This window comes from Plecotus auritus, assembly GCF_963455305.1.
Source record: "Plecotus auritus genome assembly, chromosome: 3".
NCBI classification, from domain to species: Eukaryota; Metazoa; Chordata; class Mammalia; order Chiroptera; family Vespertilionidae; genus Plecotus; species Plecotus auritus.
Genome location: NC_137772.1, coordinates 41,198,787 through 42,350,182, shown reverse-complemented (window position 1 = coordinate 42,350,182; position 1,151,396 = coordinate 41,198,787). Strand labels below are relative to the sequence as shown.

At 41.4% G+C, this 1,151,396-nt stretch overlaps 6 protein-coding genes and 6 pseudogenes across 33 annotated transcripts; 4 read left to right on the top strand and 8 right to left on the bottom strand.

Moving 5' to 3' along the window:
- Nucleotides 1-20,142: 20,142 nt before the first annotated feature.
- Nucleotides 20,143-251,388, top strand: CLYBL (citramalyl-CoA lyase). 9 transcript variants are annotated; one of them, XM_080658598.1, is made up of 9 exons: nt 20,143-20,239; nt 144,914-145,100; nt 205,496-205,684; nt 209,566-209,667; nt 211,385-211,478; nt 212,788-212,955; nt 217,418-217,542; nt 233,556-233,675; nt 237,588-237,913. In XM_080658598.1, the coding sequence occupies exons 1-8, from the start codon at nt 20,178-20,180 to the stop codon at nt 233,649-233,651; spliced, it is 1,023 nt and encodes a 340-aa protein (XP_080514724.1). In that variant the 5' UTR covers nt 20,143-20,177; the 3' UTR covers nt 233,652-233,675; nt 237,588-237,913. The 9 variants fall into 9 exon arrangements, with proteins under 9 accessions (XP_080514724.1, XP_080514727.1, XP_080514729.1 ...); XM_080658596.1 differs by lacking the exon at nt 237,588-237,913 and adding an exon at nt 250,286-251,388 and having other exon boundaries at nt 20,148-20,239; XM_080658599.1 differs by lacking the exon at nt 237,588-237,913 and adding an exon at nt 235,064-235,193 and having other exon boundaries at nt 20,148-20,239.
- Nucleotides 251,389-289,602: 38,214 nt separating this feature from the next.
- ZIC5 (Zic family member 5) lies at nt 289,603-297,862 on the bottom strand. Its single transcript, XM_080659006.1, has 2 exons — nt 296,386-297,862; nt 289,603-292,328 (listed from the first exon to the last, which is right to left on the bottom strand). Exons 1-2 carry the CDS (start codon nt 297,845-297,847, stop codon nt 291,886-291,888), a joined length of 1,905 nt encoding a protein of 634 aa, XP_080515132.1. The 5' UTR covers nt 297,848-297,862; the 3' UTR covers nt 289,603-291,885.
- Nucleotides 297,863-308,038: 10,176 nt separating this feature from the next.
- On the top strand, nt 308,039-312,956 carry ZIC2 (Zic family member 2). Its single transcript, XM_080660645.1, has 3 exons — nt 308,039-309,391; nt 311,144-311,307; nt 311,525-312,956. The coding sequence occupies exons 1-3, from the start codon at nt 308,320-308,322 to the stop codon at nt 311,876-311,878; spliced, it is 1,590 nt and encodes a 529-aa protein (XP_080516771.1). The 5' UTR covers nt 308,039-308,319; the 3' UTR covers nt 311,879-312,956.
- A 57,654-nt stretch (nt 312,957-370,610) lies between these two features.
- On the top strand, nt 370,611-772,628 carry PCCA (propionyl-CoA carboxylase subunit alpha). 2 transcript variants are annotated; one of them, XM_080662438.1, is made up of 24 exons: nt 370,611-370,759; nt 389,984-390,061; nt 396,487-396,534; nt 396,647-396,715; nt 440,350-440,463; nt 442,293-442,346; nt 496,047-496,178; nt 519,284-519,320; nt 538,438-538,516; nt 546,303-546,405; nt 549,533-549,627; nt 555,833-555,983; nt 584,781-584,924; nt 586,280-586,354; nt 590,493-590,561; nt 591,965-592,040; nt 606,578-606,688; nt 611,360-611,468; nt 633,871-633,973; nt 687,106-687,204; nt 711,835-711,888; nt 758,336-758,476; nt 769,234-769,311; nt 772,261-772,628. In XM_080662438.1, exons 1-24 carry the CDS (start codon nt 370,655-370,657, stop codon nt 772,327-772,329), a joined length of 2,193 nt encoding a protein of 730 aa, XP_080518564.1. In that variant the 5' UTR covers nt 370,611-370,654; the 3' UTR covers nt 772,330-772,628. The 2 variants fall into 2 exon arrangements, with proteins under 2 accessions (XP_080518564.1, XP_080518563.1); XM_080662437.1 differs by having other exon boundaries at nt 549,515-549,627; nt 772,261-772,604.
- LOC308243265 (ras-related C3 botulinum toxin substrate 1-like) lies at nt 431,260-432,192 on the bottom strand (annotated as a pseudogene). The gene has a single exon. The product of its transcript is annotated as a ras-related C3 botulinum toxin substrate 1-like (transcript).
- Nucleotides 668,857-669,701, bottom strand: LOC308244790 (coiled-coil domain-containing protein 137-like; annotated as a pseudogene). The gene has a single exon. The product of its transcript is annotated as a coiled-coil domain-containing protein 137-like (transcript).
- Nucleotides 710,764-711,600, bottom strand: LOC308243264 (large ribosomal subunit protein uL29m-like; annotated as a pseudogene). The gene has a single exon. The product of its transcript is annotated as a large ribosomal subunit protein uL29m-like (transcript).
- Nucleotides 772,629-772,676: 48 nt separating the features above from the next.
- Nucleotides 772,677-823,328, bottom strand: GGACT (gamma-glutamylamine cyclotransferase). 8 transcript variants are annotated; one of them, XM_080662436.1, is made up of 5 exons: nt 823,144-823,231; nt 819,117-819,282; nt 795,365-795,494; nt 795,109-795,233; nt 773,857-774,844 (listed from the first exon to the last, which is right to left on the bottom strand). In XM_080662436.1, exons 4-5 carry the CDS (start codon nt 795,128-795,130, stop codon nt 774,372-774,374), a joined length of 495 nt encoding a protein of 164 aa, XP_080518562.1. In that variant the 5' UTR covers nt 795,131-795,233; nt 795,365-795,494; nt 819,117-819,282; nt 823,144-823,231; the 3' UTR covers nt 773,857-774,371. The 8 variants fall into 8 exon arrangements, with proteins under 8 accessions (XP_080518558.1, XP_080518556.1, XP_080518562.1 ...); XM_080662435.1 differs by having other exon boundaries at nt 773,863-774,844; nt 819,117-819,279; nt 823,144-823,243; XM_080662434.1 differs by having other exon boundaries at nt 773,863-774,844; nt 819,117-819,279; nt 822,875-823,166.
- A 16,024-nt stretch (nt 823,329-839,352) lies between these two features.
- On the bottom strand, nt 839,353-900,235 carry TMTC4 (transmembrane O-mannosyltransferase targeting cadherins 4). 6 transcript variants are annotated; one of them, XM_080659335.1, is made up of 19 exons: nt 900,209-900,235; nt 896,621-896,833; nt 892,777-892,892; nt 891,428-891,644; nt 884,780-884,867; nt 873,242-873,339; nt 868,286-868,378; nt 867,915-868,079; nt 866,664-866,866; nt 865,188-865,359; nt 864,964-865,095; nt 856,997-857,076; nt 855,925-856,032; nt 855,677-855,818; nt 848,940-849,054; nt 847,788-847,900; nt 842,391-842,460; nt 840,428-840,594; nt 839,354-840,315 (listed from the first exon to the last, which is right to left on the bottom strand). In XM_080659335.1, exons 2-18 carry the CDS (start codon nt 896,777-896,779, stop codon nt 840,446-840,448), a joined length of 2,220 nt encoding a protein of 739 aa, XP_080515461.1. In that variant the 5' UTR covers nt 896,780-896,833; nt 900,209-900,235; the 3' UTR covers nt 839,354-840,315; nt 840,428-840,445. The 6 variants fall into 6 exon arrangements, with proteins under 6 accessions (XP_080515457.1, XP_080515458.1, XP_080515456.1 ...); XM_080659334.1 differs by lacking the exon at nt 900,209-900,235 and adding an exon at nt 900,016-900,157; XM_080659331.1 differs by having other exon boundaries at nt 839,353-840,594.
- A 5,706-nt stretch (nt 900,236-905,941) lies between these two features.
- Nucleotides 905,942-1,041,853, top strand: LOC308244027 (large ribosomal subunit protein uL6-like; annotated as a pseudogene). Its single transcript has 3 exons — nt 905,942-905,968; nt 1,034,841-1,034,979; nt 1,041,169-1,041,853. The product of its transcript is annotated as a large ribosomal subunit protein uL6-like (transcript).
- A 63,960-nt stretch (nt 1,041,854-1,105,813) lies between these two features.
- On the bottom strand, nt 1,105,814-1,106,370 carry LOC308243834 (high mobility group protein B1-like; annotated as a pseudogene). Its single transcript has one exon. The product of its transcript is annotated as a high mobility group protein B1-like (transcript).
- A 12,705-nt stretch (nt 1,106,371-1,119,075) lies between these two features.
- Nucleotides 1,119,076-1,123,683, bottom strand: LOC308244026 (lupus La protein homolog; annotated as a pseudogene). The gene is made up of 4 exons: nt 1,123,357-1,123,683; nt 1,123,155-1,123,211; nt 1,122,100-1,122,889; nt 1,119,076-1,119,081 (listed from the first exon to the last, which is right to left on the bottom strand). The product of its transcript is annotated as a lupus La protein homolog (transcript).
- Between the last annotated feature and the right edge of the window lie 27,713 nt (nt 1,123,684-1,151,396).

Here is a 1,151,396-nt window from a genome sequence, read left to right as displayed (position 1 = left end):
CTGAGAGAACAAATTTCTATTGTTTTAAGCCACCTGACTTGTGGTAATTTGTTACGGCAGCCCTAGGAAACGCACAGCAGGCAACCAATAATGGCCCATATTCAGTAAATGATGGGTACAGAATTGAAATAAAAATATCCACCTGAGGGAGCTCTGGAGCCTTCACTTCCTCAGCCTTAATAGCCTCTACACTAGATGATGGACAAATATAGCTGTTTTAAGGAGGTGACTCTCTTAACCACCTTTCAGTGACTTTGATTATGTTTAGTTTCCGTTCTACTGAAATGTGGATTCAGGCCACGAATGCCCTTATTGTACTGAATGCCTTTAACCTGGGGTGGGTTTTGGCTGAAAGTGCAGGATTCTGAGGTGACAATGGGGTATTCCCAGGGGACAGGAATAATTTTCTTTTTTTTTTTTTTTTGGTAATTTTTCAAGGCATAGGAAGCAGCAAAATCTGCTATTCTCTGGAAATTGCTCTCTTGAGTTGACAACATAGACAATTTCTCAATCTGTTCACTACTTTGTGCCAAGCCTCTGAGGTATTTGATTTTCTTAGCCACTCACTCCTTTTTAAAAATCTGGTGGCACTCAGTGTGGTTCCCAGACCAGCAGTGCCATCATCACCGGAAACGTATTTAAAATGCAGATCCTTAGGTTCCCCCCCTCCCCCGCCCCAGACCTACTGGGTCAGAAACTCCTCCGTGGGCCCAGCTATCTGAGTTCTAACAAGCCAGCTGAGGTGATTCTGATGGCCACTGATGTTTGAGAAGCAAAGTTTGAAGGTATTGCCATCTGTGGCCATGCACTGTCTTACAGCACTTATCTGCCTTTCCAGCTGCTGCTTCTCTGTGTCCCATCCTGGCTCATTCCTCCTCATTTCCCTGCTCTATGTGTGTGTGTGTATGCATTCAGCAGACATCCAGGAAAGGGTAGCCTACAGTCAGTTTGGTAGATGGATCTAGATGGGTCTGCAGCTCTGATGAGATGTTGGTTACACTCCTTCAGTTGTAGGAGCAAAGGCCCTTTCAGATTTCTTCAGGTAACGGCAGTTATTGTAAAGAAACAATGAGGACAAGCATCTCTTACTGCAATTGGGAAGAAACAGTATAAAGGAGTATGTGGCAGAGAAGGTGGTCTGTGTGTGTGTGTGTGTGTGTGTGTGTGTGTGTGTGTGTGTGTGTGTGAGAGAGAGAGAGAGGGGGGGGGAGGGGAGGGGAGGGGAGGAGAGGGGGAAGAGAAGGGGAGAGGAGAGGAGAGGAGAGGAGAGGAGAGGAGAGGAGAGGAGAGGAGAGGAGAGGAGAGGAGAGGAGAGGAGAGGAGAGGAGAGGAGAGGAGAGGAGCAAAAAGAAGGAGGAGAGAAGACAAGAGTGAAAGAAAGAATGAGAATGAGAGAAGAGAGGTAATGAGAAGTAAGAAGGAAAGGAAGTCATCTCAACATCTAGGCTCCATGGAGTCTTGGACATCCTTCACTATAAGCAGGAACCCCAGCCACTCCAGCAGCCCAACCTTAGTGTCCTTCCCTACTGGCTCTAGGAACTCCTCTCACCTGTGACAGAGCTTTGCTGCATCTCTGCCTCTTCTATCACTATTTCTGCTTCTCCTCAATGCCACTGCTTACCCCTGGGTCTGATTGCCTTGATGGATCTGCATATTGGCTTCCCTTGTCATTTTATTTCAGTAATGGCTGCCAATATCAAGTTCCTCTTTGTCTCACATTGAAAAGAGCCCACAGAGGTCCGATTGGGTCTCTATTGGACTGTGTCAGTATGGAGCTCCCCCTATGGGTGGAGCCTTGCCATGGCCAGTCCCTGGTTGGTCAGCTGTGTGGTGAATTCCTGCAGAATTAGTACTCTTAGATTCCTGAGCCAAAAACTCAACTCAAGCTACATATATACGCACACATATTGACTCCTATTGCTGAAAAGTCCAATGGATGGCTCTGTTTGCTCTAGGGGTTAAAACAACATTATTAGGATTCTCTCTCTCCCTTTCTCTTTCTACATCTCTCATCTCTGCTTTTCTCTGTTACCTGTATCCTCAGGCTCTCTCTCTCCCCAAAGCTGCCTGGATGGTAATACTATCAGGTTTACAGTGTGCTTACTGCTTTTGACATCAGAAGAGACCCTTTTCTCACCAGTCACATTCATCCCCCCAAAATGGACTCTTATTGTTCGATTGGCTCACAGGCCTTGCCTGGATCAATCATGTGGCAGAGAAGGTGGTCATGTGACTGACAGCTCCACCAACGCCCAAAAGGGCATTTCCCACGGGAAAATTGCTGGGCAGACCAAACACCCATGTGTCCCCCACACCTGCCATATGTTACCACAATCCTCACAACCCTGAGAGTTGTTGCAGGAGAGGACACTAAGGCTCAGAGAGTTTAAATAACTTGGAAAAGCCCTACAACCTGCAGTAGACCAAGCCAGGATTAGCAACCTGATCTGTCTGTTAAAGCGGAGCTCTTTCTGCTCCACCACAATACTGCCATTTGATTATTACTGCTGCATCTTCAAACCCACCACAGTGCAACGGAAAATCATAATTTTTCCTAAAATCATGTCTAAGGTTTGAAGTCCCTGAAAGTTATTGCCTTTTCTTGGGTTTCCCTGATGTGAAAGCTTGCATCCTCTTCCATTGTTTCAGCATTTTCTTTCATCCTCATGGCCAATTCTTTGTCAATCTCTTCCCTCTTCTTCCTGTTCCTTTTGTTCCTACTATCTGCTCATCTGTTGAACACCTGACATCTGGACTACTATACTATCTGTTCCCACCTTAATCCACCCTGTACACATCCACACATTAAACTCCCTAAAGTACAGGATTCCTTTTTTAAAATATTAAATTTATGGTTAATAACATTATATAAAATACTAAATTTATAGTTAATAACATTATATAAATTTCAGGTGTACAACTTATAATACAACATCTGTATATTCCATTGTGTGCTCACCACCCAAAGTCCAGTCTCCTTTTGTCACCATATATTGGACACCCTTTATCCTCTTCATACTCCCACCTTTTCCCCTCTGATAGCCATTCTGTTGTCTATCTATGAGTTTGTTTGTTACATTTTTTTAAATACAAGATTTCTTTTTTTTTTTTAATATGTATATCAATTTGTATTACCACAATAATGCAGCATAGCATAGCAAAGCACCCCAAAATTCAGGAGCTTAAAACCTGGCTATTTATTATTGGCCAGTGTGTGTGGGCCTGCTGAGGTTCAGCTGATCTGGGCTGGCTGGAGGCTCTGCTTCCAGCTAGGGAAGCTTCGATTTTCACTGCAGGTCTGCAGGGCAGCTCTGCTCCACAGGTCTCTCCTCTTCCTCACTGAGGTGGGCTTTGCTTGTCTCATGGTGATGACAGAAACATGTGAGGCCTCTTAAGGCCTAGAGCTGGAACTGACACATAGTCATTGGCCAAGCTCCAAGTCTAGGGGCAAGGAAATGTATTCTACAACACTTAGCCTATGGAAGGGTGAGGCTAAAGAGAGAGGGAAAGAACTGGAGTCATCAACATAATCTTCCACAAATTGTCAAGTCTAGTCTCCACTGCCTGTATTTCAAAGTCTTCCATGATCTGGTCTCACTCCATTCATCCAACCCAAGCCCCTCACTTTGGGCTATTCATCTGGGATATAGTTCATGAACCTTGGGGACCTTATAGAAACTGGACAAGACTGGGTAATTTTAGACAATTCACTATAGTCTAACTGCAGACCACACTCAGCCTGTCTCCTGCTTTCCCACCACATAAAAAAAGAGAAAAAAATTTTATGGCCCCACTTGTTATTGGTAGTTTTTACAAAATAAACAAATGTTAAACAAAATTTCCTCTAGGAAATATACTAACCCAGAGACGTCCTTATGATTTTTTTAAACAGTTTCTTGGCGGGGGGCGGGTGGGGGGGCGGAAATCTCAAGGAATTATTTTCTCAGTAAACAATGGCAACAGTTTATTTTTGTTGGATAGACTTGAATCCTCTTCCACTTTCTTTTTGTGGATTGAGAGGTTGACTACAGAAATAAGAAGAGATAGTTCTTTTATTCTTTCTGTGTGTGTGTGGCTGGAAAATAAAAGCTCTGCATTTTTTCTGTATTCAGCGTACTTCAAAGTTATAAAAATTTAGATAAAGTACATCAGGTTGTTCTAGATTTCAGTCTATTTATAACTTCCTCATATTTCACATTTGTTTGACCTCAGGTTAAAGGAATGCTTTTGAAAAATATAATGATTTGATCCTAGCAGTGGATGTAGCAAAAATACTTGGGTCAATAAGTTAAATTAAAAGACTTCAAAAAAGAAGAAGAAAAAGAAGCAGCAAAAACTAAATTTTGCAAACTTTAAGCTTAGGACTGCATGACAATGGGAAAATTTTCCAGCTGTATTCCTATAAAAAGTTTGTGTGAAAAAGACTTTTTGAAGTTTACCAGAGTGAAAATGTCTAAATTAGAAGTAACTAATTTCCTAATACTCTGAACTCATTTTCATAGCTTACATAGGAACCCTCCTTGGATTTGTCTTTACTATTTTTACATATGTATTTTGTTTCTTTCCCTGTCCACCAAAGTCTGAATATATCCATGTGTATTGTAGTTTTATAATACAGTATTATGTAAAATAAATGTTTCAATGATTTACTTAAGAAAAAGCAAGTTGCAAAACTGAATGTATATGTGATATTATTTTTGTTGATATATATATCAACATATATATGACTGTGTGATATATATATGAGTATGTGTATATATATATATATATATATATATATATAGAGAGAGAGAGAGAGAGAGAGAGAGAGAGAAATACATACACATGCCAGAAAAATAGATACCTATACACCAGAAAAAAGCATAAGAACATATCTATAAGGAAGATATTATCAGAATATTAACAATTACCTTTGAGTGTTAACTCTTCCCCATTCTCCTACTGATTTTTCATATACTTCAATTTGTCCATAATGAACACATATTACTACCTATATAATACTAAATGGGATTTTAAAAAAGAGGGAGAGAGATTTAACAGTTTGGCCTTTGCATATGAGGAATTCTAAAACTCCTCTAATTTTTAGGAAACTAATGACAAAACCTTCAGTAGGGGCCTTTTTAAATACTCAGAATTACATGGCCAGTTGCACTGTTTCATTAGGCAGAAAATTTGAAAGACGAGAATTCGAGTTGGGAAGGGATGAGTTTGGACTACAGAGATTGCCTTCTTCCCCTGGCTGGTCCTAAGGGATCCCTCCAGTAGCACCAAGTGCAGAGGTGCCCAGAGTTCCCTCTGAGTCTGGGCTTGTGTATCAGAATTTCATCTGCAACTTACAGAGGGAAATAGAAGACCAAGGTCTTGCTAAGTAAGATACTAGCTTACACTTAGAAATTTTTTTCTTGTGCAGTGATACTTAAAAAATAATCATATTCCTTACAATATTATGGATAAGATTCAATACTAACAATGTGCATAGTTTTGGAATTTGGCAGATAGCATTTTAATTCTTATAAATAAAAAGGAATGATAGGACTAATATAAATTAATCTTTGGGTTTCCAAATGTAGTCTACTATAATTTAGATATCTGAGAACATTTTAACAGAGAAATTATGATAGTTTATGAACAAGGCAATCCTACAACTGGTTTAAGAATTTACTGTGTAGGAGAAACCAAGATGGCGGCATAGGTAAACACCTAAACTGCTGCCTCGCACAATAATTTCAAAACTACAACTAAAAGACAAAATGGACATCATCCAGAACCACACGAAGGCTGGCTGAGTGGAAATTCTACAACTAGAAGGAAAGAGAAAAGCACACTGAGACTCAGAGGAGCTGCAGGAGGCAGAGGTACTGAGACGCGCGCGTGGAGAGGACTGGCAACTGAGTGCATGGTTGGCTTTCTCAAGCAGGAGAGAGACAAAAGCTCCTGACTGCGCTGAACTCCAGTTCCTGGCGAGACTCTGGGGACCCAGACTCATTCAAGGAGAAACTGGACTGTCTGGCAGTGGGCAGAACTCGAGGGCGGCTTTCTCTCAGAGGTGCTTGCAGCGATTACCACAGGACACTGAGACACAGGGGCCTATTAGGGCAGGGCTGATGGGAAACCAAGGCTGTCTGCTCCGCCCTGAGACTCCGCCCCATTCAAGCTGAGCACAGAGGCTTTTGCAAGTCTTCTCCCATAAGGCTGTCTCCAGCACAGAAGTTCTCCCAGCGTAGACACAGCTGATCCTCACAGCCAATTGGCCTGGAGGTCAGTTCCTCCCAGTGACACCAACAACAATCAAGGCTTAACTACAACAAGACTGTGCAAACAGCCCACAAAGGGGTGCACCAAGAGTGTCCACCTCAGGTAACTGGGGAGGCTGAGCCACTGGGCCCTATAGGACACCTAGCACACAAAGTCACTCTATCAACTCAGGGAAGCAACCAAAATGCGGAGACAAAGAAACAGGTCACAAATGAAAGAAATGGAGGAAAGTAAATGACTGGATATTGAGTTCAAAACCACTGTTATAAAGTTTTTCAAGAATTTTCTAGAAAAGGCTGATAAATTTAGCGAGACCCTGGAGGATATGAAAAAGGACCAACTAGAAATTAAGCATACACTGACTGAAATAAAAAATAATATACAGAGATCCAACAGCAGACTAGAGGATCACAAGAATCAAGTCAAAGATTTAAAATACAAAGAAGCAAAAAACACCCAACCGGAAAAGCAAAAAGAAAAAAGAATCCAAAAATATGAAGATAGTGTAAGGAGCCTCTGGGACAACTTCAAGCGTACCAACATCTGAATTATGGGGGTGCCAGAAGAAGAGAGAGCGCAAGATACTGAAAACCTATTTGAAGAAATAATGACTGAAAACTTCCCCCACCTGGTGAAAGAAATAGACTTAAAAGTCCAGGAAGCACAGAGAACCCCAAACAAAAGGAATCCAAAGAGGACCACACCAAGACACATCATAATTAAAATGCCAAGAGCAAAAGACAAAGAGAGAATATTAAAAGCAGCAAGAGAAAAGCAGTTGATTACCTACAAGGGAGCACCCATACGACTGTCAGCGGATTTCTCAACAGAAACTATGCAGGCCAGATGGGAGTGGCAAGAAATATTCAAAGTGATGAATAGCAAGAACCTACAACCAAGATTACTCTACCCAGCAAAGCTATCATTCAGAATTGAAGGTCAGATAAAGAGCTTCACAGATACGAAAAAGCTAAAGGAATTCATTAATACCAAACCAGTATTATATGAAATGCTGAAAGGTATTCTTTAAGAAGAGGAAGAAAAAGGTAAAGATAAAAATTATGAACAACAAATACGTATCTATCAACAAGTGAATCTAAAAATCAAGTGAATAAAAAAATCTGATGAACAGAATAAACTGGTGAATATAATAGAATCAGGGGCATAGAAAGGGAATGGACTGACAATTCTCAGAGGGAAAGGAGTGTGGGGGGTTCAGGAAGAGACTGGACAAAAGTCGTACACCTATGGATGAGGACAGTCGGGGGGGCGTGTAAGGGCAGAGGGTGGGGTGGGAACTGGGTGGAGGGGAGCTATGGGGGGAAAAAGAGGAACAATTGTAATAATCTGAACAATAAATATTTATTAAATAAAAAAAAATTACTGTGTATTAGCTACTATACCTGTGGCTGGGAATACAAAGATGAATGAAAAAATGGAGTTTGCATTCACGGAGTTTGGCTTACCACAGTAACAAGTTTAAGATTTGCTCTGTCCTTTTATTTCAATAATTCTTAGAGCAACAAATAAAAAGGAGGAAAAGTAACTAGAGAATCTCAGGCAGATAAACAATTATGAGGTTTTTTTGTAGATGGACCATTTGGCATCCTGGATCAAGGCTGTTATGCCATTATGGGCAGGGGTGCAAAGGTTTAACAAACAAGGATTAAGTAACAGTTCAGAGCAATCAGATCACCTAGTCTCAAAGGCCTAGTTTATCAGGATGAATCCACGTTTGGCTCCTGTTGCTAAAAGAAAAAATAAAAAGCGATGCACATGTTACGTACAAGCAAACCTGAGGGCATGCCATCTATTATCAGTAATAAACAGATTTGATTCTTTTGTAAATGAGATTGTCAGGGCCCAGGGGATTTGTCAGTGTCTGGATAATCCTCAAATCATGTCTGCCCTACCGTGGTAATAGGAAATTATCAGCAATAAGGCTGGTTAACAATTTTCTTGTCTGGTGCATTAGAGATTATTCCACAAAACCCAGAGGGTCTTAACCAACTAGCCTCATTATATGGTTCAACATTACATATCTTATCAAGTCTCATGTCCATAGAGGCTGTGAAGACTGTCAACTGTGCAAGTCACTGGGACTTTAGGAGTTTTTAATCCAATATGAGATATGGCACAGGTACAGAACTCAGCAGCCACAAAGATGCCAAAATGCAGATGGTATCTCACTCCCCACACATAAAGATGGTGCAAGGGGTGTTCTGGGTCACACGGAGTTCGGGACCCACAGCTTTATGGAGGTGAAATGTGGTTTCTCTTCGCCTTACTGTTCATATGATGTTCCTTTCTTTCTTTCTTTCTTTCTTTCTTTCTTTCTTTCTTTCTTTCTTTCTTTCTTTCTTTCTTTCTTTCTTTATGTTTTGTTCCTTCTGTTTATTTTCTTGTTCATATAATTTAAATTTAGTTTTGAATAAGTAATACATATATGTAGTTCAAAAAAAATTTTTTTTAATATTTTATTGATTTTTAACAGAGAAGAAGGGAGAGGGATAGAGAGTTAGAAACATCGATGAGAGAGAAACATCGATCAGCTGCCTCCTGCACACCTCCCACTGGGGATGTGCTCGCAACCAAGGTACATGCCCTTGACCGGAATCGAACCCAGGACCTTTCAGTCCGCAGGCTGACGCCCTATCCACTGAGCCAAACCGGTTTCGGCAGTTCAAAAAATTTTAAGTTGCAAAAAGGATACAGTAAACGTTTTTCCCATCCCTTTCTCCACTTGCTGGGTTCCTACCTCCCCAACAGGTAACCCCTGTCATCAGCAGTATTATTTTATCCTTTCAGAGTTTTTAAATAATTGATTACTAGGATATATAAAACACATATTTTTATTTTACTCTTTTTTACACAAAATATAGAATATAATACGATTTTTGTGCCTTGCTTTTTCCCTGCCAAAGTGTCTTCTATTATACATAACAATTAACTTCTACAGGTTGCCCCCCAAAAAATGCATACACTTTGATAGCTGACAGCTCAATTTTGAAAATGAAATATATTTTAATAAACTGCCTTTATAATTATTCAAAGTGTATGTTTACATTCTGGGGAGGCACCTATATATTTGTCCATGGAATTTGTCTTTATTCTTTTTACAGTTGTATACTTTTCTGTTGTTTCTTGTTTTATACTTTAAAAATTGCTCCTCTGTTGATGGACATTTATATTTATTTTCCAATATTTTGCAATAGCAAACACTGATGCAGTGCATAACCTTGCACATTTGTTCTTTCATGTGTCATGACTATTGGCTTTTCATAGACTCCCTGGTAGTGGCCAGGACAGGGCCTCTCACCTGCCTCTGTAAGTTAATAACCAAAATTCCCAATAGGTTACTACAGTAGGCAAACATCCTTTTATTTTCCCAGTACGTGAGTAGCCAAGGGATCATCTCTGAAGCCCAGCTATACCTTCTGTGCCTCCTCCACACTCACCCTTATCCTTATATGTCACCTTAATTTCCTACTATCACAACTAACATCCTGGGGCTGCTTGCCTTTTTTTTTTTTTTTTTTAATATCATCATTTAAAACTGCAGTTGGATTGCTATAATTTATTTCTTCTGAGATACCTCAAATATTTATTAGCATCTACTCTGTCTCCAGCATCATTTTAGGCATTGATAATATAGTAGCAAACAGTCAGTTTAGTTCCCACCCTCATGGGGCTTACATTCTAATGGAAAGTAACACATCATCCCTCTAATAAAACAGTAATATGCAAATTGACTGTCACTCCAACACACAAGATGGCTGCCCCCATGTGGACACAAGATGGCCACCACAAGATGGCCAGCAGGGGAGGGCAGTTGGGAGGGACCAGGCTTGCAAGGGAGGGCAGTTGGGGGTGATCAAGCCTGCAGGGGAGGGCAGTTAGAGGTGATCAGGCTGGCAGAGGAGGGAAGTTGGGGGCAATCGGGCCTGCAGGGAAGGGCAGTTGGGGGGGACTCAGGCCTGCAGGGGAGGGCAGTTAGGGGTGACCAGGCCTTCAGGGGAGGGCAGTTAGGGGCAATCAGGCTGGCAGAGGAGCAGTTAGGCATCAATCAGGCTGGCAGGGGAGTGGTTAGGGGGTGATCAGGCTGGCAGGCAGAAGCGGTTAGGGGCAATCAGGAAGGCAGGCAGCCGAGCAGTTGGGAGCCAGCAGTCCTGGATTCTGAGAGGGAGGTCCAACTGCCCATTTAGGCCCGATCCTACTGGGATCGGGCCTAAACGGGCAATCGGACATCCCTCGAGGGGTCCCAGATTGGAGAGGGTGCAGGCTGGGCTGAGGGACACACACCCCCGTGCACAAATTTCGTGCACTGGGCCTCTAGTAGATGAATAAAATGACCCTAATGGCACACAATAAACAAATCAATGTTTAATATAATGTCAGGTATGGTTAGTGCTCTATGTCTGTATTCAATTGGTTCAGAGGTGAAGAGTCGTTTTCAAATGACATCAAGAGAAAGGGTTCCAATTCTCTCTTGAAAAATTATTGAAGCTGCTCTCTTTGGAACGTTCATATTGAAGGGAGGCTCTGACCAAAGCAAAAGCTTGTCAGTTCTCTCTGACACTGAGAGAGACGTCTATGGTCATTTGAACCAGGCAGTGTCACTTTGGACTTACCAATGGCTTTAAAAGAACTCTTAAGAAGTAGTTTGTACATGGAGGTGCTCTTGGGAAAGTTTCTTATCGCCACTATAATAATTTACTACAACCTTTGTGGCTTAAAACGACACAGCTTTATTATCTTACAGTTCTGGAGGCCAGAAATTTGAAATCGCTCTCATAAGGATAAAATCAAAGTGTCTGCAGGGCTGCATTCATTCTGGAGGTCGGAGGGGAGAAGCCATTTCTTCTCCTTTTCCAGCTTCTAGAGGCTGCCCGTATTCCTTGGCTCTTGGCCCCTCCTCCCTCTAGCCTAGATTCCATCACTCTAGCCTCCATTCGAAGTCTTCTGACTCTCACCCTCCTGTTTCCCTCACCTAAGAACCCCGAGACTGCATTGGGCCCACCCCAATAATCCAGGATAATCTCCTATCTCAAGATTTAATCAGACCTGCAAGTACTATATTCACAAATTCCGGGATTAGCATGTGGACAGCTTGGGGGACTGTTACATAAGTGATTAAGAAGAAGCAGCCAGGGAGCAAGATAATTATTAACACATAAAGTGGATTAAAACAACAGGGGAAATTATGTAAAGAATAATCTTGGCAGAGAACCCCTCAAGATTCAACACTTTTGAATTTAACAAATATGTTTTGAGCATCTGTGCTGTGCCAGGCGTTCTTCCAGGTGTTTGGGATACATCAGTGAGCAAAACAGGCAAAAATCCCTACTCTCATGGGCCTTATATTCAACAAAGACATCACAAATAACAGCATTATCTAGTAATTTAGAAGGGAATACCTGCTATGGAAAAAAGGAAGAGTGGGCCTGGCTGCGGTGGCTCAGTGGTTGAGCATCTACCTATGAACCAGGAGGTCCCTGATCGATTCCCAGTCAGGGCATATGCCTGGGTTGCAGGCTTGGTCCCCAGTGGGGGGTCATGAAGGAGGCAGACAATAAATGATTCTCTCTCATCACTAATGTTTCTATTTCTCCCTCTCTCTTCCTCTCTCTGAAATCAATAAAAGTATATTTTTTTTAAAAGAGAAGCATGTGCATTCTGAATTCTGATCATTAAAAACAACATCCACTTTTATAAAAAAAAATAGGAAGAGTGGGTCAGGGGAAGGGTTGGAAGAGCAGTGAAGGGGCATGAGGGAACCCTCCGCCTGCTGACACTAGGGGGAGCTGCAGCACAGTTATGGCAGTGAAGGTTAAAGAAATATCCTATCTAATAAAAGAGTGATATGCAAATTGACCATCACTCCAAGACACAAGATGGCCGCCCCTATGTGGTCAAAGATGGCTGCCCCCATGTGGACACAAGATGGCCAGCAGGGGAGGACAGTTGGGGGGGACCAGGCCAGCAGGGAAGGGCAGTTGGTGGGGCCAGGCCTGCAGGGGAGAACAGTTGGGGGGGGGGGGGCAGGCCTGCAGGGGAGAGCAGTCGTGGGGGGACCAGGCCTGTAGGGGAGGGCAGTTGTGGGGGAACCAGACCTGCAATGGGGGTTGTTGGGGGGGGGGGACCAGACCGGCAATGGGGGACAGTGGGAGAGGACCAGGCCTGCAGGGGAGGACAGTTGTGGGGGACCAGGCCAGCAGGGAAGGGCAGTTGGTGGGGCCAGGCCTGCAGGGGAGAACAGTTGGGGGGGGGCAGGCCTGCAGAGGAGGGCTTTTGGGGGGGGGACAGGCCTGCAAGGGAGGGCAGTTGGGGAGGGGACCAGGCCTGCAGGGGATGACAGTTTTGGGGGACCCAGGCCTTCAGGGGAGGACAGTTGGGGGGACCAGGAGGGCAGTAGGGGGGGACCAGGCCTGCAATGGGGGTAGTAGGGGGGGGGGACCAAACCTGCAGTGGGGTACAGTTGAGGGGGACCAAACCTGCAGAGGAGGACAGTTGGGGGGACCCAGGCCTGCAGGGGAGGGTAGTTGAGGGGGACCAGGCTTGCAGGGGAGGGCAGTTTGGGGGGACCAGGCCTGCAGGGGAGGGCAGTTGGGGAGGACCAGGCCTGCAATGGAGGGCAGTTGGGGGGCAGGACCAGGCCTGTAGGGGAGGACGGTTGTGGGGGGACCAGGCCGGCAGTGGGGGACAGTGGGAGAAGACCAGGCCTGCAGGTGAGGACAGTTGGAGGGGACCAGGCCAGCAGGGAAGGGCAGTTGAGGGGGGGCCAGGCCTGCAAGGGAGGGCAATTGAGGGGGGACCCAGGCCTGCAGGGGAGGACAGTTGTGGGGGACCCAGGCCTGCAGGGGAGGACAGTTGGGGGACCCAGGCCTGCAGGGGAGGGCAGTTGGGGGGGACCAGGCCTGCAGGGGAGAACAGTTGGGGGGGACCAGGCCAGCAGGGGAGAGCAGTTGGGAGGGGGCAGACCTGCAGAGGAGGGCATTTGGGAGGGCAGGCCTGCATGGAAGGGCAGTTGGGGAGCGGACCAGGCCTGCAGGGAGGACAGTTGGGGGGGCACCCAGGCCTGCAGGGGAGGACAGTTGCTGGGGACCCAGGCCTGTAGGAGAGGGCAGTTGGTGGGGACCAGGAGGGCAGTTGGGGGGACCAGGCCTGCAATGGGGGGGAGTGGGGGGGACCAAACCTGCAGTGGGGTACAGTTGGGCGGGACCAAACCTACAGAGGAGGACAGTTGTGGGGGACCCAGGCCTGCAGGGGAGGGCAGTTGAGGGGGACCAGGCTTGCAGGGGAGGGGAGTTGGGGGGGGGGCCAGTCCGGCAGGGGAGGGCAGTTGTGGGTGATCAGGCCAGCAGGGAGGGCAGTTAGGGGTGACCAGGCCAGCAGAGGAGGGCAGTTGGGGGGGACCAGGCCTGTAGGGGAGGATAGTTGGGGGGGGAACAGGCCAGCAGGGGAGGGCAGTTGTGTGGGGCCAGGCCTGCAGGGGAGGGCAGTTGGGGGGGGGGGGACAAGGCCTGCGGTGGGGGGCAGTTTGTGGGGCCAGGCCTGCAGGGGAGGGCAGTTTGGGGGAACCAGGCCTGCAGGGGAGGGCAGTTAGGGGTGACCAGGACTGCAGGGGAGAGCATTTCGGGGGACCAGGCCTACAGGGGAGGGCAGTTGTGGGTGGCCCAGGCCAGCAGGGGAGGGAAGTTGTGGGGGGACCAGGTCTGCAGGGCAGAGCAGTTGGGGGGATCAGGCCTGTAGGGGAGGGCAGTTGTGGGGAGACCAGGCCTACAGTGGTGGGCTGTTGGGGGGGACCAGGCCAGCAGGGAAGGGCAGTTGGGGGGGGACCAGGCCAGCAGGGGAGGGTAGTTGGGAGGGACCAGGCCTGCAGTGAAGGACAGTTGCGGGGAACCCAGGCCTTCAGGGGAGGGCAGTTCGGGGGGGGGGGGGGACCAGGCCTGCAGGGGAGGGCAGTTGTGGGTGATCAAGCCAGCAGGGAGGGCAGTTAGGGGTGACCGGGCCAGCAGAAGAGGGCAGTTGGAGGAGACCAGGCTAGCAGGGGAGGGCAGTTGGGGGGGACCAGGCCTGCAGGGGAGGTCAGTTTGGGGGGACCAGGCCTGCAAGGGATGGAATTGTGGGTGATCAGGCCAATAGGGAGGGCAGTTAGCAGTGACCGGTCCAGCAGAGGAGGGCAGTTTGGGGAGACCAGGCCAGCAGGGGAGGGCAGTTGGGGGGGACCAAGTCAGCAGGGGAGGGCAGTTGGGGGTTACCGGGCCAGCAGGGGAGGGCAGTTGGGGGCAACCAGGCCTTCAGGGGAGGACAGTTAGGGGCGACCAGACTGTCAGGGAAGGGCAGTTAGGGGTGACCAGGACAGCAGGGGAGGGCTGTTAGGGGTAATCGGGCCGGCCGGGGAGCAGTTAGGCATCGATCCGGCTGGCAGTCGAGTGGTTAGGGGGTGATCAGGCTGGCAGGTGAGCAGTTGGGAACCAGCACTCTTGGATTGTTAGAGGGATGTCCGACCGCCCGTTTAGGCCCAATCCCACTGGGATCGGCCTAAACGGGCGGTCGGACATCCCTCAAGGGGTCCCAGATTGGAGAGGGTGCAGGCTGGGCTGAAGGACACACCCCCCATGCACGAATTTTGTGCACTGGGCCTCTAGTCCTATATAATAAAAGCCTAATATGCAAATTGTTTGACCAGGAGTTCAACCACTCGCTATGACGAGCGCTGACCACCAGGAGGTGGCACGGATCATGGCAGGCATCGGCAATGCAGCGCTGGCAGCGGGTGGCAGTGGAGGCACTGCCAGCCCCGATGGGTCCCAATGAGAGTGGGACCATGGCGGGTTGGTGGAGCAGGTGAGCAGGTGGTGCCAGACCACAGTAGGGTGCCAGGCGGGGCTGCAGGGCTGCGAGGCTGTGGGGAGGTGAGCTGGGGCTGCAAGCCTGGGGGTGCAAGCTGGGGCCTGATCCCCACAGGCCACGCCGAGAACACCACTTGTGCACGAATTCGTGCACCAGGCCTCTTGTCTTAGTTATAAAATCAGTATTTGGAAGCCTGAAGGAATTTTCACATTAGCTGGTCTAACTTTCTCAGAGAAATGCTAAGGCTCAGGTCCATAACGTGGCTGCTAGTTATTCTGCATTTGGCCTAAATTTGAGAGACAGTCTCCTCCTTTCTCCCCAAGAAGGCCAGACATAGTCCTCACATTATCAAAGCCAGCTCCTGCCAGGAGGCAAGGCTGGGAGGGTTTTGTATGGGAGCAGCAGGAGGGATGGATGATTTCAGAGTGTAGTTCTATCTGTGCCACTGTTGAAAAATCATTCCACAGAACTTCTAATATACCTCTTTCTAAGTGGAGCATTCTGAAGTCTTAAATCAGTGACTCTGGCCCGTCAGCCTTTGAGACTCAACTTTGGTGAAAATAACCTACATTGGCCAGACACCAAAAAGAAGGAAAAAATAGATTATGATAAAGAGCCTTTGGTGTTTATAACAAAAGAATAATGCAGCTTTGTTTTCCTAATCATTACTGCTTTAAATGGTTATTTAAGTTATTTAAGCTTTAAATTATCTAAGTTACTTAAGCTTTAAAAGGTTATAGTAAACCATGGGCCCTGGCTACCCCCCCTCAGGCCCTGGCTACCCCCATTCTCCTCCTGTCTCTATGAATTTGACTACTACAGGAAACTCACATAAGTGGAATCATATAATATTTGTGTGTGTGTGTGTGTGTGTGTGTGTGTGTGTGTGTGTGCGTGCGCGCGCGTGCCTGGCTTATTTACCTTAGCATAATGTCTTCAAGGTTGTTCATCCATGTTGTAGCATGTGTCAGACTTCCATTTAGATCACTTCTTGAGGTCAGGAATCATGTCAATAATTGTGTAAGTCTGTTTGAATTTTTTTTTAAAAGAGTAGATATGAATGTAAAGTAACAAGATCTGCAAAACAATCTCAAAAGAAAGCTAACACTGACTGCCCCTTGCCAATAGGGTGAGCCCACAGATCAAGAGGCATACATGTGCAACAGGCTGCAGTGCCTGGCTCCCATGCTGACCTGCTGCTTCACTTACACCTTGCAGATCGTATGCAAATGTCTCTTGTGAACAACTCCAATTTGGACCCCACACAGGCAAGGAGATTCTGGAAGAAGTGGTTCTCCAATGTGAAAGCCACCACAATGCTATTAGAGTATATTCCAGATAGGGGAGAGCTTCTATGTTGATCAGACAAAGACAAGAATGAAACTGTGTTTGCAACTTTACATAGCTGGTGACCAGAAGAATCTCCCACAGATGGTCTCAGTCTCCATACGTTTCAAACTTTGTTTCTCTTCTGCTCCCCACATACTTCTGGTGCTAGGGGCTCGAAGGGCACTTTGTTACTGGACTGTGACCTCTGACCTTTAATACCTTTACACAGGTGAGTCAGCACAGTGGGTAGCAGTATTCCTGGAAGCCATTTCTAAACCAGGACTGCTAATAATATCTAAACATGGAAGTGACTGCAAATCACATAAACATATTCTACTAAACCGAAACCAACTCCATCCCAGTTTAATGTCTTCTTAGCTGGACTCCCAAAATACTGCAGCCACCCCAGTGCCATCCAACACAAAAGAAATCTGAGAGGGAAAGTCGGAGTAGGCAGAGGAAGTATCTTAACCATCGGTAGTTAAAATATATTACTTTGTACAGTTTACAAAAACAAATGACCTTGTGAACACATTGGTGGGCACTTGGAAGGGGCCAGTGCAAGTCAGGGGCCCTAGGCTCAACCGCCATTAGCTCTGGGAAAATTTGCCTCTGGCTCTTTCTATACAGAGCATTAGTTGAATCAATTTTTGTTTTCAACTTTTTTATTAAGAATATTTTCCAACATTCACAAAGTTGAGGAACTGCCCCTCATAATAAACCCCACTCCACCTCATGCACTCATCTCCCAGCTTAAACAATTATCAGTGTTGGTTGATTTTTCTAGTGCCCACCATCATCACCCCAAATCCATTATGCAATAGAGGTGTGATATTTCTGGCTCCTATACTTCTTTCTCAGATCTCTGCCAGGTTCTTACCCCACCAGATTGCTTAACTCAGCAGGGTAATGGGTCTCATCGGATTATTCACCCTGATAAATTTCATATGTTTTCTTTTAATGCCCTTGGGGCAAACATACTTTATTTTCCTTTCAGTTTTGGGGACTGTGAGTAAAGACAGCTTTGACTAGCCTCAAAGGAGAAACTCTGAATCCTTTTCTCTATTAGATCTGGAAATACATCCTCCAGAATTCCACACTCATGTAGATAAAGTTTTATAAAGCATTATTTAAAATATACCAACATTAGAAGACAGTTCTTAAAACCTACCAGTTTGTAATTTCATGAAGAAACTCAATAAAACCACAACGTCCCTGATGAGAATAGGCATAGCTATACTTTTTTTCAAGCAGAATTGGAAAGAAATTGAATCAGCAAATTAGCCTTAAGGTTCAGGACATTCTTTTTATTTTTTATTGATTTTAGAGAGAGAGGAAGGGAGGGGGAGAGAGAGAAACATCGATTTGTTGTTCCACTTACTTGTGCATTGACTGGTTGATTCTTGTATGTATTCTGACAGGGGATCAAACCCGAAACCTTGGCATATCAGGATGATGCTCTAACCAACTGAGCTATCCAGCCAGGGCTGGGCCAGGGCATTCTTAATAAGGATAACTAATATGGCAGTTGTCAGAATTATAATGAGGCTAGTGGAACATTTTCATTTTATATTTATTAAATGCCTATCACTGAGCCAGGAGCATATAGCAATAACATGATATGCCAGGTCCCTGTTTCTCAAAGAGCTAACCGTCTATTCCTGTAGATGGAGCACTAGCAGCCTTTTTAAGTGGGACTGCCCACACAGCCCTAGCCCTGCCTCCTAAATGATAATAACGCACCCAAAAAGCCCACCTGATTACAGTTCCCTCCCATGTTGAAAACTGCTATTTCTCCCACTGTGGGGAAAGCAGCAATAAAGTAAATTCACGGCATGGCGCAGTGGTTGAGCGTCAACCCAGGAACCTAGAGGTTGTGCGTTCGATTCCCGATCAGGGCATCCCAGGTTGTGAGCTCAATCCCCAGTGTGGAGTGTGCAGGAGGCAGCTGATTAATGATGTTTCTTTTTCTTTTCTTTTTTTTTTTTTTAAATATATTTCTTCATTGATTTCAGAGAGGAAGGGAGAGAGAGATAGAAACATCAATGATGAGAGAGAATCATTGATCGGCTGCCTCCTGCACATCCCCTACTGGGGACTGAGCCTGCAACCCAGGCATGTGCCCTTGGCTGGAATCGAACCCGGGATCCTTCAATCTGCAGGCTGATGCTCTATCCACTGAGCCAAACCAGCCAGGGCGATGATGTTTCTCTTTCATCGATGTTTCTATCTCTCTATCCCTCTCCCTTCCTCTTTTTTTTTTTTTAAATATATTTTATTGATATTTTACAGAGAGGAAGGGAGAGGGATAGAGAGCCAGAAACATCGATGAGAGAGAAACATCGATCAGCTGCCTCCTGCACACCTCCCACTGGAGATGTGCCCGCAACCAAGGCACATGCCCTTGACCGGAATCGAACCCGGGACCCTTCAGTCCGCAGGCCGACGCTCTCTCCACTGAGCCAAACCGGTTTCGGCCCCTCTCCCTTCCTCTTGCTCTAAAAGTCAATTTTTAAAAAAAAGAAAAACAAAGTAAATAAAAATCAACAAAAACATATTTAAAAAAATAAAAAAAGAAAAGTAAATTCATAAATGCTCAGACATTGTGATGAGGTTTGTGATGGAAATGATCAGGTTACTGTGAAAATGAAATCAATTTATTTCTCTAGTTTGGGTCATTTGTACAGGTCCCTTTGCACAGGTGGCAGGTAGGGTAAGTGTCCTGGAAGATGATAATTTGTAGCCATGAGCTTTCTGGAGATAGGGATCCACATGTTCCAAGGCCCTGAAGTGGGAGGGGGGTTAGTGCACTTAATGAAGATGGGGAAAGTGAGACAAGACTGGAAAGAAAGGCAGGTGTCAGATCAGGGTTGTAGTGAAGAATTTAGGTTTTACTCTAAATGCTTACCATTGGAAGCCACTAAATGCTTTAAGAAGGGAATTTATGTGATGATAATAATGAGAAGTAATTAACACTATTGATCACTTCTCTGGGCCAAGCAAGGTTTTAAGCTTATTAATTAACTCAATATATACTTTTAACAACCCTAAGAGGTGAGTGCTATTTATAGTCCCATCTTTTAGACGAGGAAACTAAAGCACTGAGAGCTTAAGTAACTTTCCCAGTCACATAACTAGTAAACTCTGTTTTAATACCTTAGCAGTTTCCCGACTATGAAGCCGGAGGAGTTGTATTTGCTGAAAGACTGGCCAGAGTTGCAGGGGAAGGTTATGTTTCTGGCTCAGACAGCTGCCTATTACAGGCATATACTTCCCATAACGGATTGTTAACCAAGGCATGCACATGGTGACGCTCACAAACTTTTTAAGGCAGTATTTTTAACAACAACAGCAACACATTCTTAGAAAATGTGTCCTGTTCAGGCTAGAAAATGCAAGGTGTGTCAATAGCCGCCTTGAAAACCCCACAAGCACGGGGAGAGTTGGATTCAGTCAGCAGAAAACCTGCTCAAGAAGGAGCCACCCGCAGCTCTGCCCAGGAAGTTCTGATCAGGGCAGGTGCGGAGAGCAGGTGCGCAGCTGGGGGACGTGGCTTGCAGGGGCTGGGCGGGGCGTGCAGAAAAGCCGGAGTGGCGGGAAGGTCGGAAGCAGGGCCTGAGACCCGCGAGGGAAGTAGGGTTGAGGGGCGTGGCCACGCCGCGGGAAGTAAGGGGCGGGGCGCAGGGGGCGGGGCGCAGGGGGACGGGCAGGCGGGGCGCGGCGCATGCGTGGAGAAGATGGCGCTACATCTGCTGCGGAGGGCGGCGCGCGGAGCGGCGGCGGCGGCGCTGCCGAGGCTGTGAGTGCAGTTCCCTTTATCCGCCGCTCGTGCCGGGCTCCGCCCGCGGCACAATGGGTTTGCGCGAGTCCCGGTAGGAGCCCCGGCGGGGCTGGAGTGCTGTGCGCCCCCGTGTGCCGGCCGACCTCTGTCTGCCAAGGTCGCTCCCTGCTCGCGCCTCCCTGTGGGACGTGGGTGCAGACCCGGAATGTGGGTGCAGACATTCGGTCTGTCAGCCCCGGAAAACAAACCAGCCTCCCCACTAATGGGAGCGGTGAACGCGCAGAGGTTCCATAAAGAGGCCTGGCGTCACCTCAGCTGCTCACCTAAGGAACTGGAGTACCTTCCCTAGTGTGTGCCGAAGGCGGTTCCCAAACTGCTCGGTCTAAGGACCCCTCTACACGTGAAAAATTATTGAGGACCCTTAAGAGCTTTTGCTAGAATCTTGATTTTTACTGTATGAGGAATTAAAACACTTTAAAGATATTTATTTAAAAATAACAAACCCCTTACATTTTAACACAAATGACATCTTTAATGTATAAATAACTATATATATGTGTGTGTGTGAAGTAAGAAGAGTGACATGGTTTTATATTTTTGAAAACCTCTGGTTTAATAAAGGACAATTCTCATATCAGCTGTTCTGGGGGAAATTTACAAGGAAATTTCGATCTCACATAGATGCAGATACTTGTTGGAAAAGGGAAGCCCTCCTAGACCCTTTCAGAGAGTAGGGTCTCGGGGACCCCTCAGGTGTCCTCGGACCACACTTTGGGAACCGTTGGTCTACCACTTGCCTGAATACAACTTATCTCATTTGCTTCCTTGACCACCATGTGAAGTCCAGTGACTTGTTTATAAAGATGGGGAAACTGAGGCTCGGAGTTTGGTTCAGAAACCAAGTCTATGGTTCCAGAACTTCTTACGTTTGCTTGCTCCCTGCTTCCTGACTCACCAGTGTCCCATGCCAAGACCGAACAGGTGAATGCATCCCACCTTCCCATTTCCTACACCCAGGCCAGGGACATGGCCCCCAGCTCAGGGGATCGGCCCTGGAACCAGAGGAGTCATTGAGGTGTATATGCAGACCCTTCCAGAAAGTCTCTTTTCAGGCCTATGAAGGGGCCTGTTCAACAGTGGGTCCAGTGACCACACACAGTCACCTGCTTCTAAGGTGCTCGGTGCTCAGCGTACACTGCTCTCACCTCCATTAGCACTGGCTCATTCTCAACACACCTACACACCCGACCACGGCCTGGGCTGCAGGCTTCCATGCGGCTGCTTTCCAGAGGCTACACCCTGAGTTAAATCCTCCCATCCAGGTGTCTTCAGAACACACGGGGATGGGAGAAGCAAAGGCGCCAAATGTGAACTTAGGAAAGCCTGCTTAGAGAAGTCTTCATTTCTACCCAAGTTCATTTGCCTGTGGGGATTGGGTCGACACTGGCTCTCTGACATCCCCCGAGGGGTCCCAGAGTGCAAGAGGGCACTCTGCAAAGTTGCTGTGGTACAGGGTGTGGAACGCAAACACAGGTGTGCAGTAAACCAGATTCGGGGCCGACAGTGCCCCAGCAACAACATAACCCACGGCCGAAGGTGGAATCACACGGCCCTGCGAAGAATCTGGGTCCCTCCTCTCTGCTTCCGGGTGCATCACCCGAGAACCGCCACTACCAAGTCACTGCAGCTGGGCAGCTCCTGCGTTGAGCATCTGCCCCCTGGTGGTCAGTGCACGTTATACCTCCTGGACGGTCGGATGGTTGCTTAGCCTTTTATATATATAGATGGTGGTTTCAGTATGATGCTAAATAGAAGTGATAAGAGGGGACATTACTCCGTCGTTCCCAAACTTAGGGAAAGCATCCTGTTTCCCACCAGTAAGTCTGACATAGCTGTGATGTAGATTTTTTTAATCTACAGTTTGCTGACAGTTGTTTGTTTTGTGTGTGTGTGTGTGTGTGTGTGTGTTTTGTCATGAATGGGTGTTGGATTTTAAGTTTTTTTTCTGCATCAATTGATATGATCATATAATTTTTGTTTTGTAGCTTGTTGATGTGGCAGATTACACTAATGACTTTTGAATGTTGAACCAGCCTTGTATACCTGGAGTAAATCCCCTTGTTCATGTGTATAACTCTTTTTATTTTTAAAAATTTTTTTATTGATTTCAGAGAGGAAGGGAGAGAGAGAGAGATGGAAACATCAATGATGAGAGAGAATCATTGATCGGCTGCCTCCTGCACACTCCACACTGGGGATTGAGTCCACAACCCAGGCATATGCCCTTTACCAGAATCGAACCTGGGACCCTTCAGTCCGCAGGCTGACGCTCTATCCACCAAGCCAAGCCATCTGGGCTATAACTCTTTTTATACATTGTTGGATTTTATTTGCTAATATTTTTGTTGAGAGTTTTATATCTATGTTCATGACAGATATTGGTCTGTAGTTTTCCTTTTTGTAATGTGTTTATTTGGTATTGGTTTCTCATATGTGTATAAAGGGTGGGGCAAAAGTAGGTTTACAGTTGTGAGTATGCAAAACACAGTTTATTCTTATATTGTTATTTATTAATTATTGTATCTTTTTCCATATAAACAACCGTACACCTACTCTTTGCTGCTTTATTTTGTTTTAAGTTAATATTTTCTAATGTAATATTTTCAATTTCTTTAATGATATTTTAATTATTTTTAAAGTTTGGTGTTTTTTTTTTTAGTGACCATATACATTTTGGGGGGCTTACCATATACTTTTTTTTTAAATTGTGGTAAAATAGACATAGCCTTGCCATTTTAACCATTTTCAGCGTACAACTTAGTGGCATTATTAAATTCACACTCTTGTGTAACCATCACCACTCTCTATTTCCAATTTTTTTTTTGTCACTTCAAACAGAAACTCTGTACCCGTGAAGCAATAACTCCTCCTTCCTCGGTGCCTGGTAATCTCTAATCTATTCCCATCTCTCTGACTTTGTCTTTTCTAGATATTTCATATAAGTGGAATTACATAATATTTGTCCTTTCGTTTCTGGCTTAGTTTACTTAGCATAATGTTTTTAAGATTCATCCATGTTGTAGCATGTATTAGAACTTCAGTACTTTTTATGACTGGATAATATTTCATTGTTTGTACATTACCATATATATCTTAATAAATTGGAACCTACTTTTGATTTACACTTAATTCTAGAAGATAGAGAAATGTTACTTCTATATAATTTTATCCCCCTTTCTTTTTTTGTGGCATTATTGCTATACACATATTTATATATATTTGTAAACTTGGTAATACATTGTTATAGTTATTACTTACATAATTTTATCGCTTTTAAAGAAACTTAGAAAAGGAGATGGAAGTATACATACACACATACTATATATATATATATATATATATACACACACACACACACACACACACACACACATACACACACACACACTTTATAGTATATTTGTTATAATAGACTTCTCACTATTTCTGGTTCTGTTCATTTGTTCTTGTGGATTTGAGTTGCCATCTGGTGCCATTTCTGTAGCCCAGTACATCTTTGCTCCCACCCACCTCCTTTGTGTTATTATTGGCAAATATATTACATTTCTGTATGTTAAAGGCCTAACAATACAGTTTATACAGTATTCTTTTATACCTTTGTTTTTTAAATTAGGTAAGAGAAGAAAGGAGCAAAAATATGCATTTATACTGTGTTTTATAATTACATATCGCCTGTACCATTGCTGTGTGTGTGAATTTGAATTATGGGATCACTTATTTTCAGCCTGAAGAACTTCCCTTAGTATTTCTTTTAAAGTGAGTCTGCTAGCAGCAGCCCTATAATTGTGCATGTCCTTTTAGATTTACTATGCATATCTCATTCTCCAGCTTTTCCTACTAAGCTTTTTGGTTAGTTTGTTTTTGCACCAATTGTTAACCACCATCTCAGGTAGCTGTGATGTTAGATAATTGCTTCTGATTGTTTTCAACAAACGCCCTCAGAGAAAATGCTGTTTTCACTTTTTGAGCTCCAAGTCAGGTCAATTTTGCAAGTGGGGTCTTCCAGGGACCCACCAGGCAGGTCAAATAGTGACAGTTCTCTGGGAATGGGGCTTTGAAAGAGCTCTAATCCTGCCCTGCCTCCTCTAGTGGCTGCCAGGCTGCTGGTTTTCAGGTGATTGTGGCTGTTGATTTTCAAGGCTACCACCAAATTGGGGAGAGGAGGCATAGGGTAAGTTAAAAAAACTTACATAGTTTGCTGTTCGTCCATGTTCAGTAAATGCTTCCAGATTGCTGTAAGACTGGTTAATTTCTAGAGTTCTGAAAAAAGTTGATTCTGACAATGTTGGTAAATATTTTTATTATTTTTATGGAGGGTAGGATTTTTTGAAGGTCCTTTCTCTGCAATTTTGCTGAAGTCATCCCTGCTTAGAGTTTTGATCAAGAATGGGTTTGAAGGTGAAGGGATTAAGCAAAACACATACACACACACACACACACAACACATAAAAATGGACAACAGTGTGGTGATAGCCAGAGGAAAAGGGGGTGGGGAGTAGGTGGAGGTGGGCAAAGCGGGGAGGGGGCAGGTAACGGGGAAGGAAAGAGACTTTGCTTTGGGCGCATGTTGTAGTGTGCAGATGATGTTTTATTGAGTTGTACACTTGAACACTGTATGGTTTTGCAAACCAATGTCACCCCAGTAAATTTAATTTAAAAACAAAGAATGGGTTTGAGTTTATAAAATGTTATTTTCGGTATCGTGATTTTTTAATATATATTTTTACTGATTTCAGAGAGGAAGGGGGAAAGAGAGAGAGAGAGATAGAAACATCAATGATGAATGAGAATCATTGATCGACTGCCTCCTGCATGCCCCACATTGGGGATCGAGCCCAAAACTTGGGCATGTGCCCTGACAGGGAATTGAACTGTGACCTCCTGGTTCATAGATAGACTGACACTCAACCACTGAGCCATGCTGGCTGGGCAGTTGCTTTGCTTTTATGTTTTGATTAAAGTTTAGAATGTTAACCTGACCTTGGAGCACTGATGTTCACTATTGTTCCACAACTCTCATACATACTTGTATTTGCATGTATACAACCACAGTTGTTCATGTGGTCTATTTCCAAGTTTTCTTTCTCAGAAGTACAGAGATAAGTGTCCCTATACCCAAATTTGGCTACCCTTACTTGTATCCTTGGAGGTAAATTTCTACATGTCAACTTGCTGGATCAAAGAGTATGGACATTTTAAGCCTTTTGGTGCTTGTCAAATCACCCTCCAGAAATTCAGGAGCTAGATACCTGGATTCCAATATGTTGTGTGGAGGCTTATTTGCCCATTTTCCTTGGCATCAGCAGACCTACGCACAGTACAGGAAGCAGACTATCTTGGTTACACAGCAGGCAGCTCCAGGCCTGGAAAGAACCCCTCCCCCGGCTGCCAGCCACTGGTAGTTTTACCCTCTGTGGTAAAACTCTGACCTAGCTACAAGGTGTTTCTGTAAACAGCCATGAAGTTTTTCCTCTCCTGCGAGTTCTCTTCAGAACTACACCACATGTAGCATCTTCCTCTTAGCTAGGCTTTTGTATTAACAAAGATGCCAGATTTCATAAAAAAGGAACAAAGCCAATTGCCATGAGAAGCAAGGATTCTATTTCACTAGGACGCTTGGTATGGGCAAGACTGTCTTAACGGTTTCTCTGCATTATATTCTGGTTGAGAAGGTAGTCACTCCAGTGCGGGGTATTTGCAGGATATTGAAAATTGTAAGACAACATTTAAAAAAACAAACTTTATTATTCTACTTGCCACCCCCAGTAAAATTAGGGTTACAGTTTAGTGGTAGATGGTGTTTGGTTAATTGAAAGTTCTACAATGCTGAAAAATTGTATATTATCAAAATAAGGGCCTCTCTTTGAACCTTTTTTAAAGTTTATATGGTCATTTAAAAACATCATTGCACATATATACATTGTACCATTTTACAGGCTGTGCAGGCTTATTTTAAAGCACTTGCACTTGAATTGTCTTCTTAATTAGTCTCAGTATTTTTTGTGAGAGGGATGATATGCCCACTTTATTTTTTGGCCAAATACAAAAAAAAAAAAAAAAAAAAAGGGGGAAAAAAATCCAAGCCAAGTGCTATTTTCATACAGAGACACTGGAGGGCGCTCTAGCAATGGAAGATGTAAATTAGTAGCCATGGGAGATGTAAATTGTCTCCTTACAAACATGCCTATTAGAATAAGGTAGGGGAGTTGGTTTTCCTGATTATTTTTTAGGACAAATGAAAGACACATAGATAGTAGAGGAAATACTTCTGTACTAACCGACTGTCCTTTGAAAAGTTTATAAGAAACAAGAAGTGGCTCTGTGTTCTGTGCCTCCTATTACCTCCTCCACCCCATTACCCCTTCCTTTACAGAGCTGTGTCCCCTGCCTGCAGCACTCTGCCACTTCAAGTCTTTGCTCAGATGTTACTCATGGGGGGATTCTTTCCCAATCACCCTGTAATCATAGCACCCCTCCCCCCATCAGCCTCTGCACTCTCTTCTACCTCACTCTGCCTAATGATTTTTCCATTGCACTCACTTCCACCTGACATTGTACATTTATCTGTTTATTGTCTGTCTGCACCCTACCCCCACCCCCCAAATGTTCATGAGAGCAGGGACTTGGCCAGTTTATCCCAACCTTTATTCCTTTATACCATACTATCTGGTACATAGTAAGTCTCAAGTATAGATTTGCTGAAAGAAAAAAACACACACACACACACAACAAATTTAGGAAATGAAGTATTTAAGATAGTTTTTGGGGGGATTAGTACCCTTTTTATTGTAATAAAATATACATAACATACTTTCATCAGTTTAACCATTTTTAAGTCTACAGTTCAGTGGCATTAAGTTGTTTTAATTGTTGTACAACCATCACCACCATCCACCTCCAGAACTTTTTCATCATTGAAAACTGAAATTCTGTACCCATTGAACAATAGCTCCCCATTGTCTCCTCCCCTCAGCCCCAGTAACTACTGTTCTCCTTTCTGTCTCTTATGAATTCGACTATTCTATATTCTCATATAACTGGAATCATGCAATATTTGTCTTTTGTGTCTGGCTTTTTTCCTTAGCATAATGTCCTCAAGGTTTACTCATGTTGTTGTATGTGTCCGAATTTCCGTACTCTCAAAGGCTGACTAATATTCTATTCTGTGTATGTATGTCATCCCCCACCACCACCACCACACTCATCCATCAGTGGACATTTGGATTGTTTCCACCCTATGGCTCAGAAACATGATGCTAAGGTTTAGAATCGAAAATGGATGTCTTTGAAATGGTGATAACATCTTTAAATTATACCAGTGAGTATGATTTCTGCCTTCAGGAAAATGCTTTTAGTACAGATTAAAATAGAAACTTATTCAAGATCCTAAAAATCAGAATTGGTTTAATATCCCTATTGGTGCTATTCAGGTTTTTCTTACAAATTGCAAAAAAAGAAACCATTCACAAAATCAAGTTACTAATTCTCTGGTATAAGCAGGAAGATCCTGGATAAATACTGTGGAGTGCTAGTCCAGCGCTGACCTTGACCTTGTTCAAGGGCCTTGTCTAAATTGAGCTTTATTTTTCTCACAGTTAAAACAAGGAGGGTGGACTAGATGCCTCCTTCCAGTTGACATTCCATAATCTGAAAGGAATTTGGAGAATTCAGAAATACCAAACATGGCTTTTTGAGCTTTGAATTATTTTGGTCCATTTCAGCTCAATTTGACCAGAGAGTGAAGATAATAGCTCTGCCTCCCCCAAACTTATGGGTGCAGTTTGCACTCAGTTAATTTGAACTCCTCCTGCCACCGTGGGAGGTGTTTTTGTCTGTGTGTTATGCTTCCTCATCCTTTAGGTCCTCCAGGTCAGAGGTGCCTCCGTCATTGCTCTCTCTGCAGCAGGGGCTGCTGCCAGGTGCTCTGTTCAAACACCCAATTCAGGTGGCAGCCTATGTTTCTCCTGCCCTCCTAGTGCTCTCATGTTGACCCACAGATGCCCCAGTGCTTGAGGACAGTGCTCTGAGGGCCCGTGGTCAGCAGTCTGCCTAGTGAGCCAGTGAATGTGAGGAAAGCAGCATGTGGTAATGTCATGTGTATCCCCACTTGAATATAGTACGTTTTAACGAATGCTTTCTGTACATGCCTTACCTGTAGAGGAGTCGGGCCAGTAAAGAGAATTTCTCTCTACCAGGCAAGCAAATGTGGACATAGAGAGGCTCGTGATGTTCCTCTACCCCCAGCCTCTGGACAAGGGCCCAGGCTGTGAATTTGGATCATCAGTGTCTTCCTGGTGCTGTAGAGCAGTCAGGGTTTACCAGGTGACCTGGTGACATGCCTGAGACTGGAGAGAGTCTTACCCTTAGAATCTACTCCCACCCCCACTGCTACCCACACACTCATCACTTATTACTGACTCTAAGCTTGCTAAAATGGACTCCAATCTTGTTATCCAGACCCTTACCCAGTGCAAATTCCCTGCTGTCCTCCAACTGTCTGCTGCATGAAGTCTTGATCCCTCAGGGTATTATGCACAGGCCTTCTCATCCATCGCCCATCTTTTCAACATCTCTCCCAGTGCTGTTCACCTTGAGCCATTCAACCAGAATGCTCACTGTTCCTTGTACCCACTCAGCCCTCTCCCCCTCTAATTTGCTCACATTCTTTCTCCCACCTTATCCTTCAGGTTCTGCCAATTCATCAGGGCTCCTTGCAAATGCTACTTACTCCTGGAAGCCATCCTTCCCCGGTCCTCTCAAACAGCAGCCCTCTCTCCCTTTTCCTCTGAAGCCCCAAGCCTCCTAATGGCTCTTGCCACCTTTCCTTCATTAAGGTGATCTAGGATCAGAAGTCTGAGTTGACTTTGATGCCTTTATCTCTTTCCCACCCACACCCCATCTGTTGCCAGGTCTGTTGAGTTTCCCCTTTAGTTGTCAACGCTTCCCTATGGTATTAGTTTTCTCTTGCTGCTGTAACAGATTGCCACAAACAAGAGGTTTAAAACAACACCAATTTATTATCTGACACTTCTGGAAGTCAGGAGTCTGAAGCAGGTCTCAATGGGCTGAAACTAGGTGTTGGCCGGGCTGTGTTCCTTTTTGGAGGCTCCACAGGAGAATCCATTTCCTTGCCTTTTCCAGCTTCTGGAGGCTGTCCACATTCTTTGGCTCATGGCTCTTTTCTCCACCTCCAAAGCCAGCAAAGCCAGTCAAATTCTTTTCCTGCTGCCATCTTTTTGGTTCTCTGTCTTCTGCCTCCATCTCCCACTTATAAGAACATTTGTGATTACATTGAGCCTATCCAAATAATCCAGGCTAATCTCCCTATCCCAAGGACAGCTGATTAGCAACCCTAATTTGATCTGCAAGTTTAATTCCACTTTGCCATTTAACCTAACGTATTCATGGGTTTTGGGAGTTAGGGCATGGACATCTTTGGGGAACCATTATTCTGTTTACCACACCCACTCTCCTAGATTTAGGTTTGAGCTTTTGGAGTACCCATCCAATTGGCTGCCTGCTGCCTGCCTCACCTCCCTCATTGCCTCCCCTGTTACATGCTGCCTGCATAAATATCCTATTTAATAAAACCCTAATATGCAAATCGACCGAACAGTGGAACGACCGGTCACTATGACATGCACCGACCACCAGGGGCCAGACACTCAATGCAGGAGTGGTCAGGTCGCTCCAACAGGGGGAATGCCACTCAGCCAGAAGCCAGGCTCATGGCAGTGCTATGGACCTCTCGGGGGATGTCCGCCTGCCGGCTTAGGCCTGCTCCTCGGCAGGCAGACATCCCCTGAGGGATCCCGCACTATGAGAGATCTCAGGCCGGGATGAGGAACCCCCCAGTGTGTGAATGTCGTGCACCGGGCCTCTAGTTACCATATATATTCTGTTTTCAAGATTTGTTGAGTCTGCCTCCCAAAATACTCTTGAATCTGCCCCTTTCACTTCATCTCCACTGCCACCACCCAAATGGTCATCTCTCGTCTAGACCATTGTGAAAAAGGTTCCTTCATATCTACTGTACCCCTCTAAGCCATTTTTTAAAAATTGAGGTAAAATTCACATAACTTAAAATTAACCATTTTAAAGTGTACAGTTTAGTACATTTACAGTGTTGTAGAACTATAATCCTTATCTAGTTCCAAGACATTTTCATCACTCCGAAGGAAAATCCTGTACCTGTTAGCAGTCACTCCCCATTCCTTCCTCCCCCAACTCCTGGCAACCACTAGTCTGCTTTGTGTCTCAATGCAGGTACCTATTCTGGATATTTCATCTAATTGAATCATACAATAAGTGGCCTTTTGTGACTGGCTTCTTTTACTTAGCATAATGTTTTCAAGGCTCATCCATGTTGTAGAATCTATAAGTATTTCATTCCCTTTTATGGCTGAATAGTATTCCATTGTAGATATAGAATATATTCTGTTTATTCATCATTTGATGAACATTTGGGTTGTTTCCACCTTGTGACAATTGTGAATGGTCCCATTATGAACATTCAAGTGTTTGAGTACCTGTTTCCAGTTTTTTTGGGTGTATACCTAGGAATGGAATTGTTGGGCCATATGGCAATTTTATGTTTAACTTTTTGAGCAACCACCAAACTGTTTTCCACAGTGGCTTCACCAATTTACATTCTGTTGACAATCCACAAGCGTTCCAATTTCTCTGCTCCTTGCCAAAATTAGTTATTTTCCATTAGTTTTGACTATAGACATTCTAGAGGCGTGAGTGGTATCTCATTGTGTTTTCCTCCAAATTATTTTTAAATATACAAATTGGTTAATTTCCCTCCTCTGCGTAGCATCTTTAAAGTACCTTCCCGGGAATGTCTGGTCTTGCCCCTTCTACTCAGCATCTTGTTTCCTCAAGCAAAGAAAGCAATGTTGAGGCTCAGCGATGTTTAGGCACTTCTCCAGGGTCACACAGACTTGAGCCAGAGCCCCGGCCATGCCATTTACTAGCCAGCTCCCTTTACTTTCCTATCTGTAAAAGGGGCTCATGATACTTACCACAGAGAGTGGTTAGAATTACGATGATGCACTGAATGCTGGACATGGTGCTTGGATCATAAGAACATCAATAAACAGTGCATGTCAAAAGGGAAATATAGTAGTTCCCCATTATCCATGGGGGATATGTTCCAAGGCACCCCCATAGATGCCTGAAACCACAGATAGTACAAACCCTATATATACTATGTTTTTTTTCTACACATATATACTTGTGATAAAGTTTAATTTATAAATTAGGCACAGTAAGAGATTAACAACAGTAGCTAATCAGAACGATTATAGCAATATACTATAATAAAAACTATGTGAATGTGGTCTTTCTTTCTCAAAATATCTTATTGTACCACACTCACCCTTCTTGTGATGATGTGAGAGGATGCAGTACTTATGTAATGGGATGATGGAGGTGAATGGTGTAGACATTGGGAGGTAGCATTAGGTTACTATAAGGGTGACTTGAACACAAGCACCAGAGTACCACAGTAGTCGATCCTATAACCAAGATGGCTATTAAGTGGCTAATGGGTGGGCAGCCAGCCTATACAGCCTGGATACCTTGGACGAAGGGGTGATTTCTGTCCTGGGTGGGATGGAGTGGGACGATGGCAAATTTCATCATGCTGCTCAGAACAGCACACAATTTAAAACTTATGAATTATTTATTTCTGGAATTTTCTTTCCATTTTATATTTTTGGACCACAGTTGACCATGGGTAATTGAAACCATGGAAACAAAATAAAGATAAGGGGGGACTACTGTAAAATACATACATAAAAGCCACCTCCTCAGGGAGGGGAATGACCATCTAGAGCAGCCTTGGGCAAACTACGGCCCGCGGGCCAGATCCGGCTGTTCTATCCGGTTCTCTTGCTCTCCCCTCCCCTCCTTTGCTTTGAATTTATATTAGTTCACACAAACACTCCATCCATGCTTTTGTTCCGGCCCTCCGGTCCAGTTTAAGAACCCATTGTGGCCCTCGAGTCAAAAAGTTTGCCCACCCCTGATCTAGAGCATGTCCTCCCTCCCAGTCCCATTGTCCTCCCTCAGCGCAGCCTGTTCTTCACCACACTTAGTTTCACGATGTAACATGAATGGGTGCATTGCCCTCTTTTGTTTGATCCCACCCACCAGCCTGGGAACTCCATGCTCACCATGCTTGCTTAGCATGGTGTCTGACACATAGTAGGCACTTATTAAAAATTCTTGAATGAAAATATCATCATATGGGCACACTACACAGAATTCATTTCCAGTTATTCACTTGACATGAGAGGATGGAAAGGCAAACTTTTCATGTGTGAGTGTGGGCGTATGTATGTTTTCTTAGATTATAGATTTGTCTAAACATTCCTGCTAATTTACGAGGTCAAATCTGAAGGTTCTTTTTTGGCTTGAGTTTTTGAACACAGTCTAGGGCTGTTTTCAGATTCTTTATTATTCTCCTTTTTGTGAGAATTTTCAAAAGCACAAAGCAATGCCTTCTGTACATGTTTGTCTGTAATCATTTATGTAAACAAGTCCTGGGCAGAGGGGATATCTGAATGGCCAAACATGGCTTTACCCCAGCACCCAGGTGTCACCAGAGAGCCTGACCAGTCTGAGTCCATGGGGCTTACAGTTCCCCACCAGCCAGTGTTTCTGTCCCAGGGACATTCTGTTTCCTTTGGAATTTCTCACCTGTGGAACACACTTCCTTCCCTCAACTCAGGACTGACTTAGAATCTGGAAGGTGTGCTCAAAAAAAAGGTAACCGTGTTTCAATTCCGTGGAGGAATCTTAGCAGGATCTGAGACAATAATTCGCTTTCATTCTAAAATTTTCTGTTTTTGTTTTCTCTCCACCCTTCCTTACCCAAGACGGGCGTTATTACTAGAATGAGGTGTCATGGAAGGCGAGGACTCTGCCTTTGATTGTGAACTCCTATGGCCAACATGGGATACTGAGCTGCTGCTGGAAAAGATCCAGTGCCCTCTACTGCCTGTCTTCTCCCTCGGGCATTAGTCATGAACCCTCACACCAGTTTGGGGCAGAGTTCTGCTGTCGGTCTCATGCCTGTTGGGTGCTCCTCTCCTGGAGGACAAGGCCCATTGTTTCTGCCTTCCTGACTGTGCAGGGCCTGGGTGGAGCTGCTAACCAGGTGCTTCTGAGACCAGCTGGAAGGCTCCACACATTCTGTTACATGTGGGAACCTCAGAGCATTAGCAACTAGCCAGTGACCAGCAGCCACGAGCAGTTTTTAGGCTCCACAAACACTTAATGTGCTGAGATCCCCAGGCATCAGCTGAAGAAACGACTTTTAAAGATAGAAACAGGACTGTTGACACAGGTGCATTTTACTAATTAGTATAAGGTTTTTGAGGAATTAGTAAAAGTTGTAATATTTCCAGGATTATTGTTAAAGAGGGATAAGAAACTTATCTTCATAACCATATGGTTTACTGCTTGATATAGTTTCTCTCTTTAAATGCTTTTTAAATTTGTGGGTTTTTTTTTATTTTATTAAGAAGAAAACCTTTTTCTTGCAGGACTCATTATTGAATTTATTATGAAGTAAATGGGAAAAGTATTTCATATAACATTTTTTTACAACAAAAAATTCTAGACTATATCTATGGTATTCTTTTTAAGAGTACCTACAACACAACACATTTCTTTTTATTATTCAGTCATTCATTTATACATTCTCCTGAAAAGAATGAGAATTATGCCCCTACTAAGTCCTTGGCAGCTCCTAAGAAGTGGGAAGGTGAAAAAATTTCCCGAGGGCCTTTTCTGTGTGTCTCGTGTGAGATTAGTGTGCAGTTTGAGGTAGGTGGAGAAGAGAGCCTGAAAGGAATAATCCTACCTCTGTTGTATCTTATTCTTGAGTGATCACCATAGTGCCTTGGCCCATGGTAGGTTCTTAGTAAATGCTGATTAAATGGAATTACCATGGAAAGCAGTAAAGTAGAGGCCAGAGTGCCTTTCTGAGGACATGGGACTACTCATAGGGAAGTGGATCTCTGAGCAGATTTAAAAAGAGGATCGGAGAGGGAAGGGCATTCCTGGCCAAGGGAACTGCAGGTGCAAAGGATGGCAAGGGAGTTATGAGTGGGCCATTGTAGAGTATGGGCAGTGGGGATGGACATGAAGCTGAACTGGTGTGTTGGCATCAGGCTGTGAAGGGCCTTCAAGGCCAGGCCACATTCCAAGTTTATATTCTACTAGTGACCTGGTGCACGAAATTCATGCACATTAAAAGGGGATTAATTAGAGGAAATAATTTAATATTGCTATTTGCCCTTTCTCTATAATAGAAGTGTCAGACATGAAAGAAAATTAGTAAAATGTATATGAAAACCTTCCTCCTGTCAGAGTCTGGGGCTCACCATGGGACCCAGAGTCAAGTTCCCACCCAACCACATGCACCTCAAAATCGCATGAGACCCAGACCCAGCCGCACCACCCCCCCAATTGGGCTAGATCCAGACCTGGCCAGTCCCACCCTTGTCAAGCCCTGCTGGGCAGGGGGCATAGCCTCAGGTCCCCTGGCCTGGCGCCAGGACGGGGGGCATGGCTTGAGGTCCCCCAGCCCAGACTGGAGCGGAGGCGTGCCTTGAGGTCCTCCGTCAAGCCCTGCCAGGTGGGGGACCCGGCCTGAGATCCCCTGTCAAGCCCTGCCAGGCGTGGGGGCGTAGCCTCAGGTGCCCCGTCAAGCCCTGCTGGGCAGGGGTGGGGCCTGAGTTCCCCTGACCCATGAGGTCCCCCGTCAAGCCCCGCTGGGTGGGGGGAACAGCCTGAGGTCCCCTGTCAAGCCCAGCCAGGCAGGGGGGTGCAGCCTCAGGTCCCCTGGCCCGGTGATGAGGCGGGCGGCGTGGCCTGAGGTCCCCTGTCAAGCCCTACCTGGTGGAGGGCACGGCCTGAGGTCCCCTGGCCTGGCAGGGGGAGCAGCCTGAGGTCCCCTCACCCAGCACCAGGATGGGAAGCGCACCTTGAGGTCCCCCGTCAAACCTGCTTGGTGGGGTGGTGTGGCCTGAGGTCCCCTGTCAAGCCCTGCAGGGTGGGGGGAGCAGCCTGAGGTCCCCTATCCCAGCACCAGGACGGGAAGCTCACCTTGAGGTTCCCTGTCAAACCCTGCAGGGTGGGGGACACAGCCTGAGGTCCTCTGTCAAGCCCCACGGGGATGGGGGAGGGCGGGAAGCTCACCTTGAGGTTCCCTGTCAAGCCCTGCAGGGTGGGGGACACAGCCCGAGGTCCTCTGTCAAGCCCCACAGGGATGGGGGAGTGTGTAGCCTCAGGTCCCTGCTGATTGCTTGTTAAGGCTTCTCATGGGAACTTGGCCTCAGCTGTGGGTGCAGCCATCTTTGTGACGGAATGATGGTCAATTAGCATATTCCCTCTTTATTAGATAGGATTATTAGATAGGATTGGCAACAGGGAAGCAGTGGAGATGTTTAATCTCTCTCAGCCTCCATCAGGTTAGTTCTCCACTCTATACTCTGGTCTAAGTGGTAGGCCCATGTCATTTCAACCTCTTGCCTTTCTCTTTTCTTTTAATTACATTCAGAATGTGCTGGGAAACCTAATTGGGATAGAGAAAAAGTGATGAAATTGCAGCCTCTGGGGCAGGCTAGTTCATCCCTTCCTTTTAATGCACTCACTACATTTAAATACTTCTAGTTATTTGGAGCCTTCAGGTGACTTCATTTCTCTGAGTACTATACACTTAGTTTCCTACATCTGTAGTTAATTTCTTAAGAGACCTTAATGAGAAACTTCAAACAGTTTAAATGTCAATTACCAAAAAAGTGAGGTTTTCAAGTTCCAGTAATCTGCCCATATTGGTCATTGGAACATAATCCCAGGTGGATGTAATTTAAGACAGATGACATTCCAGAGCTTCAGTTACAAAGAATTTATACTGTATTTTTTCAGGACTAACAAGCCAGGCCCTGTTGTTGCTATACTTGCAGGACTGTCCACATTTTTGGCTTATCTGACAGGGCTCAAAGCTTCAGTTTACTACAGTCACTCGGGCTCTGTGTTTTGGCTGGCACTTTTGAATCTGAAAAGATCCAAAAGATACTATGTACATAAAAATATGTTGAACGTATAGTAAATATAGTAATTCCAATTTTAATCCTACACTTTTGAGAGGAAAAAAGTATTTGTGATGTATTTTGTCATAGATTTATTCTTAATGAATGGGTTTTTAAATTTGTAACCATGAAATCCTGACTTGTTTGTTTCTTGTCACTCCCACTGTTTTTTACCCCTGTGTTCCTTCCTTTGCCTCTATTTTTTATTAAGATAAAATGCATGAAGAGTTGAATATGGTGATGAGTATTATTTTAACAGAGAGCAAAACCAAAAACATGCAGAATAAATTAACCTTGCATTTTCTCTGCAGGTCACTTAGTGGGTGTTACATCCTTAGTCGTTTGTGCTACAAAGTAAATAATTTTTGGCAGCTGGTTTAGTTTTCACCACTTCTAAGCCTATGACAAATGATCTTAGGATATCCTTGGTCTTAAAAGGAAAACTTTTATGTGTGAGTTTTAAGTTCAGTTTTGTTGTTTTTGAAGGCTTTTTTTATGTAAGCCATTTATGTGGAATTTTGTTTTATTTGAATTTGAAATTTAAAAAAATCTTTTTAAAGTAGAGTCTGCCATATTGAACTGTTTTTATGTTTGACATTTAGAAGTTAATTTGCCTGTTTTAAAAGACACTGAGAAACATCCCCCCCTCCCGCTAAGCATTCATTATTTAGTAGTCAAATGCTTTTAAAAATTGAGAAATTACTTTTAGTTTGTATGGTTTTAGGTTATCCCCCCAACCCCCAGGAGAAAGAATGTTACTAAATATACTTAGACTCACCGTCTCTCCATTTATCTCTTTGGTCTGCCAGAAGTCACTTTCAAGGTAAGAAAGTAGTCATATCAAGTTAGATATACCTATAGAATGTGTGGATTTTATGTATTTTCTGGTAATCAGCCCTGCTTTAAAGGTTTCTAGGAGTTCTTGCAAGAGCATTTCATTGGTGCTGTATTTGGCGTGTTGTGTTATTAAAACTTCATATAAATGTTACTAAAACTTCATATAAGCCCTAGCTGGTTTGGCTCAGTGGATAGAGTGTTGGCCTGCAGACTGAAGGATTCCCGGTTTGATTCCAGTCAAGGGCACATGCTTGGGGTTGTGGGCTCGATCCCCAGTGGGGGGCGTGCAGGAGGCAGCCAATCAATGATCCGATGTCATCATTGATGTTTCTATCTCTCTCCCTCTCACTTCCTCTCTCAAATCAATAAAAATATATATATATTTAAAAACCTTCATATAAATTCATTCAGAGGTACTGAATGAATCGTGCAGTTTTCAGAGCCCATCAGGACACTTAGTTGCATGCGATCATGATCACCTTTCCAAGTTTGGTAATCTTTGTGTTGTGAGATACATGTGTCATATCTCACACATACAAAAATCATGTCTGGCTTATCTGATTGGAATGTGAAATTGAACATTTTCCTGTAGTTACTTCTCAACATGCAAATCAACTGATAACCACTAAATGTATACTAGTACATCAGTCAAACTATAAAGGATCAGTTGCTTAATCAGCTTCATAGGTGTAAAGTTAGGATGCAATTTCATGTTCCTTCTCTCTCCAGAGAGAAAACTTGATGGCTTACTCCTGCTTTCCCAGAGTACCAGGGTAGAGCCCATTTGGCTTAATCAGCAGCCTTGGGAGTTGGAGCAATCATTTGAAATATTGAGTGGAAAAGTCCCTTGTACTTGGAAAAGTCAGGAGGCCAGGAGTGAGAAACATATCCTCACCCTTTCCCTGGTGGCCCCTCACCTGCAAATTCGCACCAGGGTGGTAATAAAATTGTAGGAGTTCATTTTATGTGAACCATTAGCAGCCCGAGAATTTGGGGCTAGCTACCTCTCATACTTTAAGACACTGGAAGGCGTCATTTATAAGCATGGAGAGCCTGAAGGAAGGCAGAACAGGCTTGTAAACAGAGCTTTAGGCTCTGGACGGTAATCAGTTTGTAATATAGTTTAAAGTCTTCAGTTATCAGCATCACAAATGTGCTGTTATGTGTTGCGGGCAAATCCCATGAAACATCTGACTGTAAAAGGCGGAAACAATGGCCACTCATTTCCTCCTCTTTATTGTGATATTATTTTTTATTCTGCCTTCGTAAATGAGGGTGGAGGGGAAGGGGACCATGCTGCAGGCGGAATAAGTCAACGGAATATTTTTGATAGTTAAAAAAAAAAATGTGGCCATGATGATGGCTGAAAGTGTCACAGCCATCCCTCTTCTTTGTGCTTATATGTGCCACTGAGTCTGTTCCACCTCCAGGCAGCCCTGTGAATGCGTGATGTCCACAGTGTCCTGTCCTCAGCAGCCATGCTCAGCTCCTGGAGACTAACACCTACGGCTTCTTTCATGGAGTCAATCCTTGTCATATTTGGTCTTCCTCTTTTCCTGCTGCCTTTGATTTTTCCCCAGCATTATAGTCTTTTCTAAAGAACATTGCCTTCTGCCCAGCTGGCTCAGTGGTTGAGCATCAACTTATGAACCAGGAGGTCACGTTTGATTCCTGGTCAGGTCACATGCTGGGGTTGTGGGCTCGATCTCCAGTTGGGGGCATGCAGGAGGCAGTCAATCAATGATTCTCTCTCATCAATGTTTCTAGCTCTCTCTCCCTCTCCCTTCCTCTCTGAAATAAATAAAAATATATAAAAAATAAATAAATAGAAGAACCCTGCCTTCTTATGATGTGCCTGAAGTAGGGCAGCTTCCAGCGATGGGTTCAGGCTGCATTTGCTCTAGGACCCACATGTCCACCTTTCTGGTGGTCCAGGGTGTCCCCAGAGCTTTTCTCCAGCACCATCTTTCCAATGAGTCAGTTTTTTTTCCTGTCAGCCTTCTTCACTGTCCAACTGTACTTAGTAATTGGGAATACAAGGGTGTGGGTGATCTTAACCTTGGTCTCTAATGACTCATCCTTGCTCTGGGGGATCTTTCCCAACTCTTCCATTGCTGCCCTTCTGAGTCTCAGCCTTCTCTTGATTTCTTGGCTGTAGACTCCATTTGAATCGATGACTGAACCAAAGTAAGCACAATCTTTAACAATTTCAGTCTCGTCATTGTCTATATTAAAGTTCATATTTCTTCTGTAGTCATGATTTTTGTCCTCTTTATATTGAAATGCTGTCCTGCTTTGGCACTTTCTTTTACTTTCATCAGAAGTCGTTTCAGATCATTGCTAGTTTCTGCCAGTAAGATGATGCCATCTGCATATGTTATTATTGATATTTCTTCCACCAACTTTCACTCCTCCTTCCTCTGAGTCTAGCCCATTTTTTCATATGATATGTGCTATGTATAGATTAAACAATAGGGAGTGTGCGGCTGACTGAATTCCCAGGCTGGGGCAGGTGACAGGCTCTGCCTGTGTGATAGAGCCCTTGGGCAGGGGGAATGGGGACCCATTTCCAGCTTCCATTTGGCTGATAAGGTGGAGGGTTCCCCGATGTGGAGATAGGATTCAGGTTCTTAGCCACCTGTGGGAATGACAAATGGCCCTCACAGTGAGCTAGCCCAGTTTCAGTGTCTCTGCTGATGATCCCGAGAGTGGTGTGTGTTTTTTTTAACTGAAACCATGAAGAAAACCAGATTAGGTGAGAATTCAAGAATCCATTCTCTAGATCACCAAGAGTCTATAGAATCTCTCTGAGTGTTAACGATGTGTGTACCAGGGTGCTCCAGGCTTTGCCTCCTGACCAGTACAGATGTGACTGTTTAGATCTCAGTGCTCCAAGAACCATTGAGTCCAAGTCCCAGAAATTAATGTGTTACCTGAACTGCCCCTCATTGGCCCCCGTCTGGTCAGAGCTGTCCTTGTTGCTCAGTGGTCCTCCTGCTGCAGTAGCGAGGGTTCTGTAGTAGCGAGGGACACGTGTTTGCACCCCCCTCACTTGTCTCTCTGGCCAATAGGAAACATCCTTTTTTATTTCATAGGCTAACTCAGAGAGGCTCCAGGCTATTGTAGACATTCGGTGATATTTCCATCCTTCATATCAATCCATTTCTTTCCAGAGGATACAGATGGATTGGAGAGAGGAGGCTTCACACCAAGAAATCAATATTATCTGGGAGAAACCATTGCTCCCTCTGGGCCCCAGGTTCCTGTCTTAAGCCCAGTTACTTTTAAAGATTTCTTCCTGCCCTAACCGGTTTGGCTCAGTGGTTAGAGCATCGGCCTGCGGATTGAAGGGTCCCAGGTTCGATTCCGGTCAAGGGCATGTACCTGGGTTGCGGGCACATCCCCAGTGGGGGGCGTGCAGGAGGCAGCTGATCGATGTCTCTCTCTCATCGATGTTTCTAACTCTGTATCACTCTCTCTTCCTCTCTGTAAAAAATCAATAAAAATATATTTTTAAAAATAAATAAATAAATAAAGATTTCTTCCTTTTCCAAGGATAATCCATGCTGATCCTCTCTTTAAAAAAATTTTTTTTATTGATTTCAGAGAGGAAGGAAGAGGGAGAGAAAGAGCTAGAAACATCAATGATAATAGAGAATCATTGACCGGCTGCCTCCTGCATGCCCCACACTGGGGATCGAGCTCACAATCTGGGCATGTGCCCTGACTGGGAATCGAACCGTGACCTCCTGGTTCATAAGTCTATGCTCAACCACTGAGCCACGCAAACCATCCTGTTATTTTATGCCTCTTCCCTTCTTTATTCTGGAGTCCCTTGTAGTACAAGCATTAATGTATTGGTGAGGATGGTCTTCCTGGGGTTGAGGGAAGCTTTAGGAGGACTGCTGGTTAGTACATCCCTAAAAAAGTTCTGGTTATAACTCAGGCACCAGGCTGGTAGGAGCTCAGAAGGCTCAGAGAAGTGCTGAAACTGAAGGGCTATGCGCAGGGGCTTTGCCTATTTCATGTGTTGACCAAAGTAGTTCTGAACAAGAAGAGCGTTTGATGGAATCTTGCCTCATACAAAGACAATATTTTTGGCTTCTCTTTTTTCTTCTTTCCTCTTTTCTTTCACCTTTTCCTTGTGACCTTCCATTTCAGCCCAGCTCTCTTGTCCCCAGTTGCCCGACACTATTCATCTTAACCCAGCTCTGCCTTCTCGTGGGTCCTGTTCTTTATTCTTGGGGAGGAGTACACTCTATTGAGCCCTTTCTGTGTATCAAGAACTGTGCTTTATATACATTATATATATTATCACGAGGAAAGTGTTCTTTTGCCTATATTACAGATGAAATAAGTGAGATTCAGGGAAGTTAGGTGAGTTACCCAAATTTTCATACCCACAAAGGACTGGAGCAGGAGCTAAATCCCATTTCTGGAGCCTATTTGCTGAAAACATCATTTTAGCCAACCAGTCTGGACACCTTTGGAAATGAAGATTCTTTTACTGTTACCAGATGAGATACTAATATAAAGTGTCCATTAATTGAGGATTTAAAAAATAAGTTATGGCCCTTTGGCTCAGTGGATAGAGTGTTGGCCTGCATACTGAAGGGTCCCAGTTTGATTCCTGTCAAGGGCACATGCTCGGGTTGCAGGCTCGATCCCCAGTGGGGGACATGCAGGAGGTTGCCAATCAATGATTCTCATCATTGACATTTCTATTTCTCTCTCCTTCTCCCTTCCTCTCTGAAATCAATAAAAATATATTTAAAAATACTATAGTCATACCATAGTAATGATGTAGCTATTAAAAAGTATAAGGTAGTTTCCTTATGAATGGTGAAGTAGTGTGATTGCACCGATCCCCCTGTAGATAATATTTGTAAAATCTTTTTAGCCCTGGCTGGTGTGGCTCAGTTGGTTGGAGTGTCATCCTGTACACGAAAAGGTCACAGGTTCGATTACTGGTCAGGGCACATACCCAGGTTGCTGGTTTGCATATATGAGGCAACTTGTTGATATTTCTCTCTCTCTCTCTCTCTCTCTCTCTCTCTCTCTCTCTCTCTCTCTCTCTCCCTCTCTCCCTCCCTCCCTCCCTCCCTCCCTCCCTCCCTCCCTCCCTCCCTCCCTCCCTCCCTCCTTCCCTCCCTCCTTCTCTCTCTCTCTGTCTCTCTCTCTCGTCCATAAAATAAAATAACCAAAAACCCATATTCTCAGGTGAGGATTTTAAAAAATCTTTTTTCAAAACCAACTATTTTAAGACACTGGAGAGCAAGCAAAATCAGGCAGAATCTGGAGCAGACTGTACCTTTGAAAGACAAGCTAAAATGGGTAAATTTGCAAGTTTGTGCCTTTTTACCTACAGACACTCTCAAATCCACCTAACCTAAGTGGCAAGCCATAGCCCTACTGTATTGAGGTGTTAGAAGACATAGATGGTGACTGGCAGAGTAGCAAGGAAGTTAGGAGGGAAATCCCAGAGGAGAGAGGGAGCTACAGAGGGGATAAACCAGGGGTGGGCAAACTTTTTGACTCGAGGGCCACAATGGGTTCTTAAACTGGACCGCAGGCCGGAACAAAAGCATGGATGGAGTGTTTGTGTGAACTAATATAAATTCAAAGTAAAGGAGCGGAGGGGAGAGCAAGAGAACCCTCTGCTCTTTCGGCTCCGCGGGCCGGATAGAACAGCCGAACGGGCTGGATCCGGCCTGCGGGCCGTAGTTTGTCCACGGCTGGAATAAACCCTGCAGTCTATATACAAAATGGCAAAAGTCCTTGGCTAGCCACTAAATAAACTACTAGTATATGCATGTAGGGAAGATCCTAAGAGGACTGGCGAAAAAGCATCTTCTGGAAGCTGAAAGAACTGAGCAGAGATCTTAGCTGTTGCCCACCACAGGGGAGACAGAGTTTAGTGTTCTGCTCAGCTGAATTAACTGTCTACTAGAACAAAAATCACTATACACAATTCAGAGTCTCTGTAACATGTTAATCATAATGCTCAATATCCTATCAAAAATCACTATGTAACATATATCAAATCATTGTGTGCATACCTTTAATACAATGTTATACATCAATTATATCAATAAAACAGAAAAAAATAACTATACAGATGAAGAAACAGGGGCAAAAAAGCAGTTAATTGAAACCAAACTCAAGATGATCCAGATGTTGCAATTAACAAAGACTTGAAAGTATCTATCATATGTTCCAGAACTTAATGGAAAATATATGCACAATGAATGAAAGAGAGATTGAGGGCTTAGAGCAGGGGTGGGCAAACTTTTTGACTCGAGGGCCACAATGGGTTCTTAAACTGGACCGGAGGGCCGGAACAAAAGCATGGATGGAGTGTTTGTGTGAACTAATATAAATTCAAAGTAAAGGAGCAGAGGGGAGAGCAAGAGAACCCTCTGCTCTTTCGACTCCGCGGGCCGGATAGAACAGCCGAACGGGCCGGATCCGGCCCGCGGGCCGTAGTTTGCCCACGGCTGGCTTAGAGTATGGAAAGGGAGATAGAGTTTTGTTTTGAATACGTTTTCATGTGTGCATATACCTTATATATATTTTTTAAATAAAAATTTAAATGTCATGAAATAGCTGTGAAAAATAGAGGTACTTGGTATGAAGTGGGAACATATTCTGTCTCTACCTTATAAGGAATTTGACAGAAAGGAAGAAAATGTGAACTGGGAGTCGGGGTTCTGGGTTTCTTTTCTGTTCCATCAACAAGACACTGTATCATTTTAAAAGAAAATTTTAAATATGTTTTTATTGATTTTTTTGCGAGAGAGGAAGGGAGAGGGAGAGAGAGACAGTGAAATATCATGTGAGAGAGGAACATCAATTTGTTGACTCCCGTATGCACCCTAATAGGGGACCAAACCTGCAACCTGGGCATGTGCCCTGACTGGGAATCAAACCAGCAACCTTTTGGTGCATGGGACAATGCTCCACCGACTGAGCCACACTGGCCAGGGCAAGACAGTGTATCATTAGCCCGGCCAGCGTGGCTCAGTGGTTGAGCATCAATCTATGAACCAGGACGTCATGGTTGGATTCCCAGATGCTGGGACATTAGGAATCAGCCAGGACTGTCCAGGCAAGCGAGGGCTTGTGGTTACTCTATACACAGCATGTTACTTACTGCCTACACATGTTTGTATAGTTATATAAATTCTACTAAATGCACAAAAATAATTCTATGATTTGATCTTACATTGTTTCATTAATATTGGTACCCATAACAATTCTTGGCCAAATCTAGTTCTCGAACATAAGCATTTGTAGTCATTCTTAAAGGAGTGCTTCAGTGGTTTAGTAGTCATTTAAATGTGTTTATATATAACAAAATGAAAGCCAAAAAAAAAAATTTAAATTTAAAAAATATGTAAAACCCATCCTATTTGCCTATATAAGGTGATGCCACAAATTGGTATACACAGTCTGAGCACATGATTTGAGTTCACTTATAGAAGTGGATAATGGGGAAAATATTTGAAAATGAAATTATCTTGGAAAATTCCAGGCATGTGATTACTACATGTGGAGCTGAAAATTTATATTCTCCATGTAATGTTGAGTTTACTTCTAATTAAACAGAATGATCTGATTTTAGTCTGACTTTTGATATTATAAAAGTAAGCTTTGAATTTACTTTTTCTTTATTTTGGGTGTTTTTTAAAATCATAAAAACATATGCTCAAAGCACCTATTAACTTAAAGCAATTATTTTATTTATCTTTCACGCACGGCAATTTAATAGACTGGACAATTGCATACTTACCTTTTTGATATTTTTGCTCATCTTATTATGGATTTTAAAAGTCATTTAGTTTGGATCCAAATATATTTCCCTTTGATTTTTGTATGTTAATAGACATGAAATGTCATCTTTAATATTTCACTAGCTTTACTGTGTTAGACTTAAGGTATTTTTTGTTGTATCAAATACCCTTTTGTATTTTATTTAAATCCATATCTACTTGCTTTAAATAGTTTGAATTATTGCTAATGCTAGTGAAAAATATTTTAAGTGTGGAAATGTGTTTTTTTATAGTATTCTTTTGCACAGTTGTTAGATGAACATTTAGCAGGCTTCCTCCCTTTCTACCATCTATTAAGCTGTGCTTCTGAAGACATCTTCGTAGCAGAACATGCTGCAATATGTCAGAAACACTGCTGTATTACTAGTACACATGCAGCATTGTCTAAAAGGAAAAAGTGAGTGTGGGTTTGAAGTTGACAGGTGCTGAAAGTATCCCTGAAGTCGTCAATTAGAAAGTGAGGGCCTGGAACTGATAACTTAGTGGGCATTGCCCCCTACTATTTTGTCTGAAGGACCGTAGTGTTTTTACTGCTCTGGAAATATGTCTGCATGTTCCCTGATATAGACATATGTGCACATATACACACACGTGTGTACATGAGTATATGGTGAGAGGGGAAAATCCAAAGATTCATGCTGATATGTTTCCTAAAAATGTTCCCTTTATGGAGGGACTGAACAACAACAAGGAAACAATAGTGCCTGCTTTTACTTTGTTTCACATTCATTGTTTTTCTAACGTGGGATTTTCATCGGTTGGTTTTATGGCCTGTATTGTCAGATAGCAAATGTGAAAAATATGTAATTTTTGTCTGTGGGTTTTCTCTGAAAGTTCTTGCTTTCGGTCCTGCTGGGAGTCTTTTCTCAGATCACCGATGCAGGCCTGAAATTGTGCTGATGCAATCCCAATTGACATAGCATCCATTTTGCTGATTTTAAAGGATCAGTAATTAATCATTTGTAATCTGTAGATTAAAGTGAAATTATAAGTGGATAAAGGTAGGAACCCTTTATGCATCTTTCCATTCTTTATTATACAAAATAGTATTTCTTAAAAATGGTTCTATAACAGAAGAAGGAAAGAGGAAGTACAGAAATAAATAGTTCAAGACGAACTCAATGGAGTGAGATATTTCTGAGATTGGTGCATTAATTTTTTGGAAATGTCAAGTCAGATTAAACCTTTTAAAATTAAAATGGAAAATACTGCTCCCCAGTCTTTTGAATGGAATTTTAAAATAAAACGTGACAGAATGCAAAACATGTATACCTATGATAATGAAAACCCATAGGACACATCTCAAGGCGGAACCCCGCCCCTGGAAGGAAAGCCTATAAATAAGGGTTCCAAGTTCTCAGACAAATGCAAGAGGATTCTGAGAGATTGAAAGGAAGATTCTCATTTTATGATCTCCAACTGTGGGTAGGTTTGGCTGGGAGGAGCAAACTGCTGGGAATATTCAGTCACTGTCAGCCAAAGCCAGGTGTGGGAGGGCGGGAGGCAGTAGTGGCAGGTTGCTTGAATCCACCACAGGGTGAAATACAGAATGTTGTTCCTTTCTAATTTACTGAACTCAGCTGCTCGCTGGGCATGGCCTTCATGAAGACTTTGCCCTGGGCTCATGGGTTGTTCCTTAGGAACTTACTTGTCCCTGGAGTCACCAGAGTCATCTCTTTACCCAGAATCTTTAACTTTACTCTGGAGAGAAAACTCAGTGAGTCTGGATGAGGGGCTAGAAGGCTTGGGATACTGTGCTTCTGCTTGCTTCCCGGGGCCACCCCTAGTGGATAGGAATGACTGGTTCCCACTCCTAGCCACACTTTGCATGTTGCTCTGGTGATAAAAGCCCAAACATTGATTGCATTATATCCATGTATTCTGAGTAACTAAAAAGACTTAAGTTTACAGATCTTGAGGCTTTTCATCAGCATGATTTGTAGTCTCTGTCTTTGTTATCTAGAATCTATAATTATCTGAAACCTCAGGTTTTCTGCCAACACTTGCATCTTTAAAAAGAGAAAAGGAGGAGAAAGGAATTGCTTAAACAGGTGGGAGCCTGAACCAAGAGACAGGTGGATTTCTGACACATTTGCAAAAAATTATCTCATTTTATCTTTTTTTCTCCATAATGACATTAAAATTTAGGAAGTTGAGGGAATGCACATCAACAGCCACCATTCTCTACCCTTTGCTCTTCAATTTGGGTCATTCAGGACAATGGTGTTTTACACTGGGGCTCTAAACCCATTAGAGAGCTGGAAATTAATTTATTGGGTCAGTTTGAGTGCTTACAAATCCTATATAATAAAAGGATAATATGCAAATTGACCCTAATGACAGAATGACCACTGGACCAGTCACTATGAGGTGCACTGACCACTTCTTGGTCCCTTTCCCCGGCCGGCAGGCCCCGATTGCCTGATGGCCACCCGTGGCGGGGGCAGGGCCAGCAAGTGGGCGGGAACAGCCGACCTCTCGGTCCCTTCCCCCCCCCCACCCCACCCCCCCCGGCCACCGTCGGTGGATGGTGGCAGGGGGCAGGGCCAGCTGTGGGCAGCTGGGGAAGATGGCCCTGATTGCAGGCCAGGGCTAGGGACCGTACCTGCACACGAATTTCGTGTGTTGGGCCTCTAGTGAACTGTAACAGCCCTGGCTGGTGTGACTCAGCAGATAGAGCGTCGGCTCAGACCAAAGAGTTGGGAGTTCGATTCCTGATCAAGGGCAAGTACCTGGGTTGCAGGTTCGATCCCTGGCCCCATCCAGGATGCAGGAGGTAACCAATTGATCTCTCTCTAACATTGATGTTTCTCTCTTTCTCTCTCTCTCCGTCCCTTCTTTCCAGTCTCTCTGAAAATGAATGGAAAATATCCTTGGGTGAGGATTAATAAAACAAACAAAAAAGAACTATGATAGAATAGAAACTATTCAGAGAACTATTCTATTCAAAGCACATCACATATAATTCGTTTTATGAAACGTTTCTTTTAATTTATGGGGTATCTGTATATGTGTATGTTTATGGAATATAAATTATGTGTCTTCCTGTGGATTGCAGTAAAAAAAAAATTAGAAAAATGCTGCCTTGGAGGAATTTCTGGTCTCAATAGATTTAGGAAGGTTTGGGGCATTTATAAGCTCTGGGGCTGTGAGCTCCCTAGTTAAAATCAGGATTCTCTTCCCGAGAATATGCTGTTATAGAGCGGTTGGGTGTAGTCCAACTAGTAATCTGGGACATTATGGGGTTAAATGGCCTTTCGTGAGCGCTCCTGAGGCCCTAACCATCATTTGTAACATCCTTTCCACTGGGGAAAATTCATTTGCAAAGAAGCAACTTCTTGGTGAATTTTTTTGAGCAGAACCCTTTTATACATTAAGCACTTCTTTTATGCATTTTCGGTATTATCTAATAGTAACATCTATTTGTGCCTTTAGTTGTCTGTCACGCTCTGTTACCCTTTTCCCATTTTTGATGAAGAGTGATGTGTCCTAGGAGCTCAGGGTGGCCTGGGTTAAGGGGTGGTGCTGACAGACAGTGCTTCTAACGAGGGAGCCTGGCAAGTGCAAAGGTCAGAACATGTGTGTCTGCGCCCCTAACAAATCTCAGGAGGGTGTCTTCTTGCACTTGCAGTGATTTATAATTATAACTATTTTATCTCTTTTCCACGTCCAGCGCAGCTAGAGAGCGGGTCCAATTCCTGAGTAGAGGCGGCTGGGGATTGAGAAATAAAAGAAAGAGAGAAGACACAGAGATAGAAAGAAAAGCTGGGGCCAGGTGCCCTCTTCTGATGGAGAGACAGTGACCCAGAGCCGATACCGCGTGTTTATTTTATACCCCAAATACCAGGAAGTTTCACCAAAAGGTCAAGACAAAGGAGATTATTTGCATTCTTGAGAAGGCCCTGAGCATTCCTGGTGCTAGGCTGGATTTAGATATCAAAACCCAACTTCCCCACACCACGGGCTGAAATGAAGGTCAAGCTGACAACACCCTTGCGCTTTTGGCAAGGCGTGTTCCCAGGGCGTGGCTTTGCCGAAGCCACTGGGTTCAGCTGACAATAATTAAAGAATGCCCATGTGCCTTCCCAGGGGGCCCTCTACATATAATTACCTAATCAGGTTCCTTTTACCATTGAAACCAAGGGGTCTTACAATGTGAAGCGCTCTGTTTAACTGCCATGCACACAGAATCTGCTCACTGTTCTTCAGGAGGCGTTTACCAGCACCCTTTCTGTGCAGGGCCCTGAGTGTGGTGGTGAGCAAGCTGGGCAGGGGCCTCCCCAGGAGCTTCTGTGCCAGTTAGCCTGCTCTTGGGTCATCTCATACTCTGGCCTTTTGGTCCATCGGTCTTGTTGGGACTGATCTGTGCAATACATTTACCTTCCAAAGGGATGGCTGGGCCCAAGCAAGGACCACTCTCTCCCTACCTTTGTGGAGCCAGGTGTCGAGCACGTGAAAGGCTTGTAAGAGAAAAGTTATTTTCTTCTTGGGAAATGGTACAAATTCTTTTTTTAAAAATATGTTTGTATTGATATTAGAGAGAGAGGAAGGGAGAGGAAGAGCGATAGAAACATCAATGAGAGAGAAACATCATTGATTGGCTGCCTCCTGCATGCCCCCACTGGGGATGGAGCCTGCAACCCGGCATGTGCCCTGACCAGGAATCAAACAGGCAACCTCTTGGTGCTCGCTTCGGCAGCACATATACAAACTGGCAACCTCTTGGTCCCTGGGTCAATGCGCAGCCACTGAGCAACACTGGCCAGGCTACAGATTCTTTTAATAATTAAAACCTTAGTAAGACTTTGAGAGCCCCAGCTCAACAAAACCATAGTTGAGGCACAAACTTGTTCATAGATAGCAGTCAGAGAGGACAACATGCATCAGACTAAGATTTATTGCTCCAGTCTCTGAAACACAATCTTAGGGAAGCACCCCATTCTCACCTATCACTCCCCAATTCCATAGTCTCTAAACCCTTGTGGATCTGTCCAAGCTCAACACCATATTAGGAAGAACTTATTTCACCGCCTATTCCCACCCCCCCCCACCCCGAGGCTAAAACGAAATGTGTGTGGGGAATATATGCTGATTCTCTTGGGACTAATTAAACAAACCCATCCAGGGAAAGAAAGAGAAGATTTAGGATAGTTAAGATGTAAAAAACGTAATTTGGGAGATAACAGCCGTCAATTTTTCCACTCCAGTGTTTTTCCGAAGGGCAGAGGGCAAGAAGCATCTTACATCCTCTCAAAGCTGAGACACATTTCAACATGGAGATATTAGAAGCAAATTTGGTGCCCAAGACAGGTGCCAGATTTTAATTGCAGTTGGCATTTCTGAGTATGCTTTTGGCAGAGGTGGCTATCTTGTTGGAAAAGCCATAGATTTTGACACTAGCAGTATGGGCGCCCCGTCGAAAATGATTGAAGATAATTTCCCTCCTATTTTCATCATGTTGGTTATGAGAGAAAACTTCAGTGGTTAATATTTAAACAAGATAATCCCTGTTCAGAGAAACCAGTGGGTCATTGGTGGTTTGGTGTGTTAGCTCTGGGGGTAATAATATCTATGTTAGAGCCTTTGAAAATGCCCAGTTAAAACAATAAAATAGGATGTTTCATTACCAGAAATGAAGTTGGCATCCACCAGGTTTTCCATTAAGTTCCAGGTCACCGACAAATAAAGAAAGTATGTTAGGGGGAAAAAAATCCTTTTTAAAAATAATTAGGGAGCTGTCTGTTTTGTTCACCAGATGGAAAATCCGTAGTTGTGGGTGGTCTGTGTTGGAGAGGGCATCTTACAATTGGCAGGACCACGTCTTTAACTTTTCAAGTCCTAGGACAAAAATCTGAAGGCCGTCGACTGTTCAGAAGTCTCCCAATATATTCAGCCCTTCTCACTCTGCTTCCTGAATTTTGAGTTTTCTAAAAGAGTGTGTAGGTAAAATGATCATGCCACGCCAAAATAAGTCTGTTGTTCTTTGAATTCTGAAACAGTGTTCCCGTCAGTCCTTGTTTTCTGTGACTTCTCTCGCAGTCCATGCATTATGATGATAATCTGATTAGAGGAACTGCCTGGGTTACTATTTGGAAGCCCCTTTTTATTACGCTAATGTATTCCAGAGCAAACAGGGTGCCCAGTGTGACTGGCTTCAGAAATCGTCCCAAGATGGTTATTTGTTGAAGAAGGATATTGTACTGTCATCGGTGTTTAGGGTCTTTTATAGACTTGCTTTGTTATGCTGATAAAATTAATTTGGTTAAAAGATAAGCTTTTCTTACCAGTACTGCTTTCTTCCATGGATAACAAAGAGTTAGCTATCTAGCTTCACTAGTAGTGTTTTAAAACCATTAGTTGTTTTTACATGCATCAAAGTATCATTTATCTCCAGCCCAGTCTTATGTGTTACACGGTTTTACACTTTGAGATGTGTGTGTTTTATATTTGAACCTAAGGATGTATATATGTTTATATTAATATTCTTTTCATAACTTTAACCCCCAAATGAAAAAAAAAACACTGTTAATGATTTCAGGAGAGTTAAATTAATAAAATCATTTCAGATGCCTAAATGCATAAAATTTCAAATGGAGTGGGGAATAAAAAGCCCTGGAACGTAAATCATTTTTCTCGGACAGCAAATGTTTGGCTTTGGATGTACGATGATATTCTGCCTGTGCATAGTAAAAATGGCAATGATTTACTAGTTCTGTATCCCCCCAGCACAGATGCTGCACAGTCTGTCCCTTTTTGGGCACTAAACAGTGGGTTTTAAAAAACATAATTTCACTCAAGTTTCCCGCTTGCATTATGTGTTGTACTATTAATAGCAACCCTTTGTTATTCATGCCAGCTCACTTCTAGCATAGACAATGATATGTGGGAACCGATTTTAACTGAAGTACTTCTAATAGGCACCCATTTTTCAGAGGATAGTCCAGGTGCAATTCTGTGAAGAATATGAACACCCTTAAACATTGTGTCATGAAGGTAAAGAAGCTAAACCAGTGTAGCAGTTAATAGCCATTAGTGAGAGGTGTCTTTGCAACATCCTGATGCCCTTGGCAAACCTTACTTATTTGCTATTAAAGGTTGAGGAGGGCTGGGGGAATTTGAAATAGTGATGAAGGACTTAATGTGTTAAGTATTCTATGATTCTTCATGAAGAAAATTCTTTTCCAAGAGGGGAAGGAGAAACCTCAGGTGTGTGTCCAATTTTGCCCTCACTGCCCCAGAGACAGAAGCTATATCTCTGAATTCTCATTCACAGTGGGGTTGACTCTTGACGTGGCTGAAGGTAAGTGTGCTCTCATAAGGAGCAAGCTAAGCCAAGCGGCCTCTGAGTTAGGTGTGTTGTTCTGGTCAGCACACCACTCAAGGCCATAGCTCTGAAGCTTCATGTCTTGTGGCTGAAATCTTGGCTCCATCCAGTTCCTCTGCCTCTGCACATCAGCATCATGGCTCCTACCTCCCTGCCACACTGCTGTCCTGGCCCATCACTGTCTCCTCTTGCTGGCCTCTCATTGCCGAGCTCTCTAAAAGTTTCCATAGCTTCCAACCCTGAAGAATGAAGACCTTGCATGGCATTCCATGTCCTTCCTAACTGGGCCCCAGGTCACCTTCCCATATCATCTCCTTCCCACTCCTTGCACCTGACCTCCAGTCTCATGGAAATTCTTAATGTGATGAGACATGCCCCCACCCATTCCCTGGCCCCCACTCTTCCCATCTCTTCACTGTTGCTCATGCTGTTCCTTCTGCCTGGAGTGCCCTCCTCCCCATTTTCCACCAGGTGAAACCCTGCTAATCAGATATCACCTTCCTCTTATGACCTCTTACCAATCACCCCACTCCCCCTGGCTAGCAGACCCTCCCTGTGCACCCCTATAGCTCTGCTTTTGTGTGACTGCTGTTCTTTGCATCCTGTTCTTTCTCGTATGTCAGACTAAACCTCCTGGAGGATAGCGCCAGCCCTGTGCCTGTTTGCAGGCCAAGCACCTGTCTTGGTGCTGAGTGCATGACAAAAATTTAATACATTGTCTTAGAATGAAATGGAATTCTGGGCTGTGGCCTTCAATCAGTTAAGATTCTTGATTATCAGCAACTGAGACCGAATCTGGCTTTTTTTAGGCAAAAGGGGGATTTATTGGAAAGATACAAACACACTCACAAAATCGCTGAGAAGGCAGCTCTAGGCGTCTTGGCATCAGCCCTGCTCCTCCATCTAGTCCCAGCTCAGTTGCCAGCATGTTCAGCCTCTAACTCCAGTTCAGGATGCCAACTCCAGGAATGGTCAAAATGGGCCTGCCCTTTGGCTCTGGGAGAGCTGGGCACCTTGATGATAATTCCAGCAGCAGACTGAGCTGTGGGTCGGATGAGGCCATTCCTCAAGAGGTGGAGTGGCTCTTGTGGCATGAATAACCAAGAAGAGTGCATAAGGGACTGAGCCTTCCGTGTTTAGTACGCAGGCATCCGACTGGCCTGTCTAGGGATTCTGAGCGAGCCTTTCTACCCCAAAGGGAAGGAAGTTCTCCATGAAAACGCAGTTATCTCTGGAAGAGGTGATAGCAGCCCCTGCCAGGCAGCATCAATTTGCCAAAAGTAGAACCTGTGGGTGCAGGGGGCAGAGTAGGCATGAGAACAGCAGTGAGTGTGCCCTCAGTACCACGCACACCACTCAGTGGTGCCTCAGCCTCCTTCACCTCCACACTTGTGGGCAGAGCCGCTCGGAGCCAGCCGCAGTTGGAGAACAGTCAGGTTCTGGGCTGGGTCCTGGAGGCGAGGATGCCCCCTGAAGCTTGTTTCTCCTTAGACATCCATCAAATCACAACCATGGATCCCGCTGTAGCAAGTGGAAAGTGCTTTGCCAGCCACCTGGAGTGGCTGATACAGAGGTGGGAGGAGTTGCAGTCACGAGCTGGAGGAGACACAGTCAAGATGACGATGAATAACAGGTGGCAATAAATAACATGCCCATGATGAGTAAGCTTTGATCACGATGATAGAAGGGGGTTGACGCTGGGAGGTAGAATTATGTGAGCAAAATCGCTGGGGGCAGGAAGGGCTGTAGAGTGCTGGGATAAGACAAGACAATGAAGGCAAAGGTTTATGTGGGGAGTGGTGGGAAATGAGGCTGGAAGGTCACGCTTGGGTCAGGTGGGGGAGAGCCTGGACCTCTAGGCTAAGGATTTTAGACGTCATTTTGTAGGCAACTAGGAGCCTGTGGATTTCAGAAAGGTAGTATCGTGATGCATGTGCTGTTTTTAAAAGAGCAGGATTAAGTAGAGGGCCACTGAGGAGTCTCTGCCAGGAGGCCGATGACCTGGGAACAAAGATGGCTAAGACAATGAAATCCTCTATGGGAGGGAGCAGCTGGACTTAAAGCTGCCACCAACTCCTGGTCAGTGTCTGTGCCTGAATTCACACACCGGAAAGGTCATGGTGCTTCTGGTATTGTTATGATCAAATGAAGTAATGGCGTTTCATTTAAAAATGTCTACTTGGTCACCTATGTCTATTGGAAAAATTTAAAATACCACACGAGAAGCTGCTATGATTATTTTCTTTTTTCCTTGGCTTTCTATTTGTTCTCCAGTTTTTTCTTTTTTCTTTTCCCCCTCCTTGGTAGTTTTTAGTAAACTTCCTTTATACCTTGGAACCCCCTAAAGGTCCAGATATTCTAGCAGACCAACAGTACAGCTTTGGTTTACTTGTTTCTCTCCTGCTCAAAATTAGATGGATTCGGGTGATCATACAGTAGGCAAAGGGCAAAGGCCCATTTCATTTAAACACAGCCAGTAACTAGTATGTAAGTCAGGATACAGGTGTAGGTGTTGCGATCAGTAAGACCCCCAAATACAGTGCCTTTATCAGAGACTAGCGGCCCAGTGCATGGGATTTGTGCACTGGTGGGGTGTGTGGCCTGTGGGGATCGGCCACTGCGGGAGCAGCTGCTCATCCCGGTTAGCTGAGCAGTGCTCCCACTGTGGGAGCGCACTGACCACCAGGGGAAGCTCTTGCATTGAGTGTCTGTCCCCTGGTGGTCAGTGTGCATCATAGCAACTGGTCGACTGGTTGTTCTGCCGTTTGGTCGCTGGGCTTTTATTATATAGAATTATTTCTCTCTCACTTTAACTAAAGGTATATGATGGAGGGCTGATATCATGGCTCAGTGAGGACCCAGGTTCCTTTTACCTTATGGCTCTTTCATCCTCAGCATCTTACCTAAGAATGCTGCTCAGACCTGGGCCAGAACACAGGGAATGGAGTGACATGCCCCTTCCTTTCATGAGACTTCCTTATCTGTGCTCACCCTGACCACATCCCACCAACCAGAACTTTGTCCCATGAATGCACCCAAATGCAGAAAAGGCTGAGAAATGTCCTCGTTAGCTGGGCATCCATGAGCCTCTCCCTGTGTCCATCCTAGTGGGCAGACAGTGCCAGTGGCAGCATTTGCACCCCAGAACAGGGGTATCTGAGAGTGGGTGAGCTGGGGAGTGAGGCCCAGAGCTTGGATGAGCAGGCTGGCCTATCCATTCATGTGCAGGACTGAGTCAGGGGAGGGGCTGGCTAGGACTCCAAGGATACTCTGTACCTGAGCCTGCAGCCCCCTTGTGGCTGGTGCTCCCTGTGGCAAGGTGGGTCTGTCCCACCCAAATATTCTGGTCTCTAGTCTTCTCTTTCCCATCATATTATGCTGCTTTCATGTCACTATAGTCTTGCTCACCATCAGGATGTCCAAAGCAGTCCCATCAGAGCAATGGGTGAAAGTAGAAGTGGGCAGAGCACGGAGCCTCCAGCCTCAAAGCCACCTGGAGACAAGTTACAATTTTAAAATTCAGTGGTATTTTTAAAATATATTTTTATTGATTTCAGAGAGGGAGAGAGAGACAGAGACATTAATGATGGGAGAGAATCATTGATCGGCTGCCTCCTGCACGCCCCCTACTGGGGACTGAGCCTGCAACCTGGGCATGTGTCCTTGATGGAAATTGAACCCGGGACCCTTCAGTCCACAGGCAGACACTCTGCCCACTGAAAATTTAGTAGTATTTTAACAAATGAAAAGGTCCAAGAGTCCTTACTTGCCAGCACACAAAGGCAAAAATGGAATGCAGGAAGCTTGTCTTATTAATGATAAGGAGAAATAACAGTGCTGATATTAATCTTACAGCGTCCAACCCAGTGGTTCATATCTCAAATCTTATGCTTCCACGTGTGTTCTAGACTGTATTCAGCATGTCCTACTTCTGTGCCTCAGACAGTCCTGTAGGCTTGGTCCTCTCATCTCCCCCTTGTATTCATTAGCTAACACATTCACTGCAGTTAAAAAACTTGGCCAAGGTTACTGAGAGGACAGGTAGAGAAGCTGGACCTGTGTACCTAGGTCTGCCTGACTTTAGAACCTGTGTTCTCAAGCATTAAGCTATGCTCACCTGGCCCGTTTAGCATGGGCAATGAGATGTGGGCAATGCTATAATGCTATAGTACTCATGGTGTCGTTCCCATGGCGATGCATACCACCATCATCCCTTGGTAATCTCCTCCCTCCTCCTGTCAGTCAATGAATATGCATTTAGCTCATTCCTCTGTTGGTTCTGAGCTTCCTGAGTACATCATCTCATTTACCTCTGGTGCCAACCCTGTAGGACAGGGGTTGTGATCTTGTTTCATATTGGATGAGCATGAGACTTAGACAATTAAGGGTCTTGCTAGGATCACATGCTGATGTGGCAGAACCAGAATTCTGGCCAAACCCATGCCAAAGCCCATTCTTTCCGTACAACCACCAATCTGTCTCAAGAACCACCCTCTCTCCCAAGCCCAAGTAGGTAGATCATAAATGTTCTCACTATACACACACAAATGGTAATTATGTGAGGTGATGGATGTGTTAACTAACACTGTTGTGGTCATCATTTTTCAATATATGTGTATAGGTACACCCCCGAGATATTGAGGGTTTGGTTCCAGACCACCACAGCAAAGCAAATACCACAATAATTTGAGTCGCACTGATTCTTTTGTTTTCTAGTGCATATAAAAGTTATGTTTACACTGTATTGTAGTCTATTAAGTATGCAATAGCATCATATATAAAATAGGCAGTGTACATTCCTTAATTAAGAATATTTTATTGCTGAAAAATATTTTATTGATGAAAACCATCATCTGAACCTTCAGCAAGTTATAATCTTTTTGCTGGTGGAAAGTCTTACTTTCAATTTGTAAACAACAAAAAAATCTGCAATGACTGTGAAGCGCACTAAGACGAAGTATGCTTGTGTATCGTATCATTACGTTGTACACTTTAAACTTACACAACATTATATGTAAGTTATATCTCAAAAAACCAGTGGGGGAAAGAACCCATAGGAGTATGGTGAGTGCTACAATATTGCATTTTTGTTACTGTCAGTGTGTCTGCCCACAGAGTGTGACTCACAGAATGAAGCCAGGACAGCGGCCTCTAGTGGCCAGGAGAGGTGTTGGAGCCAGTCAGCTCTGAGCCTCTCTCCACCCTCCCCAGGCCTCAGTGCATATAGGGGAAGGTTCCCAAGGGACCCACTGAACGCTGCCACCTTAGGTGGCCCAAGGGGTGCTGTGAGGAGTCGTGCTTGAGATGTTAACCACTGTGTTTGTCCCAGTAGGATTAATATCACCACAATTATTTCTCATTATTATTCATTAAACAAGCTTCCTAATTCCAGTTTTGCCTGTTGGGCCCTGGCACGATTGGGGTGGCATCTTCTCTCATCCCAGAAAACAGCTCATTGCAGGTTGATCCTCCATGTAACTTACAATCTAAGTAAGTATCTGAAGTATGGAGACTGCTGGCCCTGCTTACTCTGCTGGATGTCACAGATGATGGCCTCACACAATAGTGAAAACGAATACCACTTCCCATCCCAGTGGGCTTGACTCTAGGGAGCATATTTAGCAACCCTCTCTGAGCTGTTCGGGCAGAGATCACATCCCCATTCTATAGATGAACAAGCTGATGCTCTGACATTGCATGGCTTGGCCAAAGCCACATGGCCGGGGACCACTCACTACATGGCATGTCTGAGGGCCGGCCTGTTAGTCCCTCAGCTCCTCTGTAACTGTCAGATGCTGTAGGTGTCCACGTTTGCGCACAGAGGGGAAGATGCACCTGCGTAGGCAGCACCGGCTGCAGCTAGACCCAGCGCTCACTCCCAGCACTGCCACAGGCAGGTTCCAGCTGGCCCCACGGCACCTCTAGTGCAGTCTCAGCTGTAACCCGGGAAGGATAGTAATAGTGCCTACTCCAGAGAGTTTTTGTGAGGATTCGGTGAGATAAGATTGGAAGAGCTTAGAAGGTGTGTAATGTCATCGTTTACTATTATTATTAAAGTGGAAAAGGATGGGAGAAGGGGTGAGCTGGTAACTAAGGAAAGTCAGTTTAAGTTTACCTCCTCCAAAGGCCCTGGTGTGCCCGAGCTGCTTGTGACTAAGCCCTGGGAAGGGCTCATGCCAGCATTGCCTGCACAAGTGCCCGCTGTTTCTTACCTGAGCCACTGTCCACCCTTCTCTTGGCCACCCCTTCTCGGAGCAGGAGGGGATGCTGAGAAGAGGCCTTGTTCCCCTGAGTCACCTGGGGAGGCCTTCACCTTTCTGAGTCACTGGGGCTGAAAATAAAGAGTTGGGATAGGTACTGTCCAGCTGTAGCAGACTGCCACTCTTTCTCCACCCTCAGGACCTATGGAGCAATGTTGATGCCCAGTCACAGAGCTAATTATTTCCCCCCAGATAGACTGACAACAGAGTAGGCAGGTACAGACAGCGGGGTTCCCCATTTATGTAGTTTGGTACTTCAGGTGTGGTCACAATGATTCCTTATGTAGAACTACCAGGGGCAGGAGGGTTGGGAGGACTGGAATGAACTAAAATGAAGTGGGGGATATGGGGGTAGAGAGCTGCAGATCCGAGAGTTTCTGGTTTCACATAGAGTGCAGTTCTAGGAAGACCACTAGATGGCAATCACACACTAGTGTTAGGACTGGCCCATGGTTACTTTCCACTTTGGGCTTTGGTAAAATCTCTCTAGGGACTACAAAGCATCCTATCTGCCACCCCCATCCATCAATCCATCCATCCATCCATCCATCCATCCATCCATCCATCCATCCATCCATCCCTCATCCCTCTAACCTCTCTTGATCTTCTACAGATAGGTAGATGTGCTTCTCCCTCCCCTCTCCACCCCTCTTTCTCTCTCTCTTCTTCTCTTTAGTGACTTAAAAACCTGCCAAAAATACCCTCAACACCTCCCACCTTTTTAACTGCAGTGCTGTATTTTTACTATCCTCCTAAGCAAATGTTTATGTGGGAGCACATCCATTTTTAGAGTACGTAACAGGGAACCTTGTTTCTCCCTCCAGTCATTCTGAGAATATGTTCAATAAAAGGGATGGGAAAGGAGTTATTTATAAAGGTAATAGATAACAGCAATGTTTAAAAATTGTTTCATTCAAAATGATGGGTTAGTAACTTGTAATGAAGTAAAAAAAAACCACTTAAGATGAGTGAGTTATTTTATCAAACAATTGTCCATTGTTAGAGAATTTTCCATAAGCCGAGATTCAAATGCAGAATGTCTTGTTGCAAACTGCTGGGGGTGGGAGGGAGAAGGGGTAGCAGGCAATCACAGTTGACATCATCATCTTTATTAGAGTGCAGGTTGTGGAAAAGCAAAACTCCTCTGATATTTTAATGATCTGTTCTGATATTTCCAAGAAATTAAAAAAAAAAAGAATTTCTATGTACCATCTAAAATGGTCTTTGCTTTTGCCTGGTTCATTTTCTCGGCCGCGTGGACATCTTAGGGAGCTGTTCGAGCGTCCACGCAGACCTGCTTCATCTGTGTGCGTTCTTAGCTGCGCCACGGTGCTCTGAGCCCCACTGCTAAGGTTAACCTGTGCGCTCAGAAGGACAACAGATGGAAATTAGGGTTTGCAGCCACTGCAGAAAAATAAAAACATGTTCCAAAGGGAAAAGGATCTTGTATTTCTGCGTTTGAACCTTTGATCTGCGTTCACATCTGAAGGGAAGGCTAGACCTTTTGGTGGAGACACATGGCTTTGCATCTGTGAAAACACAGCTGTATAGAGCAAAACAAAACCAGTGGAAAATACAATGGTTTTGCTGTGTCAGGCTAGCTGCTAATGCTCAACTTCTACACAAATATTGTCTTTCGATAGCTCTCACAAAATCCTTCTTGACTTTCCACGTAATTGTTTAGGGATGTTTTCTTCTCTTAAATTCAGATTTTAAGCTTTTTAGTGGTGAAGGCACATGGATCTCTTTCGTGTCTTTTCTTTTTAAAAGGCAGTCAAATAAATGGCTTGTAGTTACATCGTAATGACATCTAAATTCCAACCTAATTGGGAGTGATGGGGGGGCGGGCAATCAAACCTTTTTAAAAAAAGGTACAGTTCTATCTTGATCCCTGATCCTGAAAATCTTCTATTTTTAAAGATGATATTGCCTGGGCTTTGTGCTGTGAGTTACTCTCTGAAAGGCCTCTCCAGCATTCTGGAAACTTAGCGGCTCTGTTTTGAGCAATTAGGATGCATTATGGAGTGAATTAGCAGCTCGGCTTTCCTTCATCTTTAAATAGTCGTCCTCCGCTACTTTCTTTATCAGCGTTTCACTGGAACGTAAGCCAAGTCTGTTTCATTAGGAGGCCTTTGCCTTGAACCTCCATGTTTCCTCTCAGTCCCAGACACAGAGCTCAGGCCTGTGCGCCTGCCTCATCCTGCCTGGTGCCGTGGGTTTCCTACTATTGAATTGGCCACCTTTTCCGTCACTCCCCTTTCCGTTGGAGCGCTGGCCCCTCCCCACTCCCTGCCACAGGAGTGGGGTGCCCAGAGGTGATGGACAAAAGATGAGGCTGAGTTTGATGTGTGAGCAGGAAGCTGCCTGGTGCCCCTCTCTGTAGAGGTGTCCCTGGCATTTTTCTGGAAGGGGCCAAGTGAAGGGGAAGCTATTGTGCTCCCCCCTCCCCACCCTCTCTGGCACCAACAGCTTCATCAGCAATTTGGAAGAGGGACCATGATTTTCTTTAAGAGGGATCATTTTAGTTGTATCGATAATAATAACAACCTTTGTATTAATCACGCGGCTGGGGAGGGCCTGAGCTTGATAACAAGTCCTTCCCTGCACCGAGAAAGTTTCCCCTTTGAAGTGCCGGGTCCCTCCTCACCCTTCCAGGAGGGGAGAGGGGAAAGAAAACAAGTGTGAAGATCTGAAGCTACTGAGGAATGCTGAATTGATGTCTTTCCTCGGCATCCCTGCCCCTCTCACGGCCCTCCCCTCCTTTCAACTCCCTGCCCTTTGAAACTGCAGGGCTGGGGTGGCCTGCCTTCCAGCCAGGCCCGCTGTAGCCACAGGCCATCTCCAGCAGGCCAGGCCGAGGGGCGGTGTAGACAAGGAAGGAGAGGGAGAAGGAGCAGGAGGATGGTGGCCGAGCATCGTGCAGGTCCTCGGCAGGCTTATGGCTGAAGGCTTTATCCATCGTGATGACAGAAAAACCAGCAGACAAAACCTCCCAAAACAAACAAAAAGCCCTCCCCCAACCCCAAACCCTCCTTCCCAGCTGCATTTTGTCCCCTCGACTGATGGTGTCACTAGAGCCTCTGTTTTTGCACTTCTAGAAGCTACTTGTCGAGCCTATTAATTTTTCAGGCCGAGCAGCTCATGCCTGCCTTTCACGAGGCTGCTTCCCTATTTAGTATTCAAAGGTAAAGAATCCCACCTTCTCCTCACGCTTTGCATAATTAAAGAAGGTTGTCCCTTCTCCCCCAGTGGCAAAGAACTAGTCACGTATTTTTTGAAGTAAAAGGTCTAATTTTTTATATAACATCTGTTCTCATGCTCTTTTCTAAATATACCAATATTTACTTTTTGCTGGTACTTAGTTGTATGCCATTCACCCTGCATTTTAATTTCCAACAGATGGGCTTAAAAACAGTGTTTCTCCCCTCCCCCCCCACACCCATACACACCCCTGCAGCTCATTCCCTTAAGTTTCAATATGCATATGTAACAAACCTCTCCAATCCTTGACTAGTTTTATTTGACTAGAGCATTCTCAAGTTCACTCATGTGGACTTTCACTCTTTCCCTCTGCTAAGTTTCATAACAAATTGTGACCCTCACAACCACTTCAGGGCCTTTTGTGTTCTTATCTGTGCATTTCAATACTTTCTGGGGAAGTGCCTTTGGTTTCACTACGTATGCAAAGAGCCCGGCTGGAATTTTAACACCCCCTCTCCATTTGTTGGTGGAGTCCTGTTTTCTATTGTCTTTCTGGTTGTTGATGTTGGCAAAAGTCATTTGTTTAAGGATGCCTGCCTGGGATACTGTGCCTCATTCTTTATTGGAACGAAATCCAAAAATATCCTGAAGTGTTTTAAAAATTAATGCATGCTGTTGAAACTGTTACATATGTGCATAGTTTTATTTTCCCATCATAAGGTGGATAATATTTTAAAGGTATTAGGTAATAATGGTCACCAGAAGCCAATTAAAACCGCCAGGAATACACACACACACACACACACACACACACACACACACACACACACACACACAGTTTGATGGTGTAAATAATTGATATCTGGAAATGAAGCCGCCGCTCTATGCAGGGCCCTGCTGTACGTGGCTGGCAGCGTCAGCCATCCCTGTACTTCCACAAACCAGGGACGATTCCCGGGCATTATGTCGCCTGGTTTTCAAACTTGATAATAAGGCCACATGCAAACAGATGCACACACACACACACACATCTCCTTTGTCTGTAGATAAGAGGAATAGTTGACATTATTTTCAGGTGTTTGAATTCTTAGAGAAAAGGAACAAATACCCAACCTCCTCATGAGGTAGGTGTGAGCAGAATAAATTGAGGCACTGTCCTGACCCATCCAGCTTTTTAAAAATGATGTGATTAAAAGAGGACATCTGAGAACAAATTTATGAAGTTGTTATGGCAACTGAAACACTTGGATTGAAATGTGTGTATCTGAAACATGAAAGGTTGTAGGAAGCCGAGAAATAAGCGCGGCATTGTATTTGGGAGAGGCGATTGAACAGTGGTTGCCAAATATTATTCCTCTGCCGGTCATCATTCAGGGTTACTACCTTGATTTCCACTTTTTAAAACGTGTGGTGATTGATGCTTCCCCAGACTGCGTCGCCCGAAGTCGCCAGGCCTTGTACCAGTGTTTGCTCATTGGTCGTTTGACCTGTTGAGAATACACTCCCTGTCATATTGTGTTCAAACGTGGAGATTGCATTTAGAGTTGTCTCAGCATTTGCCCATAACTTTACACTTCTGTGTTCTCATAATTATGTCCTTGTTTGTGAATAATCTCTGTGGTTTTTTCATTCACTATCAACCCCAACCCAAGCCCACCAACACACAGCTGCACTCAAACCAGTCAAAATATTTAAATATTCCCTAGACTTCTCCACTCTCTTTTAAAAGCTGTTTAGCCCGTCTACGTAACTTGTTCTTCTCTTAATTTCTCATGCTTTTTTATTTTCTTCTCCAGAACTGGCAAGGATTTTAAAAATTAACACCTACAAATTTGTATTACAGTGTTTTGGGAAATCAGAACTTTAAGCCACATCTAGAATGCTTCAGATTTTTCAGGCATTAGATTTCAGATCTATACAATGTCCAGAAAATTGTTTTTAAACAGATTCCTTGCAATATATTTGGATTTTTTTCTTTAAATAAAAAGATAGTTAAATGTCAATTATAATAATTTTAGCAGACTTTCCTCACAAGAAATATGTTATTTTAATTGAAAAAAAGTTTGGCACTGAAAAATACATTTACATTGAAAAACACAAATGAAATTTCTTCTTTATAAACATTGATGGTTAAGCATTGATTACTAGTTATTTGGGCTCCTTGATTTTTGACATAATACTTTTTACTTTGGTTAATCTTAATTCCTAAAATTAAGCTAATTGAAGCAAAAGAGAAAAAAGTAAAATAATTTTTAGCAAAGTTATTTCCCTTAAGTCATGAAGTGGAACTTTTTACTCTTACTGAAATTACTCAACAATTTTCAGTTGGATAAAAACTGCCCTTATATAATTGGAGTGTTTTCCTAATCTTTAAAGGCTGAGATCAAAACATTTTTCTATTCTATTGCAAAATTAACTGCTGTTAATCTGTCAGACTAATTGTTCATTTTAAATATTTGATTAAACCTGTGCATTTGTGTATTAAAATCCTTTTTTGCATATGCACATGAAAGTGATTCTGTTTTGACATACTTCCTTGTTTGAAAATCCATGGATCAAAAATGGTATCAAAATAAAAAGGAATGTTTCAAGAGAATTAAACAAGAATTTGGAGTCTGCACATATTTTACAGTAATAAATTTTCTTTTTTTTCTTTAGTCTCTATTTTAAGTTTTTTTTTTTTTTTAAGTATGATTTTGATGCTTCCAAAGTGGATACTATTTTATTTCAGGTGGGTCGTTTAATAGTTTGTTGATGTTTTCAAGGTCTCTAAACAAAGTCTGATGTGTTAACAGTCTTATTAACGATGTTAAAATAGAATTAACAGCTTGTGGATGCCTCCAGAGCACAATAGCCTGTCAACCTCTCCTGCCCCCTTATAAATTGTACCCCTGCTGTCTTCCCTTTGTTTCATGCCCAATCAGCAAACTAAACTTTTGTGGAGGGAGAAGGCAGTTCAAGTGTTTCTGCGGCAGCTGAAGGGAGGAGCTAATGTGGAATTTACTGGGAGACCAATCAGTGCTGGAGGGAAGAATAGCCCCAAATTGGGAAGAAGGACTGTGTTGACCTGCATGGCTTGCTGACCTTTCCTTGCTATTCTGTCGCTATAAAGAGGTTTACTCTGGTTGCCCCGCATTTTATGATGCTTTTATTAAAGCCAAAGAAGTTTTAGAAGTTTGGGATTATTTAAGATCCATCTCAGCACAGATTTAATTGTGCTTGGTGATCTTTAGTCATTTGACTAGATGTTAGCAACTCACAATCATTTTTTAAAAATTTGACACAGCAAGTAATAGTGGTGTGTTTTTTTAAAAGTGGAATACAATTTCATCAATTATCTTGAGCCAAAATTGATTCTAAATCTTTTGTAGTGTCTCTTCCCTGTAGCTACTGTCATGGAGAGAGAATAAGATAACCTACTGATGTTAGATGACTGGTCTTATTTTGTTGAATTTATGCTTTGAAAAAATAGATTTATATCTTCTAAGTCTTTAAAACATTGCCTTTGTCAGGCAATGGTTATAATGAGTTGAAAATAAAGATTATTAGGAAGTCTATTTTTCATTGGTTTTGCTAATTTGATAAATTGTCTTATTTAAAACTACAGATTTATGGACTAACCTGACAAATCAGTTAAACTGTCTTATTCTTTGCCACCATCTGATTTAATAACTTATAAAGTATATCACATTTATAAAGTATTTCCCAATTCTTACTGTTACTCCAGTTTGGGTAAGAGATGAGACATTATTGAGACTTAAGTAGTTTTAGATTGCACAAGCACTTTCCTTGTCATTTATCAGCATTGTTTTCTCTTGTAATGTGTTTTTTTGGTTTATATTTACTTTTCAACAGGCCACTGTTCAGTGGCTCAAAATAGAGCGCTGAGATGCGAGATGGTCACAGTCAATATATAGAAAAACATCTCACCTGGGACGCAGGATACTGAACATTTTCTTTAAACTGAGTACAAGTGAAATTACTCAAATGCATCCAGACACAGGGAATGAGATACAGTTAAATGAACTAGGGTTATAAAATAGTACTATTTTGTCAAGGAATATGCTAGAACGAAGACAGGGCAGTGCCAGCTTATCACTTGTCGTAGTACGTGTTGTGCTAGCCCCAAAGGGGATAGTTTCTTATACTTGATAAACCCTACAGATGTGCACCTATTGATTGAGCAGTGTATGAAACTGGAGCACACAGGGCCTGGTCTGATGTTAGCCACATGCACCAGCGTAAACAATAACATGTTCAGGCTGGATTTTTGAATGTGTGCTGCTTAATTTGGGTCATTTTACCTGGCCGAGGAAGACTATCTCTGCAGTTTTCCCAGGACTGTAACTGCTGGTCATTTTTATCCAAAGCCATTGTTGCTGCCCACCCTTGTCCCATGGGCAGCAAAATCACCTCGCTACCCAGTGTAGCTGACATCATTTTTGCATGCTTGCTCAATGAGCACTCCAGGCCTTGGTGTTGGGGATATGAATGGGGGTTTGGGCACTACCCTATCATGGGGACCAAACATCAGTACGGTGGCCGCCTGATAGAAGTGTCCAGTGTATGGCTACGTAACTAGGGTATGCCAAGAAAGCCAAAGGGATTAACAACAAACAAAGAAAGCTTGTCACCTTTGTGCAGAAGCCAGCTGGCATCTCCCAGGGACAACCTGAGCTGCTCCATTGTCACCCAAGCTGGGTTCCTATGGATCCTGTTTGCTTCTGTTATTCCAGGAGCATCTGCAGGCTTGGCCATCGTAGGGGAGGGGGAAGAATAACCTGGGGGCCCAAAGCTGTGACCCACTTCTTTGTTGATGATGCAGGGAGGGATAAGACTGCAAAATTAATGAAATTTTAATAATCTGTACAATTTTTCTCCTTAAAGACTTTGTGAATACCATTTATTCTCTAAAAGTTCTCTCTTTCTCACTCTATGATTGATTTTATACACTTGAAAGAGAAAGAGAAAGAGTCAGTGGTCCCAGCATTTGCCTTAGTCGGTGACTTAAGTGGATTATGACACTTGACCACTGACATTTACCAACATAATCAGGGTCAGAGACACAGAGCTGATCCGGCTCTGTGGCCAGTCCCCTCCGACAAGTATTCCTATGCTCTCAGAATTCCGAATTGGTCACAGCAACATTTAGGAAAGTAAAGGATTAAAATAAAGTTTCTGACAATGTAACTGTTTACTTCTGCATTTCAAGATTTGTGAAGTATAGAAATAATCTTTCTTTGAAACTTTTTAATATCCTGAAGTGGATACTTTAAAGCCAATTGTGAAATGCTGCCTTAGAAAGGATCCATATAAATGTGCTTCTTTATTTAATCATAGGGGAGATTTGGAGAAAAGTTGTTTTATTTTCATTAGTTTTTTTTCCATAAGAATATGAAATTATTGTTACAATAATTACTAATGAGACCTTATATTTGCACAGCACTTCATAATTTTAATGTACTTGTACAAACATTATTCAATATAATCCTTAAAAGAGTTCTATAGGACAATATTATTATCCTGGTTTTATGGACGAAAAAACAATAAATGCCACATAGTGCCAGCTTGTATTTCCAGAGAATCCTTTATTTTAGGAAATATATTTGATGTGAAAATGTCTGGAAAACACAAATCTAAGACTGAAGTTATTTTGATTCTTCATATAGCTATAAAAGATGACCAAAAACATAAATGAAACTGTAATAATACTCCCCCTTATAATGCACAATTGCATGAATTTTGGCTTTTTGATTGCTACGTTTTCCTGTGTTTCATGTGTAAAATACCATAGTATGCTACATAATTACAGCATAGTAAAATAAAAAATTTCCCTCGTATTTTTAAACACATAAATTATAATCATAAGATCATAGCACAAGAATGTTTTCCAATGAAAGGATAGTCTGGTTTGTAGTTTAAAATATGATTATTTTTCTTATGAAATGGCAGAATGGACAAAATATATTACTCTTAAAAATGATATTTTTTCTTCTGCTTGTTAAAGGCTAGGTAGCCAGAGTATTTGTTTTGGAGCAACTTACTGTTACGGTTCAGAAACAGAACTATATTGAGTGCAGAGAAATGTGATTAGTGTTTCTAAGAATTATTATAGCACAGCAAGACAGGGAAGCAGTCCAAGTGCTAAAGGTTAGAAACAATTTATAAAAACTAGGAAAAAGCTTTACTTGTTAAAAAAAAAATACATGTTTCTTAAGGATAATTAAAATTGTCTAAGAAATATTTTAGACTACATTTAATTATAATACTTCCATATTATTTTCATAAAAAATCTAGGTTTTGGTTGAGGGGAGAAGAGGAGGAAGAACTGAAATGAGAAAAAGGACAAAAAATGTTTACTATTTTACAAGTTCAAAATCTTACCAATATAGTTTTCAGTGAAAAAATAATTATTAAAGTAAACTTTCATATGATAACCCTAAGAAAAGTCTCCACATATGATCCCAAAGATTTTTTTAAAAAAATAAATAAAACTCTGGGGCAGTAATCATTTTATGAAAAAAAGTCTATTTAGAATTTCACCAGGGCTGCTCTTAGAATCAAATCAAGCTTCATTTTCATCCTTAATTGTGATGATCAAGCATTTTACATTCTAGAAGTTTAGAGGAGGAAAAAACTATTATTATTATATGTCCGGGGTTTTCTTTAAACAACTCTAACATCAAAATGGCCAAACTGTTAGACTGCTTCGTGTTAGATAAAACAGATGGGATTCCCAGATCGTGCACCGTTCAGCCGTTTGATGGAATTCGTGCCACCCTGACCAGCGAGCCCAGATGGTGCTTAAATCTGTCACTCTTTAACGACCCTACTGTTTTTTTAAAAATATTTTTATATTTGAGCCCATTCAGTTAATCTGAGAGCTTAATCATTTCCAAGGTATGTCTGGGGAGGGATTTACTGTGGGTTTCCTTTGGAGGAGCTGAGGATGAGAAGAATGAAGAGCCCCTCCTAAATACAGGTCTACCTGCTAGGGAACGTGGGGCTTTGGAACATTTTCTAGGCAGCAAGGCCGAGAGGCCGCATGGAGAGTAGTAGCGATGGGGGTTAAGGGAAGAGAGGATGGACATTTGGGATGGGTCGTGGGTGGGTGGAGGTGACTAGATTTCTCCCAGAGAAATTATGGCATTGCCAGCCTTAGCCCCCAGCACAGGGGCTGAGTGCTGATCGACCACACCAGGCAGCTTTGAGCAGTCTGACCCTCCCCACATCGGGATGACTCCGGTGGGTGTGCCAACTGGAGCAGACCCCAGAGATCGAGTCCAACATGATAAGACTCTGAGATGGTTCTAGAAAGAATCTGTCCTGCATCAGAACTTTCACACATCTCACAGGGTTTTTCCCTGAAGGTGTTTTTTTTTTTTTTTTTCTTCTTCTTTCTTAAATTATTAGTTTGAGTCAGTCTACTGAAATGCTTCAGTGATTTGGGGCATGAGATGCTGGCCAGCTCCTCCTTCCAAAATCTCTAACCTTGGATATGTTTTCAGAATGTCTGTTTTGGAATTGCTTTCTATTCCTGCTGGGACAGGAAAGGAAAAAATGAATGGTTTTTCATTATGCAGATTTTATTTTATTTTTTTGCCTTTGAATCAGATGAAGCAGATGTCAAAATATGGTGCAAAATTTATACCACTAATTTGAAAATTTCCACTGACCCAAAAAGCCACCAGGGACAGGCAAATCCACCTACATTAACAAAATTTAAAATGCCTTGCTGACTTTAAGGATGTTCTTTGGTATTTGGACTGCTCAGGGGTAGTTTTCCTATTTTTTAGTGATGCTGCCTATACTTGAGGGTCCATGGAAGGCTCGCTGATGCGTCTCACCCTTATGTGTGGCTGAGCACATGGGGATGTTGTCCCAAGGCCCCACCTCAGTGCCTGCACACCAAACCCCTTCAGAGGGTTTCCAACCTAAATTAAAAGACCTTCATGTAGACTCAAAAGTGAGGAGAGAAGCAAGTTGTGTTGGGAGGTTCTTTTGGAGGCTTGAGAGTTATGGGACCCGGGTCTGTCAGAAGTCACTGTTCTACCAGAATGTGGTGGGAGCTGACACTTGTAAATAACGCCCCCATGTGTAACCATCCCTAGGGATAAAGCTAGGCAAATTCTGAACAGAGTGGAATAATGGTGAAAACATAATATATTTTCATTGTAACTCTACTGTAAACATGTAACTCTCACTGTTTCTCTCCCCCCCCCCAGCCCCCCGTTCTCTCTTTTACACATAGAGCCAGATTATGGAAAGGATCGCAGTGTAATCCTGATTAAAGGACATTGCTTTTTATAGACATTGAACTGCCACTGGAAGAGTGGAGGAGCCATCTTGCATCTAATTCTGTAACAGGTTCAGGGTTTGATAGTAATCAGTAAGACACAATTTTCTGTGTGTGCATGTTGTGTCTTGGCCTAAATTTCCTAAGTAGTCTTGGGTGTTTACATAGTAAAACTGAACATTTTAGTGGAAGCAACGAACGTTCACATTAAAAATTATTTTTATGAAGTCACATAATATAATTGGTATTATCTAAGAAACTAATTTCTTCCCTTTCTGATGAGAGTAGTTATTTCTAATAGTAAAATTAAACATTCTCTCTTAAATTTTACCAATTAACTCACTCCATGCTCACCTGATTGTCTCTCAAGACTAAAATCTTCCTGATATTCCAGTTGGCAAAAACAGTCTGTTTCTGAATAAAAGGTACATGTATGGCACCAGAGAAACAAGGCCTGCCCACCATTTCCCATTAATGCTTGGCAAATAAGTATGAAAAGATGAAAAGCAAAAAATAAAACTTCACTGTTCATGAACTATTGGTTGTTTGGACTAGATAAATGTGTTTTGGTAGATAGATGAAAGAGGAACACTAACACTGTCTATTGCCTGTGTCTGAACTGCCTTGCTGAGCATGTTGCTGTCCCCGCAACCCTAGCAGGGCCTTGGGCTTCTAGCTTCCGGAGCTGAGGGTTTTCCTGGCCAGGTTCAAGGTGCTGGGCCCAATCCAGGAGATAGGATTAAGGGATAAAGCCAGAGCCAAACCCAAAGGCCATGGTACAGTCGGTGGAATCAAGATACTAATCTAGATGAAGAATTGAAGAGACCAGCGCCAAGTTCAAAGCAACCAAGGAGCTGGACAAGCTGTTTCATGGCAGAAGGCAGGAGATAGAGCCCCAAGACCAGTCCTCAGCTGTCAGGCAGAACCCCCAAAGCTTTTATAGGATCTGAGCTTTGAACGGGGAGTGAGGCATTAAGGATCCTAAGATACTTGATGAACATGTGGGTTGTCCTCTTTTCTTCTGAGAGCCGTCTCTAGCCATTTGCAAAAATTCCACAGGATCCTTTTAGAGTCACGGTGAAAGTCAGAAACCTTAAAAATGTTGGATATCTCCAGGAACCCCAGTTTTCCAAATAAGAAATGTAAAGTTGGGTGGGGATTTCAAGTTATTGTTTCATTTTCTTCACCTCCAAAGGATTTACCAGTTCACTGAGAACCTGCCTTCAATTGCATGGATATTATAAAGTTGCTTTTCATTCCCCATAAAGATCCTTATTTTTAGCTTTTAAGAGCTGTTATAATTGCGATAGGAATGAAATTCTACACACCACACAGTGCACATCTCAGGATTAGAGATAGAGTTCCTGGAACTACAAGACAAATTTGGTGTTAGTCAATCTGTTAGGTTTCTTTATAGGCATATTTTCTCATTCTGTTATTTAATTTTCGTGAAAGGTCTGTTAGAAATTTCCATGTCTATAAATGATGCTTAAAAAGATCTCACTATCCTTGCCCTAGCTGGTTTGGCTCAGTGAATAGAGCGTCAGCCTGCGGACTGAAGGGTCCGGGTTTGATTCCGGCCAAGGGCACATGCCCGGGTTTCGGGCTTGATCCCCAGTATGGGGCGTGCAGGAAGCAGCCGTTCATTGATTCTCTTTTACCATTGATGTTTCCATCTCTCTCTTCCTCTCCCTTCCTCTTTGAAATCAATAAAAATATATATTTTTTAAAAAGATCTCACTATCCAAATTATTTTATGTGGGATTTACCAAGGTAGTCTATCATTTCCTGAATCATAACTTGTTTGCAATTTCTAGACACATGCTCTATAAACAGGCACCCATGAACCCCATCCTTAGTAGGACGCTACCTGTACCTTCTTTCAACTGTTCAAATTAAACACAAGGGTGTTTGAACATTTCACGTATGTGAAAATATCCTCTATTACTGACTTTCTGGAATTGTATGATTTATTTATGTTTTGTTTTGTTTTTGGCCAAAACAATAGCAACAACAAAAAATAATTTTTTTTCATTGTAAAATTAACACACTCTCATCTAGACTTGATCCCTGTCTAGCATGCAGCCCTACAGTCCACCTATTCCCTCACTGGGGAAGTCTCAATACTCCTGGTGCTTTTCACCTTGTTCTTGTTTCAGCATTCTTGGAAGAATGGATTGAGAGGTCTGTTCTTTAAACAGCAAGCCAGAGAATCAGATCATGTCAGTTCTCTGCTTATGATCTTTCCTGTTGAACTTAGAATGAAATGCATAATCTTCACCATGGCCTGCAAGGCCCTGCATTTCCGGCCCGGGCCGGCCTCTCCAACTTCATCTTATACCACCTCTCCCTTGATGACTCTTTTTAAGCCACACTGTTCTCCTTTTGCCACCTCTAATATTCGGCAAGCTATTTCCTACCTCAGGATCTTTGCACCAGCTGGTTCCTCCCCCTGCTTCTGGCTCCTTTTCATTCTGAGGTCCTGAAAGCCCTCCCTACCATCCTATTTTTAACATCCTTCCTCCCTCCACCCTATGTATGAGTCTCTATCACAGCATCCTGCTTTTTTCCTTCTTAGCATTTATTGCGAACTGTAAAAGTGGTGTGTTGTTTTTTTTAAGTCCTCACCGGAGGATATGTTTTTCATTGATTCTAGAGAGAAAGAGGGAGAGTGAGAAACATCAATTGGTTGCCTTCCGTGCGCGCCTTAACTAGGGATCGAATCCGCAACCTGGATATGTGCCCTGACCAGGAATCAAATCCAAGATGCTCCAGCCAACTGAGCCACATGGGCCAGGGTAAAATGTTTTTATTGATTCATTTGTTTTCTCGTATAATGTTTGTCTTCCCCACTGGAACATAAACTCCTGGAGGCCAAGGATTATGTCTGTTTTGTTCTTTCTGAGTATCCCTAGAGTAAATAGCTCAGTAAATAGTTAGAACTGAATGAATAAATGAAATGGCTCACAGTGTTCCTTGCTGCCTTACGTATTAATCCCTGTGCTCTATAGTGCCCACCTTGACCTGGGCAACTGGGAACCCTATGGGACAGTGATTCTCAGAGCTCATCTTGTTCCACTGTTGCTGGAACTCAAGATGGCACTAGGTGGTCCAAGAACAAACATCTTTTTACATATATGTTTAATGTTCATTAAAGAAAACTGTAATTAGTGCTTCAAATCCAGAATTTCTTGCAGAATATTGCTAAAGCAAGGCTAAAAAATACATGCATGTCTATTTTTAAAAGTGAGTTGATTGAGCTCTGACCGGGTAGTTCAGTTGGTTATAGCATCATCCTGATATGCCACGGTTGTGGGTTCAATCACAGGTCAGGACACATACAAGAATCAACCATTGAGTGAATAAATAAGTGGAACAATAAATCGATGTTTCTCTCTCTCTCTCTCTCAAATCAATAAATGAAAAAAAATTTTAAAGTGAGTTGCTTGAAAAAAATGAAACAATAGCACAAGTGGTATATGGATATGGTAGATGTTGCTAAGTGTTCCAAATCCTGATGAATAGGAGAAGTGTGGAAGACAGGTAGGAGCCAGGTTCGAAAGACTTTGGCCTTCCAGGCTGAGGAATTGGATCTGAGTCTCAGGGAGCCTCTGAAAGTTTTCAGTTGAGAAGGGACATGATTGCATTTAAGGAAGATAAATCCATAGTAGTGGGCAAGATAAATTTAAGGCCTTGGTGGAGGCCAGGGGGAGACTAGAAGTAGAAAAGCTAAAATTAGGAAATTATGGTGAAAGTCCTATTAGGAGGTGACAGGGACCCAAACTTATAGGAGGAAGCAATGTGTGAGAGACTCCCTTCTTGCCTGGATTCATTTTCTCTACCTCCCTCCCCCCACTGTGGGCCCCACCACCAAGCACACACTCCTAACCTCCCCTTCTCTCCACCTTTAGCTCATTCGCTCCCTTTGGGAGACCCCCCCCCCAACCCCCCGCACAGAGCTGCAGCATCAAAGCCAAGGACTGTGCCTTATTGTATTCTTATTTTTAGTCTCTAGTAGACTAGATGGCACATAGTAGGTGCTCAACAAATACTTCTGAATAAGTAAATCAAACCTGAAAACAATTTACTATGCAAACTTTTAGTAATTTATATTATAATTTTGGAGCAGTTAGTGCACATTCCTTCACTTTCTGGTTTTAATTTGGTGGCAGGAGAGCATAATGGTTAAGAGTTTAGGCTCCCAAGTTTAGAATCCTGTCTCTTCATATTTGTTGTCCTGTGACCCAAGCCAGTTATTTGGTTTCTCTAAGTCTCAGTTCTCTCATTTGAGAAATGAGGATACCATTACACTGATCAAATGACATGAGACCAAGTATCTAAACTTCTAAGATCAGCCCTGACCAGTTTGGCTCAGTGAATAGAGCGTCAGCCTGTGGACTGAAGGGTCCCAGGTTCGATTCTGGTCAAGGGCATGTACCTTGGTTGCGGGCACAACCCCAGTAGGAGGTGTGCAAGAGGCAGCCGATCGATGTTTCTAACTCTCTATCCCTCTCCCTTCCTCTCTGTAAAAAATCAATAAAAAATATATATTTTTTTTAAAAAAATAGGTCCCAGCAGCAGTTCTGTTAGCTGGCGTTTCCTCTAAAAATAAAATAAAATAAAATAAAAAATAAACTTCTAGGATCATTCCTTAGCACAATGCTAGAGCTTTGGATAAAAAGTTTGCTGATAGTAAAAGATACATTGGGACTTGAGATGATGAGCATTATTGTTTTATTCAATCCTTCACAATCTGTGGGGCTAATCATCTTTTAAAATATTTGAGTATAAAATGAAACCTCTGGATAACCATTAAAGTTTGCCCAAGAGTATATTATGAAGATCGTATTGGATATATTTAGAGCTTTGTAATGAGGTAGTGCACAACTCAGAAATGTCCGTGTGTGGGCTGGTTTTACCCAGCACAAACTACAGTGGTTCCTGCGTAGTGTGGGCCAGCTCCAGCTCTCCTGACCTAGTACTGGGACATGACATGGACTTTTTATAATTAAAAAAGATGCTTAGATGCAAGCCAGGCTGAAGGTCCAGGGGTATAAATTGTAATCAGTCTCTAACATTTTTATCTTTTTTTTTTTATTAACTCCCAAGCACCACCTGTGCAAGCTACAGTTGTGAATACAGGGATGCTTCTTGTTGAAACTGTCACCTCTGAAGCAGATGTTCATGGCTTCCTGGGTGCTGCTTGAGCATCGCATCTGTCTCATGTCTTTTAGGAGACAATATAACCCCTTCTCAAGTAAAACCAAATACACTGTAAGTGACTACTTTAGATCTTTTTCACTGGGAACTTCTTTAGTCTTAATCAGAAAACACCATGCAGTAAAGTTTTTTAATAATAAAATTTTGACTTAGGATATGGCAGTGCTTCCACCGACTCATAGGAAAATTTCATATACCGTTCCTAAGGTGGCATGGTGAATAGGACCCACGTCTTCTTGTTTCTAAACCCAGCAATGCACTTTGCTCACAAGAAGACCAATGTTATTCACAACTCACTAACTTTTCTCCTTTTGTAGCACGGACTATTTCTAGACTCTCTCCTGTTTAAAGATGATTTGCACATGTCATTGCAGAGAGGAGCAGCACTATAGAGCCCTGAACATCTCAAAGTTCCCTTGAGTCTGACAGACCCCTCTATACTCTTCTATTTCCTTTCTGATCCAAATGTTGGGACTTAAACTCTTGGTAAATCTAGAGCACATTCTCCCCCTTTCCCTGCAAATGTTCATTTGCTAGAAGAGTGTAAATATCTCAATACCCACAATTTTATTGTAAGACTTATGGAGTTGAGAGAATCTCCTCTGTGTCACCTAGCATGTTTCAGGACTATCATAAATATTAAACAGCAGCAATAACTCTTTACCTCAAGTTTCCCCACTGTTCATTTTGTTTAAAAATCTGTGTAGCAAAATTTTATGCCCTTACCTCATAAAGTCGCCATTAAACAAATGTTGGCAGGTAATGGGTCCGGTGGGATTTCAGCAGTCATTCATTCATCCAACAACTCTGTATTCAGGAACTACCATGTTCTGAGATTCTTCTGTGAAGAGAACAAAGATCCACCTGCCTGGACCTTACCTTTTAGCAGCCTGACAGTAAACTGCAGAGAGAATAAATAAGTAGGGCATGCATAATTTTAGAACGTGGTGAAAGAAAAGGTACAGCAAGGCAAAGGAAATGGGTGGGGGCCGGGTGTCAGGTTACAATTTGAAATAGGGTGCTAAGGATTAAGTCCTATTGAGAAGGTAACGTTTGAGCAAAGGCTTAAAGGAGGGGAGGGACTTATATATGTTATATATATGCACATATCTTATACATGCCTGTGTCTCGGAGAAGAGCACTGTAGACGGAGGGCCCAGCCCTGATGTCCAAGGACATCAAGAAGGCCTGTGGGCTGGTGTGGAGGGAGAGAGCGTACAAAACAGTAGGAGATGCAGTGACATTAGAGGTAACTGGAGAGGGGGGCCAAATTGCTGTAAGAATTTTGATCTTTACTCCAAGTGAAGTAGAGAAGCATTGTGGGGTTTTGAGTAAAGGAGAGAGACTGATCTCTCTGGAACCTGTGTTAAGAATAGATTGCAGGGGGCAAGGATAGAAGCAGGGAAACCTGTCAGGAGAGGGTTGCCTTAAGCCAGGTGAGAGCAGACAGCGGCTCAAACCAGAGTAGGAATTGGTGAGATGTATTTTAGATATATTCTGAAGCAGAGGCAACACACTTTCCTGGTGGATTGAATGTTTTGCAGTTGGAAATGGGAGAGGAGTGAAGGGTGACTGTCAAAGAATTTGGCTTGAATCACTGGGAGGAAAGAGGTGGCCTCACATGATACATGAGAGGCTATAGATGGAACATGGTTTTCTTGGATAGTGGGGGAGGGGAGGGGCAGGGAGAGGGGGAGGAGAAAGGATCTGGAGTTACACTTGGACATGCTGAAGTTGCGACTGTCAACTAGAAACCTAAGTGGAGATGCCAAGTCAGCAGTTGGACATTGAAGGCTGGCATTTGAGAGGTCTGGACTGGAGAGCCACCTGTGGAAGTCGCCAGCATCAAGATGATGTTTAAAGCAGTTAGGCTGGTGTTTAAAGCAGTAAGAAAGTGTGTGTAAGGTTACAGACATGGTCTGGCTGTGGTCTACCCCAACATTAAGGGGCAGGGTGGTGGTGGGGTGGGGAGAACTAGCCAAGGAGATGGAGAAATAGGGAATAGAAAGATAGGACGATAACCAAGGAGTATGTGTCCTGGAAGTGATAACAATGTATCGAGATGGGGTGGTGATGGTGCCAGATGCTGCTGATGGATCAAGTAATTTGGGAACTGAGAATTGGCTACTGGATTTGGCATTGGGGAGGGAATGGGTCACTGGTTGGCTCAACAAGAGCAGATTTAGAGGCAGTATGGATTTTTCCTAATTTTCTTCCTTTTCAGGGGAGGACAAAATTTAAATAAAACTATATTTGGAGCACTCATTAATCTTTATGATTGTCCCAGCAGCTTACACTGGAATACACATTAAAGGAACCAAATATATATATATATATATATATATATATATATATATATATATATATATTTATATTTATATATATATATTTATATTTATATTTATATATTTTTTATGAAAATTCATGCACTGGAGGGGGTGTCCCTCAGCCCAGCTTACCCCCCCTCACAGTCCAGGAGCCCTCAGGGGTGGGAGGTGACCTGGTGATCAAGGGAAGGCGACGCCCCCATCACACCTCTGCTGCTGCCACTGCCGGCAGCGCAAGCCTCGGCTGGCCCTGGTTACCTGAGCCTCAGGCAGCTCTGGGCAGCTGGGCAGCTGACATCTGAGGCTTGCCTGTGTCTCAGGCCGGCCCTGGGTGGCTGGGGGCTGAGGGGATAGCACCGCCATCTTGTGGCTGTGGGTGCCACCATCTTTGTGGGCGTGGCAGTCAACTATCATATTTCCTCCTTATTGGCTGTGGGTGCCGCCATCTTTGTGAAGGCATGACGGTCAATTAGCATATTCCCTCTTTATTAGATAGGATATATATATATATATGTGTGTTTGTGTGTGTGTGTGTGTGTGTGTGTGTATATATATATATATATATATATATATAAAACAGTTTTATTAAAATATAATTTATATATCATATAATTTACCCACTTAAAGTGTATGCAATTCAGTGATTTTTAGTCTATTCATAAATTATATAACCAACAATCAATTTTAAAACATGTCATCACCCAGAAGAAACCTCATTCCCATTAGCAGTCATTGCCCGCCAAACTCTCTAGCCCTAGGCATCTGTTAATCTACTTTTTGTTTCTATAGATTTTGCCTATTCTGGGTATTTCATATAAATGGAATCATATAATATGCTCTTTTGTGACTGGCTTCTTTCTCTTAATGCAGTGTTTCATCCATGTTCTAGAATATATCAGTACTTTATTTTATTTTTTATAGCTGAATAATGTTCCACTGTATGGGAATACCACATTTTATTTGTCTGTTGGTCAGGTGTTGGGTTGATGGATATTTGGATTGTTTCTGTTTTTTAGCTATTATGAGTAATACTGCTATGAACATTTGTACATAAGTTGTGTGGACATACACTGAGTGGCCAGATTATTATGATCTCTGAACGCATAATAATCTGGCCACTCAGTGTATATCCTATACAATAAAAGGCTAATATGCAAATTGTCCCCTCGACCAGGAGTTCAACCAGCAGGCAGGCCGGCCAACCGCCCATGTCCCCTCCCCCTGGCCAGGCTGGCCAGACCCCACACATGCATGAATTCATGCACTGGGCCTCTAATGTGTGTGTGTGTGTGTGTGTGTGTGTGTGTGTGTGTGTGTGTGTATACACACACACACACACACACACATACACACTGAGTGGCCAGATTATTATGTGTTCAGAGATCATAATAATCTGGCCACTCTGTGTATATCTTCTGGGATATATGCTTACTTAGGAGTGGAATTGGATATCTACTTTTTTGCTTATCTCATCAAATAGCCTATATCAGTATTGCCAAAATTTCAGGGTGAGAAATAAAAAATGAGACAAAGTTGAAGAATAGAACCTAGAGCACAGTATCTTCTGTTTTGTCCCAGCTCCCTAGGTTCCTAGAGCTATTTCAACCGTAGTTACTGTTGCGTTCCTGCGGTGCTAAATGAAGGGGTATTTTTCTTTGTTCAGTTTTGAAGCACAGTACCAGAGCAAGCTGCATCAAAGAGGCCAGGGAGTGCGGGAGAGAATCCACCCTCATTGGCGTATGGAAAAATAAGGTTATTTCAGAATGCAAGTCATTGTTTACTTTTAGCTGCATAAAAATTAAATAGATTTTCTTACAGCATCTCCAAAATAAAGATGCCAGGAAAGGCAGTCAAATACATTGCCTTCAAAAGAAAAAAGACTGGTAATTGCTTATCAGTCCTTGGATTCACTTCTGGGGAGCACCAATTTAAAATCTCAAATGTGGCTTCCCCCTCCCCCAGTGGAATTATATTAATACAAAAGAGATTTATCAAATATCACATGTGTGCATGTACATGTGTGCGTGTGTGTCTGTGTGTGTGGTTTTAAACATTTCCATAATGAGTTCCCAAGTGCTTTTTTGGCCGCGGTTATTAAAGCTTGTGTGTTTGCGATTTATTTGGCAAAATGCCTTTGGTGAAGAAAGAATATAGTGTTCTCTTGGTCTTTTGCCCAAAGTAATTTTGGGGAAGTCTGTGACTGTGTTTAGTTCATGTCATTCATTGGAGACAAGTCATTGTAATTACATTTGATCTCAATCAGTTTACAGTTGTTTTATCATGTTTTCATGCTGAATATCTACTCAGACATCATAGCAAAACTTAATGGCTACTGTTTTATTTGTATATAAAATGTTTTATAGCCTTTTTTTGCAGTACACATCAGGTTTCAATCATCACTGCTACATAGTGAGAGGAAAGTGATGGATAAAAAACTATCAAAAATCCTTAACTACATAAAATTTTATTTCAGGTCACCTTGCCATAAAAGATATTGAATATATTTTGTGGCTTTCCCTCCTGACATGTTAACCATTGTGTAAGGGTTACAATATATGGAGGAAACCAAATGAAATGTGGAACTTATTCACCTAAGATGGTTTACATTTGCGTTCATTTTCCATTGGAAATGGGTCTACCAGTATTTTGAGTGGCTCCTAGGTAATAGAGTCAAAGGCAACCTATTGTTATTTTGGGGATTTAAAAGCGCATTATCTTCTTAACTGTAAAGCTAAACACTTTGTCATTGTTTCCAAAGGTCTGTGGCTAACATCTGCACTGTGAGGCAGAGCTACATTTCAGGGTGTTATTCACAGCTACCAAATGCTGGGGCTCTCAAGGGTCAGACAGCCGTGCTTCACCAGTGAATTTGGGTAAATTCACTAGTTATCTTCCAAGTGTCAATTCTCACCATTCCTTATTTTCCCCAAAAGGTCCAGCCCTTCTGAAAACTGCTGTTGGTCTATATGTCTGAGTCTGTGTGGTTGGAGAAGCTCCTGTTAGAAAAGTGTAATTAATGGGAAACTTTGACATCCAGCTGAGAAAATTAGTTTGCATCAAAAAAGGCAAGATAGAGGATTAAAGAAATTTTAGTCCTAATCTAATTAACACCAATTAAAAGATGCAGATGAATTTGCACCAACAAATTGTTAATTATGCACCAATTTGCCTTTTCTGTAACCAAACTAAAATTAGGGAAGTATTATTATCTTTTTTTGTTTTAGGGGGCTTTGGAGTGGATTTGTTACAATCATCTTTTGTATAATTAAAGAAAAGGTAGGAGGTAAGAGTTAGTGTGAAGTATTTCATTCTCCCAATGCTTTCATGTAGGGCTAGCTCTTTAAAAAAAGGAAAGTACAGGATAATTCTTCTAGCATTCACTCACTTACCAGACATTTAATGAGGACCTACTGTGTGCTGCATTGTTGCTCCACGCAGTGAAAAAACTGAGCATGGATGCAGCGATTGGTTTTTCTCATTCAGAATATTTTAACTTTAAAGAAAAATTAAAATTTTTTTTTAAAATTACATTTGACATTCAATATTATATTAGTTTCAGGTGTATAGAGTAGTGGTTAGATATTTATATAACTTACAAAGTGGTCCCCCAATAAATCTTGTACCTACCTGACACCATTATAGTTATTACAGTATTATTGACTAGCTGCATTCCCTATGCTGCACTTTACATCCCTATGACTATTTTATAACTACCAATTTGTAAAAAAAATTTTTAACAGTTTGTATTGTTGATATACTGTTCCTTATGAACTTGTGAACTAAATTGTACAGCTAATTAAACTCTGCCCTGGATACATATTATAAAGGGAGACTTGAACTTCTTTTAGGCCTCAAGAAATGCTCTTTAAAGTCCCAGAACTCCTATTAAACCACCCGGCCTTTTGGGGTATTATGCTTGTCTTCCTCACTTGGCAGATCTGTGTTTCTGTTTACCAGAGTGTTACTCAGATGTCCACTGTGCTGGGACTGTCTTCTTACCTTTTGAATCACTCTTATAGCTCCTCAGATGGTGATCTGAGTAATTGTGTAGGGGGTGGTAAAGCACAGACCTGTTATATCTGCAAATGACACATCTGTCCAAGTGTCATGTAATGAGTAACCACAACCCACTTTATAGAAACCATATTTCTTCTGTTTCTAAAACGGAGAGGGAAGGGAGAATGTCTGCTGGAAATGGGAAGAAAAGTATATCTATGGATTCCTCTAGCCCCAGTGGTCGGCAAACTGCGGCTCGCGAGCCACATGCGGCTCGTGAGATGCGGTTTGCTGCTCTGTTGACTAATGAGTTTGCTGACCACTGCTCTAGCCATTAATTATATACAAAATTCAACAGTTGCCCTCAGATTTCCAGGTACCTGTTGTTAAATTTCATTTAAAGAAAATGTTGGCCAACTATGTCCTAGTGTCAGAAACAGCATTTTAAATGGCTGTGTACTATATTACTGTCTAGTGCATATACTTAGAATTTAGATAACAGTATATAAATGCCCATGTTTTATTTGGGGGGCAATAGTTAATATAAAAATTTAGGATGCTTGGTTTGCATTTTTTTATCCTCACCTGAGGATATGTTTATTGATTTTTGAGATTTTCCTTCTTTACATGCCCCGACTAGGGGTTGGACCAGCAACCAAGGTATGTGCCCTGAATGGGAATCGAACCTGCAACCTTTTGGTGTACAGGATGATGCTCCAACCAACTAGACCACCCGGCCAGGGCTTGGCTTGCTTTTTTTTAATATTTGTGTTGGAAACTTTTACATTCATGACCTTGGCTGAAAGCAAACTGCCATAAAGTAGCTTTTACTGGCTGGTGTTTTCATGGGTAATGGTACGAGAAAGTTGGCCTAGTAATGGGAGAATTTCAAAATGGCAATGCTTGGGACTACAAGTGCAAGGCATTCTTTAAAAACAATGTTTCCCTCCACACATTCACAAGAAAATATCTGATACCATCTTTGACTTCTAGAGCACTTACTGTCCTTCTCTGCGCTCAAGCCTACAGGTCTCTAGGAGCAGAGTGCACCCTTCCATAGAAAACATAGTCCCATGTCATAGGTTCTACATGAAACGTTTTGTGAATCAAGTTAGGAGGTGAGTAACATAGCCTGATGAAATGGCATTAGTAGGGTTAGGACAGTGGTCGGCAAACTGCGGCTCTGTTGACTAATGAGCTTGCCGACCACTGGGTTAGGGTAACAGTTGCCTGACTCATGTTCCTGTTGTATTACAATGAAAGGATGATACATAAATTGGCCAAGACTTAAAAAAGACAATTATGTATGAGGCCTCCAGAAATAATTGGCAAGGGCTGGTCAGCTGTAGATCAAAACTCTCACCCCCAATCCAACACCTAGAGTTTGCCACTATTAGTAAGAAAGCTTGTTTGTTTTATACCTAAGAAGATCTTGAGTTTCCCTGTGTGCTTGTATCATTGAATGGTGATGGTTCTCGGAATTCTCCATGGCTGCAACTGCATGCATATGCAATACCTGTGCTCCACATGCAGCACCACTCAGGCCAGCAGCACTGATGTGGGAGCCACTGGGATTAAGGGTCCAGTCTCTGACCACTTTGTTGGTCTCACTAGTCATTGCATCAGGCTTGAACCAAATAGAAAGCCTAGTTATGAAACTACATCACATTTTTCATGATGTTTTACTACATGCTCTTTCTTATCCCATTAAAGGAAGAAAAAATAATTACATTTTTCCTATACACTTTAATTTTCCCCATGTGATTATTTTAAACCAGAGCCATAACATCAGAAGATTATGAGGGATCATTTGTGAACAGTCTTTAAGAAGGATGTTTGCTATTTAGAGTCTAAAGAGGCATGCAAACTAAATGCAATGAGTGATTCAGGATTGGATCATGGACCAGAAAAAAACACACAACATAAATCACATTATTTGGGACAGTTGATGAAATTTGAATAAGGTCGGTAGAATCGATAACGGCGTTGTATCCATGTTATAGTTCCCGAATTTGATCTTGTAGTACCGTTGTGGAGGACAGTGTCCTTCGTCTAGGGAAGCATTTTTAGGAGTTAAGGGGTGCAACTCTCGAATGGTTCAGGAGAAAAAAATAAACATGTACATAATATAGGAACATCAATCAATCAATCAATAGAGAGAGAGAGGGCAGCAATGATAGAGCAAATGTGATAAAATGTTAACAGTTGGTGAATTTGCAAAAGGGTATTTAGGAGTTTTTTTGTGCTTTCCTTGCAGATGTTCTGTTAATTTCAAATTATTTTTTTTTAATTTAAAAATTCAAGTAGAAATGCTGGGTTCTTCCCCCACATTAATAAACTATCTTGTGTGTGATTCTGGAAAGTCAGAGGCTCTACTGCAACAGGGATTCTCAGACAAATGCTGCCACTGCGTCCCACACAGAGGATCAGTCGTACTGACTCAGCCAGTCAAAACGGATTCTTAGGATGAACATTTACCAGGGCGATTGATTATCTTCAACAGTTTAATGTATTTCTTCAAAATCTACCAGCCTGATGGAACAGCGAACTAAACGATCCCCTCTGAGTGTACAAATAAGAGGAAATGTTCCCAAGTCCATTTATTCCTCACTCTCACCTCCCCTGTAAGATGGAGCCATGGGTTAAGTGAACATGAGGACTGAAAGTTCACTGTACTGTATGTTTCCTTTCAGACAGGACTTCACAAAGACCCCCTTTAATAAAGAGAACAACCAACCAATAAAATGGTATTAGAGTACATTATATATGTGACCAATCATTTTTTATAAAATCTGATGTAAGCCTTCAGGCATAATTGAAGTTCTTAGCAAAATACTTTGGTTTTTAGTATTTCTATGACCCTCTAAGGGGGACTTAGCAATTACTCTTAAATTTTCAAAGTGGTACATGGAGTTTTAGCTGTGTGACTTCCATTAAAGCCCATAGGAGTCTTGTTGCTAAAACATCACACAACTCATGAAAATGTGCTCCTTCTTATGAAATTGTTAGAAGTAATGGGTATGGAGGTGTAGCCCGGTATTCCTGGTACATTTACAAGCTCTCTGCACTTGTTTCACATTTTATACTTTTATATAAACTCAACAGTTCTATAGGAATTGAAAAAAAAGCCTATTATGTGTATTCTAAAAGTGAAGGGTAGAAAAATATAGTAGAAATGATAAAAAAAAAAAGGAGAAAAAAACCAGGTTCTAAAATAATTCAAGAAAATCTAAATGTTTAAAAATATTTATCTTTTTATTTCAAAATTAATATATCAAATTCCAGATTTTTAAAGTATGCCTTAAAGTAACAACAATTTAAAAATGACACTTAATGACAAACTTTCAGTAAAATCACGTACTAGGTTTTGGGTTTTCAGCCGCCTCTTCTATGAAAGCCTTCATAGCTTAAGCATCAGCTGAGCAAAACCTCACTCCTTCAGATGGGAGGTCTTCCCAGGGGATAAGCCTTAGGTTTGGTGAGTCTCTTCTGACAGGAACCTCACACACATCTCTGCTCAGCAGCCTGGCCCAGCATCAGCCTGGCTGGTGGCTCAGCTGAGGACTCTAAGGGGGTGGGGAGTTGCACCCTATTCCCTCTGGAGTTCCTTTCCTCGGCCCTTTGGGGGACAGGGGAGATCAGGAACTGGCCTCAGACATAGATGTATTTGTTTCAATACATTCAGAGAGAAAGAGAAGAGGGGAAGAGGAAGAGAGGGAACTCAATGACTCTACTTGAGTTAATTACTGTTGGCTCAGTTTTTCAGTGGTTCTATTTTGCTGTAGATTTTTTTTTTTTACTAAGCAATATTGAATTATCATTTTTATTCCTTATTGAATCTCAGGAAGATCATATAGGCATTGTTTTCTCCTGAAATCTCTAGTAATGTCTGGATAGTCCATTTTAGGATAGGTTTAAAAAATAGAGGACCAATTTTTTTTAACGTAGCATTGAATGAATATAGCACCAGGAGTGAACTGCAACTGCGGATTTGAAGTGTCCCAGCTGGGGTCAGAATTAGAGACCACCTCAATAAGGGAATTTCAGAAAGGCAGAGGAGAATATCAAGGTACAGATGGGAGGAAATAAGCCATTGTTCCTTTAAAAAGCATGGTAACCTCGATAATGAGAGGCTATGAAATCGTTCTTTTTATAACGGTGACTTCTTAACTTCACAGCCCTAGGAGCTCCTAGGGTCACTAGTGGAGAGCCCCAGGGCTACACCTGCCTTGCCTAGATTAGGCCTGCTGCAGCTGTCTTCATTTGCAAGACTAAGGTGTAGCCCGATGGGGTGGTGGGTCTCAGCAGGGTGCACTCCTTTTCGATCTCAATAGGGCTGGCATTTCAGATTAAGATGGCCATTGCAAGCCAGGCTCAGAAATTGCAAGATGAGGCAGGTAGCCGTTTCCTGAGTTTTATGTATTAGACCTTATGAGGTAGGAAGCGGGAACCCATACAGTCCGCTGCCCGAATTCACCAAGCCTTTCCCAATCAGCTCTGCCTAAGGTATCTGGCATAGCCATGGGCCGAGCTTGCCTTTGACACACAAACATGTTTGTAAAGAGCGTGTGAATGTATAGAATGATCTACTGATGAGGACCGGAAGGAATGTTCCTTGAAACCTCTACCGGTTAGCACCGGTCTGTGGATTGGATCCGCTTTCTCTGTAATGTGCATTCGTTTCACAGAAAATACAATTAGGATAATTCTTGTGTGTTCTCTACAGGAAGGAAGTAGTATACTGCTTGTGAATGGTAAGCTAAATGAGGGAATCATTAAAGGGTTTTTAATAGACTTTTGAACCAAAACACATAAGGGACTAGAGTTATGTTGCCTTAATTGAGAAATATTTTGCAGTATAAGACTTAATCAGATTGCTATTACATACCTGGTCAGGGACTAAGCTGCGTGTTTCTTTAAGCGACTTGATAAAATGCACAGGGAAGACTTATTAGTTATGTGAGAATCTGTATGAAGTGCTTATCATCTCTCCTGTGGGTGCCTGAGTAGCACATACTTGGTTTACTGTGCTGGGTTGAATGCTTCTGTTCTAATTTCTAATGAACTTTACCACCAGACTACTTGATCATGACTAAACCCAGGAACAATGCAAATGGAATTGCCCCCTGATGGGGAGGAATGGGCCCAGATGGCCCTTAAAAGGTGATAATTAGGAAATATAGCATATCTGAGTAGCTAGAAAGAGAGAAACTTGTTAAAGACAGTCAATCTGTTTGAAGCAATGGTCTTTCCCTTAATTATATGCATTTTACTTAGAGTTGCTTTAATGTAAAAATTTCCCAGGGAAAAAAATATATTAGTACCTAAAACCTAGAAACTACAACCTTTTTTCTCACTACTTTGAGGTTATTTTGAAAATTCCTTTTTTCATACATTTTTTTGTGTGTTTTGTTTTGTAGATCCGTGTGACAGACTTGCTGTGTGTGTTTTAGGGGGGTGGTTCAGGTTATTTTAGCTCTTATGCTAAAACAGTGGGGGAGTGATTAAAAGTGAGAAAAATATTGGTATATATTTGTAAACTGAGCTTTTAAAATTAAAATAGTTGCAGGATCTTACAGTCTGTGATTTCATATACTTTGTAAGATTGCCTTAAATGTATTTGCCTTCTTGGCAGCATAATCTCCAGATTCTTCTTGAATATGTCATTAAACTAATTTTACATATGACAAGTTGGACGTTAAGCATTACATTTTTATCTTAATTAGCATATTTGCATTTGCTAATGATATCATTCCTTTGGCTTTCTTTAGTCAGAGTATTTTTTAGTGTACAAACTTGGCATTACAAGAAGAATAACAAGTGAACTGAGAATGAGAAAGTGGTGACATAGAGAGAATATGCTCAGTTTATCTCTTCCAGCTTCTACATGGATGGAGGGTGGAGAAATGAGCTGCTCCTGGGAATTAAAGCACAGAGCAAAAGCTGTACTGGCCAGAAGGCAACTTTTTCCTTATTTGTAAAATCAGAAAGTAAAATTACATTGAAATGCTAAATTACATTATTCCAAATATCTTGGCAGTCATATTCTGGCAGATGAGTTGCTTTCCTGAAATTACTCAACACCATCCTTCATTCTGACAAAAGCCAGTGGTACAGATGCCCCTTTGGGACTGTGGCCAAGGTAAGACCAGCATTTTCCAGGTCTGCACACTCAGATTTCAAAGCACTCTACATAAAATAAGCCTCACCCTCCAAGGGTTGCCCTTCCCATCCTGAGCTAGTACACTGGCTGAAGTGGAGGGGTTTCAAGAGCTAGTCCTTGGGGCTTCATACAAATTCAGAAAGTATCTTCTTCCAGTCAAAAACCTCTTGTAGAGTCTTTGACATTTTAAGCCTAGTTATTGAAAAAGGGATACAGTTCATTCTCAAGTTCAAGGTTCCAAAAACACTTGTACCAAGACGGGATGAAGGAGCATCACGCTTTCCTTCACCAAGCTTCAGGGTTAGGGATGAGTCATAAGTACGTTTTGAAATTTATTCTTACAGTCATTGACAGGTTGTCCCAAAAGAAATAATCTATCTGGAACTTCTTGTTATCAATGAAAACCAAAAATTATTTCGTGCAGGGATGCTTAAGGGAAAAGTCAAGAGGAAAATTGGAGATGAAAAGCAATGCTATCTTCCCCCTGGCTGGGTAGCTCAGTAGGTGTACATCCCATGTCTCCAACTATATCTGTAAATGAGATTATGCTTTTTGAAGCATACTGAAGTTACATTTACTTACTGTTACTTTCTAGCTACTGTCTAAATTGAAGCCTTTATAGTTGTTGCAATGTTTACCATTACAGAACAGGCTCTGAGGAGAAAAGCAGCTTCAATTTTTCAAATGTTTTTTGAAAGGGACTTAAATTTGATGAAAACCCAATTTGCCTTTTCTTAACTAAAACATGATTGCTATAACAATATTTGGAATTTTGTTTAACAGCAAGTATAAAGAACCAAGTTGAAATAGCCCAGAAGATGGGTTGCAATTAACTCTGCATTCTTTTTCAGACTGTTTTATTAATTAGCTCTTTAGACTGAAATCAGTTATATCCTCTAAGTAGTAAATTACATTCCCTTTGTAAACTCTGTGGATGAGATTTGCATGTAGCCTAAATGCCATCCACATTGTTGTGTTAAGTAGCATTTTCTCTCTCTGGACCCTCTCCCCACCCCAATGGAAAGTTTTATCCATTTTTCCTGCAGGAAGAGAAGGTCCCAGGTAGCTTGGCGCCATCTTCTTTTTTTATTGTTAAATCCACTAAAGCCGGTCATGCCTGGCGGTACCAACCACGCAAGCTCTTTCCGGTGTTCTGGTCTGCTAAGCATTCGGAGCTCTTTGCTGTTTATTTACGTGGAATGTTTTCAGCTTCTGTCTTTGCTTTAAGAGCTGATTAAAAGGAACCTTTAAAAAAATGAGAAGAAAGTAGTTGTTGATGTAGGCTTTTTCTTTCTGGAATCTTCCCTTGTCTTCCTGGCCGCCCCTCCATCACCTCCTTCGCCCTAACCCCCCCAAAGCATGTAATTTTTTAAATGTTAAAAGTAGTTTTAGGAAGCTCATTACTACTGCACAGCATGGAGGGTAGGAGACCTGGATTACTCCCCCAGCCCGAGTTTTGTTCCCATCATCAGTGCTCCAGTCCTACTTGCGATGATGTGAGAATGTTCCTGAACAGCCAGCCCCTTCAGAGGATGTTGGTACTAAGACAAACCCTTCCTGTCATTGATCTGACTCCCAAGCACGACTCTTTTAAGAGAATTAATATCAAACTTACTTATGTAGGAGAATCTACCATTTAATGGGCGGATTCCTTTTCGATACCTACTTTTCAGTTCACCGGAGGGGGGTACCCCATCTAATTTAAAAAAATAATTAATCACATACTTCTGACATTTTCCCTTTGTATTTCCTTAGGGGCAAAGCTATTTGAATAACAAACAAATAAACAAAAACCCCCTCATCACAAATAGCTGTCAACCTCCTACTTTCAACAAAAGCTTTCTGTCTTCCTGAGACCTCCAAGTGTCCTGTTTGGTTAGAGGCGGAAGGGTGATGTAGACACTGTGCAGAAAGGCATGGGTTAATAGCACTTTCTGGATTTGGTGTCTCTGCGAATTAACTCTTGAATTGCTGATTTGACTTTCTAGCCCACTATCACTGCCCCATGCAGAACGTCCAACAAGGTAACCTCTTATGTAGATGCCTCTCCCTAGTTGCCCTGAGGGTAAACAGCATGAAAATTTGTAAGCACTCTGGTTTTCAAATGAACTGAAAGCAAAAAACTTAAGCAGTACTTCTTGTTTCCTTGACTTAAGGACCATTTTCTTAATGAATGTATAAGTGGAGCTACAACTGTAAATTAGCTGTACCTGAATTTTAAGACACACATCTTTAGGTCTTTAGTTTGAGCCAACTCTTATGTAAAAACTCTGATTCCTGTTTTGCAGGAGGTAGTCATGGATCAGAGGCCGCTCCTTGCCTCTCAGTTCCCTGAGAGGAAGCTTTCAAAGCCCCAAGTTTAAGACACATTTTGTGTAATGAAATAGGACTGTTTCTATCAAAGTAATAATAGTTTCAGAAAGTGAAAACATAGTGTCTATTCCTCATGCCAGGCGTTACCAAAGTGAGCAATGAATCCAGTGACTTATCTGGTTTTTTCATTCATTCATTCATTCATTCATTCATTCATTCATTATTTGAGGAAAGTACTTAGGATCCTTACTATGTTCTTTTTTTAAAAAATATATTTTTATTGATTTTAGAGAGGAAGGGAGAGGGAGAGAGAGAGAGAGAGAAACATCATTGATGAGAGAGAATCATCGATCAGCTGCCTCCTGCACTCCCCCCACTAGGGATCAAGCACATAACCCAGGCATGTTCACTTGACCAAAATTGAACCTGGGACCCTTCAGTTTGCAGGCTGATGCTCTATCCACTGAGCCAAACCAGCTAGGGCCTTACTATGTTCTTAATACAAACAGCCCTATTCCTTTAGTCACAATTACTCCCAACTCTAAGTTTCCATAGCATTTAAAAATAATAGTTTTATTGAGATATCATTAAATACTATGAAATTCACCCTCTTAAAGTATACAATTCAATGTTTTTTGCCTCTTCACCCAGTTGTGCCATAATCTCTACTATCTAATATCAGAACATTTTCTTCACCCCTAAATGCAACCCTGCAGCCACTGACAGTCACTCTCACATTCCACTCTTCCCTTCCCCTAGTAACGCTTTCTAATTTATAGATTTACCCATTTGGGCATTTCGTATACATGTAATTGTATAATTGTGCCCTTTTGTGTCTGGTTTCTTTCACTTAGCATAATGTTTTCAAGGTTCATTCCTGTTTTAGCAGGGACCAGTATTTCATTCCTTTTTGTGACCAAAATGATGTCCCATTGTAAAAATACACCACATTTTATTTATCTATTCATCCATCACAGACATTTGGGTTGTTTCCAGTTTGGGGCTATTATGAATAATTAGAGGCCCGATTCATGAATTCGTGCACAGGTGGGGTCCCTAGGCCTGGCTGGCAATCAGGGCTGGGCCTATCGGGGCCTGCCGGCCAGGGGGAGGGACGGGGCACGGGAGGTTGGTTGCCAGCCCCAAGGAGGGAGCTGGCCTTCAGCCCCCCTGGGAAAGGGATCCACCACTACCCACCCCCAGTTCCCCATCCCAGCCCTGGGGCCGAAGATGACGGTCGCCAGCCAGGCATGGAAGGAACAGATGCCGGCTGCCTACGCCACAAGCCAGCTGCGGGAGGTTGGCTGTGGGAGCACACTGACCACCAAGGGGCAGCTTCTGGTGTTGATTGTCTGCCCCCTGATGGTCAGTGAGCATCATAGCAACTGGTTGACCGGTTGTTCTGGTCATTCGGTCCTAACGGTCACTTAGGCTTTTATATATATAGATGTTGCTATGAACATTAGTGTACATTGTGGACATATGTTTTCAGTTCTCTTGGGTATACCTAGGAGTAGAATTGCTGCATTATGTTAACTCTATGTTTCAATTTTTGTTGTTGTTCGTTAATCTTCACCCAAGGATATTTTTCCATTGAATTTTTAGAGAGAGTGGAAGGGAGGAGGAGACATAGAGAGAGAAACATTGATGTGAGAGAGACACATTGATTGGTCATCTCCTGCATGCACCCGACCTGGGCCAGGATGGAGCCTGCAGCCCAGGTACATGCCCTTGACTGGAATTGAACCTGGGACCCTTCAGTCTGCCGGCTGGCACTTTATCTGTTGCAAAAGACCAAAGAAAACCAAGGATACTTCAAAGAAGAGGAGGGACACTGTTTAATACACTGGCGGACTCAGGGAAGAGCCTTCCAAATCTGAGTGAAGGAACATGCATGGGGCTTTCCTTTATATGTCCCTGTGGTCTTTGTCCCGCAAATATGGATTATGCTTCCAGTCCTTTTCCCGGGCCTTACAAGAAGGCCCCCAGGTGTTAGGGGTCTCCAGGCCATATCTGATGGTCTGGCCTGGCGCCAGCGTTAATAACCCTCCCTCTGGGGCAGTGCACTGTTCACAGTAACAGGTACTGCAAGACCGGTATCTGGGAAGGAGGTAGTGACTTAATTATAGGTTATCAGGAATGTACACTGAGCTTGCTGGCTTGGATTCAGGTCACTAGCCCCCAGTATCAGGGTTACATTGGAATTAGCCCTCTTTAGCCTCATATCCACCAAGCCAGATCGGCCGGTGCTCTGTGTTTCACATTTTGAGGAACTGAGATGCATAATGATTTGTGCCTATGTTATGAAACTAATCGTGAAGCAACTTTAATCCGCTATCATTAGGCTTGTCTCTTCCACTAGGTTTTAAGTTCATCTTTGAGCCCCTCTCCCCAGTCCAGCACCTGCCAGGTGACTAGTAGGTTCTCAGAAAGTTGTTGAGAATGGAGCTGAGCAATGCAGTGCCCATTGCCTATGACATCACCAACACTCCTGATTCTCAGACCTGAGTTCCCCTTCCCTGTAACAAGTGACAGCTTGTCAGGAATACAAGCTCTGTGTTGCCCAGGGAGCTTTCCAACTGGTCGCTGACCCTCCTCATCTGCTGTGGGGCCTTCATCTGAATCTCGGGATTTCTCCAGGCTGCTCATGCTCACAGCAGCATCAGGACCCACTCCGGTTTGTGCAGATGCTTTAAGAGAGATTATTTTAAGCATCATGGAAACCCCGCAGAGGCAGGACTGGTGGAAACCCTGGCATTTGGGTGCATGGCCCCTGTTTGACATGGTTCACACATGTGCTTTGGGGGGATTTGGACAAGGAGGCCCTAAAATGCCTCTCCAGGCTTTGACTTGGAGTGTTATGTAGGAGGTTTAAGAAAGCTTATTTTAAGACTTTCTCAGAAGACTAGAGCACTATCTTTATGATTTATTCTCTACCTTTTACTTAGAGCCTGTGATTTGTAATAACATCTATTTCAGGTTGGATTTAAGAGACAGAGCCAGCCTCTACTGAATCGGCCACCTTTGATGTTACAGTTCCAAGGAGGGGAGGGGCAGATGGAACAAAAGTTGTAATTGCCCAAATTTACAATAGCTTTCCAGCAGCAGCCGGCACAAAAGAAATGTTAATGCAATAAACTGTAAATGAAAGGAAGCTAAGCGGGATTTATGGCTGGTGCAAACCTGCACCCAATCACTGGACCTTCCTCCATCGGGCAGGCATTTCAATAGTCATCAGAGAACTGAGTTCATTTGAAAGTCAGGGACCACTCTGCATCCCTCCTTCCATATATGTCTATGTCTCTCGCCCCTTCAACAAACAGATTCCTGCAGAAACTTGGGAAATCTGATAGAACAGTTTGGGGCGAAAGATCAGTCACCGAGGGCTGAAACCTGAAATCCTGGCTGTGCCACGGAGCACACATCAGCTGTGAGCATAGGCATTGCAGCTGCAACCAAAGGCGTAGTTCTCCTCCCTCTCCCCCCCCTCCCCCTCCACTCCTTCTCCTCCTCCCCCTTCCCCTCCCCTCCTCTTCCTCCTCCTCCTCTTCCTCCTAGGTGGGGGTTTCTGCAGATACAACAGATGGCCAGAGTGTTTCCGTGTTCCAGCCACAAAGTGAGAGGGCAGCCTCTCAGGCACTTACCCACCCGTCAGGGCCACTGCTGTAAGTGGCTGTTTTTCACCTTTGGGTTCCTGCAGTTTTTGTTCCCATTTAGGCTCACACATACCTTTACCTGGATTGTAATGTGTGGCTTTTCGTTGTCTCCTTGTCCAGACTGCTGTCCTGTTTTGTTTTGTTTTTGTTTGTTTGTTGTCTTTTAATTAACCGAGAAGCACAGTCTAGCTAGCTAGATGGAAAATTGCTTTCTGAGATTACTGTTCTCTGATTCCATGCTGGGAGGGGCTCCCTGTAATTAAACACGTTTTAAGAGTCACTCTCTTGCGAATGTGCTGTGGATGTCAGCGCTTTCCCACTAGCTGCAGAGTTCTGTTTTGGGCCTGAGACTTAAATATTAATATTGATACTAGGTGTAATTAGAAAGAAAACCTGTATATCAATTAAATATGGGGGATTTCACCCCTTTTGGGATTTGGTGGAAAGCAATGTTTATCCCTCTTAGGGCTAGGAAGATGACAAAGGTACTGAGAGGAAGCTGGATAGGAGGTCACCAGTTAAGGAGCACAGATGTCAGCAAATTTGAAAAGTCTTCAGTCTTGGGTTGCTGGTCCCCACAGTGAGGAGAACAAAGTCTCCATGCAGATCTAGAATTCTGACTTTCAAAAGAAAGCATCCATATTTCAAATTCCTGCTACAGTTTTGAACGCTGCACAAGCAGCTCCATAAGCTTGCACACAGAGTGTGACATATCAACAGGGCCCCTTCCTTGTGGAGGATCAGTTCATGAGTAAGTAATGAAGGAAGAACTTTATGAAGTTTCGGTTTAGAGGTTCAAAATATAAATTTAGAGCCATAGTCTGTAAGGCAGCTGTTTGAAAAAGCCTGACATTCTATGTTGAACGGCAAGCTCTCCTCTGCAAATCTCTTCTGAAAAAGACTGCAGTCATTTCTAATAAACACATGGACAAAGTTATAGGGCATATGGAAGTCTATCACCAAAACCAGAGTGCCACACTCACAACTCAGGGGTTCTTCAAATCCTTATCAGAATCCCATGTCTTTTCTACTGTCACGTTCCTTAAACATCAACTAAGTCTCAAAAATAAGAAAGCAGCTTTTAATTTCAAATTATTGGAATTAAAATCCACTATTCAGGTCCCAACATATGACACAAGGCACATGGTAAAAATCAATTTGATCACTTCCTAGAAGGCCCAGATTTGGGCAAGAAAGAAAAAGAAAAGGTTGAAAAGAAAGAAGAGAGTATACACATACTCAGCCTTTATTTTTCCCACAAATGTGCACATCTATATTTCATGACCCATGTCGTCTTCTGATCCTATCTTCTCTGTGAGTTATAGCAGAGCTCATGTTTTTCTGTGGATTTCTGCTGCTGGTGTTTTCCTAAACCAGGCCCGGTATACTCTAATGCTGTCTAACCCATTGAGTCAAGCTCTTTGAGCTGCTTTCTTATTTTTGAGTCTTAGTTGATGTTTAAGGAACATGACAGTAGAAAACATGGGGTTCTGATAAGGATTTGGAGAACCCCTGAGTTGTGAGTGTGGCACTCTGGTTTCCTCATCCGTAAAAGGAGTCCAGAGTCCTGGAAGGCTGGTTGCACAGAGGTGTGCCGACAGTGGTGGTGTTACCTTCCTATTTCATTTCATTTGCAAATGTCACAAATTTGTGATTTTTAGTCTCACTTGGATCCTCTTTTGTGCCACTGGTGCCTCTGCTTTACTGCTTTACCCCACAGCTTTTTTTTTTTTTTTTAAGAGGAACTTGCCCAAACCTCTTTTTAATATATGTTTTTATTGATTTTAGAGAGAGAGAGAGGAAGAGAGAGGGAACGAGAGAGAGAAACATCCCTGAGAGAGAAAACCATCAATTGGCTGCCTCCTGCACAGCCGCTCCTGGGGATCAAGCCTGCAACCAGGCATGTGCCCTGACCGGGAATCAAACTGTTAGGATGCTCAACCAACTGAGCCACACGGGCCAGGGCTACCCCACAGCTTTTTAAATCTCAGGGTTAGCAGACCACTGGGTCAGCAGGTGTATTTGGCAAGAAGCAATTGGTTTAATATTAACAGGAAAGAGATTAATTAAGGATATTAATGTGGTTTAACATGAAATCTTATGAACCCTCACAGGACACATGAAACACCAATCCATACAACATTTACATATCCATATGCTTCTAAACATTTTGAAGACTATTTGCCTGGCTATATTTTTTTCAGTTGTTGGTATCAGATGGGCTCGGGATGGTCACGCTTTGATGGAATTTCCAGTAAAGGGATTAGTGTCATTTCTGGGCCCCCACCAGAATTCTGTTCAGGCTGTACGTCGTCATGCGAAGTCGTCGGTTAAATGGTTAGGGAATAAAATGTCATTTGACGTGACAGAAATGAACCCTCAGAGGGTCACAGCTCCTCTGGGACTTGCTCTCACTTACAGTTCTTGTGTTAAGTAATTTTATTAACCGAGGCAAGGAGGGGCACGCGGTGACAAGAGAAATACTTTTTTGCTAACATTTTAATCCTTATCACAAAATTTATTGTGTGTGGCTTTCTATGCATTTGTAGCTATAGAGGCCTGGAAGACGATGAAAGTAGAAATTAGAATGCGTTGTTTTTCGTCCCAGGTGTTATTTCCAGCATTGTATGAATTGTCAAAAAGATTAATTGTTGTTGCTTGCAGCTAAACAGATGATAAATTTTAAAATTATATTATTACTGTGTGTCAGCATAAAAGCTCCGTGTCCCCAGTGCGTCACCTTCCTCTGTTGCTGTTGACAAGGTTCACATTTTATAGCACACCGCCAGAAGGTGTTGACATTTATTCAGATCACTGATTAAATGTTTTAAAAACGTGCCACTCACAAACTAACCCCGATGTTCTATGAAAGAGTCATTTTTTAGGAGTAAGATTTTTTTCCTTCGTCACTGACACAGTTGAGATTTTAAACATTGCCATTTATTTATTTATTTATTTTTTTGAGAAACCTAAAGTGGTTGCATTTTCTTATTTTAAATTGTGTCACAGAAGAGAGAATGTTTTTCAGCCTTCTTGTTTCTTCTCCTTCCCAGGAAAGGCAACAACACAGTGTAAAAAATATCTCAAGGAAGGTGCTAAATGGCTACTTGTAAACCCCCCTTGTTGGGCATAGGACCCAGGATGTGGGAGCACAAGGACAGTTCTGAGGTTGTGTCGGTGTGGGACAGTCTGGTGTTGCGACTCCTTCACAGTTCAATGCTCTGACAGCCCTTGTGCTACAAAGTCTAGCAACAGACAACTCCCACACACAGCTGGGCGTGTGGAGCCTCCGTAGTCCTTCCCACACTGCGAGGCTTGAAGATGTCGCTGCACATAGGTTTCTGCATTTTGTGGATGAAATAACCCACTTACACCTCCTCCTTTGATTGTAATTTATAAAACAAGGTAAAAAAAACCTGCCATTATCCAGAGCATTATCTCAATACGTTGAGATTCTGCTTTCTGGCAATTGTCGACAGTTTGGCTCAAATAAACTCACAAAAATTGTTAAAAAAGAAAGAAAGAAATAGCCTGGCCTTTACCCCAAGGCTTCACTGAAGCCAGGTGTGTATTTGCTACAGTGATAAACATAAAGCCTCAAAGAATCAACATTTGAATGCTTTTCTTTTCGATGTATTTGTGGGACACAGTCAATATATCCTCTTGTTCCTCTGAGCACAGCATGAAAGAACTTTAAAGCAAATAATTTCTTATTCATGATGGAAAAGTTGGATTTTCTCCTCCCTGATTGTCAGGATTGCTTTGTTGGTGTCAGTCTGGGCTGTGGATTCTCCCTCTCTGTGCAGAGGAAGTTGACATGACCTCAGTGATGTTGCCGAGGATGATGTCAAACAGCCGTGAGCCCATGTCGATTGTCACTTCACCCCAGCATGGGGCAAATGTAGAGATGTTTCAGTGACAGCCTGTGTGCCCTCGGGGACCAAGTCTCCAAATGATCTCTGTGACCAAAAGTCTGTGGGAGGTTACGGATCGCTCATGGCAGCAGTAATGATAGCTGTCAGTTACACAGCACTTAACGCGTGTCAGGATCTCTGCTCACGTCACACACATTGTCTCACTGAGTTCCAGCAACATAGCAGCAGCAATGTGCTGGTGTGTGTGTCCCCATTTTTACCCCATGAGGGAAATAGGACTCAGGCGCCCCCATAAGTGGCAGCCAACATTTGAACCCAGGTATGTCAGATTTTAGAGCCACATCCCATTTGCTCAACAACTACTTATTATGTGTTAGGCACTGCTTTTCATCACGTGTCTTTTAACCTGTTTTTTTTAAAAATTTAGTTTACTTATTATTTATTGTTATTTTTAAATATATTTTTATTAAATTCAGAGAGGAATGGAGAGGGGGAGAGAGATAGAAACATCAATGATGAGAGAGGGTCATCGATCGGCTGCCTTTTCCACCCCCCACACTGGGGATCAAGCCTGCAGCCCTGGCATGTGCCCCCACCCAGAATTGAACCATGACTTCCTGGTTCATAGGTCGATGCTCAACCGCCAAGCCAGGCTGGCTGGGCTATTTGGGGCTTTTAAAGAATTGGCTCAGGGGGGTAGGGGTGGGCTAGAAGGGGTCAATGTGGTGGGAAGGGGACATATGTGATACTTTCAGCAATAAAGATTTAATTTAAAAAAAAAAAGAATTGGCTCAGCGCTGAAAAAGGAAGCCACATGTAGAATTCCCTGCAAGTTCAGGATTAAACACTGGAAGCCTTGAGGTTTCCGGCCTTAGAGCAGGTGTGCAGGGAAAGGTTAAGATGCTCCCTGGAAAATGCCCCCTCATGGCTCCAGCTCATTTACTTGGGCATCGGGAGGTGCCTTTAGAGCTTCTGAACTTCTGTCTTAAGTACTTTGCTCAGTTACACAAGGAGCTGATACCATCAGTGGGCTTCATGGAGGTGAACTGGGGACAGGGGTGAGGTGAGTGAGAGGAATTCTTTTCACTAGGAACTCTTTGGTAGCTTTCTGGAACCATGTGCATATACCTTTTCAAAAGAAAATGATACTTTCTCATAAAAGTGTAATCTAGTGGAAATGGGAATTCCCTGGACCCAGACCATCATACCAACAGCAGTAGTTCTAAGCTTATCTTTATTTTGTAGGTTGCACTGCCACCCAGTTTGTGTTTCCATTCGCCCCTTCACCCTTTATTTCCCCAGGCCACCAACTCCACAGTGCTTCCTCTATTTGATTAACCATAACCTCTTACATGAAGTCAGGTGATTTTTTATTTCTTCCTTTTTTTTTTTATATGTAGATCTTTTTGAATGGCATTTGTTTCATAAATATATTCTTTTCTCTATAGGAGATTTATTCAGAAAAATCTTCATGTAAATTTTTGTTGTTGTTAATCCTCACCTGAGGATACTTTTTCCATTGATTTTTAGAGAGAGTAGAAGGAAACGGGTGGGGGAGAGGGGAGAGAGAAAGAAACATTGATGTGAAAGAGACACATCAATTGGTTGCCTCCCATATGTGCCCCAACAGGGGCCAGGTGTAGAACTGCAACCCAGGTATGTGCCTTTGACCTGGATTCGAACCCAAGACCCTTTGGTGCAGGGGCTGACAGTCTACCACTGAGCAACACTGGCCAGGGCTAAAAATTTGCTTTCATACAAAGCATTTGTTTTTTCCCCTCAAAAACTCATCTTCTGTGTTTAGAGTAGAATAGAGAATTTGACCTTAGTCTTCTCCTGTCCACTAATTGGGAACTTTTTTTTAATATGTCAATAGGCAATGAAAAAACTTGTACATCTATAATAATAAAAGCGTAATATGCTAATTAGACCAGACAGCCAAACTACCTTCCGAATGTCATTCCGGACATCCTTCCAGATGAAGCCGCAGTGGTAGGGGCCAAAGCAGAGGTGGTTAGGGGCCATCAGGCAGGCAGGTGAGTGGTTAGGGGCCATCAGGCAGGAGGCGAGTGGTTAGGGGCGATGAGGCAGGCAGGCAGGCCAGCGGTTAGGAGCCAGCGGTCCCGGATTGTGAGAGGGATGTCTGACTGCCGGTTTAGGCCCGATCCCATCTCTGTGGGATGGGGCCTAAACCGGCAGTCAGACATCCCCTGAGGGGTCCCGGTTGCGAGAGGGTGCAGGCTGGGCTGAAGGACTCCCTCCACCCCCATACACAAATTTCGTGCACTGGGCCTCTAGTGTACCAGGTGTACCGGTTAATAATGTGGATTTTTTTCAATAGGTGGATTTACATACATATTGATATATATGCGATTTGATATGTATGCTATTTTGTTGTATTGACAACAAGCTTCAAAACTTCATATGTCAAATTTTCTGAAGGTGCTAACATCATAGATATTTTTACGCTTAAAAATGTCGAATTTCGTGCCAAAAAAGCATTTGCGGGAAGTTTTAATTCATTATTTTGAAGAAAAAGTTACCGTATACTCCAGGAAGCTTATGGTGAACATGCTCCATCTCAAGATACTTGTGAACGCTGGTTAAAATGCTTTAAAAGTGATGATTTCGATATGAAAGACAAAGAACGCCCAGGTCAACCGAAAAAGTTTGAAGACCAACAATTACAAGCATTATTGGATGAAGATGCATGTCAAATTCAAAAACAACTTGCAGAAAGATTAAACGTTGCTCAGCAAACAATTTCCTATCATTTACAAGCAATGGGAAAGATTTTAAAGGAAGGAAAATGAGTGCCACATCAACTGAATGAAAGACAAATGGAAAACCAAAAAGTCATCAGTAAAATGTTGCTTCAACGGCACAAAAGAAAGTCTTTTTTGCATCAAATTGTGACTGGCAATGAAAAGTGGATTTATTTTGAGAATCCCGAATGCACAAAATCCTGGGTTGATCATGTCAACCATCAACATTGACTGCAAGGCCAAATCGCTTCGGAAAGAAGACAATTCTCTGCGTTTGGTGGGATCAGGAAGGTGTGGTGTATTATGAGCTTCTAAAACCAGGTGAAACTGTTAATACTGATCGCTACCGACAACAGATAATCAATTTGACCCATGCTGAAATGACCAGAATGTGCCAGAAGACATGGCAAGGTAATTTTGCTTCATGATGACGCACCATCACACACTTCAAAACCAGTTAAAGACACGTTAAAAGATCTTGCCTGGGAAGTATTAACCCACCTGCTGTATTCACCAGACCTTGCTCCTTCAGATTACCACTTGTTCCAATCGATGGCACACTCACTTTCTGAGTAGCACTTCAAAACGTATGAAGAAGTAGAAAATTGGGTCTCTGAATGGTTTGCCTCAAAACAAGAAAAGTTCTATTGGGACGGTATTCACAAATTACCTGAAAGATGGGAGAAATGTGTAGCTAGTGATGGACATTACTCTGAATAAAGCACTTTTGATGTTTCTCTTAAAATTACTGTGTTTTCTTTGATTATAAAATTCGCATTATTAACTGATGCACCTAGTATAATAATGTGTAGTGTTCATAAAAACATGTAGAACGCCTATATGTTCCATAAATTTTATATTTATAAAACAAAACCACAGCTTATGTGCAGAGAAATACTTCTGTGTCTGTAGTGGTCACTGACTTCTGGAGGAAGCCAGTGCTGTGCAGGAGGGGAGCTCTGATGGCCGTACCCAGCCCTCAGGAAGCGCTAAGCCGTCTTCACGCACTAATGATGTGCAGATCTTCCCTCTCCTCTGTGAGTGTGCCATTCATTTCCTCCAGACCTTCAGATGTCTTTTTTCTTTATCTGACACATTATAGTGAAGAGTAATGGAGAGATTTATTCAGATTACTTTGATGGTGTCATTCTCTTTTGGGGAGTTCAATGGTTTAGTTATAGGGATGTTACTGAAACATTTAAAGCCCAGGTTTGAATTTTAAAATAGCCCAGTGGGAATAGGTTGATTTCCTCTAAATCTAAATTATGATTATAAACTAATTTGGATGCTAATTAGGACTTAAATACTGATCATATCATTAACTTGTTTGTCTAATGCATGGGTGGGAAACATCCGGCCCGCGGGCCATATAAGGCCTGAGAAATAATTTGGTCTAGCCCTGCCAAGGCATTAGGGGGAGTTAATTAAATGTTTGACCAAATATAGCAGGCTAATTTTTAAGTTGCTAATTTCGTATGGCCCATGAATGATGTTATAAATATCCAAATGGCCCTTGGCAGAAAAAAGGTTCCCCAGCCCTGGTCTAATGCAATGCATTTCTTTCTTTGATAGGTTATATATTCACATTGTGACCTGTGAACAGGGAAACCAACCAATGTGTTGAATACTTTCTGTGCACCAGGGACCCAGCAGTGTACAGACAATCCCAAAAGAGAGAGATCCACAGCCCAAGACTGGAGGCTGTTGGACAATCAGCACTCAATAAATACCTGTTGTTTACATTAATGAAATTAATCTAGTAGACCATTTGATTGTCCCAGATTTTTGTTTTTGTTTTTGAAGGAGGAGTTAGGGATGGGGCTTGAGGATGGAGGGCCCTTGACTGAGTAAGGTACTTCCTTATCCAGCCTCAGTTTCCCCACCCATGGATATTAGAAAAGCAAAATGTGGAATGCTTCATGAATTTGCGTGTCATCCTTGGGTAGGGGCCATGCTAACCTTCTCTGTATCATTCCAATTTTAGTACATGTGCTGCCTAAGCGAGCACTGTTCCATATCATTAAGAACTTGGTTAACAGACTGACTTCCTTCATCTGCACAGGTCATCCCTAGCTCTTAGCCTTTTATCTCCCTTAGCATCGTGCACACAACCAAATTTTAAAAGCATTGAGGTGACTCTCAGTTATATAAAGCAGCGGTCGCCAACCTTCGGACCTCATGGACTACCAGTGGTCCATGGACCACCGGTTGGTGACAGCTGATCTAAAGCATTTAGAAAACCTCCGCTGCCTTCACCTGACCCGCCACATTGCAAGGATGCATCTGTTTACAACATTTACAATGTTTGCAATATTACGTGTAAGCAAAATACAATGAAGGCATTAAACATGGAATTACCATATGATCAGCTATTCCACTTCTGGGTATATATTCCCAAAAGAATGGAAGGAAGGACTCTTAACAGACATCTACACACCCATATTCAAAGCAGCATTATTCACAGTAGCCAAAAGGTAGAAGCAACTCAAGTGTCAATTGATGGGTGAATGGATAAACAAAATGTGGTATATCCATACAATGGACTATTATTCAGCCTTAAAAAGGAAGGAAATTCTGGCACAAGTTACAACACTGGTGAATATGGACAGTGTTATGCTAAATGAAATAAATCAGATGGAAAAGGACAAATATAGTATGATTTTACTTACATGAGGTACCACGAGTAGTTCCTAGAAATAGAACATATAATAATGGTTACCAGGGGCTGGAGGTTGGGAAGTTAGTTTATAACAGAGTTTCAGTTTGGGATGGCGATGAAAGTTCTGGAGATGGATAATAGTGATGGTTGCACAATAATGTGAATGTATGCCACGCCACAGAACTGTATCCTTAGAAATGGTTAAAATGGTAAATTTTGTATTATATATATCTTACCACAATTGGACAAACACATAAGATGGCAAAGCTACTGGAAAAGGTACAATGTAAACCTGAACGAAATATACCCAGAAGAGCAAAAATATAAAAAATGTTTCAAAACTTTGTGTAAATTGTCTACCACCTTCTAGGTCTCTTGCCTGGTCTGCAGCTTGAGAGGCCCCGTGTTGAATGGTTGTGGTTATGGTGTCCTTGTCAGGGAAGTACAGGGGCTGGCTTTTGGATTCTTGGTAATTTTGGATTATCTGTGCCATATATTTCTGAGACAAAAACTTATCAATAGAATATCATGTGTGGAAGGTGATATGGAGTAATTGCATCTTTCTTGGGCATTGGGCATAAAGACAGTTGGTAAAGAGAAAGTCGCGTCTAGTCAAGCTCAAATCTGTCCTGATGTTCCGTTAGACCAGCATGTCACTGTTGGGTCACAGAGTTGTCTTCCCTCCAGCCCTGGAGCAGATCTCCATTTCTTCTGCTAAGTGTCAGAAGGAGAAGTCTGAAATTAAGGCAGGGCTGGTTAATATGCAGAGTAATATGCATTTAGAGTCAGAGATGCATATTTTAATATTTTATTTTAAACTCAGGCATCACATTTAGTCCCCAAGACAGGATGGGAGACTCAGAGGATCTGGGAGACTTTCACAGACTGACTTACGTCTTTTCTTTCTTCTTAGTGAATTAAGTGGCAGAGCCAGGCATACTGTTCAAAGTATTTTCTGTTTCTCTTTCCACTTTCCCCCTCCCAAAGCACATTTAGTTGAATTTGAGTACTTTGACATGATTTTTTTAAGGATGAGGGTTGGCCTTGACTTTCGGATTAGTGATTTTGAATGATCATTTACAATGGTATGTTTTATAACAAAAACACATTTTAAAGTTTAAAACACTAGTTACTGAAAATAGTTCTCTCTGCAATGGCAGTTAATCATATTGCTGCTGAAATGACAGCTGACCTTGTATTAAGCAGTTGATAAAGCCTGGTGGTTTGCATAGTTGCCCAAATTGTGTGTATTTCCAGGCTAGCTTCCCAAATATCATCATTTCAGAATTGTTTCATTAGAGTTGGGGCACACACAAATCATTCTCCTGCCACCAAACATATTCTGTTGGACTTCAGAGCCTCTGCTAGATACCCTTAGCATTCACCCTGGACTTAAGGATGCTACTGGTAACCTGCTGGGTGCTTTGGACAATGGCCCTACCTCACTGTACAGAAATTTTGAACCACCCATCAAGTTTGCTCATTCTGACTTCAGGTACTTCATTTATTCATTCACTTGAGCACTCATTTATTGATTCTATTACAAAGATATCTGAATGGGTGGAATACTGTCTTATTATATACAGAGTAGAGGGTAGTGGTTAGCACTTTAGACACATAGGGACCAGGTTCTGAAATCCTAGCTCCATTAATTACCAGCTGTTTGATCTTGGGCAAATGACTTCTCTGTGCCTCATCTTTCTCATTTACAGAGTAGGGATAATTGGTTAAGAGGATTATATGGAACGTGCATTGCACAGTGTCTGGCACCCAGTAAGAGCCAATGAATATTAGCTGTTGTTACAGGATGAATTGTGTCTCTCCCCAAAACTCATATGTTGAAATCCTAACTCTCAGAATGCAGAATGTGCTTATTTGGAAATAGAGTTGTTGCAGGTGTAAGTAATAAGGCAATGTCATTAGGGTGGAACCTCATCCAATATGGCTGGTGTCCTTAAACAAAAGTTCAATTTGGCCACCGAGATAGACCTGCTTAGAGGGAAGACTGTGTGAAGAAACACGGGGAGAAGAGGGCCATCTACAAGCCAAGGAGAGAGGCCTGGAACAGGTCCTGCCCCCGCCCTCAGAAGGAACCAGCCCTGCCTTGATTTCAGACTTCTAGCCCCAGAACTGCAAGATAACGCATTGCTTAAACCACTCGATTTGTAGTACTTGTTACAGCTGACATTGTCATCCTCAGTATTCTGTGTTTCTCGTTGACTTGAGAACCTAACTCTGCCTATTTCCTGGCCAATGGGAAGTATATCTGCTTCTTTTCAGCTTGTACTTCTCTCTCTCATGAAATAGCATGCAAAAAAATGTTCCTAGCGAGAACAGGTGTTTAAAAAAATTCCCATGCACTTCCCTTCCTGTCTCTTCCTATAAAGCTGTAGTTGAAAGTTTGTTTTCTCTCTTACCACATTTCTTCTCGCCTTCTCAGTTTGATTTCTCTTTCTTTGAAAGATCATAACCTTTTATAAATATTTAACTCCCAGAGATTGCCCACCCTCTCCCAAGTTCTTGAGGAGAGGTGGGAGTTTATTTTATAGACTTTGATGTGTGAATTCTTTCAGTAAAAAGAAATGCAGATGAGCAGCTGTATGAAATGAAGTGATAGGAAAGATGTGGTCCAAAGGAGAGGAGAGCCCTCCTCCTGCATTTCAGTGGCTGGTGTCGCTCCTACCTATCTTTAAATTGGTGGCTTGGGTTTTTCTTTGTTTGCTTTGAAAGAATCTTGAGATTGGACAGTGTTTCTCCTTCCCCTCCAGAGGCCCAGAGCAATGTGCTGGTTGCATTCTGGACTGAATAGCACTAACATTTGTTCTTTCTGAGGACCGTCTGCTACTTTTCTCCGCCCCAGTGAAGCTGGGGGAATAATAAAGCTGTTATTATTTATACTGCACAGCATTTTTGTCAGTGGTCTTTGTCATTGAGACTTCTGAGGTCAATGTAGGACCTAGGGAATTTGTGAGTTTTATCCAGCAGGGAGAGAGGCAAAGATGGGTTATTTTTCCAGGGATGTTGCTTTTCCAAACCCCATCAGTTTTCTCAGTCTTTTTCTTTGCCCTTTCCCTTTGCTGTTCTTTCACCAGCTTTATAGTGACCACTGACCTCACCACCCTTGTCCAGCCTTTGTCTCCTTGCTGTTACCATCACCCTACTGATCTGCCTCTTCTCATCTGTACTATTCCTGTAGCTCCCAACCAGTTTCCTGCCACTGGGGAATATATAAAATCAGTCTCCTTAATCCTCAAGTTTCTCTATGGTTGTCTCTAAGTTCCCTCTCATTTATTTTTTTTATTTTTTTTATTTTTTTTAGTTCCCTCTCATTTAAATATCCTTTTCTTCAAGGCAAAAGGAGTAATCCTTGGTCTCCGCAAGGGCAGGCCTAGGCTCACTCTCCTACCCCTCCACTCCGAAAGGAACCTGCTTCCTGCCTCCCTAGTTTCCTCAGGGAGATGAGCCATTCTTCCTCTTCAGTGTTACCCCCTCCTCATTTCCTTCTTCTCCTTGGGGAATCTTGATGTGTCAATTTAGCCTCTCTCTCTAAATAAATATATATATTTTTTTATTGATTTCAGAGATGAAGAGATAGAAACATCAATGATGAGAGAGAATCATTGATCAGCTGCCTTCTGCATGCCCCCTACTGGGGATCAAGCCCACAACCCATGCATATGCCCGGACCTGGAATCGAACCCTGACCTACTGGTTCATAGGTTGACACTCAACCACTGAGCCACACTGGCTGGGCTCTCTTCTGGGTTTTTACTCATTGCCCATTTGTGGAAATCTTCTCCACAGCCTACAAGATATTCTACACACATGTCTGTCAAAAATGAAATAAACCATAAACTTTCCTAAGCTGTTCCAACTTCTCTTGATGCCTAACTTCTTGTACAGTAGTCTGCATCCACATTCCCTATCTTCCATTAAAGTCCCATTGAATTCTTAGCCCCTTAGGGCCTTGTTCATCCCTCTAACTCTGAAACTGACGCCTAAGGCCTCAGATGCCTTCAGTATTGCCAAATCCAAGCCCCTGGTTTTTTTGTTTATTTGTTTTTTAAATATGTTTTTATTGATTTTTAGAGAGAGAGGAAGGGAGAAGGATAGAGAGATAGAAACATCCAATGAGAGACCAACATCATCAATTGGCTGCCTCCTGCATGCACCCCCACTGGGGATCGAGTCTGCAATCCAGGCATGTGCCTTGACTAGGAATCGAACCAGTAACCTCTTGGTTCCTGGGTCAAGGCTCAACCACTGAGCCACACCGGCTGGGCTCTAAGCCCCTGTTTTTCATCCTCATGCTAGTTGACTCTTTTCAGCTCTGTGGTGCTGTCGATCATGTTCTATTTCTCAAAACTCTCTTCCCTCTCCCCCAGTATCAATGACCCTAATCCCCCTGGATTTCATCCTTCTGTAGGAACAACCTTTTCTGCCTCCCTAAAAGGGGTTTTCATCCTCCAGTGGAGCCTAAAATCCTGATGCTGCCCAGGGTGTCTTTTCCTCCAAGTCTTTTCCCTCGATGATAATATCTTTTTTATTTATGATGGTCTCAGAATCTTATTTTATCATGGATATTTGTATGGCTGCTCAAACTTTGTGTATACCAAACTGAGCTTATTAGATTTCTGAAAAAACGTTTTCCTAAATAATGACTCAGTATTAGCACTTACAGTGTTGTGTTGCGATTTATCTCTTTGTCTATCTCTCAGTGCAACTAAAATTTTAAAGCCACAAGGGCAAGACTTGTGTCCTTCTTACAAAATCTGTGCTTGATTGTTGCTGGTATATGGAAAGGCTGCTTGATTAAAAAAAAAAAAAAAAAAAAAAAAAAAAGGATATTTAAATCTTTATGAAGTAATACAAGATACAGAGTTTTAAAAGTCAAATAATTCTGGCCCTAGCCAGTGTTGCTCAGTGGATAGAGTGTCAGCCTGCAGACGGAAGGGTCCCAGGTTCGATTCTGGTCAAGGGCATATGCCCGGGTTGCGGGCTCAATCCCCAGTAGAGGGCATGCAGGAGGCAGTCGATCAATAATTCTCTCTCATGATCGATGTTTCTCTCTCCCTCTTCCATCCTCTCTGAAATCAATATAAACAAACAAACAAACAAACAAACAAACAAACAAATAAATAATAATAAAAATAATTCCCTTCTGTTCCCCCCTCCCCCCGCCCCAGACCCCATGTCTGACCCTAGCTTCCCAAGCGACTACTTTGAACTCTTTTGGTGTTTCACCTCCATGCTTTTAAATAATATACTGTTACTCTTGATTTTTACTTCAATTTTAGACATTATCCCTTGACTTCTTCCTATAAAAATAAGATAGTACATCTGAAAAGCAAGATGTACTATCATTCTCCTTTGTCATACCGTACCCCTGTATACACACTACACACTTCTGTGTTTATCCTATGCCAATGAAAATACTGTTCCCAGCTGAGCCACATACTATACTATCCTTGTTTCTATTCTTATACAACTTCTTCCTTTCTCATACAGCTTTTGTTCCCCTAGAGTTCATCACTGATTCTATTTTTTATTGACTTTATTTTCTACTTAGGTAAAACTAATTTTTTCTCCAAACTCTTTGATAAAGTCATCCATATTAAGCAATGTATCCTTTCCTTTTAAAAAAAAAACTGTTTAAGAATCCCTTCTGTAGCTCTCTATCCTGAACTTGTTACTTTCTAGGCCAGCTGCATTTTTATGTTTCTAGGACTTCTCTTATCTATAATCCTGATTTTTGTGACTGACTCTCCAAACCAACTCTTCTTTCTTGACTTACTTCTTCATTTGGGGTTGCATATCCTCTAGTAGTTATGTGAAAAAGGGTATTTGACAGGAAGAACTTTTTGTGTGACTTTATACATCTGAAAATACCTTCAATGTTCTTTAGACTTCATTGAAAATGTTTTCTTTGGAAAAAATTTTCTCAGAGAATGTTTAAAGGCATTGATCCTGTGTCTTCTCGATCCCTTTTTATATGAAAATTTTCTCCCCTCTTGAATATTCTAAGATTTCTTTATCTCTGGTCTTCTCAAACTTTGCAATGATATACTTTAGTGGGAGTCATCTATACTAATAAAAGGGCAATATGCTAATTAGACCTGATCAACCGGATGTCTTCCAGACATCCAATGTTCTTCCGGACAAAGCCACGGTGGCGGGGGCGGAGGCAAAGGTGGTTAGGGGCGATCAGGCTGGCAGGGGAGCAAGCAGTTAGAGGCGAGATCAGGCTTGTGCGGGGGAGCAAGCAGTTAGGGGTGTGATCAGGCTGGCAGGCAGAGGCAGTTAGGGGCAATTAGGCTGGCAGGGATACAGTTAGGGGCAATCAGATCAGCAGGGGAGCAATTAGGGGCAGCAGGCCGGCAGGCAGAGGTGGTTAGGGGCAATCAGGCAGGCAGGCAGGCAGGCAGATTGGTTAGGGGCAATCAGGCAGACAGGCAAGCAGTTAGGAGCCAGCTGTCCCAGACTGTGAGAGGGATGTCCGACTGCCAGTTTAGGGATTGGGCCTAAACTGGCAGTTGGACATTCCCCGAGGGGTCCTGGATTGGAGAGGATGCATGCCGGGCTGAGGGACCCTCCCCACCCTCTACCCCTCATGCATGAATTTCATGCACCAGGCCTCTAGTTTTTAATAATTATGTAGGTTTCAATAGGCCTATCAGCCTGGAAACTTGACTTTCAGTTCTGGGAGCTTTCCTTGTATTTCTCTTATAAATTTATTTTCCCCACTTTTTTCTAGTTCCTCTTTCTCAAACTCTCATTGCTTGAATGTTGAACCTGTTTTATTCTCTCATTTTTTATCTTTTCTATTTTCCATTTTTAGTTCAACTTTTTGGAAGCTTTCAACTTTATCTTCCACTACTTTCAAAGAAAAAGTATTTTGCTTTCATATTTTTATTTCTGATAGCTTTTCCACGTTCTCTAATATGTTTTTAAGTGATATTTTTGTTTTTCAGATGTACTATCTTATTTCTTTTAAAATATTAATAGTAAGTGTTTTTTTAAATTTTAATATATTTTATTGATTTTAGAGAGGAAGGGAGAGTGAGAGAGAGATAGAAACATCAATGAGAGAGAATCATTGATTGGTTGCCTCCTGCACGCCCCCTATTGGGGACCGAGCCCACAACCCAGGCATGTGCCCTTGGCTGGAATCGAACCTGGGACTCTTCTATGTATTGAGACAAACCAGCTAGGGCAATAGTAAGTGTTTTGTTTGTTTTCTTCTGCTCTCTGAACTGTCTGTTTCTCTTGAATGCTCTGTCTGGTTGTTGTGGTCTATCTTTCCCATTAGTACCTCCCATTGAATATCTGATTTGTAGCTGTCAGTCCATATTTGAGAATGAGGAACTTAAAAACCAATAGAGAGTTCTTTGTGTGTGCTCATTGATGGGCCTCACTGTAGGCTTATCAGATGGCGACCTGATACCTTCACCAGGGGATCACCACGTATCAGTGTGTCTGTTGGGCTGTTCTCTTGGGCCCTTTGTTGTTACTCAGAGAGGAATCTTCCACCCTTCTGGCTTCTGGGGATAAAACCAGGCTGGCAGCATTCTGGAAGCCAAGGGGAAGGGGCCTGGGAAATCCCCAGCTTTCCAAATGCAAACTTTCACTTCCTCCTAATTTTCACCTCCTTGACTAACTCCTCCCCATTGTTTGGCATCCACAAATTGGAAGCTGTTTCTTCTGTTACTTCCTTTGCTCTATTGGAATTGGGAAGTTAATAGGGGAAGGGGTCTGCGTACTCTCTATACAGATTTTCAAACAATCCTTTTGTTTAAACCCACAACCTTGCCTTCAGAGGTATCTGGGCCCTCAGTTCTTAAGCTTCCCCAGAATTCTCTTGTGGAAACAAGCTTGATTCCTTTTGGCCTGTCACACACACCACTTTGTCCCCAATACTGCTGGCAGTTAGTACTTAGCTTTTCCTCTGTTGATTCACTTTCCTTTTTCCAAATTTGTGGACATCTGTTATAAGAGGTTTCTTCCTCCATTATATCTGTTCCTATGGGTTTATACTCCTCCCCACTTTAATGTGGGTTTTTGAAAGGAAGTGGAGAGAAACACTTATTTGATCAGCCATGTTTCTGCTTTTGATTTTAGTATTTTGATCTAATATTCAGCCAACCTTATGAACTTTTATAAGCATTTTATATTATGATTATTGACTTTATTTTTTAAATTTTGTTTTATTGAGGTAAAATACAAATAACAAAATGTATCACTTTAACAACTTTTAAGTGTACAATTTGTTGTCATGTAGCCCTAACCGGTTTGGCTCAGTGGCCAGAGCATTGGCCTGTGGACTCAACGGTCCCAGGTTCGATTCCGGTCAAGGGCATGTACCTTGGTTGCGGGCACATACCCAGTAGGGAGTGAGCAGGAGGCAGCTGATGGATGTTTCTCTCTCATCCATGTTTCTAACTCTCTATCCCTCTCCCTTCCTCTCTGTAAAAAATCAATAAAATATATATTAAAAAAATAATAAAATACATTTACATTGTTACAACCATAATTATCATCCATCTCCAGAACTTTATTTTATCAAACTCCATACCCATTAAATAACAACTCCCCATTCCATCCTCCTCTCAGCCCTGGGGACAACCACTCTACGTTCTGTCTCCATGATTAACTACTCTAAGTACCTTACGTATGTAAGTGGAACCATACAGTGTTTTTTTGTGACTGGCTTATTTCACTTAGCCTAATGTCCTGAAGCTCATCCATGTTGTGTGTGTCAGAGTTTCCTTCCTCTTTAAATCTGAACAACATTCCATTGTATGTACACACTACATTTTGTTTATCCCTTCATCTGTGATGAACACTTGGGTTGCTTCCACATTTTAGCTATTGTGGAATGCTGCTTACACACACATGTACTGATCTCTCTTGACGACCCCACTTTCAGTGCTTTCCATTATATCCAGAAGTGGTTTGGCTAACTCATACAAAGGGCTTTATTTATTTTCTCAGAGCCCAAGCCAGACCCCAAGCTGCCTTGCTGTTTCATTGGTGAACATCATTCTTCTCGTTCCCTATTCGTGGACTAGATAACTCTTTAAGGGGTCCTGTGGTCCAGTTCCCTCACCTTGCACCGGTGTGGACACTCCATCTCCAGCCTTGGTCCAGGGCTGATACCCCTCTGCACACAGCATCGCAGCCTTGGAGTCCCTGCTTTGTTTCAGCACTTGAAGAGTTCATTTCCTTTTTGTTTCAAACTCAGCGATACATTAAACCCTTTTTAAAAGAATTTTTTTTTGCTTTAGATTATCCAATATTTCTATGTATTTTAAGCAGGATTGGGGTCTGTATTAACTCAGTCTGCCATAAACCTTATTCGTCTTGGTACTGCTCAGCCCAGACACTGATGACTGACTGACTGCAGGAACGAATGGATGAATGTTTCACCTGCAGAAGCAGATGGAAGCCGTGTTCCAGTGAGTGACGCCTGTTATCTGTTCAGGGGCACTGGGGCAAGCAGGATTTGCTTTCCCAGGAGGACATAAGTGAAGAAAGTTTCCAGTAAACAAAATGAAGAGAGACTAGGACTTCTTACATGCTTTTTCTTTAAGTCCCGGAACAATGGGAACGTTTACTGGCTCATACTGCTTGCTGTCCAAAGGTGGACTGACAGTGGACCAAGGAGTGAGTTCCTACCTAGACCGTTTGCTGGTAGCTCCACACAGGATCCTGACCAGGAGGAAAGATTAAAGCATCGCAGAGAACAGGGCGTTAGACCTGTTTATTTCCCTCCTCTCCCCTGTTTTAAGAAAAGTGTGCCTTTGATGAGATATAGCCGCAAGCACTTGTTTTACATTTTCCGTCAACCACCTTTGTTAGAAGCTGGTTATTGATGCCGTGCCCTGTTTTAATTCACACTTCTCGGCTAATCAATTACAGCGTTTATCCATTAATCAGGCGTTCTGACAGGGTCAGTCACTGCTTTTGGGGGTTTTTGTGAGGGGCTGCACGTTATCAAGCAAGGAAGAATGCCCAGGAGCTCACTTTAAAACAGTGTGACTTTCCCAGGCTGGTGGACTTCCGGAGCAATAAACATCTAGTGGGGATTTCATATGGTGACTTTTTTTTAAATATATTCAGTTGATGGGATTTTCTCACTGAACACTTAATTAGCAGGGCTCAACATTAGTAAAGTGTGGACAGGTGTGCCTCTGTTTAAGAAAAACAGAAACATCAAAAGGTAATTATTCCCATCACATACAAATGACTGCATTTACCTAACAAAGTAGCATTGAAACATGAGCTTCCTTCCTTCATATTAAGTGTTTACAAACAATCTCTTCTTGGCAGTGGAGTTCCAGAGCAAGGAAACTTAAAGCCAAAATGTTTCTAGCTGCTACTCAATGAAAACCAATCCAAAATGTCGGGCAACTATCTCTATAATTATAATGTGAGTAAAGCAGAAAATATTTTATAAACAAAAGCCGAGTTTATACACAAATTTGTAAAGCCCATCTTTTACACAGAGTGTTTTAAACCTTTGTATTCATATCCCCACACATATACACACACATTTTTCAGGACCCCTCAGGCCTTTACCATTTTTTACAACATAAGCAGATATAAAGTGTCAGAAATAAAATCGTGTCATTTCAGCAAGGGTAAGAAACAGAGGTGGCAGCATTTAATTGCAGAGTTACAGTTTGGGCATATAAGTTTACCATAGATAATGATGCTAACAGGTTTCAGCCCTCTTTTTTTTTTTTATGACAGATGTACCAACATTTAATTGTTTTTTTATCAAGGGTGGAAAGAAAAGACACTTCTGTAGATTTTTCAATTCTCCTACGTGTCACTTAGCTGTCCTCACCATTGTCTGAGCTCCTTTCTCTCATCCTTTCTGCTGCAATGAGTTGTGTCATTCCCTCATGATCAGCACTTTTGTTGTCTTTGTTTTTTGCTGTACCTCAGAAGTCCATCTTTTCTTTCATCTCCTTCCCATTCATGCATGAGGGAACAGTTGTGCCCTGTTGTGGGGATGTTCCGCTGGGTTTCAAACAGTAGGGTTTCTTTTTATTCTCTTCTAAATAGTACAATGGGGCTGAATGTCTGTTGCAGAATGCACACACTAATATGCTAGGTTATTTGGTTTCTAAGAAGTCAATAAAAATACTACATTTAGGCTTAGTCCTTGGCTTGCTTTTTCCCCTGTTTGCCTTTCAAGTCTTCTGTTATAAATCTGTCTGTTTGTTTCTGATCGTAAAATACAATCTTCCATATTAAATCAAAGCGTGGAATCAACAAACACTTAGAGAAAAATGTTCCTGGCGGCGGAGTACTTTCACACTAGCAGGTTTGGCAGTCTGCACCCTCCCTCGACAAGAGCCTAGAAACACCCGCCAGAGCTAATTAATGGCAGCTACAGCTTGGAGAGGATGCGAGAAAGAATGGATCCCAAGTTGGTCTTGGCAAAACTTAGCGGTGTAGGAAACTGCATTGAGAGGTGTGCAGCTCTGACCTTGCCTGGTTCTCGTTTTGGGGGCAGGTGAGTGTGAGCATGAATGTACCTAGTCACAAGCACAGACCCTAAAGGCCATCGCAGCAGTAAAAGGCTAAGACATAAGAAGGTAGAGATGTCTTAAGACACTTTGTTCTCATATTCAGGGACAATCTTCAAAATCCTCCTTAATGAGGTCATAAGAGAAAAAAATGGAACAAGTGTGCCTTGTGTATCTCACCGGGGCACGCCATCAGGGTCACTCACCACCGGGATCCTATTTAAAAAGGGATTGGGGTGGTTCAATCAAGCATTGCATTAAGAGAGAGACTTTGATTAATTCCTTCTCTTCTCTTTTGTGCCACAGATAATTCCAGTAAATTTGTGATACTTTCTGCTTAGCCAGGGCTGAGGCTTAAAGTTCTTGATGCGTCATGCTGAGTATTAGCATTTATTGGGCCTACTTGGCTATGAGGAAGGAGAGCGTAGGCTGCAGACAGCTCTCTAATCTTTGACGAGCAGGGCCAGTCTCAAACCTGACCGTTATCTGAGAGCTTGGCTCAGGGAAGACCCACTTTCAGGTTGGTGGCAGAAGGGAATCTGGTGTAAAAGAAGGAAAGACCTAACAGTAAGTAAGATGGTGATTTATGATTTTATTAGCCAGTGACACCCCAATAAATTCAATTTTTTTAAAAAGGCGGTGATTTACCATGATTAACTTTTTTAAAGGTACTGGATCTGCCTCTTATTCAGAAACTCGAAGCTTGGGGAAGTTTCAGGAATGGCTCTCAAAGGAAACAAAAGCGAGAAAGGGACAAGTGAGGGCTACCAATTTGTGCTATCACTGAGGTTGCGGGGGAGAGTTGAGGATTGATTGGCCCCGGGATGGTCAGGAACAGGTTGGAAACTGGATTCTGTTGTCTTTTTTTTTTTTTTTTTTTTTTTTTTAGCCAACTTCGTTGAGAAACCATCAAGACATGGAAGAATATTTTAGTATTATGCTATAGAAACTCAGTGGCAAATGTTAATTCTTTTGGTTGTTTTGATCTCTAAACAATTTAGGATGTGTTTAAAACAGTTTAAAAAACACACCACAAATTCAGTCACATACCTATTGTATTTTATAAGCTGATTTTGCAAAGGTACATAATGTTTACTTTATTGCAAATGCAAGGTCTATTAGGTATCCATACATTTAGGTGTTATTGAAAAGTTGGATTTGGGTTCTGATGGACCAGGACAGTTTGAAAAGGCTGTTGTGGTGGTGTGTAACTACCCTCTTGTTTGTGGTTTAGTCACTATGTACATGGGATAAATTTTTAGGGCTGCTGTTTTCTGCCCTGTTAACTCAGCCCCTGCACATGGGTATGAAGGCAACAGGCTAGTAGTCCTGACTTGAGGAAGATAGTTTTAGGTATGAATAGATAGAATCCCATCTTTTCAGTGGAAGGACTTGTTTTTCTGTTGAAAGAGGGGTATTGGGTTTATTTTAATGAAATTATGCATCAGATATATTTATGTAAACAAGTTAAGGCAAAATGTCAGAATTAATTTTAGGGTGTTTCATGATAATTACTACTATATTGCTAAAGGCTTAATAGCCAATCATAAGAGTTTATAAAATTATTTTAAAATGAATAAGATGTGAGACTTCTTATTAATTTTTTTTTTTTTGGTACTGTTCCCAGGTTAAGGAAACAGCCACTTTCTGCCAGGCTCCTGGTATTATAACACCATTGTTATAATTCTCAATGTAACTGGTTTTTAATTTATATTTGCAGTGATTATTGTAAGTTGTGGAAACCCCTAAGTATCCTAGTTTTTTTAAACATAGTTTTATTGATTTCAGAGAGGAAAGGAGGATAGAGAGGCAGAAACATCAACCTCCTACCAGGGATGGAGCCCGCAACCCGAGCATGTGCCCTGACTGGGAAATGAACTGTGACCTCCTGGTTCATAGGTTGACGCTCAACCACTGAGCCACGCCAGCCGGGCAGTATCCTAGTTTTAATCATCAGCTTTGACTGTGGCGTGATGATATTGTCTCTGAAGCACATCTGTGAATAGATTACTCAGGCCTGGCCCTAGTTCTGGGAGTGCTAACTGAAGTGGCGTGAGTGATAGATTTTTCAGACTTGAAACTGGAGAGAGTCATGGTGGCAGAGTGGTGTCATGGGAAGGACACAGGCTGTCACTTACTTTTCCTCACCTGAAAGGGAAGAGCTACTGCTCAGGTCTTGGTGTGAGAATCAGCATGGGGCTTGGTCCACGTGATGCCTCCTCCCCTACCCTGTTATTCCTAAGACATAGGTATCTACAGGACATCATCGAGCACTTACATTCTGATTCCCATCATGCACACGAGCACACCAGGAAAGTTACCTGGTCATTACTTCGTGCCACCAAAAAGGGTGCAAGAATGTATATTCAGAATTTGAAGCATAATTACAGATATTTAAAGTATTTCCTACAGTGGAAATCTTCCAAATTTTGCTTTTTCACAATCAGCATAGTGATTGCTGAGAAGAAAGAGGCCACAACCTAAACTTGCTCAATAAAATCAAGACTGTCTTCATTTCTTCCATAGTTGCCGGTCCTTTTTCAGATCCAGCTTTCAGAGGGAGGCAGGGCAGAAGGTCCTCTCATAAAACAGAGGAGTGTGGTCCTCATCTTCTGAAACCAGGTGGAAAAGGGGGATGAACAGAAGCACATCACCCTCCCCCAAACCTCCTCAGGTCAGATCTAGGATCCAGAAAGTAGCAAAAGTAGGCCACCTAACAAATGAGCCAGTTCCTTTGAAGCAGGCAGGTAAGAGATCTGGACTTAAAAATACATCTAGTACTCTCTCCCACAGCCAACATGTAATAAATGCAAGCTGAAGAAATTGTCCTTTTAAATCTTACAATAGACCTCACAGAACCTTTGGCCTTCCTTTACAGAGAGGATTAGTATTAATATTGACAGATCTCACAATGCTGCTTTTAATGTGTTTTGTGGTGACTATTTCCCAAAACCCATTCGGTATAAACTGGGTCCATCTCAATACTTAAAACACAGCATTTTTTTTTTAAACCTCCAGATAGCTGTTCTGCTTTGGAATGCTGAAAACTTCTTTCTGCACAGTTATGTTCTAGAAGTTCTACAGGGCCTTGCTCTTTGCACCAGAGAAAGCAGAACGCAAGGGCCATCCAGTTGTCTTCGTCCTGTAGACCAGGATGAAGAGCCGCATTAAAAGTTCTTATCACCTGACCGGTGTGGCTCAGTGGTTGAGCACCAACCTATGAACCAGGAGGTCACGGTTTGATTCCCAGTCGGGGCACATGCCTGGGTTACAGACTCCATCCCCAGTAGGGGTTGCAGAAGGCAGCCGATCAGTGATTTTTTTCTCATCATTGATGTTTCTATTTCTCCCGCTCCCTTCCTCTCTGAAATCAATTTAAAAAAATTATTGAAGAAAGGTAATTTCTCATTTTAAGCTAGAAACAACCACCACTGAAAAGAATGATCTGGACTGACTTCTTTCATCTTTAAAAAACGTGAGCCCTAAAGCTGGAGAGAGTGTCTTCTCAGGCTGTGGTGTGCCTTACACATTATTGGTGACCAACTAAGGTACTCAGCCATTTATATAGAGACGATGCACATGCGGTCTTAGTTCTGAGACCCTCCACCTAGAGGTCATTTACTCAGCCTTTCTTCCTGTCCTGTTAGGTGGGACTCCTTTGTCAGTCATCTGCTTGAGTATCAGTTGTGTTTAAGGAAAGGACACAGGCAGTGGTGGTCAGTGGCACATGCCCTAAATGTTTCTCTGAGGCGTAGTATCCTCTGTGTTCTTTAGACACATGGGTCTGCTTGGGGCTGAATATCTTCCAAATTTGATGGGTTTTGGAAATGTACATAAATGGGAGGAGGGGAAAGATAAGCCGTAAGATACATCCTCACTCTTCTCCTCCCCTCCAGCGGGGGGCCAAAGAAAGTGCAGATGGGCATTGGCCCACTGGTGAATCTTTTTCTTTCTCTGTCAATAAGCACAGCATGATTTTCGTCTGTTGATAAATGTTAGGGAGAAGGGAGAAAGAGGGGCACTGCATCCTGGACCACTTTCAGCCTGTACTTGAGTGTCTTGTAGGTATGACTGCCCTGACTCCAAGTGACACCATCACTCCAAACCCACCCCCCATTAGTGCTCTGTTAATATTGCTAGTGTTGTTGCCAGACCAGCCGCTGGCTAGAGGGTGGCAGGGGATGGATATGGTCTTTCCAAGGCCTTATCACCATAGCTGTGGATCTCAAGATGTACCTGTGGGCACTCAGGAAACTGGTTCCTTGGTTGGTAGTTAAGGCCTCAGGTTCCTAGGTTGACATCCATTCAATAAATGGGCTAGCAGGTGTGTAGAACCAGCACCACCACAGTTTGCAAGTGTGTAGACAGTGTGGTGGCCTGGTGGCAGGTGGGAGTGAATGGCCTTCCTGGGGAGCCTTGGCACTGGCCATTCTGGGCAGAAAACATTTGGCTGCACTGCTGACCTCTTTGTTAGTGAGAACCTGGGACTTGACGCACTTTCCCTTCATTTTTCTTAGGATGGGCCATACTAGGCCCAAGAGGAGGGGCAAGATGGCTCCTTCCTGCGTGGGGTAGGACTGGGGGACAGGGTGCCTCTGAGCAGGAGCCCCAGAGGTCTGGGGGCAACAATGCAGCCCATGCAGCCCGATATGCTTCTTCAGGGAAGCCAGGGGGCAGGTGCCACCGCCTGGAGCCTCAGTGGGAGGACCACGAAACCACAACCGGGAGGATGGTAGTGCAGCACCCGCCTGCGAGAGACCCGGAACCCCAGAGTGAGCGTCCCCCAGGGGGGTTTGGGGATGAGGGTGTTATTACAGCCAAACATTGGCAGGTTGTATTATATATAGAAAAATAAACATGGACTGTAAAGTTATATGGATTGGTATAGTCAAAATAGGCTAGCAAATCCTTGCTCAAAAGCTGAAGATGACTTTAGTTTCTTCACTTAAATAAAGAGCCTAGCCACAGAATAAATGACTCTCTAGCTTGCTTTGAAAAAGAAAAGAACACCTCAAAACATTGAACTAAATCTTACTCTGGTTCCATGGAAAGAACAGACACATTTGCAATTGGTTAGGCTGCAATAGGAGATGAGGCCCATTAACTTGCTCTTCTAATTTTAAAAATGCTTTATAATAATCATTATCAATATCATGTAAGGAAGGGAAATTTATTTAGAGCTAATTTAATGTATTTGGCTTCTGCATTCATTTATTTATTCATGTCTATATTTAATTAGCACCTGTTATATGCCAGGTATAATGCCGGGGTCAGCAAAAAGAACATGAAAATCGCCCAGCTAGTGTGGCTCAATGGTTGAGCATCAACCCGTGAACCAGGAGGTTGCTGGTTCAATTCCTGGTCAGGGCACATGCGCTGGTTGCAGGCTCAATCCCCAGTAGGGGACTTGCAGGAGGCAGCCAATCGATGATATTTCTCTCATTGATGTTTCTATCTCTCTAGCATTCTTCCTTCCTCTCTCTAAAATCAATAAAAACATATTTAATTTTTAAAAAGTACACAAAAATTATGACACCCTGAAATCATGCCTCTTAAAACCCTTAGTCTCTGTCTCCGCCCCAACTATTACTTCATGTTCTGCCTTATCGTAATTAGAGAGTTAGATTAATTTTTAAAATCTTGTAATCACAATAATGTAATATGCAATAGGGATGGTTAGAGAAGATAAAATCTTTAAGAAATTTTAATTACTGAGCAGTTGGCTCTATCGGGGAAATGAACAGACTTGTCCGTGTAGACATGGAGGGCTGCTCAGGCTGAACTGAACCCCTGTTGTAATTTGAATGCTTGAAAATGCTTTCCATTTTATTGTCAAAATTACTGCCTTGACTTCCTCCCTCTCTTCATTTGCCTGTTTCCCTTGCTTTTTATCCTGTGCACCGCCAGTGTACAACATAGTGGTGTTTAACTACTTCCTGGAGGCATTGTTAGTCATCAGGAGCACTAGTTTGTTATGGATGCAGATAAATGGGGGTTCAGCCCATCAACTACAAGTTGGGCTAATTTGGAAAATCTGGTTCCTCTCATAAGAAACGGCTCATGCGCCTCCTATAAAATAGCTGTGTGTGTGCATTTCGTACTCCTTCAGAACAGCTAGAATTGGGGGTCCTGCTTGATGCTAGAACTGGAATTTACTTGGCAGTGGCAAGGCAGCTTTGCCTAGCAGGTCTTTCCCGGGAAAGGCGGGGACACGCTGGACAAGTTCCGTCTCCCTTGCCGCCTGTGGCGTGTGTGCCTTTGACTTTGCTTCTCCATAATTATTATCGAGTGGAATGTAACCCCAAATCTTTCACCAGATGTTGTCTCGCCATCTTAAAGGGAAGAAGAAAATTAAAATGGATGTTTTGAATGTGCTCCACTTTTATTTTGTTCAGGCCCCAAACTGAATGAGGCAAAGAGGTTAAAATCTTTTCTTGTTCCACCTGAGTAAGCATGAAAACCTACAATCCTTAATCTTTTAAAAGAAAAACAACCGTCCTCTGTTTGTGGGATTTCTGATTCATTTCTTCCACCCTGCTCCCCTGCTCGGCATTTTTTTAGTCAAATACTGTCTGGACTTTTGTGAGCCAATAACCTCCCTCCTCACCTCTCCCCCTTTACCTCCCCCACCCCTTCCCTGTGGTCACACAAAGCAAGGAGCCCACAAAAGACAAGAGTTTCTGAGTTTGTATTTAAAAGGAGGATGAAATGTTGGATATATTTAGGAGTACAGAATGGATCTGTTAAAACTTTATCAAAAAATCAATTATAGGTGTCAGGATAGGGGGACTAAGGAACATGAGAGAAATTGAGATTAAAAATAAATAAATAAATAAATAAATAAATAAATAAATAAATAAGAATATAGCATTGCTTTTTGTGATTCACACCAAACCGACTTTTCTTTAGTGCAGCACAACCCAGTAGGTGTGGCAGTTATTTCAAACCTTCTAAGTCCGTGGTCGGCAAACTGCAGCTCGCGAGCCACATGCGGCTCTTTGGCCCCTTGAGTGTGGCTCTTCCACAAAATACCACGGCCTGGGCGAGTCTATTTTGAAGAAGTGGCGTTAGAAGAAGTTTAAGTTTAAAAAATTTGGCTCTCAAAAGAAATTTCAATCGTTGTACTGTTGATATTTGGCTCTGTTGACTAATGAGTTTGCCGACCACTGTCCTAAGTTAACAAGCGATATTTTAAAAAATGAGAATCCCACAGGAGGTAGGGGAGTGGGAGCGGGAGGGGAAGCTTTCTGCTTATTGATGTCCCTGAATAATAAGCAGGGCTGGTACACCACCTGCGATTAAAAGCCGAGGGCCTGAGTCCTGGCCATTTCCCGTTGCCACAGTCATGGTGAGGGCACTTCTCCTGTGTCTGCGAAGCACTGTGTCTCCAGGGCATATGAGTGTGTCTGCAGCTAAAACCTTAGAGAAAGGTTCTCAACCAGGGTCCCCGGGCCAGATCCTGCCCTCCACCTGTTTTTGTTCGGCCATGAAGCTAAGAATGTTTTCTTCAGATGAATGATTTGATGATAGAGAACATTACCTTTGAATTCCAATGAAGCAAAATATTATCCCTTCCCAAAAGAATGCCTTTTTTTCCCTCAGGAGTAATACTGTATTACCAAAAAATTGTACTCAATTTAATTTTTAATTTTGTCAATAAAAAGCTGTGCGGGAATTTGCGTTCTGACTTGCTATACAAGTCCTTATATAATATGTCTGCATTTGTCTCTCAGCTTACAGGGTTTGAAATATTTCCTATCTGGCCCTTTCAGACAAAGCTTGCCGAGCCATGTTCTAAAGTTCTAAACTGTAGCACAAAGCGACAGATTCTTTGCCTGAATCTCTGGATTTTCTTTTTTAAGAGTAAAGCTTTTCTGGCCAATGTGGATGTGAGTTAATATGCTTCTGCTTGTGCCATACCCTGAGAAAACAAGTATCAGTTGTGAAATGGGGCAAAATGTGGTCAGTAGCTATGTTTTTAGACATTTAAAGTTACAGAATAAAATAAACTGTGTTTCCCTGTATAAAATAGCAAACAATAATATGGTAGTAGGTATTCCATAGGATTGTTGAAAGGGTTTGGTGACATAGTGCAAATAAAGGACTCAATGGATGTTAGAAAAAGAGAACAAAGTCTACCACTGAGACTTAAGTTTATTCACCTTCGTGTGGCTCCTGGTACCTTTTATTTTAACATTTTGTGTCTGTGTATAGACACACTGTTCCTTGTACACTGGTGGTACCTACGTAATGCTCTCATAAGTTTCAGGTAATGGAAAATATACTCTGGTTGTGTCTCTCTATTCAATATGATTCTGATTTTAAAGGAAGACCCTATCTGTTTAAAATAGAGTTATTAAGTCCTATCCATTTCTAAGGTGATTTTGAAAGCATAAATAAATCTTGTCAGAGAGCGAAAAGGGGAGGCTTTGGTTCAGAAAATTTTAGGATGTTGGGTGTCACTGTTTTAGACTTACATGATCAGAAAAAGGACACTGTCTTGGTATTTCAAATAGCTAGATAACTGCGAATTCTCTCCATCCACTCCCCATGGGCAAGGAAAGCAAAATTGCTAATGCTAACTGAGGAGAGGAAATTGGTGAGTTGCCTGTGTTCTACCTCATTCTGCTCTCTCAGAATGTACTTTCTGCCTCTGGAGTTTGTCTTCCCCCCTCCAAGGTCCTATTGGTGTCACCACTTCCGAGAAGCCTTCTTTGAATTCCCCCTCACCCCTGAGTTCTGGGCCACTGTTTTCCAACCAGTGTTAGCATTTGCTCTCTTGCCCTAGAGACTAGAGCTCAAACCCGCGCCCCCCCTCCCCCCCGCTGATTCTCTCCTCCTCATTTGCAAATCCTCCCCCACCCTCATACTCCCACCCCTGCCCACTTTAGGTGTCTTAATATCTATTTGTTGAATCAATGAAATACTGAATAAAAATTTGTCTGACATTAAAATAAAATGAATGGCAAAATCCTTTTGATTTTTCTCTTTTCAGATGTAGATTAATGTACATAGATAATCATGAAACATTATTGTACATCTGATTACAATTTCACTGATAAGGCAGAACTTTTATATAGAGAGCTTACCAAACTATTAAGTTCTGAAAACCTGGGACCATCAGAGAGAAGATATAAATCTGACTTCTTTATTTTCTGCAGTGCTGACCATAGTATGGAGACAGGCTCCCTGGTCCCCTTGGTAGGTTTGCTCCCTAGATGTGGCAGTGCCTGCCACTCTATGTGTGTGTGTGTGTGTGTGTGTGTGTGTGTGTGTGTGTGTGTGTGTGAGAGAGAGAGAGAGAGAGAGAGAGAGAGAGAGAGAGAGAGAGAGAGATTGCGACAGAGAGAACAGCATGCCTGAGTAGAGTCCTGGGTGACGCACTGCTCCAGACCCAGACCCAGGTGTCTAGTTCACGGAGGTCGGGAAAGTGTCTCCTTCATAGCAGCTGTTATTAATAGGACTTGTGGTGTCTGAGGCACTTTATTGGGTGTATGTGCACCACTTCATTCACTCTCACAACAATCCAACTCATAATCTGAGATCTAGAGAGGTTGAATAACACACCCATGGGGTCACCAGATTCAGGTCTGCTGGATTCCAGAGCTCATGCCTGAAACTGCTGCTCTTTCCTCACCGGTCACCTCCTTTCCAGGGAAGTGGAAGGGTCTTCTGAGCTAGCTAGTTTGGGACTTCAACATTGTTTTCTCCTCAAAACATGATCTAGAGCAAGTATATTATTAATCACTGTCTTTCCTCTTTTCTGAGCTCAAGAACAACTGATCTCAGAGACAGGAATTGTGTCCTGGTCACCAGGTCCCCTTGTTCCCCTCCTGACTCGGGAGTCATCACACATCTGCGGACACGGCTAGGCTGCAAGTCAAAGGTGACATGTGAGGCAAACTGCAATACATGTAAGAGCTCCAACCCTTAGGGAGGGCTAGCTTCTGAATACTTCAGTTTCTTCTAACCTTTTTTCGTGGATTATATGGATTCACATGCAAGTTAAATCCTTGAGTACCGCGTGTTGGAAATTCCAGGCAATGAGAAATGAGCTTCCTGGTAATTGAGAATGAAGCTAAGGAAGAAAATTTTATTGTTAATCACAGGCTTAATTGCCTCTGGGACATTTTAAATAAATGCCACGCCGTACTTAAGGAGCAATGTTCTGTAAGTGAGATGCAAAAATTCTTTAATTAAACCATCTTGGGTATTCCCTGATTGAAATATCAGCTTTTATTTTCATAGTTAAACCTTCATGACTCATGTAACAACTCAATCAGGGATTGAGTAAATTAAAGGCTCCTTGAAAGAACAAATCAATTGTATAAAATTGATTGAAATTATTTCTGGGACAGTCTTCATTATACTTATTTGTATTGATCAGAGCATATTTTTGGTGCATTTTCTCATTAGTGGTCTTGTAGACTAAGCTATTTTTCAGCCTGCAGGGGCCAGATTGTGACTCTGGTATAGAGCTGACAGTTCTTAGAAGAATTTGTCTTAGAAATGGAACAAAAGTATGTGTTTCTTGCCATTGAGAAATGCAATGATGATGACTTGGATGGTTCCTACATTTAAGCAGGAAAGAAGTGGGTAAGCAAATTGGTCAACAAGCATGCGGGTGACCACATACCAGGCCTGTGCTAGATGCTGATAAACTCGTATCAGTGTCCATGAGCCAAAAGGCCGACTAAACAGACCCAGAGGCTCAGATTCAGAAGTAGACTAGGAGACTTGCTGGCTCTCTCATCAGACTTGGAAAAAAAAAAATGAAAACTTAGGTACTCAAAAGTTTTGACTTAATAGATTGTTCACTTTTAGTGGCAAAGGAGCCTGACATGGGAATCAGTTAATTTTTTTAAAAGCAGGAATGGCTTATTTTGCCAGGCTAATGCTGTGATTTCATTTAATTCTTCAAAAAAGAAAAAATACCATCTGAAGTCACCAAACCTTAAAACATACAATGACAAATTTTCAAAAATTTATTTAGAGTGATTTATCAGTAAATAAAGAAGTCATCAAATAATGGTGTTTTATAGAACGAGTTTATACTGAAACTTTTACCTTCTATCTTCAGGGTACTTGACTTAAAACAACTGAGCCCTGTAAAAGTGGTTGCATATTCAAATAAACACACTTACAGACACACCTTTGAATTGAGTACTTGGAAAAAGGAAATGAAGGGAGGAAAGAAAAATATTTGAAGTCATATTATCATAAAGGCTCTGTGGTCTTCAGCACATGTTGACCGATTCAGGCCAGGCTCAGAATGACAGGTCAGGTTTTGCCTACTGTCTCGGGACCACACTGACACGTGTTTCCTCTGAAAAGTCTCCCATCCTCCAAAGCCCGTGTTATGGGTGCAGAGAAAGCCCGGGTGGTGCCCAACAGCTGCAGAAGGATCCCTGTGATGGGTGAGCTGTGAAATCACACTCAATTCTAGGGCAGTGTCTGGAAACCTGGCATTCTGATGTCACAGTGAGAATAGAAATTCCTTTAGAATTCTGCATGATGATTCAGAGCAATTACTTCTGTTCTAATTCCCTGGCCCCGGGACTTGGACAGGGACAAGCACATCTTCACAGTCTGTGAAAAAAGGAAAATGTACCGTGCACTCCAGAGCAAAACTAGCTGCCTTGCTCCTCAACTGGTTTCCAGACTTATTGAAAGAGATGTTTATGAGCCCATGGAAATGAAACATCTTAGCGTTCTCTCATATCAATATTTTTCTAATTCTTTGTTGTCATGTGAGGTATTTATGACATCACTTTCTCTGACTCCAGTGCATCTGCCTTTCCGGAGCTCCGTAGTCAGTACACAACTCACATGGATACTGGGAGGGTCGAGGTTCTCAGAACAATTCTTCCCTGCTCTTTGCAGAGCAGTAATGCCTCCGAGTATGTCTCACGCGCCCCCTTGCTCCCTGGTTTGGGTTCCCAGGCTCTCAGGTCACCTCGTGAGAATCGCCCTCTGGGCATCATGTTGCAGGGCTCTGGTGAGTGCAGTTGTTGTGGCTATTTGGGTTCTGTTTGAACCTTTCCCTCTGTCTCACTGGTACATCCTGTGTGCTGGGCTCATGCTAGCTACTTCTGTGCTTCGGGAGAAGGTATCAAATTGACGCCCATATTATGACTTAACGAGTTGGAAAGTCTGCGTGTATAGATTCTGCATCTCTCAAACTGCGATTTTTGATTCAGAGACAGGTTGCCTGGAGACACTTTTCGGAGGCCTTGGCTGCTTGAGACACAGATTGTAATCACAGTAATTAGGCTGCATTTTCAAGTCCTGCTCTCAGCTTATCGGGCAGCATTTAGCCAGCGTGCACACCGCTGGATCAAGCGCAGGAATCGAAGGGCCAGTCGTGGGGCTGCTCCTGGCAGCCAGCAGTGGGCTCCATCCCTGGGGAGTTCCAGGGGAGCTGCAGGGACAAGGGAGCAGTGTGGAGGCCTGGGGCAAGAGAGGAAAGAAATCTGATATTGATAAAACACCTGTTTGTAGGAATTGTTACAGAAGACAGATTGTAGTCCAGACTTTTGCCAGAAATTCATTATCAATTAATTCATTTTTCTCTTATTTAGTTCATTTTTGAATATTCCTAAAATGTCCCCTGTTAAGAGAAAGTACCTGCCTATCTTGATCCAAGCTAGTGAAAAATATTGTAAGAGATGAAACAGGTATTTTGATGGACCAAAAATATTGTAAGAGATGAAACAGATATTTTGATGGACCAAAAATATTGTAAGAGATGAAACAGATATTTTGATGGATCAAAAATGTGGTTTTTTTAGTGCCCTGCTTTCAACCAGCTTAACTTGAGCAGCACAGTTGTGGCAAAAAAGCATTGATGCCTGATCATGAAATCAATTGTTTGGGAATTTGGTGGTGATGGTGCAGAGACAGGGAATCAAGCTCAGGGGTGCTTTTGTCATCCACTTGCCCTTCTCAGTTCCACCAGGGCAGCTGGAAGGCAAGGGTGACAAGAATATGGTGATGGGGGTGTCAGCTCCACACCCCCACCAATTGAGGGCTATTGATTTTGAATGACTACTTGAAAACAAACTGAACACTGAATAATAATAAATAGGGTGGTTTTTTTGTTGTTAATCCTCACTGGAGGATTTTTCCCCCATTGATTTTAGAGAGAGTGGGAAGGAGGGAGGAAGGGAAGAGAGGAGAAAGAGAGAACATCAATGTGAGAGAGCCACATCAATTGGTTGTCTCCCCCATGCGCCCCAATCAGGGTGGGGAACCTGCAACCCAGGTACATGTCCTTTACTGGAATCGAACCTGTGACCCTTCAGTTCGAGGGCCGATGCTCTAACCACTGAGTCATGCTGGCCAGGGCAATAGGTTTGAACTTACAGAAAATAACTTAATTTCACAACACAAAACCATTTGAGCATCTATAGTATTTCTAACACTAGGATCAATATAGTTGAAAAGCATGGACAGCAGATTTTTTAAAAAATTATAGATTTTTTTAAAGTTTGATTTTACTGAAGACAGAAACACAATTTGTGCCATTTTGAATCAGTAGTTCATATAAGGTTATACTTTTTTTTTTTTAATTGATTTGATAGAAGAAGGGGGGTGGGGAGAGAGAAATACTGCTTTGTTGCTTTGTTGTTCCACTTATTTATGCATTCATTGTTGCTTCACCCACAACCTTGGTGTATCGGGATGACACTCTAACCAACTGAGCTACCCATCCAGGACTAAGGTTAAACTTTTACATTTTCAGGTGTAGGTTTTTGCACTCACTTAAATTGCTAGAATATTTGTGTGGAAAATGAACTGTTCTGTGTTTAAATGAACTGTTGTTGGCTATCTCACTTGACAATTATTTTATGATTTGAATGACAAGTCATATGACCCTCGCATACTCACACATAGTAGTTTTCAGGCCACAATTACATTTGCCACTGATTTTCATCTTAGAAAGTATTTATAGGTGCAGCTGTGAAGTGCTGTGTTCTAGTGTCAAGGAGTGGGCTGCTTCCAGAATGCACCTTATCCTGGGAGTAACCTGGCATCTTCCTGAAAAGCTCCTTAACATCCAGTAGGCCATTCAGGCATGTGCTTAGCATTTTTTCCTGAAATTCTTTCGTAAATCAACAGGAAGCCTTCCTTCCCGTTTTTATTATAAAGGGGGAAATGATGGTAAAACTTAAACACACATTGTTATTTTAACATTTAGTTTTACATCTGTTGGGGAGTTGTGTTTTTACTTAAAAATACTTTAGCCAAGAAACAAAACCAGAGAATTACCCCTGTTCCCACCTTCTGTCATTGATGGCTCTTTGTTAAATGCAAACAGCAGAAAACACAGTGTTAAACTCATGTTGGCTCAGAAAGCCAAGTATGAATGAAGCCTAACCGGCTCAGCACCCAGTTTCTTTTTAGTGATTTAAGTAAGTGGCTTTAGAAATCTTGTCCAAGCTTTTAAGAAGTACTTCTCACACCTTGCCTTTATAAGTAACTGTGGAATTCGACACACCACACATTTATTTTGTATTTTTCTTAATGAGTTTAAATGTTCAGATAGCCTCTACTTTTATGTTATAGATCGTACAAGGCTGTTTCATTTCATGTTGAAGAGACCCAGCCAGTATTACTACACTTTTCCCCCCGCCCCCTTAAGTGCAAATGTTGCATTAGGACAGGTTCTGGTGAATTTGGAAAGCATCAGTTTTCTTTTTCCTCCTTCCTTTCCTTCTATGTTTATTTCATTTTGTAGCAGAGAATTGTGGGTTGTTGGTTTTTTTTTTTTCACTTCAGACTTTCCTTCTTCTTTCTTTTGCTTGACAGTTCACACTAGGAGAGGGTGGTAAGCTTTTTGTTGTTGTTTGGTGATGGTTTTTCATATGTCTCCTTTTCCTCCAGCTAGTGTTGCTGACCAAATTTAAAACAGTACAGTGTTAGGATCCCTGCAGGGCAATTTTAAGTATGTGGACCTGTAAAGGGCCCCAAGCAGTAACTACCTGAATTGTGTTTAATTACACTATGTAGCTGCATCATTTTACTTTAGGTTCTTTCTGATAGATGCTGCAAGGCAATTGGAACCGAGGATGATGGGATTAAGTGCCTCTTGAAGTGACTTTAGCTTCTTGTGGGAACAAAGGGAAAGAGGAGAACACTTAGTCCCTTTTTGCCTGAGCTGCCTTTTTCATCACTTGCGTATAAGGAAATACAATTAACAAACATTATCCCCAGAGGTAAATTGAAATGTACATGCGGGCAAGAACTGCTCTTGACTGCAATTAGACATATATGATCCGAGGTATTCTGACCATTCATTAGTGCTAATTGTTTGAGAAACAAGCCCAGAACAAATGATTAAAATGTAGGCGACATAACTGGGATTATTAGCATGTGTGATAAAATGTGCGCTCTGCAGCTGCACCAATAAAACGCTTTGGAAAGTGGCTCTGATTAGACAAATGCTTGGTTTGGCTCTGTGGTGTTTGCTCAAGACCTGGTGGTGTTTATAACAAACAACTTATATCTTCCTTTCTTAATTAGTGGGAATTACTATGCAAATGTTGCTGTTTTGTAATTTAATATCCTGTCAGTTTCCCTGCCTTTGGATTGTTATTGCAGTCTACTGGTCTTGCTGGGATGGGATAAACTGAGTTCTTGGGTTTTGTTTCTTTGCTCTGCTTTCTTTAAAATGCCATGGAGGGTCTAGCTGGTTTGGCTCAGTGGATAGAGCGTCAGCCTATGGACTAAAGGTTCCCGGGTTTGATTCTGGTCAAGGGCACATGCCCATGTTGTGGGCTCAATCCCCAGTAGTGGGCATGCAGGAGGCAGCCGATCAATGATTATCTCTCATCATTGATGTTTCTATCTCTCTCGCCCTCTCCCTTCCTCCTGAAATCAATACAAATATATTTAAAAATAAATAAATAAAATGCCATGGAGAATTATGTGAAGTTTGTTTTTTTGTTTTTGAATAGATGTGATGAGTTCTGCTAGATCCTCTTGTATTTGTGACTGGTGTTAGACCACAGAGATCCAGCAAGAGTAACCTAGTGAAACATTTACTGGGAACTAGTTGGCCCATATGAACAGTCAACATTCTGCTAAGTCCTCCAGCCCAACCCAAGCAAGTGAGTGGACCCAGGGAGAAGGCAGAATGAACCAGAGGAATAAGGACCAATGCAGAGAGTTGGAGGGCAATTGGATTCCACTTGGAAATGTATCTAAGAGTTTGGGGTTAGCAAAGAAATGTGAGCTCAGCTAAATGTGGAATCTGCAAGAGATTTTGGAGGCACAGTTGGGAATGGGAAGTATGAGATGGAAGAATGGAACCAGGTGCCAAAGAGGACCTGGGAAATGTGCCAGGCAGACAGAAGCTGAAATCCGAGGTCAGTCTGTCTAATAACAAATGTTTGGGGCCTCCTACCTTATAGCTCAGTGTTCCTTTGTCCCCTGCTTGCATTTCCGAAACCAGAGTCAGAGGAAGAACCATTCGGAGATTGTCTGTTGGATGCTATGAAAACCTGCATCAACTTTTCAATCTCAAGTGGTCTGTCTTTTGTCACCCAACAGATTTCTGAGCCACCTACCTCTTAGCATATCATTAGCACTTTCCAAAGGAAGACAAATATCAGTGTTAGTCTACATAAAATATAAGATTAGTTTTAAAATTAGTTAATGCATTCCACAGACAAATACAAAAAAATGTCTGATTATCTTGGTCTCTGGATAACCTATTTCCTCTCTCTTACCATCATCATAGAAAATTATGACTCAAATCATAAATAAACCATAACATAGGTTATTGTGGACATATTGCTTAGGGAAGGTTTCATCTCTCAATTTTTAATTTTATTCTCTTTGAATTTATAATAAAAGTATTACTCTCTGAGTTTTACCAGTTCATTCCACACTACATATTCAGTAAGAGTGAATTTTGAGGGGAACTGAAAGTAAAGGGGAAAGGTGCTGTTTTGCAGTTTTGCATTTTGAGCTAGTGCATTGCTAAGTGTGGCACCCAATTAAGAAAAAAACACATTAAGCTCCCCTAAAATTAGAGCAAGTTCTAAGAAGTCCTGCCTTAAATAGATATTTAAAGGAATTAGTGCCTGTAGCACATTAACCATACTTTAAAAAAAAACTATTAGAAGAACCCTTCCTGATCATATCCATATGTTTAGTTTTAATTTTCATCACACTTAGCGCTGAATAATTAAGGAAGAAAAAAACAATCTTAATCTTATTGTGGGCCCCACACAATCAAAGGCACAGGCACGTGATTCGTGATCGCAGCTTGTATTCACAGCTTTCATGTATGTAGAATGGGTCTGGCAATTAGGCTCAGACTGGGTGTTTTTTCTAAAAATTATTCAGCGCTAGAGAGCAATCAATATTAAATCCTCCCCAAATCTGCAAATCAGGATAATCAAGGAACTGTCCCTAATAAAACATCAGAATTCTAAGCTATGTAACATTTTGGTCTCATTTGATTGAGATTGACACTTGAAAGGTATTTTTGAGAGAATCTAGGAAGAAGAAGAAAATGGAGATGCCATTAATCAGATTATTTTTATGACAGTTACAAAGAATAGTGAAGATGCAGAGAGACCTATTTTCTCAAGATTGCAGAACCACTTTCTGGAAGGAAAACAATTTCCCCCTCCATGATTAGTTTCATATCAAAGAACCTGGTCATGGGCAGATGCATTAATTTGACACTTTAGCAGCCTTTGTGCTTTTGGAGAACTCTGTGAAAGAATCCATGGTTACCTCTGTCAGGTGGACAGTCTTCTGTCATGACCTTTAAAAAAAAGTTACGGAAGAATTTGATCTTTCTAGTTCACATTTACTCAGTTACCTCCTGTGCCTGAGCCAGGAAATAATAATCTCGGCTTTAAATTTATTATTTTTTTGAGATAGAATAACCCAGCACTCACAGAATCTGTAAAAGGAGAAACTGTGTGAATGGCCTTCTATGTGAAACTTTCTGGCAGTGCTATGGTAATCATGTTTCCTATACCCTCCACTGGCTATTTCAATACATCAACTACTAAATACTATCTTTTCTGCAACTGGTTTTAGAATCAACCTTCTCAGGCAGGAATGCCAACAATGAGCAATCTAAACAGAAGGCTGTGCTCTAATGTTAACCTTTGGCCAGGACTGGAACAAGTATGCTCTATTCCTGACACTAGGCATTTCATGATCAAAAATACCAAATCAGCCCTAGCCGGTTTGGCTCAATAGATAGAGCATCTGTCTGCGAAACCAAGTGTCATGGGTTTGATTCCAGTCAAGGGCACATACCTTGGGTACAGGCTCCTCCCAGCTCGGGCCCTGGTTGGGTCTTGTGCAGGAGGCAACCAATCTATGTGTTTCTCTGTCTTTCCCTCTCTCTTCCATTCTCCCTAAAAAATCAATGGAAAAATATCCTTGGATGAGGATTAACAAAAAAACAAACAAAACAACAACAACAAAAACACCCAAATCCTCTCTACAGAGGCAAAGGGAAGTAAGAGGGCATGTTCTTTAGGTTTTAGGTACAATGTATGAAAGCGCCATGCTCTGTGCTTGACAGGTGCTATCTCTCAAAGTCCCGGACACTGGGATTGCAGTTGGAAATCCATCTATCAAATCTCTCTGAGTAGAGGGTCTTGAGCATCATTCCTGGACCAAGTTCTCAGCGGCTTCAACAGTTAACTATTAATGAACAACATCTCCGGACTCCTTTGTGTTTCCAGAGGTCCCGGGTTGAAGCAGCCCCGAAACAGAAGAGATGCTAATCGCATTGTGTGCTTCACCGTGTTCAGTGAAGGAGGGCCGCTTTCCCTCTTGACCTCAGTGTCACTCCAAGGAAAAACCCCTCCAGTGTTCCATTTAGATAAACCCTCTGCTCCTCCTTCTCTCACCAAAAGTAGAGTGAGAAAGTGGGATTACGGCGAATACCCACCAACAGGCACATGCTCCATTGTTATCCTCTCTTCAACACTAAACAGGGGGCTTTGTTTTTAGCTCTTCGGAAAAACAAAGCTCCTCTCCCCTCCCAGCGCCCCCTGCCTTTTCTCCCTTATTTGCCTTCACCTCCACCTTCCTCTCTTCCTCCCACTTTCTTATCCACCCCAACTTTACCTCCAGGACCCATCCCTTTCCCCTCCCTCTTTTCCTTTTCCTCATTCTCTCTCTCTCTCCCTCCCCTCCTCTCCCCGCCCTCCCCTCCTTATTGTCTTCTGGGCTGATGTAGTCTTAGCTTGTGTAGAATTCTTCCCTTCCCTTCATCTTCCTTTCAGAGACGGAAGTGTTTGCTGTCAGAGAAGCTACCAGGCACCCAGGTGCCAAAGGGTGGAGTGACCCTGAATGGTGACACCGCCGCATTTATTAATAAAGTCTAGTTCTGGCCGGTGTGGCTCAGTTGGCTGGGCGACATCCTGTGCGCCACAAAGTTGCCAGTTCGATTCATGATTGGGGCACTTGCCCAGGATGTGGGCTCAGTCCCCCGTGGGGGCATGCAGGAGGTGGCCAATCACATTGATGTTTCTCTCTCCCTCTCCTTTTCTCTTTAAAAATCAATAAACTATTCTTTTAAAAAGTCTAAGCCATATGGGATATAAATGTGGATCTCTATTTTCATGGAAAACTTGCCTTCTTTTCTGGGATCCATTAATGGTCACACAGTTGTATGAGGGTTTCCCTGTTCCTGGGATTTACCGAACTTACACGCTGTGTGCCTACCTGGAGAACTAGACTTATGTGGCCATACCAAGCGGACTGAATCCTGGGCGGCAGTGAGGGTCTGCTGGTCACACAGCTTTATGTCCATGTTTACACACCCATGGCCCTTACTGAGCAAGGGCCAGCTCCTGGTAAACTCAGTATTAATTGGCTGCTGATTGATACTGAATTTGATCAATCCCCAGCATGGATATAACAAGGGAAAGTGATTTCATAATTTTAATTTTTTTCATTGTAGTAAAATATATATGATACACAATTTACCATTGTAACTGTGGTGTTCTGTTGTTGTTAATCCTCACCCCAGGATATTTTTCCATTGATTTTTAGAGAGAGTGGAAGGGAGGGGGAGAGACAGAAAGAAAAGAACATTGGTGTGAGAGACACATCGATTGGGTGCCTCCCGCCTACAACCGAGGTATGTGCCCTTGACCAGAATCGAACCCAAGACCATAGGCCAGTGCTCCACCCATTGAGCCAAACAGCTGAGGGCCCATTTTAACTGTTTTAAAGTGTACGGTTCAGTGGCAGTAAGTACATTCTCATTGTTGTGCAACTTTTACCACCATCTCCAGAATTTTCATATTCCCAAACCTCCCTATTCTCCCACTCTGTTCTCTTGAAATTCTGGTCTCTTGAAATTGACTGCTCTAGGTACCTCCTATAGGTGGAATCATACAGTATTTGTCCTTTGTGTCTGGCTTATTTCACTGAGCATAATGAGTGACTTTAAATTTTGACAAGATGTGTGTTTGCTTTCTTTCACATCCTGTGTGAAGGAAGACCTCTCACTGGGGTCACTGGCTTTGTTCCTGGTGTTCTGAATGTCTGAGGAGGCAGAGATCTGCACTGAAACAGTGAGAAACAAACTTTACCAAACTGGGAAGAAATAGGATTCTGCTTTTTTCTCTACTCCTGCCAAATCTGACACCTACCCCTTTTCCTGGAATTCCCTCACCAACGCCCCTCCTTGTACCTGGCACCCCACAGTGGCCTGGGTCCTTCCATAGCAGCAAACCCACAGTGGACCACAACTGCTATTCTGTGTGTGTCCACTCTAGACACTAAAGACGATTTCTTCATTTCAGTACAAAAGAGAGCACTTGGTTAAGGTGTGATATAATTGCTTCATGAGAGAGTTTGCCCTGAGAAGATCTTTTTGGCTTTTCTGAAGTGGGATGCGTGCTTATTTGCATTTGTGCCACATGTTAATCTCCCGAGGGCCCTGTTCTGCCAATGAGAAGACAAGTCGCTGTTGTTTTTCCCTCATGCCTGAGGAAAGCTCCTCATTTCTCTGTGCACTGTTGTCATAGTAACAGAAACAGTTTTTTTGAAATAGGGAAAGAATCTCTCTGGGCACTTGGGAACTTAGTAAAGTGAGAACATAAGTAAGCCTCATATTATAGATGCTGGCATAAATACCGAGTTATTAATTGTCATAGCATGGTTGAAATTTGTAGGTGAAGTTTACTGTCTCTGGGCGGGGACAGTGGGGGCGGGGGGAGAGGGGAGAGGGCAGGACCAGTGAATGGGCTCTAATCTTCACTCTAGTTGCACAGAGTCTTCCATAAACATCAGATTGTCCTGCAAGCTCAGAACTCAGTTTTCCCCACTATATAACCTTAGAAGAGGCTACACTCCTCCAACCCCCTCCAAGGATTGAAAAGACAGACCCAGTAGAGGAGTCTGCCAGGAATCTGCCACATAGCTGTGGATCTGTGCAAAATTTTTTGTAAAAAAGTTTTACTTTCAACCTTTATCCCATCTTAGAGTCAATCTTCTTAAAATAATTTAAAGGGCCATATCATTTCTGTATGGTATCTTAAATGGAAATGTATTGATGTATTATTTTAAAATGATGCTCTATATGTTTTCTTATTATTATTTCTTATGTTTATAGACAAATGAGAATTTATCAAAATTTATTAGAATTTGTGGGGGCAATTTCTAAAGATTAAGGATACATAAGAGATTATTCTTTTTTCTGGTCCCAGAACACCAATTTCTGAACTTGAATGCAGCATAATGTGTTTTATAATAATATACTTTGGGAGGAAATGTAAAATGATACAACCACTGTGGAAAGCAGTATGATGGTTCTTCAAAAATTTAATATAGAATTACCATATAATCAATCAAATAGAATTATCAATTCCACTTCTGGGGATATATCCAAGGCATTGAAAGCAGAGACTCAAACAGATATTTGTACATCAGTGTTCATGACAGCATTATTCCTATAAGTTTGACTATTCAAATGACTGTTTCTTCTGGTTTAGAGTTTCTTTCTTTAAAAGAAAATTTTTGTATTGGTTTTGGAGAGGAAGGGAAAGGGAGAGAGAGAGATAGAAACATAAATGATGAGAGGGAATCATTGATTGGTTGTCTCCTGCACACCCCACACTGGGAACTGAACCCGAAACCCGAGCATCTGCCCTGACTGGGATTCGAACGCTGAACTCCTGGTTAATAGGTCGACGCTCAACCACTGAACCCTGACAGCCGGGCTAGAGTTTCTTTCTCATAAACACGGTCAATATTCAGTTTCAGGACTTCTTTCTGGGTGGCAGGGGGTCCAGGGGAACCTATGTAATGCCTTCTGGCAGCCTTCTCTCCCTACTCCGATGAAGAGTAAGTCACCTCTCATGCCCCTTGGCTTCTGTTCTCTGGTGCAATTCTTTTTTTTTAATATATTTTATTGATTTCTTACAGAGAGGAAAGGGAGAGGATAGATAGTTAGAAACATCGATGAGAGAGAAACATCGATCAGCTGCCTCCTGCACACCTCCCACTGGGGATGTGCCTGCAACCCAGGTACATGCCCTTGACCAGAATTGAACCCGGGACCCTTCAGTCTGCAGGCCGGCGCTCTATCCACTGAGCCAAACCGGTCAGGCATCTCTGATGCAATTCTAATGGTTGTTGGCCTCATGTGGTCTGTGATGGGTGTCCCCTGGATGTAGGTGATGCACAGGGTTTGTCTGCAGGCTTGGCTGGAGGCCCTACTCTCACAGTCTCACAGGTGCTGCTTAGGATGGAGACTCTCAGTGCCCCCGTCCTGGCTGTCCACCTGCATCCTCTGATATGGCATGGCGTCTCACTCCTGCAGCACAGGCAAAGGGTCAGTAGAAACTTCCGGATTTCTCACACATCTGGGGGAGTAGGAACCTCCTGCTCTAGCCCTTTGTGTTGCTGTGTCTACTCACTCCACTGCCGCATGACATTTGAAATGGGAAGTTGGCACAGTCGGTTTTTTGCTTTCAGCTGTGCCCTCAGCTTACCTTGAGTTTAGTCACCTCTCTACCCACCTTTGCTACCTGCAGGTTCCTGGGATGGGAATGGGCCTGACAGAACCCTCCCCCAGTCTCATCACACCCACTGTCCCCCTGGAGCTTCTCTCAACTTCCGAAGGGCCTGGGCCCTGACAATGGCAGAGACTTCCTTTACTTCTAGTCCTCCACCCTTGCTCACTTTGCTCCTGGGAGCTCTAGGTTAAGGCCATCAAACTTTGGAAATTAGACTTCCTACTCGTTAAAAAGGCACGTTTATGATATCACTGAGGAACTGATATAAAACTCTAATTTGAGATTCTAAGCGCAGCATGGATTTCTTGGTGTTTACTACCCCACATCTTTGCAGTGATGGCTACTGATTCAATGGGTGGGGAAACAGAGCACCATGATTTCCGAGTGAGGAAACTACCTCTCCTCTGAAAATATCTTTCCCCAGTCGCTGATTAGCACCCAACTCCCCTGCCTAAATCTGGTAGGATTATGTTCAGCAACTGTTAATGACCCACCACCCAAGCCCTGTCTAGGATTAATAAAACACTTGCTGTACTTGCAGACCCTGGTCGGAGGTTCCCATCCTTGGCTGCATTTCAGGGTCTCCTGGAGCTTTAGAGAAATACCAAGGCCTGGGATCACCGCAAGGCTCAGGTTTAATTGGTTTGGGTGTGGTCTGGGTTGTTTTTCTTTTCTGAGTGCCCCAAGTGATTGTAATGTGCAGCCAAAATAGAGACCCCTGTACTATCTCTCAGCTTAGTAAATAAACCGCTAACTTGAGTGTAGAAGTCACATCTAAGTTGTAGATGCTCAAATGGACACTAGCATAGGTGGTTATTACTGCTATTTCTAATATTGTTAGCAGTTGGAGTATTAATGTTTTTCATCAGAAAGACTTTTCTTTAAACATGGATATTTTTCATGTTTGCTGCATTTTTCAGTTATGATCTTACTACTGTCACAGCCTTCTATGTGTATTTATATGGGTAGCACATGACTCACTTCAGAGTCTTTTTTGTGGGAGCAGACTTTCCTGCATTAGGGTAGTGGCTCCACGCTGGAATCATCTAGCATGGTCCTCCAACTTGGCTACGCATCATAACCAGCAGGGAGATTTTAGAAGTCCAGAGCCTAGGCCTTGCCCCTGACTAATGCCATCACACTTCCTTAGGTGAAAACTCCCCAAGTGATTGCAATTTGCCCTCAAGTTTGAGTTTCTCAAACTTTCATGTGATAAGCATCCCCTCGGGAGTTGTTAATGTGCAGGTTCTGATTCAGTGGGGCTGGGCGGGGCCTCAGATTCTGCATCTCTGACAAGCTCCCGCGGGAGAGGAGCTGCTCCTGTGAGAGATGGGAGATGCTTATAGGAGAACAGATAAGAGACCAGTGATGCTGCTGGTCTGCAGCAGCACCTCTCTTGAGTGGCAAGGATCTAGAGCTTCAAAACAAAACAAAAGCACAGAGCCTGGGCCCTGTTACCAGTGGATGGAATTTGATTGCAGTGGGTGGGGTCCAGAATTGAACCCCAGTTTTTAAAAGCTCCCCAGGTGATGGTTATGTAGATTCCCAGGTTGGGAGCCCCTGCAGCACTGGGGACTAGCTCTGCCTCTATTTATGTAAATGGTTTATAAGTGGCATCAGAGAGAGGAAGAAGGGGCCCCCTCCAGCCAGAAGAACCTCCTGGGCCTGCTGAGGAATGTCTTGTATAAAAAAGGTCCCCTCTGTGGAGAGAACTCACCATAAGGTGACCAGATTTTTTTCAACTCATCTTAAGCCCCTGTTTTGCATATTGTTTGAATATATTTACATGTTGACTCAAAATATGTAAGATAACATAAAATAAGTTAGATCTTGTCGCCTACTGCTGTTGTGTTCATACACAGTAGTCAGTGCTGAACACACTCAAGTAGGGAACAGATTTCAATGCAGCTGGGCATGAGGGAAGGAGAAGGTTCACCAGCAGCACGTGGAGGAGGGGTTGCCCAGTGACAGCCCCTTCTGGACCTTGAGAGTCTGCAACAGAACCTGAAGCCTGACCCTCTCTACACCTTTCTTATTATTATTCCAGTTTTACCACCTTTGATCTCTTTTCCCCTCATGCTTCGTCATGTATGGTCTTTAGCCTTCCTGACCTGGCTTGCAGGCCATCCTTTGCATGTTCCTCCCTGGACCTTCTGGGCATGTCCTGTTTCTTTTATGCTGCTTCCCCACAGTGCTCAGCACAGTGTGGGTCAGGGCCACTGTGTACAATTGTGTGGGGTATGCCCTGTTTGGGGCACCTACAAAGGGACATGAGTAGGGGCTGAGTTTCAGCTCATCTCCGCTCACCAAAGCATGCTGCCTCGAGCAGTCCATTACCTGCTGGAAGGCACAAGGGGCACCTTTTTCTAATTTGTACAAAGGTATCTGCCACGTGTGCTAGTGCAGGTCATTCAGTGGATGCTTACTGAGTAAGTGCTCACTGAATGAATGGATGACTGACTGACTGACTGACTGAATGAATGAACATATGTAATAACAAAGTGGAGGCAGTGAGGATAAAAAAGAGGCTTCTGTAGTCATCTAGGTAAAGGTTAGTGAGATCCTAAATGGGATGTAAACTGTAGGGAAGAAGGGGATAAATATAGGAGAAGAAGCAACAGGCCATGGGTTGGATTAAAGGTTCCATGATGGCAAAGGAGAGAGGGAATGAAAATTGCCTTCTACCTGTAATCACCATTAAAACTTGACTGTTGCACAAGAAGAATAAGATAGAGTGGTTGCAGATCAGTCCTATGCACCCACTTCTGGGGAGAGCTGGTTTTGGTTAGGTGGCAAGGTGACAGGAATTGTATGCCTCTCATATGCAGAACCCTGTGCAGAACAGTGTTGGGGAGATGTAAGACCACCCTTCCCTCTGAGAGTTTATGATCTTGTTAAAGTGCTAGAGACAGGATTCCTGATGCAGGGCTATACTGACTAGTGTTGGGCATGGGTGACAGGTGTCAGATAATCATAGCAGCTACGTGTGCATGCTGCTTTACTGCTGTGCTGAGCTCTCCCCTGTACAAGGCAGCTATTTTGTTGCTTCTCACTGAAGAGGACATTGACACTGAGAGTGGCTTGCTTTTCATCCCATTTCTGACTGCCAATCACAATATTGGGTTGAACTATATAAAGTTACTATTTTTTGCAGCTCAAAAATTGTTAGACATCAGCAATGTCATATAATTTATCCAAACACTTTCCACTACATTATGCTGCCATTTGAGACCTTTTTGCTATGTCCTCACATGGTGTAAGGGGCGAGGAAATAATCTGTGGACTCCTCTATAAGGGCACTAATCCCATTTATGAGGGCTTTACACTCATGACTTAATCATCTCCCAAAGGCCCCCTATCCTGATACCATCCCATGGGGATTAGGTTTCAACATATGAATTTGGGGGGAGGGGCACAAACATCAGTCTATAGCAATTCACAAAAGAAATTAGGTCAAATTATTTGAAGTTACTGTGTCAAGGAGCGGAACCTTTTAAAATCTCTTTCCCTTTTTTAAAGTCTCTTCATTGGTGTCATCAGTTGGCTCTCCAGAAAGCTTGTGCTGCCTTGATTAACTTCAGTCTTGATAGCAGAACCAATCCTTTGCTGGTTCTGCTTTGGTTATGACAAGTGAGTTTGGAGATAAGAGAGATTAAAGATGAATAGTCAGGAAAGGCTTAGGGATCATGGGGACCTTGAACTGAGCTTGAAGGATCCATAAGGTTCAAATATACTGAGAGGGAAAACTTTTCCATCAGAAGCAAATGTACAGTGGAAACAATGAACATGTCATATTGTGGAGACATCACAATCTTATTTTCCTTGGGTAGATAGTTACTTCATGGGAATAGTGGGATATAAACTGAGGAAAGGAATATCAACTGAGACTGAACTTCATCGGGTAGGTAATGGGAAGTTGTTGACAGGTTTTGAGCAGGGGAAGAGATGAGCAAAACATTATTTTCATGATTTCAGAAGACTTTGGGAAACCAGAAACATTTTGTTGTTGTGGTTGTATTTTTTAAAATATATTTTTATTGATTTTAGAGAGGAAGGGAGAGGGAGAGAGATACAGAAACATCGATGATAAGAGAATCACTGATCGGCTGCCTCCTGCATGCCCCCCACCGGGGACTGAGTCCACAACCCAGGCATATGCCCTTGACGGGAATCAAACTTGGGACCCTTCAGTCCACAGGCCAACGCTCCATCCACTGAGCCAAACTAGCTAGGGCTGTTCTTAAACCAGAAACATTTTTAACAGTGGCAGAATATTTGTATTAATGGTCATCTGTCTTAAAAATTATACATCAGATAAATGTCCTAGGAATGATTTGCCCTAGTGCTTAGCATGTGACAGTGGTCTGACTTATTATACCAGAGATGACATGTCAGCTGTGTCTGGGTGGCTCAGGATCTGAGATTCAACGAGTTTGGAGATCATAGTGGCTGTACCCAAAATGATGCTGAGCAGCTATTTCACACGGAGGAAATCTCAGTGTTCTTGAAGTGAACGTCAGTTGCGGCTGGGACAGAGATGTCCGGGCATTCAAGCTGTCAGACATGTGGAAAGGAAAGGTGAGGAAGGACCCTCTTTACACTACAGCTGCTCTGATCCTCACATTGGTTGTTTGCTGGGGCTGACCAGCAGCCCCTGAACAACAACCAATGAACAGATTACTCCAACACAGTTTCACTGTGAAAGAGAGAGCTAAGGGGTTGCCTGGCTCAAGGGACCAAGCACCCTCAATTGCCTGCCTCGTTAGCCTTTTATTGTAATAGCAGTTTGAGATAAAGTTTATCTTTTAGATACAATCAGTAAGGTAAGTAATATTGGGAGGACACATGTGTTTGTAATGTCCTTTAAGCCAGGACACCCAAAAGATTAAGCATAAGGATTCCAGTAAACACCCGGGGGTCTACACATACACAGACTTGTTTGGAAAGGTCAGTGAATAATTAGGGGCGCCTTATTCCACACTTCCCTAAGTCTCCCTAAGTCGGAATTACGATAAACAGGGCAGGTGGCCTTCCACATACTTTCCTTTGCTCAGAATGTTCTCCTTACAAACTTTCCAACCAAGTCTCGTGTGCTCCCCAACAGTTGTTACACATGTGGTTACCACAAATCCTGATGAGAAGTGACTTTACACCAAGCATTTCCTGGAAATAAAACTTTCATTTCTTTTAATAGCATTTTTGCTATTTTTAAGGAAATGTATATTGAAAATTCTGCTTTCCAGTGTGAATGATAAGTGAAATGGGATACATCATTATATTTCCTCCCTTTTAAAAAAGATAAATCAGATATTTTCAATCAGTGCAAAATGATGACATATTTCAGGCATTCTTCAATTAGCAGACCAATATTTTATATTAATTAAAATGTCTTCTAAAACATGTACACTTTAAAAATCCATCTATATCTCACCAAACTGTACATAGCACAATGCTTATTTGTGAAAAAATAAGACATAGACTCGAATTTTAGAGTTTATGAGGGTTGGCAGCAAGGAGGAATGAGGGGTCCACACAGAATCGGTAGGCCCTAGAGAGATAGGGTTTTTCTTGAGATACATCATCAGAAGGCACACTAATCATGGCAAAATGTTACAACCAGTCCAAGTAGTTGATGGCATTAACTTAGGTAACTACCAAATAGAGCTCTGGTGAAGAGTCAAGCTGACCTGGTTTTGGATAGGATGCTATTGGTTACCCAGGAGAGTAAACAGGGCATTACCAGTTCGCTGGGGCTTTACCCTCTCCCTACCTGGAGTCTTCATGGCAGTCAGCTCTGTCTGTGTGGGCAAGGCCGGCTTCCTGATGTGTGACTGGGCTTAGAAGAGTCCGGTGCTTAGTTTGATGTTCTTCTATCACCATCTTGAAGTTCCTAATAAATTTTGAACAAGGGGCTCCACATTTTGATTTTACACTGAGCACTTCAAATTATGTAACTGGTCCTATTCTGATTCTGAAAGCTGATTTCACCTTCCTTTATTATATACTACAGGCCCAGTGCACAAAATTTGTGCACTGGGGTGAGGGGAGGGAGAGTCCCTCAGCTCTGTCTGCACCCTCTCGCAGTCCAGGACCCCTCGCTCCTTACCACCCACCTGCTCGCTGCTCCTTAGTGCTGCCGCGGAGGCGAGAGAGGCTCCCACCACCACCGTTGCACTCACCAGTTGTGAACCCGGCTTCTGGCTGAGCGGTGCTCCCCTGTGGAGGAGCTGCCCCTGGTGGTCAGTGTGCGTCATAGCAACCGGTCGTGCTGCCAGTCGTTCCACCAGTTGTTCCAAAGATCAGTCGATTTGCATATTAGGCTTTTATTATATAGGATTATGAGATAAAAACTTGGTTTTTCCAGGATCAAGCTATGGACCAGGGGAGGGGGAGGGATAAGGGCTACGGTGAGCCATCGGAGCTTCTGGCCAATTCCTCTTATTTCCTCAGGAGGCCAGACTGAGCACAGTAGGAAAAGGAAGGAAAGTGCAGTGTCTAGGAGCAGGCGGGGGCTATTGACAGCTAGAGTTTCTCCATTAAGAACAACAGCAGCTGCTACTACTCTTGCTACGCCCACCACACATCAAGGAGCTAATATCTGCCAGGCTCTCGCTAAGTGCTTCATGTGCATTAGTTCCTCTTTCTTAATCCTCTTCACATCCTGCAAAATGAGTATTTTTATAAATGAAGACTCTGAAGTTTCTAGTAATTAAATTGCCTGCAATTACAGAGCTAGTAATGGTCTTTTCTCATTAACTGTCCTTTCTACTCAAGAAGTGGCCAACTATCCTTTGTTGTTAAAATTGAACTTGAATCATTTATTTGTCTACTGGAAAAGACTCATGCTTACATAGTTTATATTTTATTTTTTTATTTTCATATAATTGTAGATAGTGATGTTATTTAGGAACTTTTGGATATAAATGTCTTTCCTTTTTCTCCATGGATATGGACAGCATACTAATACTGGAAGTGTTTTCCCAAGAAAAAATAAGTACACTCTCCTTTTCTCAGAAAATTGTGCCACTAAACAGTGTTATATACTAGTAAACCTCAGCCCAAATGACATTTTGTTTCTTGGTTATTTCTGTTATTATTGTTTTCCTACTTGTTATGTGTGATTGTCTTCTGCCATAATTAAAACAGGGTATCCATGTTTTCTATTCTAATTTTGAATTAAAGTGAGGTTTTTCAAAAATTTGTAAATAAACTCTATTCTGGACTAATCCAAATCATGTCTCCTGCAGGAAAGCTTCTCTGGCGGCTGATGTGCCCAGGCTTGGCTATAGTTCCTCATCCAGTCACAAGTATATTCCCCGGAGGGCAGTGCTCTATGTACCTGGAAACGATGAAAAGAAAATAAAGAAGATTCCATCCCTGAATGTAGATTGTGCGGTGCTCGACTGTGAGGATGGCGTGGCCATGAACAAAAAGGTAATGGCGTAATTTTTTTTTTTTTGCTAAGGATGGGAAAAACAAATGGATTGAAATGTGGTGCTCTCCTGGGAACATTGGCTCGCTTATTTGGAAAGATTCGACTGCTCTCCCCTTTTGCTGATGACTAATCTATCCTTGACTCAGCCCTTGTATAGATTCTGAATGTGTGTGTCTCTTTTCTTTAAGAGAAAGGAAGAATCATGTCCTTCAGGACATGCAGCTATGTGTATGTAAAAAGAAATAGTCATAATCCTTTTTGCCCCTGATATTTGCTAGTTTGGATAAGTGACTTATTTTTAGAAATGTAGCATAAATTTTTCAGGCCAGTAAGAAGCAATTGGGAATTTATTCTTTTTTTTTTTTTTTTACTGCCAGGTATTTTAAGTAGTGGTCTTATCTCTTATGGGAAAAGTGCCAAGAAAATAAAAGAGAGTTTCTACAGATAAGTCACCATTTTCTCTACTTAATTAAAGAGAAACTGTGCATAGAACTTAGGGTTGCAGCTTTTGGCTGATTTACTCATGGCCTGACCAGAGAAATTAGCCTCAGAAAACATCCAATTGTAAATAGGTACAAAAGATTCTTGCTGGATGGTGGCATTGTGGGGGCTTTTGATTCATTTTGGTTTGCTTAACTTCATTTTCCAGGTTTTTATAATGAACATGGATTTTTTTTTCAATAATTAGGTGAAATATGTAAATCATTAGAACAATAACTAATGTTTGCATTGGACTTTCTTTGTTAAAAGCATGCTTTCACTTAACTTTTATCTAGTCCCTAGACAGTGAGGTTGGACTGGGAATGGATTGTGGAGCCTGGGAGCAGAGGAGCTGACCATCTCAATATATGCCTATTGGGATAGTTTCTTGCCTTAGGTGAATAGCATGGCTGTACTATACAACTTTCTTGATTGATTGCTTTTCTTGGAGATTCTAGCAAACAAATATTTGCTTAAATTTTTTAAGAAAGTTAATTTCTAGCATCTTCCTAATGGTCAATTCAGGCTTTCCAAGTATTTGGGAAAGGCTTAAACATGTGGAATTTAAAGTGTCTACTCAAGGTCTTCGACATGCACTAAGGAAAATACAATTAATCTTCTCTCTGCCATACATTAAGGTAAATCAGCCTTTTCTTGAAGGACATAATGTGACTCCAGCATACTCCCTTCCAAAACTCATGTAGTGCACACTAAGATGAGATACTATACTGTAATTCCAATTCTGTGTGACCTAGGGCAATTAACTTTACTTCTTTGCCTATATTTCTTATCTATACTGTGGGATAACAAAATCTTCTTTGTCAGAGACAGGGATTATTAGGAGGAAAAAATGTGATAAAGTGCCTCTGAGTAGCTTGATTTCCTACAGGAAATAGATTAGATAAATCCTGCAGTAATCGTGATTAGAGGGGAATTTATTTGGCATGTAGCACAGTGAGGCATTCAGTGCCCTCATAAATTTCTAATTACATTTCTTCACATGTCTTGAGGCCATCTTCTTATACCCACCTGAGGATGTGTCCTGCCATCCAGATGAGTTGGAAATATTACTTGTTATTGCCTCTAATTTCTTTTCTGTTTATCTGTGTTCCTAAGCTCATTCTTGTACCCAGAGCTCATTCTTTTTTTATACATATTTTTTTTTATTGATTTCAGATAGGAAGGGAGAGAAACATCAATGATGAGAGAGAATCATTGATTGGCTGCACTGGGGATCGAGCCTGCAACCCGGATATGTGCCCTTGACCGAAAGCGAACCTGGTACCCCTTCAGTTCCAAGGCTGACACTCTATCCACTGAGCCAAACGAGCTAGGGCCAGAGCTCATTCTTGTACCTGGAACCTAAGGAGGGGAAGGAGAGAAAAGAGTTTATGATGGACAAACTGTGCCTGCCCTCTTGGCGTCTGTGTCTTCATCAGGACACTCCCGTTCTCCTCATACACTTAACTTCACATTAATTAATAGACACACTGTTTTATGCACGCTGAGCTTTTTTTTTTTTTTTTTTTTTTTAAAGAAGTTCTTTTTTAGAAAAATATATTTTTATTGATTTCAGAGAGGAAGGGAGAGGGAGAGAGAGAAACATCAATGATGAGAGAGAATCATTGATCGGCTGCCTCCTGCACACCCCACACTGGGGATTGAGCCCACAACCCGGGCATGTGCCCTTGGCCGGAATCGAACCTGGGATCCTTCAGTCCGCAGGCCGACACTCTATCCACTGAGCCAAACTGGCTAGGGCTGCACACTGAGCTTTTAATCAACTAAATTTCCCTTTCTTATCTACAGAAAGTTCTGGCAAGCCAGACTAGTACTGTAAAAAAAAAAAAAAAAAAAAAACTTTTTTTTTTTTTTTTTCTTAAAATCTCTATCCAGGATTTAATTTTATCTCATGTATTTCATTTCATAGCCCTAGCCTAAAATACAGTTAAGGTCTTTGTGGATTTTTATTTTATCATCCAACATTTATATTATCTGAGTACATATACTGTATGAAATTTTAGCAACTTTCTGATGAAAATGTTGAAGAGGTTGGAGCCAGGTCCTTTACAAACATGCCACTAAGAAATTCTGTTCCAGTTTATTTACCAAGCATCTATATAGTGCTGACTACATGCCAGGCGCTGTTCTAAGGGCTTTTTGCATAACAACCCAGTGAGGTAGTAGTATGTTCCTTCTACAGATAAGGAAACTGAGGCATGGAGAGGTCCACACAACTCTCCTAAAATTCAGTCTTTTCACAAGGATATTATAAGAGATTTTTATCTAGTGTCATTTCAAAACGAAGACCTTCCCTACACACCTTTTAGGAATACTTTCTCCCCACACCTATGTGTCCCCAGAAAAATGAGGTTAGCTAAATGAGAGTTGACCTTGAAAAACCCACGTCAGTACCTAGTTGTTGCCACCTTCTTTTGGAAATGTAGAGACACAAAAATGGTAATAGGTACCATTTGCTGAGTGTTTTCTGTGCGTATTAAATGCTTTCTATTTTATTTCATTGAATCTTTACAGAAAAGTTTTGAAATATGCCCAAGGTCACAGTGCCAGTAAATGGCAGAATTGTATCTCCTAGAATTTTTGCCAATAGTCAGCCTCAAGTTTATCTGTCAGCATATTCCATAATTAACCTTTTTCCCCTTTTTTGAAAGCTTTTTATTTTTTGTCATCTTTAGGTGTTCCTTGGTTTTTCAGAGATTATGACAAGAATTCCGTGTTCATATTTGCAAATTCTTTCAGCGTTTTGGGACTATAATTCATTTAGACCTGGGATTTCAATTCATTTGAAATGTCTACATATGTCTGACACTTCTCACATATCTCACATTATTTTTTCTGTCTTGAAGTCACCTCTTAATCATCTTTCTTGTTTAAATTTTTTTTTAATTTTTTTAAAAATATATTTTATTGATATTTTACAGAGAGGAAGGGAGAGGGATAGAGAGCTAGAAACATCGATCAGCTGCCTCCTGCACACCTTCCACTGGGGATGTGCCCACAACCAAGGCACATGCCCCCGACCGGAATCGAACCCGGGACCCCTCAGTCCACAGGCCGACACTCTATCCACTGAGCCAAACCGGTTTCGGCTCAATATTATTTTTTAAAATATTTTTTATTGATTTTAGAGAGAGAGGACGAGAGAGGGGGAGAGAGAAATATTGATTGGTTGCCTCCAGCGTGCACCCCAACTAGGCACCAAACCCGCAACCCCAGGCGTGTGCCCTGACCAATAATGGAACTGGCGACCCTTCAGTGTACCAGGCAACACTCAACCAACTGAGCCACACCGGCCAGGTGGAGGAGATAGGATATAGACCACTTTCAGTGTTCTTATTTCTTATGAAACACATGTTAAACCTCTCATTTCAGATTATCTAGTTATACATATAGTTTTGCTAAACTGAACTATTATTGCCTAGTTCAGCTTTCTTGATATTATTAAAACATAGTCACTTCATTTGATCTCATTTTATTTTTAAAAATTTTTTTATTGATTTGAGAGAGAGAGAGGAAGGGAGAGAGAAACACCGATTTGTTGCTCCACTTATTTATGCACTCATTGGTTGCTTCTTGTATGTGCCCTGACTGGGGGTCAAACCCACAACCTTGCTTTATCAGGGATGGAACACACAACCTTGGCACATTGAGACAATGCTCCGTATCTCATTTTATTAATAGACTAACCCAGTATTTCATTTGACTGACTCTGTGGAGTATGGGCTTGTAATGAAAACAATAGGAGTTTTCAGAGCAGTTTCTAAGTATATAATACCTTCCAGCGGGCTCTAATCCTGGTCTGCTAATCCAATTTGTGTTTAAGCAGCTCCTTCATGTCCAGGAAGGCACTACCACTCACCTTCCCAAGCATGGGTGATGAAAAGACTGTCTCCACTTCCTGCTTATCTTCTCCTCCTCATTGTTAAATGCATGAGGAGATGCAGGCCTGTCTAAGCCCCTGCTTGCTGGGACACAGTGAAAATAAGCCAAGTAATCACGGATTCCTGGTGAATCCAGGACACTTGGGGGAGGCCAACATGGCAGAAATGGAGTAACTAGAAGCAGGATTCCAGGGCTGCTATTTTTATTTATTTACTTAAGTATTCAATATTTAAGTTTAAATATGTAAATGTAAACACTCAATATTTAAATAAGTATTGAGTACTTACTCAACCAGGCATCATGGCAAACAGGAGGGCAACAAAGATGGCTGCATGGCCCCTAACCTGGAGGGGTCAAAGGCAGGTGGTGAGAGAGGAAAAATAGTAAACAATTGTAAACTCACAAGATAGGTCTATTAAAAGGCATACTTTTTATTATCACTTGATTCTAAGTATTTTTTAATTTCCAGTTTGATCTCTTGGTTGAGCCATGAGATACATAAGAGTGCTTCCCAAACTCTCCGCGGTGAAGAGCTAGTCTGGTTATGTTTATTTGTTGTTGTTGCTTTGCTTTATTTTTAAAGCATTTCCAATCTATTGTCGGATTACACTTTTGCAAAATCCCCCCAAAAAAGAATTGCTAGAAAATTAAATGCTGTTTGAGTGTCATAGCAATGCCAATTGCTATGGCAGTTTCTAAATTCACATTCCCATTTTATTCTGATTCTGCAGTGGTGTGGTCATGTCAGAGTTTGTGGGCCAAGAATGGTCCCAGACTATAGTTTGAGCAGCAGGGACTTAGAATTTAAAAATTTCCAAGTGTATGGCAGGTATTTTAATTCATTATTTTGTTACTGACCGCTAGTTAGTTGCATGATGGTTACCGAATGTGATCTGCATGATGCGGTTTTTGGAAATGTCCTGCTGTATGGCCTATCACATGAGCCATTTTTGTAAATGTTTCATGAGTGCTTAAGGAGAATGTGTATTTTCTGTTTACTAAAAGCAGAGCTCTTTATGTTTTCCAGTAGATGAAGCTTGATAATTATGTTGTTAAAATATCCAGATCTTTACTGGTTTTCATCTGCTTGATATATCAATTATTGTGGCTAGTTGAAATTTACTCTCCAATGGAAAATTTGCCAGTTTGTCTCTGTTGTTCTATCAGTTTTTGCTGCTCATAGTTTGAGCCTATATTATTAGGTGTATACAAATTTAGAATTATTATATCTTCCTGGTATATTGAATCATTTATTATTATGCACTGATGCTCTTTATCCCCCCAAAATGCTTTTTGTTTTAAAGTTTGTCTTTGTGGTCTGATATGAATACATCAGCTATCTTTTGGTTAGTGTTTGCCTAGTATATTGTTTTCAGCCTTTTGCTTTTAACTTTTCTATATATTTGTTTTAAATATGCCTCCTATTGTTTTTAAATTTTTTATATCCATGTGAATAATCTCTATTTTCTAACTGAAACAGTCATTCACTTAGTTTAATGTAATTACTGATAAATTTAAATATACCATTATATTTTTGTCCTATTTTCCTCACCTGTTCTTCTTTTTCTCATATTTTTTGCTTTTTAAGATTATTTGACTTTTTTGGTTTATTTTTATCAGTCCATTTTTCCTCTCTTTAGAGTTAGAAGCTATGACTATATTTCTAACTTTTATTGATTACCCTTGAAATTTTACCAAATATACTTAACAAAGCCTAAAATTAACTGGTATCTTCTTCCTGGACAACACAAGAATTTCAGAAAATTTTAAACCCAATCATCTTCCTTGTAGTTTATGTTATTTTTGCTCAGTATTGTAGTTATCTCTTTAAAAAAAAAATTATTGTATTTTTACAGAGAGGAAGGGAGAGGGATAGAGAGTTAGAAACATCAATGAGAGAGAAACATCAATCAGCTGCCTCCTGCACATCCCCTACTGGGGATGTACCCACAACCAAGGTACATGTCTTTGACCAGAATCGAACCCAGGACCCTTCAGTCCGCAGGCCGATGCTCTATCCACTGAGCCAAACCGGTTAGGGCTGTAGTTATCTCTTTTAAAGCTATGAATTTTACATTATTAATATCAACATTTTATATATATAGTAATCCTATCTAATAAAAGAGTAATATGCAAATTAACCATCACTCTGCTACAACCACAAGCCACGCCCACCACCCAATCAGGAGCAAGTATGCAAATTAACCCAGCCAAGATGGCTGCAGCCACGGAGCAAGTAGGAGACTTGGGTTTCGCCGGCAATGGAGGAAGCCAAGCTTTCCACACACTCTGGCCGGCCCAGGCCTCCAGTCAAGGCTACAAAGTTTCAATTATAGAAGATAAATAAATCCCAACAAAAATGGCGGCAGCCACGGAGCTGGAGAGAGCAGGAGGCTTGAGTTGCCCCTGGTGATGGAGGAAGCCAAGCTTCCACAGCCCTTGGCCTCCGCTACAAAGTTTCAATTATAGAAGATAAATGAATCCCAACAAAAATGGCTGTGGCCACGGAGGGAGCAGGAGGCTTGGCTCTGCTCAAGGCTACAAAGTTTCAGTTGTAGAAGATAAATAAACCCCAGATACCAGGGCCTCCACTTGGGTTGCCCAGGGGCGTGTCCAGCCTGCAAACCACCACAGGACCCTCGCCCAGGCTGCTCCATGCCCCAAGGGAACCCTCACCCTGAGCTGGGACACCCTTCAGGGCAAACCAGTCGGCCCCGACCCATGCAGCAGGCCTTTATCCTATCTAATAAAAGAGTAATGTGCAAATTGTCACTCCAACACACAAGATGGCTGCCCCCATGTGGTCAAAGATGGCTGCCCCCATGTGGACACAAGATGGCCACCACAAGATGGCCAGCAGGGAAGGGCAGTTAGGGGGGACCCAGGCCTGCAGGGAGAGCAGTTGGGGGGGACCAGGCCTGCAGGGGAGGGCAGTTAGGGGTGACCAGGCCTTCAGGGGAGGGCAGTTATGGGCAAACAGTTATGGGCAGGAGAGCAGTTAGGCATCAATCAGGCTGGCAGGGGAGTGGTTAGGGGGTGATCAAGCTGGCAGACAGAAGCAGTTAGGGGCAATCAGGGGCAGGCAGGCGAGCAGTTGGGAGCCAGCATTCCTGGATTGTGAGAGGGATATCTGACTGCCCGTTTAGGCCCGATCCTACCGGGATCGGACCTAAATGGGCAGTCGGACATCCCTCGAGGGGTCCCAGATTGGAGAGGGTGCAGGCTGGCCTGAGTGACACCCCCCCCCACCCCCCGCACGAATTTCATGCACTGGGCCTCTAGTTATTTATTTATTTATTTATTTATTTATTTAATTGCTATTTTACAGAGAGGAAGGGAGAGGGATAGAGAGCTAGAAACATTGATAAGAGAGAAACATTGATCAGCTACCTCCTGCACACCTCCCACTGGGGATGTGCCCGCAACCAAGGTACATGCCCTTGACCAGAATCGAACCCAGGACCCTTCAGTCCGCAGGCCGACGCTCTATCCACTGAGCCAAACCGGTTTCGGCTAGTTATTTATATTAACCTACATATTTTACCGCTTTCTCTGCTCATTATTTCTTCTTGCATCTTCAGGTAGCCTTTCTTTCTCCTGATGTGCATCTTTCAGAATTTCCTTATAGCTAAGGTTTGTTGATAGAAAGCTCTCACAGTTTTTGTTTATTTGAAAATATCTTTACTGTTAGGCTGCATACACAACTTTAGTTTGACAATTATTTTCTTGCAGAACTTAGAAGATATTATTTCATTGTCTTCTGGTTAGTATTACTGCTATTGAGAACTTCGTTGTCATCTGAAAACTAGGTTACTTGTCTTTTCTTCCTTGGCTGGTTTTTAAGATCTTTGTCTTCGGTGTACTGAAGGTTTACTAGAAATTGACTACAGTTAATTTATCCCTTCTTCCCTCCCTTCTCTTTTTCCTTCTTTCACATAGTATAAGTTACTTTTCCTATATTTGTGGGTTTGTGTCCTTTATCAGCTCTTTAAATTTCCACCCTTAGTACCTTAAATACTGCTTGTAGTCCATCCTTTCTATATTTTCCTTCAGAGATGCCAGATAGACATATTTAGGAACTTTTTAGTCTATCTTCTTTGTCTCTTACTATATTTTTATATTTTTTGTCTCCTTTTATCTCTGTGCTATATTCTGGATTAGTTCTTCATATCTAAGCAACACTTTTCTAATTCTTTTTTCAGTTGTGTCTAATCTGTTTAACCCATCCTCTGGTTATATTTTTCATATATGGAAGTTCACTTTTATTATTTTTCATATCTGTTGAATGTGGAAATTTCAAGATTTTTGCATCTCAATTGCTTTGTTGTCCACTGATTTATACTCATTGTATGAACCCATATTGATTGGAATTGATTCTTGGAATTATAAGTGTCTAGGATGGGCAGGTTTTCCTCCAAAGAGAGTATGTGTCTGCCTGGAGTCAGGGATAGTACTAATCTAAAGCTGCAGTTTATTTTCCCCACCTTCCAGTTGTTGCAGGCTTAGAACATTATACCAGGTCTGATAGAGGCTTTGGTTCCTAAATTTTTAATTTTTTGACCTCTCATAAATCAGAATTCAACTTATTTGTTGTTATAATTTTATATTGGCCTCTGGAAAATTACCTTACCTTCTTATGATTCCAGCAATACAGTAAAAAGCGCTTTTGTTGAAATTTATCCATTTCATAGTAGGATGGCCTTTCAGAGAATATGGTCTGCCACATTGCCAAAAGTAAAGTACCCATTCTTTTAAAAAATATTTATTGTAAACTTGAACAAAATTAGTCTAAAGTTTATTCTTATACATAAAGAGTCAAATAGTTATGAAATAAAGCAGCCCCCTAACTATTATTTCATTTTCCCTCTCCAGGGAGAATCCCTTTTACCTTTTCTAGCTTATTATGGAATTCACTCCCATATCTCTAAGTAATATACTTATTGATTTCCCCCCCAATTTTAGGCATGATATTGACTCCTTGCTATGGGATTTGTTTCTGTCCCCATTATCATCTTATCCCCACTATGTGTGAGCCATCCCTCAGTTGTCTCAGTACAACTATATATAACTTTGATGAGATTAGTATTCAGTGTATAAACTGTTTAGAGTTGAACTATGTTGTAATAAACTAATTACCTTTCCTTTTCTGCCAACCTATTTTTTTTTCTGGGTTAATTTTCTATTCAATTGTCACTAATTTAACACCCACCTCTTCACTAGTTGTCTAAATCTCTTCATAATATGTTCAGAAGCATCCAGTATTTTATCATTTTCATCTTCTTGGAGAAATCTCTCTTTGAATCTTCTGATCCATTCAAGTCTGGACTGCAACTCCTTCCCCTCTCTCTTGTGTTAAGATATCCTGTTTTCTGTGTCCCATGACTTTGTGTATCTGGTATGCTTTCTTGTTTGGGTGAGCATAGCCTCTAATAATTCCTGAGAAAACAATCCCCTCTGAAGCACAGAAGCAACTTATATAAACATAAACTCATGTTTTTTTTCTAATTTGATTTGTAAAGAGTGGAGATAGGTCAGGAGTTTATGGTCATAAGGGGTCTTATACTGACCATTTAAGAAGTCAAAGGAGGAACTCTGATGTTAACAGATGTTAACAAAGGAGGAACTTGAATTGTGATTCAAGAAAGGCTTTTCTATAGGAACCTAAGCTAATGAAATCTGGGATGTCACTTGTGCGCAACTTACTTTGATACAAACAGCCTGGTTCAGTGAAAAGGGTAGGGTGCTTGGCAACTGATGACTCGCTTGAATTTCCCTACCTTAACCCTTTCTGGCTAGGGAACTTGAGCCCTGTCATCTCCTGAGCCTCTCTTTCCTTATCTGTCCCCATGAGATGCGTAACAATGAAACCTGTCCTGCCAGCCACAGGACCAGCTGTGAGACTCAAATAGAAAAGCACTATGTAAACTCTCAAGTGCTAAATAAATATTGCTTTTTTAAAAAGCAGCAGTGTTATTTCTAAAGGAATAAAGCTTAGAACTTTTAGGAAAATGAATAGTGAGCACATTCTCTTTCACATAGAGGAACATATTTGATGGCCCAAAACACAGACTTTGGAGCTAAACTGTGTCTGGATTCTGTTAACATCTCATCCTAAACAGTGTGGCATTGGGCAAATTACTCCACCTCTCTGTGCCTCCGTTTCCTCTTCTGTAAAAGAAAGGTAATCATAGTAAAAATAGTATTTACTCCATAAAATTGTATTAAATGGGCTATTTTTAAAAAATACATTTTTATTGATTTCAGAGAGGAAGGGGAAAGAAGAGAGAGATAGAAACATCAATGATGAGAGGAAATCATTGACTGGCTGCCCTTTGCACATTGGACTGAGCCCACAACCCAGGCATGTGCCCTTGACTGGAATCGAATGTGGGACCCTTCAGTCTGTAGGCCAACACTCTACCCACTGAGCCAAACCAGTGAGGGCTAAATGGGCTATTTTTTAAGTAGTTAGAACAGTGCCTGGCACATAATAAGTGCTATATGTGTGTTTGATTAATACCTAAATAGCAGTTGTACTCCTGGGCATGGGTCTGATGTATAATTCAAGTCTCTAATGATTGCTTAGAATGCCCAGGTGTGCTGGTATTGATTCATACCTTAGATTCCTGCCTGTCATAGGGTAAAATATTGGCACAGATAGGAGTCTGCCAAGTTTGCTGTTGTTTTAACCTTCTCCCTAAACTATTGTAGACAAACAAAAAGCTCTAAGGACAGCGAATCTGCCTGCGAGGGCCTGGGTCCTGTGAGAACAGTTCAGAGCAAGGGAGAGCTGGGCTGAGGTCTGGGTCCTGAGCAAGACCCATTCACAGTGATTTTATCTGTATGGGAGACAGGCAGCAGGACTGCCATGGGGAGGGGATGGGCTCTCTGAGGAGAGCTGCCTTTAGCAGTGTCCAGGGTAGCCCTTGGCCCATAGGGATAAGAGCAGGGACTCCCTTCACTACCACCTGCTCTGCCTGGCACAGGGCACGGCTGCCGGGAGGCTGTCTTGTCCAAGCTGTCTTCCACGATTAAAAGCAAGAGGAAGCCATTTGTCCTCTGGCACCAGTCAGTTTTTCAGAAGTTCCATAGGATCACACACACCCCTCCCTGGGCAGTATTCTTTAAATGCTTCTGCTCCCTCCATCCGTCTTGGATATCAGGACACATGTGAGACCTTAAGGAAGGTCAGTGGTTGTATAGGCCAGGGGAGTGTGATGGTGTCCCCCACAGTAAGCCACTCTCAAGGTGCCTCTTCTTGAACAAATAATTCATACAAGGACTCCTGTCAGACTCTGCAGAATCTACAGTCATTGCATTTGCGAATGAGTTGCTCATTAAGAAACACCAACTATCAGTGAAGGTTATTGGCTCATTATTAATCTTTGAGTAATATGAATGATTTCCGGACACTCCTTGTTTTAAACCAGTTAACTCTTGAATTACTCTCTAATACCTTTATGTGCCATCCACATGGAATATCCTTTTCTACCCTGTGAACATATGTATTCTCTTTAATTTGTGCTCTCTTGTTTGACTTCATTTTGAGCATGTGCACACACACACACATACATGGACACTAAAGTACCATTTGTACTTACCATATGCACACGCAAATCCATTTGGCTAAATGTTAAATACCTCAGTGCTGTCACTTTGAAATAAATTAGTAGACTAGCGAGGTGTACTCTCCCCACAGGGAGAAAGCTAACTGACGGGCAATGAATGTTTAAATGTATACAGGGGCGTGAGGAGCTAACTCTTCTTCAATAGGGGTGTGAAATTAGGATGGGAGGGCTCCTCTCCCAGAGGCCTTGCCTTTATTAAAAGACTTGAGAGCTTAGGAGATTTCTTCAATAGGAATTGGGGTATCTGTGAGTCTTTTTGGAACAGTATGGAAAGCTTGAACTGTGCTTAGCAACTCTGCAAGGTCTTTTTGATCCTTAAAGGTTCAGATATAAAAACCTATCCAGGTTTTCATAAAAGTAGTAAAGTATTTTCAGTCTTTTGTCAATCTCTTCATATCCTTAAATAACCTGTCCTCTTTTGTGGAGTAATTGTTTTTTTTAAAACCCAGAAAATTTTTTTTTAAAAATACCCTCCACCTACCCTCATTGTTTTAGTCTTTAAAACAAGCATCTTCTTAATGCAAGAATTAAAATATCTCTAATAGGGTCATAATAGTCAGCAATTTCCTTTTAATGAGCTCAACAAAATCTCTTTACAAAGAGATGCAGGTTTCAAATTGTCAGTTATTTCTTTTCCTGCAATTCCTAGGAATCCAATTAAGTAAGACTGAGTATGATCTCTAATATGAAATACCTGACTACGGAACGCCCAGGCATAGGCAATGACAATGAAACAGATCTTTGAGCTCCATCCAGCTCAAAATTAGGATTGAATGAAAGGAACCTAGCTTAAATGAACTGCAACTTTATAAAAGTGGGAACTGCAGCCATTTCCTCTGAAATGAAGTAAGAAATAGCTTGGAGACTATAGTGAAAACCATTCAACTTACTTATTCCAAGTTTAGCTACCAATTAAAAACTCTTTTTTTTTTTTAAACCAGGAGACTACAGGTGATTTTCACAAAATGAGCCCAAGAGGTTGCAGTTTGCTAAATTTCTGTGACTAAAGAACAAGTACACATAGCCACCACCAAAATAAAGGGGTGACAGCAGAAAATCTTGCAGAGTAACATACTTGATACCAAATAGTGTTTTATTTCAAGTTTTCTTATTTTAGAGGCCACACTTCAAAATAAAGAATTAAATACCACCATGTTTTCAATAATAAATAGATGGAAATATTTTAAGGCATAATGCAACATTTTTATTTAGAGAGATAACAAAAAAATAATAATATTACACTTTTACCATCTATTTTAACTATAGCAGAGCTTCTCAGGTTGGTGATGGATGTGGTGGTATTGGTTTAATTTCTACTATAGATATGCTGTCTATTTCAAATATATTTTTATAATTTTCCCCATGTGATGCAATTGTGCTAACCATTGGTTAGAAATTAACCTCCAAAATTTAGCAGTTGGGCCCTGAATTTCCAGCTAATGTAGTCTAAGAAGCAGTGTGTTCTTTGGCAAAGAATTGATTAGCTCCAGATAACTAGACCAAAAATACCTTCCTAGACATCGATCTGAAGAGCAAAAGCCTAGTGAGAAAGATGATCCAGTGAGCTGGCCTGAGGTGAAAGTGGGTTTTCCAAAGACTTCCCAAGTTTTTTCAATTGAGAGTTGGGCCCCAAAAGGCTATTTCCCTAAGCCTATCATCCATATTGTCTAATCTCCCTTCCCTAGTAGCAGGAGAAGGTTGATGGTCTAGCCCATCTGATGCAGGGTTTGCAGGGCACAGGGAGTGTCAAGAGGTTCTCTTTCCTGAAGCTGTGATGGATAGATGCATGTGGGAAGGCAAAGTAGACAGAGTCAATAAATGGGAAAAAATGTTCCAAATAGGGTTTCAGAGCAGAGGGAGCCTGAAGTCGGTATGTAAAACCCAACTTTGGAGTAAAGACGTGAGAGAGTCAGGGAAAACAAGATCAAGCACTCCCATTGATCCGGGCAGTCATAGCTCTCTGGCTGGGAGACACAACTGGCCTTTCTCCATGTTTTCCCCAGAGACAAATTACACATATAAGCCTTCAACTTTGAGGGTCAGAGGAGAGACATGCATGATCACACCTCCCTCCTGGGTTGTCTGGAAGATGACAGCCTCCTTGAATTTTGGCTCATTTCTGGGCTGAAGGCAGTTTCCCACAATCATTTTATCCCCCGGCTGCACTTCCTACGAGGACAGGGACTTAGAGCTGACCATGGTGCTGAAAGGTGCAAGACTTACCAGCCGTGGGCAAACTACGGCCCGCGGGCCGGATCCGGCTTTCTATCCAGTTCTCTTGCTCTCCCCTCCGCTCCTTTACTTTGAATTTATATTAGTTCACACAAACACTCCATCCATGCTTTAGTTCCAGCCCTCCGGTCCAGTTTAAGAACCCATTGCGGCCCTCGAGTCAAAAAGTTTGCCCACCCTGCTTAAGACCATTTAGTGAGTACTGGTACTTCCGGTGTGACAGAACTATCTGCAGTTTAGCTTTCTGCAATTTCAGTTACCTGGGATCAACCACAGTCCAAAAATGTTAAGTGGAAAATTCCAGAAATTAACAATTCAGAAGATAATTGTTAAGTGACTGGTCCACCTACTCCATCATGACAGGATCACACCTTAATGTAATGACTTGTTCCACATCTGCTTCCCTGTTAGACTGTCAGATTTGTGAAAAGGGTACCACTGTATCCCCCATACCTTACCATAGTGCACGCTACATAGTAGGTACTTAGCAAACATTTGATGAATAAATGAGTTACACATGATCAATATAACTTATATTACATGTATTATTTCAATATTAATAGAAGCACCATAAATCTGTTAAAATCGGGGAAAAATGGAAACATGTGTTGTGGAAATTATAGTTCTTTAGTATTTCATATTTGTAATGCCCCATCTCAGGATTTACATGAAGTTCAGAGTGCACCTTAATCTTTCACAGATGCATCTGTACAGACAAAATGGAACAAAGAACTAAGGTCATAATTTGGACAATATGAATGCCTAAACATGTGTATGATTGAATTATTGTTAATATATGAGGTTTTAAATCTTGTCCTGTATTTTAGATTTGGGTCTTATGTCAGGAAGGTAGCTACATTGACATGAAAACAACTCTGAGCATCTCTTTCAGAGGGTGTACAGCATTCTGTGGTAATAGAGCTTGTCGTGGTAATTATAGCACATTCCAATCAAACTTCCCATTTTGGAGCTGAGATTACTGCCTATTTGTTGTTTGATTTTAGTCAAGCCTTGTTTTTGTTATGTTGTGTTAACATGTAAAAGATTTCCATATCTGCCATGTTAACTCTTTTCCAGCGTGTGTGTGTGTTTTGAAACAACACTCCCCAGCTGAGATCTTGGAGGACCGGCCTATTTTGACAGGTCCTCTTAGTCCATGTATCACCAAGCTCGTTCCCTGCCAATATGTTTCACATGATTCTGTGGACATGTGTAGTGTGCCTGTGCAACTTGCAAACACCCATACATTATTACAATAATAATTGGGTTTTGATGCAACTGGAACTCAGTACTACCAAGCTGCCAGCATTTCCTTTTGGCTACCAGTCCTAGGCAGGAAAATTATAGGCTAACTGTCTTCCTGTTTATTGATAAACAAAATGGCCAGCCCAGCAATGGAGCCTGATTAGCAGTTTGCACCCTTGGTGAAAGGATAAACAGAACCCTACTGTTTTCTGTGTTTGACTGCAATTTGCATCTTTAAAGAAGTTGGACTGCCCCGAGATTCATGTTCAACTTCCTAGTGCTTGGAGATTCTTTGATATGTTACATGTCAGCCTCCTTGTTTTCCCCTCCTTCATCTTGAAACAGTACTTGCCAGCATATCTCTGCTCCCATCTGGCCTACCATAAGTTTCCCGATAGTCACCTGTCTGAAGGAGGAAGGGTGGGAGGGGCGGGAGAATAAATATGTCTGTTTCACAGCGCTCGAATTTTACATTCCCAGAAGGCCCTTTAATGCCGACTCAACTCCATTTTTGAAAAAAGGGTGCTACAGGAATGAGGAGCCAGAAACAAAAGGGAATCATCTTACCACTCTCTCTGGCTCATGGGGTCATTTTGGGCTCCTTCCCTTATCTTCACCCACCCTCCAAAAAATGCCCTCCCCCTTGCAAAGTGAAATATGATATCAGCCTCCTACCTTGAGTTTGGCATAGTGTTTGTTCTATTCTGAAATGTATTCTAACCTAATTAGGTTCTTAAACTAAATGGTAACAGACCAAGTAGTTGACTCCCCCTATAATTATTTTCAAATGAAAGAAATGAAGATCATTTTTAACTTGAATTTGCATGATGGAAAAGGGAGCATCAATACATGTAAACATGAATTAATCTGTTTAAATAAACTTTCCCCATAATCCTTACCGTATGTAAACAACAGTTGTTCTGCCTTAGAGATATTGCATGATTGGACCCAGGAGACTCTGGTTATCCCACTGAACAGTTTCCTTTTATAACTTCAAAAGAAATGTTATGTATTTATTGGAGGTTGTAGGGTGTTAAGTGTAGTTAGACGTAAATTGTACCTCAGCTATTTTGTTAATGCCAATAGGGATTAAATTAGATTTTATAGCTGTTGTGGAAGTCTATTTGCTAGCTAACAAGTGGGGTTTTGAAATCCTGGAAAACATAATCCTATTATAAAACAGGCAGCTGAATTAACATTACCCAGGAAGGTTCTCTTCATGGATTAGCATTTTTTGACAACAACAAAGAAAATAATCAAATTCTATGGGGATATTACATGCTTTTCTCAAAAGTCAGAACAGTGAATTGGGAAAAAGGAGCAAGATAAGTGACTAAACATTCTATTACTTAGACCGTTTCTTTTTAAGAAGAGCATGGAGGCCAGGAAGTGAAGCTGAGTGTGGCCTTGTCTATAATACGGCACGTGCTCTGGAGTTGGAAATGTGGCCCTGCTGGTGCACATGTCAGCACCCCACCTTCAGTTGTACATAGTTATTTGCATCAGTAATTCTCTTCTCCTGGTTTTTTTATATGGTCCCCAGGGAGCCAAAAATAGTCACTAGAAACCAAAGTCTATGAACTAAGATACAAACTGATGCTACTTTTTGTGACATCAAAAACATTTTCCTAGATATCGTTAGACCCTAGAATCTGAGAATTTTAGAGCTGGAAAGAGCCTTGACATTTTTTCCCCCACTTTTATATTCCAATTCCAAATTTTACTTTAAATGCTACAAAAAGATGGATTTCTCTCTCACACACACTTACATTTATACACACATGTATAGATACAGATATGCATATACATTTAACAATGTATGGGCAGCCTTTTTATTTTTAAAGAAGAAACTTCCTTACGGCTTAACCATTGGTTTTGGCTTGCTGGTGAGGGTTATTATTAGAGCTTGCAGGACTTGCCAATTTTCATTTGCATGGGTATCATCTTAGCAGATAATCACATGGTTATCAATCACTGGCATAACATTGTGCTAGATAATTGCATGGGCATCAATCACGTGTGTATCTGGAGGAAGTCACCACGTGAGTGTCAATTCTGCCTACACGGAGGAAGGTAAACGCATTAGAATCAGGGAAGGGCGTGTCTTCGTGGCAGATAATCACATGGGTATCCTGTGCATATCCATCCCATGTACTAATAGGGATAATTTTGTGGATATCAGTCTCATCAACACCCTGGTTTTCTGGTAGAGGCTTACATGTGAAGCAATCATGCCATGTCTTGTCATGTCATATCATGTGTTTGCTTATGTTGGAGAAGAGCTGCGTGTCTCTGTGCACACACCAGGTCAGGTTGCGGCTGGGTGCCTTAGGGGCTGAGGGAGCAGTGCCTTCCTGAGCAGAGCACTGGGATCTCCCATGATCCAAGAGCCATTTGAGACTTTTGTTTTAAATCTTTGTCTCCTGCAAGAGTGGAAATGCTCCTGGGAACAATGTGAATGGGTCTAGAAGACATTTGTGGTTTGCATTTTTCCTTCCTCAGTGGTCAGCTGGTGATTTCCATTCCTGTCCATGTGATCTGAGTGTGGCTTCAGCCCCCAGGGAGTCTGGGATTCAGGGGTAACCCATCAGTGAATTTTATTCAGCTGTCCACAGTAACTGGCTCAGTCCAATCAGAGTGAACCTCAGTCCTGTTGTGAGATGAAAGGATACATGTTTTTTGGTTTTTTTTTCTCAAAGGATCTCACCTGAGAGGAGGTGAGCCTGGGGCTGCTGCAGCCATGGTGCCTGGGGAGCCACATGGAACCGAAAATGAAGCCTCCCCAGAGAAGATGGGAATGAGGGATAGAGAGGAACCATGCCCTGAGAGTGTTGGCTGGGCCTGATTCTAGCAGAACCTGAAGTGAAAACACCCCTGACCCGAAAACACTCATCTGAGCCCCTAAAGCCACTTTGGGTGTAAGCCTGTTGGAGGTGCTTTTCTGTCCTTGCTTCAGAAAGAACCCTAACAGATATAATCACTTTTTCGATCCTTTCCTGAGAACAAGGTTTCGTTGGAGCAGGCCCTGTGGGAGCAGACCCTGCTCTCAGGGAGGAAGTGAGGGCAGAGGGGAGGCTGGGCTTCGTTAAAGAATAATCACCTTGGACCTCAGCCTGGCCCTGAGCTGCACTTGGCCCTGTGGGAGTGCCCCGGTCTCCTGGCCTCTACACATCTGAGCTCAAGCTGTGAAGAACATTTATTAAAGACCTTTAAATGCAGCCTGAATGTTTTCCCTTTTCCCCTGCCTGTTCTTATTACCTTGATATTTATCAAGTACTCACAATGTGCGAGTTACACATCCAAGTGCAGTTTCAACCACCAAAATAAATGAAAAAATAGAGACGTCCTCATGGCAAGAATGGTACTGTTCTAAGGCATTCTTTTATTGACATTTCAGAGGACAGATTTAAAAAAAAAAAAAAAGCAGACTGAATGCAACATCTGATGATTTATTGGTTTGGAAAAAGCCTAAAGTTTTGGAAAATAAGTAATAGAAAGAAATAATTCTCTATGAAGTAAAATATGCTGCTACCTTAAATAGAATGTTTCTCAGAAAAGCTAAGGGAAATTTATTTGCTTTGTTTACCGAATTCTGTATGAGTCAAGCAGCTTGTTCCTTTCCCCCTTCAGTTTGTATTTTTATTGAAATGTCACTTTCTGCATATGCTGAGGTTTGAAATCCGAAGCTAATGGGCCTATCCATAGAAACTCCTAAGGAACACGAGTCATTGAAATTTACTTACAATTTTAAAACCTCATTTTAACTTAATTCCAAATTCTCTTCCTTGCAAACTGATCTCAAACTTTAGAGATAGCAAAATTTACCACTTGTATTTTGAAATTCATCACTTTTGGGGGCGGGGGGTGTCCAGACTCCAGTGGAAGTTCAAATAAACAATAGAATAAAAGTGAGAAAGAGGGGGAAAGGATAAGCCTTGGCTCATTCACAGGCTAATCATCTGTTAAGTAAATTCCTTTTGCCAGGAATGTACATGAGTTCTCACCTACTGCAAGGAGATATTTGTGAAATGAATGCAAGCATGAATGAGTGACTGAGCAATGAGTCTCTGGCTGGGAGGTGTCCCAAGGGACTTAAGGTCAAGGGTGAGAGTTGTGCTCTTCCCTCTGCCAGCCTCCTTCCAGTCTCACCAGGAACACCATCCCTAGGTGGCCTCCCAGAACCACTGAGATTCAGTGATCTTCCAGTTCTGTGTTCTGCGTGTGCTACATGTACTTTCCCTTCTGTAACATGCATCGTGCCTGTCGGACTTGGGCGGTGTTTGGCTTTCATATGGCCTGTAAGCCCCATGAGGGCAGGGGTTGGGTCTGTATCCCCATACTCAGCCTTCTGCCTGCCTGTGCTGCTTTGCTGCTCTCAGTAGAGGTGGGATGGCACAACTGTGGTGGACTCTCCTTTCCCCAACATTGAGCAATGGATATTAAGTTCAGGGAACCCATCCTGATTCAAAGGCTAAGTCTGACTCAGCCAGAGGAGGGTTATTTAATCCTCCTTACCAGCAATCACTTTTTATAGCCACTGAGTTATCTGGAGTAGCTTGCAGAAGGTTTCTACTAAAGTGGTTTTTCCTCTTAAAAGAGAACCATGGCAAATCAGTTTTTCTTTCCTGCTAGCAGTAACAAAGAGGCATGTCGCCACGGTTACTGTTAAGGACAACCTGCCTTAGAACAAAGACGACATTATGGGTGGCAAAGTGGGTACAGAAGCAATGGGCACGACATTGTTGAACTGCTGGCTTTGCCAACCCAGAAGCTCCCCTACCACTGGATACTGTCACATAAATATCCCTAGTGTTCAATTGAGTCTGAATTGGATTTTGCATTCTCTGCAGCCTAACGTATCCAAACTGAAATGTAGAAAGCAAATGGGCATTGATGTCAGATATATTGGTTTTGATTCTTATTGGTGTGGACTTAGGCCTGATTTCTTTTATTTATACATTCACTTAAAAAATACTCGAAGATATATTTTTATTGATTTTTAGAGAGAGAGGAATGGAGAGAGAGAGAGAGAGAGAGAGAGAGAGAGAGATGTGTGTGTGAGAGAAACATTGATCAGTTACGTCCCATACATGCCCTGACCAGGATCAAACCTGCAACCTTTGGGTGCATGGGATGATGCTCAACCAACTGAGCCAGGGCCTGACTTTCTTAATATACAGAGTGGAGGAAGTAGTACTTCTACATAGGTTGATGTATGGGTTAAATTATATATTAAAACATCTACCAGAAAGCCTAAAATAGATTAGGTACTGGACCATTGTTATTTCTTTTCCACTTAGGAGATGTTTTCTGTATTGATCTTGGGGATCCAATGGGTTGAATTAATGAACAAGGAAATGGTTAAACCACCACATCTTTTGCATATGAACTGTCAGCTGGTTTACAGTCTAGCCTGGAAGTTAGACATTCATAGTCACGATTACAGTGGGTTCCACAGCAGCCCTAATTGGAGAACAAGTTTGCTAAAGGAAGGTAGGAGGATGGTCAGGTCACATCTAAAGGCTGGAGTTCAGGTCTTGAAGCCATAGACAAGAGGACAAGGAGCAATTGGTGGTGCTGCTGTTGTTAATTCTCAAGAAAAGAAGAATTAAAACCAGAAAAGATTTCAAAGAGAAGAGGGAATGGAATTATTTTATGCTGCTTCAGAGGGCAGAATGGGGTCAGAATCCCATCAGGGAATACTGCCCAAATCTGACAGGTCCGATGCATGTTACAGAAGGGAAAATAGGATATAGATTTGCACTCAACAGGAGAAAGAACTGTTGAAGAATAAGCAGTGCATAAATGGGAGAGAGCCCATCACCCAAGCAGAGCAGCCTGAGTGCCTTGTCATCGGGAAGTGTCCCTGGCAGAAGCTTGGGCCATCTGGCTCCCAAGGGCTCTTGCAAAGATCTAGATTTGATGTTGAACTGTGCAACTACTAGACAGTTGTTTGGACTATGACAGGTGGATTCAGAGGGCTTCTCTGTTGGTTTTGCTGAGTTCCTCCTCTGTTGTCACCATGACCACCACCACCACCCCACCCCACCCCCAAACTGACCTCTTACCTCTGACTTTTTTCCACACTCCTTGATGACCAGAGTGATCTTGTACAGGCAGGCAGAGTAATGGGATTTGTGTAGCTGCAGTGTCCTATAGTCTTCTGTCTCACCTGCCACAAAAACTGAAAAATTCCCATTTTTCTCATCTTTCACCTGAGGCATGGCCGCTAGAAAGTACTTGGTAAGATGCCAATATAATGCTTAGTAAGTTGTTAATGCCCAGGTAAGTTGTTACCTGTGAAGGATGCTAATACCATATACTTTTTTTGAATTGTGATAAAATTTACCATTTTAACCATTTTTAAGTGTACCTTCAGGGACATTATGTACATTCATGTTGTTATGTAACCATCACCATCATCCATCTCCAGAATGCTGTCATCATCCAAACTGAGACTCTATACCCATTAAATAATAACTCCCTATTCTCCTCTCCCCTAGCCCTTGCTATCCACTACCCTCCTTTCTGTGTTTGTGAATTTGGCTGTTTTAGGCACTTCATGTAAGTGGAATCATGGAGTATCTGTCCTTTTGTGACTGGCTATTTCACTTAGCATAATGTCCTCAAGTTCAAACATGTTGTAACATGTATCATAATTTCCTTTCTTTTTAAGAGTGAATTAATATTCCGGTATATGTATATAACACATTTTGTTTATTGATTCATCTGTTGGTGGACACTTGTGCTGTTTCCACCTTTTGGCTATTGTGAATAATGCTGCTATGAGTGTTGGTGCACAAGTATCTGTTCGAATCCCTGCTTTCACCTCGTTGGGATATATTCCCGAAGTATAATTGCTAGATCATAGTAACCCTATGTTTAGTTTGGGGAAACTGCCATGCTGTTAATACTTTATGCTTTTTAAAAACTGTATATTAACCAAGGAGAAACAAACAAGTTCATTTTGATGAGAATCAGAAAGTATATGTCTAGATCCTATTGAACTCTAGAAGTCATAGATTAAAAACAAAAAAAAGTGAAAGCAACACTCGCTGAGAAAGAGAGAGGTGCAGAAGTACAGTGTGACCAGTGTTGGTCCTGCAGCCTCAGGTCAGTGGAGCTGGAAGGAAGGAGAGGTGAGGGTCATAGAGCGACCCTGATGGGTGCTTGTAGGAACTATTTCTAGGTGTTTTTGCATCCATTAACTTATTTAACCATCAAAATAGCCCAGCAGGTGCCCTTATTTTTATGGACAAGTTTTGTTAGCCACTTTAAATTTTTAATTTTTATTGCTTTAAACTGCAGCAATAAAGAATATTTTTACAAGGGAAAAAATCATTCTTAATCTACAGTCCCACAGTATGTTACTTCAATATTTCTCTGTTCTTTTCCAGTCTTTGTCCCTTTGCAGCCATAATCTTAATATGATTACAGTTTGATAGATTTATATTCTGCTTTTTTATTACTATAAAATATTTTATTTTAATAGCTATAAATATGCACCAAGTGGTTTCATTTTAAAAATTTACTTTATTGGCATTTTACAGAGAGGAAGGGAGAGAGATAGAGAGTTAGAAACATCGATGAGAGAGAAACAGAGAGTTAGAAACATCGATCAGCTGCCTCCTGCACACTCCCCACTGGGGATGTGCCCGCAACCAAGGTACATGCCCTTGACCGGAATCGAACCTGGGACCCTTCAGTCCGCAGGCCAACGCTCTATCCACCAAGCCAAACTGGCTAGGGCAAGTGGTTTCATTTTAATGCACTTAATCATTCTTCTACTGCTGAATATTTAGATGGTCTCCAGTTTTTTACTACAATTTAATAGTTTAGCTATTATATAACTTTATTATAAAATTATTATGTAACTTAAAATTGTTTAATTTTAGCAAAGAAGTTTCATGTATATAGCTTTTTCCTTTTTGGACTTATTTTCTTTTGTTTCTTGAGGTTATAATTGATATACAACATTATATTAGTTTCAGGTATACAACATAATGATTTGATATTTGTATATATTATAAAATGATGACCATAATAAGTCTAGTTAATATCCATCATCTTACATAGTTCCAGAATTTTTTTCTTTTAATAAGGACTTTTAAGGTCTACTCTCTTAGCAACTTTCAAATATGCAGTACAGTATTGCCTTAGCTGTTTTAGCTCAGTGTATAGAGCGTCGGCCTGTGGACTCAAGGGTCCTGGGTTCAATTCCCACCAAGGGCACATGCCTGGGTTGCAGGCTCGGTCTCCAGTAGGGGGTGTGAAGGAGGCAGCCAATCAATAATTCCCTCTCATCACTGATGTTTCTATCTCTCTCTTCCTCTCCCTTCCTCTCTGAAATCAATAAAAATATATTTAAAAAAAAAACACAAATATGCAGTATAGTATAATTAACTATAGTCACCATGCTTATGTTACATCCCATAACTCACCTGGGCCTAATATGTGACATTTATTTTAAAACTGGATGTTTGTGCCTTTTGACTTCATCGTCACCCATTTGACTGACCTCCTCAACCCATTCTGTGGCAACCAGAGCATGCACAACTCAGCCACAAATATTTGCTTTGGTGCAGAATCTGGTTGGGTCGCGTTAAAGTATATATAAGAATTGGGACCCAGCATACCTATGTTCGCAGCAGCGGTATTCACAACAGCCAAAAGGTAGAAGCAACTCAAGTGTCCATGATGCACGACTAGATAAACAAAATGAAGTATATCGGGAATATTATTCAGCCTTAAAAAGGAAGGAAATTTTGACACAAACAATAACATGTATGAATCTTAAGACATTATGCTGAATAAAATGGACCAGTCAAAAAAAGACAAATATTGTATGAGGTACCTAGAATAGTCAGATTCATAGAAACAGGAAGTAGAATGATGCTGGATGCTGGGGGAAGTGTGGAATGTGGAGTTCATAGTTAATGGGTATAGAGTTTCAGTTTGGAGAGAGAAAAAAGTTCTGGAGATGGGTGGTAATTGCACAACAATGTAAATGTATGTAATGCCACTAAATCATACACTTAAAAATAATAAATTTTATGTCAGGTAAATTTTACCCAGATAAAATATTTTTAAAAAGGAAAAAATTGGGACCCAACCAAGAATATGAATAATATGAAAAGAGATTAGTTGAAAAAAGTTAGCAGCAGCTTGAGTGGAAAGATTACAGCTCAAAGCAGAGCAAAGAATTAGGTTAGACTATAGTTTAGATTCAAGAAAACCAACTCTATCTGAAGGGTATGAACTTAGGTTTTTTGTTGTTATGGCAACAATAAGAGGGCTCACTATTCTTGAAGTAGAAGACTCACCTTGGCCTAGTATGTGTGCTGGACACAGATCTGTGGCCTATGAGCAACCTCAGTCCCCAGTAATTTATAGACTTACAAATATTGGGTAAGGTTTGGCTTATTAGGTCAAGCATTTGAACAACTTAAAAAGAACATGTATTAAGTTCATAAATACAGATTTTAAAATTTAAGGGAATTTAATAAAGTTGTAAATGGCGCCTACTGAGATGTGAACTTACTTAAATCTATTGAACTTGAATTAATCCATTTTATTTATAAACTAGTGCTCTGATGCATGGATTCGTGCACATTGAAAGGAAATTAATTAGAAGGTGGCCGGTGGGGCGGGACTGGGCCAGATGTGGCTGGACATGCCCTGGAGCCAACCTCCCGCTGCCATCCCTCCCTGGCCGCAGCACCTGGGGAAGCACAGTGGCTCAAAGGGCATCTGTGGAGTGAGCAGGGTCCCTCCAGCAGGTGGGGTCCCTAGGCCTGGCCTGCGGGGATTGGGCCAAAACTGGCTCTCTGACATCCCCCGAGGGGTCCCAGATTGAGAAAGGGCAGTTCTTGGGTGACCCACCCTGGAATTGAGCTTCCTCCTCTCTGGTTCCGGGGCGCGTCACCCAAGAACTGACGCTGCCAAGTCACCACAGCTTGGCAGCTCCTGCATTGAGCATCTGCCCCCTGGTGGTCAGTGTGCATCATACCTACCAGGCGGACAGACAGTCGTTTAGGCTTTTGTATTTATAGATAAGATTGTAGGCTAAACGCAAAGGCCTAAAAAAGATAGATTTTTTTAGTTGGTAATTTATTTTTTAAATATATTTTATTGATTTTTACAGAGAAGAAGGAAGAGGGTTAGAGAGTTAGAAACATCGATGAGAGAGAAACTTCGATCAGCTGCCTCCTGCACACTCCCTACTGGGTATGTGCAACCAAGGTACATGCCCTTAACCAGAATCGAACCTGGGACCCTTGAGTCTACAGTCCGACGCTCTATCCAATGAGCCAAACCGGTTAGGGCTAGTTGGTAATTTTTAAAACCAAAGTAGCCCATTTAGTCTTTTCTGTGTGCAAAAGCTGTCCTCAGATGTTAAAAAAACTCATGTTGGCAGTTCTAATCCTAGTACTTTCTGCCCCATGGCATAGTTGTTGATTTATTTATGGATTTCTTCCACTAGAACAGCCTTGAGCAAACTACGGCCCGCGGGCCGGATCCGGCTGTTCTATCCGGTTCTCTTGCTCTCCCCTCCGCTCCTTTACTTTGAATTTATATTAGTTCACACAAACACTCCATCCATGCTTCTTCCGGCCCTCCGGTCCAGTTTAAGAACCCATTGTGGCCCTCGAATCAAAAAGTTTGCCCACCCCTGCACTAGAACATAAGTTCTTTGAGGCCACAACCACATTTGTATCTTAAGCATCTGCTACAGCGCCAGACACACAAAAGGCATCAACAGATGGTTCAGAGAAATGGCTTAAGGAGAAAAGGTATGCTGAATTTATCCAGGTGCTATGCTTATTAATTTTGTACATACACATACCTCCCAGAGACCTGCCTCAACTTCTGTTTTGATATCTATGTGAACATTTGCTAGATGAAACCATCTACTTATTTTGATGGATTATCATAATAAATATAATTGAACAAAAAAATTATGAGGGCTATTTTTTATTTTATTGTTCTCATAGGAACCTTATGCGGTAGTGTGTACACGATGGGTGCCCAATCCTTATTTGTCCACATACTCACCCCAAAGCAAAATGTTAATGTCCTTCTGTGAACAGCGACGTCACACAGAAGACCATCCTCTGCCACACTGGGCCCACAGTCACATCTCTGACGTCCAGAGGCACTGCATTAGGAGAAAGGCATCGAGATTTCGAGCTTGATAGCAAACAAAGAGAGGGCATCTGGAGCATCTCTGATACAGGAGCGAGTCTTCCTGCCTGGCTTCCTCTCCTGGCACCTTTTCCCCTGGTGGTGGGGCAGGTCTGCAGTGAAGAAAGGGACTGCTTAGGTCCTTGGCTGTCATGCTGTTAGTGATTAGCTGTTTTCAGCAATTATGCCCTTTCATCCAGGGTGTGACGGCTGGCGCCTCTGGTAATGAGATGCTTTCTGGGGCTCGCGTGTTTAAGGCTCTGCTGGCTTCCTCTTGGCCTTCGCTCACTGTTCTCCTTGGCAACTTCTGAGTTTACTGACATTATTACCAATGTGACATGTTCCTCTTGGCCAACACAAAGACTCAGGGAAGATATGCCAGTATACCATCAGAGAGGGCCCTGGGAGCTTCCAGAGAGAAACATGAAGTGGGATGTAGGCTGCAGGGAGTGCAGGCACTGGCGCACTCGTCCGGATTCTGAAGAATAACCCACACCCGAGTTTTGCCAGCCAATGGAAATCTCCATTCTACACTGAAGTAATGTAGGAGTTGTTTTGTTACATAGGAGTAGCATTGTTGGTGAGGTTGTCATACTAGCAAGACAAATTATTCACTCAGTAACTCATCAAAAGATGATTGAGGGCCCTAGCTGGTTTGGCTTAGTGGATAAAGCGTCAGCCTGCGCACTGAAGGGTCCTGGGTTTGATTCCGGTCAAGGGCACATGCCCGGGTTGCGGGCTCAATCCCCAGTGGGGGGCATGTAGGAGGCAGCCAATCAATGATTCTCTCTCACCATTGGTGTTTCTCTCTCTCCCTCTCCCTTCCTCACTGAAATCAATAAAAATATTAAATAAATAAATAAATAAATAAATAAATAAATAAATAAATAAATAAGATTAAGGAACTATTGTCTGGCAGCACAAGGCTAACACTGGAGGTGATAATGGTGAGCAAAGAAAATGCAGTCCCTCCTTTCACAGAGCTTATGGGCTGATGAGAGAGTCAGACATCAGTCTAATGGTCACTAAAATAAATGTGTGATTGTGAATTGTGGTAAGGTGATAGGAAGGAAAAGTACAGGGTGCCATGAGAGTATAAAACAGGACTCCGGGCTGGAGAGAAGGAGTCTCTATGGAAATGACATTTGAACTAGGATGTGAAAAGATAACCAGGAGATAACTGGACTAAGGGTGGGGGACAGGGGGCAGATGAGCAGAAGAAGAGCCTTTGGGCAGGAGGAGAAGCTTGGGCAAAAGCCCAGGAGCAGCAAGAAGCCTGTGAGAAGGCCGCTGAGACCAGAGTGCCCAGAACATGGGGGTCATGCAGGATGAAGCTAGAGAGGTGAGCAGGGCCAGGTGCTACAGGACTAGGGACCATGGTAAGGACTGTACATATATTCTTAGGATAATGAAAGGCCACTAAGGGTTAAACAGCAGATATGGGTATCTTACAAAATAACATTCTGGATGCAGCAGAATGAAGTGAATCTGGGCAAGGGTGGATGAGGCCATTCACACGCTGTCACAGTGGCCAGTGAGCGGGAATGAGGGTGATGGGGATACAGAATGATGTGGGAGACAGGACTTCCCTTCTTCTCCACACCTAACCCACCTTGTCTGCTCCAAAAGACAGAAGTGGGTTCTTTTTCTTCGAAGACCTTTCTCTTTATAGTTTTCTAAGTAAAATTACATCCTCCTGTCTCTGTGGGGAAATACCTCAAAGAAACAGGATGAAAACTTTTAGGAAAGCCATGTTCCAGTTCTGAAGAAACGAAGGGGCTCCTCACAAACGTAGACCCTCCTGTGCCACTCCACACCCTTCATCCAAACCCATGAGAACCCCCAAAGTGATCCAATTTCCATCAATCCCAGAGCCAGCCAAGCAAGGGCATGTTTATGGGACTCCCTCCCGGCAGCAGTCCAGAAAACAATAAAAACAGATGCAAGCGCCGCTGTGGTACTGAAGCCCGCTTTGGCAACCAGGGGGTCAAGTGCCCATTATCCAGGTAAGCAGGCTCTCCCTGGGAGACCAGAAGTGCATGATGACATGCCAAGCGAAGAGGGGCTGGAAATCACAGGGGCCGCCTGAGAAAGGAGGCCTCAGCCAGGCAGTACTAATAAAACCAGACAATGCCATGGAGCTGGCGTGGCTAAGCCAGGAGCAGGGGAGGATGGGCTGGGGGAGGAAGGGCCTCCCTTCCTCCAAAATCAATGTCCCTGTTAACTTGGGCAGAAGAAAATCTGACAGCTCTGGAAACCTGCCCATCTGCTGAGAAGGAGGAAGCTGAGAAGCGGTGGGAGCCCGAGAAAGCCCAGAGATGCAGACGTGATCAGTTGCCCATTGGGGACCTGGTGGCAAGCCCACTCTGCTCTGCTTTTACCAGAGCCCAGGAGGACAGGTGCTGCTGCCAGTCCCCAACACCACCTCCCCAGCTGCCTTATAACGTGCCTGCCCGCTGGTGATCCCAGCTGGATCTGTTTTAGAAAAAACCCAAGTAACAAACAGGGCATTCAGCGTCTGAACTCAAGCTCCCTGAGGTCTGTGCGGTTTGGAGCCATTTCGTCTTGTTATCTGGGGTAGAACTGAGAGGCAAGTGCAATAACTGGAATTTACAGAGAAACAGAAGTCTTGCCAGAAAAACTCTAGTGAAAAACCACCCATTTCTTGATAAAGTGATGCAATCTAACTGGCCCAGGATGCTTATTTAAGGCCACTTGTGTGAAGACAGTAGTATGAATCCACAGTCTATGTTTTCAAAACCCAAAGAGCTCTGAAAACCTAAAGTTTTATCATAAGCTTTCAGCAAACTCATTCGGCAGCAAAATTGGACCTAAACCAACGTGAGACAGTTTGTAGACTCCTATTTCCTTAGCACGATTAGTCCTGTACTTTGCCCCAAGTTTCCAGGGGGAGGTCATATAAAATAGACTGTATAGGTACCGTTTTACCTTTCTAGAGTCCAAAACACTCTTCATGTCTAATAAAGGATTGTAACCTTGTATTGTTATGGATTTGAGGACTTGTAGTCCAGTAGACAAATAGGAAGTTCAAGGGCAGACTAAATAGAGCCCTTGACACTATAAATATTTCATTGACACATAGATGTTTGGGGTTGATGGAATTGCAGAAGTCTGAGATCAAATTTCAATGGAGACAGCATGTGGTGAAAAAACCATGGGTCTGGGAGACAAAAGGTGCTTGGACAAGACTTTTTCTCCTCCCTGGATCTCATCCATAAAATGAAAGATTTGGACGAGATGATCTCTAAGGACACTTCCTGTTTCAGAGTCCATAATTCTATGAACTACTTACAGGAAGAATAAGGGACCGGGTAACCAGAAGCTCAGAAAAGTCCTCAAAGTGGCAAAAGCAAGAACAGAGTTGCATGTTCTGTCCATTAGTAGGCATGGAAATAACACAAGCTGGTCAACTAGGATTTGGCAAATTATGCCACCATTTATGGAACTATTCCTGGATCCTCAGCGGCTGGGTGATCAATCTGCCCAAGACCCTGATGGAAACAGCCCTGGCAGTGAGCGAGGCTGAGGAGGATCCCTGTCGTGCCGAGGCTGTGACATTTCATTCTGCTGAAATCAATTTGGCTCCGTTTCATGCGTACCTAGCGGATTTACCAGATTGTGAAAATGAATGTTTTCTGTGCGCGTGGCTGATTTTTGCATGCATCTGTTCACTCATCTAAACCTTAGTTACATGCTGCTAGGAGAATGAAAGGGTATAATTTTTTCTTTTTGAAGCAGGAGTGGTAGAGGCACCATGATTTCTGCTTTACAATTCTGCACCAAAATGGTGAACCACTTTCCTCCTTATTGTCTCAGAAAAAAAGAAGCAGCAGCAGCAGCAATACGGCCGTATTTTCTTTTGGATTTGCAAACGATCCTGCCCTTAATTGGAGTCCAGTGCCTTAGAATATGGTTATCAGAATATAAATATCCAGTGGAATGTGAACATGAGTATTTAACTATATCATTTTCATGTGACATTAATAAGCCCTTGCTAGCTTGGCATGTTTTCATTTTAGATGACAGTGCTCCCTTCCGATGTCAGTGGTCAAGTGCAAGAACGGTAATACTAGTATTTACTTAGTACTTTGCATGTCTGGGATGCTTTTATTACCATTAATTAGTAACCCTCAAATCATTTCTGCTCCATAGCTGCAACAGTCCTCAGTGTCCATGCTCTAGTATATGCTCTAGTGACTATTAAAGAGGATGGACTTTGGAATCAGTCAAGCGCAATTTGTGCTCTGACTTATTGTGTATCTAGTTCATTCAAGGCTCTGTGTCCTCATCTGCAAAAGGGGGGTAGAGAGAGAGAGAGTGGGTGTGAGGATTCAGTCAGAATGTGCACTTACCACCATAACCTAGTGCCTGGCATAAGGCAAGTGCTTACTCTATCTTACCTGTAAACTGATGGCCACTTTGCATTCTCCAAGTCCTCCAGCCTCTGGGAATGACATCACAGACAATAAACTACTTACAATAGAAAAATAGTCCACCACCTCTCCAGGTTCCCTCTCCCCTTCTTTCTCAAACTGCTAGAACCTCTTCATTCCTGACTTTATTTTGCAGAGAAATCTGATGTTCTTTGTCCATCCCCACCTTACCCTGAGGGCTGTCTTCCCACTAGCAAATGGCCCAACCAGTTTCTTTGTTTAATAAAACAGAAATCATTCTTTCTACCCTTAGCCTAACTACATTAAAGGTGATTAAATTTATATTTTCTCAAAAGGGTTTTCTGAACAAAACAAACAAAAAACGCACTGGTATGGTGTTTACCAGAGAGAAAGGGGGGGTATAGGTGCAATTAACCATACTTCAATAGTTTCTGAATTACAGTCAAACAACATGACATAATTATGTCCATAATGATTACCTCGGTATTTACTAAAGTACCTAAATGTTCAAGGCATTGCACTGGTTAGTCTTGCCAAGGGAGAGAGAAATATAAAATAGCAATTTTACTTTTCTCATTGTCCAATCTAAGCTCTGGCTATATCTTAGATATTTGGCATAAACAACACTCACCTCACTCCACCAAGGACCAGTGAGATTTGGTGATTGATTCTGACTTGGACGGATTTGTTCACTAAATGAGAACATTTGACATAAAAAATGCCAAACTTGGGACAGAAATCTGTTTTCCAGGATGCTGGAGCCTTCCCCAAAGTAATATCTTATATGTGTTTAAGATGTTTTTGCTTGAAAATGCCTCTCTCAATTACTGCATCCTTACTTTTGTTGGTCTCCACCACAGTGGAATGGAACTGAAAAGTTGGGAAAGGGCCTAGTAAAACAGGCCTCAAAGAATACAAATATGCCAACTCTTTTTAGTGCCTTCTGGCTGGGATTCATGGGCAGTGGTAGGGAGTCTTCATGTGTATTACAGGTAGGATTTGATTTTCTTCTTACCCATCAATAATGGGATGATGCCTAAGCAAAGATGTGCATGACACCAGAAATATAAGGGTCATGTAATGATGTCGGTATTTGCTCATTCTTTCTCAGCCAAGTCAGCTCTTAGTCAAATTCTCTTGTTCCAGAACCTTGGATTTATCCCTAGTAACTACTTTCTTCCCAGAGATGATTTTCATTGAGAACATTATGTGTTTCCTAAAGGAATCAGATTATGTATTGGGAGTCCTTAGATGTAGAACAGCTGTTTTCTGTTTAGATTTCATAACATAAAGATAAGTCTTTATCTTTAATGTATGTGTATGTGTACATGTGTATGTGTGTGAGAGAGAATGAGAGTTGAAAATGTAAGTAAGCACTGATCTAAGAGAGGAAGGCCTGGGATTCAGTTCTTGCCCTACCTCTGGTTAGATGTGAGAATTTGTGTGTCAGGGATCAGCCAGCTCTTCACCAAAACCCACTTCCACTTCTTCCTGGCATACAGCTGATATTTCCCAGCCTCCTTTGCAGTTATGGATTGCCTTGAGATTAAGTTTTGACCCACAGAATGTGAGTGGAAGTGACTCATGCTACTTCCAGGCCTCACCCATAAAACTCTTCACTCTCATCCATGTTCTTTCTCCTTGTTGATTGTTAATAGCCAGAGAGAGACTTTGGAAGTTGTAGGTTAAAGATGATAGAGCCACTGGCTGCCTGGGTCCATGAAGACTGCATGGAGTAAAAGGCACAGCCCCTGCCATTCCACCTACCACAGAGTAGATCCAACAACACAAACAAGAAAGGAGCTGCTATTGTGTGAAGCCTCTATGATTGTGGTGTCTGTTACAGCAGCTCACATCGCTGTAGCTAACAAGTGAAGTCCCTCCTCAGTTTCTATAACTGTAAAGTAGGATTTGCTTTTTGCAGAGCTCCGCTTAATCCCCTTGAGATTGAAATGTGATGTGTGTAAAAATGCTTTCCTTATCCCATGTTTCAGTCTAGCCTTTTCCCATGCATTTTTACTTGTACTTTAAATATAATTTTATATTTAGCTCTCTTCACTTGACACCACAAGCATTTTTCCACATTGCCACTGTCTTCATAATTATCAATGTTAATGACTGCTTAATATTACATCAAGCTGATGTACCATAATTGTCTAAAACAAGTGTGAAGAGGCTGCTGTTACACCCTGCTTTGAGAAAAATCAACTTATCAGACCAGTTAAATCCGGGGTTGGGGGCAGGGGAGATTTACTAATCCTAAAGTTAAAGGAATTTTTCTCATCCAAAGAATTCTCCATAAGGACTTTTAAATACTAAGCTTCCCTTGTGTTTCTTTGGTATAACTTAAATTATAAAAATGTAATACTCCCTCAGCTACCTACTATAGAAAGCAAAGTATTTGTAAAATATATGTATACTTTGATGTTTGCATTCGGTGGCCACTGGCTACAGAGAATCCCAGCTTCTCTAAAGCAGGTCTGACCCAGGTGTCTTTCCTCAGTGCCCCACCTTCTCCACTTGCAATAGTCTAACCGGTAGAGGATCATGCAGGGGCACGGTTGGGGGTATTGCATTTACGTGTGCTCACACTTATATTTGCACCCATTGTTTTTGCACATGCCCATATTTTTAAAATCTTGTCTCAACTGCAAAATCAACACTATAATTAACATAACAGTAGAATAATAGAAACGGGAAACATCACTCCGAAACATATCACAGTAACTGCTTCAGTATTCTTTGTTCACCTTGCTGTATGCGTACAGAAGGAACACCTACTTGCATTTGTCTGGATACAGTTTTATTTCCCCCTTTGATCATGTAACCCTCTGTAGGATCATTGTCACCTTACTTCATACTCTCAGTGTTAGAACAAAAGTCCCCACTATCTAAACTCTCATCATTGGAGTAATCACTATAACAACTTACAGAAACTTTTAACCCAGATTTCACCATCTGGATCAAAATTCCAACATGCGTTTGCAAATGTGTGCTGGCAAAAACATTGAGGTTTCACATGAATTGGGGTTAGTGGATTGGAGGGTGTTCAGCTGATCTTCTGGGGGGATTGCAATGCGTTTCACTTAAATGTGTGCATTATTACTAATGTCCACCTCATTCTATTAAGTCTTATAAGAAAGGTTCCTTAGCATATTGTTTCATTATTTATGGACATAACCACACATGTTTAATATGGCATGGAATGAAAACTTAAGTTGTACCCACTATTATACAGTATCCTATACTATAAAAAACACACTGTAAAAAAACCCATCTACTACATAAAACACCACTATACAGTATTATGTACTGTAAAAAAACATGTTCATGTCTTTTTGTAACTTGATAGCTCTTCTTTTTATCTCTGAATAACATTCCATTGTATGAATGCACCAGTTTGTTTATCCATTCACCTTTTGAACGTGCTTTATTTTCTATATATTGTTATTGCTCTATAATTGAGTCCCAAACTCTCCAACAGAGCTGTAAAGTGTCTTTAAATACATCAAGTAACCATACATTTTCTTCTTTTTTTCTAAAGTCACCATCCACACTGTTCTAGTCTGTGCTGGCTGCCCACTAAACTGTTATCTGGTAGCTTTCCTTTCTGCATTTCTATTATATTGGGAAGTCCTTTGGCCTGATTTCTGAGTTGGATCTTCATTTTTCTGAACCTCATGTATTTTTTTTTACATATTTTATTGATTTTTACAGAGAGGAAGGGAGAGGAATAGAGAGAAACATCGATCAGCTGCCTCCTGCACACCCCCTACTGGGGATGTGCCCGCAACCAAGGTACATGCCCTTGACTGGAATCGAACCTGGGACCCTTCAGTCCGCAGGCTGACGCTCTGTCCACTGAGCCAAACCAGTTAGGGCTGAACCTCATGTATTTTTATTTCTTGCTTTATTCCCTCATTTTATTGGAGTACATCCTCTAGTAACTTCCTCAGAAAGGATACCTGGGAGATCATTTTTAAAAGATTTAGAATGTCTGCAAGTCTTTATTGTATCCTCATAGTTCAGACTTTTCTAGACTTGAATTCCAAGAGGAAAACTAGTTGACTTGCTGGTGGCTTAGTAAGAGAATGCTATTAAGAGATTCCTGAATGGTTAGCATTCTATTAATTCTTATATCTTTGTCTAATTTTTTTTTTTACTAGCTTGAAAGCCTTCTGACTAACAGCCCTCCCCACCTAATCTTTTCGTAAAATAGCTTGAATTGGCCACACTTCATTAACTAAGCATTAGAAATAATCTCGGTGCAGAAATCTATATGACAGCATAAGAATGGGTTGTGTTCATTTATTAATATTTTCCTCTCCACTTTTAGATTGAAGCAAGTACAGAATAATTAGACAGGGACTATTGCTGCCAACTAAAACAGTTAATAGTTGGAAAGGTATGTTTTAATGAAGATTGTTTATAAACACACCTCTTGCTGCCAAGATCTGAAAGTCTAATTAATTAGCATCACCCCAGCTTCCCCCTTCCTCTTCTATAACCTGCTTTCATCTTCCTTCATTTATACACATCCACATGAGCATGCGCCTTACTCTCTTTTCCTCTTTAACTCAGTCTGCACAAGTTTGCACACAAAATTGGCTTCCCTTCTAGCTGTTTTGTCTCTGTACTCCATCAAAAAATATTTTCTGCATTTCTAATTTCATTAAGATATGCCTCAATGAGAATGTCAAAACCACTGATTCCTAATCAGGGCACATGCCCAAGTTGCAGGCTCGATCCCTGGTCCCAGTGTGTGCGGAAGGCAGTAAGTAGATTGATGTTTCACTCTCATATTTCTCTCTCTCTCTCTCTCCCTCTCTCTCTCTCTTTCTCTCTCCCCTCCCTCCCCTTCCTCTCTCTCTCTCTCAAAAAAAAAAAACCCACCAATAAAAACAAAAAAATCTACTAAACTTTGATATAAGTGACATACATTTTTTAAAATCCTTATCAGTTTTACCTCATCAAAAGTTTAAAACATCTGCATTCTAATCCACCTGCCTTGGTTGTTAGAACTCTGCAGTCTCTAATTATCCCCCTAGATCAGTGGTTCTCAACCTTTTTAATGCCTCGACCCTTTAATACAGTTCCTCATGTTGTGGTGACCCTCAACCATAAAATTATTTTCGTTGCTACTTCATAGTGGCATTAAAAAGGTTGAGAACTGCTGAAACCGGTTTGGCTCAGTGGATAGAGCGTCAGCCTGCGGACTGAAGGGTCCCAGGTTCGATTCCGGTCAAGGGCATGTACCTTGGTTGCGGGCACATCCCCAGTGGGAGGTGTGCAGGAGGCAGCTGATCGATGTTTCTCTCTCATCGATGTTTCTAGCTCTCTATCCCTCTTCCTTCCTCTCTGTGAAATATCAATAAAATATATTAAAAAAAAAAAAGGTTGAGAACCACTGCCCTAGATGGTCTCCTTATGTGAACACATGTCTAATAATAGGGAACCTCAATATACCAACAAGGCAGCAGCTGTCCCAGGGTGCTGAGGCAGAGGAATTCAAGTTATAAGTTTTATATTTAAATGAATTAATCATTCCTTTGACACTAAACTTGAAAGGTGGTGATCTCATAATTCAAGGATTCAGGCTCACTCAGGAGTGAAAAACTCATCCCTGTTGAAGCAGTTACTTTTATTTGCAAGGCCAGACCTGGAATCCTTTACATACATTCTAGTCACTTGAACTCCCAGAATCACAAATGTTAGGAGCCTCCTATCTTCTGGGGAGACTGGTTCCATGAGTCATTTATCACAGACTTCATTTTTAACCAGTTCCCAGTGGGGTTACGTGTGAGCCTTTGCGTTTGTCCGTGACTGCGTCATATATACACATATCGGTCATCCTCTCTAATTCCCAGACCTGGTGCCCTGCCCTTCTATCTGACTTGGGTGAAGCAGCATGGAGGCCCCATGCTGGCCCCTGAGGGGTGGGGAAAGAACCTGGCGCCACTGAGCAGATGTCCCCTAATGGTAATCCTCCAGTGAGTCAGTGGCCTCCAAGAGACCATGAGTGTGGCCTTGTTGATGAGGAATGTAGTCATAGTCACACAGAAAAGTCCCCAGTCTCTGTCTTAGGACCCCATACATGGCCCATTATTCCTGCTACAGAAAAAAAATTGGATAGGACCTCCCCTTAGGCGCCTGTCAGCCCTCGTCACTAATCAGCCCAGGGGTGACTCGGAATGACTGGAGGCACTCACTTCCACCCCCCACCAACCACACTGCCCGCTCTCAGCCCCTGTCACCTGGGGAGCCCCACACCAGGCCAGGGCAATCAAGCTTGGCTTCTGCATGCTTGTGCAGAGCTTGCCATCAGCCAAGCTCCTAAAATATTTATACAGGCAGGGCTCAGCCTCTTTTTCTACCAATGGAAGCCACAGCAGATAAGGACCAGATGTTTTGGGGGGTTTGTTCACCCCAGATAGCAAACCTATCAGCGGTGGCTTACCTGGCAGGTGTCTCACTTACCAGAAGAGCCAGAAAGTTGGCCATGGTCACAGTCTGTGCATTGGAGTAAGTATACATCAGAAAATCACATAGTTTCTTCTCCCTTGTATTCAGAGATTGGATTCATGTGTGCACAGGGAAAGGTCAAAATGCTGCACCTGGTGGGCGCCTGTCTCAGGACACCATGCCAGCACATTGCTGGGTGGGGGAGCACAGGATATATACCTATTTTCACAGATAGCATTACATGTCACCGTAGAGCTTTTGTGGATACCTATTCTGTTTGGAACTGTTAGAAAACTAGGTGATTGACAAGAAAATCGATAAAAGGGAGGGAGGCGGGAAGATCCAATTTCAGCAAAGATGGATGGGGAACTTGAGCCTCAATTAGCAATTGTTCCCCAATATGTTAGCAAACACACCTTAGACACAAGTTTTCTGAGAGAAGACAGTAATAAAAGCCTGAGGGTTAGGTGAATTTTTCCATGGTAGTGACAGCTATCTCCACAGAAGCACCTCAATTTATCTCAAAACTGAATGTTTCACTAGCTTGCACCTCTCATCAAATTGGTTTTACAAGGATGGGAATTATTTTTAAGTACTCTAAAATGGTATCATTTCCTACGGCAAATTATTTGGGTGTATTTTGAAGCTAATTAAAAGGGAAATGTCCTATTTTGTAAAGAGCAGCATTTCTACATTTTAAAAATCAGATGTTCTCAGTGGGGAGCAGGGTTTTATCTTTGTCAGTGTTGGCTGTTGCTAAGTGCATCCCAGATTGAAAATCTAAATGAAATAACGACAACGAAAGGCATGGGGGAAGTTTATGTTGGAAAAGCAGGAGGGAAACACATATACATATATAATACAGAGACAATTTGTGAATTTAGAAAGCCTTTTCATGTCATGTTTTTCTTTCTATCTTGCTAGTTCCTCATTATTTCACTGTGAGCATTGCAAACATGGAGGGCTGCAGAGGTGCCAAGCTCCATCATGGTGTCCAAAAATTGGCTTTGTACATATGCTAAATTAGAGATTGGCTGGCAGAATCAGTTCACAGATCCTGGATTGGCAAGGATTTCTTATGAAAGAAGACAGGGCTGCAAGCCCGCGGGACTCACACTTCAGCCAGCAGCAATGCAACATGCTCCATCCAACAAGCCAAAACCCATCTTAAAATAAATTCTGAATCTGCATAAGGCATCGGGTCCAGCCCAGGTGAAGTACTACCCAGAAGTCTAGTCCCCTTTCCTGTTTCATGAGGAAGGATTGTGTTGAATCTTGTGTGGGCCAGAGCTTTGAGATTGTTTTACCAAAAGATCCAGGCCATTTCATCAAAAGACCCAGGTCATTGGCATCCTGCGTGGAGTAGGCTGCTCAAGTGTTGAAGGAGGAAGGGAAGGGAAGAATCCCACAGACAAAAACCTTTCTGTTTCTACCTTCCTGGGAAGTAAGCAAATTGTGCGATGGTTCTGATATACTAGTAAGAAGAATTAATGCAGTGAAGAAACATATTAGACAGCCGGAGCAGATAAGTCTATGCCAAAAGGATCCGCCATATGGGTCTTTTTCGCTCACTGTATCAACTAGAAAATGCCTCTCTCATTTACAAGTAGCTAGTTGATGGCTTTACTGTCCCTGAGAGGTATACTTTATTCTGTGGAGTTTAATGATGAGTTTAATAACTTAAAAAAACAGCTTTTTGTTTGTTTGTTTGTTATGGTTGACCTTGGGTTCCTGATTCTCTAGTTAGGCACTAGAGAGGAGTAAGGAGGCTTATTTTCTAGGCCAAGAAGTGCTTTTGACTCAAATGATGACATCTGACAAGATAAGGAATATTTCTAAGTGGGGTCTGTAACTCCAGTTGCTTTACCTTTCCTCTAAGGCAGTGATTTTTACCTTTTTCATCTCATGGCACACATAAACTAATTACTAAAAGTCTGAGACACACCAAAAAATATTTTTTGCCAGTCTGTCAAAAAAAAAAAAAAAGGTATAATTTTTATTCATTTACACCAGATGGCTATTGTTGTGTTGACTGTTGTCATTTTTTATTTGACAATCTAAGGGAAAAGAGGTCACTGCTCCTGACTACATAAAGCCTTGCATCTTTCAGGTACTGTCATTATTCACCTACCTGAATGTGCAAGCTTCATGAGAGCAGAGGCCTTACTTGCCCACAGCACACTAAATACCATTGAATATTTCATTGGGTTGTGTTTTTGTTAGTTATGACTGCTATAACAAATACCATAGACTGGGTGGCTTAAACAGCAAACATTTATTTCTCACAGTTCTGGGGGCTGAGAAATCCACAATCGAGGTATATGATGGTGTGGTTCCTGGTGAGAACTCACTTCTTGGATCATTGATGGTTACCTTCTTGCTATGCCCTCATATGGCAGAGAGAAAGATCATCTCTCTTATATCTATTCTCATAAGGTCACTAATGCCACTCAAGGGCTCCACCCTTATGACCTGATTACCTTCTAAAGACCTCACCCCTATATACCATCACATTGAGGGTTAGAGCTTCAACATATGAGTTTTGGGGAGACACAAATGTTCAATCCATAGAAGGTTGGTTATCTCACTGGGTGACACCAGTGAGGCCAACATCTTAAGAGTAATTCATGTAGGAGCAAGCTCTGCGACACATTCTGTATTATGTGTGATAGTGTGAAAAGTGCTTAAATAGGTGTCAGGAGACTTGAATTCTAGTTCTGGCTCTGCCACTATTATGTTCAGTGACCTTCAGTAATTTGTTGATCTCTCTGGGAATTTTATCTCCTTGTTTCTAAAATGACTAAGTAATTGCTGAGCTTTCTTCAGCCCTAAAATTGCATGATTTTATGATTCCAAACCTTAGCCAACCATCTAAAAATGCATTCTCTGGATGATGAAAAGTATCGACTAGGTTTACATGGAAAAGCCAAATTTATTGGTAGAAGAATTACTCCAAGCACACGGCCTAAAGACAGTGACTCAGAAGCACCACCTTTTTCTTTTCCTTAACAGGTGCTTTTACGGTGGAGGTGAGAGGCAGAAAGGGAGAGAATAGGCACTGATGCATGGAATGAATTGGGAGACAGAATATGGCTGTAAACCACACTGAGGTCTATCATGTAGTATTTAGAGAGGTAAGAATAGAAAAGGGAGAACTCACCTTTATTAATACTATATTCTAGTAGTTCTTTTAAGGAACCATTCAATCCACTGGTCATGGAATATGCTTCCTGTAGTGGATTGAATGGTGGCTTCTCAAAAGATATGACCACGTCCTAATCCCTGGAACCTGTAAATGCAACCTTATTTAGAAAAGGGGTCTTATAGGTGTAGCTAGGATGTCAAGATGAGATCATCCTGGATCATCAAGGTGGGCCCTAAGTCCAATGACAAGTGTCCTTATAAGAGATGCTCAGATGAAGGCCACATGGAGACAGAGTCAGAGTAATGCAGCCACAGGGAATGCTGACAGCCAGCAGAAGCTGGGGGAGGCAAGGAAAGATTCTCTAGGGAGGAAGCACAGCCCTGCAGACAATTTGATCTTAAATTTCTGGTCTTTAGAGCTGTGAGAGAATAAATCACTATTGTTTTAAGCAGCCAAGTTTGTGGTAATTGGTTATGGCAGCCCTAGAAAACTAAACTTCCGATGAGTAAATTTAAAAAGATGGACATCATTAATCAAGAACTCCTGTATCTTCTTTCCTATTAACATCATAAAACACTTGACATAGAACATTAATATTATTAAGTAGCAATCTTAGATCTCTTTTGAAATAAACATTTTCTTTTTTTTTGCCTGCATAATAGCTGTCTGTAAATACCACCTCCTGAATGAACCACTATTTTCTTAAGACTGGTTTGTAGAAGGAACTCCCCACTGCCAGGGAAAGGGGCTTCATTTTCACATTTCTACTTCCCTGACTCTGTTTTGGTAACTTTGTTTCTGTACCAGATCCACACTGTTCATTAACTTCTCCATTTTAGGGTATTTCAGCTTCATAGAGGAATAGTAGCAATAATATTCTGCTGTTTTATTACACATTTATCAGGCGACTATCTGTTCTTTAGGCCAGAATTTGTTGGCCTTATCTCAGAGCTCTGTCTCAATACACCTTTTAGTGACTGTTTTCCCACATTTCAAATTAAGAATTTGTTAATCAATTTACTAGTTCACATTTGAAGGTGAACAGCTTATAATGTTTGTGACAATATTGGATTTCTTTATTTCCAAATGAGTGATTTTTATTATTTTTAAATTTTTAATTAATATACTTTTATTGAAGCCCTGGCTGGTTTTGCTCAGTGGATAGAGCATCAGCCTGGAGACTGAAGAGTCCCGGGTTCAATTCCGGTCAAGGGCATAAGCGCGGGTTGTGGGCTCGATACCCAGTAGCGGGTGTGCAGAAGGCAGCCAATAAATGATTTTCTCATCATTGATGTTTCAATCTCTCTCTCCCTTCCTCTCTGAAATCAATAAAAATATATTTAAAATACATATTTTAAATTAAGCAGAAAACAAAATAGTTTATTATAGGCTACTGGGTAACTCACAGACCCAGATGCAAGGAGGGGTTCACAGACTGAGCACCAGCTTGGGCACCAACACGTGAGTTCTGCCTCACCTCAACTGCTGACCAGCTGTTCGATCTCTGGATAAGTTACATCTTATAACCTACATGTTCTTCAGGCAAACATGGTGAATAAAACCTGCCTTGTCTGCATCTCAGAACTGCTATGAGGGCAAATGAGAGGAAGCCCTTTAAAAAGTTTTTAAAAGAACTGTGTATACATGTATATCATCGTCAAGTGATTTAGGATATTTGAGCACATATACTTAACTCCAAAGTCATATTACTCAGTATTGGGATGCCACTGGGACCCCATTGGTCCTCTCCATTACCTAATTGTGCATCACGAAGCATTAAATTGCCCATGGCAATGGTCTGAACAGAAAGCCTGGTAATTCCAGCAGTTGTGTTTGCTAAACTTGTCCTAAAACCACCTTCCATGTGACTTCAGCCTCTCTCCTGTGGGTGATCTGTCCTCTTCTCACTAAGCTTGTTGACATGGGGAGCTTGTTCTCATCTCTGGGGTCTACGCTGCACTGGCCTCAAAGCTTGGCTTCTTCCCTGAGAGTCTTCCCTAAACAACATCCCAAGGGTTGACAGCTGGAGTCTTGTGTTCAGAGTCACTGTCCACCAAGGCTTCATGCACGGTTTAGGTATTGATTAGGTACATAATCAATGAGCTTTAAAATTTCCTTATACAGTTGACCCTTCAACAACACAGATGTGAACTGTGCAGGTCCACTTATTTTTTTTTCTTCAATAAATACTGTAAATGTATTTTCTTTTATGATTTTCTTAATATTTCCTTTTCTATAACTTACTTTATTGTAAGAATACATATACAAAATATGTGTTAATCAACTGTTTATGTTATCAATAAGGTTCTTAGTCAACAATAGGCTATTAGTAAATTTTTAAAGAGCCAATAGTTATACTTGAATTTTCAATTGCATGGAGGTTGGCCCCCCTAACCCCCACATTGTTCAAGGGTCAACTGTAATTCCAGTTTTTTGCATATACTCACTGCCTACCATTAGAAGAAAACAGCATTGTGATATGATATGGCATTTAACAGGGTTCTGATAGCGTTAAGAAGAACTTTAATGTTCTTAAACCAGGTGTGTGATGCCAGGTGGAGTGATTTCCCATTTCCAGTTTGTTCAGAGGCCTTTCCTGGCAGAACCTCTAGCCCATGAGACTTCCTCTTCATCTTGCACGAAGGGTACAGTTTGGTTCTGACGCATGGATTCTCAAAGCCTCTGTGCGTCCCCACAATCTGTTATGCTAAATCACACCTGGTGTCTGCACAGAGAAGGCGCTGGCAAGCATCCTGGCCGCTGGGACCCAGGCCTCTGACTCTGACGCCAGAACACGGCAGTGTTGCAGAGAGCCTTCCGAGAGCCTGGCTCACCGGCATGGGAAATTAACCTGCTTGTTCTCACGTTAAATGGTTTATGAAAATTTACTGGGTGCAAAAAAAGGGAAGAAAACCCAAGTGGTTCCGCAGTGAGCCTGCCTGGCACCAGTGAAGGAATGAAGCTGCCGAGAAAGTCAACCTGAAGAGCTGGCAAGAGGAAAAGGTGTAAAACGCAATGAAAATCAAGTGTGGTGCAGCCATTGCATTGTTTTATTAGCATTTTGTTGAGGAAGACATTTAATTATAGATCTGTGTTCTTGAGCTAAGTCAGATGACACTGGGCTCTGCCACCTTCTCCATGGTACCCAAATCCAGAGGAATCGTGGCTTGCTTCAATACACCACAAAGAGAAACCTCCTTCTGTGTGGCTTGGACTCTTCCCTGTAACCAAACCATAAAGGGCAGAATCTGCCATCCTATATAATAAAGAGGTAATATGCAAATTAACCCTCACACCCTCACAAGATGGCTGCCTACAACCAGGCCAGCAGGGGGGTTAGTGAGGGACGACCAAACAACTGAACAAGCAGGCTGCATGAGGCAACCAGGCTGGCAGGGGCGTTAGTGAGGGACGACCAAACGACTGAACAAGCAGGTTGCGTGGGACAACCAGGCCAGCAGGGGGGGTTAGTGAGAGACGACCAAATGACTGAACAAGCAGGCTGCGTAGGGCGACCAGGCTGGCAGGGGAATTAGTGAGGGACAACCAAACAACTGAACAGGCTGCGTGGGGCAACCAGGCCAACGGGGGGACCATGAGGAGCAACCAGGCTGGCAGGGGGGGCAGTTAGGGGTGACCAGGCTAGCAGAGGGGGGGCAGTTAGGGGCAACCAGGCCAGCAGAGGGGTGCAGTTGGGGGCGATCAGGCTGGCAGGGGGGGTAGTTGGGGGTGACCAGGCTAGCAGGAGGGCACTTGGGGGTGACCAGGCCAGCAGTGGGGGGCACTTGGGGGCAACCAGGCTGGCATGCGGGGGGGGGCAGTTAGGGGCAACCAGGACAGCAGAGGGGCACAGTTGGGGGTGATCAGGCCAGCAGGGGGACAGTTGGGGATGAGCAGGCCGGCAGGGAAGAGGCAGTTTGGGGCAACCTGGCCGGCAGCAGGGGGAAATTGGGGGCAACCAGGCCGGCAGGGGGGGCAGTTAGGGGTGATCAGGTTGGCAAGCAGAGGCAGTGAAGGGCGATCAGGCCAGCGGGGGTGGGGGGGAGGCAGTTAGGGGCAACCAGGCAGGCAGGCAGGTGAGCGATTAGGAGCCAGTGGTCCAGGATTGTGAGAGGGATGTCCGACTGCCGGTTTAGGTCCAATCCCTGGGATCGGGCCTAAACTGGAAGTCGGACATCCCCTGAGGGGACTCCCCACCCCCTTCATGCACGAATTTTGTGCACCAGGCCTCTAGTATGTACATAATACTCTGATGGCCATCATCACCCTCCATTCTTTTCCACATTATATTTTTCTTTTCCTTGTTGATTTTAGAATAAAATAAAATAGGTAAAGAATACAATGCAGAAGTTCTACTTTTTAAAATACCTATACATTTGCCATCTAAAAAATAGGTTTTTTTAAGTACCACTTTCTTTAAGAAATAATTAGGAAGCAAGACAAACAACAAATCATGAAAAACAGATGATTAGCTCCTATAAAATGAGGGTGTGAACAACAGAAATGAAAATATGCAAAGAGAAAAACAACTGGCAATATTTTGCGGGGAATTTTAAAACTCCTTTTGGTTTTAAAGTTCACTTATTTCAGAGTAGTTTGGGAGGATAATGACCCAGTTCAGTGTATGCAAGAAATCTTTCCTTACGGTCTACTTCTGTCATCACAGAGCTTACTTGGTTACCTGATTTCTTCTTTCTGGGCTGCCAGGAAGGTTGATCAGCACTGAGGAATGTAAAGAATTCTGTGTGGGACCTAGCCGGTTTGGCTCAATGGATAGAACGTCGGCCTGTGGACTGAAAGGTCCCAGGTTCGATTCCGGTCAAGGGCACATGCCCGGGTTGCGGGCTTGATTCCCAGTAGGGGGCATGCAGGAGGCAGCCAATCAATGATTCTCTATCATCATCCTATCAGTGATTCTCTATCATCATTGATATTTCTTTCTCTCCCTCTCCCTTCCTCTCTGAAATCTATAAAAATACATTAAAAAAAAATAAAGAATTCTGTGTGGGTCGCTGCCCTGCCCCTGCTACAACTTCCTCCCCAGAATGAGAGGACAAGGTTTGGCCCTGTAGCCAGCACAAACTCCCGTTTAACTGCAAGGCTATTGTGCCTTAGCACTTCTCTCTATAAGCTTTTACAGCATCCTACTTATGGAGACAAGATTCTTTGTGTCAGCACCTTGGAGAAGTGTTGTTGAAGCAGTTGGCACACAGACAGGAACCCCACGCACACAGCCCCTTCGGAACGTACCTGAGTGTGGCCTCAGGCAGAAGGGGCCCAACTTGCCTCCAAAATTTGGTAATGGGCAGGGAAACAAATGTTTTCCTCCATAGAAGTGAAGAGGCTTTGGCTTAAAAACAAAACAGACAAAAAAACCACAAAAAACCCGGTTCTTGATATTTACATTAAGGAGACAAATTTGGATCATTTCTAGCAATGTTCCTCAAGCCAGCTTGAAAACTAAAGAAAAAGTCACAGTAAAACTGCTCAGGCCAGGACAGGTGCCAGGCTGTTATCCGATGAGGACCTGGAACCATGGCAAAGCTGCCTCATTAAATTATGAACCGATCGTTCTTGATTTATTGTTAAAAAAGCATGAAAGGCCAATGGACGCAGCCCTGCATGGGTAATCCGTGGCACCTGTGGCCAACAGTAGTGCTTTCACCCTCAGAATGAAGAAAAGTAGGTTCCAAGACCTTTGATGACACTGTTCTCTTTTGCGTTTGTTTATTTTTATTCTCCCACGCAGACTGCAACCCAGCAGGGGGCTTTTAAACCCAAACCGTTAACTACCTCTTCTAACCCAGAGAAGTTGCACAACACAATATAGCTAGTTGCAAGGGAGAGGGCAGCTTTTCTTGGGGCTGTGCTTTGCACCAGGTGAGAAGGGAGGGCAGGGGGAGACCAATTAGAAGGGACCACATTCGGGTGGAGGGGGGGCACCAGCATGTACTTGCATGTCTTCTTCATTGCACTACACTTTGAATGCCCAGACTCAAAGACCCCTGTGCAAACACCTATTCCAAAGACAAAGTTGAGTAGCTTTGGAACTAGAGCCCTCTCCTGATAAAAGTGCATGCTTCGCACTCCAGGGATGCCCAGGGGCAGAGCAGTTTCAAGCAACAAGGACCTTCTCCACTTAGTGCTCAAAGGACTGCAAGGGACAGACCTTCCAATAAAAAAAGGTACTTTCTCAACTGAACTGCAGCGCTTGGCCCACCTCTCCCGTCACTCCTTCCTTCCCCAATTGAACAGGGCCTGAGCCCTTTGTTCCTAAATTGTGGGCTCACCCTTGCCTGCTTTGGAATCTCCCATCTTTCTGTCCATTTCCTGGCACCAGCACCTTCCCCAGCTAACCTCATATGTCCTGACCATCTGCCATTGCATTCACTCACTCTTCCTGCCTCAGCTCTGTGCCCATTTCTGGCTCCCCCCTGGGTCCTACCCCTTCTCTGCACCTATTGAAATCTTCAACTCCCCTGCCTCCCATCTCAGCCTGAAGTGCTCCCTCCCACTTCTAATCCCAAGGTCCTATTGTCTGTTCCACTGGCTAGACCTGTTATTTCACTTCCGATTCTGTGGGCCTTTCATCTCCACAACTAGATGACACATTCCTCTATTGATCTATACCAGTGGTCGGCAAACTCATTAGTCAACAGAACCAAATATCAACAGTACAACGATTGAAATTTCTTTTGAGAGCCGAAAACCGACTTCTCCGCATGGGCTACGAAGTTTCAATCACACTGTATGTGCGTGCCCGCACATGGTATTTTGTGGAAGAGCCACACTCAAGGGGCCAAAGAGCCGCATGTGGCTCGCGAGCCGCAGTTTGCCGACCACGGATCTATACAGCAATATAAAGTGATCTCGATATCTTTCCCTACCAGTCCTTGCCCCCGGCCCCAGCATCTGTATAGTGATGATTCTACATTTGATTGATTCCTCTCCTACTGGTTAAAATTTTTAAATGCACCAGACCAGGGACATCAGGCAGAATCTTGGGATGGTATTCAGGAAATTTCCTTTTCAGAATCACAATCTTAGAGAAAAGAACAAATCCTGTCAGTTATTTAAATGTTTCCAAGTATCTGATGTTTGACCTTAAGTACGTAAAACACCTACTGAGTGACAGCATTGTTCATTGATCCTCTGAATCCTGCCCAGCACGTGGACATGCTGGTAGGCCCTCTGAGAGAACACATCACAGCACCCATTCCTTCGTCAGGGAGTGCCCCACAGGAACAAATCTCCTGCTCCTTGTGCCTCTGCTGCCCTGCCAGAAAACAAAAATTATAGCATTGCCCCACTGAGGCTGTGAGAACAAGCAATGAATGAGAACAAAGAAAATAGTACAAGTGGGAAGAACCATGAACTTGCAGACTCCAGAGCTCCACAGACAAATCTGAGCATGGCGGTTATTACTGGCATTGAAAAAATCCACACAGCTGGCCAGTGTGTCTCATTGGTTAAGCACTGACCTCTGAACCAGGAGGTCATGGTTTGATTCCCTGTCAGGGCAAATGCCCGGATTGTAGGGCACAGGGGATCATGCAGGAGGCAGCCGATCAAAGATTCTCTCTTATCATTGATATTTCTATCTCTCTCTCCCTCACCCTTCTTCTCTGAAATGAATAAAAATGTATTTTAAAAAGAAAGAAAAAAGAAGACACCACAAGCCTTTACTTTTTTAAAAGTTGCATGCAAAGTGTACCTCAAAGCCGCACTTCTACATCATAAAGTTAACAAGAAATGTGAAAGGTATAAGCAGCTGTGCCGTGAGGAACATCTTCTCAGCCCTGTGAACTTGGATTTGAGGCCCCTCAGAGGCCATGAGGATGCCTGGCAAAGTTCTCACAAAAACACAAGGCCTATCACAGGCAGTTGAGGACAATCCATCAGGAGCAGGTAGGGAAAGGGCAAAAGAAAAGAGATGGAGAGTGGGGAAGGGGAATGGATAGGGCTATGGCAGCAAGAAATCCAAACGCCAGCCCCTTGCCACTCAAGGACTGGGCAAAACCAAGTGAAGAGGCTGAAAGTAAGCCCCTTCTTTCCACTTGAGTTTTCTCTTCCCAGAGAATTTTCATTGTATTTTGTTGAATGATAAAGACTGAAAACACAAAATAAAAATATCATAAGCCTCCCTGTCTCACAACATATTCAAAAATATATGCTCAGAATATACACAGGCCTAAATGCTAGAACTAGAAATAGAGCACTTAAACAAAAACATAGCTATACATCTTCATGACCTTGGATTAGGCAGTGGTCTCAAAAAGTGGTAACAAAAGTGTTAGAGGCACCTCTCACTGACACCAGAGAGGTGTTACTGGACAGGTCTGAGTCAGTGGGAGAGGGCTGTTCCCAACCTTGAGCCTCATCTTCTCATATAAATGAATTTATACAAGAGACCTTGGCTGAGTTGTGAAAAGCCAATTTATTAAAGCAATTAAAGTGTGCACCTTTATTGAAAAAGCAAACCAAGCAAACCTATACATCTGGCTTAGGAAGTGCAGACGGGCTCTCCGCTAATCTGAAGAGTGACTTGGGTGGGGGTCCGAGGCGTTATATACCCTCCTGTCTGTAGGCTTCAAAATTTGTTTGCTGAATATTTTGGTACAGATTAATTCTCCAGGTCCCTTCTTTTTACTTTGTTGTGGCTTTCCCAGAATTCATGATAAGCACCTGGCAGCTTGAGCTTGCCAAGCCTTGAGACTCTTTAGGGAGTAAAACTGCCCCCCCCACCCCGCCTTTTTCTTTCTTTCTCCTTCCCCCCTCCCTTTCTGAATTCTCTCCTTAGGTAGGTGTGTTTGTTTGTTTGTTGTTGTTGTTGTTGTTGTTTTAACCATTGGCTGGGGAAGATAATGGCTTGTTAGTTACAAGCTGGCTGCAAATTGCCCACACTGTTTTAAACTTTCCTGTCTCAGTTTCCCTATTCCTCCTGCCCTGGAATCCTGTAACAAAAGTACAAGCAACAAAAGAAAAAAATAGATAAATTGGACTTCAGCAAAATTATAACTTTAGTGCTTCATAGGCCACCATCAGGAAAGTGAAATAACAACCTACAGAATGGGAGGAAATATTTGGGAATCATATATCTGATATCCAGAATATATAAAAGGCACTCACAACTCAACAAAAACAACCCAATTTTTTTAAATGGGCAAAGGACTAGAATAGACATTTCTCCAAAGAAGGTGGACTGCTGGCCAATACGCAAACAAAAAGATGCTCAGCATCATCAGTCATTAGAGAAGGGCAAATCAAAACCACAATAAAATACATGTCATACCCACTAGGATGGCTGTTATCTTTGATAACAAGTAAATAAATAAAATAGAAAATAACAGGGGTTATTAAGGCTGTGAAGAAATTGAAGATCTGGTACATTGCTGATGGAAATGTAAAATTATACAACCAAATTGTGGAAAACAATATGGCAATTCCTCAAAAAGTTGAACATAGAATTACTATATGGCCCAACAATTCTACTCTTAGATATATTTCCAAAGAATTAAAAACAGAGATTCCAAAAGCCACTTGTATGCTGGCATGCATAGCAGCATTATTCACAATAACTGAAAGGTAGAAACACCCAAATGTCCATTAATGGATGAATGGGTTTTAAAAATGTAATATATAGCATATATATATGAATATTATTAACCATAAAAAGGAATGAAATTTGGATACATGCTACAACATGAATGGACCTTAAAATACTATGATACTAAGTGAAAAAAACAAATATTGTATGATTTTACTTATATGAAATACCTGGAATAAATGCATAGATACAGAAAGTAGGTTAGAGGCTACCAGGGCTAGGGGTTAAGAAGGAATGAGGAATTTTTGCAAAAATGGTTATAGAATTTTGGTTTGGGGTGATGAAAAACTTTTGAAATTAGATAGTGGTGATGGTTGCACCACACTGTGCATGTAATTAAGACCACTAAGGTACACTCAAAATCTTTACAGTGGAAAATGTTATATGTATTTCATCACAATGTTTTTTACATAGTCATTTTTCCAAAGAAGATATATAAAAATGACACATGGAAAGAGACTCAACATCATTAGTCATCAGGGAAATAAAAACCATAGTGAGCATAGTGAGAGATACTTCACACCCACCAGGATGGCTCTAGTCAAAAAGATTGTAACAAATGTTGGTGAGGCTATAGAGCAATTGGAACCCGCATACACTACTATTAGAAATGAAAATTGGCACAGCCACTTTGTTAACAGTTCCTCAAAAAATTAAACATAAAGTTACCATATAACCCAGCAATTCCAATTTCTACTAGGTATGTGTCCAAGAGAAATGAAAACAGATGTCCACATAAAAACTTGTACATGCATATTCATAGAAGCATTTTTCCTGATAGCCAAAAGTGGAAACAAACCATATGTCCATTAACTGATAATAGACAAGCAAAAGTGGTATATCCATACAGTGGAATATTATTTCACAATAAAAAAGGAAGGAAATACTGATACAAACTACAACATGACGAACCTTGAAACATTGTACTAAGTGAAAGAAACCAGTCACAAAAAATCACATATTGCATGATTTCATGCCTATGAAGTGTCCAAAATAAGCAAATCTATAGAGACACAAAGTAGATTAGTGGTTACCCAGAGCCAGTGGTTGGCAAACTTATTAGTCAACAGAGCCAAATATCAACAGTACAACGATTGAAATTTCTTTTGAGAGCCGAAAACCGACTTCTGCGCATGGGCCACAAAGTTTCAATCGCACTGTACGTGCACGCCCGCACGTGGTATTTTGTGGAAGAGCCACACTCAAGGAGCAAAGAGCCGCATGTGGCTCGCGAGCCGCAGTTTGCCGACCACTGCCCAGAGCAGAGGGAAATGGAAGTGACTGCTAAAGAGTATAGGGTTTCTATTTGGGAAGATACAAATATTTTAAAATTGGATATGGCAGTGGTTGCTCAACTCTGTGAATACACTAACAGCCATTGAATTTTACACTTTAAATAGGTGTATTATGCCATTTGAATTTTATCTCAATGAAGCTATTAGAAAAAAATCACAAGCCTAAAAATAATCTCCCCCAAAATTATTTCCCACAAATAACAAGTAAAATGAAGTTCAAATCATTAACCAATTTTTAACATTTTGTAGTGGAAATATTCAAATATATGCAAATGTAAAGAGAATAGTGTAAAGAGCCCCCATGTACTACTCATCAACCAGCTCTAGAAATTATGTCTCAACGTTTTAGACAGATTTTTTAAAATTTCCCATGTTTTATTACAAAAATGTCAAACATCAGAAAAGTTGAAAGATTGAACAGGGAATACCCATATACTCACCTCCTATACTCTCCGTTAATGTTTGACTCTGCCTGCTTTAATATATATCCATGTATCTGTGCCTCTACTCATCCATCAATTCATTTACTTTTTTTAAAATTATAGTTGATATTCAATACCATTTTATATTTGTTTCAAGTGTATTCATTTACTTTTTAAGTTCATTTCTAAGTATGTTGCAAAAGAAGCAGTACACTTCTCCTTAAATACACTGTGTGCTTATCTTTGACTAGAGCCCAACATTTGTTCACCATTCTCTTTGTCCTTTGAGGTAAAATTCATACACAATGAAATGCCAAATTTTAAGTGTGCATTCTATGAAATTTTTCAAAAATATAGGCCTGTCTAACAAGTTAAAGCCATTGTTTTAATGTCTTTTAAAAACATTTTAATTGCTCATAGACCTTCAAAATAATTTTTTATAGATTTATTATATTTTAGTGGGGGGTTTTTTTGATAGAAATTTTTCTTTTTTCATTAAATATTTGAGGGGCAGAAATGGCAATTACATATTATGAGCCATCCATCCATATACATCCTGTGCCTCCTTGGTTTTTTAATGAAAACTGATTGAGCATTTTACTATAAACTTATGTACTAATGTATCTTTCATAATTAACACATCAGAAACTTTGCTCTACCAAAATCTATGTTTTTAAAGTAATCATGTAATATTACACGGAATGTAATAATTTGTGAGATGCATTAAGTGCATTTTTTACCTGTTTTAACTGTTGTAAAATACATATAACAAAAGTTACCATCTTAACCATTTTTAAGTACATTGTTCAGTGGTTATTAAATACGCCCATATTATTGTGCAACCATCACCACTATCTGTCTCCATAACTCTTTTCATCTTGTAAAACTGAAATGCTATACCCATCCTAATATATAAAAAGCCAGGGGCTATCATGACCGAAACAACTGATCAGATGACCGAACAGCAGGCTGCGTGGGGCGACCAGGCCAGCAGGGGTGGGGGGGGGCAGTGAGGGGCGACCAGGCTGGCGGGGGGGGGGGGGGCAGTTAGGGGCGACCAGGCCAGCGGGGGGGAGGCAGTTGGGGGTGACCAGGCCAGCAGGGGGGGGGGGCAGTTAGGGGTGATCAGACAGGCAGGCAGGTGAGCAGTTAGGAGCCAGCAGTCCCGGATTGTGAGAGGGATGTCCGACTGCCAGTTTAGGCCCGATCCCCGGTGCAGGCTAGGCTGAGGGGATCCCCCCTCCATGCATGAATTTTGTGCACTGGGCCTCTAGTCTACATATATAAAAGCCTAAGCGACTGGCCAACTGGCCGGTAGCTATGACGTGAACTGACCACCAGGGGGCAGATGCTCAATGCAGGAGTGGAAACCACAGGCATGGAAACATGGAATAGACTGATGAATCTCAGGGGGGAGGGCAGGAAGAGATTAACCAAAGATCTTATATGCATACTAAAGGCCCGGTGTACAGATTCATGCACCAGTGGAGCTCATTGGCCTGGCCTGTGGGAATTGGGCCAAAACCGGCTCTCCGACATCCCCTGAGGGGTCCCAGATTGTGAGAGGGCACAGGCCAGGCTGAGGAACTATCCTATATAATAAAAGGCCTCTAGTCTATCCTATATAATAAAAGGCTAATATGCAAATTGTCCGTTCGACCGGGAGTTCAACTGGGAGTTCAACCAGGGGGCAGGGCCAGCCAGCCAACTGCCTGCAGCCCCTCCCTCTGGCCAGCCCTGCCCCCAATCCACTCCCCCCCACCCCGATAGGGGTGGGCTGGCTGGACCCCACCTGTGCACGAATTTGTGCACTGGGCCTCTAGTCTACATATATAAAAGGCTAAGTGACCATCTGTCTGACTGTCTGACTGACCGACCGGGTACATAAGACATGCACTGGCAATTTAAAAATACATGTTGACTCGCACATACACGGTACATATAAATTTCTCACTGGCACCAATCCCACGCGTGTTTTAATTTTATAATACTATAATATACATACTATTTTGACATGTAATTTTTTGCAATAATGTAATTACCACACAAATCTTTCTTCTAATTAATTTCCTTTTGATGTGCACAAATCCATGCACCGGGCCACTAGTATATACACTGAGTGTCCAGATTATTATGATCTCTGAATGCATAGTAATCTGGCCACTCAGTGTGTGTGTGTGTGTGTATATATATATATACATACACACACAGGGGGAGGGGATATGGGCAGTTGGCCAGCCTGCCTGCTGGTCGAACTCCTGGTCGAGGGGACAATTTGCATATTAGCCTTTTATTATATAAGATATACACTGAGTGGCCAGATTATTATGTGTTCAGAGATCATAATAATCTGGCCACTCATTGTATATAAAAGCCTAAATGACCGCCAACCAGCCAATAGCTATGATGTGCAATGACCACCAGGGGGCAGACACTCAATGCAGGAGCTGCCAAGCTGTGGTCACTTGGCAGCGGTGGTTCTTGGGTGACGCACCCGGAACCAGAGAGGAGGGAGCCCAATTCTGGGGTGCGTCACCCAAGAAGCACCCTCTCGCAATCCGGGACCCCTCGGGAGATGTCGGAGAGCCGGTTTCAGCCCGATCCCCACAGGCCAGGCCGAGGGATCCCACCATTGCACGAATTCGTGTACTGGGTTAAACAATAACTCCCCATTCTTTCCCCCTCCCCCAGCCCCTGGCGATCACCATTCTACTCTCTGTCTTTGTGATTTTGACTAATTACCTCATATAAGTGGAATCATATAATATTTGTCTTTCTGTGACTGGCTTATTTCACTTAGCATAATGCCTTCAATGTTTATCCATGTTGTAGCGTATGTCAGAATTTCCTTCCTTTATAAAGCTGAATAATATTTCGATTATAAAATAAACACATTTTGCATATCCATTCTTCTATGAATGGATACTTTGGTTTCTTCCACATTTTAGTCGTGAATAATACTGCTATAAACATGGGTGTACAAATCCCTTTGAAACCCTGTCTTTAATTCTTTTGGTTATATATCCAAAAGTCAAACTGCTGGATGAGACGGTAATTCTATTTGTAAGTTTTTGAGGAACCACCATCCTATTTTCCATAGTGGCTGTACCATTTTATATTCCCACCAATAGTGCACAAGAGTTCCAATTTCTCCACATCCTCACCAACCCTTGTTATTTTGTCTTTGTAGTTGTCGTTGTTGTTTTTTAATAGTAGCCATCTTGATGGGTGTGGTGGTATCTCATTATAGTTTTGATTTTTGTCTCCCTAATGGTTAATAATACTGGGCATCTTCTCATGTGGGTACTGGCCATTTATATATTTATCTTATTTTGAAGAAATATCTATTCATGTCCTTTGCCCAATTCTTAATTATATTGTTTTTTTATTGTTGACTTTTAGGAGTTATATATATGTACTAGATATTAATTATTTATCAGATATATGATCTGCAAATATTTTCTCCCATTCTGTTGGTTGCCTTTTATACATTTTTAATTTTTTTAATGTTTCATAAAGTCCAATTTATTTATTTTTTTCTTCTGTTGACTGTGCCTGCAGTGTTACTAATGAATGAAATTTCAAACCAGTTAACTCATGGTATGTTCAATAATGTTGCAGATTTTCTGCTTTCAAAACAGGCAACCCAAGATTTGTTTTTCATGTGAAAAATTCAATGGTATAAAAAACTCAACACTATCATCTTGCCTAAAGAAACACTACCAGGTTGTAATAATTAAGGAGAATTTATTTGCCTTTATTTTTCAAGCAGTCACTACAAGTCTCTGTGATTATGATAAATTTTATACATTTATAAGAAAAATACAAAAATATAATTTACTTAGTTATGACATGTTTTATGTCACAAGCACTTCTGTTTTTTAATATAAATGTATGAAAAGAAATTATATAAAGGAGACCTTAAATGGAATGATTCACTCAGAATTTATTTCAAACGTTCTCAAATTTTTTCAAAAAAAATTTATATTGATCCTGATATCTAGCCCTTCTGCCAAAAATTTGTTCCACTCCATGCCTGTGACATCATTTTAGGAATTAGATAAAATGGAAATGAGATGAGCTGGACCAATTCAGAAAAGATAGAATTCACTATCGTTTTGGATTCGCATATCATTTTGGATATGCAGTGTGGCAGCGTGCCTTTTGCAGGATGAAAATATTAATTACACATTTTTAAAAATCACAAGTGTTATGCATCTCCCTGGAGTCTAGAAAGTCTTTGGTATTTCTTAATTACCAAATCTAGGTCCGGCTGCACAGCTTTCTTTCTCATTGCTCCTGTTGCATCCGGGTAGTCTTTGCGATTTCCTCTGAAAATGACTATACATTAACATACAAGGTTTCAGTGTGTGCGTTTGTGTGTGTGTGTGGGGGGGGGGAGGGGGGATGGAAGGGAAAGGTGTTAATTCAGATGTTATGAAACTGTGATAATGCTATTATTTAAGGCACTTATTTGGGTCTGTTTATACTTTGTAGTTTTATAAATAAGCCCAAGGGGCTCCTCCTGGTTGTCACAATCCTCCTTGAATCTGAATCCGGTCTGTCTCTTCGTATCCGACAGTAGAATTGATGCGGCTCTAATCCCTGGAAGTTTGGAACTAATGAACTGACTGCTGAGCTGCCGCCACGGAGCTTGGTCCCAAACTATACTGTACTTCACACTCGATTTATTCTCCAGATGGCGAGACTGTGCCACCCCGCCGCGAGGGACCACCTCTTCCACTGGAGTGTAAAAGTGGACGGATGTTGTTTTCTTTGCAGATTTGATCATTCTGAGCTAGAAACTTGCGAGGATGATTAGTTATTAGCTTTAATGGGTGCCAATTGAACCAACTGCACGCATATTTTCTCCTTTAATTTCGGAGTCTGCAGGTCTCGGTGATGGTTGATTTATCCGCTTTCTTACGTCACCGGAGCGTGTCTCTTCCCCAGGTGACAAGGACCCAGGCTCTGAAATCATAGCACGCCTTGGTTCCTGGCCCAGACACAGTCACATAATACGGTGGCTTATGTAGAAGGACAAGTTTATTAGCCACCGGTCCACTGCACTGAGCAGCCCTTGGCACGGAATATCGATTGAATGCGGGAACTTTGCTTAGCACCCCCTTTTTGACCAGGGCCCTGGGAAGATTCAGATCCGGGCCAGCTTTCTCCGTGACCTCTGCAGGGCCCACCTAGAATCAGACCTGCTACAGAACACACGGTGCTGATTAGTTTCTGCAAAGACCTAATGTAACTGTTGCTAAAGGCCTTCGCTCCATTATTCCGACCTTTCCAGGTTGTCAGTTCTTAGGGGAACAAGTTCATCCTACACAAGAAGCGCTCACCAAAGCCATCCTGTCGTGTTAGCACGTTTAGAATGCGGTTCCATCTAAACCTCATTTTGAACAACCCATTTTGCTACCAGAGTATGACATTCCCCTACCCCGGCCCCCAAAAAGATCTTTTTTGAGTGGCCTCTTTTTACTTTCGTTTTCACTTCCTTCTTTCTCCAGGGCGCACTCGGCTCCCAATAATCTCAGCAGATCACCTAGCCAGCCCTTCTGAGGAGATGGTGGCTGCTGGGCTGTGTTTTGCTAATCCCCTAACAAGATAGAAATGAAAGGATGTCAGGGCCAAACAGGAGGGGAGAAAAAGAGAGAAATGTGAAAGGGAGTGAGGAGATGGAGATGAGAGAGAGAGATGTTAGCAAGAAGTTAGAGGGGAGAGAGGGAAAGGCAGAGAACGAAATGAACCCAATTTCTTTCTTTTCACAACTGGGTGGACTGTGGCTCTCTCTAGCTGAACACCCAGAACTAAACTTAATTGTTCTTAGAAACTGCCTTCCTCTCACCCGACAGATGGCATGGGTATGTTTGCTAGTACAGTAACATATTTCACCATTAAAGTACCAAAAAGAAAAAAAAATCAACATGCTTGTTGGTTGGTGTGAATTCCATGATTGGATATTTTGGGATACATGGCAGAGGGATGCACACTTAGTTTATGTAAATTGCAGCAAGCAACAGCCTGTTAATAAGAGTGTTGTGTGGCAATATACCTCCAAAGCCATCTTTTTATTTTTTTGGAAAGGTACAGAATGATGAAGTGGAAAGAGCTCGGTTTTATTTCTGAGCCAGAAGTAGGGGGGGAAAATGTCTAATAAAATGCTGATTATTTGCTGCTCATTATTATAACAGGAAAAGTACTAATCAGATTATGCCTAAAGTTGGAATTAGGTACTTCGTTTGCAGCCAATTTCACAAGGGCAGAATTTTACTAAGTAAACTGGAATGTGCTGAAACCATGGCAATCTGACTGGAGGTAAAAATCAACGGGTTTAGAACATGAGCTTTGAACAAACAGTCCCCTTTCAAATCCAAGTGAAACAGCAAAACAACTTAGAGGTTACATCTTGTTTGACACCAACATTAACAATGTAGGAAGTTGATGTTGCCAGTGATCCTGTGTCCTTGTGCACACAGGCAGATTAAAGCAGAGAATGGAGGTGAAGATTCCAATAGCTCTAGTTTTAAAATGCATTTCAGCCTAAATGATCTAGTGAGTTCCCTTCCATTCTCCACTCATTGTCCCAACAGAAAATAGCAAACCTTCACAAGCTCGGCCTGCTATTGAAAGAAATCCTGCAAGTTGAAATGTTTATGAGCTGTAGCAATCCTGAGTTTGTGGTTGTGCAGGCTACATGGAGCACAGCACATTTTAGGTTCTCTGAGGCCAGGGATCTAAGTACATGCACTGCCCAAGAGCTGGAAGCATTGAAATTCTAGACAGCCTTGGAACCATGACATTGAGTTAACGTCTGCTTTTCACCTTCAGGATCTTTGTATTTAGTGGATGTAACAAGAGGGCATGGTGAAGGAGTGGATGAGTTTTACAGCCGTGGAATGGCCAACAGCATGGTGTGGAACCAGGCCACTGTGGCTGTGTCACCTCACGTTAGCTCGTGTGAGCACTCTCTTGCTTTTGCCTAAGCTTGGTCTAATTATTGGCAATCGGAACTCTGTAAATCAGGACTCCACGGAGCCGTCTTAAACTGTCCTACATACTCTGTTTCCATCTGACCTGACAACTCTAAGCTACCGTTTCCTCACACTGTTTAACTCGGACCACATTTGGAAGCCTTCCCTGCTTCCATAGGGTCGTAGGCCCAGTTCCGTCTGGTTTAAATCTACTGTCCTGGCTTGTCTTGTTGATTAGACTTAGATTCAATATCAGCTCAAATCATTCTTTTTTGTCACCGTTCCGGTTTGCTATTTTCCTAGGTAAGTATTGCTGTGCACATGGCTGCATATTGTTAAAACTTTTCTTTTTAAACCACATTCATCAGCAGTGAGAAGCTTTAAAGTTTTATTAGTATCATAAAATCTCTTCCCAAATGAAACTACTTTTGATACGTGTTCATTCTGACAACGAGAATTAGTTGAGGGCTGTTGGCAAGTTGGAGGAATTTGTTTTTGAAACTGAAATAGGCAGGAAGTAATGACCTCAAAGTACTTTTCTTTCAACTCCAACCCCCACCCCCTCAATCACTCCTTTCCCGGCTCCCCTCACCTTCATCACCCCCAACTCAAAGCCAATCAATAACATGTTTGGTTTCATATAGTTTTGCTAAGGACAATTCAGATACTGAGGCAGGCTTTCAACCTTTCAGTTTTCTTTAACTGGAGCAAAGACTGTCAAATCAAAGGAAAAACATGTATATTTCCCTCCACTTCATGAAGGGGTTTCTTGGTGATATTACTGCCTTCCTTTTGAATAAGTTGGAGCTTTTTTATAGTGTGGAGTGTCAGTTTCCTATGAGTTCCTTCCTAATTAAGTGTCAAGATTCAACTCCATTGCAAAAAAAATATTTTAAAAAAGTGAGTAAAAAAGCATGAAGCATATGGAAAAAGAAAAACAAATTTTTTCCCCTAATGTGATTACGCTGACAGATGAGATTGCCATTATCCATATTATCTAGCTTCTCATATTTATTAAATGAGAAATAGCAGATAGAAGACATAGAACCATGCCTTGTACCAAGTAAATGCTTGATAAATGCTACCTATTAATTAATTTACTTTTGCAATTGAGAAGTAATGTTAATGAGCAAAATGATACTACTATTTAAAAGTATGCTAGTATACATTACAGTGACCATCACCTATGTTCCAAGTCACCTTGGATGAAGTCTGGAAATCAATCAGATCGGATGACTTATTTCAAATACCATTTACTAGTAGTTGGTAGACAGGAAAGTTGTAGATATAGTAATGGTGCTCAGGCTTGAATCCACATAACAGTTTCACAGACAGCTGGATCGTTTCCTCTCAATGATGAATATACTCAGGAGATTCATTTTCTCAACACTTACAGAATGAAGCTCGATTAAGAATAGTAAAAACTCTTGAAGACTTTGATCTGGGCCCAACCGAAAAGTGTGTGAGAATCAACTCAGTGTCCAGTGGTCTGGCTGAAGAAGACCTGGAGACCCTTCTGCAGTCCCGGGTCCTTCCTTCCAGCCTAATGCTACCCAAGGTAGAAGGTCCTGAAGAAATCCAGTGGGTGAGTAGTTAATGCTTTGCTTGAATTAAAGACTCAAGACTGGCTAAGAAGGAGTAGCAGAAAGGAAGCATTTGGGTGCTGCCGGTTTTGAAAATACATGCACAGAGCCGAAAGGGAATTCATAAAAAGGAGTGAGCCCAAGAGACCATATTCTTCACCCACAGAGAACCTGGCTTTGCCCAAAGTGTTCTAACGGGACAACTCTACTCCTGAAATGATGCCTCTGCTCCCTCATCAGATTTGTGGACTGGACAGCACAGGGTCCTCAGCAGCCCTTACAGAGCAGTCCTTGAAAACTAGCTTGCCTGAGAATTGGATAGCTTCTTACCAGGCCCCAACCCTCCACCTGGGAGAACAGTGCTGTAAGTGGGCCTTACCCAGCCAGATTCATTGGAAGACAGCATAGACAGAGAAAGCACATTAGCCACAAATGAAAAAATGAACTGGAGGAAGAGAGGTAAAGGTCACTCCTTAGGGCAAATAGAGGAATAAACAGGAAGCTTTTAACTAGTGGTTTTAATTAGCACAGATATTATTTCCTGAACAGTTCTCTAGTTCCTCCTTTTTAAATTGCTGACAGGTGTGTTTGTGTTTCATGACAGACTTTTCGGCCAATAAAAACCTGGCATGTCAAATTACTTAAGAAAACTTTGAAATGGGCCTAATTATACTATGATTGTTTTCATTGTTAAAATGGGGCGAGGGGGAGGGTGAGATTTTACTTAAGGGGTGCTATGATTCTGCAGATCTCTGCTGAATAAAATAACATTCCATTGTGCCACTCCAGGGCAGAGGGCCTGTGACACGTAAATGCTGAAAGTGTGGTAAGGGCGTGTGGAAAGTGGTGATTTTGATGCCACATCTGGGATTACTCTAAGGCTGCGGCTGCAACTGTAGCAATACACTGAGTAGTTGTAACACCCGAGGAAACTGGTCACCTTTTTAATGCACATAGATACGTTGGACCTGTGCTTTCCAATGCTGTGGCTGCCTGCACATGTGGTACCCAGAACTTGAAATGTGGCAAGTCCAAATTGAGATGTCCTGGAAGTGTAAAATACACATGGGGTTTTGAAGATTTTGTAGTCCCCTGACCTCTTACATGTTGAAATGATAATATTTAGGCTGCATTGGGTTTTAATAATGTTAATTGCTTCATTTTACTCTTTTAATGCAGCTACTATAGAATTTAGAATTGCATAGGCAGCTGCCATTATTCTTCAGCTGGACAGCTCCATGTTGGTGCCTTCTGAGCCAGGTGTTCAATGACTCATATTTAGTCTCTACACTAGAGCTCTCCTCTCCAAGGTCAACTCTCAGAGGCCGGGAGATACTGGTTATACTAGGTTAATATCTTCAAGGGCTTCTACCCTTGAATGTGTCTTAAATTGATTGAAATAGAATCCAAAGTCACTGTTCCCTTTTGGTTTCATAGTTAATGTCTATTTATCACCGTTATTACCCTCATTTGAGGGGAGAGGACCCACCCCAGCCTTCAGTTCAAGCTTCTGTTCCCTGTTTTAAATCCCTGGATGTGAGGAACGTACCGAAATCTAAATAGGATTTCTAGTTAACAGAAGTCTTTTGGGCTGTTTATTTTTTCCTCTCCGTTTGTATTTATGTGAAGCATAAAATCCAGAGCCTGATGCACAACTGAAAGATGGGCTTCCTTGTTTTCTTTTGTGTGAGAATCTCTTGCTGGCCTTTTGTCGCTAGTGTGGGTTCTTGTTTGACTGGCACGGCTTATTGGACTATAACAAGCGTGACTCTGCCTCCTTTGTCGTGGGACAATTCTCCCACAAATCCCGAACAGTGTGCATTCTTCCAACACACTATTGGGTGTGCACTGGAATTGAAAGAATTGCTGAGCCTTGCTACTTCATCTCCTCCCCAATCTCTTTGTGATTTTCCCCCCTTCTTTTCCTTCCTCCACCCCCCGCCCCTGCCCCCAGTCCCTCCACCTCGCTGAAATGAACACTTTACCAGGCCGGAAACATTTAATCGTCTCCTTTTGAAAAAATTAATTGAAACTTCTCCACTAGTTACCTTTTGTGTGCGTACTTAATGCAATTTTTTAAGAAAGAAGGGGAGGAGGGGAAGAAGGATGGGCTGGAATATTTAATTTTTAAATGTCCCTATTGGCTTAAAAACAAAAGGCGTTGAGATTTTTCTCACTGAGAACAGGGAATATATTGTAGAGTGTTTACCTAGTTTTAAACTTGATGGTTTTTATAATTATAACTATTATCACAAACCGTGGAGCAAGTAACATTGCAAGATTTTTTTTTTTTTAATGAGAAAAAAGAATCCCTCCACTGGATGTGTAACACCAAAACCACCAATATGTCACTGCCTACTTTCTAGCTTTTAAATGCAACATAAATTATGTTTTATTTTCATTTACATGGGATACTATACGTTTTGTCCCCTTAAATTGTAGCCCTCTCTTCTTTCTTGCTATTTCGGTTGAGTTATTCCTTCCCTTGCAAAGTTACTAAGGAGGTGATGATGATGGTGACGGAGGAAGGGAGGGGGCAGTGGGAGCAACTGGGAATAATTCTTCATTACTGAAAGCTGTGATTTATTTTAGCCTAATTGTAAAGTTACTGCAAATTGCTCAAAAGCTTTTTAAAGATCCCAGTGATTAGATTTTTTAGGGGGGGGGGGGTGCTGCACAGGCAAGGAGGGGGCAGCTAAAAGGGGAAATAACACCTCTAATCCTGCTTCTGGTAAATAGGCTGCCAGCTTTTAAAATGAGTTTCCTTTCTATTAGTCAGAATATTATGCTAAGCCTTAAGCATTAGTTTTTTTATGTTGCCATAGCAGCCCTATTCCTGCAGGGTGGTGACCTGCGATGATTACAGTACAAAGCTTATAGGGTCTTGAAACCCCCTTTGAAGATGAAAAGTCTTTGATGGTTTATATTTATGCAAATCTCTTAGATATGATTTACCCAACTGAGACTGAATGGAGAGATGATTAAAATTCCCTTTTCCTTTGATATCCATTAATGGATGAATATTCCTTAAATTTAAAATGGATATATATGTTTTCATCTTTATTTACAAAAATATCTTTGTCATACCTGTGTGTGTTTTTTAATCTTCCCACATCTTATTAGATCTAGATAGACATAATAGATTTACAATTTAGAGTGTGGTGAGTTTTTTTTTTTTTTCCTTTTGAAAGGGGGGGGGTGGTGTCTGTGCAAGAGCTTTTGTATGTTTCCAGATGATAGATTTTGGAATTTGGGCTACCCCACTGGCAGCACAGAGCTAGCTGTGAACTGGTCTCATGGAAAAAATTGGCGAGCTTTGGTCTTCAAAGAATTAAACTTCCTTTTTAAGGTCTTCCTAGGTAAGCTAAAAAATTATGAAGAAAACCCTCTTGAACAAAGGGTAATGGTACGATAATGAATAATACGGATTCCACGTAGAAGGCTGAGCAGTTACACTGATGTCAGTGCTGGGTATGAAACAAAAACAGAATGGCAGGTAGGGCAAGGCGGCATTGTTTTAGGGGCCCACCACTTGCATTTTAAAAGTGAGGGTGAGAGGTCTTAAATAAATATGTTTTTAAGGGAAGCATTTAAACTCAAGAATCTCTCCTTCCAGTTCTAAGTCCTAGGCCTCAAATTGCTCCTTTAGAAAAAGAAAAGTATAATGCTTGGGGTTTTACTATTTAGTTTGGTGGGAACTTTGTTACCTTTTTTCCTTTGGTCTTTCCTCTTTTTTCTTTTCTTTTTTAAAATTCTTTTGTGTGGACGAAAGAGGCTGGGATATTACTTCCTCAGGTCAAAGACTTAAATACTACTTCTATGTCTACATTCCAGTGGTTATACATTTTCCCTCACTAATTACCTATGACAATTTTGATTTTAGTTTTCAGATAAATTTTCATTCTACTTAAAAGGCCGAAAACTTGAACAACCTATGAATTTAATCCCTTTTGTGGAAACCGCAATGGGTTTGCTCAATTTTAAGGTAAGAAAACCCTAATGTGGCTTAGAAGTTAGTATTTTATTACCTAAAGAGAACTCTTCAATATTAACTTAAAATATTTTTCTGAAAAGATGTATAAGCAAAGTAAATCTTGAGCACAATTTATTATTTGTAATTATCCAAAACCAGGTTGTGAGCATCTTAGAAAAGAAAGAAATTGACTAAGTAGCAAGGAAGAACTTCCCAGTCCTAAATATTTAAATTGTAGATTCCTAGCAATAATTTTAATTTAATAACCACTATGTAAAATATGTGCTTTGAATTATTACATTTATAGATTAAATATGCATGAAAATTTATTTTGTCACCCTTATGCATTAACTTTCAATTATCCTATGTAGCAATTGTCTTTTATTGGGAAACTTTCTGGTCTCTGTAGCAACATCATCCATAAAGTCCAGTTGATAACATTACTATTTGCTAGTTAGTATATGCCAATAATTTGTGGTATAATATTTCAGTTTACCACATTAGAACATAAACTATTTCCTAATATATATCAGGAAGATTATCTTACCCAAGTGTTTTCCAGCATTTCTTGGTTGCATCGAGCTGTTTGCCTTAACAAATTAATAGCTAGCTTGTAAAAAAATCCCTTTATCGGTTGTCATTTAAAATGTTTTTCCAAAATATGCCTCACATTACACCTGACCTGTGAACATCAATGTAGCACCCTATCCCGGAGAGCACGAGAAAAGAAATTCCTAAAAACAAAACAAAATAAAAAGATAGTTGAGCTGTATTGGAGAGGTAATATGTGAGCAAACGCTCTGAGAGGAAACTCTGAGACCTACTGGACCATGCAGGAGGGGGGCAGAGTGCAAATGTTTAGGGAGCTACTTCACGCATGTTTACACCACTAACCATAGATTCTTCCAAGCCCACCCTAGAATTCTGGGAATATAATCAAAGCGTATCTTTTAGATGCAGCTAGATTCATATAACGATTTAATTTTTAGCACTGTTTTGTCATTTTATTCCATAACGTACTGAGAAGCACTTACAACCCCTGAAATTAACCAGCAGAGTCCTCACGGGTTTCTCATGTCATCCCCACCCACATATATTAGCATGAACCTTTGTAGGTTCACAGTTCTGTCTGCAACGAATGTCATTTATCTTTATTTCACATAGAAATATCAAAGTTGCTTATTAATATGTCTTGGGTGACTTGTTGCATTTTTGTTTTCCCCTCTGGCATTGTAGATTTTTGTATTGTGTGTCTTTAATCCTAAAACCACTTACTAAGAAATCTTGATCCTAATGCAAATAATCCAGTTAGTTTGATTTAAAAATTCTTTCCTTCTTTCCTGTGGCTTTATGTGTATGGTTTGAGTCTCTTAAAGCAAAAACAAATTTTGGAAAAATATAAATTATTTATAGTACAATCAAACTGAGTTAACTCCAAGTTTTTCTAGAAATTGGATGAACTACAATTCAAACATTATAACTATATTAATGTATGTTAATGGCTATATTAATATAATCCATTAAAGCAAAGCCAATGTATACAGCATACTTATCTTGAACAATGTTAAATGCCTTTCGAAAGGGGTGATTTGGGGCTGCATTTTTAGGACTGCTTTCAGACAAACTGTCTTGTATTCAGAGCTGGATCTTTCTGGTATTGAATCTATACCATGCTGCTTCCCTCTCCTTCGTGTGTTTCTGTGAGATGTTCTGCTCTGCTCTTTTACAGGCAGTGTGCAAAGAAGCAGTAAAGGCCGGGCCTCCAGTGGGCCTTTTTCTAGATGCTGTCGTTTTCGGAGGAGAAGACTTTCGAGCCAGCATAGGTGTCAAAGACTCATTTCTCTCTCTCTCTCTCTCTCTCATTCTTTCTGTGTATACATGTATACTTTTTTTCTTGGGCCCCTTCACAAACGGACATTTACATGACAATATATTTGCCAACCATGACAATGGTTTTCAGCTGAATGGACAACACTTCCTGATAATTTAAGACACCTCACCGTTGTCCTGCTTTCAGAACACAACACCATTATGTCTATTCATTTATAAAATAACTAATACAAAGGCTGTTGCAGCCTCAGACGTGTCCGGGAAGAGACAGCATCTACTTTGTTCATAATAAGTATTATGTGAACATCCTCTCTGTTGCTTAAATATTTTGTTTTCACATCAGTGTAAAGGGGATTGAGGCCCCTAACACAAATTTAAAGCAATTTCACATATGCTCTACTGAATAATTTTCTATATTAAATGGAGTATGTAAATATTATTTAAAATAGATTTTAAATACCTCCTCAAATCTATTTCAGAACTCTTATTATTAAATATTCATTGAGATAGTATGCATGCCTGTTCTCACTGATCTTCCCCATCATTTGGGCACAATGCCCCTGGTCTGAGTGCATGTGCAACCAGAGACGGTGCATCTGGAAAAGAAGCCAAGGTCACAGGTGTTTCAGAGCCACAGTCCCAGTGACCCGAGACAGGAGCTTTCCCTGAGCAAATGTAAACACACTCCCTCCCACCCCCAGGGTGAAAATAAAAGGAACTTATTTTAATACCAGTCTTTCCAGGGGACTTAGTATCACCAATAGTTTAGTGGAGACTTTCTGCATCTCAAAATGAGTGCCCTTCATTTCTCTAAGTTCTCCATCCAAACCCCGAAGTATCTGGCTCAGAACCTCAGTGAGAACAGGGCATTGCAGCCACAGCATGTGAAACTCTGGGCTCCGTGAAAGAACTTAACCATTTCCTTTCACAGCCATGTGGCCACCTTTTGCGGTGCTACCTTTGGACCGACCATTTCCAAGTGATGGCAAAAGGGAAATATACATATCAGAAGTCACTTGACCGACCTACCAAATCATTCATGATTCTGGCTCCTGAGAGGGGGGAGGGGCCTTTTCTTAGTGCACACAGTCATTATCCTGAAAGATGCCTTGCAAGAGGGACACATGAGGTCTAACTCTGCCTCCACATATCCCTCTTCATTTATATTGAATCATCACCTCACTGGGCAGCAATTCCAAGGAGGACTTAGACATCCTTACATACTGAGTTTTTACAAGAGATGTATGGGTTCAGTTTCCAAAGTTAACCTCTCTCCTTTTTCTGCAAACATCCCATTTTCAGGTGCAACAAGTAGTAAAGAAACCCAAGATATTCTCTACGCCAGACAAAAGATTATTGTCGTGGCGAAGGCCTTTGGTCTACAGGCCATAGACCTGGTGTACATCGACTTTCGAGACGAAGAGGGGCTTCTCAGGCAGGCGAGAGAAGGAGCTACGATGGGATTTACGGGTATGGTCCTCGACGGTATCTTGAACAGCATTGTCTAGATTTGCGAACATTCCAGAAATCAGTGCTCCTTAAGGTAGCCAGGTAGTTCACATACCTATTCCACTATCTGAAACATGAAAAAGCCATTCAGGGCAAGAACCCACCCAACAAATGGTCAGGTTTTTCTTTGGCTCTGCCAGTCAACAAGCAAATCACTCATTTTATTTTCTCTTTAAAATAGTGACCATTTTTTTTTCTGTCCTCTTAAGTATTTTGTTGCAGTTTTTGCTGACACGAGGGGAGGGATGAGACTGTCGTAGAAGTATTTTTGGGTGAACTGCCTTAAGAGTTTGTGTTGATGGGTTGAGAAGAAAAATTTCCTCCGGTAGTCCAAATATTAATGAATTTCAGAAAAAAATTTTGGTGATATCTTTTTTATTTTTTTCACTCATAGCTAGGTTTTTATTCATCTGCCACTCCAAGCCCCTTCTTTCTCTCCCACCTCCCGATATGTGTCTATGCACCTGGCAACACCTACGGGCATTGGCTGGCACTGCGATCAGCGGGTCCCTCACAATCCGGTCCTGGAGCGCAGGCGGATATCTGTTGATTGGTGTGCCTGGTCACTCAGGCCCCAGGAGCCCAGGGAGCAACCGAAAATTGTGTTTTTGCAACAGAAATCTATTTTTTGAGAAAGCACAATAGAATTCTACACCCAAACACATGTCTGCAATTGCATACACACACATGTGCAACCATGGATTAAAAAAACACTCTAAAATCTTTTATTCTTATCTGTCCTTCTGCTGCACGTTCTAGAAATATCATGCTCAGAATTGTATCCAAATAATAAGGAAAAAAGACAAGCATCCATGCTATCCCTTTGGAAAATATTTTTGAAATGTGTCCAGTTAGGGGTTACTAAAGAAACATGCCTTAAGGTGACTTTAAATGCACAAGATATCTAAATGGATGATGATTTAACCCAAAGTAAAATTGAAGGCTTAAGAAACCATCTTAAGTGGTTTATTAGAATTAAATAAAGCTTTGACATTTGATTTTATGTTTTTAACATAAAGAGTTAAAATGGGACCCCCGCAAATTTGTAAATAAATACTTGCAATCTCTTACAGGGAAATATTTTTCAGTCATCTGAGCTATTAACAAATCCTCCCTACATTTAACAGTGACTGAGACAGACAGAGTGCTTCTGCCCTGGTCCTGGGGCTGTCCTTTCCCTCTGGCCTGTACACCAGCCTTTTCCTAACGACTGGTTAGGACGTGGCCCAAATGGAAAAGGTGGAGAAAAACTCCATGAAATCTATCTAATAGACCCGGATGTTGTTGGTCTAAAATGTGCGGCATTGGCTGCCAAGCAGCCAGATGTTGCTCTGAAGTGAGCACTAATGCAATAAGAAACAGAAAACGCTGAATTTGATGTGGGCCTCTGTCACTATCACTCAGTATAACCTGGTTGTCTTCAGTCTCCTCTGGGGTAAATGTTTGCTCCGGAACTTACAAAGGAGTTTGAGGGTTTCTCCAAGATACAGGACTGCATTAAATTGGCCCCTAATTCAATCGCAGAAGACAAGTTATTTCAAATCAGATTTAAATTTCTAGACTGTGCCCAACTCAGCATGAGGAGCTTATGGGCTTGGCACTATTGTTTCTCAACAACAGGGAGTATTAAATCACACAAAAAATGGAAGGGGGGGATGGGGAGGCACAGAGGGTACAGTGCCCATTATATATTCAAGCAAGTCAGTAAAGTAGAGAGCTACACTTTATGGCCATTTTGCAATTTTTAGAAAGAAGGTCTTTGTTGTCCCAACTATATTTCTACATGCCAATAAAAGGTAATTAGTCTGATAAGATATGAGATTATTTGTAGTATTTTAAAACAATAAATGATTTAATAAGTATTTTAGGCCACTTGTAATCTGTTTGTCCTAATTATTTATCATTTAATTCCATACCTTGGGCTTTGCACAAGAAGGGAGGAGAGTAATGAAAAAAAGGAAGGAAGGAAGGAAGCAAGGAAGGAAGGAAGGAAGGAAGGAAGGAAGGAAAGAAGGAAGGAAGACACCTCCTTTCTGAAGCAGGTGGTTGCAAGTTTAAAATTCAATGGAAGTACTGTGTTATCCATAACACTGATAAGAAACACCCAGTCTATGTTATTGGGATTTTCTGTACTTTAAAAAATTACATATATTTTTAATGAGTTGTAGTTTTTTAAAGTTAACCATGCATGAAACAGTGGTTGTAGTTTCTTTTCTGTAGTCTGTTTCACAGAGCCACAACCCATGTAGGCAGATTTTAAATCAATGCATTGGCTGTATAAAATAGCTGTTAACTTTAGGTATTATTTTTATAAAAATAAACCAAAAATAAAGCTTAGAATAAAGCTCTAAGAGCTGACTCCAGTACTACATGCTGAGAAGAAAGATTATAAATATGAAACTCTAGAGGTTTTCCTCTTTTTTGCAGTCTTTTATAGGAGACAAAAATGACAGCATCATACAGTTACCTAAAAGACTTGACAGGTATTGATTTAAAGCATGATATATCAAGTGGTACTGTAAAAAGGATTTCATGGTCATAAATTTTAATGTCTTTCAATTTTGCACCCTCTCAGTAACTTGTCAATAACAACTCTTCTGTATAAAATATTTGCTTTGCTCCCACATGGCATCAAAGTCCGATATTCAGTTATTGGGGTATACAAGATTCAACAAAAGATAACTTCACAAATAAATGTTCATAAATTTCTAAAACCTAACGCATATCTTAAAATTAGCCTCATTACCAACATATGGGTACTTGCAAGCCATCAGTAGTTTTACTGTATTTTAAATAGTTTGTGTCTTGCTCCTCAAATTATCATGTCTGCACTATGAAGTTCCCATGAAATTTGGCTTTTTACACATCAGTGTAAATTATGTACATAAATTATAAAATTCAGGACCAACAATTAGTACAAAATGACTACCAGAACTGACATCCTTTATTAATAATATTGTAACAACTATTAGATTATTTAAATATAATTTCAGTACCTACTATTGAAAAAAGCTCTCATTTGTCATCACTGATGTTATTTGTTCCCAGAAATTATTCCTCAAATAATTTAAAGCAGCTTTATTTATATAGTGTTTTAATGTTTTATTAATATGCTGACAGATTAAAAATGAAATAGCAGTGTGAGGATGTTTTAATTATGGCACTGTAAGAAAAGATATTACTATATTTATTTACGGAGACTCATAAATACAAAAAAATTTTTTACAAACATTGTTCTTTTTTCTGTTCGATAGAATAATGGCAGTTACAGGAATTCACCTTTTTTAAAACATCAATGATATACTGTAATTTCTAATGATTAAATGTTAAACACTATTTTGAAAGCAAAGCAAATTGATATACCAACAAATATACTTAGCAGAGTAAGTTATCACTAAGTTGTACATTCATTTTAAAGAACCAAATATGTCCATAATTTTATTATGTAATAAAATATAACCTCAACATTATTATAACATTAAATTATGTTTCATTTTATTAATGACCTGATTAGATTCCATTCTTCCCTGATTGTTAAGCTGTTTCTTTTTAATGACTGCATGATTTCCTAGAATCCTGTGACTCTTATCTTTGTATAATGTTTTTATTTAAGATCCTTAAACTTCAAAAAGAAGATATTACTGCAAAGATAAGATTTCATCTGGTGTCTAAGTATCTATGTAAAAGGGAAACAAAATCTTCATTCTATAAGAAAAAAGGGAAAATCTGGTTATGTTTTTAGGTCAAGAAACTTTCTGTAATTTTTATTTAAACATTTTTAAATGGAGTAATTTAGGGACCACACTGTTTAAATCTGCCTTCTAGTTTATTGTACTGAACAAAATTTTCTCATTGAAATCTAAATTTCTACTAGTGGTTAGAAATGACATATCATACCTAAGAGGAAAAAAATAAATTATTATTGTGAGACACTATTTGATATTAATATAGTTGTAATATCTGCTTCTGTAAGCTTTATGAAAACCAACAGACGACTTCTAAAAGAAATCGTGGAAGGCAGGGTAATGGTGCCAAATAAGCCAAAGACAACTTAAAAATTAGAAAGAATTAACATAAAATTTTTCTTCTTTACTTCAAAATAATCACTCTAATTTGCAGACATTATCCTTTAAAGTTCCAGCCAAAGCAGTTATTCAACGAGCTGCTTAGTCAGTCCACCTGTAGCTAAAACAGAGATTATCTGCACCAAGGTGGCATTTCTATAGGATCGGAACACAATTACTCCCATTGTTGTGTTTGTTCTGATGTGGTGTTCTGGAGAAGCCTGCCCAATTGCTGTTGTTTTCTTTTTAAATGTGGTAAAATAATGAGTTATTTTACATACAGTCTGTGAGGCATCCGGGAGCCTCTCATGGTGAAGACGTTCTGTTTTGTGTTCCCGGTGTTGTTAATCCCCTTGTAGGTAAGCAGGTGATACACCCTAACCAAATTGCAGCCGTCCAGGAGCAGTTTTCTCCTTCCTCTGAAAAAATTAAGTGGGCTGAAGAACTGATCGCCGCCTTTAAGGAGCATCAACAATTAGGAAAGGTAAATGTTTTATTAATGACTTGGATGAAACCGGTGTTTAAAGTACTGTGGAGAGGAGTGAAAAAAATCATTGTTTGGATGATTTTGGTGGAGAGGGTTTGAATCGGGGGGGACAATATTCATCAGTGAGAAATTCGCCTAAGGTAAATTTGCCCTGCCATGTTCCTAAATATTTCACCAACTGGCTCTCACATCTCTCATTTTTCTCTTTTCATAAGCTATGTTGGCAGCCTTTGAGAAAAGAGAGGAAGTCTGTTTCGTTTTTCTCTATAGACTCTGATGCAGCTGTCATATGAAAATAATTTTAGATCAAAGTGAGAGCAAGTTATAATGAAATAAACACAGTTTGATCAAATGGTTCTTGTGGAGAGAAGTATATTTCAAGTTACTTTAACATTGGGGCAGAAAAGTACAAAAATCTCCTCCAGTTTAGTCATATAAGAGTGGGAGGTTGTATATGTACTTGTACCAATTCCTGGACCTGAGATTTGGATAGAATGGAAAGCAAATTAACACTGGAGCACGGTTGTTCCTAATTTAGTGCATCATTGAGCCTCGCGTTTCCTGCGCTGTGGGTTTCTGCTATGTAAATATTGCAGTGGTGATGCGCAATCTGTCTCCACTTTGTGCCAGTAACACTTAAATTAGGTGTCGCCTGAAGGAAGATTTTATGCTAGTTGCAGCATTGTCAGTTAATTATCTTAAAGGTTATTTGCAATAATACCGAGTGCCTCCCTTTAAGGGGTGGGGGGGAGTTGCATTTACAAAACTGTCCTAGAGGTAATATCTAAATTCACCCTTGTTACTTACATAAAGAGTGAGGTTTTAATACCTCCAAGGCAGAAGTACTTAGAACCATTATTAAGGTTCTAAAGGTTAAATAGTCCCTGTTACCAAAAAAAAACAAAAAAAAAAAAAACCAGAAAGCAAAAACTAACTGGTGACATCAGTGTGAGAAGTGTCACTTGCACTTTCTACTGGCAATAAAAACATCTGAAAATCCCAGGACTTGGGAAAGTAAGTAACAATATTAAATGAGTCACTCCCTCCCTCTCACTATGGACGCCTGCCTTCAATTCCAACCAGGCACTCATGCTCACCCTCACACACCCACAAGATCATCTTTGTACAAGTTTGCACTTAAAATCAAAAGACAGAATCTGTGATAACGGTAATATCCCATTTGGACATATACCACTTTCAGGATAAATAGCATCCTCTCATTTCAAATCAGTAATGACCATTGGAAAAACATTGCAATTCATAGAAAAATATTCTTGACATTGTGTTTTATGTTCACTTCTCTGTCTTGACCCAAAAATCCATATCCTGAAACATAGATATTTATCTAGAGAGAAGAGCCATGTACTTTTTCATTCATACATGCAAATAACTCCATCCACTCTCCTCTTTCCCATGCTTGCTTGCACACACACTCCCTAAATTCTACACCTCTGTGTGCACCTTATGTCAGCTGAGGACATGCATGTGATGAATACTTCCAACTGAAATAATCAACTGAGGCAGGATGTGGGCCCTCAAAACAGCAGACCAGGCAGAGTTCCAGTCTGGGTTTCATGTTGGATAACATCAAAGGATGCCACTTGGCATTGTAAGCAGCTATGGTTTGGGACTAGTTACCCTAAATTTCAGGTAGCCAGCAAACAACATTCCAACTAGAAACACACTCTTTTACTGGCATTTAAGTTCCTGGATGAAGAAAAACACAACACTTTTCCATTGTATCTTAAAAGTGTTGTTCCCAGGGAAAGTCGTCTCAGGGTGTTCTTGCCTTTTGATGATGGCAACTTAAATGTTAAATTCTGAACTTTTTTTAAAAAATAAGAAATGCCCTCTTGTTGGGGCATAAGCTTTCACAATAGCGTGGCAGCTTTTGCTATCACAGACGGGTAGAGATTGGAGCAGAAGGGAGACTAACTATTAGGTCATTTCTTCCCTGCCCCATTCGTGTAGGTTTGTTTCCGACAGCAAATTCTCGTGGTGCTTTGTCCAGCAAGGTTTAAGTGATTCAAGTAATGGGGCTTCCAGTGGGGACACACGGTTGTTTTATCCAGTTCCCATGTTTCTTTCACTTTGCCTATAAATTGGCTGGCCACAAAAATAGGGTCTGCAGGTAGGTGACTCCAGGTCTTGAGAGGTCTTGGGGTTTAAATAATGTGGGTTCTGTTTGCAGAGATTTAGTATAAATAGGTTGCTCAGTTGTAGGAAGTATTGCTTCCAACAAACATCTAATCTGTTGTATTTCAAATGTGAATCACTGATGAAAACATACACCCTCGGTTACTTTGTCCAAAGCACAGGTGACTCTGTCAATGAGGGGAAGCTGATGGTTGGGTCCCAGTGAGACACTTACAAATTTCTGAAAGACCTTTTTTCCCCCTCTGATGAAAAACTTCATTCAAGAAATGTTTATAAGTAGAAATGACCCAAGAAGGCAAAATTACATGTCTGCTTTTCTCTACTTCCTGCTCCCATCTTAAATTACATTCTTCCCTAAGAACAAAGGTATAGCTGAAGTTTACAGTTAATGCTGCGTAATTGTGTCTTCTACAGTAATAATAATTATTATTATTACGTAGCTATCATTATTATTCAAAAATAAAAGTTCTTCCCTTTTTTCCCTTTCCCAATAACAAAATTCATGGGAATACTTAGGTCATGAGTAGATAAATTATTGGGGTTCAGTCTCTAGTATCACATGAATTTTCTTGTTTTATTTTAATTAGAAGTTCTAAGGAAAGCAAGTTTGAGGCCCTTAGTGTAATGTCAGATGAAAATACTTTACATTAAAAAATAATAATCTGTCACTGTTTGACAGGTAATGATACTTGTGACTACTTTAAGAATTTGCCTGGTACACCAGTCCCCACTAATAAGAATTAGGTTACCAATTGACATTAAGGACTGAGGTCATCTTCTTCTATTAAATCTGTTGGAAAATGTCTAAACATTCCACATACTCTATGCCCCTATTTTAATTCCCATAAGCTAAATTATTTCTAATTTAGCTGATATCAGTTGGGAGATATATATCCATAATGTTAATCAAACTTGATTCTTTCTTTCATCCTTCCAGAAAAATATATTCTGAGATGCAAGCTGCATGTGATTAATTATTTTAGCTTTGAATTACTTAATAAAATATTTTAGCCAGGATAAGTCACTTCCATGTAATTTGTTTTAAATTTATAAAGGGGTTTTGAAAGTTAATTTCATTTTTATGTCATTTTTTCATAATAATGTTATTCCATAACATTTGAAAATTCTCCATCAACTAAATTTAGTATTGCCTATTTAAAAATACGATTTTAACAGTTTTTTATTGACTAAGAATTGTATGTAGTATGAAAAGTAGATCACTGAAATGAAAATATCTCAAGTAAATAATTAGTTAATATTAGTTGATATCAGTGGAAACTATAATTTGTTTACAAATAAATATATGTAACATGTATTTATACTACATATACATTCAAGTATGTATGATACTATGTCTATATGATAAAGTCAGTGATAGTTTTTTTCTGTTTCTATATTCATCACTTCTTGGACAAAATTGACAGCTAAAGGAAGTAGTTGCTTTTTTTAAATGATTGATAATTCTAAGAAATCTTAATATAAGAATTTACCATTTATTTCCAAATGGAGGCTCTAACAGAAAAATGTTAAAGAATAGCAAAATGTAGCACATGTGACTAATTTTTAAAGGTACTTTGCTAGAATATTCATATTTCTGCAGTATCTGCCTATAAATGTGGCTCTGCTTCATTTCCAGTTTTCCGAGCACCCTGGTTTATTGCTATCAGTGCCATAAATGCTTTATTTTATTTTGGAAGGATTTCATTTAACTTTTTCAAGATTTTTCGTTTGTTACAGCTTTGCAAGCTGGCCAAAAACCAAGGAAGGTTCATCTTTAAAATCTAAGTTCAATTATCAACTTAAAGGTCAAAAACAAGGTCACTATCTGACATAATGACTATAAATAACACACATAACTGAAACATTCTAATTTCACTAGAGCAAGCAATAATGCAAATTAGTAAGTTTGTGTTCAGAAGCAAATCCTCTACTGGAATATAAATTAGGAACTTATATCTTAATAAAAAAAGAAAAAGGGTGGTTTTTTTTCCTCATGTAAGTTTTTCACCTAGAAAATTACAAGGAACACCCTCCACACCAATATTGAAAGCAAATTATTTTCTTAGGTATCTGATTGCAGCCCGAACACCTTTCATTTGTGTTTCCAAATGCAGAGCTTTACAAAAGAAATACTGTTTGGTCCAGATGGCCTTCTAGAAGGCTCCCTGAGAGAACTCAGAAGTCTCTCTAGCCAAAAATATTGTTTCCGCTTATTCAAGTGCCAGAAATCCCACTGCCACTCTTTCACGCAGATCAAATAAACCATCTACAGATTTGGTTGTTGTCTTTGTCAACTGAAAGGGTTGATTCCACTAATAGACAACAATGTACCCTCCCACACCCCTGCTTCCCACCACCCACAGCCTTCCCCTCTTTATTTGGAAGCAGGCATACTAAAATCCAAATGGAGTGATTTCCTGTGAAAATGAAAGGTGAAGGGACATAACTCTATCTTTGAGATTCTTACTCATGCGAGTCCCCCTTTATTTCTTATTCATTTAATATTTTTAGAACTATATGCCATAATTTAGACTTGAAAAATTCAAATTCTTAGACAAGCTGAGAGTCTGCCAATGGTGACTTTAAGGTTAATTTGATTAACAACAAATTTTGCAGCAATGTGACACAATTCCAGTGTAGATCATATCCTATTTCACATAGTGTTAGTGACAAATGGCTGGTTCCATATTAGAGGATAAGACATTTTGTGTGTGGGTTAAATCTGATAACTTTTAAAGCTGTTTGCTTCATCCTTAATTTAGAACACATTCTTAAGTATATTTTAATCAAAATAATTTTATTCTTGTTTATACTTTTCAGGATTTTTTTTTTCACTCAGATTCAATGAAAAAGTAATTTTTTTAGTTGGATAAAATCTCAGAAATTTTCTAGTCAAATCTCTTCTGTTTGCAGCTTAATACACCAAGACCCAACTAGGGTTTGGAAGTTGCCCCAGGTCACTCACAGCCCAGGTGATGGTAGACCCCAACCAGAATTCTGGGCTCACTTTGTAAATGAAGATATGAACATAGTTAGCATAAATGCGGTTTCACTTGGGTCACAGCGAGTCCCCATGTTAATGACCAAAACTAGATAGAACCTTAAAAATATTTGTTCACAAACAAAATGTGAATTCAGTTCAGATTAGCATGATTTTCTTAGTCATGCACTTTTTTTTGGGGGGGGGGGGGGAGGCATTGTGAACAGAAATTCTGATGAGACAAGAAAGAACACAGAGTATCTGTGCCTTCCCAGCCATGATTTCCCACATCGCTCCCTCCCTCCCAATTCTGCCCTGTACTTGCCCACCCGCCGGACCCCAGAAAGATTTCTCAGCTCTGATCACTGCAAACCCTGTTCTGTTTCATTAGTCACCAGTTGTTCAGTCTCCCAAGGTAGACTGTGAGCCTCAGGCAATGAGGCCATAGCTAGTCCCGGCCTCTGTTTCATCTCCCTCAAAGGGCAGGTTCCCCAAGTCAGTTCTCAGATACACCTGTGGTTGCACAAACACACCATGGCTTTCAGTGTCTTCAATAGCAAGACCTAAATAAGGGATGGCTTTATTCCTTGGACATCTTTCTGTCTCTTTTCCTTTTACAGTATTGCTCCCTCTTAGTATGCATGACTCTATATGTGTATTTCTGTGTGTGTCTCCTGTTCTTCCCTTGTCTTCCTCTCCAAGAATTCTTTTTTGTTTCCTCTTTTTCTTTATATTGTTCTTTCTTACGACATCACCGCTATACCCCACCACCATTCCTTGCCTCCTCTCATTTTAACTAATTTTAATAGAGAAGTTTAGAGCATTCTTTTAATTTTTGTTGTATTTATTTAAAATTTTTAAATTATTTTTAATATTAAAAGCAGGTAAATGAAATTGTATTAAAATATATAAACCAAGATTTTCTAGAATTCTTTTTCCCCCTGTTTAGGTTAGTAGACCCCAATGAAAAATAAAAGGGAGAGGGGATTCTCACCACTACCCTAAAGAGTAAAGAATTCTCTATTCTGTATCAATTACCTTCCTGCAGTATCTTGGACAGAAATAGGTACATGGTATATGTTTAGTAAATACTAGTTAGATAACTGGTTTCAAAATTTCTGACAGTGCTAAAAAGAATTATTAATTGTACTTATAGAATATATGATACTGACTTTTTGTTTCCTTCTAGAAAAACCCAAAGAAAAAAATTGTCACCATTTATTCCATCCATTATTGTTATCAGTTAGTTGTATATTAGTAAATCCTTAAAGTGCCTTAAAGTTAATGTTTGTTCATTTAGATGTGTTTTCCCAAGAAAGAATAGTCTAAGGTGTATAAAATAGAAGTTTAACATTAATAGTCTTAGCAGCAAGCTGCTATAAAATGGCCTTCATTCCCTGCTTTTCTCATAGGCAATACCAGCTTAAATTTGACATGAAATATTCTAAATTAAATTTAAAATATTTACATACTTATTTGTTAAATAAAAATCTTTCCAGACAAAATTTCTAATTAAAAAATCTGGGAGGGAAGTGATAGTTGTAGAACTCTAGATAATTACTAAAATTCAACGAATTATACACACTTAACAATGGTGAATCTTATGGTATGCAAATTATACCTCAATAAACCTATTGAAAAACTGAGAAAATTATGCACAATATATACTTTGCTAGAAAATGTGGAAGCTCCTTTAGGTTTTGTAACATGTTTATAAATCCAATTGTTTCACTTCGGTAGGTAGCTTTTCATATGACAAACTTGGCTTGATTTTTTCAGACTTAAAGATATTTAAAACAAAAATGTGTCTATTTCTGTCTGATCATTCTGCCTAAAAATTTTTAAAGATAAACCTTGCTGCCTACATTTTGTGAACTCTGAAAAGAATTTTAAAAACAGAAGGCACCTTTGGTCTTCCCTATCTATTTGTGAAGTAAGGATGGCTCTGGTCCACTGAGACCCTCCATCTGGGCAGTAGAGGACTCTGGACTGGTCAAGTCCTATATAATAACCTCCTATATAATAACCCTATATAATAAAAGGGTTATATGCAAACTGACCCTGACAGCGGAATGACCAGAACGTCCACTCAACCAGTCACTATGAGGCGCACTGACCACCTCTCGGTCTCTTTCCCCGGCCAGCAGGTTCCGATTGCCCAATGGTGAATGGGGAACCAGGGGTGGGTGGCAGGGGGCGCAGGTGGCACCAGGCCAAGGCCCCCGCCCCACCAGTTGCCCCCCACACAGGGGAACGAACAGCAGGGGCGGGGCGGCAAGCGGGCAAACGGCTGACCTCTTGACTCCTCCCCACAGCCGGCAGGCTCCAATCACCCAATGGCGAATGGGGAACTGGGGGTGGGTGGTAGTAGGGGGTGGGGCTGGCTGCGGGCAGCCGGGGAAGATGGCCCTGATCGCAGTCCAGACCTAGGGACCGTAACCACATAAGAATTTCGTGCACCGGGCCTCTAGTATTAAGATAATCGACCCAGACACTCACCTAATCTGTCCTCCCTGTGGTTCAGCCACCTCCACCTGCCCTGCCAAATTCATTTTCCAAATCTTCTACTGCTTTTTTTCTCCTCCAACGTCCTAAAACTGTTGGTAAAGTCCCAAATCAATCTTATTAATGTACAATACTGTTTCCATTTTTTATGTAGAGTTAAAGCTAAATCATTCCTTTCTAAAAAGCAAAATGTTAATGATGTCTATTCATTTTACCTCTACCCACTAGCCACATTCCAAGGAATTTCCTCCTTTTTTATAAACGGGCGCTTGTCTTTGCTAGGACTTCCTTGTCCTGTTCACCCTCCACTGAAAACTCTGTCCTTCCTTCCCCGTTGTTCCACTCCCTCCTCCAGCTGATAGTCTGAGTTTTTAAATTCTATTAAGTATATTTGCTTTCAAATATTGATGCTGTGTCCAATGAGGAAACTGAGGCTCAGAAATGTAGCATTATTTTCTGCGGATCACACACAGCAAAAGAAAGAGTCTGGATTCAGTTTCAGATGTAGCTGACCCAGAAGCCCATATTCCTAACCTCTGCATCCAGGGGCCTCAAGCGGAAGAACCCAGAGAAGCAAGTCCCTTTCTCTCCAGGTTTCGGTGTGCACTTCCTGTCTCAGCAGCAGTTGCTGAATACCACCTCAGAATGTGCCCATCCTGCAGAGTTGCCTGTTTCTGTTTGGTGGGAAGTCACAGAGGGGCTGCTTGCCAGGTGGCCCCTGGTGCCCTCAGGCCAGCACTGACCTGGCAGGAGGGTCTACCGGGGAGCAGACTTGGCCATCCATTCAGGTCTCCATTGATGGTTTTGCTTTTTACAGCCGAGAGCCACAGGGGGAAGGATGGGAGGGATGAAGAGGGAGCTTCTCCAGGCTTTTCCACCTTTCAGAACTTGGAAAATAAATTCCATAGGCTGCCCAGGATGCAGGATCCCCAGCACCTCACACTCCCTGAGGCTGCGCTCCTAGGCAATGGCAGAAAGCACCATCCCAAGCAGTTCAACAGGCCTGAATTGTCACTGCATCCCCCAATCAGGTACGAAACTAGCCCCCTTCAGATATTCCAACTGTTTTATTCTCATGAATCATTTGAAAGGCTTCCCCATCAAAAGTCATGGAAAGTCATCTGTCAGAATTGCCATGCCAATAACCCACATTGGGCTGATTGAGAGATCAGCCCAATGTGGGTTATTGTCCGTGTTGAATGGCTTCAGTAGAACTTTTAGAAATTCCATGTAGAGCTACATTAGCATCTGTAAATTCTCTGACCATAGATGTAAATAGTATTGAATTTTCATTCTGAACAGTATTAAAATATCTATCAAATTATCACTACAATTTAAAGTGTTAAAAAAATGTTCTCTATTTCCCAAGTCTTCAATAATATCCTTTTACTCTTGTCCTGGCAATTTTAAAATATGTTTATTCTGACATTCAGACGCATATGTAAGGATGAAATGTCAATGTCTTTAATCCTCCTTATAAATGTTTTGGGTTTCTTTTCAGGACTTAAAATGTCATTCACATATATATAATTAAGTTTTTTCCCACTGAAAATATCCTTTGGTATTTCTCATATCAAAATAATTATAGTAAGAGCTTTCAAATGGAAACTCAGGGTGGAAGCTTGTTATATTTTAATAGTTCCCAATTCAGTTATTAAAACTGTATTTTCACATATTTACTTATCTGCACCTTACCTATATATCATTTTTTTCAGTTTCATCCTAAGTAATATCTCTGAAATAACCATTTACATATGCTGTTTATTTTTTATAAATCACATCAAAATAAAATTTTAAAGTATATAGTATACTTTAATTGATTATATATAAAATTTTTGTATATAACCACAGGTACCATCGTTTAAAGCTATACTTTAAGATATATATATTAGTGGGAAGAGTTTGAGATTTTGGATGAAAAGCCTTAGATTCTAGTCCTCTCCTTCTCATATGTTCCTTTAAAAAAATTAATACTGTACCTCAGTTTTTGCATCTATTAATCAGAAACAAGCATGCCTTCCCTACTACAAGTGAGAAAATGTCTTTGAAAATATTTTGTAAAAGTATAAAGTACCATCAGATGAACCCTCTTTTTTTTTTTTTTTGGTAATGGGTCTTCCTAGTAAGATTGCACCCGTCCCATTTTTAGCTTGGAAATGAATATTCTAGGGCTTACTGAGGGTATAGCTTGTAGTGTATAAACCACAGTTGCTGAGAGAATCTTGAGATTTCCTCCTCAAGGGAGGATGAACATCCTCCACCCACTCCCCAACCCCTCTCCTGGCGCCAGAGAGCCATCTGTGTTTGTGGGGGGGCGAGGGGGTCAGCCCATCCATGACGGTCTCACTCAGCAGTGCCAGCTCTTAGCTTTCCCACTGTTGGGTACCCAGACCACCCCTGGGCAGAGGGAAAGTGCCCAGAATAAAGGAAAGGAAACAGGTGGTTCAACTTCCTCTCCTTAGGGTCCAGGAAGGAGCCAGTCTGGGCTCACCAGGGGTTCAGCAAGAGCAAAGGGATCCAGGGGGTCCCCAGTCCTGCTTCATCCAGCAGAGACTGTCTTACGTGCTGTGCTTTGTCATACAGACAGTCAAGCAGCTGATGAGGAGCAGAACCAATATTTTTAAATGTTTTCTGTCTTCAGATTGCTTTAATTTGGGCTAGTTTGGGCTCCCTTTCCTCGGGCCCTAGAGAAAACCCTTCACCCACCGACAGAGCCATAGAAACGTCCTGCATCTCACACTGGTCCTTCATTTTGCTTAATCTGTTGAGTCACTGACAACCAGAAGCACATGGGACTCCTGAGGGACAGAGACAAAGCCAACCCCACTCTCAGTCTCCCCCACCCCGCTCTTGACCTTCATTTGGCATCCCTGACCTTCTACACATGACTTTAAAAGTACCTGTTCCTCGAAGCCCTTCCCGGGCCAAACCATCCCTGTTTCGATGGCTCCTTCTCTCGGTGGCTCCTCTGTCTTTGCACCACGAATATAACATACTCACTTGCATTTTAACTTTTAAGTCATTTGCATAAGCTAACCTGACCTCAACCCAGCATCACATTTGTTGAGGTTAGACACTGTGTCAACTGGAGGCTCAGCAAATATGAGCCAACTGACCAGTGAGTATTACGTGACCAGGGAAAGATTGAGTGGTACAGAAAGGTGTCAGCAGATAAGGAAAGGAAAAACACAAGATAAATTCTATCTTCCCAGGCCATGGCCCACCCAGTCACCCCACTCCAGCCCCACTAAAGAACCCAACTCCACTCTGAACCATGTTTTGGGTACTAGGTTCTGTAACGTCAAAGAAATATGAGACTGGACCCCTCCCCTCAAGAAAAAGTGCGAAAGATAATAATGTAAACAGGTAATTACAAAAGAGTGTGACAGGGGCTATAAAGGGAGGCTGCCTAAGGAAAGGAAGGCATGGGATTAGCCCTACAAGGAAGTCTAGAAATGCTTGTGATATTTCTGTGCCTTGAAGCACGAGAAATTTGCCAGATAGACATGGAAAGGGCCTTCAGAGCAGAGAACAGTGTGTGCGAGAGGTACCAAGGGGTGTGTGTGTGTGTGTGTGTGTGTGTGTGTGTGTGTGTGTGTGTGTGGCTGCACTGGCAGGAGAGGAGGCCGAGAGCAGAGGCAGGGCCGGCCCTGGTCAGGGGAGCATTGCATTTGATTCTGTAAGTCCAAAGTGAGCCAAAACAAGGTTTAAGCACATGGAGATCCGGCCTGATGTTTTATAAAAATTACAGCATGATCCCAATTAGGAAGGGGTGACTCCCCTGTTAAGCGTCCAGCACTCTCCCCGTGAGATCTCACCAGCCTGGGAGCCAGGCAGCTTAGCCCTGAGCTTTGAGTAACAAGCAGCCAAACTCACATCCTTAAAAGGAGCGTCATAACCACATTGGGAGGGGACCAAGGCCATACTAGGACCTGTCCAAGGACTCTCCAAGTTGCAAAAATTGGAAAGAAAGAATGAGAATGAAACAGTGTCAGCCAGAGCATCATCTCCACCCATTGTGAGGAGCATCACGGAGCAGGTGGCTCTGTGTATATGGAAGCTGTATCGCAGGAGGTCATGGCTGGGCTGAGAGGATTTTGCAGGTAGAGACACAACCAAGATCTTGTAGAGAAATTTGATAATGGCCAACGCTGACTAATAGTTTTAGGAATTCCCTGGGAACTGTTGTGAGGTAAATAATTAATTTGCTGGGTGTAAGACTTAGCGTCACAGAGGAAGAGTGTCACCCTGAAAAAGAAGGACTGTAACAGCTGTGCTCAAATGCTATCATTAAAGCCGACAGAGAAATCCCCCTCACAGTGAATTGCAGCAACTCCGTCATTGGAAAGTGCCAGAGAGAACTCCTGGAATGCCCAAAAAAGTTATTTGAAAGCATTAGATCAAATTATGGTTTCTAAAAAATTATTCTTTGAGTACTAAAGAAAAAATATCTTAAGTACTAAGTGCCAGAAATGCAAAATATGACTATTTCCCATAGATATGTTTACTATTGTCATCACCACCACCATCATCAATACTTTTGCAATCAAATTGTAAGTCAGATTCTCCCTGCCATGAAGAACTTCAGGGTCTAATAATGTTGACGTGATTTCGATGCCTAACTTGCCACCAGGCTCATTCTAAGGTGATACCGCCCTTCACATCCAGGAGACTGAAACCACAGGCATATATGTAGTAAAATGTGCCAAAGCAATTGATCAGTCATTTGTCACAGTAACTCAATAGGTAATTGTAGAATAAAAGCCCATTGCGCAAGGAGCTCCATGGCAACTCTAATGAGGAATGCCTGGCATGCTGTAGGTACACGACATCATATCTCAGTGAACTGTGCAACTGGCAGCAACGATCCTGATTGGGAAGGGCAGCCGATTCAGTCGCTCTGTGCTCATCACACTGGCTTTTCCTCTCATTCTATTGCATTATATTGTACCTGCTTCTTCCTTCCCTGTCTCCTCTAGCAAACTGTAAGCAACTTGAGGGCAGGGATGGAGTTGTATCCATTTCAAAGCCAGCCTAACCATCTACCCAGGGGACCTAAAATACAGAACTTCTCAAACTCAAACGTGCATTAGAATCATCAGAGAATTCCTGCCAACCCACAGACCTTCTGCATCAAACCACATGGGATCCAGCCTGAGAGTCTGCATTTTAACAAGCGGCCCTCCCCCTTTGGTGATTCTGACTCAGGTGGTCAGGGAACCCACTCAAGAGAACACTTCTCAATCGACAAGCCCAGGGTGTAAGCCAGGGACACCTGCTTCGAATCAGAGAGAGCCAGGATTTTCCCACTTCTGCATCTACTAGCTAGAGGGCAAACAGGTACAAGTTCCTTCAATTCTTTGTGCCTCAGTTTCCTCAGCAATAAAATAGGGATGAATAGAAATCCATAGAAACAGAAAGCAGAACAGTGATTGCTAGAGGCTAGGGAAGGAGAACTGGGGAGTAGTTGTTTAAAAGGAACTGACCAAGTTTTACTTTTGCAAGATGAAAAAGTTCTGGAAATCGATTACACAACAATGTGAATATGCTTAATACTACTGAACTGTACACTTAAAAATGGTTGAAATGGTAAATTTTAGGTTATGTTTTTACCACAATTAAAAAGAAATAGAAAAAAATATTGTCAATGGGGATGGGTAATAGTATCTACCTCCCACTATTGTTATGAGCATTACATGAAATAAAATGTCTGGTGCTAGGCTAGCAACTGCTCAAAAAGTTATAGCTATTACTGTTGTTCTAGTCATGGTTCTTAAGGTCTTTAACCATGAGTGAGTTACTATTTAAACCAAATGATAGCCTGAATCTTCATGCTGATGGAAGTTCCTTTACTTTGCAAATGGTATGTGTGCCACTTTCTCAGGAATGCATGGGGCTGTGAAACTGAAACTTACCTGTAACCGCTTATTAAGGAATGTTTCCAACCCTCCCTACAGATCCAAGCAGCTTTTGACAAACTGCATTTTTCTAAATCCTGACCAACAGCCCATTCACATTTCACAGGTAGATCCATATGTTAAAAAACCAACCCATATTGTTGGTTGATATGTGAGAAAGCAGGGGAATATTCATGGTGGGCTTCTAATTCTTAACCCTAAAATCCTCAATTTGCTGAGACGAAGGAACAAAGAACAAAAACGTTGAATTTTGTTTTCCAGTTTAAGCTTCGTAAAGGAAGTTAAGCAAAATCTGCCACCGTAGAAGAAAGAAATGGTGTCTTCTGTCTTAAAACACTACATGGAATATTCTGCCTCTTTGATATGCATGTGGAACCCAGAGCAGATTCGGGGAACGTGGCATAGACCCAAAGTCGTCATTTTGATTCTCTGTGCATTGTTTTGATTTCATGTGCATCTATGCTAATGTCATCTCGCCAGTCTATTATTTCAGCCTTGGCAGGACAGATGTGCTGTTTTACAGGGCCGTAATCCACTCGGAGGGCGGGTAACCAGGAGGCCTTTGGTCTTCATCATTGACTCCAATAAGGAAACTAGACTATTGCCTTGTAAAACAGCATGAGACTCATACTCTGATTTCACGTCTCATGCTAACGCACGGAACATCCTTGGAACTTCTACCAAATTCATAAAATTCATCATAGTCACAGAGCTGACCAAAATTAGTTCTAGGATGAATGAAATTAGTCACAGGCCAATCTGGGGATATAAATGGAAAAATAAGAGGGTAAGAGATGACAGATTTTAGTCCATGCAGGTGTTCATATGAGTCAGATTTATCATTTCAAGGCTGGGAAGGTTAAGCAATACACCATGCGTCACTTAACTATTAGGATACTTTCTGAGAAATACGTCATTAGGCTCTTTCATTGTTGTGCGAATACCATTGAGAGCACTTACACAAACCTAGATGGTATAGCCCACTACACCCCTAGGCTATGAGGTATAGCCTACAAACCTGTCCAGCATATTACTGTGCTGGATACTGTAGGCAGTTGTAATGTGTTGCACTATTGTATTACAATGGCTGTGACATCACTAGGCGATAGGAATTTTTTAGCTTCATTATAATCTTAGGGCACCACTATCATATATATGGTCTTGGTCACTGACTGAAACATTGTGTGTGGTACATGACAGTCCTGGTGAAAATTCTAATCCTAGTGGCTTTTAAGCCTCTCTGTTGATTGAAAGATAAATTCTGAAGTCACTGCTAAGGATTCCCTGCCAATTTTATTTTACCTCCATCCTATGTAGATCTCGGTGTTATTGTGGGAGATGAAGATTTCTAGAGAGCCCAGGAGACCCGTCCAGGAAGTCCTGAATAAGGACAGCATTGACTGTTGACAGATAGTACTTGTGAAATCCAGAAGTAGATGGTAATATATGCAATCAATCAGCTAGGACTGATTTTCTAATCCACTTCCAGGTCTCAAAAGATCATCTGCTTTCCACTCACACCAGCATCCTTGCCATGAATTAAGATGAAGAGTTGTGATTGCAAACAGCAAAAAGAAGTGATTAAAAGAACATAAATATCCAAAATTAACTTACAATCTGGGCATGCTACCTTCTGTCCATTAAGTTTTTCTTTTTCTGAAGCACTAAGAACTACCTTGTTAATGGGGGGGTCTATGATAAAGGCTTGAAGTTCTGAGATCCAAGTATTAGCCCCTGCTCTAACATATCCTAATCGTCTTGACCTGTTTCCTCATCTAGAACAGGACCTAGATCACATGATGCATTCAATAAGTATTTCCAGAAAGTTTTAAAAAATGAATCTGTAAAATGTGGGTAAATCAGATCTCAGAGATTCTTTCCAGTCTTGCCATTCAACAGCCCTGTGATTTTTTGGTTACAGGCTCATGTCCCTTGTCAGTCTAATCCTGTCCTGCAAATGTCTACCAACAGAGGAATCTCTTTTTACTCAGTATAATCCTGCCTTACATTTTCTCATCCCCTGATAGTGTTACCCCTCAATTATGTTATAGCAAGAAGCAAGTTAACCTGATCATACATTTATTTTTCAAATAGTATTCAGTTGTCAGTGCATTTTACTGTTTTTAAAGTTCTATACAATATTTCAAAACCTATAAGGAAATATTTACCTTTTCCTTCCACAGCTGTTTCCTGCTTGATTTCAAGAGTTAAATGAACAGTTTCCAATACCTTGTGTCTGATGTTTTTCCACTCCATTAAAATGCTACAAGATTTTTTTTTCCTCTTTAGAAGGGAAAAAAAATCGTTCCCCTGTAATTTTCTTTGGCTTTCTCAAAAGTTGGGTTGGAAAGTCAGTATAATTCAGGTGGAATCTGAAATGTTCTTGTGCCTAAAGGAAACCTGTAATTTCCAAGCTTTCTTTCAGGAAGTTTGTATTCTCTGTTTTCCAGGGAGCCTTTACTTTCCGAGGGAGTATGATCGACATGCCATTACTGAAGCAGGCCCAGAACATTGTTACGCTTGCCACATCCATCAAGGAAAAATGATCTGCTAAATCAAGCTCTCATCAGGTGGGCTGAACATATACAGTGGATTTCTTAAAGACAGACCATAATACTCAAGGCAACTTGTTAGTATGCCAGATTGAAACCTTTCTCCACTTACAGTTCATGTTAATCACAGTTTCTCGTGGTTGTCGTTACCTCACTGGCCAGTTACTCCTCTGAAAATGAACCTTCTTCTTTTTGGTTCCAAGCTTATGATTTTATTGTTCATTAATGGACTCATTATTTCACAAGGAGATAAAATAGTAGGGAAAGGTGGGCTGGAAGGGGAAGTTAGATCTTTAATGAAACAGGTCTTTCCCAAATAGGTGTACTCCCTTCACCCTCCTCACCTTAGATGTTTCCCATGGTGTTCATTTGCTCACTTGACCCCATAAATAATTTTAAGAAGGGCCAGGCTTTTAAAAAATAATAACTAAAGGAAGAGTTTGTGTTCATTTCACTAGAAATCTCATAAAAACAACAGAGATGGCATAGAAAAGTTGATTATCATCTTGGTTTATATAAATATCTCTAAAAATACATCTTCAAAACTGATGACTGTTAAGCTCCACCCCCCAAAATGAAACATGGATAATCCTTGAACCACTAGGTGGTGACTAAGAAAGCCCGCATCCCAGGCAAATGCTTCGGGTCAACAATTACCAGCAATTAAAAAATAAATGCGAAGAAACACAAGACCATCCATCTATCCCCTTTATTTCCCATTTAACTGTTTGCCATTGAGGCCATTTCCCCTGTAAATGTATGGCCGGGACAGGCCCCTCAGCAATAAACTTGTAGCCTCTGCGAAGACACAATGCACTGAGCTGGTGCACATGGTGCCCTGTGAGATTTGCATCACATTAGAGATGCGGCTGCGGGTCAGATGGGTGGTGTGGTTAACGGGCTTAGTAAAGCTGTTTTGAAGAGGTTAACCCAGCTTGTAGGAAGGGTAAATAAACATAACAACCGGCCATTCTTCCCTATTCAGCATGTGCTCTTATATTGAAGGCTAAAGGGTATTGAAGCTGCGGAGGATCAACTTGTGTTTGCCAGAGGACGCCAATGAAATTTGAAACACCAACAATCAGAGATTTTGTTTCTGCTCCTCATTAAATCATGAGCTTTTGTGTCGAGACTCTGGCGACTGTTCTTTAAGAAATTAACAGAATGGGAAGTTTTAAACTCTACACCAACCTTTTCATGACCTACACAGCAGCAAGGCTGCTACTCTTAGACAAACACCGCAGGGAAGGCTGTTCTGTTTATTTAAATTTGTAAATAGAAAACAGTTTGTTTTTTATTTTCATTTTTCACCTCCTCCTCTGTCCTTTTTGTTTATTTCCTATGTGGCCCTTAGTGTGTACCTCAACCAGGGGTCTACTTTTCCTCTACCTCTTCCATTCCAACAGGAAGCCCAGAGGGGAGTAGAATTGAAGGTTATACTCAAGGAAAGGCACCATGGAACCAAAGCGGAGTGGGGAGGCCCGCATGTTATCCTGCCATACCCACCCACCAGTGCTCAGCAGGAAGGGGCAAACAGCTTTGCCGGGAACACCAGAGGAACCTGACCCAGCAGGACGGTTCTGTGGAAACACGTTCTTGAGAAACCAACTAATATCCCCAAGCATAGGATCCTTGAAGTCAGCTCTTAAATCAAGAAGGTGTGTGCCTGGCAGTCCTGGCCTGCCTTGGGCAGTGCATCTCCCCTCCTTGATGCACCCCCTCCAACAACTCATGAGAGCACTGTCACCTTCACCTTGGTCCTCTGTGATGCTTCAGAGTTAGCAGGAAAAGAAGGTGGGAGATAGCCCTCTCCGCATGCAAAGGGGCTGTAAGGAGAAAGATGCCCTCCAGCCACACTGGGCTTCAGGACTGCAGACAGGAACAGTGGACGGCAGTTACAGGAGGAGCAGTCCCCACCCCACCTTGTTGTTGCAGTTGTGCCCACCTAGGCTGGTAGCCAGGTGTGCACAAGGGTAATCTAGGACTACAGGTGTCCACACCATCAGACCCCTCTGCTCAGAGCACAGACACAGGACTGCTCAGAAGGCAAAGGCCTCCTCTCATTCTGACCTGTCATGTGTACTAGTACACACACACACACACACACACACACACACACACACACACACACCCCTCAGGGTGCTAAAACTGTAGGCAGGACTGGTCTTAAGCAAAAGAGGAAAATAAAAACCTTCTTTCATAGTTCCCACACAGGCAACCCTCCACTTCAACCCAACTGCCCTTCCCATCCTCTGTGCTGGTCCGGATGACCCCTCCAGGCTCTGATAGGATGAAAGCGCAATATGTCCTAGTCTCCACTCCAGTTACACAGGCAACCCTCAAACCCTACAGGGGGCCTCCTCAAGCCAGGAGCTCACTGAGAGCCACGCCCTCCCTGTGAGGAACCTCAGATGTGGGGTGAAGGCCTTTGGATCTTGGGAAAAGCAGTACCCTCAGCAAGGTCTCCACACCCATCACCAACAGGCCCATGGGTTCCTAGGTTCCCAACCATGTTGGAACAGTCACCACACCCTTAATCTCAAGCTGCACTTGGTTCAAACAAAGCCACCTTGCTCTCTAAATCTCCCTAAGCATCAAATCCATCATCTTCCTTATAACCCCCTGGTCCTGATTATGGTAGGGTCAGGAACCCACTAGAGCCAAAAAATCTGGACCAAGTGCCCACTCTCAGCGCAGACTAATGAGGGCTCTGGAAAGGTTTGGAGGGAGTCATACCTGTTGTACCTCATTCCTTGAAGAATAAAACTTCAGGGCAAGGAGATGCTGGGAGATAAGGTATCCCCTCTGTTTTCTCGCCTGCATCTCTTTGGGGGGTGTGGCACAGGTATCACAGGGAGTGAGGAACTGGGTGAACAGATCCCACCTAACATGATAGCAATGCCCAACCTGGCGAATTCCTCTGTGCTAGGGATGGACCACAAAAAGAGGACTTTGCAGTCAATCTGATTAATTAAAAAAACATACCTGTTTATATTTTGTGTAGCTCATCACAAACCGCTTTGCCATATCACCCCCCTGTTATTAATTCGTGGGGCCTAAATTATGGGCAACACTATTAAAACATTATCAGAACTAATGAGAAACAATTACTTAGAAAATGAGCCTGGACAAGATTGAGTTGAGAACATCAGTGGTGATCACTGTAGATTAGTTTAATAAATCATCAGGTGCAAAGCAAGACTGACTGTATGTGTGCAAAGCCCTGTCACGGGAAAATGAAATTGAGACTTTTTTTTGCATAATTTTTTCATTAATCTCAATAGGACCCGTGTGGTGTAGATTGTTTTATTCCCCTAATACCTTGCCTGAGGGGGGTGCCCAATAATGTCTTCATTGTTTTACTGTGGTCTTAATGACACTCGGTGACAACCTCATTTTAATGTATAGAGGATTATATCAATACAATCATGTTTTATTGAAATGGTGAGGGACACTCTGGTGGAGTCAGGCACTGTCCCGGAGCACAAGTTGGGAAGTTCCGGGGCATCTGGGAGCTGGTCCTTTCAGATTTGCAAGTGTTCAACCGCTGGCTGCCCTTCTGGCTTGTCCTCTGGGACCCGCTGGGAAAAGTGTCCTCCAGAAGGAAAGACTTCCCACCTCTGATTTGAATTTCAAAGGAACTCGTTTTCTGGCATATTTTGCTAGGCAAATGGAAAAGACCATGTAAGGGTTGTTGTCCCCTTTACTAAAATACACGCGCAATTATTATCATTAACACCTTTGCCCCCAATAGTTTTGCCTGCTGGAAAAACTGATTTTCTTTGGGGATGTTGAATTGCTAACGACATCTTAAGAAGTGAAACAAAAGAATACACACTTTTTTTTTCTTAACTTGAAGAACATTCTACTTTTATGGTTTCCATTTATCTTGGAATGCTAAATTTCTTGCGTTTTTATTTTTACCTCTAGTTCTTGGAAGACAAGCGATCGATGGTACAAAAGAGGCTCTAAGATTATCAGCAGCATCTCGTGCACATTAATACTGGCGAGGGTCCCCGAGCCCGTCGGTCACCGCAGAGCTGGGGCCCCACGCTCGGGGCACTGTCCCCCCAGCCAGAGCCCCTCCCGCCGCGAGGTTTTCACACGCAATTTAGGGGAAACGTAATTAGTCGACCTCAACATTTAAATGTTAGAACCTTAGTTATTCTTTCCGGGCTTTATTTTAAATCGGGGTAGGCGTAGGAGGGGGTTAAGAGGACGAACAAAATGGAAAGTAAATTACTTTCAAATACCTAACTTGGTGCCTAAATATTGCGCGGTGGGATCGGGCAGATTTTTGCTGTTCTGTGACGGGTGATTTTTGTTGTTGGAAGTTTGTTTACATTCCAGCAATTATTTGGCAGCATATTTCCTCCCGAATCTGTGAGAAATGCCAACGACACGAAGAAAGGGCGGTGATGGCAGGAACCGAAATCATCGTTAGCGCCTTTTGTGGTCGTGGTTTGCTGCCGATCAAACCCAGTTTCAGCTCAGCGGGCTGACGTCCACGAGATTTTTTTTTTAATTTTACAAAATCTTTTTAAATTTGTTGCTCGCGCTTTAACTTTTCTTTATTTTAGTTTTTATTTAATTTTCTTTTCTATTTAAAGTTCTGTTGCTGCTTCCGACGGGAAGGGCCCGGCGAGCCCGGTCTAAGGACCTGCGTCCGTGGGGCCGGGACCCGCCGAGTCCGCGGCCACCGCCGCCTGCGCTCCGAGGCCCGAGGTGGGAGCGCACGGACACGGAGAGCAGGGGGCCCGCAGGCACCGCCCTCGGTGGTCGCTCCGGGCGCAGCGGCCGTCGGGGCGGGGGGCGGAGGGCGGAGGGCGGGGGCGGGCCGGGGAGCCGGTGGCCGGGACCGTGCCCACCGCGGGCCGCCCGGAGCCTGCGAGCCTGGCGCGCAGCCCCGCTGTAATGGTGGCAGATCAAAGGCTGCCCCGTGTCCCCGCGGAGCCCGGGACAATCCCGCGCCTTTGTGCGCTGTTGCTAGGAGCCCAAGAAACTAAGAGAAAGTGTCAGGAGCATGTTAATCAGACTCGTTACAGTGTAACAATAACGTCCCTCTCGGGTCTTCCAGGCCCCCAACACCCCGGGCACACAGGCCCGGCATCAGCACCTGCGCGGGGCCCTCGAGCCTGCCCTGGGGACCGGCCGGCCCCTGAGTCCCTCTGTCCCGAAGTCGGCGCCTGGGCCAGGCACAAGGACCAGGACCTACGGCCCTGCAAGCGGCAGGCGCATGTCCCGGGTCCCGGTCTCCTTGCCTGGAGCCCTGCACCCTGAACCTGTCCAGCTCAGAGCGGGATCCGTGGGATCCATGGCCCGAGGGACTCGCGAAAGATCTGGGTTCCCTTGCTTTTCAGTCATTAAGTTGAAATGCACGTTAGTCAAACCCGGTATTAGAATGAACAGAACAATGAACATTCCATTTCAGAGAGCTTTTGGTTGAGAGTTTCTTCAAAAAACTCTAAAATCACCTTTGCAGATTTTCCTTTCAAATGCATAGACTATATACTTTAGTAATAATCCCAAGGGGGGTTGATGATTTCTTTCTTAAACCACCTTGCTGGAAGTCCAGATTTCGCTGAACTTTTTCAAGAGAATCACTTCATACGTTTATTCACTCCACAAACATCTGTTGAGCCTGTCTGGGTTCCAGGCAGCTAGTCTAGAAGTCTAGGACTGGTTCCAGGTGTACTTTTGTTTATTGTATTTATTTTATTTTCTGTCAACAATTACTTTATTTTTTCAAGTTTATTTTTGTTGTTGACGCTATTCGGATGCACTTTTAAAATTAAGATGCTCCTGTGGGAAGTCACGGGAGGAGCAAAGGCTAAAATACTGTCAGATGCCAACACGGAAAGAAGAGCCATCGGCCACAGCCGTGATAATAACAAAGAGGTCAAATTAACAATTTAAAACCTTGGGAAACTACACACCGTAGGCTTTAAACACCAGCCACTCTCTTCACCTATTTCATCTCCTTCTCCGCTCTTCTTCTGGCCCCTGGGAGCTCAGCGAGGCTGCAGTCCTGAAACCAGGGTCCTGCCTGGGGTCTGAGGAGTGAAGTCAGCTGTGGGTGTTTGTCAACAGCCTGTCAGCCTTGCTGAGGGAACAGACACTTTCTGGGCCCTGGCCCCTTCTCCCCTTGGCCTCACAAAGGGAACTGCAAAGCTGTGCTCGGCCTCAGGGCAGAATGTGGTCAATTTGAGATGCTTTTCTCCGATATGAGCTCTTGTTCAGGCATCAACCCATTCAGAAAGGGCAGAGGGAACCACACTTTGCTGAGTATAACTGCTGAACCTTAAATCAAAGACAGAGCTTTCTATTACCATATAGAGTAGAAAATCCACTCCCCAGTCACCTGTGCCTACCTAATGGGGGAGGGAGGAGAATCCTGTAGCTATATTAGACTTCTCCACTGATCAAAATCAATTTCTTTCTCATACTGTGTGTGCAACATGCAAACATATAGAAAGCTGGACCTGGCCCCAGCGATTAGCCTAACCCTGGGAGGAATGTTAGAGATCGCCTTCATTACATAAATAAGAGAGTTGATATATTGAAAACTCCAGCTTATGAAAAACAAGGGAGACTAAACACCGACCATCCTGTGATGTTAAAATATCTAGCTGAAGGAGAGGAACTCAATGAAAAGGAACCAGATGTTTTTGTCCACATAACGCCAAAGAGCTGGTTTGTCTGGGTTTGGTTTTGTTGTGAAATAATGAATCAAATTCCCTTAGTTGTTCAGACACGGCAAAAGAGCCAAGAGGAAAATGAACATTCCATTTCAGATAGCTTTGTGGTGCGGAGTTCCTTCAGAAGACTATGCACTCTAAGGATCTGGCTTAACTTTTTTTTTAACGGGCTTTTTGAATTCCATGGAAGGAAGAACATAAAAAAAACCAACATGAACTTCTGGCTTAGATTCCCTGGGAAAACTGTGTTAATACCTAAACTCCCAGATGAGGAAAGGAGCGAGTCCGTTTCCTCCATTGGGTTTCCAGGAACGGCATTTCTGCAGCAGTTTCCAGGGGAGCTCTGTGCAAACTTCTCGTCTCGTGTGAAGGCGCTCTGGCCACCAGGAGCCCACCAGCCTTTCCACACCAGCAACACGTTGCCTCTCTCAAGGGGCCTGGGCCACCATGCAACCACACTGTGTCTGGCTGCAGGGCCTGTCGCTCCTTCATACAAGCCATAAGCAACCCCTCCCTCTCCAACATGCCCAACACACTCCTAACCATTCTTCAAGACACAACTTGAAGGCCACTTCTGTGAGGCCTCCCTAACTCCCCAGAGACAACTTCCTGGTCCTCCCCAAGCAAGTCCTTCTGTTACATTGGATCGGATTTCTGTGGTAGCACTTTTCCTGTGTGTATCCCCCCCACCCCAAAAGAGTGTGAATAGTCTGAATATTGGGCACTGCCATGCATCTCTGGATCCCTCCTCTCCTGCTCATCTCTCACCCCCAGCAAGAGCTCGATCAAAGTGTTCATTAAAATTAGGGACCGAGGCTCTCCTCTATCAGACACGTCGGTTTTGATCCTGGCTGTACAATTAACGGGTTGTGTTACATTCAGACAAGTCATTTATTCTCTCTGAGCATCAGTTTCTTCAACTATAAGGAGAAAATTGCCTAACAAAGAGTTGCAATGTTAAGGTGATGGGCACAGAAATTTACCCATTCCCCCCGGGAGAACCCCACTTTCCAGCTGGGGCCGTGCCTCTGCCTGGGCCAATGACAACTGCCTGGTCCAAGGTCTCGCCCTTCCCAGGGCAGCCTGCATCTGGTGAATTTTATGTTATGTGTATTTTATCAGTTTTAAAAAAGAATCTCTAAAAAAGAATTGATGTCAAAGAAAGCTAGATAAAAACCATAAATAAATAAGTATATTGCTTTGTAAAAGGCGCCTAACAAAAAATAAAATAAAAGTAAATAAAAAGCACCTAGCATTAATGCTTGGTGCATAGCAGGTATTCGGTGAAGGCCAAATGACTTCCATCCAGGAGCTAAACTGTGCTGCAGTCCAGGGTGGGAATCCCACTTCAGCAAAGCTGGCTGGGAAGTGAATTTCTATTACGTGAACCCCATTTTCTCATTCACTGTTATTGGCAGGTAAAGGATATGTTCCCACCGGAAAACGTATTGGTGGGGCCAATCCCTGGACATGCTGGCTACGGCAGCACACTCCAACAGCGGTACGCGAGCCAGGGGAGTTTTGTGGCTCTTTTGTTGTTGCTCAGAATCTCCTAGTCCCTTTCCTGGACCACGGAAATTTCTTTCACTATGAAGCCGTTATCATTTTGTCCAAGCGCCTGCTTTTGTAGAGGACACTGAAGCCCTGGCGGATTATGCAGTGCCCACTGCTGGCTGAAGGGGGCTCCATTCACACAGAAAAATACAGTGTAAGTGTACCTCCTGGGGTTGTGGGAATATTGACCCTTTCAGGGGACTTGCTCAAGGTCACACAGCTGTCAAAACCAAGTCTACAGCTACAGTCTCAAAACACAAGCACTGAACCACACAGCTCCACACCCGAGAACGCCTTACATTTACGGTTTCACATTAGATTCTCCACTAAGGTAGTTCTGAACGAGTTTTTTGAAACAATGAGAAAGTAGCTGAAGCCTGTATTTCAACAACTGGCTCCCTCAGGGACAGTGCCTGACCGGGGCAAAGATATTTGAGCTCATCACAAGTCAAACAACTAGGCCGCAATCGCATTGCGCGGTGCCTAGGCCCCCATTGATTCCCAGACTGAACAGTCCCTCAAACATGCTGCAGGTTGTCCGCTGGAGACTGGTCTAAATGGCTGGAGGATGTCGTAGGTGGTCTAAGGACAGGAGTCCCACCCAGTGGAAGGATGAAGGACCTAGATCTCAAGGGCCGAGGGTGCACTCACCAAGCTGGGCCTCCTCTCAGCTCTGGCCTCACTCGTGTGGCCCCATCCTCCATGGCCTTCATCGTTCTATGTATTATCGTTCATTCACTCTCCTCCCTCTGTCTACTGTTGTCTGCTCCACTTCCCTTCTCCTGTTTCTTGTTATTTTACCTTCCTCCCTCTCCTCACAATTCCAAAGCAAAATTAACAAATATAGGAAAGAAAACAAACTTTTCCTTAAATTCTGTAGTTTTTTTTTTTTTTCTCTGATATTTATACTCACCCCTCCCCCTGCTCCCAATTTCGTGTCCATGTTTTGGAGTAAGTCTAGTGTCTTAGGCTGTTTTCAGGATGTTCTGTAGTCCATTTACTGTGAACTTGGCACGGGAAGTTTATCAGCCCATTTTACTGCACAGAGCCCCAGTGCAGAGGATGGCTCATGTTGTACTTTGGGGATCAAAGTAGAAATGTCAATGAGGCTGCTAATTATTCAGAAAATTAAATATTGCTGCCAAAGCTGCTATTCTCAATGTCCTACATTTGATCATGCTGTTTTAATGTGGAGCCAACATTCAGATTCTGTTTAAGTGATAAAGAAGATGAGGATCTTCAAATTGGTATTGGTTCTTTATGTTTCAGTACAAATTATTTGAGTCTGCAGCCTGAAACTCACATGAGAACCTAGAATGATGCTTGTAAGTACAAAGTTTAAGGAGATAAAATTTTATTTCTATCCTGTTCTTAATCTTATTCCTTTGGGTGGGGGTGGGGGGAATAATACCAGAAAGGTAATAATAAATGATTATTTACAAAACCAGATATTTTCAAATTGTGACAAAGATTCCATTTCAGATTACGTAGGATGTGATCCCTCCACTCCAAAAAAATCATTTTTACAACCACGCTTCATAAATAATAATAATAATAAACTTTTAAAAAGACGGATAGTCTTTGTGTCATCTAAGGAATTTTAAGTTGTGAAATATATTTATGAGAATATTTAAGGTAAATAATTTCCAAATAAGTAGCAAATGAGTGGGTCACAAGTTTGCATGCACTACCTCTGAAAATGAGGACATTTTAAAAGGTTTGTTCACATGGCGCCATTGGTCTTTTTCCTTCCTTCTCTGAGAGCATCTGTGTTGGATTAGGACTCAGAAAAGAGCATGTTTTCATAGCCTCCGGTGCTGCATTTATAAAAATCACGATGATTTTAGGACTGCACCTTCATTTTTTTAATTTTCAAAACTTGTCCCCTTTTACTCTTTTATTTTCTTTCAACAAAACAAAGGCTGAGGAACCCCTTTAAGAAATTTTATACATTCCCACAGAGTCCCAGTTTGTTGACCTCCAGGCCACGGAGTAAAACCTTTCTTTTAAGTCAAGCATTCCCCATTGGGAAGCGCTCCAGCTTGTTCTTTTTATGAGGAATTTTAACTGCTGGGCTTAATTTAATTATTGTATTTTGTACATAACTCCCAGAAGCCCCAGGGCAGGAGCTTGACTTTTTCAAAACTTTCAAATGAATATCTTTAGGATTGCACATTTCTGATGATAATGTTACTTCTTTCTCTTGTATTTCTAATCGAAACACCAAACATGGGTCTGTCTCCCAATTTATTCATAGAGAAGTTAAAACCTCAGCTTCTCTTTGCCACAGATAATCTTACTTGGTAGACACGGGATATAGTCGTTTGAGTCCTTAGCACAGACGCCTAGGTTTCATAACAACAAAATAAAAACCATCTCCAGTTTAATTACATTTTTAAAAGTTGATGGTGACACAGTCTTCAAGAAGAAGTGTTCCTAGGTAGACATGGCCTTGAAATCGCAGCGTGCTGCCCCAGGGCTGCATCTGCCACCATCTCTCCCTATAGTTTCTATGAGGTACACCCCCCACATCAGCTGCTCCTCCAGGACCCCACAGAGGCTCATGAGTCACACACACACACACACACACACACACACACGGAGTTGTCATCCCAAGTTAACAACAGAGATTCAATATCTTCATTTCTCATCTATCTTTATCCATAAATATTTTCATATGATTCTTTTTTATTTCCACATGGAAATCAAAAACTTTGACCACCACATCTTGACTCTCAAAGGTGAAAAATATTTGTTTTGGTAATTGACTTAAAACGCCTTTTAGAAATAATGAAATGTGGGGGCAAACATAAAATTGCCAAATTCATACGATCTACCCAAAATACTTCATGGGGGTTGGGTCACTTATGGAGTAAGTTTCATTTTAGGACTTCTGAGATCTCTGAATTTAGGAAGATGTTTTAGAGCAAAATTATCTGAGGTGAATCTGATTTTCTTAGTTACTTTGATTTAAATTTTAAAAGAATAGAAATCACCATTTTGGTGCCAAAGAAGGACATGAGAGAGCACCTAGGCCAGTGGTCGGCAAACTCATTAGTCAACAGAGCCAAATATCAACAGCACAACGATTGAAATTTCTTTTGAGAGCCCAATTTTTTAAACTTAAACTTCTTCTAACGCCACTTCTTCAAAATAGACTCTCCCAGGCCGTGGTATTTTGTGGAAGAGCCACACTCAAGGGGCCAAAGAGCCGCATGTGACTCGTGAGCCGCAGTTTGCCGACCACGGACCTAGGCCAAAGGTTCTGGACCTTGGCTGCATGTTAGAACTACCTGTGCGTTAAATAAATACCAATGCCGGGGCCCCACCGAGACTCGACACATAAGGCTTCTAACCCATCATCTTGCAGCTAAAAAGGGAAACAACCAAACAAAACCCTGAAAGATAAGGTGTGGCTTGTACGTTAGAAGCCTAAGGTATGGACCTGTAACCTGATTTGGGAACTCCTGCCCATGCCAAACTTTAAAAAGCAAACTTAAACACGTTTCCATGATAATGTTTGGGCCACGTGAATTGTAAAGCAGGTGATTGACTCCTCCCAGGTGACATGCTTTCTAATTTCGTACACATTCACATCCCCAACTGACCACGGAAGAGTGGGACAGCCTAGCCTTGAAATGTTCCACAATGAACTTTTAAAATAAGGCACATGTGTATGGATGGCAGCCTCCCTATACACTTCACTTAAAAGTTTGATCATCGTGTGTCATGACCAATATTCTGCAAATTTATTTTTCCTACATATCTTTAAACTATTTAGGCAGAAGGCAATCCTTGCCCCAGTGTCATCTGAAGAACTCAAAACACCTGGGCCATAAAGCTTCACGTTGTACCGTTTTTATTTTTAAAAAGGGAGGCAAAGGCCCTAGCTGGTTTTGCTTAGTGGTTAGAGTTTCGGCCTGGGGACTGAAGGGTCCCGGGTTCGATTCCGGTCCAGGGCACATGCCCAGGTTTCGGGCTCAATCCCCAGTAGAGGGCATGCAGGAGGCAGCGCATCAATGATACCCTCTCATCATATCTCTCTCCCCCCTCTCCTTTTCTCTCTGAAATCAATAAAAAATGTATATATATTTTTTAAAAATCAAATATATGGTGATGGAAGATTTGACTTCGGTGACTTTCTATGATACCTCATCTGTATATTGGGTGGCAATGATGAGGTATCATAGAATTGTACAGTTGAAACCTACAGAATCTTATTAACAATTCACTCCAATAAATTTAAATTTTAAGTCATGGAAGCAAAGGGATGTCAGTCAGATAACAACTCATCCGAGTGAGTCCCACGGTCCCAGGAAGGCAGACGTGAGCTTAGCCTCGTCTCTGATGGCTTCAAGAGAGGCCACGCTGAGCAAGGGCTGCTTCTGCTAAGAAACCTCAGCTGGGGGCGCAGTGGGCCTTTGAGGCATTTTTGTAAACACACCCTCACTCTGCCTCAGCTACGGACAGCACCTCCCGCACCTTTCCTGCTCCCCCTAATCTGCCTACTTCTCCCCTCTCCCATCAGGGACGGCTGCTGGCAGGTCACCCAGGGAAAGAGAGAGCTCCAGTCCTTGTGACCTGAGACCTGGTCCTCTCAGGCCAGAACCTCCTGGGAGATGTAGGAAGCTTTGATCTCAGTTATCTGCCTTGGGCTAAAAGACCTCGGGTTGGCACTCCTAGGGGATCCTAAGAAGGCCAGGACCTAAGATCACAGATGCAATTTTATTTTTTTTTAACTAAGGGAATAAGATGCAATGATTAAAACTATAGTTACTATTAGATGGTAGGTTACCATATGTTGGACCTACATAGAATACATTCACTCATTCGCTCCTCCAGCAGATATTTGTTGAGCTTCTATTATGTGCCTGTAGTAAGTGGTGTCACTGAGTTTTTATCTTTCTGTCCTTCTCCCTTCCTCTCTCTCTAAGAGGGTAACCCTGGAGGTGCCCAAAGACCCCAGTTCCAGTAGTTCCAGCAGAAGTGAAAGGAGGATGGACAGTTAAGGACTTTCCTATTCTGACTCTTCCCCTTCCCCAGTTCTTTTCTAATTATTCGTCATTATCTTTTACAATAAACATGCAAATTAACCGAGAATCTAGCTCCAGGTCTGAGACCAAAAAAAGGAACAAAAAGGAAGAAATCTAAAAGTAGTTTAGAGCTTGATTCTCATGCAGCCATAAGAAAAAACGTTTACAAAAAGTTTTTAAAATTTTTTAACAGCGTCCTAGCTGGTCTGGCTCAGTGGATACAGCACCAGCCTGCGGACTGAAGGGTCCCGGGTTCAATTCCAGTAAGGGCACATGCCTGGGTTGTGGGCTCAATCGCCAGTGTTGGGCATGCAGGATGCAGCCAATCAAAGATTCTCTCTCATCATTGATGTTTCTCTCTCTCTCTCCCTTCCTCTCTGAAATCAATAAATATATATTTTTTTAAAAAAATTTAATGGCCAGGAGAACTGCTAAAACAAGTAATGCAAGTTTTTTGCCCATCAAATTTAGTAATCGTTTTTTTGAGGGCCAGTGGCAATGTGACAAGGTGCAATCTCAAAAAATATTTGGCAAAATGTATCAACAGATTTAGTGTCATCTTCTTATACCTTTTAAAAAAATATATATGTTTTTATTGATTTTTAGAGAGAGGGGGAGGGAGAGGAATGGAGAGAGAGAAATGCTGATGATCTCCACTGGTGATTGAGCCAGCAATCCCCACTGGAGACCTCTTGGTTTCTGGGTTGACACTCACCACTGGGCCACACCAGCCAGGCCGGTTTTCTTGTGCCTTTTAAATCTAGATCTAGGCATTTACTCAAAGGAAATTCTGTGACCCTAAATATAGAAAAAGCCTCATTCACAAACACTACTTAATTGGCAGTTGCATCAATTAAATTAGAGAGGTAGATTTAGTAAACCATGGGAAATTTACTTGATGGAACATTAGGCAGTCATTAAAGTTGGTGTTTCTTAAGAAAATACACTTAATATAAAATTAAGTTCAAAAACAGTCAGCAAACTGCATTTGCAGAATCTGGAGCTAGGCTGCCTTATGTGCTGAGTAACCTTGGGTAAGTTACTAGCCTCCCTGTGCCTCAGTTTATTATCTGTGAAATGAGATAATAGTACCTATCTCATAGAATTGTTGAGACTTGAATGAGTTAATATATATAAAGAACAGTACCTGACACATTGTAGGCCCCTGACAACATGTTAGTTGCTATTATTATTACAATGTGATTACTAAGATGTTTAAAAGAATAAGAGCCCGGCCAGTGTGGCTCAGTAGTTGAGCACCAACGCAGGAACCAAGAGGTTGCTGGTTCAATTCCTGGTCAGGGCACATGCCCAGGTTGCGGGCTCATTCTCCAGAAGAGGGCATGCAGGAGGCAGCTGATAGATGATGTTTCTCTCTCATTGATGTTTCTATCTCTCTATCCTTCTCCCTTCCTCTCTCTCTAAAAATCAATAAAAACATTTTTTTTAAAGAAATAACATCAGCCTGGCTGATGGCTTAGTTAGTTAGAGCATCCTCTGGTGCACTGAAGGATTAAAGGTTCAGTTCTCAGTTGGGGCACTTACCCAGATTGCAGGTTCGATCCCGGTCAGTACATGTGCTGGAGGCAACTGATCTATGTTTCTCTCATCTCTCTCTCTCTCTCTCTCTCTCTCTCTCCTCCCTTCCTTCATGAGGACAAATATAGAAGAGCGGAGGGAGAGAGAGAGGGAGAAAGAGGGAGGGTAGGAGGGAGGGAAGGAGGAAGGAAGGAAGGCAGCTCGAGGACTGAAGGGTCCCAGGTTCAACTCCAGCCAAGGGTACATGCCTGGGTTTTGGGCTTTACCCCCAGTGGGGGATGTGCAGGAGGCAGCCAATCAATGATTCTCTCTCATCATTGATGTTTCTATCTCTCTTTCCCTCTCCCTTCCTCTCTGAAATCAATACAGATACATTTTTTTAAAAAAGAAAGAAAGAAAGAGCATCAGACGAAAATATGTCAAAAAGATAACAATCACCGTGTTTGGATGACAAGACTACAATTGATTTTTTTTCTTCTTTTACATGTTTGTATTTCCAAAGTTTTCATTAAATATATGTCAAATTTTAAAAAATCAGGATGGAGCTAATTACAAATAGAAATCTGTTAAAACTCTGCTTCTGATCATTCTGTGATTAATTATACCTACAAGACCCTGACTAGAGGGGCCCCAGCAGGTAGTTTCCATATGAGCTCACACATCCTGCTGCCAGGACTGGGCACCGGCTGCCCAGGGCTCCTTGTGACATGGGCCAACCCACTCCTCCTCCCAGGGCGGGGGGCGGGCGCTGGCTCAGCTGTGCTGGGCAGTGGGACACACCGGGATGCACAAGAAAGTGACCTGAGTTCCGGTCCCGCTCTGCCACCGGCTCCCTGTGGGCTGTAGGTTCTTGAAAAGAGCCGTTTCCCTCTCCGTAAGGAGGGATCTCGGATGCAATTAGCAGCCTCAGGGAATCAGAAAAGCAGTCGAGGGGAACGTTGAGGTACTGCCTCAGTGGTAGGGAAAAATTTCTTGAAAAATACTCCACTCCAGCTGTCCAATCTCAAAATTCCTTCTTCCAGGGCGGAGGGCCCGGCTGCTCTGTTTACACACCTGGGCCTGGTGCGAAGGGCGGCTTGGGGGAGGGTGGCTCCCTGGCCATTTGTGGAATCATTTCTGCTCCCAAGCAGCACGCTACAGGCAAGCCTTCAAAGAAATACCAGGAGCCAAGTGTATTCTCTGTCATCGCTTAATAATGCTCGAAGCTTTTCATATAACAAAAGAGGATGGAACGGCCCTACCTCGCATGGGGGAGCCCAATGCTCTCCCATCAGCTCTGTACCAAAAGCGCTTTCTCTTAACTTTAAATATTCGATTTGACTAATATGGGCAGCCAATGCCCTTGGTAAGTAAAATAGGAATAAAATGGGTGTTTGCATCTTTATTTCATCATACAGTATGATAAGGAGGGAATGAATAGTCCGGTGTTATTTTTTTTGTAAAATAGACATGTGAAATTTAAAGAATGTCAACATCATTTTTCTATATTTTTTGTGAGGTTGGAATTCAACCACAGAGGCTGAGAGTTTATTTACTTTGTTCATTCCTGACATCTAGCATGGTGCTTGCCCTTAAAATTTTTTTCGTTGAATGCGTCAGCTAATGGATTAATGAACAAATGAGAGATGTTCTTCTCTGTGCTGTGTTAAATGCTGGGGATCCAGGAATATGTGATTCAGAGTCCACTCCTAGAAGCTCACTCAAGTGGTGGAGCCAGACACACACATAGAAAAATGACTCAAATACAAACGCGACTGAGTCCTAAAATCGATGGTGCCACTAACAGTCAGTATTCATGTTTCAGCTCTTCCTGTGTGCCAGAGTAAAGCATCACCCTTCCCCTCAGAGCTCACAGTCTGGCCTGGAAAACAAGCCTGAAGCAAGCACGGACAGCACCATCCCACATGAAAAGCAGCACCGAACTATGCACCCGACGGATGGAGGGGAAGCTCGCTGTGACTTAATCCTGTGGATCCCAGCACCCGGCTGCTCACCTTCACAACGCTCTGTGACCCTGGACAAGTCACCTACCTCTCTGGGTTTCATTGTCCTGTTTGTAAAATAGCGTTTCTAAGAAGAGTAAATGAGTTAATATCTCATAAGACACTCAGGACAGTGCCAAACCCATACTCAGTCCCAAACATAAATATCCGTGAAGTAAAGAAACCTTCCCCCTGTTCTCTGGATTTTAAAATCTCATTAAGCACTCTCTGGCTTTCTCTTTGTGCATGCCCGATTCTTCTTCCCAGATAGGACTTGTGACTAAATGCAACTCCAAAGCTGTGGACTCGGGTTAATAAGGGAGAAAAAGGTTGGATTCCTATCTGTTTGTGGAACATAGTGAGCAACGGGCCAGAAGAAAAAATCCTCAAAGCCTAGAGACACCGAAACGAGGATGGCAGATCCATTCTAACAACCACTACTTCCCCACCTGGTTCAGGACAGACATTACTCATCATCTTCAGTATCTTTTCTAACTGCGTCCAAATTAAGACTCAGAACTACTTTCTAAACAGGGCCAGGCAGTGACTGCTAACCAGGGCCTGTGGGTGTCTCTGGCCTAAACCTTACCTTCTGGCCCTCCGGTTTGATTTTCCCAGGCGCCTGCTGCCAGAGCTACCTGCGACTGCCCTTCTCCCAGGACTGGAGCCCAGCTCCCAAGATGCCCCGCCAGCCCCCACTGAGAGAACATGGTGGAGCGGCTTTTACTAGTACTTTGCCCTCCTGTGTGGGTCCATGGCCACTGCCTAACTCTGTGACCTCAGCTATGCAAGTCACTTAACACTCTCTGAACCTCCAGTTCCTCCTAGGTAGACAGGACGGCCCTCCTGGATTGTTGTGGATTAAATGCGACAGGTGACTGGGCCCGGTGGAATAGGCCCTCAATAAACGGGTGGTGGCATTGTTACTAAGCCCAGCTCTGCCTTCCCCGCAGCCTGGCACAGGGCCCCCATTACTTCGCCCCCAGGGTCCTGCCATAACATACAACAGGGCTGGGTTGCTCCTATTTAAGTCACTGCTGCCCCCTCAACATTAACTGTCAATATTAATTCAAGGTCACATGAGCTCAGACAGGTGGGAAGAGGTGAAGGCCAGCAGGGGTGGGAAGGGTGAGGAATGGGGAGCGAAGGGATCTCCAGGTGCATGTGGGAGCTCCACCACAGACCCCATTGGGAAACAATGGGAAGGGACATTGGAGGGGGCGTTTTACTTCCGTAGCAGAGAGGTGCCTTCTGGCATGGACCAGGGGTGAGACCAGGTGGGCAGGACCCTCCTGTCTGCCTCCCCCAGCTCCTCTTAGCGCAGGGCTGACTTACCTCTCTTTCAGGAGCCACTCTATTTACCTCCTCCCAACTGGACCTCAGTATGGACATCTCAAACATGAGTTCCTGGCCACCTTTCAACTGGGAAGCTTGTTCCCGGAGGCTAGCCTCGGCCTTCTCCCTCTGCCTCAGCACGCCCGCCCCCTCTCCCCCCACTCTCCAACCCCCTCTGACTCTACCTCTCCTCTCTGACTGTCTCTGGCCCTGTGACTCGGTCTCCTCCCTCTGACTGGGTCTTGGCCTGCTCTTACCAAGTGTGTGTATGGCATCCCCTTGCCATCACAAAGAGGAGGAAGTCCTACTTCCCCAACCAGAGAAAGCAGCCCAGCGCCCTGTGGACCCAGCCTCGGTTATCCATGGGATGGCCTGTGACCCTCCTCTCCTCCGGGTACCCGACACTCTTTCTGGGCCCCGTCTGCGAGTCAGTTCCTCCAAACCCAGGGTTCTTCGTGTCAACATCGCCACTGTAGGCTTCCGTCCCAGCGTTTACAAGTCCACGGGGAAACCGATGAGCCCAGGCGGAAAGCGGCCTCACCAGGGAGCAAATCGGGGCGGAGAGCGCGGTGCAGCCCAGCTCTCAGCAAGAAAGACTCAGCATTCAAATCTCGGCCAATTGAACGTCTACATTAAAAATGGATTTGTGTGCAATGCAGCCGCTTCCTTTAATTGCTGCAAATAAATATCCTGTGTAATTTTAGGCCATATTTTACCAGAAAGTGCTTAAGGGGCATTGTTTGCTGAGCAAGGCGTTACAGAAATTGAAACTCCTTTTGCTTAGAGCCCAGTCCAGAAAGTTCATGCAGTGAGAAATATTTCTCACTGCACACAACTGTGAATTGTATATAAAATTAAATTTTCTGCTTAAAATCTGCATTGTTGGACCTCCCGCTGGTTGCCACCATTTTGCTGAAATAAGATACTATTTGTGGTAATGGCAGCGAGGGAAACCTGTTATCATTGATTGTAAACTGGCTTCGCTCCTACGGCTTAAAAATCTGGAGAGCTTTATTGTGCAAACATTGCATTTTCCGTACAAATATTACAGAGCAAAGCTTTACTCCTGATTCATCAGCCAGGGTGCAAGCGGGTTTACAATGCGACCCCAACAGCCCTAAATCTCCTGCACACCCATCACCGGGCCGCGGTTAGGGGCGCCAAGAGGTGGATGGTGGCAGCAGGAGAATGAGACAAGCGCGTACACAATTGTCTACTGTTTTTTAATTTTAAAAATCTTTTTCTTCACCAGGGCATTATTATTTGAAAGAGAAAGGAAAAGATGAGGCCTAGGCAGGGTTCAAATTTCAGAGCCCTCCGGCCCCAGGAAGCCGGCAGCTTTGCCTTTTAAGGATTTGCACCATCCCCATCCCCAGTTCCCTCCCTGACCACCATCCTCCAAGCCCCAGTTCTGAGACTCAGCCTTGTGAAAATCAGCTGCAACTCGAGACGGCATTACCGATAGAGGGTTCCGAGTTAATACCTTGGGTTGACAAACGCAGAATCTGAAACCAAAAAATGAAGATTTATTTATTCTTTCCTAAGAAGATGCGTACTCACAATTAGAACCCCAGGGCTGGCTTTTCATCTTTCATTTCCCCCAGCTTTCGGTTTACAAGTGCACACTCTCCAAAAGTCAACATCAGCCAGGCGCACATAAATATTGTTTATTGCCTTCTAACCATTAGAATAGATTGTCCCTCTCTTTTATTTTGTAAATCATTTTGTTGCTTGGGTAATAATACAAAATAGCTTTGACTTACAAAGAAAGGTGGGGAGGGGAAAAGGAAGATTTAGCAAAATGATTGACCCATAGCAGTATAGCTCATATTTTGACGAATAAAAATGAAGTCAAAACGAACCAATTTCTTAAGGAACAAGCTAGTCTGATTACAGTGAATCTCACCAAATCTTTTTTAGAAAAGAACACTAAGGTTACAGCAAAGCCAGTGCTGGAGTAGAATAAACTCAGCCATTTCCTCTGAGGCAGCAAATGCAGAGGAAGTGGGATGAAGTGGATGGGCACTCAAAGACCTGAAGTTCAAAGGCATGGACCACCTGGAAGGCACCGAGGGAAAATGGGTGGGATCTCACACACCACTAGAGTTCAGAGTGTCCTTTAGCAGCTTCTTTGTTCAAAAAGCCATTCTTAGGTATTCATATGCATTAGCCTAAGCTGGTCTCACCTGTGGAGAAAATACCTGGGGATACAAACAGGAAGTGCCCGGTGGGGTTCCTGACACAATCCCCAAATGTATTACCTTGCTTATAGAATAGAGTTTGAAGAAACTACTATTATGCCTTCTGTTTCAATTGCATAACTATTAAGTAAATTAAAATAATTTACAAATCTATGAATTAGCTATCTTTGAAAATTATTCTACTGGCTTTCTTTTCTCTCTCTAAACTTCTCTTATATTTCCTAGTCTTCCATAGTCTTCACAAATCTAACTAGCCCTAACCTGAGCTTCTACATGGTCATAGGGTGGGTGGAAAAAAATAATCTGTTTTCTTGCTGTTTTTTTTCTTACCATCCATCTATATGCCCTCTATTTGAAAACCAATGATAAAATCAGCTGCAATGTTTCACTCATTCATTCAATAATACGCCTTGACTTTACTAGGTGCTAAGAGCTTAGGCTATTAATCCTCTTTCATTCAAGAGTTCTGCCAGCCCTTGGAATACTTCAGAAGTCTCAGCTTTGAACTAAGATTTGAAGACCCCGGAAGAACCTACAAAAGGAACTTGCAACTGATGGTGCCTCCTTCTCTCAACTTCACTTTCCTCCTTTGTCTCACTTCCTGCCTCTTTCCAGGTAACCAAACAACCCTGTTGCCCACAGGGCTCTGCTGCCCCAGGGTTTCCTTCCCAGGGCTCCATTAGCTCCTCTAGTCTTGACCAAAGATGGAATGCTTGACCTTCCCATGCCTCTGCCCAAACCTTGCCCACATTCTTTTTTTTTATTTACTTACTTTATTGACTTTTGAGAGAGAGAGGAAGGGAAAAGGGAGAGGGAGAGAGAGAGAGAGAGAGAGAGAGAGAGAGAGAGAGAGAGAGAGAGAGAGAGAGAGAAACATCGACATCAATCAGCTGCCTCGATGCCCAATCAGGTGAGCCATACCGGCCAGAGCCTTTGCCCACATTTTTGCTCCAGGCTTCCATTGATTTCTTTACTAGTAAATAGGCACCAATTATTTGTTTCTATAAGAAAAATCCTCAGCAGTATTTCACTGACTTACCACAGCTTGCATCAAGAAGACGTGATGCCTGTCCCTGTATAGGGCACAAAAAGGCAATGACAAGAAGACACATCTAAAAATGACTCAAGGTTTAATAAGCTGTCTGAACCAACCATACCCTGCTTATGAATCCTGGCAAGCACGGCCAGAGAGTGGGAAAGTTTGACAATAGGGCAAGCGGGGAAGAGCTGGGGTAAGGAGGAGCTCCAGGGACCAGTGGTATTGTCACCACCTACCAACACCACCAAGGCCCTCATGCCCAGGCATATACTGAAGAACTAGACAGTAAGGCCCTGGCCCTATTTTGGGGTATTGGTGGATGCCCCTAAAAGGGATGAATATCTCAATCTCCATCTCAAGGAAGAGTTAGGAATCTGCAATGCTGATGGTTGGCCATCGCTCAGTTCTCTTCCCAATTGGTTCCACAAAGAGAAAGGCCTACCCCCATCGCTCCATGAGCTTACTCTTCCCCATCACTAATCATAGAGGCTCCAGGTTCATCAGGCAGATAGCCCTGGGGATATCACTCTCCTCCTCAGCCAGATGGGGAGGTGAAATCCCACCATTTACCAAAGAGAAGAGGATCCAATGGGTATAGCATGCCAGGCTCATCTCCCTTCTTCCCTTTCCATTCCCTTCCCTCTCCATCTCCACCTTCAGGTATGGAGTGTCTTCTTTCTACTTCCTTCTTATCCCCTTCCTGAGTTCTAGCTCTTTCTTTGGGTTGGCTGACACCAGAGGGCAACATAATCTCACCTACCTGTCAGTTCTTTCCTTTCACCAACCAGTAGAGGGAAGTGCTTGAGAGAACCTATAAGAACTAGGAGGTCTGTGGAAATTGTTTTGAAATATGGAATAAGCTAGTGTAACAGAACAGCTCTCTCTAAAGCATCCCTTGCCAAGGCATTCTGTTCCCGTTAGTAAATAATCTGTTACAAAACTGTTTACATGCGTATTAACTCACCAGAGCACGACACTGGCAAAATTTCCCTCCAGGCTGTGTTTTGCAAAGACACAACTTTCACGTGATGTGAGACCTGAGATTAAACTAACAGAAGTCAAACATTATTCAAGGTAACACTGCTGCGCCGTCCCTTTACTCGCCTTTTAGTCTTTTTCAGATCTGGTTTTTATTTTGTTTCAGAAGTAATTGGTAAGGCATTGAGCCATGAATGTGTTGTTTTGAGTACCTGTCATCGTAGTACCCTAGGTGCTTGAAGCGTACATATGGGCTTATTTGGGCAAGTGAAGCTGAGTCAACCAGAACACATGACTGTGAACCAAGGAGCAGTGCCCTGGGGACAAAATGCCCAAGCAGCCCGGGGTCAAACTTGGAAATGCATGTGAGGGCAACCCTTACAACACCACCATGCCTACTGAGAAAATCAAAGGAGGTTCCATTTGAAAAGAGGTTGGAAGAAATGGATTCAGAAATTAAAATTGTGCCCCTGACCTAACTGACCACTTACCAGTTAATCACCCCGGCCAAGGTAATACTGCTACCTTTTAAAAGTAGACAACGTGGAGCTAAGCAATCTGTTCAACCACTTCAATGTTCTCAACTGTTTGAATCTAATTACCTGGCCTGGATATTGTCTGCTTAGTGTCCCCAGCTTTCAAGCCATTTCCAAAGCCAGAGTTTTATAGAAAGGTCTTTTAAAACCCAAAGAGTCCGTAATTCTATCCTTTAGATGAATTTTTTAAATCTGATTTGCTGAATTTATCTATATGACTTTGCCTTTATTTATTCATCAACGCATTTTCCTTGATGAATTATCTAAAGCAAGACTTGAGCATTTTCATGAATTCCTTGAAATTGTGAGCAAAATTCTATGTGTATTACATAACAGCCTTTCTGGGGAGAGGGGCCCATAACTTCCATCAGATGCTAAAAGGGCTCCGTGACCTTCATCTTGTGGCTGTGCAGTCATGATGTTCACTAGACAGAGTTCCCCCAATCCATACAAAAGAACGGGTTATCCGTGTGCCCGAGCCACCGATCTCAGCTCTTGGGTGGCTGAGCAGGGCCAAAAATGGCTGAAGCTTCCACGCTAATCTTCTCCTGCCAAGAGCTGCCCAGTTGCTATGAAAATATTATCATTTTCTCTGTGCCAAGGTGGAGAAAAGGTTGGAGGCACTGCAGTAAGCTTTTCACTTTTATCCCACCCACCATCTTTGCTCTCTCCATCTCTTCCCTCACCTCCATGGCCTTAATTCTCCAGAGAGAAGCAGGGCATTGATTTGGCCACCTGTGGTATAATCTGCACTGCATGTACTTCGCCAGGAAAGAAAGTGGCGTGGTTGTCGCCCCTTCCTAAAAATGTTCCCTGGCCCCACAGCCTTGGAGTCTGCCTTGGTGGTGGCAAGACTGGTGGTGAGCTAGCTCATTTCCCCGCTTCCTGGGCTATTCCTTAGGCTAATCCCATGCACCTGCCCCCTTCCCTCAGCTCTCCCCGTCTGTATGTCTAGAAGAATCTCTCTGCCAGTTCCCTAAATAGCTCCCAGCTTCACTGCAAATGTTCTTCAAAAGCACTTTTATGCAAGATTCTTCCCGACAAAGAAAGACATTAAAATCTGCCACAGAACCCACGTATAACCAAATTCAAACTCAGACATAAGGAACGGGCAGGCAAATTCCATGACTCCTGGCTAATAGGCGCACCCCAGAAATAGTGTGAGCTTCCGAGTCCTTCCCTGCCTGACCCCCCAAACATAAGAAGAGTCACAAGTCCACAAAGAAGTCTTTTTAAAACAATCTGCCACCACTAACTCTAAAATAAGTAAATAGTTCTTAGGATATTTCTGACTGTAGATAGAAAGCTTTCCTCTCTGGGTGCTCCTCGCCAGCAAGCGCCGCAGGCAGCTCACAGAGCCTGGCGAAGGACATTGATGCCAAGAAGAGCTAGTGCCTTCTTAATGAAACTGACAACCAGACTCAGCTCAGGATTACTGTACTTGAAGGGGATAATCCCTGGAAAATCCTTTAAGAAAGCAGGCATATCACTTTTCCATGTATTTTAGAAATAGGAGGAAATATTTGGATAAATGCCTGAAAATCACTAGCTGTCATTTTTAAACCTTTTATTTTTTTTTTAGCCAATATCTAGAGTTACAAAAAATTATGTGATGGAGTCCCCAAAATAAAAGAGAGAGAATATTACATTTTCTTTTTACAGTAAAATAATCTGTAGATTCATAACTTGCAAACAAATTTAAATCTTGTTTTTAAAATATTTGCTGAATTGCCAGATACTGAAATGCTGCACTCCCATCTGAGGCCATTCTAACAGTGGACTTACTAGTTATGTGAATGGGGAGATGAGTGTATTTGGGGGGCTGAATACATACAGTAGAGATTTGCAGAATTATAAATAAATGAAACATTAAGCACCGCCCTAAGCCAATCTCCTATTCAAAACTTATACAGTGGAGGTCATGCTGTTTGAACTTGGTTTGGATATCCAGATCTCAGCTCTCAAGGGCCTGAAAAAAATTCTGTAATTCTAATGATTAACAATATTTCTTATATTGTCTTATTTTGAATTTATTTTTTTAATTTTTATTTATTGATTTTTTTATTTTTTATTTTTTAGAGAGAGGGAGAGAGAAATATCAATTTGTTGTTCCATTTATTTATGCAATAGAGGCCTGGTACACAAAATTTGTGCACGGGGGAGGGTGGTGTCCCTCAGCCCAGCCTGCACCCTCTCCAATCTGGGACATCCTTCTCACAATCCAGGACTGCTGGCTTCCAACCACTCACCTGCCTGCCTGCCTGATTGCCCCTAACCACGCCCCTGCCAGTCTGATCGATGCCTAACTGCTACCCTGCCGGCCCGATTGACCCTAACTATCCTCCCCTGCAGGCCTGGTCACCCCTAACTGCCCTCCCCTGCTGGCCCAATTGCCCCTAACTGCCCTCCCCTGCCAGCCTGGTAATCCTAACTGCCCTCTCCTGCTGGCCTGATCTCCCACAACTGCCCTCCCTTGCTGGCCATCTTGTGGTGGCCATCTTGTGTCCACATGGGGGCAGCTATCTTTGACCACATGGAGGCGGCCATCTTGTGTGTTGGAGTGACGGTCAATTTGCATATTACCTCTTTATTATATAGGATTCCTTGGTTGATTCTTGTATGGTATGTGTCCTGACCGGGATTGAACCTGCAACCTTAGCATTTGGGAACGATGCTCTAACCAACTGAGCTACCGGGCCAGGGTGAGAGCCCTTGAATTTAGTTTATGGTGATGTTTGTTTATGTTTTCTATTCACTTTAATGACCAAAGTTTGAACCATAGTGAAAGTTTCCCTCTCCTTTTGCACTTTTGGTGTACTCAGGAGGTTTAAAGTATAATGTTTTAACATCTTTTCACTTGCCTTTTGGTCGATTGAATAGCTAAAGCTGCTTTGATATATACTTCTGTTGTTTGGCCAACTCTAAGTAAATAAGAAATGCTTTTTACTTGATGCTAACCTAATATGTTTTTCTGCACAGGGTTTTCAAAGCCTCATGAGCATCAATTTGCAAATCCCCGAATGGTCCCGTGAGGAAGAAGCCATAGGAAAAAGTGCGTAAAGCGACTGCTGTAGCACCAGATCCAGCATAATGTTCTGCCTGAACCCCAGCTGATGGCCTTTCATTTTCCAATATTGTCTCTCTTACAACATAAATGCACAATAGGAAAATTGAATAATTCCATCCTATCTAATAAAAGAGTAATATGCAAATTGACCATACCTCCGCTACACCCACAAGCCACGCCCACCAGCCAATCAGGAATGAGTATGCAAATTAACCCAACCAAGATGGCTGCAGCCATGGAGAGAGCAGGAGGCTTGAGTTGCCCCCAGCGATGGAGGAAGCCAAGCTTCCTGTATACCCTGGCCTGCCATGGACTCCACTCAAGGCTACAAACTTTCAATTATAGAAGATAAATAAATCCCAACAAATATGGCGGCAGCCACGGAGCTGGAGAAAGCAGGAGGCTTGAGTTGCCCCTGGCGATGGAGGAAGCCAAGCTTTCCGCCTGCCCTGGTCTGCCCTGCCTCCTCTCAAGGCTACAAAGTTTCAATTATAGAAGATAAATAAATCCCAACAGAAATGGCTGCAGCCACGGAGCGAGCAGGAGGCTTGGCTCTGCTCAAGGCTACAAAGTTTCAATTGTAGAAGATAAATAAATCCCACATACCAGGGCCTCCACTTGGGTCGCCGGGGGGCATGGCCAGCCTGAAAACCACCACAGGCCCCTTTCCCAGGCCACCCCACGCCCCAAGGGAACCCCCACCCTGATCCAGGACACCCTTCAGGGCAAACCAGCTGGCTCCCACCTGTGCACCAGGCCTCTTTCCTATCTAATCCTATCTAATAAAAGAATAATATGCAAATTAACCATCACTCCAACACACAAGATGGCTGCCCCCATGTGGACACAAGATGGCCAGCAGGGGAGGGCAGTTGGGAGGGACCAGGCCTGCAAGGGAGAGCAGTTGTGGGCGATCAGGCCAGCAGGGGAGGCCAGCAGGGGAGGGCAGTTTGGAGGGATCAGGCTTGCAAGGGAGGGCAGTTGGGGGCAATCAAGCCTGCAGGGGAGGGCAGTTAGGGGTGACCAGGCCAGCAGAGGAGGGAAGTTGGGGGTCACCGGGCCTGCAGGGAAGGGCAGTTGGGGGGGACCCAGGCCTGCAGGGGAGAGCAGTTGGGGGGGACCAGGCCTGCAGGGGAGGGCATTTAGGGGTGACCAGGCCTGCAGGGGAGGGCAGTTAGGGGAAAACAGGCTGGCAGGGGAGCAGTTAGGCATCAATCAGGCTGGCAGGGGAGTGGTTAGGGCAGCCGTGGGCAAACTACAGCCCGCGGGCCGGATCCGACCCATTCGGCTGTTCTATCCAGCCCGCGGAGCCGAAAGAGCAGAGGGTTCTCTTGCTCTCCCCTCCGCTCCTTCACCAGCAGCAGTGTTAACATGGTAACGCTGGGAAACACTGCCACAGCTCAATCTTCCAGACGCTCCTTGTAATGCCCGCGGACGCGTCCCCCGACATCACCCTGGGAATGCGTAGACACGTTATCGTGGTGATGTAGGGAGACACGCCCCTGGAGAGCACAGTATCAGAGCATTAGCTAAAAAGGAGACCAACAACACTGTTCCCACTGAAGTTGATGTTTTAAAGACCAAAAACCTTTCAACCCAGTCTACATTGCCATCTACATCTACGTCCCGGGCATAATTTGGAAGTTGCACTAAAGAAAATGTTTAATTTACTGTTTACACATTTTGTTCTTTTCTATTTGTTTTAGTTTTAAATTATTTTATTATATTTAAGTTTAATTTGAAAGGCTTTTGTACCTTTCCTTTGTTAGGCAATTTTATTTTGCCTTTGCCATCTTCAATATAAGGTATGTTATTGTGCTATGATTCCTCCATTTTTTGAAGTTTCAAATTATAATAATTAGTGTTTACATTCTTCTTGTTAAAATGTTTGAAATGAATAAAACTATTGAAATTAAAAAAAAAAGACCGTACCCTTTTATGTAATGATGTTTACTTTGAATTTATATTAGTTCACACAAACACTCCATCCATGCTTTTGTTCCGGCCCTCCGGTCCAGTTTAAAAACCCATTGTGGCCCTCGAGTCAAAAAGTTTGCCCACCCCTGGGTTAGGGGGTGATCAGGCTGGCAGGCAGAAGCAGTTAAGGGCAATCAGGAAGGCAGGCAGGTGAGCAGATGGGAGCCAGCAGTCCTGGATTGTGAGAGGGATGTCTGACTGCCCGTTTAGGCCCGATGATCGAGGAGTCCCAGATTGGAGAGGATGCCGGTTGGGCTGAGGGACACCCCGCCCCACATGTATGAATTTCGTGCACCGGGCCTCTAGTATGTAAGAAAATTGAGTAATTTCATTTATAGAATAGCACAGTGGGTTCCTGGATTCTGGCAGGTTCCAAAACCCAATTATGTCATGCTGCACCTGAGTTGAGTGAGCTTTCCTGACCCACCAAGCCCCAACTGCTCCTTTGTGCCCCCGTTGGTCCCTGCATGACCTGCATGTCAGTTCTCATCGCACTGAAACTGTCCACATCATTGGCTTCTACGTTTTTGTCCCTGCCCGTACAACAGACTGGAGTGCTGCCTCTGCCCCCTGGGTCCCCATCAACTGCCATGACCCCTCTGCTCATAAATGTGGAAAGAACAATCACTTGGATTCTCCAGAATCTTTGTTTTATTCTTTCAGCCCCACTCAGCACATTTAACCTGAAGCTAGCTACCATCTAGAACAAGCATGTCAAACTCGCAGCCCGCAGGCTGCATGCCTCATTTATTTGGCCCATGTTAGCCTTTGAGTTTGACATGCTTGATCTAGAACAAGGATGAATCAAGCCTCTCAGATTTCCTCGTAGAGACCTCAGATTTCCTACTAAAACCCAAAGAAGTGAGAGGAAGCTAGGAAGTAGAGACCTATGGGTGGGATGCACTAAGGATAGGCTAGAAAGAAGGTGAATGGGAGACAGAGACTCCAAAGAGATCATGGAGCAAGTGGGAATTGGGCAAAGGAATGGAGAAGCCACCGAGGAATTCTGGCATGAGTGGGGACATTTCCCCTGTTGCAGCCTCTGACCCAGGAACAGAAGTGCTACCCTAAACTATGCACCTCCCCTGGGCTGTCTGAGGCCTTGCCGTCCATCCCAGGCTGCTGAACAAGATCTCCAGCTTCACATCTTCTCCCTGCCTTTCCCAAACATGCACGCCCCAGACGCCTTCCCAGGACTCTGTTCCAGGTGACCAGCCCACTGCACTCCCTCTGACACGCTAGACTCCTCCTCCCAGGAACTCGGTTCCATGTTACAGGTAACCTTCCTGCTGGGATGTCAGGCACCATGCCAACCTGGCAGAGAGCACCTTTAGGGGCAGATGGACATATTGATGCCCACAACATACTGGTATTACTGCCAATGTTGCCACCTGTCTCCAAAAAGGCCTACCTTAGAGAGAGCTAAGAACCCAGTGATTTAAACTACTTGATCCTACACACTCAAACTGCTAGTTCCTTAAAGGAGGGACAGTTATTAAAATATTCAGCGTGTGCAGATCATCTATCAACAGGTGAATGGGTAAACAAAACATGGTACATCCATACCGTGGAGTATTATTCAGCCTTAAAAAGGAAGAAAACTCTGACACCTGCTACAACATGGACGACTTGAAGACATTATGGCCAGTGAAGTAAGCCAGTGACAAAAAGACAAATATTGTATTATTCTATTTACACGAGCTTCCTGGAGTAGGCAAATTCATAGAGACAGGAAATAGAATGGTGGTTGCCAAGGGCCGAGGGAGGAGGGGAAGGAGAGTGACTTTTTATCGGGTACAGTGTTTTGGTTTGAGAAGATAAGAAAGTTCTGGAAATGGATGGTTGTGGTGGTTGCACAACAATGTCAATGTTCTTCATGACACCAAGCTGCACTCTTACAAATGGTCAAAACTGTACATTTTATGTTCTGTGCCAGGTACTGTGCTAAGCATTTTGTTAATCAACTCATTTGAATTCACACAACAATCTAATAAGTTAGTTCTCATTATCATTATGCCCATTCTATATAATAAAAGGCTACTATGCAAACTGATCGAATGGCGGAACAACCGGTCACTATGATGCACACTGACCACCCGGGGGCAGACGCTCAATGCAGGAGCTGCTCCCTAGTGCTCAGTGCGCTCCCTCCATGGAGTGCTAAGGATGCCCCAAGCCAGTGGTCGGCAAACTCATTAGTCAACAGAGCCAAATATCAACAGTACAACGATTGAAATTTCTTTTGAGAGCCAAATTTTTTAAACTTAAACTTCTTCTAACGCCACTTCTTCAAAATAGACTCGCCCAGGCCATGGTATTTGGTGGAAGAGCCACACTCAAGGGCCCAAAGAGCCGCATGTGGTTCATGAGCCGCAGTTTGCCAACCATGGCCCTAAGCCATCAGTTGGACATCCCCTGAGGGCTCCCAGACTGTGAGAGGGTGCAGGCCGGGCCGAGAGACCCCCCCCCCAGTGCACGAATTTTGTGCACCAGGCCTCTAGTTGTATAGATAAAAAAGCTGAGGCTTAAGGATGCTAAGTCATTTGCCCAAGGCCCCAAAGCCAGGGAGGCACAGGGCCAGGATATGAAGCCAGCACGCTGACCCACAGACTGCGTTCATGAGAACCCATTCATAAACCTCAATCCTGAATGACACATCTTCATTCTTTCCCTCACTGATGTTAAAATTAATATTTAGGGCAAAGGAGAAAATGTTAGCTGTAATCTGACCAGTGCTTACTTCTGAAAAAGGAGTCATAAAAGGAGCCAGATATAAGCTAAAGGCCCCACTGTGTGTAAAAATGGTAAAAAAACAAAAAGAAAACAACAAAAACTCCACATGCTTGCATCATAATAACCCACTGAGGCCAGAGGTTCAAAGCTGAGTGTTTTCTGAGCTCCGTTGGCCCGTTAGCTTTAAACCCCAGCATTTAATTCATGATGTTGAGGAAGCCTGTTAGGAGGGTTTCCATAAAAAGCAGCAAGTACAGTCAGATTCTGGTCTTTTCCAAGCACAGACCCACGTGACCGGCTGCCTCTCCAGCTCACTGCAGCACCGAGGTGTTTAATTTGGAATCTGATAGCTCCTACATTTTGAGATCTCCGGTAGGTGCTGCACACAGAGAATGCTCAGTGGCCACTGGCAGAAATTCTTAGAAAAACAGTCCTCAGGCTTGTTGAAATCACAACTACCACTTTCACTCCCCGCCTCCCTGTCACTGAGGAGGCTGTTTTGACTCGAATTACAGGGGCCCCGTGAGGACTACCTGCGGTCCAAATGCGCATGTGACAATGGACACTCCTTCACTGGCCGTCCGGTGTTATTTCAGACCCTGTTGGACATATGGGCTCTGTTCCGAGTCGGGGAGATCCACGCTGGAGAGAGGAAATTTTCATAGAGCCTCCTCACCACGCACAAAATGTCCTCATCGCTTTGCCAGGGTGGGGGCTGAATAGGGGCAGATCGCTTCTGAATATCAGAATGACATTTTCTCCCCTGGCATGTTCTCTCCAGTCTGGGGGATGTGATTGCAGGGATCCTGGTTGTTTGCTGCTCCCACTCTGAGCCCAGCTCCTATTTCTGCCATGTGTGGGGCAAGTGCTTGGAGCTCCCCAGCTGCTGGAGCACAGTAAATCCATTCACATACTGACATAGCCCAATGACGAATACGGGCTTAGCAAGGAAACAGAAACACTGGGCAAGCAGAAACAACTGAGTTACTTTGGAGGGGTGAGGAAGTGACACCCCCAAGAGGCTTGATCTCACCATTTGGTTCGGGCTGGGGAGCTTACCGTGGAGGCCACCTGGATGCCATCCTAGTCACCCACCATCATTCATTCTCAGCAGAAGAGGCAGCAGCCAGGCTTGGGGAGCAGGAGGACGCTATAAGGAGTTGGTTGTGTTGAGACCATGAAGAAAATAAATTGAACCCAAATACTTGAAGTTGAGGTGGTCTGATCTGCAGTTTGGAGTGTGGGTTTTGGAACCAGACAGAGCTGACTTCAAATCCTGTCCCTGCCACGTAGTCTCTGACCAACCCATGTAACCTCTAAGCCTCTGTTTCTTCATTTGTAGAATGAGAATAATAATTGGGTTCCTACCTCATGGGGCTGTTTCAGGAATGAATGAGACTATTGTATAAAGCACTTAGCACGTGTATATAAATATGATCCCAGCAGGTGTGGCTCAGTAGCTGAGTATCAATTTATGAACCAGGAGGTCATGGTTCAATTCCCAGTCAGGGCACATGCCCGGGTTGTAGGCTCGATCCCCAGTGGGGAGTGTGCAGGGGGCAACCCATCAATGATGCTCTCTCATCATTAATGTTTCTATCTTTCTCTCTCCCTTACTCTCTGAAATCAATAAAAATACATATATATTTAAAAGTCTGATATTCAATAAGCACTTAACAATAGGTATTAATCATAATAGTACATTTTATTTTTTAATATATAAAAATATATTTTTAAAGCCTGATATCGAATAAGCACTTAGCAATAGGTATTAATCATAATAGTACATTTTATTTTTTTTAATATGTTTTTATTGATTTCAGAAAGGAAAGGAGAGGGAGAGAGAGATAGAAACATCAATGATGAGAGGGAATCATTGATGAGCTGCTCCCTGCACACCACCCACTGGGGATGGAGTCAGCAACCTGGGCATGTGCCCTGACTGGGAATCGAACTGTGACCTCCTGGGTCATAGGTCAATGCTCAGTCACTAAGCCACTCCAGCCAGGCTAATAGTACATTTTAAATAAAAGGCAATAAACTTTGTCTTTGTCAACACAGGCAGACAGGTAACACAGATATCAAAATGATGCTTGACACTTAACTGCTTCAAAACACACTTTCTCACCCAAATCCCCAGAACCACCTGCATCAGAACCTGTGCCATGAGGTGAGCTGGAGAAAGAACATCTGGGCTTGAAGGTGTCAGGGCCCCACCGGACTTTGTGCTCTGAATTAGACCTCCACAAACACTCTGCTGCCTAACGTAGAGCACCATTCACAACATGTGCCCACAGCATTCCCATAAGCTACAGGGCAGCAAGCTGCATGGATCTTCAGCCGTGGTGTGTGGGAGGTTTCATCCCGCAGAACCTACTGGGCTGGATATTAACAAGTATTATGCAAATACAGTATTTTATTCCCATCAACAGCAATTGCCATACTCTCCACTTATGCAGTGTACCTTCTCATGATGAGCCCTCCCTTCTGGACATTGCAAGTCGACCAATCAGAACCCACCAGAGCCCCTCCTCAAGCCAGCAGAGTAGGGGAGAACAGATTGTCCACACCTGCTACGTAACCCAGAATGTCAGCCAGGAAGGTCATGGATTCGGCATGTTGACAATCAACACTGATCAAATGAAAAGTTGAATTACCCGTGACTAATAACTAGTCATAAGCTGGATAGAAAACAAGGAGAGAAACTTGAATCCCACATGCAAAACGGTGAAAGTGGAAAGCTGGGGAAGAATTCGACCCCCTTCAAGGAAGGCTTTCTCCTGTGGCCTCCTCCTGTTGGCCAGACCAGGGCAGGGCTGTGCCAACCGATTCACATGTTCTCCCCCGCTCCCCTTAATCCCTGCTGACCCTTCTCGTCCTTGGTTGGCTTCCCCTTGGACCTGTGGTCAGGACAGAAATGTTGCTTTCGTTCTTCCTGTGAAGTTCATCACTAAAGAGGCTTCTCATTTTCAGTGCCATTTGCAGCCCATAATTTTTTAAAAATATGTTTTTATTGACTTCAGAGAGAGGAAGGGAGAGGGAGAGGGAGAAACATCAATGATGAGAGACAATCATTGATCAGCTGCCTCCTGCACGCCCACGCTGGGGATCGAGCCCACAACCCGGGCATGTGCCCTGACTGGGAATTGAACTGTGACCTCCTCGTACACAGGTTGACGCTCAACCACTGAGCAACACCAGCCGGGCATAATGACAAAAACTATGAAAACTGATGTGCTTCAGGGTCCTCTCGACGTATGTCATCGCACCCCAGCAAACACTGATGCCTGCTCTTTTTACAGGGCCCTTGACTCCACCTTCTCAGCCCCCAGCACCGGCATTCTTTATTTGCTGAGGCAGCTGTGTACCCAGGGAGCCTCTGGGTCTTGCACTGAACCAGGGAGACTGAGTATATGCTGAGCCTAGCGTCTCCAGGTTTCCTTTACGCCTTCGCCCTCCATTAGTTCTAACCGCATTGACTATTTATAGACACTGATCAAGCCAAACTGTTTGAAGATACAGGGCAGAAGAAGTTCTGAGGGCTGCCATTTCCTTAGACCTCCCTGAGAGCTGTCTCCAAGAATTTAAAGAGAATTATTGAAACACATTTCACTGATTTATTATTAATTGTCCCATGGGCAGGCACAGAAAGTGCCAAGCAGAAGAGTGGTCACTGAAAAACTTGCAAGTGTTTGCCCAGGTCCCAAATTTATGCCACGGACAGGGGAGCCAAAACGAGGGCACAAAGGAGATTAGGGGTGAGGAGAAGGGGTAGGTTAGGGGAGGAGGGAGGTGTAGCGGGCAGGAGCTGGATGAGGAACGGGAGCAGAAACAGGGAGCTGAGGGAGCTGGGAGCGGGGGCAGGAGGAGGCTTTCATGGGAACGAAGCCAAAGTCTACTGCCAGGGTGTGGGGTCCAGGAAAATCTCACTGGTCGACAGGAATAAGAGCCACCAGCAGAGAGACAAACACTGCTTCCGTCCCAAGACACAGTGGCGTGGATGGCCAAGGAAAGCAGATTCTTATCTTCTGGGCAAGGACTCAGCAACACCAATTCTGAAACGTTACCAAGAAAGGGACATAGGGGCAGCTAGAAGTGGTTGCCGCAGCTAAGTGTCTAGGAACCCACCCTCCGTGGAAGAAAACAAGACATTTGGGGATGGGAAACCAGCAAATAATCTGATCGAGTCCCTGCTTTCAATTCTTGTGGGTCTATACCAAGCAGTGGAATGCTAAATACGTTTACTAGTAAATGTGACCGTTTTCAGATCACGTTTTACAAGGGAACAGGTGATGTCAGTGAATGATTGGGCTGGTGGTGGCCAGAACGCAGTACCTTGTGGGGCTTGACTCCTGATTCCAGCGGCAGACCAAGGGTTCACCTCTGTCCTCTGCCACTCACTGCCTTGGGCAAGTTACCTAATCGCCTTACATTGGATTTTCCGCTGTACAGAAAGAAGGTGATAAAAATGGCCCCTCCCTACTAGACTTAGAGTAAAAAATGAGACAGGAAGTCCTTGTGCAGCCACCAGCGCAGCTGCACGCAGTGGGTGTTTAATCGGTGCTGGCCTTCCTCTGACCTGAAGCATGGCTGTTGCCAGTGCGGGCGATATTCCCCAGCACATGGAGTAGCTATGGCAGACCCTGCGTGGTGCTGCCCAAGGTCCCTTCCACTCCCCTGCTGCCTCTTTTACGGAATCCAGATTGGGTTTGAAGGAGTCACCTGCTCAGTAACATACTCACCTCCCACACACCCTAGCAGTGGGGTGTGGCCATTGGACCCATTTCTAGCCAACGAACTGAAAACAATATGTCTAAATGAGGCTTATTTTCTTAAAGAGCTTTTTAGTTTTAGTTTGGGGATATGGAAACATGTGCATGAGTTGAAAGCCAACAGTATGGGATAAGGTACAATTCCTGTTGCCTCACCTCCATCCCTGCCTCCCACATCTTGTTCCCATCTCCTCCTCTAGACATTTCTTCCCTTTTTTCTTTGTTTCCCTTGCAAATATAAGCAAGTGCATATGTTTGTGTATTTCTTTCCTTCCTTTTGTACATACAAGGATATATCAATGTTGTTCTTATATCTATGCTGTTCTTTTTTATTTCATATTCTTGAATCTTGGAGGCCACTCCATCGCTGTTTCTGTAGTGCTTCCTCATCTCTTTTTTACTACATGGTATTTGATCATGTGGTTATATTATGGATTATCCAAACGGTCCCTTATTGACCAACATTTGGGTTGTTTCCAGTTTGGTTTTGTTTTTAATCATCACCAGTGCCACAGTGAATATGCATGGGTCACTTTGTATCTATGCCTGATACCACCTGGGCTGATTCCTGGAAGTGAGATTGTTGGGGTCAAGGGTGATGATGTGTCCCTCCCCCCCACCTCCGTGCTCAAGCTTGCCGGTTTCTCCGTCGTTGGAGTTGGGCCATGTTGTCTTGCCAAGCTTTCTGTTTGCCCTTCGCTCTTTTTCTGTCTCCTTTCTTCCTGCCTAGGACGCAGCCGCTGGTTCTGGAAAGTGCAGCAGTCTTCTCACCACCTTGTGCAGGAAAGCCGCACCCTAAGGATGCGGAGCTGGAAGCCAAGAGAGCTCCCGCTCTGTAGCCTCCCAGCCCGGCCCTCCACTGCCCAGCACTGCCTCCTTCATGCTGTGGGGGAAATGCAAACCCCTCGCCTGGACGGCCCTGGCTATTCAAGTTCCCATGACTCACAGCCCAAGACAATCATAATCATGTACATACGGAATGAATCTAATTAAAATTATGTTACATCCATTGATATGCTTGTAACTCATTAATAAATTGGTACCTACTACAAGTTCCACTGTCCAAGATGGTAGCTACTAGTCACACGTGGCCATTTAAATTCAAATTAAAATGCAAATGCCAGTGGCCCTCGCCACATTTTAAGAGTTCAATGGGCACAGAACAGCCACCATCACAGAAAGTTCCACACAACTCAACTACCACTGAGGGGTCATTCTGTTATAACCATTCTGATGAACTCTTAAGTATTATTGTAAACATCACTCTGTGAGACTAGGTTTATCTGTCGATCATTTAATCCAGTGTTACAATAAACAAAGTGACCTGCCTCGGCTTCTTCCATTTTGGAAAAGCCCACCCCCTGTGGCTTCCTGCTTCCCCATCAAGGACATCTGTGCTGTGGGCAATGGCCGGGTCCACGTTCCCTTCCCTTGCAGCCTTATACACAATGCAAGAGTATCTTCCAGGAATTGAATTTATAGCCTCTCCTCCGCCCAAAAAATGTATAGACAAAAATCAAAAAACACAATCACCAGAGAGGATAATCAGGAAAGAAGGCAGGATTTCATCCATCATGCAGAAAACAGCCCAGTGCCGGGAAAAGCATTAAGAGGCGAGCTCCGAGGAAATTTCAGGGGAGAGAGCCTACTGCGTCTGAGAAAGGACCTTTCCACCTCCACTTCAGTTTCAAAGGGAAAAGCAAGGGCTGAGGCGCAGAAAGCAAGGAGGACGTTTGCAAGTTCCTGGCGCTTTGGGGGTTTTCACACAGTGTGGATGCCCATATTGTGTGATCAGATAGAGTGGAATCATCTGTCAGCCTGTCTGTTCACATAGCTTTGCTATTCATAGAAAATGTCCCTCTTCCCCCAAATAAACACCATATGCCTCTTCTCTTACCTAATTGGGTGCCCGCATCCTAGAGACCTGTGGCAGGTAGGGGGAGGAAGCCATGCCAGGTGACTCAAGGGGCCATTCTGGGCTCTTCTGCAGAACATTCTTCAGGGATGTCATGAGCAATAGGGAACCATAGTAAGTAATAAATGTGAATTGTGGTTTGACTCCTGCCATCTACAGCATCATGAGGAAGAAAAGGAAAGAAGATGGCACCATCTTTTGGACTCCAATTCCCGTCAGCTTTTGTGCATGTGCGCGCGCGCACGCACACACACACACACACACACACACACACCCTTCTCTTGCCATTTCTCCAGCCCATGTTTCATGATCACCCCCTGTCTCAAACTCCTTTACCCTCTTTTTCCCCATCCCTCTCCCTAACCAACCCTGCGAAACTCAACTGCCCACCCACTCCGTGTCTGCACCCGGACATTGCTGGGGAAGAAACACGCCACCTGTGGTTTCAGGGGCTGGGGCAGGGAGAATGGGGCGCTACTCTTCAGTTTGGGAGGATGAAAAGTTCTGGAGATGGTGGTGATGATGACGGCACAATACCGTGAATGGACTTTGAATTTCAAGTGCACAAATAGCAAGTGAACATTTGACACTGGCCATCAACCCTGATATACTGCCCCAGTTTTTTTTTTCATTTTCCCACTCTCCAAATGGTAATTTCATCCTTTCTGCTGACCCTCCTACACTCATCCCTTTCCTCATTCTCTTGCTTCAATGAGAAAACTCTAGAATTCTAATAGAAGCCCCTTTATCTTCCCTTCGACAAAACTACCAGCCCACCCCTCCCTCTAGCCAAATTCTGTACCTCCCCTTCTGTTATTGGGGATGAAGTGTCCTGCTCAAAAATTCCTCTCTGGGGGGAGGGGAGGAGGAATAGGATATTCTTGCTTAATAGTTCGAGTTTCAGTTTGAGTGATGAAAAACTTTTGGAAATAGTATAATCTGGTTGTACAATGTTGTGAATGCAATTAATGCCACCAAATTGTACTCTTAAAAATAACTAAAATGGCCCTAGCCAGGTGGCTCCATTGATTGGAGCATCGTCCCATGCATTAAAGGGTTTCGGGTTCAGTTACCTGTCAGGGCATATACCTAGGTTGTAGGTTCAATTCCTGGTCTGGGCACATATGGGAGGCAACCCATCGATCGATGTTACTCTCTCACATCAATGTTTTTTTTCTCTCTCTCTCTCTCTCTCAAATCAATAAACACATATCCTCAGGTGAGGATAAAAAAGTAGCTTAAATGGCAAATGTTATATATATTTTGCAATAATACATTTTGTAAAAAACTCAACCCCTCTTGCTCCTGCACCATTGACCTTTTGCAATCTCTCGGCTCCCCTACCTCCCACGAGACCACTTGCATCAGCGCACAAACATGTGCCACCTCCTCCTATCTTGAGAAAACTCCTGTGAGCTTGGTCCCCCACGTGTTACTGCCCCACACTTTGCTCCCTGGAAGGTGGAAGGTTTCTAGGTCACTCTCTTTCCTCACCTCGCCCGCCCAAGCAGCCTTGCTCTTGCACTGTCATGGAGGCTGTCCCTATAAAAGCCATCGATCAGCTCAATGTCACCCAATCAGCTGAGCACTCAGCTTTCTTGATACACTTTTGACTTCCATGGCACCATCCTTTCCTGCCTCACAGAGAGCCCCGTCTGGACCTTTCTCTGTTTCCTCCTGTCTGTCCCATGCTGGGCTCCCTTCTCTTGTGCACTCACACACTACCTCTAGGCAATTCAGTCACGTGGTTTTAAATACCAATAAAGATCAGTATGTCCCAAACTTCCAAACCCACTCCCTGAGTCTCCAGAATGGAATATCCTTTTGTCTACCTGGCATCTCCACAGCAATGACCTTCTGTTCCAAACCAGCTAAGGCCTTTCTAATGGCACTGCTGGACTCAAATCGTTAGTCATTTCCTTCATCCTTCCCTCCTTCACTTGTCACTGTTGATTCAGCAAGTGCTGTCAGCTAGACATCTAAAACTTACCCTGAATCTGTCCGCTTTGCTCCATCTCCCTTCCCCCATCATCTGGAACACTGCAATAGCTTGCTCCCAGGACCTCCAGCTCCCCTCTTGCCCCCCACATAACAACCAGTCTCTCCCTCTGCCCAAAAAAGTAAATTGCATCATCCAATGCCCCAGCTTCACCCCCTCCACTGGCTTTCATTGCATCTCCAATAACATCTAAACTCCTTACATGATCTGAGCACAGCCTACATCTCTCCAACCTCATCTTGCACTCATCCATCTCGTTCACTATGCTCTTGCCATGCTAGCCATCTTTCTGGCCCACTCAGGCAGTGGTTCTCAACCAGGGATGGGTGATTTTGCTCTCAGGGAACATGACAACATCAGGAAAATTTTTTTACTGTCACAGTTTAGAGGGGAGCAGGTTACCACTATGATCTAAAGTGTAGAGGTCAGGGGGTAGGGATGGGAAGAATACTGCTAAACATTCTACAAGGCACAGGAAAGACCCCTACAACTAATAATTATCTGGCCCAAAATGTCAATTGTGCTGCTATGGATTGAATATTTGTGTGCCCCTCCCCCCAAACTCTTAGGTTGAAGCCCCAATCCCCGATGCGATGGTATTTGAAGCTAGGACTTTAGGAAGTAATTAAGTTTAAATGAGGCCATGAACGTGGGGCTCCCATGATAGAATTAGTGCCCGCATAAGAAAAGGAAGATACTCTTCGCCATGGGGAGATACAGCAAGAAGGCAGCCATCTGCAAATCAGGAAAAGTCCCTCATGAGGCACCTGCCAGCACCTGGGACTTCCCAGTTTCCAGAACTGTGATAAATAAATGTTTGTTGTTTAAGCCACCCAGTTTATGGTCTTTTGTTATAGTAGTCTGAGCTAAGACCTGTGCTAACGTTGAGAAGTCCTGCAAACTGCCAAAGTAACTGGGCACCGATCCCCTTCCTGCCTCAAGGCCTTTGCCCAAGCTAGTCCCTGGTCTAGAATGCTGTTTCTCTACTCTTTGCACGGCTCACTCCTTCTAGATCTTATTTTTCCAAAGAACCCCTTTGTGATCACCCATTCTGATTTTTCAAATATACTACTTGATAGTTTTCTTATTTCATCTGTTTGTTTATCATCTGTTTCAACTAAAATTAAGTTTCTTTTTTTCAATTTAATTTCATTTTTTATTTTTATTTTTTAAAATTTATCTTTATTGTTGAAAGTATTACAGATGTTCCCCCTTTTTGTCCCATTGACCCTCTCCACCTCGCACCCACCCCTCCCAGGCCTTCACCACACTATTGTTGGTGTCCATGAGCTATGCATATAAGTTCCCTGGTTAGCCCCAGACTTTTTAGCTTTTTTTTTTTAATTGTTTTTTTTCACCCATTTTATTTATTATTATTATTATTATTTATATATTTTTTCTTTATTGATTAAGGCAGTGGTCAGCAAACTCATTAGTCAACAGAGCCAAATATCAACAGTACAACGATTGAAATTTCTTTTGAGAGCCAAATTTTTTAAACTTAAACTTCTTCTAACGCCACTTCTTCAAAATAGACTCGCCCAAGCCGCGGTATTTTGTGGAAGAGCCACACTCAAGGGGCCAAAGAGCCACATGTGGCTCGCGAGCCGCAGTTTGCCGACCACTGGATTAAGGTATTACATATGTGTCCTTATCCCCCGATTGTCCCCCCCCCAACACACAAACACCCAAATTAAGTTTCTTAACAGCAGGAGTCTTATCTGACTTACTCACCAGGGCCTAATAGTGCTTGTTGCTTAGTTAGTACACAACGAATACTTGGGGAACAAGTGATTTTCCAGTTGATTTAGCTTTATTCCAAAAATAAGTATAACAAGTATGTACACTGAATAGGTAACAGGTACTATAGGACATTTAAAACAGATCAATACAGTCACCACTCTCAAGGAGCTTACAATTACCTAAGAAGGATAAAATGTGCTTTTATACACCTAAGGCAAAATAGGGTACACCTATAGCTAGGGAGATGGCACAGCATCATGTGGTGAAGGGCACTCACTGAGTTGTGTGATAATTCAAACAAGATGCCTCACAGTCTTAAGACTGCCCTAGAGATGAAAGGCAGCATCATATAATGGTCAGAAACATGGACTCTGGAGCCGAGATTAGAGAGGTTCAATTCCTAGTTTTATCCTTCTAACTGTGTGACCTTGAACTAGCTTTTTAATCTCTCTGTGCTTCAGTTTCCTCATCTGTTACATGGAGATAATGAAAGCATGTGCTTCATAGCCTTGCTGTGGATTTAAATGAGCTACGGAGGACACTGTCGGTCTGGCCATTAGTGTTCAAAGAAAGGAATGATCACACAGGACTAGAGACAGGAATGATGGAAGGGCTGACTTTTGAGATAAGGTGAATTTGAATGGAAAGATGATGAGGGTCTTCTTAGTGTAAATATTATATTGTACATTAAAGAAGATGTACCACAGCCTGGAGTGTTGCTTAGGAATGGGGTCGGGCAATTTTGAAAGAGAGCAACTGATGGAACCATGATCTTCCCCTGATCTTATTATGTCAGAAAACCTGAGAGATCTGGTCACCAAATTACAATATCACTCTCTCTCTCTCTTTTTTTTTTTTTTTTTTTTTTTTTTTTATTGCTATGTAGTATGCTTTGGTTTAAAAAAACAAACAGACTTGAACTAATTTGGTTCCACACTTACTACTGTGTAAGCTTAACTTTCTAATTCAGTTTCCAGTGAAACCAACCCACTCTACTTTAGGGAAGTAGTATGTGAACTAATAGTTAATACATGTGCAAGGCTTAGATATAATATAGATGTAAGATACTTTCTACAAACACCACCCAGGGTTTTACTCAGAAATATGATATGCATTGCATTTTAATGTAGATGAAAGGAATTAAAGAACTTTAAAACACTTTCTTTTTCCTCTCCCTTCATGTTTCAGAGAAGAAAAGAGAAGGCAGGACTGCAGTTAAGAGGCCTGGGTTCCTGGACTTGGGCAGAGCCAGCCACACAAATGTTTCTACAGCAGATCAGGGAAGGCCAGCCACTGCTTCTACCACATGCTACTTTGGTGCCATCCATGTCTACCCTGCTAAAGGCAAAGCCAGACACAGGATCCATCCCAAAAGGAAAGGCCAACAAAATAGCCTCTCCTTATTTCTTGAAAAGAAGAAATGATGTTCTTTTACTGTTTAGTCTAATAAGCAGGTATCTGGGGACCTCTGGCTCCATCCCATGCATTGTGATGTTGGGCAAAATTCTGCAGGACTTTCAAACCTTCAAAATCCTAAATAATATCAGAAATGCAAGCTTAGGGCGAGGATGTCTTTAATTTGTAGATGTCTCAAGACATGTCGATCCATATTTTTTAGCCTCCCCGTAGCTTTCTTTCCCTCCTACCCCCACCCCCAATGATAGGACTAAACAACAAGAATGATACTCTCCTACAAGAATTACTACAGGGCCCTGGCTGGTGTTGCTACGTGGTTAGAGCATCAGCCCGTGCACTTAAGGTTTGCCAGTTGGATTCTCAAGCAAGGGCATGTGTACTGGGTTGCAGGTTCAATCCCGGCCAGATCAGGGCGCCGGCAGGGAGGCAACCAATCAATGTGTCTCTCTCACATCGCTGTTTCTCTTTCTCTCCCTCCCACTCCCTCTAAAAAATCAATGAGGGAAAAGCCTCTGGTGAGGATTAACAACAAAAGAGAATAACTACAGGGGTAAGGAAGGAACTCAGCCACTGCTCTGGGAAGAACTCGGGCCCCGCTGTCCCCCAGAAAAGCCTGCCAGCTGATCAGAGCAGGAGGCCTGGCTCCCGGCGGGGCTACGCCAGCTTCTCCCGCCTTGGTGGTTTGGAGCACCCTAGACTTTCCGAGTTTTATTCCCTAGACTTTCAGAGTTTTATTCCCTAGACTTTCCGAGTTTTATTCCCCAGCAGGTGCCTCGCAGCAGGCTCAGAGCAACGGCCACATCTGGCCCAGAGCAAAGGCCGGAGCAGGGCCCCCGGTGTGATTAGGAGGCCACACCCCATGGAAGGAGGTGGGGCTCCGGCTGGGAAGCGCGGAATGTGGGACCCAGGGCGAAATCACCGAAGGAGGCCAGAGCTGTGGGTATTTACCGAGAACCAGATAACAGCCAGAGAGGAAAAGAAGAAGGTCCCACTCTCCCAGCTCTGGGAGGCTGGGGGAAATGAAGGTGGGGTGGGAGTGTTGTTTCGGAGAGCTCCCCCGGAAAGAAGTGGGGGGGGGGGCTGGAGAAAGTAGTGTCCCCCTATCCCCCCCCCCAAGATAAAGCAGTCAGGAGGGGACAAAGGAGAGAGTCTGGGATGGACTGTGAATTGGGACTGAAAGGCCCTGGTGGGGGGGGAGGGGAGGGGGGAAGGGGAGGGGGAGGGGGAGGGGCCGCAGCTCCGGGTTGGGCTGGAGCTGGAGGTCGCCGCGGGCAGGAAGGGAGGGCGGCCTGCGTGCCTGCCTGGCCGCGGCCCAGAAAACTTTAACTCAAAAGAGTCGTTCAAATTTAATCCTCCCTCAGGACTGTGGAAGAGAAAAAAGGCAAGGGGGAAACAAGTCAGAAGTCTCCAGAGGAAGGCGCTTTTTGTTTTAAAGGGCTACCTCTTGGGCCTGTCCCCAATTTTCTGGGTTTTGTTCCTGCTTTAAAAGGAGAAGTTTTATGTCACCCGTGAGAGTCTGCATTTTTGTGGGATTCAAGTATTCCTTAATTAGGTGTTGTCTCTTTACAGAAAGAAAAGACGCCTTTTATTTCATTTTACTTTGCCATTTTAATTTACTCCCTTTCGTGTTTAATAACTAGGTAGGGAAATGTTAAACAGCGGCTGTAAAATATTACAAACGCTGCTCCCTGGGAACTGGTGAGAAGGAACTTTTTAGTGCTATCTCCCATCGCAGAGAGGAGCGCTGGGAGGGACCCGCCAACCCCAGCTTTCGGGCGGGGGCCAAGGAGGAGGGATGTGTTTCCCCTCCATTCCCCTGGGTCCCACCCCCACCCTGTCCACCCACACCCCAGTCTTCTCTTTGGGTTGGTGCTGGGGGTGGGAGTGCAGGGCTGAGTGGAGATGGTGGAGGTCTGAATGAAGAGGGAGAGCTTCGGGAAGCTGAGAAACATACATCCAGCTCCTCCTAGGGACCAACCGGCCCCTTTTCTTTGGCACCGCCGTCCTCCTGAGGGCTGAGACGTGTCCGGAACTAGAGAATTTGTCCCAGAAAGCAGAAGTGGCCAGGAAAGCGTTTGGCTTTGGTCTACTGGAGACAGGCCTTCTTATTGTGTCCTAAGGAATAAGGCACATTTTTTTGAGGAAAAGGACAGGAAGGGAAGGGGCTGTAGTTTTTCTATGGCTAAAAATGTAAGGGGGGCATACTCCCAATGAAGTACTGGGCCGACCCTTTAGCAAAGGGTTAGTAGTTGTCTGCAAATTGCAGAAGCTTCCCAAGGGATCCGGAGCACAAATTTGTGGGGCAGCACAGGGCACCAGTTTCCGTCTACTGAGCTGTGTATGATGCTTATACGCTCATTTTGCTGGCAAAAGAGCCTGTCATAAAATGTAATACTGACTATAAAACAAATCAGCGCTTTGAAACGACTTGCTTCAGATGTTTTCATAATTCCCTAATGGCTCAGGCACTGCCTGCTATTGATAATATTAATGTGTTAATAGTTCCTCTGAAGCAGCAGCACTGGGTAGGGCTGGACACACACACACATTCACACACACACACACACACACACACACACACACACACTCACACACTCACACAGATGAGAATGCCATGGAGCTGGAAGCAATGCTGTGGCTCTCCAGCGAATTCCAGCTGCACTTCCTTGACCTCAGAAAGCCAGATCCAAGTGAGATATCTGATATCATTTTAAATTCTTGGCTGGAGCACCCCTTTAGTTTAAAGTGTTTCACATTGGTTCATGAAAACGTCTATTATATAGGTACATATAAAAGCGTGGAGCACACCCATGTTCCTAGAAGCACTATTCACAATAGCCAAAAGGTGGAAACAACCCAAATGCCCATTGGTAGGTGAGCGGATAAACAAAATCATATCTATCCATGCATTTGAATATTATTCAGGCATGAAAAGAAATGGAGTTCTGATGCATACTACAACGTGGTGAACCTTGACAACATTATGCTCGGTGAAATAAGCTAGACACTGGGGGGCAGATAGTGTCTGATTGCATTTACATGAAGTACCGAGAGTAGTCAAATTCATAGAAATAGGAAGTAGAATAAAAATGATCAGTTTGGGAAGATCAAAAAGTTCTGGAGAGGGATGATGTGATTGTTACACAACAATGTGACTGTACTTAACGCCACAAAACTGTATACTCAAAAATGATTCAAATGGGAGGTATTATATTATGCCTGTGTTTTACCAGAATTCTTAAAGGGGCCAGAAAACTTGTGAGTAATGGATATTAGGCTTCTCTACCACCTCCCATGTCCTCTCCTCTTGAGGTCCCTGTCCATGCCCACCGCTCTGTCCCCAGGGTCTCGGAGTGCCCAGCTCCAAGGGAGGCTGCCCCTGGCTCCCCCAGCACCCAGCTGGGCTTTCTTTGCCCGTAAGGAAATGAGAAGCTTCGTGTCTACAATTTCCCAGAGACACCCAGCTGGCCCAGAGAAAACTTTCCATTAAAACCCAGTTCCCGCCCTAGCCGGTTTGGCTCAGTGGATAGAGTGTCGGGCCTGCAAACCAAAAGGTCCCAGGTTTGATTCCAGTCAAGGGCACATGCCCGGGTTGTGGGCTCTATTCCCAGTGGGGTGCTTGCAGGAGGCAGCCGATCCATGATTCTCTCTCATCATGGATGTTTCTATCTCTCTCTCTCCCCCTCTTCCTTCCTCTCTGAAATCAATAAAAATATATTTCAAAACAAAACAAAACAAAACAGTTCCAGTCTCAAGAAGGAACATAAAGAACCAAGAAGGATACTATTTATGGTGCAGTTTCTCTGCTGCCTCCTTAACAGGCACCATTCCCACTGGAGGAGTGTCAGAAAATAGCCGCTCCAATCTCCTTGCCAAGTGGCCAAAGACACTCAAATTCTTTCAGGGCACATTTCTCTGCTGGGACCCGCCGGCCCTCTGGTTCATGAGATGGATAGAAAGATTCTAGGGAGTCAATGTTAGAAATAGCAGGTGGAGTGGGTGGGGAGTGGGGCATTGGTGAGACTGCAGCGTTTTTCCTGGACTTGCCCCCATCTTTTGGGGTTCTTCCTTCCTGAAAAGTGCTTGCCTAGAATCACTTCATGGTTTTACTCCTCACTGTTATGAGCAGCAGAACCTGGAAACCACCGAAGCCATCGAGTCTGAGGACAGAAAGGGAAGGCCCAGGCTGAGGCCGATGCCTACCCAGAAGTTTCTCTCCGTAACACACAGACACTCGACCTAAGCCAAAGGTTTTTTCTGATGCTTCCCCTTTGGGGCCAGTTTAAGAAATGGTCAGAGCCGTCAAACCTTTGCCCTGTGCCCTAAAGGGAGACAAACAAGGGCTTTAATGCAAGTCTCCCCTGGGCACTCCCTTAAACTTCCCTTACGCATCATTACCCAAAGCCAGGCTGCCAAGAGCTCCGGGGTCCCCTCACAAGGCGTTGGCCCAGCTTTGCATCTACGGTATGGCAGTGCCAGGCCTCCTTCTCCCTGCCAGCACAGGAAGATAAACCTGCAGCCAGTGACGAGAGAAGCCTGTTCAGAGCCCTACGTAGAGACGACAGAATGGGAGCATGATGCCTATTAGTTTCAGGCTGACAGGCCCAATGGCATGGACCCCAGACAAATAAGGAGAGCCTGCCAGTAAGGAAGGGAAGCCCCACTGGAAGGAAGTGGGGAATGGCGGGAGGACAGGGTTCCCACTATTCAGGTAGGGTGCCAGTCATGTACACAGCCCAGTCAAGTCGGAATCAGAACAGGATCTGAGATGTGAGCCAGCTAATGGGTTAAACGCTATTAGGACTCGGAGCAGGGGGAGAGACGCAGAATCAGAATATCACTAAGAAAACTTTGCAGCCAGCAGCCAGATTTTCTAAATCAACCGCTTCACCAAATTCCCTGCCAGCTCATAAAATGCTTGCCTGACTTGCCTTCTTTTCTCCAACGGATGCTATTTTATTAAACGGTGTTGGGGGTGGGAGGAAGAGGGGAAAGTAGAGAGAAAAGTCATGAGTGAATTACATTTTAAATAAAATTAAATGTGTTTAGGTTCAGGATGTATAGACCCTGATAATTTGCAGGTTGGATTTAAATATGCTATAACCATGTGCATGTGTGTGCGTGTGTATAGACTTGTCTGATTAAATATACATGTAACACGCACAGGTATTCACTGTGCACAACCATGTGCAACAGACTCCAAAGGTCGTCTGTGTTTACAGTGTTTGGAGATCTATTCATATTTTGCTGTATATGTATACATTGATTTTGTTCTTTGTAATTCTTCTGGGAGCCTGACCGTTTTGTTTTACCTTCTTTGGGGGGGGGGCAGTATGCAAAGTGCTTTTATATTTTAAAAGAGTGCCGACTTGCTAGTGGATGGACCTTTTCTCCAATCCATTTCCTGTTTTCCAGGCTGACCCAAGCTCTCAGACCATGCCAGTGGGGTGGGGCAGCAGCAGCTGGGGATCTCAGTGGGGTCTCTGCAATTCAAGCAGGCCTATTTGGAAACAGGATCTGAGTTGCTGCCTGCCTCTCTCTCATCCTGTGTCCACCAGGCACAAGGATGTATAAGACCCTGGGGTAGAGGGCCAAGGGACCTGTGAGTCAACTGTGCAAAAAGGGGGATAAAAAAAAAAAAGGCACAGAGTGAGTGTAGGATGATGAGATCTGAGGAAAGGGAGAACAGAAGACTGGGGGACTGAGGAAGCTGGAGATTTAAGACCCCCTCCTGTGAGCCCAATGGCTGGTCATGAGTTTGGGCTCACCAGACTGGAGGCCTCAGGAGAACCCAGGTCAGGGCCCCTGGCACTCGGAAGAGTGCACCCACACTTCGCAGGATCAAGAGGCCCTTGGGCCACACTTTAACTCTGTCCTCCTCACTCTCATCCAAGTCAGACCCTGTCACCATGCAGCCACCCTCCGATGCGCCAAGCTCTCTTTGGGCCCAGGAGAGGACAAACACTCCAAACACTGATGCGTTCTGTATGGAATCACTAGCAAAGCAACAACCACTTGCACACATTGACAGCCTCCAAATAACCATTCGGAATCAAACAGGCCTGGCCACAAACACCAGTGGGGAAATTCAAGGCCCTCTTCTCAAAAACTTAGATACACCGGGTCCACCAAAGGGACTAACGTCTGGGGCCCCCTCTGGGACCCCTGTTTCTTCTGGAAGGACCTTTTCCTAACCTCACAGTTGTTCACACTCGCCCGCTCCCGAGTGAACCCGAGACGGAGCATCAGTGACCCTTTGCCTCCCCCAGCCTTTCTGGGGTCCCCTCCGTTTCCTCAGGGGAGTCGCCGGCAGAAGTTGAAAGTTTTCTGTGCTGGAGGGACTTCTCCAACTTGCGGCGGAAATCGGATCGGGGCAAGGACTCGGGCCGGGGCAGGGGCGCGCGGCCCACGATTCTGGCCCCGGGAGCCCGGACTGCTCCTGTCCGTGCAGAATTTGGCCGGCGCTGCGGCGTGTGGGGATAAATGGTTCCACTCCAGCGGAATCACGACTCCTCGCGGAGCCGTTATTCGCGTCGCTCCGCACGCGCAAGTTCTGGCCCGGCTTTCAGCAACTCCCCCTCCTCGCCAGCCACTCGCTCGTAATTTGTGGGCCGCCTTGGAGCTGCGCCCGGGGCTGCAGTCCCCAAATTAAAACACTTTTGCAGTCGGGACACCTAGCGAGCTGCCTCCGCACACGCAAGGCCGGCACTGCTGCTGGCGCTCCCCTTTCAGCCCAGACCCCCGGCATCTGAAATGGATGTGATTTCACGCACATCCTGCGCGCGCGCACGCACGTGCACGCACACGCATTCCCCCTCTAACGCCGTCCGCACAACGCACGAGCCTGGACGTTTGCCTTTTGTGGTTGCTTTGCAGGACGTGCTTTCCTTTTCCTGATCCTGGTTTCCTCTTTTCGCTCTTTCATCTCCTCTTCCTTCGCTGCCTTCTGAGTGCCCCTGGCCTGGCTCCTTCCCCTCCAACCCTCTGCCCCCGTCGAGCCCCGCCGCCTCTCCGCCCGGAAGGAGCGGGGGCCGCGGAGACGCGCCCTGCGCGTGGAGCGAGGGCCATGTTCTGCGGCGGCTGGGACCGCAGGGCTGGCCTCTGGCCTGCGCCCTGTTTGTTTTCCCTTCGCCCCTTGAATGCTAGATTAAGACGTAAAGATTACCCGGGCCGAATAATGCCGGGAGTCAACACTCCAGCAAACAAAAGTGCTTGCGCAACTCCGCCAACCCCGCTGGGACCCGGGCCGCGGGCTGGGGAAAGAGAACGCGCTCCTCGCTGCTAATTACGAATAAATGATGATGTGCTCACCAAGTAATTGATTTAATGAAGTTCCTATGAAACTATTAAACCCGGGTGGAGGTCAGGCTGGAGGCGCCCCAGAGCGCCCATTGTGGGCTGTTTAACTCCACCAGGCTCCTCGGAAAGACATCGGGGCTAATAGGTGAAGTCACAGCTGCTCGCGCTGACTTCTCCCGAGCATCCGGCCGGCCGCGGGCACCCTCGCGCCCTTCAACTGCCGCGCCCTCGTGCCCCGCCGCCCGCGCCCCGCGCCGGCCAGCTTACCCACGCCACTCCCAGCCCCGCCGCCAGCTCCCGAGGGCCTCTCCAAAGGGATCCCGGCTCTCGTTAAGAGCGGGAAGTTGAACACTGAACTTGTGCGCACCGCCAGCAGTCGGCAGCGTCCACCGCCACCCACCCTCCCTCCTCACCCCACCCCCGCCACTTCGTACAGGAACTTAAGCCAGTGTGCCACGCAGGGTGCTCGCGCGCTCTTGGCAAGGTGCCTGGAGCCCAAGCATGTGCCCAGTGCACTGGCTGGGACGGAGGCGGGGGGTTAGTTCTCCGTGAGTGAGTGTGTGTGTGTGTGTGTGTGTGTGTGTGTGTGTGTGTAGGGGCGCGCACCCGTGCATTCCGGGCCAACATTTTTGCATCTCTTACCCTGGCCTAGGGCCTGTTCATGCAAAAAAGTAAAAGCAGGGAGATGAGGACCAAAGAACGATGCAAAAAACATCGCCCAGGTTTGCTACTGGGCCTTGGAAGACCCACACTTAGGTTTTGCAAACCTGTTGCGGGGGGGTGGGGGGTAGGGATGGGGGTGGGGAGGGTCTGGCAAACCTCTCTCCTCCTCTCCACCGCCCATCTCCAGTAGCTTCCAGAGTTGGCTAGGCGGTTCCCGCCCTAGAGCAACGCCTCCAGCTCCCAGTGGGGCGGAGGGTGTAGGCTGAAGGCCCCAGTCTTGGGACTGACAGATCCCAGCTTCGCCCTCCTCCCCCTCTAACAAAGCCCAGCCTTGCAAGATGGTAGAAACTGCTTCCCCTGCAGGATGGCTCTGGGTGGAGTAGGTGACCCTCCTAACCCAGGAGGTTGGAGGGAGCCCGGAGGGCATATATCCCGAGATGGAAAAGCAGGTATTGCAAATGAATCTAGAGTCAAGGGTGGTAAAACCCTGTACCTGGCCGCAAGGACCCAAATCACAGTCATACACACAGGAGAGAGCCCCACCTCCAAAGGATCATGTGGTAAAGATAAGGCTCATGTCCATCTGGAACTCCATACCAAGAGACTGACTCCCATGGGGGTTTTGGATGCAAAGATCAATCTGCCAGGGTCCCCTGCACCCCTCCACTCTGGCCAGTCTTGTCTCTTGTCATCAAGAGCTAATAGTTAACATAGTTACTTAAGACATGCATTTCATTTATGCCACAGTTAGTTGGCAGTAAGCTTCATCTCTCTCTCTCTCTTTTTAATGTTAGGAATTTCCAGCTGCTGGAACCAACTTCCATTTGACTTTGAATCAAACGCTTGGTATTAGGTTGGTATTAGGGCAGAGGGGATACTTTGAAGTGGTTGTTGGTGTCCTTAAATAGAACTGCACTCCTGGTTGGGTCTTTTGACTCAATTAGAGTCTCAACTTCGGACTCCTTAGGGGAATATTGACAAATCTTCCCTGAGTCTTGCTTGAGGTCTCAGTTTCACCATCTGTAAAATTGGATCGCAGGTCCCTGGCTGAGGCCCTTTGGGCTAGCTTTGTGTTCTGTGAAGGGGACCTTGGGGGTGGGGGTGGGGGGAGGAAATCAGTAAAAAGGCCTCTTTGCCTCAAGCCTTTGTCTGTCTTTGTAGAAGCCAGTCTCTTTGTAAAATAGCGCCCCGCCCAGCTGCCTGATGGATTTTTGCAGGGCTGGGGTTTTCATTTTCTCCACGCAGGAGCAGGCCAGAGAGTGGATGTCCCAACGCAGCGAGTCCCGCGTGGCCCTTGTTTGCTAAACGACACGCTCCAAACTGTGCCAAAAGCAGTTCACGCTGGCGCACTCTCCTCCCCAGCCCAGGGCAGATGTTCCTATTTTGTTCCTGCCTCCCCTCCCCTCACCCTAGCCCCTCATATTCCTTTAACGCCTGCTGATGACTACATGCCTGCTGCCCTTAATGCAGGACGGGCCCTTCTCTTCAGCCTCCAAATGAGAAGTGACATTTGCACTGGGCTCAGCCAACGCGGGAGCCGAGCGCGGGGACACAGGCCCATTGACCGAGCGCGGCCGAGCGGCCGACGGGCTCGGCGGCATCCGAAGCCGCCTTAATTAATACCATCTTAAATAGTCCAGCAGCCACTGCAGACAAAGTGGAAGAAAGACTTTAAGGCTGAGTGCCCCTCGACAAGCTCTTTTTCCCCGTGTCATTCAATATTTAATGCGCCCGCTTCTAATGCTACTACTGGTGTTCCTTTCTCAGCAAGGACATTATTTTTTCACGGTGCCCATAGCCAGGGAAAGCCCTTTAGGCAAAGAAAATCAAAATGTTTGTTGTTTTGGATGACTTATAACTCTTGTTTAACACAAGCACTTTCAGGAAAGTATAACAGGCGCAGCCTCCAAAGCAAACAACACAATCCTTGTGACAGGGCAGGACACAAAAAGCACATTGTCTTGCGGACTACCCCTTTTCTCTGGTGCTGGATGGGGGCCTGTCTCCGAGTGAACACCACGATGCCATTTCACTTTTGAACTATTGTTTTTGAGTTATGCCATGTGGTCAAAGGGAGCGAGAAGGGGGTTGTTTCCAGGCTCCTAAGACAAACGAGTTGCCTTTTCATGGAAATCCCCCTGCGATCCTTGAAAACGGAGTTTAAATGTCACCTCCGCCTTTCTAATGGGCACAGGGCTGGAGGCGACCCTTCAAAGCGCCTGAGTGATAAACGACCCTTATTAAATATGGCCGGGACTGCTGGGAAAGTCCTGCGCCGGGCGGGCCAGCGCGCGGGAGAGCGCCCCTCGCTGGAGGGCCCGGGAGTAGCCGGACCGTCCTCTGCCACTGGGCTAGGCCCAGGCGGCCGGGGTCCCAACCCAGACCAGGGGGTCGGGGTGGGGGGTGGAGAGCCCGGATGAGGGGGGGGGCAGTTGTAATACAACTTCTTATCTGCCGCCCTACACGCCCGTGCGCCCCCCATCCCTAGAGATTCGGCGTGAAAGGCCAGTGCGTTTCCCCCTGACTTCTTTTTGTCCGTTGCCGAGTGGCGTCTGCAAGTCTGAGCTGCAAAGTTACTGATCTGCAGGCTGCATGTTAAGGCAGCCCATGTAAGTAATTTCTCCGGGCACCCCAGCAAAGGAGAACAAATCGCTGACAAAGGCGAGCGCTTTCGATTCAGCGGCGTCGTTAAGGCAACCCCAAAGTATTCCTCCTATAATAAGTTCCACTTCAAAGGGTTTCTCATTCAGCGGTGACTGCTTCGCACTTTTATTAAGTCCGGGCTTTTTCACTCGGAGGAATCATCTGTTTGGTTATTTTTCATCGTGTTTATTTTTCACCATTCACACAGTACTTGTATTAAATAAACAAAGAACAATCGCTTTCCAAATAAAAGTACTTAGGTGGAAAGAGAAGGAAGAGGAACTTGGGCTCTGGTGCTCCTGCTCTCTCCTCCCCTTTTCCAACATCACCCACCCCCACCCTCACTCGGCTTTCTCTCCTTCTCTGTCTGCTCATTCTTTCTCTTTTCTCTCAAGCTAGGAGGTTCTAGGGGGGGATTCCTAGCAAAAAGTAAAGGAAACACATATATTATATGTCACACATATTCTAGGTGTGATATTATACGTAAAATATGTATTTCTGATGAGGTGAAAACTGACTGAGCTAACTTGGCATGAAAGTAAAGGTCACAGCAACTGTATCTTAATAGAGTGTCTCGAATCGCTGTGGACCCTCTGCCAGCAACTGCCCTGGCCCTGTCCATTGCCATAGCAATCCTGATGCTCTGTGGATGTACCATAAAAGCAGTAGTTTGAATTTCAAAGAACATGCCTTTGAACTTCTCCCTGCCTGATTAGGCACTGGCTTCGTGTGTGAATGCATGTACTCTTGAGTGTCTGTGCGTGGGCGTGTGTCTAAGTTTCTGTGAGTTTTTGTTCAAGGAGGGGAAGTGTGCTGGAACCCCAGGGCTGAGGGTTTCACTGTGGGCCTCCTTAGCCAGCCCGCTCGCTAACCCTGGAAGAGTGGGTTTCGGTGTCCATGTGTCTGTTTTAGTAGAGAAGGGGGTGAATGGGCAAGCCAGTAGCATAATGTGACAGGCTGGAAGTATTCATAAGTGCCAGGATTGTGTTATTTCTCTTGTGTTCAGTTTTCCTTTCCTCTGACTTAAGGTGATCACGGGAGAAGCCAGACTGGGTCCCCTTCCCTTTCCCAAATTGTATTTCCTAGCCAAACTGGGATTAAAAAAAATAAATACTTCCGGTGAACATCTCTTGTACCATTTTATAAAGAGATAATAGGTGGTAGGTCATAGGTAAGTAGGGGGGGAGAGAGAGAGAGAAGAGAGATAAAACCACTATCTCAAAAAGCTTCCACAAAATGCAAGCTATAAATGACAAGACTGCAAGTGATACAAATATTTGACATCTACCATAGTTGGGCCTCGCTTTCAAGAAATTTCAGCCTCCTCTTTTCCTGTTCCCTGTGCTATCCCTCCTGTGTGGCCATCTCCAACTCCTTAAAATAATATAATTTCCACCCCCAGCTTTTTTTCAGTACTTTTGATGTAGTAGCATTCACTTCACCAAAGAACCTCCCGAGTGGGGAAAATACACACATAAACCACAAGTAGTATGTGTTTGAAGATTCTTCTAGCCTGGAAAACAAAGGTAGATGATTTAAACAGTGTTTGCGAGGGCCACGTTTTGCCGAGGAAAGATGAAGTCTTTGATGATAGCCAACTTAGTGTCAATAAGTGGCTTTCTTTGAGACATATTCAGATGGGAACGTCTTGCTTGCCAATTGCCATAGAAATCTTAACACACCATGAAGATTGTCCAAGCGCCAAGCCTTCCGTTCTGGACTAAATTACTTTGAAGTGGCGCAGGACGAGCAGTGGTCAATTTTAACTCTATAGACTGGACAGAGAACGCTGGGAGTGGGAGATTGTGCGTTTTAAAGCAGAAAATAAGAAGGGGAAACTTGTTTTAGACACTCTATACAAGGTTCTGCTCATTGTCAGATCTTTTATCTTTTATATTTCCCATGAATGATTCATGTCTTGGTGGCTTTGTGTCACCCTTCTTTTCACAAGAAACTTCATTAGAGAGCTATAAGTTTTCCCATTGATTGGGGCCCTCATTTATGAGTTTTTCTCCTTCGTGTGCTGGTTATTGTTATCTGGCTTAAAACAACTCTTTGCAACCTGTTTCACCTTTACTACATTTAATAAACCTGACTTTTCAAAATCACTATAACCTCTTGGAGAACTGCTTATTGACATTATCACCAATTGTTTTTAATTATTTGCCTTTTATTGGTTTTGTATCAGCTAACATTAACAGGTAAACATTCGGCCTTGCTCATGTAGCTAACCAATTACATTAGTTTAAGCTACTTGGATATTTTGTTAACATAAATGTAATTTCTCCTTAACACCTGCCTCAACATGCTGTTACTTATATCCCCTCAACTTCCAAATAAACCACAATATAATTGGGTTCTGCACCCTCCCCCATTACCTGATGCCCACTACTCAACTTCTTTCAAGATCCATCTCAGCTCCTGATTTTGCTTGTGTATCTGGAAGCCTCTGCCCCTCCCTCAATCTTCTCCTCATTCTTTTTGACATTTACTTTAGAGACTAGGCACCAAAAAAGAAAAAAGTTAAAATTCACTTCTTACTGATTAGGACCACTAAGGATATTAATTTTAACAAATGAATGCGGTAACCCCTAAGATTTATGCTAGTGTTAGGTGCAACCTGCAGGGTTTAGTCTTCATGGATATATTGCATTTTCTAGATTGGATTGTAAATTAAACCAAGCTGTAAAAATATTTTATTGCTTGGGGAGAGGCTATGAAATAAAGAGGTCAAGGAAAGAGAACCTAATGTTCATTATGTCAGCAACCTGTTCTGTTTGGAAGAGAATGGCAGAAATAACCATTATGTAAAACATAAACAATACATAGGAAGAATACCTTTATTAAATTTTTACTCCATAATCATCCTTGCTTTCTATTGAAGGTACACATTTTAAGTTTTTCATTTTAGGTGTATCAGGAACCAATAAATCTGTGGCAGAGTTAACCTATGCATGGCAAAATACATAAAATACATATTCTTTTGTTTCATAATAAATAAACCTGTAGCATAATAAAGAATAGTGCAAACTACCATTGAAAAAGTTGTATAAATAAAACAACTCATTACAAATCAGAATTATTTTGTTCTAATAAGTTTACAATACATAAATTATCCCCCCAAAGTTCATACCTTTTTTGTCTATTTGAAAAAGATTTGAAAGTGAATAGGAAAATCAAATAAACTTTTAAATGTAGACTCATTTTATATCAAGTTTTATGATCTTTTTCTTTATAAAGGAGGGTCTGCATGTTTAATATTCACCATAACAATTTGAAGACAACATTGAAAGGCTTTCAAAGTGACAGCACCATGCACTGTACTAGTAATATAATATATCTATAAACTATATATAATCTCAACACAATGCAAAAAAGACATGCAGGAAGAGTCCTGGTTTCACATTACGTTGTTCATTCAAGTAAGTTTAAAAATATATGTTTCCATTTTCTCTCCTTTTTTTTTTAAATAAACCGTGGATCATAAACAACAATCTTTCACCAAAATGTATAATATAATTCTTTGGTGTGCTTTGAACTCTTCCAGGAAAGAAAAAAAGGATGTCTGAAAATAAATTAATTCAGCTGTACAAATAGTGTTCCCATACAGGTTATTAACAATGATAAGACTACAACCACTCACAGTACACGAAACAAGTTTCTACAAACCCTGGGGAGGGGTGTCTGCAGGGTCTCCGAGGATAAATTAGTGCTCTTTAGTATATTTGTATGATGTTTATGATGGACTACATTTTGCACACAAGATGTGTTGTACCAACCGAAAATAAATTGACTAAGAGTTATTGTCCTAGGTCCTTGACCTTTTTTATCCTAGCTTGACAGCTCTGTCAAGGTCACACATTCATCAATGTTTGGTGGTAACTATAAACCTTTTAAAAATTTTAATATGTATAGCAACTCCCTCCCCTCTTTTAATGTAAATCATACACTTCACACACTGTCATTTTCAAATGGGGTTCAGTTCCGTGTGCTCAGTGCTCAGGTGGAAGAAAATGCATTAAAATGCACTTTCGGGCATCAAGAAATAAAGGCTTTTTAAAAGGTTAATACAAGAGTATAAAAGAGGAGTTGGCCTATTTTAAAAACAACAGCTTTCAAAAAAATAGGCATGCTGCCAACTTCACACCTCCCTAGCCTTGCCTGTTAATTCTGGCATCCCAAAGAACTTATGATCTAAAACATAATTTCCTTATTACACAAGAAGTTTGAACATAGTAAAGAGGCAGCATCTGAGATTTCAGAGTTTTAAAAAAATCAGGAAAAGAAAGCACTTGAATTTCTTCTATTTTATAAAATAGTTTCACAGTTGTTTTTTTGCAGCAGCTTTTTCTCTTATTTCCACTTTTGCTTGAACAATCACAGTAGCACAATATATGGAAATGTAGTAAGGTTGCTGCATTTTTTTTTAATCATACAAGCAGGGTACTGAATAATCCTGTGTAAAAACAGTGTTTAGGTGTGATTAGTAATAAAAAGTGGAAATGGAAAATGACAAATAAAACTTAAAAGGTTTTTACAAATATTTTTGGACACAGGTACAATCTAAGAGTCCCAAGATCTGTTGGCAATGCAGCAAGTGTGTGGTTTACAATCAAGAGGCCTTTGCAGAATTAGGGCCCAAGAAGGAGGCTAAGAGGCTCCAAAGAAGCCCATGTTATGGTATCAAAGGCATTTGCAAGGCACTCTAGGAAATGCAGAGGGCCTTGTTGCTGTTGAGTTTTGACTTATTGTTCTTTCTCTCCATATATATATATATATTATTGGCAGGGTGTATCTTGATCAACTACTCTCCATTCATTTTTCCTGGTACAATTTGCTCCCAGCCCTGTCCCCCTGCAACATGTAAAGTCCAGCTTGGTTGTTTTTTGTTTGTTTTCTAGGGGAGAGGGGGGGAAAGCCCAAATATCTTAATTAAATTAATTAAATGTACAAACACCATAGGGTTTCATACCAAATAAATAGGGCTAATTAGACCCAGTGGCAAGTCTGAGTCACAGATTTTCCCAGGCTCAGCATTGTCTCAGGTTAGGATATAGTCCAAGAACTCCCATTTACTATTTTACTTGTTATTATTATTAATAAATTCTAATGTATCGTCCGCACAACTTCAGAGTTCCCATACATCTCCTCATCTTCAGACTCAGAAGTGGTTCCGTTGCTGGAAGGTGTGTGGAGGTGGCTGGGGGCCCCGCTGGCCTGGCAAACGTACCACTCATTGAGGTTGGTCACCTGAGGGGATAGAGTGCTAGAGCGACTCCTTGTTGGGTCCAGCACAGGGGACAAGGGGGCACCCATGGGAGTCCCCACTGATGAGTAGCCAAGGGCTCCTGGAGAAGGTGGTGGAGACTTGCAATGAATCTTCATGTGCTTCCTCAAGGAGCTCGGGTGAGTGTAAGATTTGTCACAGCCTCGAATCTTGCAGTAGTAGGGCTTGTCGCTGGTGTGGACATGGGAGTGTTTCTTTCTGTCACTGCTGTTGGCAAACTTCCTGTCACAGCCATCAAATTCACATTTGAAAGGCTTTTCCCCTGCAACAAAACATAGGAAAGGTTAACAATTGCTTTTCATAGATCTCTCATACTTAAGAGAGAAATCTTGGAGCAGAAATGAGGATGCATTTTCCCATTCTCTAGAAGACCAACTCCCAGCCTAATACCTATGCTCCAGGACGCAACAGGGAAGGAATACTTCAGGGAAGGGGTGCTGACCACTGGTCTGGAGGCTCTCCTTGGACTGGACTTGTGAGATGCTAAGATGTCAGCCCTGTGGCACCATAAGGGCCAGGGAGAGAATGACTAGAACATGGTCCAAGATGTAACACCGAAACCCAACTAGGACCTGAATACCCATGTCCTCGTTCCCCTCAGGCTCTCTACATGCAAAAATACAAGCAGCTCCGCCCCCCTCCCACCCTGTCAAGAGAAATGCTGTTAAAATGATACTTTTAATACAAGAAAAAGGAATACATACACTAAAAGTACCTGGGAGTGTTGTAATAAAATTATTACAGCATTTTGTTTTAGAGTGTTCCCCAAGATTTCACTTATGGGAAAGGAAATAAAACAAAATCCTGTTCCCTTCAGAAATAAAGGCACCTGTGAAACACACTATTCGACCACTAGATTTTTTATAAGCCTGGCACAGAAATGGCCATTGGCCTCTTCCTCTACCAGCTTTCCTCACAACTTGCAGGGCGGTTAAGAGCCTGGTGGAAGAGAGCCTTAACAAACACTGATAAAGAACACAAGCCTCTGCTGAACCCGGTGTTTACCTGCTGCCATAAGTAAAACATGCCAATAGCTTCTACATTGTTTGATAGTTTTTTTATAAAGGGCTATTTACCAGTCTTTTGGCCCATCACCCCTTTAAGCTGCTCTAACCTCCCAGGAACACAAGGGGAAGTGGAAATGCTCAATAAGACAAGAACTTCAGCCACGTCACACCTTGGTATTAGAAAGCAAAAACAGAAGGCAGCAGGTAACAGTATGAATTTTCCCTCTCACCTTAGTATGTATGAGCTCGATGTATCTGAGTCCATAATTGAACAAATCACTTCATACGTACTACCATATTAATATTTTCCTCATATTTAAAAAGTAAAGTTGGGTTTCTCCACATTTCAGCAGCTACTCTGATGAGGCACAGGTATACCCTTTCCTTGGTTTTGATCAATTTCTTTTTCTTCTTAAAAACAACTAAGACAGTTTAGTGTGTGTAAGTTATTGTGGGGAATGTTATTATCTTAATACAAATATTTCAGTGTAGTATTTATTGTTATTAATTTCACCAATACCAGTGTATGTTTGCACCGCTGAAAGTATTCAGATGCCTGGAACATTAACTCATCCTACTTGGAAATAATGTTTAAGAATAAAATTAGATACTATTCAACTATACTTCCTACATTGACCCCTATAACAAGAGGAAAACAGCATAACACAATGATAATCACAACCTTTAAAAATTCTCTGTAGATGAGCTGCAACAAAGATGAGCTGCAACAAAAAAATTAATCCATTTTTAAAAAATCAAAACATTGGTTAGTTGCCCTGATTTCTGTATTCTACTTTAAGTTGGAGATAATAATATAGCATTCTTTTAAAAAATTATAACCAGCCTTTCTTCAATATGGAACTTTGGGTGGGTTTATTCACTGTATGCAAATGTGCAATATTGTGTTTTAGACTTCTCATGTTTCTGTACACGCCGCACCCTCCAGATCATGAAGGATAAATGGCTTGGACATTGCAGGCACCAGCACTGCACGTGAAAGAGAAGCAATTGGACCCAGTAGTAGAAGATTAAGGATGAAGAAATGGAGGAAACACGAAGGGGGAAAATGGTGACAGTGAGCAAATTCTACCTAGCCAGAAAGGGGGAGACCCCAGCGTTTACATTTCAGACTCTGACATAGAGGTCACGTCAGACCCCAACGACTTACAGAGCTTTAGAGAGTAATGGAAGCTGCGTGCGGGTGACTCTCGGATCCTGTCAGTCCCTCTCCAGGGAGAACTCCAGCCTGGCCCAGGGGAAGGTTATAAATGCAACTGGGGCACGTGGGTCAGGAAATGGGCCTTCAGGAGTGGTCAGGGGATTATTCCTTTTGATCAATATGTTCCGGGATCACGGGTAACCCCCAAAAGGGAGCGTGGCATAGCAGGGAGGGAGTCCCGATGGTCCCTCCCTGGACACAGTGTTCAATGACTAGGCGGCCCAGAGACCGCCACCACCACCCCAACCTGCGCGGGTTTGGGTATGTGTGCGCGGTGTTCGCATCCCTCCCCGGGGGACCCCGCGAGGCCTACGCAGCCCCTGGAGTCCGGCATCAACGCAACCGCGCAACGTGGAACCAGAAAAAGCGGCCATAGGCACCCGCACACGCCCCCTCCTGGGGGGAGGTTGGTCAGGAAGGGCGGGAGAGCAGGGGCCCAGGCCAGCTGCCCAGCCATCGATTTCCAGGGGCCCTCCGCTCTCACGGCTTCCAGTCCCGCGAAGCGAAGGCCCACCCCCCTCCGAGGCCTGGGAAGGAGGGAAGGGCCGAGGCCGCAGGCCCCGCTTGTAGGGCTCCCTTTGGGGACCTCTTCGCCCCCTGCGTGCCCGCATGCGGGATCCCAGGCCCCTGCCCCGCCCGGAAGCGCTGTGCACAGGGGCGAGCAGCAGGCCCCAGTTTACGAGAGCCTCGTGGGACGTTTCCTTTTGGAAAAATCACTATGGCGGACGGATCCGATTAGAAAAGAACCTGGCAGGCAAAGGGGGCTCCGGCCCATCCTCTGCAGAGCCACGCGAGGCCGGTCAGGTGCGGGCCCGCAGGAGCCAGGCCCGGCTCCAGCTCGGGCCACCCCGTCTGGCTCCCCCCGCGGATCCCGGGATGCCCTCGCCCCCGCCGCAGCGCCGATAAATCAGCCAAGTAATTACTGAATGTAAACTCCAGTTACTCAAGTGTCCTCCGAGGGGTAATACTGCCTGTCCCTATAAATCCCGCCTGCGCTCGCCCTCAGCAGCGCTTCCTCACCGTGCGCTCGTCTGTTCAAAGGGCGCCTGCGACCCACAAGGCGCCCCCTCCCGTCCCCCGCCGCCCTCCCCCTCACCCAGGGCCTTGCGCACCCGAAGTCAGGGCTTGGGGAGGGTCAGGAGGGGTCTCCACGGTGCCGGGGCTTCCCCTAAATTCTAAGGCAGGGGAGGCTTTGCAGCTAGCCCGGTACTCCTCCAACTAGAACCTTCTTTAAAAGGACCGGCGCCGACTTGTCCAGTAGCTCTAGGTCATGTGTGATAAAAGAAAGTGTGATAGCACTGTGTGTGTGAGCATGGGTGTGTATGAAGGTGTGTAAGTGAGGAAGTGTGAGTGAGAGTGTTACCTGTAAGGTGTGTCAGGTCATATGAGGAAGGGGGGAAGTAGGAGGGAATATAGGTGTGTGAAGTTCTTTGTGTGATGTGTGTGCACGTGAAGGTGTTGTGTGTGGAGTGTGTAAAAGTGGGGCGAGTGTGTAGGGGGGTCTCCAGGGGCCTCATTCCTTGAGCATTTTTGCACCCCACCCCGGAGGGGAAGGACCACACGGAACTGGCCTGGTGGCCCAAATACCGCAGCAAATACCACACGCCCCTTTCACACGCGGGGCCTGCCCCCGGGTGGGGAGGAAAGAGCCTCCGGGGCGGCTCCGGCTCCAGCCCCCCTTCCCCCATCGCCCTCCCCAAGATCCCGGGGCCGGACGGGTGGGGGCTGCCGACTGTCCAGGGCGCCTTCCTGTTCCGGGGCTGCTGCAGCTTCTGTCGGGGCGGCGGTGGCGGCTGGAGCGTGTTGCCGGTCACGGCGGAGAGGCTGCGGGAGCGCTGGAGACTCCACCATGTGGGAACCCAGCGCGGGGCCTGTGTGTGCTATCGAATTACTTATTCATAGAAAAAAAGAGGGGAGAGAAAAAAAAAAAGAAGTCACATGTCCGGGTTATACGTATGCGAAGAGAAGCAGCAAGAAGGAGGGAAAAATTAAAGCGAGCAGAAGGAGGAGGAAGAAGAGAAGCGGCGGCGGAAGCGGCGGAGGTGCAAGAGGCGGCGGCGGCGGCGGCGGCGCGGCCGGGGACAGACACCCACCTGTATGAGTGCGCTTGTGGATCTTGAGGTTCTCGGAGCGCGCGAAGACCTTGCCGCAGCCCGGAAAGGGGCAGGGGAAGGGCTTCTCGCCCGTGTGCACGCGGATGTGGTTGATGAGCTTGTATTTGGCCTTGAATGGCTTGCCCTCGCGTGGACAGTCCTCCCAGAAGCAGATGTGGCTGCTTTGCTCGGGGCCGCCCACGTGCTCCACCGTGACGTGGTTCACTAGCTCGTGCATGGTGCCGAAAGTTTTGGAGCAGGGTTTGGCGCCGCCGGCCGGGGGCGGTGGCGGCGGCGGCGGCCGGGCCAGCTCCTCCGGGTCGATCCACTTGCAGATGAGCTCCTGCTTGATTGGCTGCCGCATGTAGCGCAGGAAAGCCCCGGCCGCCCCTGGAAGGTGGGGGTGGTGCTGGTGCGGGTGCTGCGCGGGCGCGGACGGTGGTGGCGGCGGCGGCGGGGGCGGCGCGTGGTGCTGCAGGTGGGGTCCCGGCCCGGCCGCCGCGGCGGCAGCCGCTGCTGCCGCCAAATTCAGGTTTAAGTTCACAGCTCCGTAGCCGTGCAGGGCAGCGGCTGCAGCGGCCGCCACTGCCCCGTAGTGCGCATCGCCGGAGCGAGGCGCGAAGGGCGGCTCCGCGCGGCCATACAACTCAGCCGCCGCCGCTGCCGCAGCTGCTGCCAACCCCAGACGCATCTGGCCGTTGAGCGGGTGCGGGTGGCCGCTGGGAGCTCCCGGCATGTCGTGCAGCGCGGGGAAGAGCGCCGGACCCCCGCCGCCGCCGCCGCCGTCCGGGCCCGCGTAGGTGCCGCTGGCAGAGATGAACATGCCGGCCGAGTGGGGAGGCGGGGCCGGGTGCTGGGGGGAGCCGGTGCCGGACTGCTGCTCCCCTCCGAGCGGGGCCCCGTGCATGGCCGCCGCGGGGGCCGTGGCGGAAAGGTCCCTCCGGAGGACGAAGTCCCTGCTGCGGCCTTTGCCGCTGCTGCCGCCGCCGCCACTGTTGGTGGTGGTGTAGCCCGAGAGGGCAGGAGGAGGAGGGGGAGGGGAAGGGGGTGAAGGGGAGGGAGGAAGAGGAGGGGCTGGGGGCGGTGGCGCGGAGGGCAGCACGCTGCTGCTGCCCCCACCACCAGAATAGGTGCCGGCTCCGGGGTGTGCAACCGAGGCCGCAGCGCGGGCGGCGACCGCGGGAGCCTCAGGCTGTGCCGGGAGTGCCTGGGAGGGAGGACTGAGGCGGAGTGCGCTCGCCTGGGCCATGTGCTCGGGTCCGAGCGGAGTGATGGCCACGCCGAGGTCAGCGCCCAGGTCCCGAGGGCGGAGGTGCGTGGCTATGGCGCGAAGTTGGGAGTGGGCGGGCGGGCTGCCCAGCGCTGGGAAGCCTGTCATATTCTGAAGAGGCCTGGCCTGAGCCGTTGCCAAGTCCGCTATTCTCAGCGCTGGCGGGTTCCTCTTGCTCAAAGGGGGCTCCATCAGAACCACACAATCAAACCCATAGACCCTCACTGGGGTGACTTTTTCCCCCCTCTGCCCTCCTCCAAAAACATGTATATATTAGGGGCTCTTTAACTTCTTTGTCCTGGTCTCCTAACTCTGCTTATTCCTGTTCCCACTCTGTCCTCCAGCGATTGGCAGAGTGAACACCACATTTGAGCTGCACAGTGGGACCAAGATTTTGGAAATGGCACGGGTGGGATTGGAGAGAGCCGCGTGATTGGCAGCAGTTGCGGCTGCCCGATTGGCTCCCTTTCAGACCCTTGGCCCAGCGGGAATCCGCCCCGCTGCTCGGGGCCGCCTTAGCTTTCGCTTCGCGCCCCCTCCTCCCCTGGAGCCCTGCATCCCCACCTCCCCGGGGATGTCCAAGTTGCACTTGCAGAAAGTTTGCGCTGGGCCTGCGCGCGCAACGCTCCGCGTTTCCCAGACGCTCCTTGCGGAGAGCGTGCGCCGGCACGCGGCCGAAGGGCGAGTGGTGGCTGAGTGCTGGGGACCCCCGCGGGGGACAAAAGGCGGAGGTGGGGGGGGGACTTCAAACCCTCCGCCTCACTGCGCGCAGAGCCCCTTCCAACATCCACACACTTCCTCCTCCCTTGGAAGAGCCCTAGGCTACGCTGAAGAAAGAGGGTGATGAGATGTTCGCCCGTCATCGTACTTGTAGAGATGATGCTAGAAACTTGTTTGGGAAGGACACCAATCTGCCAAACGCTCACGCAGGGCTCACAGACAGGAGACGGAATGAGGAAGGGTATTAAAATCCTATTGGTTGTAAAACAATCTGAGCAGTTTGGCTCCGCTAAACACCAAGTGAAGTCAGAATACATCTTTACCAAAAGGAAACGTTTTACCTCGACTTTTTAGCTCATGGAGCCCTTTTTAATATGCTTCAAAGGAATTGGCTCGAAATGTAATCTCACTGCTCATCGGTTCTGGATCTGCCACTTCCAATTAGATCTGGGGGGCGGAGGAGGCGGGACATTGGGCAGCGATTCTAACTTTTGCCTCTGGGTGATACAGTGGCAGGGCAGGCCAACAGCATCTCTCCAGAAGGAAGCAACTAAGTAAATAATATCCTTTAAGCAGAATCTTTCCTTCCAGTCCAGAATGTACTCCACATGTGTGCCTCAGTTTCTTTGAAAGGACCATGAATTAGAATTGATCCAAGAAAATAATTATTTTTAAATCAAGCAATGTCTTCGTTATATATTTACTAATTGAATAGCCTTTTACCTTGCTATCAATTGTCTAATAATTGATAGCTGAACTAGCAAGAGAGATGTTTTATTTTAAAACCATAAAAACTGGCTTTTTAAAAAAGTGAAACCCATATCTTTCAAGCGATTTGCCATCAAAGTAGTTTTAAAAGGGTTTCTGCATCACTTTTCCGGGAAGGGGGGGGGGGCGGAAATTGTTGCATCCCCCAAACTTTAGGGTTCTTACTGCCCAGTGTGTCACTTCAGCTTTTAAAAATAAAGCTATTAAAATTGTGTGATGTTCCAAGATGCTCAAAATTTAAAGTCAGAGGTTTTAATTTTCATTTTGTTGTCCTGCATAACATTATTTGAAAAAAATTGATAAATGATTTTTTCTTTTGGGATACAATAAAACGTTATTAGTTTAATTCATTTTCAGCCCACACAAAAATAGACTGCACAAAGCCATCCTCCGGGAGATGGCCCTGGAAAGAGGTAAGACATATTTTCAAAAGCCCTGATTCAATAGCCCCATTTACATTGATGTGAACAATGTTTAACAGGAAACTTCCCTGTGAGCCCAGGAAATGTCATTTCTCTTTTATAAAACTTACAACCAAACAAATAAAATACAATCAAATTTCAAATGTTTTGCTTTTCTTTAATTTTCGATGAAATTCAAATATGGGGGAATAAAAAAGGTATGAGTGCAAACACAACAAAAAAATTTAAAAATAAACAACAGTGACAAAATCCACATTTGTATTTGGAGAGGACAAGATCTTTTACAGTTTCATTTTAAAGACTCAAAACCATCCCAATCCACATTTGTATTTGGAGAGGACAAGATCTTTTACAGTTTCATTTTAAAGACTCAAAACCATCCCAAGCCATCCAGTCAAAGGTGGAGCAAGGACTGTGCCATCTCTATGGATGGTTTTTAGGAAAAGCATCATATTTGAGATTGTCGCCACTATCTTCATTATCTCTCAGAACATTTCAAGTGAATTCCCTTTATTTGAATTCCTTGGCAGTGAACGTCAATACTTCCATAATGGCAGCTTTACGTTCAATTCTGCAGGTTATAAGTAAAAACAAAGCAAAAAGAAGGAATAAAGAAGAAAATAACCACAACATAACCTTTAATATGGACTGTTGAGCATTTTTATTGTGCAATAAAATGAGTACCTCCACCCCCTTCAAAATAGCTTTTCCTCAAAATTATAACTGCTTTGTTTTATTGAATTGCTGAAATTTAATGGTTTAATGAGTGAAGGCATGAAGGAAAGGCTGTAAAAATGTGAATAATGGTGCAGCAGAGCCCTGCGGAATCTGGAACCCGCCTCCTTGTACAACTCTTGTTAAACACAGCATGATATGTATCTGTCATCGATTTAATATGTCTTAATTCAAATATAGTTCCCTGATCAATTTCTTTTTATGGAAGCCTTAAAAAAGAAAAGACTTTCTTAGGAAATAATAGAGGTTTGGGTGGCGATTGGAAAGAGGGATATTTACACAGTGCGTTTAATGAATATTTGCAAATTTATGACTAAACCCAGACCCTAAAAAGATAATTGACTCAGGTAAATCGACTTGAAATGCTAATTCCTAAAAGGAAGAACTGGGAACAAAATTCAGTCAACACCAATAAGGCGCCAATAAACTGCCTGCCAATTAAACCTGAGAATAGGCCTAGCTAGACGGTTCTCAGGAAGGCTCCCAGTGAATTTCCGGGATTGCCTTTCTTTATAAAAGAGCTTTTTATTTTGTAGACGCGCTTTTTGTTATTATGATGACCCGCCTAACCCCAGGTGCGCTGTTTCTTTTTAAAGCCTTTTGGGAGCCAAATCAAACCCCCTTAACATCCCAGTAACTGTGTCATACTTCCTAAATAAACACCAACAATTTCCAGGGCGTTGGAGAACGTAATACTAGTTGAAAGGCTTGGGGGTGGTATAGAAGTCTTTATGCCAGCTCTGTGGATTTAGCCCCATATTTCCTCAGTGGTGCCGGTAGTCATGGCCGATCCTCAAAACTCATGCCCTCCTTGTCTGCGCTTTTGCAGCGGACGGAGGTGCTTGTGTGGGAGCAGCTATGTGGCAAGACATGGAAATGCCCTTTCTGGGGTCAACAGGTACTCCTGGGGAGCATTGATTTCCAGACTTCACTGTTGCACCCGAACCCCACCCTACTCCCAGCCCCAAACAAAGGCGCGAGGAGGCTGCGAGGTAAAAGTAAAACACTGAGCTGGCCGGAACCGCACTGCGCTCAGCTGCCTGGAGGCCACAGGACCGGGTCTCTGGGGGTGCCCAGGCTGGCGCTAAGGGCTTCCCGCTGCGCAGAGTGGGTCTGCGGCTCCCTGGTGCCCTCCGTTCGCCACTGAACGCAGAGTTTATTAATTGTGTGGGCAATTAATAAACGCGAAGGGAAGTGAATTGGACATTTCCTGGCTTTTGAGTCTTTGTTTGATTGTTTCTGCAGGCGGGCGAGGGGGTAAGCCAGGGACGGTGAGGTAGACCCGGAAGGAGCAGGAGGACCCACCTAGCTAGCTGCCTTTTATTGCCCTTGCAATTGCTTTACTGCTCGCCAGTCCGGGAGTGGTTTCCGCGAGAGCTGCCTCCTTGCTGCAGGGCTGGGTGCCTAGCGAAATTGGAGTGCCTAGTGCCATTTGGGTTGCGCCAGAGGCGGGTTCAAGGGCGAACACGGTATCCCGAGTTACCCAAGGGATTAAAGGACTTTGAAGCGCAGCCCAAAGGCGGTAGTGGGTGTTCCACTGGGAGGAGAGTTACTAGCAGACACTGAGAAAACGGGAGATACACTCGAGAACTCTTTAAGCCGAGGTGAGATGGGCAAAGGGACCCACAAAGCTGCGTTTTATTGAGCTTTATCAGGGCCGGAAGTGACAAAGACTTTGGGTTCAAGGGCTTTTTCCAAACGAGGCTCGCAAGGCATCTAGGCAGTGAGTTTCCCGCTGCCCGCCCCACCTGCACTCCGCACGGACCAGATCCCTACGCCCCCACCCGCCTTCACCACTCGCGTCCTGACTGGTGGGAACCGAAACCCGCCCCAGGGGCCTTGAGCGCTCTGAGCTCCGCAGTCCTCTGAGCGCCTCTATGAGTGTTGCCTCTCTATTCCTCCCTTTAGAGCTCGCGCTGAGTCCTCGGGCTTCACGGATACTTGTGGAGCTAAGAATAACCAAAATGTGCTTTTTGCTAAAGTTTATGACCCCTGTCCCTTTTACATGGGCTTAACGAGGATTTTTTTTTTTTTTAACCAGAAGATTGGAACTGTATAGCTGTGATTGGGATTTGTTTGTTGTTTTGGATAGTCAAGAATTGGACACACCCCATGTCCACCTGACTTTAGTGGTTAAAAGCCCTTGAAAATGATGGCTCTCTATACTTCCCCACTATTAAAACAAAAATAAACGGAGTAAAATTGGCCTGTCGTCAAATATTCTCATTTGGTTATCAATCACTTTTACCCTCAAAGATGGAAGTAGTTGGAGATTGGCCTTTGACCCACATTTCACCATTAGGATTGGTAAATTCTTGGGAAGTGCCTAATTGTTGTGCTTTAAAATATGCTTATAAGGTCAAAACAGGAACCACAAAACTCCCTTATGTGTTCACAGTTCATATAACTACCCAGTATTATTATTTGTATTGGCTTCAAGATGTGTTCTTCTTCCCTTCCTTCTTTATCCTGAAGGATGTTTTTGGATGGGGGACAAAGGAGGAGCAGAGGTGGTGTGGTATGTTTTTTTAAACCTCAAATTTTGTGGGGAGCCTCCACACACACATTTCACACCGCTTCCAATATCTATACTTCAATATTTGAAGAAGCTGTTGAGAAAAATCAAATAGTGACACGTTGACGGATTTACTTGTGTAAGCAATATGGTTGACATATGGCATCGTTATTTATGAATGACAGCATAAATTGTATTACAAAGTCTATTGCAATAATACTGCAGTTTATTGGAAAGCTGCTTGCCTGTCACCAGTATTCAACCTCCCTGGATGTAGTCCGCCTGGGAGCCCAAAGGATAACAGTCCTCAAAATAATTAAATTCGTTCATGTAAGCTAATGCCTCCTGTTTTTCGGTTTGTTTTTGTTTTGTTTTGTAGCAGTAGAAACACTCCCATCAGGAAAGAGGAGACAAAGTAAGGACAACCACTTTTCTTCCTTTCACAAAACCACAACCACATAGAAATGTTGGTGTCTATTATTCTCTGAGTCCCTAATGACAAATACACAAACATTTGCATCCCAATCACTAAACTGCTGGTGAGCACATATTTTATAGAGAGACTTTTTATAAGCCCAGTTACAGAATAGTAAATTTTAACTATAGGAAGAGGAGAAGTTCTTTTAGCAGACAGGAGAGGGCCTTATCCTATGATACCTCCCCATCTCTACTCAACCTCGCTCCCTTCTAAAAAATGACATTTAAAAGTTACAACATTGGCTGAGATTTTCACGATTTCCCTTTCTTTTATATTACACTTCTCTAAAGCTCTGACAAAGAACTTTTGTTCTATGTGGGTTTTACTGAGGGGGGCTCCCCCACCACACATGTGGTCCTTCATGGGTCAGGGGTCGCCCAGCCCAGGAGTGGCTGAGAAGGCTGAATCAAAGGTGACCTGCAACTTAATATCCTGTTGATGATCTTGTTGAATTTATGAGTCTGTGATACAGAGGATGGTGCTGAAATCCTGTTGTGGGGGGGGGGCCAGGGGGGGCTTGGGGGTCTGGTGTATATAGACAGCTGATTCTACATTTGTTCCTCCCATCTCTTTCCCCATATGCATCCCTTTCCTTAGGAGACAATTTAAAACTTTGAATGATCTAGCCACCAAGTGTTTCTGCTTTCCAGTTTAAAGGTTGGTTGTTTTGTTTGTTTGTTGTTGTGGGGTTTGTTTGTGGGGTGTTTTATTATTATTATTATTATTATCATTATTATCATTATTATTATTTTTGCTTCTGCTGGCCAGAAAGATATACCTGTGTGTATGTTGTGTGTACATATGTATTGTTTTTATGTATATGTACACCCAAAATACTCATCATACTACAAAAGAACGCAGTCAACCATTCACAGAGGCCCACAACCGCAATGAGGTGCTCAGTGACTGAGGCCCGGGTGTTTGATGGGATTTTCTGATTTTTAAAGACACCCGGAACTCTCTGTCGCATTGCCATTCCCTCCATTTGCCCTGACATGTAAGCCAGCCGGGGCGCCCAGGGGCCCGCCAGGCGGGGTCATCCACAGACAGCAAACCCCCCACTCTCTCGCCAGCTTGGCGCAGGCTCCGTGAGATCTTCAAAGAGCAATTTTGGAAAACTTACAAAAAAGGGACTTGTTTATCCGACGGAGACAGTTATGGGCTCCGCGGATCTGACTCCGCCACAGAGGGTCCTTCCAGAAACCTGTTGAAAAAATGAAATCACTCACACGGTGCAGAACGCAGCTTGGCCGCCTTTTCCCCTTCGGCCAAGGAATCCAAATCTACTTTTGAGGCAATGGCTGAAAAGCCTTCACAGTCCCCCCCACCCCCCACCCCCGGCTTTTGCTTTCTTGCGCGCACTCTCTCTTTCCTGCCTGAAAAAGAAAAAAAGAAAAAAAATACTATGTCACGAGGGAAAGGGCTTTGCGGTTTGTAGAGAAATAAAACACTTCTAAGAGGGGACGGCGACGTGACTTTGAACTTGGCTCAGCTCCTCTGTGTCCTGCAGAGAGAGGAGAACTGGAGCGGAGAAAGAATAGCCAGGAGGGCCCAGCCTGCGGGGTCTCCGGCGGGAATTAAGGCGTCTGCACCACCACCCCGCCGCGCGCGGCCCGCGGAATCCAGCGCACAAGAGAGCCCGGCCGCGCCCGCCCGAAGTGCGGGCTGCAAAAGAGGAATCAAAACGAAAGGAGAGAATGGGGCAAGGAAGAGGGGGCCAGAGCAGTGGGGAGGGGGCGAGAAAGTGGGAAAGGAGGACAACTTGAAGTCTGGTGGCTCGAGAGAAATAAAGGAAGTGAGGTTTTGGATGTGCAAAACTGCTATTCTCACGACGAACCTCCAATAAAACGTTTCTTTTGGAAATATTTTCGGAGCACGCTTTTTCAGTTATCCTCTCCCTCACCCCATACGCATTGATGAGTAAAGTAAACAAGTGTGAAAGGCTGTGCAGTGGGCGATTTTTGACTTAATGTAGCGGGGGCAGCTTTTCTGGCTGGAGGTTTTTCCCTTTTCTCTCCGTCTCAATCTCAGGTTCCTCTCGGTTTAGGGGAGCAGTTCGGCATTTGCCTTCCCCCATCCCTCTTTCTGCAGAGGGTGGTGTGTGGAAAAGAAGCGCATTTCCGCCGTGTAGGGAAGGCGAGAATCTCCAGCGACCAGGCAAACTCCTGGGCTTGCAGACCAGCCGCTCCGGCCTGGCCTCCCTTCTCACTCCTCCCCGCACGGTGGGAGTGGGGATGGGGACCGAGGGAGAGCACAGCGCCCCTAACGACAGGGGCTGCGGGGAGCTTCGACCTTGAGACCCACGAAAGCCGGGAGAGGCTGCCTGGGCCGGTGCTAGAGACCCTATGTTCTGCGAGCAATAGCGAGCTAGCGTGGTCTTCCCGCGTTTTTGCCGGATTCATTTCCACATGAAAATTGGAAATGCATGTTGATGATTTTCTCTTACTTGAATTTTATTTCAACTCCGAGACATTTGTAAATAAGAGCAGTTCTCCTCAGACCTTGCATTCAAACCTTCGCCGCCTCAGGGCCCGCCGTTCCCTCGGAAGCGCAAGCTTTCCCTCGCGGGACAGGAAATGTCTGCAGTGGTCAACCTGGGGCCCGAGGTGGAGGTGGGGGTCGGGGGGGGGGTGCGGCCAGAGTCCCCAGGGCCGAAGGCCAGGGCGGGCACCGCAAGGGGAGGAGCCTCGCGGCCCCACCACCACGGGGAAGGGGGAGTTGCCCACTCCTGGAGGAGTTATAAAGATCTTCTAGAAGCCCACCAGTCTGGGGATTTCTTCTCCCGAGGCCCTGAGCCTGACCCGCGGCCCAACTCCCACCTGAGCCTTGCTTGGCCTCGCGCCTCGGGCATCCCCACACTTCCCACCCCACCATGGCAGCGGCCTGGGCTTCTGGGCATCTACCCCGAGGGTGACACCGTCTTTAAACGAATCCCAAACGCTGATGCCCAGTGTTTGCTGCTGTAATCGGAGCAGGGCGCAGGCGGGGGGGAGCGGAGCAGCGAGTGGGGGCCCCGGCCCAGGAGGGGGGCGGTGTCTGGGTGAGTGTCCACAGAGTGGGAGGAACCGGCGTGTCTGGCTTCATCTAAGCCCACCATCCAGCACCTGTGTTTTCGAGACCACAGAGCAAGTTTGCAAAACGGGGAGAAGAGGGAGTGGGAGAGTGCCAACCGATCAAGACATCGGCGCCCGGGCCGCTCCTCGCGGCGCGCTGCCGGCGGGGCCCGGGGCCTGTAGTGCCCCAGCGCACAGGGCCTCCAGCCCCGAGGCCCGGTGTTAGCCACGTTCTCGAGCTGCCAGGGGTACCGGTTTTCGGTGCCCGTCGGCAGTGGCTCGGGTCCGCGGGGAGTCGGTGGCCTCTGCGGAAGGGCGCGAGTGCGGGGTGTTGTCCCCTCCTGGCCTGGCCACGCGCCATGCCGGTCGCCAGTCACTAGGAGCGCCGCGGCCGGCTGGGGCAGGAGCCGCAGCGCCGAGAGCACTGGCTCAGCGAGGGAGGCTTGCAGGCCCGGGCGGACGCTTCTCTCCGCCGCGGCGGGAGCAAAGGGGAGCTTCGAAGGCACGAGGGAGGGGCGGTGGACCCACCGCGGGGCGGGGGCGCAGGATTGACGGGGCCGCGGCGGCCAATGGCGGAGCCGGGAGAGCGGGCGGGGCGGGAGCCGCGGTTAAAGGGGCGGTGTGACCTGGAGGCCCTGCCTGGAGCTGGTGGGAGGGAGGCCGGGAAGGCAGATGCGAGGGCTAGGGAGGGGGAGGAGAGGAAAAGGAGGAGACAAAAAAGTAAAATAAATAAATAAATAAAAAGGCTGCTGCGTCGGTGGCGCCCACTGAAATAAACAGGCGGAGGCGATGGCGAACGGACCCCACCTCAGCTAAAAGGGGGGAACCTGCTTTGGCCTTTTCTCATTTGCTTGGGCCGCGGATTCCGCTCGGTCCTCGCGTTTGCAGCTGTCCGCTTCTGGTCCAGTGCCCCAGGCCAACTGGAGAGAGGGAGCGAACAAGCTAGAGATCACTTTTTTTTTTTTTATTGTTATCGTTTTACAGCCCCGACTCCCCCTCCTCCTCTCCCTCTGCCTGCCTTCTCCCCTCCCACAGCCCCCATCTCCTCTCCTCCTCCCCTCCTCCCGCACAACTTAAAGAAAGGGAGCCGCGCGGCAGCTTCCTTCATCGGGGGGGAATTCGTGGCTGCTGCAAGTTTACTACGCCAGGCGCAGCCAATGCCAAGCGCGGAGGACGAGGAGGGCTAAGCACTGAGGCCCCGGCGCCGAACAATACCGGCCGCGCGCAGGAGGAAGCGGCTGACCGAGCGCGCCGCGGAGAAGGTGCCTGGCCTCCGCCCGCCGCCCCAGCGCCCGGGCGGCGGTCAGGTGGAGCTGCGGGCGCGCCGGGCCCCGGCGGACAGCTCAGAACTCGCCGGCGTCCTTTTCTAGCCGGTCTGCCTGGCCCGCGCACAGCGTCCGCTCTCGGGAACCGTGGCCCCGCCGCTACTGTGATTTCATTTTGCGGGTGCCTCTTTGCGTTGCCGGCCCCGGGGTTCCGCACGGCAATCGAGAGAGAGTGAGTGTGTGCGTGCACGCGCGGGTGCGCGCAGAGGTGGGGGCCGCGGTGCTGCGCTCACCCCCCTTCGGCCCCCCTCTCCGTTCAGCTCCCCGCACCTCCCTACTGCTCCCTCCTCCTGCCCGCCCTCCCCTGCCCTGCCCGCCCGCCCCCGTCGCAGCTCCTTTAATATACTTTGGTTCTCCGCCTGGCTTTGGACTCTTCTCCTCCTCCACCTCCTCCTCCTCCTCCCGCGCCTCCTCTGTGGCTGCCTCCTCCTCCTCTTCGCGCCTTCGCTCGGCTCCGGGCCGCCCGAAGCAGATCCAGGCGGCGGCGGCTGAAGCCGGAACGCGGCTCCCGGGGCTGAAGTCGCCACCGCCACAGCCGCCTCCGCTCGGAGCCGGGTGGCCGCTGGACTCACTGCGCGCGGAACGGGAGTGGGAGCCTAGAAGGCGAGGGTCTCGCCGGGGTCGGCGAGGCGGGCGGGCGCGCTGGCCATGCTTCTGGACGCGGGGCCGCAGTTCCCGGCCATCGGGGTGGGCAGCTTCGCGCGCCACCATCACCACTCGGCTGCAGCGGCGGCTGCCGCCGCCGCCGAAATGCAAGACCGCGAACTGAGCTTGGCGGCGGCGCAGAACGGGTTCGTGGACTCGGCAGCCGCACACATGGGCGCCTTCAAGCTAAACCCAGGCGCCCATGAGCTGTCCCCGGGCCAGAGCTCGGCGTTCACGTCTCAGGGCCCCGGAGCCTACCCCGGCTCCGCTGCCGCTGCCGCCGCTGCCGCAGCACTCGGGCCCCACGCCGCGCACGTCGGCTCCTACTCTGGGCCGCCCTTCAACTCCACCCGGGACTTCCTGTTTCGCAGCCGCGGCTTCGGGGACTCGGCGCCGGGCGGCGGGCAGCACGGGCTGTTCGGGCCAGGAGCTGGGGGCCTGCACCACGCGCACTCGGACGCGCAGGGCCACCTCCTCTTCCCCGGCCTCCCTGAGCAGCACGGGCCGCATGGTTCACAGAATGTGCTCAACGGGCAGATGCGCCTCGGGCTGCCGGGCGAAGTGTTCGGGCGATCAGAGCAGTACCGCCAGGTGGCCAGCCCGCGGACTGACCCCTACTCGGCAGCACAGCTCCACAACCAGTATGGCCCCATGAATATGAACATGGGTATGAACATGGCAGCGGCCGCGGCCCACCACCACCACCACCACCATCACCCTGGTGCCTTTTTCCGCTACATGCGGCAGCAGTGCATCAAGCAGGAGCTCATCTGCAAGTGGATCGACCCCGAGCAGCTGAGCAATCCCAAGAAGAGCTGCAACAAAACTTTCAGCACCATGCACGAGCTGGTGACCCACGTCTCGGTGGAGCACGTCGGCGGCCCGGAGCAGAGCAACCACGTCTGCTTCTGGGAGGAGTGTCCGCGCGAGGGCAAACCCTTCAAGGCGAAATACAAACTGGTCAACCACATCCGCGTGCACACGGGCGAGAAACCCTTCCCCTGCCCTTTCCCGGGCTGCGGCAAGGTCTTCGCGCGCTCCGAGAACCTCAAGATCCACAAAAGGACCCACACAGGTAACTGCGGTCCGGAGCAGGGACGGGACGCGGAGGGGAGAGCGGCTGTGGTTGATTTGCTAAGAGAAACGCACCGACCGCCAGCCTTTACTCTGGGATGGGAGGTGTGTTTTTGTGTGTGCAAGAGAGCCGGCGGCTTGTTTTTGTTGGAAAATGAAAGAATATTACTGGGCTGGGTTTTTCCATGTGTGGAAATTGAGTTTTAAATAACCAGTGTAACATCAAATGTATGCTTTGCGTGATGCAATGGCTTCACCCGGTTCATAATTGCTCAGCCCGGTTAATAATTTCCGTTCTAAATAGAGCGCACAAAATAAAACTGCTCTCCAACTCCGTGCCTGGGAATAGAGCCTAGAGCGGATTTGCCAGCTTGCCTGAATGTGCTTTTCTGCTTCGGGTGGGTCTGTTTGAGTGGCTTGTGTGTTTCGCACTTATTTTACTCGCGGTCCAAAACGTCTTTGCAGGACTGTTGCCCATTAAATGAATCTGGTGTGAGCCCAAGCGGTAAAGCATCTCTAATTGTTAAAGCCCAACTCAGGGTTGGTCTCGAGGCTTTACGGCGAGATCGTAGGAGTTTGGGACATTCTCTGATGGGCACCAGAGGGTTTAAGATTCCACACTTGGACCTACAACCCCGTTAGCGAGCGCCCGCGGCAGCGCGGCCCGAGAAGCAATCGCGTGACACGAGAGAGCCGCAAAAGAACGCGCCTCTCGCCTCATAGATAATTCATCCATGACCAGCCAAAATCGTGCCAGACGATTTCCTAAAAGAAAGCCAAATGTTTTAGCAACTTCCCCCGTCAATATTTACTCCGAAGTGGGGATGCGCCAGCGGCCTATTGTTCTCTTCCGGGAAGGGAGGGAGGCGAGGTGCGAGACAAGCGCTTAACAAGGTTTAAAATTTGAGAAATTTATTTGCATGAAATGCTTGCTTTCGAGTCCTGTGTCTGAGCGGATGTCTTTAAAAAACAATTTAGGTGCTAATGGAATTTAACGTTAAATGGTCCCCTTTCCAAGTGGAACAATGTTAGTTCTCACACCTCTAAATGACTCCAAGCGTTTGGAATTCTGGCAACAGGATGCAGGGGCCGCCAGAAAATTAACAGGAAGATTTTTGAAAGCCTTTGCTAATGCCCCCACCCCCACTGCCCAGCCGGTGCCTCTACAATCTCGAGATGCTGCCTTATCTCTAATATTTACATTTCCCCCAAACTTATTAAAAAAAAAAAAGCTGGGACTGAGACTAGAATTATGGTTAATTTAATTTGCAGAATTTTGGATGAAGAATACTGGCTCAGTCACTGTGCACAGCCCGTCCCTAAACAACACACAGCAACTCCAAATCTAATTGCCTACTGGCCCCAGAGAGAAACCGACAGCAGCCCTGCAGTCTGTGTGATTTTCATAATGCCCCAAATATTTTGTCATAATAACAGCTTCTCCATGGCCAGACTAACTTGTTGGAAGCTACAAATCCAAGAAGCTCGATTGAAAGGCGGCGCTACCCCAAATTAAACATTTGAGGAAATGGGCGTCAGTCTGAAAGAAAGTAAAATATGCAATAAATGAGCAGGACCGTTAGGTAGAAAGGGTTAATTTCATCTTAGTTCTGCCACGGAGGGGACCCATCTGTTTCAGGGACCCTTCTCCCTCTTCTTCCCTCCTGGCAGAGGCCTTGCCCCCTCCAGGGGGGTGGGAGTCCCCCAAGGGTCCTGGGTGTCCACAGCAAGTGCCCATGTTTGCCTTCCACAGGCGAGAAGCCGTTCCAGTGTGAGTTTGAGGGCTGCGACCGGCGCTTCGCCAACAGCAGTGACAGGAAGAAGCACATGCACGTCCACACCTCCGATAAGCCCTATCTGTGCAAGATGTGCGACAAGTCCTACACGCACCCCAGCTCTCTGCGGAAGCACATGAAGGTACCACCGGGGAGGCGGGCAGAAGGGCACGTCGGCCGGCTGCACCGCCGGCTCCCAGCCAGCCTGAACCACCTCAGCCGGCCTGGGAAGGCATGGGTTCCCCAGGGCCAGGGCGACAGCGGGTATTTCTGGGGTGCTCCTCCGGGGGCCTGGCCCCACAGCAGCTGCACTCACACCCAGTCCCCTTTGGTCTCCCCTCCCGGCTTTTGTCTTGCAGGTCCATGAGTCCTCCCCGCAGGGCTCTGAGTCCTCCCCGGCCGCCAGTTCGGGCTATGAGTCGTCCACGCCCCCAGGGCTGGTGTCCCCCAGTGCCGAGCCCCAGAGCAGCTCCAACCTCTCACCCGCGGCGGCTGCGGCTGCTGCGGCGGCGGCAGCGGCAGCAGCGGCGGTGTCCGCAGTGCATCGGAGCGGAGGCTCAGGCAGCGGCGGCGCAGGCGGTGGCGGCTCTGGCGGAGGCAGCAGCGGGGGCGGCGGCGCGGGCGGTGGGGGCGGCGGCGGCTCTGGCGGGGGCAGCGGGACAGCCGGGGGCCACAGTGGTCTGTCCTCCAACTTCAATGAATGGTACGTGTGAGGGGCCTCTCTCCCTCTCCCAGTCCCCGCCCTGGCGCAGCCGCCCTCCACTACCAAGGGCATCCTGTGATTGTGATGTTAAAATTACGAATCTGATTTTTATGATAACAAAAATGACTTTACCAGCAGAAGGATTTTTCAAAGTTGTTTTTTGTTTTTGTTTTTTTAATAACCTAGGCATGAAAAGCAAAAATATCCCTAACGGAGTCTCTGAAGCTGAAAATATAAAATAAGGAATAAAAAATTAAAAAAAAAATAAAAACCCATAAAAATATCGAACCAAACCCCTTCTCCTTCCCTCATGCCCGCTTTCCTTCTCACCGCACTCCCAGTCTTCTGGCAAACTGTACATAGCGGACTCCTTCCTTCTCCGAGGTGGTTTTAATGGCTTCTTGGTGTATAGAAGTTTGTCCATTTGTAATGCTCTGGATTGCGTTCCTCCCTGCCTTTTCTTCCCTTCCCCAACGTGATGGGCTTTTTCTTTTCTCTTTTTAGTTTACTCAGTTTCTTTTTAAGTAATGTGGAAGAAAATGGTTTCTTTTGTATTGTGGTATTGAATATTGTGTTCCTTTTATGAGGCAACTTGATTGTAAACTTCATGCAACTATAGACTGGAAAAAAAATGAGCCGTGCCAAAGTCTCCCTTCTGTTTCTTCAACATACTGATCCACACACATACACACCACCACCAACAACGCTTGTGAATGTATTTTTCTGTTAGCTGGGTTTACATGTGATGTTTTAGTGCTTTTGCGAGTTCAATTTGTTAGTTCCTGTATGAAAGATTGTGGGGGGAAATAAACGTCGTGCCGTTAGCTTTTTTCCTTAATAACACCCTTCCTTCTGTAAATACCCGTTACCATATTTATCCATTTGTAATTAAATTATGGTATTAACTTGCTACAGAGGAAACAATATTTATAAAGAATGTTTCTTAACTATAAATATGTACAATTGTGGGCATAAACTGTTTCAGATTTTTTATTTGAAGGTTTTAAGTGGTTTGATCATTTCTTGTGATGTTTTGAAAGTAATGCATACAGAAATATAATAAAACGTGTTGAAACTGCATGAACATACTATTTTTTTCTAGCGAAGTTATTGAAGAAAATGGGAACAGACAGCTGAGGGTCCACATGGGTATGGATCAGCTGCCTGAATGAATGGGAGCACCGCCTCACATGCTGGAGAGGAAGGTGTATGTATGCATAGAAACTGGGCCAAACTCCCCTTTGGCAGAAAGTCTCAAAATTCTTTTCTGTGTCCTTTGTTTCATAGCTGAGAGTGAATTAAATTTTTGGAAAGCCCCTGTGAGGAAGGGTGGCAGGAACCTTCAGAGTTTCTAATGGCTCCATTATCTGAGGGAATGCCTTTCTTTCAGCTATTTGGACTGGATTTAAGAGCACTAAATATTTCCTTATTCTTTGTTTTCCCTCATCCCTTCCCCCTTCCCTCTCCCTCTGAAAAGCCGAGGTACAGTTATTTTTAATTGCACATTTAAAACTGAGCTGAGTACTTCGTTTTTGAACTTGGCCCAATGATTACAGTCTAAGGGACTATTTCTACCAAAATTTTTTTTTCTTGAAAATTTTAACAGCTTGCTCAAGAAATCCTGCTTATCTGCACCGCCACTGCATGCCAATAAACAGAATGTTCGAGAGAAGAAGGTGATAAATTGACTACTTTTAAATTTTGGAAAGCAACAAAACCGTTGGCCCGAAATGAAAGAGAATCTCTTCAAGAATTCAGTGAAAGAAAATTAAAAAGACTAAAACAGCCAGGTGGAAGTAAGGCAGAACCCTGACCACCAGCGTTCACTGTTTGCAGCCTCACTTCCCCTCCTCTGCAAGAGTTTATCAAAATTTCCAAACACGTCGTTCCAAGGAGGAAGGCAATTTTAATAACCGAAGGGAAGGGATAGGGGAAATTCTTTTTCAATCCCATCAAGGCATCTTCATTTTCCTTAGTATCCTTGTATCTCTGAGAGGCCCTGCCAGTGCCCCAGTCACACCCCCGCACCCAGTGGTGAAAAGATTTGGGCAGTGGCAGGGACACTTCCAAAGGATCCCCCGGCATGCGCAGGACCCTGCTGGCAGGGAACAAGAACAGGGGTGGCTGCTGCAGAGACCACTGTATCTCTCTCCCCTTCCACCCTCAACGGAGCCGCAGGGCCAAGGCAGGCTAGGCCTAAGGGCCGCTGGAGGGGAGAAAGGCAACCCTGACCTCTTTGGAGGCCATGACACCCATTCAAAGGGGAGGGAAAGACTCCAGCCCGGGGCTGTGTGTGTGTGTGTGTGTGTGTGTGTGTGTGTGTGTGTGTGTCCCAGAGGGTGACAGATGCTGGACTAGCCCTCCCCAGCAGCCTTGAGAACTGCCCAAGCGCCAACTCCTGAAGCAATCAACCCTATTAAAATCAAATTTATAACCCCTAATAATATTAAGGAAAATTATTAAAATAATTGGCATATGTTACTGATCCTTGGGAGATTTCACTGAACACATTATAAGCTGTGAGGAAAATCCTTTAGGGTTTTCCAACACCAATCTTGGGGAGGGGGCAAAGGAATCATAAACAAATTAGAACTTGAGCAAGAATGAGAAGGTCTATTCTAAATATTGTAAACTGTGTGTGTGTGTGTGTAAATTACTGGCTTTGAGACATCTCTCAAATCTAAGAAAGCTGAAATGGGGGAGGTGGGACTTTAATATCAACTCAAGGCCTTAGGGGTTTGCTTCTCATTTGGGGGAAGAAGGAACCCAGCAAGAAGAGAAGGACGAGCTCACAGCCTTGGCTGGATCGCTTTCCAACTTTCCAGATCTGAACCTCGGAGAGCTGCCGGACGACCCGGCGCTATCCTAGTTATCAGCAGGATATGAAGATGGGAAGGGGGGTGGCGTGAGAAGGAAGGTGGCAGCCTGGGAGCGGTCTCCCAGTCCACCCTAGGAAGTGAGGAGCCGATGGGAGCAGCTTTCCCGCAAAATGGCTCCTGGTGCTCCGGCCCCTGCATCCCACAGCTCGCTTTGTCCAAACAAGTCACGGACCCGACGTCGCTGCCCAACCTCCGCCTTTCTTTCGGGCCCCTCGAATCCCGGAGGCAGGACGGGGGCGGGGGTGGTGGGGAGATGGCAAACGTGCGAGAATATCAAAGTTGTCAGAATTGCTCCACTTGGAACGCGCGCGCGGGTGCTGGCGGCCCTAGGACCTGCACGGCCCTGAGGCGCCCGGGCCGTGGGATGGAAGGTGCCGGCGTCAAACCCGCTGCCCACCCCTGCCCAAACTCCCCACCCAAAAGGACCCGAATGCTAGCCTGCCCTGGCCTTGACTTCAGAACCGAAAAACGGAAGGCCGTCTTCGCCTCCCTCAAGGAACCAGAGCTGTGCCACGGTTCGCTGCTCGCTGGGCGGCAGGCCGCCGCGGCCGGAGGACGGTTTCCGCTCGTCAACTTGAACTTCGGAGCGCCCAAGCTCGCGCCCCTCGTACTCCGCTCCATGGACTGTCCTCCACACAAGAGTCGCTTTATCCGGAGGCAGCTGGAGCCCCCTCGGGAGGCCATCATTATTATTATTAATTATCGTGATCCTCACTGCATTATTAATGACTACAATGATAACTGGCATCGGTATCAGCTTCTCCTGGCTCCCTGATGTCCCCTGAAGTGCCGGGCGGGGAGGAGGTCACTCCTAGGGTAGAGGCCGGGTCCGTTCTGCTCCGGGCGCGCGCCAGGGCAGGCTGCCGGGGGCGCGAGGGAAGGAAACAGGTCCCAGGCCCGGCACGGCCCGGCCCAGCCTTTTCCTCCTGCTGGTACCTTCTCCCTTCCTCCTACTCCCTACCCCCGGGCCCCTTTGTCTCTTTTTCAGACGGATGTTTCCCGTCTCAAGTGGTGTATTTTCCGCACAAAACTCGGAGATCAAGGGCAGACCACAGGCTGGCCCCGAGGTTGGGGTTTCCCTGTGCCCCTCCTTGTTCTCCCGCATCATGGGGGGACCTAGGAAGGCCTGGGCTTTCCAGGCGACCCGTGGCCCGCCCGGGTCCGCAGGACGGGGCGGGGGAGGGGGGGGAGGGGGAGGGGGGAGATGAGTTCTGGTAGGTCCCCGATGGATGCACCAGTAACATAGCGGACACGCAGGGACCCACCCAGGACGCACTAGGGACTCGGTCCTCCCCTCCCCCACATCACTCCACCGAAAAAACCCGAAGAGCCCCCGCTAGGCCTGCATCCAAGAGCTGGGACCTAAAGGCCTCAAAATAACACTCCACCAAGACTAAGCTGAACCCTGGATGCTTTACTTAAATGGACTCGGAGCGCTACCCTCGGGATCCAAAGTGGGCATTTAATAAATACTGGTGAATTGATTGATTATAGCCTGATAATAGCGTTCTGGTTCTGCCGAAACGGAGCTGCTCAGCCCACTGCTACCCCCAGCAGTCCGAAATAAACGGTTTCTATTTTTACCCAGCAGCTCAGAACAGGCCTGGAGAAATGCCCCCTCCTCGCTAACCCCCCTCCAGCCCCCAACACATTATTGCCGGTTTTGTTTGTTTGTTCGCTTTGTTTTAATGTTAAGGAAGACTCTCGGTACTTCAGGCTGGATCGGGTGATCGGGCGGACGATCGCGCATAAACCCTCAGGTCCGTCCCGCTGGGCGGTAGCAGTCTGAACAGGGTGTTAGGAATGACAACTTCTATCAGCCTTACCCAAGGCAGCCCGAGGGTTCGAGTTCATGGTCAAGTCTGTAGGGCTACCGGGCCGCACTGTGCACGCCCCGCCCCGCCCCTGAGCCGCCGCGGCCCAGAGGTCGGGCTGGGTCCCGGGGCCAGGGTCTTCCCGCTCCCGCCCCGCCCCGCAGGGCCCAGTGTGGGAACTGTCCTCGCTGAGGCCACCTGGTCCCCTCCCAAGGTTCCCTTTTACTCCGGGACGGACGCGCTTTTGAAGATAGGACACCTCGAAGGGTCTACAGTCCTGCGTTCTGCCCTCGTCCCGCATCGGGCATCCTGCCTGCCCCGCCATTCGAATAAGGTTCAGCGAAGCTACCAGACCAGACTAGGGGTACCCCTTGACTTGCGTGAGGGCACACAGGCAGAAACACACACACACACACACACACACACACACACACACACACGAGTCTCTTTCAATCTCTCCCCATGCCCCAGCATACACACGCATGCACTCTCACATGCTTTCACGCTACTTCCTTCTGCAAACCCCAGCCACGGGCTCGCGTGGGAGGGATGGACCTGAGTCGCAGAGATTGGGGGCAGATGGCGAGAGGACCCATCAAGAGATGCTCCCCTCACCCCTCCGCTCTTTCTCAGCCCCCCCACTCCCTCCGAGGGGGCCAAGTGCCCTGAGCTCTGCACCCAACTTGGCTTTTGCGAGTCCACAGCCCAGGCCGCACTCCCGAGGCTCACACCTCGAGCCGCCAGTGAGACTAGATGGGTGGGAGTTGGGTCCCTCAGGCCCATTTACCCGGGGAATGTCATGGGCCAGATGGTCCGGCCTGTCCTCACGCGCTCTAACCCTGTGTGTGCATTGGGGGGAGGGAAGAAGGAACTGACTACCCTCCCACCCCCCACCCCCGCCACACACACACACACACACACACACACACACACACACACACACACACACTCTTCACCTCCCCAACCCCTGCTCCAGCCCCTTCCTGTCCTAACCTACTGAAGCCAGGATTTTTTCTGTCCCTGAGGCCAAGGCGGTGGTCCGAGGGAGCCAGCAGAAGCGCCGCGCCGCTGGAGTAGGTGGGGGGTAGAAATAATAGTAATGTTAATGTCAAAGATAACTAGCATAGCTAACGCTCCGCGCCTGGGTGCTCCCTAGAAGCCGGCGGAGGCCTGGGGAGGCTCCTGGCCTCGCCGAGCTGGGGCTGAGCGGGGGTGTGGGGGGGGTGCTCTTTGGTCCGGGGCGCGGAGGAGGCTCTTATGTTGCCTCCCCCTCAAACAAAATCTCGGGTGTGGAACACACACACACGAGGGCCTGGCCAGGAGCTGCGCTGGGCTTTTTGCTGCAGACGCGGCTCGTTCCTTTTCCTCCTCCTGGCCCACGGGGCCCACAGTGGTTGGTGTGGCCGAGTGTGGTTTCTCAAAACTCTAGGAGTCGGTTGGGTCAGTTTGCCCGCAGCACCTCTCCCCTCCCCGCCGGTCCCCCCTCCCTCCCCCCGCGGGCAGATGAATGGTGGCTTTAATGAGCTTGGGCCCGGCGTTGGCCGGGCGGTTCTGAAGATGCTCTGACCTGTAGGGAGGGCGCGAAAGGTCAGGCGCACGCAGGGGACTGGCATGGGCTCCTCCCCGGCCCATGCTGCTCCGATATTGATCCTGGGAGAAAGATAAACAGAAAAGCTGGACATTCAGTCATGAATACTAATGAGCCAGGGTAGGAGTTTTAGTTGCTAGGAACTTCCTTTTTCCAGTTAATCTTTATTACGGATTTCGCTCGAGTCAGTCTTTTCGAGCTCGGTTTTGTCCCCTTCTCTCCCCGCCCTCCTCCTTATATTTTCATTTGAAATGCCCAGGCGAAAGAGAACCGTGTCAACTTGACTTTCTCCCTCTCGCAGAGCCCGTGTGAGCGCGAGAGCCCACAGCCCGCGTTCCCAGCGTGGCGCTTCTTCTGCTCACTAATTCTGGAAATGTAGGGGATCTTATAAAATAAATTGTTTCAATGTGGCTTTGGGGAGCCTGCTTCTTGACTTCCTCACCCTTATTGTTTCAAAGACTTCATGTGTCCTTGGCCTTTAAACTTCCTCTTGACAACTGAATCTTTTCCCCAGGCACTGGAACTTCTTTCTACTCCAAAACGGTGCATTCCATCCCCAAACAGTCCCGTTTCTCTCTCCACGATTTGGCAATGGCTTTGCCAACCGCAGGGTCTAAGTGTTTCAATCTAGCAGTGAATTCTTAGGCAAGCAACTTCACCAGTTTACATAAATGTAGTGTTTTCTTTGGTACCTATAAGCAAGAGTGAAATCTAAGACAGAACCCCAAGGGAATTTCTAGAAAAATTTCTGCCTCCATCTTTGCCTATGCATTTGATAACTTAGTTATACTATTTTTCTTAAAATAAAGCCATTCTTGAGTCTTCTCTTGAAGCTGTATAAATTGACTCTAAATCCCATAAAGCAGTTTTCGGCTGTGTGATCAGGAGAGAGAGAGAGAGGGGAAAAAAAGCAAGCCTATTTCTACAACAGACTATATAGACATGTGTTGAAAACCAAGACAAAAAATAAAAATCAGCTGCACCAGAATAATTTCCAGCATTATTCTGATCCTTAAAGTTTTGGACAAAATAAGCCCATAGTTCACATCATTGCCAATAGGTCCCAGCATTGGAGTCTCCTGGGGATTCTGCTTCACTTACACTTTTCAGCCCAAACTTTTTTTTCTTCACACAATGATTTATTATGTAGGTAATTTTAGGGGATACAGTTTACAGCTTGAATTATTAGACTGAACACCTCTGGCTGACACCACGACGCCTTTTTTTCTGCCCGCAGCTGTGAGTCACAACCCCATTTTCATACCCAGCCGCTGCACATTCCTTCACAATGTATATTTCCTTCTTGCAAAGATCAAACACGCTTTGGTCAAAGTGTTTATTTTAAAATACAGGAAAATTAAAACTAAACACAGCTCTACTGAAAAATCCCCAAATGTATCATATTTTCCTCCTCCTGTGCCCACAAAAAATGTAACAAATTGCACCACTTTCTGGAATAAAATTTCAAATGGAAAGAGAACACACAGGCACATGCAGACACAATTTTTCATTTTATTATTGAAACACATCAGGAAAACCCCCACTTCTCTTCAAATTTAAATTCCTGTTTGGATGTCTTTGGTTTTTACCTCATAAATACCACGAGCAAAACAACAATAACAACCACTTATCTGTAAGAAAATGCTGACAGGTATCTACTTTATTCACAAACCTACACACTCCTCATTTCTAGTTAATTTTTCCATTTTAATGTTTTTCTCTTAATTGTATCTTCCAAAATATAACTTCAAAGAGAGAATATTTTTATGTATTTGCCAAAAGGAAGAAGAAGAAAAAAAGGAACTCAGAAACCAGTTAACCTTTCCCAAGCATCTCAGAGGTCTTTGCTCTGTGCCTTTCCCTTCTCCCTTCAAATTCAGGTGAAAAATGATAAGGAAGAATCGCGCTTTCTCAGTACTTTAAATCATGTACAGTGATTTTAGCTGAGCATTTTGGTGGACAACTTGTTCTTCTGCAGCCCACTATTATCATCACCTACTGTATCATTACCTACTGCTTTTCTGGAGCTTCTCTTGACTCCCATATAAAAGGGATATAGACCTCAGCCGCTTTTCTCAGAGGCAGTTTGCTCAGCTTCTAAAGCCACACGTTTCTTTAATGGGGCAGAAACTGTTAGGCTGTTTTTAATCAAGTTTGGCAGTAGAATCTTTTCCCTGGGACGACTGTGCCAGGGGTGGATCCAGCTGAATGTCTGGCGCTGCGGGCAGTGACTCGGCCATCCGTTTTTCAGGCAAACACCAGAGAATGGCACTGAAATAACCGCATGCCGCAGAAATGTTTAAAACTATTAACCCCTCTTACGTCTCATTCGTCTGAACTAAAAGGCAAAAGAAACCAAAAGGAAATTAAAAATGATATTAACTTACCTACCTGAGGAAGACCAAGAAACCGAAAAGAAACTTGATGCTTTGAAAATGTACTCTACAGAATCTTTCAAATAAGATGTTGCTTGGGATCAATGGCAGGAAAGAATTTTTTAATGATCCAATTGGTTAAAACTTTTCTAGATATTAATGACAATGAATTAACAGACTAGAAGTATCTTTCTAGGAAGAATTTGAGAGGCATATAGAAAATAATCTGTGTGTCATCCTCTTCTTCCAGTTCTTCTAGGGGAGGTAAATTATAAGTACATACTATTTGGATTTTATTTTAGAGAAATAAATAAAATATTTAGTCTTCAGATATCACTGAGAATTCTTTGCAAAGTGAAGAACCAGAGATTTTCAAGATGAACAAAACAAGGAATCAGATTACAATCTTCCTCTAAAATACATTTCTTCCTCTGCTGGGTTTCCAAATGACCTTTTTGGTGACTTTTTTGTTTCGTTTATTTGAACAATCTCTTCAAGTTAAAATACATTGAATATTTGTCCTTGGATAGCTTAACTTTTGACAAGCAAACATTCCTAACATTTTAAATGAAAATCAAAGATTTAAAAAATATATAGCCTCAGTAACAACATTTCATGTCACAGCAAACCAATTTATTTGACCTTCCTTTCCCTTTTGGTAGATTATCTGATACATTAAAAACAAAAACAAATAAACAAAAAAAAACCCACCTTGAAAATGTGAACTCTTTTGTCCTTCTTATGAGAAACTAATTTCACAATATGCAATTTGGCTTTATGATTTCATTTCCATTTTTTTTAAATCCAAGAGAATTAATTCAAAAATTGATTTGGACTAGAGAGGAGACATTATCAGGTAAAAGTCTTACAGTATAAATCAAACACATCATCAATTCTTCCCAGTGCATGCATACACACACTCTTCTTGAGAAAAAAAGAAAATGTTTAAACTGAAGAGATCAGTCATATCAGACAGCTGGCTTCAAATATCTTCTAGAAAAGTCTAATACAAGTATGGCAAAACTATCACCTAAAGTTTCCCAGTGACATCTTTCTAAATCTTCACATGATAATTTAATAACCCAGAAATGTAAAAGACATTTTAATTGACTTTATTGGGCAAAATCCTGCTTTATCTATTTGTTAACATAGATACTATGCAGAGGGTGCTAATGTAATTTGTGTAAGTTCTCTTTTGGGGGAGACAGTTGAGTTCACTTGTAGGCAGTGTATTATCCTCTCCTGCCGCCAACACTTTTGCACTTGGAAGTTGAATGTTGGGCACTCAGGTTGGAAACCAAACTGATTGCCTTTCCTGGAAGCAAAAGATGTCTCCCTCTGACAGATGCTACTTTGGGTGTCTTTGCTGCTAAGTGTATCTCAGAACTAAATTAGCTTCATCATTTACCCCTCTGTTTTTCTAAGGGTATTGGTCCAAGTGGTAGCCCTCTCTGGAATATACCATAGGCTCTGTTTTATAATGGCAAAGTCGGTTATTTCTTTGCTTAAACTTTCGTTTTGTGTTTAAAGTACAATAAAATAAGTTTAAAATAATTTTTAAGAAATCACTTTCAAGAAGCACTTCCTTTCCTACTGCCAGATAGCGCTGCTCCCCAACCTCTTGGCTGGAACCCTTGCTTTCGATTTGTTTGTTTCACGCATTTCCCTTAAAAAACACACACACACACACACACACAAAACAACCATCTCTTTGTGCTGTTTAATTCTGCTTTTAAAATGCATCGCTTCTGCCCAGAATCCTCCGCTGAAACAAATTGCTATCAAAAGTGTATCTGATTCGTTCCAAATATGGGATTTGAATCAATATTCCTATACTAGAAATATTTTAAAAATTGTTTCTGTCATAGGAGTCCACACTTTTGCAATATATTTTCAATTGAAGTTGGGTTGCCTGTAGTTCTCATGATAAACAAACAAAAAGTAGCGATTACCGTCTGCTCAGACCCTCCTTCATTATTATTTTTAGCCCGTGTATCGTTACCTAACCGGTATGTGTTCTTCTGCCCAGCTCTTGATGATCTAGTTGAATTCTAGACATTGTGCCAAGAAGTGTATTTGAAGCAGATAAGTACGTATAATACAAATGCGTTTTGTTAGACCTGATGGATGCTATTTTTCTTTTAATAGGTTTGTAGCAAACTAACACAATAACACAATGTATTCCTTTTCAAGGTACATTGTTGAAACAGGTCTATTAAGAGCCCGTTGAGCTATTTCTCGCTTCTATTGAACAGTCTGTTGCTCAAACACAACAGCCAACAAACGCCAGCTGCCTCAACAAAAGTAGAAACCTAACCCTTTTATGTAATGTTTTAACAGAAAGGGTAGCTCTGTTTAATTAAAAACATTGATGATTCAGTGAAACAATGGAAACTCAAGTTCAAGTGGTGCTCTATTGATTTAAGGTGATTTTTACTAGCAATGGGTATAATTCATTTTTTCCCAGCTCTCTCTTGTGTAAAGGGGTTCCTTTTTCGGGCATTATTTGGGTGAATAGGAAAAGACAGAGATGGCGATTGCCTTAGAAACCTGATTAACACACGTTGCATTGAGGGTAAGGTGTTTAATTTATAAGTGCACCCCATATTTTTTGTCAGTTTGTTCGCGGTGGGGAAGCTTTGAAAGTAGCTCCTCTCAGCAGGTTAAAAAGTGAAGTCTGCGTCCTGGCATTTAAATGTCTTTGTTACTGTGTCAAGCAAGTTGTTGAAAACCGCATGCCCGGAATACTAAGGTTGGGCAGTAAGATGAGGCAAGTGTGTGTGTGTGTGTGTGTGTGTGTGTGTGTGTGTGTGTGTGTGTGTGCACGCGCCCCTGGGCGCAGGGCTGTGTGTGCAGGGACAATTATCTTCATCAGCTGCTGGCGTGCCCGCGCCCGACTGCTCCTCTTTGCAGATCCGACGGCCTCGGGCTTTTGACTCTGGAAGGGAACCAGGAGGAATTCCTCCCTCGAGGCTCCCTCCTTGGGGGCGTCGAACCCTGCCCGGGGGAGCCGGGCTTGGTCTAGGACACCCGGTCGCCGCCCCAGGCAGGAGCCCTCGAGGCTGCGAGCTCCCAGGTTTCGCGACCTCGGCCAGGTGGGCCCCGGAGGGACGCCGGGAGCTCTGCGCTGGGCAGGAGGGAGGCGGTCTCGGGGTCAAGGTGGGCGGAGGCAGGTGCTTCCTGCAGCCCCGCAGCCCCGCAGCCCGGGCTTCCCAGCTCCCGGGCCCCCGGGAGTGAGAGAACGCGGCTCCTGTCCACCTCCCTCCCGCACAACGGCCAGGCGTCCGCCAGGTCGACCTGCAGGCCCGCCCCTGGGACCTGCGCGCGGCCCTTCCTCGGTGGGGCGCGCCTCTCCGCCCGCCGCGGGGGAGGGAGGGACGCGGCTCGAAGGCAGCGGCCTACGGGGCTCCAGGTCAGTCCCGCGGCCGAGCTAGTCCCGGAGGTAGGGGCGGCGACCCCACGCCGCGGGCATCGTTTGTTTCCCACGCCCGCGGCCTCCGAGCCGCTTCCTCCAGGCCGCCGGCCGGGGCCGCTCTTCCGACGCTCCCGTTGCCCTGCGAGCCCAGGGTCAAAGGGCCACCTTCCCGGCCTCGGCCTGGCCTCCCGGGGCCGCGGGCACCCCAAGGCCAGACGGCGGGCTGAGGCCTCGAGGCGCACGTGGCCGCCGCCGCCCGTCACGCCCACTGTGTCGGATGACACTCGGGTAGAACAGGTCCAGGAGGGACCGTCCACATGGGCCCCGCAGGCCTAACGTGAGCTGTTTAAGCTGTTCCTGGTGTTTAAAGAGGTTTTTCAGTTTTAAAAGAATGTTGTAAAAAAATATCAGCCCTTGTTAACTCCCTCATTATATGCTTTCTTCCCCTCAGCTGAACAAGCCATGTTTCCTGAAACCGAGGAGCTATGTAAGTGTTTAAACATGTGTCAAGTGTCTTATAAATAATACAAATTCATAAAGAAGAGGGGGAAATTTAACCGATACCTGAAGTGCTTGGCATGGCTGCATTTCACCGCTGGGTTATTTTTGGCGTGTAATTACAGTGAGGAAACCACTGGGGTTGGGAGGCACCGCCTGGAGCCCTTCCCTGGCCTCAGCCCCTCTCTCTGAGTCTGCGCTCATCCTTATCTAGAAAACCTTCTTGCAGCCCACGAGGGAAGTTCCAGGGTCTGCAGGGCCCATATGATACAAGGTTGCTACTCAACTCAGTATTCTGGAGTCACTTTTCTTCCTCTTCCTCTCAGGCCCTTCTTCCTCACATTGCTGTTCGGACACTGCTGACTTCCTACAACCGCCAGGTTAGGGTGAGGGTTAGTGTTGCTTCTGCAAAAATGTCAGTAGGAGAGATGAGATCTAGGCTTTAATTTGGGATTTAGGCTAGCAAATCATTGAAGTTTATGTATTCATTCTCTGATCTAGAAAAGCTGAGAAAAGATGTTGCCCTGACACAATTGGAAAACCTCTGAGGAAGGTAAGTACAAAGCATTATTTTACACTAAAATGACATGTTTCATTTTGAAGTCAGATTAAACTTTAGAGTCACCCCCATACTTTGGATGACATTTTATCATCTTGGTTGTCATTCTGTGAAAGATATCTGTGGGCATTCTATTCATAGCTGTTAAAATGTCTAAACTAGAGGAAAATGTAGGACTCTTTCAGTTATTAAAATATCAAATGTTTTCATAAAGTCGAAGTATCTTAATTTGAAAACATCGTATTCATAGTGAGTGTAATTATCTTCAACGTAGCAGATTAACAAAAATTGACTGCATTGAAGACTTGAGGAATAAGTTACACATTCACCTTGCTAAGTAGTACTCCTCCACCATTCTTAATTTGAGACTTTGTTCCTCTCTCTCATACCTTGACCATATGGTTAAATTAGCCCTGATCCTACTACTGTGTGCTTCCCTGGCCCTGTCTCTGGTAAAACTCCCTCCAAATATTTCTAGGATGCTCAAGAGATGTCTTAGGTATTTTCAATAACAAATCTGATAAGCTGCCAGATTTAGTAATTAATAGCATATCACATTTTAAATCCATTCTTCAATGATTTCCTTTCTGTAGGTTTTTTCATACCCTTTGGTTGCTTCACTGCACCCCTTGTTGCTAGTTTTTCTGGGTGTTGCCCCTTTTGTCAGGCAGCTCTTCTGTGTGCATTGTTGCTGCTGTTTCTGCATATAGCAGGTGAGGAATGTACAGGTAATATGGAGATGCCAAAGTTCATAGTCCATGAGCTGTGATATACTCGGTCAGAGGGTTAAAATGGTCTGCAGTGTCTTCTGTCAGTGGTTTTAAAACAGAAAGGTGCTTTCATTTTTTTAAGACATATTTTTATTCATTTCAGAGAGGAAGAGAGAGGGAGATAGATAGAAACATCAATGATGAGAGAGAATCATTGATCGGCTGCCTCCTGCACAACCCACACTGGGGATTGAGCCCACAACCCAGGCATGAGCCCTGACCCAGAATTGAACCGTGATCTCCTGGTTCATAGGTCTGCTCTCTCAAACACTGAGCCACACTGGCTGGATGGTGCTTTCATTTTTATTAACAGCCTTCTCTCTCCTCAGAACCCAGATGAGGATCCATGGTGACCTGAGCTAGGGATAATTCCCAGGCTCAGGAACTATGGTGCATTCAAAATTACTCATCTCTTCTAAGCACCAAGACTTTGTTTCAAGATCAAGCTACCTAATCTTCTCTCTCTCTCTTTTTTTAATTTAATAAATCTTTATTGTTCAGATTATTACAATTGTTCCTCATTTTCCCCCCCATAGCTCCCCTCCACCCTTTTCCCACCCCATCCTCTGCCCTTACCTCCCCCACACTGTCCTCATCCATAGGTGTATGATTTTTGTCCAGTCTCTTCCCGCACCTCCCACAACCCTTTCCCCCCGAGAATTGTCAGTCCACTTCCTTTCTATGCCCCTGATTCTATTATATTCACCAGTTTATTCTGTTCATCAGATTTTTAATTCACTTGATTTTTAGATTCACTTGTTGATAGACATGTATTAGTTGTCCATAGTTTTTATCTTTACCTTTTTCTTCTTCTTCCTCTTCTTAAAGAATACCTTTCAGCATTTCATATAATATTGGTTTGGTGGTGATGAACTCCTTTAGCTTTTTCTTATCTGTGAAGCTCTTTATCTGACCTTCAATTCTGAATGATAGCTTTGCTGGGTAGAGTACTCTTGGTTGTAGGTTCTTGCTATTCATCACTTTGAATATTTCTTGCCACTCCCTTCTGGCCTGCAAATAGTTTCTGTTGAGAAATCAGCTGACAGTCGTATGGGTGCTCCCTTGTAGGTAACTAACTGTTTTTCTCTTGCTGCTTTTAATATTCTCTCTTTGTCTTTTGCTCTTGGCATTTTAATTATGATGTGTCTTGATGTGGTCCTCTTTGGATTCCTTTTGTTTGGGGTTCTGTGCGCTTCCTGGACTTGTAAGTCTATTTCTTTCACCAGGTGGGGGAAGTTTTCAGTCATTATTTCTTCAAATAGGTTTTCAGTATCTTGCTTTCTCTCTTCTTCTGGCACCCCCATAATTCTGATGTTGGTACGCTTGAAGTTGTCCCAGAGGCTCCTTACACTATCTTCACATTTTTGGATTCTTTTTTTCTTTTTCTTTTCTTTTCTTTTATTTTTTATTTTATTTTTATTTTTTAAATAAATCTTTATTCAGATTATTACAATTGTTTCTCCTTTTCCCCCCCATAGCTCTCCTCCACCCGGTTCCCACTCCACCTTCTGCCCTTACCTCCCCGCCACTGTCCGAATCCATAGGTGTATGATTTTTGTCCAGTCTCTTCCTGAACCGCCCCCCATTCCCCTTTCCCCCTGAGAATTATCAGTCCACTCCCTTTCTATGCCCCTGATTCTATTATATTCACCAGATTATTCTGTTCCTCAGGTTTTTAATTCACTTCATTTTTAGGTTCACTTGTTGATAGATATGTATTTGTTGTTCATAATTTTTATCTTTACGTTTTTCTTCTTCCTCCTCTTCTTTAAGAATACCTTTCAGCATTTCATGTAATCCTGGTTTGGTGGTGATGAACTCCTTTAGCTTTTTCTTATCTGTGAAGCTCTTTATCCGCCCTTCAATTCTGAATGATAGCTTTGCTGGGTAGAGTAATCTTGGTTGTAGGTTCTTGCTATTCATCACTTTGAAAATTTCTTGCCACTCCCGTCTGGCCTGCATAGTTTCTGTTGAGAAATCAGCTGACAATCGTATGGGTGCTCCCTTGTAGGTAATTAACTGTTTTTCTCTTGCTGCTTTTAAGATTCTCTCTTTGTCTTTTTCTCTTGGCATTTTAATTATGATGTGTCTTGGTGTGGTCCTCTTTGCATTCCTTTTGTTTGGGGTTCTGTGCGCTTCCTGGACTTGTAAGTCTATTTCTTTCACCAGGTGGGGGAAGTTTTCAGTCATTATTTCTTCAAATATGTTTTCAGTATCTTGCTCTCTCTCTTCTTCTGGCACCCCCATAATTTTGATGTTGGTACGCTTGAAGTTGTCCCAGAGTCTTCTTACACTATCTTCAACTTTTTGGATTTTTTTTTCTTTTTGCTTTTTCGGTTGAATGTTTTTTGCTTTTTTGTATTTCAATTCTTTGACTTGATTCTTGTGTTCCTCTAGTCTGTTGTTGGGTCTCTGTATAATATTTTTTATTTCAGTCAGTGTATGTTTAATTTCTAGTTGGTCCTTTTTCATATCTTCGAGGGTCTCATTATATTTATCGACCTTTTCTAGGATATTCTGGAAAAGCCTTATAACCATGGTTTTGAATTCTATATCCAGTCGCTTGTTTTCCTCCATTTCTTTCGTTTGTGATGTTTCTTTGACGCCGCATTTTCACTGCTTCCCTGAGTTGGTAGGGTAGATTTGTGTGCTAGGTTTCCTATATGGCCCAGTGGGTCGGCCTCCCCAGTTAACCTGAGGTGGACACTCTTGGTGCACCCCTTTGTGGACTGTGTGTACAGCCTTGTTGTAGTTAAGTCTTGATTGTTGTTGGTATCACTGGGAGGAATTGACCTCCAGTCCAGTTGGCTGTAAGGATCAGCTGTGTCTATGCTGGGAGAAGTTCGGTGCTGGAGACAGCCTTATAGGATTAGACTTGCCAAATTGCAATAGCCTCTGTGCTCAGCTTGGATGGGGTGGAGTCTCAGGGCGGAGCAGATAGTCTTGGCTTCCAGTAAGCCTTGCCATTGCGCGCGCGTGCACATTTTCAGACCTCTGCCTTCCCTGGCTCCCGAGTCTCCGCCCGAGAGTCCAGATTCCCCCCGTAAGAGTGTGGGTCCCCAGGGGCTCGCCTGGAACTGGGGTTCAGTGCAGTCAGAACTGGGGTTCAGTGCGGTCGGGGGCTTCCTTCCCCCTTCCACCAGAGAAAGTCAGCCAGGCTCTCAGCTGCCCTTCCTCTCTGCGCGCACAAAGACCTTTTGCCGTACCTCCAATTCTCTGTGAGCTTTTCTCTTTCCTTCTAGTTGTAGAATTTTCACTCAGCCAGCTTTCCTGTGGTTCTGGATGGTGTCCGTTCTGTCTTTTAGTTGTAGTTTTGAAATTGTTGTGCGAGGCAGCAGTTTAGGTGCTTACCTATGCCGCCATCTTGGTTTCTCCCTGGATTCTTTTTTCTTTTTGCTTTTCAGGCTGAGTGTTTTTTGCTTCTTTGTATTTCAACTCTTTGACTTGATTCTTGCGATCCTCTAGTCTGCTGTTGGATCTCTGTATAATATTTTTTATTTCAGACAGTGTATGTTTAATTTCTAGTTGGTCCTTTTTCATATCCTCAAGGGTCTCGCTAAATTTATCGGCCTTTTCTAGGAAATTCTTGAAAAACCTTATAACCGTGGTTTTGAACTCTATATCCAGTCATTTGTTTTCCTCCATTTCTTTCATTTGTGATCTGTTTCTTTGTCTCTGCATTTTCGCTGCTTCCCTGAGTTGGTAGAGTAGCTTTGTGTGGGAGGTGTCCTCTAGGACACAGTGGCTCAGCCTCCCCAGTTACCTGAGGTGGACACTCTTGGTGCACCCCTTTGTGGGCTGTGTGCTCAGCCTTGTTGTAGTTAAGTCTTGATTGTTGTTGGTATCACTGGGAAGAATTGACCTCCAGGCCAATTGGCTGTGAGGATCAGCTGTGTCTACACTGGGAGAACTTCTGTGCTGGAGACAGCCTTATGAGACAAGACTTGCAAAGTTGCAAAAGCCTCTGTGCTCAGCTTGGATGAGGCGGAGTTTCAGGGCGGAGCAGACCGCCTTGGTTTCTCATCAGCCCTGCCCTATGAGGCCCCTGGGTCTCAATGCCCCTCGATAATCACTGCAATCACCTCTGAGAGAAAGCCGCCCTCGAGTTTCACCCGCTGCCAGTTTCTCCCCGAATGAGTCGGGATTCCCAGAAACTTGACTGGAACTGGAGTTCAACGCAGTCAGGAGCTTCTGTCTCCCTCCTGCTTTAGAAAGCCAGCCGCGCACTCAGCCTCCCATGCATTCAGCAGTCAGTCCTCTCTGCGCTCGCACGCGCGTGCCTCCCGACCTCTGCCTTCTGCAGCTCCCAAGTCTCAGTGTCCTTTCTTTTTCCTGACAGTCCAGATTCCCCCCGAATGAGTCTGGTTTCCCAGCGTCTCGCCCGGGATTGAAGTTCAGTGCAGTCGGGAGTTTCCTCCTCCCTCCCGCTTTAGAAAGCCAGCCAAGCACTCAGCCGCCCGTGCACACAGCTGCCCATCCTCTCCGTGTGTGAGCCTCTGTACCTCAGCCTTTTGTAGCTCCTCTGAGTTGCAATGTGCTTTCCTCTTTTCTTCTAGTTGTAGAATTTCCACTCAGCCAGCTTTCCTTTGGTTCTGGATGGTGTCCGTTTTGTCTTTTAGTTGTAGTTTTGATATTGTTGTGCGAGGCAGCAGTTTAGGTGTTTACCTATGCTGCCATCTTGGTTTCTCCCTCCCTAATCTTCTCTTGTCTAAACTTGGACAATAAGTTTATTCACGGGAGGCTCCACGTCTTTCCATGTAAATAGATTTCAGATGGTTTCCTATTTTTTTCAGAGTTGCTCAGATATTCCTGAAGCCCGATGATGGAAACAGCTTAGACTAAATTCTTGGGGAATAATTGAGAGTATCCCCTTCCCAATAAATTCACACAGTCAGATCTGTATATACACTAATAAATTCCCATATTGGCAGATGAAAACTTTGCTGAGCTTAGCAAATACCTATTTGATGTTTAAGTAGTCCATAGTATAAATACCAACCATCTGTTGAAAGCCAAACAATAAACTGTGAATAGTACAGTCAATGCATAGACAATTTTCTCATTTGTTGTTTGTATTTAAATATTAGCCAGTTACAAAAGTTGATATACAGGCACTCTTTGAGAGGAGCCTCTGTTGCTAAACTCAGATAACGGTATTTTAATTTTAATTTTAATGTGCCACTCCCCTTTCCATAAGAGAACATGGTGCCTCCTTATAGGAAAAGATGTACAACATTTAGTCCATTGCCAGGTAGCTTGTTCTCTCATGGCAGAGTTAAGGCAATTATATAAAATAACTAAATAATATAAGGAAAGTCAACTAAAGTATGGAGAATGACTAAATAATATAAAGTATAATAAGTGACTAAAAGAAATGTCAATAAATTGCTTTAGGATGTTCAGAGATGGACAAGATAAAATCACAAACTGTAAAAGATCATATAAAAAGAAACAATATTTATGCTAACAACACACTTCTTAACATGAACAAGAGACATCTGAAGACAAAGCAGTAATATTTTGAAAGTGCTGAAAGAAAAACTGTAATCCAGAATGCAGAATGCCATACCCAGCTAAGTTATTATTAAAAAGTGAGGGCTAAATAAAAACATTTTTAGAAACAGAAGTGGGGCCCCAGCCAGTTTGGCTCGTGAATAGAGTGTCGGCCTGTGGACCAAAGAGTCCCGGGTTCTATTCTGGTCAAGGGCACATACCTCGGTTGCAGGCTCCTCCCCAGTCCAGGGCCAGGCCCTGGTCAGGGCGCATGCATGAGGCAAACAATTGATGTGTTTCTCTCACATTGAGTTTTTTCTCTATCTTTCCCTCTCTCTTGCACTCTCTAAAAATCAATGGGAAAATATCCATGGGTGAGGATAAAAAAAAAAAAAAAAAAAAAGAAGGAAAGAAACAGAAGTGGAAAGTTATCACCTCCCTTTGATAATTATTATAGAAAGTTATAGGAGAAAGAGTAGGAATAAGTCTGTTAAACCCAGAAGGACAGAGTAGACTGCAAGAAAAAATGGTTCATACAGAAGCTGATCATCAACATGTGGGAACATTGAAACAATTGTTGCATATATAAAATAGTAATGGTGCTGACTCATTAAGGTGTTTAAAAACATGATGGGAACACAATAAAAACTGAGAGAATATTGCTGTGGCTTCTGTGGCTTGAGGGTTGGTTGAGGGTTGCCCCATTCACCAAAAGTCAAAGGTTTGATTCCTGGTCATGCCCAGATTGTGGGTTCAGTCCCTGGTCAGGGTTCATGTGGGAGGCAATGGATCAATATTTTCTCTCTCACATCAATGTTTCTCTCTTTCTCTCACTCTCAAATAAATAAAAACATATAAAAAGGACAAAAAACAGAATATGATATAGAAAGTAGATATGAGTAATTCATGGTAAAAACTCTCAGTAAACTAAGAATAGAAGGCATCTTCCTCAACTAAATAAAGAGTATCTATCTACAAAAAAGTCACAGTTAACATAATACTCAAAGGAAAAGGCTGAATATTTTCCCCCTAAGATTGGGAACAAGATAAGGGTGTCAGCTCTCACCAGTTCTATTCAACATTGTACTGCAGCCTAACATATTCTTTATTTGATACATTGCTTTAAGAAGAAATGGAAAACCTTTATGAACATACAACCATTAAACAAATGGAACAACTTGTTTTAAAATTTTTGTTAATAAAACACACCAGGCCTATGATGCTTTTAAACATTTAAGGCTCATGACTATTAGCTTTCAAGGAACACATCACTTCTATTTTATACAAACAGTTTAATAAAATTTCTAGAAAAAGAAGGAAAACTTCGCAACTATGAAGGTGGTAAAATTTAATAAGGATAGTAAGAGAAAGAAAAAGTATAGTCCAGTCTCACTTATAAACTTTATGTATGTAATGCAAAATCCTAAGTAAAACATGAGTAGATCAAATGTGGCATGTGTATAAAAACAAAATCTTAGATAAGGAGGATTTCTCTTACGGATTTAAGGATGGCCTAATAGTAGAAAACTTACTGATAGAATCTAACACATTTACAAATTAAAGGAAGAAAGTGATATGATCATCTTAAAGACTCAGAAAAATGTTTTGGTAAAATTCAAAACATTTCTAATACAAACTTATCTAACTAGGAATGATAAAAGAATTCTGTTAACATGATAAAGAGTATCCTATAGCCCTAACTGGTTTGGCTCAGTGGATAGAGCGTTAGCCTGCGGACTATTCCTGTCAAGGGCATGTACCTTGGTTGCAGGCACATCCCCAGTAGGGGGTGTGCAGGAGGCAGCTGATCAATGTTTCTCTCTCATCGATGTTTCTAACTCTCTATCCCTCTCCCTTCCTCTGTGTAAAAAATCAATTCTATATATATATTTAAAGAGTATCCTATAAACCTCAGAGTAAACTTAAGAAAATGTTCCCCTGCACAGCCAGTGTGGCTCAGTGGCTGAGCATCAACCTATGGACCAGGAGGTCACGGTTCAATCCTAGTCAAGGCAGATGCCTGGGTTGAGGGCTCGATCCCCAGTGTGGAGTGTGCAGGAGGCAGCCAACTAATGATTCTCTCTCATCTTTGATGTTTCTCTCTCTCTCTCTCTTTCTTCCTCTCTGAAATCAGTAAAAACATACTTTAAAAAAAAGAGGAAAATGTTCCCCTTTAAATCAGAAACAAGACTAAGATGCCAATCTCATGACTAGTGTTCCACATTTTATTGAGGATTCTATCCAGGCCAAAAGGAGAAGAAAAAGAATGAAAAACATGATGACTAGAAAGGAAATCAAACTGTTATTGATTGCTTATATGGGAAATGGAAGAATTCCAAAAGATAAAACTTAAGAGAATTCAGCGAAATTATAGATTACAGGATTAGTATACAAAAGATGAATAACATTCCTATATGCTACGGTAACATAAACAAGTTTGAAATGCTATTTTTGAAAAGTATCATAGATGTTGAAGATCTTTATGGAGAAAATTATTTTTAAAAAAATATATTTTATTGATTTTTTTACAGAGAGTAAGGGAGAGGGATAGAGAGTTAGAAACATCTATGAGAGAGAAACATCGATCAGCTGCCTCCTGCACACTCCCCACTGGGGATGTGCCTGCAACCAAGGTACATGCCCTTGACTGGAATCGAACCTGGGACCTGTGAGTCCACAGGCTGATGCTCTATCCACTGAGCCAAACCGGTTAGGGCTGGAGAAAATTATTAAAAACTTATTTAGGTACATAATATAGAGACATATGCCCATGAGTGGGAAGACTCAATTTTGTAAAGATGTAATTCAATGCAGTTCCACTATAAATCCTAACAGTTGTTTAGGTGTATGTGTGCATTTGATAGGTGAATGTTAAAACTTATATGGAAGAATAAAATGTCAAAAATTGCTAAGAAAATTTTGAAAAATAATGAGGGTTTTGTCGTGCTAAATATCAAGAATTAGTATAAAGCTGTAGTAATTCTAATAGACCATTGGGAGAGAAGACAAGGATACTTTGCTAAATGACAGAGATGGCATTATAAATCAATGGGATGGAGTATTTAATAAATAGTGCTGCAACAATTGGCTAACTGCATATGAAAACTATACATCCTAACCTCAACTATGAGGGAAGGGGTGGGGGGTTGAAGGGGACTGGATAAAGGAAGGTGAAAGGATTAGCTAAAGAGCTTATATGCAAAGACAATAGTGTAGGGAGGGGGTGGGATGGGGGCTGGGTGGATGTGGGCAAAGGTAGGGGAAATGGGGGAAATCTGCAATAGTGTCAACAAATAAAAATAAAATAAAAAAGACAACCAAATAGAAGAGTGATTAAATAGTCATTTTAAAGAAGAGAAAACTAGAATGGTTAATAATGCTTATATTTGTTAGTAATCAAGGAAATGCAATTTAAAACAGGGAGATACTATTTTGAACCTACCATATTTTTAAAGATTAATATATTTGATAGCCCAAGTTATTAGAGAACATGTGGGAAATTGTGGCTCTTATTCACTAATGGGACTATAAATTGAAAAGACCTCTTTGAAGTTTTCAGAAATGAAAATACTTAAAATGGCAGCAATACCAGTATCTGTTCTTCCCTTCCTTAGAAATAGAAACCCTTATTTTTAGTTGAGAATATGGCCATTTATAATAAAGAGCACTTCTCATCCTCTCTTGCAGGTAGGAGTGGGCATGTGATTAAGTTCTAGCCAAGTTCTGATACAAAAATTTCTGTTCTAAACAGCTACATCATGAGACATGTTCAAGGATTCATTGCATCACAATTTTTAATAGCAAATATTGTAAGTAATCTGTCACTCAACAAGAAAATGAGTACATAAAATTGTGGTTTAATCATATAAAAGAATACCATCCAACACTAAAATTAATGAACTGGATCTATATCATCAGCATGGATCTCAACCGTAATATATGAAAAAAAGTAGGTTTCAGGATGATACATGTTGTATATTATTAATATGAAATTTAAAAATATAAAACAATTGTGTACAAAATCAGGCATGAGACTAATACATACTAACTTTAGAATAGTGGTTATGTCTATGGAGGTAAAGAGAGTACAGGTAAGGTAAAGTTTTAGTTGTATCTGTAAGATTCTTCCCTGCCCCCCCCCTTTTTTTAAAAAGGCAATGTAAATGAAATATAGCAAAACGTTAAAATCTTTGGGTATTATTTAATTTTCTGATATTTTCTGTTTGAAATAATTCAAATGAAAAGATTTCAAAATATTATAGAAGTCCCATAATTGTTAAATTGTTAAGCTCTTGAAATGTATTTCATAGAAAGATTTAAAAATGAGTGTTTAACAGCTAATTTAGTATATAGCATGAAAAAGCAGGACAGGTAAGATACAACTGATAAGACAAAATATGAAAGGATGGTCACATTGAAATAGAGAATTCAGAAGGAGCTCTGGGTTTTGGAGGAGAAGGTGATACATTCGGCTTAGGGTTATGAAAATTCATCCTTTAGTTCTTTTGGGTCATCCTAATGGAGATATCAAGAAAGCAACTGGAAGTGCACATCTGCTAAGGAGGCAGGTCACAGACTTCAGTCACCGTTATGGCCAATGGTGTCACAGGGGTGGATGAGATGCTCACTACAGCTGGTTGCGCTCTGGATCCGGCCCCCCTTTTCTGGTCTCAGTGCCTGGTAGCTAACACTCAGTAGAATCTAAGTAGTAAAAATAGGCCCCAATGCAAAGGCTAATGTAGGCTTATTCCCAAGAACAACAAAAAGAGTCTGTCCCCACCCCGACCCCCCACCATACATAGGTATGTAACTTAATCTTCAAATCATACTTTTTTTTCTTGATAGCTTAGGTACAGTTTATTGGTTTTCTTGCAGAATTTTTTTTTTTAATTTAAAAATCCCAACAACTATAAACATTCTTTGGAAAACTTAAGCATAGTATAAAAAATCAATGCAATATTTTTCTGCTTCTAACAATGTTTATTTTATTTTTTATTATATATATATATTTAATATTTTTATTGATTTCAGAGAGGAAGGGAGAGGGAGAGAGAGAGATAGAAACATCAATGATGAGAGAGAATCATTGATTGGCTGCCTCCTGCACACACTACACTGGGGACTGAGCCTGCAACCCGAGCATGTGCCCTGACAGGGAATCGAACCGTGACCTCCTGGTTCATAGGTTGATGCTCAACCACTGAGCCACGCCAGCTGCACTAACAATGCTTAAATTGTAAACAAACTTAAAATAGTTTTTGTAAAAAATTATGTAGTTACCCAGCTTTCATTTTTGAGTTGCTTAAATTTCTATCCTAATTAGTAGTAACTCAGTTAATTGTTATTGCCTCACTGTGATCCAGAAATTGTTCTTAATTGATTTTAATTGAGAGAAATAATGTCTTTCTATAGATACAGGGATGGATTTCTCAAAAATAAAATTCAAAAGAATACACTTGGATGCCCAGCTGGTGTGGCTCAGTGGTTGAGCATTGACCCATGAACCAAGAGGTCACTGGTTTGATTCCAGTCAGAGTACATGTCCAGGTTATGGGCTCAATACCCAGTAGGGGGTGTGCAGGAGGCAGCCAATGGATGTTTCCATCTCTCTATCCTTATCCCTTCCTCTCTCTCTAAAATCAACAAAAACATATTTTTAAAAAACAAAACAAAATACACTTGGGGTAAAAAAAATGTACTCATGTGGTAACACTTTATAATTCTCTTAGCAAATTTATGGATTTTTAAATTTTTTTTATTTTAATGAATTTAAAGCAGTAATGGCATTGCTAAAAATTGTGTTAGATTACTTGAAATTTTATTTTGCCATCTTCTGTGTATTTCTCACACTAGAATTTTCCTCCATTTGAAATATCTTAGCAGAAATAAGAAAGCAAAACATGTCAATCACTACATTTGGCTCTTGAGATTAGGGAACAATCTTTTTTTAAAAAATATATTTTTATTGATTTTAGATAGGAAGGGAGAGGGAAAGAGAGATAGAAACATCAATGATGAGAGAGAATCAAGGATTGGCTGCTTCCTGCATGCCCCACACTGGGGATCAAGCCCACAACCCAGGCATGTGCCCTTGACCAGAATCGAACCCGAGACCCTTCAGTCCGCAGGCTGATTCTCTATCCACTGAGCCAAACCAGCTAGAGCAAGGAACAATCTTAATGCATTATGGATAAACTAAAACAGCCCCTGCTAAAATCTTTTGAATATGCAAAACCTATATGAGGAAAACTTTAAACATTAAGTGAAAATAAATACAAATAATGAAAATTATGCATGGCAATAAATACCACAAACAGTGTGAAAAGACAAAGGATTAAGGGGAAAATATTTGTAATTCATATTACAAAGAGATAATAGCCCTAAAATATAAAGAGTTTTTAGAAATAAAGAACAGAATAACAACCTAGGAGAAAAATGTAGAAATATTTTAACAGATAGTTTCAGCAAAAGAAATCTTTCAAATATGTGAAAGGATGTTCAACTTCACTTGTGAATTAAAATCCTACTGGGGTAAACCATTTCTCACCTATCATATGGACAAACATTCAAAAGTTGAACATAGGCACATTGCTGATAGAAGTACAAAAAACAAACTTTATGGATGGCAATTTGGCAATATATACAAAATTTACATTTGTATTTACCCTGTGTATTAATTTCTTGTGGCTGCTGTAACAATTTACCACAAACTTAGTGGCTTACAACAACACAAATTTGTCTTAGAGTTTGGAGGTCAGATGTCTAAAATTGTCCTATAGGGCTGCGTTCCTTCCGGAGGTATCTGTTCCCTTGTCCTTTCCGATTTACATTCCTTGGCTCATGGCCTCTTCTATCTTCAAAGGCAGTAGTATTAGATCTTCCCTCCTGTCTGACCTGATTCCCTCTTATAAGGGCACCTGTGATTACATCCAGCTCACCCAGATATCCCAGGGTGGAAATAAGAAGGTCCTTAACTTAGATTGTATATGGCAACATATTCACAGGTTCCTGGGATTAGGATGTCCATATCTTTGGGGGGCCTTATGTCTACCACACCTTTTGATCTAGCATTTCTACTTCTAGGAATCTACCCTCCAGATACATCTGCATATATAAGAATACTAGAGGTCCAGTGCACGAAATTCGTGCACTGGGGTGGGGGGTGTCCCTCAGCCCAGCCTGCACCCTCTCCAATCTGGGGCCCCTCGAGGAATGTCCGACTGCCCATTTAGGCCCGATCGGGCAGTCGGACATCCCTCTCACAATCCAGGACTGCTGGCTCCCAACTGCTTGCCTGCCTGACTTCCTGATTGCCCCTAACCGCTTCTGCCTGCCAGCCTGATTGATGCCTAACTGCTCCCCTGCCAGCCTGTTTGGCCCTAACTGCCCTCCCCTGCAGGCCTGGTCACCCCAAACTGCCCTCCCCTGCAGGCCTGGTCACCCCTAACTGCCCTCCCCTGCAGGCCTGGTCACCTCTAACTGCCCTACCCTGCAGGCCCGGTCACCCCCAACTTCCCTCCTCTGCCGGCCTGGTCACCCCTGACTGCCCTCCCCTGCAGGCTTGATCGCCCCCAACTGCCCTCCCTTGCAGGCCTGGTCCCTCCTAACTGCCCTCCCCTGCTGACCATCTTGTGGTGGCCATCTTGTGTCCATATGGGGGGCAGCCATCTTTGACCACATGGGGGCAGCCATCTTGTGTGTTGGAGTGATGGTCAATTTGCATATTACTCTTTTATTAGATAGGATCATTGCTTATAATAGCCAATAATTGGAAACAATGTGTCTGGTAATAGGTAACTGGTTTAATAAAATAATATCCACAAAATACAATATAATGCAGCTGTAAAAGAGAATGAAGAAGATATCGATATACTGACATGTAGAGAGATTTCTAGGATACATTAAAAAGTGAAAGAAGCAAAGAGCTGAAAAGTTTATATATTATGCTACCTTTACGTATAAGGGGAGAAATGTATTTTGCTTGTATTGCATAAAGAAATTCTGTATTGACAAAAAATGAATTAAAATAGTTAATTGTACTGGTAAGAGGGACTGAAGAAGTAGCTAGGACCTCTCACTGAATACATTTTTGTATTATTTTGATTTTTGAGTCATGAAAATGTAGTACCGCATTTTTTCGTGTATAAGACGCCCCCCCCCCCCCCCGCTTTTCCAACCCAAAATTAAGAAATCAATATTTTAAACATAAAACAGAACACATTTGTATTTAGTAATTACCGCAGGTAATGTTTACGTACCAGTACTATGATATTATGCAGCATATCACTTTATTCAGCCTTTGTTGCATCACTGCTCTCATCACTATTAGTTCCAGACATATCAATTTCTTCAACTTCTATTGTAGCACTGCTGTCTTCTGAGTTACTGTCTATATGTGAGATCATCCTCATAAACTGGTGGCATTTTCTAAGCGAACTTTGTTCGTGTTCTCATGGCCAACCCTTCCCTCCTCATGAAATTGAAGCACCACTTTGCCTTTCCTGTAAAATCAACAATGTTCATTTCATTTGCAAACATTCCTGCCTGACATTGAATAAGCTTGGTTGACACACATAAGCCACTCTGGTGCTGCTCCATAATCCAAGTCTTAAGCCTCTGCTCCAAGTTTTCCCATTTTGCTGGTTTTCCTCTTAAGGCCTTCTTCTTTTTTGGCATCTTCAGGAGTTGTTCTTCCTGTTTTCTCCACTGTCTGATCCTACACTGGGTGGGAGGAGGTCCAAATTGTCTCTCTGCAGCTCTATTTCCATGCTCTTTTGCATAGCTGATTACATTCAGTTTGAATTTTACAGAGTAAGACAATCACTTATCGGTATTTATCTTTTTATTTTTTTGACATCTTTATGGGCTCAGAACACTCCGGTCCCTGTTGCATCTGCACACTCTCCACCTCCACCTTCACCTCCAATTATGGCATCAGCTGATGTCAGTAACAAGAAGGCTCGTGATTGGAGGAAGCTTGTTTGACAAGGTATGGGCAGCTACGCACTTGCAGGACTCCCTCCTCGGCTGACTTCTGTGTATAAGATGCTCCTTGATTTTCAGTCTAACGATTTTAGAAAAAAATAGTGTCTTATACACGGAAAAATACAGTACATCATAAAAATAAGACCTCATGAAGCAGACAGCTTCCCCCACCCCGACAGGTTTTCATAAGGCTTAACTTTAAGGATTCTATGAGCCAGTGGCCTGCCACCAACATGCCTGAAGTTTCTAATTTGAGTCCTTGACTTGAATTAGGGGCTATATTCATTGGGGTCCCAGTTAGCATGCAAATGTATAACAAGCTAACCCAGATAATCATCCATTTATAATTTAATATGCTTTAGAATCTACAGTTTAGTGGATTTAGTTTCATGGAATATTCAGGAAAGTACTGATGGAAGTCAGGGGGTTGGGAAATATAATCATGGGCCACAGTATGTTCTAGGATGGGCCCTTGAGCAACTAAGGAGCCATGCGAAGGCACTTGAGTGCCTGGGGCTTAGTATTGGGGGAAGGATCTCAAATGCAAGCCTCATCTAAAAGGTAGTTTTACTTTAATTTAGTTTTTAGTTTAGCCCTTGTCTGGAAAACCATGCTTTCTGCCCCATGCCACATATCTTTCATTTTCCTTCTTAGGTAGTACATTTCAATAAAACTAAAGAAGACTTGGGTTTATGTCCTAGCCCTGATATTTACTAGTCAGGTGGAATTGGACAAGTTACTAAATCTCTCTTTGCCTCAGTTTTCTCATATATGAAACGGGGCTAAAAATACAAAGGTAATTGTGAGTGCCCAAATTAAAATGAAATACATGACAATATGAGATAAGCCTTGGACAATGAAAACTGTTACTGTCTTTTTGAAGAGATGAACAAAAGGCAGGTAGGCCCTGGAAACCTTGGACCCTAGTTTCCTGATTTCCTAGGCAGTTCACAAGGAAGTTTCACAAAGGAGGCTTGAGTCATTCTAACAGTGTTGGGGAGAACAGAGCAATCATGAACCTGGAGGTGAAATGGAAGATCGGAGATCACAGGAGCGGGTAAACCAAGATGAAGAGAAACTGAAGCAAAAGCAAAGCAGAGATAGTACCACATTTGCAAGTAGAGTGAGGCATAGTTATAGAATAAGACTCAAGTTTCAGGATGAAACTTGAGAACTCATGGCCCAGTCTAGTGGGCTGTTCGACCAGGACAACACATAGACCTGACAGATGATAAAAAGTTGTCAACTCTTTTCTCAATAATTGGTATTTATACAGATTGAATTCCAAACAAATTGGATGAAATTCTAATTTAGTTATTATACGTTTCATAATCCTCTTTCCATTTTTAGTTTTGATAAAGGAGTTAATGTATATTCCTTCAAGGTCAGGGATTATATATTTGAATCACTCATAGTACATTACACTCAGTAAATACTGATTATTGATGATAATAGAAATACTAGTAATCCTTGCCTGGGCTGACCAGCAGCCCCTGAATGACGGATGAACAGATTACTCCCATACAGTTTCACTGTGGGGGAGAGGGCTAAGGAACGCCTGGCTGAAGAAGCCAGGCCACCTTGATTGCCTGCCTCCTTAGCCTTTTATTGGAATTTTTATCTTTAGATACAATCAGTAGGGTGAGTAATCTTGGGAGGACACATGTGTTTACTGGTACATTGTACTCTAGGCCAGGGCATCCAGTAAACATAAGGATTCCAGTAAACACCCAGGGGTCTACACATGCACAGACTTGTTTGGAAAAGTCAGGGAATAATTAGGGGCGCCGCCTTCGACACTCCCCTAAGTCTCCCCTAAGTCGGAATTCTGGTAAACAGGGCAGGCGGCCTTCCACACACTTCCCTTTTCTCAGAATGTCCTCCTTACAACTTTCCAACCAAGTCTCTTGTGCTCCCCAACAGTAATCCTTTCAATTACATTATAGATGAAACACTTTTATCTTTTGTTTTCCCCTAATGTTTTATTTTGAAACTTTTCAAGCATGGACATCATGAAACTTCACCCTAAACCTTCAACATGCACCTGCTAAGAATGAGGACATTTTCCAATGTAAATATATTACCATTACCACAATTTAGATATCACCTAATAATCACTTCATATTCAAATTTCTTCAGTTGTTTCAACAAATCCTATATAATAAAGAGGGAATATGCTAATTAACCATCACTCTGTCACAAAGATGGCTGCACCCACAGCTGAGGCCAAGTTCCCATAAGGAGCCTTAACAAGCAATCAGCAGGGACCTGAGGCTATGCCCTCCCCCACCTCTGTGGGGCTTGACAGGGGACCTCAGGCCATGCCCCCCACCCAGCGGGGCTTGACAGGGGACCTCAAGGTGTGCTTCCTGTCCTGGTGCTGGGCTAGGGGACCTCAGGCTGCTCTCCTGGCCCCAGTGCCAGGCCGGGGGACCTCAGGCCGCACCCCCCACCCCAGCACCGCGCCAGGGGACCTGAGGCTGCGCCCCCCTGCCTGATGGGGCTTGACAGGGGACCTCAAGGTGCACCCCCAGTGCTGGGTCGGGGGAACTCAGGCCGCGCCCCCCGCCCAGGGGGGACCTGAGGCTGCACCCCCCTGCCGATGGGGCTTGACAGGGGACCTGAGGCTGTTCCCCCCTCCTGATGCTGGGCCGGGGGACCTGAGGCTGCGCCTCCCCCCACCGCCTAGTGGGGCTTGATGGGGGACCTCAAGGCACGCCCCTCCCACCCCGGTCTGGGCTGGGGGACTTCAGGCCACGCCCCCCATCCTGGTGCTGGGCCAGGGGACCTGAGGCTACGTTCCTTGCCCAGCAGGGCTTGACAAGGGTGGGACTAGCAAGGTCTAGATCTATCCCAATGAGGGGCGGGGGGGGGGGCGGCTGGGTCTGGGTCTCATGCAATTTTGAGGCGTATATGGGTGGGCGGGGACTTGACTCTGGGTCCCATGGTGTGCCCCAGATTCCGAGGAGGAAGGTTTTCATATATATTTTACTAATTTTCTTTCATCTCTGACACTTCCATTATAGAGAAAGGGCAAATAGCAATATTAAATTATTTCCTCTAATCCCCTTTTAATGTACATGAATTTCATGCACTGGGCCACTAGTGTCTTTTATAAAAGCTTTTTAAAAAAGATTTAGTCAGCCCAGCCACAGTGACTCAGTGGTTGAGCATCGACCTATGAACCAGGAGGTCATGGTTTGATTCCAGGTCGGGGCACATGCCCAGGTTGTGGGTTCAGTCCCCAGTAGGGGATGTGCAGGGGGCAGCCAGTCAATGATTCTCTCTCATCCTTAATGTTTCTCTCTCCCTCTCATTTCCTCTCTGAAATCAATAATAATAATAAGAAGAAGAAGAAGAAGAAGAAGAAGAAGAAGAGGAAGAAGATATAGTCAAAGTTTCTACATTGTTATGTCTTTTTAGTTTTTTTAAACTAGAATAGTATCTTACTTTTATTTTCTTTTTATTACATTAAATTTTGAAAGGTCCAGGCTACTTTTCTTCTAGTATTCTGTGTCTGTCTGATTGTTTCCTAATATGTCACTTCACCTGCTCTATACCTTCCCTTTTTTTTTCTATAAACTTGATGTAAGTCCAGAGCAGTGATATTCAAATTTTTTCATCTCATGGCACACATAAACTAATTACTAAAATTCTGTGGCAAACCAAATTTTTGCTGATCTGACAAAAGAATAGGTATAATTTTGATTCATTCACACCAGATGGCTATTGTGTTGGCTATTGTCATTTTTTATTTGACAACCTAAGAGAAAAGAGGTCAGTACCCTAACTAAATAGTCACGTATTGCATGTTTTAAATATTCTTGCAGCACACCAGTGTGCCGTGGCATACCAGTTGAAAATCACTGGTCTAGAGGCTTGATTAGATTCATGTTAAATACTGGTATATAATGTCAGTTTGTCCCATTATTAGTGATGTTACATGGAGTCACTTGGTTAAGGTGGTGACTGCCAGTTCTATAATTTTTCTCCTTTGTAGTTAGAATCTATGCAGTGATACTTGAGCACTGTGCCAATATCCCTTCACCCAATGAGTAAACATACATGTAACTGTCTTATTTGGCTTGCCCCGATGTGGCCTGGATTCATATTCATAGGCTCAGAATCAGAAAACACCTTCATCTAGTTCAGTGGTTCTCAACTAGGGGTGATTTTGCACCTCAGAGGACATTTGGCGATGTCTGGAGACATTTTTGGTTGTCACAACTGGGGTGTTATGTGTGCGTGCATGTTACCTGCATGTAGCGGGTAGAGGCCAAGGATGCTACTATGTATCCTATTAAGCACAGGAAAATTCCCCACAGCAAAGCATTATCCAGACCAGAATATAAATAGTTCCACTGTTGAGAAACTTTGATCTAGATGTATAATTAACCTTCTCTCTCACACATAGTTCATTGGCCTTTTTGGAGAAACAAGCAAAATTGTATAGCCTGTCTTCAGCAACAGTAGAAACCAAGCAGATGTTAGGAGTCCATCAGATTTTTTTCTCATGTTTCAAACCAGGCAGACTTTTACCACCCACCTGTTCTGTCTTTCCATTTCTTTATAGGTATATTCTCAAGAATGATTTAAATTGTCCTCTATAATAACATAAGGACAAAAAAGACAAGAAAAAGACTCCCTAGAATTAACACACTGAAGCATTTTTATTTTCTGTTTTCGGGTTTCCTAGAAGATTTTGGAATGACATCTTAAAAGCCCTATAGCCAGCGTAGAAAAAATGGAAAGAGAGAAATACCAAGTTAAGAATTCACTGTTACAAAAATGGCCCAGAGAGAGTAACCAGAGTTCAGGAAGGGGCAGGGGAGTGCAGAGGGCATTTCCACTCTAACACCTGTAAGTTATTAATGATCTTTGAAGTGGTTGTTGATGGAAGCACTTGTACATTTGAGCTGCTTCATATGTATACTTAGTGTATTCAGAGAACTGCCTAGCTTCTGGAGCACTGAAATGTCTTCAAACTGCATCAGAGATCAAACGGCAAAATCCATGACTTGGGAATATCATGTAGCCATGTGACATGTGGAAGGATCCAGTGTATGAGAACCGATGCCTCAATAACTACACTGTATATTTTTAACTCTGAGAGAATTAGCATTGCTTTCATAACTTTTAAAATAGCAATCTCAGAAAATGATGTCCCAGTTTTAAAATAAGGTAATAAGAGGTAAATTATTTATACATTTATTTTGGGTTCCTATTCTTACAGATTAGAACCTAATTATCCTCTTTTCATTCCAATTGTCATTAGATAGCTTGTACAACATTTGCTTGTTTTAGGTTTTGAACTCCTAGGTCAAGGACATTGCCTTTCTCTGTTGAGAACTATGTCAACAATTTTGTTTGCACTTAACAAACACAGAATTAGTTGAAATCTAACTTTTCTCTCCTGTACTGTGGAGCTAGTACATGAATGCATTCAGCAGCTATAATTACAGTTTTTGGAGAAAGCAGCAAAATACCCAGGTCTGTACCTTTATTTTAAATTTTTCCTTGTCAATATTTCTTAAAGTTATTTTTCATGCTTTTTCACCAATGTATCTTTCTAACTAGGATAATAGCAACTGTTGGCATGACATGATTTTAAGAGCCAATCCTAAAAAAATTCATTGGAAAATTATAGAATAATTATTTATTTCCAAAGTATATTTCTTGACTTCTTATTAGTAGGCAAGTGTTTCAGGTGAGTAGTTTGATTAAAAATTAGGAGTTGGAACTTAATAACTTACTTCTATTGATCATGATTTACATTTTCCCTGTATTTGCTCAATTTCTATAAAATAAGAAAAATTGAAGAAAAAGATGTGACATAGTGTATATCATCATTCTTTTATCTTATTCTCTAAAATGGTAAGAAGTGATAAGAAAGGAGAAATAGGAGGATGGTGAAAGTCATTATTCTAATATCTGGAACCTTACTGTAATTTTTCTTTATCCTTGAAATTTTCATTATTATTTATGAAAGAGATAATAACTTAGAGCAATACCAAAAGCTAACAAGGATAGTACAAGAAAAGGAATTTATAGGCCCCTCTCTTTCATAAATCCTAAGTAAAATCTAAGTAAACTGAATCCAATAATGAATAAAAATGACAAATAAAGCATGACCAAATTGGATTTATCCCAGAAATGCAAGTTAGTTTAACAATTAAAATTCAAATTTATTACAATTAATATATATAATTTACTATATTAAGAGAATAAAGGATAAAAAAATGATAATGTAAGTAAATGCAGAAAAATAAAAACAGATTATTCTAAACAAGCAAGGAATATAAAGGAACTCCCATAACCTGATAAAGCCCATCTCCAAAAACCAAACCAAAACAAAACAAAAAACTCACAGCAAATATACTTAATTTTTAAATATTAATAACATTTCTTTTACATTAGGAACAATATAAAGATGCCCCAAACCATCATTTCTATTCAAATTATTGAGTATTATGCCCAAGTAATGCTAGAAGAAAAAAAGGTATAACATTAGCAAAGAAAAAAAAAATTCAACATTTTTACAAATGATGATTGTCAATGTAGAAAAGCTAATACTTACCATATGAGTTATTAGGATAAATAAGAATGTTTAGCAAAAACACTATTAAAAACTCAATTACATTTAAACAGCAGAAAAACTATGTTATAAATGTAATTTTTAAAAAATTTTATTATAGCACCCCAAGTTATGAAGTACTTTAGAAAAATGTAATAAAAATAATTTATACAAAAGATCCAAATAGATCTTTTTTGTATGTATTGCCAAGACTCAGTATTGTAAAAATGCCAGTTCTGCCCAAAGAATCATTGAAATTCCATTGTTCCCAACAGAGTTTTTCTTTGAATTTAAGAAGTAAATCTATAATTGATATGAAGGAGCAAAGGTCCAAGAATATCCAATACACTCCTGAAGAAATTAAACTTGCTATAAGACCTTAAAATTTTTTCTACATGTATAGTAATTGAGACAGTGTTGAACTGACATGAATAGGGATAGACCAGTTGAACGGAATGCAGAATCAGATCCCCACACATATATGGACAGTAAGGGCACTGTAGATCAGTTGGTGGGAAAGATGGTTATTAAAAAAACTAGAGGCCCGGTGCACAAATTCGTGCACCAGTGGGGTCCCTTGGCCTGGCCTGCAGGACCGGGCCAAAACCGGCTCTCTGACATCCCCCGAGGGGTCCCAGATTGCAAGAGGGTGCAGGCCAGGCCGAGGGACCCCACCAGTGCACAATCAGGACCGGGGAGGGACTGCAGGAGGTTGGCCAGCCAGGGAGGGACCGTGGGAGGGCTCCAATGTGTGTCTGGCCTGTCTAGCTCAGTCCCAATCGGCCGGACCCCAGCAGCAAGCTAACCTACCAGTTGGAGCATCTTCCCCCTTGTGGTCAGTGCACGTCATAGCGAGCGGTTGAGCAGCCTTAGCATATCATTAGCATATTATGCTTTGATTGGTTGAACTATCGATGACCGGACACTTAGCGTATTAGGCTTTTATTATATAGGATGGTCCCGGTATAATTCAATTGGAAGAAAGAGTCGGGTCCCTTCCTAAAAACACATACAAAGACAAATTCCCATTAAGTTAAAGAGTTTAATATGAAAGGCAATGCTATAAAACTTTTAAATGACAGTAACTTTATGCCCACAGGATAAGGAAGGATTCTGTTAATAAAACACAAAGAATTCAAACCAAAAATGAAAGGTTAATACATTTGATTACATTCAAAATGAAAATGTTTTGTTTAAAAACGAGATGAAAATATAAACTAAAAACTGGGAGAATATAATTATAATATGTAAATGAAAAAGATTAATATCCAGAATGTATAAAAAGCCTTATGTATCGATAAGAAAAAGAAAACCCAATAGAAAAAAGCAAAAGATATGAACAGGCATTTCATAGAAGAGAAACACAACTCTATATTGATTTCAGAGAAGAAGGGGAGAAGAAGAGAGAAATAGAAACAACAATGATGAAAGAGAATCACCAATTGGCTGTCTCGAGCCCACTATATTTGAAGTGAGGAAAATGCAAATTAAACCATAAAGATGCAATTTATATTAACCAGAATGAAAAAATTTTAGGGTCGGATAGAACCAAAAGTTGATAAAGGTTATGGAACAAAATAATCTCTCATACACAGCTGGTGGGAATTTAAATTGCTACAATCACTTAGGAAAACATTTACCAGGACTTTTGGTCAAAATAGCAGTATAGGTAGCCTGGCCGGCATGGCTCAGTGGTTGAGCCATCGACCTATGAACCAGGAGGTCATGGTTTGATTCACAGTCAGGGACACATGCCCAGGTTGTGGGCTCAAGACAGCCGAGTGGTGATTCTCTTTCATCATTGTTGTTTCTATTTCTCTCTTCTTCTCCCCTTCTTCTCTGAAATCAATAAAAATACATATATTGAAAAACAAAAGATGGCAGCATAAGTAAACATGATATTTGCCTCCTCCCACAACCACATCAAAATTACAACTAAACTATAGAACAACCATCATTCAGAATTAGCTGAATAGAAGTCCTACAACTAGGAAATTAAAGAAGAAGCTACATTGAGACTGGTAGGAGAGGCGGAGATACAGAACCAGCTGGTCCCACTCCTTCATGTGGTAGATAAAAATCAGAAGGGATATCTTGGCTGCAGAAGTACCCGCTGAGGAGTGAGGGGTCACAGCCCCACACCAGGCCCCCAAACCTAGGATTACAGTGCCAGGAAGAGAAATCACTATAATTCCTAGCTATAAAAAACAGTGGAGATTAAGACTTAGGGAGACAGAGAGCTACTGGCCCCAGGCAGTCGCTCTTAAACTGGCTCACACCTGGACTTACTTGGACTCACTCCCACTGCACTCCAGCACTGGGGCAGCAGCTTGAAAGGTACCACAGGCATACATGGAGGAACTGAATTGTCTGGCATCAGGGGAGAGCTGGGCAGGGGCAGTTTTCTCCAAGACAAAAGTGTTGCTAAAGACCATTGTGCCTTTGATGAGCACTCCACACAGAGCCAGCAGAGAGGCACCTTATCCGAGATTCCATCAACCTGGCTCACACTGTTTGGTCCATCCAGGTGATTACCTGACGCCCAGCCCCACCCAAGCTGTTCACAGTGGCTTTTCCATACGAATGGCCTATCACAATTAATGCTTCAGATTTTCCTAAAACCTCTCAAATAGTCAGCATCTGGCCACAGCATGTCCCATACCTCTCGTTAACTGGCCCAAGGCCTGGCACTAGCAGCACTCAGCATCCAGGTTGGCCTCCCCTGAGCACCTTCAAGCCCAGCAAAAGTAGCACCCATTTCCAGATCACTTTGTAGCTCATTCTGGGTAGTCTTGGGCAGACTATGAGCGATGGCTGACCTTGGCCTCCATCTTCTGGTAGTCCCCAGAGCCAGCACACCCAGTGGACAGCTTCTGACCACATGGAAGCACTACCATAAGTGACACACTCAAGGGGTGGACTCAGCAGGCACCAAAGCCCTGCTGAAGTAAGTCTTGCTCTCTGGGGTGGGGCTCTGCACAGCTGATCCTCCATGATGGTCAGAGGTTGGTGGATGTTGGTTGGTGGTCAGTGGTCACAACCAATTATTGTAGCTGATCAGCCTGGGAGTAAACCCCTCCTATTGACATGCCAATAGCAGTCAAGACTCAACTACAAGAGGGGGATGCACACAGTCCACACAAGGGGTGCATCTCTGGTGCCAAGCTTGGGTGTTTGGGAGGCTATGCCATTGGACCCTATAGAACACCTACTGCATTAGGCTATTCTACCAAGCCTGGGGATATGGCAGCTCTACTTAATACATAATAACAAACACAGGAAGGCTCCCAAAATGAGGGGGCAAAGAAACAGGTCCCCAGTGGAAGAGTAGAACAAAATGCAAGAAAAATAACTAAAAAAATGGAGACAAGCAATCGAATAGATGCAGAGTTCAAAACACTGTTTATAAGTATGCTCATTGAAATTAGTGAGAACTTTTTAACAGCATAAAAAAGACATGGAAACCAGAAAAAAAGAACCAGTCAGAAATGAAGAATACACTAAGTGAAATGAAGAATAATTTAGAGCCCTGGCCAGTGTTTCTCAGTTGGTTGGAGCATCATCCTGTATACCAAAAAGTGGTGGGTTCAATTCCCGTTCAGGGCATGTACCCAGGTTATGGGTTCAGTCCCTGTTAGGGTGCATACAGGAGGCAACGAATCAATGTTCCTCTCTCTCTCAAAAAAAATAACTAACTAAATAAAATAATTTACAGGGAATCAATAGTAGAGTAGATGAAGCCTATAATCAAATCAGTGATTTGGAATATAAGGAAGCTAAAGCACACAATCAGAACAGCAAAAAGAAAAAAAAAATTAAAAAATGAGGCAAGTGTAAGGAACCTCTGGGACAACTTCAAACATACAACATTCACATCATGGGGGTGCTGGAAGGAGAAGACAGAGAGTAAGAAATTAAAAACCTATTTGAAAAAATAATGACAGAAAACTTCCCTTACCTGGTGAAGGAAATAGACATACAAGTCCAGGAAGAGCAGACAGTCCCAAACAAGATGAACCCAAAGAGGTCTACACCAAGACACATCATAATTAAAATGCAAAAGGTTCAAGACAAAGAGATAATCTTAAAAGCACCAAACCAGTATTATATGAAATGTTAAAAGGGGCTTCTAGAAGAAGAAGGAGAATGAGAAGATTAAAAATTTGAACAATAAAATGGCAGTAAATACCTATCTACCAACAATTGAATCTAAAAAACAAAATAAATGAACAAACAGAACATAGACTCAGATACAGAAAATGTTTTGACAGTTGCCTAGTGGGAGGGGTGTTGGGGGGAGAATAGGTGAAAAAGGTGTAGGGATTAGGAAGTACAAATTGATTGTTACAGAGTAGTCATGGGAATATAAATACAGCATAGGGCATATGGTCAATAATATTCTAATAACCTTGTATGGTGTCAGATGGGTGTGAGATTTATCAGGACAGTACTAGTCTACAGTAAAGTTGAATACTGGTGTATACCAGCATTGCCACTCCTAGGAGTGTATCCTAGAGAAAGCTCATGCATATTGAGAGACAAATGCAAGAATGTTAACAGCAATGTTATTTAATGACAGAAATATAGAAGCAACGCAAATCGTTCACCAATACTAAGTTGGATAAACCAATCATACACTGATCTATTTTATAGCAATGAAAATTATTAAACTTTACCTATACTTATTAGTGTGGATGAATCTCAAAAATGTAGTATTGAGTGAAAAAAAGTGAGTATTATATCATTCTGTCTTAGTCAGTTCAGGCTGCTATAACAAAATACCCTAGACTGGGGTGGCTTATAAACAGCAGAAATTTGTTGCTCACAGTCCTGGAGGCTGGAACTTCAAGATCAGGGTGCCTGCATGGTCCATTGAGAGCCTCTCCTGGGCTGCAGACTTTGCTTTGTGTCCTCACAGAGCAGAAGGGGCTTGAGAGCTCTCTGAGGCCTCTTCTACAAGAGCACTTATTCCGATTTATGGGGGCTCCACTCTCATGGACCTAATCACCTCCCAAAGGCCTCACCTCCTAATACCATCACCTTTGGTGTTAGGTTTCAACTTAACAAATTTTGGGGGAACACAAACATTTAGACCATAGCACATTCTATTTGTTTAAAATGTAAAAGAGGTACCTTTAAATTATACCTTGTTAAACTCTACGTATATATGTGATAAAAATATAAAGGAAAGGATTGAATGATTATCACAAAATTCAGGACATTGATTACCTGGGGTGAAATGAGGGGGGTGTGATTGGGCACAGCGTGGGTAAGGGGGCTTCTAAAATTTTCAGTGTTCTGTTTTATAAGCCACAGCCTAGTTACACAGGTGTTCGTTCATGTTACTGTTTTTCAAACTGTGTGTTCATAATATACGCTTTTCTATTTGTGTGCTATTTTCATATTAAAGTGATAAAAAGATGAAGGATTTGTTAAAAAAAAACCAAATATATGACTCTTGGTCCCTTTTCCTTTAATAAAGATACAAATGAGTCATGATCTTGGAGATTTTTAAGAGGGAGAGAGATTTTATTTTCCAAATAAAAACCTTTGTACTAGTATTTGGAAATAATTTCAAACTTACAGAAAACACCTGTTTATCGCCCTAGCCAATTTGGCTCAGCAGATAGCGCATCAGCCTTGGGCCTGAAGGGTCTCAGGTTCAATTCTGGTCAAGGGCACATGTCCGAGTTTCGTGGATGTGCAGAAGGCAGCTGATCAATGGTTCTTTCTCATCACTGATGTTTCTATCTCTCCTTCTTCCTTCCTCTATGAAAGCAATAAAAAAAAATCACTTTAAAAAACAACAAAAACACCTGTTTATCTGTTATCCAAATTCACTTATTGTTAACATTTTATCTTACTTGCTTTTTTGTTAGAGACTTACCATGCCTTTCTACATATTTGTTCTAAATTATTTGAGAATAAGCTGCATACATCATGCCCCTTCTCTTTCCAGATACTTCACTGTATGTTTCCTCAGAAAAAGGACATTCTGGCCCTGGCTGGTTTGGCTCAGTGGATAAAGTGTCAGCCTGTGGACTGAAGGGACCCGGGTTCAATTCCTGTCAAGGGCACATGCCCAGTTGCGGACTCGACCCCAGTAGGGAGCATGCAGGAGGCAGCTGATCAATGATTCTCTCCCATCATTGATATCTCTCTCTCTTTTCCCCTCTCCCTTCCTCTCTGAAATCAATAAAAACATGCTTAAAAAAAGAAAAAGGACATTCTGTTATATAACCACAGTACATTTATTAACTTCAAGAAAGTTTAACATCGAAACAACACTTTTAAATTATTTACCATCCACATTCCAATTTGTCAGCTGAATAATGCCCTTTATAGCATTTGTGTTTTCCTCCACTAGAGGTTGCAGTATACGTATCTTATTTAGTTGTTCCTTTCATCTCTTTCATGTGCAACAGTTCTTGAGTCTTCCTTTGTTTTTCATAACAATGATAGTTTTGAAGAATTTTTTATTTTCTGTTTGTTTTTGGTAGTAACCTTCCTAATGTGTGTGAAGTGGTATATTATTATGGTTTTGATTTGCATTTCCCTTATGACTGATGGTGTACCCTTTCATGTACCTATTGGCCAATTATATGTTTTCTCAGAAAATGAATATGATCATGAAAAAAAAATTTAAGAGAAAAATTCTTGAGTTTGTTTGCTGTTTTTTCATGATCATATTCAATTTATGATCCCTAGTCACAATAAAATGATGTCTTTTTCTCAGAGTATATCACATCTTCAGGTGCATAATACCTATCTGCCTTTCATTGGTTATATTAAATTGGATAATTCAGCCAAGGAGTTGCAATTTCTCCACTATAAGGGAGAGGCTTTTTAAAAAGATTTCTTTGGAGAGAGCTGTTGGGCTTTGAACCCTGCTCCCCTCTCAGTGAAGAGATGTAGGCATGTGATTTCCCCCTCACTTCAAGTCAAAAGAGAGAGGCTTCAATGAGACCACTTGGAAAGCTTAACATGTGTCCTCCGAATTTACCATGTCACAGGTCACTGATGTCTGAATCCTTGTCAGGAAATCTAGAGATCAAGAGGAAGGCTGGCTTGCTGCTTGGAGGTGAAGCAAAGGAGAGTTCCTCGTGGATTGGAATCAGCCTGTTCTACCAGAGTTCGTTAGGCAACCGGTGCTGAGCCCAATGTGAAAGAGAACTTGTTTGAGGTCATTGCAGGATCTGACTCAAAGGTTCCATAATGGGTGAGCAGCCTCAGAGTAGAAACTGACAGAGTCCCATTGAGTTCCTCATGGTTAGGGGTGAATAAAATACTAGGAATAGAGTAGAAACCACAGATGAAATTCCAACAGTGATTTGTGGGGGGTAATTTCTAAGAACCCATGAAGAACCCCAAAAGAGAAAGAGTCAGCTTTAAGTATCTGCAAGCATAGGAAGCATGAAACCATTTTATGACCTTCCCTGTAAATAAGACCATTTCTCTCTCTCCTCCTCTGGGTGGAGTGGGGTAGATTAGAAAGGAACGTTAGTAAAATTCCAATGAGGAAGGTAGAAGCTTGCAGAGGGGACAGAGGGCCTTACTCCCCACTGCCACGGGAAGGGGTTACCCACTGCTGAGCCCATCTGTAGGATAGGACATGATTAACATTAAATTAACTTTGAAGCTCTCATTATTTTATGGGATCAGACATTTTTATTTAAAATGGAATTGAAACTATGTTTGTGATTCAAATGAACTATATGACTTTTAATTACCTAAGGATAATTAAAAACTTTTTAAATAGTTTTTAATAATAAAATTTTAATACAATTTTCTCAGTTGTATATTTTTTTTTTTAGTTTTTTCATTGAAGAACAGGGAAACATGTCTGAATAAATTTGATTTATTTACCTGTCTGAAAAATCTATTCATTTTTGAATAGATAATACATTACATGATTTAAAATAAAAATATGAATAGTGTATACTCTTTTCAACCTTCAAAACTGAAACTGTATCCATTGAAAGGGGGAGGGGACCTTTTTTTCTGCCAAGGTCCATTTGGATATTTATAACATCATTTGAGGGTTATACAAAATTACCAACTTAAAAATTAACCTGTATCTGATCAAACATTTAATTAACTCACCCCTAATGCCTTGGCAAGGCCAGTTCAAATGATTTCTTAGGCCTTGTACGGCCTGTGGGCCAGATGTTTTCTATCCCTGAAACAATAACTCCCTATTCCCTCCTTCCCTAGTCCCTGGCAACCATCATTCTACTTTCTGTCTCTATGAATTTAACCACCTATAGGAGGAATCATACTATATTTGTTCTTTTGTGACTGGCTTATTTCACTTAGCATCCTATATAATCCTATATAATAAAGACTAATTAGACTGATGGTGGAACGACCAGTGGGTGCGGAGCGGGGTCGAGAGGCAACCAGGGCTGCTGCAAGGGCTGAGCCCCTTGCACGAATTTTGTGCATCGGGCCTCTAATAATAATAATAACAAGGTCATACATGTTGTAGCATGTGTATATCACTCTTTGTCCATTATTGATGGACATTTGGGTCTTCTGCCTTTTGTCTCTTGTGAATAATGCTACCACAATCAAATATCTGTTATAGTCCCTATTTTCATGTCTTTGAGGTATATAGCTAGCAGTGGAATTGCTGCATCATATAGTAATTCTATATATACACCTTTTTGAGTAACTGCCAATCTGTTTTTTCACAGTGGCAGTGCCATTTTACATTCCAACCAGCAATGCAGGAGAGTTCTAATATCTCCACATCCAACACTTATTTTCTGTTTGTTTTTGGTAGTAACCTTCCTAATGTGTGTGAAGTGGTATATTATTATGGTTTTGATTTGCATTTCCCTAATGACTGATGGTGTACCTTTTCATGTACCTATTGGCCAATTATATGTTTTCTCAGGTGAACCGTCTGTTCAAGTTCTTTGTTTATTTAAAAAACAATATTTTTATTGGTTTTCCGAGAGGAAGGGAGAGGGAGATAGAAATATCAATGATGAGAGAGAGTCATTGATCAGCTGCCTCCTGCACGCCCCTCACTGGGGGTCAAGCCTGCCACCCAGGCTTGTGCCCTGACTGGGAATGGAATTAGCAACCTCTTAGTGCACAGGATGACACCAACCAGGCTCCCTCTCTCAATTTTACAGAGGCCTACCTCATTCCCCTAGTTTCTTGTTGTCATTGACTTTAATTAGATTGGTTTGGTGTTCAACACAAAGGGCCTCCTTTTCTCTTGCCGCTTTTAAGATTCTCCCTTTGTCTTTAACCTCTGGCATTTTAATCTTGGTGTGGGCCTCTTGGGTTCACTGCATTTGGGACTCTCTGAGCTTCCTGGACTTGTATGTCTATTTGTTTCACTAGGTAGGGCAAGTTTTCTGTCACTATTTTTTCAAATAAGTTTTAAATTTCTTGCTCTCTCTCTTCTCCTTCCAGTACCCCCATGATGTGAATGTTAGTACGCTTGAAGTTGTCCCAGAGGCTCCTTACACTGTCTTCCTATTTTGGGATTCTTTTTTCTTTTTGCTCTTCTGATTGTATATTTTTTGCTTCCTCATATTCCAAATCACTGATTTGATTCTTGGTGTCCTCTACTCTACTGTTGATTCCCTACAAATTATTCTTCATTTTAGTTAGTGTATCCTTCATTTCTGACTGGTCCTTTGTTATGTTGTTGAGGTTCTCACTAAGTTCTTTGAGCTTCCTTATAATCAGTGTTTTGAATTCTGCATATATCAGATTGCTTATCTCCATTTTGTTTAGTTATTTTTCGGGAGTTTTGTTATATTATTTCATTTGGAAGATATTTCTTTGTCTCCTTATTTTGGCAGTCTCCCTGTGTTTGTTTCTATGTTTCAGGTAGAGCCACTATGTCTCCTAAGCTTGGTAGAATGGCCTAATGTAGTAGGTATTCTGTAGGGTCCAGTGGCACAGCCTCCCCAATCACCCAAACTGGGCATATGAGGTGCACTCTCTGTGTGGGCTGTGTACTAGTATACCCTTCTGTTGTAGTTGAGCCCTGATTGCTGTTGGCATGCCAATGGGAGAGACTTACCGCCAGGCTGATCAGATGCAAGGACTGGCTGTGACCGCTGACATTGACCTCTGACCATCGGTGAGGAACAGCTTTGCAGGGACCTACCCCACAGAGCAGGGCGTACTGCAGCGGGGATCTGGGGCCTGCTGAGTTCACTTCTTGTGGAGGTGATTGGGTGGTGGTGCTTTCACGTGGTATGAAGCTGTCCTCTGGGTGTGGTGGCTCTGGGGCCTCTTGGGTGGTGCACGTCAAGGTCAGCTGCTGTCTGTGTTCTGTTTGGGGTGACTCAGCATAAGCTACAAAGTGAGTTGCAGGTGGTTGCTACTTGAGCTATGCTTGGAGGTACCCAGGTGAGGCCAAGCTGTGAATTAGTGCTGGATGCTGCTAGTGCCAGGCCCTGAGTCACTTAGTGAGAGGTACAGGGCACGCTGTGGCCAGTTGTTGCTTGTTTGAAAGATTTTGGGAAAGTCTGACTCATGAGCCAAGATAGGCCATTCGTATGGAAAAGCCACTAGAAAGAGCTTGGGCGGGCCTGAAAGGTGGGTGGGGCAGGGCCTCAAAGAATCACTAGGTTGGGGCAAGCAGTGTGAGCCAGGTTTCTGGAATCTCATGTGGTGCCAGCCTGTGGGATCTGTGGAAGGAGGGCTCATCAAAGGCACAATGGCCTCTGGCAACACTTCTGTCTGGGCAAAAGCTGCCCCTTCATCTCTTGCCCCGATAACAGACAATTCATTTCCTCCCTTTTGTCCCTGATGCCTCAGAGGGAGGGAGTCCTTTAAGAACTGCCTGGGACTCCTACAACCTCCATCTTCCTCAGCCTCAATCCCTGCTGGTTTTTACAGCCAGAAGTTACGGGGACTTCTCTTCCTGGCACTGGAACCCTGTGCTGGAGGTGCCTGGTGGGGGCTGGGACCCTTTGCTCCTTTGGGGGGACCTCGTCAACTGAGATATCCCTCCCATTCTGCATCTTCACCCCTCCTGCCAATCTCAGTGTGGCTTGTTTTTTAATTCCCTAGTTGTAGGACTTCCATTTAGCTCCATTTCAGGCAGTTCTGAATGATGGTAGTTCTGTAGTTTAGTTGTAATGTTGATGTCTCAGCATTCTTTACTATAAAAGAAACTTAAATTAAAATATGTTCAAATGCTATTCTTCACTTGTCAGATTGGCATCTGGGAGATAATCTTCACGAGGTTTCTACACGTCTTGTGACAGCTTCGCAAGGATGTTTGTATAGCAGAGAGACTAGGACAGAAATAACCACCCTCTGGAACAGAAGATTTGTTTCCTCACCAGGACAATAAAGATAAATAACAGATTCTCTTTTCTCATCTAAAAGTCTAATATCTTTTGGCAGCACCCACAAAACTTGCCAGTCTAACTTGTTAGCCAAGGAGGGTAAAATCTCATACTTTTCCCAGTTCTTGACCAGCAGAAATCCAAAAGCTTGACAGCACACTGTTGGCAAGTCAGAGGAGAAACGTGTTTTTATACTACTACATGGATGGTGGGGTGGGATTGCAGAATGGCAAAACCCCGCTTGAGTGAAAATTTAACAAAATTTTGTGTGCATTTACCCTTTGAGACAGTGAACCTTCTAGGTACCTAACTGAAGATATATTTCCACAAATGCAAAATGCTCTATGCTCTGCATTGCAAAATTATTATTAATTTTTGTTAATCCTCACCTGAGGATATTGTTTTCATTGATTTTTAGAGAGAGCATAAGGGAGGGAGGGGGAGAGAGAGAAAAAAAAAGAGAGAGGGAGAGAGAGAAACATAGATGTGAGAGAGACATATCCATTGGTTGTCTCTTACAAGTGCCCCGAACGGGCCTCAGGGTTGATCCTGCAACACAGGTAGGTGCCTCCGATCAGGAACTGAAGCTGTGACCCTTTGGAGTGCAGACTGACACTCTGACCATTGAGAACACCAGCCAGGGCTGCATGGCGAAATTATTTGTAATGGGAAAAGCTGGAAGGCAAATTCAAGTATTCATCAATAGAAAGGCTGGTTGAATAAACTAGAGTATATCAAAACCTATATACACACATATATATTCGTATGTATATATACTTATTCCTGTGAAAGTAAAAAGAAAGAGTAAACAAATTTTTGAAAAATGGAAATGGTTACTTACAGAGGATGAGTAGAATGGGTACAGGGAATAGGGGTGGGAGCAAGAATTCTCTGAGTATCCTTTTTTATAGTTTTGATTTCTGAGTCATGATTTATATATATTAAAAAAATAAAATGGCCCTAACCGATTTGGCTCAGTGGATAGAGCATCCGCCTGCGGACTGAAGGGTCCCAGGTTTGATTCCGGTCAAGGGCATGTATCTTGGTTGCGGGCACATCCCCAGTAGGGGGTGTGCAGGAGGCAGCTGATCGATGTTTCTCTCTCATTGATATTTCTCTCTCATTGATGTTTCTGACTCTATCCCTCTCCCTTCCTCTCTGTAAAAAATCAATAAAATATATTAAAAAATTAAAAATAAAATGAAGCCCTAACTGGTTTGGCTCAGTGGATACAGCGACGGCCTGTGGAATCAAGGATCCCAGGTTCAATTCCAGTCAAGGGCATGTACCTTGGTTGCGGGCACATACCCAGTAGGGAGTGTGCAGGAGGCAGCTGATTGATGTTTCTCTCTCATCGATGTTTCTAACTCTCTATTCCTCTCCCTTCCTCTCTGTAAAAAAATCAATAAATATATTTTTAAAAAATAAAATAAAATAAAGTCAAAGAAGAAAAAACAAAACCTAACATTGAACACATCAGAAACAAATGAACAGAACTGAATAGAATCACACTGAAAAAATACTTATGTAAAAGTAACCTTGGAACATAGAATGCTGTAACATTTTCCACATAAACTCTGAGGACAAAACTGCAAACATATTTTGAACTGCATTCAATAAGTTTATTATTAGTAATATTGTTGATCTTATACTTCTGTATATCATAAAATATTACAAAATAAATATATCTATAATAATAAAAGTATAATATGCTAATTAGACCAGACGTCGTTCCGGATGACCTTTCGGACGAAGCTGGGGCTGTGAGGGAAGCACAGGTCCTGGGTGCCAGAGGGAAGCTGGTGCCGGCAGCCAGGGGAAGGAAGGTCTACTCTTGCACCAATTTTGTGCATCAGGCCTCTAATCTACAATAATAAAAGCATAATATGCTAATTAGACCCGACAGCTGAACGACCTTCCGGACGTAACTTTTGGACTACCTTCGGGACGAAGCCGGGGCTGTGAGGGCTGAGGCAAGCCACCACGGCTGGGAGGGCCGAGCCCATTGCATGAATTTCATGCATCAGGCTTCTAGTTTTTATATATTAAAAGTAAAACAAATAAGTAAGTATTAATGTTACTAGAAACCAAGATTTCCAAGTGAAAAAGATCAGAAGAAAAGATGCTAATGCTAAACTTTGAATTGAACTATCAATATAAACTCATGAAATATATATATTTTTAATTCAATAAAGTCTTATTGTGTGCCAGCCACAGGAGATATACTAGTGAATAAGAAAGGAAGAGTCCCTACTCTGATATTTATATTAGACACATATTAATAAAAAATTGTACAAATAATTACAATGGAATTAAGTCTAGCATTTTGCCAAGAGTTTATACCATTATCATTCAACATTTGAAGTTCCCCAACCTGAAAAACAGCCTAGCCTAAAATTCAGCCTATTGTTAAGCCAAAATACTTAGTGCCCACTTCAAGAAAGAATAAGTGCTCAGAGTGAGGGCAACTTGTTGTTTTTTTTTTTAAATATTTTTTTATTGATTTCAGAGAGAAAGGGAGAGGAAGAGAGAGAGATAGAAACATTAATGATGAGAGAGAATAATCATCAACTGCCTCCTGCAGGCTCCACACAGGACTGAGCCTGCAACCTGGGCATGTGCCCTGGCAGCAAATTGAACCATGACCTCCTAATTCATAGGTCAACGCTCAACCACTGAGCCATGCCAGCTGGGCAGAGTGAGGGCAACCTGTGCCGAGCAACAAACAATTGGGATCACTCCAGGTGTGTGGGAGTGTTCATTTTCTGAGGACAGTAATTAAACGGACAGGCTGTTGCCAAATTGCCCAGGTTTGTACTGTCTGCCTGCCTTTCCCAGGCACGTTGAGAAATGTTCTTTGTTTTCCCAACTCCCTCTAACGAGAAACATCCTGCTTTGGAGCCAAACAAGGTTATGAAAGGAACTGGAAGCTAGTTTTCAGGCCATAATTTTGGAGGAAAAGAAATGTCCAGTGGGACCTTGAGTGATGGTGTCACTTATTGAGATTGGTCCAGTGCCAGTGACTGAATTCATAGTAGAGAACTTATGGGCTGAATCTAAAGCAAAAGAGCTGGGGGTTGAGCCTAAGTAGATGCCAGTCTTGTAAGGTCTGTAAAGGTGAGATAACCTCTAAATATACGCCATCTGTTTCCGATTTCTTGGTAAAGCTCTGTTACTGTGAAATTTTAGTTACAAAGACTAGCACCCATGAAGAGTCCACAAGTGGAGACAGGAATCTCCCTTTCTAGTACAGTAGGGTAAGTTTCAAATTTCTGGTTGTCTGGTGTATTGAGGTGTTTGCCATCTAAAAAGTCACTTAGTGGTTGAGTCCAATTATGTAGAGAACCAGTTGATACCTAGAAACTAACTGGTACCAAGTGAAACTGGGTGGACCCCAAAAGACAGTGAATACAAACTCAACCGTTGGCTTAGCTGTACACGTTAGCCATGTCATAAGCAAGTTGTAGTGTTGGACATATGCCTAGATATGACTCAGGGCAATATTAAAGATAGGTATCTTCTAGGCAGTGGTGTGCTGACAAATGAACAACAGTTTCTTTGGGAGAATGGGAGTTGAGGAGTCCCTAATTGATAATGTTTTCTGATTGCCATCATGTAAATATTTCCATAGGCTGACTTCAAGCTACAGGATTTAACAACCATCTGGCAAGATTCCTGACAATTTAGCAATTGATTCTCAAAAGCTGGTTCTGACAGACAGTTATCAGAGGGAAGGGGGAGGGGGAGTGTGAAGAGATTAACCAAAAAACTTATATGCATATATGCATAGCCCATTGACATAGACAATAGTGTGGTGAAGGCCTGTGGTGGGGCTGGCCTGTGGTAGAGGGGGACAAAGGGAGAAAAATGGGGGACATCTCAACAACAAAAATAAATTTTTTGAAAGAGAGATCAAGCTGCCTTGGCTGGTGTGATTCAGTTGATTGTATCCCATGCACCAGAAGGTCGCAGGTTTGAATCCGGGTCAGGGCACATGCCAGGGTTGTGGGCTTGATCCCTGGTAGGGGTGCTGATCCGTGTTTCTCCCTCACATTGGTGTTTCTTTGTCTCTCCTTCTTCCTTCCACTCTCTCTAAAAATCAATAAAAACAGATTTTTTAAAAAAGGAGATAACAAGCAGTTTGTCAATAATTTGGAAGCTTCAACTAAAAAAGGTGAAAGAAACTATCTAGGAAAAATCAAGAAAATGTACATACAGATTAAAATGTGACAATGCATTATTCTAGCTCATGTTCCATTCTAATAAGAAACCCAATTACCAAAACACATTCATATTCCATTATTGGGGAAATTTTATACAATCCATTTGGAGGTGCTCAAAGGAGCTTTGGTTCTATTCTCTTTCTGTCTTTACAGTTTTGCCAGGATTTAGTTGCCAGGCATATGGGATATGCACTAGAAACATCCTTGACTATACTTTAGTGTCTTCACCCCCATTGCTGGATTAAGATGGTCACCAAGCTATATTTGCTCTGGTAATAAGACTGAAGAGCTTGCCTACTATGTTAATCAGTACTCTGGGGAGGGAGGGAGGTGGGGTTCTCTCTTGAAGTTTGATACACAATTAATTTAGAAGGATATTATCACTGATTACCTTGGGAAAGAACATATGATGACCAATAAGCATGTTGACGAATCTCCAGATCCTTTTAAGTCATAAATGTGCTATGATTGTCCTTGATTGACAATAATATGGAAACCCGGAAACAAAATAATTTGTAGACAATAATTGTCCAGTTTTAGTGTTTAGCAATTGGGATCTCAGTAATCTTTATCCAGGAGATGGAGCAATAAAGCAGAGCCGAGGAGGTCATTGTTACTAGTAAGTATGCAGAAGAAAGTCTGAAGTGACTATCTTTAGAAGGGCCTGCTTGCATGGTCCGCCCTTGGCTGGATTTCTGGAGTGTTCCCATGATTCCTCACTAATAAGGGTGCCCCACTGTGCTCAGACTGTGCAAATAATGTGGTTTATGCTGAACACTGGCTTTTTTTCTGGGAATCTTACATGCTAGGCAGAGGGTGCCTACATGACCAGCCCCCAAGAAAAACGTTGGTCAGAGTCTCTAATAATAGCCCTCCCTGGGCAGAAACATTGCACGTTTGCATTTTCATTGCTGGGGGAAGAGCGTGCTCTGTGTGACCCCTCATGGGAAGGAAGGTGTTATGGGCTGAATCTTCCAAATTCATATGCTGAAACCCTAACCCTGACTGAAACTATATTTGGAGATAGGGCCTTTATGGAAGTTATTAAATGTTGACTAAGGTTATACAGGTGGGACACTGAACCAGTAGGATTAGTCACTTTATAAGAAGAGATAACAGTGCTCTCACTCCCTCTCCTTGCACACATGTGCATGGAGGGAAGTTAACGTGAAGACATGAGAAGGCAGAAGACAGCTCTTGCCAGAAGCTGAATTGCCAGGACATTGATCTTGGACTTCTAACCTCCAGAACTGTTAGGGGGAAAACATCTCCATTGTTTAAGCTACCCAGTCTATGGTGTTTTGTTATGGCAGCCCAAGGAAACCAATACAGCTTCCTTTAGGAGGGGCAACACGTCTCTCAAATTTGTGGATTAGCATCCCTATACATTATTATACCCCTTTATTACTTATGTATGTGTTCTTCAATAATATGAGGTTTCCCATATTTTAAAGCTTTGATAAAAAAAATGGTATCAAACTGTGTATGTTCTTCAGCAGCTTGTTTCTTTTACTAGTATTTATAATTCTAGTTTTAGAATGATGTAAAATACTTTCTAAAATGCAAACACAATATCACTTCCTAGATTAAGATGCTTCAGGTTTCCCACCTAAAGAATAGGGGTAAAAGCCCTAGCCAGTTTGGCTCAGTGGATAGAGCGTTGGCTGCGGACTGAAGGGTCCTGGGTCCGATTCCAGTTAAGGCCATGTTCCTCGGTTGCAGGTTCCCCTGCCCTGGTCAGGGTGTGTGCAGGAGGCAACCAATTGCTGTGTCTCTTTCTCACATCCATGTTTCTCTGTCTCTCCCTCTCTAAACATCAATGGAAAAATGTCCTCAGCCCTAGGTGGTTTGGCTCAGTGGATCGAGTGTTGGCCTGCAGACTGAAGGGTCCCAGGTTTGATTCCAGTCAGGGGCACATGCCCAGGTTGTGGGCCCTGTCCCCATTGGGAGTCGTGCAGAAGGCAGCTGGTCAATGATTCTCTCTCATCATTGATGTTTCTATCTCTCTCTCCCTTCCTCTCTGAAATCAATAAAGTATATTAAAAAAAAAGAAAAAAGAAAAATGTCCTCAACTGAGTATTAATAACAACAACAAAAGAATTGAATAGAGAAAAAGCACAAGCATCTAAAGACAATAGTAAAGGACTAGGTGTGGCAAAGGAAGATGATTTTGAATGTTTTGGGGTGGGAACCCCTGAACGGTTAAATCTTTTGATATCTCAAGAGAAGTAGAAAATTGGGAATTTTATGTGAAAGCTATCATCTAAAAATTTTTATTTTTCAATTTTGGTTGACATTTAATATTATTTTATATTAGTTTCTGGTGTACATCATAGTGGTTAGCCAACCATATAATTTACAGCGGTATTTAAAGTACCCACCTGGCACCACACATAGTTATTACAATATTACTTATCACATTCCCTATGTTGTACCTTACATCCCTGGGAATATTGTACTTCTTAATCCTTTTATCTTTTTCACCCAGTCCCTCAATCGCCCTCCCCTCTGGCACCCATCAGTTTGTTCTCTGTATCTGAGTCTGTTTCTGTTGTGTTTGTTCATTTATTTTGGTCTTTAGATTCTGCATATAAGTGAAATCTTACGGTATTTGTCTTTTTCTGTCTATTTATTTCACTTAGAATAATGCCATCTAGGTCTATCCTTACTGTCGCAAATGGTAAGATTTCATTATTTTTTTATGGCTGACTAATATTGCATTGTATGTACCACCACTGTTTATAAAAAATATATTTTATTGATTTTTTACAGAGAGGAAGAGACACATTAGAAACACTGATGAGAGAGACACATTGATCAGCTGCTTCCTATCTTCTACTGAGGATATGCCCCCAACCAAGGTATATTATGCCCTTGACCGGAATCGAACCTGGGATCTTTTAGTCCACAGGCCGACGCTCTATCCACTGAGCCAAACCGGTTAGGGCTTTACCACCACTTTTTTATCCACTTGTCTATTAATAGGCACTTAGGTTGCTTCTGTATCTTGGCTATTGTAAATAACTATGCAATGCACATAGGGGTGCATGTATCTTGTAGAATTAGTGTCTTGGGTTTCTTCAGATATGTACCCAGAAGTGGAATTGCTGGGTCATAAGGCAGTTCCGTTTTTGATTTTTTTGAGGAACCTCCATACTGTTTCCTCTAATGGCTGCACCAATGTATAATCCCACCAACAGTGCACAAGGGTTTCCTTTTCCCCAATGCTCACCTACACTTGTTTGTGGATTTACTGATGATAGCCATTTTGATAGGTGTGAGGTGATATTCTGACAAATTTTTTAAAGTAGTAGTCTAATTTATTCATAGTAATAGTGAAAAAATACATATATATGTATATATATATTTTGTTAATTCTTACCTGAGGATATTTTTCCATTGATTTTTAGGGAGAGTGGAAGAGAGAGGGCAAGACAGAGAGAAACATCAATGTGAGAGAAACACATCTATTGCTTGCCTTCTGCATGGGCCCCAACCAGGGCCCAGGCCAGGAAGGAGCATGAAATCAAGGTACGTGCCCTTGACCAGAATCGAATCCAGGACACTTTGGTCCACAGGCCTACACTCTATTCACTGAACCAAACCGGCATGAAAAATACTTTAACACTGATTTTTGAAGAGGTCTTCATTGTTAAAATTTATGAATTATGTAATTTAGTGTTAAATATTCTCTCATTCCATTTTTATAAAAAGTCTTTATTTTAATCTTTTTTAAAAATATGTTTTTACTGATTTTAGAGAGAGAGGAAGGGAGAGGGAAAGAGAGAAACATTGATGTGTGAGAGAAACATCAACTGGCTGCCTCCTGCATGCCTCCTCCTGCAGGCACACTGACCGGGAATTGAATATGAAACCTTTTGATGCACAGGATGATGCTCAACCAACTGAGCCACAATGGCAAACCTCTTTTGCTCTTAAATACTACCTTTTGTCATCTGATACATACAAAAGTCCTTTTTACTCCATTTAATTTTCCTCTATTGATACTGTATTAGGCTGGGTAGATTACTCTAGCAATCCCCAAATCACGATGGCCTAAGAAAATAAAAAGTTTATTTCTTGCTCATGTCACAGTTCAGTGTGGGAAGGCAAGAAGGATCTGTTTTCCTTAGTCATTGAGATACTAAGGCTCCTTCTAAGAATGGAGGTATATTGCCACATCCAACCATAAAGGAAGCTAGGAAATGTTGCTTAGCCGTGAGCTCAGAAGGAAGAGTTAACATGTTTGGAGAGTTTGAATCCTTCATGTCCTCAAGTATCTTAGCTATTTTCCTTACAACCTATAACTTTATTTTTATTTTTTAATTTTTTTAAAAATAAATCTTTATTCAGATTATTACAATTGTTTCTCCTTTTCCCCCCCATAGTTCCCCTCCAACCGGTTCCCACCCCACCTTCTTTTTTATTTTTTTATTTTTTTTGGGATTTCAGAGTACTTTATTTTTTTATTTTATTTTTTTTAAATAAATCTTTATTCAGATTATTACAATTATTTCTCCTTTTTCCACCCATAGCTCCCCTCCACCCATTTCCCACCCCACCTTCTGCCCTTACCTCGCCCCCACTGTCCTCATCCATAGGTGTATGATTTTTGTCCATTCTCTTCATGAACCCCCTATACCCCTTTCCCCCTGAGAATTATCAGTCCACTCCCTTTCTATGCCCCTGATTCTATTATATTCACCAGATTATTCTCTTCCTCAGGTTTTTAATTCACTTGATTTTTAGGTTCACTTGTTGATAGATATGTATTTGTTGTTCATAATTTTTCTCTTTACTTTTTTCTTCTTCCTCTTCTTTAAGAATACCTTTCAGCATTTCATATAATACTGGTTTGGTGGTGATGAACTCCTTCAGCTTTTTCTTATCTGTGAAGCTCTTTATCTGCCCTTCAATTCTGAATGATAGCTTTGCAGGGTAGAGTAATCTTGGTTGTAGGTTCTTGCTATTCATCACATTGAAAATTTCTTGCCACTCCCGTCTGGCCTGCATAGTTTCTGTTGAGAAGTCAGCTGACAGTCGTATGGGTGTTCCCTTGTAGGTAATTAACTGTTTTTCTCTTGCTGCTTTTAATATTCTCTCTTTGTCTTTTGCTCTTGGCATTTTAATTATGATGTGTCTTGGTGTGGTCCTCTTTGGATTCCTTTTGTTGGGGGTTCTGTGCGCTTCCTGGACTTGTAAGTCTTATTTCTTTCACCAGGTGGGGAAAGTTTTCAGTCATTATTTCTTCAAATAGGTTTTCAGTATCTCGCTCTCTCTCTTCTTCTGGCACCACCATAATTCTGATGTTGGTACGCTTGAAGTTGTGCCAGAGTCTTCTTACACTATCTTCAACTTTTTGGATTTTTTTTTCTTTTTGCTTTTTCGGTTGAGTGTTTTTTGCTTCTTTGTATTTCAATTCTTTGACTTGATTCTTGTGTTCCTCTAGTCTGTTTTTGGGTCTCTGTATAATATTTTTATTTCAGTCAGTGTATGTTTAATTTCTAGTTGGTCCTTTTTCATATCTTCGAGGGTCTCGTTATATTTATCGGCCTTTTCTAGGATATTCTGGAAAAGCCTTATAACCGTGGTTTTGAATTCTATATCCAGTCATTTGTTTTCCTCCATTTCTTTCGTTTGTGATCTGTTTCTTTGACGCCGCATTTTCACTGCTTCCCTGAGTTGGTAGGGTAGATTTGTGTGCTAGGTTTCCTATATGGCCCAGTGGGTCGGCCTCCCCAGTTAACCTGAGGTGGACACTCTTGGTGCACCCCTTTGTGGACTGTGTGTACAGCCTTGCTTTGGTTAAGTCTTGATTGTTGTTGGTATCACTGGGAGGAATTGACCTCCAGGCCAGTTGGCTGTAAGGATCAGCTGTGTCTATGCTGGGAGAAGTTCGGTGCTGGAGTCAGCCTTATAGGATTAGACTTGCCAAATTGCAATAGCCTCTGTGCTCAGCTTGGATGGGGTGGAGTCTGAGGGAGGAGCAGACAACCTTGGCTTCCAGTCAGCCTTGCCCTTGCGCGCTCGCACATTTTCAGACCTCTGCCTTCCCCGGCTCCCGAGTCTCCGCCCGAGAGTCCAGATTCCCCCCACAAGAGCGTGGGTCCCCAGGGGCTTGCCTGGAACTGGGGTTCAGTGCAGTCAGAACTGGGGCTCAGTACAGTCAGGAGCTTCTGACTCCCTTCCACTAGGGAAAACCTGTGGCAACCTCCGCAGCCTTTGTACGCACTGGCATGCGCGCACCTGCAGACCTCTGCCTTCCCCAGCTCCCGAGTCTCTGCCCGAGAGTCCAGATTCCCCCCCGTAAGAGCGCGGGTCCCCAGAGGCTCGCCTGGAACTGGGGTTCAGTGCAGTCAGAATTGGGGTTCAGTCCAGTCAGGAGCTTCGGACTCCCTTCTGCTAGGGAAAGCCTGTGGCAACCTCCGCAGCCTTTGTGCACACTGGCGCGCGCGCCTCCAGAACCCTGCCTGCCGGGGCTCCCCCGGGTCTCCCCCGGGTCTCCGAGTCTCCGGGTGCCTTTCTCTCTACCTGACAGTCCAGACTCCCCCTGTATGAGCCTGGGTCCACGGGGTTTTGCCCAGGACTGGGGTTCAGTGCAGTCAGAACTGGGGTTCAGTGCGGTCGGGGGCTTCCTTCCCCCTTCCGCCAGAGAAAGTCAGCCAGGCTCTCAGCCACCCTTCTTCTCTGCGCACACAAAGCCCCTTTGCCGTACCTCCGATTCTCTGTGAGCTTTTCTCTTTCCTTCTAGTTGTAGAATTTTCACTCAGCCAGCTTTCCTGTGGTTCTGGATGGTGTCCGTTCTGTCTTTTAGTTGTAGTTTTGAAATTGTTGTGCGAGGCAGCAGTTTAGGTGCTTACCTATGCCGCCATCTTGGTTTCTCCTACAACCTATAACTTTAAATGGAGAGGACAAAGATACATAGTAATGTTCTATTAGTTAGGACACATATTTGGCTACTGTAACAAAGACAAAACAAATAAATCACAGTAACTTCCAAAGGGTAAAAATGGGAGGGAGAAAAAGAAAGAGAAAAGAAAAGCAGGTTTTTAGGAAATGAGTCCAGCATAGATCCCAAAGTGAGAAATCTTGTGGAACTGATATTTCTTTTTATTTTGCCTGTCATGGACGTTCCTACTTACACTTTAAAATCCTACTAAATGTCACTGCTTTGATATCCCCAACATTTTGTTTATATCTCCTTTGGCATTTGCCATACTGTATCATATTCAAGGTCATTCCTACCTTTGTAACTCATTCAAGGTGACTCAGTAATAGTAGCAAAATAGTTAAGAGCAGAGCTCCTAATTCTGCCCTATTTATTGGTGAGATGACATGTTTGAGATTTGCTTTAAAATACAACAACAAAAAAGGGGGAATAGATTAAACAAGATTGACAAAATATTGATTTATTGAAGCTGTGTTCCTGGGTGATATTAATATGGTTTTTCTCTCTTTGGTGTGCGTTACAAAACTCCTATAATAAAATAAACAAAAGCCTAATTCCCGAAGACAGCCAGACAAGGGTTCGAATCCCAGTTTCACCATCTACTAGATGAGTGACTTTTAAGTTCAGTTTATGAGAATGGGAATAATGTATGGGCCATTAGGGTGTTTTTTTGGTCATTAGGGTTCTTGCAAAGATTAAATGAGGCATAGGTCTGGCCCTTAGCAGTTGAACTAATAAGGGTGTCCGCTTGCAAGCAACATAAACTAATAGTTATGGCTAATTTCCCCGATTTTGCAAGTATTACGAGGCAGAGGTAGGAGAGCTCAGATCTATTCCTGGACCTAGAGCGTTCTCTACATTACCGCACATGTCCAAAACCTTACTTTATGCTTTCACACAAACAGGAACATAGTTTGAGCACAGGTCTGTAATTTAGAACCCTCAGGACTGCAGGGTGGCCATGGGAGGAGATGACCTGATATGAAGTGGCCTGGCTGCACGTTGGTTGCTAAGTGGATGCTGGTACAGTACGGGTGACCCCAAGAAGAGTGGACTGAACTCATGGGTCTTCCCCGCCTCGCTCCCTCCCGGGGCTCAGTAGGGAGGGCAGACCGACGCCCCAGCCCTGCCACCTCCCTCCCGGTCCCAGCACGCATCCTCCCGGAGTCCCGCTCCAGGCTCCCTTGGTTGGTCCAGCGCTGCTCCCGCCCCTCCCGCGCGACAGGGGCGGGGCCTCGGATCCCCAGCTGGTGATTGGCCGAAGCATAGGCGCTCCCCTTTTCCGCCCCCTTCAGCGAGGTGAGAGGTCAGCCTAGCGCCGGTCGGCAGGGGCGACAATGGCGGGACTCTGGTTGAGCTTGGGCTCGCTGGTCGCGGCGGGACAGCGTGGGCAGCGGTCGCCGCAGCAGCTGATGCGGAGCGCAGCGCTGTGGACCCTGAAGGTGAGGAGCGACGGCGGGGCTCCCGCGGGTCTGGGCTTGCCTGGGCTCCCAGCCCCGCTCCGCCCGGCGGTGATCAGTGCGGTGGAAGCGTCCCGGTGGCTCCCGCGACCCCCGTGGCCCCGTTTCCTCGGCGGTCGGTCGGGGTGCTAATTCCCTCCCCCTTCAAATTCCGCGTGGGGGCCGGGCAGAGCCGGCGTCCCTGCTGCTGCGGGTGCTCCGGGGTCGTGGAGGGCAGAGGGGCCGGCGAGCCGGCAGGCATGCTTTCTGCTCGCTTTCATGGGCGGCTGACAGATCTCTGGCTGAGTGTACCTGCATTTCCTGTGCATCCGATCCTTTGCCCTAAGGTTTTGGCTTTTTTTGAGCTTTCCAGGGTGTATTTTTAATGGTCCTTACAGTTTCCATTTTCTCTTGCCTCTTTCCTGCTTGAAGGGACACTGGATTGCTGTTGAAGTAGAGTTAGGGTTGTAAGTTTATCTCAACTTTTAAAGTGTCATACGATGTCAAGATTACTACCTTTTACGTTTGAGATGAAAGCCTATTTTAATTGTATTACATCACAGTATACAGCATATGCATCCTGTGAGTTTGTTTTTCTTTTCCATGTAGTGGTCAGCCTGCCTTTGGTACTTTTCTAGAACGCATTTTAAACACATTTTGCCACTGTTCTGTATATCCTAGGGTTTCATGGTAGCAGCCTTGACTCATATGTTGGAGTGTTTGTTGTGGCTGTCAACACTTTTCTCGACATGGAGCCTCATAATTTCTAAGCAAAGACTTCCCAACTTACTTTGTTAATGGGGTTTATTAAGTCACTTGAACAAATTATTTAAAATGAAGGTTTTCCTGAAAACCACCTGCCACCTGGTTCAGCCTGCTTGTTAAACTTCTTTTAAAAGGTATTTTAAAAATTGACACATAACTTGATTTATTGTCATTGAAATTTAGGATGGGAAGACACTTTGGGGATGATCTGGTCCATCCTATTCTCTCATTGCTCAACCTGGGAGGAAATCCTGGTGAGCAGTGTGTGAGTTGGAGCTGTTCTTGACAATGGAAGTAAGCCTGCACCTTATCAGCTTTGTGTCAAATTCAGAATCTCAAAGAACACGATGTTCTTTGTGTTGGCACACAATTTATTGTTTTGTAATTTTGTTTTTAATCTTTTAATCTTTCTTGGCCCCATCAAGCAGTTACAAGACTGTTATGCATTTACATAGGAGGCAGCATGGTGTAGTGGAAAAGTCTGGGCATTGGAGTCACATAAATCAAATTTTGAATGGTATTAATGAGACAAGTTACTTTGTTGGGCCTTAGCTTCTTCCTTTTAGCTACTCCCCCGCCCTAAATCTTTATTGAATACTATTTTGTTCTATCTCTAGGAGAAAACATACAGTTTCTGCTTTAATAGAAATTTTAGTCCATTAGGGAGAGACAAGTATAAAATGGTAGGGGAGAGGTCAGGGTAATATAAGAAAATAGAACAGAGGGATTTGACCAAGTCAAGATATTGAAGTGTATATCCTAGATACTGTTATGATGTTTTTTTTTACTTGAATTAATTTATTCAGTCCTCACAACAGCCATATAATCCCATATACAGATGAAGAAATTGAGGCACACAGTATTATGCAACTTGCTCAAAACTACAGCACTAGCAAGTGTCTGAGCTAGAACTCCAGAACCTGTGCTCTTAATCATACTATACTGCCTAAGGTAAGGGAGTGTTTTCCTTTGGAAGTGAAAAGTGAAACAAATTTTGAAGGACAAAGTGGCTTTTCTAGGCAAAGATAGAAGACATGAGTGTTATATGTGCGAGAACAGCATGTGCAAAGATCCTGTGGCCAGAGGGAATGACAAGGTAGAACTGGGAAAAAAAATCCTCTGAGGCTCAGGTACAGAGAGTGGTTGGTGCTGGAGAGGTAGGAAAGAGCCAGACCATGTTGGGCCTTATAGACCATGCTATTAGGTTTGGTTTTTATTTTATAACCATGGGAAGCCATTCATGTAGGAGGTGGGAGGGATTACACTGCCATATTTTAGATTGGAGAGGCTGAGAGGAAAGTTGTTACTGTGTTTTCTTCTATATACTTGTTATATATTAACTGTATAATATCTAAGCTTTGATTTTTCTTATCCTGTTTCTTCTTTTCAGTGTGTTGGCAGAGACTGCATCTTGTCTGTTTCTGTGTTCTTAGCACAGTGCTTGACACAATAGGTGCTGCTGAATGTGTGACAATACTGACAGGAATAGAGAGTTACGTTTGCTAGTAAAGAATTTCTCCTGGAGGTGGGAAGAACTCTGAAGTTCACTATCCCTTTAAGGCAGGGGTGAGGAATGTCCGAGGGCCCTATAGGGCCTGCCTGAAATAATTTGGTCCGGCCCTGCCAAGGCATTAGGGGTGAGTTAATTAAATATTTGACCAAATATAGCAGGCTAATTTATTTTATTTTTTTTCTTTATTGATTAAGGTATTACAAATGTGTCTTTATCTCCCCATTGCCCGCTCCCCCCCCCCCCCCCTTCCCACTCATGCCCTCATCCCTCTGGTGTCTGTGTCCATTGGTTAGGCTTATATGCATGCATACAAGTCCTTTGGTTGATCTCTCCCCCTTACTCCCACCCTCCCCTACCTTCCCTCTGAGGTTTGACAGTCTGATCGCTGCTTCTCTGTCTCTGGATCTATTTTTGTTCATCAGTTTATGTTGTTCATTATATTCCACAAATGAGTGAGATCATGTGATATTTATCTTTCTCTGACTGGCTTATTTCCCTAAGCATAATGCTCTTCAGTTCCATCCATAGCAGGCTAATTTTTAAGTTGATAATTTTGTATGGCCTGCAGATGTTGTTATAAATGTCCAAATGGCCCTTGGCAGAAGAACGGTTCCCACCCCTGCTTTAGGGGTAGTTGAGCTGCTACTTAGTTTTGCTCTATGTTTCTCTTAGGTGAACTTGAAATGTGCTCCACTGAATCTATATTTGAAGCAGAACTTTTTGAAGATTTTATTCTCCCATTTCTCCCTCTACCTCTGCAAGCCATTTGGTTGGTTGGAAAGTAGACTGCTAACTCTAAACTCTAGTCTAGTGGTCGGCAAACTGCGGCTCGCGAGCCACATGTGGCTTGCGGAGCCGCAGTTTGCCGCTCTGTTGACTAATGAGTTTGCTGACCACTCGTCTAGAGAATTCTAACCATTCTTTTGGCCAGTTGGTAGGATTTGCTTGCTTCTAGGGTATATGCAGAGTTCACCTTTTAGTCTTATTTGTTTTGTGTATCAGCTTTTTAAACACATTCTATTTAAGTACCCAATGTTCCCTTTTGTTTACATTTTTTTTTTCCAGTGGCTCCAGGATGTTGGGTTTTGGTAATTGCTTACAGTTTATTAAACTTTTATATGCCTTATATATTACCCCTTACCCATGTAACACTAGGTAAAACATCCCAATTTTACAGAAGAGGAAACAAAACTCAGCAGTTAAGTAACTTGCTCATGGACATAGTTGGCTGAGGTAGAATTTGAACCTTGGATGGTGTAATTCCAAAACCTGGCTTTTGTCTCATATGAATGATGGTCTCATTATATGGTGAGTTCTCAAAGCTTGAATGCTTAGGCTTTATGTTTCCTTAAAATCCATGAACACCCCCCCCCCCCACCCCCCGCCGCCGGTCAAGGAATGTTTAAGCATATCTAAATGTTTTAGAATTGCCTGGAGGCAAATCTGTCCAACATGCTTACAGATTTCTGCCTAAGACTATTATAGAAACTAGTTTCTGGCACTATAAAATTCTTTTGGACATTTGTGTATTTATATATCAGCTTTTGGATTTTATTCTGTTCTTAAGAGGTTCAGAATAGAGGAGTGTCTTAAAAAAAAAATTACCTTTAGCCTGACCAGCGTGGCTTAGTGATTGAACATGGACCTATGAACCAGGAAGTCATGCATGGTTCGATTCCCGTCAGGACACATGCCTGGGTTGCGGGTTCGATCCCCAGTGTGGGGTGTGCAGGAGGCAGCCAACCAATGATTCTTTCTCATCATTGATGTTTCTATCTCTCCCTTCCTCTCTGAAATCAATAAATATACTAGTATATAGAAAATCAATGATGAGAGAGAATCATTGATTGGCTGCCTCCTGCACGCCCCACACTGGGGATCGAACCCACAACCCAGGCATGGGCCCTTGGCAGGAATCAAACCCTGGACCCTTCAGTCCACCTTTCTATCCACTGAACCAAACCTGGGAGGGCTCATCATTGATATTTTTATCTCTCTTTCCCCTCTGAAATCAATAAAAGATATATTTTTAAGAAATAAAAAAATAAAAATTTATCTTTATTGTTGACAATGTTACAGATGTCCCCTTTGTTTTTTTTTCCCCATTGTCCCCCTCCGCCTGGCACCCACCCCTCCCAGGCCTTCACCACACTCGTGTCTGTGTCCATGGGCTATGCATATACTATGCATGTAAGTTTCTGGGTTAATGCTCCCTTCCTTTCTCCCCCACTCTCTGCCTTCCCGAGGAGTGACTTTTAAAACTCTTTTCTAAATAAGGAGGAAAGATGAGGATGTTATTTAATGAAGAGAATGAAGGAAAAGAAGTTGTTTAAATTATTCCAATTAAAAAGTGGCTAAATGAGAGAACTGGGATGACAAAGGTAATTCGGGAAGAATCTTTTTTGGTAGAAACATAGTATTTCATCTTTGGTACCAGGAGTTAGATAACTGCAAAATCATATTGAGTTGCTAGGAAGAAAAAGGGAAAGCAGTGGCTGGCTTTTGGGTCAGTGAAATGAGGTAAAAGTTGGAGTAAGTGAACTTTAAAGAATATAGTGGGTAAGTTAATAGAGACAGCACTTCTCTATCTGCGGGTTTTGCCACACTTTCTGCCACAGAATCAACCAACTATGGATTGAAAATATTTGGGGGGAAAAATTCCAGAAAGTTTCAAAAAGCAAGATTTGAATTTGCCACCCTCTGAGCACTATTATATGCTGAATCCACATGAATGAAGTGATTCATAGGTATACTCTGTTGTAGCCTATTTGCAAATATAAATTATATACATACACTATGCCATTTTATATAAGGGACTTGAGCATCTGTGGTTTTTGGTATCAGCAGGGAATCCTGGATCCAATATCCCATGGATTTTAAGGGGTGACTATTTTATTGACTAAATAACTGTATTACTCTAAATTAGGATTTGAAAGAAGATAGAAGAGACAATTGGATTTAGAGGAATGGTTTGAGAGAGGCAGTATAGTATTCATTCATTCACTTATCTATCTAGATATGCAGTTTTCTATCCATTCAAAAAGTGTTTTTAGAGCATCTGCTAAGTGCCTGGCACTAAGGTACATACTGAGAAGATCAGGAGAAACTAAAACATATTGCTTCACTATGTTCCTGGTGTAGAGAGGTCAAGGAATAAAAATAAAGATTGAAGGAAGAATTTGATAAGGTCTTTAGTCTTTAATGAAAATGATTTCAGTAACATGGAGGAATGTCATATGCAGAAATATTGTTTTACTTTGAAGATACTCCAATAGTTGAAGCAAACATATACTTTTTGAGAAAATTAGGCTATTGTATGATTTTTAAAAAGTAGTTTATTTTGAATGTCTATTGATTTTTTTTTTAATTTGGAAAAAAAAGACAAACAGTTCAATATAAAATGAAAATAAAAGTGGATTTCAAAAATGTTGTAAGATACGGATTTATAATTTTAGTCAGGAAAAGGAATACAGAATACATGGGACAGAATACCTGTGCTAGCTTAAAACAACACAAATTTATTCTTTCACAGTTGTGGAGGCTAAATGTCTGAGATCAAGGTGTCCACAAGGCCATGCTAACTCTGAAGGCTCTAGTGAGGAATCCTTCCTTGCCTCTTTGAGCTTCTGTTGACGCCAGACATTCCTTGGCTCGAGACCATATCACTGTAATCTGTGTTCCTGTCCTCACATGGCCTTCTCTTCCTTTTCCCTCTGTGTCATCTATTCTTTCTTTTATAAGGGCACTTAGCATTGGATTTAGGGCCAGGACAGAATCCAGGATGATCTCATCTCACGATCCTTATCTTAAATATATTTGCAAAGATCCTTTTTCCCCCCCCAAAAAGGTCAAATTTACAAGTTCTAGGACATGGACACATTATTCTGGGGGGCCACCATTCAATCCCTACACTTACTATGTGCCAGACACTGTTTAGTGCTGGGAATATAACAGTGAATGTTTTTTGCCCTCATTGTGGTTATATTTGAGTAGAGAAGACTGACAATATTCACATAAATAGATAAATTCAAGGAGTGGTAAGTACTCTGAAAGGAAAAAAATAAAAGGATAATGGGATAAAGAATGGTGTTGGTGTTGGAGGTGGTTACTTAAGGAAATAGGAGAGACATTTCTGAGCATATGGACAGAAAACTGACCCAATTTGCTGTGTGATTATCTGGGGAACTAACATTCCAAGGGAAAGGCCAAGGCAAAAGCTCTGAGGTGGAACTACGTTTGGTATCTCTATATATAAAAGGCTAAGTGACCGACCGTTGTCTGACCGTCCGACCAACCGGCTGGTACATATGACACGAACTGGCAATTTAAAAATAAATGACTCACGCATGTGCGATATTTGTCCTTGTCTGACACTGGCCTCCCATTTAAATTAATTGGAAGACAGTTTCCCATGATGCCAGCATTTGCGATGACTATTAACAAATCACAAGGACAAACTCTAGACCAGCTGTGGGCAAACTACGGCCCGCGGGCCGGATCCGGCCTGTTCGACTGTTCTGTCCGGCCCGCGGAGCCAAAAGAGCAGAGGGTTCTCTTGCTCTCCCCTCCGCTCCTTTACTTTGAATTTATATTAGTTCACACAAACACTCCATCCATGCTTTTGTTCCGGCCCTCCGGTCCAGTTTAAGAACCCATTGTGGCCCTCGAGTCAAAAAGTTTGCCCACCCCTGCTCTAGACAGAGTAGGAATATTCCTACCTGAACCCGTTTTCGGACATGGTCAGTTATATGTTGCTTTCTCTTGAGTTCGAAGAGCATGTGACGTTAAAGTTGTAAATACTTCATCACAAAGGAAATTAGTCAGGCACTCTAAAAGTGTTTTTATTCTTAATGTGATATACAGGGAGATATTAGAATAAATTTAATCAATTTATCAGTCATTGTTTTTATCAATGTTGTTTTTGTATTTTGTTTTTTTATTTTATTTTATTTTTATTTTTATTTTTTTTTAATCTTTATTGTTCAGATTATTACAGTTGTTCCCCTTTTTCGCCCCCATAGCTCCCTTCCACCCGGTTCCCACACCACCCCATGCCCTTAACCCCCCCACCCCCCTGTCCTGATCCATAGGTGTATGATTTTTGTCCAGTCTCTTCCCGCACCCCCCACACCCCTTTCCCCTTGAGGATTGTCAGTCCACTCCCTTTCTATACCCCTGATTCTATTATATTCACCAGATTATTCTGTTCATCAGATTTTTTATTCACTTGATTTTTAGATTGACTTGTTGATAGATATGTATTAGTTATTCATAATTTTTATCTTTACCTTTTTCTTCTTCTTTTTCCTCTTCTTTAAGAATACCTTTCAGCATTTCATATAATACTGGTTTGGTGGTGATGAACTCCTTTAGCTTTTTCTTATTTGTGAAGCTCTTTATCTGACCTTCAATTCTGAATGATAGCTTTGCTGGGTAGAGTAATCTTGGTTGTAGGTTCTTGCTATTCATCACTTTGAATATTTCTTGCCACTCCCTCCTGGCATGCATAGTTTCTGTTGAGAAATCAGCTGACAGTCGTATGGGTGCTCCCTTGTAGGTAACTAACTGTTTTTCTCTTGCTGCTTTTAATATTCTCTCTTTGTCTTTTGCTCTTGGCATTTTAATTATGATGTGTCTTGGTGTGGTCCTCTTTGGATTCCTTTGATTTGGGGTTCTGTGGGCTTCCTGGACTTGTAACTCAATTTCTTTCACCAGATGGGGGAAGTTTTCTGTCATTATTTCTTGAAAGAGGTTTTCAGTATCTTGCTCTCTCTCTTCTTCTGGCACCCCCATAATTAGGATGTTGGTATGCTTGAAGTTGTCCCAGAAGCTCCTTACACTATCTTCATATTTTTTGATTCTTTTTTCTTTTTGCTTTTCCGGTTGGGTGTTTTTTGCTTCTTTGTATTTCAACTCTTTGACTTGATTCTTGTGATCCTCTAGTCTGCTGTTGGATCTCTGTATATTATTTTTTATTTCAGTCATTGTGTGCTTAATTTCTAGTTGGTCCTTCTTCATATCCTCGAGGGTCTCACTAAATTTTTCGGCCTTTTCTAGAAAACTCTTGAAAAACCTTATAACCGTGGTTTTGAACTCTATATCCAGTAGTTTGCTTTTCTCCATTTCTGTCATTTGTGAACTGTTTCTTTGTCTCTGCATTTTGGTTGCTTCCCTGTGTTGATAGAGTGGCTTTGTGTGCTAGGTGTCCTATAGGGCCCAATGGCTCAGCCTTCCCAGTTACCTGAGGTGGACACTCTTGGTGCACCCCTTTGTGGACTGTGTGCTCAGCCTTGTTGTAGTTAAGTCTTGATTGTTGTTGGTATCACTGGGAGGAATTGACCTCCAGGCCAATTGGTTGTGAGGATCAGCTGTGTCTACGATGGGAGAACATCTGTGCTGGAGACACCCTTATGGGGCAAGATTTGCTTCAGTGGGGCTTTGGTGCTCACTGAGTCTGCCCCCTGATTGTGTCCCTTATGGATCTGAGGAGTTGTAATCTGGATGGTCCCACTCTGACCCCTGGGTACACTGGCTCTTGGATCTCCAAGGAGGTGCTAATTTAGCCTCTGCCTAAGGCCACCCAGCAGGAGCTACAGAGATATCTGCAGATTCCTCTTCTTTGTTTGGATTTTGGAGGTGCCCAGATGAGGCCCAGCTGTGAAGCAATGCAAGCTGCTGTGGGGCCTTGGGCCTTCTTTTGGATGTTCTGGGTCTCTCTGACTCAGCTGCAGTCTGTTAGGTAAGTTTAGATTTCAAAGGACCAGGCCATTCATATGCAAAAGCCTCTGCGCACAGCTTGGATGGGGTGGAGTCTCAGGGCAGAGCAAACAGCAATGGCTTCCCTCAGCCCTGCCCTAAGAGGCCCCCGGGTCTCAGTGTTCCTTGGTAATTGCTGCAAGCACCTCTGAGAGAAAGCCGCCCTCGAGTTCTGCCCGCTGCCAGACAGACCAGTTTCTCCCGTTTGAGTCTGGGTCCCCAGAGTCTTGCCCGGAACTGGAGTTCAGAGCAGTTGGGAGCTTGTCTCCCCCTGGATTGAAAAAGCCAGCTGCGTACTCAGTTGCCAGCCCTCTCTGCGTGCGCGTACCTCTAGACTTTACTTCCGCAGCTCCTCTGAGTCTCAGTGTGCTTTTCTCTTCCCTTCTAGTTGTAGAATTTCCACTCAGCCAGCCTTCCTGTGGTTCTGGATGATTTCCGTTTTGTCTTTTCGTTGTAGTTTTGAAATTGTTGTCCGTGGCACCAAGTTCAGGTGTTTACCTATGCCACCATCTTGGTTTCTTTCTTTTTTGTTTTTATGTCATGTCTTTGTTGTTGTTATATCATGTTATTGTTTATTAATCAATTTATATATTACTAGAGGCCCAGTGCATGAATTTGTGCATGGGTGGGGTCCAGCTGGCCGGGAGGCGGGGCCGCAGGTGGTTGGTCAGCCGGCCCTGCCCCTGATTGGGGTGTTGGGGGCCAGTTGGGGGTGGGGCCAGCCTGGAAGAGGGACTGTGGGAGGGCTCCAGGGCATGTCTGGCCTGTCTAGCTCAGTCCCTATAGGCCGGACCCCAGCAGCAAGCTAACCTACTGGTCAGATTATCTGCCCCCTGGTGGGCAGTGCACATTATAGCGACTGGTCAACCAGTCAACTGTCTGCCCCCTGGTGGTCAGTGCACATCATAGCAAGTGGTTGAGTGGCCTTAGCATATAATTAGCATATTATGCTTTGATTGGTTGACCGGACGACCAAACGACTGGACACTTAGCATATTAAGCTTTTATTATATAGGATTTTTATTTACATCTTACTAATTTTCTTTCATCTCTGACACTTCTATTGTAGAGAAAGGGTGAATAGTGATATTAAAATATTTCTTCTAATTAATTTCCTTTCAATGTGCACAAATCCGTGCACTGGGCCACTAGTAATTGCATAAAAGGATGAATATGGCTAGTATGGTTGGAGTGAAGTGAATGGGGGGAGCGGAATGCTAGAAGATGGTATAAGTGGGACAGTCACGTAGGGACTTGTAGTAGAAATTTATCCTAATGGAATCCATTGGAGGTTGTTAAACAAATTGGATTTACATTTAGAAAGACCACTGTGGTTGAGGGGGATGGAGGTTTGAGGAGTGGAAGCAGGGAGCCAGTCCGGAGGCTATCATAGAAGTTCAAACTAGAGATGATGGCAGTTTGCACGAGGGTGGTATGGTAGCACTGGAGTTGGTGAGGACTGGTCAGATTTGGTATATATTTTGGAACTACAGCCAGTATTACTTGCTGTTGGATTAGAAGGGAGATACAAGGAAAGAGAGGAACCAAGGACTCTTGAAAAGAAGACACAAAAGGCCACATATTTTAGGGATCCATTTATATGAAATGTCTAGAATAGACAGATCTATAGAGACCGAAAATAGATTAGTGGTTGCCAGGGCTGTGGGGTAGGGTGATGGGAGAGACTGATAACAAAAAGGAGTTTCTTTTTGGGGTGATGAAAAATGTTCTGCAATTAGAAAGTGGTGATGGTTCCATAAACTTGTGAATATAGTAAAAACCACTGAATTGTATATTAAAAAAACAACAATGAGTTTTATGGTATGTGAGTTATATTTCAATTAACAAAATAGATTGATTCTTAATCATTGACCTATATCCCTGAATATGGTAGTGTTATAGAGATCTAGATGGCTGAAACTTAGGAGGGAAGGTCAAGATAACAGTTACATTACAATACTTTGATTGAATTTTCAAAATACAGAGGGGTGGGTTCACCTTATTTGTCATTTGAGGGATGTGGGAAAAGAGAAGGAGCCAGAAACCTTCTCAAAATGGCAAAGGAGAAGGGAAGCTGAGTTCACATTTAATCATAAAATCACCTTCAGCTGCTTCTCATTTTTCCAGCTGAGTGAGGTTAAGTAACTTGCCCACGGTCACACCACAATTTAAGTGGTAATGCAGGATTTAAAATCAGATCTGACTTCAACACCTTCATTATATCATGTTAGCAAACTTAGTAAAAAAGAGAAAGTGCAAATTTACATGTTTTGGGTACAAAACTAGTTTGATAGTAGGAATGGAAAAGAGGGAAGCAGTAGCCTATAAAGCTGTCCCAGACTTATAGTTAAGAACATTTGTTCATCAGGATAAACAAACCTTGTCCTATCAATCCAATAAATACCTTCTCTGTTACTCATTTTACAAAAAATGCAGTGATATTTTCCATCTCATTAATTGCTATTAATTTGGAACTTAATGAAAGCTGTAGTTATATATAAATAGTTCTATGGAGGTGGGATGGGTAAGTTTCCTAGAAGCAGAGCCTAAAAAGGGATTTTGTGCAGGTGGTGTTTGAGAAAAGAGTGAAGAGAGCAGGATAGAGCAGGGGAAAATATGCTAAGCAAGGAAGGGGCCCAGCTGGAGACTAGCTTCCCTCTCATGTCTCATCCACAGGGGAACTCTGGAGCAGTAGTTCTCCAAGCACAGGACTTCTGCCAGCTGCAGCAGCATTACCTGGAAACTTCTCAGAAATGCTGATTTTCCAGCAGGACCCCAAGCCTGCCAGTTAGACCAAGCCTGCCAGGTGGACCCCAGCAATCTGTTTTATAAGCCCTCCAGGTGATGCTCATGACCAGTAAAGTTTGAGAAGCACTGTTCTAGCTCAGCATGTCCAACAGAACTCGTGCACGGGTGGGGTTCCTTGGCCTGGCCAGCAATCGGGACCGATGGCGGGGTGGGGTGGGGAGGGGGCCGCCGGCTGCAGAAAGGGACCGTGGGAGGTTGTCCCCAGCAGCAAGCTAACCAACGGCTGGTTCCTCGAGGAATTGGGCTTCTTCCTCCCTCCTGACTGGGTCCTGGGTGCAGGTGAATCAGATTTGGGGCTGTCAGGGCCCCAGCAGCAATGTCGGGGTCAGTATGTGTCATAGCTACTGGCAGGTTGTTCTGGTTGTTTGGTCGTAATGGTCACTTAGGCTTTTATATATATAGATTATATAGATTATTTAACCCAATGTATTAAAAATATTTCAATATGGAAATATAAAAAACTCAGTAGGTCTTTTACTTTTTTTGGTATTAAGTTTTCAAATCTGATGTGTATATTACTCTTGGAGCACCTCAATTTGGGACTGGCACATTTCAAGTGCTCTGTAGCCACATGTGCCTAGTGTCTGCCACATAGGACAGCCAGCTGTGAAGCACAGATTGCATTACCCAATTGGTCCTATGTTGAGGTGAGGGTGGTCGGCCTTTGGAATTTAGTGTTAATCAGTCATTGGCTGTGAGAGTGGGGGCTTGATGAGAACTCCTGTTTGGTTGAGGCAAATAGGCCAGACTCAGGAGTAGGTGTGAGCCATGAGTAGTTCATTACCCACCCGATGGGGCCCCTGTGCTGAGTGGTGAAGAGGCTCTGGATGGGCACCAATGACATCCACTGTAGACGGGGTGGGAGGAGGGGTCTGGTAGGGGAGCCATGATGATGTTTTATAGTTACTTGGTGCTGTAGCTTACTATGGAGGCACAGCCCAAGAATCTTGAGATTGGATCCCCTCTCTCAAATATCAGGTGTTCAGCCTTGCTTATAACAGGTCTTTGGCAGATAGTTGAAGACTGAAATGGCCAGTGAGGTCCCGAATATTACGACTAAATATGTAATCAATGTCTGTTTGAAAGAAAAAGCTGTGCTTAAGTGAAAAAGCCCGACTTCCATTAGTGTTTTCAGAGGGAGTTCCTTTAGATTCTAAAGTTTAGAAGGTCATTCCAGGTCTGTTAATGCTGAAATACGCAGCTTCCCAGCTCCGTGTCATGAAACATGGCAGAGAGGACCTTCTTCTGGAAATGTTGAAAAGTACACAAACCAATGTGTACTTTTACCTTGGTAAGATCTGTTCACATTTTTGAGGATAGTTTCTTTTTTGAAGGAGAATGCATCCTGATAAAGAAATCACAGAATTGTTTTAGTATTCACTTGAATACCACTGTAGTTATGTTAAGAATAACAGTAGTTTTGTACAGAACTAGTGTTTAAATTGTTCTTTAAGATAATTGCTACTGAATTTACCAGTTTGAACTCACTTGAGGTCATGTCTACAATGTGAAAGTAGGTGCTGTCTTAGTTTAGAAAAGGATATTTTCATTTCCCTGTTTGTAATGGCTGGAAGGCATGCATCCAGTTTGTCTAAAAGCTTTACATTCTCCCTCCCCTTTTTTGGTTAGCAGTTATTGTATGCTCACTGTAATATATGCAAAACTGTTAGACAGTTTACACATTCTCATTTAATTCTTAAAGTAGCCTATATCCTACATAAGTACTGTTATTATGCCCAGTTTATAGATGAGGACATTTCCTTTATATTTAACAAATGTCAGAGCCAACATTCAAATCCAGGTCAGAATCTGTCTGAGACTAGACAAGAGCTCTTAATTACTGTATTATTATTTTAATGCTAACTCCCAAATGGTCTGGTATAATTTAAGAAAGAAAGACATTTTTCCTGCCTAATCGGATTTACTTTTTGTGTAATACCTTACATTTCCTTGGTGCTTTACAGTTTATAAAGGCTCCTTTGATCCTTTTAACAACTCCATAGAAAAGCAGGGGAGGTGTCATTACCTACATTTTATAGGTGGAGGCTAGAGAAATGATTTGCTCGATGTTGCATAGCTATAAAGCAGTGGAGCAAAGAGTTGACCTAGGTCTTGTGACTTTGAAGGTCATGCTAACTTCCCATGTGTGAGCAGGCATTTCCTTTCTAAGTGTGGAAAATACAGGAAATCGTTATTCTCGCAGAAGAGAACCAATGCATTATGCTATGGGGAAGTAATTTTGCACATGCTGACCTTTCTCCTTTTGGCTGTGATAAGCTAAATAGTCTTTATAAATAAATGGAGTTCATTAAAGTTTTTCCTCGAACTCCTATTGCTAGGAAGTATTTTAAAAGAATTTTAGACTGGGCTTGTAGCCAGTTTATTCTATGCTTAACAAAAACAATAAACATTAAAATTCTGTGTATAAGTCCAAATTAGCAGATTTCTGCTAACTTGTTCCATGTATTAAAAAATTGTAGTTCTACAAAGTTGTCTGATTTTTGACCCATGTCCCTTAAAACCTTGAATTTCCATGAAACGCCACCAGGAGTAAACAGGAACAAAGAGAACTTTTATGGGGCCGTCTACAAACTAGTTCAGACTCAATATGGGAAAGACCCAAACCCTTTTTTCTCCATAGTAGTTGGTCTGCTGTTATAGTTTTGTCTGCTTATATCATTTCTACTTCTAGTTACTTGGCTAATGAGGGGCATTCATGTTTTTTAAAATTTGGGGCTACTTTATCACAAATTCACATGTGTACAGTTATATGTCTTCTTTTTTGATAATGGTGGTAAAATATAGTCTGTTAGATTTTCAGGGCTATTTTAAAATACTAATAAAAAGATGACAAAAGACCAGTTTTGAGCACTTAGGTATAATGCTACGTCTTCTACATTTTGGACAGATGTAGCGTATAATAGAGTTGATTTAGTTTTAAGAGTTTTGTGGTACAAATTTTTTATGTTATTGGTAGTTTCCTGAAAGTAAAGATAATATACATTGAATCAGCCAACCCAAACATTCCTTAGAGCTTGGCCACTTAGACATTTCTGGGTTGCTCTGGGATAGAAACTGTCTCCAGTTAGGCCAAATTTAGCTTAGTACATCCTTCATGAGTTTGTCTAATGAGACAGAGTCCGGAGGTTTTTATCCTAGAGATTTAATGTGTAATGCATATTTATTAGAGTCTATGTAAGTTGGCCCTGGAACAACATGAACTGTGTGGGTTCACTTATGCGCAGATTATTTTCAATAAACACAGTCAGCCCTTTGTATGGGGGTTTCAAATCCTTGGATTCAACCAAATGCATATTGGATTCAGTATTATTATTATTATTATTATTATTATTTAATAATCCTCACCTGAGGATATTTTTCCATTGATTTTTAGGGAGAGTGGAAGAGAGAGGGAAAGACAGAGAGAAACATCGATGTGAGAGAAACACATCAATTGGTTGCCTCTTGCACACGCCCTGACCAGGGCCCGGGCACAGGCCAGGGAGAAGCCTGCAACCAAGGTACGTGCCCTTGACCAGAATTGAACTCGGAACCTTTGGTCCGAAGGCCAATGCTCTATCTACTGATCAAAACCGGCTATGGCTTGGATTCAGTATTTTTGCATTCCCAACTACAGATGGAAAACATCTGAGGTTGGTTGAATCCATCTATGTGAAGCACAGACTGTAGAATCAAAAGTTAAATGCATATTTCAACTGCACAGGGGGTGGGCATCCTTAATCCCTGCCCCCAGTTGTTCAAGGGTCACCTGTAATTAGCATTATTTCTACCAAGTAGCTCTGCATGTTTGCTTCTTTGTTATTCTCAGGGTAGTTGAGCAGTAAGTGAGATCTGCATCAACATCTTCTTGGACCAAATGTTGAGTTTGGAGTAACTGCATATCCTTCAATTGTCAAAAGCTTGTACATGTTAGATACCTCCGTACTAAGCTTTTGTTTTTTGAATAAGAGTGGCTTAGGTTAGTAAGTGATCTTAGAGAAAAGTGACCTAAACTTGCATTTCTTAAGAGAGCAGAGGGGTTAAAAAAGTGGTTTGCTCAAATTGTAGAGTTAGGATGAGAACTGAGGTTCTTTCACTTCCTCTTCCGGAGTTCTTTCCCAGGTGGTACACTGCTTTTCCAGGTGTTCCCTTCCCAGAAGTGAAAACATCACTGTTTATTCTCACTCTCCAAAGCTAATTAAAATACCTAAATTTTCGGAGGATCCAAGATGGTGGCATAGGTAAACGCCTAAACTGCTGCCTTGCACAACAATTTCAAAACTACAACTAAAAGACAAAACGTCTATCACCCAGAACCACGGGAAAGCTGGCTGAGTGGAAGTTCTACAACTAGAAGGAAAGAGAAAAGAGCATTGAGACGTGCACAAGCGCTGAAAAGCTGAGGTACGGAGGCGTGCGAATCAGGCTGGCGGCGGGTGACTGGGAGCGCTGCTTTTTTCAACCCGAAAGGAGACAAGCTCCCGATTACTCTGAACTCCAGTTTCTGGGGAGACACGGTGGACCCAAACTCCTACAGGGAGAAACTGGACTGTCTGACATCGGGTCGGAAAGTGAGGGTGGCTTGCTTGCAGAGCTGTGCGCAGGAATAATTGCTTACTGCGCTGGGGCGCAGGACGTGGGGATGCGGTCGGAAAGGCAGAGCCGGCTAACTGGCAGCCATCGCTGTTTGCCACGCCCTAGCCTAGTGACGCCCTGAGACCCCACCCCGCACAACCTACAAACCCACCCAAGCTCCAAGCAGCGGCTTTAGCATATGAATGGCCTGCCCTATTGCAGCTTAACCTAGCAAACCTGCAGCCCGGGTCAGACAGCTACAAAACCCAAGCAAAGAGGAGAAAACTGTAGTTCTCACTGTACCTCCTGCTGGGTGGCCTCAGACAGTAGCTGACCTGCACCCCATTGGAGATCCAGAAGCCAATGTACCTAGTGGTCAGTTTGAGACACCAGATTTCAACTCCTCACATCCATAAGTGACACATTCAAGAGGCAGACTCAGTGAGCACCAAAGCCCCATTGAAACAAGTCCTGCACCATAAGCGTGTCTCCAGCACAGCAGTTCTTCCATTATAGACACATCAGGTCCTCACAGCCAATTGGCCTGGAGGTCAATTCCTCCCAGTGTACCAACAGCAATCAAGGCTTAACTACACCAAGACTTTGCACTCAGCCCACAAAGGGGTGTACCAAGAGCGTCCACCTCAGGTGATTGGGGAGGCTGAGCTACTGGCCCCTATAGGTCACCTACCACACAAAGCCACTCCATCAACACAGGGAAGCAGCAAAATGCAGAGACAAAGAAACAGGTCATGAATGAAAGAAATGGAGGAAAGCAAACTACTGGACAACATAGAGTTCAGCACCATATTTATAAGGTTACTCAAGAATCTTCTAAAAACGCTGAGGAACTTAGTGAGACCTTTAAGGATCTTAATGAGAATGCCAAAAAAATGGAAAAGGACCAGTCAGAAATTAAGCATACACTGTTTAAAATAAAGAATATACAGAAACTCAACTGTAGATCAACGTACCCCAAGAATCAAACCAAAGATCTGAAATATGAGGAAACAAAAAACACCCAACCAGAAAAACAAAAAGAAAAAAATCCAAAAATATGAAGGTAGTGTAAGGAGCCTCTGGGACAACTTTAAGCGTACCAACATCCGAATTTTTGGGGTGCCAGAAGAAGAGAGAGAGCAAAATATTGAAAACCTATTTGAAGAAATAATGACAGAAAACTTTCCCTACCTGGTGAAAGAAATAGACTTACAAGTTCAGGAAGCACACAGAACCCCATACAAGAGGAATCCAAAGAGGACCACACCAAGACACATCATAATTAAAATGCCAAGGGCAAAAGACAAAGAGAGAATCTTGAAAGCAGCAAGAGAAAAACAGTTAATTACCTACTAAGGAGCACCCATATGATTGTCAGCTGATTTCTCAGCAGAAACTATGCAGGCCAGAAGGGAGTGGCAAGAAATATTCAAAGTGATGAACAGCAAGAACCTACAACCAAGATTACTCTACCCAGTAAAGCTATCATTCAGAGTTGAAGGTCAGATAAAGAGCTTCACAGACAAGAAAAAGCTAAAGGAGTTCATCACCACCAAACCAGGATTACATGAAATGCTGAAGGGTATTTAAGAAGAGGAAGAAGAAGAAAAAGATAAAGATAAAAATTATGAACAAAATGACATCAAATACATACCTACCAACAAGTGAATCTAAAAATCAAGTGAATAAAAAATCTGAAGAACAGAATGGACTGGTGAATAGAATAGAATCAGGAACATAGAACGGGAGTGGACTGACAATTCTGAGGGGGACGGGGGTGTGAGGGGTGCGGGAAGAGATTGGACAAAGATCTTACACCTATGGATGAAGACAGTGGCGGGGGGTAAGGGCATGGGGTGGGGTGGGGAATCAGGTGGAGGGGAGCTTTGGGGGGGAAAAAAAAGAGGAACACCTACACATATAATACCTTAATAAAAATTTGAAAAAAAAAAAAAAAAAACCAAGAAAAAAAAAAAAAAAAAGAGGAACACCTGTAATAATCTGAACAATAAAGATTTATTAAAAAAAACAAAAACCTAAATTTTCTATCCCAGATTGCGTTTTGTCTCTAGAAGACTCACATTTGAGCCACCAGGAATCAGTTACATCCTTTATTTGGTAGAGATTAAAGACACATATGATTTTTGCCTTTAGAGACATGTTCCTGCAACAGACCATTATAGACCTTACAGTATTAGGGAGTTCCATTTTATAAAATTGATAGAAAGCTGGTATGCTATTTACTTTCTTGTGCAAATAGCTTAGTGCTACTTTGCAAGAAAATAAATATGAGAAATTCCAGGTAGTTTTTGCTTCTCATTCCTCAATTTGTTTTTGCATTGGCTGAGGTTATAAGCATAGGACATGATTTTTAGAAGAAGGAATATCCTTTATCCTTTTAAATTCAATGTAAGAGAAAAGTTACTACATTATAGCTCTTCTGAAGGCAGTGGGAGACTGAATTTTTATTTGAACACAAGGAGTAGTGAGACCCCCTTGGCAAATTTTTTTTTCACCCCAAATCATGTCTTTGCATAAACATTAGGGTTATGATGGGAGGTGCCACTTTTTTTATTATCTCAAAATAAAAAACTTTTAACAGGCCTATGCTTCAATCTTGTAACCATTATAGCCTAGCCTTGTGACTTTGGAAAAATTAAAATTTGCCCCCCGTCCCCCATCCCCTGTCCTCTTTTCCTCCCCTCCCCCTTCTCTCCCCCTCCTCCTACCCCTCTAAAAAATAAATATTTTTTGAAGCCCATTCAAATTGCTATAATTTATTTCACTTTTTTTTTTTTTTTTTTTTGTAGAATGTTTCACACCATTCAAGACAGCACTTAATGGTGACCCGTAGTCTCTGTTCAGCGGGATATGATTCTAATGAAAAAGTAAGTATTCAAAAAATATTTTCAACAGGTAAGTTGTAATAGTTTTACTTTCTGGTTTCCACACTGTGTTCAGTGGACTGATTAAATTTTATTAATGCTGTGTAATGATTTCTTGCTCTAACATCATAGGTTTTATGGGTGTTCAATCTTTGTTCCTTTTTACATTGTGAGCCACAGCCTGAGTCTTTAATTTTGTATTTATGCCAAAAATTGAATAAATTTACAATGTGTTTCCCTTGTTTTCAGCAGAATAACTAATATAATGTGAGGGTTTTTTTTTTTTTTTTCCTCTTAAAGACTGGGCATTGAGAGATTTTAAACTATTGATTCTTAAAAATTTACTTTATATTTAAGATTTGTTTTGATTGAAGGCAATTATATATATTGTAAATTTTTAGACAAGGTAATTCGAGTTAAAATCCTGATATGTTTGAGGTGGGTAATAGAGATAAAGGGACTGGAAGTTGTGATTAGAGATAAAACATGATTTAGTGTGACAATAGAGGCATCAAAGAGGGCAGAAGAGTTTTGGTTAAGAAGAGATGGTTCAAGTTGAATGTCATGAAAGTAGAACTGATATGAATGGTTATTTGACAATGAAATAGCCTTGATGTCTTCTAAATCATCTGTTGAAGCATAGAAAACTCCTGAGGAGATCTAGAGGCTTGGGGAGAGTAAGGGTCTACATTATTACAGTTCAATAGAAATATAATGTGGACAAAGTTGCAGGGCATATGTAGTTTTAAATTTTCTAATAGCCACATTAAGAAAATAGATGTAAACAGGTGAGATTAATGTATTTTCACTCAGTGTTTTTGACATATAATCTATAAAAAAAGTATCAATGAGATACTTTGCATTTTTTTTTTTTTTTGTGTGTGTGTGTACCAAGACTTCTAAAGACAGTGTATAATCTACACTTCTGGCACATCTCAATTTGATTAGCCACATTTGAAGTGCTTAGTAACCTCATGTGACTAGTGGTTACTTTATTGAATGGCATAGGTCCAGATGAATTAGCTTTGATAAGCTCCCTATATGTAATCTATAGATTAGTAGGAAAAAAACCCACTTCAGCATAGACAGTATGCCTTGGGTGCATGTATGTATGTACATTTCTGCACACCTGTTGCATTCCCATCTAGAGGTAATGGCTGTCCTAATTAGGAACACTGTAGGAGTGCTTAGCTAGCATTTATTCAAGAGGCCACATTCCAGAGGGGAGGGAAATACAAGTGATTCAGCAATCTTTCTATAAACACTCATAGCCTTCCTCATTAGGTAATCATGTTAGAAATGGGTCCACATTGATTAAATTAGTGGTATAATATAGTTAGCTAATATATTATAGAAATTCTGAGCCCTTGAATTGGAAGAATAACCATCTAGTTGGCCTTTCATTCTTGACCTTTAAGGATAGAACCTGTGCTTGATGAAATGGTCCTGTGTTCAGTCATTGGGTTGGAGAATTCTTGATGGCTCTGAGTCTGACAATATGGTTAGCCAAATCAGAATTTTGATGCATTTGCCTCATGTGAAGTTTTCATGCAGGCTGTTGGAGCATTATAAAGTGCAGGAACTTGAGACTCCCTGAGCTTATCCACATTCCCAGAGCTTATCCAGGAAATGTGCTCATTCCCTGAGCACATTTTAAGATTGTTTATATGTCTGTTAGTAAGTGTCTGTATGTGTGGCAGACTTTGGTTTGATACTTACTAGTAGTTTTGCTACAACCTCATAGTGAGGGTTACAAGAATAGCTAACATGCCTACCATATTGTGTGGCCATTGATAATTACTAAAAATAAATAAATACATTTGTATAATGATCTTGGTTTAGAACATTTAAAGAGGGCCCTCCTTCTCTTGGGATCCACTAAGCAGGTCCCTATTTTGTTGTAAATGTCTGAAATCAGATCTGCTGTCTGCTATCTTTGCCTTCTTCTTTGCTGTGCCAATGAGAAGGAAATATTGATATGAGAGAGAAATTTCGATCTGTTGCCTTTTGTACATGCCTCAACTGGGGATCGAATTGACAACCCTTTGATGTCCAACCAACTGAGCCACTCTGGCCGGGCTGGTAATACATAAACTGATTCTCATTTGAACTTGCCATTGACTATTTTCTTACTCCACATTTTATCAGAGACTCACATCAAGTCAAAATTAAACCAAGTGAAATTTAATCATTACTAAAAAGATTATTTTTTGACTTGAGTTTTAACAAGTCAGTTTGTCTCATGTATGTTCATGAGAATAGGGAAGATTTAACTTAATAGCGATTTACTAGAAAAAGATCAGGAGGTTTCAGTAGGCCTTAAATTAGTGGAGCCAGTATTGCACTATGGCGTGCCTGCCATAACAAATGTGATCTTTGGCATTAATAATAAAATGTTTAAAGCTTGTGCCATAATACTCTGATCATATCACATCATGGTGTGTTTTGACACGAATATCTGGAGGTGAACTCTGGCTTTACTACTAGTTAAACTGTGACTTCGGCAAGGGCTTTGGCCAAATCAAGTCTCAGTTTTTTTTTGTGTTTGTTTTTTCTTTTCATTTGTAAAATGGGGATTTTATCAGAACTGACCTCCTAGGACTATTATGAGGATTAAATGAGATAGTGCACAAAAGGGACATGTCATAGTACCTGGCATATAGAATGCATGTGCCCTAAATGTCAGCTGCTTAATATTATTCTTAACAACTTAATTTGTACATTTGGAAACTGAGGCTCAAAATTCACAAATAGTAAGTGTAAGCTTGGTGTAAACTCAATCCTGTTCTTCTCCTGAGCTGGTGAATTTACCCTCTGTGCTATATATCCCTTCTCAGTAGTGTTTGGTGAGCAACTCCATGTCTGGAGTTCTGCCATCATTCCTCCAAAAAGTACCCAGTGGAATGGGTCGGCTCAGCCCATCTCTTGGTGTCTGAATGCAGTGAAATGTCCTTTGTAGTTTTAGATCTGAGCAATGGAGATCTAAACATAGAGAAGGGAAAGAAGGAAGAAGGCATAGAGAGAGAACAAATTAAAAGAAAATAACTTTAAAAAATCCTCAGGAAATTTCCAATGTATTTCTTTCCCAAATGACATTAATTAGCACAGTTATGGAACAGCCTTCTCTGTCTCTCATGGTATATGAAAGCCCTTCCATCTTCAGGTATTCAGGTTCCTGATTTAAATGGCTTCCCTCCTCCCCCAACCCCTTGGAGTATCCTCAGAGTGCCTTATATGCGGCTCTCCACATATAGAGTCCCAGTTCCTTAAGTGGCATATACTAGTAAGTTCCTTTATGTTCTGGCCTTTTTACCCTAGCTTTATATTTTGAGCTTGAGCAATACCAAAAATTACTTGTAATTTTTCAGTGCTACCTTAGGCTTTCTACAGTATATCCTCTTTTTTTAGCTTTGAAATTCTGAACCATATACATCTGTTATTTATTTAAAAGATTAATTGATATAATTATCTTTATTGAACTTGTGTACTAATTGGTAAAACAGTAGTCCTGGATTGATAAGGTCTCTTCAGAGAAACAGAACCAGCAGGAGATATGGATGGAGATTTATTGGCTCACACTATTAGGAAGGCTGGAGATCCGGAACAGCTGGCAGTGTAATTCTAGTTGATGTTCAAAGGCCTGAGAACCAGTAAGTCCCAGCCAATGGTAGGAGAAGACCGATGTTGCAGCTCAATCAGGCAGTCAGAATGAATTTTCCTTCCTCTACTTTGTATTCTGTCGGGCCCTCAGCAGATTGGATAATGACCACACACATTGGAGAAGGCATGTAATTTACTGAGTCCACTGGTTCACATGTTAGTCTCATCTGGAAACACCCTCACCCTCACAGACACAACCAGAAATAATGTTTACTCTGGGCACCCTGTGGCCCAGTTAAGTTGCACATAAAAGTAATCATATCCCTGAAAAAGATGTCAGGTGCAAATATATATATTTTTAAATATTTTATTGATTTTTTACAGAGAGGAAGGAAGAGGGATAGAGAGTTAGAAACATTGATGAGAGAGAAACATTGATCAGCTGCCCCCTGCACACCCCCTATTGGGGATGTGCTCGCAACCAAGGCCCTTGCCCTTGACTGGAATGGAACCTGGGACCCTTCAGTCCGCAGGCCGACACTCTATCCACTGAGCCAAACCGGGTAGGGCCATATATTTGTTTGATATTGATTTTTTCCTGTTAGATAGGGTCACACTTAAAGATTCCTAACAGTCTGGTGTGTGGCCCAAAGGGGTAATAACAATAGTTATAGCTAACACCTGTTGAGTATATATTGTGCTAGGCACTATTCCAAACACTGAGGGTGTCAATTCATATTCTTTTTAAAAAATTATTATTTATTGTTGAAAGTATTACATATGTGCCCTTTTTCTCTCCATTGATCCCCTCCAGGTCCTCCTCTCCCTCTTTCCCCCCAGGTCTTCAGTGTCCTATTGTCTGTGTCTATGGGTTATGCATATATGCATACAAGGTCTTTGGTTGATTACCTCCCACCCACCCACCCACCCTCCCCTGCCTTCTCTCTGAGATTCCACACTCTGTTCCATGCTTCGAGTTTCTGGATCCACTCCGTTCATCAGTTTATTTTGTTACTTATATTCTACATATGAGTGCGATCATGTGATACTTGTCATTCTCTGACTGGCTTATAATTTTAAAACCTCCAGATGCTGTTGTTTGTTTTACATACCAGGAAATAGGGCTCAAGAATTCTCACAGAAGAATACACACAGGAAGATCACGTGCTGGGCAGTTAACCTCCAGACTGGCTCTTAACCATTACTCTGCTTTTTGGATACAACTTAATAATAATGTTATAATAATTTGTTATATTTACTTTAACAGTTGCTTACTGTGTAACTTCCAGTGTTTGTGCTGCTTTTATCAGCTGTAGTATATTTAATACTTAGTAAACATTCACATTATTTAAAATGCAGTTCAAGGAACATGAACAGTTTTTTCTTAGTATATGTTTACTGTTTACAGGGATTTACTCATCACCATTTGGGTATAGAAAAGTAGGTGATTTTACAGCCTCAAGCCTGAGGTGAGATTAAGATATTTGAAGGGCCTATCTACTCAAGGCTCTCAAAGACTCAGGCTTCTATCAGGTTGGGAGTTTACTTATCTATCTTTAAGCAGAGGCTTGTCTCAGTTTGATGGAATGAGCTACATGTGACATAATGTTAAACCAAGACTTTGAAGGCCTTTTCCAATTTTGAAATTGTCACTCCCTATTGGGTTAAAATAGCGCTTTAAGTTACATAAGAATACTTTTAAGATTATATATAACTTTATATTTTCTTTTAGAAATATAACTAAAACTTTTGTATAGTTCCATTTAACTTATAATAATCACTCACAAATGATTGTGTGATAAAATGTATTGCATTCAAATTACTTGTGATTGTGTTTGCAATTCTTTAAAAGGATTAGCTTGTACAATTTTAGAGTAGGAAGAGAACTTTATTAAATAGTGTCCTGTTAGAATGCTGTCATTTTATATATGTGGAAATCAAGACCTGCAGATACTTTCTTAAAGTCAAATAGGTCATTAGTGGCAAAACTGGATTTAGAATTTAGAAATGGAAGTACAGAATGGATCTATTTTTTTTCCTTTTTTAGAAAAATATATTTTTATTGATTTCATTGAGGAAGGGAGAGGGAGAGATAGAAACATCAATGACGAGAGAGAATCATTGATTGGCTGCCTCCTGCATGCCCCATTCTGGGGAACGAGTTTGCAACCCCGGCATGTGCCCTGACTGGGAATTGAATCGTGACCTCCTGGTTCATAGGTTGATGCTCAACCACTGAGCCATGCTGGCTGAGCTCTTTCTGTTATGTGGCCTCAGCTGCTTCAAAATTTGATGGCTATTCAAACTTAACATTTTATTCAAATAGCATAACCTGCTTGGAATCTTTGGATATAAGCATAATTTGTATCTGTTCCGAGTTATTAAAAATACCGTTTAATTCTCCACTCCAAATCAATAGAGATGGCATATGAATATCTGACATTCCCTTGATAAACAATTCATGACACTTAGAATTGCCCTGAATTTAGAAAATAAATGAAGTTGTCAAATAATTTTGTCTAAAGGTTTTTCGTATTCTGTAATATCATTTAAAGGTTATCTTTTGACAAGAGAATTTATAAATGTCTTCTTGGTCCCTTTCTGCACTCTTGAACCTAGTCAACTGATTCTCTAACAGAATAATTATACAGCCAGATCCTACCAGATGAGTTCAGTAGCAACCTGGTTGTAAATGAACATGTATATAGTATTTAGTACTACTCTACGAAGTAATGTTTATTAAGATCATATCCAGTTGTGAAAAAACTTGTTTTCTGGTCCCAAAGTGAGAGTAACAATATCTTCTTATTTGTGTTTTCTCTCTTCAGACTTTTGATAAAATTCTTGTTGCTAATAGAGGAGAAATTGCATGTAGGGTGAGTAGAATTTTAATTTTACTTTCCATTTTACTCGGTGAATTTTATTATTATTAAATCCCTTTAAATGTGAATTACTGTTAATAGATAACATTGATATATTTTAAAATAGGTTATTAAAACTTGCAAGAAGATGGGCATTAAGACGGTCGCCATCCACAGTGATGTTGATACTAGTTCTGTAAGTATATTTATGCTTTATTTGAAATCAGAACCTTATTTTGGGTCAAATAGAAAAAAGGTGAAAGATATAGTTTCCCCCACTGTGACATGAAAAGGGTATATGTGTGCACACGCACACACACACACACACACACACACACACACACTATTTAAGTACTCACCCTTCTTTTAAGCAAAACCGGTCTTAAACTGTTTTTTTCAAGGCTTTAAAAAACTAATAGAATGAAATTGCTAGACTGATTGCTGGTCACCTAATAGGTTTAAGTAAAGCATGAGGAAGTTAGATTCAAAGATTAATGAACTATCTATGCCGTGTTGCCTTATGAGACCCATTTCCCCACAGCCTGACTCCAGTATCACTAAGGGACTCCTATCATTGTTTAACCTTCCTGAGTGCTTTACTGTGTTCAGCTGAAATTTTGGTAAAGGAAAGGGAGGCTAATCCTAACTGGACATGAACAAAAGAAAGTATAGCATAAAGCAGTAAATGATATATAATTTTATTGAGGATTTTTAGCAAGCAGGCATTTTTTTTTAAGCAGTGATGAACTATGAGTAGAAAAAAAATCTCATGGGAAATGAATGTAAATTATTAGAACTTTATGGAGTGAAATATAAGTAATTGTACTTTAATGTAAGTTACTGTTTTTCCTTTTTGTACAATACCTTTTAAAAAAATGTATCTCTTTATTGATTTCAGAGAGGAAGGGAGAAGGAGCGAGAGATAGAAGCATCAATGATGAGAGAGAATCACTGATTGGCTGCCTCCTGCACACCCCCCACTGGGGATCAAGCCGGCAACCCAGGCATGTGCCCTTCAGTTTGCAGGCCGATGCTCTATCCACTGAGCCAAACTGGCTAGGGCCACAATTTCTGTTTTTATTTCAAGTCTGACAATAACCTTTTCCTTATTTTCTTATACCACAATATAGCTAATTCTCTAGGTTGTATTCTCATGGAGGTTACTGCTGGGATGGATAACAACATTATATATATATTTATATAATTATTTAAAAATAGATTTTTATTGATTTCAGAGAGGAAGGGAGAGGGGGAGAGAGATAGAAACATCAATGATGAGAGAGAATCATTGATAGCCTGCTTCTTCCATTTCCCTACTGGGGATCAAGCTTACAACCTGGCCATGTGCCCTAGTACCCTGGGACCCTTCAGTCTGCAGGCTGATGATCTAGCCAGGGGTCCTCAAACTTTTTAAACAGGGGGCCAGTGCACTGTCCCTCAGACCATTGGAGGGCCGGACTATAGTTTAAAAAAAAAATTATGAACAAATTCCTATGCGCACTGCGGGCCCGGGACGAGTCGGCTGCTAAGCAGGACAGGCAGCAGCACCCGGCGGGCCAGATAAATATCCTCGGCGGGCCGCATGTGGCCCGTGGGCCGTAGTTTGAGGACGTCTGATAGCCACTGAGCCAAACGAGCTAGGGCAACATTATTTATATTTTGATTTTTTCCTTATATATTTACATTTCAAAGTTGGCGTTATAGAATAATCAATTTCTGTAAGTTCTTGCCCCAAACAGCATGACTGCCTTTCCTCATTCTTGCATTTGTGGCTTTGTATTTTGATCTAGAGGTAGACTGTTATTTTCCAGACTTTTGAAGAAACTAGTTGCAAAAGTATTGGTCTAAGTCTTTGTCATTCATATACTTCCTAAAGCAGAGGTGGTAGTTATATATTTTAAAAACTTTTAGCCACTTTGGTGAGTATACCAGAGATAATAATACATAATTTAGAATAAGACTGGCCAAGACCCACAACGGAAGCAATTCACACTCCATCAAAACTTCCTCCTAAGCCCTAACTGGTTTGGCTCAGTGGATAGAGCGTCGGCCTGCAGACTGAAGGGTCCCAGGTTTTGTTCCAGTCAAGGGCATGTACCTTGGTTGCAGGCACATCCCCAGTGGTGGGTATGCAGGAGGCAGCTGATCGATGTTTCTCTCTCATCGATGTTTTTAACTCTCTATCCCTCTCCCTTCCTCTCTGTAAAAAATCAATAAAATATATTTAAAAAAAACCAAAAAATAACTTCCTCCTAATATGACCTACTTTAAATTAGTTTCTGGAATGATACCATAAGGATAAGCAAGATAATAATGATGGTTGGGATGGTCAAAGTTTAATCTAAGCCTCAGCCATAGGTCATATGGGCTATTTGGTTTTTGCTTCAGTTTCAAGAAAGTAGAAAAGGTGAATTCCTCTAATAGTATATTTTGTTTCCTGATCAAAAATGTTACCATTATATCTAATCAGCTTTACAGTATCAGTAACAGGAACAGATGTGTTGCTAATATTTCAATGTTTATTTTCCAGAGGTGAGAATTTTAAATGTAACTTGGAGTAAAAAATCTTACATACTTTCATATGTTAATTTTATAAATTAAAATGTAAATATTACTGTGATGGTGAAATACTGCAACAGTTGATTCTAAATGCTATTAATTTTATGTTAAAAACAACTAATTTTTAAGTAGTTAAGCAGGGAAAAAGTCTGACAGTTACAACATTAAATGGTAAGTCACATGAAGGAGAGCAAAGTAACTTGCAAACAATGTGTAATAGGCAAAAGTTGGATTTTAAAGGTGATTATGCAATTTTTTCTATTGGTTCCCTTTTCCCCAATCATCTTATTCACAATCATCACTATTCTTATCTCTTCCGTGTGAATTTTAGGATGAGCTTGTCAAATTAGACACATACCTCCACCAATATTAGCTACTATTAACAAGGCTTCTCTAAACACTTGTGCAAGTTTTTGTGTGTGAACATATGCTTGTATTTCTCTCCCACCACTAATGTATGAGAATTCAGGTTGCTCGACATCCTTGCTCACACTTGGTAATATCATTCTTTTTGATTTTTGATATGCAAGTGTCCAGCATATGTTATCTCATTGTGGTTTTAATTTAGATTCCCTAATGAATATTGATTATCTTTTCATGTTGTTGGCCATTTATTTATATTCTTAAGTTGTTTAAATATAATGAAAACTTGAAGAGGGTATATGATGGTTGGGATGGTCAAAGTTTAATCTAAGCCTCAGCCATAGGCCAAATACCCTTAATGTGGATTCACCAATTGTTAACATTTTGACACATTTTCTTCTTTTTTTAAAAAAGTATCTTTATTGTTGCAAGTATTAAAGATAACCCCTTTTTTTCCCTCCCATTGACCCCCTCCACTCCACTCCACTCCACTCCCGCACCCTCCCCAAGCCTTCACTGCACTGTTGTCTGTGTCTATAGGTTATGCATCTATACATATAAGTTCTTCGTTTCATCTCTTCCTACCTCCCCCCCCATCTCTTCCCCATCCCTGCTCACCCTTCCCTCTGAAGTATGTCAGTCAGTTGCATGCTTCAATGTCTCTGGGTCTATTTTGTTTGTAAGTTTGTTTTGTTCATTAGATCCACATATAAGTGAGATCATGTGATAATTGTCTTTCTCTGACTGGCTTATATCATTTAGCATAATACTCTTCAGGTCCCTGTATGCTGTCTCGAAGGGTAAGAGATCCTTTTTTTTATAGCTGCATAGTATTCCACTATGTAAATGTACAAGTTTTTTTTTTTTAATCCATTCATCTACTGATGGGCACTTGGCTGTTTCCAGATCATAGCTATCCTATATAATAAAACCCTAATATACAAATTGACTGAACGGCGGAACAACTGATCACTATGATGCGCACTGACCACCAGGGGCAGACGCTCGATGCAGGAGCTACCCCCAGTTGGGGCTGGCGAGCGGGCAGCGCCAGGCTGCCAGCCAAGGCGGATGCCAGAGGGCACCCCCAATCGCTCTGCCTGCCGGTTCCCCCTCAGAAGGAGGAGACCAGCGGTGGTGGCGGGGCATGGGGCTGGCAAGCGGTGGGCTCCAGGCTGCCAGCCAAGGCAGGTGACAGCGGGGGCCCCTGATTGCCCTGCCGGTTGCCCTACAGATCGGCCCTGATTGCCGGCCATGCCTACGGACCCTACCCTATATATTGGGAACAGTCTCTTAGATTTAAAAATTAAAACCTGGCAAGGCTACTCTAACACTGAAAAAACAGGATGATGCAGCGATGACATGCATGGACTCTGGCTTGGACATTTTGTGGTCAGCCCTGATTCTGACACTTATAACTGTGTGACAAAGCCAATTACTTAACTTCTCTCTGCTTCAGTTTTTCCACCCATAAGATGGGGAAATGGTACTACTGCCTCAGAAGGATCATGTTATGTACTACTTTTTATAATCAGGGCAAAAAAAATTTAGCTGCCCATACAACAGCAAGATGCCTTTCACCTGTCTGAAAAGTATGGTCACTGGTGCATGCAGCATCCCGGATTGCGAGAGGGATATCTGACTGCTGGTGTAGGCCTGATTCATGTGTGGCTTGGGCCTAAACTGGCTGTTGGACATCCCCTGAGGGGTCCCGGATTGTGAGAGGGACCGCCCCGCCCCCTGCACAAAGTTTGTGCACCGGGCCTCTAGTTATAAATAACACTGCTAAGAACATAGGGGTGCATATATTCTTTCTGATTGGTGTTTCAGACTTCTTAGGATATATTCCTAGAAGTGGGATCACTGGGTCAAACGGCAGTTCCATTTTTAATTTTTTGAGGAAACTCCACACCATTTTCCATAGTGGTTGTTCCAGCCTGCATTCTCACCAACAGTGTACAAGGGTTCCTTTTTTTCCATATCCTCATCAGCACTTGTTTATTGATTTATTGATGATAGCCATTCTGGCAGGAGTGAGATGGTACCTCATTGTCGTTTAAATTTGTATCTCTCTGATGATTAGTGATGTTGAGCATTTTTTCATATGTCTCTTGACCATTTGTATGTCCTTTTTGGAGAAGTGTCTATTCCAGGGGTGGGCAAACTTTTTGACTCGAGGGCCACAATGGGTTCTTAAACTGGACCGAGGGCTGGAACAAAAGCATGGATGGAGTGTTTGTGTGAACTAATATAAATTCAAAGTAAAGGAGCGGAGGGGAGAGCAAGAGAACCCTCCGCTCTTTCGGCTCCGCGGGCCGGATAGAACAGCCGAACGGGCCGGATCCGGCCCATGGGCCGTAGTTTGCCCACGGCTGGTCTATTCAGATCTTCTGCCCATTTTCCTTTACCTAGCACTGGAAGTCTTGACAGGCACAAGAGTTGTGTGGCACACCCCCACCCCCATACCAGGATCTTGAGACATTTTTTTATATTTCCAGATTTATGTATGTATAAATATGAGTTTCTCCCCCCCTTTTTTTTTGCTAAAGAATTTTCTAAATAACATTGTCTGTAACTTATGTGCTAAGTAAATTACAGACATTGTGGCATTTCACCTCCAAATATTTCAGTATTTATTTCCCAGAATTAAGGACATTCTCTTACATATCTATAATACCTATCATACCTAAGAAAATTACCAATTCTATTGAGGAATATAGGGGACAACCTGGGGGGGAGGGGCAATCTGAATCTGTGCCAGGGACCAGTGTCCTAGTGCACATTCTTATTAGCCTATAATTAAGTCCCTGCCCCTTCCTTAGGCAATAGTCTGTTTTCCTGGGTGTTCCCAGTTTGCAGGGGCCACAGGCTGGGAAATTGGCAGCTTGGCCAGAGGGAAGGGTCGCTGGCACCACCCAGGCCAGGCATTTAGATACAATCTAATTTCCCCATTCTAACTGACTCAGGAGGGGCTGTGAAAGCCTGCCACAAAAGCCCATAAGTAAGGAAACAAAGAATTTAGAAATATATATAAGGAGTAATCTCATTGTATAAGTTGTTCAAGCTTTGGATCTTCTAATCCCCTGAGCCAGCAGCGCTGCTCTAAAGAAAGGTTTTTTTCTGAATCTCCAATACTCGTGTATTTTCCTGTCACCTGGTAAATTCTGCAACACTATAATATAATCTAATATGCAAAACATATTCAAATTTCCCTATGGCTCCAAATATCTTTTATAGTATTTTTCTTTGGTCCACAGTTCAGTCAAGGTTGATGAATTATATTTGTTTATTATGACTGTTTAATCACTTAATATAAAATAGTCCTCCTGCACTTTCTCCTTATTAAAAAAATTTTTTGATGTTCATGTTTGATTATCAAGCCAGTTGGCTTATAGATATTCTGGATTTGGCTGATTGTTTCCTTATAAATGGGAACCAAGCTTGATCACTTGGTTCAGGTAACTTTTACCAGGTCTCTCCATCATAATGGTGCATTTACCCTTCTTTTAAAATTATTTTTTGGGGGTAATCTTGGAATCCATGTGAATATTTTGTCCTCCAATAACTTCTCCTCTAATAGTTTTGTATGCAATGATAAAGTTGCCTGACACATGATTACTTTGGCTGCATTTGTTGTCTTGCTATCTGTTAAGAAATCTGTTAGTCTACTGTCCTCTTTGAATCTCCCTGTTTTTTTTTTTTTTTTTTTTGTATTGTGTTTTTTCTTATATATTTGAGTTCTCCTTTCACGTTGTATTGATTTTAGTATACTTATTTAAAAAGTACATTATTTCAAATTTTCTAGGTGTCTCTTTTATTTCTGACTCTTTTCTCACAGTGGATTGCTTGCTTATGTGTGTGGATTTTGCTTGTGACCTTATTTTTGATATCTTTATTGTTGAGTTCCAGCATGGTTTGAGTTGCACATATGGCCCAGTGGGTGTGTACCATGTTTTCTTTTTCTACCAGGGCCTCCAGAATATCACTAATTTGGGACTAATTTTTATACTAATTTCTTGGTATGAAGGTTGCTAAATTATGAGGATAATGGGAAAAAAATGAAATGAAACTATACATACACATTCTTTCCTCTGTTGAATAGGCCTACAGTTTCTAATTTCCAGAGGAGACTTTTCCTTTTCCTTTGAGCCTTAGTTGATAATATTAAGTATTTGTCTTCTTCCTACTTAGATGGATAATCCCTTCCACCCCCCTGTTACTGAGGATGTAATCTTTGAGAATCCTGGCATGTAGGGAGTTTTCCATTTAATCTTCATCTCACGCATGGCTCCTTTCTCTGAGAGTGAAAACTCAGTTCTTTAGACTTTTTAGATCCCCAGCCACTCCCCAAGGTTAGCTGTAGTATTGGCTCTAGTGGATACTGTCTGGCTTTTGGCTTCTTTGTTTTTAATCCCTGGGGGTTGCTTGTAGTTCTTTGTAAACCAAGCTGTTCATTTAAAGGATGTTTGTTATATTTAATGTAGGATTTTAAGTGCTTCTAGGAGGCTATGCAGGTTAACTTGTTGTCTTACTATTTTAAAATGACATCCTATTCTCTATTGAGAAAGTTCTTTTATCTTCTTTGAGAAGTGAAGACTGACCTAAGCCCAGGTGGCTCAGTGGTTGAGCATAGACCTATGAATAAGGAGGTCACGGTTCGATTCCCAGTCAGAGCTCATGCCCATGTTATGGGCTGGATCCCCAGTAGGGGGCATGAAGGAGGCAACAGATCAAAGATTCTCTCTCATTGATGTTCCCTTCTCTCTTTCTCTCTCCCTCTCCCTCTCTGAAATCAATAAAATAAAATAAAAAATAAATAAAAGACTGATCTAGAAAAGTTTCAAGTTAGACTTTACCCAGGAAAACTGTTCACATTTCTGATGAGACTATTTCAACTGCATCTGAGGCATGAGAACAGAGTAAACAAGTAGTGTAAAGTACTACTGAGGGAAATGGTCAAGGCAGGAAAAAGCAGAATGGCCATTAAGTCTTTTATCAAGTAATGAATTGTCTCTTATGTGTTACTAGAGGCCCAGTGCATGAAAATTCATACACTGGAGGGGGGCTCCCTCAGCCCAGCCTGCCCACTCTCACAGTTCGGGAGCCCTCAGGGGCGGGAGGCGACCCGGCGATCAGGGGAAGGTGGCACCCATCACACCTCTGCTGCTGCCACTGTCGGCAGCGCAAGCCTCGGCAGGCCCTGGTTACCTGAGCCTTGGATGGCCCTGGGCAGTTGGGAAGCCGCCATCTAAGGCTTGCCTGTGCCTCGGGCCAGCCCTGGACAGCTGGACAGCCAACATCTGAGGCTTGCCTGTGCCTTGGGCCGGCCCTGGGCAGCTGGGAGGCTGAGGGGACTGGGGGACTCCAGAGGCAGGCAGGCGGAGCTGAGGGGACTGGACGCCGCCATCTTTGAGGGTGGGGCAGTCAATTAGAATATTCCCTCCTTATTGTCTTTGAGCGCTGCCATCTTTGAGGGCGGGACAGTCAATTAGCGTATTCCCTCCTTATTGGCTGTGAGCACCACCATCTTTGAGGGTGGGGCAGTCAATTAGCATATTCCCTCCTTCTGGCTGTGGGAGCCACCATCTTTGCGATGGTGTGAGGGTCAATTAGCATATTCCCTCTTTATTAGATAGGATTCTCCAGGCCCTTATTTTTCTTGTGAAAGATTTGTAGAGAATAGCTTATGAAGGGAAGATAGTCCTAGTGGAAGGCTGTATCCTATTAGGACTTTTAAAGGGATTATGTGGTATCGGTAGATCAATTTGAGAAGTATTATTATCTCAACACTTTTAAGTCCTTCTGTCCATGAACATATTTCCTTTGATGTCATTCCACTTACTTAGGTCACTTTATTTCTTTCAACAATGTTTTGCAGTTTTCAGAGTATAAATTGTATACTTAGTTTGTTATATTTATTCCTAAATATATTAGTATTTTTTCTGATGCTACTAGAATTGTAATTATTTTTATTTCGATTTGTATTAATTGCAAGTGTATAGAAATACAGTTGATTTTTGTATAGTGATTTTGTGTCATACAACTTTGATGAACTTGTTTATTAGTTCTAATAGTTTTAAAAATAGATTCCTAAGGATTCTCTTTTTAGAATGTCATGTGCAAGTAGAGATAGTTTTACTTCTTTCTTTTCCATCTGGATGCTTTTTATTTCATAATCTTGCCTAATTTCCCTGGTTTGAACTTCCAGAATGATATTGAATAGAAGTGAGGAGAGCAGGCATCCTATTTTGTTCCTCATCTTAGCGGGGAAGCATTCAGTATTTCACAATTAAGTTTGATTTAGGCTTTGGGATTTTTCTTGGATTCCAATAATTAGGTTGAGGAAATATCCTTCCAGTCCTAGTTTGTTGAGTATTTTTATTATGGATGGGTGTTGGAATTTTTCAGATGTTTCTTTTATGTCTACTGGAATGATAATGTAGTTTTTGTTATTTATTCTATTGATGTGGTGTATTACATTAATTAATTTTTGGATGTCAAGCCAGCCTTATATTCCTAGAATAAATCACACTTGACCATGGTGATAGTTCTTTATGTTGCTGGATTCAGTTTGCTAGTGTTTTATTGAGAATTTTTCATCCATATTGATGGATACTGGTATGTAGTTTTCTTGTGATGTCTTTTTCTTTCTTTCTTTTTTTTTGGTATCAGAGTTATCCTGGCTTCATAATTTGGTAAGTGTTCCCTCATCTTCTATTGTTTTGGAAGAGTTTGTGAAGAATTGGTTCTAATTATTCCTTAAATGTTTGGTAGATTTCACTAGTGAAGCAGTGTGGGACTGGGCTTTTCTGTGGGTAGGGTGTTGATTACTAATTCAGTCTCTTATAATCTTTTAATTCAGATTTTCTATTTCTTTTTCAGTAATTGTAGTTCATGTCTTTCTAGGAAATTGACTATTTCATCTAAGTTATCTATTTTATAGGAATATGATTGTTTATTGTATTTTCTTATTTTTATTTCTGTGAGGTTAGTAGTAATGTCATTCCTAATTTTAGGCATTTGAGGTTTTTTTTCTTGGTCACTTTAGTTAAAGGTTATTGATCTTTTCAAAGAAACAACTTTTGACCTCATTGATTTCCTCTTTTATAAATTCTCTACTTCATTTACATTTACTCTAGATTTTAGTATTTTCTTCATTCTGCTTGCTCTGGGTTTAGTTGGCTCTTTTCAAAATTTCTTAAGGTAGAATGAGGATATTGATTTGAGGTATTTTTAAACATAGGTGTGTAGTTATACATTTTTCTCTGAGTATTGTTTCAGCTGAATCCCATATGTTTTGTTATGTTGTATCTTCATTTTTGAAAATATTTTCTGATTTCCCTTGTGATTTCTTCTTTGACCTATTTGTTATTTAGGAGTGTGTTGTTTAATTCCACACATTTGTGAGTTTCCCAAGTTTCTTTCTGTTACTGATTTCTACTTTTCTTCTGCTTTGGTTGGAGAACATGTTTTCTATTATTTCTGTCCTTTGAAATTTTTTGATGTTTGCTTTATGGCCCGTTTTTATGTTTGTTTTTTAATTTAATAAACCTTTATTGTTCAGATTATTACAATTGTTTCTCCTTTTCCCCCCCATAGCTCCCCTCCACCTGGTTCCCACCCCACCCTCTGCCCTTACCTCCCTCCAACTGTCCTCATTCATAGGTGTATGATTTTTGTCCAGTCTCATCCTGTACCCCACACACCCCTTTCCCCCTGAGAATTATCAATCCACTCCCATTCTATGCCCCAGATTCTATTATATTCACCCATTTATTCTGTTCCTCAGATTTTTAATTCACTTGATTTTTAGATTCACTTGTTGATAGATATGTATTTGTTGTTCATAATTTTTATCTTTACTTTTTTCTTCTTCCTCTTCTTTAAGAATACCTTTCAGCATTTCATATAATACTGGTTTGGTGGTGATGAACTCCTTTACCTTTTTCTTGTCTGTGAAGCTCTTTATCTGCCCTTCAATTCTGAATGATAGCTTTGCTGGGTAGAGTAATCTTGGTTGTAGGTTCTTGCTCTTCATCACTTTGAATATTTCTTGCCACTCCCATCTGGCCTGCATAGTTTCTGTTGAGAAATCAGCTGACAATCATATGGGTGCTCCCTTGTAGGTAATTAACTGTTTTTCTCTTGCTGCTTTTAATATTCTCTCTTTGTCTTTTGCCCTTGGCATTTTAATTATGATGTGTCTTGGTGTGGTCCTCTTTGGATTCCTCTTGTTTGGGGTTCTGTGTGCTTCCTGGACTTGTAAGTCTATTTCCTTCACCAGGTAGGGGAAGTTTTCAGTCATTATTTCTTGAAAGAGGTTTTCAGTATCTTGCTCTCTCTCTTCTTCTGGCACCCCCATAATTCTGATGTTGGTACGCTTGAAGTTGTCCCAGAGTCTTCTTACACTATCTTCAAATTTTTGGATTCTTTTTTCTTTTTGCTTTCCTGGTTGAGTGTTTTTTGCTTCTTTGTATTTCAACTCTTTGACTTGATTCTTGCGGTCCTCTAGTCTGCTGTTGGGTCTCTGTATAATATTTATTTAAGTCAGTGTATGTTTAATTTCTAGTTGGTCCTTTTTCATATCCTCGAGGGTCTCGTTGAATTTATCAGCCTTTTCTAGGAAATTCTTGAAAAACCTTATAACCGTGGTTTTGAACTCTATATCCAGTCGTTTGTTTTCTTCCATTTCTTTCGTTTGTGATCTGTTTCTTTGTCTCCGCATTTTCGCTGCTTCCCTGAGTTGGTAGGGTGGCTTTGTGTGCTAGGTGTCCTATATGGGCCAGTGGGTCGGCCTCCAGTTACCTGAGGTGGACACTCTTTGTGCACCCCTTTGTGGACTGTGTGTACAGCCTTGTAGTTAAGTCTTTTTTTTATTTTTTTAAATATATTTTATTTATTTTTCACAGAGAGGAAGGGAGAGGGATAGAGAGTTAGAAACATCGATGAGAGAGAGACATTGATCAGCTGCCTCCTGCACACCCCCGGGGATGTGCCCGCAACAAAGGTACATGCCCTTGACTGGAATCGAACCCAGGACCCCTCAGTCCCCAGGCCAACGCTCTAGCCACTGAGCCAAACCGGTTAGGGCTGTAGTTAAGTCTTAATTGTTGTTGGTATCACTGGGAGGAATTGACCTGCAGGCCAATTGGCTGTGAGGATCAGCTGTGTCTGCAATGGAAGAACTGCTGTGCTGAAGACACGCTTAGGGGTCAGGACTTGCTTCAGTGGGGCTTTGGTATTCACTGAGTCTGCCTCTTGAATGTGTCACTTATGTATGTGAGTAGTTGAAATCTGGTGTCATCTCACACTGACCACTAGATACACTAGCTTCTGGATCTCCAATGGAGTGCTGGACAGCTATTGTCTGAGGCCACCCAGCAGGAGGTACAGTGAGAACTACAGTTTTCTCCTCTTTGCTTGGGGTTTGGAGGTTTTGGAGCTGTCTGACCAGAGCTGCAGTTTGTTAGGTTAAGCTGTGATAGGGCAGGCCATTTATATGCAAAAGCCGCTGCATGGAGCTTGGGTGAGTTTGTAGATTGTGCAGGACGGGGTCTCAGGGATTCACTAGGCTAGGGCGTGGCAAACAGCGATGGCTGCTAGTCAGCCGTCTCTGCATTTCTGTGTTTCCAAGTCCCCGCGTCCCACGCCCCAGTGCAGTAAACAATGATTGCTGCGTGCACCTCTGCCAGAAAGTCACCCTCCCTTTCCGACCCGATGGTAGACAGTCCAGCTTCTCCCCGTAGGAGTTTGGGTCCCCAGCGTCTCCCCAGAAACTGGAGTTCAGAGTAATTGGGAGCTTGTCTCCCTTCGGGTTGAAAGAAGCAGCACTCCCAGACACCCGCCACCAGCCCGATTTGCGCGCCTCCGTACCTCAGTTTTTCAGCGCTTGTGCACATCTCAATGCTCTTTTCTCTTTCCTTCTAGTTGTAGAACTTCCCCTCAGCCAGCTTTCCCGTGGTTCTGGGTGATAGACGTTTAGTCTTTTAGTTGTAGTTTTGAAATTGTTGTGCGAGGCAGCAGTTTAGGTGTTTACCTATGCCGACATCTTGGTTTCTCATCTCCGTTTTTATGTATATTCTATTCTGCCTTTGTTGGGTGGAGTGTTCTATAGATGTCTTTTAGGTCTGATTGGTTCATTGGTATATTGAAGTCTTCTATTTCCTTGTTGATCTTTGGTTGTTCTATCCATTCTTAAAGTGGAGTTTAACATGCTTTTAATCCTTTAAAAATGTTAAGCAGTTATTTTGTTTGACTCAGTTTACAAAATTGGTGCCAAGTAATTATGTAACTGTGCATGAAGGAGCCTGACTAAGATAAGAAATCATTAATTAAGGGACGCTTAAGTTATATAAGGAATGGAGTAGAATGTCCAGGCCAAGAGATTCTCATAAGAATTCTTTGCAATTTTCAGGAATGAGGACAATTTGATACTGTTTAAATTGTTCTAGACTTACAGAAAAACAGATTTTCATTATTTTTTATGAAGCCAGTATAATAATTCAGAATTCAAAATCCGGGCAAAGAAAGTAAGTAAAAAATAAAGTTACAATAACTATTATATATTGACAGAAGAATATTAATTAATATGGAGTAGAAAAAAAATTTTACTTAAATAATATGCTGCAGCCATGCAGAATATATTCATGACATTTCAATATGGTTCAATATTAGAGACTATAAATTGAATATTCTAATGGGTTAGTGGAGCAAAACTATATGATCATCTTGATAGAAATATAAAATGTCATTTAAAAGAAATTCACTTCTTGTAAAATCCTTTGTAAGACAGAATTAGATGAATACTGTCTTATCATAATAAAGAGGTTATATCTCATAGGAAGCATTCTCATGAAAGTCAGGATGAAGACTGATACACGTACTATCATTGTTATTTGCCAGCATTCTGGAAGTGTTCAGTAATGCAGTTAGGCAGTGCCGTTACAAAGTGGTGGACAGGAAAGGCATAAATATTAAGGGTGTGTTGATTTCTAATTATGTAGTCAATGGAATAACTCTTCAGAAACAGTAAGAAATATCTCTGTGGTAGTTAAATATAAAAGAATCTATAGCTTTCCTGTATATGTTAACATGGTAGAAAGTGCAACTTTAAAAAAATGTAACTTGTAGAATGAATGGAAAAGAATTAATGGAAAAGAAAAATACTTTATGATATGAATTTAGAATGAAATTTGTAGGGCTTAAATAAGGACTTATTGATTGGTATATGTAAACTGAACATTATAAGTGCTAGTTATTTCTAAATTAATCTACATTTTCTACTAAATCCTAATAAATATGTAATTTTTGTGGAGGGAATTGATAAAGTAGTAAATGTACAAGAGTAGCCTAGAAAATTCTGAGGAAAATTTAACAGATATTAAAATAGGATACTATCTAATAAAAGAGTAATATGCAAATTAACCATCACTCCGTTACACCCACAAGCCTCGCCCACCAGCCAATCAGGAGTGAGTATGCAAATTAACCCAACCAAATGGCTGCGGCCACGGCTTGGGTTTCCCGGCAATGGAGGAAGCCAAGATTTCTACACACCGTGGCTGGCCCAGGCCTCCACTCAAGGCTACAAAGTTTCAATTATAGAAGATAAATAAATCCCAACAAAAATGGCTGCGGCCACGGAGCAAGCAGGAGGCTTGGCTCCACTCAAGGCTACAAAGTTTCAATTGTAGAAGATAAATAAATCCCAGCCAAAACCGGTTTGGCTCAGTGGATAGAGCGTCAGCCTGCGGACTGAAAGGTCCCAGGTTCGATTCCGGTCAAGGGCACGTAACTTGGTTGCGGGCACATCCCCAGTAGGAGGTGTGCAAGAGGCAGCTGATCGATGTTTCTCTCTCATCGATGTTTCTAACTCTCTATCCCTCTTCCTTCCACTCTGTAAAAAAATCAATAAAATATATTTAAAAAAAAAAATAAATCCCAGATACCAGGGCCTCCACTTGGGTGGCCGGGGGGCGTGGCCGGCCTGCAACCTACCACAGGCCCCTCGCCCAGGCTGCCCCACGCCCCAAGGGAACCCCCACCCTGATCCAGGACACTCTTCAGGGCAAACCAGCTGGCCCCCACCTGTGCACCAGGCCTCTGTCCTATCTAATAAAAGAGTAATATGCAAATTGACCATCACTCCAACACACAAGATGGCTGCCCCCATGAGGTCAAAGATCCTGCCCCCATGTGGACACAAGATGGCCACCACAAGATGGCCAGTAGGGGAGGGCAGTTGGGAGGGACCAGGCCTGCAAGGGAGAGCAGTTGGGGGCGATCAAACCTGCAGGGGAGGGCATTTAGGGGTGACCAAGCCGGCAGAGGAGGGAAGTTGGGGGCGACCAGGCCTGCAGGGTAGGGCAGTTGGGGGGGACCCAGGCCTGCAGGGGAGGATATTTGGGCGAGACCAGGTCTGCAGGAGAGGGCAGTTAGGGTCAAACAGGCTGGCAGGGGAGCAGTTAGGCATCAATCAGGCTGTCAGGGGAGTGGTTAGGGGGTGATCAGGTGGCAGGCAGAAGCGGTTAGGGGCAATCAGGAAGGCAGGCCCGCGAGCAGTTGGGAGCCAGCAGTCCTGGATTGTGAGAGAGATGTCCAACTGCCCGTTTAGGCCCGATCCTAGGATCGGGCCTAAACGGGCAGTCGGACATCCCTCGAGGGGTCCCAGATTGGAGAGGGTGCAGGCTGGGTGGAGGGACACCTCCCCCCTCTGGTGCATGAATTTTGTGCACTGGGCCTCTAGTGCGTTATAAAAGCAGAAATAATTGGAACCACTCCATAAAATTTTGGAGCAGGAAGAGTCAGGTCTATGGAATAAATTCATTGGATATTAAGGACTGATTTGGGAGAATTTCTTAATTTGTTGAAGAGGGTCTTGTTAATATTGACTTAGAAGGCAAGAGAAATGGATTGGATTCTAGGGTTGTATCCCACTAATCTACTGTGATTGGGGTAGTTCCAGAAAAGTTAAGAAATAAAAGGAATGAGAGTGTTTGCTTTTAGTGACTAGAACTTTCTAAATGGGAAGGTGAGTATCTACTTCATTAATTTAGTGAATAGCAGAAACAAAGAATTAGAGAATTTAGAGATTGCTGTACTCCTCATAGTGCATGTTAGATAACTTTAATTTTACGATATTTATCTACATTTTCAAATAAAAAGACTAGTATGTCTTTCCACAAGAAATAGCAAAATATTGTTATATCTGTGTCAGACCTGTAAGTTAGGGTTTTGATTATTTTTAAAATATGTTTTTATTGATTTCTGATAGAAAGGGAGAGGTAGAAACGTCAATGATGAGAGAGAATCATTGATTGGCTGCCTTCTGCATACCATTGATCAAGCCTGCAACCCAGGCATGTGCCTTGATGGGGAATCAAACAGTGACCTCCCGGTTCATATGTCGATGCTCAACCATTGTGCCACACTGGCTGGGCAGGGTTTTGATTTTTTAAAAAATGGAAGAAATTGATTCTGTACTTTAACTTTTGCTTATTGAACTTATAATATTTTACTAGAGGCCCGGTGCACGAAATTCGTGCACGGGGGTTGGTTTCCCTCAGCCCAGACTGCACCCTCTCTAATCTGGGACCCCTTGAGGGATGTCCAACTGCCCGTCGGAGATCCCTCTCATAATCCAGAACTGCTGGCTCCCAACTGCTCACCTGCCTGCCTTCCTGATTGCCCCTAACCGCTTCTATCTGCCAGCCTGATCACCCCCTAACCACTCCCCTGCCAGCCTGATTCATGTCTAACTGCTCCCCTGCCAGCCTGTTTTCCCCTAAGTGCCCTCCCCTGCAGGTCTGGTCACCCCTAACTGCCCTCCCCTGCAGGCCTGGTCCCCCCCAGCTGCTCTCCCCTGCAGGCCTGGTCCCTCCCAACTGCCTTTCCCTGCAGGCCTGGTCGCCCCCAACTTCCCTCCTCTGCCGGCTTGGTCACCCCTAAATGCCCTCCCCTGCAGGCTTGATCACCCCCAACTGCCCTTCCTTGCAGGCCTGGTCCCTCCCAACTGCCCTCCCCTGCTGGACTGATTGCCCACAACTGCCCTCCCTTGCTGGCCATCTTGTGGTGGCCATCTTGTGTCCACATGGGGGCAGGATCTTTGACCTCATGGGGGCAGCCATCTTGTGTGTTGGAGTGATGGTCAATCTGCATATTACTCTTTTGTTGGATAGGATAGAGGCCTTGTGCATGGGTGGGGGCCAGCTGGTTTGCCCTGAAGGGTGTCCCAGATCAGGGTGGGGGTTCCCTTGGCGGCAGCCTGGGCGAGGGGCCTGTGGTGGTTTGCAGGCCAGCCATGCCCCCTGGCAACCCAAGCGGAGGCCCTGATATCTGGGGTTTATTTATCTTCTACAATTGAAACTTTGTAGCCTTGAGCAGAGCCAATCCTTCTGCTTGCTCCGTGGTGGCAGCCATTTCTGTTGGGATTTATGTATCTTCTATAATTGAAACTTTGTAGCTTTAAGCGGAGGCTTGGGCTGGCCAGGGTGTGTGGAAAGCTTGGCTTCCTCCATCGCCGGGGGCAACCCTAGCCTCCTGCTCTTTCCAGTTCGTGGCTGCCACCATTTCTGTTTGGATTTATGTATCTTCTATCATTGAAACTTTGTAGCCTTGAGTGGAGGCCTAGGCCGGCAAGGGCAGGCGGAATGTTTGGCTTCCTCTATTGACGGGGAAACCCAAGCCTCCCTCCTGCTCTCTGTGGCCGTAGCCATCTTGGTTGGGTTTATTTGCATATTCGCTCCTGATTGGCTGGTGGGCGTGGCTTGTGGGCGTGGCTGGTGGGCATGGCTTGTGGGTGTAGTGGAGTGATGGTTAATTTGCATATTACTCTTTTATTAGATAGGATTGCTTAAATTGAACTTATAGTATTTTGTTGCTTTGTCGGTATACAACAACATTGGATTTAAATGAGAAATACCTGACATTTATTACATTAAAACCCAAACCCCAAATCAGGGAAGTAGTCATTGTGACTCACTTCTTAGCTAGGCAGCCTGCTGTTTGAAGTATGATTCTTAGTCAGTATTGTAGTCTTAGCCTTAGGATTCAGTAATGAGATTGAGTGGGGTTTTCTGTGAGCACTCTGGGATGATTGACAGTAAGGTGAGGGGAATCATCACTTAGCATGCTTACCCTTGATAATATTTCCCTGCTGTCTGGGGAGATACTGAGGACAAATAGGACTTGGTGATGTCTATGTAATTAGTGTATGTTGGTTCCAGCTGAACAAACTGGAGGGTAATGGAGATGGAATACATTAATGTAAGCTGAGGTATAAAAGACCTTAGGGAAAAACCTATCAACATTTTATGGGGTTGTTAGAATGTCTTTATATCTTTTCGTATTTATATATACATCTTTACATATATTTATTTAGTTATGTCTTTGTTAGAATTTTCAGTTTTATTCTAGATATGTGTAGAGATTAAAACAATTTAAAAGTAAAGCTTTTTGTATTTATTTTCTCATTTACATGATTTGATTTTCAGGATATTTTTCGATTTGGAAAGGAGTTCAAGTTCTTAATTTTTAAAAAATTATTTCACAAAATCCATTAATGGACTTGTTTGCAGCTAATGTACTCATTGCTCCTCAAATGGGAATAAATAAGTAGGGTTGGCTTTGTAAAACTTTTTTGGGGGATGATAAATGAAAAATTAGACCTTTTATTGCACCTATGTGTGTATAGTTAAGGAACATTTTCTTAATGGTTTTTACTTGTACAGAATATTTTAAGATAGCCATCATGGTCCGTATTCCCCAGTTATTTTTAATTACATCAGAAACATTTCCAGTCATTAGATTGTAATAGGAAATCTATAGGATTCTTCATTCATTCTTGAAAAAAATACTAAGATCTGTCATTGTTCAATATGAAGTTTCCTTACCAGCAACATAAAGTTCCATGGCAAAGCCTCTGATAGTGACTGTAATACTGCATTTAATGGAGAGGAAGGAATTGGTTTCATTAATGTGATTTTGAACCTTCGAGTTCTGGTAATTAGGTAATTACAGACGTTTTAAATGGTGTACTTGCTTTAAAACTTGCTGTTGCTTACTTTTCTCATAAAACTTAGCTTTTAGTAACCTTTTTTGGATTAAGAAGACTGTGTACCTACCTATCAAATTTTCCGTTAAAGAGAAGAAAGCATTTAAGATGTTTAGACATTTCTTTTTCTTCTATTCTTTTTTGTTTTTATCTTTGGAAAACATTTTGCAGAAACAATATACTATATCAATTTAAAATGTTTTGATTATCTTTGGCTTGGCTAAATTACTCTCTACATTTTTGGGTAAAATGGAATAGGATAGGGTTCCTAGTAGGAATTTGTTCACATTAATATGGCTCATCAGGGACATTATATTTAATTGGAGATCCTGCAGAATAGTAGCAGGAGGCTGAAGAGAATTATTTAGCATTAGCAATGGCTCGTCTGGGAGTTGTGCACTAATCAAGGAACTTGAGTGTTAGCAGTAGGGATGATGGGAATTATGGCGATTATGACATGTAAGCATGTCTGTGTGTGAACTGGACAGGCAATGAGTTAATCAAGAAGTATATTAAATGGCTCCCATGCTGATTCATTATTATCTACCATAGTGCCTGTCAGGTTGTGTATTTAAAAAAATACAATTATTGCTGAATTCACTATGTATAAATTCAGTTACTATTCTTTGCTTTTCAATAAAGTAACCTCAAATTACTAACACATATAAAAACAGAAAAATGTATAAATCCTGCTATGATGTGTGTATTAAAGTATAGTTTCTTTTTTTAAATACTTTACAGTGAAACTTTTCAATTCATTTACAAATTTTGCTTTGCCCTTTTATATATTTGCTGGAAATACACTTCGGCTTACTATGTGAAAAAGTTTGGGTTAAAAAACAAAATATATATATTTATTTTTCCCGCTGAAAATATAATTACAATATTTCAGAAAGACATTAATATTTAACGCATGAAGCTACAAATCAAAACATTAATCTTTTCCACCATCAAAATGCTCCAAAATCGGGGTGTGTGTGTGGTGATGGTGGAAATCTTTGCTCTAGTGGGTGGTCTCTTTGTGCCAGCTAAACCCATTCTGTGCCCAGCATGGTTAGAGCCATATGTCATGAAACTATCAGTTAGGATTGCTAGAAATGGACATATTTTTGGGAAATGGAACTAATAAATTGAATTCCTTTTTAGAAAATAAATTGAAATGCAGCATAAATCCATGAGCAAACTGGATTATATCTATAGGCAAATTTATAGAGTTACTGTACAGATGAACACACAGTTTCTTTTTTATTTATTATTGTAAGCACTACCAAATTTAATAAAACTTTTTACCAAACTGTGACCTTCATGTATTAACTTAATTAAAGCAATGTTATGGGTACTACTCAATGTGTTAACCTGTGGGTGGTTGTTACTAAAATCCATTATCTATGGAGTCAGTATTAGTGGTCAGCCACATCACAAATAAAACTTGCAACCAAGACCTTCCCTTGGGTGCTGTGAGCTCAGCAGGTTAAATTGTCAAAACCCCTTAAAGCTTCTTAAAAGACTGATAGTTTTAGCCCCCTGGAGTTAAAGGTAAACCAGTCATTCCTGTCAGGAAGGACTCTGACTTTACTTAGCAGCAAGGCAAAAATTACATTTGGATAGGAAAAAAAGGATTTATAGTAGTATCTTCATGTATGAGTTACTTTGTTCACATAGGTGTTCGTGTACCTTCCTATTTAACTTTAATAAAAACATTCCAACCTCTTTTAATCTATGGAAAGTGACTTGTGAAAGATTTCCTTCATAAAATCCTAAGACCTTCTTAGTATTTTTTAAATAATAAGAACTTGTGTGTGTGTGTGTTTTTAAGGAATATTTTTATTGATTTCAGAGAGGAAGGGAGGGGGAGAAAGTGATAGAAATATCAATGATGAGAGAGAATCATCAGTTGGCTGCCTTCTGCACGCCCCCCCACTAGGGTTCGAGCTTGCAAACCGGGCATGTGCCCTTGACCAGAATAGAACCTGGGACCCTTCAGTCCACAGGCCGATGCTCTATCCACTGAACCAAACCAGCAAGGGCAGAACTGTGTTTTTATACTGAACATTTAATTTAAAAACAAAATAGTGAAATATGAATATATCATTTTGTTTTTGTATATTTAAGTTTTCTGGTGAATTTAAACAGTATAGTTTGTGAAAAAAACACATTGTGTTTTAATGTTATTAGTTACCTGATGGCATGAAAAAATGCCTACATAGATTAATTTTTTGTTAAGCATCTGTTTAAGAAGATTTAGAAGTTCTGTAGTCTTATAGGAAAAGCCCACATTAAATAAAAGGTTGAAAGTACATCTTATTTTAAATAATAGTATTTTTGATATTGCAGTGTTTATAAGGCCACAACTATCTATTACAGTCTCACTTAAGACCTCTCAGTGGAGGGAAAGACAGTATTTTAAGTAATAACTATCACTTATTGAGTATTTACTGTCTACTAGAGAATCAGAATAATTATGTAAGGGAAGTATTGTCATCATTTTAAATTGAGAAAATTGGGACTTCAAGTTGTAAATTAGGTTGTTAAAGCTCAGTTAGCTAGGTAAGCAATGGAGCTGAGAGTTGAATTTTGCAACTCCCAAGTTGTACACTTTGCATTGTAGCATATTGCTTCCCATGTTAAGTGTATGGAAAAGTCTCCTTTCTCCCCAAAGAAAGTGAAATTTATTACTTTGAAGTCTGAGTGTTTATTCGTGACTGTTGTGGGCCAGATTCTATGTTAGTTGATGGAATTAAAGTAGTGATCATGAGCGATATGATTCCTATTCTCATGGCATTTACAGTCTAGTGGTAGAGACAGATATAAGAAAGCATATAAAATAAGTAATAATAGTTGTGGTGTTATGCAGGAAATAAACTAGTTGCTGAGAGAGAATAATGGGTGACTCCATTAATAAGGTGCTCAGGGGAATTCTCTCTGAGGTGGCAAAATGTAAGCTGAGACCTGATGGATGAGAATTAGCTCTTAGCTAGGTAGTCAGCTTGGCAGATGGGACAGCATGTGCAAAGGCCCTGAGCCAGTCCAATGGTTGGTACCTAATCTGTGAATTAGCACTGCTTAGCTTGTCTAGTCACCCATTTGCTAGCTCTCGATCTTTAGCTCTAGCCAGTGCATCAACCATACCTGGACAACTTTTGCTGCTGTTCTCAGTGGTTACAGTAGCAACTACTAAGTAGGACTAGCAAAGGGAGGCATCCAGTAGGCATCTTCAGGAAGATAAAAAGCTCCCTGAAGAAGGAAGATGGCAGTAGTGGATTTATATCTGATATATTCATTTTAGTTGGAGCCTATCCTAAGGAAGAGAGGCTCCAATTCAGATAAATACATCAGATATAAGTCTAGTATTGAAATCTTCAGTTATGCATGTATTCAATATGTTTATTAAAAAGCACAGGGTGGGGTGTGGTCTGTCCAATGGAGAATATGTAGGCTTGGGACAAAGGGCAGGAACCTTGTCTTTCTATGTGAGAAACTGTTAAGTCCAGATAAAATAGCAAATGAATAATTTTAAAATGTCTATTTTTGTAAACAACTGCTTAGTGGCTTCCAAGTCTTCCTGTGAATTAATCATATATTAGTTTAGTTTCCAAGTCTATAATGTGTTCCCCAAATGGATATTAGATATTTTAGTACAAAGGAATTTATAATTAAATATAGCAAAGTAATTTCAGCGAACTATCCAATTAAGTGTTATAGATCCCTAGGCTACATAGATGAAACTCAACTGGGATGTTCTACATAGGGGAGGGCTGTTTAAAAACTCAGAAACCTATTTGTGAAGAGTTTCATGTAATTTTTCTTAATAGAAAATGTCTCCACATATCTTTTTTTTTTTTTTTTTTTAGTTTATTTTTCCTCAATACTTTTTTGGGGGGCAGCTTTAGGTTCACAGCAAAATTGAGAGGAAGCTACAGAGATTTTTTTATATACCTTCTGCCTCCACACATGCATGGTCTCCCCATTATCAGTATCCACTGTCATTGTACATTTGTTGCAATTGATGAACCTATATTGACACATATTACCCAAAGTCCATAGTTTACATTAGGGTTCACTTTTGATGTTGTACATTCTGTAGGTTTGGATAAAAATATAATGACACAGTTATCCCATTCACCTACTGAAGGACATCTTGGTTGCTTCCAAGTTTCAGCAATGATAAATAAGGCTGTTTTAAACATCATTGTGCACGTTTCTATGTGGACATGTGTTTTCAACTACTTCGGGTAAATACCAAGGAGTGTTCTTGCTGGATCATAGTGTAAGAGTATGTTTAGTTTTGTAAGAAACCACCAAACTGTCTTCAAAAGTGGCTATATTATTTTGCACTCTTTCCAGCACTGAATGAGAGTTTCTGTTGCTTCACTGTTCTAGATTTTGTCCTTTCTAATAGATGTGTGGTGTTATCTTATTTAAATTTGCATTGCCCCTGATCACATATGATATGGGGCATCATTTCATATGCTTCTTTGCCACTTGTATGTCTTCATTGGTGATGTATCTGTTAAGGTCTTTGGCCTATTTTTTCTTATCGAGTTGTTTTCTATTTGGTGAATTTTAAGAGTTTTTGTATATTTTGGAAAATAGTCCTTTATCAGATGTGTCTTTTGCATATATTTTCTCCTAGGCTGGTTTGTCTTCTGAATCTCTTGATGTTGGCTTTCCCAAAGAAGAAATTTTAAATTTTAATAACGTCCAGTTTATCAATGATTTCTGGATTGTGATTTTGGTGTTGTATCTAAAAAGTCCTTTCCATACCCAAGGCCATCTAGGTTTTCTCCTATGTTATCTTCCGGGAGTTTAATAGTTTTGTGTGTGTGTATGTATGTATGTATGTATGTATTTATTTTATTTATGTATGTTTATTGATTTAGAGAGAGAGGAAGGGAGAGCAAGAGAGAGAGAGAGAGAGAGAGAGAGAGAGAAACATCGATGTGAGAGAGATACATCAATCCCTTGCCTCCCATACTTGCCCCGACTGGGGATCAAACTGCAACCTAGGTATGTGTCCTGACTGGGAATCAAACCTTTTGGTCTATGGGGTGACACTTCAACCAACTGAGCCACACTGGCCAGGGCTATAATTTTGTGTTTTATAATTAGGTCTTCAATCCATTGTAAACTAATTTTTAAAAGGGTATAAAGTTTGTCTAGATTCATGTTATTTTGCGTGTAGATGTCCAGTTTTTTTCAGCATTGTTTGTTGAAAAGGTTATCTTTGAGTCATTGTGTTGCCTTTGCTTATTAGTGAAATCAGTTGGTTACACTTATGGGGCTCTATTTCTGGGCCCTTAATTTTATTTCATTGATCTGTTTGTTCTTTCACCAGTACCATGGTATCTTGATCATTGTAGCTTTATAGTAAGTCTTGATGTTGAATAGTGTTGAAAGGAATTTTGAGGGGTGAAATAGGCAGGTTTAGGAAATTTTAAAAAATTAAGGGGTTTATGGAAAAAACACAGGGCTATGGAGTTGCAAAAGAGTATATTTCCATAAGACAAGGGAGCTGAGAGTAGCAAAAGGTACATATTTATAGAATAAAGGGAAGGAAACCCCTCATTCAAAGAAAGAGGAAGAAATGTCTAGAGCAGCCGTGGGCAAACTACGGCCCGCCCGCGGGCCGGATTGGGCATTGGTGATGTTCCGTAGCACAGGGCTGTGGCCCAGAAGCCTCACCTGGGGAGCCGGGGCGGGGGGCAGCAGGCACTGAAGGTTACATTTCTCTGGCACCAGCCCAGGCCCTACCTTCTTCCATCCCTCCCTGAGTCCCCCTGCTCACCCATTCACCTCCCAAAGTCCTCCTCCCATAGCCATACCAGGAGTTGGGCCTTGGCACCCTCCTGCCCAGTTCGGCTGTTCTATCCGGCCCGCGGAGCCGAAAGAGCAGAGGGTTCTCTTGCTCTCCCCTCCGCTCCTTTACTTTGAATTTATATTAGTTCACACAAACACTCCATCCATGCTTTTGTTCCGGCCCTCCGGTCCAGTTTAAGAACCCATTGTGGCCCTCGAGTCAAAAAGTTTGCCCACCCCTGGTTGAGGGAATAGGAGAATAAGGGAAAAGAAGGAGGGAACTTGACATACTTCATGTGAGACTTGAGCTCAGGAGTTGCTATAGGACCAAATCAAAGGGGAATAGTGACCAATCTGAGGGGATATTGAGGCACAAAAAACTGCAGCCTTTATAAATTGCAGCCTTGATAAAACTCAGTGGGGACTCTTTCCCCCTCCCCACGTGGGAGTCAGAGCTGTGGGACTCTTTCCCTGTCCCCACGTGGGAGTCTGTGCTTGTTTCTCTTTTTTTTGTGTGTGTGTGTGTGCTTGTTTCTCAGTAAATTTCCACTTTTACTATACCACCTTTCGCCTGTTATTTCATTCTTCAACTCCAAGGGACAAGAACTGGGGAACCGTCCTGCCCAGGGGAACACCGCGCATTTCCAGTCCAAATTTCCCGATTCAGTGTCAGTCCTCTAGCTTTGTTCTCCTTTAATATTGTAGGTCTTTTGTCTCTCTGTATAAACTTTAGAATAAGTTTGTTGATATTCACAAAATAATTTGCTGGAACTTTGATTTATAGATCAAGTAGGGAAAATATTCCATGTTCAAGATATCCCTTAAACATGGAATATTGATCCACTTATTTAGTTGATACTTGATTTTATTCATCAGAGTTTTGTAATTTTCCTCATATAGATCTTGTATATATTCTGTGATGCCTATTTTATTTTTAGGTATGCTAATATAAATTATATTATGTTTTACATTTCAAATTTTACTTGTTTATTGTTGGTATATAGGAAAACAACTCACATTTTAAAATATTATCTTGTATCCTGAAACCTTGCCATTAGATCCAGGAGTTTTTTGTTTTGTTTTTCTTTTTGTCTATTGTTTCAAATTTTCTACACAGACAATCATGTCATTTGCAAACAAAGTTGTCTTATATCTTCCTTCCTGATTTGTATACCTTTTATTTTATTTTTATGTATATATATTTTTTATTGATTTCAGAGAGGAAGGGAGAGGGAGAGAGAGAGAAACATCAATGATGAGAAAGAATCATTGATCAGCTGCCTCCGCACGTCCCCTACTGGGGATCAAGCCTGCAACCCAGGCATGTGCCCTTGTCCAGAATCAAACCTGGGACCTTTCAGTCTGCAGGCTGATGTTCTATCCACTGAGCCAAACCAGGTAGGGCATGATTTGTTATACCTTTTAGTTCCTTTTCTGTTCTTACTGAATTGGCTGGAACTTCCAGTATGATGTCGAAAAGCAGTAGTGAGAGGGAACATCTTTGCCTTCTACCTAACACGTTAAGCCCCATGTCAGTCACCAGTGACTGACACTATACTTTCCGTCCAGAAGACAAAACAGGCTGGTTGAAAATATTGGAAAATATTTGAGTTTTGCACCAGTAAATATGATGTAGCTGCAGTTTTTTTGTAGATAGTCTCTGTCAAGTTGAAAAAGTCCCCTCTATTTCTAGTTACTGAGAGTTTTTGTCCTGACGGGTATTGGATTTTGTCAAATTCTTTTTCTGCGTATATTGATAGGATCATGTGTTTTTTTTCTTTTTTAGGCTGTTGATGTGGTAGATTACATTGATTTTCAAATGTTGAACCAGCCTTGAATGCCTGGGATAAATTCCACTTGTTTATGGTCGATAATTCTTTTAATGTATTGTTGTAGTCAAGTTGCTGGTATCTTTGAGGGTTTTTGCAGGTATGCGCATAAGAGATACTGGTTGGTAGTTTTCTTGTAATGTCTTTGTCTGGTTTTGGTATTAGGGAAATGATGGCTTTATAAAATGAATTAGAAAGTATTCCTCTGCTTCTGTCTTCTGAAAGAGATTGTAGAGAATTGGTATAATTTCTTAGTTAAATGTTTGGTAGAATTCACTAATGAAACCATGTGGGCCTGGTGCTATCTGTGTTGGAAAGTTATTGATTTAATTTCTCAAGTAGATAAAGGTCTATTTCTCTTGGTGTGAATTTTGGCAACTTGAGGTTTTCAAGGGTTTGGTTCATTTTGCCTGGGTTATTAAATTTGTGGGCATAGAGTTGTTTCTAGTATTCCATTATTTTCCTTTTAATGCCATGGGATCTGTAGTGATATCCCATCTTGCATTTCTGATATTAGTAATTTTTTTCTGCTCTCTCTTTTTCTTAGTTAGCCTTGCTGAACGCTTATAAATTTTATTGATTTTTTTCAAGGAACCAGCTTTTGGTTTCATTGACTTTCTCTATTGATTTCCTACTTTCAATGTCATTGATTTCTGCTTTAATTCTTATGATTTCTTTGCTTACTAAGGATTTAGTGTGCTCTTTTGTTTTTTAGTTTCTCAAGGCAGAAACTTAGATTTTTAGATCTTCTTTTCTAATATATTCATTCAGAGCTATAAAATTTCCTCTAAGCATTGTTTTCACTATATCCCACAAATTTGTTGTGTTTTCATTTGCATTTAGTTAAAAATATTTTACAATTTCTCTCAATTTTTTCTTTGACCCATGTGTTATTTAGAAGTTTGTTGTTTAATCTTTAGTCTGTCTTTTGGTTTTCTAGTTATCTTTGTTATTGAGTTCTACTTTAATTCTGCTGTGCAGATATTGTATGATTTCTATTCTTTTAAATTTATTAAGGTATATTTTATGGCCCAAAATGTAGTCTTTCTTGGTGAATGTTCAGTGTAAAAGAAAGTGTATATTGCTGTTGGGTGAAATAGTGCATAGATGTCTATTATATCCAATTGATTGATGGTATTGTTGAATTTAACTGTGTCCTTCCTGATTTCTGCCTGCTGGATCTATCCATTTCTGATAGAGAGGTGTTGAGTTCCAGCTATGACCGTGGATCACTGTGTGTTTCCTTGCAATTTTATCAGTTTTTGCCTCATGTTATACTCTGTTGTTAGGCACACACACATTATGGATTGTTATGTCTTCTGGAAGAACTGACTCTTTTATCATCATGTAATGCCATACTTGATCAACTGTAACTTCCCTTGCTTTACAGTCTGCTCTGTCAGAAATTAATATAGCTACTCCTGCTTTATTTTTATTAGTGTTATCATGGTATATTTTTCTCCATCTGTTTACTTTTAATCTATATGTGTCTTTATATTTAAAGTGGGATTCTTATAGATAACATGTAGTTGGGTCTTGTTTTTTGATCCACTGTGACAATCTCTGCCTTTTAATTGGTGTATTTAGACTATTGACATTCAAAGTGATTATTGATATGGTTGGACTAATATTAACTGTATTTCTAACTGTTTTCTATTTGTTTCCCTTGTTCTTTGTTCCTATTTTAGTCTTCCACTCTTTTATTGGCTTTTATGGTTTTGATTGAGCATATCATAAGATTCCATTTCTCTTCTTTCTTAGTTTTATCAGTTCCAACTCTCTAATCAAGCCTTCTTTTTGGAGACCAGCCCCCGATCCTGATGCTATCTAAGGATCCCCAGCCACCAGTCATTTTACTGCCAGACATAAAGACACTCTTATCACTTCTGAGATTCCAAGGGTCTTAGCAGCTCTTGTGGCAGGAACTGGGTCAAAGATCAAATGTTAGAACAAAAGATGGTCCTAGCACACCTATCTATTAGGAAATTACAAGGATTTTAGGAGCTCTGTTTCAGAAACTGGGGGCAGACACCAAATCTATATTTCTTCTTATATCACAAATAAACAAAAACAATGGGGATATTTACCTTCCTTCTTGGAACAGCAGCTTCGTTAATGGAGAAGAATGTTCCCTCTCTGAATGTTTTGGGTCCTACTGGCTTCCATTTTTGCCACCTAGTTGCTGTAGTCATAGAATTACTTCAGGGTTGGGGCACAAAGTAATTGAGCTTAAACACAAAACTTAACAGCCTGGCTGGTGTGGCTCAGTGGTTGAGTGTCGACCTATACACCTGGAGGTCACCAGTTTGATTACTGGTCAGGGCACATGCCTGGGTTGAACCCCAATAGGGGACATACAGGAGGCAGTCGATCAATGTTTCTCTCTCTCTCTCTCCCTTTCCCTTCCTTTCTCTGAAACCAATAAAAACAAACAAACAAAAATAAAAACAAAATAGAACACTCCTCCCCCCTTCCCAAACCCAACAACCCTGGGGGATTCTGTAGTATTGTGTTAGGAGCTCCCTTTTCTTCTTGAGTCAGAAATATTGGGCTTCTTTTGGAGTTCGCTCTGTCAGCACCCCAATGCCTACTCTGGATATTACGCTTTGTTGATTAGGCAAGGGGATCATGGAGGAAAGGAAAATCTTAAAACTCACTTCTGGTTTACAGTAATTTGAATTATGTTCTCCCTCGATCTGCCTATTACTTTCTCTTAAGAGTTTGCAAATAGTTGATTCATGTATTCTCAGTTCAGATTTTCATGGTTGCATCAGTGGGACAGATGGGGTGAAATATGCTTATTCCATCTTACCTGGCATTAAAACGGCCAGTGTGTTTCCTAAAACAACTATGGCAAGGAATGTGATACAGCTGAATGGGTGTTTGTACCGTATGTAGTATGCTATATATCCTATAATCATGGGAAAAGTTGGTTAGGTAACATTTGAGGAAAAGAAAAGAAGTTTTCATTGTTAAGAGAACTACTTGTTAAGCGTCCTCTGAGATTAGTGGGAGAGAAAGTTGAGTGTTTACAGCTAATTGCTTGAAATGGCTCAACTGCAGCAGCCTGCTGTTAATGAAGGAGTATATAACATTCCTCTTATGAACGTTATTTTCTTTTCATAGAACATAAACATTGAGAACCACTGACTTCCTGGTTAAAGTCCCAACTCTTTACTATAGCATTCAAGATTCCTTTCAACCTGATTCCTTCTACTCTATCATTCTCTTTCACCATTTTCTCTCATCAGTGCTTCCTTATCCACCTTAATTTCAAGCCATTTCATAGATTTTTGAATAGGCCAGGGCCTTTCACAGTTCTACATTAAAAAAAAAATAATAATTCATTGATTTTTAAAGGAATGGACAGGGAGAGAGAGAAACATTGACGTGAGAATGTAACATTGGTCAGCTGCCTCCTGCAGGCCCCCTACTGGAGATGGATCTGGAAATCCAGGAATGTGCCCTGACCAGGAATTGAACCAGTGACCTTTTGGTGCATGGGATGATGCCCAGCCAACTGAGCCACACTGGCCAGGGCATCATTTTGAATGTCTTTTTTCTCTGTTGCTAATTCCCTTCCCATTTTTTCCCATTTATTAGAAATCCAGTTTTATATTTCAATAACTGATTCTTCATGAAACCATATTCTATATTTGCAACTTGTATATACTCTTCTTTATTACTTTTATTTGCATTTGGTATAAAATACCGTTATTTGTAGTGGACTGAACTCATGGAGGGGAGGGGACTGTGATTTGTCAGTCTCTTTATATCCTGCTACAGCAGAGTGCTTGTGATAAATAGAATGAGTCAGGAAAGGGAATGGGAAGTGTGCAGGGTTTATTTAATGGTAAAGGGATATGGTGGGTACCATAAAGAATATTTAAATTAAAAAAAGATAGTGGAAAGCAGAGACCAGTATGGCATAAATGGAATTAGGAACTCATGTTTTTAGGGGAAATGTTTTGATTACTTTGAGTGTGTAAATAATACTCAGATATTTATTTTCTTGGACTTTCTATTATATACAAATTTTGTTTTGCTGGGGCAGCTTTTCTTTCTAGTTCTTTCTGTCCATAGAGCCAGCTGCCACCTCTATTAAAATAGGGTTTGTCTATCTTCTGTTGTCCAGATGTTAAATACATTTATTTACTCTTTCACACAGAAAAGACATGCCAATGTCTTCTTTCCCAAGCCAGCCAGACATTGGATTTGGAGAAAGGTTAGATTTTGAAATAAAAGACAAGTACCGTGTTTTCCCGAAAATGAGACCTACTTACAGGTTTCCTTCTGAGTGAAATATAAGGCATCCCCCGAAAATAAGGCCCCCAGGCTCTGTCTCAGAATGAAAATTAATTTACCGTAAACTGGTCGCTAGGGCCGCCCCGACTGGCGTCTAGCAACCAGTGACGTTACGCCCTGACGTCACTGCTGTGTGGAGGCAGAGCGGAGGTCAGAGTGAGCGGTGAGCGTGGGGCGGGAGAGAGGAGGAGACTTTCGCAGATGCGTGTAGAAGAACAGGAGGATTAGAGTGGACGGGACGCGGCAAATGTGGTGAGTGCTGGTCTGTCTCTGGTGACACTACCTGATGCTCGCGGCCGCCTTCATGATGACTGAAGGTTCTCAGTCAGTGGCAGACCCTGCTCCAGCCCAGATCCAGGCCCCAGCAAGCCCAGTGACAGTCCCCAGGCAGGCCCCAGGGGGTAAATGTCTGATAAAGGGGTAGGGGGGATGTCTGGTGAAGGTGTTCAGTGGCACAGGGGTGGAGGGAGGGGGAATCACTTAAAATGACACAGGAGGATCAGAGGGGGCAATCAAAATGACACAGGAGGATCAAAAGGGGTTACTAAAATGTTAATCCCCCCTCTGATTCTCCTGTGCCATTTTGATTCCCCCCTCTGATCCCCCCTGTGTCATTTTGAGTGATCCCCCTCCCCCCACCTTGATACCCCAATTCCTTTTTTTTTACCCCTAGAAATGAGCGCAAAAAGAAAAAGCTACTCCGTGGAGTACAAGAAAGGAATCGTGGAAGACTCTTGGGGCCAAAATCTTACTGCTTTCTGCAAAGAGAAGATGTTGAGTATCCGATTGGTCCGAAAATGGCGAGCAGAGTATGGTAACCTCATTGAACAAGTGGACAAGGGAAATGCTAAAAAGCGCAAGTGTGGATCAGGTCGGCAACCATTATTTTCCGAGCTGGAAGACCTGATCTGTGAATGGGTTGTTGACAGGAGAGCAAAGGCTTTGGTTGTGAATAGGGCTCAGATTCAAGAATTTGCCCTTGCAATGGCACCACAGTTTGACATAGCCCCCGAAGACTTCAAAGCATCACAACACTGGCTGGATAATTTCCTTCAGCGAAGTGAACTGTCTTTAAGAAGATCTACAACATTGTTTAGGTTGGAAGATACTCAAGTTATTAAGCGAGCACTTGCATTCAAGTCCTTTATTGATGATGCTGACTTCTCTAAATACAATCTTTCCAACATGATTGCTATGGATGAAACTGCAGTGTTTATGGGCCAATCATCTCAAACAACAATTGAACAGCGGGGTGCCTCCTTAGCGTACATTCCCTCCACTGCTTACAAAAGTGCACGTGTTTCCTGTATTTTGGCAATTCGTCTGGATGGCACTAAAATCCCACCTTTAACCATTTCTAAGGGCAAGAAGGAAAAGATTGAATGTGTTTTGGACGTTTTTATTCTTGAAACTGAAAAAGCCTGGGCCACACAAGCAGTTATAAGGAAGTGGGTCGATTTAATGCTGCTGCTTGTTATGCGAGGGAGCCAAAGAGGTCTGCTAGTCTGGGATGCAGGCAGCACTCATGGCGCTAAAGACATGAAGACATTTCTTCACGAAAGAAAGAAAAATAGATCAGATAATGATTCCCGCAGGAATGACGGCCTATCTCCAGACTCTTGATATTGCAATAAACAAGCCATTCAAAGACAATTTGTGCATGGAAATTAATGACTAAATTGAAAATAGAATGGAGAGAAATCAGCGTGGAAACTTTGTGAAACCTAAACTGCAAGAAGTTGTGACTTGGGTGAAGAATTCATGGGAGAAAATCACTGACAGTTGCATTGCAAATGCACTGTGAGCAGGCTACCTTGACAAGAAGTACTCATTTAAAGACAGTGCTATTGCTAAACATGAGAGATTTGGTCCACTGATTCTGAAAGAAATGGAGTCACAAGAAATTCACCAGGATATTCAGGAATTGGATTGTTATGATGATGTTCCAGAAGATGATGACATGATTGTCATTGAATAAATGAGTAAATTCTTGATACTGTAGGATTCACAGTTTGTCTGGTTTGTGTTGACAACTACTGTACTACCGTACCGTATACAGGTAATAAATTTCCTTTATTTTCATTTAACAATAAACGTGTACCGTATTCTTCTTCATGGAAAAATAAGACATCCCCTGAAAATAAGACCTAGCATGTCTTTGGGGGCAAAAATTAATATAAGACACTGTCTTATTTTCGGGGAAACACGGTAATTACAGCGTCATTAAACTTTTTTTTTTTTTCCTATGGAGTACCAGGAGTTTTCAGGAGAGAGGAGCATTTGAGTGGTTGATTTTGTTATTTTTAATATTTATCTGAAGCTCTTAGTGAGAAACCAACCAATTATAGACTCTAAATCAAGGGTTTTTATGACTTTTTTTATGATTCAAGGATTTATTAAGTCATACATGCAAAACATTCTGCTAACTGCATTAGCAAAAGATCAATGTAAAACACTCCACAAGTTTGCAAATGTCAATTTAAAAAAGGTTGTTCTATTGGTTGAAAGGTCCAATTTTGTGTTCTTGCCAGTGGGTAAGCTGTACAGAACGTCGTTAGCACAAGCACAAGGTTACAGCCTCCCATCCAAAGGAACATGGTTAGGCAGAGCAACATGAAGCGTGTCCACACAGGGAGGCGGAGGGGCCAGCAGCGGCCAAGGTACAGTGCTGGGATCTGGCAAGACAGTGGTGGTAAGAAGGTTCGTAGTTTAAGAATATCTAAAATACTGAAAAAACTGTAGAGATGCAATACATGATTTTTACATCTAGTTACTAGAAAACTAAGGAAAGCACTTATTAGCTTTGAATAAAAGAACGTGAAAACAGGAATGTACTTTTACAATCCACAAAAAAACTAATGCATTATCAAGAAAGATTTTATACAAGGAGGCATATTGCTCATTCTGAAGGGGGTCTATAAGAAAAGCACTAAGTTAGCAACTATGGGAATGACCAGTTCCAAGATGAATTAAATGCCCAGTTGTGGGAGGGATTACAGTTTTAAGAAAAAGGAAAATATTAAGAAAACACTGATTAATATCAACTTTTACCATCAACTGCATTTGACAGACACTAACCTTTTTCAAATCTTACCCGTGACACTTTTATTCAGCTTGTTACGCATACAATGTAGTGTAAATTAATCTCCACTTCATATTTTGTCAAATACTGTCTTCATCCTTTGATCACATCAAGTGTTCCCCACACTCCACCCCAGTGTGCCCGTGAGAGCAGAATACTTCATCAGATGAACACTCGAAGGGTTCTGTTCACGATCTCAGCAAAAGCTAATATACGAATTTTTCAAAATCTCACTACAAAATAAAGAAGATCAATCCAAAGAGTTGAGTTGATATACAGTACAATGTTAGGTAAGGAACATGGGTTGATAAATTATGAATGGCAACATTTCGCAAAGGAGGCTGTGTGTGAAACTCATTAGCAAGTGGCTGCCTTCCCTAACTTCAGAAGCTAGTCTCCAAGACAAAGGCCTTTAAACAGTTTAGTGCTTAAACAGTTGTGCTCTTAGCACAACAGTGCAACTTAGTTCACAAGGAATTTTGGCAACTCTATCTAAGCAAAAATAGGGGCTTTTGGAAAATAAGGCTTTAAGGAAACTTGTCATTTTAGGGCTAAATTTTAATAGAATGTGAAAGTTTGAATCCTTACACTTTTTGTTTAAGTAAAACCTAAAAATTACTGATTGGTTCATAATGGTTTTATGGAAAAGCTAATTTGTAACAAAAATTTGGCATTGAGTGCGAAGGCTCCAGCATTTTTGAGCAAAGCATACAAAGGTTCCCAGGGACCAGGGTGGCGGGGAGAGGCCCACGCATTTACAACAGCAGGCATTTTCTCTTCCTCTTCTTGACGGAGGCCGACAGAGAATGGCTTGGATAGCTTCATCGAACCCTCTTGAGGCCTCGCTGTGTGACAGCTGAGCACTCCAGGTATTTTACAGCACCGATCTCCTTGGCCATGGCTAAACACTGTGGGTAGGTTATGGGTGTCAGCTTCTCCTTCAGTTTCTCAATCCTGTCTTTATCATCCCTAAGATCAAGCTTGGTCCCCACCAGGATGATGGGAATGTTGGGACAATGGTGTCGAACTTCAGGGTACCACTTTGCACGAACATTCTCAAATGACGCAGGACTCACAAGAGAAAAGCAAATTAAGAATACATCGGCAATCAGCTTGTCTTTGCCCCTGGAGGTTATATCCTTACTGTACGTTTCTCCAACTGTCTGCGGATAGGAGAGGGTACGTAATCTGTCATAATCTTCTTGTCCAGCAGTATCCCATAAGCCTAGATCCACCGGTTTTCCATCTACCATAACATTGGCAGAATAGTTGTCTAAGACAGTGGAGATATATTCTCCGGGAAATGCATTGGTTGTATAACTGATCAGTAGGCAAGTTTTACCTATAGCTCTGTCTCCCACCACCACACACTTGATGGCCTGTGTCTGGGCTGCTCTGGCGGCCGGGGACTGAGGAGGGAAGCGGTGGGCTCGGGGTGCAGGGGACGGGCGCGCGGCTGCAGGCGCTGGGTTGTGGGGTGCCGGGGCCACTGTCCACGCCTCCTCACCCTCCAATGGTAAGCCGAAGCCCAGCAGCAGCCACCACCCAAAACTCTTTATGACTTTTGTGAACCCAGGAGCAATACTGGATAATTTGGGAAGTGGAATCTGGATTAGAAAGCCAGATTTTGGAGTTTCTCTGAACGCCTTGATAGGTAGAAGAGGTACTATGAGAAAGATATCCACCATTAAAATGCATGACTAGAGGAATGGTGGTAACATGTGCATTTACGGTTGTAGTAAGTTAAGAACTGTATGCTGACTTTCACATACCCCCCCCTTTTTTTTTAAATTCTCACATGAGGAGTGAAGATATTTTTTTCCATTGATTTTAGTGTGGAAGGGAGGGGGAGAGAAGGAGATGGGGAGAGAGGGAAATTTCAATGTGACAGAAATATATCGATTTGTTGCCTCCCACATGTGCCCAACTGGGGCAGGGATTGGACCTGCAACCAGGTAAGTGCCCTTGACTGGGAATTGAACCCAAGGCCACAGAGCCCCACCTGCCAGGGCTCACACCCATTTTTAAACCAGATTAGATTCTCAATTAGGATTTGTTGATGTCTTTCATGACATCCTAAACTGACTGTTCGGTTTTAGAAACTATATTATTTTTCTTTACAATTTTTGATTTTTTTATTAAAATAAAATACACATGCTATCTTTTCCTGTTAAGAAATGCAAAATTTAAAAAAGTCCTTTTAATTCAGGCTGGTGGGACTTCACTTCCTGTCCCAAATTTTCAAGGAAGAGAAACATTTAAAACAAACAAAAGAAAAATAGCAAACCAATATTCTGATGGAAAATGGAGGTGGGATTATGGTCCTAGAAACTGAGGAATTTCTAAAACATAGATAGCTGATGGGATCATTCAGTAGAAAACCCCAGTTTAAAACATGGTTGCAAAAGGTGGGAGCCCTTGCAGGAGAGAAAGATCCAGAGCAGGAAGGGGCCCTGGGGCAATTGATAGGATGTCTGGTTAGGAAACCTCATTTTGATCATCCAGCCAGGTGATTCCTCCCTGGAAAGTGTCCATCAGCAGGGGGAATGAATGTTTGGGAAATTGGTAGAGCCATATCTGGGCATTCTTTGGTAGTTATAAAGAACTAGAGGCCTGGTGCACAAAAATCGTGCACAGGGGTGGGTGGTGGGTGTCCCTCAGCCTGACCTGCACCCTCTCCAATCCGGGAACCCCCAGGGGATGTCCTACTGACAACTTGGGCCCGCTCCTCATGGTTCTCTGCTCTCTGCGGGGCCTGCCTGCTCCACACCACGGTGACTGCCAAGCAGGCTGTGCTGGGAGCTGCCTGCGGCCGCACTTGCCTGCTCCCTGGTTGCCGTGGCGAAGGCCAAGCAGGCCGTGCTGGGCGCTGCCTCCTGCCTGCTGTCAGTCTCCATGAGGTGATGAGATTAATTTGCATACTCACTCCTGATTGGCTGGTGGGTGTTGCAAAGTGATGGTCAATTTGCATATTTCTCTTTTATTAGTGTAGATGAGGTAGATCTCTACATATTGATAGAGAACATCTCTAAGACATACCATATACAAGATTGAAGGAGACCATGTAGAATGACATATATAGCATAATAATGCTATTAATGGTTTTAAAATACCACACTAAAAGATTTCATATTTTTATGGTTACATACATTATATAAAAGCGTAGACCAGGAGTTCTTAACAGTGGCATTCTTGACCTTCCCCCCCCTCCCCACTAATTTTGCCATACAAAGTAATCATGAATAAATGTGTCATGGTGCTACACATTTAGTTTTACAAAATGAAATCGGAGCAAATATAATATTTACTGACATAAAAAAATCAATTTTTTAGGGATCAAATTGCTCTTGAGACTTTAGACACTTTATATAAAATAGAGAGAGGGATTTTTTTCTTTTTTCTTCTTAGAAATAGGATTTTATCTGGTTGTTAGAAAATTAATTTCTTCCAGTTCTTCAAATCAAGATTGATGCAATTGGCAATCCTTTCTTTAACTTTTCAGTCTGTAAGGATAATTTATGTTTGTTGGTAAAGCTAGAGAATTTGGTTAGGTTTGCTGCGTACTGAAGTCTGGTCAGATTGTGTGAGTCACTGCTGTTCTCAGGCAAGAACACATTTAATCTTTATTTTGTCATCCTCCCGTGTTCTACCCAGTGCTTGCATTGAAGGATATCACAAGGAAAACTCAAATATTCATGGTCATGGTAAATAATACCCACGTAACTACAGATCTTGTTGAAGTGATAGATTTCAAGTAACCTCCCAGCATGAAAACAACTTCAAAGTTGCTTGTGTTCCCTATCTTTCTCGGTTTGTACTAGTTTAGAAGGTATTTAAAAACTTTGACTCAGATCTGGTCTAATCTACTTTTTAACACTAAGCTCCAGTTTATTTCATAAGGATAGGGACCAAGCACAGTATCTTTTCAGCATATCTTAGGCATCGAATGGACTAATAGAAAATTTTCCACAAATTCAAAGTTTTAAAATTCTGGTATAATTTTTAATCTATCTATATCCAAGCATTTAAATTCATGTTTAAGATGTCAATAAGGATGACTTATTTTTTTTTTTTTTTGGTCCTGTAAGTTGAAAAACACACCCTGATACAAGTAATATTATTCTCTTTATTTAAAGAATAAAAGTGTTCAAAATATAAAATTAAATGCTTGAGGAAGAAACTAATAATTTTTAAAAACTTCTTTTGGAAACTTTCCTATTGGAAAAGTTTATGAAGACTGTTTTACTTAGAATCTTAGCATTTAAATTGTCTTTCTTTTTGAAACTATATCCAGCAATATCTTAGTCAATTGATCAGTTTACCTTAGTTTAAACTGTTCATGATTGTTATATATATTTGAACTATATAAAAAGGAATTTATATTTTTCAAGATGTTGAACTTTTTGAAACATAAGTACATCTAATCAGCTTAGTCAAGTTAAGTTATCCTTCAGAAAAGCATCTGTAGTGCTTGAATGGCTTGTTTTGTATTAAGATAAAGACATCACCTCACACATTTAGTATAATAACAGCAAAATTGAAATTGAGTTTCAAAAGTTTTTAAACTATCCTTTCATAGTTGACTCATTCATAGCTCCTTGGGAGCTGAAGCAGCAGAGGATTCTGGTTTTTCATATCAATTGGCTTTGGCCAGCATTTTGCTAGTACTGACCCTGGACTAGACTGTGGGATTGTTGAGCTTCTAATATACTTTTCTCCCCTAAAGTAAGGTTTGTTTCTGAGAAATAGAAGAAAGGAAACCAACCAACTCTTTCTTTACAAAGAAAGGCGTGTGTTTTGCCTTTCTTTGTAAATTCCGTAGGCAGTCTTGACCTGCTTTTGATGTTTAATTTATTTGAATGTTTATTCAACCAGTATATTCATCTCCTAAAATATGTTAGGCTTTGAGCTACATTCTCAGTATGATTACAAAGAATTTGTGATAACATAGGAAAAAATGTCTATTACGATGTTAAAAAACAAGAGGATGCAAAATTATATATGCAGTATGGTTACAAAAGTATATTTAGAGAAAAGACTGGGAATATATAAGTCAAAATGCAATTAAGATTCTCTTTTTACTTTTTGATGCATATTCATTGTAGAAATTTTGGACATATAAATATACACATATGTGTGTATATATCTTTTCATTTCTTCCCCCCCATACACACACAACCCTCATTTCCATATGTATTGCTGAGAGGAGAAGGTTTAGTTTTGTGCAGTTAGACTTCTACCACACAGACAACGGCTAAACAATGAAATTTATTAAATAAATTTCCATTCACGTGTACATTTAAGCTTTTAGCACATAACACTGTGCTGAAGGAGATTACAAAAAAAGAATTTTAAGACACAACTTCTGTCTAGCAGGACCTTATCATATCAAGGAGAAGAATGTGTAAATTATAACAGACATAAATCTATAAAGGAGTCTAAATAACATTGCTGGGCAGGATGCAATTAAATGGCCAAAATTTGTGCTAAGTTCTGTTGGAGTTCAAATTAACGGAGATGAAGAAGCTGAAATACTTGGGAAAGACCTAGTAGTAGCAATGAAGCTTTAAGTGCATCTTTTATAATAGGTAATATTGGAGGGAAATAAAATATATATAGAATAAGTATGGATTTAACCTTAAATACTTTATCCCTACCTGGTAATGCATTCTTTTAAAAATATTTTTTTATTGAACTTATTGAGGTGACATTGGTTAGTAAAATTATATAGGTTTCAGGTGTACTATTCTATAATATATCATCTGTATATTGTATTGTGTGTTCATCACCCAAAGTTAAGTCTCCTTCCATCACCATTTATCCCTCCTTTACTCTTTTGTATCTCCCCGCATCCCCTTGTCCCTTTAGTAATCACCATACTGTTGTCTGTGTCTATGAGGTGTTTTATTTGTTGTTTGTTTTTTGCTTAATTACTTCACCTTTTTCACTCAATCCCCCCTCCCCCCAAACTCCCTCCCCTCTGAGAGTGGTCAGCCTGTTCTCTGCATCTATGAATCTGTTTCTGTTTGGTTTGTTAGTTTATTTTATGCATTATATTCCATATATGAGTGAAATCATATGGTACTTGTCTTTCTCTGACTGGGTTATTTCACTTAGCATAATACTGTCCAGGTCTATCCATGCCATCATAAAGGGTAAGATTTCCTTTTTTTACAGCCAAGTAGTATTTCATTGTGTAAATATACCACAGCTTTTTGTACCCACTCATCTACTCATGGGCATTTGGGCTGCTTCCAAATCTTGGCTATCCTATGTAATAAAAGAGTAATATGCAAATTAACCATCCCTCTGCTACACCCACAAGCCACGTCCACAAGCCACGCCCACCAACCAATCAAGAGCGGATATGCAAATAAACCCAACCAAGATGGCTACGGCCACAGAGAGTAGGAGGGAGGCTTGGGTTTCCCTGGCAATGGAGGAAGCCAAGCTTTCCACCTGCCCTTGCCGGCCTAGGCCTCCACTCAAGGCTAAGAAGTTTCAATGATAGAAGATAAATATAGCTCAACAGAAATGGCGGCAGCCAGGGAGCTGGAAAGAGCAGGAGGCTAGGGTTGCCCGTGGCGATGGAGGAAGCCATGCTTTCCGCACACCCTGGCCGGCCCAGGCCTCCGCTTAAGGCTACAAAGTTTCAATTATAGAAGATACATAAATCCCAATAGAAATGGCTCCTGCCACAGAGCAAGCAGAAGGTTTGGCTCCGCTCCAGGCTATAAAGTTTCAATTATAGAAGATAAATAAACTCCAGATACCAGGGCCTCCACTTGGGTCGCCAGGGGGCGTGGCCGGCCTGCAAACCACCACAGGCCCCTCGCCCAGGCCGCCCCACGCCCCAAGGGAACCCCCACCCTGATATGGGACACCCTTCAGGGCAAACCAGCTGGCCCCCACCCATGCACCTGGCCTCTATCCAATCTAATAAAAGAGTAATATGCAGATTGACCATCACTCCAACACACAACATGGCTGCCCCTATGTGGTCAAAGATCCTGCCCCCATGTGGACACAAGATGGCCACCACAAGATGGCCAGCAAGGGAGGGCAGTTGGGAGGGACCAGGCCTGCAAGGGAGGGCAGTTGGGAGGGACCAGGCCTGCAAGGGAGGGCAGTTGGGGGCGATCAAGCCTGCAGGGGAGGGCAGTTAGGGGTGACCCAGGCCTGCAGGGGAGAGCAGTGTCGGGGGGGACCAGGCATGCAGGGGAGGGCGGTTAGGGGTGACCAGGCCTTGAGGGGAGAGCAGTTAGGGGGGACCAGGCCTGCAGAGGAGGGCAGTTAGGGGAAAACAGGCTGGCAGGGGAGCAGTTAGGCATCAGTCAGGCTGGCAGGGGAGTGGTTAGGGGGTGATCAGGCTTGCAGGCAGAAGTGGTTAGGGGCAATCAGGAAGGCAGGCAGGTGAGCAGTTAGGAGCCAGCAGTCCTGGATTGTGAGAGGGATGTCCGACTGCCCGTTTAGGCCTGATCCCACCAGGATTGGCCTTAAACGGGCAGTCAGACATCCCTCAAGGGGTCCCAGATTGGAGAGGGTTCAGGCTGGGCTGAGGGACACCCCCTCCCCCCCCCCCCCGTGCACGAATTTCGTGCACCGGGCCTCTAGTTGTAAATAATGCTGCAGTGAACATAGGAGTGCATATATTCTTTTGAATTAGTGTTTTGGATTTCTTCAGATAAATTCCCAGAAGTGGAATCACTGGGTCATAAGGCAGTTCCATTTTTTATTATTTGAGGTAACTTCATACTGCTTTCCATGGTGGCTATACCAGTTATAATTGCCCATAAAGGCATGGGTTTTTTTCTGTATGCTCTATTCTATTCCATTTACATATGTGTCTTGTTTTTATGCCAGTACCATGCTGTTTTGATTACTATGACCTTGTAGTATAGTTTGATATCGGTTGGTGTGATTCCTTCAACTTTGTTCTTCTTTCTCAAGATTGCTGTGGCTATTCAGGTTCTTTTGTGGTTCCATATAAATTTTTGGAATATTTTTTTCTAGTTCTATGAAATATGTCATTGTTATCTTGATAGGAATTGCATTGAATCTTTAGATTGCTTTTAATGATGTTAATTTTTTCTGTCTATGAACACATTATATGCTTACACTTACTTGTATCTTCTTTAATACATCTTTGGTTAAACTTATTCCAAGGTTTTTTTTTATTTTTTTATGTAATTATAAATGGGATTGTTTTCTTGGTTTCCTTTTCTGATTGTTCATTATTGGTATATAAAAATGCAAATGGTTTCTGGATATTTATTTTGTATCCTGCTACTTTACTGAATTCATTTATCAGTTCTAGTCGTTTTTTTGGTGGGACCTTTATTTATTTTTGGTGGGATTTTTAGAGTTCTCTATACAGTATGTGTTTTTTTTTTAAAGGATTACTTAGTATTCAATTTATTTCTTACAGAAAAAAACACAATGACAGTTATAGCAAAAAAATTTGCTACTAATAGGATCTGAACTGGCACAGGGTAAGAGAGGAGGGGGCATTCTGGTCTGAGGGAAGAGGAGCAATTTGAGTTTAGGAATAAACAAGGCAAAGACAACCACAAGGAGAGCCTTGCTTTGAGTATGGAAATATTTAGGATCCCTGAGCATGGCTGTCTTTCCTTGAAGCAGATATTTTTAAAGAGATTGCAGAGCATATCTCTGTGTGTGTATATTTTATATTAAGATATTGATCTGTAAATCCTTCAGACAGATATCTTTTACCACTTAATACATAATCTAATTTTTCACTTCATTGGAAAATATGTTGAACTGATAAAGAAAAATCTGAGCTTTCTAAAAGACGATTTTCTTGGTTTACTTTTTTGTAGATATCATTTAAAACAAAGTGCTTCTTTAAAAATTATTTCACAGCTGAAGCAATAAGCAAAAGTATGGACCACCTTAGTCTTTTGGTGGGGTAGCAGGGTGGATCACAATTGTCTAGGTATATGAATGTATTCCAACTTTTATATCTGTCTTATAAAATAAATTGAAACTGATTGGAAGTTCCTTAAACTGGAAAACTGTTAGGAAAAGCCATTTCAAAAATATGAGTGGCTTCATCATTTTAAAAGAGTAATTTCTTTTAGAAGTAAGCAGCTTACTCTTTTCTGTATTGAATGCCTAGCCTGTATTAAGCAAAAACAGATTTAAAACATTGTAAAGGGAGTAGTATTCAAAATGGAGCATATATTCCTTAGTTTTTAGTAGTTTTAGGACTTATGCACGTATCAGTTTTTTTTCCCAGGAATAAAGGTAAAGTAGACAAGGATTAAATATGAGAGTATTTAAGTGATTCTCAGAATTTTCTGATTCATGTGTGGTGATATTGAACTTTTTCATCCTGGGCTTTAATTTGTGCGTGGTGCTGACCTGATGCTGTGCAGGGACATTCACTGCATCCCTTCATTCAGTCCCTCTCATTATCCCCACTTCCTGGGGAGCTTGCTTAGAACTGAGCATGAGCTCTTGTTATTAAAATATTGGGCGACCCTGCCTACATGTAACACGGTAGTTTTGATATAAGATTTATGTATAGCAGAACCAAATTGGAGGCTCTAGTTATTTGCTGTGATTTTACTTAATCAAATTAATAGGGAATATTATGGAAATTATTAGGTTACACAGTGGATCAGGCTTATAATAAATGAACTTATGGTTAATATAGTTCCTGAGCTTATTTGTTCCATTGTAATTTTTTAGTGCATATCCAAAAAGAAATCTGACTCCCTAAATGATACGTGAAACAATCATTGCAGTGTTGTGTGTATTTGTAGATGACGGTAGTTCTTTTTGCTGGGAGCATCTGCTAACGCAGAGGTTTGTCTCTTCAGGTTCACGTGAAGATGGCGGACGAGGCTGTGTGTGTTGGCCCCGCTCCCACCAGTAAAAGCTACCTCAACATGGAGGCCATCCTGGAAGCCATCAGGAAAACCAGGGCCCAAGCTGTGAGTCTGAACGAATCTCTCTCCTGCAGCTGTTTCATATGTAGTTGAGCAGAAAGCTAGAGTTTGTATCTTAAAAAGAAAATAAGAAAGAATGATTGAAAATACTGTTGCAGTTCATGTCACATGAGTTAAATGTGGCTGAATTTGCTACTGGAAATCAAAGGCTTTGTGGCATCTGGCAGTGTTGGTCGCTGATCCTGCAGGTGGCTGCTGGATTCAGCTTTCACACCAGGGAGCAGTTTCAGTTCATTTCCAAATTTGCTAGCGGAAAAAAAAAAAAAAAAGAAATCCCAATTAGTTTTGAGTATTAACCCTTTCCATGTAATAAGAGCATTAAAAACAACAACTCTGTATTATAAACAGCATCCAAAGGCCCCAGTTTAAATTATATTTTAGTCACTTAAAAATTATGTACACCTAGATATACTTCAAGAAATATAAACAATGTAATTGGTAATGATTTTACTTGGATTATGTCAGTAGGTTACATATAACTTGCTTGGAGGAATCAGTAATTCTGCCCACCCCCATTCTGTTTGAATGAAGTGGAATCCAAGGAAAGATGGGTTTCTGACATCAGAAATAGTGTTTTGTTGTTGTTGTGTGTGTTTTTATATCAGAACTAATTACATATAAGGTTAAAACTATTCAGAGTTATCTCTAAAATTGAATGAAAGCAGCTGACACCAGCAATTAACCTGGAGTGCTTCAATTAGTTTTCACATTTTTTTTTGAAAGAAATGTATGTTTAAATGAGAAGCTGAATTTGTGAACCCATATTATGGATGTTTATAGTTTATTAGTTGAGTTAATGAAAGTAAAACTCTCTTAACTGTAGCTTGTCAGAATGCAATGTTTAGTTGAATGTTTATATAAAATGAGATTGGTGGGGTGAAGCTTTTATCCTGTGCTGCAGTAGTTTAAATTATTCTGTTGCATGTTTATAAATAAACCTTGGTTCAGAATTTAAAAATCTTGGATGTGTAGCTACTTCTAGATTATGATACCAACCTCTTCAGAAATTTGATTTTCCTTATAGCAGAATTGTTTTACTGGAAACATATTCAATACTGACTGATAACAGAGCGGCTAAATTTATGTTTGGCCAGTGTGGTAGAGGCAAAAATCACTTGATTAGAACAGGATGGTAGAATTTAGACTGTAGCAATGTGACTTGCATAGCATAGCATAAAGAGGTTGTGGATGGCTAAGCGGGGTGAGGAGGAAAAGAAGAGTAGATGTTGGAAGAAAAAAGCATTCAGAGTAAAAAGAAATCGTATAAACCAAATTTCCATTTTAGTTAGATTTTTCAGAAACTGCTCATTGGTAAAGGCTGAGTACATTAATGTTCTCAGGAATAAAATACGTTACTTGGCTTGTAACCAGGGTTTTGGAAAGTAGCAGTTCCTGGTACTGTAAGGGGAATGAAAAGTTTTTCAAATATATCTTGCAAAAGATTTTCTTAAACATAATTCTTTGATTCATCAGTTATTAGAAAAATTTTCAGACTTGTGGCCGAGGTTAGCCTCAGAAAACAGGAAGAGTGTGAGTTGTGTTGAATAGGTAGTCAAATGCCCGTGGACAGGTAGACATGTGGGTAGATGGCTCTGATTGTGGTTAGGACAAAGGTAGTGTGCATGAAGTGATTGTAAAACAGGTTGTGTCTTGGAATCTGAGTCTGTACTCAGGATTGGAGTGGGAGCTGATCACGATGTGAGAGAAGTAACCTTACTCAAGGGCCCTTGAACAGTAAACCCATACTACACTCTATATTTTGTTTACTGCTCTCTATGATAAAATTTAAAGTACCTTTTGTTTTCATTTCTAAGGTGCATCCAGGGTATGGATTCCTTTCAGAAAACAAAGAATTTGCCAAATGTTTGGTAAGTTTGTAATGAACCAAAAACTGTTAATTCACATTTCAGAAAGCAGTGTAATGGAGTTGCTTTTGTAAATATGGGTAGTGGTGAATTAGAGAATTTTAACTGACCCAACAATTCTTTGAAAATAGTTTGTGAAAAGTAAAGAGTTTTTATTTTGTAACCTGTCTTGCTTTGAAGAGTAAACATGGAAAAGTTATAAAATCACCATATACCTAATGAATGACACTAATTTATTATATATTGCCTTTGACTTTTAACTTTAAAAACCCCCAGTTTTAACTAAATATGTCAGGGTATTCATTGATTTATTAATTATTTTACCATCCGATTGGAATGTGAAGCCAGAATAAGATTGGGTTTTTTTTTTCCATTTTATTGTATATTGTGGCATTTAAGATCATATCTTTCTACCTTCTCTATTTTGAGAAAAGTTTTATTACAATCTGAATATCCTCCTGATATCACCATCCTGGTTAGGTGAATTAACCTATATTTGCTATTAAACTGATTTTCCAGGTGTATTTATAATACATTCAAGATGTTACTGAAACCTTAGTTTTCAGATACTAAAATATAATTATGAATAATGTTTCAAAAAGCTCATTAGATCAATTATTATTCTAGGTATTAGATTATCTTAGTTTACTATTCTAATATGTTATACTTTGTTTCTGTGGTATACTCGGTAATTTGTTCTGCCATGGATTAAAATTATTTATGAATGTAATCATTTTCTAGATAAAATTTTCACTTAAAATCTATAAATTTAATTTGGAACAATTCTAAAGGTCATGGAGTTCTATCTTAGAATTATGTATTTTAACCAATTTACTTTGCTGATTAAAAATTAAGGCCTGAAGAATATAGTCAGTAATATTGTAATAACTATGTATGGTGTCAGGTTAGTATTGGAGATATTGGGAGAACACTTTGTTAAGTATATGATAGACTAACCACTAGACTGTTCATCTGAAACTAATACAAAATAATATTAAATGTAATCTGTAATTTAAAAATAAAATTAAAAAAAGTAAAATAGAAACAAAATTTAAGGCCTAAAGAAATTGTAAGTTAAGGTCACACAGATGGTAATGGTAACAAGTGTTGGGAGAGGGCAAATTTGGTGGAACTATCCAAAGGTCCAGATTCACGTTTTCCTATTTATACCTACTTTTTATTTTTTATTTCTTTGTTTGAAATTTTGACTGAGGTTCTATCATTACATAAGGAAATAATTTCTATATAATACTGACATTTAAAATGTACTTGTACAATATCATGCGTTAAATTTTAAGTTTGTATAGGTGAGGTGTCTCTAAACTATGGTTCATGGGCCAAGTGGGGCCTGCTGCCTGTGTTTGTAAATTAAGTTTTATTGGCACACAGCCATGCTTGTTCATTTACGTGTGCTCTGGGCTGCTTTTGCTCTACAATAGCAGAATTGCGTGGCTGTAACAGATTAAATAGCCTGTGAAGCCTAAAATGTTGATTGTATGGCCCTTTATAGGAAAAGTTTGCAAAATCCTGGTAAAAAGGAGTATCTGAGGCCCAAAGAAGTTAAATGACATGGCCAATATATTTATTCATGCATTATCTAATCATTTTAAAAAATGCATATTTGGTATCTACCAGTATGTTCAAGGCATAAAAATGAACCAGATGTGGGTCCTGCTGGTGAGGAGCTCATCGTCGTCTTGTAGAAAATAAGACAAGTACCAGGTTACTTCAATTCAGGGAAGAAAATATTATGAGGTATTTAAATTCTCCATAAATAAAGATAAGAAAGATTATTTCTATCAGGGGTTTCATGTTAGCGAAAATAATGTAGAGTTTATGACTCCTTCCTTTCTCACTAATTTTCTTCCCAACCTTCTCCATTTTCCTTTAACAGGGCTATGCCTCAGCCAAGCCAGACTTTGTGCTATTCCCAAACATGGCTGGCTCTTTCCTATTCCTTGCCTTTCATCACTCTTTCTCCAGTGTCCTCTCCTCCCACATTTCCACTTACTATCTATCCTTAGGGGCACAATTCATATGGGTACCCCTACCAAGACAGTTTTCCATATCCTTCTGGTGAGAAGTAATCTCTTCCCTCTGTCTTCTAAAGCATTTATTTATTTATTTATTAAATATATATATATTATTTCAGAGAGGGAGAGAGAGAGAGAAACATCGGTGATGAGAGAGAATCATTGACCGGCTGCCTCCTGCACACCCCACACTGGGGGTTAAGCCCTGATCAGGAATTGAACCTCAACTTCCTGGTTCATATGTCGATGCTCAACCACTGAGCCATGCTAGCCAGAGTAGAGCATTTTTTTTAAAAAAAATCTTCTTTTGTCTACCACTTTCCATATTGTATTAAAATTGTGACTTTTTTTTGTATTTTATTGTCCTCTTGAGACAAGAAATTTGGTTTCATCAGTCTTTGTTTCCCTTTTGTTATCTGTCCTAATGATTTCTACATAGTAAATTCAGTGAATGTTTTGGAAGGATTAAATTCATATTACTACATTAAGAATTATAAAACAATAATAACCTGAAAGAAAACTTTTCAACTATTATGAAAAGGACTGTTTTGTAAATAGAAGGCAGTATTACTGTATATTTTTGTTCATTATGAAAATGGACAGCTAGTGATAACTAATCCTCTTTTTGTGTGTGCATCATGGTAAGATTCTTATTTGGGATATAATTTCCCTACCATTAAAATACACACTCCTCCCAAAGAAAAACACTTTTCCCATTGTAGTATGCCATTTAAGATGCTCCTTTTGGAATTTCTCGTTATAGTTGGTAAATTCACAATAAAATGAAATTATTTATAGATTTTGTTATGCCATATAAATATTGTTTGTGTGATTGGTGACCAACCATTGAAATTTGACAGTTATTTTATTCCAAACGGTATATTATTAGAATTCTGACGTTAGTGGAAACTTTTGTCTAGGAAGACAGGTAGAAGATGGGGGGAAATTTTTTTTTTCCCTCAACTGAGGATATGTTGATATATTTATTAGAGAGGGAGAGAGAGAGAGAGAGAGAGAGAGAGAGAGAGAGAGAGAGAGAGAGAGAGAGAGAGAAAGAGAGAAACATCCATTGGTTGCTTCCCTTACATGCCTGACAGGGATCTAACCCGAAACCTAGGTATGTGCCCTGACCAGGAATCGAACCCAAAACCATTTGTTGATGGGATGAGACTTCAACCAACCAACTGAATCACCCAGCCAGGGCGCAAAATTTTTTTATGTTTAATACTAATCTTGTGTTTGGAATTGAATCAAATATGGAGGTTTACTCCCCATTAATTTCTGGTTCTATTTTTTTAAAAAATATATTTTATTGATTTTTTCACAGAGAGGAAGGGAGAGGGATAGAGAGTTAGAAACATCAATGAAAGAGAAACATCGATCAGCTGCCTCCTGCACACCCCCTACTGGGGATGTGCCCGCAATCAAGGCACATGCCCTTGACCTTCAGTCCGCAGGCCGACGCTCTATCCACTGAGCCAAACTGGTCAGGGCTGGTTCTGTGGTTTTTATTGCTTTTCAAAAACCAGTGTAATGTGTAGCCACTGTGGAAAACAGTATGGAGTTTCCTCAAAAAATTAAAAATGGAATTCCTGGGAAAAAGGAGATATATGTAATACTTTAAACAATAAAGAATTAAAAAAACAACAGTGTAATGTTTATTTTGCTTATAGAAAAACTGTTTGTGCTTTATTTGATATATTGTTGTTTTTAATTAATAGCAATAAATAAAAATGATTTACTGAAAAATATCCTGAAGTTAGTCTATATTTGCTTTAGAAAGTATACAGTGAGCCAAATGTAAAAGCATACTAAATTTTTATAAATTTCATTTAGGGGACATTATTACTTAAGCTTAATTTACACAAAGTGGGATCAGATGTCATACAATCTCTATTGTACCAGATTTAAGTAAAACCATGTCTTATTTGTTTGCCTAAATCAGTGGTCGACAAACCGTGGCTCGTGAGCCACATGAGACTCTTTGGCCCCTTGAGCATGGCTTTTCCACAAAATACCACGGCCTGGGCGAGTCTATTTTGAAGAAGTGGCGTTAGAAGAAGTTTAAGTTTAAAAACTTTGGTTCTCAAAAGAAATTTCAATCGTTGTACTGCTGATATTTGGCTGTGTTGACGAATGAGTTTGCCGGCCCTAAATAATTCATGGAAAAAACAAAGCTACAGATAACTCTCATAAGTAGTAATTTTCAGTAATTTTAATGTGCTGAGCAAGCAGATTTTATTTTTGAACTGTTTTTCATTCTCTATTGTCCCTCTGGGTTCCTTGTATTCTGAGCCATAAAGGAATAGTGATGAGAGGCTGTGAGGACTGTTAGGATTAAGAAGAGAAATTCTTGTCTTAGCTGGTTTGGCTCAGTGGGTAGAGCGTCAGCCTGCAGACTGAAGGGTCTCGGGTTCAATTCCAGTCAAGGATACATGCCCAGGTTGTGGGCTTGATCCCCAGTAGGGGTTTTGCAGGAGGCAGTGATCAATTATTCTCTCTCATCAGTGATGTCTCTCTCTCTTCCTCTCTCCCTTTCTCTCTGAAATCATTAAAAAATTTTTTTTTAAAAAGAAAAAAATTCTTAGAGTTTACGAGAGAGCTTTGAAAAGTAAAGCTACCTGCTCCTGGAAAAGAGGGATAGTAGTTTAAAGGGATAGTGTTATAGCTATCTTTCTGTTTTTTAAAATATATTTCCCCCATATCTATACATATAAGGAGGTAATATGCTAATTTGTCCATGACGGTGTCCCCGTAACGACCAGTTTGCACATTGATGCGCGTGTAGCAGGGGGCAGGCGACTAGAGCCAAGTTCCCGGGGGTCTGAGGACAGTGCCTGACAGGAGCCTGGCCTGCAAAGAAGGAAGTGGAAGTGGCCAAGGGGAGCTCTTTCAATCCCCCTGCACGGACACCCTACCCCAGACCCGCCACCCCCAGGGGGACGGGGAGGCTGATTGGACAGGGAGAAGACCCAGCCTCATGGATAGCTGCAGCCCGCACCTCCGACTCTCGATCTCTTCCCATGCCACTGCCGCCTGTGGTGCCCACAACAATAGCACGCCTGTGACCACCTGTCAGTGCCCCTGAGGCACCTGGGGCCTGTGGCCCACCGCTGCTGGGCCCCCTCTGCTGGGGCCAGGCACGCCTCTCCTCCCTACAACTCCAGACCCGGGTGGAGGCAGGCCTGAATGGCCCTCCAGAGTCAGACCCTTCCCCCCTACAGCAGCAGCACCATCTCCGCAGAGGAAGTGCGCTGAACCTCGCTGGGGGCATGGCTAAACCCACCCTCCTAGCCCGCCTGGCTCCACCCTGGCCCGGCCCCCACCCCGCTCCAGGAGATTGGAGCCCCGCCCTGAGCAGGTACAGCTGTGAAACAGCCATGTACAATTTAAAGAATGGCACCAAGCGGGAAGGTTTGACAGTTACTTCCCCTTTGGCCTCACCAGCCCCCTAGCACCCCCCTAACTCCCTACCCCACGCCAGCGCCTCCAGGGATGACCACTGCTACAGGGCTGCTGGCCAGAGCCTGCCTTCCCCCCCCACCCCCGAGGCCCGCGAAACCCTCTGCCCTCTGCAAAGCTTCCATAGCTATAGTCCCAGGAAACAATCATGCCCTCCTCCCCTAATCAGCCCCTGCTACCTGCGAGGGTACCCGTGGGCTTAAAAATAACAATCCCTTCCCATTTAGACATCACTTACTTGATGAAACATTTCTAGGTTTATTAGCTCAGAACCTCCTCATGACAACCCAGTGAGGTAGGCAGAGAAGAGATTACAATTCCCATGGTATATGCGTATGTATTCAGAAATGAAGCTCAGAGAGGAAAAGTGTCAAGCCCAGTGGTTCCCAAGGTACAGCACAATGCCCCACAGGGGCAATTTGATTTTAAATGGGGGCAATTCGAGAATGAGTTAACAGTGAATTTTTTGCATTTCTTATGGTTCTAGGGGGCCTCATCTACAGCATATCCTCCTACATAATAAAAGGCTAATATGCAAATGACCAAATGGTGGAATGACCGGTCACTATGATGCGCGCTGACCACCAGGGGGCAGACACTGAACGCAGGAGCTGCCCCCTGGTGGTTAGTGTGCTCCCACAGGGGGAGTGCTGCTCAGCCAGAAGCCGGGCTCATGGCTGGTGAGCACAGCAGCAGTGGTGGGAGCCTCTCCCGCCTCCATGGCAATGCTAAGGATGTCTGACTGACGGCTTAGGCCCACTAAGCTGTCAGTCGGACATCCCACCCAGGGCTCCTGGACTGTGAGAGGGCACAAACCAGGCTGAGGGACCACCCGCCCCCCAAGTGCATGAATTTTGTGCACCGGGCCTCTAGTTATCATACAATTTTGGTGCAGCATAACATTATAATTTATAGTAACTCACTTTATGAGAAATTTTTATGTTAGATTTAATAATTTGTGTTCCATGTTTGAGGCTTACCCATGTATTTAAAAGATGGGTGTATATATGCAGGAAGATAGTGAGTTCTATCAGAATGCTCAGCATTGAGGGCATAGAAGGGAACTATGGCAAGCATTCAAGGTTTGATGAATGTATTCTTTTATCTCTTTTCATTGGAGACTTAGCAAGATAAGAACTATACTATGAAAACAATAGTGAGATGTAACTTTTTAATCCATTGGACTAAGCAGAAATTTTAAAAACAGCTATAACATTCAGTGTAGGCAATTGTACAAGTGAATTGTCTTGTTCTTGGGAGTGTAAATTAATTTCAGGTTTTTTTTTTTTTTTTTTTTGCCAGAAATTTGCTTGTATCTATACAAATTAAAAAGCATATTCTTTGACTTCACAGTTCCACTCTTAAGAATTTCAGTATAAAGATACACTTTTTATTTTTAATTTTTTTTATTTTTTATTAAATATATTGGGGTGCCATTGGTCAACATGAATATATAGGTTTCAGGTGTGGATCTCTATGTTACAAGATCTGTATATTGTATCCACCATCCAAAGTCAAATCTTCTGTCACCATATAGTAGGACATCTTCTTCACCACCCCCTTCCTTCTGGCAGCCACCACACTGCTGTTTGTAAAGATACACTTTTTAAAATGTTAATTGTAAAGTTGTTCATAGTAGCAAAATTTGGAAATAGCTCAAAAAATTTTCAAGGGTAAAAATGAAGAGAATGACACCTACTGTGCAGAGTTTTTGTAAAATTGGAAAAAACATATATAGAAAACTTAGCACAAAGTCTGGCATTGCCAGGCAAATCACCTTAGTCATTATAGGTGTTAATAATCATTACTTCAGTGGGTAGCAAGTGTTATTGAGGAGTTTTTAGGAGAATGAGATAGTCAAAATTAGTGTTTTGGGGAAATTAATCTGATAGTTTTTATGTATATTTTGGCGGGTTAGGTTTTTTTTCCCGTTAAGGAAATTAATAATTCAATATAATTATACTGCTATATACATATTCATGATATGGTAGTTTACAAATACTTTGACATATGTGATTTAATTTAATTCATGCAACCATTGAAGTTGGATATTAACTCTGTTGAACAAAAAGAAAACTGAGACTCCTGTGCAGTGTGACTTGCCAACAATCACACTATGCTAGTAAGTAACAGAATTAGGAATTGACCTAGGTTGCCTGATCATAACCACGGAGCAGTTTTAAAAAATCCTATACCCTAGTTGGCTCAGTTGGAAAGAGTGAGAGCATTCAAATAGTAGCCAAATAATGAAGACAAATAACTGTAGGGAACTGAGCCAAAGCCTATAGAAATCTATCCACTTTATAGCAATATAGGCAACACATGATCAAGTTGTAGGAAAATGACTGTTGTGTGGATAGAAACTTGAAGAAAGCCCTTTGCTGGGTAATTGGTCTTCAGTTATGAGGTTGTAATCCATGGTGTGATGTTATAGCTGCGAAGTGTGTTGTAAGTACTTTGTAACTAATACTAAAATTCTGAAGTTAGCAAGTTTGCCAGTGATTTTATTTAACAATATTTTTGTTTTTTAATTAGTTTAGAGAGGCCCTAGCTGGTTTGGCTCAGTGGATAGAGAGTCGGCCTGCGGTCCGAAGGGTCCCAGGTTCGATTCCAGTCAAGAGCACATGCCTGGGTTGTGGACTTGATCCCTAGTAGGGGGTGTGCAGGAGGCAGCTGATCAATGATTCTCGCTCATCATTGATGTTTCTATCTCTCTCTCCCTCTCCCTTCTTCTCTGAAATCATTAAAAATTACTTTAATAAAAAAAATAGTTTAGAGAAAACTTAAAGTGATTCAGGTGATACTCTCCTTATATTTGAAAAAAAAATTTTTTTGTTAAGTAGGAGAAAAAGGACCTTGTAAGCCCAGAGTTGTATATAATTCTTATTTTACCTATATAATTTGTAATCTGGGTAGTTCGTGAAAGTATGTTTTGTGCGTGATTTTTATTTTTAAATGTCTTGGTTTAATAAAGGTTGAGAACTGTTACTACAGTATATTTTGTAGACATCTAGTTTTAAGTACATAAATTTTCTTATCATTAACATTATTAGAATTTCCATTTTGGACACAAATCTTTGATTTTATTATATTAAAATTTTTAATTTTTGAGAACCTAAAATTTTAAGAAATTTAAGTTACAAGTATACATTGAAAAATAAGGTTTTTTCCATTTCTGAATCTCTGACCCTATCCCCCAGTTTAATCCCTAGAGGCCACCACTGCTACCATTCTTCTGGAGCCTGTGTGCCCCTGTGTTACAATTTGTCTATCAATTTGTTATATAGGGTACTCTTATTTGCTGAGCTTAGGTTTTGTTTGTTTATAAGAAAAGAATGTTTCTTCCCTTCCCCAGACTCTTAAAAAATAAATAGGTATGAAATATCTACCTACATATGCACTTGCATCATTCTCATTTAATCTTCATGACAGTCTGTGATATATTATTACTTTTATTCTTGGTTTTATAGGTCAGAGACTAGTTTCAGAAATAAATGCCTTCCCAATGTCACATAGCTAGTAAATGAGAGTATAGTTTTCATCAAAATGACTATATATATAAAAGCCTAAGTGGCCGTTTGACCGTTCTACCGGTAGCTATGACGCGCACTGACCACAAAGGGGCAGATGCTCAGTGCACAGGCATGGAAACATGGAACAGACTGATGAATCTCAGAGGGAAGCGGGGAGTGAGGAGGGCAGAAAGAGATTAACCAAAGATCTTATATGCACACTATAGGCCTAATGCACGGATTCATGCACTGGTGGGTCCCTTGGCATGGCCTGCGGGGATTGGGCTGAAACCACCCCAGTGCACAGATTCCTGCACCGGTGGGGTCCCTTGGCCTGGCCTGTAGGGATCAGGCCGAAACCAGCTCTCTGACATCCCCCTGAGGGTCCCGGATTGCGAGAGGGTGCAGGCCAGGCCAAGGGACCCCACAGTGCATGAATCTGTGCACTGGGCCCCTAGTATGACTATAAATCCCATGCTCAGTAAATGTTCCAAACTCTAAGATGAATTGTAACTATAAGCCCTGGGCAGGTAGCTCAGTTGGTTAGAACATTGTCCTGATAAACCATGGTTGCAGGGCACATATAAAAAACAAAGAACCAGTGCTTAAATAAGAACAGTAAATTGATCTCTCTCTCTCTAAAGTCAATAAATAAAAAAACGGTGGTTAAAAAAAATGAATTGCAGGTAGACTGCGTTGTTAGTGTTGTTGTTTTTTTAGATCAATACCTTTGCGTCACACCTATTTATGCTATTGATGGAGGCTATTTGCTTCCTGCCGCCCCCCCCCCCCCCCTTTTTAAATCCTCAATCCGTGTACCATTGTTAAGGTCTAAAAACAGAATTATTTCTTTTGTTTTTATGCTCTCTTGATCTTGGATGCCAGTGAAAGTAACTGTTTTCACGTGGATTATTTGACTTTATAAGTAAAATGTTTGAGTGAGCTGGTAGAGCTATAGAATACAGTCACTGATACCTTTTATTTCTTATAGTTTTATGTTGAACTAATCAAGTCTCCCTGGAATTAGAGGAGAATGTTTGATGACTCCTTTCCTTTTGACGATACTTTTGTGATATATTTTAAAAATATATTTTTATTGATTTCAGAGAGGAAGGGAGAGGGAGAGAATGATAGAAACATCAATGATGAGAGAGAATCATCGATTGGCTGCCTTCTGCATGCCCCCTACTGGGAATCGAGCCAGTAACCCAGGTATGTGCCCTGACCGGGAATCGAACTCTGACCTCCTGGTTCATAGGTTGATGCTCGACCACTGAGACATGCTGGCAGAGCTGATATATTTTTAATTGTGACTCTTCAATATGTTATGTTCAAAAGAATTTGTGAAAACCTATGGAAGAATATTCATTAAACTCTTATCATAACAGAATGTTCTTTGAAATGTTTGAGGACATGTTTCTTTTCCTGCATTTTCGGATTAGAGTTCAGCTTCTAGAATATTTGTTGAAGAATTTGAAGATGATATTGAGTAGAAATGCTCTAAAGTGAATACCTGAAAGGGAAAAATCTTTAGTTTTAGGGAGTCTTTTAAGGATGTAGATACGGTAAATACATTTATGGTTGTGAGGTTTGGGATGTGGTTTCAATAGGAAGGTTAAGAATGTGGGATTTGATAGGGCTGGGATTTTCTTTCCTTTGCTGGGGTTAATACAATTTGAATGTTATATGCTAGCTTTCCTTCTCTCTCTCCTTACTGTCTCCTTGCAGTGATGAGCAGAATCTGGAGCAGAGTTAAAATTCTCTGCTACTTCATAGTTTATGTGATCTTGGACAAATTGCTTAGTGTTTGACTCTAAAGACTCAAATGTCTTATGTTAACTGATTGCATGATTTATCCTCTCCATTTGACTATATTGAAAACATGTCTCTTGTAGCCAGCATGTAGTTGGGTTATACTTTTTTTTTTTTAAATATATTTTATTGATTTTTTTTATAGAGAGGAAGAGAGAGGGATAGAGAGTTAGAAACATCGATGAGAGACATCGATCAGCTGCCTCCTGCACGCCCCCTACTGGGGATGTGCCCGCAACCCAGGTACATGCCCTTGGCCGGAATCGAACCTGGGACCCTTCAGTCCGCAGGCCGACGCTCTATCCACTGAGCCAAACCGGTTAGGGCGGGTTATACTTTTTAAATCTGATCATCTCTATCTTTTAATTGTAGTGTTTAGTTCATTAAGCTTTTTTGTTTGCCTTATTTTCTTTAGTAACAGGTTTATTGAGATAGAATTCACATACCATAACACTCAACTTTTAGAGTGTATATATAAATCAGTGATTTTATATAGTTATGGAGTTGTGTAACTGTTACCACTATGAAATTTCAGTTAAATCTATTAATAATAAATTACTGATGTGGCTGGATTTATGTCTACCCTTTCATTGTTTGTTTTTTTTGTTGTGTTCTCTACCTTCTGTTTTCCTTTCCTACCTTTTTTAGATAATTTTAATGTTTGGAGTTCCATTAAAAAGTATCTATTGGATCTGTCTTTCACATTTTTTGGTGCTTTTTCTGGGAATTACAATATATATCCTTAACTTTACATGGTCTACTTAGAGTTAGTATTATAGCATTTGAGATATAAATGTTGAAATTTTGAAATAGTCCCATCATCATGTTCTATGTTATAGTTATCATATTTCACATGCATATACAGGGGTGGGCAAAAGTAGGTTTACAGTTGTTCATGTGGAAAATAATACAGTAATTAATAAATAATAATACAAGAATAAACTCTACATTTCACATACTTACAACTGTAAGCCTACTTTTGCCAAACCCTCTATTATAAATTTCATGGAAAATGTCATAATTTTTGCTTTAAACATGTTTGAAGAGAGTTAGGACATTTCTTTCATTAATTGAAATTAAGAATGATTTTTATTTTGGTCAATTTTTAGGGTACACAGAAAAATTATGTATTATTTTTAGTTTTTAATTATATGTTTTTAATTGTAAATAATATACAACAAAATTTAACCCTTTCATGATTTTTTAAATTTTAGTTTTTTAAATATATTTTTATTGATTTCAGAGAGGAAGGGAAAAAGGGAGGGAGAGATAGAAACATCAGTGATGAGAGAGCATGATTGATTGGCTGCCTCCTGCACACCCCACACTGGGGATTGAGCTCGCAACCCAGGCATGTACCCTGACTGGGAATCAAACCATGATCTCCTGGTTCATAGGTTGACACTCAACCACCGAGCCATGCCAGCCGGGCCCTTTCACCATTTTTAACTGTACAATTCAGTAGCATCAGTACATTTATAGTGTGCAACAATCACTACTATTCATCTCCAGAACTTTTTCATCATTTTAAACCAAATTCTGCAGTCATTAAACATTAACTCCCTAGTTCCTTCACCCTTACCCTTGGTAACCTCTGTTCTGCTTTCTGTCTCTATGAATTTGCTTATTCTAGGTAACTCATATTGTTGGAATCATAAAATATATATCCATTTGTGACTGGCTTATTGCATCAAGGTTCATCTATGTTATAGCATGTGTCAGAATTTCATTGCTTTTTAAGTCTAAATAACAGTGTATTGCATGGATGTACCACATTTTATTTATCCACCATGTTGGTTTTTACCCAACTTGTACAAGAGTAGATCTTGCTTCTTAATTCTTGTGCATCACTGAAGAAGCTTTCAGTACATACTTGTTAACTATTTGTTAGATGAGAAAAGTTGCTAAATTAAAATGTGGAATTCTGAAAATATTTGTAGAAAGGGCACTTACAAAAGGCTCCCTGCATTTTTATGTTTTAATGCAATTTTATTTTATTTATGTGATCTCTTAAATTTTATTTTCATGTAACCCTAAACTTGGAATTCAGTAGGAAAGACTATTATTTTTGTTCTAGTGAAGGTAATAGAGGACTTTGTTGGATTAGATGAAGTAACATTAATTATCACTGTTACATATAGTTAATGATTCTTATTTCCCCAAATACGTTCTAAAATTAAACTTTTAAGTGCATGCTTTCTAAAGTGGGCGAAGAGGCAGAAATAATGAGATGATTGCTGGGGCTTTGTTTTTAGACTGGACTTTACCTTATCTAAAAATATTGCTACAGAGTTCTTTAAGCACCGTATTGAAGCACAGTATGTGATATGCTAATTTGCTAAGTAGAGTATTTTTTTTTTGAATGTGCTCACTTCCCAACAAACTTAAGATATATTTGTCTGTACCCCTGAGTGTATACACATGTGTATATTCTTAACTTTTTATTCAGTCTTTCACATACTAGTTGGTTGTTGAATATAGGTGTTAAGAGAAATAAGAACATATCAATTGATAAAAATTGTGTTACATTTCTTAACCATTGTTTTATTTATAAGGAAATGTTTTGATTAATGATGACTGCTTTAGAGATGCTGTTGCTGAGTAGAATGCCACATAAAATATATTGGATGTAAAAACAGAGTTGATTATATACAGGATGGAGCAAAAGTAGGTTTACAGTTTTGAATATGCAAAACACAAGCGTTTGTACTTGTATTATTAATTATTAATTAGTGTATTATTTTCCATATGAACAGCTGTAAATCTACTTTTGCCCCATCCTGTATTTATATATTAGATATAAAATGTCAGTATATTTCACTAGGGTAACACACCTTAGTTCAGTGTTTGCTTTTATTGTATAATAGCTGAATATTTAGGAGGCTAACTTGCTTACACTACTGCTGAAAATATACATTTAAAATCAGTTGAAAAATAATTGTTGAATCTGGATGATGAGTAACTGGGGAATTTATTATATCATTGTCTACTTTTGATTATGCCTGAAATGTTTCATTAAAAAAATATAAAAGGAAATTCATTAAGTCTAGAAGAATTACGTTTTTCTATCCTATATTGTTCTGGGAGGCCAGATTATCATAGAGTATGTAATGAATTTAGGGTTAATTTGGTTGTCTTGGAGAATACGTGTATTAAACTTGGGAGATTTTATATTGTTTTTTTAAAACAATGTTTTTATTGATTTCAGAGAGGAAGGAAGAGGGGAGAGAGAGATAGAAACATCAATGATGAGAGAGTATCATTGATCAGCTCCCTCCTGCACACCCCCTGCTGGGGATCAATCCTGCAACCCAGGCATGTGCTCTTGACTGGAATCAAACCTGGGATCCTTAAGTCTGCAGGCCGATGTTCTATCCACTGAGCCAAATCAGCTAGGGCAAACCTGAGAGATTTTAAAGCTCTCTTTCACATCCAGTATGAGGGAATTTTAGCCAATGTCTTTGAAATGTTTTCCTGCTATCATAAGGTCTCGTTTTATTCTTTTTTTTTCAATTACACTTGATAGATTCATGACCAGGAGAAAGAAAACAACATTTTGTCTTTATCCTTCAGTTTTAGAACAGGCACCAAATTAAAATCAAACTATACTATCTAAAAATATTCCTTTTTTCCAGGTCACCTTGGTTTTTCACATCTTGACTCAAGCATGTCCACAACAAGAATTAGTCAAGATGCTCTCTTCTCATGTATATAAACTTAATCTAGAGTAAGATATAAAAGGAAGACGCTCTCTCCTGGGTGATGTCAGTTAAAAAGATATCCATTTGTTAGAGTAGTAAGGAGTAACTTTCATTATCCTGGGGATCACATTAAAATTTTTATGCTTTATGCCCCATGATGGTAGGCTATTTCTGCTAGGTTTATTACATAGGACTGCATTTCTCAAAGAGCTTTACCATGCTATGTTGTTATGATGTTTGCTTGCATCAAGTAGACAAAATTATATCCAGGACATATTAATTACCACAAGAAAGAATCATGTTTTGATTCACTTGTGTTTTGTTTATAAGAGAATAATAATTTGAGAAATTAAGTCCTTCCTTTTTCATATTCCTGTGTTTGACCATTAATTCCCTGCCCTCGCAGAATATCCACTAACGGGTGGCACAGTTTGGAAAAATGATGTAGTTCAGCAGGAGAAGCAGCTACTACTGCTGGTATTTATATATTTTTTTTGAGTTCAAGGAACCAAACCTAGCAAAGGGTAAAAATCAATGTGGATTAATTTCAAATGGATTACAAAAATGGAAAAGAGACCATTATTTCATTTACAAGAGACGCTTACCTTCTGGCAAGAGTAGGAAGTTCCCAGACTAGCTGTGAACTAGACACTGTTCTAGTTGTGAACAAGACAAAAACCCGAGTTTCCATGCAGTTTTTTTTTCTAGTATGTACAGGAAGATAGATGAGTTAACCAAGTCAGATCATGATGAGTGCTATAAAGAAAACACAAAGTAGATGATGCAGGAGAGCATGGTTCCCAGGGTGTTGGGGAGGGGGCCACTTTGGTATCTTTTAGACCTTTCCAGACACTCTGCCAAGTGAAAACTGTTTTCATAATAGCTTTCCCCCACTTATTCTCCCATGATTGTGCAGTAGAGTTTTCCAGTGGCTACGTGGTGTATGTTATCATAACTGATTGAATGCAGACCAGATATGAGAATCCAGCTGTCTTCCATTAAGCTGGCTGTTAGAGATTTGCAAAAATGTAAAACATTTCCCCTTTTACTGATTTATTTTTGTCATAAAAATATTAATTCTAATTGTTAATTTTAAATAGGTTTATTCTTTTAAAATTAAATATTTTAAAAAGTTTTCATTTTAAACCTGTAAATATTGATAGATACAACACACATAAGCAAAAGCTCTTTGAGATGATCAATTTTTTTCAAACTCTAAGGAGGTTCTGAGCCCTAAAAATTTGAGAAACACTGCCAAAAGTGAATGGGTGGCCTTTTTAAATAAGATGGCACCAAGAACCTCTCTGAGAAGGTGACCTTTAAGCTGAGATTTCATAGGGAAAGAGCATTCGAGGTAGAAAGAGCAAGATTTCTCAGACTACCCTTTTTCAGCCGACTTAGACATTGTTTTCTGACCTTATTATGATTATTTTCATGCCAAGGGAAGGGCTGTTACTTTTTTAATCTCTGAATTCCTGTCATTTACCATCTTACTAGTCATTAATAATTCTTCGTCAATTTTAATGGACTTGCTTATATATGTTTACGTGAGAAAAACTTTTGGAGGGAGGCTTAAACTCTTTGCTAGTTATATCAACCTAATTTGAAATATATTTTTATTACTTAAAAATTAACAAATATTTGTTAGGATTTATTTTCTATCCTTTTGCATAAAAACTGTATATCAGATTTCTATATATGACTTTTAGTATAATATGGCTTTTATACACATTTATTAATGGTAAATTTGTTTTGTAATCTTTGTGCTTTGGAGTTTTAATTTGGGTCTATATTTATTAGTGTAGGATATTAAGACTCTATGGTTTTTATTATCATTTCTGCTATTACCACCTTTATAATAGCATTTAAAAAATACGTTTTTAGCCCTAGCTGGTTTGGCTCAGTGGCTAGAGTGTCGGCCTGTGGACTGAAGGGTCCTGGGTTCGATTCGCAGTCATGGGCACAGGTCTGGGTTGCAGGCTTGAACCCCAGTTGGGGGTGTGCAGGAGGCAGCCGATCAATGATTTCCTCTCATCATTGATGTTTCTATCTCTCTCTCCCTTCCTTTCTGAATTCAATAAAAATGTATTTAAAATAATGTTTTTATTTATTTTAGAGAGAGAGGAAGGGAGAGGGATAAAAACATTGATGAGAGAGAAACATCGATTGGTTCCCTTCTGCATGCCCCCCCATGGGGATCCAGCCCACAACCCAGGCATGTGCCCTTATTGGGAATTGAATCTGTGACCTCTGTCGATACTCAACCACTGAGCAACACTGGCCGGGCTATAAAAGCGTTTAAGAGAAAAAAAAAATTAAAAAGTGAATAGTAGAGAAAGATAAAAAGAAAATATTGAGTTCAGATAAAATAGTATAGCAACAAGGTTGATTGTGACTATGATACCAATTAATGAAATTTTAACACTTAGCAAATTGTCAACTTTTTTTGAGTGTTTACTCTGTGCTAGGCACTTTCCAAGCAGTGTATGTGTACTAAATTATTTGTTTTTCATAATAACCCTATAGGTGGGTAGTGCTATGTTCACTTTACAGTTATAAAAAGCAAAGGAAGGTGAGTTTAAGCAAGTTGCTCAAGGTCACATGGCTATTAGTGCCAGGGCAAGGATTCAAACCTAGGCATTGACTATACTCGTAACTTCTGGGCAATGCTACTTCTGAAGAGGAGATTGTACAGCTTGTTGTGGAGCAAGACAAAATAAAACCTTAAAATGTTTTCAACATTTTTTTTTTTTTGGTCACCCATCATTATTTCCCCCCTGTAAGACTATACTTTTATAATTTGTTATAATTTTATAATTTGTTAAGCCTTTTTGGTATCTCTAGCTTATAGAATATTTCCAGAACCAAAGAGATTATATAAAGAGTTGTCTGTAAAAGTTCAGCTTTTCCCTTAAAAGCTAGCAGTGGGAATAGAAGCAGATGAAATAAGAAGAAAAGCACATAGAAGAAGAAAGAGAACACTGGAATGCAGTAATGTGGTTTGTAGTAGAGTCTGTAGTGTGGTGGTTCTGGTGAGTCAGTATGTGGCAGCCATGTCAGCATCCACACATGTTGGAAGACTTGCTTTTTAGGTGCTTTGGCCAGTATAATTTTAGCCATTGGGGGTGGGGGTCTTAGCAGTAACAGAATTTGGTGGAGATGAAAACCAGCAATGGGGGTAATTAACTACAGATAGTGAAAAATATCAAATAAGGAATAAGAAGAGATAGAAGATAAAAACAGTTCTCTCTGAGGTGCCAAAAGTAACCAATAATGTAGAAATATATATCCTATGGAAGCTAGACAAATATTTCTATAATTTTGGGGAAATTACCTGGATAAGTACATTTTCTTCAAGGTAAAAGAAAGTCTAAGTTCTGGCTTTGTACAGGCAGGTATACTTTTGAATGAGAAGACTTTGTTAAATGGATTGGTCTCTGATAGTGGAAGGATGAAGTCTTCGTTTTCTAGTGAACAAATGATTCTCTTGTTTTGGGGGGGGTTGTCAAATATTATATAAAGTGGTTTTATATATGCTTTTTTTCTTTCAATCTCTATGTATCCAATGATATTATCTCTAATTTGGGGATTAAGAAACTTAATCAGAAATATTATGATTTTCTTAATCACATGCTAGTAGTAATCAGTTCTTTTGAAGTCTGTTGTTTCTTCAAGCCCTGAAGGTTCTAAAATCTAGAGTTTAATGGCACATTACTATATGAAAAAATTAAGTTTAGCCAAAAACCACAAAGAGAAAATCATAACCAGATTTTAAATATTTTAATATTTGTTGTGATTAATTTTTTATGGGCTTTAAGAATCTGGTATGTTTTTAGATTACCAGAGAAAGATAAAATGATATTCAAACATTCTAATATTACAAGTGCTTGCTAGTATTATAGGTTTTTTTGAAAAATAAGTCACACAATAACTTAAAATGGTAAATTAACATATTAATGCCTTCATTCATTCTAGTGCCACATTTATTTTGAAGTTTTCATTTAAATTTATTTTAATTATGAAAATCAATTTATTTTTAAAAGTTAATAGATACTGGATGTCTGTTCACATTTCATTTTAGATTTTTCCACTTATAAATTGCAGCTTGGATTATGGTGAATAGGCTAATATTTTGTGCTCTAATGAATGAGCCCCTGTTCATATAAACCAAATATCTTGTTTATTTTGAGATCTAAATCATTAGTTGATATGATTTATAATTTGTTTTTCTTGACAAGCTTCTAAACTTTGCAGGGTCTTGCCAGGTCCCTAGTGAGCTTCAGATCACTAAGTCTAGAATTTGTTGACTGAATTAGTGAATAAACTAATAGATTAGTACCTTGTTGATTTTTTTTTTTTTACATCCAGAAATTTTATTTTCACTTTTTGAAATTGTTTGAAATAATGGCAGCTTTTAGATAAGTTTCACAAATCTTTAACCAAAGCTGACATGTTTACAATAATGTTTTGCACAATATTTTTAGTCGATGAAATGTAAAAATTTCAAGTTATTCTTAGGTTTTCATTCTGTGGGGTATTAAAAGTGGTGACAGGCCGCTCTGTTACTGTTTGGCAACTAGCTCTTTAATTGATGTTGAATTGTGGCTTTCCGTGCACATAGGGTTAAGTAAAAGGTTGCAGTCATCTAGTGAGCATTTTTTCTTTAATATGCTCATTAGTGGTGGCAAGTCCAGGTTTCAGCACATGTCAGTAATTTACATTTCATTGCTGAGTGGCTGCCCTTGTTCAAGAGCTGTTTCTAAGCCTGATGAATATATATTGGGAATAAACAGAGTCGAAGAATTGAAAGCCAAATACCCTGCCAGGCCTTTCAGTTGGTTCTGAAGCTTCCAGTGGATCTCTGATTAGCAATGCATGAAGCTGGATGCAAATGCAAAGATGAGGCCTACAAAAGTTGCCACAGGTAGGCTATCTCCTTAAATCCCCTCTTTGTGACCGCCTTTCCATTTCATTTTTTTCCAACTTTCACGGCAGACTTTCTGTTAAAGTGCAAATGCTCTGAAGTGAACAATAGAGGATCCACCTGGCTCCCTTACCCCTTCTAGCTATTAAGCCAAGTCTGATTGTTATGCACTGAGTCCACCAAAGCAAAGGGCTTGATAGGCCTTACAGCTCCGAGGGACCTCATTACTGTGATTGGGATCTGTGTGGTGATTCCTTCTGGGATTCAATTTTCCCTCTTTGGCTGATTGGTACCAGCTTGTTCTGGCTTTTGAAAGCTTGCTTAGATCATTAAAGGGTAATATGTGGAAGCTGTGGTCGGTGTTTCTGGACATAGGGACAAGACTCATGTTAATGTTGTCTTTGAAATTGAGGTGTTTGGGAAAATCTAGAAGTTTTCTTTCTGTAGAAAAACTTGATATAATGAAGCATTTTTAGAACTGAAGATTTTATCCTGAGTTACTTCACGCATAGATGGGATAGTGTTAGGAAACACTAGTCTGTCTTTAGAAGATTAAAAATGTTGTAATTCTTTATACATCCTAAGCGTATTTTCATATTTTTGGAGATTTGAGTTTATTGCAAGGAAATAGGTATTAATATTGCCAGTTGTGTGTGCTTGTAGGGTCCCCTGTTGTCTACTTATATATTTTTGTGGTGTGTATTAAAACATTAAATTCAAGAAGTTTTGCTCAGAATTCATGGTTAGAATAAAAAGTGAGTGAATTTATGACTAACAATACAGTATTGAAGACATTGAAAAATATCAATACTCAAGTTAGATTATTCTATGGTAAATTCAGTTGGTTGTGATTTAGCTCTTGGGTCATCTAAACATGAAGGCATGTTGAACATAGTGTATTACATCTGTGTATCAATTTTTTGTCAGCTAGAGTTTTAATAGAAGAGTAATATGGAACAGTGTTGTTTTGGAAATTTTTTTTATGGGTATGAAGTTATAGATACAAATCTTGAGAATATTAGTTTAGTAATGTTCTGATCAACATTTGTAGCCTTTGCAAAATGTAACAATAGATTTACAACTACTTGAAACTATTCCTTTTGGATGCTTGCCAGATAAAACCTCATGGGATTAAGTTCTGGAAAGTCACTTGCAAATTTGTGGGGGATATCAGTGACTTTGAATATTTAACTGTCCAAACTGTCATCTACATGCATTCTGTCTTTGCATTCGGTAAAAATTTTAGAAGTTTGTCAGCCAGTTAGAATTAAAGGTGACATCTGCTTTTAATTGGTGTTTTATTTTCTTCCAAGTCAGTAAAAATTCAGTAAGACATGAATTATCAAATTTTGCAATGCTAAGCAACTTGTCAAGTGACAGTAAGCACTACCTTGAGCACTTGTACAGATGGGAAGTGTTAAAAAGTTGATTAATTGTCAGGAGTTCTGATTATGGTTTTAGAAGGCTAAAGCTTCTATAACCATTGCCAGCTTTCTACTGTCAGGTAGTATTCATTTGTTTATTTTGTAGGCTTTTTTTCCCCAGTTACTGGCAAATTGCCTCTTGTATAATGAGCATTTAACTAGTTTTAGTGATATTTGGTTTAGTAGACTTAGGGTCAGATAAGGCAGTGTAGAATTCTTGTTTCTCAAGTCTATTATTTTTAGTAAACTTAAAGTTTTTAGTAAAATAAAATTTAAAAAATCTGAATATGAGCTTTAAATGGTCTTCTTTAATACATACTCATGATGTGTTGAGAAGTATCTTTGAATCTTGGCAAAGGAAGCCTTGCATGGGCCCCCTGTTGAAAAAGAAAATTGATTTTTTCTGTTTTTACTATTTCCAAACCACTTTAAAATATAAAACATAAGGATAAGAAATCAGTTCTTTCTAGAAGAGCATGTAAAAAATAACTCAAGACTTCAAACATTCTCAGGACTAAAAAAGACCCCTCCAAAATCATTCCCATTATGCTGATTACATTTTACTTTTCTAGTTACTGAAAGTTTCTGCATGCTACTAAGTAGTCTTTTTATACGAAGTGTATCTTTAAAAATTCAGCTGTGAAGGAGTTTTGTTTTTTCCCTCCTAATCATTAATATGAAAGTGGATTTTCTCCTTTTACTGTTTGACTAGATCTGTGTATTAGAGGTAGAATTCTGTTTTAAAAGTGGTTAGGACTAGTAGCAACATTTTTCAGGTTAGTTTCTTAATATGACTAGACTTTAATTCCGGTTTTCTTTTTTTGTTGTCTACTTATGAATATCTGATAAATGTTTTATGCAGTAATGTAATTTTGCTACCAGAAAATCATTAGGTTATTTAATTTGATTCAGAAACTGTCCTGTTCAGTTACTTGCATATTGTGAGATTTTATTTCAACTTAAAAACTAAAGAAGATGCTTAAATAACCCAATGGTTTTACATACAGTGGAAAAGGAGTACCTTAAGGGCAAGTTTAGCAGTTCTTACACATTAAAAAAAAGTAGTTGAAAAGTAGAAAACTTAGATCTACCTAAACTAGACCTAACACATTTATAGTCATTTTGATGCCTGATAACTTCAGGGTTCATTGCCCCTGTACATTTTTCAAATTATTTGCTTCTCAATACATAAGGCTTTAATTTACCTCCTACTGACAACCCCCAAATGGGTTTTTAAGAATTTTGAAAGTGGACTATTATAGTTGTGCGTCAGCACTGGCTTTGATTGCTGACCCAGACTTTCCTAAGACACCCCAAATTTAGACGGGATGGGGTTCAGGCAGCATCTTCTGGGCAAATGCTAAGTTGTGTTTGTTTTTTTTTTCAGATACAGAATTACTATTTTTTGTAATAATTTTCTTTCTGTGAATCCTGTTTTAATGCCTATTTTAAAAATAATTTAGAGATAAGATTTAGCCACATTTTAGTCATTGTCAACTTACATTTTTGTTTGTATGGTCTTCTTAAAAATTTTACAGAATAACAATGCTTAAATATTTGTACCTTAAAGTACCCTAGAGCAATAATTATTGCTTTTGTAAATAACTGATATTATTAGTAAGTATACTTTATATATTGATGAAAAAATAGTAATATCTGAAGAGTAATATTATTTCAAGGCTACATTCTCTTAGAGGTGCTAAAAGTGACTTTAATGTCATTCATTTATGCCTGATGTGTTTTTAAAGAATAAGGAAAACAGTTGATACATGTATTTTACAGAAAGAAGATGAAAACCTACAGCTAACATTTGTATTGGTATAATAATTTACTTTTTTTTGGCTCTAAGTACTTTCATGATCTTTTAGGAAACTGAGATTGTGGTAGATTTGCCTTGTTAATCATTTCTGTTTTCAGCTCAGTTTGTCACTAATACTTGACTTATTACTTAGATTCTTGCTTCTCTTTGCCTCATTGCATGCAGTTCCTGTTGTTTAAATTACCACGCTTTCTTTATCATGTGATCCTGTCACCCTATTGACAGTTGATTGGGTCAGGGATTAGTGTCTAACCCAAAGGCAATCATCTATAGAAGAGTCATGGCCCATGGTATGCATGTATCTGAGTGGGGTGGGTGTGGATGTGTGTGATGGAGGTTGACAGTGATGATGGGGTCCAGAGAAGGTTGTGACATTTGAACTGTAATAACTGAAATATGAGAAGGAGCAGCTAGCACATGAAGCTCTGGGTAAGCCCTCTCCATGCAGAGGGAATAGCAGGTGTAAATGTTCAGAGGCAGGGGTGAGATTAGCACATTGGTTCCAGAGAAGGAAGCTGGTGTGGCAGGAGAATAATGAATGAGGAGGCAAGTGTTAGAGAATGAGGTTGGAAAGATAGGCTTGGGGCAGATCAGTTAGGGCCACTGTAAGAAGCTGGGGTTGGTTTTTGGTTTGTTTTTGTTTTTTAAATATATTTTTATTGATTTCAGAGAGGAAGGGAGAGGGGAGAGAGAGATAGATACATCAATGATGAGAGAGAATCATTGATTGGCTGCCTTCTGCACACCTCCTACTGGGGATCAAGCCTGTAACTTGGGCATGTGCCCTTGACCGGAATCGAACCCAGGGCCCTTTAGTGCGCAGGCCGACGCTCTATCCACTGAGCCAAACCAGCTAGGGCAGAAGCTGGGTTTTAATCTAAGCAGTTAGGGAAGCCTGTACACATAATATTATGTACTTCTTCATTACTGTAACGATAATGTGTATCAGACTGAAGACTTATGATGCCCTATCTGGGTGGCTCAGTTGGTGCAGCATTGTCTTGTACACCAAAAAGTTGCAGGTTCCATTCCTGGTCAGGGCATTGTACAGGAGGCAACGGATCTTTGTTTCTCTCTCACACCCATGTTCCTCCCTCCCTCCTTCCCTCCCTTCTTTTTCTAAAAAAAAAAAAAAAAAAAAAAAATCAATAAAAACATATCTTCGGGTGAGGATTAAAAAAAGTAGTTATGATAGTAGGAGTAGAAAAATTTAAACTATATACTAAATATGACAAGGAACTGTGCCCTAGAATAAGTTAGAGTCTTTTGCTGGTCCATCTATAGAAATCCTCACTCCTTAATTTTGTTCTATTGTTTTTAGGATACATTTCTCTGTGAAAACAAAGCTATTTTCTAATTTATACTTTGCATATCATCTACTTTTCAGTCAACCCTACCCTTATGTTTAGAGGTTAATACCAAGAATCATTCCTCTTCCAACAATGATTTATTTTCCTAAGTCTGGATTATTCAGTTTTGAAAAAACACTCTAGTAAGAGAGCCCTTGGGAATCTTTGATCCTTTAAGTCCTAAGAGCTATTAGGAGGTAGGTGTGGCTACAAAGGGAATATAAATGGTATTTCAGTTTACTAGTAAGGAGGCCATTTTAAATTGTCTCTGGTATCTTCCCACCAGTGTTAATTACTGATGTACTTTTTAATCTTTCTGTCTGGCTAGCAGGTATTAGTAACACCACATAAATAAACTATGGTAGGGTAGGCATGCATGTGTGCACACATATACTCACATTCCAAGGCACAGTTTGCCTCTCCAACATTTTTTTCCACCACAGATGATTTATTTACACGGGTTATGATCATCGTATCTTCCTGGACAATTGATTCGGGGATGAATCAGTGAAGGTTTAAGCCAGCAAGGGCCAATGAAACATGATGAGAAGCTTTTTTTGGGACTCTATTTTTGGGATACACTTTCTCATTCTTGAGAGAGAGAGAGAGAGAGAGAGGCAGGCACTGGTGCTCGGGTTTTCTTTTTTCCTCCCTACACCAGATCTTCGGTGAATGTGAAGGCTTGGTGCTGCTGGCAGTCATGTTGGGATCATGAGGATAGCTAGCTTAAGGACAGAGCTGACTTACAGAATGAAGAAGATCTGAGAATTGCAGAGAAATTCAGAATTGGGAGATACACTTTTAGAAAAATTTCTGCCTAAAAGTGTTGGTGAAGTATGTGTTGGGGTGAGAGGAGAGTAGAGATGTTTAATACATTAACAACATTTTGTACTTGAAAAGTTTTCCTATCACATTGTGCTAGACACAGAGCAACTTAGTTAAAAATAAAGTAGCACATGGAATTTGCTTTTCCAGGGACTTAAATATGGATATTGGATTTTGATTCCTTTTTTGTATCGGATTTGGGGACTGAAAGAACAGTTTTTAATATTCCCTTGTATTGGATTTGGGGACTGAAAGAACAGTTTTTAATATTCAGTTGAAAAGTTTAGAAACCCAGGGCTTAAAGCATTAACTCTTACTGATTAGGGATTCAATGTCAGGGCTGTGAGTTGCTTTAATGATGTTGTTGGGCAGCTAGAACTATCTTCGTATTATACAGGGGTGCTTTGAGGGATCCAGGAGTAAGAACATTGGCAGGCTTGAGGAAAGTATTGGAAGTAGAGAATAGGCAGCTGTCAGGTCTTACTTCTTTTTGTGTTGATGCTTTCTTCTTTGAAATCTTTCTGTAAGCCTGTGCACTTCATCCTCTGCTTCTCTGCTCGCCTGGCCCTGTGGGACATGCTGACCGAATCCATAGCTTCCAAGCTTATGGACTTGAGGTCTGGCACCCTGAAAAGAGGAAAAGTGTCTTTTTTCTCTCTCCCCATTCTTAGGAAAGGAACTGCCATAGATGTAGTTTGGGGTAGTTGCTTTATACTATAGTCATCAGTGTTCAGGGGTCAAGATCACATCATTCAAATGGACTGCAGTTGAGGGGTCTTTTGCTGTGGTTTGGCAAAGGGAAGTCTAGGAAAGTTGTGAGCTGACTAACTTCCACAAAAATATCCGTTATACTACATAATTTTATAGGGCAATGTGATAATTGCAACAATCTAGTGTAGGTGTTGCATGAAGGTAGCGGTTAATTCTGATAAGTTGGGGGTTGGATACAGCTGGAGAGAAAAAAATTCCAACTTCAAATAAGAGGGGTGTATATATGAAAGGATTAGTAAAGAAGAGTATTTTGTATTTGTATAGCTATTGGTTTCCTCCCAAGAATTACTTCTATCATACTGGTAGAAACTCTGTGCCCTTGTAAATCTGAGTTTCATAATTGTGGCATCATTAGAGTTATAAAGTGCACATATAGGAGAAAATCATGGACATCTTGAGCCAGGAGGAACATAGAATTTATCTAACTTGATTGTTTGGCATGCATCTTTTGATATGGTAGACACTAGTGAATACAAAGATGAGGCAGGTTCACTACCCCAAAGAAGTTTATAGGGAGGAGAAACAATAGGAAGTAGTTTAACTCATAAGAGAGTCATAAATAATCTTTTGGAGAAGTCAGATGGTGAAGTTATTACTTTTGATGGAGGAAGAGTGTCTAGAAAACTCTCATGAAGAAGGTGGCATTTGAACTAGGCCTTGAAGATGGAGAAGAATGGAGATACAGAAGGGGAAAGGGCATTTCAGGAAGGGGGTTAGTTTTTTTGGCTCTACCTTCAAAATAAATTTAGAATTTGACCACTTCTCACCACTGCCAGTGCTACTATTTATCCTAATCACTAGCAACTCTCATTTGCATTATTATGTTAGCTCCCTATTTGATCTCCAAGCTTCCATTTTTATTTCCCTTTGGATATTCTCAAAACTCAGTAGAATGATCTGTCAACCTGTAAGTCAGATATCAGCATTTCTCTGGTAAAAACCAGGTAACAAAATACCTGCAGTGATGAAAAAATTGGAGAAAGAGGTAAACATGTAAGAAGGAATCAGAATTATGTCTTTTTGTATTGAGGCTAATATGGGAGGAAGGAATTCTTAGAAATAGAAGTCAAATGGGATATGCAAAATAATTGCTGAAAGAGGTTTTTAGGCAGGTACAAAGATTAGTGCTATTTTTAGTCTGTTCATCTTCATGAAGCTGACCATAAGAAGGGGAGAATATATTTATGTAACGGTTAGATGATCTGTGACATCATCCAGAGTTGTTTCAATAGAGAATTATTTTAGAGAACTTTTCCTCTATTTATTTAGAAATTTAGAGATTAATAAGTTTAAAACAATTATTTTGCATGTATATCTTGACCATTTAGTATTATCAACAATGATTATGTTTCTCATTACTGTAAGGTTTAAATCCATAAAATTATACTCTTTTAGCCCAAGATCACTTCCGTGCTATTCTCTTATAAAAAAACAAAACAAAATAAAACACAAAACCCTGAAATCCATATACACACTGTTAATTTGAAAATTCTTTGCTAGATTGGACAACCATACTGAAAAAGGACTGAGTCTCTCTAGGGCGCTATTGCAGGTAACCTAAAGAAGATAGAAGGATGTGTTTCTAATTAGTTGCAATTCATGAGGTGTTGTCCTTTATTTCTTGGTAGGTCTTCACTAGAGTCTAGCTCAGCCTTGGGCAAACTACAGCCCACGGGCCGGATCCGGCTGTTCTATCCGGTTCTCTTGCTCTCCCCTCTGCTCCTTTACTTTGAATTTATATTAGTTTACACAAACACTCCATCCATGCTTTTGTTCCAGCCCTCTGGTCCAGTTTAAGAACCCATTGTGGCCCTCGAGTCAAAAAGTTTGCCCACCCCTGGTCTAGCTCCTCTTATGATAGTTAAAACTTGCTCATGACGATTAATATCCTATATGATAAAGAGGTAATATGCAAATTGACCCTCACACCCTCGCACAAGATGGCTGCCCCCATGTGGTCAAAGATGGCCACCACAAGATGGCCGGCAGGGGAGGATAGTTGTGGGCAATCAGGCCAGCAGGGAAGGGCAGTTAGGGGTGACCAGGCCAGCAGGAGAGGGCAGTTGGGGGTGACCGGGTCAGCAGGGGAGGGCAGTTAGGGGCGACCAGGCCAGCAGGGGAGGGCAATTGGGGGTGACCAGGCTGGCAGGGGAGGGCAGTTGGGAGCAATTGGACCTGCAGGGGAGCAGTTAGGTGTCGATCAGGCTGGCAGGGGAGTGGTTAGGGGGTGATCAGGCTGGCAGGCAGGCGAGCGGTTGGGAGCCAGCAGTCCCAGATTGTGAGAGGGATGTCCGATTGTCGGTTTAGGCCCGATCCCTGTAGGCCTCTAGTTATATCATAAGAGCACTATTTGCTGATTGGTATGGTGGGTGGGCCTGTGTACTGTGAAAATGCCTTGGCATGCCTTGGATTTTGTCTTTGATGGTTGTTTATATATTCTGTTGATTTCTAATATTCTTTCTATTCAAATTTGAGTGTGGATATTGAAGCCAAAAATTTAAAAAGACTTGAATTTTATTAAATTAAATAGCATTATTAAATCAGAGTTGAGGTCTTTGGTCAAGTAGAATAATTGCAGTGTCAAACTTGAGCTTTTAAAACCTAAACCACAGAAATTTATAGCATGAGCAATAGTACTCCAAACACCTTTTTTTTTTTTTAAAGATGTATATATTTAAGGTAATAATAACATGAATAAATTATTTAAAGTATATCAGGAGTGCTTCACAGTACATGGAAGTTGGGTTATACAGGTAAATGTGATATAAACTTATAAAGTTTTCAAGTACAATGTAGTTTATCACAAGAAATTTTATTTATTATTGGTTTGGTGTCTGCTTTGCCAAAGACATTTTCAGGTCCATGTAAGAATGTCTCCCACTGAAGTCTCTCCCTGGTTGTCCTTTGAACAAGTCACTTATGTGCAAAATGAAACTTATCCTTGTAATCAAACCTTTTTTTTGGTTCTCTGTTTCAGTGAAGTTTTCTGGTCTGCAAACCTTATTTTCATCTTTGACTACATCCCATACCTTGCACTTTTAGTCATTCTCCCTAAATCCATTGCCAGGTCTACTATTAGTATTACTGCACTTTTTCTCACCACTTTACTCTCTGCTAAATTCCCACTGCTGTTATATTACTTCCTCATTTACTCCTCCCACCTTCACCCCCCGTCCCCCGCCCCTCTCAGTTTCTCCTCCTTGGAGCCATCTCATTACTGTTGCCAGACTAATCTCCCTGAAGTATTTCAGAATTCTTCGGTGGCTTACTGTTATCTGTAGAGCCTGTATTCCTTAACGTGGTGTTCATATTAACTTCATTTCTGCCTGTCTTCCAATGCTATCTGAGCTTACCCTCTCTGTAATTTCTGTTACCAGAGGATACTGGGCTGCTATACAGTTTTCCCTCAACATCGGTGGGAGATTGGTTCCAGGACCCCCTCCCCCTCTTAGGTGCCAAAATCTGAGAGATGCTCAAGTCCTTTATATAAATAGGTATAGTATTTGCATATAGACTACAGCACGGTATGCTTACACATCACTTCATTTGTGTGGACTCAGTGTAGTGCTTGGTACATGGCAAATTCAAGTTTTGCTTTTGGAACTTTCTGGGATTTTCTTTTTTGTTTTCTAAATATTTTTGATTCGAGGTTGGTTGAATCTGTAGATGAAACCTCATGAATATGGAGGGTCAACTGTATTGTGGTTGACACTTAAAGTTTTGTCTGTGCAACATCTTTCCTTCTTTGAGAACAGTGTCTTGCTCTTTTCTTTGGAAAGGTTCTTGCCTCCACTTTAGTTCATGATGGAAGGGTGAGCAAGAATGTAAGCAAGTAGGGTTTTAGGCAGAGAGGAAGGAGCAGTTGAGAGGAAGAGATGAAAGTTGGGGAAGATGAAGGGTCTGATTTAGTTGTGGCTAGGGGGCCAACAGCAGTACTATCTCAGGAACAAGGCTCCTGAAATGCATTAAACAGCTGCATGCAGGAAAGCAGGAAGGGAGTCCTCACCAGCCAACAGCTGTGTAACTGTGACTTCTAAATTCCTTCACACTTATGTAGCAGCTTATTGTGGGTCTCCTCTGTCCTAGGTGCTTTACATATATAATTCATTTAATCTGCACAGATACAGAAACTGAGGCACAGAGTGGTTAAAAAACTTGTCCAAGGCCAACCAAGTAATTTAAGGTAGAATTGGAGTTCAGGCGGGTTCCACAGTCCTTGATGTTGATCATTATACTCTATTGCTTCTAATTACTGCCCGTAATTTTAAACCATGCCTGACAGTTGTTTTGTATGATTTAAGTAGCATGGGGGTGGGGGGTATAGGTGATATTAACCATAACTTCAGAACTTTAGAAGTTTATGTGAGGGTGGTGGTAGCATACATTTGAAAGGAGTCACACTGGCTAGTAAAACATTTTAAGAATATAATTTTGCTGAAATTAATGTTCATGCTTACTGGTAGTTGATAAAAATGAAGCTTAGTCTATTATATATGATGTCAGTTTCCCCCCGCATCAGTTGCAAGGCTTGACTTCAATGAAGGGAGGAGATTGCAATCTCAGGTCTCATTTATCTGGAAGGTCAAGAAGGCCCTGGTTGGATTTTCTGAGAAAGACAGAAATATCAGGTGATTGGAGCATCTTAAAATTTAGCAGTATTTAATATGAACTCAATGGAACAAAATCTCTGATGCAAAGAGGAAGGAATTTGTATCTGGAAAGAATCCCTTTGTCTTTTATTATTTATGTAGCTGATGATTGAAATATTGTCACTTTACATGTAGAGATGCCATTCTAATAAACTTATGTTGAGTTGCTTAACAAAGTTTCCATTTATGTATGCTTTATTCCAGTTACCATTATCAGTTTCTTAGAATACTCTATACTTGCTCTATCTCAGTACCCATGCTTTATTGTGATTTAAATTGCTTGTTGTATCGTGTCTTCCTGGTTGTTTTGTCAACTAAGGGGGCTCAGTGATACTACACCTCTGTATTGTCCATCATTGTATCCCTAGACCAGGGGTGGGCAAACTTTTTGACTCGAGGGCCACAATGGGTTCTTAAACTGGACCGGAGGGCCGGAACAAAAGCATGGATGGAGTGTTTGTGTGAACTAATATAAATTCAAAGTAAAGGAGCGGAGGGGAGAGCAAGAGAACTAGATAGAACAGCCGGATCCGGCCCGCGGGCTGTAGTTTGCCCAAGGCTGCCCTAGACACATGACAGTGCCTGATACTGAGTGTGTAGTTGACAAGCATTTGTAGAGTGAATGCATAAATTTAAATGTTACGAGATACTAAAGAAGTATACAATTGAGATCTGGTTGTTGTAGGTCTTAAGAGAAAGAGAGGAGACCCTTTTGGATGAGCACTGGTTGTATGTATTCTCATCATAATTCTCTGATGAACGCAGAACCTTTCAGAGACCAGTGAGAGAGGTGTTTTTCTGTAAATTTAAATGTTTGTTTGCCCATGCTATTTTTCCAAATCCTAGTTGTCTTTCAGCTGCTGCCTCTTTTTTTTAAAAGTCTTTTTTTGATTCCCCCATTGGACTCTTTATAGTAAGTGCCTGATTTTTCACCTCTTTTAATATATTTATGGTTCTCTTTACGGTTTACTGTTTTTCTTATTTAGTGTGTGTTGTTTGTTCTACTAGACTATAAATTCCTTGTGTGCAGAGACCAGATCTGTCCAAAACAGCATGCTTCTGAGAGTGAAAAGGGGATGATGTCAGATGGGATACTGGGGTAATAGGTGTGTCCTGTGACTGTGCCAGGCACACCTATTGTATGATCACTTCCTAGTACAGCTGTGGGCAAACTACGGCCCGCGGGCCGAATCCGGCCCGTTCGGCTGTTCTATCCGGCCCGCGGAGCCGAAAGAGCGGAGGATTCTCTTGCTCTCCCCTCCGCTCCCTCACCAGCAGCCGTGTTAACATGGCAACGTCGGGAAACACGGCCGCAGCTCCTTCTTCTGAGTGGGCGGATTTATATCCGCCCATTCAGTAGAAGGAACAACCTCTCCATCTTCCAGAGGCTCCTTGTAATGCCCGCGGACGCGTCCCCCGACATCACCCTGGGAATGCGTAGACATGTTATCGTGGTGATGTAGGGAGACACGCCCCTGGAGAGCACAGTATCAGAGCATTAGCTAAAAAGGAGACCAACAACACTGTTCCCACTGAAGTTGATGTTTTAAAGACCAAAAACCTTTCAACCCAGTCTACATTGCCATCTACATCTACGTCCCGGGCATAATTTGGAAGTTGCACTAAAGAAAATGTTTAATTTACTGTTTACACATTTTGTTCTTTTCTATTTGTTTTAGTTTTAAATTATTTTATTATATTTAAGTTTAATTTGAAAGGCTTTTGTACCTTTCCTTTGTTAGGCAATTTTATTTTGCCTTTGCCATCTTCAATATAAGGTATGTTATTGTGCTATGATTCCTCCATTTTTTTGAAGTTTCAAGTTATAATAATTAGTGTTTATGTTCTTCTTGTTAAAATGTTTGAAATGAATAAAACTATTGAAATAATAATAAAAAAGAAGACCGTACCCTTTTATGTAATGATGTTTACTTTGAATTTATATTAGTTCACACAAACACTCCATCCATGCTTTTGTTCCGGCCCTCTGGTCCAGTTTAAGAACCCATTGTGGCCCTCGAGTCAAAAAGTTTGCCCTCCCCTGTCCTAGTACGTAGTCAGCACATGGTCTTTGACTTGTTGAAAAAGCACTGGCCACCTAAATTTGTTCACAGCATGTGAGATGGGGATAAGAAGACATCAGAGTCTCAGATAAAAACACCGGTTTAGATCTTAGTCTTGTTTCTATCACTCTACCCAGTTAGTGACTGTAGGTGATTGATTTAATCTCTCAGATTCTAATTTTACTGACACATGAAGTAGAGATGATTATTTATGTCCTGCTGTTTTATAGTCCTACTAGAGGCTCGGTGCATGAAATTCATGCAAAGGGGGGGGGGTGTCCCCTCAGCCGAGCCTGCACCCTCTCCAATCCGGGACCCCACGGGGGATGTTCGACTGCCGGTTACTGGTAGTTGATAAAAATGAAGCTTAGTCTATTATATATGATGTCAGTTTCCCCCCTCATCAGTTGCAAGGCTTGACTTCAATGAAGGGAGGAGATTGCAATCTCAGGTCTAATTTATCTGGAAGGTCAAGAAGGCCCTGGTTGGATTTTCTGAGAAAGACCGAAATATCAGGTGATATTTCATCTTTATTATTTTCTCAAAAAATTAGGGCTAACCATAATTTAGGACCTGGGGATCGGGCCTGAACCGGCAGTCGGACATCCCTCACGCAATCCAGGACCACTGACTCCTAACTGCTCACTTGCCTGCCTGCCTGATTGCCCCTAACTCCCCCCTGCCAGCCTGATCATCCCTAACTGCCTCTGCCTGCCAGCCTGATTGCCCCCAACTGCCCCCCCTGCCGGCCTGGTTGCCCCTTACTGCCCCCCTCTGCTGGCCTGGTCACCCCTAACTGCCCCCCCCTCCGCCAGCCTGGTCACCCCTCACTGTTCCCCTCTGCCGGCCTGGTTGCCCCTCACTGTCCCCCCTGCCAGCTTGGTCGCCCCCAACTGCCCCTCCCTGCTGCCCTGGTCTCCCCTCACAGCCTCCCCCTGCTGGCCTGGTTACTCCCAACTGCCCTCCCTGCTGGCCTGATCTCCCCTCACTGCCCCCTGCTGCCATCCTGATCGCCCCTCACTGCCCCCCCTGCCAGCTTGGTTGCTGCCAACTGCTCCCCCTGCCGGCCTGGTCACCCCTCACTCCCCCCCTGCCCGCCACTGCCGGCCTGGTCACCCCACGCAGCCTGCTGTTCAGTCGTTTGGTCATCTTTCACTAACCCCCCTGCAGGTCTGGTCGCCCCATGCAGCCTGCTGTTTGGTCGTTACTGTGAGGGCATCCTGACCAGTTTTCATATTACCCTTTTATTAATATAGATTTTTAAAATTGATTTTAGCCAAAACTGGTTTGGCTCAGTGGAAGAGCGTCAGCCTGCGGACTGAAAGGTCCCAGGTTCGATTCCGGTCAAGGGCATGTAACTTGGTTGCGGGCACATCCCCAGTAGGAGGTGTGCAAGAGGCAGCTGATCGATGTTTCTCTCTCATCGATGTTTCTGACTATCTATCACTCTTCCTTCCTCTCTGTAAAAAATCAATAAAATATATTTAAAAAAAATTGATTTTAGAGATGGGGGAGAGGAGAGAGATGAGAAAAGAGAGAAAGAAACATTGATCGGTTGCCTCCTGCACGAGTCCCCCAATTGGGGATCAAAACTGCAAACTGGGAATGTGCCCTGACCAGGAATTTAACTTGGGACCTTTGCTGTACATTATGATGCCCAACTAACTGAGCCACATGGGCCATGGTTAGCCCTAATATTTTGAGAAAATAATATTAAGAAAACCTTTTAATTGTGAAAGGTTATACAAAGGAAGATGTTACTATATAATTCCAGAATAAATTAAATACTTTCTAACTTTGTAAAAAATTAAAACCTAATGGCTAAAATGTTTACAAAATGAGTTTTAGGATAAAAGCCTTAATACAGTGCCTTGAAAACAGTCTAAAAGTAAGTAAATATTGTTTTTATTGTTAGTATTATTGCATTCCTTGTTCTTTTACTCCTGTCAAACTTAAATTTTTTTCCCCATTTAGAGATTAATCTTTAATTGGGTCAGTCTACAGCATCTTATTGTCACTTTTACTTCATTTCATCCTTATTGATAACAAAAATAAAGATGAAAGTAGTAGGGTGGCAGGTTAAACTAGTGCTGAGTAGTTGAGAAATTAATTGTTCAATGCAGTGAATTGGAAATCATGATCTCTACTTTTTAACATTCCATTTGGTATTTGAAATAAGCTGTATAATGTAGGTTGTATTAGAGCAGGGCAATTAAATGTGGTAACGAAAAAGAATATCCCAACTATAGGTAGAGCCTGCTTTATTCAAACCATATGACTCTTAATTTCATCCAATGGTGGTATCGAAAACTTGATGTGTTCCAGAAAAACAGTAAATTAAGCAAGGAGTGTGGAAGGACTTGTACTTGTAGTGAATTTTAAAAGAAATTCATAAATATTTTCAAAAGAAATAGAGGAAATACGTAATTCAGAGAATATCCCAGATCAATTAAAATTTAAAAAAAAATTAAATTTAATATTTAGTATTTTGACTAAACAAAAGCTCTCTAGCCTTTCTCACTAGTTTACCAGCTTACTATTCTTATTCACTACTAGCAGTAAATGTTAATGGACTGTGAGGAATGAGCTGGAAGGTGAGTCATGAGGCATCTACATTAATATCCCCTCATGCTAATTTAAGGATTATTAAATCTTAAATTTTTTTTCTTAACCTGTAAAATTGCTCATCTAATTTCATAGTTGTTATAAGGTATATTTCAAAATTGAACTGGAAAAATATTAGCTTTCAATACAAAAGTAGTACCCATTAATTTCCATATTCACGAAACAATAAAAATAATTGGATCAGGGAGAAACGAAAGCAACTCATTTTAAATTGTAAAAATATAAACCATTTTATATAAAGTATAAAGGAAATTGTAATCTTACCACTAAATAATTCCTATGACTAGTTTACATAAGGAGAATTTTAGCAATATATAACGAAGTTTAAATTTGAAGTTTCTTAACTCATCCTCTTAAAAAAATACTTCTAAAAGAAAAACTTTAAAATGTTTACCCACTTCTCTAATGAAATCATTATTGTTATAATACAAAGCAAAAATAAACTTAACTTCTTGAAAATGCCAGGTAGCTGAGTGATAAATGTAACAACTTCAACTAAGGAATTTTAACGTTGTTGAACTGATTTTCAATATTTTGCGAAAGTATTTTTTAAAATGTTCTAATTCTAAAACTAGAATTTCTTCAGGAGAGGCTCAAATTCATCCCAAAGACTGACTTTTTAGTTAGCTCAGATTTTCTCAGATTTTACTGAATTCATTTTCTCTGGGTGTTCTCTATATTGCTTTTCTTTGATTCTTGCCAGTACAACCAGTCTAAGATTTTACATGGCAAAGGAAATGTGTGGAACTGATCATAGAAACTTATCTCTGTTTTCTTACATAACACCTTCAGGCATAGGGAAAACAGAATACTTCATTTGCATTCTTAAATACTAGGAACTTAGTGTTTAAGTCTTTCTGCGGGAAATGTTATTGTATCTACATTTTCCAAAGGGGAAAAAACAAAAATGGTTAACAGCCCACACATATTTTTGTTAACTCATCTTTTTTTGGTATCTGGATCTGCACAAAGAGTATAGAATGTTGAAGGTTAACTGCCCAACCTCTTTCTTCTTTACAATCAATTAGAAATTGAAATAGATATGGAAATAGGTATCAGTGTTGATTACAGGGAAATAAAAAGAAGAAATTAGATATGCACTAGAAAAATGGCAAACACTAACAAAACTTAACATTCTAAAAGAGAATATTTCCAAAGTTAATATAGAATATAGTAATAGAATTTTAAACAATAAAATATTTTTTCCTATAAGCATTAATGCTTATCTAAAAATTCCAAAGATATTCAGTTTTATTTAAAAGTTTGTTTATCAATATGTACCCTGAACCTCTTCTTTGCCCTAAATATCTTAGAAACCCAAAACATTTAATAAAAGAAATTAATAGCCCTAGCCGGTTTGGCTCACTGGATAGAGCATCGGCCTGGGGACTGAAGGGTCTCAGGTTCGATTCCGGTCAAGGGCATGTACCTTGGTTGCAGGCACATCCCCAGTTGGGGGGTGTGCAGGAGGCAGCTGATCGATGCTTCTCTCTCATTGATGTTTCTAACTCTCTATCCCTCTCCCTTCCTCTCTGTAAAAAATCAATAAAAATATATTAAAAAAAGAAATTAACAATTTTCTGACTTAATAATAGCTAGAAAATAGAAATAGAAATCATTATACTGCCAAATATTAAAAATACAAAGTATTCTGCTGCATTGTTCACTTCCTATGCATGAAAAACAAGGTTTTATATCTATATATATAAAAGGCTAATATGCTAAGTGTCCAACCGTCCGACCAGTCTCTATGACATGCACTGACCACCAGGGGGCAGATGCTCAATGCAGGAGCTGCCTTGACGTGCACTGGCCATTTATAGAGAACTGGCACCGCTGACCTGGCACCCACAAAGCAACATTCGGCTTCCCCCATGTGGGACACAAGCCCTGCTACCACCCAGGAGTGACAGCCCACCAAATCGCAGCTGATGCTGCTGAGACCCCGTGGCGCAAAATGTGGTCCACAGCCCAGCCCAGCCCAGAAATGGTCGCTATTGCCTCCGGGTAATAATGTCACATAGCAATGCCTGGCTTCCTCTTCCTAGGGATGCCTAGCCTCCTTGCAGTTTCTTCAGCCCAGGAACATGACTTGCTTTATAGCCAGGTGTAAACATTTCACACTTTAACCAAATGTCTGTGAAGTGTTTTCCCGTGCCTCATTTCATTTGATCCCCACAGAAGTCCTGGGGTAGGTAGGTAGGAGACTCGGTGGAATCCTATTTTCTTTTCATTAGCCAGAAAACAGAGATTTAGAAAGTCTAGAAACTTGACCGAACTGAAAAGTAAGAAATGGTGGAGGTTGAAAATGACTTCAGGTTTTCTCACTGCACAGAATATATAGTCAAACATTGCTGCAGTTAAATATTTTACCCTTTGTTCTCCCTGTGTGATCTACAATATTAATCTGTTTCATGTTGATATTTACTGCTGTGTTGCTGACAATTACCTGAAAGAGAAGTTGGGCTGCTTCACTGGGCTGGAAAAAGTTTAGCTACATCAGAAAGCAGGTCTAATTAAGCAAGTTTATTCTATCTCTATATATAAAATACTAATATGCAAATAGACCGAACGGCGGAACAACTGAACAATCAAACAACTGAATAGCCAGTCACAATGATGTGCACTGACTACCAGGGGGCATGTGTGGAACATGGTGGGTGTTGGCAGCAGGCGGCAGAGTGTAGAACATGGCAGGCATCGGCTATGGCGGGATGGTAGAGCAGTGAGCGGGGTGCCAGACCAAGGCGGGGCGCGGGTCACTGTCATAGGGGCAAGCCGCTGGTGGTTACTGAAAATTCTTTGCTCCTGTGCACCATGGTCCCGCCGGGCGCTCACACCCGCTGCTAGCGCTGGCCCCACTTGCACCGCAGCCAGTACCAGAGTCACTGCTCGCACCTGCTGCCAGCGCCTGGTGCCAGCCCTGATCACTTGGCGTTGTCAGCGGGTGCAAGTGGCAGCTGCCGGCCCTGATTGCCCCTGAAGGCTTCTCCACCTCCCCATGCTCCTGAGGGGTGATCGCGGTAGCAGCCGCTGCTCACACCCACTGACAGCGCTGACGCTGCTTGTACCCGCTGCTGGCTCTTGCCCCAATTGCTCTGCGCTGTCAGCGGGTGCGAGCGGGGCCGGTGCTGTCAGTGCCTGGAAGCGATGGTGGTGGGAGCGGGGCTGCAGGCAAAGAGGGGGTCAGGGGCCACAGCAGGAGGGGCCAGGAGGGGGTGTGGAGGATGGGCTGAGACCCACCCCTATGCCCACTGCAGCCTTGCAGCCCACAGTTCCTTTCAAGGTGCACGAATTCGTGCACTAGGTCTCTAGTCCTATATAATAAAAGAGTAATATGCAAATTAACCATCACTCCGCTACATCCACCAGCCACGCCCACCAGCCAATCAGGAGCGAATATGCAAATAAACCCAACCAAGATGGCTACGGCCACAGAGAGCAGGAGGGAGGCCTGGGTTTCCCCGGCAATGGAGGAAGCCAAGCTTTCCACCTGCCCTTGCGGGCCTAGGCCTCCACTCAAGGCTACAAAGTTTTAATGATAGAAGATACATAAACACAAACAGAAATGGCGGCAGCCACGGAGCTGGAAAGAGCAGGAGGCTAGGGTTGCCCCCGGTGATGGAGGAAGCCAAGTTTTCCACACACCCTAGCCGGTCCAGGCCTCTGCTTAAGGCTACAAAGTTTCAATTATAGAAGATACATAAATCCCCCAAAAAATGGCTGCTGCCACAGAGCAAGCAGAAGGCTTGGCTCCACTCCAGGCTACAAAGTTTCAATTGTAGAAGATAAATAAACCCCAGATACCAGGGCCTCAGCTTGGGTCGCCAGGGGGCGTGGCCGGCCTTCAAACCACCACAGGCCCCTTGCCCAGGCCACCCCACACCCCAAGGGAACCCTCATCCTGATCTGGGAAACCCTTCAGGGCAAACCAGCCGGCCCCCACCCATGCACCAGGCCTCTATCCTATCTAATAAAAGAGTAATATGCAAATTGACCATCACTCCAACACACAAGATGACTGCCCCCATGTGGTCAAAGATCCTGCCCCCATGTGGACACAAGATGGCCACCACAAGATGGCCAGCAGGGGAGGGCAATTGGGAGGGACCAGGCCTGCAAGGTAGGACAGTTGTGGGCGATCAGGCCAGCAGGGGAGGGTAGTTGGGAGGGACCAGGCCTGCAAGGAAGGGCAGTTGGGGGTGACCAGGCTTGCAGGGGAGGGCAGTTAGGGGCAAACAGGCTGGCAGGGGAGCAGTTGGGCATCAATCAGGCTGGCAGGGGAGTGGTTAGGGGGTGATCAGGCTGGCAGGAAGAAGTGGTTAGGGGCAATCAGGAAGGCAGGCAAGCGAGCTGTTGGGAGCCAACAGTCCTGGATTGTGATAGGGATGTCCGACTGCCCGTTTAAGCCCGATCCCACTGGGATCGGGCTTAAACGGGCAGTCGGACATCCCTTGAGGGGTCCCAGATTGGAGAGGGTGCAGGCTGGGCTGAGGGACACCACCCCCCCCCCCGTGCACGAATTTCGCGCACCGCGCCTCTAGTATATATATAAAAGGCTAAGTTGACTTGTGCATGCGCGATACATATAAAGCTCTGGCTGGCGCCAATTGCACGCATGTGTTTCGATCTGTCATTGTCGATCCTGAATTTGGTTGAAACTTCTATTACAGAGAAAGGGCGAATAGCTATATTAAAATATTTCTTCTAATGAATTTCCTTTCAATATGCACAAATCCGTGCACCGGGCCTCTAGTTTAAGTATATTCCTTAACTAGAAAACTTGACTTCTGCCGATTGTTACAACAGGGAAAGTTACCCACTACTCTAATTCCTTAAATATTATATATGGCTATCATCTGGAACTAATAATATTACTTGAGTGTATTGTGCCATGTAGACACTTAATACAAAATATACATTAGACTGAATGAAATCCAGCTATTGGTAATATTGAATGAGAAAGACATAGATACCTTTGGTTAAACTAATTCACAACATACACAATGTACCATAATTAAATCCTATGTAATAAAAGCCTAAGATGCAAATTGTCCCCTCAACAAGGAGTTCAATTGGGAGTTTGCCCAGGGGGTGGGGCCATCTAGCCAACTGCCCACGGCCCCTCCCCCTGGCCCGCCAAACACCCACAGCCCCTCCCCCCGGCTGTCCCGGATGGGGGCGGGCCGGCCAGACCACGCCTGTGCATGAATTCGTGCAACAGGCCTCTAGTATAGTTTATATGTCATTAAATTTCAATTGATCTTGCAATTAGCATCCCAAACAAATGAAAATAACTTTTATAATTTTATATTTATAATTTAAGGATAGAACTGATACTATTGTAATTAATTATTAATAACAGGAAACGAAACAAAAAGAAGGCCAGTCATTATAGTCATGTTTCCCGCAAAACACTGGGGGAGGAATTCAACAAAGAGAAGATAGACGCATGCCCAGTAAGGTGGGGGTGACATAGGGAAAGTGCTTACTGTCAATCATACCTGGGGGCAGAGATGGATGGCCAGAATGGGCATGGACATTTGGGAATATATAATCCCCTAACCAAAGGAGTTTGCTTTCTTTTCTTTTGAAAATATATTTTTATTGATTTCAGAGAGGAAGGGAGAGGGAGAGAGAGGTAGAAACATCAATGATGAGAATCATTGATTAGCTGCCTCCAGCATGCCCTTTATTGGGGATTGAGCCTGCAACCTGGACATGTACCCTGACTGGGAATTGAACTGTGACCTCTTGGTTCATAGGTTGACACTCAACCACTGAGCCACACTGGCTGGGCAGGAGTTTGCTCCCTTGGCTCCTCTTGGCATGCTTGGCTCATGGCTCATGCTTGGCTTCCTGGTATTCTCTTGTGTGGCTCATGGCAATGTGGACCCCCCCACACAGTGGACTAATGGACTATTGCCGAGAACCAATTCCATCCAGCATTGTAATAATTACAAGAGTTCTGTCAAAAGGTTGATGGTACTTGGGGGGCTCAACAAGGAGGAGCCACATATGTAATTTACCTGTCGGAAATGGCTAAGGCACTTTCCCCAAACCTGAATAGGATTATTGTTAGCTGCCAGACAGCTCAGGGCATTTTATTGCCTCCTGTTGGCCAAACACCTTAAAAGCTGTAGGCTATTCCCCAAACTGACAATGCCCTTTGATACCTTACCATTTGAAGTGTATTATCTCCACCTTGCCTTAGGATAAATCGTGTTAATAAAAACAGGGTCCTGAGTGAAGGGAGAGTCTTATAGCTCCTTCAGCTGAAGCTCCTCTGATCCCCCAATACCTTTAAAAACTGTCTTTCGTCCTTGGACTCCCTCTTAATCATCTACGTGCAGCTTCAGAATGCTGAACCCTTTGTAAGGCTGGGACAAGAACCCCTGCATTATGGTGCCCTAACAAGGGACACCAACAGACTATAACTAGCCTGATGCTTACAGGACTCTGCTCCAACATGGAAAGGAAACTCTGGACACTGGTTCTGATTTTAGCTCTACTACAACTCCAGTTATACTTCACTAGTGGCCCAGTGCACAAATTCGTGCACATTTAAAGGAAATTAATTAGAAGAAATATTTTAAGATTGCTATTCACTTTTCTCTATAATAGAAGTGTCAACCAAATTCATGATCAACAATGACAGATGGAAACACGTGTGCAATTGGCGCCAGTGAGAACTTTATATGTATGGCGCATGCACGAGTCAACTTAACCTTTTATATATATACTAGAGGCCCAATGCACGAAATTCGTGCAGGGGGCTCGGCCCTTGCAGCCCCGGCTGCCTTGGCCGAACTTCGCAGCCCCGGCTGGCCCTCGCAGCCTTGGCCAGCCCTCGCAGTCCCTCACAGCCCTGGCTTTATCCAGAAGGTCATCCGGCTGTTCGGTCTAATTAGCATATTAGCTCTTTATTATATAGGATAGAATAAACTTGCTTAATTAGACCTGCTTTCTGATGTAGCTAAACTTTTTCCAGCCCATTGAAGCAGCCCAACTTCTCTTTCAGGTAATTGTCAGCAACACAGCAGTAAATATCAACATGCAGCAGATTATTATTATAGATCACACAGGGAGAATAAAGGGTAAAATATTTAACAAGAAAAGCTAAATATCCTTTCTCTGTCTTTTGATTCTAAATGATATCTTTGCTGGGTAAAGTAATTTTGGTTGTAGGTCCTTGCTTTTCATTACTTTGAATATTTTTTGCCAGTCCCTTCTGGCCTGCAAAGTTTCTCTTGAGAAATTAGCTGACAGTCTTATGGGAGCTCCTTTGTAGGTAACTAATTGCTTTTCTCCTGCTGCTTTTAAGATTCTCCCCTTGTGTTTAACCTTTGGCATTTTAATCATGATGTGTCTTGGTGTGGGCCTCTTGGGTTCATCTTATTTGGGACTCTCTGAGCTTTCTGGACTTGAATGTCTATTTCTTTCACTAGGTAGAAGTATTCTCTCATTTTTTCCATATACATTTTCAGTTTCTTGATCTCTCTCTCCTTCTAGCACTCCTATGATGTGAATATTTGTACCTTTGAAGTTGTCCCAGAGGCTCCTTACACTATCCTCATTTTTTTAAAATTCTTTTTTGCTCTTCTGATTGGGTATCTTTTGCTTCCTTATATTCCCATTTGCTGATTTGATTCTGGACTTCAGCTTCTCTATTGTTGATTCCCTGTAAATTATTCTTTATTTCAGTTAGTGTATCCTTCATTTCTGACTGGTTCTTTTTTATGCTGTTGAGGTTCTCATTAAGTTCATTGAGCATCCTTCTAATCAGTGATTTGAACTCTGCATCTAGTAGGTTGCTTATCTCCATTTTGTTTAGTTCTTTTTCTGGAGTTTTGTTCTGTTCTGTCATTTGGGATATTTTGTCTCATTTTGACAGCCTCTCTGTTTTTGTTTCTGTGTACTAGGTAGAGCTGTTCTGTCTCCCAGGCTTAGTAGAGGGGCCTATTGTATTAGGTGTTCTGTAGGGTACAGTGGCACAGCTTCCCTGATCCTCCAAGATGGGCACTCAAAGTGTGTCCCCCCATGTGAGCTGTGTACACCCTCTTCTTGTAGCTGAGTCTTGTTTGCTATTGGCACATAAATGGGAGGGGTTTACCCCAGGCCTATCAGCTGCAAGGACTGGCTGTGACCACTGACCTCTTACCACTGTGGAGTAACATCTGTGCAGGCTCCCACCCTACAGAACAGGACTTACTTCAGCAGGGCACTGGTGCCTGCTGAGTCCACCCCTTGAGTGTGTCACTTGTGGAGGTGGTGGGTGGTGATGCTTTGGCATGGTCTAAATCTGCCCACTGGGTACATTGGCTCTGGACCTCCCAGGAAGTGTTGACCATTATCAGCTGCCACCTGTGCTCTGCCTGGGGCCACCTGGTATGAGCTACAAAGCTATCGGTAGATGGCTTCTACTTGGGCTGGACTTGGAGGTGCCGAGGTGAGGCCAAGCTGTGAAGCAACGCTGCTGCTGCTAGTGTCAGGCCAGGGACTGCTTAGTGAGAAGCACGGGCCATGCCACTTGTTTGAGAGATTTTAGGAAAGTTTGAAGCATGAGCCAAGATAGGCCACTGATATGGAAAAGCCACTGGAAACAGCCTGGGTGGGCCTCAGGGAATCACCAGGGTGGGGCAAACAGTGTGAGCAGGTTGATGGAGTTTCAGATATGGCATCCCCTGCCTGATCTGTTGGGGGAGGGCTCTTCAAAGGAACAGTGGCCTCTGCCAGTACTTTTGTCTGGGAGAAAGCTGCCCCTAGCTCTTGCCCTGATGCTGGACAGTTCATTTCCTCCCTGTATGTCTGTGGTGCCTTTCAAGTTGCTGCCCCATTCTGAAGTTCAAAGGTAGTGAATTGGAGTAAGTCCATGCACTGGCTTTTTAAGAGGAATTGCCTGGCTAGCAGCCCTCCATCTCCCTCAGCCTCAATCCCTGCTGGATTTTACAGGCAGAAGTTAAGGGCACTTCTCTTCTTGGCTCTGGAACCCTGAGCTGGGGAGCCTAGTGTGGGGGGCAGGACCCCTCAGTACTCAGAGGGACCTTTGTAGCCCAGATACTCCATCTAATTTTTATCTGCCACATGTGGGTGTGGGGCCAGTCTGTTCCACATATCTGCCCCTCCTACCACTTTGCATGTGGCTTCTTTAATTGCTTACTTGTAGGATTTCCATCCAGCCAGATTTCAGGCAGTTCTGAATGATGATGTTTGTGGGAGGAGGCGATTGCTGTACCATGTTTACCTGTGCTGCCATCTTGCCCGGAAGCCCAGATGTTCTTTATCTTTTATTTTTAGTGATTATTTTAACAAGTACTGAGTGCAGATTAAAACTAACCCCTAAAATAGTTTTCACAAGTATTTCAGAATATGAGGGAAGGAGGGTTTCCTCTTTTATACAATGGTTCTTTGGAGCCCAGGTGCCAACTTGCCTAAAATTCCTTCCTTGTATTAAACTAAGGTGTTTTTTTTGTTTTTGTTTTTGTAACTTAAAAAAAAGGAAAGGTGAGTAACATTGTATAGAAGTATCAGAAGTGGCTTCATTAGAAACAACACTGTTTACATTAAATAAGAAATCTGATCGCAGGTTGGGTCTGCCACATTTACAAACATAGTGTTATACCCTGTGACCTAAAGCTTATTGAGCACAATTTGCCACAGGCGAGGTAAGTGGAGGTGGTGAAAGGGAGAGAAGGAAAGTAGGAGGAGGATGAATTCTCTACGTTGATTTCTGGTTTCATCGTGGATTGGCCAGCAAGCCAGTCAGTCCTTCAACAGTGCTCACGGTATTGGGAAGATCCTTTTTCTTTTCAAAAATTGGTAAGACGGGAATCCCTTACATCAGCCAGCCCTTCTGCCACCATCCTCATGAACTCTTCTTGGGCCTCATAAAAAGAACAAAATTTGAGTGTTTTGGAAGTAGTGATCCTGTGAAGGTTGTGATCCTGACTGTCTAAGCCAGTGAAGCTGACGTTTTTGTACTTCCACCTTAACCTATAGTGGCAGTAGTCATTACCACTTCACTTTGTACAAAATAATGGTCTACTGAAGCATCCCAGCCAAACATGAAAATGCACTATTTTCTATTTATTTAATAAGTCAAAAAAAGCCCTTTACTTTTATTTACCAGTTTTTGATGTGATTAATTGATTCCTTATTCTTCAAAGTTAACTAGTTCTTTTAAAAAGTATCATTATGCAGGCATATATTTAAACCTGTTTTGTGGGCTTAAATCTGTTGGAATTATTAGTGAAGTTCAAGTTGTCCCTCTTTGGTCAGTGGAGTCTACATTGGCTCATAGTCTTTTTGACTTGACCCTCATAATCTTTTATGGCTTCCTTGCTCTCTGTTCTGACAAGTTATTCTAGGCTCATGTTTTACGATTCCTGCTCCAGACCTTTAATCAGCCATCTTTTCAAAATACATTGGTTTATTTTAATGGTATTTAGAGACCACAGTCGGGTGCCAGGCATGGTCATTGCTACTGATGGCCATTGTTTCTAGGCCTTTTTAGTTTGTGGGGCTAGGAAAAAAAATATGTATATTAACAGGTTTTTAAAAACGTTTTATGTTATATATTTTTATTACATACTAGAGGCCTAGTGCACCACATTCATGCACTCAGGGCAGGGGGTGAGGGGGGTCTCTCAGCCTGGCCTGCACCCTTTCGCAGTCCGGGAGCTCTCGGGGGATGTCTGACTGACGGGAGCGGGCCTAAGCCAGCAGTCAGCCATCCTTAGTGCTGCGCCACCGCCCCTGTGCTCACCAGCAAAGAGTGGCGCTCCCACTGTGGGAGTGCACTAAACATCATGGGGCAGCTCCTGTGTTGAGTGTCTGCCCCTTGGTGATCAGTGTGCATCATAGCGACCGGTCGTTCCGCCATTAGGTTGATTTGCATATTACCCTTTTATTATATAGGATAACATGTGTTGTGTCAATTATGTGTTACCTTAACAGAATATGTAATGTCAATATATTCAATATTAGTAATATAATAATGCTCACCCCAACCCCAAATTATATAACACAAGTTTAATAATATATAATAAACATGCTATATCAATAAAATATAAGATTTTTTAGCATGTAATAAAAGTATGATTAAATATAGTCTATATTTTTAATGAGGCACAAATAACTCATTAGTGATACTTTTAATAAAAATTCAAGATTGCAGAACTTTTACTTAAATTCTTTTTTGTTACCTCTGTATCTTCATTATTCCTTATTTAGAATTCTGATTCATAACTACTTATCTAGTCTGAAGTGCACACATAGCAATTTCACAATGACAATATAAATACTAATATTACTGAAAATATTAAAGTTTTACACATCATCTTTTTTTCTATTTAAAAATAGTTGTACTATATGTATATTGTCAGAAAATATAGCTATTATGTAGTGTATTCTTTCCTTAGCCTTCATTAATTTTTATTCTACAAGTAACCACAGGCCCTTTCTGTTGATGTCTTTAGTCATTTTGGTTTCCTGAAGCTCATCCTGTAGTATAGGAGTGGACAAACTTTTTCTGTAAAGGGCCAGACAGCAGATATTTTTGTCTTTGTAGGCCATACGATCTCTTATAAGTACTCAGTCTTATTCTGGTGGTGAGAAAGTAGTCATACAACATGTAAACTAATGAGCCTGGCTGGTCTTTAATAAAACTGTTTTTCAGTTTTATATAATTGTCACATATCATTATATAGTATTTCTAAAAATTGTTTTTTTAAAACAATAAAAAATGTAACATTTATTCTTAGATTGTGGACTGTACAGAAACAGGTAGCAGGCCAGATTTGTCCCACAGACCATAGTTTGCAAACCTGTCCTATTAGGTTCCTCAGAAAGAAGTCATGAGTTCTTGCTTGTTATATTTTCCCTGACCTTTATACTTGTTCTTATTGGATTTAAAATCTTTGTTTCATACTTTCTTTTCTTGACTATCTTATTCAGTGGAGTACATTCAGTTTTCTTTAGGCATGAATTATTGCTGTCAAAGTCAGGTGATAATTTAAAAAGCATACACAATAATGTCATATTTTTTCATCCTTTTTCTTAAATAACATTACTAGAATGTATCATGGCCATTCTGGGTTGAATTTCTCAGGTATGCTATAGTATACTCTTTAGATATGTATTTCCAATTTTAAGAAAGTTTTCTTAAGTTACAGTTTTTGTATTTTTCTTTGCTTCAGTTTTCTTCAAAGACTCCTTTGATCTATATGAAGGGTGGCTTTTGTTTATCTTTAGTGTTTGTCATTTTCTCTTGAATATTTTAAAAATTCTTCATTTTTTTTATATCTAAATTTGTATATAGTTTTCTCCTTTCACTTTCTATTTCTTGTTTAGGCATTATTTGTTTTCTCTATTGACTCTTATATTCCCTCTAATTTAGTCATCATTTCTGAAATGATTTTTTTTCATTTCTGATTCTATCCTGAGGTCTGTCACCTCACTTTTAAGCATTTCCAATTCTGATTTATGTTATTTAATGTTTTACATAATTTTAAAATGTCTTTTAGTTGTTTTGAAATAGGTAAAAATCTTGATATTGTGTTGGCATGTCTTTGTGCTTTTTTCTCCATGGGTTTTATTCTAGTCCTTATTTTTTTTCCTTATAAAAACATTGTATGGTATTTTACTTTGATATTTGCATAGTCTTACATGTGAAATTAGTTCTCCTCTGTGTTGCTTTTAAAAGAGGTATTTATGTTTTAAAATCAGTGATAGATGTCCAAGAAGTTCAATAGAGATAGCAATAGCAGGAAAAGACTTATTCTGAGGTCCTAAAAAAAATGAATTAACCTTGTAATGTCTCTGTTATTCTTTCTGATGCTCATATTGTTTCACCATATTTCGTGGGTAGCCCTTTCTATCTGTAACTATGTACTTTTGAGATAATTATTTTGAAAGCTTTCTCTCTGATTCAGTGTTTTTATGTCACACGCTGCACCAATTCTTGAACTAACCTTTTCTACCAGAAACCCTTTTTTCTTTTAGCAGGGAATACATTCAAGTTCAGAGTCTGGGTCCTTTGGGCAGTTCAGCAGGTTTTCTATGGCTATCTCTCTCCTTTTGACACTGGTTTTACTGTTATCCAAGTATTAATTCTTGGTGAGCCTAAAAGTGTATACTTTTATAAAAAAAATCTGAATTCATAGTAAAGCAATTTACTGTTTTGGTATTTTTAAGAATGAATTATGGCCAAACCGGTTTGGCTCAGTGGATAGAGCGACGGCCTGCGGACTGAAGGGTCCCAGGTTCGATTCCGGTCAAGGGCATGTAACTTGGTTGCGGGCACATCCCCGGTAGGAGGTGTGCAGGAGGCAGCTGATCGATGTTTCTCTCTCATCGATGTTTCTAACTCTCTATCCCTCTTCCTTCCTCTCTGTAAAAAATCAATAAAATATATTAAAAAAAAAAGAATAAATTATGTGTCACACATTTAATTTTTACAGATGAAGATTATTTGTCTTTAATTTATAACATAAAGACAATTGTAAATTAAATCTCATTATTTCCCTAACATACTTCTCAAAACCCATTCTTTTCCCATTCTTCTTTTAAAATTAGACCAGAACCATAAAATCACAGAATTTAGAAAATAAAAGAAATCTTAATTTCAGCTTTTCATAGTTTCTTAAATTGTTTTCCAATGATGATGAAAAAATGCCCACATTTTTCATGACTGAAAGACATTTATCTATATTCAGGTATTATATTTACCATTTATGGTAAAGTTACAAAGATTCTTAAAAAGTATATTTTTAGAAGTAAATTTTATTGCTATGGCATGTTAAAAAGACTCACTAGTACTTAAGGTAAATGGATTATTAGATGGATGACAAAAGATACAGTATTAACAGAAGTGTGTCAAAAGTTACTAGAGGGTAAATTCTGGCTTTAAGTTCTAAATCACACAAATGAATTTGGTAAAGAACTCAGGACTTTTGAAACATGCTCCATCACTTTGCAATTACCATACTGTCTTATTTTGACCTCATCCTTGCTTTTTTGGTCAAAGAATTATGGAAGTCAGCTAGTATACTGCTTTTTTTAAAAAAAAAAAATTATTGATTTTGGACAGAGAGAGGAACATTGATTTATTATTCCACTTACTTATGCATTCATTGATTGCTTCTTGTATGTGCCTTGACTGGGGATTGAACCACAAACCATGGTTTATTGGGATGATGCTCTAACCAACTGAGCTACCTGGCCAGGGCAGGATACTGCTTTTTAATTTTGCTTTAATTCCATTTAAAGGCTAACACAGGGAGTCCTACCAAAATATATAGATATATAGGAAGTTAGTTCATTGAAACATCAATTCAAGTAGTTACCTGGCTTACTACTAGCTATTTTTTTTATTGTGTTGAATGGACAAAGAATAGTCACTAAATTCTTGATGTGAGCTTTTATTCCTGTAATCTTGCATTTGGGGGTCATTTTCTTCCAATTAAAATGCTTGAGAAAAATCTGGTAAATAAGTGGTTCCTAGTCCTTGGGCTCTTGTTAATCAGAAGTTTTACTGTATAATCATAATGTATTTTAGGTGTTCTCATTTATGTTCTTCAACTCTTTGTCAGTGTAGGCATTCTGATTACTTGATTACATCTGCCTGTCATAGTGGTATTTAAAACAGCATTTATAATAAAAATACCTTCATTTTAGATTGTCAAATGAGAATATGTAAAGACAATTGATAGTTGAAACATGATTATTTTCTCATGACTTAGTGTTTAGTGGATTGTAGATTTGGGATAAAAAGAATGAATATGATTATTGCTGTGGTCTAAAATGACTAGCTTATCAGGATGGAGACATAGAGTATATGGAGATGTAGGCCTACCACCACTTCCCCTCTTACAGAGCAGCTCTGCTTTTCATGGTGTTTTATATTATGTGGGTTTTTTTTTTTTTTATAATTTAAAAAAAATCTTTCAATCAGTCTTGTAAGATAAGGTTCTACTATTAAAATTACACAAACATTTGATGGAGCATCCTCTATGGCTGAAAGTTTTCTTATCTAGCATTCTGCCATTTGTGACACTGATAATTGTAGGTATTTGGGTTCCTATAATGTATTTTGGGATCCGGAGAACCTTGCTATCTTATTCTAGTGTTCTCTTTTTATTAGGACTTCTGGACAGGGGACAAGAACTAAGTATGACTCTCAGCTTGGTATTTTTACATTATTATTTTATTCAGTCCTTCAATCAAACTTGCAAGGTGGTTATTATCCTCATTGTCACACAAAGAAAAGGATGCTTTAAACTCAGAATCTAAAAATGTCTCTTTCTTTTGTCTTGCTTTTGGATGGGGGGTGGGTGTGAGGTGGGTGGGAGGGGGAAAGAATACATCCTTATTTAAAGGCATTAGCTTTTGTACACATTTTATCTGAGCAATTTCATGTACAACTTTTAATTGCCTCCTACTTTGGATGCCTTTAAAAATCCATATGTCAGCCTGGACTTATAACCTCTAGCCTTCTCTCTCTGCCTCCTGAATATGGCCACTTGACCACCTCACAGGCATCTGCACTCAGCCTGTGCAAAGTTGAAGTCGTCATCTCATTTACCATACATTTGTCTCCTCATATATTCCTTTTGTTGCTTCTCTGTTCTACTTTCACCTCCTCCTAAGGGTGGATTTAATCTGCTTGGACCATAATGGCTGAGGGAGTGATCTGAGTAACACACTGCATTGCAGTAGGTTTTCTGGGTAATAGTCTCATCAGGAGAATGAAGCTTCTGTCCTAAGCCAAGAGTCCTTTCAGACAGCAATGCCAATAGATAGAATATGAAATGTAAAAATGTGCTGTTTATCCTTTATGCTGACTGAAGGTCATGGGAAAATCAGCAATCAGTTAGGCACCTTACTCTGATGATGCCGAGCATACAATTTAGTCTTCCTTCTTCATATTGAACCTTAATTCTTTACCTAATGACCTCATTTTTGTACCTCAGCAAACCCCTCCTTTACTTCTCTAAACCATGCCCTATAAAGGCATTAATTACGTAGTATTTTTTTGTTCCCTAATTAGTATTTTCTTCATTAGCATTTTGTTTATTATAATGCTAGAGGCCCGGTGCATGAAATTCATGCACTCGGATGGGGAGGGGGAAGTACCTCAGCCCGGCCTATGTCCTTGTGATCTATCGCTTCAAAGAGGTAGGCCCGCCCACCTGGCCAGGGCTCCATGATGGATCACCCCCACAGAGGGAGGCCCCTCCCACCCACTGCAGCCCAACAGTCGGTGGCCTGGGCCTCTTTGGGGTGATTGTGTGGCCCCCTGATTGATCGATTGCCCTGCTGGCCAGTGGCCTGGGCCTTCCTCTGCAGGGCAATCATGGGCGATGGCCGGGCCCCCGACCAATCACATTGCACCTGCCTTGGCTGGCTTGGCACCAGTGGGTGTCATAGCATGGTCGTCCAGACAGTTGTTCTGCTATTCGGTCGACTTGCATATTATGCTTTTATTATTATAGATAAACACAGAGATATGGATCCATTTCTGGATTTATGCAGAGAAATTTTTACTGAAACCGTAACTCCCATCTGGTAAATTCCCACGGTATTCTTGACTTCTTTCTCGTAGTCACAAGGATATAAACATTCTGTATTTTGTCTATTTCTCTGAGGAATTGGTGATCTGTTCACATTCCCTTGAATTAGCTGATATCCTGTGATTTTCATTTATATTATCCCCTACATTTAGTGCAGAGCCTGGCCCAGAGTTGGTATTCAATTAAAATGGATATTTGTGTTGAACCATGCATTGTGCTATCTTGAGAATACAAAGATTTATAAAGCATTTAAAAAGTAAACTTACTGTTTAGATTGGGTCGTAGGGTACTATCTATCTATCTATATATATATACCAGAGGCCCGGTGCATGAAATTCGTGCGGGGGGGGGGGAGTGTCCCTCAGCCCAGCCTGCACCCTCTCCAATCTGGGACCCCTCCAGGGATGTTTGACTGCCCGTGGGATCGGTCCTAAATGGGCAGTCGGACATCCCTCTCACAATCCAGGACTGCTGGCTCCCAACCGCTCGCCTGCCTGCCTTCCTGATTGCCCCTAACCGCTTCTGCCTGCCAGCCTGATCACCCCCTAACCACTCCCTGCCAGCCTGATTGATGCCTAACTGCCCTCCCCTGCAGGCCTGGTCACCCCTAACTGCTCTCCCCTGCAGGCCTGGTCCCCCGCAACTGCTCTCCCCTGCAGGCCTGGGTCCCTCCCAACTGCCTTTCCCTGCAGGCCTGGTCACCCCCAACTTCCTTCCTCTGCCAGCTTGGTCACCCCTAACTGCCCTCCCCTGCAGGCTTGATCGCCCCCAACTGCCCTCCCTTGCAAGCGTGGTTCCTCCCAACTGCCCTCCCCTGCTGGCCATCTTGTGGTGGCCATCTTGTGTCCACATGGGGGCAGGATCTTTGACCACATTGGGGTAGCCATCTTGTGTGTTGGAGTGATGGTTAATCTGCATATTACTCTTTTATTAGATAGGATAGAGGCCTGGTGCACGGGTGGGGGCCAGCTGGTTTGCCCTGAAGGGTGTCCCATATCAGGGTGGGGGTTCCCTTGGGGCGTGGGGCGGCCTGGGCGAGGGGACTGTGGTGGTTTGTAGGCTGGCCACGCCCCCTGGCGACCCAAGTGGAGGCCCTGGTTTCTGGGGTTTATTTATCTTCTACAATTGAAACTTTGTAGCCTGGAGCAGAGCCAAGCCTTCTGCTTGCTCCGTGGCGGCAGCCATTTTTGGGGGGATTTATGTATCTTCTATAATTAAAACTTTGTAGCCTTAAGCGGAGGCCTGGGCCGGCCAGGGTGTGCAGAAAGCTTGGCTTCCTCCATCACCGGGGGCAACCCTAGCCGCCTGCTTTTTCCAGCTCCGTGGCTGCCGCCATTTCTGTTTGGGTTTATGTATCTTCTATCATTGAAACTTTGTAGCCTTGAGTGGAGGCCTAGGCCCGCAAGGGCAGGTGGAAAGCTTGGCTTCCTCCATCGCCGGGAAACCCAAGCCTTCCTCCTGTTCTCTGTGGCCGTAGCCATCTTGGTTGGGTTTATTTGCATATTCGCTCCTGATTGGCTTGTGGGTGTGGCTTGTGGGCGTGGCTGGTGGGTGTAGCTGAGTGATGATTAATTTGCATATTACTCTTTTATTAAATAGGATAAAAGCCTAAGTGACCATTATGACCGGATAACTGGCCAGTAGCTATGATGCACACTGACCACCAGGGGGCAGACACTTAATTGAGGAGCTGCCTCCTGGTAGTCAGTATGCTCCCACATCAACCTCCTGCGGCCGGCCAACCTCCTCCAGTCCCTCCCTCCAGCCGCTGATTGGGACTGGGAGAAACGGTGCCAATAGGCCCCAATCACTGGCCAGGCCGAGAGACCCCTCTCATGCATGAATTCGTGCACCAGGCCTCTAGTGTATAATATAATGCCATAGAAGTTGCTTTTCCAAAGAATACTGTTAATATCAAACAAGAGTTCTTATTGCTTTTATTTTTCCTTGTCCTAAACTTTGTTTCATATATCTGTGCACATTTACTATACACAATACAGTATTATATATTTTAATATATTGGCTGAAATGCTTACTTTGAAGTTTTTTTTGGTATGTAAATAATTAGTAAGTTTATATATAGGTCTTTCTTTTTAAAAATTGTGACTCCATATCAAGCACCATAATGTTTTTGTTACAAATTTCTACTTTATTTCTCCACAGGCAGCAGAAAATGTCGTTTTCATTGGACCTGACACACATGCTATTCAAGCTATGGGTGACAAGATTGAAAGCAAATTACTAGCTAAGAAAGCAAAGGTTAACACAATTCCTGGCTTTGATGGAGTAGTCAAGGTGAGAAACTATTTTACTCTAGTCTTTATAGCACATGTTCTCAGTGTAAGATAAAATGCAATTCTTGCTTTTATAAACATACATGTGTAGCTAAAATGTCAATGTTGTTTACACTTGAATTATTTTAAATGGCATAAGTTGAAAAGAGGAAGAAGCCACTTAAGCATTGTATTTAATGATCGATATTGGCTTATACTTTCACAGGAAAAAACTTAGTGATTTAAAAATGTGCTGTCAGATCTCTGGATTTTATTTATGGTGGTATATATTTAATATTTGAAACCTTATAATGTTCTGTATATCTTCATATTGAGCTTCCGTTCATATGCATAAAATGTGCAGTGTAAATATGCTTCTGGTGGAAAGTGGTATAACTATGAATGACTATAGATCCCAAACATAACTAGCAAGCAGCTTCTGTAGGCGAAGGCTTCTAAGGCAGAATGCCGACATTGGAGTGTGTCCATTTCCCTGTCCCCACCCCCAACCCTATGTAGACTTTAACCTTGTGACTGGAGTTAGTCTGAAAGAAGTCTCCATCTTGGTGTTTCTTATTTTCCTTTTTGGACTGGGGAATTCTTTGTGCAGGATCATTTCAGGCATTGCAGGATAGCTAGCAAGCTTGGTCCCTGGTTAATAAAATTTTTAGCTTCCTTCTAACCACTATGCTTACACCTGAAACTAATATGAAATAATATTGAATGTAAACTGCAATTGAAAAAAAATTAAAGAAGAAAAATATTTTCAGCTTCTTGCTCATATTTACCTAAATCTTTATTCATCCATCCCCCCGCCCCCCTTCTCTCTTCATAACCTTTATAGCCTTTAGGGACTACAGTCTTCACTGATTAACTTTTCTCTGTTCTGTATCTTAAAGCTCTCCTTTGTCTTTCAGCTCCTTTCCTTTACTATTGAGATAAAAAATGCTCCGTCACTCAAGAAATGTACTGATCCCTGGCTAAGTGGGAAGGACGTGGTGATAAATGTGATACCCATGATCCTTCACATGATTGTGTTTCCAATTTAATGGAAAGAAATATGTGTTCCTTCTCTTCATAGAACATTATAACCCTTGTCTCTCTTCAGTTGTTATCTTACTTATCTCTTCCGTTTCACAGCCAACATGTCTTAGAAGAATTCTCCTCACCCTCATTTCTATACTTATTACTTAATCTTTTTTAAAAATATATTTTATTTTTAAAATACAGTTGACATACAATATTATATTAATTTCAGGTGTACAACATGATTAGGCATTTATGAAGTGATCACCCCTATATCTCTAGTACCTATCTAATATCATACAGAGTTATTACAATACTAGAGGCCCAGTGCACGAATTTGTGCACCAGTGGGATCTCTCGGCCTGGTCTGCAGGATCAGGCTGAAACCGGCTCTCTGACATCCCCTGAGGGGTTCTGGATTGTGAGAGGGTGCAGGCCAGGCCAAGGGACCCCACCAGTGCAAGATCGGGGCCAGGGAGGGACTCGAGAGGGCTCCAGGGCGTGTCTGGCCCGTCTCGATGTCTCGTTCAATCCAGATCGGCCAGACCCCAGCAGCAAGCTAACCTACTGGTCGGAGCGTCAGTGTATGTCATAGCGACTGGTTGACCAGTCAACTGTCTGCCCCCTGGTGGTCAGTGCATGTCATAGCGAGTGGTTGAATAGCTTTAGCATATCATTAGCATATTACACTTTGATTGGTTGAATGGGCAACCGGACACTTAGGATATTAGGCTTTTATTATATAGGACTAGAGGCCCGATGCACGAAAATTCATGCAAGAGTAGGCCTTCCTTCCCCAGCTGCTGGCACCAGCTTTCCTCCAGCACTCAGGACATGGGCTTCCCTCCTCTGGCTGCTGGCAGGCACTCAGGACCCAGGCTGGCTTCCCCCAGGCCACCCTCAGGCACCCGGGACCCTGGCTGGCTTCCCCCGGGCCGCAGCTTTGTCAGAAAGGATGTCCAGAAGATGTCCGGTCTAATTAACATATTACCCTTTTATTATTATAGATTATTGACTATATTACCTATGCTGTACTTTACATCCCAGTGACTTTTTATAACTGTCATTTGTACTTCTTAATCTGTTCAGCCCCCTGCCCCCCAAACACACTTAATCTTTACTGGTCTGGCTTCTTTCTTCATTTCCACTTACATTTCTCTTGCAAAGGCTACCAGCAACCTCTCCCTCTCACTAAATCCAGTATATAATATTACATTTTAAAAAAATTTATTGATTTGAGAGAGAGAGGGAGAGAGAGAAACATCAATTTGTTGTTCCACTTATTTGTGCATTCATTGGTTGCTCCTTGTATGTTCCCTGACTGGGGATCAAACCCAAAATCTTTGTGTATTGGGATGATGTTCTAACCAACTGAGTTACCTAGCCAGGGCCTCAGTATATAATTTTTAATTCTATTCTTATCTCCATCTCTTTGAAGCATTTCAGTCTCTTGGTCACACCTTTCTTCTTGAAATATTCAACTTCTGGCACTTTACTCAATTCTAGTTTTGTTTTTGTATTTTTAAGCTTGCTTTGTTCCTTTTTAGTTTTCATGCTGATCATTCTTCCTATCGTTATTCCTTAAATGCTGGTTTTATTCTGGGTTCTGGTAGGACATTTTTTTTCTTTTTTAATCCTCACCTGAGAATATTTTTCCATTGATTTTTAGAGAGAGTGGAAGGAAGGAGGAGAGACACAGAGAGAGAAACATTGATATGAAAGAGACACATTGATTGGTTGCCTCACGCATGCACCCTGAATGGGGCTGGGGATCAAGCCTGCAACCGAGGTATGTGCCCTTGACTCAGGATTGAACATTCGACCCTTCTGTCTGCGGGCTGGTGCTCTATCCACTGAGCAAAACAGGCTAGGGCAGGACATTTTCTTTTATTGTACAAACTCATCCTGGGCAATCTGAAGTTTATTTTTCTTCATTCATTTAGTTATTCATTCATTTATTAATTCCTTATTGTTGAAAGTATTACATATATTTCCTTTTCCCCCCATTGACCTTCCCCAGCCCACTCCCGCCTCCCAATCTCAAACCTATAAATCTCTTCTAGATATCTCTTCTGAACTTCAGAACTGCATATTCAGTTGCTTCTTAAACAGTTCAACTTGATATCCGTGCAGCACCTTGAAAGTAACAAGTTAAAAACTGACCTCATCATTTCTCTCTAACCAGGGGTTGGCAAACCATGGCTCCAGGCACACCTGTTTTTGTAAATAAAGCTTTACTGGAACACAGCCATGCTCATGGAGTAATTGTGGCAGAGACCGTATGGCCCAGAAAGCCTAAAATATTTAATATGTGGCCCATTCAGAAAGTTTGCTGACTCTTGTTGTAAACTTCTCATTCATTTTTTTCTTGCCTGTGAAAGTGCTGGCATTTTTCACTCTGTTTCTAAGCTAAGAACTTGGAGTCATTCTAGTTAAATACAGCTACAGAGAATTTACTTAAACATCTTTCTGATGCATTTACTTCTTTCTTTCCTCATGCTAACACGAAGTTTCAGTTACCATTATCTATTCTGGATTACTTCATCAGCCTTCTAATTGGTCTCTATAGAGCCAGTCTTGGTTCTGTCCAATTAATTTGGACACCACAGCTAGAGTGATCTTTCAAAAGGTGGGATCATATGCTGTGTTTAAATGCTCTTGAATGGCTACTCATTTAAATCTTTTAAATAGCTGGACTTTGTTTCTCTCTTAAAAGCTTACCCTTTGCACTGTATGCACCCATCATATGCGACATCTTTTAGATTCTTGAATCTTCTGTACTTAATTCTGTCATAAGTGTGTTGATTCTGCTTCTGTCTTCGTTCCTGATTGTCTCCTACTTCTTATTTAGGTCTCAGCTTAACCATACATTCCTCACAGAGGCATTCCTTTATTGTCTAGGTTAGATTAAGCCCACTGCTATATTTTCCCTTAGTACCCTGCACTTCACCCATCACATTTAAAATCAATCATTCACTCACTAACCTATTCAGGAAATATTTAACGAATGCATACTATTAGTCCAACATTTTTTTTAAGTGCTGAGGATATAGAAATGAACAAAACAGATAAAAAAATTTCCTGTCCTCATGGATCTTACACAGAAGAAGAAGGAGACAGATAATAAACAAAGAATAAAATATATAGTACATGCTATGGTGAAACATAAGACAAAGAATGGGGAAAGGGAATGCTGGAGGGTACCATCTAAAGAAATGACAGGGCAAGTCATGTGGCTATCACCAGGGAGAAGAGTGAAGTAAACTAGGCAGAAAAAATAACAGGTGCAACGGTGTTGAGGTTGAAGTGTACCTGATGTTGAATAAATAATGAGGAATCATGTGACATAATATTCCATAGTATGATATCATCTTTTAAAAAATGCATTCAGTAGTGATCAAGGAGAAGAAATCAGAGATAAAGTAATAGAGGTAAGATTTATAGAGGTGAGAGGAAAGTTGGGAGCTCAGATTTTAAGGGGCCTTTTGGCTATTTTAAAGATAGATTAAATGTCTACTTCCTACAGTGGATTGTAAGCTCCTTATTTTGCTGGCAGGGATTGATTGTGCTCTGTTTATTACTGTGCCACTTGCACACGGTGCCAGGTACATAGTCAATGCTCTAAATACTTGTTAGATGAATAATGTTCTAGGAGATACATTTTACACAAATCACCATTGTATGCACATTATTTGTCATTCAGTACACATTTATGAGACACACCTAAAGAAAGGGAACACAACTAAAAACTAAGAGAAAAAGTAAAACAGATAATAGAAATAGATCCACATATGCTGTAGATTCTGAAGTTGGCTGATAAGAAATATAAAATAACTTTAATCTATAAAGAAATTTGAGGAAAATATGGAGGAAATAGATAAGCATATAAAGAATTTCTCCAGAGAATTTGAATCTAGAAAAAAGAAATTCAAAAGAAATTCTATAACTATAAATATATGAAAATGTTAGATAGGGTTAAAAGTAAACAAATAAGAATATAGGATTGCCTTGGCTGGTATGGCTCAGTTGGCTGGAGCATTGTCCCATGCACTGAAGGGTTGTAGTTTTGATTCATGGTCAGGGCACATACCCAGGTGGTGGATTCGATCCCTGGTCAGGGCATGTAAGGCAGGGGGTGGAGAGGGGAGGTAACTGATTGATATTTCTCTCTCATATTGATGTTTCTCCTTCTCCCTCTCTCTCTCCCTCTTTCCCTTCCTCTTTCAAAAATCAATGAAAACATATTCTCAGGTGAGGATTTAAAAAAAATAGGATCTATTTTGTAGCATGTATCAATCTTTTATTTCTTTTGATGGCTGAATAATATTTCATATATGATATTACCTTTTAAAAAATGCATTCAGTAGTTGATAGACATTTGAGTTGTTTCCATTTTTAGTGATTGTGAATAGTGCTGCTATGAACAATTGTGGGCAAGTATTTGTATGAATACCTATTTTACGTAAGTTCTTTTGGTTATGTACAGGCATACCTTAGAAGTATTGTGCGTTTGGTTCCAGACCACTGAAATAAAGTGAATATCGCAATAAAGAGTTGTAATATTTTTGCTAGTGGATGGTTTTGCCTTCAATTAAAAAAAAAATACAACCACCACAACATTTGTGAAGCACAGTAAAGCAAAGTACAATAAAATGAGGTATACCTATATGTGGGAGTGTAATTGTTGGGTCGTGACAATTCTATGTTTAACTTTCTGAGGAGCTGCCAGGCATCCAACACTTTGTGTAATTCCCTCTTTAGTTTGGGTAGAACCTGTGATATACTTCGCTAACTAATAGCATATGGCAAAAGGTGATAGCATATAACTTTTAATTAGCTTACATTATATGAAAAGGTGATGCGATATAACATTATAGGGCAAAGTAATTGGTTGTCACGCCTGTGACTGTTTCATCATATAAGACTCCATCATAGGAGACTAGAGAACAGGTTCTAATTACTAGCTTGATGAAGTAAGCAGCCATATTGAGGAATCCCACATGGCAACGAATTGCTGGCAGTTTTTAAGGATCTAAGTGTCCAAAGGATCCCAGCATCTGATCTCCATCCAAGAGCCAGCAGAAAGATGGGGCCCACTGTCCTATAGCCACAAGGAAATAAATTTGTCAACCATGGGAATGAACTTAAAATTGTCCCAGTTTCGCCTCCAATGGAAAATGCACTATGGCCCACACCTTGATTGCAGCCTTGAAAGACACTGAGCAATATATGACAAATCTTTGCTTCATTAGGCCGTCTGTCAATTTTTGGATTTTAGTCATTCTTTACCTTCTCATTTTAAAGAGTTGTGCAAGTTTGTGTAGTGGTTTGAATAGATCATTATGAACCTTGAGCTTGTCAACTCCAATATTTCTGCCAATATAATTGTTTTGTTTTTCTAACAATAAATTTGGATTTCTTGAAATCTTCAATTTGGGCTTGATTTAGTCACAAAGGTAGTAATGAATCTGAATCTAAATTAATTCTATCTTGATGAAGAATGGCAGAGTCCTCAGTATGTTCAAGGAAGAGGTCATTAGTAGAGGATTTGATCTGGAATTTCTATTTGTACTGTAGATTCTTTCTTATGAAGTCAGTGAATGTAATGTCTCATAGGAAGAAGGAAGGTTCCTTGACTAAAAGTGCAAAGGTGACTGTTGTGGGCTGGGACATGGGAAATGTGAAGAGTGTCAGAGATACACATTTCTGAGCACTTTGTTGATGCAGAGAGAGAAAGCTTGTGTAACAATGGCAGGGTTTAAGGTTAATAGTGTACTACTTGTATTAATAATTAATAATTAGTGACATTTCTTCTTTTGAGTTGATGGGTAAAATGGGAAATGGGTACTTGATTTGAAGATCTGACAACGTGGATAGTTCCATCCAGGTTTTGCTTATTTATGATATTTTCTGTTTCTGGCTTAGGGCTGCTCACAAAATGTGAGGAGAGAGCCAGGGTCACAAATGCTTTCGGGTCTACTCCTAAGTGCTGTCTAAAGGTATTAAAGAGCCCATCTCTGAAGTTTCCAATGGACTTATCCTTTCTTTGCTAGCATAACCTATTTCCAGTGGAAAGATTTTCGTAGTAGCCGGCCAGGGACCTTGTCCATCATTTACAATTTTTCTAAGTCTCTGATTTCCATTGTAATTAGAAGTCTCAAGTCCCTCTCATGGTCTTCCTATTCTCTTCTTTAATCTAATATTTTATGTGAGGTTCTTACTAGAAATATGAGTCAATTGATAGAAATCTAGGGACCCCAGATTATACTTTCCTCGAGTATTTTCAACTTCTCTGTAAATTTCTGTTTTGTGTAGGCTTTGGAAAGTCTTTGATAATGCCTCAGTTCAGAATGAGACCAAGACTTTAATTCAGCCATAGAGGCTTGCCCTGTTCTAACAGGTCTTAATTTAAAAAGGAAGTGATGCTTTGAGGGTTTCTGGCCAGCCAGAAGAAAAAGGGAGCAGGACAGAGGAAAAGGGAGGAGCATAGGATGGAAAGGAATAAGAAAGTTTGAATTTTTCACTGGGCTTTTCCTATGTCTTTCCTCTTCCTATGAACTTGTCTTCCCTGTAAGGAAACAATTTTGGAATCTGAATTATTTTTGAAGCTTCCTCATTTTAATAATAAAAAAAGCAAAACACTAGGTATTTGAGATATTGCTTCCTTTTTTTTTCTGTAAGGTGCCTCTCGAACCATTCATATCAAAGGTTTACAAAAAAGACTCTACTAGGAGGAGGTGGGTAAAGGGGGGGAAATTTGGAAAATCTAGAAGACTGTCAATAAAATTAAAAGAAAAAAGAGTTTGCTATAATTCTAAATGATCCCTAGTGAAATTATGTCATTTAGAAAGATAAGAACATGAATTTGAGTAACCTAATAATTGGCCATCTCTAATTGCACACCTGGCAATGGGTAGTGCCTTGGTGATTTGGAGAGATCTCTCCCAGAATCAGACTCCCTTGAACAAAATAAGTCAAGACAGAGAGGAAAGTTCTGAAGGTTGTAATAAGGGGTTCAATGCAAATTTTTCCCTATTTGGATACCAATGTGATGAAACCTGAACTCACTAGCTCCTGTAGCTAGCATTAAGATGAACGTATAGGTCGCATGCCTATCTTCTTCCATGTGAACTTTGGCATATGTACTTAGAACAAAAAAAATTTTGAGGATATTTTGTTACAAGGAAAGTTTTGCTAATAATCAGTAAGGTTTCTTCTAATACTAAACGTTTTCAAATCTGATCAGAAAATCAAAGGGTTCCCCTGTCTAGGTAGTTCAGTTGGGTAAAGTGTATTCCTAATATGCTAAGATTGCTGCTCCATCCCCAGTCAGGGCAAATACAAGCATCAACCAGTGAATGCATAAATAAGTGGAACAACAAATCAATGTTTCTAGCTCAAACAATAAATAAAGTTATATATATTACAAGCATATATTAAAAAAAAAAAAGTTCCAGCCGGTGTGGTTCAGTGGTTGAGCATCAACCTATGAACCAGGAGGTCACGGTTCAATTCCCAGAAAGGGCACATGCCTGGGTTGTGGCTTGATCCCCAGTAGGGGGCATGGAGGAGGCAGCAGATCAATGAGTCTCTCTCATCATTGATGATTCTATCTCTTTCTCCCTCTCTTTTCCTCTCTGAAATCAATAAAAATGTATTTTTTTAAAAAGGGAAATTAAAATGTTCCTCATTCCTAAAATTCCTGAAAAGGAAATTGGAGTTCTACCCAATGTGAGATTTTTCTGATCATTGTGGTTAGAGAGGCTTCTGAATGGGGGGTCAGGTGGGTATCAGAGAAATGCTACATTTAAAAAAATATTTTTAAATTGCAATTTACATTCACTATTGTTTTGTATTAGTTTCAGGTGTACAATTACATACTTTACAAAGTGTTTCCCCTGATATACCCAGAACCCTCCTGGTACCATACGTAGTTATTATAATATTATTTATTATATTCCCTATTCTGTGCTTTGCATCCCCAGAGCAGTGCAGTTTTTGCATATAGGACCTTGAACTGTAGCTATAAGCAGATTTCTGTGGAAGCTCAGAGAGATGGTATCCTTTACTGTAGTAGGTAATTCACTTGGTTTTGCCTGTTCAACAAGTTATTTTGGTTGTTTTTTTTTTCAGGAAGGTTGCATTTGACAGTCTATATTTATTTGCAACTGCTGTTAATTTGAAAAATAGGGAAAAGTAGAAAGTAGAAGAAAATAAATAGTTATCATTTCAGTTTTATCTCCCTGTGTGTTTTAGGTGATTTTAAAGATCCTATTATATTTTCAAATAATAATAGGTTTTCATTATCTATATTAACTTTAGCTATGGTTTACAGTGCTTAACACTTATTGTCTGGTTTAATTTAAGCCACAATTGAACATTCAGGTTATAGTTTTCAGATAAGCATTTAAAAGTGTTTTTAAGGAATGCCCTTTTGTTTCTCTAAGTTTGAATATTAGTTTTATTTCCAGTTTGCTATTTCTTATATGAGACTATGGGTATTTTTTTCTTTCAGATGTGATTATTAATTGAGATTTCTTGTGTAGTAATTCCATATTCATTTGGAATGACACTAGTTTTCACATTTTGTAACTTAGATTTGTTAGGTAAAAGATAACCTTTGAGGATATCTATGCAGATAGAGGTTTGCTGATGCAGATATTCAGTGTACATTTTTGGAAAACCTTGTGGTTTTGGCAACTACATTAGCAATACTTTTGCATTGGAAGAATGTATGTGCTACTTATAGACATTTCTGTTTTAAATCCTTAGGGTTTAAAAATATTAGCCTGTGGTATGCTTAAGATTAAATTCTTTTTCTTGGCAACTATATTATATTCTATTTTCTTTCACTAAGTAATTTTCACCTCTGACTTGAGCAAATTAATGTGGCTTCATTTTGTTACATTTGTCATTAAATTTTTCCCCTCATTTGAATATTTAGAATGTTTTATGGAGGTTACATGGAGATGGTTTACCACACTCTTTTAAAAATCATGTGCAATAATCTAAAATAATAAAAGCATAATATGCTAATTAGACCAGACAAAGCAGGGGCTGCCAGGGAAGCCCAGGTCCCGGGGTCCTGCTGGTGGCCTGAGGGAAGCCCGGGTCCCAGGTGCCACAGGGAAGCTGGTGCCAGCAGCTGGGGGAAGGAAGGCCTACTCTTGTACGAATTTTGTGCATCGGGCCTGTAGTCCTATATAATAAAAGGCCAATATGCAAATTGACCCAATGGTGGAATGACCAGTCACTGTGATGCACACTGACCACCAGGGGGCAGACGCTCAATGCAGGAGCTGCCCCCTGGTGGTCAGTGCACTCCCACAGGGGGAGCGCTGCTCAGCCAGAAGCCCTGAGCTGGGCTCACAGCTGGCGAGTGCAGTGGTGGTGGCGGGAGCCTCTCCCACCTCTGTGGCAGCGCTAAGGAGCAGCAAGCCAAGCGGTAAGGAGCCAGCAAGAGGATGGTAAGGAGTGAGGGGTCCCTGACTGCAAGAGGGCGTAGGCCAGGCTGAGGGACCCCCTGGAGTGCATGAATTTTATGCATCGGGCCTCTAGTATTGAAATAAATATGTATGGTGTCAGGTTGGTACTAGACTTATCAGGGGGATCACTTTGTAAGTTATATAAATGCCTAACCACTATGCTGTATACCTGAAACAGATAAAATATTGAATGTCAACTGTAATTGGAAAATTTAAAAAACTCAAACATTGTGTGCAGTACTTAAGGAGTCTTCTGGAATGGTTTTCCTTATGTTTTGTTCTTGAATCATCCTTTTCATTAGGGAGAAACTAATGTTGTTTTAAAGTGTATTTCTCAAGTAGTCATCTGGTATCAGGTATTTGCCTTTAACAAGTTTTATTTTGTTCAACATCTTACTAACTCCATCTCTGGAATATGAGAGCAGAGTGAAAAGTGTATATCTGAAGCTATTGGAAGACAGGTTTGGGAATCCCAACCCACTTGTATGGCAAAGAATAACAAGCGGCAGACCCTGATTTCAAAGAATTTCAAGTCTCCACTGGGAGACCTACATACAAATAGATAGGCAATTTAATACATTTTAATAACGCTAAGCTCAGAATGCATGGGGCCCATGTAGAAGGGGGCATTCAGGATATCATGGCATATCTTCCAATGGAAGTGATATCTAAGTGATACTTGAAGTTTGAGTAGTAATGAGTTAGCTAAAAAGTGAGGATGATGATGGAGACACAGATCTACGGTCAGTGAAAATAATCTTATTGTGAAAGCTTGGAGCTGAGGGACCGTGGAGGCTTTAGAAAACTGCTGGGATGCAGTGTGAGGGTCTGCAGTAAATGAGCTGGAGATAGATTTAGGATCCTGATATATATGACTTGAATGTTGTGCAACTGGGTTTGGAGGTTTATTCTTGTGGCTTTGGGAGCCTCCGAATGGAGAAAAGTTAAATGATAGAAAAGGTAACATGATACAGTTGTGGAAATGGAAAACTTACTTTGGTTTGTGATACAGGAAATGTACAGGAGCAGGTTGGTAGATGAATTAGAGTTCTCCTCCTTTAATCCAGGCAAGAAATGATAAGGGACCTATAATAACATATCAGGATGGAGCAAAGTAGATGGTGTGGAGAGAGATGGGAGAAGTTGAATCTATAGGATCATGTGATCTGTTAGATGGCAGGTGTGAAGCAGAGGGAGGAGTCACTAATGATTAAATTGCTACATTTTTTTTTAAAATATATTTTATTGATTTTTCACAGAGAGGAAGGGAGAGGGATAGAGAGCTAGAAACATCGATGAGAGAGAAACATCGATCAGCTGCCTCCTGCACACCTCCTACTGGGGAAGTGCCTGCAACCCAGGTACATGCCCTTGACCGGAATTGAACCTGGGACCTTTCAGTCCGCAGGCCGACGCTCTATCCACTGAGCCAAACCGGTCAGGGCGAAATTGCTACATTTGATTATAATCCTTATCAGCTTATCATCTTGGGGGAAATTCATTAAACTTGTCTTGAGTTCCTGTTGTCCTGAGAGAGAAAGTAATACCCATTTACATCTCAGAGCAGAGTATAGTAATGTATTTGAATGAGGTTCGTAAAGTGTAGATTTAAAGTAGTAATTGTTTTTATCACTCAATTCGCCAGGTTTTATGTTATTTTACTTATTTTATTTATTTATTTAATACTCACTTGAGGATATTTTCCCATTGTTTTTAGATAGAGTGGAAGAGGGGGTGGAGAAAAAGGGAGAAAGGAAGAGAGAAACATTGATGTGAGAGTGACACATCTATTGGTTGCCTCCTGCACATGCCCTTCCAGAGCCAGAGATTGAGCTTTTAGCTGAGATACATGCCCTTGACTGGGAATTGAACCCGAGACCCTTCAGTGCGAGAGCCAACACTCCCACTGACCCAAATTGGCCAGGACAGCTAATTAGCCAGATTTTAAAAATGGTGCTCTTGCTTTAGCCGAAAGAGCAGAATAACAAGAACAGAAACTAGTGTGAAGTAAATCATTAAAAAGAAAACCACAAAAATTGAAAAGCTGTGTCCTAGTAATTACAAAGTACAGTATCCCTTTTCTCTGCTAAACCAAGAATAACTTTTCTGATGATGCCACAAAGACTTCATAGTTTTGAAAAAAATCGGTTATATTTACTGTGTTGTTTTGCAATTGTAGAAACATATAGTAAATTTTAGAAAGATTAAAAAATATATTAAAACTAAGTCTTCTGCTTGACTTGCAGTTATCTGGAAAACACAGTCAGCTGGAACCTATTTCCTGAACCTGGGATTGTTGAAAGTTTTACTTTACTTTATATATGAATGCAGAATAGTTTGAAGATGTTTTTTGTGTATAGGTATAATTGCCAATAGTGTCTTGAAACAATGATTTGATTTGATTTTGTAAAAACAGTTGCTGATTTGTTCTAGAGCCAGCAGAGGAAAGTAAACTCCTAAGTAGCTTCCCATTAGAATGAGTAGCAGGACTCTCACCCAGTAAGTACAAAATTCAGGGTTGGTAAGTAGGCTGTATATAGTGAGAAAGAAGTGTGGTCTGAATCGTGAACAGCAGAGTCAGTATTTGTTACTAACATTACTGTGGAAATAAACTAGGTATTTAGCATCAAGGAGATCTATTTGAATTTGCCTGTCTTTGTTATAGCTTTTGCTTCCCTGCCCACAAGCAATAATGAGGACCCAAATCATCTGAACCAGTGAAGTGCACTGGAGATGCATGCATATATATATATATATATATATATATATATATATATATATATAAAAATATATATAAATATATATATATATATAATTTTTTTTTTTTTGCAGTATTGTAGTGCTAGTATTAGTTCTATGTCATACGGGTTCAGAAGATGAATGATGACCACAGGATACACAACCAAGACCAGGCAGGCCATCACCCCAAACTACCAAGATTAGAAAGGAACGATCTTGGTAGTTTGGGATAGTGGCCTGCCCAATTTAAGATTGCCAATCTTAATTGAGTGTTCTCGTGTGTTTCAGCCTTAACTAATTTCATCTTCTCAATAACCTTTGAGATAGATACAGGTATTTATCTCCATCTTACAGATGAGGAAACCAAATCCCAGAGTGGCACATGGGTAGGTAACCCGTTCACTGTCACAGAGCCAGTGTTGGGGCCCAGTTTTCTGACTCCAGCACTTTTACTCTTAGCTGCTGGGCTTTGCTGCCTCCCAGGTGAGTTTACAAATATATTTGGCTTGCTGAAAATGCACCCGATTTTTGTGAGCTCCTTTTTATATTTTTTTGTGTGCTCTACTTATTTTGTTATAGCAACATCACCCATCCCTCTCATAATGTCTCTGTAAAACAGAATTTTTTACTGTTTGTTCTTGGGTTGGATGATAGAGCTCACTCAATGAAAAGTTGCTGAAATAGAGGAATAAAAGCAATGGTTACTGGTTCCATTGGCTTTTTTCCTCATTTTCCATTTCTGGAACTGCTGTTTTGGAATTGTATAGCTTATTACTTTCCTGAAACCCTTTCCTCGTCAGTGTTCCGAAGTGTTCCATAACTTCACACTCTTAAGTGTGTCTTCCTTCAAAACAAACTGGGATTAGAGAATGAACCACAAGGATTTTTATCATTTAGAATGGTGATTTCCAACCATTTTTATCTCATGGCACTCATAAACTAATTACTAAAATTCTGTGGCACACCAAAAGCGTGTTTTTTGCTGATGTGACAAAAAACTTTTTTTATTCATTCACACTAGATGGCTATTGTTGTATTGGCTGTTGTCATTTTTCTATTTGACAATCTAAGGGAAAAGAGTTCAGTGCCCTGACTAAATAGTTGGGTATTGCATGTTTTAAAAATTCTTGTGGAACAGCGGTTGAAAATTGTTGGTTTAGAAGAATAGAGTCATCTGATATTGCTGATGACTTTTTTCTACCTCCCGATTTGAAGCCATCTTATCGCTAATACACTTTTCATTTTTCTGTATTTTCTCAATTATATTACTTTTAAAAAATATATATTTTATTGATTTTTTACAGAGAGGAAGGTAGAAGGATAGAATAGAGAGTTAGAAACATTTATGACAGAGAAACATCGATCAGCTGCCTCCTGCACACACTCTACTGGGGATGTGCCCACAACCAAGGTACATGCCCTTGACCAGAATCGAACCTGGGACCCTTCAGTCCTCAGGCCGACGCTCTATCCACTGAGCCAAACCGGTTAGGGCTCAATTATATTACTTTTGATATGAATCCAAAACTACTCTAAATATTTTGATTGAAAATTATCTAAGTGAATCAGTAGCATCAATTTTGTTTTATTATATTAAAATTTTTGTATTATAATTTTCTTCCATTTTTAGGGGGATTATTCCACCTGTTAGAAAACATTTTAAGTAAATTATAGAATGTAATTCAATAATACTTAAACAGAACCTGCTTTTTAAATCCCTTTAGGCCCTAACTGGTTTGGCTCAGTGGATAGAGCGTTGGCCTGCGGACTGAAGGGTCCCAGATTTGATTCTGGTCAAGGGCATGTACCTTGGTTGAGGGCATATCTGCAGTAGGGGATGTGCAGGAGGTAGCTGATGGATGTTCTTCATCGATGTTTCTAACTCTCTTTTTTTTTTTTTTTTTTTTAAATATATTTTATTGATTTTTTACAGAGAGGAAGAGAGAGGGATAGAGAGTTAGAAACATCGATGAGAGAGAAACATCGATCAGCTGCCTCCTGCACACCTCCTACTGGGGATGTGCCCGCAACCAAGTTACGTGCCCTTGACCGGAATCGAACCCGGGACCCCTCAGTCCACAGGCTGACGCTCAATCCACTGAGCCAAACCGGTTTTGGCGATGTTTCTAACTCTCTATCTCTTTCTCTTCCTCTCTGTAAAAAATCAATAAAATATATTTAAAAAAATAAATAAATCCCTTTAGTATTTTCATATATTGATTGTATCCTATATAATAAAAAAGTAATATGCAAATTAACCATCACTCCGCTACACCCACAAGCCACGCCCACAAGCCAATCAGAAGCGAATATGCAAATAAATCCAACCAAGAGGGCTACGGCCACAGAGAGCAGGAGGGAGGCTTGGGTTTACCCGGCGATGGAGGAAGCCAAGCTTTCCACCTGCCCTTGCCGGCCTAGGCCTCCACTCAAGGCTACAAAGTTTCAATGATAGAAGATACATAAAACCAAACAGAAATGGCGGCAGCCAGGGAGCTGGAAAGAGCAGGAGGCTAGGGTTGCCCCCGGTGATGGAGGAAGGCAAGCTTTCCGCACACCCTGGCCGGCCCAGCCCTTGCTTAAGGCTACAAAGTTTCCATTATAGAAGATGCATAAATCCCCCAAAAAATGGCTGCCACCATGGAGCAAGAAGAAGGCTTGGCTCTGCTCCAGGCTACAAAGTTTCAATTGTAGAAGATAAATAAACCCCAGATCCCAGGGCCTCCACTTGGGTCTCCAGGGGGCATGGCCGGCCTGCAAACCATCACAGGCCCCTCGCCCAGGCCGCCCCACACCCCAAGGGAACCCCCACCCTGATCTGGGACACCCTTCAGGGCAAACCAGCTGGCCCCCTATCCTATCTAATAAAAGAGTAATATGTAGATTGACCATCACTCCAACACACAAGATGGATGCCCCCATGTGGTCAAAGATCCTGCCCCCATGTGGACACAAGATGGCCACCACAAGATGGCCAGCAGGGGAGGGCAGTTGGGAGGGACCAGGCCTGCAGGGGAGAACAGTTGGGGGGTACCAGGCCTGCAGGGGAGAGCAGTTAGGGGTGACCAGGCCTGCAGGGGAGGGCAGTTAGGGGCAATCAGGCTGGCAGGGGAGCAGTTAGGCATCAATCAGGCTGGCAGGGGAGTGGTTAGGGGGTGATCAGACTGGCAGGCAGAAGTGGTTAGGGGCAATCAGGAAGGCAGGCAGGTGAGCAGTTGGGAGCCAGCAGTCCTGGATTGTGAGAGTGATGTCCGACTGCCCATTTAGGCCCAATCCCAGTGGGGTCCCAGATTGGAGAGTGTGCAGGCTGGGCTGAGGGATACCCCCCTCCCCCGTGCACGAATTTCGTGCACCGGGCCTCTAGTATCATATAATTAAAAGTTCTGAGAACTATCTCAAGAATGCTCTGAAGATAAGAGTGTTAAACAGAATCAGTTTTGCTTTATCTTCATATATTGCCAAGTTGGATTTGTGAAGAAGGAATGATGCTTTGCTTCAAGGAAATGTATTTTATATAAATAAAGATCAAGTGTATTTGATAACATAAAGTTTAATACTTCATATTTTTATTAAATAAAGTTTAATATCTGTAAATTTAAATGAACCTGCTTTGTATTACTTTTTAGCATACCTTAAACTTGTAGCCCTTCAATTTGAACATATTGCCATGTAAAATTTGATTGTTTAAATTAATGCGATATTTATTTAAAAACGGCAGGGTATTGCTAGCTATATGATTTTTAAGAATAGGTTCTGTGAAACCTAACTTTCCAATTGTTGAAGATGCGTGATGCATTGAAGAAAGTGCTTGGTTGAGAATTAAAAGGCCAGGGTAAATATTGGGCTTGGTCTTTTGCCCAGTGTCAACAATATTTTATGGAAAGTACTTTGTTTTAAACTGAGGCCAAAACCCAAGCCTGTCTGGTTCTTGAGCCCCTGCCCTGAACTACTGTGTGGTACCTCCTTGTTGTATATCATTAGATATGTGAATTTGAACAAGCCACTACATCTCCTTGGTATAAGTTGACTCACTTATAACATTGATGCTCTGGAGAAGAGTAGTTGTAACATTGGCATTGGAATAGAACATTTAAGAGATTGCCTTATCATAGCAGACTTATTTCTGTGGTAGCTGATGGATAGTTGTCTATTCATTCAACAAATAATGTGTTGATTTGCTAAGCTCTGGGGATTCAATAGAGAGCGAGACAGAGCTAGTCATTGCTCTCACGGAGATTAAGAGTAACAGGGGTTGCCCTAACTGGTTTGGCTCAGTGGATAGCGCATCTGCCCGCTGACTGAAGGGTCCCAGGTTTGATTCCGGTCAAGGGCATGTACCTTGGTTGCGGGCACATCCCTAGTAGGGGGTGTGCAGGAGGCAGCTGATTGATGTTTCTCTCTCATCGATATTTCTAACTCTCTATACCTCTCCCTTCCTCTCTGTAAAAAATCAATAAGAATATATCTATATATATAAAAAAGAGTAACAGGGGCTGTCATAATTGAAGAACAGAATGTAATGTGGTCACATAGCCTGGCATCCAACCTGATGGAGAAGAACTGGAAAGGCTTTCTAAATAAAGTGATATTAGGTGAATCCTGAAGCATGCACCCCTGAGTTTAAGAGAAAAATTATAATTTTTTTCTCACTTAGACTACTGCTTTCCACCTGGGACTACTAACATTCTCTTGCCTCTGTCTAAACGATTCATTTGTTCATTCCTTCATTCCATCCTTTCAGTCAACAACAGTTCATTGAATAACTGCTGTGCGCACTGTTCTAGGCATTTGAAATATATCACTGAACTAACTAGATGGAGATTTCTGCCTTTATGAAGCTTACATTTTAATGGGATAGGGAAGTACAGAGAGTAGGAAATACACATAGTAATAATATTATATGCTAAAATTTTTCAAAATGCAGGCAGAGAGAGGCTTCATTTCCTTGCTTTTAGACTGAAGTTCATTCTTTAATGTGGCCTGTGAGGCCTGCTTAACTCTGCTGTAGGCTCATTCTTCAGGCCCAGCCATGCTGACTTCCATCATACTTTCATTCCTTAGGCCTCCTTTCAGAGTCACTATGTCTGAGAAGTGTCCTGGAACTCTGATTTTGAATTAGAGATCCCCTGCTGTCATAAGCCCTCTCTACTTCTGTATAACATGCATCTCAATAATGATTTTTTTTTTTAGTTGCTGTGCAATCATATTTAAAGTCTGTCTTTTTCACTAGACTGTAAATTACAGGAGGGCTGGGAGGGTGCCTTTCTTTTTCCCTCCTGTGTCTTCAGGTCCTAGTATATGGCATATAGTAATAGAGTTGGTTTGGTGAAAGGAGGTAGAAGAGAAGGGAGTTTCTGGCGGAGCCTAGTAGGATGTGTAAAGGCTGGGGAGAATGCCTGGGCTTTGCGGTAGGGAGTCAAGTGCAAAGTTGATAGTGATGGGATGAAACTGGTGGCCCAGGCAGGATCAAGTATTTAAAACAGGGTAAGAAGTTTAAATTTGGTTTTAAGGCAATGGGGAGCTATGGAAAGTTTAAGCAGATTTTTGGAATACTAGTTTGTTTTGATAACATTTGTTGCCTGGAAATCATTAATTAGATAATTTGGACAACACCTTCAAGTGTGAATGATTTAATTTTTAAATTATGAAAGTAGTATGAAATTTTGATCTTTATGCTGAAAGTTTTTAATGTGTATCTAAGGTTATACAAGGTTAAGTAAAAGTTCCTTTCTTTCCTCAACTCTCAATCCTACTTTCAAGTAGTAACTAAAGCTGAGTTTTTTGTTTGTGCCCAAATACAAGTTTTTATGAGCATCCAAATGTATTTTTCTGTCTTAATGTAGATACGGTCATACTATATATATATTACAGATAACTTTCTTTCCCTTCTACAATACATATTAAATTTTGCATATAATTAGACTTTTCTTTTTTCCTTTAATAACAAAACTTATTTCTCATTTATGCATCTGCAGGTTGACTAAAATGTATTTCTGCTTAATTTAAAAAATTTTAATTTTCAATTAAAGTTATCATTCAATATTTTGTATTAGTTTCAGGTATATGGCATAGTGGTTAGACAAACATACACATTACTAAGTGATTCCCCCAATAAATCTAGCACCCACCCGGCACCAGACATAGTGATTATAATATTGACTGTATTTCCTATACTGTGAGATACGTTACATCCCTGTGAGTATTTTGTAACTACCAATTTATACTTCTTAATCCCTTGTAGAATTATCTTCTTAAAACTTAAACCTGAGTCATCATTCCTCTGTATAGAGCCAAGGCATTTGGAACTCTACCAAATTCCATGAGTCCCTGCCAGAACAGGCCAGGCATTCTACCTCTGTTTTATCTTGCCATTTCCTTACTGTGCTTCAGTTTCACCTCTTGGGTCTTTTTTTATTTGTAGAACATATTAAGTGCCTGGATAATCTAGGGTTTTTGTACATATTGTTGCTTTTGTCTAGGTTATTTTCTTCCAAATCTTCCCATGGTGTGGTGGCTAGCTATTGTTTTTGTAGGAATGCAGAATTTATTATCACCAGGTTTTAATTTGAATTTTATTTAGCAAGGACTCTTTCTGAGCAGTTTATATAAGTTCCTCCCTCTCACTCTTTCCCTTAGTGCTGTTTGTTTCCATGTAATATTTATTTCAATTCTCAATTAATTTATTTATTCTTTTCCTCTCATTAGGCTGTAAGTTTCACAAGGGCAACAATTATTTCATGTGGTATTTGCGCAGTAAATATTTACTAAATCAATGAGTAAATAGATGAATAAGAATGCCTGGATCAATCTCATTCTTTTAAAGGCTGTGTAATATTCCATTTTATATATGTACAAAATAAGGTACCAGTTCCCAATTGAAGACCTTGTTTTTCTGATTTTCTTCTTTTTTAAATTTTATCTTTATTGTTGAAAGTATTACAGATGTCCCCTTTGTTTTTTTGTTTTCCTATTGACCCCCTCCACCCCGACCTGCCCCCCGCAGGCCTTCACCAGACTATTGTCTGTGTCCTTGGACTATGCATATAAGTTCCCATTTTCTTTTCTAATCAGAACCCCACCAATAAAATGAAAATAATGAATGTTTGCATACCTCTTCGTGTGTGTGTGTGTGTGTGTGTGTTTAGGGTAACTTATAAAAAACGAAACTGCTGGGATGAAAGATGTATGTCCTCAAGTTTTTGATAGATACTGACAATTTCTTTTGAAAAAGATGGCCCCATTTTATACTATATCAGTAGTGAGTGTGCTGCTTGTTTACCTTCAGGTCATCACTGCTTGTTCTTACCAAACTTAGATGAAAAGTGCCTCTCGGTGCTTCAATTTGTATCTCTCTCTATAACTATAACAAAAGTTGAACATATTTTATATATTATCCTTTTAGATTTAATTTTATGTAAACCTAATACTTAATTATATGCTTATATTTCCTGATGATTTTTGGTCTTTTTTTTATTGATTCAAATTTTTTATTAAAATTTTTTTCCTGCCTATAACCATATAGGGAAGTTATACTGTGTGATATGTCAGTTAGTGTCATTGAATTTAGAGCTACATGGTACTTTTTGTTTCTTTAAAATTAGTTTTATATAGCCCAATAATAAAACTAAATGTGCTGAAGAACGTATTAGAGCTGAGTGTATTTAATAGTTTATTGTTGAAACTGATAATAGATTTTTAATGTCCAGTCTATAATGTGTCCTCAATAAAACATTTTTGGATGAATGAATAACAAGTGAAAAATCAATTTTTAAGGTAGTTTGATTTCACTTGGAAGTTCATTTATTAGAATTTGCTTTTTGTAGTAGGAAAACTTAAGCAATAGTGATTAGTTGAAAGACAAGATTTTTTTGTGACAGTTTATAGAAGTGTTGAATTTGTGGCAGTTAAATAATTTTTAGAAGATTTGCTATGTGTAAACATATATCTCTTTTTATACACACACATTCATAATATGTATATATGTAAATAATGCTAAAATATTACTAATGAATTCTAGGAATTATCTTTTAGCATCTGCCTTATCTCTCAAGGTAACAAACTTTTTAGAAAGCAGTTGATTTTCTCTCAGAATATCTTTTGCAAATATACTATTACACTTTTGAAAGAAAAGACTTGTTTAAAGTTTCCTCTGCTTCTTACAATCCAGTCTCCATGGGCCAGCACTCTTCCTGTATTTTGTTCGCGAGGCACTAATTGTCCGCATTTGGCAGGTTTAACACTTCCTGACAGAGAGGCTATTAAGGGGAAGTATTCTCTAATAACTGTCACTGGCTCCAACAAAGAACCTTCAAACTCAATGTGTGGAAACCACTAACATTCTTCAATGACCCTTTTCATGATTTTTATCCCGTTAAGCTAAAATTTGGAGAATGTAGGGTCAGCAAAAACAGCAAGGTGTAATAAAGCAGTAAACCTTGATTTTTTGGGGGGAGGGCGTAGAATGGGAGGTATAGATTTATCTCTGACTTGAAAACAATTGTTATTTTGGAAAATCTCATTAGCAGATGTGACTGCTTGGAGTAAAAAAAAAAAAAGACTTAAAACTGATGTCGCTTTCAGGACTGCTTTGAACTTAACAAGCACCTATTTGTGGAGCAGACTGGCTAATGAAAGGAAATTAAATTTTTCTGACAACTTCCCCTGCCAACCTCCTTATTCAGGGGGGTGTTATTAGGTACTGAAGACTTTTAAGGAAGATTTTTTTTATTAGACATAAATGAACCAGTTTTAAACATCCCCTGCTCCCCCTTTTGGGGAAGGATTCTGACTTGATTACTCTACATTTTTAAAGTATTCGCTTAAAAGCTTAAAAAATTCCTTCCCTTTAATATTTTAAAGTTATTTTCTAAAAAATTCAGGCATGCTTACCAGCGAGTGGTTTCAAAAAATTATTGTCATTCCTTGTGATAGTTAATTTATGTCACTGATTTATAAAAAATGTTACATTTACTAGGAGGATGTATATAACACCTTCTTTTCAGCTTTCTCTTTGTTGTTATATGGGGAAATGTTTCAAGAATGCCCTATATGGGGCATGTTAGGTGAGCGTTAATGATCAGTGAAATGGCTTAGATTCAAGGAAAGGTTTTGTCTTTTCAGTGGCATTAGTTGATATTTAGCAGTAACTAATCCTTACATTCATAAACTCTTACCTTGTACTGTTTTGGAATGCATTTTCTTTTCTTGGCTTTTTGGAAGTTTTCCCCTTATGTTGAAAACTTCCGTTTTTAAAGATAAAATAGTGAAAAGGTATGAAATAAAAAAGAAGAAAAACTAATGGATATTTCTAAAGGATTTTGTTGTTGTTGTTGTGGGGTGGTGGTGGGGGAGGGGTGCGGGGGGGGGGAGAATGGGACAATTGATAATTCCTATAGATACTGGGAATTTACCTTTTTAATTCTGAAAAATCTATTGAGCTTCTCCCTAACAATAGAGAATCAACTCCCCCTGCTGACAGAATCTAGGAAAACATGATATATAAATATCAGAGAGACAGAAACAAGCTGGCTGTGGACAAGCTTTAATGATCTGATTTATGGCTTAGTATTGATTGTAAACATCTAAATTCTGCCATTAAACTTCAGCAACTGCACCAAATCATTTGGCAATTCTGGTAGTGCTTCCTGCCAGCTCATTTCAAACTGCTTTGAGTTTCTTAATATAATAATGATGAGGTAAAATTTACATTCCACTTATGGTATTAATTTTACATTTCTCTGAATGAAAAGAGTTAGAAGGTTGTAAAATTGAACATTAAATGAATCAGAGGAGACAGTGGTGCAATATATGACTGCCCTAAAGACATTGTGCAATGGCTGATGGGATTAATGTTGGGTCTCATTTCCTGCTTTTACAGGATGCAGATGAAGCTGTCAGAATTGCAAGGGAAATTGGTAAGTTCTTAAATTAACTTTGATAGAGTTTCTATGTCTTTTAGCAGATATGGCTGAGTAAATAATAAATTCCTATAGAGCAAATAATATTTTTATAGTTTAGGTTTCTGATTAGTTGTCGCTCTGGAAGAATTTATCTGCCGAATTACCATATTCTATTATTAAAGAGAACTTTAAAGAGTAATTTGACCTTAATTATAGCTCTTTTATTAGATGAAATCACTGACTAATTAAAAGAAGGAATTGTCTTAAGAATTCTTGAGCTTGAATATAATGTAAATTTATGTACGGAGTTGAATGAAACTTATTTAAAGTTAAGGACGTATATGGTTAAAACACAGATACCATGTTTAACAAGACTCTTCAAGTTTTTGCTTTTCCTAAGATATTAAATATCACCAATTTTGCTAAGAAAGAGAAAATAGAAAGTGAGAAGTTAGAACTGAGTATTCTAAATTGGAGTAAAAGGTAAACTGAAGGACATTTTAATGACTATTTTACTTGGCAGTTTTAGGCATAATTGTACCAGGGCAGTGTTTCTCAACTCTGCATTTTCAAAAATATTACTGGAGCTCATGACAATTATTGTATTTTCACTTTTAGCTAATTAAGGAAATGTATGAGGGTACATTGCTATCATGGATTAGCAAGGTAATGAAATAACTAGCCTTATTAATCAAATTACTATTTTGTAGTTGATAGATATTTGCAGATATGAGAGAAATTAGACAATACTTGGTAGTTAGGAATTCACAGCATCTTCTTAGCATTCCTACACTGAGAGGGCCAAGTTTTGTAGCCTCCCACGTGAACATTTCTTTAGTTCTGTTTTCTCATTAAGATTGATCATTTAGACTTATTTTATTCATTTGGAGAGCATTTGATTTGGCAAAGTTTACATAGTTGCGATTTGTAGAAATATCTTTATGGTTTGAAAGTGACCACTTTTATTAAACTAGAGGTCTGTTGCATGAAATTCCTGCATGGGTGCAGTACCTAGGCCTGGCTGGCGATTGAAGCGCGGGCGTCTGGCGTGGAAGGGCAGGTCCCAGTTGACCTCTGGGCCCTGGGCAGCACGTGGGCCCCTGGGCCCCCACCCGCCCCCCTTCGCCTGAGTTAGGGCGCCCGAGTCCCCCTGCGGAGATGTGGTGAGCGCGCCAGATGCCACAGCTGGAGTACAGCGTGGGCCTCTGGGGTACCCAGTAGCACTGCAGGCAGCGCGCTCTCTCCCGGCCAGCCTCGCAGACCGGCTTCTGCGCGAACCCACGGGGAGCCGGACCAGCTGCTGCAGTTCCGGAGGCTGTGGCCTGGCTCATCCAGAAGAGACCGCGTGGATTCGGGGTGGGCTCCTCGTGGGCGCCCGGCACCTGAGTGTGAGGGCTTCCCTGGAGCACGACTCCTGGCATTCCGGGGGAGGGTAGCAGGGGGAGTTAGAGCGAGCTCTGCGGACACCCCACATTCTCACTGCACCTCCGTCCTTGTCACTCCCACCCCCAGGTAGCCGGCGAGAGGTCACAACCCCCTGACTAGGTGCCGGGGGAGGTTGGTTGCTGCCACTCACCCTCAGTTCCCCGTCCCAGCTCGGGACCCAGCCCAGATTTGCTGGTTGCTGTCTGCCAGAGGATCAGTGGGTTGACCAGGCCCCCGCTTGCACCCACCTTAGCCTGGCGCTACCCGCTTATCTGTTCCACCACCCCACTGCAGTCCCACTCTCGTAGGGGCCCACCGGGGCCAGCAGCGCCTCCACTGCCGCCTGCTGCCAGCACCGCGTTGCTGACACCTGCCATGTTCCGAGCCACCCTCTGGTGGTCAGCACACATCATAGCAAGCGGTGGAACACCTGGTCAAACAATTTGCATATCAGGCTTTTATTATATAGGATATTTTCTTTACAATAGAGACAGGTGAGCTTATCAGTTCTTCAGTGATCTAAAAAGATATTTGGCTTGTTGCACCTTGTTTCTGGTTGGATTTGGCTAAATTATTTGGCATTGGCTCATAATTACATGTGCTTTGTTGTAGTTTGTTTTGAAAACGTTTTCCTTAATAATACAGGTCCTAGATTTAAGAGTAGGCCCTAGAAAATCATATTTTATCTGAGTACAGCGTCTCGTCACTAATCATTTCTTCAGGCTCATCATTTTCAAAGAGCATTTCAGTACTTCACAGGAAGATCTATCTGCTAGATTGCTGAAGAAGTTGGACAACATGGAACTGATTTGTGTGTGTGTGTGTGTGTGTGTGTGTGTGTGTGTTTTTTTGAGGCAATCAAAAGCTTCTCTCTGTGGTTTGAAATCACTGGCATTCCTCAGAGCCTAAGAGGCATGCAGCATACCTGCTGGCTTTTGAGGAGACTTTCTTAAAATAACTTCATGTCATTCCATTGTATACTTTTCAATTTCAAAAGTCATCTTTCTAATTCTAGTTTAGATACTATTGTTACTATCTACATAATGGATATAATATACTATTATCACAATAGTATCTACATAAAATGGACAATAGTTGGAGGAATTTGGAGAAATAAAAATGGATGAGAAGAAAATCTTGAATTTCATGGACGTGCCACATTTTAAATTATGAATCTTCAGTTCTTGAGCATTTCCTTTGTGTAAATGGCAGGCTCCAGATTGGTTTGCTTGTTTTCATGTCTTGTTTCTACTTTTTCAAAATAATCAGTGACCTTTAAAATAACCAGTGAGTCATGATGGGACTCTGACCAATTCTCATCACTTGGATTTCCTCCCTTAATATTTAATGCTGTGCTTTACTCACCTTTCAGATTTTCACTACTGATTCAATCTAAGGCTCTTTTCTTTATATTTGGGCGCATCCTTTATGACTCCTTCTTTCCTGTCTTCTAATTCTTCCCCAGCTAATCCTTCTCATTTGTAAAATAAATGATTGCAATTATGGTTATTAAGTATATGAGTGCTAGTGTTTTGCTTATGCTGAAAGAAAGGGAAGCCATACAGTTTGAAGTGAAATAAGACATAATAAAGAACCAGGGTCATCAGCTTTATAAAGCTTTTGGAATTTCCCTGAATTACAACGGAAACCTCCCATAAAACCTTTTTTCTCAAGTGACCAGCTTCCAAAAGAAATGAAATTACTTATGATTAAAGTCTCTTGGTTTTCTGTATTCTTTTGGTGACTCATCAGTTTTGTTTTCTACTAATTTCATTGAGATATATCACATTTTAACTACACATGCTTTCGATGAGCCTTTGTGGGTTCATCTTAAGAGATGAATTGATCATTGCTTCCATGGGAAATATATTCCTAGTTTTAAACAAGTTGTGAATTGTCCATGTGTCATAGCTACTCGTAAATTTCTCTATTTTACTTCCTTCTGTGTTTCATGGTAAAATGAAATTGATCATCTTTTACATGGCCCCTTCTCTCTGATGTCTTTACTTCTCTTCTGGAAACAAGAAAAGAAGTAAATCTATTCTGCCAAAGGAAGAAACTAACTGCATTGAGCATTGTTGAATTAGGTGTCTTTTACATAATAGTAGCTCTTGTTTATGGAGCATTCTTTCCCGGTGGAAGGCACTTTGTGAATGTTATTTCTAATGCTAATTCTTGGGTTAATTATTTTCATTTACATTTAAGTAACTAAGGATTAGAAATGGTAAGTAATTTGCTCAAGGTCACTGGACTACTGAGTGGTGGGCCTGCTTTAAATTTAGGTTTATTTAGCTCTAAAAAGCATGGATTTTTCATTATACTTTGGCTAAACTAATGGGATTAAAGGATGATAGCTAAAACGTGAGTCACCACTTTGTTTAAAATACTGTAAAACAGTTAAGCATGTTATATGTGGAATTCAAGACTGGGTGTGAGACAGTTAAGACTTAATATGTTACTTCCAAGTACTTGTTCTTTGGCCTTTCTTGTCTTTCTCATTCTCTTTACTGATTTTTTCTTTGACCTCTCTAAGTTTAAAGATACAGGACTCTTGATCCTCAGTTTATCTTTAACCCCAGAGATAGACAACAGAAATCAGTGAGCTTGATTTGCATTAAAGTTTGATCTTTTTACTGGATCAAAGGCCCTTAATACAATTAAGCCAAAATTGATTCTTAAAAGGAAAAGAAATTGTAAATCTAAAACCTGTCCTTTAACAACTTCCAGATTATTCTCATTCTTTTCTTTTGCCTGTCTTTCCTAAAATCACAAATCATGCCTAATTTAAATTTTTTTGATCCTCAGGTCCACCATGCTCCAAACCTGGTTCTTCTATAGCTTCTACATCTCGTTAAATGTCACTTCATTCACTCAGTGATTAAAACCCAAGTTCTATCCTAGTGCCTTTCTTCCTGTCATTCTATTGTCAGTCTGTCAATAGATACTGCCATTGTTCACTCAAAATATCTCTCATACTCACTGCTCACTATCTTTACTACCAACACTCTCTTCCAAACTACCATTGTCCTTGCAGGCACTGTACTTTTTCTTAAACACTTCAAAGCCATTCTTCACATAGCAGTCAGTGTGATATTTTAAAACTCTAAATAATAGGACACATTTATCTCATTTCACCCCATCCATTCTTTAAACCCTCTAATGGCTTTTCATTGCACTAAGATAAAATAAAATTTTCTTACCCTGACTATAAATCTTTAATTTGGCACCTCCCTTCTCTCCAATCTGATTTTATACTACTCCCTTCCTTCTACTGTACTTCAGTCACACTGGCTTTCTTGAACACACCCAATTTCAGGGCCATAGAATAAGATGTTTTGTTTGTTTGTTTTTTGTAGGAGGAGGGGAGCCTGGAATACTCTTGCTGATGTCCTCACATGAATGGCTCCTTGTTACCTCTTGGCTTAAATGTTATGTCTTTGAGAGAAGATACTCTAATATTGCCACATGATAATTCCATCATACCTATATTCTAAACTACTGCATAGTATTTATGACTTCTGGATATTTTTCTTGTTTGTTAACTTTTCCCCTAAATTATTTTGAAAAATTTCAACCATAAGACATTTTGAAAGAAGTTTACATTGTGTACCTGTATACCCAGCACCAAGATTCCACCATTTATCTTTTGCTAGATTTGCTTTATCACTTAATTTATCCATTTGTTAATTCATCTTAATATTGGTGCATTTCAAAGTACATTGCAGTTATTAGTGTGCATCCCAATAAATACTTCAACATAAATATCATGAACTGAATTCAATATTTTCATAAAATTTTGTTATCTGAAGAAGTTTGTATATAGTAACATGAACAAATTTTAAGTCTGTATATGTTTGTTTTGATAGATGTATCATCTGTGTAGTCCAAAACCCCACCAACATATTGAACATTACTGCCACTCCAGAGAGTTCCCTCATCCTCCTTACAAGTTAATCCTCATACTCTTCCCTCACCCCTCCTCCCACGTCCAGAGGCATTTCTAAATATTTTTATTAGTCCCCAAAGAAACTCTGTATCCATTAGTATTCACTACTTATCGCCCTTGTCCCTGGCAACCACTAATTTACTTTTTGTCTCTATGGATTTATCTCTTCTGGTTATTTCATATAAATGGAATCATACCTGTGACCGATGTCTAGTTTTTTTCACGTAGAGTTCATCCCTGTTTTATCATGTATCAGCACTTCTTTCCTTTTTATGATTGAATAATAATCCATGTATGTATATATAGGATTTTGTTTATTCATTCACCTATGAAATAACATTTGGGCCATTGCCACTTCTAGCCTATTGGAAATAGTGCAGCTCTGAACATGAGTGTACATACATTTGTTTTCAATTTTCTTCTAATATATATATATATATATATATATATATATATATATATATATATATATATATATATTTGATTGTAGAAGTGCTGGGTTATATGGTAATTTTATGTTTAACTTTTTGAAGGACCATCACAGTTTATTTATTTATTTTTTTTATGGCAGCTGAACCATTTTACATTTCTACCCGCAATGTACAAGGGTTTCAGTTTTTTCAAATCCTTGCCAATAGTTGATACCCTTCCTTCCTTCCCTCCTTCCTTCCTTCCTTCCTTCCTTCCTTCCTTCCTTCCTTCCTTCCTTCCTTCCTTCCTTCCTTCCTTCCTTCCTTCCTTAGTATTGTGGTCATCCAAGTGTGTGTGAAATGATATCTCACTGTGGCAGATAGCATGATAAAAAAACATCATCCAACTATATGCTGTCAATAGAAACTCACTATAGATTCAGAGACAGAAATAAATTAAAAGTGAAAGGATGGAAAGAAATATCCCATGCAAGTAGTAACTAAAAGAGAGCTGTAGTGGCTATATTAATATCAGACAAAATAGACTTTAAGTTTAAAACTTTTGAAAGAGACAAAGACATTACATACTGATTATTATAAACATACTATTATAAATATGTATGTACCAAACAGCGAAGACCAAAAATCTATGAAGTAAACATTGACAGAATTGAAATGAGGAATAGACAGTTCTACAAAAGAGTTGGAAAGTTCAATTTCACACTTTAAATAATGGAGAGAACATCCACAGAGCAGATCAGTAAGGAAATAGAGATCTTGAACAACACTAAAAACCAATTAGACCTTACAGATATGACTATAGAACACCCAACAAGAGAATACACATTTTTTTTCTCAAGTAACTATTTATTAAAAGGAAAAGTGAAAGAGTGAATGATTCAGAATATTTAGAGGAAAGGAGAAAAATAACATGAAACTGGAGAAGCATCTCATAAAGTGTGTTCCTTATATTGCAATGTTCCTGGGTCTTAGTTTGATTGAGAAATAACTCCTTCCCCCTTTTATTGAATTATCTTGATGAATTGCTTTTCTCTTAAAATAGTGTGGGATTACTTGTATTAAATAATTTATTTTTTCTTTGCAAGTGATTGTTTTATATTTGTTTAGTTAATATTTTATAGTAAAATTGCCCATGTGTTGGTTTCCTTTGTATTTCTGTTATTTAAGACAGTGATCATCACATAATATATATTCAGCAAGTGGTTATTCAGTGAATGAATTCAGATAGAAATATATGTGTAAGTTTATAAGTAAATTAAGTATAATCACACATTTTAAAGATTTTTTTTCACAACATTTGTAGATAATAATTTGACAATTATTTTCTTAAGCCCTCCTCCCCTCTTAATCTCTAGTTTTGTTATGGAGACACCTGGGAGGAGCATGAATAAGTATATCATGATAAACTCTCAGCACATCCTATCTAATAAAGAGGGAATATGCTAATTAACCATCACTCCGTCACAAAGATGGCTGCACCCACAGCTGAGGCCAAGTTCCCATAAGGAGCCTTAACAAGCAATCAGCAGGGACCTGAGGCTATGCCCTCCCCCGCCCCCACGGGGCTTGACAGGGGACCTCAGGCTGGCAGGGCTTGACAGGGGACCTCAGGCCATCTTCCACACCTGGCAGGGCTTGACAGGAGACCTCAAGGTGTGCTTCCCATCCTGGTGCTGGGCTAGGGGACTTCAGGCTGCTCCCCCCGCCCCAGTGCCAGGCCGGGGGACCTCAGGCCATGCCCCCAACCCAGCGGGGCTTGATGGGGGACCTCAAGGCACGCCTCCCCACCCCAGTCTGGGCTGGGGGACCTCAAGCCACGCCCCCCGTCCTGGCGCTGGGCCAGGGGACCTGAGGCTACGTTCCCTGCCCGGCGGGGCTTGACAAGGGTGGGACTAGCCAGGTCTGGATCTATCCCAATGAGGGGGCAGGGCGGGTGGGTCTGGGTCTCATGTGATTTTGAGGTGCATGTGGGTGGGCGGGGACTTGACTCTTGGTCCTGTGGTGTGCCCCAGACTCTGACAGGAGGAAGGTTTTCATATACATTTCACTAATTTTCTTTCATGTCTGACACTTCTATTATAGAGAAAGGGCAAATAGCAATATTAAATTATTTTCTCTAATTAATCCCCCTTTTTTTTTTTTAAATACATTTTATTGATTTTTTACAGAGAGGAAGGGAGAGGGATAGAGAGTTAGAAACATCGATGAGAGAGAAACATCGATCAGCTGCCTCCTGCACACCCCCCACTGGGGACGTGCCCGCAACCAAGGTACATGCCCCTGACCGGAATCGAACCTGCGACCCTTCAGTCCGCAGGCTGACGCTCTATCCACTGAGCCAAACCGGTTTTGGCAATCCCCTTTTAATATGCACGAATTTTGTGCACTGGGCCACTAGTAGATAATAATAAAAAAAGACATAAGATCATTCAAGTAAATTTAGTATGTGCTTTTTAATGACTAGTGCTATTCAATTGCTGTAGACTGTCCTTGGATTCATTAGGCTGGATTAATGGAAGTTTTTTAGGACTCTAAGATTCAAATGTATGAGAGTCTTTTACTAAACATTATTGCCTTGACATTAACCTATGGTAGTGACACCATTCATGTTTTGCAAGTTAGGTTCTCCTTTATGTTTCTTCTTGATATTAGTCTTCTGACTGCCTTGACCTCTGTGTCTGATTAATGTGTAAGAACAGGGACGTCCTTTCTTCTCTGCCCTGGCTGTTTTCCTTTTGGAATGGTATATCAATGACAAAAGTGGCATGTTTTTTGTGTGTTTTTTTATATATAGAAGAACAAATTGTTAATATTTTAGAAGGATATAAATACTTGGCTATGCCCTGAAATCTTTTTTTTTCTCTATTTATTTCATGCTGCTTAGAAAATTTTTCACATGTATATGACTCTGTGGTTAAAGACATATTGAAGAAACCTATGGAAAAATATTACAATTTATACCCTTTTCACAATCATATCCTGTTAATTTATGTTCCAATTTAGTCCTCAGTAGAAGATATCTTTGATAGAGTAAGGAGGTTTAATAAGAAATGATTAAGGACAACTATGTTGAAGAAAATGGTGTTAAAGTGGTGTGTGTGTGTGTGTGTGTGTGTGTGTGTGTGTGTGTGTGAATTAAAGAATGAGTTTTTTACTTTGCTGTTTTCCTATTACTTAAGTAATATGGTCATTTGAGGTCAGAATGATAGTCCCTGAGAGAAGGGAATGTGTGTTCTGTATCCCCTTTCTCTTTCTTTGTCACCATCATTTGGCTGCTTAAATTTTCTTTTATCACTCCAACATGCACATTTTGGCTTTAAGCATAATTTCACAACTTCTCTTTCTGTATTATACCATATTATATTTTTTCCCACTATTTATTTATTTTTGTTCTTTTTAGTCTATCATCTTTCTCTTGTTTTATTATTGTATTTATGTATTCTTCTTACTAGTATATACCTTTCTTTATTACTCTGCTTCAAAAGGCTCTTTATTTTCCAGTGGAAAAACTGAGTGATAATAAGGATCACCTACAGGTACTTTTTTTTAAAGAGATTGTATATATTTTTCATAGTAGAGATATAAATAATTCATAGTTGGAGTGCAACACATACTTGTTTACATTCTACTTATTGGATAATTAAAACCCAGATAATATTGATGTACTAGTAAATGTACATCACCTCAGTGTTAAGTCTGCTAATCCAAAGGGTATACCAAAACTAAATTGATAATGATAAAACTAACAACTAATTTTAATTAAAAGAGAACAATAAAATCAGTAGAAAATTATGACCAAATAAACACAGCATGGGTAATATATTGGTAATGGAATTCATTTCCCCATAGTGCATGAATTTAAACTATCTCCTTATTTGTAGTCTCAAAAGGAACTTTTGAATGTAGCAAAGTCTTGCACAGCAACCAAATTTCCCAGTAGATTCTGAATTATATTTCCTTGGAATACTCTTAGTAATGTGCTAGTTTTTATTTGAATCTATTATCATTAGTTCATCAGAGCTCTAGTATTCCACCCTGTTGACCTTAAACAACAAAGATTTATTTTTGTTCATCCTAAGTGTTTATTCCTCATTGGTCAGGTAGTGGGGTGGGAAGGAGTTCTGTTCTGTTGGAGCCTTATTCAGGAAATAAGGCTGATGGAGGTTTTAGCATCTGCAATAGTCACAGATCACAGAGGCAGGAAGTAGAGAGGTCTCAATTTTGATATTAGCAGTGAGGCTTTTTCCATGTTTCAGTGTTCAGTGTTATATTTCATTATGTGGTTTGCAATTTTTGCACCATTATCATCACTTAAATCCTGAATTCATAAACTCTCCATTTCTATTGCTTCTCTCTTTGTTTAAACTAGTTTCTTGCTTAGAACACTGTAATGATAGCCTTCCATATGTACTCCTCTGCTATATTTTGGATTCTCTTGTAAGCAGACTCTGGAAGTTTATTGGGAGAATACCCTTGGGTTCAACAGTGTGAGGGAATGAAGGAAACTGGACTAAAGGAGAAGTTGAATTGGGTTGAGATACATACTCAACAAAGGATTTAGCTAATCCTATAGAAAGCTTTGAATATTTGTTGGTCTTTTATGGTTGTCTTAAACTGGCCAGTTGTATCAACTAACCATTGTGTGTAGGTTCCCCTTAGGAAGGGGCAAGACCTTAGACAGAAAGCTGAGAGAGGAAGTCAGCTATCCGTTACCAATAAAGAAAAGGGGAATGACCTAAACTGGTGATCTGGACAGAGAACCTTGTTTTATAAGTTGACTAGGGGCCCAGTGCACCAATTTGTGCACCTTGAAAGGAACTGTGGCCACAAGACTGCGGTGGGCACAGAGGCGGGTCTTGGCCCATCCTCTGTGCCCTTGCCCAGTCCCTCCTGCTGTGGTCCCTGGTCCCCTGTCTCCCAGCAACCCCACTCCCACTGCTCCCACACGCTGATGGGTGTGAGCGGGGCCAGTGCCATCAGCAGGTGCGAGTGGTGGCTGCTACTGCAGTTGCCCCTCAGGAGCAGGGGGAGGTGGAGAAGCCCTCAGGGGTGATCGGGGCCAGCAGCTGCCACTTGCACCTGCTGATGGTGCCAAGCGATCGGGACTGGCACTGGGTGCCAGCGGCGGGTGTGAGCGGTGGCTCTGGTGCTGGCTGTGGGTGCGAGCAGGGCTGTCGCCGGCAGCTGGTATGAAAGGTGGCTGCTGGCCCCTATCACCCCTCAGGAGCAGGGGGAGGTGGAGAAGCCCTGAGGGGCAATCAGGGCCAGCAGCTGCCGCTTGCACCCACTGAAGGCACTGAGCAATCGGGGCCGGCGCCGGATGCCAGCAGTGGGTGCAAGTGGTGGCTCCATCGCCAGCAGCTGGTGCAAATGGGGCTGGTGTTGGCAGCGGGTGCAAGTGCCTGGTGGGACCGTGGCATGTGGGAACAAAAAATTTTCAGTAACCACCAGAGGCTTGCCCCAGTGAGAGCAACCGGTGTCCTGCCTGGTCTGGCGCCCCCACTCACCTGCTCTATCATTCCGCTGTGGCTGACGCCCACTGTGTTCTGCGCTCTGCTGCCTGCTGCTGACGCCCACCATGTTTTGTATTCACCCCTGGTGGTCAGCGCATGTCATAGGGACTGGTTGTTCGGTTGTTTGGTTGTTCTGCCATTTTGTCTATTTGCATATTAGCCTTTTATTATATAGGGTATGTATTTTGTTAATCCTCACCTGAGGATATGTTTATTGATTTTAGAGAGAGAGATGAAGAGAGAAAGAAATATTGATGTGAGAAACATTGTTCTTTTGCCTCCTGTATGTTCCCCAGCTGGGTATCCAATCTGCAGGGTAGGTATGTGCCCTGACTGGGAATTGAACCTACAATCTTTTTGGTGTATGGGACACCGCTCCAACCAATTGAGCCACCCAGCTAGGGCGAGTCACTTTAAATACATCTTCCATGTGTGACTGAAAAGAGTGTATATTCTCAAATTATTGTATGTCGTGTTTTATCTATGACCAATAATAGGTCAAACCTTCCTAACAGGATGTTCAAATCTTCTAGTGACATTTTACTCTTTGATCTCTCATTTTTTATGAGTGGATTTTCCATTTTTTTCTGTGCTTGTTAAGTTTTGCCTCTATATAGTCTTAAGGTAAGTTAGTAGGTAATATGACTGTGTCACGTGTCTTGGCTAATTTTACTTTTTATCAAAATGCAGTGATTTTTTTTTCTTTCAAATCTGATTTCATGTGATATTAATATGTCTAAACCAACTTATCTTGATCTTTTCCGTGTGTTCCTCCATCTTTTCAATCAACCCATCAACTGTTGTTTTAGGTGTATCTCTTGTAAGTATATGAACTGATATATTTCTTTTTCTTCCATTCAGATTGGCAGTGTCTTTTATCCAGAGAGTTTAGTTCATGTACATTTATTGTGTATACTACTGTTTTTTTATTTACTTATATTGTCTGCTTTTTAAGTTCCATTTTTGGGGTATATTTGTTTTCTCTCTATTCCTGGTTTCTTTATAATGATTAGTATCTAAATCTCTTTTGTTCTCTTTTATTCCATTTTCTCCTCCCATTCCTCTCCACTGGGACGGAAATTTTACACACTATTTCTATTCTTTCAGTGTTTATGGTAGAAATTTCAAATGGAATAATTTCAGGTATCTTCTGTTCTCCTAATCTAAACTTTTTTTAAGCATTCACTTATTTGAAATTTCAGTATAAAATTTATTCTCCTACCAAATAAATAAATAATGCTGTTTACCTGTTGATCCCTCATGCCTTTTCTAATATTTTCCTTCTTTATTTACCTCACTAATTATATATTACTATCTATATATATAAAAAACCAGAACGACCAGTTGCTGTGACGCCCACTGTGGCCAGCGAACCAGCCTGATCAGGGAGAGGGGGGATGGGGGGGGGCGGTTCAGCCAACCTCCCTCGGCCCCTCCCCCCAGCCTCCCCGCCCCTGATCGGTCTCTCCCACCCCAATTGAGGGCTGGGTGGCTGGTCAACCCCCCTGGGGTCCTTCCCCTCGGCTGGCTCCACCCCCAATTGGCCCACTCCACCCTGATCTGCCTGCAGCCCCTCCCCCTGGCCGGCCCTGCCCCTGAATGCTCCCCTACCCCCCAATAGGGGGTGAGACCGGCTGGCCAACCTCCTGCAGCCCCTCCCCCCAGCCAGCCCCGCCCCCAATGGGCCCCCACCACCCTGATAGGCCCACAGCCCCTCCCCACAACTGGCCGGGCCCTGATTGGGTCCCAATCAGTCGGCCAGCCAACCTCCTGCCATCTCCTCCTCCTGAAAGGCCCAGCCCTGCCGATTGGGGCCAGACTGGTTGGACCCCACCTGTGCACAAATTCGTGCACTGGGCCTCTATTAGAATATAAACACCCAGTGTTTATTTAGCTTTACCCCAAAGCTTATTTTCTTTGTTCATTGTTTCTTCTTTCATCTCTGACTTTGAAAATAGGATTATTTTTGTGTTATTGTTGTTTTTTTCTGGAATTTACCCTTTAGAAATTTCTACAGGTAATTAACTTGGTTTTTGTTTACATGATAGTCTATTTTGCATTCTTTCTTTAAAGATAGTTTTGCTGTATAGGCAAATCCAGATCGATAGGCAAATCCAATCTTTGTTCTGTGTTCTGTAGCTATTAAAGACTTAGCTCTCCATCTAATTTTTGTTACTTTATAGGCAATTTGTTCTTTTTGTTTGACTGCTTTATAAAAATAATTCTTTATGAAGAATAAAATACATCAATTTTAAGTGCATAACTTATGAATTTTAATAAATGTAGCAACAATTAATATATAGAACATTTCTATTCCTTTTGAAAATGTCCATTCCCTCATTTTACATTTCCAGTAGCAGTGTTTGAGCGTTCCAGTTACTCCATCCTTGGAAAACACTTGATACTGTTTTTCTCTTTAAATTAAGTCATTCTAATGGATGTGTAGTTTTATTTCCTTGTGATTTTAAATTCTATTCCCTTAATTCCTAATACTATTGAGCATATTTCCACATGCTTAATGACTATTTATTAATATTCTTTAATGAACTGTTGTTTTCAAATGTTTGCCCCCCCCACTTTAAATGATTAGTAGTCTTGATTTTTTTAAGCACAGTTTTATATTTACAGAATAATTGGACAGATAGTACGTGGAATTCCATATATACCCCCAATCCCAGCCTTTTATAAAGTTTCTCCAATTATTAACATCTTGCATTCATGTGGTGCATTTGTTAAGATTAATGAACCAACATTGATACATTATTAACTATAGTCCTTAGTTTAAATTAAGGTTTACTCTTTCTGTTGTATAGTTATGAGTTTTGACAAATACATAATGCCATGTATCCATCATTACAGTTTCATACAAAATAGTTTCCCTTGGGCTTCACCTATTCAACCCCCCCAACGCCTGGCGCACACTGCTCTTTTTTTATATCTATAGTCTTACCCTTTCCAGAAAGTCACATACCGGTAGTTAAAATCCTACACTTTTTTTTTTTTTTTTTTTTTTAAATTTTTTTATTGATTTCAGAGAGGAAGAGAGAGAGAGAGAGATATTAATGATGTGAGAGAATCATTGATTGGCTGCCTCCCACAGGCACCCCATTGGAGATGGAGCCCGCAATCCTGGGCATGTGCCCTTGACCGGAATCGAACCTGGGATCCTCTGGTCCGCAGGCCGACGCTCTATCCACTGAGCCAAACCAGTTAGGGCAAAATCCTACACTTTTAAACTTAGCAAGGTGCATTTAAAGGTTTCTCCATGTCTTTTCACAGCTTGATAGCGCATATATATATATATATATATATATATATATATATATATATATATTTAGTTCAGCAACATCCCATTGTATGGTTATACAACAGTGTGTTTATCCTTTCACCTTTTGAAAGATATCCTGGTTGTTTCTAGTTTTTGGTGATTATGAATAAAGATGTTGTGAACATTTGTGTGCAGGTTTCTGTGTGGACATAAATTTTTAACTCAATTGAGTATATACCTACCACTGGGTCATATGGTAAAATTATATTTATTTAGCTTTAGGTAAGGTCATTTTGCATTCCTACCAGCAGTGAATAGCATTTGATGTTGTCAGTGTTCTGGATACTAGGCATTCTAATAAAGTATGTAGTAGTATCTTGTTTTAATTTTCGTTTCCCTAGTGACAAATCATGTTGTACATCTTTTCATATGCTCATTTGCCATCTTATATCTTCAAATCTTTTTGTTGTCTATTCAGATCTTTTACTCATTTTTAAATTGGGTTGTTTGTTTTCTTTTTGTTGAGTTTTAAGAGCTTCTGTATATTTTAGATACAAGTTCTTTACCAGATATATTTTGCAAATAAAGTTCAATTTATCAATGTTTTTCTTTCATGGATTTCAATTTTGGTGTTGTATGTAAAAGTTTATTGCTAAACCCAAGGTCACCTAGATTTTTCTCTTACTTATCTTCTAGAAAGTCTATTATGTAGTACTAGAGGCCCGGTGCATGTAATTTGTGCACGGGGGGGGGGGGTGTCCCCTCAGCCCACCCTGGACCCTCTCCAATCCGGGACCCCTTGGGGGATGTCTAACTGCCGGGGATCGGGCCTAAACTGGCAGTCAGACATCCCTCTCACAATCCTGGACCACTGGCTCCTAATCGTTCACCTGCCTGCCTGCCTGGTTGCCCCTAACTGCCCCTGCCCCCACCAGCCTGATCGCCCCTCATTGCCCCTAACTGCCCCCCCCCCACCGCCGGCGTGGTTGCCCCAACTGCCCCCTCCCTGCCGGCCTGGTTGTCCCAACTGCCCCCCTCTGCCGGCCTGGTTGCCCCTAACTGCCCCCCCGCCCCCCCCGTCGACCTAGTCACCCCTAACTCTCCCCTACCCCCGTCGGCCTAATCACCCCCAACTGCCCCCCCGCTGGCCTGGTCGCCCCTTGCAGCCTGCTTGTTCAGTCGTTTGGTCGTCCCTCACTAACCCCCCTGCCAGCCTGGTTGCCCCACACAGCCTGCTTGTTCAGTCGTTTGGTCGTCCCTCACTAACCCCCCTGCTGGCCTGGTCATAGGCAGCCATCTTGTAAGGCCATGAGGGTTAATTTGCATATTACCTCTTTATTACATAGGATTGTATATTTCGGTCTACAATCACTTTGAGTTAACTTTTGTGAAAGGTATAAGGACTGTGTCTAGATTCATTTTTTTTTTTTTTAACATATGAATGCTTGTTGTTCTAGTACCATTTGTTGAAGAGACTTTCTTTTCTTCATTGAATTGCTTTTACTCCTTTGTCAAATTTCAGTTGACTGTATTTGTGTGGGTATATTTCTGGGCTCTCTGTTCTATTCCATTGATTAATTTGTCTGTTCTTTTATCAATATCATGCTAACTTGATTACTGTAGCTTTATAATAAGTCTCATGGAGATACTTACATTTATGCCTAAGTATTCTGTTTTTTTGCTGCTGATGGAAATGATACTGTGTTTTTAGTTTTAAATTCCAAGTTTTCATTACCGGTGTATAGGAATACAATAACTTTTGTATCCTGCAACTTAGCTGTAATCACATTTTAGTTTTAGAAGTTTGCTTTTGGTAGTGGTTGTTGATTTTTAGAGTTTTTTTTCATAGACAATCATATTACCTGCTAATGAAGAGTTTATTTCTTACCAGTTTGTTTAGCTGTCTCTTGTCTTAATGCTTAAGCTAGGCTCTATAGTAGCATGTTTAATAGGAGTGGTAAAAGGCAGCCTCCGTACCTTGTTCTTAATTTTAGGGGGGAAGCATCTAGATTCTCACCATTAAGTCTGAGGTTAGCTATAGGTATTTTGTAGATGTTCTTTATGAAGTCTAAGAAATTTCCTTCTATTCCTAATTTGATGAACTCATTGGGTGTTGGATTTTGTCAAATGCTTTTTCTGCATCTGCTTATATGGTCTTCTTTTCTTCTTTAGTGATGGATTACATTAGTTGGTTTTTGAATATCGAACTAGCCTTGCATAACTGAAATATATCCCACTTGGTCATGGTGCATATAATTCTTTTTATACATTGTTGATTTTTTTCCTTTCAGCCATTTTATTTTTATACCTAGAAATTTTATAATAATTTTTTATATTTTCTACTTCATTCCTCATCATGATTATTTTTCCTTTAAATCCTTTAAATCATACAGACAGTATTTGTAATATCTGTAATTTGTAACAGTATTTGTAATAACTGTTTTAAGGCTTTTTATTTCTGAGTTTGTTTTTGTTGATGATTTTCCTTCTGATGTGGATCACATTTTGCCTTTTCACATGTCTCTTAATTTTTTATTGGATTGTAGACATTGTGAATGTTTGGATTTTGTTATTTTTATTTAAAGGATGTTGAAGTTTATTTTGTTTTATAGGTAAATTAATTGATGTTCAAATTAATTGATGTTCAAATTGATATAGTTTAAGCTTTTTTTCTTTATTTTTCTTTATTTATTTTGAGCTTTCAAGTCTAGCATAGTGTTTTCTGGTATTCTGATTCAACAAGTATATCTTTGTCCATCTTTCTCTACCTTCTATGATTCTATCCTTGAGTTCATAATTTCTATTTCATTATACAACTGAGATTTTTTTTTTTTAGTACAATGTATACACCTAATGTTTTAGGCAGGAGAGAGAAGTAAAGCTAAATATATTGTTAAAGAATTTCACTGACCACTGTGTAGTTTAATGGGACCACCTCTAGTGATGGGGAGTTCTGTTAGGGGGCTACTACAGGAGTCCTAGGAAGAGATGATGGCAGTTTGCATACTGGCAATTGTGATAATGGAGATAAAAGTGTGATCATTTTCTAATTACAAACAAAAATGACATTTTTCATGAGGAAGTTTAATGAACACCATCTTAACCAAATATAACTTCATCAGGGAAAGTACAAATGGACTTTCTTTTCTTTTTATGGCTCTCTGATGTGATGTGAGAATGAAGGTATATTAATTTTTTTTGGCTTTTAAGAATATGCTTTTTCTAATTCCGTTTCTCTTACCTTCCTGTGATTCTTTTCTCTTCTGAATTCCTAATGATAGAATTATTTGGGTACTTTTCCTCGTCCTAGAATATAAAGCTCCCAATGTGAAAACTGGATGTTAATCTTTCTTCTTCTCACTACACTTAGCATTGCTTTTAAAGTGCTACTCCTGCATAAAGCTATCCTACACAGACATAACCAACATCAGAATTTTAAAAATCGAATTAATTATGAAACATGTAGGAAGCAAGTGCCTTTTTAACTAAGTTGAAGTTAAGAGTGCTGTTTTATGGTTTAGAGGTCAAAGGTCTATGACCTTTGGCCCTCTCTTCCCTTTCCCTCTAAGATCCTATAGAGAGAATTCAGTGCTCTTAGAGCTTCACAGGCCAGGAAGAGTCCTTTAAAGGCTCACTACTGACCTCTTCTTTTTTCAGAAACAATCCTAAACAAGTGGCCTCAGACATGAGGATCTCTACCTTGTTTTTTCAGAAATCCTCTAAACAAGACTTTACAACTTCTCTTGATAAGTTGTTATAGATGACTCGTGCTGTCAAAAATTTTACTTTGTAATAACTAGTCTAAATATTAAATCTTGCTAACTAACAACAATTTTATGATTTTATTTTCTCTTATAAAACTATACCTGGAAATGTCCTTTGTTTGGGGCCTTATGTTGTATTTTAGTAATTCCCACCAGTCTAGGCATTCCCTGTTGAATGAATGGATTTAGAGCAATAGCTTCTCCATTGATGTCAGCAAGATCTGGAACTTTTGTAATATAATAGTCAGGGCTTGATTTTCCCCCAAACCATCATGACAGTTCTTGCTGGTAAAAGCTGCAGGGGTTTCCTGTGACTTTTCAGATAAAAATTCCTCAAGCACTATAAATCATTACTTTTGAACAAGGGAATTTAGTTTGTTATGCATTCAAGCAGCAGTTTTGGGGAATCATATGAGTGTGTGTGTGTGTGTATTGGTGTGTTTCCTTAATGCTATAAAAGTTGCTTCACCTATCTTTGGTTGGTTAATACTATATTTACTCCCAGTTTTGGAATTCATTGTCAAATAATTTATGTTTTCTTAGTTTTTGATTTCATTATTGGTGAAAAAGTTATATTTATTGATAGTCTTTTTTTTAAATGAACACACTCATTAAAAATATATGCAAGATCATTATACTGGTGTTATCTTTCTGACTCTAAAGAAAGGAACTTTTAAATAAATTAGTTATTGTCTCCTGCGTTATTGAACATGTGGTCAGTTGTCATGTTCTTGCATCCAAATGATCAAAGTCTGAACTTCTGTCTAATTCTTCCCTGCTGTTAGGCTACCCTGTCATGATCAAGGCCTCAGCAGGTGGTGGTGGGAAAGGCATGCGAATCGCTTGGGATGATGAAGAGACCAGGTGAGATGCTGTCCAAAATATACTTGTGATGAAAATTACAGTTACTAGAGTTTTATTAAACTGACTAGTAAACAAATAAAAAACATAATGGAGTAATTACAATCACCATCTAATTTTTTCTCTTTTCCCAATTTTAGATGGGAAAAATTGGAATTATGCAGAAACTTCCTTACTTATATTTTCATGATGATTACTCTATTTTAGACAGGTTTTTACTTTATTAAACATCAACAAAGGATTATCTTTTCATTTTTACAGTCTACTTTTAAAATTTACAGTTATGATTCTATTTTCTAGGCAAAAGTTACTAACATTTGATCGTGTAATTCTAAGTGTAGCCAAAGATTTAAACCATATATTTAAAAGGTGTCATAATTTCATTTGTTTATTACTCAGTATGTGCTTGCTTTCATTTCCTTGTTTATAAAAGTAGTGAAATACTTCTATACTTCTATAGCATAAAATATATTTCTTTTTGGATTTGAAATTACTGTATGTCCATTTTACAGTGCACTCCATTGTAAATTTAGGACATTTTATTTTATTTTTTAAAAATATATTTTATTTTTTACAGAGAGGAAGGAAGAGGGTAGAGAGCTAGAAACATCGATCAGCTGCCTCCTGCACACGCCCCATCGGGGATGTGCCCGCAACCAAGGTACATGCCCTTGACCGGAATCGAACCTGGGACCCCTCAGTCCGCAGTCCAACGCTGTATCCACTGAGCCAAACCGGTCAGGGCAAATTTAGGACATTTTAATTAGTAGTTCAGAAATTAAAAGTATCTTTTAAAACACTAATTAAAAAACCCAAAGCATTGATTATACAAAATAACTTTTTGAAAAACTGTCTAATATGAGCAGGTTTCAGAGGACTCTTCAGATTTGTAGTCTTATTTATTTTCAGGATTGGTAGTAAGAGAGATTTATGTCATTTTTTGGAGGGGGGTAAAAAAAATCACTGAATAATTTTTGTTGCATTTTCTACCCTTTACCCAGAAGTAAATTGGTCTTCCAAGCTGTTAATTTTGCTTTCTCCCTTTCTTTCTCTTTTCCTTCCCATTCCTCAAAATCTCTACAAGACAGCAATCTGGAGTAGTTGGTATAAAAGTCATCCAATACAACATTAAGTCAGAAATTAAGTTCTAAAGTGAACAAGGAGGTAAAAAACTCCTAGAGGCAATATATTAGCCATTAAAATCTTTTGGGAAGACACCACATTGTGGACTTAAACAGATAGTTTTAACGCTAAAAGAAAAGTGTCTCAGAACACCATTGTGTATTTGGTTAAGTGTCAGAAAGTAATTGGCTTGTGATGTGGAGTGATGATATATGACAAATGCAGGTCTTTAAACCTCAGTCTCACTCTCAGAGTGTCACTGATACCTGATAGTGACTGAGGTAATATCAGATTCTCCTTTCCCACCTTAAGCTTACCCAGCAAGAATAAACTCATTGCATGGATGGCAATATTTGTTGAGAGTCTACTGTGTTTTAATAACATTCCAGGAATACAGCAATGAACAGAAACAAACAAAATAATTAATTCCTCCATACAGTTTATACACTAGCTCAGGAGTTCTTAACCTTTGAATTCAAAGTGCTGTAGAATTTAGGGACTGTTCTTGCAGCTGGATGAGTTTATAAAAGCACATATTTCTTTCATTATCATCTAATGGCAGTTTAGTGTATCCTCCAATATAGGCAAACTATAATAGTAGTAGTAGTATATCTGGAGCTTTTCACCATTTAGGAAATCACATACAGTATTATCACATTACAGTTATAGATATTTCTAGGTTATACTGATTATTAGACTTGGAGCTTACTGATGAATAAAGAACCATATACATTATATCCCAAAATTGTTTTAAAAATATTTTGATACCTGCCGAAACTGGTTGGGCTCAGTGGATAGAGCGTCGGCCTGCGGACTGAAGGGTCCCGGGTTCGATTCCGGTCAAGGGCATGTACCTTGGTTGCGGGCACATCCCCCGTGGGAGGTGTGCAGGAGGCAGCTGATCGCTGTTTCTCTCTCATCGCTGTTTCTAGCTCTCTATTCTTCTCCCTTCCTCTCTGTAAAATATCAATAAAATATATTTAAAAGAAAAAAAATATTTTGATACCTATATTTTAATATAATTTATTTCCTATGCAACTCTGTACATTTTCTATGTGTTTTAAATCACTTTAAGCCTTATTTTGACAGAAAGTTCATATGCTGCATGATTCTGTAAAAGGGGTCATGGCATAAACAAGGTCCAGAAAGCCTGTACTGATAGAAAGAGATAAACAATGAACAAAATCAAAGTAAATCACGTACTATTGTGGAAGGTGATAAGGAGTATAAAAAATAAAGGAGGAACTCAAGAGATCTGGAGAAGGTTGGAGGAAATTCTCATTCTAAACAAGATGTAGGGTTGTCCCCGCTGAGAATTCATATTGTAGTAAGGAGGAAAGGACCCAGGCAAGGGCAGAGGCCTCGACCCAGGAACGTGTCTTGAGAGATCCAGGAGCAGCAAGGTGGCCAGGTGGTGAAGGGAGGGAGGGAGGAGTAGGACATGGGTCAGGGGGTTTTGGGTGGAATGGGGGCAGATTATGAAGGATTTGTAGAGCATTCTTAGTGAGATGACAAGGAGCATTGGAGGATATTGAGTAAAGAAGTCACTTTAATGGAACTTTAACAAATTCCTGATATTTACTTTTTTAAAATTATAAAACATTTCAAACATATAAAAAAGTAGAAGATATAATGAACTTATATATGTATCATCCAGGTTAATCAGTTATCAAGATTTTGTGGCTTAATTTTTAAAAGAATCACTGGTTGCTATCTTGAAATAGACTTAACGGACAGTAGAATCATGAACTCTGAAATCAGGGAAACCAGTTGGGAGGCTTTAGCAATAATCCATGCAAGAAAAATGGTGGTGGTGGCTTTCATCAGTGTAACGGTGGAGGTGATAAGAGAAGAGTTTAATTCTCAAAGTAGAGGCAACAGGATTTGCTGAGTGATTTGATGCAGAGGATGAGGGTACTCAAGGATTACTTGCAGTCACTATCTACCTTATTTTTTTGCTCTTACTCTCTCCTTGGTCTTAGTATTGATTTATATGCATTAAATGCATATGCTGCAACACTGCTTTATTGAAAATTTCTTGGGAAAGACTGAGAGATTAAGGCCAGAGTGAGGACTTTTATCTTCAAAATAGTAAGAAAGCTTAATTGAAGGATCTGGTTCTTAGCCTCTCTGGAATTCTGTCTGGCTTGATTCCTTTTGATAGTGGGCACTTACCTGTATATTACTGAGCATTGGCTAACTATGTGAAATGTTTGAAGTCATGCTGGTTGGTTGCTGTGTGTGGGTGGAAGCAAGTATAAGGGGAGGAGGCATGTTAAATTCATTTTTACCACATAATCCATTTTATTTGTCTTTTGAAGTTCAGATGTTGAAGCTATCTCTTATGCTTTAAACGTAACTCCTGTGTGCCAAGTAGACTTCATGGGTGGCTTGGGCTTCCTCACAGTGTGGGGGCCTTGGACTTTTTACATAGGGACCCAGTGGTCCAAGGGCAGTCGTTTCAGATACAAATGGAAGGAAGCTCTTTCACTGTTTGTAATCCAGTCTCAGAAGTCACATAGGTTCCCTTCCACCATATTTCTGCCCAAATTCCATAGGAGGGGAATTAGATTCCACTTCAAGAGGGAATAGCAAGATTCTTAGAAGAGCACATGGAATGGGAGGGGCACTGTGACCATCTTTGGAAAAGACAATCTGCTACAGCATCTTTGTAGGAAAGACTGATGTAATAAAGATATTAAACACAACTTAATGGTTTAATAAGAAATGTGGATTTCATGAACTTCAGTTTTTTTTCTCCTTGTTTCCCCTTTTGTATCTATGGCACTTAACTTACATAGCAATTTCACTGAAAGCCTTTATTTTTCATAGGATCTTAGATTTCTTATCAGTCATTTTTCCAGGGCTAATGTTAGTAACATATTCTTTTATGCTGAGGATTGCTCTAGTTTCTTGGCAGTGAGGTTTGCTGTGCTGCTGTTGACCTATGGATTTTAATTTGGAATTCAGTGATCACTGTATTCATTCATATATTGGGCATCATTTGGTAAATAATTTAACCATTTTTTTGGCCGGTAAATGGCATATTGATTTTAAATATGCTCATCAATTCCCAAAGGTACACACACAAATTTTCTACCTAAAATATTATTCTCTTCAACTTGATAAATAAATCATCTCTGAAACTTTGTTGAGATTAACAAAAGCATGACACTATTTGATTTAATGATATATGCTCTTTTTTGTTGTTGTTAATCCTCACCTGAGGATATTTTTCCATTGACTTTTATTTATTTTTTTAAATAAATCTTTATTGTTCAGGTTATTACAATTGTTCCTCTTTTTTCCCCTCATAGCTCCCCTCCACCCGGTTCCCCCCGACCCTCTGCCCTTACCGCCCCCCACTGTCCTCATCCATAGGTGTATGATTTTTGTCCAGTCTCTTCCTGCACCCCCCATACCCCTTTCCCCCCGAGAATTGTCAGTCCACTCCCTTTCTATGCCCCTAATTCTATATATTCACCAGATTATTCTGTTCATCAGATTTTTTATTCACTTGATTTTTAGATTCACTTCTTGATAGATATATATTTGTTGTTCATAATTTTTATTTTTACCTTTTCCTTCTTTTTCCTCTTCTTAAAGAATACCTTTCAGCTTTCATATAATACTGGTTTGGCGGTGATGAACTCCTTTAGCTTGTTCTTATCTGTGAAGCTCTTTATCTGCCCTTCAATTCTGAATGATAGCTTTGCTGGGTAGAGTAATCTTGGTTGTAGGTTCTTGCTGTTCATCACATTGAATATTTCTTTCCACTCCCGTCTGGCCTGCATAGTTTCTGTTGAGAAATCAGCTGACAGTCGTATGGGTGCTCCCTTGTAGGTAACTAACTGTTTTTCTCTTGCTGCTTTTAATATTCTCTCTTTGTCTTTCGCTCTTGGCATATTAATTATGATGTGTCTTGGTGTGATCCTCTTTGGATTCCTTTTGTTTGGGATTCTGTGCACTTCCTGGACTTGTAAGTCTATTTCTTTCACCAGGTGGGGGAAGTTTTCTGTCATTATTTCTTCAAATAGGTTTTCAGTATATTGCTCTCTCTCTTCTTCTGGCACCCCCATAATTAGGATGTTGGTACGCTTGAAGTTGTCCCAGAGGCTCCTTACACTATCTTCATATTTTTGGTTTCTTTTTTCTTTTTTCTTTTCTGGTTGGGTGTTTTTTGCTTCTTTGTATTTCAAATCTTTGACTTGATTCTTGTGATCCTCTAGTCTGCTGTTGGATCTCTGTATATTATTTTTTATTTCAGTCAGTGTATGCTTAATTTCTAGTTGGTCCTTTTTCATATCCTCGAGGGTCTCGCTAAATTTGTTGGCCTTTTCTAGAAAATTCTTGAAAAACCTTATAACCGTGGTTTTGAACTCTGTATCTAGTTGTTTGCTTTCCTCCATTTCTTTCATTTGTGACATGTTTCTTTGTCTCCACATTTTGGTTGCTTCCCTGAGTTGATAGAGTGGCTTTGTGTGCTAGGTGTCCTATAGGGCCCAGTAGCTCAGTCTCCCCAGTTACCTGAGGTGGACACTCTTGGTGCACCCCTTTGTGGGCTGTGTGCACAGTCTTGTTGTAGTTAAGCCTTGATTGTTGTTGGTATCACTGGGAGGAATTGACCTCCAGGCCAATTGGCTGTGAGGTTCAGCTGTGTCTATGATGGGAGAACTTCTGTGCTGGAGACACCCTTATGAGGCAAGACTTGCTTCAGTGGGGCTTTGGTGCTCACTGAGTCTGCCCCCTGCGTGTGCCCCTTATGGATCTGACAGTTGTAATCTGGATGGTCCCACTCTGACCCCTGGGTACACTGGCTCTTGGATCTCCAAGGAGGTGCTAATTTAGCCTCTGCCTGAGGCCACCTAGCAGGAATTACAGAGAGATATGTAGATTCCTCTCCTTTGTTTGGGTTTTGGAGGTGCCCAGATGAGGCCTAGCTGTGAAGCAATGCAAGCTGCTGTTGGGCCTTGGGCCTTCTTTTGGATGTTCTGGATCTCACTGACTCAGCTGCAGTTTGTTAGGTAAGTTTAGAATTCAAAGGACCAGGCCATTCATATGCAAAAGCCTCTGTGCTCAGCTTGGATGGGGCTGAGTCTCAGGGCGGAGCAAACAAAAATGGCTTTGTGGGGCAGGATCTCAGGGCGGAGCCAACAGCAATGGCTTCCTGTCAGCCCTGCCCTACGAGGCCCCTGAGTCTCAGTGTCCCGTGGTAATCGCTGCAAGCACCTCTGAGAGAAAGCCGCCCTCGAGTTTCGCCTGATGCCAGACAGTCCAGTTTCTCCCCGTATGAGTCTGGGTCCCCAGAGTCTCACCCGGAACTGGAGTTCAGAGCAGTCCGGAGCTTTTGTCTCCCTTCCACTTGAGAAAGTCAGTTGCCAGCCCTCTCCGCGTGTGGGCGCGCCTCCGTACCTCTGCCTTCCGCAGCTCCTGTGAGTCTCATTGTGCTTTTCTCTTTTCTTCTAGTTGTGGAATTTCCACTCAGCCAGCCTTCCTGTGGTTCTGGATGATGTCCATTTTGTCTTTTAGTTGTAGTTTTGAAATTGTTGTGCAAGGCAGCAGTTCAGGTGTTTACCTATGCCGCCATCTTGGTTTCTTTTCCATTGTCTTTTAGAGAGAGTGGAAAGGTTGGGGAGAGGCAGAGAGAGAAACATCGATATGAGAGAGACACATCTATTGGTTACTTCCTGCATGTGCCCCTACCAGAGCCAGGGATCAAGCCTACAACCAAGGTACATGCCCTTGACCAGAATCAAACTTGGGACCCTTCAGTCTGAGGGTCAACACTATCCACTGAGCCAGAGCTGCTAGCGCCAAGCTCTTTATTTTTTAAAAATTGCTCTATAACCTGGAAAAATAAAACCTATGCAAAATTTGAGAGAATAGTCCAAAAACCCCCATGTATTTATCTTCTACAGTCACTAGCTATTAATATCATGCTGCATTGCATCTATTCGCTGTCTATATGGTTGTGAGGGAGGCAGTTGTGTTTAAAGGTATATTTAAAATATCAGGAAATGTTCTTGAGGATCCTCCTGTTGGCTGTAGTTCTGCTCCAGCTGTGCAGTTGGCCAGGTCATTTACATTTTTATGTGCATCTGACTATTGAGTCTAATGGATATGTACTTTTATGTTTTTTTATTAGTGGAATTATGGTATACTAGAGGCCTGGTGGACGTATTCGTGTATGGGTGGGGTCTGGACAGCCCACCCCATCAGGGCCAATCGGGGGGGGGGGGGCGGGCCGGGGGAGGAGCTTTGGGTGGTTGGCTGGCCGGCCTCGCCCCCTGGTCGAACTCCTGGTTGAAGGGACAAATCTTATATTAGCCTTTTATTATATAGGAATAGGGTTGAAGAAATGGAACTTTATATGATTGGTATGGTTTATTAAAATCTCAGGTTTAACTGTTAGCGAAGTAAGTACCAGTATTCCTGTTTAGATATAAAATCTAAGATCAGGGAAGTTAAATCACTCACCCAAGGTCATAGAGCTATTAAGAGGAAGAGCTGTAGTTCAACCAAAGTTAACTTAGTTATTTGTTCACTAAGTGAGTTTTTCCCCTGCTTTGTTCAGAAGCCAAAGTAAGTATTTAATTATTTTTCTTTTATATTAAGGGCTATATTTTTTTGTTTGTGTGCTTGACTGTTCTTCTGTTTTCCTTTACAGGGATGGTTTTAGGTTTTCATCTCAAGAAGCTGCTTCTAGTTTTGGTGATGATAGGCTACTAATAGAAAAATTTATTGATAACCCTCGTCATATAGAAATTCAGGTTGGTACATTTTAAGATAATTTTTAATTATTATGACTTTAAATATGTCATTTATTCCTATTAGAAACATATCCTTTCTTCCAGTTAGAATGATTGTGAATTGTTCTGATATGTTGGAATAAGTATGAAATAGAGAAAGTACATAAATTGATAATCTACCTTTGGAATCTGGTATGCTTTTGTCAAAGTGCCAAAATGTCAGGATGCAGAATGATATAAAAGCCCAGCTCCAGAAAGAAGCTGTCCCAAGATCTCTGGGCAGGCTAAATATATTACACTTAGAGACTCATTCGATCGTCTGAGATTGGGCCATTTTAGGGCATTTTAAAAAGAAAAGTGCCTGACCTGGACTTTTGTATCATTTCAGTTGACCAGATGTCTGTGTGGCTCACTGTGATAGGCATTCTACTAGGAGCTAGTTGTATAGAGATGAGGGAATCAAATTTGCTACTTAAATTAAGATTTTAGTGAAACTGTTAAAGTGGTTGTAAGAGTTGGTTGCAAAAACAAAATGGGTTTTTTGAAATAAAACATAGAAGAAAAAGAAGACAATCCCACTCCTGATAGCCAAAAGTAATAGGTATTCTAACATCTCATACCATAGATTATTTTTCTTTGTTCTTAAACTTTATATAAATGGAATCAGGCAGTATATACTTGGTTGTGCCTGGCTTCTTTTGCACATCATCATTCTCTGAGATTCTTTCATGAGGCTATTATATCATTCATTTTTAAAAAATTGCTCTGTGCTGTACTATTGTCTGAATAACCTGTAATTTACCATTTTCTTGTTGGTGTATCATGTTTTTTTCTAGTTTTTTTAATATTATGAATAAAATGCTATGTCTTTTTATGGACATATACATTCTTTTTTGGATATACTGAGGAGAGGTATTGTTGGATTACATGGTAAGGTTATGCTTAGTTCTAGTAGATACTGTGGTAATGTATACTCCACAAGCAATATACAGTATGAAAGTTTCCATTGCTGCCATCCTTTCTAACACTTGGTATTCTCGAAATTTTTAGATATTTAGCCATTTTTGCAGACATGTAGCAGTATCTCTGTTTTAATTTGCATTTCCCTGATGACAACTGATAATGAGCACCTTGTTATAAGTGTATGACCAGATGGATATCTTATTTTGTGAAGTTACTGCTCAAGTCTCATACTTGCCTCTCTCCCCTTTAAATTAGATTTTTAAATATTACTGAGTGGTTAGAACTATTTATCTATTTTATTTGAGTCCTTTGCAGGTTGTATGTATTGTGTATATCTTCTGGACAGAATCATTTTTGTGACACTTTTCAAGTTAGTTGTCTGCCTAGAACATTGCCATATGGGATTGTGCAGGATGTGACTACTGTGATTTGTATTGTGTTGTGGGTCATCTTTGGATATTAGCTACCACAACTTATTCCCTTACACCCAATGATGGTGTCCTTTCCGTAAGCAGAATATACCCACTTTCCTTCCAAGACCAGGATCTTGTCTACAGACTTGGTCCAGGTCTGGTTGAGACTTCTTGTATATAGTCCCTTAAGGGCAGTTCTTCTGGTGGGAGAACCTCTGAATTTAAAGACAGTCTGTGACACCTACTCATCCAACATACAATGATGAGAAAAGGATACACACTGCAATAAAATACCACCATTCAACAAGATAGTAAGAGGGATGCACACAGTATTCACTGGTTCTTCAAAACTGAGAACCAGCAATTAAAGTTGAGAGATTTCTTAAGAGGTTCTTGTGGTAATTTTAGATGTACTTATTGCAGCTATCTTTAAGAGCCATAGAAATAAAATTCCACCTTATTGGTATTTTATTACTACAATGTTTTCCTTTTGTTTGAAATCATTCTTGAGGTTTAGATAGATTGATTTTTATTCCTAAAAATTAACTTTGCAGTCATATTAACTTAATTTTATAGTTTACCGTATCTGTTATAAAGATGATCTCCTTTTTTGTTATATTTTTCAGTACCCATATGAAATATTAAGATTATATTAGCTGCTATTTATAATGCATGAGGAAGCTGAATGACTTATTCAGGGAGATTGCATAGCTGTTTAGAACTAAAATTGGTGCCTAGTTTTTTGGTTTGTAGAATAGCTTTTACTTCTGTTTAATATATGCATTCAGTAATAAGCATGTCCTCTTTAATCCTAAAAAGAGATTATCCCAATCATGAAAATCAAACATTCTATGCAAAAACATTAACAAAGAGTCTGTTTTAGGATTGCCAGTTTAGCTGATAAGATACATGTTAAATTTGAATTTCTGTTAAACAGAGATTTTTTTTTTAAGTACAAGTATGTCCTTTGCAGTATTTGGGGCACATTTTTATTAATTTTTTCATTGTTGTCAGGAATGAAAATTTCTCTGGGTGTACTGTTTTATCTGATATCCCAGCTTATTTCTCATTATTACAAACTAGAGGCCCAGTGCACGAAATTCATGCACTGGTAGGGTCCCTAGTGGCTGGCTGCAGCCTGCCGGGTACTCCCTCCCTTCCCCCAGCCGGCCCTGCCCCCTGGCCGAACTCCCAGAAGAACTCCCTGTTGAGGGGACAATTTGCATACTACGCTTTTATTATATAGGATGGGAAAAATCATTGTATACTATATATTAACCCCAGACCATTTACTAGTTTCCTATACCAGAAATAAAACACAATAAAAGCATCCATATATAAGTAACGGACTTGTATTGGGTATAAATAGAAAAGCATTTCCTGATTAACAGGCAGTTAATCCTGTTAACAACAGATGTTTGTAACAACACTCATGGGTCTCCTAAGCATGAGGACATTTAGAATATCTATCCCCTTATTGATACTCAGTGTCCTTACAAAATTTGTACAATTGATGCTAATAGTTTACCCACTGCTTTCAAAATGTAATATGAGAGTTTTTATCTCAAGTGTTTTTGATTAAAATGTTTTGAGTTTTGGGGTTGTAAATATAAAGTTTTTTTCTATTAACATTAACTAAAAGAGGAATGAGTATGTTCTATGAGGTTTGAGTATTAAAAACCAAGGGTGTTGCATGGACAAAATGTTAGCTGGACGGACACATGCTCTATGGGTATGGCTATATATTTTTTCAGATGGTATTGCTTTTTCAGGTTTTAGGTGATAAACATGGGAATGCTTTGTGGCTCAATGAAAGAGAGTGCTCAATTCAGCGAAGGAATCAGAAAGTGGTGGAAGAAGCACCAAGGTAGGTCTCTCTCCATGAGTATTTTTTTAAAAATATATTTTATTGATTTTTTACAGAGAGGAAGGAAGAGGGATAGAGAGTTAGAAACATTGATGAGAGAGAAACATCGATCAGCTGCCTCTTGCACACCTCCTACTGGGGATGTGCCCGCAACCAAGTTATGTGCCCTTGACCGGAATCGAACCTGGGACCTTTCAGTCCTCAGGCTGACGCTCTATCCACTGAGCCAAACCGGTTTTGGCTCCATGAGTATTTATAATAGTCTGCTTTTATATATTTCCTTTTCATTTAATTGGCTAAACTTGCTTTAATAGTCATGGCAAAACCTATATTTTTATAATTAAGACTTTGCCACCTGATCTTTCTCAGTACTTCAGTGCATGAAAGTAAGAGACTTGAAATATAAGTTGGGGCTTTATTAGAGATGGAAGTTGGTTGTGATGCCCACAGGCTTGTCGGTAATATAGACCCTGTGGGTGTTTCTGGGCATGTGGAATTTCTGGGGTACATGCCTTGTAGGCTCTCCTGTTGATGATGGTTTCACGAAGTTGATATTTTATTGAGTTGTACACTTGAAACCTGTATGGTTTTGCAAAGCAATATCACCCCAATAAATTTAATTAAAAAACAAACAAATCACCAAAAAATTGTATCCATCAAAGGGATAAAAAAAATTAGGTTGATCCAGAATTTCTTGAATTTATCCTACCATGAAAAGGCTCTTGGGCATGGTTCTTAGAAATTCCATAATTTATCAGAACTACTTTGGACACTTTTCCAAGCCACCTTTCATCGAACTTCATTTTTAATTTGGTGCCAGGTTGGTATTTCTATATATTTTGGTGTTACTTTAGTTCTTAAAAACCCTCAGTTAGTGTACATTGCTATTTTTAGTAACCAGGCTCTAAGGAATATAGCTAATTGTGGCTTTCATCAGCCTAGCCAGTGTGACTTAATATAAAGGGTGTCTAGTTTCTAAAAAGAGTAGGTGTGAATATGAATGAATTTTTAATCACAGAGTAAGGTAAAAATCAAATTCCACTTTAATTATATTAGTTGTTAAAATATGGTATGGTATAGTATTTTAAAATAGAGTCCCAAATCCTTTGCTACTTCTCTTGTTGTGGAGTTGGGGGCATCAATGTTCCCTCCCCTTGATTCTGTGCTCTGTGACTACTTGACCAATAGACTACATAAAAGTGAGGCTGTACCCAGGCCTGAAACTGCCAGCTTCTACTTCCTGTTTCTTGGGACACCACACTTAGAAACCAGCTACCATGCTGTGGAGTACAGTCCCCTGCAGCCTACATGGGGCATGGCCCTTACCTGATGGCCCAGGACCAGAACGTAAGAAGGAAGAAGGGAGAAAAGGCAAAAGGAATGCTCTGTTGTGTCTTTAGGAAGGTTCCTGGAACCTGCCTGTGTTGATTACTTGGCAATGATCTGAAGTTAGGCACTTTGCTAGGGAGGCTGGGAAATAATTTTTTTCATGAGTAATCGTGTGCTTAGCTAAAATTCTAGTAATGTGGAAGAAGGGGACAATGGATACTGGTCAAATAACAGTAGTCTCTGATACTCCTTTTTTGCAACTTTGTGTTTTCTGTTATATTTCTTCCAATATAATTAACTTTCTATTTTTATTTAAAACTCACTCAAGTCTTACCTGGGATAAAAATCTTTCACAAACTTGAAACCTTGAATCATGATTTTTGTTATCTATCTATCTATCTATCTATCTATCTATCTATCTATCATCTATCTATCCATCCATCCATCCATTCATCCTTTTCAAATGAGCATCTAATCTATGTAGAGAAAAAACAGGAAAATTTAAAGCACTAGGAATCAAATAAAAAAACACTAGAACTGATAATTAATAGTGTCTTGATATGTATTTGTGTACTGTGAAGTACTCGCATAATTGGAATATATAGTTTTCAGTTCCTAAAGTGAGAATTGAGCACTGTGCTTTGAGTGTAGTCATGAGGTTGCTTATAACTCTGTGTATCACTATCGGAGTTTATGATTAGGGAAAAGACAAGACCAGACAGGACAAAAATAGTTTTACTCATCTGCACTAGAGATTCTTCAAATGCTGTGATACTCATCTTTTATTGGGTTTCTTTCTTTTGGTTGCATTAATTTTACTGCTAAAATGTCTTTTTAAAAAAAATATATTTTATTGATTTTAGAGAGGAAGGGAGAGGGAGAGATAGAAACATCAATGATGAGAGAGAATCATTGATTGGCTGCCTCCTGCACATCCCCTCCTGGTGATCAAGCCTGCAACCCAGGCATATGCCCTTGGCCGGAATCGAAGCTGGGACCCTTCAGTCTGCAAGCCGATGCTCTATCCATTGAGCCAAACCAGCTAGGGCTAAAATGTCTTTTATGCCTATATCTGTTAGGGTAGTGGAGAATTATTTATAATAATAAAAACATAATATGCTAATTAGACCGGACATCCTTCCAGATATCCTTCCTTCTGGACGAAGCCACGGTGTAGCGGCAGGGGCCGAGGCAGCCACCATGGCGGCAGGGCTGAGCCCCTTGCATGAATTTCGTTCATTGGGCCTTTAGTTTTATCCATAAAGACTTCCATATCTGTTTCTATGAGATAAATTCTTTTTTGTAACATAATCATACTTGAAAAATTAGTAAAAACTCCTTATTAGCATTTAATATCAACTTAATATTCAAATACCCCTGGTCATCTCATCAATATCTTTTTACATTTAATTTTTGGAATCAGGATCCAAATAAGGCCCAGCCATTGCATTTGATTGTTTTTTTACATCTTTAAGATTCTCTTAACTTGTAATGCCCTCTTTCTTTTTAGCCAAGATCTGGTCATTTTCCTGCCCCATTCTTCACATTCTGGTTTCAACTGCATGCAACTCCACAGTGTATTTTACCAAATATTCATGTTATATCCCTATTTTTTAAAAAACTGCTAGTTAGAGCTAGAACCTAGAATAGAGTCAGGCTGGATTGGTGGGATGGGGGAGGTAGAGCAAGAATACTTCACATGTGAGAAGTGTAATTCCTACTTTTTCCCTTTTAGTGATGCTAGGATTAATCATTTGATTCAGGTGTTATGAATCTTACTTACCTCTTATAAATAACTAGAGGTCTGATGCACGAAATTTGTGCAAGAGTAGGCCTTCCTTCCTCCGGCTGCCGGCACTGGCTTCCCTCTGGCACCCAGGACCTGGGCTTCCCTCCAGCACCCAAGACCCGGGCTTTCCTCACAGCCCTGGCTTTGTGTGGAAGGTCATTTGGAAGGACATCCGGTCTAATTAGCATGTTATGCTTTTATTATTATAGACTAGAGGCCCAATGCACAAAATTCGTGCAAGGGGCTCGGCCCCACCGCCACAGCAGCTGCCTCGGCTTCTGCCGTGGTGGCGGCTGTGGGCTCTGCTTTGGCCCCCGCCCGCTGCGGCTTTGTCCGGAAGGAAGGACATCCTGTAGGATGTCTGGTCTAATTAGCATATTATACTTTTATTATTATAAATAATACCTAATTTGGGATTTCCTAAAAATAAATACATTGGCCTGGTAGAAAAGTGGACATGTAGCATGTGGCTATTACTACAGATGAAAATAGGTACATGCAAATAAATTATACTATTCCATAATAAAAATTTTATAAAATGCCATCTTAATCTTTCTCATTTGAGAATAGTTAAAAATTTTTTTTAATTTTTATTGAATTTATTGGGGTGACATCGATTAATAAAATTATATAGGTTTCCGGTGTACAATTCTATAATACAGCATCTGTATATTGTATTGTGTGTTCACCACCCCAAGTGGAGAACAGTTTTAATCCACAAACAGGAAAGTATTCAGTGTTTTATTTCTCAGAGCCTATCTTGTATAGAAGCAAGAGTTATGCAAATGCAGAAATTATTCAATAGTATTCTTTTCAGGGTTTATTGAAAACATTTCAGCTTTACTTTACTGCTGGAATGTGATATTGATGTTACAAAACAAAAGTTTTGAGTTTTTATCAGATATACAGTCAAATTTTGTTACTTGTGGTAGTTATGTTCCATAAAGTCACTGCAAACATGAATCAGTAAATGCTGAAGCATTGCTCCTAGGGGAAATACAGGGTTAGGTGCCTTTGAGCCTCTAGTTAGAACAGTTTCACCACCTGGTTAATACATAGTACTTTTTTATGTGTGTTTCTGTTGAAAGACACCTTGTTTAATATATATTGTTGACTCATTGTTGTTGAACTCACAGTCCTGGCCCCCAGCTTTGTAACGCATGCCTGAAGGGAAGCTTATTTATCAAACATGTTTCCTCCGTAAGGCACATCACAGCCTTCTTGGACTTAGGAACACCAGAGTGCACTTCAGCTCAAAACTCGGGTGCCATTTTAAACAGTGAAATCATCCTAGGCCTTCCCCTCCTCCCCCCAAAAATGAGAATGTGGCACTAAAGAAACTGTGGAAAGGATAGTTGTTTACAGTATGAGAGCTGAAACAAGAGGGCAGAGTGTCACCTTGTTTGATTTCAGCTCGGACATGTTGGGAATCTCAAACTTTTTTTGCTACTCTGAGCTTGTTTGTGAATGACCACAAAAGTGGCTGTGAGTATTAATTTTGGGGTTAGAAGTAACGTTTAGCAAATAGGAAAATTTGTAAATATGGAGTCTATGAATAACAAGGATCAGTTGTATATGTTAGTTTCCAAGAATTTATTTTTCTCCCAATCTTAGGTTGAAATGATCCTGAATATATGTTAAATTTTACTAATTGAAAATTACTGAGCTGAAGTAGTTGTATATTTTATAAACTGATTGAAGTTGCAATATAATGTGGGATATTCAAATGCTTTATAAAAATCTCAAGTTGATTTATTTAAATATGTGCTTAATACAGTAAGCATGCTAATATATAAAAATCCTGTGTCCATCATATCCACAATGACTGGAGGCTCGACCAACCGGAAGTCAGTCCTGCAGTCAGTGCTGGGTTGCCGTGGCGACCCAGCACTGACTGCTACAGCTGCAGGTGCGGTGACCCAGCACTGACTGCTGAGGGGGCTGTGAATCAGGCCCGGAGAGAGGCCTGAAGAGAGAAGCAGGGTCTGATCTGTAGCCTCTGTGGCAGCTGTTGATCAGCACTTGCCTCTCTCTTTCTCTCTGGGCCTGGCCAGCAGCCGTGCCTCCATTTCTCTCCAGGCCTCCACCAGGGCTGCTGATTAGCCCTGCCTTTCTGATCAGGCCTTGTGGATAGGCCCAGAGACGCTGACTGGCATACAAACCGAGTAATCAGAACCAAATCTGGGTGAGGTGTGAGGAGCCAATGGCTGCCTAGGAGGCAGAGCTTTTGATGCTGACTGGCATAGAAACTGACCAATCAGAGACAAATCTGGGTGAACTGTGAGGAGCCAATGGCTACCTAGGAGGCAGAGCTTTTGACGCTGACTGGCATAGAAATGGACCAATCAGAACCAAATTGGCCAGCAGAGGAGGGCAGTTGGGGGTAAGATCAGGCCTGCAGGGGAGGGCCATTGGGGGCGAGATCAGGCTGGCAGGGGAGGGCAATTGGGGGCCATCAGGTTGGCAGGGGAGGGCAGTTGGGGGCGACCAGGTTGGTAGGGGAGGGCAGTTGGGGACGACCAGGCCAACAGGGGAGGACAGTTGGGGGCCATCAGGCCAGCAGAGGAGGGCATTTAGGGGTGAGATCAAGCTGGCAGGGGAGGGCAGTTGGGGGCGAGATCAGGCTGGCAGGGGAGGGCAGTTGGGGGTAATCAGGCCGGCTGGGGAGCAGTTAGATGTTAATTAGGCTGTCAGGGGAGCGGTTAGGGGGTGATCAGGCTGGCAGGCAGAAGCGGTTAGGAGCAATCAGGCAGGCAGGCAGGAGAGCGGTTAGGAGCCAGCAGTCCTGGATTGTGAGAGGGATGTCCGACAGGGATTGGGCCTAAACTGACAGTCAGACATCCTCCGAGGGGTCCTAGATTGGAGAGGGTGCAGGCTGGGCTGAGGGGACCCCGTGCCCCCCTCCCCCCATGCACAAATTTCGTGCACCGGGCCTCTAGTATAAGTATTTGTGAAGCATATAATATGAAATCTTAAATTGATACAGATGATCAGATCTGAGTAAATGTTAAGGACATTTTTTATATAATGTACACAAAAGATAACTTGATTTTTGTTTAAAATGTTTCACTCTTTCTGTACTTGCAGCATTTTTCTGGATTCTGAGACTCGGAGAGCAATGGGAGAGCAAGCTGTAGCTCTTGCCAAAGCAGTCAAGTATTCTTCTGCTGGAACCGTAGAGTTCCTTGTGGACTCAAAGAAGAATTTTTATTTCTTAGAAATGAATACCAGACTCCAGGTAACAAAAACTCAGTTTCTTATTCCTCTCCATGCCTCTATACTTAAACCTTCCTCACTTACCCCTTTTTGTATTTTATAAAAGTTAGAAATCAACTTCAGAGAATGTTAAATACTTAGGAATGATGGATATTGTCAAGTTAATTTGGTGGCCAGGATCTAGCCTTCTGTTTTGTTACTGTTAATACTTCATATGGGAAATTCTACTTTTTAAAAATTTTTTATTGAAACTCTCTAGATATGATAAATAGAAAGGGATTAAGTACTTACACATCTTTGGAAGGGATTAATGAAAGAAGGGCATCTTGAGTGAGCTTCTAGAAATGACTCTCAGAACTACACCACCAACCTGGCTTCCAGAACAGCCATTTCTACCAGTTACAAGGTTGAGAAATCGAGTGGCTGCCCCTGCAGCTGTTGACTTTAGGGATATACTTCCTTCTGGCTTGATTTTCTTCACACTTTCCTTTTTCTTTTATTTAAATTGTGAACTATAAATAAACATAGAGAAATGAACCTAAAACACGAACAAATAGTTAAACAAATAATTATAAATAATAATCCATGTAAGCATAATATGTGTCTAGAAGTACAAAATTGTCAGCACTTTGGCCTTGCTTCCATTCCCTCCTCCCCCTTCTCCCCTTCTCAGCTCTTCCTCCTTCTCCTTTCCTAGAGCTGTGTACTGTTCTGACCTTATTCTAAACACCTCCCTGCATTTCTCTGTAGTTCTTCCTTTGAAATGTACACACCTAAGTAGTATAAATAATTTTGCCTGTTTCTTTTTTGTAACTTCAAATCAGTGGGATCATATATTACATAATTTTTTTGTACCTGGCTTCTTTTCTCAATATTATGCTTAGGAGAATCAACCTTGTTGTTTTATGTAACACCCAAATGATACTCCTTTGAAGAAAATGCTACTATTTATCTCTTTTACTTCTTTTACTTGTGGATATTTAGTTTGTTTCCATTTTTTTGCAGTTTGTATTAGTTTGCTAGGGCTCTAGTAACAAAGTATCAGAAACAGGGTGGCTGAAACAATAGAAATTTACTTTCTCAAGTTCCAGGAGGCCAGAAGTCTGAAATCAAGGTGTTGGTTTCTTCCTGAGGGCTCTCAGGAAGAATCTGTTCTCTGCTTCTCTCCTAGCTTTTGGTAGCTGCCAACAAACTTTGGCATTCCTTGCCTTGTTGGCAGCATAACTCCAGTCATCACATGGCATTCTCCCTTGTGTTTCTATGTCTAAAGACCACCGCCCTTTTTTAATAAGGACACTAGTCATTGATTTAGACCCCACTCGAATCCAGTATGACCTCATTTTAACTTCATTACATCTGCCAAGACCCTATTTCCAGATAAGGTCACATTCATAGGTTCTGAGCAGACAAACATTTTCAGGAGACACTATTTAATCCAATACATAATTCAAAACCACATGTGTCAGTAATTAATTAAGCTGTACATAAATGTGTTGTATATACTTTTCTTTTTGTATGTTATATTAAACAATAAAAAGTTTTTAAAGATAAAACGCATATGGTCTATAGCAGCAATTTTCAACCTTTTTTTTTTTATCTAGTAGCACATATAAACTAATTATTAAAATTTTGCCACACAGCAAAAAATATATATTTTTGCTGATGTGACAAAAAAGGTATAATTTTGATTTATTTAAAAAATAATAATTACCTACCCTTTGTGCTCCAAAGTGACTTTTTAAAAAAATCAGGTGCCTATACTTGTATACAAGGATTTCTGATACCAAGAATTAACCAGGCAGATGGAACCTAACTATGTATGCGATGTGACTAGTAAGATGCAACTCTGTTATAGGTCCTATATATTTACTAGAGGCCTGGTGCACGAAATTCATGCACGGGTGTGTGTGTGTGTGTGTGTGTGTATGTGTGTGTGTGTGTGTGTGTGTGTGTCCCTCAACCCAGCCTGCACCCTCTCCAATCTGGGACCCCTCTAGGGATGTCCGACTGCCCGTTTAGACCCAATCCTGGTGGGTCAGGCCTAAACGGGCAGTCGGACATCCCTCTCACAATCCAGGACTGCTGGTTTCCAACTGCTCGCCCGCCTGCCTGCCTGCCTGATTGCCCCTAACTACTTCTGCCTGCCAGCCTGATCACCCCCTAACCACTCCCCTGCCAGCCTGATCGACGCCTAACTGCCCTCCCCTGCCGGCCTGGTCGCCCCTAACTGCCCTCCCCTGCCGGCCTGGTTGCCCCCAACTGCCCTCCCATTCAGGCCTGGTCACCCCCAACTGCCCTCCCTTGCCATCCTGGTCACCCCTAACTGCCCTCCCCTGCCAGCCCGATTGCCCCTAAATGCCCTCCCTGCCGGCCTAGTTACCCCTAACTGCACTCCCCTGCTGGCCTGATTGCCCCTAACTGCCCTGCCTTGCAAGCCTGGTCACCCCTAACTGCCATCCCCTGCTGGTCTGGTCACCTCCAACTGCCCTCCCCTGCAGGCCTTGTCCCTCCCAACTGCCCTCCCCTGCAGGCCCGATTGTCCCTAACTGCTCTCCCCTGCCAGCCTGGTTCCCCTGCAACTGCCCTCCCCTGCAGGCCTGGTGGCCCCTAACTGTCCTCCCCTGCCGGCCTAGTTCCCCCCAACTCCCTCCCTGCAGGCCTGGTCCCCCCCAACTGCCCTCCCCTGCAGGCCTGGTGCCCCCTAACTGTCCTCCCCTGCAGGCCTGGTTCCCCCCAACTCCCTCCCTGCAGGCCTGGTCCCCCCCAACTGCCCTCCCCTGCAGGCCTGGTCCCCCAACTGCCCTCCCCTGCAGGCCTGGTCCCCCAACTGCCCTTCCCTGCAGGGCTGGTCACCTCTAACTGCCCTCCCCTGCTGTCCTGGTCATCCCTAACTGCCCTCCCCTGCAGGCCTGATCGCCCCCAACTGCCCTCCTTTGCAGGCCTGGTCCCTCCCAACTGCCCTCCCCTGCTGGCCATCTTGTGTTGGCCATCTTGTGTCCACATGGGGGCACCCATCTTTGACCACATCGGGGCAGCCATATTGTGTGTTGGAGTGATGGTCAATTTGCATATTACCTCTTTATTATATAGGATGGTTCAAGACAGGGCATTCACACCATGGCTATTATTGTGTTTGCTGTTGCCATTTTTTTTTTTTACTTGACAATCTTAGGGAAAAGAGGTCAGTGCTTCTGAGTAAATAGTCAGGTGTTGCATGCTTTAAAAATTCTTGTGGCACATGAGTTGAAAATTGCCGAAACCGGTTTGGCTCAGTGGATAGAGCGTCGGCCTGCGGAGTGAAGGGTCCCGGGTTTGATTCCGGTCAAGGGCATGTACCTTGGTTGCGGGCACATCCCCAGTGGGAGGTGTGCAGGAGGCAGCTGATTGATGTTTCTCTCTCATCGATGTTTCTAACTCTCTATCCTTCTCCCTTCCTCTCTGTAAAATATCAATAAAGAATATATTAAAAAAAAATTGCTGGTCTCTAGTGACAGAAAATAGATTAACGGTTGCCTAGGACTGAGGGTTGGGGGCTGAAGGTTAAGGGGTGTGGGATAGTACAGAGAGCGGTAAGTGGTACTTGTGCCTGGAAATGGGATCAACTCTCCTTAGGACTTTACTGTGGCTGGGGATGGAGTTGAGTCATTCCAGGCAGGAGACCCATAGGGATGACTTTTTTTTACAGCTGAGTAATGTATTCTATTGTGTACATGTACCACAGCTTTTTTTTATCTACTCATCTACTTATGGGCACTGGGCTGCTTCTAAATCTTGGCTATTGTAACGAATGCTGCATTGAATATAAAGGTGCATATATTCTTTCGAATTAGTGTTTTTAGTTTTTTTTCCAGGTATATTTCTGGAAGTGGAATTGCTGGGTCATAGGCAGTTCCATTTTTAATTTTTTGAGGTAACACCATACTGCTTTCCACAGTGACTGCACCAATCTGCATTCCCAGTGCAGGAAGGAGGGTTCCCTTTTCTCCACATCCTCGCCAACACTTTGTTGTTTGTTGATTTATTGATGGTAGCCATTTTGACAGGTGATATCTGTGGTTGATATCTCATTGTAGTTTTAATTTGCACTTCTCTGATGATTAGTGATGTTGAGCATCTTTTCATATGTCTCTTGTCCATGTGTATGTCCTCTTTGGAGAAGTGTCTATTCAGGTCTTTTGCCCATTTTTATATTAAATTGTTTGTGCTTTTGGTATTGAATTTTATAAGTTCTTTAGTAATTTTGGATATCAACCTCTTACCAGAGATATCATTGGTGAATATGTTGAGGAGTGTTTTCTGTTGTTCTTTTTTGGCCTTGGTCTTAACTCATTCTTTGTATCTTTGGATCTTAAAGGAAGGTTTCTTCAGTGGTCCTGTTCCTCTCCTAGTGGTGGGGAACCTGATAGTCTGGGCCACTGGTCGGCAAACCGCGGCTCGCGAGCCACATGCGGCTCTTTGGCCCCTTGAGTGTGGCTCTTCCACAAAATACCACAGCCTGGGCGAGTTTATTTTGAAGAAGTGGCGTCAGAAAAAGTTTAAGTTTAAAAAATTTGGCTCTCAAAAGACATTTCAATCGTTGTACTGTTGATATTTGGCTCTGTTGACTAATGAGTTTGCCGACCACTGGTCTAGGCCCAAAATAATTTTCAGCCCCAATGGTTATCTGCATGATATATCTTGTTTCATTCTTTTACTTTCTTCTTATCTACATTCAGATATTTTACATGTATCACTGTAAGCAGTGGGTAATATTTTTTAACCAAGTGTGATAATCTTTGTCTTATCTCCAAACCATTTGCTCCATAGAAAGTTAATGTAAATCATGATATATTTGAGTTTAAATTTACAGTCTTTAAAGTTTTATCTTTTTCTTCCAACTCTGTAGTTTTTCATTTTTCTTCTTGATTGCTTTTGTAATATTTATCATTTAATTTAGTGCCTGTATTAGTTTGGGAGTTATATATACTTCTTCTAATCCAAAGGCCAGGGGTCCTCAAACTTTTTAAACAGGGGGCCAGTTCACTGTCCCTCAGACCATTGGAGGGCCGGACTATAGTTAAAAAAAAAAAACTATGAACAAATTCCTATGCGCACTGCGGGCCCCGGACGAGTCGGCTGCTAAGCAGGACAGGCAGTGGCACCCGGCGGGCCGGATAAATGTCCTCGGCGGGCCGCATGCGGCCCGCGGGCCATAGTTTGAGGAACCCTGTTCTAATCATTTGGTAGGACCTATACATACATAACAGCATACATCCTTATCTTATTAAAGTTTGATATCAATCAGTACCTTTTCACCTGCCACACCAGACTGTGTAAGGACCACTTTGAATATTTTAATTTTTTTTAACCCTCTCCTGGTTTACTGTGCAATTATCCATCATAGGATATTCTCTTTTTAGTTTAAATAGCTAACATTCATTTAGTTCTACCCACTTATTTAACCTTTTTCTTTTCTTCTTATTTACTCCTGGAAATTTCTCTAAATGTTTTGTAAGGAAAATACTCTGGTTTTTTTCTTTACTCTCTACTGTTACTGCCACACTCATAATTCTGACCACCAAATGCATGGGTGTTCTCCCATACTGACCAATTCTCTGCCACTAGCTGATTGTCCTAAAGTTCAATGCAGTTAAATTGAATCTACCTTGAGTTAGCATCAGATCCCTCAAGTTAAGGCCTCAGTCCCACAAGACTGAAGGTGCCAGTCGCAAGTTCTAGTTTCTCACCTGTACTTCTGACTGACTGTCGGGGTTCCCACTACCTCCTCCTCAGGTCTGATCATTTGCTAGAACAACTCACAGAGCTCAGAGAAATACTTATTTACATTTACTGGCTTATTATGTAGTAAAGGATATGATAAATGATACAGATGATCAACCAGGTGCAGAGATCCATAGGGCAAGGTGTGGAAGCACAGAACTTTGTCCCCATGGAATTGGAGTGTACCACCCTCTGTCCATGGATGCGTTCCCCAACCCAGAATTTTTATGGAGGCTTCATCACCTAGGCATAATCGATTATTAACTCATTTTCCAACCCTTCTCCTTTTCTCTGGAGGATGGATGTGGGATGGAAAATTCCAAGCTTTTAATCTTGGCTTAGTCTTTTAAGAGACCAACCTCCATCCAGGAGCCCAAGAATTATCCCATTAGCACTGAAGATGCTCTGCTCAGTCAAGAAATTATAAGAAACTCGGTGTCAGGAACCAGGATCAAAGACCAAATATTAGCAGGAACCAGGGGCAGAGACCAATATATTCCTTATTTCACAGGTTTGCTTGTGGTAAACTCTTTGTTGACAGCTAGTGACTTTAATTTATCTTTATTCACGAAAGCTGTTTTTAACTCTGGGAATTAGTTTGTCAGTATTTTTTATCAACTCACTGAAGATATTCTTCTTCTGTCTTTGGTTATATCTGGTGAGACTTCAGCTCTCATTCTACCAACTGCTTCTTTGGAGATAATCCTATATAATAAAAGCCTAATATGCAAATTGACTGAATGGCAGAACAACCAGTTGCTATGACATTCACTGACCAGCAGGGGGCAGACACTCAATGCAGGAGCCACCCCCAGCCTGTAGGCCCCAGGCCAGCCAAGGTGGGTGCCAGTGGGGGCCCCCCGATCGCCCACCGGTCGCCCCACAGATTGGCCCTGATCATCGTCGAGGCCTAGGAACCCTACCCGTGCACTAATTTTGTGCACCGGGCCTCTGGTTACTTTTATATTTTAATGGCGTTTATGAACTTCTCTTTCTTCTTAAGATTTTCTTTGATAAATGCACATATGTATTTAGAATTCATTGACTTTCTTGAGTCTATGGATTAATATCCTTCAATATTTTTGGAAAATTCTCCACCATTATCACTTTTGACATAATCTCTTTCCCTTCCTTATTGATTTCCAGTCATTTATATATAGAAAACTTTATGTTAGACCTTAATATATCTTTTGTGTTTCTTATTCTCTCTTTGATATCTTTCATCTTTTTTTGGACATTTTCTTCTGACCTATCTTTTTTACTATCTGTTGAGCTGTACTTAACTACCCATTTAATTTCTAATTTTATTTGTTTATATTTCAGTTCTAGAATTTTTATTTGGTTCTTTAAAAATGATTCAAACTTATCTCTTTTCATCTTCTAACCAAATTTTTAAATTTGGCTTTTATTTCTTTGAACATAATGTGCTTATTTGTTTTGTAGTGTGTGTCTGTTCATTTCAGTATCTGAAGCCTAATGACTTTTGTGGGAACTGTTGTCTGTGCTGCTTCTTGGTTGTGGTGTCTGGTTCCTTGTGTGCTTTCTCATCTTTAACTGTATATTTATTATTTAAAAATTGTTCTTACTAACAAATTGAAAACTAGAATGATGTATTCTTTCATGTAGAGATTTTTCAATTTTCTGCCACATGCCTGTGAACAGTAGAAATTTGTAGGTACAGTATTCTAAGTGTGAAGTTCCTTGGACTCCTGAGGGCACTCAAAGGCCAGCTGCAGTTCTAGAGAATGGTTTGTTTTATTCCAGTTCACTCACCATGAGGTTGCATTCCTTCATGGCCTCCACTTAAAGTGAGGATGATTTATCAATGTCCTCTCCCTGGTCTTTGTGGTTTAGTTGTACATTTAATTTCTCGATGCTACCAGAAATATAGCTTAGATATGTAGTTGTATTTTCCTGGAATGTTAAATGCCTATAAGTCAAAATGGTGTTGAGTATTGGATTTATGTCTCCTTGTTGAATTTTGGCTGAGAATTTCTTCCTATATTCTTAGTGTTTTGATAATATTTTTTTTAAAAGACCCCCATCCCTAAATGCTACCTAGGCCCAAGTAATTGTGAGCACAAGTCCCAAGAGGATGGATTTAGAGGTACATTATACCTGTGGATTAGGTAAATGTGTGCTCCGAGTCTTAACACCCCTCACCCCAAACCAATAACAAACAAAACAACAAATACTAGTAACTACATGTTGGAATACGGTTTCAGAAAACTCCTAAACTCACACCCATTCTTGCCAGTGGGAAACCCGCAGAATGATGGCCTGTGCCTCACTGCTGCCTTACTTTTCCCTTCCAAATCTCATGCATATGAGTTTGATTGACACATCCAAAATCTCTTTCAGTTGTAAGGGAGTCTGGGAATAGAGTTTTTATCCTATTGTCTTCTGTAGAATAAGGGAGTACCCTAGAAGGAGTTTGGAGTGAAGGTTGAGTACCAGTCCACCATTTTCATATGAATATCTCAAGCATTTTAATCTCTGTTATGTGTACAAAACTAAAAACATTACCCTATTGTAATTATAAAGTATAACTATCAAATGGAACTGATTTTTTAATTTACTATAGTAGAAATTATATAGCTGCATTTTGAGAGTAATATAAATATTTATAGAGTTTATATAGGTATTAACTCAGTAGTGGTTAAAACTTATGATACTTCCTTTTGGAATTCCTTATTTAGCCTATATTCTGTTGTGAATGTCATTAGAAGTTACAGAATTTTGCCCTTTTTGAAATTAATTTAATTTCGATTAAAAGTATTTCTTTATAACTAAATTATCTAATTAGATAATTAGCTGGGAAATCATGTTTTTGATTAAATGGAGACTTTATTATGCCATGATGAGAATAATAGCTTGTAATATGAATCTGAAGGCAATTTGAAGTGACTACAAAACATTTGTATTTTATTCCAGACAAAAGAGGTACTAAATTTGTTTAGTTTGGGTACTGTATCAGAACTTACTGAACTAATAACCAGTGTCCTTTTTTAGGGCATTTTGTTACTATGTTCTTGTGGCTTTTAAAAAAAAATTTGTTTCTCTCTCATTTATCTCAGCCTGTAAGTTTTTTCAAGTTTGCCTCATGGTTGTTTTGCTCTAGGACCACCAAAAGTTGATCTTTATAACAAATAATTTTATTCATTCAGTCAATTTCATTTAGGTATTGTATCTTGGATGGCTTGGTAGGAAATTACGTTGTATATCGTCAAAAAAGATTATAAATAAATTTCAGGAAAAAATTTAAATTGAAGAATTTCATCATATGAGATCTGCCAGTACTAAATTCTATTGTATTTACTATCACACTTTGATATATTTGTGTCTCCTAGTTAATTTTTAATGATATTTCTTTTCTTTTTTGTATTTACTTTAGTGACAGTAATCCTTTCAGTTACCAGACAAATGAATTTTGGCATTTTTAGAATGTATTTGTGTGCTGGGGGATATTTGGTGGCAGAGGCAGTAACTGAATGGAGGCATGAGAGAAGAATCTAGGATTTCATAGTGTGTAGAAAGCCATTCTTACATATTTCAAAGACTTCTTTCTGATATCATTTAAATATTTCAAAATTTCTTTTACTAGATCATCTCTTTCAAATTTCGCTACTCACTTTAAATTATAATGCTTAAGGCACATTCACCAAGTTCTTTATCTTGTAAGATATATGTTATCGCTAATTAGTGTTTCAGTTTGAGACTGGAGGGCTATAATTCCCCCCCTCATCCCCTCAAAATTTCCTGATTGAACTGTCACTTTTTCTAGAATCAGAACTAAAACGTTTTTTTTTTTTTTTTTCTGGTAACAGAAATGTGAGAAGTATGTTTTGCTAGATTTCCTTAAGAGCAAAATTGTTAGAGAACAGAAAGAGTTCATTCTCCGGGCACTAGCAGAGCCAAACACTAGACACTGAGAATTGCAGTGGAGAAAGATTGGCTATTTTATTGATGAATGGTGCCATCCAGGAGAGCAGGAAGCTAATGCTCAGAAGCCTCAACTCCCCAGTGGCGTATAGGTTGCAGATTATACGGGGCAAAATCACAAGATACTGTGGGTTAGTGGTTGGGGTGTGCTGGAAGCTGATTGGTGGAGGTGAGGTAAGGGTAATGAATCATTTCTTCAGGTCTAGAGGACAGCTCTGAGGTCTGTTCTGGTGTCCCTCTGTCTGGTTTCATGAGAAAGTAATGAGGAGGTCATTCCACCTTAGGGCTTAGGAACTGAAACATAACTTATAACTTAGGTCAAGATGTCATCTTCTGCTTGCCAGGGATACACACTGTGTGGGCCTTAGTCAGGCTACTGTCTTCTGCTACCTTGAGGATTGTTTATTATCCAAGCGAAAGGCTAGGTCTCTGAGGGTGGTATTGTTGTGTATGTAGAGAGAGGTGGTGGTGGTCGTGGGGGGTGATTTCTAGAGCTAGGATTTAAAACTAAATTTAATCAATGCCATAAGGACCCTAGGTTTCAAAATTTGATATAATAAATAGAGTTTCTCCTTAAAGAGATATAGCACCGAGAAAGTCACCAGGTTTGGTGTATAAATACTTGGTTCAACTGACAGGTTATTTTTCTCAGTCTGATCAGAATTTATGTATCAGAATAGCCTATATGCTTGTTGTCAGTTTTTAAAGTCACTGGTTTTTTGGTTGCTTAAAGATAAAATTCAAATACTTTATCATCAATAGTCCCTTTTCCCTATGTCCTTAATCTCCCCTGGGAGCCTTCTTTCCTGCTAAAGCCTTACTGGTTAGGAGAGACCCCTTTTTCTGAATGTGCCATTCAGTTTGACCTCTGTGTGCCTTTATCACGTGATTTTCTTGGCTTGGAATGGTCTCTATTCACTTACTGTCGTAGAAGCGCACATATATGTCCACCCATACACATCTCACCTATTCCCTTTTTTTCTGCATATGAAAGATGGTTAGCTATAAGGTGAGATACTCTACTCAAAATATGATTTTGTTCAAATGCTATTTTAATGAACTAAGTTAAATATAATTTTGCATAAATAACTTTGTTTCTTATTTTATTGAACTAGAGGTCTGGTGCACGAAATTCGTGCACGGGGTGGAGTGTTCCTCAGCCCAGCCTGCACCCTCTCCAATCTGGGACCCCTCGAGGGGTGTCCGACTGCCCGGTGGGATCAGGCCTAAACAGGCAGTCGGACATCCCTCTCACAATCCAGGACTGCTGGCTCCCAACTGCTCGCCTTCCTGCCTTCCTGATTGCCCTTAACCACTTCTGCCTGCCAACCTAATCACCCCCTAACCACCCCCCTACCAGCCTGATTGATGCCTAACTGCTCCCCTGCCAGCCTGTTTTCCCCTAACTGCCCTCCCCTGCAGGCCTAGTCACCCCTAACTGCCCCCTGAAGGCCTGGTCACCCCTAACTGCCCTCCCCTGCAGGTCTGGGTCCCCCCCAACTGCCCTCCCCTGCAGGCCTGGTCACCCCTAACTGCCCTCCCCTGCAGGCCTGGGTCCCTCCCAACTGTCCTTCCCTGCAGGCCCAGTCGCCCCCAACTTCCCTCATCTGCCGGCTTGGTCACCCCTAACTGCCCTACCCTGCAGGCTTGATCTCCCACAACTGCCCTCCCTTGCAGGCCTGGTCCCTCCCAACTGCCCTCCCCTGCTGGCCTGATTGCCCTCAACTGCCCTCCCTTGCAGGCCTGGTCCCTCCCAACTGCCCTCCCTTGCTGGCCATCTTGTGGTGGCCATCTTGTGTCCACATGGGGGCAGGATCTTTGACCACATGGGGGCATCCACCTTGTGTGTTGGAGTGATGGTCAATCTGCATATTACTCTTTTATTAGATAGGATAGAGGCCTGGTGCATGGGTGGGGACCAGCTGGTTTGCCCTGAAGGGTGTCCCGGATCAGGGTGGGGGTTCCCTTGGGGTGTGGGGCGGCCTGGGCGAGGGGCCTGTGGTGGTTTGCAGGCTGGCCACGCCCCCTGGTGACCCAAGCGGAGGCCCTGGTATCTGGGTTTATTTATCTTCTACAATTGAAACTTTGTAGCCTGCAGCAGAGCCAAGCCTTATGCTTGTTCCGTGGTGGCAGCCATTTCTGTTAGGACTTATGTATCTTCTATCATTGAAACTTTTTAGCATTGAAGAAGATGATTCCTTCCTTTCTCATTATTCTTATTTTTTCATAAGATGTTTTTGAATTAGCTTATTTTATTTACATTTAACAAAAGAAATTAAAATAAATTTTCTGGACTATTAGATAAATGTTTGTAATTTTTCACAGAGATATTAATTTCTAAAGGATGTTCTTAATAAGAAAAATGATTATAAAAACCATTTATATTTTTGTCATGATATTTCTTCATATCCCAGTGGGAAAGAATGTATTGTTTCCCTTTTGCAAAAATGAATGGAAATTGGCATATTTATATTTAAGCCTATCTTTCCTCCCTAAGTCTTCATTTTTGCTGTTTTTATTATTAGTTTTACATTATTGTTACATTACTTTCTTTTCTGTAAGCATGAGTCTCTCAGTGTTTTCATGTGACTTTTGTATTTTAACTTGTTTTCATGGTCACCAGTGCTAGGTTAATCAGTTCTTCATTTTGATTCACCTCATTGTTAGGTTTTGTGTTTTATTATTACTATTTTTAATCAAAGACTTATTTTTTAAAGATATCCGTGAGTAATGTATTCTTTGAATTCTTAGCTGTTTGATCAGGTTATTCTTATATTTCAAGAACTTTCACTTGAGTATAAAATTATGGGGTTTGAAACAACTGAATTAACATGTTACTGGTTTTTTGACCCAATACCAACTATTGAGTAACTACCAAAACTAACACAAAAGAAAAAAAAAGTGAAAGAAAGAAAGAAAATAAAATAAATAAAGGAGAAATGAGAATCATTTGGAAGAGAGAGGCTCTTTGAATTGATGTGGGGAACTTCAGTTTTGTGCAGGAGCAGCCAGTGCTGCTGCTGGAGGAAAAGGCGGGAGAAAGCTTGTCTCTGCCTTTGTGCAGGGACAGTGATGGCCTCCTCTCACAGGGGAGCTGGTTCCATGGCTGTGACCAATTTTAGGGATGTTAGTTATTCTTTTAATATTTTCTATATCTTTTTAATAGGAACATTTATATTGGTCCTGGATTTTCTATTTTTTTTTCTATCAGCCCCTCCCCCCCTTTGTGAAAGTGGATGTATGTCATTGCCGCCTTGCCACACTCACTGCATAGATGCACACTTCCCGTTCTCTTACCACTTTGTTATCATGCTTGGGGTTAGCTCAATGTTTCTATTTTATTACTAGGGGCCTGGTGCACGAAATTCGTGCACTGGGGGTGGGGGGTCCCTCAGCCCAACCTGCCCCCTTTCACATACTGGGAGCCCTCAGGGGATATCCTACTGATGGCCTCCCTTTGTGGGAGGCCACTGGGCTGATCAGGGGAAGGCACCAGCCCCATCACCCCACTGCTGCAGCCACTGCCAGTCACCACAGCCACCAAGGTGTTTTCATCAACACGGACTCCAGTCCCTTCACCATGAAAAAATGACAACTTTCTTTAGGCATTTTCAAGATTTGTCTTTCATAGGATATGGCATTTCTTTCTTTTTTCTTTTTATCCTCACCTGAGGATATGTTTCCATTGACTTTTAGAGAATGTGGAAGAGAAAGGGAAAGACAGAGAGAAACATCAAAGTGAGAGGAACACTTTGATTGGTTGCCTCCTGCATGAGCCCTGACCTGGTCCCCAGCCAGGGAGGAGCCTGCAACCTAGGTACATACCCTTGATCAGAATTGAACCCAGACCCTGCGGTCAGCAGGCTGAGGCATTATCCACTGAGCCAAAACGACTAGGGCAGGATATGACATTTCTTAGCCCTCCAGCAGCAGACCTTCCTCTTTTTCTCCAGGATTGTGGTGGAAAAACCCTAGATCACCTTTTTGAATTCTTATACCCAAGTTACTAAGAATATTACCAGTGGCAAACAGGGAGCTTAGCTAGTGAGCGGTCAGAAAAGGTATTTCCTCTGTAGTTCACACCAATCGCCGGCTGGGCCCTGCCCAGGCCTAAAGCCTCTGGCCAAAGCTTTAGGCCTGGGCAGGGGACCCCCAGCTCCCTCCGATCGCCGGCTGTGCCCCTGCCCAGCTCCCTCCCATCGCCGGCTCCGTCCCTGCCCCCTCGGCTCTGATCGCAGGCTTGGCCCTGCCCAGGAGCCCCTGGCTCAGGCCCTTCCCAGGCTGCTAAGGGCCCACACGGGGCTTACCTCAGAGTGACCTGGGTGCCAGGATGTTCCCAGGACCCAGGCACTGGGTGCCTATGTATGCAAATTAACCGCCATCTTTGTTGGGTTAATTTGCATACTCACTCTGATTGGCTATGGGCGTAGCAGAGGTACGGTCAATTTACATATTTTTCTATTATTAGGTAAGATGACCACAGTGTGAATGCTGTTCACAGTGGTCCATGTTGTTACCTAAGATTACTTTCATTTCCTACACCATTTTGTTTTCTCTGGAGCTAGTTGTCTGTTTTAGTTAGTTTTATGAGGTGGTGGAGCTTAGTTTTTCATATGTTTATCACTGGTTTATCTACAGACTTGCCCTATATTTCATTATATTAGAACACATTGAGTTTTCTGTCACTTGCCATTCTGTAGAAATCCTAGCTCCCTTTGATCTTTTATAGGCCTGGTTGCTGTCTTTATTTGCATTTTGGCTTTCTAGCTGAGATGTACTCTTCTTGCCTTGAGGATTACCTTCACTTTTCTTGTTTGGATTTCTTTTCTCCTGGATTTATTTTCCTTCCTTCCTTCCTTCCTTCCTCCTTCCTTCCCTCCCTTCCTTCCTTTTTTTTTAAAATTTAAATTCTTTATTGTTGAAAGCATTATGTCTCCTTTTTCCCCCATTGACCTCTCCCGACCACTCCCACCCCCCAGTACATGCCCTCACCCCCCTCCTGTCTGTGTCCATGGGTGTGTCCATGGGTTATGCTTGTATGCATGCATACATATTATTGAGGTGACATTGGTTAATATATATATATATATTTTTTGACCTGGATTTTTGTCTTAAACACAGTTGGTTTATTCCTTTTTTTTCTTGGAGTATATCTTTCAGTAGCGTCCTGAGAACCAATGAGTACATAGGAGCTAAATTTCATGAGAATTTGAATAAATGGAAATAACTGTATTAACTTGTTGAAAAAAAGCTTTTATTGTGGTGTAATTTGGATTTCATAACATTCACACATTTTAAATATACAAATACAGCAAACTAAATGTTTGTATCCCTTCTCTCCAAAATCCATATATTAAAACATATCTCCCCCAACAATTCCTCCCCCCTCTGTGATGATATTTAGGGGTGGGGACTTTGGGTGGTGATTAGGTTATGAAGGTATGACCCTCATGAATGGGATTTGTGCCCTTATAAAGAGGCCCCATCCAACAACCATCCCTCTGCTACCAGGTGAGGACACAGTAAGAGGACTGATGTCTACGAACCAGGAAGTGGCTTCCACCAGACACTGAATCGGTTGGCACCTTGATCTTGTACTTCCCTGAACTATGAGAGATAAATTTCTGTTATTTTTAAGCCACTCAATTTATGTGATTCTGTTATAGCATCCCTTACAGACTAGGCAACAAGTCACTCAATGAGTTTTCGTACATTTATAGGGCTGTGCTACTAACAGCAGAATACAATTGTAGATAATTTCCATCACCCCATAAAGATCCCTCTGCACATTTATAGTCACTCTCTTTTTCTATCCCCATCCCAGGCAACCATTAATTTACTTTCTGTTTCTAAAGATTTGCCTTTTCTAGACATTTTATGTAAATTAAATCATAGTGTGTGGTATTTTGTGAATGACTTCTTTTTCTTAGCATGTTTTTTAGGTTTATTTATACTGTAGTGTGTTTCAGTAGTTCATTCTTTTTATTGCTGAATACTCTTTCATTGCATGGATATCATCCATTCACAGGTTGGTGAATATTTGAATTGTTTCTAATTTTGGCTATTATGAATAATGCTGCTATGAACATCCTATATAATAAAAGCCTAATATGCAAATTGTCCCCTCGGGCGGTCGTTCGACTGGGAGATTGGGAGTTCGACCGCTCACTATGACGTGTGCTGACCACCAGGGGGTGGTGTGGAACATGACGGTGTCGGCGATGCGCTGCGATCTCTCACCGGCTACCTGGGGTCGGAGGTGTGGTAAGAATGTGGGGTGTCTGCTGAGGTTGCTCTCACTCCCCCTGCTACCCTCCCCTGGGACGCCAGGGCTCATGAGCTGGGGAAGCCCCCACGCTCAGGTGATGCACGCCCACAAGGAGCCTGCTTTGCACCAGCGTGGCCTCTTCCGGGTGAGCCAGGACCACAGGGGCCAGTTAGGCTCCCCGTGGGTTTGCGCAGGAGCCGGTCTGCGAGGCCAGCCGGAAGAGAGCACACTGCCCGCCCGGCTCCCGTGCAGCGCCGCTGGGCGGCCCAGAGGTCCACACTGCACCTCAGCCTGTGGCGTCTGGCCACACTCACCGCATCTCCACATGGGGACTTGGGGGTGTCTGGGGGCCCAGGTGCTGCCCAGGGCCCAGAGGTTAGCTGGGACCTGCTCTTCCACACCAGATGCTCATGCTTCGATCACCGGCCAGGCCTAGGGACTGCACCTGTGTACGAATTTCATGCACTGGACCTCTAGTTCTCACATAAGTCTTGTGTGGACAAATTATTTCATTTCTCTTGGATAGATACTTGAAGTGGAATTGCTGGGCTGTATGGTAAATTATGAAACTGTCAAAATATTTTCTAAAGTGGCTGCACCATTTTACATTTTCATGAGTAATGTGTAAGAGCTCTTATTTCTTCTCACTTCAACATCCTCTTGAACAGTAGTTTATTGTATTTTTGATGATAGCCATCACAGTGCATATAAGTACTATTTTATTATGGTTTTAATTTGCATTTCCCTAATGTTTAGTGATATAAAATCTTGCTTCATGTTCTTATTGTTCAGTCATGTATCTCCTTTAGTTGAGATGTCCAATTACATCCTTTGCCCATTTTTAAATTGGTTTGTCTTATTATTATTGAGCTGTACGAATTCTTTATACATTCTTGATACAGATATATGATTGTAAATATTTTCTCCCAACCCGTGGCTTGTCTTTTATAAGCACAAAATTTTTTAATTTTGATGAAGCCCAGTTTACCAGTTTTTCTTTTATGGATTGTGCTCTTGGTATCATACCTAAGAAATCGTTCCCTAAAAGGTTTTCTCTTATTTTCCTCCCTAAAATTTGAGTATAGAATTCTGAATTGGAAAAAATTTTTCTTTAGCATTTTGAATGCCTTGTTTTGCTTTCTTTTAGTTTGTACAATTGATGTTGAGATGTATTCTGATTCTTGATAATTTGGTAAAATTTTTTTTCTCTAGAAGCTTGTAAGATTTTTTCTTTGTCCATAATTTGGCCAGAACTGCTAGTTGTCTACCAACTATTGTTGATAAGGAAAATATGTCTTTTATCTTTTAATTTATTGGTACATTTCTTTTATACTCCTGGAATAAATTTTAATTATAGTGATTTTCTTTTTGGTTTTCTGTTGGATTTTGTGTGCTGATATAATTACTTTTAATTTTTACTTCTTTTTAAAAATAATGCTTTTACCTCATTTGAATAATAAAGTCACATGGATTTTTAGAAATGAACTGTAGGAGTACTGAATATCAAGGAGACAAAAATCATGACTACAGAAGAAATACACTACTTAAGTTAGGGCATTAAAATGGTTAAAGATATTGCTTACTTTCTTCAGTGGTCAATTCAAATAGAGGCTGCAATTAAGAAATCAAGAGAAGGCTGAGACTAGGTAGGGCAGCAATGAAAGAATTAGGAAAGATGACCAAGGGCAAAGATGTGTCATTAGAGACCAAAGTTAAGATCACCCACACCGTCCTATTTTCAATTACAATGCATGGATTTGAAGGTAGAACAGTGAAGAGGGCTGACAGGAAAAAGGCTGCTTTGACACTACTTTCACGTTCATCAGAAGTCATTCAAATCATTGCTACTTTCAGTAGAACAGTGTCATTTGCATATCTTGTTATTTTTACTCTTTCTTCCTCTGAGCTTGGCCCAGTTATAAATTTGTGTGTTTTTTTTTTCAGATGGTACTCTGAACCACAAATTAATAACTGGGCAGCTTTCACTGCTTGTCTTGAATATACTAGTAGTCATTATTTTTAAGGTGAGTGTATGGAAATGGTATGTTGAGACCTGAATATACCTTTGAAGTGTGTGTGTGTGTATAATTGTTAATTTTTAAATCTAGGTTATTTTTAGATTTCAGTTTTGGAAAAGCAGCTTTTATATAGTCTACAAAATTTATACAAGTTAGAAAACTCCCAAATAGAATGGAATAATATTTTATGGGATTAAATGCTCAAACATAGCTGGCTATTCCATATGTATGAGAACAGAGAGCTAAATTGTCCCACTTTTGTTAGACTTTATACAGTTGCTGATAGTGATTGCTACAGTGAAGGAGGAATCTATTTTTGCCATGGTGTTGCAGAATTTACCAGGTGACTGGAAAATACACAACGAATACCCAGAGATTCAGGAAAAACTCTTAATTTAAAGCAGCCTGCTATCTCAGGGGATTCGAAGATCCAAAGCCTGAACGACTTATACAATGATATTACTCCTTATATTCACTGAGTGGTCAGATTATTATGATCTCTGAATGCATAATAATCTGTCCACTCAGTGTATATCCTATATAATAAAAGGCTAATATGCAAATTGTCCCCTCGACCAGGAGTTCGACCAGCAGGCAGGCCGGCCAACCGCCTATGTCCCCTCCCCCTGGCCAGGCTGGCCGGACCCACCCATGCACGAATTCATGCACCAGGCCTCTAATATATATAAATATATATACACTGAGTGGCCAGATTATTATGTGTTCAGAGATCATAATAACCTGGTCACTCAGTGTATATTTCTAAATTTAAAGAAAGGACATAATAATCTGCCTGGGAGTCATATGCCCCAGGACCTGGGGGTTACCCTTGGAATGCGTTCCATCCTCATTCAAGAACTGCCCATTATCATGGAAGCATTAATCTTGTTGTCTAATGCAGCCTGCATAGCTTACTTCCTTATGTAATTTCAAGTATATTGTATGGGTCTAATTTAGTTAAAAAATATTTCTTTTTAGGGAGAGAGAGTAGATCTTTGTGTAAACTCAGGGCCCTTGAAATGTCACAAAGTTATCTCTCAGTTAAATACCCAATTTAAAGATTATCAAATGTTAAACGGTTTTAACATTAAAGATTTGGTCTTGACTACAGAATTAATCCTTTTCAATCTGGCTAATAAATTGTTATATTCTAGTATTGCCGCAGAAGTACAGATTATACTTTGAATGTTATAGAGAAAATGCTCGGAAGACATGCCTACTGCCTGCCCATTCCCTTGCCACCTTGCCCCCAAGGGCACAGAAGTGGCAAAGCTGTGATTGCCCCATAGCCAGCCTCAGTTCTGCTTCGGCCAGCCTGTGCATGTTTGTGACATCAAAGGCAGGCACAAAATTAGCTATTGGTCTGGCCTTTGTTTAAATTTCCCTGGGTTAACATATGTGCAACCTTGGACTATTGTGGGAGAATGTATCTCTTAGGCCTAGAATTTTTGTTTCCCACCCTTGGCCATAAGTTGGGGGCCCCTGATTTCACAGAGAGACATCTGCATTGCAGGCAACAGTCTGGGCCCTTCTTAAAATTCTTAAGGATACATTCTAAGACAGTGGGTTTAGAGGAACTACTCCCCATGTTTGCAGTTAAATCATGTAATCCCTCTCAGTTAACAGAGACACAGGACAACACAACATAACTTTCGCTTCCCGCAGACTCTTACATTCACATTCACACACCAGTCAGTCTGAGCTTTGACTTCCTCCCATGGAAAGTCCCTGAACTAAGGGAAATACTTTTCCTAAGTGGTGACCAGCCACTTCTTCTGTCCCAAAAGACAGGCCTGAACTCGGACTGGACCCTGGGGGAAAACTCACGGGTCAGACGTCTGGTTTCAGAAAGGGCTTTCCTGTCCTCCTTGGAGTCCACTGGGGTGTGAGCGGGGGCCCGGTGAGGACTGGGACCCAGTAAAACACTGGAGGCGCGCCTCCCTGTCATCAGGGGCTCGGTCGAGTGGGCCCACCTGCCAGCTCTTGCACAGTGGTGCCTCAAAGGGGCAACTCGGCTGCATGTTTCTTGGTCAGGGGACCAAATTATGTTGCAGAATTTACCAGGTGACTGGAAAATACACAATGAGTACCCAGAGATTCAGGAAAAACCCTTTATTTAGAGCAGCGCTGCTGGCTCAGGGGATTTGAAGATCCAAAGCCTGAACAACTTACACAATGAGATTACTCCTTATATGTATATACTAGAGGCCCGGTGCATGAAAATTCATGTACTGGAGGGGGGTGTCCCTCAGCCCGGCCTGCCCCCTCTCACAGTCCAGAAGCCCTCAGGGGCGGGAGGCAACCTGGCAATCAGGGAAAGGCGACACCCCATCACACCTCTGCTGCTGCTACTGCCGGCAGCACAAAACTTGGCTGGCCCTGGTTACCTTAGCCTTGGCCGCCCCTGGGCGGCTGGGCAGCCACCATCTGAGGCTTGCCTGTGCCTCGGGCTTGCCCTGGGCAGCTGGGGGGCTTAGGGGACTGGGCACTGCCATCTTGTGGCCGTGGGCGCTGCCGTCTTTGAGGGTGGGGCAGTCAATTAGCATATTCCCTCCTTATTGGCTGTGGGTGCTGCCATCTTTGCGACGGCATGAGGGTCAATTAGCATATTCCCTCTTTATTAGATAGGCTTTCTAAATTCTTTGTTTCCTTACTTTTGGGCATTTGAAGCCCTACCTGAGTTAGTTAGAATGGGGAAGTAAGATTACAGCTCAAGGCCTGGCCTGGGTGGTGCTCGTGACCTCCCCTCTGGCTTGTGGCCCTTGTAAACTGGGAGTATTTAGGAAAGCAGACTGTTGCCTAAGGAAGGGGCAGTGACTTAATTATAGGCTAAGAAGAATGTGCACTAGGACACTGGTCCCTGGCACAGATTCAGGTTGCTACCCCTAGGTTGCCCCCTATATTCCTCCTCATTGGAAGAAAAGTGCTGTAGAATTGTTGAAATTCTTTGGAGGCTAGACATCTCCACATCCCATCAGAGATGGTTCTATATAATATATGACTTTTATATTTCAGAAGGATTTTAGAAGCTCTTTTTAATCAACTTGATTGATAAAACGCTAAATTCTGTGTTATTTTATTAATTTAAAAATGAAGAATTATTGCAATTCAAATTCTGGTTTCAAAGAAGTGACTATAACTAAACAAATAGAATAGTTTTCTAATCTCAGAACAGTTTTAGATTAAAAAATACTCAGGACTTTCCACACTGTGGAGTCGGAGTGTGTGATTGAGAGAATAATTGGTGGAAATAGGAAAAATTGTAGGGAAATGGATTTATAACTGATTTTTAAAATTCCATTTTTGCTAGAAGGGACATTATAGATCTGGGCTGAATTTGAACTTTTTAAATTATATTTAAAATCATAGAGGCCAGGGGTCTTAGACTGGCTGGATTTAAGTAGATCTAGGATAATCTGGAATATTTGGCATAAATCTCCTAGGAAACTGAGAATACAAAGGAGGGTATGTTATACTTTCCGTAATATTTATTGAGTCTTATTAGAAAGTTGAAGGAAAGAAGTTTTTATCATGTAGATCGGAATAGGTAAACTTGTCAGGCACTTTCAGTTAGGTTTTTGCTTTAAAGCATATTGTATCCCTGGTTGGGTGGCTCAGTTGGTTGTAGCATTGTCCTGAACACCAAAAGTTTGTGGGGTTCCATTCCTGGTCAAAGCACATACATAGGTTGAGGGTTTGATTCTCGGTTGGGGTGTGTTTGGGAGGCAACTGATCGATGTTTCTCCTACTCTCTCCTTTCCTCTCTCCCTAAAATCAATAAACATATCCTTGGGTGAGGATGAAAGAAAAAGCATATTGTAAACTATTTTGGTGTCTTTGAGTTCTGGACTCTTAGCTAGTTTTAATTTTTCAAATTTGTTCCTGTATTAGTTTCCTAGGGCTGCTGTAAGACATACCACAGACTGGATGGATTAAATGACAGATTTTTTTTTCTCACAGTTGTGGAGGCTAGAAGTGTAAAATTAAAGTCTTGGCAGGATTGATTTCTACTGGAGGCCTGTCTTTGGCTTGCAGATGGCTGTCTTTTTGTGTTTTCACATAGTCTTTTTTTCTGTACTGTCTGCTGTCTGTGTGCTGATGTTTTCTAAGGATACCGGTCATATTGGATTAGGACCCACCCTATTCGCTTCAGCTTCACCTTAATTTAATTGCCCCTTTAAAGACCCTATTTCCAAATATAGTCATATTCTAAAGTACTAGGGATGAGGACTTCAACATATGAATTGGGGGGTGCAGCGGTGGCAGAGCACACAATTCAGCCCATAACAGTTCCCTCATCTTTTCTTCAGTTTATTATTTGTTGTGGGGTCAACAGGGAAACTTTATATAATAGAATTAGTTCTGTTGCATGGGCACTCTTTAATATAGCCATTATTTTCAAGGTGAGTTGGGGCCAATTTCCCAACATGCTTTTTATCTTTGAATTCTGTGGATCAAAATCTAATAACTTCAGATCTTTATTTTGAAACCCTGTATTCTCAGGAGGTAAAGCTGTAGAATTTTAATAGGTACGTGTTAGATTCTGTTCTGGACAAAGAATCTCTCTGAACCAAAAAAGCAGAACCAAAAATAATGGCATCAGTTATCCTTTTGGGCTGAAATAACAAACTAAAAAGCTAGCTGTTATGCCAAATACCATATGAAACTCAATTTTGGATAACAGGACAGTTTCCTCATATTTCAACAGGTAATTACACCTATGCTGTTTTGCTGAATTGAATCAAGTTCTGCTTACAAAAGATAGCTTTTACCAACTAACACTTTGTACTATGTCAGTTTAGACTTGATGTATTTAATAAAGATGTTACCTAAAATTTTATTAACTTAAAATAACATTATTAAATATTAGCAGTTCTTAATATTTACTCACTTTATGCCTCCTGTATCTTTGTGAAGTGACAATGGAGTGTTGAGAAACAAGTTTGCGCATATGGATGGGTTTGTAAATTTTAGTGCCATACAGAGATGTTGGTTATGGTATGCACGATGGGACTCCACTTTTGGGGACAGCTTCTGTTTTGACTAAGCAATTGGCCCACCACTCACCATTTGACAAACAATTGCAACAAAATATCTCTCCATTTAAGGAACTTTGAATACTTTTTATCACCCCCCCCCCCTCTATAATGTCCACATTAACACATATTTCATCGATATGACTTCTCTCCTTTAAACTTCCCTCAATGTTAATTTTCATTTGAAGTTAAGTATGCAATTATATACTGCTTCGTTTGAGGAATACTTGTATGTTACCAAGTTACCTATTAAAATTTTAGGAATTACTAGGTAAGTAACACAATAAAATATTTAAAAATTTAAGTCAGAGGTAATATATTGAACAAATTATATGCTGTTGATTATTTTCATTTAACACAATGGGAATATTTTGATTGAAGAGAAAAGAATGTTGATTAAATCAGTTTTCTTTATTTAAAAATGTTTTATAATATAAAAACAAAAACTCTAATGGCATTGTTTTAATTTTTATGAACTTTTATTTTGAAGTTATTTCAGATGTACAGAATTATTCATTTCAGCAAAATTTCAAAATATTACAAAGCATGTTTGAACACCTTTCAGTAGCATTTACACTTGCTTTATCCTTATATCTATATCTGTATCTATATATCTACGTCTGTCTTCTTTACCTGAAGCATTTTGGAGTAAATTTTAAGCCTGGCACTTCTGTCTCCTAAATATGTCTTTATTTCCTAAAATCAAGAAAATTCTTTTACATTACCAAAATTAAGATGTTAACAGTGATACATTACTGTCATTTAATCTGTGGATCATATTCAGATTTCACCAATTATCTCATTAGTTTTTTATAGTAAAAGAAAAAAAAATGGTCCAAGTTCCTGCATCCCATTTACCTTTCCTATCTCTTCACTTTCTCTCCATCTGGAACATTTCTTAGTCATTTTTTTGTCAACTATGACCTTTACTTTTTTTCCCTTCTTTTTTTTTTATTTTTTATTTATTTATTTTTTTAAAATATATTTTATTGATTTTTTACAGAGAGGAAGGAAGAGGGATAGAGAGTTAGAAACATCGATGAGAGAGAAACATCGATCAGCTGCCTCTTGCACACCTCCTACTGGGGATGTGCCCGCAACCAAGTTACATGCCCTTGACCGGAATCGAACCTGGGACCTTTCAGTCCGCAGGCCGACGCTCTATCCACTGAGCCAAACCGGTTTTGGCACTTTTTTTCCCTTCTTATTAGCACAGGCAATTTATTTTACAGAATGTCCTTCATTTTACATTTATCTGTTTTCTCATTATATTCAAGTTATGCATTTTTGGCAAGAATACCTCAGAAATGTTATTGTCTACCTATGAGCATCACATAGGAGACAGGTGATGTCTATCCCATTTACAGGTGGCGTTGGCTTGGTTAAGATGGTGTGTCTCACATTTCTCCACTGCAGTTACTATTTTTCCCTTTGTCATTAATAAGGTATTTTATATGGAGATACTTTGAGATTCTGGAAATATTTTATACTTTCACTCACTAGTTTTAGATACTTCCTAGTTTCTATTTAATGAGGAATAAGGCTAAAGTTTACAGTAGCAGTGGCAGAATTTATGAGTATATTTATTTGATCATGGAGGTAGATAAATGACAACACAGTGCCAGAAAGATTATTCATTACTATTGAAATTTGATACATTAAGAACTCAGAGGTGAGTCCTGGCCTGGTGGCTCAGTTATTTGGAGCATTGTCCCATACACCAAAATGGTTGTGAGTTCCATTCCCTGTCAAGGCACATAACTATGTAGTGGGTTTGATCCCTGGTTGGGATGTGTTCGGGAGGCAACTGAGCAGTGTTTCTCTCACATAGATGTTTTTTCCTCCCTCAAGTCAATAAACATATCCTTGGATGTGGATTAAAAAAAACTCAGAGGTGAAGCAAAACCTAATTTACCTCATTGCATTTGATAAGCTCAGTTATTTATTTTTTGGGAAAAACATTTGAAGCAACAGATCAGTAAGAGGGAATGACAAATGGTCTAGACACCAACACCGACAATAGTGACTACTTGATGGTGATGAAAAAGATAAAATTAAAATAGCAAATAGATCTATAAACAGCTAGCTGATTGTGACCATCTAAATGTAAGCACGTAGAATACTTACTCATTCTAGTCCTTTAGTATGATTATGTCCCATAATATGGCATTTGGTGATTGTAGTTGTTTGTACCTGTTTGAACAAAAGATTCATGGTGAGATGGGGCATTGCCAGTACAAATTGACTTATCAGCTATTAATAGACCCTGCAGGATGGCGTACCTTGATGAATATATCCCAATCAGTAATTTTGCCTTTGAGGATTCAGAAATTCTAATTTTGTAAAGGCTTACTCCTTTGTATTTTCTTGTCATGTGTCCTCCTGCTCTCCCTCCCTTCATCCCTCCCTCCCTCCTCTACCTCTTTACCCTACCTTACACCCTCCCTCCTCTCCTTGTTTTTTTCTTCTTTCTCACATTGATTTTTTTCTCTCTCATCTTACTTTTGCTGAATAAATCACAAGATTTATATAAGAGAATGTCCATATATTAACCTTTGACGTATAATCATACTATCTAGTTGATCCCTTTATTCATATGTTTCTTGGAATTAGAACACATTTCTGTTGGGTAATAAAACTATGTATGAACCAGGTTCTCAAAAATGTATTTGGCCCGGCCGGTATGGCTCAGTGGTTTGAGTGTCAACCTATGAACTAGGAAGTCACAGATTCGGTTCCTGTTCAGGGCACATGCCTGGATTGTGGGCTCAATCTTCCGTGTGGGTCATGCAGGAGGCAGCCAATCAATGATTCTCTCTCATCAATGATGTTTCTAGCTCCCTCTCTCTTCCTCTCTGGTTATCAATAAAATATATTTTTTTAAAAAAGTGTTTGGTGAGGATAGGTTCACAATAAGGAAATTCAGTTTTATATTTTGAATGTTTAAGGCATTTTTTTCCCTGAAAGTGTGTTCCATATAATTCTCAACCCATAAAGATGCTCTGCAAAAGAAGGTGTGTGGCTAAATAAGTACTATACATTATCTTTTTCTTGTTGAGTTCCAGGGCAGATTGAGTTTGAGGAATCTTTCTTAAAAAGAAAGCCTGTTTAACTTAGGTTAGCTCAGTGTTGCCTAGGCAGAAGTGACACAGGAACCCACCCAGCCCCAACATACACACATACTAGCTCTCAGAATAAATGTTTATTAGCATCATATTTTTATAGTTAGATTTTTTTTTTTTTCTTCTAGGTGGGACAAGGTGAACTGGCTTACTAGACATCCATCTTTGACTCTGTTTTCTTTTTATAACCTTTTGTTCCAGTTAGCCACTTTCACTTTCTATTAATTTTCCCTTCTTTCCTCCCTTCTTTCTTTTTGAAAGATATTTGAAAACTATTATTGAATATTTTGGTGTGGGAGCCATTTTGTTTCTTCGTATTGCTCTGTTCTGATGTCTAGGTGTTGAGTTGAACTTGCAGAGGGAAACTATTTTTAAGTTCTCAAGGATGGGAGCTATAAATTGTTTATCTAAACCATGTTGCACTTATAAGGTCCCTGAAAATAATAATACAGGGTGTACAGAAAATATTTCATGTCCTGTTTAATAACTTTGGAATTGTATTAAAATGTATTTAGAAAAATTTCTTTAGAAAAGGTTTAAAATGATAAGTTCTACTTTAAAAAGATATGTTTCTGTTACCTAAAAAATTTAGACATGTTAGAATGTTTTGTAGACTTTAACAATACTTGAACCTAAGTGGATACTTTAAAAAAAATTTGTAGGTAATGATTTTGCTTTGAGTATCCAATTGTTATTTGTTATCTACTTAATTATTTTATTTTGAAATACTTGCAGCTCACTAATTTAGAATGTAAAATGTTGTTATGTTTCTGTTATATAACTCCGTTGGGTTAAAGTGGATCCTTTTTTGTATTCCATTCATGGGTCCAATGTACTTTTTTTTCCTACACAGCTATTAAGAGGCCTTCTAAGGTAAAACAGAGACTTATAATTAATTTGGTTCTTTAAACTTTTATAATAATATGCTTTATAAAGGATAACAGCACATAATTATCTAGCTGATTATATTTATTACATGCTTTCACATACATTTTTCCATGAGGAAGATCAGGAATATCAGAACATGCTGGGAGGGACAAAAATTCCAGCCCTACCTCTACCCTTTGTAATAGGTGTGTCTCTTGATTTGCTGTCCATTCATTCACTCATTCATTTTATATTTAATTGCCTAGTGTATAGTATGTATTTTCACTTAGCTTTTAAAATTATTTTCTCACTTACCAGAGATGTGTCAGTAGGATGATATAAAAGCCTTTGGCACATAGTAGGTTCACCTCTTGAATATTTAGAGTGGAATGATGCTTTCTCACGTGAAATTTGTTTCTACCAATAATAGAGAGGCTTTATATTTTTTTCTTATTTATACTATAGAATCTTATTTCTCGCAAAACCATAATTTGCTTTCAAAAATATATTTTTTATACTATCTAAAAAGATCTTTATTTAGTGCTGCATTTATTTTACAAAGGCTAGATGCTTATTTTAGTGATGATTTGTCATTAAAATTATGTCAAAATGTCTTAAAATGTTGTTGAAACTGTAAACAAACTCATAACACACACAGAGCTAATTATGGATGCCATCTGTTTATTTTTACAAAGCTTTTTTTTAAAGACCATGGCATTGTTTGCTTATGATAAGCTTCAGGATTATTATAATGACTAAATCCTGTCCTTCAATTAGTGTAGTTGAAGATTGGAAGTCAATTCGTTTGTTCACTGACCTTTTCCCGTGTCAGAAATACAGCGTCATGAAAAAAAAACAACTATTGTGAAGTGCGTTTAGATTAGAACATGCTTAATTTTTATGAGAAAATAAATTGATATCAAAGCAGCAGATGTGGCCAAAGTTCTATTTAAAATTTTCAAACTTATTCAAGGCTTTAGGTGAGCAACAGATGATCTGTTCTTTAACGGTGCTGTAAGTGGCTTTATTTTAGTTCATTTCAGTTTAGGAACTTGTAAGCTATCGATCAGATTTACAATGATGTGTATCCCTGTTAGTATCCCTCTCTGTCAGTGCATGTTTTTGTACATGTGTATCCCATGTGTTAGTGTGGAAGGCCAGGGATCCCCATGACAGCATCATCCAAGGTAGTTACCAGCAATTTGCTGAGAGAGCAGAGTGATTTCACTGGCTCAGTTTTGCTATTGTGCATGCTAAGCACTCCCCACGTAGGTCTAGAGGGAAAACAACCTGCAGGATCCATCTGCTGCTTTCTGCTAGACTGCATTGATGTAAGAGTACGCTAATCGGGTTGCCTGTCAGGACAGGTTAGTGAAAGCATGCAAGTGGGTGAGACTTAGGCTAGACTAGTGCTTTGGAAAATCATAATCTGCCTCTGAGGATGCCATGCTAAGTGTAGCAGAATAGGTTGATTATCAGCCACATTGAGGACTGCAGTTAAATATGTAATTTTCGGTTATGAATTAACCATAATTTAAAGTGTTAAACATTGCTGGACCACTTCTAGGTAAAAACTGGGAAAAGTGATACAGATAGTTTACAAATACTTTTTAGTTGTTAGTGTTTCTTATCATGCTTTGCACGCTATTGTGTTTATTCTTTAATTTTATTCTCTCAGTTTTTTAGTCAAATATGATTAAATGTAATTAACATTATTTTACCCAGAAATTATTGGACTTGTTCTTGCTTATTTCTATTTATGTACCTTTTCCTACACCTATTGACTGGCACATCTTGGCCTTGCAGGTTGAGCATCCTGTCACAGAATGCATTACTGGCCTGGACCTAGTCCAAGAAATGATCCGTGTTGCCAAGGGTTACCCTCTCAGGCACAAACAAGCTGATATTCCCATCAACGGCTGGGCAGTTGAATGTCGGGTGTATGCTGAGGTAAATGAATGATGTTGGGAGGAAGGAGGGTGGTTGTATCTGAGTCACGAGACCCCAGGTATAGTTAAATAAAAAAGTAAAGTTAAGGTTTTATAATCCGTGTCAAGTATTTGATTATGTAAGCCAGAATTGAACCAGAAAATAAGGTTAGATAATTTTGACATAATTCAAAATAGTTTAAAAGGATTGCATTTAATTAATTTTCATGTATTTTTCCTGGATGGAAAAATAGCTACCAATCAGTTTAAGGGGCAACAAAGCATTTAATATTCTTGTGCTTCAGTGGACCTTGGGTTTGTTTATTTGCTTGTTTCAAACCATATTTGAAAAAAACGGCAGCATTTATTTCCATATTTTTAAGAGCCTACCCTGAGCACACATTAGTTGTTAATTCAATATTTACTTAAATTTTTTCCAAGTTTTTTTTCCTAAAAAGTTCATCCCTTATGATTACATGAAAGTAACAATTGAAATTTAAATTGCAAAGCTTTTGATAAAACTTTTCCTTCATAATTTTAATTATGCATTTTACTCATAAGCACTCAGTTCAGTACTTTTACGTTATTTTATAAAGATAACTGTAAATCAGATAATAAAGCAATCAATGTCTGAAAATGCTATTTTCAAATTATTAAAACTGGAATGTAAGAAAACGCACTGTCTTTTACTTTTAGACATGAAGCCTGTCTGTTGAAATAAAAAATAAATCAGCAGTATCAGAGTTTAAGAATACAGAAGTTGTTTGGAAGTGTTGTTTAAAGATCTTGAGAAATACGTTGTGGCTTGGTTATTGTTTATGCTTTTTTATTATACTTTAAGTGTTATTCTTCCTTCTTGTTATGACACTGAACTTATGTAATTTTTATCCTGATGATCTAAGGTATTTACAATTGAGCACATAGCACCTACCATGTTCAAAGCTTCTTTTCAGGTCTTTATTTAAAGAACAAAATTATCAGATTTTACCATATGTGAGCTGTTTTGAGAATGAGAAAAACAAATATCTTTAGTGTACTACTTTTGTTGTTCTGAACTTGAGTGTGTTTTGATGTAGCACCTAAGTTATTTTATTTTTGCCCAAGGCCTTCTAAGAAGACTTATAAAAAAGTTGGAATTTTACCAATTTTAATAAAGTATAATCAAGGTTAGGCTAAATTCTGCTTACAGTTCTGTTTTATTTTTACACTTCTAAGTTGTCTAGAGTGAGTATAAGACAGTAATATTCTGAAATCTGTGATTTGATAAGTACTGTGTATGGAAAAATAAACCTATAAATGCTTCTTCATTGTGTAAATATTTAACCTTGTGCTCATCTATATTTCAAAGACTGTGCTTCCTTTCCTTTGAACCCTCAGGACCCCTACAAGTCTTTTGGTTTACCGTCTATTGGGAGATTGTCTCAGTACCAAGAACCAATACATCTACCTGGTGTAAGTCATTAAACTGTAATACCAAGTGAGGGCTTAAAAATCTTGATTTATGTCATACTTTTATGTTTAAGCATGTTAACACCAAAGGGTATAAATTGAAGGACAAGTGAAATTCATGGGGAATTACAATTTTTTTGTGTGTGTTTTTTTTTTTATATTTTGTACTTTATAATGTGCAGGAAGTCACAATCCATTTGACAGGGGAAGTCTGGAAACATCTGACTTCTAATCTAAATAAATAATAGTTTACAATGTTCCTAATTCTTTCAAAAATTGTAATTAATAAGAGCATGGAATCCTAAGAATGGGAAATGACTTTTCTGTTACAATATAACCTCTTCAATAAATCTAATCCAGCTTCCCTATATAGTCAGATGTCAGGAAATTCAGGCCCTAGCTTGTTAATTGAAATGGATTAAGGAAAACAAGCTACCTCATTTTGGTATGTCACCGACTTTAATACATATTATTCACACCAGTTAAAGAAAATTGATCACTGTCCACTTTATTCCATAGTTCTTCTATATTTAATAGTTCTTTAAATAGTTTTTATTGCATAAAAAGAACAAGGACATACCCTTTCTTTTAATCAAGGTAATAAGTGCACATATATATGACATGGTGTTAGCTGGTGTGTGACAAGGCTGTACCATCTGTGAATATGATTATTCAGTTTGATTACTGGCATGAAGATGGTGAAAGATTACAGGAAGAATTCTAAATTTGAAGATGTTATTGGATATATGATTTATTTCACTTTTAAAATTGTTTTTGCCCATGTGCTTTCTAAAGGGACTTGACCCTTTCTAGGGTCGAAGACTCCATGCTGTGTTCAAAGCCTGAAGGCAGAAAAAAAATTGTAAAGATTTAACAGGCATTATGTGATGTTAAATAGCAGATGAGAAAACAAGTATTATGGAGACACATCTAAACATTTTTTAATCAAACAAAAAATATTAAGTAAGAATTTGTAATGATAACTCTAGTTGTTAGAAGTTTTCACCATGTTGTAATAGCTAGCAGGATGTCAAACATTTTGCCCTCGCAAGTTTTTGCAATTTGCAATTTTCGAACGTGAGACCTGTTGAAAGTATAAGTGATAATGGACAAACTATACCCCCTACGGTCTTTGTCCCTCCAAATCTTTCTTCAATTAATGCTGCAGCAGGAGTTTTATGTAATAACATTTGTGGTTGTGAGCCATCCATAGAAAGAAAAAACAATTAAAATGCCTTAAATGTTCTGCTTACTGCTGTTATTTGCTTGCGTGAATGTTGCATGTCAGCTAAATGGACCAAGGAATAGATAAAGTGATTGGGTGCGGGAGAGTGCACACTAAGCTTTGTCTATCATTATTGCTGGGAGCAATCAAATTGATGTCAGCAGGACAGTAGATGCGTTGACAGCTGTAATTATGTATCTCCATGGTGATCACTTTTGGCCTGTCATGGAGGCCCACGATTCCCCTTCCTTGGAAGCATTTAATCAGCTTGGGCTGTCACTTGTCAGGTAGACATGGTGGGCTGGGAGTTGTGCTGAGGGGGAGAGGTGAATCGGGAGTGAAGGGTGGGAGACGGGGCCACTGTTGGTACGGAGCCACTGTTGTTACAGAGGAGAGGCATTTAAATGATGCCAGAGGTTTCTGAGCAGTGGTTTGAGGCTCTCCTATATGGGTGCTTGGGTGTCACCCTTCCTTCTTGCCTTCTTAAAGTAGATCAGTCATTTTTAACATAGGAAACCCTTTGTGTCTCTTGCCATTTTGGTCATAAGAATACAAACTTCAGAGTTAACGTACGGTTTGTACTTTTCACATGCTTCTTTAGGCCTAAAATTTATTTATATGGCAAATATGAAGACTTTCTTTTTATCATTGGCCACCATATTTTGTAAATTTGTTATTTGCAGACTGCAATTTTGTTCTGCTCAGAAATTTGTGAATAATTTTATCTGACTTTGTTTTCAAAGCTTTTAGTGTAAAAGCTAAATATATTCTTTTGTAGAGCCTTTGTTTTACTTGGAGGAAAGGAGACTTGATTTGACTTTTAATTCATTGTTAGGCATTTTAGAAAGCTGATTATTATTTGAAAAAATATGCAAAAGCAGTAAATTATAAGTAGGAGTTTTCTTTGTTGGTAATGTTGATTTGCTTATACAAAGATATGTGTTGATTATATATAATACATTTTGATATTACCCTACTTATTTTTAAAGGAAAATGACATAACCTTCTGTAATTATAATTTTAATAAATAACAAAGACAAAATTATATTTGAGGGCCCTAGGTGACCTAACACTTAGGATGCTGTTATTCAAGGCAACTAAACTTTTAAGTTATGAACTATAGGAGAATGTAATAAATATTCTTTATTGCCTTTTAATTTTCAGTGGGTTGAACATCAAAGTTCCACACTGGCTTCATAGCACTTTATGTAGCAAATAATAGAATATGTTTAAAGTAAAAAGTTTTAGAACTTGTACCAATTTCAATTTTAAATACAGCTTTAGCAAGTGTGCTAAGGTTTTAAATAATACATGGTGGTAAAATTAGCTCTTTAACTTTTTGCCACTCAAATTAAAAAATTGCAAGTTCAGAGATGTCTTCTGATATGTAACTTGATTACCAGTTGCCATTTGGGGGCTATTTAAATGTGGGAGAAGGTAGATTATAATTTTATTGCTTTCACAGCTGCCCCGTTAATTCTTTTCTAGTTTTAATAAACACTGCTTGTGAATTTCATAGAACTTCAGTTTATGTCCTGAAGTATGTTTTCAGAAAATAGAAAGCCAAATTTATTTTTTAAGTGCCCAGATTGACTTTCATTTAACATTAAGGTTTTCCTATGTGAATGTGAATGCAAAGAAAATTTTTGTGTTTTACAAATACAGGAATAAAAGTACTCTGGGTTAGTTATAATGTCGTCTTCTAAAACCTTACAAAGAGAATAATAACAGTGTGACTTTTTTTAAGGGGATGAAACTATGCTTTATCTTTTGATGTCACTGTATAATAAAGCCATCATCATACCCTCATGTGGATATCCTAGACAAGAGGTTCTACATGTGGTCCCTTGATAATTGCCTAAATTAAAATATTAAAGGTCTAACAGCCGCTGAGTTGACCTTTTTCTGCCTTGCTGCAGACAGATGAGCTGCTGTTTATTAGGAAGGCTTCTTCCCACAGGTGAGGAGCTTCCGCTTCTCTCTTCTCACCCCTTTACAATGTTGGGCATCAAAGTCCTGCTGTTCTTGTAGCTTCGATTAAATTCTTCCATCCTCAAGACCCCTAGGACATGCTTGACAGTCTTAAGTATTTTGATTAGCTTTTAAATACTTCAGATTCCTAAACTTAGGCACCATAATTTAATAACTATTTCATCCTCAGCAACTGCTCATTTAAAAAGTTTTACATGGCTAACCTCTGTGCCTTATTGCTGATATCAAACTGGGAGATGAAAACAAGAATCAGCGATGTACTAACTTGTTGGCTGGTTAACAGCAATCAGGCTCTTCAAAAGAATTTTTTGAACTTGTACTATTCCACACCCCCTCCCTTGAAAATCACAAAATCAGAACTCTAATTGGGGCTGTGTCCTTACAACGCAAAGCCATGAAAAAAGCTGTGTAAACAGTCAAGTCTCAGGGGACTAACAGTAAGAGAAAAAAAGTGTTTTACAGTTGAGAGGGTGAGGCAACAAAGGAAAGTGTTGCAGACATGAAAGGCTCAGGACCAGCTTTCCTGTGGGGCTGATGAGCTGAGCCCCCAAGTCCTGTTGCATGGCTTGAGTGGGGTCCTCACTGGAACTCTCAGACGGTGCAGTGGGAGCATCATTCATGCTGTGCTTCAGTTGGAGACATCATCAAATAACTACAAACGCATAGCCGGATAGTGATGTAGAAATGCTTCCCTCTCCAACCCCCTTTTCTTAGTTTCTTCATTTAGTGGGAAAACAAAAATATGTATGACTGAATATTGACAGACCAAGATAATTTGGTCTCTATATATTTCTATATTATTGTTCTATTTTCCAGAAGCTAAATGTTGAGATTGAAATTATCCATCTGTTCCATGGAAATTAAATTTGTTGTTAGAAACATGTGTACAATATGAAGTTACTTTCATTTTTTTCTGTCTTCCAGGTCCGGGTTGACAGTGGTATCCAACCAGGAAGTGATATTAGCATTTACTATGATCCAATGATTTCCAAAGTTAGTTCTATTTTTTAATGGCTTCTTTCAATTTTATTCTGAAGGGCAATAGACCTTTTAATTAAGAAGTTTGAAATTGGTTCTTTATCTGAATCAGGTATTATAATTAAACAAGGACTTGTGTACTGATGGAAAAGTGAAAGCAGAACAGATTTTCTTTGAAGAGAGAAATTCAGTATCATGTTAGTTTCCAACACCCCTTCTTCCCCCATCAACTCAAATAAAATTACTACCTGCCAATATCAAACTTATCTAACCAGTGATACCAACCCAGCCTATTGCAGTGAGAAGGAGTTAAGGTGTTTTCTGGCCATTCCTGAAAAATGCCTGAGATAAAACTAAGAATTGCAGGTGATGTCAAAGAGTTTGGGTGATAGGCTGTGTTTGTCAGAGTACTTTTTATCTTTTTAAATTTTATAAATCACAAACTTTGTAGGTTTTACATAATTAAATTGTATGTAAGAGTATAGGATTTCTTTTATGCCTACCTGTCTTTTTTAAATTTGACTTTCTGGAATAAATTGGCTCCACTTAAATCTTTAAATATTTAAAAATCTTCAGAATTTGAAGATCTTATAAAATGTAAAATTTTGACCACAGTTGTTAAAATTGTGGGTTTTATTGAGGAAATTCCATTTTTTCTAAACTTTTAGACTTGTATTGAAGAATAGCTTCTTTATTATAAATCTTCTTTCTCAAGATGTTTTTCTGCATATTTTGGGGGGACTTTTAATGTAGTTTCAGTAAACAAATCATTTTTTCCTTTTTTTTCACTTGTATTGTTTAAATGAACTTTAGTTATTTTGTTTGTTAGAGAAACGCTATTGAATAAAATATACATTAAAATATTATAGATCAATTTAAATGAAAATAGTTTCATTTTAAATGAATGCATATCTGTTCAGAAAAGTGGCCTGCAAATGAATTTTCATACTGGCTATTGAAAATACTAAAATGTACCAAATGTATTACATAAACGTGTTGAATGTACTAAAATGCAAACTACAAATTGACTAATGTAATAACCAGAAAACTCTTTCATGAATAGTTAAGGTGCAATTTTACTGCTAATTTGTATAAGATTCATGTAAATAAGCACAAATTCATATAAGACAGTAAGTTTTTTAGTACAAGAACCCATTGCTTCTATATTGTTATTTGTAATATAGAAAAAAAAAGTTTATGCTTATTTTTGTTTATCTCAAATAACTCTTTACTGTGATAGTGAACTATAGGAGTAAAGTCTGAAATAGCTTGATTCTAATATTTATTTATTTAGAAAAATCTTGATATACTAATATAAATTGAACCACTGTGAAGTTTTGAAAGATAATATGGGAAGTGAGTTGTTCGATGGATTGGTCTATATATCGATATAAATCTTTTTGTTTGCTTGCTTTTAGCTAATCACATATGGTTCTGATAGAACTGAAGCACTGAAGAGAATGGAAGATGCACTGGATAATTATGTTATTCGAGGTAAAAGCAAACATTTTAGGTCCTGTTATCTCTGCAATTCTAGAAAATAGCTTGAAGGTTTACTAATTAGCGAATTTGATACCATATTTGTTTAAGTGGGATAAAAAAAAGCTTGAATTAATTAAACTGACATACTAATTAAGAATAAATATTTCATTTTCTTTAGCACTGCTATACTTTACATATATATCTTAGATCATAAGTTTCATTTAATAGCTTAATTTATGATCTTTCCTAGATGAACATACAGTTTTTTATATGTAAAATGGTTTTTTATACTGAAGACTTCTGGTGGGTGCAGTTTGACAGCAGATTTGTTATATTATTATTGTCTTTGGTTTTTTGAAGTATGAAACTTGAAAATGTGTGGAGATAGAAAATATAGTGGCCAACATTTGACTGACTTGAGAGTAGAAAGAAGAGCTCTTTGCTTCTATGAACTAGAGCAAATTATAGAATATTTTCTAGGAAATACAATTTTGTTACCTCATGTCTCTAGGAAATACAATTTTGTTACCTCATTAGGATAGTTCTAATATCTAACAAAGTGAGATTCTGTAAGCCTTTAGGGTATGTAGTGAAAACTGCATTAGGACCAGCTATTACACTTAAAGAATTAAAATAGAGTTACACTTATTCCCCTTAAGGAGTAAATTGCATTTTAAATGTTATTAGCAACTTTCCATTTGTAATCAAAAGATCATTTTACTTTAGCTCAACATCAATTATCATCAGCTTCGGGATAATGGACTTTAATATCAAATTTAAAGTGTGAAATATAAGTTCACTTAGAATTATGACTGGATCATGTAGGAAAGACCATATATAAACAATATTGAAAGCCCCTTTTAGGTCCTTCTCAGTACTGTGTGCAGCATTATAAGCTTTCATTGCACTTTGTCCTGTTGCTTCTCCAAAGCATTTATCATAACTAATTGAAGAATCAATTGTATAATTAATTGCTAAATGTTGGATTATCCCATAAGAATATTAGGTACATGAGGGCAGTGATGGTGTTTATCTTGTTTACTTGTATATTACGGTACAAGTGCTTAGCAGTGTCTGACACATGATAGCTGATTAATTCATATTTGTTTAATGAATTAATGAAAGACTGAGTGATAACTATGCCTATTTCAAGGAATTTCTAATAAACTTGGTTTGAAAAATACAGAAAGATGAATATAATATAAATTGGTAGATGTCTTAATAGTGGAGTGAAAAGTAGAGTGGGAATTCAAAGGTGGGCAGGGTATCTTTCTTTTCTCACCACCCCCTTTTGGTCCTTTGAAAGTAATGTGAGTACTGCATTAGGGCTCATAGGTGAGAGTACCTCACTAGATGATTCCTTCAAACAACACCCTAGAGTAGCAGCATTTTTTAATGGACTGGTAACTTACTGTGTAGGTGAAGTAAAAGGATGGCACACGCAGGCATCTTTGGAGTGTGACTTGTTATTATCTTGTGGAAAAACAACCTGGCGTTAGATGTTAAAATAAAGTACATACCCTTTGACGTACTTGTTCAGTTTTTGGGAATCTTTCCAGAGAGTTAAAAGGCTGAATTGTGAGATGATGTTTATAGGGACATTTACAACAGCATTGTTTGTAGTAGCCTAAATTCTGACTCACCACAGTGTTGACTAAATGGATGAAGGATTGAGTAACTTACTGTGCACCTTCACTATGAAATACTAGGTAACTATGACTTGAAGGCATGTCCATATGTGCTGTTAAAGTAAAAAAGCAATTTGAAGAGTAATGTTAGTGCAATCTCATATTAGTTAAACCATCTTCCCATCCTAAAATATGTTTAGTTGTGTTTGAATGAGCATAAAGATGTGGTTGTATACATATCAGAGTACTACCTCTTCTAATCCTTGAGGAAACAGGTTTTCCAGATGCAGTGTGCCAGAAACACCTCGTGGAAGATGAATGCTTAGGCCCGTGGTTGGCAAACGGCGGCTTGCGAGCCACTGCGGCTCTTTGGCCCCTTGAGTGTGGCTCTTCCACAAAATACCACAGCCTGGGCGAGTCTATTTTGAAGAAGTGGCATTAGAAGAACTTTAAGTTTAAAAAGTTTGGCTCTCAAAAGAAATTTCAATCGTTGTACTGTTGATATTTGGCTCTGTTGACTAATGAGTTTGCCGACCACTGGCTTAGGCTAAGAAGGTGGGGGCTGTACACTTTATCAAAAAGAACTCCTAATTCTCTTTCCTTTTTCATTGGCCCTGCTGCCCTATGCTACCACTATCTATATCATGGACTGGCGCATAGCTTCCTGAATGGGGTCTCTATATTTGCTCTTTACCTGCACCAATCCATTCTCCAGTATGGACCGAATAAACTTTTTAAAGTGTAAACCCAATTGTCACTTCCCTACTAAAACCCGTTTAGTGTCTTCCTGTTGCCTTTCACGTGGATGCCACAGTTTCATTTATATTACTTTCTCTCATGCCCTCCCTTTTCCTGCTTCACTATTGTTTTCATTTCCTAGGATGTGCTATTTTCTTTCCACCTGAGGATCTTCAAAATTAGGTTATTGTTAAAACAACTTTAGCAAAGAGAATAAAAAACAGTGACTTAAGAAAGATACAGTTTAATTTCTTTCCCGTGTAATAATCTAGGAAGGATGTTGTCAGGGGCTGTTAAGGTGATTCTTATATTCACAGCAAATGGTTTTCATTTTGGGGTCCAAAGTGGCTGTGTTTGTGCCCATCATCAGGCCTCAGCAGGAAGGTGGCAGGGCAGTGGAGGTTATGTGCACTTTTTTTTTTTTTTTTAATTCAGAACATAACCAATAGGAAGGCTCCCCTCCTATTGGTGCTGAATCATAAGGTCATACATAGCTGCTAGAAAGGTGAGAAATGTAGTTGATATCAAGTGGCCATATATTAAGCTAAAAAGTAGCATTTCTTTTATTAGGGGAAGGAAGGGAGAATAGGTATCGGTGGATGACTAGGGAAATAAATACATCCGCTCATTTGTGGAAACACATACATACAAGACCAGAACTAATAAGATGGTGTACCTGCAGGAGATGGAGGAAGGATCTGCTGGAAATGATTGGGATCTGCTGGAAATGATTAGGAGGAGTGAAACAAAATACATAGCTTGAAGGGAGAGACTTCCTTGATTATACATTTTTGTATAATTCTGACTTTTAGATCTATAGTAATATTCAAAATAAGTAAAATTATTAATGTTTTAGGGAAAAAACTCAAGTGGAATACAAAGAGAAGCAAATGGACAGGAGTCTATGAATCATATACTCATGCTGAAGGAGAGAGAAAACAGCTAACCTAAAGAACTTTTAACAGTATTTTGATTTATAAGCTAAAGATAAAATATGTATAAATAAATATTAAGTTCTAGTTAGGAGGTTTGTTTTTCCTAGTTCATGGGTTAGAGTTCTGAAAACCAGTTTATGTCTATTCTGGGATTGAAGAAATAAAAACTTTTTGGCTAAGAAGAGCCAAGTTTCTCACTGTCAGAGAAAGGAGTTACAGATGTGGAAATGGATAAGGGAAGAATTAACCTTACGGTGTTGAAATGAAATAGAATTGTTAGTTTTTTCCATAGATTGAAAAATAAGTATAAAAATATATGTTATTGTATATGTGTGTTTGTGAACATGCATGTGTGTATGCCCATATATAAATATATTCTCTAGCTCAGGGTTTCTCCATGTTAGCACTATTGACATCTTGGGGTAGACAGTTCTTTGTTGTGGGGGCCTATCCTGTGCATCAGAGGATATTTATCAACATCCTTGGCCGCTACTCACTAAATGGCAGTAGCATCTCCTCAGTTATGACAACTGACATTTCCAGTCATTGTTATATTATGCCCTGGGACACAAATTGCCCTTGATTGAGCACACCAGGCGTCTAGATCTTGTTTTCTAAATACCATTCTCCCATGAATGGAATCAGTGCTCATTGATAACATGGCTGATTTCAGGAAGAGTATAAGATGAACCTAAAATATCTTGTATAAGGAAGTAATTAAGTGTGCAAAAATGATATGGCAAAGATACCGGAGCCAGCTTTAAGAGGCTCCCACTGACCAATCAGGGGAAACTTCAGCAAGAAGATAAATAATGCTAGCAATTTATTAAAATCCATGGAATAAAATAAGAGTCTAGGAGTTCTTATAGATATAAATAGATGAGAACGATAATTGAGGGAGAAGGCACAGTTCTTCACTTACAGTAGAATTTTAACTAATAAGTGTAGAACAAAACCACTTGGCAAACACCAAATAGTTTAGGTAAAAATCATTAGTGATGGATGCTAAAGTTAATGGGTGAAAATTAGTAAGTATAATAGGAAAATAGTACATTTAAAAATGGAAAAACCTAGCAACTTACTCAGAAGATCAAAATTAACATCATTGGTGATGAGACAGATCAACATCATGTGCCTCTTGATATGATACACTGAAAAGAGCACATCATTTCTGTGACATTCTTTTCAAAAATGTATAACGTGAGTATAATCAGGAGAAAACATCAGACAAACCACATTGAAAGACAGAGTACAAAATAAATGGCTTGTACTCTTCAAAAGTGTCAAGGTCAAGGAACACAAAAGTGGATCAACTTATCTAGATCAAAGGAAACTAAGGACACATGACAACTAAATGCAATGTGTCATCCTGGATTAGTTCCTGGACCAGAAAAAATTGTTTTTTCTTTTGTAGTAAAGGTCATAAATGGGACAATTGATGGAATTTGAATAAGGCCTTTAGGTTAGGTAATGATGCTGTTATCAATGTTAATTTTCAGATTTGGTCATTGTACTGTGATTACATAAGAGATTTACTTTGGTTTTAGGAAATATACACTAAAGTATTTAGAGGTTAAATGCAGATTGTCTGCAACTTGCCCTAAATGTTTCAGAATAAAACAAAAACAAAAAACAAAACACCAAAAAATATGTCTGTAGAGAAAGAGAGGGAGGGAGGAAAAAGGACAAACAAATAAATGTGATAAGATGTTAACATTTGGAGAATCTGGGGAAAGGATGTATACTAATTCTTTATATCCTATTTTTGTGAAGGTTCTATAATTTTGAAATTATTCAAAATAAAAAGTTTTAAGAATAGGTGAAGAGGAACATACACCCTCCTCTCTCCAAAGTTAACATATAAGGAATAAAAACAGATGCATTTGCAATTTGTAATTATATATCATTCATCTGACTAATTCTGAAGGATAGAGGGGTTTAAAAATATGTTATGAAGGACAGAAAAGGAAGGGAAATTTACTGTCTAGTTTGATAACTGTTTAGTTGTTTAATTATGTTCCCCCCCGCCCCAAGTTGATTGTGAGTTTTTGTTAAAATAAAGAATCTTTACAGCAAAAATAAATGAGTGAAAGTTAACTTCTGTGTCCCCATGCAATAAGCAGTGGCTTTGGCCTCTGTTTGATCCTGGCAGTGTGTGGAGCTAATGTCTGGCCAGTGTTTTGGAAGCAGCAGGTAGTCAGGAGAAGGCTGCTCCTGGGGGTCCTCCTCTGTGGCTGGTCATGATTTCCCATACAGATGGGACCTCATGAACTTTGGCAGAGGTCATCCTCAATTCCCAGTCCAAAACTCAGAGTCACAATTTTTATGAGTATGTGATTAATAATATTGTTAAAATTATAGACTAAGTCTCAGAGAGTACCTCTACTGTCTGCTTATTGTTTGAACAAGGATCACTTTAAACGGGATTGTCCTTCCTGGGACATGGAAAGAAAGTAAACTAAGTATAAAATGGTAACTTTCAAATATGTGGGATATCTTTGAACAGTTCAATGATTTTTTTCCACTTACCTGATCCTTTGAGCTTTTAGGTATAAAATAATTTTTTATTCCCATTTGGTTTTAGAATTAATTGATATATAGTAGTTTTGGGAGCAGTTAAGCCATCTAGATTTTGGTCGTCTGACGTTAGCCAGTGTCTTTCCTTCTAGTTATTAGGAAAGAAAAACACATAATGGTTTGATTTTGTATGTTAAGATGTAATATTAAAAAATTTATTGATTGATTTTAGAGAGGAAGGGGCAGCATGTGGGAAGGAGGGAGGGAGGGAGAGAGAGACAGAGAGAGACACAGAGAGAGGAACATTGATTTGTTGTTCCACTTATTTATGCATTCATTGGTTGATTCTGGTATGTGCCCTGACCAGGGATCAAACCCACACTCTTGGTGTATTTGGACTACACTCTAACTTAGCTAACCAGCTAGGTCAGTTATATGTAATATTTTATTCAGAGAATATTAAAGAGAAAATGTTTTTGCATATTAATTGTATTCCTGAAACATCATTTATCAAAAGAAAAGAATATATTTTCATGCTGTATTGACTATTCTAGTAGAAAGATTTTTTAAAAGTCCATGGTTCACTTAGTGTGCTTGAGTGGCTCTGTTCTTTGATATCCAAAATGTAAATTAATATTTGCTTTTAATTCTTTTGAGCTATGTTTTCTAAAATAAGCACTTTTTAAACTTGAAATCTGGAATAAAAATACAACATATCATTTACCCTATAAAATTGCATACATTTTAATTTTTTGGATGTCATCAGTCACAAATTGATCACTGGACATCAGAAAATAATCTTATTGTTGTTCACATTATCATTAACTATTTCTGAAAGCTGTGTTTTTTTTACTGAAGACAGAGTCTGATGTAATCTATATGGGCATTGGGCACCCAGAGAGCAAGAAAATTTATACCAGTAGTAGGCTGTAACAAGAAAGCCAATAAAATTAAATATGACGTCTGTCAAGTGAACAGTATTATTTTTATTTAACTGGATGACGTAAGGATAAAAATCCCGAGTTAGATTGCCTTTCTAAGTTGTTCATTACTTATGCAAAAAAGCTTATAAATAAAAACATTCTGAATTCTGTACATGAGAACACCTTTCTTTTTTTTGTTTGTTAATCCTCACCCGAGGATATTTTTCTATTGATTTTTTAGGGAGAGTGGAAGAGAGAGGGAAAAACGGAGAGAAACATCAATGTTGGAGAAATACATCGATTGGTTGCCTCTTGCATGCGCCCCGACCAGGGCCTGGTCTGGGAGGAGTCTGCAGCCAAGGTACATGCCCTTGACTGAAATCAAAGCCAGGACCCTTTGGTCTGTAGGCCGACGCTCTATCCACTGTGCCGGACCAGCTAGGGCAGAACACCGTTTTTTAGAAATAAAATTAAAACTATACCTTGATCTAACTTTCATCTTTTCCTGTAAATTATACATGAATAATTTTTTTTCTCTGTTTCTCACTTTGTTTTGAATACATTTGCATGCATGTCCACCTCCATGGCATCTGTATCCTTCTGTATGTACATTCTAATCTGTCCATTCTTCTGAACTCATCATTTAGACATCATCAATCTTATCTCATGGGCATCTCAAATTTAACTTGCCCAATCTTTTCCTCTCAACCTGTTCCTTTTTTGTAAATGACATCTTCTATCATGTAGAGCCAGAAGTTTGGGTGCTGTGCAGACTCATCTCCCTCACTCTTGACAGCCACTAAGTCACCAAGCTCTGTCTGCATCCTGAATGTCTCTTACATCTGGCTACTTTTCTTCATCTGTTTTGTCCGTGTCCCAGCTATGGGCTGAGGCTTTGCCACTTTTCAACCTGTCTCCTGCAATTGTCAGTTAATCGTTTCCCCCCATCTTTACTCTTGCCCCTCCCCAATCCCTTTTCCAGCAGCAACTTGAGTGATTCATGGAATGTATAACTAGTCAGATCTGCCCTATTTAAACCATTCTGGTCACTCTCGAGGTAAAGTGAAATCTTTGTCTTTTATATGGCCATCAGACCCAGAATGCCCCTCTCTGACTTTTCAGGCACACTGTTCTTTCACTTTGCTCAGACACTTTGGCCATGGGTCCTTTCAGCCTCTACTTAGAAATATCTGTGGTATCCATTTGCTTTACAGCAATGAAAAAAGTCTTATATAATTTAAGTTCCTCCTTAATATTACCCTGTTCGTGGCCTTCTACATCTTTCTCTATTTTCTTTCCCAGCCAGGAAAATTAGTGTAAGTCAGAAATACTTTCCTTTTCCTGGAACTCCTGTCATTTCCTAGGCATGTAAATCTCTCTGGCAAATTATCACCCTTTTCTTCATCAAAAGGGTTTTAGTTTGTCTGTTTGTAAAATACACAACGAAGGGATTTATTTCCCTTTGATAGCCTGACCTCTTTCAAGGAATCTTTTATTTTTAAATTCTTGTTGCCTTTTTGTCTTTCTAAGCATCCTAGCATATTGCCTTTAGTTGCTCTTCATTTTTCTTTATCTAAATATCACCTATAATATAGGAAGATGTCACATTTTGCAATGATTTCTTAGGTTAATTGGTTTCACTGGAAATTTCTTATACCTTCCAATACTTTCCCAATAGATAAATAATTACAAAGGCCTTAGAAACATTAGTCATTGAATGTGGACTCAGTCATGGCCCACAGAACAAGGTCAGGATAACTGCATTTCTCCTGGGTGTGTGTTATAAAGATATTTATTAAATCATTGTCTGTATGTAATAACTTCTTCCATGGAGTATTTGTGTAGCTAAAGGAATGATATTAATATTTGAATTGTGGGACTTTCTCTAAGTATTTTGAAGGAGTTTGAAGAGATTGAAAATTGGATTTTATAAAATTTTATGCACATAGTATCTTCTGAGAACAGAGATGCTCAGAACTTTTCACATGATTGTCGGTATGGTTTATAATAAAGAGATGCATAGAGAAATGCCTAGAAGTATGTATTAGGTTGTTGACTTTGATTGCCTTAGAGGTAAGAAGTCATATTGTAAAGATACAGCCTTCGTCCTAATGCATATACATTAGGGTATGGTGTAACCTTCTGTAACAAAGTTTCCTAAATACAGTGGTATGAAAGGGGTAGAAATTTATTTACTTCTCATGTAACACTCTATCTAGTTTATGCTGATGGGGCCAATTAGTGTTCTGTGGTCATTCCAGGAGACACCGATACTCACATGCACTTTCCCATCTTGCTTGCTCCACTTCATCTGCATTGGCAAATCTGAGTTCGAGCCATATCAGGAGCTCACAGGAAGAGAGAAGGAAAGGAAGTCCAAGCAAGCAATTCTTTTTTTCAAGGAAGTGAGGCCAGATTTGGATACATCACTTTAACTTTCAGTCCTTTGTGGAGGAATTACTTTGTCATGTCTAGCTATAAGGTAGACAGGCAAGTTCAGTCTGTGTCTGGGTGGTCTTTTGTTCAGCTAAGACTATTACTGTCAAAAACATGAAAAGCAGATTTTAGGAGAAACCAGCAGTTTGTCACAATATACTTACATATTAAAATTTTTTAATGTATTATTATTTTAATTTATATTATACTAACTTTAGATAATTATCTCTCTGGATCAGTTTTCTTTTTTTAATACTCACCTAAGGATATTTTTCCATTAATTTTTAGGTAGAGTAGAGGGGAGAAAGGGAGAGAGGGAGAGAGAAACATTGATGTGAGAGAGAGAGACATTGATTGGTTGCCTTCTGCACACGCTCCAATCAAGGCTGGGGATCGAACCTGCAATCCAAGTATGTACCCTTGACCAAGACCCTTCATTGCGCTAACCACTGAGAACACTGGCCAGGGCATTTTTTATTTTTAAATCCTCACCCAAGTGGTTTTATTGATTTTAGAGTGAGAGGAAGGAAAAGGGAGGGGAGCATTGATGTGAGGGAAAAACATTGATCATTTGCCTCCCGTACACATCCTGACTGGGGACCGAACCCACAAGCTTTTGGTGCACGGGATGATGCTCCAACCCACTGAGCCACCTGGCCAGGGCACAGTTTTCTTATTTTTAAGTCTCCTTTTTCCTTGTAATTTTTAAAAATTCTATCACTAGTTACTGAAAGTTCGCTAAAAACAGGTTCTGTATAATTGCTCTCATTTTTCTTCCTGTGATATCTTATTGTGACATGAGTAGTAGGTGTAGAATAAATGTTGATAGATGTACATGTTGATAGATGTAGATTAATTTGCTCAGAATATCAACATTGTTAAAACCTAATAGCAGATATTGGCAAACTTTTTTGGTAGAAAGCCAGAGATGAAATATTTAGACTTTGTGGATTACATGGTCTGTGTTGCAACTACTCGACTCCATTGTTGTAGCATGAAAACAACTATATGTAAACACTGCTGTGTTCCGATAAAATTTTATTTACAAAAATAGGTGGTAGGCGATTTGACCTGCAGGGCATAGTTTGTTGAGGCCCTTCATTTTAGGATCGCTATGTCCTCAAGATAGAAATAGGTACCAATTTAGATTTGTGGAGCTTCATTCTTACAGAGTATGAAATTGGAAATTAGGTAAGTAGATCACTGCTGGGGCTTAGGATGCAATATTTCTGTCTGATGTTTATTAATTATATATTACCTTCTGCTCTACATTCTCATAATTCTCATATCAAAGGATAATAATGAGCACAAAGATAATATACCTTCTTGAGTGGCAGACATTGCATTCAGCATTATCCTATTTGTAGCACATGACAATCATACAAAATAGTTTCAATTATTATCACCATTTTACAAATGAGGAAACTGAAACTTTGAGAGCTTACATAGCTTACCCAGAGGTAGACTTGGTACTTGAACTTGGGAGATTCTTTGCTTACATGATCATTGTAAAAGTGAGGGCTCAAGAAGACTTGAATAGCAAGATAAGATTCAGTCTTTCTAGGTTTGTTTCACAGCATAATGGTACAGGTTAGAACTATATAGAAGCTGGAAGGAATGAACAAATCTCAGTTTTGCTTCAACTTCAGCTTTATTATGTTTCAGTTGCCCTGCTCCTCTTATGGAAGCCTGTTTTCCCTAGATTTGAAATGCCTCTTTTCAGTACCTTTCATTCCTACTTAATATCTTTGTAATCTACATGACCAAGATCAAGTACTCCTTTCATAAAGTTTTTCTATATCATAAAACTCTCCCGATATCATTCATGCCCCTCTTGTGGCAGTTTATATTTGAACTTTACTTTGTAGTAGACATTGTGTATTAGGCTTAGTTTTTCCTATTAAATCAGTTTTTCCTACTAGATCAGAAGCTTTTCTCCTCTTCCTCCTCCTCCTTTATTCTCCTTCTCTTCTTCCCTTGATATATAATAAACTTCTCATGTATATACCCATGAAATCATCACCACGATTAAGATAGTGAACATTTCTTTCATCTCCAGAAGTTTTCTTTTGTTTTTTAAATGCCCCTAGGAGTTACTTTACTTTTTTCTTGCATAACTCAACAAGCTGATTTTATTTTATTTATTTACTAGAGGCCTGATGCACAAAATTTGTGCAAGAGTAGGCCTTCCTTCCCCCAGCTGCCGGCACTGGCTTCCCTCTGGCACCCGGGACCCGGGCTTCCCTAGCAGCCCCAGTGTCGTCCAGAAGGACGTCCAGTCTAATGAGCATATTACGCTTTTTTATTATAGCTTTTTAACATTAAATTTATTGGGGTGACATTGGTCGACATGATCATATAGGTTTCAGGTATGAGTTTCTGTGTTACAAGATCTGCATATTGCACCGTGTGCCCACCACCCAAAGTCAAATCTTCTCCTATCACCATATATTAGGACCTCTTGCTCCCCCTACCCCCTTCCCTCTAGCAACCATCACACTGTTGTGTTCATGGGTTTTAGTTTTATACCCCACATATGAGTGAAATCATATTGTGGTTCTTAGCTTTTCCTGACTGACTTATTTCACTTAGCATAATATTCTCAAGGTACATCTATGTTGTTGCAAATGGTAATATTTCATCCTTCCTTATGGCTGAGTAGTATTCCATTGTGCATATGTACCACATTATTTTAATCCAGTCCTCTACCGCTGGATACTTTGGTTGTTTCCATGTCTTGGTTACTGTGAGTAATGCTGCAATGAACATAGGGGTGCATGTATCTTTGCAAATACATGACTTGGAGTTTTTCAGGTATATACCCAGGAGAAGGATTGCTGGGTCATATGGTACTCTATTCTTAATTTTTTGAGGAATCGCCAAATTGCTTTCCATAGTGGTTGTACCAGTCTACATTCCCACCAGCAGTGAATGAGGGTTCCCTTTTTCCCACAACTTCTCCAACACTTGTTATTGTTTATCTTGTATGGCCACTCACGGATATGAGATGGTCTCTCACTGTAGTTTTGATGTGCATTTCCCTAATTGCTAGTGAGATTGAACATCTTTTCATATATCTATTTACTGTTCATATATCTTCTTGGGAGAGGTGTAGATTCAAATCAATCCTGAGAAAAAAGAACGAAGCTGGAGGTATCACGCTGCCTGACTTCAAACTATACTACATAGCTACAATAATCAAAACAGCATGGTATTGGCAGAGAAATAGACACATAGATAAATAGAACAGAATGAAGAGTCCAGTTATAAGGCCACATGTATATGGACAGATAATTTTTGACAAAGGAGCCAGAAACACAATGGAGTAAAGGTAGTCTCTTCAATAAATGGTGCTGGAAAAATTGGAAAGCCACATGCAAAGGAATGAAACTAGATTACAGTTTGTCCTCATGTACAAAAATCAATTCAAAATGGATCAAACACCTAAATGTAAGATCTGAAACAATAAGTTACATGTAAGAAAATATAGATACCAAACTTATGGACCTTGGTCATAGAGAACATTTAATGAACTTGACCCCAAAGGCAAAGGAAATAAAGGCAAAAATATATGAATGGGATTAGATCAAACTAAAAAGCTTCTGCACAGCAAAAGAAACTGACAACAAAACAGAGAGGCAGCCCATCAGATGGGAGATGATATTTGCAAATAGTAGCTCTGACAAAGGTTTAATATCCAAAATATACAAAAGCTTTTTTAGGGACTTTGCAATCCATCTTCTCTTCAATCCTGCCCCAGTGTAGCCACATGATCTGCTTTCTGTCACTGTAAGCTGTTTTACATTTTCTGAAATTTTATATTAATACTAGAAGCGTAGTGCACAGATTCGTGCACAGTTGGGATCCCTCGGCCTGGCCTGCGGGCATCGGGCCAAAACCGGCTCTTTGACATCCCCTGAGGGGTCCCAGATTGCAAGAGGGCAGTTCTCGGGTGATGCACCCCGGAATCAGGCTCCCTCCTCTCTGGTTCCAGGCACGTCACTCGAGAAATGCAGCTGCCAAGTCACCACAGCTTGGCAGCTCCTGTGTTGAGTGTCTGCCCCCTGGTGGTCAGTGCACGTCGTAGTTACTGGTTGGAGCGTCTGCTCCCTGGTGGTCATTGCGCGTCATAGCTACTGGTCAGATGGTCGGATGGTCACTTAGGCTTTTATATATATAAATACTCATATAGTATGCATTATTTTTGGTTTTGTTGAATTCATAATTTTGAGATTTATTTTTGCACATATTAGTGATTCATTTCTTTTTATTGCTATGTAGAATTCCATTGTATGGACAAACCTCATTTTAAAAATTCATTTACCTATTGATGGACATTTAGATAATTTCCAGTTTTTGACTATTGTAAATAAAACTGTTAACCTTTGTGCATAAGTGTTTGTAGAGGCATATGGTTTTATTTTAAGTTGGGTAAATACTTGAGAGTGAATGTTTAACGTTTTAAGAAACTGCCAAACAGTTTCAAAGTGGATGTATCAACTTATATTCCCCACCCCAGGGTATGACAGATCATTTTTTTTTCACATCTTCACCATCACTTGGTACTATCTGTCTCTCAACCTTTAGCCACTTAAATTAGTGTTTGGTGATATCTTGTTGTGTTTCTTTTGCAATAGAGATCTTAAACATTTTTGTGTGTGTGCTTACTGGCCTTTTGTATATGTTTTGTGAAATGTCTGTTCAGATCTTTGCTTTTATTTTCATCTTGGTTTGTTTGTCAAGTTATTATTGTATTGTTAGCATTCTTTATATATTCCAGATACAAGATTTTGTCTGATATATGTGTTGCGAATATTTTATCTCAGTCTGTGGCTTGCCATTTTATTTTCTTAACTATATCCTTTGAAGAACAGACTTTTAAATTTTGACGAAATACAACGTGTTGATTATTTTCATGATTTATAGTTTTTGTGTACTATCTAAGAATCATTGCCTACCTCATGCTAAGAGATTTTTCTCCTATATTTTCTTCTATGTTTTGCACTTTTAGGTTTTATTTTTAAGTTTGTGATTCAACTTGAGTTAATTTTTGTGTATGGTGTGAGTTAGCGTTGAGGCTATTTTCTTTTTTCCTAAATGGATATCTCATTGTTCCACCCCTTATTGAAAAGACATTTATTTCCCCATTGAATTGAGTTAGCAATTACCAGCTTCTTAAATTTACTTCTAGAGTTTTATTGCTACCTCAAGTTCAGATTTTTTTGTTGTTGTTACTTGAAGTGAACGAGATGATTAAATTTGTATTGTTCTTGCTAGATCATAAGAAAGTGGTGATAAATTTCTCCTGATAATAAGAATTAGATTTTAACTGACTTATTGTTCTCCAGTTCAATCTGATCTTTTATTTTTAGGTGTTATACATAATATTGCGTTACTTCGAGAGGTAATAATCAACTCACGCTTTATAAAAGGAGACATCAACACTAAATTTCTTTCTGATGTATATCCTGATGGCTTTAAAGGTTTGTATGCATTGAAGTATTTTAATATTAAAGTTATTATTTTTTACTTATTTTAATGTATACTTTTTTCTATTTTGAAATTAAGGCCTTTGGCCCATATTATACTTGATTTATTAACATATTTAGACTATCCTAGACTATTGACAGTTATGATTTTGAGTATTCCTGAGTAATTCACAAATGTGTAATCTGTAACTTTGTTGAGTGAAGAATTAAACTATGTGGAATGTGTACTAGCCCAGTTTTGAAGCAAACATATAGGCAGAAAATTAGCTTACCTGATTTTCTGATTTCTGCAAGTCAGAAGAGTTCTGCAGGAACTGTTCTTTAATAATTAAACACTATATATGTATGAAAATTAGCGCTGAGAATTTCAGAATTCCAGTTGCTATTCCTGTTAATAAAAATGAAAATGTCTAAGAAAATGATGGTTTGTATTCTGAAAAATTGGTTTTGAGTAAAATAATGAGTGGAATGTGAAATTTAGTACTGCAAAGTTATCAGTGAGTGTTACCAAGTAATAGGAAAATTGCTCATCAAGTTCAAGACAGAGAAAACCATTTAGTGAGCATTGAAAACATAGTTACAATGATATTAAGAAAGAACATGACTTAAATGAGACTTAATAGAAATGTTATTCATGTGAAAGCAAGAAGCCTCTACATAGAACTTAGGGATATGTGAAAATTAGACATTCTCTCACAGATATCATGTTCTTTATATCCATTTAAAGTCTTTTACTAGATAAAATGTCTCAATCATTTTAGAAAATGTATTTAGATTGAGGTCAGCTTCATGTAGTTGAACTATTGAATACATTTACAAAGCAATTTCTTTTTTTCTTTTTTTTAATATATTTTTATTGATTTTTTTACAGAGAGGAAGGGAGAGGGATAGAGAGTTAGAAACATCGATGAGAGAGAAACATCGATCAGCTGCCTCCTGCACAGCCCCCACTAGGGATGTGCCCACAACCAAGGTACATGCACTTAACCGGAATCGAACCTGTGACTCTTCAGTCTGCAGGCCAACGCTCTATCCACTGAGCCAAACCGGTTAGGGCATACAAAGCAATTTCTTACCTCAGAATTTACAATACAGTATTTTCATAAGACTAAATATAGATTATTGTTTTGATTGTTCTTTCCAAAACTTTAATGGTACAGGGTTTTATCATTAGTACCAAGAGAAATGGGGAATGTTTTTTATTTGGGAACTGAAATAAGACTAATGAATCATCAGTCTTTTTTCCAAACTTTAAAATTTTTATAAATATAAAATAAAATCTTAATATATTGCAGTTTTATATTTGTATGATTATTTCATTAATATTTGTTGCTACCATGAAGTCAGGAGCCACTTATGTTATTGCTTTTTATTGTATCCCTAGCAACTTACACAAATTCTAGGTTCAATCAGGATTTTCAGATGCTTTTGTGTCTGCGTGGTGAATGCATCTGTGGAGGTGATATGACATGAAATAGTAGGCAGAGGAGACAGCAGGGCAATACTTCAGGGAACCTTTCGAACAGACATATTGTATATGTGTATGGGTTCTTATAAATGCACACATTTACATATGTGTCTCTATATATGCATATATGATATAGAGAAGGAAATGGGGAATTAAAATTTCTAATTGGAGTTGATTACTCTGTGCTGTACATTTAGCAGTAATGTTCCAAATTTTTAAGGGAACTCAGATATTTACCTACAGGCTAATATTGTAATTTTTTGTGATAAACTTAATATATTACATTGCTTTTTTTGGTAGGAAATTATCAGCACTTCACAATAATTGTGTTTATTATGCTTATGCAAGATGGGAAAATAATTTTTAAATTCTTATAAGTTATTAGTATGGCCTTTAGCAATTTTTAACCTCAGCTTTCATTTTACATGTGAGGAAGCCAAAGCCCAGAGAGATGAAGGCTGAAAAAACAGTAATGTGATAAAACCAGAAATTGAATTTAGAGCTTTCAAGTTTTCTTTTAGTACTCATTCAACTTTGGAAGGATTTAAAGTCATAAATCACAGAAGTTTCAGAGTATGCTGTATGCTGTCATGTTGTCTGTAAGGACTTTAAAGTACATACCTATATTTACCATTCTTCATGTCTACCCCTTATTTTCTCATGTGATTTTCATGTCAGTTCTTTTTTCTCTGAAGGCTACTATCTCTTGTTCTTTATCTTCAGATTACTCTGTTTCTTTCCCCCATTTTTCTCTAGAGTAGGTTTTAAATGTATTAAACTGTGTCATTTTGATTGTTTGATATATGTGCCTGAAAGAGCAGCAGGAAGTGGCAACTGAAGTTAATCCAGGATCTTCTCCATATGTTTGAGGCAGGGTCACTTTGCCCCTTTGGGATTACCCATCTGCTTCCCATCTGTCCAGCTATCACAGGCCTATGCATACGCAAGTGCCCATTTTTTATAACTGCATAGAAATTTTTTATTATAGGTGTGTACTATCCCAAGTTTACTTGTAGACTAGGACAGTGTTCCTAAAGGTTCTTAGGCTGAACTTTGAAATGATTGTGAGTAAAGTTTAAAAATAGGATACACAAGAATTTGTTCTTCATGTCAATTTATTATATTATATTGTTGCAAAGCTGTTTTTTTCCTTTGATTAAAAAAGTAAATGGAAAATGGGGATGAAGGTATTTTGATTCTGAAATAAAGAAAAAATGAGAAAGAAGGTATTTTAAAACTTATAATTTCTGTTGACCTGTAGAGAACATTTTGGATTTATTTCTCTGCTGTATTACTACACTGAAATCGCCAGCCTCATCAAAAGAAATGGTCAAAATCACCTGAGAAGTTGTAAAATTTTTATAGACATTTAATTCAATATAAGAAGAATACCGTTAATTATACTTCTCTTTGTATTTCTTTACCTTTAAGAGTGGTACTATGATATATGGACTGATGTGTGGCCTTTAAAGATCCAGTCATTAAAATCATTCAACAAATAATAGATGTAAGCTCTAGAAGAAATTCAAAGACAAATAATACATTTTTTCGTGCTCTTGAGCTTACATCACAAGAGAATTAAACATGTAAAGAACTAATTACAGGACAGGCTAAAATAATTGCTAAGTAAAGATATAAGCAAAGTATCTTAAGAGTAGAGGAAAAAGAAACCAATTCTGATTTAGGGAATCAAAGCTGGCTTCAAGGACAAGGTAGCATTTAGACTGTTGAAACCCCCTTCCAAGGACTCTATTCCATAGGCTGTAGGGCTGCCAAACGCCTTGAGAGAACCACTGTGCACATCTCCTCCTAATCCATCCTTTTTGATATAATGTCGATAATTTGACATTAGCCCAGGAGAAAGAGTTTACAATGAGGAAATAGGCAGATGCTGCATGCTGGGGCATCACTGGAGCTTTCCCTTCCCTTCAGTTTCATGAAATACTGCACCTTTCAGTTTCATGAAGCTCCTCCACATAGAAAATTGTGTTGCAGATCTGGAAAGTATCTGCATTCTAATGGTGAATACTTTTAGTCATTGCTACTTTAAATGATTTTTTAGACATAATGTTTGAATTGCCTCATTTCTTTCAAATGAATTTAAATAACCGAGTGTTTTTTCTTTTATGGATTTTACAAGTAGCATCTTCTTGCTGATGATTCAGCATTCAAATTGCCTATACTGTACCATTTAATACTCTATTATCTGTGTATAGTACTGTGGTAAATAATAGTGTTAGAAATTGCGGTTAAATTACAACTCTTAGGGGACATTTTAACCTGCAGATCCTGGAATATAGAATCCTGCCTTGACTCACACACTTTTTGAGGAATTGTGCAAATAGAGCAGATTTCCCTGCTGCACAAGACTCAGCCAGACTAGGGAGCCTTCCTAAACCTTGTTAGGTTCGCTAGACCACTGTCCCAGGTCCACTATATTATGCTAGGAACTAAAGAGGGGAAGAGAGAGAGAGAGATTGGTGGCTGGTTGATTGGGACTCAAACCCTGACTGCATGCACCTTTATTTTCCTTTAATCCTTCACACTACAAAACATGCCCTAGCCCAGTGGTGGCAAACTCATTAGTCAACAGAGCCAAATATCAACAGTACAACGATTGAAATTTCTTTTGAGAGCCAAATTTTTTAAACTTAAACTTCTTCTAACGCCACTTCTTCAAAATAGACTCGCCCAGGCCGTGGTATTTTGTGGAAGAGCCACACTCAAGGGGCCAAAGAGCCGCATGTGGTTCGCGAGTCACAGTTTGCCAACCACGGCCCTAGCCAATGTCCTTGACCAGCCACACTCCTTTTCTACTTTTCCTTTATCCTCTACTTAGAAGTAAAATTTGGGTTGAGGAGTGATAAGAAGAAGCAGATGTGAAGAGCCTTAAGTTTTTCTAGAGATCTGAGTATGATTTTTTATTTGTAATTGTTTCGTTCTGTGCCTGCTTAATATCCTTTTTTTCTTTCTTTTAGAAATTAGACTATAAACTTGTAGTTAGCAGGATTTTTTTGGTCTCATTTGAATAATATTGCTCCCCCCATTTCCCCTGCAGGCTCCAGTGTCTGGAATAATACTAGCTCCATAAGAGATGCTTGATAGTATACTTGTTTGAATGATTCATAATTCTAAAAGATAGAAGCATAGATGTTGACATTATGTGTGTGATTGATTGCTTGATTGATTTCCCTCAGGACACAAGTTAACAGAGGGTGAGAGAAACCAGTTATTGGCAATAGCATCATCATTGTTTGTGGCATCCCAATTAAGAGCACAACATTTTCAAGAACATGAAAATTCAAGGTATGTTAGATCATTTAAAACAAGACATGAACAGAAAAATATTAATTATCTAAAAGACAGGAAGTTACTAATTAAAGATCTAGCTAATCTTAATTCTAGACATTCTTATGAGTGTTTGAAGTATAATAAAGTTATAGTGCTTAAAAATAGTATTGCTTCAATTCGGTTCAAATGAATTTTTTAAATTCAAAAAGTAAAAGGATGTTTGCCCCTTTAATTTGGACTTTATTAGAGGTAAGAAAATACTCTGAAAACTTACAGGAAGACTGTTCAAGTAATTTGTATTTATTATTTCTGTTTTATTACTTTGTTCATCTTTTTGTTTGTTTGTTTTGTTAATCCTCACCTAAATATATTTTTCCATTGATTTTTAGAGCAAGTGGAAGGGAGGGGTAGAGATACAGAGAGAGAAACATTGATGTGAGAGAGACACATCAATTGGTTGCCTCCTGCACTCACGGGATCAAATCTGCAACCCAGGTACATACTGTTGACCAGGTGAGAGCTAACGCTCTATCCACTGAGCCAAACCAGCTAAGGCATACTTTGTTAATCTTGATAAAAGTTTTGAGAAGTGTTATAGCAATAAAATTTAGGATGAATCTTAGTAGTTTCAAAAATATTAATATGAGCCTGGCTGGTGTTGCTCAGTGGTTCAGCTCAACCTATGAACCAGGAGGTCATGGTTCAATTCCTGGTCAGGGTACATGACTGGATTGCTGGCTTGATCTCCAGTATGGGGTGTGCAGGAGGCAGCCGATCAATGATTCTCTCTCATCATTGATGTTTCTGTCTCTCTCTTTACCCTTCAGAAGACACCACCAAGAAAATTATAAAACAAGAGAGCAAATGGCAGAATGTATTCAGAGTTATCTAATAAAGGACTTGAATAAATAATATGTAAATAATTGTTGTGATTCAATGGTAAGCCAAACAACCCAATTTAAAAGTTTTGGCCTAGATTCTTTATCAAAGAATTTATATCAATGGCAAGTAAGTTCATGAAAAGATGTCTAACATCATTAATCATTAGATGAATCCCAGTTAGAACCCCAATACTATATTACCACACACCATTAGAATAATTTACATTAAATGGTGAGTGGATAAATAAATGTATAACCATGCAATAGAATACTGGTTAACAATAAAAAAGAATGAAGTATGTTATACATGTATCAACATACATAAATCTAAAAATAAAATCATGCTAAGAAAAAGAAACCAGCTAAAGAAGACTATATGTGATTTCATTTATTTGAAATTTCTAGGAAAGGCAAAGTGGTTGCCTGGGTGTGGATGTTGATGTCACAGAATTACATCTGTATACAGTCAGTGCCCCACACCTTAACCCATTAATTATTCCTATTTCACCATCATCCCAGAATCCTCCTCCCCTGCTACTACTGTTGAACTCATTACACTTTAGAAGTTCCAACAAATTATACTAATAAAATACATAGGCTAGAGCTTAGTTATGTAGATACTTGTGTATAACAAGCAATTATTTTATTTTTGGTTAGTTTATTTTCTACTGAACTTATTTATTTAGTATGCCAGTTTATTGTAAAATTGGTACCACCCATAAAAACAGAGACCTATAACATCTAGATAAATATACTGGCCTTTTTTGTTGTTATTGTTAATCCCCACCTGAAGATATTTTTTTCATTGTGTTCCTCCCCCTCCCCGCCCTCCCCCCCCCCCAGTGAATGGGAGAGAAGAGGGGGAGGAGGGGAGAGGATAAGGAAAGGAAGGGGAGGTAGAGAGACATCAATATGAGAAAGACACATTGATTAGTTGAGTCATGCACTCTTGGGATCAAATCTGCAACCCAGGTACGTACCCTTGAGACTGGGAATCAAACCCATGTGCAGGCTAACACTAATCACGGAGCTATGCCAGCCAGGGCTATATTGATCTTTTGACAAAGTATAATCTTATGGAGACAAAGTGACTTTATTTTTGCTTGTTCACAGAAGAGGTCTCTGATAGCAAAGCTGCTGTAAGGCGGTTGTATCCTCACATTTTGGCTTCAGAATCATGTTTTCATTATTGGCTTGGGAATCTAGTCTAGTGTTAGTCTCCAGGTGTGGCTGCATATCGCTCTGTCATGGGTGTGCTCATGTAATGTTTATGCTTCCAAACCCAGTGGCCTGCAGCCCTTCCTTTGTGTTGCTTGTTTTGGCTGCTGATTTTATTTTCCCAATTTCTCTATGGGTTTCACTCTTTCATCATTTATGACTTGGAAAAAGACGTTAATAATACGTACCCACAGTATTTGGATAGCAAAAAGATAGCAGTGCATTTTAGAAAAAAATGTTAATCTGAGATACAATAGCAATTTTTCTTAGGATGACTATAAACAAATTTGGCGAGCATAATTAAAATTTTACATAAATATATGCTGACTTACAATGGAGTTATTTTTCTTTTTATCTATTCTGTTCTTAAACACTTTTATTGACAGAAATGCATCATTAAAAGTTGCGTTAAGCAATCACTTCATGTTACTTGAAGCTAAAATTATTTTGTTGGCATTGTGGTTTGGTATGATAATTTATTTCACTAACAGTTAATGATTGGAGGAAAAAATAGTAAGGAAAACAATTTTGCCCCTTTCAGTAATCTTTTATTTAGTTTTGCTTAAAAAAGCCTATTTCCTTGAGGGCCAAATATTGCTTACAAATCAGGATTCCCTTTTCTAAACTAGGCCCTGCCCTTGCTTTACTCCTCTGCTTTACTCTAGTCCACCTCTGCCATCCCAAGCTTCTCAGATACAGTGAGGGCCACTCCGCCCTCTGTAGGTGTGTCTACTTCCTCCTTCCCCATCAGTATTTATGCATCTGTTACTTTCTTTCCTTAAGTTTTGTAACTATGCAAATTGCCCTGCACCCTTTCTTATGATTCAGCAGTTAAACTTTCTAATTCCATGATTTAATCTTCCTAATAAACTGACTCATTTATCACTTCTAGGGAGAGCCAGGGCCACTTTCCTGGTGGTAGACTGTCTGGTGGCCAAATCTCTCTTCCCTGGTAGAGGGCTGTTTTGCATTACTTTGCATGGTGTGAGAATTTGGCAGGGGTTGTGGCTCAGACTAAGACCTTTACTCCCTTTTAGATGACAGTCCTAGGGGTTAAGCCATGCTGAGGTGAGTGTGGGCAGTTTATGTTTTCATCTATTTTAAGGTATTTGAAAGTAAATGTTGATGCAGGTATCCTATATAATAAAGAGGTAATATGCAGATTAACCCTCACACCCTCACAAGATGGCTACCTACGACCAAGCCAGCAGGGGGGTTAGAGAGGGACGGCCAAACAACCGAACAAGCAGGCTGCGTGGGGTGACCAGGCCGGCAAGGGGGTTAGTGAGGGACAACCAAACGACTGAACAAGCAGGCTGCATGGAGCCACCAGGCTGGCAGGGCGGTTAGTGAGGGACGACCGAACAACCGAACAAGCAGGCTGCGTGGGGCCACCAGGCTGGCAGGGCGGTTAGTGAGGGATGACCGAACAACCGAACAAGTAGGCTGCGTGGAGCCACCAGGCTGGCAGGGCGGTTAGTGAGGGACGACCAAACGACTGAACAAGCAGGCTGCGTGGGGCCACCAGGCTGGCAGGGCGGTTAGTGAGGAATGACCAAACAACCAAACAAGCAGGCTGCGTGGAGCCACCAGGCTGGCAGGGCGGTTAGTGAGGGACGTGACCTTCTCTCCTGGCTCCATCTCTTCCCTTTCCCCCCTCTCTCACCACCCACTCTCTTCTCTCTTTCTGCTTCCCTCCCTTCCTTTACTCTCTCCTCTTCTTTTCCCTCTCTCACTTGTGTGCCTTGCATGCACACACACAACACAAACACATGAGTAGGTGTGTGTATGTTAAATAAATAACATTCTGTGGTTCTTTTGGGTCCTTCACCTGAAATTTCACAATGGTTGACATGGTGCAGTGGAACCAGCATTGAGATGTCAAGAGTCAGGATTTTGGTCCCAGTGCCACTATCAAGTATCAAGGTGGAACAAGCCTCTGTGCAAATGTTTCAACTTCTGACTCCAGTTTCCACCTCTGAGAAATGGCCCTGTTGGATTGGACAATTCCTGACATTTTTTTCAGCTCAGCTCCTATTTGAATTGCATGAGGCAGACACTTTTACTTTCTGGTTTCTACTTTAGCCTTCTATTTTTCTCTTGGTATTTGAGCAGAGGTTAAAGATTCAAGAAAAGGAACACCTTCACTATAGGCTACGGTTATGCTGATGAAAATATTTCCGCCTGAAAGGTTTAAAAATGAAGCATTCACTTTGTGGAGGATTACTCTGGGTGTATGGAGTCTGTGTGTAATCACCACTTTGAGCTCATACTTTGTAGAACATATCAAGTATCTTGACTGGCTACAGAGCCTGTCATCAGTTTAACTCTTTTAGTCACAGTAGCATAATGGGAAATTATATTCACTTGAATAGCAGTCGTTGTGTCTACATTTGTATTGCATTTTCTTTTCTCATCTGGCTTCCTGATAAAATGGAGAATCAATTTTTTAGTGACTTTTACCTGACAGATACAATTATCTGTGTGTTGGTTTTTTTTCTTTTTCTGTTAAAAAAGTATCCTTTCCTGGTTTTAGATTTATAATTTATTTACTCATTATTAAGTTTTCAATTAGAAGAAAAAGTTTAAGGTTTTGAAATATGATTTTAATCATTGAGAGATATAATTGTAAAAGAAACAAAAAAAATAGCTATATGAAAACAATTCCCAAGTAAAGACAAGTATTTTTATAATTACATATTGGCTCTTTTACTTAAATGTCTCTGAATTTAAAAGGATATATCAAATTATTAACACATTTTCACCATCTGTGACACTAAAACACAACTTTTATATTTGTTTCATATTTGTTCTCAAGTTAGCTACTTCATTATAACAATTAAGTTGATGTTTTAATGGACTGTATAATAAAAAATAGTACTTAGGACATATATTCACAAACAAACATAATCATACTATGCCTCTGGAAATATCTACTTTCACTTGAGCAATAAATTCACTAAAAGTAGCAAAAGGGGAGAAAACATCAATTTAGTTAATTTCCTTTATGCTTGCCTTACTTTTAGTATCTCTGTTATGATATTTTCATTTATTTAATTAGAATGTCCACATGATTTAGAAAGCTATGTGAGATTAAGCACAAAATATTGATTAAGTGGATGAAATGTCATATTTATACAGTTTTTGCTAAATATTACATTTTAAAATATATCTCTTTAATTCCACGATAAGAGCTGAATGGAAGACAAAATAGCCTCATTATTGCAAGAGAATTTCTCTGTTCCCTGCAATGACTCCAAAAGCTCTTGCACACTTCATCAGTATTATTGTAATTCTTTGGCTGCAGGATATTTGGCAGCTGTTGCACCCCACTGGCAAATCCTATTCATACTTCTTTCCCATTCACCATTGCCATTGGAGAATTGATTTCTCTCTCCTCTACTCTAACCTTTCCCAATTCATTTTGGATTGTTCAATGTGAAACATTTTAATTTCATATCATACAGCTATTCAGCTCACAATCCCTTTTTTAACCTGTCACCAGGGTAACAGCATAGCATGCTTTCTTTAGGCAATCAAGTTTTTATTTCATATGCTTAATGTTGCATTAAATGTTTGCATTTTGTTTAACCCCCTTAAATACTTTGAACTCAGGATATATTTTACAGGATAATGAAATTCTTGATTTTTGAATCAAACTAAATCAACACTATCACCACATTCCGAATAAAATGTCAAATGATTAATTTACATAATTCAAAGATTAATATTAAAATCCAAGTTAGCTGATCTGTGTAAGGAAATTTTCTATAGACAGTGGAAGAATACTTGTATATTTGTATATGTAGCCCTGTTCCAAAAAAGGACTTACTAGTAAAGGTGGTTTAGAGAGATTTGTCAGTGAGATAAGTAAAATTTAAAAGAGTAATGGAATTAGCAAGTGGAAAAATTATATCTTTTAAAGACATTACTTCATTTTTTAGTATAATGCTTTTTTCTCTATTTGTGTGTATACTTTAATGATTTATGTCTTTGATTTAAGATGAAGTAATGTACAATTGTGTGATTGAGAGTCTCTTCTAGGAGATGGATTTGGGCATTGTGTTTTCTATTTAGTACTACCTTTTCCTTAAAATAAGTAAGTAAATTAAAATGATAGATTACAGAAGATGAAATGCATATATTTAGATCTTGATTCTTTTAATTGAATATATTTAAATTTATGTTTATACTGGTACCTTTTCATCTTTATCCCAAATAATAGGTTCAGTGAAATTTGTTCTGTGAATAAATTTTAAGAATTTGGGATATTCTAAGAAATATGAAAAAAATGTATAAGAAAAGGAACAGCAGAGACTAGTAACTTATGTTATTTGAAAGCATTGTTATTTTAGAAGATATTAGCATAGTAGTTGTTTAAATATCCTAATATACTATTATACAATCCCACATTAATGTATAGGATAAACTCTGAATTAAGAGTTTACAAAACAATTTTTTATTTTACCTTTTTTTGAAACTTTTAAAAGTGGATATATGTATACACACACACACACACACACACACACACATATATATATTTACATATATACACACATACACACACACATATATATATATATACATTGATATATATATCAATTCTCTGATCCTTGATTTAGTGTTCTTTGTAATTTCTGGTTTTCTGCAGTGTGTTGGACTAATTCTTATTTTGAGTGCTCATTTGAAACTAATAGTCCTGGATCTAGATAACATTGGTCTACATGACTAATGTTCTTAACCATCTATTTTACAAATGTCACTTTCTTTCAGTAGAGTAAATTCCTGAATATACAGTTTAATGATGACTTTTTTACCTACAGAGTTAGTTATTAGATCACTCCAAAAATAACAAATAGCACTCCATATTATAAGATGCTTGGGCTTAGAATAATGGCAAAACAGTTCCTGTCCTTTAGGAGGCTTAGGGGAGAATGGTGTAAGAAGATATTACAAAGATAATTATCAACTCTGAAGATTAGGCAAAGTTAGAGGAAAAGGCAAAGATTAGAGGAAAAGGCAAAGTTGTTGTCCTGGTGAGGGAAAGGAATATCATTTGCAGGTTTGTCACATTATTAAAATGTCCAGTTTTTTATAAAAAGTTCCAAGACATGCAAAGAAATATTAAGTGTATGGTCCATTCAAAAGATAAAAAGTAAATAGAAACTGTCCAGGAGAAGCCCCAAATGTTTTGCACATTATTCAGTGACATTGACCTCTTAAAAACATGTGCAAAGGGCTAAAGGAAACCAGATATGAAGAATTAAAGGACAGCATGGTAATCATGTATTGTAAAATAGAAAATAGCAATAAAAAGGTAGAAATGACTGAAAAAAAGCAAATAGGAATTCCAGAGATGGAAATACAGTGCCTGTAATGAAAAGTATACTACAGGGACTCATCAGCAGATTTGAGCTGGCAGCAAAAATAATCAGCAAATTTGAAGGTATGTCAGTTGATTTATTCAGTATGGGGAACGGAAGGAAAAATGTACAGAGCCTCAGAGACCTGTGGGATACAATCAATGCATCAACATATACATGCTGTGAGTCCCAGAAGGAGACTAGAAGATAAAGGAACAGAAAGAATATTTAAAGAAATCATGGCTGAAAATTCCAAATTTATGAAAAACATTCATTTGCACAGTGAAGAAGCTTGGAGAACTCCAAGTAGGATAAGTCCAAAGAGATCCACACCTACATACATCAGAGTTAAACTGTCAAAAACAGGAATCTTAAAAGCAAGAGAAAAATAGCTTATCATGTAAAAGGGATCCTCAATAAGATTTTTACATTTTATCAGATAGCATAGAACCCAGAAGAGAATAGGTTGCATATATAAAGTACTGGGGGCAGAGGTTGGGGGGAGGAAATGTCAATCAAAAATTCTATATCCAGCAAAAATATCTCTTCAAAATGAAGTAGACATTAAGAAATACCCAGGTAAATAAAACCTGAGTAAATTTGTTGCTAGCCATTCTACCCCTCAAGAAATATGAAAGGGCCCTGCCTCACTTTGTTGGAATGTCATCATGTACACCAAAATGTGGCTGGTTTGATTCCAGTTCAGGGCACATACCCAGGTTTCTGGTTTGATTCCTTGTCAGGGCGTGTGCAGGAGGCAACCAATGGATATTTCTTCTCTTATTGATGTTTCTCTCTCTCTCCCATCTTCTCTCTAAAATCAATTAAAAAAGATGAGAGAAGGTACTTCAGGGTGAATGAAAAGACATTAAACAGAAGCAAATACACATGGATAATAAAGAGCACTGGTAAAGATTACTACATTAGTAAATATAAAATATAGTATAAATATATATTTGTAACATTTTTTTTCTGATATTTACATACAATAATTCAATAATTATAAATCTAAAGTATATAATATACACAGATATTCTTTGTATGACAATACAAAGATAAAGGCAGAGGAAATGGAGCTATACTTAGGCGAATTCTTTGTATGCTATTGCAATAAATTAGCATTAATCCAAACTAGAGTGTTAGAGATAAGGTGCTAATTGTAATCCTCAGGTTAACCACTAAGAAGGTTACTTTACAAAATAGTAAATGAAACATTAAGTGAATTAAAATGGTACACTAGAAAATATCTATTTAAGAAAAGAAGGCATTAATAGAGGGAGTTGAAGAACAAAAAAGATAATGACATATAGAAAGAAAAATAAAAATGACAAATGTAAATCCAACCTGGAGAGTAATTATATTAGTGTATATGGATTAAGCACACTAATCAAGGACAGATATTGGCAGAATGGATAAAAAACAAGAACAAAGTATATGCTTTCTCCAGTAGATACAGTTTAAATTTAAAGACACTATAGGTTTAAAGTAAAATTACAGAAACACAAGCCAAATATATTTATACTAATATTACTAATACTACTGTCAGACAAATTTTTAAGACAAAATTGTTATTAGAGACAAATAGGTATATTTAATAATGATGAAAGTGTCAATCCATCAGAAAGCTGTAACAGTTATGAGCATATAGTAAATCCTCAATGTCTTGGTAGATTCTTGGAAACTTTGACTTTAAGAGAAATGACATAACAAAACCAGTTTTTCTTAGACTGATATAATAAGAGTTAAGTTCCTATGACATATTTCTGGTCACAGAACCATCAGCAAATTTCTAAGTAAATACCCAATATACTTTTAATATTAAACTTTGAAATAAATGTGTGGTATACATATATTTTGGAAAGATTAAGAAACAAAATAATTATTTTCCAACTGGCTTAATCCAGTTCAGGGTTGTGGGTGGCGAGTCTATTTGGGCAGCTCAGGTTTCGAGATGGTAATCAACCATGAACACGATCCCATCCTTTACAGGGTGCGCTCATATACACTCACACTCACTCTGATTGGGACAATTTAGACACACCAATTCACCTCATGTGCACATCTTTGGGATGTGGGAGGAAACTGGAATCCTCTGAGAAAACTCACACAGACATGGGGAAAACGTGCAGACTTCACACAGTGGCCCCAGCTGGGAATAATTTATTTTCATCAACATTATAACAAAATGACCTGAAATGCAATATTATTCAAGAACCTGTTGTATATGTATCCAATTACAGTTTTCAAATATATGATCCAAAACTGAAATCTCAAAAAGGAGAAGTTGATACTTTGATAATAGGTGAAGATTTTATTTTATTTTTAAAATTAAATCATTACACTGAGTGGCCAGATTATTATGATCTCTGAACGCATAATAATCTGGCCACTCAGTGTATATCCTATATAATAAAAGGCTAATATACAAATTGTCCCCTCGACCAGGCGTTCAACCATCAGGCAGGCCGGCCAACCGCCCATGACCCCTCCCCCTGGCCAGGCTGGCCTGACCCCACCCATGCACAAATTCATGCACTGGGCCTCTAATCTACACTAATAAAAGAGAAATATGCAAATTAACCGTTCCTCCGCAACACCAATCAGCCAATCAGGAGTGGGTATGTAAATTAACCCATCTTTGTTAATAACAAAGATGGGTTAATTTGCATACGCAGGTATGGAGCAGCCGGGCGGGGCAGGACGCCTGCTATGGGGGGGGGTGTGGAGGGAGCTACAGGAGCGGTGCTCCGCTGGGAGCAAGGACTTGCAGGCTCCCGGGCGGCTGGGAGCGAAGCCAGGGGAAGGAAGGCCTATTCTTGCACAAATCTTCATGCTATGGGCTTCTAGTATATATATATATACTGAGTGGCCAGATTATTATGCGTTCAGAGATCATAATAATCTGGCCACTCAGTGTATTGTTGAAAGTATTTCATATGTCCCACCCCCCATTGACCTCTTTTAGCCTGCCCCCCACCTCTCCAGGCCTGCACTACCCTATTGTCTGTGCCCATGAGTTATGCATATATGTATACAAGTTCTTGGTTGCTCTCTTCCCACCCACCTACCCATCCACCCCCGCCTTCCCTCTGAGATTCCACAGTCTGTTCCACACGTCTATGTTTCTGGATATATTTTGTTCATCAGTTTATTTTGTTCATTAGATTCCACATATGAGTGCAATCATGTTATACTTGTCTTTCTCTAACTGGCTTATTTTACTTATCTCTAGGTCCCTCCATGCCATCTCAAAGGGTTAGAGTTCCTTCTTTTTTACTGCTGCATAGTATTCCATGATGTAAATATACCACAGCATTTTTATCCACTCATCTTATTGATGGGCACAATTAGCTATTGTAAATTGTGCTGCTATGAACATAGGGGTGCATACATTCTTTCTGATTGCTGTTTCAGGTTTCTTAGGATATATTCCTAGAAGTGGAATCACTGGGACAAATGGCAGTTCCATTTTTAATTTTTTGAGGAAACTCCATACTATTAAAACCAAAATCTCAGACATCTCTTGTAGCAATATGTTTGCCAATACATCTCATAAGGCAAGGGAAACTAAGGAGAAAATAAACAAAGGGACTATGTCAAAATAAGAAGCTTCTGTACATATTTTCAATGGGGGGTAGGGGGAAAAGGTAATACCTGTAATACTTTCAACAATAAAGAAAAATTAAAAGATAATATTAGGAATGTGAAAAGGCAACCTACAAAAAAGGAGAAAATACTTGCAAATCACATATTTGATAGACTTTTTTTCTGGAATATATAAAGAACTCATAAGTCAATAATAAAGACACCCAATTAAAAAATGGGCAAAATACATGAGTAGAAAAGTTTCCAAATCAAGATATACAAATAGCCAACAAGTCCATGAAAAGATGCTCAACATCACTAGTCATTAGGAAAATGAAAATCAAAACCACGGTGAGATACCACTTCACACCTACCAGGATGGCCATAATAAAAAAGATAGAAAATAACAGTGTTGGTGAGAATATACAGAAATTGGAGTCTTCATACATTCCTGGAGGGATTTTTATGAGTAAAGTACTGCAAACCTGTAAGTAATTTGACAATTCCTCAAAATTTAAGACATTACAACGTGACCCAGCTATTCCACTCCTAGGTATATACCTAAAGGAAGTGAAGTCATATGTCCACACAAATGTTGCATACAAATATTCTGAGTGGCATTTTTCGTAATAAGCCAAAAGTGGTAACAGCACTAAGGTCTATGAAATGCCCAATGGATATGTATAATATTAAATAAAACTTAGTATCTTTATAGAATGGAATATTATTCATTAATAAAAAAATAAATGTAGCCATAGCCAGTGTGGCTCAATGGATAGAGCATCGACCCTTAGATAGAAGGGCCTCGGGTTCGATTCTGGTCAAGGGCACATACCTCAGTTGCAGGCTTAATTCCCGGCCCTGGTCCGGGTGTGTGGGAGGCAACCAATCCAAATTTGTCTCTCTCACATCGATGTTTCTCTGTCTCTCCCCCTCCCTTCCACTCTCTCTACAATCATTGGAAAAATATCCTGTGGTGAGGATTAATAATAAATAAGTATTGATTCTTTATAGAAGATGGATGAAATTTGAAAACATTATGCTAAGTGAAGTAGGCAGTCACAATAGACCAGAAATTTTATGATTCAATTTATATGAAATGGCTAGAAATAAGCAATTCTATAGAAATAGAAAGTGCATTAGTGGTTGTGCAGATCTGTAGAAATTGGAGGGGGAATGTGGAATGACTGCTACTTGGTCCAGAGTTTCCTTTTTTAGGATTATGAATATATTTTTGAAATGCTTGCAGTGATAGGTACAAAATTCTGTGAATATACTAAAACCCATTGACTTGTACCTTGGGTTAAATTTATGATATATGAATTTTATGTCAGTGGGCTGTTTACAATTTTTTAAATTTCTTATATGTTGTATATCTTCTCCAGAGTATATAATTGGAGGAGGGTTAGTTGGGAATAAACTAAACTGCCATTTTTACAGAAACTGGGACTTCTCTGTGCTATTTTAGCTTTGTATTATATTCAAAGGCAGAGAAGAAAAGAGGGAAGAATACCGGTTCACACATGTGTACCACTTCTACCTGCCAGAAGCTCTTTACATCTCTACTTGTAAGGGTTATTTATGTCACTAAATTGGGAACAGTCATATAAATATAGTTTATAATTATGAGAAGAAATATTCTTAAATAAGACTCTACCATGCTAGAAGACATAATAATGTCTAATTTTAATTTCTAAAATTTGGACTTTAGTTATACCATTAAGGAAACAAATATTATCCATAATGATAAGTGAAAGAAGCCAGTCTGGAAAGGCTACATTTTGTATGATTCTAGCTGTGACATTCTTGAAAAGGCAAAACTATGGAAACAGTAAAGATCAGTGTTTGCAGTGGATTTGGGGGTAGGGGGAGGGAGAACAAGTTGAGTAGGTGGAGCATGGGATTTTTTTTTAGGGCAGTGAACTTATTCTATATGATATCTTAATGGTGGATACATGTCATTATACATTTGTTCAAACTTGTAGAATGTACAGCACAGAGTGAACCCTATATAAACTGTGGACTTTAGTTAATAATATATATATAGGCTGTCTGTACTTACTGCTCAATTTTTCTCAAAACCTAAAACTTCTTTAAAAAATTAAGTCCATTAATTTAAAAAAAACTGCTGAAGGTAAAACATTTTAAAGAAAATTAATAGTAAGACATTTAAAAGAAAGTAAGCCACAGAATAAATAATTCTGACAAAGGCTTTCTATCCAAAATAAATAACTCACCCAAATTCTATATAATAAAAGGGTAATATGCAAATTGACCATCACTCCATCACAAAGATGGCTGCACCCACAGCTGAGGCCAAGTTCCCATAAGGAGCCTTAACGCGCAATCATCAGGGACCTGAGGCTACACCCTCCCCCGCCCCTGTGGGGCTTGACAGGGGACCTCAGGCTGTGTTCCCCACCCAGCGGGGCTTGATGGTGGACCTCAAGGTGTGCTTCCCGTCCTTGTGCTGGGCCAGGGGACCTGAGGCTGCGACCCCCCTGCCTGGCTGGGCTTGACAGGGGACCTCAGGCCGTGCCCCCCACCCAGCAGGGTTTGACGGGGGACCTGAGGCTGCACCCCCCCTACCGGTGGGGCTTGATGGGGACCTCAGTCCATGCCCCCCCCACCCAGCGGGGCTTGACAGGGGATCTCAGGCTGTGTCCCCCACCTGGTGGGGCTTGACGGAGGACCTCAAGGCACGCCCCCTGCCCTGGTCTGGGCTGGGGGACTTCAGGCCATGCCCCCCGTCCTGGCACCGGGCCAGGGGACCTGAGGCTACGCGCCCTGCCCAGCAGGGCTTAACAAGGGTGGGACTGGCTGGGTCTGGATCTATCCCAGTGGGGGGCGGGGGGGGCGGGGCCGGGTCTGGGTCTCATGCGATTTTGAGGTGCATGTGGGTGGGCGGGGACTTGACTCTAGGTCCCATGGTGAACCCCAGATTCTGATAGGAGGAAGGTTTTCATATACATTTTACTAATTTTTCTTTCATCTCTGACACTTCTATTATAGAGAAAGGGCAAATAGCAATATTAAATTATTTCTTCTAATTAATCCCCTTTTAATGTGCACGAATTTCGTGCACTGGGTCACTAGTCAATAATAGTAAGGCCAATATCCTAATGAAAAATGGGCAAAAACTTGAAAAATATTGGACAATAAACACTAATGTTGAGGTGCTTAACATTATTAGTCATAAGGAAAATGCACAATAAACTATGAGATATGGTTTCTCAGCCACTAGTCTGGCTAGAAGTAGAAAGATTAACAACAAATGGTGGCAAGGATATGGAGCAAATTCCATTACAAGTGGAAGTACAGATTTTTTTAGTGTTTTCTTTCTATATATATATTTTTTACTCACGAGAAAACATGTCCTCAAAAAAGACTTGTACAAAGAAAGTTCATAAGAGCCCATAACTGGAAACAACCTAAATGTCTTCAACAGAAGGATGAACTGATGTGTGTTTGTTCAATAGAGCACCACTCAGCAATAAAAACAGAATGGACTATTCAATATGAATGAGCCTCAAAAACATAATAATGGGCCCAACCAGTGTTGTTCAGTGGTTGGTTGAACATTGACCTATAAACCAGGAGGTTACCGTTCGATTCCCAGTCAGGGCACATGCCCTGCTTGTGCAGGAGGGAGCTGATCAGTGATTCTCATCATTGATGTTTCTATCAGTCTCTCCCTCTCCCTTCCTCTCTGAAATAAATAAAAATATATTTATAAAAAATAAACAAAAAAAAACCACATTATATTGGGCAAAAAAACACACAAACCAAAATACCACTCATAAGAGACACATAATTTTGGAGCCTGTTTATATGAAGCTTTAGTCTAATTCAGCAATTTTCAACCTTTTTCATGTATTGGTACATGTAAACTAATTACTAAAATTTTGTGGCACACCAAAAAATATATTTTTTGCCGATCTGACAGAAAATATATATAATTTTGATTCATTCACACTGGACAGCTATTGTTGTATTGGCTATTGTCATTTTTTTATTTGACAACCTAAGGGTAAAGAGGTCAGTGCCCCTAACTAAATAGTCAGTTATTACATATTTTAAAATTAATTGCAGCACACCATGTATTGCTGCATACTGGTTGAAAATTGCTGGTCTAATTAATAGTTGAACTGTTTGGGGGAGGGGGCATTTCCACTAGAAAGGTAAGTGGTAGAACTTAAGATTTTGTGGATTTCACTGTGTGTAAATTGTATATTAATTCTAAAAAAACAGGGTTGAAATAATGAAGTATTTCAGATATTGCACCAAATTATAACAATGGTAACTCTTTTTTAGCATTTTTGTGTTAAGTACTAGTCTAAGCATTACATTCCTTTTATCTCATTTAATCAACATGTCAGATATTTTTGTTATCTTTGTCTAACTGATAAGGAAACTGAGACACAGGGAGGGTAGTCACATAGCTTTTGAGGTCAGTGGTCAGTCAGACACTAAGAACTGCAGGGTGACGGCTCTACAGCATTGCATTTCCTGACCAGTTGTGTCCAAAGTTTAAACTGAGAACCTTGGTGGAAGAAGGGGATAGGGTGTGCATAATAGGAACATATATACAATTATGAGAACATTATTATTCATTTCTAGATTCAGTTATTTGTGTAGTAATTTGTAATGCTAATGACACCAAACGTGGGTGTGTTCCCTATTTCTAGACACTATTTTGTGACATATGCTGTTCTACAAGGACATATATTTTTGAATGTACACATTTTAAATTGTGTGCAGGCAGAATTCCATTTCTCCACTGTCACAATTTCTAGCTTTGAAGAGGTTCTCTGGAAATGCTGCTTTTATCTTTCTTCAGCAATGATAAACTTTAATGTTGGAGTGTTGTAAGTTCTCACATAATAAGGCTTAGATTTTTGTTTGGTTTGGCAGTAGACTTCTGTTTAAAATTCCTTTAATCTGCTCATTCTGTGCTTTTTATATTCATTTTGATAGCTGATGGCTCTGTGAAGAATTGTGTATGAATTTATTGCATTAATAAAACTTGTATTTGTGACTCTTTCTCCATCCCAACTTGCTTAAAAGTAGGTTTTTCAGTGAATTGCTGAATTTTTGTCTTCTTTATATTTTTTTTTTCCTGGAGGAAATAAGAAACAATTCATATGCTAGATCTAAAGTTTCATTAAAATTGCTTATGCCCTGTCTCAGGCATTTAAAGTGGGCCATCTGTCTAAACATCTCTCTCTTTTTTTTTTCTGATCATTTCCTCGACTTATTCATGAGCCATGGGAGGGCTCCTTTGTAGTCTCCATGGAGCTGGTTCTGTCTACCCCCACTGAATACATCTATGTGCTTGCATAACATAGCTTTTCACCGTGCTGGAAATTCTCTGAACTTCGTTCAGATGAATGGCCCACTTTTCTGAAGGCCTTTTTCTTCCTGCAAAGATTTGTATGCAGAAGCTGACCTCTGTGGCTATGGAATGCAGCATATTATTCTTGATCATTTTACAGACCACCCACTGTGAAAGTTATGATGAAGGATTGCTTAATGATTCTTTGACCACTAACATTGTTTTAACTCAGTATTTCACTCCTAAATAGGTAATAGCACAGTTGAAACCAGCTTTTCTAAGAGTCTGATAATATGGTTTTGAGATGCTTATAATCCCAGCTAACTAAAGATCCTGATAGCTATGTTTACATAAAATCTGCTTTAAAAAAATGACGTTATAACAGTGTATTTGCATTAGTACTTTTTTGATTAAAATATTTCAATAAGCTAAATGTATTAGCATTAACATTTGTGACAATCAACTGACAGTTTTTGTCATAAAATGTAGAAAAATTTAGTTTTATTGAGCATATTCTTTCTGGCTGGTTGATGATAATCAAAGTAGACAGGTCTGGGTGAGAGCTATTATTTGATTTGCTTTGTGAGCAGCTGTTTATGTGAATTCCTTTTCCCTTTTTTTGGGAGGGAGGAGGTTGTGTTTTGAAGTAGTAGTAGCTTAAATTATATCAGCTTTGCAAGTAACTAATACATTGTACAGATGAAATTTTTGATCAGGTGGTAGCTGCTTTCCCTTAGATACATACTTCAGGAAAGGAGGCTAGTTTCTGTGTGTTATTGCCATGAAGAGCTGCATGAAGCTCCATGAGTTTTGCCCCTTCTTTTCAGAGTCATTTATAAAAATCATCTCTGAGACTAGTTTGGATTTATTGGATAAATGTAATTCTTTTTTAAAATTTGAAATATAACTTTACATAATAATTACCATTATAAACAGTAGAATTGCTATCAATTGTTGTTAGTGTCGTTTCAATAATTTTGCAGAAATAGAGCATATGTACTTTTAGGTTGGTATGTGTTATTATTTTTATTTATAGTGTATTATGGTTTATTGGTATTTATATTGGACATGACATACATGCCAACCCCATCCATTCTATTTACAAACAAAAGTACTTTGAAACGAATGTAAAGCCAGAAGGACTCAGCAAATTTTGTTTGTGGAAGATCAAATTCATAAAGAGATTCCACATTGATGATCTATTCTTGGTGGCTCAAGGTTTTGCGTTCACAGTGGAACCTCTTTCCTATATCTTACTAACATGTCACCTTGAAAGAAATTTTTAGAAAAGTGCCACTTCAGGGCTTTTGTGTTGAGAAGAAACAACAGTTTTCCTCTGTTACCACCCTCCCCCTCCCAACTTTGCTCTGATCCATATTTTACAATTGTGGAAATTTGGGTTCAAAAAGATTGACTGAGTTCCTGGGGACATTTCTAGGAAGAGAATGGGCTGAGATGAGACCTCAGCATTTTAACTCAAGAGCCCATGCTGCAAGTTCCCTCTTGGGGAGGTTATAACATATACGAAACAGATGTGGATCAAAATAAAAGAATGGAAAAATAAATAGTAGTTAGGTTCCGAAGAGAGACAACTCCATCTCCCCACCAGCTGTAAGATCACTTTCTGTGGGAAAATGCTTTTTGGGTTCCAACAGGATGTCAAGATCAACAACTTCCTTACTCCTCTGGAAACAGGCTTGTTGCATCATAACTAAAGTGTCTCCACATTTACTTGAAAGAATTACCTCCATTGGACCACTAAATTATGAAAATATCAAGCATATAATATAGGTTAAGTACAAGGGAGATCACTGAAGTGTGTACTATAATTAGGGAACAGTTTATGAGAGAAATTCTTTTAGACAATCTGTTTGAGAAGCAGAGAGAGGAATTCAGTTTCCTTAAAGGGATTTCAGTTATGGGGTAAAATAAGAGAATAGGCCTAGAGTTGGGACTAATTATAACAATAAAAGTTAACGTTTACACACATTATTTAATCCTCAATACATCATTTTGATGCAGACAATATGATTATCTTTATTTTATACACTAGGCACGAAATTCATGCACTGGGGGAGGGCGGGTGTCCCTCAGCCCAGCCTGTACCTTCTCCAATCTGGGACCCCTCTCATAATCCAGGACTGCTGGCTCCCAACCACTCACCCACCTGCCTGCCTGATTGCCCCTAACCGCTTCTGCCTGCCAGCCTGATCACCCCCTAACCACTCCCCTGCCAGCCTAATTGATGCCTAACTGCTCTCCTGCCAGCCTGTTCGCCCCTAACTGCCTTCCCATGCAGGTCTGGTCACCCCTAACTGCCCTCCCCTGCCGGCCTGGTCACCCCCAACTGCCCTCCCCTGCAGGCCTGGTTCCCCCCAACTGCCCTCCCCTGCTGGCCTGGTCCCCCCCAACTGTCCTCCCCTGCAGGCCTGGTCGCCGCCAACTGCCTGCCCCTGCTGGCCCAGTCGCCCCTAACTGCTCTCCCCTGCTGGCCATCTTGTGGCGGTCATCTTGTGTTGGAGCGATGGTCAATTTGCATATTACCTCTTTATTATATAGGATAAGGAAACTGAGACTGGAATAGTTTGCTCCAGGTCAAACTAATAAATGGCAAGCTGGAAGTCACCAGAGTGAGTTTGTAACCTCTGTGCTTATTTCTTTTACTCCTCTTAACTTGGCTTGGTTTGGTTTGTGAAGCAGTTTAAGCACTTGGCTCAATCAAATCAGAGAGTAATCAGAAATAGATACAAAGAGTGGGGTCTTGATCCAAAAACAACAACAACAAAAAAAACAAACATCCAAAAAAAAACCCCACAAAAAACAACCACAACAAAGAGTGGGGTCTTATTTTAAGGAACTTGAATGGTAGGTAAGTTAAGATTTAACCTGAGCTGAAGTAGAAAGTCTTTTAACAATCTGGAACAATCTGGAGTAACCTAATTATCAGGACTGCAAAGATTTCAGAAAGCCACGTTGCCCAGTATTTCTGTCCTGCAATACCCCTGAGAGGTCAGGGTGATAACCCCAGTTGAAGGTGAACTAAGGGAAGTCTAGTGAGGTCATCTACGCAGTCCAAATGCAGCCAGGTTGTAATGTGGGAGCTCAAGGTGAGATCAGACAATAAATGGGTCCGGGCTGCCTGTCACTAGTTGTGTCAGTTAAGCAGAGACAGGGTTGAATCATGTATGAACATTTATTCCAATAATGCCAGAAGTATGGGAGAACATTAGGTCATCCATGAAAGTCTGCTTTGCACCCCCTCTCTCCCCTTTAAGCCAACTGCTTATATTGGGTAGAAGGACAAAGATTATATCCGGAAGGAAGTAGGCAAAAGCAGTAACAATGGGTATGCAAAAGGAATAAAATTGGGTAAAATGGCTACAGATTATAGGCAATGCGGGCTGAGGGATTGCTAAATGCAGGCAACCCCCATTGTTTCAGCAACAAGGTTGTTAATCTTTTCATGATGATAGGCAATTCTCAGATAAGGAGAATGGGCCGTATTTCCAGGTTAATACCCAGGTCCTGGGATGTACAACTCCCAGCCAGGTTAGAATGTGCTTTCTTTAATCAGAACAAAACAATCACGGTTAACAGAGCATGATTAATATCCTATCTAATAAAAGAGTAATATGCAAATTGACCATCACTCCAACACACAAGATGGCTGCCCCCATGTGGTCAAAGATGGCTGCCCCCATGTGGACACAAGATGGCCGCCACAGCAGGGGAAGGCAGTTGGGAGGGATCAAGTCTGCAAGGGAGGGCAGTTGTGGGCGATCAGGCCAGCAGGGGAGGGCAGTTGGGAGGGACCAGGCCTGCAAGGGAGGGCAGTTGGAGGTGATCAAGCCTGCAGGGGAGGGCAGTTAGGGGTGACCAAGCCGGCAGAGGAGGGAAGTTGGGGGCGACCGGGCCTGCAGGGAAGGGCAATTGGGGGGGGACCCAGGCCTGCAGAGGAGGGCAGGTAGGGGCAATCAGCTGGCAGGGGAGCAGTTAGGCATCAATCAGGCTGTCAGGGGAGTGGTTAGGGGGTAATCAGGCTGGCAGGCAGAAGCGGTTAGGGGCAATCAGGAAGGCAAGGAGGCAAGCAGTTGGGAGCCAGCAGTCCTGGATTGTGAGAGGGATGTCCGGCTGCCCGTTTAGGCCTGTTCCTGGTAGGATCGGGCCTAAACAGGCAGTCAGACATCCCTTGAGGGGTCCCAGATTGGAGAGGGTGCAGGCTGGGCTGAGGGACGCACCCTCCCCCGTGCACGAATTTTGTGCACCGGGCCTCTAGTTTCTTATAACTAGTCTCCACTGTTCTGTTTCTCCCTCCTGCCCCTAACAAAGGTTCACTCTCCTTCAGTAGTTCATGCTGTGTCCCTTGAGTGACAGGGCTTATCCTCTGCATGCTTTGGGATATATAAAAATAAGGCATGATCTTGGTCTTTGAGAAGCTCACAGGCCTATAGGGGAAACAGACATAAACAAAAAAACGCCCCTTGGAATAGAGTGGAATGGAGCACAGAAGGACTGTCGTCCCTTTTCTTCTCTCCGGGCCATGCCTTCTTTTCTCTCCCCTCCTTCTCTCCCCTGTATGCTCCCCCGTTGTTCTTCCCAGTTCTCAAGATGCTCTGTTCTGAAACAGTCTTCTTCAAAGTGCCAAAAAGACTCTTCCAGGCCTTCATATGCATTATTACTGTTTTTTTTTTTATGCATATTTCACTTTAATTTTCACTCTTATAGTATTTAAAACATTTTTTCATCTTTAGGAAATAAGTAGTGGGCCAAATACAAATATTTACCTTAGTGATTAATTATTCTCCATTAAACATATGTCTAGAAATGATTTGATTATATTCAAAGTTTTTGTGACTATAACTTTAAAAAAAATCAAATACACAGAAAATACTTTTGAAATTGGTTGGTATGGGGGGTTAAATTAAAACATAGCCTGCAACATTTTTTCAGAACTAGGACTTAAGCCAGAGTCTGGATACTACATATTTAGTATTTAGTACATATTACTTCACAACTATAAATAATGTAAACATACAATATTTACATTAGTTTAACTCAGAAATCATTAAAATATTGTAAATTTAAAAAAATGTGTGGGCCCTGGTTGATTTGCTCAGTGGTTAGAGTGGAGACCCGTGCATTGAACCTGGGTTTCAGGTTTGATCTCTGGCCCTGGTCTGGGCTCATGCGGGAGGCAACCAGTCAATGTGTCTCTCTCACATTGCTGTTTCTCTCTCTCTCCTCCTCCCTTCCACTCTCTCTAAAAATATCCTCTGGTGAGGATTAACAAAAAATAAAATAAATGTGCCAAATATTTGTATTCTAAAAATGTTTTTATCTCTGGCTGCTTCATCCAGTTTTTCTGGACCATGTAATATTGATCATGCCCAAGAAAAAAATCTGTGTGTTAAGACAAGCATTAGTGATGTTGTATTCTTATCAAAACAAATAAATGAAAAAAACACACAAAAGGAAGGTTTTGGAGGTGATGGGAATGTTTATTACCTTGATTGTGGTGATGGGAACATGAGCGAATAAATATGTCCCAACTCACCAAGGTGTATATGCTAATTATGTACAGTTTTTTGTTTTTTTGTGTGTGTGTGTTGTTTTTGTTTTTTGCAAACTCAGTAAAAAAAAAAAAAAAAAGGACTAGCATTGTAGTATTTTAAAAACAGTCTTGGACAGTAACCAGATATTGAAAAGAAATGAATATTGTTTAAGGAAGGTTAATCTTTGAAGGACTGTCACAAATAAAGCCGCTCAAATTCATAGACTAGATGAGGGTACTTCAAATAGGTGATGGAACCACAATTATCCCAGAATGACTGCTGTTGTCCTTGGAGTGTCTGTGTATGGTTTTGGTTTTTTTTAATCTCTCTAGGTTTTTTCAAGAATAGAACCTTTAAAATAAAATGTTCTGAAATACAGTCTTTGGCAGTTTTACTCTGTACACTTAATCTCAAAAGAAAATCAGTTTACTGAGAGATAAAAATATGAAATTATTAACTGTTTTTCTTTTCTTTCTACTTCAGAGTGCCTATTGTTAAACCACAAGTGGCTAACTGGGAGCTTTCAGTAAAACTGAATAATGAAGTTCATACTGTTGTAGCATCAAACAATGGGAAAATGTTCTCTGTAAGTTTTCTTTCTTTTTTGGGGGTGGTGTAATTTTGAAATTATCTATGAATATTTTAAACAATTTTTAACTTCTGCAGTGACTTACATCTTTTGAATCTATAACATAGCTTTGTATTTGTTTCATCTTCTTTAGGAAGCTGAACGTAAATGGAAATTTTTTTTCTCTGATGGTAATTAGGAAATAACATTCCTAGATTTAAGTCGCATTCTAGACCCACCTCTTGACACCTGATTCATTTTTTCTTTTATTATTGAGATACTTTTGGCTTTGCAATAGAGAAGAGTATCTTTAATTATAATTCCAAATGCATGATAGCTGTGGTATGTCACCATTCTTTTAAAATAATAATCTGAAGCCTCATATAACATTTTCTTGAGATTTCATGTTGTGAGACATTCATGAGGCTAAATTTACCTTATGATGACATTCCTTTTGTTTTGAAGAACTTAAAACCCTAGGATGATATCCATGACAAAACTGCTTTAGTTTAATTCTTGTCTGTACTGAATAATGTTACAATAAGATTTAGTGTTTGTACTGTGGTATAAGTAATATGCTTAAATTCTGTTTTTGAGATTGCCAGAAAAAACCATGAAGTTTCTATTTTAACTTGTGTCCTTTTTTAGTTTCAGCATGAACCCAGAAACTACTATATACTTAGCACAATAAATATTATATTAATTTACATTCCTTTTCTTATGGCTAAGCTGCATTGAAATGACATTTTGTTTTGGGGAAAATGACTTTTTGTCAAAAGATTTAAACAGGATATGAAAATCATAATAATACAATTTCACTGAAATAAGACCTGCTGAGGTTTTAGGTGCACAGCAGTTTCTTGATCCCAGCTAAAAAATGCCGGAAGTCAAGAATTAATGAGAATTCATTTATTCAACAAATACTTAGGCAAGACTGTACCGGCTGTGTGCTGGGTAAGTGCTAAGCTGCTACACCAGAGAAGCTGACGTCCTATGTGGTGGCATCACAAGTAAATGAGGTTACTTCATGAACTAAGGGCAGTCTCCTTGGTTTGTTTAAACTCTGTGACTCATTCTACATGCTAAAACTGCTGAAGCATTTGTTACTAAAAGATGTTTCACTCAACTCTTTTAAAATGAAAGCTATGATGGAATTAAACAGTTGTCTTACGATTTATTTTGTGAGGAACTTATATGATTCTTTACATTCCTCCTTTCCACGTGATTGTTTTAAAGAATAGTATTGTAAGTGGACAGTTAACCATACATCAGGTTGAGTGGCAAATTATGTTGTGTAGTAGAGACTACTAATATTATTATGTAGCATTTTCCTTCAGGAAGGTTAACTTTACAAAAAGGTAGACTTTAGCATAATTTGTGAGTCACCACTGTAGTGGTAACCACTGTAGTGGTAATCTGATATCCCAACACTATATTTTTCTAAGCCGTGCCTTGGCTTAATAAGAAAACTGCTCTGGTTACTTCTTTGAACTGTTATTTCTCTGTGCTTGTGTAGATTCCATGTTGGAAAACTAGAGGCCATTGGCCTGACAGTTCAAGTGGTGTCTTTGAATTGTTACCTCCTGTTTCACTTTTTAGCTCCTGAAGAAAGTAGGCTGTTTTAAAAACAAAATTAATGCATGAAAAATTTCCCCGGAAAATATCCACCTTGTTATATAGTATCAAAATCTATTTCCCATATTTATTGGCTTAGCTATTATCAGAAGTATCAAACCTAATGAAAAGAGAGTACTCCTGATAGTATATTTCTTTTTTCCTAAAGCATATATATATATTATGAAAGGAGTCAAGTTGAATTGTGTGGAGCAAGTAAAGGCTCACTGGTATGAAGATTTTAATAGTGTAGAACCCCTGCTTTTAGCGTCTTAGAAGTGAGAACTGTGACTATTTACTTGGTTTTCTAGATTACCTACTGCCAAACCAAGAGAAAATGAATTAGCCTAGAGGTGACAGTCTAGGTTAATGACCCCAGAGGTAGTCCAGGCAAAGTCATATTTGCTTATTAGCCCACAGTAATGCTTCAGATACCACATGTTTTCACACTTCTTTTATCTAATTAAAACATTTAGTTGTAAGATATATCAAATTAGGAAAGCACGGCGAATATACAAATCTTCTACTATGGTTTCCTATTAAAAAAGAAAAAAATTATAGATAACAGCTAAATCCCTTCTGTACATCATCCCATTTCCGCCCTTTTCCTCCCCAGAGGTGAGAGCTATCCTGAAGGTGCTGTCTGTTGTTTCGTTACATGTCGTTACACTTTTATTATGTATATATGTACCATAATAATAGTGAAAAAGAAAATTGTGAAAACATAAGTACTGGATGATACCATTTATATAAGACTTAAAAAATACAAAAAACAATTCAATTTACAATAGCATAAAAAAGAATAAGATACTTAGAAATAAACTTAACTATGGAGGAGAAAAACTTGTACACTGGAAACTATATTACACTAGGAACTACAAAATTTTGCTGAAAGAAATTAAAGAAGACACATATAAATGGAAAGCCATTTTATGTTCATAGATGGGAAGACTTTTAATGTTGGTATGATGTCAATACTACCTAAAGTGATCTATAGGTTTAGTGCAATCCTTATCAAAATCCCTTGGAGTTTTGCAGAAATATAAAAATCCATCCTGTGATTCATATGGAATCTCAAGGGACCCCAAATAGCCAAAACAATTTTGAAAAAGAACAAAGTTGGAGAGCTCATACTTCCTGATTTCAAAACTTAAAACAAAACTACAGTAATTAAAATAGTGTTGTACTGGCATAAGACAGATGCATAGATCAATGGAGTAGACTTGAAAGCCCAGAAATAAACCCTTCGTTATATGGTCAAATGATTTTGATAGGAATGCCAAAGCCATTCAATGGGAAAGGAGTCTTTTAAACAACTAGTACTACGGGAGGGGGTGTGCTGGGCTGGGTGGAAAAGGAGAAGGAATTAAGTATGTATAAATCAATCAGTCAATAAAAATAAAATAAAACAAAGGAAAAATGAAGTTGGACCCTACCTTAAAGCAAATATAAAATTAACTAAACATGTATTAAAGACCTAAATGTACCTGGGAGGATGTGGGAGCAGGGTAGAGGGGGTTAATGGGAGAAAATGTGGGACATCTGTAATACTTTCAACAATAAAGATAATTTTTTTAATAAAAGAGACTTAAATGTAAGAGCTAAAGCTATAAAACTTTTAGAGGGAAACATGAGAAAAGCCTTATGACATTGGATTTGATGATCATTTCTTGACTATGACATTAAAAGCACAGTCAACAAAAGAAAAAGAGATAAATTAGACTACATCAAAATGTAAAACTTTTGTGCATCAAAGGACACAATCAACAGAGTGAAAATGCAATCCATGGAGTAGGAGAAAATATCCTATATAATAAAAGCCTAATATGCTAAGTGTCCAGTCGTCCAGTGACCAGTTGACTGTTCAACCAATCAAAGCGTAATATGCTAATGATATGCTAAGGCTACTCAACCACTTGCTATGATGTGCACTGACCACCAAGGGGCAGATGCTCCAATCGGTAGGTTAGCTTGCTGTTGGGGTCCGGCCGATAGGGACTGAGTGAGATGGGCTGGATACACCCTGGAACCCTCCCTCAGTCCCCCCCCACCCTACCTGATCGTGCACTGGTGGGGTCCCTCAGCTTGGCCTGCATCCTCTTGCAATCCAGGACCCCTCAGGGGATGTCAGAGAGCCGGTTTCAGCCTGATCCCGCAGGCCACCCAGAGGGAACCCCACCCATGCACAAATTTGTGCACCGAGCCTCAAGTTTGTATATATCTGACAAGGAATATTATCCAGAATATATAAAGGATTCCAACAACTCAATAGCAAAACAAATAAACACACAACCTGTTTTAAAAGGACTTGAATAGATATTTTTCCAAAGAAGATAGATATACAAATGGCCAATAAGCATAAGAAAAGGTGCCTACATTTCCAGCCATCTCTCCGGACAGACAGAAACCCTGCTGCTTTTCACAGGCACCTTTCTCAGTTCTGATGCTCTGGGCCAGGAAGCCCAGTTTGGAGTTTAGAGCCCAGAATTCTCAGTGGGAATCACCCACAGCTGAAATATCCCACTGGAACTTTAGCTGCTGTCTGTGGGAGCCCGGCCAGCCCTTTCATGCCTCCGCCCTTCCTACCAGTCTTTATACCGTCTCCACTTTCCACCCTTGATTATCAAGGTTCTCTCTGGCTAGTTTCCAGTTGATTTTTCAGGGTGGTTCTTCTATATTTTAGTTGTATTTCCAGTTTGGTCCTGGGAGAGTGTCAGTGTAGCTTCCACTTACTCCACCACCATTTTGGAATCTCCAAAAAACTAACTCTATAGTTGTAAAACTTTCTTGCAGTTTTAAATTACAGAGTCTTTTCATTTCCCAATTTCAAGTAAGTTATGTATTGATAAAGTTTATATTAAAAGTTAAATGGCAGAGATCCACTTCTTAAAAGGCAGTTCTATGCAGCAAACCAACTATAATTAGTAAAAAGTATGAAAATCACTTTGCAAGTCACATGTTATATGTAGAAAATCTTAAGAAATTCACTGAGAAGTTATTACAATTATGAATAGGTTTAGCAAGGGTACAGGATACTAAATAAATAAATTCTATTTTTATTTACTTGCAGTAAAAAATCCAAAAATAAGATTATTAAAATTCCATAAACAAGAGCATCAAAAGAATAAAATACTTAGAATAAATGTAACAAAGGAAGGGCAAAACTTATACTGTGAAAACTACAGACTATTGAAAAAATTAAATAAAATCTGAATAAAGAGAAAGCATCTTACATTTATAAATTGAAAAACTTAATACTGTTACGGTGCCATTACTTTCCAAATTAGTGTACAGATTCTGTGCAGTTCTTATCAGAATACAAACTTTATTTTTGTCAAAAATTGACAAGCTGGTACTAAAATTCACATGAAACTTAACCCAGAACAGCCAAAACAATCTTGAAAAAAAGAACAAATTTGGAGAACTCACACTTACCCCTTTCAAAACTTACTAGAAAACTATCATGTAATTAAGTCAGTATAGTACTTGCATAAAAATTAAGTGACTTTTCATAAAGGTGCGAAGGTAAATCAATGAGGGGAAGAATAGTGTTTTCAACAACTGTTGGTGGAACAACTGGGTAGCTGCATATAAAAAATGAGTTTATATACCAAAATTAACCCCAAATGAATAAAAGATTTAAATTTAAGAGGTTGCCCTAGCCAGTTTGGCTCAGTAGATAGAGCATCAGCCTGTGGACTGAAGGGTTCCAGGGGATTCCGGTCAAGGGCATGTACCTTGGTTACAAGCTTGATCCCAGTAGGGGCCGTGCAGGAGGCAGCCGATCGATGATGTTCCTCTCTCATAATTTTTCTATCTCTTTATCCCTCTCCCTCTCTCTCTCAAAATCATTAAAAAAATAAAAATTAAGAGGTAAAACAATAAAACTCTTATAAGAAAACATAGTTTGTTAAAAAATCAGAGATATTTTCTATAGATAAATAATTTCTTCTTATTTTTAATCCTCGCCTGATGATGTTTTTTTCGATTTTTACTTTTATTGATTTTTAGGGAGAGAGAGAGAAACATTGATGTGAGAGAGACACATCCATCAGTTGCCTCCTGTATGGACCCCAACCAGAGATCCAACCTGCAAACTAGGTATGTGCCTTGACCAGAAATTGAACTCACAACCTTTTGGTATATGGGCCTACACTCCAACCAGTTGAGCCACCTGGCCAGGGTGCATCCTTAATTTTAGTTTTAATTGTTTTAAACAGTAGAGTGAGAAGAGGATTTTCCTGTCTTGTTTTAGTTGCATTGTTGATTTTGATACTTATTTTAGCTTACTCAAAATTATTTTCACAAAGCAATAGATTACTTTGGTCTGTTTTATTAAATATGTGCCTTGCCCAGGCACTGTGGTAAGGAATTCATAAACATTATGTCCCAGTTTACAGATGAGTTTGGAAATTGAGGTTAAAAAAGATTAAGTAAGAGAGCTGAAGTCACATAGCTTGTGAGTATCTATAGATATAAAACTCTAATATGCAAATAGACCAAACAGTGGAACAACCGAACAACCGGTCGCTATGATGTGTGCTGACCACTAGAATGTGTGCAGATGTGTGCAGAACATGGCGGGCATTGGCAGCGGCGGGATGGTGGAGCAGGTGAGTGGGGCACCAGACCAAGGCAGGGTGCCGGTTGCTGTCATCAGGGCGAGCCTCTGGGGGTAACTGAAAATTCTTTGCTCCCACGCGCCATGGTCCCGCCTGGCACTTGCACCTGCTGCCAGTGCTGTCCCCACTCGCACCCACTGCCGGCACCTGGTGTCGGCCCCGATCACTTGGTGCCATCAGCGGGTGCAAGCAGTGGCTGCTGGCCCCGATCGCCCCTTAGGGCTTCTCCACCTCCCCATGCTCTTGAGGGGCCATTGGGGCCAGCAGCCTCCTCTTGCACCCGCTGCCGGCGAGGGTCCAGCTTGCACCTGCTGCCAGCGTCGGAGCTGCTGCTCACACCCACTGCCAACGTCGGCCCCACTCACACCCGCAGCCGGTGCCCGGTGCTGGTCCCGATCGCTAGGTGCCGTCAGTGGGTGTGAGTGGCAGCTGCTGGCCCTGATTGCCCCTGAGGGCTTCTCCACCTCCCCCTGCTCCTAAGGGGCAATCGGGGCAGCAGCTGCTGCTCGCACCCGCTGCTGGTGCCGGCCCCAATCGCCCTGCGCCATCAGTGGGTGAGAGTGGGGCCGGCGCCATCAGTGCATGGGAGCGGTGGCAGTGGGAGCGGGGCTGCCGGCAGACAGGGGATGGGGGGCCACAGTGGGAAGGGCCAAGGGGGTGCTCAGATGATGGGCTGAGACCCGCCCCTTTGCCCACCACAGCTTTGCGGCCCACAGTTCCTTTCAAGGTGCATGAATTCATGCATTGGGCCCCTAGTAGAATATAAAATGAAACCCAGGTTGGTGTGATTCTAAGGCCCATGAACTAGTTAGTACCTCTTTGCATCTAACTTTTCAAAGTAGTTTTGTTAGACAAAATTCTGAGAAATAGTAGCACTGTCGTGGGAAATTAGCTCTGCCATTCTGTGGATAAATCATTGTTATTACAAGGAAAAATACATTTATTTCTAACCAGAATGCTTTGTTACATGATAACAAGAATTTTCTTCGTGATATGTTGAAAGTCATACTGTTTAGTGGAATTATGGAAGGCATTGCAAAAACATGAATAAATCACAAAAAATGTACACAATGTACCCATTTTTTTAAAAAACATATTTTTTATTGATTTCTGAGAGGAAGAGAGGAGAGAGAGATATAAACATCATTGATGAGAGAGAATCATTGATTGGCTGCTTCCTGCACGCCCCCTACTGGGGATCGAGCCCATAACCCGGATATGTGCCCTTGGCTGTAATCGAACCCTGGACCCTTCAGTCCGCAGGCCAACCCTCTCTCCACTGAGCCAAACTGGCTAGGGCTGTACCCACTTTTTAAAAGTACACAATTAGATGTTAAAAAGCATTTTTAGTATCTTACTACCTGTGTAGGTATTAATCTATTTTTCAAATTAGTGTTAAAATTCAAAATACTGACTTTAGCAGTGATGTTACAGTTTTACACAAGTAATTTTTAGAGCAATACAAGGTTTGAGATAGATAAGATTTTGCATCTAAAAGAGTTTGTGCTTTCATCTTGTTTTCTTAATATTGTTCATTTTGGTTGAGGTAAAACTGTCTCATCTTTAGATGCCTATGGTGAAGGGAAGGAAATGTTTTGTAGTATTCATATCACTGAAATTACCACCCTATATTTTTCTTCTTAAAGAAATATGGTGATGAACATAGAATGAAAAATAATAATTACATATGGGTGCATAATAAGAAATAATTATATATGCATTGTTTGAGGTTTTCTTTCTCAAATATAGCCAACCCTTTCTCATTTGTTCTACTCTATGTATTTTGTTCTAGATTTCTTGAATAAGGAAACATCCCAGCAATTTTTTATTCATATTTAGATAGCGCTTAAAAAATGTGGTTTTAAGTAGAGCTATATAATATTTTTATATAACATTTCATAAAGATTAAGAATTAAATGAACTCAGCATGTATCAGTAAATAATCTCATGTACCAAATAACATTTTCTGTTTCCAAATATTCATGTAAACTAAACAGTCTTAAATGTATTTTTAATATTAGTTCATACCTGCATTTCACATCATAATCTCTGTTCTTTTTATCTCATTTGTAGTTACTGGACATTTTATAGAGACTAAGAGTTTTGTTTCTTTTAAAGAAATAATTTTCAAATGCCTAGAAAAAAATACAATATTATTACATTTGTCCTTTTGCCTCTCTGGTCAGTTTTTAGAATACACTCTTATTCTTGAACATGAAAAGGAGTTCAGCAAACAAAGTCAGCTCACTATTACATTTATATCTAATGTAAGCTTTTTGTTAAAATGTATGGCTAAATAGTAGGCTGACAGGTAAAGAAAAGAATATTTTTGCCCTAGCTGATTTGACTCAGTGGATAGAGTGTTGGCCTGCAGACCAAAGGGTCCCGGGTTCGATTTTGGTCAAGGGTAGGTGCCTTGGTTGCAGGTTCCTCCCAGGCCTGGGCCCTGGTCAGGGTACATGCAAGAGGGAACCAATTGAGGTGTTCATCTCACATCAATGTTTATCTCTGTCTTTCCCTTTCTTTTCCACTCTCTCTAAAAGATCAATGGAAAAAATACCCTCAGGTGAGGATTAACAAAAGAAAAGAAAAGAAAAGAAAAGAAAAGAAAAGAAAAGAAAAGAAAAGAAAAGAAAAGAAAAATAGCCTTTAAAAATGAATACCGTAGTCCTGGCTGGTGTGGCTCAGTTGGTTGAGTGTGGTCCCATGCACTGAAAGGTTAAGTTCCATTCCCAGTCAGGGACTAGAATCCCTAGTAGGGGGTGTGTGGGAGGCAGCTAATTTGTGTTTCACTCTCCCTTCTTCTCTTTCTCTCTCTCTCTAAAGATCAATAAAAACATATTAAAAAAATGGATACCATAATACTATTAGGGGCTTATAATAAAGGACTGCAATTGTATTTAGAAAATGGCCTTATAGTATGTGATAAACAGTAGAAATTTGAAGTTTTTAAGTCATGCAAAATATTTTTTATTTAAAACCTTTTTCCCTTTTGACAGCCATTAACTGTTACAATCATGTAAACTACTTTTTAAGAAAATTCTTTATTGTTTAAAATATTACATATGTCTCCTTTTCCCCCCATTGACCTCTTCCCGGTCGTTCCTATCCCCCCCTCCTCCCAGTATAAACTACTTTTCTGTTTGGTTAATTTTTTTACTTAAACTCTCCACCAATCCCACCATTTTAAAAAAGTTTACTAAACAAAGCAACAGAAATATTATCCTATTTGAGGAAAGTATTTTCTGTTGATGATTTTTTTTAACAGAAAAATGTAACAGTGTATTAACATGAAATATTTTCCTGTTGGCTAAAACATTTGTTTTCTTGGTTAAATTATTTTTCCATTTGAGAAAAATTACTCAGAAAATAAGTCCAGGTAATTGCTTTTAAAAAGTTAATTTTTTCTTCAAGAAATATAAAACCATTGTAAGTAAAGCCAACAGGCTAGAGGGAAAATTTGCAGCTTAGTGGGGGGAAAAAAGGGAATGTTCTTAGTATATTAAGAACTCTTACAATCAATATGAACAAGACCAACTACCCAGGTGAAAAAATGTTCAAAGACGGTTTACAGCAAAGGACATATAAATGGCTTCCGCACACATGCAAAATTGTGATAAAGCACACAGAGAAATTCAAGTTAATGTACCATTTTCCACCTATGTGTTGGCAAAGATAAAAAAATTTGATAATTTCCTAACTTTATAAGGTTGTAGAAAAAATAGGCCCTTATACATTATTGGTGGGAGTATAAATTATACAGCCTCCATGGAGAACAATTTGACAAAATGGAATTATCCTATGAGATATGTTCACGTGTAGGAGATGTACAAGAATGTTCATGGCAGTATTGCTTATAATTGCAGAAGATTGGAAACAGCTGACATGCCCAGCACAATGGGAGAATTAAATAAATGTGGTACATCCATAACATCGAACCTTTATGTAGTCATTAAAAAGGATCTGAGCATTCTCTATGCTGATTTATGAAGTGACAAAAGAAATGTACATGCACCTGTGTAAAAAAGGATGTATGTATTTATGCTTGGAAGGAGTCACAAGAAACAACCATTAACTACTTTTGAATTGGGGAGCTGGATGGCTGACCCCATGACAAGAGTGAGAGAGAAGGATATGGACTTTATACTAGAAGTCTCTTTAGTACTTTTTGAATCTTGAATTCTATATATGTATTCTATTCTTTTAAAAAATCTGCAAAAAAGAGATTTCAAAACTGCAGCGGAAGGGTCTGGAAGACGTGGGACTGCTGAAATACGGGATTTGAATCACCTACCAAGAAACTCCTGCAAGGCCTACGTGATCTAAGGAAGTAGTCAGATGAACTGCTGGCTCATTGAATGAAGAGCTCTGGCATTACACATACAGGGTGGGCAAAAATATGTTTACAGTTGTTTGTGTGGAAAATAACACAATAATTAGTAAGTAATAATGCAAGAATAAACTTTGTGCTTTGAGTAATCACAACTGTAAACCTACTTTTGCCTCACCCTTTATAAGTGCAATTACTGAAACTCCTTTAATTAGCACTCTGAACTTGGAGGTAGTTGTTGGCAATCACTTAGTTATCTATGTTTAAACATTTATCTAAACTAAGAAACTAGAAAAAGCAAAAAAAGACAAAAACAAAAAAACAAAACACTGTACAATGAGTGAGAGAAAGGAAATTGGGTAAAAACAAATTTGGAGAGCCCCTCCCACACAGCCTCTCATTTTCCCTTCCTTAGGTGTATAGAGTACCAGAGAGATTACTATACAGAGGAGGTAGAGAGGTGTATGTCTTACTAATAGCAAAGGTAATGAGAGCTTCCTCCAAAAGTATTGCTCCGGGTCTCAGAATTCATAGTGATTTTCATGGCTCCTAAGTCATCACTGTGGAATGGGGTTATTCTCCCCTACACTTGATTTAAGGAAGAAGGTCCAAAAGTAACTTACTTTCCAATGTGATGACATTACCTCAAGCTAAAGAATATCCTTTCAAAGCAAACTTGGTCAAATCAGCTTGATGTCTGATAGGAGGGGGTCAGTTAAGTGAGGTTGTAGAAAAATCAAGTCTGAAGAGTAATGTTGCACAGCTTGATTTGTTTGTTTTTAAAATGCAGTCCTCTTCATTGGGCATGGTACTGCACTTTTGAACCCTAGGACTGAGTTTTCCTAAAAAGGTGAGGCTCCTGGCCATGCAATCTGGAAAATTGCTTGTCTAATTGGGTGCACAGTTGCACCTGTACACTCTTGAATGACTCAGTCATGTTGTGCTCAAGAGTCAAGTAACATGTTTCAAGACTAAATGAAGAAAAAAATAGGTTGTAAAATTCAGTTACTTCAGAAATGAAACACACTAAATGGTATTGTTTGTTACCATATTAGAGTTGGCAAATACTATAATTAAGCCTTCAAGTGATTTTAGTAATCCGCTCGTTTCAGCCACCTTCTGAAAAATTTTATTTAGAATAAAGCTTTAAATATTGACACCAGAGCCCTGGCTGGTTTTGCTCAGTGGATAGAGTGCTGGCCTGTGGACTGAAAGGTCCTGGGTTCGATTCTGGTCAAGGGCACATGACCAGGTCATGGCCTCCATCCCCAGTGGGGGGCGTGCAGGAGGCAGCCAATCAATGATTCTCTCTCATCATTGATGTTTCTATGTCCCTCTCCCTCTCCCTTCCTCTCTGAAATTAATAAAAATATTAAAAAAAAATATTGACACCAGATATTAGGGTTGAATCAGTTCAATCTTATAAACCATTATAAAATATTCATAGTAGTATAGTACCCTGTTATGGGCACTGGTAAAATTTCTACCATAAATTTTATTTAAAAAACATTTTATTCATTTGGCATGATATTTATTGGCCCCTTAAACTTATGTATAAATAAAATGAACAGTGAAGCAAACTGTCCAAGTACCTTTGCTGAGTTATTCAACCATTAGGTGAATTTTGATAGATTTATAGTCATTACACAGTTATCATTTCAGTTGTATTATAGTTTAATGGCTGTTTATTGAGTACATCCTACAACACAGGTCCTGAAGAACTAATGGTAATCAAGAGAGATAATGTCTGACTCCTCATAGAATTTGTCATCTCTTAGGGTGACAAGGACAAAGGCTGTGTCAGTCAAGTACAGTAGGTGAGTGATGACAGGGAGAGGCAGGCACTGCAGAAAACAGCTTGGGGAGCCCTAACCTGGACATGGAGGTGGTTGTGGAAGGCTTTAGGATGGAAATAATGGCCAACTTGAGACCTAAAGAAGGCAGGTGGAGGGTGAGATTTCAGAGATGCATAATATTTCATATAATTTCTTACTGCCGTTCAGGAAATCATTGTGACTATTCTTAAAGTTCAGAGACTTGTAATAAAGTAGCACGCCTGTCCTCAGTGTGTATGTACCAAGATGCAGTGACAATCAGGACATGGTTTGGCTTATATACCTCAGGCTGGTGTAAAGGGCCGTGCTGCTCAGCAGGCCAGCTCTGCCTCTGCTGGGTCACTGTGCAGTGACTGCTCTCCTCACTATTCCCATGGACAGCACTCTTCTTTTTTCTCTGCATATCTTCACTCTTTAACTTTAAATAATTCTGGATTGAGTATACATTTTGTTTTGTTTTATTTAAACTTTAAATGAGGTATAAGTGACATATAACATTAGTTTCAGGTATACAATATGATGATTCAATGTTTGTATATAATACAAAATGATCACCATAAGTCTAGTTAACATTTGTCACCACAGTTACAACTTTTTTTCTTGTGATGAGAACTTTTAAGATTACTCTCTTAGCAACTTTCACATATGCAGTATAATATTATTAACCACTATAGGCCCAGTTCCCAAAATTTGTGCATAGGGGGAGGGGTCCCCTCAGCCCAGCCTGCACCCTCTCCAATCTGGGACCTCTCGGGAATGTCCGACTGCCAGTATTAAGCCTAAACCAGCAGTCAGACATCCCTCTCACAATCCTGGACCACTGGCTCCTAATCGCTCACCTGCCTGCTGCCTGGTTGCCCCCACTGCACCACCACCCCCCCGCCGGCCTGGTCACCCCCAGCTGTCCTGCATGCAGGCCTGGTCACCCCTCATGCCTCCCCCCGTCACCGGCCTGGTCGCCCCACGCAGCCTGCTTGTTCAGTCGTTTGGTTGTCTCTCACTAACCCCCCCTGCTAGCCTGTTTGTAAGCAGCCATCTTGTGAGGGTGTGAAGGTCAATTTGCATATTACCTCTTTATTATATAGGATAGTCACCATGCTCTACATTATATCCCCATGGCTTGTTTATTTTATAACTGGAAGTTGTATCTTCTGAGACTCCCCTTCTCTCATTTACCCACCTCCACCCTCACTAGCCAGCAATCTGTTCTCTGTATCTATGAACTTGTTTTTATATATTTATCCGTTCATTTATTTATATACCACATATAAGTGAGATTATATATGGTATTTGTCTTTTCTCTCTGATTTATTTTACTTAGCATAATGCCCTCAGGTTCCATCCATGCAACATTTCCTTTTTTATGGCTGAATAATAATTACATTCTCTCTCTCTCTCTCTCTCTCTCTCTCTCTCCACTCATCCATTAATGGATACTTAGATTGCTTTCATATCTTGGCTATTGTAAATATGATGCAGTGAACATGGAGGGGCGGTGTGCATGTATCTTTTCAAGTTAGTGTTTTCATCTCCTTCAGATAAATACCCAGGAGTGAAATTGCTGGATGATATGTTAGTTCTATTTTAATTTTTTAAGGAACTGTTTTCAGGAGTTATAAGAATTTGGCTCCTTTAAGCCAAGTCCTCATTGAACAGTAGAGCACATTAGGCCTGAGAGATTGAGTGACTCACCCAAGGTTGCTTGGTAAATAAAGAGAGCAAAACCAAAAGTCCCGGGTCTCCTGATGGCTGGTCCTCTTTTTATTGAGCTCTCTGCAATGGGAGGAAACTCTAAATTTAGCAACAGTGTGGATGGTATTAGTTTTCCCTCTGTACATATTGCAAAAAAAAAGTTGAAGTATTGAATTTCCCCTATTTAGGAAGCTTGTCGCCTACTGTCACATCTAATAGTGTTCCTTAAACCCTGACCAGTTGGGCTCAGTTGGTTGGGCATTGTCCCATGCACTGAAAGTTTGCTGATTCAATTCCTGGTCAGGACACATGCTCAGTTGTAGGCTCCATCCCCAGTAGGGGATGTGCAGTAGACAGCTGATCAGTGTTTCTCTCTCTAAAAAATCAATTAAAAAATCTTCAAAGAAAAAAAGGAAAAGTGTGATTGCTCAATCCTATATAATAAAAGCCTAATATGCTAAGTGTCCAGTCTGCCTGTCAGCCGTTCCACCAATCAAAGTGTAATCTACAATAATAAAAGAGAAATATGCAAATTGACCGTACATCTACGACACCCACCAGCCAATCAGGAGTGAGTATGCAATTTAACCCAACAAAGATGGTGGGTTAATTTGCATACGCAGGCACGGAGCGAAGACTGAAGGGTCCAGCCCAAGCGAAGACTGAAGACTGAAGACTGAAGAGGCTTGGCTTCTCTGCTCTGGCTGGAGCAAAGGCCTGGGTCCCGGGTGCCGGAGGAAAACCGGTGCCAGCAGCCAGAGGAAGGAAGGCCTATTGTACGAATCTTCATGCAACAGGCCTCTAGTATGCTAATGATATGCTAAGGCTGCTCAACTGCTCGCTATGATGTACACTGACCACCAGGGGGCAGACAGCCAACTGGTCAACCAGTCACTATAATGTGCACTGACCACCAGGGGGGCAGATGCTCCAATTATTAGGTTAGCTTGCTGCTGTGGTCTGGCTGATCGGGATTGAGTGAGATGGGCCTGACATGCCCTGGAGCCCTCCCACGGTCCCTCCCTGGCTGGCCAACCTCCTGTGTCCCTCCCTGGCCCCAATCGTGCACCAGTGGGGTCCCTCGGCCTGGCCTGTACCCTCTTGCAACCCAGGACCCCTCAGGGGATGTCGGAGAGCCAGTTTCAGGCCGAGGGACCCCACTGGTGCACGAATTAGTGCACTGGGCCTCTAGTGTGATTAAATGAGCTCACCAGAACCAATTACAAGAAGTTAGAAAGGCTTGGTAGATAGCTACCAAGGCTACTTTATTCTGTTGGGATGATATTCCAAATCCTTAATATAACTTTCCTTTATCACTTCATTGTCTAAATAATGACTGTTTAATGGAATATTTTTGTAAAATCAGTACATTCATAGTTTTGAATTCCTGCTGGTTTTTATTAACTACTCAAGAATCCTAACTAAATATCAAAATCTTGGCTTTTGCATCAGGAAAAAGTTAACTGTGCAACCATGGCTAATTATTTTATTATTTTAAAAAATCACTTCCACTCAACAAATATATGAAACACTTTAAGTAGTGACACATCTCCTGTTTTTTCTTTTTTCCCTTTTTTTATTTTAAGGTCTTGTAGATCTATATTAAACTGGAGTTGAAGCCAGAAAGAAATTTCAGATAGTGAGAACTAAAAATGCTCTGCCTTAACCCTGACTTTTCACTAATGAAATAGTGTAAACTCTTCACATTACTTTTATGGAGCTTCGTAGTCCATAAAAATAACATCGCTATTGAGCCTCCATGTATGGTATTTGTGACTGAAGGTTTTGATGTCTTCGCAAAAGGCAGACCAGTGCTTTCCTTTGAAATGTGTGAGGCAGTTTTAGATGCAGCTTCTCAGATGGATTTAATTAGTCCTTCATATGACTGGATGTCCGTTTGTTGCGGCTGAATTCTCATTTCATTCACCCATAACTAGAAACACCTCGCTTCAAACAGGTTTCTTCAAAGAAAGAGGGGTTTAAGGTTCTATGTTTTACTGCTTTTTGATGTTGGTTTCCCTTTAACTGAGAAGACCTTATGTTTACACAACTGTTATTATTAAAAAAACATCGCTTTCTTCACTGAGGTTCCTTTTGTATCAGTGTTGGTTATTGGTGGAAGTCAGAGGTCTGTGCAATAGATCTCACTTGGTCGGACATCAGAGCAGCTGTTTGTTTGCATATTTTGCTTATGAGAGGCGTGAACCAAAAAAGGACATAAACTTGTGGAATACTTCTCCATACCCGAAATAGGAATGCCAATATATGGTGAAAACCGGTAACTAACTATGTTAATAGGGTGGTTGTTGCAGAGCTTATAATATTAACCACTGAAACAAGAGAAAATCAGCTAACAAGGTTGCCATAAATCAACTAATATTGTGTTTTGCTTTCCTCTACCTCCAGTGCATGACTTGTGGTATGCCTTCAATAAATATGTTGAAAAAATGAAAATATATTCTCTATAGTAAAATTATATATTTTTAAAATGTATTCTACTACTAATATTTGGGGTTTAAAAAAAAAATTACCTCTAAACCTTCACATTTCATTAGAATAGCTCCTTGAATTTACCCTGAATATAATGCTCTTCTCTTTGCCAGTTACTGTGTCTGGGGTCTGGCTGTCTTTATCATCAAGGCAGCTTTTATCTTCTGTGCCCACAATTCTAATAACATTTCAGGGGGTTGTGATCCCTTCCAGAATCCTAGTTATTCATTGTATTTAAAGATGAAATGCTTCAGGGGGTTTGGGGCTGTTCACTCTTGGGCACAGGTTTACATCTCTAAAAGTTTCTCTTGCTCTAACATCCAGATTTGTGTAAAAATGCTAAATACTCTTTACCTACTACACTTTCCTTTTTTTGGAAAGACAAAGTTAATTTAGACTCTTCAAGCTTAAAATTGTCCCAAAGCCACAGGTCACAATGAAAAATACCTAGTAATATGTCTCACAAATTCTTCTGGTGTCTTATTTCAGTATTCTATCCAAGAATCTGTAGAATCTCAGGCTTGTATTTCTGCCTGTTGCTTAGCCACAACTGATCTTTTTCATCTTACTCACCAGACCCTGTTCTACATAACTGTGCCAATTTCTAAAACGCAGTAGTCAGAGTTATATTACCATTGAAAATATGAAAAAAGGATCAAGAAAGGCTTAATAAAAACAGATTTTTAAAAATATTTTTGAGCAATGTTAACACTAAATCAGATAGGGATTCAATTGAAAGGGCCAATATATTGTTGAGAATTGATCTCTGAGTTCTTGATTATATTGTTTTGGAACTGGTGGCTATTTTGTAGAAATCCTAGTGTTAGGGAAATTACTGACATGTGACTAATGAATATTTTATTAAATTTAAGTAAATTTAGTAATTTAAAAAATCTGATTTATTTAAAGTATTCTTGAATGATGATGCCTTTTAGTAAAATTCTGTGGAATTGGGAATTTTAATTCTTGCAAACACTCTAAAAATCTTGATAAAATATGAAATCTCAAATACAAAGGACAGAACATTTGTGATTTTTCTTTTATATTAATTTTCAAGACAACTTGTTAGGGAACTTTATATCTAATATTTGAAGTAATTATATAACACTAGAGGCCTGGTGCGTGGGTGGGGTCCCTCAGCCTGGTTGGCGATCGGGGCCAATCGGAGCCATCTTGCCCAGTCCTGATCTTAGGCAGCCGGGGTGGGGGAGGGACCGCGGGAGGTTGGCCAGCCAGGGGAGGTTGGCTGTGGGAGTGCACTGACCACCAGGGGGCAGCCCCAGTGTTGAGTGTCTGCCCCTTGGTGGTCAGTGCGCGTCATAGCAACTGGTTGTTCGGTCAAGCAGTCGTAATGGTTGCTTAGATAGATAGTAGAGGCCCGGTGCATGTATTTATGCACTGGTGGGGTCCCTTGGGCTGGCCTGTACCCTCTTGCAAACCAGGACCCCTTGGGGGATGTTGGAGAGCCGGTTTCATCCCGATCCCCACAGGCCAGGCCGAGGGACCCCACTGGTGCACAATCGGGGCTGGGGAGGGACTGTGGGAGGTTGGCCTCCAGGAAGGGACCACGGGAGGGCTCCAGGGTGTGTCTGGCCTGTCTTGCCCAATCCTGATTGGCCAGACCCCAGCAGCAAGCTAACCTACAGGTTGGAGCATCTGCCTCCTGGTGGTCAGTGCGCATTATAGTGACTGGTTGAACTAACGGTCAGACACTTAGCATATTAGGCTTTTATTATATAGGATTACATTTAGCTTTTTTTTATATAGGATTACATTTATCACATTTTTTTTGTTCTGCAAACTGGGCCATCTTATTAAAAAGAAGCATCAATTACATTGACTGTAGGGACATAGGCAATCATATTCTTTCTCCATTATGTTTAGTTGTAAAAATTAACTCTTAGGCTCTGGCCAGTGTGGTTCAGTTGCTTGAGCGTTTTCTCATGCACTGAGAGGTCGCTGGTTCAATTCCTGGTCAGGGCATATGCCCAGGTTTCGGGTTTGGGGTGCATACGGGAGGAATCTGATCAATGTTTTTCTCTCACATCGATGTTTCTCTCTCTCTCTCTCTCTCTCTCTCTCTCTCTCTCTCTCTCTCTCTCTCTCTCTCCCCCTCCCCCTCCCCCTCCCCCTTCCTCTCCCTCTAAAATCAATAAAAACGTATTTAAAAAAAATTAACTGTCAGCATTTACTAACATCTTTAGTTTGGGACTAGGTAAGGGGTAGTAGAGAAACAATAATGTCACATTGTATTTTTTTGTTTTTAACCCTCACCTGAGGATTTTTTTTAGAGGGGAGGAGGAGTGGGGGAGATGTGAGAGAGACATATTGATTGGCACGTGCCCAAATCCAAGATTGGGGTGCGGATGGAGGGATTGAGCCTGCAACCCAGGTATGTGCCCTTCACCAGAATGGAACCTGTGACCCCTTTGGTCCATGGGCAGATGCTCTAACCACTGAGCACGCTGGCCAACCCATCACACTGTATTTTAAACAACAGTTTTGAATGGAGATAACCCTTACCAGTCACTTACCAGTTATGTAACTGGAAAGTTACTTAATCTCTCTCAGCCACTGCAGTAGTAGTATTTTATATAAATAGTGGTATATAGGAAAAGGCTGTAAATCAGATGGACTTGAATTTAAATACCAGCCCTGAAACTACTGACTGTGAAACCAGCAGAAGTTCATTGTTTCTTCTGAGCCTTTGTTTTCCTTATCTGTAAATAGGGTTAATATTCTCCAGGGCTTTTGTAAAAATCAAATGAGCTCCAGTATAGGGGCTGGCATGTAGTAGGCACTTGAGAAACAATGTCTCTTCCCTCTTAAATATAGCCATTTTGCTTTTTAAAAGAATCTAAATTAGCTTTTACTTTGCAAACAGTTCTTTCCCATTATATGAAAAATTCATGGAGAGTTCTAAAATTAAGACAAAATAAAATGTACACAAATACACTGACAAGACTTGTCAGTAGCGATTAGTATTTTAAGATTCTGATACTCTTTAGTTAAAATGTATTATTTGATGCTACAACACAGTGTTTGCAGAGCAGTTATGGGGGTAATCTTTACCTCTTGGTGATTCACTTTGGGAATTGTTGTCAAGTGAGACTAGTGGATCAATCACTGCTGTCCCCTTCCCCTCCCGCTTCCCACCTCAGACCCCTGCTGTGGTTTGCGAGCCCATGAACCTGCAGTTCCTCCTTACCCCACCGTAGGGTGCGCCTACACTGTTACAGTGCAGGGCTGAAGGGATCCAGTGTTTTGGGGCATCTGTCCCTTCTCCATTTAGAGCCTTTCTCTTATCTATAGAAACTCTGTTAACCACTGTTAACTCTACTGTTAAAAACTCCAGGCACCATGGAATCACCACACCAATTATTATAATGACTGTTTTTTGCAATAAAATATCGACCCTTGCTATTGGCTTTTCCCTCCAAATGAACTTAACAAATACCTAAATCGGTTCAGTTGAGGTGTTAGTAGACCAACCTGGGCTTGGATACGCTACCTTGCTAGCTGTGGAACCTTGAGAAGTTATTTTAACTTCTCTAAGCCTCAGATTTGTCATCCATAAAATATAGTTAACATCTCTATGTTGGATTGCTCTGAGGATGCAGTAAATTTAATGTTTATTAAAATACCTGATTGATGTTAGGCCTACAGTGCCTGTTCCCTTTCACTGATTTAGATTCATTTTTCTGAACAAGTGGCAAAAAGAAAACTGAAAAGAGAACCAAGGGTATCCATAATCTGGATATTACTACTCCTGGAGTTTCTATTCTGATTCAATGTTGTTTTCTTTTTTTCAAGATATTTTATTTCTCAGTGGGAAATTATAAAATTAGCCATGTCATTTGTTTCTAACTCAGTGTTTAAATCTCAAAAAAAAAAATGTAGGCATTGCTTCAAAATTTTAAATATAGTGCAAATGACTGGGCATGGCTCTGCATGGATGTATTTGCTCTTAGTCATATTTATCATTCTTACATGTGGTGGGCATATGTTACTAATTGCCCCATTTTGTTACTTGGCTTTTTATTAAAACTGCTGACAATGTTTATGTATGGTTATCATTTGGAACAAGAGTAAGGAAACCAGCTGGAGACTAAATTTAGCACAATCTGCCAGGCCGGTGTGGCTCAGTGGTTGAGCGTCCACCTATGAACCAGGAGGTCCCAGTTTGATTCCCGGTCAGGGTACATGTGGGCTTGATCTTCCCTGTGGGAGGCATGCAGGAGGCAGCCGATCAATGATTCTCATCATTGGTGTTTCTATCTCTCCTTCTCCCTTCCTCTCTAAAATCCTATCTAAGAGTAATATGCAAATTGACCGTCACTCCAACACACAAGATGGCCACGCCCATGTGGTCAAAGATGGCTGCCCCCATGTGGACACAAGATGGCCGCCACAAGATGGCTGGCAAGGGAGGGCAGTTGTGGACAGTCAGGGCAGCAGGGGAGGGCAGTTAGGGGTGATTGGGCCGCCAGAGGAGGGCAGTTAGGGGTGACCAGGTCTGCAGGGGTGGGCAGTTGGGGGGAACCAGGCCCGCAAGCGAAGGCAGTTGGAGACGATCAGGCCTGCAAGGGAGGGCAATTGGGGGCGATCAGGCCTGCAGGACAGGGCAGTTGGGGGTACCAGGCCTGCAGGGGAGGGCAGTTGGGGGGGACCAGGCCTGCAGGGGAGGGCAGTTGGGGGCAACCAGGCCTGCAGGGGAGGACAGTTGGGGTGACCAGGCTGGCAAGGGAGGGCAGTTAGGGGTTACCAGGAGGGCAGTTGGGGGCGACCAGGCCGGCAGGGGAGGACAGTTAGGAGCGACCAGGCTGGCAGGGGATGGCAGTTACGGGTGACCAGGCCGGCAGGGGAGGGCAGTTAGGGGCAATCGGGCAGGCAGGGGAGCAATTAGGCGTCAATCAGGCTGGCAGGGGAATGGTTAGGGGGTGATCAGGCTGGCAGGCAGAAGCAGTTAGGGGCAATCAGGCAGGCAGGCAGGCAGGCGAGCAGTTGGGAGCCAGCAGTCCTGGATTGTGAGAGGGATGTCCGACTGCTTGAAGGGTCCCAGATTGCAGAGGGTGCAGGCTGGGCTGAGGGACACCCCTGCCCCATGCACAAACTTTGTGCACCGGGCCTCTAGTCCTATATAATAAAAGCATAATATGCAAATTGACTGAACGGCAGAATGACTGGTCGCTATGATGCACACTGACCACCGGGGGGAAGACACTCAATGCAGGAGCTGTCCTCTGGTAGTCAGTGTGCTCCCAAAGGGGGAATGTCACTCAGCCAGAAGCCGGGCTCACAGCTGGCGAGCGCAGTGGTGGTGGCGGGAGCCTCTCCCGCCTCTGCTGCAGGCAGGTGGTAAGGAGTGAGGGGTCACAGACTGTGAGAGGGCCAAGGGGTCCCGGACTGCATGAGGGCACAGGCTGGGCTGAGAGACACCCCCCCCCCCCCCAGTGCACGAATTTTGTGTACCGAGCCTCTAGTAAAAATATATTTTAAATTTAGTACAATCCTTTTTTGTAAATAACCATAGAAAATCTTGTGAGTGCTTACCAAGTTCACCCAATTGGATCCCTTCCCCCAAAAGAAAATGCTGATGTTTAGCTTTAAAAATCTAGTAATGATTACTTAGAAATGGCTTAAATGTATCTCATCATACAGGTTCAGTGGGATTAAGAGTTGTTGCTTAATGTTTTTATGATCAGATTTGAAACAGGGTTTCAAAGAATTTATGATTTTCTTTATAGCCAGATACTAAAAACACCGAGGAAATGTGAGGTCAGTGGTGATTGGCAAGTTTGCTGATCTGGGTGTTGTTTTCCATTAGTTTAACGCAGTGGTCAGCAAACTCATTAGTCAACAGAGCGGCAAACTGCAGCTCGCGAGCCGCAGTTTGCCGACCACTGGTCTATTCCATTGAGTTTTAAATTAGCATGTATTCATGCCACACTGAACTACATACACATCAAGAACTTTACTTCAGTGGTGAGGTGTTTCCTTTTTGTTGAGCTTTGAATTGAGCTACAATAGAAGACATATACTGATTTACAGAAAGGATGTTCTTGCTAGCATTCTGTATATATTATTTGCTTATTCAAGCATGCAAAACTTCAACAAGAGGAGGTAATTTTGCTTAGATTTCTTGATTTGAATTGTTCTATTTGGCACTGAGTGGAAAAGAAAAAAATAATATTGAAAGCATTGTTCTGTTAATGAAGTTGCTTGTCCTTTTTTGTGCCAAATTTGGCAGGTAAAATTACCATTTATTCTACTTGCTAGAGCCAGAGAATAGATTGTTGAGGAAAAGTAGCAATTTAAATAATGGCACTAGATAGAAGGTACTACATTATATACATCTTCCATACTTTTAGATATTGACATGCAATTTTTATTTCTCTTTAGTAATGCACTGTTTTTAACCACTATATTACTTCCAGTAGCTTTTATTTACATGCAATTTGCTTCAATTGTGAAATTTAAAAAACACCATGTTGCTACTAATTATAATAAGCCAAAATGAAGCGTTTTCATCTGAGGATAAATTAGTGATTATATTTTGTTCTGGATATTTCAACAGTAGTGTATGTTTTTAATTATGAATAATTATTTAAACTTTAAAAAGTAAAAATGAAATATATACTTTAATTAATATGAAAATACATAGTTAAGATCAGATTCTCAGGTGTTCATGATTTCTTCCATGTTAAATATACTTTGTTCTTTTACGTGTACTTTAATTTTTTATTTGCAAATTCTAAAAGAAATTTTAATCAAAAATCTTATTTTCAGTGAGGAAATATTCAAAATATGAATAGGTGGCTTTTTAAAAGTTAATCATGTGTCTAAATGAATCCATAAATTTAGCATTTATGAAACCTTGAAGTAAGATATAATTCATTAAATTCCGTATATATTATCCCTAGTTATAAAACTTTTTTATAAGCTTTAAAACATATTATGTACTGCTCTAGTTTACAATAACTCAGCCTGCTCTCCTCACCCCCCAAAAAAGAAGAAATTATCTATAGAAAATAATTTGCAAAATGTGTGTGTGTTGGGTCTTTTTTAAGAAACAGTTGGTAAATTTGTTGACTTGGAAAATGTTAACACAGAAACAGGGTTTAGTGTGTCTGAAACTTGTAACCATCAGTCACTTTTTTTCTGCCCACTACACTAACTGGTAGGCAGGTGCAGATGTTAGGAAATCTAACATTGCAATTGACACTAATTGGCATAGTTGTTGGCAGTCTTATCAGAAAGCAAAGGGCTGAATGGTTGAATGGGTTTGAGAACTTGAATGATAATAAGCATTTTTATATGCATCTTGAATTACTTTTGTGACCCAGACTAACAGGAACACTTCATTCTGACCTCATCCTTCAATGAATAGAAATTATAGGAAGCATAATATGCTTTATTCTACCTGATTGTTTTTCAGGTAATCTTTCACAGTTATCTGCTCCATCGCCCACTTTCTACCTCCCCAACCCCTCCTAGGACTCAAAGAAACCAAAGTACATGTGTAGAATAAAAAGAAGATAACTATTACTGATAATTCAATTATTATTTTTATTGAACTTTGTTACCAAAAGCTTGATCCATGTTATAGTACTTTAGGCTAAACTGAAGAAAAAGTATTTATCTAATTTATGGATGAAACAGTAAGTCTAGGATTTGCTTCCAAATAGTCTTGGAGTATGTGGGCAAATCAGTAGGAATATAGATGAAACAAGATTAGCTTAAGTGGATAAGGTTTGAACAGGGGGATGGATATATAGAGGTTTATTAAGCTGTTCTTGCTGTTTCTGTGTTTGAAATTTTCCATTACAGAAGGGTTATTGTTTTGTTTGTTTAATATGCTTTGACTTCACCATTACTGATATGAGCTCTTTTTTATACCTGTCATTTCGTTCTTAGTACCTGCTTTTAAAAAATTTTTTTAGTTCCTTTTATCAAAAATGACTCATCTAAAGTGAGAGCTGCATAAGCTAGTAAAGTAATCTGTGTGCTTTGTACAAATGAGCTAATTTCTAATGTGGATTTTAATAGGAGCTTTCTAAAGACGCCTCCTTAATTGACAGGAAGGACTCTTAAGGGTGGGACTTTTAGTCACTAGATGGATCATTGTGCCTGTTTTAACTATAGGCAGACCACCCCTCACAAAAGTGTTAACAGTTTTAGGTGTTGTGTCATAACTGATCTTAGCTTTTTTGTTCTAGAGGTAATGATGTATTTTTCTTCATTAGAAATACTTTCCATAAAGAAAATGTTTTCATTTGGTAAGTTAGGAGAGGGCATGACTGTATTGTTTAGCTTGTGTTTACTCACGTAGGTATTTCTGTGTGTTTTTGGTATCTTCCCTACCCCCAAATAATGTACAGTTACCTGTGTTAAAAAATGGAGTTGAGTCTTGTTTCATTCAATCAGAGGTTCCTTTTGCAAAGGAGTATCTAGACAGAGATGCTTGCTAGAGGCTTTTGCTTGAAAGGTAGGGGCTGAAAACAGTTACTGTAACACTTCTGTCTATAGGTTTTTGCATAGATGAATAGTTCATGTAAATTTTGTACTCCACTGTTGATCCAAGCCCCTTGATATTTATTACAATCAAGTAATAGTAAACATTTTAGAAGGTGTTTAAATGTGGATCCTTGGCTAGTAAGAGGTTGAGAAACCAAGGTAATTTTTGAGACTGTTGCTTCTTTTACCACGCTTTTAGTCTGTCCTGAGAATTGATTTGAGTTGATCCTTATTTCAAAGGAGCATTGCTTGACATTTTTAGATTTTTAAAATAGCTTTATAAGGAATCCTATATAATAAAATCTTAATATGCTAAGTGTCTGTTCATCTATTCATCTGTTCAACCAATTAAGGTGTAATATGCTAATGATATGCTAAAGCTGCTCAACCGCTCACTAAGATGTGCACTGACCACCAGAGAGCAGACAGTCGACCAATCTCTATGATGTGCACTGACCAGCAGGGGGCAGATGCTCCGATCGGGAGGTTAGCTTGCTGCTGAGGCCTGGCCGATCAGGACTGAGCAAGATAGGCCGGACATGCCCTGGAACCGTCCCCTTCCCCCACGGTCCCTCTTTGGTTGGCCAACCTCCTGTGTCCCTCCCTGGCCCCAATCATGCACCAGTGGGGTCCCTCAGCCTGGCCTGCACCCTCTCACAATCTGGGACCCCTCATGGGTTGTTGGATAGCCAGTTTTGGCCCAATCCTGCAGGCCAGGCCAAGGGACTCCACTGGTGCACAAATTCATGCACCAGGCCTCCAGTCTACATAATAAAAGAGTAACATGCTAATTGACTGTACCTTCATGACACCCACCAGCCAATCAGGAGTGAGTAAGCAAATTAACCCAACAAAGATGGTGGGTTAATTTGCATACACAGGCATGGAGGAGCGGCCGGGGACGGGGCAGGATATAAAAACAATTTTACCATTTCTTTTTCAGTTTGCATCTCTAAAGGTCTTTAGGAATGAATGTAGTTTGCTCATTAATTTTTTGTACTATTCACAGTAATTTTCCACTCATCCCTTTCTTTGTTAGCTATCAGTTTGGTAATAAACTGGTAGGTGTATTATTTCTAGTAATTGCTACCAAAACTGATATATTGGTCAAACCCTTTTTCCAGCCTCCTGGGAAAATACCAGCCTTATTCTCCTTTTAATTTGGGAGCATAGTTTTATAAATAATAGAACACTTTGTTCTAAGTCATCAGAATTAAAAGGATTTATCTAACAATTTGAATAGATATTTTTGTATGTGTGTATAAATAAAAATGAAACCCTAGAAATGTAATATAATTTTAATTTGTTTTAAAATTCTTTTTCTTTAAATATTCTATGTTAAATATGCTTGGGTGTGTTTGTGTGAGTGGGTGTCCATCTCTAATATACCAGAGCATGTGTAGATTCTGTATCACACAAGTGCTTAATGGAGTTTTTTATGTAGTTGAAATAACTTTAATCTTCCATTATAAGGACATATGGATTTTTAAATACAAAGTTGTCAATAATTTATGGGACATTAAGACTAAAATATTTTTGCTTAATAGTTAATTTATTAGTCTTATCAAAATCTGTTTTGGAGAATTCTGAATTAGAACTATGTTGTCAGTGGTCAACAATCCTATATAGTAAAAGCCTAATATGCTAAGTGTCCAGTTGTCTGGTCATCCATTCAACCAATCAAAGCATAATATGCTAAGGCTGCTCAACCGCTCACTATGATGTGCACTGACCACATGGGGGCAGACAGTTGACCAGTTGACCAGTCGCTATGAAATGCACTGACCACCAGGGGCAGATGTTCCGACTGGTAGGTTAGTTTGCTGCTGGGGTCCGGCTGATCGGGACTGAGCAAGACGGGCTGGACATGCTGTGGAATCCTCCCGCAGTCCCTCCCTGGCCGGCCAACCTTCTGCGTCCCTCCCTGGCCCTAATTGTGCACTGATGGGGCTCCTTGGCCTCGCCTGCACCCTCTCGCAATCCGGACCCCGTGGGGGATGTCAGAGAGCTGGTTTTGGCCCGATCCCACAGGCCAGGCCTAGGAACCCCACTGGTGCATGAATTTGTGCACCGGGCCTCAATCTAAAATAAAAGCCACTTATCTGAATAACGTGCATTAAGAATATGACAGTGAGTCATCATGGTTTTATCTGCTTTACATTATGATATTTAAGTTAAAAATACAGCTTTGATAGCTTTGTAGCTATTAAATAAATAAAAGTTAGATTTTTCTCTCATTTAATTAGACTTTTATTCATGCACCTGAGCTTCTTTAAATATATTTTTATTGATTTCAGAGAGGAAAGCAGAGGGAGGGAGAGAGAGATAGAAACATCAATTATGAGAGAGAATCATTGATTGGCTGCCTCCTACATGCCCTCTTCTGGGAATTAAGCCCACAACCTTGCATATGCCCTGACCGGGAATTGAGCCTTGACCTCCTGGTTCATAGGTGGATGCTTAACCATGAGCCATGCCAGCCAGGCTGAGCTTTATTTTTTAATATAATAGTTACTTACCAAAGATCCACCAATCTTCAACATCAAAGCACTGAGGGACTTCATGAGGGACGTAAAGGAATAGGGCACCAACCTGCCCTTATGAGCTTCTGGTTTAGTTGGGAGGTGTTACACTGATTGGAATATAAGGCATAATTTAATTAATGCATAGATATACAAAATTTTATAGAAAGTCAAAGACAGAAAAGACACTATCCCACACAGCAAAGCACTAGGGGTTTAGGCAGGTATGGAGAACGAAAGGCAGATGAAGTGGAAAGTTAAGAGCAAACTTCACAAAGTAAATAGCACCTGTAGGAGGTAATGAGGAATAGATGGTAACAGTCAACTAGACTGAATTGACTATGCCAAGTTTAGAAAATAGTAAGAGTAAAGTTCAGGGAATAGGGCATATGCATATTTATTGAATGTAAGAGAAAAAGGGAAGAAAAATTGGAATGATAGGTTGTTAGATTGAGGCCATTAGTGCCAAAGACCTTAAGGGCCACGTGAGAAGTTTTATTTATTAAGCAACAAGAAGCCAAGAAAGATTTTGAGCTGAGAAAACTTGAAAGGTGTGATAAAGCCACATTTTTAAGTGGTCAGGGAAAGTAAATAGAATTGTAGCTGATTGGCAATAGGGCTCCGGGAAGGTTTTCTATTTGGATGGGTTGCTAAGTAGGAAAAGAAAGAGAAAAGAGTTTGTATTTGGCTTAGTAGTTGATAACAGAACTTGAGGATATAGATTTCAGCAATAGTGGGAGGAGAATGGGCCAAGCAAGCAAAACTTAGTGAATTTAGTATCTTTTAGAATGAACCAGCTTTTGTTAGCTCTGCTTGTGGTATGAATCAGTCTGTAGCCCATCCCTCACTGTGGCCACACTGACTTGATGATTAACTGACAATATGGACTGGAATTCTTCAGTACCAAATATGACTGCCCAAATAGTAGGCCTGACCTGATGATCTATATTCTTTAATTTTTTACTATGAAGTATATATCAGATTTAGAGAATAGTACAATGAGTACCATGTGCTGTTTTTGTTTAATATATCCTTGCTTACCTTTTAAAAAATTTCTGGAGTACTTTAAGGCACATACCACACATCTTATAAATTGGTGCTCTTTTAAAAAATTTTTTTATTGATTTCAGAGAGAAAGGGATAGAGAAAGAAAGATAGAAACATGAATGATGAGAGAGAATCATTGATTGGCTGCCTCCTGCATGCCCCACACTGGGGATCAAGCCCGCAACCCAGGCAGATGCCCTGACTGGGAATCGAACCATGACCTCCCAGTTCATAGGTCGACACTCAACTACTGAGCCATGCCAGCTGGGCAGTTGGTGCTCTTTTAAAAAATTTGTTGTGCCCTGACCGGTTTGGCACAGTGGATAGAGCGTCGGCCTGCGGGCTGAATGGTCCGGGTTCGATTCCAGTCAAGGGCATGTACCTTGGTTGCAGGCACATCCCCAGTGGGGGGGGGAGGGGGGGGTGCAGGAGGCAGCTGATCGATGTTTCTCTCTCATCGATGTTTCTAACTCTCTATCCCTCTCTCTTCCTCTCTGTAAAAAAATCAATAAAATATATTTAAAAAAATAAATAAAAAATTTGTTGTGTTGCTGAAGATCTTTCATTGTCCTAAGTTCTCTGACCTGTGTCATTGTTCATCTGGTATACCGTTCCTTTTTTCTCTAAGGAGAAACCTTTTTTTTTTTTTTTTAAATTCACATAGTGTCAAGTCAGTTGACTTTTTTTAGGTAAAACACTATCATATTCTTTTTCTAATATATATGCTTTGAAGTATTGTGGAATAATTAGGGAAGATGACATATACATATCTATAGATCTACTGGACAAACTATATTGGACAAACTGAAAAAGAAAGAAGCAGCAAACTTGTTAGTTAGGTTGGATAAAGGAAGGTACTTTCTCAGTGTCAAAAGAGATACAAATATAGAATGGGGGGAGGCTAAATGTACCTTGTGGTGTTGGGTTGAAATCGGAGAGATCAGTGTGAACTCATGTTTTTTATAGGTAAATATACATAAAAACAGATTTAGATGTGTTAGTGCTTAACGTTACAGGGGGCAAATTGGCAGAAATCGTCTTAGCCATGATATATATATGCCACTTCACTGGGAACATCATGTGTCACCTGGTATGATGCTTAAAAAGCACAGAATCACTGCTTTAGTATTCCTGGTAAAAATGCATAATCATGAGGAAGCATTTTCCCAAATGGAGGGACTCTCTACAAGATAATGGTGTATACTCTTAAAAAATGTCAAGGTCGTGAAAGACAAGGCCAATTTAAGGCACTGTTGCAGAGGGACAGAGACCAGAGAGATGCGACAACTAAATGCTGGAGTGAAAATTAGACCCTGGACATGCCATAAAGGGCATTATTGGGGCAATTTGCGATATTTGAATAGGGCTTGTGGATTCGATGATAATATTGGATCGATATTAACTTCCTAATTTGCTGGTTGTACAGTACAGAGTGTCCCTGTTGTACTTGGGCATACAGGCTAAAATATTAAGGGACATTGAGACATCATAACACTTATTCTTTACTGGCCAAAATTGCTAACAACTTGCAAATCTGAGCTTGATGTACTATTGCTGCAATTTTTATGTATATTTGAAGTTATTTCACAGAAAAGGAACAAAATAAAAATACTTTCCATGACCATTCATTCGAAAAATAGAAACTGATTGCACCATTTTTCTATTTTCTGTTAGGAGCAATGAAAAAATACTGGTAACTCAGTTAACCTTACTTATTATTAGTAGTAAGATTATGCCCCTAGTTTATAGAGCTAATAAGTTGTGCCATTGATTCTTTCCAAGTGCATTATTTTTATGATCAACTTAATGGGTAATTAAATTTTATCAGTGTCTTCCTTCAGATATCGTTGATACTTACAGAGTAATAGGATGTTTATTAGTTTATTCACTGGATGGACTTGATTAGTAGTTTTGGGCATCAATTCCCATATCTCACCTTTATCCAAGAAACTTAGCTAAACCATAATAGCAAAAAACCCACAAAAACCATAAAACTTTTATTGTTCATGCTTAAAAACATTTTGTTATTGGATTTATAATTCATGAGAGGATTTAAGGGGAATAAATTTGCCACCACTAGTTTAAAATATAAGTATAAAATTATCAAATATGTTATTGGTATTGCAATGTAGAAAAAAGATAATACATATCTTAGTATGTGCATTGGAAATAATGCCAATGATGGCCACAGAGACTGAGAAAAGAGTACAGACTAGATAATCCTTGGAAGGCAGGAGAAATGGGCTTTTGGGGCACATTTTCTGTGCCTAAGGATAGTACTAAAATGCTAAACAGTTAAAGATAGATAATATAAAGGAGGTGGGAATAGGAAATACCATGTTACAATTGCAGTATATGGGAATTTAGGAAGAGGGAGGACTTGGACATTATTGTAAATGACCTATAGCCTGATCATGTGTGGGTTCTGTGGTGGTGAGCCACCAGCTTAGGTAAAATGGGATTTTAATGGGAGACATATGTGATAGCAGAATATATATGAAAAGCAAAAAGAGGAGCAAATAGGAATCAGATGGAATTAAAAGGATAATGGAGGAGGTTTTAATGGAGCATAAGAAAATGGAAGATCAAACAAAAGTAGGTATGTTTGAAAAAGAAGAAAAGTAGATAGAGACTAGTCGTTACTGTGGGAGGAGTGCATAGAATCACTAAATTGAACTACCACCAACAAGCATTTATTGAGGACTTATTATGTGCCAGGTACTAGTTAGTCTAAGTGTTTAATTTATGCCTCACTACTATTCTGTGAGCATATATTTTACATATGAGGAATCTGAGACATGAATGGTTAGCTAATTTGTGGAGCTGAGGTTCAAATACAATCATTCTATTGATGACAATACTACATAGAAAGCACAGGATTCCACCATGATTTGGCAGGTTTGGTAGACGTAAAGGCAGCTTAAGTTGCTCCTTATGCTAAACTCATCTATCTGGAGTTATTCATTAAGCTGATATAATTTACAGTATTATCTGCAGAGAATGACCTTATCACACCAGTCCAAAAGAAACTACTAATATAATTAAACTGTTGGCAACATAATGTAAGATTTAAGAAAAACCACATACAACTGAAATTAATGTTGTTTCTGATCAATTAATGAGGTGATAATGAAACAGAAACTAGTCAGCCTGGCTGATTGTAGATCAGTACCTAAAATTTGTTTTTGCAATTCACATCTTTTGAGATAAATTTAATTACATTTATAGCACATGCATATTTAATATAATCTTTTTGTGACAGATTAACAGGTCATCATTATTATGTATAATTCTTCTTGATGTTTTTGTTATTATATATTTGGGAGAAAAATAAAAGATTGTTTCCAAGGAGATAGTGATAAAGAAGAAACTTAGGAAAAATGGTTGTCTCCTTTTGTTTTCAGAGAACATGCATCTCATTTCCCTCTGAAAGGGTATTAGAGGTACATAACTATATTTTGGAATAATAAATTATCTTAGCAAATAGAAGAGCAGGATTAAGAATACCTGTGCTTTTTATATTATATTAAGATATAAGACAGTTCTAGTTCATATTAAAATGTTAAGAATCATTAATTATCATCACAGAATAAAAAAATGTTTGTGTCAATTTTATCGTATTTTACCTGAGAAACAAATGGTGGAGCAAGTAACTTAGCAAAGACTTTAAATCTAAACAATAAGAAAATTATAAGCTTCTTATTCTCAACCTCGTATAGAATTAAAAATATATATATTTGTGTTTCACATATCTAGCAGCAGTTTATGTAGCAGTCAGTGAACTATAATAATGTTAAACAGTGGCAATATCCCAATTTAATTAACTGCATTTTGTTACTGGGGAATGTGGATATACCGCATATATTTGATATACTATTTAATAATCATTTTTTTGTTGTTGTCAGTAGTTAGAGATAAGATCCAAAAAGAAACAATAAACATCTTTATCTCTAGGAAAATCTTTTCTTTCAAGGTATAAATATGCAGTGTGTCTACTGAATATAAGTACTATATCTTAGTATTTAGATTACGTTACTTTTGCTTTTGACACCTGGACTTACGGGAAATGCTCTGAGGAGAATTGCAAGATAATTGCTTCTATAACTTACATCATTTGCATGGTTCTTTAATTTCCTTATATCTGAAATAGGAGGAGCGGTTTGGGTCAGAGTATATTATTTCTAGGGTCCTTTCCAGCCTAATAGTCAAATGAGAAAATTGCAGGTTTTTTCCCACTTTTTGTGCTGAGTGATTATTTTTAAGATACACTGTGAAAGCCTATTAAAGGGGCAGGAACTAGTTATTCCCTTCTGAGAATTAGTTATAGTTTAATTAACAAACCTTTTCCCCCTTCACATTATTTTCAGAAATAGAAGCAAGATATATGATCAAAGTCTTTTTTAAATAGTGAATACCTTGATTTTTATCTTAGATTTAATTCTGCACAATGCTTATCTTCTTAACATTTGATGACAAAAAAGAATTTAAAATTTGAGTATGACAAAAAGGACAACTTCTATGGTGAATCAGAAACACCTCTTGCTGCCTGAATCTTCCCAAATTCATATTATTTTTGGAAATGCTTTTTTGGCAAATATTTTGTTTTCTAAGTTTTACATTCCTCATCTTGAAAAAAACGTTTTGCAGGTGCCTATTGCAGTAGAAGCTGTAATATTTTAATTGTCATGAGGTATCGCTGGGGAAGTGCTTTTTTTGTTTTTAATGGTAAAGGATGTAAGTAATCTCTCTCAAATGTCAAATTAATTTAGGGTGTGCACTTTCTCTTCCCCTTATGATTACGTAGATAGGAAAATTGAATGTTCCAAACAACTCATGGAAAATGTTCCACATCAACATTATTTGTACCACAAATGCAGTTAAATGCTTTTAATGGAATGCAAAGTTATAGGTAGATTATTAAATGTGAGGAAATGATTTTTGAAATGAGGAAGAAATCGTATCTTTGAAGTGTCGTTTTAAGCATCATAAATAATAGTATTATGAATAATTTTCAATAAAACCCATCTCTTTGGTTAAGCTGGGGGAAAGTTGTTAGAAAATAGAGCATGTTGAGATGAATTTCATGAATTCTACCTATTACTGCCTTGTTCTGATTAATTAAAACATATAATAGCAATACTTTAAATAAAATATAATCTTTAAACCTTTACAGGATGTTGAGACACATGATGTCCTGATACTAAAGGTTGCCGTATACACATCTTTTTGAAGTTTACATTTTTTAAACTTAAAACATTAAAATTTAATAGCAAATATCAATACAAATTCAGAACTTTAAACTTACATATATATACATTTTTAAAATTATATTTCTAAGGCCTGTCTGCAAAAATGGTTGAGAAACAATGACATCTCAGCATCAGTGAGCATTTCTAGAACCCAGATGTTGGTCTCTAAGTACCACACCCCCCACCTGAGGGATCAGTGGTCTCTGACTCCATATCAGAGGCAGGGAGAGAGCACCTTGCATCTGAGAGCTGGGAACCCAAGTCAGATCAGTGTCGAAAGATACCAGGTCTTGTTTGGAGGACTGACAACTGCCCAGGTGGCTCTCCTCCAAGGATGGCTTCCCGTGAGAAATGCTTCCTGTTGCCCACGCTCCTTGGTGTGGTGCTGTCATTGGTCTCCACCTTAGACCCAAGGCTTGCATGGACTCCAGCTGCCTCTGTGGGGACTTAACTGGCACTGGGAGCCTGTGGGGTAGATGCCGACCACCCCTCGTGGGTCCTGCCCCCGCTCCTCCCTCACCCCCCTGCACTGGCCCCCACCTGCCTCAATCCAGTTGTGCTGCTCTGGTGAATCCCAGGAGCCTGTGATGGATTCAGTTGGCCCGAGTCCACAGCGTCTACAATCAGTTGGCACTTAGGGATGGGATTATGGGATTGGCCCGTGGTTGTCTCAGCCTGGACCTGTGTGTGCTGAACAGCTGAGGGCGATGCTAGGCTTGGAAACAGTGCCGGGTGTGACTGGCTGTGACTTAACCAGGCGCTGGCTCAGCACAGATGATGTCCCGTGGCACAGGGGCCTGGCGGATGGTCTCGCTTGAAAGAGTGGTTTTTAGGGAGGAAAAAATGAGAGCAAAGACTGGAGCCCTTTCCCGAACTCGGGAGCTGGTGCACCAGGCTATGTCCGTGGGTGCGTCCAGGGAAAGGACTTTGATCTGGGGACCCCTGTGCCCCTCACCCCCACCCATTGCAGGAACCCTAGTCTCTCAAAGGCCGGTCTCTGGCTTCTTCCTGGGAGGGAGGTGGTCTGACTGAGGCCCCTGCTACTGCCGCTTCTTTATCGCCCTGTAGGCCTGCACAGTCCGCTCTCCTCTGCCACGACCCGCTGTCGGGCCATGGAGGTGGATGGAGGCCGGGACACACCGCCAGGGCTCAAAAGCATCGCCAGCATCAGTGATTTCTTGCCAGGCTGGCCCGTGCTCACGCTCTTCCTGGGCTTGGCGGTCAGCTCAGGGGACTGCAGGCGCCCTCACCAAACTTCACGGTGTCTCCGAGCAGCTCCTGCTCCAGCCTCTCCGCTGCCTTTCCCTCTTTCCTTCCGTACTTTATCGTGCCGCCGCTTCTGGAACACTTTCTTACCCTCCGACTTCTTGGGAGCCACCTGCGCCTCGGGCTGCTGGTCGGCCTGGTTTTTGCAGAGGAACAGCACGTGCTGGGCCTCCTGCTCCATGCGCTGGATGTAGGCCCCGTGGGACTCCCACTTCTGCTTGAACTTGGAGACCGCGTTGTCTGGATCCACTCCCCTTGCCTCCTCCAACGTCTTTCTGAAGGCCGCCTAGGCCTCTTTCTTCCTCTTCTTGTTACTGGCGGGGTTTTTTATTTCCTGGCGGCTCCTCATAATCTCCCGGAGACGGAAAGGGATTTCCTGTTCATCCTGGTTCTTGGGCTTGCAATTCACTTTCTGCTTTTCTTGGCTGCGCAGCCTGGGCCAGGGCGCCCACTGCTTCCCCAGTAGCTGCTGCCGCCGCCCCTGCGGCCACTCTGGGGCCCTAGGCCCCCCTATCTGCGGGGGGTGGGGTGGGGGCGCTGCTCGGAGCCTGGCTCCTGCCATCTGCACGCACCGGGGTCCGGGGAGAAGCCACTTCTTTACATTTTTTAAAAGCAGGCAGGACCTCCATTGGGCAAATTTTCTTTATTTCCCTTTATCCATGAGTTTATAAATGATAAGCATTGTGGTTACAAAAGTTTACTGTGCCTGTAGTGAGGAAAACGCTTTGGAGACATGGAAGACTGTATGTGGCAAGACTAGTCTATTGTAGTAGTCCTGGTGAGCTGATGGCAGGTTGGGCTTAAGGCTGTAGTGGTGATGATGGAGAGTTGGGCTTTTGAAAGCCTCTCCAGTCATCCATTACTCCTAAGTCGATTTCCTATGATTTGATACAATTTCTTTTTTTTTTTTTTTTTCAAATTTTTATTAAGGTATTATATGTGTACATATCTTATCATTGCCCCCCACCCCCACCCCACTCCCATATATGCCCTCAACCCCCAATGTTTTGCATCCGTTGGTTACTCTTATATACATGCATATAAGTCCTTCAGTTGATCTCTTATTTCCCCCACCTCTCCCTAACCTTACCACTGTAATTTGACAGTCTGTTTGATGCTTTACTGCCTCTGTAACTATCTTTTTGTTCATCAGTTTATAATGTTTTTCATTATCCCCAAATGAGTGGGATCATGTGGTATTTTTCTTTCATTGACTGGCTTATTTCACTTAGCATAATGTTCTCTAATTCCATCCAAGTGCCTACAAATGGTAGTAATTCCTTCTTTTTTACGGCAGCATAGTATTCCATTGTGTAGATGTACCATAGATTTCTGATCCAGTCATCTGCTGATGGGCATTTAGGCTGTTTCCAAATCTTAGCTATTGTAAATTGTGCTGCTATGAACATAGGGGTGCATATATCCTTTCTGATTGGTGTTTCTGGTTTCTTAGGATATATTCCTAGGAGTGGGATTACTGGGTCAAATGGGAGTTCCATTTTCAGTTTTTTGAGGAAACTCCATACTGTTCTCCACAGTGGCTGCACCAGTCTGCATTCCCACCAGCAGTGCACGAGGGTTCCTTTTTCTCCGCATCCTCGCCAACACTTGTCGTTTGTTGATTTGTTGATGATAGCCATTCTGACAGGTGTGAGATGGTATCGCATTGTTGTTTTGATTTGCATCTCTCGGATAATTAGTGACTTTGAGCATGTTTTCATGTGTCTCTTGGCCTTCCTTCTGTCTTCTTTCGAAAAGCTTCTATTTAGGTCCGTTGCCCATTTTTTTATTGGATCATTTATCTTCCTTTTATTAAGTTGTATAAGCTGCCTGTAGATGTTGGAAATTAAACCTTTATCAGTGATACCATTTGCAAATATGTTCTCCCATACAGTGGGGTTTCTTGTTGTTTTGTTGATGGTTTCTTTTGCTGTGCAAAAGCTTTTTATTTTGATGTAGTCCCATTTGTTTATTTTCTGTTTGGCTTCCATTACCCTAGGGGCAGTATCACTGAAAAAGTTCTTTTGGCATATGTCTGAGATTTTGCTGCCTGTGGATTCCTCTAGTATTTTTATGGTTTCCCGTCTTATATTTAAGTCCTGTACCCATTTTGAGTTTATTTTTGTGTATGGTGTAAGTTGGTGATCTAGTTTCATTTTTTTGCATGTATCTGTCCAATTTTCCCAGCACCATTTATTAAAGAGACTGTCTTGACTCCATTGTATGCTCATGCCTCCTTTGTCAAATATTAAATGCGCATATTGGTTTGGGTCGATATCTGGATTCTCTATTCTGTTCCATTGATCTATATGTCTGTTCTTGTGCCAGTACCAGGCTGTTTTGATGATAGTGGCTTTGTAATACAGCTTGAAATCTGGTATTGAGATCCCTCCTACTTTATTCTTCTTTCTCAGGATTGCTGTGGCTATTCGGGGTCTTTTTTTATTCCAGATGAATTTTTGGAGAGTTCTTTCTAGGTCTGTGAAATACGCCGTTGGTATTTTAATGGGGAGTGCATTGAATCTATAGATTGCTTTGGGTAGTATGGACATTTTAATGATGTTGATTCTACCAATCCATGAACATGGTATGTTCTTCCATCTGTTTACATCTTCCTCTATCTCTTTTTTCAGTGTCCTGTAGTTTTCCGCATATAGGTCTTTTACCTCCTTGGTTAGGTTTATTCCTAAGTATCTTAATTTTTTTGGTGCGATGGAAAATGGGATTGCTTTTTTAGTCTCTCTTTCTGTAAGTTCATTGTTGGTGTATAGAAATGCCATAGATTTCTTGGTGTTAATTTTGTATCCTGCTACATTGCCGAATTCATTTATTAAGTCTGTTAGTTTTTTGATGGAGTCTTTCGGGTTTTTTATGTACAATATCATGTGATCTGCAAATAAGGACAGCTTTACTTCTTCTTTTCCAATTTGGATGCCTTTTATTTCTTCTTCTTGTCTAATTGCAGTGGCTAATACTTCCAGTACTATGTCAAACAGGAGTGGTGAGAGTGGGCATCCCTGTCTTGTTCCTGTTCTTAGGGGAAATGGTTTTAGTTTTTGCCCATTGAGTATGATGTTAGCTGTGGGTTTATCATATATAGCTTTTATGATGTTGAGGTATGATCCTTCTATTCCCACCTTGTTGAGAGTTTTTATCAAGAAAGGGTGTTGGATTTTGTCAAATGCTTTTTCTGCATCAATTGATATGACTATGTGATTTTTATCTCTCAATTTGTTTATGTGATGTATCACATTTATTGATTTGCGGATATTGAACCATCCTTGCATTCCTGGGATAAATCCTACTTGGTCATGGTGTATGATCTTTCTGATGTACTGCTGGATCCTATTTGCTAGAATTTTATTGAGGATTTTGGCATCTACATTCATGAGGGATATTGGCCTGTAATTCTCCTTCATTGTGTTGTCTTTATCTGGTTTTTGTATTAGGGTGATGCTGGCTTCATAGAAGGAGCTGGGAAGTGTTCCTTCCTCTTGAATTTTTTGGAATAGTCTGAGGAGGATAGGTTTTAGTTCTTCCTTGAATGTTTGGTAGAACTCTCCTGTGAAGCCGTCTGGCCCCGGGCTTTTGTTTGCCGGAAGCTCTTTGATGACTGCTTCAATTTCTTCCATAGTTACTGGCATGTTGAGCTGTTTAGATTCTTCCTGATTGAGTTTTGGAAGGTTATATTTTTCTAGGAATATGTCCATTTCCTCCAGGTTGTCCAGTTTGTTGGAATAGAGTTGTTCGTAGTATTTTTTAACAATCCTTTGTATTTCGGCGGGATCTGTTGTTATTTCACCGCTTTCATTTCTGATCTTGTTTATTTGGGTCCTCTCCCTTTGCTTCTTGGTGAGCCTGGCTAGAGGTTCATCAATCTTGTTTATCCTTTCAAAGAACCAGCTCTTGGTTTTGTTGATCTTTTGTATTGTTTCTTTGGTCTCTATGTCGTTTATCTGTGCTCTGATCTTTATTATTTCCTTCCTTCTGCTTACACTGGGCTTTTCTTGTTGCTCTTTTTCTAACTCTTTGAGTTGTTGGGTTAGGTAATTTATTACCCCTGTTTCTTGTTTTTTGCAGTAGGCTTGTAGAGCTATGAACTTCCCTCTCAAGACTGCTTTCGCTGTGTCCCATAGATTTTGGATTGTAGTGTTTTCATTGTCATTTGTTGTCATGATGTTTTTTATTTCTTCTTTGATCTCTCTGGTAACCCAGACATGGTTTAATAGCATGCTGTTTAGTCTCCATGTGTTTGATTTCTTTGGGTTGTTTTTATTGTAGTTGATTTCCAGTTTTATGCCACTGTGGTCTGAGAAGATGCTTGATATGATTTCTATCTTCTTGAATTTGAAGAGACTTTGCCTATGTCCCAACATATGGTCTATCTTTGAAAATGACCCATGTGCGCTTGAGAAGAATGTATATTCTGTGGCTTTGGGGTGAAATGTTCTGAAGATGTCAATTAATTCCATCTGGTCTAGTGAGTCATTTAGGATTGATGTTTCTTTGCTGATGTTTTGTTTAGAGGATTTGTCCAATGGTGATAGTGGGGTATTAAAGTCTCCTACTATGATTGTATTGCTGTCAATGTCTCCCTTAATATCCTCCAGGAGTTTTTTTATGTATTTGGGTGCTCCTGTATTGGGTGCATATATGTTTACCAGAGTTATTTCTTCTTGTTGGATTGCTCCCTTTAGTATTATGAAATGGCCTTCCTTATCTCTTGTTATGTCCTTCAGTTTGAGATCTAATTTGTCAGAAATAAGTATTGCTACCCCAGCTTTTTTTTCAGTTCCATTTGCCTGGAAAACCTTTTTCCATCCCTTCACCCTCAGTCTGTGTGCGTCTTTTTTTCTGAGGTGGGTTTCTTGTAGACAGCAGATATATGGGTCGTGTTTTCTTATCCAATCTGTTACCCTATGTCTTTTGATTGGGGCATTTAATCCATTTACATTTAAAGTTATTATTGATAGGTACTTATTTGTCGCCATTCCTATTCTTTACCCCTGTGTTACTTCTTCGCTTCCTGTTTCTTTCTTTCTTTCTTTCTTTCTTTCTTTCTTTTTTTTTTTTTTTTTACAGTAGACCCTTTAGCATTTCTTGCATTGCTGGTTTGGTGGTAATAAATTCCCTTAGTCCTTTTTTGTCTGTGAAGCTCCTGATTTCACCTTCAATTTTGATTGACAGCCTTGCTGGGTACAGTATTCTTGGATTCAGCCCCTTCCTTTGCATGACTTTGTATATTTCATTCCATTCCCTTCTGGCCTGATGAGTTTCTGTTGAGAAATCAGTTGCTAGTCTGATGGGGGTTCCTTTGTATGTAACTTTCTGTCTCTCTCTTGCTGCTTTTAAGATTCTTACTTTGTCGTTGGTGTTTGCCAATTTAATTATAATGTGCCTTGGCGTCGGTCTTTTGGGGTTCATTTTGCTTGGGACTCTGTGAGCTTCTTGGATTTGTGTGGGTTTTTTCTTCCCTATATCTGGGAAATTTTCTGTCATTATTTCTTCAAAGAGGTTTTCTATTCCTTGCTCAGCTTCCTTTCCTTCTGGAACCCCTATTATGCGGATGTTGTTTTGTTTCGTGTTGTCCCAAAGTTCCCTTAGACTCTCCTCCTGCCTTTTAATTTTTTTTTCTAGAAGTTGCTTTTCTTGGGTATTTTTTTCCATCTTGTCTTCTAGCTCACTGATGCGGTCCTCTGCTTCTTCTAGTCTACTCTTGATGCTTTCTATTGAGTTCTTTACAGCAGCGATGTCATTTTTCATTTCTTCTTGGTTCTTCTTCATTTCCTCTTGGTTCTTGCTCATATTGTCGAATTTGTCTTCCATTCTTTTCAGCCACCTTATGACCATTTCTCTGAATTCTTTTTCTGGAAGGTTGCTTGCCTCCATTTCGTTTACTTCCTTTTCTGGTGATGCCTGCTTTTCTTTCATATGCGGGCTGCTTCTTTGTCTCCCCATGGTCTCTCTTCTCTGGGTGTCTGGTTATGTAGTTCTCTCTCTCCTGGGTTGATTTAAAGGCACAAAATACAGCACTACCAGGTACAACTCACAAGGCACTGAACAGGAATGTATTCACGATATTAATAACCTCCAATAAAGGTGACCACCAGAGAAAGGCAAATTAGGTGATAGGAGAGAAAGAAGAAGAGGAAAAAAGAAAGAAAGAAAGAAAAAAAGAAAAAAGGAGTGTGAAAATGAAATTGGGAAAAGGGAAAGTAAAGAGAAAAAAAAAAGTAAGAGAGACAAGAAAGTGACTAAGAGAGAAAGGGGAACAGACTATATATATTGGGGATAAAACTCCAATAGAACAATCACTAATCCCAGCAAATGCCAGCAACAAGTGCCTGGGGATTAATACAAACTACAACACCAACTAATATGGATTGAGGCAAGGGAAAGCTGAAGCACAAAACAAACAAAAAAATAAACAAAAGAAGAATAAGCAAAACAATCTCACAAAAACAGCATAAAAATTGGATATAATCTACATTCAAGCAAACAACAACAAAAGGACAGAGAGAAGGACAAGTTTATGGATAGCTCAGACAGCGAAGGGAGAGGTGTATGTGGACTTGGAGCAGGGGATTAGAGATTAGATATGTAAGTAGGGTGAAATTTTAACAAGGGGTAAACAGAAACAATAGGGAAAATCTAAAGCAGTAAAAGGGTAAGACAAACAGGACACTGAAAAGGGGGAGGTTAGGAAGAGAGTGATGGCCTAAAGGTAGAGTTGAGATAGAGTAAAACGATGCTAAAGGAAAGATAAAAAATAGAATGTAGAACCCTAATCCCAAAATAAAATGAAGAGAAAATAAAATGACACTTTAAAAAAAAAAAAAAAAAAAGATAAAATAGCAGTAGTAATAATACGGATTGAAAATAAAAATGTAATCATTAAAAAGGTAAAATCAAGTGATGAAAAAAAGAAAAAAAAGTTTCTTGATTAAAAGATGCAAAAAATGAAAATAAAAAAAAATAAAAAAATAAAATAAATAAAAGGTAAAAATAAAATGTGAAGTAGTGAAGGTCATTCACTTCCTCTGTTTTTCTGTTTGGCACGCCTGTTTCTCAGTCCAGACAGTATTGCAGTTCCCTGCGATCCACTGCTCTTCGGTGTTGTAAGCCAGTCCTGATTTTAAGCAGGCGGTGTGTCTTAATTTCTCGTATTCCTTTATTTTTGATTACGCAAGAGTCAATTTGTGATTCAGCCCCTGGGTGGCAGTGTTTCTGGATTGACTTCCGGGTCTATCTATGGCCTCTCTAGGCAGTGTTAGAGCCTTCTTTCCCTGTGGCACTCGCCACCGGCCTGTGGGCGTGGTCTGCCTCAGAGCTGACTCTCTGATGGTCACTCCCCGCTCCGATCCCCAGGTTCCAGAAAAACAACTTTCCCCTGCAGTCTCCCAGGGTGTCCCCAACTGGGTGATCCTATGTATTGGGCTTAGTAATCAGAAGCAAGGATTTGAAGAGGAAAAAGCCCAGTTGTGTGTACTCCGGGACTGCGAGTAAACCCAGGCACAAAGGGAGCGCACGGGCTGCGCGTAAGTCTGGACAGCCTGAAATTCTTAGGGTGTCCCTGCACTTCAGATCAAAATGGGTTGCTTTTTAGAGTGCCCTTCTCTTAGCAGCTCTGAGGACCTCTTTCCACAATCACAGATCACGCCAGCCCCTACAGCCACGGATTTTTCTAGGCACAGACTTCCCTGGTCCTCCAGCTCCCGCAAAACGCGCGTTCCTCTCTCCCGCCGGGACCAGAGACCTCACCTTATCCCAGGCGAAATCTGACCTTTCCGTGGTGGAGTGTAGAGCTCCTCTGAACCCGTGTGCTTGCGCCAGTTGGGGAGCGTTGTTCTGGGGCTCGCAGCTGTTCCTGGGGTGCCGCAGTTGTGGATTCTCAGGCTTCAGATAAGCTCCACTTTCCGGATCAAGATGGCGTAGACTCCGCGTCCAAGCCCGCAGCTCCGGGAGGGGACCCAGCCGCAGTTGGTGCTGCCAGGTCAGGGGAACCCCGTTCAGCAGTCCCCCACCTCCTTCTGGAATTCAGCTGTCTCCCAACCAGCCAACAAACACTCCTTGTGCGTCCCTCAGCTGTTCTTTCTTTCTGCTCCGGGACAAGGCTCGGAACACGTCTGTCTATTCCGCCGCCATTATTCCCTCTCCCTGATACAATTTCTTTATTTCCTCTCAACCCTTTCCACTGGTGCCCTCTGTATCGCTCTTGCTTTGTCATCAACAGAGAAGGGAGGTGGGATCGTTTTTCTCCTAGTGTCATTCTAGACCACTGTTCACCTTCCTCTTGCAAAACCCTCGTGCTGAAGTTCACACCATTGGTCTACATCACTACCTCGCCTTCCTCTTGGCAACCTTTAGGGTCCCTCCCCTGCATCTGAAGACTAGCAACCAGTTTTAGGTCTGTCTCTGACTCCATGCACAAGTCCTTATATTTTCTCTCCATCCACAGACCTCCACTCCTGTTTTCCTCCTTTATCCATCTTAGGTTCCCTGCATTCACTTACAAATAATCTTAACTTTCTCAACCCCTTTCATTCTTCCATCAAACCCAAACTCAGATGAACTCAGCCTCCCCATCTCTTTATGGCTCCATCACACAAAGTAGCTGAGCATTTGTGGAGAAGTCATATACCAGGGGTGGGTTTATATCATGACATGGGCATGATGTCCCACTGCAGCTGAGCCATCAGCATTGATTGTGTAGCAGTTTAGATGTAAAAATTCCTGAAACAGACTTGTGACCTTTTAGAATATACTTTTAGCAGCTAGATTGTAGAAGGTTATAGAAGGGGAAAGATATGTGGTAAGAATATAGGTATAGCACATTTGTTCTAGAACCTGTCAGAGAAAAGGAGAGAAATGGTTTGGTAGTTTCCGAGCATAGTGGTTCAGGTGTACATGCAGTGAAAATACGAGGTTCTGTCCATGCTTGAAACAGAGGGGAAGTAGTCAGTGTGAGAGAGAAGTCAAGGGAGGAGGATGGTCCATGCAAGAAAATAAGAGGACTGATGGCTTCAGTTTCAGGAAAGAGGAGGTCATCTGCCAACAGTGTGAGTCATTGGTAGGTGATAATTCATGTAAACTTGGTGTACTTTGACTCCTAGGTCAATTTAAATTAAAGACATAAAATATTTGTTACTTTCTAAACAGAGATGTTGTATCTTTTGATTTTTTTTTAACATAGAGTTTAAAATAACCTAAAAATTCTAGTGTTTTCATAGTGCTGGAACATTTCTACAATATTATCTGCCTTGAAAAGGTGTGAAATTTTACTTGAGCCCAGAATAATTTGTCATTTGTTACTTCACTCTTGGTCTATTTTTCTTTTTATTCTCACATTGAATTTTATTTATTTTGTTAGCTTTTATTGTTAAAGGAAAGATCTTGAAAACTTCCAACCCTGAATGGGTGTTTGAGCAAAACAAAATATCCCTTTCTAATATTGGAATATGACATATTCAAAATTAACTGTCTAAATATAGCTTAAATAAAAGGGCTTTGTAACCATAAAATCATAGAATTTTAGATATAGAAGAGGTTTTCATTCAGCATTGCTGGCTCAGGTTCCCCATTTTCAGATAAAAAAGAGGGTAGAGAAAGAGAGATGATCTGAAATAAATTGTAAAAATGGGTCCCATAGATGATATCAGTAAATCTATGACCAGACAAATTGAAATAAACATTTTTCTGTTAGCCAAAAGGAAAATTTGAAAGAATAGCAACTGTTTATTGTGTGCCTATTACTGAAAGGTCTAAAGTAGGTATTGATTGCATGCTACAATGAGAGAGGAAATTACCACTTATACTTATCCTCGCTTTAAAATTTTTATTTTATGTATGAATGTATATATGTATTTATTTCTTTTAATTCTCTACCAAGAATATTTTTTCCATTGATTTCTAGAGAGAGTGAAAGGGAGGGACACACACACACACACACACACACACACACACACACACACATCAATTGGCTGCCTCCCACATGTGTTCCTACAGGGGTTAGGGAACCTGAAGCCAAAGTACTAGTATGCGCCCTTGACCAGGAATCGAACTCTCAAGCTTTGATTGCAGGCTGACGCTCTAACCACTGAGACAAACTGGCCAGGGCTAAAATTTTTAAATATATAATATGGTATGTGGGCAGGGCAAAATTAAAAACATATAAATGGGTTTGCATTGATAAGCAAGTCTCCCTTTCCTCCCTTTCTCTCAGCCTCTCTGCTCCTCTTATATGTTAGTTCAGAGATAGTTGATGCCTTTAAAAACAAACATGCAGGTTTTTTTGTTTTTGTTTCTGTTTTTTTTTCCTAAGTGATAGCATGCTATAAACACTATTCTTCAGAATAGTTTCCTGCTAGTATGTATAGAGATGCCTCATTTTTAAAGAAGGGGCACTAAGTTCTTACATGCTACATTTATGTTTATATTCTGTGTATTTTAAGGGTATGTTGGCTAGGTATAAAATTGGGGGACAGCATTCTTTATTTTTAGTTTTGAGACCACATGGCTTGTGGTCTGTGATCATGTTGCTCTTGAGAAATTAGGTTGACCTGTGGTTTGTTTCTTGCTTGTGCATGAATTCTTATCTTTGTCTAAATACCCACATAATTTTTCTTTATTCTTAAAGTTCCATAAACATCATTCTATACCTTCAAGCTTTTATTTATTTTGAAAAGTTTTACATTTCATATCTTTGAATTTATATCCATTTTTAAAAGCCTTTTTGAATAAGACTTTTGCATTTTCTTTGGATCCTGTTTCTCCCTTCTCCATATCTATTGTCTTCTCTATAAATTTCTTTTATATTGTTGGTCTCTTCTGTTTTGTTTTATATTTCTCCATATGCTTGTCTTTTTAGTAACATTCTATTTTTGGTTGTTTCTTAACATGGCTTTTATCTTTATAATGTTATTTTTTTCTTCTTTTTTTTTTCCCTGGGTTCTACCAGCTTGATTTTCATTTCCTTCTGTTGTTGTATAATCTCTTCTTTGAACCTTTGTTTTTCTTCTTTGAGCTCTTTTTTTTAAAAGAGGGGTCACATTTCCTATGGTTGTCTTTGAGACTTCGTAGAATTATTTATCTGAACTCTTCCTGTGTTTCTTTGAGTAGTTCTTGTGTTATATGCTCTTAATTTACCATTTTCTCTTTATAAAAATATTTTTTGCAATTAGTATGCAAAGATCTAGTATTGGTTATTCTGATTATTGTTTATGTTGCATTAGGTAGATGGTTGGGTAACCTGCAGCTTTTCCTTGTTAAGCTTATTACCCGAATGCCCTCTCACTAAATATGTTATTTTCTTTGTCCTAGGTTTCATTTCCCATTTGCTTCTGGCATTGAAAAGATAGAGTGGCATGTTCTGTGTGAGAATAAGGAAATGCTACTTTACATCTATTGCTTCAGTCACTCTTGGGTGAAAAATTAGGTGTGAACAATATATGAGGCATAGTAACAAGAACTCTTCAGTTAATTTTGCCCCTACCTTTCTATGGTCATAAAATGTGGCTCAAAGAACCATTTTCTACCTCTAATATGGCTTTTACTTACATCTGGATTTCACACATTGAATGATAGATTCAATAGAATAATTGCATCTGCTGTTCAAAATTATGTTTTTTTGAGAAGTCTGTTTACTGCTTGAGGCCTGAGAAGGCATATGAAGGCTTCCAGCATGTTCTCTTTCCTCATTAAAATTTGCATATATGTTTCATAGTTTATGATTTGGAACTATAATAGTTTCCTTTCTTTAATTATATAGTGAAGTTGCAAAATTATACTCATTACCAGGTGTATAAAGAAATGTTTATTTTCTATCACATGTAATCTTCTCATAAGCCCTCTACCTGTAGTCGGGGGTAAGGGAGGAAAACTTGGCAATAAACAGGATCTTGGACTCTTGGTTTAAACAGTCTCAGGTGCCACAGTGCTTCAGGCTTCTTCCCCCTTCTTCCAGCTTCCACTAAGGTGTAGCCTCTGGGTGCAAGTAAAAGGGGCCTTTGGGGAGGTGGTCAGATTCCCCTCAAAACTATGGAGGTGAAGATAACTCAGACCCACACTGTCCTTACAAGGAGAATCTGGACTGGTGACTGCTGAGTAATGATTCATCCTGTTTGTCATTGAAGAGGCTTCTGCTACCACAGTCCTGGTTACTGTTTGCTTACAGTCATGGAGTCCCCTGTGTAATACATGGTCTTTATCCTGACTTAGACCTTTTCTAGTCATCCTACTAGACAGATAGGGACTTCTGGGTTCCTACCATGATATCTAGCCTCTCCCTCCCTCAATGGTGCACTATTGCTATGACACCAGACACCACATTAGGAATGCCATGAAACATAGTAATGGGCTTTACTAGAAGCCTATAGCCTTTCCTATATTGTTTTCTAAAAGAAATCCTCCAGCCTATATGTTTTTAGAGTACATACTTGTTACCTGTTGGAATATTTTCACCCATCTCTCTACACTGAACTGTCTGTTCCCAAGGTCCATGCAGAAGAGGAATAAGGAAGGACTTTGATCTCTGATATCTTCATCTTTCCTGCTATCTTTCCTTCATGTAATACACGGGCACCTGAAAAGGGCCTCTTTTAATTTTCACATTTCTATCTGGAAGGAACTTTCCTTGTGTCCTACCTGCCAAGTTAACATTTACATCTATCCATTCAATAGCAGAGGATGAAGGAAGAGAACTCAGTTTTTCAGGAAGGGAAGATATATCAAATGTAGTTCAAAATACAATTTTCAATTTTTAAAGAGGTAGATTTTCCTCCCTGTCTTTCAATTTTTAAAGTCATATTTGATGTATGATTTATATAAAATTTACTCTTTTTAATTGATGGTTTGATTGAGTTTTGACAAAAATATATCGCTGTATGATCACCACCAAAATCAAGATTTAGAACACTTACATCACCCCACAGTCTTCCCTCATAGTTCTTCTTACTAGTAGTCAAAGTTATTCTCCTTCCCTTAGTGTAATGCCTTTGAGATGATTATTGCTAATTACTTTTTCATTGTATAGATATACTTTATTTGTTATCCATTAATCAGTTTATTGGGCTTTTTTAATTTTAGTTTGTGGCTGATGTAACATTCTGATATATATTCTGCTATCATAAATGAACCTCTATGCATTCACATGTAGTTCTTTGTATGTATATATCTTTTCACTTTTCTGGAGTTTTCTGAAGTGGGTCTACTATTTTTCATTCTAATAATAAATGAAAATTCTAATTGTTCCACATCTTTATCAGCTCTTAGTATTTTATCACTCTTTTTCATTTTAGCCATTCTAATGGCTATGTAGTGCAATTTCATTACAGTTTTAATTTGCCTTTTCTTAACAATCAGTCAATGATGTGCTTTCATTTATTTTTCTCCTTTGGTGAAGTCTCTGACAAAATTTTTTGCCCATTATAAAAAATTTAATTGTTTTTCTTATTGAGTTATGAGTGAGAGTTACTTGTGTATTTTGGATATAAGTCCTTTATCAGAAATGTATTCTGCAGATATTTTCTCCCAATTTATGGCTTGATTTTCCTTTTCTTATGTGTCTTTCAAACAGAAATTTATAATTTTGATAAATTCCAGTTCATCTACTTTTTCTTGTTAGATTTTTATTTTTTGTGTCCTAAGAAATCTTTGCTTGGCCCTAGGTCATTCATAAAGATTTCTCTCATGTTTTCTTTCTGAAGTTTTAGGTTTTACATTTAATTTTAATAGTTTTGAATTTTTTTTGATGGTGTGGGGTTTACTTTTTTGACTATAGATGTTCAATTTGTTGACAATCTATATTTCCACATTTACTAACTTGGCACTTTTTGGGGAAAATCAACTAGTCATTTATGTGTGGGTTTCTGAACTCTTAGTTTTGTTCTATTAATAAATATGTCTATTCTTACATCAGTGTCTTGATTACTGTACCTTTGCTTGTTTTTCAAAATTTTTTAATATTCTATATATAAATTGGAATCAACTTATCAATTTCTACTGAAAAAACAAAGCCTGCTAGATTTTAAAAATTGTGATTACACTGACTATATAGATCAATTTAGGAGATAACATTTAATAATACTAAAACTCTTTTAATTTATGAACATTTTATATGCATATATATCCATTTTTAGGTCTTAGGTCGTCTTTAATTTATCACAAAAGTTCTTCTAATTTTTGAAAGAATAGCATTCCCTCCCCTATTTTTTTGTTTCTTACTTCTTAAATAGCTTTATTAAAATACTAGAGGCCTGGTGCATGAAAATTCATGCACTGGACGGGGGGCGGGGGGGAGGTTCCCTCAGCCCGGCCTGCCCCTCTCACAGTCCAGGAGCCCTCAGGTGGGGGAGGTGACCCGGAGATCAGGTGAAGGCAATGCCCCCATCACACCTCTCCTGCTGCCACTGCTGGCAGCGCAAGCCTCGGCCGTCCCTGGTTACCTGAGCCTTGGGTGGCCCTGGGCGGCTGGGCAGCCGCCATCCGAGGCTTGCCTGCGCCTCGGGCCAGCCCTGGGTGGCTGGGGGGCTGAGGGGACTGGGGGACTCTGGAGGCAGGCACGCAGAGTGGCTGGACCCGCCTGGGGGCAGGCCCAGCTGTGCCGCACGCCTGCCGCCCCAGCAGGGCTGAGGGCACTGGGCGCCGCCATCTTGTGGCTGTGGGTGCCGCCATCTTTGAGGGCGTGATGGTCAATTAGCATATTCCCTCCTTATTGGCTGTGGGTGCCGCCATCTTTGTGAGGGCATGACAGTCAATTAGCATATTCTCTCTTTATTAGATAGGATAATTCACATGCCTTACCATTTGTCCATTAAATTGTACAGTTCATTAGCTTGTAGTATATTCACAGAGTTGTGTAACCCTCACCACAGTCAATTTTAGAACATTTTTATAATGCCCAATAAGGCCCATTACCCATATTTGCCACCCTCAATCCCCCATCCATTTCCACCACTCTCCCCCACTTTCTGTCTCTATAGATTTTCTCTTCTGGACATTTCATACAAATGGAACCATATAACTGTGATCCTCTGTGACTGGCTTCTTTCAGTATTATGTTTTCAGGTTCATTTATGTTGTAGCATGTATCAACATTTCATTTCATTGCTAAATAATATTCTCTTGTATGGATATAGCACATTTTATTTGAACAGTCATAAAAATGTTTTATTTCAGGTTGTAGTAAATTTGTTCTTCCTCTAACATGATTTGAGTAGATTAGTTGTTTATTTCCCCCTTCATATGCCCTAAAGATGGCAATTGCAGTTTCATTCTGTTAACCCTTTGGATTTGAAATTAGTATCAAATACAGATTTTTAATAATTATTCAGAATTCTTTTTTTATAGGATCTAGCTTCTTTTTTTGACAAATAAAACTTTGTAATTGATTATTGAGCTTTTTTTTAAACCTTTTACATTTAGAAACCATTTGAAAGCAAATGTTTTCAGTTTTATAAGGTATTTTTAGCACTTACTGTTTATAACCTCTGTCTGTTGAGAGTTTCTTTTGGAAACCTTTCATTATAAGGAGATATTTAATTTGGGGAGAGGGCTAAATAGGATCATTTAAAATGTATTAGTGCTGCTTTAATCAAAACTACAAGTCTTTCTACTTCTCAGATCTTTATCATGTGTTTTAATAGTAATTAATGTATGAGTATGATTATCTGACCTTATTTTTGAAACTTACTTAAGGGTGGGGTAGTAAAAACATTAGAGACAGGGGAAGGAAGAAAATATTTAGGAACTACCATGACAGGTATATTGGTAGAGACTTTCATATGTTAACTTACTTAATTTTTATAGTTGGACAGATATTTTTACTATATTATAGTTTGGAAACTAAAGCTCAGGCTGGTTATACTCCAGCTTTAGTAAACAACTCTAACCTAGTAAAACATCTATCAAGTGAGACTCAAGTGTACAGCATAGTGGTTAGACACTCATATACTTTACAAAGTGGTCCCTCCCATATTTCAAGTACCCACCTGGCACCATACATAGTTATTAATACAAAATAATATTGAATATGAACTGTAATTCAAGAATAAAATTAAAAAGTATATCAAGTGAGACTCAGGTCAGTCTCATTCCAAAGCCATTGTTTTTTTGTGTTTTTTTGTTTTGTTTGTTTCTCCCCCCACCGCCAACCCCAGTTACTAAATGGTACTGTATATACAGGGAGACCACTAAATCTGAAAACACAAGTGAGTGGATAATACAGTAGTGGGCAAAAGTAGGTTTACAGTTGTGAGTACATGAAAGTTTATTCTTGTATTATTATTTATTAACTACTAGAGGCCCGGTGCACGAAATTCCCAAGGCCTGGCCAGCAATCAGGGCCTATCAGGGCCATCTCGCCCAGTCCTGATCAGGGCTGGGCTGGTTGGGGCCTGCCAGCTGCCAGCTGGGGCCTGCCAGATCGGGCAGGAGGGACGGGGAGAGGGACTGCGGGAGGTTTGCCGGCCGGGGGTTTGCCAGCTGAGGGGAGGAACTGAGGGAGGTTGGCTGGCTGTGGGAGGTTGGCTGTGGGAGCGCACTGAGCATCTGCCCCCTGGTGGTCAGTTTGTGTCATAGCAACTGGTCAACTGGTCGTTTTGGTCATTCAGACGTAACGGTTGCTTAGGCTTTTATATATAGAGATTGTATTTTTTTCCATATGAACAACTGTAAACCTATTTTTGCCTACCCCATATATGTCCTATTGATATTTCATTACATAGTCAGTAGCATATCTTTGTTTCTATACTTTATGACCACATTATAGAGAAAATATACAAATATAAGTACTTATTCAAACAAATACAGTATAAAGTCTGTGTTTTCTTTAATCAGTGAGTGTCTTTCAAGAGAATTAAGTGAGTGTGGGAATTTTTAGGCATCATATATCTTGGCTCTGCTAAAGGTTTATTTTGAAACTTCAACAAACTTAAATATCTATTTGTTAGGTTGTTTACTGTAGACTTAAAATAATAATGTTATTTTTTTTAAATCTCATTTTTAGCTCATTAAAGAGTTAGGGAATGAGTGAGTAAAAAGGAAGAAATAACTAAGAGTACTTTTATTTTTAAACTAGCTTTTATTTATTTTTCTTTCAGTTGCTTTTATGTTATTTATTTGAAAGTTAAAATTTTTCTCTTAAGAATATCTGTTTTAGCCCTGACCGGTTTGGCTCAGTGGATAGAGCGTCGGCCTGCGGACTGAAGGGTCTCGGGTTCGATTCCGGTCAAGGGCATGTACCTTGGCTGCAGGCACATCCCCGGTAGAAGGTGTGCAGGAGGCAGCTGATCAATGTTTCTCTCTCATTGATGTTTCTAACTCTCTATCCTTCTCCCTTCCTCTCTATAAAAAAATCAATTAAAAAATATATTAAAAAAGAAAAAGAATATCTGTTTTAAAAGATTATGGGTTTTTTTGTATCTTCATGACTGATAACTTGACGATCAGCAAGAATATGACAGAACTTACAAAGTTCAAAGTGGACTTTTAATTCTCAGTACCAAAGAATTTTACCTAATTAAAGCTTCTGTTTAATTAAGATAACAATACATAGTCCTTCATTAAAATTAACACAGAAAAGTTCTTTCTTGGTCCTTGGAGAGGATATTATATGCAGGCCCTGTTGTGTGGGTTGCAAAATGTCACTGGAATTTATATGCATTACTTGTCTAATTGCAGTAAATGTAGCATGTCCGGATAGGTTTAGAGTTAGAAGGCTGTTTGTTACTTACTGGAAATTACTTGAAACCTCAGTACCCAAAGGCAGCTGTGCTCAGGCCCTTCACCTCTCCCCAGAGATGCCTGAGAAGACGCTGTTGGACCCTGTCTTTCATGGTGCGAGCAGTAAATATGACAGGTTGTTTGGGAGCCATCTGTTTAAAATGGCTGCTGCTTTGCATGTAGCAATGAACTTGAGATCAGTTTTCTGTCTTTCTTCCTGGTAACAGTCTTATTTGGTGTCACAACAGGTGGAAGTTGATGGGTCGAAACTAAATGTGACCAGCACGTGGAACCTGGCTTCACCCTTATTGTCTGTCAACGTTGATGGCACTCAGAGGACGATACAGGTAAGTGTTCTGATGATTTACCTAAAGGACTGCATTAAGTCAGAGATCCTTCTCAGGGTCTGTGTGGTTAATACTTACAGACATGCTAGGGAAAAGCTGCATTTTATCTATCGTGTACATTTTATGGTTGGAAACAGTTTTTCTTATTTTAGAGAATCTTGAGTTAATTCTTATTCAGAGAAAACACTGCTTTCTTTTTTCAAACAACTCAGGAAGGTTAGTGTATTATATTTTGTTATAGATAACGCATTCTGCATGCTCTTCTAAAAATATTAGATTAGTAGTTTTCTTTGCCATTGTGGATTTTCAGTTGTAAAAGATGACTGATTTTATTACCTTCCTTTTCTGTGTAATTGAAATGGGTAGTATCAGATCATCAGAAATATGAGCTATTCATGTTGACTTGCCATAGCATGTTGATACCTTTTTAAAATTGAGTAATCTTAATTTGTTAACCTTTCTTTTACTCCCAGTATAAAATTTATTGCATTGAGGAGATGCTTTGAAAACCAGGGTTGATTAAATGTTCTTTGTATTCTGTGACCTCCATTTTAAAGTAGGAAGCTGTGAAAAGAGATTCTGCCAAAATTCCTTCAGCTCACCTCATAGTTGAGGTTTAGGGTTCCAAGAAAAAAAAACACAAAACAATAGAATTGTGGCTGTCACATGCAAGTAAAAATCATAAGCCCTCCATAGCATTAAATTCTTAATCTTTTTTTTTATGAAAGTATTTTGACATATTCTTAACTTGATTTTATACAGGAAATGTATTTTTAAAACCTAAAGAAATAAAGAGAATCACAGGTAGAGACTGCTCTATACCAGGCTCATATGTTCCCTCTATCTCTATTAGAAACTGTGCAGCAGAGGATTCCAGAACCCCTGCTAAATAGTTGATGACTAAACTAATTTCCAAGCCAGGTTCAACCTGTATGGTTCGAAGGAACAGTAAATTCTCAGTAATGAGCCCCATATTTAAAATTTGGTTTTATGACCTGTCCCAGTATATTTTCTCTCATATTCTAAATATGATGTTAAATGCTTTGGACCCTTGAAAAAAATCGCTGCATAATTTTGTATCACTTAGATCTAGTTAGCGTGTCTTCTGAATGCATGGTTTTGTTATGCTTGTTTATGGTCCATAGAATATGCTCTGCACTGAAGGTTCTGTGGCTCAGGCCTCCATGTGAGTTGGCTGGGGGACAGAGTCTGACCTCTCTGTAGTGAGTAGAGAGACACACAACGTTCTCTTGTCCAGATCTTTGTATCATGATATTTTCAGCATCCGTCTCAAAACTATGTGGATATGTGTCTTAATGTCACTTTTACAAGTAGAGCTTCCAGCTAAATTAACACTGGATGTGTATTTACAATAATCCCCAGAAGTATTTTCTGGACCAGAGGAATATGGTTCAGTAAATTCATTTTTATTCTTGTTTTTGTTTAAGAAAAAAGTTAATGTGAAATAAATAACGCTTCAAGGCAGACCTCTTGACTTTTTGGAGAGGTCGTTGCTTCTAGCTCAGTGCTCTCTCATTGGAAGGAAATAAACTGGGGGAAATGAATGCTATACTGAAAAAAAGAAAGTCATGTACCTAAAAAGTCAAGTAAGGAAAATTGTTCCTTATCAGAACAGGTAAATTTTATTTACTTTCTGTGGGCATTAGTGTTGACTCTTTTTATCTCCCCAAAAATAACAAGGCCCCTATGAAATTACTAACAATTATCATCAGAATAATAACACATAGTACCTATTGTGTATCAGGTTCAGTTCTAAGCACAGTACTATATTAACTCTTTTCATCTTCACAAAAATTACATGAAGTAGGTACTATTATTTATACTTTTTCATTAAGTGAAGTAACTGAGGCTCAGAGAAAGTCAAGTGACTTGTTCAAGGACCCACAGGTAATGAGGATAGAGCCAGGATTTACCATAAATCCAAGCAGTCTTACTGAGGACCTGTGCTCTTAAACATTACCCTGTGCTGAGGCAAGCTAAAGAACTGCCCCGTGATTACAAAGCAGGAAGAAGCTGAGCAGAAGTTTGAATCCTGGTAGTGTGACCCCAGACTCTACCAGACTCTATGCTTCTAACCAATATGCCAAGAGTACTTTCCAATTTTCCCATAGAGTTCTTGAAATAATAATTTACCTTTCATTCATACTTTAAGCCAATGATGCTCAAACTTTAGTGTGCTTCAAAACCAACTAGAAGACTTGTTAAAACTTAAACTATTAGACTGACCCACAGAGTTATTCTAATAAGTTCCTAGGGCAGTGGTTGGCAAACTGCGGCTCGTGAGCTGCAGTTTGCTGCTCTGTTGACTAATGAGTTTGCCAACCACTGTCCTAGGGAATGCTGATCCTGCTGATCCAGGGTCCACAATTTGAGAACCACCACTTTAAAACTTTGCAATCAGAGAATGAGCTGGCAAATGATGAGCAAAGGTATGGTAAGTAGGAGGCCAAGTTATTTGAAGCCTTGTTAATTACAGAGTCTTCACTCTGCTTTATCCTTAGCCAGTGGGACCCATGGAAGAATTTCCACTGAAGAGTGATGGTATGAACAGAATTGGAATTTAGAAAGAGTTTTTTTTTGTTTTGTTTTGTTTTCATTGTGGAGAGTGGTTTGAAGAATAATGAGATTGGAGGCAAAGAGAGAACTTAAGAGATGTTAGAGGAACAGTTGGAAAATCATTTTGTCTGAAAAATGTTACCAGTCAGAATAAAGAGCATTGTATGACAAATATATATATATAAAAGCCTAAGCGACTGGAACAACCAGTTGCTATGGCATGCATTGACCACCAGGGGGCAGATGCTCAATGCAGGAACTGCACCCTGGTGGTTAGTGCGCTCCCACAGCCCACCTCCCATGGCCATCCAACCTTCCCTGGTCCCTTCCCCCATCCCTCTGGCCCCATCCAGCAGGCCCCATGTGGCAGCTGGCAGGCCCCGGCCGGCCCAGCTCCAATTGGGACTGGGCAAGATGGTCCTGATAGGCCCGGATCGCCGGCCAGGCCTAAGGACCCCACCCGTGCACAAATTTCGTGCACCAGGCCTTTAGTAGATTTATAAGAACCGTAGGAGAAAGAACTGGTGGCTTCAAAATGTTTTCATAGGCAGATCTTCCAGGTTCATTCCTAACTCCTTTTTTCCTCTATGCTGACCTCCTGGGCCCAGTACCTTTAAGCAGATTAGCTACAAAGCTACTACTACAGTGCTTTTGGATTTCTCTTGTACTTGTTTATGGTAAATTCGGAGAACAATAGGATGGATATTACCACCGGTATTTCAAGCGATTTTACAGTAATAACTGCTGTTCTTTTTTTCCTGGATTTTTGCACAGACATTTAAACTTTTTATTATTAAATGCTTTATGTACACAAAGCAATATGTATTAATCTTGTAAAAGCTAAAGACTAATGCAATGAACCTGTTTTCCCACCATCTAGATTAAAAAGGGAGCCCTAGCTGGTTTAGCTCAGTGCATAGAGTGTCAGCCTGAAGACTGTAGAGTCCCAGGTTCGATTCCGGTCAAGGGCACAATGTAGTGATGATGATATTAATAATAATCTATTTTACACATGTGCTGGTGTTTTTCCTCATTTTGTAGTTGGGGAAACTAAGGCTTGTAGGAGATAAATTGCTTGCCTATGGCATTCTGTGATAAGTGAAAAAGCCAGAATTTGAACCCAGAAATCTGTGCCTTTAACAATTGCGCTTCATATCCTAGTGAACCTTGGTATCTAGACTTACTTAAGTTTTTCCTGACTGGTGGATTTAAATGGTATCTCTTTGTGGTTTTAGCGTATATTTCCCTGACTGTTAATGACAGTGAGCATTTAAAATATATTTATTAACAGTCCTATTTTGTCTTCTGCAAAATGCCTCTTCATGGTTTTTGCTCATTTTAAGTATTGAATTGTCTTTTCCTTATTGATTCATAAAAGTTCTTTATATTGTGTGAATTGTGATCCTTTGTTATTTATATGTATTTCAAAAAACTTTTCCCAGTTTGTAGTTTGTGTTTTTACCTTTTTAAATTATCCAAGTTAAGTTTTAAATCACAGATTTGATATCAGACTTTTTACTCTTTTCCTGTATGGTTTGTGTATTTTGTATTGGATTAAAAAACCCTCTTCTACTCCCAAGCTCCTAAAGATGTTGCCTATATTTTCTTATAAATCTTTCAAATTGTCCTTTTTTTCACATCTAAATCCTTAATCTCCCTGGGATTGATTTTTGTTTATGCTATAAGATCCAGTTTTACTTTTTAAAATGGATAACCAGTTGTGCCAGCACTACTTAGAGTCATGTTTTTCTGCCACTTACTTGCTAGCTACCTTCTCACCTTTCCAGCCCCAACATTCTTTAAAAGGCTGTTGTTTTCTATGAAGTGTTTCTCAATTAAATATAAGCAAAATGATGATTTTCCCCTTAATATGAAATTCTGCTTTCACAAATTCTCTGCCAATCACTCTCTTTCATTTTTCATTTGTCTTTAGGGAATGCTTAGCTACTTAAAAAGTTGGTGTTTTGCAAACAAGGGTATCAGATGATAGTTGAGATACAACTTAGGAAAGCATGTTCGTGAAATGGGATTGGAAGCATGCAGGTAGGGAAGTAATGTGAGCTAATAAGCATAGGAAATAGATTGGAGGAGCCAAGTTATGAATGAAAGGTTAAAGAGTCTGTGCTTTTCAATTATCAGTGGAGATACCATTGAAACTTTGTGCAGAGGAAAGTAATGCTCAACAATTACCTTCTATCCCCTACTCTCTCCAGCCCCTGGCAACCACCATTCTACTTCTGTCTCTATGAATCTGACTACTCTAGGAACCTCATATAAGTGAAATCATGTTGTATTTGTCCTTTTGTGACTGGCTTGTTTCTCGTAGCATAATGTCTTTAAGGATTATCCATGTGCCAGCACGTATCAGAACTTTCTTCCTTTTTAAGGCTGCATAATATTCCATTGCATGTATATACCATAATTTTTTTATCCATTTATCTGTCAATGGACATTTGGGTTGTTTCAACTTTTTGGCTATTGTGAATAATACTGTTATGAACATGGATGTACAAATACGAGTCCCTAGTTTTCTTCTGGGTATATTCCCAGAAGTGGAATTGCTGGTTCATATAATAATTCTAGTTTAATTTTTTAAATAACCACCATACTGTTTTCCATAGCAGCTGCACCATTTTACATTCCTAACAGCTATGCACAAGAATTTCAATTTCTCCACATTTTCACCAGCAATTGTAATTTTCTGGGCGTGGAGTGGTATCTCATTCTGGAACAGGATTTATTTAGTTACTGAAAAAGCATTCAGAGTACTTCCCAATATTTGCCCTTCCCCATCTGTTTTACAGTGTAGCCAATTCATTGCATAAATGGAACTTTTTTAGTACAAGTAGAAGCAACTTTCTTATAATTGTTCTTTCAAACCCATTGTCTCAACTTATTTTTTTCCTCCCCTGTATAATATTACGCATAATTCTCAGTGTGTAAAGTTGCTACCGGGTCATAAGCAAGCAATAGTCTATTTGGGAGCATGTGTGTTTAAAATTCTAGTTCATTACAATGTCAAAACTGGTAAAGCTTCTAGACTAAGAAGTTTTTATAGGTAAGATGAGAGAGGTGCTCTCCTCTTTCTTTCTTTGTATCCTCTCCCACGTCTTACCTCTATCTGGGGTCACTCCAAAGTTGCAGTGTGGGGTAAAGATGAGAGGTGCACAGCAGGAAGAACTATGTGGACCCTGGGAGATGTAATCTGTTGTTCATTCTTTTAGGGCTTGACAAATGTCCCAAGCTGGCCAGTGGACACTTTTGTAGATTTGGGGGAATGCCTCACCTGCAGGGAATGCCTGCGCTGTCTTTTCCAGCTGCCCCAGCATCCTGCTTTTTATCCTTCCAGGTGTTGCTGTTGGGCAGGGTCTCTCATAGTGCCCCAGCCTGGATCTCTTCTGCAGGACCAACATGTGAGCCACAGAAATAGTTATACTAGTAGATCCTTGCCTCACCAAATCTACTCTTCTTGTTCGGTCACCAAAAGGATTGCTTATCTTCTCTATGTGTCCCTCAAAATCCAGGAGATACATGGAAAGCCAAGTGATTCTCATGAAACCCCTCTCACATAGCTTCAAGTGTTCAACTAGAATTCAACTCCTCCCTCCCTCCCTTTCTTTTTATTGAATTTATTGGGGTGACATTGGTTAATAAAATTATATCGATTTCAGGTGTACAATTCTGCAATACATTATCTGTATGTCATATTGTATGTTCACCACCCCAAATCAAATCTCCTTCCATCACCATTTAACCCCTCTTTACCTTCTTCTACCTCCCACCCCCTTCCCCTCTGGTAATTGCCATATTATTGTCTGTGTTTGAGTGTGTGTGTGTGTGTGTGTGTGTGTGTGTGTGTGTGTTTATTTGTTTGTTTTTGCTTAATCCCTTCACCTTTTTCACCCAGCCCTGCAACACCCCTCCCCTCTGACAGCTGTCAGTCTGTTCTATGAGTCTGCTTCTATTTTGTTTGTTAGTTTATTTTGTTCATTGGATTCCACATATGAGTGAAACTTATTTTTCTCTGGTTGGATTATTTCCCTTTTTAACATCTTTCATAATCTCGTCAGGTGAAAGATGGGTGATTCCTGGTTTCACAGTTTCTTAGCATGTTTTACCAGGGAGCCTAGTCTAGCATCATACTTAAGAATAAGTAAATACTTCATTTTATTGCTGAATTCCTGTGACTACATAAGTAGTAACACTTAATATCTTTATCTGATTAGATAATGAAATTCTTGGGGAATACCTTTGCTTTAGGAATTTGCTATCTATTAATTCAATCAGATCCCATTGTCTACTTATTTTCCTGTTTTTTTTTTGTTATTAAACTTTATAAGACTTATATTACCCATTAATTTCTTTAAAAAGAAATTGTATTTGGGAATGTACCATCATTTGGATAATTAATTTTATAGGTTACTAACTTATTTTAATTGTTTTAAACCACCTATTTTAGTTTTGATTTGACCTTGAATTCTTACTGCCTGGCTGAATTCTTGGCCCATGTAGAGACTCAAAAACTGTGGATGACAGGATGAATGGGTAGTCACCCTGTATTTTGTAATTTCACAAATAAATCTGTTTTATCCATACCTTGATTTTAAGATTATATTTTATTTCTTCTAAGCCTTCACCGAATTAAGCCAGGTTCATAAGATGGCCTTCTTGGCCATTTTATCAGTTCTTTCTAATTCCTGATCTTTCAACATTTGCATATACAGTACTCCACTAGATAACATGGCTGTTTGATCTCTGAGATGCAGAATCACTGTAGTTTCTGTGACAGCAAAGAAAAACAAGAGGGCTCCCAAGGACCTGCTCACTGAAGGATCTTATCAAAGTATGTTCCTTTCCAATTGAGTTAATGTCTTTCCTACTTGCCTTCATTAGGTGATAGGTGTAAAGAAAGGCCCACCTCAGGCTATTTCTGATTTCTCTTGCTCAGAGGCTCGTGCACACATTGTTCATACCCCCTCTCACCCACGGTCACTCATAATTGTTAGTAACTTCAAGTATAGAGGCAGAGAAGCATCTGTTTGAAAGGAGGAAGGTCATATATTTTGAAATAAAGTAATCTATCTATAATAATAAAAGCACAATATACTAATTAGACTGGACAGCCAAATGACCTTCCAGACATCATTCCGGATGAAGCCGCACAGCAGGGGCTGAGGCAGAAGTGGTTAGGGGTGATCAGGCAGGCAGGCAGGCAGGCAAGCAGTTAGGGGTGATCAGGCAGGCAGGTGAGTGGTTAGGGGGGGATCAGGCAGGCAGGTAGGCCACTGGTTAGGAGCCAGAGGTCCTGGATTACGAGAGGGTGCAGGCTGAGCTGAGGGACACCCCCCTCCCATGTATGAATTTCGTGCACCGGCCTCTAGTTGATAATAAAGAACTGGGGATAGCCCTAACCGGTGTGGCTCAGTGGATAGAGCGTCAGCCTGCAGAATAAAGGGTCCCAGGTTCGATTCCGGTCAAGGGCATTTCCTTGGTTGTGGGCACATCCCCGGTGGGGGGTGTGCAAGAGGCAGCTGATTGATGTTTCTCTCTCATTGGTGTTTCTAACTCCCTATCCCTCTCCCTTCCTCTCTGTAAAAAATCAATAAAATATATATTTAAAAAAAAATAAGAACTGGGGATATAAACGTTGAAACATCTTGAAGACACTTAGGTCCTCTTCAGAATTTTTATAACTTTTTGTCTAGCTCTTTATCTAATAATTAAAATAAGTTTTCCTCAAATATCATCATTCAAAGAAAATAAAATGATAGAATTTTACATTCTTTTTTACCCATTACAATAACTTTTTAACAATTTTCATTACAAATGTAGAGTCCATTAGTAATTATGCTTATTAGATAGATCTTAATGGCCTAGGCTGAGAAATAAAAACAATCTCTCATTCTTTTGTGGAAAAATATATTCTGATTTCCAAATTAGCAATTTAAAAAGTTATGGAATAAAATAGCATTTCTAATAGAAATCTAATATGAGCCAAATATGCAATTTTTAAGTTTCTTAGTAGCCACATTAAGAAAGTAAGAACAGCCCTGGCTGGTTGCTCAGTGGTTAGAGCATCAGCCCATGGACCAAAGGGTTGAGGGTTCAATTCGGGTCAAGGAGGCAACCAGTCAATGTGTTTCTCTCACATAATGTATCCCTCTCCTTCTCCTTCTCTCTCTCTCTCTCCCCCTCCCCTATCTCCTCCCCCTCTTCCTTTCCTTCCACTCTAAAAATCAATGGAAAAATAATATCCTTGGGTGAGGATAAAAAAAAAAGTAAAAACAAGTGAAATTAATTTTACTAATCCATTCTATTTAACTCAACATATCCATGAAACAATATAAAAATGATTAATGCGATACCAGAATTGACACATGTGCCTGACATGTATACAACAAGAATCCTAATAAAAGCCTAGGTGGCGCCTCACCCTCGCATCATCACAAGATGGACACCACGTGTCATCACAAGATGGCTGCCCCCATGTCATCACAAGATGGCCGCCCCCACTTCATCACAAGATGGCCACCCCCATGTCATCACAAAATGGGTGCCCCCACGTCATCACAAGATGGCTGCCCCCATGTCGTCACAAGATCAGGGAAGGGCAGTTGGGGGCGACAAAACTGGCAGGGGAGGGCAGTTGGGGGCCATTGGGCCAGCAGGGGAGGGCAGTTGGGGGTGACCAGGCTGGCAAGGAGGGCAGTTGGGGGCAATCAGGCTGGCAGGGGAGGGCAGTTGGGGGCGATAGGGCTGGCAGGGGAGGGCAGTTGGGGGTGATCGGGCCAGGAGGGGAGCAGTTAGGCATCAATCAGGCCAGCAGGGGAGCAGTTAGGGGCAATCAGGCAGGCAGGCAGGTGAGCAGTTAGGAGCCAGCAGTGCTGGATTGTGAGAGGGATATCCAACTGTCGGTATAGGCCCGATCCCACATCCCCGGAGGGGTCCTAAATTGGAAAGGGTGCAGGCTGGGCTGAAGAACACCCTGCCAGTGGACGGATTTCGTGCACCAGGCCTCTAGTACAGTGGTTCTCAACCTGTGGGTCGCGACCCCTTTGGGGGTCGAACGACCCTTTCACAGGGGTCACCTAACACCATCGGAAAACACAGGTATTTACATTATGATTCATAACAGTAGCAAAATTACAGTTCTGAAGTAGCAACGAAAATAATTTTATGGTTGGGGGTCACCACAACATGAGGAACTGTATTAAAGGGTCGCAGCCTTAGGAAGGTTGAGAACCACTGCTCTAGTAGCTTACATAATGGAACACTTAAAGGGAAAATGTAGTCCTACCTAAAAATGAAGGTTTTTTTAACAGAAAAATATATTACACTGCTTCTGTATTTAAATTAACTAAAATTAAATAAAATAGATAATCTAATTTAGTAATAGTTTCACACAACAAACCTTTTTATTTCCTTCCCAACACTTAAATTATATACTACAGGCAGGAAATCATTCCATTTTCAAAAAACGGTACTAATTTTTGTTAAGCTTCTAAATTAAAATTTTAAAAGGTTGTCAACTAGATGAGAAATTTTGGGGGGTTTTTTAGTGCTCCCTCATGGGTTAATTACAGTTTTGGTTTTTATCTTTTAAAATTAGAAGTAGATGAATTACACTTATTTTGAAACAGAAGAGGGAATTGCTGTTCTGTATGTGTTGAGCTCACTGTTTTCTTCATATACCCTAGCACCTTCATAGTGTGGAGCGTGCTGAATGAATATAACTTTTTTTTTAATTACTGTGACTATTCCTGCGAAGTAATTTTTTTTTTTTACACTTGAAAGAGGCTCTTCAATTTTACTTTGAATAACTCAAATAGTTTTCATTTCTTACAACATAATTTGTCTGCTCGGGTTTAATATATTGCTTCTTGTTAGCATTTTACACACTAGATTTTCACTTTGCGTAGTCATGTTGTTTGAACATTTGCAAGCAGAGCCGACTAACTGCTATTGGCCTGTTTCTTTGTGTGGAATGATTTCTTCCATCCACCTGCTCACAGCAGGTTGTCCACAGGCCTGAAGAGTAGCTAACTACTTTTGAAAATATCTTGAGATCCTGCTAAGGTCTAACAATTTCTGCATTTGTGTGCTGTGAAGCTATTCATGGTGTACCTTTGAAGCCTGTTTTCTTTTTATTTCTCATATTCTTGTTTAAATATTTTCAAGAGAAGATAATTTTATTATATATAACAGTACAAAGCTGATTACAGCACGATTGCATTCTACACTGAATAGGTCATTGATATTCAACTAAGTGGAACTAATTTTCTATGTTAAAGCAGACAAATTTGGAATAGTGTCCCAGGAACCTCATGTTATTTACTACGGAATACCAGATTAAGTGGGTTACTTGTGAATTGGTTGCAGTGCTACATGGGTTCTATAACATGATAATTTAAAATGCTCAGTGGGCCAATAAGGAATATTGTGTAAGAACATGAATATGATAGGAGAGATGTTACTGTGCTTTCAGACTGCATAACTATCTGTGATGCATTTGCAAATGCTTGTCCACACAGAATTTGAATAGATTTTTAAAATTTAAGTATAATTTTCTGTGTTTGAAGAAAATGAATTGATTTTCACATCACTTGAAAGAAAAAGTGAAGTTAAAAATAAGCTATTTCCTTTTTTCAGCTTTTAAAATAACTCCCACAATCTCTGAGAACTAGTTTTAATCCTAGTAAATATGTATAGAAGTTAAAGTATTTTAATTAGAATATTAAAGTGGCTTATGCTTTTGATTTGAAAGTCATCATCTTATGTTTTTAGTTCCAAAAGAAATGTTTTCCATGTTTTTTAGATACTTCTCCCTACCTCCACCCCTTTAGAAGGAATTAGCTGTTATTTTGTGTTATATGCATGCGATTACTCTGGAGACATCAATGCAATATGAAACCATCCATTTAGAATGTATAGGATACATAAATAATAAATACATAACTTAGAATACGCAGGGGTTGGTATTTTTTTCTAAAGAAGTAGGAAATGAAAGAGTAATTATTAACCATCTTTTCATGTTCCTGAAAACATCAATTACAGTTACACATCTTAGAAACAAGCCCACCAGTAGAACAGAAATAACTCCTTTCACTAGGCTTCAAAAACTTGCATCACAATTTAACAGCTGGGATGTAAGTACAACTATAATTTAAAATTTAATTTTGATGCAAATCTACCTGCTTTTGTAATGTAGTCCTAGCAGTTTTCTTGTCTCTGGTGGCATTTGTTTTATGATTTGGCATTGCTTTTAAATGTTTAATATAATGGGAAAATGTCTTTCTGAATCCCTCCCCACCCCACACATCTATCTGTTAAAGAGAAATGATCTTTAGTAGCTGCCAGAAGAGAATTTTGAATAGTGTAAACACTGATTCTAGTAAACATGGAAAATAATACCAGCAGCTGCACTGGAGACCGATAAGACAAATCCCATAGTAATGGCCTTTACAACGTATTATCAGGTTGGAAATCAGTGAGGGGAAAAAGAAAACTATTACTATTTCTTCCTCTTACTGTTCAGTGAGATTACTCTTTAAAAGGTGAAATTGCCTCTGATTTTATTATCTTCGGGAGATATTTTTAGAACATTTGATTTTTGTGTGTGAATGCTTTTGCTTTTTTTTTCGGTGAGCAACTTTGCTAATTTTATATGAATTGATTTAATATTTGTTAAATTATCTTAACAAAGTCTTCTAAAAAATTATTTTCTTTAAAGAAAAGAGGCAGTATATTTTGTAGCCATTGGAGCAGACTATCAAAATAAGAAAAGAAGGAAATGTTTCTCTAGCTATGAAGTGGCACTTAAAATAGAAAAAAAAAGGTAAAATATTTGGAGGAAATATTTTAGTAAGGATGAAATATATTTCATAAAAATAAAAGCCTTAATTTTTACATTATTTTACTTTTTGCTATTAGCTTATCAAATGGTCAGTTCATATTTGTTTTGGCATGCTTCAGATTTATTGTAGGCATTTGAGTACTTCATTCTTAATCCTAGACTATGGAAAACATGTATGTTCCTGTTTCCTATATAACAGCAAATTCCAGTTTTGAATGAAATTTTGTTTTCCTATTTTCTATTACATCAGTCCTTATTGCTGAGATATGTTAGGTTTTGGGATCTCTCCCTCACCCTTTTTCTCCCTGTCTCCCTCTCCCTTTCTCTCCCTCTCTCCCTATTCAAGTATATAGATTCCAGTAGTGTGGTGTGTGTGTGGAGAAGCTGATAGCCATCTATACTAATAAAAGGGTAATATGCTAATTAGACTGGGAGACCTTCCGGACAAAGCCATGGTGGTGGGGCTGAGGCAGAGGTGGTTAGGGGTGATCAGGCCAGGAGGGGAGGGCAGTTGGAGGTGATCAGACTGGTGGGGGGGGAGGCAGTTGGGGGCGAGCAGGCTCGCAGGGGGGCAGTTGGGGGCGAGCAGGCCAGAAGGGGAGGCAGTTGGGGATGAGCAGGCCGGCAGGGGGGGCAGTTGGGGGCAAGCAGGCTGGCAGGGGGGGCAGTTGGGGGCGAGCAGGCTGGCACGGGGGGCAATTGGGGGCAAGCAGGCTGGCAAGGGGGGGCAGGGGGGAAGTTGGGGGCGAACAGGCTGATGGGGGGGTCAATTGGGGGCAAGCAGGCTGGCGGGGAGTTGGGGGTGAGCAGGCTGGCAGGGGGGGGCAGTTGGGGCGACCAGGCCAGCAAGGGGGGGCAGTTGGGGGCAAGCAGGCTGGCAGGCGAGTGGTTAGGAGCCAGCAGTCCCGGATTGCAAGAGGGATGTCCGACTGCCGGTTTAGGCCTAAACCGACATCCCCTGAGAGGTCCCAGATTGGAGAGGATGCAGGCCGTGCTGAGGGACACATCTCCCCCCACCCCCCCGTGCATGAATTTCGTGCACCGGGCCACTAGTAATGTATGTAATTGTATCCTGCTTTAAACTGAATGTAAAGCTAAGGGCAACTTATTGGTACTTAAATCTGTGGTTTCCATATTCATTGATAAAATTTAATTGTGTTTTTAATGTTAAAATATAAGTTTTAAAACCTACTATTTTATGTATTATAAAATTTTATTCACTTGGGTATCAGTCTAATCCCTGTAGGGTAAGGAAAAGGAACTGTTTATATTTTTAGTGTCTCTTACATAGAAAGTAATGTCAAATATGACCTAGACAGTATTCCAGACCAGAAATTTTTAACCTTTTTAATCTCATGGCACACATAAAGTAATTACTAAAATTCTGCAGCACACCAAAAATATATATTTTTTCCCTTTGATTTTAGAGAGAGAGGAGGGGAGAGAGAAACATCAGTTGGTTGCCTCCCCACATGCCCTGACTGGGGATCCAACCCACAACCTGGGTATGTGCCTTGACTGATAATCAAACCTGCTACCTTTTAGTGTATGGACAATGTTCCAACCAACTGAGCCACACCAGCTGGACAAAAAAAAAAAAAAAAAATAGGTATAATTTTGATTCATTCACACCAGACAGCTATTGTTGTGTTGCCTGTTGTAATTTTTTTTTTTTTTTTTTTTTTTTTTTTTTTTGTCAATCTAAGGGAAAAGAGGTCAGTGTCCTGACTAATTGCATGTCTTAAAAATTCTTTTGGCATGGCAGTTGGAAATCGCTGCTCTTGACCCTGGAGATACAGCAGTGACCAAGACTTATGTGGCAACAGGCGGGTGTATATACCAAACATTTAAATACATAAAAAAAGGTAATATGAGTACTGAGAAGGTTGATGAAGACTATAAAACAGGATAATTCCTAGAAAATGACTGGAGGAGATAGCTTTAGCTAGGGTGGGTAGGAAGTCCTGTCTGAATATTGATTTGAGACCTTTAAGGAGAAGAAGGCAGCTATGCAAAAATCTAGGGGGAAGAGTCCCAAGTAGAAGGAATGGCAAGTACAAAGGCCCTGAGACAGGAAAAAACTTGGTCTGTGTGGAGGTCAGAAGGAAGGCCAATGTCTTGAGTATAGTTAGGAGAGTGGAAAAAGATAGGCAGGGAGAACAACCAAGATGGTGGCATAGGTAAACACATGTACTTGCTGCCTCTCACAACCACATCAAAACTCCAACTAAAAGACAAAACAAGTATCCAGAACCATGGGAAACCTGGTTGAGTGCAAGTTCTACAACTAGAAGGAAAGAAAAAAGTGCATTGAGAATGGTAGGAGGTGCAGAAGTGCGGAGGTAAGGAGGCACGCAAACCAGGCTGGCAATTGGGTACGCTGTTGTTGTTTTTTTCAATCGGTAGGGAGAGACAAGCTCCCGATTGCTCTGAACTGCAGTTCCGGGCAAGAATCTGGGGACCCAGACTCATATGGGGAAAAACTGGACTGTCTGGCATCGGGCAGGAATGCAAGGGCGGCTTTCTCTCAGAGGTGCTCACAGGGATCATTGTTTCTGCATGGGGCTGTGGGACAGAGAGACCTGGGGACCTCTCTGGGGCAGGGCAGACTGGCAGCCATTGCTGTTTGCTCCACCCTGGTGATTCCCTGAGACCCCGCCCCACCCAATTTATAACCCCACCCAAGCTGTGAGCAGCGGCTTTTGCATATGAATGTCCTGTCCCTCTGGCAACCTAAAACCTAACAAACTGTAGCTGGGTCAGAGAGCTCCAAAGCATCCAAAAGAAGGCCTAAGGCCCTGCAGTGGCAGCCTGCATTGCTTCACAGCTGGGCCTCATCTGGGCACTTCCAAACCCCAAACAAAAAGCAGGAATCTGCAGATCTCTCTGTAGCTCCTACTGGGTGGCCTCAGGCAGTGGCTGACTTTGCACCTCATTGGAGATCCAAGAGCCAGTGTACCCAGTGGTCAGTGTGAGACCATAGAGATTACAACTCTTCACATCCATAAGCGACACACTCAAGGGGCAGACTCAGTGAGTACCAAAGCCCCAATGAAGCAAGTCCTGCCCCGTAAGGGTGTCTCCAGCACAGCAGTTCTCCCATTGTAGACATAGCTGGTCCTCACAGCCAATTGGCCTGGAGGTCAATTCCTCCCAATGATATCAACAGCAATCAAGGCTTAACTAAAACAAGACTGTGCACACAGCCCACAAAGGGGTGCACCAAGAGTGTCCACCTCAGGTAACTAAGGAGGCTGAGCCACTGGGCCCTATAGGACACCTACCACACAAGGCCACTCTATCAACACAGGGAAGCAGCCAAAATGTGGAGACAAAGAAACATGTCACAAATGAAAGAAATGGAGGAAAGCAAACTACTGGATATAGAGTTCAAAACCACGGTTATGAGATTACTCAAGAATCTTCTAGAAACCTCCAAGAAATTTAGTGAGACCCTCAAGGATATGAAAAAGAACCAGTCAGATATTAAGCATACACTGAAATAAAGAATAATATACAGAGATCCAACAGCAGACTAGAGGATCCCAAGAATAAAGTCAAAGATTTTAAATACAAAGAAGCAAAAACACCCAAGCAGAAAAGCAAAAAGCAAAAAGAATCCAAAAATATAAAGATAGTATAAGAAGACTCTGGGACAACCTTGAGCGTACCAACATCCAAATTATGGGGTTGCCAGAAGAAGAGAGAGAGCAAGATATTGAAGACCTAGTTGAAGAAATAATGACAGAAAACTTCCTCTACCTGGTGAAAGAAATAGACTTACAAGTCCAGGAAGCACAGAGAATCCCAAACAAGAGGAATCCAAAGAGGACCACACCAAGACACATCATAATTAAAATGCCAAGAGCAAAAGACAAAGAAGAATCTTAAAAGCAGCAAGAGAAAAACAGTTAATTACCTACAAGGGAGTACCCACACGACTGTCAACTGATTTCTCAACAGAAACTATGCAGGCCAGACGGGAGTGGCAAGAAATACTGAAAGTGATGAATAGCAAGAACCTACAACCAAGATTACTCTACCCAGCAATGCTATCATTTAGAATTAAAGGTCAGATAAAGAGCTTCACAGACAAGAAAAAGCTAAAGGAGTTCATCACCGCCAAACCAGTATTATGTGAAGTGCTGAAGGGTATTCTTTAAGAAGAGGAAAAGGAAGAAAAAGGTAAAGACAAAAATTATGAACAACCAAATGACAACAAATACATATCTATCAACAAGTGAATCTAAAAATCAAGTGAATAAAAAATCTGATGAACAGAATAAACTGGTGAATATAATAGAATCGGTGGCATAGAAAGGGAATGGACTGACAATTCCATTTGTCAGTGAAGGGGATGTGGGGTGCAGGAAGAGATTAGACAAAAATCTTACACCTTACGGACGAGGACGGGGTGGGGGTAAGGGCATGGGGTGGGGTGGGAACCAGTTGGAGTGGAACTATGGGGGGGGGGGGAAACGAGGAACAACTGTAATAAACTGAACAATAAAGATTTATTAAATAAATTAATTAAAAAAAATAGGCAGGGACCAGGTGATATTGCATCTTGGTAGGCCAAAGAATTTTGTGTGTTTTTTTTCCAGTTTCTATGTGAAGCTTTTGAAGAGTTTTGAATAGAAGAATAATATGATGTGATTTAAAATTACTGCTGTGAGGAGGATGAACCACAGGGGACCAGTGGTGGAGGCAGAGAAATTGTTTATGTGACCATTGCAGTCTTCCAGGAAGAGGTGCTGATAATGGTATAGACCAGAAGTCCAGCTCACTGCCCGTTATTGCAAGGCTCAAAAGTTGAGTGCTTATTCCCTTTTCAGTGGTTGGAAAAAGTTAAAAGAAAAGTAATAATGTTTTATGACACATGAAAAGCATATGAGATTCAAATTTCAGTCTATAGATACAGTTTTACCAAAACATGGCCACGTTCATTCCTGTTTATCTTGTCTGTGGCTGCTTTTGCAATTTTTGTTGGAAGTAGAACCTTACTGCCCTGCTTTTCCCTATCGCACAGCAGTTCAGTGGCTTAGCAGTGGGAAAGTTTATAATGATATTTTTTGTGTGCTCAGGACCAAGATTGAAATTTTTCTGAACAAGAAGCACCCTCAACCACCACAGTTCCAGCAGCATCTTTTAAACCTCAATGCAAAAGCAGGGGAAATGTCCATATTTAAAAATCCATTTAACTGTGCAATTCCTAACCTTTAATTGGAAGTGATTATACTGCAGTATAATTTTATGCTAAAGGCAAATATCAAGAGAAGAATCTAACAAAATTCTGTAAATGCCTTTCCAATTGCCAAATATGTTCAAGTAAGAGCACATGCCTGTGGATCGATGTTGGTATTTGGCAGTAATGTCTGTGGAAAGAGACATTTTTGAAGATGAAATATGTAAAATCTCATTAAAGAGTGACATTGAAGCATTACAGAAAAATTGTGCTTAGTTATATTTTGAATGTTACAAAAAATTGTGAAAATTGTGTTTTTCTCTTGTTATCTAAGCAGCTACATAATATCCTCAATTTTGCCTTTGGGCTTAAAAAGCCTAAAATGTTTAGTATATGGCTCTTTGCAGAAAGAGTTTTCCAACCCATGACTTAGATAAAGCTGGTAGCAGTGGAGATGGTAAAAAGTGAACTGATTTGACATATATTTAGGAGGGAAGGCACAAAAGATTGACAGTTGGATTAGATACTGGATGTAAAGAAAGTTAAAGAATTAAGGGTGAACAACAGATGAATGAATAGTAATATTTACTGAGATGGGAAACCTCAGGGAGGTGCAGCTTGGGAAGACAAATCAAGAATTCTGTGTGGACTTGGTAGATTTAATATGTGCATTAGCTATCCAGGTGTTGATGCTCAGTTAACAATTAACTGAGTCTTTAACGCAGAGGACAAATGGGAGTTGGAAACAAATGTGATAGTCATGTGCTAGGTTTTTCTTCTAAAACGATGCATCTGCCACATATAAAAGAATAAAATTGGACACATCTTACACTATATATAAAAATTAACTCAAAGTGGATTAAAGGCCTAAATATAAAACCCCAAGAAGAGAATGTAAGCAGAAAGCTTCTTGACATTGGACTTAAGAATGATTTTTTTGGATAACACCAAAGTCATAGGCAACGAAAACAAATAGAGACAGATGGGATGACAACAAACTTAAAAATGTTGTGCATCAAAGGATATAATTAACAGTGAAAAGGCATCCTATTGAATGGGAGAAAATATTTACAAATTATATATCTGATGAGTTAATATCCAGAACATGTAAGGAATTCCTAAACTTAACAAAAAAACCTAACCTAATTAAAAAATAGCCAAAGGACTTGAATGGGCATTTCTCCAGTGATCTTGTACAAATGGACAACAAGCATATAAATAGATGCTTAGCATGCTAGTCATCTGAGAAGTGCAAATCAAAACTACAATGAGATACCACCTCGATCCATTAGGATGGCTACTAACAAACAAGTGTTGGTGAGAACATAGAGAAATTGGAACCTTTGTACACTATTGTTGGAATTGTAATTAGTGCAAATGGTATGGAAATGATATGGAAAACAGTATGGGGGGTGTCCTCAAAAATAGTGCAGCCATATGACCCAGTAATCCCATTCCCAGGTATATATTCAAAAGAATTGAAAGTAGGGTCTCTAGGAGATACTGGCATTTGCACAGCCATATTCATTTGCAGCATATTCACAATAGTTCATCCATGGATAAGTGTATAAACAAACTGTGATGTGTACATAAAATGGCATATTATTCAACCTTAAAAAGGAAAAAAAAAAATCCTATCTAATGCTACAACCATGGATGAACCTTGACATTATGCTAAGTGAAATAAGTCAGATACAAAAAGACAAATACTGTATGACACACTTATATAAGATATCTAAAGTAGTTAAATTCATAGAAACACAAAGTATAATGGTAGTTACCAGGGTCGGGGGTGGGGGAGGTGGGTGAGGGGAGGGAAGATGTTATTTAATGGGTATAGTGTGTCCAAATTGCAAGATGAAAACATTTTTTATTTTTATTTTTTAATTTAATAACTCTTTATTGTTCAGATTATTACAATTGTTCCTCTTTCCCGCCCCCCCATAGCTCCCCTCCACCTGGTTCCCACCCCACCCTCTGCCCTTACCTCCCCCTCACTGTCCTCATCCATAGGTGTATGCTTTTTGTCCAGTTTTTTCCTGAACGCCCCCATACCTCTTTGGATTCCTTTTGTTTTGGCTTCTGTGCGCTTCCTGACTTGTAAGTCTATTTCTTTCACCAGGTGGAGGAAGTTTTTGGTCATTATTTCTTCAGATAGGTTTTCAGTATCTTGCTCTCTCTCTTCTTCTGGCACCCCCATAATTCGGATGTTGGTACGCTTGAGGATGTCCCAGAGGCTCCTTACACTATCTTCAAATTTTTGGATTCTTTTTTCTTTTCTTTCTTTTTTTTTTTTATTCTTAAAGTATTTTTATTTTTTTAAATAAATCTTTATTCAGATTATTACATTTGTTTCTCCTTTTTCCCCCCACAGCTCCCCTCCACCCGGTTCCCACCCCACCTTCTGCCCTTACCTCCCCGCCACTGTCCTCATTCATAGGTGTATGATTTTTGTCCAGTCTCTTCCTGAACACCCTCCCATTCTTTCCCCCTGAGAATTATCAGTCCACTCCCTTTCTATGCCCCTGATTCTATTATATTCACCAGATTATTCTGTTCCTCAGGTTTTTAATTCACTTGATTTTTAGGTTCACTTGTTGATAGATATGTATTTGTTGTTCATAATTTTTTTCTTTACTTTTTTCTTCTTCCTCCTCTTCTTAAAGAATACCTTTCAGCATTTCATGTAATTCTGGTTTGGTGGTGATGAACTCCTTTAGCTTTTTCTTATCTGTTAAGCTCTTTATCTGACCTTCCATTCTGAATGATAGCTTTGCTGGGTAGAGTAATCTTGGTTGTAGGTTCTTGCTATTCATCACTTTGAATATTTCTTGCCACTCCCGTCTGGCCTGCATAGTTTCTGTTGAGAAATCAGCTGACAATCGTATGGGTGCTCCCTTGTAGGTAATTAACTGTTTTTGTCTTGCTGCTTTTAATATTGTCTCTTTGTCTTTTGCTCTTGGCATTTTAATTATGATGTGTCTTGGTGTGATCCTCTTTGGATTCCTTTTGTTTGGGGTTCTGTGTGCTTCCTGGACTTGTAAGTCTATTTCTTTCACCAGGTGGGGGAAGTTTTCAGTCATTATTTCTTCAAATAGGTTTTCAGTACCTTGCTCTCTCTCTTCTTCTGGCACCCCCATAATTCTGATGTTGGTACACTTGAAGTTGTCCCAGAGTCTTCTTACAGTATCTTCAACTTTTTGGATTTTTTTTTCTTTTTGCTTTTTCGGTTGAGTGTTTTTTGCTTCTTTGTATTTCAATTCTTTGACTTGATTCTTGTGTTCCTCTAGTCTGTTGTTGGGTCTCTATATAATATTTTTTATTTCAGTCAGTGTATGGTTAATTTCTAGTTGGTCCTTTTTCATATCTTTGAGGGTCTTGTTATATTTATCGGCCTTTTCTAGGATATTCTTGAAGAGCCTTATAACCGTGGTTTTGAATTCTATATCCAGTTGTTTGTTTTCCTCCATTTCTTTCGTTTGTGATCTGTTTCTTTGATGCCGCATTTTCACTGCTTCCCTGAGTTGGTAGGGTAGATTTGTGTGCTAGATTTCCTATATGGCCCAGTGGGTCGGCCTCCCCAGTTAACCTGAGGTGGACACTCTTGGTGCACCCCTTTGTGGACTGTGTGTACAGCCTTGTTGTAGTTAAGTCTTGATTATTGTTGGTATCACTGGGAGGAATTGACCTCCAGGACAGTTGGCTGTAAGGATCAGCTGTGTCTACGCTGGGAGAAGTTCGGTGCTGGAGACAGCCTTATAGGATTAGACTTGCCAAATTGCAATAGCCTCTGTGCTCAGCTTGGATGGTGTGGAGTCTCAGGGCGGAGCAGACAGTCTTGGCTTCCAGTCAGCCTTGCCCTTGCGCGCATGCGCCTCCAGACCTCTGCCTTCCCCGGCTCCCGAGTCTCCGCCCGAGAGTCCAGATTCCCCCCATAAGAGCGTGGGTCCCCAGGGGCTCGCCTGGAACTGGGGTTCAGTGCAGTTAGAACTGGGGTTCAGTGCAATCCGGAGCTTCCTACTCCCTTCTGCTAGGGAAAGCCTGTGGCAACCTCTGCAGCCTTTGTGCACACTGGCGCGTGCGCCTCCAGTCACCTGCCCGCTGGGGCTCCCCCGGGTCTCCCCTGGCTCTCCGAGTCTCCGGGTGCCTTTCTCTCTACCTGACAATCCAGACTCCCCCTGTATGAGCCTGGGTCCATGGGGTTTCGCCCAGGACTGGGGTTCAGTGCAGTCAGAACTGGGGTTCAGTGCGGTCGGGGGCTTCCTTTCCCCTTCCGCCAGAGAAAGTCAGCCAGGCTCTCCGCCACCCTTCCTCTCTGTGTGCACAAAGACCCTTTGCCGTACCTCCAATTCTCTGTGAGCTTTTCTCTTTCCTTCTAGTTGTAGAATTTTCACTCAGCCAGCTTTCCTGTGGTTCTGGATGGTGTCCGTTCTGTCTTTTAGTTGTAGTTTTGAAATTGTTGTGCAAGGCAGCAGTTTAGGTGCTTACCTATGCCGCCATCTTGGTTTCTCCTGGATTCTTTTTGCTTTTTGCTTTTCCAGCTGAGTGTTTTTTGCTTCTTTGTATTTCAAATCTTTGACTTGATTCTTGCGGTCCTCTAGTCTGCTGTTAGGTCTCTGTATAATATTTTTTATTTCAGTCAGTGTATGTTTAATTTCTAGTTGGTCCTTTTGCATATCCTTGAAGGTCTTGTTAAATTTATCGACCTTTTCTAGGAAATTCTTGAAAAACCTTTTAACCGTGGTTTTGAACTCTATATCCAGTCATTTGTTTTCCTCCATTTCTTTCATTTGTGATCTGTTTCTTTGTCTCTGCATTTTTGTTGCTTCCCTTAGTTGGTAGAGTAGCTTTGTGTGGTAGGTATCCTCTAGGGCACAGGGGCTCAGCCTCCCCAGTTACCTGAGGTGGACACTCTTGGTGCACCCCTTTGTGGGCTGTGTGCTCAGCCTTGGTGTAGTTAAGTCTTGATTGTTGTTGGTATCACTGGGAGGAATTGACCTCCAGGCCAATTGGCTGTGAGGATCAGCTGTGTCTACGCTGGGAGAACTTCTGTGCTGGAGCCACTCTTCTGAGACAAGCCTTGCAAAATTGCAAAAGCCTTTGTGCTCAACTTGGATGGGGCGGAGTTTCAGGGTGGAGCAGACAGCCTTGGTTTCCTGTCAGCCCTGCCCTATGAGGCCCCTGGGTCTCAGTGTCCCTAGGTAATTGCTGCAAGCATCTCTGAGAGAAAGCCGCCCTCGAGTTTCGCCCGCTGCCAGACAGTCCAGTTTCGCCCCGAATGAGTCGGGGTTCCCAGAAATTTGCCTGGAACTGGAGTTCAACGCAGTCGGGAACTTCTGTCTCCCTCCTGCTTTAGAAAGCCAGCCGCGCACTCAGCCTCCCATGCATTCAGCAGTCATTCCTCTCTGCACATGCACACGCGCACCTCCAGACCTCTGCCTTCCGCAGCTCCCAAGTCTCAGTGTGCTTTCTTTTTCCTGACAGTCCAGATTCCCCCCGAATGAGTCTGGTTTCCCAGCGTCTCGCCCGGGACTGGAGTTCAGTGCCGTTGGGAGTTTCCTTCTCTCTCCCACTTTAGAAAGCCAGCCGAGCACTCAGACGCCCGTGCACACAGCCTCCCGTCCTCTCCGCGTGCGAGCCTCTGTACCTCAGCCTTTTGTAGCTCCTCTGAGTCTCAATGTGCTTTCCTCTTTTCTTCTAGTTGTAGAATTTCCACTCAGGCAGCTTTCCTGTGGTTCTGGATGGTGTCCGTTTTGTCTTTTAGTTATAGTTTTGTTATTGTGCGAGGCAGCAGTTTAGGTGTTTACCTATGCTGCCATCTTGGTTTCTCTACAGGATGAAAAAGTTTTGAGATCTGTTTCATAGCAATGTGACTATACTTACCACTATTGAACTTTATATTTAAAAATAGTTAAAATAGTAAATTTTATGGGTTTTTTTCCTACTACCAAAAAATTCTGTTATTTGACAAATCACAAGAGCCAAAATTGGAAGATTTATACAATCTGATTTCAAGACTATGAAACAGCAGTATGAAGACAGTGTAGTATTGGGAGATAGACATGTAGGTCTTTTTCTCTAAACTTTTCTTCCTTGATTCAGTGTGGGCTTGTTTCTCGAGTTTTGGTCTGACAAAATGTTTCACATGGGACATTGCAAAGAATTCCTACTGTATCTGTTACTTAGGCACCAAGGTATCGGCCACTTCTTGAAATGTTGTCATATGATTCCTCCAAAGGTGTCTCTTAGAAAGAAGCACCAGGTCTGGCTTTTGCTTGAGCAGGCCAAAGAAGCCTGAGGATGGCTTCCCTCTCCTGGACAAACTTATCTAATGCACCCTGGGATCTACTACTTTTTCTAACCACTCAGACTTGGCAGTGGCAATCTCTGCCCCTTGGCCTCCGGCTCTGGAGTTGGAAGCATGTTGCGTGTGTTTTAATAGGACATACCAAAGTTTATGTATATATTCATTGCTTTTGTTCCTAAGTGCCAACAAGTTTATGAAGCTCCAGTGTTCACTTTCTCCCCCTCTACTTCTTGGGTCATCAAAAATTTATTCTATTACTTTCCTTGACAAGGTGGTATAAAATAATTTGCTCTGGTGAAAAGATATGATATTTGGCGTATTCTTAGGCAACAAACTAAGAGAAAACCTGCAACCTGTACTAGCTGGGGCCAGAGTTATTGACAACCTGGAAATGCAGCTGAGAGTCTTCTGCAAAGAATGGCCAAAATGCACCAGGATATTTGCTATCTCTATAGATATGCCTATTCTGGACATTTCATGTCAAATGGAATCATATAATATGTGGTCCTTTGTGCTTGGCTTCTGTTGTAGCATGTATCAGCAGTTCCATCCTTTTTATGGCCAAATAATATTCCATTGCTAATTTGTTTATCTATCATTCGATAGACACTTGAGTTATTTGGCTGTTAGGAATAATGCTGCTATGAGCATTCAAGTACACATTTTTGTGTGGATATGAGTTCATTTGATACCTCTTTTTTTCCCCAGTGTCTTTCACGAGAAGCAGGTGGAAACATGAGCATTCAATTTCTCGGTACAGTGGTAAGTATGAAAGAATTATTACCTTGTGTATTCTCCTGATTTTCAGAGGAAAAAAATGTGTTCAACTAGTTTTAGACCAGGTATTTGAACTTGGTTTCATCATGATTTTATTTTGCTATTAAATGAGATGTCTTTGTATAAGAAATGGGTTCTTTAATGTGTTAGAGAAATTTCCATGATAGACTACTTTAAGCAATTTCTTATTAAAGAGAAAATAGTTTTTAAAAAATATTGCAGTTTGTTGAGTATTTCAAGTGCTTTATTTTTCTACTGGATATTTTCATCATAAAAATAAGAACATATATAAAGATGCTTTAGAAAATAGTGACATTGGTGGGATTTTTTGCTTACTTTTCCATCTACCTTTCTACATTAGGCCATTTTAAGTCCACATTTCTAATGAGATTGAACCATAGTAATTGTATCTTAATTTTTTTCACTTGTGATCCTATTAATAATTTTTAATATTGCTATAAAATATCAGCATTGTTTTAATGAAGCTGTAGTTAACATTCTGATAAGTAGATGTGACATATTTTACTTTCCATGAATCCCATCGCTTAGTATTTTAGTTACCCCTCATTTTTGCTGATATGATTGGTGTCCTAATGAACAACTTCATATGTTTGCTTTCTTGACATTTTGAATTATTTTCAAATATTTATGAAGTATTTTCAAAAATATATAAGATACATTCTTTTTCTAAGTTGAGTCAAAACCATGAATATTTTTATGGGTTAGTGCCAGTGATTTCATATCTCTTCTAAAAGGCACCCATCATATTTATAATATCACTTTGTACTCTCACTAGTATTAGTTATAATTTTCAAAATTATTTAACTCTATCAGGTGAAAAGAATTTACTTTATAGTTATTACTTTTTACTTTAATTTTATATATTAGTAGTATTAGATATAATTTTCAAAATAATTTTACTGTTAAAAAAGGTACCTTATTTTAATTAGCATATCTCTGTTTATGGCTGTTGTATTTTAATATTTCTCCATGTATTCATTTACTAAGTATCATTTATAATCTTTAAAATGTCTGTTCATGTGCTTTGGGTACTTTGTTCAGGTTCTAAATTCACTTTGGAATGTTTCCATTAGCTCTGTGAGTTTATTGAGGATATCAGAGGAGAGGCCTGTGGCTTGGATTTTTAAAAATTAGTGATTTTGCAGCCATTGAAGTAGGAAGGATGTTAATAATAATGTGAATTTATAGTTTATATATGTGAAGAGGTGTAGTAAAGTTTATGTATAATAGTATATGTATATATACTTGCTCTATGTAATGTAAATTTTAAGTCTTGCACCTAAGATTTGTGGTTTCTTGTTTTTCTTATTAAGAAAGTAATGCATACTTTTTCATTTTTCATTTATTGTTTATATATTTTTATTTTTTTCCTTTTAATTGAATTTATTGGGGTGACTCTAGTTAACAAAATTATATAGGTTTCAGGTGCACAATTCTACAACACATCATCTATACACTGTATTGTGTGTTCACTACCCCAAGTCTCTGTCCATCACCATTTACCCCTACTATATCCTCTCCACCTCCCTCCTAGCGGTATTTGTTATTAACAATAGATATATTCTTCTAGAAATCATGTATGTCCTTCTTTAGATCTATGTCATTACATAAAGGTCTGTCATTCTTTTAAATGGTTACCTAGAATTATATTATGTGGCAGTTTTCCTGTTCCTAGCTAAGTGATCATGCTAAGCTATCTCTGCTACTTGATCTATCTCACTGGATTCTAATAGGTTACTACTCAGTGTTCATGTATTGAAAACTAAGTTCTTGCTCCATACAGCCTGCAAAAAGAAACTCACAGTTTCTCCTGCAATTTTTTTAATCTCAGAAAATGTCAACTTGAACTAAAACCTTGCATTTTTCTTGATTTGTGTCTTTCTTCCACTGCCTTCCTCATCTCTTTTCTGAATTATTGCAGCAGCCAAAGTCCTCCCACCTTCACCACTGTTCAGTCTATTATTACTATAGCGTTCAAGTGATCCTTTTAAAATATGAAGCAAGTCAGTTGGCCAAGTTGCTATTCCTCAAGCCTGCGGGGCACATGCCTCAGGGTGTCCTCATTTGTCGTTTCTCTGCCAGGACTGTCTGCCCCCAGATGTGCATAGTAGGTTCCCTCCCTTTCTTCAGGCCTTTACACGTCAGCCACCTCCTCCTTGTGACGACACTCTTTAAACTTATGACCACTCTTTCCCACATTTTATTTCTTCTTCCCTCCACTTTACTCTTTTTTAGCGTTATGGCTATTCGATATATTTTACTTTTAAAACTTATTTATTATCTGTCTCCCCCACTTGAATGAAATAAGCTCCATGAGCATAGGGCTTTTTGTCTGTTTTATTAATCACTCTATACCTAATGCTCAGAACAGGGCTTTAGTGTATAGCAAGCATTCAGTACATATTTGTCACATGAAGCTGACAAGCATGGGACCAAAATATTGGACGTTAAAAGGAAATGTGAAGAAAGCAAATAAAGAAACAAATGAAGAAAAAGAAAAAAGTAGGGGAGGTTTGGGACCTTGGATTAGCCCTCTTCCTCTGATAAGGAAACAATGTGTCAGAAAAGATCCTTGTGGGGGTTTGATGTGGAAAAAAGAAAAAAAAAGGTAACTTGTTTTACTTAAGGTTGCACATCTAGGTGGTGGTAGAGCAAAGAAGGGTACTTATATTTCTCAGCTCTCAGATCAGTGCTCATCCCATCAGCAAGTGTTTTTTACCTTTATTCCTTTTATGCACTTCAGGCACCGAAAATGTACTAGAAGAAGGGGGAAAAAAAAAATATATATATATATATATATATATATATATACACACACACCACCTCACTTCAGCCACCTGAAACATACTACAAAAAAATCACACACACATATATACTAGTACACCACCCAAAGAGCCAACAAAAAGTCACCTGAACATAAAGGAAAAGAGGAAAGGAGAATTTTATGTATTTAACACTACCCTCCTCCTCTAGTAAATGATAGGTTACTTGTTAACAAATCCCGAAGTGTCTATGTCGACTTTGTTTATATAGTTTACATAGAGAAGGAATGTCAATTTATAGAATAATTATTCTAAAATTCCACAACATAGACTTTGGAGGGCCAGTGTAGTTTGTTATAGTGTATTTTTCTATGTGTATTATTAGAAATATTAGATCAGTCTGGAAGAGGGAAAGAAAGGGTTTTGAGATAGTGGGACTGTTACAACAAATATAGAGTGATTTCTAGCTAGCATGTCTGCTTCAGTCCAAATGATCTATACAGATTCCATTTCCAGGACTCGCGGGTCAGGAATAGCAATAGCACGTCACATGGTAAAGGCAAGACTCCCCAGTACACATTTGTCATTGTGAGAAACCTCGTAGGATTTTCTGTATAAGTTGAGTTTTTAGAATATTGAAAGGAAAGAAAAGTTTAATTTTAACCTAAGAGAAGTACTTTTGTTGTATCAGTAAAGTTCAGAAATACTACTGTTTCAACTTAGAGATGTTACAGGCTTAATAATTTCAGTCATTTTTATTCACACTGAACTTTTAAAAATGCCAATTTGTTATTTTCACTTCCAGTAAAACAAATCTCATTATATTTTCAAATTTTGATCTCTCCTTTCTGTTATGCTCTTTGAACTTCATTTAAAATTGTCAGGTAGTAATACCAGCAGGAACTTGGTCTTGTTCATCACTGTAAACATGGCACCCAGAAAAGTGCCTGGCTTGTCGAACAAATGAAGACACAACTTCTGAGCGTCTCCGTTTCTCATCCGTAAATGGAGGACCCTGAACCTAAGCTGCTGCCACACTGGGTGAGGGAAGAGTGAAGTGATAGCAAAAATGGAAGCACTTTATCAACAAGCAGCACTAAACAAATGTAATGTGGTCTTATTAAGATATGTTATGATAATATATATTGACTATATTACATTTTCATCATATGTTGCTGGTTAAAGAGCTGTTTAATGAATTATAGATCACCGACTTCAACCCCCCCCCCCCCAAAAAAAAAATAAAAAATAAAGAGAAATGATAGTATTATCAGGTAGTATTAACTAATTACATCTGTGAAGACAGTATTTCCAAATAAGGTCACACTCTAAAATTCTGGGTGGACATGAATTTTTGGTTGACACTATTTAATCAGGTACACAATCTATATAGGCATAAAAGCATATTTGACATTTATGAAAATTTAAAAAGTACTCAGGCAATTTACTTAAAATATATTTGATAAACAGGACACTCTTCCGTAAGTCTGTACCTTAATATATAATATACCTGATTTGAATACTTCCATTTATTTTTTAAAGCATTTTTATACTTGTTATAATCACCTATGTCAGTGGCCGGCAAACTGCGGCTTGCGAGTCACATGCGGCTCGCAAGCCGCCGTTTGCCGCTCTGTTGACTAATGAGTTTGCCGACCACTGTCATATACTACCCTTTACCTCTTTGCACACAATATGCCACAATTGCCTAATCCTCACAGCTTCCAACTACACGGTAACATTTAGTCTAGTCCAAGTGGTTGGCAAACTCATTAGTCAACAGAGCGGCAAACCGCGGCTTGCGAGCCGCAGTTTGCCGACCACTGACCTATGTGATTGGTGTTATGAAGTCCAAACTCAAAACATGCTGAAACACCCATGGAGCCTATCCCTAAATTTTGGAGCACAATAGTGATCATATGACTCAGCTATGCTAATAGCTGGTAGAATCAGAACGCAAAACCAGGTCTCTCTGACTTTAAGTCAAGCTGTTAACTGCCAGAGGGCCTTAAAAAACACACTGCTTTATTGTATAATTCAGGGAGCTCTTTGTAGTAACTGCTGAGAACAACTGTCTTAGTCAGCTCAGGATGCTATGACAAAATACCATAGACTGGGTGGTTTAAACAACAGGCATTTATTTTCCACAGTTCTGAAGGCTAAGTTCAAGATCAAAGTGGCAGCAGATTCCTGGTGAGGGTTCTCTTACTGGCTTGCAGTTGGCCACCTTGTAGCTGTTATCCTTACAAACAGTTTCATCTTTCTTCCTCTTTTACAAGGGCAATAATCCCACTATGAGGGCCCACACTCATGTCCTCATGTGAGCCTAATCACCCCCCAAAGGCCCCACCTCCAAATGCCATCACATAGGGGCTCCGGGCTTCAGCATATGCATTTTGTGGGACCCAAATGTTTAGTCCACAATACACACTTACTTGGTAAACTACTATATATTAGAATTTTTCCAAAACCTACGTCTATTTCAATGTAAGTTGTCTGGGTTTTGTTGGTTTTGTTTTGTTCCATGTTTTTGGTGAAGCTGTGAGCTTGTGCACATCAGATAGTATAATATAAGCTCACACACACACACACACACACACACACACACACACACACAAATGGAAGCAGTCCAGTGTTTTACTTAACCAGAATTCCTTACCTAAACTGTGCTTCACAAAAAGGATGCATATTTTGTTATTATTTAAAGAATGCAAAAGTTAACATTTTATTCCATTGTTTATATTTAATTTTTCAAGTACCATTATTTTTAAAGCACAGTTACGCCAAACATATCTCAGTAAGACTTTTTTTTCTTGTAGAAACAATGCATATTGCCTGAAAAAGAAAATAAGCTTAGACTACATCGAACAGCTTCTTCAGAGCTGTGCTGTTGGCTTTTACCCAAGGACTCTTGCGGAACTATCAAATTATATGTCTCTGAAGCTTAGCCAGAGATCTTAATGAAACCAAATCAGGCTGAATTTCTTAAAGCTAATTTAAATCTCAAAGTATACATTTTAAATTAAGTTTTTATTGATAATAAATATACTTTACTTGTTATTAGCCCTGAAAGCTTGAGTGATAATATCAGTAGAATGAACATGTTTTACGAAGATTTACCATTAAGAATGTTATTAATATGACCCTTGATACACTAGCACAATTAGATTTCAAAGTAAGCATTTACGACGTAACAGCGATTAATGACAACCATCGAAAACAATTTTGAACTCCATCAGTTTAACTCAGGAGGGTAAACTTAATATGATAATTCATCTAGTTGAATTGTATCAACTTAGCAGGAAAGTATGTAAATATGTGACCCTTACCTAGATTCTAAGTGGATGCTGTGCTGATAGATTTATCAGTTCCATTAGAGAACTTTGGGGAACTTTGGAATTTCAGCAGTTGTTCCCTTGGAGGCTGAAAACCCAACCTGATCTCATACTGGGACCATTCTGGTCTGCATATTTCCATAATTTGCCTTTGCTACTAATATGACAGCAAGACACAAATAACTGTTTCTAATAATATCAGATGGAGTTGTGGAGGACAGCATTTTAATGCAGTAAAAGACCTCCCCGTGGAGTTGTTATTGCTACTATAGAACAGCAGCTACACAGTTGCAACTGCAGTCTCTTAATTGATTCGTTTAATTAGCAAGAGCTGAAGTTTGGGCTGTATCTTGTCATCTGATATCATAGGACTCAAATTTTGCATCATTCATATTTACCAGTATAACAAGTTTCTGCTTCTTCCGAAAACTTACTTTTGGATATTGAAATTTGATAGCGTAAACTCCCATTTGTTTGAAATACAAATAATTGGAAAATGAAATTTAATAGCGTAAACTCCACATGGGTTTGTTATTATTGTTTTTCTTTATCAATAGTCTTTTGAGCAGTAAATGATATCATGCATTTTTTGTTAGTATTTTCTTCAAACACCAACTTCCAGAGAACCTCGGTATTCTGTACTTTAAAATCCATGAGCATTCCGTCTGTTTCCATGTCTGACTCATCTATGATGTTCCTTTGCCTTTCCTCCCGTCTCTGTCCTATCCCTTTCTCTGTATTAGTGGTGTTGCAGGAGTGACATGATGGCTTATTGGAATTTCTTGCCTTTGCAGCCGCCAGGAGTCCTGCTGGCTTAGGCTTTCCACATGTGCCTACCCGTTGGCAGAGCATCTGGCCGGCTGAATTCCCTTGGGACTTGCCCACCACACCCAACCTGCACTGGTCCTGATTTCTTGGATGAGGAAAAGGAAGGGGATGGGCAGTGTCTGACATAGGGCCCCAGAGTCTTCATCAGATGGCCACTTCCATCCCATATGCACAGGGCTCCCCCCTTTTGGGTCAACCTCTCCTTATTCCCGACCTTTCCCATCCAGCCACAGAAAGCAGGTGGTGGCCACAGGCTAGAGTTTGTCCAGGGTGGATGAAGTCTCTCTGTTCTTTGGATTCATTTTCTAATGCTAAGGAAAAAGTCAATCTATAGTATCCCATCCTGCACTTTTCCCAAATATGCACAATTTCTGCCAAAATGTGGGCAAAGTAAGATTTTATGAAATGGGCTTTAAAAAGCAATCTTAATCTTGAACATTATTTTTATGGAAACATGCTCTGTGTACCATGTAACCAATATAAGAACAGACTTTTAGAATATAACTAATTGCTTTCTAGTCTTTTGAAATTAGCATGCTGTATATACCATGAAAGTACAGTTATTAATATCCCAGGCATAATGCATCTTGAGCAAAAATTTAAAAAGAAGTCATGACTGCTGGCTCCACTGCGTGCTGTAAGTGTGCTAGATGAATGTAACTTGGTTTCTACTCTTAAATAACATACCGGCCGTGGGTCAACACCGACAAACCAGTATCGTGAGTACATGGGTTAGTGCCCAGGTGGGTTATGCACAGGCTGATGTGGCAGTAAAGAACATTGCAGATCTATTAGCTTTACTCTTTCATTTTCTTTTCTTTTTTAAAAAGCATATTTTATTGATTTTTTACAGAGAGGAAGGGAGAGAGAGAGAGAATTAGAAACATCAGTGAGAGAGAAACATTGATCAGCTGCCTCCTGCACACCCCCTACTGGGGATGTGCCTGCAACCAAGGTACATGCCCTTGACCGGAATGGAACCTAGGACCCTTGAGTCCACAGGCTGACGCTCTATTCACTGAGCCAAACTGGTTAGGGCTCTTTTTCATTTTCTGATACAAAAACTGTTATCAGTAGGTAAAGTATAGACCATAGGGCATAGATCTCTGATTGATATTCTGTATTTTATATCTTATTAGACATTATAATTCTTTAATGAGTATAAAGCCTAACATTTATTTGTAGTCATGGTAGTCACCTTACCTTACATCTTATCTTACCTGTACATTACATCTTACTACATGTAAGATGGTAGTGTTACATTTTACAAGAGATTGATCATCTATTATGCGCTAGTCATTGAGTTCTGGGAGTTCAAAAAGAAAATGATATCCCTGCCAGCAATGAGCTCACTGTCAACTAAGCATATAAAAATATTAGTGTGGTAAGAGTGATAATAGAGGTATTCTGGGGTTGGAGAAAGGAAGTGGGGGACTGTGAAAAGCCCCCTAGTGAATGAGTGAATGGAAGGAAGGGAAGGAGGGAGGGAGGGAGGGAGGGAGGGAGGGAGGAAATATAGATCACACTAAGACTTTAAAGATGAAGAGAGTTTCAACAGGAGCAGGAATTTCAGATAGAGGGGAATAGCAAAGGCTCTGAGATAGCATTTTTTAGTAGAGATGGTAGAGAAAGTGAAGGGAATAAAATAAATGAAGATACAGAGGCATGGTTGCCCAGATGTTCAAGGAGAGGCAGGTTGACTGGTGAGGATAGCAGGTAGGTGGCCGGGATGGACACGAGAGATAAAACTAGAACTGCAGGAGCTAGATGTTGCAGGACCAGGCTAGGGGGACTGGCCTTTATTCCCGGGACACTGCAGGATTTGAAAAGAGTGTCAGCATCACCCGAGGTTTGTTTTGTTTTGATTTTAAAGGGAATGTGTGGGAACAGGCAAATAAAGAAAAAGCTACATTAGAGAACCTCCTCTTGAGGATCCAGAGTTTAGCTGTATGTATTGGGCAGACTTCAAGATGATTCTGAGGTTTCTACTTGTGATAACTGATGCAATGACCTGAGAAATTACACCAGAAAAAAGGTGGAATAGATAATGAATTGGATTTTTTACTATTTTAAGTTTGAAATGTCAAAGAAACATTTATTATGTAAAGGAAATTTTTAGTCTAAAGATCAGGAATAAGACTAATATTTAGAATGTAATTAGATGCTTTATCAACATGTAGAGGTGAGGTCTGAAGTCCTTCAGTAGATGAGATTGCTCAAGGGGGCAGTGAAGGAGAGGACAAGCCCAGAATGGACCCCTGGGAAATGGCCACATCTAAGGGGGAGGTTCCTCGCCTCTCTAATATAATCAGTTACATAGCATTATGTATTGTCCAAATAGTTTGTATTATATGTGGCTATTGGTAGCCAATTTAGTGTAACCTCAATCATGGTTTCACAGTATCCTATGGTGTCACTAATTATTTCAAAGTATCTAAAAATCCTGCTGCCATCTGCCAAAGATCCTCCAAATCAAATTAATTTTAATGAATAACAGAATGCCTTACGCTGGTCTGACGCTTTAGAGTTTTAGAAAGCTTATTTGAGTCCATTCAATTTCCTTTTCTTTTAATATATTTTTATTGATTTCAGGGAGGAAGGGAGAGAAAGAGAGAGATAGAAACATTAATGGTGAGAAAGAATCATTGATTGGCTGCCTCCTGCATGTCCCCCACTCGGGATTAAGCCTGCAACCCGGGCATGTGCTCTTGACCAGAATCAAATCCGGGACCCTTTAGTCTGCAGGCCGACGTTCTATCCACTGAGCCAAACCAGCTAGGGCAGTCCATTTAATTTCTAAGATAAATAAGCCATACAGCACCTTAGATTTAGTTGTAAAAATTAGACACACCACACTCTTTGAAATGTCCCATTTCAAACATTTGTGATTAGTGAGTGATATGTTCATCAACCACTACCAGGATGTTAGTGAATATTGGGTGGATGGGGATAGGGGAAGGAATTCTAGCTAAAGCTTGCTTCCCTGCATTTGAATCTAAGATCTCCCACTTTCACTAGTTTTGTGAACTGGAACAAGTTACTTAACTTCTCTGGTCATAGTTTTCTCGTCAGCAGAATAGCAACTTTTATGAAAGTGGTGTGGGTTAAATAAGAAAATATTTGTAAAATGCCTGAAAATAGTTGGCATACCATAGCTCCACTGTTATTATAGCACCCCGAAAGCACACTCTCCTTTTGCTTCATTTGCCCTGTTTTTTTCCTCTCCTTTCTGCTTGGAGACATGCTCTCATCTGAAATTGCAGTCTGCATTGAGATCCCACTTAGTGCTCAGTCTACAGAGAAATTCGGAGGGAAAATATTTCTCTTTTATTTGGAAAGTCTAATTTTTGTTCATTCTACGATTATGGGACTCCCCCCCCCCCCACACACACACACTTAACATGTTATTTGTCATTGAATGTTAACTATAAAACACACGTTTAAGTCTGCATTGTGTAGCAGCAAAGAATATCTGCTTCCTTGAAGAAGAAGGAAGTTCACCAAGAACAGTCTAGAGTGGGAAGAATTGGATGTGTTGCTTTTGAAAGGCAAAATACTTCTGATGGAGGACATTTTATGACAGTTGTAATGGACCTTCTTTGCTCTACCAGCTCGCTTTGAAGTGATATTAGTTCGGGCAGGCCACGTCTGGCCTCTGTGGTGCAGGACACATACTGCTGATCCAGTACCTATGGATTATTTGATTGTTGCTATTTAACTTATGGAGAGTATGATGTGGAAATGGCAGCTCTTTTCTCATAGGAGCAAAAAAAAAAAGAAAAAAGAAAAAAGTCAGTGGTTCTCAAACATGAGCATGTATGGGATTCACCTGGAAATCCTGTGAAAATGCACATTCCCAGGCTCCGTTCCCAGTGAGGCTGATTCCCAAAGTCTGAGGTGAGGCCTGGGATCTGCATTTATAAGAAACCAGTTTAAAATACACCAGGGACTATGTTTTGGAAGATACTTTGGCACTTAACATAGAATTAGTATCTGGTGTAAGAAATGGATACCAAAATACATTACATTCCTGATGTTATGAATCAAGTCTAGGAACAGTGTTCTGAATGTTTCTTCATATAATGAGAGAATGGGGAAAGCATTTGATTATTTGAACTAATTAATTGATTAGTGTAAATGTTCATAATACATTATTTTTTTAAATTGATTTCAGAGAGGAAAGGAGAGGGAGATATAGAAACATCAATGATGAGAGAAATCACTGATCGGCTACCTCCTGCACGCCCCCAACCCTCCACCCCACTGGGGATCAAGCCAGCAACCCAGGCATGTACCCTTGACCAGAAACAAACCTGGAACCCTTCAGTCCGCAGGCTGACGCTCTATCCACTGAGCCAAACCAGCTAGGGCACGTAATTTTTTTTTTAACCAGGGAAAGACATGATAGGACCTAAAGATAATTAAATTTATAGTATGTATCAACTATCTTTTTGTTGTTGTTAATCTTCACCTGAGAATATTTTTTTCATTGATTTTTAGAGAGGGAGAGACAGACAGACAGACAGACAGACAGACAGACAGACATCGATGGAGAGACACACATTCATCTATTGGTTGCCTCCTGCACACACCCCAACCAGGGTCGGGGATTGAACCTGCAACCCATATAGATGCAGACCAGGAATCGAACCTTCGACCCTTCGGTGTGTAGGCTGATGCTCTAACGACTGAGCCATACCAGCCAGGGCTCAACTGTATCTTTGAAGTTTATTTATCAACTGCACAGTATTTTAGATTTAGTCTCATTATCCCATCACGAGACAGGGATAATATTTATTTTTGGCTTACAGTGAGATTTCTCAACCTAAGCAATAGTGACATTTTGAACTGGATAATTCTCTGTCGTAGGAGACTGCTCTGTGCACTATGGGATGTTTAGCAGCATCCCTGGCCTCTGCTCACAAGATGCCAGAGCATCTCTCCAGATGTGACAACCAATGTTGTCTCCGGACATTTCAAATGGGGATTAACAGTTGGAGTTTCAGAGTTTTCCTTCCCATGTCACTAATAAGTATAGTTCTAGAGATGAAATATCTTTATCAGATGTGATTCATCTCAGTGGCCTGAAGCTTACAAAGTCATACACACCCTTACGTACTCAAATGCTTTGTGCAGAGAAAGTGACAACAAATTTGAGCTGGCCTCACCTGTCATTTGCTTTAGGAATGTTGGCTCTGTGGGAGTGTGTACAGGTCACTCTTTCTTACTCTTCCTCATAATTGGAGCAGAAACGGAATCTCATGGATGGCCCTTCATGAAATTTAGGACAATTGGTACCATTTATTTGGATCCTTTTTACCATTGGAATAGCTGTGCTGGTTACCAAAGACCGTCACATCCTGAGTCAGCAGCTAGGATGTCCAATTACTACCTTATCTCAGAAGCTGCTGCTTTCCATTTGTTCCTCAAATTTGTAAAAGTCCTGTCCCTGGTGAGATGTATCAAATAGAGTGTGTTACAGGCATCACATCATGGTGGCATCAGCAAAGAAATATTTTCCTATTTTTTCCCAGTGTATTTGATTGCATAGCTCCTTAATATTTTGTGGCACTTCCCCCTTTGCATGGGAAGTATATGGCAGGATGCCTGGCAAGGCATGCGAGAGTCAAATAGCCAGTAGCCCAGGTATGCATTTGGAGAGAGAGCCTTCCCAAGCCAGCATGGTGTAAGCTCTCAAGCTTGTGGGGGACAGCTAAGGTAATTACTAAGGTGTCAGTGTTAATTCCCCTAGGTCAGTGGTCGGCAAACTGCGGCTCGCGAGCCACATGCGGCTCGTGAGCCGTGGTTTGCCGCTCTGTTGACTAATGAGTTTGCCGACCACTGCCCTAGGTAATTGCCAAGCATCAGGGACACGAGAAACCGCTAAGTGCCCTTGTTTGAAATAGAACCGCTGCCTAATGTAAGGACAGGGAAATAGTGTGTAAGTTCTGTCACCCTTAGATCCCTCCATGTCCCAGAGCTTGCACCTCCCTTTTCCTGTCTCAGCTGCCCAGTAAACAGCCTTTAAAATGGTGGCCAATAAGACAGTGTTCTTTGAGTCCCTACATTGTGCCCAACGCTTTATGCTTGTTAACTCAATTAGTCCTCACAACCCCTTGACATCATCAGCAGAACCCCCATTTTAGAGATGAGGTAATGCCTCCATTGTAAACCAACAGAAATGAAGAGCGTTGTCAGAGCAGCTCATCCATTAAGAGCAGCCACAGGATTCATACCCAGATCTCAGGACAAACCTTGGCTCCTTCACACCAGCATCTGGGTGGCTGGATTTAGGTTTTCCCTTGGCCCTCTGCATCCTGATTGGCACTGACTGCCGGGCAGAGAGCAGCTGGCAGGGAGAGGGTTAACCTTCCCCTGGTGTACTTGAACTCAGAGCCCAGCCAGCTAACAGGCAGATGCTGAAGACTCGGTTCCTCTGCTTCCCTACGTGTATTTTGCAGTGTGGCAAGTCCAGACCAGTGGTTCTTGCCTGGATGATTTTGCTCCCCAGGGAATATTTGGCAATGTCTGGAGACATTTTGGTTGTTACGAGCAGTGGGCTGCTACTGAAATCTAGTGGGTAGATTTCCTTAAGTTTATGGCAAGCATCACCAGGGATGCTTCTGAATATTCTACAATAAACAAGACAGCCCCTACAAAAGTATTATCCAACCCAAAATGTCAAGAGTGCCGAAGTTGAGAGTTGTGCTCTAGATAATAATTATGGGAGGGCATAGAAATATCTGTGAGCATCTCCCAACCCTTCACACTGCTCTCTAATACTCTCAAACTTACATGTCCAGTGGATAAGTAGTCCACAGCTATTGCCCCCTATTCATTCTAGATGACCTCACCCAGCCTTAATTTGTAAATTGAAAAAACTACAGGCATCTTGATCATTTTAGAGAAAGAACTGGGCCCCATGTGCATATATGTCGAGTATGTTGTTTTACTATTTCATCCTAATATTGATATCTCTCTTTGGGTGCATTTGGGTCTTCACAAAATTTTGACCAACTTATTATTCCTATAAATAAAGTTTTCCTTAATCATTGTTTGCAGTTATGATCCAAAGGACTTTCCCTATGCTGTTTTTTATATTCTTGATTATATTTAAATTTCTTTTTTGAAAAAAAGGACACTCTTTTTACAGTTCAAGCTTGCCCATCAGAAGGGTTTTCTTGTTGGATCATCTCTGTTCATTCCACAGCCACTCAGAATATAATCATCAATTAGCTATTATTGTATCAGTTTGTCAGTGTGTTGACAATAAACCTGTATAAATACATCTGTATGCCCCATGTGTGCACACAGCGTGTCTGAGCCTTTGAGAAAGCCTGTATCTCCCAGCTGCTCTTGTGGTTTGAAGGCAGGGTTCTGAGGCGGTAAGAGCGGTGCCCAGGCAGCAGCTTCCTGTCCTCACTCTCAGGGATCCCCACTGTGTGGTCTGCAGATGTGGTCTCAACTTTGCAGGGCTTCTGAAGTGTACCTGCAGGATTTTAACGTATGGAGGTGAGTGCCAACTGAAAGACTTGCTTACATTTCCCAAGAAAAGGGAGTACCCGTGCTATGCAAGGCCACTGGGAAAGCACCAGGGCTGATCAGGAGGCAAAAAGGAGCAAGACAAAAGCGTAGGCAGTAGCTTTATTTGGGGTTTCCAAAGGAAAGGCAAGGTGTGGCAGGGTAGGATTGTCAAGTTTGATTAATGTCGGTGGGCTTTGGGCTGGAGGGAAGGTCTCTAGGTGTCTGGTGCCTGGCCCTGAAAAGATTAGGGCAAGGGAAATCGTGGCGTGGTATGTAAGCTCTATAAAGGGGGTGTTTAGCTAGCCTGCTAAAGCTGTGCTCGCAAGTATGCTCTTCCCTGTCTTTACAAGCTCTGGGAGAGGCAGTCTTTCCCCAGGTCTGTAAGGGCCGACGATGTCTAAACAGTATAAGATACAGAAAATTAAAAAAAAAAAAAAGACGATTAATACACAAAGAACCTGAAAATAATCAGATCCAAGGGAACCAACGGACAGTAACTAAACTCACAGACTGTCTTCCAAATCAGAGCTTGCCTTTATTATCTTGGAGTGAGGAACGTGCTTCCAGTGACCAAGTCTTTAAGTCTTCTCTCCAGAACATTGGCTGAATGGTGGCATCAGAATAATTAGGAAGCTAGTTGGTCAAAATGCTTTCAAAACTAGTCTGGTGTACTGCTCTCTAACACTCTCAAACTGCTCTCTGTGCCCAGGGAAACCTGGTTGTGCCTGTGCTGTGCTGAAACCTGGTGAAACAAGAGCACCTCCCGTGTCACCTCCTTGCCTCCCTCTTCTGTGCCTTAGCCCCTTGTCTTTCCTCAGAAGGACCCATGCAGCTGGTCAGCTGCACCCGCCTAAGCTCCAGCTCCAGACCCAAACTAGGGAGAGCTATGGTCCTGCCTCCCTGAGGCTGGCACGCAGGGCATTCGATTGGAACTGCCAGTGTCCCCAAACTCTCTGGTCATGAACTTCCACTGATGGTTAGTGACAGCACATTTCTTTGGAGTTTTACAAGCGGAGCTCTCAGAAGCTCCTAAGGATTTTTGTTTTCTTAGGTAACTCCCGCTGTAGTGCATATACCTAGACAGGAAAAATATTTTGTCTCAAGAACCCTGGAAGATCTCATTTCTAGTCTCAGTAATGCTTTAAACTGGTTGTATGACCTTCCTGAGCCCCCCTTTTCTTTGTTGTAGAATGAAAGGTTGGGGTCAGTGACCCCTGAGGTCTTTCCCAGCACCATCCTGCTCTGAGAATGATTACATTTGTCACAATGTACAGTTTGCTTCACAACAGTAGCAAAACATCACACATGCAACTTATTATCATTGTCTATCTTTTGATTTCCTTGAGTTTTTCCAGTCTCGTTTGGGGAGACATCACTGGCTTATCACACAATGATATTGTGTCCTGTCACTTAATTTCTGGGGCCAGCACATTGTGCTGCCACAGGCTCAGTGCTAATAATCAAGATTATATGTCCTGCTTACTGTGACTTTTTTGTGGTTTCTGTGGGGAGGGGGGCGAATGCAGATGCTTTCCAATTATTCTAAGGGAATTTTGATTAACCCCCTGGGTAGAGTTCTCTGTACCACCTGCCATGAAGAAGCGAGTTTTATTGAACAGAAGGTATAGAACTGAATTGCTCATATTTGTTTTCTTTCTGGTGTCTATAGTATTATTTCAAGCCAAAGCATTTTAATAAATATTTAATAAATATCTGTCTAAAATAGGTTGAAACTGTTAGAAAGGAAACCTCTTTTGTTCTTCAATTTCAAATGCAAATAAGTTAATTTGACTTTTAAGTAGAATTTCTAAGTTAAAAACTCACATTTTTCTTTTATGTACAAAAAAGTAGTTATTTTTGACTGGAATAATTAGCATCCTGCCTACTATATAATGCTGAGTATTAGCCCATGGAAGTAATTTCTTTAAATTTATTGCAACATTGTTATTTTTGTTGTTGGTCTTGTAGGTATTTTTGCATATTTATACTTCCCATTTTTACCTTTTGCCAGTGGCCAGAATACTTTAACTGCTTGATTCATAGAGAATTTTCAAGTGGCTGCCTCTGCGGTCTTTTCAAAAAGCAGCTTTATTGGGTTAAACTTCACATTTCACACAAGTCACCCATATACAGTGTACAATTCAATGGTGTTCCGTCCAGAGCTGTGCAGCCATTACCACAATTAGTTTTAGAGCATTTTCATCACACACACCCTCAAAGAAGCATTGTACTCATTAGTGGTCACTCCCCATTTTCCTTCAAACCTGCCAGGTACTAATCTATTTTCTATCTTTATATATATTCTGAACATTTCATAGAAACAAAAACACAATATGTGATCTTTTGTGACTGGCTTCTTTCACTTAGCATAATGTTTTCAAAGTTTCCTCCATCTTGTATCATCAGTACTTCATTCATTTTTTGTTGTTGTTTTTATCCAAATATTATTCCACTAGAAGCCCGGTGCACGAAATTCGTGCACGGGGCGGGGTGTGTCCTCAGCCCAGCCTGCACCCTCTCCAATCTGGGACCCCTCCGGGATTGGGCCTAAATGGGCAGTCGGACGTCTCTCTCTCACAATCCAAGACTGCTGGCTCCCAACTGCTCGCCTGCCTGCCTTCCTGATTGCGCCTAACCGCTTCTGCCTGCCAGCCTGATCACCCCCTAACCACTCCCCTGCCAGCCTGTTTGCCCCTAACTTCCCTCCCCTACAGGCCCGGTCACCCCTAACTGCCCTCCCTTGCAGGCCTGGTCCCTCCCAACTACCCTCCCCTGCTGGCCATCTTGTGGTGGCCATCTTGTGTCCACATGGGGCAGCCATCTTTGACCACATGGGGGCAGCCATATTGTGTGTTGGAGTGATGGTCAATCTGCATATTACTCTTTTATTAGGTAGGATGGAGGTCTAGTGCACAGGTGGGGGCCAGCTGGTTTGCCCTGAAGGGTGTCCTGGATCAGGGTGGGGGTTCCCTTGGGCATGGGTTGGCCTGGGTGAGGGGCCTGTGGTGGTTTGCAGGCTGGCCACGCCCCCCAGCAACCCATGTGGAGGCCCTGGTATCTGGGATTTATTTATCTTCTACAATTGAAACGTTGTAGCCTTGAGTGGAGGCCTGGGCCCGCCAGGGTGTGTGGAAAGCCAATCCATTACCGGGGAAACCCAAGCCTCCTGCTCGCTCCATGACCGCAGCCATCTTGGTTGGGTTAATTTGCATACTCGCTCCTGATTGGCTGGTGGGTGTGGCTTGCGGGGGTAGCAGAGGTATGGTCAATTTGCATATTACTCTTTTATTAGATAGGATTTTATGGATATACCACAGTTTGTTTATCCTTTCTTCACTATGGACATTTGAGTTGTTTCTATTTTTTTAGCTATTATAAATAATGCTGCCATTGAACATTCTTGTATATATTTTTGTGGACATATATTTTCTTTTTTCCTTACTTACATGGAGGATTTCTGAGTCATATGACAACTCTATGTTTAACTTTGTAGAAAACTTCCAGACTGCTTTCCAAAGCAGCTATACCATTTTATATTCCCACTCAGCAATATGTGAGTGGTTTAATTTTTCTACATTTTCATCAACACGTTATTATCCCTTTTTTAAATGGGAGTATAATTGACATATAACATTATATTAACTTCAGGTGTACAACATAATAATTCAATATCTGTACATACTGCAAAGCATTCACCGCAATAAATCTAGTTAACATCTGGTGTCGATCTTTTAAATTCTAGCCATCTAGTGGGTGTAAAGGAGGGGCTCATTTTAAATACTCTCTATTAGGAGTCTTCTTCTCTAGAGCTCATAATTAATGCAAAATTAGCCAAAACTATGTATTAGTTGTGTGTGTTTTTTTAAGTAAATATAGCCTTAATGAAAAAACAAAGCACATCATTGTAATTATTGCATGTTTTCTACTACATTGTTGACTCCTCCTTTCTCAAATCAAATGTTTTGATATTAAGCAAGCAGTTCCTTTCATTCCCCTAGGCTTTTTATTTTTTTATGCCAGCACATACTGTGCAGGAAGGTCATTACATAAAGAGAGAAAAAGAAATAATCAGCATCGAGAAAGTTAATGCTGTTTGTATAATTTTTTAATAGGCATCTTATAGCATTTTGAGATTTAAAACCAAATAATAATTTGCATGTTTCCTCTTGTTGCTTATGAACTGACATTTTGCTTTGGAAACTCAGGTAGTGAAAATATTTGTCAAAGCTTCAAATACTAGTGCTTTAATTTCGTAGTCATTTAGTATTAATCCTGTTTTGTAGACCTCCTACGTGTGTTTGTAAGGGATATAATAACTGACACTGTATTTAATTAGCACTAATATTGTGTAGAAGGAAAAACATGTTCAGCATCTTTTCGAGTCACTAGTTCAAAATTAGCAGAAGCCAGGAAGGAAAAGCCCTTGTTTATGCACCATTATTATTATTTTGCATAGACATGAAGTTGTGATCCATTTACTCATTCATTTATGCATTCCTTCTTTCATTCATTCAACAAGTATCTGTTGGGAGCATACAATGTGCCAAACAATGTTCTAGGTGCTGGGAAAATGGACCAAGTTCAATAGGACAAAAGTGTAAATCACAAATAAGTATCCAATGGCAGCCAGCTGGTGTACGCAGTGTCGTGAGTACAAATTCATATGTCCACAAAATAACCTTGCTTAGCTCCTCATAGCAAACCGAGGATGCTGAGTGCCGGTTGGGATGGGGGAGGAAATTGAATACGAGGGAAGATGCAGACTGTGTATTCTGAAGTTTGTCACTTTATTCTCCCTTTTGAAAAATAAGAGCCCCCCCTTTTTTGGTCTTAAGTCTCTTCCCACAAATGTAAAGATCTTGCTTCCTTTATTGAATTTCTTTTTGGGTTTTATAGTTATTACTTCAGTTATTTATATAAAAAGAGTAATTTATATGTTGATAACGGGGGAGGTTATGTATGTGTGGAGGTAAGGGGTATATAGAAAATTTTGTATCTTCCACTTAATTTTGCTTAAATATAAAAACTATTGTAAAAGTAAAGGCTATTTTTAATAGCCTTTTATAGGATAATGACTAAGGGCACATGCTTTAAAGTGAGGCAGACATTTATTGTCTATTTGATCTTAGTCTCACTTAACTCTCTCTAAGCCTAGTTTCCTGGTCTGTCACATGAGAGTAATACCACCTACATTACTGCTGTTGTGAGAATTAAATGAGAGAATGCATACATGGCACTTAGTATATAGTTCCTGGCACAGAGTAACCTCTCAATCAATTTAACTAGTGTTACACACACGAGTAAAGTTGTTTACCTTCATGGGACATGAGCCTGGGAGCTTTCTAGTGGCCACAGCTGTTTCCTAAGGGCATCTAATTTAGATCTCGAGTGTCTGACTCACTCTGTGTGACTTGTTCTCTTTCTTCATTCTAATAGGAACCTTTCTGAAACAGTCCTTTTCCCTGCAATAGCTAACATGGATGCCACAGGTAGTCTGTCGGCTGGGTACAGTGGAGGGGAGGACGGCTGCCCTGCAGCAGGCTTGGTGGGCACGGAAGTGTGGTCATGGAGACCAAGAACTAGGCAGTGGGAGGGAAAGCAGGAACCAGAAGGGATGTGGAGTCGAGGGAGAATTTGTTTTCTCACTGGGAATGACTCACGCCTGTTTTTAGGCTGAAGAGAAGGCGCTTATGGAAAGGAGAAAAAGATGAAGCAGGGTCCGGGAAAAAGAACCGGTCCAGGGTTCAGGTGTAGTGGCTCCTGGCGGCCAGGAAGAAAGCTACCTCTCTAGGCTGGAGGGATGGTCTGGGCAAGGACGAGTGCAGATGTGGGAAGGTTTGTAGGGTCTAGTCTATTTAAGGAGCCCAGTGGACTCCTTTTTCCTTTGTGAAAGTGTTCATCGATTTAGTTATTCTGTTGACATTAGCAAGCTTTTCTATTTCAAAACACCAGTTTTCGCATAAGTTTATTTTAACTTTCACTTTTTGGAGTGAAGTTTCCTACTCTTTTTAAAGTTACATACATTAGGCTATTCTATTATCTAATGTTTCTAATGCTGGAATTAATAAAAAGTGACTACATTATCCAACTTTGACTTTGTACTAACATCATACTTGGCTTACTCAATATCCCTGGAGGTCAGCAAGAGATGAATTTGGCCTAGACTTGTCTTTTCCTGCATTCATCACTTGAAAAAAAAAAAAAAAGAATGGTAAGAACAAGCCATTTTCCACTTTTATAATTTTTAATCCATCATTAAAAGTAGAACTTGCTTTATGATCTAAAGAAATGCCATCTAAGTCTTTATATTAGGAACAAGAGTGAGCCTTTTAGAAAAAAAGGAGCAGAGCTTAATCTGCATTAGCCCTTTGATGTATTTCTAGATTTTAAAAAGCTTCCTGCCGTTCCCAGCCACATGGAGACGGACCAAGTCCTATGTCCAGCAATGCCGCTGTCCCTTCTCCTCTCTGCACACACTGAGCCTGGCACCTTTGGTGAGCTGGCCAGGGTCTGCCATACCACTGGGGACATTATCCAGGTGCTGGCCTACTGCGAGTTCCTCTCACTGCTCCTGCTCCAGGTTGAAGACTCTTACTTTAATGATTGCTTTAGAGAAACAAACTATATCGCCCTTTTGCTCTTCTCTGGAACATTTCTTTAAGATGTGACTGTTATTGGAGTACCTAGGGGCTTTATGAATTGATAAGTAGAAGAATGCTAGCTGATACAAGGCAGGCATCCTAATCTTGCCATTACTAGTTCTTTTATCTCGTCATTTCCTGTAACCTAGTATTTGAAGAAGTTGTTGAACTTATTTATATAGCAACTCTTAATAGCACATTTTCTTATGTAATGATGATGAAAAAGCGATGGATTGGTGTATGTTTTTAATGCTCTTTCTATTGATCACCATGATTGCCAGAAGTAGAGCTTTGTGCCAGCTAGTTTCATAGATGGAGGAAAACAATCCAGGTCTCACAAATGAAAAAACAAAACCTAAGAGGAAAAGGAAGCAACTCGTTAGCAGTGGGCCACTGTGCAGAGTAGGATAAGTGCCTTCAAAGATTTTTGTTTCAGGCACTGTAATATAATGTTTAATAAATAGTTTACTTCAAAGGACCTCACTACAAGAAAATAGGCAGCTTTCCTGCTATTCTTGTCTCTGGCTTAGTTTTACTATAAGTAGCTCATATCCGGTCCTCTGTGGTCTCAGGTGGTCGTTTGTGTTTATGATCCTAATGCTGAAACTGTAAGAACTGTGGCCCTATTTTAAGTCATTAGCAACTACTCAGTGGTCTGCAGGAACTGATCGACGTCCTCCTGAAAACCCTGGCACTTTGACCCATCCTAAGGAAAGTACTCAGATGCTTTATGGGATTATGTCCTCCCAAAATAGAAATCTCCTAAGGAAGAAATAGAAGAGCTCATCAACACACACCTAAAGTTTTTGATGTATTGTGATCACTCCTGCACTCCCATCTTCTAAACATTCTGTTTAATATCCTAGGGATAAAAACCTGAGGTTATTGAGATCAGTGAGATGTTTGCCTTTTTTTTTTTCTTCCTATAGATATTCAGGCATTTGTAGACTTTCAGTAGAAGTGGATGATGTCACCCAAAAGGTAGTAGGGGTCGGAGAACTACAGGCAGAGGGAGAGGAACGGTGGTTTTTGGATCTGAGGTGACTCAGATGACAATAATAATACCATAAAATTATGAGAGCTAATATATATATTGAGCACTTAATATGTGTGAAGCATTTTAGATTATCTTCTCATTTAAGCTTCTCATGAAGTAAATATTGTTACTGTTTGTATTTTTGAGATGAAGGACTAGAGCTGTACAGATATTAAGTAATCTCCCCAGGCACATAGCCAGTCCCAGAAATAGGACTTAACCTCAGGGCTCTCTGATGGCGGAGCTGTGACCCGAAGGCCCATAGAGAGCAGCTCTTGGATGCTCAGTCTGGGCACCACCACTGACAGGACTGGGCACCTCCATTCTCCCCTGGCTTTCACTTCCTCTACAGGCTGCAGTCTGCCCTATACCTGAGGACTTCACATTGACACCTATCAGCCATTCTCCAAGTCATGCTCTCTCTGGAAATTGCCTCATTCCAAGAGAGGAAAGCTTGACTGGCCCATTTTTTCTTTTTTTCTTTATTGTCTAAAGTTTTACATATGTCTCCGTTTCCCCCGATTAACTGGCCCACTTTATCTAGTTGTTTAGCCGTCACTGGATAATCCACGGTTTGCTGCCCTCTAGTTTCATCAGCCAGCACCAGGGATAGAGGTGGGGCTTATATGAGGCTATATATACTGCCACCTAGGATGACTTCAGTGGGAAAGGACAGACAAGTCCACCATGGGAATTAATTGGATGAGTTCCCAAAGATATGTCCATGATATTTACCACAGTGTTGTTTATATTAGCAAAATGATTAAAAACTGCCAGACTGTCCATCAACAGGGGTTTGATTAAAGAAATTATGATATTCCATATGGTAGAATATTAATATAAAGCCATTAAAATTATGATTAGGTCAGTGTTTATTAACATGGAAAAATGCAATATGAACTGTATTGACATGAAAAAAGGTTAAAATGATACGTATTAGGATACTAATTTGTTTTAGAAACAAACTTAGAAGGTTCAATCAGGACTTCTTAGTCTCTACTAATTAAAAACACAAAAACACCAGAAAACTATGATCTTATAGGAAATATAGGTCCAGATTACTTATGAGGACCTGTTTCAACTAGAATAAGCTAAATCATGTCTTTTATGAATTTTGTAATATATTTTAGAAAGGTGACCCCACCCAGATGTTTCAAATATGTAGGTACTTTTAAAATATAGTTAGAATTAAAAAAAATATGTTGGTTAACTAATTCAATCAATTAAAAATACTTTTAAGAAACAGTAACTCTCGCCAAAACTGGTTTGGCTCAGTGGATAGAGCGTCAGCCTGCGGACTGAAAGGTCCCAGGTTCGATTCCGGTCAAGGGCATGTAACTTGGTTGCGGGCACATCCCCAGTAGGAGGTGTGCAAGAGGCAGCTGATCAATGTTTCTCTCTCATCAATGTTTCTGACTATCTATCCCTCTTCCTTTCTCTCTGTAAAAAATCAATAAAATATATTTAAAAAAAAAAAAAGAAACAGCAACTCTCTGATTTGAGTTTCGGAAAAATATTGCAAGGGTTATCCCATGGAGATTTACAGTGCATATTAGCATTTTAAAATTGCTGAGAAGGGCTGTAGTGAGGAAACCTGTTTCCCAATTTTCCCAAATTTGTTTTACGGGACACCTTTTTATCCCCCATCTTGTTTTTCTATGACCTATTAATAAGCCCTAAAAGTAGTGTTCTTTAGAATACCTTTGAGAGACAATGCTCTAGTTCAGGGGTAAACAGCAGCCCAGCACTTGCTTTGTAAATAAAGTTTTATTGGAATACAATCACACCCATTCAATTATGTTCTCTCTGTGGCTGCTTTCACACTACTGTGGCAGGACTGAGTAGTGACAGACACCATATAACTTGCAAAACTGAAAATATTTACTATTTATCTGGCCCTTTATAGAAAACAGAGTGTCCATCTCTGCCCTACGTGATCAGTTGTAGGTAGTTGTACGTGCAAATTAATTTTACCCCTCCGTTGTGTACTCTAGGAGTAATACCTGCAATTTAAAGTAACATTGTTAGCCAAGAGCGGATAGAAAGGCCAGCCAGACTTGTTCATTATATTTATTGTGTCAAAAACAAAATGCCCTGGACAGTTGAGATAATTTTATCCAGGCCATTGCAAGAAGGAGAACAGTTATTAATGAGGAAGGGCTCAAAAGGAGGGGCTTGGGTTTTATAGAGGCAGGTACGCAAGGGGAGTGATCATGAGTCTTGTGGGATTCATGAGGAAGAATGGACAGTCTTGTCTAAGTCATAACGGGCAAGTGGCTTTCTCCCTTTAGCCATTTACCAGACACAGAAGAGCAATGGGTTCTGCAATCCTTTCTGTTTTCCTGAAGGACAGGGCTCAAGGAAAGTTCAACATTGTCAATTGTCAACAAAAATCAATGAATTTTATTAAATACCTATTTACATATAAAATCTGGCACTAAAATATGGGTTTCAAGGCCACCTCTATCTTTTTCTGTATTTTGCCTTGCATCACTATTCTTGCCAGTATCATAGTCAATACAGTGTATGATGCCTCATTGCTCATTGAAATGGAGATGGCACTGATGAAGCCTGCTATTATGAATGAGAGCAAATATACACATTCGACATTTTCTAAAAGGAAAGTTAAATCTAGGGAGTGACATAACTGGATTGGTTACATATCTTTTTTGCCATTGATGTATTACTGTACTCTATGGGATATCATTTTCCATCTGTAAAATCTTCATAATAATGATTGCCGTAGGCCTAATTTATTTTTGAGTTACTAACAGCACAGATTCCACTCAAGACATCAAAGGAGAATAAGACCCTCACACTTTGGAGATTAGTTTCTTTTAGAATGTGCGATTTCATACCTGTTTGAATGGCTTAACTGGTAAGAGTGGGTTAACTGATTAGGCACTCTTCTAAACCTTTGTATGTTTTATTAAAGAATACTTTATAGACAATAACATTCGCCCCTTGTAAATTATACTTCTATTATTTTTAGTAAATTTCTCGTCATCAACCATCACTACAATTCAGTGTTAGAACATTTCCATCACTCCCAAGTTTCTTTCCACCTGCTTGCAGTCAACCACTGCTCCCACCGCCAGCCCCAGGCAACCACTATAAACATGTTTATTAACGACTTTCTTCCTCACAGCCATTCTATAACATTAGGTACCATAATTTCTCAGTTTTACTGGGGAAGAAAGTGAGACGAAGAGAGCACACAGGAAGTGGATTCAAACACCTGGCCCGGAGCCTTCTGAGCCACTTACAAACCTGAGTGTCAGAATCCCCTGAAAGGCTTCTTAGAACAAGGACACCTGGCCCTCCCTCAGAACCCTGATTCCTTGAATCTGGGGTAGGGCCCGAAAATATGCATTTCTAACAGGTTCCCCCTGATGCTGCTCAGTCCAGGGACCCTGCTTTGACAACCATGGGTCTATACCAGGGGTGGGCAAACTTTTTGACTCGAGGGCCACAATGGGTTCTTAAACTGGACCGGAGGGCCGGAACAAAAGCATGGATGGAGTGTTTGTGTGAACTAATATAAATTCAAAGTAAAGGAGCAGAGGGGAGAGCAAGAGAACCGGATGGAACAGCCGGATCCGGCCCGCGGGCCGTAGTTTGCCCAAGGCTGGATACAATCGCAAGCATGTGAGAAACACTCACTCTTGGGATGGGTCTAATTTGTAGCATGGTGAAGATTATACCAAGAATTTTCTCCCTTTTTATTGAATTTATCGGGGTGACACTGGTTAACAAGATTATACAGGTTTCAGGTGCACAAATCTACAACCCATCATCTCTACACTGTATTGTGTATTCGCCACCCCAAGTCAAGAGTACTAAATATCTTTGATAAATATTGCTAATTCTAGGGGACAGAAATGTATGCTATGAGACTAAGTGTAAACATAACCACTAAATGCCCCCTGAAAAGTGTTTTCAATCACCTCGAAATAGCATTGCTGCTTATTTTGTGTATGCCTTATCTGTTGATCATTTTGTAACTTGCATTTCAATGAATTAACATCACGACTGCTGTTTTCATTTTTGCCTTTTAAAAGGCAGACTCAAACTTTGTTCTTATGCCTCTAGTCACAGGCAAAAATGTAAAGGGTAATTTACCCAAATAGAAGAGAAAAAGAATTTAAAAAGCAGAGAATGAAAAGAAAGTACTGACTCACTGCAAACAGCTGCAAAATGTTGCCCTTGGGATAGAGGGTAACTCAATTGTGAAATAATAGCCAAAGCTCACACTCTTAATAACTTTCTCTTAGCCCCCAGAAAGCTTCTCCATTTAATGTGAGATGCTCGGCAGAAGGTGCTGCCGGTTTGTGGCTGGCTCAGCAGGAAGTCTGAATTGAAAGATCTTCATTTGTACAAACTCATTTGCATTTGTAATGCTTTTATTTTAAATCTCCTCTAAATGTAAATATTTTGGTCTCTTTTTCTCCATTTTTAAAAATAAAAATATTCTATTTTGTTAGTTTGTTTGTTTGTTTGTTCATCCATCCTGTGTCACTGGGGAGTGTTCCATGGTGTGAATGTGCAGGTGCATTCATGCTACTCCTATAGCCCAGGTAGAGGAGCTGATGGCTGGGTCTCACTCCTTTCTCTGCCCACCCAACCCTGCAGGGACATGATGAGGGACATGTGTTATTGAGGGGACCTACAGTGTCTTGGCCTATTTGAGTGCCTACTGTTGGAATCTCAGGCACCATGTGAGCCTACATTTTAAAAGTGAATAGAGTGGCTTCGCATCCTCCCTGAAAGATAAAGTGGCAACAGTAGATGATTCTAGATAGTAATGGGGATTATACCCCATAAAGAGCCAGGCTGAGGTCGATGGGAGGTGCCATTGCAGACGCTTTTGGGAATGCAGGGAAGAATTAGAAAAGGTTCATTTGCTTGGGGAGGAAGTGGTTCGGTATGTTTCTTACAGAAAGCCTGCAGTGTCCTGTTCCTCAGTAACTGCTCAAATAGATTGTTATTTTTCTAAACAGTAAGAGAGTGGAATCAACAGAAAGGTGTTTGCTGTTTCATGCAGTTGAGTGCGCACAAACGAAGGGGCCAGCCAACCTCAGCTTCTAACCACTGGGGGAATCCCTGGCATTCTCAGACTTCCAGAGCCTCTTGGATGGACATAGGGTGTGAACTGCCCGCCTCGCTGCACTGCTGGGCCAGCCAATGCCTCTCCACTGGAAGTGCACTAGAAGTGTCCTTGGTAGAGCCTTTAAGAGTCCAACAGAGCCTCTGAGCCCGAGTCCTTCCAGAGCTTTTCTAGGTACATCTGAGCCCCACACCAAGAGGAGAATCAAACCTCTAAAACTAGCTTGGTTCTCAAGGCTAACACTTGCCCTGACCAGACTCTGCCACCATCATGCTGCAGCCCAGTTCTCTCATACGCAAGCGTGACTTGAGAAAACCCTCTTGTGGTCCGGATTTGGAGATATAGAACCAAACAGAATCAAGGCTGAAGTGTTGGTCATCCACACGATTGCAAATTCCCTCCGTCTTTGCATGTGTGTGTTGCTTGACTATTGAAGAATGTTAACATTCTACCATTTTTCAGGAAATATGATGCATTTTAGTTCAGTGCTTGGGAGTATTATACCCCCTCCCCTACACATGTACTTGCTTTCAGCCTCTCTTTAAAGTGGACTTTAAAATACGAGTCAGATGTGTCATTCAGATAGAAAGAACAATGGCAGATAAGAAAGCAAACTTTCATTTCTAAAAATGGAGGAGTAGGTACTATGGTATATTGCCTAACTCTCCAGCACCCCACCATTCTCCCAGAACATTGTCTCTTTCATGTTTTCATTCAACATTAACTTTCCTATGGTTGGATAGGTTGAGATGCCAACCTAAGCAACTTTTACTTTGATTGGAAATTCCTTCAACACGTTACAACTTTACAAATACTTCTAGCCATATCTACTATTGAACCCTTCTGCTTAGCCAACTGGCTTCCCAATGATCTCACTATAGCCTGTTCTTTCCCACTTCCTCCACATCTGGACTCATACCATCCCTACGCAAAGAAAGCTTACTATTTCCTCTACCCTTCTTCAGACTTGTTTTACTCCAAGACCTATCTCAAATTTTACCTTCTCCAAAAGTCCTTCTCTGACTATCTTAGGCCCTCTGAAATGCTGTAGTATTTCATTTATTCAATACACTAGTGGCCCGGTGCAAGAAATTCGTGCACATTAAAAGGAGGACCCAGAGTCAAGTCCCCACCCACATGCGCCTCAAAATCGCATGAGACCCAGACCCAGCCACCCCCCCCGATTGGGCTAGATCCAGACCCGGCCAGTCCCACCCTTGTCAAGCCCCACTGGCAGGGGGGTACAGCCTCAGGTCCCCCGTCAAACCCCGCTGGGTGGGGGGCACGGCCTGAGTTCCCCCAACCCAGCACTGGGGGTGTACCTTGAGGTCCCCCGTCAAGCCCCGCTGGGTGGGGAGCACGGCCTGAGGTCCCCTGTCAAACACCGCCAGGCAGGGGGGCATAGCCTCAGGTCCCCTGGCCCAGTGCTGGGGTGGGGGGTGTGGCCTGAGGTCCCCCGGCATGGTGCCAGGGTGGGGGGCGCAGCCTGAAGTCCTCTGTCAAGCCCCACCTGGTGGGGGGGCACGGCCTGAGGTCCCCTGGCCTGGCACTGGGGCGGGGGGATCAGCCTGAGGTCCCCTAGCCTAGCACCAGGACGGGAAGCACACCTTGAGGTCCCCTGTCAAGCTCTACCGGGCGGGGGGTGTGGCCTTGGGTCCTCTGGCCTGGCGCCGGGGCGGAGGTCACGGCCTGAGGTCCCCCGGCCTGGCACCGGGGTAGGGGACGAGGCCTGAGGTCCCCTGTCAAGCCCTGCCCAGTGGGGGGCACAGCCTGAGGTCCCCTGTCAAGCCCCATGGGGGCGGGGGAGGATGTAGCCTCAGGTCCCTGCTGATTGCTCGTTAAGACTCCTTAAGGGAACTTGGCCTCGGCTGTGGGTGCAGCCATCTTTGTGACGGAGTGATGGTCAATTAGCATATTCCCTCTTTATTAGATAGGATAGACTCAGAGGAATTTGCTGGTAGGAGTTCCTCAGCTGAGGCAAAACTGGAGACATTTTTGGCTGCCAAAACTGGGAAGGGGGAGTGCTATGATATCTAGTGGGTAGAGGCCAGGGATGCTGCCATTAAGAAAACGGACTTTCGTTGTTTCTAGATTGAACCTAGAGGATGTAAGAAACTTGCATCTTTGTAGTACTTGGAGAGTATATCTTATGTGTGCTTGAAAATATTCAGGTAAGAGGCTCACTACTTCACAAGGCCACCTGTTCTATTGGTGGAGAGCTCTGTTAGAAGTTGTTTTCTGTGTTGGGTTGAAATCTGCTTTCCTGTAAGTGTCTTCTGTGGGCCTATAAGTTAATCCCTTTCATGCCATGGAGCCTTTATAGAGAGCTCCCATGTGATCCCTTGCAGTTCCCACATCCCTCACTAGTCTCCACGTTATGCCTGGTCCCATGACTTACCTCTATGTGTGCATGTTCCCCAAATATCGTGCTCAACTTCCTGATGATGGACAGGCACAAGTCTTATTCTTCTAACACAATTAATCTAATCTTGTCATAGAGATGCCATCTCTCTGTAATGACCAGCCCCACAGAGATGATACCACTGCTGGCAGGGAGCATCAATAGACTGCAAATTATAATCCTAGTACAATGTATTGTCCCTTATGTTTTGTGTAGGGTACTTGTAGGATGATTGCCTGTAAGGTGGAGGTGGGTCTTTTAGTTTGTAAAGCCTGTGTGAAAAGTATTTATTTGTAAAGCTTGGCATTATATGCAGTGCTCTTGCTTCTCATTTATGACAACACAATGAAGAAAATACCCCCTACTGCTCTGCTGACCAGTTTGTTGGGTTAATTTGGGAGATAGTGTCGGTAACCTGGAATTGTGCCAACTTCCAATTAGCACTCTGTGTAACCACTGATTTAACTTTAAATGTAATTACTGTAGATTTTCTCATCTACCCTGAGCATAGTGGACACATTTCAAATCCCATACTTTATTATTCTTATCTAAAAGGAACTTTTTCATTAGGTTTTATAATTAAAATTTTTAAACTTATCTTGATGTAACTTAATACTTACAGAAAAGTTGTAAAAATAGTATGAAGAATGCCCATATAATTTCACCAATTCCCCAAATGTTAACATTTCATTATGGTTAGTTTATTGTGTTTGTTCTCTCTCTTTTTACTCTCTAATTATTTTTCTGTGAACCATTGCAGAAAGTTGCTAACAATATTTAAGCATGTGTCTCCCACAACATCCTTTTATGTAACCACAGTGCAGGGAAACAACAGTGATATAGTACTATTGACTAATCTACAAACCTTTCCAATTTTGCTAATTTTTCTACTAATACCTTTTATAGCAAAAGAAAAAAATTGTTTTTCCCAGTCCAGAATCTAATTCAGAATCCCATATTCCCTTTGGTTTTCATGTCCTTGCGGTCTCCTGTGGTCTAGAACAGTTTTTCAGTCTTTCTTTGTTGATCACAGCCTTTATATTTTTAAGACAGGCCATTTATTTTGTCAATAGTCCTTCAAGTTAGGTTTGTCTGGCGGTTCCTCATAATCGAATTAAGATATACACTTAGGCAGGTATACCACAGAAGTGCTGTTGTGTCCTTCTCACTAGATCTCAGGAGGCACATGTTTCTGTTTGTCCCGTTACTGGTGACACTACTTTGCCTACTTGAGTAAAGTGCCGTTTGTCAGGGTTTTCCACTGTAAAGTTGCTATTTTTCTTTTTCTATTTGTCTGGTAAAGGAAATGGGTACTTAAGCTGGTAATTTCAACATAAAATGGTAGATGTTAAAACATTCTGACAGCCCTAACTGGTTTGGCTCAGTGGATAGAACATCGACCTGTGGACTCAAGGGTCCCTGGTTCGATTCCGGTCAAGGGCATGTACCTTGGTTGTGGGCACATCCCCAGTAGGGGGTGTGCAGGAGGCAGCTGATCGATGTTTCTCTCTCATCAATGTTTCTAACGCTCCCTCTCCCTTCCTCTCTGTAAAAAATCAATAAAATATATTTTAAAAAATAAACAAAAACATTCAGACAGCCAGAGTGCCACGAGAGCTGGTAACCTGGGAGCTCTGGGTAGGCCTCTGACACGATGATACCTTCCCTGTGACTGAAGGAATGATAGGAGTCAGCCAAGGAAAGGGAGTGGGGAGGGTATGCCAGGAGGACACAGCGCTGTGAGCACAGCCATGGAGACACGAAACTGCATGGTGTGTTCAGGACACTACAGTTGGAGTTCTAGGCTTGAGCTCTCAGATCCTGGGATCCCACCTGGAAACCCAAGGGCATGAGATCTCACAGGATGCTGGGAGTAGAACGTCTTGTCTCTCAGGATGTGCGGGGTCTCCTGTTTCTCATTCCACAGTCCTTTCTCCCCTGATTAACACAGAGCCAAAAATAGCATAAAAAATGGGGCATTCTTGGTAAAAGTCACAGTAATCGATAGTCATGGAAGTTTTGTCATCAGGATGTACAATTTATTTTCTTGCACTGGAAATTAATTTCCTTCTCATACAAGATAAAACCATCTTTGCAAAAAATTATGTCACTTCTCATTGTGGAGTATAAAATTTATGAAAATAAAAATAAGAAAAATGTACAAAGGAAATGAAAAATTAACCTGAATTTGGCTTTGAAGTACATAATCAAGAAGCCTGCCATTCGTGGCTTGAATAAGAAGTGAAAATTGTAGAATGGTAAAGCACTGTAGCCTGTCTATCCTCTTTGACACTTAAACTTTTTTTTAAAATATATATTTTATTGATTCTTTACAGAAAGGAAGGGAGAGGGATAGAACGTTAGAAACATCAATGAGAGAGAAACATCGATCAGCTGCCTCCTGCACACCTCCTACTGGGGATGTGCCCACAACCAAGGTACATGCCCTTGACCGGAATCGAACCTGGGACCTTTCAGTCCACAGGCCGACGCTCTATCCACTGAGCCAAACCGGTTAGGGCGACACTTAAACTTTTTATTTTAGCTTCCACGCGTGCAGACTTACCCGATCATGAGATAGCAGATATGATCAGAGTGGCCAAGACTTGTCCAGGCTCTTGTCAAGAAACCTGTAATTCTCCAAGGATCTTCAAATTAAATGCATGCCAAGTCATTTCCTTGGTTCTTCCATCTATGAGGCCATTTTTGCAAGGTCAACATTAGTGATAATGTGAGCAAGAAAAGGATTATGAACCTCTGTCTGACTTTCAGTGATGTCCAGGTAAAAAGAAAATTTTGGAAGAATTCTTTGAGGTTTTCAAGACCACGTAAATTTTTCCCTAAGAGAAATTGCCAGGGTTGAGGGCTCCTCATACTAGCTCACTGAATCTCAGTCTTCAGCAGTGGCACTTTCATATTTATCTGCTTTTGCCTCTTCTTTGCCCTCCCCTGCGACATGCGTCTCTCGTCAGGATAATAGGCAAGCCAGTAATATGCCACAGGACAGACTTTCTTGTTAGGACAGTATCATCCTTCTCATGATGAAGAACCTGGTTGCCAGTGTTTCTAAGATAGACTGGTGCTCACTGCCACCTCTGCTGCAGAGTATTTTGCCACAAAGAGATATATTTGTCCATTGTGTTGAGTGACAGAAACAAGATCAAAGCCCATGGGAACTTTGTTGTACTTCCGGATGTAAACAAATCTTAACTATATTTGACATTAACAAAACAGTATTTTTATTTTACAGATGACAATTTTCCAAACAACATAGAAGAAACAAAGAAAAAAATATTTTGTGTGTTTCTGATTCATAGGTTGCTTGGACTAGGATTTTGTTCTCCCTAACTTAAGAATATCTAATATAGAGTTTTGAAGAAGTATTCAATTAAATCATGTTTCTGTCATTTGGAGGAAGGAATAACAGATTCTTTTTTTTTTCCTTAGAGATAAGATAGACAATATTTGAGACCCTCTCCTCAGATCACTCTAGCTCTAAACTTAATAGAAGTTAAGACATTTGGCAAGAATGGGGTCCCCCTATCCAGGAGAGGAGATAAATAGTTTTAGTTCAATGTATTTTCTTCTGGGAACTTTTTCAGATTGAAGCGATTCATTTTAAAATGAATGCAGTTATCAGACCCTCCATATTTGAATAAGATTGTAGAAAAGTTTAAAGTCAAATAAAACTCAAACTTGTTTAGTGTATAATTTCCTCTTGCAGATGCCAGACCAAAGTCCAAAGTGATCTAGCATTTATATTTGTTGTCATTTGTTGAGTCTAGAATTCTCCTTGGAATATATTTATAATTGTGTCTTTACAAGATATTTGTACTTAATCAATTTGTATAATAGCATATGCATTCCACTTGAAGTTACCTTGCCAACTTTTCTGCGACTTTTGAGCTCCCCCATAGTTTTTAATAAGCCAAGAGATCAAGTGAATACTCCCCCAGTTGCCCAGATATTGAGCAGTTATGGTTGGTTTTAGGTCATCTAAACTCTAAACATTTAAAGAGAACCCTTGTATCAGATGGTTACTTATGGAACAGGAGAGGCCTTTAATCTATGTTCCCTAATCTCACCCTAATGTACCTGAGCTGATTCAGGGACAGCAACAATGGGGTCAAAGAAAAATTAATGCCGGAGTAACCATAGATACCAAAACACTGCCAAAACTTTGAAACGTGAAATGCACAAGACTGAAGATACGCAAAAGATACATTGAAGATGATCCTTTCGGCCCAGCTAGCATGGCTCAGTGGTTGAGCGTTGACCCACAAACCAGTAGATCACAGTTTGATTCCCGGTCGGGGCACATGCCCAGGATGCGGCGGACTTGATCCCCATTGTGGGGCATACAGATCAATGGTCTCTCTCATCATTGATGTTTCTATCTCTCTCTCTCCCTTCCTCTCTGAAATCAATAATTATATGTGTGTGTGTGTGTGTGTGTGTGTGTGTGTGTGTGTACACACACTAGAGGCCCGGTGCACAAAATTCATGCATGGGGGGGCGGGGGCCCTCAGCCCAGCCTGCACCCTCTCTAATCTGGGACCCCTCAAGGGATGTCCGACAGTCGGACATCCCTCTCACAATTCAGGACTGCTGGCTCCCAACTGCTTGCCTGCCTGCCTTCCTGATTGCCCCTAACCGCTTCTGCCTGCCAGCCTGATCACCCCCTAACCACTCCCCTGCCAGCCTAATTGATGCCTAACTGCTCTCCTGCCAGCCTGTTCGCCCCTCACTGCCTTCCCATGCAGGTCTGGTCACCCCTAACTGCCCTCCCCTGCAGGCCTGGTCACCCCTAACTGCCCTCCCCTGCAGTCCTGGTACCCCTCAACTGCTCTCCCTTACAGGCCTGGGTCCTCCCCAACTGCCCTTCCCTGCAGGCCCGGTCACCCCCAACTTCCCTCCTCTGCCGGCCTGGTCACCCCTAACTGCCCTCCCCTGCTGGCCATCTTGTGGTGGCCATCTTGTGTCTACATGGGGGCAGCCATCTTTGACCACATGGGGGCAGCCATCTTGTGTGTTGGAGTGATGGTCAATCTGCATATTACTCTTTTATTAGGTAGGATGGAGGTCTAGTGCACAGGTGGGGGCCAGCTGGTTTGCCCTGAAGGGTGTCCTGGATCAGGGTGGGGGTTCCCTTGGGGCATGGGGCGGCCTGGGCGAGGGCCTGTGGTGGTTTGCAGGCTGGCCATGCCCCCCAGCGACCCAAGCGGAGGACCTGGTATCTGGGATTTATTTATCTTCTACAATTGAAACTTTGTAGCCTGGAGCAGAGCCAAGCCTTCTGCTCGCTCCGTGGTGGCAGCCATTTCTGTTGGGATTTATTTATCTTCTATAATTGAAACTTTGTAGCCTGGAGTGGAGGCCTGGGCTGGCAAGGGCAGGCAGAAAGCTTGGCTTCCTCCATTGCTGGGGAAACCCAAGCCTCCCTCCTGCTCTCTGTGGCCACAGCCATCTTGGTTGGGTTTATTTGCATATTTGCTCCTGATTGGCCAGTGGGCGTGGCTTGTGGGTGTAGCGGATATACGGTCAATTTGCATATTACTCTTTTATTAGATAGGAGATATATATATATATTCTAGACCTACCCAGGACAGTCTTCTCAGGGAAATGCCAAGATTTCTGGTGTCTGAATTTTGACTTGAGGTGGTATTGTGGTTTATAATAAGAAATATATATATTTGGTCTTTATCCCATTCCTGTTACAGAGCTCCTAAAACCCTTGGAATTTCCTAAGTGAGATGAGTGGTTAAGGTAAAAGGAAGCCCCTTTCAACCACACCTGAGCTTATGTTAATGAGGTAACTCTTGGGAAGCTCCTAAGGATGAAGGGCTAGTTGTCAGGGAACCAACCAGGTGGTTAAAAGGTTGGAACTTTCAACCCCATCCAGGAAGTGGAGAGGGACTGGAGGTTAAGTTAATAACTAATGGCCAATGCTTTAATAACCATGCCTACAAATGAGCCTCATAAGAAACTCTAACTGAAGGGGTGTGGAGAGCTCCTGGATTAGTGAACACGTGGAGGTGCTGGGAGGTGGCAACGCTGGAGGTGTCATGGCAGCTCTGCACCCCTTCTTCTATGCCCTGCCCTGTGCATCTCTTCTATCCAGCTGTTCCTGGGTTGTATCTTTTTATCATAGACATGCAATCTAGTAAGTAAGCTGTCTTCTTTGTTATATAAACCGTTCTAACAAAGTATCAAGCCTGAGGAGGGGTTTGTGAGAACCTCCTGTTTATAGCCAGCCAGTGAAAAGCACAGGTGATAATCTGGACTGGCAATTGGCATTGGAAGTGGAGGGCAGTTATGTGAGACTGAGTCCTTAGCCTATCCCCAGGTAGTGTCAGAACTGAATTGAGTTGCAGAACACCCAATTGGTGTCCAAAGAAAGCTGGAGAATTGTTTGGTATGAGGAAAATGCTCAAACATTTGGTGGCCAGAGTATTCTGACCAGATTCAAGTATGAAAAATGGGTATTTTTTCCTTTCACTTAATTTCTGCTCTATTTGTAGACATGTATCAATAATAACAAAAACAACATAAACGATAGCAAGAATGGCTATTAAATACTAATTTGGCATTTAATGTATTCTGAGCATTCCTCATATAAGAATTCACTTAATTCTCATAACAACCTTTTAAAGTTGGCACTATTATGATCCACAATTTATAAATAAAGGTATCTGAGACATGGAAAGTTTAAATAACTTCCCCAAATTCCCAATTGATGGAGTTAGAAGTCTGCATGTATGATTCCAGATGCTAATTACTATTCTCATTTGCCTTCCAACCTGGGAGGGTTTCTTTAAAAGAGGGGCTAAAATCAAGAGCCTATCTCATATTGATTACATCCTTTGTAGGACTCATATATTTATATTTATATCATGTCATTCATGTGGTTTTTTTCTCAATGGCTAAATTATGGTGATTGAGGTCAGGAACTATTTTTTCCTATTTATTTTATATTCTTATATTGCCTAGATATGCTTGATAAGTGGTTTTTTAATGAATAAAGCAAACTTTCTGTAATTCACTGTGCATCTCTTTATGTGTCTAAGGAAGCGATACCCACAGAGTCCAGCTTTGCCTGATCTAAAAGTTCTCTTAATATCAGAACCCTTCTTTTATTTTAGAGTGAGATGTGGTGTTTGGAAGATTTAATCTGTTTGCTCCCAAATGTAGAACCATAAAGCTAGAACTATAACCATTAGAAGTTACTAATATGAGATGTCTTACGCAATTTAAAAAAATTCACTACTGCCTCTTTTTGGACAATTAGAGATGTTTGGGAAGGAGACAGAAAATCATATTTGGTAAATATATACGGTGAGGCACTTGCTAGTTACTTTGCACGTTTTTGTCAATTTAATCCCCCAATCATTTGATACATGTACTATCTTGATTTTAGAAATGAAGGTATTTGTTCTAAGAAGTTAGATCAGTTAGCCAAAAGGTGATATCTGTTAGGATGTCAAACTCATGTCATTTGGTTTCAAAAACTTGTGCTTTTCACTCTCCCTTGCTGTGTCCAATAAGATGGCCATATCCCTACTTCCCTAGATTGACCACGTGGCTTTACAGGTCTCATTTACCCTCCAGTACTGTATGTTCTGTATAATGTACTATATGCTGCATGCCAGAAGTCCATTTAGTAGTTCAAGTTAAACTACCAAGATGTGTCATATTTCTAAACTACAAAATTGCTCCAATTTCCTGATAGTGAATCATTCCCAGGACTTTGGACCGATGGCTGTTGGGTTGTGTAGGGAAGGAAAACTTTCTCTTCTATCCTCTTAGATTCAGTGCCTGGAGCCTTTTGAATTAAACTGACAAAGCCAGATTAACAAGAGAGAAAAAACAGATTATATTATGTTTTTATATATGGGAGTTCACAAAGAAATTTGACCTGTGGAGGCAGTTAGAACTCAGGGCTATATACCATTTTACAAAGGTCAATAAAATATGGAGAAGAGGACTAGGAAGAGGTGGGAATTCTGGGGTGGGAGTAAGTTGTGGAGAAGTAACTTGGAAATGTATGATAAATAAGGGATATTTAGTAATAAGGTTCGTTATGCAAGCTAACAGTGGTCTCTAGAGTAGTTCTCTTCTTGGCACTGGGATGGCTCTCATCCTGATATGGTAGAGAGAGCTAACTTTACAAAGGAATTCATGCCCTGCTTTTAGACAGGAAGTTTATGCCCCACTATTAGAGTACTAATTGCTTTCAATTCAAACAATCCTTACGGCAAAAGTGGCATATTTTGAGGTGGCCTACTATGATCCTCTTTAGTTGTTTTCCCCTTTGATCTTCTCAACCAACAGTTTACTACACAGTATTATTATCAATTCTACTTTTGTCTCCTTTGTCTTTATATATTTTCACTTCTGAATTTCTGAGCAATACAAGCCAACATCTTGACATACTAGATTCTGAATTTCTTTAGTGAATTCATAATAGCAAAAATATTTTATTGAAAAACCATATAAGGTCAAAGGTGTTGTTGATGTATCCCTGGCACTGGCACACCTCCCAGCCTGGTGTTCCAACTCAAGACAAAAGGACTTACAGGGAAAGGCCAACCTCCCCATCATTCTCCCAGTGCTCACTTATTCTGCACCCTATAGACAGCATAACTTTAACTTGAGATGAGCAAAGAACAATTCAAATAGGAAAAAAGTGGGATGGAGACCATAGCGAAACAGTACACTTCCCTACCTATGTGCTTATTTACATAATTGTGTTTTTATAACATTTTCTGTATTTTTCCGTAAGCTGATATTGCCCTAATTATAGATTTTCAAGAGAACACTTCATTGTACCCCAAATTACATAGTGCTTTAAAAAGGTACCTTCTTACCAAGTACCTTATAAACTCCTAATTACATAAAACAATCCAGGATACAGAATAGAAACAGCCTGTACTGTTAACAGATGTTGGTATTGTTATGTACTTGAATACAAGGCTTTTAAAGATCTATAATATTTTTCTGATGTAAAAAGGAAAGAAATGACTCATTATTGTCATGTGTCACGGAGACTCCTGATCAAACAGAACACACGTGGTCTATTTTGTGAGTTCCGTACAGTGCATTGTCAATGGACTTGCCTTTGTGTGTGCAAAAGTGCCACTTATTCCAGCAAATTACCTTTGTGGCATTTGTACCTGCTTGTTAGACAGCTTGTGGGCACCTGGGCAAAGCAGAGGCTGGGTCCCTTTATCATGGCACACCTGCACACAGCATCCCCACAGCGCCAAGCACTGGGGAAGTGGCCCCATTAACATATCGCTCTTCCAGACCCCACCGAGAGCTTGCCCTCAGCGCACTCCTTCCCGCAGGTGGAGTGGGGCTGGCTTCCTGTACCACAGCTTTTTTTGTTCCATCATTTTTGGGTCTGTCTTAAGACACAGTGATGCAAATAACAATGAAAGTAACCTCAGTGGAGCACAACTGAGGTTATTAACCCTATTAAGTATTGGGCTTAATGTTTAATTTGCAATTTTCAGCGCTATTGTTAAAAAAGAAAAGCTTCTTAGGATATTAAGAGTTGGAAAGACCCTGTGTTTCTGATTAAAAAAAACAAAATTTTTAAAAATTGGGTTTAATTTTTGTATTATTGACAAACATTCCCATATGTTTTTCTCCAGGGAAAATTGTCTTCTGGAAACAAGCCAGAGAGATACACACAAATTTACTCATTCCCTCACAGATTTTGATATTAGCTTTAAGGTAGTTCTTCTATTCTCTAAGAAAACCTTCCCTTTTGTAGCAAGCATTTTGAAAGTTGAGTTGCTGAAATGGGTTTCATGTATTTTTGCTGTTTTTTGTTTTTGTTTTGTTTTTTTTGTAATTTTCTTCCCACCCCAATTTTTGTGATTCTTCCCTGGAAACTGTCCTTAATGAGATTGTTGTTCTTTGTGGTACATTGACTGGTCCAGCAAAACTGAAGTTCAAGAACCAATTCAGCAGTAAAAAAATAAAACCTTGACTATAGATTGATTCATAAGTGTAAGTGAGCTAGTGTTGAAAGTGATGCATTATGTCACTGCAACATATTGACATTATCAATTATATGTCATTAAACAGCTAAGCTAACTGAATGATTTACTTTGTGTTTAACTGCCTTTCAATTAAAGGGAGCAAATGCTGAGGAACTGGGATGCAATATCAGTAACCATATATTTTCTCCTGTTAACACCAGCATCGCTGACCCGCACATGAGGGGCGTTTGAGCATTTTGCTGCGGGCTGTGCTGCCCTAGTTTAAACAAGCGATTAATGATTGGGAGCAGGCCCGAACACTGCTTCCAGATCCTTTCCTTCATGCATTTCCATGATGTCACCTCGCTGCATGCTTGGGAGGCGTTATTTTAGGGTAGTTCACACTATTTTCCTGACATTTGTTTCCATTGCAAGAGTCCTTGATGTTTCTTCATAGTTGTTTTTTAAAAAAATATTTGTTTAGCTTAATGACCTAAACCTTAGATTGTTGGTTTTCCAGTAGCTATACAGGTGTTCTCAGTTTTGCAGTCAGACATATGAGGGCTACTCTGTATTGTGAAAGGTAGATTGTTGCCATCAACAAAGGAGCTCTAGACTTTTTTCCCCATGTTTCAGTGGTGATAACTTGAACCAGACATCTAGTTTCTTGGGACATTGTTTTATTGTCTTGCAAGTTAATACGGTATTTGGGTTTCACAAGGCTAAACTACACAAAGGGGTTCTCAAATGTGCACATGCGGTAGATGGGTATATTAACTGTTACTCTGAAGTTGAGAATGTGAACTATTAACTGACCCACTGCATTTGTTCTCTGTGTAAAATTTTGTTATAACAGTGCTAATTACTAAGCAGCTGAACTTGTGAAAAAATGCACAGCAGTAATTTGCACCTTACTGTTGCTTTGCCATTAAAGAGATTGTGAACACATACATGGGGCACATGCAATTGATTTATGAAATTCTGAAGAACATGTTTCTTTATGGATCTTGAACAGTTGGACTTTGTAGCATTTGGTTTCTATATTTGTGCCTTTGAGACCTCATATTACCCCAATAAGAGCTGTGGAGTGCTGAATAGAACGTTTTAAACAGGAAGAATATAGCGTTTTGCAGTAAGACCGAAACTTTTAAATTATTACATATGCTTTTGTTTATTTTTTGCTAGTTTAAGAAAAAGAAGAAAAGATCTCCTAACGATGTGAAATCATGAACTGCAGTAGTCAGATTTGAGTGTTTTGGTGACAGTGTTAAAATCGCTATTTCAGTGGCAAGTGAAATGGTTCTGTTCTGTTGGATTCACAGCCTGCATAGATGCTTCTCCATTTTTTTTTTGCCCTGTGGGTGGGTCAGAAATGTCCGCTTCAGGTAGTTTACAAGTGTTACTTATTAACCCATGAGCCCAAAACCTAGATATGGAGTTCTGACTATTTGAAAACTGCACATTCCACGTTTTCATAAGTGTACATTTAGATTAATTCCACATAACTCTTATTTGGAGTTCTGACAGCCAGCAACTTTTAAAAGAAATTTGTGTTTTTAAAAGGAATGTGAAAAATTAAAGTTTCTTTCCCACTACCACGAGTTTTTCTGTACTTTTCAGAAATCCTGCTCACGGGCAGAAAGGAAAGGTTTCAAAGGAACCTCATCTCCATATGGTTTTACTCGATAATCCTTTATCCACCATCTTCAACCCTCATTCCTTTGCTTTCTTGCCTGTGGCTACATTTCTATCTCTGCATCAATTAACACAGTGATTTATACAACAAGCAAGCAGTTTAGAGGTAATGGTACACAATTAACATCTCATTCCACCATAAAGGGTATGCTAAATACCCCAGTCATTGCTTTCTCTGCCTGGAATTGAAATAAGTGTTTGTCCTAATTCATATGCTATCTGATGTGAAGTAGGCCTGCTTTGTACTGCAGTACACCATTAATCTAATTATAGATAGCTGCAAATGAAGTGCTGTCTGAGCGAGGAGATTGAAGAAAATAGCCTTTTGTCATTTAGCATGACTCTGTGAAGCAAGATCACACTTTACAGGGCAATACTGCAAAATGGAAATCTCAATAATATTGCTGCCTGTTGCATCTTTTCTAATTACAACAGCATTGTAAACACAACTGGGCACTGGTATAAATAGAGCTGTAGATATGCTGTCATGTGGGTTGTCGGAGAAAGTCCTCCGAGTGCTGTTGGATTAAATGATGCATCCTGATTGACAGCTACCTTGAGACTGTGCCGATGGAGTTGTCACAGCTTTATGCTAACAGGCTGCTCCAGCGCCTGCAGCTGTAGGCGGTGCCTTCACCTGGGTTGTACCTCCATAAGGACACCGCAGGCTTTAATTCTGTGTTTTTAGTATTGTTTCATGGAGATTTCGGTGGGTTGGGTTGGGTAGGGTCTAATACTAAAGTAGGGGGGAATGTGTTTTGCCTGGCTTTGAACCCTTGCTATGGTTTTCCTCAAGTGTTCATTGTGTATCTCACAGGGAACGCAGGCGAGAAAAACAAAACAAGTTTGGATTACATTTCTGATGCCACTTAAGTGTTTTAATTTGCATTAGTGTTTTTCTCTTTTTCTGACATGCTGTTGTTTTAAAAGATAGATCATTTTTGCAGCTAGTCATTTCGGTTGCTTTAAAAACACCAGCAATTTTTCTGTAGCTCAAGTTAGGAAAGTAGACTTTAGGGGCATATTTGAGTGCTGGCTCTCAGTGCCCCACTCTGAAAATGAAGACACATCTTAATGTTGGAGACCCTTGGGGCCAGAAGGTATAGAACTTTGAGTAAGAAGAGGTCCTGTATTTGAAGAAATGGACTTGCCACCTCACTTAGTGAGGGCCGTTGAACAGTAGTATATGGCTAATGCTTCAGGATGTTAGGACAATTGATGTAAAATAATCCACAGTAAAGGTTCCTCACTTAAGGTTCAGCGTTTACTCTGGCGCAGTGTTGACTGAGATGGCCCCCAGTTGACATGAAAAAGCAATACGGTTCATTCATATATCCTCATTGTTGGGAGAATGGCGTAGAAGTGGAAACTGGAGCTGTGTTACTTTAAGAGCAATGAAGCTAAAGGCTTAAAAATTACAACTGAAAAAAATATGTAAAGCAAACTAACAGCACTCATCTTGCCAGGAGCCCACAGACCCCTAAATCATACAGACACATGAGAACATGGGATATGTAAACTCACTGGTGAAGCTGGAGGCCTTCGAGAGAAGCACATGGATTTAAACTCCGTAAGGAGATACACACACTAAACTAATGCAGACGCCAGCAAGATGGTGTTTTGTGTGACATCTGAGTGGGGTGCATCCCTAGTGAGGGCTGCTTGTGGCTCAGACTGTTTTGTGAATGGCAGAGGTGGGCGTTCCCACTTGCAGGGTGTTTTTATTAACCCAACCCATGATTGGCTCCCTCCTCCCCCAACAACCACAGCTCTGGGCTCCCATCTTTTCCTTTTTTATCAGGTTTCATGTTAAGAGCTGTATGTTAATTTTTAAAACAATTCTATTATGTTCCTTTTAATTGTCCATCTTTTATAGTTTCCTTCCTGATCCTTTCATGTCTGGTGTGATCCCTTTTTCTTTCTTTCTTTTGAACTTTTTGGGAGAAATTTTCTTGTTAGACATGGTTTACCATTGTAGACCCCATAAAATTAATTTGCTTAGAGACCTGGGTTTGGGTTATTTTACCATAATTAGATCATGAGGTAAGACCTTGGTCCCTCCCCTTATTGTGTGTGTGGACTGAGGAATCTGGCCAGGCTAAGCTGGGGAGCACCTGTTCTACTTACCGGTGAGGTGTGTTTTTTAAGAACGTATTAATTTGTGGTTTGGAGAGACCTCCCAAAACCACAGAGTGAGGTTCCGTCTGCTGATGACCCGCAGCTGCTGAACCAGCAAGCAGCTCCTAATCCCTCAGGCAGACGATCCTCATGACCTTGCAGGGTGATCCCCTCCGCTGCTGCTAGGATTGCGCTTCTGTGCTGTCCACTGGCCTCTTACAATCAGGGACTTTTACTCCCAAAGCATCACGTTCATGGTTTTTCTGCTTGAAAACAACAACAATGGCTTAAAATCAACACTCTCCAGGGACATTTTACAGAACCCATTAGGAATATTTAAATGCCTAGCGTAAAGCCAGACTGCACTGCATGCATCATAGGGCATTTTCCTGAAATCTCTCAATTACTTGGCTGCTCCGCCCGTGCCCCCTAAGAATTCAGGGAACCCAATAAATAGCAGTTTTGATCATAAACTTTGAAAGCCCTAGTGTACATTCTTAAATGACTTCTTTTCTGGGGCATCAAAAACCTTTTACGGTTCTCACCCGGCAATTCATTCTGATGGGCCCATATGCTGCACTCCACTTAGATCCCATCCTGGCAAGCACCCCATGCACGCTGCACAGGCGAGCCAAGAGGTTGTTTTAAGAAGGCGTGTTTGCATGGGCATGCTCAAGGGGTCAGGACAACATCAAAGGTAATCTTAAAAAGAGAACCTCCCCGATGCCTCCTCCTTTTATATTCAGAGAGGTCATTTCTAAGCCAACTATTTGCAGCAAGGCCTCTCCTGAGGCATTTACCCCGTTGTTATTTTTTTTTGCCTGTGATTACAATAAGTCACTTATCCCCAAACAGATTTTAAGAACAATAAACAAATACAAAAGGAAAAGGAACATCTCATCAATAACAAAGACCTCATCTAAAGGCCCTGAGTTTTGTGGCTCTTTTACATCTCTTTCCAAGCAAAGCAGGAGTCCTACAGAGAAAGGAATCCGAAAGATAGGAAAATTATAAAAATAGTAAGAGGATCCAGTTTTAGTCAGGATCTTGTCATTTCTGGGGCGAAATGGAGCTTGGGACAGTCTTAGCACTTTATTTATATTAAGGCTTGTTTGTAATATTACTAGTAGCTAAAATTAGTTTTTAAGGGTATCCACTGTTGTGAAATGTGATAAATTCTTTATTTTCTGTGTAGAAAGATGCTTTCCCCGAATTTAGTGCTTACATTTTGAAGCCAAATTGTATACCAAAACCCACCAAAAAGCAGATCTGCATGCTGCACCGAAAACCAGATAACTGGGCCCAATGCTGCTCTCTCCCTGGGGAGGAGCCGCCAGGGTGCAGCCAGCTAGAAGAGGAACTTTTTGTTGATGGTGCTTCTAATGTTGGACTTCCTTTCTAAGGCAGACAGCACAGACACTAAGGCTGTGCAATTTACTACAATTATATTCTCCCCTCTCTTTCTCTCCTGTAATGAAGGACTTTGAGGTACAATTCCTCGTTGATAAATAGTCCCTCTCTGCCTGGAATGTTTATTAGGCTGACAGCAGAGCGCACTCTTCTCGCTTTTTCCCTTGCCACTTATGATTCAGATGAATTTTAATAGGAGCAAAAAAGCTTTTATTTGCACTGTAATTTCACTTAAGGATCATATCCTTCAGAAACTGGCAGACACTTGTATGTCTTGATTGCAAAACACACACTCAGGAGTAAAGAAACATGCAAAAGATGTTATTCTTCAACCTGTCACAGTGCTGTTCATCTGCTCTGACTTAGGCCATCAAAGCGCTTCCTTGGGGCCCTCCCCCACCCCTCCCTCCTCTTTAAATAGGCCCGCAAAGAGCACACTTAAAGATTTCCGCCAACCCTGCACCGAATTAAAGGGTGAATTCTATTTTGCTTTTGCATCCCTGCCATCATGATGCCCACAGGAGGCTTTAGGTTACAGCAGCTTTTTTGAACAAAATGGGGCCGCCTGGATGCTGCAATCTGTCTCCCCAGGGGAAATGCGATCTGGTAGGGATCCAAGAATCTTCAGGTGGCCCTTCCCACTTCACCGACTAACACGTCCTCCCACCATTTTATCTTGTTTCTGTTTACATAGACCAAACTGAGGCTCACCTGTTTATTCACAGAGATCCAGGGTTTTTCCTGCTGGGCAGAAATTCTCTTCACCAGAAATGTCCTGTTTGAACTGCCCTTGGTGCACCCCTAATTGTTTGTGAGCCACCTACAAACGGCGCCATTAAAATACTTGGCTGTGCATATCATTTTCTTTCAATGGTTTTAAACTCTTGTTATATTATCCCTTAATACAGAAGATATTCTCATCATATTTCATCTGTATCTATCCTAACCACCTTGTTACACAAAGTCTGCATAATGCTGTGTCTAAAAAGAAAGGCTAACATTTTCAGTCGTGAATATAACATTTTATGTCACTAGAAAAAATTGAATTTTAAGTATTGTTTTGCCCAAAATGAACAATGAAACCCTTTGTCTTAAGTTATTGATAACGTAGAACAGCAGCCCCCTTGAGGGAGTGGGGCGTTAGAGACAGCAGTCTGCTGCCATCTACTGGTGTGTGCTCACAGTCGCCCCTTTTTCCCTTTGGCTGACCCAGCTCACGGAATTGGCGTTAATTGGGATAAGTTTTGTAAGCGGTGAAGGGAAAACAGAAAATGCTCAGTTTCCTTTATAAAGTTTTCAGATGTTTTCTTCATCTAACAAAATGATGACTATTTATCACTAATTAATTACAGAGTTCTTATTTCAAGAAATCTCTTAAATAAGTGGCTCATAACATATGCTAGAAACAGATTAATTTATTTTGTTTTTATGTACAATAATTAAAAAGCCTGTGACTTCGAAGGTATTATCATTTAAATTTAAAAGGTAAAAGCTGATTTTGAATGAATGCTACTTTTGAGAAAAGTGTTCATCATTTAAGCTCACTTATGTTGTTTTTCCTTAAGTACAAGGTGCATATCTTAACCAAACTCGCCGCAGAACTGAACAGATTTATGCTGGAAAAAGTGGCTGAGGATACAAGCAGCACTCTTCGCTCCCCGATGCCTGGCATGGTGGTGGCCGTCTCTGTCAAGCCTGGGGACATGGTAAGGAGCATGCCTGCCTGTGGGGCGGGGCAGACTGAAGCGTGGCTACGTCCTGTGCAGGTCTTTCTCGAGTCATACTACCACCCACAAAACAGCAAAGTAGCTTTTGTGCATATTTTGCCCAACTGTTCCCATTTGAATTGGATTAGTAACAATATCTGAGTGCCTCTCCCCTCAAATGATCTGGAACTGGAACCGAAATAAGGCCTAATTCATTCAGTTATTTGGCAAATTTGGAATTTCAGAAGTATCCTATTTAAAATTTCTATTTACTCTCTTAGCTCTCTGTGCGTTAAGCATCCCTGAAGAAAACTCATAGCAAAATATAATCCTCCGATGGGGAATTTTTGGCATAGTTTTTGGAGAAAAAGGGGAGGGAACTAAGGAAAGTTAACTCTGTAATCATGTAGCACCAGAGCGCTTCCTTACCTTGGTAAATAAAACTTAGTATCCCCATTCTAAGTGTTTTATTTCGACTTTGTGACATGAAGGCACAAATCAAAGCTCTATTAATATTGCCTCACACATTCAGTCTCACAATGGTGTGCTGTGGACAAATTGGTGGGATCCATGCATTTTCTGAAAGCATGGTTAGAAATTATTTATTAACAGTAAAAGTAAAAAGGAAACAAAGATTTAACCAGAAGGTTTCTAAGGGGCATGCAAATACTTGCATTTTTGTTTATGTGCCGCCATCAATAAGGGCCAAACATGATAGTCTTTCATGAATGAGATGGTAATTCCATTTTGTGACTCAGTTAAGTCACAGGGGGTTATATATTTTCCTGTAAAAATTACATTAAAACTGCTTCTGTATTTCTTTATTAACAAATGAAATAACATTGAGGAAAAACTCACTTAGTTGTCAATGGATACTAGAAAAGTATTTATAATAAATGAATATTAAGAAAAATAATCAGTTTCAGTTATTGAACTGATTAGCCCTGAAATTGACACATGAAGTTGGAAAACTGACAACAGTTGCTTTACCTGATGATATAGAAATGGAACTATCAGCTTTTCTAGAAAATCATAAAAGAGGCTAAGGAGCTCTGAATCATTACATTTATTTAGGAAACATTGACATTCTTGGATGAAAACACTTGTGACTGTCTAACACTCGAGTGCCAAGGATTTGGGAGAGATGATACTTTATATATATGTGATGAATATAGGGAGGGGCTTGCCTTGTATTTTTTCATTCTAAACAGTTAGGTTCTAAGGAGATAGCCCCCTGGCTTTGGCAGTAAGCTTGTGTGCACTCACACTGATCATCAGCACAGTCAGTGGAATCTTCCATAGGACGGTCAACAATGTGAGTGGTGGTTGTTGTTTTTTTCATCTTCCTCCTTAAGCTTTTTCTGGAAGCCACATGGGCTGTATACTGAGCTTGTCAGTCCTAATTGTGTGGTTTTAATCATGAAATCACATTTGTGCTTTTAAAAAAATGAGTGTTTAATGGCAATCCTTACTTTTCCAACACCTGAGTCAAAACCCGAGAGGCGGGAGGTGGCTCCTGCTGAGCGTGGAGGGCCGTGCAGGTGGCAGCCCTGATCCTCCATGTGCTCTGGCCTCCTAGCCGAGGCAGTGCTGGGGCAGAGAACAGGCAGCGTGCAGCCTTCTTGCTTCCAGCAACTGCTCCCTCCTCCTGGCGTCTCCAGCTATCAGAAGGGTTTAGCCTTCATGCTTTCCATTTCCTGGTTAATAATTTAATGTGGGAAAGCAGGGCATTTAGTCAAATGGAACAATGTGTATTAGTTTTTGGTTCATTGGGGTAGCTCAGATATTGAAAACCACCACCAGTAATTAAATGTGGGTATTCAAGAATGGCTTAATTTGAGAACTGACTGGAGTCTCTATTTCACGTATTCCTTTAAAGTCAGAGGACATGGCTGGGGGGTATACCCTCAGTGGATTGACTCCCCATCTCTGTGTCCTTCACCTTCCATATAAATGCTCTTTGTACGCATGTGCCTAGGCTGGGCTGGGAGAGCAAATGCTTTCTTTTTATTTCTCTCCACCTCCCAGCGCCACTTCTGGTCCTGGCAGAACTTCCTGTTATATTTTGTGACATTATGTTTTGATAAAATAGTGTTCACTCTTGAGTTATTATTTGTGAAAAATGTCCCAAAACGCTAATACCAAAACCAAATGCAGGGCGAGACGTTTATTTGCCAGCTCTTACTACTCATATAGTTAAATCTGCCTCGTGTAATTAAAACACAAGAAACTTCCCTTGGACCAAGGGCAAGCCACTTACTCAAGGCCACTATAAGAAAATAATACGTGTACCTTTTAAGTTTTGAGGTTTAAAATTATTGTAACACCGCAGGGCATGTTGTGCTGTTCTCAGCAATAACAATAGCTGAGCCAAGGTTCCACTTTTATCAATAGGAAGAGAATGGAATCAATCATCTGTGTATTTTCAAGGAAAACAAGGAACTGAAAAAACAACTCGGCCTGCAAGTATTCTCTTTTCTTTGAGATGTTTTGTGCAGTTTTGTTAAATTCCAGTTATCTGTAATTTTTACATTTAGCTGAAATAAAACTTCACAAATCTTAGACTGGGGAGCCTGGCAATGATGTGTTCCACAAAAGTGTCACATAAATAATAAATAACAAATCTCGGTTGTGAAGTAAGCAATTTGAACAAAGTTAAGAGAAAAATCTCAGGACAGAATGCGTTGGGTGCCAGTTGAGAAGCAGAGGGTGGGCTGAGGAAGCCAGCTCTCACTCTGCATGCTGCCATCAGGTTCAGACAGCAGAAGTTCCTAATACTTTCCAGTGTCTACTATGTACTATTTAGCATTAAGTGTGGTAGTGACATCTTTTTAAATGGTTATATAATAGCCTTTTTAAACATGCAGGACGGGGATGCTAGTTAATAAACAGTAAAATGCATATATACAAACAAACCAATTAGAAACTAAGCAGAACTGGGTCATAAAAGTCTAGAATCACATATTTAATCCAGAAAACTAATGATCAGATGACTTTTATATGCCTGTCTTATATGCTTTTTTTATAAGAGTTCTGAAAATATTTTTAAGGACGAATTTTCATTTCATTTTGAAAAATAGCCATTTTTCTGTACATTTAACACTATCATAACCTGGGGGCACTTCTATAATCAAAGTTAGCATTTTTAATAACATGTTTCCACTATTTTCATTTCTATCTTTATGATATTCTTGAACAAAAATATTAAATATATATTCTTTCAGAATAATGGCTGGACACATTTTTTTCCAGCATTAGACTTATAGCTGTTGAAATTTTTGCACAATTTTCATTTGACTTTGAAGTATAAAAATAAAGTCATCATGAGCACATTTGTTAGCCTTTTGATATCAGAAAGAAAACAAAAAATAAAAATAACAATGAGGCAACCCAATGGGATATTTTAATATTGCATTTAATTAAGATTTGTTCTATTGATGTTTAGATTTTGTAGTCATCTCAGATTTGTGTCAGAAATATTTATCTTATTTAATACATCCAAAGTTTAGTGAAACATGACCCAGAAGCAAGCTGTATACCATTTATGTTTCTTTCTTTCTTATTTTTCTTATTACTTCTGATTTATTAGTTTGTGAGACCAGGTAAAATGATAGATTGACATCAAGTACCTGTTGCTGGTTTTTCCTGCCACTTAGCCAGTCCAGTATTAGTGAGACAGATGGAGTATTTTGGGGGCCAAGATGAGGACGATGTGCTTTATAGCAGGACTGATATTCAGTTGCAGGTAATTAGGTGTTTGTGATTGTTGTTCTCATAAACAGTGACTTAGGCCAAAAAAACCCACATCGGTGTAGTATAAAGTGTACCAATGAAAACATAAAACTTAGGGTCATTAATGGGAGCATCACCCAGATTTCACCCTGATTTTTTTTCCTCCTTTGCATGTGCTCCTTCAGGGGAGAGCACCCGAGCAGGTGGATGGGTGAGCATGAGAGTCACACCTCCTCTTTGTCCCTAAACCACCTGCAGTTGAGCTTACAGCTGATCTTGGAGAAATCGCTAATAAACTTGGTGCGAGACCTTTATTTTTCATGTCTTGAATAAGCAGGATTTGAAACCTCCTCTGCGCTTAGTTATTCCCGATGAGAAGGGTTGGCTTGGGCCCTCCTGATGTGTGTTTGCCTGGCAGTGACTTGTGTGCCCCATGCAGCCCAGTATCAATAATCGCATCTTTCCCTGGCAGAGGACCTGACCTGGCTGTTTGATAGATTTTCCAGTTTTTGGATACCTTGATTTACAATCAGGAAATAATTGCAATAATTAAATTTACATATTTTATAGCAGTAGTTATTCAAGCAGTTTATTTGATAAGGTGCCAATTTTTCATCCAAACCTCAGATTGTATTCCAAAGCACATGTAGACTCATAATTCATTATTTAACACTTTTATACTTTAACTTATGAAATAGTATGAACATACAGAAAGTTATAAACAATAGCATGCTCTCTGCTTGCCTAATTTACCACATTTGCTTTCCATTTTATTTAACACTAAAACACTGCTTATGCAGTGAATTTGCCCTGTGTTCTTTCCAGTCGGATTCAGGTAACCACTGTCCTGAATGTGGCCTTTTAATCTTTTCCAGGTAGCATTTACTTTTAAACATTAGGGGCAATTATTGTTGGAGTAAAAAATTTGGGAATTTTTACAACTTAATGATAATTATCAATATAAGAAAATATTTTTATAGATTAATCAACAAATTAAATATTATAGGAGAGTCTTCTGCAAATTTGGCATTTGATTGAATTTTTCTAGGAATGACCTGTTTCGGATTATAGGAGATGTTGGTTAGCTTTGCTTTAAACATTTTTGAAGATAACAGTTCTCAACTTGACCAAGTTTCAAAATATCCTTTCTCAACCTTTTGCAAAAAAAATAAAATTTCTTCGAATCCTTTAAAACAGCACACTTCACAGATATAGTGGATCCAGACTGATTTCTTAAAGATATTGTAAATGACATCAATTTTCACTAATTCTCTTTGTTACTAGAGGCGTTGGCTCTAGTTTTGAGCTAACTTAAAGGGCAGTAGGGTGTAATATTTTTCTTCATTTTAAGGAATTTTAAGAAAAACTGGACATGTTTAATATTGGCCACAACTCTGTATTCTTTCCCCAAGCCTTTCAGCTCCCTGCTTTGAGACCCATTGCACCATTCCAGGGGGGCTGCCCCAGCGGGAGCCCGGGGAGCATGGACAGAGGTTGGGGCCTGCAGTCCCTCCGAGCCATCTGCTTTGGTGGAGTATGTTGCTTTTCCTGCTCGTGCCCTCCTGAGTCAGTGGCTGGTGCACAAACCCGTTAGAGGAGACCGAAGATTGGAGGGAGATAAGGGGTTTGGGGGCATTGCTGTCACCGGCCTTCTCTTTCTTTGTAATTTGATGATGGTCCATTCCGTTATTGCTTAAGTACTGCACAACCTCCTGGGGTGTCTTCTCCCTCCCTCTTTACATGAAGATGTTGGGATGTGAATGCACATTTCTTCGTCAGGGAATATTTACCAGCCTATCTTACCAGCTCAGAAAGAGGAAGTTATTACTATCAGATTCTAGCAGTGCCTTTTAACCAAATCTGAGATGCCTTTTTCCTGTGGCTAACTGCGTCTTTCTTCAGATCTAAGGGCTTTAAAATGCATTGCATTTAGGCACCTGTGTTCTAAGTAGAACTGCCTTTAAAAATCTAATTGAAGGATTTTCACTTTTGTGGAGTCGTCAGCAGGGTTGATATTGATCCGTGCTTTCGGGGGGCCCAGTGCACCAGAAGGGGAGACTGCAGAGGGCCGGTAAGCCCTCCGAGCCTTCTGTCTAATTTGGCAGAAAAACACAGAATGTAGGACAACAAAAGAAGGCTCCTTTTTCCATAAAAATTCTTCCTCCCACCCACCCTCTTCCCCAAAAAGGGGACTTAATTTTTCAGCTGCACGCAGTGATTTGGTGCTCACTCTTGCATTGAAACAGTTGCTGTCTGAACAGGCAGGAAACAGTTTTCTTTTAATTGCTGAAATCATTCGGAAGTGCTTCGTGCCCTGCTTCTATACAGCAGATGCTGTGCATTAATTGGCCTGCGTAGAAATGACCCAGGGTTCCTTGCAGCGGGCCCAATTTTAGGCAGAGGGTTTAAATAGCTTATTTATTATTTTGTATAATCTGGCGTACATTATGTGCTCCTGCATGTGTCGTATTTCATGGTCTGCAGTTTCTACTGTCATGTGGGTTTCAAAACCGGTGTTTCTCTGGTAATGTACTAGCAGCAGGTAAGCTCAAAATACCATCCATCAGGAGCTAATTTTTTATCCAGATACTCCAATGACTGATGAACCTGTCTTTTGTATGAATGTTTAGCACAGTAGAAAGCCATATGCCACTGGCACAGTTTCCTATGCATTCTTTACAGTTGCTAGAGAGTGGGCTTGCAGGGGAAAACCCCTCCACCGTTTCTGACCTCATGCCTATATTTAAAGGATCAGACTTTTAACATTGGCTCTGGTTTTGGACCACAAAAGAGGGGAGGGACCATCTTAAAGGAAATCCGACCCTGGGCCATAATCATTTTCTTTATCAGAAATATGACGGCATACTCCTAATAGGGAACCTTGTTTTGTTGCTCCCCGTCTGTTCTAAACAGACCTCAGCCCATTAGAAGGGCCTCCCTCGTGTGGGAAGACCACAGCTGTTACTGTAAACCTCATCCCGTCACTGTTTCGCCCCCATTTTGTGGCTCTGAAGGATGAAATTGAGAAATGGAATACTGTGCAGTCATCCTTTACATCTCCAATTTTAGGCCTTTGCCATCATTTTCATGCCTTTATTCCAAATCAAATAACATTAGTGAGCTATACCACCTTGTGATGAATATCTGGTATTGAGCACAGCTTTCAAGTCTGTACTTTTGGGGGCTTCCTTTTATGTTTGGTGCAGGTCTTTCACCCTTCTCTTCCCTTTCTCTTCCTGCACTTCTTTTGAGCTTTCTTCCTGCACTTGCTATCTGAATAACGTAAGTTGCCGAACGTGTCCCAGTCTTAACATGTTTTCCAAGAGCGACATGTGCAGCAGAAGGTTGTGTGTCTTTTAATCTTTGGGGAAGAAGTGAAAGAAACTTGGTAGAAGGCTATTGGGAGCTTTAATTGAAGATAAAAGTCTCTGGGGGAAAGAGTCCTCTGAAAATAAATGGAACTTGATAGATTTCCATATCATTTATAACTTCCCTTAATTACACTTGGAAGACTTGCCAGTAAAACTGGAAAATTGGCAGCCTATATCCATTAGAGTCATTTTGCCGACCATGGCAAGCAGCTGGCTTTACTGGATTTTATTTCCCATCACTCACAATTAATCATCAGCTGGAGATGTCTGAAGCTCTTCAGCACAGAGCAGGCCGGCGACATCCAGGCCTCCTGAACGGGCTGAAATCTGCCCCGTGCATGGGCCGGGTCCTCTCTCCAGCTCACTCACTCATGTTGGAGCAAGGCCTGCCTAATGAGTGCGCTCCGATAATCGGATGCGAATGTGAACCTTGACCCCGTGTCAAAGGAGAGGACGCAATAAGCGGGGTGAAAGATATAGGATTCAGGCCTCCAAACTTTACAGCAATTAGACAGGGAGCGGAGAAGTACATCATGCTGACTAGGTTGATCAAAAAGACTTGTGGGGCTTGTGACCATTTTGTAAGCCCAACGTTGGAGACATCCTGTCATAATCATTAAGTCTTTATCGATGATTCACAAAAGTGTTAGAGAAGTGTGCACACATAGCTCCTTCAGGAGCGGGGCCCTCACATGTGAGCTGTGGGGTGGAAACTGACTTTACATGGCCCCTGTGCTCACACAATTAATGCCCGGCTTTCTGAGCAGCGGGGAAATCCACAAGGTACACCAGCCTTCCTGAGTTCGGGGAGGGGGTGGGGGGGAACGGGCACCTCTGCACAAGGAGGCTTCCAGGTTGCTGAGGTGAGAGGCCTGGGAATGCCCTCTCAGTGTTGTTGGACTGGAACCCCTACTTACAGCCCCGTCTGCATTCTTTGCTATGTGGTTTGTACCACGTTTCTTACCCAACTTGGATTTTTGAGGAATGAAGTAACGAATTGAGATCAAGTTCACATGTGCAGGTATAAAATGATTCTATTGACCAAAACATATCTCACTATTCTGAGGGGTGAAGAAACAACTTCCAAGAGTTCTCTCTCTTTTAGGGACAAATGAGTGAAAACAGACTACACAGCAGATTACGTGAACACAGAGAGAGATGAATTACTTAAATTTCCATCTACAGCTCAGTAATATAGGTGGAGACCAGCAAACACTAGGGAGAGAAACCAGGAATGAAGAGGAAGCTGTGGGGTTGAATTTTGCCAGCCAGGACAGCGCTGGCTGTGGGAGGGCAGAAGGGCAGTCGCGGCAGAGTCGGCGCTCTCTGTGAAATCCTGTTAATCAAATTGCCAGAGCCAGGCAATCAGACAATCAGAGCAAAGGGGGTGTTGCAAATTTGGGACTTTCCCCCTGTCCTGATTACCTCTGGCTACATCAGAGGTTTTGTTTTTTTGATAAACAATTGGAAACCTACCACTTGTAGCTACTTGTACACATCACCCATGCTGCAAGCATCCAGGGCCAGTTAGTGGGCCCCATAGACTTTCTGTCTCCACTGCCCCCAGGCTCCAACAGGCCCTGATCTAACCTTAGTGTGGCTGTGGCCCAGGCCCAGCTGTCCTTCCAAAAGTTTCCTAGGGCATTGTTGTCAGATTGGCCTAGGCCGGCCTACCCTTGGGGTAACTTTTGGAAATCTCCTGGTTCTTTTCTTTTTTCATATTTGCATTAACTGTGAAATCACTTTCTTGAAGTTCTCTAAGAAGCAGTGAGGGGCACTCTGGCCAGCAGATGCCAAGCAGTAGGCTGAGGCACTGCAGAGGAGCAAGGTTGTGTCCACCTAAGAGAAGCCCATGAGGCCTGGGATAGGGAGAAGGGGGCTCTGAGCAAGACAGTTGAGGAAGCCTGGCCGGTGGGGCGTGTGTGTGTGTGTGTGGTGTGTGTGTGGGGGGGGGGGCGGCGGTTCCATGGGGTGTGGGCACTAGTCCATCTGTGGAGGAAAGAGCTACCAGAGCCCCAAGGGGGAGAGCTGACTGCTAATTTTTGGATGGAATTCCCATTGTTGAATTTCAGATCCATTTCCCCAAACCCCCTGAGCCCTGTTGGAATGCCCAGTCCTTGGGTTGGAGTGCTGTTTCCTGAGGTCAGCTCTGATGCTCAGCCTGGGTCTCAGAAGCCTTGGGCTGGATCCACCAGAGCTCTTTGTGTGGAGCTACATGGCAGGTACTGCTCTGGGGGAACTTGCCCTTCCCCCATCTTGCCTGATCCCAAGGCTCTGAAATGACAACTTGAGGGGTAGCTGTCAACACCCTGCCTGGGCATCCGCCTTGTCTTTGAGCTGCCCTCACTTCTCTTCCTCTGCGTTTTGAAGAACACTAAGTTTGAAAGAACAGCCCTCTCGAGTTGATTCTTCCTCTCCATGGAATGCAGATGCCAGGTGAAAATGAATCAAAAAGGGCAGCGAGCACAGTGCTTCATGCCCAGCTCTGCAGCACAGTCTCTCCTCTGTGCCAGCACCGAAGCTTGGCATCCCCTCCCTTCCTACGTTTCTGTGCCAGAAAAAAGCTGCCCACCACCTGATCAGCGGAGGAAAGGAATGCATGCATAGGGCTCAGGCAGTGCCGCCTGCCAGCAAGACAGCTTGTGCCCCACGGGGGGCCGGACAGGGCTTGGAGATCATCTGGGGATTTCAGGAAAGAACATTCTCCAGGCACTTCTGCAACGCTGGGCAAGCACAGCTGCAGTGGTGTGAGAGCCCAGGAGCCCCACACCAGATGCCCACCAGCCCCCCACATCGCCGGTTGCCCTAGGTCCAGGAAAAGGGACTCTCCCATTTCAAAGACTGGGAGGCTGTTTTTCACAAAGATAGGAGAAAACCCAGCCCAGCCCATTGGTGCTTACTCATCAAGGGCAGAGAAAAAAACAGAATGGCTTTTAGTTTCAGCTGAATCCTGGGTGGAAGACCCAGGTTAAACCCAGGGAGTTTATACCCAGCTCGGCCTGGATTTCCCACATAACAGCAGGCAAACATCACCACACCAAGCTTGAGCCCTGGAGCCCAGGCCAGTGGGAGCTCCCGGTGTCCTGGCAAGGAATGGGCACAGCTCTAGAAATCATTCCCTGCCCTGTGAGGTTTGAGACCATGGTCCCGAGGGCCCGGATGTTTGGCTGTTGTTCCCAACTCCCCAGGTCTGTAGAGAAAAACTCCATTTTTTGATACCAGCTTTACTGAGATAAAATTCACATATAATTCATTCCTTTAAAAGTATGCACTTGAGTGGTTTTGGTTTATTCACCGAGTTGTGTAACCATCACCACAGTCAATCCGAGAACATTTTCACCCGCCTCCCAAAGGAATCTGTGTACCCACCCATCAGCAGTCTCTGGAACCACAAATCTCTCTGTAGATTTACCAATTGATTGCGTGTGAGTGGAAAGCATGTCTGTTTGCCATATCTCCGATTCCCAGGCCTGGCCTTTTCTCTGCTATCCCCCAAAGAGGGATTTGGGATTTGAAGTATATATCTGAGGTTGTTGTTACGGTTTGGATAAAATTTTAGCATGTTGGACGAAGAATTTAATGGCTTCACTCTTGAACACTGTTGTAAAATTAGAATGCTGCTAAAACTTCTGTCCATTTTTACTTATTTTCCAGGTATCAGAAGGTCAGGAAATATGTGTGATTGAAGCCATGAAAATGCAGAACAGTATGACAGCTGGGAAAACTGGCAAGGTATGTCCCCAAGTTCCTGCCAGCTCATGTCAGCTCTGTGACAGGAAGCAGAACTTCCACCTTTGAATCTTGGACGATTAGGCCTGAAAGGGACCACAGGCGTGATCTCTTCCCACCCATCCCTCCCACAGATGAGGGACATTAGATTGGAGCTCTTTCCTCCCTGGATCGGTGTGTCCTTGCCTTGTGGAGAGCAGGCCTTCCAAGAGAGTCTGTATAGTGTTCAGATAGTCAAGGAACAATTGTTCTTCACCTTAATGTCTTTCAAATTAAGGGGTCTTTAATTTTTAATGTTTACATCTGTCTTGGAGGCAGTTAGTTATCTGAGACTTAGGCGACACAGCAGGAAATGGTTTTAGAGATTGCAAAAATTAATGTAACTCTTCAAGATAATTTCTCCACAAAGAGAACAATTCAATTTTAGATCAAGAGGAGCTGAAAGCCCCATGTACACATGTGGGATGTAATGATTTAGGGAGAAAAAGGAGATGATGTATTAGTACTGAAATTTATTAAGAGTAAAAACTTCTTAAATGTCTTTTCTCCTTGAAGAAAATGGGAAAGGCCTTTAAAGCAATAACTTCATTATCCTTTCTGTGACTATAAAGACACCATTTGTAGCAGAATGATCCTTTTGTGAAGGACAATTTGGGTAAAAGTCTGGAGCGAGGCGGGGCAGGGCGGTGATGATGGCAGCGCAGGCGGCCACGTCCTGCACTGTGGCCACAACTGGACAGTGAGGCTGGACCTGCGGACCATGGTGCCCTGGCAGAGAGGTGCTGTCAGCTTACAGTGAAATCTGCATGAGGGAGACACAGCTTCCATTTGTCACCCAAAGAGAAATGAACTGATGATCAGAGAATGTGCTGAGGACTCCAGTCCATCCCGGCAGGAGGGCGAGGCCAGGCTAGAGGGGGCTGCACACAGCTGTCCCATCTCCATGGTTTTGGAAGAGGAGAAAGGTATGATTTGTGGGTTTTTTAAGGAATCATGCTTTCTACATGATTACTTTTTTTAAAAAAATATTTTTTTATTGATTTCAGAGAGGGAGAAGGGAGAGAGAGTTAGAAACATCAACGATGAAAGAGAATCATTGATCGGCCGCCTCCTCCTGCTCGCCCCCTACTGGGGATTGAGCCCACAACCCAGGCATGTGCCCTTGACGGGAATCGAACCTGGGACCCTTCAGTCCGCAGGCCGATGCTCTATCCACTGAGCTAGACCAGCTAGGGCTACATGATAACTTTTTATAAGGTGAACAAGAAAATATTGGTTTCTGCTCTTGTGAAACTGTTAACGTTTGTTCCTTGAGATTAACACTGACACTGCATTAGCACCATGAGATTTCCATCTGTGACGAGAACCTGCCCTCATTTGGGCGGAAGCAGAATATGTCAGATGCATGTCAAGGGCCTGTATTGATGGGCTGAGGTACTAACGCAGAAATGAACTTGGTCACAGCTCCCTGAAGGAGCAAGGGCTCGTGTCTGTCAGTGTGTTTTACGTCCTTGTGGCCTGGGCATCACCGTGAGGCTCAGCTGCTCCCTGGTCAGCAGCCCAGAGCAGCTTTCAGGTGTCACTGGGCTCTGGGCGAATTTGTCTGTGGCCTGACCCCTATTAGCTGCATTGCTTCCTGCTCATCCCGTTTCCCTCCGCCCCCCAGCAGGGCACCAGGATTGGCTAGAGCAGTGGTCGGCAAACTGTGGCTCGCGAGCCACATGCGGCTCTTTGGCCCCTTGAGTGTGGCTCTTCCACAAAATACCACGGCCTGGGCGAGTCTATTTTGAAGAAGTGGCGTTAGAAGAAGTTTAAGTTTAAAAAATTTGGCTCCCAAAAGAAATTTCAATCGTTGTACTGTTGGTATTTGGCTCTGTTGACTAATGAGTTTGCCAACCACTGGGCTAGAGCCCCAGCCCAGAGCACCAGGCCCTGGGGAGCCGAGGGGCTGGTGGTTCCTACGTGGGGGCCATTTTTCCTCCCAGAGAAAAGGTTCACAAAGAAGCAAGTTCTTTAGTAATCGCAGTGAAAACTGCCTATATAAACACTGGTTTCAGATCATAAAAGCAGCCACTTCAGTGCAAACAGCACCTGTTGAACAAGGCCTCAGAAGTAGTCATTGCACAGGTTCAGGTCGGCCTGAAAGAGCCTGGGCTACCGGTCAGGGGAAGAAGGCCCATGGAGCCTGCTGTCGCTGGTGCTGTTCCTGTGTGCCGCTCGTTAGTTCCAACCCTTTGTTCATTTTCTCACCCGAGGAACAAACTCCCAAGAAGTCAAACCACTATTTCTTTCCCAGTTCAACCCGTTGCCCTCTTGAGGTCTGAACTTGGGAAAGCAAACCTGATTAAAACTGGGAGAAATGAGTAGAATGAAAGGGCACACTAGCAACATCGTGGGAGCTCAGTGCTTGTTCCACATCACACCGCAAAGTACTATCAGGGCAGCCCACGCTTCTAAGCATGTCATTTCCCTTCAGAAGGAAGTTTCTGATCAGGCTAGGGAGTTTCTCCTGTGAATCAGTACCTGTTTGGACTCTTGTATAACTGTCTTTTGTTTTGGGCTTGTTGTTGTTGTTACACTAAACTAAGTATACCATTAACTCAAAGAGAACATTTCTGCAGCCTAAACCAGCAGAGATGTGGAGGGCTGGGTGTTGAGAGCTTATCCAGGATCAACTAGTGGCTCTTAGGGCCAGCCAGCGGGAACTGCCTTGCACCAGCAACTGAAGGACAAGGACAGGAGCACCAGGGGAGGGGAAGGTGGTGAGTCAGGGCCCTGCACGAGGCCGTCCCTCAGCACGAGGTCCCCTCCGACTGTGCGATTCTGGAGTCCTACCTGTGCTCTCAGCCCGTCAGGCCATCCTTCCACTTCCAGAAACAATAACAACATTAATGCTCCTTCCTGGTCTAGTTAATCATTCTTACCCCCTTCTTTTTTTAATTTTTATTCAAGGTGAAATCAGTGCATTGTAAAGCTGGGGACACAGTTGGAGAAGGAGATCTGCTTGTGGAACTGCAATGAAGTATTTATAGCCTTTCAGCCGTCACCCAATTTAATTAGCCATTTGTATTATTATTCTTTCACTCAATTTATTCAAGCATTTTGCGGGAACACCCCTGTGCAGCAGATTTTACATGGTCATATTTATTCCACATATAGTCAAAACCAACATTCTGCCAAAAAATCACCAATGGAAATTTTTACTGTTATAAATACTTGTACATATGATTTGTACTTCTGCTATGAGATTTCCTAGTGTCAAAGTTAAATCAATAAAATTGAGCGTTTGTCTAAATATTAGTTTGCCCTTTTTTTGAATGAAGACAATGTGCCCGTGGACTTTATTTTTTTTTATTAATTTCTTTATTGATTAAGGTATCACATATTTGTCCTCATCCCCCCATTCCCATCCCAAACCCCTCCCCACGCATGCCCCCACCCCCCGTGGACTTTAAATACTAGCATTTCATTGTGATCCTTTAAAATATTTATATAAATCCGAGCTCTTTGTCTTCAGTTTTAGTAGATTAGCATTTGCCACCCTGTAATCTGGATGCCTGCTCATCCTGGTTGAGGACTTCTGGTTGTGGTTACTTGTAACTTCCTACAGACTGATGATGATCATGGACATCCCCCTGCATGGCTCTAATGGGTAAGTACTGGATCTGCTGGATCCCTGGACGTCACCTTAAGGAGAGATGACTCATAGGGCCCCTCTTCCCCCCAGAACCCCCTCACCCCAACTGCAGTGGGTGGGGCTGCCACGAACTCATCAGCTGATGCCCATCCTTGCCTTTTTGTGTCTTTGTGAAGCAAGTTTCCAATTAGGAAAAAGGGGCTAAAAATAATGATCATGTTTTTGTGCCAGATGCAGTTAGTGATCACAGTCTACCATTAAGTTGAAGAGTGAGTGAGCTCTCCCAGAGGAGACGAGGTTTCTGAGATCAGCAGCTGCATTTTCATTGGGTTCTGAAGTTCTTGGAATACATTTCACACTTTGCTGGTAAGCAAGCAGAGGCAGTCGCACACTGATCTGAATCTACACTGACAGATCACGAGGTGGAGGTGGGTAGTAATTGCTACTTCGTGCCTCACTAAAATTATTTTAAGTGCTGTTTGTATTTGGAAGCTAAGCTTTCTGTCAGGCCTGAAGAACAAATTGCTAATGTGTTGGTTCTTCTCCAAAGGCCCACCCCCCAAATGCCGCTCCCTCAGAAGCAGGGACAGTGCTTGCCACTGGGCACTGGGCTTGGGGGAGCTTCCATCTGAAATCAGGGTGTTCAGCTGTGTCTGCCAGCAAGCGGGTGCTCATTATTTTGCTAGATTAGAAGAAAAAGAACCTTCTACCAAATAAGGGCCAAGAAAGGGGCCAAAAATGGCACCAATGCTTTTATATTTGATTTTCTAAAACAGTTTAATTTTAAATGATCATCTTTAATAGTCTCTTTTATAAGCTTGATCTGAAAATTGTGAAGAACAATGTTGTATGTTCTCCAAAACTACTCTAAAATGCAGCATGGTTTTCTTGAGTTTCTTTTATTATTTATTACACGGAGACATCCAAGATCAGCTCAGCTTTTTTTTTTTTTTCTTGGTGCTATACAGGTCAGAATCAATAGAGTAGGGCTGCTAAAATCTAGCTGCAACACAAAGTCTTCACATTCATTTTAAATGTCATCTTCAGATTAAAGCAAAGCAGACAAAGCAGAAAGAAAGGATGATAACATATGAGTTCCTGAAATGCCATTTAGGGGAATTAAAAGCCCAAATTTTTCTTACCCAGTACATTCAAACACCTAATGCTCTTTAAGCAGCAAGCAATAAAGCAGTATTGGATGGATAGATTTCAGGGAACAATCTTCTTATTGGTATGTCAAAATTATCTAGGAAATTGGCTGACACTAAAAGAGAGTATTTCTTTTTCCACAGATTGAGTTTTACAAATATTTGTTTCAAAGGACATCATTAGGCTTTTGCATTCAGTGCGTGCAGACCAAGCTGAGGTAATCTTACCATCATCAGGGCTCTATGTGTCCCCTGGCTAGAGAGCATTCCTTGGGCGGTTATCTGTTTTCCCGTGGATTATAGCGGAGCCCGTGCGCCCCCTGCGAGTCGTAATTGTCGAGGTACGGGAGCTGGGCCCACTCGGGCGGGTAGGTGGCCGTGCTGTACACGAAGCACTGCAGGCTCCTTTCAGCGGCAGGGGGCCCCTGGGAGGCGCCCTCCCACTCGAGCACCGCGACGCTCACCTGCCTGCGCTGGTACATGTCGGGGCAGCCTTCGAACTCGTCCAGGAAGCGCAGCATCTGCTCGTCCACAGTGTATATCTCCCCGGCCACGCGGTGGCCGCGCCCCGGCAGGTTCAGCAGCCGCGGAATGTTATGTTCCCCAGCGATCACCAAGGGGTACGGCTCCACCGTGTGGCCCCGGCCCTGGAAGGTGGCGCAGCCGTTGGTGCCGTCCAGCAGGACCTTGTGGTTGGGCTGGCCTCGCTTCAGGGTCCCGTACACGAACACGTCAGCCATCGGGCAGAGGCCTGCGGAGGAGAAAGGAAGCAGGCTGTCGGCACACGTGCCAGAGACCGGCAAGGCTTTGGTCTCAGTTGGGGTTGGAAGCTTGCCTGGAAGGGCCAGAGAGTAAATGTTTTGGTTCCTGCTGGAGCAGCTGTTCCCAACCCCAGCACAGCCCAGAGCTCACTGCTCTTGACCACCCTGTGGTGGCTTGAGGTTCCAGGAGACACCTCCAACCCTTTATAGTCATTTTCTGAGGAAAGGCACTCATCGTGAGAACACACTTGCCAGATGGAGCCTGTCCTGGGATCGAGCCCTGAGAACTGCAGTTTTCCAGAGCAGTTCATTTTTAATCATTTTATTTATTTATTTAAATATATTTTTATTGATTTCAGAGAGGAAGGGAGAAGGAGAGAGAAACATCAGTGATGAGAGAGAATCATTGATCGGCTGCCTCCTGCACGCCCCACACTAGGGATCGAGCCTGCAACCCGGGCATGTGCCCCTGACCAGAATCGAACCCGGAACCTTTCAGTCTGCAGGCCAACACTTTATCCACTGAGCCAAACTGGCTAGGGCCACTTTTAATCATTTTAAAAGGACTTTAAAAAGCACACAATATATATTACAGAAAAAAATACGAGTAATGATAAATAAAAGTGCGTGTGTGTGTATAAACTAGTCACCTGTGATGGGCTACAAGAGAGGATTCAGGTGGCAGCACTGACTTTACATCCTAGTCCTGACAGCATGACCCAGCAGCCCTGTAACAAGCACGCTTCCTGTTCTTTTTTCAAGGTCCTGGAGGGCAATGATGCTTCCCTGTGACTCACTGTGACTCACGCAGCGACCTTGGCTCCGGTGTGAAGGTAAGTACTTACTGCTTGCCTGGGCCTGGGCCACAGACTGTTATGTAATCGGCAAAAGTAATTTGTGTAAAAATGACTCAGACAGAAATGGAAATAAATCAGAGTTGAGCCAGGTGGGCCCCTCGTCAAAGCCTGGCATTTCCCTGCCCTACTTGCCCAGCGCTGTGCAGGCTTCAGAAACAAGGCGCCCCGTGCAGGAAAACAAAGGATGTGTCCATCTGCCATCGGCAGCCTACAACCAGCCAGAAACACCTGGAGGGTGACACCCCCTGGACATGCATCGCATGGCAAGTGGCCCTTGGAGAAGTCACGCTTAGTTCATAGGTCTTGTGCTTTCTTCTCAGCCAACAAGGCCTGGTCTGGGATCTCATCCCAGTCTCCCTGCCTCTTCAGGGAGGAAGGACATTCCCAATGGGACTTCTGCCCACCCACTCACCCCCCTCTACTGCCTTGTTCTCAGTCACCAGCCTGTGGAATGTCGGGAGTCCCATGGGGTTCAGGAAATTGTACTTGGAAAGGTGTGGCCGTGGGGAAAAGACAAGGCTGGCAGGCACATGCAGTCCAGGCATTTGACAACACTGGGACACCTCAAGCAGGACCGGGACCTGATGGGAGCTCCGGGCTGGTTACTCTGACAAGGTGAAAGGACAGATTAGGCTTGTGGGACGTGAGGGGGAGGCCTGCCTCAAGCATGGAAAATCAAGAAGTGAGTCAAACAGAGCCTGGAACTGAAGTGCAGAGAGGAGGGAGGCACAGGTGCACAGAAGCTTTGGAGCTGCAGGTGGCAGGACTGCTGCGTGGAAAATGGTGGGAGGACAGGAGACCAAAGAGAAAGGCAGACAGGGTGGCGGGGACTGTTTATGGAGAGGTGGCCTGAGGAGTGATCCGGAAAGGAGAGTGGATTTGGATCAGAGTGTGAAGGAGCCATCCCTGACTTCGGTCTCCCACACTTGCATCCCGTCTTGTAGCTCAGTCTGTTTACTCCTCCAGGACGCGCCCAGGAGCAGGAGTTTCTCACCCCCTTCACCACTGTCCCCCAGTTCCCTAAAGGGCCCGCTTCTCTGTTCCCTCCAGCCTGTACCCATCACAGTCACGGTCAATCTCGCTGCAAACTCCATGACCCTGTTGGTGCAGCTGCCTTGTTGCCCCTCATCTCCCTCCAGCCACCCTTGGAATGACGCCTGCCCACCCTGGGGCCTTTGCAGTCACTACTTGCCCACTCGGTTCCGGTCCCTTTAGACGCCTCCCTGAACAGCTGACCTGAAGCAGCACCTATCCAATCCTTCAGTTCTATCACATCACCCTCATTAGCTCTCTTTATGGTACGTGTTCTCCAAATCACTGCTCGTCTTGTTCACTGCCAGAATGTGAGGAGCTGGAGGAGAACCTGGAAACCATCTAGTCCTGCGGAGCTGAGTCTCAAATTGGTGAAGACGACTCAGGCTGCATACGGGGCAAACCAGTCAAAACTGGAGACCCACCCTCCCATCACTGGTGCCCTAGCTTCCCCCCTCTCGATAACATTTTATTACTATTATCATATATTTTTAATCATCACCCGAGGACATGTTTTTGTTTTTTTAATTTTGGAGAGAGAGGAAGTGAGAGAGGAGAGAGAACTGTCAATGTGAGAGAGAAACATCGATTGGTTGCCTCCTATACACACCCCAACTGGAATCAAACCCACAACTTGGGTATGTGATGACGGGGAATTGAACCCGTGACCTTGCAGTGCATAGGACTTAGCTCCTACCAACTGAGCCACGCCAGCCAGGGCTCCTTAAATTCTTAAAAATACCGTATGTCCATAGTGTAACAATCAAATAACTTCTCACAAAAAATGAAATTCCCTACCATTTACTACCTTGAGACAACACTTTCAAGCCTTTTAGCTGCTGCATTTGATATTTATTTCCATACTAGAGGCCCGGTGCACGACATTTGTGCACTAGGTTGGAGGGGGGGGGCAGCCCGGCCTGCACCCTCTTGCAGTGCAGCGGAGGTGGGAGAGGCTCCCGCCACCACCGCTGTGCTTGCCAGCCATGAGCCCGGGCTTCTGGCTGAATGGCGCTCCCCCTGTGGGAGCACATTGACCACCAAGGGGCAGCTCCTGCATTGAGCGTCTGTCCCCTGGTGGTCAGTGCACATCATAGCAACAGGTTATTCCACCGTTTGGTCGATTTGCATATTAGCCTTTTATTATATAGGATTGTTAGTTATTTATACTGTTACTTCTTGATGTTTTAAATCATGTCTTGCCTTTGTACCCAAAACAGGTGAGCAAAGCATTTTAAAGTGCAGGCTTTAGAACCAACCTGCCTGGGTTGAAATCCTGGCTCTAGCAGTTTTAAACTGTGACTGTAGGCAAACCACTCTACCTCTCTGAGCCTGGGCTTCCTCGGCTCTAAAAGGAATACTATCTGCCTGCTTCAGAGGACTGCTGTGGTTCCTGCACATTTGGTAAGCCTGCATTCCACATTTGCAGGTTATTATTGCTATAGAAGCTCTCTCTACCCACGCCCCAAATCCACGTGGTCTCTGCCCCACGTTCCTCCAATAGACTCACATCTCAATTTTGGTCAAATCCATATTCAGCATTAGAACTATGTAAATACTGTTCTCAGATAAGGCACATAGTGTACCATGATTAATTTCCTTCCTTGGACAACTTTTTGTTTTTCTTGGAAAAAATAGCTTTAGCTCTTGTCTCTCCCCAAAACACCCCCCACCCTTCACTCAAGTTTCTCTGACAGTAATTTGGCCTCACATTTTCTGAAAGCCCTGTAAGAATCATTTCAGCCTTGACCACCCATCGTTCATTTGTCCCTGCAGCCTGGGCTCCTGGAAGCTGTGCTGCTCCAGCCTGGGTACTGCTACCATCGGGCATCCCTCACGCCACCCTGGGTTTCCCTGGGCCCCAGGGCCCCTTCTTGGGTGGCTGAGTTGGTTGGAGCATCGCCCTGTACACCAGGAAGGCTGCAGGTTTGATTCCCAGTCCAGCACGTCCGGGAGGCAATTGATGGATGTTTCTTTCTCACATTGATGATCCTCTCTCTCTCTCTCTCTGCCCACTCGCCCCCCACTCCCCCACCTTCCTCTCTCTACAAAAATCAATAAACATATCCTTGGGTGAAGATTTTTTAAAAAACTGACACTATATAGGAAACTGGAGCTCTGTGCGACGGGAGGGAGCCTGATGGTTGGCAGGCCTTGTTTGAGGGGCCCCCAGATAACAATCTGTAGATATGCAGACTTTTCCTTGACCCCATGTTACCCCCACCCTCAGCTGGGCTTGGAGTTCCCAATACCAAGCCTTCTGCTCAGCCTCTCTGGACAGTAACCCCACCTGTCCTCTGCTCAGACTCAGCCTCTCTTCCTTTCCTGCCCTAATGTTTTTCCACACGCATGGCTCACGAGTCATGCTTCTCTGCACTCCTGGCATCAGCTGGCTAGCTTCTTTTTTTATTTTATTAATTTCTTTATTGATTAAGGTATCACATATTTGTCCTCATCCCCCCATTCCCATCCCAAACCCCTCCCCACGCATGCCCCCACCACCCTGTTGTCCGTGACCACTGGTTAGGCTTATATGCATACATACAAGTCCTTTGATTGATCTCTCCCCCTTAACCCCACTCTCCCCTACCTTCCCTCTGAGGTTTGACAGTCTGATCGCTGCTTCTCTGTCTCTGGGTCTGTTTTTGTTCATCAGTTTATATTGTTCATTATTTCCCCTAGATGAGTGAGATCATGTGATACTAGAAATACACTTATAAGAACCGAAAATGAGACAAGCAATAATGGTTATGCTGAGAGGCAAATGAATCAGTCTGTAGTGAGTTTCTTTCTGGGCCAACAGTTCTTTTGAGTCCCAATTTCAATGTCAAACAGTTCTTTATGTGTACATGTCAGCAATGATATTTCAGTTCTGGATGGTGGACAAATGGTGGTAATGCAGGTCCGACCCTCTTTGGTTTGGTCCTGGGCAACCTGCCGCGACGCACAGGTGCTGACTGCTAGTATGGCAAGGCGTCATCAGTGTCTTCCATCTCTGGACTGTTTCTCTTCTGTCTTCATGGCTGGAGCAGTCCTGTCAATTCCTCTCTGTTGCAGGAATCCACATGGTCTTGGAGGTGTTTTCTGAAAATATACAAACATATTCTCGACCAAAAGTTAATAAAGGAATCTTTTCTATAAATTTGACTTGGGATCCTTTTTCATTTTTTGCCCAAACGATTTTCCTTTGGCTTGTTTTGACACCATGTGTGTTTTTCATGGGTGTCTTATGCTGCCGAGCGGTGCACCTTTGGAGGTGGAGGTCCCAGGGTCCGCGGGTCTGCAGCTGGGGTAGCAGGATTTTGGCTGGAGTGGCTGCTGGGTCGTGGGGCAGTTCCAAGGCCTGTCTGGTTGGTGGTGTTGATGAGTTCCTAAAAAAGGCCGTTCTGCCCTTCAAGATGGCATGGGCTCCGTGCTGGCGTCCCGCCATCCAGGGAGTGCCCGCAGCGGTGGTACTCTCTCCTTGTCAAGGAGAGCCTGTCTGCCAGCCCCTGCTGCTCCTGCGAGATTTAACTTTCCCTCACTCACTCACACACACACCACGCACATCCACACACTCTCCTTTCATACCCTCACTCACTCACTTCCTCTCCCTCACCTCCGTCCTGCCAGCCGCCATCTTTTCGCTCCCTGGCTAGCTTCTGACCATTTAGGGATGTAGGTTTCTGGCTTCTCCAAGCTGCTAAGTCAGTAACCACTTAGTTCTGTTTTCTACCTTCTAGAATTTTGTTGCCCTCTCCTTTTGTCTTTCCAAGTCATTGGAGTAGCATTTAGGGCATTAGCAGGGATAAAGGAACGTGAGTCTATTCCCTGGGGAGCCCTCCACTGTAGCTCCCACCCTTTCATAGGGCTCCTTATTGTTTTCCACAGTGGTTACACCAATGTACAGTCCTACCAACAGTGCACAAGGGCAGCCTTTTATTCACATCCTTACCAACACTTGTTTTTATTGGTTTATTTAATGATAGCCATTCTGGCAGGTGTGAGGTGATGTCTTGTGGTTTTAATTTGCATTTCCCTGATGATTAGTGATGTTGAGCATCTTTTCATGTCTATTGACCATCTGTATGTCCTCTTTGGAGAAATGTTTATTCAGGTCCTTTGCCCATTTTTTAATTGGATTATTGTTTTGGTATTAAGTTGTATGAGTTCCTTATATATTTTGGATAATAACCCCTTACTGTATGTATCACTGGCAAATACATTTTTCCATTTCATTTTGTTGATGGCTTTCTTTGTTGTGCAAAAACTTTTTAGTTTGATGTAGTTCCATTTGTTTATTTTTTTTCTTTTGTTTCCCTTACCCAAGGAGATACATAAAAAATATTGCTAAGAGAAATGTCAGAGATTTTATTTATTGTCCATGTTTCCTTCTAAGAATTTTGTAGTTTCAAGTCTTATATTTACATCATTAATCCATTTTGAGTTTATTGTATATGGCATGAGAAGGTGGTCTAATTTCATTCCAGTATCTGTCCAATTTTCCCAACACCATTATTGAATAGACTGTCTTTACCCCATTGTATGTTCTTGCTCATTTGTCATAGATTAATTGATCATATAGGCATTGGTTTAATTTGGGGTTCTCTATTCTGTTTCATTGATCTGTGTGTCTGTTTTTATGCCAGTACAATGCTGTTTTGATTACTAGAGCCATGTAGTATAGTAGTTTGATATCAAGTAGTGTGATACCTCCAACTTTGTTCTTCTTTCTCAAGCTTTCTTTGGCTATTCAGGGTCTTCTGTGGTGACATAAATTTTAGGAGTATTTATTCTAGTTCTGGGAAAATGCCATTGGTATTTTCTTAGGAATTGCATTGAAACTGTAGATTGCTTTGGGTAGTATGGATATTTTAATGACGTTAATTCTTCCTATCCATGATCACGGTTTATGCTCCTATTTACCAGTATTTGTATCTTCTTCAATTTCTTACTTCAATATCTTATAGTTTTCTGGGTTAACCGCCTTGGTTAAATTTATTCCTAGGTTTTTTGTGGAGTTTTAGATGCAATTGTAATTGGGATTGTTTGCTTAATTTCACTTTCTGAACATTTGTTATTGGTGTATAAAAATACAACAAATTTCTGAATATTAACGTTGTATTCTGATACTTTACTGAATTCATTTATTAGTTCTAATAGCTTTTTTATGGATTGTTTAGGGTTCTATAGTATCATTATCATAAAATAATGACAGTATTACTTCTTTCTAATTTGGATGTTTATATCTTTTTCTTATCTGATTGATATGGCTAGGACTTCCAGTACTATGCTTAATAAAAGTGGTGAAAGTGGAATCCTTTTCTTTTTCCTGATCCTAAAGAAAAAGCTTTCAGCTTTTCACTGTTGAATATGATGTTAGCTGTGGGTTTGTCATACATGACCTTTATTATGTTGAGGTATGGTCCCTCTATCCCCACTTTGTTGAGAGTTTTATCATAAATGGATGTTGGATTTTGTAAAAAAAAATTTTTTTTGCATCTGTTGATATGACCATATGGTTTTTATCCTTTGCTTATGTGGTATATCACATTCATTGATTTGCAAATATTGAACCAGTCTTGCATTCCAGGAATAAGTTCCACTTGATCATGGTGTATGATCTTTTTAATGTATTGCTGGATCCAGTTTGCTAATATTTTGTTGAGGATTTTAGCATCTACATTCATCAGGAATATTGGCCTGTAATTTTCTTTCTTTCTAGTGTCTTTATTTGGTTTTGGAATTAGGGTAATGCTGGCTTTGTGAAATGAGGTTGGGAGTCTTCCCTCCTCTTGAATTTTTTTCCAATAGTTTGAGAAGAATAGATGTTAATTCTTTGAATGTTTGGTAAAATTCACCTGTAAAGCCATTTGGTCCAAGACTTTTGTTTGTTAGGAGGTTTTTTATAACTTTTAATGGAATGGAAATCAGTAATCTGTCTGTTCAAATTTACTGTTCTTCTTGATTCAGTCTTGGGAGATTGTATGTTTCTAAGAATTTATCCATTACTTCCAGGCTGTCCAGTTTGTTGGCATGTAATTGTTTGTAGTATTTTCTTATACACCTTTGTATCTGTGATGTCCATTGTCATTTCTCCTTCATTTATCCTTTTATTTGGGTCCCCTTTTTTTTTCTTGATGAGTCTGGCTAAAGGTTTATCAATTTTGTTTCTTTTCAAAGAACCAGTTCTTTGTTTCATTGATCTTTCCTGTTGAATTTTTTAAGACTCTCCTTTATTTTTATGCTCTGATCTTTATTATTTCCTTCCTTCTACTCACTTTCAGCTTTGTTTTTCCTCTTTCTAGTTTCATATATATATGAATTCAGATAGGAAGGGAGAGGGAAAGAGAGATAGAAACATCACTGATGAGAGAGAATCACAGACCGGCTGACTCCCACACGGCACCCACTGGGGATCGAGCCCACAACCAGGTATGTGCCCTTGACCGGAATTGAACCCAGGACCCTTCAGTCCGCAGGCTGACACTCTATCCACTGAGCCAAACCAGCTAGGGCTCTTTCTGGTTTCTTTAGGTGTAAGGTTAGATTGAGATTTTTGTTTCTTGGAGGCCTATATTGCTATACATTTCCCTCTTAGAAATGTTTTGGCTGTGTCCCATAGATTTTGGGTACTGTGTTTTCATTTTCATTTGTCTCAAGGTATCTTTTGACTTCTTCCTTGATCTCACTGTTAACTCATTTATTATTGAATAGCATGTTATTTGGCCTCCACGTGTTTTTATGTTTTTCAGTTTTCTTCTTGCAACTGATTTCTAGTTTCCTGCCATTGTGTTTGAAGAAGATACTTGATATTATTTTAGTCTTCTTAAGTTTATTGAGACTTGTACTTGTTTTGCAGCCTTACATGTAGTCTATCTTGGAAAATGTTCTATGTGCACTTGAAAACAATGTATAATCTGCTGCTTTGGGATAAAGTGCTCTAAAAATATCAATTAAGTCCATCTGATCTAATGTGTCATTTAAGGCTCCTCTTTCCTTGTTGATTTTGTCTGGATGATCTATCCCTTAATTTATTGAGTGCACATGATCTTCCTACTTTTGCCTTTTAGTTTTTGTACTAGCATGATTGTTGATTGACTCCCTTTTTATTAATTGCCTTGTTAGAATTTTTTCTTTCCTATATTTTGTGTTTCTGATCTTTTCTAAAAAAGTCCCATTAATATTTTGTGTTATACTGGTTTAGTGGTCATGAACTCCTTTAGTTTTTTCTTGTCTGGGAAACTCTTCTTTCTCCTTTGATTCTTAATGACAGCCTGGTAGGTTAGAGTAATCTTGGTTGTAGGTCTTTGCTCTTCATCACTTTACATGTTTCATGCCACTCCCTTCCAGCCTGCAAAATTTGTGTTAAGAAACCAACTGATTATGTTATGGGGTCTCTCTTATACATAATTAACTGCTTTTTCTCTTGCTATTTTTAAGATTCTATTCTCTGTCTTTATCCTTTGGCATTTTAATTATGATCTGTCTTGGTGTGGGCCTCTTTGGATTCATCTTGTTTGGGACTGCCTGCCTTTTTCCTTCACCAGGTTAGGGAAGTTTTTAACCATTATTTCTTTAAATTGGCTTTCAATCCCTTGCTGTCTATCCCCTCCTTCCATTAATCCTATGATGAGAATGTTGCTACACTTGTTGTCCCAGACATCTCTTAAACTATCTCATTTTTTAAATATCTTTTGCTCTTCCAATTAGATATTTTCCACTACCTTGTTTTCCAACAAGTCCACTAATTTAGTCCTCTGCTGATTCCCTCTAATGTATTCTTCATTTCAGTTCTTGTATTCTTAACTTCTGACTGGTTTCTATCTCTTTGTATAAGTTCTGAATTAATCTAATCTTCCCTACATTCATTAAGCATCCTTATAACCACTGTTTTGAACTCTGTATCTGGTAGATTGCTTGTCACCATTTCGTTTAGTTCTTTTTCTGGAGTTTTGTCCTGTTCTTTCATTTGGGACATGTTTCTTTGTCTCATTTTAGCTGACTCCCTGTTTGTTTCTACAACTTAAGTATATTTGCCACTTCTCCCAGTCTTTGCAGAATGACCTTATGTAGTAGTCCTGTTGAGTCCCAATGGTAGTTTCCTTTCTCACCTGAGCCAGGTGCTCCAGGAGTGTTCACTGGGTGGGTTGTGTGTGCCATCCTGTGTAGTTGAGCTTTGACTGTTGACACATCAGTAGGTGGGCTTGACATTCAGCCTGACTGTGAGAGTTGGCTGTGACTACAGTCGACAAAACTGTTGCGTGGGGGCTGATCCCATGCATAGGGAGTCACTTTCAAGGAGTTCTGGTGCTAACCAAGTCTGCCTTTTGGGTGTATCATTTGTGGATTTGGTTGGGTGGTGCTCTGGTGTGGTTTAGATCTGGCCATCAGGTGTGTTGTTTTGGAGACTCTTGGGAGGGGATCTGTTGCAAGCCAAGGCCAGCCTCCATTAGTGCCCTGCTGGAGGCTGCCTGGTGGCAACTACAATATGATATGATCTGCCATTGGTTGCCACTTGTGCTGGGCTTAGAGGCACTTGGTAGAAGCTATCCTGTGAACCAGGGCCAGCTGCTACTAGTGCCGGGCTTGGGGCCCTTTGGTGGGCATGACAATGTGAGTCTAGGCCAGACACAACATGTGCCGCTGGGCTCGTGCTGTGTAGTTGAAGTTACATTCCAAACCACACTGGCTGCAGTTTATCACAGACTTGGGGCCATCTGATGGTGATGCAATGCAAGCTGAGTCCAGTCACCACTTGTGCTGGGCTTAAGGCAAATTAGCAAGGGGTAAAGAGCACATCAAGGCTTGCTGCTGCTTGTTTAGGGTTTGTGATCCTTTGAAAGAGTTTAGGAAAGTCTGCATCAAGGCAGGCCCCTTATGTGGAAAAGCTTCTGGAAGCGAATTGGGCCAGGTGTGTGAGATGTGGGGGCCGGGTCTTAGGGAATCACCAGGGTAGGGTGAACAGTGCTAGCCAGGTTAATGGGAGACCTCAGATTTGGCACCCGCCTGTGCCTGCCAGCTGCATGGGGATGGGCTCAATGAAGGAGCAATGGTGCCGGCCAGTGCTTCTGTCTCTGGAGAGAGCTGACCTGACTCCTCCCTCTCCAGTCTGAATCCAGTTGATTCACTCCTTCTCTATATGTCCCTGGTGCTTTTTGAGCTGTTGCCCATGTGCTGGGAGTTTGTGAGCAAGTGGGTCCCTGGGCAGGCCCCTCAAGAGAAATGCCTGGGACTCCAGTAATCCTCCATCTCACTCAGATACAATCCCACTGGTTTTCACAGGCAGATATTATGGGGACTCATCATGTTGGCACTGGTATCTCAGGCTGGGTGTGAGGCTAAGACCCCTCGCTCTTCAAGGGGGACTTTCATAGCTGAGCTATTCCTCCTGATTCTCAATCGCCAAATCTTGAGTGTGGGACCTGCCTGTTTCTTTTCTCCCTGCCTCCTACCAGTTTCATCGTGGTTTCTTCCTTATGTCTTTAGTTATAGGGCGTCTGCTCAGCTAGTCTTCAGGTGGTTCTCAAGGATGGTTGTTCTATAATATAGTTGTAATTTTGATGTGGTCATAGGAGGAGGTGAGCACAGCATTTCCCTGTTCCAGCATCTTGCTCAGAAGTCCCCGTTTTTTAAGTGTACACTTCAGTAGTTTTAAGTACATTCACATTGTTATACAACCATTATCCATCTCCAGAACTCTTTTCACTTTGCAAAACTGAAACTCTGTACCCATTAAGCAGTAACTCCCCATTTTCCTTCCCCAGCCCACCCATGTTACTGTTTCTATGAGTTTGAGTACTTAGGTACCAAAATCATACAATCATACAATATTTGTCTTTTTGTGGCTTATTTCACTTAGCATAATGTTTTCAAGGTTCATCCATGTTGTTGCATATGATGGAATTTCCTCCCTTCCATTATTTAAGGCTGAATAAGATGCCATTGATTTTATATACCACATTCTGTTCATCCATCAATGGACATGTGGGTTGCTTCCACTTACTGTAATTGCTTCCACCTATTGCAAATAGTGCTGCTATGAACATGAGTGTATAAATACACTGGGTGGCCAGATTATTATGACCACCTCATCAGTACTTCGTTGGGCCACCTTTTGCCTTCAATACTGCGGTGATTCTTCTTGGCATTGACTCCACGAGATGTTGAAAGGTGATGCGAGGAATCTGACACCAAGCCTGATGAATAGCACTGTCCAGTTCTGTGAGATTTGATGGTTGTGGAACCAGCTGCCTGATGGCTCTTTTAACTTCGTCCCACAAATGCTCCATTGGATTGAGATCTGGTGATTGTGGGGGCCACCTAAGCAAGGTAAAGTCTCCCTCATGTTCTTGAAACCACTCCTGCACAATACGAGCACCGTGGCATGGCTCATTATCTTTTTGGAAGAAGCCATCTCCATTGGGATATGCCATCACATGATAGGATGAACTTGATCAGCAACGATACTTAGGTATGTTGTGCTATTCAGACGTTGTTCCACACGAATTAAAGGGCCCAAATCATGCCAGGAAAACATGCCCCAAACCATAACACTGCCCCCACCAGCTTGAAGGGTTGTACTCATGCATGTGGGGTGCATGCTTTCATGCTGTTTCCGCGAAATTCTCACTCTGCCATCTGCATGATGCAACTGGAAACGTGATTCATCGGACCACATGACTTTTTTCCAATGCTCGACTGTCCAATCCTTGTGTTCCTGTGCGAACTGGAGACGTTTTATCTTGGTAACTGCAGACAGCAGCGGTGTTCGAATAGGCCTTCGGCTTCCATATCCCATACGATGCAGTGTATGGCTAATTTGCCTACAAACGTCAGGTGGTCATAATAATTTGGCCACTCAGGGTACATACTCAAGCTCCTGCTTTCAATTCTTTTGGGTATACTAGTATACACAGAATTGGGATTGATATATCATACGGTATTTCTATGTTTAAGTTTTTGAGGAACTTCTATACTGTTTTCCATAATAGCAGCACCATTTTGCATTCTCACCTACAGTACACAAGAGTTCCAATCTCTCCACATCCTTGCCAGCACTTTTTTTTTTTAATAGAATAATGACTATCCTAACTGGTGTGAGGTGGTAGTATCTTATTGTGGTTTTGATTTGCATTTTCATAATGGTTAGTTATGTTGAGTGTCTTTTTCATGTGCTTATTGGCCATTTGCGTATCTATCTTGGAGAAATGTCTATTCAAGTCCTTACCCATTTTTAATTATATTATTTTTGATTGTTGAGTTTTAGGTGTTCTCTATGTTCTGGATATTAACCTCTTACAGATATATGATTTGCAAGTGTTTTTCCAGTTCTGTAAATTGCCATTTTACTCTGTTGATTTGTATCCTTTGCTGTAATTTTGATGTCATTCAACTTATTTTTACCTTTGTTGTCTATGATTTTGCTGTCATATCAAAGATATCATTGCCAAATCCAATGTCATGAAGGTTTTGCCCTATGTTTTCACCTGAGTTTTGTAGTTTTAGCTCTTACATTTAGGTCTTTGATCCATTTTTAGTTCAATTTTGTATATGGTATAATGCAAGGGTCCAACTTCATTCTTTTGCATGTGGCTATCCAGTTTTCCAATTGTTGAAAACACTGTCTTTTTCCCATTGGTCTTGACACCTTAGTAAAAAAATCATTTGACAATATTCCAAGGGGTTATTTCTGGGCTGTCTTCCATTGGTCTATATATTTGTCTTTATGTCAGTACTAAACTGTTTTGGTTGCTGTAATTTTGCAGTAAGTTTTGAAATCAGGAAGATCTCCAACTTTGTTGTCCATTTTCAAGATTGCTTTGCTTATCTGGAGTCCCTTGAAATTGCTGATGAACTTCAGGATGGATTTTTCTATTTCTGCAAACAAAAATGCAGTTGGGAATTTTGATAAGAATTAATATTAAGTCTTCCAATCCATGAACATAAGATGCTGTTCCATTTATTGAATTTCTTTCAGCAATGTTTTGTAGTTTTCAGAGTATAAACCTTTTACCTACTTAGTTAAGTTTATTCCTAAGCATTTTATTTTTTCAGATTGTTCAATGTTAATATAAAGAAATGCAACTGCCGAAACCGGTTTGGCTCAGTGGATAGAGCATCGGCCTGCGGACTGAAAGGTCCCAGGTTCGATTCCGGTCAAGGGCACGTACCTTGGTTGCGGGTGTGCAGGAGGCAGCTGATCGATGTTTCTCTCTCATCGATGTTTCTAGCTCTCTATCCCTCTCCTCTCTCTTCCTCTCTGTAAAAAATTAATAAAATATATTTAAAAAAAAAAAAAAAAGAAATGCAACTGATATTTGTGCACTGATTTTGTGTCCTGTGACTTTGCTGAATTTGCTCTTTATTAGTTTTAATAGTTTTCTTGTGGAAATGTTAGGGTATCTATATATAAGATTATGTGAACAGAGATAATTTCACTTCTTTCTTCCAATTTGGGTGTCTTTTATTACTTTTTTCTGCCTGGTTTTCCCAGGTATGTCTTCTAGTACCATGTTGAATAAAGGTGGTAAAAGCAAACATCCTTGTCTTAAAGGAAAAGGTTTTTCTCTCACCATTGAATATGATGTTAGCCATGGGCTTTTTCTATATAGTTTAAACGTTTTTTCATGAAATGGTGTTGAACCTTGTCATATGTTTTTCTGTATCAATTGTGAGGATTGTGTGGTTTTTCTAACCTCATTCTGTTAGTGCAGTGTGTATTACACTGATTTTCCTATTTTGAACCATCCTTGAATCCCAGGAATAAATCCTACTGGTCTTGGTATATAATCCTTGTAATGTGTTGTTAAATTCTGTTAGTATTTTGTTTAGAATTTTCGCATCAATCTTGTCAGGGATATGATTTTGTAGTTTTCTTATAGTGTCTTTGTCTGGCTTTGGTATCAGGGTAATGCTGAGTGATCCATCCTCTTCAATTTTGGGGAAGAATCTGAAGAGGACTGGTGTTGATTCTCTTTACATGTTTGGTAGAATTCACCAGTGAAGCCATTTCGTTCTAGAATTTTCTTTGTTGGGAGGTTTTTAAATTACTGAGTCAACCTCTTTACCAGTTAAAGGTCTGCTCGGATTTTCTATTTCATCATTATTTAGTTTTCGTAGTTTGTGTGTTTCTAGGAATTTATCCTTTTCATCCAGGTTATTCAATTTGTTAGCATTCAATTGTTCACAGTACTCTCATAAACCTCTTTATTTCTGTGAAATGAATTGTCATTCCCCTCTTTCATTTCTGATTTTATATTTATTTGTGTCTTCCCTATTTTTATCTTGGTTAATTTAATTAAAAGTTTGCCAATTTTGTTGTTTTCTCTATTGTTCATCTGCTCTAATACCTATTATTTCCTTCTTCTGTTACATTTGGGTTTAGTTTTTCTTTCCTCTTTTTTTTTAGTTCCATATCTCCCTATACTCACGTTCCTTGTCTGTCATGTTCACACAATTTTCAAGGGCTGCTGTGAGTGTCACAACCAATAGAACATGTGGAAAGTCTATTATATTGGCTAGATCCTCTCAGAACTGAAGCCAGGGCTAACTCAGAATGTGCTGTGTGTCATTCGGGCCAGGAACACATCAGGACCCTCCTGATTCACCATGCCCCTAGGCCAGGCTACAAGGGGTGGTACTGCCACTGCGGAAGGGGATGCTACCTTCTGAGGCTCACACGTTACTGTGTCTTCAACCCTGTCCCCTTCTGCCATGTAGTTCCTTCTATGGCACTGGGTTATGGTCATAGTCTTGGATAAAATGCAAGCGTTTGATTTAATAAATACTGGATAGAAATAGCTGTCGGTGAGTCATTTGGGATTTTCTGGAACAAACTGAAGAGTGCACCACAATAGTGGTTCCATCTCCGCTTTAACATGAAGTAGACACAACCAGGCAGGGCAGCCTTGGTGTTTTATAGATGGACATTTAAGGACACAATGTATGAAAGGCCTAAATCAAATTCTCATCTCCACCCTTAGTTAGCAACTGTCAGTCTTAGGGAAAACTACTTCAACTCTGAGCTTCTATTCCTATTAGATAAAAGGCAGCTAATCCCTACTGACTGCCGACTGTAGGCCAGGCTGCAGCACCCAATGAATAACAGCCTCTTCCCCTTGACCCTGTCCCCTCCTAAGTTCTCTACCCCAACTTCTTCCTTTATCAAAATCATATGAAAACATGTGTCAGCTTATATTTTTCTCATAAAGCCCCTTAAAAAATAAAACAAAAAGGAGTATTCTACATAATAAATGGAAGAGGGGATCAAGCCATATCAAGTATTGGTTGTGGCTTTAATGATTTTTCAGAGCCAAAAACACCTAGGAAGGTGATATTACATAGAAATAATCATGGTTGGGCCATAGGATGGTAATTGCGATTCTGCAGAAAATCAGTTCAGCAACTTTCTTCTTGAAGAAGATGACAGCTTATTTTCATAAATGAAAACCTGGCAATAAAAATTAAACTCCTTTTCTAGAAATAATTTAGCCTACTAGAATGACCAAAATATAATTTTCTACTTTTTATCTGTTGAATTGAATCCTTTATATTAGTTTGAGAATAGTTACTTATGTAATAAAAAAAATAAAATTAATATTCTGCACTTCTGGCTCCTTTCACAAGAAAAACATCATTACCTTTCTGATTGTGTTTAGAACAACAAACACAGATCCTTCAGGAAGAAACTTATCCCGTGGGGATTGAGAAAGGATCAGAGTTAAGCACTGAAACAAGCAATTAATTCCCATTAGAGGATTAAGGCAGTCATGTTCACTTTGAATCAGAAAAACGAATTGTGAATAAAATCATGTACAAGCAAGAGGTTACTTGTCAAAGTTAATAAATTAGAGAATTGAAGGGCAAACTGGAATGCATAGAAGCTGAACAGCCACATGAAGCCCTGGCGAAGAAACTGGTGGGTTCTGTATTCTTGGGACAAGACCCACCATTCTCAGGGTGCTTCAGGAACATGGGGGTGGGTACAGTTACTGCCATATGGTGCTGTCTAAAAGCATTGCCCACCCTGTTATGTCACCATCCCCCATGCACGATTTCCCTCTAGTACCTCATCAATAAGACATGAGACATTAATATTCTATTTAGCAATTTTACTCTTGGGTTTTAGAGTTGATTCTAAAGGAATTCAAGCAGCATCTCTATAAACAACTTTACCAACCTATAAAGTATTGAGTGGGAGGCCACTTGGAAATCAAAAAGCCCAACCCAGCTGGTCTGGAATAATGTGGCCATCCAGCAGTCAGCACGGAGGTGGAACAGGCTCAGAGTCTAAAAAAGTTTCACTTCAGCAAAATTTGGCTAGTTTAACATTGTCAATATTTAAGAAAACAAAAACACTCATGAAAATGTCCATCTGGCCTGGCACTGCTTGAAATGCCTGTCACTTATACAGCAGTTTTCTTTCTTGAAACACAGTCCACCTACAGTTTCATATTTCATCACTTAAGCAGAAATTGAAAGTGATTACAAGTCCTTCGCATAATTGTTAGAAAAAAAAAATCGAGCAGGAAAAATCTAAGCCACCTGGTGGTAAGAGTGTAAAAGGCAGGATTTAATTTAAGAGTTCATTGTGCTAGTTTACAAATTACAACCACTGCATATGCCTAGACCACATTTAGAAACACACACATACCAAGTGAACCAAACAAGAAAAGAGCTAGTATTTAACTCTTCTGAAACCAAACTGCAAAAAGATTTACATGGACACCAGCTTCTATGAAAACAACCTTTAAAAAAAGGTGTCTCCATAAAACATTCATCCTGTCTGTATTAAAATTTAATGATACGAAGAAATGTTAATAAAAGCTGTATGTCATCACTTCAAACTGTTTTCTCCAAGCGATAAAACATCAAACCACTAGCCCTACCCGGTTTGGCTCAGTGGATAGAGCGTCGGCCTGCGGACTGAAGGGTCCCAGGTTCAATTCCGGTCAAGGGCATGTACCTTGGTTGCAGGCACATCCCCAGTAGGGAGTGTGCAGAAGGCAGCTGATCAATGTTTCTCTCTCATCGATGTTTCTAACTCTCTATCCCTCTCCCTTCCTCTCTGTAAAAAATCAATAAAATATATAAAACAAACAAAAAAACACATCAAACCACTAACAATGCTTCCTGCCTGTTGTCAAGTTAAGACTGACTGGATTGGGGTCGCCCGAAGTTAAGGCCTCCAAGGAGCCTGCTGTGCACTCCACTGGCTGGACGATGGACTGTTCCCGAGCAGAAGCACCTGCACAAAGACCTGCCAGCAGCTCCCTCTTACCTGTCCTTCCGCCACTTGCTGTGTAAATTAGCTCTCATCGTTCAACATCTTCAGTAAAAGTCGGCTCCAGCAGAGCCCTGTCCCCACCGAACTTGTGAGGGGCCCCGTCACAGATGAGGACCAGTTTCAGTGGAGCCAACGGCTGCCCTGGTCCTTCCGCGGCCACAGCCGACGTTACTAAGTGTGGTTGGATCTCAGTGAAAGCACAGATGACGCCGTGCATGACTGCTCTAAAGAGGATTTTTACTTAACAGAAACCTCCTCACATCTCAGTCAAGTAGCCACTTCTCTCCCTTCCTCCTGTAACATTATTTTCCCCTGAGAAAAAATGCCTGTGTGTCTGATATAGTTACACATTAACTCCTCGGAAGTTTCTTAGAACTGTAGGAAACAGGTGAAAAAACAAAATGCCTTGAACTTTAAACTGGAGCTCGGCCTGCGAGCATGAAGCGCTCTAAGGTCGCCCCCTCGGAGGGGCCAGTGGGGGACGGGCCAGGGAGGGCTCTGGCGCATCCTGTGGGCACTGTGATGCTTTCATTCTCTGGCTTGCTAGTTGCTTTATAGCAATGACAAGCGCTTCCTGCCCAGCCAACCCCGCTGAATACCCCGGAAATGTTTATGGCAAACACCTTCCTTACATTAACCAAGCAGCTCCGGTGAAATGGCGGCACCTTTGAAATCAAGAAGTGAGGGCCTCTACTCCCATCACTCCCTAAACTCTCCCTTCATGGGACCCTGCAAACAAACAGGCCCCGCAGGGTCTCCCAGCCACACTTGGTCCTCTGCATGCTGCCTCGGCGACCATCCAGTGGGGTTTTACTCTTGGGCCATGCCAGAAATTTTTAAAAGAAGAAATTTTACTGCCACACCACTTTAACGGTAATTGTGTTGTCATTTTAAAAACACAGTGACCAACAAGGGAGATGACCAGCCCCCAGGCCCTCTCTGATAATCTGGAAAGGACCAGCAGGAAAATTCCCAAACACTGAGTCAGGGAAAGGGTTCTATGGAAACGGAGGATGGTGACCTGGCCAGGCCTGCCAGGGCCACGGCTCCAAATACCAGGCACAGCTGGGAGTGGAGGTGCAGCCAGCTCCCATGGCTCCCAGCAGGAGGCGCAGGAAGCGCTGGGGCCTGGAACCACCAATCAGAGTGGAATGCTGTGGAGACAGCACGGGGGCCTGACAGCAGGTCTGAGGCCCAGAGAAGAGATGCAAGAGTCATCATCATGAAGAGCCTACCTGCCCTGTGGGTGAGGCTTCAGGAACAAGACTTTACCTGCTGGCCCACCTGTGGCTCAGAGGGGAAAATATAAATAATGCTGGCCACCACGACTGAGAGCATTTACTGTGTGCCTGGCCCATGCCATATGTTTCACTTATATTTTCAAGTTAACAACAACTCCAAGTTCTCCTCACTCCCTAGCTTCTCCCCACTTTACAGATGGGGATCTGAGACAGAGGTGAGGAGACTTCCACAGGTGTTCCAGTTAAAGGCAGCAGAGCAGGTGTGTCTGCCTTCACACCTCCTTCCTGCCCTACAAAGATAAGCCCTCAGCTCTAGGAGGGGGACGCTCCTGATTGCCTCCCGCCCAAAACTCAGGCCAAGAACAACCTCCAGCCACCAGAGGGCAACAGGCAGTTGGCTTGGGCCACTGACCACACCAGGTTCCATTTGCATCTTCCTCGAGAAGGCATCTCGGGTACTTACTGAGCACCAAACAAACACCAGGGCAGTGGGCTGGGGAACCCGCAGTCTAAAGCGGCCACAGTGCTGGAATTCCTAATGATTGTACCTGTGTAAGCGCAGCCTGATGACACTAGAGCAGCCATGGGCAAACTACGGCCTGCGGCCGGATCTGGCCCGTTCGGCTGTTCTATCTGGCCCGCAGAGCTGAAAGAGCAGAGGGTTCTCTTGCTCTCCCCTCCGCTCCTTTACTTTGAATTTATATTAGTTCACACAAACACTCCATCCATGCTTTTGTTCCAGCCCTCCGGTCCAGTTTAAGAACCCATTGTGGCCCTAAAGTCAAAAAGTTTGCCCACCCCTGCACTAGAGCATACTCCAGTGAGCAGGGGAGGTCCGTGCAGCCCTACAGACATACCCATTCTCGGTGCCAGGAGCATGGAACCCACAATGGATGGGATTCAGTGAGGACAAGGTAACGTCTCACATCTATGACTGGGTCCACCGGAGAGGCCACACTTTCCACTTCAAGCAGAACTTGCTCTGAACACAGGAGAAGGCAATGGAGTTCTAAGAAACAGTAACAACCACAAAGCCCCATCCTATCTTCCTGTGTACCAGACGGCCACACACAGTGAGGATGATGACACAGAGGGCAAGGGGGCTCAGAGTACCTCGCATTTCTCTTCCTCCCAGTCTTTGCTCCATCATCAGGAACTGAGGGTGGGCAGTGTTGGTAGAATGTACATATGTCGAGAGGTGAAATAAATACAGTTGAGAGAGTTCTGAGCAGAGTTTCCAGTTCTGGTAAGAATAAAAGACATATGCATGCACAAGTTATGAAATATCATTTCTGTGATTCCACATGAGTTAAATACTATGTTCGCATTTAAATTTAAAATGGATATTGTACAATTATAAATATGAATGATAAGCTCAATACTAAGAATTTAATAAATAATGGTAAAATAACAAAATATCCTATCTAATAAAAGAGTAATATGCAAATTGACTGTACCTCCACTACACCCACAAACCACGCCCACCAGCCATGCCCACCAGCCAATCAGGAAGGAATATGCAAATAAACCCACCCAAGATGGCTGCAGCCACAGAGAGCAGGAGGGAGGCTTGGGTTTCCCTGGCAATGGAGGAAGCCAAGCTTTCCACCTGCCCTTGCTGGCCCAGGCCTCCACTCAAGGCTACAAAGTTTCAATTATAGAAGATAAATAAATCCCAACAGAAATGGCGGCAGCCACAGAGCTGGAGAGAGCAGGAGGCTAGGGTTGCCCGCGGCGATGGAGGAAGCCAAGCTTCTGCAGCCCAGGCCTGCTTTGGCCTCCGCTTAAGGCTACAAAGTTTCAATTATAGAAGATACATAAATCCCAACAGAAATGGCTGCTGCCATGGAGCGAGTAGAAGGCTTGGCTCCACTCCAGGCTACAAAGTTTCAATTGCAGAAGATAAATAAACCCCAGATACCAGGGCCTCTGTTTAGGTCGCCGGGGGGCGTGGCCAGCCTGCAAACCAACACAGGCCCCTCACCCAGGCCGCCCCACACCCCAAGGGAACCCCCACCCTGATCCGGGACACCCTTCAGGGCAAACCAGCTGGCCCCCACCCATGCACCAGGCCTCTATCCTATCTAATAAAAGAGTAATATGCAAATTGACCATCACTCCAACACACAAGATGGCTGCCCCCATGTGGACACAAGATGGCCACCACAAGATGGCCAGCAGGGGAGGGCAGTTGGGAGGGACCAGGCCTGCAAGGGAGGGCAGTTGGGGGTGATCAAGCCTGCTGGGGAGGGCAGTTAGGGGTGACCCGGCCGGCAGAGGAGGGAAGTTGGGGGTGACTGGGTCTGCAGGGAAGGGCAGTTGGGAGAGACCCAGGCCTGCAGGGGAGGACAGTTAGGGGTGACCAGGCCTGCAGGGGAAGGCAGTTAGGGGCAAACAGGCTGGCAGGGGAGCAGTTAGGCATCAATCAGGCTGGCAGGGGAGTGGTTAGGGGGTGATCAGGCTGGCAGGCAGAAGCGGTTAGGGGCAATCAGGAAGGCAAGCAGGCGAGCAGTTGGGAGCCAGCAGTCCTGGATTGTGAGAGGGCAGTCAGACATCCCTCAAGGGGTCCCAGATTGGAGAGGGTGCAGGCTGGGCTGAGGGACACCCCCCCACCCCCGTGCACGAATTTTGTGCACTGGGCCTCTAGTAAATGATTAATAGCCCTAGCTGGTTTGTCTCAGTGGACAGAGCGTCGGCCTGTGGACTGAAGGGTCCTGGGTTCGATTCCGGTTAAGGGCACATGCCCAGGTTATGGGCTTGATCCCCAGTAGGGGATATACAGGAGACAGCCAATCAATGATTTTCTCTCTCGCTCCCTCTGCCTTCCTCTCTCAGAAATCAATAAAAGTGTGTGTGTGTGTTTTAAAAGAAACAGGTGTTTGACACCGTTCTTCTTTAAAAAAATACAATAAAATAAAATAAAATAGCAACTAAAACAAAACAAAACACCATGACAAGTCAAGAGAGAGAGACCACAGAAGAAAGGGGAAAAAACTTACTTTAGTGCCTTATGACTGCACTCTTTCTGCTTTCTGAACAAGGGACCTTGCATTTCTCTCTAAACTGTTTCTCAAACCAGGAGCTCAGGAGTGGGGGTTGAACCTTCTCTTCACATCTTCCATGTCTAGCACAGCTCCGTGCATGCAGTAGGCACTTAATACCTGCTACAGTAAACCAAGTGATTCTTCCTCTCAGTCCAAATTCCCAAAGAGACCCTGCAGGCCTTCAGTCTGGAATTTCTCAATTTCTCTTTGTCACAAAAAAACCACAAGTTCAAATACTGCTCTGGGTATAAATCTCCGGGAATCAGGCTCTGCCCCCATTTCCTTCAGACGCCCACTCACCTCGGCAAGGTCGAGGGAGAGAGAGCCCAGTGCTCCAGACCCTGAGGCTCCCCCGGGCCAGTTATTCCCTGCCCTGGCTCCAGCCTCCCTGGGAACAGGGGCAGCGGTCAGCATCCATTTACCTTACAGAGATGAAAGGCCATCTAGAACCTGCAAAACTAATCTCTAGGGACAGACCCAGATCAGGGGGGGTGGGAAGATGGAAATGTTCTTCTCTTTTGTCAAAATCACTAACCTGTGCACTTCATGGGTGAATTTTCTTGCATGTAAATTATACCTCAAAGAAAGTTAATCTAAAAAAAATTAAATGAGGAGGAAGGCAATGTGCAGGCCACTCAGTCTGTAATTATTATTACCGGTTTATATTCTTATCTGAGTTCAACATACTTCACAGTCCATAATCAAGAGCAAACACGTATCTTTTATTCAGCATTTTCCCAAGCATCCAAGTAGTTCCAAAGTATTTCTGACGCAGATTTGTGGTGGCCTCCCTTAAACTCATTCACTTTCTGGAACCCAACATGCAGTGAAACAAGTGGACAGACCTGTCTGTAATGCTGCCTGGGGTCCTGGGAGGAAGCAGCAGGAAGAGAGAGCAGTCCCGGTGTGATCGAGGGTGCAGGACCCTCCGAGATGGGCAAGGACTGGGAATAGGACTCGGGCCTCACCAGCTGTCAGCACCCACCCAGGGCTTGTCTGACCAAGCAGAGGCTTCCGAGGTTGGCTACTAAGAAATGCAGCAAACGAGTTGCCTTTTAGAGTATTTTTGCAAGCCTGCTAGGGGTGAGTGCAGCTTTTAACTGGCTTGCTGGCAGTTGTTCAAAATATATTTTTTCTGTTTGGAACAAGACTGCAGTCAAAAGAGAGAGAGCTAAGAATCTGCATGTTGTCAAAAACTGCAGTCCATTCTGATGGGCATCGGAAGGGCCATCGGGTTTGGTTGAAGGCAGGTAACTCTCATTCTACCTTGTATGCCCCCCAAATGGTAATTTTTTTTTTTTCTCTTGGTGACAACTCAGACAGTAAGCAATGGAGGGAAAGGTAATGACTATCCTAGTGTATTTATATACTAGAGGCCTGGTGCACAGAATTCGTGCACGGGTAGGGTCCCTAGACCTGGTCGGCAATCAGGGCCAATCGGGGCCTTCCTTCCCCTGGCTGCCAGTCAGGGCCTTCCTTCATTCCACGCTGCCCCCTGGTGGTCAGCACATGTCATAGTGAGAGGTCAAATTCGCAGTTGGTCGAACTCCCGAGGGGACAATTTGCATATTAGCCTTTTATTATATAGGAGGATTTTTATTGGTTTCAGAGAGGAAGAGAGAGAAAGAGAGAGTGACAGAAACATCGATGATGAAAGAATCACTGATTGGCTGCCTCCTGCACACCCCACACTGGGGATCAAGCCCATAACTGCTCTCTCTTTCTGCTGCCTCCTCCCAGGACCGCAGGCATGGGCCCTGACCAGGAATGAAACCACAACTTCCTAGTTTATAGGAAGTTGCTCAACCACTGAGCCATGCCGGCCGGGCATAGTATATTATTTAAAAGTTTTTGTTTTTCAGGAACATTTTAAGGTTATATTAACTTAAAATGGCTTTTATTTAACTGTTTTGTTTGCTTGGGTGAGAAATAAGGAGTTTGGGAACACAACTTAAATTTAAGCTAGAAGCATCACAGAATAATAATTAAAAAATATTACACTGAGCCATTCCCTTCTAGGTAGTTTGATAGCTAAATATTTTAGAAAGAAGAGAACATATGCCTGTTTAAACAACTCTTAGATAACCATTTTAGAAGTCAGGCCTACCCCAAAGTGATAAATAAAATAGCTATAAATGCAGGTGAAGCCCCTAGCGAGGCCTGAGCCCAGGCCCCCTATCTCTAATATAGTATTTCATAGCTTTAGAGGAACAAGTCTTCCAGAGGGAGCACTGGACAGAGAGCCAAGGGGTCAGAGGTCAAAGCCAGTCCACTGCTGACCTCAGGCTGCCTTGTCCAGGCCAAGTGAGGCCAGGGCACAGCAGGTATCAGGATGAAGGTGTGGTGGGCTTGGCTCCCCGGGGGCCCAGGTCCACAGGAGAGCCAACCAAGGGCCACCCCAGTGACTGGGGACAGAATGAATCAGTCAGCAAAAAGACTGAGAGAATGGCTGCCAAATCCAACTGCTAGATGTCCTGGAACACCACCTGCACTATAAAAGGAACCCTGAGCACTCAGAAACCACCAGCACAGGGGCCTCACCTGCTGCTCTAATGCCCCTCCCCCAGCTCCCCTGCCTGCCCACGGCCCAGGAACATGAAATAATCCAAACTCCATTTCCATGGGCTCTCCAATTCAGGACTCAATTCTTTTGGTAGCAATAACAGATTTACCTTCAGAATTTCCTTTTGCCAAAAATATTATTAAACAGCAAAAATGTTGTTACCTGGAGAATGTCAGGTAGGCAGGAGGAATGCAAACCGAGAAAGGTTAATTATCTCCATTAGTGCCAGCAAAGAATCACCCCAACACACACATACATGTGCACACACCCATTTTAAAACATTTTTTAAGCCGAAACCGGTTTGGCTCAGTGGATAGAGCATCAGCCTGCGGACTGAAAGATCCCAGGTTTAATTCCGATCAAGGGCATGTACCTTGGTTGCGGGCACATCCCCAGTAGGGGGTGTGCAGGAGGCAGCTGATCGATGTTTCTCTCTCATCGATGTTTCTAACTCTCTATCTCTCTTCCTTCATCTCTGTAAAAAAAACCTAATAAAATATATTTAAAAAACACACAAAAAAACACATTTTTTAAAAGGAAACTTGAAGAAAAACACACCCAAAACACGGAACACAAAATAAGCCTGATGGGTTTTTTGATAATTTACCTGTCCCCAAAGCATCCAAATCTTTTAGTGCTTTTCTAATTATCCCCACGTAAAACTCAAAAAAATAGCTGCGAGATTAGTGAAAACTCTGAATTAGAAGAGGCGAGTAGGAGAAGAAATTAAGAGCATGTTATTGAATATGCTTTAAACACTTTAGTGAATCCATTTACTCATATCCCTGTGAGTACTACACACAGCTGGTCACTGTTTGCTGACAGGAGTCAGAATTCTTTGATGCCAAAACTTCTAGAAAAATATGTTGTGTGGGAGTCAAAGGGGCTTCGAGGGGAACTGGAATCACTGAACTAAGTGAATCCAACCCTTTTATACACTATATCCTCTCCCTCCACCCCCGAAATCCTGCTTTAAATGTATTACACTGAGAGCCGGGGCCCTGGAGGTGATCCTCAGGGTTCTCTCTAGGGTTTGGGGCTGGATCCCAGGACCTTAAATATTACTAAAAAGCACAGGTTGGTCTATACTGGGCTCTTAAAAAGCTCTTAAAAAGCACTTAAAAGCCAACACACAGTCCACTCCTGGGAGAGCAAAATCCCTGTTAAAATAAAAAAATCCCTTGTGATTATTAGAGAACAGATGCTGCTACATTCAGTTTAAACACTTTTCAGACTTATTTGAAAGCAACAGGACACTGGCTTTGGTTTTCATTATGAGACTTTTTTTTTTTTTTTTTTTTGCTTATAGTGTTCTTTCAATCATAATAAAGAGCTGGTATTCACAGTCTGTTAATATCTCAGGAGTTCCCCCAAAGAAGAAAATAGAGACCCCCCGCCCCAAGAGGACCATGCTTGACAAACCACCCTATATTTAAGGGTTAGGCAAAGTCCTAGCTGAGACCCCTGACAACTGCCAACTCTTCACTGGTCCTCAATGCCCACCCCAGCGTGAACCTGGTGCAGAACAGCAGGGGAGGAGGGTGGCGGTTCCTCTTCACCCCAGAGCCTCTCTAGTGGGGAGAAGAAGACCCACCAGGCCACAGCGGCCCAAAGGACATGGTCCTTCAAAATTCATGCAAGCTGAGCATTGTTTTAATACAGCAATGATTTCAATTATTTTTGAGTTAAGGAACTTCTCTCTGCCCCATCTTGGAGTAGAGACAATTCTCCAGGGAGCTGGTCCCTGGCTCGCCAGGCTTTGGAAAGACCAGCCTCGCCCAGGAGGGCTACACCTCCTCCCGAGAAGGAAAGGAGGCTTCCCAGACCAGTGCCTCCCTGTGGGCGAGAGAGCAAGCTCTGGAGTTGCCGGTCCTTTTCCTCCCCACACGACCCTTGACCTCAGGCCTGCTCTCCAGCGAGGCTGTAAGGCCAACCCCTCCTCTCTAGGGCAGGGGGAGCTGTGAATGCAACCCGGCCCCGCCCAGATCTCTCTGGTAGACAGGACGGTGCAAAGACACATATGGACCAAGTGGAAACTGGCTGAGCCCAGTTTGTTAATCTCTCCTATTTCCCCAGCAGAGAGGAAGACAGTTAGTTGTGTGGGGCTGTCAGTGGGTTTCTGGGAACTGATACATTCTCTTCAATCCTTCAGCAGCCCTGAAAGGCAGGTGTTATTGTCCCATTTCACACACGGGAAACCAAGGCTCAGGAGTTATTTAAAACAGCACAGCTATTAAGTGGAATGGCTGGGGTCGGGGGTGCGGGGAGGGGGGGAGGATGGGGGGTTTGAAGGGGGCGTGGAGGGGGTACATGGAAGGAAAAAAGAGGAACATGTATAATACTTTCAACAATAAAAATAAATTTAAAAAAATGTCAAGGCTTAATCCAAAATCCACATACCTTCCCCCAACACACACTGTGGTCAACTAGGAGAAAAACACAGGAGATTCTAGGTGGCAGGAAACACTGCCGCCCTCGCCGGCTTTCACAGCAAATGGCCAGGGTACCATGTGAAAGTACTGTTACTACCCACCTGTCTGCCACATAGCAGGGGCTGTGCTTTTAAGATCTTCTCTTTACAACTTTAAAGACCCAAGCCAGATACGAAGTGTTTGTAAAGCAAGGAGTGATTCACCAGCCATCAATATTATGTTACTATTATCTGCCCTGCCAGAGTTCAGTAATTCCAGGCTAGATGAAAGGTTATTCACTCACTCGCCCATTCAGTATTATTTGAGCATCTATGGTGGGTCAGGCATCATGCTAAGTGCCAGGGACATGAATATAAACAAGACAACGGTCCCTGTTCTAAAAGGCTGCAGTCTAATTGGGGAGATAAATACATTAAAAGACACCGGCGGCGGCGAGGAGGCCAGTGAGACAGGCATGGGGAAGAGGGTATCCTGTGTCCTGAAGGGAGTGCTACCCCAGCAGCAGAGCCGGCTAGGAGAAACAGGAAACAGGCGGCCGGGGCAGGGGATGGGCAGGGGAGAGGGTGGTCTGACCCTGGGAGCTGGAGCCAGAGCCGGAGGCCATGAGAGCTGGGGAAGAGGCAAGAGAGGGGGGCTGGGCCCGGGTCATTAGGGACTCCGGATTTCGGCTTTATATGATGGCGGTAATTGAGGGGTATTAAGTAAGCCTGGGAAGTGACATGGTAAAATTTATAATTTAAAAGATTATCTCCTGCAACCTCAGTGGAGGGCCATTGGCAATGTCCATGAAAGCTGAGCCTGTGTTTACCCAGTGACCCAGCAACTCCACTGCAGGCAGAGGCTCCACAGAAACGTGGACACAGCTTCACCAGAAAGACACGATAAGATTATCTCGATCAGCACATTCGAACAGCACAAAACGACATACTACCCAAATGCCCATCAACAGTAAAATGGTCTAGTAAACTGTGTAATACTGTGGGAAATACAGCAGGAACAAATGAACAGCTACACATAACAGCTTGGATGAACCTCACCAGCCACGCCACGTGAAAGAAGTCAGACAAACTGCCTACTCTGTGACTGTATTTACATGAAGGCACATAACAGCCGCACCGACCTCTGCGCAGACAGCAGAGCAGTGGGCTCCCCTGGAGGGAAAGCAATGCCTGAAGGGCATGGCCGCCCAGATCTCGCTGCTGGTCCCATGGTGTGTTCCTGATAGAAAATCCATCAGCTATATGACTTCTCTTTTCTGATACAGCTTATACGTGGGTAAATGTACATTAAGATTTAAAAACCCACAGTAAGAGAGTAGACAACACCTTTGTGAGAAAAAGGCTTACAAGCATGAAACTACAGTGAACAAGAGGAAGACACATAATTAAGGGCTCCCTAAAACTTAATGGAATCTGTAGGTGAGGGAGATGAAAGGCTTCATAGGAGTGGCCTGGCCTGAGCTGGACAGAGAAGCAGGATATTTCAGGGGCTTGGAAAGGGAAGTGGCCACCCCCTCCCCCCTCCCCCAGGGCATGGGAGTGCAGGCAGATTCCCCTGGGCTGCAGAAGGCTCCAAGTCATAACAGTCATTCTCAAATGGAAGAACCTCCAATCACAGAAAATATTAAATAAAATTTAAATGAAAAATAATTAATGAAATTTTAAATGAAAACTAATTAAATGAAACCAACTGGAAGCAAAAAGGGCTTTCCATGGGAGAATTAAAAAAAAAAAAAGGCAAGAAAGAAAGTGATGGTGATTTCCCTAAGCTGAAGAGACCTAAGATACATAACGGCCCTGGGTAATGTGCAGACCTTCTGTGGATTCTGATTTGGATATATCAACTGTAAAATGACATTTCTGAGACAATCAGGAAAATCTTATAGATATGTCTAGGTAAAAGATGATACCAGGAAACCTTACATTTTTTTAAGTATGAATAATAGCATTATGATTCCATAAGAAATGCATATGGATGTATCTTATTTTTTTTTTAAATATATTTTATTGATATTTTACAGAGAGGAAAGGAGAGGGATAGAAAGTTAGAAACATCGATGAGAGAGAAACATTGATCAGCTGCCTCCTGCACACCTCCCACTGGGGATGTGCCCGCAACCAAGGTACGTGCCCTTGACCGGAATCGAACCTGGGACCTTTCAGTCCACAGGCTGACGCTCTATCCACTGAGCCAAACCGGTTTTGGCTGTATCTTATTTTTTAGAGATGCATATAGATATATCTAGGGCTTATGAAATATTATAGCATTTGAGACTTTAAAGTACTTAAATAAAGTAAATAAAAAATAAAGTAAATAAAGTACTTAAATAAGTAAATAAAAAAATTAATGAGGTACATGTGGCAAAATCTTGGCAATTATTGAATCTGGGTGATAGATAGGAACGACTGAACTATTCTCACTACTTTTATAGATCTTTCCACTCCCACCAAGAAAAAAAAAAAGAGAGAGAGAAAATATTAATTAACAATGTAAGAAATCCAAGAGGGAACATATATATTACAGACATTAGAAGGCTACTAAGGGGATACAGTGAACAATTTTATAGCAATAAATTTTAGAACTTAGATGAAATGGAAAATTTTCTTAAAATACACATACTACCAAAGCTCACTATAGAAAAAAATAGTAACCTAAATAGCTGTATATCTAGTTATGAACTTTTACTCATAATTAAAACCCTGGCATAGAGGTAGATGGCTTTGTTGGTGAATTCTACCAAACATTTATGGAAGAAAAAGTAAAATTATTAAATAAAATTTTCCAGATAAAGGAGGAAGGAACACTTCTCAACTCCTTTTATGGGGCCAACAGTACTGATAACAAAACCAAATAGACATTCATAGAAAAGAAAACTACTAGCTAATACCTCTTATGAACATAAATGCAAAAATCTTAACTATCAGCAAATCAAGTCCAGCAATATAAAAAAGGTAATACCATCATTGCCAAGGAATGCTTCATCCCTGCAATGCAAGGTTAGTTTAGTATTTGAAAGTCAACCAATGAACCCTTATATAAACAGGTTAAAATAGAAAAACCTTATGATGATCTAAATAGATGCAGAGCAAGTATTTGGCAAAATTCAACAAAATTATGATCAAAATTCTCATCAAACTGGGAATGAGAGAGAACCTCCTCAATCTGACAAAGGACATCTATGAAAGACATCTAGCTAACATTCTTTTTTACAATTAAATTTGTTGACGTGACATTGATTAATAAAATTATACAGGTCTCAAGTGTATAATTCTATAATATATCCTCTGTATATGGCATTGTATGTTTACCACCCAAAATCAAATCTTCTGTCACCATATATTTGGCCCCCTTTACCAGGCTAACATCCTTTTTAACGGTGAGTAATCAAATACTTCCCCCTTAAGATTGGACACAAGGCAGGGCTGTCCACTCTCCCACATCTACTCAATGTTGGAAATTGAAGTTTAGCAAGGTAGTAAAAGAAGAAAAAGAATAAACGGAATGCACTTTAAGAAGAAATAAAATTAGCCTGGCCGGTGTGGCTCAGTGGTTGAGCGTCCACCTATGAACCAGGAGGTCACGGTTCGATTCCCAGTCAGGGCACATGCCCGGGTTGTAGGCTTAATCCCCAGTAAGGGGCTGCAGGAGGCAGCCGATCCATGATTTTCTCTCTTCATGGATGTTTCTATCTCTCTCTCCCTCTCCCTTCCTCTCTGAAATCAATAAAAATATATATTAAAACAAAAGAAATAAAATTATCTTTGTAGCTGACATGATTGCATAGAAAATCCTAAAGAATTGACAAAAAAACTACTGTAATTAATAAATGAATTTAGCAAGGCCTGAAGATATAAAGTCGATATATAAGAATCAATTACATTTTTATATACTAGCAGAGAAAAACTAGATCTTGAAATTTTTTTAAAATCTCATTTACAACAGTACCAAAACTGAAATATGGACAGACTTAATAAAATAATGCAACACCTGAACACTGGAAATTCAAAACACCCGGAGCACCCTGACTTGAAGTCACTCATGGAGAAGAGAGACTTTGTGGGGCTGCACTGTGGACTCCATCAGGAAGCCAGCCCAAACGCCACTGGCGAAGCATCCCCGAGGATCCCTCAAATGGCCTGCAGCACACCCAGCATCCCGTGTGTTTCACTCACACCTCCCCACTCTGGGGCTTGCTCCCTGCGTGTGCTCCTGAGAGCAGGATTTGGTGGACGGCTAGGAAGCACATGCAGGAAGCAGGCCAGGGAGAAACCACAAACTTGAGCTATAGCATCACCTTCTTGAAAACAAGAGAGAGGCTGCCATTGGCCTGCCAGGTGCACTGCAAGATTGAGAGAAAACATACCGAGCTTAAGAATTCTGCCCCAAGAGGAAGTAAAGCATGGAGTAGGTGTATTCATACAAGGGTGAGAAGGCTTCACAATCTCTAGCAGGACTGATGGCAGGTACCTCTCTCCTGAAGGCAGTTAATAAAGTTTGGAGGAAGTGACTGCTACTTCAAATGTGAAAACTGCAATGCAAACTCCAAGGATCATGAAAAATCAAGGAAACATGACATCACCAAAGGATCACAATACGCTCCCCGTAACCAAACTCAAACACACAGAAATCTAAGGTTCATCCAATAAGGAATCAAAAATAGCTGTTATGAGGAAATTCAATGAGTTACAAGAAAATACAGAAAGGCAATTCACTGAAATCAGGAAAACAATCACATACAAAAAAAATGAGAACTTTAAGTAACAGAAATAATAAGAAAGAACTAAATTATGGAGCTAAAGAAGTCAATGAATGAAATAGAAAAAAATGCAATAGAGAAAATCTTCTGTTTGATTTATTCTGCTATTGATGCTCAGTGAAACAGAGTTAAAAGATAGGAACTTTGAAATAACCCAGTCATAAGAAGAAAAACAAATTGAAAAAGAGTGAAGAAAGCCTATATGAATTATGGGACACCATCAAAAGAACCAATATATGAAGTGCACAGAAAACTTATTTAAAGAAATAAGGGCTGAGAAACTCCCAGACCTGGGAAGAAAGTTGGACATCCAAGTTCATGAAGCTAATAGGTCACGCTATTATTTCAATCCCCAAGATATTCCTCAAGACATATTATAATAAAACTGTCAAAAAATCAAAGACAAAGAGAGAATCCTAAAAGCATCAAGAAAGAACAAAACTGTAATCTACCAAGGAATGCCCATTAAGGCCATCAGTGGCTTTCTCAGCAGAAACCTTATGGGTCAGAGTTGACTGGAATAATAGTCAAAGGGCTAAAGGAGAGAAAAATAAAAACCTTCCAATGAAGACTGCCTCATCCCCCAAAATTATTCTTCAGAAAAGAAGGAAAAATAAAGACTTTCCCTAACAAAAGCTGAGAGAATTCATCACCACTAGACTGGCCTTATAAGAAATTATGAAAGTTCTGCAAGCTGCAATGTCCAGGAGGAAAGCAGAGCATGTGCTCGGAGAACTCTGCGGTGGACAATGGTGTACAGATGGAGCTGTACACAAGATATCCTAATCGTAAGGAGCTGAACTGTGACCCCTCAAAAATCCACATGTTAAAGCCCTAACCCCCAGCACCTAAGAATGTGACTATATTTGGAGACAGAGTCTTTAAGAAGGTCATTAAGTTAAAATGAAGTCTTCAGCCCTAGCCAGTTTCGCTCAGTGGTTAGAGCTTCAGCCTGCGGACTGAAGGGTTTCAGGGTTAATTTCAGTCAAGGGCACATACCTCAGTTGCAGACTCAATCCCTCTCTGGCCCCAGGTGCCCCAGTCGGGGCACATGCAGGAGGCAACCAATCCATGTCTCTCTGTCACATCAATTTTGTCTCTCTCTCTGTTTCTCCCCCACCCTTCCACTCTCTCTAAAAACCCATGGAAAAAATCCACTCACATGATCTCATTTTTGGAATATAATCAACAATATAAAGTGATGAACAGGAACAAAAATAGATCCAGAGACAGAGAAGCATCAAACAGACCATCAAACCTCAGAGGGAAAGCAGGGGAGGGTGGTGGTGGGGGATAAGGGATCAACCAAAGGACTTGTATGCATGCATAGGAACATAACCATAGGACACAGACACTAGGGGGGTGAGGGCATGTGCTGGAGGGTGGGGTTGGCCGGGGAGAGGTCAATGGGGGAAAAAGTAGATATATGTAATACTTTAAAAAATAAAATTTAAAAAATCCTTGGTAAGGAGTAACAAAATAAATAAAATCATGTTTTCAGGGGGAGCCTTAATCCAATATGACGGGTGTCAGAGGAAATCTGGACACACTGAGACACCATGGGTCCATTAGCACCGACAGGCTATGTGAGGACACAGCGAGAAGGTGGCCATCTGCAAGCCAAGGAGAGAGGCCTCAGAAGAAGATAAACCTGCTCCCACCTTGATCAGGACTTCCTGCCTCCAGAACTGTGAGAAGATACACTTCTGTTGTTCAAGCGCCCAGTCTGTGGTACCTTGTATGGCTGCCCTAGAAAACCACAACTAATGCGATAATATGATCTATGATGCAACGTGATGAGCCTGGAAAGCATCCCAGTGAAGAAGCCAGACAAAAGGTCACATGTTTGATTCCACTGATTTGAAATACCTAGAATAGGTACAGCCATAGAAACGGAAAGCGGACTGGTGGCTGCTAGGGGCTGCAGGGAGTGGGGATGGGGGAGTGACTGCTTAATGTGTTTGGGGTTTTCTTTTGGGATGATAAAATGTTCTGGGACTAGATGGAGGTGGTGGTTGTACAACGTTATGTGTTATGGGAATGTCACCTCAATAAAAAACTCTAAAATAAAAAAAAATATACAGATAAAATATACTACTTGAATATGTTCTGTTGGGTGATCAAGCGAAGGTGCTTGTACAGTGTCATGAAGAGATGAATTCTGTTTGTGTGATTTGGGTCCTGAACTGACCCTGAAGGGGAGGTAAAGGTCATGCCGGAGAGAAGAGGGAAGGGGGTGGGAGAGATGGCATTCCAGGCAGGAACTGGGTGGGAGCTGGGGCACAGGTGGGAAGGGCAGGGAACTGGGTGGAGGGGGAGCTCCTGGGAGCCAGAACATGGCCTGCAGGGGTGAGGAGGGATATGGGGAGGCTGGGCCAGCAGGGTGAGTGCTGCTGTCGGCTCAGGCCAGGCACTGGACTGTATCTTGCAGCTGGGGCTTCCAAACCCAGCTGAGCTCCTGAAACACAGGAGGAATGTGAACATTTTTATTCCCAAGCCTCCCCTTCCTGTGGGGGGGGCTTTAGTAAGTCTGAAGTCGACTTGAACTAAATCACAACCTTTTAAAAAGCTCTCAAGGTGATGCTGGTGACGTACCTCTTGGGAAACCACCGACTTCCCATTCAGGGAAGGATTTCAGTTTTTTTCACAAAAACTGCATATATTTAAGGTGTACAGTGTGATGATTTGATGTGTATATGCATTGTGAAATTACCACAATCAAGTTAACACATCCATCACCTCACCTCATTACCTTCTGTGTGTATTTGCTTAAGATGTACTCTCAGAAAATTTTAAGAACTCATGCACTGATGGGGGGGCTGGCCCTCCCCGAGGCCTATAGGCCCCGGGCAGGTTGGGGGGAGGGGACATGGGAGGTTGGCTGGCTGGCCCCGCCCCCTACTGGGGTGTGAGGGGGCCAATCGGGGGCGGGGCCAGTAGGGGGGAGGGGCTCCAGGTGGTTGGCAGGCCAGGCCTGCCCCCTGGTTGAACTCCAGTCGGACTCCTGGTCGAAGGGACAATTTGCATATTACCCTTTTATTATATAGGATAGTCACTATCTGTCTGTACTTTAGATCCCCAGAATTTACTCATCCTGTAACTGAAATTTTATGCCCTTTCACCAACATTCACCATTGCCCCGCCACCGGCCATACTATTCTTCTGCTTCTGTGACTTCCACTTTTTGGAGCCTACACATTAAGTGACATTATACAGTACAGGAAGTCCTCACTTAGTATCATTGACAGGCTCTTGGAAACGGCAACTTTAAGCGAAATGACGTGTAATGAAACCAATTTTACCACAGGCCAGCGATTTTCAACCTTTTCAACTCATGGCACAAAAACTAATTACTAAAATTCTGCAGCACACCAAAAAATATATATTTTTTGCCAACCTGGTAAAAAAATAGGTATAATTTTGATTCATTCACACCAAACCGCTATTGTGTTGGCTGTTATCATTTTTTAAATTTGACAATCTAAGGAAAAAGAGGCCAGTACATGTGACTAAATAGTCAAGCACTGCATATGCTAAAAATTCTTGCAAAACACCACAAAAACATTACCAAACTTCTAAGTAAAGACCCAAAACACTTCTAACATTAAACATTGACATTAATTTGAGTTATTCTTCACTTAAGATTAATAAAAACAAGTAAGAGAGTTCTTTTCCAGCCCACTTCCTCCAGTTCAGGGTCACGGCGGGTGGAGCCTATCCCGGCAGCTCAGGGCACAAGGCAGGCACCCACCCTGGACAGGATGCCCTTCCATTGCAGGGCACACTCACCCACCCCCCACTCCCTCAGACTGGATCAATGTAGACAGGCCAGTTCACCTCACGTGCATATCTTTGGCATGCGGGAGGAACCGGAGTACCCGGAGAAACCCACACAGACATGGGGGAACATGAAACTCCACACAGACAGAGGCCCCGGTTGGGAATCAGTTTTTTGTTCTCCTCATGATAATGAACTGACATTATCCAAGGTCCTGCTCTATTTGTCTTTCTGTGTCTTGCTTATTTCACTTAGAATAACTTCCTCCAGGTTCATCCATGCTGTTGAAAATGGCATGATTTCCTTTTTATGGCTGGATATTTATGTATATTCCCATTATATATAATGGTCATCACTTGTGAATTTTATATATGGAGAAAAGCATAATATATAAGTAGATATATATATAATGGGATATTATACACACACACACACACACACACACATTTTCTTTATCTCTTCATCTCTTGACAGACACTGAAGTTATTTCCATGTCTTGCCTGTTGTGAATAAGGTCTTTCATTTCCACACTGATGCTACTGAAAATTATTAACTTTTGGATTACAAAGGATTCATTATGCTCTGTGTACTGTAAAAACAGGGAAGGTACACTAATTCATGTTCACATGATTTTCTAGAAAGTATTTTTGTTTAATCTTCATTTATACATTAAGTTCAATTAACCAGAAAAGCAAATTTTCCAAATATTAAAGATTTAACATGTGTACAAAGCTGTATCTTGTTGGTTTTTTTTTAAAAAAATACTTCCAGTATCCAAGCTATACAAAAAGGAAAACAAAACACCTAAAAACAAAGATAATAAAAAATTCTTAGAATAACTAATGGTGGCCCTTTCCAAGTTTGTACATATTAGCCCTTTAAATTTTGCCACTATTGTATGCAACTATTCCCTAAACAATATCACTGAATACAATTTTCCTAAGAGCGTTATATGGTTACTTTCTTATGATTCAAGGTCTAGCTTAAGCATAAGTATTGAGCAACAAGAATAACCATTAGAAACATGTGGAATAAATCACATTTTTTACTTTCAACACCTGGTGTCACCAGCATAACACAGCACAGGGCTATAGATGCTCCGTGCTGTGCCCCGATGGAGTGGAAGCTGTGTCTTCATGGGGAGATGAGCCCAGAGGCCCGGCCACACCTTCCAGCATGACTTACCTACATCCCCAGGCGGGTGCTAGTCTCAGGAATCACATAGGTTTAAAAGATGCTTTTTATGTCTGTTTTTAATTTTGAGCATAATGATGCAAGGAAAAGACGGGAGTGACGTAAATCTGGAATACTTTTCGGTTACATATAATATTTCACAAGCCATGGCTTGTTCACTTCCACCAAAAGTATCCCCAATCTTTTGACCCTCTGCCCACTGCACGTGTATGTCTACTCCCCAAATTCACAGTTACTCTTGTTTAGATTGGCTTGTTAACAACACGCCTGAAGTTAAAAATCCAAAATCTCTGTGAAAACATCATTCTTTAAAGTAACTGTGTTCATGTTGGACTTCCAAAAAAGGGGAGATTTCAGGAAGGAAACAGAGTCTCCTCTAGACGTCATGACCGAAGATCACAGCGCTGACCTGCGAGAGGATGAGTTACCACTATGAGGCCTGGTCGGCTTCAGCACGCCGGACAATGCGAACAACTTCCATTTGCACAGGTTAACTACTGATGGGCTAGCTGGGGAAGTACTTGTTAGATAAAACTGAAAAGAAAATCACAGCCCCAACACTTCACAACTTGAGAAGCTGTTTTAAAACAAGATAACTGCCTAATAGCTCTCAGTTGTTTTTAGGCAGCAAACCCTGCAAAACCCTCTGGCAGTATAATTTCTTGATATTATTTCAATAGCCTTCAGATTGCAGGTGTGTAGTGTTATGCCTGGAGGCAGGAAAAAGCACTGAAGAACCTGTATGTCTGAAGTAGACATATAGTTCATGATTCTCAGGTAAAACCTGGCCACCTTTTAGCTGGGTGACTGTGTTCAAGGTATTTCATCCCTCTGAGCCTCAGTTACATGACCTGAGGATAATAATGCCATGTCAGCGATTGCTATATTATAATGTATATAAAAATCCTGGCACACAGTGACTTAAATAAATATTAATCCCCCTTTGAAAGAAGGGGAAATCACGGAATTATTGTAAGGGAAAAAACAACAGAATGTATTACAGAGAGGTAAGTGCCTGGCATATAGCTTGTGTCCAGTAAATGTTAGTTCCTTTTTAACTTAGTCATCCCTAGAAAAAGCCATATCCTATCTAGAATAATTAAATGGTATTCTTTGTAATGAAGTTTAGTCTCTTGTGCATAGAAAAAGTTGTATAACCCTCTCTGCATTACTAACCACTGCACACTAAAGATGATGTAGCACACCCACAGTTGATTGCAGCATTATTCACAGCAACCAAGAGGTCGAAGCAACCCGAGTGTTGGATAAACAAAATGTGGTATCTATTCCTATCTAATAAGGAGGGAATATGCTTATTGACTGCTACGCCCTCAAAGATGGTGGTGCCCAGTCCCCTCAGCCCCCCAGACACCCAGGGCCAGTCCGAGGCCCAGGCAAGCCTCAGATGGTGGTTTCCCAGCCGCCCAAGGCTGCCCGAGGCTTGTGCTGCCGGCAGTGGCAGCAGCAGAAGTATGATGGGGGTGTCACCTTCCCCTGATCACCGGGTCACCTCCCGGACTGTGAGAGGGGGTGGGCCGGGCTGAGGGACCCCCCCCCCACTCCAGTGCATGAATTTTCATGCACCAGGCCTCTAGTATACAACATTCAGTCAGACAGGAAGGAAATTCTGACACATGCTACTATGTGGATGAGCCTTGGGGACATTAATGATGCTGAGTGAAATAAGCCAGTCACACACAAAAATACTGTATGATCCCACTTGTATGCGGTACCTAGAGCAGCCACATTCATAGAGACAGAAGTAGATGGTGGGCGCCAGGACCTGGGGGAGGAGAAATGGGGAGTGGCTGTGTAGTAATGGGTAAAGAATTTCAGTGTTGCAAGATGAAATCGTTTTAGAGTTCTGTTGTACAACAATGTGAATATACTTAACACCACTGAACTATACACTTACATAGTTAAGATGGTAAATTTTATGTTATGATTTATCACAGTTAAACATGAGAAAATTATCTGTTAAATGATGTAACTGGTAAGCTGTCGTAATAATGCAGGGTCCTCATGCTGACCAATTGTGGACTGTTACAGATAGAGCCAAATGCATGTCAAGCTTCAGGAGTTACGCCTGCTACTTGAATAATTATCTGGGACTTATAGCAGGATTCACCTGCTAAAAGAAAACGTGGAACTTGACATCTTTTGCTATATAATATTTGCTATTATCATTGGAAAATTATAAGCTGTTAAAGCTGGAAGGAACTTTACAAATTACACTTTACAGTCAAAGAAAGTGAAATATAGACTTTAACCAAATGAAACGATTTAAGATAATACAGTTAGTAATTATGAGAAGAACTGGAAAGAGAAACAATCTCCGGCTCCCTCTATGAACCTCTTAATGAATGGACCACCTTAACTCTCTAGAATTCCTTAACCTCTGAACTGCACTGTTTAATATGCTGCCACCAGGGGGCAGCAGGTGTATTAGTCTGGTATTCTAAAACCATGGATTTAAGGCCCCAATACATTTCTATTATTCCTTCCTCCAACTCAGCCCCCCAAAATATACATGCATATTTATAAAACTTTATTAATATTAACAAGCATAAAGTTTAAAGGACATCCATAACTTTGTTGTTGTTGTTAATCCTCACCTGAAGATTTTTTTCCCATTCATTTTTAGAGAGTGGAAGGGAGGGAAGAAGGGGGAGGAGAGGGGAGGGAGAGCGAGCGAGCAACACTGATGTGAAAGACACACATTGATGGGTTGCCTCCTGCATTTCCCCACCCAGAGCGGGGATACGTGAGTGCCTTTGACCAGGAATCGAACCCGTGACCCTTCCGTGCATGGGCCAACACTCTAACCACTGAGCACGCCGGCCAGGGCATAGTACACCCATAACTTTTTAAACAAAACAATACTTGGGTCCAATGGAAGTAACATCCTTTCTAACCCTTCACTGTTTTTTATTTATTCCAGTCCTAATTGATGTAAAGGTTAATTAATATGTTAGTTTTAAATAAAAAATGACTTAACCACAGAAACCTATCCTATTTCTTTACATTTGGAAACAGATTTTCCTAGTACTTGGCCTGTGAGGCTTCAGACCACAACCTCAAGCCCATTGGAGAATCTGTCCTCAATCTTCCTTTCTTCAAGCTCAGGCTTTCTTTCTAAGGCCCCTGTGTTACAAAGGAAGGTCTCTCAACAGGTTTAACCCTTCAGCAACTGTTCACAAGCGAAAAACAGAGAGATCCTAGTGACAAAGTGAACCCTATATGCACACCATCCTCCCAATGACATGATAGTAATTTCCGCTCTGCTTTTAAACGTAATACTACCAACCATAGCATAGCAGTTAGTGGGTGAGACTTGAATTTAAAGACAGGCCCTCCTGCAGTAATGACCTTGTGCACCCTGAGACTTTCAGAATCCCATCTAATGCTAGGCATGAGGGACGACAAGATTAGCAGTGACATTTTGGTAATTAAGCCAGTAGTCAACTTCACACTTTCAAGCAACAGTGACCAGGGACCATGGTCCCTAAATTATTCAAATGCAAGCTTTTACTACTGCCTCAGACACATGGGAGCAGTCCATTTTAACATTACAACAGTGCTCACTAGAGTTAAAAGGCATTCAAAGAAATTATTCTCTGCTTAGATCATTTATTCTCCTGTAACTAATGAGTCACCAGTTAATCTAACCTAGCATGAAGCAATTAACTATTGGTTACTAATGGCAAAATAGGAATGGGACATGCATAAGATGCTTATAATGAATGAGTTACTGCAAAATGCATCATGTATTCAGAAAGTATTCTGGAATCCTTTGCCATATACTATGTATCAATGATGAGATTTAAGAAAGAGTCCTATCTACATATTCTGCTTTTAACTTTTTCCCCAATATAGAATACTTACTATTTTTAAATGTAGACTATCCCCCCAAAACAGAAATATTTATTTTTATAACAGGTATATAAAATAAGCTTAATTCTGTAATTTATTAAAGAATTATTAGAAATGATTTTTTATAATACTTAAAAAAACTGAAATAAAGTAATGAAAAATAAAAACAACCTATCTATTAAGATGGCTCAAATTAAAACAAACAAACAACAATATCAAGTGCTGACAAGGATAGGGAGCAACTAGAACTCCCATACATTCTGGGTGGGGATACAAATGACAGGGCACAGCCACATTGGAAAACAGTTTGGTAGTTTCTTATAAAGTTAAACAGACATTTACCAAATGACCCAGACATCCCACTCCTGAGATCTGCCCCAGAAAGATGAAAACTTTTGACCAAATAAAAACCTATATAAAAATGTTTATAGCAGCTCTATTCATAATCCCCTCAAACTGTAAAGAATCCCAATGTCTTTCAACAATGACTGGATACACAAATTGTGGTACGTCTGTAAGATGGAATGCCATTTGGGAATGAGAAAGGATACACACGTCTGAGTGAAAAAAGCCAGTCTCAAAGGTTCCATACTATATAATTTCATTTATGTGACTTTCTGGAAACAGCAAAACTTACACTAATCCCCCCTCATGGTTTTCATTATGTTTTTATAATCTGCATCTAACTTTATAGAAAACCACATCAAGAGAGAAAGAGTAATTCAAAGCAGGCAATTGTGATTCTACTAAAAAATAAGGGGCTTAAAGAATGCTTTTCAGACCTCATTCAATGCTCATAAATTAGTAAAACCATCATGAGCTGTAGGAATATTAATACTTTTCATTAACTTTGCTGCATGCTCCTAAGTAGAGATGACAACAGGAAGAGCTAAACACTCAGAAAGTTAAAAAGCAGATGTAGTAATCTGAACAAATGGACAAAGGTACAGCATAATGTGCGAAGTACCTCTCCAATTTACTCCGGCATAACTCAAAATGTCAGAGTCCCATAAAACACCCCCCACCGACGGAAGTGAGCTCTTTCTGACTGGCTGCCTATTATGTGGAAGGCACTACTGGGGAATCAAAATGAGCAAGTCCTGGTTCTCATCTAATCAGCATTAATAGATGAGAAAATGCTAAACATTTTAGTCTGAATTTTGTTTAAAATAGTCCAACACTGTGTAAGGCTAGCATGCAAACACAATTACATGGGTAAGAATAACAGAAAGAACGAAAAGGTAAAAGTGCAGCAGCAAAGCCCCATCAGAGTGCAGAGACAGGTGTGACCCGTGGGGAGGACGGGGGCACAGGAGGGAATCAATGAAGGTTTCTGACAGCCCATCAGTCGAGCTCTGAAGAACGGGTGACATTTCACATGGGGAGCCATTGACTCCTGTCCCCCAGAAGTGTTATTAATGTTGAGGAAGGAGGGGCCCAAAGAGTCTAGAGCAGAGCTCCCCCTCAGCATGGAGGAGCAGTGGAAACAGGCTCTGAGAACGATGAGCACCTGGTAGTAACACATCTGAAGGCCCCAAACGTCTGGAAAGCTGTCCTGAAGCTGCAGCAGCTAATGCATCAGGAGGCGGAGTGAACGAATAAAGCCCCCTCCCTCCCTAGAGATGTCCATGTCCTAATCCCCAAAACTTGTGAACATGTTACCGTGCAATGCACAAGGAACTTTTCAGATGTGATTAAAGCCAATGGCCTTGGGATGCAGACACGATCCTGGATTATCCACATGGGCCCAACCTGACCACGAGTCCTTAAGAGCAGAGAAGCTTTCCTGGCTCCGAGCAGAGAGCGAGCTGTGACCGCCTTGGAGGGGTCAGAGGGATGCGATATGTCTATCTTTCAAGGTGGAAGGCAATGAACCAAGGAATGTGGGCAGAAAACTCCAGAAAACTGATTCTCCTCTAGGGCCTCAGGGTGGGACTCAGCCCCAGTGACGCCTTCCTTCCAGGCAGTGAGATCCAGGAGCACTGGGAACCCAAAGCAAAATCAGATGTGCGTCTCCCAGTCGTAGGCCTGTGCGTGTGCCCTTTCTCTGCTGCCCCAATGAAGGGCACTTTCATTCCATTAAAATATGCGACCTTCCAACTCTCTTCTCTCCAGACCCCACTTAACCAACCCATGTGAGGTCATGACCCCTACTACACATAGTCACTTAGCACCACACCTCTCCACCTTAGTCCTTGCTATTTGCATTCTTCTCCTTTTCAGAGTTCACATGTATTGAGTATGTACTAAATGCCAAGTACTATGCAAAGAATTTCTCATGGGTTTTCTTATTCAATTCTCCCAACAACCTTATCAGATAGACATGACTGTTATGCCCATTTTTTAAAATAAAAAAGTTGAAAATCACCCCGCTAATAAATGGCAGAACCAGGATTAAAACCAGGAGTCTGACCAAAGAGTTGGTCCCCTTAACCATGACAATATCTGTCTCCTAAGTGAGAAATATAAGTTCCAAGATCTTGTGCATTTATTAACACAATACCCTTTAGCATACAGACAATTAATAGTTGCTGAATATGAACCAATGGGGCAAAGATAGTTTTACCCTACTATTCTTTTTTTAAAGAAAACTTTATTATGAGAAGTCAAGTACATATAAAAATAATGATATAATGATCCCCCAAACACACCCCCCAACTTCAATACTTATCAATGTAGGATCTATCTTAATGCTAATATTTAATCAATTTAATATGATATTATCTGGTAGAAAAAGCCCCCTTTAATGTTATTCTTTTTCAGAATCACATGTTCTTAGCTCTCATTACATGTTCATTTATCTGTTAAAGCAAAAAATTTTTAAATAACCTTGAAATGGTTATTACCTTTCTAAGCAAAACACAAAGCAAGTAAAACTGTAAAGAGATTTTATTTTTCTTATATAAAATTAAAATTTTCTGCAGAGAATAAGTACTGTAAACAAAGTTTTAAAAAATGGGGAAAACAGTTGTAATGTATTATATGACAAAAATTAGCATTCTCAGTATATAAAGAATTCTCACAAACCAATAAGAAAAAGACCACGTCCCAATGGCGGTTGTCTGGAAAAATGGGTACAGAGATGAACGAACAGTTTCCCCTACTGGTCTTAAGTGACAAAAAGACAAGGACTCCCACCTCACAGTATTTGTCAACATACTTTCTCTGGTGCTCTAGAATTTAAGAGCAACAGACACTAAAGAACAGAGGAAAAACAATTCTCACCTGTAAGCTCGTTTCTTCAAAACCGTCTGACCCTGGAATCCAGCATCATATTAAGTCTGAGAGTCTGAAAAGCTTTTGACTTCAGAATCCTTCCAAACAGGACCCCAGGATCCGGACTCCCACCCTAGGGCATAACCAGGAGCCAGGCATCCAGGTCTCAGTCCTGCTGGGGGAGAGATGAAGAGGAGGGTGGGTGAGGAAAGTTGTTTATGTGATAAGGGGCTTAAAAACAAAATCAAATCACCCGGCCCCCACCGGAAGGCATGTTAGGCCTTGGATGTGGGCCCAAGGAAGGAAGTTACTTCCACGCAATGGCAAAATGTGGTTTGGCTGCCCGAGAGGCCACAGGATGCCCTGAAGAAGGCAAGTTCCCACTGCCCTAGCAGACGGGTTCAAAGTTCTCTCAACCTTCTTGAGAAATGGCAGCTATAGCCTCTCCTTCAAGTAAGGAAAACAAGAAGGGAAAGGAAAAAGTGTATTCTCAGTCACCGGGCAAAGACTATTGCAGAAGAAACGAGCCTCCTGGATGAGGGTTTCCAACGCTTTTAAGGTCATAAATGTACATTTAAAAAAATTCAAACTACATCTGCCAAAAATGATGAACCTGAACTTAATTACGCCTTTCGGTCTAACTTCCAGCTAATAGAAAATATAGGAGCTAGAGGAGCAAGCTAAACCACACTATACAAAAAAGTGAATAAATCCAGAATGTGAGGCAGCTATAGACGACCAGGTGACACCAATGAACTACTGGCATTAGAGAAACTCACAGGCACTGTGTTAGGCCAGCGATTTTCAACCTTTTTCATCTCATAGCAAACTCATTACTAAAATTCTGTGACCCATCAAAAAATATATTTTCACCCATCTAACCAAAAACAAAGGTATAATTTTGATTTATTCACTCCAGACAGCTATTGTTGTATTGGCTGTGGTCATTTTTGACAATCTAAGGGAAAAGAAGTTAGTATCCCTGACTAAACAGTCAGGTATTGTGTGTTTTAAAAACTCTTGCGGTACACTGGTTGAAAATCTCTGCTTTAGACAATGGTTGGCAAACTATGGCCCAGCCTACCAGTAGAATTTAAAACAAAAAACTTTGAAAACAAAATTGTATTGGAACACAGCCAAATTGATTCATGTACATATCATCTATGGCTACCTTTGCAGGACAAGACGTTGAGTAGTTAGTTGCAGCAGAGATCACATGGCCTGCAAAACCTCAGAGAGTTAGCACCTGGCCCTTTTAAGAAAACGTTTGCCAAACCCCTGGTCCTAGATTTAAAAAGACAATATATACTCAACACAATACCACATTTGGCCCATGTTTGGACTCCAGTTCACACAAACCAACAGTAAGAATAAGTGCATTTCTGAGGCAATCAAGGAAATTTGACTGGGGACTGGGTTTTCGAAAACAACAAGGAATTATTGTTAATTTGATTAGGAGGTGACAATGGTATCCTATCTAATAAAGATGGAATATGCAAATGGACTGTAACTCCACGACAAAGATGGTGGCGCCCACTGCCAATAAGGAGGGAATATGCAAATTGACGTGACAAGGCGAGAGGCGGAAGGTGGCTCCGGCCGGAAAGTTTATCGCCACACAGCCTTTCTCTCCAGGCACGTCTCCACCCGACCCCACTCCTTCTTACACTGGGTCCAACCTCAACATATCATTTGCTCCCATATCTCTGAACATAGTTACATTTTAAACTTCTTTACTCATGGTGTCTACCATCAGGAATGCAACATTACACGCCTCTGCCTATAAAAATTCTACTCTTGCCCTAACCGGTTTGGCTCAGTGGATAGAGCGTCGGTCTGTGGACTGAAGGGTCCCAGGTTCGATTCCGGTCAAGGGCATGTACCTTGGTTGTGGGCACATCCCCAGTAGGGAGTGTGCAGGAGGCAGCTGATCAATGTTTCTCTCTCATTGATGTTTCTAACTCTCTCCCTTCCTCTTTGTAAAAAATCAATGAAATATATTTTTAAAAAATTCTACTCTATGCTCAAGGTCCAGATGTGACCTTGCCCAAATCCTCCAGTGAGAATTCATCGTTGTGCTCCAATGGCAACTGCCTTTTTGGCAGGCATTCCATCCTTCTCAGCACTTGAGCTATTTATCATGTCTGTTACCTCATAATGCCATACAAACTCGGAAACTTCCAGTAACCAGCTCTCTTCCGTAAACCCACTGGAGGGCTACAATAATATCATCTTACACAGCTCTCAGGTCCAACCTAAACAAGGCTTTCTTGCCCTGAGCAGTTTCACTGACAAGAGAGACCCTCAATTAAAGAATGGGTCCCTGTTAAGCAAGATGCTGGTCACGTTTAACCAATGCTCTCTTAATGAAATCTCTAATGACTAAAGTTTGCACCTGGCTAAGATCACTTGATTTTTGTCCTCCTACTGTCACCTTTGCTTGAGATGGGTCCCTCTGCAAACACGGCTGCCTGCATCATGCCAGCCTGCAGGGCACCCTACCCACTCCGAAAAGCCCTGGCTAATGTGGGTGCAAAGCCTTCCAATGACTCCACTTGGAACAGCTGACACAGGTTAGGACTTTTGAGAGATCTTGCTAGATCAAATAAAGAGAAAAATGAGCAGGTAATTTAAAAACATAATCAGTTTCAGTTTCTATCTGTGTTCCATTCTACTTCCTGCTGCCCTTTACCCAAGGCCAGCAGGAATAACCACCCTCTCTAGGACCAGTGTTAATAGTTAGGGCCCTTGTTAGCAAGGTCAGCTGGTCCAAACTATGTCCGAACAAAAACCCACGAATTAGAATTTCAACTTTGCAAACTCCACTTTTGAAATACAATGCTCTCTGCCAGGTACTGTGCTTCTGAGTTTCTAGTTTCTCCTGGCAGTCAGTTCAAGAAAACAGCATTTGGGGAAAATGAGGGCAAACTACAGGAGCTCTTCATATTAGCATTTCAGTAAATTGTGTGAGACTGGGAGAACAGTCTTCAATTGAAGGAAAAAGTGCATACGTACATGCGTGATTAAGACCTACACTTTACATGGGTCAACCCAACTGACTTAGAGATACCCCTTAGTTTTTAATACATGATTTCTCCTGGGACATGAAGCAAAATTAATAAGCTGCTTTTACAAAAGGGCAACCATGAATTTTCTTATCAGTTCAATATGAACAAAGTAAGCTTGGCGTGAACCATGCCCCTATTTAGGGTTTCCAGTGCGATTGTGTTATCTTTGGTCAACAGAGTGAACCAGCAATAACCATATTTCGTAATCAAGGCGGTAAGAGAAACAAACTGCTCCAAAATTTCCTGTGTCACCAATGGCTCCAAAGGAAACTAAGCTCAAAAACTGGCAAATGCCAGAAGTTTTTATATTTCTTTTGTAGCTTTTGGTCTCTTCACAAACACGAATCTCTAAAATTAAAAACAATTCCAGCCCAGCCAGCATGGCTCAGTGGTTGAGCATCGACTCATGAGCCAGGAGGCCACTGGTTTGATTCCCGGTCAAGGGCACATGCCTGGGTTGTGGGCTCGGCCCCCAGTAGGGGGCGTGCAGGAGGCAGCCGATCAATGATTCTCTCTCTCATTGATGTTTCTCTCTCCCTTCCTCTCCGAAGTCAATAAAAATATATTAAAAAACAAAAATAAATAAAAGAACATTAAAACAAATCCCGAAAAGTGTTAAGCCTTATTCAACTGAGAAATCCTTTCATAACTACCTTCTGAAGTATTCCCTTTTCCCTTATTAGCAACAGCTGCGCACACCTGGAGGCAGGTCCTGTTTCTGGCAGCGGCGCCCGCCTCCGCCGAATGAGCCGATCTGGGAACTCGTTTAACCGCCCGGTCCGGCCCAAGTCGGCCCTCCCCCTCTTCCTGTCCCCATCTCCCCGCACCCCGCGGGCCGGGCCGGGACGCGGCCCCGGAGCTGCACGCCACGCAGGGACGAACGGCCCGAGTCCCCGGGTCCCCAAGGCAGCCGCGCAGACAGGCGGGGCAGCTCCAGGTCCTCGGCTCGGCCCCAGCCCGACCCTCACCTGCTGCAGAGCGCGGCGCCCTCGGGGAGCGCGGGCCGGGCAGCCGAGCGGAAATCTCCGGCGGAGACTGACCACCCGCCCCGCGAGGCCGCCCCCGGCGGCGCCCCCTGGAGGCGGGACGCGGTACCAGCCCGCTCCGGCCACGCCGCTGTGTGCCCTGCGCCCGGGGCAGACAGGTCTGCTCTAACACGCCCCACCCGGCGCTCCTGGCCTGCCTGGACTCCATGTGGGACCCAGAGCGCCTGGCGGGGGGGTGTGGGGAGGGGGGGGCGGGAATACACCACCTCAGCTACACACACACACACACACACACACACACACACACACACACACGGAGCAGCTTCTGTGGAATGAAGTCATCAGTTAACTGTCAAAAAAACCTCATAGCCAAATAGTTCAAAGTGGTGGTTTTCAAAATGTGGTCCCAGAACAGTGGCTTCAGCTACTGAAAAAAGAAATGCAAAATCTCAGGCTACACCCTAGATTTTCTGAACCAGCAGTTCTCGGGGGGGGGGGGGGGGGGGGGGCGGGCAGGTGTGCGCATTTTAGTGAGTGCTTCAGGTGTATGTTCAGGTTTGAGAACCATGGTTTATTGAAGATTTGCTCCAGTTACTCTCAAACGGTATTGTCTATATGAATCAACTGTAGATCTTGTTTAGAAATGCAGATTCTAAATGCAAAACAATGGTGACTATAAGCTGTGATTGAAAAATGAAATTTAAAAAGTGCAGATTCTAGTTCGGGTAGTCTGGAGCAGGATCTAGATTCCACAGGACTTACGCGTGTATGGGCACACACAAGGGCACGGCCACAGCAAACATGGCTGCCCAGCAAACGCAGGGGTGGGACTACCCTCGTAAAGGCGAAAGGCACAGTTTCTCAAGAAAAGTTTTCAGTCAGTTTAGAAGAGTCCTTGGCTTGTCAGTTTAGGGTTGGTGGGTTACACAGGAGCCCTCGTGAGCCAACTGCTCTGCAGGGGTTAGTTACTGAGTTGATTCATCGAGGTTGTCAGATTGCATCCAAGTGGTACAGGTGAGTCACTCCCTGAAAAAGATTTCGCCCACCGCCAGCTCTTTTCCTGCTCACCGTGGTCCATTGCTCTGCCATCTACAATCTCCCACATCCTCCAGGCTCAGGGTTCTGCAGCTGGTAAATGATATGCCTGTTTTCGAAACTCAACATTTCCTTTATCAACTGAAATAATTTAAGCTAGCAAATGATCTTTAACTGGAATCATCTAGTTTGGCCATTTTTTAAAATCTAAATCTCAGCAGGAAACTGCCAAATTCTGTTTTCCAGACCTTGGTGTCAGAAGGTAGATGCCTAATTTCTATTTGACTAAATACAGTACACTGCCCTTCCCACCATGGTGCACAGAATAGGTATTCAATAATATTTATTTAATGGTTTACTTTTTGATCCTTTACCCTATGTAAATCAATACAAACTTAACAGAAAGGCTTTACAGTTAAACATGGGATCCATGAAATAGGCTAATTTAGAAAATATGTGTGCAAAAAGTACAAAAATAAATTATGCAAATAATTGGATTCCTTGCTTCCATTTCTAAACCTAGTTCTAAAAAATTGTTCAATTTGAAAGCAGCAGGGTTATTTTTCATTACCTTGTCAAGTTATTTTACTTAATACAACAGGTCTTACTGCTAAACAATATCCATGGCAAAGAAATGAATGAGTAGACAAAACCAACCTCGTGAAGCTAATAAGTTCATTCACATTAAATTCAGTCTAGTATCTCTGGAATTAATGTTTTAAAGATTATGTGAACTGCTCTCAGATATTTAAAATTAAGGCATTGACCTTTTCTCCACAAAAGATATTCAGCATCTCTTCTAAAAAGTCTATGAAACTTCCCAAGCAATTACAGATGAGATGGTCTACCAGGGGTCCTCAAACTTTTTAAACAGGGGGCCAGTTCACTGTCCCTCAGACCATTGGAGGGCCGGACTATAGTTTTAAAAAAAAACTATGAACAAATTCCTATGTGCACTGCGGGCCCGGGACGAGTCGGCTGCTAAGCAGAACAGGCAGCGGCACCCGGCGGGCTGGATAAATGTCCTCGGCGGGCCGCATGTGGCCCGTGGGCCGTAGTTTGAGGACCCCTGGCTACGCTATTCTTGCCCATCTTCTGTAAGTTTTAGGAATAACAAGCAAAGAATCAAGTGAAGTGCTAGATAAGATTGTTTTATTAGTTTTGGTGAATAAATCCTTAATCAGGAATAGGAGCACAATTGTAAGAACTCCCAGAAAAAGGAATCTGACCAAATATGCCATCCACCATGAACAAAGCTAATTACATTGCAAAAAGGCAAATCCAAACTCTAACCCGGTAACATTGCTGCTACTATTCTTCTTAACACTAGGATCAAGTGATTTGGTCCTGCTCTCCAAACAGTAACATTGTAAAGGAAATATTGCTTACCTGGTGCCTAAAAAATGTAGACCTACAGTGAAATGTATCTTGATTCCTGTGAACTGTCAGTGTAGGAAATTAATACATATGAAATATTCTTATATGCCTTAGCACTGCACATTTTCATTCTGTCCTTTGAACAATAGTATGAAGCAGATATTATCACTCCCATTCTACATATGATATGGCTCCAAGGGGCTCAATAACCCACTCAAGGGCACGCTGCCATCATCAGGATTGTCAACATTTGAATGCGTATCCAGGTGCACCTGAAACCTGAGCGCTTTAACCTAAGGGTTAAAACAGGAACGCTGGGTAGTACATGCTGAAATGTAGGTCCTCTGGACTAATAATTTCTCTTACATTTGAACCTCTTTGTTAAAAGTGCTAGTCCCAATGAAGTTCTGGCCATGAAGAGCTTTTGTATACATGATCACATGATCCTTACTCCCACGTAGTAAAGGCCAGGTAGAGACTTTCCTCCACTTTCCAGATGAGGTAAAGAGGTTAGATGGCTTGACCAAGGTCGTGACTAGCACGTGGCCTGTCTTAGCCCAATCTGAGACCTCTAGCACACAGCCGTCATTGGACAGTCAGTCTATTGGCTTGTTACAGCGGGGAGACTGGGCACCAGAGGAACTCTGGGATGCCTCACCAAACAGATAGTTCAGAGACTGGGGTGGGTGGGGGGAAGGTTCAGTGGAATTTAAAGGAAAGTGTTTCAAAGGCTTGAGGTGAAAGAGGGCAGAGGGTCAACATCAGGTCTGCACTGCAGGATGGACCCCGGGCCGTGTCCTGTCCTTGGAGACTAGAAGTTATGAAGGATGTGGACAGGTATGTCCAGAAACCCTTTACATGAAGCTCTGTATTTGGCCTGGGAACCTAGCCTGCTTGTTTGTGTCAAAGTGACTTGGATCCTCCAGGTAGAGTGGATGTTTCCTTCTTACTGATGGTTTCAAACAGCAATGCTTCTGATGGTCAGTGCTTTTCCAGAGTGGGGTTTCTCAGTAAGAAAGCAGAGGGGATTCTTTGACACATGATGACAACAGTGTGTCTGTGGGAGAAATGTGGTTTCCTATTCACCTCCTGTTCTCTCCTATTCACCCTGATGAATGGCAGAGCAGAATTTTACTTTTCCAGTCGGAGGTACTTTACCTTATTAGGTCCCGTCAGGACTAGAAACATTCCATGTATTTTATTATTTACACAACAGTCAGAATTTCAAACATTCTTATGTTTCACAACACATTTTTATTGTTGTTAATCCCCACCCAAGGATATTTTTCCATTGATTTTTCAGAGAGTGGAAGGAAGGGGAGGAAACAAGGAACAATGATGTGAGAGAGACACATCAGACTGGCTGCCTCCCGCAAGCACCCTGACCAGGGCAGAGGGTCAAGCCTGCAACCGAGGTACATGCTCTTGACTGGAATCAAACCCTGGACCTTTCAGTCCTCGAGCCAACACTCTATCCATTGAGCAAAACTGGCTAGGGCACATAACAGATTTTTAAATGAGGATTTACATAAGCATCCAAAGCAGCTCACTTTTACACCTTTTTAAAGTGTACTTCTGTATAAGATTTAGTTTAAAAAAAAAAAAGGTTAAGCGCCTAATGATGTTTAAAGACCCCTGGTTTAGTCCAACCCTCACATTTCATAGAGGAGACATTAACAACAAAAGCAACAACCACCACCATTATTTTTATTAGAAGGGACTGAGGCATAGAGTAATTGACTCATCTCAGGTTCCTGGTAACTAAAGACAGGATTGGAAGTGTTTGTATTTAATTGAATTATTGAAGCTTAAAAAAAAAAAGACCTATGTCTGTGAAGTTGGCCCTAGGATAGATCTCTCCCTCCTAGTCACTGCTCTGTCCTCCTTATCACCTTGTTTGCTGATGGAGGCAGATTCTGTACATCAGGGCTGTAAAAGCGTAAACGCTGTCATCCACATATTGATCACAAAGCTCTAGAAACGAGCATTTTGATATCCCTCAAGACAAATCTCAAAAGTCTGTTTATCAAAATTAATGCTATCAAAATGTAACTGCTGAGACAAAACTGCTTTTAAATAATGAGTAAAAGTTCAATTTAAATCTACAGGGAAAACATTTTCTCAAACACTTATCACAAGTAAGAAGCATAAAGCTTTATTGATCCTTAACAAATGCCACGTATTTAAAAATAAAATGACTGGAAATGCAGGATGTTCAAGCCAGTTTTGATAGACAGTGTAACAGTTTTAAAGTACTTCCTGAACTAATCAGACTCAGCACATAAGTTGTTGGAAGCTGCCCATTGTCTTCACTAGCAGAGAGGTGTGGGCAAGGAACCCGGAAAGCTGGTCAACCTTGAGGCTCTGGCAAGGGTCAGAGCCATACACCCACTGTCTGGTGGAGACAAAGGGAGCTGAAGCAACTTCCACCTTTTAGTTTTATGTAAATCCTTGCTGATGGGCTATCATGGAGCTGTTACTGGAAATTGCCTGCCTAAGGGCTATGGGTGTATCCCAAAACCTGAATAAAAGGGATCTCCCAGCCATAGCAGAGCGGAGTCCTCTCTTGGGCTTCCACCTGGCCCCCAATTCCCAAATTAATATTTTCTTGTCTTGTCTCTTTGATTTGTGTGCGGCCTCCTCCAGAGCCCGAACCCTGAACCTGAACCCTGAACCACTCGCAACTGGCAGCCCATCATGGGGCACTTGCAATAAGTGATCACAATTTAAATTTAGGTTGTTTCTGGGTTGTTAATTACAGGATAAAAACCTCATGAAAAGTGAGGGTTATCATTTTTTATTGAATATTATGTGCCAACCACTGATCTAGGGCTTTATATAACTCGTCTCATTTAAACTTCCCAGTAATCCTGGGCAAAAGGTCATATTACACCCTGTTTAATGGATGAGGAAGCTGAGTTGCTGTGTTAGTTTCCTACGTCTGCCATAAAATACCACAAACTGGGTGGCTTCATGTAGAAATGTTGTTCTGGAGAGAAAGAAGATGGCTGCTGACAGGAAGGCAGACTGCAAGATAGTGTGTGAGAAAACAAAGGGAGAGTGTGTGGTTGCACGGGGAATGTTTGCTGGTGAGTTGAGGGACAGCTATACTCCAGGAGACGGTGGGGGACTGCTGGACGGGGCTCCCTTGACCAGACAGCCCCCACTGCTGCTGGGTTCCCTTCCGGAGCAACCAGCTCGGATGTGGAGACTGCGCCATCTTGAAGAGGAAAGTGGATGTTATCGGACACCTGAAAAGCCCAGGGAATCTACAACTATGGCACCCACCGAACAGCTGCGAACCCGAGAACATCGGTCCCTGAGTGGTGCAAGCACGCGGATTCAGAGGAGCTCTACACTCCCTCACAGAAAGGGCAGATTTCGCCCGGGATAAGGTGAGGTCTATGGTCCCAGCAGGAGAGAGAAACGCGCATGCGGGAGCTGGAGGACCTGGGGAAGTCTGTGCCTAGGAAAATCCGTGGCTCTTGGGGCTGGCGTGATCCGTGAATGTGGAAGGGGATCCGCAGAGTTGCTAACAGAAGGGAACTTTAAAAAGCAACCCATTTTGATCTGGGCACAAAAGGACAACCTAAAAATTTTAAAAGTGTCCCGGCTGCTTAGACCCAAGGGGAAAAAAGACTGCACAGACTTGCGCACAGCCCTGGAGTTCGCACACTTACTCTGGCTCTTGTTTTTTTTCCACTTTAAATCCATGCTTCTGATTACTAAGCCCAACCCAATTGGGGTCATTCTAAGAGACTGCAGGGGAAAGTTGTTTTTCTGGAACCTGGGGATCAGAGTGGGTAATAACCATCAGAGAACCAGCTCTGGAGCAACCCACTCCCCGAAACCGGTATTAAGTGCCACAGGGAAAACAAATCTAAACACTAGCTAGAGAGGACTTATAGACCCGGAGGTCAATCCAGAAACACTGCCACCCAGGAGTTGAATCACAAATTGACTCTTGTGTAAAAACAAACAAAGGAAAATAAGAAATAGAGACATACTGCCTGCTTAAAAATCAGGACTGGCTTACAACACTGAGGAGCAGTGGAACACTGGGAACTTCAAAACTGTCCTGCCTAGGAAACAGGCGTGCCAAACAGAACAACAGAGGAAGTGAATGACCTTCACTACTGCACATTTTATTTTTTTCATCTTTTAATTAAGAAACTATTTTTTTTCTTTTCTCACTTGATTTTACCTTTTTAATTATTACATTTTTATTTTCAATCAGTATTTTACCTTTTTTTAAAAAAAGTGTCATTTTGTCTTCTCTTTATTTTACTTTGGGATTAGTGTTCTACATTCTATTTTCATCTTTCCTTTAGCATCATTTTACTCTATCTCAACTTTACCTTTATGCCAACACTCTCTTCCTCACTCTCCCCCTTTTGTTGTCCTGTTTCTCTTACCCTTTTGCTGCTTTAGATTTTCCCTATTCCTTCCCGTTAAAATTTCACCCTACTTATATATCTAATTTCCAATCCCCTGCTCCAAGTCCATGCACACCTCTCTTCACTATCCAAAATTTTTTTTCTCTCTGTCCTTTTGTTGTTTGCTTGATTGTTGATTATATTGATTTTTTATGCTGGTTTGTGATTGTTTTTCTTTTTTTGTTTGTTTGTTTTTTGCTTCTGTTTTCCCTCACCTTGCTTGATATTAGTTGTTGTTTGTAGTTTGCATTCATCTCCAGGTACTTGTTGCTGGCATTTGTTGGGATTAGTGGCTGTTCTATTGGAGTTTTCTCCCCATATATATAGTTTTTCCCCCTCTTTTTTCTTATTCTCTTTCTTTTCTCTCTTACTTTTTTTTCCTTTTCCCAATTTCACTTTTGCACTCCTTTTCTTTTTTCTCTCTCTCTTCTTCTTTCTCTCCTATCCTCTAATTTGCCTTTATCTGGTGGTCACCTTTATTTGGGGTCATTAATATCATGAATACATTTCTGTTCAGTGCCTTGTGCATTGTACCTTGTTGTGTTGTATTTTGTGCCTTTAAATCAACGCAGGAGAGAGAGAACTCCCTAACCAGACACCCGGAGAAGAGAGATCATGGGGAAACAAAGAAACAGCCCGCATATGAAAGAAAAGCAGGCATCACCAGAAAAGGAAGTAAACGGAATGGAGGCAAGCAACCTGTCAGAGAAACAATTCAGAGAAATGGTCATAAGGTGGCTGAAAAGAATGGAAGACAAATTCGACAATATGTGTAAGAACCAAGAGGAAATGAAGAAGAACCAAGAAGAAATGAAAAATGACATCGCTGCTGTAAAGAACTCAATAGAAAGCATCAAGAGTAGACTAGAAGAAGCAGAGGACTGCATCAGTGAGCTAGAAGACAAGGTAGGAAAAAATACTCAAGTAGAGCAGCTTCTAGAAAAAAAAAATTAAAAAGCAGGAGGAGAGCCTAGGGAACTTTGGGCCAATACAAAACAAAACAACATTTGCATAATAGGGGTGCCAGAAGGAGATGAAACTGGGCAAGGAATAGAAAACCTGTTTGAAGAAATAATGACAGAAAACTTCCCTGATATAGGGAAGAAAAGCCCCACCCAAATCCAAGAAGCTCACAGAGTCCCAAGCAAAATGAACCCCCCAAAAAAGATAGCAAGACACATTATAATTAAATTGGCAAACACCAATGACAAAGTAAGAATATTAAAGCAGCCAGAGAGAAACAGAAAGTTACCTACAAAGGATCCCCCATCAGGGTAGCGACTGATTTCTCAACAGAAACACATCAGGCCAGAAGGGAATGGAATGAAATATACAAAGTCATGCAAAGGAAGGGTCTGAATCCAAGAATACTGTACCAGCAAGGCTATCAATCAAAATTGAAGGTGAAATCAGGAGCTTCACAGACAAAAGAGGACTAAGGGAGTTTATTACCACCAAACCAGCAATGTAAGAAATGCTAAAGGGTCTGCTGTAAAAAAAACAAAAAAACAAAAACAACAACAAACCAAAAAACAGAAGTAGGAAGCGAAGAAGGAACACAGGGGTAAAGAATAAAAATGGTGACTAACAAGTACTTATCAATAATAACTTTAAATGTAAATGGATTAAATGCCCCAATCAAAAGACATAGGGTAATGGACTGGATAAGAAAACATGACCCATATATCTGCCGTCTGCAAGAAACCCATCTCAGAAAAAAAGACGCACACAGACTGAGAGTGAAGGGATGGGAAAAGGTTTTTCAGGCGAATGGAAATGAAAAAAAAAAGCAGGGGTAGCAATACTTATATCTGACAAATTAGATCTCAAAATGAAGGACATAAAAAGAGATAAGGAAGGCCACTTCATAATACTAAAGGGAGCAATCCAACAAGAAAAAATAACTCTGGTAGACATATACGCACCCAATACAGGAGCACCCAAATACATAAAAAACTCCTGGAGGATATCAAGGGAGAGATTGACAGCAATACAATCATAGTAGGAGACTTTAATACCCCACTATCACCATTGGACAAATCATCTAAGCAAAAAATCAGCAAAGAAACATCAATCCTAAAGGACTCACTAGACCAGATGGACTTAATTGACATCTTCAGAACATTTCACCCCAAAGCCACAGAATATACATTCTTCTCAAGTGCACATGGGTCATTTTCAAAAATAGACCAAATATTGGGTCACAGGCAAAGTCTCTTCAAATTCAAGAAGATAGAAATCATATCAAGCATCTTCTCAGATCACAGTGGCATAAAACTGTAAATCAACTACAATAAAAACAATCCAAAAAAATCAAACACATGGAGACTAAACAGCATGCTATTAAACAATGACTGGGTTACCAGAGAGATCAAAGAAGAAATAAAAAACATCATGGCAACAAATGACAATGAAAACACAACAATCCAAAATCTATGGGACACAGCAAAAGCAGTCTTGAGAGGGAAGTTCATAGCTCTACAAGCCTACTGCAAAAAACAAGAAACAATGGTAATAAATTACCTAACCCTACAACTCAAAGAGTTAGAAAGAGCAACAAGAAAAGCCCAGTGTAAGCAGAAGGAAGGAAATAATAAAGATCAGAGCAGAGATAAACGACATAGAGACCAAAAAAGCAATACAAAATATCAACAAAACCAAGAGCTGGTTCTTTGAAAGGATAAAAAAGATTGATGAACCTCTAGCCAGGCTCACCAAGAAGCAAAGAGAGAGGACCCAAATAAACAAAATCAGAAATGAAAGAGGAGAAATAACAACAGACCCCACAGAAATACAAAGGATTGTTAAAAAATACTATGAACAGCTCTATTCCAACAAACTGGACAACCTAGAGGAAATGGACATATTCCTAGAAAAATACAATCTTCCAAAACTCAATCAGGAAGAATCTAAACACCTCAATAGGCCAATAACTATGGAAGAAATTGAAGCAGTCATCAAAAAGCTTCCAGCAAACAAAAGCCTGGGGCCAGACGGCTTCACAGGGGAGTTTTACCAAACATTCAAGGAAGAATTAAAACCTATCCTCCTCAGACTATTCCAAAATATTCAAGAGGAAGGAACACTTCCAAGCTCCTTCTATGAAGCCAGCATCACCCTAATACCAAAACCAGATAAAGACAACACAATGAAAGAGAATTACAGGCCAATATCCCTCATGAACATAGATGCCAAAATCCTCAACAAAATTCTAGCAAATCGGATCCAGCAGTATATCAGAAAGATCATACACCATGACCAAGTAGGATTTATCCCAGGGATGCAAGGATGGTACAATATCCACAAATCAATAAACGTGATACATCACATAAACAAATTGAGAGATAAAAATCACATAGTCATTATCAATTGATGCAGAAAAAGCATTTGACAAAATCCAACACCCTTTCTTGATAAAAACTCTCAGCAAGGTGGGAATAGAAGGATCATACCTCAACATAATAAAAGCCATATATGATAAACCCACAGCCAACATCATACTCAATGGGCAAAAACTAAAACCATTTCCCCTAAGAACAGGAACAAGACAGGGATGCCCACTCTCACCACTCCTGTTTGACATAGTACTGGAAGTATTAGCCATTGCATTTAGACAAAAAGAAGAAATAAAAGGCATCCAAATTGGAAAAGAAGAAGTAAAGCTGTCCTTATTTGCAGATGACATGATATTGTACATAAAAAACCCGAAAGACTCCATTAAAAAACTAACAGACTTAATAAATGAATTCGGCAATGTAGTAGGATACAAAATTAACGCCAAGAAATCTATGGCATTTCTATATACCAATAGTGAACTTACAGAAAGAGAGACTAAAAAAGCAATCCCATTTACCATCGCACCAAAAAAATTAAGATACCTAGGAATAAACTTAACTAAGGAGGTAAAAGACCTATATGAGGAAAACTACAGGATACTGAAAAAAGAGATAGAGGAAGACGTAAACAGATGGAAGAATATACCATGTTCATGGATTGGTAGAATCAGCATTATTAAAATGTCCATACTACCCAAAGCAATCTATAGATTCAATGCACTCCCCATTAAAATACCAACAGCATATTTCACAGACCTAGAAAGAACTCTCCAAAAATTCAACTGGAATAAAAAAAGACCCCGAATAGCCACAGCAATCCTGAGAAAGAAGAACAACGTAGGTGGGACCTCAATACCAGACTTCAAGCTGTATTACAAAGCCACTGTTCTCAAAACAGCCTCGTACTGGCACAAGAACAGATATATAGAACAATGGAATAGAATAGAGAACCCAGATATCGACCCAATCCACTATGCTCAATTAATATTTGACAAAGGAGGCATGAACATACAAAGCAATTTCTTCACCGATACCACTCCTAGGGCAATGGAAACTAAAAAGAAAATAAACAAATGGGACTACATCAAAATAAAAAGCTTTTGCACAGCAAAAGAAACCATCAACAAAACAACAAGAAAGCCCACTGTATGGGAGAACATATTTGCAAATGTTATCACTGATAAAGGTTTAATCTCCAACATCTACAGGGAACTTATACAACTTAATAAAAGGAAGATAAATGATCCAATAAAAAAATGGGCAATGGACCTAAATAGAATCTTTTCAAAAGAAGACAGAAGGAAGGCCAAGAGACATATGAAAACATGCTCAAAGTCACTAATTATCTGAGAGATGCAAATCAAAACGACAATGCGGTACCATCTCACACCTGTCAGAATGGCAATCATCAACAAATCAACAAACGACAAGTGCTGGCGAGGATGCGGAGAAAAAGGAACCCTCGTGCACTGCTGGTAGGAATGCAGACTGGTGCAGCCACTGTGGAGAACGGTATGGAGTTTCCTCAAAAAACTAAAAATGGAACTCCCATTTGACCCAGTAATCCCACTTCTAGGAATATATCCCAAGAAACTAGAAACACCAATCAGAAAGGATATATGCACCCCTATGTTCATAGCAGCACAATTCACCATAGCTAAGATTTGAAAACAGCCTAAGTGCCCATCAGCAGATGAGTGGATTAGAAAACTATGGTACATCTACAAAATGGAATACTACGCTGCTATAAAAAAGAAGAAATTCTTACCATTTGCAGCAGCATGGATGGACCTGGAGAGCATTATGTTAAGTGAAATAAGCCAGGCAATGAAAGAAAAATACCACTCATTTATGGAAAATAAAGAACAGCAAAAGCAGTCTTTTGTTCATCATAACCTGATGAACCAAAAGATAGATACAGAGGTAGTAAAGCACCAAACAGACTATCAAATTACAGCGGGAAGGCTGGGGAGAGTTGTGGAGGGGGTAAAGAAATCAACCAAAGGACTTGTATGCATGCATATAAGCAAACCAATGGACACAAGACACTGGGCAGGTGGGATGAGGGCAGGCGACAGGGGGTAGGGGAGGCTGGGGGAAGGTCAATGGGGGGGGAGGGGAAGGAGATATTGTACTACTACATGTAATACTTTAAATAATAAAAACAACAACAAAGAAATGTTGTTCTGGAGGCCAGAAGTCCAAAGTCAAGGTAAGGGCAAGACCCACCTCCCTCGGAAGGCTCTAGTAGAAGAAGATCCTTCCTGGTCTCTTTCAATTTTCGGTGGCTCCCTGGTGTTCTTTGGCTTGTGGCAGCATTAGTCCAATCTTTGCCTCCATCTGCCCATGGCCTTCTCATTTTATATGATACCAGTCATTGGATTTAGGGCCCACCCTAAATCCAGTATGATTTCCTCTCTACCTCCTTAACTAATTGTATCTGTAAAGACCCTATTTCCAGGTAGACATAAATTTTGGAGGACACAATTCAACCCACTACACTTGTCTAAGTTCATACAACTAGTAAATGGAAGAATGGGATTCAAATCCAGTTGTATCATGCTTTCATTGCACATTCAAGCTTTGTGTACCCAAATGCCAGCTATTTCCAGACACCCACCAAGAGGGAGTCACAGAGCACACAGAATTCACTGACGATTTAAAGACACGCTTCAGAGAAGAGTCTGTATTGCACTCCAGTAGTTCAGCCAATAATCTGAAAAAATGCTGCCTCCCCAATTCTTTTCACTCAGCATTGCTCTGGGGCCCGAGTCTCCTCAGCGTCTCTCTTGTCTGTTGGGCAAAGCAATTTAGCAAACACCTTGGTTACCTGAGTTTCCCTTATGGTGTTTCTTTCCCAGCAGGAACTTTATCACAGCTTTATTGCAAACGAGATTTCTCTGTGCTGTCACACATGTTCCTTTATTTAGAAAGAAAATTTATTTCAAATAATGCAGAAATTTGCAAAGGAGAAGTCTCTCTCCGCTCCAGTTCTGTTCCTCTCGAAAAGCCCATGTAAATATAAACTGCGATTCCTATAAGTTTAAAGAAGAACACATGAAGACCTATAATATTTGTTAGCATCCCCTGGGCTCCTGTCTCCACCATTCTTTCCTTGTCTGCTTCATTGCAACCAGACTGTCCCACACGGGACCTTTGCTCCTTCTGCTTTGAACTAGATCAGCTCTGATCAGCGTTTTGTGAGGAACATCATCCTGAAAGAGGCCATCACCAAATTAATATCTTCTTGATACAATTTAGAGCTGAGAGAGACCATTTAAGACAAGACTGTGAGGGGCTTTAAAATGAGACTGTAATAATCAACATATTTGGTATTTATGAATGAATCAAGTAATATTAAATGTCTCACTTTACTGAAAATCAGGGTTACTCAACTCTTGTCTCAGCAGAACTCTTTGTTTTCCCTGGATGCCTAGCGAAGTTTTTACATCAATATGAGGTCAAAAGAAGAAAGCAAAGGCAGCTGAACCAATATCTGTTCTTAGGAAGCAGATATTGACCAAGAACATTTGAGATGATTCTCTGTTTCATTGCCTCCGGGAAAAAACCAGATTTACAAACTGAGGGAGAATTTTCAACACAGAAGGAAAGAAATGTCCTGACGACCTGCGACACTTGGCAGGTAGTAGCAAATGGAAACGACGTGAATGAGCAACTTCCTGAGAAGTCCCCTGGAGAAGGGCCTGTTAACAAGCTTAGTCCCAGAAGCCTACACCAGCATGCGTCACCGGGGTATACAAGAAGGCTGAGGTAACCTAAACTGTGAGCTCCCCAAGGGCAGGAATCCCGTTTTATTATTTTTTTATATAGTTTTTATTGATTTCAGAAAGGGAGAGGGAGAGATAGGAACATCAATGATGAGAGAGAACCACTGATTGGCTGGCTGCCTCCTGCATGCCCCCACTGGGGATCAAGCCTGCAACCCAGGCATGTGCTCTGACCGGGAACTGAACCATCATCTCCTGGTTCGTAGGTCAATGCTCAATCACTGAGCCATTCCCGGCTGGGCAGCCCATCTGTTTCATTTTCAATTGTATCCACAGCAGCTAGCGCACTGCTAGCACACAGTCAGTGCTCAAGAAAGTATTTTGAAAAAAGTAGTAACATGAGAGTAGCTTGAGAGATCCCTGTAATGGAACTGTTCTGTATCTTCACTATGGTGACCACACAAATCTATACGTGTGATAAAAACCGCACAGAGCAAATCATACAAATGAGTTCATGTAAGACGGGTGACATCTGAATGAGGCTGGTGGGTGCATCAATGTCAATATCCTGGCTGTGGTAATGTACTCCAATCATGCAAGATGTTACCATGGGGGAAACTGGGTGCAGGGCATATGAGATCTCTTTATTATTTCTTACAACTGCATGTGAATCTATAATTATCTCCAAATAAAAATGACAGAAGAGGAGAAACAGTCTCAGATTGCTGATATTAATCTAAAATCTAGTAGGATGGAGGTTAAGATGGACTATGGCTTTGAAAAGCTGTACTCTGTTTAAGAGAGGCCACCGAGGGAGGAGGCACACTAATCAAAGAGACAGACACTTGTGTGGACATTCAGGGGTGGAGCTCACCCGAGGGGGAGAAAAAGAGGAATGAGGACTGTGGAATTACTGCCGCAGTTCAGTACTGTCTACTTGGTCAGGCAGGGGAATGAATAATGGGTCTCAAGATGCAAAATACATTAAGAAATAAATGTAAGACTGCATTAAAACAGGGAAGAGTTGTAGCAGTAACACGTTAAACAAACTAAAAACAACCCCAGATCGCCATCTGGGTTTCATGATGCTCACTATCAGGGAGGCGAAAGATGACGATTAGGAATCTCAGATTTCCCCAACTGGCAACTCCCCCCATGTCTGTTTTTTAAAACATATTTTTATTATTTTTATTGATTTCAGAGAGGAAGGGAGAGAGAGATAGAAACATCAACGATGAGAGAGAATCATTGATTGGCTGCTTCCTGCACGCTGCACCCCCTTCCCCCCCCACGGCCCCCCCCCCCCCATAGCACCCACAACCAAAGCACGTGCCCCGACGGGGAATCGAATCTTGACCTCCTGGTTCATAGGTCGAAGCTCAACCTCTAAGCCATGCCAGCCCAGGCCCCCATGTTTGTTCTGATATTCCCTTACCCAACCTCGATGATGATTAGCAATAAAAACATTACAATTTAAGATGCCAAATAAGAGGGGGACTGGGATACAGTTTTCCACTTCCGTTTCCTTAGGAAGGAAACCAAGGAATGAAGAGGGTGCTGCTTTAAAGTTAAAAAAGAAGGAAGGAAAAGGAGAGGCAGCATGATGCGCTTCCACAATCTGCAGAGTTAAAGACTTCCTGAAATATCGATCAGACTCATGACTGTTTTCTCTGGAAAGAAGACAGACAGCTGCAGTGCAATCCCAGGAGACAGTGGGGAAAGTGAAGGGGGTTTGTTCCGTAGGCTGGAGTCCCAGATTTGCACGTCTTGATTTGACACTAAAGTTTTAGTATCAGAGGGGGAAAAAAGAATCCTAGAGGGGCTTTTACAAGAAATATTTTTTTCTTTACCCTCAAAAGAGAAGTACTATTTTAAAGAAATTTGCTTAAAAAAAAATCAACAAGCATATAGTCTATCTGTTATCTGCCAAGTTAAGCACTATAAGAACCTAAATAAGAATAAGACAGCTCCTGCCCCTAACGGATCTATAAATTGTTACTGCTATTTTGGGACCATTTAAGAACTGTTTGAAACACAGCATCTTCTTTTCTGATGTATGTCAATCACCAGCACTTTGTTTTCTGATGTAACTGAACCAATTAAGTTACAATTACTGATATACAAATCTAAATAGATCTGCACCCCCAAAAGAATGTAGAGAATCAAATTCATCTCAATGTGGGATCTATTCACCCAGTCCTCTGAACCTGGGTAAAAAAAAAATGCGATTCTGTTAAATGGTCCCTAAAGCCAAATAGAAGCCACATACGAGACAGGATTTGTGCAATAATTTTACTGCATAAGAAATCAGAGATTGCATAAGTCATTAGGTCAACAACATATATAGAAGAATGAAACAAAACAAACATGATTATTCTGAGCAAGTAAAATAGAAAAATAATCCAATTCTTAAAAATACCACAAACTCCCCAAATGTGGCTTCCTTTGAGAGAAAATACACATCTTGCGTTTTCTGAATATAGTGATGACTGGGATTCCCTTAAGCCAGATGGTAAACTGCTTTACAGCTAAAAACATTAAAAAAGCAACTTACATAGATGTGTAGCCCTCTTAATACTGCATATAACACATAAAGACACCAGGCTGCCTGCTTTTGCCTATAGCATAACTTGGATTTTCTATTAATAGTAACAATTCATGTAGAATGCTACACAATTTCCTGTGTTATGAAACTACAGGAGTTGGAGAATCCAAAAAATATTGCAGGAGTGAACTTCTTCCTATGAAGGAAAAAGTATATAAATGTACTAGATGTTAACATTTCCATTCTTCACTCAACTATTTGCCCTGTTCAAAACATAAAAGTACACATAAATATATTTCCTTACACATGAAGTTCATACTATATTATTTAAAAAAAAGATTTGGAAACCCAAAAATCTTATTTTACCCTTTGCTGTCATTAAATAAAATGCCTAATATACAGACACATTTGATATTTATATAAATTGTAGGAATCAGCTTTTCATTTCCTGTTCACAGCCGATGTTTAATAAGTGCTAGTCTACACAACACGGTTCACATCCCAAAGGCAGGGTTAATTCTAATGTAAGTTGCTCGAGATAATATTTTTCTCTTTTTCTTTTTAATTAAAAAAAGACTTCATTCTGGAAATTTTGGGCTTTATATTTGAGTGGTCTGAAAAAATACAACTTCAATGCAAAACCCACATCACATACGTATTCAAGAGTATACTGCTGGTGCTGTCATCTTTTTGCATGTCTTTGTTTTCATAGGGGAAAAAAAACAGAATAAGAAGAACACGTAAGATTTTTAAATGTTTAAATGTAACCACATAATATTAGTGATATGCCTCATGCATACAAACACACACCAAATGGAAGAAAAAGGATCAGACATCTTTCTTTTGCATTTGTTCCAGCTTTCGTCGTAGGAGACCGTAATTTTCTTTAGTTCCTGGTGCTGCGGGGTCAAGCTGCAGAGAGATTTCATAGTGTTTTTTGGCCAAGTCTAGATGCCCCCAACGATGATAGAGCACAGCTGAAATAGCAAGAGATGCGTTTCATTGGGAACGCTCTGAATAACTCGCAGTGTTCCCAACCACTTCTACAAAGAAATATTGAAGAGCCTCTGAAACTGTTTTCAAAAATCAGTGTTTAAAATAATATTGCTTGTACCACAAACTTTATTTATTGTAATCACACTCCCCCGTGATTGTCTGTTGAAACACCCCCAGTCAGTCCTGGGGGTCTTCGTATCACTAGGCATGAGCGTCTCCCTAAAGCAACATTATTACATAAAAAGTAAAAGGAAGAGTGCATTAAATTTCTCAATCCTGCCATGAAATTTCCAGGAAGCCAGGCTGAATAGCTAGGGCGTGGCTCCCTCATTGCTCAGAGCCCTATTTCCCTATTTACTTTACATAAAGATCCCCCCCCCCCCCCCCCCCCCCGCAAATAATAGCTTGTTTGTTGCCAGTTGAAAATAAGGGCACTCACATCAAGGTCTGACCCTAGAGTGACAGTTAATGTAAATCTAATTATCAGAATGGCAAGCTTCTGAAGATTATAATGATTTTGTAGGTAAAACCAACTTGCTAGCCGGGTGGAAGAGCAACTCTGCATGGGTCATGACTACAGAGTCTGTAGGGAACAGATTTGGTGAAAAAAATAGTCACATGATTGAGCATTCTAAATATCAACCTACTGTGCTCTGAAAATCTTAGTTATTGAGATGTATAATGGAAGAAAGGCATTCTAGGGAACAAATCTTTGCAAATGCATTTCTAGCTAAGGCAAAGGAGAACATAACAAAGTGGAGGACAGGCTAGAATGGAAGGTCCACTATGCAAGACGGGAAAAGGCTGTAAGTCAGACAGCAAAATTCCACAGCACATCTGTTTAACATTCCTAAAATCCTTCGCATAAAGAAAGAAAATCCGAGTTTTATCATCAGAGTGAATGATTTTGGGGGCTGCTCTGGTCACATAATTAAGATCTGTAAATATGACTATTATTTATCTCCCATCCTATATAATAAAAGAGTAATATGCAAATTGACCGTCACTCCAACACACAAGATGGCTGGCCCCATGTGGACACAAGATGGCTGCCACAAGATGGCCGCCACAAGATGGCCAGCAGGGGAGGGCAGTTGGGAAGGACCAGGCCTGCAGGGGAGGGCAGTTAGGTGTGACAAGGCCAGCAGGGGAGGGCAGTTGGGAAGGACCAGGCCTGCAGGGGAGGGCTGTTGGTGTGGACCAGGCCTGCAGGGGAGGGCAGTTGGGGGTGACCAGGCCTGCAGGGGAGGGCAGTTGGGGGGGACCCAGGACTGCAAGGGAGGGCAGTTGGGGGCGACCAAGCTGGTAAGAAAGGGCAGTTAGGGGTTACCAGGCTAGCAGGGAAGGGCAGTTGGGGGCAACCAGGCCTGCAGGGGAGGGCAGTTAGGGGCAATCGGGCTGGCAGTGGAGCAGTTAGGTTACTATCAGGCTGGCAGGGGAGTGGTTAAGGGGTGATCAGGCAGGCAGGCAAGCGGTTGGGAGCCAGCAGTCCTGGATTGTGAGAGGGCAGTCGGACATCCCTCAAGGGGTCCCAGATTGGAGAGGGTGCAGGCTGGGCTGAGGGACACACACCCCCCCGTGCATGAATTTTGTGCACCGGGCCTCTAGTTTTAGTATAATGATTTCTTTAACAAAAACAAAAAAAAACACACATTTTGAAAGGATGATACAGGCTAGGTTTGAAAAAACTCTTCCAATATCAGTTTTACAGAAATATACCCATTTCATCAAAATTACATAGACTTTCCATATGATTCAAATTGAAAAATTTCCTTACCCAAATTGCCATGGTAACTTGCGGTATTTGGATGAGCTTTAATTGCTTTGAGGAATAACGCTTCAGATTCCTAAAAAATGAAATACATGAAAAGGTAATGCACACAATACCAAACCAGGGCATAGCTTTATTGCCTGTGGTTTTCGAACCCTTAATGTGCTGTTTCGGTACCACCTCATCCTTCCTCCAGGGACACTGGGAAACCCAGCACAGCCACACCCTGTTGAGAAGAGGCTTGGAAGGACAATCGGGGAAGCGTGTGACAGGGCAAAGGTGACAGAGTCATAGTTAGTGGAGTGGGAGCAATGGAAAGCGACGGTGGCTGAAGAGAGGAAATGAATATGCTAATGAGCTCTGCCACCTGTCTTAATGAAGTGGCAGGAATTCTGTGCTTCAGGCAAGTAGCTCAGCTCAGGGTGCAGTGGAGGGCAAGCGAAGGTCAAAAGACTGAAAAGGGCTGGACTGTTGAGGATACCTATGAAAGTGTCATTTTCTTCTCTTTTTTTGAAAGTGTCATTTTCAGTCAGCATCAAGGAACTCATTTCCAGGGTACTCAAGGTAGGAGTTGGGGCTCTTTTAATGTCCCCCAACAGCCCACAACCTAGAAGCAGCCCCTTCAGCTGGAAAAAATGAGCAGAGAGAATGAGGAGAGGCAGCCGCCTGTCACCTAAGCCATCGCAGTATTGTACATGACCATGACCAAACGCCCCTGATGTGCGTGAACTGATTTTCCTATAGATTTGCATTTCCCTCATGTAGAACCCACTTCCAGTGGGGTCATAAGGATCACGGCTAAGTGTTTGCTTCCCTGATCTTTACTGGCCATGGCTGGCTGGCTGGTCCCTTTCTACCCAAATGTGGAGAAATAAAGACGCCTGATGGTTCTCACTGACACCTGCTGGGGACAGCTATTCCTGCCACCTACCTCCTGTTCCCAAAGGGCCCAGTGCGCTCTCGTCAGTTTGGGGACAGGTCTGCTCCTTCCATCTGTGCCCTGGGCGGGTTTTCCCAGGTGGGCTTCCCACTGCAGGTCCTAGCACTTTAAAAAGTGTAAGAAGTCTAGTTTCCTTGTTCCATGATGGCCTGTGGCACTCCTGAGGAACAGGCTGGGAAGCTGGGCAAACATCTCTGAAACCACCACCTTTTCGACAGAAGTGGCAGAAGAACGTGTGTATTTTAAAATTTTTTTTTAAATATATTTTATTGATATTTTACAGAGAGGAAGGGAGAGGGATAGAGAGCTAGAAACATCGATGAGAGAGAAACATCGATCAGCTGCCTCCTGCACACCCCCCACTGGGGATGTGCCCGCAACCAAGGTACATGCCCCTGACCGGAATCGAACCCGGGACCCTTCAGTCCGCAGACCGATGCTCTATCCACTGAGCCAAACCGGTTTCGGCTGAACGTGTGTATTTTAGAAATGTCGTCCAAGGGGGACGGATAAAGACTCAAAATAACAGCACACGGGATGTCAGCAAACATCACTCTCAGAGCTCAGCTCAGAGACAGTGCCCACATTCCAAGTTTTAGAAGCTGCAACTCCTTCAAGGAAGCCTAAGATTTTCCTGCTCTCTTAGGAACACCGGGGGAAAAAATAAAATGAATTGTATAGATTTGTAGTAGTTTCTAAGTAGCAGTGCTGTTTCTGATGATTTTCAAATATTTCCATTTAAAACCTAAAATTTGAGAAATAGGAAAGCCAGGGAATCTATGTTTACTTTAAAACCCTCCGCGATATGCCAAATGTGCTAACTAGAGAAAGCTGACAGAGACAAAAATCAAGTCAGGAGTTGGAGGATGCTAGATTCATTGCCTGATTAATTTCTCAAATGCCCATCAGTGTGGACATCATTGAAGATGGCGTGGAGCCGAAGTCAGGTCTGGGAATGTTCAGGGTGCTGTGCACAGGGAGGGTCTCAGGGCTTACGCCCCATTAGGGGCTGCTGCTCTTGGCTAGGCAGGGCCTGAACCCCGAGGGATGATGAGGAAGCTGGGTGGGAAGGAATGGGAAAATAGGAAAACGAGCGAGGTGATAGGGGAGGAAAAAATGAGGCTGGGAGATAGGAAAATGATAGCACGTTGACAAAAGAGGTGTCGGGAGGAAGAGCAGGTTTGGGGGACACGGTGAGTGTGGGCTAGACACCCTCCCTTTCAGATAGCACTGGGGCAACCTTAAAAGGAGGCTTCATCGGCCCCTGGGACTGTATGTGGGCCCTGGGAGGCAGGGCTGGGCCGGAGGCCTGTTTCAATTACAAACGTCTGTGGGCATTCAAAGCCCAGGAAATGCTCATCTTTTAGATCAGGCCTTTTAATGCCCTGTTCCGGAAAGCAATGAACTGTTTATAAACTGATCTTCTGTGGAAGTGTGTGGATGCTTAGAGACCCAGGTAACATGCTGATTTATGCCAAGGAATAAATACATAAACTCACATTATAAACCAGGGATATTTTTTCATCCACAGAAAGGGAAAAGAATATTATTTTCTGAAGTGCATTAGACAAGATGTACTTAACAAAGGTTTAGGGCAACATGTGAGACAGAGAAAGGCCTTACGAAGGAATAAGCGAGGGTCTTGATGTCTAGGTGGAGTGGACAGGGCAGTCAGAGGACAGTTCAGCCACAATGGCTGGCAGGGCAGCACCCTTACACCACGGACAGAGTTTCACAAGGGACATCGGAGCCTGCTCCAACCAGGGCCTAATGAAGGCAGTCCAGAGTTAAGATGAAACCACACATCACAGAGGAAGTGAGCAGTTCCCTCTAATTTGCCTTCCTTTCTTCCCATTCATCCCACACAAACGTCTCTGTCTGGTGGTGATTTGGGGGCCACAGCCTCAACGTCTGCTATTCTCCCTTTGAAGCTAAAAGAAGGCAAACCTCAGGATCAGAGCCCTGGCCAGCAATAGTACCTACCTGAGATTTAGAAAAATTATTTTATTTTCAGTTACCTTATATTTATAGCAATACTATGTTTCCACTTTAATACATTTATCTGTGTTAAAAATTTAAATAAAGATAATTAAGTAAATAATAAAAAAAAAGTAATATGTAGATGTGGCCAAAGAAATTCATGAAGATGTGGCATAAATGTCTGGAATTGGGGAAACTGCTCTGTAAACATAATCTGTGGAACAGGCAATATAGAAAGAGGAATTAGATCGAGAGACAATATTTTAAGCACTAAAACATTATTCTTATATTTTTGCTGTACCACATTAGCCATAAATTGGAAATTAAATGGCAATAAGTAATATAAAATCTAATTGGCTTTAATGATCCTTAGAATTTCATTTAATAATCATTGAACTAAAATTATTGTATATACTAGTTTATATATATATATATATATATTTACATATATATATATATATATATATATATATATATATACACACACATACATACCATTCAATAGTTATAAATTACCTTCTTGTGCATTTTTTCCTATCACCATTTCTGTTGTACAGATGAGTAAACGAAGTATTGGTTAAGTGACTGCTGTTAGATAAAAAGGGCTGCTCGCATAAACAGATGTCCTGTAATCACAGGGGTATAATAACGAGAACACTCACTCTGCACATCGAAGTCTCAACAGAGATTCTGGAAGCTTAAATGTTTCAGAGCCAAATGTGAGACGCATTCAGCCATTTCACAATGACTACTGGGGCACTTAATAAACGCCCATTAACACACTGGGCAGCAATGGAGATGGAAAAATAGGACTGACCTCAAAAAGGCTCCAGGCTCACTAAAGAGATTCATCAAAAGTTCATGAGAATCTAAAACAGCAAAAGCTTAGGTGGAAAGGGAGTTGCACGAGCAGCCGACATCTGTCCTGGTGGGGACCATGCCGAGCAGCAGACATCTGTCCTGGTGGGGACCATGCTGAGCTGGAGGCCAGGCTCAGTGTACCCCGCGAGCCCCACCTCGGCCTCCATCCAGAGTTGCCCACCTGGGGCTCTGCAGGAACAGGTTGCAATGGCTGACCAATAGCAACAGGTGTCATTTCTGTGGGAGAAAACCCTACACAGTGGTTTAAAATTCCAAATCTTGAATTTAAAAAATGTATGAAGCCAGGGCGTGGTGGCTGACGCACGGCTCATACTGTACCACCGCATCCCTCGTTTGGGCAGCTCCTGAAGAGTTCATAGGAAGCCCCTTAGTTCAGATTTCATCTTCTGTTTCCTCACCTCAGCTGAATCTTGAAGACTCGCTGTAGGTGGTCCCTGGACACCCCCAAGATGCCCCAGGCTGACACAGATGGCTGGAAAGGTCATTAGAAGGGAAACACACACACCTCACCTCCTTTCTGCACCCCCACCCCTACACAAATAGATCCATAAAAAATAAAACTTAACCCTTCAAAAAGTCATCTCTGGAGTAAAATCTAGAAATGCTAAAATGTATACTGAAGCTATTAAACAACCTGACATTAAAAAATGAGATAAATGCAAGAAATATGTTACTATTGTTACAGGAAATTATACTGGCAATGATACCTAATGAGCAGAACAGGAGAGGTAAATAACAGGACAAGTATGAATTAATCACCACCTTTATGCCTAGTGCGATTAAAATCAGATGTGGCCCATAATTTTAAAAGGAAAAATTTCCCTCATGAATGGACTAAAGCACTGCTTCTAAAAGTGTTTTCTGTAATATCTGTGTTAGATACCGAGGATGCCGGTTAACAATGCATATCCCCTGACCTTATGCAACCAACAACGTATTGGGGAGGACGGTGGACATCTGTATTCTAACACTCTCCCTTGGTGATTCTGGTAGAATTAAAGCTTGAGATCACCAGTATTAGCAACACTGAATCCTCTTCAACACACCTTTTCGGATTCACAGTCTACTCCTGGCCAACCCAGTTAGATAGAGCCCCGATAAATTACCTTGGGTTTTTCATTGGTCAGGAATTTCTAGGGCCTTGCAGATTACCTATAACTTAACTCTCGATGAGGAAACACTTGGAAGCAGCAAGAAGCAGTCCTGCATTCTCTCTCCATGGGCTGTTATTTCCTTTAGTGTGGAAGATGTCACCCACGTCTAAACCCAGAGCTCCAGCCCCACTGCAAGGGGCTGACTCACAGCTTGTCGCCAGGGCAGGGCTGGGGCATCTGCTAAGATGCACCTCTTCTCGGGCTTCTCCTCCCCGCCCACATTTGAGCAATGGTAGTGAATTCTGATGACAAAGAACACAGAGTTTGACCCTGCAAATCCTTTTTTTGGGTAACTTCTCTAGGAAGCAAATTGACCAAGCCACACTGGTGTACTGCTACCCCTGTTTTGGTCTAATTCCAAATTTAACTGGGCCCAAGTAACATTTATGGTTTCTGTCAGAGGCTGGCATTAATTGCAAGAAATCACGGCCTGCAGTTTACACACACCTTGTATTTCTGGGACTTTCCCAGTACGTTTGCCAACGAGAACATCAGAGAGTGATCATTAGGTATTAATTCCAGCGCCTCTCTTCCAACTGCTTCAGCTTGGGCTAAATTACCTACGAGTAAAAAAGGAAAAACATGTACTAGTATTTTGGTTTCTCTCTAACAGGGTTTATTTACATTAGACACAATGGTTATGAATAAACTACTTAACAAAATCAATGTAAATGTGTAATACACACACACACACACACACACACACACACACACACGATCCTATCAAGTGCAAAGCCAATGCAGCCCAGTGCCTTTCTGACGTAATACAGAAATAGCTTTTGATTCAATTTTGTATGAAACCTAATTTTAATTTTCTCCCAGATACCAATTATACCCAAATCAGAGAAAACAAGTCTGCGGAATAAGAACATCACAGGAACACTTTAATAACGGGATATGTATCATACTGAAGGACATGTTCTATGCCTTCATTAGAAACAAGTGAGTATCTCTTATCCACACTGATTAGATGGCCTACTCACTGGCTTCAGAGTCTGCCAAATGAAAACTACCATTTCTTATGAGATGCTTGAATTTTTAAAACTAGAGGAGTAGAGTGTCTCCTAGTGGATCAAGTCTGCCAAGGGCTAAGGAACTAGACCATCAAGGCTGTTATTAGCATTATACATAAAATAAGAATCTCCGCGTGTGGGTTTGAGGGCATCTGCTTTGAGAACAGTCCACGAGCTTTAGAGCATGGACCTAGCACCGCCCACTGCACAAGCCCAGAAGCATTGCCGCTCACTTTGGTTACCTCCAGCATCCTAGCTGCTGGGCGCTGCTAGAGAACAGGCTTCAGAGAAATGAGAGGTTAGCACACATTTCCCTTCATGACTCAAACACCAATTTTAAGCCAAGTACCATTTCCCCAGACATTTATATTCTAATATATCAAAGGAAACTCCATTTTCTAAAAGAATAGAAAATGGAGTTTTCTATTGTTATAATGCAAAATATCAAATCCCATCATAATTTTTAAAAACAACAACTCTAGCACACACTAGGAAAACCCTCCCCAATAATCTACATTTCCTAATTACTCAGTGGCACTGCCCCAGGAAATGATTCCCCTGATTTATGTAATTCACCTTTCTGTACCTGTGTTATCAAGGAGTATGATCATGTTGTTCCAAGCCAGGCTGTGCTCTGGCTTCAGCACAGTGGCATTTCTCCATGCATTCAACGCATCCACGTGACGATTTAGATCTGCATACTGAAAATAAAGCATGGACGGGAAAAATCAACTTTCCAATATTTTTATTCATCTACGACAGTGGTTGGCAAACTGCGGCTCGCCGCTCTGCTGACTAATGAGTTTGCTGACCACTGTTCTAAGACATAACTGGAACCAAACCCCAAATCAAATAAAATCTAACCTGGATTGATTGAGTTCCTAATTTTCCATATCAATTTACTTAATACTCAAACAATCCCAATGAAGTAGATATCTATCTCCATTTTACATATGAAGCAACTGAGGCACAGAGTAATTAAGTAACATATCCAAAGTTATACATCTAGAAATAGTAGGGCCGGGTTAGAACCAAGTGGTCTAGTTCCCAAGCCTACAACATTTTTTTTTAAAAAATATTTTTTATTGATTTTTTACAGAGAGGAAGGGAGAGGGATAGAGAGTTAGAAACATCAATGAGAGAGAAACATCGATCAGCTGCCTCCTGCATGCCCCCTACTGGGGATGTGCCCGCAACCAAGGTACATGCCCTTGACCGGAATCGAACCTGGGACCCTTCAGTCCGCAGGCCAATGCTCTATCCACTGAACCAAACCGGTTAGGGCAAGCCTACAACATCTTACCTGAAACCCATAACTTAGTGACTCCGGGTGTCAAATCACATTTCAGGCTAGTGATGAGAGAGAAGTTAAAAACTTAATCATTAGTCCTTTTCTAGGAAGACTTCACATAATCCATCTTTCTAAGTTTTCAGTTAAGGGTAAACAAAATATTTAATGTGATTACAAGCTAAATGTGTCAACTTCACCGTGTGCCTCTTCTTGCCTACATCTAAGCTTCATAAAAAACTATGAGTAGCCAAAACCGGTTTGGCTCAGTGGATAGAGCGTCAGCCTGCGGACTGAAAGGTCCCAGGTTCGATTCCGGTCAAGGGCATGTAACTTGGTTGCGGGCACATCCCCAGTAGGAGGTGTGCAAGAGGCAGCTGATCGATGTTTCTCTCTCATCGATGTTTCTGACTATCTATCCCTCTTCCTTCCTCTCTGTAAAAAATCAATAAAATATATTAAAAAAAAAAAAAAAAAAAAAAAAAAAAAAAAAAAACTATGAGTAGATCAGACTTGTAAACTCCCTGGAAACGTCGCAAGAGGAGCTGTAGAACCCCTGGGCATGTGAAGCCTGCTAGCCTCCTTTAGAAAGGGGAGGATTATCTATTGCTTTCTTTTGACAGGCAATGCTGTCTAACACTGGTAACAGAAGACAAAATGGCTGGCTCTCAATTTGCATAGTTACCAAGAGTGCGCCAAGGGAGAAAGTGATGGATTTTTTAGCTGGTGACCCTCTTGCCCTCTTTAACTCAGTTCAAATGCACATCTCATCTGAATGAACTTGGTTCCTTTAACTCTGCAAAGAGTACAAATGATAACAATTTATCAGAGTTTAAGGCTATTTTCTTACTGACTGTCAGGTCTGTCTTTTCCTTAGGAAACAGAAACATTCTGCCTTGCCCTGTGACCCACACTGCAAATAGGTGGCACATTATGCAAAAAAGATATAATAAATTATGAAAATATTTACAAATACCCATTTGCTTAAGATGTCAAAATTTCCCACGAGGCTTGGAAACTCAAGTTTCTGAATCTTACCCCTTAAATGAGGAAATGATATGAAAAGTTCAAAACCTTAAAATAATTTAGACTACTAATTATACCAACATTTAATTGTCTCTCTATATTTGATGTTCCCATTGATTTCTCGGTCAGTTCTCTCCAGCAAATGACATGCATTTGAGTAGACAAAATCTGTGGTGACATTCTTTCTAACAACCCCAGGAAAACCAGCATAACTTCATTTAAGCAATAATACAATTCCTCACATATTTTGCTATTTATTACTATTATTATTATTACTATTTATTAAAGAATAACAACAGACTGAAATTTACTTTTATTTCGTGTTGACGTTCATCCTTCTTATAGCTTCTAAACAAAGTGAACAAGCGCTTTAAGGAAAGCAGAGACAAATGGTAATTTAGCAAGAACTATGCATCCAGAAAGTGGATATGTAATGCACATGTTATATATCTATTTCAGGGGTCCTCAAACTACAGCCCGCGGGCCAGATGTGGCCCGCCGGGTGCTGCTGCCTGTCCTGCTTAGCAGCCGACTCGTCCGGGCCCGCAGTGCGCATAGGAATTTGTTCAGTTTTTTTTTTTTAAACTATAGTCTGGCCCTCCAACAGTCTGAGGGACAGTGAACTGGCCCCCTGTTTAAAAAGTTTGAGGACCCCTGTTTAGATCTATGCCTGTCCTTCTATACACTCCATACTACATTTCCCAGGGTCCTTTGCTCCTTGGCTCCTTGTTAAGATTATGCCAATAGGAGTCAGAGGTGACTATCAGCTGGTAGGAAGAGGGGAGTAGCGCTTTCCCTCTGCTCTCACTCCTTTCTATTTCTTGGCAGCATCTCTGAAGTGCCTATGTCCCTTCCTCCATAGTGCCACGGCAGGAAGCAGTGGTTCTGCCTTAACGACCTCAGCTCTTGAGGCTGTGGTAGCTCCGGAGATGGTGGCCGCTTCTCTGAGCTCTTACCTTTTGGTGGCACCACTTCCTCCCGTTTGTTTCCCTTGACTCTCTGAGTTAATAGCACCTTCCCATTTTTGTTCTTCTGGCCTTTTAACAATTGTCTAACTGATTCCCTATATTAAATCTTCCCTATTTAAATACTTGCAATGGTTTCTATTTTCCTGAATGGATCCTGCCGGTTGCAATTAGTCCCTGCATAATGACGTGTCTCTAGTAAATATCCCCAGTCACTATTGTTATAGTTCTCTATTATCAGTAATATGTCCCAAATAATCCAGCTCTTGCCAATTCCTGCTTCACAGGAGAACAGCATTGTATTCTTTTCTTATCTGGATCCAGAAATCAAAATACATTTCTGTCCCGTAACTAAACAGTGACTAAAGAGGATTTTTAAAATATTTATTTAAATTGATTGGGGTGACATTGGTCAACATGAACATATAGGTTTCAGGTGTGGGTTTCTATGTTACAAGATCTGTATATTGCAGCTTGAGCTCACCACCCCAAGTCAAATCTTCTCCTCTCACCAGCCCCTTTTCTATGGCAATCACCACACTGCTGTTTGTGTTCACGAGTTTCACTTTTACATCCCACATATGAGTGAAATTACTCAGTTCTTAGCTTTTTCTGACTTACGTCACTTAGCATAATGTTCTCAAGGTCCATCCCTGTTGTTGCAAATGGTGCTATTTCATCCTTTCTTATGGCTGAGTAGTATTCCATTGTATATATTTACCACATCTTCTTTATCCAGTCCTCTATTACAGGACACTTTGGTTGTTTCCATTTCTTGGCCACCATGAATAATGTTGCAATGAACACAGGGGTATATATATCTTTGTGAATACATGATTTTGAGTGTTTTGGGTATATACCCAGCAAAGGAATTACTGGGTTGTATGATAGCTCTATTCTTAATTTTTTGAGGAATCGCCAGACTGCTTGTACCAATCTACATTCCCACCAGCAGTGAATGAAGGTTCCTTTTTTCCCCACAACCTCTCCAACACTGTTATTGCTTGTCTTGTTGATAATGGCCGCTCTAACAGGTGTGAGGTGGTATCTCATTGTAGTTTTGATTTGCATTTCCCTAATTGCCAGTGAGGATGAACATCTTTTCATATATCTATTGGCTATTCGTGTGTCTTCTGGGAAAAGGCGTATTTCCAGGTCCTGTTCCCACTTTCTGATTGGGTTGTTTGTTCGCTTGGTATTGAGTTTTATGAGTTCTTTATGGAGATTAAACCTTAGCCGGAGCTACTGCTTGCAAATATCATCTTCCATCTGGTTGGCTGCCTTTTTGTTTTGTTGTTTCTTTTGCTGTGCAGAAGCTTTTTAGTTTGATATAGACCCATTCCTTTATTTTTGCCTTTACTTTAAGGAGGGTTTTTAAAAAAGAAACTTCTAAGTTATTTTGTTCATTTTATTTGTCAATATATAAATGTGTTGGCTGAGCTGTTAAAAGATTAAGCTCTTAATGCTTTTAAGCTGTCAAGCAGGCAAAGGCTGGATAATTAAACAACAATGGAGAGCAAAATCTTTAAATAAGCAAGAACAGTTGGCAGAAGGAAAGAGGAAGATCACTTCATGGCAGCATAATTAGTAAACAATATACTCAGAGAGCAATAAAGGTCTCAGTCTATTTAAAATTTTATTACTACTGATTTTCAGAGAGGGAGGAAGGGAGAGCAAGAGGGAAACATCAATGTGAGAGAGATACATTGATTGGTTGCCTCTTGGACATGCGTTGACTGGGGATCTAACCCACAACTTAGGTATGTGCCCTCAACTGGAATCAAACCTGCAACCTTCTGGTGTATGAGATGACGCTCCAACCAACTGAACCACACCAGCCAGGACAAGTATCAGCCTATTTAATAGAATACATGATCTTCTACACGAAAGTGGGAATGAATTCCAAGCACTGGAGCACATGATAAAAACCTAGGTTTTATATTCCAACTTCCTTTCTTGGGATATAATTCTTACAGAAGACACATTTAGCTTAAATCCTGTATTTTCCAAACCACGAGGAATTGCAGTGACAGGCAGCTACTAGGGGTAAGGAATAAGACTATTTCAGTATTCGGGCTTTAAACCTAGAAGGCTGTAGGTTTAGATCATTTGCATACAATGAAATGAAAAAAGAGCCGCCCCTCCCAGAAAAAAGAATGAAAAAGGAATTCATATGGAATCAAGTATGATATGTCATGCAAGTACTAGTTTAAAAGACACAGTAAATAGAGACAGTAACCCCTGCAGTAACCACCAATACAAGGATTCAGATAACTCCCGATTTGTGCCAGTCCCTCAGCTAGCCCTTATTCTCAATTAACTTTGCAAGGGTCCATCTGCTTTGTGTGTGATTGAATTTTTTGGTCTCTACTTACATGATTATGCTGAAGTTTTACTGTCTTTTTTTAAAAATATATTTTATTGATTTTTTACAGAGAGGAAGGGAGAGGGATAGAGAGTTAGAAACATCAATGAGAGAGAAACACCGATCAGCTGCCTCCTGCACACCTTCCACTGGGGATGTGCCTGCAATCAGGGTACATGCCCTTCACTGGAATCGAACCCGGGACCTTTCAGTCTGCAGGCTGACGCTCTGTCCACTGAGCCAAACCGGTTAGTGCTGAAGTTTTACTGTCTTTCAGCCCCTCTCCCCAGAGAGAACAACAGACATAGGAAAAGACGCTCAACAACACTACTCATCAGAGAAATGCAAATTAAAACCACAGTGAGGTATCACCTCACACCTGTCAAGAATGGCTATCATCAATAAATCAACAAACAACCAGTATGGGCGAGGATGTGGAGAAAAGAGGACCTTCATGTACTGTTGGTGCAGCCCCTGTGGAGAGCAGTATGGAGTTTCCTCAAAAATTTAAAAACGCAACTCTTTAGTGAGCCTGGAGCCTTTCTGAGGTCAGAGTCTTCAGTTGCGTTTTTAAATTTTTGCATTTTTAAAAAAGTAACTGGTGATCTCAGTTAAATGTTGGTATATATACTACTCAAGACCCAGCAATTCCACTTCTGGGAATATATCCCAAGAAACCAGAAGAAAGAATATATGAAAATAGGGGTTCATTGCAACATTATTTACAATAGCCAAGATTTGGAAGCAGTTCAAGTGCCCCTGTAGATGAATGGATAAAAATGCTGTGGCACATTTACACAATGGTATACTACTCAGCCATAAAAAAAAAAAAAGAAGGAAATCTTACCTTTTGTTACAGCATGGATGGACTTGGAGAGCATTATGCTAAGTGAAATAAGCCAGTCCAAGAAAGACAAATATCATATGATTTCATGTATATGTGGAATCCAATGAACAAAATAAACTAACAAACAAAATAGAAACAGATTCATAGATACTGAGACAGATAGCTGTCAGAGGGGAAGGGAGTTAGGGGGCTTGGTGAAAAAGGTGAAGGGATTAAGTAAAGAAAAAAAAAATCCCACAGACACAGGCAACAATATGGTGACTATCAGAGGGTGAGGGGGCTGTGGAGTAGGTAGAAGAGGGTAAAGAGGGAATAAATGGGATGGATGGAGACTTGATTTGGGATGGTGAACACACAATGTAATATATAGATGATGTATCATAGAACTGTACACCTGAAACTTACATAATTTTATTAATCAATATCACCCCAATAAATTCAATAAAAATAAAAAAATCAAAGAAATCACATTATAGTTTGTGTTTTTTTAAATCTTAGGATTTGTGATTTCAAAACAGAGAAACTAATGTTTATCAGGAAGTTACCTTATCCCTAGGAGTGCAAGGCACAAGGGACTTTAAAAATTCTAATTTATTCTTTGGTTTGACCTATTGCCTCTGTGCTCTCTTAAGCTTGGCTAATTCAAGTTGGATTGCTCTCTAATTAAAGCTTTAGAAGTTAAATATAAGGAAATCAAATAGCTGCCTTCAAATGAGATAAACCTAAGTGAAAGAACTTTATGGAGAATGCTAGCAGGGGATATTAGTATCCTCATTTTATTATAAATAAAGAAAAAAAACAAACTTTTCTTCTGCAGTCACAGGCCACTTACCAAACGCCCGAGGTTGTAGTAACAGTCGGGGTACTTCCTTCTGTGTCTGATTGCTGTCCAGTAGCTGTGCTCGGCAGCTTCGAACCGTTTCAGGCTGTTCTGCACGATGCCCAAGTTCATCCACGCCGCAGCAAAGTCTGGCCTGGAAGAACAGTTTGAAAAGGAAAACAAGGAAAAGAAAGGCTCAGGCCCCAAAAGGCAGGAGCTTATTTCTTTGCCACGAGCAGAATTCTAAACACAATGCTTACTGTATTTGTACAGCCAAAGACAGCAGCTCCTCCGCTTCCTGCAGCTCATTCCTTTCCTTTAAGATATTTCCAAGATTATTCATGGCATGAACATACTTGGGATTTAATCTGGAAGTGGGGAGAGAAACCAAGCCATCTGTTAACGTTCAGTTGTCTTCACTAAGCTCTCAGGAATTGGCAAGGGTATCTTAAAGTTGGGGTCATTAAGGGGACAGTTTTTTTAAAAATATATTTGTATTGATTTTAGAGAGGAAGGGAGAGATAGAAACATCAGTGATGAGAGAGAATCATTGATTGGCTGCCTCCTGTATGGCCCTCACTAGGGATCGAGCCCACAACCTGGGCATGTGTCCTTGACCGGAATCAAACCTAGGACCCATCAGTCCACAGGCCGATGCTCTATCCACTGAGCCAAACTGGCTAGGGTAAGGGGACAGGTTTTTAACTTTAGAAAGTTAAAACAATCTATAATAATAAAAGCATGATATGCTAATTAGACCCGACAGTCAGATAACCTTCCGGAAGCTGCCACGGCGGGGGCCAAGGCAGAGGTGGTTAGGGGCGATCAGGCAGGCAGGCAGAGTGCTTAGGGGCAATCAGGCAGGCAGGCAGAGTGGTTAGGCGCGATCAAGCAGGCAGGCAAGTGGTTAGGGGTGATGAGGCAGGCAGGCAGAGGTGGTTAGGGGTGATGAGGCAGGCAGGCAGAGGTGGTTAGGGGTGATGAGGCAGGCAGGCAGAGGTGGTTAGGTGTGGTAAGGCAGGCAGGCCAGTAGTTAGGGGCAATCAGGCAGGCAGGCAGGCAAGCGGTTAGGGGCGATCAGGCAGGCAGACAGAGTGGTCAGGGGCAATCAGGCAGGCAGGTGAGTGGTTGGGGGTGATCAGGCAGGCAGGCAGGTGAACGGTTAGGAGCCAGTGGTCCCAGATTGCGAGAGGGCAGTCGGACATCCCCCGAGGAGTCCTGGATTGCGAGAGGGTGCAGGCCGGGCTGAGGGATCCCCTCCCCCCCATGCACAAATTTCATGCACTGGGCCTCTAGTACATATATATAAATGAGACAGAATGCCTGCAGTACCTCACAGCTTCCCTATAATATCTGATGGCAGCTGTTTGATTGCCTTTATCAGCCAAGTTTTTGCCAACATTGTAGTGAACCTGAAAATAGAGATAAAAACTTGGTCATTAGCTGATAGACTTCTTTCTTCTGAGTAGGGATAACTATCATATCTTCTAAATGAAAACAAAAGGTTATGGTATTTAAAACTAAAACAACACCCCCCGCCCCTCCGCAACAGAACTTTAACTAAAACCCTACAGACTTGGCCAAGGACTTGCCCCACCATGTAAGAAAAGAGTAGAAGAAAGGGAGATAACAAGCAGATGATACCACTACATAAAGATATTTAACTAAAGAATTCACGAGAGAAAACTGAAAAATTAGGAAGCTGGGCTGGTTTTACTGCTAAACAAACCCTCGACTCCCATTCCTCTCTCACATACCCATCCCCCATTAGTATGACCACCATTCTACTTTCTTTTTTATGAATTTGACTTCTCTTGGTACCTCATATAAGTGGTATCACATAGTATTTGTCTTCTTGTGACTGGCTTATTTCACTGAGCATTATGTCCTCAAGGAACACCCATGTTGTAGCATCTGTCAGAATGCCCTTCCTTTTTTAGGCTGAATAATCCATTGTATATATACACCACACTGTCTATACACTGAGTGGCCAGATTATTATGATCTCTGAACGCATAATTATCTGCCCACTCAGTGTGTGTGTGTGTGTGTGTGTGTGTATATATATATATATCTATATCTATATCTACACTAAAAGAGAAACATGCAAATTAACCGTCATTCCGCTACGCCCACCAGCCACGCCCACCAGCCAATCAGGAGCGAGTATGCAAATTAACCCAACCAAGATGGTTGCGGCCACGGAGCTAGAGCAAGCAGGAGGCTTGGGTTGCCCCGGCGGTGGAGGAAGCCAAGCTTCCTGCCCACCCTAGCCGGCCCTGGCCTCCACTCAAGGCTACAAAGTTTCAATTATAGAAGATAAATAAATCCCAACCAAGATGGCGGCCGGCCACGGAGCTGGAGCAAGCAGGAAGCTTGGGTTGACCCGGCGATGGAGGAAGCCAAGCTTCCCACCCGCCCTGGCCTCCGCTTAAGGCTACAAAGTTTCAATTATAGAAGATAAATAAATCCTAGATACTTGCTTCCAGCCGGCCCTGGCTTCCACTTAAGGAGGCGCTGGAAAAAAAAAAAAAGAAAAAGAAAAAAAAGAGGGGCTGGGACCTTGGGTCACCGGGGGGTGATCAGGCCAGTAAGGGATGGCAGGGGCTGTTGGGGGTCAGCAGACTAGCAGGGGGGCCAGTTGGGGGTGAGCAGGCCGTCAGTGGGGGACAGTTGGAGATGATCAGGGCAGTGGGGGGGGGCAGTTTGGAGTGAGCAGGCCAGCAGGGGGGCAGTTGGGGGTGAGCAGGCCAGTGGGGAGGAATGGTGGGGGCAAGCAGGCCAGCAGGGGGGGCAGTTGGGGGTGATCAGGCTGGCGTGGGGGGGCATTTAGGGGCAAGCAGGCTGGTGGCGGGGGACAGTTGGGGGCGAGCAGGCCGGCAGGCAGAATAGTTAGGGGCAATCAGGCAGGCAGGCAGGCAGGCAGGTGAGCAGCTGGAGCCAGCAGTCTCGGATTGTGAGAGGGATGTCTGACTGCCGGTTTAGGCCCGATCCCTGTAAACCGGCAGTAGGACATCCTTCAAGTGGTCCCAGATTGGAGAGGGTGCAGGCCTGGCTGAGGAACACCCCCCCGCCCATGCACAAATTTTGTGCACTATGCCACTAGTATATATATATTAGAGGCCCGGTGCATGAATTCGTGAATGGGTGGGGTCTGGCCAGCCTAGCCAGGGGGAGGGGACATGGGCGGTTGGCCGGCCTGCCTGCTGGTCAAACTCCTGGTCAAGGGGACAATTTGCATATTAGCTTTTTATTATATAGGATATACACTGAGTGGTCAGATTATTATGCATTCAGAGATCATAATAATCTGGCCACTCAGTGTATACACCACATTCATCTGCTGATGAACATTTAGGTTGCTTTCATCTTTTATCTATTGTTAACTAATGCTATGATATCCTGCTTTCAATAGTTTTGGGTATACTATATATATATGTATATATACACACACATATATATGTATATTATACATATATGTGTATGAATATATGTATATACTATATATATACACACATACTATATGTATGTATATATGTATACATATAGGATGGGGCAAAAGTAGGTTTACAGTTGTGAGTACATGAAACAGTTTATTCTTGTATTATTAACTAGAGGCCTGGTGCATGAAAATTCATGCACTGGAGGGGGGTTCCCTCAGCCCGGCCTGCCCCCTCCCACAGTCTAGAAGCCCTCAGGGTCGAGAGGCAACTCAGTGATCAGGGGAAGGTGACACCCCCATAACACCTCTGCTGCTGCCACTGCCAGCAGCGCAAGCCTTGGCCGGCCCTGGTTACCTGAGCCTTGAGCGGCCCTGGGCAGCTGGGCAGCCGCCATCTGAGGCTTGCCTGCGCCTCGGGCTGGCCCTGGGCGGCTGGGGGGCTGAAGGTGGGTCCGGCCGCTCCTTGCGCCTGCCACCTCCCTGGTGGGGCTGAAAGGACTGGGGGACTCCGGCGGGGCTGAGGGGACTGGGCACCACCATCTCGTGGCTGTGGGCGCCGCCATATTTGTGACGGTCAATTTGCATATTCCCTCTTTATTAGATAGGATTATTGTATTATTTTCCATACAAACAACTGTAAACCTACTTTTGCCCAACCCTGTACATCTATCTAGCCATCTTTACATATTTCCCCAGAAGTGGAATTGCTGGATCATATGGTAATTCTAGTTTTAATTTCTGAAGAACTAAAATGGTTGATTTTATGTTATCAGAACTTTACCTCAAATTTTTTTATAAAAGAGAATTTTTGATGATTTCGATTGTAAAGTAGACTAGAAGAAACAGGACTCACAGCTGCATACCTCCCAGAAATTCTCAGTCATCTCAATGTGAGGGCACCAGGGTGGCTAACTTGTGGCATTTTCTCAAGAGCACACGGGCTCAGAATACATTACAAAGAAGGAGTGGGAACCCAAACTCAGACCAGGGCAGCAGAAATGCAGAGTCATGAGGGTGATTATCAAAAGTGCTTATTGATCATCTAAAGCTCCTTTTGGAGGCTTACAACATTAAGGGCCAATAGCAATCTCAGAAGAGATGATGCTATAGGAACTTATTCCATTAGGGGTACTAAGTATGATTAATAACAATAACAGAAACACCAGCAGGGGGCAGGTGCTGAAGGAGGCCGTGAGGCAGGGGCAGGGGTTGGCACCGCACACATATACACACATAGAGTCTCTCCTCTTCACAGCATCCCGGACAGGCAGCTGCTATCACCCTCCCTTCCGAGTTGAGGGACTGCTTTGAGGTTCTGGGCTGGATTTGAATCCAGGATCCAAAGCCTGTGTTTGTTCTTACTATATCACACTCATTTATTAGGGTGCTCGGTAAAAATGAAGCCATTTCTAGACCCACTCGTTCATACCATCTATTACTTTTCCTAAAGTAAAATAATGTTTATTTCTGTGTGTTAAGGGCTGAATTGTGTCCACTTCTCCCTCCAAAGTCCTATGTTGAAGCCCTAAACCCCATGTGATTGTATTTGGAGATTGGGTCTTTTAAAAAAGTCACTGAGTTAAAATGAGGTTCTGAGGGTGGGCCTAACCCAACCCGACTGGTGTCCTTACAAGAAGGGAAAACTTGGACACACAGAGAGACACCAGCAGTGTGTGCACACAGAGGACAGGTCCTGGGAGGGCACAGCCAGAAGGTGGCTGTCTGCAAGCCCAGGAGAGAGGCCTCAGGAGAAATCAACCTGCTGATACCTTGATCTTGGACTTGCAACTTCCAGAAACGAGAAAAAATGAATTTCTGTTGTTTACTCCACTTAATCTGTGGCATTTTGTTATGGCAGACTGATATACAATAACGGTTTAAACACATTCAAGTAGTTCACATTCAAATACTTCCAATCCCTTCTGAAAATATGAGCACATCCTGCCTCAGCAATCCTAACCTACAGTCAGAGCACGTTTTCATAACTACTGATTATTTTTGAAAGGGTGGGGAGCGGTGCAATGGTCTTTAAGCACATATGTGACAGAGATTTGTTTTTTAACTGCCAGTCTTCAAGTCCATTCATTTCTTTTTACCTCATCTAACAAGAGAAATCACAAGCAGGGATGCCACGGGTGATAGAAATGTGCACTATTGCACAGCACACTGCATAATTTAAACTTCCTGGTCCAAATTACTGTCCACACATAGGTATAATCATCTTCAAATCATAGCTTGGAGGCTAGTTAATGCCACGGTCAGTCGTTGAAAAGTATGCTCTAAATGGTTTGATTTTGTGCCTCTCCCAACCCCAGCCAAGACATGTTACTCCACCTCCGGTCCCTCACACAAAAGGACCCAATCTGGAGAATCCAACCTGGGAGTGATGCGCCTGCGGTCCCCAGAATACAAAGAGGGCTCTGAGGCACACTCCCACCTCTTCCTTTCCGAGCTCCCGCTGCTTTCCTTTGTTATGGGGAAATTCTGTTTTCTCAACAAAAAGCTCAAACAAAGAGTTCAAGTGCCCTCTGCAGCACAGACAGTGTTCTGCCAGACACCCTCTGCTAGACACCTACAAGGCCAGACGCGGGAAGATAAGGGAGGACGAGGGCACTCCGGGCATTCAGGCTGCAGTCATTTCAGTGGCACTACTTAAAACCTGACAGCGCTCAGAAGGAAGAACTGGCACACGTGCTGGCCCAGAGGCCAGCCTTATCCTCTGAGTTATGTGAAGGGAAGTATTTGAACAGAAAACAGCTGCCTAGATAACCCACTATAAAAAGACAAAACAAAATAACCCGGACACCGTTTACTTAAAATAGTGTTCAAAGAATGAGTGATTTCTGTTTCCAGGGAAGGTAAGAGATTGAAAAATCCTATTTAGACTTGAGCTTTCCCTCCAGCCTTTGTGATTCCTGCGCTGAGGCACTGAACCAGCACTGAAGCCGCAGATAAAGCCGACCGCAACCCAAGGACATGTAACTGTAAAGGAGGTAAAAGCCACAGTAACGGCAGGCAGTTTTAACACCAGCAACAAAACCAGTTCGTTTAAAATATTCTGCCAAGGGTTGATGTTAAATTTAAAATCTTTTAAGCACCTAAAAGTCCTATAATCTATCCTGGGTCCCTCCTTAAAGGAAATACCTCATTGTGGTATGTGATCCTTTCATTATTAAAAGAGTTTAGAATTGTATCCCAGAGTTGATACAAAGGGACACACACTTTAAAGCCTTAAAAACTAAAAATGACTGTCAACATAAGTAGATACTTGGCATTTCACCATAGTAAGCTCAAGGAATTTAATTTCCATTTGGCTCAATTCAATCACTAATATTGAGTGCATACCATACACAAGGCACTGTGGATCATTCAAACGCAGACCAGGCACTGGTACGACCTGCCTAGACATTGCAATCTTTTGAGAAAGATAAGCCTGTTTGTAAATCTGGGCCTAGTCTAGAGCCAGGTGTCAACTGCTTACTTAATATTCAATGAACATAAAGTAGATACCAGTGCAAAAACTCTATCTCCTGTAACGGAGTTGAAGGAAACCAGTGTCTTCCTAATGAGATCTCTGCCCTGAAATCAACCCAGCTTTTTTTTTTCTTTTCTAAACAAAAGGAAGTAAAGACAATTTTATAATATTTCAATTTATAGTGGAAAGTAAAAACGTAAAATATAATCTCTCCTTTGCTCGGACTGAATGGCGTCACTAAAAAAAGTTCTTAGAAAGGACTATCACCACCAGGTCCATTTTGAAGAAGACATAGAATAACTGTGTGTGTGCCCATGTGTGCACACCCTGTGTTTTCTGGCCTACAACATAGGAAGTCATGTCACTAGGACACATAGATAGGCTCCAAATCACACATGTCCCATCTCTCCCCTCTCCCATTTACTAGAGTAACTTGGGCACTGTATCATATCAGGTCTCCATCTAGCCACCCAGATCACTAAGCTAGATAACATTTTTCTATGCCTCACTTTCTCCCATTTGTAATAATAATAATAATAATAATAATAATAATAATATCCTTTCTCTAAAAACCTTAAAGGGAATATAATGGAGATTAATGATAGAGCCACTACAAAGAAATGTGAGTTCCTTATAGGGAAGAACTATATAAATAGAAGGCATAATTTCTACTATTCAAATACCAAAGTAAAAATAAAGCAAATCTATTAACATGCATAAAATTAAATCACAATTTGTTTTTAGTAGTTTTGGGTAGGCCAACAAATCAAATTAACGCTAAGTTTGAAGTAATTCACTTTTTTACCTAAGTCTCTTAGCTATAAAACATGAACAAGGTTTTTTTAATCCAAGAAAAAGACAAACAAGGAGTCAGTATCTTTTATACTATTCTTCGCTTCGAGGTCACAATAAGATGTCAACTTCTCATTAATTTGTTGATGTGATTTTACCTGAAATCACTGCTTTTTCGTAGAGAATGTAAAAACGAGAGAGCTGCAGGGAGCTCTTTGTTTCTACCTCCTGAGGGTTCATTTGGAGCATCCAATTCTGATGACCCAAGGCAGAATGAACCTTTATCTATACTAATAAAAGCGTAATATGCAAATCAGCCTAACAGCTGAACAGCATAACAACTGTCCAGATAACCTTCCAGACGACCTTCCCGACGAAGCCGGGGGCTGTGAGGGCCGAGCCCTTGCATGAATTTCGTGCATCGGGTCTCTAGTTTAGTAATAATAATGATCTCCATGAACAGACATCCTTCTAACCTAACCCCTTGGTATCCCACTTTGAGCAAATAACATTCCCTTCTTGTCAGTGAATGTGACAACCAAAACTAAGTTGAGCCTAAGAAAGCCAGCATTTCTTGAGCACCTGCTAGGTTCTCACTACCCTGTGAGGCCACGTCAGATGCCAGGTTTCAGGAAGGCCTCGCCACAAACCCAGGAGACGGACATTATCGGCCCCCTTTACTAAGGGCACTGAAAATTCAAAAAGCTGAGTGTCGTCCAAGCCGGCAGAGCCGGTGAAGCGAAGAGCTTGGATTCAGGAAGAATCCAAGTGAAAAAATTCCTTCCAGACTGCTTCAACAGAAACAAGGCCCATTTTAAAGTCTATACATTTATTTTCCCCCAGCCTAACAAAAGGAATCACGAGCAGGGAAACCACAGGTGGCGCAAATGTGTACTAGTGCTACCACATAGCACGATTTAAACTTCCTGAATCAAATCATTGTCGTTTGTAGGTACTGTCATCTTCCAATGATGGCTTGGAGGCTGGTGGATGCTATGGCCAGAGCATGCATTTTGAAAAGCGTGCTCTGCATGTTTCAGCTGTGGCCCGCCTCCAGCGCAGACTGGATGTGTGGTGTTAGTTCCCCTGCCACCACTTCAAAGGGAGATGAGTAACACTTCCTTTAAGTAATCTCTTGCTTCACTAACATTGTCTTTTTTTTTAAATGTATTTTTTATTGATTTGTTTTTAGAGAGAGAGGAAGGGAAAAGGGAGAGAGAGAAAAAACATCGATATGAGATCAAAACATCTATCGACTGTGTCACGCATTCCCTTTACTGAAGATCGAACCCACAACACTCCTAGGCACGTGCCCTGACTGGGACTCACACCAGCAACCTTTCGGAGCACGGGATGAAGCCCAAATGAGTCATACTGGCCAGGGCAGACATTGCTTGGTTTTAATAACGTCCTTTGAATTATTTTGGCTCAGGGAAATTTTAATACATTTTATCAAAAGAACAAAAAAAGAAAGAGAAACCCAGAATTATGTTAGATTCTGTATGAAGGCAAACATTCTTCTTATTCAGCTGTGGAATTGAAAACATTTCCTAGTAACGTCTTTCTAAAGACACAGGGCAGCCAACACACCTTAGCATTGAGAGGGCACACAGACAGGGCACTTCTAAAGAGCTGTTCTTCACTCCGCCACTCGCCGCTGCGAATTATGCACCTCAGCGTGTTTATGAATAGAATCCCCAGTACGAGAGCAGCGATTAGTTTCTTAAGAATAGAGAGACATGGTAAATGTCATGAGGAAGCTCCGTCCAACCATCCAACCATGTGGTTACGAAAGGCACCCTCCTGGCCAGTACCTTTCTCTGGGTATGTTTACTGAGAGCTCCACACCCGAGCGTCAGCAGCATGCAGTAACCAGCACTGGGCAGGTAGAGCACTCTCTCGGCCACCACGAAGCCCACGCGGAAGAACAGGTTACTTGCGGGAAGAAACGGGATAACGAGGAATCCCAGGCCCAGCGTAAGGGTCCTGGAAAATGAGAGGTACGTAAATGGCTATTTGTGGCTATCTCAAGAAAATGTGCTACTCAACATTAAAATAATAATAAATCTTTTTTTTCATGCCATCCATTGAGAAAAGGTTATTGGCAGTAGCAAAACACTGTCAACAGCAGAGAGGGTTTAGCCTGGCAATATTAAAAGAAGAAGTAAAAATCTTACAGAGGCACTCAGCATCAAGCATAAGGATGAAACTTACAAGTCACACGATTCATAACAATGTGGTTAGAATGACTATATTTGTGAGGCCTTCTTAATTCATTTACTCCTAACACACCTCAAACCATGTAGGTATTGAATAGCCGTCGATATTGGCCCCCATTAGTCTAACATAGTTTATATAGGGGAAAAAAAAATTCCCCCTACAAACTTAACAGGTATAATACTAATTAATTAGCTTCAACTTTATAAAATCTGAAATAAACTAATATCATTTTGGGGGTTACAACCCCACAACCTTCAGTCAAGTAGAAGAAGGCTAGACCTAGGCTATCATTTCTAATGTCCCATATGATACAAGAGGATGAATTGGGAAACTAGGTCAAATTTGCTGGCTCCTTCCTGGACCCTGTGCCTACAGTATGTTAAAAATAAAGTCTAATTGCACATGTATAAGTGAACTGGGGCAAACGTTTGTCGACCTTTAGAATTATGAACCAATTTAAAACACAGGTAAACTTGAACCTTCATTTATTTTTAGAAATTACTAATCTAAATCCATACGTATACGTAAAGGAAATCATCTTAAATAGTTTTCTTTCTCACGAAACACATTTGTTTTTCCTCCAATTTTATTCTCAATAACCTTCCCCCCCCCTTTTTATTTGTGAGAAAAGAATAGTTTCTTTGGGGCAGCAGTTTATTTTGTATCAAACAACAACAGAAAGAATCACTATGGCATCCACCAGGGTTTTCCGAAGGAGAACTGTGAAATAATGGGCACAACACACATCAATTACACTCTCTGTTCTGACCATAAATGACTCTTTACCACCTACTGAGAAAAGGATCTCAAAATGCTACATACTTCAGGGGGTGGGGAGGAGGGGGAGATAAGGCAGTCATCCATACCCCCTCCTCCAAGTTCACTCCCCACCAGTTGAAACCAGCAATAGATTCCAAATGGGTGAACTCCTCCTCGTCATAAATATGCACTGGAAATAAATGTCCTGAGACATTACTTCCACAAAATCGTTGAAATGATCAGTGATGGATTTAGCAAAATGCTTCTGACTTAACCTAGGGTGGAAGTTAAAACTCGGCGCTGTCTCTTACCTTCTCCTGTGACTGTCTGCAGAGCACAGGGCTTGGCATATCAGGCCAATTAGGCAGAACCAGAGTGCTGCCAGTGCAATTACCCTCCAGTCACGGGGGGACTTAATGAGGGGGATGCAGCCCATTGACCAATCAAAACACAGCCACCAGGGGCACAGCAGCAGCCAGGCATTCAAGGAATAGTAGTAATTATAGTTTATGGCCTGTCAGTCAAAAGGAAAACAAACAATTACTTCATACTAAACTTGAAAATATACGTATGTATCCTAACTTCACTTCTGAGGCATCCGCAGGCTTCTCTTCCAGGAGAGAAGTTATAGAAAATAAAATGCCACTTTCGACCGTGGGTGAGGGGCTCTAATTTGCAATTTATGAAATGCATTGAGATTTTAAGAGAGAGAGATGCAGTGTAGCTGCCAGACTCTGCTATACAGTTATTCCATTTCTGATCAGTCTATGTCAGTGGTCGGCAAACTGCGGCTCCCGAGCCACATGCGGCTCGCGAGCCGCGGTTTGCCGCTCTGTTGACTAATGAGTTTGCTGACCACTGTCATATATTACCCTTTACCTCTTTGCACACAATATGCCACAATTGCCTAATCCTCACAGCTTCCAACTACACAGTAACATTTAGTCTAGTCCAGTGGTCGGCAAACTCATTAGTCAACAGAGCGGCAAACCGCGGCTCGTTTGCTGACCACTGGTCTATGTCCCATTTACGTAGGGAGGCTCGAAGTCTGTGACCCAGGAAATCTGAGGCCCAGGGGTCACCTATGTGCCTAACAACCTAAGAACAGGATTCCATGCTGTTCCTCTTGATTTCGGTCTCTATGAAGTGCACTGCTCTATGAAAGCACTGACACCCTTGCCTTCAGATAAAGCCAACCTTTGCAATAGAGTCTTGACACCATTAGACTTTTAAAGATACCACTGATATTGCTATATTTTATCTTAACCCCGCCATGCCAATTTCCTTTATTACAAAAGTCCCGGGGTTAGGAGATACTAACGAGGCTGGCGAGAAACCTGACGTTAGAAGGAACCACTCAATTTTGATTAGAATGGAAATACAGGGGGCTTCCACCTGCTCAATCGCTTGATAAAAGCCTGGTTTCATCCTGGAATGTCCTTCATGACGGCAAACAAACACGGAGGGGTTCCATTTATTAGGGATTTTGTGGGTGTGCTGGGAGTGAGAGGTGGAGGAGGTGTGAAGGACCGGGGAACTGGGTGGACACACTCAGAACTCACCCTGACCACCATGCTGTCGGCAAAGGAGGCAGGGTTGTCCACCTCGGTGAAGGGTGGCGGGCCGGTGCCCATGATTTTCCAGCGCACATAGAGCACCCCGGCTCCCCCCAAAGCCAGGAGGGTCATTCTGAAGAGGAGACCCCCATTTCTGAGCACGCCAATGTTCTGCAAAGACACCGCAAAGCCCCTGATGTCACAGATTTTCAAACAGAAGTGTGGCAATTGTACCTGAACTGTGCTGACACTGTGCTTTAAAAGGCTGGCTATTTTAGAATTCAGACTCGCAGTAAGGACTTTGAAAATGGCATTTTAAATCAGCTGGTACTTGACATTTTCCATGTCAGGGTTGGAGACAAAAAGTACATACTCACCTCTAATGACTTGTCCTTGTGTAGTGCCTTCTGGACAATTTCCAGAACATTTAATTTGCCTATCACCAAGATGTCAAAGACTGCATTTAAGCCCTAAGGAGGCAAAACAAGGCAATCAATGATGCGAGTGCCTAACTCTGATTAGGTAGCAATTATACTGCATGATTATATTGGTAAATCTAGGTAAGGAATATAGTGGATTAGGTAATTACCGGAAGACTTCTTCAGCTCTTGGAAAAATAACCATTGTTCCTACAAAATTAGCTCATAGCAATATATCAAGTTTATTAGCTAGTAAGTACCTGTTAGTCATAATTTCAGTCGGCATGTTAGAATACTGTACGATTTGGGATAACTAGAAATTTGGACCTCCTCAAAGGTTGTTCCCCCCCCACTTTTTTTCTTTACACTAAGAGGGTCCCTTAATTGATATAAGAGTGGTTATGTGGGCAGTTATTATGCCTAAAAAGACAAAGGCAGCCATCAACCTCGGAAACCCAGCCACATAAGTAATGACACCTCAGGAACCCCAGGTGCAGCAGAAGCAGGAGCAGAACATGTACAAGGGTCTCTGATGGGCCATTGGAGATCCCTTAGCTTCAGACTCCTAACTGTCCACCAGCTTGCTATTCTTCTTTTCTTTTTTGTAATCCTCACCCAAGGATATATTTTACTGATTTTAGAGAGTGGGGAAGTGGGGGGCAAGGGGAAAGAGATAGATAGATCAGTTGCCTCCCACACACATCCTGACTGGGGATTGAACTCGCAACCTAGGTATGTGCCCTGACCAGGAATCGAACTGGCAATCTTTTGGTGCACAGGATGATGTACGCTCCAACCAAGTGAATCACATGGGCCAGGTGCAGCTTTCTGTTCCTGCCGAGCACACAGCCAGGCTGCATTTCCCAGCCTCCCCTGCAGCTACGTGTGGTCACGGGACTGAGTGTCAGCCTATGGAATGTGGGCAGAAGTGATAACGCCCCATCTTGGAGGTTTGGTTATAAACCTGGACACCCTCCACCACTCGGTTTCCCCTGCCCACTGGCTGTGATGGAGACGATGAGGATACTCACTGAAGATGGCAGAGGCTCCGCCAGCCTGGGCCACTGTACAGAGGACAGTCACCTCTGTCACGCGAAGCCCTGTCCACAACGGCTAGGTAAACGATAAAAACGCCAATTCTGTGATGCCACTGGGTTTTGAGAGTGAGATGCTGTAGCTCTACCTATGCTAACAGCTTCCAATACCACCATGACAGTTTCTTTCTAGCAGGTGAGGGCTGCTTCTGCAGCTATTACACCTATAGTTCATTACAGGCTGAAGGCCAGATGAGCCTTCAATTCTATTGTCTGAACTGCAATGGACTTTCCACAGTTGTTGCTGCTGCAGGAAACATCATCTAGCAGAACTCTGTCCAATCTGGATAAAGTGGTCAGAATATGCACAGTGTATTTGGATAACACCGTCCCTAAATGACTTGTGCCTTTTTAATATGGGACTTCGTGGCAAAGATCATAAATCATCAGAAGCCAGTGGTGATTCATGGTTTTCAGAGCAAGGATGACATTCCTACTTAACCCTCTCCCAGAAATGCTGGGAGCCATTCATTATCCAATACACGGGCCAGCGCTGGATTAATCATTTCAAGAATCCTGATTTCATTCACCCAAGCGACACATGATTTAGAGGGTCACAGGAGACCATTTCTGCCTGGGTGTGAACTATTTTCTAGGAGGCAGAGCTCCCTGTTGAGCGGCTGCCGTCACTGTCTTTTCACACTGTTTGTGCTTCTGCCTGTGAGCTGTAGGACAGTCACCATGGGGTGACGGGGCCTTGCTGTCAGAAGCACTGAGCCAAACACAAGTTTGGCCCTCCCTCCTCCTTCCCACTGAAACGTATCCTCAAAATGTCCACATCCTCAAAATGTCCACATTCTTATCAAATTTTTGAAAACAGCTAAATTTCGCCGTATCCTTCTTCACATAAATTCAAACTTTAATGGGAATCTCCAAGGGTCCTTGTTAAGTGGAGATCCTGATGCAGCAGTCCTGGTGTGGGGTCTGAAACCCAAGTTTCTAATAAGTGCCAGGTGATGCTGATGCTACTGGGCCTCAAACCACACCTGGAGAAGCACGGGTTCAGAGCGGTGGTTCTCAAGAGGATGATTTTTCCCCTCAGGGGATGCGTGACTATGTTGGAGACATTTTCGGTTGTTACAACTGAGGGGGTCCTACTGGAGGCCACGGATGCTGCTAAACATCCTACAGAGCACAGGACAGCCCTCCATAAGACAAAAGATCTAGCCCTAGCTGGTTTGGCTCAGTGAATAGTGTCAGCACGCAGACTGAAGGGTCATGGGTTTGATTCTGGTCAAGAGCATGTACCTTGGTTGCAGGCTCCATGCCCTGGCCCTGGTTGGTGTGCATGTGGGAGGCAACTAATCGATATATCTCTCACATCAGTGTTTCTCTCTCTCTCTCTCTCCCCCTCCCTTCCACTCTCTCTAAAAATTGATGGGAAAATATCCTTGGGTGAGGATTAACAACAACAAAAAAAAGATCCAGCCCATGCCAGGCCAGTGTGATTCAGTGGTTGAGCACATGCCCTGGTTGCAGGCTCGATCCCCAATAGGGGGTGTGCAGGAGGCAGCTGATCAATGATTATTTCTCATCATTGATATTTCTATCTCTCTTTCTCCCTTTCCCTTCTTCTCTGAAATCAATCAGAACATATCCTCCTCCTATCTAATAAAAGAGAAACATGCAAATTGACTGTACCTCCACTACGCCCACCAGCCACACCCACCAGCCAATCAGGAGCGAGTATGCAAATTAACCCAACAAATATGGAAGTAGCCACGGAGCTGTAGAGAGCAGGAGGCTTGGGTTGTCCCGGCGATGGAGGAAGCCAAGCTTCCCGCCTGCCCTGGCCTCCGCTCAAGGCTACAAAGTTTCAATTATAGAAGATAAATAAATCCCAACAAAAATGGTGGTGGCCACAGAGCTGGAGCAAGCAGGAGGCTTGGGTTGCCCCTGGCGATGGAGGAAGCCAAGCTTCCCACCCACCCTGGCCTGCCCTGGCTTCCGCTTAAGGCTACAAAGTTTCAATTATAGAAGATAAATAAATCCCAGATACCAGGGCCTCCACTTGGGTTGCTGAGGGGCATGGCTGGCCTGCAAACCACCACAGGCACCTCGCCCAGGCCACCCCACGCCCCAAGGGAACTGCCACCCTGATCCAGGACACCCTTCAGGGAAACCAGCCAGCCCCCACCCATGCACCAGGCCTCTATCCTATCTAATAAAAGAGTAATATGCAAATTGACCATCACTCCAACACACAAGATGGCTGCCCCCATGTGGACACAAGATGGCCGCCACAAGATGGCCAGCAGGGGAGGGCAGTTGGGAGGGACCAGGCCTGCAAGGGAGGGCAGTTGTGGGCGATCAGGCCAGCAGGGGAGGGCAGTTGGAAGGGACCAGGCCTGCAAGGGAGGGCAGTTGGGGGGGACCCAGGCCTGCAGGGGAGAGCAGTTTGGGGGGACCAGGCCGGCAGAGGAGGGAAGTTGGGGGGCACTAGGCCTGCAGGGAAGGGCAGTTGGGGGGATCAGTCCTGCAGGGGAGGGCAGTTAGGGGTGACCAGGCCTGCAGGGGAGGGCAGTTAGGGGTGACCAGGCCTGCAGGGGAGGGCAGTTAGGGGCAATCAGGCTGGCAGGGGAGTGATCAGGCTGGCAGGCAGAAGCGGTTAGGGGCAATCAGGAAGGCAGGCAGGCTAGCAGTTGGGAGCCAGCAGTCCTAGATTGTGAAAGGGATCCCAGATTGGAGAGGGTGCAGGCTGAGCTGAGGGACACACCTCCCCCGTGCACGAATTTCATGCACTGGGCCTCTAGTACACACACACACACACACACACACACACTAAAGGCCCAATGCACGAAATTCGTCCAAGGGGCTTGGCCCTTGCAGCCCCACCTTTGTCCGGAAGGTTGTTCGGTCTAATTAGCATATTACACTTTTATTATTATAGATATCAAACACACACACACACATACATATATGAATAATAAAAAGACTTAAAAAAAAGGAAAGAAAAAAGATCCAGCCCTAAATGTCAATAATAGGAAAGTTGAGAAACACTGGCTTAGAGCAAACTTTTAAAAAGTAACTCCTGAAATTCAAGGATGTTGGCAGAAATTCAAGGAATTACTATTCCTTCTACACCATCTTGTAGATAGTTAACCTTAACATTATGGACCAAGTCCAATAAAACCACTGATCTTTGCCTTGATTTGTGTCAAACCCCAAATAGCTCTGACTGCCCTTTCTTCCCCAAGGTATTCCTACATGGGCCATTCACACCCCACACCTTTGTTTTCCATTTCTCTACCTCTGCTCTCATCTCTAATTTCTAGATTTCCCTCTAATAATGTAAGGCAGAACACTGGCTAGAATAGAGAAAAAAGGAAAGTGGATTTCAATGCCTCTCCCTTCCAGGGGCTTCAATTCAAATCAGCCATCGGAGGTGCGTGACTCTCCTCTTCAAAGGCCCTCTCCTCTCCTTTCACACTTCCAATGGAAGCCAAATACAACATGATCTACACTCAGTACTTTAACCAGGACCAGAAGCACTAATGGGGTCAGCCCACTGTTGCATTTAGGGCTGCCCAAATATGAGAGCACCCAAAAAAAACCCTTTTTCCATAGGACCTCTCCAATAGGACTAATCACCACTCTTGAAGAACCTCCCACTCTCCATTCCCACCAGTCGCTAATGATCGTCAGCTGAGACAGTTCATTCCCTGATGCAACACCAGGATTGTGAGAGCGCAAGTAATTGGTCCAGAAATGTCTACCACTGTAGGCTGGCAATGGGGTGCAATAGAGGAGGTCACCCAGGCAGGGCCGGCTCGCTCTGTCTCTACAGGAGGGGGAAGGGTGCGTTCAGAGCAGGTCTTACCAGCACAGTGATCCCCTGTTCTTTGCACAGCATGGCCACAGCGCCCAGAAGGATGCTCAGCAACACCCAGAATGTAGAATGGGTCCCTTCCTTGTTACCTGCCAATTAAGAGAAATGACAAACATAAAAGTCATACAACCCAGCTCGGTTTTATTAGCACTAGGAACAAAAATTTGAAGCGTGCACCTCATGTTGCCACAATTTAAAACCAGAGTTTGGTCTCTGACAGCATTTCTCTATAGTTGAGTATGTTAGACCCCTGAATTCCTGATGAGGCAACACCCTCTAAATGTACACACGTCCCCTCTCAAGGTGAACCATAGCAGGTGCCCAGAGCCTTTGAGAGGCATTGTAACAAAGTCCTGGCCACAAAGACTCTCATCTCACAGTCCCCATGGGGTAAGTGCCTTCTCCCCAACCTGCGGATCACCTAATACGCCATTCTGACAAGTTATGTTGAGAACTCCCCCTGAGAGCGTAAGCACTGCACCTGGTTGCATAAGGGCCTCAGCAGTCACAGCTGCTGTCAACGGCAGGAGTGATGGGAATGCCTGAGCAGCTCTGAGTCTCTGCTTCTGCTGGATGAAGTCTGGGCTCTGAGCATTAGGGGGTGTGGAATGGCTCAGACCCGTGACAATGCAGGACCACTGACTGAGGGCTGGCACCCGCCTAGCACCCGAGGCGGATAAAGGCACAGGTCAGCCTGGGCTGCCATCCTGCATGGGAACTCGAGCATCACCAGGAAGATAAAACATCGCCAGAAATGCAAAGGCTGCAGTAGGAAGCTTGAGTGGGGCTGAGCTTGAGTAAGAACCCCTGGTCCCTAAATTGCCTTCTGAGGAGGGTGTACCACACTCTTTGGCGGGTGGTATCTGCAATCTGGGGGCCAGAGCTGAACTGCTGGGGAGGGGAGGGGAGGAGAGGAAAAAGGTGGTGTTCATCTCTATTCTTCCTTGCTGAGGCCTTCACCTCCTCATCTAGACAGAGAGTGAACAAACATCCAAAAAGACACAGCTTTGAGGTGGGGCAAAATGAACCTGCGTGGAGGACGAGATTAGCTTGCCTGTGTGTCCATGAGTCTTGGTTTAGTTTTGCTTAAAACCAGAGCTTCTGGTCTAAATTCCAGCTCTGTACCTACTATGTGACCTGGAGCAAGTTACTTATACTCACTGTCTCAGCGACATCACCTATAAAATGAGGGCAACATTAACTCTATAGTCCTCATTTGAGAGGGAAATTTTAGATAGAAATATCTGGACATCCATGTTAAAAATTACATAAATATGCTTGCAAATGCAAAACATATCTCTGGAAAACACACAAGAAACCAACTATATTGGTTTCTGAATAATTTTAAGTAGGAAAATTTGGGTAGGGGAGGAAGGCTTACTTCTCATAGTATAACCTTTTCTTATCTTTAAAATTTTCTTAACTGTGTGCATGCATTAAAAACCATACACCTAAAAAAACCACTTGGTATAGAGTGGGGCCACAAAAAGCATTCAATAAACGTTTGCTGCACACGAATCAGCAAACCCGCCCCCGGTTCCAGGAGGCAGATTTCCAGGGGGCCGTGAGGCAGTGGTTCAGGCCGCAGCTGCTCATCACCTGGTCAGAAAAATGTGCCCAGCTCATCATGCAGTGAAAAGATACACTTTGGTTTTCATTTAACTGCTTGATCATGAAACCAACAATTAAGTGTGTGGGGAGAGAGGGAAGGAGGAAAGAGAGAGAGAAGAGAGATACTAAAACCAACCCAAATGTATTTGGCATGGGTGTGTGTCATAATGTAGATTCTGAGTGAAGTGATATAAAAAGTCCTGAATGTTTAAGACCCAATCAGCAAAGCCCCAGGATGGAAGTCCTAACAGATACCCAGGCTTCCTATCCAGGAACAGCCATGGGCTCTGGAGTGGGAGGCCCTCCTAGCCGCACACATTCTAATGTCAAGACCAGGAGGGTCTCCACGCAGCTGAGCGAACTGTGAGCAGGACTAACCCTCTGTGACTGACACCCACTCTGGCATTGGCAGGCTGCTGGAGGCCCAGTCGGCTCATTGAGAAATTTTCTCATTCACAAACAGGCTCCAGTAGCAGGAGACATTCGGGAATCAAGCAGAAAGGATGCATGGGCTAATATTTTCTAAACTTTCCATCTTTTCTTCAGAATCTCTGTATATAAAATTTCCAGGCTTAATGTACAAAGAGGCAGAATAGATATAATAGAAAACAATGTTATTTGACTAGTATAGCCGAGGCACTTTTAAGGCTCTCCACAAGGCCAACTGACCAGCAGCAAAGCCTCATTAACTTGGATTCCACGGTCTCCTAAAACACAATGAACACTCTTGTTTTAAGCCTTTATCCTATTGCCTACTGGATGAAGGTGACCCCCCTGAGAATAATGGCATTTAAGGCTTTGTGACCTGGCCACATAAAACCTCTCTAGCTTTTTGGGGCCCCCATGATCAATTCTCCTTGGCTACAATGCCCCGGCAAAACCCAAGCCATTTTATACAGCTGTCAAATGTCACTTACCCTGTGAAACCCCATCCATGCCCTCCGAGGTAGCGTCCTCTCTCAATTCACCAGTTTTACTCCAAAGTTAAAACAGCAAATGGGCCTACTGTGTGCATGTCTGGTGCCCCTGAGAGCAGCATCTGTCTTACCTACCTCCATGCCCCTAGTTGACACCCTACATCAGCTGCAGCATTCTACACTGCCCTTACTACAACCTATCCCTACATTCTTCACACAGTTTATAACAAATACTTGATTTTCTTCATTTTCCCCAAGACAGGGGTCTCCCAACCTCAGCACTACTATTTGGGCTGATTAATTCCTTGTGCGGGCTACCCTGTGCATTGTAGGATGTTTAGTAGGACCCCTAGTTCTCCCCATTAGATGCCAGTAACATTCCCAGCCTTCAGCTGTGACAAACAAAACATCTCAGATTTTGACAAATGTCCTGGAGATGGGAAAAGAAATGAGACCTTTGCCCTAAACCAGTGCTACTCACAATGTGTGGTCCATGGACCTGCCCTTGGATCCTGTTCGAAACAGACTCTCAGGCCCCACCCAGATCTGCAGGATCAGAAACAGGAGGGTGGAGCCCAGCAAGTGGCCTTTTAACCAGGCCTCCAGGTGATCCTGACTTAGCTAAAGCTTGCCTGCCCCTGAAAAGGCAACAGGTGGTCAACGAATGAAATAACTGTTCACTATCTACCCAAAGGGGCAATAAGCCCAAAATCACAAAACCACAACGTAGTAAGTAAAAGCTGGAGTGGTGCTTCTTCGAGGTTTTGCAGTGATGGAAATGTTGGACTCCTTTCCATAATGCTTCCAGCAGGGGGCCACCTGGCCTTCCCTTCAGTAACTTGGAGATGGGTGGGTATTAACTTTGTATGGTAACAGCCCATTTCGTTTTTTAAACTTCTGGCTGTTAGCTTATTTTTCCTTAGAGTGAAAATATGCAGACAACTGTCTCTTTCTGGATGTTTCTTCAATTTCAGTGATTATTAAATATTAAGGTCACACATCTCAACAGTGACAATATCAGATCAAAGACAGAATTTCAGGGTTCAGTTATAAACCAGTGATGGCTTCACATTCAGAAAGCCACTTAGACCAGCGCTGCCCAGAAGCATGGGCATCAGCGTTAATGAGCACCTGAAATTCACCGGGTTACCACTGACATGTTTTAGCTGTAAAACACTCACCTGATACTGAAGAGTTCAGTATAAAAAAGACTGTAAAATATTTCATAAAACTTTTACACTGATTACATGTTGAAATCAGTCATTGGGCTAAATAAAATGTATTGTTCAAATTCATCTCACCTATTTCTTTTTATAATGTGACTAGCACAAACTTTTAAATTACATGTATGGCTCATGCCTTTTTACTGCACAGCACTGTCTATATCACGTGATCAAAGACCCAGCTCAGAGATGAAATGACTGGCACAGGGCTATGTCTGTATTCCAAACCTGCCTTTGAAAACAGGAAATGTGAAATGATTTTGCCTATTTGAATCCAACTCTTTTCCCCCCAGATTAGCCATCTGATATTTTATCAGGAGTCATAAAACTAAACATTCACATGCACTTCAGTTTTTCCAGAATCTGAACTGGAAACGTATATTAATCGACTATGTCAGTGGTTGGCAAACTGCGTGCAGCTTGCGAGCCACATGCGGCTCTTTGGCCCCTTGAGTGTGGCTCTTTCACAAAATGCCACGTGTGGGCGTGCACCTACAGTGCGATTGAAACTTCGTGGCCCATGCGCAGAAGTCGGTTTTCGGCTCTCAAAAGAAATTTCAATCGTTGCACTGTTGATATTTGGCTCTGTTGACTAATGAGTTTGCCGACCACTGGACTATGTTATATAAATCAAAAGGGTCTCTTTACAGATGTGTGGCAGGTATGTGCATGATAACCCATGGCAAGTGTTTCCAGTAAGGCGGTGAACAAGAAAGGACACATAAAGATTAAACAATCTACTGGGAAGCTGGTCCTGAGTTTGGGGACCACCCAGCCTAAGGGACTTCTGGCAATACAACCTGCTGTGGTATCGTTTTACCCAGGGATTTCCCCAAATTAAGATTTTGTTTGAGTCTTTATTTGTCAAAGTGACGAATGCTAATATACAAGGTGACTAATTGCCAATATACAGCATAATCTTGATGAATTTGGACTCTGTTTTTGTGACTATGTTCTTATTTAGTGACCAATGCAAACCAAACTTATTTCCAAACTTGAGCATTTTAATAAAACAAATGAAACAGATAGTGGTAGGCCACCTTGTGTATGGTTGGCACTCAATAAATATCTGTTCCATCAGTACTTTCACTTATTTCCATGTCTACCAGAAGTCTTATTTAATTATATTTGTTAAGCAATTTAACGTTTTGGTAATTTAACATCAAAAAGTTAACAATTTGTTTAATGTAAACAAATACAGCCCAAAGTCAAGTCTTTCCACTTTTAATTTAGCCTTTGAAACTCTTCACAATTGAAAATTCTTCATTGTGTGATTCATTTAAAAAAATTATATAAGGAATATTAAAAAGGCATAAGAAAAGTGGACTATTTTAATTTTAAATTTGGAAGTAACTGTAAAAACAGTAAAAATAAATCCTGAGAGGCAGACTTGGTCTCCAGTAGTTGCATTTATGAATATTTTTATTAAAATAAATCTTCCCCAAATAGGGAATTCTAACTGGTGCATTGCTCGACAGCATTCTCCATCTCACCTCCATTCAGTCTGCTACATTTTTAGTACCCAGGAGAAGAGAAAAAAACCACAAGCTCTTTTTACACCACGAGACCTCTCCCATCACTTAAAAAGACAACTTGCTCTAAGATAATCATGCAGCATAGGAAACATCAACAGTCTATGATCCAGAATTTAATAGAGACAGGCCTAGAAAACATTTTCCTTGTTTCTGTATATGTCCCTACCATCTAAGATAATTCAATCACTTAGGTAAATGGAGGCAAAGATTAATGGAGTACAGGGAGCACGGGGGTGGGGGGGGGGGACACAAAAATGCACTCACTAATGGAAAGATACTTGTCAGCGCTATCACCCACAAGTGCCAACAGATGTGATCCATTTAATGAAGCACGTGCCTTGGATTTGGCACCATTTTCCAGTGGGAAGATCTTTCAGAAAAAGCATCGCATTATACCAGCTACCCTCTTCACCACTCAATGCCTGGCATCTCCGCCGCCTTGAAACTGGCACGTCGTGTTGCGTGTGGGAACCACGCCACCCTGACAGGTGGTCCCGACTCTCTTTGCCAGAGCGACACAATGAGCATCAGATTCTCTGTCCAAACGTTGGAACCAACTAAGCCGTGCTTCCCCCAAGAGAATGAAGAAGTCAGGCACTGCCCTGCTGAAATACAGGGCCATTCTGGGGAAATCGAGACATGCAGAAACCAAAGGAACACGAGGGCCGAGAAAAGAGAACACGCATGAATACTGCTGTCACAATTCAGTTGGCAAGGACCCCAAATCCAAAAACAAGAGGCTTACACTATGTGACTCACTCAATTGACCTATTTTTTTTTAAAGCTAGCACGATTCTAAGTCAAAGAAAAAGAGATGTCTTAAATCAGAACAAAAATATGAGGACATGGTAGCTTAAGAGTTAGAGTTATTCTATTTCAGCTGCCTGAACTATGATAAGGAGAGCAATATAGCAAATAAAGTTTAAGAATTTAAAACAACTGAGATTTAAGATCTGGTCTTTTACAATGGATTAGAATTTAAAATGATTGTTTTAGTTATGTAGCAAATTCATTGCCCCCCCTGAAAAGATTCCCTCCTCCCCACTGTAAGTGAGACTGATTAAATTTCTCTTCATAGCTCTCACTTCCATGAAACATGTATTTTATGGTATCAATTTTGAAAAATTGTTTTGGTCATTCTAGCAAGTTTATCGTGCAGAGAGGTTATGTTCCCAATCCGAAGAATGAGGTTTATTTTCGAAATATGAGGTTTTAAAAAAGAGATAAATATTGAAAAGATGTCATATCATAAGAATAATACTTTTTGTTTTGGGCATTCAGAAATAGTAACTAGTGCACCATTGACTTCATCTAACTTAGTGTTTTTCCTTTTTATGAGAAAATGTATGCTTCCTTTATAAGGAAACTTTTTTTTTGAAAAGGATACTGTTTCAAAAGATCTTGCTTAGAGATACTCAATTTAAGCACACACCCACAAAAGGGCAAATGTTATGTGTGTAGATTTTTTTCATTTTATAAAAACCCCAGGATTCTGGAGGTTAGTACAGAATGGCTTGTTGTTAAACTCAGGCAGTTAAAAACTGTCCCAAGGTTTATAACACAGACATCGCATCTATAAAGAAAGCTAATGAGGTTATCAAAAAAATATATATCCTCTGAAAGAGCTTTTGAACTAGTTCCATCATTAATTTCAGAGTACTCAATATTTTGTTTCCTTATAAAAAATATTAAATCTGTTTCTCTGCAAAAACCTTTCTTGAAACTTCAAGTTTATATGCAACTAATGTTAGACCTTTCTTTGAATTTATGTTCAGATCCAAGAAGAACAAAGACCAGGTCACTTTAAACATAAGTTTAAATAATAAATAGCATTAGTATTTGTATTCAATAAACGCTGGGCTGAACTTCCACCACAGAAGAGCTTTGGGTCCCAGTGGAACACTTGCAAACATGTGGACAACACGAGCAACTGGCCCAAGGATTCCTCATTGCCATGACGTATTTATTCCCCCCGCCCCCCCCGGTGTTTTTTACAGTCCACACTGACTCGATGGGGGAAAATAAAAATGTGTGACTATTGTTTGAGATATCTCAAAGTCCAGATGAAAATATACACACCCAATGTCCATTAGTATCAAGAAATTTAATAGAGAGTAAATGAAAAAAATTAGTAATATAAAATGAATTACCATATGATCCAGCAATTGTACTTCATGGTATTTACCCAAAGGAAACAAAATCACTATCTCGAGATGACACATGCACCATGTTCACTGCAGCATTATTTACAATCATCAAGATATGGAAATAATCTAAGTGTCCACTGACAGACCCATGCATAAAGAAAATGTGGCACATGTGCACAATGGAATATGATCTAGCCATAAAAAAGGAAATCTTGTCATTTGCAACACAACAGACCTTGAAGGCATTATGCTAACTGAAATAAGTCAGACAGAGAAAAACAAATACTGTATGATCTCACTTTTATGAGGGGGTCTAAAAAAACACACACCAAACTCATAGAGAGAACAGAGTAGTAGTTGCCAGAGGTGGGGTGGGGGATGGGGTGGATGAAGGTGGTGAAAAAGTACAAACAGCCAGTTATAAAATAAACTAGAGGCCCGATGCATGAAAATTCGTGCAAGTGTAGGCCTTCCTTCCCCCAGCTACCGGCACCAGCTTCCCTCCAGCACCCAGGACCCAGGCAGCTTCCCTCTGGCCACCAACAGGCACCTGGGACCTGGGCTGGCTTCCCTCCGGCCCTGGCTTCGTCCGGAAGGATGTACGATCTAATTAGCATATTACCCTTTTATTATTATAGATGAGTCCTGGGGTGTAATGTACACCATGGTGATGGCAGTTAATACTGTATTGTATATCTGAAAGTTGCTAAGAGAGTAAATCTTAAAAGTTCTTATAAGAAAAAAAAAAAAGGTATAGCTATGTGGGGTGATGGATGGTGATCATTTTGTAATATATACATATATCAAAGCATTATGATGTACACCTAAAATGAATACAATGTTATATGTCAATTATATCTCAATAAAATAATAAATTGTACATCCCAGGGCAGTGGTCGGCAAACTGCGGCTCACGAGCCACATGCGGATCTTTGGCCCCTTGAGTGTGGCTCTTCCGCAAAATACCACGGCCTGGGCGAGTCTGTTTTGAAGAAGTGGCATTAGAAGAAGTTTAAGTTTAAAAAATTTGGCTCTCAGAAGAAATTTCAATCGTTGTACTGTTGATATTTGGCTCTGTTGACTAATGAGTTTGCCGACCACTGTCCTAGGGCAAACAAAGAAATTAGCAGTACAGAGATCACAGTCATCAATTCTGCAGAAACACACCACGAAAAGAAGGGATACCTATTGAGTACCTGCTGTGAGGAGGCTACAGGGAGGAAAAAGTTGACAGGGTAGTATGGAAAACCAGAATATTCTGTTCCCTGAGCAATCTGAATAATGGAAGCTTTACTTTAGTCAAACTATGCCAGGCTCTAAGTCCTTCAAGGGCATGGACTGTGTCCTTCTAGTTTTTGTGTGCCTGACACAGGCCTGCTACAAAGGATGGCCTCAGGTTTGATTAATTATTGATGAAAGAATGAATGATCAACACTGATAATCCTGTATGCCATTTTAGAACAGAATCAGAAGTGTCTCATCATGAATTCCTTAACCAGAATTATTTCTGCACAGCGCTCTCACTGTTGCTATGTAAAGTTATTACTAGTTTGTGAAAACTTTGCTCCTCTTAAACAAGACTTGGCCATCATATTTGTGAAGTTGGACATTAACATGATGTTTAAAAATTATTCCAGAAAGTTATTCTCTATAAACAAAAAAGTTGTGTTTTTTTAAAATCCTCACCTGAGAGTATGTTTCCCCATTGAGTTTTGGAGAGTGGAAAGGCGGGGGAAGGGGGCGAGAGAGAGAAAATCGATTGGTTGCCTTCCAAACACCAGGGCCAGGGATGGAACCAGCAACCCAGGTACATGCCTTTGACTAAAAATGGAACCCAAGGCCCTCTGGTGTGCATGCCAATGCTCTAACCACTGAGCAACGCTGGCCAGGGCAGAAGTAGTTTCTATTTTAGCATGTTTAAAAAGGAGTACGGAGAATCTGACACACAGAAGAGAGGCTGAACACATAGTGCCTGTGTCAACAGAGACTAGGAAAGGCTCCACTCAACTTCATCAGCGCTGAGACAAAGAGGGATTTGGGAGTTGTGGACAGGAGAGGACAGGGCAGTGGCCGGCAGAGTGAAGGGGCTGTTCCAGTGGTGCCGCCTGAGTAGAGCAAGGGACAGGGCTGGGCATCTGGTCTGCTAAATCCTGAGGTTACAGCGGGTAGGGCTCAGGACACAGAACCTTCTTGGGGAGGGGACAGAGAACTGCCTTGTGTGTAGGACACAGGACTTCCTCCAAATAAGCTAGTAACTGAGTGTCAGTTCCTCTCTTAAGAGTCCCCGTTGTTCTGCAGCTCCAGAAGCTTGGGAGGCAGATTTGAATCATTCCAGCACCGTCTGTGAAAACAATGAGTGGGAACTGAAAGTAGCAGCGAAAACCAACTCACAATGATGGAGAGTGCAGTTTGAGGGGTGGGTGTTCCCAGCCCACTTTAAACTTCCAAGAAGAAATCACTCTGAGACAGTTTAACTCAACGCCTGCGTGGGCAAGAGGCCACAGTCAGAGGACAGAAAGGAAACAAAAGTCTGTGGCCAAAAATAACTTCCAGGGTCAAGACCCTGAGGCCTGGATGCGTGTAGAGGGGCAACCTCCTACAGCTTTCTATTTTCCAAAGACTAAACAAGCTGTCGGTGACTGCCAGGAGCCACACCAGTCTGGAGGTGGGTCCAAAGGCTCCATTTCATCCACTCTTTCCTTTTCCTAAAGAGGGTTCAAGAGAACAGAACACCAAAGCCCGGGAAGGTCAGGCCTTCCTGTAGACACGAGGCCATCAGGAAGGCTTCTTCAAAGGCTTCCTTACCCATCGTCTTCTAACTGTTCTAAGTCGCTTCAACCAAATGAAAACCTATTCATATTCCTAAAAGGGTTTCCGCCGAAGCCACATCTACCACTGTTATTGGTGTGCAAACACTAAATATTCCCAGGTTAGCTTTCTTGAAAACATCTGCATCCTTAACATGAAAGGCCTATAACAAATCTCTTCATAAAGTCTCCTTCCAATTTTAAAGTAAAAATGTCATAAATGTTAAAAGAATGCTCCTGAACTAAAAAAAGAAAGGTCATATTGCTGTTAAGGGTTAAGATAGTTCCATTAATATTGAAATATGCTTAACTAATTTTTCATGAATCCAAGTATTAATTGAAAACGCATCACACATTAAGCACTTTTACCTCTAGTATTACGTTTCCAAAGGCTTTATTAAAAAAAAATCTCTCTTTTGTCTGGATGGCTCTCAGATATAATTTTATAATTTACATATGAATTAAAAACAGACACATATATCAGAAAATGTATGTATATGAATTGGAACAGAGAAAAGATTAGTAAAAGGACCCAGGAAAACAATATACAATGTCTTTAGTTTTTCACCATTCTGTGAGAATATTCAATTAAAGGAGACTAATAAATGTATCAATTCACTTGATAGAATTTTTAGTGTCCTGATAATTTTTCCATTATTTCATAAGAACAATCTTTAGAATTAAAGACAGGTTTTATTATACATCCTAAATAATGTGCCCCACATATGTTAAAACTATCAACATTTAATACTTTCTTCAAAAAGCACTTCTGATGTCTTTGAAATCTACTCAGAATAGGAAGTAGTTACTTTAAAGGAAGATAGGTTAAAATTAATAAAATGGTACTTCCTGAAACTTTAGAGTTGTCTTTGAGAAAAGTCAACAGACTTTGTAAGTACTAATAATGCTCCAAGGAAAAAACAAGAACCTCACACTCCAGGTGCATAGCTATCCATTTCAGCATTTTTCTATTTTTTTTCCCCTTCCATGAGGTTTTAATAAAAAAGAACCAAAAGCTTTTTTTCTCCTACAATTTTGCTGGAAATAAAATCACAAAAATCAATCACAACTGCTTCAGTGCCTAGGGCAGAAGCTCTTGGTCTCGCCGCACAGCAGGCTGCTCCTGTGTGACTACTGATGTACAAACTCTGCGTTATTAAAAAAGCAATGGAGTGAAACAAGACACCTACAAAGGGCATACACCTTTCCCCACATTCCCTCAAAGTGATGACCTTATATAAGTAAATAATTTCCCATCTCAAAATTAAGAAGACAAACATCATGCTTACTTTCTCTAAACGCTCTACAGTAGCCCAGGAAGGATAACAGAAAGAACAGGGCACCCAGGAGGTCTGCACGGCCCACAACACCAGCAACCTTAAAAGAAGGGGAAGAAAAAGAAATTTACATTAAAAAAAATTCTTTTTTGACAAATCCTAAACTTAGAAAATACAAAGAAATTCCTTAGAAATAGAAAACAAAAACCTTATTAGACTCTGACATCTCTATTAAAATAATCTGCGTACCTGCAACAACCTGTGGTCTTATCTTAGAACTAGAGGCCCGATGCACGAAGATTCATGCATGCAAGAACGGGCCTTCCTTCCCCTGGCTGCTGGCACCACCTTCGCTCCGGCCTGGAGCCGTCTTTCTGCCTTCCCACGCTGCCCAGAGGCCCGGAGCGGCTGGGGCGGTATGGAACACCTGCCGCCCCGCCCCCGGCCGCTCAGCACCTGCGTATGCAAATCAACCCACCATCTTTGTTGGGTTAATTTGCATACTCACTCCTGATTGGCTGGTGGGCATCACAAAGGTATGGTCAATTTGCATCTTACTGTTTTATTAGTGTAGATTGGTTTTCTTATGCTTTTGGTCTAGGACTTGAGTTAACTGTTTCTAAGAGAAAGTTGGATTGCTTTGAACCCACTGATGGCTATTGTGTGGGCTGGACACAGTCAGCGATGCTTGTACGCAGCAGAAGCCCTGTTCTTTAGCACCCTGTCCCCAAGGGCGGCAGAGACCTGTGTTTCTGATGTCTCCAAAGTGGACTGTCACGTGGAAAATGCTATCAGCTGAAAGGGAATGATATTTAAAAAAGAAAATTTGATTCAAAACATGAAGGGAAAATGGGAAATAAGGGTTAAAAATCATCAGGCAGATAGAAAAAGACAGGAATAATTACTCAAAGCTGCCTCTGCCACCTTTTCCTCCCTTCAGACCAAAACTGATGAAGTGGGTTAATCTGGAAAGAATGCTTCAAAAGCAATCGACAAGTAAGACAAAAACAGAATAACATTTCTACCATTCCTCCCCCTATTTTCTACATCTGACGACTGTCCTTCCCTTCTTTATATTAGTGACAATGAAGCAATATGCAATTTGCGTTTCATCTCTTTCAGGCTGATTATTCCAATTAGTGTTCTCCAAATGTTTCGTGGCAATGAAAGACGCAGAATTCCATCCATGAGTATTGGGCTAGTTTATGTGGCTTTCTTTACTAACTAGCACCGGGATGTGACATTTATCAAAGTGATTCTTTAGGTATCACTTTAATGACTGTTAAGTTCACCTTTTCTTAAAGGGCATATATGATATATGAGATACAGAATAAAGACTATTCTATAAATGGAAATAAGATAACATACAATGAACATGAAATTACTATATTTACATATGAACCACGAGTGTGTGTATAAGCAATAACTATAAAGAAAGCCTTTTGCGAGTTTCCCGCCACACTAGTTAGCTATGAAAGTTGAGAGCAATTACACATTCTGATTTTGAACTCCTGAGGCAGGTGCATGTGGCAGTCTGGAGTGTCCCGCAGTCTCTGAGAAGACTAAAAGGGTTGATGACTCCAACCTGTGAATGCCACCCACATCCAAGAAGGACTAAGACTCAACAGGTCTGAATGACTATGCTGGCATGCCGGAGGGTTAAACAGTGCAATCACGTCACAAGTGAAGTAAATATGCAATGAGAGTTCTTGAACAGTCTGGCCTGTAACTCACTCAATGAGGGATACAGTAAATCAGGAATGCAGTGAAACCGAGCAGAGCACACAGTAGGTGCTGGCTCACTGTTAGTTTCCTGCATGAATCCCAAACTGTGCTTCTATAAATGTGAGGAGCAGAAAGGAATGAAAACAGGACACAGCAGCTGAGGGTGAGGCAGGTGGGGGCTCCAGAGCACCTTGGTGAGTGAGGGATGGAGCAGCTGGTCCTGTGGGCCTGCCACCAGGAGAGAGATGGGAGAGAAAGGAAGGCATCTTCCAGCTGTGGCTATCTACAGAGCCTGAGGATGGCCCGGAACCATAATTCCTTAGAGAGAATAAAACAAGCAAAGTCAACCCAGAGAAGCTTATCCAAAGGGGTCCTCAGATCATGGAGGGATTGGGAAGGGGGTTCAGAGAAAAAGGTTCCTTGAAATGAGTGAAGGGGAAGGAAGCGGTTTGGATAAATACAAAACAACCAACCACTTGTTACCTAGGGACAGTTAAAGACTAACCTTTTACTAGGAGTTTCCCGCTACACTGATTAGATATGAAATGCTAAGGGCAACTATGCATTCTGATCTTGAACTCTTGATGCAGGTTCACTAATGTGAACTTTAAAGATCACTTATTTTTAAAACAAATTCCTTTCGCTAGCTGGTGAAGACACTACCAAGTTTTAAGCAATATACATTACATTGTCTGACATAAAGAAAAACGGGTTTTAAAACACTATGGCAATTGTTTTAAAGTAAAAAGAGTATTTAGTCCCTACAGTAAATTTTTCACATATTAAAGGGATTTCACAGACAATATTGTAAAAGGCTATCCAAGCAGGCACCACATCTGACTGGGAAATGGGCATGAGTACAAAGAGACTTTATTCTTCCTTTCTGATTTTTGCGCAATATATTTTCAGGCAAAGTTCTTCACAAAGGTTATTTTTTTTTCTTACAAATAACCTGAAACATTCATATCAGGATTTTGAAGGGGTTCAGAACAAATTTCCCCACAATGCACCATTTTAGCATGCTATTTTGAGCTGAAGGCAGTTGAGACCCTGTGGGCTCAGGAGAAATTTTTGCTCTTCCCTTAATTATCCAGAAATCTAAATTGGGGGCCTTGCCCTTAATGACTTATTACCAGAAATAACTTTCCATGAACTACCTATAGGGCAGGGCAAACTTCTAATTACTGAACATCTGCTCTTATCAGCCTGCACATTTCCCTCCCCCTGCCCCCTCCCCACCCATACCCCAAGGCACCTCCCATCATTCCTTGGTGCAAGATGCCTTCTAGTCCTCATTTTCCCTTTTCTGTCTCTGAATCTTCATGTATGTGGGATCTCTGACTTTCTCATGTATGTGGAGCTCTCATACATACATATGTAATTAAATTTGGTTATTTTCTCTTGTTAATCTGTCTCATGTTGATTTAATTATTAGACCAGCTGAAAAAACCTAGACTAAAATTTCTTCCTCCCCCACAGTTCTCTAGAGGAATCACTGCCAACTGTCCCCCCTTCCTCCCAACCCTCCTGAATCCTTAAAGCAGGTGGCTCACTTTTTTCCCCACTAGGAACAATGTGCACAGGGGCCACAGGGAGGAATCAGGAGAATGTGACAGGGGAATGTTTCCCCACCCAGCTCTTTCAGCATTAAGCTCTGGGTTTATTGAATGGCCAGTTAAGGAGGCCTGAGCATCCCTCTCTGATACCCAAATTCAGGCAACTTGACATCTTCATCAATGCTCTGAAGAAAACGAAAACTTACAATTGCACCGTGTCCTCAGGGAACCCCCAGGGACTGCTTCCTGGTCTCCAAAGAAACAAGGAACTAGGCAACCCCCTCCCTTAGCTCCCCTCCCTCTTCTGGTGACTAATGTGTTGGAGCCCTTACCATCTACAAATACCCCAGAGTGATTTGGGGTGGCATAGTTGAAAATAAGAGACATTCATGTGAATTGGAAAGCAAAATAAAACTGATTATATGTATGCATATATGGATAACCCATGGACACAGACAATAGGGTAGTGAAGGCCTGGGGCGGGGTGGGCTAGAAGGGGTCAATGGGGGAAAAGAGGGAGCATATGTAATACTTTTTTTTTTTTTAATATATTTTATTGATTTTTTACAGAGAGGAAGGGAGAGGGATAGAGAGTTAGAAACATCGATGAGAGAGAATCATCGATCAGCTGCCTCCTGCACACCCCCTACTGGGGATGCGCCCGCAACCAAGGTACATGCCCTTGACCGGAATCGAACCTGGGACCCTTCAGTCCACAGGCTGACGCTCTATCCACTGAGCCAAACCGGTTAGGGCATATGTAATACTTTTAACAATAAAAATTTTAAAAATAAAATAAAAGAACAACAAAAAAAAGGATTACAATTATTTTACTACCAACTGGAGACCATGAGATAGGAATTCTGTAGGGTGTGACTGACCAATCTCAGTTTGCCTAGGGCTATTCCATAACCCCCTTAGTCTTAAGCAAAGTAGATGGCTAATCACCCCAAAGACTGGAAAATGTAGGCTCTTTTTTTAAAACCCTCAACCAAGGATATGTTTTTTATTGATTTTTATAGAGAGAGGAAGGGAGGGAGAGGGAAACATCAATGTGGGAGAAACATCCATCAGTTGCCTCCCACATGCGCCCCAAGGATGGAACTCACAACCTAGGTATGTGTCCTGACTGGAAAACAAACATACAACCCTTTGGTGCATGGAATGATGCTCCAACCGAGTCACCCAGCCAGGGCACAGAAAATGTAGGTTCTTATTTTCAGTGTGCAAAAACATTCTCAATACTAATGTCAAGACACAAAACACATAAATGTTAATTATAGGGAAATCTACTAGTACAGTACTAACACTGGAGGGGCCTACACTGTCACTACTTTCCCTTAATAAATGTAAACAGAAGCAGCACGATTACTCCCAAATCCTCAATCCTCATCCCAGATCAATGTTCAGTCGGGGTGGGAGGTGAGGATGCTGTGCCCAGGGCCGTTATTAGGGATCCCGGCCAGGCCCCAGCCCACAGCACGGGGCGGCTTCCTCGGTCCTGGCCTGGAACACTCTGAGAAGCTCTCCTCCATCTGATTCTTTGGGTAGTCCTGCTTTATGCTAACTTTAAAGCTGGGTTACATGTAGAGTAGAAAATAACAGGGAGATGAAGATAAGAGGAAACTGAATACTGACTATTTGTCAAAACAATGAAAGGTGAATATATAAATTATCTGTCTTAGGAATGCTAATTTCTAATAACCCTAAACTTTTCCTTGCATTATGAATTCGAATGACTTTCATGAAATGGAAGGGTGGGAGATATTAAGAAATTTTTTCAGATACTCCCCTTTCTCCTAAAGCTAGACTTCTTTGGGCTTCTTTTTAAATATGGCAAATGTGGAATTTTGGTGGTAACACCCCCAGATTGCATTTATCTGGGGAGGTGTGTGCACATCCAGTTATACTTGTTGGCATTTCAAACTTGTTTATAAACTAACTTCTCAATATTTAAAATCAGAGTTTTAGAAAAACTTCTTTGGTTAATAATTCAAATATTTGATTTTGCTTTTAAGATCACACAACATCAGATAAGTACCAAATCAGTACTTCTGCCAGAAATTCCCTTATTTCTGATTAATGTGTACACTATTTCTGAATCCCAACAAATACTTAGACCATAAAGAGAACTAGGACAGAAACAAATTCTAATTTGAACACAAATATATAGCTTGCAGCAGTTCCCAGCTTGCCAGTACATTAAGTCCTCTGAATTTGCTGAAGTAAAAAATTATGAGAATTTTTTAAAGCTTTAAAGTAGATATTAGAAGAACATTGAAAGAACAATTCCACAATCCTCTTAATACCAAAGAAAAGGTAGTTTAATAAAATTTATAAAATCAGACGCTAAAGGCAGGAATTCTGCTCAATATTTTGAAACTTAATTCCAAGATGCTCAAAGCACTTGGTTAACGTGTAGGTATTTAAATAACACATTGAATGCAGAAATCAGTTGTGGAGAAGTAATAAAGTACATGTAGTATTTTATAGGAGGTACTTCATGCTCACAGAATGAATGAGTAAAATAAAATATTTTACCTCAGCAAACATGATGATTTACATTTTCAAAGGGTTCCTATGGAGATGGGGGTAGCATGGATTCTGAAAACCCCGTATGGTTTGTACCAAATATACTCAGCAGCAGCTCCGTGGAATAAAAGCACGGCCCACAGGACAGCGGGTCAGGCCCAGCAGGAGCTGCCAAACCACATGTCAAGGGGAAGAGAATAATGCCGGGGGCGCCAAGGAGAGGAGAAGGAAGGTGGGGAGAATTCGTGAGTAATTCCACAGCAGGACTTGGGAACCCACTTTCTAGTTCAACTCAAGAGTATGGCAGCAGCGTCTCTGCACGGACCTGGGACAACCAGGTTTCCAGTTCTATTCCTACATCCGCCAGCCACATGACTGCCCTGGGATAAGTCCTTTACCTGTCCTCCCAGGCCAGTTCCTCTCCTGTAAAGTGAAACTGTGATGCTGCCCCATCTGATCCCACAGAGTTTTTGTGACAATCACAACAGTACGAGGGAGTATTTTGCAAACTATAAACCTCTCAGCGAACACAGGAAAATGGAGAAAGGTAATCTTGGCTTCTAGCTCGTATACCCCAAAGCCAGGCAACATGCAACATGCATACCTTTACAGTGTGGGTATATGAGGGAACCAGAGAGCATCACCAGCGAGCAAACCATACTGCCATTATAAAGTCTTCGTCAATTGGGGACTCTGCATTTTTCCGTAAGAGAGACCTGCTGGACCTGCATACAATGGTCTCAAACGCCTGGCAGGGCACCACCACAGCTCTACGAGCATTTAAAGGAAGCCTGATTTAGGAAACAAACCGACACAAGTGCAGATGCCGCGGGTGGGTGATACTCACACACTCAGTGTGCACCGGGTGCACAGCAAACAGCAGAGCGGCCAGCAAGGATGACCTGGGGGCCAGGTTTAACCTCCGGCCTTTGCTGGTGTACTGCAGGCCGCCAAACAGCACCGAGAAGACATCCACCATGAGGACCGAGATGCCAGCGTGCAGGAGGATGTTGACCACGTGGAAACTCATGGGGTGGAAGCCTCCCGACAAATAGTAGTTAATCCTGTAGCAAAGGAAGGGTGCTCACACCAGGTGCGCAGAAGCACCTGAAATAAAATGCAAACCATCTAAAGGAAAAGGCTGGTGAGTAAAAATATTAAAAGGAGAAAAGAAAGACTTTGTGCAATGTTGGTTAAAATAACATCCAGATAAACAATGCCGCTAAGCTAAGAAAATTGGAGAGAAGGTAAGAACAATTAGCTGCAGAGGGGGAAATAGACGACAAGGGGATCTCAGAGGAGTGGGACAGAAAATACGTGGAGAGGGAAAGCGAAAGGAATTTTTAAGTGCAAAAAAGGCAAGACTGCAAAAAAAAAATTGATCACACATTACTCATGGCTATCCCACAGGAACCTGGATATAAGATAGACATGTAACTTGCTTATTCCAAAAAAAAAAAAAAGTACTTTACTGTTTTTCTACCAGCCTTCTGAACAATGAACCACTTTTTCATTGTCAGGGATTCTTATTTCTGACTGCGTTTCCATTACCAGTGGTTCCATTTCATCATCTCCATGCTTCTTTGAGAGATCTATAGACAAGTATTTAATGCGTCAAAGAAATAGCTATGAATAGAAACTCTGTGTGGTGAATAAATCTATTTCATGCAAACAGCTCCCTGATTAATGGGAAGAGTGAGATTGTTTTTAACTTTATTTATTTATTTTTTTTGCCTATTGACTTGGTAACAGCAGGAAGATTGATGCCTTTTATTTGTAGTGGAAAAAAGTGACAATTTCATGTGATGCCACATGTTGCCTTGTCTCATACTGTTTCCTAGGTATGCACTAGCAAAGGGTCCAACCTCCAAGAGCTGTGAAAAATAGACACTTCACCCATGTGCATGTCATCCTTGACAGGGGCCATGCTAACCTCTGTATTGTTGTTCCACTTTTAGCACCTTTCCTGCAATAGCATTTCCACATGCGGGTTCTCTCCGTCTTCCTGTGACCTAACTCCTAATAGTTAGAATTATCACGTACTTCTTAGAAACCCATAGAGGTGAGTGGCTTATGCTTCTCTAGGAACTATTAACTTGACTCCTAGACCCCGGGAATCCTGTCACATGCAACCTGGTATATTATAATGCACAAGCTGTGGGTGACCCTCGTGTGCAGCCCACAGTCATACCTCACCTGAAAGTCAGGACGGTGAGAGGTCTGTAGGACTTGTGGCTGGTGTTGCTGCTCAGCCGACTGCCCCAGAAGTCATGATGCCACAGGTCCCCAAGGGGCGTTTCTGCTCGGAGGTCCTGCAGGAACACAACCAGAGGACATTCAGGACAAAGGAGTCATGACTCCTGAACTCAGAGCTAAGCCCTCACTGAGTCCCCTTCTTTAAAGTTCCTTGTATCTCTATTCTCCAACTCTTCTACCACCTGGGCTGAGCCACCATCATCACTCACCTAGGACACAGGCACGCCTGCTAGCAGGTCTCCTGGGCCCTCTGACACGTTCTCCACATTGCTCTTTCCAAAATGCAAATCGAGTCACTCTACCCACCTCAGCTTAAAGCAATGCTACAGCTCCCCGCTCCTCTCTTTCTAGGACAAAGCCGATGTTTTGACATAGATGCCACAGTCTGGGTGCTCTGGCTCCCACCAGCTCTGCAGGCTCATCTCTTGGACTCAGTGATCTGATAATGGCCTTCGTCTGGTCCCCACACAGCTCTTGCTACCATCCACTCAAAGGCTTTGCATATTCAGGTTTGAATCCAGCTGGTCACTCCTCAACTCTTCACAACTCAGCTCCTCCTGCCATTCATCTCAGCCATTGAGCTATGACCTTTCTAAGCTGATGCAATTTCCCTTCTGTGGGTCTTGGGCATCTTGCACCCATCCTCACAGCACCTGGCACACAATTTATAGTCTAGTGACTGTTATCTGTCTGCCCCACTGGCCTGGGGCTTCGAGAGACCTGGGACACATCGGTGTTTGCTGGGGGTACATGGAAGATGCTTAATCTATGCTGAATGAATGGACCACACAGCTAAATGAGATCACTATTACCCTCTCTCATGAGTGTGGACAAACATGTATTTTTTTTAAGTTTCCCATTTTTAGTCATGAGCTAAGCAGATAAATATCACTAAGTATTAAAAAAATTATACCTATCTTGCTACTAAAGTAATTTAATTTGGTACTAGACCGCAGATGCTTAAAAATACATCTTTTTTTTTTTTACATTTAAATATGAAACTAGATTGTTTAAACTGTGTCTAACAAGAAGAAAGGCAGACAGGCTACTGTGGAGTAACAAAACTGAATATTAATTTTCTCTTTAAAGCATAATTAAACAGGAATATTTTAGGGACTAGAAATCATGATGTTCTGAGCACCGCATGATATATCAGCCAAGACTGTGCAGTAACCAAAATCAACTCTGATTAATGTGAGCAAAAAGGGAAGGCTCTAAAGTTAATGCAAGGTTCCCGGACGCCCAGGTGGGCTGGAAAACCAGGTCAGGACTGTGCAGCCAGCACACCCACAGTTCCCACCGCTGGCACCTCCCTGAGGCTGCCTGGGTGCCTCCAGATCCCACCTCTGTGCATGCCTAGCTCCTCACTCCAACAGGTGGTACATCTGATAGGAGAGCCAATGTCTGTGTCTGTATCTGAACTGGACAGTCTTTGTAGCGTCTAACAACCAGAAAGCAAGGAATGCCCCAAACAGAGGAAGTGTGTCAAATTGTGGCTGGTCCAGAGAGCCCCCAGTGTCCATGGCACACAGTGGAGTTCAGTGAGTCCTGGCGACTGAAGTGCTTGCTGGCTCAAACCGACAGGCTTGAGAAGAGGCAAGAGATACAAGGTTGGTCACCTGATACCTACTCTGAGGCGGCAGCTCTCTTCCATTGGGTATCAGCTTCAGAGGCCCTGAGTGTACCAACACCCTCTTTGAGTCGACTAGATATTTCTGGAAGGCCCTGTAATCTACCCACCAACTGAGTCCACTCAGTTACGAAACTGGAAGTCCATCTTCTTTTGCATTGTCCCAGAAGCACCTGTCCAGTTGTGAAAGGGTTGGGCAGAAGCTCTTTCCTTCCACTTGAGCAGTAAATAAACACCAACGAAGTTCTAAATATTTGATTAGGTGTAGCCTACACAAGCAGGGCGCGCTGCAGGAAGGCCAATTTTTCCTGATAAGGATTTATGGAAAAGACGTGTTATGTCTGAAATTCCTGCTCACTTCACGTCTCAAAGAAAAGCATCATCTCAATGAAAGAAGGCAACTTGACACTGCAAGGACGCATCTGGAAAGCAGTCTTTAACACCAATAACACCCGGTAACAGCCTGCTTCACATTATGGTAGGCACGGTGCCAATGAATGGAGAAGTGCCTTTCATGAAACACGAAAGAAAAAAGGGAGGGCTAGCAAGCTGACAAAGGGGCAGTGTGATGCTCTAGAAAACACTGCCAAGACAATGTGCCGTCCAGCCACGACGTGGCTTCATCTGCCTTACCCCACCCAGAAGGCAAGAGAACTACAGCCACCCCCCAGGGCACCCCACATCCAACAGAGCTCAAGCTGTCCCGGCCTGGCTTATTGAAGTTCTCCCACATATAAGTGAACACCTTAAATATCTTCCAGTTAACACAAGTGGAAGAGTCAAGAAACTCTCAATAAAATGAAGAATACATATTTTAAAGTCAAGTCCTACCCTCGAATCCTTGTTAGGAATTCTACAGCTATTAAGTCACGAGTGGGACAGACATAGTTGCTTAGGGCTACAGACGTCCTTCTTTTTCCTTTAAGCCTGGCTTTAAAAAGAACTGAAATAGAAACATCTGCAGTAACTGCTGGGTGAATTGAGGAAAACTACAAATGAAGAACTGGAATGAAAAACAAGCATCAACAATGCTGTCATTTGTGCCTTCAAAATAGAGGATATCAGTTGCAACGCATTAAAATAAAATGTATGCAAAACAGTCAGTCCTCCCACCCCTCCTTGAAAAGAATGTTTGTCACATAGACAATGTTTTCCAATATTTTCAATGTGATAATGAATTTTCCCTCATTTGGTTGAATCCATGACTGCAAAAATTTAAGAGCACTAAAAAACAGTGGTACAAAGAGTTGCTACAATTGCACCTACTACAGAGAAAAACTAGTATATTCCTTCAAACCCTCTTCATTGGTGAAGGCATACACATAAAATATCGGCTGAGTAACTAGATTGTCACAGGACTCTAACCTGTGCCATTTCCACGGTCTTTCTCCTCCCGGCCCGTGCCTGCCTCCGACTCTCTTATTCCGGTTTTCTTTAAGCTCGCTGAAATCTTTTTCTTTCCTTCCCACAACCTTAAGTCTTCTTCCCTATCCCTAGGTAGCAAGTGAAAGAGATAGCACTTTCCCTGAACCAATGTAGCACCCACTGGTGAGCAGAAGTGCTGGGATTTTGCTGCCTCTGCAAATTTGAGTCTCTGAACATGAAATGAGCAGGAACTGCAGCGCTCCCCACCCTCCAGCAGCTGTCAGCAGCTGTCCTGATGCTATCATCGAAGGACAAAGAAGCCAGCTCGCTGCCTGCTGCTGAGGATGTACCTTTTGGTGGATGATCACTGCAGCATATGTGTGATTTTCTTTTTTTCCTGGAACAGTTCTGCCCTAGAGTTCGGGAGATTTATCACAAACCCTGAAATCCTCTGTCTGCAATGCCCTACAACACACTTGCCTTGAAATCTTAGAATAACAGCCTCTCTGATACATGTGGGAGGCCGGTGGCCTCACATCACAGAGGGTCTATGGGGAGGGTAGAGCCCGAGGTGAGGCAGGGGTTGGAGACCCTGCTGCCAGCAGTAAAAGGGGCCCTAAATCCAGGAGACACTATCTAAAAGAGATGGGGAATCTAGAGCACAATTGGAGCCCAGGCAAAGGCTTAACCCAAGTTTAATAGAAAATAACTCAACACAAACTTAGATTATTACTGAGACATTGGCAAGTGGTTAACATAAGTTTATCAGGAAGGAATTAAGATACGAACCTTATTGTTAACAATAGCTTCAGAGTCATCAAAGACAAACTCTCCATCATAGCTACGTGCGAAACACAGGAGGGAAACAAATCCCACTACTAACTTAGCCCAGAAAGGAGGAACAGAGGATGGAATGATGTGCTCCAAATCGGCCTCCAGCTCGGCCATTTTGAAAACTGCAGGCTGTCAGTCTCTGGCTCCAGCATTATGCTGGTTAGAAATCTGCAAGAAAAATAACATGATGTAATTATTTATCAGTGCACTGTTAGGAATGCTTCCTCAGTGGACATACTTTGAGTGAGTAGGAGTTAGACAGCCATTATGCTGCAATTTTAGAGCATGCACTCATTAGAAAGTTTAAGTTGCAGTTTTCAAGCTTCTGGTGGGCAGAAAAGTCACCTGGGACACATTCGGATTCTCCTGGGCCCAACTGCAGCCCAGTAAACTGAAACCCCTGAGTTTCTGATGCTGGATTATCTGTGAGAAAAACTGATGTAATGGACTCCTATACTTACCAACCTCCTTTTGGAAATAATTTTTTACAGTCTTGTAATCAGTTTACAAAATTAAAAAAATTAGTTACCATCTTACTGCATCCAATCAAGAAAAATCAAGAAATATTCACGGTTTGGTCTTATCACATTATATGTGGGGATGGGGTGGGGGCATGAAACATGATTGGTATTCTGAGAAGTCAGGCCAGTTAGATGAAAATCTGGGAGAGAGGAGTTTAATAGAGATAACGAGGCAGGGCAGACAGATGGCCAGGTCAGTGGTTCACACACTGACGACAGAGGGAGGAGAGAATGTTGTAGACTGACTGGTTGAGGTAATACCTTATTCCAGAAAGGGCTGAGCTGTATCAAAAAGAGGAGGGGAAGTGATTCTAGGTGAGGCTATGACCTTCAATATCTGTGAAGGGGTCAAGTTAAAATTATACATTTATTTTTACCTTTTCTTTCAAACAGGCAAAATGTTAAAGCCACAAATGTCTGTCTCAGCCTTGCCACTTAGTCCTCTGGCCTGGTGGATGCCACCTCTCCTCTCAGGGTCCACTTCCTGTGGGACTCTGCAAAGCGTAGTAACTTCCCAGCAGCGAGAGCTCCCTGCCTTGGAATTCACCCAAACCAATATCAAACTACCTCCCCAAATCACATGTTATCAGTCCCCATTCCCACCATACCCTGAATAGGTCCTTTCTTCGCATTTACCAGAACCATGTTTGGGTCCGACTGCTTGGGTTCCATTTTGGGCAAGTTCCTATCCTCTCTGGGCCTCAATTTCCTCACCTCTAAAGTGAGGGTGATACTGTGCTGACCTTACATGGTTGTCAAGAGGGTTAAATAGCCCTGAATGGTTTGGCTCAGTGGATAGAGCGTCGGCCTGCGGACTCAAGGGACCCAGGTTCGATTCCAGTCAAGGGCATGTACCTTGGTTGCAGGCACATACCCAGTGGGGAGTGCGCAGGAGGCAGCTGATCGATGTTTCTCTCTCATCGATGTTTCTAACTCTCTATTCCTCTCTGTAAAAAGTCAATGAAATATATATTTTTTTTTTTTAAAAAAAGAGGGTTAAACAGGACATCCACCTAAAGCTTAGAAACACTGCCTTTAGAAACACTGGCTTTAATAAATGCCCATGGATGGTTAGCGTTATTACAAGTACCTTCTTCAAGGTGGGTGCCAGCACAGGCATACAACTACTTTCTTTTGAAAATTATTGGTACAGAGGCTCTTGTCTTTCCTAGTCAAGGGACCTGCCCCCATTCCTTTCATGCTGAGACAGAGGAGAATCCCAGGGAAGGCAGTTTGATTGCATTTGTTTCCAGGTCTCCCAGGGAATCACCCAGATTATGGAATCAATAAGAAGTCAGCCAAACAGGCCCTCTGAGGTCACAGACATCTTTTTGATAGGCTTCTGCGTGAACGTCCAGACAGACCCAACAGTCAACAGGACGCATCATCTGATGGCCTTCTCAGATTTTCCTCCGCCCTCTCACTGCTTGCTGGTCCCTCGAGCTTCCCCACCTGATGTAACTCATGCTCTCTGCAGGTGCTGGGGGAATTCCAGCTGCTACCTGCTGCTGCCTTTTCTTTCTTTTCCAAGGAAAGGACAAACTATTGTTCAAGTCCAAATTACAGCTGCAAACACAATGCAGGTTATCATGCAGGCCCCAACCATTCATTGTTGTCTACATTTCAGCTAAACAAATTACTCCTGCTACATAAGGTAGATACATAAACCAGACTGAATAGTTAGAAAGATCCCATGATTTAATATGGAGATAATCAAGTATTCTTTGATTTCAGAAGTTAACGTGGAAGAAAGCAAATACTTCACACAGTTTTAAATGCACCACAGAGCTGTGAACATGACAGATGGCTTTGATGGTATCTACTTTAGGCCCAAATATTTGAATATTATTTCACAAAAGGTGGTCAAACAGCCTCACGGGAAGAATACTGAATCAGAAAATAATTTGTGCTTCTTTAACTAATTGTCGGGCCTCACCTGTTCCCTCAGATTTTAACAGACTAATCTTTTGGTGCGCAGGCAACAGAAGATTAAGGCATGATGTGGACCCTAACATCTGGGGTGCTCTGTTGGGCCAGGGCCGGATCCTGGGGAGTCAACAAGAAAGCTGAGTCGGTCTCCCCCTCCTCTTCTCCTGCAGGGCCCTCAGAGAACCTGGAATGCCCAGTTCCTGCCTTCTGCATGTCTCCATTCTGCCTGGCTCCCTGCCTCTTAGCAGCTTCCCTCCCTTAGTATCCAAGGTTCCCACTTCTTTGCTGGGCCACCTGCTCGGCTTCCCCAAACTCCAAGCCTGCGCAAGGAGTGACTGCTGGGTGGCCCCCGGCAGTGGCACGCGGCTCCCTTTCGCTCAGCTCCGCAGCCAGCGAGGAGCAGTGATCACTCGCTGCGCTGCAGGGGAGCCGTCTTTAACCCCGGGCAGACGGCCAAGCGGCCAGGCTGCGCCCAGCCCTCGCCGGCGCCGCGGCCAGGCGCGGGTCCCCGAGGCCAGGTGCCGCAGGCTCCCGGTACCCCCCACGATGCGGGAGCGCCCGCGCCGCTGGAGCAGGCAGGGTGACCACGGCACCGGGTGGAGGGAACTCAGGAGCCGAAACGCGGGGCGTGGGCAGTGGGGGCGCGCACCCTCCGCGCCGAGCCCTTTGTCCCGCGTGCTGCTTACACCGGGGCGCCCGGGGCCCGCGTCCCCGTGACCCTGGTCGCAATCGCGGTCCCGGAGCCAACTCCTCCAGCAGACCCGCCACGGGGACCGGGACGGCCGGCGAAGCTTCGGGCGCCGCGGAACGGGGACCCTGCGTCCACTCCGCACCCAACTCTGCTCGCCCCGCGGCGTGCTCCGCCCCACTCGGCCCTGCAGGAGCCGCCCCGCGCGTTACCTGCAAGGAGCCCGGGCGGCAGCCGCATCTCCCTCCCAGGCGCGGAAACTCCCGCGGCTTTGGTCGCCCGCCCGGAGCTGGGCAGGGGGAGGGGCCGCCCCGCCGCGCCCCCCTCCCGCGCCGCGCGGTGCCCGCCGCCCGCGGTGCCCGCCGCCCGCACCTCCCGCAGCTCCCCACGCGTGCGGGCGCTCACTCTCACACTCCTGCTCGGTCCGCCCCCTCCTTGCGGCCATTGGCTGCCTCTGCCGTCACTTTCACGCTGCAGCCGTCCCTCTTCAGCCTATTGGCTGATGCACCCGGGACGTCAAGCCAGAAGGGCTGTCGGCAGCGAAGGAAGCGCAGGGACTGGACGACTGGGCGGGAAAGGAGGAAGCGAAGTTGTGGTAGTGGAGTCCCGGCGGGCCGGGGAGGGAAGGGGCGGTCCCACCCGGCCGGGTGCGGCGGGCTGCAGGCCGGGCCCTCACGGGCTCTCGCTGGCTGCGGGAGGCGCGTGCTGTTCTCTGTCGTCGGCCAGCGCCGCGTCCTTTCCTGTCTTCTCTCGAGCTTCTTGCAGCCTCCCTGCAGGAAAAGGAGCTGGATCGGAACCACCAGAACTCTAGACTTCTTACTGTCAGGGAGGAGTTACTTAAAATGTGTATCTCCACTTTCTGCCTCGCAGAACTGACCTGACACTGCGTTCTTCTATCCAAGGCCTTGACGCTTTTGTTTTTGTTTATAGCAGGTCCTCATCCTAGGTCCAAGGGTCTTCATTCTCCTGCTGACCCACGAACCCCACAATTCTTCATTCACTAATCTGCCATCCATCTTCATTCACTAATTGTCACTTTGCCCTAAACTTCCAGTCCCAACAGGATTGCCACTCTGCGCCCCCATGACCCCTATTCTCAGATTACTTTGTCTCCTGCTTCAAGAAAAAGAGAAACTGTATCCATCCACTTTCCACCTCCAAACCTACCAACCTACTCTTTAAAGCGCAGATTCCAATCTACTCCGCAGTTTTTCCAGTATCACTGAATCCATTCCAACATCAACCTCTACCTCTTGACTGAATCTGTATTATCAACAGCTTTAATCAGTCCTGAGCCTTCCTGGACAACGCGCACCTTTCCCGTGCCACCCTGCCTCTCTCCTACTCTCAGCTGAAGTTGTTGAAAGAGCTGCCTGCCCACATTCTTCTTGTCTCCCAACTCCCTTTCACTTCTTGGTTTCACACTCCACCAAAACTGCCTCCAATAACACCAATTACCAAATCCAGAGAACACTCTCCTTCCTCATTTTACCTAATCTCTCAGCGAAATTCATTCTTCCTCCTTAACACGCGCACTTCTTTTGGTGATAGCGGTACTCTGCCTTCCTGCTTCCCCGTGTCATTGGCTTGCTTATCTGCTTCTCCATGACCTCCAGATGACATTTTAAAAAATATATATATTTTAATGATTTTTTTACAGAGAGGAAGGGAGAAGGATAGAGAGTTAGAAACATCGGTGGGAGAGAAACATCGATCAGCTGCCTCCTGCACACCTCCCACTGGGGATGTGCCCGCAACCAAGGTACATGCCCTTGACCGGAATCGAACCCGGGACCCTTCAGTCCGCAGGCCGACGCTCTATCCACTGAGCCAAACCGGTTAGGGCCAGATGACATATTTTAAAGGTCTCAGCCCATTCCTTGCACGCCACACCTTTCCCCTGCATGATCTAATGCCAAGATTTAAATCAATATGTCCCAAATTTATGATTCTGATCCTTACTTCTCTGACCTCCAGACCCATGTATCTAGTTTTCTATTCAGCTTCCCCACGTGGTTGTGTCACATAACCATCTCAGGTAGAACATATCCAAAAAGGAACCGCATGCTTTCACTTCTTGCTTCTCTTCCCTGTGCTAGTGATGGGTTTACCCTTGGCACCTGACAAATCACCAAGATTCTACTTGATAAATGTCTGTCAGGTCTGTCCACTACTTTCCACTTTCAGCACTACATACAACGCTGTGCTGCCTGTGCCTTCCTAAACCGCATTCAGTGATGTCCCATGGGTGGATTGCAGTGGGCCACCGTGGGATTATTTACAACATGGAAATTGGCAAACATTATGAATCAGCTTTGATTTGTTTTGCTCATTGTCTCTAGACTTAAGAAGGCGCTAGAGAAAATGTTAATAATGTAGATCATACTTAACATGTGTTATGCTTAGTGCTGAAACAAAAAGAGTTTAGTTTAATGGGTTTAATCTGTACAAGGTCGAGAAATAGTTCAACAGATCACATATATTGAATGACAATAAGTTTGTTCGGGAAAAGAGCAGATGGAGATGCAATTCCATTTGTGAAATCAGGCCTGGTTGAATTACAAGCATCCGCTGGATACAGGTACAAGCCCTGGGCAAAAACTAACAAAAGTATTCCATGAGAATCCACCAACTATATGAATTTGCAATAAAAGGTATTTGCACATTTTATCATTAGGTGTACATTGTGCTAAATATCCTTTATATATCAGTAACCATATATAACTTTACTTTCCCCAGAGGACCAATTCTTAAACATTTACTAGTACACTACTGATTGACATCGCTAGAATTAGCAGTTCATGGTGAATATAAGTTCTATTTAGTTTTACTATTGTCTTTCAATTTTCTACAGATAATTCCCTCCTTATTTCCTGATCTCAGGACGATTCACTCTCACTGTGGCCCCTGCTGGCACACCTCTGCTCTCCATAGCTCTTAGATTGAAGGCCCAGATGCTGCTCCGTGCCCTGGCCCCTTGCCTGTTGCTCCTGAACCATCTCATGCCCCTGTCAGCTTTGTTTCCTACGATCAGCCACCTCGGCCTTTTATGGTCCCACAGCATCCTGGGCTCCTTTCCATCCTGAGCTGTTCATATACACCTGCAGCATTCCCTCCTGCTCTCCTCCGCGACTCCTTGCTAACTCTAATTCATCTTTCAGGTCTCTGCTCAAAGGTAAATTTCTCAGAAAAGCCTTCCCTTGGAATAATCTCTCCAAGCACCCGCAGGTCCCTCTCTCTATACTTTCTTAGTTCTTATCACAATTGCAATGAACTAACCATGTGCTAACCATTGTATAAAGTCTAGCTCCATCATTAGAGTTCCACAGAGGCAAGGACCATGTCCGCCTTGACTGTACCGCCTGGAGTTGCCATGCCCTCCACAGAGCAGGCATTCAGAATGTCTTTCTGAGGACAGTCCATTTCTGAAAGTCACACTGCATGTCACCGGCAATGCTGGAATTAGACTTAGAATCCCCTAACAATACAGTGGTATTCTGTTCTGTAACTGCTGAGCCAGCCAGGATCAAAATGATAACATACTACACTGAGTGGCCAGATTATTATGATCTCTGAACACATAATAATCTGGCCACTCAGTGTATATGCCAAGCATAGGGTCAGGCTCTGTGGAAAATACAAAGGTAAACCTGGTGCTGATCCCACCTTTCACAATCTCATGGTTTAATAAGTATAAGTAGAGAATATCTCCTTGCTGCTGGTTGATGTACTATCCCTCACCCCTTGGCTTGGACAGGAGCCCTGGGGTCACCAGACACACAGAAAGCAGGCTTTTTGAGCACAGAGTATATGTCAGGCACTGTGCTAAACCATTTGCACATATTATTTTAAAAATTCTCACAAAAACTCTTTAAAGTGAATATCATTATCCTCATTCTACAGATGAAGAAAAACAGGCTCAGAGGTCCAGGGTCAAGTGGTCAGGGCGTTTCTTAGTGGAGCCAAGACTGGGTGTACAACTGAGGGATGTAGCTGGAGATGTAAAGAACCTGATGTTTTGTTTTTTAGATCTCACCTGCAAGTGAAATCATATGGTATTTATCTTTCTCTGTCTGACTTATTTCACTTAGTATAATACCCTCTAGGTTCATCCTTGTTGCTGTTGCTGCAAATGGCAAGATTTCATTCTTTTTATGGCTGAATAAATATTCCATTTCATATAGCACCATATGTTCTCTATCGAGGAAGTTTAGGTTGCTTCCATATCTTGGCTATTGTAAATGATGCAACAATGAATAAAATCATAGATACAAATTGATAGTTGACAGTTGGGAGAGGGGATGGGAGGATGGGTGAAAAAGGTGAAGGGATTGAGATGTACAAATTGTTAGTTATAAAAGTAGTCGTGGGGATGTAAAGTATAGCATAGGGAATATAGTCTGTAAACCTATATAATAAAGGCCTAATATGCTAAGTGTCTGATGGTTCGACCAGTCGCTATGACGCACACTGACTACCAGGGGGCAGACACTCCGACTAGTAGGTTAGCTTGCTGCTAGGGTCCGGCTGATCAGGACTGGGCAAGATGGGCCAGACACGCCCTGGAGCCCTTCCGCGGTCCCTTCCTGGCCCTGATTGTGCACCAGTTGGGTCCCTCGGCCTGGCTTGTGCCCTCTCGCAATCCGGAACCCCTCGGGGGATGTCAGAGAGTGGTTTTGGCCCGATCCCCGCAGGCCAGGATGAGGGACCCCACCGGTGCACGAATCTGTGCACCAGGCCTTTAGTATTGTAATAACTATGTACGGTGTCAGATGGATACTAGACTTATTGGGGTGTTCACTTTGTAAGTTATATAAATGTCTAATTTCTATGTTATACACCTGAATCTAATATAATATTGTATGTCAACTGTAATTGAGAAAATAATAAAGAACCCTAAAGTGCTTAACAAGGTTGATATTTGGGCTGAAGCAAAATGGAACCGAGAAGATAGTAAATATTGTCTTTTCCCCCTCATACCTTGTCCCTTTTTCTCGGCAGCAGGTGTCAGAGTTGTTGGAGGGAGATGAGCCATTTGAGCCTTTTGGAGGGCAAGTACATAATTTTTTGAGGACAGGTTTTGTGGGTCTCTTGCCCAGCTGTCACTGTTTAGTCTCTGATTGGCATACCATGAGGGCTGTTGCTGCTCTCCAGTGCACACACTGTTCCTGGGCTGGAACTTCTAACTGGGGTGGCAAGCAAGAAGGAAACTCAGCCCCCCCAGCGCCCGCCCCCCTCCCCGCTTATACTTACGCTCTTCCCAGGGTCAAGGTGATCACATCAATAGATGCCTCAAGGGATGCCATGTACACTGTGACAGCTGTGCCCTGCATAACTCCGGAGGACTCTAGTCACACAAATTGCAGAGCACCCCATTTGCACAATTTTTTAATTTTTAATTTTTTATTTTTAAAGATACATACCATCTCTATTTCTCATTTAAAAATGTATTTTTACTGATTTCAGAGAGGAAGGAAGAGGGAGAGATGGAAACATCAATGAGAGAGAATTATTGATCAGCTGCCTCCTCACACCCGCTACTGGGGACCGAGTCCAAAACCTGGGCATGTGCCCTGACTGGGAATCGAACTGTGATCTGGTTCATAGGTCAACACTCACCTACTGACCCACACCGGCCTGGCTGTACACATTTTAGAGACCTAAGACTTCCCAAAAGCCAAAATATTTCAAGCACCCCACCAAAATCTGCAAACAGATGAAAGTAGTTACCCCCCTTCCCAAAGGCTCAAAATGGCTCATCTTCTTCCAACAACTTTTGACATCGCTACTGAGATGGAAGAAAGACATTCATTCTTACCCACTTAGCCTGCCCTCCTCCCACCCCCTACTCCCCAAATAACATACATGCATTTAATACCTGCCACAGCTAAAGCAGAGTACCACCAGTAGGAGAGTTATAAGGCAGAGAGTGGAGCCACCTGAGAAGTGAGTGGAGGAAGTATTTGTGGGCAGCTAATCCTATATAATAAAAGCCTAATATGCAAATTGTCCCCTCGGGTGGGAGTTTGACCAACTGGGAGTTCGACCGCTCGCTATGATGTGTGCTAACCACCAGGGGGCGGCATGGAACATGGCGGGCATTGGCAGCAGGCGGCAGTGGAGGTGCTGCTGGCCCCAATGGGACTGCAGCAGATGGTGGAGCAGGTGAGTGGGTGGTGCCAGGTCAAGGCGGGTGCAAGTGGGGCCCTAATTGCCCGTAGGTCACCCCATAGACGGCAACCAGCGGTGGTGGCAGGGACGGGGCCAGTGAGCGGACGGCACCAGGCCAAGTGGGGCGCCAGGCAGTTTTGCAGGGCTGTGAGGCTGGGGGCCGCCTCCCACAGGCCACCCTGAGGGACCCCACCCATGCACGAATTTCATGCACCGGGCCTCTAGTAGCATAATAAGACTTGTACCACATTGTACTACATCCTATAGGTAATCATATACTTTAATAATGGTTTATCCACAGATTGGAACTTCCCAGATATTCAAATGTATTTATCTACTAACTTATTTGCAACAGTTCCACATTTTTTTACCTTGATCTTTCTATGCTCTTCAGTAAAATATAATAAACACAATCATCTTTTCCCACAAATAAATTCTCTGCAATTTCTTTCAATGTCACTTATGGCAAATTGTATTTCCTAAATATTTAAAATGTGTTATTTAGTGAATCACTTTTACTTTTAAATCTTAAGCTTGAATAAAAATGTCTACTTTGTTGATTCAACTCCATTAATGCCCTTGTCTATATTAAATGGGATTTACTTAAATGTTGGGCTAATTATTTATTTACTTACCTCTTTATTCATTCAAATTTTTTTTTTGCTGAATGCCAGCTATCTGCTGGTTACTCTCTTGGATACCAAGGTTTCAGAGCTCAACAGCTCATGTCCTTAGGCATACAGGCCTACAAGCATAGAAGAAATAGATAAATAAACCAACAATTACAATCAGGCTTAGTGAGTATCTCATAGAGGAACTGGAAGCCTGGTGAGTGGAATTCCTGCACAGGTAGGGTCCCTAGGCCTGGCTGGCGATCAGGACTGATCGGGCCTTCTGGCTGCTGGCTGGGGCTTTCCTTCATTTCATGCTGCCCCCTGGTGGTCAGCGCACATCATAATGAGTGATTGAACTCGCGGTCTCCTGGTTGAACTACCGAGGGGACACTTTGCATATTAGCCTTTCATATATATAGCTGTTTAGGGATTTGTAAATGTGCCCAAGGCCCAGCAGGTAAGGGTGGAGAAGGGAGGAAAATAGGAGTGTGTCAGAATAATACTACTCAGAAGAATGGTTCCTGGACCATACCAATCCATGAAATGTTTCTTACTGGTCTGAAATCTGCAATGAGATCAGTATACACATTATGAGACATTAGAAACTTTGTAGCTCTTTGATAATGCCTGGGAAATTAATTAATTATTTGGGCTTGTATATTTCTGTGTCTTTGTTTAAATTATGTTACTTGTTATTTATTTTTACTGTACTTTTAAAAAGTATTGGTCCAGGATGGACTAGAAATAAAAACTTAGGTCTTCACCACAGATGGTTTGAGAAATTTTAAATGAAGGGATAGTTTTCTAAAAGCGAGCATACCTATGTTAGTTCTTGAAAGATTAATAGTTATTGAAAAATCAGATAAATTCTGAGGGTGTCCTAAGCAAATGAATTGGACTGAACAAAAATATAGAGACATGAAAATGTATCATACATTTTGGTTGGCCTATGGTACAGGCCATGCATGAGGAACTGGAGACAGGTGAGTATGAATGGATAATGTACTGGTCATTAGTATTACTTGCCAAATTTTTCTAGCTCTTTGCTTCCCAGACACATGGTAGGATTACTTTTCTCCATCCTCTTTGCAGTTAGGTATAGCCCATGTGTCTTGTTTTGGCCAATGAAATGTGAGCAGAAGAGACATGTGTCATTTTTGGATGGAAGATGTAAGAGTCAGATTGAATTTAGCACCTGTCATTGCTACAGCTGTGGTGATCTTGAAAACATATGTCAATGTAAAGTCTCCATTAGCTTGGGTGCTCGAGAAACCAAAGTGGACAATTCTCTTCCAACATATGGTGACCTGTAGCACAGAGAAATACACATATTTTTGTCCGGTGAGTCACTGATATTTTGGGATTGTTTGTTACTGCAGCATATTGTAGTTTATTCTGACTGATATAAGTAGGAAGAAGCAAAATTTAAAGCTTTCAGTGCTTTTAAGGAGTAAAGGTAATGAAACACAATGGAAAGATAAATAAACAGGAAATGACATGTTTTTAGAAAGACCACTCCGGCAGCAATGCAAACAATGGATTGGAATGGAGTAAGTTTAGAGGCAGGGAGATTCTCCAGGCGTCCTCAAACTGTGGCCCACGGGCCACATGCGGCCTGCCGAGGACATTTATCTGGCCCGCTGGGTGCCGCTGCCTGTCCTGCTTAGCAGCCGACTTGTCCTGGGCCCGCAGTGCACATAGGAATTTGTTCATAGTTTTTTTTTAAACTATAGTCCGGCCCTCCAACGGTCTGAGGGACAGTGAACTGGCCCCCTGTTTAAAAAGTTTGAGGACCCCTGTAAGCAGTTAATTATGGTAGTGCATGTGAGAAGGGCTACTTGTGAAATTAAATATTTGGGGATAAAAAGAAGGAAATTTGGGAAATATTTAGTAACTACAGTTGACAATGCTTAGTGGTTGATTATGTGTAGGAAGTGAAGTATAAAGAGAAACCTAGAATGATTTCCACATAGATTTTAACCTATGGGGCCACTTACAGGGCAGCAAATACAGAAGGGAGAGGTTTTCGGAGAATGTGGACAAGTGGTCAGTTTGGCATAAAGAGAGTTTGATCATCAGGGCTTACTGTACGCAGTCTTCTTTCCCTAAGTCACATGAGGAGGGGATTGTTGAATGGTTGGCAATTTGGCGGTCCTATTAAGAGGAGGGGATGTTGGATAGATAGCCATCAGTGTGTCTTAGCTGATGGCACTTGGAAGGGATAAAGTGTCAAGGGGGGATTTTATTTGTAACACATGAAAGGTTTTGTTTGTATGCTGAGAATTAAGAATCAGAAGAGAGAAAGAGGTTGAAGATAAAAGAGAGAAAAATATATATGTGTATTATATGGATCATGGTGTCTGAAGAGCTAAGAAGAAAATGTAATTCACAGTACAGGTTAGAATAGATACTTTTTTCCTCTTGAGCTAAAGTTAATGCTACTAAAGAACATGAACCTCCCATTCATGTATTGTTTACTTTTTCGGAAACATCTTAACATTTTCATTGATTCACCCAAGTTCAACAAGTTAGCTATCTACTCTATCCTTTAATTAGCTATTTTCTTTTTTTAAAAAAATGTTGATTTTTGAGAAGGAGAGGGAGAGATAGAAACATTTATTAGAGAGAATCATTGATTGGATGCCTCCTGCATGTCCTGCCCCCTACTGGGGATCGAACCTGCAATCCAGGCATGTGCCCTGAACTGGAATCAAACAGGTTTGTGATCATCTCTGTTTTTAGAATTCCCAGATTTCTCAAGAGCTGTTGAGAACTATTGTAGGTCAATCAATATTTGTTAAGTGTAGATTTTTTTTTGTATAAATATAAAAAAGATTTTGGAGAGAAATGCTAAATGGTTTTAGCTGCTTAATCTTAAAACATTATATTTTACATAGTATTTCTTTTTTTTTAAAAAAAATAAATCTTTATTGTTCAGATTATTACAGGTGTTCTTCTTTTTTTTCCCCCATAGCTCCCCTCCACCTGATTCCCCACCCCACCCCATGCCCTTACCCCCCCGCCACTGTCTTCATCCATAGGTGTAAGATTTTTGTCCAATCTCTTCCCGCACCCCTCACACCCCCTTCCCCCTGAGAACTGTCAGTCCACTCCCTTTCTATGTCCCTGATTCTATTATATTCACCAGTCCATTCTGTTCTTCAGATTTTTTATTCACTTGATTTTTAGATTCACTTGTTGGTAGGTATGTATTTGATGTCATTTTGTTGTTCATAATTTTTATCTTTACCTTTTTCTTCTTCTTCCTCTTCTTAAAGAATACCCTTCAGCATTTCATGTAATCCTGGTTTGGTGGTGATGAACTCCTTTAGCTTTTTCTTGACTGTGAAGCTCTTTATCTGACCTTCAACTCTGAATGATAGCTTTGCTGGGTAGAGTAATCTTGGTTGTAGGTTCTTGCTGTTCATCACCTTGAATATTTCTTGCCACTCCCTTCTGGCCTGCATAGTTTCTGCTGAGAAATCAGCTGATAGTCGTATGGGTGCTCCCTTGTAGGTAACTAACCGTTTTTCTCTTGCTGCTTTCAAGATTCTCTCTTTGTCTTTTGCCCTTGGCATTTTAATTATGATGTGTCTTGGTGTGGTCCTCTTTGGATTCCTCTTGTATGGGGTTCTGTGTGCTTCCTGAACTTGTAAGTCTATTTCTTTCACCAGGTAGGGAAAGTTTTCTGTCATTATTTCTTCTAATAGGTTTTCAATATTTTGCTCTCTGTCTTCTTCTGGCACCCCAAAAATTCGGATGTTCGTACGCTTAAAGTTGTCCCAGAGGCTCCTTACACTAGCTTCATATTTTTGGATTTTTTCTTTTTGTTTTTCTGGTTGGGTGTTTTTTGTTTCCTCATATTTCAGATCTTTGGTTTGATTCTTGGGGTACGTTGATCTACAGTTGAGTTTCTGTATATTCTTTATTTCAGACAGTGTATGCTTAATTTCTGACTGGTCCTTTTCCATTTTTTTTGGCATTCTCATTAAGATCCTTAAAGGTCTCACTAAGTTCCTCAGCGGTTTTTAGAAGATTCTTGAGTAACCTTATAAATGTGGTTCTGAACTCTATGTCGTCCAGTAGTTTGCTTTTCTCCGTTTCTTTCATTCGTGACATGTTTCTTTGTCTCCGCATTTTGCTGCTTCCTTGTGTTGATGGAATGGCTTTGTGTGGGAGGTGACCTATAGGGGCCAGTAGCTCAGCCTCCCCAATCACCTGAGGTGGATGCCTTTGGTACACCCCTTTGTGGGCTGAGTGCAAAGTCTTGGTGTAGTTAAGCCTTGATTGCTGTTGGTACACTGGGAGGAATTGACCTCCAGGCCAATTGGCTGTGAGGACCCGCTGTGTCTATAATGGAAGAACTACTGCGCTGGAGACACGCTTATGGTGCAGGACTTGTTTCAGTGGGGCTTTGGTGCTCACTGAGTCTGCCTCCTGAATGTGTCACTTATGGATGTGAGGAGTTGAAATCTGGTGTCTCACACTGACCACTAGGTACACTGGCTTCTGGATCTCCAATGGGGTGCAGGTCAGCTACTGTCTGAGGCCACCCAGCAGGCGCTACAGCGAGAACTACAGTTTTCTCCTCTTTGCTTGAGGTTTGGAGGTTTTGGAGCTGTCTGACCTGGGCTGCAAGTTTGCTAGGTTAAGCTGGGATAGGGCAGACCATTCATATGCTAAAGCCGCTGCTTGGAGCTTGGGTGGGTTTGTAGGTTGTGCGGGGCGGGGTCTCAGGGCGTGACTAGGCTAGGGCGTGGCAAACAGCGATGGCTGCCAGTTAGCCAGCTCTGCATCTCCGACCACATCCCCGCGTCCTGCGCCCCAGCACAATAAACAATTATTCCTGCGCGCAGCCCTGCAAGCAAGCCTCCCTCACTTTCCGACCCCACGGCAGACAGTCCAGCTTCTCCCCGTAGGAGCCTGGGTCCCCCGAGTCTCCCCAGAAACTGGAGTTCGGAGTAATCAGGAGCTTGTCTCCCTTTGGGTTGAAAAAAGCAGAGCTCCCAGTCGCCCGTCGCCAGCCCGATTCGCGCGCCTCCGTACCTCAGCTTTTCAGCGCTTGTGCACCCCTCAATGCTGTTTGCTCTTTCCTTCTAGTTGTAGAACTTCCACTCAGCCAGCTTTCCCGTGGTTCTGGGTGATAGACATTTTGTCTTTTAGTTGTAGTTTTGAAATTGTTGTGCGAGGCAGCAGTTTAGGTGTTTACCTATGCCGCCATCTTGGATCCTCTCTACATAGTATTTCTAGAAATTTTCATTTTAATGTGTTTTAAATTTTACATAGTATTTCTACAAATTTATTATAAAACACTAGGTGTTTTATAATAAATTATGCAAACAAGCTTGTGGAGCCTACGTAGTTATATTTGAATCTAAACTTTAAGTCCTGAAATAACTGGAGAAACCAGCATGATGTTAGAAGAGAAAGTAAAAGAGTAGTGCTTACTCTACGCCAGTAGTGTCCTGAGAACATTATGTATATCAGTTAATTTGGTCCATACAACACCTTATAAGGTAGATCTACTCTTGTTGTCCCCTCCTATAGATGTGAACACTGAGGCACAGAGAGGTTAAGTCACAGTTGTATGTTGTGTGAGGCAGCCTGTCTGGGAAAGGGTCATGATTTAACTAGTTCTCTCTCTTGCCTCTATATGTCCTGGGATGGACATCAATAAAGAATTATACAAAATCCTTCTCAAAACCTGCATCTTTATCTCTGCAGCCTGTAACTATTTTCTCTCTTTTCCGCGTCCAGCGCGGCTAGAGAGCAGGTCCAGTTCCTGAGTAGAGGAGCTGGGGATTGAGAAATAAAAGAAAGAAAGAGACAAGACACAAAATGGAAGGAAAAAGCTGGGACTGGGTGGGACCACCGTCCTCTCTGATGGAGGGACAGGGACCCAGAGCCAATAACAGCGAGTTTATTTTATATCCCACATACCAGGAAGTTTCACCAAAAGTCAAGACAAAGGAGATTATTTGCATTCTTGAGTAGGCCCGAGCATTCCTGGTGCTTGGCTGGATTTACACATCAAAAACACACTCCCGGACACCTGGGCAAAGGTAAGAGTCAGTGCTGATAGCACATCTGCCTTTTTGGTAAATGTGTATCCAAGACCCTGACTTTGCCTTTCGCCTTGGGTTCAGCTGATAATAATTAAAGAAATGCCCATGTGCCTTCCCAGGCGCTGTCTACAGCAGCCTTTCTTCTTTCTCAATCATCCTTTGTCCTACCCCCAGCATCTTGCTCTCTTCTCCTTATGCCAGTTGTCTCACTTTAAATATCTATTTAAAATAAATAGCATAATAATGTAATAGTTAATAATAAAAATAGTTCACTTTAACTGATAGCTTAGTACGTGTCAGGCATGTGATACATGCTTTCTTTCATGGATTATTTTATATGACCCTAATGACCCCTTGGGGTGTGCTATTTCTATTGATTTCATAGATGAGGAAGTTGGATCTTAGAGATGTTAAGCAGCTTGCTCAAGGTCATGCATAAATCAAGGGCAGAGCTGGAATTGGCACTGGGCAACATGACACCAGATCCCAGTGTTCTGAATCGTTACCCAAGGCAGCCTCCCATTTAATTACTGTTTTTTCAAACTTCTGTTTTTCTCCTTCAAAATACAAAATCTTCCTAATATTCCCCTTTTCCTTGGATTGACCAATTCCTGCTATTTAGCTCAAGTTTTATGATCTTTGTACAGACCAATACCCTCCTGCCTACTATTTTTAGTAATAAGCTGTTCTTCCATAATTATTATTAAAAATAAATAAATTATACTTACATTGTTGTAATTCTCATGGAATTTGAAGGGCATGCTAGTACCTTGTGATTAAAAATTTTTCTTTGGCTTTTTGTTCATACTTTTATCTACCTTTTGCCTGGCTTTTCTGTTCATATCTTTTTTTTCTACTTTGACCTCCTGAGTGCTTCCCACTTACCCTTAGAACCCAGTTCAAGGAGCACTTTCTTTGTGAAGCCAGCCTTTCTCTAATCTCCAGGTAGAATTCTGAATGCCCACCCTTGGGTCCTCCGTGGATCCCACAAAGCTGTGAGAATCTTTCTAACTTTTTAATTTTCTTTCAGAGAATTGTTTCTTTCACCATGATATGAATGGTATCTGATTCCCTTTCTATGTCCCCGGGGCATAATACAGTTGAAACAAACAAACAAAAAAGTATTTGTTGAATTTAATTTGATTTTTCAAATTCAATAACACTATCTATGAGGAATTCTTAACTATCCCAAGGGCAGTTACATTCTGTGCTCGATTAAGCACAATTAAAACTAACGGGTACGAGTTGGAAGATTTGCCTCAGTCTAAGAACTAACTCTCTAATAGTAAATATCTAAAATGGAACAGGCTACCTAAAAGCAACCATGAATTCCCCATCAAGTAAAGTCTTCAAAGACAGGTTGAACAAGCCAACCACAAGTGTACTGAGAAAGGAATTCTTTTCTGTATTCAGACATTGAATAAGGTAACCTCACAAGGATGTCTTGACCCTGACAATTATGGTTGCCTTTAAAGAATAATTTCCAAAAAGTTGAAAACATGACTCCCATAGATGTTATCATAAAGAATATTTTATTCAACTAGAAAGATGATAAAACTAGTTCAACAAAATTAGAGTAATGGGTATTACCTCCAGAAAAGACATTCTGATATAACTTTGCTGAGTTTGAAATAAAACTGGTTAATGCCCTTGGATCTGCTTTGACTCCTGGCGACCCTGTGAATGAGTGATTCCACAATGTCCAGCCCCCAGCAGCCCTCCTCCGCTCCTGGAGATCCCTGCCTATGGCTTCCTTGATGGAGTCCGTACATTTCATATTTGGTCCTCCTCTTTTTCTGCTGCCTTCTATTTTCGCAGCCTTATTGCTTCTTCCAAAGACACCTGCCTTCGCACATATGCCTGAAGTAGGACAGCTTCAGGTTTGCCATTTTTGCCTCTAGCAATGGATTAGGCTTAATTTGCTCTAGGACACACTTGTTCATCTTTCTGGTGGTCCACGGTAGCCACAGACCTTCCCTCCAACACCATGTCGGAGGCTGTCCTACAGGGCAATAAAACTGTAGCCTTTAGGATTATCCTTTTTACCATACAGACATTTTTCACATCTCTGCTGGGTAAGTCTTACAAGTTAACATGGACTTTACAGACACAAAGCTCTTACCGAAGAGTCAGTAGAGCAGGCAAATGACAGCCCTCTGGAGGCTGTGAGGGCAATCTGTTCCAGCTTCTCCCCTAGCTTCTGGTGGTGGCTGGCAATTTTTGCTGTTGCTTGCCTTGTAGACGCATCACTCTAATCTCTGCCTCTGTGTTCAGATGGCATTTCTCTCCTGTGTGTCTGTCTGTTTCCCTGTCTTTCCTTCAATACAAGGACACCAGTCCGGTTGGATTTAGGGTGCACTTTTCTTCAGTTTGACCTCATCTTAACTAATTACTTTTGCAAAGGCCCTATTTCCAAATAAGGTCACATTTTGAGGTTCTGGGAAGGGCATACATTTGGGGGTGGGGGTACTATTTAAACGACTATACCCAGTAAGACAGTAAAAGGAAATGTCACCTACTTAACCTACTTTTTTTTGGCCTTATTTTCAAGTTTTAAGGACTTTTTCTTAATAGTGGCAGACACATGCCTTCCCCGTCTCTCAACTGATGTCTCATGTATTTCAATGGTAGTCATCCAGCTGAGGTCAGCTCTCTATAGATGGATATAATTAATACAAAGGAAGATACTAATTATGTCTAATAAAAAAGTAAGGTGTAGATCACATAGGAATGCTTGCCTGTAATGATAAGAAAGAAAAAAGCTTAATTTCCAGAGTAGGTCTCAGGTCACTCCGTTACTATTTTGGGAGAAATCATTTTCATGAGCTGTTTTGGTGCCTAACATGTTTCTGAATTATTAAGGCTGATTCAAGGAGGTAGGTCTTGGCACACATTATGAATAGAGGATGGAATTTTAAGTTATACAGGCAGCTTCAACTGCCCTCCTTTTTTGTTTAAATGGAAGCTTTTTAATACAATATCTAGTTAGGCAGAATTTAGGATTTCATAGCAGAGAAGTTGCTAGCACTTGTCTAGTTTAGCCTCTGTAGTAAGTCTCTTTAGAGTAGAGATTTTGGGGGTGGGGCAGGGTAGGGAAGGGAGTCACTTTAACCACCCCCTTTAGTGATACAAAGGTTAGATGACTAGGGGACCATTACCTATGATAATTTAACAGAAACTATTTGGGACAGGTTTTGCTCCAAAACCCTGAGTTAGGCGGTGGGTAGATTTGAGTGGAAAGGGTCTGAGATTCACCTTCTACCCTTTGACTACTGAGTTTCCACTTTCTTGAGTCTTTTCTGATGCGTCAAGCTGGCCTTGACACAGCTAAAGTCAGTTGATGGGAAAGGTCACCTAGGCCTCAAGTGGGAACTCATTTATCTATTCATCTATCTATCTGTCTGTCTGTCTATTTAGGTGGGGAGGTATCCGGGCTGGTGAACTATGCTCAGCACAAGCGTTAAGTATTTGTTGCCTTCTTACATCTAACTCGTCTGGCAGAGTTTCATGCTGGGGAAAAAAAAAAAAAAAGGCTGAGCATGTGGTTGAGCTAAAGGTGGTATAACCTTAAGATCCAAGTGTAGGGCACTCCTGTATCTGAAACCAAGAGCCATAACAACCAACTGGGCATCCATCGGCATGGTGATAGCTCAGAAAGATGGTGCTGGGCTTGATCTGCAAAACTTAGAGTTCCTCTGCCTGGTCCTTGGGGGCTGAGTAATTAAACTTTGAATTTTTGGCAGGTATAAGGGAGCTTTCCAGAAGGAGATAAATGAAATTTCTGATAAATAGGGCAGGTGAGAGCTCAAGCAAGACATCAGCAAAATTAAAAGTGATAATGACCTCAGTTTTCTCCCAGGTTGATAAAATGGCTCAACCAATTTCAAGGCAGTTAGTGACATTTTTGCCTGATTTTCTTCTGACTAGAAGTCACCCCCAGGTAAATGACTCTCCTTTTCCCCTTCTTTATATGAAAACTTTGGCTTGCTGCCTGGAATTGTGTTATTCTTATTTCTGGAAAAAACATTCAAGAGAATTAGATAGAATAATTTTATTTAAAACAGATAATGACACACATTCTGTTTATTTTCTCTTGGCATTTGCCAAAGTGCACTTTGTGTTATTCTTCATGGTATTCTAATGACGAAAATTCTGCAGCACACCAAAAAAAATTTTTTTTCTTTTTGTTGATTTGCCAAAAAAATAAGTATACTTTGAATTTATTCACATGGATGGCTACTGTTGTGTTGATTGTTGTTATTTTTTTAATTGACAATCTAAGGGAAAAGAGGTCAGTGCCCCTCACTAAATAGTCAGGTGTTGCATGTTTTAAAATTTCTTGAGGCACACCACTGTGCATCTTGTGGGTGCTGCACACCAGATGAAAATCGCTGCCCTTCAGTGGGTTCCATCCTCGGCCAGGGCACAGACAAAAATCAACCAATGAATGCGTAAATAATTGGAACAACAAATCGATGTTTCTCTCTCTCCTTTTTCTCTTTAAAAGTCAGTGAGAAAAAGAAAAAAGAAAATTGCTGCCCTAAAGGAAAGTGACCTTGCCTGAAATAATCCACTCTTTTAACTGCCTTGTCCCACACTTCCTCAGCCTATAAAAACCTTCCATTTTGTACAGCTCCTCAGAGTTCCTTTCTATTTGCTAGATGAGATGTTGCCCAATTCATGAATAATTTAATAAAGCCAGTAATATCTTTAAGTTTACTACAATGTATTTTTGTTCTTTAACAATATAAATACATACTAAACATGTTCTGCAATCAACATCATTACTCAATAATTTGTCACAGACACCTTTTCAGCTCCTTAAATCTAGATCTAGAAATCACTTATGTTCATTGGAGTTTATCACATTGTCTGTACTATAATTTAGGGCCATTAGGTGGCTTGATTTTTCATCATTATGAACAATGCTGAACATCTTTTGCCTACATTTTTCACATCTTGGTAATGATTATCTTAAGGTAAGTTCCAAAAACATTTCTAGAAAGGTCATAGCTATTTATGTTTCCTGCAACAGTTTGCAGAAGCCTATTTCTCAATACCTTGCCCAAATAGATTTTGTCTGTATATTTAATCTCTGCCAATCTTCTAGGCATAAAAGTTTAATTTTGTTTTAAAAATGTTATCAGTAAAGTATTTAAAAATTTAAAATTCACCCTAATCGGTTTGGCTCAGTGGATAGAGCGTCGGCCTGCAGACTGAGAGGTCCCAGGTTCAATTCCGGTCAAAAGCATGTACCTTGGTTGCGGGCACATCCCCAGTAGAAGGTGTGCAGGAGGCAGCTGATCTATGTGTCTCTCTCATCGATGTTTCTAGCTCTCTATCCCTCTCTCTTCCTCTCCGTAAAAAATCAATAAAATATATTTTAAAAAAATTTCAAATTCATGGTTTCTGTACCACCTCTGTGTTCAGTTCTATTCCCTAAGGTCCCCTATTTTAAATATTTCTATTTTTCTTATTCATAATGACTATTTGTGTAACTTAAGATAATACTGCTTTAGATATGTATATATTTAAAAGTGTTAGAGATCATATTTATGTCCATTTGGACATGTGTTTTCATGGTCTTTTCTGCCTCTATTTTTCTGCATCTACTCCTGCTCTATTTATTTTATCTCACATTAATGTAGAGCTAAAAGTCAATATTTGTTTGGATTTTTTAAAAAGTCCACACACACAAAGTTTTTATAAACAATGTACATTCCCCAGAGAGATTAGAGATAAGTTTATATTCAAGCAAAGCAAACATGGGCATGGAAGACATTCCCATTTTTTCCAGCTCTATCAGCTGCCTGTGGTTAGTTACACATGGCAACCCGTTGTATGCCATTCTCTCCACTAGGAGGTGGAGTTCATTTCCCCTCCCTCTGATTCTGGGCTGGCCCACGACAGCTCAGCCAATAGAATGCAGTGGACATTAACTGGAGTCAGTTTCTTTGAGGACTGGCAACTTCTTCCTCTCTTTCAGAATGCTGGTCCTTGGGATATCTCCTCTTGAACTTGGCCACCATGATGTGAGAAGCTCCAGATGACATGTGCCCATCCAAACTCCCAGTTAACTGCCTGCATCCACTGCCAGCCATGCAGGTGAGCCATCTTGGACATTCTAGTCTAGTTGAGTACCCAGCTGTTTTGTAGTTTCAGCTACCTGTTATAATGTGGAAATGGAAAATATATCTAATGAATTTATGGATTTGGCCTAAGGAGATGTCCACTGAGCTCCTAGATGTCTTCTGACCCAGTTCACATCATGTGGGGCAAAATAAACGCCCAGGTGAGTCCAGACTTAGGGTGGGCTGCAGGAGAGCAATACATACCTGAACCAGCTGCCCCACCGCTGTGTTTATCCTTCAGCTCATCCCAGCATCACCCTCTTATACTGGCTCCTCAGCCATTCTCTCCCCATCTCTAGTTCTCCCTGCCACCATCATCACTTCTCTTTCTTTCAAGGGGCAAACTAGCCAAATTCCTCCTCTGGATTCATTGAAAATATCTTCCCCCACCCTGAAAATGTTATGCCTGCTGAGCCAGGTTCTCAGCATTCTTCCAAATAAAGTCAGTTCTCTCTCAAAGGACAGTGACGAGTGACATTTTCTCCACTGATGAACCATGCAGAACCTACACTCATCCCTTCTCCTGCATCCACAGCTGAAACTTCTCATTCTGCTCCTTTTCTGTCCTCTCCCCTTCTCTTTTTCAGTCTTTTTTCTTTTTCTGTCTCCTGTTCTCCCCCTCAGTCCTTTGTTCACCAGGAGGACATTAAAAAAATAAACTGTCAATGATGAGATACCTTGTTATTCTGTCCAATCACTATTCCAATTCCAAGAAACAAATTACCTCACTGCAGAACTGCACACCCAGAATCTCTAAATAAGTGTTAGACAATGGGGGAAATGAATTACTCAGTTAATCAACACATTTGTTAAGCACTTGTGTTTTGGAAGGCACTTAGCTAGCCAAGGGCGAAGGGATAAAAGATATATTATATCGGTTCTCCACTTTATTTCCTCTCTCACTGCTGCTCTCAGTACCATGTGTACATGGAAGTAACTCTCATTCTAGTCTATTAATTCAAACATATTTACTGAGCACCCCCAATGTATCAGGCACCATAGCAGTCACCCCTTTTGGAGGCTTCCTTCTGCTCTTCACACTGTCCTTGTTTCCTAGAATTGCTGAAACAGTGTACCACAAACTGCATGGCTTAAAAACTATAGGTATGTATTCTCTTGTAGTTATGGAGGCCAGAACTCTGAAATCAAGGTGTTGACGAGCGTTTTCCTCCTGCAGCCTCTAGTGGAGGACCCTTCTGTGCCTCTTCCAGTTTCTGGCAGAGCCAGGAGGTCCCTGGCTTGGGACAACATCATTCCAATCTCTGCCTCTGTCTCCACATGACTGTCTTCTCTCTGTGACTGTATCCAAATGCTCCTCTTCTTATAAGGACACCAGTTGGATTAGGGCCCACCCTACCCCAGTATGAACACACCTTAAACTTGATTACATTGTCAAAGACAGTATTTCCCAAAAAGGTCCTATTCACAGGTTCTGGGGGTTAGGACTTCTATATGTGGGTGTTTTGCTTTTGGTGGTGGTGGGGAGGACAACACAGTTCAACCCACAACACTCTTATTTTCTCTTTCTCTTCCACTCTAAGCATCTCCTCTCCTTTATGTCCCATCCTATATAATAATCCTATATAATAAAAGGCTAATATGCAAATTGTCCACTCGATTGGGAGTTAGACCAGTTCAACCGGGAGTCAACCATGGGGCGGGGCTAGCCAACTTCCCGCAGCCCCTCCCCCCAGCCGGCCCTGCCCTGAAGGCCGCCTACACCCCGATCGGGGGCAGGGACCAGCCGACCAACCTCCTGTGGGGCCCCCCCCAGCCAGCCTTGCTCCCGATCAGCCCTCCCACCCAGATCGGGGGCAGGGCTGGCCTGCCAACTGCCCAAGGCCCCTCCCCCCCTGCTGGCACTGCCCTGAAGGCCCCCTATACCCCGATCAGGGGGCAGGGCTGGCTGGACCCCACACATGCACAAATTCGTGCACCGGGCCTCTAGTTTTCTCCCCTTTTCTTTTCACATCGGTAACCTCCATCCTCATCCCTTCCATCTCAGACCAGTTCCACCTTGGTTTCCAGCTGCATAGCAAACCCTATGTCTCTCTCAGTGGTGATGCTGCCTGCCTTGGAGGTGGGTCACAGGGGCTGAGGGGTACAAAGAAGGGAGAGGAGCTTAGGTAAATGTCTCCAGGGTAACAAATGTCTTGGCAATGGCTTTCTCTCTCCTACTCTCCCAGTGTCCAGCAATCTTGAATGTACCACCCACTGGTAAACACTCTGGAAGGAAAGATCTAAGAAAAAAGAAGGGAGATAAGAGTGAAGAAACTCTCTAGGTAATTATAGCAGGCAATTAATCTAATTAAGCAAATATTATTCAACCACTTCATAATACCTGCCAGAATGTTATTGGATTTTCATAAAGTGCAGCAATATATTTCTAAATAAGTAGAAAAAGATTACAGCTCTTAACTTTGGCAATAAAACTGTTAATAAATCCTTCAACTCCATCTCACCCATTTTATATTTCCCCTTGTGGGACCTGCCTTTATTCGCATGGGGCTTGCTATTGAACAACACGGCATTGGTGCCTAATCATGAGTGGTTCCAATTAGAGCAACCAGGAGAGCTGATTCATATAAGTCGGGGCGAGGGGCTAAGGGACTTACAAAAATTTGGTTTCTCCTAAGAACTCTCTTCTTGGCTTGCAGCGGGCTGCCTTCTCATAGTGTCCTCAGGTGGTCTTTCTTCTGTGTGCCCCTCTGGTGTCTCTTTGTGTGTCCAAATGTCTTTACACAGAAACCAGTATAATTGGGTTAGGGATTTTCCCTCCCCTGACTAGCTTCCCCATTAAGTCACCTGCATAGGTACCCTCCTCTCAGGGCCCCTGGGGAGCCCCACCTTAGATAGTAGGAATGTGTCTGGGGATCAGAAAGAGCTCACTTTAACGGCAGTGAAGAAAGGTAAGTCAGGGCAAAGGTGTAGAGGGCTTTAAATGTCAGGCAAGGCATCAGTGACTTATTCTCTTGGGGAATGGAATGTCACTCATAGTTTTTCAAATGTGAATCAGCCTATGAGTGATAGGGATTAATAAATGAACTACAGTGGAGGAAATCTGGAGGCAATAAGCCAGCTAGAAGGTACTGTAATAATCCTGAGTTACCAAAGGCTGAACATAGGTTTGTAGGATGTGACAGCAGGAAGTGAGGGATGGAGACACAAGTGAGAGGAATTTGGGAGGCTGTATTGGCACAATGTGGAAACTATCACCGAGGGCGAGGGAGAAGGCACCAAAGCTGATGCCACGTGCTGAGTGTTGGTGTGTGGACAGAAATCAGAAACAGAAAGAAGCAATGATGAATTCGGTCCTGTTTATGGTCTGCCACACTGAAGTCACATACTTTAACCCGGAATTAATATTTCTTTCCCTTGCATGTTTCATGATTTCTCTTTCAGGAGCAGCCAATCCTTTCCAAGTCATCATTTTGCATACTTCTTAGATCATTATGGCTTAATTGGTGTTTGATCATTTTTAGCCTCAGCTTTTTAACACCAAGGGAGAGTTTGGGGGAGGGGGGAGGGAGGTGGTGGTGGGAGATCTCACTGTGATGACAGCAAGAGCTCTGTGTTGTTTTCTTTTACAGGTTCTTGAATGACATGCATTGCATTTAGATAACACCTAATGCCAACTGAGCAGTGAGCTGTGAGAATTGAGCTGTTAAACAGTTACAATCAACAGTAGGGCTTATTTCACATAATAAGCCAGTCAGAGAAAGACAAATACCATATGATTTCATTATATGTGGAATCTACTAAACAAAATCGATGAACAAAATAGAAAGAGGCATGGTTACATGGAACAGACTGACAGCTGTCAGAGGGGAGGGGGGTTGGAGGATTGAATGAAAGAAGGAGGAGAGATTAAGCAAAAAAACAAAAACAAAAACATATATGCATAACCTATAGACACAGACAACAGTGTGATGATAGCCAGAGGGAAACGGGGTAGGGGAGATATGTAGAAGTAGGCAAAGGGGAGGCAAAGAGACTTTGCTTGGGGCAATGGTCCCATGTTGCAGTATGCAGATGATGTTTTGTTGAGTTATACACTAGAAACCTGTATGGTTTTGTGAACCAATGTCACTCCAATAAATTAAATGAAACAACAACAACAAAAGCAAAAATGGTAGGACTGAGTTTACTGCACATTTTAAAAATTAATGATGTTCTTCTTCATGATCCTACAATATACTAATCATTCTGCTTCTGAAATTTCAGGCTCAGATATTCTGAACAATAAAGACAATATAACCAGTGTATCACTAAAACCATTTTTCTTATAGACACAATACTTAGCTTTATTGTCACTGTTATCTGAGATTGCATTTTGCTTGAGATAATGAGCCCTTGTACTAAGAACTGGGAAATACTCCAAGGCGCTCACTTTTAATTTAAACACAAGTTAAATGTACCATCCCAGAGTAGAGATATCGCCATTGTTGTTAGTGCATCCGGGGTTTATTGCTCTCCAAATTTCCATGTTCTTTGTGTTAGATGAGGGTGCTGTGCCATATCAGCAGCTCTCTGTGGGAATCCCAGGAAAAATCTTGTATTTGGAAAATGAAGACTAAACCCCTGAGGGATGGTGCCTTAATTAGTTTAATCATTCATGAGTTGATTTAGACCCACCAATATTTTTTTAAAAATCCATACCCGAGAATATGTTCATATTGAGTTTTTAGAGAGTTTGAAGGGAGGGAGAGAGGAACATCGACTGGTTGCCTCCCATACATGCCCTGACCAGGGATCAAACCTGCAATCTTTTGGTGTACAGGCTGATGCTCCAACCAACTGAGCCACCTGGCCAGGGCTAGGCCCACCAACATTTTTGGGCACCTACTATGTGTTAGGCATAACGCTACACACTAAACACTGGAGATCCACATATGAATAATGAAGCGTGACCCCTGTTGTGGAAAGATTTGCAGGCCAGTCGGGATTACAGACATCAGAAATGGATAATTTCAGCCCAGAGTGGTGTGGTACATGGAGTTCTCACCGGGCTGCAGGGAGGCGGGGTGTGGCTGGGGGTAGGGAGTCTTCCCTTTCTCCACTATAAAGCTCTCCCACTCCCCTGCCTGCCTTTGAGTCTCCCTGAAATGCAAGTGATAGTGGCTGCCTCCCTGCCACATAAGCTCTGCATAATTAGCCTTCACCTGTGCTCACCTGTGTGGTCTTTGCTTATTTACACACAGAGAAGGCAGAGTAAAGTAAGTGCTAAAAATAGCTACAAATTTCACAATGTGTGGAAATAAAAGAAAGAGTAATTCATTCTGTTGGAGAAGAGTAAGAATGCAACCCTGCAGTGACTAGCAGGAAAACAACCACCCGTAACTAATTTCTTTTTTACATTCTTGTCCACTGATGCTAAAATAACCTGCAGACTTTTCACGAAGGGAGAGAGCCTGTTTGGATCCCAAAGGGCAGAGCAGTCCTGGCAGCTACAGCTTAGATTCCCCGCTTCTAGCTCAGGACGTTGAGAAAAACTTGAATCACTGAAATTGGCAGGGGCTCATCCGGACTTCAGGAATTCTTTAATTTTTTTTTTTCTTTTCTGTTGGATGTGAGCATAAATTGAAACACTCATGTTTGAGTGAGAAAGGCTGTATTTTAATTGATTCGCTAAATAACATTTTGAGATATTTATGATTTTTCAGCCCAATCTTCTCCCTTTATTTTCTTTATTCTAACAGATAATAACAGATGCTGACATTCCTTGTTCAGAGAAGGCCTGTGGCTGACTGACTTGCTTCCAGAGTAGAGATATCACATTGTTGTTAGTGCATCTGGGGTTTATTGCTTTCCAAATTTGCATGTTCTTTGTGTTAGATGAGGGTACTGTGCCAATAAGAAGGTCCTGATTAACTGCTTCCAGTAAACATCTGAGGATGTTGAAGGACCCAAGGGAGAAGTGACTGTGGCTATACAGGTAATTTATTTTTATTAATTATTTTTAAAAAATAAATTTTTATTGATTTCAGAGAGAAAGGGAGAGGGAGAGAGAGATAGAAGCATCAAAGAGGAGAGAGAATCATTGATCAGCTGCCTCCTGCATGCCCCACACTGGGGATTGCACAACCCAGGCATATGCCCTGACTGGGAATCGAACCGTGACCTCCCAGTTCATAGGTAGATGCTCAACCACTGAGCCACACTGGCTGGGCTACACAGGTCATTTAGGCAGATGGGATCCCACTTGTGGATGGCAACAGCAGGGACTGATCACAGAACCACAGCTAGCTTCCATAACCCTGTGATAGCTCCAGGGATCCGGCTAGAAACTTCGAAAGTGATGGAGGTTACATTTCTACCAGTCTTGCATAACTAGCATTGGCATCTGAAATCAGATCGATGTATATAAAGAGAGGGGTTGTTTTTTGCACCTGAGTTTGTAGACTGATTCATGGATACTTACATGAAGTTAACAAGCCCCTTCTTAAAGGGACCATGGAATAAACACTTACAAATTATCTCACAGGCTCAGGATGGTCTGTATGTATGGAAACATGCATGGCTTGGAGGGATGGAAGACAAAGTAGGGGAGAAACATCAGTTATCTAGCCACCTACTAGATGGTGTCAAGGAGCATGTTTGGTTATGTGTGGTCAGATTTCTTTGCCCTCCTGTCCCTTTTTCTTATTACAGAGTTTGTGGCTATTCTTTGCTTCAGGATTGTGTTTGTGGATTGGGTAAGAAGTTAGACTCCCTTAGGGAAAAGCATTGAGTAGGAGTTGAGAGCAGAATAAAAATGAGGAGTTAGGTGGGAAATAGAAAATCTTTATTATATAAATTCTTGGTGCTGTTTATATTATCTGGGCTTAGAGAAAAGAGAACTAGAACATATTTCTTCTTTTGGGGGAGAAATGTTTCAAAATAAGCAAGATTTAGGAGAACAAATAGCCTACACCTACAAATTACAAAATGTGATTTCATTAAAAATATTTACTGGATTTCCAACAGAAAACCTAACTGGTCCTGATTTATGCCTAATGCAGGTGACCCACAACGTTACAGCCCATTATTGTTCTTACTCTTCTGTCACCAGCTGTATAGCAAGGGAGAGTCTCTTTGGGGGTCATAGTGGGGAGAGGATGGAAGCTGAGGTATGATTCTGGCAATTGTTGGTACCAGTGATACTGTGTGTAGGACAGGGCATGGTGGAAACCAATTCACTGCACAGAGGATATTTTTGGAGTAGTCAGTTTTTGGAGTGCTGTGCAATTGTAGTGCTGGGCAAGCACCTGGGGCGGCAGCTAACAGCTATAGACCCAAGAATCAGCTTCTCAAATAGGTGTTTGTGTCATAAGGAGATCCTAGCTCCTGGTAGGACAATGGGTCAGATTAAGGAATCAAGGTGGGAGGTGAATGCCAGAGCTTGGTCTAGCAGAAAAAGGCATTCATGAGTACAAAGGGCTTGCCCTGGGCACAATAGATTCTGGATCTGCTTGGCAGCAAAAGAAACTTGGGTGGTGGTGGTAGACAGAATGGCACCCCAAAGATTTCAACCCTCAGTCCTGGAGCCTGTAAATATATTACATTTCATGTCAGAAAGGCCTTTGCAGATGAAATTATGATTTATAATTGATAATTAGTTGACTTGAAGATCGGGAGATTATTCTGGATCATGTAGGTAGGGAGCGGGGGAACCATTGTGGTCACATGAGCCCTCAAAGCAGAAAGCTCTCTGGCTGGAGTCTAAGAGGAAGGGGAGAAGGAAAGTCCATACATAATTCCAGAGCATGTCAAACTCTGATGTCCCTAAAAACTGTCACCTTTGATGATCTCCAGCCCACCCTAAAACTTCTATTCTTTAAGATGTATATATGTATGTATATACACTAGCTACTTCCTAGAGTCAAAATCTAAAATCCAACAGTCTTTAAAAAATATATTTTTATTGATTTCAGAGAGGAAGGGAGAGGGAGAGAGAGATAGAAACATCAATGATGAGAATCATTGATTGACTGCCTCCTGCACGCCCCCTATTGGGGATGGAGCCCACAACCTGGGCATGTGCCCTTGACCAGACTTGAACCCGGGACCCTTCAGTCCGCAGACCAACATTCTATCCACTGAGCAAAACTAGCTAGGGCTAAAATCCAAAAGTTTTATAGTAGAAGAATGAAAAAGAGAAGCTTTTTTTTTTTTTTTTTTTTTTAAATCAGAAAATTTGCACTGAATAAAAATATAAAAGCCAAGAACAAAATGAACTCTTAGCTTTCTGGAAGAGGGAGGGCAGTCTGAGTGTAGGGTAGAATATACTGCAGATGTGGCAGCTGGGGGTAGGTATAGGTATCCTAAAGGGAACTCCAGTCCCTTGGGAAGTGTAAGAAATGACACATTATTATTTTCTTCCTATTTTAATGTCCTCTTAACTCAAGAGCAGAATTGGTATATGTTTTTATTTTTAAAAATTTATTTTTAATTATAGTTGATATACATTATATTAGTCTCAGGTGTACAACATAGTGATTCAACATTTATATACCTTATATCAGGTGATGTTTTAAATTTTCAGGCAAAAATACTTTGGGGTTAAAATTATATTATAGGTATTGAATGGGGACAGTATGATACTGATTTTTGGAAATGTATTGAACTTGGTGTGATTTGTTATAGAGCGAATTTTTAAAAATATTGGCTGTTTAAAAGAATGAACATCTACTTTGAAGATACATACAAAATAATTTTTAAAATCTTGTTAATTGTGAATACATTAAAACCTTATGTATTCTTGCTTGTCTATTTTGTTTTATTTTTGCTCTGCTTGAACAATATACTTCAAAAGAAGTATATTAAGACTGTTATATTCAAAAGTTTTTGTTATAAAAATTTTTCAAAAATTTTCTTCTTCCATTGCACATTTTAAAGTTGGTATTTAAAAATATTCATCATAAGTTTAAATAGTTTCAAAGAATGTAATTTCTGTTTAATAGTAAATATAAGTGCCCCTCACTATCCAAATCTGAGTTTTGAATGTGAGTAGTGAGAGTTCAGAGAATGAGCGCTTTATCTAATGTCTGAATCCCGTTGGTTCCTGAATTCAGATGGTGTAAGTTTGGACAGTGGGTACCTATATTGACATATCTAATAACCAGGTTACTAAGTTATAACTGACATACAGAAAAGTGAACCAAGTGTCATTGTATAGTTCATGTGTTTCTACCAAGTGAACACATCTGTGTAATCAGCACCCAGATCAAGACACAAACCATCATCAGACTCCAGAGGCCCCTGGACTCCTTCCAGTCATATCCCGCTGCACCCCAGGAACTGCTATCTCGACTTGTCACACCACTGGCTAGCTGGCTTCTGAACTTTATATAAATGGAATCATATAGTAGCCTCCAAAGTCACCAACATACATCACTCTCAGCCCTGCACTCCGAGTTTTTTCTTTTTAAAAGATTATATTACACTAGACGTTCAGTGCAAAATTCGTGCACAGGTGGGGTTCGACTGGCCCGGCCCCAATAGGGACAGATTGGTCCAGGCCTGTCAGGAGGAGGAGACAGGGGGAGGTTGGCTGGCCCGATCAGGGCCAGGCCAGCTGTGGGGAGGGACCACAGGTGATTGGCCATCAGACCCCACCCCCAAATGGGGTGATGGGGCCTGATCAGGGGTCAGAGGCATGCGGAGGGACTATGGAAGGTTCGCTGGCCAACCCAACCCCTGATTGGTGTGTGTGGGGCTGATCGGGGGTGGAGCTGGCTGGGGGGAGGGGCTGCAGGCAGATCAGGGTGGAGGGAGCCCATTGGGGGCAGGGCCGGCCAGGGGGAAGGGCTGCAGGAGGATGGCTGGCCAGCCCCGCCCCCCCATTGGGCCAGTTCACTGGCCGCAGTGGGTGTCATAGAGACCAGTGGTTCTAGTCGTTATGGCATTCTGGTTGCTGGCTTTTTATATATATAGACTTGAGGCCCGGTGCATGAATTAGTGCACCAGTGGGATCCCTCGGCCTGGCCTGCGGGATTGGGCTGAAACTGGCTTTCTGACATCCCTCGAAGGGTCCCAGATTGCGAGAGGGCACAGGCCAGGCCGAGGGACCCCAGAGCATGATCGGGGTCGGGGAGAGACACGAGAGGTTGGCCAGCTGGGGAGGGACTGTGGAAGGTGCGTCTGGCCCATCTCACTCAGTCCCGATTGGCCAGACCCCAGCAGCAAGCTGGCCTATGTGTTGGCGCGTCTGTCCCCTAGTGGTGAGTGCACGTCATAGCGACTGGTTGGCCTGTCGACTGTCTGCCCTTGGTGGTCAGTGCATGTCATAGCGAGTGGTTGAATGGCCTTAGCATATCATTAGCATATTACACTTTGATTGGTTGAACAGATGACTGGACGACCGGACACTTAACATATTAGACTTTTATTATATAGAAAACTTATTGGTTTATGGTCTGTTTCTTGACTGAAACATAAGGTTTATGAGAGCCACTGTCTCTGGTGCCTATAATAATGCCCGCCACAAACTATGCTCATAAACAACACAACATTGAATTAAAAAAGTATCTGAGTCACATCTATTGAATTCACTGATGTGTTTGGATTTATTCCTGTCCTCTTAATTTGTTTTTCTTACTATACTTTCTCATTGTCTTTAGCTGGGTTCATCCATATTTCGCTTTTTTCATTTTTGCATGTTTAGCTTCTGTAAGTTTGGAAAGGCATATATCTTACATCCAATTTTTTAATGCTTGCCCTTAAATACATAATATTGTCTAGACTGAATAATTATCTAGACATATCCTATCCAATAAAGAGAGAATATGCAAATTGACCATCACACTGTCACAAAGATGCAGCACCCATAGCCACAAGATGGCGGCGCCCAGTCCCCTCAGCCCCGCCAGAGTCCCCCAGTCCTTTCAGCCCAGCCTGGGGGTGGCAGGTACACAGTGAGGCCGAACTCGCCCTCAGCCCCCCAGCCGCCCAGAGTGGGCCCGAGGCGCAGGCAAGCCTCAGATGGCGGCTTCCTAGGCTCAGGTAACCAGGGCCAGCCGAGGCTTGCACTGCCAGCAGTGGCAGCAGCAGAGGTGTGATGGGGGCGTCACCTTCCCCTGATCGCTGGATTGCCTCCTGCCCCTGAGGGCTCCTGGACTGAGAGGAGGCAGGCCAGGCTGAGGGACACCCCCTCCAGTGCATGAATTTTCATGCATTGGGCCTCTAGTCTAGAAATAATAAACTTTGTCTGGAATTGTCTTTATCTTCTGCCCTCCTTACTTGCACCAAGAAGATAAGAATTTATTGACCCTTTAGTTTCTCAACGTGAAATCTTACCTGCCTCCATGGAATTTCACACTGCACAGGATAATTTATTTAAAACTTAAATATTTAATATTTATTTTAATGTAACAATACATTTCACTACTGTGTTTGTAGCCTGTTGCTTTATAAATCTCACCTATTCTCCTGGAGCATTCCTTTTCCCAACCCCCATAATTCTCACAGTGATTCTTCCAAGGAGGATCATTGGATAGTAAATTTTATGAAATTTTATATCTCTAGATGTCTTTATTTTATATCAGGTTTCAGCAAACTTTTTTAAATGGTAAAAATAATGAGTATTTTAGGCTTTCAGGCCATATGGTCTCAGTTGCAACTATTCAGCTCTATTATTGTAATGCAAAAGCAGCTATAGACAAAATATATAAGGACAGCATATAAATAAATGGGCATGGCTATGTGCTAATAAAATGTTACTTATAGCCCTGGCCAGTTGCTCGGTGGTTAGAGCATCAGCCCGCAGACCAAAGGGTCGAGGGTTCAATTCCTGGTTCTATACTTCAGTTGTGAGTTTGAACCCCAGTCCTGGTCAGGCACCAATGAGAGGCAACCAATGGATGTGTCTTTCTCATGTAGATGTTTCTCTTTCTCTCTCTCCTCCCTCCCTTCTACTCTCTCTAAAAACAAATGGAAAAAATATTCTTGGGTGAGGATTAACAAACATTTTTTTTTTAACTTATAAAAACAGGTGACTGGTCTATTAGCCATATTTACTGACCTCAGTTGTAAACGATAGCTTGTTTGGGTACATGCTTTTAAGTTCAAAGTTAGTATTTTCCTTTGGATATTGAAGATAATTGCTCACCTGTCTTGTATCCACTGCTATTGCTAAGAAGATGGTGGTCAACCAGAGTCTTTTTCCTTTGTAGATAACCAGTTTATTCCCCCCTGGAAGGCTTTAAGGTTTATTTTATTTTATTTTAATGAAGTTTCTCCAAGGATTTTTAACTGCTGATTCCTCAAAATGTTTTTCGAAAGTAACTTTTGCTAAAGCGAAGCTAAGTTTATTAAACCTACTGCTGTAAAGGAGACCATAACCTTGTGAGACTCTTGGCAATGTTTCAGAAGGAGAAGGTCAGGGGATATTTATAGGATTTAGGGTTTAGGACTCACGTGATTTAAGGCATGTCTTTGACGGTGAGATACAGATTGGGATTGGGCACAGTTCCTAAATTCTAGTTTAGGATTGGTGGACACAGTGACACTCTAAGCAAATATTGATATGTAAACTGTTGTTTGACAAATGAGCTGTTTGCTCATATGAAAACACTATTATCCAGAGAGGACAATTGTTTGCCCAGATGGGTAAACTGTTTGCCCGGACAAATTGGTTTTCAGGAATTTCCTGAGGTGAACAGCAAGTATTTACTGATTTACAGCTTTATCTTTCTGGGCAAGGATTGCCTGGAAAAATCAGGTCATGTTGAAATAGGTGGTTTTAATTCTTGGTCCCAATATTTAAGCTAGATGGACACAACTGTTCTCTATTTTTGTGTCTAAATCATTTAAAAAATTTACCTACTGGGCAATGAATTCAGAGACTTCATGTCTTACTTCAGTTCTGTACATTTCTAATCAATTATTTCTTTATAAAGAATATATTTTTATTGATTTCAGAGAGAAAGGGAGAGGGAGAGAGAAATAGACACTTCAATGATGAGAATCATTGATTGGCTGCCTCCTGCATGATCCCTACTGGGGGGTCAAGCCCACAATCGGGCATATGCCCTGACTTGAAATCGAGCCATGACCTCCTGGTTCATAGGTCAACACTCAACCACAGAGCCATACCTGCCAGGCCCAATTATTTCTTTAACTTTTATTTACTTTTCATTTTCTCTAGGTTCTTCTCATGTAATTCCTATTATATGAATGATGGAACTAGATTTATTCTATAAATCTCTTAATTTTGTCTTGGGCAAAATCCATGGCACCATTTTCTAATAGACTTGGTCTTCACCTGTGCCCATTCTATTTTTCTTCCACCATATTAAGATTTCAATTTCAACAATTATACTTTTAATGAACAATAGCTTTTATTGGTTCTTTCTATTCTTTTGACTGCCTGTATTATTTCCTTAAATCTTTGATATAGTTGTATCCTAAAAAAAAACACACAAAAAACTCGTCTGTGATTGCACCATTCGATCTGCTTCTTTAGTTAGGAGCTTTCTCCTTCCCACTTATTTTTCCTCCTCTGTCTTATGGTGTTGGCTCTCCTCAAATATTTGATTCTTGACTATGTAGTTGAATGTTAAAATTTCCTGTTACAAGAGCTGCTGTAACTGTTTATGTTGATTGGTTGAGGATGGGGTGGGAATTGCCCCTGAGACTTGTCCCGACACTGTCTTTAGTGAGCATGGCAGAGGTCTCTGTGATGTCAGGCTATCTCACAGCTGGTCTTCAAGGCTTAGCAGGACAATTCCCCCTCCCCAACCTACCTCTCCTGAGTTCCTGCACACTCCTGCCTGTTGCCATGCCCAGGGAGGAGGTGTGGATGCTCTGGGGCTGCCCTGTCTCACCTTAGTGGCTCGGAGCTGCCTCCTCTTGGTCTGGTGTATCCTTGAGGCTTATAACAGAATTCTCCCACCCTAATCTTGCGTTGCAGTTTTTCTCTCTAATTTATTCTTGCCTACTTCCTAACTTTAAGGGATTATTTACATTTCTGGTTCATCCAGAGTTTCCTTCTTTTCAACCACGACTATGTATTTGTTTACTTTATGCCTACGTAATTTCTATGAATTGCAAATTGGAGGGGTTGGCAATCTGTCATGGAACACTTATTTTCTTCATAACAAATTCAGTTAAACTCCAAGTCCCTATCTTATCTGCTTGGCAAAGAGTTCATTCAGTTATTTGGGGTATCCTCATTATATAGCAAGGCCCTGGTGCTGTCATATATTGAGATAGTTATCCTGGGAGCTGATTTTTTTAAAAATATATTTTATTAATTTTTTACAGAGAGGAAGAGAGAGGAGAGGGACAGAGAGCTAGAAACATCGATGAGAGAGAAACATCGATCAGCTGCCTCCTGCACACTCGCTACTGGGGATGTGCCCGCAACCAAGGTACGTGCCCTTGACCGGAATCGAACCTGGGACCCTTCAGTCCACAGGCCGACGCTCTATCCACTGAGCCAAACCGGTTTCGGCATGGGAGCTGATTTTTGGTCTGTCCTGGTTACCCTTGAGAAGCCCATTGCCAAAGCCCATTGCTTGTTCTGCTCCTTCTGTATCACCAAGGATACAGAAGTCTTTGCCAGTGCTCTGCTCTTTGCCTGGGGTCCAGGATCTCTATGTGCAACAGCAGCCTTTTTCCCTGAGGATTGGCCACCTTCCTTGGTCATAGGAGGGACCTGGTGGTGAGATGTAAGTTCCTGTCTCTGCCGCTGTTCTAGTTCTTTAGTTTAGGGGACACTCCTTTTTGTGTGTATTTTTTCTATTCCTTCTGTCTCCCTTCTCCTCCCCCACCCCCCATCCTTTTCTAAGCACCAATTTCTTCCTTTCCATCTTCAGGATATAGTCTGCAGAAGAGTGGTAGGGTTCCAGAGAAGTCTACTTCTAAGGAAAGAAAACATAGAGGCTTCTTTGGAATGGACAAGAAAGAATCCAGTGACTAAAACACACAGCTTTCATTATTATTTGTTTCAGTTACTATTGCCTGTAATAAACTACAAAACTCAGTGGTATGAAATAACCGTTCTATTATGTTCACAGATTCTGTGGGTCAGGAATTTGGACAGGGAAAAATAGGGATGGCTTGCCTTTGCTCTGTGATGTGTAGATCCTCAGCTGAGAAGACTGGAAGGCTAGGGGATAGAATTATCTGGAAGCATCCTCTGTTACATGTTTGGTGTTTGGTGCTGGCCATCAGCTAGGATCTCAGCTAGGTTATTTGCTCAAACCCCATGTGTATCCTTTGCACAAAATCTCTCCACATGGGCTTCCTCACAGCATGGTGCCTGGGTTCCAAGCACCAGCTTCCCAAGACAGCAAGGCATGAGTGTGTGGCATTTTAAAGATCTAGACTTGGTCACTGGCCAGTGTAACTCAGTTGGTTGGAGCATCCTCAGGTACACCGAAAGGACACGGGTTCAATTCCTTGTCAGGACACATACCCAGGTCCCAGGTTGGATCCCCAGTCCGGGCGTGTATAAGAGGCAACTGATGGATGTTTCACTGTCATATTGGTGTTTCTCTCCCTCGCCCTCTTCCTACCTCTCTCACTCAAATTAATAAATGCATATGCTCAGATGAAAATTAAAAAAAAGAAAAAGACCTAGCCTCACAAAGAGTCACTTCTAGTTACTATTCTGGTGAAGGCAAGAGTGCTCAGGTAACAAAGAACACATGGGGTGGGACATACCATGATGGCAACGTTTGGAAAACACAATTTAGCAGAGACCATCCTTTGGCCACAACAATGCATCTTCCTTTTACATGTGAGGTATTCTCTCCATTCCCCAGGAACCCCTGCATTATCTCTTCCACAGAATTGTCAAGAGGTGCATTGAGTAGGGGAGCTTTTGCCTACCACATAAATCATCATCTCCGTCCCCAAATAAGCACGCCATCTAAATAAAAACAGTGAGCCTCTCTAGTATCTGCAGATACTAGAAATGTCTTGAGGACAAAAAAGACAAAGCTTCTATCAACAGCCCCAGAAAAAGCCCCCAAATAAACATACAATCTGATTGAAACCAGTGTGCTGTAAGCAAGTGTGACGTCAAGGCCTGTCCCCAGCCTGCTGGTTCAGCCACGTTGTGCCTCCTGGGGAGCCATTCTGGAGCTACTGATGCACAGCAGTGAAGACAAACTCAACTAATATATCAAATTATCTCACCAAACATTATACACTGGAAACAAGAAACTTAACTTAGATATCTGTGGGTGGTGAGATTATTGGTACTACATTTTTTTTCTTTTCAAATGTCCTGAACATTTTTCAATATTTTACAGTAAATGGTATAGAAACCACCTAAGATACCCTCTGTGTCAGACACCATGAATTTTCTACTTGATACCCATCCTCCTTGCCCCCTTTTCTTCCTCCTCTTCTCTGCTCCCCTCCTGACCCTGGGGACTGACCATATACAATTGGTCCTCCTGCCATCTGGCTTCTGGATGGGTTTGGCTAATGGAAGAAACTGGTGGGAGATCAGTGGCTGAAGGAGAGAGTGGTTGTGGTATTCTTTCCCTGTAACATCCATGTCTTAGTTCTGGGGTGACTGTGTCCTCTATGAGCACAGCTCCTGCTGGGGTCCACCCTCCTGGTGCTAGGTTTCATTGGGCTGAATCACATAATTTCCTCTCTGCCTCTTCAGGGGTAGTAATTGCTTCTCACTGTTCTTCCTAGCTCTGGTGGGTTCCCTTAATGACCCACACCTTTGTAAGTACTGGTAATTCCTACATCAAACTCTCTCCACAATTTCAACTAATGGTCACTGTTTCCTGCTGAGCCCTGGATGACTCACCATATTGCACACATTTGTTACTTCTTAGGTTTCCATTTCTTCATTTGCAAAAGGATGGATTTGGACTAGACCGTGTTTCTCAAACTCTGTTCCATGTTAAATGTTCTTTAAAAAAAGTTTACACCCTTGCACATTGCTGACGGGAAAGTAAAATGGTAATGTAAAGTAGTGAAGCTGCTATGGAAATAGTAGGACAATTCTTCAAGAAATGAAAAATAGAATTACCATATGGTCCAAACTTCTAGATATATGTCCAAAAGAATTGAAAACAGAGTCTGCACATTCATGCTCACTGTAGCATTATTCATAACTAGAGGCCCAGTGCATGGATTTGTGCACCAGTGGGGTCCCTTGGCCTGGCCTACGGGAATTGAGCCGAAACTGGCAGTCCGACATCCCCCGAGGGGTCCTGGATTGTGGGAGGCTGCAGGCCAGGCCTCCGCAGGGACCCCATGGGTGCACAAATCCATGCACCGGGCCTCTAGTATGCATATAAGATCTTTGGTTAATCTCTTCCCGCCCTCCCCTTCCCTCTGAGATTCATCAGTCTGTTCCATGTTTTCTTTTTCTTTTTTTAATTTAATAAATCTTTATTGTTCAGATTATTACAATTGTTTCTTCTTTTTCCCCCCATAGCTCCCCTCCACCCGGTTCCCACCCCACCCTCTGCCCTTACCTCCCCCTCACTGTCCTCATCCATAGATGTATGATTTTTGTCTAGTCTCTTCCCGTACCCCCCACACCCTTTCCCCCCTGAGAATTACCAGTCCACTTCCTTTCTATGCCCCTGATTCTATTATATTCACCAGTTTATTCTGTTCATCAGATTTTTAATTCACTTGATTTTTAGATTCACTTGTTGATAGATATGTATTTGTTGTTCATAATTTTTATCTTTACTTTTTTCTTCTTCTTCCTCTTCTTCAAGAATACCTTTCAACATTTCATATAATACTTGTTTGGTGGTGATGAACTCCTTTAGCTTTTTCTTATCTATGAAGCTCTTTATCTGCCCTTCAATTCTGAATGATAGCTTTGCTGGGTAGAGTAATCTTGGTTGTAGGTTCTTGCTATTCATCACTATGAATATTTCTTGCCACACCTGTCTGGCCTGCATAGTTTCTGTTGAGAAATCAGCTGACAATCATATGGGTGCTCCCTTGTAGGTAATTAACTGTTTTTCTCTTGCTGCTTTTAATATTCTCTCTTTGTCTTTTGCCCTTGGCATTTTAATTATGATGTGTCTTGGTGTGGTCCTCTTTGGATTCCTCTTGTTTGGGGTTCTGTGCGCTTCCTGGACTTGTAAGTCTATTTCTTTCACCAGGTAGGGGAAGTTTTCAGTCATTATTTCTTCAAATAGGTTTTCAGTATCTTGCTCTCTGTCTTCTTCTGGCACCCCCATAATTCTGATGTTGGTACGCTTGAAGTTGTCCCAGAGGCTTCTTACACTATCTTCAACTTTTTGGATTCTTTTTTCTTTTTGCTTTTCCGGTTGAGTGTTTTTTGCTTCTTTGTATTTCAAATCTTTGACTTGATTCTTGTGTTCCTCTAGTCTGCTGTTGGGTCTCTGTATAATATTTTTTATTTCAGTCAGTGTATGTTTAATTTCTAGTTGGTCCTTTTTCATATCCTTGAGGGTCTCGCTAAATTTATCGGCCTTTTCTAGGAAATTCTTGAAAAACATAACCGTGGTTTTGAACTCTATATCCAGTCATTTGTTTACCTCCATTTCTTTCGTTTGTGATCTGTTTCTTTGTCTCTGCATTTTTGTTGCTTCCCTGAGTTGGTAGGGTAGCTTTGTGTGCTAGGTGTCCTATATGGCCCAGTGGGTCAGCCTCCCCAGTTACCTGAGGTGGACACTCTTTGTGCACCCCTTTGTGGACTGTGTGTACAGCCTTGTTGTAGTTAAGTCTTGATTGTTGTTGGTATCACTGGGAGGAATTGACCTCCAGACCAGTTGGCTGTGAGGATCAGCTGTGTCTATGCTGGGAGAACTTCTGTACTGGAGACAGCCTTATGAGACAAGACTTGCAAAATTGCAAAGCCTCTGTGCTCAGCTTGGATCTCATTTAAAAAGCCCCTGGGTCTCAGTGTCCCTCGGTAATCGCTGCAAGCACCTCTGAGAGAAAGCCACCCTTGAGTTTCACCCACTGCCAGACAGTCCAGTTTCTCCCCCAGTGAATCTGGATTCCCAGATTCTCGCCCAGAACTGGAGTTCAGCGCAGTTGGGATCTTCCTTTTCCCTCCAGCTAGAGAAAGCCAGTGGCACACTCAGCAGTCAGTCCTCTCTGCACACACTTGCGCGCGCACCTTCAGACCTCTGCCTTTCACTGCTCCCCTGAGTTTCCGCCTGACAGTCCAGATTCTCCCCGTAAGAGCCTGGGTCCCCAGGGTCTCGCCTGGAATTGGGGTTCAGTGCAGTCAGAAGCTTCCGACTCCCTCCTGCTAGGGAAAGCCAGCGGCAACCTCAGCAGTCAGTCCTCTCTGCGCACACTTGCGCGTGCGCCTCCAGACCCCTGCCCTCTGCGGCTCCCCCGAGTCTCTGTGTGCCTTTCTTTCTACCTTACAGTCCAGACTCCCCCCATATGAGCGTGGGTCCATGGGGTCTCGCCTGGAACTGGGGTTCAGTGCAGTCGGAACTGGGGTTCAGTGCAGTTGGGAGCTTCCTTCTCCCTCCCACCAGATAAAGCCAGCCAGGCACTCAGCCGCCCTTCCTGTCAGCGCGCGTGTCTCCGTACCTCAGCCCTTCGCAGCTCCTCTGATTCTCCATGAGCTTTTCTCTTTCCTTCTATTTGTAGAATTTCTACTCAGCCAGCTTTCCTGTGGTTCTGAATGATGTCCATTCTGTCTTTTAGTTGTAGTTTTGAAATTGTTGTGTGAAGCAGCAGTTTAGGTGCTTACCTATGCCGCCATCCTGTTCCATGTTTTCATGCCTGTGCATTGAGTGTCTGCCCCCTGGTGGTCAGTGCATGTCATAGCTACTGGTCAAATGGTCAAATAGTTGGACACTTAACATATTAGCCTTTTATATATATAGAGAGAGTCCCGGTGCACAAAATTCATGCATGGGGGGTGGCGGCGTCTCTCAGGGATCGGGCCTAAACCAGCAGGGATTGGGCCTAAACTGGCAGTTGGACATCCCTCTCACAATCTAGGATGGCTGCTTCCTAACTGCTCACCTGCCTGCCTGCCTGATCACCCCTAACCACTCTGCCTGCCTGCCTGATCACCCCTAACTGCCTCTGCCTGCATGATCACCCCTAACCTCTCTGCCTGCCTGCCTGATGACCCCTAACCGCCTCTGCCTGCCTGCCTGATCACCCCTAACCACCTCTGCCTCGGCCCCCGCCACCATGGCTTTGTCTGGAAGGACATCCAGAAGATGTCCGATCTATCCAGTCTAATTAGCATATTACCCTTTTATTAGTATAGATAGCCAAAGTGGAAGCCACCCAAATGTCCATTGACAGATAAATGAATAAAGAAAATATGGTATACACAAACCTTGATGATGTTATACTAAGTGAAATAAGCCAGTCACAAAAAGACAAATAGTGTGTGATTCCACTTCTATGAGGTACCTAGAGTAGTCAAATTCACAGACATAGAACACAGAATGTGGTTACTAGGGGACTGAAGAGAGGGGATAATAAGGAGTTGTTTTTTTTTTAACCCTCACCAGAGGATATTTTTCCATTGATTTTTAGAGAGAGTGGAAGGGAAGGGGAGAGACTGAAAGAGAGAAACATTGATGTGAGAGAGACACATTGGTTGCCTCCCGATCTACAACCGAGGTACATGCCCTTGACTAGAATCTAACCTGGGGTCAATGCTCTATTCACTGAGCCAAACCAGCCAGAACAATAGGGAGTTTTTGATGAATGGATATAGAGTTTCAGTTTTGTCAGATAAAAAAGTTCTGGAGATCAGTTGTATAGCACAGGAATATACTTGACCCTACTGAATTTGACACTTAAAAATTGTTAAAATGGTAAAATTTTATGTTACATGTATTTTACCATAATTAAAATGAAAATATTTAAAAAATGTGTTTTATTACAAAACAAAAGGGGTGGGGTGTTCCGTGGTTACACTCTTTTTAGAAAAGCTAGGCATTATAGTTGTGGTGTTTTTGTTTTAAGATTTCACAATACACAAGTTCCCACCAATTTCATCTGTATGAAACCATTTTCCAGAATAAACTGACCATGGAAAACATAGTTTTGAACATAAGTGAAGAAGATAATCTCCAGGGTCTGTTGAAGTTTAAAGTCCTATTATTCTTTTCTGAGTCGGAAAAGATTCAGCCCCAAACACTATTACTTCTGACACTTCATTTGCTGCCTCTTCTTGAACTTGGGGATTCTCTCTGTCACAGAAGTGTCTAGACAGTGACAGGTGGGAAAGAATCTTAAACTTCTTCAGTGACTAGAATCTGGGCTGAGAGCCTTGGGAGCCCAAAGTCAGCTGCGTTTATTTCCTGGGGCTCTCAGAGTATCAGGTGGAAGAGGCTCCTTAAAGTATTGGAGGGTTGCGTGAATACATTTTTGAGTGTGGTTGGTTTTCAATTGTTTTCTTTGTTAATATTAATGTGGATCAAAACCCAGGAATATATACAGTATATTCCTAAGAACCACTCACATTCCCTATGAAATTTTATTATATCTACTGTATTTTATTTGAATGTTCTACGGGCTGGGGGATTTTTACAAAGGATTTTTTTGTAGTTATGTCTATTATGCTAAGAATCTGATTGGTGATCATCTAATATAGACCTTGTTTAGTCTAATTGTCATAAACACAACCTTTCTAGATTTTCTTCTAAAGGTAATTACTTCATAATCAGGAAGTATCATCATAGATTTTATTTTAAAACAAAACTTCAAGGAGTTCAATAAGAACAGAATTCTAGAGAAGTGATTATACTTCATTCAGAAGAAGATACTTGAACCGAAAATAAATATTTATACTACTTGATTCCTAGCATTGGACTGGCCTCGTAGGCAACTATTTGACTGTCATAATGACACCCTTCCTTCATTTTCTTTACCCATTTTTCATTACAAACCATGTTCTATGTACTTGATAAAACAGAAAAGCATTCAAGGAGGCATACCTCATAGCCTGGTTACTGCTGCTTCCCTCCTTCCACATTGTACTCTGAGGGTGTGGTGTTTGGGTCTGTGGCAGCCACCATGCCAGCCCTAAGGAAAAGGCCAAAACCTCACAGTGTTGACCCAATGCCCTGGATCTGTCAGCTCTTGATGGGTCTGCATCTAGACTTCTCACTATGTGTGACATGACAACTAAATTGCAATAAATTCAATTCAACAGTGTTTACTGAGCCTCATTAATGTTTTCAGCACATTCCAGGCATTTTAAAGACATAAATAAACAAAGACCTGTGCCCTCTTGGAGGTAGAGTCTAGCCACCTTTAATCAGATACTCTTACCTGCCGTCTGAAGCACCTCCAAACGCAGGTGTTGGAGTCTAATCTTTCGGGGGTTGGGGGTAGTGGTGTGCTGGGACTGGCTCCTACCAGCTTGCAAAAGCTGGTAGTTAAATTTCCAAAACTTTTGAGAACTAGTGATTAAATACAACCATTATTAAAAACTAAGTTGTAGACATTTATAATTCAATCAGTTATATTAAACATACCCATCACTTCCTCCTTCTTTTCTCTCTAGCCTTTTGAGGTCACTTACATTTCTTATTGTATTTATATGATACAAATAGTATATAATGGTATGCTTCTGTGCATCTCTTTCCAAGGCCACATTCAATGTCAAATTGGGAGCTTGAAATGTGCCATGGTGAGAGTCCTTATGCCATGAAAATTGACAACTGCTACAAATTAGGGCTGGATTTATTGGTTTAATGACCGTCTGGACTTAAAAGTGGAGAAAATATTAATAATTCAGGTTAAACTTGAACATTGTGATGTCTGTAGCCATTACATTGTGAATAGCACAAAAATGTGAGGAAATATTTTTCCAGCATTAGAAAATTATCTGATTCAGCAAAAGAGTCGATCAGGCCATTAATGATCAAGTGAAATTTTGATACATATCTTTACTTTACTGGTAAAAAAAAAAAATCCCTAACATCTTGTCAAAACTATACTCATTTATCAGTTGCAACTCTGGGTTGACTATAGATATCAGAGTTTGGAAAATAATTAAGGAAAGCATTCTGTGAGAATCAATTGTCTATATGGAATTTACAAAGACAAATATAGTATACTTCATTATCATGTGTAAATTGTAATACCAAAATTGAAAAATTGATAATGTATGTACCTATGTATTTGCCTTTTTTTTTTTTTTTTGGAGAGCCAGTTTTGAAAATTTACCAGAACACCAGGGATAAAGGGGAAAGTAGGGTAAGAAAATGAATAATGAGATTGCCTGACTGACCAGCCCAAACCATTTTGTGTTATTGCTTTAGAATCCCTGTTCTTAGAAACCTACGCATAAGCCAGGCTTGAAACTAACATTGAGCAATAAATTGTACAACCTGATTAGAGAAGTTAATCTCATCCCACTGGTGACTGAATCCACCCAAATATTCCCTCACCAGAACTATACCTAGAGTGCTATGTGTGAATTGGACTATAAAACTGTTCAGAATATATGGCCCCAACCATTGAGTGTTGAGAACATGCTACTAGGAGTTTGTTCTGGTGCTCAGGGTATAATGCATTTTCCTAACGTACCCAATATGTGCTGTGGAAGGCTGTGCCTCATGAAACAACGAGCATGTTGCAAACATAAAGCACAAAATAAAAACACGTAGACATGAAAAGGTGTTCTGGGACTTCCTTGATCACAGACTCCTTTATGAAACAAAGACTTCACTGACACATTCTATATATGCGATTTGATTTTTTCTTTTGGGGAAGAAAGATGGAATGAACAAATTCTAATTATTAAATAAGTTACCACAAGTTCATTAAATAAGTTCTTCTTCAAAAGATAAATATCTCAGCAAGGGACGAACATATACTATTTGCAAAATTCCTTTGATACATTTCTTCTTTGTCTTAACAGTTTTGGTGGTCGATGGTGAATGAAGCCATTGGAGAGCTTGCTCATTAAACCTCATTAAAGGACGTAAGAGGGAGACGATTGGTTTCATCGTGGCCCTAGTTACCACCATGGAGAAATAAAGAGGTCAGACGCCTTCTGTCTGTGAAGCAGCTGTCTGATAGTGCCCGTGGAGCTGGGCTGTCACTTGTCTGAAAAGCTTCTTTGTCTATTATCAAGAGGAGCCAGGCCTTGGCTGTGTGCAAAACAAACATCTCACCAGCAGAGGGCTGAAATCAGCGTGGATAATTTGTGAATGTTGTTCATCACTGTCTTAGATTGAGAATTACAAAAAGAATAAACATTAGCTGTTTTCAGTTTCTAGGTGTATTGAAACTTTCATGTCATAACCTTTGCCTCCATCCCATTTAAAAAAGATTCCATGTCTTTATTACAACTATCATGAAAAAAATATTGACTCTTACATTCTTATCTATTAATGTAATATCTATTTAATTCATAGGTACAAAAGAAATTAAAACACTTCATTCCTTTCTGATTGATATTAGAAAACCTGAGATTAGACAATAATTTTTAGCTTGTACTAACAATACTAAGAGGATTCCCATCAATGAATGTGTGTAACTGAAGGCATATAGAGAAATTTGCCCTGTTTACATAGCTGTTTTCTCTACCACTGAAGATAGGAGGCTTTTAAAATACATTGCACAACTTCCTTCAGGACCCATTACTTCGTTAAGCTTTTGGTAGGCAGAGTCTAACCCAGGGATTGGTCTCCCTTGATTTTAGCAAAGCCTTATTTTTATTTTAAAAGCTAGGGAGTAAAGAAAGGGAGAAAAAAGTTTCCATGGAGACAATGAAACCTTTTAAACAATTACCTCTTGGAGATGAGCTCAGTCCACTCAGAAGTCTCGTTGGAATGAATGCTCCTCATTTACAGCACACTTGTATTTCATTTCCACCTTTATGAAGAAAGGAATCATGGTAAAGTGGAAAGAAGAGTTGGCTAGAACCAGGTTGGCCTTTTCCTTCTGCCACTTACTGTGTAACCTTGGGCAAGCCACTTGATCCCTCTGAGCCCCTATTTCCTCATCTATGGTAGGGGATAATAATACTACATGAGAAAATGTTTTTATGTCTAGGACTAGGACTTACCAACAAACACTGAGCCATACTCAAAGCTGAGTAAGAAGTAACCCTTGCTGCCAAGTAACTTTAAGTTGAGCAGGCATTTGAGGACAGGTTTACTATGATTTAGGCATATATGATTTCTTGTTTACTTCTGATGGATATTATTGCATCACTTGAGTGAGAGACAGTATGGTTGGAGCTCTATAGAGAGAAAAATGGAGACACATGTTTTTGGGACAGTGTACATGTGCTTAGACCTGATCAAATGAAACATATTAAAAAAACAACAACACATAGTAATAACCTTTCTCTCTCTCTTTTTAAAAAAATCCTCACCTGAGGATATGTTTATTGATTTTAGAGAGAGAGGAAGAAAAAGAGAAAGAGAGAGAGAAAGAGAAACATCAATGTGAGAGAGAAACATCAATCAGTTGCCTCTTGTCCGTGCCCTGACCAGGGATCAAACCTGCAAACTTTTTGGTGTACAGATCAATACTCCAACCAACTGAGCCACCGGTGAATGCGCTCTTCCTCTCGCTTATTCTATTCTGACCTTCAACCCTCCAAAATAAAAAAGGAAGAAAACTACATATTCAACGTCAAAACACATAGTGGGTACATCCCAATTTGAAAAAAATGGGCAAAGGATTTAAATAGGCATTTGTTACGAGTAGAATAGTTTCCCTTCCAAATTAATATGTACCTCCGAATGTGACAGTATTTGGAAAGAGGGTCTTTAAAAGGATGATTACGTTAAATTAGGTCAATGGAGTGGGCCCTAATGCAATGGGGCTGGTGTCCTTATGAGAAGGGATCAGGACACAAACAGGCACACAGAAGAAAAACCAGGTGTAGATACAGGAAGAAGACGACCAACTACAAGTCAAGGAGAGAGGTCTCAGAAGAAACCAAACCTGCCAACACTTTGAACTCAGACTTTTCATTTCTAGAACTGTGAGAAAATAAATTTCTGTTTAAGATACCCAGTCTCTAGTACTTTTCTACGGCAGTCCTAGCAAACTAATACAACATTTCTCTAAAGAAGATATGTACAAATGGCCAATAAGCACGTGAAAAGATGCTCAACATCATTCGTCATCAGGGAAATGCAAGTCAAAACCATAATGAGCTAATCCCTTCACAGTTAATAGGACAGATGACATTTTTTTTTAAAGAAGAAAATATGAAGTGTTTTAGAACCCTCATACATTGCTGGTGGGAATGGAGATGGTGCTGCTCCTATGGGAAGCAGTTTGCTGCTTCCTCACAAAGCTAAATGAATTCAGCCATTCCACTTTTATGTATGTGCCCAAAAGAATTGAAGAGGGACTCAAACACATATTTGTAGGCCAGTGTTCATAGCAGCATTAGTCTCAATAGCCAAAAGGTAGAAACCATTAAAGTATCCATCAACAATGAATGGATTTAGAAAATGTGGCACATGCATACATGGAATATAATTCAGCCACAAAAAGGGATTAAATTTTAATATATACTACAGCATGCATAAATCTCGAAGATATTATGCGAAGTCAAATAAGCCGGATACAAAAAGGCAAATATTATATGATTTCATTAAAAAAAAAAAAGAAAGAAATCTACAATAGGCAAATTCATAGAGACAGAAAATAGATTTGAAGTTACCAGGAGTGAGGAGGAGAGGGCAGAATGGGGATTTATTGCTTAATGAGTAGAGAGTTTATATTTGGGGGACGAAAAGTTCTGGAGATGGATGGTGGCCCATTTGGCTTACAAATTTCACCCTGAATCGCACCCTGTAACTGCAGTAATGTTCTTCCTCTTCCTTTTTTCTTTCTAGTCTCCCTTCCTTTTTGCACAGTTTGAATGTATTTAATGGCAAATGGTTAAATAGTAAATTTTGTTATGTAAAAAAAGTATTCTACCCAAAGTGGCAGATTTTGTTATATATATAAAACAATTTAAAAATTAGTAAACCCAAAACCCATTATACACTTTAAATAGATGTAAATTGTATTTCAATAAAACTATTTTTAAAAATATTTTTTATTGATTTTTTTTCTTTCTTTTTTTTTTTTTAAGGAGAGGGATAGAGAGATGGAAACATGAGAGAGAAACATCCCTCGGCTGCCTCTCGCACACCCCGTACTGGGAATGGAGCCCACAATCCGGGCATGTACCCTGACTGGGAATCAAACCTGGGACCTCTTGGTCAATGCTCAACCATTGAGCCACACAGCCAGGCCTTAAAAAAACTATTGGGGAAAAACCCCACCTATCCCAAGCCTGTAGTAGTTGAGAAATGGAAAACAACAGGCTAAATTGATTAGCCCACTTTTTCCCTCCCTTTTCCTCTGATGCGCTCTAAGTCACCTAGGAAGCTCTGTGACCAGGAGATGAGCTGAAAGCCTCCAACAAGCTTTCCTTCTGTGGCGGCCCTTTTTCAGAGCCGGCATTGTGCCTGCCGCCTTCCTGGGGCCGCCCCAGCTGCAGCACCGCTTCCTGTTCATGGCTGGGGCTCATCGCCTGTGCCTGAGTCAGCATCACGGACAGGCGGGTGGCACCTGCTTTATGTCTCTGCCTTTAGACTCTTTTAGATGCTATCACTCCTTTAGACTCTATCAGTTTGGATTTAGCATCAACCAGGAGCCCAGCTTTGGGGCCTCTAAGCGGGATCATTATTCACTGTTATGTATTATGATTCTGTACCCTGTGCTCCCCCTCAGGGCTGTACCATAGTATTTGCTTTGGGGGCCGGATGGAAAGGCGGTTTTTCATGATCATAAAGACAAGTTGAAACCATCTCCTGTGATCCAGCCTGCTGCTACCAGCTGCATGCTCCGCTTTTACATTATGTATGATTCTGGACTGCTCCTACTGGAGGGAAAGATACACAATTCCATTACGCTTTCCAGCGCTATGCTGAGCATTTACAGGCTTCCACGGCTAATTCATGCTAATATAGAACTGCTTACATATTTATGTCTCAGTAAATGCATCATAAGGGTGGCACAATGGTCCTCTTATTTAGAACTGATCAAGTCAATTTGGAACTGATTGGAAAGCTATGAGATGTGACTTCGCTGTGGATGGCTTTGGCGATGCAGCTTCACGTTATTAAACAGGAGAGAGCCCGTGTAGGTGCCTTTCTCTGCCAGGGTGGCTGCCTCTCACACACACATGTGCCCAGGCTATTTTGTGATCTCCCTCTTCCCGGCCGCTCGTGCCACATTTACAGCATTTGATGATCAGTGTGGTCTGTACCTGCGTTCATCTGTTCCATGGTCTGTTGACCCATTTGGGTTACAAGCTTCACCCTGATTCACAAGTGTGATTGCAGCAATGATCTCCCTCTTCCTTTTGTCTTTCTACTCTCCCTTCCTTTTTGCCTTCACTCTACTTTTCTTTCTGCTTAGAGTGCACTCTCTCCTCTCCATCTGCTTAAACGTACTCATTTTTCATAGTCAGAAAGAAGTGAGAGGCCAGGGGGAGTGAAAGAAGGAAGAAGAAAAAGCCAGAAGGGAGGACTACTGGACTGGTCACTGATCTGGGGGACCGGACTCAGGCCGTTCTGAAGCGCTGCAGCAGAACTGTCCACCCAAGGATGGTCTTGGAGAAGCATCTGTCCTACGGTTCTGGTGCTGGGTTGCCCCAGGAGGCAGGGAGTGGGGCAGGAGACTACAGTCACTTTGTCTACAATTATATATCTAGAACCTAGCACAATGCCTGATGTAGAATGCTCAATCATTATTTTTACTGAAAGGCACATAGAACAATTTTTAGACCCATGCCTAAACTTCAGTGAATACATACATGTAAGGACTGGGAGTTTAGCTAATCACCACAAGTTTCACAGCATTATGTATTGGCCAGCATTCCTTTTTAGGTTTTTCAATGCTTGTTGCTCTTTTATTTTTTTAAAATGTATTTTTATTGATTTCAGTGAGGAAGGGAGAGGGAGAGAGAGATAGCAACATCAGTGATAAGGAAGACTCATTGATCGGCTGCCTCCTGCATCCCCCTCTTCCCCCAACCTGGGCCTGTTCCCTAACGTGAATCGAACTGTGACTACCTGGTTCATAGTCAATGCTCAATCTCTGAGCCACACTGGCCGGGCAAGACTTGTTGCTCTTAACACAGTTTTTTCAGGAACTGAGTAGGTTGGGGTGGGAGGTGAGGGGGCAGCAGCCCTCATAAATCATGTCAATGAGGCATGGGATCTGGGTAGGAAGCTGCTGGCATTTCACAATTATGAAAGCAAGAAAATCATCCAAATATGAAACAAAAATTCCCTCCTACCCCTGCAAAACTTATTTGAAAGTTACCTTATTTAACACAAATAACATCCCACCCCCACTTACCTGTAGTCTCCTGCCCCACTCCCCTCAAACATGCACACACACACACATCCTCACACATAGCTGCCACAAAGATAGCAATTTCAGTCTTCTGCTTCCTTTTCAATTGTAAATAAATCGTCCAACTGAGTGTTGATGCAAAGGAGCAAGCATGAGCTTCCTGGCTGCTACCCATCTGGGACTTTCTTATTCTCCTTTGACTCCCATAATCCTGCACTACTAGTACATTCCCTCCTGTACATTGAAAGAAATTTGTGTGCAGCCTTCTTAAAGGTCTACTGCTCGGCATCACTCCACTTTCCATTCATTCTCTCTTCTCACTCACTCCCTGGTGCTCTCATCCATGAACCGCCCTGTATCCCTGCCCCTCCACCATGGGGCCTGGGCTGGAAGGAGAGAGAGACTTTGATGAACTTTTGAGCACACAGAGCACATTTGGGTTCTGCCAGAGCTTCCTCTGAAGGCTGGAAGTTTGGAACTTCTCCAAGACAATGGACAGAGGGTTGGGCTAAGGTCAGTGAAACACCGTTTTTCATTTTCCTTGGTGGTGCTTCCACATCAGCACTCTGCCCTTTGCCTCCTTGCTAGGTGTTCATCTCTGCTGCCATTGCCGGTGAGCTCAAGCTGTGGAGGTCACAGAACCTTTCACTGGGTGGCATGAGGGCAATGAGATCTGAGTCCATTGCTACAGGGGGTTGCCAGGCATTCAGGCTGTTCCTGCTGCTGGACAGCAGCTGTTCAGAAGGCTGGCAGAGCTGTGTCATGTGAGAGTACATGTGTTCCTCTGCACTGGAGACTGAGGGGACCCCAAAGGTTGTCCGGCTTCCTCATTTAGCAGGATGACATGCCCTGAAGTGAAAGATGAGTATCTGCAGAATCCCATCACCTAAAATCCTGCTGAGAGGACAGTGCTAGCAAAGATACTTCCACAGACAGACTGTCAATTAGCCACGATGCTGGGGTAAATGGCACTTCCCTAAAGTTAGGGGCCTGTGGGACACACATTATGCTGAGAACCTTGAACTATTGGTGCATTCATGTCAGTGGCTTGCTGTTTCTAGTACCTCTGGACCCCCTGCAACAGCAGATGGGGAGTTCATGAGGAATTCAGAGTTGATTGCTAGGAAAAGAAGACAGTCTATACATTGCCCGTGCATTTAAAGGTTTAGTTAATTCACGCACTACCGACTGGATGACATTGATATAGTCCAGTGGTCGGCAAACTGCTGCTCGCAAGCCACATGCGGCTCTTTGGCCCCTTGAGTGTGGCTCTTCCACAAAATACCACGGCCTGGGTGAGCCTATTTTGAAGAAGTGGCATTAGAAGAAGTTTAAGTTTAAAAAATTTGGCTCTCAAAAGAAATTTCAATCGTTGTACTATTGATATTTGGCTCTGTTGACTAATGAGTTTGCCGACCACTGATATAGTCCATATGGAATAGAGAATTGAGGAAATGACCCACATTAGTCAGCTCACAGAAAACACTTTTGCCCACTCAGCATGGTATTTCTTTGTAGTGAAAGTAATTGGGAACCTTGAACTTGATGGCTAATCTCCTCAGTTTACTTGGCATTTGGAGATAGGGCTCATACTTCCACACAAAACTTCCCAGAGGCATTTGTCCTGGAAGATATGGCTTTAGCTTGTCCCCCCTACTCTCTCAGTCCCTTTACACTTCTAGGTTCCAATATATCCTGTGCTAGCAATATGCATACATCATATTTGTGCTCTATCAAAAATTAGACTCTGCTTCACATCTGATTTTTCTCAGCAAGAGTGGTGGAGGTGTGCCTTGGAAAGCTTGCTGCTGGCCTTTGGTATCTAGGTGGTTGGCAGTGTAAGCACCGCCTTTAGTAGGCTCAGTGTGTCCAGGCTGCTATAACAGAATCCCACAGACTGCTGGCTTATAAACAAAAATATCTATTTCTCTCCATTCTGGAGGCTGAGAAGTGCAAGATCAGGGTGCTGGCATATTTGGTGTCTGGTGGGAGCCTGCTTTCAGATGGCAGTCTTGCTACAACCTCACATGGTGGGAGAGGCAAGATACCTCTCTAGTCTCCCCATGAGAAAGAGCACTGATTCCATTGTGAGGGCTCCACCTTTGTGACCTAATCACCTCTCAAAGGCCCCAACTCCTAATACCATCATCTTGAGGATTAGGATTTCAACATATGAATTTTTTTTTGGGTGGGGGGACAAAAACATTCAGTGAGAATTGCTATTTAAATAGAGCTTTGGATTATGGTGTTAGATTGGAAACAGCTGCTTCAAATCTGCAGTCATATGTAAGAATGAGAGAGTCAGAATCATTGCGCCCATCCTCCCTCTTTCCTGGGAATAGGAGCCACAATCACAGATTTCCTTTCTTTCCTGTTCGGCAAGCCACTGAGGGCAACATGGTGGTCCTGATTCTACCACACATATCCTCAATCACCTGCCTTTTTGGTGTGTATTTCACAATTTCATATCCACTCTTAGAACCAGAAATATATATATATTTTTTTGCTAGTTTGAATTAAGCAGTTCTGGGAGTACTATGGCAGGACAATTTCCTCTATGGTCATATGCTAGGAACATTGTAAGGTCTCAGTAAATGTGTTGGATTGCATTAAACACAAGTACACACCATGGACACTTAGATTGGCACAGTGTGTTTATTTTCTTAGTGCTTTCCTAACCTGTCATTGTACATGTGCTAACTCATAGCACCTTTGAGTGACATGATCAAGGGGTCGCTCCTTCCAAGAATGGAAGACTTCATCTAAAGGAATTGATTGGTTTCACTGTGAAAGCCACTAACTGTGAGATTTCATGGAAGAGTGGGAAAGTCCCTACACACAGAAGAAGGATGGCTGTAGCTTTACTTGCTGTATCTGGAAGTGACTAGAATGCATCACACATAATCAATTTGTGAGCAAAAGGTGATGCAGAACAATCAGGCTGGCTCTGTGTGGAGTAGCTTGTGTGAGAGCAGATGATCCTTTTTTTCTGAGAGGGGAGAGAGAGAGAGAGAGATAGAAAGAGAGAGAGAGAGAGAGAGAGAGAGAGAGAGAGAGAGAGAGAGACTGAAGTGAACATGTTGTGCATTAAATACATCTGGGCTCCAGGAACCTTTCTACATAGCATTTTCATCATCAAGCTGGGGGGATTTGGGCTGAGTCATGCTACTCCTAGGTAAAGGGTAAGTTATTAATAATTCCATGTCAACCAGGAGAGAGGCACAATTCATTGGCACCTCATGGAGGTCAACACTACAGTTAATTTTTCACAGTCATTACTGGGAGACAAGCCAAACCCAGTAACAATTCTCACTTTAAGACACCTCCCACACCACTCCTTTTTAGTGTCCCACCTTGCACTGGGTCACTCTTAGAATCAGTGAATCAGTGACCACCACCACCATGCTCTACAATGATCTTTTTGCTCTATTTATTGGATCATATATGCATCTAATTACCCATCCCTCCACCCACCCATCAGTTGAGTTTAGTTTTTGGATGCATTTCAAAGAAAGTTCAAACAAATTTAGATATACGTCTGATGAAAGAGTAGATAAAGGAATGTTTCTTAATTCTAATAATGTAAGTTTTAGGATCATCTTGTCATTGCTCATTTTTCATTTAATTAGAATATGAACCAAGAATATGGGTTATAAGATTTCTACTTTGGGGAGGTTTTCTTTGTGACTGAGCATATGATCAAGTTTTGCAATATGGATACAAAAGAAAAGTTGTATTCTCTGCTTGTAGAAAGCAGAGTTCTCTATATTTCTTAAACTGTTCTTGCTGCTTATGTTATTCAAATCCTCTATATAATTACTAGAGGACCAGTGCATGAAATTCATGCATGGGGGGCGGGGTGCTCAGCCAAGCCTGCACCCCTTTACAGTCTGGGAACCCTCAGGGGATGTCCAACTACATTAAAAAAAAAAATCACCCTGTACTTAATTTTCTTACTAACTCCTCCTTTTAAACTCCCCTCACTCTCACATTCTGTTTCTTCTTTTTATTTAGCTGTTTTGCTGGCCTCACCCCATTTTAGCATCTTTTTCTTTCCTAATTTCTTTCCCTCCCTCCCTTTGAACCTCCCTCGGCCCCTCTCCCTCCTTCCCTCCTCCCTTCTCTCCCTTCATTCTCCATGTCTGTCTCCTTCTTACTCCTCCCATCCTCCCCCCACCATTCGCCTTTCCCTTGTGAGCCTGAACCCTGCCTCTCTCCCTCCTTCCTATTATTACCCTCCCCTTGCCCCCCCCTACCATGTTCACTGGTTTCTCTTTTAAACCTTCCCCTTTCCTCTCTGGAACCTGCTTCCAGCCCCGCCTGAGCGCACTTCGATATTAAAGCTTCTATTTGGGGGGTGTTAACCCCCAGCCCAGAGCCCAGCCCCGGCCAGGCCTTCACCATCCCCCCTTCCCTGGCCTCCCCCGCACAGTCTTCCTCCCATTTCCTGCCCGGGACGCCCCAACTTCTAGTCAACAAAGTACACTTAACACGTGGCTCTGTGCCGCCTGCGCCCCACCCCTCGCTGGGCACAGCTGCTCTGCTCCCCCATGGTTGCCATCCCCTCCCACGTGCAACCCTGCATTTCCTTTCCTTTTCCATTCCTGCATCTTTTTCTTGTTCTCTTTCTGGATTTCTATTTCTCCTCTCGGCCTGTCTGCATGCAGGTCTGCTTTCCTCTTCCTCTCCTTTCTTACCCCTCCTATTATATCCTATCCTACCTACCCTGGGCCTCGCAGTTGCCTGAGCAGGGGGCGGGGACGCAGCCTGCTGAATGGTCATTACGTGATGGCATCCCGGACAATTTGCATATTCCTCTATTATTAATATAGATTGATTTTTCTACTTGATTTGTCAAATTATGTAAGATGTATGTTACCATCTCTTGTTATAATTTTTAAAAGTTGTTCCTGTGTTTCCATTAAGTTTATCTTTTCTCTTTGAAATCTTCTTCTAAACCATTCCTATTATAGATTTCTTGACACTATCATTATCCACTTAGGGTAGCTTTAGATCAAAAGAATCTTTGCTCTCCCCCTTATTTTTTCCTCTTTGGGGTGTCTGATCTCAGTCAATTGGAATTTGGTTATGTACTTCCTATTTTTTCACAACTGGGGAACATATCTTGAATGGTGGTACATATTTTGAATCCTTGCAAGTACAAAAACAATATGCTTTTGCCATAGAGCTGAGGGATATAGTGGCCCAATTGCTCTTCTAAACCTTTTATCTTTTCCTTTGGGATTTTCATCTCATTGTGTGTTGTTTTGGGTTATCTTTTAATCTTTTGGATCATTCAATTGGTTCTTAGACATGATTGTCTTCTTTTTCAATTTATATAATGAATTTTATTTATTTATTTTTTTAATATATTTTATTGATTTTTTTACAGAGAGGAAGGGAGAGGGATAGAGAGTTAGAAACATCGATGAGAGAGAAACATCGATCAGCTGCCTCCTGCACACCCCCTACTGGGGATGTGCCCGCAACCAAGGTACATGCCCTTGACTGGACTCGAACCTGGGACCCTTCAATCCATAGGCCGACGCTCTATCCACTGAGCCAAACCGATTAGGGCTATATAATGAATTTTAAAATAAAGGTATCAAGTATGTTAGTCTAAATACCATAGACTAGGTAGCCTAAACAACAGGAATTTATTTTCTCACCATTTCTGGAGGCTAGAAGTCCAGGATCAAGGTATCAGTATGGTTGGTTTCTGGTGAGAGCACTTTTCCTGGCTGCCTTCTATTTTCATGGTAGGACTTCAACATAAAAATTTTGGGGAGGGACACAATTCAGTTCATAGCATCTAGGTATCTTCTCTCTTAATCTTCCAGAACGTGCTTTAAGTGTTCTACTTAAATCTCCTCAGGGGTTCATGTGAGTCATCTATTAAAAGTTGTCTTTTTGTCTTTCCTTAGTTCTCCTCCAATGGAAGCCCCTCTATCCAGATGTTCCTCCACCTAAGCTTCCTCCCTGCTTCTCTCTCTCTCCCTTTCTCAGGTTAGGGTCTTCTTAAATAGTCAAAATCTTATATATTTTTTGAACTACTCACTTTGGTTGTTTCTTCAGCCCTTGCACTGGTCAGGATGTTGAGGTGCTCTGGGTGGCATCAAGCTGGTATGCCCACAGTGAACAAACTGCAACGTGGCTAAGTCTCTCTGAGAGTGATGCCAGTGACAGTCCTCCCCAGCCAAGGACATGGTACAATTTAACTCAGCTCTCCTGTGGTCATCAGGAATGGGCAGGTCCTCTAGAACCCGTGCTACAAGTGGGCAGGTGGAGAACTTCCCTGAAATAATCCCAGGCTCTGACAGCTGACGGATCACCTCTACTTCAAGTTGCTGCACACCCCTCTGTTTAGCCATGGCTTTCAGGTCTCCATGGACACTGAGGAGAAGAGAGTCCACACCACTGTCTCTTTCAGAATGCTGGGAAAGCCCTGGCCTCAATGCACCCCCCAGACTCTTCCAGCTTGCCTGGTGTTTTTGGCTCCCAGAGCGTTAAGGTGGAGAGGGGATCTGAGACATGCACTCAAACTACCATCTTCCTCCAATTTTCTCAAGCTCATTCTCTCAGCATGATGAGCATTCTGTCATGATAGGCTAATTTCTGTGTGAATGTGTTTTTGCATCATACTTCTATTAGGTGTGGAGAGGACACATTCTAGCTTCTGTCAATAGAGTTAGCAGAAGTATAATATTGGGGTGAGGCAGATGTCCTGAAAGTTGTGTAAAGAATCACGGTCACCTGCATTATTAAACCTCAAGTCATTTTGGGGTACAGAGGGTCTCTGAAAAAGGAGAAGGGTCTCTGAATAGTTGTAAGAATCACCAAGATGACTTTCAGGAACACCTGGGAAGCCCGGGACATTTTTGGACCAAGGTGGTCAAGGTAGCATCAGTCCCCAGAGATACAAGATATGCAGGAAATGGTGAGGTGGGGCCAGTTCTGGACTAGCAGGTGACATTGAGAGGGAGCCAGGATTCCTCTGTGGTGTGTAGATGGCACATTCTCAAAGGAGCCTGTATGGGGGCAGGAGGGAGCTAAAATTTTGAGAAAGGGGTTGCTTTTGTAATTTAGTCTTTTAGAGGGTGCCATGTTGTAATTCTCACAAATGTGACATGCTAGCAACAACTCACTGCTGCAATCTTGGATAGAATTAGACCAAAAGGTAGTAAAAGTTATTTTTCTGCATCACCTGCAGTATCTCAGCAGAGTTCTATAATGCCATTTATTACCTGTTGGGTGGTCTTGGACAAAGAATGGTGATTGACTTTAAGAAAGTAGCCTCATACCTTTGCCATGCACCTAGGCTTCAATGGTACACCCAGTTCTAGTCCATGTGAGATGACAATGATCGTAGGTGCTCAGTCAATACTTATTGGATGAACACATGCACCAAGACATAAATGAGTGCTGAAAAAACACTGAACCCTTTCTCTTTGGAATATTAAGAGTGCTGACGCCTCTGTCTACCCTAATCTCAGTGCCAAAGTAAAATTACAGTGTCTGAATAGTCCAGAAGGCAGGAGCTTTCACCGGAGGGCTATGTTACAGCAATGAGCATATGGTTTTCAAAGCTGGGGGCATTTTACAGATGGAAATGCAAAGTATAAAATTCCTACTTTTCGTTAGGAATTTATATCCTGGATTTTAGCTTAAATAAATAAATAATAAAGATAAATTGTGGTTCAAATAATGCCTTGCCTATATCTCTGCAGTTTCCAAATGTGCTGTAATTGAATTGGAGGAATTACTGCGAACAGATGCTAACTCATACACTACATATACCCTACAGTGAGAAAAATGACAGACTTCGCTCCACTTGCCCAAAATTCATTTAAATTTTAAATTGCCTTAATTGTTGCATATTTTTCATGCAGCATAATGGAAGTTTACAGAAAGATTCAATGGAAAACAGTTGGTTTTGTAAAAAGGCTTCAGGGCTTTGGTGTGTGGTAAACAGTAGCCATACCTATTGAAAGTGACTTTCCAACTGGCATGTGCTTTCCACCGCATTTCTCTTAATAGAAAAATGTTATCACCTACACATCTCACCATTATTTACATTCTAATCGCCCTCCAGTGATGAAATTCAGATGGAAGCATGTTTCATTAGACAGTTTACCATGGCAACTCGAGTTGGATAAGGCCCGAATGCAGGCTTTCGCTGGGCCTGTTAGTGGGCCTCTCTCTTCCTTAGCTATCATTGACCTCCTGCTAGGATATTCATCTTCTGATGTGCACTTGGTGGCAAATGAGACCAGAAAACCCCTACAAATTCTCATTTGGAAAGAAGAAAGACAGTTTGTCTCCAATCGTTGGAAATGCAATTACATGTTGATAGACAAATCCAAGGCTCTAAAAGCAGACATTAATAAAAAGCTGTAAAATCTTGTTTCATCTAGTCTGAGAAAGCTAAGCTGGATATATCACTTTTGACCCCAACTGAGCTCCCATTAGCATGGCAATTCTTAAATCGCAGCATCTTTTGATCTTTTGAAAAGGTTCCTGGGTTTTCAACTAGTTGTCAGGAATGACTGAAATTGTTGGTAATAAAAAATGGTTTTGGTAACTTTGTTGGCAGCTCCAAACAAAGGAGAGGAGGGTTTCCAGGAATGACTCAGATCTGTCTAACTTAATACATTTTATATATGTTTCAGAGAAAACATACAACTGCTGAAGAACAGATGAATATTGAGCATAGGTCCAAGGGCTAATGTGATTCATTCATTATTATGTCCATTCTTCCCTTATTCAATAGTGCCTGCCATGGCCTGGGTTCTAGGTAATATTAAACAAGACATCAATGTCTTCTGATTATACACAGTCTTGTGTATTATCTGATGTAAAAATCTACCTTAATCTTAAGGAGATTTTTCATACAAGGGAGAAGAGGGGACAATAACAAGAAAAAAAAAAAGGGGGGGGGGACATATCTATTAAAAGCATAAATATATAGATATAAACAGTGGGTAAAATATCTAGCTATCAAAACATCACAAAAGTGATGAGAGTGAGTAGAATGAAAAGAAATAATCTGATTAAATTTCACAGAGAAAATAGTCTTAGAATAATTGACTATCCTTTTTAAGATTACAGGTGTATAAACATATATGATGTTTAAAGGTTACAGATAAAAGTGAGTCTTCCATATTACCACACTCCTGAAACTTTTTAATACATATCTGATTATAAGTTTTTTCAAAAAAATTTTTTATGAAAATGGGATCATAGTACACATAATGTCCTGCAATTTGCTACTTACTAAACAAAAAGAGTATTGTGAAGAACTAGGGGGATGACATGAGTCATTTGGAAGCTAGAGATCTGATAAAATGAATGCAGGGCAAAGGGAGGCCAGGGAAGAGGCCTTATTGATAGGCCAGGAGTTTGTTTTGCTAGAGCCAGAGGAAAGGCAGCAACTGGGAGACCTGGACAGGCAGTAAAGGACTGGTCATCAGCCAGTGCTTTATGTTCATTAATATGACAATATGGATTAATGGGAACTTTGAGTGGATTTACATTTCAATTCAGTTAAAAAGGCAAACAGGAAGTTTTATAGTTTATGCAAAAGACTATAAAAGCAGTGTTTGGGGAATATGGTTCTGTTTACAAATTGAATAAAGGAGAAACACCAGAAGGTAGGGATGTTTCAAGGTGCACCATAGAGTTCCAGGGTCGGCTGCAAAAAAAGAGGGGAGAAATACCTAGTCTAAGCACATCAAAATCCAGTGAAATTCTTAAAGAAACCACAAGACACATAACTATCTGCTTTTTGCTGTTTCTTTCTGTGTCTTTCTCAATTTAGTTAGGGTGACCCTTGACACAGAGCAATGTTTCATCTCCCTCTGGCATTTCCTATTTCCCCTTTCCTTTTATTCTGATACAGGCTTTGGAGAATGAGAGGTTAGTGGACACAATAACAGTACAAGTTCATGCATTCTTTGAAACTAATACTAGATTTTCCTTTGAATGTTTGCTGTTGGATCTGTGGTATGGAAATGGGATGGAAAAAAGTGGCTTTGTCATGCTGCTCATGCTATCGTCCAGAGCCGTGCAGAAACCTCCATCTTGTTCTCAGAGCCTCGTTCCGGATTCAGTTTTCCATTTATCTTGATTGCAAATAAAAAAGCATATAGCAGAAGATTCTGCTCAACAGTTCCCAGGAAAACAACAAAAATCTTAGTTGCTTTTATTTTCTTTGTAATTGAGTTAGTGAGAGAAACATTTATTGAGCACATCTAGAATGAAATTGTCACTCATAGTAGCATGAGAAGAGGTAATGGAAAGCACAGTTTGTACCAATTATTGTTGTGACAAATGACTGAATGTTCACTGAAACAGATATTCTGTTTATCGTATTTCATACAAGACTAATTTAAAGTGTTTTTTTATGTTTTCAAAGCAAAAACTATACAATACAAAAATACATCTATATATATAAAAGGCTAATATGCTAAGTGTCCCTCTGACCATCCAACCGGTTGCTATGACGCACACTGACCACCAGGGGCAGACACTCAATGCAGGAGCTGTCGTGACACACACTGGCCATTTACAAAGAAATGGCACCGCGGACCTGGTGCCAACAAAGTAACACTTGGTTTCCCCCAAATGGGACACAGGCCCTGCTACCACCCCGGAGCGACAGCCCACCAAATCACAGCCAATGCTGCCAAGACCCCATGATGCAAAATGAGGTCCACAGCCCAGCCCAGCTGGAAACGGTCTCTGTGGGCGCCAGGTTATGACATCATGTAGCAACGCCTGGCTTCCTCTCCCTAGCGACTAGCCTCCTTGGAGTTTCTTCAGCCCAGGAACACGACTTGCTTTATAGCCAGGTGAAAACATTTTACACTTTAACCAAATGTCTGTGAAGTGTTTTCCCATGCCTCATCTCATTTGATCCCCACAGAAGTCCTGGAGTAGGTAGATAGGAGACTCAGTGGAATCCTATTTTCTTTTCATTAGCCAGAAAACGGAGATTTAGAAAGCTTAGAAACTTGACCCGACTGAAAAGAAGTAAAAAATAGTGGACCTTGAAAATAATTTCAGGTTTTCTCACTGTGCAGAATATAGTCAAACATTGCTGCAGTTAAATATTTTACCCTTTGTTCTCCCTGCGAGATCTACAATAATAATCTGCTTCATGTTCATATTTACTGCTGTGTTGCTGACAATTACCTGAAAGAGAAGTTGGGGTGCTTCACTGGGCTGGAAAAAGTTTAGCTAAATCAGAAAGTAGGTCTAATTAAGCAAGTTTATTTTATACCTATAAAAGGCTAAGTTGACTTGTGCATGTGCAATACATATAAAACTCTCGCCAGCGCCAATCGAATGTGTGTATTTTGATCTGTCATTGTCGATCATGAATTTGGTTGACACTTCTATTATAGAGAAAGGGCGAGTAGCGATATTAAAATATTTCTTCTAATTAATTTCATTTCAATGTGCAGAAATCCATGCACTGGGCCACTAGTATATATATAATACAAGATTTCTATTATATAAGCAAATACAATTAAAAACACTGCATTGTTATATTTTTATTTTTAAAACCTAATGAATCTAATATTAATGAATCCAATATTGGGAAAAGCAGTTTTCAGTCATATTATGAATCTGGGAGAACCTGAGGAGAAAAATTATTTTTGTCTGTCAACTGTGTTTGATTATACTGTAACTCATTAACTGGACAGTTGCTATTCCTCAGCCACTGAGCTAAGTGGTCACTGTGCCTCATCTCACTTAATCTTCCTATGAAACCTTTTCGGACTGACAGTGCTCTGATCCTCACTTTACAGTTTGTTTTATGTGAACCAATGGCCTCCACCAAAGAAAAAAGGGAAATGGAGAAGTGAAAGACTCACAGGCAAATTGTGTTTTCATAGAGCATCTGTTTTCTCCCAGTACAACTTTTCTCTCATCATGGTTTCCTTGGAAACAGGATTCTTGTTCTATGACCTCTGTCAGTCTTTACACTTCTTACTCCCCAGACAACCTCATTCATGCTCTTGGGTTCAGTTAAGCTCTATGTAGATTTATATTCCTGAAGTTATAGCTAGCTGATCCCCCTCTTTTGAGTGCCAAAGACACACAGCCAACAGTTCATTAGCTTCCATTAGATGTCTAATGGGCATTGCCACACAGCTCAGCACTCTCCAAACTGAATTTCTGAGACCGTTTCTAGAGTCTGCTTTTTTAGTTGTCTTAGTCTGTCTGGGTTTCTATAACAAATACCAGACCCAAAGTGGTTTATAAACAACAGAGATTTATTTCTTACAGTTCTGGAGGACGGAAAGCCAAGATTGAGGTACCAGCAGTCTGATGAGAGCCTGTTTCCTGGTTCAGGGATGGCTGTCTTCTCACTGTGTCTTCACCTGGTGGGAGGGGCCAGGGAGCATTCTGGGGTCTCTTTCATAAGGGGTCCAATCTCATTCGTGAGGGTTCTATTCTCATGACCTGATCACCTCCCAGAGGCCCCACCTACTAATAGCATCACATTGGGAATTAGGTTTCAACATGAATTTGAAGGGGACACAAACATTCAGTCTACAACACTGGTACCTCTAGTATCAGTAAACATACCACATTCTACCACATTTCTCTAGCAGAACCCAGTTAGTAAAGATTTTTCCTTTTTGCCACTTTCCACTTTTAATTAATTACCAACTTACATCAATTCCGTTTCCAAAATAAATTAAATCTTCCAACTTGTCCCTCTGTTCCCACTGCCATCACGTTAGACCAGACCTCTATCATCTTGTTCTGGATTATGGCCATAATTTCCCCTCAAAAATCTTTGAGGTTATGAACTATACATATTTTAAAATCTTTTGTTTGCTCTGTTACCTCTTTCTTTAGAATCATATTTTCCCTTTAATGAATGAAGGCCCTCTTTTTCACTGGCTTGGTTTTCCTTCTGTGTCTGTTATTCTTTTGGAGACTCTGTTCCGCTGCCTGCTCTGTTTATCTTAGCTTCCTTAGTAATTGTAATGGCAGTGGCAGATGCTATTTGGATGATTTGTCTTTTGCTTTTGGGGTGATTCCCATTCCCCCTTGGAGCTGGTAGCCACCTGAAAGCCTCATCCTTCATTTCCAGTCTCATGCTCATGCTCATTCATTCATAAATATTTGATGCCATATATACTTGGTGCCATCAATACTTGATACCAATACTATTGGCCAGATGCTCCTCTAGACTTCAGGGATTCAGCAAGTGAACAAAACAAACTGTTGCTGTAGCTGCCCAAGGTTGGCGGGAGCAGGAGTGGCTGCTGTTCTATAACTATTACCAGAAAGTAGCTCAGGGCCCTTCCCACTTTTCTGATCCTTGGCTGAGAGCTTGAAATTTCTTTTACTCTCTCTTGGGCTCTGATTTTTTTCCTATAAAATTTATCCTATTTGCATTTTGTCTTTTAGGAATTTATTTTTAAATTGTTTCTGATAGTAGGTCAACCTTCTTGACCTAATGCTCTAAAATAGTCTTCATGAACCCACTCATATACCTTTCTACCTAATCCACTCATCATCCTCAAGTGATCTTTAAAAAAAGAATATTTACTTACTTACTTACTTATTTTAGAGAGAGAGAGGAAGGGAGGGGGAGAGAGAAATAAAACCATAAATGTGAGAGAGAAACATCAATTGGTTGCCTCCCATACAAACCCAACCAGGGACCAAATCTGAAACCTATGCATGTGCCCTGACCAGGAATCAAACCAGTGACCTTTCAGTGCACTGGAAAACACTCAACCAACTGAGCCACACAGGCCAGGGCTCAAGTGATTTTTATAGAATATTCAATTGATTATATCTCTCTCCTCCTTAAAACACTCCAAAAATTTCATGATACCCTTAGAACTAAGTCCAAAATTCTTTGCATGGTCTACAAATCTTAGATGATCATGGCATCGTCTAGTACTATTTTCCACCCCAATCTCTCCAGCTAAATTGCTTTTCTTTCTTTTTTAAAAAAAAATTTGTTGAGAGGAAGGGAGAGAGAGAGAGAGAGAGAGAGAGAGAGAAACATCAATGATGAGAGAGAATCATCGATCGGCTGCCTCCTGCATGCCCCCTATTGGGTGGGGGTCAGTCCTGAAACTCGGGCATATGCCCTGACCTAGAATCGAACCGTGACCTCCCAGTTCATAGGCTGACACTCAACCACTCAGCCACACCAGTCGGGCTAAACTGGTTTTCATAATTTCTGAAATATACTGTTATTTCTGTCACCATGAGTTCTACAATGTTTCTGCTGCCTGGAAAAGTCTTTTTTTTTTTTTCCCCCTTTTCTTTATCTTATTAAAGTGTCAGTTTAATAATCTCTTGTTCCAGGAGCTTTGCTAAACCCTCCAACCTAAATCAGGTCTTCTATTACATGTTGCTATGGTTCAAAGAAAACATGTTGGAAATAAGAAATTATTGTCATTAAAGAAAACTACCTCACACATAAGTATCTAGTGGACATAAATCTCCTTTTGCTCTGAATAGAGCCTGATCTCAGGCTGTGATCTCAGCAATTCTGAGCTTCCAACAAAGGCAGTAGGATGAGGCATTTGTCCATGTCTGGCAACTGATGAGGATTGGAGGAAACTGGCACACACACAACTCCTAGGACTCCCAAGGCTGCAACAAGCAACCCCTTTGATCTGGGAACAACCCCAGATCTAACTTCCTAGACCAGCTGAGGCAGAGGGACTTGTGGAGAGGAGACAGTCTCCTTTCAGAAGGTAGAGGGAGAGGGATTCACAGCACTTGAGTGGCTATGGCTGTCTGCCATGCTGAAGAGGAAACGTAACTCAAGGATGCCTCCATAGGGCATTTGTGCAAGAGGAGCTCGGAGAGCGCCAAAAGTTGTGTGCAGGCTGTTGGGAAGTACTCCCTGGGAATGTGGAATTATTTTTGAAAGGACCTAAGGAATAAGCCTTGATAATTCTGATTTAGTCAATTAAAGCTGTTGTCCCTCTCTGGGTACCAGACTTTCAAGAACCGGAGTTGAGGTTTCATGTATGTATAGACCTCCCATCAAATTTCTCTGTAGCCATCTCCTGCACAGATTTGTACTTATTCCATTCAGATGAGTGGATGAGTACCCAGTTTCAATGTCAGGAATCAAGGTCTTGAGACAGCTGAGAGACTCCTGGAGTCTAATGGGGCAGAGGTCAGGGGAGGATGGAGTTGCCCATCTAAAGAGCTCCCTGCGATGTTGGTGGTACCATGGGTGGCTGGCTAGGAGGACGGGCACATCTGGATTTCTATGTGTCCAATCAAGTTGATGAAGTGTGTTGTCCCGCTTGGGGTGCCAGCAGGCAACCTCCACCCTTAGCTCCCAGGTGAGACCATGTGGTCTGTGCAGGGAGGAGAGCATGAATGCAATAATGTCACCTATTACAAGAGAAATTCCTGAAAACATAAAGGAACAAAAATCTAGGGAACTCTCCCAGTACCGAGGCATCTGGTGAAGAGAACCATTCTCTGGAGAGCTGCTTGCTGAGCACAGAATCATGTTTTGAGGTGCAGAATTCTGTTGCCTGTGTGAGGCTTTCTTTCTCTACTTTACTGTAGAGTCATCTTCCTAATGTCCACCAGGCGCAGTGTTTGCCTTCATGGGACTGTGCAGCACAAATGCTGGCAAATTCTAAGTCCTAATACTACTCTTATTATGACAACATTTCTTATGAGTTAGAGACATTTGCTGTTTCAGGGTCTCTCACTCCCTATGTGTCATACTTAGGGTGACAGCTTTACTTTAGTTACATTTTATAATGGCTACTTCTGGATGCCCCAAGTCACCAGTAAATTTTCTAGCCCTCACACAACAGGATGGCTTGTTTCTGGGAATGTTCTGGGAGATGGCTAATTCTAGCCATCATTTGCAGCCTCTAGTAATTTATCCTGCCATGCTGGAATAACAATTTAGCTTCCCAGTTTGTAGCATCTAACAATGGCTTACAGACTTGCTTTTATTACTCATACGTGGGGTGTGTTTGTGTATACTTTTGTTCAGAGGAGAAATGGCCAGACTCTTATTTGCAAGACATTTATAATTTTTATTATCTGTCCGGATTCTAAAGATTGAAAATACTTTTAATTTCAATGTTAATTCTATGCACATAGTATTTATGTCTTTAATAGAAAATGTATTTATTATAGGCTATTGGCTTAAATATTGAACCTTTCAAAATAAGGAATTTCTTCCATTTTTAGCATTGGAGAAAATGTACTCTTTCTGGGGAATTATTTCTACAATAAATATGGTTCATTTTAATTTGTGTAATAAAACATGCCTGCAGTAGAGACCTCTGAGAGTAACAATAACAGCTAGTTTATTTTTAGTTATTTGCAGAAGAGTGTCACTTATAAATCATACATGATCCCAATATTAACAAAAACCTAACAAGGCAAGATGCCTGTATTTTATTCATTCAACAAATGCACATGAATTGCTAGCAGGTGCTGGTACATCGGGAAGTGCTATTGATACAATGGTGAACCAAGTGGATCTGAACCCAACCTCCTGGAATTAACAGTCAAGTCTGAGCAGGTATTATTAACATTCCTTTTTGTCCGTCAAACCAGAGTTCAGGTAGATTTGCATCCATCTGTAAGGCAGAGTCTCTGAGACCTCACTTATATACAATTGCCTGGTCTTGTGGAGGTGAGGTGGCTGAGTCAGACGTGTAACTCAAGGATGCCTCCACAGGACGTTTGTGCAAGGAGGAGCTTGGAGAGTGCTAGAAGTTGTGTGTGGGCTGTTGGGAAATATCCATTTGAATGTGGAATTATTTTTGAAAGGACCTAAGGAATAAGCCTTGATAATTCTGATTTAGTCTATTAAAGCTGTTGCCCCTCTCTGGGTGCCAGACTTTCAAGAACTGGAGTTGAGGTTTCATGTATGTATAGACCTCCCATCAGATTTCTTTGTAGCCAGTCCCTGCACAGAGGCTTGTACTTATTCCACTCAGATGAGTGGATGAGTACCCAGGTTCAATGTGCGTCGGGATGCACGGTGGTCTTGTGACAGCTGAGAGAATGCTGGTGCAGAGGTCAGGGGAGGATGGAGGTGCCCATCTAAGGAGTTCCCAGTGATGTTGGTGGTGCCAGGGTTGGCTGGCTAAGAGGACAGGCACATCTGGATTTCTAAATGCCCAATGAAGAGTGTAGAAGTTGCCATGGCTGAAATGACATGGTCAGGGCATCCACTATCAGGGTGCATAATCCTTTGGAGGGTGGACTTAGCAGGGAGGAGCCATTTCCTCCTTTCCCCACTCTCAGGGAAAGCTCATGAGAAAGGCATGGAGAGGTGGTCAATTTCCGTGGCTCTGATTTCCCGCGATGGTTCTGTTTTGAACATTATCCAGAGAGTGAAGTTTAAGAAAAGGTCAATTCCCCCATTCAACATCCAAATATCATATTTCTGATTATTTCCCTTTAGGTAACACGAGTTACATGGATTTTACTAGTTGTGTGGCTTTGGGAAAATTGCTTGAACATGCAATTTTCCTCTGCAAAATGGGGAAAATAATAGCACCTTCTTCATGGGGATTTTGCACAGTGCTCTCCACTTAGTAAGGATTGAGCCAGCTCCTGCACAGATTTGTCATTAAAGAAAAATACTTGCCCATTTCTTCCTCTCTGCTTTGTCTTCACCAAATTTTAGTCAGCCTCTCTCCTTCCTGCAGTTCCCCTGAATTCCACTAACCCCCAAGCCAGAGCAGAGGACCTTGTTCCCCTTATCAGTTTCTCTTGGGAATCAGGTGACCAGAGTCAGACCCTTCTCTGGTCAGACCCCACTGGTCTTTCCGCTTGCCTGCCTAGGTTGCCCTCCAAAGGTTCTGCCTGCCTCCTTTACCCTGTAAAAGAAATCCCTCTTTCTGTGTGATTTGGAGATGCTTACAGACCTCATGGTCATAGGGTTCTCTGTACTAAAATAATCCCCCTTCACCTATTGCAATAGTCCCTTCCCCTCTCTTACACTAATCCTTTTGAATAAAGCCTCCCCTTACTAATTTCTGGTTAGTTTTTCCTTTGACAGCACTTACTATTTTTTTAATAGTGTAATATTTTATTATTTTATTATTTTTTAAATAAATCTTTATTCAGATTATTACAATTGTTTCTCCTTTTTCCCCCCATAGCTCCCCTCCAACCGGTTCCCACCCCACCTTCTGCCCTTACCTCCCCCTCACTGTCCTCATCCATAGGTGTATGATTTTTGACCAGTCTCTTCCTGAACCCCCCATACCCCTTTCCCCCTGAGAATTATCAGTCTACTCCCTTTATATGCCCCTGATTCTATTATATTCACCAGATTATTCTGTTCCTCAGGTTTTTAATTCACTTGATTTTTAGGTTCACTTGTTGATAGATATGTATTTGTTGTTCATAATTTTTATCTTTACTTTTTTCTTCTTCCTCTTCTTTAAGAATACCTTTCAGCATTTCATATAATACTGGTTTGGTGGTGATGAACTCCTTTAGCTTTTTCTTATCTGTGAAGCTCTTTATCTGATCTTCAATTCTGAATGATAGCTTTGCTGGGTAGAGTAATCTTGGTTGTAGGTTCTTGCTATTCATCACATTGAAAATTTCTTGCCACTTCCGTCTGGCCTGCATAGTTTCTGTTGAGAAATCAGCTGACAGTCAAATGGGTGCTCCCTTGTAGGTAATTAACTGTTTTTCTCTTGCTGCTTTTAATATTCTCTCTTTGTCTTTTGCTCTTGGCATTTTAATTATGATGTGTCTTGGTGTGGTCATCTTTGGGTTCCTTTTGTTTGGGGTTCTGTGCGCTTCCTGGACTTGTAAATCTATTTCTTTCACCAGGTGGGGGAAGTTTTATGTCATTATTTCTTCCAATAGGTTTTCAGTGTCTTGCTCTCTCTCTTCTTCTGGCACCCCCATAATTCTGATGTTGGTATGCTTGAAGTTGTCCCAGAGTCTTCTTACACTATCTTCAACTTTTTGGATTTTTTTTTTCTTTTGCTTTTTCGTTTGAGTGTTTTTTGCTTCTTTGTATTTCAAATCTTTGACTTGATTCTTGTGTTCCTCTAGTCTGTTTTTGGGTCTCTGTATAATATTTTTTATTTCAGTCAGTGTATGTTTAATTTCTAGTTGGTCCTTTTTCATATCTTCGAGGGTCTCGTTATATTTATCGGCCTTTTCTAGGATATTCTTGAAAAGCCTTATAACCGTGGTTTTGAATTCTATATCCAGTCGTTTGTTTTCCTCCATTTCTTTCGTTTGTGATCTGTTTCTTTGATGCCGCATTTTCACTGCTTCCCTGAGTTGGTAGGGTAGATTTGTGTGCTAGGTTTCCTATATGGCCCAGTGGGTCGGCCTCCCCAGTTAACCTGAGGTGGACACTCTTGGTGCACCCCTTTGTGGACTGTGTGTACAGCCTTGTTGTAGTTAAGTCTTGATTGTTGTTGGTATCACTGGGAGGAATTGACCTCCAGGCCAGTTGGCTGTAAGGATCAGCTGTGTCTACGCTGGGAGAAGTTCGGTGCTGGAGACAGCCTTATAGGATTAGACTTGCCAAATTGCAATAGCCTCTGTGCTCAGCTTGGATGGGGTGGAGTCTCAGTCTTGGCTTCCCGTCAGCCTTGCCCTTGCGCGCATGCGTGCGCCTTCAGACCTCTGCCTTCCCCGGCTCCCGAGTCTCTGCCCGAGAGTCCAGATTCCCCCCACAAGAGCGTGGGTCCCCAGGGGCTCGCCTGGAACTGGGGTTCAGTGCAGTCAGAACTGGGGCTCAGTGCAGTCAGGAGCTTCTGACTCCCTTCCACTAGGGAAAGCCTGTGGCAACCTCCGCAGCCTTTGTGTGCACTGGCACGCCCGCGCCTTCAGACCTCTGCCTTCCCCGGCTCCCGAGTCTCCGCCCGAGAGTCCAGATTCCCCCCACAAGAGCGTGGGTCCCCAGGGGATCGCCTGGAACTGGGGTTCAGTGCAGTCAGAACTGGGGTTCAGTGCGGTTGGGGGCTTCCTTCCCCCTTCTGCAAGAGAAAGTCAGCCAGGCTCTCAGCCGCCCTTCCTCTCTGGGCGCACAAAGACTCTTTGCCGTACCTCCAATTCTCTGTGAGCTTTTCTCTTTCCTTCTAGTTGTAGAATTTTCACTCAGCCAACTTTCCTGTGGTTCTGGATGGTGTCCGTTCTGTCTTTTACTTGTAGTTTCGAAATTGTTGTGCGAGGCAGCAGTTTAAGTGTTTACCTATGCCGCCATCTTGGTTTCTCTCCTTTGACAGCACTTAATAAACGTTCCCTAGTATCTATTCCCATGTATGTATGTATGTGTGTGTGTATATATATATATATATATATATATGTATATATATATGACATATATAACTTATTTTTTATGTATTTTTATTGATTTTTTAAAATTTTACAACAGATTTTTATTTATTTATTTATTTATTTTAAATTTAATAAATCTTTATTGTTCAGATTATTACAATTGTTTCTCCTTTTTCCCCCCATAGCTCCCCTCCAACCGGTTCCCACCCCACCCTCTGCCTTTACTCTCACCACACTGTCCTCATCCATAGGTGTATGATTTTTGTCCAGTCTCTTCCTGCACCCCCATACCCTTTCCCCCTTTGAATTATCAGTCTACTCTCTTTCTATGCCCCTAATTGTATTATATTCACCAGTTTATTTTGTTCCTCAGATTTTTAATTCACTTGATTTTTAGGTTCACTTGTTGATAGATACGTATTTGTTTGTTCATAATTTTTATCTTTAATTTTTTCTTCTTCTTCCTCTTCTTCAAGAATACCTTTCAGCATTTCATATAATACTGGTTTGGTGGTGATGAACTTCTTTAGCTTTTTCTTATCTGTGAAGCTCTTTATCTAACCTTCCATTCTGAATGATAACTTTGCTGGGTAGAGTAATCTTGGTTGTAGGTTCTTGCTATTCATCACTTTGAATATTTCTTGCCACTCCCGTCTGGCCTGCATAGCTTCTATTGAGAAATCAGCTGACAATTGTATGGGTGCTCCCTTGTAGGTAATTAACTGTTTTTCTCTTGCTGCTTTTAATATTCTCTCTTTGTCTTTTGCCCTTGGCATTTTAAATATGATGTGTCTTGGTGTGGTCCTCTTTGGATTCCTCTTGTTTGGGGTTCTGTGTGCTTCCTGGACTTGTAAGTCTATTTCTTTCACCAGGTAGGGGAAGTTTTCAGTCATTATTTCTTCAAATAGGTTTTCAGTATCTTGCTCTCTGTCTTCTTCTGGCACCCCCATAATTCTGATGTTGGTACGCTTGAAGTTGTCCCAGAGGCTTCTTACACTATCTTCAACTTTTTGGATTCTTTTTTCTTTTTGCTTTTCTGGTTGAGTGTTTTTTGCTTCTTTGTTTTTCAAATCTTTGACTTGATTCTTGCATTCCTCTAGTGTGCTGTTGGGTCTCTGTATAATATTTTTTATTTCAGTCAGTGTATGTTTAATTTCTAGTTGGTCCTTTTTCATATCTTCGAGGGTCTCGCTAAATTTATCGGCCTTTTCTAGGATATTCTTGAAAAGCTTTATAACCGTGGTTTTGAATTCTATATCCAGTCATTTGTTTTCCTCCATTTCTTTCATTTGTGACCTGTTTCTTCGCCTTTGCATTTTCGCTGCTTTCCAGAGTTGGCAGGGTAGCTTTGTGTGCTAGGTTTCCTATATGGCCCAGTGGGTCGGCCTTCCCAGTTACCTGAGGTGGATACTCTTGGTGCACCCCTTTGTGGACTGTATGTACAGTCTAGTTGTAGTTAAGTCTTGATTGTTGTTGGTATCACTGGGAGGAATTGACCTCCAGGCCAGTTGGCTGTGAGGATCAGCTGTGTCTACACTGGGAGAAGTTCAGTGCTGGAGACAGCTTTATAGGATTAGAATTGCAAAATTGCAAAAGCCTCTGTACTCAGCTTGGATGGGGCGGAGTCTCAGGACGGAGCAGACAGTCTTGGCTTCCCGTCAGCCCTGCCCTTGCGCACGCGCCTTCAGACCTCTGCCTTCCGTGACTCCCCTGAGTTTCTGTCTCACAGTCCAGATTCCCCCGGTAAGAGCGTGGTCCCCCAGGGGCTCGCCCAGAACTGGGGTTCAGTGCAGTCGGAACTAGGGTTCAGTGCAGTCAGTAGCTTCCGACTCCCTTCTGCTAGGGAATGCCTGCGGCAACCTCCGCATTCAGCTTTCTCTGTTTGCACTCACGTGTGCACGTGTGCGCCTCCAGACCCACCGCGGCTCCCAGGGGTCTCCGAGTCTCTGAGTCTCCATGTGCCTTTCTCTCTGCCTGATAGTCCAGACTCCCCCTGTATGAGCCTGGGTCCACGGGGTTTCACCCGGGACTGGGTTTCAGTGCAGTTGGAACTGGGGTTCAGTGCATTCTGGGTCTTCCTTCCCCCTCCCGCCAGAGAAAGTCAGCCAGGCACTCAGTCGCCCTTCCTCTTCCTACCTCAGCCCTCCTTTACCTCTCCTCTGATTCTCTGTGAGCTTTCCTCTTTCCTTCTAGTTGTAGAATTTCCACTCAGCCAGCCTTCCTGTGGTTCTGGATGATGTCCGTTCTGTCTTTTAGTTGTAGTTTTGAAATTGTTGTGCAAGGCAGCAGTTTAGGTGCTTACCTATGCCGCCATCTTGGTTTCTCCCCTGATTTTTTATAGAGAGGAAGGGATAGGGATAAAGAGTTAGAAACATCGATGAGAGAGAAACATAGATCAGCTGCCTCCTGTATGCCCCCTACTGGGGATGTGCCCGCAACCAAGATACATGCCCTTGACCAGAATCGAACCTGGGACCCTTCAGTCCTCAGGCCGACACTCTATCCACTGAGCTGTGGGAACCCCTTTCACATCCCGCGTGGTTCAGGGTTCCGGTTCAGGGTTCGGGTTCTGGAGAAGGCCGCACACAAATGAAAAGAGACTTGGAAAAGTATTAATTTGGGAATATTGGGGGCCAGGCGGGAGCCCACCTCTAGTGGGAGGACTACCCCTTGCTCTGGCCTTGCTATCCCTTTTATTGAGACTATGGGATACGCCCATAACCTTTAGGCAGGAAATTCCAATAACAGAAATGTACATAAGACAAACAGAGGTGGAGGCTGCTTCAGCTAACAATGTTTCAACTAAACAGTGAGCCAACTAGCTCTGACCTTTCAGAGCATCAGTGAGTGAACTAGCTGTGACCTTTCAGAGCAATGAAGGTTCTTGACAATGATCAGTTTCCAGCACTGAGCCAAATCAGTTAGAACTCAAGAGTCTTTTTGATCAGTTTTAACAAGCATCCACACTGAATGAGAGAAAGCCAGGCTGACCAGCTTTTTTTTTTTTTTTTTTTTTTTAAATCTTTATTGTTCAGATTATTACAGTTGTTCCTCTTTCCCCCCCCCCCCCCCCCCATAGCTCCCCTCCATCTGGTTCCCACCCCACCCCATCCCATGCCCTTACCCACCCCGCCCCCACTGTCCTCATCCATAGGTGTACAATTTTTGTCCAGTCTCTTCCTGATCCCCCACACCCCTTTCCCCCCAAGGATTGTCAGTCCACCCCCTTTCTATGCCCCTGATTCTATTATATTCACCAGATTATTCTGTTAATCAGATTTTTTATTCACTTGATTTTTAGATTCACTTGTTGATAGATATGTATTTGTTGTTCATAATTTTTATCTTTACCTTTTATTTTTCTTCCCCTTCTTAAAGAATACCTTTCAGCATTTCATATAATACTGGTTTGGTGTTGATGAACTCCTTTAGCTTTTTCTTATCTGTGAAGCTCTTTATCTGCCCTTCAATTCTGAATGATAGCTTTGCTGGGTAGAGTAATCTTGGTTGTAGGTTCTTGCTATTCATCACTTTGAATATTTCTTGCCACTCCCGTCTGACCTGCATAATTTCTGTTGAGAAATCAGCTGACAATCGTATGGGTGCTCCCTTTTAGGTAACTAACTGTTTTTGACTTGCTGCTTTTAATATTCTCTCTTTGTCTTTTGCTCTTGGCATTTTAATTATGATGTGTCTTGATGTGGTCCTCTTTGGATTCCTTTTGTTTGGGGTTCTCTGCGCTTCCTGGACTTGTAAGTCTATTTCTTTCACCAGGTGGAGGAAGTTTTCCATCATTATTTCTTGAAATAGGTTTTAAGTATCTTGCTCTCTCTCTTCTTCTGGCACCCCCATAATTCAGATGCTGGTATGCTTGAAGTTGTCCCAGAGGCTCCTTATACTATCTTCATATTTTTGGATTCTTTTTTCTTTTTGCTTTTCTGGTTGGGTGTTTTTTGCTTCTTTGTATTTCAAATCTTTGACTTGATTCTTGCGTTCCTCTAGTCTGCTGTTGGATCTCTGTATATTATTTTTTATTTCAGTCAGTGTATGCTTAATTTCTAGTTGGTCCTTTTTCATATCCTTGTGGGTCTCACTAAATTTATCAGCCTTTTCTAGAAAATTCTTGAAAAACTTATAACCGTGGTTTTGAACTCTATATCTAGTCATTTGCTTTCCTCCATTTCTTTCATTTGTGACCTGTTTCTTTGTCTCCGCATTTTGGTTGCTTCCCTGAGTTGATAGAGTGGCTTTGTGTACTAGGTGTCCTATGGGCCCAATGGCTCAGCCTCCCCAGTTACCTGAGGTGGACACTCTTGGTGCACCCCTTTGTGGGCTGTGTGTACAGTCTTGTTGTAGTTAAGCCTTAATGTTGTTGGTATCACTGTGAGGAATTGACCTCCAGGCTAATTGGCTGTGAGGATCAGCTGTGTCTATGATGGGAGAACTTCTGTGCTGGAGACACCCTTATGAGACAAGACTTGCTTCAGTGGGGCTTTGGTGCTCACTGAGTCTGCCCCCTGAGTGTGTCCCTTATGGATCTGAGGAGTTGTAATCTGGATGGTCCTACTGTGACCCCTGGGTACACTGGTTCTTGGATCTCAAAGGAGGTGCTAATTTAGCCTCTGCCTGAGACCACCCAGCAGGAGCTATGGAGAGATCTGGAGATTCCTCTTCTTTGTTTGGGTTTTGGAGGTGCCCAGATGAGGCCCAGATGTGAAGCAATGCAAGCTGCTGTGGGGCCTTGGGCCTTCTTTAGGATGTTCTGAGTCTCTCTGACTCAGCTGCAGTTTGATAGGTAAGTTTAGATTTCAAAGGACCAGGCCATTCATATGCTAAAGCCTCTGCACACAGCTTGGATGGGGTGGAGTCTCAGGGCAGAGCAAACAGCAATGGCTTACCTTCAGCCCTGCCCTAAGAGGCCCCTGGGTCTCAGTGTCCCACGGTAATCGCTGCAAGCACCTCTGAGAGAAAGCCGCCCTTGAGTTTTGCTCGCTTCCAGACAATCCAGTTTTTCCCTGTATAAGTCTGGGTCCCCAGAGTCTCACCTTGAACTGGAATTCAGAGCAGTTGGGAGCTTGTGTCTCCCTCCGGCTTGAAAAAGCCAGCTGCATACTCAGTTGCCAGCCCTCTCCGCTCTCGCACCTCCATACCACTGCCTTCTGTAGCTCCTGTGAGTCTCAGTGTGCTTTTCTCTTTCCTTCTAGTTGTAGAATTTCCACTCAGCCAGTCTTCTTGTGGTTCTGGATGATGTCCGTTTTGTCTTTTAGTTATAGTTTTGAAGTTGTTGTGCAAGGCGGCAAGTTCAGGTGTTTACCTATGCCACCATCTTGGTTTCTCTCTGACCAGCTTTTATAGAGGAAAGTCTTCACTGTACTCAGAAAAGTCTCATGATCTAAGACTTCAGGTCTGAGTACCTTTCCACAACACCTGGTCTTCAGTTGCTACATTTTGTTTTCCAAGCTGCAGAAAAGAGATGGTATGCAGTCCTCCAGTCTTTCATGTCTGAGCATTCAGGTCTCTGCATGGTTCAGGAAGAAAATGAGTTTCTCTTGAGTTCTTATTTAGATTATTCAGGACATGCACTGTCCAGGCTCCAGTCACTGCAGGCCAACGCTTTGAGGAGCCAGGTAAGGACAAGCCACCCAGAATATCTGCCTTTTGGTAGGCTCCAGGCAGCACCATTCATTTCTGTGCTGTCCAGTTGATCCTCAAGGGTCAGTCAAAATCAGGTCAGACAGAGGAGGCAGGAAGGCAGTCTGTAGTTCAACCTCTTGGGGTTATCCTTCTTCCTGAAATTGCTTTGCTGGCTTAAGAGAAGGAGAATTCTGCTCAGAAAACTGCCATGCAGAAGAGCAGTCTTTCAAGTTTAAGGGTTGCTGAGATCCATTTTAATAGCAGAGAGAGCAGATAGGCAGACTTCCTTCATCCCTCCTGACTGTTAAGCTCCTGCACCAGTTTCTCCTGGCTGGCCCTCCCTGCTCAGCCTGGGAAACCCTTCCTGTAAATATCACCTTTCCTTGACTCAGCCTACCTGTCCACACTGTATAGCCAAAGGGAGCCACAGACAATTACAGACATCTTTATGACCTTTCACGTTCAAGGCAGCAGAAATTCCCAAGTGGGGGAGATTTTGTTGTTAGGATAACTGTTGTCTAGACTATACAAGTCTTAAGCACCAGCAAGTTCTTTTATGACTGACAAGGACTACTCTCTCCTTAACCAAATTCCAGGCAGGATTCACTGAGCTTTTTTTTTTTTTTTAAAATCACTAGGCCCCATCCTTAGGCCTTGTCCTCTAAAACCAGTTGTAGCAAGAATCTGGTTAAGTCAGTTTAGTGAGAATCCCCCATCCTCCATTTATGCTCTCTGTGGATATCTAATTAGATTCCTCATCCTCTACCCGCCCTGGCCTGCCTTTGGCAAGAGTCCTGTTAGGTCAGCTTAACCCTCCTGTCCCTGATGTTTCCTCTTGGTAATATCCCATCCGCTGACTCCCACCCTGCTCCTTGGCTATAAGTTCCTGCTTGCCAATGCTGTATTCAGAATTGAGCTGGTTCTATGCTGAAGATATTTTTTTCCTTTTGCAATAATTTCTGAATAAATCTGTTTTTCCTGCTTTACTGTCCAACTTTGCTTCCCTTTAACCACTACAATAGAGGCTCTACAAACCTTGCTTTAGTTGTTGATGCTGTTGACTGGGCTGTTACCTTTTTTTTAATTGTTATTATTCCTCTCAACTCATTTTTTATTGCTTCTTTTCTAAAGAAATTAATCCTTCCTCTCCCTGATAAAAAACATTCCCCTCAGACAGGTTTTGATTACCTCGTTGAGTGTTGTATGCCTAAAGCAAGCTTTCAGAGCAATTGGGCTCCCAGCATAAAGAGAGAAGACTGCATTACAGTTTAAATTATTACATAGCAGTTGCCAGTTCTGTTTTGATTTAAAATCTTGACTCTGATAATAGGAAATAGGATCACAGCTTATCTCTGGTGGTAAGGCTTTTGAATGGCCCTGTAATTCAAGGCTTATCTCTGGGCATCATGGCTTTAAAAAATGTAAATCTTTACTGAGCTGTGGTAGGTTGCCATCTTCCTGTATCAGCTAAGAATGAGAATGTCAGTTTTATTTTTTCAGGTTCTCTTATGAGCAAATTCTACACTGAAGACATGAATCTGACCAAATATGTCTGTTCTAGATTTTCTGATCTAGTATAATTAAGTTGATGTTCTGCTCTATTTGGATGGTTTATTGACATAGTCATCAAAAGAAGTGATGACAATTACATGAAGACCTTCTTATACTAAGCTTAGTCATATGATATTAGAGTTAAGGCATGAATGTCCTTCTGTGACTTCTTTACAAAGCCCTTGGAGTTATATATATATATATATTTAAATATATTTTATTGATATTTTACAGAGAGGAAGGGAGAGGGATAGAGAGCTAGAAACATCGATGAGAGTGAAACATCGATCAGCTGCCTCCTGCACACCTCCCACTGGGGATGTGCCCGCAACCAAGGTACATGCCCTTGACCGGAATCGAACCCGGGACCTTTCAGTCCGCAGGCCGACGCTCTATCCACTGAGCCAAACCGGTTTCGGCTGGAGTTATATCTTTGATCACTTTTATTATGCCAGAAATATTCTGTATTGCCTTTATTGATTCATCTATTTCCAGTCCAGGAATTAAGAATGCTTTCTAGGTTTCCCCTTATAGTACTGTAATGTAAGAATTATCTTCTTTTTCTAATATCCTCACACATCCTAGACTGTACCAGCTGCTATAGTAACTACAATTATTTCCACACATGAAGTACAGCCCTTGTTCCTTAATAATGGGTTGGTCATAATTAAATGGGACTTAAATGAGATATTTTTGGAGTGGTTACACATTTTTTTATCCAATGATATCATTACAAAGACAGATTCTTATTGAATCTATGCAAATAAGTATATTGCCATGAAAAGTAAAAGGACTTAAGGCCCTAGCTGGGTAGCTCAGTTGGTTAAAGCATTGTCCCCAATATGCAAAGATTGCTGATTTGATCCCATGTCAGGACACATATAAGAATCAACCAATGAATGCATAACTAAATGAAATAACATCTCTCTCTCCTTTTTTTTTTCTCTCTCTCAAATCAATAGTAATAAGAAAAAGAAGGAGCCCTAGCCAGTTTTACTCAGTGGTTAAAGTATTGACCTGTGGACTGAAGGGTCTCGGGTTTGATTCTGGTCAAAGGCACGTACCTCAGTTGCAGGCTCAATCCCCAGCCTGGTAGGGGTGAGTGCGGGAGGCAACCAATCCATGTGTCTCTCTCACATTGATATTCCTCTTTGTCTCTCCCCGTCCCTTCTACTCTCTCTAAAAAAATCAATAGGAGAAGAAGAAGAAGAAGGAGGAGGAGGAGGAGGACCAGGAGGAGGAAAAGGAGGAAGAAAAGGAGGAGGAAGAAAAGGAGGAGGAGGAAGAGGAGGAGGAGGAGGAGGAGGGGAGAAGAAGAAGAAGAAGAAGAAGAAGAAGAAGAAGAAGAAGAAGAAGAAGAAGAAGAAGAAGGAGGAGAAGAAGGAATAATAAAAATCAATGGAAGAAATACCTTCGAGTGAGGATTAACAACAACAAAAAAGAGTCATTTATAGACTGTGTTAAATATTAAAAATGAAATAAGAGTAGTCCTGGCAAGTTATCTTAAAAAAGAAAAGAAGTAAAGGGACTCAGTGAAGGCACTGTGATTGTTCGAATTAGTTTTGCAGGCAAAGCCAATCAATATACAATATAGTGTTTTCTACAGACTCATCATCCTTAAGTTCCCTTGTTGATTTATTAGCTATAACATATTAATATTTCTCATAGGGTATTTCCTCTGAATTCTGAAGAAATATTTAAAGCAACATACCATTCAATGTGTGTTTTCTTGCAGTTTGCCCAAGATTAGCCTTATAAATTCTAGAAAGCAAAGATAGCTCAAGATTTAAGTTTTTTATTTTTTGTCCTACAGTGGAACACTAATCACAATTAAATTGTCCTTTGCAGTTCCATTTGGCCCTACACAATTAATTCCAGTTTTGCTGGCTCTTGGGTCCACAGTTCGCTGTCACAAAGTCACCTGCTTCCAGGTTCCTGGAATCCTATCTCCCTGGGACAGCCTGACAGGGGGTGATGTCAACTCACAGTAGCATCATGAGTATCTGGAACTGTGCTGTCCTGAGGCTGTCCTTCTCTTGATATTTCTTTCAAAAAGTTCAGTTCCTGATTTGTAGCTTGTATCAGAGACTTAAGGAAAAAGGGGGAGCCACTTTTGGTGATAAGACTGAATGATTCCAGTTAATTTATTACAGTAATGTAAAAAACAAAAACAGCACTGGACCCTTGATGATGATGGCAAGACAACTTTTATTCAGATGACTGTAGTAGGGGAGATAAATTCCAGTATCCACTGAGCTCAGCTCCAACTAAGGCAAAGGTGGCTGAGGTTTTTAAAGGGAGAACAGAGAGGGAATGAAAGGAAGCTATGGAGAAGTAAAAAGGAGGGAACAAAAAAGATAGTAGGAGGAATATGGAGAAATGGGAAACAGGAAGGTCAGAGGAGAATTACTGAAAATGGTTTGGTAATGTCAAATGGGACAATGTACATTTTAAGCTTTGGTAGCATCGTGTTTTCTGGGCAAAAGCTCAGCATTTGGGTTATATTACCTAATTCCTCTGATTCTATTCTTTTAGGTTTTAAAACTGAAAATATCATGCTTTCATGGACATTAGAATGTTTGAGTTATGAACAGAAAACAAACAAATGCAATATTTTTTTTAAAGTTTTGCTGAAAAGAAGGAATTAGCAGTGGCTTTCCAGTTTGACTTTCAGAACATTCTTTTTTTTCAATCCCCACCCAAGGACATGTTTCTACTAATTTTGAGAGAGAGTAAGCGCGCGCGTGAGAGAGAGAGGGGAGAGAGAGAGAGAGAGAGAGAGAGAGAGAGAGAGAGAGGAGAAACATTGACTGGCTGCTTCCTGCATGAGCCCCAGTTGGGGATCCAACCAGCAACCTAGGTATGTGCCCTGACAGGGAATTGAACACATGATCTTCTGGTGCTCAGGACGATGCTCCAACCAACTGAGCCACCTGGCCAGGACTCAGAGCATTCTTAACTCAAGTGCCCGTTCTTGCCAATTTCTATTTGAATACTTATTAAAGCAGAGTTTTTCCACTTTACCCAGCACCACACAACAAAAGGCTTTTTATTTATATATGTGATTCTCATTTAGGATTTGCCTTAGTTTTTCACTCCCAGAAACCAATTTATCACTATTTTCTGAAACTTTCATTTGTATCTTTTTTGCCATTCCTATTGGCCCTAGAAATGGAATCCAGTGGTCTTTCTCCGTTTCCTTCTTTCCCTCCCTCCCTCCCTCCCTCCCTCCCTCCCTCCTTCCCTCCCTTTCTTCCTTCCCACACAGGGCTTTGTTTTGACTTATTAAAATGGTATATGTAGTAGAATAGTTCTACTGGAAAGATGAGAAAAGATAAACTACACCAGGACTTATCTGTTTTCAATTTTTCTGTGACTTATTTTGTCTTGGTGCAATATCATTTCTTGCTCTTGGTGAAAAATGGAGCTCATAATAAAAGTAGTCTCAAGGGAAAAATGATATAACATTATCAAGCTCAAGCCAGTGGATGCAGCCAACTTCCAGGTTGCTATTTCACTTTTGGCTATTTCTGAAGGAGCTGGAATACTCCATTCTAATTAGTGGACTGAGAAAGTTATATAACTAATACAATTATTTTATTTCTTGTAAGTATTTTAATGTGTTTGTGTGGAACATAAAAACATAACAAACATAAGTATAATTTATAGACATTTTCATGAATGTAGACATGAATGTAAGTTTAATAACTAGCATTTCAATGGGTAAACCTAAGGCCATAAAGAAATGATAGGTTTTATAACTGTCATTGTTCCTGTACCTGCTTTGGAACTTTGCCATATTACTATACAGAGCCTACTTTTCTTTCAACCATTCTGGACTCATTATTGTCCTGATAGAAGCTGTGGAGGGACAGACATAGTCACTCCTCTCTAATTTTTGTTCAGACTAGACCTAGGCTGTCGTGAGTGGAGACTAGCTTAGGTGTAATGTTAGCTGCTGTGTTTACAGGCTAACAAAATGATAATGATTTTTACTCTTGTTGATAAAAGAACATCTAGCCTAAGAGAAAATTGTGTAAGAATTTACTTGATTCAAACTGATGACAATTTCCAGGAAGCAAGATCTCAACGGACTGAGAAAGTGCTCCAGAGAATGGTAGTTTTACAGCTTATTTTATACATTAAAATCAAAAGAGAAGATACACAGAGTTACATGAAATTCATTGGTGGGGGATTAGAGAGGCAGGAGAAAGCAAAGCAGAGGAAATCTCTGAGATTGGATACAAAGTAAAAGAGAGAGACACATACTCCTTTTACATTGGTGGGGACAGAATAGTTAACATATACAGCACATAGAGCTGGTATGTGGGTAACAAGATAATAATGAGGGGTTCTGTGGTCTCATGCTCTGGTGGAAGTTGTTCCCAGAGGGGACTGAAAAAGGAGATTACTCTGACATTTCAAAGGTATGTTATCTTAGATGCCAAAAAAAGACAATAGACAGGCTCATTTAAGGTAAAGATTGAACTTTGTTAAACAGAAGCTACTAGACTGGCACATAACTACCCACCATGACTTGCTTTTAGTTAAAATTTTTATGTTCAGACCATCCTATGTGGTTACTTTAGATCTCTGAGTTTGTAAGGCCGCCATGCAGGCCTCCCCTGAGCTTGTCCAGTTTAGATGTGGTCCCTTTCCTGCCCACACTCTGATAATACCTAAAAAATTCTGTTGCCTGTGGTAAGTTCCAGCCACTCTGGGATTTAGTACTCAGTTCACATGGGATATAATGAGATGTTGTTGCATAGATTTTGTTAATGCTTTGAGCTGCAGCACTTAACCAGCACAGGCTGTTGGTGGTGTCATATAAAAAAAACACACAAATCTACACGTAGTAAAGAGAGACTTTATTCCAAAGAATTATTGCAGGAGTGTGTATGTGTGTGTGTGTCCATGGGGGTGGGGGGGCGGGCGTGGGGTGGGCAGAGAATGGTAACTAACCGTTAGGTCTGTAAGTGTCTCGAGAGTTATGCAAAAGGGGTTTTCTTTTGTAGGGAGTAGTACACAAGGCTAGAAAGACCGGGTGTGCGGAAGTAAAGAGATAATAGTTTAGAGTGTATTTGACCCTGAGACCAGCCAGTTCTCAGTCTGCTGCTCATATTAAGTGAGGATGGGCCAAAGCTCAGGGGCTTGGAGGGAGGAGAGAAGCTTAACTAAAGTTTGGCTTAAAAGAATTTTGTACTGATATATGATTGAGCACAGCATTCAACTAATTTTTTATGAGGCCAAAAATGGGAATTGGAGGGTCTGTGTCTGACCTTATCATAGGCTAATGGGGGGAGGGAGAGCATCTGTGAGTCATATCTAAGTCACACAAGGAAGGGGGTGCTTTGTAGTAAGCCACAAGGATGAAGGGATTCCTCAACCTTCCCTATTTTCTGGGATCACTGGGTTCAATTAAAATCCAACATTGCCAGTGGTTATGCTTATAAATGAACTGGTATCCTTATAAGTGGGGGATGCCAAGTCGTGCACTAACTTACCTGGGAGACAATGGATTTCCATCAGTTGAGGCATCATAAGGAAGGCCAACTACCAGTGTGATTACACTCAGGAAAGACTTGTTTAGCGGGAAAGATTGCTTTGGAAAGAGAAAAAAATGCTCCTGAAACCCAAGGAAGGCACAGACCAAAACCTCCTCTTAATTGCCAAAGAAGAGCAAAGTCATGCTTAATAAGGCAACTTCAATGCAGAATTATAAGCGGGGCTTAGATGGGGAGTGGGTGGTAATTTAAAAGCTGAGAATGGGTATCATAGAAGGCAGTTGTGTTTTCATTTTAATTTGGTCTATGTTCAGCATTATTTATGACATTCATTTCTGGTCTGCATTTGTTCAAGTACTTGTAAATAAATACTCGCTATGTCATGTGTAGAGTTAATGGGGTAGTTCTGCATGTATTCTTAATTGTTAAACCTGCCCTGCCCTGGCTTCCATATAGAATTCATCTCACAGCTAATAAAATCAGAGCATAGCCCAGGAGAATACAAAATCTTCCTTTTGGGCTTGGCCCTCTCTACCCAGCAACAGGAATAGCAAACCAGGCCTAGGTCAGCTTCTATAAGCTATCTTAAAATTTGTGCCTCCGATGTCATAAACTTCAAGTGATACATACAAATTATAAAGACAACCTGATATACATCTCTTTAAATATTTGTGTATTACATAGACTTTTGTTTTATGCAATTAAATGAAATATTTTATGAAGAGGATTTTTAAAACATTGATGTCTATGTTGATTACTAAACTTTGGCTATGTGTACCTGAAAACAAATTTTTAAAAAAATGTAACCCATTGTTTATATTTACATGCATCATTGAGAGATTTTTATATGCAATATTTTTGTAAAATTGGATGGGACCTTTATTTTGGAGTCTTTCTCTGTGCCACTATAAAGACATTTTCTTTTTCTTTCCTTTCTTCCTTTTTTTTTTGCACCAGTATGTTTAATCTTTCATATCCCTTGGCTTCAGTATACATGAATTGATGATTGAATAAATTAAGGCTAAGCATACTGTTCTGTTCTTCTAAAACCTGTATTTATTGCTGTGATTTATCTGACAATTTACATAAAGTGCTAGTTAGTACAGCTGAAGTTATTAATTCTTCAGAGAATGAGATGTTCAACTGTTTCCACAGCTCCAGGCAGTTTTTCCACATTCATATGCAGGCATTACACAGACCACAACTTGGTGTTTGAATTAAAATTCATCATTGATGCTAATTTTAAGGAAGTCTCTATATTATACTCCTATTTAACCAAACATCACATTTCCTCATTAAAATATCAGCATCCCTAATGAAGTACTTTGCTTTATAATTTAAAATGTCCCACTATGTTGAATGCACATTTGAACATTTACATGTAATTCTGCTAATGTACTGATTAATTTATGTTATTCTCTTCCACTCACGTGGCAGATTTTAATTGCAATTAGTTAGCTGCTGTTGGGGCTCAGCATGCCGAAGGCTAGGGGAAAATCTGATCTTGGTGGAACAATTACCAGGACTTCAGAGCAGGGCTGGTATTAGAGGGAGCAAGAAGAACCATTAAAGTTGTGCATCTTAATTCTCCCAGTAATAGCTATGCTTGGGGGGCCAGCATTGGCTCTGAGGAAAAAAAGCTAAATAAATGGGAATTATCTGAACACTATAATACAATTAAGCTGTCACAACAACTTTGGGGACTGATCTTTTGTACCGTTTCCATGTCCATCATGGCTGCTTGGGGATGGAACGTGCTCTCACTGGTGTCCCGGGCTTTTTGATGTGGGTGATGTACAGCTGTAACAAGCAATGGGGTACAACACCCGCCTTTCACTCAATGTTGTTGAGCTACAAATTCATGTAATTAATTTTAAAAAGCCATTGCTTTGATCTTCATAAATATGCCCGGGATTCAAATGGAAAACCCCAAGGGGCATTTTCTCAGGAGGATGATGACAGGGCCAAAATGCAGTTTCATTAGGGTCTACTACTTGTCCGTAAATGAGGTTTCCCCCACGCATCCTTTATTTTAGTGGCTGCTTTTACCAGCTGCACGGCTAGATTATGCGGAAAATCTGCTTGCTTACCCTGCAAAAAAACTGCCTTGGTTCAATGAGCTATTTGTAATGCTATGCTAAGCTTTGCAATATATTACTATAATTTGGCTTAAAGCACTTTTAGTTTTTACACTGGAGATATTATCTTAACTATAGGGCACTGGTGTTTATAAATGAGATGGAAACCTAGTCTCTGTGGTATTCACTGTTGGTGAGGCACAGAGGAGGGAGCTCTGGGCTCCTTGAACTTGGGTGGTAGTCCTACTTCTGTCACTTCCAGGTCTCTCTGGACCTCAGTGTTCTCAGTGCTTGGATGGGGATAACAAGGAATGATTCCTAGCTCAGGATTGGTAAGTGGGGCACATGACAAGTGCAGGTAAAAGAGTTCTATAAACATGAGATTGCAACGTAGGTTTAAGCTTTGATGTTAGAGTAGTGCCCTACCTTCACTTTTTGGTGTTGGAGTGATTTAAAAGTCTAACAAAAATGCTATCAGAAAGAAATTAAATTAAAAAATGCCATTTGCACCATAGCTTACTAAACATCGGCAGAAACAGTAGATATAAATAACTAAAATACCGGACAACATAAACATGCCAGCAAGGAAGGGGGTGATTGGAATGAAATGTTCTAACTTCTACAGAAAGAGGGGAAATTTTATGATTAGTATGACTTTAAAAAATAAATATGGCCTGGCCAGAACCAAGAAGTCACAGTACGATTCCTGGTCAGGGCACATGCTGGGGTTGCAGACTTGAGGCATCCACCAATGGGTGATGTTTCTCTCTCATCAATGCTCCCGTCTCTCTATACCTCTCCCTTCCTCTCTCTCTAAAAGTCAATAAACACATATATTTTTTTAAAAAAGACAAAAAACATACATATGACAAAATCTCAAATGTTGGACAATGTAAACTACTGAGAAAAAAAAAAAGAAACAAAAAGCTTACAAACATGAGCCAGAAAAGGAACGCCAAAAATGATAGAAATGAATTTACTTATATAAATACACATGATAACTGTAAATGGACTAAACTGATTTTTAAAAAAAAGAAAATGTCATGTTGGATAATTAAATCAGAATCTAGTTTGCTATTTATAAGATGCACTAAAATATAAGAATACAGAAAAGCTAAAGTATGAATAAACATGTATCAGACAAATACTCACCAAAAGGCTAACATTCATAACTATCTAAACAAACTTTAATGAAAAATTATTAGTTATAAAGAGGGTCACTAAATAATAATTTCTGTTCACTAGGAAGATTAAAAAAATTCTATTTGCAGTCTTTAGTATGTTATTTCTAATAACCCAATAAATAGCAAAGAGTCAGACTTTTAAATGAAGAGTTTTCCAAAGGGATTACAGAAGTTGAATCTATCCTGTGTTCAAGAAAATGCAACAGATTATGAACAATCTCCAAGTCTCAGTGGTTTAACACAGCAGAAGTGTATTTCTAGCTCGTGCCACATGTCCAGGAAGCCTTGCTGATTGTGGTCACACAGGGACCCAGGCTAACAGAGGCCCTACCTTGTTTTGTCTTTAATTGTGGCAAGATACACATAAGATGAAATTTATCATCTTAACCATTTTTAAGTGTACAGTTCAGTGGCATTAAGACCATTTAGACATTGTTGTGCTGCTCAAAGACACTATCTCGACAGGTGTATCCAAAGCCATCAGGGCAGTGAAATGGGGTGTGGGACCCACACACAGGCTCTTGAACACATCCTCCTGGAAACACCCAAGAAACCATGCTTACATGACATTGGCCCCATCGAATCACGTGGTCATGCCTGACTTCAGAGGGGGCTGGAGGTACAGTCCTCCAAGTACTCCGGAAGGGAGGAGATGTAGACTATTTGGTGAGCAGCACTAATGATGACTACAGTCCTCCTGTTGAATTTTTAGAAAGTGTGTCATCACTTTTGGGAAGCTGGTTAGCTCCTGACTGCCTGGAAGGGGCTTTAGAGCAGAGTGAAAAGCTAGAAGTAGGGAACATGGGCACTGGAGCCAAGCTGCCTGAATTTGAATTCTGGTTCCCCCTGTGTCAGTTTCCTTCTCTGTAAAATGGGGACACTAGGACTTTCCATTAACCTAGGGTTACTGTGAAGGCGAGAACACTGAGAGCAAGGCCAGGACACGCGATAAGCATCTGCTATGGAGGGGGTGCCACACTTCCCCTGCCGAAGCCGAGCCTGGTGTTTATTGCATTTTTCTCTCCCTTTTCTACAGGCATCTAGATCCTCAAGCCCCAGCCTCAGGTTTGGTTGCAGAGCAAAGAGTGGTTTTCAGGAAGACTGAGCTACAGGTGGAAATCTGCTACAAAGAGGAGGATACATTAGACTCTGGAGATTCCTCCTGGTAGGAAAGGGGTGAAGGTCCCTGGACCCCTCACTCTCAGAGCACTCTCAGGGCTTGAGCAGTGACCCCTTCGTGATCTCCCCAATGCTTTCTTCTTTCCAAGACCCAGGGGCTCGGGGATGAGAGTATCCTAATCACAACTGGGGTGAATTTACCATCAGCCTAATTGAAGAGGGCTCAGAGTCAGCCTTTACATCATTTAAAGATAGGAGCAGTGGCACATTTCCTACACAAGGGGATCTGTGTGGTGGGCATCCTGCCCACCTTACCAGCTGGTGCCAGCAGCTCTTCACTTTGGAGTCATTGTTCGCAGGCTGCTTGGCCACATAGATTGATTTATGGCAGTGGTCGGCAAACTTGTTTATTAAAAAAACCCTTTTGTTTATTTCTGTTTCTCCTGCATCCTCAGCTACTCAAATTGAGCTTCACCTTAAGGCCAATGAAGAGACCTTGGCAACTCACTGATCAGAGGTTCATTCATGCTATCCCTTAACTCTTAGTGACCAAGCTGTCTGTCTGGCACTGTGCTGGGTGTTGGGGATATAGGAGCAATATGATCTTAAGGGCCTTTTAGCCCTCAATTTCTTCCCCGAACATCTTAGAGTCTTCCTTGAATTGCCTTTTGTCCATAATCCCAAGCCTTGGTCTATCTTAATATTATTATTATTTTTATAGCAGCTTTCTCCTTCTGGTCTCAGGAGTGGAGAGGATATTTCTTTCTTTTTTTCTTTAGGAGTAAAGGTTAATTTATTTTTTCTTTCATTTTACTTTTGTATTGGTTTCAGTTGTACAGTGTAGTGGTCAGACAATCATATACTTTACAGAGTGTTCCCCTGGGTATTTCCAGTACCCCAACTAGGGGGTATTTCTTATTGGATCTCAGCTTTACTTCACATTTTCACATCCCAAGATAAGCTACTTGTGGCCTGGTTCCAGAATTCTAAGGTCTTAATGATGGTCTCTGAGAAGGGGCAATGCATTATGGTCTATTTTGATCTCCACGCTATTTTTATAAACTCTGACATTCAGACTTGGTGTCAGAGAGGACTTTCCACAGACAGTAGTCATTCATTTAGGGAGCATGCTGTTGAAAGAAGTTTAGATGGTTGCTGCTATAGGGCCACTGTGTATGGTTGTGTAGGTCATGTACTGAATAACAGTGGGGGTGACTTCTGCACCAGTCTTTGTGTTTGCCCCCTATACCCTAGAGTTGGGCAGTGACAACCTGTCTGGCTGCACACTGGCTTTAGGGGGCTTGTAGAGAGACAGAGAAAGAGGAGGTCAAAGATGATGGCTAAGAGGATCAGGTGTGCCAGATAAGGCAGGGCCTTATAGCCATGTTAAAAATGTTGGAATTTCTCTGTAGAGCCAGCGAAGGGACTGATGAAGGAGAGGGCTGTATGAAGAGTGTCTTAGAGAGTAGCCACCTAGATGTGGGCATACCAGTTTGGAGAGATTACCTGACCCATATATTGTGTGATTGTGGTCCTGAATGACAGTGGGGATGGAGAGAAGCAGCAAGATTTGAAAGATATGTGGGAGGCAGTATCAGTAGGATGCAGTAAGCCCAGCTTTGCTTGGATGCTTTCTCCTTCACTTTACAAATATTTTCTCTAGTTGCTTCAGAACGCCCACGTTCCATTTTGCTAATTCCATTTTGAACATTTCGAAGGCAGGGATTGCATATCTTATTTCTTGGACATACTTAAATAGTTTTCACTCACAAGATATTCATCATCAGCTCCGTTGCCACCTGATCTGAGGTAGTGAGCCAGGACAGCAGTCTGCTGTGTGTGGATGGTGGGGACAACAGAAGAGAGGAACTGAACAGACAGTTGCTTTCTCAAGAAACATTTCCCAGGTGCCTGATGCATTGATAGAATTTCTCTAGGCCAGTAGTTGGCAAACTCATTAGTCAACAGAGCCAAATATCAACAGTACAATGATTGAAATTTCTTTTGAGAGCCAAATTTTTTAAACTTAAACTTCTAACGCCACTTCTTCAAAATAGACTTGTCCAGGCCGTGGTATTTTTTGGAAAAGCCACACTCAAGGGGCCAAAGAGCCGCATGTGGCTCGTGAGCTGCAGTTTGCTGACCACAGCACTAGGCCATGAGACTGACAGAACCAAGCGATGTTTCTAGAGCTTTATAGAAATGGTCACTGGCGTTATTTATCTTAACCCATTTCACTCAGAAACCCCAAAAGTAAATTAATCAAAAGGAGAGGTACTAAACTACATGCTTAGAGATCTTCCAGGGAAAGGTTGTAGGGGATATAGAATTGCAAGCCATAGTCCCTGCTCTGAAACAGCTTATAGTCCACCCAAGTATACTTCCTAAGAAGCAAGACATAAGCACATGGAACAGCTGACTGCATAATACCCTTATTTACGTCATGCATTCGTTTTCTATTGCTGCTGTAACAAATTGCCACAAGCATGTGCAATGCTTTGGATGCTGTGGTGGAACAAACACAGGATTTGGATGGAGCAAGACTGATTCGGTGTCAAATCCTTGTTCGTATCATGCAGCAGGCTCACTGACGCTGGACTGTTTTCATTAGCTAATAAATATAAAGTCCCCTTTTATTCTGTTCATTCACTAAACACATATTCATCAGCAAGGTGGGCCCTGGCAGATAGGAAGATGGGCATGAATTTCATCTTCATTGTCCAAAGGATGGGCTCCTGTATTTCCTGCCAAGTCTGCACCCTTCACAATTTTTAAGGTTGGTACTATGGACCGGAAAAGGCTGAATCCCGGCATCAATCATTTCCTTCCCATTGCTTCAGGAGCTTCTCCTGCTGCTTCCCATGCATCTCCCCTTAGCCTACTTTGCAAGATCATTACTCTCACTCTGCTCTGAGCATCTGGCCCACTTCATTATACTTCATCGGGTCTTCCTCCTAAATGTCTATCCTCTATCCTCTTCATGCCCACTGTCTTATGGTAGGTCATCATCATTTCTTTTTTAAAAAAATAAATCTTTATTGTTCAGATTATTACAATTGTTCCTCTTCCCCCCCCCCCATAGTTCCCCTCCACCTGGTTCCCACCCCACCCTCTGCCCTTACCCCCCCCCCCCCCCCCCCCCGCACTGTCCTCATCCATAGGTGTACGATTTTTGTCCAGTCTCCTCCCACACCCCCACACCCCTTTGCCCCCCGAGAATTGTCAGTCCACTCCCTTTCTATGCCCCTGATTCTATTATATTCACCAGTTTATTCTGTTCATCAGATTTTTTATTCACTTAATTTTTAGATTCATTTGTTGATAGATATGTATTTGTTGTTCATAATTTTTATCTTTACCTTTTCCCTCTTCTTTCCCTTCTTAAAGAATACCTTACAGCATTTCATATAATACTGGTTTGGCAGTGATGAACTCCTTTAGCTTTTTTTTATCTGTGAAGCTCTTTATCTGATCTTCAATTCTGAATGATAGCTTTGCTGGGTAGAGTAATCTTGGTTGTAGGATCTTGCTATTCATCACTTTGAATATTTCTTGCCACTCCCATCTGGCCTGCATAGTTTCTGTTGAGAAATCAACTGACAATCGTATGGGTGCTCCCTTGTAGGTAACTAACTGTTTTCTCTTGCTGCTTTTAATATTCTCTCTTTGTCTTTTGCTCTTGGCATTTTAATTACGACGTGTCTTGGTGTGGTCCTCTTTGGATTTCTTTTGTTTGGGGTTCTCTGCGCTTCCTGGACTTGTAAGTCTATTTCTTTCACCAGGTGGGGGAAGTTTTCTGTCATTATTTCTTCAAATAGGTTTTCAGTATCTTGCTCTCTCTCTTCTTCTGGCACCCCCATAATTCCGATGTTGGTACGCTTGAAGTTGTCCCAGAGGCTCCTTATACTATCTTCATATTTTTAGATTCTTTTTGCTTTTTGCTTTTCTGGTTGGGTGTTTTTTGCTTCTTTGTATTTCAAATCTTTGACTTGATTCTTGCGATCCTCTAGTCTGCTGTTGGATCTCTGTATATTATTTTTTATTTCAGTCAGTGTATGTTTAATTTCTAGTTGGTCCTTTTTCATATCCTCGAGGGTCTCACTAAATTTATCAGCCTTTTCTAGTAAATTCTTGAAAAACCTTATAACTGTGGTTTTGAACTCTATAAGCAGTCATTTGCTTTCCTCCATTTCTTTCATTTGTGACCTGTTTCTTTGTCTCCGCATTTTGGCTGCTTTCCTGAGTTGATAGAGTGGCTTTGTGTACTAGGTGTCCTATAGGGCCCAGTGGCTCAGCCTCCCCAGTTACCTGAGGTGGACACTCTTTTTTTTTTTTTAATATTTTTTATTGATATTTTACAGAGAGGAAGGGAGAGGGATAGAGAGCTAGAAACATCGATCAGCTGCCTCCTGCACACCTCCCACTGGGGATGTGCCGCAACCAAGGTACATGCCCCTGACCGGAATTGAACCCAGGACCCCTCAGTCCGCAGGCCGGCGCTCTATCCACTGAGCCTAACCGGTTTCGGCTGAGGTGGACACTCTTGGTGCACCCCTTTGTGGGCTGTGTGCACAGTGTTGTTGTAGTTAAGCTTTGATTGTTGTTGGTATCACTGGGAAGAATTGACCTCCAGGCCAATTGGCTGTGAGGATCAGCTGTGTCTATGATGGGAGAACTTCTGTGCTGGAGACACCCTTATGAGACAAGACTTGCTTCAGTGGGGCTTTGGTGCTCACTGAGTCTGCCCCCTGAGTGTGTCCCTTATGGATCTGAGGAGTTGTAATCTGGATGGTCCCACTCTGACCCCTGGGTACACTGGTTCTTGGATCTCCAAGGAGGTGCTAATTTAGCCTCTGCCTGAGGCCACCCAGCAGGAGCTACGGAGAGATCTGGAGATTCCTCTTCTTTGTTTGGGTTTTGGAGGTGCCCAGATGAGGCCCAGCTGTGAAGCAATGCAAGCTGCTGTGGGGCCTTGGACCTTCTTTTGGATGTTCTGGGTCTCACTGACTCAGCTGCAGTCTGTTAGGTAAGTTTAGAATTCAAAGGACCAGGCCGTTCATATGCAAAAGCCTCTGCACTCAGCTTGGATGGGGCGGAGTCTCAGGGCAGAGCAAGCAGTAATGGCTTCCTGTCAGCCCTGCCCTAAGAGGCCCCTGGGTCTCAGTGTCCCGCGGTAATCACTGCAAGCACCTCTGAGAGAAAGCCACCCTCGAGTTCCGCTTGCTTCCAGACAGTTCAGTTTCTCCCCATATAAGTCTGGGTCCCCAGAGTCTCACCCGGACCTGGAGTTCAGAGCAGTTGGGAGCTTTTGTCTCCCTCCGGCTTGAAAAAGCCAGCTGCGTACTCAGTTGCCAGCCCTTTCCCCGCACGTGTGTCCGCGCCTCCATACCACTGCCTTCTGCAGCTCCTGTGAGTCTCAGTGTGCTTTTCTCTTTCCTTCTAGTTGTAGAATTTCCACTCAGTCAGCCTTCCTGTGGTTCTGGATGATGTCCGTTTTGTCTTTCAGTTATAGTTTTGAAATTGTTGTGCGAGGCAGCAGTTCAGGTGTTTACCTATGCCGCCATCTTTGTTTCTCCCCTCATCATCATTTCTTAATCAGGCATGACTTTTCTGTCTTCAGGCTTGTCCCTTGTACTTTGAAGACCTGCAGGCTCTTTTAATAAAATGACACCCCGTCCATCTCAAGGACAGTAGAAGAGGTTCTTGGTAGGGAGGGAAGGGTTACCAGGACTCATACTCCCCTTCTTTTGTCCTGGAGCTTTAGCCTCTTCTTGGAGATGGTATCAGTCATGGCTTTTACCTCTCCTCACTTGCATAGCTCTATTTTCTCATTGTTATTTTGGGACATGGACCCTTTGTTTAGGTTTTGATCTCATAGCTGAGACTCAAGCAGTTTAAAGCCTTTTCTCTCCATCATAAAAACAAAAATGACAATACAAGGTGCCACCATGTACTTGTTATTGGAGATGCTCAGTAACCTCCTGAGACCTGTGATACTCCCTTTTGACTTCCGTGCACCTGAATTAGGTCAGAGACCAAGTTTTCCCTTTAGTCAGGGAGTTTCTCCAAGAATCTGTCTCTAGGGACCTCTTTTCCCTTTGATTGCACAACAAACCTAACTCCTCAATTCCTGCCCTACAATTTCAGTCTTTTCAAGAGGGCTGATATTGGAACTCCATCTCCTTTGGGGCAACTATACCCCTCACCTAGAAGGGTGTGGCCTAGGCCTACCATATCAACATGAGAAACAGAACCAAAAATGACAGTCCAACCTCATGGCAAGAGCAACATGAACAGTAGCAGGGGCATTATTTCCTTACATCTTCCTAAAATGCAAATGCAGTCAAGTCAATTACTTTTCATGGTCATCAATATTTCTCCATTGTCTTACAAATAAAGTCTGAGCTCCTTTTTTATAAATCCTCACTGAGGATATTTTTTCCATTGATTTTCAGACAGAGTGTAAGGGAGGGCAGAGGAGAGATAGAAAGGGGAGAGAGAGAGAGAGAGAAAGAGAGAGAGAGAGAGAGAAAGAGAGAGAAAGAAACATTGACATGAGAGAGATACATTGATTGGTTGCCTCCCTCATGCACCTCAACAGGGGCTGGGGATCAAACCTACAAACCTTTGGTCGGCTGGCTGGTGCTCTAACCACTGAGTAACCAGTCAGGGCAAGTCTGAGCTCTTTGATCATGACTTTCATATATTTCTAAGAGGCTTTTTTAACACATACCTCATTCTCTAGCCATATTGAAATGCTTGTAGTTCCCTAGAGGCATTCTGCTCTCTCATGCTGTTGTGCTTTGCACCTGCTGTTCCCGTTGCCTGAAATTCTTCCCATATGGCCAAACTCCTTTTATCTTCAAGAAACAGCAGAGGCATGCCCTCTCTCCTCTGTTAATCTGTCTCTTACCTTTCTCTCCTCATTCCTTTAGCAGTGGTTCTCAACCTTTCTAATGCCGCGACTCTTTAATACAGTTCCTCATGTTGTGGTGACCCCCAACCATAAAATTATTTTGCTACTGTTATGAATCGTAATGTAAATATCTGTGTTTTCTGATGGTCTTAGGCTCTACAGCAGTGGTTCTCAACCTGTGGGTCGCGACCCACAGGTTGAGAACTGCTAGCAGGGTTGCCTAAGACGATCGGAAAACACAGATATTTACATTATGATTCATAACAGTAGCAAAATTACAGTTATGAAGTAGCAATGAAAATAATTTTATGGTTGGGGTCACCACAACATGAGGAACTGTATTAAAGGGTTGTGGTATTAGAAAGGTTGAGAACCACTGCTTTATAGAGATAATCACTCCCTTCTCTCTGTCCCTAATATATATATATCTGTAGGAAAAGAAAAAACTTTTCCTCTGCATTTTCAAGTTCAATGATTGGGGGCTTGTGAATTAAACTGACAAAGAACAGAATAACAGGGAAAAAAAACATATGTTCCTTTGTTAGCATTAATATTTTTACATGCCTGAAGGCTCCACAGGAAAGAAATGAAAACCCAAAAAAGTGGTAAGACTCAGACGCTTATATATTATTATTATTTTTTTAAAATATATTTTATTGATTTTTTACAGAGAGGAAGGGAGAGGGATAGAGTTAGAAACATGATGAGAGAGAAACATCGATCAGCTGCCTCCTGCACACTCCCTGCTGGGTATGTGCCCGCAACCAAGGTACATGCCCTTGACCGGAATCGAACCTGGGACCCTTGAGTCCGCAGGCTGACGCTCTATCCACTGAGCCAAACCGGTTAGGGCGCTTATATATTTTAACAAAGGACAGTAAATGGCGGAGAAGTGACTGCCCAAAGGAAAGGGGAATTTAGGCTTCAAGAGGTGGTAAATTGTGGGAAGATAAACATATGGGAAAACTTAAGGAAGAGAATGGTTATTTTGATAAGGTTGGTTTGTACAGACTTATCTTGGTGTCAACTTTCCATCTTCTTCATGGCCATAAACCTTCCCAGAGAGATGGGATTCAGAACAGTCCTAATTTCTCAGAAATTTCTGCTTGTAGGCTGATAAGGAAGTTTCTTTCTGCATCTGTTTATTTTCAATGGATTTCAGCTCAAAATAATGCAAAGTGGCCTATTTTGACATTTTCTGATCCCCTTCAACTCTCTAATATGACCTGTATCACCGTATTTTGATAGTCTGTTTATCTGTTTCCTCCTCTGGTCATCCGGAGCTCATCCAGGACCAAGGTTGTGAATTATTTATTCTTGTATCCAAGTGCTTATGCTTGGGTTCCATACCCATAATGTAATTGATTTGGGGTGCTGCCTAGGCACTGAGATAGTTAAAAACTCCCTAAGTGATTCTAACCTGCATGCAGGGTGAGAACAACTGCTTCTGAAGATACTTTAGATGCCAAAATTTTCCTAGTATTCTCCCAAGGTATAGAGAAACTTTCAAGGAATGTTAGTGATGGAGGGGAGAATGCTGAAACCAACCCTTAGCTTTAGTTTGGCTTTAAAGTCAGAGTTTATGTCGGGAGAAAGTGGGTTTGCTAAGCAGAGACCTAAAATCATATGGGTGCCATACTGGGACATCATTGCATTTTAGGCCTCACAATAATTTTAAAATAATCCCTAGATAAGACTTCTGTTCTGGAAGGAGGGGGCTAAGATACTCTGGGGGTAGAGAGGGTGGGAAGTCTCCTACTGAGAAACAATTAGATTGTAAGTAAAACCTACTTTTTGATGACTTGCTTAGCTTGAAGGATGGAAGGGATTTTTCCTTCCTGCCTTCCCTAGGGAATCAAGCTGTGAGTGACCCTAAACTAGCAGGATGAAAAGGGTTATCCTGGGAGCAAGTGCCAACAGCATCATCTTAATTTATGATTGGGCATTAAACTGAGGGCCAGCAGCTGGAGGGAAACTGGCCCGGAGACTTGGCATTGACTCATTAGAGCAGCGTTCACTGGGTAAAATATATAGATTTAAGGTAGCAGAGAGCCAGATATCTCAAGGAGGACCCTGACCTTGGGCTGGTGGGCTTGAAGCTGCATAGTTTGGGGATTACGATAGCAATATGATGTGGCAGAACTTTGGCTCCACATTGATGGGCCCAGAGACTGTCAACTCAGTGTTCTTGGATGAGAAAGTACAGGCCATCCCCTGGCATAGTTAGAGAGGGCTGCAGGCCAAGCTTTGAGGTTGACTAGGATTGATTATCTTAAGCACTGAGTTGTGGCTGGTTTCCATGGAGTTTTGCAGGCAGCCAAATACTCTTCTAGGAGGCCAACCTTTAGGGACTCTGTCTTGGACAAGTTAACTCTTACCACTCATAGAGGATGAGTCACAGAGGTAATTAAGCAATAGGAAACATCAGGAATCACCAAGAAGATTCAGAAAATATTAAGATAGAACTTGTAAAGATGAAAGCTATAATTGTTGAAATAAAAAAAGAAAAACCTCATTGGTGTAAAAACCCAGTGAATTAGTCATCCCTAAAGAGATAATTACTGGAAGATATGGTTGAAGAAATTACTCAGAGTACACATAGATAAAGGAGATGGAAAATATGGCAGAAAATTTAAGAGAAAGCATAAAATAGTAAGTTAGACAAAAATTCTAAGTAATTTTGCCCTGGTGTTGCTCATATTAGCTGAATAGGCAAAAGTACAAAAATAAATTCATAAACGTTCAGGTACTAAAGTCAATGCCCTGAAGCATGGATTCATAATAACATCACCCCAAGGCAGTTTGTGTTTTGTTTTTAGACACAGCCAACACAGTTGGTCCTTTAATCTTTAAATTCTCAGGGAGAAAAGTATAGGTCAGAGGAGAGTCTATTATTTGCAGGCTCAATGCCAATGGGAGAAATATAATCATCCTAATATATAAAAACCCTGGGTCCCTCATGACTGCAGGCTCGACCAACCTGAAGTCAGTCCTGCAGTCAGCACTGGGTTGCCGTGGTGACCCAGCACTGACTGCTATGGCTGCAGGCGTGGTGACCCAGCACTGACTGCTGAGGGGGCTGCAAATCAGGCCCGGAGAGAGGCCTGAAGAGAGAAGCAGGGTCTGATCCATAGCCTCTGTGGCAGCTGTTGATCAGCACTTGCCTCTCTCTTTCTCTCCCAGTCTGGCCAGGAGCCGTGCCTCCATTTCTCTCCAGGCCTCCACCGGGGCTGCTGATTAGCCCTGCCTTTCTGATCAGGCCCTGTGGATAGGCCCAGAGACGTTGACTGGCATATAAACCGACTAATCAGAACCAAATTTGGGTGAGGTGTGAGGAACCAATGGCTGCCTAGGAGGCGGAGCTTTTGATGCTGACTGGCATAGAAACTGACCAATCAGAACCAAATTGGCCAGCAGAGGAGGGCAGTTGGGGGTGAGATCAGGCCGGCAAGGGAAGGCAGTTGGGGGGGACCAGGCCTGCAAGGGAGGGCAGTTGGGGGCCATCAGGCTGACAGGGGATGGCAGTTGGGGGAAACCAGGCTGGCAGGGGAGGGCAGTTGGGGGTGATTGGGCCATCAGGGGAACAGTTAGGGGGTGATCAGGCTGGCAGGCAGAAGCGGTTAGGAGCAATCAGGCAGGCAGGTGAGCGGTTAGGAGACAGCAGTCCCGAGGGGTCTCAGATTGGAGAGGGTGCAGGCTGGGCTGAGGGGACCCCCCCCCCCCCAGTGCATGAATTTTGTGCACCAGGCCTCTAGTTAACAGTAAAAGGGGAGAGTGTCAGCCCACTAACCAAAGGGTCTTGGGTTCGATTCCTGGTCAAGGGGACATACCTGGGTTGTGGGTTCACTCCCTGGCCCTGGTCAGGGCACATCCAGGAGGCAACCAATTGATGCATCTTTCTCACATTAATGTTTCTCTTTCTCTCTCTTTTCCCTCCTCCCCTTCCACTTTCTCTAAAGATATCCTCAGGTGAGGATTAACAACAAAAACAAAAAGTTCTAAGTGATTCTAGAGAGGATGGAGTAAATTGAGTGAAGAAATATTTGAAGAGATAATTGCTGAGAATTTTCCAGAATGTTGAAAGACATGAATATATAGATTCAGGTTTAGACACAGCATAGTGAAACTTCAGAATACCAAAGCCAAAGAGAAGCTTTTAAAGTTGTTAGAGAAAAAGATAGATTACCAATGAAGAAAGACAATTAGAGGGTAGACTTCTCAGTATCCACAATAAAAGATGAAAGACAGAAGAATAATATCTTCATGAGAGAAAATAAATGCTATCTTAAAATTCTGTACTTAGAAAAATTATTTTTTTAAGTAAGAGAGAAGTAAGGACATTTTCAGATGAAAAATGGGTAGGATTTACTAACACCAAATTATTAAATCACCCTCTAATGAGAATATTGCAGGAAGAAGAAAAATGATCACAGAAGGAAGAGACAAAAGGAAATGGTAAACCAATGAAATGGTAAAAATGTAAAAAACAAAGAGATTCTGGATAAAAGGATAATAATTAATTTTAATTAAAAAAGAAAACAAACACCCCAGAATGGAAAGCATTGTCAACTGTATTAGGGAAAGGATAATAGCTATGTAAAAGTGCTCTGAAGTTCTTGTACTGTAGTGAAGAGGTTAAGATATAATCTATTATTAAATTTTAAGTTAAATATATGTATTGTACAATTTCAAAGGAATCACTAAAACTACAGGTTTTGGGTGCTTTAATTTCAAGCCAGTAAAGGGAATAAATGAAAAATTAGTATGAAAACAAACAAAAATCGACAATGAACTTGAAAAGAAGACCAGGAATGAAGAAATAAAGGCACTGAAAGTTAAGAAAGGAGAATAAAGGAAAAGGAGAGATAAAAAAATTTAAAAAGTAGGATGGGAGAAGCAAGTTCAAATATATCATTAATCTCCAAAGCAATTAAAAAACTAGACTTACACCTTAAAAGAGATGATCAGAAAAACAATCAGGTAACAAAATAAATTCAGCATTATGATGTTTTCATGAAATACACTTATAAGAACAGAAAGGTTGAAAGAGGATGGAAAAATATATACTTATCAAATACAATTAAAAAGAATGCTGGGACAGCCAGATTATTATTAAACAAAAGTAGGTTTTAAGACAATAGGCATTATTAGGAAATGAGAGGGTCACTTCTCAATGAGAAATGTTCAATTCACCAGGAACAGTTAATATGTCTAACGTTCATGCACATAATAAAATGTCTTTAAAATAAAAATAAAGATAGAACTAAATTGAAGAACTAATTGACAAACACATCATCATAGTGAGAGATTTCAACAGATCTCTCCATTATTAATATACTAAGCAGACTTAAAAATGGTAAAGAAGATTTGCATAGCAATTACCATGCTTGATTTATTGAACATATGTAGAATTCTGCTCCAGTGTGCATTCTTTGCAAGCACACATGGAACATTTACAAAAAATTGATGGTATAGTAGGCTTAGGCAAATATCAACTACTTTCAAAGAACTGGTAATATTCAGACCACATTCTCTTTCCACAATGCAATTGTGTTAAAAATCAATAGTAAGAAGATTAAATTGAAAAAAAATTCTCAATATATTTAGAAGTTAAATCACATGTTCAAATAGCCCAACAGATCAAACAAGAAATCATAATGCAAATGAAAAAGATGATCCATAGTTGGGAATCATTAGACCAGTCTTATATGCCCTTGACACAGGGAACCAGGTGAGAGGGATGACTGGGAAGGCCTGCCAATGACTCTGGGAAGCTGCAGAGAAGGACTGATACTGAAAAAATTAAGGCAAAAGCAACCAAATCCTTGACCTGTGGAGATTTCAGTTCTCTTTTTCCCCCATTTAAACAAAATTAAATGTATTTGGGTAAATTGGTTAATAACGTTATATAAATTTCAGGTGCACGACATTAGAATACGACATCTATATACTCTATTGTGCCCACCATCTGAGATGTAGTCTCCTTCTATCATCATATATTTGACCCCCTTTGCCCTCTTCATCCTCCCCTCACACTTTTTTCCCTCTGGTAAAAAAGATAAGACCTGAAACAATAAAATACATAGAAGAAAATATAGGTGCTACACATACAGACCTTAGTCTCAGAAGCGTTTTTGTGAACTGGTTCCCAAAGGCAAGGGAAGTAAAAACAAAAGAAAATAAATGGGACTACATCAAAGTAAAAAACTTCTGCTGAACAAAAGAAATCACCACCAACAAAAAAGTCCACCAACCCTAATGGGAGAAGATATTAGTGAACAATACCTCCGATAAGGAAAGGATACTAAAATATGTAAAGAACTCATATAACTCAACAACAACAAAAACAAACAATCAAGTTGAAGAATGGGCAGAAGACGTGAATGAACATTTTTCCAAGGAAGGTATACAGATAGCCAACGGATATATGAAAAGATGCTCAACATCACTAGTTTTAAGGGAAATGCAAATCAGTTCTCTGTTTTGATTGGTCAAATGCTTAAATTTCCTAGCTAGGGTTGCTTCTCTCTTAAGGATAAGCACAGTACTGGGAAAATAGCCCATTAAGCAGACCTTGCATTGGAAGACCATGTTGGTAGGATGCTCTTACCTGGCTTTGGAGATGCCTGCTGGGTGTAAGCCAGCGCCTTCTGGGCACCATAAGAAAGGGCATTTGGTGCCTGGAGGCAGCTGGCTGTAATTTAGTTGCCAGGAAGATCATCCCCTACTCAAATGTTCAGACTCACAGCCTTTTGAACTGGAAAGCTAAAGGAAGTAACTGTATCCTGGGCTTCTCTCTCCTTCCAAACTCCACTTTTATTTCTCCACTTTCAGCTCCTGGAGGAGGGCAGAGTAGGAGAAGCCCATATTCGCTCTCCCGCCTTAACAGATTACAAGGAATGAGGGCATGTCTGTGCCAAGCACTGTGCAAACCTGTGAGTCCGGTGAGCACCTGTCATTCCAACCCTAATCTTTCAGTACATCGACCTAGAGAAATTCTATGCTGATTTCTGCATTCTAAGGCCAATCACGCCAAGGTAGGACCCACCAATCTAAATTCTTAAAAATTTTTTTTAAAAATTGATTTCAGAGAGGAATGGGGAGGGAGAGAGAGACAGAAACATTAATGATGAAAGAGAATCATTGATCGGCTGCCTCCTACACGCCCCCCCACAGGGGATCGAGTCCACAACCCGGGCATGTGCACTTGACTGGAATTGAACCCGGGACCCCTCAGGCTGCAGGCTGACACCCTATCCACTGATCCAAACCAGGTAGGGCTAAGTTCTTTTTCTACTTATTAAAATTAGAACATAAGTCTGTAGTGATAGAGAATCTTTCTATTCCTAATTCATTGACTCTAACTTCTTCATATTATAAATGAACTGATTAATTCTAAGTGATTAATCCTAAAATAGTAATGGAAACAAAGTCAAACTTCCCACATCCCAAACACAAATGTTTAAATGCAGCCAACTGCTGCCTGAGCCAAAATGCTGATTATTTCAATCTTTTGTGGATGATGCATAACTATGAAGTCCTTAAACTGACTTTTGTACAGATGGAATTGGATCTTCTCAAGGTATCACCACTCAAAAGCCCTGCCTGGCTTTCTTATCTGAATTTTGAAGTACAGTTAAATTTCCTAGAAATTTAAACTCTGTTGTGTGCCTTTTCCAGGTTATCAGGAGATGGTATTTATCTCTCAATATGGGATAAATTTATGAGCAAACAAATTGCATCTCTAACTAAATCTTACAAATAAATTAAGGTAAATATACTCTTGATATACATTTCATATTCAGTTCAAAATAGGCAGACAAAAGAGGTATCTTTCACTCTTAAAAGGCAATTTTTAAAATGAATTGAGTTGAATGATATGTGTGAATAACAATATCAATTAAAAGCCACAGCACCACCCCCCCTCCGCCCAAAGCAAAGGAGACATGAGATTACTGTGTGTTATTCAATATCTAAGCTCTAGAATAGGAGGTGGGAAGACCCAGATGCATGACTTGAGGCAAGAAAATGCTCCAAAAGGAGAGATGATGCTTTTCTGCCCCTGACAAAATTGGTATTATTTCCCTGTCTGTTTTCTCACTTGTTCCTGGCCAATGCTATAATTAAAAGCCTCTCTCCAAGGAGCTCAAAGTGCTTGGAGACATGGTCTAATTAATCCTCCTCACTTGCCTGTAATGTCCACAGACTCCAGGCCCTTCTTGCTGGGAGAGCCAGGCAGCCCCGTGTAGGCAGCTCTTCTTGAGCAGCTTATGAAAAGTGACAGCGGCTGTCGAAACCAACCTCTCTTTCCTAGAAGCTGTGAATACAGGCTCTCTTCAGTGCCAGGGCCAGTGTGTGCCAGATGAAGGGCCAAAAAGCCATCAGTCAGCCACTATATGCATAATCTGCCCATTCATTCTTCCACATAATGCTCTGTCGCCTCAATTGTGGCAGGATCCAAGCCTGTGACTAGGTAGGGGTGTGTTTGACTTATAGCAAGCTCATCTTCCTAAGTGAGTCTGTTTTGGCCTTAGACATTGCTCAGCTCCTATTATGACTTCCTTGCTGGTTTTTTTGTTTTTTTTGTTTTGTTTTTTGTTTTCTTTCCAGTTTTATCTTTTGTGAGGTGGGAGACAGCATTAATGTGTTGGTTGTGTTGATGGTTATTATAAGTGCTGTTTTTTTTTTTTTTTTGTGCAATTCTGCTCTTGATAGTGTTAAACATTTTCTTGGCCATTTCAACCCCAACAATGTGTTGGGCTAGTGACTTCCAGCAGCACCGTCCATTGCAACTCTGCATTTGCTCTCTAGATGGGGTAATTGAAGTTCTTCTTAGAACCCCTAATAGGGGTCCTCAAACTGCGGCCTGCCGAGGACATTTATCTGGCCCGCTGGGTGCCGCTGCCTATCCTGCTTAGCAGCCGACTCGTCCCGGGCCCGCAGTGCGCATAGGAATTTGTTCATAGTTTTTTTTTAAACTATAGTCCGGCCCTCCAACGGTCTGAGGGACAGTGAACGGCCCCCTGTTTAAAAAGTTTGAGGACCCCTGCGCCTAGAATGTTGTCTGCCTGTAGTAAGTACGAACATCTAATAAGTGGATTTTGGAGGAATCTCATAAATAGTTTGATTAATTCACTCCTATATACTTTTTATTTTCAGTCATTTTTCCCCTCATCTATATCATTGAGATCTATGACGGTGATAAGACATTGGGATGGCCCTAGACAGTTTGACTCAGTAGGTAGAGCATTGGCCTGAGGACTGAAGGGTCCTGGGTTCGATTCTAGTCAAGGGCACATACCTCGGTTGCAGTCTCAATCCCTAAGACCTGGTTGGGGTGCGTGCTGGAGGTAATAATCAATGTGACTCTCTTACATCGATGTTTCTCTTTCTCTCTGTCTCTCCTCCTCCCTTAGGCTCTCTCCAAAAGTCAGTGGAAAAATATACTTTTGGGTGAGGATTAACAACAACAAAAAGACATTGGGACAGGCTTCCAATGAAGGTAACAGAGCCAGGGCTTCATTAAATCCTAAAGAATATTTTAATTTTCTTATTTATTATACGATCTGATAGTACTTTGATATACTCAATATGATCTTTAAAATAATAGTGTAAAGAAGATATGATAGTAAGCATTAATCTCATGGCACATAATGAAATTAAGCTCAGAGAGATTAAGTACTGTTATCAAGATCACAGAGGTAAAATTCAGAAATGCTCCTTATAATATCAATTTTCTTGCCATTCTCATCTGTCAATATCTCATCTTTCTGTTACTACCTGTTATTCATTATGTCTTTTTTTTTTTGGTGCTGGACACTGTGCTAGGGCCTAGATATATGAAGATGTACAAGACAGTGTTCTTACCTGCCCTCGCCCCTCCCCCCCCCCCAAAAAAAAAGGAAAAACAAAATCTATTTTATATGGGAAAGGATCATGTAAAGGATTGGTGCAATACTGTGTGATTGAGGTTATAATCCTATGGTATTATGAGAGGGGATTCTTGAACTGGAAAAGAATGATAAACAGAGAGGGAAGAGTATTCATAAAGACAGAAAGATGAACCAAGCGGTGCTCTCTGGGGAACTCTAAGTAGTTGTTTGCTAGGAGTGGATTGAGAAGCAACAGAAGAGAAAGGTGGAAGACCATTAGGATCATATCATCAAAGCCTTGTGAGCCATTTTAGGGAGTTTGACTTCGGTCCTCAAGGTTTTGGGAAGTCATGGAAATCTTGTATGCAGGAAAGTCACGTGATCAGATCTGCTGATTCAATCAATCTATCTGTGTCTTCTTTGAGCCTATTCAATTGGCAAAGACAAAGGAAGATGAACATGCACCATGTTGCAGAGAAGGCCTTAAAGTGGAAATTCTTTGAAAATGTTACCAAAAGCATGAAATTATATATGCTTGCTGGAAAAAACTTTGGCAATATGTATTCAAAACTTTAAAAATGCTCATTCTGTTTGTCAGCAAAAGTTCTGCTTCTGCAAATATATTTCAGGAAAATTATCTAAAAAATGAGTATTTCAGGGCAAAGTTGTTGTTTGGGTGGCTATTTTTTTAATAGCAAGATACTGGAAATAACCTAAAATGTCCAACAATGGAGTAAGAGTTAAAAATACAATGTACTCTCATCCATTCATATTGAAGCTGATGCAAAGCTTTAGCTATGATGATATAGTGAACAATTGCATGATATATTTGCATTCATGCTTATTTTGATAAAAGAGCTTTGGTTTTTGTCTGGACCTAGGTCAAATTAATCAGCATATTCCATTGACTCTGGTTTTGGAGACCAGTTCAAGGGAAATGAACTTAATCCTAGGAATCTCAAGAATTATTCTGGATATAATGGGATAAAAATGCACCAATTTTCCTGCTGGATGTGGATAAGTTTGTGATAATTTGTTATGTTAACAATAGAAATGTATACAAATAGAAAAGTTAAAGCAGTGTTTAACCAGATGCAAGGAATGGCAACATATATAATAATAAAAGGATAATATGCAAATTGACCGAACAGCAGGAAGGTCATCCAGATGACCATGCTATGTATGACACGCACTGGTGCCAGGCCAGCCAAGGCGGGTGCGATGTGATTGGTCGGGGGGGCCCTGCCATCGCCTCATGATTGCCCCGCAGAGGGAGGCCTGGGCCACCCTGTTGGCGGTGCTGTGGCAGGTGGGCAGGACCTCCTTCTGCAGGGCGATCAATCTGGGGGTCCCACAGAGGGAGGCCCAGGCCATCAGCCAGTGATGCTGTGGAGGGTGTGTGGGCCGGCCAATGATTGCCCCACAGAGGGAAGCCTAGGCCAGCCAAGTGACCGCACCCCACACCTGTCACCCGCAGAGCGAGATGACCAGTGGCAGGGGAGAGGGGGGCAGTGCTGCACAGATGGCAAGCAGTGACAGTGGTGGGGGTGGGGCCAGCTGCTGGCAGCCAGGGGAAGGAAAGCCCTGATAAGCCCTGATTGCAAGCCAGGCCCAGGGACCCTACCTGAGGGGTCCCGGATTGTGAGAGGCCATACGCTGGGCTGAGGGACACACCCCCTCCCATGCATGAACTTTGTGCACCCGGCCTCTAGTTTTATTATAGAGTTAAATAAAGAACACATTGAAAGATACAATGAGACTTGAGCTGCCTCTTTAAGAATATTTGCCTTTTAAAGCAATGTCAACTTAGTACTTAACTTATAAATTGAACTAGAGGCCCAGTGCACAAAATTTGTGCATGGGGGGTGTCCCTCAGCCCAGCCTGCACCCTCTCTAATCTGGAACCCCTCAAGGGATGTCCAACTGGGATCGGGCTTAAACGGGCAGTCGGACATCCCTCTCACAATCCAGGACTGCTGGCTCCCAACCGCTTGCCTACCTGCCTGCCTGATTGCCCCCTAACCACTCCCCTGGCAGCCTGATTGACACCTAACTGCTCCCCTGCTGGCCTGATTGCCCCTAACTGCCCTCCCCTGCCAGTCTGGTCACCCCTAACTGCCCTCCCCTGCAGGCCTGATAGCCCTTAACTGCCCTCCTCTGCAGGCCTGGTTCCCCTCAAGTGCCCTCCCCTGCAGGCTTGATCACCCCCAACATCCCTCCCTTGCAGGCCTGCTCCCTCCCAACTGCCCTCCCTTGCCTGATCGCCCACAACTGCCCTCCCCTTCCAGTCATCTTGTGGTGGCCATCTTATTTCCACATGGGGGCAGCCATCTTTGACCACATGGGGGTGGCCATCTTGTGTGGTGGAGTGATGGTCAATTTGCATATTACCTCTTTATTATATAGGATGAGTGAATAGAGAAAGGATCATTTATTTTGGGAAATTTTCCTCCCTTAAAAACCCCAGTTTAACTGTGGTAGTATACAACATAAAGATGCTAAAACAAAATCTTAAAGAAGTGTGCAAAGATTCAAAATTAATCCTATTGTCACTCTCCAGAGTAACGTTTGTTAATTGAAATGGAAAAAGTAACTTTTCCTTTACACTTCTGAGCTTCAGTGACCAAAGCTTCAGGATTATGGAATATGAAATTTAGGCAGCAAAATGCAGTCTCAGAGGATGAAATTGCTGGTTTGACTTGTATGACCTTGAGCACAATGTCTGAAAGTTACTTCTCCTAAAAGCATAGGTAGATTTCCAAATCTTAATTGCTTTAGGCTTACCGTATCGTGAAGGACTGACAAAAATCTAATATAATATGAACTTACTATCATAGATTTTTTCCCTCCCTACGTATGGATTTTGGCCTCTATTTATCTTGGGAATATTTAAGACACATTTGGCTTTTGGGGATATATTAAGGTTAAAGATGACTGGAACTCCTCAAGGTCAATGCTGTTCCTTGCAAAACACAATAAAAGCACTTGCAGGAGGCTGAGGGCTGTGTGAGAAAATTAAGTATTGATTGGGGGAGTAGATATGATGTTCTGCAATGTAGTTATTAGGCTCAATTCAGTGCTGTTAATTTGAGGTCTCACACTTTCTCAGAAGATTACACCAGTTAACAATACATTATTGAAGGCTGGGGCGCTTTGGTTCTCTGATTGCTGCATCCTCTTTTCTCAGCCCTAGAAAACTACTTTGCTTTTGCTGAACACGGGTTTATGTAAACACTCAGCTCAAATAGAATCACTTTCAGGAGTTTGTGACACTTGGCAAGGTCAACTTTCCTCCCACATACTCTCTCCCTAGGAAGACATTGGGAATCCTGCTCTTAATTGTCCCCATTTCCAGTTTCTATGAATTATAATGGGACCTCAGAAAAGAAGAAAATATTCATTCCTTTGCTTTCAGTGACCCTCCTTGCCCTAAAAGTATTCAGGGCAGTGCCATTTCCAGTGAAGTTAGAATGGATAAGATCCCTGAATGTGGGAGGGGGTTAGGGGAACAGCAGACAGAAAAAATCCTCCATAAAATTGTAGAACTAGAATGAGTGCCAGAAATTGAGTGTCTTGACTCTGAATCCAGTTTTTTTCCACTGGGTATTCTGCCTCCACAATAACCTCGAAGTCAACAATCCCTTTATGAACATTGACATTGATAAGAATCTAAATTTACATCAGATAACTTTCCTCCAACCTTTAAATGTCATGCAGCTGATGTACAGGCATCTGAAAACATTGCCTGTGGGTTTATGACATTCTCTAACAACTCTGTTTCATAGAGAGCGAAGTTTTTAATTGTCCCCACACCACCGATGACAAAATTGAGACCCAGAAAAGCTAAGTGGCTTGTCTTAAATGGCAGTCATTTATGATAGTGCAGGTCTTTATGCTCTTTAGTTCAGGGCTCCTGTTCTATGCAGCATGCATTGCTCACTCTAAAATGTGTCTTTCTATAAGACCCCGGGCACATAACACTTCTCTAGTTATTCTTCCCCTTCCCCCAAGCCACGTGCTCTGGGAGAGGCTCAAGTGTGCTTGAAATTTTAGCATATATTCTGACTTAATGCTCAAATTTAAAATTTCAGAGAGAACTGTAACATTATTTCTGTCTTCTTTGGGCCTGGCAAATATTGTGCTGATCACTTTGCTTATTGTTTGCCATCTGTCTCCTTATGGCTAAAATGAACATGACCTACAATAGATGAGTCACTCATTAATCTCTCTAAATTTACATTTGGTTAGATGTTCCTCGAAGCCTGCACAAGTGAATACACACAGGCTCACCTGTAATAGGAGCGACGATACCTTAGAAACAGAGTTTCCTCCTCAGCCATCCTGGGTGACCAGCTCTTTCTTTCCCAAGGAAAGTCACGGTGGTTGACAAGGGCCTCCATTGTGGAGCTTCCTTCTCAAGCGACTGCAATTTATCTTTCCCAGTCAAAGAGGAAACAGTTTGTGATCTTTTTTTTTTTTTTTTTTACGACTCCAGAGCTGACACGAATTGGGGTAATAGATTTTTCAGTGCCTAGTAAGATAATTGCATTGGGGAGAAGCTTAAAGTGCAGGCTGGGAGCTTTGAAGGCAGTGTCACTCCCCCACCCCCCACCCCGCCTGCCCCATCCTCTTGGTCCGTGTGCTTCCAGGGCGACCTAGAAAACAGGGCTGGAGGAAGACAGCTTTCCATGCCTCATGCTAAATTAGTTCTGAGAGGCTCCTGGGCAAAGGCTGCCAACTGAATTCTTGTTTTGAAAGTGGAAATATTTATAATGAAACATAACGAAGTAAAATGTAAGTCCCAAATTGCCCTAACACTGAAGCACTAAAATCGCAATTCTGGTTATAGTGACACCTCCAATTACTGAGACGTGAAGTAATTCTCTTTGGAAAGTGACTTCACTTTGAGGAAATGAATGCTGGCTAAGGGTTATGACACACACCCTAGGGCTTCAAATCCACTCTCTGGTGTTACTGCTGACCTCAGACAAGCAAATTCGACTCCCCATGTCTGTTTCTCCTTCTAGAGGCACCGATACTTACCAACCAGGCCTGCTCTGGGGCTCATGCACTGGCTGTGAACATTGGCAGACAACTCTAAAAATGCAAGCTCTGAGTACAGATTAGAAACTTTTTTTTTTTTTTTTTTTGCTGCAGTAGCAGCAATTAATAGGAAGTAATTAAAAAACCCCAGTGCTGTCGCCCTTATGTAGGCGACAGACACTAAGCGCCATTGCTTCAAAACTAATTCTCAAGAGTGAAGAAAATTTCTGACACAAGCTGCTGGTTGTTCGGATCTTCGGTGAATAAATTCATTTTGTGTATTCTTTCATTCCTCAAATATTTACTGCTTCCTTACTGTATAGCAGATGTTGTGGATACACAGATGAATGTGACTGAGGTGGTCCTTTCTAATCAGCTCGTAAAGAAGGACATAGTCAATTCTTGGTAATCAGAGTAGTTTTGTTCTATAGTCACCGCCCACAGAATGAGTGAATACTGAACCATGTGCCTAGGGGAAACACAGGGTTAGGTTCCTGTGAGTTTCTGTGTAAAGACTGCAACTCATGCCTGAACAAAGCTTACCAAACATTCATATTTTCTCTGTAGGCAGCACTTTAGTGCTGAGACATTTTAAATGGCGAGATCATCGAGGGAAAGCACAAAGCTGTAAAAAATGTGACACTGAAGATATCATGAAAAGGACAACTGTTTACAGATTGAGGGCTGAAACAAGAGAGAGAATGTCACCTTGTGCTGTCTTAGCTGGGAATGTGCATGTTGGCCGACTCTAATTTTGGCTGCTCTGAGCATGTACACAAATGCTCATGAACACACCTATCCCATGGGGGAAATAAAATGCTCTCAGTGAAACTCAGATTAAGGTATATAGCTATTGATTAATAAAATGCCGTGTCTTCCATGCCATTTAGCATTTCAGTAAATTGTTTTGAATTAATTACTTAGAAAAATCTATGATACTTTGCAAAGCAATTTATAATCTGTTTTATCAATCACTTTATATCCCTCTCTCTGACATTTAATAAAGTCAGCCTTAATAGGACAATATTTTTAACACATAATACAGATAAGATAATTATGTTAGGCAAGTTGACAAAATGAAAACCAAAGGATGGGATGCACAACATTGTGGATTCCTGAAAAGGCAGGCAGCATCTGCCAAGAGGCCCTGCTTTTTATCTTTTTTGTGTTTGTAAATTACTGAGGCCAAGGTTAGTCTTGTCCAATCCTCAAATGCCTTAGAGACATTGACCTAACTTTGCAAAATTTTAGTATTGAATAGAATTTGTATTTATTTGTGAGGTATATTTTTAAAATATATTTCTATTGGTTTCAGAAACAGGAAAGGAGAGGAGAGATAGAAACATTAATGATGAGAGAGAATCATTGATCAGCTGCCTCCTGCACACCCCACACTGGGGATCAAGCCTGCAACCCGGGCATACACCTTGACCCAGAATCGAACTGTGACCACCAGGTTCATAAGTCAATGCTCAGCTCAACCACTGAGCAATACTGGCTTGGCTATTTGTGTGGTATTTAAAGCAGCATTACTAGTAATTTTAAAAGCTACAGTATAACAATCACTGTTCATGCATTGTCACCACACATATGTATTATAATCCTCCAATCGGTCCTACAAGGAGAAATTCCGTTTCAGAGAGTAACTTGCCCTTGGTCACCCCAGCTACTAAAATGCAGGCTGAGAATTCAAACCCAAGTCTGTCTGCCTCCGGACACTAACATCATCTCTTGCTGGGAGCCACAGCCTCTGCTACTTCGCACATTTCCTTGGTTTTGCCATCCATACATTTCAAGTTTCTTTACCAAGGCTTTCTTTCTCTGACATTAATAAAGCCATATTTGACTGTTGTCAAACTTGAAGTAAATGTACGCCTGGCCCCAGACAGGAAAAGATGAAAAGCACAACTGAACTATAGGACTGAAGCGACTATCTTCTGCTGTCACACAGCACAGTGGCTTAGCTATTTCTGTATTTGCAGAAATTCCCTAAGCTGCTTTTAAAATCTGAGGCATATCATTTCCCAGGACATCTTGACTGGGTTGACAGGATGAACTTTTATTTAATCCCATTCAATATTGGATCTGCTCCAAAGGCTACATTTGATTATCTGAACTAAAGGAAGGTATTGCAATATGCAAGATAAGGCAAAAATTAGATTTCCCTCCATATTCTATTTCTGTACTTACATCCTGTCTAACACTGTGAAGCAGTGAGTCACAGGCTCCCCTACCTGAATCCTGTCTTGTTCTGCCACGTGCACCCCCACGAGCCCCTCCTGCTCTCCTCTCCCTGAATCATAACCCAGACTAAGGACAGCTACTGAATGTCGTGGTGTTCCCCCAAGACACAGGGATGGGGTAAGCATTTGCTCTCCAGAAGGCTGCCCTATTAGGACACAGCTGGAAATGACAGTTTGTATCTTTCAGGACTACAGATCAAGGTCTGCTGACAAGTTCAAGTGCCTCCAAGTGATGAATGAGCTATTACTCCTTGACTATCATTTAGTTACCAATAGAGACCATTCATCCCTTCTTTCCTTCAACCCCACTAGGCGCTGGGAGTACAGAGATACACTATACAGTGTATCTATAAGTACATTAATCAGAGTATCTCTGTCCTCCAGGGTTGTATAGCCTGGAAGAGAATTAGAACAGAAATAGAATGTAATATTCATGGATAAAAATAAATTTGGTATATACATACAAGGAAATATTTATTTGGCCTTAAAAAAGAATGAAATTCTAGTATATGCTACAACATGGATGAACTTTGACAATATTATGGTAAATGAAATAAGCCAGACACAAAAGGATACATATGGTATGACTCCACATACATGAGGTAATTAGAATAGTCAGATTTATAGAGATAGAAAGTAGAAAGGAGGAGGGGGAGGAATGGGAAGTTATTGGTTAGTGGGTATGGAGTTTCAGTTCAGGATAATGAAAAAGTTCTGGAAATGAATAGTGTGATGACTGCACAGCATTGCGAATGTAGTTAATGCCATTAAATTGTACATTTAAAATTATTAAATGGGTAAATTTTATGTTATTTTGTTGCAATAAAAGAAAACTCTCACCAAATTGAAAATTTCCTCAAGGTAAGCAACCAGGAGTCTTGTAAGACAAATTGAAGGATGATTTAGAACCACCTGAATATATAAAATCAAGGTGGCTGTTTAATTTACTAAAAGGCCAGTATAATTTTTTCTTTGCAACATTCAAAGTATAGGACAGAATATCTTCTTTTATCTGGGAATTAAATAGAATATGACTCAGTTACAAGCCTCTCCAGTGGGATGGAAATCAAGTCTCAGTCATGTTGTGAGTGGTAGGATGGAGGAGCTTTCTTGAGATGTTGCAGGGAATTAGTAATGTCCCCTAAGGAAATCTGTCAGAGGTCACAGCTCAGCTGCTTTTCCCTAGGACATGTACTCCCTTCACACCGACCTTGAATCTAGTGTTCAATCCCCAGTAATCCACAGAGAAACTCCTCTCCCCAGCTTTTGTCATCATTGATCAGGGTTTTACCAAAAAAATTATGCATAATTCTATGGTATCATGATCTAAATATTTCTGCATTGTACCATCTTAGAATGAATTGGCAAACAACATGTAGAACAGTAAACACAAAAGTGTAGTTGTCCTTGTGAAACTAGATAAGAAATATAAAAAGAACTCTAACTTGTTACTTAATGCCAGTTGGATTTAGATTTTCACAATGTATTAAGCTGTAATGAAGGAATTGCCTGTACAAGAGCATTCCCCGTTTACTGCATTGCTTCACACATCGTATGCAAGATATAGGCTTATGCTACCCATCATCAAAACAGAGTGCTCAGTTGTCAATACATGTGGAAACAATATTTACAAATGGTAAGGAAGAATTAGGATTCCTTTCTTTAAAAATATTTTTGAACATGTTATTAAGAATAGAAGTATAACTAAACTAAAATGCTGTTTTAACTATCACACAAATAAATACAAATTCTACTCAGTACTAAAATTTTGCAAAGCCAGGTTAATGTCCCCAGGACATTTGAGAGTTGGACTAGACCAGTGGTCTGCAAACTCATTAGTCAACTGAGCCAAATATCAACAGTACAACGATTGAAATTTCTTTTGAGAGCCAATTTTTTTAAACTTAAACTATATAGGTAGGTACATTGTTATTAACTTAATTAGGGTACTCCTAAGCTGGCCTTTGCTAAAAGCGTCCTCAATCTGATTGAGGTACGTTCGCTGAGGTCGACCCCTTCCAACTCTCCCATCCACACTCGTCTTGTAGTCTTGTATGCTTGTTTCGTCTATCTCCTTTCGTTCATCCTCTCTATATGTCCAAACCATCTCAACATACCTTTCTCAATCCTCGACACTATATCTTCTTTCACTCCACAACGTTCCCTAAACTTAACTTAATAAACTTTACTTAAAGTTTTAAGTCTTAGTTAAACTATAGGTACGTTGAATAAAACTTGATATCATACTTAATAACGATATTATTTATTGATAAAATTAAATTCCTTACAATTTACCTTACAATATCCATAAAATTAAATCACGACAATGACTGACAAACACTAATGTGAACAATGGCCTTGCATCTCCTTGGAAAGTTTGGGTAAGTCAGGTTTGTATGTTGTTCTTTTTAATTTTAGGCACGATTCCAGGTTCTCATCAATAAGACGACTTCTCAATTTACTCTTGATAAGGTTCATGCTTGAAAATGATTGTTCGCATAAATATGTAGACCCGAATAAGGAAAGAATAGCAAACGCTACTTTTTTCAGTTGATTATTTGAGTGAGGAATACTATTCCAGGTGTTAAAAATCAACATATCTTCCTTCTCCAGATCTTTCAAAGCAGACCACTTGTGCTGTGAACTAAGTTCACATTTGTTTTCTCCAATATTTCTATTTCAGCACAAAGATGTTCAAATTCGAGCTCCATAATTCTTTGTTTTTTAAATCCAGCAATTGCATTTCAAAGTTGCCAATGTCAATATTAAAGGGAGAAAATTTTAATTTTGTTATAGTAGCATTAAGAAGTTTTTTTAACAAAGGCTAACGTCGCTTTGCTGTTTCTGAATTCCTGAAACCTGTTGAGAAAAGCTTCCCTCATATTTAAAAGTGTTGTTTTGAAATAGCAAATGTCAATATCAGAATTATTTTCTTGGCGATGTTTCAACAGGCTTGGAAAGTGAATCAAAGTTTCTCTTTCAAAATCTTGAGCAAAAAGAGATAATTTGTTTTCGAATGAAATAACTTCTTCTAACATTGAAAAAATTGTGTTTCCTTTCCCCTGTAGTTTATGATTAAGCTGATTTAGATGAGACGTAACTTTTACCATGAAATAAAATTTTTGGATCCACTGATCGTTTGTTAGTTCTGGATAGTGAACACCCTTCTCAAGGAGAAATGCTTCAATTTCTATTAATAAGGAAGCGAAACGTTTCAAAACGTTTCCTCTTGATAACCAACGTACCTTGTTATGCAGCAGAAGATCTGCGTACTCACTCTCCATTTCAATTAAAAATTCTTTAAATTGGCGATGATTAAGAGCTTTAGCTATAATGGAGTTGATAATGTTAATCACCAATTCCATAACTTCGCAAATTTCTTCTGGAAATGTTTGCGCAAAAAGCGCTTCTTGATGAATGATGCAATGGTAAGTAAGTATCTCGTGATTAATTTTTTCTTTCAAAAGAGCAACAAACCCGTTTCTTACGCCGGTCATACTTTTCGCCCAGTCTGTTGAAATTGAGACAATTTTATCGAGTGGAATATGATGTTTTTCAATGCACTCAATTATAGCATTTGCTATATCCTCTCCAGGTGTTTGGCAATAATCCTAAAAGTTCTTCTTTAGGACCTGTAGATGAAATAAATAGTACAAAAAGTGAAGCTTGTGCTGTATCATTTATGTCACAAGACTCGTCAACTGCTATTGATAAAGCTGAAACCAGTTTAGGATCTTCAACTTGCTGGTCGGTTATATTCGAAGACATTTTGACTGTTCTATCTTTCACTGTTTTAGCAGACAATGGTAACTCTTTATTTATTTATTTTTTTAGAATATCTGCTTTGTTCTTAAAATCCCAAAATAGCTCTTTGGATGCATTTATAAAACAACTTTTTATGTATTCACCGTCTGTATATGGTTTTCCTCTCTTAGCAATCTCTTGACTAACCACAAAACTTGCAATATTAACATTGTTGGAAGATTGCATCCAGTAATTAAATACAAAACTTGATTTTTCTTGACTCTTCTGAAGTTCCTCAGTTGCTTTCTTCCTTGCATCACCAACAGGATATTTAGTACTAAATGACACGTGTTTAGTTGTAAAGTGTCTCTCCAAATTTGATTTCTTGTTATGCGCCAATTTTTCTTGACAAATAAGGCTGGTCGGAAGGCCATTTAAGTTTTGAATAAATGCTAAAGTCTCGGTCCACTCAAATTTATTTATTTATTTATTTATTTATTTATTTATTTATTTATTTATTTTAACCTAATGTTTTTAGGTGACAGGGCTACAAAGAAGAAGCAAAGAAACAAGGGACTCCTGCTTGTTTAGACTATTTTTTTCTTTTTTTAAAAAATAAATCTTTATTGTTCAGATTATTACAGATGTTCCTCTTTTTTTCCCCCATAGCTCCCCTCCACCTGATTCCCCTACCCACCTCATGCCTTTAACCCCCTGCCACTGTCTTCATCCATAGGTGTAAGATTTTTGTCCAATCTCTTCCTGCACCCCTCACACCCCTTCCCCCTGAGAATTGTCAGTCCACTCCCTTTCTATGCCCCTGATTCTATTATATTCATAGTTTATTCTGTTCATCAGATTTTTAATTCACTTGATTTTTAGATTCACTTGTTGATAGGCATGCATTTGTTGTCATTTTGTTGTTCATAATTTTTATCTTTACCTTTTTCTTCTTCCTCTTCTTAAAGAATACCCTTCAGCATTTCATATAATCCTGGTTTGGTGGTGATGAACTCCTTTAGCTTTTTCTTGTCTGTGAAGCTCTTTTTCTGACCTTCAATTCTTCAAATGATAGCTTTGCTGGGTAGAGTAATCTTGGTTGTAGGTTCTTGCTGTTCATCACTTTGAATATTTCTTGTCACTCTCTTCTGGCCTGCATAGTTTCTGTTGAGAAATCAGCTGACAGTCGTATGGGTACTCCCTTGTAGGTAACTAACCGTTTTTCTCTTGCTGCTTTCAAGATTCTCTCTTTGTCTTTTGCCCTTGGCATTTTAATTATGATGTGTCTTGATGTGGTCCTCTTTAGATTCCTCTTGTTTGAAGTTCTCTGCACTTCCTGGACTTGTAAGTCTATTTCTTTCACCAGGTAGGGAAAGTTTTCTGTCATTATTTCCTCAAATAGGTTTTCAATATTTTGCTTTCTCTCTTCTTCTGGCACCCCATAATTCGGATGTTGGTACACTTGAAGTTGTCCCAGAGGCTCCTTACACTATCTTCATATTTTTGGATTCTTTTTTCTTTTTCTTTTTCTGGTGGGTGTTTTTGCTTCCTCATATTTCAAATCTTTGGTTTGATTCTTGGGGTCCTTTGGTCTACTGTTGAATTTCTGTATATTCTTTATTTCAGACAGTGTATGTTTAATTTCTGACTGGTCCTTTTCCATTTTTTTGGCATTCTCATTAAGATCCTTAAAGGTCTCACTAAGTTCCTTAGAGGTTTTTAGTAGATTCTTGAGTAACCTTATAAATGTGGTTTTGAACTCTATGTCCAGTAGTTTGCTTTCCTCCATTTCTTTCATTCATGACATGTTTCTTTGTCTCCACATTTTGGCTGCTTCCCTGTGTTGATGGGGTGGTTTTCTGTGGTAGGTGACCTATAGGGCCCAATGGTTCAGCCTCCCCTATCACCTGAGGTGGACACTCTTGGTGCACCCCTTTGTGGGCTGAGTGCAAAGTCTTGTTGTAGTTAAGCCTTGATTGCTGTTGGTACACTGGGAGGAATTGACCTCCAGGCCAATTGGCTGTGAGGACCTGCTGTGTCTATAATGGAAGAACTGCTGTGCTGGAGACACCTTTATGGGGCAGGACTTGTTTCAGTGGGGCTTTGGTGCTCACTGAGTTTGCCCCTTGAATGTATCACTTATGGATGTGAGAGTTGAAATCTGGTGTTGTCTTACACTGACCACTAGGTACACTGGCTTCTGGATCTCCAATGGGGTGCAGGTCAGCTACTGTATGAGGCCACCCAGCAGGAGCTACAGCGAGATCTGCAGATTTCTCCCCTTTGCTTGGGGTTTGGAGGTTTTGGAACTGTCTGACCAGAGCTGCAGTTTGTTAGGTTAAGCTGCGAAAGGGCAGGCCATTTATATGCAAAAGCTGCTGCGCAGAGATTGGGTGGGTTTGTAGATTGTGCGAGGTGGGGTCTCAGGGAGTCACTAGGCTAGGGCATGGCAAAGAGCGATGGCTGCCAGTCAGCCATCTCTGCATCTCTGAGTTTCCGCGTCCCACGCCCCAGCACAGTAAACAATGATTCCTGCGTGCACCTCTGCAAGAAAGCCACCCTCACTTTCCGACCCAATGGCAGACAGTCCAGCTTTTCCCCATAGGAGTCTGGGTCCCCAGAGTCTCGCCGGAAACTGGAGTTCAGAGTAATCAGGAGCTTGTGCCTCCCTTCAGGATGAAAAAAACAGTGCACCCAGTTGCCAGCCGCCAGCCCGATTCGCGCGCCTCCGTACCTCAGCTTTTCCACGCTTGTGCATGTCTCAATGCTCTTTTCTCTTTCCTTCTAGTAGTAGAACTTCTACTCATCCAGTTTTCCTGTGGTTCTGCGTGATAGACGTTTTGTCTTTTAGTTATAGTTTTGGTGTGGTTGTGAGAGGCAGCACATACAGGTGTATACCTTATGCCGCCATCTTGGTTTTCCCTCCATTCAACTTTAAATTCACTGTTTTCATCTTCTGTTTTTCTTTGCTTCTTCTTTGTAGCCATGCCACCTAAAAAAAAGGGCACCTAAAAAAAAGTTTCATTTTATAATAATAAAACCACCAACACAAAATAATGCACTTAAATTGATGACAGAAATACACCTGTCTGTAGGATTTGCAGCTGGTTGGAAAAATACAGGTAACTTTATGCTTTGAGTAGGTACTTTTGTCACCCGCGTGTGATTTGCGGACGCGACTAGCACTAACCACTGCACAATGAGACTGCTGACTGACTGGCTCACTCAACTTGTGCGTGAATTGTGCGCGCCTCCCACACACTGCGTATCCCGCGGCCCGCCTGTGCCGTGTGTCCCGTCGCCCAGCCGACCGACACCCCCACTTCTTCTAATTCCACTTCTTCAAAATAGACTTGCCCAGGCTGAAAACCGACTTCTGCTCATGGGCCACGAAGTTTCAAGTGCCCGCATGTGGTATTTTGTGGAAGAGCCACACTCAAGGGGCCAAAGAGCTGCATGTGGCTTGCGAGCCGTGGTTTGCTGACCACTGGACTAGACTAACCTTGGCCTCAGTAAATCCTATATAATAGAAGGGTAATATGCAAATTGACCAAACAGTGGAATGACTGGTCCCTATGACATGCACTGACCACCAGGGGGCAGACGCTCAATGCAGGAGCTGCCCTTGGTGGTCAGTGCACTCCCACAGGTGGAGCGCTGCTTAACCAGAAGCCCTGAGCTGGGCTCACAGCTGGTGAGTGCAGTGGCAGTGGCGGGAGCCTCTCCTGCCTCTGCGGCAGTCAGACATCTCCTGAGGGCTCCCAGACTGGGAGAGGGTGCAGGCCGGGCTGAGAGACACCGCCCCCCCCCCCCCACTGCAAGTGCTCAAATTTTGTGCATCGGGCCTCTAGTGTATATATATATATATATATATATATATATATATATATATATATATACAGTATATATATACTGAGTGGCCAGATTATTATGATCTCTGAATGCATAATAATCTGTCCACTCAGTGTGTGTGTGTGTGTGTGAGTGTGTGTATGTGTGTGTGTATTAGAGGCCCAGTGCATGAATTCGTGCATGGGTGGGGTCTGGCCAGCCTGGCCAGGGGGAGGGGACATGGGCGGTTGGCTGGCCTGCCTGCTGGTGGAACTCCTGGTCGAGGGGATAATTTGCATATTAGCCTTTTATTATATAGGATATACACTGAGTGGCCAGATTATTATGGGTTCAGAGATCATAATAATCTGGCCACTCAGTATATATATACATACTAAAAGCAATCATAATTTTGGCCTGGGGGAAAAATAAAAGAGCAAGTGTGGGCAATGAATCCAGATAGACCTGAGTCCTTATCTTGGTTTTGCCTCTGACATGATATGGTATAGCCAGAAGCTCAGCATCCTTATCTGTAAAATAGGGATAATAATGAATTGACTAGGATTCAGTAAGAGAATTCATAAAAGCGTTTAATGTGGAGTCTGAGACAGTAGTGTTCCTATTGAATGGTATCACACAGGGCTGTGATATGTGATTTACTTGAATGTCTCCTTGCTCTAGACTGTAAGCAACTTGGAGTCAGTAATCGTGGCTTCTTATGTTTGTATTTCCCAGTACCATGTACAGTGCTTGACTCAAGATTTGACAAAAAAATGAATAGCTAACATTTACGGAACACTTACCACATGCCGCTGTTCTGTGCACTTCACATATAATAACTCATTTTATCCTCTTAGTACATCTGAGAGATATTCCCAGTTTACAGATAGGGAATCACTCAGTTTCCTAGTCTTTTCTGCTATTTCCTCCATCTACATTTCCAGACATTTGTCAAGTTGTCTCTATCTTTCAGAGGGAACACACTTCTTCCACGGAATTTCTAGAGAGAAACGTGGGAAGGTGACTGTTGAAGCAGAAGGGACCACTGACAAATGTTCCAGGGAGCTCATATGCAGGCAGATGGAGGCTTTTACTCATGTCTTGTTACTCAAAAAATGTCTGTTCAATTGAATTAGTACATGAATAACGTATTTCCTGGATAAAAACAAACCAAACCAATCAACTAAACAAATAAAAAAACACACAAATAACCTGGTACAGCTTCCTTTCATACTCTGAAAATAGCTCAGCCTTTAAAGTGGCCTCATTTGAAAATAGAGTATCAGTGTGACATCTCCTAGTGTTTCTCCTCCAAATTCCGGTTGTTCTTTCAAGTACAGCAGACAGGTAATGACCACTAATTAGTTAGCTACTGATTTTTCAGGTTTTGCTTTCCCAGTGTGAGTAAATGAAAATCTCTGTGAGGCTGGGGAGGGTGATGCTTACTTTGATTTCCATAAACTTTTTTTCAAGATCTTTCAGGATTCAACATTTTAATATTATAGGTGTGTTTAATTGGAAATTTCTTTCTTTCTGCTACTTACAGTGTATGCAGGATTAGATATTTAGCATAGAACTATTTCTATGAATACATGACACTTGAGGGGTGTCACTAACAGTTCCCAATAGAATCTGAGAATTGTTATTGCTACTGAATTTCCCATCAGACAAGAACCGTAGTCACCCAAGTGAGCTAGTCACATACTGTAGTTTGATATGAAAATTTGTTTTCAAATGAACTCTGAGAGTTGGAAAATATACAGAACCTTTACTAGCTAGAGAGAGTGAGAGCTTTATTGTCTTGGAAATTGAAGAAAACTCTGAAAAGAAGCACTCTCTTTCCTAAGAATGAAAATTAGCTGATACCAGCTAAACTCCCTTGAGTTTCTTTTCACTAAGATTTCTAAGTCTGCTATATGAGGGGAGTTTCACTTCATCCTCATAGTAGGAAGAATGGCTATTCAAGCCGTTGGACTTGGTTTCAGACAGGAAATACAGTGAAATAACCTTACCTTGAGCTTACTACCTGGTTATGTTCAAAACTGCCTGTGAGGGCTTACTATCAGCTGGGAACAGTTAACATGACAGAAGCTATTTTAAAAACATCTGTCTGCAAACTTATGAGAACAGAGAGAGTAGTTGGAAAGGGCTCAGTAAAGAATCACAAAATGGTTAGAATCTTGGAAAAAGGGTTTATTAGTAAAGATCTCTAATTATTCATAAGACCAGACCAAGGGGATAAAATAATGCTAGTAAAATATATGGAGAGTCATTTTAGCACACCATAATAGCTAAATGGACAAGGATAGGATGTTCCTCAAAAGGACTAATGGTTACTCTACCTTACTAAAAGGTAGTCAGCAATATGAGCAATAGAAGATGGACATGAAAGAGAAAATGTGGAATTGTTTTTCTCGTGTCACTTTGGCAAAGATTGAAAGGTCTGCTTCCTCCCAGTAGGCTAGGGTGAAGGAGAAGGGAACTCCCTCACTCCTATACCTTGCACAGGTTGGTGAGAGTTTGTCTTAAACAACAGGAATTATTTTTCCCACAGTTCTGGAGGCTGGCAAGTCCAAGATCAGGATGCCGGACAATTGAGTTCTAGGTGTGAGAGCTCTTTTCCTGGCTTTCAGATGGTTACCTGAGTCTTCACATGGTAGTCTCTCTCTCTCTCTCTCTCTATCTTTCTCTCCCTCTCTCCCCTCTCCCCCTCCCTTCCTCTTCTTCTAAGGGCATTGATCCCATCAGACCAGGGCCCTACTTTCATGGCCTAATCACCTCCCAAAAGCTGTACCTCCTAATTCCATAACTTTGGAAATTGAGGCTTCAACTTATGAATGTTTTGGAAACATGTAGTCCATAATAGAGCTTACATTGGATAACTTTTTGGAGGAAAATTACATAATCTGTATCAAAACTTTAACAAAAAGGCTACTTTGCTCCAACTATTCCAGTAGCAGGAATTTATCCTAAAAGAAAACTTGGACCAGTGTTCAAAAGTATATCCGCAGGTTGTTCACTGCAGTGGTGCTCATCTTAGAGGTGTTGGAAACGGTGAACGTACCCATCAATCTGGGATGAACTAAGAAAATTATGATATACCTATACCAGGGGTCAGCACTTTTTCTTAAAGGACCAGATAAAAATATTTTAGGCTTTAGAGTCAAAAGCCAAAATTGAGGATATTATGTAGGCACTAAGATAATAATTTAAAATGTAACAATTTTAAATTATAAAAATAATCTTTAGCTGTGGATCATACAAAAGCAACCAGTGAGCCAGGTTTGGCTTGCAGGCCTTAGTTTGCCAATCTCTGGTCTATATAGTGGAATACCATAAAACTATTGAAAATAATGACATAGGTCTTTATTTACATTTATGGAAATATATCTATGATAAATTATTAAGGGGGAAAAAGGCATATATGTCATGACTATACACCATAGCAAGTGTGTATACAGACAAAGCAGCATGTATAGTGTGACTATATTTTTGTAAGAATCAATTTTTGTGTATGAATATATATACATACAAAGTCTAAAAGGCTACAAACCAAATTATTAACTGTAGTTAACTCTGGGTTGAGGATTGGGGTGATCCTTATTTTCTTCTTTCTCTCTCTCTTTCTTTCTCTCTTTCTTTTTTCTTTCTTTCCTTCTTTTCTCTCTCTCTCTCTCTCTCTCTTTCTTTCTTCCTTTCTTTTTAGAAATAAACATATAATAACAAAAAATGTTTGAGTCCCAATTTCAATGTCCAACAGTTCTGAGTCCCCGTTTCAATGTCAAACAGTTCCTTATTTGTACATGTCAGCAATGATATCTGGATGGTGGGCACATGGTGGCAATGCAGGTCTGACCTGGTTTGGTCCTAGGCAACCTGCTGCGTCGCACAGCTGCTGACTGCTAGTATGACAAGGCATCCTCAGCGTCTTCCATCTCTGGACTGTTTCTCTTCTGTCTTCATGGTTGGAGCAGACCTGTCAATTCCTCTCTGTTGCAGGAATCCACATGGTCTTGGAGTTGTTTTCTGAAAATATACAACCATATTCTCGACCAAAAGTTAATAAAGGAACCTTTCTATATAATTGATTTGGGATCCTTTTTATTTTTGCCCAAACGATTTTCCTTTATCTTATTTAGACACCATGTGTGTTTTTCATGGGTGTCTTGCTTTATCGGGGGGATCTCTGCCCTTCCCGGCTGCAAACTGTCTCACCAGCTGCGCCTCCTTCGCCAATTCGGGCTGTTTCAGCTGCTCCCTCTATTTGCTCTGGGACAAGGCTCAGGACACGTCCGTCTATTCCGCTGCCATTTTGTCTCTCCTCCTTATTTTCTTCTTTAAAAACTCCTGTATTTTATCCATTTTATTTATGTAATTCTTTATTGATTAAGTTATTACGTGTGTCTCCTTTTCCCCTCATTCCCCCCGCCCCCACCTCAAATTCCTATATTTCTGATTTGGGGAAAGCAATAAGCATCTATCATTTCTATAATTCTAAAATAATGTAAAAATACTAAAAACTTCATAAACACCCTCAAGAAACAAACATAAATAAGAAAGCCAAGTATTATTATATAAAAGATTGCTAATTGCTATGGATTATGCCTGAATGTGAGTGTAGCAAATAAAAGGAACTTATTTATTTTTTAGATGACACTGAAAGGTTTAGCAGAAGTCTTCCCCACCCTCCCCATATCTTAGAAAGGTATAAATGCAAATTAGCAGGCAGGGAATGGACTGATTAAGTCCTCCATACCCTTTCCAAGCATCTAATCACTGCTATTGCTTATGTTAAATACAAATTTTAGAATCCACACTGTAATAAAAATCTTACAAAACAATCTCTGTAGAGATGGGAGATATGTTGATATTTCTGCCATAAAGAAAATGGAGCAAATTTAAGTTTAATCACAGCTTTTAGTTTTAATCTGAGAACATGGCAAAGCCGGTGAAAATATAATCATCTAGCCAGAATGAGAACGTGACCTGGGAACAAAAATTTCAGAAACATGTCACTAAACTATTTAGCTAAAATCAATACATAACTCATTTTTTCATCCAAAATGAATTAGTTACCCAGTGCTTGCAAAATATCCTTTCTGGATGTGTCTTTGAGATTAGTTTTTTATGTGTTTTTTTTTGCCCCCACCACCATTGGAATTTCTTCTATGAGTGGATTCTTTGAATTGTCTATTTTCCCTAGTGGTAGCAGCCCATTTTCCTCTTTTCTATAGGAAATGCAGGTGTATATGTAAGTCCAGTAAAAATGCACTGAATGAGCAGTGGTCCCTGACTTTGAGGAGATTTTAGTCTGCCAGGGAAGTAGACATGTAAATGTTTTGAGCCTTGTGGTTCTGTTATAGAGCAAAGGCAAATAATAATAAGGGTAATAATAAAAGCTTTGATTTTTTAAGTTCTTAATCAGGCCAGGCATAATACCAGATAACACAGGCATTACTACACTCATTTTGAGATATGCAATTAAAGTGCAGAGAGGCAAAATAACTTTTAAAGTCACATAACTAGTAAATGGTAGTGATGTGACTCAAACACAGATCTGTTTTAATTTTGTGTACTTTCTGCTATGCCAAACTGCCCACTGAACAGTACACATAGAAGCTATAATAGAAACTATCTGTTAGTCTGTACTCGTCAGTCATTAGTACACGTGATGTCTTAGTCAGTTTGGGCTATTATAACAGAATACCATAGATTGGGTATTAATAGTATTAACAGACTGGGTATTAACTGGCTTAAGTAACGGACATTTATTTCTCACAATCCGGAGGCTTGAAGGCTGAAATTGGGGTGCCCGCATGATCAGATTCCCAGTGAGGGCCCTCTTCCTGGTTATGTCCTTACATGGCCTCTTCTGGGTGCATCCTCTTTTTAAAAAAGGCATTAATTCCATTGAGGAGGCTCCACCCTCATGACTCCATCTAAACCTAATCTCCTCCCGAAGGCATCTCCTCCAAATACCATCATAATCGGGGCTAGAGCTTCAAACACAGAAATTTGGAGGCCACAAAAATTCAGTTTATAGCATGTAATAATGGCTTAACAGAACCATATCAGAGATGAATACTGTGAATCTTATGAAACCATTATGAAACTTGAACTCAGAAAGACTCAGTCTTGATTTTTAAGAGACAGCAGCCATATGCATTGCCTGAGTGAGCATTCGCTGTCATCTACTCCTTCTCCTTTCTCGACATAGTGCATGGATGATCTAAGCTGGGCGTGGGTGGGCTTGGCATGTCTCATGCATCCCAGTCTCCGGGAGAAGAGGACTTGCTGGGGCATTATTTGTCTCAAGGTAGACATCAGAAGCTTCCTGAGGGTGAGCAGGCACATGCAAAGCCTCCTAAGGCCTTGGCTCAGGACTTGCACACTATGCCTTTCACCCACATTCCATTGGCCAAAACAAATTCCATAGCTAAACCTAACTTTACTGGGATGGGCAATAAACTTGCCTCCAGTAGAAGGAACTGCAGAGTCATAAGACAAAGTGTGAGAACACAGGGAGGGGTAAAGAGTTGGGAACAATAATGTGGTCCATCCCCAAAGTACAATGCATTAATTCAGTCTGGAGTTTTCTCCACCTGAAGTAAACTGAATACTTACTTTGCTTCTGAGTATTTAGCATTGAGTAGCTTTGTTCTGATTCTAAAATGTGTAACAGTATTCTTGTACTATTTGGGCGATTTCAAAATTCTTTTCAGAAACCACTATATTAGCAATCATATTAATTGAGTAAAAATGATCACAGCCTCACATCCAGTTGCTTCACACAGTAGATAGAGCACCATCTACCTGGATAGAGAGCAATGAGGCGGATGCCCCAGAGCGGATGTGCACAGACTGCTGTTCGCAGACATGGATTCTCTCAGAAGGTACTCCGTCTGATGAAGCAGGACCAGCGGACATTCTTTGTCATGACTGTGAAAACGTTTCAAAGGGACAGTCTATTGAGAACAACATGATTAGCTGATAATGTGATGTTAAAGTCATTTAAATACCCTGTAAGCAACCCAAGTGGAAGGAACACTGTGAAAAAAGGAAGTATCATTAATGCATTTGCAGAGAGAGAAAATTGGAATGGTGCCTCTTGTAGTTACCTAGTAGGTACCCTTGGCTTATTATACACCGCAGCTCATGTAGGTGGCATGGGCTCCACCAGAGGTAAAGAGGGAAGGATTGCTAGGTGGGAGATTAATATCTGTGGGATTGGCAATTAGACAAGAGAGAGAAGTAGAACAGATTGGGCCACCTTACGGAAGGAAAGGAAATTCATAGGAACTAAATAATTACAACTGACGTAGACAAGAAAGAAAAAGATCTGAGAAAAGAAGGGCTAGATTAAAATCTTCCAGAATGGCATTTCTGGCCCTTGGGGCTTATGGTTACATTCTTCAGGGTTCATGAGTTTTATTAAACTTGATGATCTTTATATTTTCACTCCTCTTAATTTGATAGTAAGCTTGGTGTCCTGCATGACTATTATTTAACTAGGTATTTGTCCAGAAATTTCAGGCCTGCATTTGCTTTTCTGTCTACCATCATATTTGTGCTAAAACATAAATAAAAAAATGTGCTAAGATACTGGATGAAAAAATGATTCATAGTAGTTCAAAAATAAAAATGTGGAGGTTAGATTAAGTAATCCATGACATGTAACTGCTAAACATGGAAGAACCAATAAATTATTGATTAATGTTGCCCTGATCTTGAATGTGTACATACTTCTTTGCAATAATTTATTAGCAAAAATCATGGTATTAAATACAACATTCTTTTTCTTTAAATAAGATCATAAAAGCTCCCAGTGTTTTGTTTTTAGATGTGCTATGACTGACACATCAATAAAATGGATCAGGGTTACATTTTAGTTTAGTGCTAGGAAGGAAAAATAAAAATAGAGGTAATAGTGAAAGCTTCAATGATGATCCATCTTGCTCAAAGTCAAAGAATCAAACCCACAATAAATGTTTATTTTCATGTTTTAAAAACATTACAATAAAATTATTTAAATTAGTACCAGTAATATTTGAGAATGTGATAATAGGAGATAGGCAATTAAATAAAGATTTTCTAGAAGGAGGATAATGATAGTCAAAAGAGGAAATATTCAGTTCCAATTGCTGCTGTAAAAAAATTACTGCAAACTTAGCCTGGCTAGTGTGGCTTGGTGGTTGAGCATCGACCTATGAACCAGGAGGTCATAGTTCAATTACCTGTTGGAGCACATGCGGGTTGCAGGCTCAATCCCCAGTGTGAGGCTTGTAGGAGGCAGCTGATAAATGATTCTCTCTTATCATTGATGTTTCTATCTCTCTCCCTCTCCCTTCCTCTCTGAAATAAAAACTATATATGTTGAAAAATTACTGCAAACTTAATGTTATAAAGAAACACAAAATACTCTCTTACAGTTCTGGAGGCCAGAAATCCAAAATCAGTCACACTAGGTGAAACTCAAGGTTAGGCTCTGGAGGAGAATCTGTTTCCTGACCTTTCCCAGCTTCTGGAGGCCGGTTACATCCCTTGATGCATGACCCTCCACACACTGCTCCTCTGTTCTGTTGTCACATCTCCCCTTCCTCTTGTGACAGTCTTGCCTCCCTCTTAAAGGACCCGTCTGATTACAGTTAGGGCCCATCTGCATAATCCAGGATAACCCCCATATCAAGATTCTCAATTTAATCACATTTGCATAGTCCCTTTTGCCATATGAGGTAATATTCAAAGTTTCCAGGGATTAGGATGTGGACATCTTTGGGGACCATTATTCAGCTCATCACATAGGGATAGCTATATTAAGACCCAGGTTAGGAGAGGGAATGTGAAATAAGATTGGGCAGGGGAGGTGGAACCTTCATGGAATAATGTACCCAGTATTTAACTTAACTATTTGGTGGGTGAAGCACTATTTATAGGTAGTCTCTTTAGAAAGAAACACTGAATACAGGAAAGATTTGGAAAATAAAATTTTTGGAGAAGAAAGTACAAGGATATTGTAAAATATATATATTTTGGAATATAGAAGGGGATAGAAATGCTAGCAATTGGCATTACTACTGGATGTTAGTAAGCACTGATTGTTCTAAAAATAGCAGAATATGTCACTCCAAAATATGGGTCTCTGGCATAAGGATCATTTTAAGCTGATTATTTTTGAGAAAGAATAGATATAGGAGGAGCTCTAAAAAGAGTGTAGAAGTTACCCTTTAGCAAGAGAAGTTTATGTTTCTAAAGGAAATCTTCTAGTGTAAGGGTGTATACCTCTCTGTTCCAGGAAGAGAAGGATGGCTCCAAATCACAAGAGAATATTATCAATGGAGAAGGTTTTAGATGTAAATCTTTGTGAACAACCACACCTTTGTTTACTGTGCTTTTCTGGTGACCTCCCGTAACTCCATTTCCCACTCCCCTTTCTTTTGTCTTTAGCTGAAGACCGCATTTAAAGTGATGTCTTGGGCCATCTCAGGTAGTCAGTCAGTTTTCCTGAAGCATACATGTTAATGAACATCTGTTCGTTTTTCTCTTGTTAACCTGTCTTTTATTATAGGGAGGTTTAGCCAACAACTCAGAAGGATAAAGTGGTAGTCATTTTCCTCTACTCCAGTTTACATAAACAACAGCAATATTGGTTTAGATTCTAGAGAAAGGAGGAGAGCCCCATTAGTTTTTTTGATTAAATGAAATTATTAGCTACTGGTATAAATTGCTAATGATGCTTTGGAATCTTCTGGAAAATGTTAAGATGAAGATAGAACACTATACCATGGAAGGCAGTGGGAGACTGTTAGAAGAGTCACAGTGTGAGAAAAATTTAGAAGTTTTTGAATGCAATGAGTCAAAGCTGGCCCTTTGGTCATGCCCTCCAAAACATGAGCTTGTTCTCAAGCCTTTCTGGTTGTTCAGATGACTTGGCAGAACTTTCTGGCCAACAGTGACTGGTTATGTGTTCCAGGGAGCGAAGTTTACAAAACTTTGTTAACAGCCTCTTGAAGCTATTCCATTCATGTTTACAATGACATGATGAGGTGGAGTTGCTGAGGTTCCTCCTTTGTCATGCAACCTCCCAGAGTACAGGTCCCATCAGGGATGCTGCGTGCACAGTGTAGGCTGTGTATACAGATGCAGGGCCAGCTTCATGTGGGTGCAGTCTGAATGATCACACAGGGCCCCCATGCTTAGAAGGGTCCTGCACTCTGCTGTTGCTCTCTTGAAAAATCTTCATCATTGTAACAAAGGGGCCTGCATTTTCATTTTGTACTGGGCCTTGTAGATTATGGAACTTGTCCTGCTTGCACAACCTCAACCAGTATTTATGTCACTTACCTTTGTATGGTCAAGCCTGTCAAAAATAATAAACAAAACAAAAAACATGCACCTGAAACTCATGTCATAAGAACAGTAGAAATAGCAATTACAACAGTCACCATGTCCTAAGCTATTACTCTGTTGTAGAAGACCAAAGAAACCCAAGTGATGCTTAGAGAAATGGAGTTACACAGTTTTATAATGCTGGCAGTCTCAGAGGAATTGCCTCCAAAGTCTGAGCAAACCAATATGGTGAAAGCTCTTCTTTTATCCCCTTAGGTTGTTGGGGTAGGGCCTTGAGACCATATCTAAGGGCCTGGCCTGGTGCCAGTTCTGATAACCCCCTCCGGGGGTTGTGTATTGTTCATGGTTTATGGTCTCTCTAAAATGGGAGTAGTACTTTAGATAAACAAGTTTTGCAAGACCAGATTGTGAAGAAAGGGGTAGTGACATAATTATAGGTTATCAAGAATGTACATTAGGTTACTGGCACAGATTCAGATTGCTGGCCCTCCCCCAAAACATCAGGGTTACATTGGAATTAGCCTTTTAGCCTTCTCAATCCCAGGCACTGAAGGCAATATTTCCCTTTTTCCCTCACAACAACCCAGCAAAGTCCATCTTATTACTCCCATTTTATAGAACAGAAAACTGCGTCTTGGCTGTAAGAAAACTTGCCCAGATTGTTTTAGAGCTGGTATGCAGCAGAGCTGAAAATTGGACAGGAACCAATGACTCCAAAGCTCATGCTTCACTAAAATTAACTGTCTTCTCTGTCACTTCCCTGGCAGGCATTGCATTTTAAGAGGCAGAGTTGCCTTCTTGGCAGTTTTCATAAGGGAACTCATTTTACTTTTGGATATCTACAGCTATAAGACAGTTCTGTAGGGAGCAGCTCTAGGGTCAAGCCTCAGGCCACAAACAAGTCCCAGCCTGGTGGGCAGAACTCTCCTAGTATAATTAAGCCTAAACTTGTAGTCCTCCCTAATTCCTTCCTAAGTAGCTAATGGGCTATGGAAGGTGCAGCAAGTGTTGCCAACACAAGAACATTTGTATACATGTTAATCTACCCTTGTTTTAACCAGACTATAAAATAAAGCATTGGCTTGCAGGCTGGGTCTTTTGTGTCCTCATCCAGGCACAAGAGATCTACCAAGCCCCAGCTGTATTCTCTTGTCTGTTTTTTCTTCAGTCCTTCACCACCCTTCCTCAGGTTCACCCTTGGCCATGCTGGGGCAGCACAAGTTCTTATTCATTCTGACATGTAGGAAAAGCTTTGTACATAGAGATACTTCTTGCAGCATCACTTAAATATATAAAACATTTTGAAACAGTCTTAATAGCCAAAAGTATATGGTGGTGCATCCACAAAGTGGACTGCTAAATACAGTGTTAAAAGATAATCTGGGGTATATTAAACTTTTAAAAAGTTTATTTAATCAAAAGTAGATTTGAATCAGACAGTACCAAACCAGAAATGGTTAGGAGAGCGCCACCAACAGTAGCTTGGGGAAAGACTTTTATAGAGAAAAGGTGGAAGCAAAGCAAGGAAATTATTGACTGACTATCTCTTAACCTAGTTGGCTATTTGTGACTGGTTATCCTGAGCATTTTGATTTTGAAACCTTGAAGCACTGAAAGACTGAGTTTTGCTTATATAGGTCACCTAGGCATTAGAGCTACCTCAGTCTAATGGTTTCCTTCTTTTATTAATTAGACAATAACTGTGTAAATGGAATTTATGATGATTTTAATGATAGAGAAAATATTTTTTATAATGGGAATAAATTATAATACAAAATTGTTTATTTAGACCAGGGGTCCTCAAACTACAGCCCACGGGCCACATTCAGCCTGCCGAGGACATTTATCTGGCCCGCCGGGTGCCGCTGCCTGTCCTGCTTAGCAGCCGACTCGTCCCGGGCCCACAGTGCGCATAGGAATTTGTTCATAGTTTTTTTTTAAACTATAGTCCGGCCCTCCAACGGTCTGAGGGACAGTGAACTGGCCCCCTGTTTAAAAAGTTTGAGGACCCCTGATTTAGACCATGTGAAAAGTGCATAGGGAAAAGACTTGAAGGAAATATGCTGAAATATTAATAGAGATTATCTCAGGACTAAGGGTAATTTAGATTTCTTTGTTGTGCTTTTCTGTGCTTTCCAAACTTTCTACAATCAATGCAAATTCCATTTATAACTTCTAAGATGTAGTATGTTTTGCTACTCATCCAATTAATATTTATTGAGTACCTACTATGTGCTTGGCACTGTTCTTAGCATTGGCAGTGTATAAGACAAAGTCCTCTTCCTCATTTAGCTTATAGTCTATAATTCTCATTTTAATGAAATCTGTTATCATTACTTAGGCGTTCATGTCAAACTTACAGGCACTATTGGATTCTTCAGCAACCAAACTGTAGTATTTTTTTTAATGAACTGTTGTCATTTTTGTCCTTGGAAAGTTAATTTTTTTCTTTGGATAGGCTCAGTCACTTGAGATGTTTTTATTTCAGGAGTTTTAATTCTGACAAAGAGTGTATTAGTTGTCCCTTCCAGCACTGAAACATTTATATATTATTCAAGCATATTTTATCTGACTTTTGTAAAGGAGGAAAAATCTCTTCCTCTGTCTTAGGTTCTCCAGCTGGGACCCTTTAAATTAGACTGACATGAGATAGGATAGCAAGAGAAAAAGGAGCAGAGGTTTGTTAACATGTATGCCATGCACGTAACACATGGGAGCACCCAGGGATGGGTAACTCAAAGGCTCAAAGGTTTGATTAGAACTTGAGTCTGCATAGCATCTTAGCAGAGGAAAAACACATTTTTAGGGAAGTGACAAGAACAAAGAAAAGGACCGTGTGTCCCTAGGGGCAGCAAATACATGGGAAACAAATGGAGCACGGCTAGTGGGAAGTTTGTTATGTGGATTCCTCTGGTGCCATCTCCAGGCTGATGAGGGCCTAATGTTGTCTCCAGGGATTAATCTTTGTCCTCCTGATAGAAAGGGCAGGGGGATGCTTTTCCAAATTCATGTCCTGTTTTTAGCAAATGGGAGGAAGACAGGAAACTTTTTCTGCGTTTGTTGTCTTCAGCTCAAAGTAATTCTATGTCAAAGAGGCACATATAGGGGTGAGATATTCAGGTTTTGTTTACTTTATTCAGGCCACTAGAGATATTGATGGAATAGAACAAAGTATGGAGTCAGAGTTTACCTACAAGTCATACCTTGGAGTCCCTGGGACTCTAATTAAACTTTGGGTGTGGTTGTTTAAACAGGTGGTTCATGTACTAGGAAGTCACGAAAGATTTCCCCAAAGGCCTTAATGACAATGAGTTACATTATATTCATGAAAGTCTCCTTTTAAGCCAATTTAGCAACTCTCTCAAAGAAGGAAATGAGGTCAGTTGGGCACATCTTGTTCTTAGCCCACATCACTTCTTAGGGTCTGCTGCCTGTGTGTAAAGTATTTTCTAACTACCTACAGACCATCTTTCAAGAAATTCATTATAGAATCTCCCAGTGAATAATATTAGGTTCATCTGTCTAGGGTTTGAGAATTTGCATATTTGTAAATCAGAACAATATTTTCCCATAATAAAGTTCTTGATGGGCTCGATGGAGAATCACAAATACCTTATAGGTGGTCCTTCAGATGAGAAAAATTGTCTCTAATCCTGACTACCCAGAAGACCATAGAGTGCCTTGGCCTCCTCTCTGTGGTCCAAAGGCCCTCAGAGAGAGGTGAGCTCTGTTAATTAAACACTCTTCATCTAAAACAAAGCTTGCCAGCACAGGGAGATTTCAGAAGGACCATAAATGTGCATTTTGTTTTGCATTTAAAAAGCCATGCTTTATGCAATTGACATGTTGGAGAAAAGATTGATAGGGGAACTTCTTAAGAACACGAGAGGAGCTAGCAATTTGCATATTAATTTATGTACCCCAAATGAATGCAGACAGCCATAAAATGCACTTGTAATAATTATATACTACTATTGAACTGTGGGCTTTTAATTAAATGGAATGTTTTTATCTGGTGTTTTTCACGTTAGCCACGTTGCTATGGGTGTCAAGCTGTTCTTGCAAATCAAAGCTTTGGAGATGCCTGATCCTGGGCTTTCTTCGCTCTGTGGCCCGCAGTGGCCTGCATTCCAGGACTCTGGCAGCTGGCTCCCGTGCTCTGGGCAAGCTCTGGGCACCTCTGCTTTATGCACGCTTAATGGAGGGCACTGGAGACCCAGTCAGTCCCGGTGGCATGGGACACGCACGACAAACCCCGGCTTTGGAAATGAGAAAGAAAAAGGCTGCTTGCAATCTGTGAGCCTTTTAAATAAATCAGAAAGGAAACCCTGGGTTTCTTGAGACACTTTGGCATTAGTTGTTTGTTGGTGCTAGTTATTTCCATCTCCATTCTACATTGTGGGCCGATCAGTATTCAAGGCAGAAGCTGCGTTATACAAACAATTATTTCCCCACTTTTCAAAGAAGCAACAAGAATGCTCTTTTCCCCTCTTTTTTTTTTCTTTCTTCTTTTCTTCTAAAAGGCTGTTAAGTGGAGCCACTTGTGATTGATGGAGACGATTGGCATTGTGTTTTGATGCTCTGGGCTGGACACTCCTGGGCTTCTTGTTTTTTTACCTGTTGCACTGTTCCAGTCCATTATTTAATGGCAACAGAAGACCCTGGGCGCATCTAAGCCAGTGACAACCAGTCTCAGTCTCCAGGAGGAGCTCCAGGGCATTCACGTTGGGGCTAGAGAATGTCTGTGATATAAAATGAGTAGTAAGCATGCACTGTTCATATGTCCAAGAAAATTCACAGCGGGAGTGGCCTCTCATGTACATCTGCAAGGTTTTATTGTTCATTATGACTTTTGCTACAATTAAATCCCAGGGATCTTTTATAGCAGCTCTGCATTATATTGGCCTCTTGGTTTCAAGGAACAAAACTAACTTAAGTTAAAAAGAAGGAATTAATTTTAAGAGCCGGTGTTAAGTTAATTAAACAAGGAGGTCATTAAGCTGAGGTGGCTGTAGTCCCTTAGTAGCTACTTAAGAAAACCAAGATTAAGCTTGAAATGCCTCAAGGTTACTAACCTGAAACCTAAGGACAGTTCATCACAGCCAACCAGGCTTTAAGCTCCCACCAGTCAATCATTTCTTGTTTGCTTCTGCCTTTTCTCTATAAAAGTCTCTTCCCAGCTCCTGTTGATGGAATGCTTCTACCCGATTTTGGTTTCCCACTACCTGATTCTAATAGAGTTCTGCCAAAATAAACCCTTAAAATTGTAATATGCCTCAGTTTCTCTTTTAACAACAGGTAGGTATGTTTCATAGAACTTAAGGGCAGAGCTGGGGCTGGGATTTAAAAACATCCATTACAGGAACTGGGAATTTGGCCAAAACCCAGGGAATATTCTGCCCACCTCTTGGTCTCCGTTTCTCTCTGTTATTTGTTCTTTATTCTTTTCTCTTGGCAGACTGGCATCCCTGCTGCTCTGTCTGCAGGGCAAGCAGACACACTGAGACCTCCCAAGTACCGAGCCAGCCTCAAAGCATGTCTCTGTGTCTGTCACCTTTTGGTTCCCTCAGTTCCAAATTGGGACCCTGGCCCAACTGGGATCATTCGCCTACCCCAATCCAATCAACTTTGGCCTGGGGGAGGGTAACCTGGTGTGAGCGCGTGTGCTTATTTGCATGTGGAAGCAGGCCAGGCGGACGAAGTTGACTGTGGACTGGTAAGTACAGTTAATGACACCTACACCACATGCCCTTGTCTCTGCCTCTACCTCTTTTTAGTGTGACATGCTCATTGATTCCATCTAGGAATTTTCCTTGGAAGGTCATGAAAAGCAGGGCCATGATGATGAGGCTTCAGTGATTCTTTTTTTTTTTTTTTTTTTAAACCAAGGGAGCTCTAAATACATTACATGTTCTTCAAACGAGTCACTAGGGATAATAACAATGTAACCACAATATGATGCTCAGAATGAACAAACTAGGAGGGAGCAGAAAAGGGTTGTGACCTCTCAGACTGAGTCTAAGGTGCTTCTGAGAACTATAGCAACACAACGTTTTTCCCTTCATGAAAGGATTTGTGCAGAGAGCGCTCTGGAATTATACTCATCATGCACTGAGTGGTCACTGATCAACATTTTGAAGGAAGGGTCACAGATTTTTATCTGTGACTCCCAGCAATCTCCTAAATTTTAGTTTCTGCTTTGTCCATAGCTTTAAGCTCTCTTCTCCCTCTTTTACAGGACCCCGATTTGTTGACATGAAGTTGCATATTTATGGCTTTTGCACCATATTTCCCTGCAATTCTCAAAAGCTGCAAATGTGTTTTTTAAGCTGTGAAATTAAAAGCTGATGAAGGAAAAAGCTGTAACTGTGAAGTTTTAATGATTACTATTATGACATGAATTATCAGGGAATAATCAAAACAAATTTCTGTCTAACCCAAGAAACAGGATAAAATAAGATGATGCCAGGATTCATTCGGGAACTTGGAGTTATTCTCTCATCTCCATCATTATAAATCTTGAGTGACATCACAAAAGATGCCTAGGCCACCAAAAGTGGGCAGATAGTGCAATTTGCTTTCCATGTAAAGTTCATGTCTGGCTTTCCTTATACAATTTGTGACTACAGTTGGCCCTTGAACAGCCTGGGGGTTAGGAAGTGGGACTTTACATATAACTTAAAAAAAAAGATTGATTGATTTTAGAGAGAAAGAGAGGGAGAGAGAGTGGGACAGAGTGAAAGAGAGAGAACAAGAAAGGAAGAAACATCCGTTTCTTGTTCCACTTATTTGTGCATTCATTGATTGCTTCTTGTATGTGCTTGGACCAGGGATTAAACCCGCAAACGTGGCCTATCAGGAAGATGCTGTAACAAACTGAGCTACCCCGCCAAGGGCTACGCATATGACTTTTGACTCTACAGTCTGCCCTTTTCATCCACAGATTCAACTCATCCCGATGAAAAACAGTATTTTCAATCCGAGGTTGGGAATCTGTGGTTGGGAATGGGGAAAATACTGTTTTCCATTTGCCGTTGGTTTAATCTACTGCTGTGAAACCCCTAATCCAGAGGGCTGACTGTATTTTTTGAAAAAAAAGAAAAAGCAGCATATAAGTGGACTGGTGCTGATCAAACCTGTGTTTTTCAAGAGTCAACTATATATAATTAGGTGTTGCTTTACTTTTTTCTCCTTTAGTCTCCTCTATTACGACTCTGTGGGTATCTTTGAGGGAACCTGGTATACAACATTCTCTTATCCATCTACATTTCAGATTAGTTGGAAAATAAGACGAAAAGAGTCAAGAAGGGGAAATGGAAGTATCATCCTGTCACTGATAGAGGCCAGGGTGTAGGAATGGAAGGTGTAGATTAATGCATGAACTCAGATGGGTATGCACCTTTCTTTTCCCTGTTTAGCCCTTGGGAAGTCCTCTTGGGAGGAAGTCTTCACAGTATCCACACTTGACCAAGAAAGAGAGCAGATACGACCATTCTCTGCCTGCACTGTTTGAAAATTTAGCTCCACACAATGGAGAATTTGGACCAAACCTACCAGGTAAGTCATTCCACCTATGTGAGGAGGGGTTAGTAGTGGGGCAGGAGACCAGGGGTGTTTGCGGTAGTGTTTCCTCATGGAAATCAGAAGCAGGAAAGCCTCTTTCCCCCACAGGCTGTGAGCCCCACAAGTACAAGAGCCATGCCTTTGAATCCCCAAATTACGTGCAGCACAGATGACGGTGCCTGGCACTGAGTGCTCCATAAATACTGCCGAAAGGATGAATGGGGAAACTTGCAAATGCCAGTCCACGAAAAATAGCAGGTGTCCCATAAACTCTCATTGAATAAATAAATGCTTAAATGCTTTAAGCAACACATTGGTCCTGAAGAGAATTATAAATAACTAGAGGCCCGGTGCACAAATTCGTGCACCAGTGGGGTCCCTTGGCCTGGCCCATGAGATCGGGCCGAAACTGGCTCTTCGACATCCCCCAAGGGTCCTGGATTGTGAGAGGGTGCAGGCCAGGCTGAGGGACCCCACTGGTGCATGATCGGGAGGTTGGCCAGCCAAGGAGGGACTGCAGGAGGGCTCCAGGGCATGTCTAGTCTGTCTCACTCAGTCCTGGCTGGACCCCAGCAGCAAGCTAACCTACTGGTAGGAGTGTCTTCCCCCTGGTGGTCAGTGCACATCATAGCAAGCGGTTGAGCGGCCTTAGCATATCATTAGCATAGTACGCTTTGATTGTTTGAACAGACGACTGGATGACCGGACACTTAGCATATTAGGCTTTTATTATATAGGATTATAAAAATAATTTTATCATGATCATGTTCTACATTCTTTGACAATTCTTGAGACAGGAAACTAGCAAAGCCATGCAGTCAGGACCAGAAATATGGATTTTGGTCTCCAAGATTCTGATTTTTGTGACTGTGGGTCCTGTTGTCTGTATGTGGGGGTCATGAGGATGACCCACCAGGATCAGAAGCATCCCACACTGCTGACATGGTGCAGTTTTTTTTTGAGTCAGTCCCATTCAAGAAAAGGGTGGGCTCACTTTCCTTTTTTTTTCTCCCCCCCCCCCCATTCTAGTTCTTAACCAACCGCTTGCTATCCAAAGGCTGATGCCATAGCTGCTCACATTAGGGGATAATTAATCTTGGCTCCAAGTACCCAAAGTGGATTCTGACTTATCTTGACTAGGAGGGGAAGTTGATACTATTAATTGGCACTAATGTTGTGAACCGAAGATGTGATTGAAGACCATTTCAGTGGTTAGTGCAGCTTATTACAAACAGGATGACTCTTCTTTTGTGCTTTTCCAGTATGTTTCTTCGTTTCTAAATATATATTTAGGATTTCTATACAATATTTCTAGAAAAAGTGCATTTTTTAAAAAATATATTTTATTGATTTTTATACAGAGAGGAAGGGAGAGGGATAGAGAGCTAGAAACATCGATGAGAGAGAAACATCGATCAGCTGCCTCCTGCACGCCCCCCACTGGGGATGTGCCCGCAACCAAGGTACATGCCCTTGACCGGAATCGAACCTGGGACCCTTGAGTCCGCAGGCCGACGCTCTATCCACTGAGCCAAACCGGTTTCGGCTAGAAAAAGTGCATTTTGGTAGGGCATACCATTTTACTCCCTCTGTCCCTGAATGGTACAATATATTTGATACAGTTAATGAAAATACATTGGTAACTACAAGAAGAAGTGAATCTTTTATTCATTTGACTTTTTCATTCATTTACTTATGCATGAATTTGACACATGGAAAGCCTACTTCTCTGCCAAATATGATTAGGCACTATATGTCTAGAAGAGTTTTCCTTCTTTAAAGTTGTACACACTCTTCTCTTTATTTTGTTTCCTTTTCTGCCTAGAAGCAGGTGTTTGTAAACTGTAAATCAAAACTTACACTTTCCTGTGAATGAGATTCCATGGTAGCTTATTAAAAGTGCAGAGATTCTGCAGATTCCTGAAATTCTGACTCAGTGGGTCTGGTGTGGGGCCTAGAATTCTGAATTTTAAAAAAAATCCATACAGGTGGTCCATGGACCAATGCCCTCTGAGAAATACTGCTCCAGGGTTGGAAGTATAGGTTGAGGGTACCATCCTGACTTGAGCCACTTGCTCTCAACATTGAAGTTGGCAGCTCATGGCAAAAAGTGTGTTTGGGTCTGGACCAATAGGGAGTGCCTAGGGGGATGGAGTGTGTGTCTGTGAGTTGGAGAGAGGAGAGGGGTGGGGGAAACAAAAGGGGCCTCCTTCATCCTGGATTTACTTCCCCTGCCTCTGTTTCCTCTGAGAAGTCTCTGGTTCCGATGGCCAGGCCTCACATTTCTTTCTTGGCATTGCTTTACTCCACGAGGCTCACTAGAGTTCAAAATTAAATGGCTACAATGGAATTTGATTTTCAGCTTCTGAAAACGTAATCAAGTTGCATGGCCCTTCGACTTGGGCCTTAGAGCAGCTTCTTGTCGGTTTCATATACTAACCTGTCAGCAATAAGATTCGAGCTGTACCTGGAATTCTCACAAAGAGTTTTTTTTGCTGCTTTGAGAAGCAATCTTATCCACACCCCTTCTTTCCACCTTAATTTAAAATGCTTGCTGTGCAGGGAAATGGCCTTTGCTCAGGATACTGGAAAGTCTTTGGTTGCGATCTGAGGCTTCTGTGCTTACAGAATGAGTATTCTAGCTCGGACAGACAGTCATTTTGGTCCCCTTCCTATGTTGAAAACTAAATGGGAAATAAATCTATGATAACTAATAGAGAACTGCACCACTTATGACAACTCATTTCAGCATATAAGTTTGTTTTCTTTTACCTTCGACATAAAAACCCTTTGTAGGTCTCCCTTGGTAGTATCCAAAATTGCATGTCTGCAAATATCCTTGCAATTTCAATGCTATCTGGAGCAGTTACTGCACATATTCTATGTGAAGGTCTAATGGAGGAAGAGAAATAAATATTATAGCAATTATTACTATGAACTTCTATTTTAAGCATCAAAGCCCAAAATTTCTTATGGAGACACAAGTATATCAAACTGTATTTTTTATGGTCACATCTAAACTTGGCAATAATAGCATATCAATAAACTTCAATTACACTCAAGAAAATACTAAAAGTGAACCTCCAGTGATGCTCAATAAAATCTACAGGTGCATTAGAATTGCACAGAGCAGTGACATCCATCTGGTATTTTCGGTGACTTCTAGTCAATTACTACATTTCATCATTTTCATCAGGTATAATCCTCTTTTATCTCCAGTTCCTGCTGGTGTGGTAATTCTCACTCTGCTACATCTGTGGCTTTACTGTGAATTTTTATCGCCTCCGAGTCAGTGCATCCCTCCCTGCCCCTGGATGTTGTTGAACTGTATCTGCTGAAGATTTAATTGCAAGGTGGTATAAACTATGGATTTAGAGACACATAGAAAATATGTAAGGTGATTGGCAACATATTAAAAGATAGGCATGCTTTGAAATAAAAGATTGCTTTTCAGGCGAAGTATCCATTCCATCAGAGCATTGGACCTGGAGTTTGCAGTTTTCAGAGGCAAAAATGTAAACAAAAGAAAACCAAAACAAAGAAGCAAAATGAATCCTGTCCAGTGGAGACCCTTTGCAAAGGAGATTTTATACCTGTTTCATATATATGTGTAAAATGTTTTGTGTATACCTGGAAACATACATGTGTACAAATGTGAAGTGTGTATGTTTATTTGTATAAATCTTATGAAACATATACTTTATATTTTGGAAAGGTGAGTGCATTCTTTTAATGGGCTTTATTTTCTGGAGCAGTTTTAGGTTCACAGAAAAATGGAGAGAAAAAATAGAGAGTTCCCATATACCCACTGTCCTCACACAACACAGCCTTCCCCTTTATCAACATCTCCCACCAGACTGCTATGTTTGTTATAGAAGAATGTATTGACACGTTGTTATCACTCAAATTCTATAGTTTTATTAGGACTCTTGATGGTAATATTCTATATGTTTTGACTAATGTATAATAAGGTATATCTACTATTATAGTATCTTACAGAGTATTTACAGTGCCCTAAAAGTCCTCTGTGTTCTATTTATTATTTACTCCCCACTTGAGTCTGATTTTCCTCACCCTGTGATCCTTGCTCTATCATCATGCATATCCATGCTTTCTTCCTTCTCTCTCCTTCTCTTTTGCTTCCATTTCCCTCCATCCTCCCTTCAAAAACTATTTATTTATTATTTTAAATATATTTTTATTGATTTTAGAGAGAGAGGGAAGGGGAGAGAAACATTGATCCATTGCCTCCTGTACAAACACCGAGCTGGGATCGAATCTGCAAACCTGGCATGTGCCCTGACTGGGAATTGAACTGGTGACCTCTCAGTGCACTGAATAGTACTCAACCAACTGACCACACTGACCACGGCTCAAAAACTATTTATTGTGCATCAACTGTCTGCAACATATTGGGAATGCAGTGGAGAGCAATACAGATATGGTATCTATCCTCATGGAGTTTAGTGTGGTCAGGAAAATAGACTTTAAAGTGTTTACCAAATAGAAACAGTGACATAATTGCTGGGAATAATAAGAAAGATGCTAGGAGAAGTAACAAAGAGAGAACCCAATTTAGGGATTCAGAATAGTTTTGGGGAGGTCACATGTAAGCTGAGATCTGAAGGAGACTTAGAATTTACCAGGGGTGTCTTCCCACTCTTATTCCCCCCTAGTGATGAATAAAATGTAAACACATTTTATAATTTATGGGGAGAGAAGAAATTACACGTCCCATGCAACAACCTGGTAAATATTTATGAATTCTCTGCTTCTTAATATGAGGGTGTGAAAAATAACTAAACTCCTGATTGCATATTAGCATTTGCTCTAAGTCTAGAGACAAGAAAAACACAGTCCCGAATAAAGTCTCTGTGTCTGCACAGAAATGTTCCTGTTGAGTTGCCTCCCCTTTTGGACATGCTTGACTCCCTTCTGTTTCATTACTGTTCTAATAAACCCCTAAGCTGTGTTTCAAACAGAACCAGTATGCTCTCTAATCAGAGACGACAGGACCCACAGTGAAATGGTTTCTACATTCTGCGTGGAATGGACAACAAGCAAGAAAAATACCCCCTCTCTCAATTTAATTAGAATTAGAAGGCTCCCCAGGCTGATTAGCTCAGTTGGACAGTGCACCCTGCAGAGGCCACGTTCTGACCCTCCCACAGGCCAGTTAATTTTGCTTAGTTCAGTAGCCACAGTATGTGTCTCTGGCTCCACAGTTATCTAGAGAACACGTCCCCTTAATCATTAAGGAAACAGAATGTCTGGGTGTGAATGCATCTGCACTTCCGGCTAAATGACTTTTGGTGCCAGCCCTATGGATGGATGTCTGGGTCAGTATCATTATATCAATAGCTAAAGAAGAGAACATCCTATGGAGAGAATCCCACTTATTATCTGTGTGATAATGGCCTTCTAGAACCTCAGCGTGGACCATTCAGAACCTCAGCTTTCTTATCAGCAGTTGGGCATCAAGCTTTAATAATATTATGTCTGTGAAAACTCTCAAAATGCAAAGAGTGATACAAAGCCCAAAGAGGACTACTAACTATGTTTCCTCTCTATGGAAAATAATCTTTTGTCATGGCAATAGCTTTATATGGAAAAATATGCATTCTACTTATTTCAAGAAATAATATTTTGATCTCATTCCAACTCAATGCTATAGGCAAATGGAGGAGTTCAAAAGCTCCCCTGAACAGAAATCTATGCTTACCTACTAATTCTCCGCCCCAGAGGTGTTCAGAGCCAGGGCCTCCTGGCAACTATGGTGCATCCCCTGCTTCTGGTGTGGCAGGAGAAGGTCTCATGTGAGTGCAAATGTTTGGGCTCTTCCAACCCGCTTAACTCCAATAGAAAAGTGGCACCTTTTCCTTTCTCTCTCTACTGATTGCCTTGATGAGTGCATCCACGTTTGTGTCATCAAAACTCTCCCTATTTAATCCCTGGGAACTCCTGAATCTTAATCTCTAGCACTATTGCCTCCTATAACTTGCAGACCCTTCTCTATGACTGCACACTTTCCATCTCCCGGAGGTGTGGAATAGGCATCTCAAATTTAACATGTTTTGAACATAGCTTGTTATTTCCCAACCTGCTCTTCAATAACCAGTTATTCCTGCCATTAATGGCAAATTCTGTCATTCAGTCGTTCAAATGGTGTTATTCTTGTTAAAGAAAAGACATTTCTGAGACATTCTCTATTTGCCACATCTATTGCAAGGACGAAGACAATTTTCAGCAATCAGACTGTCGACATTCCAGAAAATGTCGACAACACTCTAAAGGGTCAGTTATTGTGAAGGGCCTCAGAGGTACCCTGCAGAGGGACTTAAATCATGTCAGTGTAAAACTCAGTCTCCTTGGAAAGAAAAAGAAGAGGCTCCAGGTTGACAAATGGCTGTGAAATAAAAAGGAACTGGCTACCATTGGTACTACCTGCAGTTATATACAGAGCGTGACCAAGGGTGTTACCCTGGGCTTCCGTTACAAAATGAGGTCTGAGTATGTTCACTTCCCCATTAGCGTTGTTGTTCAGAAGAATGGTTCTCTTGTTGAAATAAAAAATTTCTTGGGTGAAAAATAAATCCGCAGGGTTCGAATGAGGTCAGGGGTTGCTTGTTCAGTATATCAAGCCCAGAAAGATGAGTTAATTCTTGAAGAAAATGACATTGAACTTGTATCAAACTCCACTGCTTTGATTCAACAAGTCACAACAGTTAAAAACAAGGATATCAGAAAGTTTTTGGGTGGTATCTATGTTTCTGCAAAGGGAACAGTTCAGCAGGCTGATGAATCAGATCTAAGTTGTCCAGCTACAGAAATAGCAAAATGCCAGATGATTCCTCAGACTTATTTGTGATATCTTAAAGATGCAATAAAAGCCATGTATTGAAAGACAAAATAGGGCCCTAGCCAGTTTGGGTCAGTGGATAGAGTGTCGACCTGTGGACTGAAGGGTCCCAGGTTCGATTCTGGTCAAGGGCACATGCCCGGGTTGCGGGCTTGATCCCCAGTAGGGGGTGTGCAGGAGGCAGCCTATCAATGATTCTCTCTCATCATTGATGTTTCTGTCTCTCTCTCCCTGTCCCTTCCTCTCTGAAATCAATAAAAATATATTAAAAAAATAAAATAAAAGACAAAATAGGCCCAGAGACACGGATTTATGGCACAAAATGACAGATCTCAGAGAGGGTTGGGCATGGGAAGAGATTAACCAAAGAATGTCAACAACAAAAAGCAAACAAAGAAAAAAGCAAAAAATTATGCAGACATTTTTAAAAGATGGTAAAGCAGATTATTCAGGGGGACTGCTACAGTGGGGTTTGCCATAGGGGAAACATCCTGATGTGGCAGGAAAGGGTCTCATGTGAGTGGAATTTATAGCCAACCAGCAGGGTGGGATGTCAGTGGATAGAAAATTACAAGAAGAAACATCCAGGCTAGGGGAATTCATGCTAGACTAACTCAACTGGGTTCTTGCTCAAGTCAGGCCAGGGTGATAAGATATTGTCTTAGTTCAGGTTACTATAGCAAAGTACCATAGACTGGGAGGCTTACAAACAACTGAAATTTATTTCTGACAGTCCTGGAGGCTGGAAGTCTGGGATCAGGGTGGTATCATGATCGGTTATTGCTGAGAACCCTCTTTGGGGTTGCAGATTGCCAACTTCTTGTATCCTCACATGGTGGAAAGAGGCAAGAGAGAGAGAGGAAGCAAACTCATGATGCTTATAAAGTCATGAATCCCATTCATGAAGGTCCACCTTCACATCTTCATAATATTCTAAAGGCTCCATCTCCTAATACCATCCCTTTGGGATTAGATTTCAACATATGAATATTGGGAGGAATACCAACATTTAGTCCATAACAGATATCAAGGATAGGGGATGAGGACTTTGATCAGATCCAGTAGGTGTCTGGCTAAAACTTGACTAAATGGACAAGGACAGAGCCCAAGGTTGGAGTCTTGAGGGCTTGGAGGAGCATGGCTAGAAGTAGGTCACAGAGAGCATCTTTGTCATCTTTTCTTTTTTAATTTATTTTTATTGATTTCATTTTTTCTTTTGTTCATACCATAATTTGGTTTTCCAGCAAACTTATTTTTGACTCTGACTCCAAAATACATCCCGAATTTGACCACTATTCACCAACTCCTGCCACTATGCTGATCCAAGCCACCATTATATCTCACCTGATTTTTGCAATAGCCTCGTCCTTCTATCTATGCTTTTTTACACTTGAAAATATTCCCACTGAGCCAGAGTGACCCTGCTTAAACCCAAGTCAGAGTGCTTCTCTCCTCTGATCAAAACCCTCCACTGGTTCCCAACTCGCTCAGTGCAAACACCAAGGTTCTCACTCTGATCCATGCAGCCCTTTGTGACTTGACCCTATAACAGCCGTGGGCAAACTACAGCCGGCGGGCTGGATCTGGCCCATTCGGCTGTTCTATCTGGCCCGCGGAGCAGAAAGAGTGAAGGGTTCTCTTGCTCTCCCCTCCGCTCCTTCACCAGCAGCAGTGTTAACATGGCAACGTCGGGAAACACGGCCGCAGCTCCTTCTTCTGAGTGGGCGGATTTATATCCGCCCATTCAGTAGAAGGAACAACCTCTCAGTCTTCCAGAGGCTCTTGTAATGCCCGCGGACGCATCCCCCGACATCACCCTGGGAATGCGTAGACACGTTATCGTGGTGATGTAGGGAGACACGCCCCTGGAGAGCACAGTATCAGAGCATTAGCTAAAAAGGAGACCAACAACACTGTTCCCACTGAAGTTGATGTTTTAAAGACCAAAAACCTTTCAACCCAGTCTACATTGCCATCTACATCTACGTCCCGGGCATAATTTGGAAGTTGCACTAAAGAAAATGTTTAATTTACTGTTTACACATTTTGTTCTTTTCTATTTGTATTAGTTTTTAATTATTTTATTATATTTAAGTTTAATTTGAAAGGCTTTTGTACCTTTCCTTTGTTAGGCAATTTTATTTTGCCTTTGCCATCTTCAATATAAGGTATGTTATTGTGCTATGATTCCTCCATTTTTTGAAGTTTCAAATTATAATAATTAGTGTTTACATTCTTCTTGTTAAAATGTTTGAAATGAATAAAACTATTGAAATAAAAAAAAAAAGACCCTACCCTTTTATGTAATGATGTTTACTTTGAATTTATATTAGTTCACACAAACACTCCATCCATGCTTTTGTTCCAGCCCTCCAGTCCAGTTTAAGAACCCATTGTGGCCCTCGAGTCAAAAGTTTGCCCACCCCTGCCCTATAACCTCATTGACCTCATGTCCCACTGCCTTCCTTCTCTCCCATACCACTCCAACCACACTGGCCTCTTTGCTGTCCTTTAAAAACCCATAGATAGTGTTTATTGTTTATATAAATTCCATTTCATTACTGTACATTTCTTATTCTGCAGAACCCCTGGACAGTGACTCACTTAAGGTAGGCAGGCATTGGCTATTTCTTGAGTAAAAAAATAAATTAATTTTTGGCTTAAAAATATGCTTAAAGATGCATTTTAAAATTTAAAGGTGGCTATTTAAAGAAGAGTAGCAATATATGTAATTTCCAAGTAATTAGAGGAGAAAGACGGAATAAAGAAAATTTTAGCAACAAGAGATCAGGGGGGAAAAGATGCACATTAAACAGGATAACAGAAAGGAAAACATGTCAAGAATCACAATCTATGTGACTGACACAGACTCTCAGAATTGAATTTTAAAACCCAGTTATGAGCTGTTTACAAGAGGCAAATATAAAACCAAATGATGCAGAACGTTTGAAAATAAAGGGAAGGAAAATTATATGCCAAGCAGATGTTAATAAAGCGAAAACAGAAGTAACAATGTTAAAATGACAAAATATAATGCAAGGGTAAAAGCATTGAAAAAGGAAAAGAAAAGATTCATTACATTAATAAAACACCTACCAAGAAGACAGAAGAATCATAAAACAATTTACAATTTTCATCATAGCTTTGAAATAGAAATAAAACCAAAGAATACATTGAAAATCTACATTCATAGTGAAAGATTTTTAACATCCCTTTTTCAGAAACTGGAATATCAAGTAGACAAAAAAGGAGGACACAGTATTGGAATACACCATTATAGGTTTTCTTGGGCACTGGGCGAAAATTGTGCTCCAAATATATAGAGGATCATAAGGATTTAAAAAACAAGGACACTTATATAGGGATGATAAAAACAATCCTATGCTATATATGCACTGTCTAAACATATTCAGTCGAGAATCCCAGCCCATTTTCTAATCTTTCAACACATCTGGATCCTTACATTGCATAGAAGAGTGGTAGCAGCTATCACAAGTCTGTTTCTTTCCTCTGTAGTGGAGAGAAATAAGACTTTCACTAGACAGGAAGCACAGCACCTTACCTAACCTAGCTACCCAACAACTTTTTTCAGTGGTTCTTTTTTAAAAATTTTTAAAAAAATCTTTATTGTTGAGATTATTACAGATGTCCCTCTTTTTTCCCCCCATAGCTCCCCTCCACCCAGTTCCGGCCCCACCCCAGGCCTTCACCACTCATTGTCTTTGTCCATAGACAATGCATACATGCATATAAGATCTTTGTTTAATCTCTTCCTGCCCCTGCCCTTCCCTCTGAGAATCATCAGTCTGTTCCATTTCTATGCCTCTGATTCTATTTTATTCACCAGTTTATTCTGTTCATTAGATTTCTTATTTGTTTAATTTTTAGATTCAATTGTTGATAGATATGTATTTGTTGCCATTTTATTGTTCATATTTTTTCTCCTCCTCCTCCTCCTCCTCCTCCTCCTCCTCCTCCTCCTCCTCCTCTTCCTCCTCCTCCTTTTTCTTCTTCAAGAATATCCTTCAGCATTTTATATAATACTGGTTTGGTGGTGATGAACTCCTTTAGCTTTTTATTATCTAGAAGCCCTTTATCTGACCTTTAATTCTGAATGATAGCTTTGCTGGGTAGAGTAATCTTGGTTATAGGTCCTTGCTATTCATCACGTTGAACATTTCTTGCCACTCCTTTTGGTCTGCACAGTTTCTGTTCAGAAATCAGCTGACAGTTGTATGGGAACTCCCTTGTAGGTAACTAACTGTTTTTCTTTTGTTGCTTTTAAGATTCTTTCTTTGTTTTTAGCCCTTGGCATTTTAATTATGATGTGTCTTGGTGTGGTCCTCTTTGGGTTCCTCTTGTTTGGGATTCTCTGTGCTTCCTGGACTTGTAAGTCTATTTCTTTCACCAGATAGGGGAAGTTTTCTGTCATTATTTCTCCAAATAGGTTTTCAATATCTTGTTTTCTGTCTTTTTCTGGCACCCCCATAATTCGAATGTTGGTACACTTGAAATTGTCCCAGAGGCTCCTTATACTATCTTCATATTTTTGGATTTTTTTTCTTTTTGCTCTCCTGGTTGGGTATTTTTTGCTTCCTCATATTTCAAATCATTGATTTGATTCTCGGGATCCTCTAGTCTACTGGTGAATCCCTGTATATTATTTTTTTTATTTCATTCAGTGTATGCTTAATTTCTGACTGGTCCTTTTCCATTTTTTGGCATTCTCATTAAGATCCTTGAAAGTCTCACTAAGTCCTTTGGGGCTTTCTAGAAGATTCTTGAGTAACCTTATAACTGTGGTTTTGAACTCTATATGCAGTAGTTTGCTTTCTTCCATTTCTCTCATTTGTGACATTTTTTTTTTGTCTCTGCATTTTGGCTGCTTCCCTATGTTTGTTTCAATGTATTGGGTAGATCTGCTAAGTCTCCTTGAGTTGATAAAGTGGCCTTGTATAGTAGGTGTCCTATAAGGCCCAGTGGTTCAACCTCTCCAGTCACCTGAGGTGGACACTCTAGGTACACCTCTTTGTGGGCTGTGTGCACAGTCTTGTTGTAGTTGAGCCTTGATTGCTGTTGGTGTCACTGGGAGGAATTGACCTCCAGGCCAATTGGCTGTGGGGACCAGCTGTGACTACAGTGGGAGAGCTACTGTGCAGGAGACATTCTTATGGAGCAGGAATTGCTTCTGTGGGGCTTTGGTTCTCACTGAATCTGCCCCTTGTGTGTGTCACTTATAGATGTGTAGAGCTGTAATCTGTTATGGCCTGACCAGTAGGTACACTGGCTCTTGAGTGTCTAGGGAGGTGTAAAGTTAGCTTCTGCCTGGGGACCCCCAGCAGGAGCTACAGAGAAATCTGCAGATTCCTCCTCTTTCTATTGGAAATGCACAGCGGGGAGGGGAGAGGAAGCTTATGCAGATCTGATGAAGAGGTGGGAAATGCTATGGTGCTATTTTCTCTTAAGGCCCTTCCCCTTATTCTTCATGTGCAAGCGATGTTGTCATCATTTGGAGACTCTTATAGCTTATGATTTTATAAAAGGAAGTGACCCTGTCTCATTTTGCATCCATCTCTGATTCTTAAAGAAACAAGCATGAGCTTTTGGGGTAGAAGTAATGGGAAGTAATACTTGGACAAATTCCCTTTCAAACACTTCTGACCCAGATGGCAGTTTTTAATGATACATTTCCTAGACAGGATTATGTCAGATTTCTTTCTATTTACCTGTTCCTCCCCTACTCATAATTTTTGGGTATATTTTAAGTTATTGCATTTTAAACTTCAGTTTTCTACGATATTTTTGAAAAAAAGATCATTGGAAGCCAATCCTGTAATCCTTATTATATAGGTAGTATCAGTTTTCCATTCTTAAATCTTCTAAATAAAATTTCAACATGCTTTTTAACACCTCATCTCTGGTGAAAATTAAAATGCTGCTTAAAATCACACGATGACAATTTTGTGCAGAATATGAAGATTTCACACTACTTGATGCTATTATAAATCATTCACATGGAGTGTTAAAATGACTAGAATTCAGTAGCTTATGGAATAAAATGTTATTTTTTCATTCTTATCCAAAGAATTCTAGTGCAGTTTGTACATCTTGAGAGATGAGTTTAAGTGTTCTGTGATGATGAAAATGTCCTATATTTGTGTTGTTCAGTGTGGCAGCCACTGGCTGAGAAACTGATTTCTAAATTTTATTTCATTTTAATTGATGTAAATTTAAATAGCCACATGTAGCTAGTGGCTACAATATTGATCTAGACCAGGGATTGATAAATTATGGTCCATGGGCCAAATCCAGCCTCCAGCTTATTTTTGTAGAGAAAGTTATATTTTTAAAAAGATTTCTTATTGGTTTTTAGAGAGGAAGGGAGAGGACGAGAGAGAGAAACATTGATGTGATAGTGAAACATCAGTTAGCTGCCTCCTGCATGCCTTCTACTGGGGATTGAGGCCACCACATAGGTATGTGCCCTGACCGGGAATTGATTTGGAAACCTTTTGGTGCACAGGACAATGCCCAACCAACTGAACCACACTGACCAGGACTGTAAAGAAAGCTTTATTGGAACATAACTATGCCTACTCATTTAAATGTTGTTTTTAGCTGATTTTGAACTACATCAGCAGAATTGTGTGGGTGCAAAAGAGATGAGTCCACAGAGTCTAAAATATTTACAATCAAGCTCTTTATAGGAAAAAAGGTTTTTTTACTCTGGTCTAGAACAGTGTCCAATGGAGTACAATACATATGGCATAAAAAAAGCAGTCATGTCAACCCAGAGATGCCTAACCTTGTGCACATAGATAAAACCGAGGTCTTGAAAATTATATTAAGAGACTGGTGATTTCTTAATTAGTATTTTTATTGTAAAATATAGTTCATGGTCAGGGGAAAATTTCAGAAAAAAACATTGAAAAGTAAAAGTCATTTTTCATGTACCTATAAGTACATATATGTGTGTTTATGTTACAGAACAATTAATATTCCATATGTAGTATCTTACAAATTTCATGTTACCTTCATTTAATGCCTTGTCTTGACATTTTAAAGATCTCCAACATTAATCTATATAACTTTCAAGGTTGACACTCATTTCAATTATCTATTTTTTTTTTTACTTTCTTACTCACTGAATAATTTTTGCAGTTTTTGTGCTCAAATTTAGAAATGGGAGTTTCAAACATTTGGCTAAGTTTGAAGTCTCTAGTAAAGTTTTAAATATATATCCTATATAATAAAAGGCTAATATGCAAATAGACCAAACGGCAAAACAACCAGAACAACCAAACAACCAAACAACTGCTTGCTATGACGTGCGCTGACCACCAGGGGGTGTGCATGGAACATGGCGGGCATCGGCCGTGGCAGGATGGTGGAGCAGGTAAGCAGGGGCACCAGACCAAGGCGGGGCGCTGGTTGCTGTCATCAGGGCAAGCTTCTGGTAGTTACTGAAAATTCTTTGCTCCCACGCCGGCCCCACTTGCACCCACTGCTGGTGCCAGAGCCACAGCTCACACCCACTGCCAGTGCCGGCCCCTCTCGCACCTGCTGCCGGTGCCTGGCACCAGTCCCGATCACTTGGCGCCATCAGTGGGTGGGAGTGGTGGCTGCTAGCCCTGATCATCCCCGAGGGCTTCTCCACCTCCCCCTGCTTCTGAGGGGCAATCAGGGCAGCAGCCACTGCTCACAGCCACTGCTGCACTGGTCCTAATCACTCCGTGTCATCAGTACATGGAAGCAGCAGCAGCAGGAGCGGTGTTGCCAGCAAACAGGGGACCAGGGGCTGTGGTGGGAGAAGCCAGGTGGGGCGTGGAGGATTGGCTGAGAACCACACTTGTTCCTACTGTAGGCTCGCAGCCCACAGTTCCTTTCAAGGTGCACAAATCTGTGCACTGGGCCCCTAGTACATATGTACTCAGCCTGGCCTGCACCCTCTTGCAATTCAGGACCCCTCAGGGGATGTTGGAGAGCTGGTTTTGGCCCGATCCCCACTGGCCAGGCTGAGGGACCCCACCGGTGCACCAATCCATGCACCGGGCCTCTAGTATGCATATAAGATCTTTGGTTAATCTCTTCCTGCCCTCCCCTCCCCGCTCTTTCCCTCTGAGATTCATGTTTCCATGCCTGTGGTTTCCGCTCCTGCATTAAGCGTCTGCCTCCTGGTAGTCATTGTGCGTCATAGCTACCAGCCGGTCGGCTTTTCTCTTAGGCTTTTATATATATACTAGAGGCCCGGTGCATGAAATTCATGCACTGGAGGGGGGTCCCCTCAGCCCAGCCTGCACTCTTCTTAATCTAGGACCCCATGGGGGATGTCTGACTGCCAGTTTAGGCACAATTCCAGGGATCGGGCCTAAACCGGCAGTTGAACTTCTCTCTCACAATCTAGGACCGCTGGCTCCTAACTGCTTATTTGCCTGCCTGCCTGATTGTCCCTAACTGCCCCCCCCCCTTGCTGGCCTAGCCACCCCCAACTGCCCCCCCGCTGGCCTGATCACCCCCAACTGCCCCCTCCTGCTGGCATGGTCGCCCCCAACTGCCCCCCTGCCAGCCTGGTTGCCCCACGCAGCCTGCTTGTTCAGTCGTTTGGTCATCCCTCACTAACCCCCTGGCCAGCCTTGTTGCCCCATGCAGCCTGCTGTTTGGTCGTTACTTTGACGGTGTCCTGGACAATTTGCATATTCCTCTATTATATATATATATATGAACTCCTAATTTCAAAGATAAAAATTTTGATAATATTTCTTATTAGTAATAGTTAAATGTGAGAGAAAATTTAAAGTTACTATTGACTCCAGCATCTAGGAACAAGCAAAGTTAGAAAATGGACATGTATGTGATAAGAGATTTTATTCGAAACTGAAAAAATTATGCAGGTTCATTTTCTGTATACTGGGAACGTGGTGTATCAAATAAGAGTGATTCCACCTAATTCTTTGGGCACTGGCTCGGCGATGGTTAACAGAACGGTAATATAAATGGAAGAATGGTAGTGTCTTGGTTTATGGGTTCTCTGCATATCCAATCATGTAAGGGTAAAAAGGTAAAATGCAAGGCAATGTGCAAGTAGAACTCACTCAACTTACATTAAAAAATGTCAAGGAGCATCTATTGTTGCTAATTTAACTTGTGCTATGGTGCATAAACCTCAGTGAGCACTTGATGTGAAGCTCCAGAACAAGAAATGAGTCCTGCCTTTCAGGATGGCAACATCAGTTTGGTGTATGGGAAAAATGAGACTTGGTGGGAACAGTGAGGATAGTGTACAAGGGAAAGGAAGTGTGCAAAAGCTGAATGATATAAACTATAGGGTGATGTTCAAATGATAATTATAAACTAAATACATAGAGACCATACAATGATGGAAATACTGCAAAATTTTCTTTTTTCCTCATAGTCATCCTTGGCCAAAATGTAAAATATTGGCTTAAACTATATTGGAAAGAGAACCCTCTGAAGTTGAATGAAATGCAACCTATTTGGGAGAGGCCAGAGAATAGATTATGACCAAGGTAGAAAGATGGCTAAACTTGAAGGAGGCAATTAACAGTCTCTATATATTTAATAGGCAGTTAGCCTGGTACTTATTTTGTGCCAGAGGGCAGTCATTTTAGTTAACACGAAAGTTGGTTTGTGCAGATTGCTATAAATAACACTTCCCTTTGGCTGCAAATGACTCAACAATGCCCTTCCCAAATCCCATTGTGTATTAAGCAGTTGTGAGAGAAACTTATTCCAGGCTTCCTAAGGAACCAGGTGAGCAGGTAATGAGGATAATGAATGCTTTCTTTGGGGGTAGGAAGGCCCATTAACAAAATATGGGTTGGCAATGTGAATACATTAGTGTCCTGTGTTTCTGCCTTGGGTAGGTGCTGTGTGATTTTGAGGGACAACCAGACAGCCTTGTGGGAAGGCCCAGGCCCTGGTGATGTAACCTTGAGCAAGCCATACAACCTCTCTGTAGGTCAGTTTTCTCTAATTTCTCTGTCCCACCTACCTCACGTTCAATAAGAGGTTACGACAATAAAGAATGTTTTAAAAAGTTTTTAAAAAGTCAAAAACAACGAAAACATATACATAGTTAAGAAATCACCATTACTCTAGAGTCAGGTCCAAAGGTGAAAATCAGAATTGGATATGACTTCCGGGGGAGGGAGGAAAGGAGTTGTTACTTAAGACATTCATCTCAGATCTGATTTAAATTCTGTCTGGGAGCCATTTTGGGATTGGGATCCGTTCCATGGACAGCAGAGCCTAGTCATAGTCATAGAGTGATCACAGAATTTGGTGAATGAATGAGTGAGTGAAGGGGTCAGAAAAATAGGGACCAGAAGAACAGGGGAAGTTTGGAACAACCAGCTAAGACCACCTTAACCCAGAGATTTGGTATGATTACAGACTGTGCTAGGGCTGGTGCTTTCCTCTCTGTTGGATGTAATTAAGCAATCCAAGATCAGAATACCAGGACACTGGACACTTACCACTGGTGGTCTCACTTGAAGAAAGTTTTAAAAAAAGGTCAAAAAACAAAAATGTGTTCTGATATTTTCTTTTCTTGTAGCAACATTTACTCCTGTGTTGTGATTATCCCATTTGTTGCACTGCCCTGAATAAAGTATACAATGAGGGCATCATCAGAAAATCCATAAGGTAAAAAAAAAAAAAAAAAAAAAAGGTCTTGGATAAGCACTTCTCTGGTAAGCAGAATAATTCTCAGTTTTTGGTAGAGGAAGTTAAATAGAAACCTGATTTCATTCAATAAACCCTAAACCACAATCCAATCATGCACAATGACTGGATTAGGTTGTAGGGGTCCGGGACCTAAATGGTTTTGCAATTAAGGGCTCACTATCTCTCAGTTTTCAACATCTCTTGGGAAAGTTGTAAAAATTTATTGAGTCCATTGCATCAATTTATTTCTGGAAGTATCATATTTAACTTACGAGACTGTCAGCAGAACCATTCATAATTCATCCAAGATACGTTCAAGTCATGATGACTAGCTTTCCCTTGATGTTGAACTACTCATAAACTACAAAGATTGACATTTCTAGCACACAGAGAGGTTATTTTCTTAATGTCATTGTTGTTTATATATTTATGTTCTATCAAGTTCAAAGACTTGTGAAGCCATTGGTGCTGAGAACACTTAGCATATGCCCAGCATTTCATGTCCTTAACTCCTTTAATCCTCATAGCAGCTCTATGAGATAGGCATTGTTAATCACATTTTACAGATGAAAAAACTGGTTTCAGAAAGGTGAAGCACCTTGCCTAATTTCACACCGTGAAGCAGTGATGACATTGCAACTCCAACCAAGCTTTATCTGACTCTCAACACATGCTTCTATCCAGGGAACCATGCTTCTCCCTAATGTGGAAATTGGTATTATGTTAGTTTGCTAAGGCTACCATTACAAAATACCACTGACAAGGTGATTTAAACAACAGAAATTTATTGTCTCACAGCTCTGGAGGCCAGAAGCCCAACATGAAGGTATTGGCAGGGTTGGTTCCTTCTGACTGTAAGGGTCAGTTCCAGGCCTCTCTTCTTGGCTTGTAGGTGGCCATCTTCTCCTTATGTCTTCACATCGTTTTCCCTCGGTACGATGTCTGTGTCCACATTTTCTCTTCTCATAAGGACACCAATCATATTTATTAGATCCTAAAAACCTCTCTAAAGACCCTAACTCCAAACATTCTGAGCTACGGAGGCTAGGAGTTCAATGTATGAATTCCAGAGAGGACATAATTCAGCCCTTAAAGATATGCAGTAAATTTGTTTTGAGGTTGCACTACTATTTACTTTAGGGATGTGGTCTCTACTTGAGTCCTTCTGACTAGAATTTCAGTAGCCGAGTAAGAGTTTGAGCTGTGTCTGATTGCATTTACCCTCTTTAAGGCTGAACTTGGAAGTGCCACCTGACAGTGAAGGCTGTAGCATGGGACGATCGCTGCCTTTTACATTAGTGTGCAGAGGGATACACTAGGTCTAAGATAGACTTAGGTAGTTTAGTTCATCCACTCTCTGAGTCACTGCTCCTTCCTGTCTCAAAGACCTATTTAGAGATTCATTGAATAAAGATTGCAACATGATCGGGTAGTTTGGAATTGGAGGCAGTGACTCATATTCTTCCCAGTACCTGGTGTAAATTGTAAATGATGGCCAGTAAGCTGATGCTTTTGCATCTCTATGTGGAGGGAACATTTTATTTTGATTGGATTTGAATGAAAACAACAAAGGACCTGGAACAGGCTGTGGTGTTTGTGTGTGAGTATGAGTGTTTGTGGCACAGGGAGAATGTGTTTGAGATGGCTAAGTTGAGGACACAAAGGTAATGAATGATAAAAGAGGGACATCAAGCCTTAGTTGGGGTGGAGGACGTGGGAGAAAACCCATTAAAGGAACATCAAAGACTATCTTTGTAGGCCATGCTGACATTTTCAGACACAGAACTCTACATTTAAATATCTGAGAACAGTGACAGGTTTTCAGAGGATGGATGTTTTAAGTTGGCTTCTTTCCTCATTTTCTTAAGGATAGCCCTTTGGAACATCCTAAGTCTCAATTCTATTTTTGCCAATGCCTCTTTCCAGTCTCAGGTCTTGCAAAATATTGTGACAAGGGGTCCATCTATATCTATTTTAGAAATGGGCATACATCTCAATAGTGGCTGTCTCACCTTTGCCCTTCCCACTGGACTTGAGTTCTAGAGGACTCAAGCTGAGTATCATGCAACTCACTCAATCACCCATCAAATTCTCAAAACACAAGCAGATTATATCTGATAGTCAGGTAATAATCACAGCTCTTTGTTGAGGATACAACTGTCTTAGTTATCCCATGGGGATACAGTGCAAAGGGAGGAAAATTCTGTTTTATCCTATTTTTAGAGTAGAAATCTTCTTGCTCTTGTTGATGGCTCACAATGGCTCTTGTTTGAGTCTTACACGGGATATGGAACCTGATAGGTATTTAGAATTGTTTATGATTGTTAGGTAAAAGACATCCATATCCCCAAAGAAAATCTTATTCTGCCTCTACAATTCTGCTCTTACCTAAGAGCATAAAAGCTACACTCTTTACGCTCTCATAAAGAGAAATCTCTATTGTCTGATCTCTATGTCAGCTGAGTTCAGGGTGAGATGAGATTTCAGACTTTTCCTCTGTCATAGGCTTTTCAGAATGATGCATTAATGGATACAGAGACACTTTTACATGGTCGGAGAATTGTTCTCATAAAGGACAAGATGTAATGTTCCTCGTAGAAGTCAGTCTAGTCTTTAGTATGAAACCTGCCAACACTAAGCTTCTCACAGTGTCCCTATATACATCTTTCTAGCTTGCATTCTCCATGAGGTGCAGTCTCTTTGCAGGTCACTGTTTTTTCCTGGTTTTGTATGCCCTTGGGTTTATTTATTTATTTATTTTTAAAAGAACATTAACTCCTGAGTGGAAACAATGGTATCTTTCTAACATACTTGGGTTTGTATTTTCAACAGTGTGGTAGAAATGTACAAGCATCTTGACTACTTATTAACCTTCAGGAAAAAGTATTAAAAAGCTGCTGGAATTGAGTTTGAAACTCTGTGGATTGATTGCACAAGATAATTAGCCATCCATCTGCCTTAGAAATGCTAAAAAGAACAGAGAAGACGAGATTAACATCCAGTTCTTCATGAAAGAAAATTAGGAAAGAAAATGACCCAAAGAGATGTTTCCACCAGCCTTGGAGGCTGGACTGAGCCCAGGAACTGACACCAGAACCTTGGGTCTGCAGGAAACACGGAAGAGCTATGGTCACCAGTCTGCTGTGCAACGGAAGTTTCCTTTGCTCACTTTCACTCTTTTTGAAGGACAGAGAACAGAGTAGTACTGGGGCTGCCTATTTACTGGCCTGAGAGCTAGAATAAGGTCAGTGCTAGGATAGTGAGAAGACTGTGTCTTTGGCATAGGACAAGACAAGGATCAACTATATTCATTGTCTATTGCTATGTAAAAAGCTATCTCAAAATTGAGTTTCTTAAAACAACAAACAGTTTCTGTTTTACAAGTTCTGTATATCAGGAATCTTGGTGCAGCTTAGTTGGGTATCTCTGTCTCTAGGTCTCTCCTAAAGCTGCAGTGTAGGTGTCGGCTGGGCCTGCCGTCTCATGGGAAAGCTTGACTGAAGAGGCATCTGCTTCCAAGCTCACTCATGGGATTATTCGCAGGATTTCTCAGTTTCTCATTCGCTGTTGAACTGAGGGTCTGTTTCTTGCTGGTTGCTGGCCAAAGATTTCCCTCAGTTTTTTGCCACATGAGCCTCTCCAGAGAGCAGCTGGCTTTCTCATGAGCAAATGAGAGAACAAGAGAGGGTGTCCAAGGTGGAAGCAAGTGTTTTTCTAACCTGATTCACAAAATAATATTCTATAACTTCTGCCATATTGTTTTCTTTTGTTTGTTTTTTAAAGTGAAGTTGTAAGTCTAGCCAAGACTCAAGGATCATGAGGGGGCACTTTAGAGGATTCCCACCATATCAAGGCAGAACAAGATGGGTATAGAAGAGACCAGATCACATGAACAGAAAGGTGGAGAATCCAAAGCCTAATAATGAAAAACTAACTTACAGGGGTTTGAGCTTCAAAACAGACAGCTAGGAAGGATAGACATGAGACAATGAGATATTACGAGCTAGAATAAATTATACTAAACTCATACAAAAGGCAAAGACATGATCTTATACATCTTTATATTTACAAGAAGGCTAAGTAAGTACTATGTCTTATAAATATTTGTTGAATGCATGAGCATTTCATACTTTTTCTTAGTTATAGTGATTGATCTTTCTGGTTCTTATAATGGTTTAAAGAATTTAAATTCTTTTTATTTTTTCCCCATCACCATTTATCCCCTTTACACCCTCTGCCACCTCTACCTGTCCATCCTCTCCTCCCCCGCCCCCTGCCCCCCAACCCCCTCCCCTGCCCTGGCAATCCCCACACTATGGTCCATGTCCATGAGTTCTCTTTTTTTCTTTTTTTGCTCACTCTCCCCATACAACAGCCCCCCAAGCTGTCTGCCTGCTCTCTATCTATGAGTCGGTCTCTATTTTGCTTGGTACTTCAGTTTGTTCATTAAATTCCACATATAAGTGAAATCATATGGTATTTGAAAGAATTTGAATTTCTTATAGAGTAAACCCAGATAGAATCAGTGTTTATGTCATTAGAAGGGTAACTATATATGTTGTACATAGATTTTGCCAATATTTACTTTTGAGAGTGAAAGGGGGTGCTATTAATGGCAAGGTCAATAGATGTACACTAAGGTTTCCCAGGAAACTTGGATATATAGTCATCTTAGCTGTTTCCCAAATTCCCTCAAGGCATCCAAGGACCTGGGACAGTGCTTTGAGGAAGACCTAGGAATCCTGAGCCAGAGAAGCTGCCGAGATGATCCTCTTCCTTGAGTCTGGTTCACAGTTACCTTATTTTTAGAATCAGAAAGAGTGAGACAACCAATGTCCCATTTTCACCTGGGAATTGACCATTACATTTTCCAGCACTCTGGAGATTAATGTAATGTTTGGGGTCTCTTGGGTACAGTGAGTAACTGGACTATCAGTCAATAAGTGATTGTGTGGATGAACAACTGTTCTAATCCAAACTCAAATTCTTACTTTGAAAACCACTTTGCCAACTGGCTCTCCCTTTTTTTTCGCTGTAAAATTTGAAGGAAATCTCCTTTCTCTGCAAATGAAAGTAAAGAGCTCATGTTCTAGGGTGATGACAATAAAGATTCTAACTGGCTTTATATATTTTGTAAATAAAAGATATGGAATAAATGATTATTTACCTTCAGCATTCATCACAATATTTATAGAGAGACCAAGACTCTCCTCTCCATATCAATACCTTTTAATGATCTATCACTGAAAGCCATGGGGTTGCTTTTCAGGCTAAGGGCCATGTCTTATGCCAGAACTGCCCCTGATAAGGCAAAAGCATCATGTGAGTAAACTATCATAACTAACTAGACCAGTGGTCGGCAAATTGCGGCTCGCGAGCCGTGGTTTTCCGTTCTGTTGACTAATGAGTTTGCCGACCACTGAACTAGACAATTATAATATAGATTGTAGCATTGAGGAGAAACTACTCTCTGATGACATAAGAACCAGTTCTCTGAACCATTTCATTTTAATTGGTCAGTAGCTTCTAGAATTCCCTGGAGATCTCCGAGGTTGAATCTGGATAAATATCTTGTAACTAAAAGATCTCTTTCCCTCACCCTGAGCCAGCACTCCTTACCAAGGGGGAAAATACCCTCGCATGTCCATCTTAACCTTTCTCCTTAGCCAAAGGTATGAAATTATATATTGCACTACTGATCTAACTCCATTGATATTTCTAGGAAAAGTCCATCTTGTTTATAAAGTTGGAAAGAAAGATGGAAACTGTGGAGAGAACAATAGATTTTTTTATGGTATGGTCATGGCAAAATGACAAATTTTACAGTTTATCTCATATAATGGAAACAGACTTTTGGATAGAGAGTCTTTAATAGAGTAATTTCTTTTATGCACAGATAGCTAAATGGTACTTATTTAATGAATTCAAAAAAGTAACTATTGAACCCATAATGTTGTGTGCAATGCAGTAATGGAGGGGAAAACAATGGGCTGAAATATGCAAAGCTTCCCTTGGAAGAAGTTCTGCTGGATTTGGCCAATTTCTTTTGACATGCATCAGGGGTCAGATTTCCATGGCAGGCTCAGAATTTCACAGCTTTTGTGCCTTGTGACATTCTGATTTATGTGGATATTAAAAAAGGATGACATATCAGACCAGAAGAGCATGGTCACAGAATGACTGTGCTACAATTGAAATTGAAAATGCTTCTTTCTTTCTGAGGCTCCATAGAAATCCCTATGGTGTAAACACATCATATTTGTGTCTTAACCACGCCATAGGGCTTTGTCATATTTTTCTCAATGGACCTAAAAAAGAATCCATTGTGGAGAGTAGGCTTGCAGTAGGCACAGAGCTTGTCCTCCATTTCTTTGCAAGAGGGATTCTTGAAGAGTAGATGAAGCACGATATGGTGGAGAAGAATAAGGCATAGCTATTGAGGCAGAGAACGGGATTTAGAACCAGCCTGGCTTTTTCTGATTGTGTGACCTTTGAGATAGGTTTTCTTATCTGTAAACAGAGAACAATAATTAAACCTACCACATAGATGTAAAAACACAAAAAGGCACAGGTGTGATGTTATCAGTAGTTGTTATTAACAGAGCACTCAGGGGGCATCCTCCAGATGGCCTTTGGGTTGGTCTTCGGAAGTATTAATATTTGCAACATAACAATACTTGTTCTTAAACTTAAAACTTTTATCACATCAAAAGGAGAAAAAGTATTTTCATTAATGCTTCCATTCTTTTTTTTTTTTTTTTTTTTGTGGGGGTAAAAGTAGAGATGGGAAAGGTTGAGGGAGTCAATAGAGACTTGCACTGTTATGGGCATTCCTATGGTTTAAAAATAATTCAGAGAGCTGTTGCTTACTTCGGAATTGATGCAATGTTTTTCCAATTTGCAGGCAGCTGGGGCTGATGTTGGAGGAGCCTTCATTACTTCCTGTCTTGGGAGGAAGGGGGGGTAAACCCACTCCATTGTCTTTTAAAAGGCGCTTTTTTTTTTTTTTTGATGCATTGTTTCAAAAACTTTTCTCCTCCAAGATGGTAAACAATAAAATAATTGACCATCACCCAATGAAAGGCCAATTGCTAGTCTTCCTCACCCTCCCAGTTCAACTCTCAGGTGTGACATTGGTCTTGCCTACTTCCTGAGCCAGTTCTGACCAGCGGAAGTGAGCAGAAGTCTCACTTCACCAGTGGGAGCCAGACATCCATTGAGAGCTTCTTGCTGGCCAGATCCAATCATAACACTGGGATCCTTCACTTTCTCTGCCAGTTCTTCAGTTTCTTGTTGGCACCACTGGAGGGCCGGCTCCCTGACTCTCAATTTCTGGCTACAGTCCTGAACTCCAGTGTTGCCATCCGATTTAAAGCCTTGTGTGCTGCTGGCCTTGTGATGCTAATCACACATAATGGCTCTTTGGGATTTCACATATTGATACCTTTCTGTTCTAACTTGAGTTTGTCCTTTCCCCTCACCCTCTTTGTAAGACACTGAGCACTAGGTAAGAGTTAGTCTTCTTTGCACCTGGGCAGTTTGTTCACCTCCATCTAGCATGGTCCTGGTTTTCTCTTCATTTTAACTCTTACTTCAGAAGTCCTAGCATGCCTCATGCTTCAGAATGTCCTAACGACGGGTGAATATGAACAATGAGAATGAAGTCTTGTTCTTCACAGAGAGACAAAGGATTAGCTATAAGCTAATTAGCTGGAACATTAAAGTAGCAGCTTGAGCATAGTGGAAGGTATGTGAACTTTGGGTCAGACAGGCTTGGGTTCAAATCCTGACTCAGCTTTGAGCAGGTTACCTCAGCTCTTTCAGCCATTTCCTTACCCTCAGATGTTGATAGGATACTACATTTTCAGGATTGTCGTAAGGATTAAATGAAACCATCCATGCAGATTTGTAAATTAACTGGCATACAGTAAGTACACAGCTAATATTAGGTATTCCCATTGTCATAATAATAACTCATTACTGCTGGAAAGAACTTACACACATAACACCACCTTCTTAATAAGGTTTCTAAATAGGATTTCTCAATAATCCCAGCCAGGGAGCAGGGACCCATGGAAGGTTTTCATAAAGAATCACAATATTAAACTACTTAGTAAAATTTATTAAATCTTTCTTGAAGGAGGATAACTTTTTAATTCATGGGGAAAAAACTTGTTCGAATTTTTTAGTTGAAACATGTCAACAAGTTCCAATGAATACATGAAGAAAGATTACAGAATGCACTACGGCATCAAATGATGAATTCTAACTAAAAGTCACCAGATGTTCAACAAATCAGTGATTCATTGAAAATACTGTCCTTTTATGTTGGCACTATTGTTCATCTAGACTTAATAAACTAGTCACAAAAAAAAAAGGTCTAATGTGTGTAATTTATCTTTGAGACACTTTTGTGTCTAATAAGTACACAATGTCTGGGCCCTTAATGGTAGAGATATTTGCCCTCAAAAAGTAGACAGGTTGCTGTAATAACTACTAAAGGAATATGAGACATAAAGAGAAATGGGAACCCTATCAATCTGGCAGAAACATCTGGCAAGGACATGATAGAACAGGAGTGAGGTGGGGGTGGCCAAGTTTTCACAGCCTCATTACCAGCTCTATTGAGGAGAGAACTCAGTATTTGAAAATATTGGCATCCTTGCAGCTGAACTGAATGGCTTGACTTGGCCACTCACAGTCAGACGATGTCAGCAAAGGAAGAGACATGACTCTGGGAGAGTCAGATATTCTGTGAATTGAGAATAAAATATGAAATAATTCAAAGTTTCTGATATGTCACAGCATATTTGAATACCTACTTCAGAGACATACTAATCTTGACTTCTCTCAGTAATTAAAGAAAACCTAGCATACTTACACAATCAATAGATCTCAATGTGGATGTTATAAAACATACATGTACAGATTTAAAATAATAATAAAGTAAAAACATTTGTACTAGTACCTTAGAAGCTTCCCTGTGAGATCTGTAGTCTGACAAAATCTGTTTTGTTGGCCCACTGCAATGAGGGAAACCACAGACCAAATGTCATTAGGTGTCTCACCAAACAAATAGAGGAATTAGAGCATTGGAGGGAAGGATGGAGTTTAGTGTCAAAGCAAACTCAGGCCTGTAAAGGAAAGGAGACCCAAGGTTCCTGTTTCATTGGAACCTACACAGTTGAGATATACACGGAATACTGAGTCCAGAAGTTCCTTATATGAAGCTCTGCCTCAATTGTGAATCAAGAATACTTCTCTGTCAAAGTGACTTAGGGTCTTAGGCAAGAGTTTCATTCCTATGGATAAAATGTCAAACAGCAAAGTCTCTGATAGTCTCTGATTTTAGAATATAAAATTTCTCTAAATTATGTGGGGGGTTCACTGGTGATGGAGAAAAATTAAGCAGGGAGGAGGGATAGTAAATTATGGTGAGGAGGTTTCATTTAAAATAGTGTAGTCAGGAAAATCTTCATATTTGAATAAAGATGTGAAGGCAGCAAAGGAATGAGCCACATTGATGTCATGGGGAAGAGCATTCCAGAGAAGTGAGAGTGGTTAGTGGTTCAGCAAGGAGGCCAGTGTGTGTGTGTGTGTGTGTGTGTGTGTGTGTGTGTGTGTGTGTGTGTGTGTGAGATGAGTGGAGGAAGGGAAAGGATACAAGGTTACAGCAGTAACTGGGAAGGGGAGGGGTGGCAATTAATGTAGGGTCTTGAATTGGCTTTTACATCAAGTGAGATGAGAAGTCAAGGCAGAATTTTGAACAGAGGGACACCAAGATATGCCTTATGGTTTGACAGAACCACATGAGTGACTGTATTGAGAGTAGACACAAGAAGGGCAAGAGTAGAAGCTCAAAGACCAGTAGGAGGCTGCTGCAGTGATCCAGGTGAGAGATTGAAATGCCTTGGACCTGAGTAGGTAACAATAGAGGTGATAAGAAATGGTCAGATTCTGGATAAATGTTGAAAAGCTGACAGGGTTATAATTCTCTGTGTCTATTCTTTTATTCTCTTAATGCTCACAGTAGCTATTTTAACCTGCCTACTTAACTTATCAAGTCTAAAGTTATCAACATACTTACTGTACTCTACAATTAAAGGTCTTGTGATGCTTTAATTTTTTTAGTCTTCTAAATTTATGTTATTGGCATCTATTATTTTATATTTGGTACCTCACACATTCATACATATTAACTATTATTTTTTATTATATATATTTATCTGTATTTATAGATATTTATCTATATTTTTGTTTATCATTATTTCTTCCATCTAAATCTTTCATCTGGTATTACTTTTATTTGCCTGGAGTATATTCCTTATATTCTAAATAATTTTAGTTAGTTTTTTCAATTTTAATAAATTTAATTTTAAAATGTTCTAGATTCACAAAAAGTTGAGTTCCTACATATCTCACACAGTTTCCCCTATTATTAACATCTTACATTAGTATGGTATATTTATTACAATTAACGAACTCATGTTGATACATTATCAACTAAAGTATATACTTTATTCAGATTTCTTTAATTTGTTCTTAATGGCCTTTTCCTGTTCCAGGATCCCACCCAGGATACTATATTACATTTAGTTGTGATGTCTCTCAGTCTCCTTTTGCCTGAGATTTTTTTATATTTTTCCTGTTTTCAGGAACTTGGGTTAGATATTTTATAGAATATCCTTCAATTGGAATTGTCTAATATTTTTCTTATGATTTTACTTGGGTCCTGAGCTACTAGGAGGAAGGTCACAGAGAAAAAAATTGCCATTCTTATCATATCATATCAGGGTACAAATCAACATAAATTTCCCTTGTGTCAACTAACCAACTAACTAAAAAGATATGTCTCAAGTTTTATCCTTTTTTTTTTTTTTTTTTTTTTTTTAGTGATTTAATTTGGGAGAATTCAGTTTACCTACTTATCCATTCCAGCAGAATTAATAGTCTAAGTTCATATTTTATTGATTAGAAGAGGGTCCTTATCATTGGTTTCCTAGAAGTCAACAGCTCACCTGGGTCAGGAGTACCAAGACAGTACTAAAATGCTCCTTTTGTTGTGGTTATCAGCATATTATTAGTTTAGGCTGAGGGGATAGTGAAAATACATCCTATCTAATAAAAGGGTAATATGCAAATTAACCATCACTCTGTCACAAAGATGGCGGCGCCCATAGCCACAAGATGGCTGCTCCCAGTCCTCTCAGCCCTGCCGGAGTCCCCCAGTCCTGGGGAGGCAGCCACTGAGAGTGGGCAGCGTGAGTGGCCTGGCGGAATGCTTGCTTTGTCGCCATGGCGACGAGGCAAATGTTCCGCGCCTGGCCGCAGATGGGCCTCTGGCCAGGCTGGGGTGCAGAATGCTTGCATCGTCGCTCTGGCAATGAGGCAAGTGTTCTGCGCCCAGCTGTGGATGAGCCTCTGGGTTGCAGAGAGCCTCTGGGCAGCGAGCACGGAGTGGCCAGGCCCCACAGAGAGCTACTGGCACACAGATTTATGCTCAGGGCTACTAGTGTTTAATAATCCCGGACAAACACGGGTTTTGCAGTTTTCTAGTGATGGATATGTTATTGAGTTGGGGGCCACAAACAAAGATTTTCAGCTAGGAGCTGTGTGGACTCCTATCCTATATGTAGAAAGGCTGAAATAGGCACTCTGACATGTTCTACTCAAACCATGTTCTCTATCCAGGCACTATACACACAAGGACAGTAGTATGTGAAGATGGGCAGGGCTAAAGAAGTTGCTTTTTTTTCCAGTGACTGTCCTATCATTCCACTGCCCTTGTCATCCATACTTGTTGGTTGACCAGTCTCTATTTGGTAGCTTCCTCTACTAATTCTCCACCCATTCATTTTTCAACCCAATTCCATCTGACTTCTATCCCATACCACTCTCCCGAAGCAGCTTTAACTTAGTTCGTAGATAATCTCTTAGTCTATTCAAATTTACTTCTTTCCAATTCTCATCCTACTTGGCCTCTCATCATTGGGTGCTATTGAAGAGTTCCTTCTCCTTGAAATTCTCGTATACCTTAGCTTCCTGTTTTTCTCCTGTCTCTATGGCCATCTTATCTCATGGAAGTCCTTCCATCCCTTCTGAATGGCCTTTTTCATTCTCCCATTCTTGTCTCCATCTTTTAACCACATATAGATTGAGATAGAATAGACAAGTGAATATTCTATAGGCATGTTCCCTGTTTCATAGATCTTGCTATCTAGTGGGGTATAGACCATTACTGGTATTAAAGTGATTTTTGGTAATTGCATAACAAGAGACCCTAGTCAAGTCTGGGAGGTTGAGCTCATATCTAAAGGGCCAGTCACAGTGAGTAGCCAGACATGGAAATCAGCATATTTGAAGGTCCAAGAACAAGAGAGTATGTTATATTTAAGCAGTTGAAAGTAGCCTGTTATGGCTTCCCCAGCCAAGGAGAACAGCAGTGAGAGATGCGACTGGAGAGGTAGGCAGGGGCCATAGAGTTTTGTGAGCTGAGTGTGGAAAATGAATTGGACTCTGGCCAGAAAGGAAGTGGTAGAATCATTTGGAGTCCATTGTGGTATATTAGGAGAGAAAGAATGATGACTTGGCCAAGGGTCATGCAGTGTGCCAAATAAAACAACTTCAAATTACGGAAGGAGAGATTTTATTGAAAAGCAGTATTGTAACCAGTGGCAAAAGGGAGCTATTGCAATAGGGAGAATTTTCTGGCTATGAGATCTATAAGCATTTCCAAGGTCAGGCAGAAAAAGGCTTCTCTTTTACAGAAAGGAGTGAACAAGGCAGAAAAGAACTAGGTTTGAGAAAGAAGAATGAACGAGGAGAGTGGTATGATAGGACAGTAGATTAGAGAATGTTTTATCTTGAGGTCAGCTTATTTCAGGGAGGGGCCTTTATGGAGGAGCTGTATGTTGACCCAAGCTGAGGGTGAGTCTAAGTTCAGGGACCCAGAGGAAGGAAAGGAGCTTAAAGAAAATTTGATCAATCAGATTAATGGGCATTTTATTCTGATTGATCAGTGGGGACAAATAATTCATGTAATTATTTATGAGGCAAAAAAATAGGAATTTGGAGGATCTGTGCTTGGCCTTGTCATAGGTAAGCAAAGGGTCATCCGTGAATCTTGTTTATGCCATATGGGGGAGGGGGTTCTTTGCAACCTGTTTCCAGGAACACAAGAGGATAGGGGGTTTCTTCATTATCACTAATGTACATGAACACAGGGCTCAAGTAAAATTCCACTTTGTCAAGTGGGTTGGAAGAAGTGAACATATTTAAGAAATAATCAGCAGCTGATTTCATAAGGTTTGCTGATAGATTAAATGTCAGGATAAGGAAAAAAGAAGAATTAAGAATGTCTCCCACGTTTATGGGTTGGGAATTGGATGAGTGATAGTGTATAAAAGAAGATAGTGACAGAGAAAAAAGCAATTTGGTGTGATTGAAGGATGGAGGAGATGCACATGGGATATTTTCAATTTCTCTTTCAGCCATGCCCTCCTGGTCACTGATTTATTTCCATTTTACGTCTTAAAAATATATTAAAGTCTACTCCTGTGCTCCTGACTTAGTTCACACTTTCATCATATGTAGCCTGTACTATTTTTTTTTAAAAATATTTTATTGATTTCTTACAGAGAGGAAAGGGAGAGGATAGATAGTTAGAAACATCGATGAGAGAGAAACATCGATCAGCTGCCTCCTGCACGCCTCCCACTGGGGATGTGCCCGCAACCCAGGTACATGCCCTTAACCGGAATCGAACCCGGGACCCTTCAGTCCGCAGGCCGACGCTCTATCCACTGAGCCAAACCGGTCAGGGCTGTAGCCTGCACTATTAAATAAGGTTTCTACCAGGCTCCTTGCACTCAGGTTTGCTTCCATAGCCCCAGGTACATATTTCACATTCTACTGGAATAATATCTCTAAGAAAATTATTGCATGCCACTCATGCTTTCAAAAGTTTTCCAGTTGCACATGTCTTTGGTCCTGGTATAAACTTTCTTTTTATTTTATTTATATTTTATTATTTTATTTATCTTTATTGTTGAAAATATTACAGATGTCCCCCCCCCCCCATTAGCCCTTTCCACCCCCTATGTTCATAGGAGCACTATTTACACTACAATAGCTAAGATCTGGAAACAGCCCAAGTGCCTGTAAGTAGATGTGTGGATAAAAAAAAATGTGGTGCATTTACACAGTGAAATACTATGCAGCTGTAAAAAAGAAAAAATCTTTTATCTTTTGAGACAGCATGGAGGGGCCTAAGAGAGTATTATAAGTGAAATAAGCCAGTCAGAGAAAGACAAATTTCACATGCTTTCACTTATATGTGGAATCTAATGAACAAAATAGATCCAGAGACATGGAAGCATGGAACAGACAGACGAATCTCAGAGGGAATGGGGAAGGAGGCAGGAAGAAATTAGAGTTTTTTTCTTAGTCAGTGGGAAAACTTTTGTTTATTATTAAAACTCTCTTTAAATAGTACTCTTTTGTGAAACTGCATCTCTCACTTTATCCCCTCCCCAACTGAGTTATTGTCTCTCTTTAAAAATGTCTTCACATTCTTTTCCCTTTAATTATTTGTTTGACTATTTGTTTTATTAGGTTTTTAAATTCATGTAAGGAAGGGACCAGTGTCCTTAATCTCTGGCTTCCTAATGCTGATAGAAGTGCTTTGCAAATGCTTGTTTAATTGTTACTGATTAAACTATAAATTCGTGGAGATATACTAAAATGGAATCTCCCTGAGGCTGTTTCATACCAACTGCTTAAACTCTATTCAGTAAGTGAAGGAAGATTCTCTTCTAGGCTGTAATTTGAAGGGAATTGTGCATTTCCTCATGTCCTGGTGTTTCAATATCCCTTTTGGTTCTTCATTTGCTTATTTTCAGATTTGTTCTCTTTCCTCTGGTCTCTCTAGAATTGTCATGAAAAGAGTGAACCATGATTTCCCTGTACCTTAGTGTGAGGAAGTTCATCTGGTAGCTTTTCTTCTCAGTAGGAGATTATTTTATGTTTAGGCAAGGGGGAACCAGCCGGAGGTGAAGAACGCTGAAGGCTGACTTGATTTGAGTCATGATCTCTCCTGGATAGCCCTGCTTAGCAGTATTATTTCCTATTAGTAATTTCTTTCTTTTTTTTTTTTTTAAATATATTTTATTGATTTTTTACAGAGAGGAAGGAAGAGGGATAGATAGTCAGAAACATCGATGAGAGAGAAACATCGATCAGCTGCCTCCTGCACACCTCCCACTGGGGATGTGCCCGCAACCAAGCTACATGCCCTTGACCGGAATCGAACCTGGGACCCTTCAGTCCGCAGGCCGACGCTCTATCCACTGAGCCAAACCGGTTTTGGCCTATTAGTAATTTCTTAAGCCCAAAATATGTTGTGTGGAGCCTTAGCCTTCTGTAGCGGTGCTTCTGCGACTTCCACTCTTATTGGGTGGGGATGGACAGTTGACCTGTAAATGAGGCCCCAGACCTCTTACTCCCACCCACTTTCAACCAAGGTACCTCCCTGAATTCAAACTTGGCCTCACACCTGCCTCATCTAAGGCAGCAATCCATACATGCCTATTTTATTTTGCTTGTTTGTTTGATTATTTTTTATTTATGTATATTTATTTTTACTGTTCATTTCCTTCCTTGGAAGGATGGGCTCTCCTTTCCCTTCTACCATTTTAGCACACAGAGCTCACAACTTATTTCAGCGAAGATGTAATGGGATATTTTTCATCTTAATTCCCTTTGCCTAATCTTCCCTACGAGGGTCCTGTTTCTGAAGATTGACAGGAAGGTCCTTGATTCTATAACCCCAAATGTATAAGAAGTCACAAGAGGCCCAGAAATCTCAAAAACAGACTAGAGAAATACTTTGCAAACCAGGCTTTTTTTGAGATTCAAGGCATCGCAATGGCACTTAGGGCCTCCTTGGGCGGGGGAGCGGGGGGTGGGGGGGGGTGGGGGGGGTGGGGGCGCGGAGGGGTGTGGCGGCGGGTGAGAGGTTAGCTTGCATCTGTGTTTTAGCCAAGCAGCACTACTTTATCTATTTAATTACTGGGGCTTTGTGGAATATTTCACTTGAAAACAGGGTTCTGCTGCTAAAGGGAGTCTGAATACCACTGGCCTAGAAAATGATTCAAGCCTGTTTCAGCTAAAATGTGTCCATGTTCTTATGAGCCCACCAGGAAGGGAAAGTTATTTATTCTTTTCATTGTATGCAACATAAACTATGGCTCATGAAGCACAGAGGATTGAGCTCTGATGGCTTTGCCTCAGAACAGCGGATCTGAGTCTTTCCTACATGAAAGACAAGACGGAGTCTGAGTTGCTGGCAATGCACGATGCTCTCTAAGAGCATGCATTTAAAGCCAGTCTCAGGGCAAACTTTCACCAGCTGTCTAAACATTTATTGAACCAAATAATAGCATGAGAGACATGTGGGCTTCAGATATTTGCCATCTTAAAACAGCACTTAGTCATTAACTTAATCACAGCTGCTGTATGCCAGCCAGTGTATTCTGTTTGTAAACAGTGCATCTGCTCCAGGCAGCCCTCAGGAGCTCTGCTGTGGTGGTGTATACAGCAGGCTGGTTAATGCAGAGATGGGCATTGTGAGCACTTGAGGCAAATGGTGCTATCTCTCACACTGAACCTGTTGACTCTAATAGGGAAGCAGAAACTTGGGGTTTATTCCATCCAAAGTGCTGCTGTCATGGTTTCTATGGGTTACTCTTCTTACATGGCCATGTTAGGAATTCTGGGGAATCAGGAACGATCCATTGGAAGAAAAAGTAAAAAGAATTTCAGGACATTTTAAAATATCTATCCATTAATTTATTCAACAAAAATCGCTTGATTATATACTATTAAAAGAAATCTATTACATAGTTTTGAAAGCACAAGAGCTAAACAAAGAGTTTATTCATCCTATGGGTGATTGCATGGCATAGTCCTAAATTTTGGAGATAATTTCATGGATAGTAACTATGCTTTTCTATAAAATGTCTCTTAAAGTACTCTCAGAAACTACTTGCTGAGGTCAGTGGAGAATTGGTCCAACCAGGCTCTACATTTCCTGGGTTTGTAAGTGCTCAGAAAATGGAATGTAACAAGTGTTGATGAGGATTTTTAACCCTATGCATTGCTGATAGAAATGCAAGATGATACAGCTGCTATGGAAAACAGTATGGCGGTTCCTCAAAAAGTTAATCATAGAATTGCCATACAACACAGCAATTCCATTTCTAGGTGTATACCAAAAGAATTGAAAGCAGGGCCTCAAACAAATACTTGTGCACCTGTGTTCATGACAATATTATTCACAATAGCCAATTGTTCATCAACAAATGACAGATAACTAAAATGTGGCATATTCATACAATGGAATATTATTCAGCCATAAAAAAGAATGAATTTCTGATAAATACTGTAACATGGATGGACCTTGAAAAGATTATATTAAGTGAAATAAGCCAGACATAAAAGTACAAATACTGTATGATTCCACTTGTATGAGATAACTAGAACACTCACATTATAGAAACAGGAAGTGGAATAGAGGTTACCAGGGGCTAGGAGGAGAGGGGAATTGCGAATTTTTTGTTTAGTGGATAAAGAGCTTCTGTTTGGAATAATGTAAAAGTTTTAGAAATGGATTGTGATGATGTTTATACAAAATGAAAAAGTATTTAATGCCACTGAACTGTGTGCTTAAAATCTTTAAAATGAAAAAAATTTATGTTATGTATATCTTACCACAATAAAAATAATTCACCCCCAAATGTAGCCAAACTGAAAGCAAGAAAGGAGAATACGCAGGTGCCAAAATTAAAGACAGATTTAGGAGCGGGGGCAGATGCTGAGTGCAAATACCTAACAGGCAGTGAAAGCAGATACTGGCTGATACTTGTAAGCAGTGGTTTCAACCTTAGTTGCACATTGAAATCACCTGGAGACCTTAATAAGGTACTGATTCCTGGACTTCACCCCACAGATTATGATTTAATTGGTTTGGTACTAGGCTGAGCTGCCTTCCTAACCTGGGGCTGGGTACGCCCATGGAAATGAATCCTCTATGAATATGAGTTCACAGTCAAAATTGCATGAGGAAATGAGGGAGGGTGAGAAGATGCAAAATAAAGGGAGTATTTTCATGACCAAACAACAACAAAAAACAATATAAAAGAGAATTTAAAAATAAATGTACTTTAAAGATCAAAGATTTAAAGGAAGAAGTAGAAATCTCAGAGTAGAAACTTGATATTGTAATAAAGAACAGGTAGAGGTGTCTGTGCAGAGGAGAAACCAAGATGGTGGCATAGGTGAACACCTAAACTGCTGCCTCGCACAACAGTCTCAAAACTACAGCTAAAAGACAGAACGGACATCATCCAGAACCACAGGAAAGCTGGCTGAGTGGAAATTCTACAACTAGAAGGAAAGAGAGGGGCACACGGAGACTCAGAGGAGCTGCAAAAGGCTGAGGTACGTAGACACGCGAGCCGAGAGGACGGGCGGCTGAGTGCCTGGCTAGCTTTCTCTAGCAGGAGAGAGACAGAAGCTCCCGACTGCACTGAACTCCAGTTCCAGGAGAGACCCTGGGGTCCCAGACTCATATGTGGGGAGTCTGGACTGTCGGGAAAAGAGAGGATCTCATGGAAACTCAGGGGAGCCACAAAAGGTAGAGATCTGGAGGCGCACGTGCGAGTGTGTGCAGAGAGGACTGACTGCTGAGCATGCCGCTGGCTTTCTCTAGTGGGAGGAAGATGGAAGCTCCCAACTGCGCTGAACTCCAGTTCCGGGCGAGAATCTGGGAATCCAGATTCATTAAGGGAGAAACTGGACTGTCTGGCAGTGGGCAAAACTCAAGGGTGGCTTTCTCTTGGAGGTACTTGCAGAGATTACTGAGGGACACTGAGACCCAGGGGCCTCATAGGGCAGGGCGGACAGGAAGCCAAGGCTGTCTGCTCAGCCCTGAGACTCCACCCCATCCAAGCTGAGCACAGAGGCTTTAGCAATTTTGCAAGTCTTGTCTCATAAGGCTGTCTCCAGCACAGAAGTTCTCCCGGCGTAGACACAGCTGATCCTCACAGCCAATTGGCCTGGAGGTCAATTCCTCCCAGTGATACCAACAACAATCAAGACTTAACTACAACAAGGCTGTGCACACAGCCCACAAAGGGGTGCACCAAGAGTGTCCACCTTAGTAACTGGGGAGGCTGAGCCACTGGGCCATATAGGACACCTAGCACACAAAGTTACACTAGCAACTCAGGGAAGCAGCGAAAATGCGGAGACAAAGAAACAGGTCACAAATGAAAGAAATGGAGGAAAGCAAACTACTGGATATAGAGTTCAAAACCACAGTTATAAGGTTTTTCAAGAATTTTCTAGAAAAGGCCAATAAATTTAGCGAGACCCTCGAGGATACGAAAAAGGACCAACTAGAAATTAAACATACACTGACTGAAATAAAAAATATTATACAGAGATCCAACAGCAGACTAGAGGAACGCAAGAATCAAGTCAAAGATTTGAAATACGAAGAAGCAAAAAACACTCAACCGAAAAAGCAAAAAGAAAAAATATAATCCAAAAATTTGAAGATAGTGTGAGGAGCCTCTGGGACAACTTCAAGCATACCAACATCAGAATTATGGGGGTGCCAGAAGAAGAGAGATAGCAAGATACTGAAAACCTATCTGAAGAAATAATGACTGAAAACTTCCCCCACCTGGTGAAAGAAATAGACTTACAAGTCCAGGAAGTGCACAAAACCCCAAACAAAAGGAATCCAAAGAGGACCACACCAAGACACATAATTAAAATGCCAAGAGCAAAAGACAAAGTGAGAATATTAAAAGCAGCAAGAGAAAAACAATTAATTACCTACAAGGGAGCACCCATACAATTGTCAGCAGATTTCTCAACAGAAACTATGCAGGCCAGATGGGAGTGGCAAGAAATATTCAAAGTGATGAATAGCAAGAACCTACAACCAAGATTACTCTACCCAGCAAAGCTATCATTCAGAATTGAAGGGCAGATAAAGAGCTTCACAGATAAGAAAAAGCTGAAGGAGTTCATCACCACCAAACCAGTATTATATGAAATGCTGAAAGGTACTCTTTAAGAAGAGGAAGAAGAAGAAAAAGGTAAAGATAAAAATTATGAACAACAAATACATATCTATCAACAAGTGAATCTAAAAATCAAGTGAATTAAAAATCTGATGAACAGAATAAACTGGTGAATATAATAGAATCAGGGGCATAGAAAAGGAGTGGACTGACAATTCTCAGGGGGAAAGGGTTATGGGGGGTGTGGGAAGAGACTGGACAAAGGTCGTACACCTATGGATGAGGACTGTGAGGGGGAGGTAAGGGCAGAGGGTGGGGTGGGAACTGGGTGGAGGGGAGCCATGGGGGGAAAAAGAGGAACAATTGTAATAATCTGAACAATAAAGATTTATTAAATTAAAAAAAGGAACAGGTAATTTGAAAAAACAAAAACAAGTAAGAAGTCTAGAAAATAAGTGGAGAGAGAACAAGAGATTGGAAATCTGATAGAGAACTTAGAAGTAACAAGCTCTAACGTGTTCTAATAGACACTTCTGAATGACATAATAGAAGGAACATTCCATATTGAAAAAAGATACAGATTATCAAATTGAAGGAACACACAAGTCCTAAAAGAATAACATTTTTTTTATAAAAAGTCAGCCCAAGTGCATGAAAATTACACTGTACAAAAATATCAAAGACAAAGAGAACATCTTATACTCTACCTGAGAGGGAAGCTGATGACTTTAGAAGACATGGAATCTAGATTGACAGGTGCTTTCCTCCAGCAACAAGTGGTGCCTGAAACTGTCTCAAGACGCTGAGAACATACACATCCTGATCATTCAAAAGTCAAAGCAAAATCTAGACACATTTAGATCTACACACACAGAAGAAAATGTATAGACTCCAAGCCTCTACTGAAGGAATTAACAAGCTCAGTTGGTTGGAGCATTGTCCCTTACAACAAAAATGGGGGTTCCATTCCCAGTGAGGGCACATAAGTAGGTTGCAGGTTTGATCCCAAATCAGGGAGCTTATGGAAGGCAACTGATTGATGTTTCTCTCTCACATTGATTTCTCTGTCTCTCTCTCTCTCTCTCTCTCTCTCTCTCTCTCTCTCTCTCTCTCCTCTCCCTCTCCCTCTCCCTCTCCCTCTCCCTCTCCCTCTCTGTCTTTCTCTCTTTCTAGAATCAATAAACATATCCTTGGATAAAGGATAAAAAAAAGAGATATAAGAACCTTTTTTAAAAAAAATTAAAGTCCTATCTATCAATACTTGTGGTATGAACTAAAACATTTATTTAGGGAGAAATTTATAGCCGTCTATGCAAGAATGAGACAATAAGAAAAACTGAGAAAAAAGTGTCCAAATCAGAAAAATGGACAAAGAAAAACAGAGTAAACAAAATAAAAGGGGATATATAATAAAGATAGACTCAGAAATTAATGAACTGGAAAACAAAAATAATTAACAAAGCAATCTGAAATTTATATAAGTCAAATGATCATGATACAGACTATTTATCTATATATCTATGTATGTATGTATCTCATCCAGAAATTAATAAAAAAGCAAAAAATAATATAAAAGAGTGCAAAGGTTATGGGCAAACATTTCATATGAAAAGAAACATATAAAAAAGTTAATAAACATGAAAAGATGCTCAGCTTCACTACTAATTAAGAAAATGCCAATTAAAAAATTGACATGCCAATTCACACCCATAAAATTGTCAAAAATGAAATGAAAACCTGTCAGTGCAAGTGAGGATGTGGGGAAGCAGGAACTCGATCCACTGCTGGAAGGAATATAAATCAGTTCAGTGACTAGAGAGCAGTGTGGCACACAGATTGCTGAAGATGCACACACCTAGCATTCCACTGCAGGTGAATTCCCCCTGTGTTCACTGCAGCATTGCTTTGTTACTGAAAACTCTGAAACTTAAATGTCCACCAATGTCAGTTCCTTTCCTCCATTTCACGCTGAAGAACCACACAAACGTTGACTCTCCTAAGAAAGCATATAAAAATGCCACCTATAAAAACATTTTAAAGTTTGATCTCATCCAACATTATTTGATCTTAAAGTTCCTTGGTCAATGGAACATAAGCTTTTTTTATTTTTATTTTTCAAGTTATCCATAAGGTAAAGTGGATAAGAAATTTTCAATGGACTAAGTCCTTCTTGCACCAACTGAAACTTCTTTGATTTGAGTGTCCCTGTTATTTCCATCTTTTCTTGAATTCTTAAAAATTGTGAGCAAGCGTAAGCTGGTAGAAATGTTTCCTTATTATGCAATATATTTTCTTTAATTAAGAACTTTTAATAATAAACTTTAGTTTATTATCTTTTTCACCTATTTAGGGATTTAGTGAATAACTAAATATTTGCCTTAATGACAGAATTTTAAAATAATAAGTAAATGGGTAATGTTTAGATATTTGCTAAATATGTACCTTTAAAATTATAGTTTTGAATTAATGGTTACATTTTATTAAAATATTTAATTTTTATGTACCTTGTCCTTTAATAAAATCATCTTCATTTTTAAATTGTTCTTCAATTGAGTTATGAATAAATTATTGTTTCTAATAAAGTGGAATACTTACTACACAATATTTAAGATGAATAAACTAGATCAGTGTGTATCAATATGGGTTGACATAAAAAACAATGTTGATACTTCAAGTGAAATAAGCCAAACTAAAGAATAAATATTGTATGATTCCACTTATGATGCTACCTGGAACAGGGAAATTTATAGAGGTGGGAGTGGAGTGGTGGTTGTTAGGGGTTGAGTGGGTGGTGAGAAATGGGGAGTTAGTGCTTAATGGTTACAGAGTTTCTCTTTGGGATGAAAAATTCTGGAACTAGTAGCGGTAATAGTTATACAACATTGATAATGCAATTAATGCCACTGAATTGTGCATTTAATATTGTGTAAATGGTAAACTGCATGTATATTTACAATAAAGAATTTAGAAATATGTAATGTCGAATGAAAACAACTTATAGAAGGATAGGTACATATACTATTTAAAGACGTAAATTGTTTGTGATACATGCATATGTATTCTAAGTATGAGAACATGAATAGACAGGATGCCCACCAACTCCAAGATAATGTTTTCTCCAGAAAGGGAACAAAATTGGGGGCCTCAATGGTATCTGTGATCTTTCTCAAAAAAAAAAAAAAATGTTCTGTAGGGAACATAACAAAACGTTGACCCTTAATTCTTAGTGGTAATACATGAACATTTGAAATATTTACATTTAAAAAAAATACCCAGAAGCACAGTTTTAGGGGATGCTCTGATTATCTAGTTGACAATATCCAAAATTTGCAAAACAGGGTGGTGATGGGATGGAGATGAGAAAGGGAGGGTCAGATGATGTCAGAGTCCTGGTATGGTACATCTCTGAAACTTCTGTTCACTCCTTTCTTATTCCAAAGAATTTAATTTCTAGACATTTTCATGCATTATAGTGGACCAAATGCAACAAGAGTAGTCCCTGTGTTTCAATAAATGAAGGTGAGCCGGACTTCTGTGGAAGACTTTCCACTCAAGGTGCCCGAGTGAGGGAAGCATATGGCGCCTTCTGGCTGGCTGAATTGTACATGGATTCTAGCTAACTGTAAATAACCATGAACAAAGAATATCTCAGTAGCCAATATTTTTCTCTGCTGGTATCAAATGAAATTCATTTGGTATCAGCTGGAGTTTTTATAGTGCTAATGGAAGTTATTTTCAGTTATCACGTCAGCCCGTAAGTATACAAAGGCAGCAATTTCACTGGTAATCTGGAGATCAGTTTGTATGTAGGGGGTATGCTTTAGACTGTTTCTGCAGTGTGAGCTTTTATCGGAAGAAATGTGGGGGAATCATAAATAAAAAGGGAATGATGAAACAGAACACCCAACAAGGGCTAAGGTTGGGCTTGGCAACATTTCATAGTGTGAGCATCTGAACTCCAAGATGTGGTGGTGTCCAGGAAGCCCTGGGCACAATGGGGAGCTCGTGCACCTGAAAACACATTCCACAAAATGTTAGTTTCCTCCCCTCCTCATTCCAGTGATAGCTCTTTATAGACTGATAGTTCTTGCTTCTGTGCAGCCGATATTTGATCTCATTTCATGGGGTAGAGGTACAGAGTTGGAAACCATCCATTTTTTTTTTTTTTTTAATAAGCTCATGTAATTTTGCCATACTCCCTTCAGGTACAAGAACGACAATGGAGCCCTGAAATAAAAATCTGCTCCCTGCAGGATTTTAATTATTTATTTTCTTTCAGCACTCAGAACTCCCATTCATTGTGATGATAGCATGTGTGGAGATTGGAGGATCAAATGCAGTGCCAAGATTATTAGCCCAGATAAGGGCAATTGAATCCCCCTCCTCCCCCCAAACATGGATATGCTAAGTACCTGAGATATTTGTACCAAATATCGTAACTGGTAGCATTTCAGAAAACTTGTTTTGTAGTAAAGCTCTGGAGCCTAAGGGGTCCCCCCCCACACACACCCCCAGAGGTCAGAAGCAAGGTCATCTGACTACTATTATCATGTTATGTGTCCAACTCTTGGTAGAAGAGAACACTGCTTGTAGATGGAGTAAACAAGAATTGTGCATCTATAATGGCAAAAGTGGCAAATGTGATTTTTTGTATATTTTACATAATAATATAAATAATAAAAAATGAGGATGCAAGTATACAAGTGATAATTCATGTTGATTAGGCATGAACACCATGCCAAGTATTGTAGGGAAATGGTAAAGATTCCTTGAGACAGGAATGCTGCCTTAATTCCATTTTATATTTGCTTTCCTTTGTAATCATTTTCTATCTCTGAGTAGAGATAACAGCGGGCAGACAAATGTTTATTGAATGAAGTAAAAGATATGCTCCCTGTTCTCAAAGAGCAGGACAGAGTCTCATGTTTGCATTCTCAACCCTGAGCCAAGTGCATGGGTGTGCAGTGGGCACCATTGGAATCCCACCCAGATGCCTTTACCAAGCTGGTGCACCTGCCCCCTGCTGCTAGAAGCCTTGGTGCTTACAGCTCACAGCTGTCCTTGGCCAATGGAGAGCCACCCTCTTACCCCTTCAGATGGCTGCTTAGCTGTATTCTTCTGTTCCATCCCACTATTCTCCTTCTCCAGTAATGGACCACATAGTGGGGCTTCTTGGTGGAGGGTTGAGGTGGTTTGTAGCAGTGGTCTCAACTGAAATGTGCTTTTAAAGGGCATATGAGTATGGAAAGTTTTCAGGGAATCAGTGTTCAGATCCTTAGATTCTATCGGTTCTTTTTCTTACAACTCATTCCTAAAGAGCTTGTCTGAGTTCACAATAGTCCTTCTTCCAATTAATAAACCAAAAGCAGACCTCTAACCCACCCCAAGTCTTACCCATGGGTTGGAAGTGTGAAAACCTCTTGAGCTTTCAACAAAAGGAGGCTTCCTTTAAATATTAATTGTGTTTCAAAATAACCCATAGGGATTCCTGTATTTCTCTATCTTAATCACTAATCTATTGAGGGTGAAATTAAGTGTTTTGGACTTGGACTGGGATGTTCTGGCTCAGATATAGAACAGTGGAAAGTATGGCAATTATTGTTTAATGACTTAGTCTCTTCCATTTCCTTCCTTCTGTCAGAGAATGTAAGATTCTGTGAGAGCAAAGCAAAGTGCACTTTAAGAAATACGGAATGCTAAAAATGACCTTTTCATGTATTTAAGTGTAAGCAATTCTTTTCAACTATTCTTAGAACTAACCCATCCTTAGTCTGTTTTATTAGCTGGAAAGAAGAGACCTTTGAACAGCCTGACAGTAGGTAAGCGCTGCAGAATCTTTTAAATGTAAGTGGAATGCTTGTAGAACTACTGAAATTTTTAGGATATATTACATAGAACCCTTGGGTAAAAGTTTTATGCAATTTCTTTTATATTCCAAATGTGCTGTTCAATTAGATAATTAAAATTATTTTATATTATATTATAAAATATTTATTCTAGGTATAGTCTGTCTTAATCTTCACATTATAAAATGTTTAATATTTTCAACTTCTTGATAATATAAGATTATATATGGTAGCTTCTGAATGCATTAATTTTTAGCAGTATTTATTCATTTCCAAGAAAAGTTTTTAAATGATTATGAAATATGTATTTAAATTTAAACTATATGCATATTTTTGTTTTGTTGTTCACTAATAGTAATTTTAATGATTATACAATATGGGAAAATTTTTAACACTTAGAACATTATAATCATAGGAAATAAGACAAATTTTAAAACTCAGTTTCTATAGACATATTTTTGTTGAATAAAGAGTGATGGTGTGATTAATAAGACTTCCAAGCATTAAACTCTATTACATTAGGGTCAAATCTAAAGCAAGAGTAATGGAAACACAAATAAAGGGTAGGAAATGTAAACATTTCTGAACATTTAGAAAGCTTGTTCATATACTGTTAAATTGTAGGGGCCAAGAGCTGTGAAAAGTCTGAGTTTTATCCCTGGCCAGTATGGATCAGTTGGTTGGTGCATTGTTCTGTACACCAAAAGTTTGTGGGTTCAATTCCTGCTCAATAGGCATATTCTTGGGTTAAGATTAAAAAAAAAAAAGTCTGAGATTTTATTCTCCTTGTGAGCTTGCAGGTTAACCAATCACAATTTCATGGATGCTGACAGAAGACAGAAAGTTCCCATGTCAGAGACAAAAGACTTCATTATTTAGCCTATGGGCCCCCATGCCTGGCAAAGGTTATGCTGTGATGGCTTTGTAGTACTAACACTTGTCCAGGCTGAACTACATCTCCCAGGATTCTCTTTCCTGTATGTTTCTGGTCAGGGTGGGAGATTTGCAGATCCAAGGGACATAGTAGCCATGTTGTGGCTCACATACCTTTTCAGATCTGGTTTACCTTGTTGATGTGAGGCAGCAGCTGAGCCTGGATCCTCTGTTAGCTTCTCGGACACCTGGGCCAGGTTTGTGTGATCACCTATGTGATGAAGGGCCCAGTTTCTACAAGATATCTTTGTCACCAGGGTCAGAAGCAACGAGAATAGGCAACTGTCTCCCAAAAGGTGTTTTTCAAACCATTGTGCAACTTAGGTTCCATTGCAAATACTTAAAAGGATGTTGTAGCTTTCATTTTTAAATTTCAGCATTTACAATCGTCTAGAAGTTATATTCTTTACAGCTTTGCAGGCTTATGAAGAAAAGATTAAATGTCAAAGTGTGCAAGGATGTACATAATTTAAAAAAATAATTTTAGGGGTGTGTAAATAATCAAGTTCGAGACCCTTGGTTTATAGGGTGGTCTTGGTTCATAAGACAGTCAAATATAAGCAGGTGAACCTCTATTGTAGGAGTGGGGAACATCTAGCCCCAGGGCCATATAAGGGCCGCAAAATCATTTGGTCTGGCCCTGCCAAGACATTAGGGGTGAGTTAATTAAATATTTGACCAAATATAGCAAATTTTTAAGTTGATAACTTTGTATGGCCTGAGAATGATGTTATAAATATCCAAATGGCACTTAGCAGAAAAAAAGTCCCCCACTCCTGCCAGGGTTTCTGGTGCCTCAAGTCGCATCTGGCATCATGGTAGGACTGGGGCATCCATAAGCTCAATTCCCCTCTTGTAGAAACAGTTCTGTGAGATGACCTTTAGATCTTTGCTTTGAGGAGACAATTAAATATAAAGCTTTCTCATTTGAGCAAGGTAAAACACTGTTGATGATGAATGTGATGAAAAAAGTTTCCTGCAAAGGACATGGTCAAAGGCGGTGTTACAGAGCTTCTGGGTTGGTGCACTTGTGGGTGTGATCACCTATGTGATGATCTGGGGAGCCTGGCACACCTGGACAGGGCATGGGAGCTCTGCACCCCTCCCCACATAGCTTGGCCCATGCATCTCTCCCATCTGGCAGTTCCTTAGTTATATCCTTTTATAATAAACTGGTGATGTAGCAAGTAAAAAAAAGTGGCGTTACAGTAACAGGACCATATAAACTTTTAAGAAGAGTAGGTGCTGATCACTTGGTTTGCCCAAACCACATTTATGCCTGCAGAGTCTGCTCCAGGCAACTTTACAAGGGTGGACACTTGGTTCACTGGGTCAATGACCATCTCTGACCTGTGAATTTGTAGCAGAAGATGTGGAGTAAGAAGACCTGATGTGAGTTACACTTTCTGTGTAACCATAGGCAAGTCAATTAAGTTTTCTGACTGTCTACATCTCTCAAATAGTGAAATTAACAAAGCTGTTAGGAGAATGAAACCAACAAATGTATGTAAAAATGCTTTGTCAAATATAAAGCACTATAGAATTTAATCTATTATTCTTACCACCTTTTCTCAAGGCCTCTGTTTAACTGTATCCTTGTTTAGGGTTGTGCTGAAATATGGACTTACATATTCAGCCCCTCTGTGTACCCACAGCACTACATTTATTATTAAGATACTAGAGGCCTGGTGCATGAAAATTCATGCACTAGAGCGGGGGAGGAGGGGTCCCTCAGCCCGGCCTACCCCCTCTCACAGTCCAGAAGCCCTCAGAGTTGGGAGGCGACCCAGCGAGCAGGGGAAGGCGATGCCCCCATCACACCTCTGCTGCTGCCACTGCCAGCAGTGCAAGCCTCAGCTGGCCCTGGTTACCTGCACCTTGGGCGTCAGCTGGGCAGCTGCCATCTGAGGCTTGCCTGCGCCTCAGGCGTCAGCTGGGCAGCCACCATCCGAGGCTTGCCTGTGCCTCTGGCCAGCCCTGGGCAGCTGGGGGGCTGAGGGGGGTCCGGCTGCACCGTGCGCCTGCTGCCTCCCCTCCCTGCCCCCGCCCCCCCACCCCCGGCTGGGCTGAGAGGACTGTGGGACTCTGGCGGGGCTGAGGAGACTGGGCACCGCCACCTTGTGGCTATGGGCGCCGCCATCTTTGTGACAGCGTGTGGGTCAATTTGTATATTCCCTCTTTATTAGATAGGATTGGAGCATTAGAGGTGCTGATGGCCAGTGGTGTGATAGGCATGTTGATCTGTGTGTAGTAATCAAGTCAAAGTATTAGCTTTGTGTCCAGATCATGCTCTTAGTCTGCATGTTTCTGCATCAATGTCTGTGAACAGTTACTCATTTGAAAGATTTCATTTCTTTGTTTTCTTTGCCAGTTCAATTTCCCCCCAACTTGGTGTGTGTGACTGAAAAGATGACCAGACATTTAGGTTCATTACTATGTCGAGTGGCTGTACCTTAGTTTCCTGTGTGAAGGAGAGTAAACATAAGCTCCACTGCTGTCGCAACTACCAGGTCTTGGCTCCTGCGGTTCAAACCCAGAGACCTCTCAGGTAGGCAACGCCAGTGATTTTAGTTGTCCATAGGAAAACTCTGCAGGGATGACATTTTCCTCTCACCTGTTTTTTTGAAAACAAACAAACAAAAAGGTAACTTCTAAAGATTCCAGAACCCAAGCCTCTTGGTTAAATTTATATAAAAGTAAAATATTAGTTAATATATCTTGTAGAAAGTGTGTTGAAGTTGAAATTCTGGGAAGATACACTTTTAAGTTCCATTATTTTTTAATGGAAAGATTTGGCTCAATGATTACATCTGTATTAATTTCCTAGGGTTTTTTTTTTTTTTTTAACAAAGTACCACAACTGGGCGGCTTAAAGCAACTGAAGCTTATTCTCTCACAGTTCTGGGGGCCAGGGTCAAGGTGTCGACAGCCTTAGGTCCTCCTGGAGGCTCTGAGGAAGAATCTGGTCTGTGCCTCTTGCCTGGTTTGTGGTGGTGGCTGGCAACCCTCGGTGTTTCTAGGGTGGTAGACTCTTCACTCAAATACCTGCCTTCATCTTACATGGGCTTCTTCCTGTGTGTCTCTGTCCACATTTCCCACTTCTGATAAAGGCACCTGCCCAGCCGGCATGGCTCAGAGGTTGAGCATTAACCTATGCACCAGGAGGTTACGGTTTGATTCCCAGTCAAGGCACATACAAGGGTTGTGGGCTCGATCTCCACTGTGGGGCATGCAGGAGGCAGCTGATCAATGATTCTTTCATCATGGATGTTTCTATCTCTCTCTCCCTCTCCCTTCTTCTCTGAAATCAATAAAAATATATTTTAAAAAAAGACCAGTCATATTGGATTAAAGGCTCATCTTACTCCAATATGACTATATCTTGATGTAGCTAATCACATTTTAATTACCTTAGTTCCAAATAAGGTCAAGTTCTTAAATTCCAGGAGTTAGAAGTTTTATGTATCATATTTGGGGGACACAATACAACCCACAAGAATATCTAAGTGTGGAATGTTTGTCAAAAATATTTCCCACCTGAAATATCCCCAAACAGCCAAGCCTTAGGTTGGAAGTAATTTATTACTAATTTCAACATAAACTTTTATATTCAGCAGTGCTTTTTGTGGTTCTCTCACTGAAAAAAGTTATAAAAGGATATTTCAGTAAATATTTAATAATGGGAATTTAATTTTTGCATCCAGAAGAGAGAGCACATCTTGTAAAGCAAGAATTATTTTTTAATGGAAAGATTTGGCTCAATGATTACAGCCTGAGGAGATATGCTTGTCTCCTGTAATAGTAGTCCTCCCTTATCTGTGGGGAATGTGTTCCAGGATTGCCAGTGGATGCCTGAACCCAGGGTAGTAACAAACCCTATAGCTACTATAGCTTTTCCTATACACACAATTTACGTTAAAGTTTAGTCTATAAATTAGGTACAGTAAAAGAAATAAGGGTTACTTGAATACAAGCATTGGGATATTGCAATAGTTGATTTGATAACCAAGAAGGCTACTAAGTGACTAACATTAGGGAGCATATATATAGTGTGAATAACACTTCACACAGGGCTGATTCACATCCTGGGCGGGGCAAGATTTCAACATGCTACTCAGAACAGTGCACAACAGAAAACTTATGAATTGTTTATTTCTGAAATTTTCTAGTAATATTGTTGGATTGCAGTTGACTGTGGGTAACTGGAACTTCAGAAAGCAAAACTATGGAAGGGGGCACTACTGTAATTCCTTTAGGGTAGTGAGAAATCTCCTATCAGGCCTTAATTAGACCTTCTACAATTCATTTTATTTCCCCCCCTCTATAGATTATTTCTTTTTTAAAAAAATATATTTTATTGATTTTTTACAGAGAGGAAGGGAGAAAAATAGAGATTTAGAAACATCGATGAGAGAGCAACATCGATCAGCTGCCTCCTGCACACCTCCTATTGGGGATGTGCCCGCAACCAAGGTACATGCCCTTGACCGGAATCAAACCTGGGACCCTTTAGTCTGCAGGCCAACGCTCTATCCACTGAGCCAAACCGGTTAAGGCTATAGATTATTTCTTAAAAGCATTTTACATTTGTGCTTGTGCAAGCATCCAGATTTTTGGATTTCTCACTTAAAGCTGTGACTCTTGATCTCAAAGATATTTTATTTTCAAGACACATAGTTATTGAATTTTTATATCTGGAGATTGAATTTCTCTGGTAAGAAACAATTTAAAGAACTGTTATTTATAGTTTTGTGGGTCTTTTTGTTTTTGTTTTGAGCATGAAATAGATGAACACAGCATAGTCATTTGGCTATACTTATAAAGACATCAGATGTGATACAGTTTTAATTATACCAGGCCAACTGAAAATGAAAAACATGAATATGTGATTTTAATTAAGATACACACATAATTACAAGGGCACTTCTCACAGGGAAAAGCACAGGGAAGTTGATTTTCACTCCTCTCTCCCCCTTCCTTTAAATGCAATTCTTGTTCATTAAGCCCCCTCATGTCCTCGGAAATGTTCTGCTCTAGTTTTTCTTTATTGCTCATAGACACAAGGAGTTAAAACCCCGAAGCCAGTGTGAGAGCCTGTCTGAAAGCTCCACCGTGTTTTAAGGAGAAGGTCAAAATGGCCCACACTGTTTCATTTGTGTTGTCACCAAGCAAAATCTCAACAAAAGCAAACTTCTGACCCATCAATCCGTTATTGAAGATGTTTACATAAATAGTAGGAACTATATTCCACTATAAGTTTATAAGAGCTTTATACCTGGTTTAAAGATTGAAGGCTGGCTTGGATATATATCTCTTTGTTTGCATGAATCCCCATGTCTACACCCTCAAATAAATACATGAACTTTGCAGATAGGTCAATGAAGAATACTAAGAGCCCATAAGTGTAGTATAGTGTATACCTATACGATTTCACTCAGGGTCATCTTTATTCCCTTTGAATTGAGCATGATTAAATATCTGTTCACTTTGTTATTAAGTAACATAAAGGATATGAATTTCTCATTGTCAGATACAACTATCAATTACACAATTAACCTTTAACATATATTTTTAACTTACATACCAATGGCATGTCACCTCCTTCAATGTTCTCCTTGGAGAGGTAGGCCAATAAAGATGACATTTCTGAATCAGGAAGACCCAGCAGCTGGTGCTTTGGACCATGCATCTAGGTGTTTCTGTAGGCAGTTCAGAGTAAATTCTTTCTATTCTTTCTTTTTCTAGGCTGACCCAGAGCTATACTTCTATCTGCAATGTTAACATGATGCCAAGGGCAGTCATCAGCTGGGCTTTAGATCCCTTTTATTTGCTTCTCATGCATTACAAAAATTATGCATCTCATTAGATATTAGGGTTGGGGTAAAATTTATTTATTGCCACACACAATTCTTTTCCCATATGATCAATTCACAGATTTTGTTGTTCAAGCAAAAACTATGTTCTAGTAAAAAAAAAGAAATAAATGAAGGGGGAACACTTTCATCAATCTGGCTAAAACCCAATTTGGGTGATTCATGGAATCGCCTAGCAACAAACCACTTTTATTTTACAATAGTGTGTGCAATTTGACTACGAGAAGAAAATTTTCATTTGTCTGCTTAAAGATTTTCTACTGCTACTGAAAATGTTTAAGTGGATTTCTCAGAAACATGTTGGAATTAAAAACAACAGCCTCCTTTTGAATTAGTGCCTTAAAAAAAAAAAAACCATTTAGAGCCTCTTTTGGGGGGGAAATTCTGTTATTCAACACCATTTTAACAAATAACACAATGATCATTATGAAGAGTATTTACCAAAAGCCCTTACAAAAGCATTTTCCTGGATTGAAAAGGTCTGTTTTGTGGGAGAGAAGTATTTTATTAAGGAGTACCGTAACAATACAAAAGCGCTTACACAACCTTACATGTTGCTTTCCCAGGAGTTTCAGGGAAACATTTTGGTGAGCAATCAGCAGGAACTGAGGCTGGTGAAAAGTGGTTCCTAGTTTAAGTACCACCACACTTGCGTTCCCAACATTACCATTCTCCTTAGTTACCAACCACTAAGATAATTATCCTTGGTCAGTTTGCCATACAGAAGTTTCCGTCCGTCCGATTGTGTGTGTGTGTGTGTGTGTGTGTGTGTGTGTGTGTGTGTATCCAGTTCAGAGAAGGGCAAAAGAGAAAATTGTTGCAGTGGCCATAGAGGGGACAGGCTTCTGGGTCATGTGACAACCATGGTTTGCCACTGACGGCTTTGACTTAGAGGTGTTCCCAAAGCACCTGCTCTGAGAAATGCAAGTTTTTATCCCATAAGCAAATACATGCTTGTTTAAGTGGGGTGGATGGGGGAATGATTGCTCAGTTTAATCCACTTTGTTCATTAAAAGAAAATTACTAAAATACTAATCTTGCCTTTCTGTTTTTCAATCACTAATTTTCAAACAACTAGAACAATAAATTTTATATTAAAACGAAGTGAACATAATTGGGATCTGATCTCAAACATCACCTCTGGAAAAAGCCTTCCTGACCATCCCATCCATAGTCACATCCCATTCCCATTCTAACCATTCTCTACTCCCAGTCTGGATTTTATTCTCCCCACCCCCATAGCACTCAACACCATCTGGAATGATCAGGAGTATTTATTAGATTGTATCTTATTGTCTTTTTCCTGCTAGAACGTGAGTTCCATGAGGATAGGCACTATGCTTGTCTTCTACAGTGTGGCGTCCACAGCGCTAGACTATTTCCTGGCACATAGTTGAAGCTCAATGTATTGGTTGACTGAACAGGTAAATTTCAAAGTATCTTAAGGTCAGTAACGGTAAGGTTTTTCAAATTGTGTGCCATGGAAGATTATTTCTATGGAATGTAAATAAATATCAAATGATAAAAGAGATCTGAGGTCAAAAATACCTGAGAAATGATGGGGTAAACAAAGCTGAACAGATGTAAATGTAAAATTTCTCAGAATTTTTATAATGCTAATTATTTCATTATAGACCCACCTTTTTTTGAGGAGAATCTTGGCTGACCTTCAGAACAACAGACTTTGGGAACTGTTGATGAATAGAAAATGAAGATAATTGTGGTTGTTTGGGATTATTGGGGATTTGGATTCTATACAAATAGGAATATATTACAGGAGATTAGATTTGTCCCTTTAAATGAAGTAATCCTTATTAAATGGCCAATAATATTATGAAGTGTGTGTGTGTGTGTGTGTGTGTGAAAAGGTGAAATTATGGTATGTGAGCCTTGAGTGTTGTTGAGTCCTAATATTACCACCTTACTTATTTCTTTAGCTTAACAATTTCCTGAGGATAGCTCAGGGCCAGGCAACAAAGCATGAAGACAAGTCAGAGCAACAGATCAGTTTTCACAACATGACCTCTGTGACCTTCATGAGTCAACAGTGTATCCTATATAATAAAAGCCTAATATGCAAATTGTCCCCTTGACTGGGAGTTCATCCGGGAGTTTGATGGCTTGCTATGATGTGCACTGACCATGAAGGGGCAGCGTGGAACATGGTGGGCTTCGGTGATGTGGCACTGGCAGCAGGTGGCAGTGGAGGCACTGCTGGCCCCAATGGGCCCTGATGAGAGTGGGTGGTGCCAGGCCAAGGCAGGTGTGAGCAGGGCAACCAGCATCTGGGGCAGTGGGCGGGGCTGCCACCTGACTCCCAGGTGCTGAGGGAGTTGGGTGGGGGCCAAATGACTCAGGCAGATGGGGTGCGTGGGGGTCTGGGGGCCCAGGTGCTGCCCAGGGCCAGAGGTCAGCTGGGACATGCCCTTCACATCAGACACTCATGCTTCAATCGCTGCCCAGACCTAGGGACTGCACCTGTGCATGAATTTTGTGCACCGGGCCTCTACTTCATTCAATAATAAGATGCAGTTTTCTTTTTCTATGATAGTCCCTTTTGCTTTGCCTTTTAATCATAAATGGTTTCTACTTAAGAACCAGTTTTTTATCTTAATCTTGGGTGTACATTTTTCTCCTGGACTTTAGATACATTTAAAAAAATATTTTGACTTCTTACTTTTTTTAGGTATGCATTTGATGTTATTTCCCTATTTTATAATAGTGTCTTTTTCCAAAAATTGAATGATCAAATGTTTTTTTTCTTCCCCTGGTCATTGTTAGAATCACTGAAGGAGGTATGCATGAGACTGAAAGTGGTAAAGAATTATAAATTTATTAGGTCATCTGGAAACCAGATGGGCTGAGCTCCAAATGGCGCTAGCACCCAGGGACTGAGAGTCAGAGATTTTAAAGGACTCTAGTCCAGCTTTTAGGTGGGAAATTCTCTGGGTGGGTCTTCCTGGGCAAGTCTGGAGGGGAAAGTTGTTAGGTTGAGGAAGGAGGAACGCAAGGCCAGAATGGTGAGGGATTACGAATTTATTTGATCATCTGCACACCAGTTGGCTGAGCCTGGATGGCTCCAGCACCCAGTGATGAAATTCAGTGGCTTTTAAAGGACTTTTGGTGGGCTTTTTCTGGGTGGTGACTTCTTTTTTTAAATATTTTTTTATTGTTTAAAATATTACATATATTAGTACATATATCTCCTTTCCCCCCCCCCCCCCATTGACCTTCCCCCAGCTTCCTCTACCTCCTGTCACATGCCCTCATCCCACCCCCCCAGTGTCTTGTGTCCATCGGTGTGCTTATATGCATGCATACGAGTCCTTTGGTTGATCTATTTCCCCCCCAACCCAACACTCCCCAGGCTTCCTGCTGTAATTTGATAGTCTGTTCGATGCTTTACTGCCTCTGTATCTATCTTTTTATTCATCAGGTTATAATGTTCTTTATTTTCCATAAATGAGTGAGATCATGTGGTATTTTTCTTTCATTGCCTGGCTTATTTCACTTAACATAATGCTTTCCAGGTCCATCCATGCTGCTGCAAATGGTAAGAATTCCTTCTTTTTTACAGCAGCGTAGTATTCCATTGTGTAGATGTACCATAGTTTTCTAATTCACTCATCTGCTGTTGGGCATTTAGGCTGTTTCCAAATCTTAGTTATGGTGAATTGTGCTGCTATGAACATAGGGGTGCATATATCCTTTCTGATTGGTGTTTCTAGTTTCTTGGGATATAATCCTAGAAGTGGGATTACTGGGTCAAATGGGAGCTCCATTTTTAGGTTTTTTTTGAGGAAACTCCATACTGTTCTCCACAGTGGCTGCACCAGTCTGCATTCCCACCAGCAGTGTACGAGGGTTCCTTTTTCTCCGCATCCTCGCCAGCACTTGTCGTTTGTTGATTTGTTGATGGTTGCCATTCTGACAGGTGTGAGATGGTACCGCATTGTCGTTTTGATTTGCATCTCTCAGATAATTAGTGACTTTGAGCAGGTTTTCATATGTCTCTTGGCCTTCCTTCTGTCTTCTTTCGAAAAGATTCTATTTAGGTCCATTGCCCACTTTTTTTTTTATTGGGTCCTTTATCTTCCTTTTATTAAGTTGTATAAGTCCCCTGTAGATGTTGGAGATTAAACCTTTATCAGTGATAACATTTGCAAATATGTTCTCCCATACAGTGGGCTTTCTTGTTGTTTTGTTGATGGTTTCTTTTGTTGTGCAAAAGCTTTTTATTTTGATGTAGTCCCATTTGTTTATTTTCTCTTTAGCTTCCATTGCCCTAGGAGCGGTATCAGTGAAGAAATTGCTTCGGCATATATCTTAGATTTCTCTGCCTGTGGATCCTCTAGTATTTGTATGGTTTCCTGTCTTATGTTTAAGTCCTGTATCCATTTTGAGTTAATTTTTGTGTATGGTGTAAGTTGGTGGTCTAGTTTCATTTTTTTTGCATGTATCTGTCCAATTTTCCCAACACCATTTATTGAAGAGACTGTCTTGACTCCATTGTATGTTCATGCCTCCTTTGTCAAATATTAACTGAGCATAGTGGTTTGGGTCCATATCTGGATTCTCTATTCTATTCCATTGGTCTATATGTCTGTTCTTTTGCCAGTACCAAGCTGTTTTGAGAACAGTGGCTTTGTAATACAGCTTGAAAACTGGTATTGAGATCCCACCTACTTTGTTCTTCTTTCTCAGGATTGCTGTGGCTATTCGGGGTCTTTTTTTATTCCAGATGAATTTTTGGAGAGTTCTTTCTAGGTCTGTGAAATATGCCATTGGTATTTTAATGGGGAGTGCATTGAATCTATAGATTGCTTTGGGTAGTATGGACATTTTAATGATGTTGATTCTACCAATCCATGAACATGGTATGTTCTTCCATCTGTTTATGTCTTCCTCTATCTCTTTTTTCAGTGTCCGGTAGTTTTCCACGTATAGGTCTTTTACCTCCTTAGTTAAGTTTATTCCTAGGTATCTTAATTTTTTTGGTGCGATGGTAAATGGGATTGCTTTTTTAGTCTCTCTTTCTGTAAGTTCACTATTGATGTATAGAAATGCCATAGATTTCTTGGCATTAATTTTGTCTCCTTCTACATTGCCAAATTCATTTATTAAGTCTATTAGTTTTTTGATGGAGTCTTTTGGGTTTTTTTTTTTTTATGTACAATATCATGTGATCTGCAAATAAGGACAGCTTTACTTCTTCTTTTCCAATTTGGATGCCTTTTATTTCTTCTTCTTGTCTAATTGCAATGGCTAATACTTCCAGTATTATGTCGAACAGGAGTGGTGAGAGTGGGCATCCCTGTCTTGTTCCTGTTCTTAGGGGAAATAGCTTTAGTTTTTGCCCATTGAGTATGATGTTAGCTCTGGGTTTATCATATATGGCTTTTATTATGTTGTGGTATGATCCTTCTATTCCCACCTTGTTGAGAGTTTTTATCAAGAAAGGGTGTTGGATTTTGTCAAATGCTTTTTCTTCATCAATTGATATGATTATGTGATTTTTATCTCTCAATTTGTTTATGTGATGAATCACGTTTATTGATTTGTGGGTATTGTACCATCCTTGCATTTCTGGGATAAATCCTACTTGGTCATGGTATATGATCTTTCTGATGTACTGCTGGATCCGATTTGCTAGAATTTTGTTGAGGATTTTGGCATCTATGTTCATGAGGGATATTGGCCTGTAATTCTCTTTCATTGTGTTGTCTTTATCTGGTTTTGGTATTAGGGTGTGCTGGCTTCATAGAAGGAGCTTGGAAGTGTTCCTTCCTCTTGAATTTTTTGGAATAGTCTGAGGAGGATAGGTTTTAGTTCTTCCTTGAATGTTTGGTAAAACTCCCCTGTGAAGCCATCTGGCCCTGGGCTTTGGTTTGCTGGAAGCTTTTTGATGACTGCTTCAATTTCTTCCATAGTTATTGGCCTATTGAGATGTTTAGATTCTTCCTGATTGAGTTTTGGAAGGTTTTATTTTTCTAGGAATATGTGATTTCCTCCAGGTTGTCCAGTTTGTTGGAATAGAGTTGTTCATAGTATTTTTTAACAATCCTTTGTATTTCGGTGGGGTCTGTTGTTATTTCACCTCTTTTGTTTCTGATTTTGTTTGGGTGGAGACTTCTTTATGCATACCCGGAGGGCAGGTAATGGAATGTGGTCAACGCAAGTGAAATGTGGTCTCAGCAAAAGGAATATCCACAGTGAAATGACCTGAAAAGCCAGTTCCTGGGGGAGGGGTATTAATTCAATTGCTCCATCAAACCTAACAAAAGTTACTGGTCTTTAGCAAATGTAATGTGGTCTAAGCGAAAGGGAATGTCAGTTGGGAAATGATCTAAAGGTCAGTTTCCCAGGGGTGGGGGTATTGATTCAATTATTTATCAGACCTAACAGTCATGTTCTTCCAGATATATTTATGTAAAGTTTAATCTTATGTATTGTTCTACCTCAGATATTCTTTAATTACTCTATGAAATAGTAACTTATTAAGAAAACAAAAATTTTATTTGGTCCTGGTAACTTATTTTGCCACTATGTAATGTTAACGCAAAAACATTCAAACTTGTAAAGAATTTTTGTGAGTTTATTTGAGCTAAACTGTTGACAATTGGTGAGAAGCAGTATCTCAAGGGATTGGGATAATACTCTGGAGAATGGCGGGTTTTTTATCTATTTTTATACATCGCAATCAAAGGAGGGGATGTAGGTGGTTTACATAAAATCCATTGGTGATAGACTGGAGAGGCAGGAGCATGCAAAACAGGGAAACCTCTGGGATTGGATAAAAAGCAAAATGATAGACACATACTTAGGTGGGTGCAGGATAGTTAACAGTCAGTAATTAACATGATAACAAAAACAATGAAGGAATTTCTGTCCTGGTGCCCAGGCACATTAGGTTGTGCCCCAAGGGGTCTGGAAAAAGGGAAGTTACAAATTACTCAGACATTTCAAGGGTATGTTATCATAGATGCAAAAAGACAGATAAGCTCAGTTAAGGTAAAGGTTGACCTTGTCAGTGAAGATACTGGCCTAGGATCTAACTACCAATCATAACTGCTTTTAGTTAAAGTTTAATTTCAGACCATCCTTTGTGGTTACTTTAGGTCTCTGAGTTTGCAAGGCTTCCATGCAGGCCTTCCCTGAGCTTGTCAGGTTAGCATGTGGTCCCTTTCGTCCACAGTAGAAATCTAAAATGCTCCCTATCACTATTCTTATTTTGCATCTTTCTTTTTTGAGTAAACATTTCTTTATAGTCTTATTGCTGGTTAAGTGTCTATATCCAAAGTTTCTGATTTACAGACCATGAATTCCAGTGGGTCATTGAGTTACTTCTTGAGTCCACACACCCACTCAACATTGTTTGCAAACTGAACAAAAAATGTCTTACATATGTATGGATTAGTATTTTTCAAATGTAAGTGGACCCTTAAAATTAACAAAATTCAAATTATTTGAAAGTATTAACAAATTCATAGAGGTTTGTTTTTAAACGTATTTTCTTAGTAAAAAGAATATAAAAGTATAAATATTATCTTGTAATAGCCTAAGAAATGTTTTGATGTTTAAAAGGTTCTCATTTTTAACCTAAGAGACTCAATGTTTCTTCCCTCTTCTGGTAAGATTTTTGTCCTATTATAGTATTACTAGAGGCCTGATGCACGAAAATCGTGCAAGAGTAGGCCTTCACAGCCCCGGCTGCCTCAGCCCTAGCAGTCCTGGCTTCATCCGGAAGGTTGTCCGGATGGTTGTTCCACTGTTTGGCTGTTTGGTCGACTTGCACATTATGCTTTTATTATTATAGATGTACATACTATATGTTGTTGTCTCTCATTTAATGCTAATCGTACATTTCCTCCTGTTCTTCTCTTGACTTTAGAATTCATACCTAGCAGAATATCAAATAATTTTAAAAAGTATGCTACCATTTGCTTTAATAATATTTGTTCATTCACTTTTTTACATTGAAAATATGTAGAGAGCTCACACTGAGTGGTTTCCATCCCAGGCTGTGTATAAGCATCACCTATAGAGCTTGAAAAACGACAGCTATCTTCCTCCCACCCCCCCCCCCCCAACCACTGGATGAGCATCTCTTGGGAGGATGGGGTGGTTGGGCTCCTCTGTTTTTAATGAGTTCCCTAGGGGATTCGAATGCATAGCAAGTGGCGAGAAACAGTTTGCTGCTGTGGGTCAGCCATTGTGCTTGGTGTCCAGCTTCATAGGAGTGAAAAAAAATTAGACTTGGGAATCATCCCCTCATAGAGCCAGGACTTGGGGGGAATCTTACAACTTCTCTTTGAGTCCAGTCAGCTTGTCACCAATTGCACTGTATTCGGAGACCCTGCAATTATTGCATAACAATGGTTTACTTAATTAGAAAATGCCAGACGTAAGTGTTTGATTCTTGGCCTTAAAAGCGCAGATACCAGACTGCTCTGGCTCTAAATTGCATGCCTGGCAGAGTGAATGCACAATGCCTGGCACACAGACAATAATCAATAATCAATCAATGTGTTGAATGAACAATTGAGCGAAAGAGCAATGCTTGGCATAAAGGACTTGTTTGCCAACACTAGAGTTTCAATTGTCTGGAGTAGGGGAAATGTGCCTGAGGCAAAATTCCTGATTCCCAGAAAATGGTCACTTGCAAGCAAGGCTGTTACATCTTCCAAGTCTATCAAATTTCAAGCATAGGATAGTTCTTACTGACAAACATAACAAATTGTCTTTAATTATGAGAAGAGTAAACTTAGACATCTTTCTGTTGAAGCACTTACTCGTTTTTTTGTTTTGTTTTTTGTGGTTATCATTTTTACACTTTAAAAATGTATTATTATTATTTTTTAGGAAGGCTAAGAAAACTTTCATTCTGTTACTTACATATGACTTTTGAAGCTTTGGAAAAGTTTTGTGCCCCATATTTCCTCATCTTTAAAATAACAACATTTATCACACTCTATTTTAGGACAATAGATGACATAAAGAAACACATTTGATGTCTTTGTGTTGGAAGTGCTAAATAAGTATAAATTGTATCTAAGTACACTACTATATTCATATTTTACAGATGAGGAAAATGAGACCTAGAGAGTTTCACCAACATGCTTAAGGACCCACCACTACCTAGAACTGGACCCACACTTGGAATGTTGTGGCAGAGGTAAAAGCCCTGGGGAGGGGTGTACCTTGATTATAGAACACATCTCTAATCATAGAAAGGTGGTATAGGTGGTGCTATATATTAAACGTATAGAGATCTGTAACAAGATTGTTGAGGACAGAACTAAGAGTGTTGAAAAAAATAATAGTCATAAAGAGAGTGACTGCAGGTAGGAGGCACATTAAGACCTTGGCCACCTGGAAAGCAGGTGGAGGACTGGTGTATTGGTCATTTATTATTTCAGAACTATGCTGCACAGCAAACTACTCCAAAACTCAATGGCTTAAAAAGAAGCAAGAATTTATTGCTCTTATGTTTCGGGTGATTGGCTAGCTGTCAGCTGATGTGGAATTTCAGCTTGGATGACTGGGGCAGCTCTAATCTGTTCCATACATCTCTTACTTCCCATCAGGCTGACTTAGGCATATTCTCATGATGATGGCAGGGGGCAGGAGTGAGTAAGCACCAATGCTCTATTAACATACCTGTTAATCCATTGGCCAAAGGAAGTCACAAGGCCAAACTCACTTTGGGAATGGGGAGTATGCCTTTGTTAGAGCTACAGTCTACTTTCTATGATTGATTCCCAGTCCACCATTCTCCACAACTCTTATCTCTGTCCTCTGATATGTCCTTATTTTTCCAATTTGGCCACTTCTAAAGAGGGCTTGGAAGATGCAGCCTTTGAACAACCTTTTCAGCCTGCTTCATGTTCATAGAAAGTTGGGGATGCAGAGCCCCTTTTCATTTTTGAACAGTCATGGTTCCTTTTAGTCCAGGGTAGTCTGTGTCAAAAACCAAACCCACAATTCTTTGGAGACATGCTTTTCTCTATATATTTAATCCCTGATGTTTTGTACATTTTATATTGCTGTGGGAAAATGTCCTTAAGAATCTTGAATGCCATTTTTTGGAACCTAGTGGGCCTACAAGTCACCTCCTCAATGACCCAAGAAGTCTTAACAAAAGGTTTCACAGATATATGCTTAATTTTGTCTTTACCCATGGCCATATCTTAATTTGAGAATATTTTACTGACTAAAATGGTTGGAGATGAAAATTAACAGAGTATGGCACCTCTGTGTTCTAAGTTCAACTTGCAAGGTGTCCAGTTATTTTCTGAGTTCAGCTTTTCCTTGTAATTCTTTATTAAATACAGCTAGTCAGAGTCAGATGACACTTCCAATATTCTGCCTTGAAATTTCTTTGCCCTAGTCCAGAATTTCATCAGTGACATTTTCTATCTTCTATTGCACAATTTGCCACTACAGTAATGTGAATAACCAATTTTCCATCCTCTTCAACAGTTTTCTCATCATGTTTTACAGGTTGCTACAAGTTTCATTTCCATTTCTGTAGGGTCTACTTACCACCTGGGTACAAAGCCAATGTCACATACTTTAGATTTTTGTTAAAGCAATACCTCACTCTGTGTACTGATTTCTGAATCAGTTATTTATACCACAGTAATGCTACATAATCACCATTCCCGAACTCTGTTACTTCCTTCTTAAATAATATCTATTTACTTATGCATTTAGTTTCTTGGATGGGCTTGTATATTTGAAGGTTGGTTGGCTGTCAGATGTTCTAGGGCAGCTGTGGCTGAGGTCACTGGAGCAATGTGGCTCTGCCCCATGTGTCTCTTGTCTTACAGCAAGATAGCCTAGTTTAGCTCTCATGGTCATGGTAGTGCCTGAGAGCAAGCAACATGTACCTGCTTTTCAAGACTCTGTGTTACAGTGATGGATATCCCATTGGCCAATGTAAGTTGCATGGTTAAGTGCATGGATGAGGAATTATACCTTGCCCACAAAAAGGTGAGAATATAAAGACAGATAAGGAATTAGGGCCATTAGTATTACTGATACAGAGATGGCAAAAGATGTTACTTGTAATGCTTGCCCATGAAGGGACAGTTGGGTGGTCCAAGATCCAGTGTTCAACTGGGAATGAAATACAACTTTCCAAATCTGAAGAGATGATAGTTTTTAATATCAGAAGAGAAGGTGGGGGTCCAATGCAGCAGTAGGGCATCATGATTATAACAGAGACAGGCCAGACAGCAAAATGAAAGTAAGGAGAGTATGTGATATTATGATCTTAGGTAATTTGTCTTTTCAGAGAAAAAGATTCCTTCAGTAGCTAAGGAATAACGGGAGCAGAATCCAGTCCTCTAGAGAAAGGATTTTTGAGAACTAGTAGGGTCTGAAGGGCCTAGTCATGCTAATTGATGTTCAATGTTAGATTTTGTCTTATAGTGGGAAAAAACTAGAGTACTAGTCAGAGAATTATGTAGACTCTTGAAATGGGGAAGCAAAAGGGCAGGGCCTGTCACAGCTGGGAAGCTCATTGCTGGCACACACACACCAGGTTTACCAATGACTACTGACTCCCAGTTTATTGTTTAATTATATCAAGATTTTTTCATTAACTGTCATGAGTTGGGTTCTATAGCCCTTTATGTTTGTGAATCATTTGCATACATCTTTTCATCTGATACTCACACTCTGTAAGGTAGGGAGAGCAAGCATGATTATCTCAAATTTTCATGTAAGGAAACGGGCTTAGAAATCTTGTATGACTTCTCAAGGTTACTGAGGTGGTAGGTGATGAAGTGGGATTCAGAGTCCATCCATTTTTATTCCGGGCACTCTCTGCATTTATGCAGAATGCCTTGTGAGGCGTGCTGTTATTCTGGCAGGGTACTGTGGAAGATTTTCTAAAAGAAGGATACAGAGGGTTTTTTCCTCATGTGTATTGTAGAAATGGCACAGAGGAAAGGTCAGACACTGACAGGAGTCATCTATTTTTCAGACATCTCTGAGAAGTTCATCTAGTCAAAGCAGAGAATCTGGCACATTCTTGTTTTGCCTTGCTTACAAAGTAGAGGAATCAAGGAGAGGGGGTTGTTCTTCTGGAATAACTCTTATCAAAGATTGAGTTAAGAATGTGGAAATGACAGGACTCCATGCAAAAGTGCTAAGTCTGAAATGGAGAAGGTTGTGAGATCTCACCCTACTTTACAAGTTAACAGGTTAGCCTGCCATAATTATATATATATGTATTTTTTTCTGACAGGAAAAAAAACACACAAGGTCTCTGGATCAGAGATGGTTTATTACAAAATATTGTAGCACCTCTTCCTGAGCCCCAATCTCAGAGCTGCATGGTGTTATCTAGAATATTGCATTAAACCATTACAGGTCAAGGAAAGTTACTCTTCCTTCTGTGTGGTCAAGGTGACCCCACTGTTAGGAGTGGGTGTGGGAGGGAAGATTGGTGTGAAGTGAGGAAAGCAAAGATGAGCCAGGAGCTATGGGTACTAGCTGGAATCCAGGAGGATGGACTGGAATTGGTGTTGGTCTCTCATAGGCTTCTAAACTTCAACTTTGATGATGGGGGTGTTGGCACCCTTTGTGAGTGAGTTGAGTACTCTCCTGGCCTTGGAGTCACAGAGGCTGAAGGAGGGGATTCAGTAGGAGCCAGAGCTGCTGCAGGCCAACCAGGTAAGCAGGCAGATCAATAACAAGATCAGGAGCTGCAACAGAGCTTCCTTCCAACCCTGCTCTGGCCTTCAAAGACTAAAAAGCAGTATGACTGCTACTTCATGTCCTTCTTCCATATCACCTGCAAAATGTTGTTGACCTTCCCCCTAGAATCACACACACACACACACACACACACACACACACAGGAATTCTGGGAAATGCAGTTTCAGCTGAGCTAAATACACACAGTCCTAATCTCCACACCCTGATCTTTTGACTTGTTCAATAGACTTGGGAGACACTTCTGATTGTTCCCTTCATGAGGGTCTTTCATACGGGCTTTCAGACCGTTCCTAGAACTTTTGGCCTCCTCCTCTCTGCAGTAAGCCATCATAAGACTTTTATCTTTCCTTATATTTTTGCCACCCTTGAATCATGCTCTTTCTCTTATTTGTATTCTCTGAGACTCCCCATCATTCTGTAACTGATTGGCTGAGTGCTGGGCAATAGCTTGCCAAAGGCCCATTCAGTCTCAGCTTATGGGAATGAGAACCTCATGGTTCCCACATTATGTCCTATTTCCTTATGATTTTTAAGCTGTATTTATGCTGAGCTAGATGTGTGTTGTGTTTCTGTAGACGACTGTTCTTTGTTAGAAAATCTATCTTGCATATATATTCACTGAACCTGGTGCTGACTGTGTCCTCTGATTTCGAGTAGGTCAGTGTTTTTCCAAACAAAGAAGAACAGTGTGCTTTGGCACTGCTGCTTGGTATTTTTCCTAGAGTGCTAGCAGGAAGCAGACATTCATTTGGATTTTGCCAGTCTCTCTTTGTCTAAATTGTCCCATTTGGCTTGGCCTGTTGGCTTTAGTCTATTAGAATAGCGATGTAGGAAACCGTTCCTCTTGTTTTATGAGCTTGAACCCAAGTGCATCAACATGTGCCTTGGCAGGACAGAGATTTACATAAATATTTCTGGGCCATCAGATCTCTGTGAGAGCATTTCCACGTTCCAGATGTAGGGTAGGAATGTGCAAATCCCACATGGAGATCACAGTTCACTAACTGTGGATGGCCCTCCAGAGAAAAAAAGTGATTCCATTTAATGGCTGCAAACTGAAGACGAGAGACCCAGAAACCACCATTCTTTTGGTGCTGTTTAAAATTTGGGCAAAAAGCCACATTTCTGAGGCAAGGAGAACTGCATTTTTCTTTCCATAAGAATAAAAAAAAAACCATCTTTAGCATTGGGGAATAAATAATATTCATCTCTCAATTAGTATTAACAGCTAATCAGGGTGCAGCAGGGTAGTGGCACTCTTGTCAAACAGCAGGCAGCTTGTTTTATTTTTCCAATGCCGCTTAAAGATTATTTGAAAAATCTCCTTTAGAGACCCGTGTGCGCGGAACTACATACCCCCAGTCAGAATTTAAACTGATCCAAAATACAATATTAATGATTGATGCAGAAGCTCACAGTTTGGCGCTGGGGTTTAATTAGATAAGCATTGCAGCTGTTTTGGGGTGGAGGCAACTTGATGGGATGCAAAGCTGTTTTGTGACTTCCCATCTACAGGGTATCTACTGAAGCGGAAACAGAAGCAAGCTACTAGGAATCGTGATGACATGTTTTCAGTGCTGAAATGAGTAGAAATCTGATGGTGGGGGAGGGAGAAGTATTTTGTAATTAAAAAGGGGGCTTGGGTCTTGTATTTCACAAAAACTCATAAAAACCAGTTAGTGCAGCCAAGTCAAGGTCATGTGTAAAGAGCTGACATGTGGGGCTCTCTTGGTCCATACCACTTTGTACATACAAAATCCTCTCATCTCAAATACATCCTTCACCTTGCAAAGATCACAGTGTGTCAGACTAGGCAATGTCTTACTCATGCAGACAAATACCTATAAAAGCTGCTTTGGAATCACTTTCTCTCCCTGAAAACCGGAGAAGAATTTTAAACGGGGTCAATAGCGTTTCATTTCATGAGTTGGGAGGCTTCTGTGTCCCAAGCTGAAATGACTAGAACGCACTGTACAGTGTCTGTCCACAGCTAAGCTTCAGTGTGTATGTGTGTGTGTGTGTGTGTGTGTGTGTGTGTGTGTGTGTGTGACCTCTATAACATGAGACCACTAAAGAGAACAATTTATTGAAGCTTGTTGTAAATTAAATGTGCAAGACTTGAAGAATGTCTCCCATCAGAATGAGGCTCTGAGCTCTGCACATTTAAAGTAGTGTTGTTAAAATTGATCTTTAAAACATTTATATCCAATAAAAGGAAGCCTCCCTATGTGGTTTATGTTCTGAAATAATTATAATAGCCATTTAGAAAATAAATAAATTCTTAATTGTTTATTGTCAATATCTATAAAATGTGAAATTACATGTGAATGCTAACTATTATTATTTTTGTTGTATAGGTAAAGCTTCATGCACCTTCTGATTCTTATAAATCAGTTTTTGAGAATTTCCATAGACTTAATCCAGTGTAGATTGGGGAGAAATGAACCCTTTTAGAGGTGCATTAATTCAGGTTGTTAAATTATCATCCCTTGCACCAAAGAAGGATTTATTTTATCTTATTAAAGCTGTGGCAAGGTGTGCAACTATAAATTAGAGAATCTGAAAAATTTATTTCTGGTGTTTATTTTCTAGCTGTATAATTTTGGTCAGTTTGCTCAGCCTTGAGCCTCCTTTTTCTCATTTGCAAAATGGGAACAATATTCTCTTCCCTCCTTATCTCCCAGGGCAATTTTGAGGATCTAATTGGGTGGAACATGTCTACAGATAGACCAGAAGCTGGATGTGTCTAATATTCTGCAAATACACTTGTAATAAATTAATGGTGGCTTCCATGAAGCAGTTCCCTACAGTCTAAGCCAGTGGTCGGCAAACTCATTAGTCAACAGAGCCAAATATCAACAGTATAACGATTGAAATTTCTTTTGAGAGCCAAATTTTTTAAACTTAAACTTCTTCTAATGCCACTTCTTCAAAATAGACTTGCCCAGGCCATGGTATTTTGTGGAAGAGCCATGCTCAAGGGGCCAAAGAGCCGCATGTGGCTTGCAAGCCATGGTTTGCCCACCTCTGGTCTAAGCCATAAAGCTGCAGAGCACAGGTGACTCTCTTAAACTTTCCACTGAGCAAGGGCAATGGCTGTGTTTAGATTTCCAAAGCTTTCCCTAATAGTAATACTCTCACCACCTGCTTTTTTAGGGGAGGTAAGGTAGGATTGTAAGATTATTCACACAGATTCAGAAATGAGAAAAATGAGGTTTTGTGCATGATTGAATGAATTAAAAGTCAAGGCTCCGACTCAGGCATTCTGGTCCCAAGATGAGTGTTACCTCCTTTATAATGGGTTCTCTGAAAAACAGTCTGAAAATAAAAGAAAATGGAAATGTGGGCTATCAAGGAAATATGTAGTTACCTTTGGAATTGAAGACTGCAGCTGTCAACAAAACAGGTAATTCATTAGAGTGGATCAATAAGCTTAACAGCAGGGTTTCTGTGAGATACACTGTAGATAACTGCCTTGTATATACATGAGAGTTGGCTAGATTGTGGATTTTCAAAAGTAGAACATACTCCTTTTAGTTGCATGTGATAATTATTGTTGATTGCTGGAAGGGATCTTCTGTAGTTGTTCCCTTGATAAAATAAATGATAAACATATGGTCCCTTTGTGTCTTTTCTAATAGATGTTGATGGAAAAGCTTATAACAATAAGTTGTAGAATTATTGTAGTAATAATATTTGATGCAATATTCCATCAAAATCTCTGAGTATAAAGATGGATTATAGTGCTTTCAGCATCACCACACATCCTTGAGCAATCAATAAGAATTGCTGTTGATGGATTGAATTGATGAAGCAAAGCCTGGTAGTATGCTTAGGGAAAAGTAGGCATGAATGCTTTGAATAAAGGCAATGGGTGGAATGTAGGGAATGCTAATAAAAAGCTAATGCATAGATAATAAATACAGGTCTTGAAATGTACTTATTGTAGAATAATGGTAATCATGATGAATGATAACAACAAGTACCTTTACTTATTGGTGCCTATTCATCTTCCAGTCCAGTGAATAGTTTCCCCAGAGTTCTGTCTAGCTTAAATTCTCCTTTCTCCCTCTACATATACTCTCCTTGGGCTTCATTATCCACCCTAAGGCCACATTTTCCACTTGGGTAGCAATGACTCAACTCAAGCAATCTCTCACATGCCTTAGTCATGTACACCTCTGAACACTCCCATAGCCACCATTATATTAGACAATTGAAATCTGAAAGAACTTGCCTATATAGGGGAGATAAAATGACAAGGGTAAAGGGCGTATAATCAAGGATTAAATCCAACATTTTAAAGGATAAGAAGAAGAGGGTTTTAGAGACAGAGAAAATGAGTGGCTAAAGGGGTAGGAGCATAACCAAGAGAGGCAGTATCACTGTGGAATTAGAAAGGAAGAAAGTGTTTCTTGAAGAAGGGTTGGTCAGTTGGACTGAGATGTCAGATGTCAACATGGACACAGGCCACTAGTAAACTTAGCCAGAGCTGTTTTGATGAAGTGAAATGGTTAGAAATCAGATCTCTGTGGATTGAGAAGTATAAGTTGAGTAAAAGGAAACAGAAAGTACAGGCAACTATTTCACCTAGTGTTATTTTAAAATCAATGACGCTGTTGCTGTTGTGTGTGTGTGTGTGTGTGTGTGTGTGTGTGTTTGTGTTTTTTTTTTTTTTTAATTCCCTTGGAGTCACAGTTAAGACAAGCTGTGAAGGCTGTCATCCAGAAAGGCCTTCCATCCATCTGGAGCTAATTTTACATCCAGCACTTGGTGAGGCTCCTGGGAACCAAACAATCCCATTGCCAGCCTCCCCTATCTAGGATTTCCAGGAGCAGCTGGCTTGTTCCAGAGAGGTCCAAGTCCTTCAATTCATCAGTGAACTCAATCCGTCAGAGACTTCCAGGTCTAGTTCTGTGGAAATGTCTACGCCAATTATTTCCCCCATGGCTCACCTATGTTTTTTCATCCAAACTGAAAAATACTTTTCCAGTCACCATCATTTCCAACCCCTTGTGGCTCTGTGCTTCCTTCTCCCTGAAACAGATGTAATTGTTCCCCTCCCAAGCCTTTCCACCTGCTTTTTTAGGGGAGGTAAGGAAGATACTCTTCAGAGTATCTAGTTAATTGCAAACAACTTCATCTATACCCTTAATCCAGACACAGATCCTTCCTCAATTTCCTGGCTCTCACTGAAACCTTCCCTCTCCGGTAGACACTCTCATTTGGGTTGTGATCCTTCTTACTCTCCAAGTCACTTGCAGATCTTTACTCCTCCACATACCTTCTGGTCACTCCCCTCTTTCAGGGAGCCACTGGCTCACTGTCAATCTTTTTATCTCAGATGTGTAGAATCTATCCTTCATTCGCAACTTTTCTTCCTCAACAGACCAGAAACCTGGTAGGACCTATCACCCAAATATATTCCAAAGCAGGCCACTTGCCCTGATTGCACCTTTCCCCAGCCACCATAGCCTTTTACCTGGACTGCTACAGTCTCATAAGTCAGCTTTCTGTTTCTCCTCTTGCCCTCATAATCAATTTTCCATTCAGCTCCCAGGGGAATCTCCCTAAAATGTATGATAGCATGTTATGCTCCTTCTCAGGACCCTCTTGGGGCTTTTCATCACTCTGAGACTGAAATCCAAAGCCTTCTGGCATCAGCCCCTGCTCATCTCCCTGCCTCATCTCCTACTCAGTTCCCCTTGCTCAGCCTGCCTCCGCCATACTGGAATCCTCTGAGTGATCTCGTTCCCTCCTCAGGGCCTCTGCCTGGAGAGCTCCTCTTGTGGACATTGGCACAGCTTGCTCTTCATTCCATTCAGCTCCCTGCTCAAATATCAACATCCTAGACAGCCCTCCCTGATCACTGTATCTAGAACATTCCTGTTCTCTCCGTGCCTCAAATCACTCTCAACCTGATGTTCTCTACACTTTGCAGCCACAATTGTAGCGTCTATAATTTGTTATAGTGTTTGTTTAGGCCTCTTTCCTCTATTAGAACCTTAGTGCCATGAAGAAAGGAATTTGTTTGTCTTGCTCACCTTTGTCTCCTTAGTACCTGAAGCTGGGTTCAACACATATATATCTTAAGTAAATGTGTTGAACGAAGAGCTCACACACTTTTAGTTTCCTTAGTCTGACATTTTCTTCCTCATGAATTCCCTATTAAACCCATATTCCTTCAAGTCTTAGCTCAAATGCTACCTCCTCCTTGAAACTCTTTCTGATATCTATACCAGCATCCTTAACTCCTTCTTGCTTAGTCACCCCAGCATGCTACTACTTTTTTTTTAAACCTCTGCAACTAATAGTTTATTAGTATCATCCAGGACTCAGATGTTCAGTATTCCTCCTGAAATTACATAAACAAATGCAATTGAAAATATCCAAGTCAAAATTATATAACAAAACATCCCTCCATCACAAAAGCGTGTAAAATTACAAGAATGCTATTTTAAAACACTGGCACTGTAAGAGAATGATAATGTCAAAAACCACAAAATTGCCAAATTGTTTCCTACACAGCTAAGTGGATAACATATGACCCTAATGAGTTTTGAGTTTTTATAAAAATAAAATTCAAAGAAATTGGACAATTCAATCTGTGATACAAAGTTTACTTCCCTCATGTCTATTTGATTTATAAAGGGGCAAACTGTAATTTGGAAAATATACTCAATTTTAAACGTGGCATACAATTTTAAAAGTTGGCCCAATTAATTAAAAATACATTTAATGGAGTCTCAAGTTTCCTAAGCAATCCATATTTAGATAAATAGAAGACATTTACAGTGAGCACCTTTTTTTTTTTTTTTTTTTTTTTTTTTTTTTTCAGAGCCTTTGCCAGGACTAATGTCAACAAAAAACTTCATATGGCAGTCTTGTATTTTAAGCTCACGCTTTTAGGGATACACTCTCAAGCCTTCTTTAATATGGGAACTGCAAACATAACTGCCATTACATGGTAAGGGGAGTTTAAAAAAATGTCAAGTCCTCATGTAAAGCTTACAACATACTTTTCTACTAGTCCTTCAAGGACACTTTCAAATGTTTGATTCTAATAATTCCATGCTGTGAGTAGAGTGGTTACTTTTCACTTTGTAAATGTAACTGGGCTATGTGAAAATTATCAACTGACCAAGAATTTTGAGTTTGTTATGGATGAAAACTGTCTCAATTCAACTCTCATTAACCCTCATCACAAGTATGCAGGGTGTGTAGACAAAAGTTTTTTATCAGCTAACTATGTGAAAAGATCAACACTGTAATAATCATATGATCAAAATGGGCAAAAGCAAGGCTAGCTTCCCCTCAAGAAGAGAAATGTCAGACCTATGAAAAGGACAACAATACTAATGAAAAAAATGGATTTACTTAGAAGCATTCAGAATGTCAACAAAACAGCTGCAACTTCTTTTTTTGCAATTACAGAGTGGTATTCAGTTAAAAGAACGACAATTATTTTGTATAAGCTGCATCAGAGACAACTGAAGATGAAAAAACTACCGTCCCCCTATATAACCAATTTGTGCTGTGCACCAACAAGAACCTGCTTTAAATTTCCATGCCAATTTACAACCCCCATACTGTACCAGGCAAGGTTAGCGGCTACTGAAAATAACACCAGGACAGGGCTATCTAAAGACACATTTGGTAGTGTGTTAACTATACAAAAAAGACACTGTATAGTTTAGAAACAAATCTTACACAGCCTTACATTTTAATTTTTTTCTTTAAAAGAAGTGAGTTGTGTACAGGGGTGTTAAATGCTTTATAGACAGGAAAAAAAAACTGTGCTAGGCCAACTTATTCATCATCATCTTCTTCATCATCATTTTCTTCTTCATCTTCCTCCTCCTCTTCATCTTCCTTGTCTTCTTCCTCCTCCTACTTTTTCTTGCTTTTTTCAGCCTTGACTACTCCCTTCTTTTCATAAGGCTGCTTGTCATCTGCAGCAGTGTGATTCCACATCTCTCCCAGCTTCTTTGCAACGTCACCAATGGATAGGCCAGGATGTCTCCTTTGATTTTTGGACAATACTCAGAACAAAACAAGAAAAAGGCCGAAGTAGGCCTCATGGGTACATTGGGATCCTTGAATTTCTTTTTTGTTTCCCCTTTAGGAGGAATATAAGTTTTCATTTCTCTCTCATAATGGGCCTTGTACGCCTTTGCCATGTCTTCAAATTTTCCTTTCTCCTTAGCATACATGGTCTTGCACCTCTCTGAGAACTTCTTAGAAAACTCTGAGAAGTTGACTGAAGCATCTGGGTGCTTCTTCTTGTGTTCCTCCTGGCAAGTTTGCACAAAGAAAGCAAATGATGACTTTTTGCCTCTCGGCTTCTTAGGATCTCCTTTGCCCATGTTTAATTACTTTTCCTCAGCCAGCACACAGTCACCCAGTGCCCAGCCGGCTCGCACATGCCACAGTGCTGTCTCTATGAAGCTCAGTGTACTGCAATCAGCATGCTACTACTTTTATTGAGAAGGAACATGGTTCAGTTTAGAAAAAGAGCATAGGTTGTACAGAGTCAAACAGACTTAGGCTTATGTATATCAATGTTTTACTCTGTGTGACCTTGGGCAAGTCATATAACCTCTCTGAGCCTCAGTTTTCCCCACCTTTGGAAGGGTGATAATATCTAATCAAAGGGCTGTGGTGTGGATTAGTGAAATGAAGACTATTAAGCTCCTGGTATGTATTCAGTGCTCTGTAAGTGTGCCTCACCTCTTGCATCCTGCTAAGCATTAAAGTTAGTTGTTTATCTCATTAGATAGGAAGCTCTGTGAGGTCAGGGATAACCTTCTATACTAATAAAAGGGTAATATGCTAATTAGACCGGGAAACCTTCTGGACGTCCTTCTGGACAAAGCCATGATGGTGGGGCCGAGTCAGAGTTGGTTAAGGGCTATCAGGCCAGGAGGGGAGGGCAGTTGGGGAGTTGGGGGTGATCAAGCTGGTGGGGGGGCAGTTGGGGGCAAGCAGGCTGGCAGTGGGGGGAAGTTGGGAGCAATCAGGCCGGCAGAGGGGGCAGTTGAGGGTGAGCAGGCTGGCAGAAGGGCCAGTTGGGGGTGAGAAGGCTGGCAGGGAGGGGGGCATTTAGGGGTGAGAAGGCCGGGGGAGGGGCAGTTGGGGGTGAGCAGGCCGGCAGGCAAAGTGGTTAGGGGTGATCAGGCAGGCAGGCTGGTGAGCGGTTAGGAGCCAGCAGTCCCGGATTGTGAGAGGGATGTCCGACTGCCAGTTTAGGCCCAAGCCCTAAGGTGTGCCAGATTGGAGAGGGTGCAGGCTAGGCTGAGGGACACCCCTCCCATACATGAATTTCATGCATTGGGCCACTAGTATCAATATAATATTCTTCTAGAGGGCCTAGCACAATGCTTATGTAGTAAGTGCTCAAAAAATGTTTGACAGACTAAGCCCAATTTTCTTAGCATGCTATCTCCTAAATTTGTTTACTCCTGCTGCTCATAGAAGATGACAATATTTGTATGGAATACTAGGTCACCTGAAAGTGATCTGGGGGCATCAGCATGGTGCTTGGTGGAAAAATTAAGTACATTTCCTTTATCCTATTGATAAGGAAAATGAAATATGGACAACTATATTAATATTTCACTTATATAAAACTTTGACTGGATTCAGGAAGTTTACAGAGGATGCTATCAAAATAGAATTCAAAAGGAAGCTTGAGTGATTTTGAAAACATTGTGTTTCACAGTTTTAAAATCGCTATAAAATATTTACAAACATTAATAACTGGAGAGACACTGGTAGTCTGTTCTGGGGAACACCTGCTATGAAGATCAGCTTCAGTCAATGTTTATCCAAAGTTCCGTATGCTCTTCTAACTAAGGAAACTGATTTGCCATAGGTGGTGCCCTGGTGGTGGGCAGGCAACAGGAATTAGGACAGCATGGCCTGCTGTGCCCAGGCACGTGGCTGGCAATCAACAAATAACATTGCCTAAATATCTGCTAAGTTTCATTTGAGTCCAGTTTCTTTGTCTTTACTTTTAAAAGGGACATTGATCAACTAATGTGCTTTGTTAAAATTCAGGGACACCCCAACAAGGTTACTGATGTATTTTAGGCACGACTCATGTTTATTACCCTGTGTTTCTGACTCTCGGTAGCATGTGGGTGGGTTGGCCTTGATTGCTGTACCATGCTGGAATGACTTTGAAGGATACTGTTGATTCCAAGGGACCCACTGCCTGCCAAAACTATGTTCCAGGAAAAGAGATGGAAGAGAAGGAGAGAGATACAACCTCAGGGATTGGAAAATTAGGCAGACGTAGCCATCTGTTACTGCTCCCACCTAGCTCATGAGCGGCTGTGAATACAGGGCTATTTTTACAGGTGCATGTGTGTGTTCTGCTTGCCCTCCACTTGTCTTTCTGGGTTCATTTGGAAGTACTTGGGGTGATGCAGGGAGCCCTTTGGCTCTGTAAAACAGCAGGATGGCTCAGAGCTCTGCCTGGTAGGAGATCTGTCTTGACATTCGGATATATTCCACCTCCAAGAATGGGAGAGGCATTTGGTGGCAGAGGTGAAAGAGAGGGCTCAGTGGGGCACCAATCTGGCCAGATGAAAGATACTGAGCAGACATTCTGGGGCAGCTGCAAGATAACTTTAGTTCCTTCATATATGACAAACTGAAGTACTGGGGGCCGTGCTAAGCCCAAGAAGACAGAATACAATCAGAATAAAGTGAACTCACATATATGTGGGCATATAAATATTTCTACTTCTGTAATCTAACCCTGTAAGTGCTTGTATACAATGGGTCAAGTCACGTGGGCCTCAAACAAAACTTCTTTCCAGGTTATGGCTCCATTTTGCTCTTGAAAGTTTCTATTTAGAGGGATGCTCAGGTTATAAGATCTTGAGAGTTCCAAGTTTTCTTTCTGTGTGACACAGATTTTTAAAAATAATTTGTTTATGTTTTTCTTATATTAAATGCAATGCAATTATTAACAATCTACCATGAAGCCAGAACTCTGATAGGTGCTGGAGACACAGGGCTGCATAAAATGGCCCAGTGGAGAAAAGCAGACATCTGAGTCCTCAGTTTATCCAGCATGATGTATGCTATAATGAAGGTAGCAGAGTGCACCATGGAGAGAGCAAGAGGAGTCCTAAAATCAGCCTGAGGAGCTTCATAGAAGAGGTAATGCTTGCGCCTGGATCCTCGTCTCCAGGAATAGGTAAATACTAAGTGGATGAAGGACATGCAGGAAATAGAATGGTGGTCCAAGAAGATGGAACAACACATGCAAAGGTCCTGAGGTATAAAACAATCTGGCCCATTGAAGTTGAAACAGCATATGCAAAGACCCCGATGTCTGAAACAGCCTGGAACAAGGGACAGCAGGTAGTTTGATAAGTTATTTAGAACGGGGAATGATAGGTGAGTACTAGATCATGTGACAAGCCCAGGTCTTCCTTAGGAAAGCAACAGGGAGCTGATAAATTGTGTAATAGATGGTAAAATGATTATATTTGAATTTGAGAGCAACCACTGCAATGCTGAGGATAAAATGAAGGCTACTAAATTTGAGGCAAAATGACCAAGTGATAGTGAGAGCCTGAATTATAGAGGTGCTGGCAGGGATGGAGAGGGGAGTATTTTGAAAAATATTTAGAGAAGGCAGTACAGAGAAAACGTGGTGTCTGCATAGATATCAAGATAAGAAACAAGGAAAAGTGAAGGATGACTTCCAAGTTTCTATGTAGGGTAATTGGTGGGTGGTGGTATCATTAAGGGAGATATAAATTCAGCCGAAGACTTTATGAAATGGGGAGGGACAAGAAAAAGAATTCTACCGGGATACCTCTAGTTGAAATTGCCAATGAATATTCCTCAAATTCCATTTTCTGTGTGATGGTACTCAGCTCAAAAAAGAATCCATTGTCTACAGAGTGAGCCTGGCACTATGTAGCTTTAAGAACTGGCTCCTGACTTATTCTTCTCCCCCAACTCCTCCACATAAACCCAAGTCTTTCTGTGGCTCCTCCATTTCTCTCCTTTGTCAGAGGACTTTTCTATTGAGGCTTACTTGAAGCCTCACATCCTTGTATGACTTCCCTTGACAGCCCACCTAATGTTAATGTTCCCTGAGCAGTACCATGTGAAATTACATGTTACTCTATGTTCTACCTTCCCTGATGGAAGTGGAAGCATCTGACATGATCGGGGTGATCATGTAGCTGATGGGCATGAACATTGTTGGCTGAATGGAAAATGGTCCATATTGGAGAACATTGGAGGTTGCTGAACATGTTTGCAATAGATCTAAGTAGTGATGTGGGCTGGCCTGTGGGGGTGTGGAGACTCATTCATTCTTCTTATTGAGCCTCTTGTTCTGGCAATAGCACCCTCAGTTTTTTGGATCTTTGCATTTGCTAGGATTCCCTGTGGGTTTGGATATGGCTTGTGCCTACAAAGGGGGAACTGGCAGATGTCTGTCCTTCCTGGGTCTGCTGGCCACCCCTGACCTCGTCCAATGACAAAGTTCTTGTCGCTCCTCTTTCCCACTTTCTGAAGTACTATGGCTGAGCAATTTGGCGGCGGGGGAGGGGGCATCTCTGACTCTGGAAATGTAAGACCACTTGGTCATCAAGTTCTATTTCCAGTAGGGGGCAGTGCTGCACTTCCACAGGTTGACCAGCACCTGGCCTGAGTGTTGTGGTCTGGTGGATGGTTACCAGGGTCCTCCCATTGCCATCAACTGGGATTTTTACCTGTGTACTTGACCTTCTTGATATCAATAGATGAGGCTCTGGAAAGCAGAGACCCTGCCATATCCCTTTAGTACCTAGCATTTGGCAGACAATAGATGCTCAGTAAATGCATATTATTCCAAAGGTATGGGACAAGGTAAGTTTGCTTAAAGCAATCACACACACACACACACACACACACACACACACACAAATAATACAATCCCATTTTCATTATACTGTTAGTGTTCTCAGGACCTATTATGTGGCAGGCATTATTCCAGGCACTCTACATATATAATTTCCAATCCTCTTAATCCTTTCACTAAGTGTGTTCATCTTGTTTTAGACATGTATTTATTGAAACGTCAAAACAGTGTTTGGAACTGGGGCTTAAACATAGGCTTAATTTTAGCCACATTCATGCTATTTCATGAGCTCATTTTTGGCCAGCAGACATCTTTGACAATAAAGCCTACGTATAAGTCAGCACTGTCATTTTCTCCTGAGGTCTGCTTGGTTCTCTCCTATGTTTCCCACTGTATGCACAGACATGCATCCACATACATGCGTGCCTGCGCGCGCGCACACACACACACACACACACACACACGCACACACATGTGCACATACACTTTTCTTTTAACTCACTCATACCCTACACTCCATAATATGGAAAAGGAACCCTTATTGTTCCATAAGATGTTTGGTATTTTCCTTCTTCTGTACTGTTCTGTGCATGCTACTCTGTCTCATTAGAATTTTTGGTGATTTAAAAGCCTTAGGAAGAAATGCTCATCAATGTGTGAAATGTTATAAAAACTGCTTTTTGCTAGAGTTAAATAGTCCAGCTATTTTTTTTGAAGAAAAGAATGCTAATTCTCTAATACAAATCACTAGACTGACATGTTAGTCTTTATATTTCTCCTCCATTTTTTCTCTCTTTTAAGGCTTTCTATTTTGCACCTGGGACTTGAATATTGGGGTTTCCTTGGAGACTTCTTACTATAAAATACTGAGCCATTTTATTGTACGACTGGGTAAATACGATCCATTTAATGGCAAGGAAATGCTTATCTTCCAAGACTAATAATCACAACCCATTCCTCACAGGCTTCCCTGCTTCTAGCATGGCTCCCCGGCAGTCATGCAGCTGCCAAATTCTCTTTTCTCACCTGCTGCTCTGACAGTGTCACCTCTCTCCTCAAACTCCCATGGTGGCTCGCTATTACCTCCATGTTCATCCATGCCCAAAGTCCCCCCCCCCCTACTAGCTTCAAGATCCCTGCTCTCTTGAGTTTCCCATCTTCTAGATCTTTCTAGAATTCTGCTGTCAATGCTTTCCCATTATTCCTAGCGTCATTCCTCAATATGTCAGGAATCCACTGGGAGCATGCCAATGGCTTCTGATCAGACTATTGAATGCTGCTCCCTTTGCTTCTAAATCCCTTCCCAGGACTTCCAGCTCCCAATTCCATTTTTTTTTGTCAAGGATTACCAGCTGAAATTTCACTTCTTTCTTAAACTCATTTTCATCTAATAGAATAATAGCTTATACTCTGTACATTTTATTTATTTATTTTAATTGAGGTGAAATAGACATAATATAAAATTTACCATCTTAACCATTTTTAAGTATATAGTCACTAGTGCTAAGTAGATTCACATTGTTGTGCAATGAATCTCCAGAACTTTTCATCTTGCAAAACTGAAATAATATACCCATTAAACAATAATTCTCCATTCTCCCCTCCTCCTAGCTTTTGGTAACTACCATCCTACTTTTTGTCTTTATGAATTTGACTAGTCTCTTCATATAACTGGGATCATCCAGTATTTGACTTCTTGTGACTGGCTTATCTCACTTAACATAATGTCCTCGAAGTTCTTCCATGTTGTAGCATGTGTCAGAATTTCCTTACTTTTTAAGGCTGAATAATATTTCATTGTATAGATATACATTTTGTTTGTGCAATCATTTGCTGTTGGAAATTGGGGTTGCTTCCATCTTTTGGCTGTTGTGAATAGTGTTGCTATAAACATGGGTGTACAAACATCTCTTTGAGAACTTTCTTTGTATTCTTTGGGGGTATATAACCATTTTGTACATCTTTTAAAAATATATTTATATATTTTATTAATTTTATAGAGATAGAAAGGGAAAAGGAGAGAGAGAGAAACATTGATGAGAAAGAATCATTGATCAGCCACCTCCCACATGCTCCACATTGGGGATGGAGCCCACAGCCCAGGCATGTGCTCTGACTGGGAATTAAACCAGCGACCTCTTGGTGCATAGGATGATGCTCAGCCAACTGAGCCACACCCACAGGGCCCCTTTTATCCATCTTTAAATTAAAAAAATAGTTTTCGTGATTTGCTGAAAGAAAACAAAACAAAACCAAATAGTTGGTTCCTTCAACTGATTCATAGTAAGAAATGTGCCAATATTAAAATAGGCTGCATCTGCTTCAGAATCCAATGGTAATAAACAAATATTTCACAATGAACTATGAGTGGCATTTATTTGTTGACTGGGTCAAACCTCAGAAGCAGAGGGAGCGATGATAATCTGAAAAATTGTGGAGTGCTTTAGCTCTTCTTCATTTTTATGGAATTTATTGTAGTTTTGTGATGTCAGAATAATATGTGGTAGAAATATGGGAAGCACAAAAAAGTATGTGTGTGGTCAGTTTGCTAAGTGAAAAGTACACATCACCTTTCTTGCTAAGATATATCCACCCAAGTGATTCTAATAGCCTCTCCCACACCCCTCATGGGTTGTTCCAGGTGTAGAGAGAGCCTTCAGGAGCTGGGCTGGAGTAATTGTAAATTATAAGAGTTACTTTTTAAAAATATATATATTTTATTGATTTTTTTACAGAGAGGAAGGGAGAAGGATAAAGAGTTAGAAACATTGATGAGAGAGAAACACCAATCAGCTGCCTCCTGCACACCTCCTACTGGGGATGTGCCCGCAACCAAGGTACATGCCCTTGACCAGAATCGAACCTGGGACCTTTCAGTCCACAGGCCAAAGCTCCATCCACTGAGCCAAACCGGTTAGGGATATAAGAGTTACTTTTGTCTCTCTGATATAGGACCTCTACTAAATGTGCCTCCTCTTCTCACTATACCTCTGATCTTACCTTTGACTCTTAATCTTCTTAAGACAAAAAGAGATGAGAAAAGAGGAACTCAAAAAAAGTGCACCAAGGGCAAAAATTGTCCTCTAAGACCCATACAGAGTGGGCCCACCCTTCCCTCTTCCAGGCAAGAGACTACTTGAAGCTATTTTCAGAGTTGGAGGCCTTTCCACATGGAGACCAGGTTTTAAGCATCTCTGATCACAGTTAAGCTAAACCACTAGCACCATAGCTCTTTGTCCTTGACCTTGACTCTATTGCATGACACTGCTCCCCAGATGTGTCTGCATGTGGCCTTCAGCTCTTTTCTACTCTTAGCATGTGCCTTTGCATGGATCATGTGGACATCCTTGTCCTGTAGGATTAGTCCCATCTACTTTAGGGAGGATCACCGTTTGAGCTCAGAATAAAAAAAACAAAAAGCTTTTCACTTCAGTTTTCTTTCTTCATTTTCCAAATACAGATGCTATGTAAGTCTATTTCTTGAGATTATTTTGTTAGGCAAGGGAAAAGTAGGACAAAAATATTTGAAGAAAACTCATGCACATACTCTCCCCACCCCCTCAATCACTTGCTATGTTTTTTTTTATACCTTTACCTGGCTCTAATGGCAAATTCAATAAAAAAGGAGCTGATCTATTTGCTTTTACTTTTAACAGAGCCATTGAATTTTTCACATTAGAGCCATTCTAAAACACCCAGTCATTATTTGTTTAAAGAGAAAATTAGAGGCAACATTTTTATTTAAAAGTTAAAGTCCTTGTGGGATCAAATTGGAAAACCAAGTTTCCTTCATTTTTGGCCCACCTCCTTTCTTCCTTTAGGGTTTTTATTCTAGTTGCCATCTCATCTTCTTGCTTAATCCCCAGCCTCCATATGCAATCCATTTTTCTGAACTTTTAATTAGCAGTTCAAGATTTGGAACTGGCCCTCGTCCTTACTGCTATTCACAGCAGGTTGAAGAAAATGAAAGTAATAAAGGGATTCAAATTCCTACGGGCTTGCAGTTTGCAGAGCAGACCTCTTGCTTCCCATTAATATGGGAGCAAGATGGATATTGATAGAACAGTTGACAAATTCTTTAAAAGTATCTTTACGATCTCCATTACCTGAATAATTAAGATATGTTATCACTATTAAATCTTAGTTTCTATCAGAATTTCTTATGTTAGCTTTTAACCAACAAGGCCACAGCTTTTGACATAAAGTCATGAAAATGAATGAGGAGACCACAGAGGACAGTCCCAATGTGACTGATGTTGTAGAGTGGACAGAAGAGAGAAACTATGCTGGGTTCTATTTATTTTTTCAAGTCTCTAAGCTGTATGGCATCTTAGTAGAAATGACCCATTTTTTTTTCTTGATTCTCCAAACTGAGGTTCATACCTTACCAAATGGCTCACATATTTTCCATCTGATATTGGAGTATCTCTAATACAATATTTGTATTAGAGGGAATTGAGAATTAACTAAGGGTGAGTGTGTGTGTGTGTGTACACAAATAAAACCTAGTTAAATTCTCACAACTACTTAGAAAGTATCGTTATCCTCCTTTTATGGAAGCAAAAAAAAAGGAGGTCAGAGGAGTGATATAATTTGTTTGACATCTTACAGTAAGTGACAAAGCTGGGTTTTGCACTAGGGTTCTTCACTTGGAAAGCTGATGCCCTTTTCAACTATATCATGCTATTCACTTGGTTGTAAAAACAATGATTATTAATCAATCTCTTACCCCACCCTTTTCACTCAAACAACTTCTGGCTGACAATAGTTGTCCAGCAGTTTTTAATTCCATTTTTTCGTTTTTTTCTTTCTCCTATCTGGACAATTTTCTTTGCTGAAAGCATTCGCAGACTATCAAAATTCCCTAAACAATTCAAATCAGTTTCGTGTATGAGCAGAATATAGAATCTGTCATAATGTTGTCCATCCCCAAAATTATGTTTTTATACACTATGTTTTTCAAATTGGGGCCAATCAACTTGTCATTCATTGAAATGTTTTTAGCACAGATTATGCTGACACATGGGGATGCATATGTCACATTTAGAGGAAAAGTTTTAAAATATGATGATTCAATTGGCATTGATTCATGGTTAACCAAAGACAAGGTTATTTAGATGCATTGAGTGTGGTGCTTTTGCATCACTCAGCTACTTGTGATTTTCCCCAGGCTTTTAGAAAATTCTCTTACAAGGATATAAAAAACAAAATTGCATCCTTCTAATAAAGCAGAAAAAAATGATTAATATACTATAGAGAAATGTTACCATATTCAATGGTACCAAAGTCAGTTTATGAAGTTTCACCTTACACTGTGTCTGAAGTTCTATAGTGGGTTTCTACCATGTGAAGCTGGGCAAGGAGCTCCTTGATTGAGGGTCCCTTTATGTAAGATGCAGGGTAACTGGTTATTTTTCTTGGAAATAAGACTCATGCCAGTTGGAGGGCAGCAGAGGGGTACTGAGAATTGAACTTCACCACCATGTTTCTCATTCTGGAGAAGTCCAAGCTATGGCTGTAGGAAGTACATCAAGCTGGGAAGAGCACCATACCAGGGTATCATATCTCAGCCAATGAGTGTCTGCCGAAGTCCAAACTTGTACAGCCAACAGCCTTCTCAACATCTCCTCTTACGTGGACAGCTTACACTCCACTTGTCTGGAACTGACCCTCTGTTTCTCCTCCCACACCTGTCCACATAGTTTCATTTCCTTCGTGCTTGGCAATACCATGCTTCCAGTTGCTCAGGACAAAAACTTTAGGACTATCCCTAATTCCTTTTCTTTTACACCACATACCCAAACCCTCAGCATATTCTGTTGGCTTTGTCTCCACCATACACCCAGATCCTAGTCACTTCTCACCACCTCCATTGCCAACACCTTGGTCCAAGCCACCATTATCTCAAATCTAGATGACTACAGTAGCCTATTGGCTTTCCTGTTCTATCCTTGTCCTGGACAGACTGTTATCAATCTAGCAGCCTTGTGAAACCCAAGAGAAAATAATGTTTCTCCTCTTTCAAAACCCTCTACTGGCTCCTCATCTCCCTGAGTAAAGCCAGTCCTTCCGAGGACCTGCCTGGCTCCACAGCCTGTTCCCCCTCTGGGATCTGTTGCAGTTATCTCCCTCATCCCTCCACTCTAATAGCAATGCCTTCCTTGTTCTTCATCTCAGCCACCAAACCTGCTCAACATTGGTCTGGGTCTGGACTTGTTACCAGCGTTCCATCAAGTGTCCTCATCCAGTGTCTTTTGAGGTTCCAAAAATCATCTCCACACCTACTGGAGAAAGGATAACCAATCCATTCAATTAATCAATGAGACAAATCAGTTTTGTTTCCAAAGTATGTGTCTAATGGGTTCTCTTTTCATCATTTTCACTGCAAATGATCTCTACTCCATGCCCACCATAAAAAAAAAATTTCTGCCTGGACTAATGCCTTCCAGTTCTGTATTGTCTTTTCTCTCTGCCTGGATGTGTCTCCCAGAGATATTCATATGGCTAATTCCCACACCTCTTTCAAGTCTGCACTCAAATGTTTCCCTCTCAAGGAGAACTATCTTGACCATCTATTTAAAATTACAAAAACAAAATTTTAAAAATAAAATAAAATTATAAACTATATATTTTTCTGCTAGAATGTAAACTTCATAAAAGCAGACAACATTGTCTTTTAAAAAACAAACAATGAAAGAAACAAACAAAAATCCTGATGTATTCTAAGAACTTGGAACAGTGCCTGGCAATAGTAGGCACTCATTGTATAGTAATTTAAGTAGTGAATAAGCTGGAAAGTGTTAATTCCTGACCAGGATTTGACATTGTAAGACTTTGGGCAAGACACTTCAATCTCCTGAAGTCTGATTTTTCCCCCCCCTACACATATGGAGAGACTGGGGTCTGCAACTGCTACTTCATGACTTTAAAGTGACTCTCACAAAAACATTCCAAAAAATAGACCTGATTATGATGTAATGTGATTAAAGGGCAGACGCTGCAGAGGTCATGGATGGCACAGTGGGCTCATGCTCAGCCCAGGAACTGCCCTGGCTGTCAGCCCACACACTCAGTATTGCTCCTCTGAAAAATTATCACTGCAGTCTTGTTAAATTCTAACTTAGGGCCAATGTATAGCTGTAGTCTGAATGAAGCAGAAAAACATGCACCATGGAAGGACTAGGCAGCTGCGAGGCTTATATCCTCTTGGTAAAAAGCCATTGCTATGGAAACTCCACGTTGCTTTACATGTGTAGCATTATGAGAGTGACTGGCCAGAATAATATATAGCTAGATCCTTGAAATATTGAAAATCATACCTCATTTTATTATGGGTTTTCTGATCCAACCTTTTGTTAATGATGTGATTGTGCTGTGAAGTTCAAAAATATTGTTACCTGGGTTTTAAAAATTTTAAATAAGTTCCTCATTAAAAATGCTAGCATCAGAATCACTCGCTATCTCCTCTGATGATTTGTAATTAGAACAGATTCACTGGTGCATAGAATTGTAAGAATCCTATTTTAAAGAGTTCTTTTTCATGCTAAGTGAGTTTTCTACCTTTATGCATGTGTTCCATGCCGTTTTTTGTCCCAATTAAAGTATACAATAAAAAGCTACTTGCAAAGTAGTAGATATTCAGCCACAAATATAAGACTTTTTTTTCTAGAGAGGAGAGAAATTATTTTTACTCATTCATTTTGCTAATTCATTTAAACAACTATTTAGGAGACATCTACTATGTGCCAAATCCTATATTAAAGGGTGAAGAAACAGTAGCCTGCAATTCCCTCTAGCCCTCCCCTTATTCATGGACTGTGCAGTCAAGTGGGAGAGAGATAAATTAAACAAATAATTAAACACAGTTTAGTTATAATTGCACTAACTGTTACTAAGGAAGAATAGGACACTGGACAGTAGGAGACTTAGGCTGGTCAGGGGAGAGGTTGTAAAACCCTTCCAAGGTACGTGCCCCTTCACCTGGGACCTGAAGGACTCATCCAGGTCAGGACAGAGGTGGGGGCTTGTGGGAGTGATGAACATTCAGGGGGACGGGAGAGCATGTGTGAAGATCCTGGGGAGAAGAGGAATTAAAAGAGGAGCAACACCCATGGGGCATCACAGCAAGAAGGAGACGGGCAATAAACTGGAGAGTGCAGACCATGCAGGACCTTGTAAGCTGTGTGAAGAATCTGGATTATTTCTGGAGTAAGAAAAAGGCATCAAGCAGGAGAATTACACGATTTTATTCATTTTAAAAAGATCACTCTGGGTGATGAGTGGAGACTGAGCTGGAGATAGGGTGAGGATGGATGGATGGATGCATGCATCTGCACTAGTCTACACATGAAGAATATTTTTGGTGGTGGTGGTTTTGGGCAGTGAAGATGAGGAAAAGAGAGCCCATTGGACACATATTTTGGGAGTAGAACTGAAGAGTCTCGTCATTGGGTGGACTGGATGTGTGGCTTATGCTTTCTCCAGAAGGCGCTGCCACTAGTTTTGGAGCAGGTTCAAAGGACACTAGATGAGGACACATGGTGGGGCTTCAGTAACACTCAGACCAAAGATGATGGCTTTAGCATCCAGAGCTGGGTGGTCCCAGTGACAAAGGCCTCAGGGATCTGATTCCATCACTTCTTGATGTCCAATTCACAATGCGGTGTTTATGCATCCCTGCTTCTAACTGCCAACCTCAGATTTCACTTCTCTGGCGGTTTCTTAAGAGTGGTATTCAGTATGTGTGTGGGAAAAGGGCTGATTCTCTTCTGTTGCCTAAGAATAGATCCCTAGATCTGATGAGATTGTCTATTTCTTGAGTCAGTTTTGGTAATTTGTGTGTTTCTAGGCATTTTGTCTAGGTTATTTTAATTTGTTGGCATGTAATTGTTTATAGTATTCTCTTACACTCTTTTTAATTTCTGTAAGTTCAGTAATGTCCCAGTTTCTTTATGATTTTACTTATTTTCATCTTCTCCCTTTTTTTCTTAGTCTGGCTAAAGGTTTTGTTGATCTTTTAAAAAACCAACTTTCAATTTCCTTGATTTTCTCTATTGTTTCTCTATGTCCTAGGTTGTTTATCCCTACTCTAATATTTATTATTTCCTTCCTTCTTCTGGCTTTCTTTTTCCTAGTTGTTTAAGATGGCAAGTCAGATTATTTTTTGAGATCTTTCTTCTTTTTTAATGTAGGTGTTTACAGGTATAAATTTTCTCCGAGTACCTCTTTTACTACATCCCATAAGTTTTTTTTTTTTTTAATGTATATTTTTTTATTTTAAATGCACAATGCAGTGGCTTTCAGTACATTTGCAATGCTGTGCAATCATCACCACTCTACATTTCTAGAACTTGTTCATCACCCCAAATAGATGTGGAAATCACTGAGTCACAGGCCAATTCATCCCATAAGTTTTTGTATGGTGTTTTTTTCAGTTTCCTTTGTATCAACATATTTTCTAATTTTCTTAGTGATTTCTTTTTTTGACCCATTAATTTTTTAAAAGAGTATTTTTAAATTTTCACATATTTTTAATTTTTCAGTTTTCTTCTGTTATTTATTTCTGGCTTTATTCCATTATGGTTAGAGAAGATACTTTAATGATTTCAATTGTTTTTAATTCATTGGTTAAAGACATGGTATGTCCTGGGAATTTTCCATGTACATGTGAGAAAAATGTGCGTTCTGGTGCTGTTGGTCAGTGTTCTGTACATGGCTGCTAAGCCTAGTTGGTTTGTAGTGTTGTTAAAGTTCTCTAATTCCTTATTTATCTTTTGTCTATATTTTTTATCTATTATATCCATTATTGAAAGTGGAGTTTATTGAAATCTCCATCTATTATTGTAGAACTGTTATTTCTCCCTTTAATTTGGTCTATGTTTGCTTCATATATTTTGGGGCTCTTTTGTTTGGTGTGTAGATACATATAATTGTTATATATTTTTGATGAGTTGACCCTTTTATCAATATATAATGTCCTTTGTTTTTAACTTAAAATATATTTTATCTGATGTTCACACAGACATCCCTAATCTCTTTTGGTTACTATTGGCGTGGAATATCTTTTCTATCCATATACTTTCAACTGATTTGTGTCTTTGGGTCTAAAAAAATAATCTCTTGTAAGTAGCATGTAGTTGGGTCATCTCTGACTTTTAACTGGTGAGTTTAATATAGGTTTTTAACAGCTATAAGTTTTCTCTTTCTTTACATATGGTTTGTTTTTATTTTCATTTGTCTCAAGGTATTTTTCTATTTTTTTTTTTAGTGATTTCTTTTTTGACCCATTGGTTCAAACTGATGAGTAGGACTTGCTTATGCCATTTTGCTATTTGTTTTATTTAGTTCTTATATCTTTTTTCCTCCTCATTTCCTCCAAAAGTGCATTCTTTTTTTTTTAATTTCTAGTGAAAAATTTTGGCTCTCTTAATTTTTTTCTGTATATTTTAAAATCTATTTTTAATGGTTACCATGGAAATGAAATTATAGTTAATATCTTAAATTAATGCCATCTAGTTTGAATTGATACCAACTTAGCATTAATAATATACACTAACTCTACTCCTATCCAGCTCTGTACCTCCCTTGATGTTATTGTCACAAATTTCATCTTTATACATTATGTGCCCCTTAATATAAATTTATAATTATTGTTTTATACAATTGGGTTTTAAATCTTAATGGAAACTAAAGAGTTATAGACTAAAACTATAATAATGATAGCTTTTACCAGTGTCATTTTTTTATTAATTTTTTTTTAATTGCCATGTTCAAATTTTCCTTGAGATGTTGGGCATATTTGGGTCACATCAGCTGTCAGGCTTCAGTTCATAGTGAGTACATATGGAGTCAGCAGTATATTGGGGTCAACATTCATACATTAATACAGAATGTGGAAAGCTCTGCTTTTAGGTACCTACACCCACAATTTTTGCCCTGGCTTTACCCAGATTATTTTTTGCTCTTTTTATATGGTATATATTTTATTAGTTTATACTAATACATTCTCATATTACAAAGGCAATTTAGTATACGAATCTTCCATTTGATATTTGAATAATCTGAAATCACTTAGAACTGTACATTAAAAATCCTCATTTGGACAATAAAGACAAGTAAAGAACAAAAAATTTTCCATCTTACAGGTGGACATTGAAGTAGACCTAATTTGGTGTTCTTTTTAAAAGCTTAATTAAAATGAATACAATTTTTTTTTTTTTACCAAACTGGTGGTCTCTGGCACCATTTTCTGCTGTTTTGATGCAGGTTCTTCTTTGGTCTGCTTCTTTTCTTGCTCTTTGTCTGGTCCAGATGCACCATTTTCATCCCACTATCAATTGAGATTTCCCCCCTGAAACTGTACTTTTCCTTTAGCAGGCCCAGTCAGGGCAGCTTTATTTCCCTTTCCTTTTCCTTTAAATCTGCAATTTTTTAAACTTATATTTGTTTAGGGATTCCTGGTGATCTATGATTTTTTTCAATGCTTTTTTTCCCCCATATCTTCATCTAGTACTTCCCATATCACTTGTTTGTTCCATAATTGTAGCTTCCATTATTTCCATCATTGGCTTTATCCAGTGCTTTCTTAGCTTTTTCTTTAAATAGAATTATTTCTTCTTTTGCTCCTCTGACAAGGTCTATACATTTTATTTCACCATGATTTGAGGAAAGGATGTGCATCTGGGTGCCATAAAAATTTCAGCAAGCAGCTTATTTTTTCTTCTTCAGACTTCATTTCAGCATTTTCTGCTAACTTTTATTTTTCTCCTTGCTCATTTAGCTCGAAAATTCAGCTTCCACTTTACTTTGCTTCCTTCATGTTTTTTTTTTTCCCCCACAGTAATCTTTCTTGAAAAATATTAGCAGATCTGTGTCTTTGTACTTTTGTCCAGGGATCTCCACAGCTTTTTAGCAGATTCAGTGCTATTAAACACAGCAAATATTGATTCCTCAAATGCTTTGTGCAGTGTTCTTCTCATCTGAATATTTAGTATATGACCTTTATCTTCTAACTATTCTTTTTTTAAATCCTTTTTTTAAAAAAAGATTTTCTTTTTAAAAAATGTATATTTTTATTAATTTCAGAGAGGAAGGGAGGGGGAGAGAGTGAGATAGAAACATTAATGAGGAGAAAGAATCATTGATAGTTGGCCTCCTGCACACCCCCTACTGGGGATGAAGCCCGCAACCCGGGCTGTGCCCTAACTGGGAATCCAACCATGACCTCCTGATTCATAAGTTGATGCTCTACCACTGAGCCACAGAGGCTGCTCTAACTATTCTCTTAGGCCATCAAGGGTTGCATCAGTAGGGAAGCCTTTAAAATAAACAGGTCTGTATTTTACACCATTTTTATTTATTTACTTTTCCCCCCTTTTTTTGTTGAATTTATTGGGGGTGACACTGGTAAACAAAATTATACAGCTTTCAGGCACACAACTCTACTGTTTTGTGTGTTTTCCATTCCAAGTCAAGTTACGGGGAATTTCCATCATTTTTATACTCAGTCACGTCAGGGAGGCATCTGTTTGGAGATCTTCTGATTTTAGTTTTATCTTCACTTATTTCTATGAGTTCTGCCTTTGATTTGCTCAATGATCCTACTATTACATTAAAGTGTGTTGTTAGACGGTTTAACCTATTGAATTTTATCATTATTTCCAAAGGTATCCAGCCTTCATCCATTTTGATTTGTTCCTTTAAAAACTTGTCCCATGGCAAATTGAAGCCACCAAAGTAATAGTCAATTTGATGAAAGATTTTGGCCTCCAGAGCAGCCATTTTTTTCATCACTATTTTTGGCCATCGTGGCTATCTTTTTTTAAAAAATATATATTTTTTATTGATTTTGTTAGGGGCAAAAATAGAATACTGGAGACTAGCTATGGTTATGGTAAATATTAATCATGCTCTATTAACCATGAGTGGCTTGTGTTGGTTAAAGAAGGGACATTCTGACCTGGCTGGGAGTAGTATGCCCCCAGCACCTGGGAGTCAACTTTGGACCTAGGAATCAACCTTGGAACCATTCTCATTCAAGAATTGTCTATTATCATGAAAAGATTAACAACCTTGTTGCCTAAACAATGGAGTCCCACCCCAGCCTCCTACTTCCCCATGCCTATAAACTCTCCTTCCCCATGTAATCCTTGTCCTACCCTATATAAGCAGCTGGGGGGCTGCAGAGCAGATTTTTGTGGATGACCTGCTGCTCTCCCATACTGCCAGCAGTACTGGAATAAACGCTCATATATGATTCAACACTGTCTCTGCTTAATTGGCTTAAGTACTGACAGGCAATAGAGACCCTTTGATTGTCTGGTTACAATTTCAGAAAGGAAGGGAAAGGAAGGGAGAGAAACATCAATTATGAGAGAGAATCATTGATTGGCTGCCACCTGCATGCCCCACACTGGGGATTGAGCCTGCAAACCAGGCATGTGCCCTGACCGGGAATTGAACTGTGAGCTCCTGGTTCATAGGTTGATGCTCAGCCACTGAGCCTTGCTGGCCAGGCAGTCGTGGCTATCTTTAAGGTCTCAGTCCTGCAGAGCTGGGCGACAGGATCACTAAGAACGACTGACTGCAGTGTCTCACCTTCCCCCAGATTCAATGAAAGAAAAAAGAGATTTGTGGTTTTATCTTTTATTTCTTCTCTTTATTTCCATCCCATTTTCTTTTTCATTTTTGTTCCTCTCCCACTCTCTCCAGGAAGAGTAGACATGTAGTTCTGCACCTGTGAGTGAAGGAGGTATCTACGACTTTCCATTGAATTCTCCCTGTTTTGAGTCCAATGCCTCATCTCTGTATTTTGCTGTCCCGAGCATGTCTAAGTGAGGGGACTCTGTAGAGACTTAGTGGTTAGTCTGCCACTCCTCCACTTGTATTCTGAGCCATGGTTTTCCTAACTTTGGTCCATCAGTTACTGAGCCTACATCTGCTTCCAGAGCACAAACATTATTGAAATCTCTTGTCAACTGGCATCCTCTATCATAATAATTTTATGCTGTCAGTTCTTGTTTCAATAATGCTGTGTAATAAACAACCATTCTATTTCCCAGTGATATAACACAACCAACTCCTTCCGCCCCCGCCGCACCTCCGCCCCATGGATCAATTGGTCAGTGGTAGAAGTTCCTAAAATTGTGTTCCAATTATTTTATTCCTTTAACATATTTTAAATGGTCCTCTTTCAAATGTTTCTTTTGCCTTTTTTACTGTGATTATATTTTGCAGATAATCCATTGAAAACTAATTTTAAACAAATGTACTCAAGCCTATTTATGTTGTCATTCAGTGACCTTGTTTTTGAACCAGGTGTAGCAGAATAACTGGATGCAATAACATCTGTGGCCACTATTGCAGAATTACCCTTTCTAGTCCATTTAAAAAAATTCTAATGAAGTCACACACACACACACACACACACACACACACACACACACACAGCTAAATCAGTAGGTTTCATCCTACCCACATATGAGGTTATTGGCAAAATTTTGCTGTGTAAATAAGAACCCTTTAGCCCTCTTTCAGATGGCTTATTTTCCTGGATGGCTTGAGGGCTGGAGAATGTCAATTTAAACTGCCAAAGGTATAGCTGAGATACTCCAGGCAAAATTGAGAAGTAGTTCTTCCCCATCTGTACTTACCTGAGGCATGCAGTGTCTCATGCTCCTCTCTTCTGAACCCCCACTGTTCTGAGGGAGGAAATGTTATCATGGTGAAGGTCTCAATGATGGATGGAACATTGTTAGCCCTCCTAGGATTCTGCATTTTGGCAGGAATCAGGACCTTAAGCTGAAGAAGTGAGATAACATCATTATTGGGACCAGCCAAGGTAGAAGGACAGATAAAGCAGATGACCTTTCCAAACACTATCATGTTCAGGGAACAGTCAGAGATATTGTCAGTCTTTCTTGACTCTGTGTATTGATTTCACTTTTCAAGTTTTTAAAGTTGATTTTACCTTTTTTATAATCTCATTTCTTGATGTCTTAACAGAAACTTACATGCTATCTTGGCTAGAAAAAGAGGTCCTGTATTGTTTTCCATAAATAATTCAATGGTGGCAGTGAACATTAGGCATTTGGCTGAGAATTGTACCTGTGGGTTGTATTTTCAAGTTACTGCTTTAGTTGTCTAGGTCTAGTTCATTGTTTGCCTAGCTTGCTTTTTTTAGCTTTGATTTGTGGGCTTCAGATAATTTATGTACCTTGGAAATATTTATTTATAATTGATATTTTCCCACTTCCCACTGAGTAACATACAGTAAAAGATTAAATTATAATAATACTTTAAAAATAAAAGTCAGGGAGAAACCAAGATGGCAGCATAGGTAAGCACCTAAACTACTGCCTCGCACAACAATTTCAAAACTACAACTAAAAGACAGAACGGACACCATCCAGAACCACAGGAAAGCTGGCTGAGTGAAAATTCTACAACTAGAAGGAAAGAGAAAAGCTCACAGAGAATTGGAGGTACGGCAAAGGGTCTTTGTGCGCGCAGAGAGGAAGGGCGGCTGAGAGCCTGGCTGACTTTCTCTGGCGGAAGGGGGAAGGAAGTCCCCGATCGCACTGAACCCCAGTTCTGACTGCACTGAACCCCAGTTCCGGGCGAGCCCCTGGGGACCCACGCTCTTACGGGGGGAGTCTGGACTCTCGGGCGGAGACTCGGGAGCCGGGGAAGGCGGAGGACTGAAAGCGTGCGCGTGCCAGTGTGCACAAAGGCTGTGGAGGTTGCCACAGGCTTTCCCTAGTGGAAGGGAGTCGGAGGCTCCTGACTGCACTGGGCCCCAGTTCTGACTGCACTGAACCCCGGTTCCAGGAGAGCCCCTGGGGACCTATGCTCTTGTGGGGGGAATCTGGATTCTCGGGCGGAGACTCGGGAGCCGGGGAAGGCGGAGGACTGAAAGCGCGCGCGTGCCAGTGTGCACAAAGGCTGCGGAGGTTGCCACAGGCTTTCCCTAGTGGAAGGGAGTCAGAGGCTCCTGACTGCACTGAGCCACAGTTCTGACTGCAGTGAACCCCAGTTCCAGGCGAGCCCCTGGGGACCCACGCTCTTGTGGGGGGAGTCTGGACTCTCGGGCGGAGACTCGGAAAGCCGGGAAGGCAGACGTCTGAAGGCACGCACATGCGCGCAAGGGCAAGGCTGACAGGAAGCCAAGACTGAGACTCCACCCCATCCAAGCTGAGCACTGAGGCTATTGCAATTTGGCAAGTCTAATCCTATAAGGCTGTCTCCAGCACCGAACTTCTCCCAGCATAGACACAGCTGATCCTTACGGCCAACCGGCCTGGAGGTCAATTCTTCCCAGTGATACCAACAACAATCAAGACTTAATTACAACAAGGCTGTACACACAGTCCACAAAGGGGTGCACCAAGAGTGTCCACCTCAGGTTAACTGGGGAGGCAGACCCACTGGGCCATATTGGAAACCTAGCACATAAATCTACCTTACCAACTCAGGAAAGCAGTGAAAATGCGGCGTCAAAGAATCAGATCACAAACGAAAGAAATGGAGGAAAACAAACGACTGGATATAGAATTCAAAACCACGGTTATAAGGCTTTTTAAGAATATCCTAGAAAAGGCCGATAAATATAACGAGACCCTCGAAGATATGAAAAAGGACCAACTAGAAATTAAACATACACTGACTGAAATAAAAAATATTATACAGAGACCCAAAAACAGACAAGAGGAACACAAAAATCAAGTCAAAGAATTGAAATACAAAGAAGCAAAAAACACTCAACCGAAAAAGCAAAAAGCAAAAAAAAAAATCCAAAAAGTTGAAGATAGTGTAAGAAGACTCTAGGACAACTTCAAGCGTACCAACATCAGAATTATGGGGGTGCCAGAAGAAGAGAGAGAGCAAGATACTGAAAACCTATTTGAAGAAATAATGACCGAAAACTTCCCCCACCTGGTGAAAGAAATAGATTTACAAGTCCAGGAAGCCCACAGAACCCCAAACAAAAGGAATCCAAAGAGGACCACACCAAGACACATCATAATTAAAATGCCAAGAGCAAAAGACAAAGAGAGAATATTAAAAGCAGCAGAGAAAAAACAGTTAGTTACCTACAAAGGAGCACCCATACGACTGTCAGCTGATTTCTCAACAGAAACTATGCAGGCCAGACGGGAGTGGCAAGAAATTTTCAATGTGATGAATAGCAAGAACCTACAACCAAGATTACTCTACCCAGCAAAGCTATCATTCAGAATTGAAGGGCAGATAAAGAGCTTCACAGATAAGAAAAAGCTGAAGGAGTTCATCACCACCAAACCAGTATTATATGAAATGCTGAAAGGTATTCTTAAAGCAGAGGAAGAAGAAAAAAGTAAAGAGAAAAATTATGAACAACAAATACATATCTATCAACAAGTGAATCTAAAAATAAAGTGAATTAAAAACCTGAGGAACAGAATAATCTGGTGAATATAATAGAATCAGGGGCATAGAAAAGGAGTGGACTGATAATACTCAGGGGGAAAGGGGTATGGGGGGTTCATGAAGAGACTGGTCAAAAATCATACACCTATGGATGAGGACAGTGGGGGGGAGGTAAGGGCAGAAGGTGGGGTGGGAACTGGGTGGAGGGGAGCTATGGGGGGAAAAAGGAGAAATAATTGTAATAATCTGAATAAAGATTTATTTAAAAAAAATAAATAAAAATAAAAGTCAGAAATTGGAAGCTATGTGATAGGGGCAGTATTACAAACAATAGGCTTTGAAATCAGACAACCCTGGGAAAACTAACCTGTCTCAGTCTTGGTCCCTTTCAAGTAAACTGGAAACAACAATCATACCTATATCTTGGGGTTATTGTACCGAAGTATTTAGCTTGATGCTAGCATATTGGCACAAATTCATAAATAGAAGCTATTGTTATCATGTGGTTAGAAGAACAAATAAATGTACCAATATCTCAGGCTTCTCTAGTTCCTATGATTGTACTTTTTAATTTACAGTTTCTTGGAAGGCCAGACAAAAATATGGATGCATTAAGTAAGGTAATCCTTGAAGTTTTATGGCGTGTGAATATTGCTGGCCAAACTTTTCTTGCTTGCCAAATTATCCCCCAAGAATTTTTAATGTTCAAAAAAGACATGGAATTTCTAAATAGAATTTTGATGAAGGGCAAGTGGATGCTAAGGGTGAGAGTAATGACTAAAATTTAATGAGTGCCCACTTCGTACTAATAATCTGTTTTAGGGAATGAACCTATTTGATTTTATTTAATGCGCTCATTAATTGTTTCAAAGAAATACTATTTATGCCAACGTGTTAATGTGCTAGAGTATTCCATTTATGAATGAATAAATTAAGAACTTCAACTAAATTCAGATTCATTTAAACTCTTAGGTCTAGAATTTGAATCTAGGCCTGTCTGATGCCAAAGCTCATGGTCTTTTTTTTTTTTTTAAATAAATTTTTATTGTTCAGATTATTACAGATGTTCATCTCCCCCCACATAGCTCCCCTCCACCCAGTTCCCACCCTACCCCATGCCCTTACCCCCCGCCACTGTCCTCGTCCATAGGTGTAAGATTTTTGTCCAATCTCTTCCCGTACCCACACACCCCCTTCCCCCCGAGAATTGTCAGTTCACTCCCTTTCTATGCCCCTGATTCTATTATATTCATCAGTTTATTCCGTTCATCAGATTTTTTATTCACTTGATTTTTAGATTCACTTGTTGATAGGTATGTATTTGTTGTCACTTTGTTGTTCATAATTTTTATCTTTACCTTTTTCTTCTTCTTCCTCTTCTTAAAGAATACCTTTCAGCATTTCATATAATACTGGCTTGGTGGTGATGAACTCCTTTAGCTTTTTCTTATCTGTGAAGCTCTTAATCTGACCTTCAATTCTGAATGATAGCTTTGCTGGGTAGAGTAGGTTGTAGGTTATTGCTCTTCATCACTTTGAATATTTCTTGCCACTCCCTTCTGGCCTGCATCGTTTCTGTTGCAAAATCAGCTGACAGTCATATGGGTACTCCCTTGTAGGTAACTAACTTTTTCTCTTGCTGCTTTTAAGATTCTCTCTCTGTTTTTTGCCCTTGGCATTTTAATTATGATATGTCTTGTTGTGGTCCTCTTTGGATTCCTTTTGTTTGGGGTTCTCTGCACTTCCTGGACTTGTAATCTATTTCTTTCACCAGGTAGGGGAAGTTTTCTGTCATTATTTCCTCAAATAGGTTTTCAATATCTTGCTCTCTATTCTTCTGGCACCCCCATAATTCAAATGTTGGTACATTTGAAGTTGTCCCAGAGGCTCCTTACACTATCTTCATATTTTTGGATTCTTTTTTTTTTTTTTTGCTTTTCTGGTTGGATTTTTTTGCTTCCTCGTATTTCAAATCTTTGACTTGATTCTTGGGATCATCTAGTCTACTGTTGAATTTCTGTATATTTTTCTTTATTTCAGTCAGTGCATGCTTAATTTCTGACTGGTCCCTTTCCATTTTTTTTTTTTTTTTTTTTTTTTTGGCATTCTCACTAAGATCCTTGAAGGTCTCACTAAGTTCCTTGGAAGTTTCTAGAAGATTCTTGAATAAACTTATAACTGTGGTTTTGAACTCTATATCCAGTAGTTTGCTTTCCTCCATTTCTTTCATTTGTGACCTGTTTCTTTGTCTCTGCATTTTGGCTGCTTTCCTGTGTTGATAGAGTGGCCTTGTGTAGTAGGTGTCCTATAGGGCCCAGTGGTTCAGCCTCCCCAATCACCTGAGGTGGACACTCTTGGTGCATCCTTTTGTGGGCTGTGTGCACAGTCTTGTTGTAGTTAAGCCTTGATTGCTGTTGGTATCACTGGGAGGAATTGACCTCCAGGCCAGTTGACTGTGGGAACCATCTGTGTCTACAATGGAAAAACTGTTGTGCTGGAGACACCCTTATGGGGCAGGACTTGCTTCAGTGGGGCTTTGGTGCTTACTGAGTCTGCCCCTTGAGTGTGTCACTTATGGATGTGAAGAGTTGTAATCTCTATGGTCTCACACTAACCACTGGGTACACTGGCTCTTGGATCTCCAAGGAGGTGCAAAGTCAGCCACTGTCTGAGGCCACCCAGCAGGAGCTACAGCAAGATCTGCAGATTCCTCCTCTTTGTTTGGGGTTTGGAAAAGCCCAGATGAGGCCCAGCTGTGAAGCAAGACAGGCCGCTGCCACTGAGCCTTGGGTCTTCTTTTGGAAACTTTGGAGCTCTCTGACCCAGCTGCAGTTTGTTAGGTTAGGCTGCGAAAGGACATGACATTCATATGCAAAAGCCCCTGCGAACAGCTTGGGTGAGGTTGTAAGTTGGGTGGGGCGGGGTCTTAGTTAATCACCAGGGTGGAACAAACAGCAATGGCTGCCAGTCAGCCTTCTCCGCATCTCTATGTCCCTCGTCCCCACACAGGAATAGTGACCGATGTGAGCATCTATGAGAGAAAGCACCCTCGCATTCCAGCCCGATGCCAGACAGTCCAGTTTCTCCCCGTATGAGTCTGGGTCCCCAGAGTCTCGCCCAGAACTGAAGTTCAGAGCAATGGGGAGATTGTATCTCCCTCCCGATTGAAAAAAACAACAGTGCACCGTTGCCAGCTTGTTTCGTGCGTGCCTTCATACCTCCGCACCTCCGAACCTCCTACCAGTCTCAATGCACTTTTTTCTTTCCTTCTAGTTATAGAACTTCCACTCAGCCAGCTTTCTCGTGGTTCTGGATGATAGCTGTTTTGTCTTTTAGTTGTAGTTTTTATGTGATTGTGAGAGGCAGCAAGTATAGGTGTTTACCTATGTGGCCATCTTGGTTCTCTTTGCTCGTGGTCTTTCTATGCCAACATTCACCTACCTTGCCTACCCCAGAATACTGAGTGAACTGGGGAGCAGAGAGTCCACAAAATGTCTAGCTATGCCTAAGTCACCATTGAAAAAATGTTCTTGTCTTCACTGACATTGGCTGCAGATGCGGTGAGATTTCCTGGGCCCCTTTCTCTCTGATCACTCTGTGTCTTAGTGACTTTCATCTTCTCCACAGTCTTCATCTTGGATATTTTCTCTAGGTTTTTCAGGATTTAAAGGAAGCATAATAGTCAGCTGTATATTCTAATGTATACTGAAATACACCAATAGGACACACATAAATTTAGTAGAAAAAAAAAAGCAGACTGCAGTTCATTTTTCCTTGTATTCTCACTCCTCTTCCCTCTCTCTCTCTCTCTCTCTCTCTCTCTCTCTCTCTCTCTCTCTCTCTCTGGTAGCTTCTTGACTCCTTCTACCAATTGTGGCTCTTATCATTGCTGTTACTTTTGTTTTCTTTCTTTCTGTGAAAAGCTAAATTTCTAGTCAATTTGCCTTTTGAAAACTCTCTCCTTCATAAACCCATCAACATACCTTCACCTTCCACTCATCTCTTCTTAGTGTCTCCTGAGAGTGACAACAGCTGTCAGAAACATCTGCTAGAGCTTTCAAGTGTACCCACAGGTTCAATAGAGTAATCTTATCTCCATTATCTGATAGGAAAGGAGATATTATCATAGCTGCATAGAAAATGTTCTTTTTAACAACACGACTGAAGCTCTAGGATGTGTTCTTCATATGCTGAGCCATAAAAATACAACAAATGCTATTTTAACCTACAGCCACCTGGAGTGCCTTCCCAGGCTCTCTTTGCATGATTCCCGTGATTGCTTTAAGTATTTGCCTGGTTGAATGACTTGAAAAAATAGGGAAAAGATTTAGTGAGCCCAGTGGTAATGATGAAGCTACAGTCTGGAAGGTAATATTTGTAATACGTATATTAAACAAATGGCTTGTATCTAGAATGCACAAAACAAAACCAAAAATCTATAACTACAAAATAAGACAACAGCTCAGCAACAAAGAAAATAGGCAAAAGATTTAAACAGATACTTTACAAAAAAGGTGTAGGCATAAACAATAAGCACATAAAAAGATGTTCAACATTGTTAACCACCAGGGAAATCCAAATTAAAACCACAGGAGGTCTCCCAGTATACTCAAAGGGATATTATTAAAAAGATTGACAATAGCCAGTGTTGGTGAGGATGTGGAGCAATTGAAATGCTCCTATATTGTTGATGGAAATATAAAATGGTACAGCCAAGTTGAAAATAGTTCGACAGTTTCTTAAAAAGTTAAACATACACTAATATATAACTCAACCCCATACCACTTGGTATTTTGCCAAGAGAAATAAAAACTATGTCCATACAAAGACTTTTACATAAATGTTCATAGCAGCTTCATTTGTAATAGCTCCAAACTGGACACAACCTGTATGCCCATTGACAGGTGAATGAGTAAATAAAATGTGGTCTTTCCATATTGCTGAGGGCATACCACTCAGCAATAAAAAGAATCAGGCAACCAATTCATTCAATTACATGGGTAAATCTTAAAATCATTATGCTGAGTGCAAACTATGTATGAGTAACACATGCTGGATCACCTTTCATGTGAGAGAGAGAAGGAGTAGGAAAGGACATCTTGAATACACAAAATTGGTGAACTCAGGGACAATAATTTCTATAGCAATTGGATACATTACTCCAATAGCCAGAATAAAAGAGGAGTATAAGTTTTCTCTCTTGGCTGTGACCAGCATGGCTAGAGAGCAGGCGAGTCCTGAGTAGGTGTGGCTGGGGATTGAGAAAAAGAATAAAAAAAGAAGACAGATACAAAGACTTTAAGTAAAGCTGGGGCCAGGTGGGATGCTGTTCTTGGATGGAGGAGACAGTGACCCAGAGCTAGTGCAGCACATTTATTATATACAGCATAATACCAGGAAGTTTTACTATAGTTTAAGACAAAGGAAATTATGTGAAATCATGGTTAAAGATCAAGCTGCAATTCTTCATTCTTGTGGCTTCTTTATAATTGTCACTCCTGGTAGAGCCCAGATAATTGTATCTGTTCCTGATGCCTAGCTGAACTTAGATAATGAAACCCACCCCCTGGCACCTGAGCTAAGGTCAGGCTGACAAGATACCTGCCACTGGACTCAGCTGACAATTAGCTCATGTGCCTTCCCAGGTTCTCTCTATAAGGAGGCAAATGGTGGCCATAGGGACTAGTGAGTACAACCAAAGTGAGTCTTAGGGACTCCTAGAACTGTTTGGGGACATGTTTTAAGGTGGCTGGACTTTCTGCAATTGTGGATACAAATGGAAGCAAAATTTTCTGTTCCTATTGCCTCTCTAATTTCTTCCAGAATGTTATACTTGGGCAACATCTATTTTAAAAATAAACAACAATAATCTTAAAGCACACCAATATGAAAGCAGTCAGCAATAACACATACATTAAGGAAATTATATCATGTTATATGTTAAAAACAACATATGCAGATATTTTATAGAGTAACTAAGCATTATTCTTACTTTCATTAAAAGTCAGAAATTATGTTATATCAATGGAGGGCTCTGTTCATTCTTACCTAAAATATTTTTGTTTGATGAGAATGCTATTAATATCCTTTCTTCTCTCTTTCTTGTGAGCTTTTAAAAATCATTTTATTTTGTACGTAATATAAAATTTACCATTTTATTAATTGTCAAGTGGCATCAAGTACATTCACAATGTTGTGCAACCATCATCACTCTCCATTTTCACAACATTTTTATCAGCCAAAACTGAATCTCTATACTCATTAAACAATAACCCCCCATTATTTTCTTTCTCTAGCCCCTGGTAACCAGTTCTACTTTCTGTCTTCATGAATTTGCCTATTTTAGCTATCTTATGTAAATAAAATCCCACATATTTATCCTTTTATGTTTGACTTATTTCACTTAGTATAGTGTTTTTAAGATTCATCCATGTCATTACGTGCATCAGAATTGTAATCACTGAATAATGTTTCATTATATATTAATTCACTAGTGTCCTGGTGCATGGATTCATGCACATTGAAAGGAAATTAACTAGAAGAAGTGTTTTAATATTGCTATTTGCGTCTTGCTAATGAAAAGAAAATAGTTTTCTACTGAGTCTCCTATCTACCTACTCCAGGACTTCTGTGAGGATCAAATGAGATGAGGCATGGGAAAACATTTGGTTAAACTGTAAAATGTTTTCATCTGGCTATAAAGCAAGTTGGATTCCTGGGCTGAAGAAAATCCACGGAGGCTAGTCGCTAGGGAGAGGAAGCGGGGTCTTGCTACATGACGTCATTACCTTGTGCCCACAGCGACCCATTTATGGGCTGGGCTGGGCTGGGCTATGGGCTGCATTTTGCACCATGGGGTCTTGGCAGCATTGGCTGTGATTTGGTGGGGTGTTGCTCTGAGGTGGTGGCAGGGCCTGAAGCCAAGTGTTGGTTTGTTGGCGCCAGGTCCATGGCGCCATTTAATTTTAAATGGCCAGTGCACGTCATGGCAGCTCCTGAGTTGAGCATCTGCCCCCTGGTGGTCAGTGTGCATCATAGCTACTGGTCAGACAGACGGATATTTAGCCTTTTATATTTAGCTTCCACCAAAATAGCTAACTCTAACCCTAACCCTAACCTTAACCCTAGTCCTGACTGGATGGTTTTGGCTAATATAACTAATTCTGCTGCAAACATTGGTGTATGAATATCTGTATGAGAGCCTGCTTTATATTCTTTTGGATCTATACCTACAAGTGACATTGCTAGAACACATGAATATTCTATTCTTCCTTTTTCTTTTTCAGGAACTTCCATACTCTCACTAACTTTCAAATAAAATTTCACTATTGCTGGTTCACCTTCTCCTCATCCTCTGAGGAGAGCTTGACCTCTGCCTTCCCATTCCCAGGCATATTATAAAGTCGAAATAGGTGAATTATAAAGTAGAGAGAAGAATCAAATGAAGGGAAGAAACCGGGAAGGCTTCCTACTGGCCTGGTTAAGCTCCAGGTGTCCTTTGGTAATGGAGCATTCAAGTAATAGGCAAAGTAGAAATAAAGCCAAGAACTAAGACAGCATCTGTAATAAAGAGCTAGGGTGGGACTTGAAGAGGTGAATGTCAGCGACTTGGCAAGGGAGAGGCACTGGAGCGGTTGCACAATGCAAGGAGACCTGGAGGAAGGAAGCTTGTTGGAAGTGTCACTGCTGTGGGCTGTGAATTGGAACTGCTAATTGTTTTTACATAAACCTGAGGCTTGGAATTCCTCCTAAACTTCTCTTGAATATTGGATTGGTTCCTGGCATTTGACAATCTGCTGAGACCTGGTTATATGAAGCCTCTAGCTATATAAGAATTATGCCTGATTGGACAATGTAGCTAAAGTTTCTGCTCTTATAGTAACAAATCCCAAACACCTCAGTAAATGAAAAACAAAAAACAAAAAGCACCCCACTCAATGTATGTTTCCAGGGAAAAATCACAGGGTTATAATACAACATCAATTCTTTTTACTTAGTACTTTGGGCTACAACCAGTTAATTAAATAAATGTAGCTGTTGGAAGATTATTTTCCTTGCCTGTAGCACAGAGTTTCAGCTCTGGCTTTAACTGGAGTTGTGCATTTGAATATTCATAAGTCTGAATTGCAAGATCACAAATTGGGACTTTTTCTGTAAAAGATACCAACCAGAAAAAAAATCACCATTTACTTGGAAAAAACAATATGGTGTGTGGGATGGAATGAAGTTATGGTAACAAAATTTTCCTAACCCTAAATTGGGCTGTGTTCTGACACATGGTTTGATAAGGCAAAATATTTTAAATCAGCAGAGTCCGGAAAAAACCTAGGACATATGGCTGCCTTAGTTTTGGTACTAAAACAGGATCTCCTACTCAGTTATGATCTTTTCAGTAAATTAAACAGCATTACTCTGGTACATTCATGGATTCCTTGATTTATTGATTTAGTCACTTCCTAGCAAGGTATAGCATCTCCTCAATGTATGTTTCCAGTTTCATCTTTTGATTCTCTCTCACAGCCTACCATCAACCCATTCTAAACTACTTAGTTTTGCTGGATATGCCATGCTCTCCATACTTTTGCATGTGTAGGTTCCACTTTATGGAATACCCTTCCCTGTACTCTGTCCAGATAATCTCTCTTAATTGCCCTGTTTAGGCATCATCTCCTAAGGGAAGACATCTTATATCACTTCTTACCCTTATTGTTTTGTCCCAGTACTTTCTCTGTGCCTCCAACATATCCCTGTAAAACCTGATCAGGATGTAGTTCACATCCTATCTAATAAAAGAGTAATATGCAAATTAACAGTCACTCCACAACAAAATGGCGGCCCCCATAGCCACAAGATGGCGACGCCCAGTCCTCTCAGCCCCGCCGGAGTCCCCCAGTCTCAAGGAGGGCTACTGCTGAGAGCTCCCAGCGGCAGCAGCCTGGGCTGGGGTCTCAGCCTGGGAGAGGCGCGCACCCCCACAGCACGATCCATTCCCAGTGGCGGCAGCCTTTGCTGGGGTCTCAGCCTGGGAGGGTTGCACACCCCCATGGCGTGATCCCCTCCCAGTGGTAGCAGCCTGTGGTCTCAACCACTGAGTCACACCAGCCAGGCAGATATGGAGGAATCTTAAATGTTTCTTTTTTAAAAAAATCTATTTTATTGATTTTTTACAGAGATGAAGGGAAAGGGATAGAGAGCTAGAAACATCTATGAGAGAGAAACATCGATCAGTTGCCTCCTGCACACTCCCCACTGGGTATGTGCCCCCAACCAAGGTACATGCCCTTGACCAGAATCGAACCTGGGACCCTTGAGTCTGCAGGCTGACGCTCCATGCACTGAGCCAAACCAGTTAGGGCTGTTCAATATGTTAAAGAAAAAACCCTATCTAATAAAGAGGAAATATGCAAGGGAGGGCATTTGGGGGTGACCGGGTTGTCAGGGGAGGGCAGTTGGGTGGGGACAATCGGGCTGGCAGGGGAGCAGTTAGGCGCTGATCAGGCTGGCAGGGGAGTGGTTAGGGGGTGATCAGGCTGGCAGGCAGAAGCGGTTAGGGGCAATCAGACAGGAAGGCAAGCAGTTGGGAGCCAGCAGTCCCGGATTGTGAAAGGAATGTCTGACTGCCTGTTTAGGCCTGATCACAGGGATCGGGCCTAAACAGGCAGTCAGACATCCCCCGAGGGGTCTCAGATTGGAGAGGGTGCAGGTTGGGCTGAGGATCAGCCCCCCACCCCCCAGTGCACAAATTTCGTGCACCGGGCCTCTAGTAGTACTATAAATGTTGATTTACTTTGTATTATCTTCCCAGGATAGTAAACCATTTAAGGGTGTATTAGTTTGCTAGGATTGCCATAACAAAAAACAGCTTAGTGGCTTAAAAAACAGAAATTTATTTTCTCACAGTTCGGGAGGCTAGAAGTCCAAGATCAAGGTGCTGGCAGGTTTGGTTTCCTCTGAGGCCTCTCACCTTAGCTTGTGGATGGTGGTCTTCTGGCTCTGTCCTCACGTGGCCTTTGCTTTATGCACAAAAGTGTCCCCAGTGTCTCTTTCTTTTCTTATAAGGAAACCAGTCATGTTGGATTAGGGTACACTCTTATGAACTCATTTAACCTTAATTATCTGTTTATAGATCCTATCTTGAAATATAGTCACATTGGGGGTTATGGCTCTAAAATATTAATTTGGGAATGGAAGCACAATTCAGTCCATAACAGAGGGCAAGGACTATTTCTTATTAGAATTTATATCTCTACCTCATATTAAAATACTTTAAGCAATGAACAAAGAATTAAAGAATCCTGTTATTAAAGGATCAAATAACAAATGAATGAACAAATGAATACAGTGAAAGAAGACTGTTCTAATTGTCAAGATTTGAAGGAATCAGGACTTAAGAGAAGATATTCACAGGGTTGATAATTGAAACTGTAGTAAAGGATATGAAGAGAGAGAAAGAGGGAGAAGGAAAGAAAGAGAGAGAGAGAGAGAGAGAGGAAGAGAGAGAGAGAAACTGTAGAGAAAAAAAGAAAAATGTTGCAAATTGGGAGGAATAAAAGAGGGATGGGACATGTCAGGAATGATGATGAAGATTAGCATATACTAGACCTGAAATGAGTTAGTTTGTGATGTAAGAAAGGGAAATCAACAATGTGAAATAGTGAAGGAAGATGAGACTATTGGATTTAGTGCATTATAAATAATTGGTGCACAACTACCAGAATGGTTAAAGTGAGGAAAAAAAGAATATGGAGCAACTAGAATTCTCATATATAATGCTAGTTGGATGTAATTGTTACAACCACTCTGGACATGGCTTGGCAGTATCTATAATATTAAAGCTAAATATATAAATACTCCATGGCCCCCCAAATGCCACCTCTAAATGTATACTCACAAAAATGTATACACATGTTTATTGAAAGAGATATACTAGGATGTTCATAGCAGCACTATTCATAAAATCCCCCAGACTGAAAGCTGTTCAAATGCCCATCAAAAGTGGAATAGATCACACATTGTAGTATATTCCATAATATAAACTTACAGAAAGAAGAATGAATGAACTAAAATTAAACACAAAAAACATGGGAAAACATATAATCACAATGTTAGACAAAAGAAGACACATGAAAAAAGAATACATACTGTATGTTTCCATTTATAGGAAGTTTACAAGTCAGTAGCACAAATGCATGGTTTCAGAAGTCAGAATAGTCAGTTAAATTGTTGGGGGAGTGGGCAGTATGTCACAGAGGACATGCCTAGGAAGTTAAGAATTCTAGTAATGTCTGTTGGTCTGGGTGCTGGTACATAGGTGTGTTCAGTTTGTACACATTAAATGAGCTTTTCACTTATGATTTATCCACTTCGCTGTATATAAATGTTTCAAAAAGCAATGAAAATTCAGTAAGTATCTAAGTGATATAATATTGTGGTGATATTACCTAAAGGGGAAAACGTGTGTGTGTGTGTGTGTGTGTGTGTGTGTGTGTGTGTGTGTTTTAGAAAGCAATTCTGCAGAGATGAAACTATGACTTTTTGCTGGTGGGATGAGTAAAGAGATATGAAAGTTTTTGTCTAGCTCAAGGTATTTGGCAATAGAAGGAATAAAAAAGAACAACTTATGTGTAGCTGGATCAGGAGAAGATTTAATTTAATATCTCTTTGAAGAATGGTATTGTAGGAGATAAAAAAAAATCTTTCCCTCTACCCTGTAACTTATCTAGGGCCCTGAAACAAAAGATAGTTTAACAATAGAAAAATAAACACAAGTTTATTAACATGTACATGATACCCAGCGAAATGAAAATTGGTATGGTTCAATGGGATGACATACATGAGAAGGCAGGGTTCTTTGGAAAAGACAGTAATGCTAATATATATATGGCAACAGGAAAATAGGAAGACCAAATATGAGATGAATTGATTCCATAAAAGAAGCCATAGGTATGACTCTACAGGAACTGAGCAGGGCTGTTGAAGACAGGACATTGTGGACATCATTCATTCACAGAGTCACCAGGAGTTGGTACAGACTCAATGACACATAATACATACAAAGATATGGCTTAGAATTCATGCTTAAATAAGCAAATCAAAGAAAAAAGGGTGTGGTGTGGGGGAGGCCAGTTAAGGGGAGGTGTCCAGGAAAAGCACAGTAAACAGGGTAAGATTGGTTATAAAGATTTAAATCATAGCTTTCTCCACTGATAAGCTTCTCTTATGATTTAGAGTCATCCTTCTCTTCCTGGTACAGAGAAAGAGACACTTACAAATGGAAATTTCCTTTATAAATTTCTCTTACAAAAGGGACTCAAGCTGTTTGCAGAGCTTCTGTTGTGTTTGCCATTTTTTGCAAGCATAATCCTTATGCCAAAGAAGCATATTTGGGGTCACATATTTTTGTCTCCTACGGTATCAAGGAGAGAGAAATTTGAGGTATGGTTGAAGAGGAATGAGAAAACCAAGTCTCAGAGATGGTGTGAGGATGGGATTAGGAACTAAGGTAGAAAGTGTGGGTTCTTAGAAGAGGACTAAGTCCTCTTCCTTAGAAATAGGAGGACCAAGGAGAGAGGAAACTGAGAACCTTATAGGTGTCTAAGTCCAGTCTAGAAGATTAAAATTGGAAGGTGGGTCTTGAAAAGAGTGAAAAAATGAGCAATAATGTCAGCAGGTAACATACTTGTAAGACAAGAAAGGCATAAAAGTTTTGCATGAATTTATACGGAAACCCCAGTGGCATGCTACCATGGTTTCATGGTGCAATGCTTTGGCATTCAGGGTGAAAAGGAGAGAAAGTGGCCAGAAGGGTTGCCCAGATAATGTTGGGTGTAGTAAATATAAAAATGGTAAGAAATTCCAGGGTTTTGTGAAGGGCCTTTACAAAATACCTCTATGTGCCCTCCAGAATCCTTTGGCAGGATTTAGTTGAAGTGGCATGAGGCATGTAAAATTGAAGACTCCAGAGGGTCCAGGGGACTAGGGGTTAGGGTTAGCGGGGCGTGTGTTTGGTCCATGCAGGGAATGGGAGAGCTGCCAGGCCAAACTTTCTGTGATCTCTGCTGCAGATTTCAGGTCCTTCCTAAATTTCAACTCTCACTTCTCTCACCCCAGCATGAGCATTTTATCGTAGCCATAATCTCTCTACACAGAGCTCCTTATAAAATGAAAACTTGGGGTAAATACTTTTTTCAAAAGGATGGGTTCTTCATATGTTAAAACAGTGGTCCTCATGGTTGTATAAATATGAACTCACACCTGGTGATTCCATCAGCCGCAAGAGTCCTATGACTCTAAGGAACATTTGGGCCAATATTCTAATGCAAAAGAGATTGCTGACTCCAAGTGACAGATCCCCATGCCACTGGAGAGCTGCAGCTAGCGTAGGTTTCTTAACCCAGAACACAAGTCCCTTGTTTCTTAACATATTGTCAGATATATTCATTTTATGTTTAAAAGTACTCTTAAAAACATAATCTTTTTACTAATGGAGCTATTGAACCAAGACTCATTTTAGCTCTTGGATTATTAGCCCCTGACCAGCTTTCCACACAGAGCTGGGTTTTTATCCACACATAATCCTCTGTCACCATCATCATCATCTGTTGCTTCTACCCCAATTTCTCCTAGTATTCATTTTTAGCACCATTACCCCAAATTGGTGAATTTCAGGCAGAATCGTCTGTGAAAATATCGGAGGTAAAAATAAGCCATTATAGGCTGTTAATGTCCCCCCGAGGCCTTGTTTGCTACTTTTCTGCTCATTTTACTGCACTTAACCCACTACAAAGGAACTGAACTATAATCAAATGCAATTTACCAGCGCTAATGGAGGGGCAAGAGGCACTGGAAACAAAGATAGCGAATAATAAGAGATAAATGTAGGAAAAAGACAACCTATGCATACATGCTTTTGAGATATCATACGTATTATAAATATCTGCCCTAATAATTTTGCAGTTCAGTTAGAGCAGTCTGTGGCCTGGGATGGGGAAGGTGGTGAAGTGAGATAACCCAGGGATAGTGTGCATCCGAACATTGGCAGAGGCAGAGAGAGAGCTGTGATAGAGAATACAACAAGTAGAAAATTGAGTGTTGATTTGTGGCCAACTCTAGTGGAAAACAGGCTGGTATATTTGAGCCTGGTTTGTATATCACGTTCATTTTCTCATTTAAAAAATTGCCAAACTACTTTTATTCTTTGACCTATTTCTTCTCTGAACCACCTGAAAATGGACCTTATTTTGGGGTGAACTCCAGGGGAAATTTTGAATTCAGTATGGCTCTCAACTTTTACTCCTGTAGAACTGAACATGCGGCTTGGCACATGCCATTCTGATAAAATGGAACCAATCTTGACTGTCCTTGAAGGAAAAGGCTGGGAGACAGGCTGTGGCTGCCTGTGGATAAGACATTCTTTGCACCTTGACATCTCATTTCTATAAAAAGGCATGGGTCATTTTGCTAGACTCTGCAAATAAGTCAAAGTAAATCTGCATTAGAACGGAAATCTCAATAACTTTTTTCATTGGATTTGCTTGGGTTGTACTTATAGCTGGGACAAAAGGGCAAACACAGAATGTGAAGCAAAGAAACCATCTCCTTTTATGTATTTTAACTGTAACCGAAAAGTCAGCTATATAGAACCTACGGTTTTAATGCCTTCCGATGTGAGACAAACCTCAGTGTTCCTAGCTTTTCCCTTTTTAAAATGTCCTTTCCTCCCATGATCTTAACTGTCACATATGGTGTCATGTTGATCCATGACACACCCTTCCTCCTTGAAAGCTCATATTCCAGAGTCATGGTTTCTTAATATTTGGTTAAGTGCCACCTTCCAAGACCCAGTTATTTCTGTAGCCAATTAACTGGTTCACTGGTTCATGAAAGCTGTAATGCTTCTAGAAGCAATAAAATTAAAGCACAGTCTCTTTTTAAAAAGCAGGGGGCATTGGCAGGACTCTCTGTTGTTGCTGTTGACACTGTTAACTTTCCTTGGTGTCTGAGAAGCCCGAGGCATTAGGAGCTTTACCTTGTCCTTTGGTGTATGAAGAATCCAATTTAGAGCTTAGCCTGTGCATGTTTTTGAGAGACTAAGCTAGGTATTTAGGATAAGGGAGTGCTATTTGCAAGGAGGTCTTCATAGCAGAGAAGATTGTTTGCTCTGATAAATGTAGCAGAAACTGGGTAGCTCTTCAGTAAACCCACTTTTTCTTCCCTCTGAGCCCAGAGTTAGGTCACATTTTCCAGCCCTGCTTGTGGTTGGGTGTGGCCACATGATTGAGATCTGACTGACAGAATCTGCTGGAAGTCATGTTCATACTTCTGGGCCTGGCTCCAAGCATGGTCTTTCCCTTCTGGCTTGATGCTGACAAGCACGGTAATGTGGGGAACCTGGTATGGGAGGTGATGGAGACATAGATAGAAAGAGCCTGGGTGCCTGGATCACTGCTCAGAGGACAGGTACCCACTGATTGGAAATAAGCTTTGTGTGAGCGAAATAAACATCTGTTCTCTAAAGCCACTGAAATTTAGGGTTTTATTTGTTACATATTTAGATAGTTATTCCTTAACTAAAACTCTAAACCAGCATATGCACGAAATTAATGCATATTGACATTTTGACTCACTATGGCACACAATTTAGACTCACTTTTGTTAAAACAAACTTCTATACATTTGCAAGAGTCATATATTCCAAATCCTTGTTAAAACCCGTGTGTTGTTGTTTTTTCCTTCTGAAAGTCCGTTTATATTAGTGATCAGAAGGTCTCAGTGTGTAAATTACTCCTGAAAACATTGGGTAGGGACGATGATCACAGATTAAGATTAATGGGGTGTCTAATTGAGGAGGGAAAAATTGCATAAGAATACGATAATAAAGGAGCACACAAAACAAGAAAAAATAAAGTATGCACACAGTGTAAGTTAATGATAAGAACTCAAAAAGCATTGTTACCAGAGGTTCGGGGAGTTTTGAGACTTGAGGAAGACACACGAAAGAAGAGCCAGGGGCTGAATCAAGGTGGGGAACCAGCACTGGCACTCAGGGAGCTGACTTAATTTTGGTTTCTTCTGAGGCTGCTGCAGGCCTGGGGACACAGATAGAGACCTGAACTATAATTACAGTGAGAGTGACAGTGTTTTTCACCCAAGGTCCCACCCAGGAGTTCTCTTGCACTTGCTGGAGATCTTTTTATTAGGCTCCCCAGATGGACCTTAGCCCTTTCAGGCTGTTTGTATGGAAATAAACAAAGACTAACCATATGAGAAAAGCAAAGGCAATTTATTCAGAGCTTGTTATAGCAAGAGTGTCAGCCACTGTTACTTGCATTTTGGCAAAGACTCAAAGGCCCGCAGAGGTGTGGGAGAACTTCATAGAGGAGAAAAGGAAAGGCTCCCAGTGTGCTCTGATCCGAGGCTGTTGATCTGGGGATGGTGGAAGTGGCTAACTAGAACTGGGGTGCCTATGGCATTGGTTAGGAGTGCATATTCTCTGCTTGGAAATGAGGTCAAAATTCAGGGAAGCTGTCAGTTATTAGTTAGGTCCTGGCCATTTGAGGACAATTGTAGGGAAGTTATTATTATTTTTTATGTTGTTAATCCTCACTGGAGGATATTGTTTTACATTGACTTTTTAAAAAGAAGGGAGGGAGGGAAAGGAGGGTGGGAAAGAGGGAGAAAGAGAAAGAGAGAAAGAGAGAGAGAGAGAGAGAGAGATCTCACATTGGTTGCTTCCCACACACACCCAGACTGGAGCTGGGATTCGAACCTGCAACCCAGGTACGTGCCTTTGACCAGGAATCGAACCCATGACCCTTCAGTGCTCGGGCAGACATTCTTACCACTGAGCATACCAGCCAGGGTGGGAAATTATTGTTTAGCTTCCTGGATTGTCACTTTGACCCACTTCTGGGTGGCCAGGAAGACTAAGTTACATTTAAAAAAGAAAAGAAAAAGGTAAATTAAAAAAAAAAAAGCTCTGTAAACAATTGAGTGTGACTATTGGGTATGTATAAATTTGAGCATATTTTTCTTTTTGAACCTATTGATTTATCTTGTTTTTAAATCAGAATGGATCTGGCCAAAAGGAGAAACGAAAATATTTTACGGTTCCTTCTCATATTCCTCTTTCAGCTATTGAAAGAAAACACACCAACCCATTTAGTATTCTGGACATTTAAAAGACCCTCAAGTATCAGCTCTTTGGAAGCCCAGTGTCTTTAAATTTGCAAAACAGGCAGGCAGGGCGTGATTCCATGTTTCCAACTCCCTGGGGCTCATTTCAGGGGTTTGATTAACTCTTTGGTTTGGCTCAGCAAAGAGAAGCCGAGTGTCTGCTTAGAAGAAGAGGCAGGGGGCATTCAAATGAGGACTGCTGTCTGCCAAGATCAAAGCGGCATTGCACATTTTAAGGAGTCTAAATCACAGACCCTCGGATGGTTGTAGCACCAACTTGAAGCCTATTTGGACAGAAGTGGCCACTTGAGCAGCCTTAGGGTTGGGCAAAGGCTTCTTTGTTTCAGAAAGTGCCGCGCACTTGGAGGAGGGAATGTGAACTGAGGGAGCCCTCTTTTGGAGGAGGAAAGCTAAGGAGGAAAGTAAGGGAGAGTGGGAAAGACCCCAGTCAAGACTGGACAGAAGATGTAAGCTGAGGACTCTCAGTTTGCTTTTATTGGCAGAAGGTACTCAGGAGAATGCCAGTCTGCATTTCTGATTTAGATTGTGGGAAAACCAACAAATGTTTCTAAGATAAAAGGGTCGACTACCCATAGGGAGAAACTTTCCCCAAATTATCTAGATTATAAGGCTAGATTTTTTTTCCTTTTGTTTGTGTGGCTAAGATCAAGAATTCTAAAGGTAGGGACGAGGTGGGTGGAGGTGGGTTTCATATGTGTTGGAGGAGCTGGGAGCAAACACCACCTGCTGTTGAGGACATGAACACAGGAAGTGTCATCCAAATGTATTTCACTGTGGTCCTGGGTTCACTTCCTTGGCTTTTCACAAGACCAACAGCAAAGGTGAGTCAAGTGAAAATAATCCATGAATTTTCTGAATACTAACTCTCTTGAGCATGGTGAGCAGCTGCTGATAAGGCTTCCAATGATCCCTCTCCTGGTATTCACACCTTTGCTTAATACCCTCACCTTGAATGTGGGCTCTATTCAGTGACTCACTTCTAATGAATAGAATACAGCAAAGTTCTGGGATGTCCTGTTCCCACTCCTCTCTTGGCCTCTCACTTGTCTGCTCGATGGAGCCAGCTGTCATGTTGTGAGCTGCCCTGTGGGCAAAGCAAGGCAGCCTCGGGCGAATAGCCAGTAAGGAGCGGAGGCTCTCAGCACGACAACCTGCAAAGAACTGAACCGATTCCTGACAATAACCATATGAGTGAGCTTGGAAGTGGATCCTATTTCTGACAAGCCTTGAGATAACCATAGTCCCTGTCCCCTTGATTTCATCCTGGGCAAGAACCTGAAGGAGAGGGCCCAGCTAATCCACGCTCAGGTTCCTGATTTACAGGAAATGTGAGATGTTTCACTGCACCAATCTCCTCCTTAACTCTGAACATCCACTTGGCTGCTGAGTCTGGTAGGGATTTCTCTTTCTTTAAAGTTTTCACCTCTTCCTGCCTCTCTAGTCTTATAGCCATAACCTATTCCAAGGAAAATTCTTGGGAAATTACAGGAAAATAGATTAAGAGGCCTGACATTTGCAGAATGTCCTCCAGCCACTTGTCCTCATTACACCACCCTTGGTTCTTCCGGTTCATCAAATCTCATTTAGTTGTGCATCAATTAGATTGCCTTTGGCTGCAAGTGACATAATATCTGGAAAATAATAGTGGATTGTATAACCAAGGTTTTATTTTTCTCACACAATAAAAAGTCGAGTTAGGTGGTCAAGGATGTTATTCAAGCAGGCACTGGAAAACCTTGAGAGTATTTTAGGCTTTGAGAGTTATATAGACTCTGTTATAACCACTCAGCTCTGCCCTTGGAATGAGAAAGCAGCCATAGAAAGTAGGCAAATAAATAATGAACAAATAAATAGCAGCCATGGACAATGTAAACAAATGAACATGACTATCTACCAATAAAACTTTATTTATGGACAATGAAATTTGAATTTGTACATAATTTTATTTGTCATAAAGTATTCTTCTTCTTTTGATTTCCTCCCAGCCATTTACAAGCGTAAAAACCACTTCTCTTGCAGGCTGTATAAACACATTCAGCAGATCAGATTTGCTGACTTTCATATTAGTCTCTTTCTATCTTCCGACACTCACATTCTTAGTGCCTGGTTTGGTCTTCATGCACACATCATGAACGCAGTCACTGGGTCTGCATTCCAGGCAAAAAGAAAGGAATTGGAAGGAAGAGGAGTGTTTCCTAGATTAGATCATCAGAAGCCTTCCAGAATTCCTCAGCTTATGGCATAGCAGAACTGTGTCAAATTATTTTATCTGAGCACACCCAAACCTGATCAAATTTGGGATTCTGTTAGTAAGAAGAGAAAGAATGGACATTAGAATGCAAATAGCAGAGCGTGCCAGAATTGAGTTCTTGCTTTATCCTTTCATATGTGACCCAGAGGCAATGTCCAAATGCATATTGTCTATAATAGCACAGAACTCTTAAAGCCTGATTATGCAAAACATTACTGCTCAGTTTTCCAGTGGTAATTCATGTAATATCAGGACACATTGGTGAGCTCCAGAAATTTGATAAGCAACCATTCAGAAATCTGACTAATGATTTTTATTATTGCCCAACAAGTTTCCAATGCATAGATATATGTGAGCACATTTAAAACACAAATGCAGCATTAGCTAGTATATGGAGAATGAGTTTTGCTTTGGACAGCTTGTTATGGCTAATTTTACAAAAGTAGTAACTACAATGCTTACTTCAGTAGTTTGCTGTTCTTTCCTACTTTGAATCCTTCACTTTAACAGGTTTCCTTGAAATGGATTGAAAATTAGGAATTAAGATAATTCTTCTTTTGTTGTGATTTGTGTGCAAGTTCCAGGGAAGTACCTCCTTTAGTAAACCTTTAGAGACAATGACTAATCCCACAAAAGAGGGGGCAGTTAGCCTTGTCCTTACTGTGAATGGCTAGAGAGAAATCACAGGGTCTCTGCCTGCCTGCATCGTCTGCATATGAACAGAATACTAGAGTCAATGGCCCTACAACAATGATACTTTCTAGAAAGGAGAGACATGAGGTAGCTTATTAAAAGAGAGGACCCTATCACATTCATTGGAGTATGGGCACTTAGAAACAAAAATCTATGAAAAAAATAGCATGACCGAGGTGATAAATCATTGGAATACAACCATTGACATCTGACCCTCTGATGAGTTATGGAACTCAAACAAGATATTAATTTCTCTACATTTTGGGTTCCACTTCTCAAAAACTGCTTTCTTTCACTTTAAAGTGATATAAAATAGCATATAAGAGCATAGGCTTTGGCATCAGACAAATCTGGGCTCAAGTTCTAGCTCTGCCACATTTAATTTGGGTGAGCCTGGATAAGTTGCTTGATCCTTATGAGACCAAAATCCTCCTACTATAAAAAGGGACTAAAATGGGACTATTTTGTTTTCAGGACAAAGTGACAAAATATATGTAATACTTTTAGCATAGTATCTGATAACTAGTAAGCACTCAAAAAATATGTCACCTATTATGATTCTTCATATGATTCTTTTACTTAATACTTGCTAAGCTCCTTTGTGTAATACACTCTGTACATAAAACTCTGTGTTTAAATCTACACTCAGAGTCACTTCATCATTAGACAAGCCCAGTCAGCCTTGCATTGTATTTTGGAATTCTCTTTCCAAATAATTCTGAGTGCTTATGATGCACCAGGCTCTATTTTAAGCATATTTTATTTAATTTAATTTTATTTTATTTTATTTTATTTTATTTTATTACTAGAGGCCCAGCGCACAGTGCACAGGCACTATCCCTAGGCCGGGCCTGCGGTCAGGGCCATCTTCCCTCTGCTCCCCTTTAGCCATTGGGTGATCAGTGCCTGATGGCCAGGGGAAGGGACTGAGAAGTCAGCTGTCACCACCTGCTTGCCGGCCCTCCCCCTTCATGGGATGCCCTCTGTGTGTGGGGTGACCGGCGGGGTGGGGGCCTTGGCCTGGTGCCACCTGCGTCCCCCACCACCCACCCTCGGTTCCCGGTTCACCATCAGGCAATCGGAGCCTGCCGGCTGGGGAAAAAAACCGAGAGGTGGTCATTGCGCCTCATAGAGACTGGGCCAGTGGTTGTTCTGATTGTTCCACCTTTAGGGTCAATTTGCATATTACCCTTTTATGATATAGGATAGAGGCCTGGTGTACGGTTGGGGGCCTGCTGGCCTGCCCTGATGGGGGCCCCAGATCTGGGTGGGGTGTCCCTAGGGGGCGGGGCTGGCTGAGGCAAGGGGCTGTGGGCAGTTTGCAGGCTGGCCATGTGCCTGATCAAGGTAGGGGTCCTGGCTGGGGGGTGGGGCTGGCCTCAGTGAGGAGCTGTGGTGGGGGCGGGGGTGTTGGCTAGCAGCCCTACCCTCAATTGGGGTGGGAGAGGCTAATCAGGGGTGGGGCTGGCCGGCGGGAGGGGCTGGGTTCGCTGGCCACAGTGGGCATCATAGCGACCAGTTGTTTAGTTGTTACAGCATTACAATTGCTGGCTTTTTATATATATAGATACTTTGCATGTACTATTTTATTAAATCCTTATATACGTACACAAGAAAGGAGTACTATTCAATGTAAGAAATGAGGAACCGAGGCACAGAGAGGTCATCTTGTCTGATATCATTCAGCTGGTAAGTGGTGGAATGGGAATTTAAACCTCTAGGCTAGTGGTTCTCAACTTAGGGTGACCCCCTCTTCACCCCCTCATTCCCCCTCCCCGGGGCATTTGGCCACATTTTTAGTTGACACAGCTCAGGGGAGAGTGCTACTGGTGTCTGTGGGTAGAGGCCAGGGGCGCTGCTAAGCATCCTACAGTGCACAGGAGAGCTCCCACAAGGGATTATCCAGCACAAATGTCAAGTGCTGAGAGTGAGAAACCTTTCCTGGTCTGTCTGTTTCCTGAGCTCATGTTGCAACTATTTCTTTATCCAGTGTCCCTCTATTTTCTACAGATAGCACAATGACAACTTAAAGACAAAGTGATAATTCTGTGGGTTTCCTCAGGTCTTGTGCACCATTCTGAAAAAAAGTTAGGAATAAATAAGTAATCTGAGAATGATTTTACTATTTTGTTTTTTGAAGAGGTTAATTGTGAAATAAATACCATTTAAAATCTAAATTTAATATAGTTCTAGAAAAAAAGGTCTCCCCCTTTGATTCAAAAATAGCAAGTGTCTGTGAGTGCATGAAGGACTTGCAAAGGAATGCTAGAGTGATGCTTCAGTGCAAGTTTGAAATGCTCACAGAGGTGGCCTCTGTGGGCGAGTACAGCGCCAAGAAAGAGAGAAGACCCGAAGCAGATGCCAGCTTTCTCCCAAAGGCCAAAAACCAAAGAACTAGCTCCTTGCTTTGTGTCATAACATCTGCTGTTTAAGACTGGGTATTGCAGGTGTGAAATTAAGATGGGCGATAACACATTACTGCAAGAAGGTGATAAAATAAGTGTTCTAAAATCATAGTTGGCTTTTGTTAAAAGATAAACTGAGGCATATTAAAAATTTTAAGAGTTTATTTGAGCAAAAATTGATTCTTATTAGGTAGCCCCAAATGGGAAGTGGTTAGGAGAGTTCCATCAGCAGGAGCCTGGGGAAAGGCTTTTATAGAGAAGAGATGGAATCAAAGTAAGAAAATTATTTGAATCACTAAAATGATCTAAGGCGCCATAAAAGTGACAATTGCAATAATAAATATCATTGTAATAAAAGTTATAAGAGAAGCAGGTTAATTAGGAAACAAATTATAAGGAATCTTTTGGAAGTAATTTTAAAGGCACTTAGCCAAATCACTGCTAAAGAATTCAAGAGTTTGGTCATCCAACATCGTTTCTTCATAGAAATAATGATGTTAGATTTCATGAACTACCCTAGTCCTTCTGTTGAGGGTGTGGTGAGGTAAATGATGAATGTGGAAAATA

Excerpts from the sequence above, each read along its gene's own strand:
- CLYBL (XM_080658596.1), top strand. The coding sequence starts at position 20,178 with ATGGCGCTACATCTGCTGCGGAGGGCGGCGCGCGGAGCGGCGGCGGCG. Across the intron at positions 20,240-144,913 it reads GCGGCGGCGCTGCCGAGGCT|GAAAGCTTCTCTGGCGGCTG; the intron begins GTGAGTGCAGTT and ends TGTCTCCTGCAG. Across the intron at positions 145,101-205,495 it reads GCGTGGCCATGAACAAAAAG|AATGAAGCTCGATTAAGAAT; the intron begins GTAATGGCGTAA and ends CAACACTTACAG.
- ZIC5 (XM_080659006.1), bottom strand. The coding sequence starts at position 297,847 with ATGGAGCCCCCTTTGAGCAAGAGGAACCCGCCAGCGCTGAGAATAGCG. Across the intron at positions 292,329-296,385 it reads CCACAAGCGCACTCATACAG|GGGAAAAGCCTTTCAAATGT; the intron begins GTGGGTGTCTGT and ends GTTTTGTTGCAG.
- ZIC2 (XM_080660645.1), top strand. The coding sequence starts at position 308,320 with ATGCTTCTGGACGCGGGGCCGCAGTTCCCGGCCATCGGGGTGGGCAGC. Across the intron at positions 309,392-311,143 it reads CCACAAAAGGACCCACACAG|GCGAGAAGCCGTTCCAGTGT; the intron begins GTAACTGCGGTC and ends TGCCTTCCACAG. Across the intron at positions 311,308-311,524 it reads CTCTGCGGAAGCACATGAAG|GTCCATGAGTCCTCCCCGCA; the intron begins GTACCACCGGGG and ends TTTGTCTTGCAG.
- PCCA (XM_080662437.1), top strand. The coding sequence starts at position 370,655 with ATGGCGGGACTCTGGTTGAGCTTGGGCTCGCTGGTCGCGGCGGGACAG. Across the intron at positions 538,517-546,302 it reads TGGGATGATGAAGAGACCAG|GGATGGTTTTAGGTTTTCAT; the intron begins GTGAGATGCTGT and ends TTTCCTTTACAG. Across the intron at positions 606,689-611,359 it reads ATATCCTGATGGCTTTAAAG|GACACAAGTTAACAGAGGGT; the intron begins GTTTGTATGCAT and ends GATTTCCCTCAG.
- GGACT (XM_080662432.1), bottom strand. The coding sequence starts at position 795,401 with ATGATGGAGCAAAGACTGGGAGGAAGAGAAATGCGAG. Across the intron at positions 774,845-795,364 it reads GGGAGGAAGAGAAATGCGAG|GCCTCTGCCCGATGGCTGAC; the intron begins GTACTCTGAGCC and ends TCTCCTCCGCAG.
- TMTC4 (XM_080659331.1), bottom strand. The coding sequence starts at position 896,779 with ATGGCCGAGCTGGAGGCCGATTTGGAGCACATCATTCCATCCTCTGTT. Across the intron at positions 868,379-873,241 it reads AACAGGGGATCACTGTGCTG|GGCTTAAATGCAGTCTTTGA; the intron begins GTAAGACCTGCT and ends TTGCCTCCTTAG. Across the intron at positions 865,360-866,663 it reads GCAGACAGTCACAGGAGAAG|GACCCTTACGCTGGGCCTGG; the intron begins GTAAGAGACAGC and ends CTCATTTTCCAG.